The 1,153,433-nt window shown below is 48.9% G+C and overlaps 5 protein-coding genes across 21 annotated transcripts; 1 reads left to right on the top strand and 4 right to left on the bottom strand.

Moving 5' to 3' along the window:
- Positions 1-138,109: 138,109 nt before the first annotated feature.
- TLR4 (toll like receptor 4) lies at positions 138,110-145,857 on the bottom strand. Of its 2 annotated transcripts, none has more exons than XM_044992958.1 (3): positions 145,741-145,857; positions 144,306-144,472; positions 138,110-140,566 (listed from the first exon to the last, which is right to left on the bottom strand). In XM_044992958.1, exons 1-3 carry the CDS (start codon positions 145,843-145,845, stop codon positions 138,316-138,318), a joined length of 2,523 nt encoding a protein of 840 aa, XP_044848893.1. In that variant the 5' UTR covers positions 145,846-145,857; the 3' UTR covers positions 138,110-138,315. The 2 variants fall into 2 exon arrangements, with proteins under 2 accessions (XP_044848893.1, XP_044848894.1); XM_044992959.1 differs by lacking the exon at positions 145,741-145,857 and adding an exon at positions 145,126-145,202.
- Positions 145,858-150,724: 4,867 nt separating this feature from the next.
- Positions 150,725-247,597, bottom strand: LOC123352608 (CMP-N-acetylneuraminate-beta-galactosamide-alpha-2,3-sialyltransferase 4-like). Of its 4 annotated transcripts, none has more exons than XM_044992991.1 (11): positions 247,339-247,597; positions 165,281-165,404; positions 160,443-160,500; positions 159,953-160,009; positions 158,861-158,988; positions 156,930-156,993; positions 155,961-156,056; positions 154,994-155,186; positions 154,174-154,302; positions 152,599-152,745; positions 150,725-151,373 (listed from the first exon to the last, which is right to left on the bottom strand). In XM_044992991.1, the coding sequence occupies exons 2-11, from the start codon at positions 165,378-165,380 to the stop codon at positions 151,266-151,268; spliced, it is 1,080 nt and encodes a 359-aa protein (XP_044848926.1). In that variant the 5' UTR covers positions 165,381-165,404; positions 247,339-247,597; the 3' UTR covers positions 150,725-151,265. The 4 variants fall into 4 exon arrangements, with proteins under 4 accessions (XP_044848926.1, XP_044848925.1, XP_044848924.1 ...); XM_044992990.1 differs by having other exon boundaries at positions 247,371-247,597; XM_044992989.1 differs by lacking the exon at positions 247,339-247,597 and adding an exon at positions 178,550-178,696.
- A 48,417-nt stretch (positions 247,598-296,014) lies between these two features.
- On the top strand, positions 296,015-910,401 carry ASTN2 (astrotactin 2). 9 transcript variants are annotated; one of them, XM_044992620.1, is made up of 23 exons: positions 296,015-296,111; positions 379,139-379,326; positions 444,913-445,297; positions 481,047-481,196; positions 500,620-500,727; positions 525,540-525,686; positions 541,816-541,983; positions 560,821-560,905; positions 561,856-561,930; positions 562,462-562,599; positions 625,304-625,454; positions 646,401-646,567; positions 650,304-650,492; positions 691,611-691,735; positions 692,305-692,409; positions 694,894-695,073; positions 731,679-731,944; positions 753,613-753,746; positions 755,172-755,320; positions 849,251-849,392; positions 895,206-895,306; positions 897,788-897,971; positions 909,536-910,401. In XM_044992620.1, the coding sequence occupies exons 1-23, from the start codon at positions 296,030-296,032 to the stop codon at positions 909,771-909,773; spliced, it is 3,657 nt and encodes a 1,218-aa protein (XP_044848555.1). In that variant the 5' UTR covers positions 296,015-296,029; the 3' UTR covers positions 909,774-910,401. The 9 variants fall into 9 exon arrangements, with proteins under 9 accessions (XP_044848555.1, XP_044848554.1, XP_044848557.1 ...); XM_044992619.1 differs by lacking the exon at positions 296,015-296,111 and adding an exon at positions 373,673-373,785; XM_044992621.1 differs by lacking the exon at positions 296,015-296,111 and adding an exon at positions 375,890-375,906.
- TRIM32 (tripartite motif containing 32) lies at positions 702,825-713,887 on the bottom strand. 5 transcript variants are annotated; one of them, XM_044992632.1, is made up of 3 exons: positions 708,958-709,037; positions 704,850-707,757; positions 702,825-703,148 (listed from the first exon to the last, which is right to left on the bottom strand). In XM_044992632.1, the coding sequence occupies exon 2, from the start codon at positions 707,689-707,691 to the stop codon at positions 705,748-705,750; it is 1,944 nt and encodes a 647-aa protein (XP_044848567.1). In that variant the 5' UTR covers positions 707,692-707,757; positions 708,958-709,037; the 3' UTR covers positions 702,825-703,148; positions 704,850-705,747. The 5 variants fall into 5 exon arrangements, with proteins under 5 accessions (XP_044848567.1, XP_044848568.1, XP_044848564.1 ...); XM_044992633.1 differs by having other exon boundaries at positions 705,518-707,757; XM_044992629.1 differs by lacking the exon at positions 708,958-709,037 and adding an exon at positions 713,836-713,887 and having other exon boundaries at positions 702,826-703,148; positions 705,764-707,757.
- Positions 910,402-931,044: 20,643 nt separating the features above from the next.
- On the bottom strand, positions 931,045-1,152,670 carry PAPPA (pappalysin 1). Its single transcript, XM_044992846.1, has 22 exons — positions 1,152,045-1,152,670; positions 1,119,537-1,120,605; positions 1,087,080-1,087,225; positions 1,082,320-1,082,613; positions 1,076,654-1,076,846; positions 1,068,554-1,068,675; positions 1,059,814-1,060,321; positions 1,041,668-1,041,796; positions 1,039,999-1,040,090; positions 1,027,370-1,027,566; positions 1,008,680-1,008,793; positions 1,008,313-1,008,448; positions 1,004,359-1,004,572; positions 993,747-993,915; positions 982,463-982,646; positions 977,781-977,991; positions 976,219-976,390; positions 970,051-970,198; positions 965,423-965,529; positions 957,295-957,366; positions 949,370-949,468; positions 931,045-935,505 (listed from the first exon to the last, which is right to left on the bottom strand). The coding sequence occupies exons 1-22, from the start codon at positions 1,152,439-1,152,441 to the stop codon at positions 935,398-935,400; spliced, it is 4,881 nt and encodes a 1,626-aa protein (XP_044848781.1). The 5' UTR covers positions 1,152,442-1,152,670; the 3' UTR covers positions 931,045-935,397.
- Between the last annotated feature and the right edge of the window lie 763 nt (positions 1,152,671-1,153,433).

Raw genomic sequence — 1,153,433 nt, 5'->3', positions numbered from 1 at the left:
CACTCTCACAGACCTTGGGAGACAGGCCAGTCTTCGCTTACAGACAGCCCCCAAACCTGAAGCACATACTCACCAGGAACTACACACTACAACTGAAACACTAATCCAGGAACCAATCCCTGCAACAAACCTCATTGCCTATTCTGTCCCCATATCTACTCTAGAAACACCATCAGAGGACCCAACCACATCAGTCACACCATCAAGGGCTCATTCACCTGCATATCTACCAATGTGATATATGCCATCATGTGCCAGCAATGCCCCTCTGCCATGTACATTGGCCAAACTGGACAGTCTCTACGCAAAAGAATAAATGGACACAAATCAGACGTCAAGAATTGTAACATTCAAAAACCAGTAGGAGAGCACTTCAATCTCCCTGGACACTCAATAACAGACTTAAAAGTGGCCATTCTTCAACAAAAAAGCTTCAAAAACAGACTTCAGCGAGAAACTGCAGAACTGGAATTAATTTGCAAACTTGACACCATCAAATTAAGCCTGAATAAAGACTGGGAGTGGCTGGGTCACTACAAAAATAGTTTTCCCTCTGTTGACACTCACCCCTTCTTGTCAACAGTTGGGAATGGGCCATATCCACCATGATTGAATTGGCCTCGTTAGCATTACAAAAAGTAATTTTCCCTCTGCTGATATTCACCCCTTCTGTTGATATTCACCCAACTGTTGGAAATGGGCCACATCCACTCTAATTGAATTGGCCTTGTTAGCACTGACCTTGGTAAGGCAACTCCCATCTTTTCATGTGCTGTATATATTTATACCTGCCTACTGTATTTTCCACTCCATGCATCTGATTAAGTGGGTTTTAGCCCACGAAAGCTTATGCCAAAATAAATGTGTTAGTCTCTAAGGTGCCACAAGGACTCCTCGTTGTTTTTGCTGATTTGGGCACAGTGCTTTTCAAACAGGTTGGGTTACACTCAGAAAGGGTTTGATTGGCATTTATCTCTAAATACAGGTAAAAACGGAGGGAGAAGACTTTAGTTTCCTTCGTTTACCTTTATAACGTTGAGCTTATGAGTGAGCCACTGACCAAAGTTAGGAAATTCATCACGGAATGATCAGAAAACGCTTGACAAACTTTTCAATCACCACTACAGTGCAGCTGCCTTTGAGGAGGAATGGAATAGCTATTCAGCGGCCACAGTGTTGTTGCAGCTGTGTTGATCGCAGGCTATTACAGAGACAAGGCGGGTGAGGTAATATCTTGTATTGGACCAACTTCTGCTGGTTGAAGAGACAAGCTTTTGAGCTACGTAGAGCTCTTCTTCAGATCTGGGAAAGGTAAATGTTGCGGCTAAATACAAGGTGGAACAGATTGTTTAGCATAAGTCGTTAACATATAAGGTGAAGTGGCCCATTCACACCTCTCCAGTCATCAGACGGAAAAAGTGGAGATAGTGGGTTACAGATTGTTGTCAAAAGCCAAAAATCCAGTGTGTTTATGAAGATCATGATTTTTAGTGTCTAGCAAAAGTTATGGATTTAAGTTCCCAGGCTCATCTGTTGAAGCTGTTGTACAGGTTTCTTTTGAGGAGGAGGATGGAGTGGTCAGCTATGGAGAGATTATTTTGTGAAAAGTGTTTGCCCATGGGCGATATGGTGTTTTTGTCTTACATGGAATGAACTCTCGCAGAAAAATTATGAGAGTTCCATATTACACAGCACTATAGGACACTATGGAAGAAGAGTCCTATATCCAGCCAAAATTGCCAGGGGAATTTCGGGCGGTAGAATGTAACTACCCAAATTGGAATCTAATCAGCACAGAGGCTTCCCACTCTTGTATAAAGTGCCAGGGGAATGTTAATGACCACAAGTGGTCAGACACTAGATTTACCTTTTACCTACCACTCCAAGGAGGCATTAGTCCAGCACCAGGTACAACCAGTACAAGCCCATCCACGACCCTAAGTACATGCTCAGGCAGCTAGCCTGTCTCGCCCGCCGTGCCCCACAGCTGCATTGCGATTTGTATCATGCTCGCTTGATCAAGCTAGCACAGGTATGTCTACTCAAGCTGCTCCAATATAGAAGTACCCACAGATGCAGTTAAAAAAACCCACCACCTAGTGAATAATTTCAGTTGCACTTTCTGCAGCAGTTTCCCATAGAGGTTTCTTATTGATTCAACCTTGTTTAGCTTGTGAGATATGATGAAATCATTGCCTGAGGGGCTATGGCAGTGGCTGCAGGCTATTAAAGCTCAGATGCCATTCTTAACTTGTGCTGTTCGCTCTGCTTTATTCCTGACGTGACAGTGAGAGGCTGAGGTGTCAGGCTTAATGTTAACATGTCCTGGCACCTATTCGTTTGTGCTGTTCACAAACTTTGCCTTACTTACTTAGGAGACGATTTGTGTTTTTATAATTAATATGGATTAGATATTATTATCTACACAATATGGCAGGCAAGCAGTTTAGAGAGGATAACAGCTGTTCAGTAATGCAAATGATGCACACATAAATTACAGTTTAGTAATGGGATATTATTACCAAGACATACAAAAGTTCGGAACCCGGGGGTGGCAAAATATAAATAGTCACTGCCTGGAAATTTACAGACACACTTTTGAATTGTAATTAACAGAGACCATGGTCTAGATTCTCTGTTATACTGCAACTATTGTCATCATTTATAGTCGTGACAAGGGGATGTAAAATGTGGAGCTGGTAAAAAAAAATTAAAATTGACAAAACTTTTTTTTTCCTTGAAAACCAAAATGCTTCACAGAAACTTATTTCTTTGGTGACCATTTCGTTGGAAAGGTCTCGGGTCTAGGATGGAATTTCTGGTCATGCAGAAAGAGCGTGAGACCATCCCCAGAATAGCTTGGTGATTAGGTGGTAAGAAACCGAATTTCAAGTCCCTGCTTTGAATCAGGTTGATTTCAGTGACAACCTCTCTGGCCCAGACCCTCAAATGTATTTAGGCATCCAGCTAAGTGACAATGTTGTCAACTCTCATGATTGTGTCATAAGTCTCACGATAATTATTGTTTTCCTTAAAGCTCCAGCTCCTGGAGTCAAGTGAATATATGATGATTTCAGCCATCAGTCTTAAAGAAAAAGTAAGTTTCTAGCCCTTGTGGCTGTGGAGAACGCTGCAGAATGTGACCCCAGTGCACCCTCAAGGCTCAAAAAGCAGAAGGCAAATAAAAAGACCACATCTATTATTTTTACATAATCTCATGATTTTAAAGCCAATTTAATGATTTATGGTAAGCCTGACTCATGATTTTTGAAGATTTTTGGGTTGGCGATACTGCTTGTTCATGGTCACCCCAAGGATTCTACCTGTGTTAGCAACAGTGCCGTGTTCTTCAGAGAAAACCTTAGATCAGGCAAGCCTGAGAGGTGAGAGTATTGTTCCACCTTCATCGCTCTGGGCAAGCAAAGCAGATGCTAAATAGAGGGTGCATCCTCTCTGAGAACTGGACTGAGAGTGCTGGATTGAGGTCACATAATCTGCTTCACATAGTGCAAAGAATGTGAACCCCATAAACAGCCACAAAGCGACCTCTTTATCCCCCTTCCAATCCCTCCTCAAAACCATCCACTGCCATGATGCCTACAAAAAATTGACACCAGTTCACCTGCCAGTGTGCAAAGACCACTGCCGTCATCCCAACCAGTACAGGCTCATTGTGCTCCCCTGCCCATCTGCATCCATCTGTTCTCTCTTGTCTTGTATTTAGAGTGTAAGCTCCTTGGTGTAAGGACCATCTTTTGTGCTGTATTTATACAGCACCTAGCACAATGAAATCCTGGTCCATGACGAGGGCTCCTGGGTGCTATAGTAATACAAATAATAACGTACCACCCTGGGCGAGATTTGAGTCTGATGGCACCAGGCCAATCTCCAATGCTGCACATAATGACTCAAATGCAAGCAGCAGTTTCTGCCCTCACTTACACCAATGCAATTCGACTGACTTCAGTGGAATTGCACAGTGTTATGTTTCTCTATATGCAGACAACACACAGATATTTTTAGCATCAAGGTCCCAATTCAGGAAAGCACCCTTATTCAGAGCAGTACTTAAGCACATGATTAACATTAAGCATGTGCCTAAGTACTCTCCTGAAGATGGACGTAGTTAAATATGTGCTTAAGTGCTTTCCTGGGTCTAAGAGAACAACAAAACTAGAATGGACAAATTCAAAGTCTCCAGGGAAGAGTTTGGTGTGTTTGTGTCCTCTCTAACAATCTGCAATGAAATGAACACAAAATGGCTGCCAGCGTCTGCAGACAGAGCAGTCCTTAGGCCAGGTCTACACTACCACTTACTTTGGTAAGTGGGATAAGCCACCCCCCTGAGCGACATAAGTTACTCTCACCTATGTGCCGGCGTGGGCTGTGCTATGCTGCAGGAGAGCTTCTCCCACCAACATAGCTACCACCTCTCATGGAGGTGGATTTATTATGCCAAGAGGAGATCTCTCTCTCTCGTCAGCATACAGCGTCTTCACCAGAGGCACTACAGCCAATGAAGCACTTCTAGTGTAGACTAGAGAGTGAAGGTGTAGTGCCCAGAAATCAAAGGTACAATAGTTACGTAGTGATGGGGAGAAGGGTAGCTGAGTGGTTTGAGCACTGCTAAACCCAGGATTGTGAGTTCAATCCTTGAGGGGGCCATTTAGGGATTGGGGGCAAAAATCTACCTGGGGATGGGCCCTGCTTTGAGCAGGGGGTTGGACTAGATGACCTCTTGAGGTCCCTTCCAACCCTGATATTCTATGATCTGCACCAAATGCCGTTGGGAGTAAAGGTAGAGTTTGGCACAGCCTCTTTAACAAGAGGTGGGTGAAATTTTTCACCCCAAATCCTTTTCAAGGAAAAATGCAGATTTGGGGGTCAACTCTAATATTTCCAAATTTGTTTCAACTTTGTAAAATTGTTTTGGTTGAAAATAAAATTCTGGAAAAAAAATGTAATGATTTGTTTTGACATTTTTGAAACAAAACATTTTGATTTTTTTTTGGTATAAACTGACAAATTAATTTGAACCAATTTTTGAAACAAAAGTTTTAAAAAAACCCCAACACTAAAACACTGAAAACATTTCAAGTCGATCTAAATGTTTCTTTTGACCCAAATAAACATTTTTGGTCTTGTTCAGTTCAGCCACTGAACCAAAAACTCAAAATCAGTTATTGACACAACTCTAACTGTAATACACCCTGTATCTCTAAGCTCACCTAACAACTTAACGTTCTGAGCTACGCGGTGCCCAGCCTCGTGAACAGCGTGAATCAAAACTGGATTGGCTGCCAAGATACAAGATAAATAGCAAAGGAGGGTAGCAGGGCACTAGACAGGGCTTTTGATTAGTGCACACTGGTGTCTGGTGCACATTTTGCATGTAAGGAAATAACCTAGGATTTCTCAGCAACCATTTCCTGATTTGTAAAAGTAACAATTGGACATAGGAACAGGGTCCCCTGAGTATGTCAAAATTCTCATGAACCTGAGGATCAATTGTCGCCCATTTGCCTCCCTGAATCATGTTGCAAGGTAGTTATTGTGGTGTCAGTGCCTGCAGAGTCCTTTCGATGGGCTTCAGATAAAATCCACTGATTCCTTTTCCGTTTCGTTATAATTCTGCCTGAGATGACACACCGTGCCACGGAGGAAAATGCACAGCTTTTCACACACGCTGTAAATAAGGCTGAGATTACTGACAATGTAGAACGGGACTGACTATTGCAATATTTAATCTGCTGGGTGGGCAATTCATTAAAACAGATATCCAAGGCGTTAGTCACTCTGCCAGCCTGCCATCTGCTTCCTCCACACTACTCTTCGGCTTAGGCCGGGTCTCAATATATGAGGGGACAGCTTGTGAGAGGCACACGGGGCCTGTGTCATAATTCATCTTCTGAGCATGACAGAGCAAGCTGCTTGGTGCTATGAATCCCCACCACATGCGCGTACCGAATAAACCTGCCCTCGCAAGGGAGCGGGACTGGAAGGGATTGGGGGCAGGGGACCGAGGTTCCCTTTGGTCTTGACGGCTCGGGGATAGGACCTCTGACCTCATAGCCATGGGCTTATGAGAGGCATCACTTCTAGACGTCTTATTCACAAACGTGCAGTTAACTCTTTCACCACGGACTATAAGGGATCCTGCCGTTACACTGTCCTTGCCAGACACATCAGAGATATTTGGCTCTCCCCAACCCCCACCTCGCCACCTTGTGCTCTGCCCTCACCCTGGCACTCCAGTTTCCAACCTTGTTCCCTGTCTTACACCAGGAAAAAATAGACATCGCCGCCCCTGCGCCTGGCTGAAAACTGTGACATCAGGATCCTGTTAGTGTACCCTGTGATTGGAGTAGTAGGATTTTATGTTTATATTTTGTATAATTTAAAATAAAGGATAAAGAATAATAATGCAGCATGAATTAAATGTATTGGTGTATGATTTGACCATATCCTGCCAGCCACCCTTTCTAAAAGCGGAAAGGAATGGCCTCATGGGTCATTGATGCATCTGCCAGAATCTGTATCTGAGCTGATTTCAAGGCAGTAACAGACCTTTTAGGGTCACCACTTTGTTGTAGGTTTAGTATTTTAAAATAAGTAAAAGAATGCAATGAGTATTTGCTTTTGCACTGTAATTTGATGTTCCTGTTCAAATGCTGTGTGTAAATCAATTCTGTGTTGTGTGTGAATGAGGAATGTGTGTGTTAAGAGATAAGTGTGAAGGGCATCACCGAACCAGATGTTCTAGGGAGGAACCGAGGACAGATGCAAGGGCGCCAGAGGATTACAACACACCCCTATTGAAATGTCAGAAGGGGGCAGACTGATGACTCTGAAAGATGAGGCAGGCACCTATCAATCGGGACAAGATAGCTGTGATCAAAACCAGCATGGGGTAACTCCCTGAGAGACTTGATGAAAGAATGAAAAGGACAATTTAAGAAAATAAACACTCATCAAACAACAATTGATGACAGCATGACGGTGCGAAACTCATTGGTCCCAATGAAGGAAAATCACTATATAAACAGCCTTGCCATGAAACTTTGGGTTCATCCTGCCAAGACTTCCCTGGAGCATCGTTTCGCGACCGACAGAACCCGGCTCCTACCTACCTGTGATCAACCTAGCTGGCCACTAGATTGATCCGGACTCTGGACTGGTAACTCTGGGCAATGTGTGTGTGAGGGAGAGATTGAATGCATATGCTAATTGTTGTATCCTCAATAAACGCGGAGAAATGCCTTTTCCCCTGAAAAAGATCCCGTGTGCTTCTCATAAGCATAACATGATGCCCTCGTCTTCCTCAGGAAAGCAAGGCCACGCACAGTGAGACCTAGATGGAGCTTAGATCTGGGTCTGGTGCCCAGCACAAGCCCCAATCTCTGAAGACATCCCCCTGCCAGCCGTTGGGCAGGGCCTGGGATCCCCACTCATCTGACCAATTGCATGGGTGGGGAAGAGAGGCACCTGGAGCTTTCTTGGGTGTAACTTCCCTCCAGGGCCAAAAGGGGAGAAATTGTGAGTCTCTGAGCAGTTACTCTCCACAATTCACCCAGGGTTGGATCTAGCCCATCTCGGGGATAGCTCCACCGCTAACTAACCCCTTTATTGCTTGTTTTAGCAGAGCAGCCACGGGCTGTGGAGACTGATTCCTTCCCCCACACCACAAGTTTTCCCTACTGTTCAGTGTCAAGCTCCCTGGCAGAACGGGGTGGGGAGCTTGCATTGGCACTGGTTGGCATGCTATTTCCGTAGCTAGAGGATATGGTTCCCGCGGGCTGTCAGTCTGTGAGGAAGGGGGATTCTGGAGTTAAGGCGGATGTCTACCAAGCAAGATGGTTGGGTTCAACACTGTAGACTCCTGGTGCGACAGTGGGGAAGGGCAGTCTCTCTGCCTCAGTCCCCCACCTGCAATATGGGGATGATACTTGCCTTGTCTAATTATACTGTAAGATCTTCAGGCCAGGTCAGGGGCTGTCTCTTGCTATCAGCTTGCACGGCACCTGGCACAACAGCACCCTGGTCAGAAGGTGGCTTTACTGTATTACAGATAATAAAGTTGCCCCTTTTCTCTGGCATTAAATTCGCTCACCGAACCCTTCCTCCCTGCCAGCGTCCGTGAGCTAATGGATTTAAAATATCTTCAGAACAGTTACAGAAAATGACTGGCCAGATAAATAGCTTCTTAAATGTGCTTCTCTTTTCAAGTTAGTCCCATTTTGTTCAGCATTTGTACAGCACTTTCACACAACGGGGTCCTGATCCTTGACTGGCGCCCCCAACTGCTACCACAATACAAGTAACAAATATTCGCTGTCAGCAGCATAAATGCCCTTCTGGAATATAAGGGGTGCTTAATCATCCTGGCTTGAGCTGGGAGGCAGAGGTCCCAGGGACATTGGCTATTGTGACTAATTCCTCTCTCTCGGCTGGCTGCCATTCCTGCTCCCAACTTGGTGAGTTTATCAAAAGACAACTAAAAAGGCTGTTTTTTCTGACATTCATCCATCTGTCCTGTTAATTTGCTTTAAGTGCTGCTTTACCAGGGCCAAGCTTTTAAGTCCATTAAAAGTCTAACCACTCGTCTCGAGCCGGGAATGCTATAAAAAGGCGACATCAATCCTGCTTCCTCTGCCCTCGCTTTGCGGACAGTCTGACGCTTGCAGTTTAAAGTGCCAAGGAGGCATCTTTTGGCAGGGCAGCCAGGCTGGTGAGAGATGTGGGGAAACTCAGACTCCTCAGGACGTGGCGGGAGCAGGGTCTTAATGTGTCTGTTCGGGTCCTTTGGATTATTTTGCACTCTTAACGCGCTGAGAAGGTCTTGGGGGGGGGTATGGGAAGGAGCCAATTCTCCTCTCACTCAGGCTGGTGTAAATCAGGAATAACGCCACCAATGTCAAACTGGCATAAGTCAGATGTGGGGCGGATTCCCCAATAGCACTGGCTTCACAGAAGTGCAACTCCATTGTCCATGGTGGAGTCGTTCCTGATTTACACCAGCCTGAGTGAGAGGGGAATGAGGCTCCACGTACCATGTCGCACTGCTTTCACCTCAGCCTTTCAGCAGCCATGGATGGTCTCGTACTTTGGTCAGTAGCTGAGTACTTGGGAGACCTGGGTTTGAGTCCTTGCTGTACCACAGACTTCCCGGGCAAGCCATTTAGCTTGTCAAGGGATGTCTACACTGAAGTTAAAAACCCGCAGCTAGCCTGTGCCAGCGGACTCAGGCTCATGGGGATCGGCTGTGGGGCTGCTTCATTGCAGCGTAGACTTCTGGGCTTGGGCTGGAGCCCGGGTTCTGCGAAGTGGCCTTGTGAGATAGGAGGTTCCTTGAGCTTGGGAAGTCTACACAGAGCCCCGTGAGTCAGCTGCCACAGGCCCACTGCTGGTGCCTAATTGCAGTGTAGTCATACACAGAGCGGGAAGTGAGGCACAGAGCATAATTGGGATAATAGTATCACAGTCATTGATGTATTTCTCCTCAGAGCATCTCTGGGAGGTAGGGCAGTGCTGAGATGATGGGGCGGGGGAGCACATAAGGACCTAAAATAGATAAATTATGGCCCTGGCATGAATAAGAAGCTTCCCTCTCCATTATTCTCTCAGCTTCTTCAGGCTGCTCCACCACCATCACCCCTCATTGCCTTCTGGAGTTGAGACAGGCCCAGATTCTGCCACCCTGAGTACTACCTTCATACTTGTGGAGTTCAGGGACTGCTTAGCCTAAGAGAAGGTGGCAGAAACTAGCCCATAACCATGTAATTCAGTTAGAGGGAAGGAGGGGGGAAGAAATGTTCCCTAAATTCAACTATCCCTTTAAACACTTGAGAAGAGATCAGAGAACCATATGCCAGCAGAATGGAAAAGATAAATATCGTATAATGAGACAGAGTCGCTTGGGACCCGGGGAGATTAAGAGAGACATGTAGAGGAAGGAGTGGATGGTGCTGGGACTGAGAGGAAGGGAGAGGTAATGGCATCACCATCATAAGGACTGAATGTTCCCCAGAGAGGAAAAATTAAACGTGTTAATATTCCCAGTGAAAATGCTGTAAGACTTGTATGCTGAGACTCTCTTATTTCACACCCTTTGCCCAGTACCTGGCCGAAAGGAAGAACCACCATCATCTGGGTGGGTAAAACTGATGGAAAGAGAGGATTCTGAGATGGACTTTGTGTCAGTCAGGAATGGACTGTGGATCCAGCCCCAGGGAAGAGAGGAACAAACACTGGACTTATGTAGAACGAAATGAACCGCATGAGACAGACGTTAGTCACCTCGCTTACTGCACGACTGGCAGGCACTCAGATAGCATGGGGACGAGGGTGACATGAAAACCTAAATAGAACCGAATAGAACTCAGGACTTTGCTTTTGCTGAAATGTGGACCAGAAAACATTGACGATTTGAGCCTGACATTGATTTAGTTAGACCACCCCAGCCCCTATTTCTCCAGAAAATCAGCCAGAGACCCAGAGGCATGAACTCCGAGAGCAGTGAGAAGCAGGAGAGCTCGCAGTAACGTGTTCTGCCCACGTTCAGAGGTGTTTTCCTAACTTGTCGGTCAATCGCGGCAAAGAAGCACCACAGACACAAAGATTAAGGGAACATTAGGCTATCCAGGCGGCAGCTTCGTCCCAGTGAGAAGTCCATCTTAAACAACGGGGGTTCAAAACTAATTTGTCCATTTGATTTCCAAGAAGTTGACGCTTTCACTGCAGTAAATGAGTCTTGTAAATGGAGGTCACAGCGGGGCCTGTTGTTTGCTTTTGCTTCTGTCAGGAGCCAAGTCTTCGGGTTTTCACATGCCACTCTGCATTCCAGACCAATAAAGGCAGCCTTGGGGCCTTCAACCAGGCCTTAATTAGTGCTGATGGATTTCGGGTGCTCTGAGGCTGGGCTCAGCAGCCTTCGCAGAGCTGGGAAGCAGTCTCCTTCATTGCTTGAATGACAAAAAGGTTCATTGGGGCCTAGTTTTGAAACAGCTCAATAAAAGTGGTTATGACATGGCTGCAGGCCTTGAATTAACAGCTGATCTGACAAAGGAAAAGAGGTGAAACAGCAACCAATTAAAGTCCCTGCTCTTGCAATCCAGCGATGGACCAACTTCCAAAGGTTTGGAGGTTTGGGTCAGAACTGAATCCAGCACCGTGTTTGCTTTTCTGCCCCTTTTCTGGTTCTTGTGGGTCTTCAAAATTGGAGTATGTAGGGATGGGGAGGGTCTCAGGACCTTCTGTGTTTTAAGTTCTGCGGTGTTTTCTCTGACACTTTCCACACATGGAATATGTTTTTTGATTCCCGGTGAGTTTAATTTCAGATTAAGAAAATGAAAGACAAAAGAAAGAAAAATTATGATAATCTCCACAAGAGAGAGAGAGAGAGAATACAAACAGTGTGTGCCTCACCCAATAGCATTCTGCATGTGAACTGACACACAAAATGGCCCCTGCTTCTGCAACCTAGAAGGGGAACACCTCTACATTGAAAGGTACAGAGGATAGACAATAGAATGGCAAAATCTCCTTTCAATCAAATAGGAGGATACACTACTTTTTCTATGTCTAATTGTGATGACAGCGCCATGAAGCCAGCCTTTTTCGTGGGTATTTCAGAATTTATCCTTCCATCTACAATCAGCAGGCACAGGGGGGGAAAGTTGAACAAAATCCGAAATCAGAGATTATTCTAAGTTACAGCTTTGAGCTTGGGTCAAACATCTGAATCAGGTCTAGTTTCCTCAGACTGATTTGTCCACCTCATGGGACGTGCTATCAGGAGGAGATGGGGTCAGGAGGAGCCTTCACCAAACAAATTGGTACACATGAGAAAATCAGAGGAGGCAACTTTGATAAGCACAGGATAGTGGTATAAAGTCAGCCTGGGGTTATTGCTTGAGGATGTGGCATTGTGGTCTTTTCTAATACACATACTGCCCCTCACATACGAGAGATGACCATCCACAAAGCAACCTCACTGTACTCCTTCAAATCCCACCTTAAACCTCTCCGTTGCTGTGATCCCTACAAAAAATCTTGACAATAATTAGGCAGCTGATGAACCCACTCCCTACCCACTGGCCATCACCTACATTCCTCAGCTTAAACCTCTCCAACGCATCATCAGGGATCTACAACCCATCCTGGACAATGATCCCTCGCTTTCACAGACTTTGGGAGGCAGGCCAGTCCTAGCCCACATACAACCCGCCAACCGTAAGCATATTCTCACCAGCAACCACACACCGCCCCATAGCAACTCTAACTCAGGAACCAATTCATGCAACAAACCTCAATGCCAACTCTGTCCACATATCTACACGGGCAACACCATCACAGGACCTAATCAGATCAGCTACAACATCACCAGTTCATTCACCTGCATGTCCACCAGAGTTATATACGCCATCATGTGCCAGCAATGCCCCTCTGCTATGTACATTGTCCAAACTGGACAGTTCCTATGTAAAAGGATAAATGGACACAAGTCAGATATTCGGAATGGCAATATACAAAAACCTGTAGGAGAACACTTCAACCTCCCTGGACACACAATAGCAGATTTAAAGGTAGCCATCCTGCAGCAAAAAAAACTTCAGGACCAGACTCCAAAGAGAAACTGCTGAGCTTCAGTTCATTTGCAAATTTGACACCATCAGCTCAGGATTAAACACAGACAGTGAATGGCTAGCCAACTACAAAAGCAGTTTCTCCTCCCTTGGTGTTCACACCTCAACTGCTAGAAGAGGGCTTCATCCTCCCTGATTGAACTAACCTCGTTATCTCCAGACTGATTCTGGCCTACATATTTATACCTGCCTCTGGAAATTTCCACCACATGTGTCTGATGAAGTGGGGATTCACCCACGAAAGCTCATGCTCCAAAACGTCTGTTAGTGTATAAGGTGCCACAGGACTCTTTGTTGAGTATCCTCTTGCTGTTTCCTTTTGTCAGTCTGTCTGTCTCCCCTGTTATCTCTTGTCTTATTCTTAGATTCTGAGTTTGTGGTTACAGAGACCATCTCTTTGCTCTGTGTTTGCACAATGCCCAGCACAACGGGGCCCCATTCCAGGGCTGGGAATCCAAGGTGCGACTGAAGTAGAAATTAATAATAAGAGCAGCATACGTTACTATGTATCCATCATCTCTGCTTGGTCAGGATGTTGCAGCTTCTTCTGTTGTGTGCAGACTTCAGCACAGCGACACAAACCTTTCCCCCTTCCAGATTAAATTGTTTCAGTGCTCTTTACAAGGGCTTCCCACCTTAAGGCCACCATCTGGTGTAATAGCTGATATCCCAGTCTCTTCATGCTGTTCAAAGTCTCCTGGCTCAAAGCACTTTCTGGGGGAAATGCTGTGGAATAGAATGATTCATTAGTTAATGTTTGTCCAGTTGAAGATGTAAAGTGCCGGGTAAGTGCCAAGTATCTCTGCAATACCTTTGCTGCTAAAAATCAAAGGAAAATCTTCCCCCCCCCCAAAGTGGATCATTTTTAATATTGATCAGAGTGTCAGGTCCTTCCATAGCTGCGGGCTCAGCAGGAAGAGGAATGGTCTTGGGGTTAAGGCACTGGGCTGGGACTAAGGTGATCAGGCAGCAAGTGTGGGACAGGGGTAGGGGGAAGTAGGCGCCTATATAAGACAAAGCCCCAAATATCGGGACTGTCCCTATAAAATCGGGACATCTGGCCACCCAAGCTGGGAGTGAGGAAATCTGGTTTCACAATCTTGCTCTAGCTCAGTATTTCTCTGTAGTCTGGTTCAAGTCACTTAATCTGTCTGTGCCTCAGTTGCCATCTGTGACTGGGGATAATGCAGCTGCCTTTCTTCAGTTCTTTGTCCGAGCAGATTGTAACTGTGGGTGTTGGTACAACATGTAGAGCAACCGGCCCCTGATCTCAGCTGGAGCCTCTAGGTCAGGGACGGGCAAACTTTTTGGCCTGAGGGCCACATCAGGGTTCCCAAATTGTATTGAGGGCCAGTTAGGAGAGGCTGTGTCTCCCCAAACAGCCAGGCGTGGCCTGGCCCCAGCCCCATATCCACCCCCCCCGCTTCTCGCCCCCTGATGCCCCCCACCCAGGACTCCTGCCCCATCCAACCCTTCTGTCCCCTGACCCCTCCCTGTCCCCTGACCGCACCCGGACCCCCCACTCCTGACTGCCCCCTGCTGCCCCATCCAACCCCTCCTCTCATTCCTGACTGCTCCCCCTGGGACCCCTGCCCCATCCAACCCTCCCTTCTCCCTGGCCGCCCCCGGAACCCTGCCCCCCCCTGCCGCCCCATCCAACCCCCGCCTCCTGACTGCTCCCCAACCCCTGTCCCCATTCAACCCTCCTGTTCCCCACCATCTGACCACCCCGACCCCTATCCACCTCCCCACTCCCTGACCACCACCTCGAACTCCCCTGCTCCCTTACCGTGCCGCCCAGAGCACCAGGACAGGCAGCCGTGCTACCCGGCTGGAGCCAGCCACGCCGCCGCGCAGTGCAGAGCACCGGGTCAGGCCGGGCTCTGCAGCTGTGCTGCCCCACGAGCTCCCAGCCCTGCTACCCAAAGCATTGCACTGGCGGTGCAGTGAGCTGAGGCTGCGGGGGAACAGCAGAGGAGGGGCCAGGGGCGAGCCTCTCGCAGGAGGGGCCCACAGGCCATAGTTTGCCCACCTCTGCTCTAGGTGCTACTGTTATAACACTAGACTCTTTCTGGCACCCAGCCATGAGAACAACTTTCATATACACTTGGACGACCTCATCTAGCAGGGCACTGCTGCCTGGCCAGGTTCAGGCCGGTCAAGGTGACACTCAGGTTTGAAGTTAAGTGAGTTCTGCATTTGTGACTATTGCAAGCAGGAAAACTTTCTTTTTTGTTGTTGTTTTCTTTGCTTAATAGTGCTGTGACAAAGTTAATGCAGGGCAAAGGGCTTTGTCTGCCTGTGAAAGGTATGTGAGAAGGCAGAGAGAGACTTGGGGGAAACCCCACAAAAATAGGGAGGAAAGGACAGTTAAGAAGAGATTTAATTGATCATGGTTTAGATAATGTCAAGTGAAGTTTCTAGTCTCAGCCGAAGTGCAGATGAGGAAGTGAAAGGACTAGATGTAGAAATTAAAGAAATACCCATTCAAAGGCAAACTGAGAAACCTTTTGTCACACAGAGAATCATAAGTGTGTGAGAAGTCTCAGCAGGAAAGGTTCTCAAGGCAAAATAACACTGGGGGCATTCAGGAAATAATTAGCTGGCTTCCTGGGGGGGAGCCAGTCGATGTGTGTAAGGGGGAAAGGAAGGGGAAAGGAAAGAGATAAGATGCTAATAAAGGGAATGGCTATGATGGGCTATGGGCCCTTTAACTCATTCCACCACTTTTTGAAAAGGACGAAGGGTTATGTTCAGTTTAATGAGCTCCTCTGGATGCCAGGCACGACTCTGAATGGAGCTCCCAGCTCAGTGTGAGACACACCTTCCCCTGGAGACAGAGCTTTCTCTGCAGGGCAACAGGCGTCGCAGCTTGTTTCAGAACAAAGGGCATTGTGAGCTGCTTCTGAGTCACCTGTCCTGTGTGCACACCTGGGTGTGCGTTTGCCCCAGTTGGACGCTCAAGACTTGCCACCGCTGGACCATGTCAATAACCACAGCTGGATCTGCCTAGCTCACCACAGCTGGACCCATCTCAGTCACCACAGCTGGTTCTATGTGACCCGCCCCAGCTGGACCATGTCGGTAACCACAGCTGGGTCTGTGTGACTTGCCACAGCTAGCTCTGCCTAGCTGCACAGCTGGACCCACAGCTGGATTTATGTTGTTATTCTCCAGCTGTGTCTGATTGGTTCCCTGTCTAAGAACATAAGAACATGAGAATGGCCATACTGGGTCAGACCAAAGGTCCATCTAGCCCAGTATCCTGTCTACCAACAGTGGCCAATGCCAGGTGCCCCAGAGGGAGTGAACCTAACAGGCAATGATCAAGTGATCTCTCTCCTGCCATCCATCTCCACCCTCTGACAAACAGAGGCTAGGGACACCATTCCTTACCCATCCTGGCTAAGGACCAGCCCTCTGAGGGGGTGGCATGATTGCACGTGGAAGAGCGGAAGGATGCTCTGCAGTGGTTAGGGCACTACCCTGGGGCTTTGAATTGACCCCAGGTCCCTCCCCTGCTCTGCCACAGACTGTCTGTGGGAGCTTGGGCAAGTCACTTAGCCTCTCTGGGCCCAGTTCTAAAAATGGGGATAATAATAGTGGGGTGTTTGTGAGGATAAATGGATTGCAGCTTGTGAAGTGCTCTGAAATCTACTGACGAAAAGCACTAGGTAGTCCGGTGATTTTCTGTAGGGCTGGTGGGCACATACCATTTGTGCTCTGAGATCGTGCTGTAATAATTCCGTGTGCGGCGGTAGCTCATTTTCTCATTATGAAAGTGACAAATTGTGATGCTTTTAAAATTAATCGCCTCTGTTGCAGCCCACGACAGCCCCTTCACCGGAGCTGCTTGGGGCCCACTAAAAATTGAGATGGGGCCTCTCGGGGGGAGGGGGTGGAATATTCTAGATGCTGCACTAAACAAGCTGCATGTAGCTCGGAGTTGCCGGTGCCACAAAAGGCTAGAGATGTATGGATAGTTTCCTGTAATAAATACCGCCCTCAGCCTTCACCCCAGCCCACTGTGAGACTTTTCTCATACCCATGGGCAAACCAGACTGTCCTTCTTAAAGCTCAGGGTAGCATTTGTTGAAAGGTGTCAGGTGACACCACTGGATTCTGAAGTCTTTGCTTCTCCACAGAGCAGATACGGCCCTGGCAAGGGCCAGACAAGCTTCCCCCGAACTGTCTCTCAACCCTTAATTGGAGGGATCACTTTTTAAAGAAGGTCGTTTAGTCTCCAGGTTCATTCAGTTCAGCACTTGGCCTCTCAGCAGTGACTGCTAACAAGGGTGCCAATTAGTGCTAACTGTGCTGGTGGGTTTTTGCTCTGTGGATAGCTGTCCACTAGCAACGGAGCTGGGACCACCATGTTATTTTAGCTAGGCCGCTGAACAGCTGCCAGACTGAAAATCATTATCCAGATAGGGTGGATTTGAACCAGTGACCAGGTGGGCCATGGCCCATTAGCCATGCCTGGTGCTATCCAGGCCCCTGGAGGCATCCCCATGTTCCCCTTCCATTAGCAGTCCCACATTCGACAGCCCCGCCCCTCCCCTTTGTATGCCTCTACTAAGGAAGGGTGGACTATTGAGTGTTGCTGTTACCACCCACCAAGATTGCTCTACAGATCAGCAGAACAGCTTACATGCTGGAGCCCAAGCACTTCCTGCCAGCAGGCCTGGGTGGAAATGTCAGACCAAGCCACTGGGATGGGGATTCATTGTGATTAGGCTGCTTCAGGGCTGTCTCCTTCCATCGGTTACTCTCAGAGTCTTTTAGAGGTAAGGACAGAAATCCAGTTCAAGTTCTTCCTTTTCTGCAGTTTCCACCCAGGGATCACTGGAAGTTGGCGCACGCCTTCAGCTCAGGTTCTTCTCCCAGGAGGAGTTATCCAGTGGGTCTGTTCCACAGAAATCCACAGCTGATTTTGTTAGCTGCCACTTTTCGCCTGGAAAGATCACAGGTAAACTTTGGGTGCTGGTTGTGCCTTTGCAGGCTCTTCTAATCTAGGATTGAAAACACCCTTGTGTGGGTGTAAGAGAGAATAAAACCTTTCCAGAGTTTGGATCTTTGAAATGTTCCAGCTGGGTTACCTGAGTGTTTCCCCCTATACAAGTGAGAAACAGGAGTAACTTCAGGTGCACTGGCAGTAAACCAGTGTGTGTGAGAGGAGGGTCGGGTGCCTCGTTAGCTCCTCTACTAAAGTTTTGTTTTCCCTTTTTTATTACAGGCTGACAATGGAAGAGACAACACACAGCCTGGATCCGGGTGCAGTTAGCGAAAAGGACATTGAAGGCTTAATCAGCATCTTGCCATGTCCCCAAGGTGATGAAACGGGCAGGCACCAAGGCTGACGGGTAAGTTGGACAGGACAGAAAGACCGGATGGCTGTAAAAGACAAAGAAGCCCCACTCTCCCTTTGAGTCCCTTGGCAAGGGGCAAATTAATGAGGCGTTATAAAGCCTGGAGATTAGTGCTTGGGTTTATTAGATCAGAGGAGATTGTGGGAGGTCTGGAAAGGGACAACAGAGAATGTTTAAACCCTTTCATCCGGCAGACGCAGGCTGTCAGGGTCACATGTTCCAACCAGCTCCATGACTCTGCGGATGATGTTAGACTTTGCACTGGTTTAATTGGAGCTTTGCAGTTGACCTGGGTCGGGCCACCACTAATTGTCTTAATTGAAATAGCCTGCGTGTGTGTGCGTGGTTAAGAGGAAAATACAGCCTCGGCATTTTCAGCCATTATCCGACTGTTGGTGCTGAATTACACAGTCACAGCAGCCGCCTGCTGTGCTTTAGAGAAGGTGGTTGGATTTACGGAGCGCTTATAAAGGCCACATTTGGATGCATTTGGCTACCTAAGGGAAGGGGAAAAAATAGAAAGAAAACGGAGAGACTGTATTGTTTTGTAACATTCTTCCTGAAGCAGCAGCTCCATCACTTCACCAGCCCCTCCGCTGTGCCTGAACTCCAGTGGGTGTGGATTGTGGATTGAGCGGGGCAGTGGCAGATGCTTAAACATGATACAATGACCCCATCCTCCTTAACTGGTCGGAAGCCATCAGACATCACAGTGCCAGGAGCCGCAGAAATACTCTCGATGGATAGACTGCAAGCTCTTTGGGGCAGGGACTGTCTATCTGTCTTTGTGTTCTGTGCTCGTACAGCGCCTCGCACAGCAGGGTCCTGACCGTGTCTGGGGCTTCGAGGTGCCATGATAATACAAACAAATAAATGAATGAATTAATAATAGATTTAGCCAGGTCTACAGCTGGTGTAAATTGATGTGGGTGTGTTGAAGCTAATGGAGCTAAGCTGATATACATTGGCTGCAACTCTGACCCTGTGTCTTTAAGTAGCCAAGAGCAAGTACTGTTGTACTTCAAACACTGCCATACGAGGAAAGGAGAATGGGAGGCCAGACAGCTAGAGTTGGGAGGGAGTGGATAGCTGCAGGTCTCCTTCCCATTACCCCAGGGCACAGAGAATTAGCAGTGCACTGGGCCCCGTGTATATTTTGCTGTTGCAAAGCAACATTCTTCTGTGAGGAATCATTTATATCCAAGTAAAAAAATCTCCTTAATTGGAGTCAGTGATGAGTCTTCCCCCAGTTAGCAGGATCCAGGCAAGCTGAGTAACAGCAGTCCAGCTCATACAAGTCCACTCCTCCTCATGACACAGATATTCAACCAGTCATTGGCCTCCCACCAGCTGAGCTCCACAGGGTAGCCACCCTACGGCAAGAACAAGCAGTAATGGTGGAGGAAGAAGGTGACAGATGGTATCATCAGCCAGGGCTTAGTTACAGACTCTCAGAAATGGAGGGATAGAGGGGACTTCAAGAGGTCACCTGGTGCAGCCCCTGTGCTGAGGCAGGTATGTGACAGGTATGTGTCTAACCTGTGCTTAAAAATATCCAGTGGTGGGGATTCCACACCCTCCCTTGGAAACCTATTTCAGAGCTTAACAGTTACATATTTTCCCTAATATCAGCTAAATCTCCCTTGCTGCAGCTTTAGCCCATCACTGCTTGTCCTACCTTCAGTGGACATGGAGAACAATTGATCCCCATCCTCTTTAGAACAGCCCTGCACATATTTGAGGACTGTTATCGACACCCCCCTCAGTCTTCTTTTTTCAGGACTAAACATGCCCAGGTTTTTTTAAATCTTTCCTCAGGGGCCAGGTTTTCTAAACCTTTTATGACCCTTCTGTAGTTCCCAAGTCAAGGCCAAGAGGGGCCACGTTTCATGGACCCCAGCAGCAGTGGCCACAGTAATTATCATTTATAATACATGAGCAGTCCCAACTACGATCAGAGCCCTATCGTGCCAGGGGCTGTACATGTACATCGTGAGAGACAGTCCCTGCCCCAAAGATCTTACAGTCTCAATAGACAAGACAGAGTAAGGTTGGGGAGAGGAAACTGAGCCACAGGGAGGGGAAATGACTTGCCCAAGGTCACATAACAGGTCGGTGGCAGAGCCAGAGTGGAATAACACGCAAGTGTTTTAAGTCGTAGTCCGCTGTCTGAGCCAGTGAACCACACGCTTCTCCAAGGGGAAGGACAGTGCAGGGTGGTGGATGAAACTCCTTTTACTCAACTGGAATGTGCTGCTGGCACTATCATGCTGCATTCAACAGGAGAGTGGCTCTTCCTCCCTCTTTGCTTCTCCGGGGTTGGGAGCAAGGACGGGGCTCGGCCCCTAAGGCTCTCGCCTTCCCGCACGGAGAGGATCCGGAGGCTCTCTGCCGTAAGAAAGGTTTGGCAGCCCACAAAGATGCAGCACTTTGAGTTAATTTATAAGATCCTGGACAGCGAGAGAGTTCATTTAATTGAAAGATGTAATTATCAGGTGTTGGAGGCGAAAGGGCTCATTAATTTCACAGACTCACTGTTGACTGAACTGTCCTTATTTCAATTTTTCACTCCACATCAAGGCTGAATCCATGTGTCAGTGCGGGTAGAAGGAAGCTGGAGAGCTCTAGGTTTCTCCAGCGAGACGGCAGCTCTGGTCTGTAACCCAGCACGGAACCCAGTGCATCGGGTGAGCTCCCCCAGAGAGGGCAGGCACTGGGCGTGCCAAGCAGCCACTGGTGTATGGAACGACAAGAGGAGCTCATATGACTACGGGTTTATGGACCCAGGTGACGCCTAGGCCTTTCCCTTGTGTGACCTGCAAGCCAGGATAGGCATGGGGGCCCCATCTTCTTTCCTCTGCTCCCCCTTGGGTTCTGCATGCAGGAAGCTCTACCTCTGCAGGCCAACAATTGCTCTGCCTCCCTGCAACCATCCCTTTCAGGGTGCCTCTCTGGAGCATGCCCTGCCTCGGTTATGATGATGGGGAGGGGCACTCCGGGAAGGGGGTCGGTAGGGAAGGCAAAATGCAGCCGGGGAAGCAAAGGTGTAAGGTGAGGAGAGTCGCTCCTGAAAGCAGTGCAGGGAGGGGAAGCAGAGGGAAAACTCCTTCCAACTGACCCACATTTCCAAATGGAAACCCAGTGGCCCACGAGCACCAGCCTTGAAATCTGGGCCCTGCGTAGCTTCAGCCACTAAATGGTCGTGGGCAAGAGCTAGTGCTTTGAGACCAAGCATAGAGGCAGCATCTGGTCTAGGGGCTCCGCTTGGCTGTTAGCAGGACTGGGGGGCATTAATCCAGCTCGTGGGAGTAGCTGGTCAATAGGGTCCTCTGCTGGAAGGCAAGGGAAGCAGCTTGCAAACCCATGCATCTTGCTTCTGCTGATGTCAGTGGACATTTTGCTATTGACCTCCAATGGAAGGGCCCTAAGACAAGGGGAGTGCTAGGCTCTGGGGCTTGCTAGATACAGGCAGCTCTCAGTGATTTCAGTGGGGCTTATCTCCGTCCTGCTACAGGAGAGGAGCAGAACCTCAGGAGCGAGTGCTGGATGTGAGTAGTATCCTGGGCCTGCAGAACCGAACCGCTGACCTGCCCATGTGGGCTCCCTCCCTGCTTCCGTTCTCCCTTCCTAATTGACGCTGCCCTGCTATCACCCTCCCCGCATTGGTATTCTCTCCTGCTTGCCAGTCTGCACTTAGATTTATGATTTATTTAGCATTGGATTACATCGGGGCTCAAGGCCAGCCCTCCCTAATCCGTCTCCATCCCCACCACAAACATTTGTTTTAGCTGCATCAGCATCTCTGGCTCCCGAAGAAGGATGCCCATTGTTAATTGCTATAGCAACTGCAGTTCAGGGTTTGAGCTTTTTCTTTCTTTCTTTATTTTTACGCTCCCTTCCAGGCCGAACAGCCCAGGCTTCGTCAAGTGATAGATATTTATAATTTAATAGAACGGTGGCAAGCCCAAGTTACGCCGGTGAAATGCATCACAGCCGGAGCTGTTCTGTTATTTGTTTTTGTGCTGAACAGCAGCAAGTGTTTTAAGTTATCGGCTTCACACACCCATAAAAAGGGAGAAGGAGGGTTATATAATTGTCACTGGTATTTATAGCGATTGGTTGCAAGGTGCCAGCAGGTCTGCTATCTGCAATCTCGCCTGAGCTGACATCAGAGTCTATGCTGGCCGCTAGTGTCTGTTGGGGTGGTAATATTTGGGTAAGGTGCTGTGGGCAAAATGCATCCCTGCTGTAGAGGCTGTTGAGTTACAGTACGGATCATTTGCCGCCCATGGGCTAGCATTGGGAGCAGGGAGAATTAAGGCACAAGAAGGCTCGGTGATCTGGGGTCAGTGTAGATCAGGCGTGACCAGGGGCGGCTCTAGCCATTTCGCCGCCCCAAGCACGGCGGCATGCCGCAGGGGGCGCTCTGCCGGTCACCGGTCCCACGGCTCTGGTGGACTCCCGCAGACGTGCTGGCGGATGCTCCACCGGAGCCGCAGGACCAGCGGACCCTCCGCAGGCACGTCTGCGGGAGGTCCACCGGAGCCGCCTGCCGCCCTCCCAGCGACTGGCAGAGCACCCCCCGCAGCATGCTGCCCCAAGACACGCTTGGCATGCTGGGGCCTGGAGCCGCCCCGGGAGTGACCCCATTGAAATCATTGTGAAGGCAGAATTAGGCCAAAGATGCGTCTCTACCTCACATCACAAGTGACCTGAGTTTATAATGGTAAAGGTTTGCACGACTTGCAGCAACGTCCATCCATGGCTCTCTGATTGGTTCCCCAAAATCAATTCATTTATCCTCATGAACTCCCCGTGAGTCAGATCTCAGGCATCATCCCCATGTCATAGATAGGGAAACTGAGGCACAATGAAATAAAATGACGGCACACGTCTGGGCGAGCCAGCACTAGAGCTTTGATCTCTTCTCATTGCCAAGCCCACACTCTAACTACCTATCTCAGCCTGATCCCCAGTGGATTTTTGTCCACACCAAATATAGACCTATACTTCAGTTCTGTTGTTATCAGCAGTCTCCCATCAGGACAGGCCTGGAAGCAAGTATTGCAGGGAAGCGGCTGGATACCGGGGCAGAGGCACAGAGCACTTCTTCAAGACATGAGCAGGGTGCTGCAGGTCAGGCGCCTTCACCGAGTGGTGTGGGAGAGCACGTGCTGTCTCACGCCATTGAAAGCCACGGTTGCCAGGCTGTAGGCTCTAAGGGGGAGGCAGGCCGGCCTACGGGTGGCCCATGCAACAAAGCCATATGCTGAGTCTTCTGAGAAGCACATGGGACATGTGAGAGCTGAGCCAGAAGGGGAGCTCCGACCCAGCCTGGTGGGCTTATGAGCTGGAGAGAAAAAGCCAAGCAGGGAACTGCGAGGGCTCAGCGGGGTGGAAGGTTTCGGCCAGGAGAGGCAATCGAGTGGCAGCAGACAGCTGAGGCTGGCTTGGGCCAGTGCTGTGGAAAGGAAGGAGGCCTACAAAGTGGCTGGTAACTACTAATCAGGGACAGAAATGGGTTGTTCATGGTCATTGCTGGGCTGCATGGCCAGTGGGTCGCAAGTGCTGAGGGAGGCTCCAGGACCAGCAGCATCTCGTCACTGGTTCAGCTGGAAAGCCACTGGGGCCCTGCTGGGGGAAATGAAGAACAAGCGCTTCGTGAGAGCACAGGGCAGCTTCGCCGAGCAGCCTGAGGCCCAGAGGAGCCCTAGAGGGAAGACCAAGACTCTGGAAACTTGCTGGAGCGAGTCTGGAAGGCAAACATCGAACGAGACCTGAGGGTTGATAGCAGCCCAGCAGGGGCTCAGAGGGAGGCAAGAGGACAGGGCTGCAGGCTGTGGCGAGAGGAGCACAGTGTGGGCGAGCTGGGCGCCAAGCAGCCCGTGAAAGAGAGGTGCCGAGAAGTGGTGCGCTCAGCCTCACTCCCACAACGGCACGGTCAGCTAGTGACACCCACTCCTCCCAAGAGGCATCCCACAATCCTTTGCTCTTGTTCCCGCGGTGCTCTAAAGCTGACGCCTCAGTGATATGGGCATGCTAGTGCATACGGTTCCCACGCTGGCCCCTCAGGGCAGTCACTGCCGATGGCTGAGCAGATCCTCTTCGTCTCAGCCTCAGAGGCAGGGAGTGGGAGCAGGCTGGAGATCCCACCACCACTACCATCGCCAGGGTGGGGCTTGTGCTTTGCAGGCCCCCAGCTGCCAGAAAGGGGGTTATGCAATTTGGGTTGTGATTTACCCTGCTGCCAGAAGGGTAGAGCAGCATCAGCAGCGAGGTGTCTCCCCTCCAGTCCTCCTGCTGGAGGGAAGGAATGGGCCTCCTGTGAGCTCCCCAGCTAGCACAGGACTACGGGAGACCCCCAAAATGTAGGACCTCAAGAGGGCTCTTGTACTGCCTTTCCTAGTGCTGACTGGCAATCTGGCCAAAGCCGTAATGGTCACGAATGATAAATACCCTGGCCTGGGAGAAACCACACATGGGGCAGGAGCTGCCTGCACAGAACAACCAGGACCTGAGAACACCCCAAGGAAATTCTGAGCCTGTCTCAAAGGATAGAGGAAGACCCACCCCCCTCCAGCCCCAGGGGCATCAGTTTGCACACACCTCCCTGAACACATCCTCCTCCCCGCCCAAGCCCCGACCCTGCACCTCTTTTGCACAGCAGCTGCAACCTGGCCAGACTGTTCTCACTCCATTCATCCTCTCAGGCCTGGTTTCCCTCAGCATCACTGCTACTGAACTCCACCCCTGCCCATCCCATTCCCAGGGCCTCTCTCCGTACCCTGAAGGGGAAAAGCCCCAGGTCAGCTGCTCTGCTGTGAGCCATTTGGGGGACAGAAGATTGCAGAAAGTGGCAGGCGGAGGCGGGGAAGGTGGAGCACTTCCTTAAACAGCATCTAAAACCCATCAGTGCTTTGATTTGCTTTCTGAGAACACTTTAGCTTGACAAACAATTGCAAACTACACAGTCGCAAGGTAAAATGAAAAGCCCGCAGGCATTAATTATATATATAGATATTAAAAAAAGAAGCTACTGCTTAATTATTGTTTGCAAATCTCGGTATTTAAATTGACTTATTTGCAAATGTCTGTTTAGAAATTGACTTTGTAATTATAAAGTCGGTGCAGGCATATCACAGGCCCTGGAGGGGTCTCTAACGAGGAATGATAATGTACCAGGCAAAGTGAACCATCCTGAGCTGCATTTTAATAACCGAGAGGTGCTTGGAGCGGGGAGGTGAAAGGTCTGGCTGGAAATCCCAAAGCCAACAAATGAAGGAGCGAGAGACAGAGCGGGGGGTGCACAGGCAGAAGGCGAACCCAGCCTGCAAAGGAAAAGCCAGGTATTGCTCAGGCCTCAGTGATTGGATCGGGCTGGTAATAACCTCCGTTTGAGTTCTGAATGAGAATGAGGTTGTCTGCTGGCATGAAACAGCTGGCTGGTGGTGTGATACTGCAGATTGCCTACCAGAAAAACCGTCGCTCAGCATGTACCCAGACATCCCCTGATGCCTGGCTCGTGCCGCGAAGGGGAGAGGATTCAGCTACATCCATATGGGCAATGTGCAACATGCAATGGGTTGTGTGTAACATGTCAAGGCATGTGCAATGCCTGGCTCTCCCCAGGCTCTCTGAAGAACACAGCGAGCTGGGCAGTTTCTTGATGGGAAGGGCTGCATTTGTAAAAAACATTATGCTCTGATCAAAGCTTTAATGCTAAGAATGGTAGCATGCTCCACGGGGGAAGCTAAGGGTTCCTCATGTGTGTCGGGAGGAAACCCATGAAAGTACATCAAGACCGGAAAGAAAGAGTTTGACCTGCTTTCTCTCTTTGATTATCATTTATTTATAACAATATCACTAATGGGGAGTGAACCTGTGACTGATCGCTGCCTTTAAAAGCAGGGGCTGCACTGTTTGAGCCCAACAACCCTCCGTTAGCCTTATCACGGCTACAGATTTATAAACTGCTTATGAAGTTCAGCCGCTAGGTGGCGACAAAGACACACACGGTCAATGCATTCCAAATGACTGAGAACAATAGTTGGCGGGATGTAAAAATCAAACAATAATATTTTAAACATCGCAAACAAAAGCGCGAGGTTTTGACTTGTCTGCAAGTCATAGTCACTCACTCTCACTCCTGCCCGTCACCCCAGTCGGGGTATGGGCCGCCAACCACAGATCTCCAGAGTCCTCTGTCCTGGGCCATTCGCTCTAGCTGGTTTCAGGTATAGTCCATTTTTTTGCTATCAGCCTGAAGGTCGCGTCGCCAGGTAGTCAAGTTATCCCTTATTCACGAGCATTCAGTGGGTCCTGTCGAGTCACAAAAAAAAGTGGCAGGTGAAGATAAGGTCTGAAAATTAAACAGGAGCCAGGATCCTGCTGGAGAAGGATAATGGTGCTGTCAGGATGGGTAAAATTCTGACCTCACTGAAATCAATGGCGAAGCTCCCATTCATTTAATTGGGGATGTGGTGTGCGCAGATCAGAAAAAAAAATGGCATCTCTGGGCCAGCATAACTATGTTGGTTAAAGACAGTGCATAGCCCAAGCCTCAGTGGAGGCTTTTTCCATTTATCGTCAAGCACCAAACAAGTGTCATTACAATTAATTTTAAACAAAAGAGCAGCTCTGAGTCTACACCCATCCAACTCTTCTCTCCAGTGCTGTTCATCGCACTATATTTGCTTTTCCTTCCCCGGGGCTGTCCGTGACTGTTAAACGCAGACCATTATGAATAATTGTTTCGTGGTTATAAAAAAACCCCCACACATTTTGAAAGATGTGACGAAGAATCGGGACATTTACAGTGTCCTGAAGGAAGGTCCTAGGACAGTGGGGGCATCATCTGAAAAATTGCGACTGTCCAGTAAAACAGGGACAAACAGACACTGTACTCAGCTTGGTAAAACTGGTACTTAGTCCTCAGCTTGGTGAGTTTCGCTTCTTCATTGTTTCACTAGCCCAATGTTATTGCATTTAGGCTTTCAGTTATGCTGGGGAAATGTTTAGATAAAAATGCTGCTTTCATTGAATTAAGCTACTTGTCTCAATAATTTAAAAAAACATCTGCATGAGACCATAGTCAACGAATCATCCAGCAGAAAATGTTTGATTGCCCTCATGTGATGCTAGTGTTTCCTCAGGTGGCTGCAGTCCTACAATGGGATGTGCATAGTCAGTTGGGCTCTGAATAGATGTAAGCGTCTGATTGCAGAATCAGGGCTCAGTGTCGAACAGTTATATTGATACACATGTTCCTTTATGGGTGGATTCTAGAGAGGCATCCGTAGCATCATATTTACTTGTATTTTATGCTTTTCACAGTCCTTTAATTCAAGTGTTCTGCCAGTATAATAACTGTTCAAACAGGAAGTATATTACAACTCATATTCATGAATTAATTAAGGCCATCAAAGAGTCCACAAAGTCTGCCATTGATTCAGGATGAATGGGACCTGCAGATAATTAATGACTCTCAATGACAGGTTTTGAAAAATTGGTTTCTAGGAGCTGTCAGTATATGGTGGATAGGGTTCTGTTTTATAAGCTTTATCTGTTCTGAAAGACACACGCAACAGAGAAAGCAGAACTGTCCCCTCCAATATTTATTAGACCAGTATATATCTGGAAAAGAGTTGGGTTGTGTTTGTTGGTGTTAGATATTTACATGTCAGCTGCTGCGAATTCCACCTTAAGTCACTTAATAGCCCATTAAGAGACTGCCTTGATGAATACTTATTAAGTACAAATCCTGAATCCATTTTCTGTTTTATTAATTAAAAGATTACTATTGGGATCTTGTGGCACACATCCCGGCATCGTTTGGTGTACGTGAAATATGATGATTCTTTTATTTTCCTATTAGAATATTTTAATATCTGCCTAAGGAGAAAAATGGGGCTGTGCCTTGCTCTGTATATATCATTAGGCATGATTACTAATGATAATTAATAATAAATACTAATTATGGGCTGGCGTGTGCTTCTGGGAGGCCCTGTGCCTCAGGGTGAGTCTACACTGCATGCTCCTTATGGCAGTATGGAGAGCATGGATGCTGCCTGCCACCGCACGGGCATAAATACCAGTGTAGACAGTGAGGCACTGCTTAGGTGAATAAAGACATGACTGACCACTGTGGGTATGTACGTAACACAGCTCTCTACACACCTAAGCCCTGCCTCACACGTTCACTGCTATTTTTAGCGGCGTAATGTCCCGCTGCCACCCCACTGCCGTACCTTTTCACTGATGCGTGGCTGCAATGTGGACACAGCTTGCATTTCACTGCGGCGTGTCACTACCTGTGCCCTACACTCTACCTCAAAGAGTGAGCAAGGTAGATGTCCCCTCCGAAACACCCCTGTGAGACACAATTTCCTATCCCTTTGCTTCAGAGCGACAGGATGTCAATGCCTGATTGTTGGCCTATAGCAGCAGTAAATTAAGATGTGCCAGAATAATGAATGGGAGCTAACTGTGCTGGCTGCACTTGGGGGTTGGCATAAGTTGAGTCAAGGTTCCATCCCTCTCCCACTTCCCTCACCCACCAGCTCCAGGGCAAGCCCACTTAAGCTTGGTCCAGGCAGCCCCAGCCTAGCAGGTCTCTACAGAAGGTTCTTTTCCACCTTCCACCTTTACTCTGCTCCTTGGGTACATAGGCCAGTCTAGCCTAATGGGTGCTATGCCATGTGGTTGTGGCATTGTACCCCGATGTGCAGCCTGCAGGGGGAGACAACTCAACCCCAGCAAAATATACAGCCAAACCTGCCTCAGGAGCATTCGCAGATAGTGCTGAGAGTCCACTTTTAAATATCTCCAGGGGTCTTGTTATCATTTTGTTTGACCTCTCATTAAAGAGTCAGCTCGACAAGGCAACCGATCCTGGCTGGTCCCTTGGGTAGCTGGCCAGTGAGGCCTGGTTTCAGCAATCAAAATAAAAAACAAAAAAACCCAGCAGTCTAGATGAATCCACCAGCATCACAGCACCTACAAAACAAAGCTGTCTTCAGTGCTTTGTCATAGGCCAGCAGGGAGTGGCTAAACAGAGCCTCCAGTGGGAGCCTATCCACCCTTAGTTACTGGAGTCATTACTGCAAATAGCTGCTTGGCTCTAGATTTAACAAGGTAGCACTTCTAAGAGATGGACAGAGGAGTGCAGAGTCCATGCACAGAAAGCTGAGAGCAGTTTCAGCAGGTACTTGAATCCCAAGCAGGCTATTTTTATTCATGGATACTGTTATCCTTAGAATATCAAATTTGCAATTTTTGCAAATTTTTTTTTGCAAAAATGTCATCCACTTCTTGGACCAAAATACAAAAGTGGAACCAAAAGTGGCGTTGAAGTTGAATTTTGCAATTTTTCAACTAGCTCTAATAAATGCATTATTGTCAAGAATGTGTGACCACTTTGGACCTCACAACAGTTACCATGCTGCAAACTGTGGCCAAGAAATCCCTCCCAACCATTATTAAACAAACACAAAAAGCTTAAAAGTTTAAAATAATGTGGAACCAACATAGCGTTTGCAAGCCATGGCTGCACTGACTCTGCTTGTGTATTCTTGGCTGTTCCTCCGACCCATTGTCTATTGAGCTTGCAGGTTCTTTAAGGCAAGGATTGTCTCTCAGCCTATGTTTGCACAGTGCCCACCACAATGAGGCCCTGCTTTTGGTTGGGGTCTCTAGGCAGTACAGCAGTAACAAGAAAGAATAATAACTTGCATCCGACGAAGTGGGTATTCACCCACGAAAGCTCATGCTCCGAAATGTCTGTTAGTCTATAAGGTGCCACAGGACTCTTTGCTGCTTTTAATAATAACTTGGAACTTCATGGTAATTGCAGGTCTAGAATCCATGTCTTTCTATCCCCAAAGGGCAGCTCCCTGCATGGAAGAAAGGGAAGCATAAGGCTGAGGCACAGACACACTTTCCAGTTTCCCTAAATTCAAGGGACATCACTCATTTTAGTCCCTCTGTTATCTATGTTCCTCATAGATTTACGGCCCCCTTCACTTTTTCTATTGAAAATACTTTGCATCAGAAATAACGACTCATGAGCATAAGGCTATAGAAGGAATCATTGACACTAAAGGAAGGAATATCCCACAGTATTTAAAATTTACTGCAGGAGAACACACACACACACACACACACACACACGATCCTAGAATACAGTACCTAAGAGCCTCCATGCATGGGCTTATTACTGACTTAAATGAAAGTCTGACATGAAAGGTTTGCAAAAAACAGGCCCAAATGTTTTTTTCCAGAGGTGTCTTCATGATGTCGAGATTAATCTGTTCCTAGTCCCAGCCTTTTCTCAGTGCTGACAAATATGCCCTTCAGGGTGCCATTTTGTTGTCAATTGCAACAGATATGGAGATAGGAGCATTAAAAAAAAACCCGCAGGATGCATAGTGGGTCTTTTTGTTTTGGTTCTGGGAATGAGGAAATTTTCACAGAAGCATGGAAGAATTAGATGTTATAGGCCAATCTCATGGCAAAGAAGTTAATCCTGCAATGAAATTGGATGAAGCACCTCAGGATGAGGTTTGTCATGTGGGTTTGTGAAAGTTGGCTACAGTAAAAGTTACTGCTGCGCATGGGAGACTCTTAGAATGAGGTGGTCAGAGAATGCAAGAGTTTTATTTCTAGATAGACTGTTTTGTTTTCTTACAGATATAACACCCTTACGTGGTAATGGGTCCCCACCAAATGGCTATGACTTGGGCTGTAGAGCTGATGTTTATCTATCGGGGTGATTCAGGAATAACTAAAGCCACCCTGCTGCAATGTGGTGAAATGGACCAGAGTCTCTTCCAACTAGAGATGGATCAAGCCCCATGTGACCCAAGAAGCAGTGGGTGCCAAATGACACAGGGCACAGACGTATATAGAGGTACAATAGAACCTCAGAGTTACAAACACCAGAGTTACAAACTGACGGGTCAACCACACACCTCATTTGGAACTGGAAGTACACAATCAGGCAGCAGAGACCCCCCCCAAAAAAAGCAAAACCAGTACAGTACCGTATTAAACATAAATTCCTAAAAAAAAAAGGGAAAGCAGTATTTTTCTTCTGCATAGTAAAGTTTCAAAGCTGTATGAAGTCAATGTCAACTTTTGAAAGACCAGTCATAATGTTTTGTTCAGAGTTCTGAACATTTCAGAGTTACAAACAACCTCCATTCCTGAGGTGTTTGTAACTCTGAGGTTCTACTGTACAGGGATCCCCTGGGTTCACCAAAAGAATGATACGTAAGACCCCTACTGAAAGCCTGTGTCACACTGGTCGTCATAAAGTTTGTGTGTGTCTGTGTGAGGAATTATGTAGATAAACTAAAAAATGATGTTCTCGTGGTCCGGGGAGAAAAGCAGGTTTCTCAAAGGAAATAGGTCTTGAGACCGCAGGTCTCCAGGCAGAAGGTAAGAGACACTTATCTCCATGGTGGATATGTCATACAATAGGTGTCTATTCGCTTACTAAATCAAACGCTAATGAAGAGCTGGTGAAGACTTGAGAAAGAAATTAACAGGAAGGAGTAAACAGCGGGGGCTGGACGGGACCTTATTTTCATGTGAACAGTAAAGGCCTGTTCTGGTATATTTGGGGGTGCAAAGAGACACCCTGGCATCCTTCATTGAGGAAGTAAACTGACAGTGGGTTTACTTAATGGAAAAGGGATCTCAGCCAGGCTTGGCTGAAAATGCTGGGAAGAAATCTGGGTGAGATAAATTTCTTCAAAGAGGATAACTGGTTAGTTAATTTTAGTCTCTAGAAAGCATGTTAGGATTTTGTTTTAGATGTAACTGTTTGTTTCCAATATTCTCACCCTCTGTTACGTGAATCTCTGTTCTTTGATAACAAATTTATTCTTGTTTTCACTAAGTATATACAGCTAAGTGCTGTGCGTTAGGAAAAGTGGTCATCCTGAGCTGAGTCTTACATGCTGGTGTATACTAATCCTTTGGGAGTAGCACCTTCCAGAAATGCATTAAGTAACACACGCATACAACAGAATATTCAGCTCCGCTGACAATTGCCTTGACTTCTACACACACATTGGCCACGAACACATTGCAAAGACACCTAACTCAATCTGGAGAGCAAGAGGGAACATGAGAACAAGGTAAAGGGAGAGAGATGCTATTGCTCCAGACGCAAAAGGGGGGAAAAAAAAGATATAATTGAACTGCACAAAATCCTCCACATCATGGATAATGGCAGCCTGCTGCCTGGGATACCTTTCTTTATCTGTGGATTAGAGATTAGCGAAAGGGGCGATAAAGGGAAATTAAAGACAAATAAATTAAGGGCCATCATTTGGTAGCGGCTGATTTCCTGTCATTTACAAAGCAGAGCACCAGGAGGAATGAAAAAGTGTGGCAGATGTTTTCTTGGCCCTGGAGGGACAGTCACAGTGTTGTAAGCTTCTGCCACCTTTGCTCACAGTGAGTAGATCCTTACTCTTCGAGTAGCCCTATTGATTCCAATCGGACTACTCAAGGAGTAAGGGACTATTCAGTGTGAATAAGGGTGGTAGATTGATGCTTTCCGTGCCCCAAGCATTCAGTTCGAAATGCTCCCGGCTCGCTGGCCACAGGTCCTGATCCTATCTCAGCTCTTCACCCTTCCCAGGTAGGTAAGCTGAGCACTATGGCCAAGATTGTCAAAGGTGAGCAGTGGTTTGGGTGGGCCTCTGTTTTTGGGAGCCCAATTTGGGACACCTTAAAGAGACCTGATTTTTAGAAAGTGCTGAGCACACACCCCTCTGGAAGTTAGGTCCTTTAAGGTGTCACAAATAGAACAAGGCACCCAAAATCATGAATCACTTGGGGAAATCTTGGCATATGTCATGTGGATCTGCTAAAAGCGGAGCCCCTGTCTGCCCTGCCTAGCACTAAAAGACCTCTGTCTGCTTTTGGAAGAGAAGGGCTATTTCCTCAGGTCCTTGGCCAAAATCTTTCCTGTGTGGCACAGAGGTTCCTCTTGGTTGCCCCTTGGTGGGCTGTGGGGGTGTAATGGGCTTTGGGATCTTTTTGGATGAGCAGAGCTCTCTACAGTAAGTTATGTTTGTTCATCTCTTCGAGTGAAAAATTGTATATTTACAGCATACACAGAGAGAGAACATTTAAAAAAAAATTAGTTTTGCTAGACGGTTGCAGTGTACCACTACTTTATGTCTTAGAATGATAATACACAAGAACCCCAGAACAGAGAGAGAGAAAACAGGCTGCTCTCGAAGCAAGGCACAACTCACCTCACCTTATTTAAGCTGGCTTTTTACAGAGTAAATTTCTTTGCTCACACTGCACACTTTCCCTCCACCTCCTCGGGTGGATGTTAGATGCTATTACATGTGTAGGAACAAGATTAGTCCCTTCTCCAATCCCCTGGTGAGAGGCCAGCAGTGATGCCTACATGGGAGTTGTACAGCCTGTCCGATCTGTGTATTGCCAGGCAGTCGTTATGACAATTGGGCCTTACAAATACCTGAGAATTCCTGGGCCAGGCAGTGTTGTGAGGGGTAGCGTGCAGAGTCTGACTTGTATTTAACAAAGCACTGAGCCCTGCAGCAAACGGTGTCATCCTTATTCCCAAAACCTAGACTGTCACAGGCACTCTCATTCATTTGTCCTTGTATTGCAAAGAGCCCAGAGCCAGGTTGAACCTGTAGGAAGAAATACGAGGGGAGAGGGCAGGACAACCAGAAGGAATTCAGCCCAAGAATGTACCACAGACTCAGGGAGACTAGAGCTAGAAATGACCCATTAAGTCTTCTTATCCATCCACTCCACCCGAAGAGAAGTACAGAACTACCCCACTCAATACAATCCCCCCTTTGCTATTCAGTTCACTTTGAAATAAAGCACTTGGTTCACGCATCTCAGGCTGAGCTGATCCCTCCCAGCCAGTGTGACTCAGATTGCAGCGGGAGGAGCAGCAGGAGGCCGCATATGGAAACCTGGCATTAGCATCGCTTTCAGCTGACAGAGGATCAGAGAGCTGGACCTGGGAGCGAATTAATACAGGGCTAGGATTCACTCAAAGGGTTTGCTGCTGTCACACACTTCTCCGGATTTCAGAGAGAACGAACACAAGGGCTGGGAATGGGATTCACTCACAGCACCCAGATGGCTGCACACAAGGCCCGTGTCAGTTGGACCCAGGAAGCAAGTTAATTCAGGATTAATATGCTCAGCTTCACACCAAGGGTCGGCATTGTGCACCATGAGAGCACATACTGAGTGATCTTGGGGTACAAATATGCCCCAGGACAATCTCAATCGCTATTGATTACAGGGATTGATCCAACGGCTATTGGAGTGGATGGAAAGACTCCCACTGACTTCAGTGAGCTTTCTAGCAGACCCCTGAGTGCTGAGAGCGTGTTTGGCACTAGACAAAAGGAGGACAAGGACCCTCCCCCACGAACCTTTTGATCTCACTGGATGGACAGCACAAATCACACCGTAACGGCACTGAGCGACCCCGGGAAGGTTTTAACTCAGAGCACAGCTTCTGGGGCAATGGGTGTGTGAGGCTGTTTTTACACAGGTGTTGGTGTCGGGGGGGTTCACAAAAGAAGGGAGTTTGCAGATGGTATTTGAATGGGGTTATTGTTGGGGTGGGAGTGTCTGGCACAGTGAGATAGGACGTCCCAGTCCAAAGGGTCAGCCCGGATCACTGATGATCCCTATCACTATTTATGGCTCCTTAGCTGGCATTGGTGTCGCTTAATGTACATTGCGGCTGCGTGATCTCAGACATGCGGGTGATTAACTTGGGAGGTTGGCTGCTGAGTCGCAGCAACTTCCCTCCTGCAATGGGAGCTGCTGATTTCCACAATGAGCAGGGTCTTTGATGCATAAAGTTTGGTTCCGCCGAAGCCGATTCAGGATCCTTGAGACAACGGTCCTCACCCTTTCCATTTCTGTGGCCGACCCATCTCATGGCAACCCTGCTCTGATGCATGGTCACTCTCTTTGCTCAGAGCGTTAGTCCACATGTGTAGGGCATTGCTGCAAGGCATTGTTCACACCTAGAGGGACTGATGGCATTGGCAGGGCATTGGTGCATGGGAGGCCATGCAACTGTTGAATGCACATTCCTGATATAGGGGTTGGCAGGTAGAATAAAAAACTGCTTTACTGCCATCATCTTCCAGTGGGCCATGGAAGGCAGAGGGGATATTAGATTCACGGGGAAGGGAGTATATATGTCAACTAAAAAATGGGCCTGGGGAGGAGACGAAAAGTGAGACAGATAGGTAGATATTGCAGTAAACCTACTGAGTTATAAGAAGAATCTGGCCCCCATGATTGGGAGGTTAATGGTTATTCAGGGAGAGGAGGCTTTGCTTCCCCCCTGCAAGGGGAAGAGAAGCGTGGAGCCTTGAGCACAACGGCAGCCAAGTTTTGTACAAATAGAAGGATAGAGCTCAAGTGAGCTCAAATCTCCACGTCTCCAGCTCCCTGAGAGAGAGAGAGAGAGAGAGAGCCCTTGAAAACAAAATGAAGACAGAGAAGAAGGGAAAATCAGCAAAAGAGGAAACAGGTTCAAATAATTACACTGTGTAAGTGTCACACAGACACAGCAGATGCTGGAGGCTCCCTCGCAAGGGAGGGACATCGGGACAGCCAGAATGAAGGATATCTAGGGAAACTGTCAGAATAAAAATGAAACACTCTGGGCAAAATGCATCCCTCCATCCATGCACTCCCCACTCTGGGGAGTGGTTTCAGGAATGAATATGATCCTGTATTTAAAACACCCCTCATCCCCCACCCCATCGCTTACATTACAGGCAGCTGGAAGGAGAGAACAATTGTAAGATCTTCGGGGCAGGGATTATCGTTCACCATGAGCCAGATTTGCACAACTGAGCCTCACCTCCAGCTCCCACTGAGAGCAAGGGGAGCTGCTGCCGGCGAAGCAGTATTGAAAATCTAGAGACTTAAACATTTAAGTGCTTCACTGAGCGTTGAGCTCCAGGGCAGATCTGGCCTTGTAGGTTTGTACAACACTTAGCACAATGAGGCCCTCAGCTTGGTCTTTAAGTGCTTTAATTATTCCATTTGTTCCATTTATTTGCTTTCCTCCTCACCCGGGAAACTCTGCTGTTCAGTTTCACACCCGTTTCTAGTCAGTTTCACTTCCCAGTTCTCACAGGCAAACTCAATGCTCTAGCCTTTTGTTTCAGGACTGCAGGGGATTTTTTTTTTAAGAGCCAGGAGCTCAAGGGCCCAGAGAGCCCCTCACCCCAGCCCACCCACTACCTCACCGGACTCTCACCAAAACAAACCAAAACCCATCCCCTGGGAAACTTCCACATACGATGGGTATTTCCTCAAGCTGCTTTTATGAAAAAAATAACAGTATTGCAGAGTAACGGCCCCACTCACCACAGGAACACTAGGGTAAGGCTACAGTATAATGCTATGGACTGTTGTATCATAGCAAGGACACACACACACACACACACACACACACACACACTTTATAACCGTATTTTAGGACATTACACTTTGCTGGATCCACATTTGTGCTCAAGATCCCAAACGTCCCATCCCTCCCACTCACACACTCTGTTACAAGTGTGCTCTCTAAAAGAGCTGTCCCTGGATATGTGTACTTAGCTGTTGTGTTTTTTGTCCTTTTTGCTGCAAAAATAATATGAAGAAACGACATAGCATGGTTATTTGGGACCCAAATGTGCCTTACTAGCTGTTTGCAAACACACCAGGCCTAAAAGCATAAATCCTGACGCTCTCAATGGTCTCTGCCAATGCCTGAAAACACAGACCAACCTGAGCACCAGCAGAGGGCTCAGAGCTAGAGATACCACTCTATTCCTATCCATTGCATTGGTTAATAGACAATGCACCATCTGCAGGCACATATGAATGCAACGCATTGCCTGAAAGTTAGTAGGTTAAATAAAGCTGTGGTTCTACACTGCAAATAGTTTCACGAGTGCTGCTGTCAACATGCAGTTCCTAAGGCTCCCCCGTCCTTCCGTCCTCCCCACAAACACCCTGGCCCCCTCCAGCCGAAATGACACAAATATCGTACATACAGAATGCTCCTCCATTATTCTACTTCCTATCGATCCCTCTGCCATTTCATTTCAATATCGATCCCTCAGATGATGGTAATTCATGATAGATGCAAGAGGCAGGAGGTGAATATCAAGCAGATCCTCTGCCCTGTTAGCGGGAAGTCCCTAGCTGTGCAGAACATAGGCCCTTCCGATTGGTTTATTTGCTGTTTAGAGAAAAAAAACCGAGCCAACTTATTTTCTGCATATTATGGTTTAAAAGTGCCAGTTTGAGCAAACAGTCCAAGCAAATCGGGGCATTTAATGTCTCTCTGAGTCTAAAAGTCTTTCCCTGTGCAGCAAGTTGAAAGAGAAAAAGAAGGGGGGGTGAATGAGGGCCTGGTGCGTGCTGGTGAGATATAAAAACCTTCTAAGCAGGCAAATCTAACGATTGTAGGATTTTTTAAAATAAATCTCTCTCCCAGACGACCCGGTATTAAATCAGGCATTAGTCAAAACATAGCAAGAAAAGTGCAGCTCAAAAGGCAAAGGTTTAAAGCAATCTTCCCCAGGTAGGAATGCAACAGGAGAAACCAGGGGACAGAGATCAATGGCCTGAGGAGATGGCAGGAGTAGAAGCAATGGATGTACTGAGCTGTCCCAGGCTAAGAAGCATCACGGAAAGATCGCCTTCATTAAGCTCTTCATCAAACGGGCCTTCTGCTGTCTGGGACTGCAGCCGTCTCTGTGGTGCCAGCACGGAGTTCTCGCCCCGTGCTCCTCTTCTCGCCATTGCTCATCTTTATCCCTGAGCCAGCAAGGGAGACACGTTTTATAACCCTAATGTTATTCCTCTCTTGCTGCTCAATGATGGACTTTTAATATCGCCGTCCCCGAGGAGCCCAAGAGATACGGCTCCCACGGAACGCCAGGCACGGCGCTGAATTGAGAGCTGCCAGTAGCCGCGATGAAACGGAGCGCAGGAATACAAATGCAGGCCAGGTCAGGGAGGTCATTGTTATCTATAGGATTTCATATGTTAGCAGTGCCATGCAATTAAACACACAAACGAGGAAGAACATCTGCAAATCAAAGGGGAAAATAAAATAAAACCCATTCATCTCGTCAGACAAAGCAACTGAGCTGCTCTCTATTTCCTGGCTGTTCAATAGCTGTCTAGTCCCTCCTCAGAGATGGCTGCATTGCCACAAAGTAACACACACATTTCTTCCTTTCCCTCCACATATACCTCTCTCAGTTTGGCCATACTTCTCGTGTGGGCAAAATAACCACAAAAAGAGTGGTTACTTTGCCCACACTAGATTTTGTGGGCCCTGGTTGCAGTTGTCTTGCAATTTTGTGTAGCCATTTACACCTATGTAACATGAGTGATTTGGTAGCATTGTATGCTCATTTTACGCTGGTTAAATGACTCCCTGAGGTCAAGGGCATTGTTGTGTATGGTGGGAGTCACAGATGGCACTATTACATGTAGTTTTCCAAGTGATTTTCCTTAGCCTGTGAGCAGTGCTTACTCTTAGAAGAAATGCTGCATTGTTGTTAGGGTTTTTTTGCAGAATCCTTGGGGAGCTGTTGCAAACTGCAGGAGGGTTTACTCTCTGCCTTAATCTCTCTAACTAGTCAATTCTTGGAACAAAGTTGCTCCCTGGGACTGGGGTATTGGTGTTTTTGCTGAGATTCCTGAAAGAAGGGTTGGGCTGTATGCTGCCCGACCATCTCTGTTCCAGGACTGGTGTATATAGTGTAAATGAAACAAGATACACTAAGAAAATACCCAGCTTCTGCCCCACTGATTTCTCCAATGGGAAACTGACCTGCAAGGCCCTGAAATCTGCCCCCACTTCTCAAAGGGGGTGACAGGCGACTCAAGGCTTACCCTATAGTAACTGGCAAACTGTGTCAGCAAGACAGGGCTGCATAAAAGAAAGTGTAAGCTCCATTGCTTCTGTCTTCTAAATACCCATGTTCCATGAAGCATACAGGCCGTCCTGCATTCGATTTGGATTGCACTGCGCTGTACAGAATGTAAGCTGCCCGAGGCAGGAACCTGCTATCTGTTTGGCACAATTCACCTAACGTTAGCACTTCAGCCACAACATGAATACTGGGTGGACTAGAAACACATGCCCCTAGCTCACCCCTACACATGAAACTGGATCAAGCCGGGATTCCTGTCCCATTTAGCGACCTAGGGAAAGCAGGATGGTGGTGACTCCCCAATAGCTTTTCATGACCCTATTGGAGGCTGAAACCCCTGGATTGAGAACCCCTGCGTCTTCTGATTCAGACCATTATCAAGGTAGGCTAGATCTGTGCCATTCAAACCCGGATCTGAAGTTTGGAGGAGCTCAGATCCCAGGGATCTGATGTGGGCCCATCTCAGCGGTAAAGCTCTGCTTTGTCTAGGGGGATGCACGGCCTGAAACATTAAAGGAATTTGCTTCCTTTCCTTTCATTTCCCCTCTCTCTGTGTGTCAGCTCAGAGCCATCTCCTAGTGGTTGCCGTGAGAAATTGCTCTAAACATCCCATAAATAGCAGCAGGATAATTGCAATGTATATTCTAATAACTGCTGCTATAATAACACCCCTCCCACCCCACTTTCCTCTTCAGGGGTGAGCTGCCAAAATGAGAAACAAAATTACTGTGTCTGTTCAGCAAATTCTTACTGACAAAATCTTTAAGCGTTGACAAGAGTAATATACTGAAAATTAGTTTAGAAGTGTTTCAAGTTTCAAAAATCAATCAAAATCAAATTAAGTTCTGAAGATTCTGTCTGTAGAGTTTAAGGAAAATAAAGATCAGCTCCAGTAACTCGGGAGTGTGGGCTCAACCTTTGAGCTGGTGATTGGTTCCTGCTCAGCAATTGGCTTGTTTTACAGTCACTTAGCCGGCTCCCGGCCTCTGGAAACTGAGGCCTTGGCTGGGCTGGGGGATTTCAGCCATCGGTAGTTGATAGTGCTCTACCAGTGCAAACCTCTAAACTGAAATTTGCCATCAGGCACCTAACACGCTGCTGGAAACTAATCTACACGGGGGGAGGGATGCGGGGAGGAGGAGATTCACATCTCTGCTTTGGGGGATGGGCGACAGATCTCTGCTATTGGGTTGTGTAAAGGGACCATAAACTGCCTGCAAGTGCCTGGGGGAGAACTCCCTAGACACAGTGAAGGAGGCCCTGTGGTCCCTTCCTCGCAGGCTCTGACACAGGGACACGCCGAGGGCCCAGGTCAAGCATGCGAGGGAGTGTGCTAGGGACAGGAGGGGATGTGGGAGCCTGGGAGGCGGTGTAAGAGGGGGTTCCTCTCTCAGATGAGCACTGTAGTCCAAGGCACAATCTAACCTTGAATTAGCTCCAGTTTTATTCTGGGTCACAGTCAATTCTTCTGGTTCCAGATAATGTAAACTATACCTGAGAAAAAATATTCTGAGTGTCAGGTACTTGTCTGGGCTAATGGATTGCACCCCACACTCTGGATGTGCTGTCTTCCTTACCCTTCATCCATATGGTGACCAGACCCCTTCTTGAGCCAGCCAATCCTACAGTTTCTGACCTACAAATTCTCAGCCATCTGCTTTGCAAATCAACCTCTGCCCTGTTATTCCAGCATTGGCTCAGGTGGACTGATTTTTTTTTTAAGTCTATATTTTTAGGCTGATAGTTGTGTCATTGCTGATTATATTCCACCTCAGCTCCTGGCAGGAGAACCTTAACAACTCCCCAGGATTTCTGTTCTCAAAACTGTGAGCCAGTAGCTCGATTCTGTCACCTGTATAAAGGGGCTTCAATCTGTTTCTTGGGCAAAGTTCCTTGATAAGATTATATGCTACATCAATGTCTCTCGCCAAACACATTTCACAGGGAATTTATTGCACAACTTCTCCAGTTTACAGCACCTTATCGTTCCAAGACATCTCAAGGCACTTTCCAAAAGGTGTGCAACAATAACACTGCCTTTTATGTGAATACCTCAGAGTGCTTTATAAAGACGGGCACGATCATCCCTGCTTTACAAACGGGGAGACTGAGGCACAAGAGAAGACATAAATGAATTGCCCGAATGCACAGTACCGTAGCAGAACCTACGACACAGCCCAGCGGCCAGAAAAGTGCACTCTTCAGTGGGAGAGACAAAGTGGCTGATGTCTTTTATTGGACTGACTTCTGTGTGAGCGCAAAAGCTTGTCGTCTCACCAACAGAAGTTGGTCCAATAGAAGATATTACCTCACCCTCCTTGTCTCTCTAATATCCTGGGACCAACACGGCTACCACAGCTCTTGAGTGGGAGTCACTCAGAATTTGACTCCCCATAATTGCGTCTGCAATGCCCGGCTCGTGACCATTAATCGACAGCCACCAGGCTGGCTCCAGTCTACATACTCTCTGGCATGTGTACAGCTCAGGGACTGCTGTGATAATTGGGCCTACAAATTTACCCTAATTGTGAGCCTGACTGGGAAAAGTGAGTGAAAATCCGTAAGATGAGTCACAATAACCTACGACGACAAATGTGGATGGGAAAAGGTGCCAAAACGAGACTGAAAGACTGAATTACTCCAAACAAACAGGCCTCGAGGTATGCTTTCAGATCATGCTTGGTAAACAAGAAAAGCATGGAACCAATCAGGGATCCAAAATTGGTGTGTCTGAATTAGGCTTAATTGGTGGAGAAAATAATGAGGGAGTGGGCTATACCGCCCACCACTCCCTTTGGGGTCCGTAAAGAAAGACTTCTGGGAGAAAAATTGGCAATTGGTGTGAGCTTCACCATCATGGCTGCCACTCCCACCCTCTCTTGGGACCCCAGGCCTTCGTCATCCTGATCTTGAGAGCTGTGTCCTGACTAGACTGGGAGAGAAAGATCCGGATAAAGTCCCCTCCACCAGCTCCAGCTAAATCCCAAACACCATCTGGAATGCGAGACTTTATCTCCCCAGTGTGTCCTTTTCCTTTCCTACCTCATTTCTTCTCTTTCCTATTGTTCCTCTTTTCCCTTCTGTCTAATAAGAGTCTGGCGTAGCCGGCCAAGACTGTATATTTGGAGCACTGCTGTGAGCCTGGGACCAGAAAGAGGCAGCTGAAAGCAATGCCCTAACCAGTCCGATGCTGCTATAAGTTTGCAATGTCTCTGAGTGGCTGATAAGACCATGAGCTGTACCTGTGTTTTTCTGTGAAGCTGCAAGAGAGAGTCAACACCAGAAACAGAAGCTGCATTTTCTACCTTTGCTGCTCTTTTCGCTCCCCTTTTTTTATCTTGTTTTGTCTTCTAGGTGACGAGATGGGACTTTAGCAATAACAACAGGTCCAGTCCATCTCAACTAACTTCTTCTCTTTTCCTCAAAGGCACCTTTGATACCAGCCAAAAGACTGTCAGACAAGGGTTTTCTTCTTTTTAAAAACTCTCCAGCTAAAGGGAAAGGGAACAAGGGATGCTGTTAAAACAAAAGCCTTACTGAATACTTTACCTTTCTAATGCTTTACTTGGTTTTCCTTCTTTTCTGTGTCTTTAATAAATGGTTTAAAGGATTTTTAATGGAGTGTTTGCCAGGGTACTAAGCAGGCTGAGAGCTCTGTACCCAAACCCTGAACCTTGTTTAATGCTGTATAACGTTGGCTGTTTATACGTTAATACTGTATAACAGTGACTGGGTTCTGTTTACACCTTTGGCTCTTTGGGCCTATATATTCCCTCTAAATTAAAATGTATTCCTTTTTTTTTTTTTTTTTTACCATTATCTGATTGCACAGATGATCTTTCAAAGGAAACCCAGGGCTTAACCTTCAGCTTGAAGGGAAAAAAAGCAAGGTCCTTCTCCCAACTGATGTAGAAGGCATGAAGAGCGTTCTCAAAGGTGTGTTGTATGGCTGGCCACCTTTATCACATGGTATTGAGTCTGCTCTCTGACTGTATGACTGAAAATTCTTTATAAAAGAGACTAACAAAAACGAATGAGCGTTGCCCTGTCTGGGGTGAATTTGCAGCCAAATAATCACTGCTGCTAAAATGAGTGAGCAAGAGAGCTGGACAAAAAAAAAAAATTAGACAAATAGTTTATTTGCCAAAAAGTACAGTTTTGGTCTAGCTGAAACTGCTTACTAATTTGACATGAATAGTTTTGCCCATTCATAAAACAGCATTAGGAGGTGGCAGCTGCTGCTGCTTGAAAACCCCCACACCACCCCCGATCCTATAACCTTTCACCCAGCAGTTAAGCATTCACATGGGTTCTGGGAGCTCTCCCAGGTTCAACTCCCCACTCTGAAAGCGATCCAAAACAGACTATTTCAATTCACCAATTTTTTTTTAAATTGTCAGATTAGATTTGACCTGAACGCTAATGGTTTTAATTTTTATTTTTTCTGAATTGCCACCAGACCAAAAGATCAGTTATTCAACCTGCTCTAGAGATCAAGGTCATTGCTGTGCAGTGCTAGGTGCTGCACATTTTCCTGGATACCCAGTGTGACAGATAGGGCAACTTCCTGCAATACCTTTGTGGTCATTTGGTTTAAATGAATAGTTTGTGTGTGACTGTGTTCTAGTCCATTGGAGAGGGCTACTCCAGTTCCTCCAGGAACTAAAAACAGTGGGGAGTGATTACAGCCAATCAGCCAGAGGAATTACCCCCCCGGAGACGCTCATGTATAAATGGACTCAGGGCCTGCTTTCTGATCCAGCAATCACACAGGATCCTCAAGGGGTGGGGTGGGGGAAGAGTTGAAAGGGCTTGACCTACAAGGCCTCCCTTAAGACTGATCTTTGGCAAGCTTTCTAGCATCTGTATAGGACCTTTTATTGTTTTGATATGTTTTCTTTGTAATGCTTTCACCTTAAGAATAAATGTGCTTGCTTAGTAAGAGCCCTAACTTGCAACTGCTGGCAACACACTGTTCAGAGCTCTCAGAGAGACAGCAATGTGCAGACGCCGGCCTGTTTAGGCAATCTGGCTTGCTGAGAATATCACAGTGTAACACAGGAAACTACGCAGCCTTCAAAAGCCCGGTTTGGGGCAGGGAGAGAGACAAGGGTCTCTGCCCAAGAGAGGTGACTACTGGGAGCTGGAAATCCCTAAGTGGATGGATCATGGAGGGGGAAATACAGGTGCAGTTATACTGAAAGGCCAACATCCAGCAGTCCTCGTGACACTCCCACGTATACGCAGTCTTAGAAGTAACAGCAGAGTGGAAATTCATTGAGCTTACTGCTCTGATTCTCACCTGCGTCCTTGCCCCCTGCGTCACTCTCAGCTCAGCGGCCTGGCTTCCTATCGGGCGGGTGTCCTTGGCTCCTGCTTTGCCCATCACCTTTCTCTGCATTTTATCATGTTCAGCATCCGCTTTTCCCTCCGCTCAGCTTGTATCATCAAAAATCCCTTTGGCACTTTCTCTATCAGCAAACGGCCGTTTATCTGCTGTATCGCTGGAGAGATCTCTAAAGCCTGCCTTGGAAATGGACCCGTTTTTATTTGATGCAGGATCATCTGAAAGGAGGATGAAAAGCCGTGAGAATATGTTTTCTTTGCATGGATCAATATGACTTTAACCTTCCTCTTTGTCTACCACGGCAAGGCCTCTCTGCCCACCTAGCTGGGTTGTATACGCCTCCTTCCCTGCCTCTCGCTTGTTTTCCTTCACCCCTCTGCTCCCTCCTACTGTTCAGTCTGCTTTAATGCTCTCACCACTTAGATCGTTCCCATCAAGTCACATGGGAGCAGACTTTTGCCTTGGGGGAGGAGGGAACCAAGCAGATCCAGTGTGTGTGTCCATCTGTGCGCCCCCATGTCAATCAATTTGCTGACTCCATCATCCAGTGGATCAAAGCTCCTTTTCAACTCGTCCCCCCTTAAATCTCTTTGCCATCCCCAGTATTATATTATATTGAATTCAGATGTTTTGAGTCACTGAATGAAGCTCTGTATTTGCCCAGGAACCCACCAAAGAAAGTGAATTTCTAGTACCACTGAGGTAGTGTAAATTTTTTCCTGTCTTTTTCTTCTTCTCCTAGTCGAGTCACAAACAGTAGAGCACTTCTCTAAAACACCCTTCCTTCCCAGAGTGGCAGATTTACTCCTCTCTGGCTCCCTTACAGCTGCTGCAGCTGCCAGGTTGAACAAGAACCTCCACATTCATTTCAGCTTTCACCACATTCCTTTCCAGTGGGACCAGCTACAGAGACAGCAGCCGTTCAGGGCTTTTGTTGCATCTCGGAAGACACCGGGTCAAATTTAAGAGGTGGATGCACCTGGTGAACGTCCAAAAACTGCATTGTTTCTTTATCAGATCCTCTGTGGGGCTAATCAATGTAACACCTGAGCACCTCACAAACAACAATGAATGTAGCCTTGCAACACATGAAGCGGCGGGGAGTGTGTGTGGGGGGGGGGAGCAGCCTTTCGGTTTTGTGCAGCACCTAACACAATGGTGCAGGACTGGGGCTCCTAGGTGCTATGGCAACACACGTTAATTAATTAATTTGCAGAGTTAAGAGGAAAGAAGCTGAAAAGGAACTTTATTATTAATACCTGGGGGAACTGAGGCACAGAGTTGCGAAAGATTTTGCCCAGGAGTAAAGACTTCCCCCACCTACTCTGAACCAAAGTCCATGCACTGGACAGACTCAAAACTTACCCCGCTTCCTGCGGTTTGGCTTTAGTAATGGAGACATTAATAATGCATTAATATAAGGTTCAGGTCAGACTCTTTGGTGATTCAAAGGGCCATAAAATACAGATCCTGTCTGCCTCCTTGTTGGTTAAAGCAATGTCAAAGACTGAATGGGATTGTGGCAGCACTTGGATAACTTGGGGACTGGAGCACAATAGATTATACTTATTGCATAGATTTGAAGGGAGTATATTGTTCTCCCATTTAAAAGGTGAAGAAACGGAGGCACATGCGTTTAAGTGATTTGCCCAAGGTCAGTGGCAAATCTGGAATTAGCAACCAGCTCCCTTGACTCCCAATCCAGTTTCCTGTCCACTGAATCATGCAGATAGCCAGTGCAGCTAGATAGAAGCGTCCCCTACTCCTAACTGATGAGGAAAGCTCAGACATATGTCCAGGATGTGGGGGATGTTTACATGGCTGGGATTTGAGATGTATCTGCTGTGTCAATAATTAGTGGGTGTCATTTTCCAGGTTTCAGTCTGGCACCTTCCCCCAGCAGCACACCTGCTAAAAAAAATGAAAGAATTAAACTTTCAGTACAAAAACCACCTTGATAGTGGGAACCCAGAGAAACATCAACTCTTGCTCCTTGTCAGCTGTAAGGAAGGTGCTAATTTTATGATTATTATGGTAACGCCGCAAGTCCTTAACCAAGATCAGAGCCCAGCTGTGGCAGATGCTGAACATACACGAAATAAGAGAGTCGCTGCTCCAAAGCGCTGTCCATCTGAGAAGACAAAGGATGGGAGGAGAAACCGAGGGTACGTCTACACTGCAATTGGGAAGTGTGATTGTAGCACATGTAGGCACACCTGAGCTAGCTTTGATTTAGCTAGATCAAGGCAAGCTCGGGTATGTCTACACATGCTGCAATCTCAGCTCCTGATTGCAGTGTAGACATACCCAGAGGCACAGAGGTAAAGTGACTTGCCCAAAGGTCACCTAGCAAAAAACAGTGGCAGAGCTAGGAATAGAACCCAAGGGCATGATTTACAAAGTTACTTAGGTGCCTAACTCTCATTGAACTCAATGGGAGTTAGGTGCCTGAATATTAGTCCAGCACCGTACCCACTGGACCATGCTGCCACCTCAATTTAGGCCTCACCTGCTTAGCAAGCAGCCCTGGAGCCCCTCAGTTAGCTGAGGCAGGTTCAGAAGGCTGACACGTATCCATACAAATAAGGAAAGTGTTACCAATGCACAGTCCATTCCAGCCCTTCATCCTTCACGCAGAGCCCTCTCCCTGCGAGCAAAGGAGATGAGAAAACATTACAGAAAAGAAGGAAAATAAAATTTAAAAAAATAGATCCTGGGACCTAGGAGACGGTTTAAAGTCTCACATCAAAACAAAACAAAACAAAAAAGACACAGAGAGAGCGAGCTAGCATGTTCTGTCCATATCTAGCCGAATGCCAGGTGCTGTCAGAGATTAGACTTTTTCGCAGATAAAAGCAGGTAATAGGACCTTGCCAGATAAGGACACGAAGAGGAGAATACAGGGGAGGGGAAAACCCACAGATGAGAAAGAAGTGAAAAGACAGACAACAGCTCTGGCTATCAGAAGATCAACCAACCAAGCTGGCCAAGTTGCTCCCTGGCCCAATGGCAATGGGGACATCACATCTACCCCCGTGCGGCCAGTGGAATGATCTCTCTGTCTCCATATTCACCAGTGTGGTATGCCCACGCATCACCTTGCCCTGGGCTAAGAGCAATGGTTCCTAAAGGCGTGGGGTTAAGGGGGAATGAATGGCTTGTGGTGCAGCTATCTGGCTTTGAGAGAGAGACCCAGAAAGGGAAAACAACTGGGGGCAGATTCATCCCGTGTAACTCAAGTTGAGGGTGTTTGAAAGGGTCCTTGACCCTGGCTGAATGCTTCCTCCGCTCCTCAGTGTTACAAGTCCAGAGCATGATGTTCACTGCATCACCTTGGTCTGGCCAGTGCCAAATTGAAGCCACTCCATTGATACTACCCGGCATCCCACGTCCTGGGCTAGACATCACTGAGTCCTGGTAAAGATAAAGCAGAGGGAAGCTGTGAATATAACTAGTGGTGTCTGAATATCCTGTGGGAATTTGCTGAGGCTGTGGGGATCCGGTAGTGGCTAATGCCTGTGGATTGCTGTGTCTCAGAGAGCCTGAAATACATATGCCAAGAATGTCTGTTCATGGAAAGAAGTTACAGCTTCGTTCAATGCATCTTAGCAGGATAGCTGTCTGTGGGGAATGCCCTAAATCTCCCTCCGTCCTATCCCAGCGTGGGAAGGATTCTTCAGGAATTGGCTGAACTTTGATGGTTCCAAAATCCCCATCAGAATCACAGAGGGGTTCTTAAAAGGGCAGTACCTCTAAATCTGACTTTATTAACACTCCATAACTCAGATTAGCAGCTTGGAGGAGAGGTGCCCAGATATGCTGTGTCTTGGCTAGGCCTTTCAAGAACCAGGAATCCTCTCTACATCATTCAACCAGTCCGCTGAAGGAAATAAATGCTCCAGAAGGGGATTCACTCTTCTGCCTGCAATTCCCATGTAACCCGTGTAACCTTAACAAATCACTCTCCTGTTCATGGGACAGTCCCTCTGCTTTGTTAATTACGCCAGTCAAAAAATGAGAAAGAAAGAAGGAACCGGCCTCACCCCCTGTGAAACCTTCTCTGGACACCACAAGTCTGCCAAGCACCATGGAGTAAATCAGGCCATTTGCTCACGTTTCATTAGCCATGGCCCAGATATATAACAAATGGACTCAGCATCTGCCCTGCAGCTGATGCATCAGCATAGGCAGCTCATTTGACCTCCATTGATTATACAGTGCAAGGCAAAGGCGCATTCAGAGCCCTTTTTGGGTGTGGTGTTTTCTCTTTGATTCAAATGCAAGCGACCAAGGCCGGACGTCGGGATTCAGTTACAGGCTTTCCTGCCCAAAGTCCGGTTAATAAACCTGACGACGTTGTCACAGCGAGACGTCCGCAGTGACAGGGCACACGGTGTTTCCACACAGAACACCAGCGTTTGACTTCTCCGTCTCCCGAACTGTCACGGATGCAATCTTCTTGCTTGGTGGCTATCAATCACACGGTCCCTCAGGGCCCCGCAGCAGGAAAGTTTTCTCAGACTCTTATTAAAGGTTTCAGCCCAAGCAACAACTAAGGGCCTGATCCAGCATGGTGCAGAGACACTTCAGCTCCCAGCTGGATTCTGTGGGAGCTGAGAGCATTCAGCACCTTGCAGAATTAAGCGATCAGCCCCTGAACTGCATTACACCTGTCATTTCCCTTGTATTTAGCCTCTACTGCTTGCAAGTGTGGTCTCCCCCTAATAGTGAAATAGCCACTGCTTCCTGTGATTTATCTATTGTTTGAGTGGCCTGATAATTCCCAAATCTACCATTCCTCCTCATAAATGTGGAGTCCTCCTCGCTTAACGGACTTCTTGTTGACAACTTAATAGCGCGGGCTCTGAAGAGGATATTGAAAACCTGGAAAGATCTTGAAAAACTGGATTCCAGCAGCTGTGCTTCTGACAGTTGTGCTGGAAAAAACCAGCTTTCAGAGGATACGTAAAGCCCAGGCCCCGATCATTTGTGGTCATTAACTATCTCATGCTGCTTTTTTATTAAGATATGGCATTAAATGCAATGTCCTGGCGAAATTTCAACTCAGCCACCCTACCTAGTTCCCTAAATTCTCCATACAGTTGTGAATGGGTGCAGTATCCTTCACCTTCTGTCCTACATTGTTCTGTAAGTAATGCCACGTGCTGTTCAACAGCTGCCCCATTCCACCCCAGACGTGGCTTCATTCCAGGGGTGTAACTTTAGCGTTGTCAATTAATTTAGCCATTTGTGTGTCAGTTTTCCCATTAGTAAAATGGGATGAATAATATTGATGTATTTACCTGTGAGGATGTACTCGTTATCATGCATGCTTGGGTCGTTCGTTGTAGTAGGACTAGGTTAATAAAGGATTAATCGCTGATGATAAATGGTTAATCGCTCATAATGCTTTGTATGCATGTGTTTATAACCATCTTTAACACATGCTGTAGCAGGCCTTTAACACCTATTAAGCCTTTATAATCCATCTATGAGTGGATCCTCAATACAAAGTTTATCGATGGCTTGGCGGTCAAGACCTCTAGAAATGCCCAGTATAGTTTTTCTCTTATTGGTCCTTCAATGACATAATGCTGAATTTAGCATGGCACCCAGTCCGCCAGCAGTGGAAACTGAACCTAGAAAGCCTGGCTCTAAAAGCGTGAGGTACCCACACCAGCTCTGTTAGCTGAGGCAGTAGGAGCTCATCCACATCTATGGGTATGTCTACACTACGGGATTATTCCGATTTTACAAAAACCAGTATTTGGAAACAGATTGTATAAAGTTGAGTGCACGCGGCCACACTAAGCACATTAATTCGGCAGTGTGTGTCCATGTACCGAGGCTAGCGTCGATTTCCGGAGCGTTGCACTGTGGGTAGCTATCCCATAGTTCCCGCAGTCTCCCCCGCCCATTGGAATTCTGGGTTGTGGTTAGAAAGGGCCACAGCGACACACTGTGTGGGTAAGAGCGCCACCTCACCGAAGATGCCAACGCCTCTGGTGCTCATTTCAGCAGCGTTTGTAGCTCTCTGCCTGTCTCTTCCCCCTATTAATAGTATTCTTTATGGTGGCACCCAAGATGGGACCAACCCTTTCCAAACACTGAAGAAAGCTCAGTCTCTGCTCCAGGGAGCTCACAGTCTAAGGTTACTGACACTAGGCATTTTGTATCTGAGTCAGCTCGCTTCACCATGGCACACGGGTCTGTGAAGCAGACTTCAACATGGCCAGGGTAGGGCTGGGGGAATGAGTTCAGGGAGGCTGTCCCATTTGGGGGTGGGCCTGACTGGCACAAGAATTGATCACTGCAGATGGACCATTGAAGAAAGCAGAGTGTGGATCCTGCTGGAAATAATGACACCGCCCTGAGCCGGGCGTTTTCATGGATCATAGCACAAGGTACGGTCTGAAGCTAGGCAGGAGGAAGACGCCTTGGTATGAAGCAGCATGAGAGTACAAAGCAAATGCAGGACCAGATTTACCTCCCTGGGCTTCTCTCGCTTTCTGTCCACACAGTAAAAGGAAATCAGCATTTGCCAAGCTTGTTAGGACTCAGCCGTTCCCTTTGGTCCAAGGAAGAACTGAAGGTAAAGAGGCTCATGCAGTCCTGGGCAGTAAGAAGAGAGCAAGGTGCTACCGGTATCCCCTGTGAAGCATTGTATACTGCCAGGATAAGGAGCACACATCCCATTTTGGCCAGGGCAGTCCCTCTTTTAAGCCTTGTCCCAGCCGTTCCGACTTTTTTTCTTCTTCAAAAGGAAGCATTGGTCCTGTTTGCTCTTGCTGACTTGATCAGCTGGCAAGAGCAAACGGGACAAATGCCCACTTTTGTCAAAAAAGTGGGGTACAGTGCGGAGGAACATACGGGGGGGGTGAGCAGAGATGCCAGCCCCCTGAAGGGGGGGAGACAGAGCTGGGGAGGAAGGCAGCATTCCAGCATCCCCCCCAGGGTTCCAGTGATGGGCAACAGCCTCGTGCAGAGGGGGGGGTCTCCCGTTTTCTCTTTAGGAAATATGGGCACCCTACTCCAGGACTGCAGAGGAAACGTTCGCACTGCTGCACACTTCTGTGGACAGCATGCTCCTCTGTGCAGCGGCCATGGGGGCGTACCTCCTTCCCGTCCCCCTCTGCAGTGTCTCTCCCCCAATCTGTACACAGATTAGGGCCAGATGCCGAGTTCTGCTCTAACTCCAAATCTCAACTCTTGTGCGGGGAAGGCAGAGTATCAAAGCCGGGCTCATCTCCAGCTGGGAAAGGGACCCCCCCACACACACTGATCATTTGCAGCGTGCAGCATTAGACAGAGGAGACCCAGGCAAAAGCACTGTCAAACCACAGCTCGGCTGCACTAACTTTTCTGGGGGAAAACATGGGTGCTTTGCATAAGGCAGACATATGCTGCGGCTTTGGCACAAGGAGATCCGGTTGGCGTTCGCTTGCCAGACTTTTCCCACCCTCCTCCCAGACCATCTGCCTCTGCAAAGTACTGAAACTCCCATCTGTCAATTTTCCTGTAAACACACAATTACCGAGCTGCCGAAAAAGCTCAGCCGACCCCTGGAGGTTAGCAGGCAAGCCGGGGAGCTGGTCAGCCCTGGGTACATGTTATCTCACTCCTTTCCAGCAAGGTGCTCTGGCGCTTATGAGTCTGTGCCCTCCTTTCCTGCTCTGCTTTAATGGGGCTCTCTGAATCCTTCCTCCCAGCTGGGAATCAGAGCTATTAACCTCGTCGACTTCTCCTGACGTACTGAGGGCCTCGGAGAGCGCAGGGATCACGGACGTGAACTTGGAATTAAACACAAAGGAACAGAGCAGCACACTGGCAGTTGCAGAGCCCTGAGCATCACAGCTTAAATCAAAGCCCCCCGTGACAGTCCTCATGGCTCGTTTGCTGGAGAGCCCTACCCCATCCCCACAATTAGCCGGGGATGCGCACTTCCTCCCAGCAGTGCCGGGCCAAGTCAGCTAGAACTCCCAGCCATGCGAGTCTCCTCATGACAATGCCACACTGATGGCATCCAGAATGCCAGCAGAATGAGCTTCACCTCCCGGGCTGTGCCGGACAGAATGCGTTCTGATGTCCGTGCCATCTTATGTCCATGCCGGCAGTGTGAACTTCCTTCCAGCAGTGTCATAGATTCATAGACTTAAGGTCAGAAGGGACCATTATGGTCATCTAGTCTGACCTCCTGCACAACACAGGCCACAGAATCTCACCCGCCCACTCCTGGAAGAAACCTCTAACCTATGTCTGAGCTATCGGAGTCCTCAAATCGTGGTTTAAAGACCTCAAGGTGCAGCGCATCCTCCAGCAAGTGACCTGTGCCCCACGCTGCAGAGGAAGGCGAAAAACCTCCAGGGCCTCTGCCAATCTTCCCTAGAGGAAAATTCCTTCTTGATCCCAAATCTGGCGATCAGCTAAACCCTGAGCATGTGGGCAAGACTCACCAGCCAGACACCCAGGAAAGAATTCTCTGTAGTAACTCAGATCCCACCCCATCTAACATCCCATCACAGACCATTGGGCATATTTACCTGCTAATAATCAAAGATGAATTAATTGCCAAAATTAGGCTATCCCATCATACCATCCCCTCCATAAACGTATCAAGCTTAGTCTTGAAGCCAGATATGTCTTTTGCCCCCACTACCCCCCTTGGGAGGCTGTTCCAGAACTTCACTCCTCTAATGGTTAGAAACCTTCGTCATATCTACCCGAGCCGGGATTGCACCAGAGAAATCTTTCTCCTATCCATGCCAGCTAGAATGCCAACAGAGTATTTCTTTGCAGCAGTGTTTGCGCCTTGCCAGAGTGGATGCCAGCAGTGTATTTCCCCATAGCAAAGCCCAGACCATATTAGCAGTGCAGGCTTCTTCAGAACAGTGCCCTCCCCATGCCATCCAGAGTGCTGCCTGGGACAGCTTTGCTCCAGTCATACCAGGTAGGAAAGCATTGGCTGTGTCTGTAGCACAATCGCAGCATCAGCCAGCCAGCCCCCTTGTCTGTGTTCAGCAACAAACCTCATTGCAGATGCTGATCAGCCACTTTGGTCCCTTCTCCTACTCCGAGCCAGAATGCAGGAGGAGAGGGTGGTGTGGAGACAGTGGGAGGTGGGGTGTTGGGGGCCGAGGAAGATGCAGATAGTTCACGAAATCATGGCCCCTCTGGGGCAGCTCCAGCTCAGGATGTGGCTCCATCACCTGTTTCATTCACCGGGAAAGAGAAGGCAGGGGCGGGGGGAGCAGCTGGCGGATGGCATGTGTTCCAGGAGATAACACTGGGCTAGTTCAGAGGTTACTAATTGGGTTTCTGCTTGCCTTTCATATTCAATGTGAATCAAAATGAGAACACACAGTTTAACACACACCTCGTCCTCTCCTCCTGCCTCCTGTCCCCCGCCCCCAACCTCCCCGCGCGCTTGCACCAAAGTAGCTAGAACCAATGAATGAGATCATTACTGTTCATTCACAAGCCGAAGCAAAATAGCAGCACTGCTGGCAGAGAAGCCAGCCAGTCCCTGCTCACTCAAGGCAGCCCCAAAGACCAGGGTTCAACCTTTCCATGCCAGCCCACCTACTAACTAGCTGCAGCCTCAAACAGCTAATGTGAAGCCATCCACTGATGCATGTGGCATGCAGAAGAGAACTCACTACCCAGGTAGCTCCCCAAGTGACTACAGAGCATGCTGGGGAGTGGTATAACACATGCCAGCCAGTAGAATACATTGGAAGGGACCTCAGGAGGTCATCTAGTCCAACCCCCTGCTCAAAGCAGGACCAATCCCCAGACAGATTTTTGCCCTGGGTCCCTAAATGGCCCCCTCAAGGATTGAACTCACAGTTTAGCAGGCCAATGCTCAAACCACTGAGCTATCCCCCAGTAGGAGATAGTCATGCATGCCCATAAGATCCCATTCGTTACAGCCTCTGAAGGGGTGTGTCTTCAAGCTTCAACAGCCTGCCTTGCTTTCCTTTCACAGCAACGCGCTCCCCCTGCCATCCAATTGTTGGACACGTATTTCCTTTTCAGGGGCTGCCACCTCTAGGCTCTGGGCTATCTTGCCCCAATAACATGGCAGGACCTTCAAAAAGGGGTCTCTAGCCATGGCAGCAGGAGCTGCTCAGGAGACCCTGATGGTGTTTTTGCAGAAAGGGAGCACGGTGCAGTCATTAGATGCCCTTGGTCGGGATGTTTGTGGGATGCAAAGCCTTGGCCTCTAAAAGCACGAGCCTCTACTGCTTGAGCTAAAATTAACTGCTACGGTCTGTGAGTTAAGGGAGACTCTCTATGTGGTCCAGCCACCAGAGGAGGAGAAAAAACTTACAGCTGCCAGCATGAGTTATGCTAAGCCCAGGCCCCGCGTAGTTTATGAGCTCATGGGGACAGCAGACATATAGACAACATTTCTCCCTTGGGTAAATAGCTGTATTTTCACAGCATAGAGTTTGTGGTGGGCACCATATTTTGTGATGGAATATGGTCTCCTAGCCGGTGTCAGGATATGAGACTTAGGGCTCTTGTGTTCTATCCTCGGCTCAGCTGCTGACTTCCTGCACGGCCTTGGATAAATCACACAGGGCCAGATTTTTAAAGGCATTTAGGTGCTCAGGTCCCATTACAATCCAGACCTGCCTCTGTAAAAGAGGGTGCTCTGGAGCTTCACTGATGTTTGTAAAGTGCTGTGAGCTTCTTGAATGAAAGATGCCATAGAAATGAAAAAAAAAAAAAAAAGTCTGAAAACGCAACCAAACAGGCCGTCATGATTTCTGTAGGAAAGGCCTGGTTAGAATCAAATCCAATCAATATTAGGATTTAAAAAATAAGCATCTAGAGTCTCTGACCCTGACTTTCCTCTCACTTACACCGGTATTACACCAATGGGCTAGATTCCCTCAGGAGCTCAGGGATAGCTTGTCAAGGGGACAGCATTAGATGTGGTCAAACATTCTCCATCTAAACATTTTTCCCCATGAAAAATGGGCTTTTTCCCAAAATTTCAAAATTTTCACTCCATCTAAAATGTTATCGTTTTCCGCTCAACAACAAAAACATTTTTCAAAATCCAAAAAGCAAAAAAGGTAACCAAAAAAAATCAGTTTGGGGGTTTGCATTAAAAAAAAAATCAGCTTTTTTTCTGTAAGTTTTTGTCTCTCTTTCAAAACGTTTTGTAAAAATGACATCCCACTTTCTGACTTCCCACAATCAGGGCCAAATTTTCAAAAGGGCTCCACACCCAACCTGCACCCTTCGCGTTGAGCTCTTTTCAAAATCTGGCCATTTATTTAGCTGTCTCAATGGGAAAAATTGGATCCAGTGTAGCTACCTTGTCAGCGCTACAATCACTCCTGTTTACACCAGTTTAAATGACTGTAATGCGATTACATTAACCACTGTTTGGGACCGATCACCAGTAGCTTCTCTCAGCAGGCATTCACCACTGGGGGGATGCCTGACACCCTGGGGCAGTTAGGCACCATGAAAAGGCAGCTTGTCGATGAGTGCATTTGTGATGTCCATTTTGAGAAGCACAGGATTGGGGAGGGAGGAGGAGACAAAGAAAGGTGGATGAAAACTTGTGGAACTCCTTGCCCGAGGAGGTTGTGAAGGCTAGGACTATAACAGAGTTTAAAAGAGAAAGTTAAGTCCATTAATGGCTATTAGCCATGACAGGTAAGGAATGGTGTCCCTAGCTTCTGTTTGTCAGAGGATGGAGATGGATGGATGGCAGGAGAGAGATCACTTGATCATTACCTGTTAGTTTCACTCCCTCTGGGACACCTGGTATTGGTCACTGTCGGTAGACAGGCTACTGGGCTGGATGGACCTTTGGTCTGACCCGGTACGGCCGTTCTTATGTTAAAAAAGAAGGAGCGTGAGAAAGAAAGAGAGAGAGAGGGAAAGAAAGAGAAATGGTAAGAGGGAAGGGGACAAGTTGAGAGAAGAGAAGGAAAAAGCCTTTAAAAGCCACGTCTCCAGGGTGGGAGCAGTATTCTTGGCTTTGCTCTGCTCCAAAGCTAGCGCGGCTTCTGGTGACAGTGAGAGTGGGACTGCTCGGGGGCGGGGGGCGGGTACCGGCGATGGGCCATGGGCACAAAGCTCTGGAAGCAACATGTAACTTCACGGGAAAGCACGAAGAGCGGGGAGGGCTGTGTGAGGAGGGAGTGCTGGGCGGTGTGTCCTGGGGGCTGTGTGATGCGGGAGAGGGAGGCAGGGTGGAGATGGCTCCCTCATGTCATACCAGCCCCCTGGCTCTTTTACAATGCAGTTCGATTCCGTAGTCTTTTCTTCTCTCCCCACCTCCCAGACACATGCCCCGGACATAAATCACTGTCGATCGGGATAAATGGAGGCCTGTAAGTGCTGTAAACACTAATGACAACATTCATCAAAAGCTGAAGTGCTCCATATTGCGCCGGTCGCAGGGACGCCCACGGCCATCTGGACGGAGCTCACTCCAGCAGCCTTCGCTCCCCAACTGCCAGTCCCCTCATCCTCCTGTGCCAGGCAGCGGGCCTTTGCCTCTCCTTCACACACCCGCGTGGAGCAGCATCTTAGAGCTCACACGCGAAGCGACCTCAAGCAATAACATGCCGGCTCCTTAGGAGAATGGATGGCAGATGAGACTGCAAATGGGCCCCTCCCCTCTAAGCTTCATGCAGCCCAGGTGCGGATGACTGCTAGATGTTACCATCTGATGGCCACTGAGCCTCCTATGTAATATGGACTGGCCTCAGTCTAGGTTCCAACTGAACAAGTATCCACCTTATTGGAAAACCCTTCGCCGCAACTGGATGTTTCAGCTCAGAGCCCTCAGAGACCTAGTTACTCTCTCACCTTGAGTGGGGAAGGTTATGGGAAGCTCACATGGCCAATGCCTACTTTATACCAGCCCTGTGGGTGCATAGAAAAATCCAGGTGCCCGTGAGGGACAGCCCAGACCAAACGGCACTAAAACAAATCCTCTCAATAGGAAAAACAAAACAGGGACTTCTACATAAAACAATAAGAACAGCCATATTGGTCAGACCAATGGTCCATCTAGTCCAGTATCCTGTCTCTGACAGTGGCCTGATGCTTTAGAAGGAATGAACAGAACAGGGCAATTATCAAGTGATCCATCCCCTGACATCCAGTCCCAGCATCCGACAGTCAAAGGCTCAGGGACCCCCAGAGCATGAGGGTCTGTCCCTGACCACCTTTCCTAATAGCCATTGATGGATCTATCCTCCATGAACCCACTTATACTTTTGGCCTTCACAGCAGGTCCTGGCAGCCAGTTCTATAGGTTGACTGTGCATTCTGCAAAGTATTTCCCTGTGTATGTTTTTAACTTTCATTGGGTCACCCCTGGTACTTGTGTTATATGAAGGGTGTAAATAACACTTCCTTATTCACTTGCTGCACTCCATTCCTGATCTTATAGATTTCTATCATAGCCCCCCTTAGTTGTCTCTTTTCTAAGCTGAACAATCCCAGTATTTTGCATCGTTCTTGGTATGGAAGCTGTTCCATACCCCTAATCATTTTTGTTGCCCTTTTCCATTTCCAATATATCTTTTTTTAGAGGCGATGACTGGAAGTGCACACAGTATTCAAGGTGTGGGCGTACCATGAATTTATATAGTGGCATTATGATATTTTCTTTCTTATTATCTATCCCTTTCCTAATGGTTTCTAACATTTTGTTAGCCTTTTTGACTGCCCCTGCACATTGAGAAGATGTTTTCAGAGAACTAGCCACAATGACTCCACTATGACTTTTTTGAGTGGTAACAGCTAATTTAGATACCATCATTTTGTATCTATAGTTGGGATTATGTTTTTCAATGTGCATTACTTTGCCTTAAACAACACTGAATTTCATCTGCCCTTTTCTTGCCCAGTCACCCAGTTTTGTGAGATCCTATTGTAACTCCTCATAGTCGGCTTTTGGACTTAACTATCTTGAGTAATTTTGTATCACCTATAAATTTGGCCACCTCACTGTTTAGCCCTTTTTCCAGATCATTTATGAATATGTTGAACAGGACTGGTCCCAGTACACACCACTGGGGGACACCACTATGTACCTATCTCAATTCTGAAAACTGACCATTTATTCCTACCCTTTATTTCCTATTTTATAACCAGTTACTGATCCATGAGTGGACCTTCCCTCTTATTCCATGACTGTTTAGTTGCTTGAGAGCCTTTGGTAAGGGACATTTGCAAAGGCTTTCTGAAAACCCAAGTGCACTATATGCACTGGCTCACCCTTGTCCACATGCTTGTTGACCCCCTCAAAGAATTCTACTAGATTAGTGAGGCGTGATTTCCCTTTACGAAAGCCATGTTGACTCTTCCCCAACATATTGTGATCATCTATGTGTCTGATAATTCTTTACTATAGTTTCAACCAATTTACCTGGTCCTGAAATTAGGCTTACCAACCTGTAATCGTCAGGCTCACCTCTAGCGCCTTTTTAAAAAAAAGTCAGCATTACATTAACTATCCACCAGTCACCTGGTACATGGGTTACATACCAAGTTAGTAGTTCTGATATATAATATTTGAATTCCTTCAGAACTTTTGGGTGAATACCATTTGGTCGTGGTGACTTATTACTCTTTAATGTATCCAGTTGTTCCAAAATCTCCTCTAGTGACCCCTCAATCTGGGACAGCTTCTCAGAGTTGTCACCTAAAAATAATGGCTCAGGTGTGGGACTCTCCCTAACATCCTCTGCAGTGAAGACTGATGCAAAGAATTTATTTGGCTTCTCCGCAATGGCTTTGTCTTCCCTAAAAACTCCTTTGGCACCTCGATTGTCCAGTGGCCCCACTGATTGTTTGGCAGGCTTCCTGCTTCTGATTTACTTTTTTTAAAAATTGCTATTATTTTGTGTGTCTTTTGCTAGTTGCTCTTCTAATTCATTTTTGGCCTGCCTAATTTTACTACAGGGGGATTCGTGCCTGATGGCACACGCCAAGTGCTCCTTAGATTTGGCCTTGCTTGGGACATGTGAGTGACACACATGTGCAATCATTCCCAGAGACCTGAGGTCAAATCCCTCCAGAAGATCAATGAGATACTCGAGAGCTATGGCTAGACCACAGTTTTAGTTGACATAAGTTATATCACTCAGGGATGTGAATTAGTCACTTCCCAAGTTCTCTCCCGTTGGCTTAGAGCAGCTACAACAGAGAGCTGCCATAAGCTCTCTAGCGTAACCATAGCCTACCTCAGACAGAAATTACTTGGTGAGGTCATTGTAGCGGTCATAATAATGGTTCCTTAGGGCCTTAAAAATCTATGAACCAGAAGTGAAAACAAGCGGGAGCAATCTCCTCCAGTTGCTATTTTGGTTATGTCATGGACATAGGGATGGCTTGGTTCAACTCAGCATCCCAAAGCAGAGATTGGTGTCTGCATCTCTTGAGTCTCCATTAAAGGAGAAAAAAGAACAATAATGAGGGAAAGACCTACGATTTTTTTAACTCCACTCAAAAAGGGTTCTGTATGGCTTTCAGTTTGAGAGAGGAAGCTGGAAGGCAGAGAGAAAGGATGATCCAGTGGTTAGGGCACTAACCTAGAATTTAGGAGACTGGTTTCAATAACCTGCTGTACCACAGACTTTCTGTATGACCTTGGGTAAGTCATGTAGATCCACATCCAACTGAAATCCAATGGGAGTTAGGAGCCTAAATACCTTTGAGGAGCTGCCTCATAGTCTCTCTGTGCCTCAATGCCCCATCTGTACAATGGGGTTAACAGCTCTACCTTACCTCCCGAGGCGGTGGTGAGGATATAGATTGCGAAGCGTGTTGAGATCTAGTGATTAAGAGCACTACATAAAAGGTAGGTATCAGAAGTAATTGTGTACCCTAACATCCCTACCAAAAGCAAGTGGTGGCCTCCCAACAGCAGTGGGGAATGAGGTTAGGTCTAGAGAGAGGTGTATCATCAAAGCTCTGCCCTGGGAAAGCTCAGTGCACTGCCTGCCTTTCACACACCAGCCCTCTGAGCCCCGTCTTTTCATGAGCAGAAAAATTCACTTGTAAATGGAAATAAATAAAAGTTTATTGAAATATGAAATCGCAAATGGAAACGGATGGTTTGGGCCCTTTACAGCAATTATGCAAGGGATGTTCATCTCCTTGTTTTTATATGCAAGTAAAAAGATATTTTAAAGTAAATTTGTAATTTATTTACCCTAGGAAAGCTCAACTCAGATGCAGCATCTGTTTTTCCCACAGTGGAGCTGACGTTCCTTAGTTAGTTTTCTAGCTAGCTTGAGACGCAAGAAGGTGAAGTGACTTACCTAAGGTCATAGAGCAAGTCAGAACCTCAGTCAGGTTTAGAAGAACTTTTGACTATGTTTATCCCTGTCTAACCAGTCACCTCAGAGGTCCCACAGAGTAGACAGAACCAGGAACAGTTGTTTTTAGAAATATCATTTATATTATGGTCGCACCCAGACCTAGGGAGGGAGATGACCAGGGTGGGCTGGGAGTCATTTGGCGTGGTGGGAAACTGAGGTCAAATGAGAAGCCAGGACTGGGACCGACTAGACAAGGAGACTGGGACTGGGAACCAGTGGGACAAGGAAACTGGAGACTGTTTCTGACTAGGAAGCGGGGGGTGATGTGGGAAGAACTGGGATCGGCTGGGCAAAGAACAGAGATCAGGGCTGCATTGGCACTGGGTGCTACACCAGCTCATAGAAGAGATAGTCCCTGCTCCAAAAAGCTCACAGTCTAACTAGACAAGAGATGAGAGGGGAACAGAGAAATATGTAGCCCCAGCTCACCCAGCAGGGCAGAGGCAGAGCCTGAAACAGAACCCAGGAGTCCTGGCATATCAGTGGCCTACCCAGACAACACACCGGGGACCTCCAAAGATGGAAAAAAATAGGAGCTGAAGCTCCCTAGGCAGGGCTGTAACAGACTGAGGGCACCAAGGAGGGACCTGTAACACACACAGGGTTACACTGGCTCCTAGTCTCACGCCCTAATCGCTTGACCATGCGGCCTCTCAAAATGATTAGCCTGGTTCGGTTTTGCAAAAAGATCAGGGGTGAGATGGATCTGGGTCCACTTTCACGTAACTGTTGAAGTTCAAGTATGGAAGGGCTCTGGAAGGGAGGTGCTGGGTAAATGATTCTGGGTTCAGGCCCAAAACTATAGTTAGAAAGGCAGCTGCCCAGCCTGTGCCTTCAGCTTATTATTCTGCTCCAAATCACACACAGTCCCTGGGATAGACCATCCCTTAATTCCTTCATTTCATGGGTGAATTTCACGTTTGCGGAAGCAAGGGGGAAATGGCTCAAACCAGGTCTGCAGGGATGTCTCCAAACTGTAATCCTGGCTCTGAACACAGACCTTGTCCAAACCAGGTGCCATGTCCAAAGACTGGCTCTGGGCCAACTTTCTATAATGCAGGCAGGCTCTGTGCATGCCTCCCCATCCCTGGCACTGCACCATACCCATGACCCACCCGTGGAGTGGTGTGTAGGGTTTTTAATGTCGTGTAAGTGACCAGGCAGTGACAGCAGCTCAGCAACAGCATTTTACAGGTGGATGTGAGAGCTGCTGGACTTCGCTTTGTTCTAAGCTGGGGGGTCCTGGCTTGCTGGGAGTGGGACACTGTTCCAGGCATAGTGGAGGTCTGAGACTCACTGCCCTCGCCTGTGAGTCAGCCATCTCCCACTGACCACTTCAACCACCCTGTCTCTGTTCTCCCTTTTGCAGCAGCAAGGGGTGCTCTTCCCGCCAAAGGGGTTAACATTAGCATAAGAGCCATCTCGTTAGAGAGGCAATTGCTCTGAACAGAATTTCTGGTAGCAGCAGAGTCTGCAAACACAGAGCAGTCATTTCAAGCAGGGTTTGCAGTAGTGGGCGGAGGGAGAGGGTATTGCAGTGAATGGGCATGGGGTGGAGGGTAGGAGTTATTGTTCCAAGCAGTATTTGCCGCTGGGTAGGAAGCTGCTTAGGAGGGGACATTGCTCTGATCAAGGTATTGATTGGTCCTAGTTATTGCTTTCTGCATAGGCGCACCGCGCGCATTGTGCTCACCTCTTGCCTGAGTCCTTATTATCTACTCCTCGCAATTATGGTGTGAAATGAAGGCCGGGCTGGAAAAATCCTATGTAACCACATTCAGGATAAATTTCAAACAAGCAGCCTTTCAAACTCGATAATATTTCAGGGGCCATTAATCACGCACGCTGCTCACTGCCATGGCAGGTGACTACAAGTTAATGAAGAGGGGGCTGGAAATAAAACTTAAAAATAAAGTGTGGTGAAAGGCAATGTTCCCTCTCCTCTCCGTGCGGAGAGATCTGAGCTATTGGGCTGGGGCCAGGCTGTGAGACACATCCCCTCATCCCACGTTAGCAGGGGCGCTGTAGAGTCATAAACTCCTAGATTTAAAGGTCAGAAAGGACCCTCATGACTGGACTTCACTCTGCCCCACTGAGTCACTAACCCCTCCACCCCTGAGCTCTCTGCGTCTCACAACAGGATTAGGTCGGGAGGGGGGGAGCTGAGTCCACATGGAATGATAGAAATGTAGGTCCCTTCACTTCTAACCCCACCTCCACATATGTAGCCCCCTCTCCCTCACAGTGGAAAGGGCCTGTCTCTAGGGCTGTAACACCCTCTCCCCCAGAGTCCCCTTTCTCCCACACTAAATGGAGGTGTCTTGCTCTTCATCCCCTTTCTCCAGCTCTAAGACATTCAGACCTACAGCAGCGTGGACGTGGCATTTCTCCTCACCCCGTGGTTACCAACACCTGGCGCCGAGGGAGGTGCCCGCTCTCCAGGGCCGGCTCTGGCTTTTTTGCCACCCCAAGCAAAAAAATAAAATAAAATAAAATAAAAGGATTCGAGGGAATGCCACCCCTTAGAATCTGCTGCCCCAAGCACGAGCTTGCTCGGCTGGTGCCTGGAGCCGGCCCTGCCGCTCTCGACGGCCCCAGTTCTACTGCAGTGTGTTCTCTGCTCACCCCTTCTAAGTCGTAGTGAGTTATTTTGCATCCAGCTGGGGAGGGCAAATTGGATGCAAGCCCTGGCTTCTTGTGGCAGAGGAGGAACACCCCCATAGCTACTCTTTCAGGATTCCTGCCTCACTCTCTCCTCCTCCTCCCCCTCCCACTCCCCCAAAGAAAGAAAGAAAAAGAGACTTTCTGAGTCCTGAGAGCCTCAACTCTCCTCATCCTTGAGAACTGACGAAGAGAAACGAAAATATGAGAGGGGGCAAAACAGATAAGGGAAAAATGAGAGAGAGAGAGAGAGAGAGAGAGAGAGAGAGAGGCAGCATTTTTGAATGGCACAGATTCTAATCTTGTTATCGAGTTCAGTTCAGGAGGTTGATACACCCCTGAGGACAGATTGACATTTTGATGCTCCTAGTTAGGAAAAACATGAACTGGGGAAGACGCATTAACAAGCAAATAAATTTATGGTCGGCTGGCACCGAAATGAATCTCGCTGTTTGTCGGCAGCGTTTAGGCAGTGATATATGAACAGGGTGAGCTGCCGGTAAAGCATCCTCCTCTCCCCCTTGGAAACCAACGCTCGCAACCAGGTTGGGGTGGGAGGGTGGATTTCCAGTGCTACCATCACGCAGGCAGGCAAAGCTAAATGACAAATCACAAGGCAAAGCTGCGCGGGGGCATAAAACACAGTCTGAGGTTTGCAAATGATGCTGACTCAGCACCCCAGCCTAGTAGAATTAGGGAGCCTGGCAGTTCCGGGGACGGGTGCAAAGTCATTCTAGAGGCAAGAAGTGTTTGATTTATAGCAGACGTCAGAGCAGCTGTGATTTGAAGCAGACTCGTGTCATGCACAGAGAAGGGGGTTGTGGGAATCCTTCAGTATCCAAGGCACAGTCTTATGCTTGAAGCACCAGAAAGGGAGTCAGGAGACCTAGGCTCCAGCCCCGCTCTGCCACTTGACCCACTGTGTGACCTTGGGTGAGTCACTTTGCTTCACTGTGCCTAAGTTTCCTTACCTGTGAAGCGGGGTTAGTGCTCACCACGTGAGGGGAAGGGAAGGGTTGGACTGTAAAATGGTTTGAGATGGTACAATGGAAAGCACAATAAAAGAGCAAAGCCCCTTTTATCATAGGGGTTGGGGGTCTCATTATCAGGATGAGGGCTGGATTGGAGCTCACAGCAGCATGACAGGGAGAGATTTTCTGGATTTCTGTTAGACCATCCTTTCGTTCAGGGGATGCACCTAGCACTAGGCCTCGTGGGTGCTACAGTAACACAAATCATCATCATACATTGCTCTTTGAGGACCCGATCCACAGCTCACTGGATTCAGTGGGCTTCTTTCCATTGACTTCAAGGGGCTTTTGCTCAGGCTGTTACAGTGATTTTCATTTGACATCTCACGTATTGAATATGAATGAGTTCAGCCTCCCAACCCACCCCCTGCAAGTGAGATTGGTAAGGGATATACAGTTCTGGGCTCCCCCCCTCTGGAACATTGCCCCCTCCGGGGTGCAGAACAGCAGGTATTTAGCAATGCCCATTGGGGTAGTCAGGAAATAATTCGAGGCCTGATTCTCCTCTCACTTACACCGGAACAAATCAAGAATAACCCCACTGAAACCAACAGAGCTTCGCTGCCTTAAACCCAGCGTGCTCGAGAGGAGAGTCAGTCCCAGTATCCAAGGGAATCTCAAGTGGGAATTTATAGAAATAATACTAAATGAATCATGCTTTGCTCTTCTCTAGCACTTTTCTCCTCAGAAACTCAACGCTCTTTTGAAATGTTAATGAAGCTTCACAAAGCCCCCCTGTGAGGTAGGTCAAGGACATCTGGGGCCCTTTCCACCCACCCTGAAATGCAGAGAATGTTTCAGCAGCACAGACCAGCAATGCACAACAGTCCGGGAGAGGAGGAAAGAAAGCTGCATCAAATGGAAACTACAGAGCGCAGCAGGGGCCAGCAAAATGCAACTAGTGGAGTTGGAATTTGGCCAACACCCCTGGGGTTAACACCCTTATTCTTACAAAAAGTACGCTAGAGTCTTAATGACCACACGTGGCTAGGAGATCATTGGACATTTCAAAGTCCAGCATCTACTAGTCCCACTTTGGGGTATTGGTCCCACACAGACTCCAAAGGAAGATCTGTCTGTGGAGTCAGCACTACCACCCGCAATGCTTTGGAGACCTGCCTTCCAGTTACTGACCAGGCCCTGCAGTGCTTCTAGTAGCAGGATGGCTGCCTAATGAGCCCCCACTCATGGCTAGAGGTCTCTCTGTGGTGCCCTGCTATCAATTTCTCCCACTTCAGAGCCCCTTATTAACTCAGTCCACAGGTAAATTAAAACATTCTCCTCCTGCAGTTCCAGTTCAAAGTCTTTCCGGTTTTACCTGGCTGGAGCTCAGCCTTCTTCAGCCATCTGGCTTCCAGGCCCCCAAAGCCTCCTCCAGCCAGGGTCTCTAGCAGGAGCTGGGCCCAGTACTCCCAGGTTTTCCCTGAATGAAACTCAGCCTCTCTCAGCCCTCTGGTTCTGGCTTCCAGGCCCAAACCCTTCTTTGAGTAAGGAGCTTCCTGATCACAGGAAGTCCTCTCTGTCTCAGTTCCCTTGGTCTCAGGAGCCTTCTCCATTCTCTGTAGCCTCTCAGCTACTTCCTCAGCTTCATCTACTTGACGGCAGCCTCCTGCTGCTCTTTCTAGCACAATGACACCCAATCTTTCCATTCTGTAATCAGCTGTGGCCCATCAGGGGCAAGCCACCCTGTTCGACTTCCCCTGCAGGAGCTGACACGCTCACAGTACAAGGCAGTGACTGTACATGAATGCCTAGTTCAGGCCCATGCGGAGACAGCAGGCATCACAAGATGCATTAGCCAACGTGGCTGGTTGAGAACTTCGGAGAAACACTGGGGCATCATTCTATGTCCCGCAAGCTAAATAAAGCACTAGCTTTGTATTCACTACAGTGGAGAACTCTCTCTTCTCTATCTTACACATTTCTCTCCCTCTCCTGGTTTCTGCGAGCCCAGAGCTGGATTTCCACCTACCCTCTTCCCTCTTCTCACCCACTTCCACCTCAAGAGGAAGACTTGGAGCTTCTATCACATCTGGATTCGTTTTCCACCACTGTGAGAAAAACTCGGGTCTGGAATGGTGTTCCAAATTCCAGGCCTTCTCTTAACCGGAACATGTCAGGTCATGCCAGTCCCAGGCACAGAAAGAAGCACGGACGAGAGAGAACTAGAAAGTAGGAAATGAGCAAAGACGTTTGCAATCCCATGCAGCTGGTATGGCTGTCACTTTGGCCACTGCAATAACTAGTCCCTTTCAGCATCCTGCTGGGATCCGGCATCATCTGACAGCCGTGGCCTCATTATAAATAAATTGCATCACCAGGTAAAAAATCAGAATGTTTATCCAAAAGAGAAAGAACTCCCCCCACAACACATGGACACCTGCAGGAACACCCAAACAGACATCTGCGCGATGACACCAAAGATGTCACAGATAGTATATGTTTGGCTGGTGATGAGTGCCAGTTTGTGTTTAACACATAGGAGCCAGACTTACTCAGGCACACAGATGCAGCCACACACAAGCACAGACATGCAGACTCAACTCACCCACAGATACATACAGAGCAACCCCACACAAACATGTGTGAATTCCTGCTCAACAGAGAAAGACACACATACAAATACATACAGACACCCACACCCCCAAGAAAAGCGACCCATACAAAGGCACACATACAAATCTGTGCATATATACATGTGCCCCACAGACATATTGCTACACGTATACATTCTACCACGTCATACATTTAGATGCGTCAACGCTTTTCATGTTGGCACTTTTCCCAGGAAGGGCACAATGGCAGAGGCACTGTGTGGTTCTGTGGTACAGACACTTGCTGGGGAAGGCAAGGCAGAGGGAAAGATGACCATACAGTTAGAAAGTTGGCCGCAGTGGCGATACAGGAAAGTTAGCCCATCTCTGGCGAGCTGCCTTCTCCCAGTGCATTTGCATTTTGCTGTGAATGATTATTGCTTTCTGCCGGCACAAGCAGCAGCCTCCCTGATAAAGTTAAGCTCGAGGGTATTAGGGAACAGACCTTCACTTGGTTAATTTTCAAGGTCCTTCATATCTCCTGCCAGCAATTCCAGTGCCTCACAACTCCTTCAAAGAGCTGCTCTCCGGGAAGGCTCAGGCGGCCCTTCCTCTGTCTTATCAGCCTCCCTCAGACTGGCTTATTTGCCTAATGGCAGTTCTGTATCTGCCATGAGACACACAGTGCACATGAAGCAAATGACCACCAGGTGACCTCTCAGAGCTGAGCTTCTCCAGCTCCTTGTTTCAGAGTACCAGATCCCTACTGCCCCCCCTGCACCTTTTCACTTCTCACGCACCCATCCCCTGGCTGTAGGTGCAGAGCAGTAACACCCCCGAGCCCCCAATAACTATCTTTTGGGTTGATAAACCAGACCCAGTGGCTTTGGATGCTGGGTGAAATGGGACTATGGAGAGAACCAGCTGCGGGGCTGAGTCCACAAACATCACATCTGCTATGCTATTGTGGACATTGACCTACACAATCAACCTCTACTGGGTTTTGCCCACTTATGACCCTGGGATGCTCCCCTGCCTTGGGTGTCCCACCCTCAAACTCTCAAGCCCCCTTGCCGCTCCAGCCCTCTGGAAATGAACCCTCCACTAAGCCCCCATCCTGTGTACAGAGCCACACCGATACGGCCTTCTCTTTCTGCAACACTTCCCATCCCTCCTTGGCACACTGAGCCTTGGCAAGGTCACAGTGGGCCATCAAATGCCTCTTGAGGATTGAAACACTCATGGTTTCCAAGCCTTTTCAGGTTCTCCTCCATCTGGGAGAGACCCATTTCTTTTCCCATAAGCCACCAAAGAGCTGGTAACAACTTTGGGTCTGTAATGAGCTGGGTTGGTGTGAATCAGCACCCAGGAGCTGAAAGGCTCAACAGCTCTGTGCCAAATCCCCTTCCCGTCAAAGCGCGGCTGTTTTCCTACCAGCATGAGGCCCTGCGGTTCGACAATTCCCACTGTGCTTTTCATTGCATGACATGGAGTCGGTTCTCGTCTCTCTCACAGGCAGGCCCAACCACATCTCAAGAGCTTGTCTCCTAGACCACAGACACCAGGCTCACTGATTCTCATCAGAATCTCCCTCGCTCAATTTAGTTGTGTTGGCGGGGAGGAGGGGGGGGAGATGAAACCAGACTTGTCTCTTCCGCGGTAGTACCACAGCTGCTGATCCAGCCGCTTGCCTAACTGCGCTGGAGAGCTGGTCATAGAGGGGGTCCAGGACCACTGTAGGGATCCAGTAGGCGGAGCTGGGGAAGTTCTGCATGGAGCAGTCACCAGTGATGGGGAAGAGGGTAGAAAAGAGAGGAGAATATGAGGGACAGGAAGAGCAAAGACAGTTGAAGGGGAGAGAATGGGAAGAGAAGAGACAAGAGGGAGGGAGATGTGTGTGAGGAAAGAAGGCACAGCTGGGATTTGCTCCACGGTCTCTCTGCTCACCCAGCACTGGCCGCTCTTTCCTTTCCCCAGTATCGGTGTGAAAGCCTTCTTCTGCTGCTTGGACCAGCCTCCCTCCATCATTTCATTCCCAGCATCCCCTGGGAGGATTCGTTTCACTCTCCCCCGGTGAGATGATCTGGGATAGAGATTTTAGGAAAAGTGCTATGCAGACTGACACAGCATTGCTCTGTGCTACATTTTGCATTGCAGTGCACTCTGCAAGCCACATGCAGTTAGGACTGTGAGAAGAGGCGTTCCTGAGCAGTTAATTGGAGTCTAGCCTACACAATGCCTACGTTGCCAGCTGACAATAGTTAGCACAGAGAACAGCTGCCATGGCTCATCATATGCCTAAGAGATGCGTGTTTATTACCTTGTCCTTTTCCCCTCCCCTTCCTCTCCAACACCAGTCTATTTAACTGACCTTTAATATTCCAATAACCGAGACTGTCAGTTCGTTGGAGTTGGGCACTCTCTTTTTAACAAGGCCGTGGACAGCACCTTGAACATCAGGGTATGGATCCTTGATTGGAGCCCTTAGGCACTACTGGAATAATTTCTTTACAAAAACAAAATCTACAGTCTCCTTGTATATTTAAATTTGGAGTCAAGGCGCGTGGAGCCCTGGACTGGCCCTTTCCCCTGTATCTATTTGTTCTGAATTGAAATAAATAAAGCCCAAAGGCTAAAAAGGTGGACATGATTATCTAAGGGCTACCTACACTTGAAATGCTACAGCAATGCCTCAGTGTAGACGCTACCTATGCTGACGGGAGGGGTTCTCCCATTGGTGTATGTAATCCACCTCCCCAAGAAGAGGCAGCTAGGTCAACAGAAGAATTCTTTCATTTGCCTACCTCTGTCTACACCAGGAGCTAGGTTGGTTTACCTATGTCGCTCAGGGGTGTGGATTTTTAACGCCCATGAGTGACATAGCTGGGTTGACCTAATTTTTTAGTGTAGATCAGGCCTAAGAGATCCAGCTAGTGTCTCCTCTAGCATATAACCCTCCCTCTCTCACTACCTTCCCCCTTCCTTCCCCAGTTCTATACCACCCACCCAACCTTAAATTTGGCCCTCAAAATTTGCACACAGAAATTTGCCAAGTTCAAAACAACAAATGCCAAAAGGTCACCGTCTCCACCCCTTATTCACACTGCATATACCTTCCTCCCAGAGGACTGCCATTGGCTTCAAGGGGTCTATGCATGGAGAAAGGGTAGCAGAATCTGGCTGTATAAGATTATATGGTGTTTCCTATTAAAGGGAGCCATTCCCAACATACTATGGACTCAATCCTGCAAGATATCCTACTGATTTCAATGTGACTACTCACATGCTTGAAGTGAAGCATGTACTTGGGCTTTGCTGGATCAAGGCCAGAGCAGTCATCATCTTGTAGCTCTGAGCCCTCCAACACTAACATTTATTGTTGGGTTACACACAATGTGAAAACTACATATGCCAGCTGGCTCACTAGCTGGTTATCACCAATACAAGCCAGCAAGCAGAACCAGTCAAGATCTTCTGATGGAACCAAAACAACGAGGGGTCCTTGTGGCACCTTAGAGACTAACACATTTATTTGGGCATAAGCTTTCCTGGGCTAAAACTCATTTCATCAGATGCATGGAGTGAAAAATACAGTAAGCAGTATATATATTAATGCACATGAAAAGATGGGAGTTGCCTTACCAAATCGGGGGGGGGGGGGGCTGTGCTAACGAGCCAATTCAATTAAGGTGGACATGGCACTGTGGAACTGATGGAACAGTTTTCCACCAGAAAATGTTGATTTGACTAAATGAAAACACTCTGTGGAAACACAAAATTTCAATGAAATTGGCACTTAGGATAAAAAAAACCCAACACTATTCTTTTCAACTTTTCCATTTTGCTTTTGACTCTTTTAGAATAGAATATAAAATAAAAGTTAAAACAATTAAGGTGAAAACAATATTTTTTATTTCATCAACATGACCATTGGTCGACCTGATGGAAGCGAAACGTTTCGCTGAGCTCAGAACAAAAAACTTTTTGCATTATTCTATTTTGCCAGAATTTCAATTTTTTTCCCTTCTGATTTGGAACAAAACAACATTCCAGAATCTGGGAATCTCTCATGGGTTGGCAATTCCTCGTTTTTACTCAGCTCCCCTACCCAGCTCTCCATGTGCTGACCCAAATCCAACCCACCAGCTGATCAACACGTGTCAGAACACCGGACGGAACAGCCGTCCAGTTCTATTTATAGGAATATTCTTCTGCTCTGACCACACCCTGTACTGGGAGCACTCTGCATTCCCTCTCAAAGCTTTGCTACACATTTCAAAGGCATATACCTCATTGAAATACAGCGCTGTCCCCGTTATCCAAATAGCAATAGGGACAGGGATTTTATTCAGATCATTGAGAGGCAGGAGCCATTCAGCAGTGGGGTAGCCTCCTTTATGGCTGGGGGTTTGCCTTCCTCCTCCTTGCTGTCCTGCCCAGCGGTCTCTGCTCTGCCTGGTGATAGCAGGGCTGCAGGGGACTCTGCACTGCCACATATCCAGTGATACCCCATCCCCGCAGATGCAAGGTGCAAAGCAGAGACCCCCAGCCAGGACTCTGTCCCCCACAGGACCGCAGCCCTCCCTGCACCTTGCACCTGCAGCAGAGCAGGGAGCCCTCGGCAGCAATGCAGTCACAGCCCCATTCACTCCCACGACGACAGGGCTGCAGAGGGATTCCTGCATAGCCACGCGAGCCATTCAGCAGCAAGGTGTCCTCCCCGTGGCCGGGGGCTTAGCCTCCTCCTAGCCCTGGCTGGGGATCTCTGCTCTGTTACCCCAACCTCCACATTATCCCAGTCCCGTCCTTGTCCCCCAGCACAAGGGGGCTGCAGATAATGTGGAGGTTCAGATGACGGGGATTTGGATAAATGGGAGCGGGCTCCCTAACTCCTGCAGGCTCCTGTGATCATCCTTAATAAGCCATCTATAAAACCAGTGGCACTGCAGAATGAAATGATTTCTCCTCATTTCTTTTTCTTGCATTAGTATCACAGGAGCACCAAGGATCCCCCTTCATGGACCAGGACCCCATCGTGGACGGTGCAGATCAGAAGAGGGGGCAGAGTTAAGGTTAGATGGGCAGCGTGAATTGAGGGGGAGATGAGGCTTTGTTGCCATGGAGAACCAGCTGTTTATTTCTCGATAGTCTTTGGAAGCTGTACACCCTCTGTAGTTAAGTGTTTGTTAGGTTTCTATATGGGCGTTGGCCAGCTCTCTGTGAAACGCTCCCAATTATTTTTATTTGGGAATAACACTTGCCGGCTACAAGGGCCTGTAATCAATCCCCATTCCAAGAAGTCGTACGATGCTTTGAGATCCTTGCATGGAAGGCAACATTGAAAGGGCCAGTGTCATTAGGGAGGAGAATTGGACAAGCAAGAAGAACTCCCAGTGCTGGGGGTTGGGGGTGGGATGAACTTCTTGGCCTGCCAGGCTGCTTTCTCAAGGCAGATCTTTTGCTCGCCTCCAGCCTTTCCGCAGCTCCATTCGGTCTGTTCCCGGGTCTCTGCCATGGAGCTCTGACGCCCCCTGCTGTGAGCAGCTCTCTGAAATTGAGTCATTTTCCTGCCTTTTCACACTACACAGCAGTGCAAACGGGGATCTCTGCATCCATGGGAACAACAGAATTGAGACTCATCAGCTTAAAAAAACCAAAACCCTCCCGGAACCCCTTCAGCAGGGACTGCTTATCCTAGCAGGGACGGCTCTCCAGGCCACTGCTAGGAGCTGCCAGGTATGCACACAGCAAGCAGGAGTTTACAGACCATTTACCGCTGAAGCTCTTCAGACCTCCAAACTGTTGGCTGTCTGTCAGCCTGAGATCCACTAGAAGAGGCGGCAGTGAGAGCCCCGGGAGATGGTCACGCCGGTTCTAAGGCAACATGGGCGCCTGTCCCCAAAGCTCGACTTGGACTCCGAAGGCAAATTGAATCTCTTCACTGAGGTGTGAAAAAGTTTGGTCAGCTAATTATTGTCTCTCCTGCAGCTGGGGCTCTGCGCCTCTAGGCTCCAGGAAGGGCCAGATCCTCAGCTGGTGTAAACTCCATTAACTTCAGAGCAGCCGCGCTAAGTTACATCAGAGGAAGATGTGACCTGAAATGTCAAGACAGCATGAGAGAGGCTGCTCTGTGGATCCTCAAGCCTGATCGGACATCCCTAGGGGCTGGCCTCCTCCCCCTGAGATTGCTCCCAAGAGGTTCGCGCTGTCATCCGGACTCCACCTACAAACCTCCGGAGGATCATCCAGCCTTGACCTGCTCCTTTGCCCCCTGCTTCCCTCCTCTGCCTGGGGCAGTGAAGCACAAAGTCCTGAGGGGAAACGGTTGCTTGTAGCAGGGCCCCTTCAGAGCTCCGCTCGTCTCCTTTCACCTCCCCAGCATGGGAGGATGAAAGAACTGGCCTGGCCTGGCTGGTGAGATCCCATGGCCTTGCCACAACGTCAGTAGTTTCACACACGCCCTCGTTCTTGTGCTGTTATTCTTGGCTTGGGTGAAAATCAGCCCTACCCAGCTGAGCCAGTGGGAGGCTATGAGGGACCCCTTTCACAGGGTCCTTCTAGAGAGGCCGATGAATCGGGAGTGCCTGGCTCCCTCCCACAGATAAAGCTTTACACGTCAGGGGCCCTGAAATGTAGCCTGAACAATTCCTCAGGACTCGGAGCCCAGAATCTAAGATGCCATGATCTGGGGGTGGGGTGGGGCAGCGCGGAGTGGTCTCAGAGCCTGGGCTTCAGCCCGAGCCCGAACATCTGCACTTCAATTTTATAGCCCTGCACCCTGAGCCCCGCAAGTCTCAGTCAACTGACCCGGGCTCTGAGCCGTGGAGTTTTTTAATCACAGTGCAGAGATGCCCTGAAAGTCTGCTGTGCTCCTGGTCCCATGTGCAGCCCAGCTGAGTCCAACATGTTTAACCAAGGCATTTAATTCTTGCCATCATGGAGGGGTCTTAAAACATATGTTAACCAAGTTACCGAATCATTCCACCCCTCAGCATAGCCCGGAGCCTTAGCACAACTGGCTAAGCTGTTCCATCCCACCAGGACCAAAACCAGCCTGGGCACTCTCAGATTGAAACCAGTGCATCTGTGCAGAGCAGACGCAACTGACCATCCCATTGTGCACATCGCTAACCGGAGCAACTGCCATTTCTCAGTATCCTCATCCTCGCTTCCCTCTAATTGTCTGCCACGCTCCCTTCCTGTGCCTTGCAAATTGAGACTTAGGGGCCAGATTCTCGGCTGGTCTAAATACACCTAGCCCCATTGGTGTGTGATGTCACCAGGTTGGCATCCAAAGTCAGAGGCCCCCCGAAATCACTAGTCAAGGTGATAACTCTGTGGCCCCAACCCTCCCACTGCAGGGGTACACATATGTCCCACTGATGGCAGAGGGAAAGAACGGCAGGATTTCTCTCTCCCTCTTGCAGAGGGGGGTGGGGGGAGCCTGCTGGATTATCTGAGTTTCCACACGCCAGACGTTCCCTTTTGATAAGGATGCTGACTGTGATGGATCAGAGGAAGTGTTACTGTTTGAAGAGGGCGCAGAAGGAAAAACACATCAGCAAAGTTTCCACATGCAATTATTAACTTCACCTCTGGAAGGAGGCAAGGGCAGCGGAGGCAGGAGTGAGTGCTCAGATTCCCATGGGGGAGCTTTGGATCGGCTTGCTCTTGGGAATATCTGGCCCCAACTGAGGAGGCATGTCTGGTGGGTAGAGGAGGACTCTGTGATTCTGAGCTGCTAGGAGTACAGGCGAGTCTCATCTTACGTGCATTTAACATGCGCAAATTCAGCTTTGCGCTGTCGGCAAAAACAAAACAAAAAAAGGACATAATTTAAATACGGTACCTGTAGTGCGGGCGATTCCACCTGCCATTACACTCAATCTAATTTTGACTATACGCGATTTTCGCTTTACGCGCTGACAGCGGAATGTAACCCCAGCGTAAGATGAGACTCACCTGTAGATAAAAGCAATTGCTGTGTCTTCACTCTTCTTTTAACCCAAGTTAACTAATCCAATTTAAGAACACCTCCCCCCTTTCTTTATGTGCAATGAAGTCATACCTCAACTTGCAGGCATGTTAATGAGTCTTCATTAACTGTGAGGCTCAATTAGTGTCTATACAAGGCTTTGAGCAACTGGGCCAAGAGGCTATACAGAAGCACTAAATTAATTGTCCTAGTGAAAGGTCAGCAACAAGATGGTAGGCACCCCATTCGTGTGGGCATGGCTACCTGGTTTGTCAGCAGGGCTGAAGGATGCCGCACGCGGTCATCTGATGGGGATTAGTGCTCTGATTTGCAAACGCTGATTTGGGTTGGGTAGCCAAACTGCAGCTGCAGACTGAAAGCACCATCGTCTCTTCACAGCTCTAATGTTTGCCTAGCTTGGGAGTCTGCTGAGACCGTTTGAAGTAGGAGGGGTTTTTAATGGCACATTTTGTGGTAGCTAAGAGTCCCCCTGAGCCAAGCAGGCTGCCTGCGGTAGAGGCAGAGCATTGCGTTGAGCTGCTGAGCTGAGCCAGTGCTCAGAGAATGCTTTGTGAAAGGACACTTGCAAATGAATTCTACTCTGGTGTCTCCATGGCAGATTTACCAGGCCCTACAGATCTCTGGTGTAAATGAAATTAACTTGGCCCATAGCAAGGAATTGGTTCAGCAAAACAGGGTTCCAGCCAGATGCAGAATGACTTAATCTATTCAAATCCCTGCAAGGAGCACAGCTCATTCACACACATGTTCCTCTTTGTCAAGGGCTGGTTGGATTGTGGGAAGGAAGCAAGAGATGGGATAGCAGCAGCATCCGCCGAAGCTCTTCCAGGCAGCCAGGAGCAGTGGCGAATGAAACCCTACAGCTGGAAAAACTAGGCTGACCAGATGTCCCGATTTTATAGGGACAGTCCCAATTTTGGGGTCTTTTTCTTATATAGGCACCTATTACCCCCCACCCCGTCCCGATTTTTCACATTTGCTGTCTGGTCACCCTAGGAGAAATGGAGATGGATGCCAAGATGTGGGGATTCAAACCCTCGCCTAGGAGCCAGGTCTCTGTGTGCTGTTCTGCCACAGAGAGCCAACCTGCGTGAGCATTGACTAGTCCCAGCCTCCTTGTGTGCCTCAGTTTCCCCATGTCACATGGGAACAACAAATAGAATAGAATATTAGGGTTGGAAGAGACCTCAGGAGGTCATCTAGTCCAACCCCCTGCTCAAAGCAAGACCAACTCCAACTAAATCAAAAATATTTCCCTACCTATCAGGGGCATGGCAAGGTTGAGATCCCCCCATGGAAGGGGTCCAGTGGTGGAAGGAGAAAGTCAGAAGCATAAGCGGGAGGGATCTAGACCAGGCATCAGCAAACCTTTGAGAAGTGGTGTGCCAAGTCTTGATTTATTTACCGTAATTTAAGGTTTTGCATGCCAGTCATACATTTTACATTTACAGGGGCCAGCAGACGGAACCCCAGACCGGCAGCGGGCTGAGCCGTTGAGCCCGCTGCTGGTCTGGGGTTTCCTTCGCTGGCTCCTGCCAGCCGGGTTCCCAGCCGCCAGCCTCGCTCAGCTTGTTGCTGGCCTGGGGTTCCTTTCATCCAGCAGGCAGCGGGCTGAGCGGAGCCGGCAGCCAGGACCCCATCTGGCAGCAGAGTGCCACTAAAACTCAGCTCACGTGCCGCCTTTGGCACACGTGTTGCAGTATGCTGACCCCTGATCCAGACGAAGGTGGCAGTGCTGAAAGGGATGGCTGAGGACTCACCAAGCAGGCTGGGAGTTTGACACTCAAGCTCCCAGAGCACTGAATCTTACTGAAATAAAGGAGAGGAGAAAACAACAGAAAGCAATGGAAAGCTAAGAGATAGTCACCTGTGAAACACAAGACATCAAATTTACATAAACTCCAGTCTCTGCTCTCCGGCTCCCTGACAGTTGTGTCTGAGGGCTTGAATTCACTGCAGGATTCTCAGTAAACAAATGTAAGAGCTTTATGCAACAGAGTAATTGTTTAGCACTAAATAATTCTCTCAGACTGTATATTTCAAACCCCAGACACCCTCCATTTAATCAGAGACACGGATAAAACCAGCTGCTCTACTAAAAACCCAGCTCAATGGAAGAAACATTGTCATGATCCATCCTCTGGGTGCTTGCAGGCAGCTCCTTAAGTGGCTTCTCTTTCCCCTCCATATCTCTCTCTGTGCTGGGTTTCTCCAGGACTCTGTCCTCAGTCCCCTCCACACATCTTTTTCAACCAGTGTTTCCCAGCTGAGATGGGGGAACCTCAGACTCATCCAGGAAGTGGGAGGCTGAGGATAAGAACAGCAGGAGGACGGAGAAAGTTACATGATCCTGGGTCTATCCTCTCCCAAACAGCCACCTACGCTCCCTCAGAAGTTCGTACTTCACCCTTTCATAGCACCTCTCCCCTGGGCAGCTCAGCCATTTAGAAACATCTGCTAGTCAAGCCCCACAATACCCGTGAGGCAGGTATGATGTATTATCCCCATTTTACAGATGGGGAAACTGAGGCACAGACTGGTTTAAGGCCAAACGTTTCCAAAGTGGCCACTGATTTTGGTTGCCTCAGGTACTGAAGTGCTCAAGTTGGGCACCCAGAAAATGAAGGTACTCAAAAATCGATGCCCACTTTGGAAACATTTGGCCCAAGTGTCTGGTCAATGGCGGCTTACAAAGTCAGCGGCAGGCTAGGAATAGAACCTAGCAGAGTTTGTCCTTGTAGTTGCCAGCTTCAAGCAGTAGACAAGCTGCCACTCTTGAGAATTCAGCAATATCTTGATAGCAGGCAAAGCAACCAGGGAAATATTACATTAAATCTTTATATTTATGTGTGTAACACAAGTAGTATCAGCAAAACCTTCCTGCACCAAAGCAAATCACTCGCCTATTTTTAGCCGTACAATTTAGTCACACACTTGCAGGAAATAAGGTCAGTTTCCTTGCAATTTGTCCCTTTTTCGCGCTCTCTTTCCTTATTAAAATTCTCCACCCTGCAGCAGAGCTCAGAGATTCAGTGAGATCCTTAGCATCTGCAGGGTCAATCTGTCACTGGTCCGGCTAGACATTGTCCAACTGTCAGTGTGTCTGGGCTAACGAAGGGATAAAGCCACACAGTCTGGATCTACAGTTGGATCCAAATGTCTCCATAGGTTAGGAGCATTTGGTGTTTTTATTGGTCATTCTCCAGCCAGGCCTCATATAGAAGAGGGAAAGGCATGGTCCAATGGTCTGAGCACGGAGTTGGGGAAACAGACCCTTAGCTGGTGTAAATCAACATGTCAACGAAGCTGCATTGCTTTGCACCAGTGGAGGATCTGACGTGGGAACTCCCAAGTTCTGATACCTGACACTGACTCTGTGGCCTTGAGTAAATCACAAGTTCCATGCCTCAGTTTCCCTATCCATTAAAAGGGGTGGATAAATATCTCCTGCCCCGAAAGAACGAATGAGTCAATGGGCTTGAAGCACTCGGAATGTGATAATGCCCAGTGCTATTACCGGTGCCCCTGCCACGCACACCATCATGTTAATCTGCCGTCGGTTAGAAAGACTCTGTCAGTCCACACTCAGGGCAGGACCAGATGATAACTGGCTGCAACAAGCTTGGCAGCAGGTGCCCACCGTGTTGCAGAACCCACGGAGGTTCTGTGCACTTCTCAGCTGACCACCTTAGAAAGATGGCAGTCAAAAAAGTCAAAAAAGCAAAGAAGGATGTTAGGAATCATTTAAAAAGGGATAGGGAATAAGACAGAGTATCCTATTGCCCTTATATAAATCCATGGTACACCACATCTTGAATACTGCGTACAGATGTGGTCTCCTTATCTCAAAAAAAGATATCCTGGCATTAGAAAAAGTTCAGAAAGGGCAACTAAAATGATTAGGGTTTGGAACGGGTCATAGAATCATAGAATCTCAGGGTTGGAAGGGACCTCAGGAGGTCATCTAGTCCAACCCCCTGCTCAAAGCAGGACCAAACCCAACTAAATCATCCCAGCCAGGGCTTTGTCAAGCCTGACCTTAAAAACCTCTAAGGAAGGAGATTCCACCACCTCCCTAGGTAACCCATTCCAGTGCTTCACCACCCTACTAGTGAAAAAGTTTTTCCTAATATCCAACCTAGACCTCCCCCTCTGCAACTTGAGACCATTACTCCTTGTTCTGTCATCTTCTACCCCTGAGAACAGTCTAGATCCATCCTCTTTGGAACCCCCTTTCAGGTAGTTGAAAGCAGCTATCAAATCCCCCCTCATTCTTCTCTTCTGCCGGCTAAACAATCTCAGTTCCCTCAGCCTCTCCTCATAAGTCCCATATGAGGAGAGATTTAAGAGGCCAGGACTTTTCAGCTTGGAAAAGAGGAGACTAAGGGAGGAATATGATAGAGGTATATAAAATCATGAGTGATGTGGAGAAAGTGAATAAGGAAAAGTTATTTACTTGTTCCCATAATATAAGAACTAGGGGCCACCAAATGAAATTAATAGGCAGCAGGTTTAAAACAAATAAAAGGAAGTTCTTCTTCACTCAGCGCACAGTCAACCTGTGGAACTCCTTGCCTGAGGACGTTGTGAAGGCTAGGACTATAACAGGGTTTAAAAGAGAACTGGATAAATTCATGGAGGTTAAGTCCATTAATGGCTATTAGCCAGGATGTCCCTAGCCTCTGTTTGTCAGAGGGTGGTGATGGATGGCAGAAGAGAGATCACTTGATCATTACCTGTTAGGTTCACTCCCTCTGGGGCACTTGGCATTGGCCACTGTCAGCAGACAGGATACTGTGCTGGATGGACCTTTGGTCTGACCCAGTATGGCCGCTCTTATGACCTAACAGTGAGAGAAGGGTGAAATTTTCAAAGGAGAATGGGGCTCCCTGCAGAGGACAGCTGCCTCTCAGTCCCCATGCTGCTGTTACTAACCGGTTCTGAAAGCTGCTCCAGGGAAACTGGCATCTCTCTCGGGGGCTGCAGCAAATGCAAGATGCATCTGTGGGAGCAATGACGGCTTGCCGGGGAGCAAGGAGAACAGAGTGCGTTGTTACGAACCCTTGCAACCCAGGGCTGCAGTCAAAACTGTACAGAGCTCCAAAGCAACTTGTTATTTCCAGTTCAAAGGGAGGGATCCAGACACCGAAACAACAGCATTGCCAACTGCAAGTATCTCAAAAATCACGAGTTACAGGCCAAATAATGATGAGACAGGTTGGAAAATAACGAGATTTTAAAAAATAAGGAATGTAAGGTTCATTTGATTTGTCTTCTCGTGTCAGAGACTTTAGGGTTCAAATGTTCACGTTTTGGCTGCTGCCATGAGGGCTAGAAATTTACTTTATGTAAAAGCCAGCTGAGATTCTTGGGCAATAACATGACTCCAGCAGTTGGGAGCGTTAAGAAAAGCCCCAAAATAGTGAGACTCATAAAATCACAAGAGTTGGCAACACTCTCAAATTCCAGCTCAAATCCAGTCACTTGGGGCCTGCTCCATGCTCTCCGTTTGCACTATCTCAAAAGCAGAGGTTTGGGATCTGAAGGCTTCCACTCCACTGCCAGATTTCCAGGCAGCCCCATAGTGACACACACCTCTGGGAAGTAGAGAGTGGGGGAAATGCTAGAGAATGGTGCTACCGCCAGGAGGGAGCAAAGACGGGGTTCTGGACATACCCCCATGCTTTGTGCCACTTTGATCAGCCTCTCTCAAAGGCTAGGACAGAAATGAGGCATCTGTGCCACAGACCAGCCATTCCATTCTTCTCCTTCACTCTCCATTGTTCAGTGGAGTCAGAGGCTGTGCACATGCCTTATTCCTTGAAGCTTCATCCTTCACCCGTTGAGCCGTGTCCCCTGTGACGTGTCCTTGTCTCTCAAGTACAGAGATAGGCACAGGGCATGGGAGCAGCACAGTCCTGTGTTTTACAGAAGGTCACACTAGATATCTGACCAGACCAGACCAGACGACTTTGGAATCTGAGAATTCCATGCAGTGCCCCATTGGTAGTAAGTGCTCCGGGGCCTTTTGTTTTCTTAACGCATGGCCCCTGGGAATGGGTGGGGCAGCACTCCTGGTGGGATACTGAGGTCTCCACCCAGAGGGGAGGAGAATGAGGAGGGAAGAATCTCCCCGCCACCCACTAGTGAGTCTTGTATATGCAGCCAGGCTGAAGTGTCTATAAGTGCAGAACTCCCTTCACTTGCCAGCAATGCAATTGTTACCACTTGCAAAAACCCAGGTGCCTTTCGTAGAGCCCCTGCAGTCACCAATGCCGCTGTGACTCAGAGCAGCAAGGAGCAATGCAAATGAACGCCCCCAAAACATCATCTTCCCCAGGACTCCCAGAATGCTGCTCTCTCCGATAGTTTAGTGCCTTCAGCAATTCACTTAAAACTCTCCTGGCCCAGATCAATATTCCTCCCTGCAGCCCCCCATGCTGCTGCTGCTGCCGCCTCTGGAGAATTCCTTTTTTCTCCATTCCTCAGCAGAAAAAACAAACTCCCTCCATCAGCTGCTCCTGTCCTTTTCGCACCATCATCCCCCCATTATTACCATCTGCAGCAGACACATTTGCAGCGAGGAGCATGGAGCTAATGGAATTTCTGTGAAGTTGTAAACGATTATTCAAAAGGAAGGCCGCACCTATTTATCTGCTAATATAGTCTTTTTTTTTTTTAAAGTCCTTTAATTGCATTTGGAATCTATTTTAACGATCTACCCATGTGAGTATTAAGATGCCAACGCTTTTCCATTAGTAATATATTCCCAAGCAAAATCTTTGTTAAAATAGGTTAAGGTGGTAACTAGCCGGTAAATAGACAATTAATTTCCAACAACATAATTAGAACACTGTAGTTATGTTAAAAAACAAAACAAACACCATATTATTTGAAAGTCAGGATATTGAAAGGCAAGATGTAAAATGTAAATTGGTGAATCAGTGAATTTACAACCAGCTTTTCAAAAAATCCCAAATGCCGAAAAGCGTGGAAAGATTTGATTAAGGGTACAACATTGATCCTAACTGAGCCCCAGTGCTCAGAAACACCCTCCTAACGGCAGTTGTGCCAACAAAAACATCATCCCACAAATATTCACGAGTGGCAAATAATCAGGGCCGGCTCCAGACCCCAGCGCGCCAAGCGCGCGCTTGGGGCGGCACGCCACGGGGGGCGCTCTGCCTGTCACCGGGAGGGCGGCAGGCGGCTCCGGTGGACCTCCCACAGGCATGCCTGCAGATGCTCCACCGGAGCCGCGGGACCAGCGGACCCTCCGCAGGCATGCCTGCAGGAGGTCCACCGGAGCCGCGGGACCGGCGACAGCCAGAGCGCCCCCCGCGGCGTGCCGCCCTGCTTGGGGCGGCGAAATTACTAGAGCCGCCCCTGCAAATAATAAACACTGCAATCACGGCTGGACCAGGCAGCCTTTTGGAATTCAAACCAATATTTGTGAACAAAAGTTATGCAAAACTCAACTTATGCTAAGAACTGAAGGCTAGATGCTGTGCGACTTCCAATCAGAAGCCGCAACACCTCCCACTAGAGAGGATGGAAAACTTATCAGAAGGCACCATTCTGATTTTTCATTTCAAATTACTTTTTGTTTTCAAGTTATAATTCAAAATTGGAGAGGGAAAAAGTTGGAAATTAGAATAAAATGTTTCAATTGACCCAAAATGAATATGTTTCCTGTACAAAATTTCATTTTCTGGGACAGTTTTGGTTTTTTTAAAATTGCTTCATTACCAGTTCAGAACAAAAACAAATGTAGAAATGTTAGAGTTGCTTGAAACTTGGAATTTCCATTCCACTGGAAACGCCATCTTTCACAAGAGTGTGGATGGGATTTACAGAGTATAAAGGGCCTTCCAAGGTCATAAGCGGCACAGAATTTAGATCCTCAAGATGGTAAAGCTCTAAAACCGTGATTCTCAACCCAGGGTACGTGTACCCCTGGGGGTACACAGAGATCTTCCAGGGAGTACATCAGCTGATCTAGAGATTTGCCTAGTTTTACAACAGGTGACATAAAAAGCACTAGCAAAGTCAGTACAAACTAAAATGTCATACAGACACTGACTTGTTTATACGGCTGTATATACTATACACTGAAATGTAAGTACAATATTTATATTCCAATTGATGTATTTTATAATTATATCGTAAAAATGAGAAAGTCAGCAATTTTTCACTAATAGTGCGCTGTGACATTTTTGTATTTTTATGTCTGATTTTGTAAGCAAATAGTTTTTGAGTGAGGTGAAACTTGGGGGGTACGCAAGAGAAATCAGACTCCTGGAAGGGGGACAGTCGTCTGGAAAGGCTGAGCGTCGCTGCTCTAAAGCATGAACATTACTAAAGAGATAAACAATTAAAATGTACAGACTTAGTGGTCACCGTTGCTATGGTAAATTGTGACAAGTTATAAAATTGATAAGAAGTAATGAGATTATCTTCTGCTGTACAGTAAAATCTCAGAGTTATGAACACCAGAGTTATGAACTGACCAGTCAATCACTCTCCTCATTTGAAACAGGACGTACACAATCAGGCAGCAGCAGAGGCAAAAATAATAATAATACAGTGCAGCTCCCCAGACAAGCAGTGCAGCATATTCAGCCTTCTGCAGCTTGTGCGCCTCAGAAGCCATTCTGAACACAAAGTACAATAAGGCTTAACACTACCAGGTGCTGAATGGAATGGAAGGTTGTGTGATGCCTGTGTAAGCATGATCCATGTACATCTCTGCTCGGGCTTATTGCAGAGGATCTCCCCATACACCCACAGACGTGCACACGGACACACCCACACGCTCACATGCACATGCCCGTGTCTACATGGACGTGCAGAGAAACACATGCATGTGCCTCATGGAATGTACCACCCTCCCACCCCCGAAGAGCTGCAGCACCCATGTCTACTTAGTTCGTTCCTTCCTTAAGCTTGTTGGGGCAAGGGCCATCTTTTATTCTGTTCCGTGTTTGTACAGCACCTAGCACAGTGACTAGAGCGCCTAGATCCTACTGCTACTATAATGAGCATATATCTGTGGTCACTTGCTCAGACATACACATTCCTCAGTGGTTTGAACATTGGCCTGCTAAACCCAAGGTTGTGAGTTCAATCCTTGAGGCGGCCATTTAGGAAACTGGGGTAAAATTCTGTCTGGGGATTGGCCCTGCTTTGAGCAGGAGGTTGGACTAGATATCTCCTGAGGTCCCTTCCAACCCTGATATTCTATTCTATGTGTGCACCCACATAAACAGAGGTGCACAGGTGATCCACTTATGAATGTTTGGTGCAGGTCTCCCTCTGTGCCAGTCCACCAAGGATGACAGTCTGGGACCATGCCCAGCAACAGAGTTTTAGCTCAAGCTGCAGTAACCCCCCCATGGTTTCAGTTCTGGAGGTTCCCCAGTTCAAGCCCAGGTGCATCAGCCAAGATGGCTCCTGTCACATATGCACGTAAACATTCACATGCGCACCACATTCCCCCTTGGGTTGAACTGCCTCTGCCTTCACACGGATGGATGCACATGTCCCAAAGAGGCCACACCGTATGCAGGGGAAAGCCATGGTCCTGTATGTTTTGCTGCCAAGCAGCAGGTCTGATGCCGGGGGTTTCTGCCCTTGATCTTTGCCTCCACCCGCAAGTGCAAATTTCCAAAAGATGCCCAATTAAAGTGCAATCAAACCCTTCCAAGGGAGGAGGAGGGTAGGGGGCACGTGCAGGTTCCCTGCGAGAGGCTGGCATTAATGTCCCTGAACTAATCCGTCATTTCATGCCCACTGGACCTTCTGATTGGGCTTTTACAATTAGAACCATCTCATCTTGGCGTGTTTATGGCACGACTCTGGTGTTGGCTCGCTGCAGTTATCATCCCTGATTTTGTAGGAATTTATTTAGCCTATTACTGCCACTCCCCCAGCCTTATTTGCCACTAATGAGGGCTTTGTTCCACGCTGGGGTTTTAAGAGGGTTGCCGATTGCTGCATCCCCACCGCCCCTCCTTCCTCTGTCCCAGATCTGTCTGTCTCGCTCGCTCGCGCTCCCCGGCTCCATTGGATTATGGTGCTGTGCCATGCGACAGCTCTCTTTATATAGTAGATTGATTTTTTTCCCCTCACTCTCCCCCCCACCCCGCTCCATCCCCTTCCCTTCCTCTAAAAGAACAAACGGCATCGGATATGGCAGGGCTCTTCATTCCGGAGTTAAGATTTACTGCGCTTCTCAAAACAAAAGCATGTAACTTGTGGCCGGAAAGCAGAGCGACAGGGAGAAGGCTAAAACTCCTTCCTAGGAGGAAAGGCAGGGGGACAAATGAGGAGAGAAGGCTCCATGCCAGAACCTCAGGATACAGCATGCAGGGCCCAATCCTAGCAGGTGCTGAGCACCCACAACTCTCACAGCAGCCAACGGGAATTAAGGCCAACATTTTCCAAAGAGGCCTCCATCTATGATACCAATATGACCCCCTCTTCCCACAGTATCTGACCACCTCACAATCTGCAATGCATCTAGTCTTAGAAGTAGGGCAGTGGTATTATCCCCATTTTATAGGTGGGAAAACTGAGGGACCGATAAACCCAGTGATTTGCCCAAGGTCACACAGGATGTCTTATGGCAGAGCAGGGAGATCTATATTCAATTCCCAAGTCCTAGACTCGTGCCTTAACCACTGGGCCATCCCTCTGGCGTGAGGTGCCACCACTTTTTGGTGGCCAGCTTGCAACACCCAAGCAGCTGATGCTCAGCAAGTGCCAAGCGCACGCAGCTCCCGTTGATGTCGGCTGCACTTTGCTCAGCCCTTTCTGAGATTCAGGCCCAAGGTACCCGCAAAATAGAAGCACCTGAAATCAGTAAGTGCCTTGAAAGTGTCGACTCGTGAGCACTCTGTGCAGGACGCTGCCTAGGTGCACGTGATTCTGAGCCCCTCTAGTGGCTGACTCCCATCAAGCATAACCGCCTGTCGTTTGCTTGAGGCTCGCCAAGTAGCCCCATGAACTCAGGCCAGGGGCTCGTGTGCTTGGAGCAGAAAGCCCCAGGACTGATCCCTGCTGTCAGCCCCTGGCATCTCCATGTAAGTGGCTGGTTCTGTTACATCAGCACTTCACAGGACCAACCCTGAGTATTATTACTCAGCACTTATGTAGAGCTTTCCACTCTCAGTTCTCAAAGCTCTTTACAAAGAAGTGTGGCCACCGCTAGCTCCATTATACAGAATGGAAAACTAAGGCACAAATGGGGTCAAGTGACTTGCCCCAGGTCGCCCAGGAAATCTGTGACAGAGTCAGGAATAGAACCCAGAAGGGGTGAAAGTCCTGGCCCTTTTGAAGCCAGTGGGAGTGTTCCCATTAGATTCAGTGGAGCCAGGATTTCATCACCAAGCTCCTGCTCTAAAACAGGATGCTCCCCTGGGCTCCAGCCTGCATCCTTGCTCCTCCCTCTGTCTGCAGAATACCAACTACACCAGCCCAAAAGGTAAGCCGTAAAGGCTCTCACACCCCTAATTGGCCACGCTTTGCCTTAAGTAGCGGCTGTTATGATCACCCGCATTTTGAAAGGGTCATTCCGTCCCTGAAGGCAGCAGTAAAAACCTCCACGCTCCTGTTTTGTTCTATTTTTGCAGATTTATTCCCTCCCAGTGATTTTACTGCAACTTAAACATGTACAGGTGGTTTATGAAACTCCCGCCCTCCCTCTGCCATCTGCATGCTTTCCCCTTCTTCAAGATTTAGCTCAAGGGCTCAACCCTGGTGGTAAAATAGCTGGCCCTTAAAATTCCAGCACGGCACCATTGATCGCTGCGAACCGGAGCGGGTTTACCAGTCAAACTGAACAAAACGGAGTCTTTAAAACACAAAATGCCAAGCCCATAAATGCGAGGCCTCCTAAGGCCAGGGGGACGAGGCAAGGGACTGGCTCATAGCCCTTTAAAGTGGTTAACTGGGCCATTTACATGTGCCAGGGATGTAAGGGTGCGAGGTGATACTACAGCCCCCCCCAGGACTCATACAAGGGGTTCACCCCGCACAATAGATGCGGTGAGCGATTTCCCCTAGGTAGGTCATAAATCCTACCGTTATTGCCTTTTATTATGTTGTTTCAACAGACTCTTAAAGCTGAAACAGCCACTGAGTGATGGCTGCTTTAAATCTCTCTCTTTTTTTTTGCCCCTATTACTTTCCCTTCCTGGGTTTGCTTTTCTTTTCTTCTTTCCTCCCCCCACCCCCCTTCATGAGTCAAATTTTATAGGTCTCCCCCTGAGGACTGCAGCAGAATAGACACAGTGTTTGTGGTTGGGAACCAGTAACCAAGAGAGAGAGACAGAGACAGACAGCGTTTATTTTTCACCAAGGTACAAGGAAGGGGAGGCACGTAAATTGAATTAAACTTAAAGGGAGGAGGAGATTGGCAAGCTGCAAGCCCAGGGAGGATTTATTGCCATGGAATCAGAAGGGAAAGAATAAAATGAAAAACTAATAATAATAATACAGTTCTGGCTCGATTACTGCGATTCTGTTAATAGCGGGATACACTCCCCGACATCTCTCTCCAGTCACTGCCTGCTTAACCCCAAGAGGAGATGGAAACACAAAGATTGAAGCTAGGAAGCCGGGGAACCCCAGCCTGCATTTTTTAGGCTCCAATCCTGCATTGAAACCCTTAGCAGAAGTTACTGATGCAGGATCTGGGCCCCCGAGTGTAAGGCTGGGTCTACACTTAAAACACTGCAGCTGCACCACTGTAGCACTTCAGTGTAGACACTACAGCACCGGAACGGGTTCTCCGCTCAGCATTGGTAACCCGCCTCCCCAAGACCGGGTAGCTAGGTTGATGGAAAAATTCTTATATTTGATATGTTCCAGATCATATTTTGTATTGACATGATCAAAAGAATTCTTCCATCGACCTCACAACGTCTACACCAGGGCTTATGTCGGCTTTTAAGTACGTCACTCAGGCATGTGGATTTTTCACATCCCTGAGAGAAGTAACTGTGTCGCTGTAACTTTTCAGCGTGGACCAGCTCTGTGTTCTTCTGGGCAGGGACTACCTATGTATCACTGTAGCGCCTAGCACCATGGGGGCCCTGATCTCAAGTGGAGTTACAATAACATAATGACCGCAGTGATGTGGTTCAACTAGACAGCAAGTGTGGGGGGGGAGGTTTAAAGTGGCAATGGGTAAACCGCAGAACACTTCCACCTACTTTTTGACAGACCGCTGCATGCTGTGGCCTTCTTATTTCTAATGCTGCTCGAAGGTTTATTTTGGACAGAACTGTTTTTTCCCCTCATCAGAAAATGTAGTTTTGTAGAAATTATTGAAATCAACACGTTCCCATGAAGTGGTTTAAAGATTTTAATGAGAAAGCCAAAATGAATCCTGTCAAAATGTTTCATTTCAACTCATTTGTGATTCAGTTTGGTTTGGCTTATATATTATAAAGGAATTACTAATTTGACATTATAGCCAATATATTTTATATTTTGTTTGGACATGATCAAAAATGAACTATTTTTTCTTAGAGAAATTAAGGTCAAAATGTTTAACAAAAGAAAAAAATATTTGAAGATAGCAAAATGAAGCCTTTCAACGGTTCAAAATGATTTTTTTAATCTAGTTATTTGAATTTTCACTCCACGGGAAATTTCAACTTTTCATTCTGATTTGGAATGAAAGCAAATTTTGAAGTGTCAGAAGTTCCTGTGGAATAGCAAGTCCATGTTCTGACCAGCTTTAGTTATTTCTATTAACCTGGCCTTGCTACAAAGGCTTATGAAAAAGCCATCCCTGGGTCTCTGTGACAGAGACAAAACAGAATATAGCTGGACAAAGTGGACCACACCGAGAAACAATTAGGGGAACTTTTTTTTGGTAGGTGGGTGGTCCTGGTTCAGGAGAGTCCAAAAGGTACAGGAAGGTCCCCCAATGAGTAGTTGAGCTGTGAGATCATCCTATGCCTGCAGGCAGCAATTGATGCTGTAGGGGAGCTTTCTGCCTCTAAAAATCCAGGATCACTCAAAATTGCAGCATAATGGCTCTGGTGTTCAGCTCCCACTTAGTCACCTAAATAAACGGCCAGTTTTCAAACGTGCTCAGCCTGCTAGGTTCACAATGGGAGCCGAGCCAGTCAGAAAATCTGGCCCTTTTATTTCAGGCTGCAATAGCAGCTGAACACTTTGGGGAAAAATCTAGCCTTGACTGGGGGCTCTGAGCAGGCCACCCAGAGGATTCAGGGGGTCTGGGGCAGGGCCGGGTCTTCGGTGGCAATTCAGCAGTGGGTCCCTCTTGGAGGGAAGGACCCGCTGCCGTATTGCCGCCGAAGAATGAAGCGGCAGTGGTAGAGCAGCATAAGTGCCGCTGATTACGGCTTTTTTTCCCTGCCGCTTGCACTCACCGGGCGGCGGTCCGAGGCTTCAGCAGCACTTCAGCGGCAGGTCCTTCACTCGCGCCGAGTCTTCCGCTGCACTGAAGGACCAACCGCCGAAGACCTGGAGTGAGTGAAAGGCCCGCTGCCAAAGTGCCGCCGAAAACCCAGAGCAGCTCGCGGGGCCTGGGGCAAATTGCCCCACTTGCCCCCAGGCAGCCCTGGCTCTGAGCACTTAGAAATCCACCCGAGTTCCAAGGAAAACTTGATCTCCCATTCAGCCCTGCTCTCCCCTACAGAGTTAGGTTGACATAAGACAGTCAACCTAACTCTGTAGGCCTCTACCCTACAATGTCCCTCCTACCGAGGAAACTCACCCACTACACCAACTTAGTAACTCCACCTCCATGAGAGGCGTAGTGCTTAGGTCAATGCCGTGTTAGTGTAGACAGCACATTGCTTACATCGACTGTTGCTGCCTTTCAGAAGCTGTCCCACAATGCCCCACACTGACAGTTAAATCGGTACAAGCGCTCGCGGTGAGGATGTGCCCTGCTGACACAAGAAGTGTAGTGTGGACATGCAAAAGCGATTTAATCACTGCAGTGGTGATCAATGTTCCCTCTAATTTTTCCTATCCACGTGCAGTATGAATTTTGTTATGTGCACCAATATGGAGGTGATATGTAGCAGGGGTGGGCCCGAGGGGTTCGGAGTGTGGGAGAGGGATCAGGGCTGGGGCGGAGGATTGGGGTGCAGGGGTGAGGGCTCCAGCTGCGGGTGAGGGCTCTGGGGTGGGGCTGAGAGGTTCAGGGTGCAGAAGGGGCTCAGGATTGCGGTGCAGGGGGTGAGGGCTCTGGCTGAGGGCTCCGGGGTGGGGCTGATGGGTTTGGGGTGCAGGCTGCCCTGGGGAGAGGACTCCCCCCAGCCCTCTCACTGCAGCAGCCCCAGAGCTGAGGTTGGGGGGGGATGAGGCACCTCTCCCTGCTGGCAGCAGCTCCAGAACCCCTATCCCTCATAATTCGCTACCCCTGGAACACTAGGGTACCAAATTCTGCTGGGCAAGCAAAGAAGGCCGTCCTTACACAGTGGCAACTGCTACTGGTGGGAAAATGTGCCAGTTGTACCTCTACACCAGCAGCAGCTCCAGGGCCAGGGCCAAGGCGCCTCACTCCATGGTAGCCCTGCATGCCTTAACTTGCTTCCTCCACCCACCTCTCTCTTCTCCAGGCCCCTGTGGCTGCGTGCCTGGGCGGCCCTTTACAGTCCACTGTGCAGCCACGCAGCTTAGAGGGAACTTAGGTGGCGATATGTAAACATAACTTAGGTCAACAATTTTGTAGTGTAGACTTGTCCTCATCACAACTGGGAGCCAGAGAGAGGGCAGGAGATCAGATTTCCTGCACAGGTTTTGATGGCACCAGTCTCAGCATTGCTAGTCCTGAGCGTTCAAATGTAATAAATCAGGCATCTCAAAGTCATGAGATAGGCTTAAAAATCATGAGCTGTATATACATGATTTGTAAGCGTACTTGCCTTCTGGTTTCGGAGTCCTTGCTTCACTTTTTCAAGCTTTTCTCCTGAACCATGATTGCTCAAGTTTCCCTTTTTCTTTTAAATGGAAGCAGGGATTCTTATCCAGTCTCTTGATGTCAGCAGCTGGGAGTTTAATCACAAGCCCTGTGATATAAACCACAAGCGTTGGCCGCACTGCCTACACAAGTCTCTTGTGGTAATACCTTCGCTGACCACATGCTGTGAACCAAACCACCCAGTGACAGGCTGGGGGTGAGGCATCCTTACTCACCCTTTGCAAGGCCAGCAATGGAGTTAATTAGTCTTTAAGGGCTACATTTTCCAGATACCATGTAGTAACTTTGCCCCTCAAATCCCATTACCAAGTCTCATCTGTGGGTACATAACAGCCAAATCATGCACATGCCCTGAGCTGAAAATGCACCAAGCATTAAAGTACGTCACATGTATTTCTTCCCCTTATGCAAATGAGAATGAACTCCCTTGTCCCATATTTAATTGGGATGAGGGTGGAAACAGACACGTTGATTGACATTCTACAGCTTGACAGGCTCCATCCCTTCTGATTTGTGTGACAGCATGTTCCAGAGGTGGATGTGACAACCGCTCAGTGTCTGATGGTTATGCAAGACAAGATGGTTGCAAATTCTCCTGTGCTCCACCAGCTCACCCCCCGCCCGCTCTCTGACATCCTCCAGCTAACACTCTATTTTGTGTTTAAAAAATAGTCCAGGACAGAAGCCAAGTCTACATGTGAAAATTTTGCCGGCATAGTTATGATAGTTTGGGGGATATTTAAGTTTTTTACAACCTAATTATACTGCTAAAAGCCCTAATGTATATGCAGTTATTGGCCAAAAAAAGTCCTTTTACTGATATTTTGCTCACCAAATCAAACTATACTAGCAAAAGCACTCAGTGTAGATGCAGTTATAGTGGCAAAGTGGTTTTGGCAGATGAAGCTATATTGGCAAATCTTGTAAGTTAAGAATTTGCTGCTTCTACAGAACCAGACTAACACGGCTACGCCTCTGATACTTGACTCTATTCTTCATGTCACTCAATTGTAGCCACTGTGTTTATTAGAGACATCAGCACAAAACCATGCTGAGATTCAGCAGGTCTGAGTTCTGTTCCAGGTTCTGCCACAGACTGTGTGGCCTTGGGCACATCACTTCATTTCCTTGTGTTCAGTTCTCCACGTGTAGACTGAGAATAATACTTCCCTACCCCACACAGGCGTTGAGCGAGGAAATCTATTAATGCTGGGGAAATGCTCAGGCATTATAATGATGGGAGCCTTAGAGGACCCTAGACAGTTGGGTCCTGGGACATTTATTCCTGTCATTATTACTACTATTTATTAATAAAAATAGCTGACCTAGGGCCTAGCTCACTACCCATTTTCACTGCATCACACTATCCTTCCCACCTGCTCATGATCCCTTTCTTCTTCCTAGCACCAAACTCTGCCATAACTGCTTGATTTGTTACTATTTCTGCCTTTACTGCCTGCCCCAGAAACCAAGACTGTCTAGGATAAGCCCATTTCCAGCAGTCTATTAGGTTCCATCCCAGACAGCCGAATGGCTCTGGACCCACAGCAAAGCAGGATAGTCAATGGAGTTGGGAAATAGTGAAGTTTACGAGCCAGTAAAGCAAGAACCCAGGCACTTGATGATCACCCTCAAGGCTTTGTGGATGGTTGGTGGATAGCTTCTCTTTGGACAGGTCTCATCCATTCATTGCATCGCAGCACACCAGCCATGGGCGTTGGTCCCCATTCTGGGGCTGAGCCAGAGTATAACCACATGCCCCTGCTCACAGCTAGTGGCCCTGGCTTGAGAGAAATCACTAGAAATCTTGGGTTCAATTCTCTGTGGTAACAACCCCCTGGATGGGCTACACCATGAATGATTTTAACAGCTGTTTTAATTGGGGGGCAGGGGATTAGCATCTCCTATGCCATGGCTACTACTGAACAGAAGGGAACTTGGAGTCCACCTTCAGATACGTTTCCAATGGGTGAGGCTATGATTTTGGACTACCCCTGCCACATCTTCTACAAAGGAAACATGGTAAATAGAAGAGCACTTGGTACAAAGGTGCTGCACTAGGCTGGAGACCAATGGGTCTTCACCTCTGAAGCAGCGTGTTCAAATCTGGCTTAGCACCTGATAAATTTTGGAGCCCCTAGCCCAAGGCATTCGTGGATATTTCACATGACAAAACCACCCTACCATTTAGTGACCCAGTTTAGCAAGGGTGACCAGATGTCCCGTTTTCACTGGAACAGTCCCTTTTTTAAGCCCTGTCCCAGCTTTTCTGGCAAAATTTGGCATTTGTCCCATTTGCTCTTGCCAAGTGAGCATCAGTTGGCAAGAGCAAACGGGACAAATGCCCAGTTTTGCCAAAGAAGTGGGGTGCGACCCCTAGTGTGGCATGGAGAGGCAAGGGGCAATGCCAGCCCTGCCCAGGAGGGAGGGCTCAGGCAGGTCAGCCCTGCGGGGGTAGGGGCCAGAGGGCCTTGGGTTGGCCCCATGTAAAGGGGATAGAGGGGGCCTTGGGCCAGCCGGGCAGCAAAGGGGTCACCCTCTACCCAAGCTATGAAAAAGCTAGAACTGGAACAGAGGAGAACTGGCAAAGCTGAATGGATGAAGCTTGCTTAGTGTCTACCCTCACTGTGTCACAGTTACTCCAAGTGACACCGATCTATCATTCCTTGCTTTAATGAGCACCAGTCAAACGCCTGTCAATTAAATAGAGCTGGGCAAACATTTTCCATCACAACTTTTCTTCAATGAAAATTGGACTTTTTTTTAAGTTCGTGGAAAATGTCATGGAAAATTTTCCCATTCTGTGATGAAAAACCAGACATTTGTATGAAGAATGAAAAAGGGGTTGGGTTTTCCCTCCCCGCCCTTTAAAAAAAAATCAAAATTTTGGTGGAAAAGATCAGAAAACATTTTAACTTTTTCCTGTCTTGACATTTTTCCTGGACAATATTTATTGTTTCCAAACCTGTTCTGAATATAAAGCCGTGCTTCCTTGCATCCTTCTCCCCTGTTTTGGAATATTCAGAGCAGCAAAGAAACGTTTGTACCAATAGCTGAACAGGGAAGTGGTATCTAGAGATCACTTGCTGTCATGCAACCTGCCTCCCCCCTATGGAGGATGAAGTGCCACAGGGATTCCTCAGAGATAGTACGTGGCAAATCAAACCAGATTGGAAAGACCCTGAGTGACTCAGTAATTAAACAAAGGACTTTTCTCTGAAAGCCCCTGCTGATGGATGTCCTCTCTGAGGCTGGGAACAAGCTTGCATCACTTGGTGTTGTTCCACCAGCCATAAATAATAGCTCTCCTGGGAGCTGAGGAGAGGGCCAGGATGGTGCTTGACAGTGAAATGGCAGCAAGAAGATGACAGCGATGGGGACCTCAAGGAAAGAGCACAAGATCCAAGGCAGAGACAATTCATCTCCACCTTCCCGCTGCGGTGTCCAAAAAAGCCTACAAAATGAGCCAGCCAGAAATTAACAGTTCAGCAGAATCATTTATGAGAGGAGGAGATGGTGGGGAAATGAAGCTCGTTATGGAGATGGGCCCCAAATCTGAATACCCCTGAGCATTAGGGAGGGGAAGAGACCAGAATTTGAACCAGGCTCTGAATTTCACCAAGAGACCCTCTCTTTGTAATAATAAAACGACACTATTAGCGACCACAGAGCTCAGCCCACTCTGCAAACATGGGTTGAGTGATCCCCAGGCTACAGATAGGGAACCTAGAGCACAGAGACTGGCCCATGGTCACACAGAGAATCAATGGCAGAACCCAGGTGTCCTGACTCCCAGTGTGATGCCACTATACCTTAAGGGCCAGATTTTCAAGAGCTCAGCTCCTACATTCAGAGGCTGATTTTCAAGAATGCTCAGCACCTATTTTGGCCCCTAAATGGGGGGTCAATTTTGCACCACCGTTCAGCCCCCAGCAGCTCCTGCAGAAACACTGATGGCCAGGTTGTCAGCAGAGCTCAGCACCCAGCTTGCACCCACTGCACTGAGCTCGTCCCGGGAACTTATTACATTGCCTAATGGAGAGGTGAGGTCTCTAGGAAATGTAGCCGTAGGTGGCAAACCTTGAAGGGAGCAGGATGACAACCTGCTCTGTACATTTTGCTGCTTGCATGATTCATCTATTGACACCGGGGAGTTCCGCGTTCAGCACCAGGCCTGTCTGATTCAGCCCTCATCCTCCAAGGTGAAGGCACTGCAACAACATTATGTGCCTTTTCACTTTCACTTTGCTTACTTAGTCTAAATTGTTTCCTCACTTTGGCAAGTTTAAATGGTACTAGGGAAACCTCTGAACCAGGCGCAATAGAAATCAATTTGTGCCAGATCCAACCTGAAGAGAATTTATAGCTGCATCCAAAACACAATGCACTTCATTTTATTTTCTCCCACAGAGCATCCTGAAAGTAACATTGGCACAGCAACGTCAGAGACAGATTGAGAGTTGAGCTGAAGCTGGAGAGAAAAGGAGGGAATTAAAAATACAGTAAGATTTATGGAAAGAAGTTTCTCAGCAGCTGGAGGTGAGTGGGGGTCAGCAGGGAGGGAATTGGCTGTTCTCACATCTCGGCTCTATCCTCCGGTGAGTGCAGTGGTGTGAAAGGATTGTCGAGTTTTTAAACAGAATAGATAAAAAAGGCAAGACTGGTCTCATCCACAGTAACAAACACAGTTTACAACCGATCCGAAGGGGAAGATGAGCAGTTTCAAGGCTTTGAATGGCACCGCCAGCTCCCTAGAGGGAACCCTTTCCTCAACACAGCCAGTTTCCCCTCCTCTGGATTTTGTTTCCCTGCTACCCATATCCTCTTGAAAGCATCCTTGGAGACCACATAAAATCATAGAAATGGAGGGCTAGAAGGGACCTCCAGAGGTCTTAAAGTCCAGCACCCTCCACTGAGGCAGGATCCAGTAAATCTAAACCATCCCTGACAGAGGTGTGTCTAACCGATTCGTAAAACCACCATTGATGGGGATTCTACAGCCTCCCCTGGAAGCCAATTCCAGAGCCTAACTACCCTTATAGGTGGAAAGTTTTTCCTAATACCCAACCTAAACCTCCCTGGCTGCAGATTAAGCCGTTACTACTTGTCCTACTTTCAGCAGACAGAGCAATTGATCACCGTCCTTTTTACCACAATCTTCAAATACGTGAGGGTCTATTATCAGGTCCTCAGCCTCCATCCTCATCTCTTCTCAGGACGAAACATGCCCAGTTGTTTTAGCCTTTCCACAAAGGTCAGGTTTTCTAGACCTTTTATTTTTTCTTGTTCTCTTCTGGACTCTCCCCCATTTGTCCACATCCTTCCTAAAATGTGGCACCCAGAACTGGGGACAGTGCTCCAGGTGAAGCCTCACAGTGCCAAGTAGAGGGGATAATTACCTCCCATGTCTAAGGGCTTGTCAACACATGAAACGCTACAGCAGTGCAGCTGCAGCTCTTCAGGTAGACACGACCTATACTGACAGGAGTGGTAATCCACCAGCAAGGTCAACCTAGCTCTGTCTACATCAGTGACTTAGGTCAACTTAACGATGCTGCACAGATGTGGATTTTTCACGCTCCTGAACAAGGTAGTTATGCTGACCTAATCTTCTGGTGTAGACAGGCCTTACATACTACTCTCCTGTTAATACACCCCCAGAATATTAGCCTTTTTTACAACTGCAGCACACTGACTCATTCAGTTTGCGATCCACTATAACCCCGAAATCTTTTTCAGCATACTATCCCCTAGTCAATTATTTCCCTTTTTGTAGTTATGCATTTGATTTTTCCTTCCTAAGTGAAGTACTTTGCACTTGTCTGTACAGACGATCCCCAGGTTACACAAACCTGACTTACGCAAATCTGCATTTACGGAAAAAGTTCCGTAAGCTAGAAAGCTTTTTCCCCCCCGTAATGGTCAGGTATACATTCCTGACTTATGCAAAATTCGAGTTACGCAAGGCGTTCTGGAATGGAACGCTTGCACAAGTCGGGGAGCATCCATATTGACTTTCATCTTGCTGATTTCAGAGAAATTCTCTAATTTGTCAAGGTCATTTTGAACACTAATCCTGCCCTCCAAAGAGCTTGTAACCTCTCCCAGTTTGGTGTAATCTGCACATTTGAGAAGCATAGTCTCCATTCCATTGTCCAAGTCATTAGTGAAAATATTGAATAATACAGGACCCTCCCAGTTTGACAGTGAACCATTGAGCTAACATGCTAAAAATAGCACTACAGGTAGTGGTCGCCTGGGTGGCAAACCAGACTAGCTACCCGAGTTCAAACCTGCCCAGACCCCTCAGATATGTAAATGGACTGATAGCCTGAGCTACTGTCTGTGCTACGCCCAATGACACTGCTCTTTTTGGCATGCTAACTCTGTCTGAGCAGGAGAAGCATGGTCCCTGCTGTAGTGTAGACATATCCTTAGTTACCTCACAATAATTTAACTGGCTAGAGCATGAGCACGCTGTCAAGTTCCATGTGCTGCTGTCACACCACACAGCCACACCAGCACTGTGTCATAGCAACATAGAATTATAGGACCATAGGGTCAAAGAAGGGACCGCAAGGGACAGTACAAATAGCTGGGTATGTGTCCCCTAGTTCCCAATGACACGATTCACTGTACTGCCCCTTTGCTCATTTTCACAGGGTGCTGCAGGACAACTTGTCTGTCCATGCTGGGGCAGAAATGGCCGAGGCCCAGGAAATTCATCTCCTAGCAGGACCTAGTGTGGTGGTGAGCTGTCACCTCCCTGGGCTGAAGTTATGGATCCTGCTCATTGTAACATCTGGGACAGACAATGGCTGGTTTTCACGGAGGCAGTCTTTCCTGGTGTGCCTTTGTAGACGTTGCCATCAAGAAATGGTGGCAAGTGTTTGAGGTGGCTTTTTGCCTGGAAAAGAGGGAGGCAGCAGCTCCAGTCGGGGGTCAGAGCACAGGAAGATGGCAAGACAGTGTTCTAGCACAGTGGTCTCCAAACGTTTTGGATCATGCACCCAATCAGTAAAAAATTTGAGCACGCACCCCCTGCTCCCAGCCGAACTGTTGAAGCAAAAAAAAACTGCCGAGGGGGGGAAAAAAGCAGTGCTGCTCCTCCTGACGCGCACCCCAAAGGATCCTCTTGTGCATCCTCTGGGGTGCGTGCACCCCACTTTGGAGACCACTGTTCTAGCGGAGCATCTTCTATTGCTTGTTGGGATTGGCTGTGGTTAGGCATCTTCCTCGCAGTCACTTGAGTTAGCAAAACACAAGATAAGCTAACTCAAGGACTGGCCTCTACCTCAGGACAGGGTCGGGTGGCTGCCTCACCACATAGCAAGACTATGGCATGGCTGAGTGGTGCCAGTTTGTGCACTTGGGATGTGTTTGACGAGGAAACTCACAATTGAACCCAAGTTACGTCTCCAGTGAAGACAAATCCTATTTGACCTTGAGCAAGTCATGGCACTTCCCTGTGCCTCAGTTTCCCCAGGTCTGTAGAGTCGTAGAGCTCCTCCTCCCACAAAATATGCTATTGAAGAGCACACTGTTGCCATTATGACATATCTAGGCCATTCTATCATTGTAATACTGTCCTGATCTCTTGTTACGGCTGGCTGTGGACAAAAGCAAAGCCAGAAGTGGCTTAGATGCCTTGTACACTCCTCCCCATCATTTCACAAGCAGCATCATGTGTCCCACCATGTTCCCCCAGCTTTGGCCAGAGCTCCAGGCTATTTCTATGGCCACATCCCAGCCCTGAAGGATAGCTAGGCACTGAACAATTTGTGGCAGAGGCAAGCGAGCCTCGCACAATGCTTTCAAAGAGGGTTTCCACAAAGCCCCACGCTCCTGTTAATTTCATTAATTTTATTCTCCCAGCCTCCAGCACTTCAGCTTCATGAAGCACCAGCCCTGATTAATTGGAAGATCTCCCACTGATTCCTGATTAGCTGCTTTTGATTAGGGTTTAATGACTTCACTGGGCCCTTAATTCACAGGGACGAGCGGCAAAATGTCTACAAACTGCTCAAAGAGAATTACATTTTCTCACACCCCAGAGCCATCACTTAAACTCTGTGTACAGAAGCCTCCACTTCTCCTGACCCCAGGTAATCATGTTCCTCCCCCACCCTACCCCTCATCCTCCTCCTGCATCCTCATACAGAGCAGCTCTGAACTATGATTCCTGGCTGCTAGAGGAGACATTAGATGAAATCCTATCCCAGGAATTTTCAAAGCCACCTAATTGCAAAGGGGCACCTGGTTCCCATTAATTTGAATGTAAATTGGATGTTCACATCCCCTAGGCATGTTTGGAAAATTCTGAACAGCGAGCTCCATTTAGGCTATGGAGCCGTCATGCAAGGAAAGTAGTGGAAGCCTCATAATTTGGAACATTTAGAACTGGACTGAATAAACCACTCAGGTCAGGTCCACAGCTGGTTACATGAATCTAAATCCATTTATTTCAACCTCGCTACACCCATTTCTACCAGCTGGATAACTAGCCCACATTAGGGAACAATTCTGCACACATGCAGAATGGACAAGGTGACCCAACTGTGGTTTTTCCTATTGATAATTTCTTGGATCCAGGATTTGGACCTGAACCAAAACCCAGGATCCAGAGACCCCCCCACACCTTGGAGTATTTGAGATCAGGGATGTAAACTCTACCCCTCAAGGTCAACTCAAAATCTTCTGCTTGCCTCCAAATTGGGGAAAAATTTAGTGGGAGGTAGCTCCCCTAAGTGGGGTTCCCAATACATTCCTTTCTAAATAAATATCATCTAAAGATAGCCAGTGCTTTCATCTCTGAGATGCAGGGCTCGATTCTTCGCTAGTGTAAGTCAGCATAGCTTGTGTATTCTGTAGAGCCATGCCAGTTTTGGGGCCCCCTTGAATCTCTCCATGACCTGATATTGGGTGGGTCGATTGATTGAATTTCACCCTATTTGACAGATTCTCTTCTCCATCATTGACCCAGCTCCAATCAGAAATTTTATTGGAAACCAAGACCCTACCAAAACCCAACCAGCTTATCCAGAGAAGAGACCCAAACCAGATTCCTAGGGAACATTTCTGGAGGAGCAAAAAAAAGGTCAAATAACTTTTTCCATTGTTTGTGGTGGCCCCAGCATGTTCAGGTTCAAGCTGGAACCAGAAGTAAGGACAGGTGAGATGCTGAAAGGAAAGCTCTCCTATTACAATTTATATGATCGTACCACCTAGATACACCAACTACAGTCAGTCTCTCATTGTGCAAAAGCACTGAACAAAGGCAGGGAGGTTTGTTCAACAAATAGTTTTGTACCAGTTGAGCTATTTCAGTTAAGGTTATGCTGTATTTCCCCTAAATACTTAAATCTGTACAACCTCTAGCATGGTTGCACTTATACAGGTAGAAAGGTGTTTATACCAGTTGCTTATTCCTGGAAATTTAGGAAAATGCACTCTATGAGTACAAACTGCACCTGCACTTTGCCAATTTATTATGCAGGTATAGGTGACGGTGTACAATGTGTGTAGAGACAAGCCCGACAAGGTAACCCCTGCCCTGAAAACTTTACAGTCTAAAGGGGTGATTTGCTGTAGATCAACAGCAGAGCTGCAATAGACTATCAAGTTTGGAAGGAACCTCATCTAGTCCAACCCCCTGCCCAAAGCAGGACCAATCCCCAAACAGATTTTTGCCCTGATCCCTATATGCCCCCTTCAAGGATTGAACTCACAACCCTGGGTTTAGCAGGCCAATGCTCAAACCACTGAGCCATCCCTCTCTGCCTAGAGTCTAGGTTTTATGAATCCTAGTTCAGAGGTTGGTCTGCTGAGGCAGTCTTCTCAGGACAGCCCTATACCCAAATAGTTTTTTTCTAATGTTAGACCAAGAATTACCTCAAGCAGTGGCAAGAGGTCACCCGTGTTAGTCACGAGCCAGGGTGACAGAAGCAATCGAAGCGGAGAGATCTGTGCTGGGTGGGAGGATAGAGACTGCAGCTCAACATGCCACCTTCAGAAAGGAATTGGAGTAGGAAAGGGTTAGCTTGTTCACATGAGAGGCAATGGGGAACCCACCTCAGCAGCACATCCAGGCTCCTGGGGCTCTCTCTAAACTCAGTACATAGTAGCCGGCCTTGGAGAGAAAACCATCACGGATAGGTTTTTCCCCCAGCCCTTTCTCACCACTTCCCTCTCTTCGCCTCTCAGACTCTCCCTGCTCCCTTCAGATCCTCTGTCACTAGCTCCTGTTTTCTCTTTCCCTCTCCTCCATTTCAGAACTCACTCTGGGCCAGCTTCTCGGCTGGGGGTAGCTTTATTGCCTTCAGTGAAGTGATGCAAGCTGAAAATTTGGCCAGCTCTCTCCTTAACACTTTCCCCTCTCTCTGTGCCTGAGAAAACAGCCTAGCCAGATTCCCGGGAGTTTGCCCTGCCAGGGAGCACCATTAAACGCACACGCCATGCAGTTGACGCGCCAAACTGCATTAGTGGACGCTCCTCTAATAACTCCACCAGCCTGGCGTCTCAGCCACCATCTTGGAGGCCGAGCTGACTGAAGGTCATCTCTGGCTCCTGACAAGGCAGGCGCCTAAGGGATGTCGTGAGCGCTGGCTTTCAGAGGCTGCCTCTCCTGAAGATGTGAGAGTGCATTTATCTTCCAGAGACACGTACTAATCTATCAACTCCAGGTGAAGATAAAGGGATAAAAAGATAGGCTGGGGGAGAAGAGCCATTTTCATCACTGAGAAGCCTTTTGTCCACTCTGCATCCCCCACAAGGCACAAGGACCCAGCACTACAGGAGTTATTGATACTCAGCAAACAGCTGCCTTATCACAGCTCTGCCCACCAGGCTTGACCTGACAGCACGAGGTGACAGCTTGTACAGCAGACAAGTCTCCTCGGCATGCCCCGAGCCCCACGTTTCATCCACTTACCTCCGCATCTCAGTGACAAGACAGACAAGCAACTAGACTCCCCAGAAAACATCCCCCGTGCAGTTAAAAAGACAGGGTGGATTTAGAGAGGCTGTAAGGTGCCCACCTGTATTTATGGACAAGCAGGTAAAGGGCCAGGTAGCATTAGCAGCAGCTTCTCCTCAGATGTCCCATCAATGTGGCCTACCCAGACATGGAGAGCCCATGTTTAAGGGCAAGAGAAGAATGCCTCTCAGAGAAACTATGTGGGCTAGTGGACTGCAGCTTGGCAGACCTGGAGTCACTCCCCAGCTCTGCCAAGAGCCTTCTGGGTGCCCTTGATCATGTCACCTTGCCTCAGTCTCCCCTTCTGTAAAATGGGGGTGATGACAGTGACCTCCTTTGTAAGGTACTTTGAGATCGACAGATGAAGAGAGCTAGGTATTAGGATTCTACTCCACAGTACACTCTCCACTGGGGACCAGCTTCAAGCCAAGACTGGCCACTTGGTCAAAGACGGTATATTTCCACCAGAACGGGAGGCAGGCCGGCCATGGGTTTCCAGTGAAACTAATAAACAGCCTTGAAAGAGATGAGGATTCAATTCAGGTCCACATTAAAGGGCAGGGAAATGAATGCACCGATCAAAGCGCCTACACTTTCAAATGTATCAAACAGATAAATAAATACGGTTAAAACTTTCAATTATGTTTGAAAGAGAGCGAGGGAGAAAAATCCCAGCAGCCCTCTGGCAGTGCGTTTAGCTGTGGGTCCCTTTCCATTTGCCTGCCTGGGTAATCAGAAGCAGGACGCTGGTAATGAGAGAATTGTGGGTCCCAGTAAGATCAAATGAGTGTGTTTTTAATGCCTCAATTAAGGCTCATTCCGATCGGTTTTTAAAAGCAATTTAGCCCTGCTAAGCCGCACCAGGTCAGAAGCAGGGATAGACAGCGTCTCTCATTTGAAAGCTGAGCACATACGTTCCCATCATTAACATTCCCTTCCCATTAATGAGAATAATATTGTTGGCTTATAACATTGCCTTCATTTAGCAAGTGGAGAAGAATGAAATGCTTTCCTCTAAGCTTGGCCCAGTGCCAGAGACAGCCTGTAAAATCCAGATAAGGGTTCTTAGCACAGAAGTTCTGATAAGGGAATTAATGGTTAAACTTTACACTGAGACTTGGAGGGAAAGAGACCTGATCTCTTCTCTGGGGCTGGCCTGGCAGGGCTAATCCCCCTAGAACCAGCCCGCCCTGCTCTCTCAACCTGCTGCCCCCAGGGTCTGTGAAAGCAGTCCTTTCTGTACCACGTCAGGACTGAGGTGTCTGACTGAGGACTCGTTTCCTAGAGGACCCTCGCCTTCTGCTCCTTAAGGCCTCTGGCCTGCTGCTGGGGAGGGTCTGACCAAGGGCTGATGTCCTCCAGATCAATCTCCTTTCTGCTCCCTGCACCCGTTCTCTCACTGTTGTTGTCTGCACCTGAGGACTAATTCCCCATTAAATTTAGCCAGTTCCCCTCTCTCCACAGGCTCTTCCTTGATGGTTTTCCTTCCACCAGGCAACCCAGTTAGGGCTGCCTGATCTGGATCCATCCCGCATCCCGCTGCACCTAGAGAATAAATGTACCCACATTTCCTCACCCAGGTATACCTTTCAGATACTATCTGAGAGGACATCCTAGCCACCTGGTGTGGATGAGAGTTCCTGAAGACAATCTGGATCAAATATTCACCATGAGAAGACTCTTCGGCATCAAGTTTGCAGAGTTCTGAGTTTATGAAAAAAATCCATTACAATTTAAGAAATTCCATCCAAAAAAAGTAGCTGTTTGGAAAGAAGATATTTGGAAAGAAAGCGTCAGTCAAAAAGAGGAGTGCAGGTTTCTGATGCCTGCCAGTGCACCTACTGCTTCATCTAGAGGACACCTAGACTAGTATGCTGGCATCTAGGACATTCTACTGCCACCGTTGCCACCAACAGGATTGAATGGACAACTTCATGGATCTTTCTTTGGTTTTCTGACCATGGGCCATGCACATGATCTCTTGTAAAGCCAGGATAGTGTTCTTTGCTTACTGCAGAGGGGAGCTGGGAGCCCTAACTAGTTAGGATCAGAAGAACGAGGATTAAAATACTGAGTCCTCTCCTGGTCACATACCCAATCCTCTCAGTGGCTTCTAGGCAAGTCACTCTGTGCCTCACTTTTCCCATAAGTAAACTGGGATCATATTTATTTCCCTATTACCTTCCTGTCCATGTGTAACCCACACCCCTCCTGTCTGTGGTGCTCTGTCCCATGTAGTCACACCGAGACCACTTAGAGATGAATAAGTCTGCTACAGCTTTAGCCAATAGGCATGTGGCTTTTAGCTCAGGCAGTAGAGGCTCATGCATTGAGCTTCAGAGGTCCCAGGTTCAATATCACCCACCACTGACTAGGCTCTGTTGGTGTTACACAAGGAGAACCTACATCTGCATGTACTGGGATTTTGCCTGTGGTAGAGACATCATTGCCCCCTTTCCCATATGGAAAAGGGCACCAACGTGAATTGACTCGTCTTGGAGGGACCATTCTTCCTTCTTTCCCCAGGGGTGAGCACCTCTGATCTGCTGAGAAACCAACTCCCATCAAGCGACAGCCACTGAACACACAGAACTTCGCCCGAAACGCAGACCAAACCCAACCCCCAAAGCCATTTTGAGGGAGGAAAAAATTTGGTTAATTATTTGTTCACTGCTCACAGAAGTCCAGCAGCAGCATAATGTATTTTAAGAGGGAGCACCAAAAAACCATAGGAAAGGCTGTTCCCAGGAAATTTCTGGCATGACTTGCAGCTGAGAGGAATCTCATGAGAAAGTGTGGTTTGGTGATAACTCCAATGCAAGGGTGCAACCGCAATAGCGCCTAAGCTCTAGGCACTTATTAAAACTAAAACACAAGAACTACAGAAGGCCTCAAAGCCACTGCTCTTGGTAGGGTTGCCAGGTGTCTGGTTTTCAACCCGAACGCCTGGTCGTAAAGGGATCCTGGCGGCTCCAGTCGGCAGTGTTAAAAATCTGGTCAGCAGCAACACGGGGGCCTGGGGCTAAGGCAGGCTCCCTGCCTGCCCTGGCTCTGCGCGGCTCCCAGAAGTAGCTGACAGGTCCTGAGGCCCCTAGGCACCCCTGGGGTGTTGGGGGGGACTGGGTCCCAGCAGTGCTTACCGCAGCTCCCAGGAAGCAGCCACCAGGTCCCTGCAGCCCCTAGGTGCACGGGCAGCCAGGGAGGCTCCACACGCTGCCCTCGCCCTGAGTGCAGTCTGTCCGGGAACCGCGACCAATGGGAACTGCGGGGACGGTGCCTGCGGGCATGAGGGCAGCGTGTGGAGCCTCCCTGGCTGCCCATGCACCTAGGGGCTGCTTCCTGGGAGCTGCGGTAAGCACTGATGGGTCCCAGCCCCCCCCCACACGCACACCAACCCCCTGCCCCAGCCCAGAGCCCTCTCCCACACCCCAAACCCCTCCTTCCCAGCCCCTCCCCAGAGCCTGCACCCCCCAGCCAGAGCCCTCCCCCCCCCACACACCCTGCCCCAGCCTGGTGAAAGTGAGTGAGGGTAGGGGAGAGCGAGCAACAGAGGGAGGGGGATGGAGCACGTATGGGCAGGGCCTCCGAGAAGGGGGCGGGGCAGGAGTGTTTGGTTTTGTGCGATTAGGAAGTTAAAGCCCAAGAGCTAGGGTTTTAACTCCTCAGCTGAGATGTTAACGTCGTCCCTTTCAAAGAAGAGACTAAGCCCAGGCCTGATCCAAAGCCCACAGAAATCATCAGAAAGAGTCTCAGTGACTCCAAAGGGCTTTGGACAAGGTCCATAGTTGTTTAGTTCAGCCTATAGCCAAAACCTTTGCTTATGAGCCTCAAATAGGACTGAAGACACCAAACTACTGTTCCTATCCCAACCCCAACTCCCTCCCAAGACGTGCTCCTTTGAATCTCTTATCACCATGTACTCCCCCACCCCGGACCTCCCTAGCATTTCAGAAGAGCTATGGAAAAGAGAGCTGGTTGGGTGTTTTTGTTTATTTTTTTGGATGGAAAAAGTCAATTGTCAAAACCAAAACTGTTTGAGGGAAATGGGGATTTTGAACATTCTTGTTGTGGTTTAGACCACCCATGTTAACATTTTCTAATTTAAAAAATCCATTTTTGGTTCAAAACAACTCAGTTTCAAAAAGTAAAGAATATAAAAGAAAATATGACAAACCAAAAGAAAGGTTTCAAAATTATTGAATCAAAATGTTTCATTTGACTAAACTGAGGTGGGTTTTTGTTATTGTTTTGTCTGGTCAGTTGGTGAAAGTTTGACATTGAGAAATTCAGGATGGGGAAAAACATTTGGAATCTCAAATATTTTACCTAGATGAAAAAACCGCTTCCCAGCCATCTCCAATGGAAACCTGTTTTTATTTTTCTCTCCTCTTCTGCTTAGAACTCAGAGTTAACTAGAGTGATCCAAACTTGTTAAAAACAAGAGAAACCTTTCATATTTCAAACTTCAATCTCTCTGCTCCCAGCGGTCACAAAAAATGCCATTAGCCCTGGAGGTTCTTTTAGTAAATAAAGAAAGGGAAGAAAAAAAGATGATAGAATAGTCTTTATCCTTTTATTTTCTCTCTTTTTAAATATATATATTTTATAAACCATTCTCTCAAAGGCACTGAAGTCTCTCACTTCAGTCCAGAGAGTCAGGGGAGTCCGGGCTTTCAAAGTCCTGTTTTGAAAGGGACTAGTGGCTTGAAAGCACATCTCAAATGTAATTTGCTAATACAGGGCAGCTACACAATGGGCTGTGTAAATGCTATGCTCCCTACAGAGTTCCCTTCAGCTTTTCTTATTATGATTGTGAGAGATTCTGGGGGAAAACAGCACAACTCCGCACAGCCTGTAAATCTCAGACACTATTTGCACATCAATGCCCGGAAGGGGGAACTAACTCTTGCTTATCAGATCTGCCAGACTTTGAGCTTTTCACTATGCAGCTATTTTTTTATTATTATACTATTTTCGGTTTTGCTCTGGGAGATCCAATAGGTCCTGGGGTCTTCTGCTGCCCCTTCACCAAAAGGAGAGGGAGTTGGGGGACTCAGTGGCTGTTTTTACAGAAGGCTCTTTGGGGACTGTTATATTTTTAACTTTCTCTTAAGAAAGTTTTGCTTTTAAAGCCTCTGTGAAACATGACTGGGAGCTTGTGTGTGTGTACATATGTATGTACGTGTACACACACAATTTCAGGATGGGTCCTGCAAACTCTCACTCATGTATAATTCCACCTGAACAAATGGAGAGACTCACCTCAGTCATGATATGTGTACTGATGATTACCCATGTAAGCAAGGGTTTGCAGGGTCAGTGCTTTAGGATGTTTTGGGATGAAGGAAGGAGTCACTAGTTCATAAAGTAACAGTAACAGAGACGGGTGATAATTTCTATCCCGCATGAAAGGCCAATGTCTCAACACTGATATGGCCTCAACTGGAGTATTGTGCTCAGTTCTGGGTGTCATATTTAAGGAAAGATGTGGACAAATTGGAGAAAGTCCAGAGGAGAGCAACAAAAATGATGAAAGGTCTAGAAAACATGACTTATGAGGCAAGATTGGAAGAATTGGGTTTGTTTAGTCAGGAGAAGAGAAGACTGAGGGGAGACATGATTCCAGTTTTCAAGTACATGAATGGTTGTTACAAGTAGGACAGAAAAATTATCTTTGTTAACCTCTGAGGCTAAGACAAGAAGCAATGGGCTTAAATCACACCAAGGGAGGTTTAGGTTGGACAACAGGGAAAACTTTCTAACTGTCAGAGGAGTTAAGCACTGGAACAAATTGCCTAGGGAAATTGCTGAATCTCCATCACTGTCTAACCTGCTCTTAAAAACCTCCAAACACCTGTCAGGGATGGTCTAGATAGTACTTAGGACTGTCTTGAGGGCAGAGGATGGGACTAACTGATCCATTGAGGTCCAAGTGCCTGAGATCTGGTCTACACCTAAAACTTAGGTCAACCAGGCTACATCACACAGGGGTCTGAAAAAGGCACACCCCTGCAAGAGAGGGATAGCTCAGTGGTTTGAGTATTGGCCTGCTAAACCCAGGGTTATGAGTTCAATCCTTGAGGGGGCCACTTAGGGATCTGGGGCAAAAATTAGTCCTGCTAGTGAAAGCAGGGGGCTGGACTTGATGACCTTTCAAGGTCCCTTCCAGCTCAAGGAGACTGGTATATCTCCTATTATTATTATAGGAGGGAATTAAGCTGTTCTAAGCCCCAGATAGATCCACCCCAGCTGGAGGAATTTGTCTGTCAACCTGGCTGCTGCCTCTTGAGAGGGTGGATTTACTAAAGAGAAAAAACCCTTCTGTTGCTGTATTGTCTATACTATAATACCTCAACCCCAAGCTAGAAGCAGCCTCCTCAGAGTCCCTGGGCAGTGATCCCTTGACCCCTCTAATCAAACACTGTTCTACAAGGAGGCCAGGGGTGCTGGTGACTTTGGTAATAAGGACATCTGGCCACTAGGAACTGGATAAAAACCTCCACATTCATTTCAAGCAGCTGCTGAATGGCCACCAGGTAGCCAGGTCTTTGGACTGGAAGGAGCTGGTCTCTCTGTGCTCCCCGTACTATGGGCTTGTCTACATAAGAAGTTAAATTAGTTTAAGAGAAGGTGAGAATTTAAACTGCTATAGTTATACTGGTATAATTCCCAGTGTGGATGCTGAGGCAATATTATGTAGAACTATTACACTCCCCTTCCCCCTGTACCTCAGCTTTGCTAAAACCCAGGCCAGAGTTCTGACTCTTCAGAAAATAAGTACACAGGTAAATCTCAGCATTACTGTGCGTAAAACCTTGATAAGTACGTGTTATACTTCCCAGTCAATGCCAGAGAGAGAACATCATATAGCTCCTTCAACAAACATTTACAGAAAACAATTGTACATAGTATTCAGAAGACTATGAATATTTTTTACGCAAAAGCTGTTAGAATCTACTGGTGAGGCGTGTGTAGACTTTTCCACTTTGTTGCTGTTACACTGAAGCCTTCTATCCGAATATATGTAACAAATACGTTTCTATACAGTAGCACACACATCTACACACATTCCTCTCTCATCTCTCAGACATGATTTCTCAGGTTTTGTAGCATGGCCATAATACCTAGAGTATGTCACCTGCACTCTTCAGAGGGTGAGAAGAATTGCAGCAGCTCATCTCTTTTCCAAACACTTCAGAACCCTGTTAGTAAACAAACAGTCCGAGGGAATCGCTGACTCTGCGGCTAGCAGCCTTCCAGCTTGGGGTAATAGTTAACTGGGCCTTCCTTGCTGGTGAAGCAGAAATTCATAGTCTGTCTCCAACATGGTACAGGTGTTGGGCACAGCATAGCAAACATCCATTGCTTGCATTTCTATACAATTATTACTCTCCAGGGTATGAACCCAGCTAAGTCAGACAAGCATTTACAACCCTCACCTCATGCAGCACTACCCCCAGTCTCTTTAGCAGAGATGGAAACCTGGTTTTAAGCAGTTCATGGATAGCTACATGTAAGCTGCCCAGACTGTATAACCTCTGGGAGTGACAGCTGTTCCTCACCCCTCTCTCCCTTTAGGTCCATAAAACCACAGTGGATGAAACATTATCCTAAGAAAGAGCTTCTTTAGTAAGTAAAGCTGGAATAGCACCCACCTGTATCCAGAGTGGGACCCAGCCTCCCAACACACACTACTCCAGGTCCTACATCAATCTGCCAGAGGCCCAAGGCTGTCTAAGCCCTCTATTTATAACTCTTACCCCCACCCACTTGCACGCTGATTGGCTCAGCTCTCTGAGGGGCGTGACCTGACAGGTGGATTAATTGTCTATACAGCTTCAGAAACAGCCAATGAGCTTGTTTAGTAACTGCCCTCACCCTATTTCTGGATGATTCTGGGGCCTCCTGGATGAGTTGCCTTACTCCGCACAGACACAGGGTATTCTAACTAAAAGCCATGTCTCCTTCCCACAGCTTCTCTCCCTTTGGGCTGAACAAAGTGAAATGCTGCAGTATCAAGCATGTGGGTTATGCGCACTCTGGTTCTGAGCAGAGTGGGCTTTTTTGGTTGGTTGGTTGGTTGGTTTATTTAGTTTAGTTTATGTCACGCTGGAAGCAGTTCAACGGCTGGAAAAAGGCACTCTGATTCCAGAATTCGAGTGTCTGCCCTGGAAGTTATACCGGTATAACTATAGTGGTTTAACTATACCGGTATATCTTCCCATGTAGACAAGCCCTCAGAAGGCATTGGGAGAGGGATAACTGTGGCTCTACTGAAGTCAATGGCAAAACTCCCAGCCCAATTTTTGAAAGTCATACATCGTTCTCAGCTCCATCTCCTCGATGACGGTACCAGAAATGAACCCTTCTTAGGGCTTGCTCCTGCAAGGTGCTGAGCACCTTGACCCTGATCCAGCAAAGCACTTAAGCACATGCTGGTGCTCAATGAGACTGCTCATGTGCTTAAGCCCTTTGCTGGATTAGTGCGAGAATGCTCAGCATTCTTCCTGAGCAAGCCCTTGACTGGTCACTACCAGCCTGGATTAGGGTCAACCTAGTAGCATGGAAGTGCAAGGATTATGCTGCTAAATTAGCCAGCTCCCTGTATTACATATCAAGTGAGTAGGCCCAGCAGGGCTGGGGGAGCATTAGGGAAATAGAGATGGGTGAATCTGGCAGTTACACCTCCAAAAAAAGCTTCACATAAATGCTTTCACCTGCAGAAGTTCTGTCAGTTCCCATCAGCCTGTTCTATGCTCTTGGAATGTAACTATCTTTCCACAATAAAAACATTCAAAAATTGCACACTGTGAATTAATTTCTGGCTGTTTTGCTCAGAAATTAGCTCTTCTTTCACTGGAAAATGGGCTCACTTAAAAAATGGCAATTTTTTCAGAGAATCCATTTCAGCCTGGAACAAAATAAAAAGTGAAAACCCTCCAATTTTGAGTAGTTTCCCCTTTCATAGCAAATATTTAGATGCCTCACAGCTACGGGCCTCCTTCCCCAGCCCAGATTTCTTCTTGGCCCTTTCCCTCCGGTCACAGTTTATTGATTCAAACAAAAACTTGCAAATGAACACAAAACAAAGCCATTTCCCTAACCAACCCAGGCTGCAGGGGCCCAGAGCCTCTCACTCGATACCCCTCTCTAGGCAGGCCATTCATCTGGTTTTAAGCCACACAGTGCTGCTTCTCTAGGGTTTGTCCCCAATCCGGTACTGACACAGAATCACACATGGTTTGGTCTGTATTGGATGGGGGATACCATTCTGAAGATCACTCTGGCCTGTCCCGGCAGCATGACTCACATGCATGGTGTCCTTAAGGGGGCAGACCACCTTGTTGCACACCTCAGTTAGAAAGGCGCCAAAACCAGTACTCCTATAAGACAAATAGTCTATCCCCAGACATGTCTGACAGCCATAACAGGGCCCATCCTGTTTAAGGCTAAAAGGAACCATTTAAAACACAGCCCTTTTGGCTGGCAGAGACGTGAAGGATGAGCATTTCTTTTGTCTGAAGGCTAGAGTTGCTACTGGTTCTTACTCTGGGAGAATCCTTCATTGGATTTTCTACCACTTCCACATTGCATCCCTCAGCAACCCTTTACAGTATGACTCACAAATGGAAAATGCCCTTCATGCTGTGAGGAAAGATCTCTGTGGAAGAGCATTGCCAGAGAAACACAACAAGATAGTTTGGGTGCTTCCAAAGAAAGTGCCGCAGAGAAAGGCATCTGCTTCTGACATCCCTGCTGCGTTTCTCAAGAACATTGATGCCATTATATTATGGGGGAAGCCCATGCTGCGCTGGGAGTTTTGCAATTGAGGTCAGCAGGGCCAGGATTTCATTCCACATGTCCAAGTGACGACAATGGGGACCCTTGCAATTGTTGCATTGTTGGCAGGGAAAGTGCAGCCGGCTGTCACTGCATTGAGCAGACAATATGTTGGACTAATTTTGCTATCATCTCCCGTAGGCGGTAATATAGATTTACTGTACAAATCCTCTGCTGTCTTTAAATCTAGGATTAATCTTTATCTTTCTGAGGCCCCTCAACATGCTACAAAAACTCCCTGGCCGTGCATATGCATATAAAAGCCAGGCCCGGTATTAGGGGGTAGCAAGCAGGGCAATTGCCTGGAGCCCCAGGCCGCAGCTAAGTTGCTCAGGCTTTGGCTTCAGCCCCATGCACTGGGGCTTTGACTTTCTGCCCTGGGCCCAAGCAACACTGGCCCTGTTTGGAGAACCCCCTGAAATCTGCTCGTGGCCCCCCAGGGGGCCCCGGGCCTCTGGTTGAGAAGCTCTGCACTAGACCACCATAAGTGTTTGTATTTGCTCTTTCGTATGGATTGATGAGCCACAGGGTGCACAACTTACAATATTAAAGCTACTTGGACGCAGATCCCTGGTCCTGCACCCTCAGGGGAGCACAGCACCTCTCCCCAGTAAGAAGGTTGCACAGCGGTCAAGAGCTCTGGAGACGGATTGGCAATCCCCCACCATACCGCTCAGGTGGCATTTGTGGCAATACTTCCAGATGCCTCCACTCCCAGAGTATAATAGGCCCATCTGGAAACAGCGAGGGAGCTGGAAGTGGTAGAGGCAATTCTGAGCAGAAGGAAAAATACACCTGGCTCCTAATAAAAGCCTTTGCAAGGGCGCAGCAAATGCCATGCTCATTGCGCCAGTCAGGGGAGAGAAGGGATGGCTCATAGCCTGGAACCTGACCCCACTTGCACCAATTAATCGTGCTACCCCATTCCGCTTGGGAGGGATCTCATATGGATATGATCCTCCTGTTGTTCTGTGCTCCTCAGCTCCTGGATTGGAGAAGGGGAGACCCAAGTGCCAGAGGCAAGTTGAGCACTAGAGAGGCAGAGATCTGTCATCCTATCCCATCCCAGTGCTCTTACCAAGGACTTTCCTGTCTGCTCATAGGTTCTAGGTGGGACTGGAGGAGGTGCCTTACCTGGCCAGCCTGATTTCCCTGCCCATATCTCCTTGGGTTCTCATGAGAGAGGGCACTCTCAGCATCCAAATCCAGCCCCCCTCTCCTGTAATTGCAACTGGAGATGGGACTGGTTTGGATTTTCCAGGGAAGGTTCTGACTCAAGCTCCATTTTATCCAAGCCACTGAAGTTCAAGGGAGAGGGGTGGATAAAAGGTTCCCAGTTTGGGCTCATCTGTACTTAAAACAATTCCTGTGGCTACAGGCACAGAAGCGTCCATCTGGTAAGGAATAACGGTAGCGAGACAATCACCTTGTGTATTTTTTCCATGCTCCCTTCTAAAATCAGGCTGCTTCCAGCCAGCTTTTTCTCATGCTCAAGGTGTCCCCTGCCTCGCTGATCAAGCATTTCAAGTCCCTCTCAGATTGGAGAGCTTCCTCACCAGCAGCCTCCTAACCTCCAGGGTTAGCTACACATACAAGCAGCCTTCCACGCCACTGATCCAGAATGGAACTGCATGGGCACTTGTAAACACAAAGGGCGAGCGTCTCAGCTGATGTGGCTGAGCGTAGCTCCATTGAAACTAATAGAGTTATGTTGCTTTGCAGCAGCTGGGCTCTGGCCCCAGGTTTCTCTCGCACGCAGACACAAAACACTACCCCAGCCCATGCTGACATACCTATACACACACCTAAATAATCCTACACCTCTATGCACTCTCTCAGTCCCTCTGATACTCACACGTCATAAGCAGAAATGTACGCACAATCACATTGCCGGGATGTATACTCACATAGTACAACCAGTGAACACACCAACACAGATTTGCTTATGCTCAGGCATACACATACGTACACACAGTCAAACAGGAACATGAGCCCACACACAATATGCCATGCAGAGGTCACACACCCGACTGCTCAGTGATCATTAAAGATGGCTCTATTTACCAAGGACTTCTTTTATAGCACTTGGATTAGGATTAAAGATAAAATTGTGAGTTCCCGACATTTGGAAGTGCAGGGTGGTACAGATCTAGCTCGCTGGCCATTTGCAGCCATGTTGGTCCCAGGATAGGATAGAGACAAGGTGGGTGAGTTATTGTCTTTTATTTAAGCAATTTCTTTCCTTAAGCTTTTGAGCTGCCTCTTCTTCAGATCTCTCTCTTTCTCTTTGTCTAGGCATTTACACTACACTCTCCCATAGTACCTAAGTGCCTTTTAGTTTAGTCTATTGTAGAGACATGGCCAGGTGTTAAGCACTATTTCCTTGTCTCATCTATGCAGCGTTCCCATCTAGAGGAGTCTTGTTAGGTTGCTTCCATTCTCTTTTATTTGCAAATAGCAACTGACCGGTTCATGTTGGGTTTGCCCGTGATGATATATCTTTGGCTGCAGTTTCTTTTTGGGTTTCCTACAGGCATATCCTACTACATGGTCACCAAACTGACCTCTGAACTTCCCCACAGTGCAGGAGCGTTTAGATGTAGGGTGTTTTGTCCTGCTTTGAGCAGGAGGTTGGACTAGGTGACCTCCTAAAGTCCCTTCCAACCCTATGATTCTGTGCTGGTTCAGGCCCAGCTCTGGCAATTTATTGTGTAAGGATGGGAAGACGCAAAAGAATTGTCCCAACTTTACATCCCGCTCCCATTTAGTTGTGCTATTTCCACCACAGGATCTCTGGCTGATTTACTGAAAATTCGCAGTGCTGATCCTCTTTGTAGCATTTCCAGGAGTGGTCAGCTGGGGCTGTTTCACACCATTTACTGGAGTTGCTGGAGAAGGGGGGAAAAAAAATCATGGGACCTGAAAAGAAATGGATCAGTGCGTGAATTTCATCATCTCAGCAAGGAACAGAGACTCAAGTCCAAGCTGCTGTACTGAGAACAATCGAAGTTGAGACACAGGTACTCTTGGCAGGATTCCCTTCTCCTGAGAGCTGGAACAATCCCCTTCACACAGAGCCACAGCAATACCTTGAGAAGAAGGAGCGTCCTGCCAGCAGTAAAATCATTAGTTGCATTCATTTGGGTCTTTGTGTTGTGATGGACTGGGCGAAGGTATTCATTGTTTCTAGGAATGCCAACCAGCCAGGTTTGTGCTGAAAAGTTCCTTCTCCCAGCTCTGGCTCTTTATTTTATTTTGCAGTCAAGCCAGTCCACAGAGTGAGGTTTGATTAATAGCGAGGAGGATTTTTTTTTTTTTTGCCTTTGCTGATGGACAAGAAATCAGATAGGAAGAGGCCCATTTTGTGTGCCTAGTAGAGAGAGTTTAGTGTGCTTCCCAGAGTGTGAATTGCAACCATTTACCCAGGACAAAAAGACTCCACTGTAGCACCACCTAAAAGAAGACATCAAAATCCCCTACAACAGCCTACTCACAAAACATAAGAGCAACACGTCCGGCTAGAAACCCCCCAGCTGCTACCTGGCCTGCTCCTTGGGACCACCTGGCAGGAGTGATCAGTGTTTACTGAGAAAATGGCTGGTTTTCTAAATTCCTTCCTCTCCAACCCACCCTCCCAACAGTTCACTCTACAGACCACTTCCTAAAAAGAGAAAGCCCCTTTTATGGACCAGATCCCAAAGGTTTTCATCCTGCAGAGCCATCAACAAAAACAACCTTCTGCTTCAACTTCTACTTCAACCTCCAGCTGAAATGCCCCTAGCATCGTGTCCCCTGCTGGCTCCAGAGCAGAGGGATGGTTCACTTTAGCACTAGCAGGGTATGTTGAATGTTCCCCTCTGCTGTTGCTGTTAAGCTGTTGAGTGAAATACGCAGATGTCCTGCAGTTCTGGTGCCACTGTAGGAAAGTGCTTTATTCAGAACTGAGTGCTGAGACAGCTGCCCTTCATCATGGCTGCCCACAACAGCCAGAATTAAAGTGTCTCCAGCCGGGACCTCAAAAACGGAGATGCCCAAGCCCAGTGGCCACTGTTGAAAATTGTCACCTGACGTTCTTCGTGCCTCAGTTTTCCCATCCATAAAAAGGGGATGCTGATGGTCACCAATTTGTGGATAGCCCTAGCTCAGATCTTGGCTGATGCAGTGTGCGGAACTCAAGGACATATAGCACATTCGCCCACCAGAGAGTCCAGAGTAGTGTCTTTCCACACTGACCTGTTTCCCTGTGTCTACGACACAGGCCCTAAAGGTGTCTGTCGTGCATAAAACACAGGAGAGAGGCATGAAAAGACACTCATCACCAGCAGCCATTCATAGGTCATACAGGACACAAGGGTCAGGGAGGGCATCTATGGGGCATGTCAAGATTAGGGCCCTGGATCGGACCATCCCCAAAGTCTGGCTGGGAATTAGTACCCAGTTTCAGCTCATTACTAAGCTATATTCAGAGCCAGAATTTTAGAAGGGAGGAAGGAAACAGCGCCTGCTTGCCACAGATGAGGAGCACCTCCTACTGGTCAGCCCCTGGAATAGGTTTGCCGTTGGATTCATACAAAGCCACTCCTCCAGCCTGTCCCTGCTCCCTTTAATAGTGCACATGCACTCGCCAGACACATACAGCTCATCCAGTATTCTCACCACCTCTAGACAGCAGATCCTGACCCTGAGACACCTTCCTTTAGAAAAAATTCCAGACCCATTCTCACATGAGACATTAGGGAGCGTTACGGTGCCTGTGCTCGCCTGTATCCTGATGCATCTTCAGCCAGTGAGGGGGCATGACCTTCAGAACACAGGCCAAGGGGAGCCAGGACTCCTGGGTTCTAGTCCCACTATTACCAGTAAACAACTGCATGCTCCTAAGCAATTAATTTCATATCACCGTGCCTCAGTTTTCCCATCTGTAAAAGGGAGGTGGTGATAGTTACCCAACCTGACAAGGGTATTATGAAGATGAATGCAATGATGCTTGAAAAAGGTTTTCAAATCCTTGGAGGGGAGCAGTGGAGAAATGCAGCAATACCAGTGTTATGAGCAATGCAAACACTATAGAAAGCTCCTGCTATTCTGGTCTATGTATGCAAATGCTTTCACGTCGGAGAGCTGGGCAGGGTACAGCCCTGATGCAATTGCATTTGGAATGCTGCGTGCAGCTGTGGAGAGTCCTTAGCATTGCCATAGAGTATACACAAGTGAGACAGCACCGTAGTGAATCCAAAGCTGGCCGGACACAGACTAAGGGCCAGATTCTCTGCTGGTGTAAATCGGCATGGTTCTGCTGCAATCACCACACAGCAATGGGCTCTCTGAGCTTCTCTGGCCCCAGCACTTCCGGACTGAGTAGCAGTGGCATTGTGGTTGGCGTTAGCCAAAGCTCCAGCCAAGTTTGGGCAGTCCTGGAATGAACTGTGGACTACACGCTATTCCTGCATGCTTTAAAAAAAAAACACCTCAGCAAACTGGAGGGGATCCAGCGAAAGGAGATAAAGATGATTAAGGGTTTAGAAGGATTGACCTACGAGGAAAGATTAAAGGAACTAATTATGTACAGCTCAGATAAAGGATGAGTAAAGAGGTGATTTAATAACAGCCTGCAAATAGTTGGAGGGTGTCAACATTAAAGAAGGGGGAGGAATTGTTCAGGGTGGCTCAACCGGGAATAACAAGACGTGATGGGATGGAACTGAGCAAAGGGGAAAGGTAACCAGAGTGTTAGGAACAAGTGACCTGACGATAGGGGGAGGAATTTTCAAAATTGTTCAGGTGATGTAGGAGTCCTATTGACATGCCACAAGATTTATGGTTATAAATCACTTAGGACCTGATTTACAGAGGTATTTTAGGCCCCTAACAGTGCAGACAAGCACCTGAATGGATTGACAAAGGTGCCCGAGCATAGAGGTTTTCAACCTTTTTTCATTTGCAGATCCCTAAAATATTCCGAATGGAGGTGCGGACCCCTTTGGAAATCTTAAACGTAGAGCCACAGACCACAGGCTGAAAGCCACTGCCCTAGCAGATTGGGTGCCAGATTTCGATAGGAATATGGTGCCCAACCTGCTTAGGTGCTTTGGAAAAGCCCGCCCAGTGCCTATCTGCATCTTTGCGCTACATGACTTTGAAAATCTGGCCCTAAGACGCTTTTGTAAAATCCCCCTCAAGGTCTGAAAAGGCTCCAGAACTAGATTGCAAGGGAGGGAGCTGTGACACTGGAGTTATCTAAAAGGCAGAGTGGTTGATGCACTTGGGAATGTTCTGTAGGAAACAGTCCTGCCTTGTCAGGATATTATTAATTATTATGATGTATTCATTTTCACCATCAATTTGAAAGCCAATGAGACTAGACTCTGTGCCTAAATCACTTTTTAAAATGGGGCTTAGGCACCTTGTGTCACACCCAGCTAGCCTGGATTTAAAGCCCCACTAAACTCAGGTGAGAGGTGTCACAGCTGAGGGCAGCAATACCTGTCTTTCCCCATCATGGTCCAAGAAGGGCGCCCATTCTTAGGCTTCTGGCTCCCCTAGCGGTTGCCTCTCTTGGGAGAAGACCCATGTCTCTCTCCTTCCTGACCATGGTATTTCCAGGCTGCCCAGTTCTCTGCCCTACACTGTGAATCCCCCAGCAAGTCCAACTGCCTAAGCCTGCTTTGCTTTGCTCCCCAGAGACAGTACACAGTGTAATTGCCACAGTGAAGTTACCATGCAGCCCTCTCTAAGCAAGCACATTTATTCTTATGGGAAAAGCATTACAGAGAAAACATTAACACAATAAAGGAACTTGCGCACATATTAATAAGCTTACCAGAGATCACGCCAGCTCCAACAATGTCTCGGGAAGGTGAAAAGTCCTTCAAACCTCAACAAGGAATTTTTCTGAGCTTACCTTTTCAGCACTGCTTTGGCTCAGAACATGCACCCCCATGAATCTTTACACAGTTAAGCTGTTATCACATAATAGGTGCTCAGCAGACCAAAGGTCCCTTTCTCATCTGGAAGCTTCAAAGGTTGAGTTCTTGCAATCCTGGAGGAGTTTACATTTGTATATACTTCCCCCTCAAGACTTCCTGGGAAACCCACTGAACTTTGTAGAGCTCACATTGTTTCAAATACTCCTTTGAAGTTCATAACACTTCTCGGAGTCTCCTCCCTAGAGACCTTACATACAATTTCATAATAAGACATAATAATAAATAAATAATAATAATACATTTGCAGTTTTAAAATAGTGAACTACTAAGATACTTAATCATAAGTCAATAAGGTTTGTCCAGGATTTTTAAAGCATGGCTAGACCAGGAGGAGAAGGTTTTGTAAAGGATGGGAGGAGGGGATGGGAGGACAGCCGAGTAAGGGCCTGGGTTAACTTTGCAATGAAGACAGATCCTTAGGAGCTTTGGAAAATGTTGTGCTTGGTTCCTGTAGTGGTCCCTCACTCTCAAGTAGATAGGGAGGCCACTCCGCCTCACTGCGTCAGGCAACAGTAGTCGGGCTTGGGCCTTGGTGGTCAGGGCCAAGCAACAAGCAGTCTATAGCCTGTAACCTCCTGGTTGGGGCAAACAACAGTTAACAGTCTGGGGCTCTGGCCCTATGGGTGGGGTAGAGCAACAAGCAGTCTTTAGCCCTGAGTCGCCTGGCTAAGGCAGACAGTGGTCACCAGTCCAGAGCCCACAGCCTCCTGGCTGGGACAACCAACAGTCTAGGCACAGACCTTCAGGCCTAGAATGAGGGTGCTGCCAATCCCCAGGTGTGGGACAGTGGCAAAGGGGATAGGGAGACCCAGGCTCATCCTACTCCCCCGGGTCCCAGTGGAGCTTGTAGTGGCCTGCGGTCATGCCACTGGGTCGCTGGAGAAAATGAAATACACTGCCTCGCTTTCTGGCAGCACAACCGGATCAATGTCTGGTTCCCCTGGGCTACTTCCTACCCCACTAAGCCCTGGTCTACACACAGCCCCTGGTTCGAACTAGGGTACGCGAATTCAGCTACGTGAATAACGTAGCTGAATTCGAACTACCCTAGTTCGAATGACTTACCGTCCAGACGCTGCGGAAGCGAACTCCGCGGCTCCAAGGTCGACTCCGGCAACTCCTCCTGCCACGGTGGAGTACCGGAGTCGACCGCGGCGCTTCCGGAGTTCGAACTATCGCGTCTAGATCAGACGCGATAGTTCGAACTCCGAGAAGTCGAACTCGCCGCGTCGACCCGGCGGGTAAGTATAGACGTGGCCTTAGTAGGTGTTGCTCCGTCGAGCTGGGGCTTCGTCTTCCCACCTCACAGTCTGGAGGGCAGCCACTTCAAGCCACTCCTCGGGGTCCTCTGTCCCTTTGGTCAGTAATGTGCTGGTCCGCTCGGCTGCTGGGCCAGGGTCCTGCAGAAGGCTCGGCCTCCTAAAAGAGACATCCGTGTCCTTCCCTAGTGCAGCCACAACTGAGCTGCAGGGCCCTCCCTTTATACTTCCTGCTCTGCCTAGGCGAGGGGAGTGGGGTGGGTTTGGCTCCACCTACCTGGGGGAGAGTAGTGGTCTCTCACGTTCAAGCCCGGAGGGAGGCCATTCTGCCCCTTTACAGTCCCTGCCCAAGAAAACTCCCAATCTCGTTTCAGACATGTCACACTCTAGGGCTCGATCTGAACTTCCCTGAAGTTTGGGTGGCGGGTTGACCCAGTGAATGAGTAACAAAAATTAGGGATGGGGTGGGATGGGTATAAGGGTTCCAAGAATCACAAGATCACAAGGTTATTTCACTGGGGCATGAGTAGAGCTGGTCAGGACATTTTTGATAAAACTTCTATTTGTCAGAAAATGGTGAGTCATCAAAAAACAAATCTTTTTGGCGGGAATGTATCAGTTTCAATGAAATGTTTGTCAGGATGGCCTCTCAGGTCTGCAATGGAATTGCTGGCCCAAACCAGAGAGCAAGAGAAAATAGCCAATAGCCCAGTGATTTAGGCACTCACTCAAGAGTGTCCACTGGTTTGGGGTGTCTCCGTTTTTGGGATCCCAGCTGGAGACACCTTACTCTTCCCACTGTGGGCAGCCGTTACGAAGGACAACTGGATCGTTGTCTGGAGCACTCAGGTGGAAGACCCAGGTTTCACATGCATTTCCAAGCATTTCACATGAGTCTCCTAACCACTGGGGTATTGGCTACTCTGGGGTGGGTCTCTCTCTCTCTCTCTCAATCTCTCAGAAAAATTATGCAAGCTCTTGGTTATGTCCCAGGGTAGAATGGGAATTTTTTTTGAAACTGCAAATTTTTGTGCAATGGGAAAACTATTTCCTATCCAGCTCTAATCATAAGTGCATCGCTGTGGGTCTGCAGTAGCACTACACAGTACCGCAATAGAGAATTAGTCCAATGGAAACTATAGGGCATTGTGCTGCGACCCAGCTGTGGCCCAGGTGTGAAGGGAGGCAGCATGAGGGGGCTCTACCTTAATTTACGGACAGATCTTAATGGCTGTAAACAGAAACTGCTCAACCTTGCTCCCTGCAGGGAGCGAATCACCCAGAAAGGGCCAGGGAGGAAGGGACAGTTCACAGGCCAGCAAGAAGCAGCGAGGGGAAGCAGTCTGCCCCATCCTGATGGATGACGCGACATGCCTCATCCCTAGGAGAGGCCATGGAGCACTTTCTCCTAGTGCTCTGCCTGGTCCGTACGCAGACTCTCTGCAAACTGCACAGCTGAGCCCAGAGTGCAGGGCTTTCACCATTATGACCATGCATGTGTAGAAACGCTAAACTAAATGCCAGTGTTACCAAAGCACAATTTCACCTGCTACCTGCCTATTTTATTGCCATAGCCAGCATGGCTGCCAGTTTAGAAGCTATATTAGAATGAAGAGCACAGTAATAATAGAATAGGGGAGTGACTTGCGCTTGTTTTCCCCTGAAGAATCCTTCAGGGCAAATATTCTGCAGACAGTTTTCAATACGCCACAATCCATTGTAGCCTTAAAAAAAATTCAAATCGTGGCTTTAAAATTCCGATTTCTAGAAGCTGGTTTAACCCTTTCATGCCACTCACATCCGGTTGAAACAATACCACAGGGGAAAGTTAAACGCAAAAATAAATGGCCAGGGTTGCCATGGAAACATAAATGGAAGGAAATTGAAAGTCAGTTTAAGGGCTAACTTCATGCTCCATTTTAAAAATAGCATTTTTATACCAAAATGGAACATTTTTCAAACCCCCATTGGCCTCTGTCAAACAAACTAGGTTGGCTGCTGGGTAAATCAGTCGATACTGGATGTTCAGCTTGTGGTAATGAAACCTGTGTGGTCCGCAAGTACGTATTGAGTAAAGACCTGCTCTCAAAGGGTTACGCATTTATTCTGTTCCCAGACATACAGTAAGTCTCTTATTTCTAATGATCACAGAGGTTGGCACAAATGCAAACACACACACACACACTTAAGTCCGTGGTGTGTAATAATACTAGGTCGTTAATGACTCCAGGTCACTTCTGCTCATAGGGACTGTTTTGGACTGAGGAAAATATAATGCACCTACATGGTTCTATTCAGAGACTGAGAGAAACTATGTTTGAATAGAGCGAAAACCTGTTTGTGAACTGCATACCAATTAAAACCTGGGTTTTTACACAGCCTGTTTGTCCCTCCTCTCCCCACACCACACACACACACACACACCTTTGTTATCTGCTCGAAGTGAACATTTGTTCAACAGGAGTTTTGTTTTTATCATCATTAGCAAACAGCTTGTCAGTGGCCTGCAGCCACAATTCTTTTAAGCAAGAAACATGTTTTGCGCAGCAATGAAATTCATTTAGCTCAGGAGTGGAAGTAGAATGTAAAGGTTAGCTCAGCCAATGATAAGACAGAAAGAAGGCCATGTGACTCTAATGCCCAATCCACTACCTCTTGACTCAGATTTTGGCAAACATCTTAATTTGTGTCTATAGAAAGTTGTTAGGGGAGGTGTCTTCCAATGGGGGCTCTTTGCACAGTGCCATATAGATGTGCAGGGTGACTGAATTAAACACAGCAGCATTTCATAGAAGATCAGGGTTGGAAGGGACCTCAGGAGGTCATCTAGTCCAACCACCTGCTCAAAGCAGGACCAATTCCCAGGCAATTTTTTACCCCAGTTCCCTAAATGGCCCCTTCAAGGATTTAATTCACAATACTGGGTTTAGCAGGCCAATGCTCAAACCACTCAGCTATCCCTACCCCCCAATCTTAAGTGTCTTCTACAAAAGCAGAAGTCCATCTGTGTTTGAAAAGAAGCCCTGGCACTGTCCCTGTCATGTCAGACTGATGCTGCCTTGACCACGCCATGTTTCAGTTTCATACCTGTGCCGCTATGTGATCGCACAGTTATGCCCATTCACTCCCTCTTCTTTGCTGCTCTTTTCTCCGACTCTGCCTCTTGCGCATTACACACTGGCTCACTGTGCGTGATCTTGCCACTCACACAGAAGGAGGTTTAATTCTACTAGCAAGCAAGGACCATTCCTTTAGCTCAAGTGGGGGAGGTCCATGATTTCTCAGAGAAGGTTCTTGGGCTCCACTACTCCCAGCATTGCACTTGTGCAGTACCTGGATTGGCTACACATTTCTACATTCCCGTTCGATCCGCTCACCTCTAAACCCCATTCATCTCCTCCTTCCACTCTTATCTTGGCATCTTCTCCACGCCTCTCCTTACACCTGGCACTCCCGTCCGGTCTTCACAAGTATGCAACAGCCTCCTGCTTCTCATTCCAAATGATACGGTTTCTCCCACAAGCTCTTTCAACAACTCCACTGAGTCCAGAATCTGTATTCCAGTCCACCCTCGGCACCACATTCACATTGTTCCCTTGACCTGGTGTCATGTATGCTTGAACTAGGCACGGATGAACTTCATAGCACTCAAGGTTTTGTGAACCTCACAGGCTATTTGGGGGGATTTGGAAATCTAGCTTTTTAGCTTGTGACCCTTTTTCTCCAGTAGCTTCAGCCCACATCTAATTTTCAGTTAAAACAAACTCAGCAACAACCACGTGTACTTTTCTAGTCAAATGGAAGCCCATGTGTTAGGGACTAGGAGAACCTCTTTTGCTCACACATATCCGAACGCTTAACTGGGTAAGTAAGTGCCCCATACATGGTATATAGACTGTGGATAACATTTTCAAAACCACCTAAGCCCCAGAGTCTCAAAGGTATTAGGGTGCCTATCTCCCATTGATTTCAAATGGAAGTTGGGTTACAAATCTGGGCCCAAGTGACCAAGGAGCCTAAGATCCATTTACATAAGTGATGCAGGCGTTTAGAAGCCTAAATCTCATTGACTTTCAGCTACTAAATGACTAAGGGGCAGATATTTTAGGTGCCAAAAGATACAGTGATGTGCCTAATGTGATTTTCAGAAGGGCCTCAGCACCCAACTCCTATTAATGTGAGTTAGGGCCAGTTTTTTCAAAGATGCTAAAGATGCCGATAGTGTGATTTTCAAAAGGGTCTAAGTCACGCTTGAAAAAAAAATGACACAGGCTCCTAAATCACTTATGCACTTTTGAATAATGTTCCCTGTATCTTTTTAATGCAGTCTTTCTCTCTTTCACTCTTCTTTTCCCATAATCTCTTCAACCCAGAGCATGGTCAAGTCCAGCTTTCTAACCCAAAATATTTGAGTGAGTTTGAAATTGGGCAAAATGAATTAACCAGTCTCTTTTTGGAACGCTATTACCTAGGTCTAAACAGCACTTTCCTTTATCCTGCATGTGATGAGCACACTCGAAAGGTTCAGCAGTAATCTGCGATAATGGCAGGATTCCTGGCATCCCTAGCAGAGCCTTCATGCAGCCAGATGTAGGTCTTTTTAAAAAATGGTTGTGTGCTGCTCCCTGGGACTTTTCAGGTGCCCTGTAATATACAGTATCTAAGATTCTAATCACGGCTCCCTCGCTGAGAGAGGAGGTCAGAGTTTTGCTGAGAGGCAGTGGCCCCATTTTCGCAGCAATAGTGATATTCGACAGATGTCAGGGGTGCATGTTTTGCTGTCGTTACCCTCCGCCGCATTGCAAGTCGTTTGGATTTCAGATGCAAAGAGCTGTAATAAAGCGCATGTCCATCTCCCATCTGTCCCACGAAGCCAGGGGAAATGAATCCATTTCACGTATCCCAAGGAGTCTGCTCTCAGCTTGCTCGGGAGATAACTACACGCCCCCGAGCCAGCTCATGCTTGTGACACTAACATTGGTGACAGCAGCTGCAAAGTGGTATTTGCATGACAGGTGACTATGTTCTGTACTGCATACCCCTCTGTCCCACTGAACGGGCCCTACCCAGCCTTCCCCTGCTCCTGTCACCCTGGGGCTTGGGCTCCTGGAAGCGGGCAGCTCGGGAAAATGAAAAGCAAATGAGACGTTTCCACCAGGATTGATGTATCTCTGCCACACGCACTCACGCACACAAAGTCACATGCGGTTCCAAGCACCCCCAGAAACACATGATCACAGCGTCATGCTCGCGGCGTAACAGGCACATCTTCATACGCTCACACATCCATAATCTTGCATTTTGCCTTCTGCCCTGAAAGGACCCTACCTCCGGCCGCCTGTACTGAAGCTCCACTTTGGTAGGAGACCCGGGACAGCTTGGCTTTCTCTGGGAGCTGAGAATGAGAAGTCTCTCCACATCCCCAGGCTGAGGCCCTCTGAGCTGGGCTTCTCCCTTTCCTCCTCCAAGTCTGGCATGCTTCACAGGTGCAGCGGGGCAGGACTACCTGAACCCACAGGTGCTCTTTAACCCCTTCGTGTCTAGTGCAGGGTTTGTAAACCCCATCACACCTGGCCCTGGGGCTTGCAAATATCCTTAGTTCATCCGAGGACTTTTGGGGCTGTGCAATGGTCACTCAAGGAAGGTCCAATGGCATTGCCAACAGGCCTTGTAAGGCAAGAGGCAAAGGCATTATCAAGCAATCACTAGGACAGTTTGCTTCCAGGAAGCTCGGAGAAGCTGTGCCTTCCACACCCCATCACTTCTCCCAGCACACAACAGTTACCCACATGAAAAACCCGCTCGCACACAGTCAGGATGCACCCAGCTGCGTGTTTCCATGCGTGCTGCCCTCGTCACCTATTTGCCTGCTTACATGCATGTTTTCAGAAATCAACCCATGTCCACGTGCTTCTTTACACACGCCTCCGCATGCGTGTCCAGACTTGTGTTTCCACAACTAGACAGCTCTGGCCACACCACTGTCCTTGCACAGCCCTGTTGCCAGCCACACGTACATGTGTCCGTACACACAGCGCTTTCATCTGGCACATGACATGGCACACACATACACAACTGCACACACACCCTGTACGCAGGGTTCTGTCCTCCTCTCCCTGTGCACTTAATCCTGCCAGAAACAAAACAACCGTCCACCTCTTGTTAAATACCACTTAAAACAACCGGTTTTTAAAAAACCAGCCCACCAGCCCTGCTGAAGGTTGAAGCCACCTTGAGCACAATCCTGGAAAAAGCAGATACTTCCCTCTGCTTCTCTGTCAACTCCACTTTGCATCAAACTCTCCTTTGTATGCCACCAAGTTATTAAAGTTGTGGATTGCGGCACAGTGTGTTAGCAGCCGGGGAGCTCTCCATGAAAACTCTGCCCTTGACAAATGCTTCCAGCCAAGACCCAAAGTGTTCCCCCGCTCTCTCTCTCTTTTTTTTTTCTTTTTTTTTTTTTTGGATCCCATCATGGTTTGAAGGGAGCAAATAATCCCTCCTCTTGATGGGCTTTTGTACCTTTTATTCAGCAGCTCCAGAAGGAAGCAAGCGAATCTGGGGGATGCTCCATTCTCACCCTCTGTCTCTTCGCGCTCGCAAGCCTGTGGGGCCTTCGCTCTTTTTAAAATATTCCCTTTCGCCAGCAGAAGCAGCTCCCAGGCAGGGTAATCAGCTTCTCAGCCGCTGCTCAGCCTTCTCCATTTGCAGCACTTCCCCCTCCAGCTTTCAGGAGGCAGCCAAACTCCAGGCCTCAGGTAGGGCCAGCTGGGTGCTAGGTAGCGGCATGGAGGGAAGCAAGGACTAGAGAGGAGGAAACCTCTGCCCACAGCCAGAGCTGCTCCACAGAGTCTATTTCAGTCCAGTGGCTGAAGCTGCCTATGCAGGGCACTTACCTGGGCAGAAAGAGGGATGTTACATCGTTTCATGGTGGAACTGCACTAGTTCCACTGCAGAGGAGCTCTCCACAGCCACGGAGGAAGGGCTGGATCTGCCTCAATGGGTCTCTAACAATGGGACATTCCCTCAGCGTCTGGGAGCAACAGTGAGCTCCAGGCCTCGCTCCGTCCCAGCACCCCGCCCTGGGAGGCGCAGGTTCGGAACCCAGTTGGTGCCGATAATTTCCTTTGAAAGTCTGAACTCTCCAGCTAAGTGGCATTGTCATTCTCAGTTTCCATCTGGGACTGGGGGCCAGAGTCTCTGGCCCAGCCATGCTGGGCTGCTGGCCTCCTCCAGAGTGAGACAGACAGGCAGGCAAGCCCCACCAGCTGACACTAACCGCCAGGTTAGCTGAAGCATGTTGACGGCCTGACAGGCCGGTTCTACTGACGCTAGCCAAAGCAGTAAGGCAAAACCCACTGGCCATATTCCCAAGAAGAGAAGAGGGGGAGGACTTGGTGGAGGGAGGAAGGTTTATCAATGGATTGTTTTGAAATACGTATGACATTAATGAGGCCATTTAGAAACTGGATAATGTGGTGGGGGTTTCTTAGGTGGGCAGCTACTGCCCTCGAAAAGTTCAAGCTTTACCCTCAGATCCTCCTGGGCCACAATCTTAAAAGCACACAGAAGCCTCTCACTCAGAGCCAAATCCCGCTCGCTGTCACAGCAGTGTATATCTAGTCACTCGTCTGCAGTCAGTGGAAGCAGTAGGATTACTCCAGATTTACACCACTTTAAGCGACAGCAGAATTTAGTCTGACATAACCATCCACTAACACATTCAGTTAAGGAGCCAGGACCCCCGAGGGACACCCATGCCCCAAAAGGGGACAGTGGGTTGGCTTAGTGCACAAGAAGGGGTGATTTGAAGGGACAGACGAGCAGTCCCATGGAACTGATCCTGGAACCTCAATCACAGAGGGTCAGACAACAGAGATTCCAAGAGAAGGAAAGGGCTGATTTCAGGGGCTCTGCCCCTCAGCCACAGACACGCCAGCTTTGGGAGAGAGCGAGAAGCATCAGCCCTGAGGGGGAGCTGCTGCAGAGCAGACAGCCCAACAGTGGGAGAGTGGAGTCGAGGAGCAAAAAGTGCTGTGCTTGAGGGATGTACCCTCAGGCTGAGACATCCGAACAGTCAGTCTGGGCTCATGGAGCAGGAGCAGCGGATAGACCTCACAGTCAACAGCTTTTCTCCTCCTAGCACCCCTGGAAGGTCCGACTCCCAGTGGGGAACCGAGGTGTAGGGGGAGATTTTGGCAAACCAGTAAAGTGCCTGAAACCACTATGGCCTATTGCTAAAAGCAGCCAAGTCAGCAGGCCATAAAGTGGCCATGTAGCAAACTCAGCTTGACCAAGGCAGGAGGGGAAGGGGTTTTGGTGCCACAGAAAGGGCAGCTTGACCCCACTCCTTCCTGATAAGAATTGTGTTGAAGTTGCTGATAGATGCATTTTAGAAGAGCAGGAATGTCTGTTGGGGCCTCAAGGCTGCAAACTCTGGGAAAACTCCACACCTGGTTAATCAATATTCAGAAGGAGCCTCTTGCTTGACCATTGAAACTGCTTGCGTAACAAGTTTCTGTAAGGGACATGGCATTCTATTACTAATCTATAAATAAGGGAGGAAAGTTTGAGGTAGTTGGACTCTTCCAGACTGGATTCTCCCTCTGGATGCATCTTGTGTTCCCCAGTGGCAGATGGGCTGTGCTGTGCCACTCGAGAGCCACACTCAGCTTCGGTAATTAACGAGGGTTGCGGGTGTGTTACTAACCTGTTGCAGACGTGTGTAAGCACTTGAGACTGTAAGGTTTAGCTTTAAGTGAAAGCACTCTTGTGTTGTCCTGTTTGTGCCAGCCATCTATCGGTCAGATGGCCATGTCTCCTCTGATTTATTTCCTGACACCACCTACCACAGAGTAAAAGTTACCAAGAGCATTGGGTAGAAAGAACCCCGGGTAACAGAGGCACAGGGGACATTTGCCCAAGGTCACACAGGAAGGCCGTGACAGAGCTGCAAATTGAACCGTGTGGAGTTCCCCAGAGTCCCAGTCAGCGCCCTCTCCACTAGGCCGTCCGTCTCCCTCTACGACAGAGCCATTAGCCCTCGTTCCATCCAGCCCTGAGCAGCCCTGCAGCTTCACAATACAGAGACCTGACTTTCCAGGGGATTCACGCCAGAGAGGCTGCCATTCCAGCCCCGCTCCAGCAGGCATCAAGCCGCCACCAAGCTGCCCTGCTTGTGTCAGTTCCAGGGTAATAAGCGAGGCAATGCGCACCCACTGGCCCCTTGTGGTTACATGAAACTGAATATCCAGATAATAGAAAAATCACCCGCACTTATTACAGTCTAATCAGGCCCGCTCCATTGTCCTCTGGCTAATGTATGCAGCAGCGAGTCTAAGGGATCTTTGAAGGAATGAATTGTCAGCTCGCAGAAGCGAACGATGACAGAGGAATTATTGTTAATCCCACGCTGGGGCCGGACCACTCCAGAAGACTTAACGAATGGTGGGGGGAGTTTTAATAAAAAGGAGAGGATCTTCTTTTCCTAAGCGCCGGTGCAGATTCGTTTCCCTCTCCTGGCTGGCATTGCACCAAACAGTGACCGGGGATCTGAAAAGAAGAACAGGGGGAAAAACAACAAAGAGAAAAGATAACAACGGGAGATTAGACTTCCACTAAGGCTCCATGTTACCCGCTCCGGGAGTGTTGGCGCCAATTAAATCTTCATCTCCCCACAATATGCCATTGTTATTTACCTAGTACTCAAGATATTGAGATAAGCGGCCATGGTATTACCAGCTGGAGGCAGCAAGTACAGAAAAGAGAGAGACAGCTTGTGACTGGCACTTGATCATGTAACAGCTGGATCTTATTTGAAGGCCCAGTGGCTGTGGTTATGGGGCCAGCCCCTCCATTGGTTTAAAGGAGCAGAGTTACACTGAAATGAATACGACTACTCTCATTTGCACCAGCTGACTTGCTGGCCCCTGCTCTGTAATTAATGGCTTCAGAGCAACATTAGCAGAAGGGGAAAAAACAAAAGAAAACAAAATTCTCCTTCTGGGTCCGCAACCAAGATGTTGCTGATGGAAAGACAGGAGCAGTTTCCTGGTTTCCATAGCCCCTTCAACACCCACCTCGGTAGTTTCTGGAGCATCCCAGGACGTGCCTCCTTTGGCACATCAAGCAAAAAGGGATCGGAGCAGAGGCTAGCATGTAGCAGGAATTCATCCCACCTGAAATGTACCCGTGGGCAGAGGCCCTGCACAAGGTCTGTGTGCCACATAATCTCTAATGCGAGGTCATAAGTGGCACCTAGGCCCTTTTCCTGAATTTCACCCCTTTCGCACCATGACAATGTAGGGTAAATGGAGTAGGCCTGATGCCCTCCATGTGTGGGCTCAAGTCAGAAAAGCACTTAAGCATGTGCCTATGTTTAAGCAAATCAGCAGTCCCACTGGAGTCAGTTGGGGAAAATCATGTGCTTAAACTTGGGCACATGCTTAATTACCTTGCTGAATCGTGGCCTACAGGAAATGGGTGCAGTATGGCAGCAGTGGAGCAAATTTTCCACAAGCGCCCGTGCCAATGTGCCTAAGCCCTGACCTGGGGAGACCAGCGCTAAGAGACGAGGGGAGGTTTGGTCTTCTGCCCTCTGTGCCAAGCCCACCAGCTGGTACTGAGCGATAGGCGCTGCGGAAATGTAATGCCACCAGTGCCAGGCAGTGCTAAAGGTTGTTATGTCTAGACTAGGCCTGGTGCTGCCGGCCTCTGGAAAGCTTTCCTATGGTGTCTTTCTTTTCCCCAAATGCTTTGTGAATATGGCTTGATGCTGGAACCTGGATCATACCACTGGGAACACCGGCTTGGGGAGCAGGAGGTCAGCGGAGGGCAAGAAGGAGGCAGGAACATATTCTGTTCTTGGGGCTGTTTATGCTGAGGTGGGGTTTGGCTTGAATGAGCAGCTGCCCATCCCCAGCGGGTTTTAGAACTTTGTATAATTATACAGCTGTACCTAGAGTTTGGGCTGCTGCACCTTACAGAAATGGGAATAAATAACTGTACTTCGACTGAGTTCTGTAAGTACCACTGAGTTCTGTCATTCTAAACGGGCCTGTTGATACCGCTGTGAGAAACCAAAAGCTGGACATGCCTCAGGTGGCAAGGGGTGCACATGCCTGGCAATGCACAAGAGGTACCCGCTGGGGTGGGATGCCTTTGCCCTTCAGTACCCGGACTCTCCAGAGGATGTTGCTTGTCATTTGATTCCAGCCACCAGCCTGGCAAAGCGAGGCCTGACAGAGATCCTGAACGACACCATCTCCAGCATCTTCCACGTCGGCAGAAATGGTCTTGTAACTGGACGGCTCCCACCAAGCCTCAGAGATCGAACGGACACCCAGCTTGGGTTCAGGGCAACATCAACAAGTCCCCGAAGGTGGAATCTGCTGAGAATGGAGGCACAAATGTGAAGCTGTGGATGCTGCTTCTGCTTCTCTAATGAGCGGGCGCGATCCGAACGAGAGACAGATGAAATCATTCTGATTGCCATTTCCGAGGTCAGACGTAGCAGGAGTGGGGGCTGTTCGGAACATGTGTGAGGATTTTTTGCAATGAACACAGCATGGACTGCACACATAAGCGCGCTTCGGGACAAGAGTTTCATTTGCATTTAAATAGATTTAAAGGGTGACTCGGTCTCTCTCTCTTTCCATTCACCACATGGATAAGAGCAGGCTGATTAATGCAGGTAATGAAAAATAGCCCAGGCTAATCTATTCTGCTGTAACTGCTGATACTGATGGAGAGAAACATGCAAACAACCATATTATTTTATACTGTTTAGGACTGGAATTTACAGAGGGCAGGGCCTGCCGAGACAGACATTCCAATGCCAGCCACAACCAGCAGGACTCAGCGTAGGGAATGGGGTAGGAGCTCTTCGCTCCTGGAAACTCAGCCATGTAGATACGGTGGGACGGGCTTCAGCATGGGCTGTACAAGCTGGACGGGGACCTTAGGTACGTACTTGCTTTGCTAGCTCACGCTGCTGCAGCTACACGGCTGTTTTTAGTAATGCGGGTGGAGGTATGTTTATCTATGCAGCAATCACGCCTCGGATTGCAGTGTCAACGTACCCTAAGAGGAGACCTCTGAACAGGGACTTGTGCAGGGACTCTTGCCTGGAGGATGCTCACACAAAAACCCAGGATTCAGATAAAGCAGCAGCCCGGCTAATGTTTTAAACAGCATTTCACCCATTCCGATTAACCGTAACAAAACAGAAATGAAGAACATATGGGCTTAGATGCAGCTTCATCCGTATACTGGGTTCAGTAGCACATCAGCCCTCTGCCAGGTTCTATTCGCTTCCGATGGCTGTGGTGTCAGCATTCATGCAGCCACAGAATCGTCACATTTACACTGGCTCCCACTTAAATCCCGCAATGATTCTGTAAGTCCGTCATTTGATCCTCATGGCCCTTGAGGAGCCGTCCCATCGTATCTGAGGTTCTTTTCCTTGTGCGTTCCCCGTGGATTGCTGTGGTCCGAGGTGGCACGCTATCGAATTTGTCCTACATACAACCTTGGAGCAGTGGGAGCCAGGGGTGGTTAGTAACCACGCCCCCTGCTGTAGAACATACTTTCCTGCCGTTAGTCCTAATTGTCAGCTCGTGTTAGGCTATCAAGCACGTTAAAGAATTGCACGTTTGCTGCTGCATTCCATCGCTTTCAGCCACGGACCGTTTATATCGACTCACTGTGTTTGCTCCAGGACGTTTCGCAAGGGGCGCTTTATAGGGTCCATTTGGGGGTTGTGCCCAATACATGGGTTTGTGCCCTTCATGTGATTTGTCACCCAACCCCATAGCCAGCATTCAGAGGGTTACATTTCAGAAAGTGTCAGTCACTCCCAAGAAACCAGCTCTCCTTTGCAAACCAAGGTTGATGGTAGGATGCTGGCAGACCAGGTGCCAGCTCAGGCCATGGGACCCAGCTCTCCTCTGAATACTGACAAGTTCATACCTGAACTCAGTCTGGCTCTCCTGGTATCGTTAAAATAGGCATTAGAACGACAAGAATGTGCTTAGTGTTTCGACTGTATGGAACACTTTGTAAATTGCTGCATGCACTAATCTCACTTAGAACATCTGAATCCCATATTATAAGGTGATATTTGAGGGTTTGCCTCGTAAGCCTCTGTAGTTGTGTCAATCACCAGACAGGAAAGAGACATTAACTAGTGTGAAATGCTGGTCTCCAACAGAAGGTGGCATGTCCTGCCTGACAAGGAAGGCCCATCGCCAGCAGCTGGACTAGAGTAAAACAGTAAAGAGGACAAAATACTTTGCTGGTTACTTTCCCCCACCCCATGAAGATGAGTCTTGCAAGTGAATTCCTCCCATCTGCTGAGTTTGCAGCTCACAGCAGGAAGGGAGAAGGGTATAAGCCCCTTTCCCCCAACTAACAAAGAGGAACTCTATCTTTATGTGGCTTGGACTCAAGCAGACTAAGATTACTAGGCATAAGCAAAAGATCTCTAGTGTTTAGATTGGGTTAGCCCAAGGACATATACAGCTTGCTCATTATAGAAGCTTCTGTTACTTTTTGAAATTTAAGATCGGAACTCAGTTGTGTGCATATGTTTACCTGCTTGAACCTTGTAAATAACTCTCATTTCCTTTTCCTATTAATAAATCTGTAAATAGTTTATTATAGGATTGGCTACAAGCATTTGGTGTGAGATCTAAGCTGCAACTGACCTTGGGTAAGTGACTGGGTCTTTGGGACTGGGAGTAACCTTTATATTGCTGTGATTCGTGGTGTAAGGGACCATCTCTCACAAAGAGAAGCTTACCCAGGTGGCGAGACAGATCGGATACCCAAGGGACTGTCTCTGATGCCTTGTTCAGGCTGTTATAGTGTCCGAGGAGTTTACACTTGATAATTGGGTGGTGAAATGTAAGTATAGAATTCACACCCAATTTGGGGTTTGTGTCCTGCTTCTTAACAGACTGCCCAGAGGGTCGTCCTCATGCTCTGGAGCCACAGCAGGACAGCCTGACAGGTAGGCTTTGCTAAGGCACTGGGAATTCAAAGGATAAATCTGCATGAAGGACCATTCGCCCTGCGCTGCTCCTCCAGCCAGCCAGAGCCAAGGCTGGTCTCAAGGCAATGGGATTCTTATTGTGTAACTTCTCTCCTACAGCCTGGAGATCACAAATATTTCATGATGGCAAGGGCCTGGCTCAAATCGGAGATCTTACTAGAGAAATCACCTTCCCAGTGATGATTAGAGCATAAGAACGGCCATACTGGGTCAGAACAAAGGCCCATCTAGCCCAGTATCCTGTCTTCCAACAGTGGCCAATGCCAGGTGCCCCAGGGGAATGAACAGAACAGGGAATCATCAAGTGATCCAACCCTGTCACTCATTCCCAGCTTCTGGCAAACAGAGGCTAGGGACACCATCCCTGCCCATCCTGGCTCATAGCCATTGATGAACCTATCCACCATGAATTTATCTTTTTTGAACCCTGTTTTAGTCTTGTCCTTCACAACATCCTCTGGCAAAGAGTTCCACAGGTTGACTGTGCGCTGTTGATTGGCACAGCCTGAGCCGGCCTTAGCATTTTGGGAGTCAGGCCTGCCAAACTATTTTTTGCCACTTCCTTTGGATACATGAGCAATACACCTTTGGGAGACAACCCAAATTTCCATGTATGTGTGTGTGTGTGTGTGTGAGAGAGAGCGAGAACTCTACCATGCAAACAGTGGCTTTGCCGGTCCACAGTAGGTGTGTGCACTGGTCCAGATACAAATCCCCAATGGAGATAAGACCTAAGAACCTAGGTTCAATGGGAAACACTATGGGAACTCAGCGCCTGACCCACTGAAGTAAATGGCAACGCTCCTGTTGCCTTCAAGGGTCCATGGTCAGCTCTGTAACCAGCTCATCACCAGTTACTTGCACCATCTAGCACAGGGATGGGGAGCCTTTCCTGCCCCAGTGCCACAAGCACAAAACACTTTCCGGGTGATGGGACGGGCACTGCAGGGCTAGCGGGACTGTCTTCTTCTCCATTCTCATGAGATGCACCAGGAGTGTAGGCAAAGCTGGAGCTGCTCTGGGGGAAGGAAAGCAAAATTAACTCGTCCTTGTCGTGGCTTCAGCAGGGACCCCAGGCCCTTCTGGCTGCTTGCCTGGAAAAGGGTCCAGGGAGGAAAAAGGGAGACTCCCCAGCATAGCCAATTGCCCAGTGGTTAGGAGACTCACCCAGGATGTAGGAGACCCACGTGTAGACCCTGCTGTACCTGATTCCTGACCAGCTCTACCCTGTATGCTATTCCCTGGCCCACACACTGCAGGTTGGTTAATGCATTTGCAATGGATCAGCTGGAAACCTTTGCTTGCTGTCAGGAGTCTCTCCAGGGAAGCTCATGTCGCAGCCAGACCGACTCCTCGACCTAACAGCACTGGTATTCCCCATAAAAGAGACCCTGTGATCCCCCAGAACTGATATTCACTCCAGCCACTGAGAAGCAGCTACCATACACCTGGGTCTACTGTCTCCTCCGCTCTCTGCTGCACGGGAAATGAATTTGCCACGTTCTCAGAAGCCCAGCCCTACTGAAGCCATGTGATACCACAGACAGCAGTCACGTTTCCCGAGAGGGCACAGACAATTTTCCAACTTGCAAAACCAAAACAAAACCAAAAAAGAAATCAAACAACCCCTCAAACTTGTGTGTGACGCTGTCTCGAATGCTCAGAGAGCTCTGGCGAGCTGCAGCCTGTCTCTAGCCCCTGGCCTTTTCTGTCTGCTTACCCCTTCCAGAAGCTTTCACACACGATCCCAGCCAGCAGGACGATCTAACTGGGGTATCCTAGGGCCACATCCGTAGCTGAGTCTGTGTGGGCGATGCCACGTGACTGGAGGAGAGGGGAGTGGCGGTCAACCGGCCTGCCTTTAAATTGTGGATCTGGGAGGTTCTGACAACCACATCCCCAGCAACTATTCTGCCAAACTTGGCTCGATATCCAGCAAACACTCACCGTCGAAACAGCACGTCGGTCCGACACCCTTATGATCATTCCCTGGACCACTTGCAGGCTTTCAGAAACCCGCCATTACAATTATAATCAAGAATCATAGGACACTGTGATTTGTACCTGCAATACATTTACACTGTGAATTGTTTGTAGAAGAGACACAGAGAGAGGGAGAGAGACCTGCAGCTTCAGTGCCGTTCCATTCAGGTGCAGTAACTCCCACGTCATTTGATTTGCCCCCTTTCATTTTCTAATTTAAATTGTAGCTGCTGAAAACCAGACTCATATTTACTTTGTCCTCTGCGCTCTTCTTGAGCCTCAAACTGAGGAGCCTTGAGAAATGCCCTTGTTCGCTGCACCTTGAAATCTCTCCTCTGTGCAGAACCCCTCCTCTGGCTTCCCGGGCCTGCCCCCATGGCGAGGAGGCAGGTTTGTTTGACAAGGCGCAGTGCTCCCGGACGGTCGGTCATGCCTGAAGAGAGAGACGCAGCACTCTGGAAATGACTGCAACAGTACTTAGCAAATGCAAAACGGAGACAAACTCCCTGCAGGATGCAAATGCAGCGCGAGTCCAGTTTTATTAGCCTCTTTTGCACACACTTCCTCTCCTGAAGCACAAAGACGCTGTCATTTGTGACCAGGGCCGCCCAGAGGATTCAGGGGCCTGGGGCAAAGCAATTTGGGGGCCCCTTCCATTAAAAAAAATTGCAATATTATAGAATAGTATATTCTCATGGGGGCCCCTGTGGGGCCTGGGGTAAATTCCCCCCCCCCCCCCCGGGCGGCCCTGTTTGTTACAGGCCTAGGCTCTGCTACAGCATTATACTAAACGTCAAAGCTGCTCCCGCTGAACGAAAGGCAAAACTTCCCGAACAAGGATCCGCCCCGTATCACTTAACAGTGGAACGTTGGACAGTGATTCCTATAGCGATGTGTCAACAGCCCACTTCATCCCTCCGGCTCCCAAAGCCAAATTCAGAACTGGGCCGAGCAGCGACATGGATGGCAGAGAGCTCACTTCCTGCCCCAGTCACACCTCCGCTGCCCCAGCATACCAGGGAGGAGAGGGTGTATCAAGACCAGGTAGAGCAGAGCTCTGTTATTTCTGATCTTCCACTGGGGTAAGGCCTGTTACGCCAGCGGTGGAAGTAAGAGCAGGCCCCCTGAGGCCCTTCCTTCTGCTGGGGCCAGGTGGCTTGGACCAGAGAGCTACCGGCAATGCTCTGCAGCTGCCACTCCTGGAGGATCAGCGCCAATCCCTCAAAAGAGCATATTTGGCCCCTGCCCATAACACTGCGAGTGGACAGTAGCTCAGGACTGAGTCCCAGGCACGAGCGCCCCCTTAGGAAGGCACTACCACCGCGCTGTTGCCTCTCATCCCAAGGCCAGACCAGCTTGGAACGGCTGCAGCCACAGATGGCCGTCGGGCCAGCCTGTCCACGTGGAAGCATCCCAGCTGCACCTGACACCTTGGTTCGCAAGCTCTCCCTTACAGGAGGCTGCTGAACAAAGGGCCTAGAGCAGGGGAGGGCAAATTATGGCCCAGGGGCCCTTCAGATGTTTTAATCCGGCCCTCGAGCTCCTGCCGGAGAGCGGGGTCAGGGGCTTGCTCCACAAGACTCCCAGAAGCAGCGGCACGTCCCTCCTCTGTCTCCTACGCGTAGGGGCAGCCACGGGGCTCCGCACGCTGCCCCTGCCCCAAGTGCTGCCCCCGCAGCTCCCACTGGACAGCAAACGGGGCGAATGGGAGCAGCAGCAGTGGCGCCTGCAGATGAGGCAGCATGCAGAGCTGCCTGGCCGCGCCTCCGCATAGGAGCCAGAGGGAGGACATGCCGCTGCTTCCAGGAGCTGCTTGAAGTAAGTGCCGCCTGGAGCCTGCACCCCAACCCTCTCCCGTGCCCCAACCCCTTCCCCAACCCTGATCCCCCTCCTGTCCTCTGAACCCCTCGGTTCCACCCTGCTGCACCCCAGAGCTCACCCTCACACCCGCACCCCTACCCTAGCCAGGAGCCCCTTCCTGCACCCTGAACTCCTCATTTCTGGCACCACCCCAGAACCCACATCCCCCAGCTAGAGCCCTCACCCCCAGCCATACCCCAACCTCCAATTTCGTGAGCATTCATGGCCCACCACACAATTTCCATACCCAGATGTGGCCCTCGGGCCAAAACATTTGTCCACCCCGGCCTAGAGTTTCGCTGGTTCCCCACTCTCATACTTCAGGAGAATTAAATTCCTCCAGCTCCAAAGGAAACAACTCCTGGAGACCCAGCTCCTCAACCCCAGTTTTCAGTCAGGGCCAGGCAGGGAGAGCAAGGAACGGGGAAGCACCATCATAGTTTCTTCCCATTAGTTTCCCCTCCTTCCTGGTTCTGTTTTGCCATCTAGCAAGGCTGTTCTCAGCTGCCTCCAGAAGAGGTGCCTGCTTATTTCCCTGTCCTTCCACTCGAGGTAGGTGTTCCTCTTCAGGTAGCGGGACAGCCCCAGCTTACGCCTCAGCAGCGCCTTATCCACCTCCTCCAGGACAATCAGGATGATGCCAGCTCTGCCCTCCACGAACTGCCAGGACTGGGCGATCTCAAACTCAAAGCTGCACCACTTGCTCTCCAGGAAGTGGTTGGAGATGACGGCGATGACTTTCCTGCTGCTCAGGAACCCTTCTTGGATGATGTTGGAGGCGACGGGCACCCCCGGTGTGAAGTCCCGGTAGTGGAGGCAGAGGTGGAAGGGGGGCACTCCCCTCTCCAAGGTCTCGACCAGTTCCTTTCTCACCCACTCAATGTCCTTGCTGGAGTGGATGACAAAGGCGTCGTAGGTGTCGTCCCTGTCCGCGTACTGCCGGCACCCGCTGAGCAGCACCAGCCCGTAGTACAGGTTGAAGTAGTATTTGTAAATGAGGATCAAGAACACAACTCCAGCGAGGGCCGTGCCCACATAGACGGACACCAGAACGGCACTGAGTTGGCAGGAGGAGGGGTCAAAGTTCAGCATACTTGCTTTCTTCAGGTGCTCAGGGCTGTTGCAGACCATCAGCTCGGTGCTCCGGAGCAGCTCCCCATGCTCCTTGGCCCACTTCAGGAAACTCAGGTGGTTGCAGGAGCAGTCCCACAGGTTGTAAGAGAGGTCCAGGTGCACCAAGTTGCTCGGCAGGTTCTCCAGAGCCTTTTCTTTCAAGACAGTCAGCTGGTTGCTGCTAAAGTCCAGGACAGTGAGGGCCTGGAGAGGCTTGTAGGCCGGGTGGTCAAAGGTCAGCAGCTTGTTGTGGCTGATGTTTAGCTTTTGCAATTTACCAAGGGAAGAAAATGTGCTCAGAGACACCTGTATCAATTTACAGCTGGAAACATCCAGGGTGAGCAGCTGGGTCAGGTTCACGAAGCTGTCACCCAGGTTGTTGTCCTTAAAGGAGTTGCCGGCCATCTTGAGCACTTGCAGGGACTTTAAGCCACAGAACGCATACTGGGACTCGACATGAGTGTTGGTGTAGGAAATATCAATGTAGATGAGTTTCCCAAGGGAGAGGAAGACAGGGACGGTGCCAAGACCATCCAGCTTCGAGTGCTGAAAGTCCAGAGATACCAGCTCATTGAAAGGCAAGCCTCCGGACAGGCTGATTACGGAGTTGAAGCTCAAGTTCAAGTGCTTCAAGTTTGGAGTCCCATCCAGGTAAAAGGAGCAGCATTGAATGAAGCTGAGCCGGTTCTCACTCAGATCCAGGACCTCCAGGTTAGGCAGATCCACAAATTTCTGCCGGAAGCCAGTGAGGTATTTGCTCTTGGTGATCCGAAGCATTCTCAGTTCTTTGAAGAAGGACAGCTTCAGGGCAGGCACCTCATTAAACTTGCAGGTCTTGCATTCCAGCTGGTGTATTCTGGAGGCTGTCGGGACCGCTGACACCTGGTTGAGGTAGATATCCACCAGCCGAATAATGGAGGTGTTGACCAGGCAGTCGAAGAGAGTGTCTGTGCAATTATAAAACCTCTGGAAGCAAATGAACACAAACTCCTGCAGCTGAACCTGACACAGTCCATCCAGGAGCCCATTACTAAAGTCCTCCACTCTTGCAATGTTTCTGAACTCTCCAAGCACTAGTCTGTTGACCTGTAAGCCAGCAAGGCCTTGGATGCAAGCCTTCATAACACTGGTGTTCTCAAAACAAGCCCTCAGAGACAGCTCATGAAGATGAATCCCCTCAAAGGAGCCCGGCTGAATATATTTTATATCATTGATAGACAGCACTAATGATAGGTTGAGCCCCTTCTCTCCTTGCAAAACATCCAGGTCTCCTATGGAGATAGATGAGATCTTGTTCGATTTAAGGCTCAGGAACTGGAGAAAAGTCAGGTTGGAGAAATATTTGGGGAGCTTCAAAGAGTCTACATTGTTCTTGGCCACATTCAGCTCCTGCAGAGTATGTAAGTGTCCAATGGGCAGGTCAGCTAGTGAGGATATGTTGTCTTCCACAGCTACCAGCTTCTGCAGGGATGTCAAACTATAGAAGGCTTTTGGTCCCAGGTGCCAGAGGGGATTTGCAGTCAGAATCAAGGTGAGCAAGTTATGAAGATCCTCAAAAGCATAGTCTTCAATTGTCTGGATGTGACACCTGTTATGCAAGAAAAGAGAACAATATACACGAAGCATTATCACTTCCGTCACCCACAGGCACATGCGCATGGGTACTGCATTACTGCACTGGGGGCAGACGCCGTGTCATTATGCCAGGTGCAGGTGGGTATGGAGCATTACCAAGCTAGGCAGCTTTGCAGTAGGGTGACCAGACATCCCGATAAAGTCGGGACCATCCCGATATTTAGGCATTTGTCCCGTGTCCCGACCGATGTTTGGGCGGGACGCAATTTGTCTCAATATTTCACGTTACTCGATTTTTTTCTTTTTTTGTGCTCCACCTCCTGCACTCCCCCACCCCGCTTTATTTTTTTTGCTCCGCCAGCAACCCCCTCATGTGTCCCGATATTTTCTTCCTCTAATCTGGTCACCCTACTTTGCAGACACAACATTATCAAACCCGGGGCAATATTATCATACCAGATCTATGTGTGAACACAGCATTATCGCCAGAGATGCAGACCTGCCCAACCAGGCAAAAAGAAATCAGCTTAGCGGAAAGGAAATGAATGCTGACATACAGAAGACGTCTCTCACATCTCTTCTGCCCTGCCTAAATCTGGAATTAAATTTGAAAGCAAGGGATTTTCAGAGCTGTCTGCAGTGAGGCAGAGTGCAGGCTTCCTTTACCGCCTCTCAGTCCTAATCAAAAGCCCCCATTGACATTCCAGGGTTTCGTCACCACCAAAAGGTCTTAAAACAGAGGCTGAGCTTTTACAGGGCCCCCAGGAGATCTGGGTACCTCATTCCATTTCATTTTCATGGGAACTGGACTCAATTTCCGCAGGCAGCTCTGACAATCTCAGCCTTCGTTTCTGGAATGAAAGGAAACCTTAAACTCAGCAGAGTGCCGCAGAGTTAGCAACAATCCATGGGAAGACCCTAAATCTACATCATGGTGCGTAATGTAGTGTGTGACTGAATCTGCTTGGGGCAGTCTTCAGGATTTGAACCCAGAACCTTCAGTGCTAAAAGCATGAGCCTCTATCGCTTAAACTAACAGACTAAAAACACCACAGCTGGCAACAGTAGCAGACTCATAAACCTCTTACGTGATTCAGGCATGAAATGTGGAAAATAACCCACATACTCCTAGTATGGGTAACATGCTAACCTCCCCTAGGGAAACTCATCCTGAATGTCTACGGTCTAGTGGGGTTCAAACCCCATGTTGGATACCCATTCTATAATAATAATACTATCATGCTCTCCTATAGTGTTTTACATCCATAGATCTATCTCAAAGCACTTTACAAAGAAGGACAGTATCATTATCTCCATTTTACAGATGGGGAAACTGAGGCACGAAGTGGTGACGTGACTTGCCTTTGGTCTCCCAGCAGGCCAGTGGCAAAGCTGGAAATAGAACCCTGGTCTCCTGAGTCCTAGTCTAATGCTCCGTCCACTAGGCAACACTGCCTCCATCACCAAATCTCCTATATGACCCATACACTCTATAACCAATCCCACTTGGTTCAGCAGCCGGGTTTAAGTGTGGGAGCTTCAGCACCATACACATGAACCTCTACCACTTGGCCTAAGGGATTTAGGTCTGGACTGAGCAGTCCATCCCTATTCAGCAAAGGTAAGCACAGGCTTAAGTGCTTTGCTGGATAGGGGTGTACTTAGGCATGTGCTAAACATTTTTTTGCTGAATTGGAGCTTTAGCCCTTCAGTTCCAGCAACAGAGGCTTATAAGGAGTCGGGTGCACGTATTTTAGTCCGAGGTGAAATCTGAGCTCCGATTGCTAGTCTAAAGGAAACTGTCCCTAGAACAACTTAGAACACAGCTTCAGCTCCTAGCATCCGGAGAGGAAGGAGAGGATGACTGCTCCTCCAGGCAATGAGAGTTAGTGAGGGATCAGCGTGTAGGAATACAGGGGTCTACCCCAAACCTCAAAACCTTCATCCTGCGGCTCCGTCTACACTTACAATGCTTCCGCGCTCCATGTAGACACTCACTACACAACGGGAGGGGTTCTCCTGTCGCTGTAGTTCATGCACCTCACCGGGTGGCAGTAGCTATGGACAAGTCTACATTATAAATTAGATTGACCCAGCTACGTCACTCACGGGTGTGAAACATCCACTCCCTGAGCGCCGCAGTTCAGCTGACCTCAGACAGCGGTGGGTCGACGGAAGAATTCTCCCGTTGACATAGCTACCACCTCTTGGGGAAGTGGATTAATTACGCTGACAGGAGAACCCCTTCCACTGACACAGACGGTGTCTACACTTGAACCGCTGCAATGACACTTCTGTGCCGCAGGAGAGCTCAAGAGGAGACAAGCCCTGGGCTGATGGAAGGATTTTTCCGTTGACCTAGCACTGTCCACCCCGGGGGTCAGCTGGGATTTATGTTTCGCAGAGGGGTGGATTTTCCACTCCGCTGAGAGACGTAGCAATGCCCAGGTACGTTATCAGCAGAGATCGGCCCTGAAACAGCTCATTGGGCTGGAGGGAGACGGGCACAGGGGCGCTGGAACAATTTTTTGTAGTGGGGGTGCTGAGAGCCATTGAACCAAATGGCAAACCCTGTATGTAATTGAAACCACTTCAAGCCAGGGGGTGTAGCGGCACTCCCCAGCACCCCTAGTTCCAGCCCCTATGGACCCAGTGACAGATTATTCTTATGCTCAGAGCGGAATTCATCCCAGAGCAGATATCCCTCATGTGAGGGCAAAGGCACCACTTGAAACTACAGCTCAGATCTCCTGTGAGCCTCTACTGGGTGGAGAGTCTGAAATGGGCCATCGCAGCTGGAGAGAATTCCCTCATCAGAGGAGATGTGCCAGTAAGCACATGGTCTTAATTACCGTGCAAGCTCTGTGAGGTGGGGAGCTTTCCTTCTGATGTGTCTGTAGAGTGCTACAGGTACCCACGCCTCTATGTAAATAATAGTCATCATTATTATTAATAGAATTCACCACTCCCATTGAATCTATAAAGCGCAGTTCAGCTCTGTAGGAGTGGTGTCCCTGAGGCTCCACATTTACTGTCTCTAGGTGATCTCCAGGTGAAATGTGCCCTATTTGCCACTAAAAAGATGCCTATTTCTTCACTTGCAGTCCACAAAACGCCACGTGAAACTCACACTCTATCTTGTGCATTGTCACCCAGAATGCAGGCTGTGTAAGACAAATACAGGCTTCACTTACTCCTGTGACACCCCATCGCCTCCAGATTATGTCCTCAGCGACACCCGTGCAACTGCTTTACTGCCCCTGTGCTGTCAAAACAAGGGGTCGCTGATTGGAACTCAGGAGCCAGCTCTGCTGCTGATGCACAAGAAGGAATGGACTCCGGCCCATCGTCTCTTAGCGGAGTTGTCTCTGACAGTCTAACAGAAGTAGTAAAGCAGAATACACCCAGGGAGCAGATCCTTTTAGTAAGAAGCTGCTACCTTCTGCATAGTCAACTCTTCAGAGCTTCTGCCTGGGCATCCCCCAGAAATGAACACAAGTGAAATGAAGTGCAGGAGCTGCACCTTAGAACAGCGTCACTGTGATAGCACTGGGCATGAGCCTAAATTATGGTGCAGGATTAGACCCCTTTTTAGCCAGAACCGCCCTTTGAGCCACACAGACACGAGAGCAAAAATAACAGTGCCTGTCTCTATGTCTGTGCATTGGCGAGTCTGAAACAGGATCAATCACTGTGACGCAAAAGCCCTGTCTGCATCCAGTAGGACAACACCCATGGGAAAGGTTCCATACCTAGTGAGGTCCAGAAACCTCAGTGCAGGGACTGCTGAGAAATAATTTGAGGTCAGTGACTCCAGCGGGTTGAAACTCAGATCCAAGTTCTGGGTGGAAGGTGGGATTTCAGCTGGAACTCCAGAGAGGTTCAACTCCATGCATCTGTAAGTTATGTTGGTGATCTCCTGCAATATTCACAGAGCCAATCCACAGATCAACATCTAGATTCCACAAAGTGCCAGAAAGTTAAGCCATCAGAAAACTATAGCTTGCAGGCTAAATATCTCTGTAACAGACAGATCCTCCGGGCCGCACTGAGCAACAGGAAGCAACATCATGTACAGTCCAAGCATCTGCATCTATTCTTGTGATAGCATTTCTGCTTCCCAAATATATAATTGCAAGTGTAATCGGGTGCAAATCCTCTGGGATTGTGCCTATTTATGTCAGAGGCTAATCTGGACCTAAGCTTTTAAAGACCAGATTCTTTGTGGCACTGGTAATACACCAGGGAACAGATATACTCTCAGACAGTAATAATCCAAAATCAGCATTAAACTTAATTCTTAAAGAACATTTAATGTATTTCTTATAGAGCTCATTTATTTATAAAGGTGACATATGGAAACAACCAACTCAGCAACAAGTTGCTGACCAGTGGCTGCAAAAACAATTCTGCAACATATTACAGTAATAACCTAAAATATCACAGCTTGCAGTAGTAAAACTACAGGGTCTGAGGTCTGGTCTACACTACAGAGTTAGGTTGACCCAAGACAGCTTACATCAACCTAACTATGGAAGTGTTCACCCTTCAATTTCACTCCCGCCAACACACCTGCACTGCTACGCCGACTTTATAACTCCACGTCTGTGAGCAGCATAGAATCAAGGTTGATGTAGTTGGGTCGACACAGCGTCAGTGTAGACACCGTGTTGCTTATGTCGACTGTTACTGGCTTTCAGCAGTCATCCCACAATGCCCCACGCTGACTGTACAATCGATTCAAGTGCTCCTGGAGAGGACTCGCACCGCTGACACAGGGAACAAAGGGCAAACACGCACGAGCAATGTAATTACTGTGGTAGCTGTATGCTGACATAAGTTAGGTTGACTTAATTTTATAGCGTAGGCATGGCCTGAGTCTATTGCTGTAGGAGAATGGGATCCATTGGCTTCTCCTGGGGTTAATAACTGCCCCTTAGCAATACCAAGCACATGGAAACAAAGCTATAATAGGTCAAAGCTACTTTTTCTGGTGCTGGGAGTTGGTTTAGACCAGGATTTCCATGGTGGCGTAAGCTTTCTGCAAAGCTGCAGAATACCGCTGGCAAAAGACAATACACCCCACAGGAAGATGAGAACCCAGCACATCAGAGACACAAATTTGAACAGGCTGGGGAAAGCTGCTCTTGAGAAAAAAAAAGATTTGGTTATTTAGAGATCACGTACCTCCACACAGGGGTTGAGGCTGCTTGCCATTAGCTGCGACAGGAAAAGCGTGGCCAGAGACTGCACAAAACAGGTTGGAATGGAGAGAGCTTCTCTCCCGAACATCTTCAGGAGGTGACCATCCGGTGGAAAGAACCATAAGTGACAATGAAAGACTCTAGCAGGACTCTCACCCCACCATCAGTGCCCAGAACCTGTTCCCAGCAGCAAAGGAAGGAGGGGGAAGTGAAACTGAAAACAAGTCAGCTCCGAGACGTGCTCTGAGAACAACTCTCTTCCGTTCCGTTGCTTTTAAAGAAGAGGAAGTTACAGGAACGCATGACCTCATGGGCAAGAAGCCCAGAGGTGCCTGGGTCCCATCAGAGCAATCATTTGATGCCTCAGCTTAACACAGAGTAAAAGGGAACCCACCCCTTTGGAACTCTAGGTGCATCCAGTGCTGGCACTGGGTTGTCCCTCACAACCTCTGCCTGCCCGTCGCACCATACAGACTGGGGAGGGGGGGCGTTATACCGGCCATACACAATGCTCCCAACTCAAGCAGAGCAGAGGTCTGCCAGAAATGAGTATGATGGTGCCAGACATGTATAGGGAGCAAAACATGCTGGGTAGGGTGGGAAGTGACCCAGTCGTAAGGGGACTGCTGGTGTGGATTTGCACAAAAGAGCTTTCACCTGCCTGGGATGGTCCTTAGGGCACAAAGCATTGGGCTCATCCTTTGTTAAACACTGCTGCTTGTTCAGATGTATCTACAGCTGTTGGCCAAATTGAGGGCTCTTCATCTCATGCTTTCTGCGCCCAGGATGTTAGAGGTCTTTCCTCCTTCTTCTATTCCCCCAGTCCTGGACAGCCCTGCAGATGTGATTTGTACCAGGATAAAGCAGCTCTGGCCATGCCAGCATTAAGACACTGTGCCTTCTCGGATGCTGATTCTTGGGAAGAGTCGAAAGTCAGGCCTGGCAGTGCTGGGTTCAGACCATTTCCTCCTATCCTGATAAACATATACCCTGTCCGAGGACTCCACTGACAGATTTCAAAGCACTTTGTAAATATTAACTAAAGGTTTTTCTACCCGGGGACATCCAGAAACATTAATCCAAATTATCTAAAGGTGTGAATTTGAAGTGAATTAGTTAAACCGCATTGAACTCCATTAAAAAATTGAACTAAACAAAATTAAGGCCACGTTAATTCTGAATGAGGTTGTTCACACAGGGGTTTAATGCGGTTTAACTAATCCACTTCAGATTCACTGTTTACGTTAATTTCTTGGAGGCCCCCATGTAGATGAGCCAAAATGGCCACAAGCCCCCCTGTGAAAGAGAGAAATGTTATTGTTCCCACGTTTGCTGAGGGCTTGTCTACACTCAAATGCTACACAACTGCTGTACTGGCATGGATAGAGTGTCTGAGCCCCCAAGACACAGCTTAGCCCAGCAAAAGGAATTATTTTGCCAGCACAGTTAAACTATTCCCCCAAACGACATAAACTATGCCACAGGAGGTCTCATTCCGTGGTCACCAGGACGTTTGCCGGTATAGCTATCACAGTTGGGTATGTGTGATTTTTCCCCCACACTCTTGGCTGACATAGCTGAGCTGCCAAAACTTTGGCGTTTAGATCAAAAAGGGGAGGGATAGCTCAGTAGTTTGAGCATTGGTCTGCTAAACCCAGGGTTGTGAGTTCAATCCTTGAGGGGGCCACTTAGAGATCTGGGGCAAAAATCTGTCTGGAGATTGGTCCTGATTTGAGCAGGGGGTTGGACTAGATACCTCCTGAGGTCCCTTCCAACCCTGATATTCTATGATCAAGGCTCAGAAGTTACTCAGAACCTCAGTGGCAGAGCTAGGAACAGGCGTCCTCGCTGAGCACTGCATGTGCTAACCACTCGCCCACGCTCTTCCAGATCCTGCATTGTCTCTCAGTGGCTGCACTGGTAAGGCCTTTTCCTCCTTGAGAACACTTATCACCTCACCTGCCCTTTGGGTCTGAGAAGAGAATGAACAATCCTCCCACCTGGAGGCCAAACGACACAGCGCTCCTTGTGACAGGAGCAGTGCAGCAACACATCCCTTTGAGATCGTTTAGTCGTGTGTTTCAGGGTGTTCCTTCAAACAGAACTATCACACTGCTCTTTAATTGTATTATCCCAGAATGCCAGGGGATGGCTCATGCACAGTCCTTATTATTATTAATCATGTTTATGCCTAAGGACCAACCGAGCACAGGACCCCGTCGTGTTAGGCATTGTGCCGCATAGCAGGCCGGGCCAGCCCTACAGAGCTTACAATCTAAATAGCCAGGGCACACACAAGGCGGAGGAAGGGGGCTAACGCACAAGCAGAGGGAACAAGGCCATGGTTTTGGTGCGTGTGTGGTTTGAATTGGAAGGGGATCAGAAGAGCGAAGGGACGTGGCGGGGAAGGGAGAAAGAGGGGCAGGCGTGGAATGAAGCTGAGGGGAACAGACGGTGCGGGAGGGAGAGGATTGGAGCAAAGAGCCAGTCAGCACAGACCAGAGCAAGTCCAGTTCAAACCCGAGAACGTGGCCTGAATGGCCAAAGGTCTCTGCCTTGGCTGCTTCTGCAGCTGCTCCGACCGTCTGGAACGTCTGGCTGACCCCTCGCTGCAATTCTTCCCCATGGCGAGGGCCGAGTGGGAGGGAAGGCACCACCTGGGACACAGTGGCTGGGGGGGAAGAGGGGTCTGGTCTATTATGGCAGCGTTGGGGGGCTGGGTGTCCCGGCAGGGCCCCAGAGCAGCAGACCATGCTGTGTCTGTTTCTGCAGTGCTCAGTTGCAGAGTTGAGTGGCTCCACAAAGGATGCGGAGATGGAGAAAGAAGTCTGCCCAGGCAGAGTGAATTATAAATACCTCTGTACACGGCGCTAAGTGCGACACTCCGTTCTCCGGGGAAATCTCCAGGGAGAAAACCACTCTGGGCATCCCGCAGGCAAAGGTGAGCTCGGCTCCAGTCTTCTTGGTCTTTGGCAGGGCCATAGCTATGCCCTGCTTGGCAGTCTTGGGGAGGGAATAATCAGGCTCAGCTGCACAGTGGGGACTTCCTCCAGAGCTCCTGGGCCAGATTCATCTCTGCACCGGCACTCGGGCTAGCGCAGGGACAGAGGGGAGGCTGCTCGTGCCTTCTCTGTGCCTCTGCTGCTGGCGACCACGCGTCAGGGGTGAATTTCTTCCCTAGGGTCTGGTCCAGAGCCCGTGGAAGTCAGTGGAAATATTCTCATTGACTTCCGTGGGCTTTGAATCTGGCCTCTAGCAAGGAATATTACAAGGGATTTGCCCTGTGACCTTCTGATACGAACACAGTAGCACTAAGTTAGAGGAGAATCGTCCCACGTCGGATGTATTTGCCCTATTCTTGGCCTCCAACAATGACAATCACACGATTTCCTGGATTCTACCCTCTCCCTGACAGTGGGAACTGCCCAGCTATGGCAGGAAATCCTGGCTCATCCCTGGCCATGTTTCATAGGGAGGTTACCTCCCTAGTCGTGCGTATTCAAATAAAGCCCTTCTGCTGTTTACCCAGTCTCCACTGTGCAATAAGCCAGGTACAAGCAGAGAGTTATAAGCCACGGGGAAGTGGCCCGTGGACAGAGCCGCTGCGGACATGCCGCTTCATTGGGTAGAGTGGGAGCACAGGAGCACGGTGGCAGGAGTTGTTGCCCGGGGAACAGGACGCACCGAGATCTCATCTCGAATAAAGGCGAGATGAACTCTTGTTCTGCACCCTGGCCTTTGTTTCTGGGGGTCCCTCACAGCAATGCTTAAACCGATCAAAATAAAACACATCCCGTCGTTTGCTGACGGATCCCCACCTCCTCTGCTCCGGCGCTGGCAGCTTGACTCAGCTCTATAGGAGTCCGAATCCTCCGCTTAGCAATTCTTGGCCTGTTCCATCTGCCTACCAGCAACTTCTTCCCCAAACCCAGCTTAGCAGCCAACCTCTCAGGCTCTTCCCCCTCGCCCCCGCCCCAGGGCACCTTTCCCCCTGTTGGTTTCGTTTTGAATGGTACCGACTCACCGGGGTGACACATTTCAGTTCGATGGACACGGGGTACACGTCTGTACGCGGTGGCTTGGCTTGCAGAGGAGAAGTAGGACCGAAAGGAAGGAAGTTAACGCTGGACAAAGTGAGATGCAGAGACACGCCGGGGGAAAGATGGAGCAGAGTCAAAGCCGAGGACGTTACCAAGGCGAAAGGGAGAGTACATAGCCACACAGAGTGCTGCACACAAGCGCAGGGAGGGGATGGAGGAGGCTAAGGCCTCGTCTACCGGTTATATAGCTTTACCCAACTCAAAGTGTCCACCCTGGCAGATACTGGGATCACTGTATCAGTTTAAACTCACCCCTTAGGACAGGTTACACCACACAGGCAAGGCCTCCTAGTGAGGCCAGGACGGGGGGCCGGGAGGCCTGGAGAAAGGTGAGCAAGCAGGGTGTGGTAGCTGTACTGGGCATGGGGAAGGGTGAGCCCAGCAATGAGTGGGGCTGGGGAAAGGTGAAAATGGCAGTGAGGGAGCACGGGAAAAGGGGAGCGGTGGAGGCCTGGAGGGGAGGATGAAAGGGTAAGTGGGGGGCTGAGAGCCAGTGGGTGGGATTTTGGTGTCCGAGCCAGTTGTGGGCTAACACTGCACAGGAGTTTTACAGGTGAGATATGAAGCCAGGAGGAATCCTGGCAAAAAATGATACCGGGCTCGCAACTTCCCAGCTCCGGCAGGGTGAGCAATGGGACAGGGGGTGGCTACGCAGTCGTGGCAGGGTGGGAGGGGCCAGCAAAGCCCTCAAGAGAGTGCAGAGAAGCGGGGGAGTAACTGTAGATCCAGGAGCAGCGAAGAGTTTGTAGCGACACTGCGTACGTTGATCCACGTTAGTCCCCACCAGACAACCCCTCCCTACAGCCCTGGTGCCAATCAGAGACACTCCCAGGCCCGCTTAGAACCAGTTCTGTCTTTATTTCCAAACAGAAACACTCGTCAGCATGGTCCCGCTGCCAGTAACTTTCCCCAACGTTTCAAAGATGATGTGAGACACCAGATCCTCTGAGGGTTCAGCAGAGTCCTTCTCCAAGCCAGCGGGACCAGCTCCTTCTCACTTGAGGCTCCGGAGGAAGGGGCTGAGAACTGTAAGGAACCTGGTTTAAGATCACCCCTCAATGCCCCACTGGGGGGCCTTAACCTCTCAACTCAAGGGTTAATACAAGTGACTAGCAGGCAAAGCAGGGAGGGCTGTTTCCAAAAGGTGTGGGAAGCACCATATGACACTCTTCCTCCTCCACCAAGGAAGCCATGGATCGGTGATTAGAGGCGAAGGTCGCAGGCCATCAAGGCAAAGGGCCTGCAGTCAAACGCCGAAGGACCATGGCTCATTGCCCACCGGATACAGAACAGGATAACGCCGCCCCGTCCGATACAGTTCAGAACAACAAAGAACAAACGCCAACGGTGGCCCAACACTGGTGCATGGAGCAACGGCTCCTGGAACATCGTGCGGCGTCGCCCCCACTCAGGGGCCCCAGGACCAGGAGGAAGGGCGCAACAAGTCAGAAATCATCCCCTGCTCCATCATTTTCAGCAGCCACGCCTGCTCCGCACTGATGTTGTGCGTCACAAACTGCAGAAGAGAAGTGCTGTTGGTACGGATCATTTCTTACAGCATCCAGAATTGTGTGCTGAACATCGCCCAGCACAGACAGAAAGCAGGCCGGACCCACGGCTGGTGTAAATCAGTCTCAATGGAGCGACTCCAATTGAGACCAGCTGGTGATCTGACCAAAGATCCCTACCCCATGAAATTTACAGGCTAACATCAGTATGGTGCCATGCTTCGAGCACTGAACTGGGAACCAGGTGACACTGGGTTCTATTCCCGGTACTGCCAGTGACTTACTACATAGCCTTGGGAAAGTCACTTCGTCTCTGTTTTTAGTCTCTCCATCCTGTCTGTAAGCTCTTTGGGGCCGGGACTGTCTCTTGCAGTGTGTGTGCACTGCCCACACAAGACGGGCCCCTTCTCAGTTGCAAACTTTAAATCAGTGGTTCTCAAAGCTGGTCCGCTGCTTGTTCAGGGAAAGCCCCAGGCAGGCCGGGCCGGTTTGTTTATCTGCCACGTCCACAGGTTCAGCCGATCACGGTTCCCAGTGGCCGCAGTTCGCTGCTCCAGGCCAATGGGAGCGGCTGGAAACCGCGGCCAGTGGGAGCCGCCATCGGCCGAACCTGCGGACACGGCAGGTAAACAAACCAGCCTGGCCCGCCGGGGGCTTTCCCTGCATAAGCGGCGGACCGGCTTTGAGAACCACTGCTCTAGGTGCCACTGCTATTAATGATATAACTTTAATAAAAGGGGGTAAAAAGGCAGGAGGGAAGGGAGAGGGTCAGGAATGGCAAGGGTTAACAGCACTACGGTTATGCAATTATGCAGCATGGTGGGGTAAGGGTGGTTGGGTTTCTGTATTTTAAACAAATGAATGGCTCATCTGGCTAATTTCTTGCAGGTGGCATGGAAAAAGTGAGACTTATGCAGGGATTTGCATGAGGTCAGGAAGGTGCTTTGCAGGCTCCGGTGCATGAGCATGAAGATGAGTACCAGGGAAGAGCAGACAAACGAGACAGTGAAGGCAACAGGAGGGGAAACCAGCTCTCAGAGTCAGTAGCAAGACTCCCTTTGATTTCAATGGGCACTGAATTGGGCCCATGTTGCCATTCCAAATGCTGTACTGGAGTATACAGAGTCTGCACCTGAAGCCCTCTCAAAGAGCTCCCAGCAGCTGCTCCAGACCCAGCCTCTCCCAGCCGGCGTCGTCACAAGGAACAAGTTAACATAACGAGGATAATCTTACCACGTCCTGGCTCAGATGCTCGGTGTCATAGTAATGTACTGGCGTGGTATTGTCACCCTTGTCAGGGTACCCAAACCCTACGATGTTAACCTCGTGGCAGATATGGAGGGCTAAGTTCAGAGCGATGATTCCAGTGGTGGAATATTTCTGGATAAAAGGATATGACACATTTTCAAATTACGTTATGCATTTTGATCTCAACTTTTACCATAGCAGCCCCAAGCAACCTGGCTGCGTTTGGGACCAACTGCCCCCCTCCACCCCTCACTTAGCAGAAAAATAGCAAGACAGACAGAAGGGCAGAGTTTACAGGCCTTGCCGTTTCTCTGACAAAACCACAAGGTGCATCTTTTTAAAGTGATGCTGTGCAGAACAGGGCAGCCTGTAGCGAGACTGGGGCCTTTGGAAAAGTCAAATGTTAACCACCGTGGAGATCTGTGAGCTTTTGGAAGGAATCCAGCAGGCACTGCAGGTCTGCACATGCTACAGAGCATGCATGTAATCTGTCCCTATCGGACTCCTGGGTATGCCCAGTCTGGGTACGTACTCTCTCTGGTTGGCACGTTAGTGTTGTACTAAATTCGAGCCCGTGCATTAAATTCCAGCCTAAAAGTTACAAAGTCCAGCCAGTCATTTGAAGGCAACGTCGGCCTTCACAAACGAACACCTGCCCTTAAAAAAATAAATGAGACCAAGCAGAACAGCCACGACGCTCAGCTCAGGAGAAAACGTACCCTCCGTTCTCCGGTCTCTGAGTACACACTTAGCACTTCCCGCACGGACAGTCGAACTTGCCGCGAGGATACGTTGTAGCGCACGGGTTTGGGGATCTGGAGACTTGGGTCCAGTCCCAATCCCAACCCTGGCTAGGATTCACTGCCTGACCTTGGGCAAGTCATTTAAACACTCTTCCCCCTCCGAAAATGGCGATTACAATGCTTCCCTTCCCTTCCCAGTGGTGGCTGAATTAATTAATGGCTGCAAAGCGCTTTGAGGATCAGGACGGAAGACAAAGAATGATGATACTTATTAACTGGATAATCCTCAGTGCCCCAATGAGTGGGGAAACTAATGCGAGAGGAGTTGGCATCAGAGCCAGGATTAGACTTGAGCTCTCCTGCACACCTCGCTGCTTTAAGGAATGCAAACCCTAACTTCCTCTCTTCTTGCAGAGGGCCCATCTGATGGGGAAAGAGAACCGAATACATACAGCTTGGCTAAGCACTGACCGAGCTGGGGAGAGACACTGTTCAGCCTGGCATGGCAAGGAATGGTGGGATGGAATTAAAAAGGGAAATGTAGGCTGAATGTCAGTAATATCTGGACACAGACCCAGTGGACGGGGTAGAAACCCCCATCGCCCATTTAGAGCGAGGCCGGCCATGGCAACAGAAATGCTGCTAAAGGCATGCACCCGGCTCTGGCAGGCAGATGGACTGCATGATCAAAGGGGTCTTTCCCCTCCACTCCTCCATCGCCTTCTGCGATTCTGCTTTGGGCAGTACTGTATTGCGGTGAACAGGAAGGCACAGAGTTAAAGGGAGCTTTCTCCCTGCCAGACGGTCAGGGCCATACCCCGCCCGTCTTCTCCAGCTGAAGCAATTTGTATGTTGCTTCGTAGGTGACGTAAGGGTGCAGAATCCGCAGGTGAAAGGCATTCCACTTCCATTCACTGGGAGGCCTGCGCCAAAACCCCTCTACAGTCTGTAGGGGAGAGAGAGAGAGAGATTTGGATCCAGCTGCAATATCCCAGCCTGTTGACTCACTAAGAAGCAGCAGAGCGTAGGAAGGCAGGTGGTTAGTACAAATAATAAATGAACACATAACGACGGCTACAGGAATTAGCACAGAGAGATCACATAGAGACAGCAGACATAAGTAACCTGACAAGACAGCCCAGTACCAACAGTAACGGGGCAAGTGGTTAGTAACTAAGGGAAAGATTTTCAAAGGTGCAAATGAGAGTGAGGCATCCCATTGCCACTGAATTTCAATGCGAATTGGGTGCCCGACTGTCGAAATCCCAGCCTGAATCTACCCTGGTGCTGTCCAGACTCTGCCACCCATGTTCACACTGAGTAACAGTTTGCTACAGGGTTAGAATCACCCGGACTCTCTGCTGAGTAAGGATGGCAAATTCTGGTTCCTTCTCCTGCTCCCAATGCCATCAGCCTTCTAGGATTAGGTCCCATGTAGACAGTCTTCCCATTTAATGACAGATGAGTTGAGAGCCACACGGGCCCAGAAGCTTGGGGTCACCCCACTGCTCGTGGCAGGTTGCTTATGTGCACCCCGTGATATGGAACAGCACAACAGAGCCCTGAAACCTCTTCACTCACCCTTATCTCATGCCACCTGGCCGAGCATCTCCCGATAGCCCTTTGAGATGCCTCACCTTATTCTTTGTCTGCAGCAGCATCTCCTTCACCCAGGTAAAATCCAGGCTCTTGAACGCAATGAGCACCATCAGCGTTTCATTGTTGTTGTTATCCAGAGGGTTGGGCAGCGCAGACTCGGGGAAGAAGAGACGGATGCTGGTTTTCTCACCCACATCTTCCTTATGCTCTTTCACTGGAGCATTGTTTAACCTGAGGGGTGAAAGGCAGAGCACTGAGAGCATGCCAGATATACAGGTCGTCACGGAACAGGTCGTGTGCCAGTGCCGGATGGAATCCAGGGCCAGACTTGTTCACGTGTGGGGGTTTATTTTATTTTACTACTTCGTTATTTTCAACACCTCACAGCCTCAATTGGTATCATGGCTCCAGTGTGCTAGGCACTGCACGCACACGTAGCAAGAAATGTCCATGATCCGAAACGCTACATAAAGACAGACAAAGGGTGGCGGAAGGCAGTATGATTTTAGCCCCATGGATGCACAGAGAAATTAAGTGACTTTCACTCAGGAAGTGGATGGCATTGCCAGAAATTCAACCCAGATCTCCTGAATCCCAAAGCAAGGCCTTGACCACAAGACCATTCTCCCTTCTATTGACTGAGCAAATGGAAGAGGTCAAAGGATTCATCTACATTGCAATAAAAGACCTGCGGCAGGGGCGCGGCTGGCCCAGGTCAGCTGACTCAGGCTTGCGGGACTCGGGCTGTGGGGCTAAGAATTGCAGTACTGACGGGATTTTTACTGTAGTGTAGCTGCACTCACGGACCCCCCACAGAAAAGGCCTGCGATTGTGGAGACTGAACTCTGACAACCCCGGCATCTACTTGTGTGTTTGGCCAAGATCATGAGGCTCCCTGAACCCAGGGGTCAAAGTGGTTATCCTTCCCATACAAAAAGAGCTAAGCACGTGTACATCAATCCATCGGTTCCCCTCTGCGTGTTGGTCCCAGGGAGCATCCGGTACCTGATGACGATGTTGTGCGAGTCAATCACTGCCCCGAGGCCTCGGCCACGAATGGAGTTACTGTTGCCGACCACAACGCACCTTCGGCACCGAAGACTGGACAGAGGAGCCGACAGAATGAATGTGAGGCCCTATTCGGCTCAGTTCCTCCCCCTCTAGAGCAATATCCCCCAGGGCTTGTCTGGCTTACTGGGGTCTCCCCACGCGACTGCAGAGCAAAGGAAACCTGGAACTCAGCCCGGCACCAGGAGAGTTCGGCTGCTCCTGCTGCGCTCAGCTACCAGGAGCGGGGTTGGCCTGGTACGGAGCGAGGCCAGTCCAACCCACCGAGCCCGTCTGTTAGCTGGTTAGGGATGCTGCACTCCGCTCGGCTGGATGGCCATGCCCCAGTGAGAGGGACAGCATGCTAAGAAACCTGCGTGTGGCCTCGGCTAAGCTGGTGGAGGGGGGAGGCAGCAATGGCAAGACAGTCTGTACTGAAAGGGCCACAAGACACTGCTGGGAGAGGGAAGCAATCCGGTGGCTAACAGCTGCCCCGCAGACGGACCATGATTCACAGCCAGTAGTGGATGAGCACCACAGACATATGCACGTACCTCCGTGTGCCCTGAGCCGCCCGCCCTGGGAGGAGGTAGATGGTGATGGGGAGGGGGGAGAGAGCAGGGTGTAACAGAAATTACAGGGCGGCGGCTAGTGACCTTTCTGAGACCCTGGGAGCCAAGGCAGCCCAGAAGGGCAAGTTAGAGGGGCCTGCAGGGAGGGTAGGAGGGGCCTTCTGGGAGGCAAGGAGAGGGAGCAGGGTGTCAGCAGAGGGGATGGATTGGAGGGGAGGTAAGAATGGGAAAACTTTAACGTGCCTCAGATACAAAGGTTCCAAACCAAGCTGCTAACCCCTTTTTTGAGGTTTCCCCACCACTAACACCCACCATTGTCCCCCCCAGCACACAGCCACCAGCCCAGCCCCCCTACCGCTCAATGGACTTTGGCATCCCCTGCTGCGGGAGGAGCTGTAATGTGTGGAACGCATGGAGAACTGGACGGAAAGGAGAAAGAGGTTAAACAATGACACAAGAACTAGGGGTCACCAAATGAAATGAACAGGCAGCAGGTTTAAAACAAACAAAAGGAAGCATTTCTTCACACAACGCACAGTCAACCTGTGGAACTCCTTGCCAGAGGATGTTGTGAAGGCCAAGACTATAACAGGGTTCAAAAAAGAACTAGATACATTCATGGAGGATAGGTAAATTAGCGGTAAACACTACTACTAAAGAACTATTAGCGGTAAACATGCCCACTGGCTTGTGATGGGATGTTAGACGGGGTGGGATCTGAGTTACTACAGAGAATTCTTTCCTGGGTGCTGGCTGGTGAGTCTTGCCCACATGCTCGGGATTTAGCTGATCGCCATATTTGGGGTCAGGAAGGAATTTTCCTCCAGGGCAGATTGTCAGAGGTCCTGGAGGTTTTTCGCCTTCCTCTGCAGCATGGGGCATGGGTCATTTGTTGGAAGATTCTCTGCATCTTGAAGTCTTTAAACCATGGTTTGAGGACTTCAGTGGCTCAGACACAGGTTTGCTACAGGAGTGGGTGGGTGAGATTCTGTGGCCTGCGTTGTGCAGGAGGTCAGACTAGATGATCATAATGGTCCCTTCTGACCTTAAAGTCTATGATTCTATGATTCATCAATGGCTATTAGCCAAGATGGGCAGGGATGGTGTCCCTAGCCTCTCTTTAGCAGAAGCTGGGAATGGGCGACAGGGGATGGATCACTTGATGATTCCCTGTTCTGTTCATTCCCTATGGGGCACCTGGCACTGGTCACTGTCAGAAATCAGGATACTGGGCTAGATGGACCTTTGGTCTGACCCAGTAGGGCCATTCTCATGTTCTTTATCATCTGCCTGGGCCAAGTGATTCCTTCCCGAAGACACGACCCCCGGTTTCATCCACTCCTCCTCCCGTTTGCCAAATATTCTCCGCCTCCTGCGTGTGTCTACACAGAGACTCGGTGCGCGGCACGCTGGGGTGTAACTCTACAGCGCAGTAGCCTGCCGTGCGCTACGTGGCCGCGCGGACCCTGCACTGCGCTCTGATCTGCTGCTGTTCCGAACTGCAGCACCCAAAGCGCACCAGGGAATTCGAATGTGCGGCTGGAGGGGCCACACGGCCACTGAGCACACAGCGGGTGCAGATTTACAGCCCAGCTTGTCGGGCACTGAGTCTCTGTACAGACAAGCCCTGGGGCAGATGAGTGTCAGGCTTCTCTACTCATTATACAGTGGCACAGACATAGACAGCACATTGCACTAGGTGTACCGGCCAAACACGCAGCCCCTTGCCCCAAAGAAACTGTATCGCCCTCTCTTCTCCCTATTCCCCGCTGCTGCCTGTGGCTTTCACTCCCCGTGTCACTGCACCAGGCAGTCGGCAAACTCTCTGGGGCAGGGATCGTACTTTGCCATCAAGTGTCCCAGCACACAAATAATCAGGGCACACGCTGGGACAGTTCAGAAGGGCCCCGATACCACCCCATTGAGGGGGCGATGGGACAGTGACCATGGCCTGCAATAGAAGCTTTAACCGTCCAGCACTCATCAATTCTATTCATGGGCCTGCTGGCCCAGCTGGAGAATGGAAATAGAGAGTTTCCTCTTTCCTTCCTCTCTGCCATTCCCCAGGCTCATCCTCAAAGGGCCGGATCCACTCCTCCAGCCTGACTGCCTACCCAGGAAATCCTGCGCTTCCGCTCTGAGCAGCCCTGGCCTATTTCTATCCTAGTCCCACCCCCGCCTTCCACGTCTCCGCGCGGCTGCGTAATGGAGAGGCTTTTCTGATGCCCAGTGGGCCCCCACAGCCCCGCGAGCAAAGGGCGTGCTTGGCGAGGAGGAGACCGATACCCGAGCTATTCAGTCCGAAGGGAAGCCTGTGCAAGTGGAGAAGGTCGTTTAGTTGTCTCCTGGCAGGGGTGTCGTCCTGCCAGAATAACTCCTTGCTGGTCAGGAAAGGCTTCCAGTCGGGCTCGAACCTAGCAAGAGAGAGCCAGGGTGTTAGCACCGCAGCAGGGTCCAGGGAGGAAAGGCCAGTCGCAGCCTCTGCACATGGGCTGAGCATCCAGGGTCACGTAGGGCAGTGGTTCTCAACCAGGGGCAGGCGGACCCCTGGGGGTACACGGAGGTCTGCCGGGGGGTACATCAGCTCATCTAGGTATGTGCCTAATTTTACAACAGGCGACATAAAAAGCACTAGTGACGTCAGGACAAACTAAAATTTCATACAGACGCTGATTTGTTTATACAGCTCTATATACTGTACACTGAGCTGTAAGTGCAATATTTATACTCCAGTTGGTTTATTTCAGGATTATATGGTAAACGTCAGAAAGTCAGCGACTGTTCAGGAACCGTGACGCTGTGACACTTTTGTAGTGTGACGTCTGATTTTGTCAGCAAGTCGTTTTCAAATGAGGTGAAACTTGGGGGTATGCGAGACAAATCAGACTCCTGGAAGGGGGACAGTCGTCTGGGAAGGCGGAGAGCCACTGACCTAGTGCACTCGGATGCTTCTGTGCTTGCCCAAGCACTTCTAGAAAAGGAACCACGTCCCTCCCTGTTAGCCCTGGCTGGTTCCGCCCCACGTCTCAGCCCAGCCTGCGATGGTGAAATCCCCTCTGAGGCCCCCGCACTCCACTTCCCCAATTTATTCCCCTTGCCGTGACCTGCCAACGTCTTGGAAATGCTGAGTCATCTTTCAATTTCTCGGCCCCGGGGCAGAGGTGAGGTCTGCTTTTCCTCTCCTGGTTCCTCAGCGTGTCTCACCTCTGTTTGTTCACAGCAGTACCAGCACTCGCCATGGACTAAGCCACATCCCCCTTCCTGTCTGCTGGATTCCCCACACACCGGGGACTGCCCTGCCCCTCCACATACACTGAGCAGAGCGTCAAACTCTCCCTCGCCAACATCCCCAGGACAAATCAAAAGCAACTAACAAACCTGCCAAGAATGGGCTTTCTCCATGCAAAGCGCTTCCTGCAAATGTTGATGTCCTTCCTGTGAAAGAGACACGGCTCATTTATTCACAGTCCTTCTGACTGCCTCCACCCCGTCTCTAGCCCATCATGAGTCTGCTCCAGAACTATCCATTAGCACACCCCTCTGGCTCCTTCTCCACGACCTGCCAGGGATCCCACACTATGGGAAGCTTTTAGGTTTAGAATCGAGTCCTTCCATGATTTTTTCCCCCTGCTACTTTTCTCTTCCTTTCCTCTCCTTCCACCCCATTCTCCCTGCCACCCAGTTCAGACCATCTCCTCGCCAGGTGGCACACGGCTCTCCCAAACTCCCGAGGGTTCCCCACGCCCCACAGCAAGCAGTCTCCATTGTCCCAGTACAGAAAGGTCTGAGCTATAGGTGAAGTGTGTTTCTGGCTACTCTAGGAACCTAATGTCACGCAGATCGGGCCGGGGGAAGCAGGGTGACTTACTCAAAGGGAACGTCAGGCATCATCCTCCCGCAGTACTGGACAGCTTGCACACAGAGCACTGTCGAAGGAAACGGACACAAGACAGACACATTGAGACAGGAAAGCAATGGTCTCAGCCTAGCAGCAGCACCACAGGTGGGCCCACCTGCCCCCCGAAACGCACATCGGACTGGTGTGAGTTTCAACCACGTATGGCTGAAGACCTGCAGATCCTGTTCCAGAGCAGGGGAGCCCCCGAGTGGCTAGATCAGAACCAGTCCCTCACCGGCCAGGACTTTCTGTTAATAATCCTTCATATTTCTACAGCAACGTCCACCCCAGGCCCTCCCTGCACTTTGCAAACATTACGACTCGCAGAAGCCCCGTAGGGTGGGTATTATTCCCCCATCTGTAAAATGGCAACATAGCTGCGCAGAGAGGTGAAGTGACTTGTCAAAGCCCTTCACTGAGTTAGCAGCAGAGCTAGAAAGAAGCCACAGACTCCCTTCCGGGGCCAGGAATAGAACCCCCGAGTGCAGAGTCTCAGCCCCCTCCCCACTCTAACCACTGGGCACTATAGAGAGCAGCATTGTTACATCGCAACCCTGAGTGCGCCCTCTGCTGGGCACCGCTGGCAAGGCCTTCATTTACGCTGAGCCCAGCTCTCGCTCATTGTCTCTTCAAGGGCCTTGTATCTGCACAGATTAGGGGATGCAGAGAGCAGGCTCCTTCCAACCTCTCATGTTTCTATTACAGGGATTCACTGGTTCCCCCCAGCACATCCACCAGCCGGACCTGGAAAGAACCCAAACAGCCACAACCCCAATCCTGCCCCCAAAATGCAGGTGCAAAACAGAGGAGCGCAGAACAGAGAAAAAAATATTTTTGTTCTTTGTACAGCACCTAGCACAGTGAGGCTCTGGTCCATCCCTGGGGCCCCTGGTTGCTATGGTAATGCAAATAATAAATAATAATGTTCCACCTGCTTGCAAACCAGTGTCCCTGCCTGGGAAAACCACGGGCCCAGCCCATCCCTACATTCCTTGTGCACCACTGAAATCAGTAGGAGTTTGGCAGGAGAAAGACAGACAGGCTTAGCCCCTGTATATAGATGGGTAGGAAAGACATTAACACCAAAAGAACGTTAGACAGGTTGTCTCCTTTGCGTTGCCTTTCTTCCTGGAGCTCCACTCCACGTGGGCAGTAAAACCCAGGCATTTCGTACGTTTATTGCAGCAGTGCCCAGGAATCAGCCAAGATGGGGGACTCCACTGCGCTAGGTGCTGTATGAACGCAGAATGATAATGCAGCCGTCCCTTCTCTGTGCTTCCGAGATGCACGAAGCTGCAGATAGAGGGGAAAGCAGCCAGTCCGCCCCCTCCAAGGGCAGGATACAGGCTCAGGTGTGAGGAGTATCTGAGACTGCACTGGAGCATGGCCAGAAATAAGGAGACAAGGAGACCCTGAAGAGTTGGGTGTAGAGACAGGGATTGGGGGGGTGGGGAATTCCCCTCATTTCATCCCATCTCCTCCATTCCATTAAAGGTATCAGTGCAAGCACTAGCACTTGTTCACACACCAGGGGAGGGGAATCAAGCCTCCCCGTTATCTCCCATCCATCAGCAGGAAAGGAGAGGGCACATCCTCTAAGTAGGAAGGATGGGGGAGCAGAAGAGGTGAAGGAGGGCAGCCACAGGGGGGATCCAATGAAGGGGGACAGACACTGCTGTCCCGGCCCCCTCAACACAGCCGTTCCCAGCCCCGTCGGAAGGCAAGGGGCAGGCACAACCTCACATCACCCTCTGTCCAGCCCTGGGTGGAGAAGGGGAAATTGTGTGTGATATTTTTACGGACAGTGTGCGTGACTCAGTTTACCTACTGAGTATAAAGGGGGAGCGGGGCATAGCTGGATATCACAAAGGCAAGAGGCCTGTCCGGGTTGGAACCTGCGTGGAAGGTCCTGCAGAGACAGCGGCAGCTTCAGCCACCGAATATTCCCTTTGCACACCTGGCAGCCCGTGAGAGTGCGCACAGCATGGCTGCGGCTGGACACAAAGGAGCGAGGTGTTTTAAGGCTGCTGCTGTAAAGACAGAAACACTGGGCCAGCGAGAGGGCGAGTGAGCCGAGACGGATTCTAGGAGAGCGTGGAACATGGTGTACAGGCAGAAGCAGCTGTCCCACGCCGCCATAGGCTTGGCTTCCCCATGCTTGTTGACCTGAGCGTGCTCTGATGCTGTATTCCAGCTGGCTAATCAATGCCGCCTTGTGAAAAGGCTGCACTGCCACCCTGAGAATACCCTATGGGTGCATGGCTCCCTGAAGGGGTAGCAGTCTCTGCAGGGGTCTGAACTCATTTGGACTCGCTGTAGGAATGAGAAACAAAGGCTGAGTAGCAGTGTCTCCCAGGTGCCTGCCAGCCCCAAATACTCCACCTCTGCCTCCAGAGTAAGCTCCAGAGCAGGTGAGATCTAATGGAGAAAGCTGCACCCAGCCAGGATATCAACCTGCAGTGGAGCTGGCTGCTTCTCGCCTTCTGTTGGAGCCCGTGGTTCTCTTAGCTCAGCACTGCCATAGAGCCTGCAGTTACCAAGAGACGTGTCCTCCCCAGCAGAACGCCCCTGCCCCCATCAAGCCAGGCCTAGGGGAACTGAGCAACACAGGGATAGATGTCAGGGAAAAGGCCTAGCAAACACGGTCACAGGCCTTGCTGTTCGATCGTGGTGGCCAAGAGTCGGTTGCATTTGTGAGAGTGGGTAGCAAAGACACTAAGGCCATCTCCGGAGGATGTCGCCGGGGGCTGTTGTTACAGGAGCAAATGGCCCAGCGCAGGTGTTCCCAGGCTGACGAGGCTAATTTGGAGTGTTTGGTACCGAGCTTTAGACACCCAGGGCCTGGTTTCAGGAAGAGCAGCTGAAGTGCACTGGGGAGACAGCAGGACATCACAGAGACACTCAGCTACCACAGTGATGAGCACAGTAGGGAAACCAGAACAGACCATGGGCTCGGTGCTCCTAAAACTCAGGCTCTGGGGTGGGCGGGTGTGTGTATATAACGATGGGCACCAAAACCCGCAGGCCGTTTGGGGAGAACTTGTCTATAAGGATGCATGTGTGTCACAACCATGACTTCCACTGATTTCAGTGAGGCCACGATTTCACCCATGGCTTTCACAGATCTTGAGTGTAAAAACATCGAGATCTTTGACGACCCAGCCAGCCTTCTGCTGAGCAAAATTCCTCCAGGAATCTTTACAAAGCTGGCTGTAAATCATCTCCAAATGAGTCAAGTGGTATATGGATTTTCAGATTTAAAAAAAAAACTATTTATTAAGCACAATTTTGATTGTAAAACAAAAGATTTTAATTTGACTTTTCTAATAATGCCCCATATCAAACAACACAACAGTCATTAAACTACTGAGCACCAGGAGGACTTCTTTCAAACTGAAGGTCTAATGGATGCATTTTTAGCCTGGAAGCTGCAATGATTTTCCCAAGACAAACAACCAGCCTTTCTAGTGAAAAGAGGACTGCCTTACTTTGCGGAAGGGGTTCACAAGCACTGGTCCTCCTGGTGGATTTCACTGGACCACCCACCGATCCACGAGGGTGACCAGATATCCTGATTTTATATGGACAGTCACTATATTCGGGGCTTTGTCTTACGTAGGCACCTATTATCCCCCACCCCATCCTGATTTTTCACACTTGCTGTCTGGTCACCCTACTTGCACCCACAAACATACACATTCTAACTCTAAACCTGCAGAAAGCTCCTCATGAATACAGGGGTCTACTGAACAGAGATCATGCTACTGCACGGCCTATGCTGCTGTTTTCAGGTACTTACAATTTTGAAAAAGTTACAACTTGGACTGAAATTATCCATAGTCTTTCACAGCACAAAGGTAACATTTTGGGAGGAGAATACAGTGAAATTCCACGATTGTTTTGAGCGAAGTGTGGGAAACAATACAGAAGATTTTCACATTTAAAAAAAAAAATCAGAAGCCCTTCTTCCCCACCACACAGGCAAATACAGCTCCAGTAACTCAATTTTCTAAAAAATAACCTAGATCCGAGAATACACACAGTCCTGCCCAAGAACTGCAGCTTTACCAGGTTCGGTGCTTACAACTGGGAGTAGTTCCACTGAGGAAAGCATCATTGCTCGCAGTAGTAAATGCTAGGAAGTCTTCGCAAGATGGGGTGCTTGGTTTGGAAAAGCACGACCGGCTGAGAAATATGCAGGCGCAAACTTGACTAGCAGCACGTTAGGGCCACACGGCTGAGACCTGACTCACCCCGGGAGCACTCACCCACGCAAGTGTCCCCCTGAAGTCAAAGGATTCATGGGAGTAAATGTTCCCCACTGTGCGTACGGACTGCGGACTCCAGCCCTTGGCTCGGACCATGGCAAAGGGCTGGTGCACATTGCACCATTCTCCATCCCGTCCGACATCTTTGGGCCTGATTCTCCACATACTCATTCCCATCACGCTGCCGTAAACCCAATGTGAGCCAGAGGAGCCTCAAGCCTGTTCTGCTTCACCAGGAGTAGAGGTGGTTCCACAGATCTCACAGACATCAAACTTTCTGAAGCTATTTAGCTCTGCAGGTAGCTGATCTATGTAACCACATTTCCTGTTACCACCACCATGCTCCACCCACCCTCGTCCCTTCTACCCCCTTTGCCACACTCAGCTGTTGGGTCCTGTCTATTTAAAGTGCAAGCTCTTCAGGGCACAGGCTGTCTCTCACTATATAGCGCCCAGCACGGTGGGGCTTTGATCCTGGTGACCACACGCAAATAACAAGTGGGACGGGGAGACGGGATGGCAGGACTCAAGCTCTCTTACCCACACTCAGCAGAAGCATCAGCACTTTCCACAGCTTCTTGAGAATGACGAAGGCGAACCTGCGCTGCGATTTGGAGCACACGAGTCCCTCAAGATTCATATCGTCGGCTCCCACGTTCCCGGCCTGCAAAGAAAACCAACAGAGGTGACCCATCAATTCATCAATCAAAAGGACGGGTGAACCGAGACATTAGACTCTGCACAGAACGATAGGCAGGGGTCCTTCTCAAGCGCCCGTGGGACAGCTGCCTGCGTTTGCCCTGGCTACACTGACCCGGCATTCCGGGTAATGTCTAGCAATCGAGTCTCTGGGACACGCCTCACTCTGCTTCAGCCCCTGCTGAGATTCCCCAAGTAAATGGAAGAAAGGCCGTGTCAAAAGACTCATCCACCTCCCTTTTGCTTTGGGCTGTTCCATGCACGCCGGGCATGGGGCGGGTGGATTGGAAGGGGATGTTGTTTTTAAGTTACTCTAAAACGACACAGTGAAAGGGGACGTCACCAACAGGAGTAACCTAACCGCTGCCAAGAGGTGAATTTTTCTCCCCATGGCCCCGAAGCTTGCTCCGCCGATGATGATAATACTTCCCTCCCAAGAGCAGAGGGCATGGCGCCTTTGCCTGCAACGCAAGGCAGTTCTGTGAGCAATCCCAGCAAGCCGCAGAGTTTGCAGCGTTTAGGCCTCTGAGCTTGACTGACAGCCTTAATTATACAGGGTCAGCGATGCGGCTGGAGCAGACACGCGCGAGCTCAGGCCGGGAGAGCCGCAATGAGGCACTCCCTCTCTTTAAGGGACGGCGCAGGAAGGAAGAGCTCCGCTTCCTCCATCTGACGGCCATCACCTAATTAGCCCCGTTGAGCAGGTGATCCAAACTCAAGCACAGCAGGAGAAAGCGGCAGCCTGTAACTGACGGCGCCTTAAATTCATCCCCCCACTCGGCGGCTGGAACCGGGCCTCGCGAGGCTGATTTTCTGGGGCAAAACCAGCTCTTTGGGGCGTCCGTCTGGTCCAGGTGCAGGGGGGCGTTTGCTTCGGAAGGCGTCAGTGAGAGGTAATCGTTTCAAAGAAGGAAGGTTCAGTGCCTCCTTGCCAGGAGTCTGAGATGCCTCACGTGAAGGGGATGGGCAAACAGCCCCCAGCAAACTGATCTGAATTGCGCTCCTGCAGCTCAGCTCTGGTTAAGGGCCGCTCAGAACTGATTGAGCATCTGTGTTTCTTTATCGGTCAGTCACAGGTCAAAAGTTGCTCATTTAAAAAAAATAAGGGAGGGAGGGGGAGAAATCAACGAACCAAACTGGGATCTTCCCTTCTCCTGGATCACCACCAGGGGCTGGAGACCAGACTGCGCATCACTGCCCTCAAATTAAGCCCCGGATGACACCTGTGCAGTGCCATCACCTGCATGGGGGGTGCAGACGCATAACTGACATGGCCTTAGTACCCAGGTCTGTCGCCACGGCACGGGATGGACTAATCTCCGTCTCACTCGCCTGCAGCTGCGCGCGTTCTGCAGGGCGAAGCGGAGTGAAGAGCCGACGAAAGGTACCTGTCTGTCACTACAGTCAGCAGGCATAACGCTGAGTACAGCGATTCCTCTCGCCCTTCCCTCTCTCACGCCACCTCTCAGGGCAGCCTGGCTGCGCAGATCCTGCCTAGCAGCAGTGCCCTGACTCTCCCCAGCCCAGAACTATCTGGGGGGACTCTGACCCTGCGGAACCTCCCTGCTGGGTGCCAGGTGCCGCTACGGTCCACAGCTTATGTGCCAGGAGCCTGTCCGCTACTAAGGCAAACCGGATGGTGGCTTTGCCCTGTATCAGACCGGGGACACCCTACTGAATAGTGCGCCACTCTGCCGGCGTGATCTTGCACATACCGTGCGTGTGAGGTCACGCTGGTGGGGACAGGGCGGGGAGCTCTTCAAAACGGCATCCTGCACGGCACGCACCGTGTGTGCGAGATCACACCAAGAGGAAGGGGGGGGTCACGCCGGCAGGGGCGGCCTCCCACCGTTCCTGAAGTACCGGAACGGCCAGTATGCTAGGTACTTGGGAGTGGCCACCCTGCCTCCACCAGTGCCAGAGCATCCATACTGCTCCTTTAGCATGCTAGCTCGAGCCCTGTCTCCCTAGGCTTGCTCCCGGCTGCCGTGTAGACACACCCTACATGAGCCCGTCTGAGATCCGCTGAAGCCCGGTCCTCTCCTTCCTCCCTGCAGGGACAGAAAGAGGGGAACCATTCACTGGGGGAAGGCATCTAGTTTCCTGCCTATGCTGGCCTAAAGGGGCCCCCCTCCCCAGTCCCGTGCAGAGGGCTGTGGTTTTGGGGTCACTCTCGGGGGAAGAGAGCTGGTGGGGTTTTCAACTCCTTCCCCTGGGTCAGCTCCTCTCCCCTGCTCTGCCGGATGGGTTCTTCCCACGGCAACCGGCCTGGGAACTGGGGAGAGGGATGGGGGGTGCCCACTGGGTGCTCCTGGCAATGTGGCCGAGGCTGATTGAAGATGGTCTGCCACGTGCGTGCGGGGGAAGGGCAGTGACTTGCCCACCCTTCCTTATTCACTCTACATATTCCCCCTTTAGAAGGAATAATTATAATCATTACGGTACAGCCTAGGAGCCCGAGTCGTGGACCAAGGCCCCATGGCGCTAGGTGCTGTACAAATCCAGAACAAAGACAGCCCCTGCCCCAAGGAACTTACAGTCTAAGCACAGCTAGTGTAGCACCCTAATGATTCCTCTCCCTCCTGTTTGTTCAAACCCATCCAATCTCTGCCGGCCATTACGGTCCCATCACCGCCTTGACCATGCAAGGAGCTGCTTTCAGGATGCTCCCCCCACCCCGCCGCACCCGCGTGGAGCATCACTACCCCGTAAGGGGCTCTGCACATTCACAGGGGGCTGTGCCGCAGGGAACTCCTTGCAGGATTGGGGGCTAGCTGCTTTCATCTTCCCTCAAGCCAATGCCTTCACCCCCTCCCATCCGCCCCAGTCTGACCGGTTGTGTTGCCATTCCGGTCAGGGGATACGTTCCCAGCAATGCCGTGCTCAGAGCAGAATACACCATTCCCCGCTCTCTGTACAAAGGGGCCAGTGACTCAGTGCCTCAAAGCCTTATTGAGTTCTCTAGCAATACAGTACGACAGCACACTCAGACCTCAGTCCCACACTCGGTGATTTCAACACATTAATGGCTCCACAGAACATGGAGGTCAGACAGGTCAAGAAGTCGTCTTTCCTGGCTTCAGAGAGATGCAGCCGAGCTTCATAGCTCTCAAGAAGCGAGGTGTTCAGCACAGGCTGCTTCCTAGTATGTAGTAAAACAGTATTAAAAAGAAAAAAAAATCAAGCAAGCTACCGCCTGTCTGGGGAAAAGTCTGTCTCTTTCTCCAGCGCTCCACCAGCAGGTGCTGGGCCCAGGTTTATTTTCATAAAGGCGTTTTCGTTTGTGTTTTGTTGGGTTTTTTCCTCCCTTTTAATTAACGTATTTGTCACTGCAGCAGGAAATGTAAACTGTACAGCCGCCCAGATATATATTTAAAAAAGAGAGAGAGAAATAATTTAGCAAAAGCAATTATCTTCAAGCATACACAGAAGGCACCTCCCGCCCTCACCCCAGAAACCACCACAAACAAAAACAAAAAGACTGTCCCTTTAAAAAAAACAAAACTTTTTTTTTTTAATTCCATGTATATGGATTGAGGACCAAATTTTGCAGAGCTCAGCTGTTCCCATCTAGGCATCAAAAAAAGTGGCCCTTTTTTCCTCACGAGCCCAGAGGGTGCTGGGTGCCCAGTAAAGCTGGACATTTTTCAGGAGAAACACTTTTTTGGCAAACAATGCAGAGTTGGCGACACCACAACATTTTGCAAATTTGTATCAGTTCCACCAAATTATTCAGGGAAGGGTAAAAATTCCACCCCCTCCAAAAAAAAGTTGAAATGTTTTGAATTTTTTGGTTCCCTTTTTGTTTTGCTATTTCCTTCAATTTTGTTTAAAAAATTCAGAAACATTTCTTTTTAAAAAAAAACTCAAAATCTAAATGAACTTTTTCGTTCAACCGGAATTTTTATCCCCACTTTTTTTTTGGAATTGCTGGTGAAATTAAAAGTTTGTGAGTCACCCAGTTCTAGTACTGGACGCTGTAGAAAACCTGGCCCAGGTTTAAGTGGCTCAATGGGAGCCGAGCTCTCTTAAAAAACTGGTTCTAATTGTGGGTGTCGAGCCCTTGCAAACCTGGCCCTAAGCACAGAGCAGCGAAATCAGCCTGAAAGAACAGTCGTCGGGTGTTCCTTATTTAGAAAGGTCCTTATTCCTTAAACTGGACCGTTGGCCCACTGAAATCGATGGGAGCCTCTGCACTGACAGTGGGGTTTGGATTGGGCCTTCTCTCTAACCATTAGGCTCAAGCTGTCTAGGTTTCTCTTGGAATGCAAATTTTCTTGGAAATAAGGGTCTCTGACACGCCGTTCGCACTGCAGGCACCCAAAGATGCTTTCAACTTTTCTGAATTATTCTTGGTTTGCATCGCAACAGAGCCCAGAGGTCCCACTCAGACTGGAGGCTCGGTTGTGCCCGGTGCTGCACACACACACACACACACAGGAAGGCCCGGTCCCTGCCTCGATGAGCTTGCCGTCCTGAGGGGAGTTGGTACGTCTCCACAGCTGTATCGCAGAGGTCTGCTGTGCTGGACAAGAAGGAGACAAACTGGCCAGAGTCTGGCTCTTAGAATATGTCACTCAGTTTCAGCCAAGGGTCAGGACGTGAGGGGCAAGCAGAAGCATGGGCCCCCAAATAATCGCAGGGGGCACAGAGCTCCTCCGGTCCCAGGGCAGTGGCAAGCGCTGACAGCTCCTCCAGCCCCAAGCCACGGCAGGGAGAGAGGGAGAGCTCCCCTGGCCACAGGGCTGCGGCCGGGGCCCAGAACTTTTCCAGGCCCAGCTCTCTCTCTCTCGCCCCCCGCCGCAGCCCCGGGGCTGGAGGCGCTCTGTGACCGCGCCACAGCCAAGTTCTTGTGGACATATGTATTCAGATGGCTCCACAGCACGTGGATTTTCATTGAAATGGTGAGCGTCCTGCTGTTTATTTCTATGCATGTGATGTACGTGTGGATATGGTTTAATGTGTATAATATGCATGTGTTTAACGTGCCCCTCCAAAAGCAGTCACATTTGAATTCCTGCACACGCCCCTGATCGGCCCCGTATCCTACTGGTACAGGGGAGGATGGAGCCAGAGAGAACGGCCTTCTCTCTAAAGCATGGGCCCCCGCCAGTCCCCCAAGCGTTTACCTTCTCGCCACTGGGTTGCTGCAATGCGGTGGAGCTCTCTCTGCGGCCCCTCGAGCATTTCGGCGAGTGCGGCACATGACGGCCAGGCTAGCTATTGGCACAGTTCATACAGAGCCCGTTACCCCTCTCTCCTTGCAGCACAGTGGCCCCCAGTTCAGGTCCAGGTGCGAGACAAAGTGTCTTCACGGGCCTTCATGGTGTGGGGTCCTGTCCTGCGTCTCCTCATGGGCCAGCCCAGCAGCTCGGATCACATTGACGCCTCTAGACTAGTGTGTCTCCGGACCACAGAGCCCTTTGTGGAAGGCTCCCAGTGCTGGAATGCAGCTGTCGCCCCACACAGGGCTTGAGCGACTCGCCCATCGCAGCCCGTGGCAAGCCTCTGTGCTGTCCCCGGCACACAACTGCCTCATCGCCAGCCCTTTGGAGAGTATTCTCTGTCTTCCCTGGCTGCACTCGGTGGCAACGCGGCCTCCAGGTTAAAGTTGGGCAACTGATTTAAGGAGGTACCTACATAGTCCCTGTTCCCTGCGTATCTGAGCGCGTCGTAAGAGTGCTCAGAACACCACTGCCAGAGAGGGCCGGGCTGTTATCCCCATCTCACCGAGGGGGCACCGAGGCACAACATGACTTGCCCAAGGTCACACACGAAGCCCATGGCAGAGCAGAGAACTGGACCGGGATCTCTGAAGTCCCAGACTCATGCCCTAACCCCTGGACCAGCCTTCCTCTCCTGGAATGGAAATCAGAGCTCCTGGCTTCTACTCCTCCCTCTGCTCTCACCTGATCTAACCCTGGGCGAATCACGGTCCCACTCTGTGCCTCGGTTTCCCCATCCGCAAAATGGCCATAACAATGATATCCTGCCTAGCTCAACTAATGGCTGGAAACTTACTTTGAGATCCCCAGGGGCGAGGTGCTATTCTGATTCACCGCCAGCCTATCAAAAATCCCAGGGCCTGAGGTTGTGTGCTGCTCTCCATTGTCATGCTGGAGAAAGAGCGAAACAAATCTGTATGGTCTTCTAGCAGTAACTGAGTAGGTGAGGTACACAGGGATTTTTTTACACCAGCTATTGCACCCTTGCAAGAATAGGCTAGTAAATGACGACACATCCAGTCTGACTCCACTCCTCTAGCCTCCACCGCCCCCCACCCCAGCCATCTCTCGCTGCACACAGATAGAAAAATCAACTTCTCCAAAGATTGTCCCTCACATTTCAGCACAGCAGGACAAGCAGAAAACAAATTAAAACCATTCCAATAAGCATCAAAACCATCCACCGCTGGGGCGGGGGATGGAGGAGACATACCAGCATCACTTTGGTTTAAAAAAAAAATCTATTTATATTAAAATAAACCAGCACAAAAGAAGAGAGAGAAAAATCAATCAACTGCATTTAACAACAAACACACAGCGCTGCATGCCGCAAGGCGGAACGCAGCTGGGGAGGAGGACACCTGAAAAATGCAACAATTCTCTCCCTCCACCTCTCTACGGGCCCGGTTACGCTGCAAGCAGAGGTGGGGCTGACATACCCGAGCTGGTTTATACCTGAACTGAGACATAATTCAACTTCCTCTTGCAATTCCAAAGCTGTTTTCCTCTCCTGGAGGAGAGAGAATGGACCTGTCTCCACCTACCAACCCCTGTGAGAACCTGCCAGGGATCCCTGGCAATGCTGCATCCGCCCACTCACCCACCTTCCGTGAACATCATCTTCCCACACCCGATGCTAATACACACACCCGCTCAGCCTGTGAAAAGATGTCTGGCACAACTAGGCACATGTGGCATGGACCCATGCACGCACACACACCGCCCGTCAGTGAAACTATTCCTCCACCGCTAGCCTTGATGCACGCACCCGTTCCGCCCGTGAAAAGAAGCCTGGCCCATCCGGGCATAGCCGCACCAATGCACCCACACGCGTCACTGCGAAAATACACCCTGCGCAGCAGGCACTGATGCAGAGCAGGGCGGGCAGCGCAAAAGGACCCGTGGCTCTGTCCTCACTGCAAGGCCGCCTTCACCTCTGTGCCACCCCACCCACCCACCCACCCACCCACGCTTTCCCCTGGGAACTCAGCTGGCCCCTGGGAGTTGCAGCAGCTTTTTGCCTCCTGCCAAGGGTTAAGAAGCTTGATCCTGCCAGACAAATGGGCTGCAGAGACACCGCGGGCCCTTCCGTGGCCCTGCAGTGCCATCGTGTGGCCGTAGCACGCACACCACAGCAAGCTTCAGGCTCAGCGGAGTGAAGGAGCGAAGAAGGAATCAACCACTGTAAGAACCTTCCAGGTTTCTGCTGCCCCAGGTCCCTAGTCTCCTGGAGTTTGACTGTAGCATGGGGCTTCCCTGATCCCACCTGGCAGTCATCCCCCTCCCCCCAAGGCAGCCAAATGCAGCCCAGAGAGTCCTACCATCTGGGCCCCAGAGATGTAAGGTCCCAGCCGACGATGCTCCATTTGGAGCAGAGAAGTCTGGCTGCCTCGTGTGCTGGGGGCTTGTCATCTCTATGGCTGGATGAGGGGGACTGCAAGCTTGGATGCATGTCCCATGCTCTGGGCAATTGGCCAGCATGGCCTTGCTTCTCTCAGCACAGTCTAGGTGACCCTGCCTTAAAAGGAGGCAGCTGCTAACTACGAGATGCTGAGTGTCCCTGAGACGGCCCAGGAGCGCAGCTCTGGGGAACTTCTAGCAGCAATCGGCAAAACCGCAGAGGGTTCAGCTTAGGGATTGCAGGTGCTTCAGCAAAGGTTTAGCGAAGCCTCTTTCTTGTGTGAAGTGGGCCAGACACCTTCCGATTTTGATATCCTCCCCAATTTTGCTGAATCCCAAAGGCTCCGGTTTGAAGAAAGCCTGATCTGGCTCCTGACCTCTCTGCCCTGGTGGGAAATTCCACTCCACTCCACTCAAGTCTGCCAACTGGTCTCGCTTGCTTTTAGTCCAAGGCCCAGTAGCCCTGGGAACCAGCAGACCATTCATGCTATTCCCAAAACAGCTGAAAATCTCACCTGGAGTTTGCACTACAGCCTGGTCTGTGACCCACAAACCCACCCATACAGCCACCAGCTGACAGTTCACTCATGCTGTCGCTCCGTCATTGCCGCACATAATGAATTCATCACCGCAATGCATTCCCGCGCCTCTGCTCTGCCTTGACTCGGGGTTTATCCTTTCACTGTCGGCACTGCAGGTCTTTAAGCTGCTGTGTGGGTGACAATATAAAAAACTGAGCAGAGCTGCACAAGGCAGAGGAGGTGGAAGAGACAGGACACGCTCACCATCAGCAGAGATCGCTTTCACACCCAACTGAAGTGGAGCTCCAGAAATGGCCCTGAAACAAACAAGGGATTTCAATAGCCCAACGGGCTCTTTTCCCTACAATGAGCTGAATCAACTGGGGCCTGACGTGGATGTTGGAGACACCGGATGGCTCATGGCAGATGTGTGATGAGATGTGAAATGGAGCCTCCAGATGAGATGAGCTTAGCACTGTCCTGCTTTGGCCAGGGTGTCGCTCCGTCATTGCCGCACATAATGAATTCATCACCGCAATGCATTCCCGCCTCTGCTCTGCCTTGACTCGGGGTTTATCCTTTCACTGTCAGCACTGCAGGTCTTTAAGCTGCTGTGTGGGTGACAATATAAAAAACTGAGCAGAGCTGCACAAGGCAGAGGAGGTGGAAGAGACAGGACATGCTCACCATCAGCAGAGATCGCTCTCACACCCAACTGAAGTGGAGCTCCAGAAATGGCCCCGAAACAAACAAGGGATTTCAATAGCCCAACGGGCTCTTTTCCCTACAATGAGCTGAATCAACTGGGGCCTGACGTGGATGTTGGAGACACCGGATGGCTCATGGCAGATGTGTGATGAGATGTGAAATGGAGCCTCCAGATGAGATGAGCTTAGCACTGTCCTGCTTTGGCCAGGGTGGCTCGCTTGGTCAAGAGGCTGCCTACGGACCACAAGGACGTGAGTTTCAATAGGTACATTTCGTAGACATGGCAGAGTGAGCTCTTCATAGGCAGCCCAGGTGGGGTCTCTCTTACTGAAGGTGATTGGTCCTTCAGGGACCCTGAGGCTTTGCCTAGAGTGGGATTCCGGGGCTAACCCAGGCTGCACCAGGATTCCCTTATTACATTAAGAGTCCTTCTCTTAGCCACCAGCTCAGAGCAGCCAAACTCCACCCAGGCTCAACATCTGGATCTACGAACAGATGTGTAATGAGCACAGTCCTCCCGCAAAGCCACCCAGACCTTTCCTCCCACCCAGCAAAAAGGCAACTCCAGGAACAGAATCCCCCAGGAAAGAAACTGACGGGCAGAAACCGTGGAGGGGGGCTCAAAAACGTCCTCCAAGTTTTGCCCTCATTTTGGGTTGGAAAGTTTGTTGCGATGGAAACTTCCCAACCAGCCCTGCTCTCATCTTAATAAGCCCTGATGCAGCACTGGCAGCTCCGCCACTCATGTCAGCGAGAGACGAGCCAGGGAGTTAAGTGAGTCTCCTGTGTTAATAACGGGCCCTGGGAGAAAGTGCTCATTAACAAGGCTAACAAGTGCCATTGCCGGGACCTTGACAGCACCCAGGGTGACAGCTGCAAAGTGCCCAGATGAGTGATGGCAGCAGCCACTTGTGCTCCCGGCACGGCCCCAGCTGGGTGAGACAGAGGGGCTGCCCGGGGCAGTGCTGGGAGCCGGGAGGAGAGGAATGAATGTCCTCTCACAGGACGGCTCATGGCAGACAATGCTCCGACGGTGCCATTACCCAGCTCTCTGCATTTCCCTTTCCTCTCCTCTCCAAGCCTGCCCTCTATTAATCCTCCCCCCCGGCCTGCTGAGGCTCTGCAGGGTGTCTGGTGGGGGCAGCAAAGGAGCGAATGTCTCACCGTGCCAGGGCACAGCAGCCTTCTCCCTGGAGCCACCACACCTGGGCACCTCCATTAACCCACCCACTGCGCTAACAGGGGCCTAGCTGTCTCAGGGCGGCGATCACAGGGCACTAACACGACCCCTGCCCAAGCCCGGACCCCTCCCTTCTCGCACTGACTCCAAGGAGCTGCGGTGGTGCCGCTATTCTGCAAAATCGGGAGCAAACCACCTCCCCATCGCACAGCCCCCTGCACAGCATCCCCTGAGACACGGCCCTGACTACCAATCCCCACTGGCCCTCCCGGTCTCACTCACTGCTCCCATGATACCTTCCAGGGCCCCAGGATTCAAGAGTTCCTCCAAGAACAAAACTCTGGGTGTACAGCAACTGCAGGATTGGGCCCCACGTGAACCCGGGAGAACAGGAGCGGGACTGCAGTGGGGAGAACATATGGTCCTGGAGCCTACTAACCCACCCGTGCTGCAGACAGGGAGGGAGCTATTGTTACAGGAACCCAGTGTCCAACAATGGCACTCACCCCACAGGGCAGGAGGACTGTGAAGGATCCCCAGGTGCAAGGGGCCCTGTTGGACATGCAGACCCTCTGCCAGCCCAGCTCCATCTCCGTGCAGCCGTCCCCTCAGCCCGGCATGTAGCACGGCGATACTGACGCATGAGCAGAAGGGAACGTGCACGGGTGAGCTTATCAACTGGCCCTTGCCTCAGTGTCTCTCCCAGCACCCTGCCCTACACAGTCCATTCTCCTGCTGCAGCCCAGAGCTCTCCTGGAGCTGGCCACCAGGCACTGGGTGGCAGCACCCTCCCTGGGAGGGAGACAATGGGGCTGGATCTCTGCATTTCACCTGCAGGCAGCGACAAAACTCACTCTCCTGCCCTGCGAGCCAGCAAGATCCAACCACCCCCAATCAGAGGAGCAAGGGCAGGCTGCCAGCTGAGTTCTCCGCTCAGCTTCTGCCCAGGAACCATCTGGCAGCCTGGCCTCTTGCCCGGCAAAGCGCTACCTGGGGACACAGGAGTGTCTCCTCCTAACACTTAGCACTCCCCCAGTCCCCACAATCACTCGCCCTGCCAGGAGCTCTGCTCTGGGTATTTTACTTAGGCTTGGAAGGCTCAGATTGCTAGAAGTAAACGTTGGTAAACGTCCATTTCACCGTATACACCAAACCCAGGAAAAACATATTTCCGTCAATAGCAGTCACAATGTATAGCTAGGCAAAGTCACAGACATGCTGCTTGGGATCTGATTGGAGCGTGATTTAAGGAGCTTTACTTCGTATATTTCGACATGGGATGTTGACAATTTGGGTTTCGACGGTTACGCTTTAATTTTTTGAATTTCAGGTGTCATTAATTAATTACCATCTGCCCCCCACACACACACACACACGTTGTCTGACCCTCCCCGCTAATTTCTCACAACTGTGAATATTTCAATGGAGAAAAACAGAAAAATATAATGGTTTAACCCCACCGTTTTGTGTAACTGTGAACATTTAAAAATCGATCAAAAATGCTTTAAAATGAGAATTGATATCATCCATTGAAATGGTCACAAAATAAAACTCATGTTCTGCCAAGCCCAGTTTTCCTCCACCAGGCAGGAGGTACCTGCCTGTGTCCCAACCCACCCTCCAGGATTTGAGGGAAGGACGGGGACCAAGCCAACAGACAGGGCCAACATCCATCCAAAGGGAATTTGTTCTGCCGCAGTTTACAAGGTCTGTTTAACCAGGACTTTAGCCTGAGGTAGGAATAGGTGGCGGCTTCTGGGTAGAGAAGAAACTGATCCTTAATGGACATGAGAGTAACCTTGGCTTATGGGCAGGCTCTGTCGCTAAGAAAGGCCACTCCACAACAGGCCTGCTCTGTTGTCTTGGGCTGATTACACGGTTTCATCTCCTAAGGACTCCTCCTCCACTTCCCGTGCCATCAGACCACATCTCCGAGTTAACGGTGCCACGGGCCCGGCCGCGTGACTCTGCCATCCTGCAGCAATGAGAGGAAGCTTGGCCTAGGGGTTAGAGCACAGGGCTGGGAGCCAGGAGGCCCAGGCTGCACTCCCACTTCACTGACCTACCATGCGAGCTTGGGAAGTTATTGTAACTGCTCTGTGCCTCTGTTTCCCCCAGCTACCAGTACAGTCCCTTTGCATCCCCCAGATGGCTAGGGAAGGGTTTCTGGGTGGGTTTCTCTGGCCTGTGCTGTGCAGGAGGTCAGACTAGATAATCATAAGGATTCCCTCCCCGCCCCTGACTCAAAATCTATGACTCGCTGTTGGTACTGCTGCTGATCTCGGCCCCCAAGGCCCATTGTGCCTCCCCCACTCCTGTTCCATCCTCATGGCTCAGCTTCTCAGACGGTGCCAGTCGCAGGACAGGAGCCTCTCGGTGCGGACATTTAAAGCCCTCTGAAGGCATCTCGCTGTTAGAAAGAACCAAGCAATCCCAGAGACGCTCCCCTATAGAGAAGCAAACATGGGCGCTGGGACAAATTTTATAGTGGAGGTGCTGAGAGCCACTAAACCCTGGATATAATGGAAACCACTCCAAGCCAGGGGGGGCTGCGGCACCCCCACCCCCCCAGTAGTTCCAGCACCTTTGCAAGCAAATCACCCCTGCAGTACTCTACAGCCACGACACTGAGCGTACCACAGGCCCCGCTGCCCCTTGGGGGTCGCCCTCACCCTAGCCTGGCACCCCGGATGCTTGTCTGCAGCCATGCACCGTGGCCAGCTTTTGACTCGGGTGCCGTTTACACCCATTGGGCAGCCAGGGAGAAAACGTTATCGCCTGGCAGGGTGGCCTTTTCCTGGCATGACGTCAGTGGCTCCGGGAGAGGAGAAGGGCCTTACTCAGGCAGCGTTTGGGCCTGTGGAGGCAGAACGCACAGCCGCAGAACTAGGCCAGAGGACCCGACGGCAACACACCTGCGGCTGCTGTTGCACGTGGACCCCACCTTGTCGTGCTGGGCGCTCCACACGCAACGCAGTGCCTGGCCCCAGGAACGTAGAGTCGAAACGCCCACCAGGCAATGTCCATCCCAAAAGACAGGGCACGCCTGGCGCCACCCATGCCCTGAAGAGCATACCTGTGCGGTGCAGGGGAGACAAGTGCTCCAAGCCACCTACAAATTATCCCAGCCACCAGCCACTGCCCTGCAATCTGCTTCCTCCTGGGCTGCTTCCTAGTGGAACAAGCGCAGCTGGGCCAAGTATGCGGCTAAACTTGGGATGGACAATGCCATCTACTGGCTAGCAAGCATCATTGCCTCATGAGGACCGACCTTCCAAAACCCATAATCTGACATGGGAAGTGCTAATTTGCTATGGGAAGTGGTAGTAGCAGGGCTAGATAAGGATAGTCTTGTAAGTCAGGTGCTAGACAAGGGTGCAGGGTTCAATTCCTACCTCTACCAAAGATTTCCTGAGCTAGTAACTTTAATTTCCCCAGTTGTGAGGTTTCATTTGATTTGAAGATCTTTAAGTGGGTCATATCTTCCCTTTCCCCTGCCTTAACAGCACTGTTTAAATTGTCCTCCCAGACAATCTGCAATGTTAAAACCCTCCTCATTGGGATTGATAACTCCAAAGTGTTCAAAAATCAAGAGAGTGACTTAAAATCATGACAGCTAAATGCAGGGGAGTGGGGGTTGTTTGCCTTCCGAGTACAATGGGCTCAGGCTTTTCTCTACAACCATAGGGGGCTAGCTTCACTTTTCCTTTCAAATGAAAGCTGAGATTCAACTCCTCTGTTCACATGACTCCAGGAGCTAAAACTTTAAGGATAACACCAAATGGCATTGGCTCATGAAAAAATCACAAGAGTCAGCAGCACTGCCGCATAGAGATGAATGGAGGGATTAAAAGGGCTGTTTGTTTCAGGCTGCATGTCTGCAGTGCACTGCTTTGGATTCAGCTGGCCAGGCACTCTTTGCAACCAGAAATTTAGGGCTGAGTTTTCATTATATTATAACCGCCATGCAGTCATTTACACTAGAATGGGTCAGAAAATGGCTTCCTCCCATGGAAAATGTCGATCAAAAATCATTTTTGCCTACCCTTTTTACAGAGATTTTGACTTTTTGGCAACATATTGAGTACCTATATATTTTAACTGAAAACCATAACATTCCAATTCAGAAATGCTACCATGGTACCTCATGGGAGTTGTAGTTCAGGAGCCTCATGCTCCCCATTCTCCACTATAAATCAGCCACCCTGGGTAGCCTAGATCTCCCAGGATGCATCACAGGTTGTTTTTCAGGTGTTTGGGTTTTCCGATGAAAAAATAAAATGTCCTGCAGAAAGCAGCCACTTCCCTGCCCCACTCCCCCAAAAAATCCTGTTTACTCAAAAACCCAATTTTCTGTCCACAAGCAGTTTTGATGGAAATTTTCCAACCAGTCCTAATTTATAGCAGTGCAAAGTGGGCATAACATGCTAGTAGATCTGAATTATACGGTTTTACGCTCACTGTGCACTGATCTCAGTGACAACACAAAGACCAGGGTAATGCAGTCAGACCCTTCATATTGTTTCTCTTTTTTACCCCTCATATATTTTTTCATAGGGCACTTTGAGCCGGAGGAAGATCCCGGTTTCCCAGACCACCCTTCCAGGCACTGGTGCACCTCAGTCCTGCCTCTTTTCAGCCTTTGGCACCCAATTATTATCATAATTGAGTCTCCCGAGGGCTGTAATCGTTTGGTCTAATTCTGATTGTCAGGCCTGGTGTAGAGGTGGCTGGGTGATGTTGAGAAGCGTGTGGTGCACAGGAGGTCTACCTGAATGATTGGGAGGTCCCTTCTGGTCTTAAACTCTGTGACTCCCACAATCAGTCTGGCCTGGGGTGGAGAGTGAGAAGGGAAGGCATGATCCATTTAACGCTCGTCCTCTCTGCTGAGACAGCAATTTGTGTGCGTGTAGCAAGAGCACAAGGGGGTCTTGGTCTCTGCTGTGGTAGCATTGTTTGCTCAGAAGACACCTATCATAACCCAGACCATGCTCATAACCTTCCTACACACCAGCCAAATAGGATCAGGAACTTATTTTCTCAAGCCTTATTCGGGAAAGCACCTAAGGATGTGCTTAACTTTAAATCCCAATGGAACTTAATCATTTACTTGGATACTCTCCTGAACTGGGGACCTCAATCCATCCTCCCCCCGAGTCCTACTCCACCTCCTTCCCCGTCACACTCTCTATCCACTCACCTGCCTTTGGCTGCATATCATATCATTTCAATAAGAGGCGGGGGAGCAGTCTTCCCGTGGTCCTGAAGCTTAAGATAGCACAATCCAATATCATCCACATATAAACTGCTGGCTTTCTAATTACCTGCTTATGTATCTGGAAAATGTGCTGATCAATCGCACAGAGGGAGCAGACCGCTTTGTGAGCTCGCTCATGGTGGGGCAAAGGTGGCGGGACTACCCGTGCCGCTGAACATCTGGTGGTCTCCGACGGGGACAGTACATTCCACTGGCTCCACTCACAGACAGAGAGAAATGCTGCTTTCATTAGCGGTAAACAGGCTGATTCTCATTCAAACCCTTTGACGAGAGATTAGATCCGGGATCAATGTGGTGTTTTTTTTTTCCTTTAAAAATCTTGTGTATGAAACAGGAATCCAAAGCTAATAGGAAGATGGGCCGTGTGGCTTCGGAACTAAGAAACCAGCCTTGGGTTTCGTCTCATCTTTGTACCAAAACAGAGCAGTGGAACCTGCTTCGGTGGCTTATAGAAATGTTTCTTCTCATTTGGTTTGGAGAGTTTGCTTATAAGCCAGGCTGCGGGAACTCATTTTGCCTAATTGCAAACCCATGATGATGACCGACGTACAACTTAATTCCACCATGCGTATTATTTCAGGCACACTTACATCTACTCCTCTACCATGGTTACCAGTTCTCTGCAATATTGCTCCACCCAGTGTTTGCAGAGAGGAAAGTGTAGCAAAGTTTGTGACCAAATTGCGTGATATGCCACATCTACCATTAATTAAAGACTTATTTAATCCACCACATAGTTGTCTGCCCTCATGGCATCCATTGGGGAGAAGTTTACCGGGTGAAGGATTGACGGTAGAGGACGCGTGGCAAGCTTCATGGTCCACAGAGAAAGTGACAAATAATTATCTTGTCTTGCATCCCACTCAACGTCCACCCAGACTTGATTGACTACAGAGGCAATGGAGCCTTCTCAACCAGTTTCGTACTGGACATGGAATTTGTGCTGCAGCAGAATTTCGGTGGTGTTTTAGAGACAGTCCACTATGTCAACATGGGCACTCACAAAGCATGATGCACATTGTTGAGGACTGCAAAATTATTCAATTTCCCGGAGGTCTTCATGCCTTGAACATTGTTGATAAGAACGCTGTGGCGTGGCTTGACCGGTTCGCATACGCCAAATAATAAACAATAATTGAAACCTCATTCTAGCACCGTGGGTCTGAAAGACTTTTTCAAGTTTAGGCCTCGTGCCCCTATTTCAGCCATGGCAGTAGCTCCCTCAGTGCAGATCTCTTGTGCAGATGGGCAAATCTGCTATTTACACTGATCCCCCATCCTCGAAAGCAGATTAAGCAGCACCAGTGTCAATTGCAACCTATGTCTGTTTAGCCCATCTACACTAGGAGTTTGCACTGGTGGCAGCTACAGAAATGCAGATAAAGCCTTAGACAGAGGGCTTGTTCCCCACCTTCTGCAGCTGCAGACACAGGAAGAGAGTAGCACCAGAATGAAGACACGGGGACCCTCTATATAGTCTGCTAGTCACCCATTTGTGCTGGCCAAGCTTTCAGCCAGGTCCTTCGAGGCCAGCTACACAAAACAGGCTCACCAAGCATTTAAAAATCACAAGTCAGTCCCTGCCCTCTCCCAAAAAGAATGAGATTTAAAAGCTAATAAATGTTGGGTTCGTTTTACTTTGCCTTCTGAGCCTTTCGTGTTTAAGCTTTTCTCCACAACTAGGAAGGCTGAAAACGCAGGGCTGGATTCACAGAGAGACTTAGCTGCTGCAACATGGAGCATCGCCGGCCGGGCCTACCTTTTAGGTGCTGCCCGGACACATAGTGGATTTCACAGCCCTGAGTCAGGCGCCCTGTGCAATGCATGAGGAGAGTGAGGGACCTTAGAGTGGGATTCACAGATGCCCACATGCTGAGCAGGGAGCTGCCTAAGGGAGCCAGTCGGGAATGCCAAAGAGAGGGAAGTGGGCTAAGCCCCATCCCCGAAAAGAGGTTAGGTCCCTCGGTCTACTTGAGAGTCACAGCCATGAACCCTCTCCTGGAGCTGTCAGTAGCAGCAGACCACCTTGTAATCCTTAGCCAAGGGTTAGGCCATTCATGCAGGAGACCCAGGCTCAATTCCCCCTTTTGTCTGAGGTGGATTTGGGTTTCCCACCTCAGGTGTCAAAGTCCCTTGGGAACATAGACTTTTTTTTAATGAAACATCAGCTTCTCCCATAATCACAGGACTCTAGGAGCTGGGGCTTTATGAAAACACCAGGGATTTTGTGAGAAGAATGTTCCAGAACCCACCACGTAGCCCCTTGAGAGAGGTAAATAGCCTCACCAGATAGGGGATGGTGCTGTTAAGCAGCTTGCCCAAGGTCACCCAGGAAATGTGCGGTAGAGCTGGCAATAGAATCCACGTCTCCTGACTGTCACTCCTGTGCTTTAACCCAGAGACTCAGCTTCTTCCTTTGCTACAGCACCCGTTGCTCCCTGTACAGATGTCTGTGCTCTAACTCACATTGAAGTTGGGAGTGCTCCAAACTGCAGTCTCAGACTTCAGCGTTACCCAAGTACCATAGCAGGTTACAAGCACGTGTCCAGGTGTTACGTCCCAAGGGAGGTGGGCAGCAGAGACCTACTAGGACATAACACAGAATCTCATTGCAACCCATTGGTGAGCATGCGTTATGGGTCCTCCTCTGTGCCTGACCTGCAGAGGATGTGAATCAATTATAGCCCCAGCTAGGTAGCTTCAGCTCAAGCTGTAGCAGCTCACGGTCTCAGCTCTGGAGATCCCCCAGTCAATCCCTTATGTGTTGTACAAAATGGCAGCCATCAACTCATCACCGAGGAAAACTACCTAGCTTGGGGCATCAGCACCAATGGCTGGGAAGACCCACGAGACTCAGGATCTGGGATTTTAAGACCACCTCAAGAAGATAAGAACTTTTCCAGTGCGGACAGCAGAGGAGAAAGACTCTTTTCAAGGTGCAACCCAATTAAGATCTATTGTGAGGAACCTGGAATTAAAAGTAGAGGAAGATGGCAGTGGTGAAGCTAAGGCTGCATTAAAACTTCCTGAGGCTTAGGGCAGGTTCTTCTTAAAGGACAATCCTGTCAGGTACCATAGGTGGAAAACCAAATTCCATTTCATTGGCTTCAGACACAGTCTGGCAGAGAGCAGCACTGCAGATTGCAAGTGTCTGTTTCCTTTTCTTTGTTTCCTTGTTGTCTCTTTCAAACAATCTGCCAATTCATCATGAAGAAATTAAATATTTTATAGCTGGTTTGATGATGACGACAGGTGCCAGATTGATCGGTTCTGGCAGAGGAAACGCGCTGCTCTTTCTTTACCCTCGCAGCAATGAGTTGCATGCGCTGGAGAGAGGGTTGAAATCTCCAAGCTGTCCAGGCCTGACCCAAAAAAGGGTTTTAAAAATAGGTGCAATCTGGAGGCATTTTGGTGCCAAAAAAGGTCATGTTTTTTCCATCGACAGGGTGAGTGGGAGCGGAGAATCCGTAGCATCGCTATCAGCGATGTTAAGTTTGTCATGAATTTACACTAATTCCCATTTACACATCTGCGATGGGGTGTACAAACCCCACACTGGGCAAAAGGAGGTTAAGGGATTATTCTGGGCTCAGCCAGCTCCGCCCCGCCACACCTGTAGCAAATGCTCCATCTGCTGGAGGAATTAAAAGGCAGGGAATTAGCTCTTTTGGGTTGCAGAGACAGAGGTGAGCAGACCTGCAGCCCACAGCTACAACAGTGCAGAGCAGTGGGAAGCCTAAAGGCTCTAACACAGCTGCCCAAAGGGGCTCTCCCTGAGGGAGGGGAGGACCCACCCCAGAGACAACCAGAGAGGGAAGTATCCCGTGAACCGTGGACTAAGATGAGGCCCAGGGAGGACAGCCTTAAGCAGCCTTGGTTGCCAGACTACTGGTAACCCAAAGGGCTCTGGGTCAGAGCCTGGTGATGTGGGAGGGCCCGGGCTCCCCGCCCCACAACCCCCTTGGCAGTCAGGAGTTTGCGGCCGTGACTGCTAGGCCACACTCCCCAGACAGACCCCAAGTGAGGACCCTGACAACATCTCACCCATCAAGGACATTCTTCTGACCTGGAGAAACCAGGAACAATGCTCACCTAACCCCTGGAGAAGAGCAATGGTTTGTGGCTAAGGAACTGAACTGGGATGCAGGAGATGTGCATTCAGCTCCCAGCTCTCCCCCAGGCTCCCTGGATGACCTTAGGTGAGTCACTTCATCCCTCTGGGCATCAGTTTCACACTGTCAAACTCTCCGTTGTCAGCCTCGCCCGCTGAGGTGGTAGGCAGGACAGGACTGTCTCATTACGTGTACAGAGCCTAGCACACGGGAATCTGACCTCCAGTGTAGCCTCTGGGCATTACTGCGATATGAATAATGATCCTTTGAGCGCTGCTGCCTCATGCACCCGGGCCAGGCTTTGGGGCACTGACGTGCCAATGGGATGCTATACATGGAAGCTGCTAGGGAGACCGCCCACGAAAGGGTTAGCAGTACGAAGGGGTGGCTCTTGCACCTCTCAGCCATCCCGGCAGAATGAAGGAAGTCCCTTTTTTTTTCAGATCTGTGTTTGCCTTCATCCCACTGGAGAATCCGGGGCCTGTAACCGAGGACATGGAGCATGTCACCCGTGTCAGAGAAGCAACCCCCCTCCTCCCATCTCCATTTAAACCTTCTCTATGACAGGGGCTGGCATATGAATCCCCACCATATGTTATCAGTGGGGAGTGAACTTGGGGCCTTCTAGGCTAAAGCTTCAGCGTGCAGATCCTCCAATGGTGTAAAGCCGCATAACCCCACTGAATAGCCCCTGCTGACCGCCTGGCCCACAGGGCTCCTTGAGACGTGAAGCTAGGACACATTCTTCTAGAACCCCGTCTTGGCAAGGTGCTGCCTCCCTCTTGGCTTCCATGAGAAGTGGAGGGTGCTCAAAGGATCTGGCCCCTGGCATCCAGAAGGGAAGAATCCAAACACTCCAGAAGCCTGGGTGTTCCAAATCCAGATCCACTGTTTGTGCCTTGAGCCCAGTACAAGGCGGTGGGATGAGTAGCACCCATCCACCCCTACCAACCAACCGCTGAGCCACCTGCCACCATCTCTGATCAACTCCTTCTTCTCCGCTGCCCTTCCCGCAAGCCGGGCTCTCCTGGGGACAACCTGGCTTATGCCGAGCCAGACCTGGGAGACAGACGAGCCACCTTCCCAGAGCTGACACACTAACTAGATTTAGTACCGTGGCTAAGGCGTGCAATTGGTGGTGATAGCAGGAGAATTACCCTGATAAATATTGGATATGATTTGGAGAGTAATAATAGATTTTTCTAGTCCACAGCATCCAGCAGCAAGGAGATGGGGAGAAAAGAGCCGCTGAAGGAGAATGTAATTGAGGTGACGGTTCGCCTGCAATGGAGCATGGTTCCAAGGGGGATAGAGGAGTGACGGATGGGCAACAGGGCACCAGGCCTGTCCTTTGCGGGCACGGTCACAGCACAGGAAGGGCGTAGTGTGCAAGTGACGCTGTGTGCGTGAGAGAAAACGTGGTGAAGAGCAAGAGGGGAGACAGGGAGGGAAAGAAAAAGAGGAGAGAAGGAAAAGGATGAACGAGAGGGAGGAAGAAAGGAAAGGGGGCAAAGAGAGGAGAATGGGAGAGACGGAGAAAGGTGAAAGGGGCGCAGAGAGAGGGCAATGGGAAGACAAAAGGACAGGGAAGGTGAGTGAGGAAAGAGAGCCAGGCTAGTGGGTGCTGAGGCAGAAGGAGTTTTTCTCTGGTGCTGGTGTGTATGAGAGGGGAGAACATAACGTAAGAGCGGCCAGACTGGGTCATCTAGCCCAATGTCCTGTCCTCTGACAGTGGCCAATGCCAGGTGCCCCAGAGGGAATGAACACAACATGGAATCATCAAGTGATCCATCCCCTGTTGTCCATTCCCAGCTTCTGGCAAACAGACGCTAGGGACACCATCCCTGCCCATCCTGGCTAATAGCCATTGATGGACCTATCCTCCATGAACTTTTCTAGTTTTTCTTTGAACCTTGTTATAGCCTTGGCCTTCAGAACATCCTTTGAGAGGGAGCATCTCAGTGAGAAATCCAGCCTGATAATTGGGTGTGAGGGGTCCCTTCCCCCTGCTGTATTCCCTACAAGGGGAGCATTCTAAACATCAGCAACGTTTTTAGGTTTTGTGGCTTTCTCCTTCTTCCATCTCCATATCCTGAGGTCAACGGAGCTATGCCAGTTACACCCACTAAGAATCTGGCCCTGGGCCCAAAGGTATCATCTAGGATAGAACAAGAAACAATGGGCTTAAACTGCAGCAAGGGAGGTTTAGGTTGGACATTAGGAAAAAGTTCCTAACTGTCAGAGTGGTTAAACACTGGAATAAATTGCCTAGGGAGGTTGTGGAATCTCCATCTCTGGAGATATTTAAGAGTAGGTTAGATAAATGTCTATCAGGGATGATCTAGACAGTATTTGGTTCTGCCATGAGGGCAGGGAACTGGACTCGATGACCTCTCGAGGTCCCTTCCAGTCCTAGAATCTGTGAATCTATGATTCTCCACTGTCTCACGGCAGTGTTATGAACGTGAGACAATATGGATACAAATGGCATCACGGCAGCATTAAAACCAGTGTAAGGAAGTGTAGTCACCCACTTAAATCCATGTAGCTCTCTGAAGGCAGTGGACAGAGTACTGGAGTGGGATTCCTAGTCTTGGTTCTCCTTTGGCCCGCTGAGTTATCATAGGCACATCATTTCACTCCTCTGTGCTTCCATTTCCTCTCCACGCTTGGTTGGTCTTGTCTACTTAGACTGGATGCTCTTTCGGGGCAGGGCCTGTCTCTTGCTGTGTTTGCATAGTGCCTGTCACAATGGGCCCTGGCTCTCTGCAATATAAATCAGAGGCGCTGTACTCACTGGACGCTCAGCGCCTGACACATCAGGCCATCTTCTTAAAGGTGCGGAATTTGAGGTCTCTGAATGCCAAGTTCATCGCATTCCCTATTCCCATCTTTATTTTGCACTCAGCTCATTAGTCAGACTCTGTTCAATGACTTTGGGGCAAGCGTGGTTTCAAGTTAATACAGAGAAAGCTTCTGAGAACTAAGATCATAGCACGGAAACTAGCACACAGACATGTTCAAATAGCAGCTACTCCTCCAGGTAAAACATAAAGCTGTTGTAATGATCTCTTCATAAACCCTAATAGACTCTCAATGACGCACTCTTAAGAGTTCCTGCTTTGTTTCCTCCCCCTTCATGTCATTCATCTAAACAGGTGTCAGACAGAAAGGCAATAACGCAAAGTAACTCCAATCCATTCTGTTAACATACCGAAGATATTAATAGTGGTAGTGCTGGCTAATTGCACATGTCCTATCACAGAGGATTGATCAGGGTAGCAAAGTATAGATCAAAAACAATTCAGCATGGTCTTAGGGCAAGTCATTCAAATGGCTTCTCTCCTCCTTACACTTATTCAAGCTCTCTGGAAGCCAGTGGGATTAGTGTATGAAGGTGTAAGTGAGGGAAGATCACGGTCTATGGAGTCAGTCCCTCAAAATCCTGACTTGCAGACTTAGTGCTAAAAAAAAATCAACCCTTCTGTAGTGTATGTTAAGGGAAAACAACAACAAGGAAGAACAAGAGTGAAGTCTCTAGAAGAGAGCACAGAGTGTGCGTCTCCTCTGGAACAGGCTGCAGAATTTCTGGGAACAAAATGGCCCTCCTCTCTGAAGGCTGACAGGGTTCAGAGAAAAGGAAAGGCACATTACACAGGAAACAAAGACACCCCACAGTCACAGACAAATCGACTCCACTTTTCTTTACACACAACCGGCAGGGCTTTCAGCTGGTGTCGATCAGGACTTCAGTGGCGCGACGCTGCTTCACATCAGCTGAGGATCTGGCCCGCACTGATTTGCAATGCTGGTCTCACTATAATACAGTCTTGCAGTCCTGAGTGCATTATGATTTGTATTGCAATGGCACAGAGGGTCCCCAGGCCGGGATCCGGGCCCCACTCTGCTGAGCACTGTACACACATACCATGGACAGCCAGTCCCTTTCCCAAAGAGTCTATAACCTAAGCAAACCTCTGAAATCCCTTGTTTGATATTAGCAATCACATAACAAAAATCAGACTTCTGAGAAAGGATGGGGTGTGACCCCGGACTGTGTGACCCCGCCAGTCTCCAATTACAAGCTTTCTTCTAGTTTTCTCCAGGACCCAGCAATCTTCACCGGCTCTTGGCATGAAGAACAATAACAATCACCCTTGTCTCATCGTAAAGGTTAATTTCCCCTTCGAGCAGTTGTCTTCACAAGAATGAAGAGTTTAATTTTAAGTGATAGGTCCCAGATAATACAGCTAGAACGTACTCTGCCGTGCTAGAGACCGAGCTAGACACAAGGTTCTGTCCCCTGTGATGGATTCATTCAAATCTAGAGAGCTGGAGTTGAAAAAAATTCAATAAAGCTCTCTTGATTTTTCCCCCTTTTCTTTCCATTAAGTTGTCGCCGGCTGCCTTAATTAGATATTGTTCTTAACAAGAATGAAGCACACAAATTAAATCTGCTCCACGCTTCATCTCATTTGGCTAGTCAGATAGTTTTACCCAACTGTGTTCTCCTGAAGGGATGGGTTCTTCTTTTAGCCACTTTCTCCGCCTCCGATGCAGCTCAGCATACAAAGTTATTGCTCTGGGTTTTGTATTTGGGCCCCAGTTCGGTTCACTCTGAGCACATGAATGCCCCATTTTGCTCTCAGTGGGATTACACACATGCTTAAAGCTAGGTACATAATGAAGTACCTTGCCATTTTAGGGCTCGGCCCATTAACACCCCAACTCTGCCATCCTCAAGGCATCCATCCACATTCAGCGCCATTGATTTCAATGGCTTTGCATGTGGGTACAGGAGTCCAGCCATATAGAAGCAGCTTTGGACCCAGATTGCAGGATTTGGGGCTACATTTTAACCTTTTGCCCTTGGGCGCCCTGAGCCCCCAGGGAGAAGCATAGCAAGGGGCACCAGGAACTGGGGATGGGCTTTTGGTGTTTCCTGGGACAGTGGAGATGCAGGAGGAGGATGGAGTCTGGGGCTCCCAGGACTGCCTGGCCCCTGGTGGGGATGGCACTCTTCAGCCTGACTGCCTTTCTGGGTAAGAGCTCTGGGCTGGGTGTGGGGTACGAAGATCTTAGGGCTGGGTACAGGGGGCAGAGCTCAGTGTGGGACAAAGTGGGAGGGGCAGGGAGATGATAGGGCAGGGGGCAGAACTTGGAGCTGCATGTGGGGCAGCAGAAAGGGACTAGGTGCAGAGCAAGATTGATAGCGAGAGCTTGGTGCTGATGGCAGGGGAAGGAGAGCTCTGGGTCCTCCTCCAGGAAACTCTGGGTGCGCTCCTGCCTCTTACCAAGAGTCTTCCCATCCCTCCACCTGAGGACCCTGCTAAGTCCTACTTCTTCAGCCCCCCCAGAACTGGCCTCAATTTATTCCCTTTAACTCACAGCACCAGCCTCCCCCTCAGTCAGACCATGTCCTTTTATACATATCCCGCTGCAGGCCCATTGTTTCCATGCGCTGCATGAGCCAGGTCAAACCCGTTCCACTGGCCCAGGGGGGAACAAGGCCAGATGCGTAAGTACCCATTGCCCTTGCATTGTCTTTTATCAGGTCTCAGTCTTTGCTGAGAAGTGGACACCTGGTTTCCTTCCGTCCAAAGCACTACGGAATTAACACCTTATTAGACACGTACGGTTCAGTACTAGACATATGGAGATACAGTATTCATAGATGATCAAAGGCAACGCCAAATCCATCTCACCAACTAAGGGTCAAGTTATCTTCCCAGACCCACCTCCCTAGTGGGTGCAGAATTCATAGGTGCTGGAACTAGGGGGGCTGCCACACCCCCTGACTTGAAGTTGTTTCCATCCTGGGTGTACCATTTGGTTCAATGCCTCTCAGCACCCCCACTATGCAAATTGTTCCAGCGTCCCTGGCAGAATTACCTCCCTATACTACATTTTCCTGTGCTTCTCTAGTCTCAGTGTTAAATGCCTCAGGGGTTGTTTTCCATGACACCAGCCCACCATATTAGGACCCTGTAACAGAGCACGGCAGGTCCCCCTCATCTCCTGCCTCTGCTAGGTCCACAAAGTCACTCTGAAACCCTCAGCTTAGTAACCACTGGTGCAATTTATTCATATGCTTGTTCCCACCACCATTTCACCATGCACAGTTTGCCCTTCACCAGCTACAGGAGGGAGGTGAGAGCTCAGTGGTTTGCGCATTGGCCTGCTAAATCCAGGGTTGTGAGTTCCCTCCTTGAGGGGGCCATTTAGGGAACTGAGGAAAAATCTGTCTGGGGCTTGGTCCTGCTTTGAGTAGGGGGTTGGACTAGATACCTCCTGAGGTCCCTTCCAACCCTGGTATTCTATGATTCTGCTTCCTTCCCCTATGGCTTTTATCCAGCCCCAGGCTAATTAGGCAGCAGTTGACTTTGCTTCCCCAATTAGGGTCAGGTTCTCTCCAGACAGCTCTAATTTAGTCCCCCAGATGGGAGCTGACGTGACAGAGGGCTGAATCAGCACTCTTTAACCCAGCACTCTGTCACAGACGCACTTTGTAAACTGGAGACCGTCTCCTCCCAGCCCAGTCCCAGACCTTCTCTACAGGACAGCTAGAGTGTTTGGCAAAAAACAATGTAAGGTGAGGGAATAAGAAGATAAAACAACCCTCGCTGTAGTTCTGTGAGCGACTCCATCTTCCCCTGCTGTTTCTTTGCTATTTATCCCCTCTCTCTGGCTGTAGGGTTTTAGGCCCCAATCGCTCCGCTTAGACTTTGGTCACCAACTTTCCTAATATCTTCAGGTCTCTTTCTGGTTTGCTTCTGCCTCCCGGTGAGTTTGCTACTGATCAGGGGCGGCTCCAGGCCCCGGCACGCCAAGCGCGTGCTTGGGGCGGCAAGCCACAGGGGGTGCTCTGCCATCGCCGCAAGGGCGGCAGGCAGGCTACCTTCGTCAGCTCGCCTGCGGAGGGTCCACTGGTCCCGCGGCTTCGGCAGACCTCCCGCAGGCACGGCTGCGGGAGGTCCGCCAAAGCCGCGGAACCAGCGGACCCTCTGCAGGCAAGCCGCCAAACGCAGCCTGCCTGCCATGCTTGGAGCAGCGAAATGCCTAGAGCCGCCCCTGCTACTGATCCTGGTGTCATCCACAAATCTGATTGTAGTTGCACTCAGGGCAGAGCTTGTGTTTTTGAGGTTGGTTAGTCAGAAAAAGCCTCTGTAATTGCAGCATGAGCACCCCAAAAACGGGGGTATCCAAAATCTCTTTGAAAATATGGCTGTGAGAATCCCGGGACCAAATAATTCTCTGTTTATGTAACCCAAAGGTCAGTGTGTTATACAACCGCCTCTGTGCCCGATCCACAAAGGATGGCATCTGTTACAGCCTGGCTCTTTCATTCCAGCTGTAGCGACTTACGCATTGAGTTCAACCCCTGTTGTCAGTCGAGATGGAGACTATCACACTGGCATAACAACCTTCACTTCACTGGAGTTAACACCAGCAGAGAATTCGGTTCCTGGATGACATTAGAACTCGGCAGCAGCATCACTTCTTGCAGACTAGCTGGTGAAGCATCTTAATGCTGGAGATGATGCCACAGGCCAGATGCAAGTCCCGTATGGACCACCAGTGCTCTGCAGATCACTGTTTGAGGGGACTGGATGGCACATGAAATGCTAACAGCCTTATTTCCCCTCTGCCTTACTCCTGTGTCATCCTTTGCATCTGTGCCGTGTGGTGGGAAATCTGACTGCATGAGTAGAGAATTCTGGGTTGGTAGCATCTATACCCATGTTGCTCGGAGGTAAATTACTGCACCAGATGCCAGGAGGTGGAAAATCAGGCTCTAAGAGAACAAGGAGATGAGAAAATGGAATCTGCTGTGTGTATTTACAGACGTTTGGGGAGAGGTGAGAGAATAATTTGGCCAAGGAAAACAGAGACAGTAGATGAGGGTGAAGGTGGGCTAGATTTCTGCCTGGCATAAACTGATCTATACCAATTTACAGCAGCTGCGGATCTGGCCGTAACCGCTTGTGTGTTTGCAGAGGGGGAGGCTTGTATATGTTCTGCCGCTAAAAGTGACTCTCCAAAAAGCTGCCTGCTGCCCTCCTGTCCTGGCCTTTCTCAGCACCGCCCTTTCCATCTGTCTGTGCTTTGAAAAGGTCCTGGTGTCACTGCCCAGTCGTGCTAGGGCATTGACCTTTTCTGAAGGGAACAAACGCTGGCATTTCGAGCTTTACCCTCAACCTGTCAAGGCTGTGATCCCAGAGGAAGTGGGGAGGCTTCTGAGTCCTGCACCCCGCACATGTCAGAGAGAGGACTTCTGGCCCTTGCGCGGCTGTCTTCTGCAAGAACGTACTCCCTATCGAAAGCTCATCAACTGCCGCAGCAGGGGGCGGCATACAACCAGGGAAGGGGATGAATGGCTCCCAAGTGTGCATTTAGTCCCAATCCCAGGCATAAATCCTTGCCCGGTACTGAGAAACTCCTGACGGAGGATGAGGAGGGAAGCTGTTGTTTTTAAAGCACAGGGCTCAGGAGGCTTAGTTCTTGTGTAGTGGTTGAGCAAGGGTCTGAGCGTCGAGATTCCTTTGCCTTTTTCTCAGCCCTACAGCAACGCCTCCGTATGACTTGGAGCAAGTCACCACCTCGCTCTGTGCCTCCGTTTCCCTACCTGCAAAATGGGGACCTTAATTCTTATCAACTGTACTGCACAGGGTGTTGTAAGGGTTAATGCTTTATTGTTTGCAAACAGTCCTGAGATTCAAGCATCGGGAGTGCTGTAGACAGGCAAAGTATGATGCCGGTGATGATGAGGATATACTGGTGGGTCCAACGTGGAGATGAGTGCATGCACGTGGAGGAGGAGATGTGCATGTCTGTGAAAATATATGGGGGCTGGAAGAGAGAGAGAGCAGGCAGTCTAAAGGGTCACTCAGTATGAAGCCGGCACATGGCTTCCTTTTAAAGAGATGTCAGGCCACTAGCAATCCCTATTACACAGCCCTCCACCTTCCCAGCTCATTCCATTACAGGCTCTCGGATGCCTGGCAGCAGCTAATATAATACTCACAACAGGAGACAAAAACTCTTTCAGATTTTCCTTAAACACCCTTCTCCCCACAGTGCTGAGCATTTACAAGTAATTACAACTTGAGTGCTGCTGATCCAAACCTGAGAAGGAGCCCGGCATGGTAACTAAAACCATCTCCACTCCCCTTCTCCTCCCGAAAGCATCTCACCTTGAGCAGCCGGGCTGTTCCCCATTCTGATTTCATCCGAGTGACCTCCTGGATCCCAGCATGGTTGGCAGCAATAATAAAAGCTGTGACACCAAGTCCTCCGCATGTCAGGCCCATGCCAGATAAGGTGTGAACAGTCCCTTGACATCGAAGTCCGGCTCCTACCAACCCAACGGATATTTTCCCCGCAGTGCCTCTGAATCTGCAATTCGCTCCCCAACACATGCTCATCCCATTTTCATGAAATGCCTGAAAATGAGGCAAACCTAAAGCACCAGGAAAATGCAAGGACCAGTTCAATAAGTTACTCACACCCAGAAAAGACTGAGGAATAGACTAGGGGGGGGACGTGCTTTCCAAAAATTGAATTAAAAAAAAATTTTTTTTTACAGTTTTTACAAAAATTGCTAATATGATTCCAAACCCCTGGGTAGAAGCAGTGTGAACCCCTAAAGGTATGTCTGCACTGCAGTTGGGAGATGCAATTTCAGCAGGTGTTCGCATACCTAAGCTAACGTTGATTGAACTAGCTGGCTAAAAATAGCAGCCATGTGGGCATAGGCTAACCACTCGAGTACATACTCAGGATCCCTGAGTGATGGCAGCACGGACTAGCCACTGGAGTACATGGCCAAGGTCTTGGATGGGATTGTACTCAAGCGGCTAGTCGGTGCCTCTGTTTGCGTGGCCGTGGCTACACTACTCTTTTCAGCAAGATAGTTTGATCACAGCTAGCTCGTTGTGCCTAAACATGTTGCATGCACATCTCCTAATCGCAGTGTAGACACTTAGTGTTTGCTGGTCATGTTGTAACCAAGATATGGGAGGGAATGTCAGTAGGACATCTGAGAGATGTAAAGTGGCCAGAACAGCAGGAGACAATCCAGGGCACAGGCCCGTTCAAGTGTCCTAAGACAGTGATGCCTGTAGGGATGTATATTCCAGCAGAAGAGGTAAGTAGATGAAGGGTAGTTCTGGGGTGTGGTGGGCAGAGAAGAAGCGGGGTTTGTGGGAAGGTAAACGAGTGTTTTGGTAGGCAGGCAGGCTGTCCTCAGGTCCGGTGTGAAGGGGGATACGGAAAGCGGGATGATTCTACCGCTCGTTAAAGTAGGGAGCGCTCGGGCAGTAACGAGATGCAGCCAGGCTGTTTTGTTTGCGCGTGGCTTTTAAATGTTAGACTTATTAGTGACGGTTGTCAAAGCGCCGCTTGCAAAAGGCCTTGCCATCGCAAGCAACTACCGGAGCCTTAATGTTAATTGGACAGATTGTCTCTGGTTTTGAAGAGAAAACTGTGATTAATGAAACAACTGGTAACGAAGCTGGAGGGAAGCGGCCCCCTCGCCTTCCTTCCTCTGAGGAGAGAGAAACAACAACAGCCCAGAACAACTTGTTCTAACCAGCCAAAAGAAACGGCCACAGAGGGGCCACTGTAAGATGGCCACCAAAAGCTACAGGCCATGCACAGGGCGTGGGGAACTCAGGTAGGCCGGGTATCCCATGTCAGGCTATCCCAGTCCTTGTTTTCTGTTTAATCCCAGGACAAATCTCCATAGGTCCAGTCTAGATTAGGAATGGGCCAGAACCAAAATCCTGGGCACAAAGAGATCTGAAGGTTGAGGGGGTTACGATCCTGATCCAAATTTCATAGCTCAAGCCAATTGCTGGTTCAGATAAACACCCAAAGGCTTCTCAGACCCTTACTGGGACCTCCTGAGTCTACAAACCTGGGCTGGAGATCTGAGGAGAACAACGTTCCTCAAGGGACCTCTGGAGCTAGAGCCAGAGAGGGCTGGATTCTCCGTTGTCTTGCACCTTTTGCAGTTGTTTCTGCGAGTGCAAAGTGGGCACAAAATGCTACCCTATCAGAATGTTGGTGTTTCACACTCACTTTGCCCTAGTGGCCAAGTTCAGGGCAACAAAGCAGCAGGCCCGAAGGCTGGAGTTCAAAGGAGGGAAACAAGCATTTGTGAAGCTCTAGAAAGGCTCCATTCTGCTCTTGGGGAAGAGTCACATTATCTCTTTTCTGTTCCTGAAGTGGTTTTCTCAGACCTAATTTGAAGGCTAACTCAGGAGGCGGAACCAGAGGCCATTGGGGGCTCCACCCCCACATAAACTCACACATACACGGGGGGGCGAGGGTGACAAAAGCAGGACCTGGAGTGGCCACTGTGGTGCCTGGGACCCCCCCTTCCTAACCTAGATCTGGCTCTCCCCCGGCAAGTCTCAGTAACGCCCCTCACTCCCCGTTCTGCCCTGTTACACACGCACCCCCAGCAGCCTTGTACATGTGACAGGGGTCATCTTATCAAACACCAGGGACCTCCAAAGCTAAAAGCACAAGCTGCCCCAGTTTGAGCTAAAGAGCCAGGGCTTTCTAACGAGTGGCTGTAACAGGAAATGGTTTTCCCATCTTGTCAATATTTTTGAGAGTTCAGAATTTTTTCCCATCCCAAATCGGGATGAAAAACTGTTTCGGGTCAGCTGAAATGTTTTCTTTCAATATTTGCAAAGTGTTTCATTTGGATTTGACTTTTCTCTCTCTCTCTCTTTTTTTCCAATCTAAATTAGCTTATGTTTTTTTAAACACAAAGTCATTTCAAACGGAAAAAACAGAATTTTTCATTTCGAAAATGTCAAAAAGAAACGTTGCTCCAATTTCAAAACTTTCTCAGCCTGTTTTCTTGTCAGGAAATTCACTGTCCCTGATCCTGGTTTTGCAAAGTCTTGGTTTTGACCAATTGGCATTTTCCAACAAAAAAGCAATTTATCGAAAACTTCCCAACCAGCTCTACTCACATTCCCCCCGGTGGATTGGAGACAGAGGGGGCATGTAACACTCACCCCCCGCCACAATGGGTTACATATACACCCTGGCACGGGTTGCCAGAGAGACGTACGTGTTTTCTCCTTGAGTATGAACGCTGAAAAGACTCGTCCCATTCTCCTTTTCCTTTTTCCCAATGGCTGGTGAACTCTGGCCGCCAATGACTTGTGACCAGGGGCCACATCCAGTCCCAGAGACCTCCCTCGCTGGAAAGAGGGTTTAAAACAGAAGCAGTCTCCACGCTCCCACAGATGTCTGATGTTTGTGAACTCAGGCCAGTTCTGCACCCATATACACACAGCATAACAATTATTCCCATTAGCTATGGTGTGCGCTAGCGATATCGTGCAGTGGAATAACTGGGGCTCAGGGCTCTTGTTTTCGGCCTAGTAGAAAGAAGAGGAAGGCAGGTTCAGAGTCTCTTTCCCCTCCTAGAACGAATTCCTTGTGCAGAGCCACCCAGCCCTGTTGTCAGTTCTGAGGCAGTGATTCGGCTCCTATTGTCCCCACAGACATCAATCGGAGCAGCATCAGGCCCTGTCTCACTCTGAGGCAGTGAGCTAGGAAGCCCTCCTCCCTCTTGTGTTCACACACCGAGGTCTCCGGTCATTACTCTCCTCGCTGCCTCATTACCAGAATGTGCCATTAAAGTTTCGCTCACTTGAAAATGATCTCTTATTATCTCTCCATGGAAATTGCCCCAGCAACAAGCTCCTTCCTTCAATATCTATCAAGTCGAAGAAAGCCATTAGAGAAATTACAGTGAGCAGCCCGGACGCCCACGGCCCTCCCCTGGCAGGTAGCCTCGTGCATCACAGCACTGGTCCGCACGCTGCTCTGGCTCCATCACGAGGCGGCTGGAGGAGCGGTCTACAATCCCTCTCAGTGATGGACTGGATTTAAAGAGAAAAGAGGCGGCCTTGGAACCAGCATATGGACCCGCCCATGGCCCAGAATATGTACGGATGTTGCAGGGAGCATTATAAATCCGGAAGCCCGAACTCTGCAGCAGTGAGAGTGACATGGGCCTGAGGGCCAAAACTAATTCCCTTAGTGAAGGAGCCTCTGTCCAGTGGCTGGAAAAGAGGAATGGGAATCAGACTCCTCGGTTCCATTCCAGCCTGTAGGAGACAATATGGTTTAATGACTAAAGCACAGAAGGGGGCACTAGGAGTCAGGACTTCCAGGTTCATTTCCCAGTCCTGCCACTGACTCACTGTGCAACTATGGGCATGTCACATGCACCCAGTTTTCCTCTGTGCATGCCCAATTTGAGACACCCCGGGCCCAATCCCCGGAGGTGCTGAGCGCCCGCAGCTCCCACTGACTTCAGCTGAAGTTACGGATGCTCAGCCCTTGTGCAAATCAGGCCGAAGGTGTCTCATGCTGGGTCACCCGAAAGAGAGGAAGTACCCCCAAAATCAGCATCTCTGTGCCACATTACCCCATCTGTAATGGGGAGAATATTCGTATCGCTGTCAGTGAGGGCAGGAGGGAGAGGGGACCCTAGGTTTCATTGGATCCTTTGGGGCAAAATGTGAGTGTTGATATGTTATAAAGTGCTGTGAAATCGTAGGGGAGGTGCAATAGAATGCCCAGTTTTCCTTCATTCCATACACTCACATACCCTTTCGAGCTCACAGCACATGCACACGGCCATAATATTTGCTTGTATTTTTCTCTCTTGGCAGATGAACAGGAATGGCTTGTTGGCTGCCTTCGGCAGCAGTGAAATTAAAACACCCGAGGCATTTCCAGAGCTGCTAGGGACAAACAGCAGATATGGGGCTCTGGCCTATCATAAGAATCATTAAGCTCTGTGATTTGCAACCTCTATATCTATGGGAAGGTTGACTTGCTATTTATGGCACCTTGAATGGTGAAGGAACAGGCCATAAGTTTCTTCTTCTTTCCAGTCCTGTTGCCGGAGCAGGATATCTGTCTCACCAGGTTGTTTATACCAAGCCTAACATCCTGAAATCTCTACGCTTAGGTCTGGCTGGCTTATGTGCAATGCATGTGCATGGAAGAGACCCACTGCCAGGGCTTAAACCTGGCTCTGAGCAAGAAATAGGAAAGGGACGTGTGGCTGTGGGTTATCTGCGGGGCCATATTTGACCATAGCGCTGCACTCGAGTGGTCTTTATGTTAGATCCCTAGAGCCCTCATGCATGTGCAATGACAGTCATACATTGAATGGCTGTTTGATTCTCAGCCCTATTTTCCTTTGCTATTGAAATAATAGTACCTCCCCTTCCCGGACTGTAGGATCATCCTCCATAAGTGTGTATGTTTCCTGATGTCTCTGTATGTGCATCTCTGCCTCTTTCAGATCCATGCATCCCCTAGAGTGACTAGGGAGTTTCCCTGTCCCAAGTGTCTTTGTAAAGTTAGGTCACTGGGATGGCTGAGATCACAGCCTTCCCATGAAGTTAGGGTGACAGGCAACATGTCTTTGGGGAAGCACTACCTCGGGGGAATTCATTTTAAGGCCATCTGCTGTTTCTCTGGCATTTCTCCTGACCCTACAGTCATTTGCAATGGACATTCATAACAGGTACCCCAAACCTCCCTCAGAAGCCAAGCAGCTGACCTAGCCATAGTAAACACTGGGCTTTGAACCAAAGCTGTGATTTTGGAGTTACCTAAAAATAACTAGAATTCCATCACCCCAAGGGTCCATCCATGCGGCAGTCTTCACCAAACAGTCAGAGCAAATGTTCTGCTTCTCAGCTTGGGAGGGAGGAAGGAAAGAAAGAGAGGAAAGCAAAAAAAACCCCAAAAACCCAGAACAAGTAGAGATAAAGTGAAGCCGTTTTCTAAGCTAAAAGACAGGTGGAAATAGGGCTAGAGAAGAATGACCTATAGCACATGCTCGGGCTCATGCATACGCTGTTCTTGTTCAGACCTGCTTGGGGGAAGCAGACCTCTTGACAGAGCTTCTCTCTGTAGCCTGCATGGTCTGTGTGTGTCCAGGGTGCCGTGCCTGTAGTATTTTAGCTGGTTATATGTATCTGTGAGGGGATGTACTGGCTGTTTGCGCTGGTCTCCACAGAGGGCCCTGCAGCCCTGCCTCATCCTATCTCAGTGGTGCCTCTGGCCAGGAACATGGATCAGATGGATTGTTTGGGGTGGTTTGGGGGTGGGGGGAAGAGGGTTGTTAAATCCCAGATGGAAAATGTCCCGATATGTTGCAAATAGGTACAGCTGAGCCTAGTTGGAGGCAGATCCTTTAAAAGGGGCTGGGCTGGGCTCATGGGAAGAAGGGACAGGATTTGCTGAGCACAAGCCAGGACAAAGCTGTCTGGAGATGTGAACTATCCTGTTTATGTGACTTGTCTGGCACTTACAAGCTGTTCAGCTGCAGGAAGGGGATGGATGGGGCCAGAGATTTAGCTGGTTTGTTTGGGCAAAAGAAAGCCAGTTAAAACTGAAACCCTGGAGAGGATTTCATTAGCTTAACCTGGGCCTCGTGTGAGCACTTGGTACTTTCTGTGCCTGTGCAGTCGGTCTGTGGGATTCCTGTTTAAAATCTATGTTCAATAGCTGCAGCAAGACTTTTCAACTCCTGGGTCTAGAGTGTTGCAGAGATGAGTGATATGTTGAGAGGGAGTCGCCAGTCAGCAGCCCTGGTTCATTCACAGATTCATCCGCCACGGTCTAGTTACTAAACGCTAGTAGATGGAGAGTGGGGCTGGGCGGCTTAGGAGTCCCTGGGCTCCAAGCATGGCTCTGTCCCTCCCTTGCTGTGTGACTTCGAACAAGACATTTCCCTTCGTTGCTCCCGTCTTTATCCATCGGTGAATGAAGGACAATTACGCTCACCCACCTTTCTAAAGCACTTTGAAAGCCTCTCACCAACGAAGCTATAAAATCACAGTTTATTAATATTATTATTAGAAATGTGCTAGTTTTCTCCGGTTCACAGATGGTTTCCCATAGCTCTTCCTGCGCTGAACACAGGCATCTGCTAGGTCAGCACACTGCAGCAGACAAAGGTCGTAAACGTCAAGGCATCAGAGGTAGCAGGGCGGCTTGTGATGAGCCATGATTGTGGCGTCCCAGAAAAATCGATGAAGCCTGGTGCATAAGCAGAAACGTCAAACAAGGTTGGTAAATGGAAAGAAGTTGCTGACTGTTCCGCCTGGGGCCACAGTCATTCTGCTTCTGCTGTCCAAGACACACTGGCAGTTCTCCTTTGGCATGCAGCTGTTGAGTTACACCAGGGTGATGAAGATGGCTCATTTTCTGGAAGCCTAGTCTAGCATCATATTGATCCAAATGAAATAACCTTCACTGGTTGCTCCACTTTAGAGCATCCAGGAGTAGGGTGACAAAGAGGCATCCAAAGTCTTCCTCACCAGGCTGATCAACATCCCATGTGCTGTAGAGAACCAACTCTCTAAATGAGCACAATCAGTTATTACACAGTCAGCTGTAAGCTGTTTGGGGCCAGGGGCCATCTTCGTGTTCTGTGTTTTTTACAGAACCTAGCATAATGGTCTAGGGACTTAGAGGTGCTACAATAATACAAATGGCCCATGACTTGGACTCAGAAGTGCTACAATAATACAAATAATAAATAATAATATAGTAATCAGATATACTAACATGATGATGCAGTCTGGACATCCTTGTTACTATGATACCATTTCATTAATGCGAAGAAACCCTGAGCTATGCTGATTTACATCAACTGAGGATCCGGTCCCTAAGGTTTTGTGTTTGATCATAGAAACCTAATTTTTTTATGGCATGTGAAGCCATCTAGGCCTGGTCGTTTAATATTAAGGAAAATGACAAGATGTAATTGGGATTGAAAAGGTCCAGTGAAGGGCAACAGAAATGGTTAGCGTTCTGGACAAGGTTTATATATGACAAGAAGTGGCAAGGGCTGTGGTAGAATTATTTAGCCTGGGAAGAAGAGATGATGGCAGGGGTATTTAGAATTATGAAAGCTCTAGCAAAAAATGATCCATCTCTCTTCGTTCCCTGTCCCATAATAAGAGAACCAGGGTGTTACTCCATTAGATTAATGGTTAGGTAAATTTAATACAGGTTAAAAGAAATGCCACCTAATGCATTGTGTAGTCAGCTTGTGTAATTCACTATGGCAGGAGGTCACAGTGTGCTGTACTGGAGTTTCAGTTAAAAAGGAGCTCTATAATTTTAAATCCATTAAATATATATCTTTATGCCTATGAATATGAGGGGAGGGGATAGCAATGAAATCTTAAGCTTCAGAGTGTAGACTGATCACAGCAGCTGTCAAGAAGAGAATATCCCTCACCACCTACGGAGCACATCACACAGCCAGGGAAGGGCATTAGAACAAGAGGTGGTTGGAAATTTTTGGATGAAAAGGTTTTTTTGTCAAAAAATGCCAAGCTCATCAAAACTGATTTTTTTTGCGGGAAAGTATTGGCTTTGATGAATTTCTCGACACCCAAAATGTATGGGAAAAAAGTTTAGGAAATTATCCAAACATTTTGTTTGGACGTTTTTGACATGATAGTTTTCTGGTTCCAAACAATTTTTTGTGTTACAAATTAGAGTAAAACAACTTTTTGAAAAAAAAAAGATTGAAATTAAACATTTCAGTTAACCTGGACACACACACACACACACATATAGATAGATAGATAGATAGATAGATTTTTTTTTCAGTTCACAAAACTTTTGAGATTGTGAATTTCTGCCTGATTCAGGAAGGGAAAAAAATTCAAAATCTTGAAAATTTTAACAGAACAGGAAAACTATCCCCACCCCAGTCTACTCATAACAGGTTCTTCCCTTCCTCAGAACTATCCAGGAATAGCCATTACCATAAAGTGGAGATCCAGTTTGAGAAAGCCATGGAAGTCACTCAGTGATGCAGTGAGGCAAATCCTATGACCTCATAATGTTTACTACACAACACTGGAACAGGATATCTTTAGAGGTTCTGGAATCTCTGTCCTCAGCGGTTTCTAAGAACAGGTTAGACAAACACATCTCAGGGATGATCTAGGTTTACTTAACCCTGTTTCAGTTCAGGGGGATGGACTAGGTGACCTCTTGAGGTCTCTTCCAGCCCAGTGACTCTATGATTATCGGGCCTATCTGCTGTGGGATTTCAGAGCATGCTTGCTAACCCAGGCTTTACTCTCAGCTGTGTTCCGAAACACCTCATCCCCTCTGTTTCCATGAGCTGGGCTGATTCCTATTGCTCACATCTGGCCTGGAGGATGCAGAAGAGAGGGATTGCTCACTCAGCAGCACTTGTCACCCCACCACTACCACTAACCCGTCTCCTCCTGCGGAAGCCCCACTTTAGTTAGAAAGCAAGAACTGGGGCATGTGGATTGGGAGGAATGGTGATGGCGGCTCATCATGACGTTATCCCCATGGATACCCCCAGGGAGTCTCAACAGTGTGGACTGGGTGTGCCCCATTAGAGCCTAGTTGGGATAGCAGCTTGTGAGAATCACTCGCATGGGGTTTCTGTGGGTGGTAGGAAGAGCTGCAGCTGCAGAGGGCCTCCACCCAGATGGCTCTGGCCTCCAGATATTGGGAGGTCCATCAGCTGAGGGACTTAAACTGCAAACCCACCCCCACCCCGCGCCCCACCAACAATGGGATGGAAACTCAAGGAGCTTCCTTTTTCTTACAAGGTCTTTCCTTGTGTAGGGGATATGGCCTGGCCATTTATGTCCTATATTATGCCATCTAGGGGCTGAATAAATGAATAGAGCCTAGTGTTTAGATGAGGTAATCCGTGAAGGGTGGCATGGGAGTGGCAGCCCTGTTGCATGTGAGTGGGATGAACCAAAGCGATGTTCTGATTTGGGCAATGAGTCTCCATCTCCCTCTGTTCGTGGTTCACCTGCATTGATGTAGTAAATAGGAAAGGGGTAGTAGCCCTTTAAGTAGCTAGGCAGACCTCAAGAAGACGCAACAATCTGCACCACCACTAGCAGCTCACCATAGCTTTCATCCGTATTGTATTATTAGCCTACCTCATCAGGCTCTGCTCCACCCAGCTTCGGCAGCGTGCAGGCAGGTTAGCCTTTCACCACTTAGCCTGGCAGTGCACAGCAAATCTAGGGAGATTTCTATTGTTATTCAACGGGGGATGTGGAACTGGGTGGCTGTGCAGGTTTTTGGATGGACATAGGTCGGTGTGGCACCGGGGGGGTCATGAATGCAAGCCAGGCCAGAGGCTGCTAGTCGTACTCAAAAGCCTTAGCATGCTTGATAAAGGTCTCTTTCCTACTACTCCGCCTGTCTATGCAGCTCTTTTTCCATGGTGAAACAGGAAACATTTTATATGCTATTGGCACAAAAATCAGGGGTCGGAGCCTCACCTGATATAAATTGCCAAAGCTCAGTCCATGTTAATGGACTACATCCATTTACAGCAGATGAGAATCAGGCACGATGACTACACTGTATCCTGGTGTAGCTCTTTAATACAACCCCTGACCAACGTGGCTGCTGCAATAGCATTCTACCTACCTGAAACTGCCCAACCCATCTACAGTTTCAGTGGGAGAACCTTTGGGGACATGCCTATTATAATTCAGTATTTTTTATTTCCTTTCCTACATTGTTGGGAACTGTTAACTGGCTGACCGCTTCCCCTGGCTGCATTTCAGTGGACACACAGTTAAATATGTGCTGGCTCGTGAGAGCATGCTGGAACCCAGCACCCTGGCCAGGCGAGGAGCACAGCCTTAGAGAACCAAGAGGGTGCAATAGGAGAAGCCCCTGGAGGATGGACAGCCAGTCAAGTACTGCAGCGAGAGGTCCAGGAACCACTGCTCTAGCCTTGTTCCTTGCTTCCCTTTTCTTCCTCGTTCTTCTGAAAGCTAGGCAGGAAAATGCACCTGCGTGCCATTTGCATTCCTGCTGCCCAGCGAGCGGATTCTACTATCAGTCTCTCCAGAGTTCCGGGATCCAAGTGGCCCGTCTCCAGCTTGCCTAATCTGTCGCAGCTGAAGCTGTCAGCTGGCAGATAATGTATATGCAGGAGCTCAGATCTTACTCGAGGGCAGGGATGGAGGGAAAGGAATGGACCCAAATCTATCATGCATGAGCCTAGGGAGGAAGGGAAACAAAAGCAGCAAACATGGTGCCTTTATCCACTCTTTTCAGGTGCGTTACCCCTCCAATTACTGAGCCAGCAGCCCAGGGAACTCCGGTGATGGGGCAATGGCCATTACTGGTACCGGGCTCATCCCGAACATCAGCTGTTTGTGACTGATGGGGCTTCAAAGGCTGGAAAGCTGATTGGCCAGCAAGTCCAGCAAAGTTGCCCGCTCCTCTGGACAATCAGCACCGCCTGCTCTTGCCTGGATACTAAATGGGGCGGGGGAGTGTACACAGAGGGAAGCCTGGGGGTGTGCACAGCTGGTCAGGAGTGCTTCTTTCTCACTCCAGGGTTGATTTTGACTGTGCTGCCTCTGAACTGCCCATGCCTGCCACTGTGGATGAGCAAGGCTCTGTGCCGCCCAGCCATGGATCTGCATTTCTCACACGCCCCTCTCGCTCTGACCTAGTGTAACTAATCCCGGAGCTGCGTGCGTACAAACACCACCATCATCGGCCAAAGCACGTCCGTGCAGCACCCAGGGAAGGGCATCCTGGACTGGGTACTGCTGGGAGAGACTCTCTGTCAGTAATGAGCAGCGCTAAGGCTTATCTCGCTCTCTGGGGGCCTTTGCCAACACCTGCATAGGCTTCAAGGACGCTGATGTGTGTAGATGCCAGCCAGCGGCGTACGGTGAGCATTCCCGCTGCAGCTGCTAAATAAAGCCGCTTCCCGTCAATCAGCAGAACCACCGCCGCTCCTCTGCACAACCCAGGCTGATCGTGTCTCTCTCCCCCCGACCACATGGATTGTCCTCCTGGAAAGGGGCCATCATATGTGAGAGCCACGCTTCTGTAACACATAGCCACCTGGTCCTCACATGCGCCTATCGCTTAGTGATCGCTCCCTGCCTTTCAGCAAAGAGCAGAACCTCTCTACTGAAGATCCATATTACTAGAAACAACTAGCTCTTATACAGCCCTTGTCAGCTTCAGCTTTCCAAGCAGGTAAATCTAATGAGACCTCTTTTATAGATGGGGAAACTGAGTCACAGAGCAGTGAAGTGAGTTGTCTAAAATCTGCAAATAAGCCAGGGGCAGAGTTGGGGATAGAATTTAGATCTCCTGAATCCTAATCCAATGCCTCATCCAACCTTCCATACTGAAATTTATAGAAAACTCCCATAGAGGCTAATTAGGAATGAAGGTGTTTCTATAGGACTTAGGTATTGTAAAGCCCTTGTGATGGAGCAATACGGAGGGGTGAGACACAGCCAGTGCACAGAAAGGCAGTGTAGTTTAGAGCAGTGGTTTTCAACCTTTTTTCATTGGCAGACCCTAAAAAAAATTGAATGGAGGTGCAGACCCTTTTGGAAATCTTAGACACAGTCTATGGACCGCCAGTGGGTCTGCGGACCTCAGGTTGAAAACTACTGTTCTATAGTAACAACAATCTTTCACAGACCCCTCAGACATAGTCTGAGGAATCCTAGGGGTCCGTGGACTCCAGGTTGAAAACCACTGTTCTAGGGTAACTACAACCTTTCGCAGACCCCATAGACGTAGTTTGTGGACCCCCAGTCCACAGGTTGAAAACCACTGGTTTAGAGGAGTAGGAACCGGTCCTGAGCTCCAAGCCTAGCACTACCTAACTTAGGGGATTGGAGTGGTTTTCTGTTTGGGGGAGTTGTGTTTAGTTGTAGGGGCTAACGACAGCTGGCTGACATACTGTGCTGATGTTTTCATTAGAAATTCAACTGGACATTGATAACGTAGGAAATAATCAATTGCTAGAAGTGGAACGAATCAATGTTACATGTATATGGCTTTCCGATTGCACAGGATTCCACACTTAATTCAGCAGGTGCTTCTGCTTCATGCTCTTATGGTAACAGCGGCTCTGCAGAACTGCACTGCGTGCTTCCAGCGACGCACAGGTGTAAACAGCAATTTGCCGCCCACTCTGCTTTCAAGTCTCTGCTATGGAAGTTGCCCTTGATTCCTCCTCACTGATGCAGTAAGAACTAACAAAGTCACCAACGCTGGTGTAAAGCTAGACTCAGGGAGAGGAGAATCAGGCCTTCTTTTCTTCTGTGGTGGCCCCAAGAAATGAATGCAAGGAGCCAGCTCCTCAGCAGCTGTAAATGAGCATCTCTCTGTGGAAGTCGGTGGAGTTATGCTGATTGATACCAGCTGAGGATCCAGTAATTATATATAATCAGCGCTAACCTTTCCTCGGTTCTGATCTTCCCGAAGCATCCAGCCTCCCTCTTTACTTCTAGCTCTGTGGAGCAGGGATGCGCCTCATTCTGCATCTTGCACAGCGCTGAGCACAAAGGGCCAGATCCTCAGCTGGTAAAAATAAGGATGGCTTCATGGAAATCAATGGCCTACACTGATTTTCCCCAGCTGGAAACCTGGCCCCCAGTGTGCACTTAACAAATCATGACTAATTGGGGTAAATGGCAACGTGTGCACTCACAGGCCCATCTTGCGAGCCCTTGGGATGTTCCTCCGGCAGAGGAATGCCATAACCCAGGCTATCGTAGGGTCACTAGCACAGCAGGGGCAGTGAGAGAGGAAGATCTGGCAGCACACTTAATTAAAAGGCCTGATGAAGGATAACACCCTGGACGTAAGAAATGTTGCCCTAATGGGACTCTAACAATTGCAAAATCAGAAGCAATGTGAAACTCAACTGATTTGGCAACAGGGCCAAATCCGCAGCTGGGGTAAGTCAGCGTAACTCCATTGACTTCAACAGAGCTATTCTGACCGACACCAACCAAGGGTCTGGGCCCAAGCTTGTGTGTGAGATTGAGGCAGACCTGAGCTGATTAATAACCCTGGGAAATCATGCAATGCTCAGTGGCTTTTGCTGGATTTGGGGGGCTTATTTCAGCGCCTGCTGAAATTAGGGCTGCAAACTGAAAGATGATATTTTCCACAAACCTTTCTGAAAAGCGAAGCCCCATCTCTCGGGCATGTTGCTCGCCAGTGCTGAGCGCTGCTGGAGTCTCTCTCTTACCGGCCTCAGGAATATATGCTGCTCTGATTAGGGATCTCCCCGAGCCAGAACACTGCTGGCCAGCCTGGCTGCTGGGATCCACCAATGCCTCCCATGCTTGGTGGGAGTCCAGATCTGGAAATATCTGCCCTGTCTCTTTAATGAGGGTCTGAAAGCCCAAAAAACTCTAGGAAAGTTTGATCTGAAGGTGGACTTGGGCTCTGGGGCTTGGGCTAGTTCTGGATACATTGTCAACATGCAGCTTGTCCTATAAACGTAGTGGTGCTTCAGTGACATGGGGCTAAACCTAGGCAAAAACTCCGACGGTACCTGCTGAGCAAACATTTGGGCAAAGGGGTTCGTGCCAATCTGTCCAACCTGCCCCCAGCCCTCACAGTTGGTGAAAAGCCCAGACGTCTGCCAGAAAGCAGACTGGAAAGCTGGCAAGAACAGACTTTTCAAAAGCGATCTGGGTATTCCCACTTCTGATCACACCTGGAAATAAGATGAGAAGGGACCCTCTTGGGATCCTTCAGCATTTCCAGAGGTGGCGAGAGGTAGCTGGTGGGTGGGGCACTCGGAAACCGTGTTTCTGTTCCTGGCTCGACCACTCACCAGCTCTGTGACCTTGGGTAGGTCACTTTGACTCAGTTCCTCAATCAATACAAGTTAGAAACCTCAATACTTCTGACTAGCTGGGCCTACCCTTCCCCCCCCCCCATTGTCTTCTGTTTGGATAACAAGCTCTTTGGGGCAGGTACTGCTTCTTCCTATGTGTATGTACATCTCCTAGCACAATGGGGCCATGACCTCAGCTGGGAATTCCAGCTGTCACTGTAGTACGAATAAATAACAACTACGCATGCAAACCAGGCACACACACAGTACTTAGCTTGTAAACTCCTTGGACAGAGAATTCATCCTCGGCGTTCGTGGCCTCATATGACAAGACAACCGTAGCCCTTGGCAAAAGGCAGCCCTGTCCAGGCCTGGGACTCTCAGGTGCTACCACCATTCGTTATATGAATGGAAAGGGGAAGAATGAACGCAGATTCCTTCTGAACCCCCAAAAACTTTGATTCAAGGGATGGGGAAGGGGTCAGGTCAGTTCTTGTTCGGTCTGAACTGGGTCAGGTATCCCCGATAGACAATTAACCCTATCTTGTCCAACTACCTTGGAGACGGGGGGAAGGGCAATGTATCTAATAGACGGGAAAGGGCCACAAGGTAAAACAAAATGCAGTGGGAAATTTGAGGCTACTCTAAGGTGGTCCTAGAGGCATTTGGTTAGCCCAAGGCAGAAGTCCCAGGGCAGCGTGTGGGTTGTACAGCATACACCGTGCCACCCTCCCACCCTGGCACTCCCCGGGCTAGCGGGAGGCAAGGAGGGTGCTGCCAGTGTGAGGTGGTGTCACTCAAGCCAAATGACCACAACTTTAGATCAGAGAGAGTGAGAGATTAGAGACCATGGGGAAAGGGAGAAGGGCCAGGACCGGCGTGTTTCAATCGATGGAACAATCAGCTGGAGGCTAAAGCAATTTCAAGATTAGGGCCCCTTTATGGAAAGAAGTGATCTCTCTTTGATGAAAAAAGCCATCCCTGCCTATTGTTGTAATCTCACCTCCGCTCGCGCCAGTTTCTCTGTATCTCACCGCTGACCTACTTCCTTCATCGCCTCGGCTTGTTTGCTTCAAGTGCAGTTTTAGCTCCAAACCACATAAACACCTTGTTTAAATTGCTTTAATCTCCAAGTGCTCCTTATATTGATTTGAAACAGTTATGCTGTCAATCAGCCCCTTCGCCTCACGCCGGAGATGAGGGCAGGAAGATTAAAACAACAAACAAACAAGACGTGAGCAGGCAGGGAAGTTAGTTTGAATTTCCAAATGGATGGTGGCCCTAAATAGCCCTTCGCTGGGTGGGAGTGAGATGTCTCAGCTGGATGAAGCCTCGGGTTAGACAATTCTTTCCAGAGCTAAGGACAGTGTGTCATGTCCCATTGCTCAGTGCCTTGAGCTAATGCACTGAGACTCACGTTATTAATGCAAAGACCTGGCAGTTTTCTTGGAAATGGCTGGTCTGTCTGGACACGATATGAATTACAAATCCCAAAGTCCTCTCCCAGCATGTATCGGGGAGATGCTTTTGTGGCTGCCTCTGTTATCATTAGAGCTGGTTGGGAATTTTTTAGAAGAAACTTGTTTTGTGCAAAAATGTTTCCTTGTTGAAAGAAAGCTTTTCCCAGGTTTTGTTGAACTTTTCGACTCAAAACATTTTTGGAAAGAAGTTTCAAAGATGTTGAGATGTTTCATTTGGGCATTTTCAAGGCCAAAAAGTCCATTTTTCTGTTTCCAAACAACGTTTTGTTTTGAAATGTGAGCTAATGACAGTAAAAAAAAAAAAACCATGGAAAATAGAAAATGGTTGAAACTAAAACACATTTTCATTGACCTAAATATTTTTCAGATTCTTTGGTTTAACAAAATTTCTGAGGTTTCCACTTTTTGTCCTGATTGGGGATTTTTTTGATATCTTGAACATTTTCAAGGGACAGGAAGCCTATTTTCATCCGGCTCTAGTTATTATTGTTTGTGTGACAGTAGCATACTGGCGCACTCCCCTGTTGCTAGGTGCTGTACAAACACTTGTACGAGATGACCCCAGCCCAACGAGTTTACAATTAAAATGGATGAGAAAGACAAAGAGCGGGAAGGGAAACAGAGGCACAGAAAGAAGGGAAATGATTTCATTAAGGTCAGTGCAGAGCCAGGTACAGACCCTAGATCGCCTGACTCCCCAAACCAATGCCCCATCAAATAGACCTCACCAGTTCTGAGGGGATGGATGGTCAGGGCACTGGTGTAGGCTGTGGAAGACCCAGGTTCAAGTCCCTGCTCCGCTGTGGACTTACTTTGTAACCATGGGCAAGTCACTTAGCCTCTCTAAGTATGTCCATTTGGCCTGTGGCAGTGAGCCTCCCAGCCTGGATCAATGCATCTGGGCTAACAATAGCTGCGTAGACATTTTGGCTCAGTCCCTGAAGCTTCAGGAGAGCCTCACTTACAACTTCAAAGTGCTGTCTGGGCAGCTACATTTAGCACGACCACTTGAGCCCTGCTAGCCCAAGCCAGGCGGGGAGGCTTGCTGTTGTGGACACACCCTGTGCACCTCAGTTCCTCATCAGTAAAATGGGGAGAACGGCTCCGCCCTGCTCACAGGAGTGTGGTCAGGATACATCCATTAAAAGCTTGTGAAACACTTTGAGATCTACTGAAGAAAACCAGCAGATAAGGCCAGGAGTGGGTCCAATAAAAGACAGTGCCTCGGTCACCTTGTCTCTCTAATATAAGGATTCGTTGGCTTGCTTCAGACACCTGGGCAGGAGCGTGGCGGGAACATACCTACGCGGTTCCAGACACAGGCTTTATCTGAGCCGTGTCAATCTGCAGTTCTTCCTTTTTCAAGCCGAACCCTACATGGGGGCCAAAAACAAAAAACCCCAGACCGGAACGGCCCCACTGAGCCGCCTGCTGCTCTGGAAGCCAGTGGACGATGCCCTTGCTCGGATAAAACTCCATGCCAGCTGTGCATAGGAGAGCCCTGCTGGCAAACGCTAAGCTGCAAGCTATTATCGCATCATTAGAGCCAGGATAATGACAGGGCCAGCAAAGCTCCTTGCTGATGGAGAGGGGAGTGCTCAAGGAATCCGGAAAGAGAATGAAGAAGGTGCCCGGCGCAGGAGCGGGGCTGCCCCAGCCGAGCTCTGGTTACACTGTTATCGCATAGCAGAAGCTTGGGGTCCCCAGATAGAGCCCCGGCTCTTTTAAGGGGTGATGGATCCAGCTCCACCCATAGCAGGAATGCAGGGAAGAACAGCCCAGGGGGAGTCACCCAAGCTGCAAACTCATCAATTAATCCCATTGTACCATGCCAATAACAGGGACCGCTGCGCTCGATGCAAAGGGAGTCTGTTTTACTGTGCGGCTGCCCCCGACCCCCCCAGCCCAAAGGGAGCGGGGAGAAAGCTCTCTGACATCTGGTTTCACAAGGGGCTACCAGCTCACCTGGGCTGCACCTTCACCCGGGTCAGCTCATCCGCCCAAGGGCCGCCGGAGGGTTAGGCCAGGCACCCCCATGTGGGAGGGGAGAACGGAGGGCAGGAAGAACGGAGGAGAGCGACCCCCACAGGCAGGATAATGTTTCCTAGCAACTTCTGACAGCCGATTAACCCTTTCATGGCCGTCGCATATCCCCACACTGTCCCCCTTCGATAACGTATCCTTCACGGGATGCGGCCAAACGTGAACAAAGAATGTAGGTCTTCCCTCTAGGATGGGAAAGACTGATCCAGGGAGCATGGTGGATCATCAGCTGAAACACAGGTTTCCAATGCAGCACAGTGGCCAAAGGGGCTAATGCAGTTCTTAGCTGTATAAACAGGGGACTCTTAAGCACCTCTGTATTTGGCACTGGTGCGACCGCTGCTGGAAAACTCTGTTCAGTTCTGGTGTCCACAGTTCAAGAAGGATGTTGATCAATTGGCAAGGGTCCATAGAAAGATAGAAAACATGCTTTATGGCGGGGGGAAGCTCCAGGAGCTCACTCTAGTCAACGTAACAAAGGAGTGAATTGATCACAGTCTATAAGTACCGACATGGGGAACAGAAATTTGATAATGGGCTCTTCAGGCCAGCAGCAAAGACATAATAAGAACCAATTTCTGGGAACTAAAGGTGGATTCAGACTGGAAATAAGGCAGATATTTTTAACTATTAGAGCAATTTACCAAGGGTTGCAGCAGAGTCTCCATCACTGGCAATTTTAAAATCCAGCTTGCATTCCCCTCCCCCCATTAAAAACTCTGCTCTAGGAAGCTATGCAGCAGGTCAGACTAGATCATCGCAACGGTCCCTTCTGAACTTGGGATCTACGATGGTTCAAGGCTCTTCCTACTCCCTGCCACCTCCACAACTTAAAGATGGGAGTTGACTCATGTGGGGCCTGATCCAAAGACGGGAGAAGTCACTGGGATCCTTTCCATGGAACGCAACGGACCAATCAGGCTCTTGGGTCCTTTTGGGTCCCTGTCACATTTGATCATGAAAAGGATCCTAGCAGGAGGGAGGCTAAAACCAACTAACGATATAAGCATGTCCCCTTTAATAAGGTCTTAGGGAAAGAGCAGCCGTAACGATAGTTCATAAAGCCCTGGCCTCAGGACCTTGCTTCAGAGCTCCCAAACTTAAAGTCTTCAAAACAGAGTCTCTGGGTCCAGTCAAGCTAGTCCCATGGAGCCCGCAAAAGCAGCAACCACCCATAACCACGGCACAACCTACTCCTCTCTCTCCTGCTCAGCTTCCTGTTCCTGTTTAAATAGCTCTGCCCCAGGGCGGAGGGGGGGCGGGGGAGTTTTCTTGTTTATTCCCAGGCTCTGTCCCTTAAAGGGGCAGCATGCGCCTTCTCAGATCCTTTGTTCTCTGATTGCCACGTGTGCAGCCTTCTGAGGGGAGGAGGGTAATAGGAACTGGCCCATTCTCTCTCTGCTAAGGGCTAGGTTGGGGTTAACTCTCAGTGCTGTGGAAGGGGCAGCATGTAGCTTTTCAAAACAGCATTAGCACCTGCGGCCTCATCTGCGACTTTTCCTGCCTTTAATTTGCAAGTGATGCAAAAATGAGAGCTTGTGTAAGCATTAATGAAGGCAGAGAAATAACTCAAAGGAACTTAGAGCCTGATCTGAAGCCAGTTAAGTCTATGGAAGGAGTTCCCTTAGCTTCAATAAGCTTTGAATAAGGACCCTGGAGACCTTAGAAATAGGAGCAGAAAATTGCATATATATATATATATATATATATATAGGGAAAATGGAAAGTAATGAATCCGGGGGAAAATGCATGGCACACATATGCTGAGTGGGAGGGTGGGAGCCGGGAAGCAGTGATACAGAGACATAGAGGTTAGAACAGACAGCAAATAGACAGGAGTTTGCAGTGCGAAACTGATGCAAAAATGGTTAATGCAATTTTGGGATGCATGTACCGAGGCTTTCATTAGGGAGCTGGGTGATAGTTTTCCAAAGTCCATTGCAATGACACAGAACATGTTTATTTCTGGCCACCTCATTATGAGGAACATATGGGCAACTTCTACCCTATGAGCTGCGGGTGTGAGTCCCAGCTCGCATAGACATGCTCTTGCTATCTCTGATCAAACACACATGCTCAGAAATAGGGTAGCCACAGTAGCATGGGCAACGGCAAGCAGCAGCACAGGGTAGCCGCCCTGAGCAAGTACCCATTGGGTCCAAGTGGGTCTGTACCCGGGGCAGCTACCTCATGCCGCCACTCGCTGCTGCTGCCAGTGCTGACCCAGCCTCATTGCTATTTTTAGCATGCTACCTCGACAAGAGCTAGCATGGGTATGTCTATGTGAGTTGGGAACACATCTGCAGCTCCCATTGTAGACATGGCCAAGTTTCAAAGAGTGCAGGGCCAATTTTCCAGGTGCTCAGGACCCTAATCGGGGCCAGATTTTCAAAGGGCACCTAAAGAAGTGACCAGATTTTTCCAGCAGCACCAGGGCACCGAGCAGCTCCCATTGTGACACAAAGGACCAGATTTTTAAAAGAGCTCAGCGCATACAGCTGGGCGAAAGATTTTGGCTGGAACTTTTTTCAGCAAAAAAATGCTGATCCAGTGAAACACTTGATGAATGTGTGTCGGTTTTGCCAAATTGTGTCAGTCAAAAAAACAACAACAATTTCAAAACATTTTGATCTGTTGGTCCGAGATGACTTTGTTTCAAAATTTCCTTTCATTTTATTTTTACTTTTTTAAAATCAGACACATTTAAAGATGGTTGAAATCTGAATAAAACTGTTTCCGTTTTGTGAGAGAGTAACATTTTGTTACACCCGAAACAACAGTCTTTTTCTGACTTGCCAGCAGTCCTAGTGCCATCCATGGGGGCTGAGCATATGTGAATAGCCAGTCATCAGAGGGCATTCAAAGAAGGGCAACAACAATTGTTATGGGGCTGGAGGGACTGAGCTCTGAGCAGTACCCCAAGTTCCCTGCCGCACCCTACACTTCCTGAGCGTGGCAATGTCCCCGGAGCGCCGTAGCCCAGAGGTGCCCAGTTCTGCAGCTGACTGGAGTGCAGAAGGCTGCATAAGAAGCCCATGCAAAGGTTTTGAACTGAATTCTATGTGGCACTAATGATCGTGTCATTCATTGGAATGTTTTAATTAACAAGAACCTCACTGAATGTGTTTCTCCTCCCCTCCCCACCATGCAAAGCAGTCTGCTGCCAAGTTTCCATTTGGCCTTGGGACACTGTATTGATATGCTGCAAAAATTCTCATGTGGTGGAGGGGTTGCTAGAGAGGTCAGAGTCAGTAAACCACACCCCCTTCTCTTCGGCTGCTGTGAGTGGAGAGGGTCGTACTTCCTCCTTCTGCTGGCTGCTTGGAAAGGTGTGTGGCCAAGAGGGTGTGGGGGGAGACACTGATCCGAGTAACGAGGGAGAGAGTTCCTCCTGGGCATTGAATGAGGCAGGAGCTCTACAGGGAGCAGCCTCCTCCACCATTCCCTGAACCTCACCCAGCCTGTGCACTGAATGAGACAGGGGCCCTGTGGGAAACGTAGCATGTGGCCATGCAATTACAGACTGTGTCACCATGCACAAGGGGGCAGAGTTAAGGTTCCACCTTAATAACTTATTTTAAACATAGGTGGGGTTGAATGTCATTTTAGGTACGGCGGACGAGATTGTGCAACCGAGCTGCACCATGCTGGGGGAGCTCCAGGATGGCATGATGTCTCGGGGAAGCCCGATGGCTCCTGGAGCATGGCATGAGACAAGAATGGAGTGAGGCAGATGCTACCGGCGCACTGCAGAAGCTTCCTTGTGGTGATAATACATGCAGCAAAGGGTTATCCCTGCTCCAAAGTTTCCAAACTAAGAAAACAAGCAACGCACAAAGCACGGGGAGAAAGGGGGACTGTAAAACAGAGACATTTTTATACACATGGATTTGCTAGATTTTATTTTATTCTGTAATCACCCACCATCTTCTTTCCCCATCTGCCCCTCTGCCTAGCTGTGAACAGATTGCTGGTTGGTGGTAGGTACTGCAGCAGAGATGGGGGAGGGCGGGGTCTCGAGAAGGGATTTGAAGGAGGTGATGGTTGTCACCGGAGACCGGGCCTGCCTCTCTGGTGTCCCTTTGCTGCCCAGTGGTGCACTCCTCATGCTGTTTCAGGGTCTCCAATGGTCGGTAGCTGCCCGCCCCCCGCCCCGGGCCAGGTGCCAGGGTGCTTTACCCCACTGGCTAAGGTACCTGGGAATGTTACCCCTTCTGGGGTATTACTGTCCCAAAATAAAGGAATGTTAATTCCAAAACAGGGTTGCCCAATGAGCCTTTGGCAAGACCCTGTCTTCTCCTCCAGGCTCCTTTTCAAGCAGCCTCCCTGGTCAGGCTCCTTGGGCGTGGTCGTCCCACCCACCAGAAGGCTCATCCAGGCAGCAATCTGTCTCAGACTCTTGCCTGACATAAGGCTTCCCTCCCCGAAGGAGACACAGAGCTCGGCTCTCCTTCCTGGTCAGCCTGCAAACTGAGCTGGGCCTTCCCCTTTTAACTCCCCTCCCCAGACCTGACAGAATGTTGTGGGTGTAGTGGGATGGGGCCAGCTGGGTCCTCAGGCACTTATGAACCACTTCCTGGCCCCTGTAGGGCCTGTATGCCCCCTCCCATAGCCTTTGGGATCAGTTCAGGGCCGGTATTCCATGCACAGAGGGCAGGGAGGAAGATGGTGCTAAGACACATGGGGGAGGATCAGAGAAGTGGGCAGTCACGGCTGGTTCTCATTGGTGGAGTGGCCAGGGTGGGGTCGAGGTGACCAGAGTGGACAAACGGTGAGGGGCAAAGTAAAGGAGAGGGGACGTGGCAATGCCAAAGCAAGAGAACACAATGGTAGGCCTGAAGAATGGCCTGGTAGGATGATCCCATGGGGCCTCCATGCTACAAGCAACTGCTGGTAACATCTACAGCAGCTCTCTCTCCTCGCTCTTCAGCTTCCAAGCCCTTGTCACCACGATGGGCTCTTTCTGTGCCTTCGCTCTCTGCATTTCCAGTTTGCTGGTGTGATGCTCTTTAATCAAATCCTGACTTTAGGCTGTGAAGCAGGCAGTATGCAGAAGCCAGGAGGAGCTGGCAGAGATGTGTTCCACCACTTTAAGGTTACGTTCCCAGCCTAGAATTCACTCCCTCTCACACACAGAGCAAAGCAAGAAAGGGAATCAATAGTCCTGGGCCGAACTCATTTTCAAATGTGAATGTAGCCTGTGATTAGTGAGGGGCTCTGTGGAAAGCCATTATTTCCAGCCTTGTTCTGTATTGTAAATGTCAGGCTTGTGCCGGAGGGGAGGGGGTGAAAAGTCTGCCATTGGGGAGTGGAGAATGCCAGTTCTCTTCCCTGGACATGTGCAGTGTTTGGACTTAAGCAGGTAAGCGGCCAGTAGAATTTAAATGCTTTCTTTATTCAAGCCATCTTGTCTTTCTCCTCTCGTCTCTCTATTCCTCCCAGTGTTCTCAAATGTGAATTGCCCCTAGGCGCTCAGGGATCAATCCTGCAAAGTGCTGAGCAACGCCTGCATGGCACCGAGTGCAAATGGGAGGATAGGCTGCCCTGTACTTCTGTGGGTGGGCCCAGCACCTAGCAGGATTAGGTCCTCGGAGCCTAAGGTGCTGGGCATGGTGTGAGAACTTAGGTGGGTCGACCTGCTCACTGCTGCTGTCTCTCAGGGCTGGGAGAGGAAGAGAGAGGTGGGGAGCCAGGTTCTCCACTGACCTGTGCTTCGCATTGGCATTTACACCTCTGCACAGGGAGCGAGAAACGCTACCAAACCAGCACTCTCAATTCACTCACATCCCCTTTGTCGCTGAGGCCTGGGCCATGGAGGTGCAAGGCACTGGGGAATCAGGCCCCGCGTGTCTTCTGGGAGGAAACACAGGAGTCAGGGTCCTTCTCCTCTCCTGGATATTTCGCTTAGGGCTCTGTAGACCAGTTTGGAAAACAATAAGAGCCAACTTTGCACCAGAACCGAGCGTTTCCGCAGGGGCCAAACCTTACCAATTACTCCAGTATTTAGTCATATTTGCTTCAGCACCGTCTGGTTTCAGCTGAGGCAGGAAGCGGAAGAGCTGAGATCCCACCCAAGAGGCTGTTCCCCAAGGCTTCTCAGCTGGGCTGGGAGCAGGACAGGCAGGGGGAATTCCCACCCCAGACTGCCCTGTTCGCAGGAGATTTCTGCGCTCTCTCTGTGAATTCCTCGTTAACATCAGGGGAGATTCCACACTTGCGATGCTAAGGCAGGATACACCACGGAGCCCCTGCAGTATGGTTTGGTGGCCTTTGGTGGGACAGAGCAAATATAAAAGGCTGCAGATTGTAAACTCTTTGGGGCAGGGATCACCTTTACATTCAGTGTTTGTACAGCACAGGAACACGGGCCCGGAAAGGACCTCCTGGCTGATTGAATCCCGTCCCCTGCAATCACAGGCAACCCCATCACACAATGCCATCCGTAAACTCATCAAGCTCCGTCTTAAAGCTAGATTGTGTGCCCCTCCTCCTCTCCATTGATGGTTTGAAACCTTCTTCTGATCTCCAGCCTCAGATGATTCATGGCCAATTTAGCCCCATTCTTCTGCCAGCACGGTCCTTCAGCTTAAATAGCGCATCTCCTTCCTTGATGTTTACAGCACCCAGCACAATGGGGCCCTGGTGCATGATGGGAGCGTTTAAGGATGCCACACGGCCTATAATAATTATTAATGAATTAACTCACCGGGGTGAAGTTCAGCTCTGTGCAAAGGGCCAGAACAAGAGTTGTCTCTCCTTTGTATCCATCTGTACTGCTTGCATTTCCCCCAGGAGGGGATGGAGCAATATATCCCTAGACTGTCCTGGGTGGCAACTTTTCTCTGCATTTTTTTCCTCCTGGTAGGTCCCCAGGCCTCTAGCAAAGCCCGGCTGATTGAATATTGAGTTCCTGCTTCTTGCTAGTTCTGTAAATGGGGTTTAGTGCCTCATCTGCCGGAAGCTCTGGAAAGGAGGGGGAGTGGGCAGGAGTGAACTCACACGAGTCTATTCTTGTCTCTGAAGTGACCGTGATTTTTTGTTAAACTGTATTTTCATTCAATGCCACCTTGATCCTGCAGCTTCGATCGATGAATAAATCGTGACAGCGAAGGGGAGGGGGAGAAAAGCTGATTGGAAATAAGGAGGAAAATGCGTTCTGGCCAACCAGACTCATTTTCAAAGGTGAAGGTACCCGATGATTAGCGAAGTCCTGCTTAACCGCTATCATTTCCAGCCCGGTTTGTGAGGTAAATGTCAGCTTCCCCGAGCAGGGAACAGGCCAGTAATGACTCCTGCAAAGCAGGGAGGGTGCAGAACTTCCAAACGAGCCTGACATTTTCATAACCTGAAACAAACAGAGAAGTACAAAAGGCCAGGGAATGACTGAGAAGGCTCTAAAAGGAGAGCAGGACCTCGCTTAAACAGCCATCTGTAACGTGCTACCGGGCCGTGACAGAGCCAGCGTCGCGGGGCTGGCCAAGCACAGGATGGGTCTGCCCTGGGCTTTGTGGACATGGGGAAAGGTGGGTCCAAGTGGGATGGGGGACTGGGTTTGTATAGAACCTAGCACAGAGAGGCCCTGCTCTGCGACGGAGGCTCATAGGTGCTGCAGTAATACAAATTAACAATAACAACATCGGCCTGACCTGCTGATTCGGTTCCATTCACAAGGCCTGGGTTAGTGTCTCCATACCGGTCAGTGGGATGAGAGCGTTGCAGAGGTTGGACCCTAGGCTAACAGAGGTCCGCACTACTCTTCAGTAGACCTGTGTTTGAAGTCCAGCCTTGGCTCAAGAGGACACCAGGAGGTTTAAATAGCTGTGATCCTATGTTTCAAGGTATATACTTCTTCACGGGGTAGCATGATACTCTGCTGCATTCGGGCATATGGAGGAATTTGGAGGTCTGTGGGAGAGGCCAGCCCATATTTTCTCATAGGCTGCTTTGGAAGGTTCATTATTGATTTAACGTGCATGCGCCGAGAGCACAGGACAGGAGCAGTTTTGGAAACGGAAGGCAGGAGGATTAAATATATTCAGTCCTTGTCCTCTGAGCAAACATTTGTCTCTCCAGTTCAGTGCAAGGAGCAGTCTTCATTCCAAAGAAGGAATGTAATTTTAATAGGGCCGGCATACATTTGTAGAGCTGCTGCTGCCCAGGACTGGAACAGCAGAGGGTACTGCAGGAGAACACTGAAGTCCACTGGCAGAACAAGTAGGGGCAACCCCGGATTGGAATCACTCACGATCGGCATCACAAGGGGGGGATGCAAGACCACACTGACATGCAGCACTGACATGCCCAGGACCAAGACAGCGGCTGATCAGAACAGTCACTCTGCAGAGCTGTATACATGCCCAGCGCCTGCCCCAGCTACACCCCTGCTGGAGCCAGGGCCCACGTCCACGCTTACCGAAACCACAGGAATAAAGACCAATAAAATGGGACAGAGATGTTTGGGCCTGTATCCTGCTTCGGTTCTCACCTGGTCCCACTGACCCCAACAGGAGCAAGAGCACCTCCGTGGGGCTACTTTTATGCGCAGGATTGGACTCTAAATAAAGTAAGCTTCCTCACTCCATTACAGATGGTCTTTGCTCCATTCAGACCTTTGTATTCAGTGTGCTCCTTTCTGACCGGGGAGCTGCAGGGTCAGCCACGCTGACCTCAGTGTGAGAATGGTAGTTCTCTCCTCGCGGGCGCAGATGAGAGGGGGGGATCCAGGCTCTTTCCATTTTGGTTCCGAGGGGTTGCACTGTCTGCAGTGCCCCCTCGGGTTGCACACTGAAGGGAACAGGGTGAACCTGATGCTATAATATCCACTAATGAACCGGCCTCCTGCGCTCTGGAGGCTGGCTGCTGGGAGGCACCGCTCACCCATTCCCAGCCCGGTGGCCCAGGCAAGCCAAAGGTTACCTCTCTCCCTGCACCCCTGCCGTGGCGCGGCTCACTCCATGCTCCAGCAACAAACTCACTTATCCCCTGCCCTTCGGTGGCCTTCACAGCTTCTTACTTCCAGTCATTACCAAGCCCAGACTAGATTTAATGAGGCTAGAGGTCGCTGGATGAAATAAATGCAGGTCCCAGAAGCCTCTAAACCAAAGCTAATGAAAAATATATGCTCTCTCACTCTCTCTCTCTCTCGTTTCCTCATCCTGCAAATTATCTCTTCTAATGCACGCGGTTCTCTGCTCCTCCGCGACTTCGGATGCTGAACTTTGAGTCTTTGTCACATCAGCCGGCGCCGACTAATTCCACACACAAGTCTGACATTTCCAGTCGAAAAAAATAAATTGATTAAAATTCAACAGGCATGTGGTGTTTCAGCTTTTAAAGGTCGGCAAATCTAGGGAACTATCAACTGTAAAATAATTCAACATTTAGAGAGGCGGGTGCAAAGGGGGGAAGGAAACCTGTTGTGATCATTTACCGCCTCCATTTTACTCTCAGGAACTTAATTTAATTATAGTCTAACGGGCAGGGCATCCGTCTTCCCAGTCATTGCCCCCGGAGTCCTCAGTGCCTCCAAAAGCCCTTGGACAGAGGGAACGGGATGGCTTCTCTGTTTGGAGGACGAGCACCCCACTGTGCTGGGGTCACCTTGCTGCAGGGATCTGGAAGAGAATGGCTGGTGTCGCTTTCTTTGTTTCCCTGGGTTGTTCCTTGGGAGCGAGGCTGCCTCTGGGCTCCAGCCGGTCTGGCGGCGAGCCTCTTCAGTTCCTCCAAGGGACACCCCAGAAAGCCTATCGATTGGAGATGCTAGGTTCACTGGAGATAGCCAGTCAAGAGGCAGCCTATGCTGCACCCTGATGCTGCCTGGCAGGGGACTGCTTCCTTCTGGGGTGTGAGCGGAGCTCTGTCCTTTCAGCGCTGGGGTTCTCCTATTGCTGTTCTATCAATGAGCCCCAGCTTTGTCTTAGAGGGACCCAAATCGACTTCCTGATAGTAAGCCCTAGAGCCAAACTCTGGATCCAGATCCAAAGTTACCAAGCCACAACCTCAGCTGGTGTTGTACATCGGAGTCGTTCCACTGACCGGTCAATGGGAACAGCACAGCAGATGGGCCCAGACCCAGAGCCTAATGTCCCTGGACTTTGGGCATTTGTCCCAGCTCTCCTTGACCTGCAGTGAGAATGGGGCTTACTTGAGAAACAAGAAGCGAGGGTGCTCCGTGCTTCTTGATGGGCAGCAAGAGTGCAGGCGGACCTCGGCTAGAGAGGAATTTCCAGCATGGGCCTTCTCCAGACGTTGCCAGGTTAGCGGTTACATCCCTTCCCCATCCCCTGTACTTCTCTGTACATGTCGGAAAGAGGCTCAGCAATGGGAAGAGGGAGCTCCGTTGTCTAGTTCAGCCTCCCTCTCCTGCCCCACTCTGCTGGGATCGGGGAACATGGCTCGTGAGAGATGCTGCTCTCCTGCCTGGCAGGACAGCCTCAGTGGAGGGAAGATAGAAAGAGAGAGGCACATCGGGTGCTTGCCTTCTCGGTCCATCTGAGTGCATAGGGCGGGCGGGGAGGAGGCTGTAGTCTGTGGGAGGTGGGGACTTAGCCGCCTGCTGGCATACTGGAGTATGGTTAAGCAGGAAGTGGGCTGTGTAATGCTCGGATTTTCTTGCATGAGGATGGGCTCTGTTGCACAATCCAGCTGTGCCCCCTACAGGTCTCTGAAAGGAGAACGCTGGAGGAGACGGTGCTAAGCTCTTCAGAGAGAACACTCCTTTCCTCAGAGCTTATCACGGCCTCACTATCCCTGCATATTAGGGCACACTTGTTATGGCCTGTGATTCATTATTCCTCATAATCGCAACATGCCAAATTCTCCTCCCCATCACACTGGGGCAATCCTGCTGCCGATAGCTTATCTCAATTGATTGGACTCTTCCAGCTGGTATGCGTACTTTCACCTTTTCATGTTCTCTGTATGTATAAATATCTCCTGTCTGAGTGTTCCATTCTATGCATCCGATGAAGTGGGCTGTAGCCCACGAAAGCTTATGCTGAAATAAATTTGTTAGTCTCTAAGGTGCCACAAGTACTCCTGTTCTTATTGACTTATTGACTCAGTGGTGATCACAGCTGAGATTGAAAGGAGAACTTGGACTGAAAACCTCAGGCCAGAGAGAATCAATCACAGAGGAACCAGTGCCATAAGACCACCACAGAATGCCTCAGGGAGCAGGGTTGCGCCTTTCACAGCAAGCTAGCTGACTAGCTGCTTATCCAGCGTAGCTAAAGCAGCAGTGACTGAGGAACAGGCCAAACCAATCATAAAGGGATGTGAGAAGTGCAGAGGCGGTGGCTGGGTGGGGGTTGAGAGGGAATATTCCCACCACTCTCTGTCCATCCTGGCTGTGTTCTCTCTCTTCCATGCCAGTGCTGAGACACAAGTTCCAAACCCAGTCCTAGCCACAAGCTGCCAGGACCTGCCTGTGGAGGTGGGGAAGGGAGGGATGCTCTGAAACTAGCTGGCCTGTTCTCAATGAGGCAAACAGAAGAATGATCTCCAGAGGAAAATCTCCAGTATGTGGTAATGAAACCACTAGGGCTAGGTGATTCCCCAAGGAGCTCTTCCGGCTCCGTGGCCAGAGAGATGTAACCACAGGAAGTATTCACTCCACGTGATTGTGATGTATTGAAATCTGTGTTAAAATTGTAGGTTGTCACTTTAATGTCGGGGGGTTTTCCTGATCCTGCTTGCAGGCTAGGGGACTCTGCAGGGTAGTGCATGAAATGGGCCTAGTTAGCAGCAGTCAGTCTGCAGACATCCAGTCTAGACTAAGATGGGTTGAGCGGTGCCTCTCTGTTTTAGGGAGCAGCCTGCTTTGTTTCTCTCTGACTTTGTTCTTGTGTGTTATTGTTCTGAATACTAAGAAATAAAGTACCATTGCACTGCAACCTTCCAGCAGGAGTATTTATGTTTTTATCTAACATCTCTGTGTGTATGTTGTAAATATAACAATGATGGCAGCCTGCAGTGTAGTCTGTCTGTCTGCCTATAATCCAAGCTCGCATACAGAAGTCCTTGACGCAAGAAAAGCCTGTTCAGGTATTTGGAAGGGGAGTATCCCAGGAGCCCTTACTCTGCAGTATTCTCCAGTAACGTCCCCAAGCACTGCAGCGTTTTGGGTGATTGCTACAGAGAAGAAGGTATGAGGGTGAGAACAACATCTGTGTTGCCTTTAAAATGTGTCCAAATTGCACGGACGGTTTTAAAACTTGTTTTGCAAATTCTGCTCCTTCCCTGGATGTTTCCTGCTCTCTTGTTCCTCCCTTCATCACACCAGCAATCCAATAAAGTGCCTCCCTATTGACCCCTGCCAGGACTTCACTGCTGGGCTTCACTGGGACCTAAAAGACCTCCAGCTCCCACCCGAGCCTGCCTGCAGGCTCCCATTTGTGAGAGGTGGGCCTCAAATGCCGACCTTTTCCAATCCGCCCATGGTGCCCGCACTCACTGGGGGCAATGCTGTCGGGGTCTCTTTCCTCCTCACCCAAGCCCTGCACTTCCTTGACTTCCCTTCCCCTCTTCAAGGAGATAACCGGAGGGCTACAGACTCCAGTGCTCTGGTTACCTCCCCTTTACTTGCCCCACTTTGTTCAGTGAGGTCTAACGCCCCAAACAATGGGTCTAGGCAGTGCTCATGCTAGACGGCTGTTCCCAGGAGCAGGCTTTGAGCTACACAAGGGCCTTGTTACGTGCACAGAGCTCTGCACTCTTGTCAATGGGAAACCCCCTTCTGGCTCGCCGAGCTCTTTGGAAGGTGCACGTCTGGTCAAGGGCTGGCAATACCCATGGCAGTGGTGGCTCGGGGGAAAGTAAGGGCTCGGGTGGGAATGATCTCTCGCCCTGCTTACAGCAATGGAGGGGCAAGATGCTGCACCAGTGTGGGATGACGCCGACACTCGTTGTTTATAAGGTGTAGTATGGAAGCACCTAGGAGCCTCAGGCGTGGACCAGGACTCCATTGTGCTAGGTGCTGTACAAACACAGAACCAAGGGAGGGTCCCTGCCCCAAAGAGCTTCCAGGCCACGTATAAGATGAGACAACAGCTGGAGACAGATGGGGGAGTACAAGGAAACAATGCAACGGTGCTGGTCAGCGTGCTAGGCAGTGCTGTCCGTGATGCTGTGACATCATTCAGTATCATGACATGGAGGCCTGATGTCACCACACCCATGATGCTGCTTCATGGCGTCTCCACAGGGGAATTTGGGGGTACCTCTAACCCTAACATCACTGAGAGGGGACCCAAAATCCTAAGCTGATGCTGTGTAAAGAGGGGACCCTGAAGGTTTAAAGTTATTGTTATTATTTATTTGTATTACTGTAGTGGGGACCACAGTGTGCTAGGCGCGGTACAAACATAACCCAAAGGTCTCTGCTCCAAGGAGCTCAGGGTGGAAGAATCAGACAAGAGACAACAGACGGGTACAGACAGATGGGGGAGTACAAGAAAATAATGAGACCATAATTGTCAGCACAACAGGCAGTGATTTAAACACAACAGCAACCTCAGTGCTGTCATGTTTTTGGTAGGTACGACAGCAAAGGAGAATTTGCTAGACAGGTGGAGCATAAAAGAAGCGGGGAAAGGCAGGTACCACGGTCACCCATTGCTGTCCATCTCTGCCCCTTGACAACGAGCCCATCAGCTCACTTTGTGCATCGCATCAGCTGGGCTGCCTGTCATGTTGTCCCCCTAATCACTCCTGGCACCCGGCAGCTGAAAAACCTGTTGATTATTCAAGAGTGGATCCTTAACAGCGCTAATCAGCTAATAATCCAATAACACACTCAGCTGAGCCACGCTCCCGACTCTCAGGTCCCTGTCAGTGAAAGAACATGGACAGACACATCGGGTTGATAATAACCACCTAGCAGCCAGGAGCTGAGGTCCAAGAACCCTTCCCCACCTTGCTGCCTCTGCCTGCTTTTCTGCTGGGTGTGAACCATGCAGCTCAACCCCCTTCCCGATTGTTCTGGCCTCTGCTTCTCCCCGGAGTGAAAGCAGGCTGCTCCGCGGACCCAGGTGGTGCCCAGCGTTATGTTTGGACTGGGCTGGCTGGAGCACAACCATATGGCTAGAGCACAACCGTATGCATGTCTCCTGGGGGCCGTCCCAGCCAGCAAAACATTTTAAATAAAATCAATAAACCTGGAAGCACGATCCATGCCGGGCAATTTCCCCATCTCTTTGCGGATGGAGGGGGGCATTTTAAATGGAAGACGTTAGAAGCCGCCAAGCACAGCACTTCCCATTTCAATAATTGGGCACATACGGTTCTCCATGCACAGCGAGTGAAGCGTGGTCATTCAGCCAGGGCTGGCTTGGACTGCAGAGTAAGGGAAACACCAAGGAAAGATAGTGCAAACCTGTCTGCGTGTGTCTCTGTGAGAGAGCACCGTGTGTGTGACTCACCCAGGAAGAGCCAGACTGACTCACGGCACTGGCCAGGGCTTTCCACTGAAAGGTGCAGGACCAGAAAAGGGAATTGTAATATCTCCCTAGCACTGACACAGCGGTGCACGCTGCAAGTGAGCAGAGCTGGTATTAGTGATGGCAACAGGCTGCCCTGGTGTTCAAGGCGTAGGAGTTCCAAGTTCCAGCCCCAGTTCTGCCACAGACTCACTGCGTAACCCTGGGCAAGTCACTCCTCATCACTGTGACTCAGTTTTCCCATCTGTAAATAGGGATAAGAATATTTGCCCATCGCTCAGCCCTGTTGTGAGGCTGATCCTCAAATGGAAGGTGCTAGGACTGTGCAATATCTCATGTCACTCGCGCTGAGCCACCCCAAAAGCAGAACAGTTTAATGGGTGCATCTATTATTGCTGTTGTTTGTGTTACAGTAGCATAGAGAGGCCCGTTGGTTCTTGGCTCTGTACAGACACACAGCAAAAGACAGGCCCTGCTCCAAAGAGCTCACCCTCTAACTAGACAAGGCAGACAAAGGGGGTATTCATTTCCCATTTTAAAGGTGGGAAACCGAGGCTCGGAGAAGCGCTGGGACTTGCCCAGGGTCAGCCCAGAGCTGTAAAGTGACCCTAGGCCTCCCAAGCGCCCGGTGAACACGCCTATCCTTCCTCTCTAAGGGATTAGTCCATTCCTGTCTCACACCGTGCTCTCAAGACCACGGCCAGCCCACTACGGCATCAGGCGATTCGGGCATCTAGACACAAAGCTGGGGGAAGAGGCTATTCCTCCCTCTCTCATTACACCTGCTGTGATAGGGGTATAAACGGCATTCACTCTCTGCTCCAGCCAGCTCATTCCTCCCAGGTATTCCACCCCAGGGAACTTGGGTTGATTGGGAGAGGAAGCAACAGCAGGAGTAAAGTCCGTTATTAGGCTCTTTATTTATGCCCCTGCTCCCTCCTTCTGACAGCTCTGCTAACGGGTTCCCCGAGGACCTGTGCGCAGGAGGAGGAGGGCTGGTGATGTCTCTCCTCTCAGCACATACACTGTCCTCTTGCCACACCCTCCCCATTGCCTGGCCTCTGCCACCTGTTCTCACACGCTTTGTTTGCAGAAATACCCCCTGGCTCCCCTCCCGGCCCCCAGCCCTCCGTTCTGCTGCCTGCTCCCCCATGTGATGCATGCAGAAAGAGACCCACCTCCACTCCGCTCATCCCCCTGGTCTGATTTCTCAAGCAGAGAGATTCTCTGGGCTCTCCCTTCCCCCGTCGCCACCCTCAGGCTCTTCTTTCAGCTGCCTGGTTTCCTACGTTGTTTGCGGGGGTCATTCTCATCCCATGAGCTGGGCCAATTCAACTGCACACTCCCCGCAATCTCGGATCAATTCACCCCCAGTCGCTCTGAGATTAGAGTTTGTTTCCCTCCGGATTACATTTGCAGCGCAGGAGTAGTGGAGGGTCGGCGTATTTCCTTCAGTCCCTAATTGCAGATTTCCTGCATTATAGTCACCAAAGAAACCTGCCTGGTGAATGGAAACAAGGGGTGTGCATGGGTGGATGGGGAGGGGGGAAATTGTACTTTATTTACTGAAACAGTTCCGTAGGTGTTTGTTAGATGGGATTAGTCACCCCCCAAAAATCCAAAAATAAATCTAGCTGAGGTACTTGTCTGGCGCTCATTACTGTCGTATCAGAACAGTTCACAATCTTTCTGTATGTGTGCTCACAATGTCCCTGTGAGCTAGGCAGCAGTGCTATTATACCCATTGTACAGATGGGGCACTGAGGCACAGACACTATGGCCCAGATCCTCAAAGGTGTCTAAGCACTTAACTCTCATTGACTTCAGTGGCAGTTAGGCGCCTCATTCCTTTCAGTTTCTGGGTCTAAGTGACTTGCCCCAGGTCACACAGGAAGTCTGTGGCAGAGCTTTCATTTGAAAAAGCTTGAAGTGTCTCTCTAGTTGCACCGATGACTTTACAAACATAAATCGAGTGTAACCGGCACCTGAGTCTCCTGAGAGGCTGAATCAATAGGTCCAAGAGGTGTGAAGTGCTCCTGTTCATCTTAATCAGTGTTAACTCAGGAGCATAATGATGGTTGTTTAAATGTCAGCGCTTATCCATTTCACTGCTGGTCAAGCCACACAGAAGAATAGAGAAGATAATATAACTCAGAGCTGCATGACATACAGAGAGTGGCCTCTCACCTTGGAGTCAGAAGAGGGCTGCAGGCAGAGTTTGAGTTGTAGATGAACTTTGGGAGAGCATCACCAGTCACTTCTTTTCTCCAATCCAAGCCCTGACCAAGCTGGGAAAGGACCTCCCCGCTCAACCAGTAGAAGTAGGTAGGAGCAGTAACCCACACCTCCTCCCTGAAACTCACTCCGAGATCTTAGACACATGGGTGAGATGAACGGAAAGACCCTCCCACTCAGCAACGACAACTCCAAATCCATGGGGAGAGGCCAGGAAGCCCTTCCTTTTGTGTCTTATTTCAAGGGGGAAGGGAATGGCGCCGGCAGGGGCAGCTCCAGGCACCAGCACGCCAAGCGCGTGCCTGGGGCGTCAAGCCACGGGTGGCGCTCTGCCGGTTGCCGTGAGGGCGGCAGGCAGGTTGCCTTTGGCGGCTTGCCTGCGGAGGGTCCGCTGGTCCCACGGCTTCGGGGGACCTCCCACAGGCTGCCGCCGAATCCAAGGGACCGGGGACCGCCCGCAGGCAAGCCGCGGAAAGCAGCCTGCCTGCTGTGCTTGGGGCAGCAAAATACCTAGAGCCTGGGTTACGACACAGGAATCAGGAGCCCTGGGTTCTCATCCCAGCTCAGACACTGACTCGCTGCCAGGCGCTGGGTAAGCCACTTTGCCTTATTTTCCCCATCTCTACACAGGGGGCTGTTACTCCCGCACACACACACAGTGGTGTTGATAGGCTTAACTCCTGCCAGGGTGGAAAGCATTGCTTAATTTGTAGGGAAAGAGGTGATGGGGCTCAAGACTTTTTTTTTTTTTTTTTTACACTTTCATAACGGACGCGGCAAACCCAGAGGTACCGGGGCTGAGCCCTGGCACAAATTAAGCCCTGGGGCAAAGGCTTTTGAGCTCCTCGGAGGCCAGGCACTGTAACAGCCACTGCCCTGGTGTCTCTAAGTGCAGCAGGGTGGGGCGGCTGGGAGCTGCTGCGATCCATGCAGCCTGCTCTAACCACATTCTTCACAGACTGCGCACACCTCTGCCTCTCTCACCGGGGGCTTCCGGCAGGAAGACCCCTCCAGTGCCTGGGCTGTTGACACTGCTGTTCTCGCTCCTGGTGTAAAACTTCCTCCCCACCTCAAATCCCAGGGCAGGGCAGAGCCGGCTGGCATGTTCTGCTTCTGCTTCCACCTCCCCGCCCTCCTAGGAAGCCTCTGGTTACCATGGCAATGCTGCCAGCTAACCATAGATGAACAGGAACAGTCTCTTTCCCCCTCCCTCCCGCCCTCCTCCTCCCATGGAGGAGTCGCTGCTATGCAAGGCCTGTGCAAAAGGCAGGTGCAAGCAGGGCATGGATTGCACAGGGTGCATCACCCTCCTGGGGTCTCGCCAGCCCCTCTACCGGCCCTCTGCCCACTTGGGTCCATCGGTCCTGGCTCTTCTCCAAGCCTGGAGTATATTCCTCCCCCGTCCCCTCTCCCAAGCCCATATTCCAGCTGGGGTCTCTCCCCTGTGCTAGCCTCTTCCCCTAGAGTGTCGTTCCATTTCCTAGGAATGACACTATTGGACTTACACCAGGGATGAATTTGGCCCCTTGGTCTGTGCGGGCTTCAGTGCCCAGGGCAACTGGCTAACTGCAGTCTGTCCCTCTCCTGTCTTGGCCCGTCTCCTTCCCCTGGGTCTCCCAGCTGCAATCTCTCCTCCTTATCAGAGAGGTCTCTTTCCTTGTGGTGGCCACTTCCCCTAAGGGACTCTGAGCAGCTGGCCTTGCCCTAGGGTGACCAGACAGCAAGTGTGAAAAATCAGGATGGGGGTGGGGGGGGTAATAGGCACCTATATAAGACAAAGCCCCAAATATCGGGACTGTCCTTATAAAAATCGGGACATTTGGTCACCCTATCTTGCCCCCTCGCACATCAGCCAGCTGCTCTCTGACACTAGGCCCCTTTGGCATTGCAAGAAATACCCATGTATCAGTTCTCAATGCACCAAATGGCATGGTATTGGCCAGGCTGTTCCGTGGTCCCTCTCCGACGGATCGTTTCGATGCCCGCTGGGCTCAGTCTTTGTCTAGGCAACGCATCCATAGCACACACATCTTGTCGCAGTGTGAAAACACTTCATAAGACCACAGAAGAAGACCAGGCCAAAGGCAAACAACCAACCAAAAAACAACCCTCTGTCTGCATAGTGCATGCAGCAAAGTTAGTTCGTTATTTCTCTTTCGGACGTTTACGTTGTATAGGGCGCAGATTCTAATAGATTGGGGTAGCTCTGATGGGGTTCGGCAGCTGTATTGCGTGTGTAATCTCCTCTCTAAAAAAAACCAGCCCTGCCTGATTATGCTCTTAGGTAAGACACTGGAAAAGCTGCAGCGATATCAATAATATTCTCTTTAGAAGAGCCACGAAAGATTTGACTTGGGGTTGAAAATGAAAGAAAGAAGGAAATGCAATAATAGCCTGAGAAAACCCCAACAGCAGAAGAGCAATAATATTTAAACAACCCTGGGGCCGATATGCCAGCCAGCCAGGGCAAAAGGAGCTGGCACGCTGTCCTAAACTAACCCATTGGTGTCCAACAACAGGGCTGGAAAGAGGGAAAAGGAGGGGAGATACCTATATATTTATATAAACATGCTGCACAATGGGGTCCTGCTCTATGCCTGAGGTTCCTAGCGGTTACCACCATTAAATTAATAACAACAATTTGCTATACTGTCAGGTGAAATCAGGCCAGGTCTCATCTCCATGGCCTGTGGTTTTTTAAGTCCTGACCTTTGGCGCAACACCTGCAAAATGCCTTTTGAATTTGTATTGACTGGACCGGCGCACTGCAGCAGAGAGTATTATCCCATTACATGCACCAGCCGCCGCTGTGCAATACTCACCATCCCCTGTTTTGCTCTGGGCAGAGACCCGTGATGGAGTCCATGGCACTAAGCCAAGCAGCTTCCCCTTCTCCCAGACTCACTGCTTCTACAGCTGCTGGCCCAGCACTGGCTCAGCAGAAGGTTCCACGTCCGGAAAGCTGACTCACCCACCCAGCCCATCTATTTTATTAAGTGCTGTTATTACTTGTTTGTATTGCTGTAGCACCCAGGAACCCCAGTCACGGACCAGAAGTCCATCGTGCAAGGTGCTGTACAAGCACAAAACAAAAGGAAGGTCCTGTCCCAGTGAATAGGGAGACCATATTTTCCCAAAGGGAAAATGGGACACCGCGTGGGGCTGGTCTGGTCCAAGCTGCTCTCCTGAGTCCTCCCTCTCTTTCGCTAAAGGCTACCACTCTCCCACCTCCACCAGAACATTCTTCCGTGCCCCGCCAGGGTCGCACCCCACTTTTTTGGCAAAACTGGGCATTTTTCCAATTTGCTCTTGCCAACTGATGATCAGCTGGGCAAGAGGAAATGGGACAAATCCTCAGTTTTGCCAAAAAATTCAGGACGGCTGGGACGGGGCTTAAAAAAAGGGACTGTCCCGGCCAAAATGGGACCTATGGCCACCCTACCAATGAGCTTCCAGCCTAAAGTGGATTTAGCACTCAGGGATTGCGCCAGATTGAGAGCCAAGAAGGGCAAAGCTGTACAAATGGCCTAGCAATCGGACCCTATACACATAGTCCACGGCTCTGTCCATAGTGAACTGAACCAAAACGCCGGGTGTTCAACAGCTTCAGAGAACCCAGATCGTACAGCTCAGGCCCAGCTGTAATATACTCACTCCCAGGCAGCACCTATGAAGGCTTCGTGCTGACACTAGCTATTGCCGCAGTGCCTTGTCCCTGCCCGGGAGGGGCTGGGTGCCGTCTGGAGGTGATGTAAGTTAGATACACATGCCCCATGCCACGACCCAGCAACGCGCTACACCAGTTGCTTAACTTTAAGTACGTGAACCCCGGAACTGGAGTCAATGGGACTGCTCCTATATGTGCAGCTCTGCACGTGCTTAAGTGCTTTGCTGGATCAGGTTCTTTTCCTTCCCTCACACCTGGACTCAGTGGGACAGGCTGCATACTGGGGAGAGGGTGAGAGTGTAATAGGGTGACCAGATGTCCTGATTTTATAGGGACAGTCCCGATTTTTGGGTCTTTTTCTTATATAGGGTTCTATTACCCTGACCCCCGTCCCGATTTTTCACACTTGCTGTCTGATCACCCTAGAGTGTAACACGGGAGTTGATATAATGTGCACACTGAAGGGACCAGAAGAAGGTGTATATGTCACCAGCTAAACAACGCTGAGGCTTTCTTAGCTCCACGTCCTAGTCAATCCTTGGCCTTAACAACCAGAGGCCTAATTAGTGCCAGTGGTTTTAGAACGTATGAACTGGGGGTCTCAGCCCAGTAGTCTTTCACATATCACTAGATATTGACTAGCCCTCAGATGGTAATAGCTTTCTCTCAGTGGCTGGATTTGAGCCGGTAGCCTTGAAGTAAAAGATTTTGTATCGTATTACCAGCCTCCTGAGCCATCCAGTCCCCCCGACCAACTGCATCCTCCATGCCGGTGCTCTCTCTGCTTTCCAAAGAGGAACGGGCCATGCATATCGATTCTCGCTGGCTGCCAGGCAGTGACACCCATTGGCAGTTCATCGACATACTGCTCGCAAAAGACAGGCGAAGAAAGCCCAGTAAGGAGCCGCTGTGCTGATTTTCCGGAGCATTCGGGAAATTAAGTGCGCATTTGTTTGCTGAGCTCATTATGAAAACAGCTCTTCCGCCACATTAGATTCAAGCCATGATAGTCCTGCCTGCCCTGCGTCTTTTTCAGAAATCTGTTCTTAATCAATTGTGCTTCTGCTATGTGTAGTAAAATGCATGCAGAGATCTTCCCCCAGGCCGCCACTCAGCACCTTCTGCTGCTGCCGTGCACTGCTAACGCCACAGTGGGACACGTATTGGCTACGCGGCCTGCTCTGCTCAGTCTCATGAGCCTCAGCTAGGCTGTGCCAGGTGCTGGAAGAGGCAGAAGTGGTTGCAGGCTGTAGCTGAGGAAGAAGGACACTGCGGAAGGTGGCATGTGTTCGGCAAAAGGAGAAGCAGCAATAACTCAGGGGAATTCCTGGTGGGCTCCCAATGAGGGTGTAATTAACTAGCAGCAAGTATATGCCCGGTGCAGAATAAGTGACAGGCTTTGAGGTTCTTGTTGCGATGGCATGTGGAACCCAATGAGGAGTGTAAGTATAACGCCAACGGACCCTGGTCGTCGGTGGGTGGGATCGAACCTGGAGCCTCAAGCATGAGCCTCTACCGCATGAGCTAAAAGCCAACTGGCTGTTAGCTAAGGCTGTAGAGCAGAGACTTTCCCCCCCCCCTTCTCTCTTTCTTCCCCCCCACCCCCCCGCCACTAGATGGCACACAACACCACACCCTGGAGGTGTGTGGGTTACATAAGCTCTTTGGAACAGGGACTGTCTTGTGTGTATGTACAGCACCTAACACAATGGGGCCTGATCCTTAATTGGATCCTCTAAGTGCTACCGCAATGTTACTACTAATAATAATGTGGCAGCTGCAGAGCAGGTAGAGGTGGTTGGAGAGGAGTCAGCCTGGACTTTGGTTGGGGTAGCTTTGCCGGCAGATAAGGAGAGGCCATCCAGGAGGAGGATCTCTGTACACCGGACGAGAGGATGGTGGTGGCATATGCCAGGCGTGTGATAAGCAAGGTGCCTTAGAAAGGAGTTTTGTGCATTCTAGCTGAGTGCACATGGAAGCCACTGAATACATGCCAGGTGCAGAATGAGCATCAGAAACAGTCATTGCCGGGAGGGCAGGTTCATAGAAGGTGGCACACGGCAGCCGGTGGGTTCATGCCACCTGCAGGTGAATCAGAGGCTACAGTAGCAGTGCAAATATTGTCTAAAGTATCAGACACAGGGCAGGGAAGAGGCCTGACGTATTGCCCCCACCCATGAGTCGCAGCTCATCTCCCAGAATCAGGTCCAGAATCCATGCTTGCTTTTGCTGGTCACACAGGTATGGTGATACCCATGGCACTGCCCCTGCCCTCCCGTTCACATCATGTTGACAAACTGAAGGCAGCATCCAATCCCCTCACAGCTCTGCCCCCTCCCTGCTGTCATTCCATGACATAATGGAATCAAATTAAAGCCCCATTTACCAGTTTTATTGCCTATTATTTATAATACTCCAGCTCCAAAGTGCTGTTTTATAGAGTGCTTAAGCTGCCATTGCTGGAGAGAGTTTGCCATAAATGTCTCCGCATCCACAGAACATAATGTCCTAGCATCGCGCAGGAAAAAGGAAAAGATTCTTCTCAATTATTTCATATAGTCTGTTTTATTGTCTTATTGTAATAAACTGTCATACCCTACAACACTTTAAAATCAATAGTTTGCATTAAAAGTAATGAAAAGTAGTTATTAATCCCGCTTAGTGTTTCCGCTCACCACAAAGCCCTGGAATGGGGAGAGGGTGATAATTATTCATTTTCAATCAATAGGAACATGTTCAAACACTCCTCGGTGCATCACCGTTCTCATAGCTGTTTGCGTTAATGAGAACGGGTGGAGAAGACTCTCAGGACTCTGGCCTGGCATGACATTTTCCCTGGGCATAGCTTTTGAATGTAAAAACAAAACAAAAAGCTTAATTATTAAATAGATAGATAAGTGCTCCTGCTATGTGCTAGTTTTAGCGCTCTAGAGTGGGGTTTTCAGAAGTTCTCACCATTGGGCCATCTCAGCTCCCATCGAAGTCCATTGCTCTTCATACTCAGTGTAGAGTATGTCTACACTGGAGAAATTACAGTCTCCAGTGTAGACATACTCTAAGTCAACTGGCAGTTTTGCCACTGACTTCAATGGTCACAGAGTTTGGCCAATGTTGAGCATTTTTGAATAGCCCACCCTTGGAGGACAGAGATGGGAACATAGGCACTGCCAGACTGGATCAGACCTGAGGGCCATTTAGCCTAGGCTAGTGCCAGCTGCTTCAGAAGAAGGTGCCAGAAACCCGCCAGTAGGCCTCAACAACCCTTCGTGTTGGTGTATCTAACATCTTGATCCAAATTTTCCTACAGGAACTTTATAATGGGCCAAACCAAAACTCGGATAGAACAGGCCTGACCTTTTAGAGTGTTTGAAACCTGGATCCACAGCCAAATTTTGCATCTGATCGAATAATAGAAATGAAGGGCTGGAAGGGACCTCAAGAGGCCAAGTCTAGCCCCCTGCGCTGAGGCAGGACCAAGTAAACCTAGATCATCCCAGGCAGGTGTTTTGTCCAACCTGTTCTTAAAAACCTCAGTGATGGGGATCCCTCAAGCACCCTTGAAAGCCTATTCCAGAGCGGAATTACCCTTACAGTTAGAAAGCTTTTCCTACTATGTAACCTAAATCTCCCTTACTGCAGAGTAAGGCCATTACTTCCGATTTAGCCCCTTGCTACCAGAGAATGAAAACACCTCCTTAGCTACATATCGCACACTGCACTAGAGGCAGCTGCAGTGACAGTTTTCCCCTATCAATAATGCCTAGATACCACAATGATGTGCACCAGTTAAGTATCGGAATACCTTCCAAATATTTAAAGTTGGAAATAACAATTCATAGATTTTAATGCCCAAAGGGACCATTATCATCATCTAGTCTGACCTCCTGTATGAAGTGGGTCGTAGGACTTCCCCTAATTAATTCCTGTTTGAACTAGACTGTATCTTTTAGAAAAACTTCCAACCCTGGTCGAAAAACTTCCATTGATGAAGAATCCATTGCAATCCTTGGTAAATTGTTCCAATGGCTAATTTAATATCTAGCCTGCATTTGTCTACCTTCATCTTCCAGCCATTGGATCTTGTTATACCTTTGTCAGCTAGATTGAAATGGCATCTTATCAAATTTCTGTTCCCTATGTAGGTACTTACAGACTGATCAAGTCACCCCTTGACCTTCTCTTTGTAAAGCTAAACAGATTGAGCTCCTTGCATTTATCATTATAAAGCCTGGTTTCCAATCCTTCAGTCATTCTTTGGACTCTTCTATGAACCCTCTTCAATTTCAACATCCAGAGCTGGACACAGTATTCCAGCAGAGGTCGCGGTAGTGTCAAATTCAGAGATAATATAACCTCCCTATTTCTACTCAAGATTCCCCAATGACAACCCCACACTCTTTTTCCTTCCTTCCCTATCCGTAGGAAAAACAGATTGTTTTATTTTTTTTTGTATGAGAGTATGAGTGAGAGAGAATAATTTATTGATAGGAAGCTAAGGCAGAGATGGGATTTAAATATAGATCTGATGCAATGAGACCAGTGGTCCTCCTTATCTCTTCTAGAAAGGAGTTCCATTATCTAGGTACAGTTGCTAAATAAGTTTCATCTCCCACATTTCCAGCCCTCCCTACTGGTTGACTGCTTCATTGTTTTGGTAGAACGTAGCTGTCATGGGAGGTCATGGTAGCACAGAGAAAGGCAATCTCTCAGGTAGTCAAAACCGGTTTACTCCTGAGAGAATTCTGCACCACTGTGCATGCACAGAATTCGTGTCATAAGAACATAAGGGCATAAGAATGGCCATACTGGGTCAGACCAAAGGTCCATCCAGCCCAGTGTCCTGTCTACCGACAGTGGCCAATGCCAGGTGCCCCAGATGGAGTGAACCTAACAGGTAATGATTAAGTGATCTCTCTCTTGCCATCCATCTCCACCCTTTGACAAACAGGCTAGGGACACCATTCCTTACCCATCCTGGCTAATAGCCATTAATGGCCTTAACCTCCATGAATTTATCTAGTTCTTTTTTAAACCCTGTTATAGTCTTAGCCTTCACAACCTCCTCAGGCAAGAAGTTCAACAAGTTGACTGTGCGCTGCGTGAAGAAGAACTTCCTTTTATTTGTTTTAAACCTGCTGCCCATTAATTTCATTTGGTGACCCCTAGTTCTTATATTATGGGAACAAGTAAATAACTTTTTCTTTATTCACTTTTTCCACAGCACTCATGATTTTATATACCTCTATCATATCCCCTATTAGTTGCCTCTTTTCCACGCTGAAAAGTCCTAGCCTCTTTAATCTCTCCTCATATGGGACCCATTCCAAACCCCTAATATTTTAGTTGCCCTTCTCTGAACCTTTTCTAATGCCAGTATATCTTTTTTGAGAGGAGGAGACCACATCTGTACGCAGTATTCAAGATGTGAGAGTACCATGGATTTATAAGGGCAATAAGATACTCTGTCATATTCTCTATCCCTTTTTTTAAAATGATTCCTAACATCCTGTTTGCTTTTTTGACTGCCGCTGTACACTGCATGGACGTCTTCAGAGAACTATCCACAATGGCTCCAAGATCTCTTTCCTGATTAGTTGTAGCTAAATTAGCCCCCATCATATTGTATGTATAGTTGGGGTTATTTTTTCCCCAATGTGCCTTACTTTACATTTATCCACATTAAATTTCATTTACCATTTTGTTGCCCAGTCACTTAGTTTTGTGAGATTTTTGAAGTTCGTCACAGTCTGCTTTGGTCTTAACTATCTTGAACAGTTTAGTATCAGCTGCAAACTTTGCCACCTCACTGTTGACCCCTTTCTCCGGATCATTTATGAATAAATTGAATAGGATTAGTCCTAGGACTGACCCTTGGGGAACACCACTAGTTACCCCTCTCCATTCTGAGAATTTACCCTTTATTCCTGCTCTTTGTTCCCTGTCTTTTAACCAGTTCTCAGTCCATGAAAGGATCTTCCCTCTTATCCCATGACAACTTAATTTACGTAAGAGCCTTTGGTGAGGGACCTTGTAAAAGGCTTTCTGGAAATCTAGAAATCCCCTATGTCCATGGGATCCCCCTTGTCCGCATGTTTGTTGACCCCTTCAAAGAACTCCAGTAGATTGGTAAGACATGATTTCCCTTTACAGAAACCATGTTGACTTTTGCCCAACAATTTATGTTCTTCTATGTGACTGACAGATTTATTTATTTCCCTGCAAAAAAAAGTGACTTTCTGCCAAGGAAGTAAAGGGAGGCTGCAAGAGCAGTCATCCACCACTCCCTACCAGCACAGGTATATCATTTCAGGCAGCTGGAGGACAGGTAAATCATTGTGGGGCTGGGGATACCTCAACCAGTGGCTCCTACCCTGAGCCAAGATCAGCTGCTAGTCCTGGCTGGGCTAGAGGCAGGGGAGGATGGGACTTCCTCTTCTCCTGCAAGGAGTGGCTGGGGCTGTTTCAGACCCACCCCCAGAAACCTCCCCCAGCTGCAAGAAGCTCAGCATCCTCCTCTGCTTCCTCTCCACATTGCTCCTCAGCTGTGTGGGGTCACTGTACGGGGAGCTGTTCCCCCATCCACCCAACCCCCATATATCCAGACCTCCCATACACACCTCTGCCAAACCTCACCCGGTACATCCAGAACTCCCCTATCCCTCCATAGCTGAGCCCCACTCCACTGAACCACAACCCCTGCATCTGGAGACCCCCTGCACCCAGACCCCTATCCCTGCGCCCAGACCACCCCCACTGAGCTCCCTGCACTCAAACCCCCACCCTCTGCACCACCCTGAGCCCTCACATCCAGACCCCCACACCACGTATCCCCAACTGCACCCAGACACCCAGCCCACCCCACCAAGCCCCACTCCCCCCAGCACCCAGACCCCTCTGCTGAGCCCCAACCAGCTTAACCTGGAAGCCACTGCAGAGTCCCATTGCCCCTGCACATAGAACCCCCCCCAACACACACACACACACACGAGCCTCTGCATCCAATTCCCCCCACACCTAGACACCCCCCACCCCATGGAGCTTCCTGCATCCAGATGGTCCCACACAGAACCCTCTCACCCCACACCTGGATTCCCCCCCCACACTGAGCGCCTCCATATTTGGATCCTGCCTGGTTGACCCTGCCTGGTGCAGATGGGCAGGGCCCCAGGGTGTTTCTGAGGCTGCAGCCTGGGCCTGCCGCCTCACCACTGAGTCCACATCCCGGAGGTGGGGGCTGGAGGGTGATCTCCCACCTTCGTGCAACCAGCGGCCTGTGCTCCCCACTGCCGTGCTAGAGCCTCTGCATTTATTTATTTATTGACAAATAAACTTGAATTTTAAAATACTGTGTGCAGAATTTTTCATTTTTGGGCGCAGAATGCCCTCAGGAGCACCGGTTGGGTGGAGGATTCTGAGTATAGGAACTAGACGCTGTGTTCATTTGGGAGCCAGTGCAGAGCAGCTGAGCAATATGTTCATGTCTTGTGTTGCCAAGATGATGCACTGCTATGTTTTGTGCCATTTAGGGCCTTCTCAGATTGTGTGGCTTCATCCCTAGACATCATGATAAATTGCAATAATCTGGAAGGACAGTCTCAATAATAGCTCACTCTCCATTGTCCATTCAGTCTTCGGTGATTTGGGGATGTGGACACCTGTCCGCTAGGAACTGAGACCCACTAACTCATTTCACAGTAGCACGTTTTCCTCACTATCAGCCTGGGCCGGGTTCATATCAGTGGCCAGCTCTGTCTCCCCATTGCCAGTCCCCTGAGCCATCCAGTCCCACTCTATTGACATTACTAAAGTGCCGTTCTGTTCAGAAAAAGTGATGCTGTTTGAAATGGCATCTGGGTGTTTCCAGATTCACTCTTCGTCCGCGATCTTTCGTAGCAAATGTGCCTGGATTGCAAATCAACGTACAGATTTCCCCCCGCCCCTTTTAGCTGCCAGCAGTCACGAAAGCTCAACCCCATATGTGAAAATCAAGCAGTGTTCTCCTCGAACCACTTCATACATCAACAAGAAAAGGAGGGGGAAACTGGCTGGCAATTCTGATGGTGATTCATGAGGCTGCAGAGTGTAGCCCTCGGTCTTCCAAGCTATAGTATAGTTGCAATTCTTCTTTGTCCACCCAGGGAACTAATGTGGCTCAGAAGGCCCATATATAAAGAATAGTTATGGGACATAACCAAGATGCAATAGATTTTCTTATTTTTCTAGCCATAATTTGGGCACCATTCACTATTGTCATGTTTCTTGGGCCCACTTCTCCTTCCATTCATACCAGTTTAATCCCATGGTCTTCAGTGGAATTACTCCCCATTTACACAGGGCTAGCAGAGGAGAATCCGGCTCAATGACAGCTCCGCAAAGTGAGCTCCAACTGCTGCCATTCCGATGTGATAGAGGTTTGCTCCCTCTTTCCACTTGTTTAATTGACTCCACAAGGTGCAGGTGAGAATCTGGTCCGTGATCTCTAGAGCCCTGAAAGGAACAGGAGGCTGCATCCCCTGTGCTTTGTCGTGACAGTTGAGACCAGCTGGGATCACTTGCTCCCTCAGACAGGGCATCAGAAGCAGAGTTGGAGGTGGGGAGGGGGCAGGGCTATAGGACTCACTTGCATATGGATTTGTTCTGGCAGGTTCTGAGCTGAATCCCTTGTGTTTGCTGCCCATAAGCAAGGCAGCTCCGTGGGCATCGTATTTTGCAATGTGAAAATACATGGAGGTGTGACCACCCCCTCCAGGCAGCTTTGCTATTTTAACCACGTTTTAAATATTGTAAAGACGCCCAGAACACAACAACTAGGGATGATTTCGGTTTTACAATAGGTCATTGGCTGGTTATCATAAAACTCAAAGCAGGGGTCAATCAGACCCGGGGCATATCCCACGCAAACCCCCAAAGCCAAAGGCTAGACAGCATCAGGTAATAACCCTGGACACTTTTCATCCATTGATGTCAAAGCACTTTCCAAAGAAGGGTGAGCATTATTATTCCCATTTTATAGATGGGAAAAAGAGACAGAGAGAAGTGACTTGTCCAGGGGATCAGAGGTGGGGAGAGAAACAAGCTCTCTCAGTCCACGGCACAGTTCACATGGCCACTCATCTTGGGCAGTTTGGTTATGGCAGCCCATCTCCAAAGAGGTCCATGTGATATGACAGGTACTATCGGCTTTGAACAGGGTCTCTCCGGTGGCCATATCACTTGCTGAACACTTTTCCTTTATTATCATCATCGTCTTTAACTGCATTTCTGATTTTTTTCCAAAGGAAAGCCCAGCTGGTTGGTTGGATTTACTCTGCCTTTGCTACAATGCAGCTGCAGTGAAAATAACCCAGCAGCCCATTAATTCCGTGGGATGATAACATCAATTCACCCACACACACGCACCTCACTGGCAGGCCCATTGTAATCAAACAGGAGGAGCATTTCTCTATAGCTGGCATCTCTAGCAGCCACGGAATAAAAACAAAATAATAATGCAACAGAATGAGTTATCTTCACCTGGGATTAGAGATGACAAGAGATTTGTTTATTTTTAATAAAGTCCATTTTTCCCTTGTTTGTCAGAAGCCGCTTGGGCTAAATGTTGTATGAGCAGAGGCAGAAACAGATGCGTCTATGTTCACCCAGGAAAGCTAGAAGTAATGAGAGTACTTTGTACCTTCCATGCAAGGATTTCAAAACACTTTTCCAAGTGTTGTGTCTCCCTTCACTCCTGTGAGGCAAGTACAGTTTGTTGGTCCCATTTCACAGAAGAAGAACTGGAAGCACAGATCAGTTAAGGCCACAGAGTCAGAATTTCAGCTGATGTAAATCAGTGTAGCACAATGAACTTCAATGGAGCTGCTTCAGTTTACACCCAGCTGTGGATCTGGCCCAACATTTTCAATCTCAGGTGCCTAAAGTGAAGCAACCAACATGCATATTGAGGCATCTGACGAAATGTTCTGATTTTTGGAGGGGCTGTGGACCTGCAGCTCCTGGTGATGTCAGGGAAATTCAGCCTGCTTTTTGTTAGGTGCCTAGATGTAGACACAGGGGTTTAATTCGTAGGCCTGTGTGTCTGATGATGCTGGTCTAAGCAACTTTCCTGGTTTCATACAGCAAGTCTCTTGCAGAGCCAGGACTTGAACCCAGATCCATAGTCCTGCATTTTATACATCCCGGGGATGTGCAGGGCAAGACAGAGAGCAAGGAAGGGTGAGATGGAAAGCAGCATGAAAGGAGAGGTCATGATTGTACTGGCCCCCTTGGCCATCAGACACTAGAGAGGAGAAAGAATGATCCACCTGATGGAGCCATATGGTGGCTATGTGCACACCCTGCACCTGACAGCTATGGAGATTTGCCCGAGTGGTCTTTTGGGAGGAGCTCTAGCCTCTAAGACGAGAGGAATGTGCTAAGATCCTCACACCGGGAAAAATCACCCTTTGTGTATCTTCTAGCAACAAAGGCTAAACAGAGGAGACCATCAAGGAAGAAAGACAGAGGAGGCTACAAACAGCAACAGGGGGAAGTACAGAATGAAAAGGAAGAGAGGAAGCAGAGCTATAGAACAGGGAGAAAAAAAATCCCTCCCTGCCACCCCTTTTCACATGCCTAGACACGCACGTGCACAGAGGCACACACAGATTCAGGATTCAAAACCTTTGCACCTCTACTGTTGTTGGCAGTTTTTCCTTCTCTGTCCCTCTCCTCTGCAGATGCAGTGCCAGCACCTGGCATTATGTGTGTTATTGTAGCTCTTCAGAACCCCAGGCAGTAAACGTGGGATGGGAAAGACGTGTGTATGACGAGGGGCTGCTGCTTCAGCTCTGCATACAGCTGTGCTGGAGGAACTTGAGGGCCATGAGGTCATCCTAGCTCAGGGTCCATGAGGAGCGATGCCAGGCTTGGGAGACCCGACCCTGTTTAGATCCGCGTGTGAGGTCAGAGATGCTGCAGACAGCCAAGCATGTCTGTGCAGGAAGAGGTGTGAGGGGTTGCCGACCCGGTAATTCAGTGCAGAATACCATGGGGAGGAGGGCTGGGTTTTTACATAGATGATAGGGCTTTAATCTGGTTTTGACATTATCTGAAATTAAAATCATACCTGACATATGGACAGTGGCAGAAATGGATTACACCTCTCCTGCCGGTAGATAATCCCCATGTTATTCCAATGCGGGAGCAGGGGGAGACACGGTTTAAAGATGAGGAATGGGGAAGTCTTCCTGCTGCAGCTGCTTTCAGGTCTTTTCCTGCCACAGCCCTTCCAGGGACCCTTTCAAAGGGAGCTGTGATCCTATGTGCAAGATCACAAAGCCAACCTTTGCACTTGGGTGTATGCAGAATCCTAATCCACAGCCTCTCTGCTCATTAAAGCATTCCTGAGAGCAAGCCAGGGGCATTGTCGGCCTCCCTAGCAAGCAGAAACCCGAGCTCTAGAGCAGTTTGCTGCCTAATGGGAACATACCGTTTACTGTGCACGTTCCCATATTAACACACCCATCCGCTAGCTCCCTTCACACTCACTCACCCAACACCCTGAGCATGCACATAGACCTGCATCCTGTCTGCAGTATGCAGCTGACCCCTGTCGCTGGAGTACATGAGCGCCTCACACTCTCTAATGTATTTCTCCTCACAACACCCCTGTGGGGCAGGGCAGGGCAGTGCAGCTATTCCCATTTTACTGATAGGCAGCTGAGACCCAGAGAGGCGAAAAGTCAGAATTATAAAGGCATTCAGGCAAAGGTAAAGATGCATTGCGCAGGCATTGATTTTAAATTTGAGTTAGGGGCCTATGTGCTAACTTACCTTTAAAAATGTGGTCCTAAGTGACTTGCCCAAGGTCACATGGGATGTCGGTTGCAGAGCAGGGAACTGAGACCTTCCCAAATCCAAGCTCCTGCTGCCCTAACCGCTAGATCAGTGATTCTCAGACCTCAGTGGTTCAGGAGCCAAATTAGTGACCAAAATTACCCAAAAGTATGACGAGGAGACATTGTGTGCGTATTAATTATTCTCACAGCAAAATGACTGACCAAGTATTATTATTTTATCCACGACAGTTGGTTAATAACATACTAAAAGCATCCTGATTGGTTATTAATTAAATCACACCGTTTTAATATCATGTGCTATAAAGAGCCACAGCCGCAGGTGACACATTAAAGAGCCACTTCGAGCTCATTAGCCTCAGTTCAAGTATCACTGCACTCGGTCATCCTTCTCTCTTTGTGTTTCCCCATTTCCTTGCACTACTCAGAAGCAATTGTGCGTGCTTCTATGCGAACGTCTGCACGCTATGTGCATTCAAACAACTCCTACAACATTGCATACGTGTTCTCACTCACTAGATTCTGCCCACAAAACCAGAATAAACTCATGTCCCAAAATACCTATGATCAGTGTATAAAATGCTCCCTGCCATCCACCCTTGCACATGTTCTTCCCCAGGTACTTTCAGGTAGGCCAATGAAGGCGTGGGGGCTCAATGCTCCAAACACCCAACCGGAAAGAAATCAGGAAGACAGCCCTGAAGAAGGCAAGAGGTCAGTGGCAGCTCTGTCAATCATTAGTCTCTCACCACATCTCCAGAGGGAAAGCAGAAAGGGAGCCGAGGGCCCCCAGTGGATCGGGAATAGACCAACAGAGCTGCTCCTGGGTTCAAATCTAACCCAGCTTAGTACTGAGTGGAAGCGGGGCAAGGGCAGCATTCTCAGTGACCTATTCCTGTGGAGTTGATCTGAGGCCCGTTCCCAGTGGGTTGGGTGTCTGCACACAGATGAAACTCCTCTACCACCATGGATGGTCTCTGGCTCACTTAACCCATCAGCTTTTTGCATGGAGGCCAAACTAATTTCTCCGTTTCCCAGGGTAGCCCTTCCCAGGGAGAGTTGAGTCCTAGGATCACAGAACTGTCAAGAGGAGTTTCCAGTGCCTCACGTGCCACCGTTCTCCTCTACGTCAGTGAAAGGTGTCACTTGAGGGGTGAGGTCTGGCCTCCCAAATGAGTCAGAAAACACCTTCCTCCAACCACTACATGCTACTGAAAAGAAAGGAAAACCCTATAAAAAACACACATCAAACCACCACAGCTCTGCGGGGCAAACACTTGGTTTTCATTTGGTTTCTTTGCCCACCTCATGAACTCTTCTCCAAGAGGAAATAACTGCTGGAGATCCTCCCCCCCGCCACCCCAATTCCCTCCTCCTCCACCCACCCCCCTTCTCTGATTCTAATGCAATCCCTGACCACAAATGAATGTGAGGAAAATGAAATGTGACTGCGAGTCTGCAGCACAATTCAATTTCAGGGCCATTCCAGCCAATAATGGCTCTAAACAAAATATAATGAGTAATTCACATAGTAATACAGCCCTAATTACATTTGTGGAATGGGCTTTTCTCTCATTCCCTCTTCCACCCGTCCGTAGCCAGCAGGATGAAAGTCTGAGAAAGACAGACATCCTTCTCCTGAACATCACCATGGATTGAGGGGGTGGGGGGAGGAGAAATTGCAGCAGGGACTGATGAAAATTGCAGGGAATTTTGATGTTTTTGTAGAACAGTGTTCTCGTCATAACCTCCGCCTGCCGTGTAATTGATTTTCACTGGAACTTTTAGCCACTATGTTTTCCCCAATTTCCCACCCCCTTCCAGAATTTTAAGTTAATTTTGTGCCAGAGACAGACAGACCACTCAGGAGATTGAAGTTGAGCATGTGCTGGAAGGAGTTGTGTTTGACAACAGCTGTGGCACCATAGTCTCTTTATGTAACACAATCTTTAATGAGACCACCAGCCAGGGGTTAACTGGGAGGCTATGGGTTGCACTGTAGACAGCTGGGACTTGTCTAGGAAGAACTGGACTGAGAATGAGCAGCCATCCCAGGATGACAATTTGTAAACCCTAAGTGGCCTGGACTGCATTCGAACTCACACCCCAGTAAGGAAGAGGCCTATCTCCCATTCTTAGTCCCCTGGGCCACCAAGTTCCCTTTTTTGCTGCTGATGCCTGTGATTGCAGAGCCAACAGGAATCTGGGAACAAACACTGGAGAATTCAGCTGAAATTTTTGCCCTAAATCTGTAGGGCTCTGCAGGCTAACTTTAAAACATAGGAGCAAGGAGTCTCATAATTCCCATTCTTGCAAATGAGAGGTAGGGATTACTGAAGATCTACCACTGCCCTACACATACTCATCTAAATTCTCACATAACACAACAACACTACATCATGCAGCCACGTGAGTGACTCAAGATCAAAGATGGCAATAATGTATCCACTTAACATCCAGGGGTAAAGCACAGAACCTGGAACTGCACAGATCCCGTTCCACATCAGGTGATGTGGGCCAAAGTTTGTAGCTGCTGCCAAACCCAAAGGATCTGTGTGTCCATCCCTGAGCTGGAGATGGGGAAGCACATTGCATTGGCTACAGGGAAAAGTGAAGAACTTTTATTTCTATCATGCCAGAGGAGGACATGGGGCTTTACAAAGATGTAGGAGAAGAGGCCTCTATTCCACCAAGCTTGCAATCTAGCATAGGCAGGTTTGAGTTGAGTAACTAGTGTCAGGTGCAAGAGTTGGAGTGAAGGATGCCAGCGAGAAAGTCAGCACTGGGGATGCTAAGTGAAGGGAGGAGGGGTAACGCTGGGCAGATGCCAGGGGGCTTCGGAGCACAGATGGGCAAAGAGCCCTGCTTAGGCTAAGTGGGGTAGAATGACCAATGGAAGGGCAGTTCTTTGCTTCTAGGCAAGCATTCTATGTATTTCCAGGAGAAACTCTACAATGAACCTCAAGCCCACTCACACTGGGTTCCGGATTCAGCCAAGCTCTGCAGATCTGAGGCAAAGGAGCTTGAACCAGATAGCCCCTCCCCCACCATAACCTCCACCTACCCCAACGATCTTCAGGACCCTCGCTTCCTAACCTGGCTGCTTTCAGGAGAGGCTCTGGCACAGGGTGGTCCGTCTCTTCCGGAGTCTGCCGGGGGTGGTTTTGTTGGGAGTTTGCCCCACTTTGAGAGTCGGTGCTTTTTCCTGTCCCAGGTACCCTTCTCTGGTGCACGAGGAGCATGGGAGTGGAGTCCAACAGCTAGCAACTTCTCCTCTGGTTTTTTTTCCTCTGTGTCAACCACTGTTGAATTTTCTCTCTCTCTCTCTCTATCCTGCCCAGAGAACAAATACATACACCTGGGTAAAAGCTATTCCGTGTGGTTGCTGGGCTACTAATGACTAGCAGAGGGAGATTAGCTGAGCTCTGCTGGAAGTACAGGTGCAGCAGATCAGCCACTGGGCACCCAAGGGGCATGTCTACACTCCGCATTGCAGGGATTTCACTAAAGGTGTGATTTTAAAGTGGTTTAGCTGAGCTGATGAAAAAGGCGGTGTGGCAGCTCTCATCAGTGGCTTAAGCTAACTGCGATTTGGAACAGGTTTAAGCTACCCTGAGATAAGCTACTCTTCAACCAAGATAGTGGCCACGTAGGGCTATGCACCAGGGTAACTAAAGCAGGGCCACTAGGAGTGTAAGCAAGACCACTTATGATGGGTTAAGAGCCTTCTGCTATTATGGATAGTAACTTTTGTTGATTCTTGTGTCTTTTCCCCAAAGTGGGAATGGCTAACGACATCTTTTACCCTGTCGGCTCTAAAGCAGAGGTTCCCAATCTTTTTCTTTCATGTCCCCCCCCCCAACATGCTATAAAAACTTCAGGGCCTGGAGGGGGGTGGGGAGGTCTCGGGGCTTCAGCTGCGAGGGACTGGGACTCGGGGCTTCCGCCTGGGGATGCTGGGCTCCTGCCTCGCAGGGTGCTGTGGCTTGAGACTTTAACCCCCTAGGTAGGGGCGGGGCTCGAAGCTTCTGCCCTGCAAGGTTGGGGGACTCAGGCCCCTCAGGGCCTCTCACAGGGTGTGGCTACCACATCACTCCTCCCCCACCCCAGATTACAGGCCGTCACTGCCTCCATTTCCTCCTCCGAGATGGGTCCCCTCGACCCCCCCCCCGCACCCCACGCGGGCTGGTGGGGGGGACGCGCTTTGCTCCTCCAGCCAAGTCGCTAAACACACAACTGCCTCCCGGGTAACAAAAGTGCAACTAAAAATCCGAACAAAGAAGAAGGTTCTTCTGCCCCCCTTGGGCTGCTCTTCAGCCTGGCTTCTGGGCTACCTTCGAGTCTTCCCCTGCTCTGCTATAAAGCTGCTTTCCCTAGAGTCCCTCTCACACTGGAGTTCCCTGCTCTGCGCCTGGGCACTGCAGGGCTCTTCCTTGCCCTGTTCGCTGAGCACTGTCTCCCAGGAAGCCCTTTTCCCTAGCAGCTTCCCATCGCCTTCCCTCCAGGGGACTCCTCCCAGGGACCTTTGCGCAGATCCTCCCTCAGGAGGCCCTGGAATTCCTCTCAGAGCTCTCCCCGCCCTTTCTATGAGGCGCAGGTGTTGGCCATACTAACCCCTGACCCCATTAGTCCCACCTCCTTAGGCTGGGAGGCTGCTAATTATGCCAGAGATGAGGCTGGCCCCATTTTCCTCTTAAAGGGTCCGGTCACCCTGTGACAGGCGGAAGGAGGTGGCACACCCTCACCATGCTTTGGTTTGGCTTTGCCAGCTCCTCAAAGGTATATAGGCTCCTAAACCTTTGAGGAGCTGGACCTTGCTTTCTCTTCACTGGCACCCGGTGTTTGCAGATACAGAGTGAAGCGCTGTTTAAATCTCTTCCCGTTGTCTTCTGTATTTCCAGAGAGTTCCAGCTCTGGTGGAGCTTCTCACTGCTTCATTCTTCCACTCAGGTTACTGTGTTTAAGTTCTGTTTCCTCATGGTCCCATGTGGTGCTTAGGAATTGCTCTGGCCCCAAGGGGCTGGAAACAGATCCTCTTTATTCAGTGACACCGAGCAGGTCGACACTTAAAACGCTGCATCGGCGTAGCAGCACCAAGGTAGCTGCGCTGCTGTAGTAGATTAGTGAAGACGCTCTATGCCGGCGTGCGTAGTTAATCCACCTCTGCGAGAGGTGGTAGCTGTGTTGGCGGGGGAAGCTTTCCTACTGACATAGCGCTGTCTACACCAACACTGAGGTCAGTGTAACTATGTCCAGAGCCGTCCCTAAGAGGGGTGTGGGGCCCGGAACATTAGAAACTCAGTGCATATCTGCTGGGGGGGGGCTCCCCCCAGGTCCCACCCCCACTCCACCCCTTCCCCCAGCGCTCCACCCCCGCCTTGCTGCTTCTCACTCCCACCCCCACCCCGCTTCTTCCCACCCCCATCCTGCCTCTTCCCCACCCAAGTTCCACCCCTTCCCCCAAGCACACTGCGCCCCCGATTCGCCGTACCCAAGGGACACCTCTAACTATGTTGCTCAGGGGTGGATTTTCACACTCCTGAGTGACGTAATTATACTGAAGTAATTCTGTAGTGTAGACCTGCCCACAGTTCATAACAGAACATGGGCTTCTCCTACAGCGTCTCTCCCCCAGATTTCCTAAGTAGCTAAGCTACTTGAAGGTACAGTTACAACAACACACTCAACACAAGAGCTGTACACACATTAATTTATTAATCTTCCCGACCGCCCCCAGTGTAGGGAGACGAGCACTGTCCCCATTGACACACTTAGAAACAAAAGCCCAACAAGTTAAATGATTCGCCCAACTCCACCCGTCAAGTCCACGCCAGACTCAGGTTTAGAATCCCAGGCTCCTCGCCCCACTCACAAGCTATAGGGCTGCTCTGCCACAAGTTTCCCCCCAAACTCCATCCCATGCCCAGCTCCGAGGAGTTCTTCGTACGCAGTCCTGAGTAGGCTTTGAAGGTAAAACTGCCTTGGAGTGGCTGGGTGGGAGGGTTAGTGGCATTCATCATGTCCTTGCTGTTGCTTGCCTGGCTGCAGTTTCCCAAAGCCATCTGACAGCTCGCTGATTTAGATAACAAACGCTAGCGCTGCTCAGCAGAAAGGGCTGGGAGAAGCTGGGATTCTCTGGAAAGCCCCTAAACATCAGAGTCCACCACTTTACCTGGTGCTTTTAGCTGGCAAAGTGGGGTGTCTAGTAATAGGATACAAGAAACCCCTAGAATACCCCATATCTTTTATACCACATGCTAGGCGCTCTGGGGGCATGGAACCGTCCCTCATAGCAATCTCGCATCCCCTATCTTCCTAACTCCACCAGCTAGCTTGTGCTTCCACCACTGTGTTCCCCTTTTCCAATGGATTTCTCCAGCTCTCCCACCTGGTCATCCCCTTCACCTTTCTGCCATCCCCCCTTTCAGCCTTGTTTGGGGCGGCCCATGCTCAGCTTCCACCTGCAGCTCGAGTTTGTTAGGCCATGGAGCAGTTTAATCCATCCCTTTGTTTTCCAACTCCTGCATCTCTTTTGGAGATCATCTCCTCCCCTCCCCTCACCGCCAGCCCTTGTAGTCTGGTGGGTCCCACCCTTTTCCACTGTGGGAACACTGTAGGAAGAGCAAGGTGCTGGCAAAGCCCATGTTGAGGGCTCATGCCTCAGTCTCCCTCTGACTAGGCTATGGAAGTTGTCTGCCTGATCCTTCTTCGCAGCAGCTCTTCCCAAACTCCTGACACCCTTTGCTTGCACCTGCTGCCCCTTTACATCCTTAAGCATGTGCTTTGAGAGCTGTACACGGCACCCCTGGTCCCTGCTCTCCCAAGTGCCCGCCTGGGTTTTTACTGCAGATGTTCCATCCACCATCAGCAGCAGGTCTCTCTCCAGCTCTGCCATTCTACTGCAACCAACAGCACTGGGGTGAAACCACTTTGCACAGATGGCAAATTATCCCTCCCAGCTGCTGTCCTCTGAGGTAGACCTTCAAAAAGCTGTTTTTTTTTTTTTAATCAAAACATTTCATTCTGAAAATGTCAAAACAGGATGTTTCCACATTGTCGGGATTCCCTCCCACCACCCCACAGTTTTCTTCATAAACAACATTCCTGTGAAGTGGACCCGAATTCACAAACCGTTTTGATTTCAAAGGAACCCCATATCCCAACATCTGATTCGGCCGGTTCTAGCGCTGATGCCAATGGAGAGACATCGATTTGTACCAGCCGTGGATTGGGCCCTCACTGGCTGGTGCAGCCTCAGCGCTGGCATGTCTTTGACCAATGGCTAATCCTTTCAATTAGCTCTTCCCACTTCTTGGTTCCACTGGCTCAACATTACCAGGGTGTCTGTGGCCAGAAGAATTAGCCTCCAAAGTCAGGCCTTCTCCTACTCCACTGTCCTAGCCTTGGACACACTCCAGAGTCAAGATCTGAGCTGGCTGCCACATGCGCCTCCCTCTGAGGCTATTGCAGATGAGCAATGTTGACAGCTCCCCGGCGTGTGTTTATACTGAGTGTGCAACATGCTCCCTCTTTCCCTGTGTTTCAAGCCTCATGGATGACAACGCCCTTGAGAGACAGATTCAGATAACCTTGCGATATACAAAGCGTGTGCCATTCCTCCGTTGGCCTCCCATCCTGTGCGCTCCTCAGTGGGCAGAGCTCCACTCGGTGTTTACTCTGATAAATGCAAACCTGGGGAAAGATATGCCACTCATTACAGGAAGGGATATGGGGAGCACGGGGGCGTGGGGTGGATATTACCAGCAAAGTGACGTGAAAGCCCTCTCCTTTCCTGTACATTTCTTCCTGGTTTGGTACAGATTTAAAAGGTCTGTGGGAGCTAATGAACCTCAGATAGCAAAGCTGTCTCCTCTTTGTTTGTCATTTTCAGTGTTTCTGGTTGATTAAGATCCTCGCTGGCAGTAAGGTATGAAATAACAAGCGTCTGTGAGTAGGAAGAGGTCACATTTCCTACCCTGAAAAATGCTGAATTTACCAGGGGAAATGGCTAATCCCAAGCCCTGAAGGGAAAGAACACAGCCATGGAAATGAAGATTTTTCCCCCTCCATTTGAATAGGCTTCCCCCCTCCTCTTTTATTGTTTTCTGCTTTGTTTCACATTTTTCACTAAATCAGGTTTTCCATTAAAAGAAATTGAATTCTCAGTTACAGGCATAAACTGCAAAAGAAACTCACTCGGAACAAGACTCGGGCAGTGGGAAGAGTCTTCTCCAGGCCCTACCACTCTTGCTTCTCTCCTGTTTCCACCTATCCACTGGTTTTCTAGACCACTCAACACGATAGCACTCCCCAAATAAATTATGACTGCCAGATCTGGTCCCCGTCAGACTTTACGGCCGGTGACTTGGCATGCCTCCGTTTTTGTGGTGCCCAACTGGAGACACCTTTGTCCTAATTTCAGTCCTGCCAGGTCTCGTAATTTCATTGAAAGAATCACAATATTAAGTGTTTTTCTTACAGCCCCAGCTTCGGGAGTCAAGTGATCACATGTGAATCTCAGCTTTTATTAAAAAACAAAGTATGTGTCTAGTCCTCCTGGGTGGGCACCCGAAATGCTCAAGTGCCAGAAGGCAAATAAAAAGAACCTAATTGTTATTATTTTTTAAACACTCAGGATTTTAAAACTCATCTCATGAGGTTTTTTTGGAATGCTGGGACTGATGTCATGGATCACGCCCTTGCTGGTGGCCCACCAGATTATTGGGAGGAGACCTGGAGTCTGAACAAAGCCCAGGCATCTATCTTGGCATCCCTAGGCACAGTCTCAAGGTGCACCTTGTGCTGAGTTCTGCCACCACATGGTCCCCCCAGCCAGCTCTGGAACCAAAGCTGAGCCCCCAAATTCCCCATAGAGTGTAATCACACCCTTTCCCTGAACTCCACCAAATCTGTGAGCCTTTTGGTTACCTCTTCAAAGGTTCACAGGGTAGGCATAGCACATCGCACACATGCGCAGACACTTTGCACAAAATTCCAACACTCACTGCTCTTTACTTAGTCATGAGACATACACAGATCTATACAAAACTAATAAACCCTATACCCATTTTCCTGCCTCCGTTTCCTCACTTGTCTAGGGCATTCTTTGGGCAGAGGTCACAGCACTTTGGGTTGCACAGAGTCTTTCTACTCCAGTACAAATGTTCTGAACTGTGGAGACTTCTCCCTGGGTGAGCTTGCTTCCTCTCACCTCAGCCCGCCCAACCCCTTCCTTCCTCCCGCTGGAACTGCCTGTGACTCTCACCCCAGGATGGCTCTGAGCCTGTTCATATCTCCCCTTGGTGTATTTCACACCTTGGCTCCTTTGTTCTGTGTTTGGTAACTTTCCACTCCACCCATCCCAGACCCCTGAAGACAGGTGAGCGAACCCTGTTTGTCTCTGGGCAGGAGCCACCCTTTCTGCCAAGCAGCTTTCAATAGGTGGTGGTTGAATTCTGATAATGCATCATTGTCCCTGGGCTGGCAGAGAGACCTGACACAGCCCTGCAGCTCATGGTGATTACACACCCACAGGCATTCACCATACAAGGTTCATCGTAACAGCTTCATAATACCCAGCAGCATTCATAAATTGTGTATGTTACACAGTGACAATTTCCTGCACTGTCCTGAATGAACTGTACTGAATTAAGTTAAGCCTTACAGAATTAGGTTTAATACCTTTGGGGGTCAGCGAAGGGGCTCAGGGGCACCTGCTTGTGGCTAGGTCTGGGAATAGGCTCTCATCCCATCTGGTGCCACCATGTGTTGATTGCGTGTGCGGTGGCCCCATCTCGCAGGGACTCAGGGGCTTCCCTCTTCATGACTGAGCCCTCTGACCAGCTCACTATATAGTTCCCCCTTCTGGGGTTACCAAGTCCCACCAGACCAGCTGTCTGTATGTCAATTGCCAACTCCAGGTCCTGTGCCGGTGGGTAGGGGAACCCAGGCCTATGCTCTACTCCAGGTTCCAGCCTAGGGACCCTATGACTAGTAACACAGAGCTCAGTCTCAGACTGTTACGATTTCCCTGGGCTCCTTCCTACCCCACTTCTCTATCTTCTTACCTACCTCTGGGTTTGCCACTGCAGCTTCCTCTTCTCCCCATGGCTATTTCATCCCTCTCGGCCTCTTGTCCAGTTCCCTAGTCTAGGACAGTACCCCAGGGATAACTGTGCCCCTACATTTCCCTTTGTTCCTAGCCAGCTCCCTTTTCTTTTAGGGAATGGCTGCAGGCCTCCTCCCACACTGGGCTTCATTTACACTTAGGCCTTCTCAATCCCTCTCTTCCCTCAAGGTGCAGCATATAAGGTTAATTGGTCCACATTAACCAGCTCAGGGCTTGTGTGGTGTAAACACCCATCACAGGGGCCATTGTATTCAACATGCCATTGTGTGTGTGTGTTATTGTGGCACTGCGTGTACCTTCAGTAGGAGGGGAGGCTCTGTTACCAGCCCTTTGAAGCCACCCTCTAGACAGGGCACATATACTACTTCAAACTGGATTCTCCAGGGACCAATAGACAAAGAAAGGATTTTGGGATCAGTTGCCCAGTTTTAAATTGATTCACAGTCTTTTTCTTGATCCAGCAAATGGACAGGACTCCAGTCCACAGAAGCCTCCAATCCTTAGGGGAGAGTTGGAAGGCCTGGGCCTACTGAGGCCTTATAGAAGTGGGGTGCTTGTTCCAATCAGAAGCTGTGATAAATTTATAATCTCTTGGCGTCCCCACGGGTGGGGTGCTGAAGGCCTGCTCCTGCCAAAATCCATGTTAGGGCTGGGGTGATCTCTGGAAAGCGTATTAATGTGCAGAGGTTCTTTTACGGTTTTGATATGTTTTCTCTAAGGTGCTTTTACCTAAAAAATAAAATGGGCTTGTATAGAAAGAACTCTGTGGTAACTTGTAACTATTGGGCAACTGGACCTGTTCACCGTCTCTGAAGAGAAAGCCAGCAGGCGTGCTTGGGCCACCTATCTCTGCTGGGAATAACACAGTGAAGGCACGGAACTGTGCAGCCTGGAAATATCCCGGTCAGGGGAGAGTCAGAGGTGACTTTCCACCCAAAAAAGACCACGGCTGGGGAGCTGGAACCCTGGTCCCCTTCCTGGACCACTGAGGGGAAATACAGGTGCAGCTACCCTGAGTTGTGACAATACAGATTTCCCAAACCATCCCCGTCGGCGGTACTATGATTCTCAGATGCTGGTGAGCATGCACCATTTCTGTCAAAGTCAATGGCAGCTGTGGGTGCTGAAAATCAGGCCCTTCTGTGGGCTGGTGCCCAAGTGGGAACTTCCTGTTTCAACTTGGACCTCGGCATGAGCCTTTCTGATTGTTGTGAGAGCCACCCCAGCATACCACGGGGTTCTCGTTATTCTGTCCCTCTCGGGGCACTGGCCTCACCAGTGGAATGAAACAGAAGCCACAAGTTAGCCTCCCAAGGGCAGGATTTCAAGTGACCAGCGATTTTGGGTGCCCACCGTGAGACATCTTAAAGGGGCCTGAATTTCCAAGGACGGGTGCTCAGCAGGCTCTGAAAATCAGGCCCCTTGATGCTGTTTCAAGCTGGGCACCCCGAATCCAGAGTTACCTTTGAAAATCTTGCCCCTAAATCTGAAGTGCTGAGCTCCCATCATGGCATGTCTACACTGCGAGCCTCCACAGCCTCTTGTTGGAGGGGTTCACACTCACGCTCGAAAACCACAGTGTGGCTCAGGCTCTGAAGTCTAGGAGTGTAGGGGGCGGCGGGAGCTTGAAGTCCACACTGCAATGCCAACACTGCTATTTTCATAGCATTACTGCCAGGCCTGCTAGCACAAGTCTGTGGACCCAGACTGGGAGGCTGGCTGCCAGATGCCATGGAGACATGCCCTCAGTGCCCTGAATGGAATCCGCTGGATGCTCAGCGCCTCTGAAAATCAGCCTCCTCCGTCATCCCCTTTACAATCTATGGCCCCGCTCTTGCAAACGAATGCTCATCTTTGCTACCATGAGTAGAGTACTGTTGAGAGAGATCATTTCACCCCCACTGGAACGCGCCCACGCGCTGGGTGGAAGGTGGCAATTGTTTAACAATGCACAGCAACACTGCACAACAGTTTAGGCCAGGGAGCGAAGAAGGCTATTGTATCCAAATGAAACTGCAGGGGAGATTTAGGTAGACAGAATGCAATTACCCAAATTACCATTTAGCCAAGACATAAATCTTTCTGAAATAATAATAACACTTAGCACTTAGAGAGAGCTTTACATGTTCAAAGCGCAAGTGGTAATGTAGATGTCAAAAATGTTTGAACCTCAAATAATTATTAACAAGCCCAGAAACCATCACAGCTGTGGGTTTCTCCAGCTGTAATTTACAGAGGTAGCTTTTTCTGGGAGAACTTTGCTCAAACTTCCATCTTCTCCCAGCCTTCTGCAAATCTAAATGTTTCTTCTCAATTCCAAGCTGAACGAGAAAAATCAAAAGCCACTCAAAGAAATACAGTTTGAACTTAAGGAAAGCAAAATAACTAAAATAAAAGATAATGGTGCTAAACTTTTAAACACAGGATTCTGTTGCAAAAAACATTTATTTGGAGGCTGACTCTTCAGGTACAGTGAAGCTCCATGCAACACAGATAAGGGGCATGGCACAGGTGGGCTGCATGTCAGTTTGACACACCCTATTTCCCGAAATTCAGGAGCCACTCAGGGACTGGTTCAGCTGCAGCACAATTTAGAGGAGCCTTGGGGCTCCTCTAATTTGCGTTGTCTGGTAAAACCCCCTCAAGGAGCTGTCTGCCATCTGAGGAGTGCTGGAGCACCCAAGCAGTCTGGCCACATCCCCGTTTGCTAGCCCACACTCCCTACACCAACTGGGTGGTCATGGTGGCACGGAGCCACGAATAGCTGACCAGTTAAGCCAGCTGTCAGCTTCTTCACGCTGCTGGAGCAGTCATTTGCTTCTGCTGTTTTCACGCATTAGGCAGGCTGTCAGAAGACAACATGCCCCCCGGGTCCAAGGTTGAGACTCCATTAGGGTGTCCAGAACTTCTTGATAGGTTAACGTACTGAACTCTGGGAACGGTGGTGTTTTCTGGCCTGTGACATACAGAAGGTCAGACCAGATGATCTGGTGGTCCCTTCTGGCTTTAAATTCTGTGACATGCCCAAAGACGGCTTGTACCCAAATCCCACTGTTTACATACGCAAAACTCAGGCCAGGGAAACCTTCTCCATCTGCAAAATTGTGGGTGACACTGGGATTTCCGAGACTGGAGTGATGCCCCTTTGACTCGTCAGCTGTCCTTGTAGCAGCCAGGGTAGCGCTGCTTCGGGTTTCTGGTTTTAAGAGAAGAGTAAACCTCATTTTACAAAACCAACACATTCATTTCTCCCTACCCTGGACAATTTGCGACACATAATTCATTCATAGCACTCTGCTCTCCTAGAGCGGCAGCAGTGGCCAACATTTTGCGCACCAATGGCTCACTGGCTGACTTGCCAGCAGCCCCAGGGCCTGTATCTCATTCGCATATATATTTGCATACATTTACATACTTTGGAGGGGGAAATAAATGGCAGCATGGCTGTAATTCTCTGTGCATCTGCGGCTAGATCAAGCAAGTTGCTGAGCGCTCGGGGCCTGATTTAGCAAAGCACCTAAGCACATGGTTAAAGTTAAGCATGTGCTCAAGTGCTTTGCTGGAGCAGGGGCAGAGGGCTCAGCGCTTTTCAGGATTGAGCCCCGGGGCGTGGCTGGAGCAGTCCGTTCTCCCTCGAAGAGTGCAGGGTTTTCTGTAACAGATGGATCAGCCATTAGATGCCACAGTGGTGGGTGCCTTAGAAATACACACAGAGGGTGGATCTGTTAGTAGAATGCTAGATGGTTCCCCAGGCTGTAAGGGAGAGGGTGAAACCTATTGTCTCCCTGGCATGCTGGGCGCATCTGGAAGAAAAGGCTGAGTCCTCACTTGCTCAAGCACAGAATATACAACCTCCTGCCCACACACCTGCACACTGTGCTCAGCCACTAGGGGGTGACACATACACACACGCTCTGGGTCAGTGCCCAGATTCACCCCTCTTCCTGCCTCAGCTTTACTAGCAAGGGAACTCAGTGAACAGATGTTCCAGCCCAAGGTTTGTCTACAGGCAGGGCTGTTTCCCAGGGTTCGTACCTTTGGACCCCCACTCCTCAGCCCTTAGCCTTTCAGGGGGCTACTTCATAGCCAGGCTGGAGTAAATGACCCACACCAGCTCCAAGAGTCAACTACCAGCTCCCTGCAGGGTTCCAACACCCACAAACAAGTGGATGCGACTATCGACTCCTGCCACGGGTACCGACAGCTGCCTGGTGCACAGAGCATGTGCTGATTTGAACCTATCCCTGGGAGAAATGAACAGCCCTGACTCCTCCTCTCTCACGCACACACCCTTTCCCACCTCCCGTCACAGCCTCCTCTCAGCTGTGGGTCCAGTGCCCGTAAGAGGTAGACGGCCGAAGGGTAATGGATTGCATTGGGGAGAGAGGCGGGGAAATACAGCAAACTCCCCTGAAATCTCTGAGGCTCTTTCAAAAAACCTGAGCAGCTTTGAAGCCGCAACTTTGGTTTAAATACCTTTGCTAGGCACAATTAACTTGAACAGGCGGCTTGAACGTTCCCCGCGGCAGGATCCCAGTGGGGTTAAAGCGTTGTGAACTTGCGCTGCCTAAGTTTCTCTCTCTCTCCTGCTCAGAGCTAGAGGGAGACTGAGTCATTTGGATAAAACTGAAAACACCGCTATCTAAACTTTAATGGCTTTGTTTCCCGTGGCTGCAGGCAGTGCTGCATATGCATTCCAAACAGCACTTTGACTGCAAATGTACCATTTTGGAAGCTATTCCACCTGAAAAACAATATCTTTCATCTCCCTTTCCTGCATTGTCTGAAGGCCAGGAGCACACCCGTCCTGGCTTTTGCAGACACAGGAGAGGTGACTGAGTTGGGGATGGAGGATACGTGACGAATCATGAGCCTGACCCGGCTTGCCACCCTCCTCTGGTGTTGGTGGCGATGCAGCGAGATGCGGCCTGCCAGTGGCTTTGGGGTGGATGGTGCGTGTGGGGATGGGTTGGGCATGTCTTCGGAGATACTGTGGGCCTGCAAGAAAGCTCTCGAGGTATTGGGGTGATGACTCTAAAGAGACTGGGCATCCTGCCCCCACAATCCCAGCCTGCACCCACATCTTTGCAAATGCAAACGCACAGACTTGTGAATACACACACACATTCAGCTTTCACAAATAACCCCGCACACATTCACTCCCACATCCTTTCTCAAAGTATTTTCACACCTACCCAAGCACCCAATCGCTCATACAGCTCTCACAAACAAACCCCAACGCCCGCCTACAGACCCATTCACAGCACGCATCCATGCTATCCAACACTCAGCCTCTCACCCACACACAGCCACACAATCACCCAGATGCTCACACACCCACTCACTAGTGCACAATCGCCTAGTCACCCAGGCACTCACACATCTTCTCGCATTCCACGTCACACACACCTCAGTACCCTCTCGCAACAACACGCACCGAAACACACACATCCTTTCACAATGCACGCACGCAGTCTCACAAATGCACACTTGCACCCACACTCCTCCAACACACACACTCCGCTCACAAACGGACACTTGCCTCCTCCCTACACAAATCCTTCACGTTTCCTGCTCCTCTGCCTAAATTGAGCCTAGATTAGAAAAGGAGAAGAGGGGGTCGAGGTTAGGCCAGGGTATTGCAGGTTAACTCTGGCCTTTCCTCTAGACTCCCCACTGAGCTTGACCATCTAAATGGAAGTTAAAGAGTAATCTGTGTCTCTACTAGGGAAAAGGCCATGTTGAGGTCAGGGTTAAGTAAAACCTGTTAGCTAACCACCATCTCTTATCCAAATCTAGACAAACCCTCAGGGTCTCAACCACCACCAAGGGCATGAAGGCGTGTCTCTCCCAAGCGGTGGAGGTGGCACGTGCCTGCACATCACCGGCTCCAGCAGACATCAAAACCCCCCGGCCCTCTTCCTTCCATGTGATAGGCTCAGGCCCTTCAAGGGGCAGAAAAGATGGCGGAGTGGCGGGGGTAAAGTGGAGCATCCAAATAGCCAGTCCTCTGAGGGGTAAGGCATGTGCTGCATCAGCTGAACAAACTTTGTGGTGTTCCCCTGGCAACTGAAGCTCTAAGACGACGCCATCAAATCTGGGAACGATGTGATGACAAATGAAAGGTGAAGGGAAGCAAAGTTGCGGTGGCAGCTGGGAGGCAGCGCCCGGCGCGCAGCGCCTGTATCCTGGCTGCAAGACATTATTCCGAGCAATTACACGAAATATCATATTCTGTTTGCCAGCTAATTAGAGAATCGCATTCAGAGCCCGCTGTCCACCTGTCCCCAGCTCTGCCGGCTTCGTCGAGGCCCTGGGAATGACACTCTCATTAACCTGGCTGTGTTTGATCAGCTCCTACATCTCCGCTTGGAATGGGCCCATCACTGGTTGTCATTTGCCTCTTCCCCAACTTGCATAGTCTCCTGCCCCCCTTCAACCTCCTCTTCACACTCGGCAGTTCCAGATCTGCCTCTTTGCAGGGGCCTTGTTTCCTCCTTTGTTCCTCCTCCGAGGGGCTGCAGGAGTTGGGGCCGGAGTCACTCGCAGTGCAAAGCCCGTTAATCCCTCCTACGAAGGTATTTTGCTTTGGGTTGTTTCTCCCCCTCCCAAGAAGCCCCAGCTGCCCTTTCACCAGCTGTGTATGGCCCAGCAGCTACGTTTAACTCCGTTCCCATTGTACAGACAATGGCCCTGATTCTCCATTGCTCTGGGCCTTGTGGTGTCACTTGCCCCAGTCCAAAGGGCGGGAGTATAAACTGCTGCTGTTGTGATGTGTTCGCCTTTTACAACCACTCTGCACTGGTGTAAATGCCTGGACTGGTCAAAGGGCTCTGGAGAGTGTGGATATGGAATAGGTTTGGATATGCTAGTTCCCCAATTGCTGTTGCAAAGGGCACCATGACAGTCTGACACTCCTCCAGTTTCTCCTCCAGCCCTTTGGCCTTGTCTTCACTAGGGAGAAAAGCGTGTTTTTAACATGTGTTAACACACCCCTGTTAAAATCCTAGTGTAGACAAGGCATGGTGCAGTTTGAACACGTGGTAGCTAGTTGTGATAAACCCTTGAGATGGTCCGTACTAGCTAACACGTTAAAACTACAACATGGCTTGTCTACACTAGGATTTTAACACATGTTAGTTAAGAGGTGTTAGCTCACACGTGTTAGCAGCTCACCTATTTTTCCCTAGTGTAGCCCCAGCCTCTCTGGGCATGTCTACACTGCAAGCGAAAAGTGTGAACGGAGCAAAGGTAGGCACACCTAGGCTAACTTTAAATTAGCTAGTACAGGTAACAATAGCAGTGAAGATGTGGTGACTTGAGCTTGTGCCTAGACTAGCCACCTGACTACAAGCCCACTGGGGAGCCTGGGTTGGTAGCCAATGCTAGCCTGGGTTTCCACCTCTACACTAGTAGATTAAAGGTGGCACAGATCTGCCTACCTACATTACAATCACACCTTCACTTGCAGTATGGACATCCCTCTCTCTCTGCTCCTACCACCCTGAGATGACTCTCTGCACCTCCTCCCCCCACCACAGACTGTTCTCACCCCCATTACCTTCCCAGACAGACACCAAAAGAACGGATTGGCCTAGGGTCATTCATCAACGACTGGGTCCCAAAGGGGCACTGCTGGGAGACCGGGGCATGTGCGTGACATCAACAGAAAGGCCTAGCTGGCCAATCTGAAGGGTTTGGGGGGTCGGTCATCCAGACACTGAGGATATTGAAATGTGGAGACCTTGGCCAACCCCTCTGCACCTCCCTGTCCCCCACTGGGAAGGGGAAAGAAGGGAGTGGAGAGGGAATCAGTCAGGTAGAACTGTGTCTGCTTAAAACCTAAGCCCCGCCAACACAGCCTGGGGAATCCTCTCCTCCGGGTGAGCTGATTTAGATACACCGGGCTAAATGAGTGCAGCTGAGTGTGGGGAGAGGCAAAGATGGCTCTAAACCCCTTGAGTCCTCAGATTCTGTGGCTGGGGGGAGAGGCCAAAAGGCTGCTCTGATTTCCAACTCAACGGCATGGCTCCTCGGGGGCCATTCCCCAGAAGGGTCTCTGGAACCTGCCGCACTCTGGGCCCACCTGTCATGTCTCCTTCCACCCCAGCCTGCCCCAATACACCCCTTCACCTGGCAGGGGAGAGGTGGTGTGGAGCCAGCTACACCAGTCAACACCCCCAGGCATTCTCCGACCCGCCAGGAAGACCCAGATGCTCCTGTCGGGCAGCACAAAGAGGCTGGAATAGGAGCCAAAGATCAGGCCCATGTTAAGCCTTCACCACAGACCTCCACCAAGCCAAACAGCCTAGACCACATCTGGGTCCAAAGCATTGAGCTAATTTCTTTCCTATCGTTTTCCATATTCACTGGCCTGTGCCTTTCAGATGATGCCTGGCCCCGGAGCTCAGCGTGCCGAAATGACACAAGAGAGGGCGTCGCCTGCTGCAGTGTCCGTAGAACGTCTACGGAGTAGATCGATTTGGTCACCCACTCAGCTTCCAGGGAACCCTGGCAGACGCAGGGCTCGCTCAGGCACAGAACAAGCAGTTATGAGCCCAAAGTAAAAAACGCCTAGCAGGTCAAAGAGTGCCGGGGACCCTCTCTTGCATTCATGAGACTGCTACTGAGGGCCCCCCAGATTACTCCAGCCTGGCAGCAGGATGGTGGTACCCAAGGGGAGCACATTGCAAAGGGCTGAGGTCCATGTTTCAGACACAACCATTCTCCACTCCCACACCTGTCACCTTCTATGTGATTTCTATGGAGAACCTTACCCAGATGCTATAAGCACTGGCTCCATCACCTTGCTTATAATTTCTATGTACTGGTTTAGCCAGGCAGCGGAGCACTGATTCTTCTCACCTCCTGCAGCTTCTGTGTAATTTCCGCTGCACAGAGCTCTCTAATACACATTTTTCTTCCCCCCCCCCACCCCCGCCCCAACTCCCCACCTTGCATCTCAGAATGAGTTGCTTAAAATGGATAGGTCTGAACTGGAATTAACCCCAGCAGGTGTCTATGAAGCGCCGCGGGCCTGCAGAATTCGGACAGATAGAAACACAATAGGACGCAAGAGGAGGAGAGCTGCTGAGAAGGCAGCAAACGGAAATGGGGGATCTGCTGTCGCCAGATGGGGCACGGGGAACTGGTCTTAATATGAATTGCTCGCAGGCTTTGCAGCCAGGCAGAAGAAAATCATAGAAAATCCATCTAATACAAACGAATGAGAGTCATTAGAAAACCAAATAAACGGGCACTGTCTGCATCGGGGAAAGACATTAGGAGGAAGGTTTCAGAGCAGGTGTCATCGCCAGAATATATCAGTGCTGAACAACCCACCACCCCATCTATAGTTGTTCTTCATTTTTTTCCCCCTTTAAATAGAAAATAACCCTCAGAGCGCCTCCTTCACCTTGTGGGCTCGTGGCCAGATTTTCACAGTGCCAAATGCAATATTGTGCCCACTGCAATCGATAGGAGCCATGGAGGCTTAAACCCTCTGAAAATCAGACGGCCCTTTCTCCTTCTTTTGCACCAGGTGTCGTATCTGTAACCAGCTCCCTACAACTTAGGAAAGGGAAACAATCCCTGTTTGCAAACAAGAGTTGACGGCAACCCCCCGCCCTGAGAAACAAGATTCCCAAAGGAGTCCTTTAAAGATGGTCAAATGGTATCTGATGGCAGTTTGTAAAAAGTAAACAAATCAATAACTCACTTCCAGCTGCAGCCCATGTGCGAGTTCTTCTAACCCTGCTGGTTGCTAACAGAGATACAGGCAATATGTGAAAAGGGAAGCATTATCTTTGAGAGTGGGTTGGAAACCCTGCCTTATCAATAACACTTTAGATTAGTCACAAATGAACAGATGTTTCAACATTTTGAAACTATTTCTGTGGTTTGTTGGCTTACCAGTTTCACCCAGCCTATAGAAGGAAACTCAATTAGTCAATTTCTTGTCAGTTTCAGATACAGATTTGTAGCCAGTGCATGCTGGAATAGAGGCTGATTTGAGGCCCTCCACAAAAGATTTCCAGCTAAGCCATATTCATGGCTGACTTCAGAATCAGTGACCATAAACAGGAGGTGGAAATCAGGAGGCACAAAGACCGGTCTAAACCCAAAGAGAAAGGACCATACACCCACTGTGACAGAGGATAGATTGAGACAGAATCACTTTTTACTTCAATGTCCAATATATGATCAGGAATCATAAAAGAAATCTCATCAAAAAGCAGGCAATGAGGAAAACCCATGCTGGGACCTGGGAGAGATAGCAGAGATGGAATGGCACTACATAGCAACGTAAGCCAGATCAGGAATGGGCAGGGATGATACATGGATGCAGGAGATCAGTCCCCAAACAGAGTTTGTGACCTCATCCTGGGTGGGTTGCACCTGCCTCGGAGAGAGATCTGAGAGGTCTGTCTCTTCCTTACGCTTTGGCAATGTGTGTCCAGCTTGTTGTGCCAAAAAAGTCATTACACTGAATTGAAATTGACTTTGGGAAGTGAACCTTGAAGCCAAGAGTCATCCCCATGGGCTTTGATGAGCTGGGTTTTTAACACTGCCTGGGGGAGAAGGACCTGTAGGAGAGGAGGCCATAGAGATTCAGAACCTTTTATTTTCCTTTAACTGTCTTGGAGAATGTATCAGAATATTATACACTACCTAGACCGCTCTACAGGTTTTTGAGTGATTTCTATAGACTTCTGCTAATTTTCTAATAAATCCCTTTGGTTTCATCCCTATTAAATTCTATAGAACTTTTATGTTAGGGTTCCAGTAAATAATGGTCTGGACCCTGCACAAACATAAGCTCAGATATAAGGCCATGTCTACACTGGAGAAATTACACAGATTGTAAGCCAGAAGGGACCATCTGGTCAGATCTCCTGTACAACACAGACCATTTCATTTCACCCCATTACTTCCATACTGAGCCCAATAACTTGTGTATTTGCACCAGTATAATTTATAAGATGAAGTTGCACCAGGGCCAGTCTTGCTTTACATTGGTGCAGCAAGTCTGCTTTCGGACTAGCGTGGGTGAACAATTCTCCAATGTAGACAGGGCCTAAGGGTACGTCTACACTACCCGCCAGATCAGTGGGTAGCGATCGATCTATCGGGGATCGATTTATCGTGTGTAATGTAGATGCGATAAATTGATCCCCGATCACTCTCTTGTCGACACAGTGTGAGGCGGAACCGAAGTCGATGGGGGAGCCGCGGCAATCGACCCCACGCCGTGAGGATGTGAGGTAAGTCGAACTAAGATACGTTGACTTCAGCTACACTATTCTCGTAGCTGAAGTTGCGTATCTTAGGTCAATCCCCCCCAACCACCACCACCAGTGTAGACCAAGCCTTGATACCCAATAGACAAGAAAATTAGCTAAGAGCAAAGGAAGGAGGAATCTGTGCAGAGCCAGAGGGTTTAATTTCCTAAGTATGTTTCCATTACCTCTCAGGGAGCAGCAGGAGTTCTGAAATCATCATCAAACAGATTGGTATTTGGCCTCCCTGATTGTGAGCAAACAACTAACCAGAACAGAATGACCACACACTATAATGAAAGCAATCCCGTACAGTGATAAGAGTGCAGATGTATCCAGCAAGGGAGGCGGGGAAGAAGGATGCAATTTCAAAGGACAGAGCTAGCCTCTCTCTTTATACGCAGAAGAAATTACATCCCCTCTATGGCTTTGCAGATCGGGAGATTTCATCCTCTGCGTATTCGTGAAACAGTTTTAATACATTCCTAATGTATGAATTAATAATACTTTGCACATTGTGCCACTCATCCAAAGATCTCAAAGCGCTTTACAAAGGTGGGTAAGTAAAACTCATGGCATCTTCATTTTACAGACAGAATGACTGAAGCACTGAGGTGAAGGCTGTTACTCGGGTTCTTTCAACCCAACGCTCTGGTTAACTTTTACTCTGTGTCAGGAGGTGTCAGGAGACATGGCGACCGATAGATGGCTGGCACAAACAGGACAACACAAGAGTGCTTTCACTTAAAGCTAAACTAGTCTCAAGCACTTACACACGTCCGCAACAAGATTAGTAAAAACCCCCCAACCCATGATAATTACCAAAGCTGAGTGTGGCTTTCGAGTGACACAGCGGCAGCCCGTCTGCCGCTGGGGAACAGAAAATGCATCCAGAGGGAGAGACCAGTCCAGAAGAGTCCCCAAACGAGTCCCCTTATTTATACATTAGTAACAGAATGACATGTCCCTTAAAGAAACCTTGTTAAGTAAGCATTTCAATGATCAAGCAAGAAGTTCCTTCTGATTATTGATTAACCAGGTGTGGGTTTTTCCAGAGCCTGCAGCCTTGAGAGCCCAAGAGACATTCCTGGGGCACATCCTGCTCTTCTAAAATGTATCAGCAACTTCAAGACAATTCTTATCAGGAAGGAGGCGGGGTCAAGCTGCCCTTTCTGTGGCACTCAAAACCCCTTCCCCTCCTGCCTTGGTCAAGCTGAGATTGCTGAATGGCCAATTTAGAGGTTGCTGACTAGGCCGCCTTTAACAATGAGCCATAGTGGTTTCAAGCACTTTACTGGTTTGCCAAAGTCTCCCCATACAAAGGCCACTGATTTCAATGGGCGTTACATGCCTAAACACCCTTGAGGATTTTGTCCTAAGAGAATTACCCAAGATCACAGAGCAGATCATATCACTACGTACTCCAAGAAGTGCGGATATTAGCTAGTGGGGTTTTAAGATGATGCCCTCATTCTCCATGAAATATTTTTTTAAAGTCATTTGGGATCAGTTAAAATATTTTGTTTCTACAAAATTGAAACGTTTAGTTTTGATTTGCTTTTTTAAAAATTTCTACTGTAATATATAATACAGACTTTTAAAACTTTCAAAGCAAAACGACATTTCAAAACAAAACATTGAAATGTTTCATTTTGGAAATGTTGAAATGGGATATTTCAATATTGTTAGAAGTTTTTCCCCAGTTTTTCTCCAGAACAAAATTTCAGCAAAATCTACATGATTCCTCCAAGTGTTTTGACTTTGACAGAATGCCATTCTCTAATGGAAATTGGTCCATCAACGTTTTTCTGATGAACTCTATCCAGCAATTCCGATTGTGACAATTTTGGTCAGATTTTTGAGTTCAGCGCTCATCATTTTGGTGCCTAAATAGGAGCTGAGCTCTCTTGAAATTCGGACACTTGATGACCTCTGGATGTGGGAATCTCCTCTGATTTTAGTTTGGAGGTGAGCCAGAACTGCAAAGTTCAGCTCTGGCTCAATCTTTCCTAAAGCTTGGGGACTGTCTGGTTTTTTGGGTCTTGGTTCCACCTCGGATTCATTTATTAGAATCCGAACAGTGGTTCACTGGCTTTCCTGAGCTAGGGTATGGCTCTGACACAGGCACACATGTGTGATGAGAACTTTCCAACATGCCCCAAAGCCTGAACTCTACTGACACTTTTAGAAATTCATAGATTCATTGATTCCAAGGCCAGAAGGGACCATTGTGATCATCACATCCAACCGCCTGTCGAACACAGGCCAGAGAACTGGCCCCAAATAATTCTTTGAGCAGATATTGTAGAAAAACATCCAATCTTGATTTAAAAATTCTCACTGATGGAGACTCTACCTCCACCCTTGTTAAATTGTTCCAATGGCTAATTACTCTCATTGTTAAAAGTCTGTGCCTTATTTCTAGCCTGACTCCGTCTAGCTTCAACTTCCAGCTATTGGGTCATGTTATGCCTTGCTCTGCCAGACTGAAGAGCCCATTATTAAATAGTTGTTCGCCATGCAGATAATTATAGATTGTGATCAAGTCAACCCTTTAACCTTCTCTTTGTTAAACCAAATAGATTGAGCTCCTTGAGTCTGCCACTAAAAGTGAATCAGAATCTTTCAAAATAAACACAGAAATGGACTTCAGCCTGGGGCAATGGCCCACATTGCGCCCCCAAGGAGAACAATCTCGGAGACCGTCTCCCAGAGAGAGAGAGCACAGCCCCAGCTCTCTCTGCTTCAGGCATCCTGCAACCTCCGACCCCATTCAGAGCCTTGGCTGTGGTCTCCCAGAGTTGTCTTGCAGCCTCCATTAAGCCCACTGATAATGATCCAGACACACCCCTTGGCACAGGGCAGGATGGTCCCAGCCCTTGAAGGCTGACGAGTCCTCGCTAACATTCCCCCACAATGATAAATGAGAATTAGATTCGCTGGTCAGACTCTTTCCTTTTTTTTTTTTTTTCTTTTTGGCTGCTGCCTTCAAATCTGCCCCCCTTTCCTTGAAACGAGGCTTAAACACATTTTGCCGTTAAACTACTTTTTTCATGTCTTCTGGTTCCCACTGGGCTGAAAAGCAATAAAAAGTCAGGAAGAAGTATGGGCTCCCTTCTCAGCGTTGTCATGTGGATGAATAGCACAGTAAAAAGCACTGAATGCTATCGGTTAAAGCGAACCCGCTGCTCCTCCAATCCATTTTGCAGCGTTCTGATGGGAAGGAGTGGGGGGGATCAGATGGCAAAATCCTTTCCAGGAGATGGATATTTTGTCGGGTTAAAGATTTCTGCATTAAAAAGAGATTCCAGTTATAATCTCCCCACCGACAGTAACAGTTCGGTTCCCCCATTTTTCGTGTCACAGAAATAAATCTCTGGGTAACGCGACTTGCAGCCGGGATATCTATGAGCATCTTGGAGGATCTGTCAATAGAGGCCTCGCAAGTAGAACTGCATGCAAAGAGCCTCCTATTATCTCGCCTTTGCAGTCTTTCCTGGATATTTTTCTCTCTCTTTCTCCTCTCCCGTGTGTTTCCCATTGTTTCCCCGATCAGGCCGAGAGCAGGGGTGGGGGAGAGGGAATGGCATAAATAGACAACGAGACTTTGTAATATTTCACACCCTCACCTTCCTGAAAAGTACTGTGCTCTGAAATGTTAATATCCAATCGCAGATAAAGGCAGCTGGAAAGTTGCTGGAGAATTTCCCATTAAGATACTTAAGATACCCAGAAATCACTTCCACCCAGGATTTTGATCTGCTATTGTCAAGCAAGCTCCAACCAGTTTGCATTAGGGGACGGCAGCCTGAATTGTAATAAAATCCCCCTTCCCGCTGCCTTTCGTGGGCTCTTTCATGCCCCTTTTCCTCTGCAAGGGGCAGACATTGCTTTTGGGTTCAGTCCTAAAGAAGTGACTCTCTCCCATCTGCGGCACCTTCTAAACCCGGGACTGTCTCTAGGACAGTGCAAGATATCTCAGATCAACGTGGACCGGGTCCTTCTCTTGCATGTCGGGGAGAACAGCATGGTTCAAGGGCTTGATAATAGTTAGGTAAGGAGCCTTGGACCTATAGGCATGACCCACAACCATTCATTCATAAAACCAGGTGCTTAGCGGGTCTCAGCAAGGGCTGTCAAAAATGTTCTGTCCAAACTTGTGTTGCGTTTTTTGGACGGAGTTTTTGACGAAATGGACATGTTCACAAATGCCTGCTTTGCTCAAGGAAATTAGCTGTTCCACTGGAAAACCAAAACATGGGGGTGGGGAGGTGGGTGGCTCGACAAAAAGTCGAATTTTCCCGCTTCTTCTTCTTCTCATGTCCTTGTCACAAATGAAATGTTTTTTCCCGAAGCAGACATAGGCGATGGCTCTTTCCATCACTGCAGTGAGATCCTCAGCAAACGAGCAGGCGCTCGAGAGTCTGCACTTCCCTGGCCTCGCATGTCTTCATGTCATTAGAATAGCCCATTTCGTTATGTTAGTCTTTGATCTGCTAGTTTGCATGTGCAGGCAGAGGCTTTGTCTACACTACGGACCTTACAGTGGAACAGCTGTATCGCTGCAGCTGTGCCTCTGTAAGGCCTCCCATGAAGCCGCTCTGTGCTTATGTCTCCTGCCAACATAAGCGCTGTCCACACCAGCACTTTTGTCGGTGGAACTTATGTTGGTCAAGGAAGTGTTTTTTCCACCTCCCTGACTGACAAAAGTTTGCCGACAAAAGTGGCAGTGTCAACAAAGCCTCAGACATCGCCACATTCACCAGTCTGTATCGGCCCCTCCAGGAAGGTCTTCCTGGAGTTCCAGATCTATTTCAGTGCATCCGACAGCACGTAGTCTGTTATTCCATAACCTGGGTCGTGCCTTGCTGGTTGTCATATCCAAAGGCACAACACTGGTTATAAAACTCCTTCGCGATTTAAGGCATTTGGTGACTCCTGTGTGACCATATAATGGATGCCTAGGGTCTTCCTCCTGCCATGATTTTTCCCTTTAGCTTGCTACCTTCCTCCAGGCTATCCTTTGGCGTTGGCTTTAGACATCCTGTCATGACATGACAACTGTTGTTCAGAACAGGGTCTAGTTTCTTAGCATGGGCAGGTCATTCCCCCACTGGACACGCACACTCTGCTACAGAGCAGCACAAGGCAATACCAGTGGTTCGCAAAGTAGCTGGATTGGCTCCCCACTTTGAGATGACCAACTTTCGGAGGCTGTCGTTGCAGGCGCCATCTTCCCCTTTCATCTTCTCTACTTGTGCTTTGAAGGAAAGTGTTTGGTCCAATGTCACCTCCAGGTAGACAGGTTTTGGGTGATTAGCCAGCAGGATTACGTCCTCTTGGCTTCAAAATGGTGTAGGTGAAAGGCCATCACTTATGTCTTGGTTGGATTGGCACGAAGCTGGTTCTTATCATGTTAAGCTGAGAGGTTGCTCAGTGTGCATGTCAGTCTGTTCTCAATGGTGGTGATATGATACATAGATCTTCTGTGATATGATACATAGATCATCAGCATATATAAATCTCCATGTATTGTTCTGTATAGGCTGGTCATTGCTGTGGTTAGATGTTAAGCGGCATATGTGTGTTCTCCCTCTGTTCTGCCCCAGCTCTGTGCAGACAGCAGGCACAGCAGACCTCGAGTGAACTGCCCAATGACCACAAGATCTGTTAAGGTGCGAAGGCGCCCAGCCATACTTATTGTCGATGAAGCATAGTAATAGCACCTGGCAGAGTCTATGAGGATACTAAGACATGTATGCCCATGACAATGGACACAGCTCAGTCAGTGACGGGACTTTCCACTGTCCCCTAGGCTGGCCAAAGATACTCCGTCTGAGATCCGTCTTTATACCGTGATATAAACAAGTTATGTACTATCATCTTGACCTCATTAGGAGGAGTCAGTGTGTTCCTGTTATCCTTGGGGAATATTTTTGTACCATCCTTGACATCGGGATGTTCTGGTACCACTTGATATCAGGATGTGTTTGCCTGAGTACTCTGTACTTAGCACTTCTTAGGACTGTGTCTTTGCAATATCAGCCCTGTTCTTGCCAGATTCTGTGAGCAGGTCCTGCCTCATACCAGGCCTCTGATACAAGGGCTTATGTCTTGGGCTGCCTTCCTACTACAACTGGAATATACATTGAAGAGGGAAGGTGCTAGCACACTGCCCTGAGGGAGGCCATTTCATTGTCGTCTCCAGCAGCTCCGTTTCTCACGCAGTTCTACATAAAAACGTCTGTTCTCCAGAAGAGATCGAATGATCTACACTAGGCAGTAGTCGTGCATCATATTGTAGACTTTGGCAAGCAGGCTTTGGTGGCAGACTGTATTGTATGCCGCTGATATGTCTACAAACACAGCACCTGTTACCATCCCTCCCTCCAATCCATCTTCTATATGCTGGGTGATATTTAGTATTTGGCCCGTGCAGGACTTTCCTGGTCTAAATCCGGCTTGTTCCGGTACTAGATGCTGTTCGATATGAGGTGAGAGGCTATTGAGAATGAGGCATTCATACAGTTTTGGCATAAGCATGATATTGGCCTGAAGTTCTTCGGGTCAGAGTTATCCTTCCCTGGCGTCAATAGAGCTCTTACACACTGAAATGATTTTCTTCCAGATCCGTTTGCCATCTAATTAGTATTTTAGGCTGTTTGTTCAGAGCTTTCCCAGGGAGGAGAAGCTGGTGTGCCACTTGGTTGGCTGTGATGCTCTATTTTCTTCGGGTCATTACTCAGCTTGCGAATAGTCAACCATGCTTTCCTACTAGTGTGGGTCATGTCTATTCCTTCAATCAATTATTTCCATTTCTGTCACCATTCTTCTTGAAACTTGTTAGTTAGGGCTGTCCCTGCCACGTTAGTCTCTTCCAAGAAAGGATCTCTTTGGACCATTTGTTGGTATTTTTTGTATTCGGTTGCTAGCACGAGAGTAAACCCAATATGTGCTCAGTTCTGCATCCTCGAGGATGCATTCACGAAGAGGTCATAATTCTCTGGGGTTGGATTGATATGAATCAATTTTTGCCAGGGTCTTCAGAGAAGCCTTTCCAATCTGTTTTCTGGAAATTGAAGGGTCTACAGACTGATACCAAAGTCGAAGGCACCGATTGCGGTTGGTCTGTGTTGTGTGTACAGGACGGATTCCAGTACATCTTTTTTGCACATAACTTCAGTGTTGCTGTCAACAAAGGCAAGGTCTGGATTATAGCTCCCCGTCCATCGGGAACAGGTAGTTTTGAGTCACGGATCAGGTGTAGGTGGTGTGCCTCGGCTCATGTCTCAACCAAGTCACCATTCTCATTGAAAACGATCACTACGGTGGGCACCCAGTTTCACAGTCTCGGCAAAGAGGCCAAGGGCTGATTGAACCATGAAGACTGAATCTCTCCCCTCCTGGATGTGAGTCCCCACCATGTCAGTGTGGAAACCTCTCACCAGGGGAGAAGTTTGCACTGTTGCTGCCTGGCCTGTGGAGAAGACATCAGTCTCCAGGGCTGTAAACCCAATACCTACTGCCAGCATGGAGTTCAGATAACAAAGCCCTGTGGGGAGGGGGTGAACGGAATTCCTCAGTCAACAAGGTTCCCCTGACAGCCCTTTTCGGGGGAGGTGGTCCTTTTGGGAAGTGCCCCACGAAACAAAGAGAAGGAAGCCTGGCCTCAATCCAAAGCCAAAGGGGAGACACAAGGCACTATGGAAACAAAGTGGTACAACATGTGGATTGGGTCAGGGATGGTTTATCGAGGAGACACTTCCTCCCTGCGCATGGCTCTGCTCCCGGCCACCCCCAAGGATAATGCAGCTATGGTAACTTAGCCCAGCTGTATCAGACTGTGAGAGTGCAGGACCGTCCAGAGGTGGGCCACTTCCACCTACCCCGTGCAAGCCCTGGGATCACATCTCACCACCTGCTTCCAGACAGCAGCTGATCAGCTTCATTCAGGCTAAGCGCCGCTTCTCTCCCCCTCGGAGTCTCAGGCAGACACGTGACCCCGACCCCGTGAAAGATTCATAATCAATGTGGCCTTTAGCGAGTTCTTTTCAGATATTTGTCATCCCCAGGCTGGAGCAAGGTGCAGAGGAAGGCGGCGGCAGCTTCCAGGCTCCCAGCTCGGCTGTTAAGGGGAAGGCCGCTGCCATCTTCCCTAAGGGAGGGCCGGGGCTTTCATCCTTCCCCGCTCCCTGCAGATGTGACACGAGAAACTGGAGCCAAAGGGGGAGGGGAAGGGATGACATCCAAAGAAAGTTATCCGAGGGTTAGCCGGTCTCCATGCTCTCCTTAGGAAGGCAAGATGAGATTATTCTCTCTCCTTATTATGTAGTGCCCTCAGTGGGGATAGGGGGTGGGTAACAGGTCAGCTGGTGGATCCCATTACCCACTGGAACGCAGGGGCCTACTTGTCAACCGTGGGCAGTGAAAACCGCTCCCTACCCCGCAGAGGGTCCCAGCGGAGCAGTTTGCAAACTGAAAATACACCCCAACCTCTCCCCTCTTTGCCTCCATTTCCATCTTCCACTGGTTGGGAGAGCTTCAGCCACCTGTTTGTCCAGCCCCCATTCAAATAGCTGGGACCAATATCTGGACACCACACAGCGCTGCTTTGCTCGTGTTATTGATGGTGTGTATTGTGGTAGAACACAGAGGCCCCAACCAAGAGAGGGCAGAGCCCCCTCGGACTCAGCACTGAATACACCCAGAGAGAGACAGTCCCTGCCCCAAAGGTCTTACAGGTGAAGTAAACAAGAAACAAAGGGTGGGAGGGGAAAGATGGGCTTAGGGAGGTGTGACGTTATTGATATAAACTGGGACCATATAGAACATGGTTTGCAACCAAGGTCCTGTAGTGGCATCAGATCTTATGTAAACAGGGTCATATAAGGTGTCTAAGACCAGGTTATGGGTTGCTGGTTCTGATTATGCTGTCTGTATGTCTGTATCATTTTGTAGTTGAAGTTATAAGTATTGGCTCTGTACTGTCTGTATTTTGTATTTGTGCTCTGCTTCTGGGTGACACCGCAGACAAGTTGGTGTTAGCTCTGCCTAGCCTGCTTGATGGCCCATTAAGGACCATCAGCTACACAATTGACCCATGGAGAGAAGGCAGACACGCCTTGTGACTCAGCAAAGTATGCAGGGACTTGCCCATGTGACTCCAGTCTCCATTTTGCTGTAATTTTCCACAGTAAGGACAAAGAGGTTCTTACACCTGGAAAAGCCTATATAAGGATAATGCCTCATCTCCATCTTGTCTTCAGTCGTGCTTCTTACCTCTGGAGGTACTTTGCTACAAGCTGAAGCTCTATACAAGGGACTGAGGACCCATCCCAGCGGGGGATGTACTCCAGAGACTTGATTTGAATCTGCTGTTTATTCCATCACTGCTACAAACCTGAACTAAGAACTTTGCCATTACTGTACGCAATTGATTCCATTTAACCAATTCTAGCTCTCATCTCTATCTTTTTCCCTTTATGAATAAACCTTTAGATTTTAGATTCTAAAGGATTGGCAACAGCGTGATTTGTGGGTAAGATCTGATGTGTATATTGACCTGGGTCTGGGGCTTGATTCTTTGGGATCGAGAGAACCTTTTTCTTTTGTTGGGGTGTTGGTTTTCATAACCATTCCTCCCCAGGACTGGAGTGTCTAAGGAAATTGCTTGTGTGACTTGTGGTTAGCCAGTGGGGTAAAACCAAAGTCAATTTGGTCTGGCTGGTTTGGTTTGCCTTAGAGGTGGAAAAACCCCAGCCTAGGGCTGTGACTGCCCTGTTTGAGCAATTGGTCCTGAATTGGCATTCTCAGTTGGGTCCCGCCAGAACCGCCTCGTCACAGGAGGTGAAGTGACAAGGTTACCGAGACGGGCGGTAGCAGAGACAGGAAGAAAAGCCAGGTGTGCTGATTGCCATCCTGGCGCCTTAGCGCATAGACTACACTGCCTCTCTCTATAGCACCATCGGTGAGAGTGGTGCTTTCTGACCAAGTAAGAAAACAAGGTCCCTAGCCCAGTGAGCTTATCATCTAGCCATGCACACGGCCCAGTAGGCCCTGATAATAGACTGAGGCTGGTGCAGGGGAGTGGGGAGGAAGGAGCCTTTCTCCTGTAGGAGATCATAGTCTGTGTGTCTTCCTTCATCTTGTCCCCAAATTCATGCATTTTTTGCAACAGACACACATCCAGTTGCTAGGGGAAGATTAAATTAACTCATGGCACTCCCTGCCAACAGATATCACTGAGGCCAAGAGCATATCAGGATTCAAACAAGGATGGAAATCGTATAGGGATGATGAATATCCACTGATAAGAGGAGAAAGTGTTTAGAGAGGATATAATCCCTCCTGCTCCAGGTGATAAACCAGCCACTAACTGACAGGACTTTTGGGAAGGTTATTCCATAATTGGCTGTTATGGGGTTTCTGGAACTTTTCCCTGTGTGGTACTGGTCACTGCTGGAGACTGGATACTATCCGGATCATTGGTCTGACCCAATCTGCAGTTCCTATGGTGCTAATGTAATTTATTGTTATGGCAGGTCTCACCAGGTGGAGCTGTTACACAGAGTCTTCCTTGTTCTTGTCTTGGCATGCAAGCAAGTTTGAACTCTTGGGAAGATATGCTTTGTTTCTAGATTTGGGTTGTGCAAGGCTTGTGTGCAGAGTTCCGGGACAGGGGAGAGTGCTCTCTGCCTTGGGCTCTGGTTAGAGCCAATGTCTGCATTCCCTGGGAGCCAGGCACTGGTTTGGGGCTGAGCCCTGGAAAAAGGGATGCCCGGCCTGCTGCTTAACTATCTAATTGCAGGACTGGTGTATGTGTATAAATAAAATATCTAGCCAGACACCACATCACTGATTTCTCCTACACTGGGGAACTGAACTGCAAGACCCCAGACGTCTGCTCCCAATCAGCAGAGGAGCAAAGCTGGTATCAGAAGAAGGGGCAACATTACGCTTTATTTAGTTTTTTCCTTTTGTTTAATAAGTCCTGCTGTCCGGCTGGATGTGCAAGTAGGAGAAGGCAATGCCAGAGAGAGAGAGAGTGAGCAAAGATGATGATGCAGCAGTGGCCAGTTAGAGGGAGTAAAAACCTAATCTCGCTTTTCTGCACAACTGCATGCTTTTGAAGTGCGTCACGCTCCAGCAAAGCTAATGCGCTTTTGTGATGCCCCATCCATGCAAGACAGCTCCCAAAGTGTTCCACCCATCCAGTGTAATCGAGGGAGCTCTGCTAGCAAATTCCTGCCCTGCACCGCTTCTGCCACACACCAGCGCCCAATCAGGTGACTAGAGCCGATTGAAATGAGAGGCCGCGCTGTGCCTGCACCCGTCGGTTCGGAAGGGGAGCGCTCGCTGTGCTTTTAGCAGCGCCAGCCAAAGCTGGCTGATGAGAAAGCAAATTCTCCACCTGAGGAAGGGAAGAGGTGAGGAAGAATGCACAGGGCTATATGTGGTCCTTTACCCAGTACACAGTGCGTCTGGAGCTGGTCCTACCTGGATGCCCTCTCTGGGGAGTGTGTAAGGGGGAAATCAGGTAGCCTCCTTTCCCTCCCAGCCCCGGGGCTTCGCTGTGAAGAGGGGAGGCTGTATCACCTAGCACTCATGGATGGGCAGACGGCCAGCGGGGCCGCACAGCGGAGCCGTCTCTCCCTTTATTCTCCAGCAGGCTGGCAGGCCCAGCCCCAGAGATCCCTGCGCTGCTTGCCAGAGCCAGGCAGCAGAAAACGACTCTTGTCGAGTGAGCGCAGGATGGCTCGCAGACAGCCAGCCTCCCATTGTCCGTGTCCTAGGATGGCTGCCAAGCCTCGGCGCCTTGGCTAGGGGATGTAGAAGGAGCCCTGTTTGGTTCACATCTGTTCCGCTCGGGTTCTGGGGGAGGGGAAGGGGATGCTTTCTTCTCCCCCGCTCATTGCTGTGCAGTAGAGGACAGGAGGAAGGAGGAGATGCTAGCCCAGTCTGAGGGTGCCTATCGCCTGACACAGGCCACAGGGCTATGCTATGGCCGGAGACACCTGCCCTGCCAGGAGAAACATAGCCTGGTGCGGGGAGCTTCAAAGGGCCCCTCTCTAGACCAGTGAGGGGCACCCTGCCAGGCACAGGGTGTCTGTGCCATCTCCTGGAATGGACGGCCAGCGAGAGGCGTAGTTACCGCGCAGTCTGGCTGGGGCTCAGACTGCACCAGGGGGCGGCTCCACTCCCACTGCACTCCCAGAGACAAAGCGGAGTGCAAAGCTGGCGCCTCGGTGCACCCAAACAAGCCACAAACCCTGCAGGGGGCGGTACAAGCTGCCTCCGCAGAGGTGTACGGCAAGGAAGGGTCTGCAGAGACATGGGTGAGCTGCCAGAGTGGGAAATAGGACTGGATCATTATTCAATACAGGAGCCAAGCCTTCAAGGGGTGCCCTTGGTTCCCGTTGATTTCACACACACCCCGGGCAGGATCGAGCTGCTAATGGCCAGCGTAGTCCCATGGCAAGGGTGTAAGGACTCCACGTGCAGCAGGGACACGCGCCCGGAGCTGGGACAGCACCGCAGGCCTCCAGCTCTCACTGCACCGTGCAGGAAAACGCTCTCGGTTCCCAGCAGTAGTAGGTGCTGCAGTGTCTTTGTGGCTCAGCCATCAGAGGGCAGAATCAGTCACCGACTCCTTCACCCTCGCAAAGGCAGGGCTTTCCAGTGGGAGTTTTAACACGCACTAACACACCAGTCAGATTTACAGGCACAGGCACTGGGAAATGCACCCTCCAGCCTCCGTGGAGCAGCTGCTCTCGCGCTGACCTAGGGGCCCTGTTTCAGAAAGAGCCGTTACCATGCACTTGTCACGTGTACAGGAAAGGGGGTTCCTCCATTGACAGATGCTGCATGCGGCTTCCGTCTGCCCAGGGCCACGGACGGGGACTCAGCCCTCCAAATAAACCGTCTCTTTCATCCAAAGATTCATGGAGCCCGGGGAGGAGAGCGCCGAGGGATTCCTCTGTCGGGGACAGACAGCTCTGCTGCAGCCCTCTGAAGTGCAGCTTTCCTCTGTATAAAAGCCATCGTGGGGCTCCCCACGCGTCATCTCTCAGTGGCTTCCAGATGTAAGCGGGGGGATGGTCCCACTATTGTGGGGAACCCTCCTGGCTTCTGCACGGCCCCTGTGAAATGGGCTAGCGGAAGGATCTGAGTCCTCGCTCCCACTTCCTTTACCCAGAGGCCTCCTGCCCTCAAGGCCTCCCCTTCCACTCTCCTGTCTGCCAGAGTCCTCGTAACCCCAACAAGGCTGGGCCCCAGATCCCTGGGGGGCTCGACCCCCAACCCTGCTGTGGTCACCTAGGACAGGGGCTAGGGTGTCCCCACGCCGGGGTCCGCTCTCTGCACTGGGCATCTTCCTGACCCACTGATCACATCATACAATGTAAAGCAAATACAAATTATTTAATCTCCAATTAGTTTAAAAGGGAATAAGGAAAAATGGGAAAGGTGACAGGGAACATCACAAACAGTGTCTCTGGAATGTCAGGGCAGTTCACAGTCTGTTCCTTGTAGGTCCCAGGCCTCCTTCTCAGGCCCTGGCTGTGCTGCAGGGACGCTGCCGGTTGGACACTTGCTCTGGTGGTGGCCACACACCTCCGGGCTTTAGGTGGTGGGACCCTTCTTCCCAGCATCAGCCCCCGTCGGGTTAAGATCCCCCTTCCAGTCTGGCCTGCAAGGACCCTCGGCTGGGGGTGTCTTTCTGCGCTGGGCCCTTTGCCCAGGGTCCCCCTTTGACTGGCCCCAGTTGCTCACTGCACCCGGCTTCAGACTGCTCCAGCGCCAGCCCCAGCTCCACTGTTCTAGCTCCGGCTCCACTTGGCCTCAGCACTGATGCTGCTGCCCTGCCTCCAGCCCCCTGGGCTGCTTCTCTGGCCCCTCTGGCTCTGTGGCTGCAGCCCTGCTCCCAGCACAGGATCTGCTCTCCCTGGGCCGTGTCTCTGGCTGGCCCAGCCCTGCTCCCAGCACAGGATCTGCTCTCCCTGGGCCGTGTCTCTGGCTGGCCCAGCCCTGCTCCCAGCACAGGATCTGCTCTCCCTGGGCCGTGTCTCTAGCTGGCCCAGCCCTGCTCCCAGCACAGGATCTGCTCTCCCTGGGCCGTGTCTCTGGCTGGCCCAGCCCTGCTCCCAGCACAGGCTCTGCTCTCCCTGGGCCGTGTCTCTGGCTGGCCCAGCCCTGCTCCCAGCACAGGATCTGCTCTCCCTGGGCCGTGTCTCTGGCTGGCCCAGCCCTGCTCCCAGCACAGGCTCTGCTCTCCCTGGGCCGTGTCTCTGGCTGGCCCAGCCCTGCTCCCAGCACAGGATCTGCTCTCCCTGGGCCGTGTCTCTAGCTGGCCCAGCTCTGCTCCCAGCACAGGATCTGCTCTCCCTGGGCCGTGTCTCTAGCTGGCCCAGCTCTGCTCCCAGCACAGGATCTGCTCTCCCTGGGCCGTGTCTCTAGCTGGCCCAGCTCTGCTCCCAGCACAGGATCTGCTCTCCCTGGGCTGTGTCTCTGACTCTGTGGCTGCAGCTCTGCTCCCAGCACAGGTCTGCTCTGTGGGCTGCTTCCGTGACTCTGTTTCCAGCTCTGACCTGCTTCCTGGGCTGCTTTTCTGGCCCCTCTAGCTGGCCCGGCTCTGCTCCCAGCTCTGCTTGGCCCCCTGCTTTCTCCTTAGCTTGGCCCCCCTTTGTCTGACTCAGGCAATTCCAGCTCACATGGAGGACACAGGGTGACCAGATGTCCCGAATTTCTAGGGACAGTCCCAATTTTGGGGTCTTTTTCTTAATATAGGCTCCTATTACCCTCCACCCCCTGTCCCGATTTTTCACATTTGCTGTCTGGTCACCCTAGGAGGACGGGACCCACCCTGACCTCCTGACTCCCGGATTAGCCTGCCTGCCCTGTCAATCAGGCTGACCTGGAGCATTGGCCCCTCCCCATTCTTTTAGTGCTGGGAGCTAGCCAGCCAAAACACCCCCACTGAATGTTAGTCCCCTTACGGTCACCGACGCAGCTTACAAGACAAGAGGAGATTAACCCAGCACTGCAAGATCCACTTGGGTGCTGCCAATCCAGCTGGGCCCGTCCTGCCTCTTCCATCATCCCCCAGCAGTAAAGAGCTCTGCAACAAGAGTTTGGCTGACAACTTTGGCCATGATACACAAGGCAGCGCATGACTCGATTCGACGAGGGGCGGCTTTGCAGCCTGTTGGTCCATGGAGTGGGGACATCCCACTGGGGATGACGCTAGCAGCAGATCCAATCCGGTTAAAGTGACTACGGTGTGTTCACTCTTTTCTCAGGGCCATTTGGGGGATTTTCTCTCCCCTGTGTGAGGGTTTATTCCCCAGGAAAGAGACAAAGAGTCCCAGCACCGAGATCTACTGGATGCAAAGGCCACCTATTCAGTGACTCTTGCTTCTGCATTGCTGCTCCTCAACGGAGGACAATAAACTCTTCTCAGCGCTGCTAACAGAACTCCTTCCTGCTAGCAGCTGCAGCTCAGAATGTGTTAGCTTTCCCCGTTCAGTACCAAGCTATCCCTAAAGTCCCTTCCCTTGGGGGACTGGAGAGGAGAAGGGATAGATACAGAGGTAAACTGAGGCCCAGAGGTCTTGCTCCCCCATGGCCACAAAGCAAATCATTGGCAGAGCTAGGAAAACAATTCAGGCCTCCTGACTTTCAGTCCCCTGCTCCAAATACTAGGCACCATTGCCTCAATATACTGTTTGCATTGTTATATTGGTGGCTTATAAATGAGGTGATCATTTGCCTTCCAAATGCAAGTTTAGATTGTCAGCTAGATAGGGTGCTGTCTTTTTTGTTCTGCGTTTGCACAATGGAGTCCTGGTCCATGACCGTGGTTCCTGGGCATTACCACTCTACAAATAATATATAATAATAATAATTAATAATAGTGTATCGGATTGTTAGAGTTATCAGCTGGCATTGCCAATTGCATTACCAAAAGGTGCCAACAGAGGGCATCAGCATTTAGTTCAGCAGAGCTGCAAGACACACAAACTCTATCTGCTATTGCCTCTGTCAGACCAAAGATCCTTTAGATTTTTCACCCTTCCCTGGCAATGTGTGGTGTTCTCTCCGTCCGACTCCTTTTTGGCTGTTTGTCTGCAGTGTTAAGTGGACAGGCTTTTCCATGGGGGTTTCTGCTGTGGTTGGGGAAAAAATACAACTGCAGCATCTCGGTCAAGGCGGGATTTTGATAAACAGCATCTAAGCAAGATCTCCATACAGCCTGGCAGAGAGAGAGAGCCAGGTTCAAAGCACAGGTGTGGATGTTCCGATCTCAGCTCTACGCTGTTGTAAACAAAATCAAAAGCACCACCGTGATGGTGTGGAGGAAAGGGCAGCTGCTTTCGCTGCGAATGTCCTGGCTTTTGTGGGTTTATATCCTCAGTGTTATTTATAGGTGGCTTTTTGGCATTTAATCTCCTTGTTTCATGTCTCTCATAGATGGCCAAAAAGAAATTGAACTTCTAAAGCCCTGTGCTTCCCTTAGTAAATACACATTGATGTTTGGCCAATACATCAGAATAGCTCTGAGCAGATGGTGTCTAATATTTTGTTAAGACCTATACGCAGGACATCAGGGACCAGAGAGAATCACCTCCATCAAAGACCATCCAGTCTGTCCGATGCATAGGTCTTTAAAGCCCACAGCTTGCCTGAAGGCATTGGATGCCCCAGTCAAAACTAGATTATAGGCAGGGTCCCATGTGGGGGTCAGGGATGAACGAAGTCTTTGCAGGGGATTTTTTTCCACTTTCAGAAGTAAAAGCACTGGGGATTTAATCGTTTCAGAAGAAAAGACGCCAGTCAGAGGCCCAGCACATGCGAGGAGGCAGAGGGGTAGATGTAATTAATATTATGGATGGAGATGCAAGTGTTGGAAGGCAGGGCACGCTTCCTCCCCGTGGTTAAAAGGGAGGCGGGGCCTGTTGTTTTAGCTATAAGTGGATGGTAGTGAGTAGTGGCTTTTTATTGCAGCCAGGGGAGAACACAACTCATTTGCACTTTAGAATGTCTTGGTACCATGCTGCTCCACAGGGCTGGAAATAATAGACCCCCAATCAGTGAAGGTGAATCACCATCTCTGCTCCATAAGAATAGGCTCAGGACCTGGTTTTAACCCCTATGGTGATGGTAAACACATTGGCTGAAACTTTCACAGGTGCCCACTGGTTTAGGGGGGAAGGGGCGGTAGTTTGGTTTACAAACAGGGATGAGATGCACCTGTAAGTGCAACAGAGTCAGTCTGCGGGAGTTGGTGGGTGGTTAACGCCTCCGAAATCCAGCCTCAGGATGTCTCAGGCCGGCCACCTGCGCAATCTGAATCCACTTGGGAATATGCTGGCTATATTCACTACAGTTAATGTGCTGAGCGGGGCCAGAAACACACAGCCGCATTTGATTCATGGAGTTCAGTGGAGATTTAAGAAATTTACAATTTGATTAATCCATCCCATAGCTCTTTATCTTTGTTACCAGTAATTCATCCCATGTATCTTAGTCCCAATGAGCACTAATTTGGCTGGCAGTCTGGAAAATGTCAGTGTTTTTAAGGGTTAAAACATATGTGCCCACCAGATAATAAACTGTTATGATCTGATGCTTACATATATATTCAGCCTTACTGGTGTCTGACTTAAACTAGAACAAATCTATTGGGTATCAAGTGAATATGTATTTAGGACACATGCTCTATGTAGGAGAACATCCTTGGGAAAATTCTTTGGAAAACATACTCACACCTCCGCGTGGTCAAATCTTGTGCAGAAGGAGCAGAAATGTGCAATATTCCTTGGAATCTATGCAGATTCCTCATAGCTTCCTTTGTCAGAATCCAGTGTTTTCATTGTGTACACAAAACAAGGGGGACTGGATGCCTAAGGTCACTGGTAACAGGATATGGAATCTTTTTACCTGTAGGTCTTAAATGCCTAAACCCTCATGCTTCAGGGCTTCAGTCACCTGTCGGGGTCAGGAAGGAAATATTTTCCCCCATTGTATTCTGTTTGTCTTTTCTCCTTCCGCTGACAGCCATGTCTAGAGAGGGGATACTGGACTCTGTGGTGGTGCTGAGAATTCTCTTTCTCAGATGCTTGGCTGCTGGGTCTTGCTCACATGCTTGGGGTCTAACTGATTGCCATAGGCAAGGTTGGGAAGGAATTTATCCTCTGGGATTTTTCACCCTTCTCTGTAGCATTAGTCTTGAGTCATTGGTTAGGATCATCTGGGCATATCTCACCTAATCAATTCCCTGCCACAGGCATTGGCCCCTCCTGTTCTCTGCCTGTAGCACACACCAGTTTAGTCTCCAGAGGACTCTGATACTTTGATCTCATTCTGGTTGTCGGGCTTGTGTGGGTGGCTGAGTGGGGTTTAGCAGCCTGTGATACACAGGAGGTCGGGAGGAGGTAGACTGGTGGTCACTTCTGTCCTGAAACTCTGTCTCTCTCATCGGACAGTTGTTAGGCATATGTGAAAGCTCCATCCAGTTCTAGGAGGAAACGGGATACAAATGTTCCCCCTCCACAAACACAACAAACGAATACAACAAACTGAGTGGCACAATGAGCAAAAATGCCAAAGACTGAATGTTGGTGTTAACTGAGCCCAAAACAGCTACTGCAGCTGGCAAACATGTTTTTTAACACCATCATTATTTTTAAAAGATCACATTCTTTTAAAGTGCGTTTAGTGCTGGCAAAAGGTACCGGATTTCAGTATTGCCAATGCCAATTATTCAAAACTCATGACTCAGGCCCCAGATTAGCTTAAAAAAATCATGAGATTTAAAAATAAATACATACGGGTTATTTTTATTTGCCTTCTGCTTTTTAAGCCTTTTCAGGGTCACATTCTCCCACTTTTCTCCACCCCAGGAGGACTAGAAAAGTGCTTAAAAATAGTAGAGTTCCTCATGTAATCCCATGACTGCAGGAACTGGGGTTTTATGAAATACACCCAATATCTCAAGACTTGCGATAAAATCATGAGAGTTGGCAACAGGGAGATTGCGAGACCTTCTGGAGACCATCCGGAAAGCATGGACATCAGGTGTGATAGCTTCCCCCACCCTGCCCTGCCAGCAGACCTCATCCCTGACCTGCACGTATCACCTCTAGCAGGGAGAGGGAAGTTCAGCCCCTGTCACCCATTTGGTCCTTGGCATCCCTTTGGTCCTGCACGGCCAATGAAGAGGCCAATTAGCAGAAAATCTGAATTTATTGCAATGCAGACTCCTGTCCATCAGGAACTGGATTGAGACATGCATGACTTCACATGCATGGCCACCAATCAGGGGTCAGACAGTAACAATATTCCACCTCTATTAACCAGTGGTCTGTGATGGGATGTTAGATGGGGTGGGATCTGAATTACTACAAAGAATTCTTTCCTGGGTGCTGGCTGGTGAGTCTTGCCCGCATGCTCAGGGTTTAACTGATCGCCATATTTGGGGTCAGGAAGGAATTTTCCTCCAGGGCAGATTGCCAGAGGCCCTGGAGGTTTTTCGCCTTCCTCTGCAGCATGGGGCATGGGTCACTTGCTGAAGGATTCTCTGAACCTTGAGGTCTTTAAACCACGATCTGAGGACTTCAATAACTCAGACATAGGTTAGAGGTTTGTTACAGGAGTGGGTGGGTGAGATTCTGTGGTCTGCATTGTGCAGGAGGTCAGACTAGATCAGGGGTCGGCAACCGGTGGCTCGCGGCTCGCCAGGGTAAGCACCCTGGCGGGCCGGCCCAGTTTGTTTATCTGCCGCGTCGGCAAGTTCGGCCGATCGCGGCTCCCACTGGCCGCGGTTCGCGGTCCCAGGCCAATGCGGGAGGCAGGAAGCCGGGGCCAGAACATCCCTTGGCTCGCGCCGCTTCCTGCCTCCCGCATTGGCCTGGGACCGCGAACCGCGGCCAGTGGGAGCCGCGATCGGCCGAACTTGCCGACGCGGCAGATAAACAAACCGGGCCGGCCCACCAGGGTGCTTACCCTGGCGAGCCGCGAGCCACCGGTTGCCGACCCCTGGACTAGATGATCATAATGGTCCCTTCTGACTTTAAAGTCTATGAGTCTACTTAGAGATGACCCAGTGACAGTGCTGTGCAAAGTCCTGTATCTTCATTAAAATTCCCCCAGAGCCAGCTGGTCCCCCAAAACAGTTTATTTAAATTAGTTTAAAAAACAGAGTGCTCCCGGTGCAGAGACCCAGCGTGTCATATTTAAGCCCAGAGCAGATTTTTTATGTCCAAATTGTAAACCCCTGAAAAGAGAGATTTATAATTGAACAGAGATGCTCTAATTAATTTCTATGGTGGATATAATTAACCCATTTATTGCCCTCCATACAGATTATACGGGCAACACTGTTATCATTCATTCGTTAGGAACTCGTTACTTGCATGTTTGGCCTGAGTTGTCTGGTAGATGTTGTGTCCCTCATGCTGTTTTGCCAGAAAGTGCTATGCAGGAAAGTGCTTTTATACAAGCAGGGCTCCTTCCCACAGGAATTCACTTCATTCCAAGAGGCAGCTTGAATGGTTTGGCTTAGAAGGGGAGGAAGTCTGGGCTAATGGCTAAGGCACTGGGCTGGGAGTCAGGAGATGTAGGTTTTCTTCCAGGTGCTGCCACTGACCTACTGTATGACCTTGGGCCAAGTCACTTCACCTCTCCGTCCCATTGTTTCTCTTTGCACCCTTGGACTTGACTGTTTCACATCCTCAAAGATGTTTAGGCACCTACCTCGCTTTGAGGATGCGAGTCCTTCGCTCCCTGGGTTAGGACAGACCCAGCGCACTGGAGCTCTGCCCTCCGTTGGGGGTCCCAGAACACAAATGTTAACAACCACCCCTGTGCCCACACATGGAGACCCTAGCCAATGAACAGACAGGCTGCTTTGTTTTCCCTTCCTCATGTTCTCTCACACACGAGCTATTTGCAAAGCCTTCCACGTATAGCTGGTTAAATCGCCATAATAAATGAGACAGACAGACTGCGAGCGATCCCAAGGTTGTTGGTTCTCAGCTTTCCAAGGTGCTCCCCCTCCCCGCTTCTGCAAGGTTCCATCTGAGCGAAAGCCAGCTATCCATTAATGGCTATTAGCCAGGATGGGTAAGGAATGGTGTCCCTAACCTCTGTTTGTCAGAGGGTGGAGATGGATGGCAGGAGAGAGATCAACTTGATCATTGCCTGTTAGGTTCACTCCCTCTGGGGCACCTGGCATTGGCCACTATCTGCAGACAGGATACCGGGCTGGATGGATCTTTGGTCTGACCCAGTGTGGCCGTTCTTATGTTCAAGCTTGGCTCTTCCAGAACGGGGCTTTCCCTTTTACATTCTTGGATTAGCCACGGAATAAAACAGTAAATAAACGAGAGATTATTTTTCACGAAAATGTAATCAGGCACTGTCCCCTTGTGTGAGTGAATCTGGATGAGCCTGTGAGATTTGGATGTGGAATAAAAAATTGTCTGTCTAACAGAGGTAAGGAGGAGCGTGGGGGTACGGGTGAGCATGTTCCACTTCGGCATCCATCTATACAGACGATGTTGAAAGATGTACTGTCTGCAGCTTCTCCTGTCAATTGCACAATCTATCTCAGCCGCTGAACAGTGATAAAGACAATACTCCCCCATGTCATGCTTCAAAGAAGTTTAAGCTTCTAATGCAACCACTGATTAATTAAGAAGGGGTAAGTCTTACATATGTTTAGAGTTTATCTCTGAAAGGAGAGGAGCCGTTCGGCAGACACCTGCTGTTCCCTCTAGGGAAAGAGTTTCTGAGGGCAGGCTTTGATGGCTAGCTAGTTTGTGCCTCTCTCTTGTACTGGGGGAGGGGAAAGGACAATAACAGAGTGTTTAAGCAAATTTCCCCTCCCAGCAAAATGTCCTAACAGTGTGTGGTTGTTCACTCCCATCTGGGGCCTATCTTAGGGTACGTCTACACTACGGGATTATTCCGAATTTGCATAAACCGGTTTTGTAAAACAGAATTTATAAAATCGGGTGGAGCGCGGCCATACTAAGCACATTAAATCGGTGGTGTGCGTCCATGGTCCGTGGCTAGCGTCGATTTCTGGAGCGTTGCACTGTGGGTAGCTATTCCCTAGCTATCCCATAGTTCCCGCAGCCTCCCCCGCCCCTTGGAACTTCCGGGTTGAGATCCCAGTGCCTGATGGGGCAAAAATCATTGTCGCGGGTGGTTCTGGGTAAATGTCGTCAGTCACTCCTTCGTCTGGGAAAGCAACGGCAGACAAGCATTTCGCGCCTTTTTCCCCTGGATTGCCCTGGCAGATGCCATAGCATGGCAATCATGGAGCTTTTTTTGCCGTTTGTGACTCTCACCGTATGTGTACTAGATGCCGCTCACAGAGGCGATTCAGCAGCGCTACACAGAAGCATGCTTTTGCTTTTGCATGACAGCAGAGATGGTTACTAGCCATATTGCACCATCCAAACCCTTCCATAAATTGGAACTGAGGATGATCATGGCTACCAGTCCTTTTGTACCATTTGCTGCTAGTGCCCCTGGTCAATCAGCCAGGGGCGCAAAAGCCAAGAGTGGTTACTAGCCATATTGCACCTTCCATCGTTTTGTACCATTGGCTGCTGTCATAAGTGCCCCTGGCCGATCAGCCAGGGGCGCAAAAGCAAAAATTGGGAATGACTCCCTGAGTCAATCCCTCCTTTTTGGTATCTAAAAATAGAATCAATGCTGCCTAATATAGGCAAGTGTGCTAGAGAACCACCTGCTCTGTGTCAGAGCCCGCAGAAATTATTATCTGTATGCTATTCACAGGGGGTGCTCCTGTAACAACCCCACCTGTTGATTCCGTTCTTCCCCCAGCCTTTCTTGGCTACCGTAGCATTGTCCCCCCACTTGTGTGATGAATTAATAAAGAATGCAGGAATAAGACACACTGACTTGTTAGTGAGAAATGAGTGGAAGGCAGCCTCCAGCTGCTATGATAGTCCAGACAGGACATTAAGCAGTGTGTAGGAGAGAAGCCCAGCATCCCACTGCTAGTCCAGGGGCAACTGAATCTTTTCTTTACACATGAAGGGTGGGGGCTGATGGAGCTCAGCCCCCTGTTGCTATGATGAGGATGGTTACCAGCCATATTGCACCATCCATCCACCACAAAAAATTAGGGCCAATAGGCTGATGACGAGGACTGTTACCAGTCCTTTTGTACCATCAGCTGAGGCTGATGATGAGGATGGATTTCCATCATTTTGTATGATCAGCTTATGCTGATGATGAAGATGGATTTCCATCCTTTTGTACCATCAGCCGCCCATGGCGGGGGGGGGAGCAAGGATGTTGGTGTTGAGTGCTGCACTATCGCGTCTATCTGCAGCATTCAGTAAAGATAGGGTGACATGTAAAAGAGTCAGAGGATTGTTTTACCTTTCGCTTCTGGGGGTGGGTGGGGGGTGGGTGAGTAGATTGCCAAGCTATGCCCTGACCCGCGGGCACTGTGTTTGACCCTAGAAGCATTTGGAGCTCAGCCAAGAATGCAAATAATTTTAGGAGGCTGCAGGAACTGTGGGATAGCTTCAGTCCTCCAGTCCATGCGCATCCATTTGATTCTTTGGCTTTCCGTTACGCTTGTCACGCTGCAGTGCGCTGAGTCCCTGCTATGGCGTCTGTCTGGAGATTTTTAAAAAAGGATTCTGAATTTCATCTTCTGTAACGGAGCGCTGATAGAACGGATTTGCCTGCCCTTACAGCGATCACATCCGCATGGTCCATGCGGGAGCTCTTTTTTTTATTTTGATTTCGGACTGCATCGCCACTCGTGCTGATCGGAGCTCCACGCTGGGCAAACAGGAAATATTCATTAGTTCGCGGGGCTTTTCCTGTTTACCTGACCACTGCATCCGAGTTCAGATTGCGGTCCAGAGCGGTCACTGGTGCACTGTGGGATAGCTCCCGGAGGCCAATACCGTCGATCAGCGTCCACACTAACCCTAATCCGATATGTTAATACCGATACTAGCGTTACTCCTCTCGTTAGGGAGGAGTACAGAAACCGGTTTAAAGAGCCATTAAAATCGATATAAGGTGCCTCCTAGTGTGGACGGTTTTGGCGTTAAATCGGTTTTACGCTCCTAAAACCGATTTAAACGCCTAGTGTAGACCAGGCCTTAGGCACAAGCAACACAAATGATCTCCTGATGTTTGTGTCTTTGGCCCCTCCCTGACACTCTGTCTCTGGATTCTAACGCACCCACCCACACAGCCTCTAGATGCCAGGCTTAGGCCAACTCGGAAAAGCCTTGGCCAGCCCAGCCCATTCACCACTCCCCTCTGGCAACAGGGCTGTTAGAAGAGGTGACTCAGAGCAAAACTCCTGCCCAGCTCCAGAAGCTGTGGTCAGGTCCGGCCTCCTGATTCGCAAGGCCCCTTCCAAACTGGTTGCGCTACATAAGAATAGCACAAGGTTCCTAGCTCACTGTTGGTGCTGTGTAAATAACAATACATGGCTGCAGCCACAAAGCACTGCAGGGGCGCAGATGGGTAGGAGGCACAGGACTTCTGTTGCACACAGCAAAACAATGCTGAGGTTGAGAATTGGAAGGTGCTCAAATACCATAGTGATAGGGATGAGAAAAGGACCTCCGCAGAACTTCCCCTCCCCGTGAACAGCAAGGTTGCAGTCTCATTGACCCAAGACTTTGTCATGATAATCTTTTGTTTATAGAGCACGTTCACCAACCCCTTTCCCGGCTACTGAAGTGCACCCACCTCTGGGCTGGAACACAGCAGCTGTCAACAGTGCACAGCAAAGTCACACAGCCATTTAAAACAGGATGGGAAGGCAACTGCTGTATCCAATTCAAATTATAGAGGGGATTTTAGGAGGCTGGATTTACATGCATTACCCAAGACTGGCCAGGAAATTGGGGCTAACCTCCCTGAGCTTGCAAAACAGCCACTTGGGATCTTTCATTTGCTTTTTCTATGAAAGGCAACATCTCTAGCAGACCCACGGTGGATCAGTATTAACCCAGAGGCAAGAACGCCACCTACTGAATCACAAATGTCATTTCCCGCATAGCCTAGCTTTTTCTCAGGCGGTGTTTCTCTGAATTGCTGACCCAGTCTGTCCCCGTTCAGCTTGTGAGAGCTGACAAAGAGCGCAGCTTGAGTGGTGTGGTTGTATACCACAGTTGGAGACCATCTGGCTGCAAACCAGCATTTATACACCACAGTTCAGAAGCAAAATTAATTCTGTGGTATTTCCTTTGGCGTATAAAAATCCTTCTGCTCTCTCCCTTAGCACCGCGTTTGTCGCTGATGTGAGCCTTGCAGTGTGAAATAGAAGCCTCTGATTACATCATAGCTGTGTGTTATGACTTGTCTTCCCCCCACTCACCTACAGCACAATTTGCCATATCCATTATGGACCGTATAAATTGTTCTATATATTGTAAATACATATATAGTGCATTTTAATGATCGCTGCTGTATATCTTCGGTAATAGGGCCAATTGAAAACCACTTCAGAAAGCCTCTATTGATATCTTTTCAATAGCCTCCTAATCTTCTGCACCAGCTGATAAAAGATGCATTAGGCAAGGCTGTCCAGAAAACGCGCTCACACGATTGTAAGTCAAAGATAATGCTTCACCTGTGGCCACTTAGACCAAACTGCCTTCCCCCCACCCCCCTTCCTTTTTAACTTGGGTTGTATTGACATGTTAAGTATTTCCCAGTTAAGACGTCTGTATGCAGTTACCCAGAGAGGCACAAATCACAGGACAGGCTGAATCACATTCAGGATATTGTAATACAGGAGACAATGGCAACACCGCTGATTTACCCCGCCTACGTTTAAAAATAAATCAAAGAAAATATCTCTAGGTTTCCATTTAAAATCCACTCAGGTGAGGGAACAGGATTAACGCAGGCCGATTTCAGCCCAGCCAAGCTTCCCCATGTAGTTCTGTCAATATGCAACCTGCTTGTAAAATGTGTGCTAGTGGCTAGTCCACACAGTAGATAGCCTACTACTGCTACCAACTAACAGAGTTGCTCTGCTCATTACTCCTCCTCCTCAAACAGCAAAGGTCTGTGCTTTTGGTGTGGAATGTCCCAGATTCAGACCTTACTATCAGCCTGTGGTTGGATTAGATACAAATATTCTCTCTGTGGGCCAAAACATCTAATTATTTGTACCACAACAGTGCCTAAAGAGTTCCATTGATATGTCTCCATGCACATACTGAGAGAAAACTCAAACCCAACGAGTTTATTATTTAATAGACAAGTGGAAAGTGAGACAGAGGTGAAGTGACTTGTCCAAAGTCACAGAGTTAGGAATAAAACCCCTGTCTTTTGATTCCCTATCCGCTAGAGATAGACCACAGCAGCACTTACTGTAACTACTACTTTACTTTCAGTATTCTCTACTGTTTCACTCCTGGGCTTTTCTTGAGCAGAGGTGGCCAGTTCTGTTGCAGCTTTATGTGGCAGACCTGATCTTGATGCTATTAAAGTCAATGGCAAAACTGCCACTGATTTAGGGTGACCAGATGTCCCGATTTTATAGGGACAGTCCCGATTTTGGGGTCTTTTTTTTAATATAGGCTCCTATTACCCCCCACTCGCATCCTGATTTTTCACACTTGCTGTCTGGTCACCCTACACTGATTTCAAAGAGAAAAGGAACGGGGTCCTGGAGACTACATGGAACCCTTGAAATTAAGGCTGGGACCTAATTTAGGGTTGAAATACATCTGGGTAATGCACTATACTGGAGTGCCAATTAGTTTCTGAAACCTTCAGCTTTCAGTGCCTAAATACACCTGGCTTAAAGCAAACTCAGTATAAAAAAAACCACATTGTAAGCAAACTTCCATAAATAACTGTCACTAGCACATTATTGATTATTAAGTGAAAGTATTTTTTTAAATCCAATTTTCTTCACACTACCCAGGCTCCATTTCTCTTTTGAGTGGTGCTCCTTTTAGACAACAGGAATCCATGAAGTTACTTACACTTTTGTTTATAACAATAATACCTAGCTTTTATATAGCAGTTTTCATCAGTTGATCTGAAAGCACATTACAATCTATAATGCACTTATCCTCACAAGGATAAGTGAGGCATGGCAGTGGCATCCTCTCTTGTGTACAGATGGGAAACTGAGGCATGGAGAGGGTAAGTGATTTGCCCAAGCTCACACAGGAACTGTGTGGCAGAGCAAAGACTTGAACCATGGAAATGTTTTTTACTGATGTAAATGGTTTCATAGAGATTTGCGTTTACACTATTTGGACTTCGGACTTAAAGAGCCATAGTGTCTCTTTAAAGAAAGCGGTTAGAAGACAGTCGACAACCTGCATGTATATACATAGAAAAGGCACCTTTAATCCAAAGAAATGCTTATCAAAGGTAGTAGCTGCACGTCATATATGGAGAATCTGACGCATACTACAGTCACATGCCATACTCAAGGTCACATATTTAGTGGCAAAGCTGGCAACGGAGGCCAAATTTCCTAATGTCCAGTTTGCTGCTCTAATCCCTAGAACACGCGGCTCTCATGGCTTGATTGTGGGCAAGAGAATAGAGAGAACTTAAGTACAACTACAACTTCATTTTTGATTGGTCAGACCTACAGCTAAACTGCACCCAGTCAATTAAGAGCTAATCAAAAAACCTTCTGTTGGGCGCTCCACAGAGAATCCAGATCACCCTATGGGTCTCTACATGTGGACAAGGGGGATCCAGTGGACATAGTGTACTTAGATTTCCAGAAAACCTTTGACAAGGTCCCTCACCAAAGGCTCTTACGTAAATTAAGCTGTCATGGGATAAAAGGAAAGGTCCTTTCATGGATTGAGAACTGGTTAAAGGACAGGGAACAAAGGGTAGGAATTAATGGTAAATTCTCAGAATGGAGAGGGGTAACTAGTGGTGTTCCCCAAGGGTCAGTCCTAGGACCAATCCTATTCAATTTATTCATAAATGATCTGGAGAAAGGGGTAAACAGTGAGGTGGCAAAGTTTGCAGATGACACTAAACTACTCAAGATAGTTAAGACCAAAGCAGATTGTGAAGAACTTCAAAAAGATCTCACAAAACTAAGTGATTGGGCAACAAAATGGCAAATGAAATTTAATGTGGATAAATGTAAAGTAATGCACATTGGAAAAAATAACCCCAACTATACATACAACATGATGGGGGCTAATTTAGCTACAACGAGTCAGGAAAAAGATCTTGGAGTTATCGTGGATAGTTCTCTGAAGATGTCCACGCAGTGTGCAGAGGCGGTCAAAAAAGCAAACAGGATGTTAGGAATCATTAAAAAGGGGATAGAGAATAAGACTGAGAATATATTATTGCCCTTATATAAATCCATGGTACGCCCACATCTCGAATACTGTGTACAGATGTGGTCTCCTCACCTCAAAAAAGATATTCTAGCACTAGAAAAGGTTCAGAAAAGAGCAACTAAAATGATTAGGGGTTTAGAGAGGGTCCCATATGAGGAAAGATTAAAGAGGCTAGGACTCTTCAGTTTGGAAAAGAGGAGACTAAGGGGGGACATGATAGAGGTATATAAAATCATGAGTGATGTTGAGAAAGTGGATAAGGAAAAGTTATTTACTTATTCCCATAATACAAGAACTAGGGGTCACCAAATGAAATTAATAGGCAGCAGGTTTAAAACAAATAAAAGGAAGTTCTTCTTCACGCAGCGCACAGTCAACTTGTGGAACTCCTTACCTGAGGAGGTTGTGAAGGCTAGGACTATAACAATGTTTAAAAGGGGACTGGATAAATTCATGGTGGCTAAGTCCATAAATGGCTATTAGCCAGGATGGGTAAGAATGGTGTCCCTAGCCTCTGTTCGTCAGAGGATGGAGATGGATGGCAGGAGAGAGATCACTTGATCATTGCCTGTTAGGTTCACTCCCTCAGGGGCACCTGGCATTGGCCACTGTCGGTAGACAGATACTGGGCTAGATGGACCTTTGGTCTGACCCAGTACGGCCTTTCTTATGTTCTTATGTTCTTATGTACTGTACTGATATGAGAGGGCTACCACCTTATGGGCCAGGAGTGCCAACAGCTTAATTCCTAGCACTAGTGGCCAAAATAATTTCTTACCCCATAGATCAGTGGTTCTCAAACTGGGGGTTGGGACCCCTCAGGGGGTCGCAAGGTTATTATACGGGGTGTTGTGAGCTGTCAGCCTCCACCCCAAACCCTGCTTCGCCTCCAGCATTTAGAATGGTGTTAAATATTTAAAATAGTGTTTTTAATTTATAAGGGAGGGGTCACACTCAGAGGCTTGCTATGTGAAAGGGGTCACCAGTACAAAAGTTTGAGAACCGCTGCCATAGCTGAAGCCTGTTCAGAAGCAGGATGGCACCAAGCTTCACCACATGAAGGTTTTTTTCTTTGTTTTTTTTTTTTAGTGAAAAGTTACAGAAAGAGGGATATGATGGAAATATCCTGAAACAATTGTGAGTGACCATGAACTGAAATAAGCCCTAGTTGAAGGATACACCATTCTTTTAAAAAAAAAATTGGACTTGGTCACATTTCACCAGCATGACCTTGCCATTTCAGCCCTCTTTCACCACCAGAATTCAAGGAGTATTGCACAGTTAGCAGCAGTATTTGTTTCCCCATCTCATCCTTTTGCAGGAGAAGCTAAGGCATCAATACCGGAAGTGAGGAAAAATTCAGTCTCCATAGCCAATCCAGTCTTTGTTTTTTTAAGTTATAGACACCGCAATACCCCCCTTTTTAAATAACACCTTCCCCTAGAATGACAGAGTTTCTACTACATTATCTTATAATAAGGCTACCTTCTTATACAAACTTTTTTTCCCAGCATGCCTTTCAGTTGGCCCTTTAAATTAGGCAGCGCCAAGCAGCTGCTGCTTTCAAGGGGCCATTTTGTGGGTAGCTGTTACATCTTTCAACTAGTGAGCAGTTGGGTTTTTTTTCTTTTCTGTATTGATGAAGACAAGGTATGTGATCACATTTCCCTTGTGTAGTGCTAGCTAATTTTTATTATAAAGCTGGTTCATGGTGTTGTGAATACGTCTGCACTGTTGAAAAGTCTCCTCCAAGGCCTTCAGTCTCAAGTTTGCCTGAACTAAGCTCATGACAGGCTCTGAACTGAAAGCGAGGGAGAGAAAAAGCCACTGAATGGAAGGGTAAGAGAACAAAGAGCTGATCAGAAAGATTAACATGTGAGCAGGTGGAGGGAGAACCGGAAGGCTGCTAGCTGCAGTGAGAGAAAGAGAAAGATAGAAACAAAATGGAGTTAGTATGAGACCAGACTGAGTTAAGGACAGAATGACTGAATGCAGGAAAAGCAGATGGTAAGAAAGAGTCTGATTAAACTGGTGGATGGACTGGAGCAACAGACAAGAAGAGCAGGTTCAGGTCAGTGGCACTACATCAGCCATGGAACTGTCTCCCCGAGACTTACCGGAAGAGGTGTTGAGGGATTTTTGCTCAATAAAGTGAAGAAGAGTGGGGCTAAAGTAAATAAACTAAAGAGAAAGAAAGTGGTTTAATGGATTGGGGGAAATGAGGATCGAACCAGACTAATTGAAGGAAGGTTTAAATATAGAGTCAGGAAGCAATTAAAGGGAAGATGGGGTGGATTAAGGTGGACAGTAGGAGGGAAAGAAACTGTGGGGATGACATCATAGAAGATGAAAGAAGTGAGAGAGAAATGGAATAATAATTGTCAGGCAATGGAGGGAAAACTGGAGAAAAGAACTAGGGGGATAGAATTGGAGAAAAGGGGTGGAATACCGGGTTGGGTTAGTGGAAGAAAATAAGAAGGGAGTGTGGGATGAAAGGTTTTGGCTGAAGTGAAAATTAGGGGAAGTGATGAACTGCAGCGGAGGGATGGGCTAGAGACCAGAGGAAAGAGAGATGCAGGAATTAAATGGTTGAGGAAGACAGGAACATCCAGGAGCAAAAGACTTGGGACTTTCCCTCCTTTCTAAAGGAAGTGGACTAAGGAAAGAACCATCAGTGACAGTAGTTCTGGGAAGCTGAAGTAGATCTGAGAACAGAAAAGAAAAGGGGGGTTACGGACGGGGGGAGGGCATATTGGGGAGAAGGTTTGGTTGAAGAAGGGCATGGCGTTATGGGGGTAAATGAAGAAAGGAGGGGAGCTTGGCTGGAGAAGGCCTAAGGAGAGTTCCCTGCAGGAAGAGGGCTAGAAAGGGGATGGGAAGGGCAGGGGAGGTTCCTGGGATTAGGGGCAGTGGGCGGTTTGGGGGGGCTGGGGAGCTGGGAGTGAGTGGCCAGGAGGAGGCTGCGGGACAGCCCTGAGGAGTAGGGCGGGGGGGGGGTCTGTGGGGCCGGCCGGGGCTGGGCGAGGGGAGCCGAGGGCAGGTTCTGGGAGCCCCGGGGCTTGCCGGGGGAGGCAGTGGGGGAAAGCGGCGCCCCAGGCCGGGAGGGGGCAGGCCCGGGCGGCGCGGGGGCGGGCAGGAGGCGGAGCGCGGCGGCCGGGGGCGGGCCGATAGCAGCAGGCTCAGTCGGCTGGCTCGCCCCGCTCGGCTCTCCGTGCGCCTCCCGCTCCGGCTCCGGCTCGGCTCCCCGGCCCGGCATGGCAGCTCCCCCGCGCTGCAGCCGGCTCCGCCGCGCCGCCGCCTCCCGGTCCCCGCTGCAGCCGCCGCCGCCGCCGCCTCCCCCGGCTCCGCTGCTGCCGCTGCTGCTGCTCCTGGCCAGCGGGCCCGGCTCCTCCGCCTCGCGGGAGCCCGACAGCCCGTGCCGGGTGAAGACGGTCACCGTGTCCACCCTGCCCGTGCTCCGCGAGAACGACATCAGCTGGAGCGGCTCCCCGCCGGCCGCCAGCGCCGCCGCCCCCGGCCCCTCGGGCCCCGCCGCCGCCGCCGAGTCCCGGCTCCTGCTCTTCGTCCGCAACGAGCTGCCCGGGCGCATCGCGGTGCAGGACGATCTGGACAACACGGAGCTGCCCTTCTTCACCCTGGGTGAGGCGGCGCGGGGCGCCCCGGAGCCGGGGGTCGCTGGCGGGGGGGGGGTGTCGCTGCCCGGGCGAGGGGCGCCTCGGAGCCGGGGGGGGGGCTGGGAAGGGGGTGTCGCTGCCCGGGCGAGGGGCGCCTCGGAGCCGGGGGTCGCTGGCGGGGGGGGGGGTGTCGCTGCCCGGGCGCCTCGGAGCCGGGGGTCGCTGGCGGGGGGGTGTCGCTGCCCGGGCGAGGGGCGCCCTGGAGCCGGGGGTCGCTGGCGGGGGGGTGTCGCTGCCCGGGCGAGGGGCACCCTGGAGCCGGGGGTCGCTGGCGGGGGGGTGTCGCTGCCCGGGCGAGGGGCGCCCTGGAGCCGGGGAGGTGGGGAGCTGCCCGGGCGAGGGGCGCCTCGGAGCCGGGGGTCCCTGGGGGGGGGGGAGCTGCCCGGGCGAGGGGCGCTGGACTAGGGGACCCGTCCGGGGCATGGGAGGCCGGGAGGGGACTTAGGGGTCCGGGGGACCGGGCGGGGGGTTTCCTTCACCCTGGCACCGGCGGGGTGGGGACCGGGTCAGAAGGGCCAGGCGGGGAGCTGCAGCCTCCCTGGAGGCGGGCGCACGGAGCGGAGTTCATGGACTTCTCCCTGCTCCGTGGGGGTCCGGGAGCGGGGCTGAGCCAGCTGCTCTCGCCCCCCGGGATGGGGTGCAGTGGGGGGCAGGGGATCGGGGTGGGTACCCGGGCACACGGCCGGTCTGCCCCTGTTCCCCGCGGGGACGCAGCAGAGGTTGGATGGGGTCATCTCTGACACCCACACGGGGCTGAGCAGGGCGCCCGGAGCCTGGATCGAAGCGAGGGGCTCCGCTTTGCGGGAAGGGGGCAATTTCTGGGTGTCGGGAGGGGGCAACTGAGGCAGCGTCCTGCCCTTCGGTGGGGGGTGGGGGAGCTTTGTGGTTGGCTGGCGAGGAACTTGCCCTCCTGTTTGGGATCCGCTCGGAGGACGCGGGGAGATGATGGAGGGAAGGAAGCAGAGGAGGGCTGCGCTGCTGGAGTGACTCCGGGGGCCTGATGGGCAGTGCCCCCAACCCCTAGGCAGGCTGGTGTTTGGAGGGGGAACAAAGTACCTGCCACTGCTCCAGGCCGGAGTGGAACTGATGGGCTTGTGGAACACTGAGGCGTTACTAATGCTGGGGCAGAAGCAGTGGTGGTGGGGGGGATATGATACACAACCCCTCATAGCGAATTCCCTGGGGGTCCCTGTCTGTCGTCCCCCCCCCTTACTGCTACTTTCCCTCCCATCTCCCTTAAAGTCCTGTGTCCTGGTGGGATGCCGTTTCGGGGGAAGACTAGCTGGCATTATCTCTCTTCATGGTGGCTGAAATATTTCTATTTCTATTCATTTTTGCTCAGGAGTGGAGAGCATTTGACTTGATACAGCTCTTGCACCTTTTTAGGTGTGTGCCTCTGGGCTTTTCGCATACCTGTAGCTGTACCTGCTTTCCTTAGTTTAAAGACGTCCTCCTAGCTTTCCCTCCCCTTCAGTCCCTGTTGCAACAATGCACAGTGGTTTCCGTCTGCTCCATCACAGAGGGGCTCTTACCCTTGTCCTCTTGGGCAGGACTCCTCTGCCCTTGCAGATGTAAAATATAGGACATTCTTTATGTGGCAAGCTCTCGCCTCATCCCCGAGTTACCAACCAGTTTGATTTCAGAAATGTTCTTTGCAATGATCCTGCAGGAGCCACTTTAGTGCTGTCACGTTGCCGTGGTTTGATTTCCCTCCCTTGTAATTGATAGCTTCATTATCTTTTAGAGCTTTTTAATGTTTGCCTTTTTGTGCACATTTTTTTTCCAGAAGGGGGAAAAGAGCTGTAGCAGGGTCTCAAGGCTGCCTGCTGGCTTGTCAAATAACCGGTTTGGAGCATATTGTCTCAGCCTGCAAAGCAGGGTGGTACTACTCATACTTAACTGTCTTCTGCACTCCTGGGGAATGGCTGGCCCTGGAGACGCTACCACTGAGCGTAGGGCAAAAGAGGAGATTTTATTTGATTGCTTATAAATATTTTGGCTGAATGCTCTCTGATTACCCCTGCTCTGTGTGATGCTGTAGCTGTCAGGGTCTATTACAGCATGCCTGCATGTTTCTCCATACTTTCTAAGATTTCCTGGGAGCGGGGAACAATTAAAATGGGTTATGAGAACATCTTTCCTGCATGAAGCTAGTTGATCTCCTGCTCGAACATGGGATGTTCCTCTGTCTTGTCACTATTATCCTATTTTATATATTAGATCTGACTTGTTCTACTCCATGAAACTGAACTGTTTGGAATTCTGTAGCTAAAGCATGGTGTCTGCTGTGACAGATGACTGAAGGCTTTTGTTGATCTCAATACATCTCCTCTTTATCCACTAGCTTTCTCCTTCTCTGGGATCTAAGCTGTCTGTAATTTGAGTACCTGCTTGGCTTTGTCTGTGATGCTGATGAAGATGCTGCTTCATGCACCTCTGGTTTGACTTTGAGTGGATTGTCTTCTATGCATTTAGTGTCTCAAGCTATTATAGCCTATGTGCATGCTAACCTGGTACATAGCTGGGTGTTTAGCCGCAGACTGTTGTTTACAAGTGACTGTTTATTCAGTGAATGTGATATGCCACAGAAGTGAAATAACTAACTGCATCTGATGGTCTTTTAACCCCCTGGGAGGCTCCTCTAATAGAAAATGCTTGTAATAAATACTTGGATGCCTCCTAAACTGAGCTTGTCCGAGCCTTGCTCTGCAGTCTGCTTGTCTTCCTAGGAGTCTTAAGTCAATCACAAACAACAACAAAACCCCCAGAACTTAATAAAAAAATGTACTTCAGGTAACAAATCTCAGACTCGAAGAACAGCCCCTGATGGGCTGGGCTGGCTTTACCATACAGGAGATTGTGGTGGGGGCGGGGAAGGTAACAGGAATCTTTGATTCACCAAGTTGAGGTTTCAGGGCAAAACGCAGTTGCTGCAGGGATCAGGAGTGGATTCTCCCTAGCCCCACATTACACACCTAGCTAAATGCCTCAGAGGAAGGCAAAAGCACCTGCCTGTAGCCTTAAGTGTTAGTTCCTGCCATACGAAGGTCACTAGACCTGACAGGGCAGCAGTCTCATCCGGTACGGCAAATCCCATTGCAGTGGGTGACTTGGTGGAGGGACCCAGTATGCCTAAGAATTCCTCTACCTTTCAGCAAGCCTGTGCCTTGACTAGGGCTCACAATTAACCCAACTCTCTCTGTGCTGGCTCCTGTTACAGTCTCTTTTCTGTGCTAGATGCCTCAAGGTTTCCCCCAAAGCAGCGGATATTGACCTGGCTGCAGAGTATAAATGGGAACTTCCCCACCTGGGATGGCTTTGCCACAATTCTAAACATAATCAGTACCTTGCTTCTGCAGAAGGCAAACCCCCCCCCCCCCCGCCCGCTTCCTTTCCCAAGGTCTGTCTCATGAGTTGCTGTGGATACTTCCATACTGCAGTTTTTTCTGTCTCCAGGAGTGGCAAGAGGTCCTTTTGTATTTAACTCTTTCCTGGACAGTCACTGTAAACAATTTTGCTGGCTAGCTGGATTGCTTTTTGGGCACAATGAATAGTGGGGTTGTTAGAATAGAAGTCCCGCAGGCCTTTGTGTACTAGCGATAGTTATGGACCCAGCTGCCTCTGGCTTGGCGTGACCCCAGAGGTGTCGGGGGTCTGTGTGTGTTTGTGTGTGGTGGAGGGTGGCGAGACAGGAACGGAGTTACCAATCAAGCTCTGTGGTAAACTCCCTCAGGTGTGGTCCCTCATCCCCAGGTGACTATCCCTGTAGATTTTTTTTTCTCTGCTGCTTCCTGTTCTGAACTGTTCAGCAGTGCCCTGCAGTCTAAATAGCGTCTATATTTTCTGTGCAGCTTGCCAGACTCATCAGGATCCTCTGGGATGAAAGGTTCTGTACAAATGTAGGAAAAGAGGGAGGCCAGTAGTTCTGATCTTCTTGGGTGGTGAGGGAAATTGCCTTAAACGCTTAGTCCCCTCCTCGCTGCAGTAGTGCTTGCTGTTGGACATCAAGGACTTATTGACTGGGTTTACGGTAGCAATCTGTACGTAGACTTGGCTCCGAGGGCAAGTTTTCTTTTGAGTTCCGATTTTACAGGTACCTAGTTCATTCTCTCTGTGAGCAGGAGAATGCTTTTCATCTGCAGATGGCTCCAGATGTGTCCTTACCTCTTTTCTGAGGCGCTTATCCCAAACCGTCTACCTGAGTAGCTTCCCAGAGGAATTTAGCTCGAAGCAGCATAAAACAGAGCTGGTGGCGGGGCTGATACCAAGAACTTTGAAGGAAAGGTAGTTAAGAACAAAACAACCAAGAGCCTAACTTATGGGAATGGTCTCTTCATCTATTAATGGTAACATCTTTCTGGAGATGAATCAGAAACTTGTGGCAGCTTCTGTCAGGCACCACTGTAGAATCTTGATACGTGTCCCTTTTTTCTCATCTCAGTGATTATTTCCTTTCCTGTGAATGTCCACAGCTGAAGTGCCCCTTTTTGAAGCCTAATTGGGTTACACACCCTCCCTGCCTGCTTCTTAATGCCTCGAAACTCTCCGAAGGCCACAACTGACTTATTTGGTGGGGAAGCAATTCTGCATGAGTGGAGAAAAGAGCGTAACTTCCCTAGGGGGCATTGGCTACAATATAGGTGTCTTTTGATTAAAAGTTTCTACTGGTGGGAGCTGGAGTGTAGATAAGGCTCCCACGTCTGTTAGCATTCGTCATGCAGTGCCATCTGGATTTGCTCAAAGCAGGGCTGGGAGATGCATTGCTCAAGTCTGGTGGCTGTGGGAACCTTCTCCGTAGTAGCTGTAACCGTAACAGTGGGAAAACCTGCTAATAAACAAACCAGCCAAACTCAAGCAAAGCTGTGGGCTAAAAAGGCTGGACAATCTGAATCCGTGGGGGTGAGGGGAGGTACTCTACAAAAAGGACATGGGCTGATCTGCATCAGAAAGAAGCTTCTTCCCCTGTGATCATGATCTAAGAGATTTTCGTTGCACCTTCCCCAGTATGTGTAAATGTAAAAAGTTGTGCCAGCACGTCTACAGATGGCATGCCAGAGGAGTGTTTTAGCCCACTAGGGGGTGTTGGTGTCTGGAGATACATACTCTCTAAGCTCCAAGGCTGTGCAGAGTTCTTCTTCTGCAAGGGATTTCTCTATATGTATTTGTTTGAAACCAGCTGTGGGGTTGGCAGTGTTGCCATTGGATCAGAGAACCCAAAACAGGGTTCGCTAACTTGACTCCTCCTCTGATCGCCCCGGGGGATGTCCAGCTAAAACACTGGCCTAGCCTGACTTTCTTACTCCCATGAGAGTTAATCCCTTGCGTGCCCATACACGCCATTGCATTTCCCTGTGATTCAAGCACCAATGCTCAGTATGTTTCATAAGCCTTTTCTCTGTCTTAACTTACAGCCTGCCCCCCTCCCCCAAAAACCCCATGATGTGAACCCCAGGGTTGCAGAGCACAAAGCACTCAAAAGGCAGCCAATGGCAAGTTTAGCTTTTCCCCTTGGCCCTATGCATTATGCATTGATAGATAACACACCATCACGCCTGATTTTCTACGACCTTGGATACACCTGTTACACCTTGCAGTATTTTTTTCATTCTTCCGTTGTTTTCATTGGCCTAATGGTCCAGCATCTTCATTGAATTAGACTCTCTCTGATGAGGCCTCTTCTCTCTGGGGCGTGTATCGTGATTTAGTCACCAGCCATGTACTGTACAGCATCTATTCACCAGGCAGCACAGGCCGCTTTAAGTGCAGCTCAGAGAATGAGGCAGTTAGCTACCAAGCTAAACTAGATGGCCTATATATATATCCTGGCAAATTTTCACCATTGATCTGTTACTTACACTGTAGTATCTTACGTAAGAAAAATTTCCTGTGTACTTCTTGTAAATGACTTTAATGGGTTCTGTTTGACTGGCGTATGCAGCACTACAAGATGCTGTGTATCTTTGGGTGTCAGAAAAAAGTGTGTTTCTGCATATGCATTAGGATAATCGTTAATAACACCCCCACATGCAAGGGGCATGAGCTAAAGTGGTGTGTGCAACTTTGCTTTCACATCCCGATTTTTGTTTTTGATCCTTAGCTATGCAATCCTAACATCCTCTTAATGTCATTTTTAATGCATTTTCCTAGATTCTTTATTCCTGTTTTTGATACACTTTGACTTTCTACTGCAGCCATCTGGGTGCTTGAGCTGTCTTTAAAAGAAAAAAATCCCATACAGAATCTTTTTAATAGGGAGAATGTTTTTCTCCTTTCAGAATATTTGAACTGACGGCTCAGATCTCTTTAAAAAGAAACAAAAAGCGGCTTTTTGTTTCAAGCTGGAATTTTTCCAAGCTTGCTGCTTGCCCAAAAGTGGGATTTTTGGAAAGTGGAGGGAGTGAAAAGAGGGCAACAATGGAAATGCCTATGCATTTGCTGCTGCTGCTTTAACGATATAATACTACCTGCTTATAGCAGCCCCCTTTTAGTCAGTGGGGATTTTTATTGAAAAGCAGAATCTGATCTTTTAGTGAAACCACGGTGTTGAACCGAATCGCACTCCGAGTATTTCCTTGTCACCTGAGTTGCATTTGGCACTCTGGTGCTCTGAACCAAATGTGCGCCACAAATGGCGTGGTTCCCAATACTTGGGTTCCGCTGCGCAGTGAGAAGTAACTTGACTTCAATTAGTTGAAAGCATCTTCCTTTTCTACTGCACTGACCCTTTGTGTTGGGCTGGGAGAAGTCTGCCGTGCCCTGAGCAAGGCATTGGTTGGCATAACACTCTTCCATGGGGTGTATCCTTGTCTCTTGCTGGCTGTATCCAAAATAGCCCAGTCAGGTAAAGGGTAGCCACTTCCAGACTCACTCAACAGAATCGGAACCAGGCCCTGCCATGCAAAAGCACTGATGGGAATGCAGTGAAAGCAAGACTGCTTCGGAGGAGTCCCTGGAGAGAGAAGCAAGGGGATGTCACCTGATTCAGAGAACCAAGGAGCTTTGCCTCTTGAGGGACGCCTGTTTGTGTGGAACAGCCGCTATTAGAATGTATCCATTGGGCCAGGTAGAAATCCCTTATGGGGTGTGCTGTTTACTAGGCATGGCTGTGCAAAGATGAAAGGGAAAATGGAGCAAACTTTGTGTTTGGCTGCTCCCACCTGGCTTTCATTTCCGTGGCATTACACAGAGCAGAGGCTGCAGAACAGATCGGAGGGTGATAGAGGAAAGATATTGAAAGGGGCCGTGGGTTGTCACCTGTTTAAGTTAATGACTCATGGTTAAGACTACGATTTAATCAGGGGTATTTTTAGTAAAAGTCATGGACAGGTCACGGGCAAGAAACAAAAAATCATGGCCCATGACCTGTCCATGACTTTTACTAAAAAGACCCATGTTTGAATCTTGGAGAGGAGAGGGGGGAGCCCGTGGCACCAGCTGGGGGTGTGTGTGTGTGTGAGCCCCGGGGAGCCTGCTGCCGGGGGGAGGGAAGCCCCAGGGCTGTCTGAGCAGCAGGCCTCAGGGCCAGCTGCTTGGGTGACCCTGGGGTCAGCCACACTGGCCGCTGCAGAAGTCATAGAGGTCGCAGGAAGTCACGGAATCTGTGACCTCCGTGACAAACACGGAGCCCTACTCGTGGTCAATCGCCTTGACACCGAAGCAGTTTGCAAGCCGAGGCGACTGATGTGACTATAATGGTTCAGAGAGACGGGGAGGGCTCCTGAGACGTGGCCTCTGTTAAGAACAGTCTCGTGGGTCTAAGTGCAGTAGATACAGCTCTCTTTAAGGAGACTTTGTACAGCCAATACATAAGGCATGTGGGGTCTCTCAACGCCAGGGCTGGGAAGCAGGTGTGACTGGTGCCACTGCTCGTCCGTGCAGCTTACTGAGAGAAACAACCTTCAGGAGGAGGTAGTTCATGGCCTGAACACCTGTCAGGACTGGCAGTGGATCTGAACAGGCCTTGTGGGAAGGGGCAGTGTCTGTTCTGTCTAATTAATTCCTACTGTTCTAAACCAAGCGGCTGGCTAAGATGGGCAGCTTTGCGCAGCTGCATCGTGGGCTAGGCGGCAGGGAAACCTGTGTTTTATTCCTAGCTCTGCTGCTGACTTGCTGTGTGACTTGGGAATGTCACTTAGCTTCTCTGTGCCTCACTCCTGTACTGTGTAAAGAGCCACAGATGCTTTCAGAAAGGTACTGACATCCCAAGCACCAAGTCGGGAAATATGCTTGAATCTCTAGCTTTTTACTCCCCTTCAGAACTCCCTGTACCCAGCTGATACTTGTTTCCTGCTTCTCTTGAAGAGGTAAAAGGATGGGGAATGATTTAAGCTTAATACTTCTGAGCAGTCCTAGAGAGAACTATCAGTCTCCTGAATTGTGTTTAGACCTTGGCCACACAGTGGTCCCGGCCACACATCTCTGCTGCCTGGCTAGTGTGCCCCATCCCCAACTGCCCTGAATTGATGCTTGCTGCTGTCTGATGCTGAGACATCAGGATGCGGAGTGGGGGATCCCTTATGCATCCGTTTCTTAAAGCAGTGTCTCCTGCAGTTCATCCCTCCTCAGGGGGCTTGGTCATCCATAAATGCCTTTTTAAATAAGGGTTGCTGGGGGGGGGGGAAACTTGGTTCAAACTACCTCCGGCATCTGAACACAAGAATCACTGCTTTCCACGAGTACCCATGTTGACCAGCTAGTGGCAACAGAAGATTAACTATAGAGAGAGCAGCCCTTGCTTTCCGGCTGAATTGCCAGACAGCGGGTAGGAATCACTAGAGAAGGCCTGTAGTTGTGGGGAGAGCTGGTTTAACCCTCGTTTCCCCACTTTCTGTTCCTCTGCCTGCTGCCTTTTGGAAAGGGGAGGGGGCAGAAGTTGGGGTCAGTCATCTGGCCTAGATACCTTGGCACCCGGGATCTGCCTTTCCCAGGGCCATGGCACAGTGCAAAATGCACGTCTTTGCAATGTCGGGTTGGGAACTTCAATTCCCCTGTGTGTGTGTGTGATTGATTTTCAGGGTGGGAGGGGAGACATAAGAGGCCCCAAAATACCCATTCCTTAAAGCAGTTACTGACTGTCTTTGACTATTTATTTTATTTGCATTACCATAGTGTGGAGGAATTGTAGTCAGAGCCCAGGACCCCATTGTGTTAGCTGCTGTACATCTGCTTGACCCATGTGGATGAGACCAAATTGGTACGGACCTTGGCTGCTTCTGGGTGTGATGTTAACATGCGTCACTGCCTGACTCCTAAACTCCAAATGGACCCGTCGAGTTTCTTGGTGTGTGAAATGATCCCTGGGTCATTGGGACACTGGCTTGGCACCAGCGTTCTCTGAGGCAGGTGGAGATGGTATTTCCCTGCCGTGGGTGGGTGGGGAGGGATTGTTCTTATATCATGTTCCGTACAGACCTAGCCCCAGCATTTTCAGGTGGTTTGAAAAACCTGCCCATGATCATCAAGTCAGAGGCCTGACCAAGGTGCCTGGTGAAGGGAGCGGTGAGGCTGAGAGCTCAGACCAAACATAGTCCTATCAAGGAGGCAAGGGCCAGGTTTATTGGCTGCCTGGAGATGTGGCCTTCAGAGGAGAACTGCCCCCAGATTCATTTCTGATCCTGGTAAGTATAGCTTTGCATAGATCTCCTGTAAGGTGAGGAGGAAGTGGTGTACCAGGGTGGGAGGATGGCAGAAACCTGCCTGCGGTGCATCATATCTGCCCTTCTGCTGTACTGGAATAAAACACAAATTGTACAGCCAGCTGCACTGATGAGCTGCAGTTCGGAGGAGGAGAGCACCCAATGGTGCTCCATGCAGAGTGGCACTGGGGAAAGTGGGTGAGACACCCTGGACGGGCTGTGAATGCAGGAGCAGGGTGAGTTCTCATTCACAGGCGTGTGAGTATGAAGCGGCCTGGAGATCTCAAGCCATGCTCAGTTGGTACTAAGGACATAAGCAAATGTCCAAGCTGCAGAGTAAATCCATCTCTCTTGCCTGGCTCTGAAGCTCCAGGGACCTCATGGCTTTTGTTTCCATTATTAAGTATTGTGTATTTATCATTTTTACAGTGCCCAAGAAGTCTCTTTCCAGGACTCATAAACAGTCATAATCCCTGCGATAAAGCGCTTACCGTGTAACTGCAATGGTGATGAGGGATGGTAACACAGAAGGGAGGGGATGGAATGAGACAGTAGCCCAGAGGTCAGGGCACTGGACTGGCAAGTCCGGAGGGCTGGGTTCTGTTTCCACTGACTTGCTGGCAATGTACTTCATCCCCTCTGTGGCTGTTTCTCCTCCCATCACTTGTCAGTATTGCAGGGACTCTCTATCCAGTGCCAGCACAATGGGGCCCTGATTGCGGTTGGGGCTACTGAGTAAGGGATGGACAAGGATGAATTACAGAAAAACAATCCGTGTGCTGCCGAGCAGCATCTGAAGAGTTAACTGTGCCTTCCCGAAGGGCTCGGTGTCGCTCGTGAGACCTCTGTTCGGTTCCTGTCTTCTCACCCGTCCCAAGGTCCGCAGCCTGGGCTGGAGCGCTGAAGGGCAGAGGCTGCTGCAGTCATGACTCAGCCTTGGGGAGGAGGCTGGGATTCTGCTCGGCACCCACCATGGAAGGGAAACTGAAGCCTTGTTTTAGCATCTCCTGTGTGCTGACCAGCTCTCCCTTTACTCTTCTTCCCTCCCACCCCAAATGAACAGAGCAGCCCAGGTGCCCAGCAAATTCCTCCCCAGCTTCTGCCGTCTCAGGTGTCTCTTTCCCAGGCTGTCTACCTGTTCCCGGCCGCTTCCTAGTCCCCTGGATTATCGCCTGCCACAAACTATGTGCTCAACATTAAAATATGGGATCGAGTGACAGAAAGTGGTTGCTGGCAGCGGCGTGGGCTTTTTGCCTCTAACCAACTGGTCCGTAAGGTCAGCTACATGATTCAGTGCTCCCGAGTCAATAGCCTGCTGCAATAGCAAACACCCAGCTTGTGTGGGGTGGCAGGAAATGAGCATTGGCCTGCTAAACAGAGGGTTATGAGTTCAATCCTTGAGGGGGCCATTTAGGGATCTGGGACAAAAATCTATTCTGTGAAATCTGGGAGCTGGGGGGTGGGTGGGCTCTGGATAAGGCCTGAGCAAGGTGGATCTGCCCCCAGATACCGTGGTGCTGCTCTCGCTGAGTTTGGGAGCCTGTCGCAATTACTGACCTGGCCCTTGGGGTGAGAGAGGAGCCGGGGGAGAGCTGGGGACATGCCGGTGACCTCATTATCCAGGCAGGATTCACCCCTCGTGCTCGCTCTGCTCTCCTGCCTCGTGACACATCCGTTTACCACTGAACCAGGAATTCCCAGAGGGGCTGAACCCAGTGCAAGATGGCAGTCGATTGCCCCCACTTAGTCCTCAGTAATAAAGCTGCCTCTTCCGCTGTTGGTCAGCCCTGTGGCTGAGGGGGCTATAAATCCTGACCTAGTCTTGCCGGGTCACAGCAGCCGCTTGTGTGGTGCTTTCAATACAGTGGCTGTCAGATTAAAACCAGTGGTGCTGAGGGATGTGGGGAGAACCAGATCTGTCCTTCCTGTTTGTCCTGCCTCCACCTCCTGCCATCGTGCTGCGCTCTTGTCCTAAACACGTCCCGAGAGCAGCTGTGTGAAGGGAGGGGAATCTAACCTAAATTAAAGAGACTTGTTAATTTCTCCATCCGGCCCGGTGACCTGCCCAGGAGAGTCTGCCATGGCGTCAGAGCCCTGCTTCTGGGTGTTGGTTCTGGGCCTCCCCCGTCCCACAGTCCATCCCCCTGCCTGGGGAAACTGGGAGCAGAGGGAACCCAGCAAGAGGGGCCCAGGGTGGGCAATTCTCGGCTGAACTGCGGGTGGGTGTCGTTCTCCTCCAGCTAAGGTAATAGTGTGTGTTCTTTTCTTCAGCTCCCACTCCGCTGTGGACAACAGCAATCTCTCTAGGCTTGGGTACTTCCATGGCTCCTTTCTAAGCATTTAAAAATAGAAACCATGAACAATCTCCTCTTTCTTCCTTCGCAGCCGGCAGGGCAGAGCTTTATTGGTTTGTAGGGTCTGGGCCATGGAGGGTGGAGCCAAAGAGACGAGTCGGGTGTTCGTTTCTGGACACCTGAGGCCCATACTCATTCTGAATCTCTTGTGGCAGGGAGTCCCGCAGGCTGGGTCCAGCTCCTGGGGAGGATCACTGCCTTGCATTCCCAAGCCTCTTCCGTTGGTTGGTTCCCTGCCCCCCACCCCACAGTGGCAGGTTTTGCTCAAGGAGGGAGAGGTGCTCTTTTGGACCTGTCCAAACTGGACTTTGCCCTGGCTCCTTGTTGAGTAGAGTGGAGTGTACCTGGGTGGTGTTCAGCAGACGGGTTCGCTGTGTTTGTACCAGCTGGAGCTTTCTCAGGGCGTGGCTTCATTGGGACCCTGTTCACAGTGTGGCTTCGTTCCTAGATCGTAGGCCTGAAGGTGACCAGGGTCAGTTCTGTGCCTGATGAGACGGGGCGCGGACAGTTGGTTTACGTGGCACTGGAATTCCAAAGGAGCTAGGTCTGCAGACAGATAACTGGAGGGTAGATGCCGTTGATAATGGGGGATGCTCCAGAGGAGGTGTGCTCACTGAAGTGCCTCTCTCTCTCCCTTCCAGCATGGCCTCAGTGTGGCTAAAGGTGAACCTAGACCAGGGCTGGTTTTGGGAGATGGGGCTGCTTACATTGTGGGTAAAGGGGGCATCTGCATAGTGCTGGCACTTAAGCTCTCCCAGCAGCCTTGGGTAGGGATGGAATAATGCAGGGAAGCTGGCTGAGCCTTGAGAGGCTGTGGTGAGGGCTCTGGCACTGGAGGGACAGCTACCCATAAGGACCCTCTGGCGTAGCCTGGGAGGAAAGACATGAACCAGGTCAAGTTTCCATGCATCCTTGTAGCATTTCAGGGGTGGGGCAGGCATATTTGGTGATCAAGCCTATGGAATGCTGCTGAGGCGCCCCACAGGAGGCGTGTGAATGGTACATCCCTTGTCTAAACAGGCAGGTCCTTGCGAGCCCCTAAAAGACACAGGGAGTTGTTGTTGCTCAACCTGACTTGTTCGCATCAGGGTTCTTATCTTTTCAATATCCTGTGGAGCCAAGGAAAGGCCTTGGGGGCGCATTTGTCACCCAAACAGCCCTAGGCTTCAGATGCTCTCAGTGTTCTAGCAATAAAACCGGGCTCGGCACTGTGTACTGTAACAAAGCCCCTGGATGTAATATAGTCTGAGAATATTGCACCTTTCATCTTGAAAGATCCCAAGGTGCTTTCCAAACCGCAGAGTGTTACAGCCTGCCTCACTAGAGAATGCTGTTAGTGAGGGCAGCAGATGGTCTCTGCACCAACCCCCCACCACTCCCTTGTAACTTCTTAAAGAATTCTCCTCTCGGACCGGCAATGCCGTGGGCTCGCTCTGGACCCGAACATGAATTTTTGGAGGAAAATACGTGCATCCATTTGAGTTACGAAAGGATGGGGAGGGCAAACTATTCTTCCAGGACTGTGACAGTGGGTAGGAATTACTTTCATGCACAGCTCCAACAGCTTGGCAGAAATAGCGCTCACGGAGGAGGCGTGCGTCCTCCGCAGCCTGAAGAAATCGACGCTCAAGTTTGCGTGCTTGGAAAAAAAAAATCACTTCTGGGCAATAGAGACATGGTAAGAGTCCAGCTGACTGGCAGGGGTTGGCGGCTGGGACTGCTTTCATGAGGGAGGCTGTAAATGTCTTGCTGAAACCTACACAGGGCCGGTCCTTTGCTGCTCACCTTCCTCTTGAAGTGAACTCTCAGAAACAATTGCGGATCTGACTCTTTTGTGGCGTCTCCTTCAATTTTTGCAACATTCAGAAACAGATACGCTGCTGCCCTTCGTTTTCTGAAAGGCTGGATTTTAGAAAAAGAAATCTCCAACCTGAGGGACTGATGGAAAGGAATGCATTTGCTCCTTGCCTTCTCCGCTAAAAATACTTACCTCTTACCTTGTGCTTTTCATCTGTAAATCTCCAAGCAATTTATAGCGAGTCAATTGTCCCCGTTTTCCAGGCGGGAAAAGTGAGGCACCAAGAAGTATAGGGACTTGCCCAAGGTCTCATCTTTGGAATGTCGGATATAGAGCCTAGCTGGGATCATTTAAGTGCTAAAACCTATTTCAATAAAACAAGGGCACTAAATACAAAAAGCGGCATTACAGGTGCACAGGTAGTTGGGAAATGCAGTTGTGTTTAACTTTTGGGGAGTGTGTGTGTGTGTGTGTGTGTGTGTGTACACTATGGTACGCAAGAGGCAGTTTTTGTTTAACAGTTTGTCTGTGGGATATGTTTCCTCATCCTGTGTAGCTTGTTAACTGTTTGCCATAAATGGTTAAATCACAAACAGTCCTAACTGGTTCCCATGAAATGTGTCCCAGTGCACGAAATCTGTCGGCTGTGCGACAGGGCTAAGTAAAGGTTTCTGCAACACGAGCGCTGCCTTTCCTGAGGGCTGCGTTTCAGCTTGGCACCACTGCGGTAATGAATAAGGTAATGAGCAAGCCGGGGGGTTATTTTGTATTTGCTACAATTTCTAAATTCAGGAATGGATGGGCAGCAGCTGTGCCTGACAGGAAGTGGAATATCCTAACCCTGGACACTATATAGGGTGAGTTTCAGTGAAGCAGAATCTATATATCTATATCTATATATTAAAAATTGGCTAATTGGCCCCAGCACTGGGGCTAATGCTTCTTTCCCGAAGATCCTCATGCAGGGCCATTTAGGGATCTGGGGCAAAGAAAAGTTGGGGATGGGTCCTGCTTTGAGCAGGGGGCTGGACTACATGACCTCCCGAGGTCCCTACCACCCCCAATATTCTATGATTCTAGTGTGTTACGTGTTCTAACATCATGCATTTTACCAGTATAGACCAGCCCCTAGTGTGGACCATGCCTGAGGGAATAGAGTCGTGAGGGCCTGAGAACCCTGAGGTAGGGAAGAATTTTCCTTAAGAAGGGAAGAGGGCAGAGTGATGAACAAAAGCTCTGAAGAGGGGCCTGAGACACTTCAGTCCTTGCTTCCTCTTGGGCATGTCTTCACCACCACTGTTCAGTAGGTCAGAGGCAGAGGAGGCATGGGATGAGGGAATAAACCCAGGAGGTGGCTGGTGGGCCAGGACAGGCTAGCACAGCCCTGGTTGCTTTTGCTCCTCTCCTTTAACCCAAAAACTGTCATCTCCTTCTCCAGCTTCATTACACCTCCTGCTGTTTCCAACCTTGCTGCTGTTTGCTTTCAATTAAGGGAGGAGAGTTTGAAAGCTTGCAAATGAAAACAAATTTTTCACAGCTGTTTAGCAGGCACCTGCATAATGGATTATCCAAGCAGCACAGGCTCAGTTGAAAGGAGAGGCAAGAGCAGACGGCAACCGGCTTCCAGAGGAGTGGCCCTAAGGATGCCACGGCATCTAGCTGCTCCTGCTCCTCAGCTGTTTGCGTCCTTTACAGATGTCCACTGTTCACTCTGGCTTTGCTCTCCACCGTTCCATCCGTGTGGCACAAATGCAATCGGACATGTCGGAGGTGAGGCCCCAGGATCACTCAGAGGAAGGGTGGCCTTGTGGTTGAGGAGCTGGACTGGGGCATGGGTGTTCTGGGTTCAATTCCTGTCTGCTGGAGCCATTGTGTCCTACCTGGGGCAAATCACGCAGTGTCTGCTCCTCATCTCAACGAGAGCTGAATGAAACTTTTTCTATGAAATTGTTATTTTGTTGAAAAATCCATTTTGGGAGATGGGGCGGGGGGGGGGAATGGAGAACCAGAAACTATTTGTCAAACTGATTCAAAATGGTGTTTTGATTTCAAATGTGGCTAGTTCAAATCCCCCTGCAAAGGTGAAAACACCTGAAACATGCAAACTGAAACCAAATAAAATGAAACCAAAATAATGTTGAGTTGATTGGAACATTTTGATCAAATTTGAAACAATTTTTTCAAGTTTTCTGATTTGACAAATTTTTAAAAGAAAATTTGTCTAGGTTTGAATCGAACTAGAATTTTTTTCATCTTTTATTTTGGGTTGGCCCCTCAACTGCAAAACCCATTATTTGCCCATCTCTAATCCCAACACGTCCAGTCTGCTAACCATCTGCTTTCCTCTTTAGACTGGAAGCTCTTTGGGGCAGGGCAGAGGCTCTTTCTGTGTATGTACCTCACTGCACACAACGTTGCTGCTGGAACACAAATCGTGTAGAGTGGATTTCTGATGCTTAGATGCAGCGAGAGGCTGAATGTTTACCACGTCTTTTCCATTTGCTCCCCAAACCCTCTGCAGCATCTGCTCTGCTGTTGTGGGGAATGATGAATTCCTTAGCTGGCTGCAGTCCCTCTTCTCTGAATCCCTTTTATTTCACCAATTTCCAAATGGATTACATAAGAACGGCCATACTAGATCAGACCAAAGGTCCATCTAACCCAGTATCCTGTCTTCCAACAGTGGCCAATGCCAGGTGCCCCAGAGGGAATGAACAGAACAGGTAATCAAGTGATCCATTCCCTGTCACCCATTCCCAGCTTCTGGCAAACAGAGGCTAGGAACACCATCCCTGCCCATCCTGGCTAATAGCCATTGATGGACCTGTGAATTTATCTAGTTCTTTTTTGAACCCTGTTATAGTGTGGGCCTTCACAACATCCTCTGACAAAGGTTGACTGTGCGAAGAAATACTTCCTTTTGTTTGGTTTTTAAACCTGCTGCCTATTAATTTCATTGGGTGACCCCTAGTTCTTGTGTTTATGAGAAGGCATAAATAACACTTTCTCCACACCAGTCATGATTTTATAGACCTCCATCATTGGGCTGTGCTGACTTGTATCTCCCCCCCCCCCCCCCCCCCGCCCACATCCTTTTAAGTTCTGGTTTTCTTTGGACTTTGTTAGGTGCCCAGACAGCTTTGAGTTTGCACCCTATAATTAAAAATAAATCTATTTCTATCTCTGAGGGGGCTGTGGAGATGTGAGTGACAAGGCCATGAGCTCCTGACGGCAGCAGACGAACTGTCAGGCAGTTCCTGCTAGAGAAAAGATGCCTCCCCCAGCCCTACCTTTGTCTCCCTGCAACGTCTAGATTCCAAGTTTAGTTAAGAGTGCTTTCTCTATTTCAGGTGCTGAGCATGCTTTACCACGCCAGACTGACAAGTCCCTGAGGGGATGGGAGCGTGGTGGGAGTGTGATGGAGACACTGAGATGATTGTTTGATTTGTGGGGTTCTCTCTCTCTCTCTCTGCAATTTATGCTGCTCTTTCTCTTGCTGCTGTCTATCTTTTTAAAATAGAGCTATACATTGGCACTGCTGTCACCTCGGAATAGCAGCAGAGTAGACTTCTCCGCTCAGAGTCCTGTCCATGGTCAATGTGAACATCTTCCTGACCTCACCTTCTCCAACAGAGAACACCCCCTGGTGGCCCAGTCCTGAGACCTCATACTGCGCTGCTCAGGTCCTACCCTATAACACTGCCAGATGTTAAGTCTGCCACTGGTGTAATTGGTGTGGTGGAATGAGACACTGTCTCATGCGTTACGTTGTCCTGACTTAGTGGACTTCGTGGCCTAGTGCTTTGCAAAGATGGGTTCTTCTCCCTTCCCCTACTTCTCAGTTCCACAAGCTGGAGCAGCGGGGGAGGCCTTTTTTGTGAAAAGCTGCTTGAGGAAAAGGAATGTCTAACCATCATGTGGAGACCAACACCAGCTTGGAATGAGTGTTTCTGTGCATTTCCTCTTGGTTGTGCATGGCAGCATCCTCAGCTGGTCTTGTTTCTTCAGTGGATCTCTGAATTCTCCACCGTGGTGCCCAGTTTCTTTATGAGCTAGGAAGGACCCAGGGGTGCGGATGACACCCAGCTGGGAGGGGCTGCTAGCGCTTTGAAGGATAGGATTAGAATTCAAAATGACCTTGATATATTGGTCTGAAATCAGCAAGATGAAATTGAGTGAAGACAAGTGCCAAGAACTGTGTTTAGGGAGGAAAAGTCAAATGCACCACTACAAAATGGGGAATAACTGGCTAAGTGGTAGTGCTGCTGAGAAGGATCGGGAGGCTATTATGGATCACAAACTGGATCATGTCAGCATTTTGATGCAGTTGTGCAAAGGGCTCATGTCACTTTGGCATGTATTAACTGGAGTGTCATAGGAAAGACACGGGAGGTAATTGTCCCATTCAGCTTGGTACTGTTGAGGCCTCAGCTGGAGGACTGTGTCCGGTTTTGGGAGGAGTTGGGGAAGGGAGCCGTAAAGCTATGCAGCCACCATCCCCTAGTGGCTCCCCAGCTGCCACACTTTAAAAAGATGTGGACAAACTGAAGAGAGTCCAGAGGACAGCAACAGAAATGATGATAGGTTTAGAGAACCTGACCTATAAGGAAAGGTTAGAAAAACTGGGCGTGTTTAGTCTTGAGAAAAGAAGAGTGAGGGGGTGGGTCCCTGCACTAGTCTGCAGATACGTTGAGTTATAAAGATCTGCTATTCTCCATGTCCACTGAAGGTAGGACAAGAAGTAACCTGCTTAGTTTGAAGGAGGAAGATTTAGGTTAGATATTAAGAATTTTTTTTAAACTATTGGGGTAGTTAGCTCTGGAACAGACTTTCAACTCAGTTTGTGGGAACCCCGTCATCGGAGGTTTTTAAGAACAGGTTAGACACATACCTGTCAGAGATGGTTTAGATGTACTTGGTCCTGCCTCAGCGCAGGGGGGTTGGGCTAGCTGGTGTCTGAAGATCCCTTCCAGTCCTATATTTCAGTGATTTTATGCTGAGCATGTATCCAGTTCTAGAGCCAGCCGCTCTCTCCTTACCTGCCCCACAGGCTAGGGAGTGTTCTGTAGTGGTTAGAGCTGTGATTGAGTCATTCTTGGATTCTGTTCCTGGAGCTGCTGCTTGACCTTGGGCAGCTTACTCGGTCTTTGTGCCTCTGTTACCCCTGGTATAAAACAAGGATACGATCTACTTACCTTCACCAGGGCACGGGGAGGCTTAATGTTTGTGCTGTACCAAGGAGCTGCAGAGAAGTGCTAGCCAAGTGCCTGCCCTGATTGGGGTGATGTTGGGACCCTTCCATGTCTTGTGATAGAAGGGTAGGGTGACCAGACAGCAAGTGTGAAAAATCGGGACAGAGGATGGGGGGTAATAGGCACCCATGTAAGAAAAAGCCCCAAATATCAGGATTGTCCCTATAAAATCGGGACATCTGCTCACTCTATAGAAGGGGCTGTGACCATTAAATGAGCTGGGAGAAGGGAATGGTGCTAGACCCAGGGCAAGGTTCTTACAGGACCGAGCGGGGTTTAAATGGCCTGTATAAACCAGGACTCGCTGCTTCCTAAGGCCTGAGACGGCTGCTGCTCCCCACTCTCCTGCCTAACAACCTCGTCTCCCTTTGTGTGCCGCTCTCCGGGCAAGAGGGGACCGGGTGTCGCTACAGAGTTATAATTGCTCCAACACGCAGCCCCATTAGGTGACGGTTTCTTGCCTTAGTGCCGTACAAATTCTCTGCATTTTTTAACCTTTTTTTCTCCCCCCCCCTTCTCTTCCTGATCTTTGCTAGAGCGATGACTTCTCTAATTAGGCAGCTGAGTAAGTAACCTTAGCAACTCCACATTGGCAGTGGGAACCCATCTCCAACTGTCCTTGGAGTCAGCATGTCTGGCATTAAATGGCCTCTCTCGGAAGGGCCAGGAGAACGCCTGATGCTCATGCTAAGGGCCTCTGTCCCTGACACGGAGGTTAATGCGGCTCGCGGCGTCGCGTCACTGAGCGGCGAGAGCCGGCAGACGGAGAGACAACTGCACCGAGTCTCTGCTTGTTTCCTTCTCGCCTGACGCGCTGGAGTGACAGGCTCTCTGATGCCTGGGCGGCTGCTAGAGCCCTGGGAAAGGCAGGGCCCGAGCGCCGCGAAGGGAGCGGGTGCAGAAGGGAGGAGTGGGGTCACCGAGCCTGCTTTGTATAAATGCTCCTCTGCTCGGTGTTGAGCCACAGAAGCTCTGCTGAGCCATTGCAGGGTGACTCCTGGAGAGTGGCCACTCCCAGAGCCTCTAGGAACTGGAGACACAGAGACCTTTCCTAGCATCACACCCCTCTGTGGAGCCCGGGGTAGGATTCTTCCCTGGCCTACATTCTCCACTGCACTGTCCGGTTGAGTCCGGTTTCAATCGGCGGGGCTCCCGCTTCTTCCCTTGCGTTTTGCAGCATAGCGGCTCTCACTGCAACTTGGATTTCGCCCATTTCTTTCTGTACTCTCCACCCCTCCCCTAGCTTCTGCAACGGGAGCCAGGAACCTTGTGTCTTCCTCTTGCTCTCTACCCTTTGCTATGGGGCATCTTTGTGCTCTGTCTCTTTCCTCCTACCCTGACTCCCCGTCCTCATTCATACCATTGTCTCGGGGGCACAGACCTGTGGCTGGAAGCCGGCATGTTGATGCCTCTCCCAACACACCCCTGGAAGTGCTGGAGGGGGACTGTTAAAATCCTGCCTCAAAAGGGTCTCTCCCTTGGAATGCTGCTAAATCACCCCTGCCCGAGAGAACGTTCCCCCCCCTAGGTCTCCTTAAATACAGCTGGAGGCAACACTTCTCCTCTTTTAGCATGGTCCAGGTTGTATGAAATTGCAGGAATTTAAAATGTGTTCCAGGGAAGGACGTAGATTATGTCCCAGTCCCCCGCCCTTCTGTCTGGGAGTACGTGGGAGAGGAGTTGTGGGATCCCCTTAAAGCAGGGGTGGGCAAACCTTTTGGCCCGAGGGCCATATCTGGGTATGGAAATTGTATGGCGGACCATGAATGCCCATGAAATTGGGGGTTGGGTACAGGAGGGGGTGAGGGCTTTGGGATGGGGCCAGAAATTAGGAGTTCAGGATGTGGGAGAGGGTTGGGGTGCAGGGGGGGTTGAGGGCTTCAACTGGGGGTGTGGGCTGGGGGATGGGGCTGGGGATGAGGCATTAGGGAGTGTGGGGGGGATGCTCCGGGTTGGGACCAAGGGGTTTGGAGGGCAGGAGAGGGATCAGGGTTGGAGCATGGGAGGGGGTCAGGGATGCAGGCTCCAGGTGGTGCTTACCTCAAGCAGCTCCCGGAAGCAGTGGCATGTCCCCCTTCTGGCTCCTACACAGAGGCACGACCAGGTGGCTCTGCATACTGCCCTGTCTGCAGGTGCCATCCCTGCAGCTCCCATTGGCCATGGTTCCTGGCCAATGGGAGCTGCAGGGGCAGTGTGTGGCGCCCCCTGGCTGCCCCTACGCATAGGAGCCAGAGGGGAACATGCCGCTGCTTCCAGGAGCCACACGTGGAGCCATGGCACGCGCATAGTGGGGCAAGTTCCTGACTGCACTCTCCGGCTGGAGCGCTGGGGTGGGACAAGCCCCAGACCCTGCTCCCCAGCGGGAGCTCGAGGACTGGATTAAAATGTCTGAAGGGCCAGATGTAGCCCCTGGACTGTAGTTTGCCCACCCCTGCCTTAAAGTATCGATGGCACATCCCTACCTGCTGTTGAGATGCTGCGTGCCGGAGGGACATGGAGCCCACATGCATCATGGTCATCTCCTCTGCTTAGAGCCAGCCCATGCCATGGGACATTGCTCTAAATGCACCCTATCCCCATGGGTTCACGCCTGTCCTGGGGCTCTGCCACTCCAAAGAGTGCTCTGAAGTGGTTCTTTAACAGCAGCTGGGGTTGAGCCAGAGTTAAAATGAGCTGAGGCCGCTGAAGGGAGATAAGCTGAGACGTAAACTGTGATTTTCTGCCCTGTGAACTCTGTGCATGGATTTCATCTTTTAATGGAAGTGCAGTAAATAAAAGCTATTTTCACAATAAGCTGAGCAACAGGTCATAAGCATCTGAGCTGCTGAAATTGATAGAAGTGAGCTAAGCGTAACAAATCTCCCCAAATTGCACCAGACTCCACTTGTATCTGCTCTCTTCCTGCATCTCTCCAATTACAGCAAACGGCAATTATTTCTGAGCCAGAGCTTTCTCCGAATAAAACCTCAGACAGGCTGGAAATGCTCTATCTTTCCTTCTCTTGAAATAGATTTGTACTGGAGGAAAAACAGAGTGGGGAGACATCCCATTTGAAGGGGCTTCCCTGGCTGCACCTGAGGAGGAGGAGATGCCAGACTTACGCAGAAGCACAGATTTAAGCAGCCGTACCGTGCTTGGTCCTACCTGAAAAGGCGCCACTGAAGGGGAATCCAAAGCATCTTCCCTTTGGTTACGCTAGTGCCTCTCTCCGTGGCAGAGAGTGACTGGCTGGGGAGGTGATAGGATTCTTCCGTATCTTAGCATGGTCCGGTCTGAGCACCGCTCTCCCAGAGTACCGTTGGCATGTTCCTGACAGCAGCATTTTGTGTTGCCATTAAGGCAGGTCCAATGTGCTATGGACTCTTTCCACCCCCACCTTGTGCTGTAGGGTGCTGTGTACTAACGCACCTCTCCTGTTGTAACACACACCAGGCTCTCAACATCTTGGATTTATTTTATATACTTGGGCTTAAAACATAAAATCGTCTATTTCCCCAATCAAAGTAACCCAGCCTCGCCTTGCATTATGACTGTTCCAGTGCAGATGGGCCTGTGACCACCAAGGCAGCTAAAGCCTCAGGGCAGATGTTAGATGTCACTATCCAGCTACCAAATGCCAAAACATGGCTGACGTCAAAGGATGGCACTGCCAGATTGTCAGTGGTCTATGTATGAAACGGTCCCTGGCCCCAAGGACTGAATTCGCCCATGGAGACATACGGAAACTCTCCTCTCAGCCTGGAAGATGATTCCTTTGAAGGAATGAGGTGTATTGATTGGTCCAGGCGTGTGTGTGTGTGTGTTTGTGTAATATGCTGTCCCAGTTCTTTGTTATGTATGTCTAGAGCTCCCTGCACTGTGATGCATGAGGGCTGGAGTATTGCAAAGAGACCGAAGGAAGTTAGATGCCTAGCTCTCAATGCGTTGCAATTAGAGTTAGGCCCTTGGCTTCTGTATTTGACAATCCAACCTTCATGCATTGTGATGAAGAGCACTCTAGAAATACCTAATTCCATTGGGCAGTGAATGCCCTTAGGTTTCTTTTCAAAATCTGAGCCCCCGAAACCTTTGCAGAAATAGAGGGTTTGAGTCTGGAGGGCTGTCAGCCTCGCATCTTCCAACACTAAATTAACAGGAAAATAATCCAAGATCCAAGAGTGTTGATTGTGCTCTCCTTAAGTTGGCAAAAGGAAGTTTTGCTCTGCATAGCATTGCATTTGTGTAAGTGGTGAAAGTATACATGGGATGTTTTGCGGCCTTTTCAGTTGCCCCTGGGCAGCAAGTCTCTGCAGGGCTGCCGTAGAGCAGGTGAGGCAAGAAATCACCAACTTGGAGTGATCAGTGTTGCTCAATGATGCATCCTCTCATGTCATGGGAGAACCAGATTTGATTGATTCACTCTGTGTTTGTTTCACATGATGCGTTTTTTCCCCCTTAGTCTTGGGAATTTTTTTTTTCTTGGAGTATTGTTAATGAAAAGCACTGAACCAACTTCCCTTAAATTGAATTTGCTTGCATGAGCCGTCAGGCCAAGAAAAAAGTGTATGTCAAATATTTGTCCAGAGGCAGCCAGGATTGCATTCTAAATAGGCTGAAAAATGAGGCTGTACACACACAGATCCGATGCTAATGTGCCCCAAATACCTTGTCCTTCCCCTCCAGCAAAGAGAATACACACTTTGAATCAGTATGTTAGTGCTGTTTTCCTTAGTCCCCCTGGGTGTGAAGCATCTATGGGAACCGCTGCTGGAAACAGTGATTCTTCTTTAAAGTCTTAGTACACTGTATGCCTATCATATGGGGGCTGGGACGGAGTGGCAGGTGATCTACAGGTGGCTTCATAGACTTGCTCTTAATGTTCAGACAAGCTCGTGTCAGTCCTGAACACTCAACCTTCCCTTGATGACTCGGAGGAGCATGCATGTCCCTGCAGAGCTCTCCCCATCTGATTCAGTGCAGGGAGTTTGTTGTATGATGTTCCTAATATCCAGAGCCCAGTTGTGTCCCTCTGTCTGAAGCCTGGCCACAGTGTTAAATGCACACCTCCTTGGAGGCAGAGTGTCTGGGGGTGCCGGTGACGCTGGGCGAGAAGGGCAAAGTATAGGCCAGGGGTAGGCAACCTATGGCACGGGTGCCAAAGGCGGCACATGAGCTGATTTTCAGTGGCACTCACACTGCCCGGGCCCTGGCCACCGGTCTGGGGGGCTCTGCATTTTAATTTAATTTTAAATGAAGCTTCTTAAACATTTAAAAAACCTTATTTAGTTTACATACAACAATAGTTTAGTTATATATGATACACTCATAGAAAGAGACCTTCTAAAAACCATAAAATGTATAACTGGCACGCGAAACCTTAAATCAGAGTGAATAAATGAAGACTCGGCACAGCACTTCTGAAAAGTTGCCAACCCCTGGTATAGGCATTGGACGTGCCAGGAGAGGTTGTACAACAAAGTATCTAGAGGTCACCAGGGAATGAAGGGTTAGAGTGAGCTGACCAAAGAGGTCCCTTCCAGTAGCGTGTGCTGCACTGTATCATGCTTGTTATGAAGTGATGCTATTGAAGGTCTGACCACGCTAACAGCAGCACCTGTGGGCCGATGAGGGCATCCGTTCCATCTTCGCCTTATAGGTGCCCTGAGAACAAATGTCTGATTGCTGTGGTTGGCTGTGTGTAGTTTGTGTGAAAGTATGTCTTAAAAGAAACAGTCTAGCTTGTGTTGTCCTCAGACTGTGCTCCTGCTGGGAGCCCAATGAGGTGTGCAGGGGGGTGAGGGCGTCTAGAGCAAATTGTGGCGGGTTGAATCACAGAAACCCCCTTGGGAGCTGCCAGCTGATGTGCTAAGACTACTCCTGCCCCTGCTTTCCTGCCCTGGCAGCTTGGGACTTCAGTGCCCTGCCTGGTTTGAACCAGACCCGCTAGCCTGCTGCAAACCCAGACCCAGGGTCTGAACCACGTCCCCTAACAGCTGTAGGCTTGACTGAAAGCAACTTAAGAAGCGTTCCTGTCTCTTAACACTCCAATGCCCAACTCCCCATGGGGTCCAAACCCCAAATAAATCTGTTTTACCCTGTATAAAGCTTATGCAGGGTAAACTCATACATTGTTCGCCCTCTATAACACTGATAGAGATACACAGCTGTTCTCCCACCCCCTGCCCCGGTATTAATACATACTCTGGGTTAATAAGTACAAAGTGATTTTATTAAATGCAAAAAGTAGAATTTAAGTGGTTCCAAGTAATAGCAGACAGAACGAAGTGAATTACCAAGTAAAATAAAATAAAACACGCAAGTCTAAGCCTAATACAGTAATAAAACTGAATACAGATAAAATCTCACCCTCAGAGATGTTTCAATAAGTTTCTTTCACAGACGACACGTCCTAGTCTGGGCACAATCCTTTCCCAGGTAAAGCTCTTGTTCCAGCTCAGGTGGGAGCTAGGGGATTTGGCATGATCGCAGCCCCCTTTGTTCTGTTCTACCCCCCTATATGGCTTTGGCGCAAAGCAGGAATCTTTTGTCTCTCTGCCCCCCCTCCCCCTTCTAAATGGAAAAGCACCAGGTTTAAGATGGATTTCAGTACCAGGTGACATGGCCACGTGTCCTGTGAGACCCCAAGCCTTCATTCTTTTCAGCCTGACTCACAGGAAGGCTTGCCTGCAAGCAGAGCCATCCACAGTCCATTGTTCTGCTTGATGGGAGCCATCAAGATTCCAAACCATCATTAATGGCCCACACTTTGCATAATTACAATAGGCCCTCAGTTATATTTTATATTTCTAGTTTCAGATACAAGAGAGAGACATTTATACAAATAGGATGATCCTACTCAGTAGATTATAAGCTTTGTAACGATACTTTACAAGAGACCTTTTGCATGAAGTATATTTTAGTTACATTATATTCACACTCATCAGCATACTTTCATAAAATTGTATAGCGTGCAATGTCACATAAATGATGTTGCCATGCCACAGGATACGGTCTACCTGCACCTGATCAGACTTTGTGCAGTATTGTGCCTCTGGCAATGGCCAGTACCTGCTGTCTGAGGGGATCTGCTTCCTGTTCTATAACGCACCTAACTAAAGCTTGCAAAGCCACATAGGAGGAGGGTGAGAAGCCCTTCTTGATACGCCACCTCTGTTTTGCAGGGTTTTGATTACACCTTCAAGCTTGAAATCAAGTAGCTTTCCTTCCTGCTTCCAGAGAGCCTTCCGTCTGGTGATCTCAGTGAACACATGTAACTTGCATGAACTCCAAACCCTGGTCAGCATTCTCTGCACTGTGCAACGGGGGAAACATTTTGGTACAGAAGAGGTGAAGTGACTCGTCTCACCTCCCATGTTAGAGCTAGGAATAGAATTCCTTACCTTAGCGGGCATTATAACTGATGTTTATGGTCAATGATCTAGTGCTGTTTAAAACCCATCCACAATAGCTGGCTCTGAGTTCCTCTGGCAGTGAATTCTCCAGGTTAGATGCCATAAACTCTGTAGTGTCTTTTTCAATTCCTTCTGAGTGCCTCAGGCACTACTCTTCTCCAGTCATCCTTGTGCTCATATCTCAGCTGTAGTCAGAATGTGCTCCTTGATCAGTTTTCACTGTCCTGAACTCTTCCATTGATTCATCTGGCTCTTCTCTGCTGGCTGAATATTCTGAGTTACTAATATCTCTCATTTTAACTAAGTATCTCCATATCCATCCATCCTTTCCCATATCAGCATTGTCAAAGGTGAAATGACTAAATGTTAGGTCTACGGAAGAGCATCATCACTGTTCAGTATCTCCCTTATTGTTGAAAATATACCAAAAATATCCTACCTGCTTCTAAAGTAATGAGACCCACAGAACATTCATCTTCATGGAACGCTGATGGCTCCTAAATGAAGCTTGATAAGGCCATGAGTTCCAGATCCATCGTGAGAAGTTTATTTGCTTTGCCAGGGTGTATTATTAGCCTTACTTATTCAAACTGAATTTCACATCCTGTTTCCCCCATTCTGTTGTAAATCTCAAACTCTTTATAGTCTTTGCTAACCAGGATGACCCGGTCTCCTGCAGCTCACTGTCCATGTCTTCAAGCAAATCACTGATTCAGGCAGCACCTGTTAACCTCGCTCTCTAATTTCGGGAGCATTCGTTGTTTCCTTTTGCTTAGCAAATATTAATCCTTGACTTGACTTTGTCCGTCACCCGTTGAGTATTTATTTTCCTTAATCCCTTATGAGGCACCTTTGTCATAAATTCTCTGAAAATCCACCTAAATTATTCCCACTGGGTCACCTTTATTTTTATTAACTTTTTCAAATAACTCTAACAGGTTAGAGGCATAATTTTTTCCCCTTATTGAAACTGTGCAGGCTTGACTTGATCAGATTATACTTATCGGAGTTCTGTACTAGTCTGACCCTTAATTAGACTCTGCATTGGTTTTCGCTCCACTGCAGCTGGGCTCTTGGGTTGGTAATTCCCAGGATCTCCCTCCGCTACATTTCTATGTATAGATTTTTTTTTCCCCCCTCTGTTTTGGAAAAGCACCGTTTTCTTGACTTTATGGCTTTTGGGAAAAGCAGCTGCTGTTTATGACAAATACGCTGCATATCCCTGCCTGTCTTCCTCCTATTTCAAAACACATATGGAAGGGGATGTGGCCTAGGCCAATAATGGAGGGGGAGATTTTCAGATATGCGTGAGGATTGGGAAGTGGAGTGATCAGAAGAGCTAATGCCCAAGTGATCTAAACTTCCCACTCTGACGTAATGAAGATCCCATTTGTCTCCTGTATGGTAGCTTGATATGATAGGACAGCACCTATCAAACATGAAGCAATACAAAAAATTGCCTCAAAGCTGGATCTGTTGGCCATGGGGGGGTGACTTTGGGTATTTTGAAACATTACAGAGTTGGCTAGACAACTAAGCGCAAAAAGCCTAGGTCTGTAGCAAGTGATGCATTGGCTTTTGTAACTTCTAGACGTTGAGAGAGAGAGAGTTCTCAAAAGCATGTTAATGAGACTTGTGCAGCGAAATCCCCTAAGTAAATAGGACTTATCCTGAATTCTTTAGATGCCTCTGAAAATCTTCCGTTACATATCTTGTCTTTCCCCATATGTGCCTAGATTTGAAGGCCGGAACAGACCACTGTGATCTAGTCTGACCACCTGGAAAATACTGGCCATAGAATTTCCCCAAAAAGAATTCCTGTTTGAACTAGAGCATATCTTAATCTCGATTTAAAAATAGTCCTTGATGGAGAATCCATCACAGCCCTTGGTAATAGTTAATCACTGGAACAACCCTCACTGTTATTTCCAGTCTGAATTTGTCTAGCTTCAGCTTCCAGCAGTGAAATCTTGTTATCCTGCTGTCTGCTAGACAGAAGAGCGGTTGTGGCTTTATACAGTTGGATAGGTCTGGGGCTCAAGAAAATCCTCTTTTTGTCCCATCATTATTGGTGTCTCTGAAGTTATGGGGCTTTTCTAGATCCCTATCACCTGTCTGGAGCAAATGACTTTTGCTATCCTTTTTGGCAGATTGTTGTCTTCTCCTTCCCTGGAATGGTACTCGGCACAGCTGAGTTTTGTTCAGACTAGACCCATGCTTGGAGTCTCTTTTCTTGGCTGCATTTCAAGCACTCCCCGTGGAAGTAAAGTTCCTATGGCCCAGCCCTGTTTGGAAAGCTTGTGGGAAAATAGCTTTTCAATGAGCAGAACCTCCTTTGTTTGGAGCGGAACCCGAATCTGACCAGATGCTTTGAGAACGCTCTAATCTAGCAGATAAAGGGATAAGATCCTACGGCTGGGAGCTGAGGTTAGACAAATTCAGGCTAGAAATAAGGCACACATCAGAGGGTGAAGTTTTGTTGCCTGGGTAATGTGGGAGGTCAGAATAGATGATCAGAACGGTCTCTTCTGCCCTTAAAATCAATCAGAACAAACCTTTTTTCTGGGAGCCCCAGATACATAGGCTTCATCAGAGAACCATAGAAGATCAGGGTTGGAAGAAACCTCAGGAGGTCATCTAGTCCAACCCCCTGCTCAAAGCAGGACCAACACCAGCTAAATCATCCCAGCCAGAGCTTTGTCAAGCCGGGCCTTAAAAACCTCTAAGAATGGAGATTCCACCACTTCCCTAGGTAACCCATTCCAGTGCTTGACCACCCTCCTAATGAAATACTGTTTCCTATTATCCAACCTAGACCTCCTCCATTGCAACTTGAGACCATTGCTCCTTGTTCTGTCATCTGCCACCACTGAGAACAGCCGCGCTCCATCCTCTTTGGAACCCCCCTTCAGGTAATTGAAGGCTGCTATCAAATCTCCCCTCACTCTTCTCTTCTGCAGACTAAATAATCCCAGTTCCCTCAGCCTCTCCTCGTAAATCATGTGCTCCAGCCCCCTAATCATTTTCATTGCCCTCCGCTGGACTCTCTCCAGTTTGTCCACATCCCTTCTGTAGTGAGAGGATCAAAACTGGACACAGTACTCCAGGTGTGGCCTCACCAGTGCCAAATGGAGGTGAATAATCACTTCCCTTGATCTGCTGGCAATGCTCCTACTAATACAGCCCAATATACCATTGGCCTTCTTGGCAATGATGGCACACTGCTGACTCATAACCAGCTTCTCATCCACTGTAATTCCCAGATCCTTTTCTGCAGAAAAGTTTTTTGATTACTTAGTTGCTGGAAAGCTCCATCTGTTGGTACCCTATGAGCGTACCCACTCCCGCTATTACCTCTCCAAGCAGAGTGCAATCATTCTGAAGGCTCCTCTTAGTGTAAGAAACAGGGGAAAAAGTCTCTTCTTCCCTTCCTCCACCCCTTCCTTTCAGTGTGGTGACATGTTCTCTAGTTAGCTGGAAATTGGCATTTGCTCTTTCAAAGGCCTGTGGGGCTGGGAGAAACCAGCCCTCCCTCTCGGGACGGTTCGTTGGTCCAGGATGCAGTGGCACGGACTGCAGGGTTCAGTCTATCCCCGAAGAAGTCAAGGGGTCAGCGTGGCACTAGCCTCCCCATATTCTGGTAATGGAGCAGGCATCTCTGGGAATAATAATTTATTCCCAGTATCTGGCCTGGCAGAGATTTGCAGTAATTTGGGATTTAAGCTGTTGGGTTGAGGGATAAAGAATCCAGCTTCCATTCTCTGAGGGGGGATATAAAGTTAAAAGGTCTGTTTTTTTTATTTAAAAACACACCTGCACCCCCGCTGTTCTATTAGAGACTGCACAGGCCATAGATCAGCAAGACAGCCACAGAGCAGAGCTGGGCAAGCAATGCAAAATCAAATCCCTTCAGTCTCAGGGGACAGGGGTCGCCTTCCATCCATCCCTCAACAGGCTCCAGGCTGGACTGTTGGGAGAGGCTCCAGGCTACTGCTGAAATATTGCTATTTATACTGTGGCAGTGCGTCACAAAGGGAGGGAGGTGTGTCTCTGTCTTATGGAGGAGGGAAACTAAGGCATGGGGAGAGAAAGAGACTTGTCCATGGCCACCGTGTGCATCAGTGGGAGAGCTAGGAAAGGAAGCCAGGCATCATGATTCCCACCCCACTAGATGGCAGCTACCCCTTTTCAATGGGGAAGCTCGAACTCTGGCTGACGCCAATGTCGTCAGGATCCCATTCCCTTAACCTGACCCCTGCACTGGAAGTTAGATTGGGGCGCGAGTGGCACTTTGACTGCGTCCTTCCCAAAAGCATGTTCCTAGCGGCCTCGCCCTGATGGAGGCAGCCCAGCCCAGGGGTTCGGCATGACTCAGACTCTGCACTGATCTGGTGCTTTTAATTAAACCTTCCAATGCCCCTGCAAGGCAGCAGGGAAGTAATATCCCCCTCCTTACTGATGGGAAAAACCAGGACTCTAAATTCAGGCTTGCCCAGTTTTGCCATGAATCCATGGCAGAGCTGAAAACGGAGCCCGGGAATCTCTCTTCCCAGTCCCCCCCTTAACCGCTAGGTAATTCTAGCCAATCCGCAAGGTGTGCACCGCCTGCATAGCGATCCTTGGGGTCAGCAGACAGGTGCAAGCTCAGCACTGCTGTGATGCTTTCTCCGGGCACCCAGAACAGTGCAATTGTTACCCCTCTGCCTCAGCCGGAGAGCTTTGCTGGACCTTAAATTGTGTGTCAGCTCCCTGCCACGCTACTCTGTCCGCCTCCCCAGTAAACTCCCTGGGACTCCGCCAGTCTTAACATTGCCCGGCAGGTAACATACGGTGAACCTCAGTTTCTGGAGGAGCATTCTGCGATATCCAACCCCTATCACTGGACGCTCTCAGCAATTACCGAGTTCGCTGTCTCCAAAGAGACAGAATCCACAGCAGCCTGCTGGCTCAGCTGAGGCTACACACCTCGCTGAGGCATAGCAGCGTGGAGAGGACGTTGGAAGAAAACAAACCCACATTTATTAATAACGGAACAGAGATTTAATTGACGCTGAGCAGAGATAACAGAAAACGGTTCCAAATAAAATAAAACTGGTTCTGTTGTCTCACATTTAACAGATGACAATCTTGGTCTCAGGCAATTTCTCACCTACAGTCTTCAACCCACATGATTATGGGATCCGTGTCTCAAGAGTGCTGGCCTCTTTTGTTCCTTAAGTGCGGGATAACCAAGGAGTCCCCTTTCTTCCCTTGCCTAGCCCAGAAAACCTTGGGACTGTATTCTTTGAAAAGCAAGTCCTGGCCAAGTTCCTCTCTCCTGCTGCTTGTTCTCTGGGGTGCAGGTGCAGAGCCTCTTCTTCAGCCACTGGTCCGTTCACTTTTACGATTGGCTCCATCACTTTGTTTACTTTAGATGCAAATATCCTTTGCTTGCAATCAAGCCGTGCTGTTTTCTCATCCGCCTGCTAGCTTTGACCCATGCCGACAGGTAAATACACTTGCCTTTGGCTAGGGTAGGCTTGTGTATCAGCCGCCTCCAATACCTATATTTGCAGCACACGCCTGTAGCTCTTGATACACAACCCGTATGCACATGACGCAATGATATTCATCACCCGCGTGTTGCTAGTTTTTCAGATGACACCTTACATGACACTGTTTGGCTAAACATTCTGACAATAGTATGGTGGGAGCGCCCTTTGCCATAAAGGGGTTTTTAGGGTCACACTTGCACGCATATAGAGATGGGGTAAGAAAAGTTTATCGGTGCCGTGATGTAAGTGACAAATAGCAGGCCCAAAACCCGTCCGATGGGGTGCTTAGCAGAACGAAAGCCCAGCTTGATGTGAGTAGCTTGCTAAAAGGAGCTAATAGGTGATTGACATTAAGTCACGCAATTGAGCAATGCAGTACAAAGGTGATTGATATCTTAGGATAAATTTAGGGGATAATTACAATGGAAACTTGCATGATTAACCACAGAAATACCATGGTAACTAATTGAGGTAAAGGCTGATAAGAGAGGTGAATAGGTGAGTCAGTAACAGAGTATCCCCAAAGATATGGGGGGGTGGAAGTTTAAATAAGGGAAAAGGGCTGAAATCATCATAAATATACGTAAGATCTGGGCTGGGGGAGGTGGCATCAGCGTGACACATAAGATATTACCCTGGCCTGTGTCCGGTGGATGCCAACTGCTGGTGGTGGTGAGAACAATGACAGTTAAGTTGATTGACATGTCGGGTTTCCCCGTAAGGGTTGATGTGCGTAATGCAAGGACGTTCTGTACGCGCTCCCACTCCTTCGCTCTATTGCAGTATGTGGGTGATCCTGTTTAGCTTATTAAATACCATTGCTACTCGGAGTAAAGAGGTTGGATTGTTTCTTGCTGGTATTGTGCTCTTCAGTTCCTCGTTCTGAGCACAACCTCACTGCTGGAGCAGCGGGCTGAAGCCCCTCATTTGATTAAAGTGATGGTCCTAATGATAGATAAAGCTACAGCTCGTATCTCCTGCCACTGTCCATCCTTCATGGGCATGAAGCCTGAGGTGGCTGAAGCGTTTAAGGGGTTGTCGGTGTCTGTGCAGTGTTCCTTGCTGGATAAGGCTGGACAGCCAGGTGCAGTCTGGTGAGACTAAATAGTTGGGCTTCTCCCAAGCAGAGTACCCCTGTTAGCTGTCAGGGAATTGGACCAGAGGGTGCGTGTCTGTGTAAGCCGATTCTGCTGAATAACTTTGTTACAAAGGCTGGGAGCTGGCCTGTGCCTGTGTGGACTGGCTGTGAAATCGGCAGCCTGCGGTGGGGATTGTGCCGCGTGAGTTCTTGTGCATTTCCGCTGGATTCTGTACGTGAGGCTTCCTTGGAGCAGGGATAGAATTTCCTGCCTCCTCCCGGGCTCCAAATGTCCCCTGCGTGTTTAGCTGACTGCGCTGATGCTGGCTGACGGGGGCAGAGCCGGCCAGCTGCAAGCTCTGTGCTGCCTATGTTGGCCAAGCCGGTTGCTGCTGCCGCTGCTCAGGACTCTAAACAATGTCAGCTGTTATCCTGTTGGGGATCCTGCTGACTTACCCTTGAGTGAATGAACGCTCCTCCTCTGAGCCGTGAACTTTCTGCCTGATTGAGAGCCAGGTCTCCCTGCCTAGCACAGGGGCTGGGGTTTGGATGGGAACCCACTTAGAGCAGGGAACTTAAGTGTGTCTCTGCCTCTCGCTGTCAGAGTAACTTTACCTTGGAAGATCTGTCGCTGCTGCTGACTCACTCCTGCATGTGTGTGTAATAAAACATACATACAATAAAAATGTATAGGGTGCCTTTTCATGTAGGATTCTCTTGAAGTGCTTTGCAAACAAAAGCACCCCAGCAGACCTGAAATGCAGCCACTTCTGGGTGACAACCTCCCTGTCGTGCGACAGTATGCACTTGCTAAGGTTGCGGGGGGCATCATCAAGGACCCTTGTATGGAAAGTGCCAGGGGATCTTTCCTGCCCCCTCAGAGCAGACAGCCTGGAGGTGTTGGTTATTTTAAGGCCTTGTTGTAAGAACCATACTGAGCAATCTGCATGAAACCCTTTCCAGAGAAGGTGGATTGAATCATCCCTGCTGGTTTCTTGGGAGTCTAAAGTGTTTCCTACCCATTGCTTAGACAGCTAAGCTGTTGTCTTCTCCACTCCTTCCATACAGAGTGCTGAAAGCCACGGCTGCTGCAGGAGAGCAGATGCTGGAAAAGTCACTTTCATGCAGCGATTCTCCATAAATTATAAAATAATTTGCACGCTCCGTCTCTCTGCTCTGAACACGCTGGTGGCTCAGTTTTGTGATTAGTGGCTGAATGTAGCTTGTGGCAGAGCAAATCACTCAAAGTTCTGGCACTGTGCTTTTCTCTGTAAAATAAATTAAACTCCTTTACTGACCCAGGAGTCCAAATCTTCTTCCAGGGTTTAGATTCCAGCTGGATAAGTTTGGTGCAAACAGCCAGGTGCACTCCAAGCCGCGCTAATGCTGCTGAAAATCTGGGGGCTCAGGGTTTAGGTTGCTCATGTTTCTGTATGGTTAGTGGAAGGCAGCTCTGCTTAATCTGTTCCATAGCCCTCCCATCTGGGTGTGCTTAATGGTAGGTCTTTGTACTCCCCTGTTAATGCTGGGGTATGCAGTGGAGGTAACACGAGGGGGGTACGTGAACCTGCCCCTTTGGTTCTGTCCTGGCTGTGGCTGTGTTATTAAAATGCCCACAGTTAGATCCGTGGTCTGTGTAATATGGTGCTTGAATAACTGCTGGCTCTTCTTGAAGTCTCAGGTTCAGAGGGGTGGTGAGTCCCAGTATCCTTCAGCTTCAGCTGCAAAGCAGAGACAGAGGGTGAAATCCTGGCCCCACTGAAATCAATGGAAAGCTCCCGGAAGGCCAGAATTTCACCTGGATCGTCTGCACTGAGTGTCTGCCCAGGAAGGCTGGGGAAGGGATCCTGGGACATGGATCTGATCTGCGTGGCTGGCTGGGCTCTCTCACCTTCCAGTGAAGGTGTGGGCCAGTGTGATGCGGCTCAGGCAGCAGAGTGCGGCAGCCTGGCTGCAGTGAAAAGAACAGACCCTGGTTTGGGGGAGCAGGGTGCTGAGTGAGGAGCACTGGGCTGAGGTTCAGTATGCTGCCTACTGCCCAAGTGAACCAGGACATGGGCGGTCAGGCCTAGGGTTGGACCAGGAGTCAGTAACCATGAGCCAGGAACCAAGCCGGAAAGGGGGTGGGATAGGATTGGGCAACACAGAAGCAAGGCTGGGAAGAAGGCAGGTTCAGGGCAGGATCGAGGAGAGATCACAGCTGCAGACGTGTGTTGAGCAGCCAGAAATCAGGGGTTGCTGTTGGGCTGAGGAACAGGCTTGCTGACTTCTTCGGCCAGTCAATCAGGTGGCCCTGCTGGGGCTCGGTTGTGCTCAGAGGCCGCCGGGAGGCTGGGCTGGTGCAGCTGCAAGTTCATTCCTGACATCACGGGGGAAAAACCAGTGACACAATGAACCTCAGAAATCCAGATTCTCACGAATCAGGTGCTTCTCCCCCCACAAACTCAAAGGCATTAACTCCCCTTTCCCAGGCGAGGTCTGTCTTTGCGGTTTCTTGTTCTTGCTACAGCATTTTGGAAACTAACGGCCTTTCTCCTTTCCCTCCCCTCACACAGTGGCTGCTGATCCTAATAGTAAATTACTCTTGAAGAATGAGCTCCACCGCAGTAACTTGCCATCACCTAGGCTATATTTTTCCCTCTCCCTCGCGCTCTGCCTCCGGTGATTGTAGTGGGGAGAATGCCTTGATTGCTGACAGACTCTGAAGTTGTGGCACAGTCGAATCAGTTCCTTTTCAGCCCGTAGAATCCCTTCAAATTGTAATCACAGGCCATTCTTCCCCTTCGAATTGTGTTCTGCGGGCAGCTGCAAATGGCTGCTTCCCCCCTTCCCCGCCTGGGAGTTCCAGAGCCCTCGCTGGCAGGCATCCCCTTGCTGCCTCTTCCTGCTAGGCTGTCCCTGGATGCACCTTACAAATGCAGTTTATGGTGGGCCTGCATACGAGTGTGAGTTTCTGGCATTGATGAACTAGTAGGGATGCATGGCTTGACCCTGAACAGATTGGGTGGGCAGGCTTCTGGCATCAGCTGGTTCAGAAGTCTATTGGTGAAGAATTGGATTAGACCGGCCATACTTTCAGACCCACTACCCCAATCTCCATCCCCTTCCCAAAGAAGCAGATGACACCCCGCTGCTTGACTCATAGACTTTAAGGTCAGAAGGGACCATTATGATCATCTAGTCTGACCTCCTGCACAACGCAGGCCACAGAATCTCACCCACCCACTCCTGTAACAAACCCCTAACCTATGTCTGAGTTATTGAAGTCCTCAAATCATGGACATTGAGACCTACAAAATTACCACGTCCCCAAGCACTGCAGAGAACCCTGCACTAACAAGGAAAGGGCTTAGACCGGCAGACCTCAGTGTGGTCTGTTAGACCCTTTTTTTAAACACTTGCTGTCAAATGCCTTGAGCCAGGAATACCCTCCCACACAATTGGTTTTAAAGAAATGTCATTGCCCTTTCTGTCAAATTGTGCAATATGTGTTTGAATTTAAATAGATTCTGTCTGCTTCCTATGACTTCCTGCCCCTTCCGTCTTTGCTGGTGCTGATGGGAGAGCTCAGGTTCTGGTGCTGCTTTTTTCATTTTAGCTTTTGCAGCTGTTAAAGAAACCCTGGAAAGTAGTGTGGGGTTGTGCCTTCTTTTTGATCAGCCGGCATGAGGACGGAGCCTTTGCAAGGGGAGGGTGTATCCTCTGTCGGGGGGACTCATAGAATCATAGAAGAATCATAGTATCAGAGAGGTAGCCGTGTTAGTCTGGATCTGTAAAAAGCGACAGAGTCCTGTGGCTCCTTATAGACTAACAGAAGCATTGGAATCATAGAAGATTAGGGTTGGAAGAGACCTCAGGAGGTATCTAGTCTAACCTCCTGCTCAAAGCAGTACCAATCCTAATTAAATCATCCCAGCCAGGGCTTTGTCAAGCTGGATCTTAAAAACCTCTAAGGAAGGAGATTCCACCACCTCCCTACCTAACCCATTCCAGTGCTTCACCATCCTCCTAGTGAAATAGTTTTTTTCCTAATATCCAACCTTGACCTCCCCCATTGTTCCTTGTTCTGTCATCTGCCACCACTGAGAACAGCCGCGCTCCATCCCCTTTGGAACCCCCCTTCAGGTAGCTGAAGGCTGCTATCAAATCCCCCCTCACTCATCTCTTCTGCAGACTAAATAAGCCCAGTTCCCTCAGCCTCTTCTCGTAAGTCATGTGCACCAGCCCCCTGATCATTTTTGTTGTCCTCCGCTGGACTCTTTCCAATTTGTCCACATCCTTTCTGGGGGAAGGGAGGGGGGCAAAACTGGATGCAATAGTCCAGATGTGGCCTCACCAGTGCTGAATAGAGGGGAATAATCACTTCCCTCGATTTGCTGGCAATGCTCCTACTAATGCAGCCCAATATGCCGTTGGCCTTCTTGGCAACAAGGGCACATTGTTGGCTCAAATCCAGCTTCTCGTCCACTGTAATCCCTAGGTCCTTTTCTGCAGAACTGCTGCTTAGCCAGTCAGTCCCCAGTCTGTAGCAGTGCATGGGATTCTTCCTTCCTAAGTGCAGGACTCTGCACTTGTCCTTGTTGAACCTCATCAGATTTCTTTTGGCCCAATCCTCCAATTTGTGAAGGTCACTCTGAACTCTATCCCTACCCTCCAGCATGTCTACCTCTCCCCCCAGCTTAGTGTCATCCACCAATTTGCTGAGGATGCAGTCCATCCCATCATCCAGAGCATTAATTTATCATCCCCTCGTAGGCATTAAACAGAAAGTTAGTGCCATCCTGCTGCTATTTGGGTATGCCAAAGGGAGTGGGGTTTTTTGTTTGTTTTTTTTAAATGTGGTACAGAAGCATAAGAGTTGTAGGGACAATTCGACCCTGGCAGTGGTGGTATAGCAGCATCTGGAGTCAGATGAAATCCACCAGAGCTAAGGAAATTACAGAACCAACAAGGAGTCCGGTGGCACCTTAAAGACTAGCAGATTTATTTGGGCATAAGCTTCCGTGGGTAGAAGAAGCTCACTCCATGCATCTGAAGAAGTGAGGTGTTTTTTTTATCCCATGAAAGCTTATGCCCAAATAAATCTGTTAGTGTTTAAGGGGGCACTGGACTCCTTGTTGGTTTTGTGGATACAGACTACCACGGCTGCCCCCTGATACTTGACACCGTGCAAGGAAATTACACACTCAAATGCTGGGTCTGTGCGCTCACACTAACGTTCCCACTTCCTTGTTATAACATTTTGATTTCTCCCCAGCTTTGTGCTCTCAACTGCTCTGGCTCATTTCTTTTGCTAGTCTGGCGCACCTGGCAGTGGCCATTGTCGGCAGACCGGACTCTGGGCTGGATGGGCCATTGGTCTGACCCAGGATGGCCGTTCTTATGTTCTTAGGCCTTTTACCTTATAATTGTTCCTTCTGCTCTGTCTTATCTTGTCATTTCCTTTCCTTCCCTCAAGCTCTAACTGCCTGCTCGCTCTTGCTCCTTCACTCCCATTGGAGTCTCTCCTTCATGAGCTTTCAGTCTCTCCCCACAGACCTTGGTTCCATCATCCTTTGGTGCCATTGTATTGCCCCAACCATCTTCCTTCCTTTCTTCTTCCCGCTTTCCTGCACCTTTGGACACAATCTCTTTCCAGCCTCCCTCTGCTACCCTCTCATGTAGCACGGGGCAGTACACTCGGACTCTGCTCAGAGTAGCCTGTGAACATGGCTCCTGGCACCTAGGGCTAGGAGGAGCTCACGTCCCCATACCTGCCCCTATCCCGCCTGCTCTTCCTTGGAAGGAGAAGGGTAGGCGAGAGATCAGGCTGGATCCTAGCATGACCCTTCCTCTTTGTCGGAGTTGGCAGCTGGTCTTGTACCCCTTAGTGCAGGCAGCCAGTGACAGCGTCCCCAAGCTCGTTTGGCTGAATGGGAAAGATGAGGCTGCTGGAAGCACAGGGGCTGAGTGAGGCCACAGATCAGTCTGGCCCCATTCAGCGTGGGGGGAGCATTCCGCCATACGTTCTCCGGCACGGTACCCATCAGGGAGCTGCCTGACATTTTTCATTCCATTTTTTTCTGACCTCCAACCCCTGTTTTTCATCCATAGGGAAATGATCGGTTTCGATGAAAGCTTCCTGGGGTTTTTATTGGAAGTTTGATCCCTGATTTGGACTATGTGGAAACATGGGGACAAAAAAGCATTTCCTGACTGGCTCTCTGCAGGGGGGCTCGCTTCTGAATGCTGGGCCTGTTTCTGGCCCACAGAGGCATGAGGAGGCGCAGCGCCTCTCAAAGCGCATGTCACTACTTAGCTGGGATTGGCGGAGCCGAGGTAAGGGCCCATGTCCGCTGTGGTAGTGGCAGGGGAGCATACAACAAGCATGAAGCCAGCCTCAGAAGTAACTTCGTAAAGCCCTCAAAAAGGGAGGGTTTAGGGAGGTTGAACCCGCCAATTAACTGCTTGTTTTTTTTAATCTTTCATTTCTTGCAACAGAACAAACCTCACAACTGCAACCAATTCAAAGGCTATCTCTTTGGGTTCCCATCATACGACACCACCACTAACGAAGAGGCTTACTGCCTGAGGATAACAGGGAGATGCCCCCACCCTCCAAACAATGTACAGCCCCCCAAATGGTTTGGAACACCCAAGATTAGCCTCCTGCCTGCCTGAAGCCAGCTAACTTGGCAACCGTGCCAACACGTCAGTGGGAAATTTACTGTGGAGAAAATGAGGGCAGAAAGGCATAATAATAAAACCTATTGCCGCTGAAACCCAGCCAAGAGAAGCTGTGGAAGGAGAACCTGGTGTCAACTCTGGTGGGGGAGGAGTATGATTCAGAACGCCCCTGAGCTCATTGATCTGGAGGCTAGGACAGGCCTGAGATAAGCTGTCGAACGCACGGACAAGGGGGAGTCAGCACTGGGGCGTTTTCATTTGTCTGTCTTGCTAGGCGTCGTACAAACCCAGACACAAGTCAGACCCCGAGGAGCTCACAACCCTGGGACCCATCTCCCGAGTCAGGGCCTGTGTGTTCCGAGCACAAGCTGGTTCTTTGGGATGTGGGGGAGGGGAGCTCCTGCCCCCATCATGCAGGCGTGGGACGGAAGCGAGGTTGTGTCCTTGGTGTGTGTGGGATTCAGCCAGGCTGTCCTTCAGGAGGCTGGGTTGCTGGACAGTTCCCAGCGATGGGAGGCTGGAGGGGACAGACTATTGCTGCTAATTCTCTTTTGTTGCTGCTATATTGGGGGGGGGAGCCCAACTTACTGACCCTCCGAGCCCCATACGATAAATCTTGAGAAGTTCCAGAGCCGGGAGTGCCTGCCGGGGCTCGGGGCTTCTGCCCTGCTGAGGGAGTCTCGGGGATCAGGGCTTCAGCAGGAGTGGGGCAGAAATCCCGAGACCCACCACGCAGCTGCAGGGCAGAAGCCCCAAGCCTCCCCCCAAGACTTGCTTCTCTGCCTGCCCACCTCAGTCCACTTTATGGTTACTCGTGAGTCTTGCGTCACTGAGCTTTGGTCTAGACTCCATCCGAAGTTGTGTTCCGTCCCCGCCCCACTTTGTTCTAGGGCACAAGGCTTGTCTCTTTCCAACTCTGCTCAGATCAGGAATTTGCCCTAGAAAGTTTTGTTTCTCTCATGAACTTGAAGTGCTGCTGCTTTCCCAAGCTCTGGGTGGAAAGTTTTGCCAGAGAGATTCTTTGCCGTTGCCCTGCAGTGAACATTGAGGGGTTGGGGGGAGGCGGTTCTCTCTTGATCTGTGAGCTTTGGTCCCGATTTAGTGACACGCTTAAGTGTCTGAGCTGAGCTGTAGTAGCATGTTTTAAGTCCATCCCTGGTCAGTAACAACTTTAAGCACGTGCTTTGCTGAATCGGAGCCCGTGGGTGTATGACGCGGTGTTGTGATGCCATGTGTTGACCTGATAAAATATCTCAAGGTGGTGAGTAGTAGAAAATGCTGTTTGCTGGCAAAGAAGACAGCAGAGGGCTACACTCTTGCCTGAAATGTTACTTGGACATTCTGACCCCCAGCTGCCTGACCTGTCCCCTCTCCCCTTCTCCTTCAAACTTCCTTGCAGGACTGTGTCAAGGTGCTAGTGAGAATAGTCTTTGTACTCTACTCAAGCTGGTTTGTTCCCAGGCTTCCAAACTTTCTGTTCATCCCCAGGGGTGGAGGCAAGTCATTGGCTGCTGGGTCACTTAAATTCCCTGAGGGCACATTTTCCATGGCACATAAACAGAGTTTTTGTTATGCATTAGGGTCTCTTCACACACAACTCGATTCCCTGACTGTGTAATTTAGTGATTATATGGCGTGTAATGGCATATCTACCCTGGGAGACTATGGCAATCTTGGGAGAGTGGATCAATGGGCTGGCAAGCGCACGTCCACATAACATACTGCAGCTTTGCATCTTTCTTGCTCAGTGTCACGGTACAACTTTTATGATTCCTTAAGGCTTAGATGCCTAATAGAAGCATCCAGGCTTGAAGTGCAGCAGGAGGACCTGCACCCGGTGACAGCATGACCTCCCACTTCATGCATGGTGTGCTGCTGAGATGAGCAACTCACTGCAGCTCTTGCTTCCTAGAGCTTTCACTGGGGGATGGTGCAGAGTCCATGCCTCTTGCTCATTAACAAACTCCCCGAGTCCTTCATGCACATCCTGAATAGAGGACAGCCCCAAACAACCTTCGTCCCACCCCAAACCCCAGCTGACAAACAAATAGCCCTCGCTGCAGCTTAAAACTTGCGTCCGCACGTCGGCTTGGGTAGAAAAGCTCATATATTCTTGTTTCCCTAAATGAAGGATGCACTCAAGCAATTGAAAACAACTTCTGGGACAATCTCGTTCCATTATGTTTAATGGAATTGAGTATATGTGGCGCGCAGTGTGTGCTGATATCTTAGAGAAACAAAGAGGGATTTTCCCATTATTCAGAGAATGGATGAGACGTGAAATGAACTCCTCAGAGGCGTTTTCAGTTTGTCACAATAGAACAAAGTGAGTCACATTTGGAGGATTTGGGAACAAAATGCGTGTGGTGTTATTTTTTCTCCGTTTTTGTGTTTCTTCTCCACTTTTTCTGTTACTAATACATGTGGCAGCGAAAGCCCAAAATAAAGGCTCATTTGCTCACACTTTTAAAGAATTGTCACTGCTGTTTGGAATACAAAAAGCCTCTTTTGAGCATTGCATTGTCTTTCTGCCGATTGCATTGGGGCTGTTTAGAGAGGAGCTGTTTCTGCTGCTGATCAAATGAAGAGTTGCTGTCTTGGGTGCTCCTCTTTCATTCAGAAGTGTTTTGGCAGCTGTGCTGCTGAGCTGTGAATACAACTTCTCCCTTCTCCTCTGCAGGAAGCTGGTGTCACTCACCTGCGCTTGCAAATCCCTTTGATTTCAATGGGACTCTGTGTGCATTTGTGTGAAGATGGTGACTTTACTCCATATGCCTTGCTTCTCATTCCTTTAAAAAATACAGTATACGGTTGAGGTTTTCAGTATTGCCGACACCAAGTGCTCAAAAATCACGAGTTGAAAAGAACCCGGATTATCTTTATGTAATTTGTTTTCTGGTTTCAGAGCTTCTACGCTGTACTCAGCTCATGTTTTCAAGCTTTTCTCTGCACTCGTGACGGCTTAGAACCTTGTTTTAAATGAGAGCTGAGATGCTCTTGAGTCCAGCTGCTGGGGTGTTAGGAACACTAACTACCATGAGACTTGTAGTAAAATCAAAAGAATTGGCCATATTGAATTTTCCACGAAGTTTAATGGACTGATGGATGTATCTTAATTCCCATGAGTGCTTGGTAAATCACAACTAGACGTGGTTGCATTTTTTTTTCTTTTTGCATAGAAATTTTCCCATTGGGAATCACGGTTTCATTGAAATAGGAAATTTTCCATGGGAAAATCTCTCTCACTCAGCTTTTTAGCTTTCCAGTTGGAAGAATTGAGACAAATGTCCTTTTTCATTTCAAAATACCAAATCGTTGAGGCATTTCTGACTCAAAACCTTCTGGAAATGGTCCATTTTGCGGGAGAAAATGTCTCTTTTTGACTTTGTTCCAATTTGGAATGGGAAGCGACCTCAAAATTTCCTGCAGAAGGAGACAGCCATTTGCCAAAGAGTTTTTATCTCAACAGTATATTTTTACAGGAATTACACATTTAGTGTGTTCAGCACCTTACCAGGGGCCTGTGGCTTCAAAAGAGGCTAGCGATTTTTGGGCACCTCTGTTTTTAGATGGCAAACTTTAAAGTATCTCAAGATTTTCTAGAAAGGCTGAAGGTATATGAGTATATACTCATATACCTTCTGGAAGTCAGGCCTCTTTGTCAGATCTCTAAGGCAAAGAATTTTTCTAGGCAAAAGCTAGCGTATAAATGCTGTGGCAGAGAGAGATGAAGGCAGACTATTACAACAGTAAGAACATGCCATTTGCAGGCCTTGTGGAGACTTTTGTTGCTGGTGTGAAATACTGGGGGGCGGGGTGTCTCATCAAACAATGGCATTTAATTCCCCCCCATAAAAATGCCACCCAAAAGTAAATTCCTCACGTGAGAAATGTAACTGGAAAGTGCCTATGTTGAAGCTGTTCCAGGATTCACAGTGCCCATCTCTGCCCCTGACTTGACTCTACCAGTTGGAGTTTCTTCATATTCCCTGCAAGAAGAGGTGAAGGGGAAAACCCCATCTTCGCTGCTTTCTGTTGGGGAGCAGTTCCTGCCTCGCTCACTGAGATCTGCTGCACCTGCGCTGCCCATGAAGAATGGTCTGCAAAGGCAGCATCTCGGCCTTTATTTTTAAGGACTGTTTCCTGACTTAACAGATCAGTGCATTAAAATCCATAAATATTTAATCAGCTGCTGGCCCTCCAGAGAAGCTCCTGCAATTAAGTCTGACTCCGTGTGCATTTTCCTCCCCTACCCTGAAATATTTGGATAATCTATTTACTAATGAACTCCATATTAATGTGTCCATTTTTCTCTCTTAGTGTCAGGTTCCATTAGAAAATGGAGGGTGGCTGACATTTAAAAGGATGAAAAACAGCTCTCCTAGAAGCTGTTGGAGCCGTGGTTTGGTGGAGGGGGATTTTCTGGAGGAAAAGGAATGAGGCAGCCTCTGACCCACTGCTTTTTTGTTTAGTTTTTGATTATCTTTTTTTAATCCTAAGTAAATAAGGAGTCGGGCTCATTTATTTCATGCTGATCTCTGCAAGTTGGTAGGCCCAGTGGCAGGTTCTATTGGGTGGTCATGCTGTCATCCCTGGTCTCATAGGGTATGTCTCCACTGCACGCTGAGCCCAGGCTGTGACTCAGGTTTCGAGCCTGAGTCTCCCTTCCATCCACACACACATCAGTTTGACTCAAATATACTCCAGACGTGGTCCTAGGACCCTGCTCAAGGGGTGGGTCAGAGCCCAAGCCCTGCTGTGTCAGGTCCAAGCCCTGTCCTTGTGCAGGTCAAGCCACAAACCTGAGTCAGAAGTGCAGCCTGGATGCGTTAGCACAGCTGTGAGACCAGGGTCCAGGAATTATAAAACCAGGTTTGCAATGCAGTGTGGACGCTCAAGCGTGCTCTTGGTGACACCAAGTCCACAAGCCCCCGGACCTACAGACGGAGCTTAGTGTACAGTGTAGATGTGTACCTATAATGTGTAAGCGATTGGGCCTTGCTTCTTGTCTCCTTGAAGGTCCTGCAGTGTCACGCTATGGGCATGGCAGTAGATGGGGTTGCATTGTACACAAGGGCTTGTGAATGTCTGTTGTACCTGGGTGCAGGTATCCAGTATGCTCCTGGTAGCATTCTGCGCCAAAAAATTAATTCTACACACAATATTTTAAAATCCTGCAGTTGTTTTGTCAAAATAACACTATGTAATCATGCCAGTTTCAATTACTTTGATAGCTGATTTCAGAATACCTGTCAGCAAGTATGTCTGTAATGATACAGACACATACAAAATGTCCCCCAGAAGTAGAGAGTTAAAGAAACCCCATGACAACCCAGTTTCTGTTTCTTTGCCCCCTTTCCCCCTGTCCCTGAGCCCAGCCAGGGAGCCAGACACTCACAACCTGTCCCCTCCCAGAGCCCAACCAGCCCCACTTCCAGCCCAGATACCCGCACTCCCTCCTCCCCCAGAGCCCAGCTGCAGCGCCCCCCCCGCCCCGACACCCATATCCTTCACCCCCATTCCCCACCCCCCACCTCTCCCTGAGCCCAGGGATCCAGAGGGAGAAACAGCCTGATGCTTGGTCCCAGGCTTGCATGGAGTTTCCTGCTATGCCATCTCCTTCCCTCAGGGCATGTTGGGAGCTGCAGCTGCCAGGAACCCTCTAGCTCCCTCTCCATCCCCCCAGCAGCGCTCTACCAGGTCCGGTGGCGGCTAGCAGCCCTGCAGCCCATTTCCGTGGGGGAAAGGAAACTCTGCGCGCACAACGTTCATTTCTGCAACGTTCCGCATTGCGCAGTGGAGCAGGATTCCCCCTGGAGCAGACCGTCTAACTAGGACACGTGTGGAGTGCGGTGGGTGGGAGCCCTTTTGGATACCAGGTGACTTGCAAGCTGGGGTTGTCTTGCACTGCTGATGAACTCTCTTGTGCCGCTGTCTCCTGGTGCATCGTCTTTGCTGTAGCTGGCCTTTCCGAAACACGGATTTGATCTGCTGCAGCTGGGAGACCATCTGGTGCAGCTGCACAGGCAGAGACGCGAGCTGGGTGAATAATGGATGTCTTGGTTTGCTGGCGATTCCAAACAATTGGGAAAAGTCGCGTAGGGTTGAATGTTTGTTTTGTTTTAATTTCAAGCTTTTTGGTTTTACATTGTTTTGATCTGTCTTCACAGCTTATTAAAAACTAGTCATTTTGAACCAATAAAATAAAACATTTTATTTTTTATTTTTTCAGTTTTGTTTTGTTTTTTTGACCCAAGCAATTTCTGGTGAAACTGCCTCCAAGTCATGAAACATTTTGATGTCACTGAGTCAACGTTTATTTGCCTCCCCACAAAATCACCTAACCGATGTCACCCAGCTCGAGCTGAGCTGGACTGGAGCTGTGCGCTCCTCATATCTTTATGCTCCTAGAAAACTGGGTGTGGGGCAGGCAGGGAGCAGAGTTAAAACCATATCTGAAACTTTGTGGAGAGGAGCAACAGAAATAAGCCCAGCCTCTGATATAGTGCTTTTCATCGGTCAATCTGATTGTGTGTTACAGATGGGGAAACTGAGGCACAAAAGAGCTGAAGTGGCTTGCCCAATGTCACTCAGGAGGCCAGTAGCAGAGCCGGGAACAGATCCTAGATCTCCTCAATCTCCATCTGGTGCTCTATCCACTAGGCCACACTGCCTCTAGGTACTAGTGAAGAGCGCCTCAGGAGCAGCAGCTTTGTAGTCAGAGGTCCAAGCAGCCGTCGTACAGTGCCAAACCCATCGTGAGGGCCTGAGGTAATGGACAGTAGGTAGCAGAAGATGTCTCTCTCCTCTCTGACCCTCCCTGCTGTGTAGGGACAGGCTGTCGGTGCATAGAGGGGTGCTCAGTCTCATGCCTCTGCTGAGACTGCTAGCAAGGTGCTGCTTGAGACAGAGGCTTTTTATGTCAGTGTTGCCTTCCAGAAGCAGGACTCACCCTGCTGGCAGGTCTCCCACCAGCCTCAAAAGGTCAATCGGATAGCAATGGCTTCTGGGTTAATCCCAGGTTAAGCTGGAGTTTAAACCAGCTGCCTAGAGGAAAGAACCCCTGCTTAACAAGCCAGCTCATCTGCCCTCAGGTGAGGAGGCAGAGTGGCTGGTTGATGAGGGACTTGGACTCTGGAGAGGTGGGGTCCAGTATTGACTCTGTCACTGACATTCTGGGGGGCCTTGGGTAAGTCACTTTCTCCTCTTATCCCTCCTGTCCCGTGTCTTGTCTGTTTAGCCTGCAAGCTGATCACAGCGGGGGCCGTTCCTTGCCATGTACTCGTACAGCACCCAGCACAATGGGGCCCTGATCTAGCTTGGAGCCCCTAGATGCTATTGTAGTGCAGATCAATAATAATGCTTGGCTGTTGCCACGAGGCCCTCAAGAAATTGAGCTGTCCAAAGTGGCTCCCTTCTCTGGGCTTCCCGGTATGCCCTGCCCCCCTTGCTGTAGAGTGTCGCCTTTTGGGAAGGGCCTGTCTTTATTTTGCGCCTTCCAGGTTGTTGGGACTTCATAAATAATGAGGCAGCAGTTGCTTGCCCTGAAGCAGCTCTGACTCCCGCAGTTGCACTTGTGCCCGACTCTCCCTCAAATGGAACGATCTTCAAAGAAACAAACCAAAATGCAACCAGCATAAGATCAAACTGCTTCAAGAAGACGTGCAGTTCTTGGCTTGGGCTCCTGGCCCCTCCTCGGAGCTGGACTAGAGTAACAGCATACGGTGTGTGGTACCCAAGTCTCTCTGCTTCAAACCACACCTACGCAGCTCTCTTACTTGTTAAAGTGACAAGACCCCCTGACCAGAACTCACTCAAATCCTCCCCCGAACAGAGACACTTATGAGGTGGTGCAGCATCGTGAACTTCTTTTTTTACAAACTGCTTCAGGGTCTTGCATCGCCTGTCAATAATTCACGGGAATAAGCTGTGGAGATAAGAGCAGGAGTGCGTGGGGTGGAGGTAAACTTTGAACTGCGTGGGGTGCTCATTAAGGAGGTACAGTTGAGATGTTTCACGTACGTGTGTGTGTGTGTGTGTAGCGCTATACAGTTTAAAGTTCTAATTTTAACCAGTCTGCGGAGATGGACCGGAGGACACATGTGAACAGAGTGGCAATTGCATTGATGCCTTGGATTTTGTTCCCCAAGTGATCGCTGGAGAAAGGGATTGCATCATCCTGCATATCACACATGCTTCTCTTAAGGAACCATTGCAGCCCACTGTCACTTTGTAATATGATACTGTTATGACATAATCTAGATTTTCTTTTAGGAATTGTTTGCCTGGTTGAGTGCTTTTAAAAAAATCTGTCAAGTGACAAGTTTCGCATTTTTAAAACATTTTACATTGAGTGGAAAGTCTTTTGCCAAAAGTCAGGGCTAGATGCTTGCAAATCTGCATTCCTGGACAGTGAGCGATTTTCTAATTTAGAGTGAGGTGTGGGTAGAGGAAATCAGGGTAGGTTTCTAATGGACCCTTCTTTCCCTTTCCTTCTCAGCCACATTGTGTTGCAGTTGAAGTTAGAGGCCCCAGCAGAGATCAGGGCTCTGTTGTGCTGGGGATTGTAATGCATGAGACAGTCCCTGCCCTGCAGAGCTGCCAGTCTTAAATAGCCAAGGCAGACCGAAGCAGAAGGATGTAGTGACTTGCTCAAGACCAGTAGCAGAGCCAGGAATAGGATCCATAAGTCCAGTCCAGTGAGTTTTTGAATGTGGCAGCACATAGACAACAAGATTTACTTTTTTTTTGGTGGGGGGAAGAGGAGGGAATTGGGGGGAATGAAGACCCCAGTCAGTGAACATGCGGGCTTTCCCCCTTCCGGCTCTCTGTCCTGCAAGGAAGTGGCCACACCGGCTGTCCGAGCTCGGCTGGCTCTGCAGCACGGTGACTTATTGCTGTGTTGATTGCACGCTTATGGTGTTTGTGTTTTTGTGTTGTTTGTTTTGAAGATTTCTGGGGCTGTTCCCTTGAGTTATGGAAACAGACAGGCCTTGGAACAGCTGTGTTGGTGATAATCACGGGCCCGGTTTAGTTGGCAACAGGCTGTTTCTTTCACTTGCTCACTGAATGGCTGTAATTGCTGGCGAATCTAATTCTCTTGATTTTTCTCCTTAGCACTTACCCATTTTATTACCCTACCCCTGTTTTTTTTACTTTGTTTCTTCACTCTCTAGGTGCTCATGACCTCTTGTCCAGGGACAGGGTTAAAAGGCAAGGCTGGGGGCTCTGGGGTACGTTAGAAGGAGCCAATGGAACATAAGAACGGCTGTACCGGGTCAGACCAAAGGTGGCCAATGCCAGGTGCCCCAGAGGGAGTGAACCTAACAGGCAGTGATCAAATGATCTCTCTCCTGCCATCCATCTCCACTCTCTGACAAGCAGAGGCTAGGGACACCATTCCTTACCCATCCTGGCTAATAGCCATTAATGAACTTAACCTCCATGAATTTATCCAGTTCTCTTTTAAACGCTGTTACAGTCCTCGCCTTCATAACCTCCTCAGGCAAGGAGTTCCACAAGCTGACTGTGCGCTGCGTGAAGAAGAACTTCCTTTTCTTTGTTTTAAACTTGCTGCGCATTAATTTAATTTGGTGACCCCTAGTTCTTGTATTAGACCCCTAGTTCTGAGCTGGGCTTAGATTTTTGCCAACATGAGTGTAAACTGACCCTCCCTCCTCCCCCCAGTGTTTTCAGGCTATGGAGTCTGCAGAATGCACTAAGGTTCTAACAGTGCCATGAGTACATGAAAGCAGGTGTGTGTGTGTGTGTGTGTGTGTGTGTGTGTGTGTGTGAGAGAGATTGTTGGTGCTTTTCCAAATTCTGCCCTCAAAATAAGTTCAGCCCACATGAGCTGTCACTCACACCTTCTTTATAGGATCCACCCTCTTTTCTGACCTGCTTGGAACAGAGTATTATAGTGTTGACATTTAATGTGTTGTCATTGGCGTTGGCCCATACTGAAGCAAATGGGGCAGGTGACACCCCTCCCAGTTCAGATTTCAGGACCTGCAGATGCAGTAGTTACACTGGGCTTGGACTTCAGAGGCCATTTCAGAAACCATAGCAGCTAGAGACTTTTTCTTTTAAATGATAGCTACGTTTCTGGAGAGCAACCAGGCAGTGAGGCAGAGGTGTCGGGGGGCCGTGCTGCCATGTACTGGCCTAACCCCAGCGCTGTGGGTAGGGTGAAACGTGGCTGTACACGAGCGAGAGTCCTCACACGCAGACAGAGCGAGCCAGAGTTAGGCCCTCTTCAGCAGGACATTTAGCTCAGGCAGACGACGCTTTTATTGCTCTGCGGGAAAGTCTTCTCTGATTGGCTCTCCTCTGGGACTTGAAGGCGGGTGAATGGGAAAGGATGGCCAATCAGAGCTGCTACCCGGGGGTGGGGGTCTGATGGGGACAGTCTTATCCCTCAGCTGGTGTAGCTGGCTGAGCCTCAGGGGAGATCCCTGCAGCCCTTTGATCTGAGAGCCCATAAGGGAGCAGCTGCTCCTCGCCCCTCTGCAGCTATCTGTATGCCCTCTGCCTCCTCTCCCTGCTCTGCCCCATGAGCCTTCCTCCCCCCCTTTGTGACCCTCTGAGCCCTGACCATGGACCCCCCAGGTCTGGCAGTGTCCCACAAGGGCTTCCTGCCTTCAGTGGTGCCCAGCTGCTCCTCATCTCCAGCCTCTGCGGGGTGGGGGGGTGCACCAAGGGGAGAGCATTGCCCCCAGGAAACCCACAAAGTTCTCCTGGATTTTCAAGGGAGGGCTACAGCTGCTCTGCACCCCCAGCCCAATGGGCAGACTGACCACGGCCAGCTCCAGCTCTGCCCACCTGCCGTAGCTTCACTGGCACCCCATGGGAGCCATTTTCCTACCCACGTGGTGGGGATTCCCATGCTACAAGCTAACCCCTACCACAGACATCCGGGTGCAAGGTAATAGACCTATGCCCTCGCTTGGTGGTTCCCAGATTTTATCGGTTCACATGTTTTAAAAAATGGTTGTGACGTGAATTGGTGGAACATCAAGCTCATGTGCCATCAGGGGCTGTGGTTTGGGAACTCCTGCACTGGCTCTCATCAAGGACAGATGTGTTCAACTGCAGTTCTTGTTTGGACTTCTTTCTGGAAATGACACCTCCACTGTAGAATTGTTCCATAATTGCTGATACTCTTCGTCTGTCTGATGCCCCTGCTGAAGAGACCAGACATGGGGGAAATAGAGGCCGTGGAGTGGGGGAGGATCTGGGGGAGCGGTTGAAAATTGGGCTTATAATACTAAGTGTCCTCTAATTAAAGTTGTGGGGTGGCTGTAGTAGCTCCATAATTACTGAAGCGACTCAGCGTGTGGGCCGATGTCCAGAAATGTGCGATATCTGGCTCATCACCATTAGCAGACTCTGAGTGAGTTTGGGAGAGGGGATGGGATATGAGTTTGGAGGAGGCAGCTGAGAATGGAGTTCTCAGAACTCGCATTAGCACTGGCAAAGAGGGTCAGTCTGACCTGCCCCGACTCCAGAATGCATAAATAATGGTACACGTGGCTTTGCCTCAGATTGAAAGCTGTGTAAAAACAGTCAGGCTCAGTCTAAAAACTTGCTGTCGCTTTTTTCTTTTCCCCAATCAGTCAATTGTTCAGCGCCCCTCCCACATCAGCAGGCCCATCGCTTGAAGCTCCCTGTGGTTCTCCACTCGCGGAAGTCCATGTGTGAGGCCGCAGCTGCCATTCCATAGCCGGGCAGGTTCTCTGCCTTTCCCTGCAAGCTTTGATGGATACGGGGCACGACGTGCGGCCTGGGAAGGGGTCTGGCCCTGCACGCGTTTCAGTCACAGACCAGCAGGCCCTACTGCGTATTTGAATGGAACCTCTTTGTTGAGTGTTCGCCTCTGCTGGTTAATTTCATGCTCCGTGCTCGGAGATCAATGGCTCATTCTTTCCAAGACTTTATTTAAATGCTCTTGAATGCCTAAAACTAACCACGGTCTGGCCAGTTAACACACACGGAGAAGGAAACGTTTCTGTGCAGCCAAATGCTCCAAGCTGTTTTTGCCCTCCTTCTCCACCCCCATCTCTCCCCATTTCCTATTTTTTAATGGTTTAATGCTGGTCTAGGCAGCATTCCTGGCATTGAGATGATTGTAGCTGCAGAGCCGTAAGGGTTTAGAAATGAGCGGTTATTCCTGTCTGTTTTTGTCAGGGGCTGGAGAACCACTTGCTTTTGACGTTTGCTTTCGTGACCCTGGTTTGGTTTCGTGTATTGGTTCAAACCTGGCTGTTTTTATTTTCCACCTGCTGCAGAATTGATGTCTGTTCTCCTGTTGTTCGCCTCTCCCCGTGGTTAGATTGTGCAGATGGTGCCAAGGCTGGGGAATGGCCAGATGTCACAAAATCTATGATAGCTCCTGAGTGGGTGTATTAAAGCTCTATCCCACCACCGCTCTGCTGCTGTCTGGTGGGAAGTCACCATCCTGGGATCCTCTGCCCATCTCCCCCTTGCCTGGTTTTCAGAGAGGTTTTCATTGCAGGGCTTGCACGGAAATGGCAGAAGTTTGAATCCCATCCAGTTAGCTGTAAAGAGCCTAGAGAGTTGCCAGACTGGAACAGATCAATGATCCATCTAGTCTGGTATCCTGTGTTTCAGTGGCCAGCGCTGAACGCCTCAAAGGCAGGTTAAAAATTGTTAGAGGGCCCATTGCTCTAATGGTGTGTGTCAAATGATCTCTAAACACTTACAGATATAAACCCCACAGCGCCCCACTGGGCGAGGCGAGCATTAAACCCGCTTCTGTATGGACAAACTGAAGCAGAGAGATAAAGGCCCCAAGTCTTCAAAAGTTTCCTCTAACTTTGGATGTCTCCATACTTGTGATGCCCAAACTGAGTTGATTGTTTTTTGTTGGGGGAGGGAGGTTGGTCCAAAGGTGCTGAACACCGATAGCTCCCATTGACTTCAGCTGGGGTTTCTAGGTTTCAGCCTGTCTCTGAAAATCAGTGTGTGTCAAATCAAGACACCTAAAATTAGTGGACACCTTAGAGTTCAAACCAAAACTAATCAACCAACACACACACAAACTGGAGTCTACATAGTCATTTAACAGAGTAGTGAGAGAGCGGAATAGAACCCAGGAGTCCTGATCCAGCACGCCCTGCACTAACTGCACCTAACACTCCCCTCCTCTATTGGGCAAAACACTATACTAGAGTAAGGGGAATTTCTTCCTGTCCCCAACTGGTGTCATCATCTAATGCCCTGAAGCATGAGAATAAACAACCCTTACTTATATAAGAATCAACTCTGCAATTACATTAGCTGGGACAAAACATTTAAGTGTCTAATCCCGTTTTTTATGGTGTGTGGGAGTAATTCACTTCTCTTCTTTTTCCTTTCCCTCCCTCCCCTTTCCCAAGCTGCCAGACTCGTCTCTTGATCTTTCTTGTTTGCATGGAGGATAAAGAACAGTGGGTCTATTTCTGTAACCTTAGCACAGATCAGGCGTGGGGCAGAAGAATTCCACAGCTCTGGCCAGGGGCGACTCTAGACATTTTGCCACCCCAAGCACGGCAGGCAGGCTGCCTTCGGCAGCTTGCCTGTGGAGGGTCCGCCGAAGCCGCGGGACCAGCGGACCCTTCGCAGGCAAGCTGCAGAAGGCAGCCTGCCTGCCCTCGCGGCAACCGGCAGAGCGCCCCCAGTGGCTTGCCACCCCAAGCACGTGCTTGGAGCACTGGTGCCTGGAGCCGCCCCTGGCTCTGGCGACCTGAATACTGTGCTGGGCAGGGGCTTAGTTTGAATCAGAAGCAGCATCTCTTCACCTAGAGAGTTATTTTACAGCTTGTCCTTAAAACCAGGGTTTGAGAAACTTACTGGACACCTAATAGCAAAAGGATGTTTGTAACTCACCAGCAAGGTCCAGGGATGACATTCTGATGAGAAGACTGGTTTTTCTTCTTTTCCTTTTTTCAGCTTCTAGGAAAAAGGAAAGCGCTGGGATTTGTACTGAGGTGGAACCCGCTCAGGGCTCTTTCTTTTGTGCAGTATGGTGGCTGATTAAATCTGAAGCCCTACCATGCCTGTTTCTCCAGACCCTCCTGACTCTGTGTGTTTGTCTGTGTGTGTGCATCACTCCATCCTTCCCTACCCTAGCTATGCTAGTAGTATGATTCCTCCCACCCCTGTGCCATAACTCCGGTGTTGCCTTCCTCTGCTCAGCGCTTGGCTGGCAAAAGCAGGGGCAGAGTGGAATGGGTAAGAGTCATGTCACTTTCACTGCTGGCCACAAGATAATGTAGAATGGTAATGAAAGGGAGTCCTGAGCTGGATCACCGCAACTTGTCTGCAGACTCAGGAAAATGGCACAGCTCCAGTTTGCATTTGGAAGGTTTCCTTTGTGGCCATGAGGCCTAGCGACTTCCCACTGACAGCTCATTTTACTGTAGAACCTGAGTGTTTATTTTTGCTGCACTTCACCGGGAAAGTTTACTGTTTGCCTCTGGTGAGGACATTTTGCAACCCCTGCCTAAAACTATAGGGTTGGAACAAAACACGTGTGTGAGGGAAATGCGGATTAGTGCTATTAAAAACAATTAAGACGCTCTCTGCCTGGAATGGCAGGTGCTTGTTGGGGCTTCTGGGGGTGATTTTCCTATTTGTCCATTCTCGATTGTGAGCTCTCCAGTGTAGGGGCCGTCTCTGGGTGGGCTGGTTGGTTGTACACTGATTTTTAAAAGTTACTACTACAAAAATCATCAGGTATTTGAACAGGCTACCGACGGTAACACTGCCAGAGGGTGGCAGCCGGTGAGTCCAGTTCATCTGACTGTCTTGTGCATGTTAAAACTGTTGCCCTCCTGTATCGCTTGCATCGTAATCCGGCAGATGGCTCCTTCCCCCCTTTCGCCCTTGGAATTAGTGTACACGGATTGTTTTAAGTTTGATCGCTAATCATGGCAGCTAATCTTGTGCTTCAGTGTGACGAGGCCTCCGAGTGCCTGTCGAACGTGTGTGTATGCACGCACCTAATTTATCCTGACCTGCCAGGTAATGAGTTTTGTATGAATGTTAAACAATGAAGTCCTTGAATGCATTGACTCGAAAAATAAACTGCTTAATAGGCAGAACGCTAGGGAGCTTGGCTACCAGACTGGAGTCATTACAGAGCCTCTGCACTTTGGCAGGTCTCGCCATTAACAGCTCGCTTTGCCAGGGTCCCCGATAGAGTCTAATCGATGCCCGTGGACAGAAGGGATGCAGCGGGCATGGTGCAGGCAGTGCCACACCATTAGAATGCAGAGTCACGGTTCATAAGAAACACGGGAGAGGTTATTCCAGTTGTCCTATGGTAGCAAGTCCTGTTAGTGACTCTGCTAAACCAGAGCTCGCCTGTGAGTGCTGGCATTCTTCCTCTGAGGCCTGGTCTACACTAAAAAGGGGGTTCGAATTAGGGTACGCAAATTCAGCTACGTGAATAGCGTAGCTGAATTCGAAGTACCCTAATTCGAACTACTCACCCGTCCAGACGCGGCGGGGTCGAACTCCGCGGCTCCCCCGTCGACTCCACCACCGCCGCTTGCAGTGGTGGAGTACCGGAGTCGACCGCGGCGCTTCCGGAGTTCGAACTATCGCGTCTAGATCAGACGCGATAGTTCGAACTCCGAGAAGTCGAACTCACCGCGTCGACCCGGCCGGTAAGTGTAGACTAGCCCTGAGAGTTCAGTGCTGGTGAAAGGTGTGAGACTAAGGGCACTGGAAACTGCCCATGGAATGAGATATAGCAGGGCCTTACCCTGAACCAGAGAGACTAATTCTAGACATGAGCAGGAAGCCAAACCTGAATGGCCCATGAAGTCGTTAGCCTCTGAGACCAACCCACTGGGAGCTAGACTGAGGCTGAAATTCGTTTCTCGTCATCCACCAAATGACAGTTTGGAGCCGCTACCAACCCTGCTCTGACTGAAAAAGTCAGAGGTGGAATTTTCCCAAGTTTCTCCCACTCATGCCAAAATGAGGACAGGTTCACAGTAGATCATACAATCTCCATTGCCCCTGTTTTCTCATGCACTTTGGTCAGCAGTGAAATGGTTAACAATATTGCTATTTAAATGCTCGTCATTAGGTTAGAGTTAGCATCCTGTGCAGATGAATGGGGCAGTGGACAGCTGTGGGCTACTGTTTCAGGCTGTCTGTAGATGCAGGCAGATATTGCAGATTGGAAAGGTCAGACTATTCATTTGGGTCACTTTTGATGGACCCCTTGGATGGACCTCAGGAAGTTCCCATCGAAGTGGATAAAATTGATAACCTCTTTGTGAAACGTTTTGACTTGGATAAAAAGCACCCTTAGACTACAATATGTTTTTTGTCTAAAATGTTCGAACAAGCTCCACTGATGTCCCTCACTCTGCCCTGCTAGAGAGAGAAATGGATCATGTCAATTTCCCTTTTGTTTCAAGCCCTCGTTAATTACCCCAGGTGTTAATGAGACCCGCTCCTCTTCAGTTTAATATGCAGCAGATAATTTAAAACCTCCATTCCAAACCCTGCAAAATCCTCAAGACTTGGAACTGAAAAGCAACAAACAACCTTGAGACGACATCGCACGTCCATAGAAATTAAAATTAACTGGACTGATTTGACTGGCCTGAGGGCAAGAAGGAATTTAAAAAAAAAAATCTGACAATTGAGTCAGGAAAGTTTTTCTGTCCCAGGTGAACAGAGCATTAGCATATGTATCGCTTATAAATGCTCCAGCTCAGGTGTTCTGGAAACTGTCATGTTGTCAGAAAATAATCTTGGGATGTGTTTTGAGATGCAGTTTAAACGTGAATGTCTAAAGCAAAAGAACAGGTGACACTTGGAGGCAGTGTTTTCGTGATGAGAGCAGGGTGCTGGGGGTCAGTCCTCCTGGGTTCTTCTCTGCCCTGACTCACTTGGTGATCTTCACTAAGTTATTAAATCTCCATGTGCCTCATAATACCCACAGTGTGATTATTTTATTTGTATTCCAGACGTGCCTAGAGGCCCCAGCTGGGATCAGGCTTCGTTATGCTAGCCACTGTACGGAGAGTCTGATATTTTGCCCCAAAGTGCTTACAAACTGAGCAGAGGAGACAGAGTGGGAGGGCGTTATATACGCCTTAGCAGGGGCGGCTCTAGGCTGCAGGACCAGCGGACCCTCCGCAGGCAAGCCGCCGAAGGCAGCCTGCCTGCCTCCCTCCCGGCGACCGGCAGAGCGCCCCCAGTGGCTTGCCGCCCCAAGCACGCGCTTGGCGTGCTGGTGCCTGGAGCCGCCCCTGCGCCTTTGTACAGCTGGGGAGGAGAGGTTGCCCAATGAGTCCCAGAGAGTCTGTGGCAGAGGTTAGATGTCCTGAGTCCCACTCCAATGTCCCAGCCACAATACCACTGCCATACAGGCAGGTGAGTAAGGGTCGGACGGCATGTTAGGTCATACGATGAAAGACTGATTAAGTGCAAAGGATTATCATTCTTGGTAGATCCCAGACTTCCATTTGGCACAACCCAGATTCCCAGAGTCTTCCTATGCTGCCATAATGTCACTATAATGGGGTTGGCACCCAGCTCTCATGAGCGCCCCCCTTTGTCGAGTGTGTGTGTCTGCGGTCTCTCAATTGGTGGTGGTATAATGGGGTGGCAACCACCTCTCGCGAGCGCCCCCCTTGGTCGATGGTTTCCTTGGCGACTCAGCCCTCCGGCCGAGTCTCACACCTGGTCTGTAGGTGGAACAGAATAAACCTTTCTGGGGTATGCAGTCCCTACCGTCTCGCGGCCCTGGTATGGGGTCATACCCCCAGGGCTTCCTCTTTGGAGCCGCTGTCATCTTGCAGTCCTCCCCAGGCTCAGTCCCTGCTCCCACTGAGCTATCCATGGTCCTGCTGCTCTTTCAGAAACAAGGTCCCCTCTCTTCCAGCTCCAGGCAGCAACTGATTGGCTCTGTCGCTGCTGCTCTTTTTTACATGCTCCTGCAGCCCCTCTGATTGGCTGCTCCCCTGAGCCACTCTAGGCTGGTTGGAGGATGTCTGTTCTGCTCCAGGCTGGGACAGGATGTGGCACCCTGTTGGCGGCCTCTTGCCAACAGGGGACAGTCCTGTCATTTCCTATCTAGCCCTTGAGTTTGACAGGGACAATACTTGACCAATGAAGAGAAGACAATTGGTCATCAAATACACCGTTCTGTAGTGCACCAAGGTGCTGGTTGTGCTAACCTGGAGTGGGACACAGTGTCTACCTCCTCCATGATGTTAGGGGTAGGGATATAGTGAGTGACACAGTGCCTTGGATCACGTGATGTTCATTACGGGGGAGGGATAGATCAGTGGTTTGAGCATTGGCCTGCTAAATCCTGGGTTGCGAGTTCAATCCTTGAGGGGGCCACTTAAGGAACTGGGGTAAAAATCTGTCTGGGGATTAGTCCTGCTTTGAGCAGGGGGTTGGACTAGATGACCTGCTGAGGTCCCTTCCAACCCTGAGATTCTGTGTGTGCCTATTGAAGGGATGTTTGTGGTTCGCACAGATGCGAACATAGGTACCTAAGTGCCTGTCTGGTTCCCTGACAGCTTGTCAAGCCATTTGCAGTCTTTCTCTCTTCTGCCTAGTCTGTCACCTTGGCCAAACGGGTTAGCGATTCATCTTCTCTTTCGTGCTGCTCTGATCGCCCTGGCCAGACTGGCCTCATTCACCCCAGGCACAGCACAGGGAGTGTCCGTGCATCTTGTACACAGCTTTCCCCATGTACCTCAGCGCTGACTGCTAGGGATGAAAGGAGTTAGGCTTCTCCTGGGATTGCCCCCAAGGGTGCCAGTTTGGGGTGGGAGGTGGCTTTTGGTTCTGGACTTAGCCACCTGGCAGTCAACTGAGACCTTCAGCCCATTTCACGTAGGCCACCAGATGGCCTTTGGATGATGTCTCTTGCATTGCTGCTGCAAGGTCCTAGCTCTGAGAGCCCAGCCTGGTGATATGACCAGCCTCCCCAGCCCAACGTCCTGCAGCTCCAGTCACCAAGGGTGCTTAACAGTTACTCTGACTCGTTTGTTGTGTTTTTAAGGTTGGGCAGTAGCATTACCTTGACAAGGAAGTGTTGTAGAGCCCACGAATCCCTGCTGGTCCATCTTCATTACTCCCCTTATCTTTCTTCAGGAGGGCAGCTTTACGGTGGTAATTAGGGTGGGATTGGTGAGGCTTTCTTAATAATTAAGTGCCATCACACAAGGAGCAGGAAGGAAGGAGGAGGGGGAGACCATCAGTGTGTAGGGGCCAGTGAGGTCTTCCTGGGAATGGAGAACTCTCTAGAGCCATCCAATCCAGCTTGCAGAACAGAGCTCTGGCTCCCTGAGTCCACCTCATTAAGAAGTTGCACAACTGGAATCTGTAGGAGGATCACAGAGAGGGCAAGTGATGTGTCCCAGCATAACTGAACCAAAATAGTGTAGCCTGGATATTGTATTAAGAGGAGCACTTGACATTCCTTAGCAATACAGCCTCCAGGCTTGAGCGCCGGAAGTGTCAGCCACCTGCAGCTTCCGCAGCCTTCAGCTGGAGTCATGGATACTTGGCTTTTCTGAAAATCGGGCCATTCATCTCCACTAGTCCTTCTGAGATGCAGTAGGAAGGAGGGCAGCGTGAGGAAACCCATAGGAAACTGTCCCCTAGTTGCTGCAATTGCTAGAATACAGCCCATCATGGATTGTAATCCAGCATGTTTTTTTTCTGCTAAGAAATTATTCTAGGTTTCTCCAGCTTTGGAGGCCAGCTGATTCCCGTACAGTGAATGGGTAGGGAAGATGTTTGCTGTGGCAGAGATAAGAACTAGGCTGCTGGTTCAAATTCTGCCCAAGTCATAGTGACCCTAGTGCTTTGCAGCTATGACTGCTGCTTGACGTGTGCTGACTAGGGCTGGGATTAGTTGTCTCCAAACACATCTCTGGCTTGGTGACTAGCGAGAGTGGCAATGACTTAATTTTTTTCCCCATGGGCTTAAATCTAGCCCACCTCAGCAGGATTTAAAAGCATTCCCCCTCTGGCAGGTGTTTGCTGTTTCCAATGGACAGGTCGCCACCACACAAGTCTCACCACAATTGGCACTAAGGGTATGTCGCCACTGAAGTCAGAAGTGTGACTGTGACCCAAGAACCTCTTAATGTCAATGGGCAAGTGGTGGGGAGGCACAACCAGGATCTCTGGGGTCTGACATATATGTTCTGGCTGACCAAAGAATGTCTCATACGGTCTCAGATGAAAGCTGGTGTCACTGACAGTCAATATCATTGTGAAATGTAAGCACAGATCTTGTTGTTGTGTAAGGAGGAGTTGTGTGTGTGTGTGTGTGTATATGCTGAAAATACAGTAGAACCTCAGAATTACGAATGCCTTGGGAACGGAGGTTGTTCGTAACTCTCTGAAATGTTTGTAATTCTGAACAAAATGTTGTAGTTGGTCTTTCAAAAGCTGACAACTGAAGATTGACTTAATGTAGCTTTGAAACTTTACCCTTCCCCCATTTCCCCTGTCCCACCCAGCCCCCCCTGCCCTGCCCCATTACTCACCATTGTAACAGGAAACAGGATGGTGGTCATGTAGCGCTCTCAGCACACCCAAGAGGAAGACGACTGGCACTAGCACCCAGGAGGGGGCATCCAGCTGCAGAGGCAGTGAGCCCCCTCCATCACCTGGCAGGAGAAGCAGCTCCGTCCGAGCCCCTCCATTCCCTGCCCAGGCCTGGCTTGCGGGGTGAGGGGGCTGGAAATGAGCGGAGGGTGATGCGCAGTGTGGGAAGGATGGGCCGAGAAGAGCAAGCCCTGGGCAGCTCGGTGCTTGCAGAAATCGGGGGTGGGGGCAGCATCATGTGACCCTGTGTGGCCCCCCCCATCCCTTGCCTCTATTTGGAGGGGCAATGCCCCTCCAAACTATTCCCATGTGTGCAGTTGACTGGTCAGTTCATAACTCTGGTGCTCGTATCTCCCAGGTTCTACTAGATGTTCAAGTCTGTGGCAAGGTTCTGGTCACCAGCAAAGGTGCCAGACAAGTTCCATCAGACAAGAGGTGTTTATCCAGCTCTCTGTTTACACATAAGTGGAGCATTGTGCCATTCACAGTGGGCTTCCTGTCATCAGTCTGAACTGAAGGCAAAGAAAAGATTGTGAGAACTTCAGAAAGAAATTAACAAACAGGAAGAGAAAAAGGGCAGGGGAGAGAACCTTGTCTGGCGGTACACTTCAAAGGTTTGCTTGACTCTGTGGAGGGAGTGGGGGTAGACAGAAGAGACCTGGGCAGCCTGCACTGAGGAAGTTGAAAGGACAGCGATTTTGCTTCATGAAAACAGGGTCTCAGCCAGGCTTGGCTGAAAACACCGGAATGAACTTGGGGTGAGAAGAAAAGCTTCTTTAGACAAGAGAATAACGTCTTAGTTAAAGTTCAGTCTCTGGAAAGCGTGTGGTGTTTTTGTTTTGTATGTAACCGCTTGTTGCCGATATTCTTACTCACCGTCACTTGTATCTCTGTTCTCTGAGAATAAACGTATTCCTGTTTTCACTGTAAATAGACCTGAGGGCTCGGGTGCTGAGCAAAGTGCTCATCCTGAGCTGAGTCTTACAGGCTGGCCTGGACTCCTCCCTTGGGAATAGCAGGCCTGGAAATTCTGAGAGTGATCAATGGCTGGACACTGCAGGGAATGCGTGGGGAGTTAGCGTGTGCCTGTTGCTACCTGTACAGAGAGAGAGAGGCCTGCAGAGACCGCTTGTGCTGCCAGAGCCTGGTGGTTTCAGGCAGCTGAGCCGCAGCAGTACACACAAGATTGCTTCGCACTGAGGGCAAGTCGTGGTGAGGTGCCCCTAGGGAGTGTCACAGTCGTTGCAGCGTGTGCAGACCTACCTGAGCTAGCTATGATCAAGCCAGCCCGGATAACAATAGCCGGGAAGCTGCGGCAATGGAGGCTAGTTGCTTGAATACATAGCTGGGTTCCTGGGCCGGGTTGTACAGGCCAGCGTGCAGTCTGTGCTGCCCTGACTTCATTGCTGCTGTTACTGACCAAGCTAGCTTAGGCCTGTCTACATATCCTGCAGTCACAGCTCTGGCTGTAGTGTGGACATACCCGAAGTTGCACGGTGATTGAAAGTCTCTGCAAAGAGCCTAAGGACGGATGGGTCCATGGACATGCAAGTGCCCTTTCACCTGGTCAGCGGTGTTCCTGCAAAGCCAGGTTTAATGCAGCGTGGGTGGAGATTGCATTGTGGCCGTAGCCTGTTGGCATTACCCTAGCTGAGGATCTAGCCGTATGCGTCAACTGGGCTAGTTCTCCTACTCCCCCTTGAAATCAGTTGTTCTGCTGGGCATGAACTGACTCCAGCACCGCTCGTGGGAGAGCGTGGGAGGGGCCCTCCGAGAGGTGTCCAGTGAGCTTTGCCGCAGAGGCGCCTGGGTGCTGGGATGCTTTAGCGGCACTCTGGCTTCTGTATTTAACATCCTCAAGTGGGGGGGATCTGTACTGCAGACAGAGCTTTACTCTGCTGCCCCTGCCCCGTGCACCAACGCGCAGCAGTCTCCAGGGCTGTGAAGCAGACCTCTCCCCATGGGCGCTGAAAATCATTCAATCCAAACAGAGAAGGCAGGAGGAACTGGAATCGTTTGGTCTCTTTCTTCAGCACGTTCCAGACTCTCTAATTCAGTGCTAGGAAAAAAACCTCCCTGTTTTTATTGCGAGCCCCAAAGGCTCCTGTTTAATTGTCTGATTTAAAGCCTGCAATAACACCTTCCAAAAGGGAGGTGAGGCGACTGCCAGAACGCTAAGCCCTGACACTGCTCCCTTGCCTCGAGGATCTCTCCAAGCCCCCGCTATGGCAGCTCCGCGCTCTGGTTTCCCTGACCCAAGCCGCTCCCTTCTGCAGGTGCCTTGAGAAATACCCACTCGTGCCAGGCCTGCGGTTCTAGGTTTGCCGTCTGACTCCAGCTACGGGGACCTGGCATCGGTCGTGATATGTAGTTTCTCAGGAGGGGAGCGTGAGGAGCATTAACCACCGGACCCCTTGCCCAAAGAGAAGGCTGCTGGTGACTGTAAGCCGGTGTAAATCGCTCTAGTCCTCCCGTCTGTCAGAGGGACGAGGGAAATGGAGAAGCTTCGAAAGGAGCGTGGGTCAAGCTGAAGAGAACGGAGCGTCCTTGTTATGTCTGTGAACGAGTGGCCCTCTCCCTGTGGCCTGGGGCTTGCGGAGGAGATCTGTAAAGGAACGCAGGGCAGTGAAAGTCAGCGGGCATGGGGCGCCCGGCTTCCGTCTGTGTCTCTGAAACCCTCCCCCTCAGGTGGGTGCTGTGTCGGAGCTGGGAGAGGGATGCCGGTGCTTGGGTTGAATCAGTGCAGCTGCAGCTCTGGCTACAACTTCTCCCCTGCTGCAGCTGTCTTGGGGACAGAAGTGGGGGGTACTGAGGGGTGTGGAAGGGTCAGATATGTAGCGGCTCCACCCTTCCTCCCCGTGACGGCAAATGCACATTCCTCTCCATCCTGAACGCCAGGCAGAATTGCAGTCCCCAAGGTGCCCGGGGTGCCAGGCAGGTGTCACGCACTGATTGACAGGCAGGGACAACTAAATACCTTGGTAACTAGCCTGTCTTGTATTCCACCCCCTGCCTGCCCTCCCTTTCCCCTGATGGGAGCTGGCTGGGGAAGGGCATTCTGGGCGGTGTTATGTATGCACGCCGGCTGCCGTGCTGGGGACCGTAACCTTCTGAGGTCTGCATTTCCATTCAATCATCAGATTGCTAAATGCAAGAGACAGCTCCCGTTCAATAATTCATAACCCCGTGGAGCTTCTATCATATGGGGAGGAGGGGGGGGGGGGCAGAGAGAACCCTTTGGTTTGCCCTTCCTCCAAGCAGGGGAGGAAGAAGAGAAGTAATGGAGATTGTTCTGTCCCTGGAGCACGGCAGTTTGGCTGGGTGGCAAGAAGTGATTTGTACCAGTCCCTCCTCAAAACCAGAGCGAGATGCCCTGAAAGGGAACAGGGACACGGTGCAGATAGACGACTTTGCAGGAGTAAGCGCTCAATGCTGGGCCCTTGGTGGAACGGCATTGCATCTGCGCCATGGGAGCAGAGTGCTGCCCATAATGGACTCTGCTTTGCTTTCCCTGGAGACCACTGACAGTAAAGTCGCATGCATCAGCCTTCTGGGAAGTTTGAGGTTAGGGTAAGCAGGAGTAGATCCTACTGCTTATAACCAGTCAGTCCCTTCTCCCCAGCTCCTTGTGTAGCTGGCCTCATGGTAGAAATGTCTCCAGTGGGAAAGGGAGGCGTGATATTGTATTTTCATCCCTGTAACAAGCTGTTTGGGAAGCAGCGGTGTCTAGTGGCTTAAAGGCAGAGAGCTGAGGTGTCTGGACTGTCACTGACTTGCTGAGGGTTGGGGGTGGGAGGAGACAATCACGGGTATGCTGCACTGGTAAATCGCTTTCCATTAGGTCTCGGAGCGCTTGAATCTGAGAATTGTTATCCCTGTCGTACAGATGCGGCAAATAGGCAGGTCTCTCTGCGCCTTGCTAGCAGAGCCAGGAATAGAAAGAACATGGGGTGCATTTTTTAAATAGGGCCCAAGTGACTTGGTAGCCAAAGTCCCATCTTCAAAAGTAGCATTGACAATCAATGGGCCTTTGGCTACTAAGCCATTTTTAAAAGTGCCTTGAAAATCCTCCCCCAGCTCTCTCTAATTGTAGGCAAGTGCGATCACCACTAGAGAATTCTACCTTCTTTGGATGTAGGGAAGATTCTAAACCTGCTCTGTGCGTCAAGTTTACTCTTTATAAAACAATGCCAATACTCACCTTTGCAGAGACGTTTTGAAATCTGAGTGCCTTCCAAGTGCAAAGTGTTGGCTGGCTGTTTAAAAGTCAGTGGAGTATCTTGTGTTCATAATTTTAACAATAGGATAGTGGGTTTTATTTTCTCCAGAATCATAAATGTGATCTTCATTGTGTTTTATGGAAACAATAAAGCTAAACTCTAATAACCACAGATTTTCCTTGCTTTATGTGTGCGCGTCCCTGGGGAGTGGGGCCTCAAGACTTAACTTGTTCTGCATTAAAACTCTGTTAGAAGCGCTCAACCTGGTAGCTGGTAGGGAGCTAGATTACGAATTTGCTTTAGTTCCGAAGGGAATTTTCTCTGCCTTGAGAGTGCTTGAGGTGAGCAAAAAGACGCCTCTGGAAAAGGAATCCACGTTGGTAGCACAAGGGCTCAGCATTTCAGTACAAAATCAGGCTTCCTTTAAATATACCAGGGGTAGGCAATCTATTGCATGCTTGCCGAAGGCGGCACGCAAGCTGATTTTCAGTGGCACTCTCACTGCCCGGGTCCTGGCCACCGGTCCGGGGAGCTCTGCATTTTAATTTAATTTTAAATGAAGCTTCTTAAACATTTTAAGAACCTTATTTACTTTACATACAACAATAGTTTAGTTATATATTATAGACTTATAGAAAGAGGCCTTCTAAAAACATTCAAATGTATAACTGGCACGCGAAACCTTAGATTAGAGTGAATAAATGAAGACTCGGCACAGCACTTCTGAAAGGTTGCCGACCCCTGAAATCTACTATACATTGCAAACTCCTGTTTATAAACATGTACTAATTAGATTATTCGGTTTTTGGGTTTTTTTTTAATGAGTGACACTTTTTATATAGAAGATTCATAGGTTTCAAAGCACTTTACAAAGGAGGATGCTCTTTTTCAGGTGGGCAAACGGAGGCACTTCATCAAAGGATAGTGGACATGATGTGATGATACACACATTTTGACAGAACAATGAGTTTTTCAGCAGATCATGACCTTTCATATGACACCTTGCAAGGCATGTTTTGTATGAAATATCACAACCATATACCAGTGGGGAATATGAGGGTTAAAGGAAGCTGTTTTGAGGTATTGAGAGTCACTGCATCTACCTGCATGTTTAGGTTCCTAAATACCTTTGAAAACCTGGCCCGAAGTGACTTGCTCAAGGTGACAAAGGAGGTCAGTGGCAGAGCCGGATGTCCTGACTCCCAGTCCTGTGACTGATCCACTAGACCAAATAGCTTTTGATGTACCTTACTAAGTACACGCATTGAGTAGTTTGTGTTAGTGATTTAATATTTTAATACATTAAGGACGTAATCTTGCAAATGCCTGCTCACGTGTCATTTTGCTTGCGAGAGTAATCGCATTGAGGCCAGTGAGACTATCTGAATGAGTAGGGGCTGCTCACGTGAGTCGGAATCACCCTACCTGTGCTAGCTTTAATTTAGCTAAACTAACAGGGGATGTGTGGCAGCATCGTCCTTGGTGTGGGCTAGGGATGGGAGGTTCTGGGCAGGTTTGTGTAGTCTGCGCCAAGCACCTGCTGCTGCATCTTCACTGCTATTTTAGCCGTGCCAGCCAGATGAGAGCTAGCACAGGTATGTCTCCATGAGCCGCCAGCACACCTCCGATTGCAGTGTAGACCTACCAACTGTGTTTGTAAGATCCAGGGTCTTGAGGTCTCCGTGTAGCAGAGGGATCTGCATGCAGGGGGCCATTACACTCCGTCTCGTTGAAGGTCCCAGATCTCCACTTGGGGTGAAAGGTTCGCACTTCTCAGGGTCAGGCCCTTAATTCCTCAATCAATTGGGCCTCCCTTGGGAGGAAAGGCTGTGTATAAATGCAGGCAGCTGCTGCTGTTCCTATAAAGGGAAAGAGCGTAACTTGGTGCTGCACTGACAACTCTCACATAAATGTGGCTGGGATCTGGTATTTGGGTTTATTAGCACAGAGCGTCTTTTCTGGATTTTTAAAAGGTCTCAGGCTGAAATGGCTCAGGGTCCAGTCTCCTTGGAGTGTTGCAGCTCTCAGATGAGGGCATGAAATCTCTAATGCCTGCACAGTCCTGCTAAAAATGCCATGGTCTCACTAGCCGGAATGCCAGAGATCTGGCACCTCGTGCAATACGTACCTGGAACTGGTAGCAAACCCTTTCTCCTTAATTAGTGGGACTGCGCCTCTACCTGCAAGCCTGAGCGGTGTCCACGTACACCAGTCTCCCACCCACAAATAGAGAGCAGAGCAAGGCAAGGACATAAGAAGGGGGAGGATTAAAAAAGTATGCTGGGCGTGCTCGTGAAATTCTAGCTGGCTGTTTTGGTTCCTAAACGGGAGTGGAGCGCTCTTGAGAAAATCTGAATGCTTAGTGCTTGGGCAGAGAGAGTGAAGTTGCAGGAAGAATGGTCCGTGTTTAAAGTCCCCTTACCCTGAAATTGCAATCCTGGCCTCAAAGCGCAATCAGCTGGCGGAGACGTCCCAGGAGTTAATAGAACGTTGGCCGCAACATTGACATGGAGCTCAGGAATGGTCTCTGTTTAAGCCACAGCGGCTCTCCGGCTTCAGAGCGCGCGGGGGATCTTTGGCTGCCTAAAAGGAGCTCCCCACAGAACAGCAGTGATAAATGTGTTTAATCTTTTTGGAGCTTGTAGCCTCGTTTTATCCCAGGATCCTGAGGTTGTAGTAGCCGGATGGTATGTCTGGGAAAGATTCAAAGCGAATAGACAGGGAGTGGAACTGCTGGGGAATTGATGCAGGGTTTTTTCTCCTTCCTACTTCCCCTCCGTCCACCCCCTTTGTGCAAGTCTGTTTGTACCTTAACTCCTACCAGGCAAGCCCATCTTCTAGGGGCCGTGCAGAACTCCCCCCCTCTGGCTGTTGCTCCTGTCCTGGGCTCCAGCCAATGGAAAGCCTCCTCTGAAAGGGGCTGGAGCAGAGGAGCGGGAGCGAGAAGGGTAATGGGAGCCCCTGATGCATGGCACTGCTAAACCAACCGCTTGGATTCTCCTGCTGGTTGAAAGCTCCAGGTGGCAGGAGGGTTCATGTCTGTTCTGGGCATGCTGGCACCTGACCTTTGAGTCTGGGAGAGAGGCAATTTGCAAACATGTGTCAGTGCAGTCCCATCGGAAGCCGGGCTCTAAATCGTTACCTTCCAGCCTGCATGCAGAGTCGTCCAGGGAACCGATTTAATTAGGGGATAAATATGGAAATCAAGGATGATTTGCAGAAGCTGTTCTCCTCCTTACTTTCTTTAATGAGGTGATTGTAGGGATTAATCTCTCTCTGCCCCCCATGACCCTGTGGTGTAGATCGAGGCAGAAATGCCCAGTGTATCTCCTCCGTCTACATATACTTTGCTCATCATGGGCAGCTTCTCTCCATCCCTTGTCCAGACCCTAAATACCTGGACAGCAACCTGTCACGGAGTCCCCAGGCGATGCTCTGGAACTGCTCCCCACAAAGCCAGGCAGGACTTTGGGAAACCTCCTCTCTCATGGAGCAGACTGTTTTCAGGGCAAGAAGCTCACATGGCTTCACCTCCTGGGTCTGACCTTGGAGCATTCAGCATGTGCTCCTCTGTGCGCTTCCCACAGTGAGTCTGCCCAGGCGGGGTCCTGGGGAAGCCATTGGGTCCTGCCCCCCCAACTTCGCAGTCAGACGTGACTCTCAGGCAGCCGGTAACACAGAGGTTTATTAATGCAGGGCCGGCTCCAGGGTTTTGCTGCCCCAAGCGGCGGGGGAAAAAAAAAAAAGCCGTGATCGGCAGCAGCTCCACCGCGCTGCTTTCTTCTTCGGCGGCAGGTCCTTCCTTTCGAGAGGAACCGAGAGACCTGCCGCCTAATTGCTGCCAAAGAGCCCAATGTGCCGCCCCTTCCCCTTGGCCGCCCCAAGCACCTGCTTGCTGAGCTGGTGCCTGGAGCCGGCCCTGGTTAGATGACAGGAACACGGTCTAAAACAGAGCTTGTAGGTACGGAGAACGGGATCCCTCAGCTGGGTCCATTCTGGGGCCCAGCGAGCCAGACAACCCCGTCTGCCCTCACTTCCCGTCCCCAGCCAGCTCCAGAGTGAAACCCCCTCCAGCCCCAACGTTCTGGCCATTGTCTCTTTCCCGGGCCAGGAGGTCACCTGATCTCTTTGTTCACCTTTAGCTATCCCCTTGCAAGGGGGGAAGGGCCCTGGCCATTTGTTGCTAGGAGACAGATTGTCAGCCATTTATGCACACTGGAGACTTTTAATGCATAGGGGAAACTGAGGCACCCACACAATATTCAGAGGAAACATTAAGAACAGTCCCACTTTGTCACACAACCGCAGCTACAGAATTATCTTGTTAATACACAACATACTCTCCCTTTGGATCCGTGGCTCAGGGAACGAGAGGGGGCAGGATGCCTCCACAGTTGGTGCATCCTTTGGCCTTTCACCTGCGAAGATCCTGGGTAGCTGTAAAACGGGTTAGGTTAAGAATAGAGGTTGGGTCTGGTCTTAGTCCTGCAGGGAAACCATCCCCCTTGACTTAGCTTTGCTCAAGAAAGGCCAAGGGCTCGATGAGAAGGGTTGGGAGGTTAGGGATGCTGCAAATCCCGATTGGGATGGCATTGGCAGAGCTTTCCTGGGATCCTTGCTCTGTGCGTGCCTGGCGCTATGCGCAGCGTGCTAGCCCCGGCTACCAATCGCGCGCCCCCCTCCCCCCGTGGTCCAGGACACCAACAGACATTCCAAACCAAGCCAAAAGTTTTATCGCACTCCAGTGGCTGGAAACCTTGTGCTGCCTTGAAAAAAATGCCGTGCTAGCTTCTTTCCCTGTCTCGCTTTAGGGAGCCAGTTTTTCTCGGTAATAAAAGGAAGTCCCCTTTCTCTCCACACACAGAACTAAAGGAAGGCCTCTCAAAACCTTGTGTGCTATCGTCTTCCTCTCCAGGGCGTGGCTGCACTCTTGGCTCCAGGCACTGTGCATGTGGGAGCAGTGTTGTTGGAAGTGGGGTTATAAAGGACTAGCTACTCCCATGGCAGCCCAGCCATATTTCCCGCAGAGCCAGGATTGCACTCTTATTTCACGCTGTGGATTTGTCGGTGGCGAGTCATAACATTTTGCAAAGAGTGGGTATGTTTTCCCCTCCTTATGCATGTTGCTGTTTCCCCAGCAGCTGCCAGGCAGATGCGTTTTTTTATAAAACCTCCTGGTTGAAACTGTTCCCTTGAGCCTCTGGAGCAGCTGGGCTGCTGAACAGAGCCGAGCTTTAATTGCCAGAGATGCAGCAGCCATTGATCTGCTGGTCCAGAGGCTCCATGTACAGAAGGTGGCATGAGACGCTGGCCGTCGGCACAAGGCGGAGCGTTGGGTACAGTGTAACAGCGACAGGGAAAGTACCACCCGTCCCCAGGTCTAGACTTGGCCAGCCCGCAAGAAGAGGGTCCCATCTCCTCTGAGGCCTGGTGAGCAAGGGAGTTGGCCATGTGATTTCTGTGGACATTGGTTTCTTCTACATTGCCTGCTCTGTAGAATGGGAGGTGGTCTAGAGGTCACTGACTTGCTTTGTGATCTTTAGCCAATCACATTGCCTCAATTTACCCACCTGTGAATTGGGGATAATTATCTACCCCTCAAGGGGGTGTTGAGGTTTAATGTTCACAAACGTCTTTGAGATCCTCAGAGAAAAGATCCTGTAGAGTTACCAAAGCCTGTTCTCTGGGGCTGATTGACAATAGCTATGCAGTGTCCATCCACAGAAGGGTTGTTCCACCCCAAGGGATGCTGATGGTGCGTGGCTTCCTTGGAGCTTTGCTTGGCAGTTTGTCAATCAGGAGGTGATGCTGGAGGCTTTTAAATAGGTATTTTTGTACTCTCGATCCTTCCTTGGGATTGTGGCTCAGGTGAAATAAAGATCTCATGCAATCATTACAGTCTTTTCCCAGGTGTCTGTTCAAGGGACCCGTCCCGCATACTGGCAGTTCCCTGATGTTTATATTGATGGGGAAGGGAGGTGTGACTGGTCTCCAGATGGTTTCTGTGAGTGACACAGTGTCTGTAATGGGGGAATCGGGAACCCGGAGGGAAATGGAAGAGTTTGAGTCTTTAGGAAAAGGCACCTCTGCTTACTGACTCTTCCCCCTGACACCATGTAACACTGCACACAGATTTGAACTGCCGCGGGGAGCTGAGCAGAGTGAGGCGCCTGGGCACGTGTGCCGGTGGTCTTGGCTGGCAGCGCTTTCGGAGTAGCGGTACGTAATGGTGAGGATATTGCTGCTGGAGAGGCTCAGGAAGTTACAGAACACGGTGACTATGGGTATTGTACAAAGATATGCAGGGTGACCTATGTGCGAGGACTCTCTGATATGTTGCGCTAGGTTCCTAACATCCTGAAATGTCAGATTTCTCTTGTGCCTGTTGGTCACTCGCACCGTGCATTGGCTTGTGTCAGTCACTGACCTGCAAAGGCTTATCAGAATGGCAGAGGGGCTTGATTTTGAGCACCGTGGCTCTTAAATGCTAACAGAGCAATCCAGGCTGTATGGGGTGAGTCTGGCTGGGGTTGGGAGGAAGGGGGAGCAGGTGCCAAAGAGCATCTCTTGTGGCAGGGGTGTTCTGGGTCTGCGTTCACATTGTCCCCTCCTCCTGGAATCCTACTGACATCCTGCTTGAAATAAGGCCAGGGATGCAGCATGGGATGGAGAAATGGTTTTATCTGATGAGTTGATACCCTGTATAGGTAACACCAGCCAGCCCCTCCAATTCCCAGCTCTGCCCAAGCTTCCACCCATGCTTGTATCCAAGCTAGATGTCTCCTGCTATTGAAGTGCAGCAACAGGTAACCCCAGGAAATCCGTTTCCTTCTCCTGCTTTGAAAAAGAAGGCCCTGTCTGATTCATCTGGGTGTATGGGGCATTGTGGGGGCAGGAGAGAGGCATTTAGTGGTTGTGGAAAATGAATGAGCATCTGCTCTAGTGAATGCTAAACCCAGCTCTGCCACAGCATCCCAGCCTGGGTCTGCAGTGCACCCTCCTAGTCGAATCCAGGGCCCTGAAGCAGTGCAGCTCCCCTAGAAAGCCGCATAAATGAATGTCACATGCAACTGGCAGAGCCACCTGCCCTTCCAGTCTCCAGGTCTCTTCCTTGAGCAGAGACAGAGCGGTTTTCATAAGGGTTGTTCTGAACACTCGGCCGTGCAGTCTCCCCGCTTGTGCCTGAGTTCCGTTGTACACACGTCCTTGGTCAATAGGAGTCTCTGCTGACAAATAAAAATGGAATGGAATGGAATTGAAAGTCAAAAGGGCTCGGTAATAATTTTAGGCTGCCCGAGGCACCGTGCTGAAGCACTAGCATTATAAATAAGGGTAATGTACTAGAGACTGAATTACAATCAAAGCAGCCATAAGAACATGGAATGTGCACCCGCTTATTTAAAGGATATAGAGTCAGATTATGATCTGTAGGCTGTGCGCTGCTGGCAAATCAATAACCACTCACTCAAATAGGGGCCAGGAGGACTTTGATTAGAAAAGGGGAAGGGATGTGGGGACATTGGGTGGGAGCCCAACGTACGGCGAGTAAGATCTGCATTGGAACGCCCCATCCCACCTGTTACCTCTGGCAACTCAGAGGCGGGTGGGGGTTTGCTCAGTGAAGAATCAGTGTCTCTTCCTCCTCTTCGTCGCCTCTCTCATCTCCAGGATCTCAGTCCTGATTTGTAATTTACATCCAAGCTTACATGATGGGCAAAGTCAGCGGTGGCCGCTCATAACATCTCACTTACTTTAATTAAATTTAGTCCTTTTTTTTTTTAAAGTGTGATGCCAAATGTGGGTTTATGAACTCGTCCTGGGGAGTGGGGGAATAGCCAGATCTTTGGCTCTGGTTCTGAGCCCACTCACCCCAGAATAAATCACCCCACAATAAATCAGGAGTCAATCCATGCCAGGCTTATTCTGGTATAAATTCAGTCGAAGGGGGGGTCACGTGGGCTTCCACGGAGAGGCTGGTGCTCAGCTGGAGGGGCTGGGATTTAATTAGGAGTTGGTGCTAGCGCCTGCCGAGTCACTGTCGTGCTAATGGAAATGTCTGCAGAGCAATCACTGGTGGTTAGTTAGAAGCTCTTGGAGGAGCTGGTTCAGCTGCTGTGCTCCCCTAACTAGACCATGTGACATCTTGGCAGTGAGGATGGCTCTTCTTGCATACATCCTTCTACGCTGCCTTGAAGAACTTGCTACAGCCACCATCCCTGCAGAGAGGGGCTGTTCCAGGTCCCGGCCAGAATACATAGTCTGCCTTGGAAAAACCAGCGGCTGAATGAACGTAGCAATAGGAATAAACACTGGGCCAAATGCTGCCTTCAGCCGCACGCAGCCCACTCCCAGTGAACCCAGTGCCCTCATGCCTGAGGGAAGAACCTCTGTGGTCTCTCACAAGGAGGTCTCTAGAGGTGTGGTAGCACAAGGAGGTGCAGGCGCTGGTCCTGCATCAGCTCAGGCTCACGCTTTTTGCAAGCGAAAACAAGCCGGGTGCTTCGTGGTTCCTCATCCAGATGGGCAAAAGCACCAGCTTGTTCAGCCTCCTTGGTGACTTCAGCTCAGAAGAGACCCAATGCAACACGATCCTTGGCATTTTCAAAATGCTGGGGGAGGCGAGGCAAAGAGTCATTGCAAGGGTGGGGGAGCTTGTTCTTGCAGCCGCTGAGTTTCCTCTGATACTTTGGCAGCCCTATGAACTGCCTTGTGGGCTGGGGGTGGGGGTCGGTGGGAGGATTAGCCGTGTGGCCTAGCAGAGATCTTATGAGGGTGGTAGAACAGTGCTGAGTGATCTGAAGGACATAAACATCAAGGAGGAGAAGGAAGTGTTCCAGGTGGTACAAGGGCACGTCGGCACCTGGCAATGGTTAAAGATCGGGATTCGGTGCGGACATTAGATCTATATTGGCTGCCTTTGATCGTGACTTGGTATTGGCTTGTCTGGCTTGGAGGGTATCTGTTCCCTTTGCTGGCAGAGCTCAGCGTTAGGTGAATTGCTCTGCCCCGGGTTGAGGGGAAGAGGGGCTCTCTGGCCACTGCAGTGTTCGGTGCTGTTGGCTCTTGCTTGCCCTTCCGGAGGCTTAACGAGGAGGTGTGGGTGGGAGGGCACCCAGCTTTGTCTCCCATTCAGGAAGCTTGGAGAGCGGCTGAGTGTGTCTCCTTGTCAGAATGCGAGTGATGCTCAACCCAGATAAGATGGAGGTGATGATGGAGAGTTTGGCAGCATCTGCATTGGCTCCACTGATTGAGGGTGTGCAACCTGCATTTGCTGCCCAGTTTTGCTGTTTAGCTACCCCCAGTTCCTCTCTCCGAACCCGCGATACTTTTAAAACTAACAGCTGCAGTGCCAGGGTGTCTTTTTCCATCTCTGGCTGGTTGGGAGGTTTGAGTCCTTTCCCCTGGAGTTGGGACCTCAGCAGTGTCGTCCGCACTTCTAGTCTGGACTTCTGCAATGTGCTGTACTTGGGGCTACAAGTTAAATCAGCTCAGAAGCTGATGCTTAATACAGAAGGCAGCTGCCTACATAAGCAGGGTGCCTAACCGGCACTCCAAGGGGTGTCCCAGCTGCCGATTGGGTTATACCGCACAGAAAGAGTCTGCTGTGGCCTGAGACATTGCCTCATGCAATATTTGGTGGAAAGAGAGAGTTGCCTTGATTTTGGAACCCCCCCCCCTTCCTGTCATTCCCAAATAGTCAGTCAACCTTCAGGGCATGGTGCAAAGCCTATCTCAGTGGGCCCTGGGGGAAGGCCGGGGGGAGAGGCTTCTCTGGGAATCTGAAGAGGGAGCGAAGTATCTTTGTTGTGTGGCCTTCTTTGTGTTTGGGATCTGCCCCCGTGTTCTTCTGTTGCTTTTGTTGTTAGTGGTTTGAGTGGTCAATGGTTATCAGGATGCCTAGAGACTAGGGAGGTGTCTCTAACGATGTTACATGTAGATACATAAATAGGGGAGATAATTAAGAGAAATGGGATAAAATGCCACCTTCACCATCATCCTCCTTTCCTAACCTTCTGAGTCTCTCTTCCCTCTCTCTTGCCTTTCTCAGTTTTGCACCTGTGTGTACATTTCCCTGCAAAGTGTGTTTGTGGGGAGGGGACAGTTTGTAGAAAGACGCGGGAGAAAACAAAGCGGTGTTGAAAGTGTGTGTGGGGGCGAGGAACATGCAAGCTGATAATTGGGATAAAAAAAATCCTCCAAGTTAGGCCTGCCTGTGGAATAGTCTCCCAGGGGATGTGGGGGAAGCCCCGTTGCTTGAGTAATTTTGAAACTCATCTGAACGCAGCACTAAAACTCGATTCCGTAGGGAGCAATCCTGTGCTGCCAAGGGCGGGCGGGTGGAGATTTGTCTGGGAGATGCTGCATAATTTTGGATTATTATCTTAAATGGTAGATAGCACTGAAGCACTTATAGAATAATGTTTAAATGGGGGTTACGTTTGTGGGTACCTCAGTGCAGAAGAAACCCAGGGCGTAGAGTGGGAGGCCTATTGCAGGGCAGAGTAGAGCTGCGTGTGAGAAGATTGCAAAGCAGTTGACAGCGCTAGGTCTGGCTCTAGCCAGCATGAGATCAGTTCATAAGCATGGTCGTTATATACTCACCAGATCCGTACTCAGTTTCTTTTGGTCTCGTTCAATGGCAAAAATATTTCGTCTCCTTGTGGGCTGAGTGAAATCTGTGTTAGGAGGATGCCAGGCCAGGTGTTGGGTAAAGGGGCATAGAGGGCGTGATTTGTGTGCTGGAAATTCCCCGGAGGCTTTTTTCCCCTAGGGATCTGGTCCTTTGTGTAAACATGCCCGGCAGATTCTAGCAACCTGGAAGAAGAAAAGCAAAGCACAAGGAATGCTCGGTTATCATAGGGGAGATGCTCCGGAGATGAGCTGCCATGGGCAGATTGGCTTATTTTAATAATGACCTTCAGGAATTAAATAAAAATACAATAAGCATGGCAGATTAGAAAGAACAAGCCAATTAAATACAAAACATGCTTTGTAAAACTCCCTGACAGATAAGTCAGGGCTGCAACCTCCAGAGTAACTGATGAATGCTAAATCATTGCACAAGGGCTGGGGAGTGTGTGTGTGTGTGTGTGTGTGTGTGTGTGTGTGTGTAAGGGGGTGGGGGATGGGTTTAGCCTATTGAATATTTCAAGACTTGCAGCCTACTTTGGAAACGGGGAAAGGTGAAACGGCGATGGTTGCTTTGCTTTGCTTTCAGTAAAACAAAGGGGGCGGGAGCAGGAGGGGGTTGAGCCGGCCTGGAGCCGGAAGGCATGCAGTAACAATTCTCCAGCTTTAATATCTGCTGTTTCATTTTATATTCATCATGTCAGCATAATCTGCTTTTATGGGAATCGTCTTGGTTCTCGACCAAATGCATTTAGGCCCTTTTGCTTTTAAGTTTGATAGTAATGTGACTTGAAGACTTCAATGAAATGTTTATCTGTAAGGACTGTAGAAGCGGCAAAGAGAAAATGGAATCACAAAGTCGGAAGGGATCCTACTCCTTGGTCTCTTCTCGGATGTTTTTCACGAACAGGTGACCTAGTGGCTGGCTCAAGCCTAGTTCCTGGGCTCTGCTACAGGAGACTTTTGACCTGTTCCCAAGGGAATGGGGTGTGAAGGCTCTTGCTTGGTTGCTTTGGGCTCGCTAACGACACAAACCGGTGCTTTTGGGGGGCGGGGAAAGACTCTGCTACTCTGCAAGTGCATAGAGCTTATGGCCAGATGGGACCTTTAGCTCACCCTAACTGGACCTCCTGCTGGGGCAATGGACTCGTAGATTATCAGGGGGGAAGGGACCTCAGGAGGTATCTAGTCCAACCCCCTGCTCAAAGCAGGACCAAGCCCCAGACAGATTTTTGCCTCAGATCCCTAAATGGCCCCCTCAAGGATTGAACTCACAACCCTGGGTTTAGCAGGCCAATGCTCAAACCACTGAGCTATCCCTCCCCCATCTTTGATGGGGGAGAAGGAGCATCTTATCATGCCTATTGCTATTAATAAAACAAACCCCTTGGACGATTCCGTTAGCGTACCTGTGCTTGATAGGACGGGGTGTGACTCACTTCCTGCCCCAAAGAGCTTGCAGCGTAAGGTAGAGGAGGTGAACTGAAAACCAGTCACAGGGCAAGAGTTTGGGTAAGGGTGGGTATGGGGAGGGCAGGAAGGATCCGTGGGAGAAGGGGATTTTGAAGCGGGTGCTACAAGGAGGCGAGGCGGTGTTGGCTGGGTGAGAACAGCCAGGCTATTCCCGGCACAGGTGGGAGCATTCTGAGATACGGTGCAGAGAATGGGAGGAGGACGCAAAAGGAACAGCGAAGTTAGGCACCGTGGAGATGAGGCAGACACGTTGGCGGGGGAGGATTTGTGTAGGCCCAGGCCTCTAGGTGAAGATGACGAATGGGCTGAGGTGAGATGGGAATGCCGGAAGGAAGTGGAAATGGGGGAAGATGCTAGTGTAGGATCAGGGAAGGTACCTTCAGCAGCAGCCTTCGGGCCACGCTGGAGGATGGAGAGGCTGAGGGGTCAGACAAGGCCTTGGTAATCAAGGTGAGAGATGGTCAAGGAGCGCAGCAGAGGGGATAGTGAGAATGGGGTCGATGGTGGTGACAGACCTTAAGGAGAGTCTGGGGGAGGCGGGAAGAGGGGAGTCAGAAGTGATGAGATGGGGAGAGGGATTGTTGTTGGTGAAAAGGGGCAGGGAGAGGGATTTGCAGCAGACGAGTTCAGTAAAGTCTGTGCAGCTGTGAGCACAGGAATACACACACAGTAAGAGGAGTCACTGCCAAAATGCAGAGGGGGGATCCCCCTGCATTGACAGTGGGGGGGTATGAGGCGCGCTCCCAGCTGCAATGTAGACGCAACCGTAGGCTAGTGTGAATCAGCAGGGCATTCTGAGGTTTATAAATCTGTGGAAAATGGCACCCAAATTTTGTACCCAGCCCTTATCAGAAATTGCCTAGGCACTGGATTTCCAGTAAAACTGTGGAATGAAGCGTAACCTGAAGTTTCCAGGCTCGTCTCCTTTGGGAGGAGACTTTGACGAATATGGCACGTTTTCCTTTCCGAGGAGTCTAGCTTATTTAAGTCTTGTATTTCAACTAACTTCGAAACCTCCCCAAAACATTCTGCTCTGACCAAGAGGCACTGTGTGCAGGAATTCGGGTGGGGAGGAGGACGTTCCTGGAAAGGAGTAGGGATTTGGGGGGGATGTTTACTCTGGAGTATCTTCTATGTTTCTAGCCTGGGAGGCAAGGCCTGAGAACCACAAAGAAGCATCGGCAGATTCTCCGTCTCAGGGCTGGTCTACTCTGGAAACTTACATTGGTATCGCTACGGTCTTTCAGGGGTGTGACAAATCCACACCCTGAGAGACGTAGCTAAGCCAATCTAACCTGTGGTGTAGACAGTGTTGACAGAATAATTCTTCTGTTGCCATAGCTACCGCCTTTCAAGGAGGTGCCTAAACTAGAGCAATGGGAGAGCCCCTCCTGTCGCTGTAGTGAATGTCTACACTCCATACGTTGCAGAGGTCCTGCTGCAGCTGTGCCACTGTAGTGGTTTAAGTGTGGACATAGCCATAGTCCTGGGACTGAACATGATTGGCTGAAACCTCCTTTCTGAAACTTGGCAGGAAAGGCCGGCTGTGCTGCACGAGGTGTAAAAGGGTACTTTTGCTGCAGTGCCTCCGAGTGGCAGCAGATTGCTCGGTGCTGATGGAAGTCCTGTCTTTCAAATGACATTTACACTGGTCCCCGTCTCCTTGTGTTCATTAAAAGGGCTTGTAGCCCTTTCCCCAAACTGGAGTTGGGTTGTGACCGGGACGAGCCCTCCTGCTCTTGTGAGATCACGTTCTGCCTCTCCAAGCTCTCCCTCCTTTGACACGGGGCTGTTCCTTACTTCATACCTTAGTGTCCTATAGATGCACAATGCTAGGTCCCTCCCAGAGGGAGTGATGTTTCGCTAATGGGAGAAGCAAACTCTGTTCAAGGCTCTTGGGAGATGAGGTGCTGTACGAACGTGGGATTTTAATTTTATGAGACTCCTTTTAAGTTTTCTCTAACCCGGCCTAGTGTGTCTTTCATGAGCTCTGGGGTTGAGTTTTGTTTTGCAGGGAGCCAAAGGCAAGGGCCACCTTCACTGGTGTTCTGCTTTTGGAAACGGCTTCATTTATTTGCTGGGATGGGGACGGGGTTATTTGCAAAAAACCTGCTTTGGCGGTGGAGGCGTGACAGTGAATTCATGCATCTCTTAGGTGCAAGCCTACTCTGTTATGTATTCCAGGCTTGGGCAGGCGTTTATTCTCAATAGAGTGGGGAAACTAGCTGTCACTGTGCTTGCAAGGTCAACATAACCAGCTGTCCTCCAATTAGATTCAGGTGGTGGTGCCATTGTCTCAGATATGGCGATAGAATAATTAGTGACTGAGGTGGTGAGCAAGGGAGTGTGTAATATTGGCCTAACCTTGTTGCTGCAGACTGCAGCCAGGGATCCAGCCTGCTGGGGACAATAGAAACCTGATAGACAGGTAAACCCAGCCCCGTGGAAAGGTTTGGATTTCTTGATGAGGCTTTCTCTATGAGCGCATGATTGTTCTCTTGGTCTAAAACAGGGGTCGGCAACCTTTCAGAAGGGCTGTGCCGTGTCTTCATTTATTCACTCTAAATTAAGGTTTTGCATGCCAGTAATATATTTTAATGTTTTTAGACGGTCTCTTTCTATAAGTCTATAATATGTAACTAAACTACTGTTGTATGTAAAGTAAATAAGGTTTTAAAATGTTTAAGAAACTTCATTTAAAATTAAATTAAAATGCAGAGTCCCCAAGACCGGTGGCCAGGACCCAAGCATTGTAAATGCCACTGAAAATCAGCTCATGTGCTGCCTTCGGCACACGTGCCATAGGTTGCCTACCCCTGGTCTGAAACAATGACCATAGGAGTCGTATGTTTTCTGATGCAAAACACATGTTGCTTTCAGGGCTGGAAAAATCCATTTGCCCCTGAAGAGCAGGGGGGATTTCTTTGCCGAGTGAAGGAGCCTGGATGGAACCATTGACTTCTGCAGAAAAGTGTCAAAGGCTAGACGCTTGGTGGCTACTTATGAGAGTCTTATTCCTGTGGTGTTTTCCTGAGTCTGCAGACTGACAGCTGCTAATCAATCCCTTGACTGGATAGCCGGGGTGTGAAACTGACCATGCTTGTCTCTTTCACGGCTGTTGCTCAGAACCTTATTGGCAGCTGTGAGGCTGCCGAGTATCTTGTTTAATTTCATGCTGCTGCTGCACGGAAAAGCTGTGAGCAGCAGCTGAGGCACAGGAACAAGCTGCTGTCCCTGGGTTGTGCCGGAGGCTCCCTCTCTTTGGCATTTGCTTTTGGCTAGAAGGTGTCTTAATTTTCCAAGCTCCTGATTGTTTATGGTGCCCTACGTGTGCTAGGTGCTTTTGAAAAATCTAATATGATGCAATCCCAGCCCCAAGCTATTTACAGTGTAAATTTGAGAATCGGCGCATGAGAGCAGGAGTTAACGTCAGCAGAGGGAGGCTAACGGAGGAGCCATTCCAGGTGTCACGCTCTCGTGCAGCAGCTTGCTTTCCCATTGGCACTGCCTCCTGCTGGTGTCTCCTTGTGCTTTTTCACCATGCTGAGGAAGTGACTGTGACTGTTTTTTCTGTGCTTAACATAACTGCAGTGCCAGTGAGCTAGTCCTGGAGAAAGGTATATTTCAGGGGTGGCCAAACCGCAGCTTGTGAGCCACATGTGGCTGTCTCACAGGTAAAGTGCAGCTTGCAGAGTCCCCCCACCCACCCTCACCTCCTCTGTTCTCTGCCTACCAGGCTGGTGGGGGAGCTTGGGGCTTCTGGCCTGTGGCAGGGTGGTGGGGCAGAAGCCCCTAGCTGCACCACCCTGCCGCAGGGCAGAAGCCCTGAGCCCTGGCAGTTGCGCCCAGCTCTCAAACTTCTGGAAGTGTACTGTCTGAGGCTCGGAGGGTCAGTACGTTTGGCCACCCCTGGTGTATTTCTTATAACTGCTCGTTGCTGTCTGGCTTCTTCCTCCGCTTTGAACAGATGACAAACCCCCTAGTGAGAGAACACCTTGGATCCCTAGGAGCTGCATGTTGTTCCTGAGCTCCTGTACAGTTGAAGGATAGTCAAGGGACCTTGTCTTTCAGGGATGAGTTCCTCTGCCTTTCACTGTATAAGAAACCTGAGGTCCTATTTTGTGTGTGTGCGTGTGTGTGTACACACACCATTCCTCTGTCTCCTAGCTTGCTAAAAAGAAAGACCGGGTTTACATAACAGCCCTATCACAAGGGCTATGCAGTGTTTAAACACACATTCTAATAAATGTCACGTGTTTCTATTGCACATCTCATCCAAAGATCTCAAAGCACTTTATAGCAGTAATTAATTAGGCCTCACAACTACCCCAGCCTCTGAAGTAAGGGCAGTATTATCCTAAGAATGGCCCTACCAAGGGTCTGTCCAGCCCAGTATCCTGTCTTCCGACAGTGGCCAATGCCAGGTGCCCCAGAGGGAGTGAACAGAACAGGTAACCATCAAGTGGTCCATCCCCTGTCGCCCATTCCCAGCTTCTGGCAGACAGAGGCTGGGGACACCTAGCATTATCACACGTTATCGTTCTGTATATGGGGGAAATGAGGAACAGACATGGAGCGACATGCCCAAGGTCACCCAGCAGCTCAGATGCAGTTTTGGGGATAGATCCCAGTTGTCCTGGCTTCTAGTCCCTTGCTCAAAGCACTAGAGAGAAACTCGTTCCTCTCACTCTAAGGTAATCTGCCTGTTGTGCAGTGACGTGGGACGTGCGTTCAAATGCAGCTCTGTCGTGAGTGCAGAAACTGAACCCCGGTTGTTTTTGTTGCTGCAGAGATGTCTGGCACTGTGGCGGATATTTCCATGGTGCACTGGAAGCAGCAGTGGCTGGAGAATGGCACCCTGTATTTCCACGTCTCCATGAGCAGTGCTGAGCAGCTGTCCCGGGCCACCCCGCCCACCCTTCAAGAGCCTTCGGAGATCGTGGAGGAGCAGATGCACATTCTTCACATTTCTGTCATGGTGAGTGAATCCTTCTTCCCTTCCCTGCCCAGTCTGGGGGCCAAGAGGAGCAGCTGGGAGGGGCTGGTGGCCGGACGGAAGTGAGACGGGGGCGCTAAAAGGACGATAGTCCGGTTTGTCTCAGTCCAGCTTCCAGTGTGCAAACATTGATATCCCCCAACCACCATAGCGGCCCCTGGTTACTGGGCTTTGGCAGAGCAAGGCAAATGACTGACTGGGCCTGGAAAATGAGTTCATGCCTGTTTCTAAAGGTAATTCTCTCCAGGGCAGGGTGATCCATGCGGACGCCTCCCTTGCCGCTGTGTGCTGCGTATGGAACGCTCGGGGGCTGTCGGCAGAACGCGTCTCACCAGTGTTAAGTTCTGACACGAGACAAGTTGGCGGGGCGAGTTAGTGTCTTGATGCTTTTTTAAAATTTATTTAAACTGACACCTACCCAGCACGTGGGTGTCAGCTGCGGATGGATCCTGTGGTGTTTTGTCATTAAAAACCAATCGGATACTTGCAGGGTTCTGGGAAAGCAGTTTCTGCCTTACAAGCGTTTGGATCAGTCTGTCTTAGGTACTGAGGCTTCTGTTACCATAAGATGCGTGTCCTTATCCTTACAGCACCCTGTGAGACAGGGGAAGTGCTCTTCTCCCCATTTTACAGACAGGGATCTGAGGCACTGAGAGACTCAGTGACTTACTTGCCCCAAAAAAAGAGAATAGGAGTACTTGTGGCACCTTAGAGACTAACAAATTTATTGTCGCATAAGCTTTTCTTGCCGAAGGAAAGTCTGTGGCAGAGCTGAGAATTGAACCTGGGTTTCCCAAATCCCAGGCTAAAGCCCTAACCACTAAGCAATCCTGCCTCTCTTAGCTGTTGTGGTTATGTTTGTGTTGCTCCTTCATTGCTGAATGGCCTTGCTGGGTTGAAAACATAGACTCCTGAGAGAGTGCCCTCCAACTGCATTGCACGGCGGAGAATGCACGGAAAGGGCAGTTGTAGGAAGGTATCTCCAGTCCATGCCTGTTTAATGTCCATGTTCATAGCTCAGATCTCGTGCATTGGTTCAGAACTCGTGCTTGCTAGATTTTTTCTGGGCTGCTTGGATCCTTGTTTTCCACTTGAGCGGGGACTTGCTCTGCTTTCTTAAAAGATCAAACCTACATAAGCAAGTTAACTAAATGCATTACAGAAATGGGTTGTGGATTTAGATGGGACATCAGGTATAGGTAACTGTAAAAAGATATATTGCATTGAGACTTCCATATGAAGAGAGAGTGAATTGGCTGGGACTGCATAGAGAGGAGAGGAAAGAGGGCATGATAGAAGTATACATAACAAATGGGATGGAAAAGGTAAATTGGATGCTCTTATTCATAAGCAAGGGGACAGTCAATGGAACTGAAAGACGACAAACCTAAAAACATGAAAAGGAAATCCTGTTCTTTCATAATGCGCAATTAACCTGTGAACCTCGTTGCCACAGTACATCATTGAGGCCAAGAGCTTAGCTGGATTCAGAAAAGGATTAGACATTTATGTGGATAATGAGAACATCCACAGTTAATGTTAGATGGGATCAATTTTTTAAAAGCAATATAAACGCTCATGTTTCAGGGCATAAGCCAACTACTAAATGGTCAGGGTTAGGAAGACACTTTTCCCGTGGGTAAATTTATGACATAATTGCACCTTCCTCTGCTAAGCAGAGTTGGAGGGAGGACGTGGTCCAGGAGGGACGGTTGGTTTGATTTGGTGTGGTAGCTCCTAGGCATGTTCCCGTGTGGAATAGCCTGTAGAAATCGAGCAGAACTGAGTGAAACCCCCGTGCTGGGTTTCATTACAAACTTGAAACTTTGCCCAGTTTGGCTGAAAGATTCATTAACTTTTCAAGTGAACCCGGGCCAAGTTTTGAGTGAATGGGAGCAGATATATGGTTTTTGCCTCAAAACTATGTGAAATTTACAGCTTACGCAAAACCAGGTGAAACGCTTTGTTTTCAAAAGAGATTTTTCAACTGAGGGTGTGTTTTGCTCAAATAGCTGTAGGGCTGGTCTACACTCAAAAATGAAATTGAGCCAGCTACATTGCTCATGGGTGTAAAAAATCCACACCCCGGGAAGTTGGCTCAACTGCGTCGAAGTCCCATTTTTACAGCGCTAGGTGGAGGGAAGAATTCTGCTGCTGCCCTAGCTCCTGCCTCTCAGGGAGGTGGATTCACTACAGCAACGTTCTGCACTGACGTGCTGCAGCAGCGCAGCTGTACTGTTTTAAGTGTAGATGCAGCCTTAGCTATGCTCTGCCTTAGCCCTCACCCACCCTAAACCTACATCCCAAGGCAGCCTGATGTACATGTTGTACATCTTCTGCTATTCCAATAGAAGTCACATAACTTCCCTGCTGTGTCATCTGCCACCAACTGTGCCAGACCCCAGCCGTTGTGCTCACTCAATACCTAACCTCTTGCCATCCCCAGAGACGACAGACGTCTCCGTCACCTGTTCCACCGTGCCGTTCTAGTTCAGACCACACCATTTTGTCTTCTTGCCCTCCTTGGTAGGGCCCTACCAAATTCACGGTCCACTTTGGTCAATTCATGGTCATAGGATTTTAAAAATTGTTAGAAGCAGCAAAGAATCCTGTGGCACCTTATAGACTAACAGACGTTTTGCAGCATGAGCTTTCGTGGGTGAATACCCACTTCTTCGGATGCAAGTGGTGGAAATTTCCTGGGGCAGGTATATATAAGCAAGCAAGAAGCAAGCTAGAGATAACGAGGTTAGATCAATCAGGGTGGATGAGGCCCTGTTCTAGCAGTTGAGGTGTGAAAACCAAGGGAGGAGAAACTGGTTAATTGGAAAATTGTTAATTTCATGATTTCAGATCTTTAAACCTGAAATTTCACGGTGGTGTAATTGTAGGGATCTTGATCCAAAAAGGAGTTGTGGGGATGGGGTGGGGGGTTGCATGGTTATTGTAGGGGGGTTGCGGTACTGCTACCCTTATTTGTGTGCTGCTGCTGGTGGCGGCTGCCTTGAGAGCTGGGCAGCTGGAGGGCGGTGGCTGCTGGCCGGAAGCCCAGCTGTGAAGGCAGAGCCGCCGCCAGCAGCAGCGCAGAAGTAAGGGTGGCATGGTGTAGTATTGCCACCCTTCTGCACTGCTGTGTGTAGGGCTGGGCCCTCAGACAGCAGCCGCCGCTCTCCGGCCGCCCAGCTCTGCAGGCAGCGCAGAAGTAAGGGTGGCAGTACCACCTGCCCCCTAAAATAACCTTCCAACCCCCCTGCAACTCCCTTTTGGGTCAGGACCCCCAATTGGAGAAAAGCTGGTCTCCCCCATGAAATCTGTGTAGTAGAGGGTAAAAGCGCACAAAAGACCAGATTTCACGATCCGTGAGGGATTTTTCACGGCCGTGAATTTGGTAGGACCCTACTCATTTGACTTGCTAAACACCCTCCTCTCTCTCATTCCACTTTATGCCACAAAATCCAATCTCCTCTACCCACCCTCTCTGTAGACGAGACACACCCTGACTGCTACGCATGAGTGGTTCTGAGGCCACCCCCATAATCCCTGTAAGAGATGAATAGCTACTGCGACCCCATCCCTTCTACCCACACTATCTCTGGGACCCGGTCGCCAGCAGCCTAGATAGAGCTGTGATCTCACCTGCTTCCCATAGGGACAGGAGGGAATGGGCCTGGCTTGGGCTTATCTTTCAATCTGATTTAAGGAGCTGTGCTGTTTACCTTTACTTGTGTGCACATTCTGTGTCCGATTTGCAGCATGGTAGGGTACCAGGATAGAGTTAAGGTTGCCTGTGGAATATCTGCGTCTCCTGACTTTCAAGCGTTTGGCGGGATTGGGTGACGGCACTTTAGGAAGCGCTGTTTGTTTGACTGAACGCCACCTTAAAGAAACATTTTTCTTTTGGGTGTGTGTTGATCTTAGTGCTGCTTATGCACTGCGTGGTTTTCTGGTAGCCTTGTTCTCTGCTTGTAAAGCTGGAGTGTACGGTGCACGAGGATGGGGCTGGGGATACAGGTCCTGAAGGCTGAGATGCTTGCAGATGTATGTTCTGTGTTTGTTGCACTTGTGGTAGACAGGGTAAAATCGGTGCTCGAAGTCGGGAGGTGAACCTCAGGATGGAACCGAGAAAGCAGGGGGAACTCGTGCAATGCGGCAGTGCTGGTCTGAGCTGTGGACATGAGCTGCACTCTGCGGGTGAGGATAGTATCGTGCAAATGAGCTGCCGGAGTGATCCAATCACACCTTCCATTTAATAGTACTTGGCATCTTTCACAGTTGATTTTCCTTTATCCTTCACATAGTCTTCTGGTGCTCCTGGTTTTGGTTCTTGTGCATTATATTCTCAATGCAGTGAAAGTGCGAGGAACTTCTCTTCTTTAAATTCAGCTAATTGTCTTTACACTGAACTACTTCCCTGGGGAAGGCTAGGGAGGAGGCAGCAAGTGAGGAAAATCAGAGCTCAGCTCCCGCAACTGGCAGTAATGGGGAGTAAGAGATGCTCCCGAGAGGAATGGATAAACATCGGGGGTTGCCTGTAAGGTTAAGAATGGGGATACATTTGCTGGGTCCATGTGGCTGTATTTCTGTTCATTGGGGTATGAATACAAGCCATGAATACAGTGCAGCAATTACCCAAATCCAACTTCTGCTGCTAATGTTCCCCAGCTCAAGGGCATCTTTAATAGCAAAATAATACTTGTTTTTTCCCCCTCACTGTTTTTCCTAATCTCTCCCCAATGAGACATAACATTAATTACCGCAGTTAGAGGGAATTCAGTCTCCATTACTGTCTGCCACCCCTTTCGTCTTGGCTTGAGCATCCAAAATTCATCTCCTGAATGAAAAACGGAGAGGGAAATATGCAAATACAGGCCTTTTTTTTTTTTGCGCAGTGTCAAGTAGAAAGGAATCAATATTTTTGTCATTACGCCTGTTGTGGTTTTTTCCATAATCTTAGCTGTCATTTGGGTTTAATTGTGTTGTTTCCTCTTGTGTGGAAGTAAATCTTATCTGTTTTGGATTAAAATTCAATGAAGGTCACCGTGGCTCGAAAACTTTCCAGGCTGCAGCAATTAATGTTCATTTGGCTTTGATAAATTGGAATGTTCCCTACAATAGGACTGGAGTGGATTTCACAAGCAATAATTCTTCCATTAACTCAATGATTCTGTGCATGATGGAGCATCTTGTCACTGCTCTGTTTGTCATCTGTCATTTCAAGGATCTGGGCATATGCCTGATATGATTTATCATGATTATTGGGGCTGTTTGTGTCAAAACATTTAAAACCACTAATTATTCTTGCCCTGTAAATTGCTGAATTAAACAAAACACGCAATTCCGTCCCCCCCCGATTGTTCCCCTGTTTAATTATCGTTCTGGGCCACTATAAATCCACGCCGAGAGCCGCTTTTAACAGCATCTGGCTCGGAGATGGTTCTTATTTAGGGGACTCTAGGGGGAGCGCTGCAGGAGCTGGTGGAAGAAGCATGCTTAATCTCTACAATGTAGCTTGTTTGGTTTTCAGTGCTTCTGCTGAGCACATTATCTATTGTACTTTGTGTGGCCTCTATCAACGTAGTATCTGAGCACCTCACAAGCTTTAACGTATTGATCCTGATGTGATAGGGCACATTGTACATGTGGGAAACTGAGGCACAGAGAGACTGTGACTTACCGAAGGTCACCCACGAAGTCTGTGGCAGAGCAGGGACTTGAACCAGGTCCCCCAAGCTAGCTGGAGTGGAGCATCATGTTTCACATGCTAACTGCTATGTAAGCAGAGCCCATCACCAAAGCCAGCATTGGTGGTTACAGCCCACAAGACAGGTGGATTCAGGTTCCTGGTGGCTGGATGTTGAAGACACTGGTACCTCCCAGAAGGAGCTGGCTTCATCGTTGCCTGCTGGCAAGCTCCCGAGGAATGTTTGAAGCCAAACCCTGCCAGGCAGGATTCCTTTCCCTCTGCTGCAGTAAGGCCCTTGGTGAAGCCGAGAAATGGATTCAAGAGTAATAATGAGTTCCTCTTTGAGCAAAAGGAGGCAGGGCAAGAATCTTCCCACTGGTGGAGGGGGAGCAAAGAGATAAGTCAGCCCTGCTCAAAGCCACCAGAATTGTGCAGGGTCAGAGCCCGAGCTCAAAGTTCAAAGGGTCCCTGGGGAGGCGAGGCATGCACCCAGGTGTGCAGCCTCCAGGTAGGGATGTGCTTCAGGCAAACACCACCTGCACTAGTCTTGCTTCAACTCACTGTCCAAAGCCTGGAGGCTAAAACCCGCCTACCAATTGGACTGGAGCAATGGCTTGTTCCAAGAAACTGGTAAAGCAGCCATTTCTAAACCCTGCCAGCTTGGTCACGCGCGCTATGGGCTGGATGCTGCCCTCCCTGATGCTGCTGTGAGAGGAGTGACTCCACTGAAGTCAACGGTGCTATGGAGGGGCATGCGCAATCAGGTGTGTGTTTGCATAGACGAATTCACCCACTGACTCTGCTGGGTGTATTGCTGGAATGTACTGGGCTCTTTGGGGAAATGTAACGGGCAAATTCACGGCTTTGTTTCATCTCCTTCCTCGTTCCCTACTACGGAATATGTGAGTGTCTGGAATAAAAAGCAAACCAGCCTCGTCAGATTTCCTACACCCACTTTCTGCCTGGCTGTCAGTGGCGTTAGCCAGCTAGCGGCTGGAATCCAGTTCTCTCGGTGGATTCTGTTCTACTTCAGCTCTTATTTATACGTGACCATTTTTATTACTGTTCTTATGTATCCTGATGTTTCCCTAATGATCAGTCACAGGGGCTGTGTTCTGCCAGCTTCGGAGATGGGCATAAAGTGTGCTCTTAAACATTTCACTCTGATTTAGCAACCTCTTCCTGCCGCCTGTGAAGTGTAGTCTGGGGATAGATGCAGTGAGCCTGATTCTACTTGCTTGAATACCAGTTTCACTACTGTTTAACTCCACTGACTTCATTGGAGCTAATCCTGATTACACTGATTAGTGAGATTAAAATCCAGCAAATGCCAATTGTCTCATATCACTGCCTTGTGTGTCTGGCTTTGGGGTTCCTGCTTCAGCATGTGCATAGGAGTTGGTGGAGTGTGTTTTTTTTAAGTAGATACAACCTCATTTCAGGATCTTCCTTCCTACAGGCTCCCTGCCAGCATCCAGCTCTATCCATGTGCATCAATTTGCATTTTCATCTGTGCACCATATTGCAACAACTTCCATCCCACACAAAGTGCGTTTTCTGGAGGAATGCAGCTCTCAGCGAAGTTTTCCCTTTGAGCTCTGCTGGGGCCAAGTACCTTGTGTGGCTTCGTGCCTGTCCTGCACGATAGTCCTGATCAGTGTTTTTAGTTTTTCCCCAAGCACCTGTGTTTTCAGTTGTCAAATGCTGAGGGAGTCCCTTGCATTGTACACGTTCCTCTAAAGTCTGAACTATATGCAGTTTTTGTCCTGATATAACTGTGTTGGGGGTGTGTGTGTGTGTGTGTGTGTGTGATATTTTACCAATATACCTCTACTGGTACAACCCCTAACGTGGCTGCATTTATACCGGTATAGTTATTCCCCTCCCTGTATGTGGTGATTATACTAGTATAAGCATTGTTATCCCTTTTTGACACAAGTGGATAGTCAAAATGTGGGGTCTTGTAGGTTGATTCTGCTAGAAAGAGAAATTGATGGTAGAGAAATTGATGGTAGAGCCAGGAAAAGTCCTGTTTTCCTGAGCACAGAAGGGATCAAACAGCAGGAGACCATTCCATTGTTCAGTGTTCCAAACCTTTCCACCCATCATGCTGTGCCCAAAAAGTCTCCTTTCTTAGCTTTCTGTCAGGGCCATGTTACCAGAACTCCTGTTACCATCTGCTTAGCTTTCTGGTTACTTAATCTCTGCCCACCCTTTCTCTCTCACGTACACAGATAAACAGCTCCACTGATCCAAGTTGTAGCATTGGGCCACATGGTTCAGCTTCTAGTCAAGCTCTTCCATGTACCTGTATGTTGGGTCCTTCTGCTGTTGCTTCAGCCACCTCTTTACATTTACCCTGACACTGTTACCAACTTATGCCCGACCCATAGCAGCAAGGTTTGACCCAACCCGTAACATGTTTATACTGGTATAACTGTGTCCACGCTAGGGGAGCTGGTTGTTGCTTTAACTACTCTGGCTTTTAGTTGCAGTGGTGGAACTTCTGAGTCTTGACACACGGTAAGTGAATGGATCTAGAACATCCCTGATTTTTCTGGAGTGTGTCCAGTGGGTTAGCTTGCATGGGACAAATGCTCCAGGTCGTTGTCTGCCTGAGGCTTTATTGAAGAAGTTGTATGTTGGCTGGCTGAATCCCCGAGCTTAACGCTCCCATGTTTTGGGCACTTAACAGGTAGCCTGTTGTCTCCAGAGTCCTCTACATTTGTTCTCCTCCTCTGAACACTAGCTGTCCCAAAGGAGACCCCCTGCCCAAATAGCTCAAAGCTTTGGCCTTCTTGATGTGTCCCTGGTGTCCTTGGCTGCTGCGTGGAAGGGTCTAATCGAGGTAGGGACACGGAACCCCCCTCCTCTTGGGGGAGCACGTGCTTTTGTGCTGCCGCCTGGCTTCTCGGTGGCAGCATCAGAGCGTCTGTCAGCCGTCTCCGTTGGAAGAAATGGTGGAATGTGAATAATGAGGTAATGAAGAAGGCACAACATCTGTGTCATCATTTCTTCACCAGGAGGTCAACTAGATTCATAAAACATGCACTTCCAGCTTGTGATATGTGTAGGAAATAATTAGGAGAGGGAGAGAATTGCTGCCTCAGCACATAGCCTTATCTGAAAGTTATAAAAACCAAACTGATCTCAAATAAATGAGCTTCCTCGTTCCAAAAAAATCCCCAACACCCACCCTAGTTCAGTGCCGGCCCCGGGCAAGAGTTACTGGGGATGGGGGAAAGAGCGTATAGCCGCACTTACAGAGAGGTTGAGCATCCTCCACTCCCAGCCACTGGCAGCTGCAGCACTCTGCAGTGTTAAAAACCAGGCCATTGGTATCTGTCCCAGATGGAGATGCCATCAGCTTCCTCATCTGGGCCCCAGCTGGGTGTGCACTCAAGTCCTTCCCTCTACTGCTTTGCAGAACTGAAGCAAAGCAGTAGAGGGAAGCCCAGGTGAGGATGAAAATGGGACCTCCTTCCAGACTAGATGCTAATGGCTCCACTTCCAGTGGTGCGGAGTCTCTGCACTTCTCATTGATGATAGTGGCATTGGCAGGAGCTCATTGCACTGGAAGTTGGGCTGTCCCCATCCCTAGCCAGGGACAAAGCTGCTGTTCACTCAGGGCTCTGGTTGGGAGCTGTACGCAAATGGGCCCTGCATTCAGCTGTGGGGTCTGCAGCTAGACCCTTGTACAGCTGGGCACAGAAATGCCATTCCAGTTCACTACTTCTTACATCAGCTAACAGCCCTGAAGTGTCTACCCCCGCTGCCACCTGATTTGGCTCATGAGGCTTTGAATAGAAAACACGAAGAAATAAATGGCTCCTCCTGCAGATCATCCCACAGATGAGGGGAGGGAAAGTAGCAGTACTGCAGAGGGGAAAGAACAGATGAAATCAGACTTCAGCAGCTTGGTTGAGTGAAGCAAGAAGGAAGCTGTCCAGTCTCCTCCCTCTAGTGCTGTCAGTAGCATCTCCAAATCTGTCTGAAAATTTCCATAATGTTCCATTAACCAACTTTTTGAGGGTTGAGGAAGAGGCATCTATCTGATTCTCCCATCCTTTATGAAGACAGCATTAAACCAGCATTAAGTGTAATTAACGAGGTACTTTTGCATTGAGGGAATTAATTTTTTTTGGGATTTGTCTTTTAAAGCATCATTTTTGTGACAGAGACACCTGTTATGCTAATAACTTTGCACCAGCCTCAGTAGAGGTCTTGATGTTTTCTACCGTAGTTACTCTGAATACATTAAACACTTTGTAGCATTCTAGTCTCGCAGGTTTTTTCCCCTCCGTTAAAATATGTAACTGGAGTGCTCAATTTGCATCCCCAACAGAGCAGGGGTGAATACATTTTAGTCCATCCACCTAGGATGTACCTAGACTGGGCAGCAAACCAACTTTCTCAAGACCTCCCCAGAGCAACCAATACTAGTTGCGGCGGGGGAAGCAGCCGTCGGAAGCGTTCGGGAGATGCTGGTTTAGGCAGATGGGAGCAGATGCGTGGCACGCGCTCCCAGTCGATGCACGTTTAAAAGAAGCAGGCGCTGGCAGAAGAACGTTTATTGCAGGGTAGCTCAGCAGGCAGATGGGCTCCAGAAGGGCCAGGGGAATGAAGCTGGGATGGGGCGGAGCAGATATCCAAGGAGTCGAAGCAGCCCTCGGCGCAGCATTTAGACGGGGTGAAGCAGACATTGAGATGCCCATGGTTGTAGAGAGCGCTGAGAAGCAGGGATTCACACTGGGCACTTTATAGCAGAGACACTGGGCACTTTATAGCCGTACCTTTCTACCTATAGTGCGAACTTCCTTATAACAGGCTTTATTGTTTCATGGTCGGTCATTGGGCTGTGAATTAAATGCTGCATCTCAAACTCTGATCTCAAGTGTGGCACTCAGGTTGGGAAACAATCACGGGGCCACGGTGTTTGAACTGTCACTTGTATTGCGGACTTTCGTCCGCAGCTCCCCGTCTGAGCCTCTCCTCCTCCGTCTGCATTTGAGTGCCCTTCACCTTGCCTTGTTTATTATTTATTTATTTTGTATTGCATCAGTGTCTAGAGGGCCTAGCTGAGATCGAGGCCCCATTGTGCGAGGCGCTGTACACAAGTCCTTGCCCCAAGGAGCTTGCAGTCTAAATAGACGAGACAGAGATGGGGTGGATGAGGAAACAAAGGTGAAGTGACTCGCCCAAGGTCACACAGCACATCAGTGGCAGAGCGGGGAATAGAATTCGGGTTGCAGTACTCTAGCCAATACACCACGCTTACCTCCCTTACCTCCGAATCTCTTCTCATCCTACCTTTGTCACCTACATTTTAGTGCGTTTTGCCCTTGGCTTCCTCCTTTCCTTGGTCACAGTTCCTCCCGCCTAAGGAAGCAGAGGGAAAGGGACAGGAAGGCGTCACTCTTGTCACTTTCATTGGCTGCTGGGCTCATGCCTGACCAGAGCTGTGGGGCCGTGAATGCAGCATACTGGCCTTGCATAGAAGGGTTATTCTCTGCCTTTGATACAGGATCCCAGCCAGTCCCGCTGAGCTGCAGGTGTCTGAGAAAGCAATTCTGTACCGGAGCCCAGTGTATGTGATAGGCACCTTTGGTGTGTTGGAGTAACTGCAGAGATATTCTGTAATCAGTGGCCTGGACTTCATAATTTCAAACTGCCAATCTCAAAACTCCCTGGGACAATGTCTAATAATAATAGAAAATGGAGCCAAACTCTGCTTAGTAACTACAAAGCCAGCCATTCAAAGAAAACCTCCTCTCTTCCTCCTCCCTCACAAAAAAAAATCCAGAAGGGAAAAGTGGTGGAAAAAAGTGGTGACAGTAGAGCAGTAAGCGTTGCACAGCTGCATACATATTCCTGGTGCTGAGCTCTGAATAGTGGGGGAGTGCTAGGCAGAGACAGACACACAGGCAAGAGGTGACTACAGATGACTACAGAATATACCTGTTGTGATATAGTCTTTGCACTGTAAACTTGGTTGGGCATCAGAATGGCTTTTGGGGGCATGCCGGATTTGCAAATCTGTTGGTTCACCGCTGTGGAACCTCGTGTTAAGAGACATTGCTGGGTCGAATGTGCCTCTAAAATGACCCTTTGTAACATTTTCCTGAAATTTTAAATCCAAGCAATTTCCAGTGGAAACCAGTTTCTTTCCAGCGTGGTGTTCTGTGAAAATAGCATCATGAGCTTCTGTTTCTCCTTGCTGACCAGATTGACCAGGCTCAGTTTCGTAGTAAAGAAAATATTCTTCTGAACTGCCACCAGTGTTGGCCTGAGGTCCCCCATCATCGCCAGTAGTTTGGGTCCTGTGGGCTATGTCATTCCCCCGGTTACGCCTGTGCAGCCATGTTGTTGCCAGCAGCAGGCTTGCCCTGATGTAACTGATTGGAATCTAGCAATTGTGCTGATGAAGCACATGGAGGAATAGACTGCAGCTCCGTCTCCTGCCTGTGCTCACTCTGCAGAGCTAATGGAAGTAGAAAGCCGGGAAGAAACAAACCAAACCTTTCATCAATCACTAAACTCAATAGCTGAATTTAGATATGCACACAGAGCAGATCAGTTTAGTAAGAATGTACCTTTTTACATAGGCCGTGTCTGTATTCAGTAACACTGGTATAACGAAAGATGTGATTTAAAAAAAAAAAAAAATTTAGGTGAGGAAATGAAACCCCCCATGTGGATGGTCTTGTTTCAATTTAAACTTGACTAATTCATACCAATTTAGCTCAAGGTAAGATCAGTTGATGCAAGCCAAGCTCGGGTTGAATTACGGGTGACGACACAAGGCTTTCACAAACTTAACTACGTTGGTTTAAAACCGCACTGGCTTAACAAAAGGCTTGTCTACACTTGAAATGCTACAGCGACACAGCTTCAGCGTAGATGCTACCGACACTGACTGGAGTGGTTCTCCACCTCCCCAAGAGATGGTAGCTAGGTCATCAGAAGAAATCGTCTATCAACCTAGCACTGTCTAGCCCGGGCTTAAGTCAACTTAATTACGTCACTCAGGGATGTGGATTTTTCAGACCCCTGAGCAACGTAGTTGTGTCAACCTAACTTTTGAGCTAGACCAGCCCTAAGGGTGTAACTTCGAATATAGACGAGGTCAGTCTCTTTGGTACAGAAGCGCCCTTTAAACAAACATTCCCACTGAGGGTCTCCAACCTGTAGAATGTTGCTGGTACGTGAAAGCTAAGAGGAAATGGACTAGAAACCAAAGTGAAAGTGACCAGTGTACTTTCACTTTCCAAGCTGAGAAAAGTGGGGGGACACCCCCCCAACTCAAAAGTTAAGGTAAATTTTCTTCAAAATTCTTTCTTTTAGTAATCTGAGCGTTTAAGCCCCTAGATAAGGGCTTTAAGTCAGAGACAATGTTTGACTAGACCTTGCTCCCATGGGATGTCAGTGGCAAAATTCCCGCTGACTTAATAGGTACCATCTTCAGGCTAAGGATGGTTATTTTTAACTTGTTCCTGCTCAACTTTCTGTCCCCCTCCCTTTGCCTCTGACTGCAATCAGGAACCCACTCGGTTTTAGCCTTGGAAAGGTCTCTGACTTTGGAGGTGCAGCCTTGCACTCATCGCATGCCACAAAGAGAATAAACAATTACATTTGTTTTAAAATCCAGTTATCTGAACCCCCCAGAAAATAAATATATAGTTTTATAAGCAAAATGGTCCCGATGGATCAGATTTACTCCAGCTTGGACGTACCCCGGACACCACTGTCTCCTTCATAGCAAGCATTCAGCGGTTCCAAGGTCAGACGGGATTCATTAACTTATCTGCTAGGAAAAGAAGAAAGCTTTGAGCGCCAGCTTTCAGTCACTGCTGGGACAGACCTTAGCAGGGTCCACACAACCCCCCAGTTCCTATCAGGCTCTGACACCTGTGTGTTGAATTGTTCTCATAGTTCAAATATGGGAAACAAAGAAGGAATTCTCTTCTATTCCCTCTTGTTCCTGTCAATGGGCAGCACATCCTTCTTCCATCCTTGCGTGCAGGATCTGGCCCCGGACAATGCAGAGTGTTTCCAGCGGGGGCAAGGGGAAATCCTTCCCATGGCAAAGGGCCAGGGCTAAAGCTGGTGTGTTGGGGAGCGGCATACACCCACGGCCTGCTGATGCAGAGAGCCCATGATCTTATGACAGAGCTGGGACCAAGAGGCATTTATACCTATTAGCCAGATGTCCTTACTTTTCTCCCAGCATGTTTCTTTCATTTCGTGTTCTGCATTGGTGGGGAGAAGCCAAGTGGGCAAAGCAGATTCACGTTATTTTGGGTTATACTGTGCATATTTCCCTCGCAGCCTCCTGCTGCCTTGGGTTCGGGTTCTTGCACGGAACTCCCTGCAAACCTCTTGAGCAAACTTCGGTCTGGATGCATGCAAACTAGCTGCTTCCCCGTAGTCTTGTCTCACAAAGCTCCATAAAGCTGGCACGTTTGAAATCAGGTGGAACTCGATGGTGACCACAAGACAGGGCTGCATCACAGGGCATTTTCTGGGGAGCAGCTGGGGTGGGGATGTGGGGTGAGTAAGCCCCAAAGCAAACTTCAGGGTGCAAACTGCTGTGCATTGAAAGGCTCAAGCGTTGCCTGGCTCTGAGAGAGGGAAGCGTGAGCGTTGGGTGGGGATGGCAGGTGGCGATAAGGCAAAACTAAGCAGCTGGGTAACCCTGTTTGAGGTGGATTGTCGAGTGCAGTGGCGGCGTGGTGACCATTCGCAGCATGAAGGTACAATTGGCTGGCAAGCACGTGGCCTGCGTTAATGCCCCAAAGAGAGAGACTGTAGGATCAAGCTGCAGGCTTTGCTTGGCCTCTCCATCGTTATTCATGTCAGTGCTGGGTCTGCCACACACTCTCTGCCACAGAAATTAATGACTTGAACTCCGCGACCTGCTTGCGCGTTGGGATGAGGCTCCGTAAACCCACACAGGGCCGCACGGCGCGACAGAGATTCTGCCGGCGGTGGAGCGGGCAGAGTGCCAGGTGCAGGGGAGAGCTGCTCCTCGGCTGCAGAGCTGGTAAGGCCGGAGGAAAGAGGAGGGGGAGGGAAAGGTAAGGGCAGGCCGAGAGCCTCTGCCACTTGCCGCGTAGGTTCCTGTCTGTGTTATCAGGGCTACGCCGAAATCACCGAGAGCCAAAGCAGATTTTTCAAGGAAGCCGCCCTGCCTTGCAGCCTTTGGTTTGTGGCGGCAAAGCCTCCTCTGATCACCGTCTCCCTTGCTTTGCCTGCCCCCCCTGCTCCCTGGGGCTGTTCTGGGAGGGTTCAGCTGCTGCAGACTGCTGGGCAAGCCGTATGCCTGGGGAGCGCTCTGTGCTGGAATAGCGGGGAGGAGGGTGAAAGTGTGCCTGGGAGAACTTCAATGCACTCCTCTTGGCCCCGCCGCGGGCTTATTGCTCCGGCAGCTGCCAGCCAAGAACGGCTTTTAATTCTCCTCTCTCGCAGTGAATGTACTTGAACCTCTGCCTTCGCTCCCCGATCTCCAGTTGTGTGGGGGCGGGCGGAGGAGGGGTGCAGTTCAAGCTGCCTCCCTCTCTCCTGGGGGCTGGATTCTCACCTTGCAGCAGGCGCATTCTTCTCCTCCTCCCTCCGCTGTTCGCTTTTGTCTTTCCTGGCTCGTGCTGTTGCTCCACCGCCTCTCCCGGGCAGACTTTCTCTCCGACTTCCCTCCGTGACTGTCCCGTTCTGTGGTGCACTTGAGGCTCCCTGGAAGTGGATAGAACCAGGCGCACCTTCCGAGTAGGCACTTAGCAAACGCCTCTGCGTTGGACCCACATGCCACCCGGTCAATGCACCTTGCTAGTGACCTGCCATCTCTTTGATATTCCTGGACTGAGCACACGCACCACGCTGCCTCTGCATCTCAGTCCTGCCCACGGGTAGCTCCCTGTTGTTCCAGCCCTGGCTCTCTCTCCTGCGTGGTGGTTCGCCCTGCAGCTAGCCGTTCCCGAGGGATTTAATTAAGAACCCCGGACTCCCGAGGTCAGAGACTAGCCCGTGTTGCGTGCTCCAGCCTCCGGGGTTGGACAGCAATAGCATTCCCGCATGCAGCGGCTGCCCCGGCAGTGCGATATGCAAAGGAGGGGGGAAACAGCATCAATAATAGATAAGTCATGTGCCACGCCATCCCCCCCATCAGCCATCATTTTAATTTAAAGTGAATACACTTCATCAGCCCGGGTCTCGCCTGTCTTCTGCCTCTCTCTGTTGGTACTTGATAGCTTGTGAGTTTTCCCGTATGCACAGGCCTTTCCATGCAGGGCTCCGGTACAGCAGGGCGCTTTCTGCCACAGAGATAAAACAAGGCTGTTTAACAGCACATGCCACTTGGAGCTGAGGCTATCAGAGCTGCAACCCTGGTGGGAGATTTGTGCTGCTAGGCCGAGTTCGAGTTGTCCCTGGGTTTGATTGCTGAGCCATTGCTCTCCTCCCCCCATTGTAAATGGCAATTAAACGTCGCCGTGTGTCCTTCTGTTCGAGATGTGCACTCCCGCCTGCATGCTGCTCAGAGCACTGAGAACGTTACAAGGAGAATGCTGCCTACTGGGCATTGGCGAACTCCTTTCTCCTGCAGCTCCATCCTCCCCTCGGAAGGAAAGGAGTGCTGCTCCGAATGCCTGTGCTGGCTGTCTTGCCAATTTGAGTTGCCATGTTCTTGGTGCAAAATCCTCCCGCCCAGTACCTGGGCCTGCCTGAGAGGCTGCTCACACAGTAATGCTGCTCTTCCCCGTGCCACCGAGGGAGTGAGGGGCGCTTGGCTCAGACAGATTGGTTTCTCTTGAGAGTGGAGTTCCCACTGCCTGCAAGCTCCTAGCTTCTGGGAGAGCCGTGTGGGCTGGAGGACTGGTCTCGCCCTTGAGATGCTGCCTTAGAAACACTTGAGACAGGCCCATTTTAAATTATCCCAGGATCTAGAAGAGGTGAGTCGGTCTGGGTCCCACTTTTACAAACGGGAGCGGCGTGACCAAAAGGTGAAGCGACTTGTTCAACTGCTCGGCCCCGGGCCGAGTTGGGGAGAACCCGGATCTGTAAATTCCCAGTCCCCATTCTAACTCCTGGGCCGTGCTGCTGGAGGAGGCTTGCATTGCTCAGAGATGATGCTCGCAGAGGGTTACACACTTGATCTCTGTTTATTATTGACGGGTGTTGCTGTAATGCATACAGACACCACCGGGATTGGGATCCTGTTGTGTTAGGTGTTGACCATTCACATAGCGTGGGACAGGCCCTGAAGCTCTGAAAAGCTTACACTGTAGATAGATGAGACACAGACAGGATAGGAAGGGAAACCGAGGCACAGAAGGACTGTGACTTGCCCAAGGTCACACGGCAGATCAGTGGCAGAGCTGTGACTAGAGCCCTGGTCTCTGGAATCCCAGTTCAGTACCCTGACCCCTAGGCCATACTGCGCTTGGTGCCCCTCAGAGACCAGCCCGGGTATGTGAACTTGGGACTCCATGAGGGGCCTGGTTTTCAGATAAGTTCTCCTGTGCCCCTCCTGCCTGAAAGCCGGCCAGACGAGGGTGCGGTCTGTCTACACGTTGCCACAGCTTGGGCCCCGGCTTGGCTGCACAAACCTCAGCTATAAAAAACAATTTAAAAATGGCCGGTTCCATGTTAGCACGCTTGCTCCTTGGCAAGCAGGCCTGGGTGGAGGATTCTGTAGCCATGCTGTTATTTCACAGATCCCTTGGCTTTCACCACTGTTCTTGCCAGTGAAAGGAGGCGGCGTGGCTGCGTAGCCTGGCTATTGCTGTAACTCTAGTTGCCACTAGCCTGGGTTAGGAAGCAAGAGCCCCAAATTAGAGAAACCTGCTAAGAACCTCGTCTCTATGGATGCTCCTGCTCCTGCTCCTTTCCTTCAGCTCTGATCCCTACCGCGAGGGGCTTTGTCTCTGCATATCACTGGAGAAGGGAACCCCGTGTGATGCTTCTGACAGGTGGCTGCTGAACCCCTTGAGTAGGGAGAGGTAGAAGCTGAAGGTTAAAGACAAGCAGCTGGCCACTGCGCTGTGCCCAAAGTAAGGCCACTGGAGGAGGAAGCGGCAGTGTTTGGGGAGCCCCTGTTGCCTGGTGGTACCCCACAGGCATGGCTGGTCTCTTTCCCCCTCCCCCACCCCCTCTACACACTCATTTTGCATGCTTCTCTTGGCACAATGTCTGGGTTCTTGGCTATGAAGCTCTGGAAAGGGGGAGGGTAGGAGCAAAGTTGATTGGTTAGCCTCCTGAAGCATCCCCAGAGACCACGGTAGTGTGCGGCTGTTGCTCCAAGGATGCTGCTGAGAAGGACGAAGGTTACAGCATCTCGGGATGCCTGTCAGCAAGGACAGACGAGGGCACATGGGCCAGGCGGAGTGTTTGGAGAAGGAAGGTAGAACCTGGGCTGTGAGAAGATTCTATTCCTTTAACCCATTGTGTGCGGTCTCCAGTCAAGGGGGGTGACCCTTACTTCTGTACCAGGGTGAAGCCACCTTGGAGGGGAGAAGTTCTGCATTCCATGGGTCTGCATTAGATGAACTGCAGTGTAAATCCGTATCACAAATAGGATGCAAGATGCAAGCCCCCTTTGAGAGAGAATGCTGGGTAATGATTAGAACTAGGGACTGCAAACCTGGAGATCTGGGTTCTGTTCCTTCCTTGGCCATTCACTTTCTGAGTGAGTTTGGGCTAGGTCACTCTGCTGCTGTGCCTCAGTTTCCCCATCTGTAGAGTAGGGATAATTCTCACCTGTCTCATGTCATTCAGTTGTCTTTGTCAGGGAACTGATTTGTGAGATCAAGACACAGTCCTCCAGGGCTGACGCAAATCTTAACAGAAGTGATGCCAGAGGATACCAGACTGCCACTCTCACCACCCTACCCTGCAATGCTGGTGGCCAGAGCTCAAATTGGAGCAGTACATCACATATGGGAGAACTGTCATCTCTACCAAGCTGCCATCTAGTGTTCCATAATCTTGGCTTTCATATTTTTGTAAAGGGGGTTCTCTATCCCCATTTGGCTGCAAAGATAACCTTGAAAATGTGAACCGTGTGTAAGAGGTGCAGCCATGCCTGCCTGAGTCTGCAGAGAGCCTGAAACAATACCTCACAGAGGCATGAAACTGCTCTTTTCCCACTGAAGTGTTAACTCAAATGCCCCATGATGCTGATTTCAGTGTTAACACAAATTGGTTCACTGAAGTTCCCAGCTTGGAAGGAGAGGAGGATCATAATATGGAGATCTCACAGTCTCCTGGTGCCATGGGGTGGGTGGTGGTTGGCAGAGAGCCATCACTTTCTCCTTCCCACAGCTGAGAAGGAGCCAAACCCCAGGAACCCAGTGTAGCCCAGCAGAGCCTGTGTGCCTATATTTAGAACATAAGAACAGCCATACCGGGTCAGACCAATGGTCCATCTAGCTCAGTATCCTGTCTTCCAACGGTGGCCAGTGCTAGAGGCTTCAGGGGGAATCAACAGAACTTGGCAATTATTGAGTGATCCATCTCCCTGTCGTCCAATCCCAGGTTCTGGCAGTCAGAGGTTTAGGGGTACCTGGAGCATGGGGTTGCATCCCTGACCAGCTTGGCTAATAGCCATTGATGGACCTATCCTACATGAATGTATCTGATTCTGTTTTGAATCCAGTTATACTTTTGGCCTTCACTACATCTCCTGGCAATGAGTTCCACAGGTGGACTGTGTGTTGTGTGAAGAAATATTTCCTTATGCTTGTTTTAAACCTTCTGCCTATTAATTTCATTGTCACTTCTGGTTCTTGTGTTATGTAAAGCGGTAAACAACATTTCCCTATTTACTCTGTCCACAACACTCATGATTTTTATAGACTGCTATCATATCCCCCTTGGTTGTCTATTTTCTCAAATGAACAGTCCCAGTCTTTTTAATCTCTCCTCATACGGAAGCAGTTCCATGCCCCTAATCATTTTTTTTGCCCTTCTCTGTACTTTTTCCAATTCCAATATATCTCTTTTTGAGATGGGGTGACCAGAACAGCATGCAGTATTTAAGATGTGGGCGTACCATAGATTTATGTAGTGAGACTATATTTTCTGTCTTATCTATCCTTTTCCTAATGGTTCCTAACATTCTGTTAGCGTTTTTGACTGCCACTGCACATTGAGCAGATGGTTTTCAGAGAACTATCCACGATGACTCCAAGACCTTTCTTGAATGACAACCATTCATTTACACCCTATCGTTTTGTATGTACAGTTAGGATTGTGGTTTTCGGTGTTCATTACTTTGCACTTATCAACATTGAATTTCATCTGTCATTTTGTTGCCAAGTCATCCAGTTTTGTGAGATCCCTTTGTGACTCTTTGCATTCAGCTTTGGACTTAACTATCTTGAGTAATTTTGTATCATCTATAAACTTTGCCCACCTCACTATTTACCCCTTTATCCAGATCATTTATGAAACTGTTGGTCAGCAGAGATCCCAGTACAGATTTTTGGGCAACTCCATTATTTGCCTCTCTCCACTGTGAAAACTAACCATTTATTATTACTCTGTTTCCTGTCTTTTAACCAGTTACTGATCCACGAGAGGACCTTCCTCCTTATTCTATGACGGCTTACTTTGCTTAGGAGCCTTTGGTGAGGAACCTTGGCAAAGGCTTTCTGAAAGTCCAAATACACTATATGCTCTGGATCGCACTTGTCCACTTGCTTGCTTTGACACCCTCAAAGAATTGTAATTGAGTAGTAAGGCGTGATGTCCCTTTACAAAAGTCGTGTTGACTCCTCCCCCAACGTGTTGTGTTCATCTAGGTGTCTGATAATTCATTACTATAGTTTCAACCAATTTTCCTGGTATGAAGTTAGGCTTACTGGCCTGGAATTGCCGGGATTGCTTCTGGAACCTTTTTTTTAAAAAGTCATTACGTTAGCTATCCTCCAGTCGTCTGGTACAGAGGCTGATTTGATAAGCTACATACCACAGTAGTTCTGCAATTTCACATTTGAGTTCCTTCAGAAGTCTTGGGTGGTCCTGGTGATCTAGTGTTGTTTAATGTACCCAGTTGCTCCAAAACATCCTCTATTGACACCTCAATCTGGGACAGTTGCTCAGAATTGTCACCTAGAAAGAATAACTCATATTTGGGAATCTCCCTCTCATCCTCTGCAGTGAAGGCTGATGCAAAGAATTCATTTAGCTTCTTCACAACAGCCTTGTCTTCCCCGCATGCTGCTTTAGCACCTTGATGGTCCAGTGGCCCCACTGACTGTTTGGAAGGCTTCTTGCTTCCGATGTGCTTCAACGTATTTTTGCTGTTAGTTTTGGTGTCTTTTGCTAGTTGTTCTTCAAACTCTTTTTGGCCTGCCTAATTATATTTTTACACTTGACTTTCTAGAATTTATGCTCTGTGCTACTTTTCTCAGTAGGATTTGACTTCCAGCTTTTAAAGGATGTCTTTTTGCCTCTAATTGCCTTTTTTACTTTTTGGGAGGGATAGCTCAGTGGTTTGAGCATTGGCCTGCTAAACCCAGGGTTGTGAGTTCAATCCTTGAGGAGGCCACTTAGGGATCTGGGGCAAAAATTGGTCCTGCTAGTGAAGGCAGGGGGCTGGACTCAATGACCTTTCGAGGTCCCTTCCAGTTCTAGGAGATTGGTATATCTCCAATTATTACCTTACCTTACTCTGTTTAGCTATGATGGCATTTTTTGGTCCTCTTAGAATCATAGAATATCAGGGTTGGAAGGGACCTCAGAGGTATCTAGTCCAACCCCCACTGTTGTCTTTTTTTGTTTTTGTGTGTTTGTTAAATTCAGGGTATACATGTATACATATATATTATGGTGTTTTTAAATAGTCTCCATGCAGCTTGCAGGCATTTCGCTCTTGACTGTTCCTTTTAAATTCTGTTTAACTAGCTTCCTCATTTCTGAGTAGTTCCCCTTTTTGAAGTGAAATGCTGCAAGTGGTGGGTTTCTTTGATATTTCTCCCTACAAAGGTGTTCAATTTAATTACGTTATGGTTGCTATGACTGAGCGATATTCACCGCTTGGACCAGAGCCTGTGCTCCACTTAAGACTAAATCGAGAATTGCCTCCCCCTTTGTGGGTTCCAGGATCAGCTGCTCCAAGACGCTGTCATTAATGGTGTCTATTTTGAGCACAATCTATTCCAAGTAGCATGGCATTTGGGTGCCTTAAGTGGGCAGGGCGTTTTTTATGAGCAGCATTTCCAATTTGTCCCCTTCTTGTAGCAGTCAGAGTAGGGTAATGAGCTAGAGGGGGCACCAGGGGATGCTTGTGCTTGATGGATGTACTCTGTTTTCCTTGCAGTGTTCATTGGAGGTGGGGGAGGCTTCTTCCAAGCTGCTGAGAGGCAATGTACCTCATTGGCATGTTGCTGAAATGATGTTCCAGCTGATCCACTCCAGGCTGTTCAGCTTTGCCTGTAGGTGCTTTCAGGGAGGTGTGTGCGGGAGAGAAGGCAGGTTGTGAAATACCGCCTCAGGCACTGAGATCTGTCTTGTCTGCTGCTCAGTCCTGGTGGAGGATATCTGGGGAAATGTCAGCGGGAAAATTCCACTCCTGGAGTCGTCATGCAACTTTTGAAGAGACCTCTATTGAACTTTTGCTCTTCCATTTGGCTTGCAGCTAGATCCAAAGTGGCAGTGGTCTGCTCTGCTAAAACAACAATTGTCCTTTTTTGCTAATAAGGACAAAGAACAGTGTCTGAGATCCCAGATTAAATCCCCCCCTTACATTTAATCAGCCAAATGCCTGGAAGGAAAGAGGAATAACTGGGGAGGGATAATAAAAAAAAAACCAGTTTGTGAAAAGAAACTTGCTGAAGTTATTAGTGGCAGCTTAAACCCACACTGAAGTGGAGCCATTGCCAGGAGTATAGAGGGGTCGGGGAGTTGTATGTGTACAGTTACGTGTATCCACCACTGGAGACGAGTTTCTTTGCTATAATGGTTTGATTCTCAGTCCACCAACCACTTTGAAAGAGCAAGTGGACCATGTAATCACCCACTTTCCTTCCACTGTCTGTCCTTTGAGCCACAAGCAAAGAACTCTGGGATCCAGTATGGGACCAGCTGCTTTAGTTGGGAACAGCACTTGCTTCTGTAACTCTCCTCAGCTTCTTCTCAAAGCACTTCACGAAAGCCAGAAGTATTCCCCCATTTAACAGATGGGGGCAATGCCTTGCCCAAGGGGATACAGCAGGTCGGTGACAGAGCTGGCAATAGAACCCAGGAGTCCTGACTGCCAGTTCTGTGCTTGATGGTATATAGCTTCTGTAGGAGGCGTGGGATACGTACTGCAGGGGAGAGCAGAATGCAAAGGGAGTAAAAGCAGTCATTTTGGGAAATAGCCCAGGGAGAAGGGAGTTCTGGAACTTGAAACCGGTGTCTCAGGCAAAGCTCCAGTTAAAATCAAAAGGGAGTTCTGCCTGTGAGAGGAGTGCAGGGTCTGACTAAATCGAGGAGAAAAACAGGCAAGGGCAAGATATCCCAGAGATGCTCTTGGAGCCAGGGCGATGGGAGTAGGAAGAGGAGATGAACACCTGGAGAAGCTGAGATGGGATCAGAGAAGCTGTCAGTCCAAAAACACCTGATTCTCCTCCTGCTCACGTTAGCTCCTACCTCAGTTGACTCAATAAAAAAATAGCCCGGGTTTATGTGGCCATGTTCCTTTCTTCCAGGTAGCTCAGATTTCTAACAAGGAAATGTTGTTGTATGTATGCCATTAAGTCCGATGTGGACAGCAGTTGGTGAGCAGAAATTTCAGGGATAAGGCATTCTTCTTGCAAGAAGGTCAGTCTGAGGTCATGCTGGGGTTGGAGGTGGGCAATAGACAGATCTCTGCTTGTCCTCTTTGCTCCTGTCTTCTAGCCCATTGGCCAGAGACATCCCCGGAGCTAATTTCAGTGTAGCAGTCTGCTCAGGTGTCAATCACAATGTTGCTGCTGTTAGAATAGAGGTCCCAGATGAGATTTGTGGTTCTGGGTGCTAAATGTGCACATAGTAATAGACACCCTGTGCCCTGAAGAGTTTGCCATCTAAACACTGAAGACAGACAATGGGTGGGAGCAAGGGAGTATCATCATCCCCATATATGGGTGAGAATCAAGGCACAGTAGATTTAAATGACTTGCCCACACACAGAATCTGGGATTGAGCCAGATCTCCGGCGTCTCAGACCAGCGCCTCCATTCGGCCACTTTAAGGCAGTTGTTCTAAGGCGATTCCCTTTTGGGCTCCCCTCTTGGCATCTTCTCTGAGACATTTGCCCCCTCTTCTTGGCAGATGCCCCTGCGTCCTCCTCTACCTTCACCTTTTCATGATAGTCCCTCTGTTAACCACTCCCAGACCCCTCTCCTCTGTGCTCATTCCCACCAGCAAGCTGCTCCCCTCATTACAGCACCTCAGGGCTTGTCTACATGGGAGATTGAGCGGAATAGCTCCCCGTGTGGACACACTTATTCTGGAACAAGAATGTCTCTCTCTGATTTAGCATCATCCACTTTGGACCAAGTCCTCTGTCTCCACTGAGTAAGCCATAAGGTTCCATGGAGGAGATCCCAGACCTCTTCTACCCTGAATCTCTCTCTGCTGTCTCTCTGCAGGGTTAAATGGATGTGTCTGTGCTGGGAAATGGTTGGAGGACAGACTTGCATGTCTAGACAGAGAATTTCAGCAGCAACTCGTTCCACCGCTAGCCGCCCTGGGAGGATTTGTCCGTCGCTGTGCGGCTGCCGGTTCCCCGCTGCGCGAGAAGGTGTTAATGACTTTTTAACACTGTGCAGTGGCAGGCAGATCAAACCACGGGGCGATGAGATAATGTTTGTTCTGACCATATAAATAGAATCCCATGTTCTGGCACAGGGGGGTGTCTCTCCTGGAGAGCTGCGGCTGCAGCCTCTCTGCTCACAGACTCAGTGATGTCTCTCACCTTTAAAAACTTATCTCCACGGTCTGGAAATGTGGTTCATTTTTCTGGTTGCTCTGTGTGTTTTTGGGACAGGGGAGCTTTCTTTCGAAGAGGGATCACAAATGCTTTATGGACTAAACCCAGCATGAACGAAATGCGGCCAGCTCTGGGGCATTGAACACTGAGTGAGCTGTGCACAAAACTGGGCAAATTGGGGCCAAGGCCAGTAGATGAAGCCCAATGCCAAGAGGTGCCATGGGATCATTGATATTCTGGTAGAGCAGACACAGTTTATGCAGAAGGTCTTTAGCATTGTTCACTACGTGGGACTTGGTTGATCTGCCTTGGAGAGAGGGATGGTTGAATCCCCCTAGCTGGTCCCTCACAGGGTTCACTCACAGAACGGGGGAGATGAGGGTCCTCTTCCCAGGCTGTGGACTGAGTTTCTAGAGCAAGGCACCGTGAACTGCTGGTGCAGTTTGCAAAATCCCGGTGAGATCCTTAGGGGTGAATGCTTTACCTGCTTCATTCACGTGCCAAGGGGAGGAGGGGCCGTGCAGACTGTACACCGTGTTCATTGTCGGATTTGGAGATATTCTTATTGTTTCTAGGGCTCCAAGGCCTTATGTGCCAGTGCCTAGATGAGCAGAGGATTTGGGTTTGGAGGGCAGAGCCTGGCTGGGCTGTGTTACTCCTCATTAGAACCGGTGGGACATTTTCCATGAAAACCCAGTGGTCCAGGCGTTGCGGAGGCAGGGGGAATGTCATGGAAACGATTCTCTCTCTCTCTCTCTCTCCTGACTGGCTCTGTACTCCACAAACATCCTCCAAGCAGTTGCCTGGTGTGTTATTGGCTCAAACCAGCCCTGAACGCATTGCATGCTATCTGACAGCACTGGGTTTGGCCATATCTCACTGGAGCACTGGCCATTCTCGTTTCCTGCTTGACGTTATGGAAGAATGTTGACCAATTCGCTTCTCCGCACTGCTGCGCCCCAAAAACTGTACTTGGTGATTTGGGCAGTGTGGGTAAGGGGAGTCCTCCTTCCGGCATCTAGCTCACTTGCCATGTGTGCTTCCTTCATCTTTGCCTTTGTTAATGGTGGCAACGGTCTTAGAATCATAGAATATCAGGGCTGGAAGGGACCTCAGGAGGTCATCTAGTCCAACCCCCTGCTCAAAGCAGGACCAATCCCCAACTAAATCATCCCAGCCAGGGCTTTGTCAAGCCTGACCTTAAAAACCTCTAAGGAAGGAGATTCCACCACCTCCCTAGGTAACCCATTCCAGTGCTTCACCACCCTGCTAGTGAAAAAGTTTTTCCTAATATCCAACCTAGACCTCCCCCACTGCAACTTGAGACCATTACTCCTTGTTCTGTCATCAGATACCACTGAGAACAGCCGAGCTCCATCTTCTTTGGAACCCCGCTTCAGGTAGTTGAAAGCAGCTATCAAATCCCCCCCTCATTCTTTTCTTCTGCAGACTAAACAATCCCAGTTCCCTCAGCCTCTCCTCATAAGTCATGTGCTCCAGCCCCCTAATCATTTTTGTTGCCCTCCGCTGGACTCTTTCCAATTTTTCCACATCCTTCTCGTAGTGTGGGGGCCAAAACTGGACACAGTACTCCAGATGAGGCCTCGCCAATGTCGAATAGAGGGGAATGATCACATCCCTCGATCTGCTGGCAATGCCCCTACTTATACAAATGCTCCTACTTATACTTCAGCTAGTCCTGCATCTCCAGCGTGTGCCCGTGTGGTCTTTCTTTGGGATCCAGTTGTATGCAAGTGTATTGACTGACTCCTTCTTTCCCCTTTGATACTTTGTTCCATCAGCACTGTAGAAATACATGAAATCTCATATTTCCACCCCACTGCTTTTATGCTGGCCGGCTCCCTGCATGTCTCTGTACCAGGATGCCAGGAAGAGGTGAATGAGCATTATGAGTATAGGCTGAAGTCTGTCCAGAAAGGGTTAATGGATCAATATTTAGTGCAGGGTGGATAAAAATCAGGATTTAAATATATATAATTTGTTCTGTATACACTGCTAATTTACTTCACATTTTAGTCTTCACTTTTTGGTTTTGATCTTTTTCAGCTAACAATGTTATACTTAAAATGCTTGTCTACAATGAAAAGGACAGACCCAGGGCCTCATGAACATCCTTACCGTAAACACAACCTCAAACACAACATGGATAAGCAAATAGCCTGGTCTGTTCTAGCAACCAACACCATCTTCAAATAGATTGAACTTCGTCAGGTCAAGACAGCTGAGGTGCTTTGACCAGGCAGTATTTGCCGTCTGAAAGTAATGGAGCTTGAGCTTCTAAATCACATGGGTGCTGTTGAGAAGGTGTCTCTTATGTGATTAAATATGGCCTTCAGAGCCTAGCACGGGGCTTCTATTTTTTTTTGTCTGTGAATAAAAAAGTTCATTAACTTCATTGTGTTGAAAATCTAAGGGCATGATCCACTCCAACTGCCCTGGTCTGCATACGACACCTGAAGCTGTGGCATTGGCCACGGTTGGAGACAGGCTACTGGTCTAGATGGACCATTGGTCTGACCCATTATGGTCGTTCTTATGAGTCTGAGGCACCTAAATGCTTTTGAAAAACCCACTAGGTGCCTAAATACCTTTAAAAATCTGGCCCTAAATATCATTAATAATTAACACAGGAACAATTTTTTTTCTTTTGAAAAGACAAAGCTGCTTTGCCATCAAGAGAAGTTTTTAACCATGATACAATTTTAGCCCTTGATGTTGCAAACACTTAGGCATGCACCAAACTTCAAACAGAGGAGAGGTGGCACTGATATTGTCTATAGCAGTTTGGTAAAAATCAAATAAGATTCGGTATTAAGAGTGGCACAATATATATGTGTGTGTGTGTGTGTGTGTAATTTAGTTCATTATGAATTTTAACCCCAAATTGCAGTCACACACACTTGCTAATTAGTCTTGCCTAACCTCACCCTAACTTACAGCAATGGTTTGAAAACCAAAAACAACATCTCCCCTGTAAATCACTCTGGGTTAAGAGCTACTTCAAGCACCTCCCTGTCCTCAGATGGCAGGAGCGCTGGCTCTGGATACTCTCAGGGCCAGCATCCTTCTGCGTTTCTCTGTCCCAGCCTGGGGTGGGTGGGTTGTTTCATCTCCTCCCAGGATGCTGGCACTCAAAGCCATGGCAGCATTTCCAGTGGAGACGTGCACCAAGGGGCTGATGCCAAGGTGAAGAGCCAGGCAACCTGGAGCCTCAGGGGAGAACAGGCTGAAGGCAAGTGCGTCATGCTGCAGCCTTCGATGAGCCCAAGCCGGCACAGGTACCGGAAGCAAGGCTGCTTCCAACCGGAACAAAGAGAGAAGCTTCTTGCCTAGGACTGGGCCCGCAGAACAGGGGAGAGAAAGCTCTGTAAGGAGCCATGCACTGGGCTTGCCTTGCCTTATCTAGACCGTTCCAAGCACCTGATTGGCTTTTCAGCTAATTGGTGTTTTTTAAGGAAAGGAGCCCAGTCCCCGCTGGGTTCAGAAGGAAGCAGCATCCTGTGCGGAAGCCCAAGGTGGCTGAGCAGGTGTTGATACAAATAGGAAGCTCCTCTGTCTGTTTTCCTCCACACTTGGTTGGGGTGGAGGGAGAGAAGGTCTTTGCAACAGAGAACCTGCCACTTGTGGAGCCTGATGCTAATCAGAGCACGGAAGCAACCTGCACCTCGAAGCAGAAGTCAGGGGTGGGGGGGGGTGCGTACATCAGTGGCAGAGGAAGCACTTTTAAGCCAAGAGATTTAAGCATTTAATTAAGTTTTTGTCGAGGTGCCTCCTTGATAATGGCAAACAACTGCTCCCCCTCGCACTCGGCTGCTAGTTCCTACAGGCTCCCAACAGAACCCAGAAGTCTCCAGGGAGCTATCGAGGGAGGAGGGGCATGCTCAGCATGTCCCTTCGATGGATACCGTGCTGCACGTAGCCACGGATCTCTTCCTCCTGGCTCAACCGGCTCTGTTTCTGAAGCAGGCTGGTTACGTGGTGCCCGAGGCAGGGAGCGGCATGCCCCATGCTGCAAACACCATTAGTACCCTTGTTTGCTGTGCTGCTTATTTTACCTTACGGCTCCTTTTTTTCATTTGTGCAGCTCACGTCAAGCAGCTGTTCTCAAGAAAATTACTAAACCCGCTGCTCTGGTGGTTGGGTGTGCGGGCAGCCTGGTAATGTAGTGTGAGAACGGCTGGATTCCTGTGTCCATCTGGCTTCTTGTCCGACCCTCACCCGCTGGAGTAGCTGGTGAATGGGTTTGTCCTCTCACCAGCCCTGCGCGGTAGGGAAACGTTATCCCCATGTTGCAGAAGGGGAGCGGAGAGGCAGATTAAATGACTTGGCCAAGGTCAGAGAATCTGTGGCAGAATTGGAAATCTAACCCGGCCTCCTGCATACAAGTACAATGCCTTAATCCCCAGGCCCCACTCTGTGTTAAGATGAAAACCATGTGTTTCAGAAAATATTCCCCTTTCAGATTAAGTAATATCACACAATGGGCTGCTCCTTTTCCCGCCAGTCATCTAGGATGTTTATCTAGTGTGTGGGAAACACACCTGGAAACGGAAGCTTTAGGATTATCTGTGATACAGTAGCACTTTGGACCCCAGTCAAAGATCAGGACCTGGTTGTGTTAGGTGCTGTACAGACAGACACAGCAGAAGGCCCTTGCGCCAGGGTCTGTACAGTCAGGACACAACAGGGCCATAAAGCAGATGATGGGGCGGGGATGGGAAGGAGATGGTAACAGTATAAAGCATTTTCCACTAAGCTCTGAAGTCTCCACTCCCGCCTCGCTGCCACACAGGACATGCCGCCAGCGCGCTGTCGTTCTGCCTTATAACTGGGGTAACCTTCTCAGTCTGAGATGTGTGAGCATCCCAGCTTTATGAGCCAGTCACTTCTGGAAGGTGGAAAATCCTGAGTTTGGGGTGGATTCCTACCCCTTGTGTTATAATGCCACATATCTAGCATGCGTTATTACATCCTGGAGTCCACTCCACCAGCTACTGCAGAGCATCCATTCTTGGGGGGGGGGGAGGGGTTTCACAGCCCCACGGCAGTGCTAGGCAACTGCAGATAGTAAATAAAATGGTTTTATTGGCATCATGGTCTATTGCAAGAATCGTGTGGTGTAAATTGTAGGAGTTAGAATAGAGCTGAGTGACTAGTCTCCTTTTTCAGTTCAGTTAGTGAACCAAAAAAAAAAAAGTTTTGAACTGAAACTGTTTTTGTGGCTTTCCTTGCTGAAATGAAGGAGGAAAAGATTTGGGTTAAAGGGAACATTTTGAATGTTGATTTTTCCAAAGGGAAACGTTCAACTGAAATTTTTTGATATTTCAAAAAACCAAAGTTCTATTTAGCTGAAGCTTTTCCCGAATTTCCTGAATTTGCAAATAGCTTCGCAGCATTTTCCGGTGAATTTACTATTCACCCCCCAAATTTTGCCCAGCTCTAGTAAAGCGTGCCACCAAAGACAGCGTGATGCGTGCAAAGGGGACGTGAAAATGAAAACGGAAAGTACAAAGAAAGCAAAGTTAATGCTAAAGAGCAAATTTCCTAGTGCCCACCTGGCTTCTGCCATACCACATGGCAGGACTGTTCCACCGAGACCATCGCTGGATTGGCAGGAGGAACTGCAGGTTAGAACTAAGGTGTCCTGGCAGAGCTCTCTGTGCCAGCCAGCAGCCTTGCAAGCTGCTTGTCCCGGTCAGGCCCTCAGCCCTTCAGCCTTGCATTTGAATCTGAGACAAGGTCCTTTAAATCAGAGACAGGGTCCTTAGCAGGCAGGTCACGGTCCATGATGGGCATTCCAGGGCCAGTGGGGGAGGCAGTCCTCTGAGTGTGTAATTTTACTCCCGCCGTACTCTCTGGACAGGCTTTTCCTTTCGTCATGCTATCTGGACTATTACATTAAATTGCCTTCAGCAATTGCCTGGCTGTCTCATTGATTTTATCTGGAGAGTCCATTGGTGAGGGAGCCCGAAGGTGATGCCGGGAATGTTAAAACAATAAACTCGTTTTGCACCTGGTCAGAGAGACCGCAGGGAGTTTGTGACTCAAAGGAGCAAAGGGGTGGAGGATGGGGTGTTGTCTGGGGGGAGGGTGCATTATACAGGAGGCCTAAGCTGGCAGAGTCTAAACCCTTCAGGGCATGGGCGCTGGAAAGACTGCAAATGTGTGGGGGGGGCGGGGGGGACAAAAGGGGGGATGTGCTTTGCACCCCTGTTTAACAAGAGTGATCGTGTGGGGGGGGGCGGGGGAGAGCAATGGAGCTTTGCCCTCCCCCCCCGCCCGTCTCCGATGCCGACCCTTCGGGGTCCATCGACACAGCAGCTGGAGGGCGAGTCCCAGCTCGGGTAGCTGCCCAGGTGCTGCTTTGGGGTGTGGCAGCGGTAGCAGGAGCTAGCCCCGTGGGGACGATCCCGCCTGACAACTTGGGTCCTGGTGGCAAGCCTGAGCCACCCCCGGGCCTCTGTTCTGTTTAGGCGCTCGCTCAGGCAGAGCGACCGTGTGCACGTCTGCCGAGCTGGGCATGGCCCCTCCAGCCGCTGTGTAGACATCCCCTCAGCAGGGACGTCTGGTGTCACCGTCCCACTCTCCTCACACTGAAAGGGGGAAGCAAGCGGCCTCCAAGGTATCGGGTGGATGTGGGGCGGTAACACAAGTGGAGATTGTGCCTCTGGTGTGTGTTAGAGGGTGGGACTTGCTACGGGTCACTGGGGTGCATGCTGCTTGCAGACCGCACTAGAGCTTAGACCCGCTCGCAATCTGATCCCCGACATTTAGTCATCGACAGAGCTCCTTTGACCTCTGTAGTGCTGGCTCCGTCCCTAAATTAGACCTAAATCATTAGTAAAATCAACAGAGCATAGTGCAGGCAGGACAGAGAGGGAGTCAGCAGTAGGTGGGGGACTGCTGCTCGAGGCGGGGGTGTAGGGCATGAAACATGGCTCCACCCAGAGAGCTTAGGCGTTTCCTTGTTCTTCCTTGGATTAGATCCCTCCTCTTCGTACACTGGAGCCTGTCCCATGCCTGACCGGAGGCCACCAACAGCATGGGTCGGGTTCTCTCAGATCTAGAACTTCTTGCGGCAAAACCTTTCACTTCGAAGCCTGGAAAATCAGGTGGGCATAACTGTGGTGCTCAGGGGTGTGAGAAATCCACTCCCCTGAGTGGTGTTGCTAAGCCGATCTAAGTCCTCGTATGGCCAGCGCCAGGCTGCTGGAAGAATTCTTCCGCCGACCTACCTATTGCCTCTTGGGGAGGTGGATTCCATACGCTGATGGGAGCATGCTTCCAGTCGGCGTAAGTAGCATCTACCCTGCCCTACTCGGTTGACAGTCTAACTATCCGAGACAAGGCCCCAGAGAGAGGGGAAGCGACTTGTCCAAGGTCGTCCAGCAGATCAGTGGCAGAGGTGGGGGTAGAAGCCAGGTCTCTTGAGTCGCAATCCAATGGCTGATCCAGTTGGGCCTATTCTCACGATGAGGCACACACAGTCCTTGCGATAGCAGACAGGCTCCCAGGGAACATAGCAAACCATTCCAGGGAGCCAGCTGGGGTCTCATCAGACTCCAGCCGCTCTGGGTTTCAGGTGTCTGCCGCCTCCACACCACTCTTGGATCATTGCTGCTTTTTCCCTCCGTCCTCTGCCCTGCGTGAGGGTGGCAGCCTCGTGCTCCTTGCTGATGATAATGAGAAGGGTGGTGCAGTGGTTATGGCCTGCGCCCAGGACTTGGGAGCCCAGGTCCTCATTCCCTGCTTCACCTCTGACCTGACCTGGGACGAGTCACCCAGTGTCTCTGTACTGCAGTGCCCCATGTATACAGCAGGGACGGGGGCACCGCCCTGCCTCACAGGGGTGCTGTGGGGATAAATACGTTAGATTGTGAGGCGTTCAGACAGCAAGGCCTCCCTATAGACCGAAGGTGATCCTCTTATGCAGAATGTTACACCTTCACAGCTCAGTAGTGATCCTCTCAACACCCTCACACACAGGTGTCCGCCCACACCCCCCACCCCCGATGGGAAGAAACTGAGGCACAGAGAGGCTAGTGGAAAACATCAAGCACCAGGCTACCCAGTGAGCCAGCGTTGGAGGCCAAATTTAGACCTCTCTGAGTTCCTGTCTCCCTGTGATTGATCCACTAGTCCACGCTGCCTCTTAAAGCAGAGCATTTTGCACAGCCGAGGCGCTCCTCCTTCCTCCCTCCCACAGCTGCAGCAACAAACTTCGCTGGGACCATATGGATATATATTCATCTCTCACGCTCTCCCCCCTCTGGCAGAGCCCTTCCTCCAGCAGGGAGCCAAGGCTCCTCCGAATGCAGAAGCAGCGTGCGGGCCCAGCTTATTATAATTTAGACGTGTGTATAGGAATTCAGTCTAGTATCTTCCAGCCAGCATGCAAAGAACTCATCCTTCTGTAAAGAACTCATCCTCCTATCCCAGCTGCACATCCTCCTCCCTGTGCATTTGGATACATCTGTATTGTCCATGCAGGCAAATTCAATTTTCTCCTCTCCTTCCCTCTCCACAGTACGAAATTAAGGATTAAGGTGGCTCTGTCCCTGTTGTGACCCATGGCAAGGATTTGTTTGTCTTGGGCATTGTTCATCAGAAGGGCTTTGCTCCCCAGTGCGTAATGTGTAACTAACATTTCTCCTTGCAGCGCATCCTAATTTCCCCCTCTCTGTTTGCCAGAGGGAATTTGTCTCGGGTCTGCCAGCCGTCCAAGCTCCCTGGTGGCACATTGAGAAGGGAGCTCTGAGGCTCTGATTATGCAGCAAAGAAAAACCCTGGCTGGCCCATGCCAGCTGACCCAGGCTGTATGAACTTCTGGGCTAGGACCTGAGCTCTGGGACCCTTCCCCTTTGCAGGGTCCTAGAGCCCGGGCTCCAGCCTGAGCCCAGATGACTACACTGCAATGGAACAGCCCCACGAGCCCGCGTTGGCCGGAACGGGGGAGCAGCGCGTGGCTAGTTGCTGTGTAGACATCCCCTGCGTGCGCAGCTGCGTTTAGGTGGCGAGGGATATCTAGCCTTGATCTCACCGCTAGTGCTGCAGTAGCCCACCTTGCCGGCTGCCAACCGTGCTCTAAGTTGGGAGGTTTCCTAGGAGGACAAGGAAGAGGCTTAATTGACTCTGTCTCCCCACTGAGAACAGGGGAAGGAGCATGGCTTAAAGAGGTGGCCTTGTGACTCAACCTTCAAAGAGAAACCGATGCCTAGGACCAGCGACAGAGGGCGTGGGGGGAAATCACGCACCCCCACTGTTGGAAAGTCAGAGCCCAGAGCCAGAACTCGGATAGGTGCGAGGCTGGACAGAAAGGGATGGCAGCTCGAACACTCCCTGTGGCTCTGAGACGGGAGGATGCAGGAGAGCAGGGAGAAGGTTTTTATCTTTTTTCTTTGTCCTTCATATTTCTGGGTTCAGCTGTTTCTGCTCACCGAGGACATGGGCTTCAGAGCCTTCGCTTAATGCCAGGAGTAACGGAACTAGCGTGGGTTGGTGGGAGATGTTTAAATTTGTCATTTTATTCAGAGGGTTTGAGGAGGCTGCTGAATACTCCAAGGCCTGTCGAATGGTGGTCTCCTCTCCCGCGATGCCTAAATCTATTCACCCCCTTTGCCCTATGGGTCAGTTAGAAAATGTGCTTGGGTTTCTGTCCTGTCGTGGAAGGGGCCCATCTCTCTTCCAGCAACACACTGTGTTGTTCACGAACTGCTCTGGGCCCAAGGTGTTTGAACGAGATCCTCTTTGTGCAGTGACCAGAACATGGGCTTCTGCAGCACCTCTGCCCTGCACTCCCGGTCCCTGAAGCTGAGCCCAATATCACATGCTGCACTGTCAGAGAGGCCAAGGACTGGAATCCCTGGGTCCCATCGTCACTGGGGTGCGGGGAAGGAGAAAACGAGAAGGGCGGTGCCTTGTACAAGGGGTGAATCCCTGAGACAGAGCTTCTAAAGAGGTGAGAGCACTGGGTGCTGCAGGGTTTTTTTGGAAATCTGGTGTCACAGTGGGGACTGCTCGGGGCTGAGATAATCTAGTCCCTTGAGGGAACAGTATAGGACTCAAGTCTCCTTTGTTCCCATCAGGGGACAGCTCGCTGGCCGATGTCCAGGACTGCATGAGAGTGGGGAGTGCATTTCCCTTCCCTCCCCAAGCAGGGACCGGTCCCTCCAGCTCCGAGCTGGGCTGGGCCCAGGGTTGGTTCTGACAGCAGCCAGTCTGGCAGCCATGCTGATGCGACTGCTCTTCCACATCCTTAACCTTTCGGAAATGAGGATTCTGCATTGCATGCCGCAGTCAGGGGAAGTTTAATCTGGTCCCGGAGCTTGGTGTCAGACCCTCTGAAGGAGCCAGGCGCATTCTGGATGCTCATTGTCTGTGACTCCATTTGCGGTAATGAGTGCTGGGCAGGGAGAGACGTGCCGGCAGCTCAAAGACGGGCTTTCTGGGCAGGGCCTGAAGAGCCTTCGACGTACAGATTAACCCAGAGACTGTGTCCTGGGACAGCCCATTACGGCCGCGCGAACACTTTGGACAAGCTTTCTTCTCCTTTGCTGCTTCTGCGCTGCATTGTTAATGCAGAAGCAAGAGCACCGAGGAGGCAAGAGAGGGAGCTGAATCAAACAGCCACAGGGGAAGAGTAGTCACTAATAAACGGGGGACATTAGGGCCTTAAAAAACTGAAGAAGCCTTGTTAGTAAACTTCAGGGAGGAGCCCCAAAATATCCCCAGCAAGCCTGGTCTGAGCACTGCCTAAATAGCCTCTGGTAATGTCTGAGGAAACGGGTATTGTTGGTTTGCATTGATCCCAGTTGAGATCTGGGCCTCGTTTTGTGAGATGCTGCATGTACACACACTGAGGCTTTGTCTGCGCTACCACGGTTGTGGGTAAAACTTGTGTCAGTGTGGGGTGTGAAAAAACACCCCCCGCCCGACGTAAGTTTCACCGACAAAAGTGCTGGTGTGTATGGCAAGGCTCTCTTGCCACCGTAGGTAACTTTGCTTGTTGGGGGTGGCTGAATGATGCTGGCGGGAGAGCTCTCTCCCGCCGGCGAAGAACCGATACACGAGAGACCTTACAGCTGCAGTGGTACAGCAGAGCCGCTGTCAGGTCTGTCGTAGACACAGCCTGAGAGAGATGGTCCCTGCCCTGTTTGCTGTTCAGATGGCCCAAGGGTGGCCAACCTGTGACTCTGGAGCCACACGCGGCTCTTCAGAAGTTAATATGCGGCTCCTTGTACAGGCACCGACTCCGGGGCTGGAGCTACAGGCACCAACTTTCCAATGCGCCGGGGGGTGCTCACTGCTCAGCCTCTGGCTCTGCCACTGGCCCTGCCCCCACTCCACCCTTTCCCGCCCCCTCCCCTCAGCCTGCCGTGCCCTCGTTCCTCCCCAGAGCCTCCTGCATGCCACAAAACAGCTGATCGGGGAGGGAGGGGGAGGCGCTGGGAGTGGGCCGGGGATGGAGGTCTGATGGGGAGCTGCTGATGTATTACTGTAGCTCTTTGGCAACGTACATTGGTAAATTCTGGCTCTGTTCAGGCTCAGGTTGGCCACCCCTGAAATAGCCAAAAGGGTCTATGGCGTGGATCCTTATTATCCGCATTTTACAGATGAGGAGCTCAGGCCCAGAGGTGAAGGGACTTGCCCAAGGTCCCTCAGGAAGCCTGTGGCAGAGCCAGGGATAGAAGCCAAAAAGGAGTTCAGTTCTCACCTCCCCCCAGCATTCTAGATGTGCCCTCTGAAATATTCAACGTTGCTACTGTCGAGTTCTGTAATAACGTGGGTCAGATAACACAGCTTAATAGTTAGACGCATGGAAAATTAAACGCCCAGCCTATGGTTATGATGGGGTTCCTGTTGTTCATTTCCCTCTCTTTTCTGCTCGCTCTCTCACCATTTTCTGCTTATGCTTTCTCCCTCTCTCCTGCCTGCTTATCAGTTTCTTTGATCTCTCCCTCTCTGTTATTACACACTTCCTTTCTCCTCTGCTACCGCTTTCGATTCCATTTGTGTCCCAGCCGAATCGACCTCCTTGTAACAATAGCCCTCCGCTCCACTGATGCTTTAGCGGGGGGAAGAAAGGGGGTGGAATGGGGGGCGAAGGCGAGGTAGGTAACCAGGTGAAAAGATCTGCCTAGCTCAAACGCTGCCTCGCAGTCCAATCACAGCCTGTTTCCGAGCCATGTGGCAGCTTGCACCGAGCGGCTTAATTCACTCCAGGAAGATTATTCACAGATGCTGCAATTACATTGACAATATTGTGTCAAAAAATGCGCAGCGGCATCAAAACGGGTGTGGGGGGCTTATTAGCCTGTTGTTATCCATTTACCCAGATATCCCGGCTAATCAGCTTTCAGGTGGCGAGAGTTAATTGGTTTTGTTCGGCGCGCCGGGCACGTCTAATTGAAATGGATTCTTTCCCATTTCTGAACGGATGGGTCCTCAGCCATCGTTAAGGACAGAGCAGGGGATGGGCGCCACATCTCGTAGATTTCCTATCACAGATTGTCACAGCGGGGTGCAGCTGGGCTGAAGTGAGCCGGTCCCCTTGATTCCTCTTCATCGGGGATGGAGCTCTTCTTTCTCCACGCGTGCTCCGGGGTCCTGCTGGGATCCAGTCCAAGCCCTCTGCTTTTAGAAAGGTAGGGGATGCGAGTCCCAAATGATGTCAGCCCCTCGAAGCGTGCAGATCAGCCTCACTCGTGGGACCTGGTAGAGCATCTGGGGGAGGGAATGTTAACAAAGCAGCAACCATGCCGCCTGCCGCCTCTCCCAGGAAGCCCATTATCCTCCCTAATTTACATAGGGGGAAAACAGAAGGCAGGGAGGTGACATGAATAGCAGAGCTGGGGTGATGAGAGCACAGGCTGCCCTGGCTGGTACTCCCAGGCATTGCCTGGATTAAGGATGCCCCCCCCCACCCCCACGATAAGTGAAGCTGAGTCTTGTACAGACAGGCTAAACCATTAAAAGACCCAATTTGCACCAGTGCTGCTTGCCCCAGTTTCAAGCAGGGGTAAATCTCCCAAGTGCCAACAGTAGCCTGACCTGTCTGCGCTAGGGGATGTACTGGTGCGGCAATGCTGGGGACTGGACCCCGGAGGCTACAAGTGAGGCAAATGGCTAGTGTTAACAGAGACCTACCTTCCGATCATCCCCGTGTGCAGAGGCACTGTCAGTCAGTCCCTGAAGCATTGCATAGAGAACTAGTCCACTGAAAGCTATTGGGTTGCTCTGCCTGAGGCTCTGGGCTATCTCCCATACCCCTCTACAGAGGTGGAGGGCTTGTACGGTTAATTCACTGGCATTTATAAGGTGCCTGAAGCCCATGGATGGCGGGTGCTAGGGGAAGATGCCCTTCTGGCCCATGCACCATCCCTGCCTGAGCAAACTCCGCACTGTGGAGCACGCTCATGCATGCAAGGTGGTCATGCTGGAAGCCACCCCCGACTGCGTCAGGGCGTGCCGATCTCCCCAAGCGGCTACTGAATTTTTGCCCGCTCCACCTGGTGAGATTTCCACTGCTGCTGCCTGGCTCCCAAGTGAAACTTCCGCCGGCACAGCCTCCGATTCCTCCGGGGATGGTGCCTGTTGGGAACATCTGCTCCGTCCCTCGGCCCCTGCGTGGTGAGAGTGATTTCAGCTGGGGATGTTCGCGGCTGTGTGGGTGGCATCGCTTCACCCTAGCTCTGTGCCCATTGCAGGGAGCTGGGGGGAGGCATTGCGCTTCCATTGCCAGGAGAGTGCCAGGGAGCAGCAGTGCAGGGGCGGGTGATAAAAGCACATCTTGGCATGAGGCAGGGTAGCGTTCGGAGGCAGACTCCAAAGTGGGAGGTTGCGGAGAGAGGAGGCTTAAGGACTGAGCAACAAACGTGGGGCTGGGAGAGTCGCCAGGGAATGCCAGTGTGTTCAGGAGAAGCCTGGCAGAGCGCGTTTGCACGGTGGCTTCCCTTTGAAAGCACACCATGTAAAGTTTCACAGCAGGGGAACACGCGTAGAATTTTTAGCGGCTCGTTTAGAAGGATACGGCTTTATTTTTGGTTCTGTAATCGCTTGTTTACTTTTGCTGCCTGGCCAAGATTCTCCCGGGACTTAGTGGCTCGCCAGCTAATGAAAGTGATTGAGTTTGTGTTAGCGATGGGAAGGAAGAGCTTGTGCTTGCAGGAGGTTAGGGCTTCGTGCAGGAGACATAGAATAGAGGGTATAAATTGGGTTGCTTTACTGGACGCAGCTCTCCTCCCGCTCAGGCGAATGGAGCAGGTTCACGGGTTGGGTCAGAGCACAGAGTGTCTGTCTGTGGCAGGATCCTGAAACCGGAGCCCGTGCACACTGAGATCCCTGCTCCCAAGCTGGTGTAACACAGAGGTGCGGGGAAAGTGTCCTCAGTCTGTCTGTGAGTGCTAAGCTCAGAACTGACGCCCATCGAGGAGAAATGCAGCTGTTTCCAAAGCTCTTGCATGTTAACAGGTTTTGGGTTATGGTTTTTTTGTTTGTTTGTTTTTTTTTGTTTAAAGCCTGGCACCAAGCCCTCAGCATGCGCAGCGGGACATGCGTGTCCCCAGCCAGCTCCTCGTAATTAAAGCTGTCTCCTCTTCGTTAGAATGCCTTGTAATTAGAGCTAGGCGTGATGCCTAACTTTAACTTCAGCGGCTCAAAAGTGAAAACTGGAAGCCCTCTCCCCTGGGAGGACGGAATGTTACTCCTGCGGGCGTTCTGCACCAAAAAATTACAAATTCTATGCACAATATTTTAAAATTCTGCTAATTCTCTTTGCCAAATAAATGTGGAGACTCCAGCCTGGCACTGAGGGGCACCGGCCACTGGCTGCCCAGAGGTGGGAGATGACTGTGCAGCTCGCCCCGGGACAGGGACTCAGCGGTGACACTGCACCCAATTCTGACATAACACAAGGTCCGGGCCTGCCCCAGAAACACCCCACGGCCTTGCCCCTCCGTGCGGGCAGGCAGGCTCAGCAAGGCAGGATCCAAGTGTGGAGGGGCTTTGTGTGGGGGGATCCAGGTGTGGGTTGAGAGGGTTCTGTGCGGGGCAGTCTGGGTGCAGGTGGCTCAGTGGGGGATCTGGATGCACAGGGGCTTGTTGAGGGTTCTGGGTGCAATGGTAATGGGACTCTGCAGGGGGGTCCAGGTGAAGATGCTTGGGGCTCGAGGCGGGAGGGATAGAGCTTGGCAGGGGAATCTGGCTGTGGGGGGCTCAATGGGGGGTCCAGATGCTGGGGGAATGGGGCTTGATGGGGTGGGGATCCAGGTGGCTTGTCAGGGTGGTCTAGATGCAGGGGGAATGGGGCTCATATTGGGCGGGGGGGGGAGTTCTGAGTGCAGGGGGGTGAGGCTCGGTGGGAGGGTCTGGGTATGAGGGGGTCTGGATGCATGGGGGTTGGGCGGATGGGGGATCAGCTCCCTGTACAGGGATCCCTCCCCTTGCAGCTGAGGAGTGGTTGGTGCAGGAAGCGGGCTGGGTTGGGGGGGAGTTTGCAGAGCTTCCTGCAGCTGGGGGAGAAAGCTGGGGGTGGGTCTGACCCTGCTTCCCTTTGCTTCCCCGTCACAAAGTCATTTTTCTGCAGGGAAGCAAATAAATCTGCAGGGGACATAAATTCTGCACATGCACAGTGGCGCAGAATTCCCTCAGGAGTAAAATGTGCTTGTTATGATGGTGATCTAAGCAGGTTTGTCACTGCCAGGAGTCCTCTGTCTGATCCTCCCCAGGACTGTGAACCAGGCTGCAGAAACAGAGCTACAGATTGGCTTGAAAGGAAGGGACAGTGGGTTGGGAAGGAAATATTCATAGCTTTTAAGGCTAGGATGGATCAAAATGAGAGTCTGGTTTAATCTGACCTGTATAGCGCAAGCCATAGAATTGCACCCTGTGACTCTACTGAGCCCCTCACGTGTGACGGAGCTTGACAGCCTTTTGTTGTTTGTGGTTTATATTTGGGACGTGATAGAATCTAGGAGCCCCAGTCACAGACCAGGGCCCCATTGTGCTAGGTGCTGTACGAACATAGAACAAAAAGATGCTCCCTGCCATTAGAGGTGACAATCTAAGTAGAAAGACATCTAATGTGACAGCGTTGCCAGCTCCCGTGATTTTATTGTTCGTCTCACAGGACTGGGTGTTTGAAGTCCTAGAGTCCTGTGAGATTCCATGAGAAGCTCAGCTTTCATTTATCTTTTAAAAAGCAGGTTTTAGCCCTTCTGGTTGGGGAGAAAAGTTTGAAAACATGCCCCAGGTGCCCCCCAAAGAGTCAACACCTAGAAGGCAAATTTAAAAAAATACACACCACAAATTCATTGTATTTTAAAACAATCTCTTGGGTTTTGAATGCTTGGGGTTGGCAGTGCTGCATATATAAATATCTCTCACTGTCTCCATTGGACTGTCCTGCTTGGGCAGTGTATGGTTGAGATGGGGCTGGTGACTAGGCCTCCTTGAGATGCCTTCATGGATGTGAGGGAAGCGAGCCCAGTCCAGATCCCCGTGTGGGCACTTTGGGAGATGTTGGCCTGTTTTGATGCAGGATGAATTGTCGCCATTTCTGGTAAGCTTCTGGGTCGATTACTCCCTTTCCCTGCCCCCTCCTGCCAGCTCGACTTCCAGCCTGAGAGAGCCTGAATTTATCCCAGGAGAGAACTTCTCAGTTCCTGTCAGCAGGAGCTCCCTTTGCATCCTTCCCCACCACCCAAAACCAAATGGAGCCACACTGCTGCCTACAAAAATACCCTTAATGCCACCCCAGCAGTCCCTCCTCCTAACACTAGAGGGAAAGCAAATTTCTCCCCCACCCACTCCTACACCCAACATGCTCAGATGGGACTTCAATCTTCTTGCTGGTAACCAGGGTTGAGGGTTTTTTTTCACTGCTTCATTCGCATTAGCGGCATCCCTGCAATGCAGCCCTTCCATCCAGTGTCTGTTTCCCTTACAAGCCACTGCTTGACATTGTGTTTGCCTAAATTTTCACAAGTGCCTTGCGATTTTCAGGGCCTCATTTGATTCAAGGTACCTTAAAGGGGCCTGATTTATTGAATCCTAGAATTGTAGGACTGGAAGGGAACTTGATAAGTCAGCTAGTCCAATCCCCTACAAGATATGGGGAAAAACAAAACCAAACTCCCCCCGGTAAGGAATCTAAAACTGGGCAACCAAAAATCATTATTCAGTCCTCAAAGCATGTAAGCCGACATCCATTGATTCGGTAAATGCAATGGTTCTGAGCAGAAACCTGTTCTGAGATCCCAGCCTGATCGCACAGAGCGGGAAGGGTGAGTTTTCAGGAACTGGGCTGGCTGGAAAAACAACCATTCTGGTTTGTGGAAAATGTGAAGGTTTCAGCGTTTGTTTTTGTTCGGCTGCAGAACGGAAATGAGATCTTTGGGGGATTTTATTTTTATTTTTTGGAACAGCTTCTACTGGGGATCTAGCGAGAGGGACTGACTCTATAGCCTGGTGGTTAGGGCACTTGCCTGGATCTGACCAATCCCAGGTGAAGGCCCTGACCGCCAGGCCATAGGCCGTTGGCTATTCTGGTGTGTTCCTTGAACTCAAGAACCTTCCTAGTGACATTTTCTTCAAAGCTCAGAATGTTTCTGTTTAACAGTCTGGTTTCGCTGGGGGGCAGGGGGGATATTTTGACCAGGTCTACTCACGAACTCCCTATTTCTTCCTCTCCTTTGTTCTTTCTCCCATCCCTCTTCTGGCTAAGTGTATCTGGATGACTTAGATTGTAAAGTCATTGGGGGCAGGAGTCCTCTTTCTGTTGCATGGATACAGAGTCTAGCATTCCTCACTGGGGTCTTTAGATGATACCACCATACAAACAAATAGCAAGGTGGAATCCTGTTGGCCCATCGGTGCAGAAGATTGGTCACTAAAGCAATGAAAGGTGTTTGCTTTCCAAGTGTGCCCCTCACCCCCAGTATCAGGCAGTGGAGTGGAGTGGGTTTCCCTGGCTTCCAGCCTCTGCTAGCTCAGATCTCATTCCTTTGGCAATAAGATCGCTGGGCCAATCCCTTTTCGATCATTTAGAAACAAGCAAACAAAACTACAGCAGGGTCATTCAGACCCTTTATAGTTCCGGTTTTCGATCAATACAGCAAGAGGTCTAGGAGCGTGGGTTACAATTTTTCAGTGAGATGGTTTAGCCTTGAGTATACAGCTAGCGCGCTGACAGATGTGCTGCAGAACAAAGAGTCTTAAGATGGGTAAGCAGTAACCGCAGATCTGGTACATCAGGAGGAAAAAACCTTCCTTGCGGAAACCGTCATCCTCATTGCAACATTGAGCTTCTGTAACATTTTGGAGACCTTTGATGTGGGCTTGGATAATGGGAACTGTTCCATTCACAGGTCTTAAGTCAGCAAAGTCCTTAAACATGCTTAACCTGAAGGTCCATCCTTATTCGCTAAGGCCTGGTCTACACTAGAAAACTAATTGCTCATGGGTATAAAAAAATCCATATCCCTGAGCGGTGTAGTGAAGCTGACCCAAGTCCCTGTGTAGACGGCACTGGATTGATGGAAGAATCCGAGAGGTGGATTATCTACGCCAATGGGGGAATCCCTCTCGTTGGTGTAGGTAGTGTCTACACTGAAGTGCTACAGTACTCAATAAACATATCTTAGGTCCCACTGAAGACAAAGGAAATTAAACGTTAACTGAAGTTCTCTGTAGATCTTGGTATCCCACTGGAAATATATTGGATGTTTTATTTTTTGGGTGGTGGTGAGGGGGAGCGTGAACCTTGGAAACACTTGATTTTTTTTTTCTTTAAAGACAAGTAACCGCTGCCAGCTATTAGCCTGTGCTGTGGCGCAGAGCGGTGTGAAGTGCCTCGCTTCTCTAGCCCTGCAGGTTTGGCCTCTGACAAGGCACAGCTTTGTTTTCAATGCTCGGAATTAGTGCTTCATTTGTTTACTGTGTGCACATCTCTCAGGACCCATCCTCTGCCAGTTTGTGCTCACGAAACAATTTCCCCTTCTTACCCTTTCTCCTGTTGTACAGTGCCCTGGGTGAAAGTTGACTGCTCCCTTCCACCCCAGAAGTGGCTGCAACTTGGCACGCTAAGCACGTACTTTGCAAAGTGCTTTCAGATGCTCTGAGGAATGTGGGAGTATTGGCAATATTTTTGATTCCTATGCATGCCTCAGTTTCCCTCTGAACTTTGCATTGCTATACACTGAGTGCAGAGCGAATGGAGAAGGAGTTTCTCATGTAGCAGCCTGCCTGGAGATCACAGTTGTTAGCAAAACTGAATACAGTCTACGCATGTGAATGGAGTGAGCATCAGCCAGGAGAGAAGGCAGAGCAAAGGCCGTGAGTGGAGAACAAGGGAGAAGGGTGTCCGGTGGCTGTGCTCAAAGACAGCTGAGCTCCCAGAGGGACAGCACACAGAGCCTGGGACTGACGACAAGGGGACAGAGACGGGGCCAAACTGCATTACAGCCGCTTGGCTCGGTGGAGCCCTGAGGTTGGCCAAGCTGAACTGTCTTCACCTTTGCTGCTCTGTGGACTTTCAGATTCCACATGCCAGGTGTCTAATAAATTGGCTGCCTGGCCTCACTGCAGATACTCACTGAGAGCATCGCGCCCAGGAGGGGTAGAATACAAACCTCCAGCAGGAATCTGGCTTGGCTGGATTTGCTGCAGGGAGTCTGAGACAGAAGGGGGCTGCTGGCACCAGCATGCCCCAGTTTCGGAGTCATGGAGGCCTTGGGCCTGGCACACTGAAGGGGTCACTCCCAAGAGACTGTTCCAAGCCGGGGCATAGAGCACACCCTGTGGATCTGTGACAGATGCGAAGGGAAATCTCTCCTCACACAGCTCTGATTCTTAATATTCTGCTCCAAGCGCCCTCCCCCCCTTTGGAAAGCCGTGACGGTAGTAAAAGTTAAACGGCAGCTTCTGCTGTTACTTTACAGAATGCTCATTATCCTGAAATATTTGCACTTAAAAAACCTGCCTAAACATATTTACACAATCGGCTGGATCAGTCCCAAGGCAGCTGCCAGCTATTGGCTCAGTAATAAACCTTTTAAAAACAACAACAACAACAAAAAGAATGTTTTCCCTTCCCTTGATTTCCTAGGAGCACAATTACGCCTTCCCATCAGCTCCTGGCTCCATAAATTGTTTTGAATGTCCAGAAATACATTAAAAAAATCGTATTCAACACTCTCTCTCTCTCATGCCTTTATTTACATGGATATGAGAGAGAGCAAGATGGTAATCTGCATGCTTCTTGTGCCATCAGACATCGCTTAGGGAACAAAACAAGGCTCTGCCATCCCTGTCTGTCCTGGGCTGCTCTTTGCATGTTCTCTGTGTTGTGAAGTCCCATAAGTTTTCCCTTCCAGTTTTGTTTGCTGGTGGTATTGTTTCATTTGACCCCTTTTGCATCTCCCTCCAGCTGCCCAATCAGGGCTGGTGCAAGGATGTTTCGCGCCCTAGGCGAAACTTGCACCTTGTGCCCTCCCTCCCTCCCGCCCTGAGGCGCCCCCCTTGCGGCAGCTCCCCACTCCCCATCCTCCGCCCTGAGGCACACCCCACCTGCCCCAGCTCACCCCTTCTCCGCGAATGAGCTCCCCGAGCACGCCATGGCTGCTTCACTTCTCCCGCCTCCCAGGCTTGCAGCGCCTAAGCTGATTGGTGCCGCAAGCCTGGGAGGCGGGAGAAGTGAAGCAGCTCACCCCTGCCCCGCCTCCTCCCCGAGCACGCCACGGCTGCTTCACTTCTCCCGCCTCCCAGGCTTGCGGCACCAATCAGCTTAGGTGCTGCAAGCCTGGGAGGCGGGAGTAGTGAAGCGGCGACGGCGTGCTCGGGGAGGAGGCGGGGCAGGGGTGAGCTGGGGCGGGGAGTTCCCCTGCGTGCCACTCCCCCCCCACTTACTTGCTGCAGGCGGCCCTCCCTGCACTTCCCTGCCCCAGCACCCTCTGCCTAAATGCCGGTGGCGACCGGGGTGGCCGAAGATCCGGCCGCTGTGGTCACTGCCGAAGAAAATGCCATCCCCCAAATGCCAGTGCCCTAGGCGACCACCTAGGTCGCCTAAATGGTTGCACCAGCCCTGTGCCCAATGGCACCCTTGCCGTGGCAGCTGCTCCTTCTTAACACAGGCTCCAAATATTTCCATCTTCTTTGCTGAATTACTGTAGAGAGAAGGGCTGTTGAACTGTCTGAACCTTGGCATTTGCTACAAATGTATCCCATTTAATAACGAGTATTTTCCAAAGGTATTTGGTCCTCTGTCTGTCCCTTTGCTTTTGAAGGCATTTGGTCCTCTGTCTGTCCCTTTTGTAGACTTCCAGTAATAATACTTACTAGGGCTGTCAATTAATCGCAGTTAATTCACGCAATTAACTCAAAAAAAAATCGTGATTAAAATTTTTTATCATGATTAATCACACTGTTCAACAATAGAATGCCGAATTAAATTTATTAGATATTTTTTGGATCTTTTTTCTACATTTTCAAATATATTGATTTCTATTACAACACAGAATACAAAGTGTACAGTGCTCACTTTATATTATTTTATTGCGAATATTTGCGCTCTAAAAGAGATAAACAAAAGAAACAGTATTTTTCAATTAACCTCATACAAGTACTATAGTGCAAACTCTTTATCCTGAAAGTGTAACTTACAAATGCAGTCAAGTATCAGAGGGATAGCCGTGTTAGTCTGGATCTGTAAAAGCAGCAAAGAATCCTGTGGCACCTTATAGACTAACAGACGTTTTGCAGCATGAGCTTTCGTGGGTGAATACCCACTTCTTCGGATGCAAGTGGTGGAAATTTCCAGGGGCAGGTTTATATATGCAAGCAAGAAGCAAGCTAGAGATAACGAGGTTAGTTCAGTCAGGGAGGATGAGGCCCTGTTCTAGCAGTTGAGTGAAAACCAAGAGAGGAGAAACTGGTTCTGTAGTTGGCAAGCCATTCACAGTCTTTGTTTAATCCTGAGCTGATGGTGTCAAATTTGCAGATGAACTGGAGCTCAGCAGTTTCTCTTTGAAGTCTGGTCCTGAAGTTTTTGTGCTGCAGGACGGCCACCTTAAGATCTGCTATTGTGTGGCCAGGGAGGTTGAAGTGTTCTCCTACAGGTTTTTGTATATTGCCATTCCTAATATCTGATTTGTGTCCATTTATCCTTTTCCTTAGAGACTGTCCAGTTTGGCCGATGTACATAGCAGAGGGGCATTGCTGGCATATGATGGCATATATTACATTGGTGGACGTGCAGGTGAATGAACCGGTGATGGTGTGGCTGATCTGGTTAGGTCCTGTGATGGTGTTGCTGGTGTAGATATGTGGGCAGAGTTGGCATCAAGGTTTGTTGCATGGATTGGTTCCTGAGCTAGAGTTACTATGGTGCTGGGTGCAGTTACTGGTGAGAATATGCTTCGGGTTGGCAGGTTGTCTGTGGGCGAGGACTGGCCTGCCACCCAAGGCCTGTGAAAGTGTGGGATCATTGTCCAGGATGGGTTGTAGATCCCTGATGATGCGCTGGAGGGGTTTTAGCTGGGGACTGTATGTGATGGCCAGTGGAGTCCTGTTGGTTTCTTTCTTGGGTTTGTCTTCCAGTAGGAGGCTTCTGGGTACACGTCTGGCTCTGTTGATCTGTCTCCTTATTTCCTCGTGCGGGTACTGTAGTTTTGAGAATGCTTGGTGGAGATTTTGTAGGTGTTGGTCTCTGTCTGTGGGGTTAGAGCAGATGCGGTTGTACCTCAGTGCTTGGCTGTAGACAATGGATCATGTGGTGTGCCCGGGATGGAAGCTGGAGGCATGAAGGTAGGCATAGCGGTCGGTAGGTTTTCGGTATAGGGTGGTGTTAATGTGACCATCAGTTATTTGCACCGTAGTGTCTAGGAAGTGGACCTCCCATTTAGATTGGTCCAGGCTGAGGTTGATGGTGGGGTGGAAGCTGTTGAAATCGTGGTGGAATTTTTCCAGAGTTTCCTTCCCATGGGTCCTACAAATGCAGGATTTTTTTTGTTACATAACTGCTCTCAAAAACAAAACAATGTAAAACTTTAGCGCCTACAAGTCCACTCAGTCCTCCTCCTTGTTCAGCCAATCGCTCAGACAAACAAGTTTGTTTACATTTACAGGAGATGCTGCTGCCTGCTTCTTATTTACAATGTCACCTGAAAGTGAGAACAGGCATTCGCATGGCACTTTTCTAGCTGGCATTGCAAGGTGTTTACGTGCCAGATATGTTAAACATTTGTATGCCTCGTCATGCTTCAGCCACCATTCCAGAGGACATGCTTCCATGCTGATGAAGCTCGTTAAAAAATAATGTCAATTAAATTTGTGACTGAACTCCTTGGGGGAGAATTGTAGGTCTCCTGTTCTGTTTCACCCGCGTTCTGCCATATATTTCATGCTATAGCAGTCTTGGATGATGACCCAGCACATGTTCGTTTGAAGAACACTTTCACAGCAGATTTGACAAAACACAAAGAAGATACCAATGTGAGATTTCTAAAAATAGCTACAGCACTTGACCCAAGGTTTAAGAATCTGAAGTGCCTTCCAAAATCTGAGAGGGATGAGGCATGGAGCATGCTTTCAGAAGTCTTAAAAGAGCAACACTCAGATGCGAAAACTATAAGACCCAAACCACCAAAAAAGAAAATCAAACTTCTGCTGGTGGCATCTGACTTGGATGATAAAAATAAATGCATCAGTCTGCTCTGCTTTCGATTGTTTTTGAGCAGAACCCATTATCAGCAAGAATGCATGTCCTCTGGAATGGTGGTTGAAGCATGAAGGGACATATAAATCTTAAGCACATCTGGCATAAATATCTTGAGACGCCAGCTAGAACAGTGCCATGTGAACGCCTGTTCTCACTTTCAGGTGACATTGTAAACAAGAAGCGAGCACCATTATCTCTAAATTGTAACCAAATTTGGTTGTCTGAGTGATTAGCTGAAGTAGGACTGAGCAGACCTGTAGGCTTTAAAGTTTTACATTATTTTATTTTTTTCAATGCAGTTATATTTTGTACATAATTCTACATTTGTAAGTTCAACTTTGATGATAGAGATTGTACTACAGTACTTGTATGAGGTGAATTGAAAATATTATTTCTTTTGTTTTTTTACAGTGTAACTATTTGTAATAAAATAAATATAAAGTGAGCACTGTACACTTTGTATTGTGTGTTGTAACTGAAATCAATATATTTGAAAATGTTGAAAACATTCAAAAATATCTAAATAAATGGTATTCCATGATTGTTTAACAACACGATTAATCATGTGATTAATTTTTTTAATCTCTTGACAGCCCTAATAATTAACTTGTGGTTCTCCGCTCTGATTCTTTCTCCCTGTGCTTTGCAAAGTTCATTTCCCTTCTTTATCACTTCTTCTGGGCAGCTGTCTGAAAACCAGCAGCCCTGAGAAGTGCACTGGCTAATTGAGCAGAATGGAGGATGTTCTAACATGTCACCCAAGAGCATGCAAAAGCTGGAGGCACAATCTGAATTGCCCACAAAAGCTTATGCTCAAATAAATTTGTTAATCTTTAAGGTGCCACAAGTCCTCCTGTTCTTTTTACAGATAACAGAGTAACATGGCTGCTACTCTGAAATCTGAATTGCGTTTATTGTTCCTTCATCTGGAGATATGTGGTTTTTATTAGATTTTTGTTTTTTAATATATGTGGAATATACAGTGGGAACAGCATTAATTTGCACTAATGATCAGGCAATCCGCCGAGAATTAACTGGGGTTTTTGTAAATTAACAAGGAAGCGAATAAACACAACATTAAAAAAAAAGAAGAAAAAAAAAGAATGGTTTTGCAACAGCAAATGTACTTTGTTCCCTGATCTGACTTGTGTTTAGTTTTAATTATTTATGATATTTCATAGTTTGCTACTTAATGTTGTGTAGTATATTTTGTACAAAATAATGAAGCCAGAGTAACTTGAGACCTTGCTTCAGCATCTGTTAAAACTTTATCTGGAAGAAGCTGATGGGTTTTGCTGGTATGAATTATGGGGTATGTGAATTAGCAGGGTTCTGCAGTAATTATTATTATGTTTTCTCATTAGCATTAAGGTCGCTCTGATAGGCCTCAGCTGAGATCTTGGACCCGTAGTGCTGAGACAGTCCCCGAAGAACTTAGTCTAATTAGGCAAGACAAACAAAGGATGGGAGAAAGGAAGGACTGATTTCCTCATTTTACAGATGGGGGATTGAAGCACAAAGATTAAGTAGCCCACCCAAGGTGTCACAGGGAGTGTGTGGCAGAGCTGGGAATCAAAGCTCAGGCTCCTGTGTTCCAGTTCAGTGCCTGTAACAAGGTCATCTTTCTCAAAGAAGCTGTGTGTTTTCATTCCTTGGTCAGGCGGTTTACCCTGTGTACTTTTCCCCCTCTGGTACCGCTGCTGCAGCATTCATGGGAGCAGTGATACTAGCTTGGAGCCAGTTGACCCAGGGTGGTGGCTGATTGTTCCCAGGTCTTTTTCTCAAAGAGAGGCTCTGGCTCAACCACAAGTTACCGGCTTAGTGGAGGAACCACTGGGTGACATTCTGTGGCCTGTCTTGTGCAGGAGTTGGGACTAGCTGATCATAATGGTGTCTTCTGGTCATGAAATCTACCACTTCCTGGCAGCGCCCAGTTGGCAATAGTTTGAGCTTCCTCCTAGCAATGGAGAGCTTCCTTCAGTACCTGGACGTGAGCAGTTTGGACTTCCAACAGGACGGTGGTGGCAGCGGTAGCTGGGGTTTCGGAGAGCGTGATTCCCTTCGGGAGAGATTGCGGTTGAAGGCGCTCCTTCTGGGAACTAAGGAGAAGCCTTTTTTCTGCACGACGGACGCTGCCACCACCTTCCTCCCGAACAGGAGGGACTAACTGCAGCATCGAAGGAACATTCAGGGGGCTCTTTGCCGTGAGCTGGGTGAAGGTGTGTGGAGTCATAGTGGGGCACTGGGATGGTAATTACTGTCCAAGACAGCTGCTGGTAGGGAGAGGGCAGTTGGTGAGCATGCCCCTTTCCTCAGAGGGACCATACGTCTGGGGTAGAGGGAACAATCCTCTGTGGAAAGGCTGGTTGGCGAGAATCCTTGCCAAGCTCTTGTTGCCCTGAAAAGCTTCGGTGATGAAGGCATAAAAATCCCAAGCCCTGGAACTGTTCATTTCCCAGCTCTCTTACCCTGCTTGTTTGCAAGTTGCTTGGGGCCGTGCTAAGCCTCTTCAACCCTCTAGTTATCGCTGAGCAGACACCTGGTTGCCTGTCTGTTAGATGAAGGTTCCTGATTTGTACCAGTCCTTGTTTGTCCGGGTTGGTGGGAAAGTACGGGAGGCAGGGCAGGGGCAGGATGCCGTATATGTCTTAGCAGCAGCTCCAACAGCCTTTCAACGTGGTTATTGTCTGAACTAGGTTTCATTTGCTTGGGTCAGCGGGCAGCTAGGGGAAGTGAATGTGGTTACTGTGCTGTGACCCAGCTTAATGCGCCTCTCAGAACCAAGTACGGGAAATCCACCACTGAGAGTTCATGCATGCAATCTGCCGCCTGCTTTACAGAGTAGCAGTAGACTTTGGTAAGTAGTCCCTGGGAAACATTGTTGTTATTATTTTATTTTTAGAGCCAGAGAGGCAGGCAACATTAACGCTCCCTTTTGCAAAGAATAGCTTGGAAGGGACACTGAATTAGCCTCTTTTCTTCAGTCTATAGGACACTGATGTTTTCCTGACTGCTGATCAAAAGCCTTTTAATAAGGGAGCATCACAATTGTGGGTTAGAACAGCAGGGTTCCTGTGCTTGCTTTTTCAAGAGGCATGTTCATTTAAGCCCTTGTTTAAACAGTAATTAAAATATAAGACATGTTATTTATTTGTATAGCCGTAGCACTTAGAGGCATCAGCTAGATCGGGCCCCGTTGTGTCAGGGGCTGTACAAGTGTGTAATAAATGACGCTTTAAGATATGTGTGGTATAGAGGAGCTTTATTGTTGGTATCAAACTCTTTTCTATTACATTTCAATTTTTCAGTTCTTGACTCAAGTGGCCTTTCCCACCCCCCCTTATTTTGCTAAAACTCTGATTGGTTTGAATGATCAGAGTAAGAAAAATCAGTGCGTGTCCCAAGAACGCACTTTTGCGGTGCAAGACTGTGCTTTTCGGGGGGCTTGAATAACGCAAGCTGCTTGAAAAAGCTTTGGTCTGATCCTGGCCCTACACTCTACTGGGCTGTCCATGTTAGGCAGTGTGATCAGTACACTGTGATAGCTAATGCATTTAAACTCCTAGCACGGACAGGGGAAATTGCAGTTTGTGCTCTCTGGTTTTGGTGGATCCTAGAGGGAAGCAGAGGGTTAAACCCAAACTTGCTGACATGTTAAAAGCGCCAGTGACCCCTGTCTAGGCTCAGATTTTAAAACACGTTAGCTGGCAGGTTTTTAATACAATCACCCCTTTTTGCCTAGCCCACCAAGGGCAAGTGATTTGAAGAAATGTGGCTTAGAAATAGTTTGACCTGTTACTCTCCCAAGATGTGTAGCTCCAGTTAGTGGCACGTTCTCTGTTTATTCAGCAGCTGCGTTTCTTCCGATGCCTGCGTACAGACTATACCTGGGAGACCATTCCAACGATCGGTTACTGGAGCATCCCACTGTACGTTTGCATGGCACAGAATGGCTGATTGGCAGGTTCACTCCGCCGTTCGTCCCCAGCAAAACAATATTCAGTGCATTTTTTTTTTAAATAAAACTATAGGGAAATGTGACTTTGTCTGAGATTTTTAATACAAATGGGTCTGGGATTTTAAAGTTTATTGTTCCCACAGCAACTGTAACTGCTCTTATACTTATGCTGTACGTTGTAGGGCTGTGTATGCTATTAATTTTATGCGCCGTGTGCATATGGGCGGGGTAGCATATAGTCTAGATATCCATATGGCACCCACAGGAGGGCTGTCTTAGTGATACTGTGGGAGCCTTAATTCTTAAATTCCTGGGCCAGACTCTGCATGTGGCTGTGCCAGTATAAATCCATCTGCACCAGCAAACTTCAGTGCCAATTTTAGCCCCTTACACTTATCTTCATGTTCCCAGCGGTAGAACACTTGAGTGCGTCGCTGCTAAGGCAGTTTTGCAACCGTTTGTCAGCTCTGGGCAGGAGTAGATGAGACAAGGATAAAAAAAGACAGTGCCCGGTCCTCATCTGAAGAAGTGGGTATTCACCCACGAAAGCTCATGCTGCAAAACGTCTGTTAGTCTATAAGGTGCCACAGGATTCTTTGCTGCTTCTACAGGAAATAATACGGTTCTGTCCAAAGCCCCAGTTCAGCAAACCGTCCCTATTCGGCAAAGCTTTTAAGCATGTGCTTAAGCCCGATTGGCTTTAATGGAACTTAAGTACATGCTTAATGTTAAGCACGTGCTGCAGTTCTTTGCTGACTCTGGGCTCAAAAAGGGGATGTGGACATGTAGGTCATACGTGCCCTATTTGTTGATAAATTGCCTCTTATTGTGTTTCGTTGGGGCGTGTTTTTCGAGAGGGATATTGTCTAGTGATCTGAGCCGCTGTTTGTTTTAAACCAGTTTTCTCTTTCACTGACTCACTCTCTGGCCTTCCGATGCCTCAGTTTTCCTATCTGCACAATGGGGATAACATTACTCGTCCGCCATGCAGTTCTAGTCTCTTTAGCTCATTGAGGATCTGTGCTATGCAAGGATCACTATCACTATTTAACATGAGAGGCTAACACTATCTACAATCCACCAAAGATCACAACAGCTACATGCTATCAGTGAACACACTGCCAGCCACTGTGGGCAAAGTATGTATCTTTGTGACATGGAAGCAGAGCTAACTCTTGAGATGTCCACTCTGAAATCCTTTAGGTTCCCAGCTGTTCACTTCCCTTTACAGGTTTCAGTGGTAGCTGTGTTAGTCTGTATCAGCACAAAAAAAACCTGAGGAGTCCTTGTGGCACCTTAGAGACTAACAAATTTATTTGATCATAAGCTTTTGTGGGCTAAAACCCACTTCATCAGATGTATGAAGTGAAAAATACAGGAGCAAGTATAAATACATGAAAGGATGGGGGTTGCTTTACCAAGTGTGAGGTCAGTCTTACGAGATAAATCAATTAACAGCAGGATACCTGCCTACTCACATCTCCAACATCTCCCATAAAATCTTGCCCCATTGGCTGGCCTCCTCCCCCACAAACAGCGATGATGAAAAGAAAGGCTTTAGTTTGGATTCTTCTCTGCCACTGACTCCTTGTGTAGCCGTGAACAAGTCACTTAACCTAAGAACATAAGCATGGCTGTACCCGGTCAGACCAATGTTCTATCTAGCCCAGTATCTTGTCATCCAACAGTGGCTGGTACCAGATGCTTCAGAGGGAATGAACAGAACGGGGCAACCTCTTGGCCTCAGTTTCTGCACTGACTTCAGTTTTCTCCAATTCTCTACTATGGGGGGATGACAATAACTTACCTTGCAGGGAGTATGAGGTTTAATTGATGTTTGTAAATTCCTGGGAGCGCCTCAGCTGGAAGTTGCTACAGAAGGGCAGAGCTTTATTAACATGAGTGGCACAACACGCTTTTCAATGCTGTTCCATACTGTTCAGTGATAATGTGGGTCGGCTGTAGTGGAGCTCCGGGTGTAATTTAAGAAGGTGACTGTAGGAGAAGGAATGCTAGGATGGGTCTTTCGCCTGACCTGATGGTTCCTCTAGGGTTTGAAGGAGCTTGTGTCATGAAGTATAGGGAAAAGTCCAAGGCCCAGGCAGGTGTAGAAACGACAGGATGCCGAGAAGGTCACGATACGTGGGAGCGTGTGTAAGAGAGAGAGCATTCTGCTGAGAGCAGTGTTATTTATCATCATTAGGGATCTGAAGGAAGGAGCTAACAGCACATTAATTAAGTTTTGCAGAAGAAATAACATTGGGAGGTGCTGCACAGAGGGAAGACAGAGCCATAATACAAAGGGATCTCAGGGAGGGGGGTAATGTGGGCAGGAATAGCAGATTGATGTTTGCTCTGGAGAAATGTGAACTGACGTACATGGCAGTTTTTCTCAAAGCTACCACTGGGTGCAGCCCCATCAGCAGTACCAGTGTTGGGAGCGTTGCTATGGTGGCTCACCCTGCTCCGAGCAGGGTTAGATGATAGGGTGCTTGAGGCTAGCAGTCCTGTCGTTGCTACCCCGGGGGGAGCTGCATTGGCGCTAGTGAGCTGATGGGAAACTTGAAGAAAAGTGCTGGTGTAAGCACAGCCTGAGGGAGGGGGAGATCTGAGAAGCAGCAACACTGAAGCAGGAGGTTTTAGGGACGAGAGCCGACAGTCAGTCTCTCACGGCCTCAGTGTTATTGCTACTAATTACAGTAGCACCCAGGAGCCTCAGTCATGGCCAGGACCCCATTGTGCTAGGTGCTGTACAAACAAACACCGTCCCTGCCTCAAAGTGTTTACAATTGAAGACAAGAGACAGCAGATTGATACAGACACATGGAGGACTAGAAGAAAACAATGGTCCGCGGGATAGGCGGTGATCTCAGTACGCCTTGTCTATTGCAGCCATCACGGCAAAGGAGGGTTTTTGAAGGAGGAGAATGAGTTGGTTTTGCAGTGTGGTGGTGTGTCCAAATAAGCCGATACGATTCTCAGGTTGTGTGTACAGAAGTGCCACACCGCAGACCAGGGAGCTGGTAGACCTTTTCTGTGGGCTTTGTCTACATAAGAGCATAAGAGGAGCCACACTGGGTCAGACCAAAGGTCCATCCAGCCCAGTATCCTGTCTACCGACAGTGGCCAATGCCAGGTGCCCCAGAGGTAACAGGTAATGATCAAGTGATCTCTCTCCTGCCGTCCCTCACCACCCTCTGACAAGCAGAGGCTAGGGACACCATTCCTTACCCATCCTGGCTAATAGCCATTAATGGACTTAACCACCATGAATTTATCCAGTTCTCTTTTAAACCCTGTTATAGTCCTAGCCTACACAACCTCCTCAGGCAAGGAGTTCCACAGGTTGACTGTGCGCTGTGTGAAGAAGAACTTCCTTTTATTTGTTTTAAACCTGCTGCCCATTAATTTCATTTGGTGCCCCCTAGTTCTTATATTATGGGAACAAGTAAATCACTTTTCCTTATTCACTTTTTCGACATCACCCATGATTTTATATCCCTCCATCATATCCCCCCTTAGTCCAAAGCTTTGGTTGTGCTCTACCTCAAGCTAATTGGTTGCTAGTTAATGAACACTGTTGTAGATGCTCCCAAATGTTGGCATCTGGTTGTGGTTTGCTCTAGGATTCAGCCTAGGATGAACTATGACTAGGAACAAAGGTTTCCTGGAGCAAACTTTTATGGCGTGTGAACACTAGAATTTACAGCCGTGCGAGCTCGCTCAGATTAGTCTGGCAATCCATTAGCTCAAGTTACATCGAGTCCAGAAGCTCTAGTGCAGATGTAAAGTCATGTGCACACAATGCAGCGCTTTGTTCTCCTTTCGGGGTGGCTGGGCCACAGATAGACGTTGCTAAGGCTGTGACAGTCCGAGCTAAGAGGGCTGACACTTTTTTAGTTCAGGTAGGAAAGGCCCATGTGTTAAGATCTAGAGTTGTGAGGTTCGAGTCTCCGCTTGGTGTTGTCCAATTCCGGATTTAGGGTATGCCTTCACTAGGTTTGTAGAATGAGTGGGGAAAGTTTGAGTCTACACTAGAAAGTTTTGCCAGCCTAACTATGTTCAGAGTATGAACAAAATCCCCCTCCCGACCCCCTGGTCAACATAGCTATGAGGCCAAAAACCCAGTGTAATCACAACTGTACCGACAGAGGAGCGCTGCTGTCAGCATGCCTAGGGGAGGTGGTGTAGTTATGCCAGCAGAAAATCTCTGTTGGTGTGCTCTGCATCTGTGTTAAGGGGATATGCTGGCACACCAGCATTGGCTCTGTAGTGCAGACAAGCCCTGCCTTTCCACTGCAGCCCTCCATCCAAGCATTGTCCACTTGTGCAAAGAATAGTCACATGCTCCTGCCCCAAAGGTCCACTTCTCTGATAAAATGGCAACCAGAATTCACTGCCATTGAGACAATTTCTGGGGCAACCCTTACTCAGGGCTGAGAACCGAACACCTTCAAGCCCAGGAGAAGGCAAGGCCTGGGTCCTGTATGAGTGGCCTGTGTCTATGACAATACCCAAGTTACAGTCTGGCCTGATGGACAGCTGTGTCCCCTCAGTTCCCCATCCTGGGGTGCCTTTTACACTGCTTCACTCTGAGAGCACCCACTCCTGGTCCGCTCACACCCAGCCTCCAGCATGTATGTCACTCCCAGCTAAACTCTATGAATCGCTCTAGCTCCTGAATTACACTGCGACACCAGCAGTCTCCCAGTCCCAGACTTTCCCCCAGATATGTGCATCATGTACTACCCAGCATCCTCCTGGACAATACAAGTTCTTCCAACATCTGTCATTTGTTACTAGAAAATGATGTGCACCAATCTTATCCCAAATGGAGTTGCCCTAACACTTCAATCCAAATGCACCGGTTTAGCTAAAACAACAAAACAGGTTTATTAACTACAGAAAGATACATTTGAAGTCACCACAAGTAATGAGGCGCGTAAGTTGGAATTGGTTACAAGGAAATAAAAGGTAAAACACAACTAACACCTGACATAACAAGCTAAGTGACAGCAAAGTGAAGGTCTCTCTGGCTGCATGTTCCAGCAGCGTTACAGGCTAAACCTCTTTCAGTCGGGATCTCTCCCCCAGTCCAAAGCTGCTTCTTTTGTTCTTCAGGTGTTGATGATGCCGTGAGTAGAGAGCCAGGGAGAGATGATGGGGTGTCTGCCCTCTCCTCTTACAGCCTGTTTTCTTGCACAAGACTCATATCCAGCTGACATTCAGGAGACAGAAAGTCTGTGTGGCTGAGGGCTTTAAACTGCTTCTTTGTCAAAATGTAATTTTTTTTTTGCCCACACCCTCTCTCCTGGGGGAGAGTGACCACTTACTCAGGTGGTGGTTTATTTGATCTCATTGACTCCTGCCTGAAGAGCTGGCTAGCCTTTTCTCTCTGGGCAATTGGTTGTGACGCCCCTCCAGAAGACGTCCTAGTAATATCATATGGTGGAATTTTATATCTTTCACAGTGTTGCCACACATATTTTACCAAGACAATAATGATCAGAAAATAATGAATTTTCAGATGATACCTTACACCGTATGCTTTATACACAATTTAACATAGTCTTGTAACAGGGGTGAACATAGGGGTACAGACTGTCATGGTGCCACATTTATACTTCTTAGGGTTAATCTACACATGTTAGGGGATATAGCAGTGGTCACCATGGTGTTTCTAACACTGGGTGTTAGCATTGGAGCACCTTGCTATTGGGAATCTGTCAGCTACCCCTGATAGGAATACACCCAAATTCATTGGTACCATTGAGCGTGTGTCTGTTCCTCACCCACGTGTAACAATATTGTGACCGAGGGCTTTGTAGCTCATGTAAACTACACCGACTCTCACTCCGCGTGCCAGGCAGCCATGCGGGCTTGGAGAGAGCCCTCCTCTTCCTTTAACCCTTCGAATCAAGCCTGCTGCCCATTCAGCTTTCTCGGCTCCCGCATCCTCCACCAACTGCTGAGCCCTGGAGGGTGCTCGACAGCTGCATTTTGTGCAGGTGACACATTTTACCTTTTCAAACGCTGGTTCCACTTCTGCCATACCCTCTCCCCGTCTGTGTTCCCTCTCTGCATGGCCCAGCAGCCATCCATGTCGCGGGAGAGGAGAAAATGGACACTTTTGGATGCCATGAAGATGGCTGGGCAGTCCTCCCACAGCTCCTGCTACATCTGAGTGGCTTCACTTTTCCCTCTTTCCTGGTGCCAAGCAGTAGCTGCTGTGGTCTGGGTTTACCCATCCTTCCCCCCAACATCCATGGTGACGCCCAGCGGAGCCAATTCCCAAGCCACCTCTGTTCCAGGTAGACCTGGCTTATGCCCACAATCCCTAGAGCCCTGGAACAGGGGGAAGAGCGCTCACCTGCCCACTCTGTGTGTTGGCAACTTGCAGTTGCACTGTCTTCATCCTGATTCCCTTGTCCCTGGGGCCTGAGTTGTGAGCACCCCGACTGTACACATGTCCATGCTCACCCCAGGCCTCAGCAGCAGGTGTTAGCAGCAGGTGCTGCCTTCATGAGGGCTTCGACCATTCCCTTGTGTTGGATGGGCCGAGGAAGCCTGCTCAGAGCACCCTCTCGTCTCGATGGTCCCATTCCCTATCAGGACTCGGCTGACTCTGGGGGCACGGAGCAGTGCAGGGAGAAGGACATTACGTGGGAGAATATGCATGTTCGCAGCTCGGAGGATTAAAGGCCTGTGTTCTTATCACTGCAGAACAGAGTATTATAAATCCAGTCTTAGAATACCAAATCCCCTCGCGACTCGGCCATTGTTCGGGAATATTAAAAAGCCCTGAGACAGAAATAATCAGTTTCCAAATGACACATTGTCAAATAAAGCATTTCTCATATTATCCATTCCTTCCCCTTTCTCTCTCCCGCTCCCTCAGTTGGATAATTTAACATGAAAAATAGATTAAAATGAGGCTGGCTTCAATGCCTCCTAAGTTGGACTTTTTTTCAGGAAGATCTCCCATCTCTGTGTGTGTGTTGTGTTTAAACCAGGGGCTGTCTGCACTGAGGTCAGGGACAGAAAAGAGAATAAGCTGCAAATGAGGAGCCGTCCTTTTAAAAGAAATGAGTGCCGCTAGGTAGCGGTGGCCCAGTGTGCGCTGGATTGCTTCCGCCAAGCGCTGGCAGAGCAGGGAAGGTCTGGGGAGGTGCACTGAGTCCTCCTGGGACCAGCAGCACAGCTATGAGCAGCCCACAGGGGCTATCAATCTGTGTCGAACTGGGGAGAGCAGGGGGCGTGTGGCTCTGGCCAAGAGAAGTCTCGTGTGCAGCGATAGGGATGCGGTGCTGGCTCTGGCTAGCGGCACCAGCGATGCTGTGGGTTTAGTATTCCTCATGCGTGCTGCCCCAGCAGTCCGAGCACATTGGCCATGTTCCGCTGCACATCTGTGCATCGGTGCCTGCGGCTTATGGCCTGGCTGCACTCGAGGAGGGATTAAAACGCCGCCTCCTTGCTGTTTTGCGCAGGGGGAGGATTTGCACATTTCTGTCCTTTCCCAGCCTGCTTGAGTTGGTTCAGGCTCCGCCGTCCAACTTGCTGGTGCAGGGGCACCCGAGGTCAAGGGAGCCCCATCCCATCAGGAACTGGCTGAAGTGCTGAGGTCTGTCACAACTTTAATAGGAAACCTCTGTACGCCATTCCCCTACTTCCCTGCACGAAGACACATCTGACCTGGCCCCCCACCTGTTCTCCCCCCTTCTCTCCTTGGCAGAGCAGTTGGGTGGGGTGAAGTAGTAGGAAGAGAGAGCTGCCCTTGACCTCAAAGACAAACCATTCAGCCAAGTGGTTCGGCAGGGGATTCACTTGAACCAGCCCTGTAATCTTCAGTGGCGTAGGATCACTCCAGGCCGAAGGAGGAAACATCAGACTAATCATGTCTGTGGCTCTGTGCAGTTTGTGATATCCCTGAAGCAGAAACATCTCAGTGGGCCCAATACAATAGACTGACAAAGTTCTTTGCCGTGGTTCAAGCTACTTCCCCAAACCTCATCTGACTGCAGCAGCCGTGGGTGGATGCTGCGTTAATCTGGTTTGCCAGCTGCAGGCCCCTGGCAGCCAGCGTGGCTCCACTTTCACCGATGGTTCAGATCAATGTCACATTTGATCCCTCCAGACCTTTCCTCCCCTCCTCTGGCTCCAGTTGGCAAGTGCTTGGCAATGGTAGGAATGTCCATGGCTGTCCAGGGCTTTTCCCCCAGTGCTCAGACTTCCTTCCGAATCAGTCGCAGACCTAGGTAGGGAGAGGGCATGTCTGCGGAGGACTGTGCCAGCAGGAGACGGGTTGAATGGGGCACTGAGCATGAGGGCTGTCCGGAAAGCCAGAATTCCATCCTGTGAGACATCCCACCCCTGAACAGGTTAGAGCTTGCTCTTGGGAGAGCCAGGTTCAGATCCACGGGTGCCTGATTCAGTCTCCTGGAAAGTCTCCACTGTCTCTCCCATCCCAGGTGAGGGCCCTGCGCCAGGCTATTGGCTATTCTGGGATGGGTGGGTCTCTGGTTTGGACCAGTAATTGCATCCTGAGCCGGAGAAACCTTCCAGGTGAATAGATACAGGGACGTGTCTGAGAAAAGCTTCATTTTTGAGGAGTTGGCATTTTCTGAGGACGATTTCACTGAAAAGCTCCTGACCCGCTCTAGTGAGTGTATGAGGGGGCATGTCCCCTTCCCCTGCCTGAGCGGTGTGGCATGTTAGGAGCAAGTGGGCGGCCCCTTTCTTGGCTCCGAGTGTCAGGGAGGGAGGCAGCTGTGTGGGGGACACTTCGGCTCAGATCGCTGGGGTGTCCAGCCCTGCTCTTGAGGAAACAGCCCGGGTCTGGTGCTGAATGGTGCAGAGCCCTCACTGGCCTAAGGCAGCCTGAACGTCTCCGTTCCTAGCTTTCCAGCTGCCGCTTTCACTCAGGCAGCTTGGTAGGTGGGTTCCAGTCTGGCTCTGCCTCTCCTCCTCAGCTAACAGCCGTGAGGCTGTGTCCCTGTGCTGGAGGTGGGCAGCAGGGACGATCGGCAGCAGGCCCTGCGTTCAGACACCCGAACGCTGGTACACAGCACTGGGGTAATGGAAAGCTCCTGCTGGCAGGTTGCACCTGCTTCGGTGGAGGATCTCCTGATTGCGATCAGAGGCTAACACCCCAGAAGAGATTCGAGTTTGCCAGACTCTGCCTGCTCCCGCCTGGTTCTGGGGCCAGGGCTGGGTGGGTGAGGGTGTTGTCTTTTAAAAATTCCTTTGCGTCTCCCCCTCCCGCTTCTTATCTGATGGAGCTCAGACTGCTTCCTCATTCCCCGTGAATCCAGCCTACCCACTTCCTACCCCCCACACCATGAAACTGACTGACTGGACAGCGTGCACTCATCTGCCGGCTGCTGCAGGAGGGTTGTGTGATGCCTTAGGCAGCTCCGCAGTAAGGCCATTGGATGTTCATAGGACGTGCTGTATCTCGTCATGCATGATAGCTGCCATCTTGGCTGACCTCAGGGTTGAACCGGGAGACTCCAGAGCTAAAAGCTTGAGTTGCTGCTGCTTGAGCGAACGGTCTGTAGTGGAGGGAGGAGGGGTTGTAAGAACTTGTATCCTCTGCGCCTCAGCACAGAGAGGGACTTTTGAGACACCCATCGATTGGTTACACATGCAGGATTGCTGCTGCTGAATGGGACATCACCCTTCTGTCATGGTGTCGCTGCATTGCCCTCCGTGGAGACCCTCGCTGCAGGGTCTCTGTGGCTGTGTGGTCGAGTGGATGAGGTGGTACCGCTGGGTGTGTAATAAATCAACAGGCAGAAACTCCTCCCCCATGTGAATGACTCTCCCAAGAGGCCGTGACCTGCCTGGATGCGGAGCCCCAAGCAACATTATAATTCATATCACTGTCATGCCTCGGAGTCCCAGTGATGGACCAGGACCCCATTGTGCAAGGCGCTGTGCGCACACAGAGGGGAACCGAAGATGGATTCCCTCTTTTTCAAGCTCTCTTGGGTACCCTTAGTCTCCCGTGATCCTGAGCACCGAGGAAGAATCCTCACGCAGTCTGTTGTCCTCTCCCAGTCACAGCTGCAGGAGTCTTTCCTGGCCACTAATGCGTTCCGTTTCCCGACAGACGCTGTCTGCTACATTGGGAAAGTCGCGCTGAGCAAAGTCATTCCGCCTCCCTGAGCCCTTCTTCCTATTAGTGTCAATTACAGAACCAAATGAGAAAACAGATGAGGCTGGGGAGGGGATCCTAATGAGAGCTGCCATATTGCGTTTCTACGGCAGATTGGGCTGGGCCAGGAAAGCTGTGGGCTCCTCAGAGGCTCCTCTCTTTATGGCAACCTTTCCTCACCTCGTAATTCTGCTCCCTCGTGCTCCAGGCAACCAGCTGCTGGATTCATGACCAAATACACCACTGGAGAAGGAAAGGACCAGGTGGTGCCCCCAGGACCTAACGACCAAGGACGGCTTTGCACTCTTCCCAGCCCTCTGCAACCAAACCAACACTTCCTGAGACTTCCCCCCCATCCCAGAGCAGACCTCTCGTACAGGGACACTGCCTCCCTTACCCTTGCTAACTTAGAGGCAAAGAGGTTTTCCATTGTGTAGGGGTTAGGGGGGAAAAAGCAGGTGTGACTTGTGGAAATAGGCTGTGGATGGGTGCCAGTGCCTGAAGCCCGTCTACTACGTAGGCGCGTGAGGGTGTGAGTGGCTTGTTTACCATGCACAATACTGCAAGCGGACCCATCCACTATTCACAAGCGTGCTGGATTTCTAGGTGTCTACCAGAAGTCACTAGGCGGGTTTGTGAGCGCGAGGCGGTTCTGTTGTGCCATGAGTAGGAGTTCATGAGGGTGGAGTGGTGAAGCTCATCCACCCCACATGGCCGTGTGGGTTTTTGGGGTGCACAGGGACCCATTCACCACACTCGTGAGCGTGTAGGTGCAATTGTGAGATCCACCCACCACGCATGAATGGGCAGGGGGCATAGGGGTGTGCTAGAAGACCGCTGTGCATGACCCTGTGGGCGTACGTGGTATCTCACCATCTGCATCATGTGCGATATTGTGTATTCCTCGGTGACTTTCTTTCAAAGTTGAGCGTGGCTGCATTATGGTGGAACCGGCTCAGAATACAGGCAAAGATTGCACTATTGTGAAAGCAGGGAGTGAGTTTGCCGAATCCATCCAGCTGTCGTTGGCTGAGTGGCTGTCTCCCAAGCTAACTCATCTTGTGAATCACATTTTTTAGACGCTAGTTTTTTATAGATTATCCTGTTTGTGTCTCAGATCTCTGTGCGCTCACAATGTTTTTACTGAATACAGATGAAATATTTATATGTTAGTTACCCAGTTTGTAAAGTTTCCTGGATTTGGGCATTCATTTGCCAACATAAATTCCTCCCCTCCCCCAGCAGTTACATGTCATGCTGTAAAGTCCTGATTGTTCACACCACTCCTGATTTACCTGCCCTGGGATATTTGTCTGCCACAGTGCGAAACTGCCTAGAAACTGCAGGAGGTCTCAGAGCGACTTGCAAACAGCAAGCGCATTTCTCTTGCCTGCCTGCGTTAGCTGCCCACTTGAAAGACAGCCAGAGCAGGGGCAGCGTGGACTGTGGCAGTGAAGACTTCTCCATTGCTGCCCAGCCTGGATGCCTTGACTTGGAGAGACCACCTCTGAGGATGCACCTGCATTAAGAAGCACTTTTACCATTGTTCTCATCAGTGCATCTGCCAGGAGGACACGTGCAATACTGCTTTAGAGGGGTAGCCTTGGGCTGAGGCACTGGGCTGGGATGCAGTTGATCCAGGGTAGGCTCTTGCCTCTGCCACAGACACCCTGTGTGGCTTAATCTATCAGTACCTCAGTTTCCCATCTGCAGAATGGGGATAAAGCTTCCCTACCTGAGCGGAGGGTGGAAGGTAAGGATAAATTCAGTGATGGTGAGGTGGTCAGTGTAAATAATAAATATAAGTATATAACCCCATCACAGTGATATATTCGATAAGATCGTCTTTGGCTTGGATTGGGCCCTGGAATTGTCCGAGAGGTTCCTGAAGAGCAGTGTTGGAAACCAGCAGGAGGAAAAATGGTCCAGTGGTGATGGCGCTAGACTGAGAGCCAGATTCAATCCACTGCTCCGCCACAAAAGTGGCGTGACCTTGGGCAAGTCACTCGGTGTCTCTGTCTCAGCTCCCTATCCGTACAATGGGGACAGCAGCCCCGCCCCTGCCTCCCAGGGGTGTTAAGGATAAAGGCATAAATATTTTGAGGCCCCAGATATGATGAGAAGGGGGCCAGGTAGGTACATCTTCATTGCAGCTGGGGACGTGGTGTGCAGCTCACGCTGACGGCAATCTAGCTAGATCGCTAAAAACAACCGGGAGGGTCTAGGGTGCAGGCTTCTGCAAGTGTGTTCCTAGGGGATAGTCCATGCCGCCGCATCGTCAACTGCTATTTTTATCCTGCTAACTAGGTAACAGCTAGTGCGGGTACGTCCCTCTGAGCTGTAGTGTAGACGTTCCCTATCCCGGACAGACAGGGAGTTACTGAAGTGGGCGCGCTCCATTAAACGCCGCTGTAACGGCACCTGTGCAACCCCTCCAGTGTAGATGTGCTGCCCTGGTGCAGAGTGCTGGTAACCAGGATCATCCCCACAGGTGCGGCGCATCTAGTCTGGGGGTTTGCAGTGGTGGAGCACTTTGCTTTCTCTCCATTCTGTTCATAGATAATCGGCCTATTGGTACCAGGAGGGAGTGGGAGCTATTGCAGTATGTAGCTTGATATCAAATGAGTCACATTAGCTGGTTCAGCCTCTAGCAGAACTGCCCCAGCCCCATGGAAGTGGAGTACCATGCAGCTTGCTGTGCTGGCATCTTTTGGCTGAGACCTTCTGACATCCCCTTTGATCTACTGAGACTTCATAACTTTTCCTCCACCCCCATTTTTTGGACTAAAGTGTTGACCCATTGTCCTCAGCCAGAACCTTTCTTGCCCATGCAACATGCTGTGTGCTAGTTAGGTTTCCTGGCTGCTGCCTCCACCCCAGAGGTGGCTGCATTTCAGGAGCAGGTGAAGTGGTTTCCCTGACAACCGGCAGTTTGCAAAGTGCTTTGGGATCCTCCAGGATGAAAGGGTGCTCCCGAAACAGGGGAGATGGTGATGCTGTCCTGGTCCCCTTGGGGGGGTCTGGAGGGAACGGAGCAGTGCAGGCCCCGAGCTCCTGTTAATGTTTCTCCTTTGCTCTCCTGCAGGGTGGCCTGATCGCTCTGCTCCTGCTCCTGCTGGTGTTCACGGTGGCGCTGTATGCCCAGCGGCGATGGCACAAGCGCCGCCGGATCCCCCAGAAAAGTGCCAGCACTGAAGCCACCCACGAGATCCACTACATCCCCTCAGTGCTGCTGGGTGCGCAGGCCCGAGAGAGCTTCCGCAACTCGCGCCTGCAGGCTCACAACTCCGTCATCGGCATGCCCATCCGCGAGACGCCCATCCTGGACGACTACGACTTCGAGGACGAGGACGAAGTCCCGCAGCGGGCGGAGCCTGGCACCAGGGAGGACGAGTTCGGCAGCCAGGTGACGCGGACGCTGGAGAGCCTGGGCAGGGGCGGGGAGGAGAAGCCTGAATACGAGAAGAAAGGTTTGTCGCTTCCCTTCCTATTTACTCCCTTCCTACCGGCCAAACAGCTGGCTCCCAAATGTACCGGGGGGTCATTAGTGGTGACGGATGAGCAAGGAGGCAGCTGATCTCGGTGGCGCCGGTTGGCCGCCATCGCATTCATGGCCTCTGCTTTCCTCTTGCTCAGTCGTGTGCACGCTCCGAGACACCCAGCTTCAAATGCTTTAAAAAAAAAAGAAAAGGAAAGAATTGGGCAGCAGCCCTCGCGTAGGGAACCCGGCCGCTCGTTGCGCGTGTGCGGCTGGGCTGCAGGCACATGCTTGATCAGTGCTTCAACGGGGGAACTCCAGCCAGGGCCTCTGATTCGGTGATGCTTTTCGTTTGCCAGAGTGCAGCGATGTCTTCGTGCCGTATGTGCCACATCGCAGCTTCTCGGTAGGGAGCCAGTCCCGGGTCTCAGGTGTTGTCTCACTTAGCCCGTGTCCTGCTTTCATGGCAAACCATCCTTGCCGGGGATTTTCACGCTGGGGATTCTTTTAGTATTAGCAGGGTGGGACGCTGAAAAAGACATTCTCATGCTTTAAAGGAACACAGCCTAGCCTTTATGTAGAGCTTTTCATCTTCAAAACACTTCGCAAACACTGATCCTCACCGTCTCTCCTAAAATAGGCACTGTAAACATGTGGGTCCGGGGCTCAACCCTCCATGGGGAGGAGGGGAGCCACACCGGCCTGTCGTCCCCACGAGGGTTCTGCCCGGCTCCTTTAAGGCTGAGCAACACTATCAGAGTCAATTAGGGCTCAGGCCTTCGGCTGCAAGGCTGAGCAATAAGACAAGAGTCAGTTAGGGCTCGGGCCTTCTGCTGCAAGGCTGAGCAATACTACAGTTCAGGGAGCGCAGGCCCTTTGTGGCAGGAGCTGAGTAGCAAACAGTACAAGTATCAGAGAGGTAGCCGTATTAGTCTGGTTCTGTAAAAGCAGCAAAGAATCCTGTGGCACCTTATAGACTAACAGACGTTTTGCAGCATGAGCTTTCGTGGGTGAATGCATCCGACGAAGTCGGCATTCACCCATGCAAGCTCATGCTGCAAAACATCTGTTAGTCTATAAGGTACCACAGCAAACAGTACAAGGTGCCTCAGGCCCTTGGGTTCAGGGGCTGAGCAATAAACAGTACAAAGTGGCTCAGGCCCTTTGTGGCAGGGGCTGAGCAGCAGACAGTTCAGGGGGGGCTCAGGCCCTTTGGCAGGGGCTGGGCAGAAAACAGTCTAGGAAGGCCCAGGCCCTGGATTAGGGCGGGGCAACAACAATTAGGGCTCAGGGCCGTAGGTGCAGGGGCTGAGCACTGGGGTGAGGGGGAAAACTGCCACCCGCAAGTGGGGTGGCAGGGGGGACGCAGGCCCACCCACTCCACTGCGTCCCGGCCCGGGGCCCTAGCAGCGGCTATGACCGCTGACGGTCAGTGGGGACCCTGACCGCAACACACTGACATGGGCATTGTTTGATCATCAGCCTGACTGAGGTCAGCTGCCCCCGGGCCACTTCCAGTTTCCCCCTCGGGGCCTACCTGGTCCGCGGCGTCCGTTCCCGGGAAGTCCCACTGCATGGGCTCCTCGCAGCCCGGGCTGGGGGGTAGATCCGGCAGTTCCTCGGGGAAGTCCGGCCAAATCTGCTCCGGGGGTTCCTCGGGGTAACAACAAGGGAGCGGGAAAGTCTCTGGCGGCTCCTCCTCGTATGTGGCGCGGGGAAGCTCCGGCGGGTTCTCCCAGTAGCGAGCGAGGGGACGCTCCAGCCAGTCCAGGCAACTGCTCTGGGCTCCAGCGGTTTCCCAGCCCCGAGCCCTCTCGGGCAGGTCTGCTCCTGGTGGTGGCTGGGCTCCGACTGAGCTCTGATGGCCGGCTTTTATGCTTCTGGGTCGCCGCCTGACCCTCTGAGGGGCGGGCTCACTGCTCTGTAGCCCCGCCCCTTCTGGTGTCCAGGGCTCAACCCTCCATAAGGAGGAGGGGAGCCACACCGGCCCGTTACAGGCACATATCAATATACCCCATTTCTCAGAAGGAGGAGGAAACTGAGGCACAGTTTGGTAATTTGTCCTAGGCTGCAGAGGGCATTGGTGTCAGTGCCGCAGTTGGAACTCTGCAGCTCCTGGCTCTCCGATGACTGGGCCGTGTGATTGTATACACGTCCCTCAGCCAGCCTGGCAATCTTGCTTTGTTGGTCAGATGATGTAGCATTAAAGTGAAGTACCAGAGAAACCCATGTGCGTAGGAAGCTTGTGGCATTATGGCTTCCCGTGCATTTTACTTTATTTTCTCCCCTGTCGAATCCTCCTTTAAAAATGAACAGTCTGAAACCTTCCATTTCCAACGAGCGTAAGCGTTTTCACCACTGCGTTCTCTGATGCACAAACTTTTAGCTATAATTCTGTGCCCATCCAGCACAACTGGTGCCGGCAGTGGTGGAAGCAGCAGCGTGGACAGGGATCGTAGGTCTTCACTGTCTTCATGGCTTGTACAACATGATGGTAGACAACCTTGAATGCCTGAATCTCACCTACACTACAGCTTCTGCTGTGGTGGCCACTTGGAGTGGGTGCTCTGGGGCAGGGATGACTTTTCTCTTCTGTGTTGGTACAGCACCTAGCACAGTGGGGTGCTGGCCCGTGAGTGGGTCTCAGAGGTGCTACTGCAACAAAAATAATAAATAGTAATAACAACTCTGGAGCTGCGCAGATGGCGGATTATGTCTGCAAGTCTGATGGCTGTAAACAGATCTGTTAAGACTGCAACTTGACAGACAGACAGAAGCGTCCCACCTGAATTGCGTGTTAGCAGAGATGCTTTAATTAGGCCAGGCTGTATTCTGTAATTTCTAATGGGGGTGGGGTAAGAAGTGTGCACACCTCTCTCTGCATTGAGGGAGGGGGCGAATTTCAGAATATAGCTTTAAGGTCAGGCTTGACAAAGCCCTGCCTGGGATGATTTAGTTGGGATTGGTCCTGCTTTGAGCAGGGGGTTGGACTAGATACCTCCTGAGGTCCCTTCCAGCCCTGATATTCTATGGGTCTGCACTCCAAGAGAGGTGGACATCTGAGTGCTGGAGCAAGTCCCCTAAGCTGAGTCTTCCCAGAGCTGATCTGCAGCTGGGTGTGGCCCTGCCTGTGGGTGTGTTAGAGGAGGTTTTAAGAGCCTGGCTCAGCAAGACAGGTTACTGGGGGCCCAGGCTGGCAGAACCAGGTAGACTCAGTGGTATCTCAGCACATCAGGTGGCTTCCCAAGGAGTCCAACCCGTCACACTAAGGTCCACAGCTGTTATAATCTCTTGTGGGGGCAAGTGCCGAGAGAACTACGCACAGGCAAGTATCTCTGTTGAGGCCGATGACTCTAGTGGCACGTAGTTGCCGTGGGAGATCAAAAGAGGGCCAGCGTGAGGAGGTCCCTCGGGGGCTGTAACTCAGAATGATCCCACCGACAGCATTGCAGATGAGAGCCGCCCCTCTTGAATTTAGGATGACCAGATGTCCCGATTTTACAGGGACAGTCCTGATTTTTGGGGCTTTTTCTTATATAGATACCTATTACTCCCCACCTCCTGTCCTGATTTCTCACACTTGCTATCTGGTCATCCTGCTTGAGTTTGACCCAGAATCCAGTGGGGAGCCAGACCAGAGAGTGGGGCGCTGTGTTGTAGCTCTTTTAAGGTGGCTAGTTTTGTCCAGAACGTAGGGACAGAGAGGTACAATAACCAAGCCTGGCGGTCACCCGTGTGTGGATTGCTGTGTCTGAATCACACGGTCTTTTTGCCTTCCATCAATTAAAAAAAAGGGCCTTTTTGGCAGTCGGAGCCAGCTATTGGGGGTATCCGGAAGCAGGGAGGGGTCCAGGTGAGCACAGGATTCAGCACAGCCGTAGTGATCTCTGGGCAGGCTTTGCCGGTGCAGGTTGAGGATACAGATGTGACAAGTTATCTTCTATTAAGTTCTGTGACTACTCCCTGGGGAGAGGATGAGAGAGAGAATGAACTTTGTGTGACAGATGTTAGTGATGTCACTTAATGCACCATGGGAAGGTGCTCAGATGCTACAATCATCAGGGAGGTGCAAAAATCTATATAGACTAGAACAGACTGACTCTTGAGTTCTGCTCTTAACCTAGGATACAATACAGTCTGCCAGACCATGTGTGTTGGGAGGAACTGAACCTGGGGAGACAATCCAGCTTGGCTGCTTTGCTCCTGCGTGCCCCGTTAGGTGTGGGCTTTCGAGGCAGTTATTTGGACGAAGATCTGATAAACTGCACAATTGGTGGATTTGTTTCTCCCGCACAGGAGGGAAAGTGCTTTCCCCAGAGTGCTGTGGCTAATGCACATTTGATTGCCTGCATTTTTAAAGCCTGTCTCTCCGAAACAGTAACACCCACCTCTGCTCATCGAAATATCATTATACAACATTTAATATCGTTAAGCTGCAGCACACAGTAAAATGCATCCAAACAAACAGAAGCAAAGTGCATTTGTTCTACCTGCTCGCAGTATTTAGGGCAGGAGTAGGTTGCAGTGCTGCACAAGTCCCCGTCTCCAGGGGAGTGGGAATAGCTTTTTCCTTTCCTAGAGCCCTCATTCTCGAAGATAGCAGACTCCGATTCAGCATAGAAATGCTTGCAAACTCCAGTCAAGCGGGAGGTCGCTTTTAATACTCTAGGAAGCTCAGTTGGCAAACAAGAGCCTTTAAGGCGTCAATGCCTGGGAGTCAAGACTCCAGACTTGTAGTTCTGTTGCTGATTTACCCTATGACCGTGGGCAAAATCACCAAGGGCCTGATGGTCAGAGATGCTGAGTCATCAAAGTCAAGCAGAGCTGTGGGTGCTCAGCGGCTTTGGAAATCAGGGCCCTGGAGTCCCGGGCGTGGGGGTGGGAGCCGAGTCCTGGGGCCAGCGGCCAGAAGCCGAGTCCCGGGGCCAGCAGCTGGGACCCCAGGCCAGCAGCCAGGCATTGGACCAGCAGCTGGGACCCTGTGCAAAACCTGGGGGTGCTGCAGCACCCCGGCCCTCCTCCTTCCCGTGCCTATGCTGTTGTGCTCCAGTGAGCATGTAAATACCCCGGTGCCCAGTTACAGGACCTCGGTGCTGATCTGAGCAGGCCAGTTCAGCGCCCTCCATTGAATGCACATGCCAGATATTGGGCCTATAATGTTAACAAAAGGCTTCCCCAGTCCTTCCCTTTGTGACAGAATCTCCGGGTGCCATGCCTGCATTTGCTTTTTTATTCTTTAACGTTCTCTTCTTTGTTTTGCTTTTCTATACATTATTTAGGGTTGTATGGGTTGGGTAAGACAGAAATAACTGAATGTTCAATAGTCTTCAGAGCAGAACAGTAAACAAGATCTAGGGCAGAATGTGAAACTCCTCAAGGGTTTCAGGAATTGGTGATAAAATACGTTTTACGTTGGCTGGTAAATTTCCCTTCTGTATGGCTTCCAATAGCCCATCTGCGTTGCCACAGATGCCTGCAGACGTCTATTAGCCTTGGGTTGTGTAATCAAATGTTACCGACTGTTCAGTTTAAATTAATAAAGTTTTTATTACACTTCTCCACACCCTACTCCATGAAGTGGCCCTAGGCTTTAAGAGCGGAGCTGAGGGGTAGGGGGAACCAACCCGGAAATTACGTCGTTTTCCAAGTACTTTAACCAGAGGTGTCTGTGGATTTGGATTGATCCTGTGATCTAGCTATGGTGAAAATGACCTTGCCTAAGACAAGGCAGCTGAGGGAAACACCTGGGCAGATGTGCAGAGCGATGTGTGGATACAGCCTTGTCTTTTCCATTTGGCCTTGGCTCCATCCTCGTCTGTCACTTGGAAATAGAGCGCCCCAGTGCTCTGTTGTCAGGATATCGCTGGAGCAGCCCTGTCCTGTGCTCTCGGCTCTCCTCAAACTCCCACTGATGTCATGGGGCTCTCGACCTCTCGGGTGCTGTAAGATTTGGTCCATGATCCGTGCAACTTAGTTTAGTCCCATGAACTAAAGAGGGAGTGGCAGGCGCTCAGCACCTCTGAAAACCAAGCCAATAGATGCCCTTAGCAGGAGATTTTTCATGTCAAAGTATATGTGCTGCTTTCCTATGACAGCCACCCTAGACTCACGCCAGTGAGAGGTTCAGCTCGCCTGCCCCCACTGGTACATTCATCTGTTCTTTACTAAACAACTGCCTGTATTTGCCAGGCACTCCTGGTCTGAACGAAAACGTCTGGCACCTGGATTGCCAAGGAAAATCTTGGTGCATTAGGCCCAGATCCTCAGAATTATTTAGGCACCAAACTCCCACTGATTTCATGGATCTAGGCCGGGGTGGGCAAACTTTTTGGCCCAAGAGCCACATCTGGGTATGGAAATTGTATGGTGGGCCATGAATGCTCATGAAATTGGGGGTTGGGGTGTGGGAGGGGGTGAGGGCTCTGGGGTGGGGATGAGGGGTTGGGGGTTCAGGAAGGTGCTCCGGTCTGGGACCAAGGAGTTTGGAGAGCGGGAGGGGGATCAGGGCTGGGGCAGAGGGTTGAGGCGTGGGAGGGGGTCGGGGTACAGGGTCCGGGTGGTGCTTACCTCAAGCAGCTTCCAGAAGCGGCGGCATGTCCCTTCTCCAGCTCCTACGTGGAGGCGCAGCCAGGCAGTTCTGCGTGCTGCCCTGTCCACAGGTGCCGCCCCTGCAGCTCCCATTGGCCGCCGTTCCTGACCACTGGGGGCTACAGGGGTTGCGCTTGGGGCGGGGACAGCGTGCGGAACCTCCTGTCTGCCCCTATGCATAGACGCCAGATGGGGGACATGCCGCTACTTCCAGGAGCCGCACGGAGCGGGACAAGCCCACGATCCTGCTCCCCGGCAGGAGCTCGAGGGCCAGATTAAAACATCTGGAGGGCCAGATGTGGCCCTCAGGCTGTAGTTTGCCAACCCCGATCCAGGTCTTAGGGTATAAAACCAGCAGCCTTTTCCCCGTTCTGCCTTTCCTGCATCACCTCTCTACCCATCAGCCTGGTCCCCAGCCCACCATGTAGCAGGCAGTCAGGTCTCGGGAGGCACCACTAGGCTGGAGCGATGCTATCCCAGCTTCCCAATGGGTAGTTTAGCATCCAAGGAAGATGGTACTTGGAGTTCTCGCAATGCAGCATTTTAACAATGTATCTGCTGGGACTTGTCCCCAGGCTCAGACAGTGACATGACTCAGATGACTCTTGTGAGTGTCAGTCCTGAGCAGTAATCGCCATGGAGGGTGACTCAGATGAAGCTCAGACGCTTGCTATTCCTCTTACTTTCTCACCCATGGCCTGGCACTTGACAGGTGTTGGGTGCAGTCAGCGCAAAGTGATTGACTGGGAGATAAGGGGTTTGACGAATGCTGGGTGCCCAGGAGCTCAGACCCCCAGTTGTGCTGCCTTCGACCTGGCAGGGCCTTGTGGCCGCGCAGTGATGGAAGCGCCCCTGTCGTTAGGCATCCAGGCACACCACACCAGGCAGCCACCAGCTGTTAGGGTCAATGGCACTTTCCTGGAGGAGCAGCATTTCCCCCCTGCTTTGTGTTCATCTGATTGGGGAGGGGGGTCGTGTTTGCCCATCTCGAGGAGCATTCTGGCCGCATGCAACATCCAGCCTGATGGAGAAACCTCTGCCAGGCTTGGGGCATTGTTCAGAAGAAATGCCTATTTCGCTGAGCGGAGGGAGCCCCATGGAGTGCTTTGCTGGTGCACTGCAGCTAAGCAAGCAGGAAACCAGCCCCAACTTGTGCTACCTGAACTGCTGAAGTTGGAACCTGGTGCAAACAAACGCATGGAATGACAGTTGGCAGCAAGCACATCTGAGTGATAAAGTTAATGAAATTACAGGTTCTGACCTGATACAGGGCTCTGCTGTGGATAGATAAACAGCAGGGCAAAGATTAGATGTTTATTTTTCCCAGGCAGCAGACCTTAATCTGGACACATCCTACACTTCTATTAACATGATAAGCAGTATGCAACCTCATTTTTTATTAAAAAAAAAAATGTCCCACAACCCCACTGCAAATCTAAAGTAAACTAAATTAGAGCTGCAATAGGAGTAGAACTGACCTGGTGACACGGCAGGGAACCCAGATGAATTTAGACAGAAGAAAATCCTGCATCTACTGCTCATGGGAGAGAAATACGAACAGGGTTTATTTTTTTAAAGAAGGGTATCCCTTGGGAGATTTCATTAGCCACGTAGATCGTTTTTGCATAATGAAGTGGGGTTGGTGGGATGGGATGTGGGACTCAGGGGAAACTGTGTGTTGGTGGGATGGGGTCTTTTCTGCATTCATCAGGATAGTAGGTTGGGACAATTGCCTCTGTGCTTGGCATTGTAAGTTTCGGAGTTTGGCATGACTGCAGTCTTTGGGTTCTGTGCTTTCTTTGGGGGTTTGCTGTGATTAGGCCATGGTGCATTTTGAGCAGTAGGCATTTTTATTCCCCTCCAAATTCGGATCTTATTCAAATTGGGCTTGTGGCATTGAGTTTCTTCCCCCACCCCCAACCTCTTGGTCAGCTGCATATTATCGCCTAGGCCTAGGGTGGCAAATTTGCAGGGGCGGCAAATTTATACAGTAATAGCAGCATTTTTGTAATTGCGGCGTCAGTGACGCCACGATTCTACCAATCGTAGCGCGTATTGAAACCACCAATGACAGTGCGATGCCATTTAGTAAACATACTCGCCAGAATCCTAAACATTAATAGAAAACTAAGACAAGTTCATATGGGGCCGGGAGCGGCAATTATTTCATGGCCGAGGGATGGCAAAATCATTAATCCGCCACTGCTCTTAGTCTTTCAGTTCCTTTCCTTTGCCATCTCTCTGTGACCAGTCTCCATTCTGAACTGTAACCCATCTGTCCAAGCAGAGGAGGTGCCAGTTCTGCTTGTGATATCTGCCCTTTCTGCCCTCTCGTATCTCCTCTTACATGAGGGCCAGAAGTGCACTTCCAATGGGAATTCCTAATTTAGTTGCTGTTAGCTTTTAATACCTTTATCTCTTATCTCTACCAATAGCATCCACTCCTACAACAGCATGAGCATTTTATTTCTTTGTTGCTGTTACATTATCTAGCCAGGTGATAATCAACAAACGTTTCTGCTCTTACTGTGACTGGAAGAGATTTGTAGCAAAGGGTTTTGAGTCCATTCCGTCACTGGGAGCAGGTTCGGACCCTACGATGTGCAGGGCCGGCTCCAGAGCCCAGCGGGGCAAGCATCCGCCTGGGGCGGCCCTTTCCCGGGGGGGCGGCAGGCTGGGCCGGCGGACCTGCCGCAGTCATGCCTGCGGGAGGTCCACCGGAGCCCCGGGAGCAGCGGACCTGCCGCAGGCATGACTGCGGAGGGGACGCTCGGCCGGCGGCTCCAGTGGACCGCCCGCAGGCATGACTGCGGACGGTTCGCTGGTCCCGCGGCTCGGCTGGACCTCCCGCAGGCATGACTGCGGCAGCTCAACCGGAGCCGCCGGACCTGCGAACCGCCCGCAGCTGCGGGAGGTCCAGCCGAGCCGCGCGACCAGCGGACCCTCCGCAGTCATGCCCGCGGGAGGTCCGCTGCTCCCGTGGCTCGGGGGCGCCTCCTGGGCATGACTGCTTGGGGCGGCCGAATTTGTAGAGCCGCCCCTGACGATGTGGCAGAGAAGCTGCATCAGTCACCAAGGTATGGGGGGGGGGGAGTGAGTTTGATTTAACGTTAAATGTGAACTGCAAAGCAAAAGTGAGAATGGAGTGAGCGGCAAGTTTCTGGGCCAAACCCTCTCTGAAAAAGGCTGGGCCTGGAGGGCAGCTGGCACAGAAATAAGATTTTCACTAACTTTGACAACGTCCTCTGTGAAATCTCCTTGGTACTTGCTGGTTCATTGAAGAGATCCCAGAATGCAACGTCACCAGTGCTCGGATATTATGGTGATGGGCTCTGCATAAAACCTAACCAGGATGGAACAGAAGAATGAAAACATGTCAGGATTGTCACTGTAACCTGCCAGCTGTTTCCCGTTCAGCGCTGGCAGAGGTGCTCTTTGCAGTCCTGGATTCTTCCCCTCTCCAGCATGAGAAGCCAGTGGTCCAGAAAGGAGTGAAGTCTTTGCCTGAACAGGTTCTTCTAAGGACTGAGGGAGCCAGAGTTGCTGCATGATCAATATTCAGGTGAAATTAAAGGGTGTTTAGGAATAGCAGCCCTGATAGCAAAAAAAAAACTCCCAGTCATCTGTTTTTTCAGTAGCAGCCAAACATCTTGGCTCGTGTCTCTAGTAATTTTCAGGCCTGCCTTCCTGCCCACTTCACGGGCTCCAGAATGTGTGTATTTCCTGCAAGCCCCAAGCACAGAGATGAGTTATTAGCCAAGATCCAGGTGATTGATGCAGTCAGTGTATCAGGACTGTCATCTTGCGCTGACAGAACTCACCTCTCCTGGGTTCTGGATCTGGGTTTGCTTCTGACTTAGCTCCCTTGTGGAGGAGAGACAACACTCGTCTCCCTGCAGCGGTGCCGTGTGGCTTAACTGTTTGTAAAGCAGGCGGCATTTCGCCTTAGGGAAAGGAAGTAACATGTGGCACAGGGCAGCAGGGTTGGGTCAGTGATTAGCGCTGGCCTGGAACGTGGGGAATTTGGGTTCAATTCTCTGCTCTGCTACAGATTTCCTGTGTGACCTTGGGCAAATCACTGAGTCTCTCTGGGCCTCAGTTCCTTGTCTGTGTAATGGGGATAACAGCACTGCCTGCCTTCCCAGGGTGTTGTGAGGAGGGATACACTAACAGCTGTGATGTGATCAGGTACTAGGGGAAGGGGGCCATATAAAGTAGCTAGATAAGCAAAAGCTTCTTGTATGCACCTGTGAAAAAAAATGGGAGAGGATAATACTCAGACTTAGCTCTTTGCATCAGCAGATCTCAAAGCGCTTTACAAAGGAGGTCAGTATCATTATCCCCATTTTATAGATGAGGAAACTGAGGTACAAAGGGGAAGTGACTTGCCCCAGGTCAGTGGTCAAGCTGAGACTAGATCCCAGGTCTCCAGAATCCCACTCCAGTGCACAATCCACTAGTCCATATGTTGTGGTACCAAAGTGCACTCTCAGGGGTGCAATGGGGCATGATCCCAGCAGTATGCAAAGTTCACTGGCAGGCCAACGACTCTGGAGCTCTGCAGGGAGAGGCTAGGGAGCTGTGGGATAGAAACAGGCATTCTGCTGAGTGCAAGAGTGTAGAAATGAATTGTAATGGAGAGGTGGCGGGCAAAATATTAATCAGAGACATTTTGATCCTAAAAAGAACAAAGCCAAAAAAAATGCTGGTTCCAATATTTGCTTGGCTTCATGAGTACATGCTAAGAGGGAGCAGAGCATCAGTTTGGTATCTGCTGTATCTTGGGACTCCACCCTACTCTAGCAGTTACCAAAAAGGCCCATGACCCAATTTATATTTGATCCAGTCCCTGCAAACTTCCCCTGTATTTTATAAACAGTGTTTAAAGACACAGTCAAAATGCCCCCATGGATGGGGATTAGAATATTCTAAGCAGCCCTTTGATTCCTGGTTAAAACATCCCATTGCAAATTTCAGCCTAGAAGAAAAAATTGGCCTCTTCGAGATAAGAATTAGGCTCCGTTCATCGAACCATTAAAGCTCGTGCTTAGCTCCATCTCTGTTCAGCAAAGCACTTATGTGCTTCACCCAAATCAGTGGGAGTTAAGACTGGGTTGAAGTGCTTTTCTGAATAGGGATGTTGTTCAATCAGAGGCATTAATTGCAGGGATTATAATGGTTGTGGTATCAGGCCCTTTCATTTTGTAGCAACGTTGCTTGAACTTAATGTTGGGGGGTTTTATTTGTTTTTGGGGGGAAGTGTTTTTTTGTTTTAACTTGCTGAAGAGAACTTCTGCTTTCCAAATCCCTCCACTTGGTCCTAATTAATACATCAGTTGCCTCTCTGGCTTGAATGGACAGCCCCTGTGCTGAGCTTTTGGGTTTCTTCTGATCAGCCCTTTAGTGAACTCGATTGCATCGGTCTCCAGTTTGGGTCGCCCTGGGGACTTGGGGTGCAGCTCCCGGAGGGAGGGTTGAGTTCATCAAGCAAAACAAATGGAATTGGGTGGAATGAGGCTTTTTTTTTCCCCCCTTAACAAGCCAAGCAGGAGGGGAGGCATCTCGGGAGGCGTGCAGCAAGGAGGCGGGGGGAAGGCTTGGGGATCCTGCGGGCTATTAGTGCTGCAGGGTGGCGTTGGCTCCTTCTCCCAGCGATCAGTTCATCACGGGGGAATGGACGCAGGCTGCCGGGGGAGTGGTGTGAACGGTGAAATTGGCGTCCTCCCTGGAGCAGGTGACTCCATTTCACAGCCGGGAGAGTGCCGCTAGGGTGGGGGTTGAAAGGTGGGTGTTACCCTGGTGGAGCTGCAACACCCTCCCCACCGACAGCCTGTCTTACCGTGCCGGAGGCTGCCTGGGGCTTAGCTGTTTTGGGGACAGAGGGAGAAGGCAGCAAAGGGTGGGCTGGCTGGCTGGAGAGAGTGAGCATGGGGGTGGGGGGGTGCTAGTGGGGAAAGGGGGGGACGCCCAGTGGCAGGGAGATAAGGGAGGGCTTTGCTCACTTGACTTATTAAAGCAGCGTCTGAGTAACCAGGGAATATTGCCGTGTCCATCTCTTCCTTTCACCCTTCTTGCTGTGAGGAGGGGAATGGGGGACGGGCAGTTGTCGGGACAGTCTCTGTCTTTGCCCCACCCTGCTGCCTTAGACCTGCTCTGAGCAGCGTTACCAGGCGTGGCGGGGAAGGTGTTCGTGCATGGTCTGCTCTAGAGTCCTGCCAGGGTCCCGGGGAGACAGGGCAGCAGCCGGGAGCTTTGCGGGGCTGCTGCTGAGCCGGCGTGTCCCTCGGGCACATCTGTGTTGTGCTGGCGTGTGTCTAATGGCTTCATTACGGCTGGAGCAGCCCAGCGGGGACTTGCTGTGTCCCTCAGCAGGTGCTGTTGTGAGACTGCTCAGAGCTTGGATTTCCTGGAGTGTGTTTCGCTCCCACTCCCCTGCTCTATCGGGTGCCCTTCGGTAATTGTATTTGACATGGAGCGCGAAGAGGGGAGAAGCAGGTGGAAGGCGGGTTGCTGCTGCTGCTCACTTGGAGGTCACAGAAGGGTAAAGGACCATTGTGATGTGTTCCCCTTCCAGGCAGAACAGCTAGCCAGACGTCGCTTCCTGAGCAGCAATTCAGGCATCCGTTGCTTGGTCAGTTTAAAGTGAAAGTTCTGCCCCCTCCACCCCAATACCTTAACAGGACGTACAACAACGTTGGGTACATTCGCTGTGTTTTCTTAGTTTGGTAGGTGAGCTCCTGGGACGGAGGCACTGGCTATTTCCATTAGCAGTGGGCATATCTATTCTCTGTTGGCTTTTACCAGCCAGGAGGGACATGGCTCTGTTTCACTAGTTAGCAATATATATTTTTCAGGGTTTCTTGAGTGTCAGCATAATGGCGTTCTTACAAAGGGTTGCACTGGCATAACTGTATCGATTAAAAATCCCAGACCTTTCCCTGATGTAGTAACAAGCATGTAGACCAGGCCTAAGCCTGGTTCAAACAGATACAAGTGTCCACGCACAAAGATGCACTGGTTGAGCAAAACTGGTATAAAATCCCTCCTTCAGTTCTATTAGGACAGCTTTGGGAGCAGGCTGAAGAGACATCAGACTGGTTTCTAAAGTGCATGCAGCTTCCCATGAGGTGTGAGCAGTAAAGCGAGGTGACAACGTCCTTACAAACCTCCTCAGCCCCTGAGTCTCTCTTGATTTCAGGTCTTGTAACAGATTACAAACTCCAAGAGCCCTGGAAAGGCTGGAAGTGTTTTGTGCCAGGGACTGTTATTGACTATTGCACTGAGACCCGGTTGTGCCTGTAACTGCTACCGCAGAGTAAACGATTCCAAGCAACGGCTTTGCGAGTCAGCCAGGCGGGCCGAGGCTGGTCTGGTTTCACAGTGGCATGGGGCGTATGTCCGCCTTCGAGTGGGCGGAGTGACTCCCAGCGTGAGGAGACATACCCGGGCTAGCTCTGATCGAGCTGGCATGCTAAAAATAGAGTGTAGCCGGGGTGGGACAGGAGCTGGGAGGGGCTAGCCGAGCTGAGTACGTACCCATCCGAGACGCTAGGATTGTACTCGGTGTGGTTTGCGCCTCACCCCGCTGCAGCTAGCACACCAGCTTGCTCAGAGCTAGTGCGGGTGCTTCTCCCCAGCCTGGGATTCCCACCCGTACCTCGAAGTGCAGGCATCCCCTAAACGACAGTCACAAGATCTCATTCATTGAGTCTGAAGAGAAGGTTCTGCGCGTAAAATTGAAGCTGCGGAACCTTCTTGCCAAGGGAATCAGCAGCTCGTTTAACTCGGGGTCTGTGGTGGGGGGGTGGGGGGGTCACGTCAGACCCTGGCTGCTAGTTGGGAGGCCGTGGTGGTTTCGTGTGAGATAACAATGAATTCCCTTGGTGTCTGAAACGCTTTTCATCCAAGCAAAATCAGAACTACATGGATGATAAGCTGTGAAATGTTGGCTATCCAAAGAAAACAAGCCGTCAGGAACTATATAAATATAAATCCCAGGCTGGCATTGTTCATTGCTTTTTACATAACTATGAATGTTTGATAACGGCATTTACATTATTTATGGCCCTGTCGCTGCTGCGAGCTAGGTTGTAGGTGGAGTGTTGACCAGGATTGGCGTAGAGATGTTCTTTCCCTGACGCAAAGAAAGGCAGCTGTTTACTCCCACAGGGTATTTTCTGTCCCCCTTTGGATACGTCTACGTTGCATCTGGGAGCAAGCCCAGAAACTTACCGGTATATTGCAGGGGCTCATGCTAGGATGCTAAAAATAGCGATATAGCTGTTGTGCCTTGGGGTGGAGTTCAGGCACGTCAGCCTGGGGGGTGAGCAAGGATGGGTCCTTTTCGCTCTCTAAGTGCTTCTCTTAGGGGGCCAAGTTGCCAGGAACTCAAACTCCCTCCCTGTGGTCTGCCCCGGCTTCTGAAACAGCCTTGCGAGCAGCTTTGCTTAGTGGGAAGGTTAGGGTGAAGGGAACGGCCATGCCAATTGCAGCAGTGTCTGCTTTGCTCCCTTTCCTTCTCCTCCTCCTGTCAGACACATTTCACTTGGGCGCAGAACCAGTGCTACCCCCGTCTTGTCAGTTAACTCGTAGGGATGATGGATCGAGGACAAGCGCCTGCATTGATGTTAGATCTATCGGCAGCTTTTGATGTCATTTATCCTGAGGCAGTGACCTACGTGAAGGACCCGGGAGGGTGGAGAGCATTGCTAAAACTTGACTCCATGCAGCGCCCCATCCTTATAGGGTGCCACAGGGTTCAAGTCTGATGCCCCTCTTGCTCTGTGTATTGGGTTGTCAGGCATTGCGAGACGCAGTGCGGCTGACGCTGCTTAGATCTGGCTTCTTCTGGTAAACCTGGAGACAGTGGCTTCCTTCCTCTCTCAGTCTGAGAAAGAGACCTGGGTGAAAGCTAGTTGAGCATAGCTGTGTCCACCGTGAGAGATGCAGATATGGCAACCTAACCCCCGGGGTAGACTGCGTTAGCTACTGCCTCTTGGGGAGGTGGATTAACTACAGCAATGGGAGAACGTAGCCTGGGTCTGGTTGCGTGACCCAGCTGTTTGCAGGCACAGGGAAGCTGCTTGAGGAATTCCCAGGGTCTGTAACATCACTGTGAGCGTGTGTAACCACAGCCTGTCGAGGTCATGTCCGATTTTGGCTTCTTCTGGGTTCCCAGGTTGTAGTGGTAGGCAGAAATGCTTTCACTGGCCAGGAGACGGTGCTTTCTGCTGAGATGGGGACCTCGCCAGGGCTGTCTCGAGCATGGAAGTGACAGAGCTGCCATCCTGTAACGTATCTTTACAGTCAGCTCCCCTGGCAAGCCACTCTGATGCTTCAGCTAGTGCAGAATAGATCTCCCTGCTTTTCACACACAACAGACAAGGGATGAGAATGCACTGCGCCTGCTCCACATGTTCTTACAACCACTTGCCCGCTGCATCTGATAAAGTTAGAAATACAAAAGATTTCTTGTTCCATCTTCCTGCCAATACAGAATTGTTCCCTATTGTACATTTACTCATGTTTCCCCAGTGGGGTTTTAAACATACGGAACAATTTGGCTTCTGTTACTTCCTATGGGAGAGTGCTCTTCCACTTTGGGATCTGAATAGATCTCAGCATCAAGGGAAGGTTTCTGCTGACATTCAGCCTCTCTTTTCCATGCTTTAATATTGAAGTTACGTGCCAACTTGCACTCTAGGAGGAATATGATCTTCAGACATACCCAAAGCAAGAATCCCACCCCTGAATATGCAAGTCACCTCTCCTTAGGTCACCAAGCCACCTATTTCCTGTACCTTGACCTTCCTCCCACACGGCACCCCACGTACACTGTTGAGATGGAAGCTCTTTGTCTGATTGTTAATGGCTTTTACTGAGATGTTTTGAAATGTTCTTTATGATGCTTTACTCTGTGTAACTCTCGTAAAGAATTTTGTTGTGTGTTTGTACAGCACCTAACGTAGGGGGTCCAGGATGAAGGCTCCCGGGTTTTACGGCAACGTAAACAATAATACTTTGCATTGTATTTCTTTGAGTTAACGTCATTCCTTTTTGACACACAGGCTTGCTTGAGTTCATCCATTCTCAGCTGCCTCCTCAACATGTGGCACAGGCTTCCACGGGGCAGATGCACAGGGGGAATGGGGCTGGCATTTGTTTGCCATCTGGGCAAGGAAAAATGAAAGTCTGAACAGCAAACTTGTTGGCAAAAAGGACAAACTGCTGGGGAGCCCCTGTGCCTGCTCGTCCTGGCTTGGGTATTGCCCCAGGGGGGAGCCATGCCAGGCTCTCTGGAGCAGAAAGCAGGGTGGTGGCGGTGTTGCAAATGCTTTGTAGCGCTGCTGGGGAGAAAGGTGAAGGAGCCTGAGAGAGGATGAGCATGTGGGAGGTGTCCTGGGGGAGTGGAGAGGGAGGGATGCTAAGGTCAGGCTGCATTACAGCGGGTGGCGGATAGGCGTTCTCTCTTCGTGAACTGTCCGTTAACCACATCAAAACCAATTAGGTGCATGTTCACTCTGTGGATTTAGGCCAAGCAGCAGGAAGCAAATGGCGATGCTCAAGCTGCTGATTCATATTAATACATTGTAAAGGTAGAGGGACCATTATGATCATTTAGTCTGGCCTCCTGCGTAACACTGTTCGGAGACAGTGATGACTGGTCGAGGCCTGGGAGCAGCCCCAAAGGTCTCACAGCAAGACAAGGATCTGTTGTCTCTCCCCCATGCATCCACCTTCTGTAGCAGGGCAGAGACGGGGTGTGTGCCCCTCGGTGGGGGAAGTGCACTCCCTGGGCTTTGGCAGAAAGAACCATCACTTATGGCTATCAAAGCAGACAGGCTGATCCTTCCAGAGTGACAAGCATCTGAGCTCTGGCCCAGGTGTTTGCAGCTGCAGTGCCACCTTCTGTCTGGCATAGGCCTGCTTTCGGTTTGCATTCTTGTCCCCAACCAGGAGGAACAGTCTGTTTGCTCTCCTGGGATGAATGGGCACCATGGGTAGCATCTGCCAGAGGGCTGCAGACAGCTGTCTAGATTGGCGCCATGGTGGGATTCCACAGAGCAGAGACTCATGCTTTCGAGCTCTGCCGTCGTCTGACTCCGGCAACGTGATGCCTTTCCAGAGCCGTCCTGTTGGCTCTCCTTGGACAGTGCTGAGATGGGGATCTCGTAGGTGGACTTCTCCCCTCTGAGTCAGTCCCTCGCGTGGGGCGAAGGACCTCTGGGCTGCTGCTACTACTGCAGGAGATGTTCTCCCTGAGCTCCCCTCCCCTCCTCTCCTTCGGGCCCTTCCTTTCCATTTCGCAACCGCTTCCCCGAGTCATCCTTTCATGACTCCCAAGAGCTGCGTGCAGGGACAACGAGACTCCACTCCACCTTAGGGGCCCCCAGATATGTTAAAAAAGACCCTGAGCTAAAGGTACCGCCAGAGGTCTGGATAAGCTCTAGGAAGGACGGCTGGTTCCCTGGGTTGGAGAGGCTCTGCTCTGGCACAGAGCAGGCTCTGGTATGGCCGGCCCTACCCTTTCCCCAGCCAGCACTGGCCAATGAGAAGAGCACGTTCCCTCACTTCCCGAGGATGCTGAAGGTCTCTAGTGCCAGCCACCTCGTGCCCTAGGGGATCAAGAGCGCGTTTTGCAGGGGCAGAGGTGGGACTTTTCTCCCTGTCTCCGTAACGCCTCGGGGCCCTCCTTCCCCACATGCGTTTTATGAAGATGTTCCGTTCTCCATTTCAAGCGCTGTCATTAATAACCTTTGCTGGCTGCCCAGGAGGGGTGGGGTGGAGGCAGCGCCTCTGTTCTCACTTGGAGATTATTGATCTCTCTCTCCCCGCTCCACGGAACATTAGGCCGGGATTTTGCCGCGTGCCCATTAGCGCCAAATAAGGAAGCTTCCTCCAGAGTGTTTTTATTTAACTTTTCAATTATTTTATAACTTGAGGAGCGCTGGCGGCTGCTGAGGGAAGGAGCCATTAGCCGTCCCGGCTCTCTGCTCCTGCTATCTGCTTGCGCATGCTAAAAGGTGCTCTAAGAAGATGTGTGTGGGCTTCCTCATGGCAGTACCAGCCAAGGGGACTGATGCTGTGAGCTTCCTCATGGGAGTGCCCTCTCAGTGCTAGCGAGGGTGAGCTTCCTCGCCACAGTGCCCCATGGGTGCCAGCGGTGGGAGAGAAGGGCAGAGTGACAGAGTGCCCTGTGGGTACTGCTGGGGGAGGATAAGGGAGCTTCCTCATCACAGTGCCATGTGGGGGGAATTTCCTCACTGCTGGATATGGGAGGGGCTGGACCAACGCGCATCCCAGACCGGGGATACAGCTGCATCTCCCAGGGAGACCTGGCTAGGTCCTGACATCACGGCCAAAGAAGCTGATTGATGGCTTGCTGTCAGTGGTGTTTGCAGTGCATAGATTTGAGGGAGGGGATGCTGGACAACAGCTCTCAAGCGTTTGATCTTTCCCTACGTGTTTATAATTATACAGCATTATCTTAATTACCACGATGAGCGAAAGGGAGGGGGGAGGAACACACTGAAAGTGCGCGGTGGGGGGGAAGATAATGGCAGTTGCCGATCGGTGGGGCTGTGATTGTGGCCGTAATTGCAAATGGTGCTATTAATACAACACTTATTCATTCACTACAATGAAAGAAAGAGAGGGGGAAAAGGGAAGCGCTTTGCAATTACCCCGTTCCAAATGAAATTAACATGCCGTGGCATTTCCCGGTAAATGGTTAGTTTGCACACATGAGTGGAGGCAATTAGCTGAGCGCCGTGACTGGAGAGAGGATGAAGACGGGTCAGGGCGCGTGGCAACCGTCTCTTCAGGCTTTCTTTCTGCACTCCCCGGCTGCTGGGAGGCTCCCTCCTCCCTTCTCCCCGCAATAGTCTGGAAATCGGTCTCTTGTGGTCACCTGTGCCTAGGTCTCCTGGGACATGCTGGGCTGTAAGATTGGCAGCTGGAGTGAGAACGGCTTCTGATCATTTCCACTGCCTGCCCCAGCTCAGGTTGGGGGCCCCATGGGGAGGAGGAGGATGGAGCTTCACATGGGGGGCGGAAATATGGAAGGGATAAAATCGGTAAAGAGAACTGGGGAGCCAGGCTTTGCCATCCAGAACCAAAGCCTCCGGGCGTGGCTCATGAAGCCAGGTTTTGCTGTTCAACTGGATCCTCTGGACCGGGCCTGGGTTAGTTGGGCTACTCCTACCCAGAGCTGCTCCCTGAATCAGACTGTAGCCCTCAGAACTGAGCTGCCCCGGTTTAGAGCTGGAGATATCAGCCGTTGTCCCTTTGCACTCTGCTGAAACTGCTGGGGGAAGAGATGAGAAATAAGGGTTTGCACTGATTGAAGTTAAATGTTGATTTACACTTAGTGTGTGTTGGTTTAGCTGTAATTTAGGTACAAGCTAAACCCCTATCAGGCAAGTTCAAACCCATGTAAAGGTATGTTTGCACTGGAGCTGGAAGGTGTAATTTCCAGCTTGAGTAGACACCTGCACTAGCTTTGATTGCACTAGCGCGCTAAAAATACAGATGGCCACAGCAGCCCAAGTACGTAGCTAGGGTCTCAGATGAGATTGTACGCAGGGGGGCTAGAGGATTGTGCTTATGGTGGCTAGTCCATCTTGCTGCTCATGCTGCTGCAGCTAGGCATCTATTTCTAGCATGCTGTCTTGATTAGAGCTAGCCCAGGTATGTCTGCTCAGGCTGGAAACTACACCTAACAGCTTCAGTGTAGATTGTCCACTGGGTGTGTCCACATGGAGCCTTGCACTGGCTCCATTAAACCAGCCTCAATGGGCAGTTCCAGCCAGTCCACAGCACCTAGGAACTGTGCGTGGCTGCTTGCACAATCCCGCTCAAGGAACTTGCCTGCAGCCAAAGCCCAGCCCTGAAAATCCTCTGGGCCTTGCCTGCTGCAGAGCTCCGGACCGTGAGCGTCGAAGAGCTACATGCTCCTGCTCAAGGTTCTGAACGTATTGGCCATAATGTGAAGAAAAGGAAAAAAAAACAAACCTGCCCCCTACCTGCCTTGCATTCATCTCCTGCAACACTTAGATGCAGAGTGCAAAAGTTGCATCCTTATCTGACTACGGCACTTATCGACTCCCCCTAGTATCTGAGCATCTCACAATCTGCTGTGTACTTCTCCTCCCAACACCGCTGTGGGGCAGGGTGGTGCTATGATCCCTCTTATATAGAAGGGGAGCTGGGGCACAGAGAGCCCCAGTGACTTGGCCAAAGTCGCACGGGAAAGTCTGTAGCAGAGCTGGAAATTGATCCTGCGTCTGAGTTCCAGGTTAGTGCCCTAACCACTGGGCCACCCTCCCCTCTTAAATCAATAAGGCCAACTCTGCCCCTCCTATTTTGGAAGCTTTCCCATCATTTCAAGCCCTGGTGAGGCCTGATGTATTATCCCAGCAGGCTACAGGCGCTCGGTGCCCTGAGTGACTGTAGAGCAGTGCGGGAGAACTGCAGGGGCCGGAGACTTCAGCGTCATCTAGCGCTGAGGTTTGGGAAGTCCCAAGCAGCTGATTGCCCAGGTTTGCCCTGGGCCACCCGTATTACGTGGGTACCCAGTACCGCGTGAGCACTGGCCACATTCTGCTTCGAACCCCCGCCCCCCTCCACCCATTGTCTAAATGCCTGACCCTGCGCACCCAGATCCTCTGTGGAGTGCCCAGAGCCGTGGCATAGCTCGGAGAGGAAAACTGGGTGGGCCATGGGTTTTGGATAGGCAGCCAATGACAGGAGGGTCACCTCCCTGCCACAGAGGGAGATTACGGTTTTGTGGGACCCTGGGAAAGTGGGAGTCCCATCCCACCCCTTCTGCCTGCAGTCTCTCCCCCTCCCCCCGTGCTCCTGCCAGGGAAATGGGGTTGGGGTGCAGGGGCTTGTCCTGCTCTGCTCACCGCTCCTGCTGGGGAGCAGGGTTGAGGTGTGATTTGGACGCTATGTGGGTGGGCAGTGGCCCACCTGTGGCTACGTCCCTGGCCCAGAGGTGGCCATCAAGGAGCTCCCATGCATGACAGCTCAAGGTCACCCAGCGCGTCTGTAGCCGAACCAGGAATAGGCCCCGTGACCCAGTCCCCAACGCCTGTAGTTCTCAACCATTTTTTTGGTCCGTAGTCCACCAAGACGGCAAAGGAAAAAAATCACGATGTGACACATATATCCCACAATCCTTTGTGACTGCAAAGGATTATGGGATTTGGGTTATGGTATCAGTCTTCAGCTATATTGTGGGTTTCAGATCAAAATCTGGGGTGAGGGGAGACTCACTTCCCCCCCCCCCCCGCCACACACCCCTCGCCAGTACAGTGCTCAGCACTGCTCCGAGGGGCTGCGAAACCAGCTTCACACCCCTTTGCAGTGCTACTCCCCCAGCCTCAGAGCTGGGCGCCGGGAACAACAGCGCTTGGGCTGAGTGGCGGACAGAGGAGGGTGGAGTTGGGGCTGCGCAGGGCTAGAACTAAGCTGTTGTCTCCTTTTTATGTCTTGGCTGCTGAGTCCAAGTGACCCAAGCCTTTTACTGCCCTCAGCCAGTGGGTGGAATCTGCTAAAGGCATTTGAAGAGACCCCTGTGTGGGTAGAGAATTGCTGCCCTAGACAATGCTTCCATTGCAAACAAACAAACAGGGCCAGCGTCCTTCCCAGTCCTGGATGGCTCAGACTACCTGATCCGTTGGCTTTCTCCTCCTCCTGCCACAGAGTTCCTGGCTGCGTTATTCCCTTCCCTAATTCGTGGGAAATGTTCCAGCTGAGGCTGCCAGCCCTGGAGCTGACAGGAGGGGTTGGATATCAGTCTCTCTGAGCATCTCCCTTTTCGCACAGCCATCGCCTGCTCCGAGCTTTATTAAAAAGCAACTGAGACTTTTCCAGATTTGTTAAACTACTGAAAAAGCGCGATGGTATCAAGGTTTTCTTTTCTCCTGCCCGGTCCTAGATAAGGCCTGTGCTGGCTCCGAGCCCAGAACAATGAGGGGGGTGGAGAGCGGGCTCGAGAAGCAACCGTCTTATGAATTTATGAAGGAGGAAAATATATTTGTTCAGCTTCCCACACAGGAGACAGCATCTTGAACGAAGGGTCTCTCCCTCCCCCCGCCCAACAAAGACATTGACCGTGAAAATAAGGTAGATAGTTATGTTTTAATGTGATGCATCCATTTTCTATTATAACACCAAACAAAGTGTGTATGTGTTGGGGGGGGGTAAATTTAAAAAGAAGAGTTGCAAATGCAATAGAGGGTTTTTAAAAGGGATATTGGAGCCATGGAACTGTTGTAACAGAACTGGAGGGGAATGAGTATATAATTTGCATTGAAGAATTTCTCCAAGATGGATGGATTCGCTCTGTCTTCTTGTTATTTTATGTGACTCAGGTAGATAGGCTGGGGTGCTGGGTGTAGGAGAAGAGCGAGGAATACAGACCACAATCATGCCTTGTTTATAATCTCAACCGATTGGCCGATCTAAGAAGTGACTGGAGACCATAGCTACTTCCCAAGGCTATCACTCTCACATGTGTTGCTACAATACATGGTCAGTTTTGTTTGGTTTTGTTTTGGGGATTTTCTTTTCTTTCTTTTTTTTTTTTATGATTGCTTTGCGGCATTGTGCATTCAGGAGCATCACTGCGTGCTTTGGAATCTGCCCATCCGTGTGTGCAAGAGAGCAATTGAAAATGGCACTGAAGAATTGTGAGAGACTTTTACCAGAACGTTGCTGAGATTTTGGTACTTTCTTGCTGAAGGCAAGAGCCACATAAAGATGTCCAGGGGTTGGAGAAAGGAGACTGGGGGTTGGGGCTTCTGGATTCTGTTGTTTGTTCTGCCACTAGTTTACTGTGTGACCGTACCCCTCTGTGCCTCATTTTCCCCTTCTGAAAAATGGGGATAAAGTATTTCCTTGAGCGCACCGAGTATTATGCATATTAATTAGTGGATGTTTGTAAGCTCTCTAGTTCTTGCTCTTTGCTTGGCAGGGTGCCTGCCGCATTTAGAAGTGGGACTTGTGCAAATCACTCCACGTTCAGCCTTTCAGGACCAATACCAAATATGGTTGATACTTGAGAAAACAACCTCTAATTAATAACTAACAATTAGTCAGTAATGGAACTTTCTACCCTGTGGGAAATTCCAACATTTCAAATGTTGTTTTTGTCCCAAATCTGAACTGTGACACTGGCAGACCAGGTGCCAGCTCATGCCAAGGCCTCTATGCCTGGCCATGACCAAGTTGAGTTTGAAATTAGAAGAAGGTTTCTAGCCATCGGAGGAGCGAAGTTCTGGAACAGCCTTCCGAGGGGAGCAGTAGGATCAAAAAAACAAAATGGCTTCAAGACTGAGCTTGATAAGTTTATGGAGGGGATGGTAGGATGAGACTGCCTACAGTGGCATGTAGCCAATCTGCGACTGCTAGCAGCAAATATCTACAATAGCCGGCGAGAAGACACTAGATGAGGAGAGCTTTGAGTTACTACAGTGAATTATTTTCCAGCGGTTTGGCTGGTGAGTCTTGCCCACATAGTCAGGGCCTAACTGATCGCCAGATTTCCCCCTGGGTCAGATTGGCAGAGTCCCTGTGGGTTTTTCATCTTCCTCTGCAGCATGGGGCCACTTGCAGGTTTAAACTAGTGTAAATGGTGGATTCTCTGTAACTTGTAGTCTTTAAATCACAATTTGAAGACTTCAGTAACTCAGCCAGAGGTTCTGGGTCTATTACAGGAGGGGGTGGGTGAGGTTCTGTGGCCTGCAATGTGTTAAGTGTGTTAATGTGTTAAGTGTGAAAATAGAAAACAGTAGTGTTTCCTGCCAGAGCCTGCTTGTGGGTATACACACCCCTTCTTAAAAAAAACCAAACAATAAAAAAGGCTATGCAAATTGCTTTAGACGAATAGTCTCACCTGCGGACCCTGGCCTTGTGGGTGCCCAGAAATTCCCCATGCTGAAACAGTGCCTGCTACGAACCCTCAAGGACAAGGCTGGAGGGTCCGGGACTGTCTGTAGCGGAAGGGGCATAAGCATTAATGCTTGCTTGCTTGGTTGCTGAAAAGCATGTATTAAGTAACGCATAAAGTCTGAAAACCAATTACACTTGGTGTGGCTTCATTAAGTGTATCTAAGACACACCCCCCCCCTTTTGGCTCGACAGCAATATGAAACATTTTAATAATGCTATAATATACCTTAAACACAGTATCTATATATAGATATATATTAAATATACACCTCTACCTCGATATAATGCTGTCCTTGGGAGCCAAAAAATCGTACCACGTTATAGGTGCAACCGTGTTATATTGAACTTGCTTTGATCCACCGGAGTGCGCAGCCCCACCCCCCTGGAGCACTGCTTTACCGCATTATATCCAAATTCGAGTTATATCAGGTGGCGTTATATCGAGGTAGCGGTGTACTTGCACATATGTGATTGTAAACATAATGCATGCAAGTGAATTCCATTAATTATTAAATAGCATAAATATGAAATATAAATATGAGTAAAAAAGAAACAAGAAAGTGAAAACAAAATACTCCAGTTTGATTTCAGATGTTTCCAAACTTTTTTTTTATCAAAAATGTAGTCGAATTCAGCACATTCCCAGGAAACATTTTGATTGTCAAAGCACTTTCCGAAAACTGCTTAGATGACATTTTTTGACCAACTTTACTAATTATACTGAGCCATCCGATAGCACCTTCTCTCCCAGGCTTTTGGAGCGTTACAAACAGTACTGCTAACTCCATGCACTCAAAAATCACGAGTTTGGTCTGCAAATCATGAGCTTTGTTTAAAAAAAACCCCAAAACCATATTTTGGGCCTTTTCCTTTTCCTTCTAGTTTCTGAGCCTAGGACCTGCAGGTTGAATCTCGCAGCAGACTCCATGATGACAGTGCAACCACCTGAGAAAATATGCAAAAAGGAGGAGTGAGCCAAGCTCTCATCATCACAAGTTCTCTGTCAAAGGATGGACTGTCATTTCATAGTGCAAGCTGGCCCCATACATTAACACATGATATGGGAAATCCAAGTTTAGGAATGCATTGCATTTCTGAGACCGCTGTCCAGAGGCACAAAAAGGCCAGAGGTGAGACTGAATCTCTGGCACCTAAAGGTGTCAAAGTCCATGGTAATGGACAGCACTTCCATTGCTTATCCAGGGTCACATTCTGCCCTCAGTTACTTCTAGGCAGGTCTAATCATCCCTGTGTATCAGCAGGTTTTTTAATAGCTGTAACTGAAGGCAGAACTTGGGCCCAAATCGTTTGGTTAGGAGAAAGTCACAGTTCGAGAGTCCTGTAAGATGTGTGGGTGGTGGAAGGATTGAGGGCCCCAATCCTTTGAGGTATTGATCTTCTGTTAAAAACCCTGCAAGCCCCCTGAGAGAGCTTTCGGCACCCAGTGTGACGGGCTCAGCACCACACAATATCCGACTTTAAGGGCAAAACGCGGGGAATGTTTATATTTTAAATGGAAAGGAATACAGCTAGAAAACTGGGTCTCTGCTGCCTCCCACCCTGCAGAGCCATTTACCCGAGAGTTTCTCAACATTTTCGGGCTCAGGACACATTTGTCAAGGTTGAAGGCCTGTCGCAAGCCAGTAAATAGGCTGGAGGTGGGGTGTTGGGTCCTGGCCCCAGGGAGTGTGGTGGGAGGCCTGGGGGTCTTTGTTGTAGAGCCCACCCTGCAGTCACCCCACAGCAGCGGCTCCTGCAGTTCCAGTCCTGTAGGTCTGGGTAGGCTCGGCTCCTCACTCTGGGTGTTGCAACCTCTGTGGTTGCAGGTGCTGCTTAGATTTGGCCTTGAACTCCCTTATGTGTGGGGGCAGCTGGGCCAGATCTGTGTGAGCACAGTTGTGACCTGGTGCATGGGCTCACTGTGCCACTCACTCAAGTTTGACTCAGCCCCCACCCCCGCATCTTCCTGACTGAGGGATGGTTGAGCCAAATCTGAGTGGTGCTGTAACCCTGCAGATCACAACACCCAGAGTAAGGAGCTGAGCCCTTAAAAAAAAAAAAACCACCAAATATCACAAAATGCATGAGAAAATCACAAGAGCTGGCAGCTCTTCAGCTATTAAGATTCACAGCTCTGTTTTACACACTGAAAATTGAGGCACAGAGAAATTGTCTTGTCCAGCTGACGTAGCAGGTCAGTGGAAAAGTGAGGCATAGAACCCAGGAGTCCTGACTCCTATTTCCCAGTTCTTAGTTAAAATGACCTTTCAGGCAAACCTGGGGGAAGTCAGTGGATATCTTTAGTGTCTAGCCAGCGGCTTACATTCATTCATTTGTTTAAAGTCAAGCCGCTCCCATTCACGCAGGATCCAGAGTGGTTGGTGCCATGCAGCAGTTGGGCACCGTAAGAACACAGAATAGTGCCAGTCCGTCCACGGCCCAGGGATTGGCCTGGCTCCGACAGGCTGCCAAATAATCCCTCCAGAGTGCCCGCTGGGTCGCTGCTCTGTGTACTGAACAGGCCTTCGTGTTGCGCAGCACAGGGAGAAACAAGGAGCTCTGCCGCTTGAACCCTGCCAACCCTCAGGTAACTGGGACTTCCTCCCCTTTTGTCTAGGGCACATCACGGATCCCCTCACTCCTGTTCAACAGGAATCTTCCATCCAAAATGTCTCTGATCGACCGATCCAGACCCCCACCCCCGACATACTCTCTGAATCTCTGCCCCCTCCTCCCCCACGCAATGTGTATGTGGCTCAACAACTCAGGTGCAGTTTCATATTGGCTGTGGGGCATTGCATCCAGCGGACCCAATGGGATGGCTTTACAGAGTGCCTGAGATGCACTTGACTCTGCCTGGGCGTTTGGGGGCATGTCGTGTGAGAGGGGAGTCGGAGCCCAGTCTATATGTTGATGGGCTTCTTTCAGGAGGACGACCCCATCTCAGCCCACCTGGAAACAATCAACTGCCCACCTGGCTGGTTGGCAGCCAATTGGCTAATGACCACCTGCACCACAACTCAGTTGGGAGAAGGTGCTACCAGAGAGAGGAGGCTCCTAAGAAGACCTGCTCCCAGGGAAAGGCACTTTGGCAGACAGCTGCAGGAGTCCTAGCCTGCAGGGAGCCAGAGGGGACTCTGTATTAGCCACAGACTGGGAGGGAGCGGCAGAAGGAGCCAGAATCTCTAGGCAGAAAGCTCCGGAAGGCGTCTCTCTGTGAAAGGGGGGCCTGCAGGCAGATGAAGGTAGGAAATGGCAGGAACAGACCATGGCTGCTTAATACAGGGTCTGTGGGCTGGAACCCAGAGTAGAGGGAGGGCCTGGGGTTCCCTAATAGCCTCAAGGGAGGGGATGTAAAAAACCCCCACCCTGATGCAAAGGGATGGGGACTATTGGGGTTAAGGTGGGGCTGATGTCTGGGGATGGAGTCATTAGACTCTCCCTTTATTGACTCTGACCCTGGCAAGGGTGGGGCTATAGGTGACCCGAGAGCTGAGTCATGAAAAGGGGACTCTGAGTAGCTGTCAACGGCGTGCCACTTGAAGATGCTGCTGTGCCGTGCTCAGCCATGGGGGGGGGGTCGTACCAGCCAGTGAAAGAGCCCCCCACTGGGCACCATCAGTGGAAGACTAAGGACAGTCCCCCACAGTGCACTGGGTGAGGCATCCCTGTGTCCCCAAAAGACCAGAAGGTGTCACGGCACTGTTGAGGTTCAGGAGCAGAATCCAGGCAAGGAGAGTGCAAAGGTGCCTGGAATATTGCTCCTTCCAAATCCTGCCAAGGCAGCTGCACGTCCAAGGGATTTTGAACCTTGTTCTGGGCCTTCGAACATGTCCCTGGATCTGTGTAGTGGAGAGGCAGGGGTGTGCGTGCATCGTCTCAGTGTGAGCCGGGGGTGTGTTTGAGAGCACCCTTCTCTTTGCTTTACCCTCAGGATCTGCAGAAGGGCTGGATTTAGCGGAAAGAATTCCCATTAGTCTGGAAGGATTATTTATGTTTTCATTAATAAGTGACAGGTGTGTGATGTCCCTGCCATCAAGTTAATGGACTCAGCCGTCCGCGGAGGTGGCTGCAGCATCGCCAGGAATGGTGCAAACCTACTATTATTCTTTGGCTCCAGTAACACGGGGAGGTGGACTCCCCCACCCCTCTCCCCATGGAGTGCAGCTATCCTGCTCTGCTGGCTGCAAGTATGTAAATTAATCCTGTGTATGGGTTGGAATTTGTTAAACACGTTGGGTCAGATGAAATCCTGGTGGAACTCTACTCTGGAGTTTCCACTGGGGTTGAATTTGGCCCCTTTCTTGTCTCAGTCACATGGCATTTTTGCCCAAGGCCCAGCTTGTTTCATTCTGTCCATGGTGTTTTTCTGGCATTTTTCTTTGGTTTTGTTTTTTTGTTTTCCCCCCTCTCCAAATATCTTTTCTTTTCCTTGCTGAGCCTTCTGCCAGCAGAAGGAAATGTAGAATGCATCCTCTGGAGAAAAGGGTACGGCCGTGGACTGTTCCCCATGAGGCAGGTGTGGGAGTGGGGTAACCCGAAGGAGGGTAAATCATTTGCAATATAGCCTCGAGGGAGAATGAAGAGGGGATGTGTATATAGAAGGAACCGCTAACCTCCTTTAGAAAGGTCAGCCCTGAAGACTGGAAGCAGCCAACAAAGGAGATGAGAGGATGGTGCAGAGAAGCTGGACTCAACGGTAGGGCCTCGACTTGACCTGTCTGGGAGTTGGATTTACGGCATAGAGGCTCTTTAGTGAGAGTGGACTAGATTGCCGTAAATGTCTGTCCTTCCCATTGATGCCTGTGGCCGTCTCTAAGTTTCCAGGGGTTACAGACGGATACAAGATTGACATCTTGGCTAGGCCTTTAAACCATCGGGGTAAGGAGCAGGGGGTACATGCTACATAACCTGCTAGGACTGTCCCATTCACCTCAGAAACCAGAAATGGAATGAAGCTGAAGGAACAATTCAGGAGCAGGAGTGGGGATTGAGGTGGCACACTTAATGAGCAGTGGTTTTAATTCTAAAACTACTTTGGCCAACACTGAGAATTGTCAGGAGAGGCCTGTGACTATAGTTAGGGACGCTGTCGTTGAGCTGGTCTTGTCGAGATGGGCAGGACAAGAATAACTGAGGTCACGCAGGTCAGAATTGAGATGCCCAGACAGAACTGCATGGGTCCAAGGACTGAACGCAGAGGTGCTGCAACAGGGCTTTATTCTTAAGTCCAGAGTAGATGATGCTTGCACGGCCCTTGTTTTAACTCCTTTTTATGTTTGCACAGACGTTGCCTGATTGACAGCTGTGCATGGCGTCTGTCTGAATATTTGTCCCCAGGTCAGTATGGTGTGTACCCCTTGTACCTGGTACACGAGAGTTACAGAGCTGGCTGGAGTCTGGCTCTTTCGCTCAAGCTGTAGAGACTCAGGCCTTTCGCTCCGGGGGTCCTCAGTTCAGTCCCAGGTGTGACAGCCAGGATCGTGCCCATCACACAGGGCTGGCGTTACCATGAGGCGAACTGAGGCAGCCACCTCAGGTGCCAGACTGTGGCGGGGAGGAGCGCCACTAGGACCCAGAGTTTCAAAGTTTTGGCCCAAGCGAGGGGGCATAGGGACGTCATTTGAGCTCCCCGCCTCAGACGCCAAAATGTGGGCCAGCCCTGCTATCACACGTACAAGCCTGGGTGAATTTTGTGAGGGGGGGGGGGCAAACTCCTGTGTGGGTGTCATGGACGGTTGTAGGGTGTCCCTGGAAAAGGGTGGGGGCATGTATCCTGGCACTGGTCCACTCTGCCGGGCCTTGGCCTCGCTAGCCTCTTCTGCCTTCCCTTCATCTCTGCTGGCAGGGAGCGAAGGAGCCTGGCTGAGTTATTCAGATTAAGTGCAACAATCCCTCACTTGTCAATTAGAGGGGGGTGGTGGTTGTTTTTTTTTTTGTCTGCCACACTACTTAGATCAAACTCCATCTGTTGAGCCCACACAAGCAATTGCTTTGCTTTGCAGTGCTTGGGGGGGGGCGGGGGGGACTGGCTGCCTGCTACTTGAAATGTGCATGATACCAGAGTGGAGATGACTTTTGAGCACTGGGATTCTTCCCCCTCCACCCTCCCAGACCCGGACAGATGAGTGAATGGGGATGGGGGGGAGGGGGTCACTTTGCAAATAGCCGACAGCTGGGATTTTCCTTCTGTGAGGATAACACCTCCCTGCACTTGGCATCCAATGCAATGACAGACATTCAAACAGATGCCTCTGGATGGATGCGCCTGTACAGTGCTAGATGGGGCACAATCACCGCCTCACTGATCATGCCTGTCAGTGCCAGCTGAACAAAGGACATGGAAGGGCCATGACCTTTACAATACTTAGCTAGCTGAAGATTCCCTCTCATGTCTCATCTAAACCCCCTCTAATCTCTCGCCCGGCCTCCTTCCAGCAAATAAGCCGTCTCCCTGTGGTTCCTAAGATCGCTGTACTACTCGCGCATGTTACATATTACACAGCCCCAAGGTTCGAAGAAATTGCCAGCTGTTCACAGGGAGGCTTTGCTGCAGCAGTCTCAGTCTTCAGGCAGCTGCAAGAGGAGGTGAGAACTCAGGCCAAGGAACGGAGTCACTTGGGAAAGCAGGATAATGTCCCGCCCCTTCACGGTTTGCTGTGGGCTGTGTATTCCCATCTGGTATTACTCACCTGCAGTGCCTCCCCTTGGCCCATGCCCCTGGAAATGGGCACCGTTCCTTCTCCCTTCCCCCATGCTTACACAAACACCGCAGCAGAGCTGTCCGGGGTCCCTTGAAAGGGTTACTCTTAGGGGAGCCCTAAGCCTTCTCCACTCTGACCTATTGCATCATTGCGCCTTCATGCGTCTCATTTTAAATTGTATAGGTTGCACCTATAACGTGGTACGATTTTTTGAGTGATGTGCATCCAGGACTTGAAAGCTTTCCGTGTGTGTGTGTGTGTGTGTGTGTGTGTGTGTGTGTGTGTGTGTGTGTGTGTGTGTAAAACCCTTCACCGCTCAGCTGCTGCTGCTTGCAACTAGGGTGACCACATGTCCCGATTTTATAGGGACAGTCACGATTTTTGGGTCTTTTTCTTATATAGGCTCCTATTACCCCACCCCCGTCCAGATTTTTCACACTTGCTGGTCTGGTCACCCTACTTGCAAGAGAGTCCTGCAGCTTCCAGACAGGAGTGGGAAAAAGCCTCCTACATTCAACCAAACCCTTTTCAGGGCCCTGGAGAGGCACTTGAGGTTGCCCAGTGCATGGCGCCGCTAGCCCACGTGCATGTAGATCTCTGCTCAGACTGACAGCATTGAGCATGCAGCTGAGGCAGCAGCTGGGGGGGGGCACCCCCTGGAACGCATGGGAGATGCGTCGAGGGTTTGCTGATGTCAGGCATCTTCAACTGCGGTACCTCGGGGGCTGGAGCAAATGGGGGTGGGGGTGGTCTTGCAAAGGAGAAAGCCTTTTAGCCCAGCTTAAACAGACCTGTGCTGGAAACCTTGGTGGAAGGCCCACATAGATGGAGCGCTGCCTTTGGGGGAGGGAGGGCATGAAAGCAGGTTTCCCTGGGATAGGATAATATCGGCAGGGAGGGAGGGTCACCGTGTCTGCTTTGTCATATGAGAACAGGCCTGGCTCCGGGCTCCTTATCAGGGTTCTTGGGAGTCAAAGAAAGGGAAGGGCTCGTGTGCTGGTGTGGCTGCTTGCTTGTATTAACAGCCCAGGACTGGCCTGTAACAGACACGGCCTTTCCATCCAGACTGATGTCTCGGCCCCAGCATTAGAGTGCCGCTTGGCATTCCTCCCTCGGAGACAGCAGCTCCTGCCTGCTGGGTCTCAGCCCATCCCGGAGCTGCGGCTGTCTGCCCTGATAAGCCTGCTGCGGAATGGAAGCTCTTTAGAAGTTTGGTATTTGGACGTTTCGGGTGCGTTATCTCTGGCTCCGGTGAAACCCCTTCAAAGGAACAAGGAATCATCAACATGTCCAGCAGCTAATGGTATTAGGAACGGCGCTGTCACCCCGCTGAGTGTGAAATTATACTGCCAGCCACGGAAGGGCAGAGCAGACCCTGATTACATCCGAGCCCAGGGGAGAGGGACCTGTCGCCACACGGGACTGGACTGCAAGTGCCCAGATACTTTATCTCCTTCCCAATCACTTCCAGACCCTCCTGCCCACATCCTCCACTCACAAGCTCTTGCTTCCTGGGGAACTGCCCTCTGCTCCTTGAACAGGTTGTGGTTGCCTGTGCAGAGACACATGGCTCAAGGGACCTGTCATGGACTGGTTTGGGTGCATGTACAGCTTGGGCGAGATTGTCCTGCAAGCAGGGGAAAGGGACCCTGGCGTATATGTCACATGCATCCTCATTCCCCTCCCTCCCATCCCCCGTGCGTGTAATTTTTGGAGCCTTCTCTCTCTCTCTCTCTCTCCACAGGAGTCTCACCGTTTAAGCTGAATCCTTGGCTAGGTTCACAGGCTCCTTGTCCTGCATGAGCGCCCTCCTATTCCCTGTTAAAATGGACTCTGCCCCATGCTGGCAAGAGAATTGGAGTCCATGGCCCATGGCTGTGACAGATCCCAAGCACCCCGGGTGCCAGAGTATTTCCAATTAAAATACATATCTGATGCATCTCAGCGCCGGGGAAGAGCAGCGGGTTAATGCGTTAGCCTTTTAATCCCAGCTGCCCAGTGTGAACTGGAAAGCACTAGCTCGAATGAACTTCGCCAATCCACTTCCCCAGCTGACATTTGTCCGCAGTGCCAAACCACTGCACCCTTCAGCAGAACGCAGCACGGCTGGGACCCTCTGCTTAGGAGAGGAGCGTGGCTACAGAAACACAGGGGATCGGCAGAGCTGAGGGGGGTTGAAGGAGGGACTCAGGGTGCTGTGAGTCAGGATGGATGTTTGATTGGCAGAGCTGGGGCGGTGAAGGAGGGAGTCAGGGTGCTGTGGGTCAGGATGGATGTTTGATTGGCAGAGCTGGGGCGGTGAAGGAGGGAGTCAGGGTGCTGTGGGTCAGGATGGATGTTTGATTGGCAGAGCTGGGGCGGTGAAGGAGGGAGTCAGGGTGCTGTGGGTCAGGATGGATGTTTGATTGGCAGAGCTGGGGCGGTGAAGGAGGGAGTCAGGGTGCTGCGGGTCAGGATATGACGTTTGGTTGGCAGAGCTGTTCTAGGCGATGCACCTCTGCCTGGCATTACCCAGCGAGTGTCCAGATCCAGACCATGGGAAGGGCACGACGATAGAGACGATATTGCACGTCATAGTGAATGGAAGAACGCAAAGCTAGGAATGACCGAAACAAAGCGTAAAGAGTGAGCCAATCAGGGCTTGGGTGAGGTGGGCCAACACTGGGGTGTGCATGGCCCAGTGAGTTCCCCAGCAGATGGCAAGGATGGTGGTGAAGCCTTTAATGAAAGGAGCCCCCCGAGTGTCTAGAAGAGGGCAAGGAAAATGTCCTGCATGGGAGCTGTCTATGGGCTGTTTATTCCTAAGGCTGGTGACCTGTGCCAGCTCCAAAGCAGGCCAGAACCCTGGGGTTCGAATGGCTTGTGGAACCGATAACAAGAAGACAATGTGAAATTCAAAATGGAGCAGGAGCAGAGGCCAGTGTTCTGCTGATAACATATTTAAGGAAATATCAGGGAACAAACAACTTGCCCAAACCTGGGTCGCTCTGTAGCCTTTGAAGAGGCCTGCACAAGGCTGGCTTGGTACTGGAATTCACCATGCTTGTGTGCTAGTGGTTGCATTATTCCCACTTCTCTGCAGGCATGACTTGCTGGTGCATTAGATGGAGCAATTCTAATTTCTTTTCATTGCAGCTTCTTAGGTGTGTGTATGTGAGAAAGGGCAACGGTCCTTTAAATACGGAGAAACGTTCCCTCGGCGTGTGGCATGGCAGGGCCCTGTTTTCCACGCTTAGCCGCTGTCGCTCCCTGATGGAATTTGGGAGGAGGGGATTTTCTGCTGGTGCCTGTTCGGCTTGGGAAGCCATTGTTGCTCCCGGTGAGCCAGTAGAAAATGTACAGAACTTAGCTTTGGGTTTGGGTTTGCTGCACATGTGTGTCTAGGCTGGGATCTGACTCTGCTGGTCCCTCATGAGCGTCAGTTCAAATGAACCTAGAACCTCAATGTAAAACTTGGGCAAAATCCCTCTGTTCCACCTGGCTTGAAGTGGTGAACATCTCATCGCTTTGCAAATCCACTAATCAGCCCCGGCTTTATGTATAGCTAGGCCCTGGTTCTCTCGAAAAGCTGCACATCTTCGGTTCATCTGTAAGTTCCCTTGGCTGAGCCCGGGAAAGTGCAGTCTTACTTAGGGTTTCCTATGACTGTACTATCAATGGCCAGTGCTAGAAAAGTTCATGGTCTAGGAGAATGTAAGGACACTTACAAACCAGGCAGGATTGTGCCCAGTACTAGGTGAGGGCAAGCGGGGAGGGCAGCACAAAGAAACTTCCCTGCCCCTCGCTCCTCTGATCGTGGAATAGCTACAATCTGGTCCTTGCGCTCAGGGGAATGCCAGGAGTCCACAAGGTTGGTGCTGAACATAAGAATGGCCCTACCGGGTCAGACCAAAGGTCCCTCTATCCCAGTATCCTGACTTCCGACGGTGGGCAATTGCAGGTCCTTCAGAGGGAATGAACAACATGTAATCATCAAGTGATCCATGCCCTGCAACGATCCCCTGGCAGCGGTTACAGACACCATCCCTGCCCATCAATAGCCATTGATTGACCTGTCCTCCAGGAACTTAACGGCACTCCCAAAATAGGTGGGTAGAAGGTGGGGCCATGATGACATCCCTCCTGCAGAACTGGGTGGGCCCAGACCAGGGGCATGAGCTGTTCCTTTGCAGCAGGAATCGCTCTCTGCTGGGCAGTGTGGCTGCAGGACTCTCCCAACGCAGGTGTGTGCCTGAGAAGTGCAACGAATGGCCTGAAATGACTGAAAGGTTTTGAGTCTCATGCCCCTTGTCTGCATTGGGAAGCCTTGTCGCCTGTCTGGCATGAGGTGACTTGACAGATCTGAGCCTTTCTTTCCGAATGACCAGTGCTGCCCATTGCCTCGGCTCTGCACGGCTCCGGGTGTGTGGGTGCCCCGGTGCCGTTTAGGAAGCGCCTCAGCGCTCGGTCTCCGCACGTCTTTTAACCTTCACCTCCTTGCCCACATTGTAGCTGCTGAGGCGACGCAGGAGACGGTGGAGTCCTTGATGCAGAAGTTCAAGGAGAGTTTCCGCACCAACACGCCTATTGAGATCGGCCAGCTCCAGCCAGCCCTGCGCAACACGTCGATGGGGAGGCGGAAACGCAGGAGCAGACCCCGAGGTAGGAACTCTCCCTGTGGAGTGATGTCAACTTCCTCCTCCTGTACCATTGAACCGGTCATGAGTACGGAGACTGTTGCTTCCCAGAGGCCAATGCACGAGCCGGTGGCAAGCCGGGAGGGGCTGCACAGGGCTCTGCTGGGGCTCTCTGCTCACTTGACCCCATGGGGAAACATAAACTTAGAGGTGTCACAAAGTCCCTCCATAGCTTGGTGGGGGAGACAGCGCCCTGAGAGGATGTGCCTCAGATTGTAACAGGCAGTTGGGGTGGTGGTGGTTGTGAATGGGTTTGGCCCATGTCTCAAATCTGATTCATTCTGGGCTTGATCCTGATTGGTGCTAATTGTCCCTTCCAACTCGATGAGCACTTTCAACTGTTTTTGAAGTTGGCAGAAGCTGAGGGCACCTAGCACCTCTCAGGATCAGGCCTATAATGTTAGTCCTTAAAGTTATGATCCCCATGGATGAAGCCGTGTGTAGGAACGGGAGTTACAGGTCAATGAAATTCAGATTTTGTGCAAATCTTTTTGCTATTTGGGGGCAAAATGGATTTCTGATCACCCAAAATTCACATCACCGGGTTCCCTCTGTGTTGCACAATTGCCAATCTTTGACCTATAGAAATAAAGCGGGGAAAACAGGGACGTGCCACATAGCTCCACTGGAATCGATTGGCTGGGGAGATGGCTTCAGACAGACTGCGGGAAACTGTGTTTGTTTTAGAATAATGGTGTTAGAATTAGCATCTACAATGTAGCATGTTTATATGGATTTCAAAGCATAAGACAACATGGCCTGACAGTATGGTTTGGTTCATGGCGCTGTTTGTCATGCCCGCCTCGCCCCACTGCAAACGTTCTAGATTTTGACTGGTTGTGATCCTGCTCTTAGAACTTGTCAATAGGGGTAGGGTTATACTCAACAGCAGGGGGCGATGGTGCTCTTCATTGTGAGTATGCACTGATGTAGCACTGATGTAGGTTCCTGGTTATTCTGCATTGTGGGCCTTGTACGGTACCACGCATACAGTTGGTGCCTGGCTGCTGATAACCCAGTGGCAGAACATTAACGCCCAGAGAAGTCACACGGTCCCTCATGCATTAGCATCTGGCTATTTACTGACTCAGGATGAAATGTCGAAATCTTACATTTTTGCAAACCAAAAATCCGAATAAAACTTTGGCTCTGGTCCATTGAAATGTTTTGTTTCAATAAGTTTGAAACACTTTTTGTTTCAGCTTCGACCATTTAAAAGTTTTTGTTTTTAACATAGATATAATTTGCTTCAATTTCCAAACCAAACGTCATTCTGACCCAGAAAACTGTAAGTTTTCGTTTAGAAAATGTAAAAACAAACATTTGGACAGTTTTGAAACTTCTGGGGTTTTTTTCTTTTCAAGAAATCCTTCAAAATTGACCTCGGCCTGCAGAAGAGTTTTGGTTTAGATGGATCAGCATTTTCCTACTGAAAAACCCCCCAACAAGTGGTCCAAAGTTCTCAACCAGCTCCGTTCTTAACCTTTCTTCACCTCACGACTCCAGATCCCAGAACCCTGCTCCAATTCCCATGGTACTTCAAAGGATTCCTGGCTCCTACCGGTGCTGCAGTTACCACGGGTGATTGCAGCTTGTGCACACACACCCGAGCCAGCTGTAATCTAGCTACTTTGGGTATTGGACAGGGCCGGCTTTAAGCTGATTCCCCCGATTCCCTGGAATCGGGCCCCGCAGCTTAGGCGTCTTTTTAATCTTTTAATTATTTTTTTTTTACTTACCCAGCGGGGGGGTCCGCTCCAGGGTTTCAGTGGCATTTCGGCAGCGGGCGGGTCTTTTGGTGCCGCGGAAGCCCCGGAGCAGACCCCCTGCCGCCAAAGCCCTGGACCGCCGCCGGGTATTCGAATCGGGCCCCACTGTTCATAAAGCCGGCCCTGGTATTGGAGCAATATGCTCTTCAGAGCAGGCTGCTCCCCAAGTAATTACCCAGAGTTCCCGGTTGGCTTGTGCAGGCCATGGTGAAACATGTGCAGCCCTGGCTTCCCTGCCCTGGTACCCGCGCTAGCTAGAGTTCGGTTGGCTGTGTCAGCCCATGACTGTAGTAGAGACACCCTTGGAGAAGTGACCCACTCGCTCTGTGTGCCCAGTGGGTGCTGGGAGCAGAGGAGATCAGAGCTCCTGGGTGGGGTCAGTCTGTGGGCAGAGCGATCGCAGTGCTTGCCCTGCAGGGGGCGTCAGTGTGCTAGCAGGGTGTGAGGTACAGCTGCCCCCCTCCCGGGGTCAGACCCTGCTCTGCAGTGAGGACGGGGTCTGGGTGAGTCGGTGCCAATTCCGTCCCTCAGCGTATCAAGGACAGGTTCTGTTACTGCAGCAATAAAAACCCTTGTGCTGCCTTTCTGGTTTTTCCTGGTGAGAACTCCACTGGTGGCTGAGCCCGTTCGCCTCCAGCCATTCTCTGCGCCGGTCCCGGCGGGCCAGACCTGCTGCGACTCTGGAACTGTCCGAGTGGCTGTCAGGGATGTGGTTTGCCGCCTGGCTTCCCCTTCAGGCTCTGCAGGATGCGATGGGCAGCATGGCCTCATTTGCAGCAGGCGTTCTGGCACTATGCAGAGAACACATGGTGTCCTTGCGCTTCGTTAACTCACTTGCCTCGTCATGGAGGCCTTCAGCCTTTTTGAAGAAGGTGACTCCTCAGCGGAGAGATCCTGGGCCTGGCTTTCATAGCGGCCATTAAGACCTCAGTGCTCCGAACTTCCTCCTCTAGCTCTCCCTTCCACACCTTTCTGGTGTCTCTGCCTCCCGCCCAGCCATACATCAGCCATGCACGGTACAGCACTCCTGCCACACCGTGCCCGCCTCTCTGTAATTCCCCTACAGAGGAGAAGAGACAGGCTGGGCTGTAATGAATGTAAAGGGGGTTCTTTACTTAGGCTGCTGGACATGGAAAAATCCCTGTGGCTCTCCCTGGCTCTCTAGCTGCCATACTGCCTAACTCAGCTTGTGCTGCTTAGTGTAACACTCACATGAAGTATCAGAGGGGTCGCCGTGTTAGTCTGGATCTGTAAAAAGCAACAATGAGACCTATGGCACCTTAAAGACTAACAGATGTATTGGAGCATAAGCTTCCGTGGGTGAATACCCACTTGACATGCGTCTGATGAAGTGGGTATTCACCCATGAAAGCTTATGCTCCAATACATCTGTTAGTCTTTAAGATGCCACAGGACTCTTTTGTTACTCACATGAAGTATGAATGTCCCCCTCCAGCGGCTAGTCTGCACAGAGGATGATAGCTCACCCGTGCTGCCAGCTAAAGGAGTTCCTTTTAACTCACATGGTTGAAATTGTGTGGCTTGGTTCTGAAGTTCCAGGGTTCGAACCGTGCTGGAGGATGGCAGGGGCAGGGAGGTCGTTTTATGACTTTATGGCACAGAGAACCTTCCCTTGATTTAATCGACCATGGTATGCTCTTCATGGGGGTGCCTAGGGCAGTGCGGGTCGGCTGCACGGCTTTTTCTGCGGCAGTGTTGGGAAGCCCAGGGAAAAATGCTTTCCTCTCTGTTTACTGTAGGTTTTGTTTTTCATTTATTTATGAGCCTGAAATGTGATCTTTTATTCTGGGTACATTTTTCCTGTGGTAGAGGACTGGAGAGGGCTTTTTTTTTTTTTATTGTAGCTCTGGCCATAAATTATTCACCTAGTGTGAAGAAAATGTTCTGACTCTTTAACTGGTTTAAATTATTTGGTTTCGTCTGTTGTAGTTACTCAAATATGCATCTCTGTATTTCAGAGCAAGGCAAAGGTGGATGACTTTGGGGTCAGACAGGCTGCCCTGTGAGATTTCCCCCCCCCCATTACCTTTCCTCTCCTTTAAAGCCCTTGACGGGGAGACATTTTCTAGTCATCCCAGCAGCTGAGCAATGCTAGCAATACTCTCCACTAGCGCTGCTCTTCTGTTGTCCAGAGGTGTTGCTCAACCAACCTGAAGTGCTGCTCAGAACCCTGGGATAGAGAAACTTTCCCAGCACCCATTAGCCCAGGAGCGTGGGCCCTGAATCCAGATCTCCTGCATAGACTGTCACCCGCTTTCTAATGGCTCTCTATTGCCCTGTGACCATCTAACCACCTGGGACTCGCGAAGAAATGTCAGCAGCCTAACACTGTTTGCCTTTAGGAAAATGTTCCTTGTATTCAGCCTAATGCTCCCTTTTCTTAATCTCCCCATATTACTCCTAGTGAAAACCCCAGCAGCCCTCCCTAACTGGTAACCTGCCATGCGTACGATCTGGCCGTTCTTGCGACTTGATGGCTGTTGGGCCTGCTAGAGCAATGGAGGGGAAATGCCCACCAGGCGTTAGCTTGAGATCTCCCAGACTCTTCCATTCGTGCTCCCCTCAAGGGAAACAAATAATCCTCTGCTGGACTGTTCGGTTCCCTCATCCACCCCTCTTTCCCAGACATGTGCCTTCTGGATGTGAGTGCTGGGCCACGACAGAGACTGGAGAGCGGGACGTGCTTGTGCTCTTGGCCTTGGCAGGGGGGTTCAAACTGAACCCTTCCTCTTTGCTTTTCCAGTTCAGGACCCACTCATGCAACCTCCCATAGCAACATCTTGTCACACTCCCCCCCAGGAAACCTTCACATTCCTCTATGGAGAGAGACCTGAGCCATGCGGAATCAAAGCCCTACTCCTATGAAAATTGCCATGACCACGTGTGGTCAGAACCTTGGTTTTGTGTCTCTAGTAATCAATGGCTCCATCAGTGTCACAACGCTCCCTACCACTGAACTCAATCTTCTATACGGGAGTCTTGTGTAGGGCTTTTCTTCCATTAGTCCTATCCCCTCTGGCTTAAGCTAGCCTGTGAAAAGCAGGCTGGTTTGGAACCAGAGCTCACAGCTGCTTTGTTTATAAATCTTTCCTGATGTGCTTTTCATTGTATTTTGCTTTCCTGAAAGGCTGTCTCCTTCAGGGCGTTTGGGTGCACATCTGAAATATGTCGGGTTTCTTATTTCAGCAGCAGGCTATGCCTGGCTCAGAAGTGCAAAGCAGGTCCTCACAAGCCCATATGTTGGAGGGGAGCTTTCCAGTCTGGTCTCAGGTGGTGCCAGGTAACAGAGGAAAGGTGGGGAGGAAGGGTTTACCTGCCCTCCAGGTGTCTTCCTGAGCTTGAGTTTAACTTCTCCTGGTGACACTGAGATGGTTGAAGCAGGCTAGAGGCATAAACCTGTCTGCTGTTAAAAGGGGGACCTTTGTAGGCCAGAAGTGCCAAGGAATACGCCTGGTACTTGTGCCTCTGTGCGTGTCAGCACAGGTTGTTCAGAAAACCACGTCGGTCTTCAAACTCTCCCCTGCTCTCCACTTCTTGAGAGGCTGGCTCACCTCACCGTGGGTAGGTGGGACGTGGGTATTTGCTCTCCATGTGTGCCCTCCGCATCTGTCTCCCTGTGTCTCATTCGTTAGGGTGGAGGATTCTTGGGGACCAAGCTGAGTCATTCCCTAGGGAGAGCTCTCCTCGGCAAGAAGGATAAAATCCACCCAGAAATGGGATCTGCGGCACAAGGCCATAACAGCAAAAAGAGGAAGGAGGTGAATGGAAAGTGTAGTCAGAAATGAGATTAGGGGCTGGGAGTTGGGGTTACTGAGTTTTATTATGATTGTCACTGATGCTCTGTGACCTTGGGCAACTCACTCGTGCCATCCATAAAGGCAGGATGATGCTTCTTTCAGAAGGGTAGTATGGGGCTTAATTCATGGGTATTAAGGAGGTGCTTTGAGATCTTTGGGTGGGAGGCAGCGTGTTCTTCTGAGACTCTCCTTTCATGGGAAGGGCCTTGGACAGAATGTCTCCTAGTGCCTTCTTGTCTGACTCCAATGGGTAACTCTCCTGGGCGCTTTCTTTTCTCCTCCAGGGAGGAGCAAATGCAGACCTCACCACTTGCACTCTCACCTTCTTGTGTGACTTCATTTCCTCGAGGTCATCTCCATGCTGCACGGTCACCCTAAGCCCTTCCTCCCATCACGGCCCATGCTCTCGGGTTCAATAGGGATGCTATTAGGATCAGTAGCACGCTGCTTTCATTATTCAGAATGTAACACACCCCATGATTTTCAAAAGTGACTAGTGATTTTGAACCCAGCTTGAGACACCTTCAAAAGGCCTGATTTTCAGAACGTGCTTAGCACCCACCCATGGAAAATCGAGCCCCTTTATGGTGTCTCAGATTGAACTCTCCAAAACTTCGTGCACTTAGTTGTTTGTGAAAACCTTGGCCAGGAGATCTGTGATGCTGTTGCAACCAGGCATGTCTTTTTCTATTAATTTCTCAGCTCCTCTCCCATTTTGGAAGTTTTTTGTTTTTATGGCTTGCGTTTAATTGCTCCTCTGGTGCGTTAGCGATTGGAACACTATTGAACATTAAGGTTAAATGATGATATCACAACTCACTATGTTTGCATTTTACATGCATTTGCCAACACAAACCCTTCGCCTCATTAATCCTTTGCAATCCGATTTTTTTTTTCTCCCCCTAAATGAAATTGTCCGTTTGGGATGCATTTATTTCCTTTTAACAGCTGCGTGACAATTCCGCTGATGGAGTTTGCATCCAACTTTGTTACTGGTAGTGTCAACTTGGCCTGACGGATGTGTGTGTGTAATTATTTTCTCGCAGTTTGATTTAATTAATGCTTAACCTCATCAGAGTCCTACAGCTGGAGTGCTCTCTCTGCAGGAACTGCTAGCGGCAGAAGGATTGCCTTCTTCCCCGAGAACCTCTGAGCGCCTGGCTTTAAAAAAACAACAACAACAACAAACCGCCACCATCCCACTCAACAAAAAACAAATGGCAAATAAACTTCCCTTGCTTTGCTTCCCCACGCTAACTGCGTTTAAACGGTTGCCTGTTGTTTGTCATTGTATCTGATTTTTCGCTAAGTGTTTCTAACAGCTACGAGAGAGGTCGTATTTCTCTGGGAACATTTGACTTTAAAAAAAAATCTTTTCCGTTTATAGTATAACTTAGCTTTATTTTGAATAATACAAACTCTCTTCCGAAACACTTTTTATCAAGTGTCACGCATTTAGAGTTAATAAATACGAGAGAGAGGAAAATAGAGGTATAGGCACAGAACGGGGTGGGATGGGGGAAGGACACCTTGACTGAGGTTTGTAGGTGGGGAGCTGGCTAGACAGAGGACACAGGGAGGCCGTTCCAAATGGTGGTAGTTGCAGTGGAGAAGGCTCTTGTGCATCGGGATTGTGGCCTAAGGAACAGGGCAATGTGCTAGAAGATATGCTATGACCAGCTCTGCTACTGTCCTGCTATGTGACCTTGGGCAAATCATTTGACTTTCTGTGCCTCAGTTTCCCCCTCTATAAAACAGAGATAATGCTCTTAACCTTCCTTTGTAAAGTGCTTTGAGCGCTGTGGACTGAAGAGGTTGCATAAGAGCTAAGTATTCGTACTATTGTTTGGGAGAAAGAACAAAAGAGAGAGTCAAGCCTGGGTCTTGAGCGGTCATCTGAGGCAAATCCATGGCAGGTTATAACTAGAGCTGGGCATCGTTTGTGGTGATGGGTTTTTGTGTTTTTTTTCCAGAGAACAATGCAGACTTGGGTCGACCAGAACATTTTGGGAATTTGCCAAATTGTGTTAAGGGGGTGGCAAGTAAAACTCCAAATATGGGGGGAGGGGGAAATCAAAACATTTCATTTCAGCATTTTTGAAATGTTTCTAATTTTTTTTTTATTTAAAAGAGCTTTTCGTTTTGCAATTTCCTTCAATTTTATTTAAAAATGTAAACAAAAAAAAAACCTCACAACAAATGTTTCATTCAACATACAGATTTTTTCCCAAACTTTTTGGTTCATCGATTATTATTATTTTTAATTTGTTTGGGGTAAAACTGAAACAATTTTTGTCCACGATTTTCCCCCCCCGCCCCCGCACCACAACCAAACTGCCAGCAGCAAACTGAAAACATCAGTTATTTGCAGAGCTCTAGTTACAGCAACAGAGACCAGTCTCCCTGCTGAGATGAATAAGGAGCTGACAAAGGTGTCTGAGGCTTGGAATGTGGGGGGAGTTACTCAGGTTACATTCTTAGGTCACGTTTTTCAATGACAGTGGTTGGTAAGTACGATGGACCCCTGTGACTATTGGCTACGGAAAAATAATGTTTACATCTAGGTGTCGAACTCCAGATGTGTTTGATTATTAGTCTATAGTGTTTATTTGAAGGGCATCTGTTCATCGATATGCTAATTGGATCAGCCTCTGTCTGGGTTACCTTGCTCCACTGTTTTCAGGCCGCCTGTGTAGGAGGTCGCTATCAGTGCTCCAGTATAATCATTCTCCTTCTCTTGCTTTTCCAGCCAGCTCCATTTTTACTTTACATTTATATGGCACCTTTCAACACAGTGTATCCCAAAGCCCGTTGCCGACTGTGGATTGTGTTCCCAGGAAGTGCTGGGCACCCATGACGCCCATTTAGATTCACCACCTCCTAAAATGCAACCTGCTCTGGGGTAGAACACAACAGCTGTAGTTAACAGAACACACCCATCTTCTATACAGTGGTTTAAAACAGGAAGTGAAGAAAGCCATATTCAACTGGAAATACAGCGGGCAATTTGAGGAGACAGAATATACTTGGAGCTCAGCTGAAATGTGGAACTCAATGCCCCCTGCAGGGAAGGAGTGTGACATAGTGGTTAGCGCACAGGACTGACTAGGAAAATATGCCTTTTGGGATGGGTAACAATAGTCAAATCGGGGTGTATGGCGCCCTCTACTGGGATAGATGGTTAAAAACAGCACAGCTGGTCAGAAGGTTTTTTAAGGCACGAGAACTGACAATCTAACAAAAAAACAAATCAAAGTGAAAGCTGCTTAAGGCAGCTGAGGGATTCCAGCCTCTGAACATAAAGCTGTTGGTGGATAAAAGCCAACACTGAAATATGGTGGTGATCTAAACTGCCAAAGGTAAATAAAGAGGTTCAATGAGCATCTTTCCTTTTTAAAATAAATAAGTGATTAATAGATCCTGCTGCCCAACGGATAATTTACTGTTGATCAGGGTTGTCTTAATGCATCTAGAGGTCTCTACTGCACCGTAATTTACCAGAAGTTACTGGTACACAGGCTAGGAGGGGGAATTGGAAACCCAGAAGGAAATGAAAGGAGCATTGCAGCTTTCTCAAACCTGCATCCCTCGAGTACCTGCTTCTCCAGGCACCTAACCCCCCTTGGCTTCCCATCCCCCCCAAAGCAGCACTGGACGTACCGCAGAGCACAGCGTGTTGGGGGAGACTCATGGGTCTGTCTGTGTGTAGTCAGGGGTTGGACTTTCTAAACCAGCCTGGTTTTGGAGGGCAGATTCCTGGATCTTGCTTCCAAATGTCCCATATGAGCTCGATGTGGGGGGCACGCCTGGCAGAACCTCAGTCAGACAGGAGCCAGTTCCTGCGCTGAGGACTGACGCCTTTGGAAGGCTCCCTAAATATATGCCAAAGCAGCCTCCTGTTGGCCAAGATTAAAGGACACATTGATTCCTTTTTAATTTTCCTTTAGAACAAGTTAAATTGCAGCGTTCTGCTCAACCACTCCAGCCCTGTAACACAGCACTAGGCTCTTCCTGCCAGGTTGTTTTGTAGAAGGGCTTGGAGGTAGTTGGGCTGGTTGTCACTGCGTGGCTTTGACTAGGAGTCCTTCGGTTCGCTTGGCTTGGTGCTAGAGCTTAGAAACTAGTTCATTCACTGGAGACGGGCAGGGGAGATGGTCTAGCTAAGGTACTTAGATGACACCAGTTATCATATATACCCTAGTATCTGAGAACCTCACAACCTTTGCTGTATTTATCCTCACAACTAGCGGTGAGAAAATACTGACACACTCCCCCTCACACCCCCCAGTTTCTGGTCAAACCAAGAAAAAACAATCACTTTTTTTTTAACAGAAACTGATTTTTGCCCCCTCATGCCCCCCCTCCCACCCACACAAATCCCACAAAATTCTTCATAACCAAGCTTTTCATGTATTGATTCAAATGGACATTTGTGAATAGTTTGCATTTTTCAGCAAATTCATTGGGGGTGGGGGGAGTGCCCACCTCTCCTTTCAACACGCCATGAGGTAGGGCTATTAACCTTATTTTACAGACAGGGAGCTTAATTACACAACAATTAAGTGATGTGCCCAAGGTCACCCAGGAAGTCTGTAGCAGAGCAGGGAATTAAACCCAGGTCTCTCAAGCCCCAGACTAGCACCCTAACCACTGGGCAGTAACGCCCTGTCACTGTGGTGGGGAGAGGCCATGGAAATACCATGAGAAATGCCCCTTGGGTGGGATGGGCAGGAAAGATGGAAATTAAAGCTTAGTGCCTTGCGCTTAAGGATGTGTGTGCAGGGGTGGTGGGGCTGTGAAGAGACGGCTCGAGAAGGTCATTGAGTGTGGCCTGCATGTAGGGCCCTCATCACATGGCATCCCCGGGGTGGCTCTGCTCTCCGTAGGGAGGGCACGTCATTCGCCCAGCCTGGAAGGGAACTTGCAGGGGGGGGGTTCAGTTGTTTACTTTGGTGCTGAGTGACAGACCAGCAAGTTATTGTTTCCTTTTCCCTGAACCAGCCCCACCGGCCGGCTTTCCAGGAGCCCCTTGAGGGCTGTGCCTTTGATTCCATCTCTTTCTCCTCAGAGTCTTGTTCTGCTCTGTGTTGCAGGTGCCTTTTGAAGCCACCTCCTTTGAAAGTGGAGCGATGCAGAGGCAGCCAGCGGATGCCTCTGCTCCACCAGCTATAATGATGGCTGACCAAGCTGGCTCAGGAGGAGAATAGCTTTCATCTCCCTCTCCCCTACCCCTCTCATTCTCCTGTATCAAAGGCTAGCTGGAGAAGCTCTGCCCGGCGCCGTTAGGCACTCTCCAGAAGACGAATGATCCCTGGGAGGCTTACCTTTAAAATCTCAAGTTTTCGTGCTTTTTGTGTTTCGGACAGTGCGGGATAACACTCACCATTTTGTTCTGGCAGCTAGAAATGCGGATGGAGGAGGAGCAGCTAGGGGAGGGTGGATTGCCAGAAACAGATGGACTGAGTGTGGTCTGAAGCCTGGAGGGTGGAGGACAGGACCGTGTAACGACACGATGCTAAAATTATTACCAGGCAGCAAAGGTGCAATGCCTACGATTAAGCCTGCCCAGTGCTTCCTATGGTAAGACCCTGTTTTCAGTTGTGTAGGCCTTTGTCAAGTTTTAACCGGTCGAGCTGAAATGTTCCGTGCTGGGTGTCTTCCTCGGGCTGAATTTTTCTGGAAATTTTCAGCTGAAATGGCTCTGCCACTTCCAAGAGTGAGGCGAGGGGAAAATGTATTTGTTTTGCCCAGGGTTAAAAAAATTCTTACAGCCGTTTGACTGGGAAGTGCTAGTGCCCCCTTGCTTTGCAGCAGGGACTTGATATTCGGCAGGGGAATGGCCTTTGGGCCAGGGATGTGCCTTGTGCTGTTTCCATGGGGGAAACATAAACACTCACATTTGGCCAAGGTCTGAACCTTTGAAAAATCCCAGTTCACACTTGCTCAGCAGAGACTTGTTAGAGTTTGGCAGCCAAATTCTCTGAAGACGCCGTCTGCACTGAGCATGCTCCATCCTCTCACGCAGCTCCTGTGTGCCAGCCAGACTGTGCATGTGCCATGCCCACAGCGTGACTGAGTGTGAGCTATGCTCCTGGGGCTGATCGGCACGGTCCCAGCAGTAGCTGCTGTGGCACTGGGCACGGGAACGAAGAGCAGGGAGACTCTCTCTCCTGTGCTTTCATTGTTCCCTCTGCTGGCACCCAGGAAACATGGAGGAAGTAGGCTGTCTCAAATGCACAGCCTGGAGGGAATAGACTGGGACAAGGAGCCTGGGGTTGAACTGGAACTGGGAGCTGCTGCAGGGGGGCAGGAAGAGATTGGAACTGGCTGGGGTAAAGAGATTAGGAGCCCACGTAGGGGAGGAATGGGTATGTCGGGGTGTGGGGGAGGAGACAGCCTGGACAAGGAGCCTGAGTGGGATAGAGTGAGACTAGCTAGGTGAGGAGCCTGGGATGAGGAGCCAAGAGGGAGACAAAGGCCTGGGACAGGCCGGAGGGGAGGGTCGGTAGGGGTCAGACGTGGCGGCCATTGGATGGAGGGTTCTGTGACAACTGGAGAACACAACGTGGATTGGAACCCACAATTCCTGAGTCTCACATTCGTTAGCTGCCAGCAAATATCTGAAACCCACTGGCAAAGTGTGTCTCATCCCCTTCTAGAGCTGGTCCTCACAGAGGATGACAACCTTCTACTGCTAGCAGTTCATTAGCTCAAATGGTGGATCTAAACGTACCAACCCATCTGATGACCTGTGTGAGTGTCAGTATGTTGCCACATGATGAAAATAGGTTTCCCTCTTCCCTCCAGTTTGCTTTTTTTTAAACCCACCCAATTGCACATGCAAACTATGTTAAAAAGAATGGTAAGATTGCAAAATCAAACACTCAGCAGCTAGGAAATGCCAGAACTGGGGTTGCCAATGAAGCTCTAATTCACTCCGCTTGTGCATCTGCATTATAATAGTCTTTGATTATATGACTACATGTTGTTTTTTCCTCAAGACCCCTCTCTCATTCACCATCTACATTAATATCTCATTCAAAAGCAGCAAGAAACCCTGCCCTGCTTGTCCCTGAGCTGAGATCCGTTTGAGTGAAGTAATGAGCTTGTAAATTTGCAAACAGGATTAGAGATAAAAGCACCTTTATTGAGACTTCTGGCTCCTGATGAGGATTCCAGCAGGGCGGCTTCCAGGTTTCCATGCAACTGGGGGACTTCTGCAACCCTGCTTCTGTCTTGTCCCTCAAATCCACGCTGTCGTATTGGCCTGGTTTAATAAGTAATGTGACCCAAGTTGTAAAATTGAATGTAGCTCCTCTGTAAGTGGGGGGATTCCCCTGGAAGTACCCCAGGGCGATGCATCTGCTTCTGCCAGGGCTGGATTAGGTCCTTACACTTTAAATAAAGATGATCAATGGATTGTTTATTGAACTCAGTGGGCATCTGCAAAGTCTGTTAACACCTGGGTTGCAGGGAGATCTAGTCCAAGGCAGAGTCAGTTTGTTTGTTCTTTTTCTCTCTGTCTTTCCCAGTCCCTGGCCACTGCAGCCGATGTCGTTCACAGTAATTTAATATTGGCCTGGGTAGCACCTGGCCAAGAAAGCCCCTGAAGGGGGAGCACAGCTGGTGATAGAGTATTGCGATGAGCCTGTGTTGTGAAAGAGGCAGTGGTGTGTGCGCGTTGGGGGTGGCTTGCTGCTCTCTGCTCTTCCCCCAGGAGGCAGATTTTAAAAACAAACCACCCAACCAGAACACATCTTTCCGCCCAGACATTTTAAAAATTTAAAGCACAGTCTGGCCTCTTCTTTTCAAACACCACCCAGGCCCTGGGATACATGAGGGCCCCAAGGGGAACTTGCAATGTAGTTACTAGACAGGTGGGACGTGAGGCCACTCCATTAGCTAAGTCCCAACCGGTGCTGTGTGAGGCACAAGGGAACATGTGGTTCCCGCCCTGAGCAATGTTCCCTCTAATTTTTCCCATGCATGTGTGGAATGAATTTTATGAGCACCAATATGGAGGTGATGTGCGGGGGGTGGGGCCAAGGGGTTCAAAGTGTGGGAGGGGGCTCAGAGCTGGGGCAGAGGGTTGGAGTGCGGGGGGTGAGGGCTCTGGCTGGGGGTGCGGACTCTGGACTGGGGCTGAGGGGCTCAGAGCTGGGGCAGAGGGTTGGGATGCGGGGGGGTGAGGGCTCTGGACTGGGGCTGAGGGGCTCAGAGCTGGGGCAGAGGGTTGGGGGGTGGGGGCTCTGGCTCGGGGCACGGGCTCTGGACTGGGGCTGAGGGGCTCAGAGCTGGGGCAGAGGGTTGGGGGGTGGGGGCTCTGGCTCGGGGCACGGGCTCTGGACTGGGGCTGAGGGGCTCAGAGCTGGGGCAGAGGGTTGGGGGGTGGGGGCTCTGGCTCGGGGCACGGGCTCTGGACTGGGGATGAGGGGTTCAGAGGGTGGAAGGCTCAGGGCTGGGGCAGAGGGTTGAGGTGGACAGGGGTGAGGGCTCCGGCCGGGGGTCCGGGCTCTGGGCTGGGCCGGGGATGAGGAGGTTGGTGTGCAGGCTGCCCCGGGCCCCGGCGGGGAGAGTGGACTCCCCAAGCCCCCTCTCACCACAGCCACACCTTGGCTGAGGGGGAAGGGTGCTTCTCCCTGGCCCCAGCAGCTCCGGAGCTTGGGCCGCGGGAGAAGCCGGCACCTTCATGCCTCCCTGCCACATCCCCGAGCACCTGCATTGCCCTTGATAGGTTGCTGTGCAGCGGTGCAGCTTAGAGGGAGCTTAGGCCCTGAGAAGTGCAGAGCCTAAATAGAGAAGCAGCACTGGGGCCCTGCCGGATCCAGGCGGCGGCTCTGCCTCAAGGCAGCTTTAGGCTGGGACTTCCAAAGAAGCTGCAAGGAATTAGCGGTCAACTCCTGTCAAAGTTCAAAGGGGGTTGGGTGCCTAACTCCCTTAGGCTCTTTTGAAAACCTCATCCTGAATTCTTGGGGGTATGTGTGAATTTTTGCGGCTGTGGGGTGACGTGGATTTGTGGAAGTTACGGGCTTCACAGAAAAATCAGGATGGAAGGAAGGGCCTGGTAGAAAAGATGAGGGTGGGGTGGCCTTCTGGGGTGCAGAGAGAGGGAGTTCCAGTTGTAGAGGGTGGCATGGAAGTGGGAGTGTGAGGCTTTGATGGGCTGCAAGATGAGGACAGAGATGGTGGAGCTCTCTGCCGAGACGAACAGGGGAGGCTGAGCTCCGAGGGAATTCTGGGTACCTGATATTCCACAAAACATGGTTGCACTCACATCATGAATGGGGATTTTCTTGTGACACTTTGTGTTTGGAGCCATGAGCCAAGATGACTCCATTCCCAGTAGCTCCCTGTGTCATCACATGTGCTGTCGACTGCCGGCTGAACCTTATCAATGGAGAATTTTGCAGAGTTGCTGCTGCTGTAGCGGGCGCTTTTTTCCAAGTGATTTACTCTGCTTTGTAATGGGTTGCAGTGATTAGAATCTCGTTTCTATTACTCTGCAGTTTTTCCCCCCGTTTAGGAGAAATAAAGGAATCGCTGACGAGGGGCAACTGTATTGTCTTTAATCAGGTGCTCCCTGTTCTCACTTTGTCAGCTGCTTGTGCTCCAGATAAATCCAGCTCATATGCAAGAATCTGTCTCATCTGCCTGGGGCAGCCCCCTTTCCCTGTCAAAAAAGGATGATGATGGGAGGGGGAAGAAGAGAGGCTGGCAAGATTGTGGGTATGCAAGAAAAACAGGGACAATATGGTATGCAATGTTGTTAATGCCATGTTGGTCAACACAGGGAAGAGATCCCAAATCCTGAGCTACTCAGAGCAAGACTCTGAGGCCAATTTAAAAACAAAACCAAACCCAAACCTCTCTCCTGGTGGCTTGGAGTGAAGTCAGGCTTAGCTGGAGTTTCAGCTGTGCTAAGACTTCAACTCACTTCACCCAGACTTACATCTGCGAGTGTGTTGTGATGGGAAACCTAGAACCGCTGAGTTACCGGGAGGGTAAATTTCCATTCCATCCTTGAAGCTTTAGGCAGATCAAAAAGGACTCACAGGGCCATCTCTCTCTCTTGCCTAGCTGTTGCCAGCTGGCTAACATTTGCCCTTTCTGGGTTGGGGGAGGCATTTCCTTTCCAGCCTGGGGACCCTGACGTGGGTCTCCCAAGTCCCATATTTATACATCCTGCACAGTTTTAGGTAATCAGAAAATGCAATATTGCTGTCGCCGGCTCGCCGAAGACACCCAGCCTGAGTAATTTAACATGTCAGCACCATCCATCACAGAAACGCAACCCGCAAACATATGAAAAGCTGCTGATGGGGGCGGAGATGGCGGCTGGCTGTGAAGCTTGCCGGTCAGTCCATTTCCCAGCGAAGAGCGTGGAGAGCATGTTAACCCCTTCCGGGATGTGGTTGCAAAAGGAACATGACTGGACTGGTATTCCTTTCCTGCAAGCCCTAAAACCTTGGATTACTTGGGCTTTGCTATGGCATTGACTCCTGAAAATATCTTCCCAACACAGAGAATGTCCCAAGCAATAGAGGTGGGAGAGCTTGTGTACATTACAGGTTACTTCAGTATAACTTCAGACTAATCCACACCCCTGAGCGATGTAAATTATACCGACCTAAGCTTTGGTGTAGACAGCGCTACGTTGGTGAGAGTTTCTCCCACCAATGTAGCTGCCGCCTCTGGCGGAGGCAAGAGTTATTAAATTGACGAGAGAGCTCTCTCCTGTCGGCATAGAGCATGCTCACCGCAAGCACTGCAGCAGCTCAGCTGCACGGCCGTAAGCACTGTGGTGTAGATGTAGCCGGAAAGACTGTTGGTCAGATAACTAGGGTTCACATGTGCTTCCATTCCCATCTGTATGGGTTCTCGCTGCCCTGAGTTTTGAATCTGACTATGAATCGAAGCTGCAGAATCTCTCGTTTTGAGCTCCACAAGGAGCAGGGAAGCTGGTAGAACCCTCACTCAGACCCATGCACCGGCCAAGACGCTCTCTGTGACCCTGGGCAAACCATCTGATGGGATGGGACCTGAACCCTCATGAGCTCCACACGCATTCAGGTTTCCTTGCAGACTTTTCACACCCGCTCTCTCAAGCAGCTTTCATCTCAAAATGCTCTGCTCTTTCCCCAGGGTAAATGCTGGCTCTTCCCCTGGCTATTGACTAGCCTGGTAGTTTGCGGTGGCAGTCTCTGGTGGCATGCCCTTGTAGTCTGGCATTGATCCTCTGTGTGGAAATCAGATGCTTGGTGCTAACAGTGATTAGGACATGGCAGGAAGGCGATACGGCCTGCCTGCTCTGAGGATCTACTGTCTTGGTAGCAGGGTACTGTTTAAAGCCCTCTGCCTTGTTGCCATGAGTTCAGGTGGTAGGAAGCCTCGAGCAGTTTATATAGCCATTTCTGCATGCTGATAATCCTTTACTGTTGTGTTAACACGTTCCGATCGTTTGCTATCTTTTAGGACCTTAGTGGAAATATTCACGTAGCGCCAGGTAATTAATGGCTGCACTTTAGTGCCCTAAATCACACACTCGGTAGTAAAACACCAAGCAGCAGGTACCGTTCGCCGTGGCGAGAATCATTGCAGAGCCCTTAATCGCTCCTGGTGTCCTCTGGGTTGTCTGGAGCTTTCGAGACCAGTGCCGATACGCAGCGTTCAGGCCACCTGCTTTTGAGAGCTTGCCACCCTCCACTTGCATACCCTCCGCCTTTTCCTGCCTGCAGGCTGCCTTCAGGATTTTGGAGGTGCCCTCAGCAAGCTGAGTCCCTGGAGCGTCCCTAATCCTCAGCCACGTGGTGACACTGGCATTTCATGTCATGCACTTTGAGGATGAGAGGAGCTGGCTGGATGGATGGTTGTGTTTGTCTGGACACCTGTGTTCAAACCCATTCCTGCCACACCAGGGAAGGACTGAATAAGAGGTCATATTCCCTTATTGATACAGCCAACTCTTAGAGGTGCAGGAAGCCCCAAGGTGCCACTTCCGCATTGTCCAGGGGTCCACTTCCAAACGGCCAGCGGCGTTGCCAGTGGAGGGCTGGTTGTGTCATCTTCCCTTTCAGGAGCGGGGCCCGTTCTCGGGTGGACTTGACGCAGCACCCTGTGCTGGAGGGACTAGATGGCTTAATGGATTGATTGGATGGGATTCCTGGTCTTTTGCATCGCATCAGTGGTCTGAATGCAACCTAGGCTAGTGGAGACTAGGACTGGTCCCTGTCTGAAGGCTGTTGGGTTCCAGTGTGAGATGAGTTGATTTAGTTCCTAGCTGGGGAGTGTTCCCATCACAATATTTTGCCCTCCCGCCCTGCCCCCCTTATTGCCAGTCTCAGCAGAGGCTAAGGTCTGGATGGGCCAAGTGACCAAGGACAGAGGCACGTTGGTGGGACTATGGGGGTGAAGCTGGCTCTGCCCCTGCCTGTGCCTACGTGCTGTGCTGATCGACAGACAGACAGTCTGCAGGGCCGTCAGTTCAGTGCATTTCCCCAGCTCTCTCCACCTCCCCCCCATCGTGGTGATTAAGAATTTTACAGGGCAGAAGGTGCACTTTCGTTTGCTGGACCCTTGCCAAGAAGTGTGGAAATTGTACTTCTGCATAGAATAAAGGGGTTTTAAAACAGTAAAATATGATAATGGCAGTTCAGAGGGCCACCGTCAACCCCCAGAGGCCTCTTTTCTTTTAATTTTCCATGAGGGTTGGCAGACTCGTGCCAGGTCTATTCCTAACTTGATTTTTCTAACGTTTGCTGCTCCTAAATGTTTAAAATCACGAGGAGGGAGGAGGGGGGCTCGTCCTGGTCAAGTGAGTCTGATTGCATCTGAGGGCCCCTAGCCGGGGGCATGGATCAGACGAGCGAACGTGTTAACCTTTGGGCATGGGCAGGCTCATCTTTGCACCGTTTGTTTTTGTTCCTCAGGAACATCAAAGCAAAGGGGGCAGGGTCAAGTCACAGCTCCATTTTTCTGCCCTGCTGTTTGTACTGCAGTAGCGCCGAGAGGCTCCAGCTGAGACCACAGCTCCTCGGCCCACAGCAGAGACAGCTTATGGTCGAGACCAGGGGGTCTCAAACTGGGGGTCAGGACCCCTCAGGGGGTCACGAGGTTATTACATGGGGGGTCGCAACCTGTCAGCCTCCACCCCAAACCCCACTTCACCTCCAGCATTTATAATGCTGTTAAATATATATAAAAAAGGTGTGTTTAATTTATAAGGGGGGGGTCGCACTCGGATATTTGCTGTGTGAAAGGGGTCACCAGTACAAAAGTTTGAGACCCAACAAAGGGAGAGGAAGCAACTTGACCAAGGTCACACAGCCAGTCAGTGGCAGAGCAGGGAACGGAACCCAGGTCTCCTGACTCTGTTTTTTGTCCTGTACTCTGGACCACATTACCCCTCATCTCTGCCTGCTGGCCTCTGAAGCAGATATGTGACGCTCCATGTGGTTCACTGTGCATGGGTCCTTAGGCGAGCAGCTTAAACTCAAGGTCCTCACTGCCATGTGGATAGTCAGCTCGTTAAGGAAGGGACCAATTTTTGTTCTGTGTTCGTATAGTGCCTCGCTCACTGGGGTCCTGATCTATGACTGTGCCCGTAAGTGCTACTGCAATACAAATAATAACACCCGGACTTTAACGATCCCATGTCTTTATCTGGAGAAGTGGGGGGTTAAAGAGATGGCAGAAGGGGAAGCTGGATAATGATTTCCTAAGCTTGGTTGAGGGGCTCACAGCTAAGGTTTGCGGCTGAGCACCTGAGACGGCAGTGCTGATTTTTTTCCTCACTTCCTTGCAGGTGGAATTGGGTTTGGACGTGCCAAGGGAAACTCTGGCTCAGAGGCAGATGACGAAACCCAGCTGACCTTCTATACCGAGCAGTATAGAAGCCGGAGACGGAGCAAAGGTAAATAAAAGATCCTTCATTGACACAGCAGCTGTAAGAGGCAAAAGAAACAAACACTCCAGTTTACCTCCTTTCGCTGCACCCTTCGCTTAAGAGGTCTGAAATACTTTGAGTCTCGGTCCATAAGTACAAATCTTCATGCCCGATAGCTAACATCAGCCCTATTCATAATGATTTCCCAGCTTGGGACTATCCCTGCCAGCTAGTAGCATATGGGAGACATTAGCAGTTTCCTAGTGATTATATTAATTGGCTTAGTTGCTTGTTCATGGCTATTCCCTGGTTTCCAATATCAGCCACATTAAAGATTTAGGAAGCACTGATCAATGACCCCAGTATTTCCTTCCCTTCTTTCCCCTTGATGCACCAGACCCCCAGCATGCTGGAAGTAGAGTGGGATGGATGGAGCTGGTCTTGTCCCCGGTTTTGAACAGTATACAGCTAATTGGAAAACCATCCATCACTGAAACACTCAGCTGTAGATCTGAATTAAGGAAGGGGGGAGGGGAGAGAAGCACAGCCCTTCACAACTCTCCAGCTAAGTACCATTTCCAGTGCATTAAATTGTAACTACAATGGGTTTTCATTACAGCCTTGCTAACAGTATCATGGACATCCTGTTTTAAGGCCTTATAGACACTAGACATTTCAGCCATTGGCAGCCAGCCACTCATGTCACTGCACCAATTCAAACCTCTGGCGTCAACACACACAATTGTGATAAGCCACGGCTTGTACTGGGGAAGCTTACTATCAACGACAGTGGTGCTCAAAGTGTCTACACTAGGGATTTGTGTTGGTGCAACCGTGCTATTGGTCCAGCCACCAATGTGGTGGCGTTTCCTGAGGATATGTAAGGGTCAATGTCTGTCACTTAAAGTTTCTCAGCAAATTTCCTATTGGATTTGAATTTTCCATGTTTGTTCTCAGCACAAAAGCAATTAAAAAACAAACACGAAATTGAGGTTGAGGCAGAGACTTAATCTCGTAAGTCATGTTGTGAGTTAAAAGAGAGAAAAAGTCTCTTCTATGGTTTAAAATTACGTCCTACATTTTTCCCCATTCAAATAATTTCAGGGATCACTTTGTTTCTAAACCTCTGATCTAGTGTGTGTTTAGTCCTCAATAGGGGAAATATGTGACTTTTGTTGCTAAGTCTGAAAACCACCATTAAGAAATAACCAAGTTGGAAAGTGATTTTAAGATTGCACCGGTGGCTCCGAGTCCCGAATTTGTTTTCCTTGTTAAGCCAAGCAGAGTCAGCGTGCAGCATTCCAGATAGATGCCAGAGCCCACCAAAATAAATACAGCTCCATTTATTTCCATGATTAGGCATTCAGATAAATGCGTATAACATGTTTATTTCAATGTGAAATTACCTCCACACCTACAGTTGGCCCAGTGATTTCACATTAGAACAAACACACACATTGCATTTATTTATGTGGAATAGGATTGCGTTCAGGTGTGTTCTTGTATCTTCATTCTTTTAGAAGAAAAGGAAAGCCAATGTTACAAAAATTCTCACTGGAATGACACTTGCGCTTTCAAGTGTGGAAAGTCAGTAAAGGCTCCCCGTGGCAACATTGCCTTAGCCACGTTAAAGATAAAGGCCTCAGTTTTGGAAAAGGGGCTAGTGAATTTGGGTGCCTCAGGTTTTGCTGTGAAAGGAGTTCCCCCACTTCAAACGGTCGTGTAGAGTACAATCCTGCAGTGTTTGGAAGACAAGGTAAATTTTTCAAAAGCATCAAGTGACCAAGACCCCATGTCTCATTGGTTTTCAAGGAATCACTTTTAAAAATGGGACTTAGGGGACTAAGTGATTTAGGCACTTCTAAAACCCCCACCCATGGTATTCAGTGTTTGTTTCTCAACCAGTGGGTTGTTACCTCTGGGGGTGAGGGTAGAGAAACATGAAAGGCAATCCAGGGGTCACGAGTCATTGGAGATTTTATTTCAATCTAAAGCAAATAAATTCTTGCTCCTCCTCTCTCTTCCTCTTCAAAGTAAGTGTTCTCTGTCTGGTTATCAGTTATACTCTAGTATAACAATACGAGTAAAAAATGTAAAGGGGGAGGATTACGAAATGTTTTGAACTCAAGTAAGGGGTCGCCAACTTGAAAAGGTTGAGAAACACTGAGCTAGATGATCTAATGGGAATAACCCATCTGTCGCTTCAATGGAACCATAGATCTGGTTTTGCTAGATGCACAAATAACCTTGGCTATTTCTCCGTTAACCAGAGGTTTTTTTGTTTGTTTGTTTTGGTTTTTAAATAAAAATGCTCCCTGAATAAAAAGCTCCATTGCTTTCCCTGTTGCTTGGCTAAACTTTACCTTTAATGGCATCTTGGAAGAAATTTTCCATTATCTTCTTAGCTCCCTTGTGTGGAGAAAGCACTAGCTTAGTGGGAAATTACAGCATAAAAATCATAATTACAGATACAACAAAGATCCATAATTGGACAGGCTCATAATTCTAATAGAGAAGGATGCAGAGTTGATACAGTGTATTGTTACAATGATGTTCTAATATTGATTCCACGGTGGCTGTGTGTCATTGTAGGTGCAATGGGATTAAGTCCAATCAGAGAGATCTTCCCTGCAATTGCTCTCCTTAGACCACTTTTTGCAGGACAGAGTACAATTTACTGAAGCATCTGTGGTGCTTATCAGAGTTGATGTGGTGGGAAGTCTTCAGATGTATGTGATTTGTTAGTTACAGCATGCCCGGTAACTTCCATTTATGTCTAAATGATCCTGTAAACGCAGGATCACACATGGATTTTCTTTGTGCTTTGGTCAAGTAAGCTAGTTAGGTGGCTGTACATTATAATTGTCTCAAGTGGCTGCAGATTGCACACATCAAGGGATGCAGGAGGAATTGTTCGAGAGGGTAGGCCAAAGGGACATACATAAATTGTCCATCGTTGTTATTTTTGTGGGGGTGAGAGGGAGGATATTCCTAACAGTGAGGACTCTGACAGTGGAATAGCCTCTCATGAGAACGGCTAACCTCCCTGCTTGATTGTTTAAAACTGGAATGGACAAAGTATTGAGAATATAACAGAGAGAATCAGTCTGTGTTGGCCTGGAATACAGACTGGTTGATGTAGTGGGAGTCTTCTCTCTCTCATCTCTGAATTCTGTGATCCCGGTCATACCATGTTGGAGATCTTTCCATCGTATAGTGCTGAATCCCTTCACTGGTGAGCACTAATGTTCCTGTGTCTTTGGAATCACCTCGGAGATGATGAGAAGAAACATGGGGAAACAAAGGAGAATTTTCCCTCGGTCAGTGGTGCAATGTTCCCATCCAATGTCTGTCTTTCTGTCTGTGCTAAGTCCAGTCCATGGTGGAAACTGGAGGCTGGATGAAGGCATGAGATTTGAATCCAGAAAGAGCTAAAGCTCAGTGCTAATCAGGAGAGGTCCTTGAGTGGCTGGCTAGCACCATCTCTTTGCCCGTGTTGGAGGGCACGTGCACTCTTGGTTGCACATGCACAAGCCTATTGGTCATCCTGGGCTTGTTGCTGACGGTGAGAATCAAACAGCAGTCACTAGAAGCACTGTCTTCCACCTTCTTCTGGCAACAAGACTATTTTTCCTCTCCAATGAAGACCTGGCCATGGCTGTTGGTGTGTTCATCCTCTGCAGGTCAGACTGCTACACAATGCACTGTCCATCTCCTAACCACACCACTGCACCTCAAAGCCATTCTGCTACTGCTTTCACTAGTGGTGCTCCATGCCTTATCCGGTCCCATTCACTGATCTGCAAAGCCCTTGGTGTTATCTCAGACCTCCTCTTTTACAGGAACCCTTGGCGGCAGCTATGATCGCCCGGTCTGCCATGCTTATTGGAAGCCATAGGCGCTGACTCCATGGGTGCTCCACGGGGAAAACTTAGCAGCCAAGCTCCCCTCTCCCCCTACCCCACCACCTCCTCCTCCTCCTCCTCTCCCCCTGAGCGCGCCGTGTCCCCGCTCCTCCACCTACCTCCCAGCATTTCCCACTCGGCTGCCACCAGACAGCTGTTGGGCAGCGTTCGCAGGCTCCGGGAAGGTGGGGAGGAGCGGGAACATGGTGCGCTCAGGGGAGGAGGCGGGGCCAGAGCGGGGATTTGGGGAAGGAGTTAGAATATTGGCAGGGGAGGGGCCGGGGTTGGGGGAAAGGGTTGGAATGGGGGTGGGGAAGGTGTGGGAAGGGGCGGGGCCTCATGGAAGGGGTGGAGTGGGGGTGGGGCCGGGAGCAGAGGGGCAGGTCGAGCACCCACGGGAAAGAGGGGAAGTCGGCGCCTGTGTTGGAAACCACATACGGGCTCAATGAAGCAGGCAGCAGAGCCTGCTTGTTGTGCTGCCTAAGCCCTGTAACAGCCTTCCCAAGGAGTGAGACCCCCTCGCTTGCCATCCTCCGGCCACGTTGCAAGGCAAAGGTCCTCAGAGAACCGGACAGCGGAAAACCTACTGGCACCCACACACAAACAGCCCGTTGTTAGCCTGGAGCAAGGCGGAGGACTAGCATGGTGCTCAAAATGAGACGTTCTGATTAGACCTGGGCTAGGGCAGGGAACTGGCTGTCTTCCTTCCCCCAGTTGCGTGTGTGTTTTAATACTGCATTAGAATGCTCCAGTGATGGGCGTTTTAATAAACCCTTCCAAATGCATTTGCACCATCAAAACCCGCCACCGCAAGTCCCGGTGCTCCCCTTGGCAGCCTCCGTGGGAGATGCCAAGGAGCAGGCGAGCTAACTTCATTGCTCATTTCCATCAAGTGAGGGCTGGCAGGGCACTGTGGGGGAGCTCCCACTCTCTGTACCTGTTGTGTAGGTGCGTAGAAGGTTCCTGTCTCCAGGGCTGTCAAACTACGCACCTTTCGCCAGCACTAAATTCATATAAAGGGAACTGTCAGTGTTGTCGAGATGCTAATCCAGCTCTGCAGCTGCCCACCGTAGGAGATGCCAGACTCCGTGTAGTTATCACTCTCCTCTTTTCCCTCTCGCAGAGTGGGGCATGTTCAGTCCAGTCCTCTTTTAAAGAACAACTTTCCGCCATGCTGCTGGAATCCTAATCCTCCTCACGCTCAAGAGGGGCTGCCTCAGTCTCCCGCCCAGCTGTGTCTGGAGCTGTTCTCTTCACCGGCTGCTCACAGAGGGTTAATTTTATAAAGTGCTTTGAAGCCTCAGATGAAATCATCTCTGACACTGAATGCCAGTCCAAAGTAGTAGTAGTAGTATTGCAATAATGGCAGCTTGATAACTGGTCTGGTGGCCCCAGAAGCGGGGAAGAAGATTGTCCCTGTGATCTGAATAACTTGCCTCTCTGATAGGATGCAAATGATATTTAAGCAGCCATGTATACTTTGAGGAGACACTCCGAACAGGCCCTGCAGTGAATAAACTGTCTAGGCCGGCTCCTATTCGTCCCCACCCCAAAGGAGCAGAACTCTGGCAGCTTCCCTCAACTCTGAATCTCTTCTCCTCCAGCCTGTTAAGGGGCAGAGAAAAATTGCTCCTTGTTTGATCGTGTTGCTCTAGGCCAGGCAGTGTCATCTCCACAATAATCTGGCTCCTTTGTCAGGATGACACACGCATCCTAGTCGTCATTTGGCCTCCCAGGAGGCATGTTGTTGCCTCATAAGACAGCGCGGTCTTCCCGTTATGGCCTAATTAAGAGCTTGGGGATTTGGGCTCTTGTTGTCCGGTGATAAGTTCCGCATCCTGCCTGCCTGAGATAAAGTCTGAGGATGGATCTGGAACCTCCTTGCATTGAGGGCCTGTGGACGAGGGAGGTGCAGATAGAGAGAGGCAGGGGAGTGGGCTTAGCCTGCAGCCTGTTCTCTTTTTGGGGGCGGGGAAGGGTCCGTGTGTACCAGATACCCAGTTGTTTCCGTAGCGCACAGCGATGTTTCAGATAAATTAGCAGAGTCCAATTATCTGCCTCAGATTTGCAGCAGCCTCTGTGTGTGTGTCTGTGGCTGGCAGAGCCTTCCGAGAGCTGTTAGAGGCGCGAGAAGCCAGGCTTTGATCTGCTTCTGTATTTGGTGTTTAAAACAAGGCCCTTTATAAGGGAAAATTAGGTATTCGGAATCTGTTACATACGAGGAAGCTTCCCTTTGATCCTCTCCTGTCTCCGGAGGCAAACCAGACACTTATTATTTCACGGGGAGTGAAAGGAAATGCAGAATGAAATTTAGGTAACATTTTCCTTCCCTCACAGCTGAAACATAAGGAAACATAAGGGCTAAGTAAACAGGGAGCACTGGAAGGGAATCACGTCGCCATGTCTCAGACGTCTCTCTTTGAGGCAGAGACGCTGCTGGAGAATGCAGTGGTTTTAAATTCTCTCTCTGGGTCTGCACCTGTTTCACCAGCCAGCGCAGTTTGCCTCCCTGACAGCGGCAGACTTCAAACTCCGGGAGATGCCTGTCAAGAATCAAATGGGAGACAAAAGGCGATAAACCAAACATGTCGTTTTTCGTTGCTTACACTAGCAAGAGGGAATAATCAGTCTCGCCAGTGCTCATGCTTTTCAGCTACGCTCAGCAGGGTACATCCCCCACCCTCAACACAGTGAACGATTTCTCCTCCCGCCCTCCCCATCTGTGCCACTGCGCTGAACTCTTACCGTTTGACTGCCACGTCTCCTGAAGTTACTCTCAAGCATTGGCCAACTTTCTGACTACATTCCCTGGGGACAGGTGAGCCTGGAGCTGCCTACTGCAGGGTTCCTGCTTCTGAAGCAGCTGGCACTGGCCACAGTTGGAAACAGGCTACTGGGTTAGATGCTCCTTGGCTCTAATCCAGTGTGGTGATTCCGAAGCTCCTAGTTCAAGGATGCATCACGGACATGCACACCACACTACAGTCTTCACAGCAAACAGGATGTCAGATCTGCATCCCTAATCACTGAAGATGGGTTTCTTCATTGCTTTGATGTAGTTTAATTTTCACAGTAGGAGAGATTGAGGGGGTAGCTATCAGCACATTCCAGGACATCTCCGGTCTTCATCCTGGTTCTTTTCCATGCCACCTCAGGCCTGCAAGTGACCAGCAACTAGAGCTCTGCAGTAGGAAGAGTCCTGAGTGAGCAGACCTTTGTGGGCAGAGCACGGGGGCAGAGGGTTCTAGTCTCTCCGCTGAGCATTGGTTCAGAATTAATCTAACATGTAATGTAAAAGGCAGGACTTTACCATGGGCTGGTCCATCGGTGACTCTCCATAAGCCCTAGAGCAAGGGGAACACATTGCTGCCTCTGATAGGGAGGGAAGGCTACAACATACACGTGTGGGATTTCCCCAGAGTGGCACCCCACATTGTTAATTTCCTTACTGCTGAGTATTTTTCTTCTGATCCTTTTGATGTTAGGTAAGCAATAAATAAAGTTTGAGGCAACTGCTCTGGCATCTCTTGAAGGTTCCCTGCCCTCACCCCATCCCAGCATGAGGCTGTTGTGTAACCCTTTTCATATTGAAGGAACACAAAGTGCTTTCCAAACTGAGACCTGGTCTACATTACAAAGTTAGGTCGACATAAGCTGCTTTGTGTCAATTGTGACAAAGTTCCTCCTCTACCTTGGTGGGTCCTGCACTTATTGGCAGATTTGCTCGCCTCACAGATTCACCCTGTGGGTTGGGAAACAGCCCAGAGACCTTCCCCTCTGGTAGAAGCCACAGTCCAGATCAATTCCTCCTGTGTTTGATCAGGAGTTGGGAGGTTTGGGGGGAACCCGGGCCCACCCTCTACTCTGGGTTCCAGCCCAGGGCCCTGTCGACTGCAGCTGTCTATAGTGCCTCCTGGTACAGTTGTGCGACAGCTACAACTCCCTGGGCTACTTCCCCATGGCCTCCTCCCAACACCTTCTTTGTCCTCACCACCGGACCTTCCTCCTGATGTCTGATAACGCTTGTACTTCTCAGTCCTCCAGCAGTGCTTACTCACTCTCAGCTTCTTGCACGCCTCTTGCTCCCAGTTCCTCGCATGCACTTCCTCTCCTCTGGCTCCCTGGTTCCCTCTGGCCTGACTGGAGTGAATCTTTTTATAGCATCAGAGGGGCCTTAATTAGAGTCAGGTGCTTAACAGCCTCACCTGACTCTTAGCAGGTTAATTGGAGTCAGGTGTTCTCATTAGCCTGGAGCAGCCCCTGCTCTGGTCACCCAGGGAACAGAAAACTGCTTATCCAGTGGCCAGTATATCTCCCTTCTACTACTCTGCTCTTCCCAACTGGCCTGGGTCTATCACACAATCTAGTTATGTATGCGTCTACACTGAAATTTGTCTCCCACCGATGTCAGTGCCCTATTATGCCGATATAGTAAAACCACCTCCCCGGTTGTTGTAAAACAATGGTTGATGCGGTGCAAGTGTAGATGAAGCGTTTCTTATGTCGACCTTCACAGTCGTCTGGTGACGCAAGGGGCCACATATGGGGACTGGTCCTGCTATGAGCAGGGGGTTAGACTAGATGACCTCCTGTGGTCCCTTCCAACCCTGGTAGTCTCTGATTCTGTGCCTGCGCACCAGCGATGTATTATCCACGGTGGCTGTGTGCCGACATAACTTGCGGTGACAAAACTTTGTAGCGCGGACGTGCCCTGAGATCTTCCTCCCCCTTGTCTCCTCTCTCTCCCTACAGTTCCACAAATGAGCACCTTGTGTGTGGCTTGGCCACCCCTAGACTCTTGCCAGTATAACAATGGCAGTGAGGGGTGTGATATTTTTAAATAACATTTCAACAATGGCACACACCCTAGTGTATACGTAGTTAAGTCCTTTGGCTTGTGTCGATTATTTCCTTCACCAAACCAGTATAAGCTAGAGCAGCAACATCCCTTTTTTTGCTGGTGTAAGCGACAGCTGTACTAGAAAGGTTTGCCAGTTTATTAATGATTACCGTAGCCGTATCCTCGTATAGCTGTACACTAGGCAAGCCCGTCCTCGTGCAGCCCCTGGCCTGTCCGTGTTTGTCAATGTGGTTGCAGAATGTCTGAACAAGCAATCATGGAGCCATTGTGGGAAGACCATCATTAACCGAGTGGCAATGAACTTGGAGGGGAGGCACTGCTCGCCCACCCACTGCAATTAATCCCGCCACGCCACACCTGAAGCCCCAGCCTCTTTAACGTCCCCTGGACTGCGACAGAGATAACAGCTTTTACATCTGTTCCTCGAGGCTGTGCTTTGCTTTTTTTTTTTTTTATTGTATCTGATACAGCCTCACTGAGTAATTGAGTGTTTGAGAGTGAAAAATTATCTCCCTGGGTTGGCCCTTATCTTGACAGCAAAGCAGCTCTTTTAATTTAATTTTGTTTGGAGCATGTGGGTAACAAATTTCACTAATCGCTCCGCTGTCGTCCTCCGCATGGCAACAAGCCTCTTGTGTCACAGGCAGTAAAATGTAAACACGTTGTTGGTGCTGGATGCAAAGAGGAGGGCATTAGCTCTGTTGGTCTGTGCATCCATGACATGATGGTGTCAGATCGTTGGTCTCCTTGCTAGAACAAAAGGAAAAGTAGGGTGACTTGTGCCCACCTACACTGTAATAGTAGCTAGTTCTTAGAGCACTTTTCATCTGTACATTTCAAAGCACTTTATCAAGGAGGCCAGTATCACTCTCCCCATTATGTAGAGGCACAGGGAGGAAACACGGCTTGCCCACATTCATCCAGCAAGCCAGTGACATAACTGGGAATAGAACCCAGGTCTTCTGATTCCCAGTCCAGTGCGCTAGCCGCTTGGCCACAGGTACAAAAGAAGCCAGGAGAGGAAGGACAGCTGTGTGATTAAACCACTGCCGTGAGATTCAGGAGACCTGGGTTCAGTTCCTACCTTTGCCCCAAACTCCCTGTGTGACTTCTTGGGCAAGTTACTCTCACTCTACGCCTGTAACGTGGGGATACATCCTCCCTACCTCACAGGGGCGTGTTGAGGATAAACTCCCTGGCTGTGTGATGCTCACATGCTACCGCTGAGAGACTATGTTGGAGGACCTAGTTATAAGAAGGCATAGCCCCGTGGTATGGTGTAGGCTTGGAGTGTAGTTGGGCCCAGAGAGTTTGTGCCATGTTCTAACATGGTCTCCAACTAGGATGACCAGATGCCCTGATTTTATAGGGACAGTCCTGATATTCGGGGTTTTTTCTTACATAGGCACCTATTACCCCCTAGCCCCAGTCCAGATTTTTCACATTTTCTATCTGGTCACTCTACCTCCAACACTTTGTCTGGTTCTATATTTTGTTCCCTGAACCTCCCTCTTTCCAGAAAGATTCTTCTTTGGGCAGTGACTGCACATGGAACATTTCATAGAGAATGATAATGTTTTCCCTCTGGGACAGGGTTTAAATTGGTCCTGCTAGTGAAGGCAGGGGCTGGACTCGATGACCTTTCAAGGTCCCTTCCAGTTCTAGGAGATTGGTATAGCTCCAATTATTATTATTATTATTATTAAATTATGCTTATAGTGGAAACTGTCTTCCACCTTTCAAGTGAAGGCCTCAACTCAGATTTGACCCAGCAGTTGTAATTTGTAAAAAAACAGGATTGGTTTGTTTTTGTTTTCAAACCTTAATCCCAATAGAAGAGTTTCCATTGATTTGTGTGAAAGACAATTCCAGTAAAAAAACAATTGCTGTCTTTAAACATATAACTGCATCTCTAAAGTGATTGCATCTCAACCGATTCAGTGCTGAGGACATGAAAGTGAAACGGACTTCATTGATTTTAATTGTCCGTGGCCAGAGAAATGCAAAAAGTAAACAGCATAAAGAGTGGGAAAGCAAATTGGATTTGTAAAAAAATTATTTCCACTCCAATACGCTAAGGCAATTTTAGTAACACAGGCAAAGGAATTTGTTCCCGATATATGATTGGGTTGACTGTGTCCCTTTAACTATGGTATTAGTCTGCCTGCATGCCATTCACACAGGGAATTTTCCACACTTAATAAAATATCTCCTTGTCCTTTCCAGTCGGTTGATGATATGTCAATTCTGCTAACAAGGGGTTAATGTCGGGTCAGCTTCCCCTCTCCTTGGGAAGCAAAAGGACTCTGAGTGACTGTTGCTGGGAGCGGATGCTTTTGGGAAGCCCAAGTGTCCCAGGACAGGGCTGTATGCCAACCTGGGCACTACAGCTTTGGTTTTGCTTATAGAAAAAAGCCATTGCTGGTTGTGATTGTATCTCGCTCTGCTGAGTAATTCTGGCTGCACAAAGCCCCATCTCAGACTGCTCCCGTCAGGAGTGGCAGAAGTTCCCTCAAAGTGGGGAGGCCAGCAGTGCCCAAACCATGGCCCTTCTCCACAAGGCCCTGCTCTCACACCACCCCTTCCCCTGAGGCCCTGCTCCCGTGCTGCTTCTTCCCCTCAAGACCTCACCCCCTGCTCACTCCTCTCTGTCCCCTCCCCCTGGTTGCTCGTCCTTATGGCCGGTAAAAAGAGGGGGCATGGTAGCCCCCCTGTTCCGGTGCCCCAGGCTCTGGTTCTCAATGTGTTACAAGGTCTTGTCTACACTGTGGAATAGCCCGAACCCAGTCAAAGGTGTAGCTGACTCTGAAATAGCCATCTTTTCAAATAGGCTCGTTACCCAGCAAAGATTCACAGATTCTAAGGCCAGAAGGGACCATTGTGATCTAGTCTGACCTCCTGTATAACCCAGGCTAGCGAACTTCCCTGAAATAAGAGCATATCTTGTAGGGGGAAAAAATCCAATCTTGATTTAAAAGCTGTCAGTTACGAGGACCAAACCATGACCCTTGGCAAATTGTTCCAGTGAGTAATTACTCTGGCTGTTAAAATTGTATGCCTCATTTCAATATTTAATTAGTCTAGCTTCAACTTCCAGCCTTTGGATCGTATTCTACTTTTTCTACTAGATTTAAGGGTTCATTCTTAGATTTGTTCCCCATGTTGGTACTTACAGACTGTAATCGAGTCACCCCTTAACCTTCTCTTTGTTAAGCTAAAGAGATTGAGCTCCTGGAGTCTGTTGTTATAAAACAGTTTTTCTAATCCTTTAATCATTCTCGTGGCTCTTCTCCGAATCCTCTCCAATTTATCAATATCCTTTTTTCATTGTGGATGCTGGAAGTGGATACCAGTGTGCCAGTAATGATCGCACCCGTGCCAACTACAGCGATAAGATAACCTCTCTACTTCTACTCAAGATTCCCCTGTTTATGCATCCCAGGATCGCATTAGCCCTTCTGGCCACAGCATCTCACTGGGAGCTCATGTGAGATGATTATCCACCACAGGGATAGAGTCCCCCATCCTGTTAAGTGTGGCCTACACTCTTTGTTCCGAGAGGTATACATTCACATGTAGCCATATTCAAACACATACTGTTTGCTTGTGTGCAGTTTCCCAAGTGATCCAGATCTTTCTATTAGTGACCTGTTGTCTTCATTATTTACCACTTCCCCAGTTTTTGTGTCATCTGCAAACTTGTCCAGTGATCATTTCATATTTTCTATCAGGCGACTGATAAAAATGTTAAATGGTATGGGTCCCAGGACAGACCCACGAGGGACCCCACTAGCTCTTCAGTTCTGTGTAAGCTTGAAAGATTGTTTCTCTCACCAACAGAAGTTGCTCCAATAAAAAAACATTACCTTATTCTCCTTGTCTTCCTCAAATATCCTGGGACCAACATGGCTACAACAACACTGCATACATTATTCTGTTTGCACGTTATAGTTGTGATCAAATCATGATCACTTGTACCTAAGCTACCATTAATTTTTAGTTCTGTGATCAGTTCCTCTTGATCTGTCAAGATGAGGTCTAATATAGAATTCCCTCTCGTTGGTTGTAACACTTTTTGAGTTAGGAAATTATCATCTATAATACTTAGAAATTCTAAGGCTGTTTTAGTACCGGAAGCAGGAGACTTCCAGCATATGCCAGTCAAATTGAAATCCCCCATCATCACACAGCTTTTTTCCTACACATTATAGGTAGGCTTGGCAGAATTCAATGTTTATTTTCTTTATCATTTTGGCAGAGATCATTGACGGTTATTTTAAGCATTTTTAAAATGTCTATAATTTTCACCATTGCACAGAATTATGGATTTTAAAGCCTTTTTTGTTTTTCAATTTTTATCTACCGGTATTTAAATATTCACAGTTGTGGGGAAATGACGTGGGGTCAGACAATGGGAAGGTGTCAGATAATTGTTTAATGACAGCTGTTGAGATAACAGTGAAAACACGAATTGTCAACATCATATGTCAAAATATACAAAGTAAATAACCTTAAATCAAACTCTAGTAAGTTCTCAAGAAGCATTTTTCTTTCTGTGCCTATCTGTAAAGTTGGATTATTTTTGATGGAAATATTTTTTCATCGGTTTGTGTGTGTACAGTGAAATCAATGTTTGCCAGTAAAAATCTAATCCTTCCAATTCTAATTATAGATAGGTGTGTAAGGAGCAGGTCATGCCGCTTCCCTAGTGTAATATGGTGGTCTATAGCAGGCACCAACTGATACCCCGTCTTGCGTTTTATCTGTTAGGACATTGATCCATAAGCATTTCAAGATCTTTTTCTTCTGAGTTAGCAGTGGCTCGGAAACCGGTAATACCATTTTTGACAGAGAGAGTAATGCACAGCTCTTTAGAAAAATCTGGACTTGGACATGTCCAAGGACAGGCTGGGGGCTTTTGCTGATTGAGCTAATTAAGGTTTACCCATGTTTGTAATCAGGACCGACTGCAAGCAGCGGCAGCCTTGGCTTGCTCTTGTCAGTGTTGGTGCAGCTGCTCCGTTTGATGGGTACTGACAGTTCGGTTGGAGCTAGTCCCAGGTGTAGACAGAGCCTCTGACATGCAGCTATTGAATCGCTGCTCTGCATGCTGATTTGTTTCAGGAGGTGTGGCCCCGCATTTTTGAGCTCATCTCCACAGCCCACACACAGGGCAGATAGTACCTGCATTGGCCAATGGGGAAGTCCAGCTTGTGCTATCCATTCTAGAGGCAATACCTCTGCTGCATCCTGCTAGCAAATCAGCTGCTCCCTCCCTGAGAACGTCTAAGGATGCTCTTGTTAACCTTTGCTGGGTGGTGGCACTGCTGGGGGGCAAGGGGATTGATACTTGGGGATAGACAGAGGCATTGGGACCTCAGAAACTCCTGTGGGTGGGGTTGAGGTCCTGGCAGTCTACCTCTGCAAACTATCTCTTCTCACCAGCAGGATCACCTCCCAAGGAGACCTGGGCCGTGGTTGCAGTTAGGCTGTTCTTAAGGTCCTTCCCCTTAGCATCTGGGTAAGGAGAGGGGAAACTCTGCCAAAGTTAACACCTTGTTAGCAGAGGACTCGCAGCCGGACTGTTCTGCTGATCATTGTCTAGCACTTTGTTGCCTTGCGTCGTCTTTGGGTAGCCTGTGAGCCCAGAGCTGTCCAGTTCCCTGTCACTGAGATTCAGCCACCCTGCAACGGTACTGGGTTCTTCCTTGCTGAACCCTCACTGACTGAGCAGAAAACACTCAGTAGGATGGGAGCTTCTCTGGGGAAACTGAGACTCCTGATGATTTTACCCAAAAGCTTATCTAGTGCTGGTGACCATGGCAAGTAACCTCTTGCCCATCATCCAAGAAAGGAGAGCAAGTGCCAGAGCCTCTGCCTGTTTGTCATCTGTCTTTTATTCCCTTCCCCTTACTTCCCCCTCCCTCCTGCACCTTCTGTTTCTATGTGCCCTGCCTGCTGGCTTCCCCTCTCTTCTCCCCGTCCTCCCTCTTATCAGGACTGACTCTCTCCCACACAATATCTCTCTGCAAAAGGCAGGCCCCATAGTTCAAACAAGAGAATGAGAGTGAGAGAGAGAAATCAATATTTGAAACTTTATAAATACTAAGTACAGACACATTTTTTTTAATGTGCCATGGCGCCCGCAGGGGCATCTAAATGCGCCTACGTCCTGGCCAGCGGTCAAGCATCTGCCGAAATGCCAACAAGCGACGTCATCCAGAGGCGTCACTGCCGAATTTCAGCAGCATTTCGGCAGATGCTCGACCGCCGCCACGGTCCTTCATCTGGCACCCGCCAGACGAAAAGGTTGGGGACCGCTGATTTAATGCATCGGGTATTAAAACTCAAAGTATATAACCAGCCGAGACCCAGGGTATTAAAAACAGATTAACAAAGACTTCACAGGATCTTCACGCCGAAAGGAACGTGCAGGCTGCACAGGGAAGGAGTTGGCTTCCCCATGCTGCTTATGGGCTGCTATGGGCTGGCTGAATCCCCGATCTCTGTGTGAATCCCGGAGCCAGCTCAGGGTACCGAGAAAGGCACCTGAGTCTCCTGCATTCACTGATGGGATCTCCCTTATAAAAACTGCTCACAGTTTCATCTGCACACTCCTTGCCCCAAAATAAGCCCCCCTCTGTGAACAGCAGTTAAAGTAGCTCGAACTCTGATGGAGGAAGTGTTGACAGGCTGATATCATTCATACATGTTAGTGTTATCAGTCTTCTTTGCTCTACCCTTAAGCAAGATCAAGCTCGTAATAAACCTGAATATTTCTAGTCCTCCCCCATCTGCCTTCCTGTGTGTTTCACCACCTCCGCCTCCTCCATCTCTGACCCTTGGTCCATTCCCTCTCCTTTCATCTTTTCTCTTCCTTCCTCAGAGCTATCTGAAGGGACCAGTCTCTGTAAAGAAGCTGCTTTCTTGGGGGAGATGACTCGAGTTTCGGGGTCAATGCCAAACCAGGGCAGATGGAACAAAGTCCAGTCCATGCTGCCAACAAAGGGGCTGTAGGTTGGGACTAGACTGGCCCGGACCAACCCCCCCAGAGTCTGACGCACCAAAATGCACCGGGGGGCGGCAGCTGAAAGCCAGATCAAAACGGTGCAGCTTTGACATACCTTTACTTGGGACTTCCCTGAATTCTGTGAGAGGAAGGGAAATAGAGCCCCCCAGGAGCAAGGAGGATGGAAGCTGGACTCTTGTGTGAGGAGGTATAATGTCCTGCAGATTCAGCCGGGATCACACACCCTTACCTAGCCAAAGGCTGGATGTGGCCCATGGAGTTTATGGCATTATCTCTCCCCCACACCTCCCGACTCCCCAACACTCACACAAACACACAGTGTATTGTACTGCCCCTGTGGGGAAGAGCCTGGCAAGGGGAGCGTGGTTGGAGGAAGGTCTCGGTGGGCTTGAGAAAGCCTGGCCTGGGATATGGACGTGGAAGGCAGTCTGTGTGGTTGGCGGAAACTTGGGAAGAGAAGGTCTGTTGCTCTGGGCTTACTGTGTGGAGAGGAGGGCAGCGGACATGGGTTCAGAGACGGCTGGTTGCCTTGCCGGAAGCCCGGTCTGAGGGCGAAAGGAAGACTGTCCAGGTAGGGGGTGCTGGCTCAGGTTCTGGGCTGATGGGGAGAATGGTTAGGACATTCACTGAATGGGGGAGGGAAGGTTTGCTTGCTAGAGCTTCTTTGGGGGACAGTGCCTTGACTGGATGTCTGTGGGTTCCCCAGCTGGGGCATGGGCTGTGTGGCGGAGCAAAGGGGACCGGCTGGCTTGGGGGTGGGGTAGGAGCCTGCCAGGCAGAAGCTACCGAAAGCAGTGTTTCTTCCCAGCGAGCGGTGCTATCCGGCGAGAGCAGCCTTCCAACATCGCTGTTAATCTTTAATTGGGATTTGATTTGATTTAACATGATCTCCTGCTTGTAAAACACCTTGAGATGTTTCTGCGTGTGAGGGCGTCGGGAGATGCTGTTGTACTGTATTAACGAGCCTCCGCTGGAACATAAAGGGAGATAATTAGAGGCAGCGACCTCTCTTGACATGCGCAGGACAGCTGAATGCTTTGGAAGTAGCCCTCCTTGGAGGTGCAAGGAAAGCTGTATGGGGTGTGCTGTGGGTGGGGACAGGATTCCACATCAGGGTCAGTCTGCCATTTCGGTAGCGTTAAGGTTCTATTCAGGTGGCTGGGGACTCCCTGTCATCCACCCCAGAGGTGGCTGCATTTTTGTGCTGCCAAAATTCAAGCTGAAACACAGCCTCTCCATGTTAAAAATGCTGTTTTCTCATTAGCAGGTGCTTTTGCATGCCTCCCACTGATGTGCGCGCTGTAGGATTTGCAGTTCAGTTGCTAAGCAGTTCAGGAGGTTGATTTCTACATCCCCGTCTTTCCTGGGAGGTAGAAATATGTTTTAATATCCAAGCAGTCTTGAAACATTAGGTATTAAACTATTATATCTTGGGGGGGTGGGGATTGAAGAGTACTTGGCACTTAACACCACATATGGCCAATGCTATGGGCTGTGCACTGAGAAAGATGGAGTAATTAAAGTTTATTTTTTTATAGACTAATCTCCCAAGCATGTATTTGAGCCTGATTTAGAAACATCATATTGCCGAGCATGCAGAATATTAGTGTTGCTTAAAATCTATACGTGTTCTGTATGTTCCTTTTTAATGTCAGCAGTACTGCCAGTGCCAGATCAGAGTTTTCTGCCCTTTATGTGCCAGATATTGGGGCTGGGGAGGAGGCAGTGGAAGGAGTAATTGGCAGCACAAGTAAATGATATTTTAGATGAGCCACAGGGCTGCATGTGGAGTGTTTGTGGCTTTGAATTTATTTTCCTCTTGCAGTAGGTGCAAAATCTTCAGTCCCTTTGCAGGCTGCTTCCAAACTCTCTGCAGAAGGGGACTGGGTGTTCTCAGGCAGACCAGAGCCAGTCTAATTGGCGCTTGGTGTAAAAAAACGACCCAAAAGAGGGTGGTGGCAGGAGCTCTCTGAACGAGGTGGCAGCTGTTTGTATGTACAGGATCAGAGACTTCCAAGGGGAGGTTTTCTTTTGGAATTTTTTTTTGCATTCCAGTCTAATTAAGCAGTGTTTAATTGGATCGGTAGCAGGAAGAAACTCTGATGCAGTTCTGCCCTAGAACGGATTGGTTTGCTTTTAATTTTCACATTCATCTGTCTTCTCCTTGCTCACAAGTTGGGGAGTGTGGTGTGGGAGAGGAGGGCCCCAATTCATTCTCCAATTCAGGAGAAGTCCTTTTCCTCCTTGATATGTCTCTTGCGTTCCCCTCCTTATCTCTTCATTTCCTGGTTTATCCTCCTTCATCCTCAGCTAGGGATCACCAATGACTTTTCATTTTGAAGCCAAGCAGATGGCATGCAAACAGACTGTGTTCAGGCATTCTTGCGGCTGAGACTTCAAAGGCAACAAATCATTGCACCGCTCTAACCCAGCCAGTCGGGCAGATAACACCACTGGAGGACTCCACAGAGCGGGGCCTGTGTCATACAGGAACCCTATGAAGGAGCGTTATCCCACCTTTTACGGACTGGGAAACTAAGTCACAGAGAGTTGAAGTCGCTTGCCCAAGGCTACCTAAGTGCTTGTCTACATGACCAGTTAGCATCCGGCAAGCTGGAGTATAGCGTGCTGCGCACTGTCTGTGTGGATGCTGCTGCTGCACATTAAAAGTTCCCTAGTGAGCGCTGACCTTCTCCTGTTTCAAAGAGCAGTAGCTCAAACCACCCTAGGGAATTTTTAGCGCATAGCGGCAGGGTCCGCGTGGACAGTTAGTGAGTGACGTGCTAGTATGCTGTAGATTTACACCCCAGCTTGCCACATGCTCACTTGCCGCTTGACAAGCCCAAAGTCATTGGTGGAAGGAGGATTAAAGTCCAGAAGTTCATGGCTTCCAGTCTCATTCCTCACGCTCCTTCCGCCACACCCTGCTGCCTTGGTTTGGGGCCCTACCACCCTCCTGTCTGCGACAGACACTCTCTGTCAGCAGCAGGTTCTTCATGGGGGCAGGATAGCTCAGTGGTTTGAGCATTCCCTGCTAAACCCAGGGTTGTGAGCTCAATCCTTGAGGGGGCCATTTAGGGATCTGGGGCAAAAATCTGTCTGGGGACTGGTCCTGCTTTGAGCAGGGGGTTGGACTAGATACCTCCTGAGGTCCCTTCCAACCCTGATATTCTGTGATTCTATGGGGACTCCCAACTTGGCATGAATACTAAAGCAAACCGTTCTGCCCTGCCTTGAGGTGGGGGAAAGGAGGGATTCATTTTTTGGACAGCTTGCTTATTATTTGTAAGGCTGGGTGACTGCGTAAGTGCGGATGGAAGGCTGAGGGTGGAGAGCCCTAGAGAGTACAACATCCCTTCTGCTACTCCAGCATTGCTCTCCTCCACCTTCACGTGCTTCAGTCCTCAGCAATATTGCCCCTCTCCTCCTGCACCTGCTCCTCTGGTGCAAGGAGTCTAGCCCGAGCGCGTCTGCCTTCCCTACTCACGCCTTTACTTAGCCAGAGAAGGAGTAAGACCCCTCCTTGTCCCCCTGCTCAGATTGCGCCTTTGGCTGCGGTGAAGAGAGGGGAGGCTGTTTGCCCAATTCACCCCCACCCCAAACCATACATGCAAGAGGAAGGAAAGGAGATCTGACTCTGCCCCGCACCCACAGCCAGGTGCATGGGAGTGAAGGGGGTGGGTAATGCTGCTCTGTGAAGAAGGTGATATGATATAATCTAGAGTAAGGTGGGAGGAGAACAGGGATAATGGCTCCAAGTCACAGGTCCTTCTCCGCTCTGCCGCTGGGGCACTGCAGCTCCACGCTGCCCCTTGCTTGGGTCAGCCGGCACAGGCCCGATGGAGCTCACAGCTGGCAGGAGCTGTATGCCACTGCCTGGGAAGGAGACAGACCCTCGCCTCTCTCCCCTCACGCCCTTGGGCCTCCTGCTGCCCAACTCTCAGCCTCGTTCCATCCAGAGCTTCCATTCCCTGCTCCCGCCCCGCCTGTAGAGCATAAACCTGGGGCCAGCCTTTAGATGGGATTGGGACTGGCAAACTGCTGTGCGGACATCTTGGTGGTAGTCCCAGGCTTGTGGGAAGGGGCGTGGGGGGAGAAATTGAGAGCAGCAAAGCTTGGGTCTCCAGCCTGTCACCTAAGACAATTCAGTGATTGCCGGCGGTTATTGGAATACCTGGGAGTTTGGACATCCCTGGGGCAAGGGTGGATTTTTTTGTTTTGTGCCTCTCAAACCCAGACGCCTCTGGCCTAACCCCTGGAGGTTTGTTTAGTTAGCGACAGGTTGTAAAGCGTCCATTTCCCTGGGTTTAAGAGAGATCTGGCACTAAGCTGTTTATCTCCAGATGGGTGTTTAAACACAGCACAGAAGTGCTTCTGCTGAAGCGTTAGTGGTCTGAAGAGCAGGCGATGGGATGGAAAACGAGAGAAATGCCCCTCTGTTTAATGAGCGAGGGAAGGAGCTGCGTATTCAGCTAGCGTCCCTTAGAGCCTGGCAGCAGACTGGCCTCGAGCAATAAAGAGCTGAATCGGAAATCCAATTTCAGCTCAAACATAAGCCCCGTTGTTGCGGCTCGGTTGAACGGAGCCCCCTGCTTGCCACCCTTGGGCGATGGCGTTTACTGTTCGGGATGTCAGTAATTAGATACACACGATGAAAATGAGCAGGGAAACGGAGCGGGGGTGGGGACATGGGCAGAGTGGCAGTGAAAGGAGAACTGCGGTACATTGTTCCTTCCCTCCGACATTCAGCTCCATTGGCCAGGAGCTCAGATGCTCAGGCCTTCCGCTCTTTCAAACTTTTTGCTTTTCTGCAGGAAGAGGGGGTCGTCGGGTCTTGTGCAGTGGTTGCTTTTTTGGTTCACGTGCCACTTTCTTTAAAAAACATCAAGTTGTGGAGTGAATGGTGGCGCATCAAGAACCATGGTGCACGTAGGAAGGGTAGGAGATTGGGAGTCACGGTCCCTGCTTTCTACTCCCAGCTCTTCCACTGACTCACAGTGTGACCTTTGTCAAGCCGCCATACCTGTGACTCAGTTGAATTGTAAAAGCAGAGTAATACTTGCCTATCTCCCTGGGATTTGCGGGTTAATGGTTCTAAAGCACTTTGAGATCCTGGGCTGAAAGGGGCTTTATAAGGGCAAAATAATATGAATTTGCTATGAGGTCTCTCATCTATCATGACTCTGAATGTTTCCACTCTCACCGATATATTTCGGTTACAAAAGCACCTAGTGGCCCCAGCCAGGATCGGTCGTATGCCCACATAGACAAGCCTGTGCCTTGGAGAGCTTGCAATCTAAATAAACAAGACAGGGAAAATGGGCCCAGAGAAGTGACTTGCCCAAGATCACACAACAGGTTGGTGGCAGAGCTAAAAGTTTGGGTGGTCGGTATGTTTTGGGAGTGGGGAAGGTGCTTGTACAGCTCTTTGGGGACATGTGGAATGTGAAATGTGTTGTGTAAATATCCATGTTCTGTACTCTCCCCTCCTCTGTCACAGGGAGCTGTCCAGCAGATCAGCACCTCTAATTCAGTGCCGAGTGCCTTCCTGAGACCCAAACCTTTACCCTGTTTGCAAACCCCCAGCGCGCTGCAAAAAAATCTGCATTTTTGGTGCATATATTTCCATTAGCTTCAAATCTGGCTCGTCCAACTTAAATGTGATTCTCTGTTCTGACACCAATATTTCTAAAAGCAGACTCGATCAAATTATGAGGTAAAGAGCACTGGAGTATCTCAGTGGATGTATTTCCTGTTGTTTTCAAACAAATGCATTTTAGGTCTCACGTTGCTGATGTGATTTGTGCGTGTGTGGAGGTGGGGGTCGGAAAGGAGACTGAGTTCCAGAAATAAATAAATCGCTTTCCCCGAATTCCGAACAGACAGTCAGCTGTGCTGGGAATTCAGTGATCTGTGTCAGACAGTCACAGAGGCTGCAGTGATGGCTCAAGTTAATTGGAGATCAGTGCTCTCACTTAAGTGTCTTTATATTCCTGAAAAAGGTTCTGAGATGCTACAGGGCTGCTTCCCAAACGTCCCAGAATTGGTAAATGCAAGGTCGCCTTAAGTCAATTTTAGTGCTTGTGCAATCTATTAAGCGAAGTCCTGTGACCAAGAGCAGATGCAGCACGAACAGCAGCAACTCGAGCTTCTCCACCCTGCCCCACTAATGTATCTTGGGGCTGCTGTCGGTGAGAGGGTGATTTGTCCTCAGTGGACCATGCAAGCTTTGGCCTCTCTGGAGAGTGCCAGCGTGGGTGGCCATTGTGAGGGTGCCTCTTTGGGCAGCAGATGGCAACCACAGACTCCGTTCAGCATGGGCTGCCAAGCAGCTGGCAGATGGTAATGACATTTGGTCACCACCACCCTGGGCCCAATAGGAGCCATTGGTACACAGAGCTTTGCGTCCCATGAGGTAATCTGCTGTCTCACAATGGTTATCGATCTCATTCACCGCTTCAATTCCCTTTCATTGTATAGAGCTAGCAAGTTGGTCTCTCCTGCCAGAAAGCTAATGGGCCATTGGCCTGGCTTGGGCTCCTTAGCAATGTGTTACGCTGTAGGATTTCACAGCCGGTTCTGTCCCCGGGCCGGTCTGTCCAGAGCTGCAGACGGCTGAGTTCTTTTTTCACTTTATCCCCTTCACTAAAAAGACCCAAATCAAACGAACCTTGCTCGCACCGAGCGTTGTGCCATATTCTGAGCTGACACAGAGCATTAATCCTGGCAGCTGCAGATCTGGGCTCTCTCTTCAGCCTCAAAGGCACCACCGCTCCTGAATTATTACTGAGGTGCCTATGGTCTATGATCCGTGGTGTTAGACAGATGGCCTACAGAGATTGAGAGATGGCTCAGTGTGACCCACACATCGCTCTGGTGTCAGAGTAGGGTTGGGATCCTTCAGCATGGCGGTGGCCTGAACTGGAGGCCGTCTTCCTACTGTCAGAAAATATTTTAGCTAGCACTTTCAGGAAGGCCCTTTGTGAGCTGGGTTTCGAAAGAAGCAGTAAACATCTGTGACTGACATAATAAAACTCCTCTTGTAATATTCTGGCTTTGGTTTGCTCTGCACAGGTTGTTTTCCTGCTCATTGAATTGACTGTTAGACGTCTGTGAGTATAGAAATATTAATAATTAGCATCTAAGTATCACTTGTTAATTAGTGCAATATATAATATGGTACCAACATAGGACACGAGGTGTAGTTAATGATAGCACACTGCACACAGCCTTGAGACTTGGCTTGATATTTTTAAGACTTAGCAAGATCTGCAAAACAAGCCAAGTTTGAAGAAAATCGGTTCATTAGTTGAAGTTATGAAAATTTAGGTCTGCATTTTAAAACATGAATTTTTGGGGGCCTCAGTTTGCGCATGCCCAACTTAAAGCACTTTAAAGGAGTCAGATTTTCAAAAAGCCCAGAGCACCTGCTCTCTGAAATTAAGGCCCCTTTAAGGTGGCTGAGGTTGGGTCACCTAAAAATTGGAGCACCAAGAACTGTAGCCGCTTCTGAAAGATTGGGCCTTAACAGGGATTGGTCCAAGGAGTGACTAATCTTAACAAAATGCAACCAGCACAAGAAATAATGGGATGGAAAAGCTTCAGACTGAAGACATTGAGGGTATGTCTACACAACATTGTAAACCCGGCTCTGTGAGACCTGGGCTTGTGGACTCAGGATTTCCAACGGGGGCGATGTGTGCCCGGGGGTAGGGAAGGGGGGAAGAGGCATGTGGGGTTCAGCAGGGCCCCCTCCCTTCAGAGCAGCTGAGCCAGCAAGCTGCACTGGGTAGGGAGAGAGAGAGGCAAGAGTGGAGGGAGAGCTGGAAGCTGCTCAGAGGTCCAGCTGCTTTAATTCTGCAGGAAGAGGCAGAGGAAGCGGTGGGAGCTGCATGGAGAGGCCGCTGCTTTCCCGGAGGGGTGAGGGGGCTGCTTTTCAGAAGGGGGAGGGCTGCTGGGAGGGGCAGTCACTCAAGCTGTTCCAGGGTTGTGCCCCCCCGACGGGTCATCTTGCGCTAAAGCATCCACCCAGCATTGTAAACCTGGGTTTACAATTGCTGGACCCGGGTCTCACAGCCGTGCTGCCAGGGCCCATATTCCGCTACACGGACCTTCTGACTCAGGTCTGCAGGTTAAACGCTGCATCCACTACAACAGGACAGGGCTTGGATCCCAGTCACAGTGGGACTTGGGCTTCGATCCACCTCCCCTGCAGGGTCCTAGGACCCTCGTCCTAAGTGTTGGCCGACCTGCGTCAGACTGATCTGTGTGTGGACAGGGGAGTGCTTAGACTTAAACCTGAGTCCGAGCCTGGGCTTAATGTGCCAGGCAGACATACCCTAAACGTTGGATGGTTTAGACACCACAAACCCTGCATCTCGGCAGGGCGCTAGGCAAGACGACCCTTGTGCCCCGTTCTAACCCTGTGATTCCAGGTTCTTTAAGCTTTAACACGACAGAACTGATTTTTTTTTTTCAAACATGGCTTGCTATTAACCGCAATGCCCTTCAGCACGAGACATAATTAACTGAAGTATTTTTCTAGTCAAACGTAAGTTTCCCCTACCATCGCCTTCTTATGGTTACTGATGAATTTAGTGTCACAACGACACTGGGAGGCAGGCAGGTAGGTAGGTGTTATCCCCAAGTGAGAGATGGGGAAACTGAGGTAGGCGAGTGGTTGAGTGGACAGGGCATTGGAGCGGGACTGGGGTTTAATTCCTGGCTCAGCCACAGACTTCCCATATGAGTCTGAGTAAGTCACTTAATCTGCCCCGCGCCTTGGTTTCCCCATCTGTAAAATGGGGACAGCACTTCCCGACCTCCCGTAGTGAGTGTGAGGTGCTCAGACACTGGTACGGATGAATATCCAGAAACAGAGATGGGGTAGGGCCCCAAAGAGTTAGATCTAATTGCTCTTGTTCTTTCACGCTGCTCGTGATGGTTTAGAAGCAAATTGGACCAACGTCTTTCCCCTTTAGCTCCAAATGCTCTTCCTTCACATTGGCCTCTGGGTATATATGCGTGTCTGTTTGCGTTTCAGGCTCTCTGAAGAGTCCAGTGAACAAGACGGCCCTGACGCTGATTGCAGTCAGCTCCTGCATCCTGGCCATGGTGTGTGGCACACAGCTCTCCTGCCCGTTGACAGTGAAGGTCACTCTTCATGTGCCCGAGCACTTCATTGCGGACGGTAAGACCCTGAGAGCGAGGCCTCCCTCTGGAGCTTCCAAATCCAATCCAGTCAGTAGAGTCCCTCTCTTTGTGACTTTCCCAAGTACCTCCTAGGACTCCCCTTTCTCAAACCACCCTTCAGGGGACTTTCCACTCTTCACTTTATTCCTCAGCGCTGGGGCAGCCTAGAAAAACACCTAGGGACAATCTGTTATAGGACACTAGCTCCCCCCTCCTCCCAGCACCCCACCCACACTAACCCTAACACAATCGTTGACAGTCCCAGCAGGGAGAGAAATATGACTATGCCATGGAGAGTTTTTTCTCCTCTCCGCCCCCAGGGAGCAAACTCTCTGGGATGGGGCTGAGGCTCACTGCTGCATGTATTTTTTAATGTTTTTTGCATAACTAGAAGGCTTCAGTCTCGGGGGTTTAGCAATCTGGCAAGCCCTCAGCAGCACCGCATTCGCTCACACTTGAAAAGGTGCGGGGAGGCTGTGAGGAAGACGCGGCGAATATGGAGTGATTTATGGGTTTGGTTGTGTGGGAGGGGGACGTCCTTTGATGTTGCATTTGTATTTTTGGCATCAGAGCTGCTCAGCTTTCGTTTGAGATTCCTCCCTCTCCCCAACAGCAGAGCTGCTGACTGCATTATATTCGTACCTCCAGGGAAACTGACTCGGCTCTCCATACAGAGCCAATTCAGACAGAGAGATGCCAGCTCCATGGAACTAAAACCCAGTAGCTGTTGGCACAAGGGGGAGGCAGAAATCTTCCCCCCACCTCTGTTTTATAACTCTGTGTCCGACTGAAATCCCTGCTTGCTCTGAAATGAAGCACTGGGTTTCCCGGGCAGACCCCGGGAAGCTGCATGGATGCTCGCCCTCCCGTCAGAGTGAAGCTGTTTGTCTCTGGCCCTCGCCACTCCGGAGAACGTGAAATTGCCGGTGTTGGAGCAAAGAGCGAGAGGCTCTGAAGAATTAGACAAAGGCGGCTGTCACTATTTATTGCTTTCGCCAGCTTGGCTCCTTGTGTTTGTTGTTTCACTGACCTTTTCCATATAATGTGCAGTGAGCGTCAAGTGCAACTTTTCAGTAACACGAGGGCAAATTTCATTTTCTTCCTGAAGACGGGACCCATTATTTAGTCAGTTCCAATTCTTCAGCTCCTGCGGTCTCCTTCCCGCCTGAGACAGGCTGAGGGGGGGCTTTCGTCCAAAAGAAACGTGCCGTGCACAGTCCAGGGCTGTGTAGGCAGCTGCAGTCACTTTTAGCTTGCACCCATACTGCAGTGCTGGGCGTCTGGTTCTGATCCAGTCAGGGGCCTGTTCGCCGGAGGTGCTAGCTTTGGTGGGGAGGACAAATGCTTATGAAGCAGGAAAGTAAGTTACCCTTGACGGGACCAAGTGTGGTGAGATGGAATTTAAGGCACCTCCGTCTCACTGGGTGAAACACTCTGGTCTGTGTTGTGCAGCGTTCAGACTGGATGCTCCTAATGGTCCCCTCTGGCCTCAAAATGAATTCATAGCGATTTAATGGTGCACAGAATCACAAATGGCCCACACATCCCAACCCCCGTGTTTATGATGACATTTTCCAAGGTTGGTGCCTGCAAAATTTGCATAGATATCTAGTGCATCCCAAAACAATACTCGTGAGGATGAGCACTACAAGCACTGGCTGGGTTAATGTGCCTGCAGAACTAGACCTAAACCCACTGGGACCTAATTACACACGTTAGGTTCATTTTGGGTATGAAAATAACCTAACACGCTTGGGCTGGGTTGTCTCTGCTCACCTTCTCCTGCCCATAGGCTTGGCAGAGTGGCAGCTGCGTGCCCCACTCCTGCCGGCTGCCACCGCCTTGCTGCACTGCATAGCGAATGCGCCGATGAGCCGTGGTGCCTCTTGTCTATAGCACGCATGCAGCGGCGAGGTGGCGTTCCCCAGCAGAAGCGGGACACACAGCCATGGTGGCTGCGCTGACCCTGCGGCGAGGCGGTGCCTGGAGACAGATCATGGGCACGGAGAGCAGGAAGCCCCCGCTGGCCATGTCCCAAGCATGAGGCAGTAGCTGGAGTGCTGACCCAGCTTCAGTGGCAAGTGCAAGGCTCGGGTTGGGTCTGAAAATGTCTTGGCACTCTCAGGCGTGGGTCAGGTCAGCTGTGGGCTAGTCGCGTTCGGGTCAGGCATTCAAATTAGGCCCGAGGAGACCTCCGTGTAGTATGGGACGGAGGGTGGGCAGTTACCTGTTTTACAACATAAGATGTAAGTCTTGAGGATGCACATGCTGGGTATCCTATAAAAAGCAAACCTTTGGGCCCTTACCAGCAATGCTGTGTGTGTTTCCATTCTGCAGCTGTAGGTTGAAGTTGGAAAAATTCAGGGTTGAGAAGAGGGAGAGGGCGTGTGTGTGAAATGGATGTCAAAACGAAACAAGTTACTTCTCCGCGGCCTTCGAAACAAGAAATAAATAAAAGGAGCGTCCAGACTTTTGACTAGAGTGAGTGTTAGTGGTGTTTCCACAGTCCGTAGTTCATGAGTAATCAGTGACTAGGAAAGAAAACAAGCAACCCTTGCCCTGATAAGAGAGGCTGCTGCTCCTTCTCTATCCACTTGCATCCAAGGAACTTGGTGTATCACAAATTGTTTGTTCTGGTAGCGCTTGGAACCCCCATTCAGGTTCTGGGCCCTGTGGTGCTAGGCTCTGCGTGAATGCATAGTGGCCGAATGCTAGTCAAGACCCCCAATAGTCATGGAAGCCAATGAGAGCTATTCCTTACTCTGTCTGCTAAATTGAAGCCCAGAGAGCTACGGTGACTTGCTGAAGGTTACAGAGCAGGGCAGTGGTGTGACTATTTCCCAGGAGCCCAGACTCCTAGTCCATAGTTCGAACCATCCGATGACACTGCACCCTCGAGAAGTGTGATGAAATATAAGGTGACTCCATAGCATTCCTGTCTCCAGGAAGAGGGTGGTACTGCAAATTATGCAAATACCCAGAACATTCAAGCAGAGATGACACTGAAATACCAATAAAACAGATTAATCGCTCTGAAACTGGGGGGAAACGGGCTGATCTCCCATCCCGCCTTAATGGCTTTTCTAAAGAGAAAGCGGGGAGAGGAGTGGTGAAAAGGTTTGCAGGAGAAGGGAAATGTAATCTGCAACGAAACTGTAAAAGATCATTATAAACTGTGAAAACTTTTTTTTTCCCTTTTGTAATGAGAAATGGAGTCAAGGGCTCCTAGATGGAACTGGGAGCAACAGTGACAATTTGCAGCAAAGATCTGTTTTCCTGAAATCTCCTCATTAGATGCACCGGCACTCTGAGGCCCTGTCTTGGAAGGGAGAAGTGCTTAGAGCCATGCCTTCCTTTAAATAACAACAAATCCCCAGGTAGGGCCAGGCTGGCAGCAAAATATTATAAAACATTTAAGGAGATCACAGCATTGAGCTGGGGCAGGACATTTTAATGACACCCAGGGATGTGTTCTTGGCTTGGCTTCTCCTCAGCACAGATTGTTGCTAATTTCACTCTTCAGCAAAGGGAATAGCCCAGTTCAAAACCGGAGGCTAATTCTTCTGTTTGGCCCACAGCCCTTCATGTGTGCGGAAACGAGAGGGGGCAGGAGGGAGGAGAGGCAAACTTCCTGTCTGCTGCTCTGCACAGGACGAATTGGGAGGAACGGGAGGGAATCGGCTTGGAAGATGGAGCATGTGGCTCTTTCTCAGAGTTAGACCTTGTCTGTACTGGGTTGTTTGTGCACAAGTGGGTGCAAATCGCCATGCCGATGCCCTGCCCTGGTAAAAGATGCGGCTTATATAAGTGACTCGACCCTGGCTTTTTACTGGGATCAGCTGCACCACAGAGCCCTGCACGGGACTAGTTGTCACCCTGCTCCCGTCCCGCTCCAGCTATTATGGCAGTGGGTCCTGCCGGACCCACAGAATCCCAGTCCCACTGCCGGGCTCTACACTAGTCCTGCACAGGTCTCTACTGCACCAGTTGAAGCGCAGTCTTGCGCTGGTGCAGCATCTTCAACTGGGGATGTGCCACCGTCGCTACCTGGGTGTAATGACACCCGTTCAAACTTCCCGGGGTCAGACAAGCCTTTGGAGCTTTGATCGGGGTTAAAGCAGAGTATCGCGTGAGCCATAACCACGTGCTCAACGTCTTTCAGATGGGGCCGTGCACGCAAATACTCAAGGCTCCAGCAGCAGCACGCTCTGGTGTTTGCAGAGGGACGAGCCAGCCTCTGAGGAAGGGGAGGGCTGGTGCACTTGTTCAACACAGTCCCAGGTGTGCGACTAGACTGGCCTCAAAGATCCTCTTTGAGGCACAGTCTTTTAATAGAAGGCAGTAGCCGCGGCAAATCTAAGAGTGCGCTGCTCCCAGCATCCTCAGCTCTACGAGAAACGCTGTCAGAGAGAGAGGCTGGAAAAACAAACAAACCCAGTCCTTTTGTAGCAGATAAATGGGAGCTTGCTCAGACGTGCCATGTTCCAAAGCCAGCTTGGATCAAAGCCAAGCAGTAAGGGCCACAGGGCCTCAGAGACAAGCCACCCCCAGAGCAAGCTGCAGCATCAGGCAGCTGAGCAAATCGGAGCTGCAGAGGACCAGGGACGGATGAAGGCAGGAATGGAAACAGATGTCAAACGAAAGCAAAAGGGGGGGGGGAGGAGAGTCTATTGCACCAGGTGGCTTCAATAACCAAACCATCTTTATTCCTCTCCTTTCTCTCTCTCTCTGTTCATTTTCTTTCTTTAATTTGTTTGCTTGTTTTCTCCTCCTGTCAGAACAATTAGCCTCAGGTTTGTATCGCTGCTTTGTCTCAATTTTATGGGGCAGCCAAATAAGTAGAAGCCGGTTGCAAGCGAGTGTCCCCCCTCCCAGTGCTTGCTCGTGTCGGAGAGGTTGGAGGGTCCTTGGCGCAGGCGGCTTGCTGCTCTCTGGATTCCCTCTCTGCTTTTTAAAATATTCTTAATAGACCCTTTAAAATGTAAATCCCCATGTTTTGTGGGGTTTCGTCCAACGTGGCCCAGGTTACAGAGGTGGGAATTGTCTCCATTACAACTTGCCAGGATGCAGGGGAATGGTAGAGCACAGATAATTACATTGAAATAGTCATGGTGGGAAGGAGCAAGGGGAGATGGCCTGTGTGTGAGTCTATTTCCTTCGGCGCTGCACGGCTGCCTCTGTGGCACATCCCTCACCGTCCCAGGGTAGCCTGCCATAGTGGGATCTTGGGCTTAGAAGCAGGGCACTCAGATGCAAGGTACCACACACTCCACCCCAACCCCCAGCCTAAGCCAGGCAGACAACTTGCAGGAAACAACCCGAAACAAACAAAACAAAAAACCCACTCACCTCTCATGCGCTAAGCTGCTATGACTGTGGGACTCCCCCCGGTGCTGTGCAGCCCACTTTCAGGGTGGGGTCTAAGGGCAGCTGCCAGTGGGAGATGTTCTGGCAGTACCTCTCCAATGGAGACATGTTACAGTGGGATGGTGTCCCAGATTCATTGCGTAGGACATGTCCTCTTGTGAATCTCCTGGGCTCTGCATTATTTTTTCAGGGGGATCCATGAGCACCCCTCCTTCATTTCACTAGTGGTCAAGCCCCATTCTCTCCTCCCCAAAATATTTGGGTGCCGTTCCATGAGGGGAACTCCCGGGAGTTTCCCTCCTCCCTCTTAATTGCCCTCCCCCCAGCCTGGGACAACTTGCTCCCAAATTTCCAGCCGACATGGTCAGAAACTCCGAGATCCTGCCACCACCTCACCGCATGCTGAGTGGAAGGTGTCATTCTAATTTCAGAGCAGGATCACAGTTATAGACTCCTACAGAGTAGCTTTTGTGAGGATTTGAACCTTTAAGTGTCACTTAAAGCATCATTTATCAGCAGCAAGAAAGAAGGGAACAACAACAAAACAGAAAAGAAAGAGCCCCTTGGTTGAATTGTCAAAATCCCCTAAGAATATGTTCGCCACTCCTCAGTTATGCACTCACAATGGTTCTTTCTTGTAAGGAATCGTTTAAAATGTAGAGATAACAAGTGATGAGAGCTGCCTGTAGAGGAACCGTGGCTGGAGAAAGAGACCCCTGGAGGACTTAGCCTAGAGTGTGTCCTTGCTGCACATCCATTAAACCCTCCTGTTTTCACAACCTGTATACGGCAGGGGCCTGCGTTGACATCTGGCTGTGCTAGTGGGGGAGGCTGGTGAGACTCTCTGGAGCATGAGGAGGGAGCGATGTTCAGTCTGGAGGGGTCTTTGGTTTATAAAAGATGCCCCGTTGTGGAATTCAAAGCACATGTGCAACAGTTCTTCGGACTTGCATCCGACGAAGTGGGTATTCACCCACGAAAGCTCATGCTGCAAAACGTCTGTTAGTCTATAAGGTGCCACAGGATTCTTTGCTGCATGTGCAACAGTGGAAAGGAAACAGACCTGGATTGCAGCGTTTTTTTCAAGCACCCCCCACCCCCTTCCCCTCTCCATCCCGTCCATTCTCCAGCAAACCTCGAGAAAAGATAGTCCTTACTCCAGCCCTTCCAAGTCAGTGGGCTTGGACTTTGTTGGGCCAGCCAGGGCAGTGAGCCAAGCCCCTCCCCCTCTAGTGGAGCTCCCTCCCACCCACCCATTTAGACCCTGCCCCCCCGCCCCTTGGAGATTTACCCCAATTTCAACCCCCGGTGTAGCTGGTACCGGTGCAACCTCTGGAGCAGATGGACTGAACAGCTGTAAGCAGCGATTTCCACTGTGATGGACTTTTACCCTAGTTTCAAGTGGGGCAGATTCCACTGATGGCAGCTTTTCCCATCTGCACTGGGGCAGCTACGCTGGTGCCTGAAATCTGGTTGCTGTTAGCTGGCGTGCTTAGCTGAATCTAGCTGTCCCAATCGTGCGGAGGGGGAAACAGGCTGAAAACCCCATGAGGTGTTCCAGGTCCAAGCCAACCCCTCGATTGCCCCCTTACGAGGGCAGCAGGATCTTAAATAAGATGCAACTCCCCTCCTCCCCCTGACAAATGCCATTCCATGATTGCCATGCAGCTGATCTCTAATTGTTTCATCTGAAAATTATTTATCTTCTTCTCACATGGTCGTCTCCTCTACGCTTGTGGAATGGCAGGCAGCGATTAGCGGCTTTTGCTAACTTCCCCTGAAGACTGCCTGAGCTCCTCGGGCTGCAGCGTTGGGCTTGCAACTACTTCTCATTTTGTTTTTAATTAAATTTGTTGCTTGCAATTGTTTGCTTTCGCTCGCTCTTCTCCCGCCCTCCGTGGTGACCAGGTGCGCAGCCTGCCCCGCACATGCGTTCGCATATGAAATTAACATCAAACGTTAGACTCCCAATCTGGGGAACTGGCTGCATTTCCTCTGGCCTTGTGGCTAAGTTCTGCTTTCGGTGACACTGGGATAAATCTGGAGTTAACCCACTGACTCCCACGGAGGAACTCCAGATTTACACCAGCGAAACAGAGAGCAAGAGTTGACCCTTCATGTAGCTGTCTCACCGCTGCAAACTGCTAGAGGGAATCCTATTCCTGTTTGCTTGTCACCTGGGGACCCTGCTTAGAACCTTATTCAAATCCCATTGAAATCAATAGATGGACTCAGTGGACTTTGAACCAGGCTTTACCTTTGATCATACCGGAATATGCAATCATGCCGATGCATTTAATCATGTAAAGCCCTGTACAAACACTTCACAGGAAGCAGTGTTTCCCCCTTCTAGGGACACTCTTCAGTCTGATTGACCCAGGCAACACATGTTTCTCATCAAGAGACCGGATTCGAGGGCAGCCTGTCTTGAATGCCATTGCATTTCTGTGAACCTGGGGGGTACGTGCGGGCTCCCAATCATCCAGTCGTCGTGGTTTCTGCGATAAAGCACAGCCTCGCTCCTGTACACTCGGCTTGTAAGAAACTGTAAGCAAACAGCTGCCGCGTTTCCTGGATGCTCATTCTAAATATTAACAACAGTTTGTGGGCTGTAGCAGCCCAGATCAAAGGGATTCCAGCACAAACACTTTTTGTAGGAAGAGCTAATAGATTCCGCAGACTGAAGTACATCATGTTTTTATCGTTCCGTTGACAGGCTTCTGATCCCGAGATGTTCTCTCTTAGCTTGCCTGTCTCTCCCCGCCCCGCCTCCTCAAAAGAGCGGCTTGCGAGAGACAGGGCTGCCTGCAGCCAGGAAGACCAGGTTGCTAGCTCAGTTTTGGAGGGCAGGTGAGTGCCTCTCCTCTCTCCTTTGCTCTATACTGTGAGCAAGAAGGAGCTTGAAATCGAGGTGACACCTGTCATCGAATCCCCTTCAAGGCACAGGGGTGTGGGATATACGTGCCGGTGCTGCAGGCTGGGAATCTGGTCACCTGGGACCTTTTTAAGGGCGGCAGCTTCAACGTCCCTTATGTCAGTTTCGATTTCGGGGTGTGTGTGCGGGGGGAACGGGCAGGCAAGGTGCACAGAAGGGCTTTGCCATCTTGGGGCAAAGAGGAACCTATTCGGAACCTGAACTAGAGAGGAAGAAAGGTAGCACCGTGGCATGTCAAATGGGTGATGGGGGCGGGGGGAGGCCCTTGTGGAATGCATGAGTGCAGCCGGCCTGTGGTTAATTTCTGCAGCTGATCAACGGGGGTGGGGGGTTGGGGCAGGGTTACGAAACGTGGAACAAAACTTTCCCAGTTTTTGCAGGGGCGTGTGGAAAACTTGGCCTTTTTAAAAAATTCCTTCAGCAAGAAATATTCCAGATATCTGATTCTCTCCTGATGAGTGCGGAGCATACGTTTTCTTTTCCTCATCCCGTAGCATCTCGAGTTTGCATGTTTCACTCACTCTGTTGCTTCTGGTGCTGTACAGCACGGCGGGTGTTTGCTCTTCGTGCCTGGCTGCAGAATCTCTTCCACTGAATGCGGATGCATCTTGTTTGCGCCTTTATCATCGCTTGGCCTACATAAACATTGTGGAACAATTAGAGTGAGGCTGGATTTCTCTGAACGATTGTCCAGCTTCCAGAGAGTATGGCTGGGCAATGGCCCAAGGCTGTGCCGTGACCGTTGGGAGGCTCTGAGAATTAAAGGGAAGCTTTCCTTTGATAATCTGATTTCATTTTCAGCCTCCGTTGGGTTCAGAGGTGCCAAATTAGGAACCTAAGATGCTGCTGCTGATAATCATAATAATAGCATTGCTTTCTTATGTCATCAGGGGGAATACAGGCCAATTTTAAGATCTGGATTGAGGTGAATGCCGGGAAGGGCGGAGGCCTTACCTGGAAACATGCAGACTTTTGGAGGATTTGCTGTTGTCCTTCAACCCAAGGGGGCTGCTGACGAGTGCACAATGGGCAACAGCCTGGCCCACTCTGGATGGGCCTGAGATCCGGACTAGCCAAACCCTCTGGGTCCTGGGGAGCGGGGACAAAATGGCTGCAGCTGCCTCAGTTTCCTCAGTTACAGAGAGGAACGTGCCTCTGAGACAGTCTCCTCCACACTCAGCAGAATGATGCCACTTTGAGCCCAGCTCTGGAAGCTTTATTCATGCAGGTCTCCCCGGGGCAGCTGATGTGGAGCGTTAGCCTAGGGACGGACTCTCCAACTGGGTGTTCTTGGCTGCCTGCTTCCGTGCAGAGTTTGAATGGAGAAGCTGGCAGCATGAGCAACATGGCGGATGGCGTGTGGTGTTCTTCCCCAAACAGATGGCCCCTCGTTGGGCAAGACGGACACCATACAGTGGAGGACAGCATGGGGGGGCATAGTTATAACCAGGCCAGGGGGGTTCATTTTCGAAACTACCATTGCAAAGCACTCCATAGAAAATGTCAAGAACAGATGAATCTCCAGCAGAATTCAGAGACGCGCTGCTAATGGCACAGATAATTGTCCATAAAGAGAGCTTTAACAATTAAAAATAAAACTCAGTTCCTCCCGCAGGAGAGAGGGTTCTGGTGTCAGCTGTAGAAATACACAGGTTTTTAATCACTAATTTAAAACTTGTAGAGACTCTTCAGTGGCTTCAGCTTTGGCTGGCGTGTAAAATGTGATCATTAGTAATGGCCTCGAGCCACAGAGTCCAGATCTGCACGAGTCCCAGGATCTGAATTTTCACTGAGTTTGGGCACGTTTGGATCTGAGCCTTGGCCCTTTATGGAAATAGGAGCAAACTACAGGCAGTGATTTGGATCTGCGTTCCAAACCCCTCCCTCCCAAATGCGGGTCCAGTTCTCTCCTGCCCCCCACACGCGTGTGTCCCTTGGAATCACAGGGGTGCTTCTCACACCTTTCAGCTGGGGGATTCCATTCGGGCCCATGTGTTCTACACCATCAAACCCCCAGAGCTGGAGTGAATCTGAGGATTGAATTCCTCTTTCTCCCCCAGAGAACAGGTGGACACTCTCAAGGACAAAAGGAGACACCCCCTCCCCAATCCCAGAGAGTGAAGTGTCCCACTCTCCCATAGGGGAGATCAGATTTGCCGTCCCTCAGTTTTCTCTCCCAGGTCAATGTATTTTGGATTACACGGATGGAGTCCCTTGGCTGTTTCTCTGTGATGACTTTGAGAAGCAAAATGTAGTTTATAAATTTTATATGTCCGGGGATGGGAGAGGGCTGGTCAGTCGAGAGTGGATGGTGGTATCCTAGCGGGAGAAGCCCACTCCTGTTTAATAGGAATGAAATACTAGTTTTCTATAGAAATGTACCCATGTGTTTGTACAGCACCTTGCACATTGGGGTCCTGGTCCATGACGGGTTTCTAGGCACTACAATAATAAAACTAATAACTATAGAATTGAACAGAGGATACGATCTCTTCTATAATTTGTGCCTCTGTTTGGTTGTTTTAACCATCCTATAGAATTCCATAACAGGGATATAATTCTATAGGGGCTTCCTCATAAAGGCAAAAGCATTAAGAAAGGGGTTTAGTATGACCAGCCACAGGGGTCAGGCAAGAAATGCTAATTTTAGATCAAAGGGAGTTTGGCTGGCCAAGAAGTAGCAATGGGATAAAAGAGACAAAAAGGGAGAAAATAGAATTTAAAGTGAAAGTCAGAAATGATCTGTCTCTTTAAAAAAAAAAAAAAAAAAGAGAGAGAGAGAGAGAGTTCAAAAAGCCAACCCTTTCTAGCTGCCTTTTAGGTGCTTTGTCTGTTCCCTTGTTAGATATCTGTGTCCTGAGCTGTTTTATCCTATTTTGTTCTGGAAAAATAATTTTTGAAATGTCAAAACTTCAAGCCGCTTTTGTCAAGCTTAAACAGTCTCGTTGAACTTTGAAGGAGACCTCAGGATGAGACACATGAACTTTTGAAGCTGCCTAAGCTGGCTTGGCTTTGATCAGCATTTGAGACGGGGGGTGGAAACCCAAACAAAACAATAGCCCAAAGCCTTTGTGGACCTTGTAGTTCTGGGAAACAGCTATGTTTGAGGCCAAAAGACATACGTAGCTTTGTGCTGAAATGCTCTGTGCCAGCCATGCTCTTTCATGCCTCTGCCTCTCCCTCATTCCATTTCTCACAGCCGCTGGAGACGGGCCGCGTCAGTCACTACTTGATTTATCGGGACTCTGTGTAGACACTCTTTCGTTTTTGTGTTGTCCTTCCTTATGCAATCGGACAACACAGCATCCTGAGCCCTAACATTCTACCTGCCGGGTGAATTTGATTGAATAATGTTGAGTTGTTCCAGAACAAAAGACCCTTCCTTCCTGCATGTTAGTGATGTTTTACGTCTCTAGGACTGCAGCTGGTTAGCAGTGGGAAATAGGAGCATAAACTATCAGGGTTGGAAGGGACCTCAGGAGGTCATCTAGTCCAACTCCCTGCTCAAAGCAGGACCAATCCCCACCTCTACTCCTCAAGGATTGAACTCACAACTCTGGATTTAGCAGGCCAATGCTCAAACTACTGAGCTAAATACCTTGATCATTTTGGGGCCAATGACTGAGATGCTTGAGGTGAAATCCTGGCACAATTGACGTGAACGGAAGTTCTGAAATGGACTTCGGTGGGCCCAAAGTTTCAGCTCTAGAACACGAATCCCTCCGCACATTTCATGTGGCTAACGTGAGACGCAGCACTACTTCAGTTTGGACCATCTGCCCCTTTGTTGATGGAGACATAGGGGCAGACAGGCCAAATTTGATTGGCGTTGCAACCTAGTGCACAGGGTTGCAGCACCATTCAAATCTGGCCCAGCCACCCCACTGTAGATGGAGGGGTGGCCGACCCGAACTTGAGCTGTGCTGTGACCCTGTGTGTCGAGTCACAACGCCTCTCAGTTTGGGGGATCCAGAGTAAACTGCCCCGTCTTTCCCGTTGTGGGTGGCCCTCAGTGCGGGGAATGTTCTGCTTTAACTGGGACAGGTAGATTTGGAGGTCAAAGCAGGACAGTCCCTTGAAAGCTCGGACCATGGGGAGGCCTGACTATGGTATCTCACCGTTCTTTAGAGTTCAGTGTTGTTGGCTTTCCTGATTTTTCATAAGTGACGGGATTTCAGCCAGGGCCGGAGCCTAGACTGCTGATGACACGAGAAACTCCAACTCTCTTGCCCATCCCCTGAGGCAGAGCATCCAGCCAGAGCGCCTCAGGAAGAGCTCTGTCCCCCTGCACCCAACAACCTTAAGCCAGCCTCACAGGAGGAGAAGGGAGCAGAAAGGGCCCAGCAATTCAGAGAGGCTCCTTTTTCTTCTTCCCCTCCCGTCCCCTCCTGTGAGCAATAGGACAAGGTGTCTCCTCTGCTCTTCCTCCCTGCCATACCCAGCCTGGGAATAGGCAGGGGGATAAAGAGCCCCTGGAGCTGCCCCCCACTTCCTGCTAGAAGGGAGAGAGGGGTCCCTGCTACAGCCACCAGCCCCAGGCCTGGGAGACGGGGAGTGAAGAGACCTAGGAGCTGCAGGAGGGAGGCGGGGACTGAACTGTTGGGTTGGGGGCAGAATTAGCTTCTGGACAGGGAACAGACAGATGTGGGGCTGAGAGCTCCTGCAACAAAACCCAAAAGCACCTTGCCCAATACATCTGGGGGAGTGGGCAACTCACACACACTTTTTGCAGGAGGGTGACTAAGTGTGAAGGTGATGAGGATACCTGGGAGCCTGCCTGAAAATCTGAGCTGGGGGAACTGGGACACACATCAGTGGACAGGACTCCTAGTCACCTGCACTATCTTGTGCATGAGCTGGTCTGTGAGTGGACACATAAATAATACACGTATGAGTGTGTGGGTTTGTGAAAAGGTCTTGTGTTTGAGAGACTAGATCCCCCAGTTTACATGGACATTGGCCTGAATTCTGCAAGTCCAAAGGGCGATCGGAGGCCCCCGTTAGTGCCATGTTCGCCTGTTGCTGTGTATAGTGCTTGAATAAACTTCTTTTCTCTTTTTTACTTGCCTCTCAACAGCAAACACATGGTTTCCAGCAGGGTTTTTCAAAGGAGCTTGAAATTCTATGGGTATTGGATACCTAGCTCCACTTTCAACCTATCTCTTCCCCCACCCCCCATACATGTCTCTATGCTGCTATACCTTTGAATAGTCTTGGTGTTTTTTAAACTTAGCTTTATGCCTTTTTATTTCTGTTTTGCTTCTTGGTTATTTTGTTGCTCTTAATTTATTGCCTATTAATTTTGTTTCTATTCATTTGGGGTTGGCTGAGCTTTGGTGAAAGTGTAGTGAGCTGGTCCATGTTGTTGCTCAGTCCTTTTGGGCATGGGGAATTGTCCCCACAGGTGCCCTCATGAAATATACCTGTGTAGTTCTCAAAGCCGCCCTGCCCACCAGTTTAAATACAATGAAAATAAGGACCAAGATTTTTTTCAATATACATATCCCATGTACAAATATATAAAGTGTGTATGTGTAAACACACACACATGCATACGTATCAGTACATTGTATAAATGTCCAATATGCAAATATAGGCACCTAAATAAGTGGCCAGCTTCTCCTACCTGCTAACCTCTTGGCAGCTCCCACTGAAATCAGCTGGAGCTGCTAAGAAGTCAGCACTTATTTCTCATTGGGTTTTCCCAGGCCACTCATTTAAGCACCTACACTGAGACTCCAGCTTTATAAATCGTTCATGGGTGTGGCAGGAGGAAGGAGATTGAGAGGTTTCTTTCTCACTAGGCCTTGATAATCCTCATTTACATGGCAGTTAACTTTTAATTTTCAAACGGATGCATGTGTGCTGGTTCTTATCCTGATGGGGTTCATTAATCGCTTGGCTTCCATTGGTGCTAATGGGAGACAGGAGACGAAAACCTCACGCAATGTTTTTGGAAATTAAAGACTGATTCCTTTATTAAGTCTTGTGAGTCTTGTGTGCTGCGAAGGGAGAAACCCTCTTGCTGTAGAGACTCCCACTCTGAGGAGTCACTTGGAAGGCTCTGAATCCTCAAAAATCTAGTGCATTCTTTGTCCTCTATTTTAGAGGTTATATTGAGATCTGGAATTCTAAAGGAAAGAAACAAATTAGTTCCAGGCCTCTCTTATAGTCCACAAAGTACATCTGTTTCTGCCATTCTTCTCCGAAGGTGTCTTCTCCCAGTGGCCTCCATTCTCTGCTTTTAGGGTCTTCTACACCTGTTACTTCACAAAATGCTACTTTTAATGGCCAGGGTTCCCTGCCTCACCTCTGATCTATGCAGCACTATTACAGACGCAGTCTTATAATCAATGTAATTGAAGATCAGAGTTAATGAGGACCTCTGCGTCTGTGAAATCCCCCTAGTGATGCTGGGCTTCAGATGTTAGATAAGGAAATGATTGGGCTGAACTGAAAATCTATTTGGCTAATTAGATGGTGCGTATTCCCACAAGGCGGGTAGGGGGGGAGAAACATCAGATTTCTTAGGAAAAGGGTTTTGGCAGGAATTTACTTCTCAGTCACTGACCTCTGGAGGAAGGGAGTTTCAGGAGAGGGAAGGCTGCTCATACGGGGAAATGAGAAAAACAAGGAGCATCTTTTATTGGACTAACTTCCGTTGGTGAAAGAGGCGAGTTTTCGAGCTCCACCGAGCTCCTCTTCAGGGGAAGCGGCATATGGGGCAGGTTCTTGCCTCTTGAGCCAAGAGCAATCTGGGGGTGCATTCTGCTGCTGCCGTCTATGAACGTATATGGCCCTCATCTCCCTAGAATCCATGGGCCTCAGAAACACCACCCTATGAGATGGGGAAATTTTCACCCCCTTTTACAGATCAGGAGTTGAGGAACAAATTAAGCCACTTGTCCAGGGGCGGGGAGTCTGGCAGAGCCAGGTGGTGAATCTGGGTTTTCTGAGTCCTGGGCTAGTGTGGTATAAGCTGGCCCCCTCTTCCGGGCGAATTCATACAGATGTGAACTGAACGGCAGGTTCACATTCGGGGGTGGGGGGCTCTCAGTACTCCTCAGTGCTCTGCTGCACTGTCAGGCTGTTCACTGAGCTCCTGCTGCTGCTTCGGGGCAGTGGAACAGCCTGGTTCTGGTGGTGGAAAGCAGCTCTGGTAGTGCACCGAGCTGTGAGAGGACATAGGGTTGGGCTGATGTGAAGCAATGAAGCCCCAACATCCTGTTTGTAGATCTGAGCAGTAATCCTCCACCCTGAGCTCCCCCATCCCCTGGGGAAGATAGTTCCCTCCAGACAGCGGGGTGGAAGGGACCAAAACAGGGATGGAAAGGGCCAAATAACCAATGAAAGAGGAGAGTGACATCTACGGCTCATGCTCCTTCCGTTCCTTAGTCCCCAGGAGACCCTTTGTGTGAATAATCCTGCACTGGGGCTCGGTGTGATTTGGGGAGTTGTTGAGGATCAAGAAGGCGGAGCAAGGGAGCAGTCGTCCGTTCCTGGCAGGAATAGCTCTGGAAAGCCAGGGGACGGTGACTCTGGAGTGTCACAGAGGAGGCTGCTCAGCACAGTTGCATCTGATGCACTACACCTGAGATTGGCAAGAGTTTGCTGTCTGCAAATAGCACAGCCGGGCCAAGTGGGAAGAGCAACTGCATGGTCACATGATGCTGCTCTACCCACGCTGTGTGCAAACCATTAGGGATCTCGTCTGAGGTGTCTGTCCTCTTCTCCTCTTCTCCTCTCCAGCTAGGCTGAAGTGCTTGGAGTCCTGATTGCACCCAACTAACAAACTGCCCCCCTTTCCCTGTTTTTCCCCCTGCAGGAAGCAGTTTTGTTGTGAGCGAGGGAAGCTACCTGGACATCTCTGACTGGTTAAATCCAGCCAAGCTCTCCCTTTACTATCAGATTAACGCCACCTCCCCCTGGGTGAGAGATCTCTGTGGGCAGAGGACTACGGATGCCTGTGAGCAGCTGTGTGATCCAGAGACTGGTAAGTGGAAAGCGGCAGGCAAGCGACTTGGGGAAGCGTTGAAGGTGGCTGTCTACACAATCCGCAGCAGGCTCTGCCTGCCTGAACTTTTGCTGGGCATTAAGAGTGTCTGTGCTGGTGGAAGTGCAGTTCTTCATAACCGACGCACGACTGATCTACCAGCACTTGAGCATTGGACTGCTAGGGACTGTCCCTTCCACAGGGATGTAATTTAGCAATGATCTCTCATGCAGCTCTCCAGCACGCAATTAGAAAGGGGGGCACCGTCTTTTCTAACGTAGAAATGGTCTGTCTTTTGATTATGATTTGTATTGTGGTAGTTCCTTGAGCCTCTGTCATGGGCCAGGATCCTATTGTGCTAGACGTCTGTCAGCTTGCCAGCGTGACACTGGGAGGGAGGGGAGTTACTCTGCTGTTGAATTATCCGTCATCTGAATAGCCTCCCCCTGCAGGGTCTAGACACATCACGGCATCAGGATCACCGTCTTGTTGGAGATGCTGCGGAAACTGCAAGCCCATGCAATTGTGTTCTGTGCCCTAGTGCCTCTCAGCGCAGCTGTGAGAAACTTGTCCCCAGAGCCTGTAATTAGCGACGAATTGAAAAGAAACCAGCTGTACAACCAGCAAATAAAGGAAAGGAATTAAAAAGAAAACTTGTCAGCAAATAAACTCATGGCTCTGGCCAACTGAAAGCTCCTTATCAGGTCACTTTCCACTGACACCTCCTTTTCTGCCCGCGCTGATAATGAGGGAGCAGGACGCTCTGCATGTGAAGATGGCTCTGTGGCTGTGGTTGGTTTTCTGATGAGGGCCCTTGGTGCCCTCTGCAGGGTTCGGGGAGAGTTACCATTTCCCGGTGCCTCTCGCTGGAATGCTTTCCTGGCTGGCTGGAGGGAAGTGGCCTTGGCGCTGATAAAACTGCCTGCCTGCAGCTGAATCTAAAAAGCTTGCAAATAACCTTGCCTCCCAGAACAGAAATGGGATAACCTTTGGCTCATCGAAGGAGAAGCATCAGACCTTCCCCTCCTTCCACCCCCCATCTTGTGCAGACGGTGCCAGGGAGAACCACAAATCCCCAGCAGCAGGGTGGGATTCTGTTTTCAGGTTTCTGCTGGCTGGATTTGAAGAGGGGCAGTTTGTGGCCATCAGGCCCTGGAATGAGCTCTTACCCCACAGCAGCCTGCGAGGAAGAAAGGGGGGCTGCATTTTCAACTCTTTCAGTACTTAAGGCTGTGAAAGCTTTCTCCACGTCATAGAATCATAGAATATCAGGGTTGGAAGAGACTTCAGGAGGTCACCTAGTCCAACCCCCTGCTCAAAGCCGGACCAATTACCAACTAAATCATCCCAGCCAGGGCTTTGTCAAGCCTGACCTTAAAAAACTCTAAAGATTCCACCACCTCCCTAGGTAACCCATTCCAGTGCTTCGCCACCCTCCTAGTGAAAAAGTTTTTCCTAATATCCAACCTAAACCTCCCCCACTGCAACTTGAGACCATTGCTCCTTGTTCTGTCATCTGGTATCATCGAGTTCCAGCTGAGCTACCCCCGCCCTCCACCCCGAGAAACAAGACTCTCTCCCTGCCTGAGCAGGGTTGTTTCTGGCTGACATCAAGGTTGGTTCAATTTCTGTCCTTTCCATCTTTTTGCAATGACCGCAACGGGAGGCAGTGGCACCAGATACACCAGTTGGAGAGTGACTGCTTGAGGATAGTGCTGATCTGTTCGGCAGCTTCATGAGGGCTGAATTTTAGGTGGGGGCACCAGACCTTTTCTTAGCTGCTCACCCATTAATGAAGGTCACTTCTCAGTGCGCTGCTGGGGCTGAGACACTGTTCACTGTGGGGCACTGGAGCAGCCCAACTCTGGATGTGGAAGAGGAGCTCTGTCAACTGACCAAGCTGTGAGCAGGGTCTAGAGTTGGGCTCAAGCTAAAATTACTTTGTTCTGATTTTCTTTGCTCCTGTCTCAGGAAGTTGCCACCCCACACAGGTCAGGGGCCGTTGTGGCTGTGGAGATACAAACACCATCTGGGATCTGGGAGATGCTTTGCCCTGACCCAGATAATGGGAGAAAGGAGTCCCAAAAGCAAGGGGGGAGGGACTGTGGTTGATGTTATAAAACATCAGGCACTTGAGTCATTTAAGGCTGGGCTGTGTTCTCAAGAGCGGGTCAAATATCCGTGTCCATGAGTCGTTTGGAGGAGATGTGTTTTATTCCCTTCTAAGCGTTTCTCTTTCTCAGGTTTGTCTACAGAGGGAAATTAACCAGCAGAGCGATAGCAGGATAGTATGTCCATTATAGCTATGCCGGTCAATTTCCCTGTATAGACAAACCCTCAGTATCATCTAGACTTCCAGGGAAAAGGGAAGAACCAGCCCAGCAAGGAGGGCTGATATGTACATAGAAGCTTTCCCCCCAAATATCTCAAAGCCCTTTGTGGACTATATAGAGAGATTATTTCAGCTGTCAGAGAAACGCAGTCACCTCTGGGGCGGGAGGCAGCCCACTGTAACTACACCACAGTTCAGAGAAGCAACTAAAGAATTCTTCATCCAGCTGAAGCTGTGGGGAGAACGTATGGAGGCAGACTGCAATTACCCAGTCAGAACAAGCCCTGCAGCTCCGTTTGCAAGCCCCATGCTGTCCTTGGCATTGAAAGAGCTGGTTTAATTCTCTCACCGTCTCTGCGGTGAGGGACGGACTGCTGCTGGCCACATCTGTACAACGGCTGCAGCCCATGTTTCGCTTGCCCGTGAGAGCAGCTGGCTCCCCTGCCATGCTTTAGCAGAGGATGACAGAACTCAGTCAGAGGGAATGGAGCAAGGCTTGCTCTGCGCCTTTGACGGGCTGTATTCCGCCATTGCTGGCTGCCTCTGCCCTTTTGCCAAGAACGTTCCTCAGGCGCATCCCTCAAAAGGCGCAGCCTCTCCTTACTGAGTGCAGTAGAAATCAGTGGAGAGATGGGCTGATTGGGTCCCTTTCTGATCCAAATGTCGGCCGTCCTGGACCCTGCTGTGTCGCTGATCTGGCTGAGAAATTAATCAGTTAAAAGTCCCTGACAGGGGCTTACTGGCCGTGAGCAACAGAAAGAGGATGAGCTCAGCCCTCGTCTGTAATGTCCAGTCCAACCACAGGGAGCTCATGAAGGCCTGGGAACAGCAAGACCAGAAGGGCGAGAAAGCAGATCTGGCACACGAGGTGTCTGAGCATGGGGACCCACCATGAAGTGTTCTATTCTTAAGCCTGTCCTGCTGCTCTCGACTCACCCGGCTATGCCTGCTTATTGCAGTACATATGTTCTCGCTCTCCGGGATCTTGGAAAGTGTTGGTCGCAAGCACTGCATCATGTAGGCCCGGGGAGGTGAGGCAATGAGCAGCACTGATCTCAGCCAGGATATTCTTCTTAACCTTAAGCTTAAAATTACGCACCTCTCTCCTGTTTTTTCCCAGCAAGGGGAGATCGAGGGCAGAAATTGCAAAGCGGATCCCATCCTCCCTCCAGACCAGTTGATAAACAGGGATAGAGTGTTGCTGTTGGGAAGACGTTGGCCACGATTTTAGAAGGGGACTAGTGATTTTGGCAGCCTAACTCTGAGACTGTGTAAAGTGACCCGTTTCTCAGGAAGTTCTGAATGCTCACCCTTTGAAAACCTGGAGAGTTGAGTGAGCCCCCCAAAACTGAGACAGTCCGAATCTCTAGGCACTGGTGATAATCGTGGTCAGTAGGTCTGTAATATGGCTGCTCAGCAAGAAAGTTCTGTGCTAGGGAAGTGTTTCGGGAGGGGTGGGTGGGAGAAGAAACTGTTCATGGGTCAATTTTTTTTTTTTTAAAGTGGCATTTTATCATTTTGAGGGAGAAGGTCCTGGGGTCCTGCTGTGTAATAGAAATTGTGTCCGATTTCAACCATTTCAGGGGAGGGGTTTTATAAACTCGTTGGATCCCGAGTGATGGTTTGCTAGAGGCCTCCCAACCCAGGCTGGATAGAGGATTGGGGGGAGGAGAGGTCCTATGGCAAGTGACGGCTAGAATCGGGAGGGAGAATGACCCACATAGCATGAAGGAGCCCCTCTTCTAGTGACAGCCCATTGCCCTTGCGTAGCATTTCTGCTCTGAAGGTCTCAAAGTGCTTCACAGGCATTAGTTAAGCCTCTTTCCTACAAGGCAGCTTGGCATTGTTATCCCTGTTTTACAGGTAGGTAAACTGAGGCAGTGAGGGGAGGTGGGTTTGGCCCAAGGAGCTAGAGTGAATCATTGACAAAGCTGGGACGGGAATCCAGAACTTCTGCTGTAACCATCCAATGAAGCCTGGGTGTGGGATAGAAGGGTAGAGCCCTGTAGTCAATCCATGTCCCCCTGGGGTGTCACAGCCATAGGCAGGGATAGGACTCTGGCCCTTCTGCTCCAGAAGCACAGGCCTCTTCCATATGAGCTAAAGGGGATCTCCTTTAGCTGTAGCAGTACGAGGGGCCTGTGACACACATGTGAACAGGTCCATCTGTGAAGGGCAGCAGTGCATCGACATACTAGCCTTTGCCTTTCAGGTTCCTAGTAGCTCTTTGAGGCAGGGACTGTCTTTTCCGTGTTTGTACAGCATGTGGCACGATGGGGACCTGGGCCACTCCTACAGTACAAATAATCTGAATTAGTCTCCTACTCCCAAGCATCAGGGTGCCCTAGGTTTTATGGGAGATGTGATTGCTACCATCAAGCTAACTTTTGGAGGAGGTGTGAGGGGGTTGCCTTCTCATTGTAGGGCTAATGCCATGTGGTACAGCTGCAGTGGGGACCCAGGCTGTTTCCCTTTTGAAGTGCTGGCTGGCTTTTGATCTGCCTGTAACACACCAATAGGGCTTAGCCAGGCTGATTCAGGCACCCCTTTCCTGCAAGCCAGAGCCCTCCATCCTGCCATGAAATTGACACGAATGAGAGCTGCTGCTCTGTTAGCATGGCAGGCTACAAAGATCACCAACAAGAAGGGGCCATTCACACTGTGCTTGGGACTGGATTGCTGCCCTTTGGAAACTGAGGATAAGGAGGGTTTGTGCTGTGCCGTGAGTTGGAGCTGAGTCTGCCATCTCTGGGTCTCGAAGCTTTGTGTGCGCATGACAAAGCCGCTGCTTGTACCGCACACTATGATGCCGTCTCATAAAATCAGGGAGGGGGCTGCCTTTTCACTAGCCTCCCTTGTCAGCACCGCTTACATTTATGAGGGCAGCTATTTTTTCCCCTTCTCTGTGGCATATGCAAATACTGGTTAGTGCACACGATTACCTGCTTTTTATGCACACAACTAATTCACCCCCACATGTTGGGGGCACATCTTAGGAGGCCTGCTGGAAAACTGATCCCGTTGGGCCCAATGTTGAAATGTTCAGCCTTCGTGCTGGCAGACTTATCAGTGCAATGAGATAAATGAGATGGAAAACAACCTTGATTAATAGGGGCACGTGGGTTTTTTTTTGCCCTCACAAATCAGACGTCTAAATTTGATCATCTGTACAGCTGATTGCCTCAACGCAACTGTGAGCAGATTTGATTGAAGATAAAAAAAAACGAGGTGGTGTTGAGGCCTCTTTTAAAAACTGGCAATGAAATTGGTTTCCGGTGTCGTCCAAATGGTTTCCTTCGCCATTGTAGTCACAGATTCTATTACCATCTCCAGCAAAATGGGGACTTGCCAGCAGGAGGTTCAGAAAAGACATTTTTAAACGTATCCCGTTTAACAAACAAACACACGCCCCTTTCAAGAACTTGGAGGTTGCATGGTTGGGCATGGAAGTCAGGAAAATGCCCCCTTCCTTTGTGGGTATTAAAACCTTCCTTTGATGCAATTTAATATCCTGCAGCTTTTCTGCCGTATCTAGTAAAGTTTGTTTATTCTTGTATACATTTGGGATTTTCATTTTCAAAATGGTCCAGCGTCTTTGTTGACTTAGACTTGCGTATGGTGAGGTCCCTTCTCTCTAAGGTCTGTATTTTAATAACTTGGTTAGTAGCCATGTAATATCTGATTTCTTTTATCCATCCATCAGCACAGCTTGCTTTATGTGCAGCTCAGAGCATGAGGCAATGAACTCCCATGCTAATTTAGCTTCAGGTTTAAGTGATATAATCAAAATTTATATGCACATAAAGGGGCAGAGTTAAGGTTATCTGTGCTGTCTTTGCTTTCTCATTTTCTACCATTTGCAGGTTTGACCATGCAGCCATTAATGTTCTATAATGGAATTTCTGAGTTTGTGTAAAGAAGAAAGGATTCCATAATGTGGAGCTATTTTTGTGCAGGTCCCTCTAAACCAAACTACTTGATAAATATTATGAGGTCTGCAGGAGGTAACCTTTCAGCTGTGAACTTTTCGGAGCAGTGCAGCTTTTACCCTAGATGATAAAGTGTGTGTGACAGGACTCTGGCAGAGCCCTACTTCATTTGGTGTGTGCCTTCACAGCAGAATATAGTCTGAATGCAATAAGGCTTAAGCACCTCCTTAAAGTTAAGCACATGCTTAAGTGCTTTGATGAATCAGGACCATGAAAGGTGGAGCCCAGTGGGATGTAACTGGCAAAGCAATGCCAGATTTCACAACACTCAAAGGTGCTTCTGCTCAGTGAGGGTGCTTTCCCTGCCAAATTTCAACCCCCTACCCCAGCTGTTTAAAGAATTGTAGCCCCCGTTCCCCCCAAAAAGTCTGTTGATGAAGGTGTTTTTCATTCTTAAGTAGCTAAACTGTGTGTGTGTGTTTGTTTATTTATTAAATCACTATTGGGCAGAGACCAGGCCTGGAAAACATCAACCCAGAAAGTTAGAAACGACCAATAACCAGCAGCTGGAATGGAAATGATGAAGCAACCTTTCTGCAGCTGTCACTGCCGCTGCAGTTATTCGTGACTGCAGTTCACAGTCTCTAGCTGGTGCTGGCTTGGCCAGGAGCTCTCTGAAGATGGCACTCTTGGCCAGGAGCAGCTTTCCATTGAAGTCAGCCTTGCATAATTTGTTAGGATCTCTTTCTTCCTCTTTGTATTTAATGTTCTGTGAATCTCCTCACCTGGCAGGGGGAGCTGTGACATCTTGCCATGCTGTCCCATGGCGGCCTAGTTAATTATTTGGCAGGGGGCGTTGATTCTCTGCTCATCAGCACAGCTAATAAGTTCTCTGGCAGCTGGCAAGAAAGCTTGTGGACATGCATGTTCCAGCCGCATCTCCAACAGGCTTTGCCTTCATAGCATTGCACAGCATTCTCCATCAGCGCTGTTCATCTGGAGAGGCTGTTGGTGAATGTGAGGTGCCGGGGTCTGGCAATCTAGCCACTATGTCACCTACACCTGCTCTGAGCACGCTTAGAGGATGCGGTGATTGAAACTCCTCCAGCAGCTTGTCTATGCTGGTGCTTCAGCCATTATAGAGATGGACCTGTGAGGGTTACGGAAAGAAGGCCAATGTGGAGAAAGCCATTAGATGGTCTAATGTCACAGAGCAGGGGTTCCCATCCTCTCCCACACTGGGGTTTCCCACTCATTGAGCAATATGGAAGGGCAGGTTGTTTCATACCTCTGCCCATGATCTCTTCTGAGGCTCATGACCCCGAGGCTGGGAGTCCATACTGTAGAGAGAAGGAGCAGAGGAAGGTGGGAAACTGTCCCCCTTACCACCTCCAGGGTTGGTCACCAAAGGAACTAGTCAGACAGCCTCATGCTGTGATCTTGGTAAGTAAGGTTGCCAGTTTGGGTTGAGAATATTCCTGGAGGTTTCATCACCTGAAATAATCTTTCATTAGAGATTAATCTTTGATTCCTGGAGACTCCAGGACCATATAAAAATATGGAGATATACCTATCTCATAGAGCTGGAAGGGACCTTGAAAGGTTATTGAGTTGAGTCCAGTCTCCTGCCTTCACAGCAGGACCAAATACTGTCCCTGACAGTTTTTTGTTTGTTTTTCTCTTCCCCCAGATCCCTAAATGGCCCCTCAAGGATGGAGCTCACAACCTTGGGTTTAGCAGGTCAATGCTCAAACCACTGAGCCATCCCTCCCCCTGGATGGTTGATGACCCTACTTAGGTGGCTAGCCCATTTCGCTGCGGCTCCACTGCTGCCGTTAGCAAGTTAGCTCAGTGCTCGCTCGGGTATAGCTACATGGGCTGTCCCGATTGCAGCACAGACACACCCTGAGAGTTACACCGCTCTAGCTAGCCTCGTTCAAGTGACAGTGACCATGTTGTGAAACAACCTGGGAGCCACGCAGTGTGATTGGGTTAGCAGCTGATGTATCCCCACGGCATTACTAGCTCCAGCGTCGGCAACGCTGGAGCCTCGAACGCCATCAGCCCCGTCTGGCTAGCTCAAGCTTAAAGCGTCCCGTGACTTGAGCGACAGAGAGTTTGTGTGTGGACAGGAGTCAGGTTAGAGGCAACACTCAGATTCCAGCTCGAGCTCTGCAGTGATGACAAGCCCTTAGTAGGGTCAGTGCGGAGCTTGGATGGGAGACCCTGCAGAGAATGGTGCTGGAGATATTGTAGGTGATTGTCATAAACAGATAGTTAGGAGTTAATGCCTCTTTTACCTGTAAAGGGTTAAGAAGTTCACCTAGCCTAGCTGACACCTGACCAGAGGAACCAATGGGGGAACAAGATGTTTCAAAAGGAAAGAGGGAAGTTTCCTTTGTTTAGACAGTTTCAGTTTCAGCCGGAGTGGAAAAGATCAAGGAACCAGCCTCTTATCAGAGTAGTAAGTTTTAGAAAGGAATAAATAGGTTTATGTTTATTTTCTTTTGTGACTTGTCTTGGTGTCATTAAGGGAATTATCAAATTGGGTATTCTTGTGTGTATTAAGATTTTTGCCCAGGGGAGCTTCCTGTGTTTTCAGTCTATTGTCTGTGAGATTAGCTGATATGCTGTCCCTCAGAGGTTGGTAAAAGAGGCATTAACCCCTAACTATCTGTTTATAACAGTGATGCTTTTCCCAGTGCCCTTAAATTGCGTCGGGGGTGCTGTGCTGGTGGAGGGTGCTGTCTTTCCAATGTGTTATAGACAGCAAATTTCTGACTATATGGCAGGTTACAGATTCCATGGCCCTTTTCTCAGACCAGGGCTGCTAACCCCGGTGCCTAGTCTGGATAATTAAAATCGGTCTAGTTAAATCCCCCTTGTGGTTTCCGTTGGATAGGACATTGTTCTTCCTTCCCCATCCTCAGCTCTTCTGTAGCATTGCTGTGTGCTGTTAAACAGCTGCCTTATTCTACCCCAGGGGTGGCTGCCTTGCAGTGATGGGGGAAGCGTTTACTCCTTGTCTAGTTTCTGTGTTAATTTTAGTGTGTGAAGGCGGCATTTTCACCCAGTCTCGTGGCTTGTAACAGCACTGGGAGCAGCCCTGCTCTCCAAGGCCAGTTTGTGGGTAACTCCTGAGCCCTGAGTGTAGCTCCCTTGGGAGACGGGGAAGAGACAGGCCCATGACCCTGTCTCCCTCAGCACCAGCCAAAAGTGTTTGCAAGCCGCACAGGGAACCCTGTGGTGAATCTTCCAAACGGATGTAGCAGGGGCATGTTCCCCGTGCCTGCCAGGGGGCAATGAGGGCGATTGCACTGTAGGTCCCGAAGTGCCCCCTGGTGTCTGAGTAGGGTATTACAGCTCCAGTACCACCCGTAATGGGGGCCTGTGGCCAAAAGCCACAGCAGAGCTCTTACATAAATTCTCTTTACAGAGCATCTTTCATGGTCCTCAGAACACTGCATGCCACAACAAGCTGGGTATGTGGAAGGAGCTCTTCTGTGTACAGTAATGCAGCCACCTCGGCGGTGGGAGCAGCAGCGCCGCTGGCTGATGGCGCTGTTACAGAAACTGAAGGATGCCGTATCCAACTGAAATCGCACGGGACAGGGGGGCTTGTGCAGGCGGCATCCAGGCTGGATACGAGCCCGTGTGCGACCGGCGATAATGCTCAGCTTGGACTGCAGGTCCCGCGGCTGGAGAGCATGGGGCAGAGGGGAGATTGGTGCCTGCATACCTTGAGCCCCCAAGCCCGTTTCTGTTAGCGAGGCTCCCTGGAGATGATAAAATGGGGGGAAGAACAAAGGGGACCGACAGAGGGGCCCGCAGGGCTGAATCCTGAGCTTCCAACGGCAGGACGGAGCGACGGGCTTTGACCCACCCATTTGACACTGCTCAGGATGTTGAGTTAACAACTTGTTTCTCTGACATTCCACCGGCAGCTAAAGAAAGATTCAGCAGAGGCCTGGCCAGATTCATTGTGGGAGGGAAGCGATAGTTGCTGTTAGAGGGGCAGAGCGAGCCTCATCGATCTCTTCACTGCCGATTCTCGGGGCTTTCTGCCGCACTGCTGTCGTTCGGGGCTGATGGCGAAATTGCCATAGAGTTTGATGGCTATTGAGCACTGGACCGGGACGTGGGTTCTGGTCCTGGCTCTGGCACTGGCCTGCTGGCTGACCTTAGGCAAGTCACTTCCTCGCTCTGTGCCTCAGTTTCCCCATCTGTAAAATGGAGATAAATGCTTCTGAACTCCTTTGTAAAGTGCTTTGAGAGCTACTGGTGAAACGTGCCATGTAAGGGCTGGATTATAATGATGGTCAGGGCACATCCAGACCCATTTGGTGGTGAAGCCGGATCTGTCGTGTGCCTGGGGCGGGGGGCAGTGTGGGCTAGGGCTGCAGGTGTGTGATGGAGGTATTCCTGGTGCTGTTCTCCCTGTCCAGGCCATGCCTCACTGGCAGTCGCTCCTGCTGCTGTCACTGACGCTGCCCCCCAGAATGGCCTTAACTTGGCCTTCCAGCTGCCCTCTTGCAGAGCATGGAGCTGGCTGCTGGAGTCCAGCTGGGGCCTGTCGCCTCTGCAAGCAGCATTTCTAAATGGAGAGGAGGGCAGCCCAGCCTGCTCCCCTGTTCCATTTCCTTTCCCTGGGAGGAGATGGGGATTGCAGTGTGCCACCTCCGCTCTGGCCTCACCCAGGGAATGATCGTGCCAGGGGATGCCTGTCCTGGCAGCTTCCTCTTGCTCTAGCCTTGGAGAAAGGCCCTTTCCGTAGGTGTGGGGTGAGTCAGAGATCTCTGTCCCGGAGAAGGGGCCACAGGCTCCCAGAGCCAAGTCGGCCCTGTTCCTCGGCGTCATCAGCACCATGCACACAGCCAGCAAAGGGGAGAGGTGAGCCAGCCCTGCGTGTGCCCGAGATCCCCTCCGCGTGCCATAACAAAGAGCCTTATCCGAGCGTGATGTGGAACCGCAGTGATCCGTTCACTGCGAGCACAGACAGCGGCTGCCGCTCTCCATCCGGGTCCTATCGCTGTTGTTAAAGGCAGCTCACCCAGAAAAGAAGGGCATTGTGCCCTCCTTTGTGCAGGCAATGGAACGAACACTGGGGGCAGTCAGCCATGCTCTGTCTGGGAAGTGGGGGCACTGAAAGGGTTCTTCTGTGCGCTAAATGATTCTTGACCTTGGGCCACCAATTACAGCTGGGGCTTTCTCTCTCGGGGCACTCCTCCCCCCGTCCGTTCTTCAGGAGAGGCAGGCAGCCAGGGGGAAGCAAGAGACACTGTTAGGTGGCGGCTGTGCTGAAGATTCCCCCCCTGCCATGGAGATGCCTGTGGATGACACGTAGGAATTGGGTCTTGTCTCCTCTTGCCCCTGCAGGTGGCGGGGGAAACGCAGCTGGACCTGCTGTGTCGGAGCTGGCATCAGATGGGAATTGAGAGCTGCGGGGACATGGCCTCTGCTATTTCCAGGAACGCTTTGCCGCTGGCTCATTGGCTGTGGAAAGTGCTTTGCCGGGGCAGATGCCTTCTCCCCTTCTGTCCATCCGTGTGTGTTAAAGCCCTTTCTTTTTGGATGTCCTCCCATGCCCAACCTGGAGCTGACCCACAGAGCCAGGGGCAGGCTGCGGGAGTAAGGGGTGGAAGCTTTGCCTCAAGCTGTCGCAAGGTCATTGGCTGGAATAGAGACCCCTGGAGAGAGAGAGAGTGTGTGTGAATGCAAATATATAATATCAAGCCGTGCCTGGGGAGGGAGGGACTCCGGTTTCTTGGCATAGAGAGGGAAATTGGAACGAGATCTTGGAAAGGAGCCACGGGTCAGCAAGTGAGGTGGCACACCTCAGCTGGAGTGCTGTGTCCAGGTGTGAGCACCACACTTTCCCAAAGATGCGAATAAACCGGAGAAAGCTCAGAGGAAAGCAACAAAAGTGATGAGAGGTTTGGAAAAGCGGACCTGTGAGGAAAGGTTGAAAGAACTGAGCGTGCTTCGTCTGGAGAGGAGAAGGCTGATGGGGGCCTGATAAGTCTTTAGATATGTAAAAGGCTGTTGTAATGAGGTCAGTGATCAATTGCTCTCCATGGCCACTGAAGGTAGGACAGGAAGTACTGGGCTTAAACTGCAGCGAGGGAGATTCAGGTTAGAGATGAGGGGAGACTTTCTCACTGTCAGGGTAGTTAAGCACTGGAGCAGGTTACCTGGGAAGGCCGCAGAATCTCCATCATTGGACATTTTTAACAGGTTAGACAAACACCTGCCAGGGATGGTCTAGGTATGTTTTGTCCTGCCTCAGAGAAGGCAGAATGGATTAGATGGCCTCTTGAGGGCCCTTCCAGCCTTACATTGCTATCATTCGGTGATGCATGTGAATCCGAATCTTCCCCTGCATCCCAACTCACATGGACAAACGTAGGTGCTGTCTTTGCTAGAGAAACTTTCACTAATGTCACCACATCACTGTAGTTCCACCAGTACAGAACCCCTAGTATAGAGACACCGCACCTGCTGAAAAAGGGGCTTACTGCAGGGTAGGTTACCCCAGTGCCGGCCCTACCTGAGATTGGTGCAGCACGTCTACACTGGGGAGAGGTGTTCCAGTGTGACTCTCTCTGTGTGATTACAATGCGGTCAGTTTCTCCTTTAGGGCTTGGCTACACAACAGGCACAGCTGCAGCTATGATGCTGTAGCACCATCGTGCAGGTCAGGGATCTCAAACTCAAATCATCCTGAGGACTAGTACGTTGGCCCGAGGGCCGCATCACTGACACCTTTTAATATAAAGATACAAAAGCCCCACCACTCTGCCCCTGCCCCCACTCCATCCCTTCCATGAGGCCCCTCCCTTGCCACACCTCTTCCCGCCCCCTTACAACCCTTTCCCCAAAGTCCCCACCCCTGCCCCGCCCCCTCCCTGCCCTTATTCCAACCCCTTCCCCAAACCCCTGCCCCGGCCCCCCTCTTCTCCTCCTCCTCCTCCTCCCCTGAGCATGTGGCTCCCCGCTCCTCCCCCCTCCCTCCTGGAAACCGCTAAGCACCGCCAAACAGCTGTTTGGTGGCGGGAAGCGCCTGGAGGTGGGGGCTGAGGAGACGGGTCAGCAGCCGACATGTTCTTCCTTGTCAATTCTAAAATCTCTCCTCCCAGTAAAGAAAAGAGAGACTATTTTGCACTAAACGAGAAGGTCACCATCTCCTGTTACTGCTTCTCTCCACTCCCAGGGACTCGCCTGTTCCTGACAAGGTGTCACTTTTCTCCTTGCCACTGTCCTCTTCCACCTTTCCAGCGCTGCCAGCCTCAGGGAGAGCTGCCATGCCCCCAGCTTCCCTAAATAGCCAATAGAGGTCATTGCTGCAGCTGCACAAAGTGGGCCAGAGCTGCAGGCTCCATCCCTGCAGCACACTCCCGCAGAGGTGTCCAGGGGCTCGAGGCGCTGGATCTCAGTTCCCGTGGGAGAGTGGCTCATTATTACCCTGCTGTGCTGGCTCCTTTTTGCATAGATGCACTTTCACGTGAGCCATCGCAATCCTCCCGAGCCAGCCTTCCATGGGAATTAAAAGCACTCACAGGTGTGTCTCTCCAGTCTTCCCAGGCATGCTGGCGGAGGCAAAGTGGGCATCTCCTCAAGCTGAAGTCAGCAGAGAGACTTCAGCGTGACCTAGAACTGGTCACTGACGCGCAACGCGGGACCGTCTGGGGTAGAGTTTTCTGAAGTTGGGGAATGGGCACAGGCGCTGCAGCCTGAGCACAGAAAAAAGGGTTTCAAGGATTCTGAATGAGCCCTTCGCTGTATCTAGGCCCCATGGACAGCCCAGCCAGTTTGAGAGGCAGTGTGGTCCAGGGGAGAGGACATCAGACCTGAGTTCTACTCCTCTCTTTGCCGTTGACCTGGTAGGTGACCGTAGATAAGTCACATCTCTCTGTGCCACTGTTTCCCCTCCTACCCTTTGTTCCTCTTGGCTGTTTAGATTGTAAGCTCATCAGGCTGGGAAAGTGCTTTGCCGCCTTGGCCCCAGGCAGGTGTTGCTCCAGTCCAGTGGACTGGTGAACCGGTCATGGGCTTGCTCACATCTCTTGGTCTGCTCTCTTTTTCTATATCCCCATTACTCAGGCCAGGGAATCTCTGACATCAGTCAGTCCCCCGTGGCTGAGATTCGGGGCTCTGAGAACTTAACCGATCGGACCTGGGCCTCTTAGCTGCTGATTTTCCTGCGCTGTGGTGTGCATTGCCAACTGGGAACGAGGAGAGAACATGTAGAACACAAGGCTGATCCTTCCCGCCTAATATAAACCCACAAGTGGCCGTTCAGAAATAGCTGGGGCTGAGCATCAGCACAGGGTAACGGGAAGGAGAAAACAAAGGATTGCGACATCATTCCTGATGTTATGATTTGTGTCCATTTATTCTTTTGCATAGAGACTGTCTGGTTCCTGCCCTCGCTTACAGACAACCCGCCCAACCTGAAGCAAATACTCCCCAGCAACCACATACCACAGAACAAAAACACTAACCCAGGAACCAATCCCTGCAACAAAGCCCAATGCCAACTCTGTCCACATATCTATTCAAGGGACACCATCATAGGACCTAATCACATCAGCCATGCTATCAGGGGCTTGTTCACTGCACATCTACTAATGTGATATATGCCATCATGTGCCAGCAATGCCCCTCTGCCATGTACATTGGCCAAACCGGACAGTCTCTACGCAAAGAAGAAATGGATACAAATCTGACATCAGGAATCATAACATTCAAAAACCAGTAGGAGAACATTTCCACCTCTCTGGCCACTCAGTAACAGACTTAAAGGTGGCAATTTTGCAACAGAAAAGCTTCAAAAACAGACTCCAATGAGAAACTGCTGAACTTGAATTAATATGCAAACTAGGTACCATCAATTTAAGTTTGAATAGAGACTGGGAATGGCTGAGCCATTACACACATTGAATCTATTTCCCCATGTTAAGTATCCTCGCACCTCTTGTCAAACTGTCTGTAATGGGCCATCTTGGTTATCGCTACAAAATTTTTTTCTCTTAATTAATTAGCCTCTTAGAGTTGGTAGGACAACTCCCACCTTTTCATGTTCTCTGTATGTGTATATATACACCTCTACCTCGATATAGCGCGACCCGATATAACATGAATTCGGCTATAACGCGGTAAAGCAGCGCTCCGGGGGAGCAGGGCTGCACGCTCCGGTGGATCAAAGCAAGTTCAATATAACGCGGTTTCACCTATAACGCGGCAAGATTTTTTGGCTCCCGAGGACAGCGTTATATCGAGGTAGAGGTGTATCTCCTTACTATATGTTCCATTCTATGCATCCGATGAAGTGGGCTGTAGCCCACAAAAGCTTATGCTCAGATAAATTTGTTAGTCTCTAAGGTGCCACAAGTCCTCCTGTTCTTTTTATTGAGTTGACTCATGATCTTGACTTCTCATTATGCAAAATCTGGCACCTCCAGCTGAGTTTTTCTGAACAGCTTGTTTGTACCTGAAGAGCAAAGAACACAGTTTCTCTCAGAAGGGAAAGTTGAGGTAGAGGTCACTCCCTGCCCCCATGGGGAATGAATCTAAAGCAAATTTTTGCCAGTCTCCTTTGATCAGCTCTGCTCACAGCACACCTGCAAGGGAGGAGTTATCTCAGCTTTACAGATGGAGGAGATGAGTCACACACGGTTCTTCAAAGGTATTTTGGTGTCTAAAGATGCAGCTAGTGAGTCAATGGGAGTTAGGCACTAACTGGCTTGGGCCAGTTTACAGATCCCACTAAGTACCTGTCCACATCTTCAGGCACCTAACTACCTTTGGAACTCCACCCTGGAGAGGTTAGTGATCTGATCGCCAAGAATTCAGTGCTGGCAGCTCCTACTGTTGTGACACTGAGAGTTCTGCACCCAGCGTGCTCGTCTCTTTTGAGAATCTGGACACACATGGCTTCTCAGGCCTGGCAGCAAGCCAGATGGATAGACGGCGGAGGCCTGATTCCCATCCCTGAGTCTCTCTCATCTCTGCGCTCTGAAATGAGTTTAATATCTGGATGGGAAGGGAAGCTGGTGGTGTCGCTTGCTGTTTTACTTTACTGAAATAAACCTTTCGGGAAACCCTCAAGCACAACCTTCAGCTGTTGGAATTGTGGGAATGGAGTCAATAAACTCAGTGTTTCTGCAGGGTGTTGCAAATAGTTATCAAACTGAAAGACAAAACAAACCCTTTAATCCAAGGCACCCCACAGCTGCCTTGGTGCCGACCCTTAGAATACAGGTCTGTTCCAGCCCTATGGATCCATAGAGGACTCCGCAGTGGGTGCACTCAGGCCTGCAGCTCTAGTAATTCCAGGGGTAGGGGCTGAAGATGGCGAATGGGCCGACATCCCTGTGTCCCCACAGCTCTGCTTTGCAAGCACTTCGAGATGCCTCTCATTTGCAGAACACATATTTGTTATGTAATAAGCGTCAGGAATTAATGATCCACACAGCAACTGAGAAAACTTGCATGCTAAGCACTCTTGGAAAAAATAACTGCTTTTCAATCGATGGTATACGAGAAGAAAACCCCATCCACCGCATCCTAGGACAGGCACACTCGGCCTTGGTGTCTGAACTCCTGCAGGAGATGATACAGCCAGCCCTCTGCCCCAAGTCCCTTTCCCTTTGGAGAGGTGGTGCTTCCACCGCTCCTTATGAATCATGAGTTTAGCAGCTTCTGGCAGATCATAAATCAGTACTCTAGAGTCACCAGGACAAATCCCAGGATGTTTAATCTTTAATATTAGACGTGTTTAAAGCGGTGAATATTTCATGAAGGTGCCGTTGCATTTTAGCACATCATTAGCTGTCTGCTTCCTCCCCGCCCTCCTTTGCAGAGTGTTCTCTTCACAATCTGCGAGCTGAACCCCCGTTTCCTTCCCTCTGCAAATAAAGCACTTACTTCAATTCCCTCTGAGAGATTTTGAGGTCTTTCATAGGGCCCAAAGAAAGCCTGGGTATTTTGTCAGTCTGTGTTAACTCTGTCTGGGGTATCCACACCCTACCCTGCCACAACACCTTTCCTTCATTCTGGCCATAGCGGGCTGTGGGCAGAGAGAACTCCAGGGAAGGGTTTGCTTTGAACAATTCCCCTCCACCCTGCTCCCCCCACTCTGCCTGTGTTTAAGACTTAGTCTGATGCTCTGTCAAGTGAAGACAGGAGCTTAAGGGGAAACGAAAGGGACAGGGTCGGGGAAAAAGAAATCAACAAAAGCTTTTAACAGCGACTATATGTGCAAATCCAATTAATCTTTTATTCCGCCATCTCTCGCTCCGGGATATGTATTTCTACCAAACAAAGAATCAATCTGGGCCAAGTGTAGTTAGGTCTCTGGTGTGGAAAAATCATGACGCCTCCACTAATGCTGCCAGGAGGGGAGAATCAGAGAATGAGACCTTCAGTATGAGGTAAGGAGGCAGAGAGAGCTTGGAAGAAGAAGGGAGAGGCAGAATAGGGCAGTGGATCGAAAAAGAGTGTTGCTACCATCATGTACCCTTTGTGGGAGGTGGAAAACGGGGCAAGAACCAGGACCGCTGGCTCCATTGGTGCGTCCACGACGGGCCTGAAGCCTTGCGGTGAGAGAAGGACTTCAAAAGAGTTTACAGTAGAAACATGCCATGGTCCAGGAGATTGAGAGAGATGATTCAGGATTGCTGCTTGCCAGGAGGGGCTGGCGATGAGATAAGAGGCACCTTGTCCTGGTGTAAATCCAGCCCAGATCAGGAGGGGACTAGAGGACATTTCCACCTGTCGGGTGGGAAGCTGGTTTTTTATTGTGAACTGAATTGGTCACCAAACAGCCTCTTGCGCACAGATTCGTGACCCTAATTGGCATCCAGTTGCAACCGGCTGAAAGGGCCAAGAATGTCACAGGGAATGGGACTTCCCTGGGGAAGAGGTGTTGCCTGTTTAAGGGACTGGGACTTGACCCGTCGGGAGGAGTATTTCATTCCGCTCTGCTCCATGGGCTTGAGCCGCACCCTGAGCGCCTGGCTGCTGCCCTGGTGAAAGCCAGCAAGCCCCTGCTGTCCCAAACGTGCTGGTAGCAAGGAGGAGATGCAAGACATGAGCTTGCAAGGTTCTGAGCACCCTCAGTTCCCAGTGACTTCAGTGTCAGCTGAGGATGCTCAGTGCCTTGCAGGATTGGGCCTCGGGTGCTGCTGATTACATGAGCTGTGTCTTCTGCAGAATGATCAGGATCCACCCCCATCACCAGCTGTTCTGTCTTCCCCCTCTCTTTTGTTATATGCTCAGCTGCATTGTGCTGCAGCTCCAGGTGAAGCAGGAACTGACAGGAGGGCACTCTTTGGGGGAGCTAGCCGAGACCGGAGACGTTGCAGGGGGTCTCTCTCTCCCATGCTCGTCACCCTAGCATCTAGGTAGATTCCAAAGGGCTCTTGGATCCAGGGAGAGGCGTGGATGGAAGGGATGGGGCAAGGAACGCTAGAACTGACAGCTGTGGATGAACAGGGAGAGGAACGGTGGTGTGGGAGAGCCCTTCTCATGCATTCTCTGCAGACAGAGGTTGAATCTCTCTCCTTTCCCTTTTAGGTGAGTGCAGCTGTCATGAAGGCTACGCCCCTGACCCAGTGCATCGGCATCTGTGCGTGCGCAGTGACTGGGGGCACAGTGAAGGGTGAGTGGTGCTGGTAAGATGGGCACTCACCCCCAGAGTGTTCCCATGGGTCCAGGCTGGCATGTCACCCCGCACACTGCCCGATGGTCCACGGTGACATCTCTGCCTCAGTTTCCCCAATGGCCTTTTAGTGAGTTCAGTGAGGTTTTCACGTAGTGAATTAGAACAATCTAATTCATTGAACTAAAGGCCGAATGTGGCAGGCAAGCAAGCCTTCTGCCCAGCGTCCTAGCTGGGGGAGCGACAAATGTCTGCCCGAACTGAGTCTATTTGCCTTCTACGTCCGGGCTCCTACCCATGAGGCCCTCTCAAATCAAGGCCCTCTTCTGGGGAAGGGTTCCTTCTCTGGGCTCAGAGGGCCCACAGAACTTCAGCCACTGCAACTCTTCTCTGGATCTGGATTGCCTACTGCTGTCTGGTAAGGTCCTTTCACTGGGACCAGCTCTCCGGAGGGACTTGTCACTGATGGCACCTGCCTTTTGAAACACATTCCCTCCAGGAGTGCCTTTCCTCAGTCCCCTTTCCTGGGGAGTTCCCCTGAGAAGTCCCTCTCCTCCAGAGCTTCTGGAACCTTCTGACTGAACCCTCCTAACTCTTTATTAAGCCCGGGTGTTCCTTAGCTAATTAACTGCTGCCTGGCCACCTATGCAATTAACGACTCACGGGTGGATCTGGCTCGGTTCGTTCTCTTTAGCAGAGCCTGTCACAGCTAGTCTGGCCCTGTCAGCGGGTCAGGCACCCTGTGACGGGTGCTGTGAGCCATTAATGTCAGGATGGGGAGAACAGAGCGTTTACCTTTCTCCCATATCCCCTTGCTTGTCTACCAATTCCTGATGTGTCTAGTTGGCTGTAGACACACCCGTTGGCATCACTAGGTCAGCTTGTCCCTGGGTGTTTACCTCTCCTTGCTGGTTGACATGCTGTGCTCTCTTTCCCTCTCTGTCTCTCAGGCCTTGGCCCTACACAACGCTGGAACGGGGCTACGACTTGGTCACAGGAGAGCAAGCGCCAGAGAAGATACTCAGGTGAGCTGAATGACTAGACAGTCAGTCTGTTGGGAGGCAGAGCACCTGGCTGCCAGGACACATCGGGTCTGTTTGGGGACCGCTCCAGCAGGCTTTGCAGTGACTAGCTCCTGCTGCCATCTTGTTCTTCTGCCTGTGCTGCACTGGCTCCGTTTGTAGTCAATGAGTTTGGAAGACCTGCTCAACTCCTTAAGGAGGGGGAAGGGTTTCACCCTCCAGTCACCATCCCCTTTGGCATGCACCTGGGTCAGGAAGCAACCGAGGAAGTGTGAGCTTCCCAGTGATCCACTCTGTCCTCCAGATTCATAGGGGCCGGTTCGCCCACTTGTGCTCAGGCTGCCCTTCTCCCTGCTCTCACCTGTTCTGGCTCCGTTCCCCAGCGTTGGGTTTCTGGAACAAGATCCCAAACAGGCTCCATAATCCACCCCACTATACCATCAAACCAGCCTCCAGATGTTCAAACACTGAAGAGAGACCTAGCGCTTACCTTGTATTTCATGTGCTTATGCTACATTCTTGCCCCTCCCTCAGGTCCACGTATAGTTTGGGTCAGGGCCTCTGGCTACCGGTCAGTAAGAGCTTTGTGGTGCCACCTGTGGAGCTTTCCATCAATCCTCTTGCCAGCTGCAAGACAGACGTCCTGGTGACGGAAGACCCGGCAGACGTCAGGTAGGGGACCAAACTGTCTTGCTGAGATGACTCTCAAAGCTCCTGGTAAGAAGCCAAGATGCAGTACCCCTCTGGTGAGTTATCTTCCCATCTCCAGACGGGACTGTCTCTTGGGCTGAGTGCGGCTTTGAATACTTCAAAAAGGATTTTTCCCAGCATGGTGCGTGGGTGGGGATTGGTAACGAACCTGTTTTGCTCTTGGGTGTTCACCCGGCAATTGGCAGTCCTGCACATGAGTCCGTTTCTTGAGGGAAAATGTGTTTTCTATGCCCTCTCCAAAAATCTCTGTACGTGCTTGAGTCAGTAGAGAGCCACCTTCATTGTAGGTGAGACGCAGAGTGAGAAGAGGCCTACAAGGACGCTTTACAAGGTTATATAATTCTTCTGAGCTTAGGGCTGGCCTACGCACACAATTGTTCAGATTTGAACTAAAGGTGTGTTTTTAATCCATGCAGCTAGACTGATGCAAATGCTGGATGGATTCTCTTAAACCAATTGAAACCTGGCTGATGCTGGCGTATCTTACATCAAAGCATTCACCAGTTGCAAGCTAAATAAGAATAAGGGGTCAGGGATGTCAGGAGCTCAAGTGGCTAGTGAGAATCACATGCTGTTATATGACTGTGACAAGCACAAGTGGGCAATGGTCTTTGCAAGGTGGGGAGTGGAGGGGAGAGATTGCTTGCTTGACTTGGCAAATGGATTATTCATCTTTCAGAAATGCTCAGAGAAATGCCAGCAGTTCTCCTGGGTATTAAAGCATTAGGCACCGGCTCCAGGCGGAGATGGAGGGTGGGCAGACATGTACTCAAACTCAGGCATGCATGCAGCCTCCAACACTTGACTGTGGAGCCCAGGATGGGTCAAAGCTGGTCCCTAGTGAACAGAGCCCACCTTTCCTGATCTTGTTTTTATGCATTTTTCTCCTATGCGTCTTTGTAAACTTGGTGGATTTTGTTTGGCTTCCTTGGCATGGCTCACTCTGTTCCCCGGACTTTGGTTGGTTGATACTGGTCTAGTTCAGAAGGTGGATGTAAGGGCACCTCTGCTGGGTGAAGGAGAAGTGTACTGAGTGTGGGCTGGGAAGCAGAGGTGTTCTGTGGTTATAAGTGTTATCTTGGGCAAGTCACTTATTCACCGTGTGTCAGAGGGAAAGTCAAGTATAGGACAGGGCCTCAGAGACTGCCCCTGATGGAGCTGTGATGGCTGTCAGCTGAACGAGGTTAACCCGGGTGCAGGGCACTTCTCACCCCACCTCGTACATGAAAGTTTAGCTATGCTGCCCTCCTAGATATGGAAGTGTGAGCTCCCCTTCTTACACCCCTACCCCCAACCACCATGAGTCTCCCAAATCAATCCATGATTGAGAATCAGCTAGTCTGGTTCTACTGAGACCTCAGGCTCTTTTATTCTTGAAAGACTTTCCTCATGAACGAGAGACCTCACTTCTTTACCCCACGTATCCTCCTCGGTCTTGCAACTCTGTCTTCGAACATCCATCCATCCATCCACTCACTCCACAAGGGTGGTGATCAGATGTGCGTCCTCTCTTCCTTCACCCACAAGCTAGGCACAAACCCAGCCTTACTTAGGAGAGCAGTGTTGTCTAGTGGGCTGAGAAACCAACTGGGAGTCAGTACTCCTGGGTTCCATGATTTTATCACAATGCTCCTGCCCTTTCCTTTCTGCCAACTAGCTCATTTCTCCAATAGTCTTCTTCACGCCTTCTTTTCCTTTGCTTCCCAGGTATCTGGCTGGTAGGTCTCACCCACATGCTCGGGGTCTAACTGATCACCATAACCAGGTCAGGTTGGCAGAGACCCTGGGGTTGGGATTTTTTTTTTACCTTCCTCTGCAGCATGGGACACGGGGTCACTTGCTGGTTTAAACTAGTGTAAATGGTGGATTCTCTGTAACTTGACATCTTTAAACCATGAGTTGAGGACTTCAGTAACTCAGCCAGACGTTAAGGATCTATTACAGGAGTGGGTGGGTGAGGTTCTGTGGCCTGCAATATGCAGGAGGTCAGACTAGATGATCGTGATGGTCCCTTCTAGCCTTAAAGTCTCTGAGTCTGCATATAGAACACCCTCCCTTACCTTGACTGTGAAGACACCAGCCTCCCCTTCAGATCCCTCCTGAAGATCTACTTTGACAATGACACCTACAAGGCATCTACCCATGATGTAGCCATTGCTAACTGTGTGTCAGGGAGAGCTGCTGTTCCTTCATGTAAAAATGTAAAGTCAAGTTATGTCCCCCACTTCCCCCTGCCCCTCATATGCTGGCTTTCTCCTTCCTGAGAATATTCTGCCCTGACTTCTTGCGTGGCCTAGGACAGCTATTGTACCTATTCCTCCCCTCCCCACCCCCAATGCAAAACAATACATTTGCTGTTTCCAGGGGCGGCTCTAGATATTTCGCCGCCCCAAGCACGGCAGCATGCCGCGGGGGGCGCTCTGCCGGTCGCTGGTCCTGCGGCTCCGGTGGACCTCCCGCAGGCGTGCCTGCAGAGGGTCCGCTGGTCCCGCAGCTCCTCTGAAGCCGCGGGACCAGTGGACTCTCCGCAGGCACGCCTGCGGGAGGTCCACCGGAGCCGCCTGCCGCCCTCCCGGCGACCGGCAGAGAGCCCCCCGCGGCATGCTGCCCCAAGCACGCGCTTGGCGTGCTGGGGTCTGGAGCCGCCCGTGGCTGTTTCTACCATGTCTTCGATCTGTGGAGCTCAAATTGCTTTTAGGCACAAGTATTAGTCCACCCCAAAGCTTTCTTTGAGGTAGGTAGGCATTCACCCCACTTCACAGACTGGGCAATTCATCCGCCTGGAGGTTCATGTCATGCCCAAGGTCACACAAGAAGTCTGTGGCAGAGCCAGGGTGCCAGCCCAAGAACTCCTAACTCCCCATTTTATGCCTTAGTTGCTGGGCTCACTTTTCTTGCAAAATAACATACCCCTGCCTTGCAGGCCTGTTGTGAGTTGCTCACTTTGTATCAAGCACTTTGTGGTGCTGGGGTGAAAGGTGCTGGGGAAGATTTAACATGCTTGTGCATTTTTTAATATCTCCCAGCCCATCTAGCCAGGAGAATATTGTCTCTTGCCACCTCCAATTTTAGTCCAAACTATTTTAATAAAAACAGTCTATTAAGCTTGGTGTTCTCATGGCTGCAGTAAATCTCTTCAAACACTGATCCCTATGGGAGATTCCTGGGATTACTTGCCACTGCTGAGGGGGTGAAAGAGCAACAGACGGGGGTGGGGGTGGAGGAAAGCTTCAGGTGCTGAGAATGTCACTTGCTCCCTGGTAAATGAAACTTGAATCTAGAATTGTGGATATAAATATTGGAGTGACCCAGGTAAAATAAAGGGAGAATAGTTCACCGAGCTTGACTCTGACATGCAGGAGGTGCTAAATTATTAAAACTTTAATAAACGTAATAATAAATATTTGATGTTGAATTATGGAAGTTTTCACAGATACAGTGGAAACCGAAAAAAAAAAGATCTATTATCTCTGCATTAGAACTTAAACACTGCTCAAACAGGGATCAGGCTGTCAGCTCCGGGTATCCCGTGATGGATGACAGCCAAGGTGATGCACACGGAGCTTGGTGTTACAGGTTCTCTAATGCAGTGACGGATGCAGTCCAATCCCGTTCCAGTGCTGGAGGTTTGCTGCAATGCTGAGAATAGGTGATGTAGTTAAATCTGCTGTTAAGAAGGTTTGATGCTGTCCTATCTCAGCACTGGAGGGTCTCAAGTGCTCTCTTGTAATAAGAAAGCTGCTTTGAAAGCTTAGCCGTTGGGGAAATAATCAAATCTGTTTTCCCAGTTCCTTCACTTTGTCCTTGTGGACTGAGACACACTCGGGGCATGTCTACACTTGGAGCTAGGGGGGCGTGATTCCCAACTCGTGAAGACATACTTGTGCTTGTACTCAGAGCTAGCACACTAAAAATAGTAGGTTTCAGAGTAGCAGCCGTGTTAGTCTGTATCCGCAAAAAGAACAGGAGGACTTGTGGCACCTTGAAGACTAACACATTTATTTGAGCATAAACTTTCTTGGGCTACAGTCCACTTCATTGGATGCATGCAGTGGAAAATACAGTAGGAAGATATATATATACACAGACTGTGACAGACCCAGGCCAGTGGGATACAGGAGTCTGGTAGAGGGCAAATATACTGGTCACTGGGTGAGTAGTTTTCTGTTCCCTGAGTGACCAGAGCAGGGGCTGCACTAGAGTAATCAGGAACCTGCTAGAACCAATTCAGGCAGCCAGGCTGATTAGATCACCTGCAGCCAATCAAGGCAGCTAATCAGGGCACCTGGGTTTAAAAAGGAGCTCACTCCAGTCAGGGAGGGGGGAGCCAGAGGAGAGGAAGTGCATGTGAGGAGCTGGGAGCAAGAGGCACAAGGAGCTGAGAGGGAGAGGGTGTAGCTGCTGGAGGACTGAGGAGTACAAGTGTTATCAGACACCAGGAGGAAGGTCCGGTGGTGAGGATAAAGAAGATGTTTGGAGGAGGCCATGGGGAAGTAGCCCAGGGAGTTGTAGCTGTCATACAGCTGTTCCAGGAGGCACTCTAGCCAGCTGCAATCCACAGGGCCCTGGGCTGGAACCCGGAGTAGAGGGTGGGCCTGGGTTCCCCCCAAACCTCCCAACTCCTGATCAGACACAGGAGAAGTTGACCCAGACTGTGGGGAAGATCACTGAGGTGAGCAAATCTGCCAAATAAGCGCAGGACCCACCAAGGTAGAGGAGGAACTTTGTCACAATACACAGAGAACATGAAACAATGGGTGTTAGAGTGTGTATTGTAACACCCATTGTTTCATGTTCTCTGTGTGTGTGTGTACATATATATATATATATATAATAGCTTCCTACTGTATTTTCCACTGCATGCATCTGATGAAGTGGACTGTAGCCCACGAAAGCTTATGCTCAAATACATTTTTTAGTCTCTAAGGTGCCTCAAGTACTCCTGTTCTTTTTATTAAAAATAGCATTGTAGCACGGGCAGTGGTGAGCGGCGGTACAGGCCAGCCGCCCTGAGGAAAAGCCCATGCAGACCCCATTGGTATGTAGTTGGGGTAGCTAGTCCGTGCTACCATGGTACGCTACAGGCAAGTCTCCTCTTACGCACATTTAACATGCGCGAATTCAGCTTTGCGCGGTCGGGAAAAACAAAACAAAACAAAAAAAGAGAGAGAGAGAAAAAAGAGAGGAAAAATAACAATTTAAATACTGTACCTGTAGTGCGGGCAATTCCACCTGCCATTACACTCAACGTAATTTTGACTCTACGCGATTTTGGCTTTACGCGCTGACAGCAGAACGTAACCCCAGTGTAAGATGAGACTCACCTGTACTCTTCTTAGCATGCTGGCTCAGTGAGAACTAGCGTGCGGACGTCTGCGCAAAGTTGAGAATTAACCCCCTGCCTCTAAGTCTAGATGTAGCCTCAGAGAGATAGTCCGGGAGGGGAGCTACTGAACTTGCCTGTCAGGGCTGTAAATCCCCAATCCTGACCTGGAATATACAACCTGGCATTGGAAACTCCTGGGCATTTTATTGTAATATAGTAATCGTACCGCGGCTGGGTCTTTACACTTGGAGCTTCCCATTGCAGAGCTATAATATGGAGGTAGTAATGCAGGCCTGTCTCTGGATTGCAATAGCTCATTTATTGGGCTGGAATACATGGTCCCATTTCAGCGCCAGGGCTTCTGTTCTGTGCCGAAATGCATTAACTGTAATGCAGCTGTGTCTTGGTGCTTGGAGAGGTTCCCATTTGCTGTACTGTAATATGGTGGCGGTAATGCAGTCATGTATTTCTTTTATGTCCTTGGTAACAAGTGTGCCACATTCCTTCAGACCTTTCATTAGTCTGTCCCCTTTGGCTCGGGGGTCACGCGTCTTTAAGAGTTTAATGGAGGGAAATTGCAGGGGGGCTAGTTATGAAAAAGCACATGAAGTCTTTACAACTCTGAAGGTAAAGGTCTGAGTGTGGCCTTGTGTTTTTATGAAGACGCCGGAGAGTGTGTAAAGAATAGATGGAGATCTGCCTTTCAGTGGCTCTTCAGTGAAGTGCTGACTCCAGCTTCCTGCTGGCGTGCAGAGGGAACGCTGTACTCGCTCGCCGCTCTGCTAAATAGCTCGACAAGAGAGTCAGCTGCACGTCCCAGCTGTTAGCTACAGGTCGGGTGAAAGGCCCTAGAGAGCTCAATGAGTTTCAAGTCGTGACTTAGAGAAGCTGTTATCATAGAAGTTAGAGAGGGAAAGAACTATCAGTTCGTTTAGTCCCCTCTCTTTGGCAATGCAGGATTGCTCCCCATGTTACATTTTCTCCTGGAGATGAGCTGGGATATAACTTTGCATGCATCGCTTACAATGGTGTATTGTTTTAATTTTGTGCACCATAAATTAGGCACATGCCTTCTTTTATGGTTAATGAAACTTGCATGTATAATTAATATACTTGCATATATAATTCATCAGGGACTGCATTAAGTGTCCCCTCCTCAGCCACACAGTGTGATCCATTGTGCGATGTAGATCTCAGTCTCATGTCATTGCATGGCCATATACAGATTGGAATCTTTGTTATTGGGCATTTGGCTTGTGCATTATGGGGCTGCTCACCTAGCTCTGAGGCATCTGGCATTGGCTGTGCTAGAAGCAGAGTATTAGGCTTGATGAACTCTCCCAGCTTCCTCTCCTCCATCCCTCAGTATTTGTCTCCCTTACTTAGGACACCTGTTCATTTCCTGCTCTCCCCCATCTGTGTGCTTTTCCTCAGGTTACTCCCGGTGAATGAACTGACCTCCCAGCCCTGGCTTGCAAACCCACATCTCTCCTCGTGCCGATCCCACATTTCCCACAAGTTGATAATATCCAAACCCTGATTGCCTCCGTCCGTGTCTCCCAGAGTGCTCTGCCGTCTCGATCAGTGCCAGCAAGCTCTATTGGGACAGGACTTTCTAGAGCTTCGTGTATTGCACAGCACCATGAATGTTATCAGTTCATGATGTACCTGGCAAGCCTTGCACACCCAATGTAATTTCTCCCCTGAATCTCCCAGCTGTAGTTTAATCAGGTCTATGGTTGGTAAAAAGGTGCAGTACTGGGGCAGCAGGGTGTATATAGAATTATAGAAACATAGGGCTGAAAGGGACCTTGAGAGGTCATCTAGCCCAGCCCCTGCACTGAGGCAGGACCATTCCTGACAGATGTTTGTCTAAACTGTTCTTACAGATCTCTAATGATGGGGATTTCGCAGCCTCCCTAGGAAGCCTATTCTACTATTTAACTATCGCTATTAGGAAAAAGATTCTCACAATATCTAACCTAAATCTCCTTTCCTAAAGATTAAGCCCATTGCTTCTTTTCCTACCTTCAGTGGACATGGAGAACTACTGATCTCGGTCCTCTTTATAACAGCCCACCGCATATTTGAAGATTGTTAGCAGGTCCCCCCTCAGCCTTTTCTCAAGACTGAACATGCCCAGGTTTTGGGGTCCGGCTGTTTATCACTTTTGTTGTTTTCCTCTGGACTCTCCAATTTTCCTGCATCTTTCCGAAAGTGCGATGGCCAGAACTAGACACAGTACTCCAGCAGTGGCCTCCCCAGTGCCGTCTTCTAATATAACACACCTGTTATATACCCCAGACTGGTATTAGCCTGTTTTGCAACTGCATCCCATTGTTGACTCGTATTCAGTCTGTGACCCACAAATCCCTAGAGCCTTTTCACCAGTGCTCCCGCCTAGTCAATTATTCCCCATCTTGTGGTTGTGTGTTTGCTTTTTCCTTTCTAAGTGTAGTACTTTGCATTTGGCTTTATTGAAATTCACCTTGTTGATTGTAGACCAATTCTCCAATTTGCGGAGGCCGTTTTGAATTCTAATCCCGTCCTCCCAAGTGCTTGGTGTCATCCACATGTTTCCACTCTGTTATCCAAGTTATTAATAAAAAAAATATTGCATAGTACTGGACCCAAGACAGACCCCTGCAGGACCCCACTAAATATGCCCGGCAGTTTGACATATGTAAATGGTGCTGACAGATCAATAGGAGTAGTGGAAAGTGGAGTAATTATGACCTAGAAAGTGGTCAGCTGCAGTGAGCATTGGCATAGGTGAGCAGAGACTGCATGGCTAAGGAGACTGAGAAAGGGAGAATCTTTCACCTCTGTTATCAGTTCAAATCCAGTCCAGCTCTAGTGCCTCAAGGTCGGTACGTCAAATGCTGTTTGGCAGCTTGTGTGGAATGAGCGGATTGTCCTAGTCCAGAATTTACCGAGCAATCATCCACATCACAAACCAACCGTAATTAGCTTTGGATTGAATGGGCCACAGAGCTTGAACACCCCTTTTATCCTTAAATGGTCCCTGTGGGATCTGGGGTTAGACACATGGGTGTGTAAATAGGTAAGGGATTCTTGCAACTTCTGCTGCCCATGTGGTCTGTGTTGAAGCTTTTGATCTCCTTTTCCTTTCACACCTGCCGATTGTCTGTGCTCCATTATTTATCTATATTTGATTTTCTCCCCTCTCCAAAGTGCACTCCAGCTTTGTCGCTGATTCCAAAGAAAAGTTTCTAATTTAGCCTGAGCAGCTATAAATCACAGCAGCAGAGCCTCAGCTGCCAGCTGACATGACTTACATCTCTATCGTTATGGCAACCATAGAAACAAATAAAAGCCCTGCTTTTGCTTGACAAGCCTTTGAGGTGCCCTGATGGAGAGGCAAGTGTTCAGCGGAAGAATGAATTTTCTTGAACTCGCTGTCGATTCATCTTCATTTTGCTCCCAAGTGAGCCCCTTTGCTCTCTGAATTGTTTGGCAAATCAACAGGGTTTTTTTTCCCTCTTCTCTCACTACTGCACATGCTTCTTCCATTTGACGGCATGACAGAGAGGGAGCTCTGTCCACCGTCTCCGAACGTACCCAGCCGAAAAGGTGAGCGCTGCAGGGGCATGTGTTGGCCGACGCCACAAGCTCTATCAGGCTCTGCTGCTGTCTTGTTGGGTGACCTTTGAGCTAGTCCTTTTGGGGAACATTTTCCAAAGCACCCAAGGGTCCGATTTTTAAAAGTTATTTAGGGGACGCTGCACTCAGCGTTGCAGTGCCTGAGACCCATTTTCAAAAGTGATTTGGGCACTTTGGAAACTAGCTCAAATTGAAAGTCAACGGGATTAGGGCTTTTCAGTGGCTTAGGGCACTTTTTTGGGGGGAAAACACACCCTTCGCCTCTTTCTGCCTTAGTTTCTCCATCTATAATAGGAGGATTGTAATACCCACCTCGATAAAATGCTGTGAGATCTGTGCAAAAGAGCGAATGCTATATTGGTGACAATTATTATACGTGACTGGTGTTCCACTGCCAGCAGAGCCTGGAAAAATGCTGCCTGTTGCCATGTTAGATTCCTTGGGTTTGCCTTTTTACTAGGATCATGGTACTGCCAAGAGGTCCTGACAGCGATCCGGGCCCTCTTGTGCACGCATAGTAAGAGACAGTCCCTGCCCCAAGGAGCTTACAGCCTAAATAGACAAGACAGACTGAAGGTGAGAGGGGAAATGAGGCATAGAGAGGGGAAGTGATTTGCCCAAGGTCACCCAGCCGGACAGTGGCAGAGCCAAGGATAGAGCATAGTATCCTGAGTCCCAGTCTAGTGCCTTATCCATTGACCCACACAGAACTGATTCCAGGATCTACTCTTGAGCTGGCTTTTCTTGGCGCCCTCTTGCACAGCATAGAATGGATTTTGAGCTTCTTCCCAGCGCCATCTGAAGAGTCTCTCTCTCTCTCTCTCTCTCTCTCTCTCTCTCTCCAAGTTCACTCATGCTGTTCTGCATTTCCCCGTTCTGACTGAGTGAACCATTCATCTTGGCATCACCTGCTTGTTTGCCAAACCTTCAGGAAACAAGGCTGGCCAGGCAGCTGGGGTTATTGGATGGTGCACGCCAGTGACGGATGGGAAGGATGTGGCTGATTAGAAGGACCTGCAATATCCTGCGATTTTATGATCGCTCTGTGCCACATGGAGTCACAACGGGTGCAGAGGGGAAATCGAGTCCCCTGCACCCGGCTATATAGAAGATCTGTCTGATAGGTCCCCGTGGGAGAGGTTTGGCCTCGGGACATTCCATGCATCAGGGTGGAAGAGGTTGCTGAGGGAGATGCTTTTCCTGTAAGAAACCATTTTCTGCTGCCGCTGCTGGAAGAGAGAATGGCTAGTGCAAAGCAAGTCCTTTATCAGCCCCTTTCATCAATGGCAGCCTTGAGCTGCAGGGAGCTACCTTCAAAGGCTATTGCTCTGTCGATAATGGCAGCAGCTGGCACCAATCAAAGTGGCCCTGAGTCCCTGACAGCCGGTGCTGGTGATGAATGGACGGCTTAGCGTGATGAAGCAAATTGATCATTGCATCACCGACCACAACTTATTCATTTCTGAAAAGAGGGTGATTCATTACCTGGCATGTCACGGTGGCTGTGTCATCGCCGGAGATAACAGCCCTGTTGCACAGGCCGATGACGCTCATCACCCTGGCGGGCTCCTTGTTTCCACAGGGAGTGGGGGAGGGGATCCCCAAGTCTTTAAAGCCGGGATAGGGACCGTTTCTGGGCACCATTTCCCAAAAAAACCACAGAACAGGAGAGGCCTTTGCTGAAAGACAAACAAGAACGCGTTCCAGCCCTGTGCTTGTAATCTCCCTTGACAGGGTCCCGGCTGCTCCTTGGAATTCTTCCTCACCTCCCAATTTGATTTATGAGAGCAGATGAAAAGAGCCAGCTATTTCTAGCTTGGCTAAGGGATGACTAAGTAGGGACCTACCCTTGTGAAAGCACGTTGAAGGGTGTAAACACCAAGGCAGGATAGGAATTATTTAGGGCGGTACACGGTGGTGTCATTCAGGGTGATCGGATGATGTTAGTTAAAAAGAAAACTTATGCTGAAAGCCACCTGTGAATTGCCCAGCTGGGCCAGATCCGAGGTCCATGTAGCCCACTATCCTGGCTCTGAGTAGAGCTGCTCTGAAATGGTTTTGTCTGAAAATGCTGATTTGCTGAAGCAAAATGTTTTGCCAGCTCTATGGCAGATTTGACAAAACATTTGCCGGAACACAGACAAGTTTTCATTGGAAACCTGATGGTGTTCCAGGGTCGAGTGCTCGCCGCAGCAGGGAGCCTGGCAGTCCCTGAGAACCCCAGCTGGAGCCAGGTCTCTGGGGCCTGTTAGGATCCCCCTCTTTGCTGGGGAGCCCTGCCAGCCCCTGGATCCCTGCCTGGGAATGAAGTTGAATCAGAACAAAATCCTGAACCAGGATGAAAGCAAATTGGAAATACAAAACTCCTTGAGAACCATCCCTACACCATCCAAGTTTTGGCCAGCATCAGTTGATTCCAAGGAAGAGACAAGAAACCCTGCAGGAGAAATTTTCTTCCTGACCCCAAGCATTAGAAGTTGGCCAATGCACTGAAGCATGAGGGTTTATATCCCTTCCAAAACTCTTGGGGTTTGTTCTGTTCTTTGTTGTTGTTGTTTTTAATTCTTACTATTGTAACTCTTGAGTCTTTTTGTCATTCATATAAATGTCCTTTTTATTTTATACAAAATTCTCAGCCTCTTGTAATTGAGTTAACTCCACCCAAGAAAAGTGACAGCAGCATTTTGGGCCATTTAAAACCAGTTTGCAACCAGCTTTAGCAAACCCAGTGCCATAGAGACCAACCCTGGAATGTCTCAAGAAACGGTTTGGGGTTTGCCTGAGTTTGACTGCTGTTCGCCTTGGCGCTGATGCCTCAGAGTCAAGGAGGAAAAAAAAAAATACCAACTAACTGAAAAAAGAAAAACCCTCCACACAGATGTTGTTGATATATTTATTGAGCCAATTTAATAAACAAGAAACCACTTCAAAAGTGAACATATTTGTAACGCTCATATTTGTAATGCTCTTTTGTTTTCTCTGGCTCTTTTAATGACAAGCTTTTAAAACATGGTTTGTTAATGGACTCTGCAGCTCCCCCTCGCTCAGTGTTTTACCCCAGATCTTCAAAAGAAATGAGGGATGACTGCTTCTGTCATTGTTATTATTAATAATAATGGACACATATTATGCCAGCGTCCACAGGCCCCAGCCAGAATCAGGCTTCCCACTCTGCTCAGCTGTACAGACACCTAGGAAGTCCTGGTTTCATTCTCCTTCAAGCAGCCTCTTCGTTGCAGGAAGGGGACTGAACAGATACCCCACCGGCATCGTGAGAAATATACGAATACAACGGGGTGCAGGGAGGGGCACTGACGTGATGATGCAAATACGCAGTGCAGCTGCCAGATAGCACAACCCAAAAACTACTTTGTCATGAAAGGGCTTTTCTTCTTCTTCTCCCCCTGTCACCCCTCCCACACTGCCTTTAGTGGTGGTGTTTAGGGATAGGAAATTCAGACAGAAAATATCATAATGTCACTATACCCCTGGGAAGGGTGGGGAACCCGCCCAATCCCCGTCGCCCGGGCGGGGGCGCCGAAGCCCCAGGCAGGGGGCCTGTAACCTGAGCCCCAGCAAGTCTAACGCCAGCCCTGGTGACCCCATTAGAACGCGGTCACAACCCACTTTGGGGTCCCGACCCACAGTCTGAGAACCGCTGCACTACATAATCCATGGCGCACCCACACCTTAAATACGGTGTCCAGTTCTGGTGGCCCCATCTCAAAGAGGATACAGAGGAACTGGAAAATGTTCAGAGAAGGGAAACAAAGATGATCAAGGGCACGCAACGGTTTCCATAGGAAGAGAGACTAAAATGATTAGGGCTGTTCAGCTTAAAAAAGAGACGACCAAGGCGTGTATGATAGATAGCCAGCTATAAAATCTTTAATGGCCTGGAGAAAGTGAATAGAGGATGTTACTTACCCTTTCTCCCAATACGAAAACCAAGAGTCACCCGATGAAATTAATAGGCCACAGGTTTCGTACCAACAAGAAGAAATATTTCTTCACACAACGTGCAATTAATCTGTGAAACTCATTGCCAGAGTGGTGGCAGGCATGCGATAGGGATGTTGTGATGGCCAAAGTATAAGAGAATAACTAGCTAAGTTCATGGAGGATAGGTCTATCAATGGCTATTAGCCAAGATGGTCAGGGATGCAACCTCATGCTTGGAACAACTCTAAACCTCTGCCTGCCTGCAGCTGGTGCAGAGAAGGGCTACGAGGATGATCAGGGGGATGGAGAGCCTGTCTTCTGAGAGGAGGCTTAGGGCTTGTCTACGCTTGAAACACTACGGTGGCACAGCTGCAGAAGCACGTCAGTGTAGACACTACCTAAGCCGACGGGAGGGGTTCTTCCGTCGCTGTAGTTAATCCACCTCCCTGAGGCTGATGGAAGAATTCTTCCATTGGTCTAGTGCTGTCTTCATGGAGGGTTAGGTCAGTTTAACTCCGTTGCGCAGGGGTGCAGGTTTTTCACACGCCATAGCAACGTAGCTGGGTCGACCTAACTCTTTAAATGCGGACAAGGCCCTTAGGGTTGGTCTGCATGACAGCATTAGGTCAATTTAACTACACCTCTGCCCCGATATAACGCTGTCTTCGGGAGCCAAAAAATCTTACTGCGTTATAGGTGAAACCGCATTATATCGAGCTTGCTTTGATCCCTCGGAGTGCGCAGCCCCGCCCCCCCTGGAGCACTGCTTTACTGTGTTATATCCAAATTCACGTTATATCGGGCCACGTTATATCGGGGTAGAAGTGTGCATTGCTCAGGGCTGTGGGAAGAAAAGCCCCGGCACAGACAGTGTTAGGTTGACAGAAGAATTCTTCTGTGGGCCCAGCCGCCTCCTCTCGGAGCCACGGATTTATTCCAGCAGCGGAAAAACTCCTTCCATTGTTGTAGTAAGTGTCCACGTGACAAGGCTATGGTGGCCCAGCTGCACCTGTGCTGCTGCAGCATTTCTAGTATAGATGCACCCTAGAAAAGCTTGGCTTGTGTAGCCTAGAAAGACAAGGCTGCAATGGGCTCTGATTGCTCTGGGCTCTGATTGCTTTCTACAAATGCCTTGTGGGGTAAACACCGGGGATGGAGAAGAGCTATTTAAGCTCAAGGACAATGCTGGCACCAGAGCAAATAGGCATAAACTGGCTATAAATAACTTTAGGCTGGAGATCAGAAGGTTTCTAACCATCAGAGGAGGGAGGCTTGGGAACTGCCTCCCAACAGGAGTAGTGGGGGCAAAGAACCGAACTAGCTGTAAAATGAGGCTTGATAAATTTGTGATTGAGATTATATGACTGGGTTGCCTGTGATGAGCGGGACCTGGACTCAGTGACCCAGAAGGTCCCTTTCAGTGCTATGTTCCCACGACAGCTCTCCCCCAGTTCAATCACATAATGTCCCTTGGGCAACTACAGCTTTCGCTTCTGTGGGGCAGCAATGGTAGAGAACAGATTTAATTTATTTTTCTTAACTTCTTTTCCTGAAACTTAGTAGGAAGAGCCACCACCATGTGACCAGCGAGCTCTGTATGGACCTCAGTTTCCATCTGCAAGCTTGTCTGAATAAGGGCCAGTCCACACCGGGAACTTACATCGGCATAGTTACGTCGCTCAGGGGTATGAAAAACCCATGCCCTTGAGCGATGTAATTAAGGAGACTGAACCCCCAGCGGAGACAGCGCTAGGTCAACAGAATAATTCTTCTGCCCACCTAGCTACCACCTCTCGGGGAGGCGCATTCACTATGGCGACAGCAAAACCCCTCCTGTCCCAGCAGCCAGTGTCTACACTGACATGCTATAGCGGTGCAGTCACAGCACTAGCTGTGTGCCGCTGTAATGTTTCCAGTGTGGACAAGCCCTGAATCTCTCTCTCTCCTTCTCCCTCTCTCTTGCATGCATGTTTTTAATCTCCAAGAATGATCATTGGATTTCTGCAGCCAGAAGGCAAAACTAATACACTCATGAGAGATAAAACTTTCTGGGAGTTTAATAACGATGTGTGATGAGTAACCTGAGCTAGTATGAAGGATGGAAACAATCCACGGGGTGAGAAAGAAAGAGAGGAGAAATGGATGTGGGCGGTGGATTCCAGCTCCTTGTGTGTGTGTCTGTCCATCCTTTGTCTGTGAGATTCTCGGGTCAGGGATCAACCCTTGTATGTCCAGTAGGAACCTAGGGCATGATGGATCTAATCATTGCCACATCACAGGCTATATCTGGTGTCCTGGGGGAAAGGAGTTGGTGGCTCTCAGTCCAGTTTCCAAAGGGTTGGGCTTCACATCACATAAAACTCTCACCATGACTAGCATCCTGATTGGCCAGCCTGAGCAGGAGGGCTTGGGCCAGAGTCTCATCAGGGAGCCAATGGCAGCAACTTGGTCCTGTGCATCCAGCCTAACCCTTTGAGGAATCTCAGCTGCTGAGGAACAATTTTAGCTTTTGCCCACCGGTGTGAGATCCTTCGGTGCCAATGAAAGATCGGACACAGCAGAGTCATCTCCCCTCCCCATCCCAGTCCTGATGTGCCTCTCCCTATCCCCTCCACCAAGGGAGAGCCCCTAATGCAGGGGAAATATTCTGCTGGCCATTTCTGAGATGGAGGTGGGGGAAGGAAGGTGCAGTAGAGCTCTTCCTCTTGCACAGGGCGGCTTAGACTCCAGAGCTGTCTGACACCTCTCACCAGTACTTAACATCTGCTCCTGTAGCTTCACATGCCCTGTGCTGGGACCTTAGCCCCAGCTGTGCCTTGCCGCGGTCGAGAGGTGACATTACAGCCAAAGCTGTTTGTTTCAGCCCTAAATCATGTGCTGTTTGGTCTTCATCAGTTCAGGTTTCGCTTTATTCTCCCTTGTTTTGATTATAGATGTTTTACCAGTCCCCCCAGTATGGCTCCTGTGAAGTTGCAGGGCAATGCATCTGCTTGGTAGACCTCTCCGATGGTACCGTGTGGGGTAGTGGGTAATACATTTCTAGGCATTGCATAGAACTGCTCCAAGCAGAATGGCATTTCGAGGAACTAAATGAAATGAGAGAAACTTGGGACATGGGAAGGAGTCGTTGGGGGGGAAAAATGAAGAAAAATTAAGTAATACCTAGCAAAAATAATCCCATTGTGGGAATTGCCCTGATTTCTCTGCCTGATGAATTACTGAACACTAATCAATTCTACTCCAGACGTTTCCTCTGGTGTTTTTAATAGAACGAATTACTATTGGCTTAAATCAAATGGCTTTTATTGTAATATGGATCGGTGTCGTTAGGGACCCACTGCTGTGCAGCAACACAAAATGTACACAAGACGTCAGCTCTGGCCCCCAGAACCCGTCACAAGCTGCAGGTCAAGTCAGGCAGACGCTTCAACTGCAGTGGAAATAAACAGAATAGCAAAAGGCAAGAGGGATTTGATTGTTTGGGGAGGATTCGGTCGCTTGTAGAATTAGTACTGTCCATGTCATAGCTAAAAATAATGACCTTGAGAAACAAGGTCTCAAGCCAGCTTCGGAAGGCATGTGGCGTGATAGTTAGAGCTACCACCGGAAATAGGAATTTGTAGATTCCTAGATTTTCAGGCTAGAAGGGGGCTATTATGATCATCTAGTCTGACCTGCAGAACAGAGGCGATAGAATTTCACCCAGCAATTCCGGCTGATCTAAAGTTGTGGGTTCTATTCCCTGCTGTGACACTGATTCTCTGTGAAACCCAGGGCGAGTCACCCCTTTTTCCTGTGAGGTGCTGAGCATGTACAATTCCATTTCAAGCCAGTGGAAGCAGCGGGTGCTTGGCACCTCTGAAAATCAGGTCCTTGGATTCCCATTTTCAAATGCAAGTGACTAAAGTTAAGTGCCTAAATAAGCGTTTAGGTGCTTAAAGATGGATTTGGTGCCTAACTTTAGGCGTCCCTAGGATGAAAATTAGGCTCGTAACCTTTCTGTGCTTTAGTTTTCCCAGCTGTAAAATGGGTCCGATGTTACATAGCTCTTGGCATGTGGGAGGTTTCCGAGGCTTAAGAAAGGCTGGAGAGCCTCAGAGACAGGGTGTGGTAGATGGGCAGAGCACTCTTGTTGTTCTGGAATCGGGACTGAGAACTGTCTCCCTGTACAGCGGTTGCTACTATATTTGTGGCACCATTCTCATGTGAAGAAAACATTTGTGTTTAAGACACTGAACTTCCTGTATAACTTTGGGCAAGTGACTTAGGGCCTGATTCTTATTTATGCTAAGGCCTCTTTATGCTGCCCAGGCAGTGTGAAGGGGACTTAGTGCGTGTAAATTACATGTACCCTTTACACTGCCAGAGCTGGACGAGAATCAGGTCCTTAAGCTCTCTCTGCTCCAGTTCAACAACTCTAAAATATTTCCTGTCTTCCACTTTTGGTCTGTCTTGTTTCTTTAGAGTGCAGACTCTACGGGGTAAGGTCTGCCCCTTGGTATGTGTATGTGCAGCGCCTGGCACAAGGGGGCCCCCGATCATCGTTTCGAGTCCATAGATGCTACTGTGATGCAAATCAGAATAGTTCTGCTGCCCCTTGTGGCATTTCTCCCGTGTAAAATGGCACTGCGGCTCTGACGCAGGCTCTTTTCTGTCCATCCAGTTCTTTCTTCTGGTAAGGTTGCACAGCACGGCCCCTTCCCTTCTGGGGAGTTGCATTGGTTCCTCGGCATGCATCTGTGGAAGCACCGCCCTCAGGTGCGAAAGCTACCTTAGGGTATGTCTATACTTAGAACACTGTAGCAGCTTCCCTGTAGCGCTTCAGCGTAAACACTCAGTACAGCGATGGGAGGGGTTCTCCTGTCACTATGGTAAATCCACCTCCCCAGGAGGAAGTAGCTAGGTGGAGGGAAATGTTCTTAGATCTAGCACTGTCTACACCGGGTTTAGGTCGGCATAGCTAGATCTCTCAGGGTGTAGCAAGTCGAGCAATCACTGCCATGGCGCCTCCTGCTGGCTGGTGTCTCTCCTGCCTCAGGCCCCCATGTCCTTCCCAAACCCCGGTGCCCCTTACCCTGGGGTGCTGCCCACTGCAGTACCCCCACACTCTGGGTCTCCCCTCCCAGGGGAATCCCCAACCCTCTATCTCCACCTTGTCTCAGTAGCTACTGCCAGTCATCATCTAGCCCCCTTTCCCTGGGGCAGACTGCAGTCTGTAATGGCCACTCATCACTGGCAAGGGGGTTGGACCAGCTGCCTCTGCCTAACCCCAGGCTGCACCTCTGCTGCCCCCGTACCTCCTTGGGCCTCTAACAAGGCCTCAGCCTGGGGAGTTGCCAGGCGGGAGCTCCCCAGCTCCTCTTGCCCATCCCCAGCACAGCTCTGCTTGAGGTACCCTGTGCTCCCAGGCAACTAGGTCCTTCCCACTCCAGGGCTGGAGTGAGAGTGCCTCTGCCTTCTAGCCCTGCAGCTCTTTTATAGGGCCCAGCCTGGCCCTGATTGGCTGCCTCCCAGCCTTTCCTATTGGCTCTCATCCCCAGCCCTCTCCCAGGGCTGGCTTTTAACCCTTTCAGGGCTGGAGCGGGGTGACCACCCCACTGCACAGGGGTATGGAGTTTTCACACCCCTGAGAGACATAGGTATAGCGTAGACCAGCCTTCAGTCTCTTCTCAGATGTGGGATGGAGTAGATCTCCAAGGCCATGTCTATGACTAGCATTTATGTCAGCAAAACTTTCCTCGCTGATGGATGTGAAAATCACACTGCCCCCTGAGCAACATAAGTTTTGCTGGCATAAGCGCTCGTGTGCACAGCGCTGTCTGCGGCAGACGCTCCCCCGCCGACACAGCTACTGCCACTCGTTGAGCTGGTTTTATGACGTCGACGGGAGCGTTCTCTCCCATCAGCATAACGCGGCTACAGGAGAGATCTGATTGCGGCACGGCTGTATCAGTACAGCTGAAAGCTTCCTAGTGTAGACATGGCTGAAGTTACTGTTCTTTGTGACCTGCTCTGACCCCAGCAACACAGAATTAAGCACAAACTAATACTTCTCCAATAACGTGGAAGGCTTAAAACGGCACGAATGAAGAAGCTGAGTGCTAACAACACTGTGTAAATATGTACTGAGCCTTTGCAATAAAAGATTCTTTATCCACTTCCTTTGTATTCAATATATATTAAGTAGAAATGGGCCCCATCAAAAACTGAGTTGTAAAATCCCACAATTTTCTGGGTCAAACTCCATTCCATCACACTTTATATTGAGTGTTCCTTTGTAAATATTTTATAAAGGGCTCATTACTGGTTGATAGATGTTTTAATAAAGGGTTAATTGATTGTTATAGAGACCAACAGGTCAATAGGCTGCTTATAACCATCTATAACATGCATTACTCGTGTCTGTGATGTGCTTCTAACATCTCTTAATCATTTATTAGCCTTTTATAAACTAGAATGTCCCCTTGATGTAAAGTGGGACCTTTTACCTTGGAGACTTAAGAAGGGCCATACTGGGTCAGGCCAAAGATCCATCTAGCCCAGTATCCTGTCTTCCAACAGTGGCCAATGCCAGGTGCCCCAGAGGGAATGAACAGAACAAGTGATCCATTCCCTGTCGTTCATTCATAGCTTCTGGCAAACAGAGGCTTAGCAACAGAGGACTGCAAAGAGCAGGCTAGACGTGGACCGTGGGGCCTTGTTTATGTGCCGAGCGACGTTTGATAGCGTGAGGATTCAGATTTAGTCAGCAGAACTGGGGCTCAGGTTTCCAAGGTGACATTGCTCACCTCGGTATTTGCACATGCAGAGTGATATTTTTGCTCATGGGCTGTACAAATGCGCTCCTGGCAAGTGACTGGCACATGTAAGCTGGGTCACTACACACACATCTGTATATGCTGTTACCCCACTTGTACCCTGGAAATTCCAGGGCACAGTGGGTTCTCCCTTGAAAATATGGCCTGCCATGGTCACCTAGGCCGAGCAGGGCTCCTGGTGGCTGCACCGGGGGGACACTTCACAGTACTGCACCATCCAAGTGTGCTTTCTCTAGCTGCAACATCACAGTCATTGCTTGCAAGTAAATCATCCCCAGGGTCCTCCTTGAGCTGCATTCCACAGTGTGCACAGCTGGGGTGAGACCCCATATTAGGCGTATCTTGTGACTGTGGCTTTCTGCTTGCTAGCTCCATCATGAGGGTAGGGTCCTTACTCATGAAGCTGAATCATTTGGCTAGTGATGCTAGTTACTGCAAGAACGGTCTAACCTAGAAGTACCTCAGCCCTTCCGATTGGTCACCTCCAAAAGCCAAGACACCGTATTATAAACAGGTTGTTTCTCCAGTTGTTTTATTCTTGGCTCTTAGGTATTTGTTCTGTATTGGTTCTTATATTGCTCTGCCTATGGGAAGGGGGGGGGTGTATTTTGGTGGCAGTGGACAAGCGTCCACTTCACAAATCCCCTTTGCTGGGTGGAGCCCAAAGCTGGGACTAACTGGGCCATGGGGACTGGATTCTGTTCTCCCCGCAAAAGTGATTTCTCCAGGGTAGAGCAGCGGCGGGCGGGCATGGAAATGGATCAGTGCTCACAGGGCTGGCACTGAAATTTAACAGCGACACAAATTTTTAAAATCTGGCTGTTTGAATCTGTTGGTGAGTTATACACTCCCCCCCCCCATGGGAGCTGTTTTGTTTACATGCATTTTAACCATAAACAACATCCTTTTTTTTTTTTTTTTACTATCAAAACAGATAAAGAACAAATGTGGATCTCAGGCTGAGCCAAAGAAAACTTCAGAGCACAGGGGCTAATGCATTTAGAAACCCCAGCAAGGGTGGGCAGCAGAGGGGGTGATCCATGCAGACAGAGCAAGGGCAGGCAGGTGCGGCTTTCCATACCCCGGGCTCAGCAGCCTTGGCCCATGATGGAGAGGGGAGCATTGGGATTGTTACCAGCCCCTCGCCAAGCATGGAGAGGGCAAAACACGTATGGAATTGAATGCCGACCTGGGGGCTGTGCTGCTGGGATTCATCAGCCTGGGCATTGCGGATATTTAAGGGAGAACCAAAAGGTTTGCTGAGAAACATCTGTCTCCTTGGCTTCCAAGCTGGCAACACTGGAGAGCTCTGTCCACACACAAGTTTTAAACCTCATTCCCATGCATGACATGAGGGTGAGGAAGGGACAGGCCGTAATTCTGCCTGCTAAATCTGCAGCATCTCTCTGCCCAGAAGACATTCCCTTCTTGGGGAGACAGGCCGGGTTGCACCTCCTGGGACTGTTGTCTTATGCATGTCTGTGTGTCTCCCCCTTCCCTCCGGGGTGTGTGTCAGAGCCTGGAGTGTTGCCATCCCTGCAGGGCATGGTGGCATGACATGCAGCCAGTGCATTCCTGGGCTCAGTAGCATGTGGGGGTGGCTGACCGTGCCTGTGCACGCTAGGTTGTGACGTGTTCCCAACGCCCCCGATCTTCCCTTCTCTTCCCTCCCCACCACACAGACAGGTCACAATTTAACCCTTTCCTGTGCAGTCTGGATAACAGTGACTCTGCGGGTCCTCTCTCCTCACCCCCTCTTCTCCTTCCATTTATTTATTCAACAGGGATATTGCCAGCATGTAATATCACAACATGAGGATTCCCTGCAGTCTGCTGCTCCATAAGAGTCTGGCCCTGGCCCTGGCAGAGAGAGATACGATGCCTCCCTGCCATGCCAGGATGTGCTGTCCAAGTCAATGGCCCCTTGACCGTTCAGCTCCCCCTCTGTTTACCCTGGATCCTTAACTGGGGCAATTAAACAGCAAGGCATCTCCAGTGCCAGGTTCTAAAGGGACCAGGATGGATCAGAGCCGCCATCAGCCCAGCCTGGATTTGAAAGGAGCAGAGCGACAGCGAGGGATCACACAGCGTGAACCCGTTAAATTCACTCCTGGGACACGGTGCTCCTCGGCAGCTGTGATGATTCGATTGCACCTGGCTGGAGCCAGGATTTGCTGATCTCTAGGGCAAGCTGCAACCGCCAGGCTCACTTCATTTTCTCTGGCTTTTCCTGATGGGGGAGGGGTTTGGGATGGGGAGGATAGAAGCAGGGGGAAGGAATGGTTGATGATTGGAGGAGCAGGGCAGGGTGGTTTCAGGGACGATGGCGAATCGCTGCACGAGGCCATTTAGTGCTCAGTGTCTGGAGCCTTAGACATGCATTTTTCAAAGCAAATCCCTAGAAATAGGACCGAATGTGAAACACAAAGTGTGATCCATTTAGAAAGTCCAAGCCAAACCCTGCTTCTGATTGTGGTTTGAGGACATCACCTCAAACGCTCTCCTCTGAATGCACCGTGCTCTGCCAGCTGCTGTGTTCACACTGTCCCCTAGGGATATGAGTGTGTTACCCTCCTGAGGTGCTCTCACATCCTTTACTTTTCAAAGTGGTATCTGATACCCAGCACCCATTTCATCACTGTGGTCATGCATCCCTGCCCCCCGCCCCCACATGTCCTTTCCCCAGTTCACCTCTAAAACTGCCACTGAACCACTGAGCACTGACGAGCTCCATCATCCTTACTCTGGGCCTGCCTTCACACACCTGTGCATGCATATGTACAGTGTGCCAGCATTTCTGTGCATGTATGTGACATACATGCCTCTCACAAAAGTTGATCTTCCACCAGGTTAGGGAACAGTTTGTTTCAGGAGCAGGTTGCGCTTCCAAATAGCGTCAGACTTTGCAAGCTGGAGGGGCAGTTTAATGCAGGGGAGAGGACATAAGTGATCCATCCCCTGTCGCCCATTCTCAGCTTCTGGCCGACAGAAGCTAGGAGCGCAATCCCTTCCCATGCTGGCTAATCATCATTGATGAACCTGTCCTCCATGAACTTCTCTAGTTCTTTTTTGAACCCAGTTATAGTCTTGGCCTTCACAACATCCTCTGGCAAGGAGTTCCACAGGTTGACTCTGCATTGTGTGGGGAAAAAAATCCTCTCCAAATAAAAGCCTCATTGGATCATAGGGTTAAAATTGTTCAGTTTTCTTCCACAATCCCCCTCCCATCTTCTTAAGTTGTTCCATCGACAGTAGGGTCCCTTTATAGGCATGTCTTGTTTGCACCTGCTTAATGAATGTGTCTCTTCTGCACAAACCTGTTGCTTACGCCTGGTCTGGACTTGAAAATTCTACCGATATCACTATTTTGATTAGGGGTGAGATTTTTTTAAACCTATATACACCACGCACGTGTACCGGTATAATAATAGTGCGTGGCTCTTATGTATTGTTTGCAGTGTTGTTGTAGACGTGTTGGTCCCAGGATATGCGACACACAAGATGGCTAAGGTAATAGCTTTTATTGGACCAGCTTCGGTTGGTGAGAGAGAAGACCAGCTTTTGAGCTACACGGAGCTCTTCTTCAGGTCTGGGAAAAGTACTCAGGTCGCAACCCTGTGGACAGTTCAGAATTCTTTCTCTAGTGCTTCCGAGAAAGGTGCAAGAAACACCACAGGAGGAAGATGCGGGGTAACCTGCCTCCACGCATATCTAATCCTAATCCCTAATCGTTAAAGATTGGTTTAAACCCTGAAATATGAGATTCTAGGTCCTTTCCAATATTTTTTGTTGTTACCCTCAGCCATGTGTTGGGTAGCACTATTGATATTTGTTTGTATTGTGGTAGCGCCTAGGAGCCCTAGTCATGGAGCAGGACTCTGTTGTGCAAGGCTCTGTACATACACAGCCAGACAGTCCTGCCCTCAAAGAGTTTACAAGCTACATTTAAATTAAGAGGATAGAGACAGACAGATGAGGAGCACAAGGCGACAGCATTGTTCAGCATTGTGGCTATGCAGCTCTAGCAAATGGTAGCACACCAGCTGCGTAACCCGTGGTGAAAGACTTGTATGGTTAAGGCAGTTGTCATTTTAATGTGTTACCAAATCAGGGTAAACCCCACTAGTGTGCATGCGCCTGCTGGCAGGACCGATGCAAACACAGGCTGAAGTACATTGGCAGTTGTAAAACACGAGCGTACCCTGTGCTCTGCCAACTTTTCTCCATTGTGGCATCCTGGTTAAAACCCCATTCCAAAGCAAACCCTCAGTCACCTTCGCTTCAGAAGGTGATTTTACTGCATCGCCATAACAGGGCGCTTACGTCGACCTAACTTTATCGTGCAGACCGGGCCTCATGAACACTTTCAGGTTTGTAAGCCCATGGCCATTAAGCAAGGAGGGTACAGATGGCACCTGGAATTGTTGTTTACCTTACCCTCCTGTTAATGAACTCAGCATCAGCTTCGCTGATGGCTGATGGACGAAGGTATTTCCTGTGCCAAGGTGCATACTGCTGCCCTCAACAGAAGATGCTTCCCTGCTGTATATGACCAATGATCACCCTGCTAGCTAGGGCAAGTCCCCTTCTTACCCTTCCTTCAGTACCCCAAGCCACACAAAGAGGCGGAGGATTTCCCAGTTTCTCCCAGCGACAAAATCAATACCAAAGGCCTCCATTAATATTCTGGGAATGGCAGAAAAGATTGACTGCCTCATTAGCAGGCATCGTGTGGAACGCTGACAATAATTAACAACTCAACGGTCTTATTGCTGGCCTATCACAGAAGTATTCAATCAAAAATGTAATTTTCTCGACGCTCCCATTTAGCATGAGGAGAATATTCCTTCGAAGTTTTAAATAGACTAATTAAGAGGGAAGAAATACAGGGGGAAAATAATATTAACAGTACAGTTTTAATGGGAAATTACTGGAGCGTATTAATAATGCAATAACCATTTTTAACAGCTGCCTGTCAGTTTGTGGGCTGGGGTAATTCAGTTAGACACGAAAGGGTTATTCAGATTAGGTGGTGGGGAGCGGCGCTGGGGCAGTAACGTCAGACTTAATGTTCCGGTGCCCGAAGGAGGATGAGGTGCCCCTGAAGCCTGCCTGGTCAAGGCTTAATGAGGGACCCTCCTTCCCTTCTGTCATCACCACACATTATATGAAGCTCACTTGACTTTAAAGGTGACCTGAAAGACTTTAAAACCCCTCCCCAGACTGGAGCTCAGGCTTTGTGCTCTTCCTGCAGATGTTCGGGGCATCTGGAAAGAGGAGGCGGGATGGGCGTATTATTATTTGTGACAGGTTAGCAGGTAGAGCTCCCCAAATAGATCAGCCCCCCACCGCCCTGCTAGATGCTATACAAACACACAATGAGACCGTCCCTGCCCTGGGGAGCTTACAGTCAAACCAGACAAAGTTTAGGAGGGAAGCAAAAGTGCAGAGGTGAAGCGACTTGCCCAAGGTCACATAGGAAGTCAGTGACAGAGCCAGGAATAGAATCCCAGCCTCCTGGTTCCCATTCTATTCTTACTCTATCCACTGGACCATTCTGCCTCTTAGTCAAGCTAAAAACCTAGGCCCGAAAGCCAACCAATGTGAGTTCCGTACTCGGCTCTGCCCACAGATGGGTCACTTCCCTTCTCTGTGCCTTGGTTTCCCCCTCTGAAATCACAGGCGTTAACTGTTTCCCTTCCTCACAGGGGTGTTCTGAGCCTGGATCCTTGGTTTGCAAATCTAGTGTATGCGTCGCCGCTTGAACCATGACCCAAGAATGGAAAGATTCTGGGAGGCACAGAATGTAAGCAAGCAGCGAGAGTTATCACTGGGTGTGCCTAAACCATAATGACCAATGACCTGTTCAAACCCAGTTCTCAGGAAGCCTGGAACTGCATTTAGGTCACCCAGGATCATCAGATTATCACAAGGCTACAAATGTCAAGTCCCTGCTCTAAAGTCGTGATGCTCTAGTGCCCCTATGAGTCCCCAGAATTTTTTACATGGGTGAAACCACATATTTTTTCTCTAGCCTCATTCTTGTAAAGAGTTGAACCATTTTGGCTGAGATTTTCAAAAACAGTATCAGTTTAAGGCAGACACTTAGCATGGGAAATTTCAGCCCAAACTGTTAAGGTCTGACAAAGTTATAATATAAGCAACCAAAATCATGCTCTTAAAATGGGAAAGGTCAGGCAACCTTAATATAGGTGGGGCTGCCAACCTCGCCCATTATATATCAAGAAAAACACAGTGGGCCAAACCCACCCTTGGTGTAACACTGTTGCAATCAAAGCAGGTGCTCCAGGGATTAACTTGGTTCAAGATTGCTCTTCTCTAGGCTGCTCCTCTGCTTGAGAACCATGATAGGAACCTGGGTGGTTAGAGAATTGGTTGGGTGCAGTTACAGAACCACCTGAAACATAGAGGAACTACTACAGATAGTCTTGGAAGGATTTTTATCAGTAAACGTTGGCAAATACTGATTTCACTGCGTATCCCCAAACTGAGGAAATATTTCCCGCGATGATACTCAGTATTTACGAGAGGCAAAGTAAGAAAAATTGAGAACTTATTATAGTTCAATTTAAGGATATTAACTGCGTATATTTTGACGTGATGTTGGCAATTTGAGTTTTTACAGTTATAAAGCTTTAACTTTTGGAATCTCCGCTTCTGTTGTCATTAAATAATTATTGTCTGACACCCTCCTCCCCATTATCCGACACCCCCACAATTTCCCACAACTGTGAAAATTCAAATGGCTACAAATCTAAAAATCTAAACATTGATATTATGTACTAAAAGTATTTTAAAAAACTAGAATTGAATTCTGCCAAGCCTGTCTGTAGACCATTATATTTCCTTTTTACTTTGGAGAGTCACCCCACACCAGCACCCACCCATCCATTTTAGCTCATCTAGCACTGGAAATGGGCCCTTGAAAGCAACCCTGGCATATGAAAGCCCCTCTCCATTCTCCTTGGCTCTGGGAACAGACCTACTTCACCCACTGTAAGAGAGGTGTGGGGAGGGTATAGGTGTGAGGGAGGATGGGGAATGGGGCAGGTGGGGAGAAGGTGGAGTTTTGTTGGTTGTAGGGAGGGAAATGGCCGGCCTGGGTGGACTGATGGGGGAGCGTGGGTAATTGTGAACAGGCTGCTCTGTGTTTGAGTGCTGAGGTGAAGCACACGTGAGTGCTTACAGAGTGGATAGTCCAGTGATTGGGGGTATTAGCCTACACCTTGGAAAGATGTGGGCTCATGTCCCTACTCTGCTCCCAATTTCTGTATAACCTGGAGCCAGTCACTTAGCCTCCCTATGTCTCGAGAATGGCATGCCCCTTCCTGCCAGGGGCGTTGGGAAGATAAATATATTGAAGATTGTAAGGCACTCAGATGCCATGGGAGTTGGAGCCAAGTCCTTACCAGTTGAGCTGTGTGAAATTTATTGGACAAGTAGTTTCTTTGACAAGAAATGCACTTTTGGGGCAACAGAAACTATTTGTGAATTCAGGTCAAATTCGATCAATAGTTCCAGCTGGAAAAAAATGAAGATTTTTTTCCCCCGAAAAGTCGAAACATTTAATTTCAAGGCTTTGGAATGAAATACTTCAACTTTTCATTGTGAAATGTAGCTAGATTTTTTAATTTTTTAAAGGGTTTTTTTAAAAAAATGTGAATATAAAAATAAAACAACAAAAATGTTTCAGGTCAAACAAAATGTTGTATTTGACCTGCAACTTTGTTTTTTTGGTGGTTGTTTTTCATTGAGGGGGAAAAAAAGAGAAAACTGTCCATTTTGGGTTGATCCAAAACTAATATATATAATTTTCAATCCAGCCACTGAACTGAAAAACAGAAATCAGTTGTTTGCCCAGCTCTGCTTGAGGTACACAGATTTGGAGCTGATGTTTCAGATTGATCCAAAAAGTACATCAATACCTGCCCTGCCCTTTCAGTGTCAGCTCCACCGAGATGCCAGCAGACCCTCTGTCCCAGGTATAGCAGGACCATCACACCACCTGCCCCCAGCAAACTGACAACGTTTATTGGGTTTCAGTGTAAATGTTCCCCTAATGCTAATTCTCCCTCCTGCTATCTGATGTGCCAGATGAACCCAGCCCAGGAGAGACAGGATAACGCAGCACAGGGCAGGCGATATCAGTCATAGGGATCCAATCCCAGCACCACTCTCTGTGACGCTGGCTTTGCCTGAGCTCTCAGGCTCTCATCCAAGAGCCAGAAGGCGGCTGTGTTCTGACTTTAGTCCTTTAATTTCTGTTGGCTTCAGCCTCGCTCTCCCCCCGCCCCTTTTTTTTAAATTAATCTCAGTTAATTTTGGATGCTGTGGAATCTGGAACACATCTCTCATGCTTCCATTCTATTAAAAAAGTATTTACAGCTCCATAAAGCAAAGCCAGCTGTCAAGGTAATGTCCTGCTGGCTCCAGTATGTTCGGGGCAGAGGGGAGGGGGAGGAAAGTGGGTGCAGCTTTGGGGAGGAGCTTGCTCATATGATCAGGGCAAAGATTTTGAGCTGAACAGGGAGGTTTCAGACCGACAAGTTCACTGCAGTCCGGGGGATGGTGTTCATGGAAGCAGTGTGGTCTAGTGGGTAGAGCAGGGGATGGGGCGTCAGGACTCTTGGAGTCTATGCCCAGTGCTGCCCCTGATTTGCTGGGCTTCTGTTTCCCCATCTGTAAAACAGGGATGATAATATCTGGCTTGTGGGATGATAGTAAATGTCCCATTATCTGATGAGAGGCTGTTCAGTGCTGTGAACGGAAAGGCTCAGGCAACCTTACACAGGGATTGTTACCACTCCCCTTATAGCAAAATAATCCTTGTTTCTGCTCCAGCTGTCCTTCCCCCCAACCTTCTTCTGTTCTGTCCAGCTCTGTGCTAAACAGCCCACTCCCCACCGAGGTCCCTCTGCTCACCTTTGCAGCTAGTGCCTGTTCCTGAAGATTGCCCCGTAGAGCAAGTTGCTCCTAACATCACAGTCCTCCTCAGCAGTGGATCATAGTGGCCTTCAATCCTCCTCTTCTTCCAGGGAAGTGGAATAACAGAGTTACTATTTGCCATAGGATTCCCTCTCTCCTATTGGCAGACCCTCGTGGATTATTTCCACCATGGGGGAGGCAACGGGCTTCTTGGACAAGGTTCTATGCCAGGATAGTGTCCCAGTGATGATATGATGTCATGTTCACATATTCCCTTTTGTTTTGAATGGGTTTCCAGAGCACTTTACATATCTAGGCATCACTACACCCATCGCAGTAATGCAGCCACCTCTGGGGTGGAAAGTAGCCACTGTTTAATAGTGCACAGCAACAATATGTAAGCTTACAGCAGGAAGCGAAGAAGAATCTTGCATCCAATTAATACAGCAGAGAGGATTTAAGAGGGTAGAACAGAACTGTCCAGATAATTGGGGTTTGGCCAGGACATGGGCTGAACATCCTTATTTTTGCAAGGAGCACCATATGGCATTTAATGATTGCAAACCTGCCACTCCTTTGGTTTTACATCTCATGTGAAATATGGTACCTCCAGTAGCACAGCACCCCCAAACATCATGCTTTGGTGTTTGATCCAACACCCGTGACTCACAGGGGCAAGAGCCATTCACCACCCACCCTTTGGATTTTTGGTGGTGGTCTGCCATGCAAGCACGGACCCGCTGACCCTGCATAGCTTGAAATCTGGCATGATTGCAGTCCCAAAGCTGTGTACAACTGCAAGCATTTCACACTGGTGAGTGAGCCTGACAAGTCCACCTCTGTGCCGACGCACAGAAGATACGAGTTGTTACGGCCCCCAGCTGCTATAGCTGGCCCCTGTTCAATCCCTGTTTGTCAGCCATGGGGGTGTCACACAAGCATTCATTGGGTCTCTCACCATTCCCAGTGCTTCACTGTCCTTAAGATGTGTCCTTTTGCATCTGAAGAAGTGGCAAATGCTATTGGAGTGTGTTCGTCTTCGGGGGAGCTACTGGATAATTTCCTTACAATCCCCACCTGTGCTGGGCATGTTCTTCATAGAATTGAGGGCTTCCCTTGTATCCACGTCAGCAAGGGATTTCTGTAAGAGGCTGAGGGAACTAGAATTGTTTAGTCTGCAGAAGAGAAGAATGAGGGGGGATTTGATAGCTGCTTTCAACTACCTGAAAGGGGGTTCCAAAGAGGATGGATCTAGACTGTTCTCAGTGGTACCAGATGACAGAACAAGGAGTAATAGTCTCAAGTTGCAGTGGGGGAGGTTTAGGTTGGACATTAGGAAAAACTTTTTCACTAGGAGGATGGTGAAGCACTGGAATGGGTTACCTAGAGAGGTGGTGGAATCTCCTTCCTTAGTGGTTTTTAAGGTCAGGCTTGACAAAGCCCTGGCTGGGATGATTTAGTTGGGGATTAGGTCCTGCTTTGAGCAGGGGGTTAGACTAGATGACCTCCTGAGGTCCTTTCCAACCCTGATATGATTCTATTAAAGGTCAAACTTCAAAGGGACATTCCTTCCCTAACATGTGTGTTCACCAGAGCTGGTTGGGAAATTTCAACAAGAAATGGAAAATGGTGGGGATGGGATTTTTAGAAGAGCCAAAGTAGCTCAGGTCCCCCCCTCCCCCCGATATTTACTTTCAGTGGGACTGAACCGCAGGTTCAGACATTTGGTGTATGTGCTTGGCTGAGGAGCCAATGGGGCGAAGCTACCATCTGTGGGATTAAGTCATTTAGGTTCTTCTAAAATACCACCCAACACCCTTTGTACAGAAAATGTTTGCAAATTGTTTCCTCTGGTCTTTGCGGCCAATAACCCTTGGCTTCTTGGCAAATTGGCTTCCTTTCTTCTTAAGAGAGGAAGGATGGGCAAGTGGTGAGGCATCAGATGTGAGCTCACTTCCCTGCTCTACTGCAGACATCCTGTGTAACCGTGGGCCAGATTTTTAAAGGTATTTAAGCATCTGAAGATGGAGATAGACACCAAGCGGGGTTCAGCAACTTTCTTGGTGTGAGCATGTCATTAGAATGGAAGACGAATGAATTCTGAAGCATGTTTACCAAGGAATGCTGCTATGTGGCCTGTGGTCTCGTGGGCACCCAAAGGTTCGGTGAGCACCAAATTGCCAGTGATGGAGACAAAATTAATATCCAGCCCAGTGTTAGAGTCCCAGAAAAAGATGCCAGCATGCACACTCCGACGGACAGGATGCACGGAACGACTCGTGGAGCGGTTTACTTTACAATGATAAGAAGTAACAGAATGCTCCTAAAAAAATGCCAGAATGGCATTCTGGAGCGTTCCAGCATGACTCCAGCACTGATCCAGCCAGACCACCTTCAGGATCTAGCCAGAGATCGAGCCAGGTGGCACTCGATCTGCCAGGAAGCCACCTCCCGTGGGAATTTGCCATGAGGAAGATGATGATAGGTGCCTAACTCCATTTGAAAATCCCACTAGGTGCTGATCAGCATTTTTTGAAGCCTTTAAAAAATCTGGCTCTCAGATTCCCCATGCCTCAGTTCCCCATCTGCAATGGAAGATAATAGCACTGCCCTAGCTCACAAGGATGTTTTGAGGATAAGTGCATTAAAGATTGTGAGTCACATAGATCCTATGGAAGTTGAAGCCAGATAAGTACCTAATATAGCTAGCTAGCCAAAAGGGACAGCCCTGCAGGAGAGCAGATCACATCCTACCTCAGTCCTTTTCTGTCATGTGCAGCGCAAAGGCCTGTTTCGAAAGCGAATCAGCCAACCTCCTCGTTGCCTCGAGAGCTGCAGAAAACTGCACACACTCCACATTGCAGCATGGCAAGCGGCAGGGTCGGGACTAGGGGCTCTGACGAAGGCAGGCTCCGCTCGCCTTCTCCCAAGCAGGAGAATTACGAGCAGTATAGATTATTTTAATGGACGTGTTACTTCCAACGGTGCCACCGCCATCTGTTCTTCCCCAATTATGGATACAAAAACCCAGCATGTTTCTCCATTCTGGCAGTAGAGAATGAAATATAAGGGCCATAAAAGTGTGGATATTCTTTGAACAATGCAGTTGGCACCTGTGATATTTTCCTCCGCCTTCAGGCACATGTCAGGCCGGAAATGCTGGCTGGGCCTGATGCAGCTTTCCCTGCCCCAGCCAAGTTCTGCTGCATCAGAGGCAGCTGTGTTGATAAAAGGAACAGGCCTGCATGCCGCGTGATTGGCCCAAGCTGTGCAGGCTAGTTGAATTATTAATGCTGACTGAGCATCTAAACGCTACAAAACTCAACAAGAATGTCTTACCTGTGAGGCGGCGATAAACAGGAGCGAAGCTTCTTTAGGGGGAGGGAATCGAGATGAGACATCAATGTCCTGGATTCCGTCAAGGGAATCACCCCCCTACAGCTAGAGAGAGAGCCCTTAAATCTTTTATTAGGGATTTTCAGCCACTACCAAAATTAAGATGGAAGGGACGAATGATTTAAAAACAGATCAACTAAACGATAGCCCCTGAAATAAAGCTGCCCAGTACCGATCAGTGCACCTGTGTCCCGCACCACATCCCGGCACTGCAGGTGGGTGTGTGCGCAGGCGGTAGGAAGGGAGAACAGAAACACTGTCTCTGGTTTAAAATCTGCAGTGGGTATCACCTAGAGGCCCTGGCCGAGATCAAAGTCCCCTTGTGTTAGGTGCTGTACGTACAGATGAGAGCCAGTCGTTGCTTTGGAGAGTTCACAATCTAAAGAGATATGGAGTGGGAGCAAAGTTATCCCAGATTTACAGCTAGGGAACCAAGGCATAAGAGAGATTTTTACATGGTCGAAGGGAGCAGGTGGCCCAGCCAGGAATTGAATCTAGGTCTCCTGAGTCCCAGTCTAGTGCCTTAACCTCAGAACCATCCTTCCTCTTGAATGTAGGCTGCTGTCAGTTGTCTGCTAAAGTGTCTTGTCATTGGCCATTTCAGGGCCTTTAACACTACCTCATTGGGGGATTGTGATTATACCATGGGTAGGTCCTGTCTGCATAGCCAAGAATCGTGTCAGAGCAGCAATACAACCTGGTAGCCTGGTGCTTATCACCTGATCTCCCGACATGCTTTCTTTGGTAGGGTGAGCGAACCCCAGAAGTGCTTGGGTAGCCTGATGTTTATACGCATTGCTGGCAAAGAATGGTTTGCGCTGTGCAACAGGCAGTGTTGTTTTGGGGTTAGAGCTTCAGGACTCCTGGGTTCAAGGCCTCGTTTGTATGATTATCATTTATTATTTGCATTGCGGCAGTGCCTAGGAGAGCCCCAGTCGCGGACCAGGACCCTGTTGTACTAGGCGCCCCATACAGACCGTCACTGCTCCAAGGAGTTGACAGGCCAAGCGATCTAAGTGCCTTTTTCTCCAGTGCCTCAGGCAAGTCACTTTGCTGCCTTGTGCCCTGGTTTCTCTGTCAAAGGGGGATGATATTTATCAGCTCTGGAAGCAGGAGATTGTTATTCGTTAAGTGGTACCTTGCAATGTGATGGGAGAGGGCGTGATAGAAACCATTAATCTGAAAGCACCACCTGGGGAGGCCCGGAGATGCCTCAGTGTGTTTTTCAATCTCCAGCCTTGTGCACCTTCTGCCCTGTTCCTATAGGGTTTGCTCCGGGTGCTCAGCAAAGAATCTCCTGGAGAATGTGGAGTTGTTCGGTTTTTGTGTTTTGTTTTGTTTGTCCTTGAGTGTTCTGTTTTCTTTGTGCGTGTTCTTAAAAGTTTCAAGGCTCTTGCATTGTAATGCACTGTCAAAATCCTGTGAATAACAGTACTGATAAAGCCACTCAAAACAATTCACAGTGAGTCTAGGACAACACTGCTGAGGTTCACCCTTAACGGAACAAGTGGAGGCCTCATTCATAACGTACTAGGGCCGGATTCAATATCGAGGGGTTCGTCTTAACTATACAAACAGAACTGGCTCAAGCCCCAACCAGTAATCTGGGAAAAATTACCACCACCCCTGGGTGCCTCTAATACTTCTCCATTCACAAGCACTGAGTCTGTGTATAACAAAAGAAAACTTTTATTAGAAAGTAAAAGGAGCCGGGCATTAATTTGGGAAAACACCACAACCACAGTCACAAGCCTGTATGGGGAGCTGCTCCCCCGTGTCCACCCAACCCCTATGCATCTGGACCTCCCATACTCAACCCCCCTCCCCACCGAACCTCACCCCTGCACCCAGACACACACCCCTGCCAGCACCCTTCTCCCCCACTCCCACAAAAGGTGGAGAACTTCCTGCAGCTTGAAGGTCATGGCCGTTGCTTAGAGTGCACCTATCCCTGGATAGAGGTGTGTGTTGCTCCTGCAGTGACAGTGAATTTGAGATTGAGGGGGACTCCCCTAAGGTGCATGGCTCCAGTACACTACTGCTGCCCCTTTGGCCAGAGCTGTTATTTGGGGTCTTGCAGGGTTGGTCCCATTAGGATGAGAAATCGGCGATATCAGCCAGGTACATTTTTTGGAGTAGTCTTGTTTATTCACAACAAAGTGTACACACAGCCCCTGAACACAGTAGAAATAAAATAGCAGGGAATTCCCCTTGCTCAGAAACCTCCTAGTCTGCCATCCCAGCGAGCTCTGTGTCCAAGTAACTCTGACCTCCTACCTCAGGGTGGCCAACCTGAGCCTGAGAAGGAGCCAGAATTTACCAATGTACATTGCCAAAGAGCCGCAGTAATACGTCATCAGCCCCCCATCAGCTCCCCTCCTCCGCTCCCAGCACCTCCCACCCACCAGCTGCCCCACCAATCAGCGCCTCCCCCTCCCTCCCCGCACCTCCCAATCAGCTGTTCCATGAGGTGCAGGAGGCTCTGGAGAGGGAAGGAGGAGGAACGAGGGCACGGCAGTCTCAGGGGAGGGGGCGGGAAGGGGTGGAGAGGGGGCAGGGCCCGTGGCAGAGCCAGGGGTTGAGCAGTGAGCACCCCCCGGCATATTGGAAAGTTGGTGCCTGTAGCTCCAGGCCCGGAGTCGGTGCCTGTACAAGGAGCCGCATATTAACTTCTGAAGAGCCGCGTGTGGCTCCAGAGCCACAGGCTGACCACCCCGAGCTACCTCTTCTTTTGGTCTAATTTCAGCTGATGGGTTCCGTGTGCTGGTGCTCGTTGGCGTTGCTGGCTTGTGATACACAGGATGTCAGACTAGATGGTCGGTTTGTCCTTTCTGGCCTTATGACTCCCTGGGTCCTGCAAACGACTACTCCTCCAGCCCTTTTCTCCCTCTAACACACACAGGCTGTCAAACCAATATCGTAGCCTCAGGGCTTCCAGTCAAGGAACCCCTCTGTCCCTGCTGTGACCTGCCCTGTGCTTTGGGTGTTCCCTCCATTGCTTGCAGCTGCCTCTTCCACATAAAGGGACTTCATTGCTCTCCCATTGAATCTGAAAGGGCGCTTGCCACCCCCATTGGCTTTAACTAGGTCTCTGACTGGATCAAAAGCTATGCCGTGTTTAATGCCCATTTTGCTGCTGCTTCGTTGCAAAGGTTAATTGTGATCAGATGCTTGACACATTTTCTATTAATAAGAAGAGGGAAGGAACACAACTTGGACTTGGGAAAGAACAGGTTAAAGAATATTTAGATAAATTAGATGTAATCATGTCAGCAGGGCACGATGAAATTCACCATAGGGCACTTAAAGAACAAGCTGAAGCAATCTCAGAACCATTAGCAATGATCTTTGAGAAGGTCCCAGAGGACTGGAGAAGGTCAAACATAGTAGCCATCTTTAAAAAGGGAACCAAGAAGGACCTGGGGAATTATAGACCAGTCAGCCTAAGTTTGATACCCAGGAAAATAATGGAAGAAATTATTAAACAATTTGTAAGTACCTACAGGATATTGTGGTGAGAAGTAATAGCCAGCATGGATTTGTCACGAATGAATATTGCCATCCAATCTAATTTCCTTCTTTGACAGGATTACTGACCTAGTGGGTAAGGGGAAGTAGTATATGTGTATGTTGATATTAGTAAAGCTTTTGACACGATCCCACATGACAGTATCATAAACTAGGGAAATAGGGTGTAGATGAACCTACTGTAAGGTGGGTGTACAACTGGTTGAAAGATGTACTCAGAAATGTAATTTATCAATGGTTTGCTGTCAAACTGTGAGGACATATTTAGTGAGGTGCTGGAGGGGTCACTTCTGGGTCCAGTAATCGTCAATGTTTTTATCAATGACTTGGATGGTGGAGTGGAAAGCACGCTTATAAAATTTGCAGATGACACCAAGCTGGAATGGGTTGCTAGAACTTTGGAGGACAGGATTAGGATGCAAAAATGACCTTTATAAGTTGGAGATTTGGTCACAAATCAACAATATGGAGTTCAGTAAAGACAGTGCAAAATACTGCACTTAGATGAAAAACCAAACGCACAATTACAAATTGGGGAATAAGTGGGTAGGCAGTAGAACTTCAAAAAGGGAATGGACAGGGGGTTATAGAGGATCACAAATTGAACCTGAGCCAACAAGGTGATGCAGTTGTGAAAAAAGGCTAATATCATTCTGGAGTGTATTACCAAGAGTGACATATGTAAGACATAGGCGGTAACTGTTCCGCTCTACTCAGCACTAATGAAGCCTCAGCAGGAGCAGTGTGTCCAGTTTGGGGCACCACACTTTAGGAAAGGTGTGGACAAATTGGAGAGATTCCAGAGGAGAGCAAGAAAAATGATCAAAAAGGTTTGAAAACCCTGAGCTATGAGGAAAGGTTAAAAACCTGGGCATTGCTTAGTCTTGAGAAAAGAAGACTGAAGGAGGGACCAGGGAACAGCCTTCAAATATGTTAAGGACTTTTGTGAAGAGGACAGTGATCAATTGTTCTCCAGCTCCACTGAACATAGGACAAGAATGATCGGCTTAATCTCCCTTAGACATTAGGGAAAAACTTTCTAACTGTAAGAATAGTTTGCTCAGGAATAGGCTTCCAGGGGAGGTTGTGGAATCCCCTTTAGTGCATTTTTTTTTAAGAACAGTTTGGACAAACACCTCTCAGGAATGCTCTAAGTTTACTTGGTGCTGCCTCAGCGCAGGGGGCTGGCCGTGATGACCTCTCAATGTCCCGTCCAGCTGTATCTTCCTATGATTTTAGGATTCCAGGGTAATAGTATAATGAGTGTCTGGGAAAGGCAGGAAGTTTCCCTTTACAATGATTTTACCCTCCAAGCTCTGCTGATCCCCCTTGGCTTGCTAAGGGGTTTCTCAGGCCTTGGCTACACTTGCCAATTTGCAGCGCTGCAGCAGGGTGTGAAAACACACCCTCTCCAGCACTGCAAATTGCGGCGCTGCAAAGCGCCAGTGTAGTCAAAGCCCCAGCGCTGGGAGCGCGGCTCCCAGCACTGTACGTTATTCCCCACAGGGAGGTGGAGTACGGACAGCGCTGGGAGAGCTCTCTCCCAGCGCTGGCGCTTTGACTACACTTAGCGCTTCAAAGCGCTGCTGCGGCAGCGCTGCCGCGGCAGCGCTTTGAAATGCAAGTGTAGCCAAAGCCTCAGAATTTGCAGCCTGTACTCGGTTTCATGAGAGCTACTGGCCATATCGAGGACAACTGTCCTTTTGCACAGGCGATGCAGCTTTCAGTTGTTCCTCTCTATTCATTGCAGAGTGCCTTTAGTTTTATTCCTCAAGAACGCTTCTTTTCTCCTTTGTATTCCCTCCATATCTTAGTAAAATGGTTAAGTGTTTTCCGCTGCTGCAAATGCCCTTTTAGTATTGGGCCGGTTCCTGCTGCTGCCTTCTAAACGCTGACAATGGATTTCATATTTATTTCTCTAGCACCTTTCAAAGGATTCCCATTGTATTCTGCACAGTCCTCTCCCGTCCCCTTGACTCTGACAGACTCAGAGCCTGCATTAGCAGTGAGGCCATAACTCCTTGAATTGGAATAGGTATTTCAAGAGGGGAGGCCGCGGGGAAATGATGGTGGGAGAAAGAAAGAGACCCTGAAATGGCAGGGCAAGATTTTCTTTTCTCCTCTCATCAGGCGCCTGACGCTAAATGTGAAGCTGGAGAGCAGATTCCAAGGCACAGCTCTGTCTGATCTGTTTTGACAGATCTAATCAGGCAGGAATAGTGATGCCCAAGTCCCACACACCAGTGTCTCCCCTTGTGGATTGCAGTTCAAACTGAATATCCTTCACAATTATATTGTCAACGGAAACAAACCTGATGACTGCACAGCTGTGGACACAAGGGGTGGGGAGACATCCCTCCCAATGCACACCTGCCTTCAGCAGGCATCATTAACCCCTGAGTGCTCAGGCCAGCTGAGAAATCTTTTGTAGCTATTTCTGGGGTGCAACTCTTCTGGGTGCAAAAACTGACCCTAGGGAGGGGTCTGCCAGAAGGGGAGGGGTCTGTCTTGGCCCTTACCCGATGCATAAATTATTTTTATACTGATTTTTGTTTTGGTTTTTTTGTTTTCCTAATAATAGAATAATAGAAAGTCAGGACTGTCCCTATAAAATCAGGACATCTGGTCACCCTATTCTTCCCCCGTCCCTCCCGATCCTCCTGTCTTCTCTTCTCCAGACTAAACAAACTCAGTTTTTTCAGTCTTTCTGCATAGGTCATGTTTTCTGGACTTTTAATCATTTTTGTTGCTCTCCTTTGGATTTTTTTCAAATTTGTCCACATCTGTCCTGAAATGTGCTGCCCAGAACTTGACACAATACTCCAGCTGAGGCCTTATCAGTGCTGAGTAGACTGGAAGAATTACTTCTCGTGTCTTGCTTACAAAACTCCTGCTAATACATCCCAGAATGATCTTTGATTTTTTTTGCAACTGTATTACATTGTTGACTCTCATTTAGTTTGTGATCCACTATAACCCCCAGATCCTTTTCTGCAGTACTCCTTCCTAGGCACTTATTTCCCATTTTGTATTTGTGCAATTGATTATTCCTTCCTAAGTGGAGTACTTTGCATTTGTGCTGATTGAATTGCATCCTATAATTAAGACCATTTCTCCAATTTGTCAAGATCATTTTGAACTCTAATCCTGTCCTTCAGAGCACTTGCAACCCCTCCCAGCGTGGTGTCCACAAATTTTATAAGTGCACTCCCTGTGTCATTATCCAAATCATTCATGAAGATATTGAATAGAACCGACCCAGGCCAGATCCTTGATTGTGAATCATTGATAGTTAGTTGCTGATTACTGTTTTCCAACCAGTTGTGCACCCACTTTATAGTAGGGTTGGCTTGGCTATATTTCTCTCATGTAGCAAGAGAGCTGTGCATCACACTTCATAAACTATTAGGAAGACAATTGTGTTTTTCTCTATCAGATAAGGACTGGCTACAGAGCTTGCTTGTATACACCAGATGTGTTCCTCATAAGATCGTGTAATGCTCTGCCAGGTATGGCAGTGGTTGGCTTACACAAGGTATTTTAGACACACCACCACCTAGTGGCTGACCAGTATAATACAATTTACCATTCTGTTACATTTCCTTATTAAGTTCTCCATTCCTACCATTTACACTATCATTCTGCCTTTGAAGTTCAGTATGGAACAGACTGTTTAGTGTCTCTGAATCGTACTGGTTTTCTAATTACACAACCCAAATGCATAATAACTTGGTCATCTGGCTGTCCATTATTTGCAATGACTGGCTGTGGCTGGTTTGAAATCCTTGAGTCATCGTCGTCTTGTTTTGCGTCTGGCGTCTGTAGAGTTTGCTCTGTTGATGGTTGTTTCTCAAGAACAAACTGTAGATGTCGATGGTTTGTGTTGAGCTCCCCACTGTCGGACTCAATCACATATGATCTGGGCGCTGAATTCTTTTTCTTTATCACAGATGGAGTTGTACATCCTTTTTCTCCACCCAGTTTGATGGGAACACGGTCATCAGGTGCTAGACCCAGCAGTTCTCTGACATCTGTTGTAAAAGTGTTCATAATCTGTTTTAGCCATTTTATCTGATTTGGCTACTGTCTTCATGTCTGGTCACTTTGGGAACAGGTTCTTCTCCAAAGTTGGAGCAGTAGTTCCGAGTTGTCTCTATATCCAGTAGCTGCTACTGGTGTTGATCTGTAACTCAGAAGACCAAGGAATGGGTCTTTTGCCGTAGGATTTTCTGTACAGCTCTCTCAGCCTTTCCATTTGCTTTTGGGTAATGTGGGCTGCTAGTAATATGATCAAGATCATATTTTGTTTGGAATGACTTAAATTCTGCTGCAGTGAATTATGGTCTATTGTCAAGTCGCTAGTTGTTTTGGAATACCAAAGAGAACAAAAGTGCACTTCGGTTTCTCAATAACTCTGTGACGTGTTATGTCTTTCAAGTACATTATTTCTATATACCTGGAAAAATAGTCCATAATGAGCAAGTAATGATGTCCTCCGAATCTACATAAATCTGCAGCTAGACTCTTCCAAGGTCTCTCTGGTTGAGGTGTTTGTACACTGCATGACCCAGCATTGTCTCTTAAGTTCATTTGTACTGGATCGCCTTTCGAAACGCTGATATCCTCAAATCCTCCATCCAGTTCTTCCACCTTCCTTACTCGGTCAGTCATGTCTGCCACGCTATGATTGATAAGATTGCTGATCTTTGAGCCTTTGATCACATGCACTCTGAATGCACAGTGTTTGTCTTTATCAGTTGTTTCTGTGATGAACAGGTGCATGCAGTTCAGAATACTTCCAGGGCTAGTCGGGGCTGTGTCAGGTGACTTCAGCTCTGGGAGGACTTGAAGGTAATTGTAAGTCCCTTCTGTGACATCAGCTCCTGAGTCAATAGTCTTGCCATCAATAGCCAGTTTCACTCTCTTGGTAGGCTCTGTCATCACAAATGATAGATCAAAAAACAATGGCTCTTGATTGTCTGTAATATGAGTCCAACTCCCTGACTGCTTTGATGTGACAAACAGTTGCAAAATATCCATAGTTCATGCATGTATTACACCAAGCGCCTCTGGCTGGAAGTGCATCCTCTCTTGTGATATGGCTTTTTCCCATACCTTGTGCATGTAGGCTGGAATTTGTCCCTCTTAGCCTGGGAATTCTCTCTCCTTGCCTCAGGGGTTTTATGATAATGACTTTCTAACACTCAAGTGTCTGTCTATAGCTATAGTTTCAGGTTTTTTCAAGGTGCTCCTGCCTTTTGTTCTGTTGTTAATTCTGACTTCTTTGCTATCTGTATGGCTTAAATCTCTGTTCATTTGTAGCTGCTGTGACAGGTTTTTATCTGTTAACCCAATAACCAGTCTCTCTCTGATAGTTTCATGTTTCGCATTCCCAAAATCACAGTTTTCAGCTAATGTATGCAGAACTCTTATAAAACATTCAGCATTTCCCCCTGGTTCTTGAATTCTCTAGTGAAAACGTGCTCTTTCATAAACCACATTTCTCTGAGGTATAAAGTATGTATCAAACATAGCTAGAACCCTTTCATAGTCATCTTTGTGATTGACTGTAGTAAAGTCAAAGGATTTAAAGATATGCTCGGCTTACTTCCCCATAGCATAAATTAAAGAAGATACCTGTAGATTTCCAGTGGAGTTTGTTTGCAATTTGCTTCCAATCTGTCCATTGTTAAGGTTTGTCAAAGCTGAAGTTCTCTGGGGCATTGAAAAGTGACATGTTGATGAGCTCTTGCAATCTTTGTTGCATTTTTCGTTCTATCTGCAACATTTGCTGCTGTTTTCCTTCTGATTCTGGTGTTAGTTTACTCATGACACCGTGTCATTTAGGTAAGGCTGAGGTTCGTTTCAATAAAGTATTTTACATGCAGTGCCACCTAGTGACTGGACAGTGTAATACCATTTAGCACTCCATTGCAGCAATGGTCCATCCTGGAAAGCTTGGTAATTCCCATGGGAGTTAGGCACCTAGGTAACTTTGGAGGTCTGGGCCTCTGAGTGTCTAATGTTTGTAGTTTACACACTCAGGTGCCTGTGCCCAGTGTAACAAACGTGCAATTGGCACTAGAAGGTGGCAGTTATGCTAACACAAATTCTTGTACATTAATCTCTAATTTCGGTCTCTTAGGCTGTACCAGCTTAATATTAGTGTTTGTCCTGGTTAAAAAACAAAAACACCCCCCCCCCCAAAAAAAACCCAAAACAAATCCACACAAAACAGGCCCCACACAAAGTGTGTGTCTCATCTGGGCTGGAACTCTCCTAGCCCCAAAAACTGAGTGAAAATGGGGAGCTGAACCTTGGGTTATAATACAGCCCAGGCACTTGCCGTCTGCTGCTCTCTGCCTTTAACCATCTTCCTCTCCCCCTCTCCCCACCCCCAGTAAATCATGATTGCTTTACCATGTTCAGTTCTCCACTTAATTTGTCTTTATTTACCCAAGCAGAAAGTCAATGTTTTCTTCATCTGCCATCAGGCTTGGTGGCAACCAGTGTGGTTGTAGGAACAATAACAGATGCAACAGAACTGAGATCCAGATTCTTTTTTTTCCCTTCTGTTTCATGCTGATTACCTTTCTAGAATACTCCTGGCCCCAGGTGTGACTAGGTAGCATTTCCTGCACAGTATGGCTTCAGGCACGGCTAAAAATGCATAGCAGCTGCCTCTGGAATTGAACAGCTGGGAGCAAGCTTGAGAGCCAGCTCATTACAGGGAAGGAATTCCTAGAGCTGATGCTGTCCCTGTGCTGGCTGTGGCTGTGGGTTGTTTGTGGAGCTCTCCACTATGGGGCTTACGCTAGAAGCTACCATTCTTCCAGCAGGGTCTGGAATTGATACTTCAAAGATGTTGTCTAGATCAGTGGCTCTCAACCTTTCCAGGCTGCTGTCCCCCTTTCAAGAGACTGATTTGTCTCGCGAACCCCCACGTTTCACCTCACTTAAAAACTACTTGCTTACAAAATCAGACATAAAAATACAAAAGAGTCACAGACACATTGTTACTGAAAAATTGGTGACTTTCTCATTTTTGCTGTATAATTATAAAATAATTTGAATATAAATATTGTACTTCATTTTAGTGTATCATATAGAGAACAGTATAAAAAATTGTCTGCATGACATTTTAGTTTGTACTGACTTTGTCAGTGCCTGTTTTAAAAGTAGGCAAATATCTAGATGAATTGATGTACCCACTGGAAGACCTCAGTGTACTCCCAGGGGTACATGTACGCCGGGTTGAGAACCACTGGTCTAGATTACACTGACGGCTTTCCACCCACCAGGGAAGGCACAGCACCTGCCCCAAAGATCTTATAATTTCAGGCCCTGTCCTTCTCTGAACGCCCTGTAAGCAGCCCCACAGCAGTCAGTAGGGTCCAGCACGGGCACAGAAGTCTGCCCATGCAGTCCAAGTGGTCAAAGAGATCGCAGCCCACATCTTTATAATTGCTTGCTGTGGGATTTTTGTTTGTTTGTGTCATAGGTCTCACCCCCACTTAGAGCTGTTGGGTTCCAATATGGGGACCTGCATGGACTCCTCTAAACTAAAATTCTAGTTTAGATCTGGTAAAAGCTGCCACCACCCAATAATGTACGTGTATTGGGACACAGTCCTTCCCCAAAATCCTTGGGGATCCCAAGAGCCCCAAATCCATGGAGTTCTTACACCTAGGAGAAATAAACCATTCCCCCCTGCTTCCTCCCCCCTCCCTTTTCCTAGGAGAGATACCGGGATTCAACTACAGAGGGATGCCTTCCTCCTCCCCTTTCCCTGAGAATTCACCCAAGAAAAGATCAACCAAGTCCTTAACAGAAAAGATTTATTAAAGAATAAAAAAAAAGTAAACTATCTCTGTAATACCAAGATGGAGCAATACACAGGGTCTAAACTATAAACCTGGAGAGAACTCCCCCTCCCCCTTTCTTTCTCAGTAAAAGCAAAGTAACAGCAATCAGGAATAAAGAATTTATCCAGCAAACACACAATTGCAAATATAAAAAGCAACTCAAAAGACTAATCCGCCTTTCTAATTAATACTCACTATTGGATAGTAGGAAATACTCCAGGAGAATTTGGAGACATGTCTGGCCTCTCTTAGATCCAAAGAGAGCACGAACAATCCAACAAAGAACACAGACAAAGGCTTCCCTCCACAGAGATTTGAAATTATCCTGTCCCTTGATTGGTCCTCTGGTCAGGTGTTTCTCAGGTTACTGAGCTTGTTAACCCTTTCCAGGTAAAAGAGGCCTTAACCCTGATCTGTTTATTTATGACAGTTTGTTTGTTTTTTTCTTCTTTCTTATATATCTAGGATCTGTAGGTCCCATTTACCATAGTGTCTGAGCACCTCACAGTCTTTTAATGAATGGGGATCTGAGGCACAACAAAACTAAGTGACTTGCTCAAGGTCACACAGGAAGTCTGTGATGAAGCTGGAAACTGAACCCACATTTTCCGAGTCTCAGGCTAACACCTGAACGGTGGCACTATTCTTTCCTGAGGCGTCTTTTGCCCTCTACACTCTCCCCAGCTGCCTCTCCCCTAACTCCCTAAGCCTGCCTTACAAACCCAGATTACTTGAATATTCATTCCACATTTTCGTGCCTCCTCCTAGGTTTGCTACTGACAACCGCCTCTTACCATGACTTCTGCACCTTCCTCCCTCAGCACAGCAAACGCTGCCTCTCACCCTTCCTGCTCTCACCCTGCTGAGAGTATTTCCTCTCCACTGCACGTGTCCTCAACCAGTAGAGAGGCGAGGGCGTGACTGCTGAAGCCCAAGGAAGTTCTGGGTGCTCCTCACCTCTGGAAATCAGACCCTGAGGCATGGAGCTTTCAGAAGGGCTCAGCACCCAATTTCAGTGGAAGTCAAGAGCCTAAATACCTTTGTGGCTCTGGACTTGAGTCCTTTTGAAAATCTGTCCGTAAGGGTGTGTCTTCACTGCAGAGGTAACTTGGACCATTGGCACCTGGATTAGCCTAGCCTGGGTTTGACCGTTCCCCACTGGAAAGCCCAAATTGCATGACTGTATCTTCACTGAGCGTATAACCCAGGGTTCTTTGTGATCTGATGCTGTTAGATTCTTTCCCAGGCAATTGTGTGTCCTCCAAGGGGAGGCATTGGAGGTCTGTCAATGCTCAAGTGATTTAGCTTTTAGCCTGTGTCCTCACTACAAAGTGAGTACGTTGCAGCCCAAGTTAAAATGGAGCCCAGGCTCTCACCCACTATCCCAGCTGGGCTGGCTAGCCCAGAAGTTTTTGTGTGGGGACAGCAGTGGGGTTTGGGGTAAAACCCAAGACATACCTTAAATGTGTAAAGTTGGGCCCACTTTTGAAAATGTAGCCTTCAGTAACATCTCTGCTTCCGTTTCCCCATCGGTGGAATGGGGATATTTATCTACTTTTAAGAAGTGCTTTGAGAGCATCTGATGGAAGTCGTTGTAGAAGAACAAAGGATTTTAACATCTATTTGCATAGAAGCCTCCCTAATAACCAGCCCTGTTGAACAGCATTTTGTAAGACGCGGTGCATGGACTAGGTTTTGAAGTGTGCTCTAGAAAGTAATATTCAGGGCTCCATCCCTGACTCCTCTCCTTTCTGCCTCTTATCGACAAACAATTCCCCAGTCGCCATGTGTCCCCCTCCCCTGCCACCCCTATCCCAATGTGAAGGACATAAATCCACACCGTGTCGAGGTCAAGCATAGGAGTTTATTACACACAGCACTGGCAGAGTGTCACCTTATTAGGCTCAGAGACACTGCCAATCAATTGATTACAAAAGAATATTTAGATTTTCCATGGGTGAGGGAAAGTGACGGGGTAGGCAGTTCCACACCCCGGGATAGGTTTTGCAGCAAGACAAGATAGCACATTAGCCAGTGGTTAACAGGTTACATAATGTCTCCGCCCATGGTCTCAAGTTAGCAAGTTAACATTTAATTAATACTTTGATAAAATGTTATTAGTATAAAATATATATGTTGAATTCTGATTTGTGGTCCATAGGAATGGAGCAACTCCTTTGATTGTCCAACAGGTACATTCCTAGGGGTTAAAGCAAAGAAACAGTGAAAGTATATGACAATACAGATTGTCTCCTTCATGTCTTAAGGCAGACATTGGTCCCTGGGAAGGGAGGTGGAAGGCTCCTTGAGTTTTCATAAACTCAAGGTTGGATCTGTGGGGAGAACGTCTCCCTACAGAAGCGACTAACACAATAGGAACAGGGATTCTTTGTTCAATCTGCAACTCTGAATAAGACACGATTATTTAGTTCTTCGCTCCAACACCTGGCAATGTGCTGACCAGGCCTATCTTAGCAAAACAAGATGGTCTGTTTACCCCCAGCTTTCTCTTAGCTGATCACTATTTGCTAGGCTCCTGGTCTCTTGGCCAAACTCTGGACTTTGGGTCTGGAAAAGAGCTGGCGCAATCCATAGACCAGGTTGTTATATAAAATGCACATGGATTTTAACCCTTCACTAAGAATGAAATTCAACTTTGGATATGCCTAGTCTTGAACTGCTACAGCTTTAATTCATCCGCCTCCTTGAGAGGGGGTGGCTAGATCTACCCCGGTGGTTAGGTTGGCATACGTCTCTCAGAGGTATGGCTTAGCTAGCCGATGTAAGTTTCCAGTGCTTAGGGTATGTCTACACTACAATGGTACAGCAGCAGCGGTAATTCTGTTGTGCAGACATTTACTACAGTGATAGAATTCTTCCATTCATGTAGCACGATCTAGTGTAGTGCTGACGGGTTCATTCCTTTAAGGACAGTTCCACCTGCGGAGAGATGAAATGCCCCACACCTCTTCTGGAACAAGCCTAGTCACAATCTGAACACCCGTTTCCTCCCCTCCCCTGTGAGTAGCAGGCGAGAGGGAGAAGGTGCCCTAAAATCCAGTGGAGCAGTGTTGACTACTCTTTTTTCCCCCCCTCAGTAGACTGAACTTTCGGTGATTGCTAATAGCCAGATTGTTGGTGGTGCCTCGGCAGCCTCTGCTCCCCGCGAATCGATGGGAGCGCCAGGCGCTCAGTAGCTGTCAGCAGCGGCTCCAGGCACCAGCGCTCCAAGCACATGCCTGGGGCAACAAGACATGGGGGGCACCCTGCCCGTCCCTGCGAGGGCGGCAGTCAGGCAGCCTTCGGCGGCTTGCCTGCTGGAGGTCCGCCGGTCCCACGGATTCGGCGGCATTTCGGTGGTGGGGACGCCGAATCCGCGAGACCGGGGACCTCCCGCAGGCACGCCGCCGAAAGCTGCCTGACTGCCGTGTTTGGGGCAGCAAAAACACTAGGGCCGCCCCTAGCAGCTGTGAAAAATCAGGGCATAGATGTCTGCTCCTGCACTACTTGCCACTTCCTATTTATCTCGTCCAATTCTATCGTCATTTCTAAAGTGCTGATCACTGCTGCATCCAAGCACTTCATATGGATTTAAAAAACAACAGCAGCAGCAGCAGCATAATGAGAGCTGGCCGGGCGTGGGGCTGGGAGCCTGGGTGTGTGTGAGAGAGAAAGTAGCTAAGTTCCTGGGAAACGTGGAGGAAACTTTTCCCGTTTGTTTTCTACCAAATATGACATCCCATCGCTTTCCTTAATTGACCTCAAATACCAGTGTATCTGTAGAGCAGCCCATTGGAAAAGAAAAGTTTCCCACAATGCATCTTGAGGAAGGCAAGGATAATCGAGGAGAAAAAGTGGCATGTACGTGGCATGAAGATGAGTGTGTGTCTGTACAGTAATGCCTAGCGCTCATAGGACCTTTCAGCTGCAGATTGTGACAGGCTCTTTACAGTAGTGAATGGAGTGTAATTATTCCCATTTTACAGCCAGGGAAAGCAAGGCAGAGAGGGGGGAAGCACATAAAGCAGAACCCAGATCTCCCAAGGATTTAGACTTGTGTCCTCATTACTGGGGCCAACCTCGTTTTGGGGTTAACATGGTGCATGTGGGTTCTAAAATTGGTCTTTCCCCTGAAGCTCTCTCCACAGTGTTCCACTTGAAGTGATGACCTTTGTCTCTCCTTGTGACTTTCTCGGGCCTTCTCCCCAGGCAGACCTCAGCTGAGCGTGTCCTTGTGGGTGAGGAGGGGAAGACCGTCTATCACTGTAATCAGGCCGAAGCCCAGAGCTCCGCAGTGGGTGCCTCATGTATTTTGGCCAGATCGCTAGCTGATGTGGTTACCATGGCAGCAATGTGGACCATACCTCTGTGTGCGCAAACTACACATTAATCCACAGCAGGGTCATATGCAAAGTGGCAGGAGAATATTTAATTCTTATTCCTCCCAACCTTCACTGAATAGTAAATTGGGGCTGGAGGAAAGGCAGACAGAAAGTCCAGAGAGCCTTCTGCAGGGGGGAATGCAGGTCATTAGCTTGTGACAAATGAATCACCAGCTTTTTTTGGGGGGCGTGATGAATGAACAGTGACCTTACATGTTGGGTTTGCTGGATGCTAATTATTTTGAGAGGCCAGAAAAGAAAAGGGTGATTGGATGATCAACTCCCTTCCATGTCCCACCTGTTTAATTATGGCCTTGTTCAGAATGGATACATGTGAGATGCGTGTTGCCTGAGGATCTTATCCTATACCGGTGAAGCTGATGTGAGCTTTTGCCATTTTGAACTACAATAGAAATAGAATCAGTCCCCTGAATAATTGGTTCTGTTCTCTTCTCTTCCGTTTGATTGTAGGCAGGACTAGAAGCACAATCTACTATTAAGGTTGCCTGATACCTCCCATTATAAAATCCTATTTTTACTTGCTTATAACTCTGCCAAACTTTGACTGTTCTGAAATTTTCCATGCCAGGTGTCTGCCTCAAGCTAAACCTTTTAGGAAAATTTCAGCCAAAGCAGTTCAGCCATTTGCAAGAACAAGGCTAGAGGAAAACGTTGCATTGGCCACGGTGAACAATTCCGGTGGCCTCTCTTTGGAACAGCTTTAGTGCCCCCGTGCTTTGAAACAGGGGCCTTGACACTTGGCACAGGGGTTGCCTTTGTGTCAGGGATTTGTCTTTGCTGTGCCCATGAAAACCAGCCTACATTTGGCTAAGTTATAAGCCTCTGAAAAATTGCAGTTTGCACTTGCTCAATGGAGACTTCTATTCTAGCGACAAAAATCTCCAACGATTCCATCCTCACTGAGCATACTCCATGCCCTCATCGTGCCTAATGCTCACCAGACTGCGTGCGCACCATCCCCACAGAATGATGGAGCCTGCTCCAGTACCGGATGAAGCCGGAGTGTCCCTGTAAAGGCTGCTCCCGACTGCTTTGGGCTGGAGCGGGGCTTGGCATCAGATCCGAGAGCAAGGAAGCCTGTTTCTCCTGTGCTCTCAATGACCCCCCTCCGCGGGCACCCAAGCAGCATGGAGATGGAAGGTGCCGGATTTGAATGCAGAGGGCACAAGAGCCAGACCTGGGGTGGGAGGGAAAGGCAAGGACTCTGGCAAGGAGTTTGGTCAGAAGGGAATTGGAGGGAGGAGAGAAGTTATGACTGGGAGTGGTTGGGCAAGGAGACTGGGAGTCATGTGGAGCAATTTTAGACCCCAGTTCCTTTCAGTCGGAGTTAGGCACTTAGATGCTTTTTTAAAAATCCCATTAGGCTCCTATGTACATCTGTAGGAGCGTTAAATATCTGGTCCAAACAGAGCACCATCCATCGTGTGCACTGAATAAACCTGTGGGAGAACAAGTAGGAGCTCATGTCATTAAAGACTGTATCATAATGCAGACGCACAAGGGGGTGAATTAACGTGCCATGGCTCAGTTCAATTCTGGCATTTCTTAACTTTGGAGCACTAGGGCTTTGCAACCTTAATACTGTTCTTTTAACCATAGTTTTGTGTGTGAGATTCTGTATAGGTTCTTATATCACCCTCATCCCCATAGTGTGAGATGTTACCCGATATATCCCTAGGTTTGTAGAGCTGCAGGTGTGTTCCTTACGTCCTTCCGAGAACCCCAGGGTTGGCCTGGCTGGGAGTCTGAGTTGACTATTAATTGATTTTGGATGTCCGACATTCACCAGCCACCTCGGATTTGGGCTTCTGACTTGCCTGAGTAGGAGCGAGGAGGGGAGCAGGGGTAGAGTTTTCTTTCAGTTCTAAGAGTCTCTGGTAAATTGGGTTCTTGGTGGGTTTCAATGTGGGTAGATAAAGAACCAGATCGACGTGTAGAGACTGGCCGCAGGGGAGATGAACAGCAACCGGGAGGGAGCTGGCACCTCTCTTTCCTCCTCTCCCTGCAGGAAGTTTGCCCCTGCCTAGTCACCTGGCTTTCCTTGTGTGGGGGCTCTGAAGTGACCAGACACCAGGCACAGAGCAGCCTCCATACGTCACTGTTCCTCTCACCAGTCACTATGTGAGAGTCTTGGGCCAGAGTCTGGGCTTCTTAGGAATCATTGCAACACCCTCTGCTTCCCCTCCCCCTCAATAGCCCAACTCGGGGTGGGAGCCCATTTTACCCAGAGTTCAGCCCCTTTCCCCCCGTCAGTCAGGATACAAGAAAGTACATTGTGGTGAGACACCAGCACAGTTCAGCGCGGCAGTTTTGTTTTAACTGATAGGAGTTGGTTTCTTCCTTTGGAGCCTTTTCCAAAGCCCATTGAGGTTTAACAGGGGTTTTTACACCGTCTGTGGGTGTGTCTACACTGCAACTAGATACCAACGCTGGCCCGTGCCAGCTGACTTGGGCTTGTGGGGCTCATGCTAAGGGAGGGACTGTTTAATTGGGTTCAGGCTCTCTGGGACCTTCCCACCTATCAGGGTCCTAGAGCCCAGTTTCTAGCCCAAGTCTGACCATCTACACCACCTAAGCCAAAGCCCAGCAAGTCCGAGTCAGCCGGCACGGGCCAGGGATGGGTGCCTAATTGTAGTGTAGACATAGCTTGAGACATACACTTAATACGCTGCAGCGCTTCAGTGTGGACACTACAGCCACAGGAGGGGTTCTCCTGAGAGGTGGTAGGTAGGTCAACAGACGAATTCTTCCATCAACCTAGCACTGTCTATGCTGCAGGTTAGATTCTCATAGCTACTTTCCTTGGGAGCGTGGATTTTTCACACCCCTGGGAGATGTACACAGCTATGCCAATGTAAGTTTTCAGTGTAGACCAGGCCATAGAATCACAGAAATGGAGGGTTGGACAGGACCTTGAGAAATCATCTGTTGCTGTCCCCCTCACTGAGGCAGGATGAAGTAAACCTCCTAGACCATCCCTGCTAGGTGTTTCGTCTAACTTGGTCTTAAAAACCTCCAGTGATGGGGATTCCACAGCCTCCTTAGGAACAGTGTTTAACTACTTTTGACAGAAAGTTTTCCCTAATATCTAACCTAAATCTCCCTAGCTGTGAATTGAGCTGATTCCTTCTTGTCCTCCCCTCGGCGGACATGGAGAACAATTGATCGCTGTCCTCTCTATAACAAACTTTGATATGTTGGAAGACTGTTGTCGGTGGGTTTTGGATCGAAATCTTGCCACTGTCATGAACCACACCCGTTTACCCTGGATTCAACATGTCCTCCTATGTCACAGAGCAGCACAGACAACTCATTTTGATATATTTTTTTATAACCCACTCATCGGCATGTTATCGGAGTGCCTGGTTCACAGGCTTCAGGGGAGAGAAAATTACACAGTGCATTTTAATTACTGAGTCCAAGCAAAACAATTATGCTACTTACTAAGATTTAGTTTGAACTTAAAATTAACATTTTGAGAGGACGGATGGTGGGAGGAATTGCTTGGCAAATTTGATACTAATAAAAATATTAATAAGCAAAGAGAAATCACTTAGTAATTTTCATTTACATTTTTTTTAAATTATGCATTTCTTCAAATTGCATATAAACCTCTGCCATTATAGAGGGAGAGGGGTTTTTTTTTCTTTTTTTTTTTAAATTGGGTAAATACGTAACTCAGTAAATGAGTTAATTAGTGCTCAATTACCATCAGTAACTAAATATTACTGCTGCCAGTTATTTGTTGAATGGACACATCTTTTTTTTCTCATATTAATGATTTAAATTATTAATATTTTGCAGCTACAGATAACCTTTCCTGCAAGTTTTCCTAAGTGATCATTGTGGTTTAGGTGAATAGGTATCTCACTGCTCCAAGCTGTTCCTTTCACTACTCAGCATATGTAACCTAGCCAGTGCACCACCCCCAGGTGTTCAAAAATCACAAGCCAGGTACCTCCAAAATCATAAGATTTAAAACAATAATAATTTTGGAAGTATTTTTATTTGCTTTCTGGTTTTTGAGCATTTAGAGGGTCACGTTTTCCAGTTTTTCTCTGCAACCATGAGGAGTGGAAACGTACTGGGAGAAAAAAAAATGAAAGCCGAGATTCTCACATAATCACATGACTCCAGAAGCTGCAGCTTGAAGGAAAACAAGTATGCAAGATGTGATAAAATTATGAGCGCTGGGAATACTTGATTTTGAGCTGCTCTGTCTGGGTGGGTAGGGAATAATTCTTATTAACATTAATCAACATTTAGATTGTGATCGTGGAACAGAGGTGGGCAAACTAGGGCCCATGGGCCACACCCAGCCCACGGGACCCTCCTGCCCGGCCCCTGAGCTCCCTGCCGGGGAGGCCACCCCCGGCCCCTCCCCTGCTGTCCCCCCACCCCCACAGCCTCAGCACTCGGCACCACAATGCTTTGGGTGGCTGGGCAGCACAGTTGCAGAGCCGTGGCCTGACCCGGTGCTCTAGGCGGTGCGGCTGTAACGCCGCCAGCCACCAGTGCTCTGTGCTGCATGGGAAGGGGGGCAGGGAGCAGGGGGGTTGGATAGAGGGCAGGGGAGTTTGGGGGTGGTGGTCGGGGGGGTGGTGTGGATAGGGGTCGGGGCAGTCAGAGTGTGGGGAACGGGGTTGGATGGTTGGATGTGGCAGGGGTCCCGGGGGGGGGCAGTCAGGAATGAGATGGGGAGTTGGATGGGGCAGCAGGAGGCAGTCAGGGTTGGGGTGTCTGGGGGTGGTTAGGAGACAGGGAGCAGGGGGTAGTGGATGGGGCAGGAGTCCCGGGGAGGGCATCAGGAGACAGGGAACAGTGGGGTTGGATGGGGCAGGAGTCCCGTGGGAGCCGTCACGGGGCGAGAAGCTGGGAGGTCAGATAGGAGGCGGGGACCGGGCCACACCTGGCTGTCTGGGGAAACACAGCCTCCCCTAACCGGACCTCCATACAATTTTGGAAACCCGATGTGGCCCTCAAGCCAAAAAGTTTGCCAACCCCTGTCATAGAATCATAGACTATCAGGGTTGGAAGGGACCTCAGGAGGTCATCTAGTCCAACCCCCTGCTCAAAGCAGGACCAATCCCCAACTAAATCATCCCAGCCAGGGATTTGTCAAGCCTGACCTTAAAAACCTCTAAGGAAGGAGATTCCACCACCTCCCTAGGTAACCCATTCCAGTGCTTCACCACCCTCCCAGTGATTTTTTTCCCCAAATATCCAATCTAAACCTCCGCCACTGCAACTTGAGACCGTTACTCCTTGTTCTGTCGTCTGCCACCACTGAGAACAGTCTAGATCCATCCTCTTTGGAACCCCCTTTCAGATGGTTGAAAGCAACTATCAAATCCGTCCTTATTCTTCTCTTCTGCACACTAAATAAGCCCAGTTCCCTCAGCCTCTCCTCATAAGTCATGTGCTCCAGCCCCCTAATCGTTTTTGTTGCCCTCCGCTGGACTCTTTCCAATTTTTTCACATCCTTCTTGTAGTGTGGGGCCCAAAACTGGACACAGTACTCCAGATGAGGCCTCACCAATGCCAAATAGAGAGGAATGATCATGTCTCCCAATCTGCTGGCAATTCTCCTACTTATACAGCCCAAAATGCCATTAGCCTTCTTGGCAACAAGGGCACACTGCTGACTCATATCCAGCTTCTCGTCCACTGAACCCCTAGGTCCTTTTCTGCAGAACTGCTTCCTAGCCACTCGGTCCCTAGTCTGTAGCAGTGCATGGGATTCTTCCGTCCTAAGTGCAGAACTCTGCAGTTGTCCTTGTTGAATCTCATCAGATTTTGATAGCACTCAACACATGCTAGGCACTTTCCAAACACAGAAGAAGACGTGTCTCCAACCCTAAAGAGTAGATTTTCTAAGGCTCTGATTCTGCAAGTGCTAAACCAAATAAGTTCCTCAAACACACATGGGTGAGCAGCAAGGATATGCACCTATTTAATTGTGGTAGGATTGAGTTCTCAGCATGTGAGTAACTTATGGCCACTTTACATTTCCAAAGTGGTATAAAGAAGCATTAATTTAAATGAGAATCAAGCCCTAAATATGTGCCTTGTAGTCCCAACCATCCATTGGGATCTGGGTTAAAGTCGACCCATTTTGTACCAAGAAAACCAAGGTTTGCTCCACCCTCACTACCAGTTTGCCAGTGCTCTGGAGCCGTCTGGAGAAAGTGTTAGTGATCTCTGTGGATGAGTGTGTTCTAGGATGTGAGCAGGAATAGAGACCGGTCTCTGAAATCCCATCTCTGTGTTCTAGACCTTCATCCTCTGATGTGGTTAACCCTCGCTTATCGCCCCGACAAAAGCCAGAATTTACTGTGCTCTGAACCAAGTGTTCCATGTTTTATTATCAAGCCACTGGTTTCTGGAAATGCACAAACTTTTTAAAAAAAGGTGCTGCCACCCATGAAATCGAATGTACTGAATCTGAGAATAATTATGCGCCATGATAGCTGCAGTGAACTGGGAACTGAGACATGCAAATCACAAGACTCTTATTGAATGTGGTTTATCATCTATATTAGCGCTCATGTGCCTCTTCTTAAATCTCCTCTAGCAAAGGTTGCCTAGGAGACCAGGCATGTGTCAGTGTATAGCTAGGACATCTTACTTGCACTTCGCTTGTTCAGCGTTGAAGAGGGGATCATGATTCTTTGCTAAGGCAAAGAAAAAAAAATAATGGTTGGCTTGCTTAGCTTTATTTGACATCACTGATTTGGCCCTGCCCCTTGCATATGATGTCACTGAGCTCTCTCCCCTTCTGTGTGTTTGGTACTTTACCATGAAAGAGGCCACTGGCCTGGTGGGAATTCCTTATGCAGAGCATCAAAGGATCAGTCCCAGATAACTAAACAAACATCAGTTTCACCCCTAGATCCTGGGATCCCCAATTTGATGTCTCGTAAAGACTCTGGGCTTTTTTTTCCTATTTTAATTAAGTTTCTGGTTACCAGGATAAGCTTCTAAATGCCGCCAATGCAGCGCTGGATTTATTGAATCTCTAGTATATTACTACAGACTTGTAGGGAACCTGTCACAGTTTGAACCATGGTTATATCTATCTATCTATCTAATTTTGCCATATTGGGGCTTATAAGGCCTACTATCATAAGACATGACAGTACTAAGGAAAATTCATATGAACCAGCTGGGGTAATCCTGCCAACTTGCACTGAAGTTAATTGTCCAAAGTCAATGGGGCTACACTGATTTTCCTCAACTTAGGATCTGACCTGTGTGGCTGACATTTTTAAAACCACCTAAGATATTTGGATGCCTACTAAAATCTATGGGAATTGGGGAGGCAGCCTCCCCTCGGCAGCTTTGACAATATTGGATCTATATGGGAGAGGGGGTGATATATAAACATTAGGAAATTCCACAGTTAAGGTTGCCTGTGCCACTGTAATTAGGCCCACTGGCGTATGCGTAATTAGGCGACTGCGGTGTCAGACAGTCTTTAATTACATGTTCACATTCTATTTTTGAAAGCGGAAAGTGACGGAGTGGCTGAGGTAAGGCACTGACGCCAGGCACTCATGTTGAGATACCTTTGAGAGGTCTGCTTTTCAGAGGGTAGATGCGCAGCGCGTTCTGAAAATCAGGCCCCTTTAAGTCATCTCAAATGGGCACCCAGAAATGGAGGTGATGCTTGGCCGTAATCACTGCAGGATTGTCACCTGCTACACCTAATCTTTGTGCTTTGGAGTCCTGAATGTATACCCAGCTCACAGACTGCTGGCATCTGCCCACAACGGTTGCCACCTCCCTGCCCCAGTTGTAGGAATGGCATCGCCGGCATTCATGGACTGTGCACAGGGCTGAGGCAGGGGGCAGGGCCAGAACTCCATGTCAGCTGGGTGCATTAAGCTGGTGTGAAAGTTATTGCCCCAGGGCGTGGTTCATCCCAGCTGCTCCTTTCCAGCCAACTCAACTGCCGCCCTGGGTCAGCCTGGTTAATTTCCACCTCTACCAGACAGCCTGGCTGCTTCCTGTCATCCCGTGGATCTGCCAGTTCCATGCTGGGGACTCTACCAAGCAGCTCCTTAGAAGGCAAACCACAGCAGCGGATAAAGGTCGTGTCCCATGGGCCTTTCCCTGTTGGGGTGGGAGGACAGCAAAGAGGTGCCTTGTATCCAAAAAGGGAACAGTGGAAGGCAGCTCCTCTCAGTGGGTGTGGGAGCAGCATGGGGCTGGGCAGCAGAGGGCCCCCTCTCTGGGAATGCCCAGGGCTGGTGAAGGGTTGGGGGGATGGACAGTGGAGAGCATCCTCTCTGGGTCTGGTCAGGGTGGGGCGCACCCTTTCTAGGTATGGCTGGGGTGGGGAGCCCCCTCTGTGGGGATAGCCGATCTTGGTGGGCTAAAGAGAAGACAGCTCTGTGTTTGGGGATGAAGATGTCGCCCTCTCTGCTTGGGCCTTTCCTTTGCTGTCTAGCGTATGGGGGTGAGGGGGTGCAGTTCCCTACACAGAAACGGGGGGATGCTGAAGTTCACAGAGCATGCAGCGACCCCATCTCCACTCAGCATTCGCTGCCTCTGGGACGCGTGAGCAGCAAAGCTGTAGCTTGATGCACCTCTCCACTGCTGTGGGTAGACCAGAGGGCAGCTGATGCCGGGGGTTGTATCAGGGTCTCACCAGCGGTTAGCTTAGAGACAGAGCCGGTACAGAGGAGAGGGCAGCTGAGGGGGCTCACCCCCAGCAATCCCCTCCCAGAGTCAGCCCAGGAGAAAGGGCTGTTGTGAAGCTCAGGAGACTGGCGTGATGAGCTGGTTCTGGGATGAGTGCTTTGGGGCCTTTTAGAATTGCTTGGCACTGATATTTCATGAATAAGTAACCCCCAGCAGTATTTGTCACTGATGCTGTTTTATTAATGACGGGGCGAGGGAGGAGGATGCGGCATGGTGGGGAAGGAGAAGAGAAGAGTATTTACAAATGAGTAGTCAAAGCAAGTGCAGGCAGTGGGAGATGGCACGCTGCCAGGGGAACAATGGAAGCTGTGCTCTGACTCAGGAACCATTGTGAAGCCTGGACAAAAACAAGTGTCTCTGGGTATCATGCAAAGAATGTATTGCCATATAAATAGTCAGAGAGCCTTGTATTGCAGGGCTGGCAGCGAGGCAAGTGCATTTCATTTAAATGTAGGACTTTTGTGGTGGGGAGAGGTCTCAGGAAGCAGAAATTTGCTCGCAAACTCTGAAATGTTCTTCACACTGGGATCCAAAATTTGCTCCGTGTATCAGATATTTCTGACCCACACCGCACGCAGAATTCTCGACATAGGTGTAGCATTCTGGGAGCTGGGATATGGTACGGGCATGGCGTTGCAGTGGATGGTTAAGGCCCAGGCAGAAATTGACATACATGAGAGATTGCATAAACTAGGGTTATTTCGTCTGGGCCAGAGAGGAGTCAGAGGGCACTTACTTGACATTTCTGAGATACAGAACAGCAGAGTGCAGACTGAGGAGTCCCTCTTTAGTATCCTTTCCTATTATGAGAGATCACGGGGTCACTCAGTGAAATTAACAGCAAATGTAGAACAAAGAAGAGAAACATTTTTCAAGGTAAACTGTGCAACTCACTGCTGCAGGGAGTCAGACTCAAACATCAAGGATAATCCAGTCCCATGCTGCTGCTGCGGCTTATCTGATCTGAGGTAAAGAGGGATTATTTCCCCTAATGTACAGCTATACACAGCTGGCTAGACTCTCCCCACCCCCCATCTCCCTTCCACTGTCCTCTGAACCATGGGTGTTGTCACTCATCAGAAGCAGGAGATGAGACGTGATGGCCTGGTGTACTGATCTGATGTGGCAACCCCAGATTTTCACCTGGCTGTCAGTGGAATGTAGCCGCCGCAGCAGTCGGGGGAGAGGCCGGCAGTGCAGTGGTTAACAAGGGGACAAACACAGAGCTGTACGGGAACAGATGTGTTTTGTTCCCTTGGGAGCATAGAACCATAAGTGCTGGAAGCAGACAAGCACAAGGATCAGTGCATACGCTTGGGCATCCGGACATCATGTTGGCATGAAGCGCAGCAGTCAGAGATTCAGTTTGCAGTGGCTGCTTGAGCTCTCCTGGATGAAAGGTGACCAGGTAGCCTGGATTTCAGGTGTTGATGCAGAAATAAATGTGCCTCTGGCTCAGGGGGTGCTGCAGTGCCTGTCTTTGGGAAGGAGAAAAGGTTCTTGCTGAAACCTTCCTGATGTAGAAGCTGCATTTCCTCTCCAGATGCTCAGAGAGGGGCTGTTCCCTCCCCTTCTGCCCATGCTGCTAAACATCCCAGATCAGGCACAGCTCTTGCTCTCCATCTTGACTTGAGCATTAGCATCTCTCCCTGAGTGACACAGCCTTTAAAGGGCATGTATTAGCAATGGGACATGTCAGAATCTGTTCTCTGCGCTTATTTCCAGTGTACATCCAAGCATCTGGCTCAGACTGACAGGGTGAAATGAGTTCTGGGCGAGGTGTCAGTTCGCCAGAAACCAGCCATAGGCCAGGAGCGGGAGAAAGAAGCTTTTGATCTAAACCTCAGCCAGACAGGAGACGTCTTGTTGAATTGCCCATAAAGCAACCGGTTGGATTTGTCTTTTGGTTAATACCCTTTGGTGCATTACCACTGACATTTAACGGTCACACTGTTCCTAGACCTAACAGCAGAGCTGGTGGGGGGAGTGAAATTTTGATGAAGAGGTTGAGTGGTACAGCATGTCAGAGCACGAGCAGCTCACCTCCCCGGCATGCTTAGCATTTAGATAGTGGCTTTGTACCTGCTGCTCTCCACGGTGGCTGAGCACCATTAGCCACCACCTTCCCTCTGTGATTGACTGGGGCTCAGAGAGTTTAATTGACTTGCCCAAGGTCACTCAGTGAGTCCAGGTTAGAGCCAGGAATAAGATTAAGGATTCTGAGCCTGGGGCCCCATCTAATGACCCGCAGAAGAAATGGGGCTGGCGGTGTCAGTCAAGGGCTTTTCCATCTCCCAATGTGCACTGTGCAGTATCTGTCCGGGACACGCCTAGTAACAGGCTCCCAGGTCAGTGCAGAGACGCATGGACGTGTGTGATTGTGGGGGGAGGGCTGGGCAGTGGAGCTCAGCCAGATTAGGCATTTGGTGACAAAGGCTGCAGGTGCATTGACAGAACTGTGAAAAACTCTGGCCTTACAACAGCAGGGGGTGCTGTGGGTCAGCAATGGGGTATGTTTGCAGAACCACTGGAGCAACCAAGGACTGGGATGATGGTGGGGCATTAGGGTAGAAAAAAGGTGAATTGGCTAAGGTTGTGCGGAGCCCCGAGCTGGAACAGCAGGAGGCGCTGTAGAGCGAGGCTAAGGAAACATTGGAAGATCTGGGTGGGGAGGGGACTGGAATAGCAGGGGGGCTGCAGGTCGGGATTGAGGGGCGTTGGCAGGGTGGGTGGGGGTCCCAGGACTGAACTAGTAGGAGGCTGCAGGTCGGGACTGAGGGGCATTGGCAGGGCTGGGTGAGGGTCCCAGGACTGAAATAGCAGGGGGCTGCAGGTCGGGATTGAGGGGCGTTGGCAGGGTGGGTGGGGATCCTAGGACTGAAATAGCAGGGGGCTGCAGGTCGGGATTGAGGGGCATTGGCAGAGCTGGGTGAGGGTCCCAGGACTGAAATAGCAGGGAGCTGCAGGTCGGGATTGAGGGGCATTGGCAGGGTGGGTGGGGGTCCTCTGAACTAGCAGGGGGGGACTGAAATAGCAGGGGGCTGCAGCTCAGGACTGATGTGCCAGAGGCAGAGCTCTCTGTGTAGAAAAACACCCACTGCCTGCGACACCGTCTGACCCTGTCTTGTTGTGTGAGCGTTTTAATTAAATATTGCGGCGCTGAAATCCACCCCAACATTACAAAAGGAAAGCTGAGCGTGTCCATGTCTGTGGAGCGCAGAGTTTGCCTCCAGAGAGCTGAGCAGCCCCTCTCAGATGCAGCAAAACCAGAATTTGCTCCCAGCTCCCTCTGAGCTCGCCGCCCGTCCTTTCCTCGGTGCGACGTGTCCTCCTGTCAGGCCTTCGTGTTGTAGCAATGTTCCGCCAACTTAACAAACATTGATGAAGAATCAGTCCGTCCAAAGCCAAACAGCCTGTCTGGAGAAGGTGCTGTTACCCCACTCGTCTCAGAGGTGACATTTAAACGCTTCCCTCCATCTCTCTGCCTCCCGCCCCTGCTTCCGAGGAGGTTAATATTTTAATACATGTAATGGCTCATTCAGGCTCATCAGCCGCTGCCCTTGTTTTGTCAGCGATGATCCATTACACCAGGCGTAATTTCAGAGAGCGAGGTTCCTCTCCCCCCTCCCCTAATCGCTGCCAGCAGAAATCACCGGCCGTACAAGAGTCACAAAAGCCTCTTTCATTTGGTGTTTCTAGATTTAATTAAAAGAGAGAATTGACCCCCCCCCCCAACTCCCAGCTTGCCCTCCGTCCTCATCGCTCTGGTGCAAGCACAACGCGATAGAAGGGCCATCTCGGCTTTGCACACCTGTTCCGCCTCCAGACATTGGGGCTATGGTGATTTACACCAGCTGAGGATCTGATCCTGGAATCCCAGCTGCACTAGAGCTGTGAGACGTCTCATCCTCTTTCTCCCCCTTCACCCAGACACACACGTGTGAGGAATTGTAAATCCTAGTGATGACGGTGCATTAACACTATGTCTACACTGAAAACGCTACAGTGTAGACACTCAGGGCTAGTCTGAACTTAAAATGGTTCAGCTGTAGGGCTTCAGTGAAGATGGTCTCTACACCGATGGGAGGGCTTCTCTCGTTGATATAGACAATCCACCTCCCCGTGAGGTGGTAGCTAGATTCTCCCGTCGACCAAGTGCTGTCCACACCAGGGGTTAGGTTGGTTTAACTGCGTCGCTCAGAGGTGTAGATTTTTCACACCCCTTGGTGATCTGGTTATACTGACCTGATTTCCTAGTGTAGACCTGGCCTCACTGCTGCAGCAGGAGGGGTTCTCCCCAAGAGGCAATAGCTACGTCAGGAGAAAAAATCTTCCATCGACCCAGTGCTCTCTACTCTGGAGGTAAGGTCAGCATAGCCTTGTCTCATAGGGGGGTGACTTTCATAACCCTGAGGGACATAGCTTTGCTGATTCAGGACCCAGTGTCGACCAGCCCTAATACAAAGAGACCCAAGAGATGTATGAAACATGGGCAGGAAATAACAATGGGAGTGACTCTGTGACCTAGGGCAAGGCACTTCACCTCCCTGTGCCTCAGTGTCCCGTCAGAAAAGCAGCGTGATTATCTCTGCTTCCCCTAGGGTGTTACGGGGATGAGTTAATATTTGGAGAACACTTTGAAGAAGAAAAACACCCTGTACGTGCTTAGTGCTCTCAACCCCCTCTGACAGGAATCGAATTGGAAGAACACATTCAGCCCTGAAATCTTTGCTTCCTGCAAAATGGACTGTTGATGTGGCTCTAAGCCAGAGGTGGGCAAACTACAGCCCGTGGGCCACATCTGGCCCGCGACCGCGAGACCGTCCTGCCCGGCCCCTGAGCTCCTGGCCCCGGAGGCTCGCCCTGGCCCTTCCCCGCTGTTCCCCCTCGCCCACAGCCTCAGCTCGCCGTGCCGCCGGCGCAGTGCTCTGGGCGGTGGGGCTGTGAGCGCCAGGGGCAGCGTAGCTGCAGAGCCAGGCCTGGCCCGGTCTCTGTCCTGCATGGTAGTGGCGGCAGCAGCATGTCCCAGCCTCAGCCGGGCGGCGCAGCTGTCGCACCGCCAGCCACTGGTGCTCCAGGCAGTGCGATAAGGGGCCAGGGAGCGGGGGGGGGGTGATAGAGGGCAGGGGAGTTCGGGGTGGTGGTCCGGGGCGGGGGTGTGAATAGGGGTCAGGGAGGTTGGGGGGAAACGGGGTTGAATGAGGGCAGGGGTCCTGGGAGGGCAGTCAGGAAGGATGGGGGTTGGATGGGGTGGTAGGGGGCAGTCAGGGACAGAAGAGGTGGTTGGATGGGGCAGGGGTCCTGGGAGGGGCGTCAGGAATGAGATGAGGTGTTGGATGGGGTGGCGGAGGTCCGGGGGCAGTCAGGGGACAGGGAGCGAGGGTGTGTGGATGGGGCAGGAGTCCCAGGGGGGTCTGTCAGGGAACAGAAGGGGTTGGATGGGGCAGGAGTCCTGTGGGGGGGGGAAGATAGGAGGTGGGGGCTGGGCCACGACCCCCTCCCCTAACTGGCCCTCCATACAACTTACGAAACCAGATGCGGCCCTCAGGCCAAAAAGTTTGCGCACCCCTGCTCTAAGAGGTGAGATTTTCAAAAGTGCCTTAGTGACCATTGAAAGTCAGTGGGACTTGTGTTCCTAAGTCACTTAGGACCAGTTTTTCAAAGGTATTTAAGCACCTAAAGATGCAGACAAGTGCCTAGTGAGGTTTTCAAAAGCATTTTAGGCATCTAGGTACTTCTGAAAATCCAACTAGGTGCTTATCTGAATATTTAGAGGCCTAAATATCTCTGAAAATCTGGCCTTTCAGCACATTTGAAATCCCACCCTCTTGTCTTCCCCCTAAAATGGGTTACTGGACGCCGCAAACAACCCAACCAGTCACTGTAGCATTGGAAGCAGAAGCCCTGTGTGGTGGGTAGGAATTATGTTCACTGGGTGGAATTCACCCCTGCACAGAGGGCCGTAACTAGGCCAATGAAACAGTGTAGCTTCAATGACAGAGCATATTTCACATAAATATTTCATGTAAAACGTTCCATCTCGTTATCCCCCTTTGGCCACCTGTAGGGTCTGCTCGGTCTCCAGTTCTAACAGTGCCTTTTCTCTCCAAGGGAAGAAGCGATGTTGTCCACCTACTTCGAAACCATCAATGACCTGCTCTCTTCCTTTGGGCCGGTCCGAGACTGCTCACGCAACAACGGTGGCTGCACCCGTAACTTCAAGTGTGTGTCGGACCGCAAAGTGGACTCCACAGGCTGTGTGGTATGTATGCCACGGGGTGATGGGTGCTCTAGAGAGATGGTGTGTTGTCGAGGGTGCCCTGGCTGGGAGTTACTTGTTCTTTGTCCATGGATGCGGGTAAGGGAATCTCTGTTGCCTTTTTGGGCAGCGGAACTGTGTGTCTGTCTGTCTCTCTTTCCTTTTCTCTCCTCCTCCTTTCTCTCTCTCCTCCTTGTCCCACCTTTGTCTTCTCTGTCTCTCTCTTGCCTTGCTCTGTGGGAGCAGACTGCTCTGGCCTTAGCTGGACAGATGCCCCAAGGGTCCTGTGGAAAGTCAACACGTCTGGTAGAATGGTCTGAGCTGCGGGGAGGGGTGGGGGCCACTGGGGAAATGCCCCCACCCCCACCCTGCTGGCTGCACCGAATGCCACAGGTGCGAATTCTGCCTCAGGAATGAGCAATCTGTTCTCCAGCCCAACGGCGCCCCCAGAGATACAGCGGAGGACTCGGGAGCTTAAAGGAGCAATGCAGAGTCAATTGTCATGTACTTCCCAAAGTTTCATGGACTGGACAAGGACTTTGCTCTCTCCTCCATCGCCCACATGCTTCCCAGCTTTCTGGGAACTCCTCCCTCATCCACTGTGCCCCTCCCAAAGCCCTGCCACCTCTTTGGCCCCAGTGGGTAGCCTCTCTTCAGGGTGGTTTCCCTTCGGAGGAGAAACTGATGCTAGAGGGAGGTGTTTCTTTGGTGCAATCCTGTTTGTTTACCAAGAACACACACAAAGTCCTGCTTCCCCAAACACAGTAGGAACAAACAACAACAGGCAGTTTCCTTGCTCAGAAATCTGAGTCTGCCTCTCCAGCAAGTTCTGCGCCGAAAAGAAGCCCCATCTCTCAGCTCCTCCCAGGGCCACACTCACCCCTGCATCTCTCGCTTTCTGCTTCTCACGCACGCACAGTCACAGCTTGCCAAACAATCCCCCTAGTCCCTGCATTTGCAACCAATCCCCTGGAAATCCCAGGGCCCAGGCTGCTTAACTCTGCTCAGGTTTTGCCAGGCAGCCCAGTGCCTTGGGCAATAGCTTCTCATTCTTTCCAGCTCTCATTACTTGAACAGGCATAATTGCTCTTTTCATTAAGCCTGAAAGAAGGGTGCTTAGTGCACCTATTGACTTTATCCAGGTCTGTGATTGATGGCAGCCGTTAACACCTTCCAGCATCACAATCCTCTCCAAGGGAATCTTGTTGCTGTAGGTTGATTTTTAACACTACTGCGGGGGATGGGGAGGTTTTCTTGTGCAACAGAGTCACCTGGCAACCTTGGAGAATCAGTCGTCTTCTTTCTGTAAAAAGAGCCTGAAAACAACAAGCTGATTGAAGTGGGATCCTTCTCCTAGCGCTCACAGCAGAGCACTTGCGTCATTACACACTTTACACAAACACACACTCACTGACAGTGACACTCTCTGTCACTGGCACACAGGGCCAATCTGGAACTCATCACACACACACACACACACCAGATTGCCAGTGATAATGACACTCCTCTGTGTGTATACACACTCTCTGTCACCTCAGCACGTGTGTACACACACACATACACACACACAGAGTCATCTCCCTACACACACACACACACACACACGCTGGTTTTCATGCATGCATGTCTTTCTCATAGTCACACTCAGTCTCTCTCTCACACACATGTGCACAACCTTAGATGCTTCTCCGAACCCCTCCATCACCCCCTCTCCAAACCCGCCCTATTCCCTGCAGCAGCCTTCTCCGGCCCCCTCCTCGGCTCTCTGGAAGCAGGAGTGAAGCGTCTCTTTGTTGAAGATGTTTATACACGGGAGCCGGGAAAGGTCAGCTTGGAGTGGCGCCGTCTCTGGGTGGCTCTTAACATGGCTCCCCCACCCCCAAATGCTCGTTCAGCACATTTAGCGTGGCCACCTAATAGCACTGGTGTGTTACAGGCAGCACTTTACAATGTGGGTCATTACACAGCTGGTTTCCCTTCCTCGCTTCGTGGTTTTTTTTGTTTTTTTTTTTGTTGGTCTGTCTCTCTCTCTCTCTCTCTTGCCATTTCACCCTGAAAAGTAATGCACCTCCCAGATATTGTCAGCAACAACCCTGGCTCTGATTGCCGTGCGCCACAGAGAAGCGCCGCCAAGACGCCGCCTTTTAAAAGTCAAGACGTATTAAGATAGAAATTGTCAATAAATTACAGGCCTGGCTCTCCCTGCGTGCGCCCATGAAGCAGTGCCCATTAAAATCCATGTCACTCAGGGAAAATGGGGCTTCTTTCCCTTCCTCGACCCTGCTCCTAATGGCTACGTTTAGGCTATAATTAACGGGAACAAAACACGGGAGGGCCGGGGAAGGGATGGAGAATCAGCGTGAGCAGTCGCCTTGGAGTGCAAACCCTGATAGCTGCCGGGGAGAGACAGAGCAGCCTCCATGTGGGTGTAAAATGCTGCTGGGTGGGAGTGGGGAGCTGGAAGGGCCGGGGTGCTTGCTGTTCTTAGGCTCCCCGCCACCCCTCCGCACACACTCCTGCTTGCTTCCTTTGTTCTTTGCTTCCAGCGTGCGGCCCTGGTGTGGGACGAACAGGGCTAGCCTTGGACTGGTGAGTCACCGGTGGAGTCCATTCTGCTCCCCTCACCAGTCCGATGAGGAAACGCTTGTGTTGCAATGGAAGGTGCTAGAGGCACGAAGCTTTAGTCTCCCCACCCTCTTCCGTTCCTCTCTCTTGTCATCTCTCTGCTTCTCTTCCTCTCTCCCTCCTGCTTGCAGAAATAGAAAACCAATCTATGGTGGGTTGCAAAGGACTCCATGCTGTGCCGGGGCTGGCACCGATCCTCCTCTGTCCAGACAACTTTCCTGCTTAGCAAGGGAGGTGGGACTGGTTCTGGGGCAAGCGCGAACTTTCTAGATCTGGACTGTCTCATGCTGCTCCACTCAGGGGTGCTGGAACAACGTGTGTAGTGGGGGTGCTGAGAGCCATTGAAGCAAACTGTATCCCCTGTATATAATGGAAACCGCTCCAAGCCAGGGGGTGCTGCAGCACCCCCCGAACCGCTAGTTCCACTCATGGAGCCCAGTGGAAGCCCTGCTGAGCTATTTGCACGGGAAATGCAGGGCTGGTCACGGCCCTGATGTGATTTCAGTCAAGTTGTTTGAGTTCCCCCTTTGGGAGACATTCCAGAGCTGATTCTCGCTCCCTCGACCTTTTTGGAAATTGTCTGTCTGTCTTCTCTGTTTAAATCTCAATGAGAGATTGACTTGGGAGTCCGGAGGAGAAGCAAAACTGGCTCAATGAGCAGGCAAATTGGTATCAGCTGATGAATGATCTGGAAAGCTAAGAAATGCTGAGGGACAGAGCGCCCGTGACTATTGGCTGGTGGTTGGCGCTGTGATCAGCGATAGGACATCGCTGGGGCTGAAATGTGCCCCCCCCCAGAGGATTCTGGTAAAAGCAGAGCTGTGAGATTTCTCCCTGGAGAAGGGGCTTGGGCTGCAGTACTCTTGCCAAGGATTTTACTAGGAGAGATTTCAGGACTGGAGTACAGAGTTGGAGATCAGCTGACAAAGCCCATAGAATTTCACCTTCATGGTAAGGGGAGGCTGGTGAGAATCCTGCTGCTGAGCAGACAGAGATGCCTCTAATAATCCCCTCTCTGGTTCTCTTTCACTGAGCTTTCCCCTCTGTGAGAGGTTATAAAAGGGAAGTGATGTATCCGAACCCCCGAAACGATCTCTTCCTGCCATACCAACCCCTCTGCAGCGGAGAGCACAAAGATTTACTGAGGCGGCGAAGGCCAGTCACTCAGACATGTAGGGAGGGGGCCAGATGGGTCCCCATTCACAACTTCCTGTTGATTGGGGAAGAGGAGCGAATGTTCTTGCGGTTCAGGCACTGAGCTGGGACTCAGGAGAGCTGGGTTTAATCCAGTCCTTGAGCTCCCGCTGGGGAGCGGGGTCTGGGTCTTGCCCTGCTCCGGCGCTCCAGCCAGGGAGCAGGATCGGGGGCTGCTCCACACAGCTCCTGGAAGAAGTGGCGTGTCCCCTCTTTGGCTCCTACGGGTAGGGGCAGCCAGGAGGCTCTGCTCCGCACACTGCCCCCGCCCCAAGCACCACCCCTACAGCTCCCATTGACCGGGGACTGTGGCCAATGGGAGCTGCAGGGGCGGCACCTATGGATGGGACAGCATGCAGCAGAGCTGCCTGGCTGCACTGCTGGGTAGGAGCTGGCAGGGGGACATGCCGCTGCTTCTGGGAGCTGCTTGAGGTAAGCGCTGCCAGGAGTTTGCACCCCTGAGCCATCCCCCTTGCGCCCCAACCCCTTGCCCCAGCTCTGATCTCCCTTGCTGCCCTCCAAACCCCTCATCTCCTGGAGCACCCTCCTGCACCCCAAACCCCTCATCCCTAGCCCCACCCCAGAGCCCGCACCCCCAACTGGAGCCCTCACCCCCTCCCGCACCCCACCCCCAATTTCTTGAGCATTCAGGGCCCACCATACAATTTCCATACCCAGATGTTGCCCTCAGGCCAAAAGGTTTGCCCACCCCTGTTTTAGACAGAGGGGGAATTGGTCCTAGCCTCCTGGTCGGCATACAGGCCTTAGCTTGGCCTGTCTTGAGCTACCCCTGCTATTTTCATATCAAAATGATGCAATATTCCTGAGGTGCTGGAAGGCAGTGTTGCAAAATGGTTTAATTTAAGAATGTAGCTGTTGCATTAGAGATATCGGCTGTGCAATACAGGATCAGTGGCCCATCACATCCGGTCTCTTCCTTCCAGCACAAGCTAAAGATGCAGTTCCAGTGGAAGGCGGTGGGGCCCGTAGCTATGAATCGAGCTGGTTGAAACATGGAATTTCCATTCCACTGGGAATTCCTGACATTTCATACTTTCCCAAATCCAAACCGAATGTTGAAATTTCAAATGTTACCATGAAATGGAAATTGTGAAATAATTTTGTTCCCAAAACAGAGAAAAAACCTGGTTGAAACATTTTGTTTTGGCTCCATCCTTTCATGTTTTATGTTGTCATACCATAAAAGTCAAAATGACAAAGTGGAAACAAAACATTCTGATAATTTCCTTTCAACATTTCGATGAAATTGATACATTCCTGAGAAAACTTTCGATTTTGTCAACTCAGTATCTTCCAGTGGAAAAGTGTTCCATCAGCAAATGTTTTACCAGCTCTCCTTGCTCCAGCACAAGCTAACAATGATGTTTCAGAGAAAGTTGGGTTGGGTTTGCAATTATAATGAAAGAAACTTGGATTTTCAGTTCCTTGGAAATTCTGGCATTTCAAAATTGTCCTTCATCTTGAATCAGAACAAAGTATCAACATTTCAAAACTTATCACGAAACAAAAATTCTGAAATATTTTGTTTCAGAAACATCAAAGTAACCTCCTTGAGGTATTTCAGTTTGGGAAGGTCAAAACCTTTCATTCTGACGTTATCCTTTTGGCTTTTATGTGGTATCATTATATTGCAACATACACGTTGAAACAATAAAGTGGAAACAAAATGTTTCAATAATTTCCTGTCAAAATTTTTGATGAAATGGGGCGTTTCCACAAAAATGTTTCCATTTCTTTGAATCAGCATTTTTGGACAGAAAACAGTTCAGTCAGAAAAATTTCTACTAGTTCTAGTTATTATGCACCTAGCCAGTTATACAGAGATGCACATGGGGGCAGTGAAGGATTCCTTCCTGATCCCTATAATGTTCATCTACCATCCTGAAACATGTGATTATTTAATTGTATTGTGGGAACACTGAGGAACCCCAGTCATAGACCAGAACCCCACTGTGCTAGGTGCTGTACAAACAGAACAAAAACATGCTCCCTGCCCCCAAACAACTTACAATCCCCGATTCCTCTTATTTTCCTTATTAGCTACCAGTGTTAGTAATGATGAGAAAAGTGGCCAAGTATGAGCTAAAACAAGCCTAAATTTACAGTAGCTAAAGTAAGCATGTGTCAGAGCTCCCAGATGTCGCTGGAAATATTTCAGAACAGTAACAGAATGGAAAGAAGCAACTGCTAAACTGAGGTGGCTCACAAGGAGCAGTTTGACGGGAGATGGGTGGCCAGCCCGTTTCCCATGGGGGTTGAACCAAGGGATTGTCAACACAGGGGCGAATAGCAGCTGAAGACCGGGCAGAGGTTGGCACATCGTGGTGCCGCAAATGGGCCCGGCTCAGTCCCTGATGCACATAGAAGTGTAACAAAGGGGCAAAGCTGCTTGGCCATTTAAGTGCTGGGAAAAGGGATTGTGTGGCCTGGACCTCACTGCCAGGTCTGGAAAGGGCTTGTTAAATTAAAGAGTAAATAAAAATAAATAACTGGTAAAAGTATGGGAAGTTCCCAGCCTGCTCTGACCAGAGTGCACACATGCCGTATGAATCCAAGCGAGGCCCCTTTCTGGGCTCTGCCTTGATTGATCCTTTTAACAGCAAAGCCGACATTTTCTGCTCAGCTCTCCCAAGGGTTTTCTTTGCCAGGGTCACTTTGTCCCAGAACCACCTCCTTCTGCTCCCGCACACATGCAGGCTGCAGCTCTTTGGATCCACTGGCTAGCACGATTCAGCAGAAATTATGGTGCATCTTTGTGCAAGATTCAAACACCTGCTCTCAGGGTGACTTAGCAGACAAACACTGTGTCCCCGGGCAGATTCTTAGAGCCAGCCAACCTCTCCTATGCTGGTTGTAAGGAAACACAACCCAGTGTATTTCAGCTGCCACTCTAACATCTAGACGGACCATTTTCTGGTACCCAGAAGGAAATCTGAGCAGGAATTCACATTTAGCTAATTTCTTTTGCTGGAGGAACTCAGAGTGATTTACACCCATTAATTAAGCCTCACAACGTGTTTGAAACAGGGAAGTATTTTTATCTCCAGTTCAAAGATGGGGAAACTGAGACACGGAGAGCGGGGCAGGGGGATGGGGGTCCGTGTAGTGATTTGCCCAAGATCACACAGGCCAGGTCTGATCCTTAGACGTGCTGAGCACCCACTGAATTCCATCCTGAGATGTCATGGACTTTCCCAAGCCCCCACTGGTAGCTTCAACATACACATACATTAGCTACCCAATAGTCCTCCAACATTAGGGGCCCAATCCTGCAGCTTTCCCTCATGAGCCGTTCAGTGAAACAAGGGGGGCAGGATCAGTCCAATGGATCTGTGAGTGTTCACGCTCCTAGGACCATGCCCTAAGTCAGTGACAGAGCTATCCACAGTACCTATGAGCCCCGGCTCCTAGTCATCTGCTCTAACGGGTCCATAAACTGCAGCATGAACATTTTAAAATTAGATATATATATATATAAAAATAAATGTGAGCTAGGAAGGAATGTGTCATTCTGTTTAATTTCCAAATCCATTACTGATTTCCCTGTGCTTGTTGTCCCTTGAGAGTATTCTGGGAAAGGCAAGATATTGCAACGTGTGATTAGAAGCTCGAGAGACAGATGGATTTGATAATCTAAAGCTAAAATAATGATTGATCATCCTGAAAAGGAAGAGGGGGAGGAGAAGAGTAAGGAAAATAGTGGCTGTTATTTCAGAAAACAGTTGCAACCTATTTCCCTCTGGCAAGAGTTGTTACCCTCCAGGAGGGTCCTGAGTATTAGTGGAAAAGCTGCAAACGGGACTGCCACAGCCAGTCAAGGTGATAACAAGCTCTGCAGACATCATTACTGTGGAGAGGGAGAGGCAATGATCTTCGCTGAGTGGAAGGGGAAGAGAGGGGGCTGGCAAAGAGGAAATGGGATTGTTTGTGCCCCTTACAGATGTGGCACACTCCGTTTCTAATTTTCTTTGGTGTTGAGTATCTTCCTTTTCTAGCAACAAGAGCGCCGGAGACAGATGAGAGCTGAGTGGCGGGGGGATGAAGGGAATACAGTTCAGTCACAGGAGAGAGGCGCAGCCGTTGGCCCTAGAACGGGGGAGCTTCTGTGGGGAAAGGTCTTGCACGCTCATGTATGTATGGCTGAGAAGAGACGGGATTCAGGGAGAAGGTTTGGGGTGACTTCCTAACTTGTGAATAGTGTCAGGGAAGAGCTGGGACACAAGTGGGTCCTTTCCTAGTGAGGGGATTCTGCCCAAGCTGACAGGCATCTGAAATTCACCTGCATGAACATTAACAGACCCCTCCACCCCGCTGACATAGAAGCGAGGAAGGATGGTGTAGTGTTGCTAGACTAGTACTTGGAAGGCCTGGGTTCGAGTCCCTGCTATGCTATGGATTTTCAGCATCAGTAAGCCTCTCCGTGCCTCGGTTCCTCATCTGTATAATGGGTATAACAGCACTGCCCTGCCTCCCAAGTGGGTTGTGAGGGATAAATATGTTACAGACCGGGGGTAGATGCTATGCTAATGTGGGAGACACACGTAGCTGTGATAGACAGGCAGGTTCGCTCGCCTCTCTGCTTCTGAGTGATGGCAGCAGCACCTCCTGCACAGTGTTCTTGGGGGCGGGCTAGGTACTGAGGTTTGCAAGAAAACTGCTTTTTCCTGCTCACAAGCCTGGAACAGGACTTCAGTAACTCAGCCAGAGGTTATGGGTCTGTTACGGGGGGGAAGTTCTGTGGTCTGTGTTGTGCAGGAGGTCAGACTAGATAATCATGATGGTCCCTTCTGACCTTAATGTCTAGGAGGACATTGGTGGGCTGTGGGAAGAGGGGGGAGGTGATCTTCCCACCAATGGAGGAGGCTGGAAGAGAGCTTCTCATCAGCTCAGGAAGGGCAGGCTCAGAGTGGGCACAGGTGGGTCTCTGGGCTCTCACTGTGGGGGATCATCGTGGTGATGGACATGTTTCTCCCGTGGCACAAGCCCACGTGGGGGTTCTGCCTTTGTGGTGACTGGAGGATTGAACCTGTACTGTTGGCTTGTTGTTTGGTAGTCAGTTGGCTGCGGAGCTGGGAGATGAGGTATTTTCCGGGCAAATGGAAGATACATTTCAGTGTTAGAGGGATATTAAATATAAAATGAGGTCTGATTAATTCTGGTGATTCTTAGCTGGGACACTGTCCCCACGGATACATGAATTATAGGCCTGCAGTTTTAAAGGGGCCTTAACCTGGCCTTTAATTCTGTGGCTGCAATCGATTGCAGCCACAGATGATGGCATATGGCTCTCCCACTGCCTGATCTGCAGGCGCCATCAGCCAGCGAGATGCCTGAGTGCTGTGATTTGCAGCGACTGCGAACTGTGCTCACGTTTCATTGCAGATGCAAATTTAGAGGCTGTTCAAAATTTGGCCCTAGAATATCTTGAAATCATGGTGCAAGTGCTACTGAGAACTCTGTCACCCTGTGAAAATCAATAGCAGAGACGCGTGCTGCTAGGAGCACTCAGGAGACTGGGCTCGGCAAGTACAATGGAAGGACCTTGGAAAGCAAAAATTCAGCCTCTCAGCAGCCATTGCCAGCCAAGTGTCTGAGGCCAGCATTGCTCCTGCAGCAGGACAGCACAGTACACAGAAGTGGCTGATGCTGTCTGGCTGTTGCGGTGCCCCTCCCAAGGTGTGCATTTTAGTCATGTAAGTGATGGTGGGTGAGATTTTCTAAAGAGACTAGTTCTCATGGGTTAGCTCCAGTTCTGGGCTGCCCACTTGAGATTCCTTAAAGGGCCCTGATTTTAAAGCTGGGTGAATTTTTTTCAGCACATTGTTCTCTCTCTCTCTCTCTCTCTCTCTCTCTCTCTCTCACACACACACACACACACACACACACACACACACACACACACACACACATATATATTTTGGGGGGATCTGAATCTTTTTACCACATTCAGATTGAATTCAGCAAATAGTTCTACTTGGGGGGGGAAATATTTTGAAAGAGTCAAAATGTGTGTTTTGATTTTAAAACTGACCAGTTTAAAACATGCTCAAAAAGTTGAAAAATACCTGAAACGGCCAAAATCAACATGAACTACCTGGGGGAGGGGTGGAGGGGAATAATGTGCAGTCAACTGAAACTTTTCCATTAACTGAAAATGAGTTAGAAAAAAAATAGTTTTGGGTCAATTTGGAACATTTTGGTTGATTTATAACATTTTTTTGTGTTTTCCAATTTGATGAACATTTTTTTTAAATTGTGTCCCTTCAAATCTAATTGGATTTTTTTTTTAAATTGGTTTGGCCCTGGAATCAAAACCTCCATTATTTGCTTAGCTCCAGTTCTGAGCACCCATCCTTTGAGGTGTCTCACGTTGGGCACCCAAAATGTGGAGTCACTTATGAAAACCTTGGCCATTGGGTTGCTTGAGTGACTTCACTGCTGCCCAAAGGTGCTTATATTGACAGCCCTGGAGACTGACACTCTGCCCTCCATCCTCCCCCCTGCCCCCGCTCCCCCCTGCCCCCATCAGGGCAGGCTTTCCTGAGCCAATAGGGTCACCATTTTGCACAAAGAAGTTAGTTCCATTTCCATGACTCGTTCAGCCCAGGAACTGTCAGCAGTGGGGCTCAGCAGGGCCACCTGTGGTGATGGATTTATAGCATGTGGATGTCACCTCCCATAAGAGGTCAGAAAGGATTTTTCTTCCCTGATGCACGATTGGCCAGATGTAAGGTGGTGTTTGTTTTGTTGTTGTTGTTGTTGTTCATTTGTTTTTTTCCGCTTCTTCTGAAGTGTCAGGAATTGGCCACCGCTGTATATGGGACACTGGATGGGGTGAACCAGTCTGCTCAGGGGGTCTAGAGAATCCTCTTTCTAGATGCCTGGTTGGTGTGTCTTGCTCACGTGCTCTGGGTCTTACTGATTGCCAGATTTGGGCTCAGAAAGGAATTTTCAGGCTAGATTTCAGGACTCCCTCCCCCCACCCCTTTCTGTGCAACACGGGGTGTGGGTCACCTGCTGAGTCCATCTCGGCTAATCAGTTCCCTGCCTCAGGCGTTGATGCACCTTGGTCTCTCCCATTCTCTCCCTGTGACACACAGTTTATTGTCCTGAGGACTGATATGCTTTAGTCCCAAGCCTGTGGGGTAGTTGGGTGGAAATGAATGGCCAGTAATATACAGGAGGTCTGACTAGATGATCCAATGGTCCCTTCTGGCCTTAATTTCAAGCTCTGAAGACACTGGAAAGTCCTTGGAGGCAACAGCTGGTCACTCTCAACCTGAGCTGCATTGAAACTGGTGATCTAGAAACTGGATCTTCCACGGCCAGTCTCCAGAGCCATTTGTTCCCTTGTTAAGTGCACTCTGGAATGCAAGCCATGTGTGGCTAATAATGCACATCTCCTAGACGTAAGCATCTAAATATACGTAGACACACAGACGTACGCTTGAGGAATTTGCATTGCTTGTCAGAGCAGATCAGATACATGCCAGGGCATGGCTGAGATCTCAGTAAAATGTTGTCGTGTGACAGAATGGCAGGAGCACCGAGAAGGGCTGTTTGTGTTGGGGCTGTGGGTGAGGAATGAATGCCTGCAGGGATTAATTATAGTCTGTGCCGTTTCTCACCACCACTGCAGCTTGTATCCAGTCCAACTCAGGTTGGTAGAGAAAGTTGTTACCATCTGGTAGCTCTTGGGTGGCTTGTGTGAAATGAAATTTGGTGGCTTCGGTCCAGTTCCCAGCCCTCAGCCCCCGTTGGTAATCTTGGCAAAGAGTGTAAAAGTCTGAGCTGACTCTACGGATCGGGGTGGGCAAACTTTTTGGGGGTTGCAAAACTGTATGGAGGGCCGGGTAGAGAAGGCTGTGCCTCTCCAAACAGCCTGGCCCCCACCCCCTCCCACTTCCCACCCCCTGACTGCCCCCCTCAGAACCTCCCACCCATCCAACCCCCCCTGCTCCTTGTCCTCTGACTGCCCCCTCCCGGAACCCCCCATCCCAACCACCCCTTGGGACTCCACCCCCTATCCAACTCCCCTGCTCCCAGTCCCCTGACTGCCCAGACCCCTATCCACACCCCTGCCCCCTGACAGGTCCCCCGGGACTCCACGCCTATCCAACCCTCTGTTCCCTGTCTCCTGACCCCTATCTGCACTCCCGCCCCATGAGACTCCCACACACACATCTTCCCCGTCCCCTGACTGCCCCCCAGAACCTCTCCCCCATCCAACTGCCCCCTGCTCCCTGTCCCCTGACTTCCCCCCGGGACCTCCCACCCCTTATCCAATCCCCTGGCCCCGGCCCCCTTACCATGCTGCTCAGAGCAGCACATCTGGCAGCCGCGCTGCCTGGCAGGAGCATGCAGCCCCGCCGCCCAGAGCGCTGCCTGTGCAGCGGCATGGCGGCAGGGGAGGGGGGACAGTGGGGGAGGGACCAGGGCTAGCCTCCCTGGCTGGGAGCTCGGGGGCCGGTCAGGATGGTCCCGCTGGCTGTAGTTTGCCCACCTCTGCTATAGAGTGTTCTCCTCTAGAGGTCAGGATTGAGTCACATGGGTAAGATTTCCCTGCTGCTGTCTGTGTCGTACCTGTTCTGTGAAGTATTTCAGTCTTTCCGGCTGCGAATCCGGCACGTTTCACCAGCCCCAAATCAGCACACCAAAGATTAGTAAAGGAGGAATGGCGGGGTTGGGTGGGCAAGGTGCATAGAGCAGCTGGTAAAAGAATTGAAACTGCATTGGCTCAAGCTTTCTTGCCTTTGCATTTAACCTCCTCCAGGGCTCCTTCCAGCAAAGCGCTTAAGCACATGCTTAACTTTAGAGCCACTGACATCGGTGCTTAGACTTGTATGTCTAAAGTTCAACGTGTGCTGGATCGGGACAGAGTGCTCAGCACCTGGCAGGGTTGAACCAACCCTTTGGATAGCCTCAGTCCAGCAAAGCACTTAGGCCCCAGTTCAGCAAGCAATGTAAGCACATGGCTACGTCCTTTCCTATTCAGGACAGCACTTAAGCATGGGCTTACCTTTAAACAGATGTTTAAATCTCATTGATGTCAGTTACCCAGAATAGGGGTTACTCACATGCTTACAGTCAGACATGTGCTTTGGTGACTTGGTGGATCAGGGAGCCAGTTCTTTGCTATCCCATGCACCACAAGCTCGGTATATGGCTCATCGGGCGTAAGAGCAATGTCAAATTCCCCCAGAACTGGTTTGGAAAGAGCGGAGTCCCCATGCTGCTGTTTGCTTCCACCACTGCCGGGCCATCCCTGGACACCAGCCCTCCTCTACATGGCAGGGAAGCTTTGCTGGGGGAAACTGGGCCTTCATCTCTTAAACATCTCCAACAAAAAGGCAGCTAATATTTAGAAAATGCAGCAGGATAATAAAAACGGGCAATTTACTCTCTGCAGAACCACTTTATTAAATATTCTTTTTTTTTTAAACTTAATAGTAAAAAAGGGAAGCCGAGCTGCAAAAACCCCGTCAGGCAATTTAGCTGGAGAGTCAGTTTCCTCTCGTCACTGGGATTCGTGTCAGTAATGAGGCATTTCTGATGTCTCCAGTGACCCCGGCACCCGTCTCCTTTCTAACGAGCTTTGCGAGTGTGGAAGAAAAGCATGCCTTTGCTTATTGAAATAAACAGGGACCGGTCCGTTCGCTCATTTCCCTGGGGAAACGGTCCCTATGGGGCTTTCAGTTGTCATTTTCTTTAAGCTCGTCTTCAAAGAGCTCCATCTCTTCTGCTTTGGATTTGATTATGAAGGACCTTGAAGGTGAGTCTAGACAGAGTCTCTTTCGTCCCAGAGTCCTAGCTGGCCAGTGGATTGAGCTGGGATCCAGAGAAAGGATGGGGCAACTTGCACAATGCTGAGTCACCTTAACGTTACTCAGGTGAATGGACCTTGGTTCTGGACTTTGTTCTAACCTTCAATTGATCGATGGTTGGGTGCTAATCTGCAAAAGGTGTTTGTTGTTGTTGGTATCACGCTAGCAACGAGGAATGGCAGTGAGGTTGGTTAGTGTGGTCTAGGGGTTAGAGCAGCAGCTGGGGAGGCAGGACTCTTGAATTCGATCCCCATGGTCTCGCTGTGTGGCCTTGGGCAAAGTCATTTAAAAACAGCAATTCAACGCCGAAATGTACCTGAGTAAAAATAGCACCTTCTTATTCAGCATCTCCGCTCCCCGTGCACACGCAGAGTCCTTTCTGCTGACCGGAGTGACAAAAATAGATGAGCTTCTCCTCCTGCTATACCTGCAGAGCTAACACATCTGAGAGCGAGTGAGCTGGAATCTATTCCACTGTGCATCATCAGCGGGGTTGTTTACCAAGTTGCAATCAGTGCCACCTGTGCAAACCTCTCGATGGCTGGGGGGTTGCCTGGGAGTATCTATTGGGTTTCTGGGACCTGGGCGGGCAGAAACCCGCCCAATGCTAAAGGATCCCCCGCCCCCAGCCTAAGGGGAGGATCTACAGGACCTAAGAACCCCACTGATTTCGGGGGACAACTAATAAAAGAACAGGGACAGGAGTGCGGTCAAAGGGTCATAAGAAGGGAGCCTGACGGAGGCACCGAGCAGAGAACCCCGGACAGCGCCCACTGCTCCTCGAAGGCGTCAAGGGAGCCAGTGGACGCCACCCAGAGGAACTCCGCCCGGATATGTGAACGGACTAAGGATCGGAAACAAGCCCCACAGTCACCGGAGTCTCCATCGGCCAACCTCCTCTCCCTGGTTGTGTGGGAGTAGCTCAGGGGTCTTATTTAGCCAGCAGAATCTTTCTCACTAGTTATGTTGCTCCAGAAGTCAGGAATCTAACTTGACTCTTGGATCCCAAGTGGAGATCGGGGTGGGAGGGAACAAAACACATTTGTTTGTTCTATAACCTGAGCAGTTTGGAGTGACGATAAACATGATCCCCTTTGGTGCGAGGTTTGCAGTCACTCTCTAACCTTTCCCTGCCTCAGTTTCCTGCTCTGTAGAAGGAGTCAGATAGTTGAACGACCTCCTGAGTTGAGATTTAATTATAGAAATGTTGTTAAAATGATCTTAGAGCATTGTTCATCCAAGGATCTAGACGTTTCAAGTATTCCGCTTAGTGTTAATGATTTCAGGGGTTCTGTTCCCATCTCTGCCACCGGCCTGCTGGGAGGCCTTGGACAAGTCACTGCACGCTCTGTGCCTCAGTTTCCCTGTATGTAAAATGGTGATGATGATACTGACCTCCTTTGTAAAGTACTTTAAGATCTTTGGATGAAAAGCATTACAGGAGCTAAGAAGGCATTAGCCCTTATGAGGATGATTTTGTTGGACTGCTAGTGGATTGTAGAAGCTATTAGTCTATATGGAGAAAATAGATTAATTACTGATTTGTTGCAGGTGTTTAATTGCATTAGCTGGCTGGCAGGATACAGAATGCCATCCCCTGCCTACCTCCACCCTTCACGGCATGGTTACAGCAGGTGAATTGGTGAGGGTTGTGTCACCAGTGATCGCCCAGACAGAATTATTGGCTGAGTTGGCTATTGATTTTCTAATCATTTTCAGCTGTTGTTCCCCCCTCATCCTGTGTCACTGCAGAGGCAGATCGCAAATTGAACTGCAGCTGGATTGATGTGGGATTGATTAGAACTCACAGTAATTATCGGGTCTCTACTGCTCAAGCCAGACAGATGAATGTTAGCAATAATGGATATGGTTCTTTATCAAAGTGCAGAAAATGCACACCAAGTACTGTGTGCATAAGGGTGCAGAGACCAGCCCTCCAGAGCAGCTTATCCTGTGCACAGAGGTGTCTAAATAAAACCTGTGGACACATAATATATGGTCCACAGCTGCTCTTCTCATGCTGGGTAAGGACAGTTTTGGGGTAAGGGCAAATTTGATCAGCTGCAGAGTTTTATTGGTGACAGACAAGCAACAAAGTTCCATTCTTCTATCAAGGAAGATACAAGTACAATTATGAGGGCATGATTCTGGGAGGTGCTGAGTGCCCTGTTGACTGCAGAGAAACACCCACCGGCTTTCCCTGGAAATCGGTGATGTAATGATTAAGTGTGTTTGAGGTCATTGAGTTTAAGGCCAGAAGGGACCCCCCGCTCACCCAAGTAGACCTCCTGTATTTCACAGGCCACTAAACACCACCCAGCCACCCCCACACCAAGCCAGACAATTAGCCAGATCAAAGCATGAGCCCTCAGGAGACTAAACTATTGCATACCACAGGCAGAGAACAGGAGGTTAATAGAAAAAGCTAATTTAAAAAAAAAAAGAGAACAACAGAGATCCATGCATATGCAGCCGTCTGGCACGGGGAAGGTTGCTACACTACAAGCCTGCCCTCTCTCTGAATAGAATATACTGACACATTCCCTGTATCGATGGCCAGCTCCACCCTTGTGATCTCGCTGGATGGAGATCAAGAGACCAAGCTCCTTGAGCGCTGCCTGCCCAGAGAACGTGCCGAGCCGAAATTACAGCACTTAGTCCATGAGTAGGGTTCTCCACGAGGCATTCCGGAAACCCAGGTGCATTATCCCGGCCAGCTCCATGGTCCCCTCCCTGCTGGTCCCTGCTTGGTAGACTCAAGGGGCCAGAGCCTCAGTTGCTATAAATTGGTGTGTCTCCCTTGAAGTCAGTGGATTTACACCTGCTGAAGATTTGACTCTCCTGGTCCTTGAGCAATCTTGAGCCCAGAGATTAATGGTGTCCAGCCTCTTGCGTTAACCCACATTAACCCTTTGTGGCTTTTTGACCCTCTGTAAGTGGAGAGATTTATGATTCTTCTAGCACCTCCAAGGTGGAGGAGTTGGTCCGTTAGCTCAAGCAACTGTCTCTCGTGTTTAGATCCAGAGGGATCAGGTCCAGTCCCTGTGGACGAACCATCGTAACACGGGGAAGGGGAGCTCCTTGCAGCAACCTCTCCCTAGGTCGGTGGAAGAATTCTTCCGTCGGCCTAGCTACCACCTCTTCAGGACATGGATTACCGGTGCCTATGGGAGAACCCTTCCCATTGCTGCGGGGAGTGTCTGCACAGCAGCTGTGCTGCTGTAGCATTTCAAATGTAGACAAGCCCAAAGACTGAACGTGCCCAAGGGCTAAAGTGCTGTAGTTTGCTATGTAGGGAAAGGTTTAAATTACCGTACAAAGTACAGCCAAGATTCCCATCCCCCGAGCCCTCAGGCTTGAATTTATTGTTGCCTCCATGTCTGTGTGTCTGTCTGTTAAACAGCCTGTTGCTAATTGCAAAGCGAACCGGCTCCCTTTGGCTGTCGCCCCTCTTACTGTGTACTCCGAGGAGGACGTGTCATGCCTCTGACCCTGCCAGGGAACCTCCCAGTATTTGTGCAGTGTTAAGGAGATCTTCTTCCCCAGGGGAACTTTCTGCTGCAGTGCAACAGCTGGCTTGTGAGCGACTTCCCGGGAGGTGGGGGAGGGGGACTCTCGTTTGCAAATTTCACGCCGGAGCAATTTGCGTTCCGTAATTAATGCACATTGGAATGCATAATTACAAACAGAAACAAATCACGCTTCCTGATGATCAAAAATCAAGCTGGGGAAGTATTCCAAGGGGCGAACCTGAACCGGCACGCGGCTAAGAACCATGGGGAACGCTTCGGGGTGAGTCTCCATCAGTCCAATCCACCCCGAGCTACCATAGCCCCAGGGAGAGCGCCAACCACTTCCTCCAGAGACAGAAAAGGGTGCTCCCATCTCTCATGGCAATGAGTCTTTCTTAAAGCCAACCCCTGATGCCTCCTGAATCAGGCCTAGCTCCAGCACTGTATCTGTATCAGCATAACCCTGTACTCTAGATCCAACCCACAGTGACTGAAGGGGCTTTTCCATCCCTGTAGGAACACCAGCTCCTCAAACCACCATAGTTAGGTCAATGGAAGCATTTTTCTATCAACATAGCCGTGTCTACACTGGGGGTTAGGTTGGCGTAGCTCCGGTGCTCTGGATTTTCACACCCGAAGCGCCAGAGCTATATTGACCTATACTCTAAGTTTAGGCCAGGCCAAAGTCGACAGAATCTATGGGTGCGACCCTAAAGCAGGAGCCTCTCCAGCTTTCCTGGAAGTCAACGGAAGGATCCTCATTCACCTCAGCGGGAGCCCTGTTGAAATGGTCCGACCCCTTGGAACGAGAGGCGTCTCTATTTCAACTACACGAGGCGCTGTCCTTGCTCATCAGCGGCTTTCCTGCCTGGCACAGGGAGAGAATTAGTCCAGAGAAAAGCCGAAGGGCAAGGTCAATGGAGGGACTGAAGCCAGGGCAGCAAGGAGAAACTTTGGCCACTACTGCAGTCAGTGAACCTTTCCCCCTTTTGTTTCTGCCTGTTTGCACAGCTTCTGTTACTCTTCCGTTGGTCCGCACAGACTAGAGATGGGGCTTGTATCTGTACAGCCACAGTTTTTGTGAGCCTTATTTGTCCAGAGCGTGTAGCAATAAAATTTAGCACGTGCGAGAGGCATCTGGCCCCACTTTATATCCATGCTGGGAGTATGAACCGAAAAAGCTTGCTGCAGGTTGCTGCAACCTCCTCTGATGCCTTATGGGTAAGACTTGGAGGTCATGGAGTCCCTGATTTCCAGAGACCTCGGTGACATTCTCTGCTTCAGCCCCAGGGGCTGCAGGACTCTGGAGCTGACAGCCAGTGGGGTCCTGGCAGGGTTCCAGCAACAGGTGATAGCAGCAAGAAGCGACAGGGGCCCCCCTGCAACGTTCCAGCGACAGGTGACAGACTCCTGAGGGGGCCCTCCTCAGGGTGCCAGCGACGGGCAACAGCCTCACGCGGGGAGACGGGGATTCCTCGGGTGAGCGGGTGCGGGGGGTGTCCCGTTATCTCTTTGGAAAATATAGTCACCCTGCAGCTCTCAACCGCCGTAGGGGGAAAGGGGAACCCCACAGCTCCCAGCCACCCACGGTGGTGGGGGAAACCAGGGAGCCGTAGCAGCAAAAGTCACAGACAGGTCACGGCTTTGTTGCCCATGACCTGTCCGTGAGTTTTATAAAAATAACCATGACAAAATCTTAGCCTTACTGATGAGGAGCAGAAGCTTCGGTCTCCAGTCCTGGCCCTTTCCCCACCACTAGACATGCCCTCACTATGCCTGTCCAGTGAAAAGAGGAGGTGTCACACTCTGCTGTTGTCATTTCCTTGCCCACATCTTCTGGATAGAGACGGCTTCTGCCTCTCCCGCTCTTCCTTGTTTCTCTGCACTGCCCCTGCTCCAGTGGCTGAACCAAGGATCCCGGTCTCTCATGGTCCATTCCACCTAGTTCAGCAGCTCAGCAGAGAGGGAAGCAGCTGGAGAGGATGGAGTGGCCTTTGGGAACTCACTGCCTGGTGCATCTGCGTTTGCCCTCCAGGGAGGCTGCACGGCTTGTGAGAATGGCAGCAGTCACTCAAATTAAGTTTTATTTTAAGGAGCTAGCACAGTAGAAGGGAGGGACTGAGGCAGGTGGCAGGAGCTTTTCATTACCCAGCTGAGAAGCGACAGGACTATCCTGGCCATTTGTGGCTTTGCCAGAGTTTAGCTGTCATCGTACAGCTAACGTCCCGATGCCCAGGCATCAATCAGACCTGGCAGCTTGCGTCCGGAGAGGCACCTGGCTGGGTAGCCAGCTCGGGAGCAGGGATCTCCTGGACTTTTATTATATGTACGGCATTTTGCTCGCACAGAATATTGATTTTCTTTTTTAAGCACAAAATATAGCAGTTTTATAACCTTTCTTCTGCTTGACAGAGGCCATTTATAACCTGCCTTCACCGCTACATGTGCAGGCTCTGAGCAAACTCATCTTCAAGAACTCAGTAATGCATTTTTAATTGTGAGCTGTTCTTAAGCGAGATTTATTTTTTCCGGGGACTGGTCCTTTTGTTGTGTTGTGGGTTGTTTTTTTGTGAGGTTTCTTTCTTTTTTTTTTTTGGTTCTGGTTTTTGATAAAAGAAAATAAATAAATAGCAAAGGTGGACTCGGAAAGCACTTTAATCAGGGTGGCGGATGATTGATGGCATTAGCTGCCTGCTGGCTTTAATCTTTTGGGACAGGGAAAGCCAGCCGGAGAATTGAAATTAAAACCCGGAGCGGAACCGGATCCCTAGCTTGTGCAAAGCGGCCTGGCTCTGTTGGCTTCAGTGGGGTTACTCTGATTGAGCACCGACTGAGGATCTGTCCTTCTGCAGTTGTCTGTATTCACTGCCAGCCAGGAAGGCTGCCCCCTGGCGAGAACTGCTTCAGAGCCCCATCTGCCTGCTCCAAAGAGGCACTGGGCTGCTTTTTGAGAATGATTTTAAATGGTGGCGGGGTGGGTTGAGATCCGCAACCATTAATAAAATGCACGTGCAGGCTTAAACAAATAGCAAATACCCAGCCAAAGTCCCCACTGCCTTCAGTGGGGCCAGGATCAATCTCACAGGAGTCCATTTAATTGGGATGCCTTCTGTGGGCAAGGGGAAGGATAGCTCAGTGGTTTGAGCATTGGTCTGCTAAACCCAGCGTTGTGAGTTCAATCCTTGAAGGAGACATTTAGGGATCTGGGGCAAAAATCTGTTTGAGGATTAGTCCTCCTGAGGTCCCTTCCAACCCTGATATTCTATGATTCAGTGTCAAGCATTTCCATTTCCTAGCATGAAGATACCGTCCAGGGAGAGAGGCTGGAGTGGAGTGTGCCATGAAGATACTTGTAATGGCTCTTTTCACCAGAAGGTCCCAAAGCCCTTTGCCAAGTTAGCACCCTTTGCCTGAGGCACAGAGCAGGGAAATGGGGCAGAGCTCTCCTTCATCCCAATCTAGTGCCCATCCCAGTCCACACTGGCTTGCACCTGTGGAGACCCGAGGTCAGGTTTTCGTGTGTCCTCCGTTAATGCTGACGACAGACCTGAGTTAACCACTGGTGTAACACCGTCCACCTCGCTGGAGTGGAGCCTGATCCCATTAGGAATGAACATGGCCCCCCAGGGCAGAGACCTAACTCACAGCAGGGAGCTGGGTCCCTGGCACTGGCTTACCTGTTGGTCCCACCATCACGTCCGGCAGGGGAAATGCCCCCAGAACCAGCAGGGCGAAGTATCCCACTCGCCTTAACATGTCCCCTCTCTCTGCAGTGCCCACCGGAGCTGAGGCCGATGAAGGACGGCACTGGCTGCTACGACTATTCCAAGGGGATTGACTGTTCGGATGGCTTCAATGGTGGCTGTGAGCAGCTGTGCCTCCAGCAGACCCTTCCCCTGCCCTATGACCCCTCCTCCAGCACCATCTTCATGTTCTGCGGGTGAGTCTCCTGGAACCATTGCGTCAAAGGGGTTCTGCAGCTTGACCGGAAGACTTGAGCAGCTGGTTCCTGCTCTACTCTCTTCCCTTCCCCTGCATTCTTCTGAGCCATGTTTGTGTCTGTACTCCCATGTCTCTCTCTGCATGGTCAGACCTGTGTGGCATGGAGGGAGTAGAGGAATATATCCGCTCAGAACAATGGCGGAATTGGCCTGTGTCTGCGCGCGCATGTGGCAGCATAATTCTGTTCTCGCTGCACATCCATGCAAGAGCTTGATGACCCAGTAGGCATCTGTGAAAATATACCAGTAACTGCATGTGCTGTGTGCCCCCATGGGGGGAACAATTATTCACACGGGGGCAACAAGTATCGATCGAATGTGCATGCAATTTTTGATGGTGAACGTACGTTCCTGCTGGCTGGCAGTCTAAGCACGTGGGAATGATCTGTGTGCAGACGGACAGTTCTCACTCCTACAGGAGTGTGTGTGTGTGTGTGTGAGAGAGAGAGAGAGACTGTACAAGTCAGTCCATAGCTTTTTATATAAACCCCAAACTATTTTGTCGGGTTGTTGTTTTTTCTTTTCTTTGTTTGTTTTTTTTGCTGTGCATCTCTTTAAATAGAGTTTCATCCCAGAGCTTGGCCAGGATCCTAGAATCCTATGTGATTTAGCATTTCTCTAAGGAAAATCTCTCCGACTACAGAATGTTCCAAAGGGAGCTCTGTGATTATCTGGCTTTACGCGGTATGGCTGCAAAAATAGCCATCCATCACATAAGCCATCCTATGCACTGCTCTGGTTTAGAGGCTGGGCAGATTGTATCTCTTTGTAAAGAAATCATAACATCACCCAGTAATTGAACAGTAAACTAAGATTATTGGCTACACCTTTGCTAATGCACATCTGCCTTTACACATACTTGTGAGCCCACGCATTCACCTACTTCAGTCCTCCTAGCTACAGGGGAAGAGGTGGGAGTGGGAAGGTAGCAAGAAGCCATTTACTGGAGGAAACATCTGCACCCAGTTGTCCCCTGGAGGGTAGCAAAAAAGTGCAGCGGGAGAAGGATTTACAGCAGCATGCACTGAAATGGAGGCAAGTGGCTCCCAGGCAAGTGGGAAAGTAGCGGGATACCCCATCAGCAGAGGCAGAGGCAGAGAGTAGAGGGAGACGTGCAGCATCTGGCTAAAACTGGTGGGTGGTGGAGAGTCAGAGGGCACTGAAGACCTGGAAAGCCATTCCCCTAACTACACAAACCTGCAGGGAGCATTGATGGGCTCCTGCCCTGTTCGCCTTTGCAGACATTGCTGCCCGTCTTGCCGGGGGAGAAGTGTTGTGCTTGGTAAAGGCAGAGTGACTGCCCCTCTGTGTGTTCATAAGAGCCATTGTTCCAGTTTGGGTTTGCTTGGATGGAGGGAGGGAGCCTGAGGTGGGGGGGGGAGGCGAGGGGGTTCCAATTTCTCCCAGCACGTGTGCTGCTGGGGTCCAGCCAGAATCTACAGAGCTGGAGAATCCCCTCTCCCGCAGTGCTGCTCCTCTGGAGAATGCTGCTTTCAGGCCATGAGCTGCATTATACACAAAGCCTTCATGCATCACTGCTCTGAAGTCAAGTCAGCTGGAGAGGGACTGGCAGGACAGGCCCCAGAGTGTATGTGCCAGCCTGGTCTATCACTACTTTCCTCTGGCCCTGCTCAGACAGCACCGATCTCTTTTCCTCTCGGTGCCCCGGGGAAAGTGTCATCACAATGTCCACCATCCTTCCTGTAAGCACTGGGGAGACTTCTCAGCCAGCAGCAGGAGCCCGGTGGATCACACTCAAACGGGGATATTCCCAATATCCCCTGTGCATTAGGGTCCCAAAGCCAAGTTCTCTGCCAGCTCCGGCAGGCAGAAAAGGGAGCGTGGGTACCCTAGAACAGACTCCCCTAAAACTTTCCGGACACATTCTGCCTCTTGCCCGGTGGCCGCTACTGCTCGGAAAAGCACTTTGACCTTCAGGGAAACGTGAGTCATGGTTTGTGCAGTGAAGAAGCAAATCCCTAAAAGTAACTCCGAGGAACACCTGTCAGCTCCTGACACATCCAGGTGCTCAGACGGCAGAGATCTCGCTGAGCCTCAGCCGTTCACAGCTCCCAGGGGATCCAGCTTTCTCAGCCACTTTCTTTCCTCTCATTTTTCCCCTTGCTTTATTGCTTTGCTGCTTGGAATGACTGTGTTATAAAGAGAAAACACACACCCTCCGCAGCTGCTAGGCAGGGGTTTGGGAAGCGGGGCAGTTTCGGCAGGGAAGTGGATACACAGCAAGGCTCTGCATTCCAACAGAGTGTGTTACATGCGCAGGGAAGGCAAGAAAACTCGTTCAGCTGGGCCAAGCAAATACCGTGTGATGAGTACAGGGTAAAGCATTAGTCGTATTATAACTACACCTCCAGGGCCACGTAGTGCTAGGCACTGTACAAACAGTGACCCGTAGGCCCTAGCCTGAGAGGCTTGTAGCATAAACAAGAAAGGCCAAAAAAAGGATTATCCCCATTTTACAGTTGGGAAACCGAGGCTCAGAGAGATTGAGTGACTTGCTCAAGGTGACGTGGAGTCTATGGCAGAGCTGGGGATTGAACACCGATCTCCTAGCCCCAGTTCAGTGCCTCCTCCACAAAATCATCCTGCATGTCTTGTGGGAGCAAAAGTCTGGAGAGCAGGTTTTTTGTTTTTTTTTTTATTTCTGGCTGCACCACAGGAATCCCTGTGTAACCTGAGGGCAAGTCACCTCACCCTTCCCCTGCCTCGGTTTCCCCATCTATAAAAGAGTAGTGACAAGACTTGCCTCCTTTGCGAAGTGTTGTAGAAGCACTGGGAATTAACAGTGGGAGAGAGGAACAGAAAACCTTGGATTCACATCTCTGGAGACTGAACAACTAATAAAAACAGGGGCGGTGTCGCTGGTTTACTTGTGCTGTTGGCTGGGGGGGACATTGGCATGGGTGTTCGTACAAGTATTGGGAGAGAGTGTGTGAAATAAAGCAGCTAAATAGACAATGTACATTGGTGCCCAATTCTGCCATCAGGCACAGGGCATCATTCCCATTGATTTGTGAGCATCTGCCCTGGTAGGTGGGGACTTGCTGCCTTGGGAAGGGCAGGATGTTTGAGCTGAATTCTCTTCCCCCCGCCACCTGACCGAGGCAGCTAGAACATATTGCCTTGTGACCCTAGTACTGGTGTTCCAGTGCTGCCAGGCCTACCCACAGGGAGGCCCAGAGTACGCACTGCTGGCACCAGTTGCAGCTGGCAGCCAATGCGGGTGTCAGGCTCTGCTGCAGCTGTCCTTGGTGCTGAAGAAAGCTGCTATTGATGCTGCAACAATAACAAGGATTGGTAACTTCCAGGCCTCAGCTGTTAGTCTCCAGGAGCTCGCCCCAGCCTAGGTTTTGAGTGCCAAGCCTGGAGCTAATATTCTGTTGGCTCTCCAGGCCCGGTGCACCTGCCCGGTGCAGGTTTTAAGTTATGTGACTCCCCGGAATAGTTTGCTGCACCCTGGTTCCCCAGATCCTCATGGAGTTCCTTACAGTTAGCTGGCTTGCTGTACTTCGATTGTGCTTATCACCCTGACTCTCCTGTCCTGAGAAGAGTCTTTCTGCAGCAGGGTTCATGTCACTACAAGCCCTGTTCGGGGGTTGGGCATTGCGTGCGTGTGGCTCTGTCTCTCTCTCTGACCTAGTTTGTGTTGTTTCCCAGCTGTGTCGAGGAATACAAACTCGCTCCAGATGGCAAATCCTGTCTCATGTTGTCTGACATCTGCGAGGGCCCCAAGTGCTTGAAGCCGGACACCAAATTCAACGACACCCTCTTTGGTGAGATGCTGCATGGTTACAACAACAGGACCCAGCATGTCAACCAAGGCCAGGTGTTCCAGATGACTTTCAGGTACTGCCCCATCCCCTCGCTGGGTCAGGTAACATGGTGGATTTACAAGACGTACCCTGAGGATATTGAAGGTCGGAAAGGGGGGTGTCAGAGGTGAGGGTGGTGGGAAGCTTAGCTGTCAAGAGCTCTATCTTGCAACATTGGCATACAAGAGCTGGGGGCAACTCAAAGAAAATAGAGGTGGGGAAAGAGCTGGGAGGTTGTTTCTGTCTGAGGTGTGTCACATAGTGGGGCCAGAACTTCAGCTGGTGTAAACCAGCTTAGCCCCATTGACATCAAAGGATCTATGCTGATGTACATCAACCGAGCGGCTGGTCCAGTGGGAGTTACTCCACATCCACCCAGCCACTCCAGGGTCCGATGCAGGGTTCTTCCCCACAAAATGTTCTCCAGTGGTCTCAAAAACGCTGAGGCCTCATGGCTCCCACGGACTTCAGTCAGAGTTGCGTGTGCTCTACATCTCTTACGGTCCAGCCACGTGGCTTTCTCCAGTCGAGTGTAAAATCTCCCCAGTGATGTATCCGTGCTGAATTCTGGCCTTTTGCTATGACAATGGGGACTGTAGAACCAGTACGACCTACAGGGAGCTGCTCTGCTCCTTTCTGCACTCAGAAAGCATTGGCAAACCGAGCACTCGGGGGTTCTCGGCAGTGTGCGCTTTGGCGTCTGCAGAGCAGCAGCCATTGCCGGAAGTGAGAACTGACAGTGCGTGAAGGCAGTTTTCCTAGCACGTTCTCCTTCAGTTCCCCTCCCCTTGTGGCAATCCTTGGTGGGGCCTTTTGAACGGAGACAGGAACGCAGATTGGAAATCTTTGCCGTGCGCTTTGTTTCCTGATGGCCGAGCAGGACTGGGCGTTTCATGAAACCTGCCAGCCTAAAGAGCCCGTTGTGTGACAGCCGCAATCTCCCATAAGCCCTCCCTGCGTCATAACCAGCTCCCGCCTGTGCTGCTGTCCTCTTGCTGGGGCTTTAATTTCCTCTCCCGCTCCTGTAATAGAGTGGCCTTTCCTTGCCCTGCGCTAGGGCTGGGGGATTTGTTTAGGGGCAGCCTTCCCCTTGCCCAGACAGCAGCCTGATGGAGGGGACTGTTTATTGCTGCCTGAAAGGAAATGCAGGGCTCAGGGACTCCGAGGCAGACGGGTTTTTCCTTCGCCGCTACCGCAGCCAGGATGGATTCTGGCTCTGAGGGGAAAGATGCTTTAAAAAAAAGAAACAACAACAAACATGAATCCTTACGGAGTACACTGCCTCCCTCCCGCCCAATCCAGCTTGGCTCCCGTTCTGTTTGAGCCACTCGGTCTATACTGGGCCTAGACAGCCCCGGGGCCTCCTTTATCTGACCCTGCCAGGTGCTGCCACTTGGTGCGGGGATTAAAAAGCAGGCGAGAAACCATCTTCCAGGCTAAATACCAGCCATAAAGCCAGCAGGATTGTATAACTCCGTTTTAGTGGGGAGACACTTCACTTCATTCCTGGGTTCGGTGGCTGGCTGGCTTTGGGCTCAAGCAGTGCAAGACACCATCCAGCCGCGGGGCTTCCTGGTCCAGTGCTGATTCAGTGTCAAGCCCAACCCAATCTGTCCCTCAGGTGGAAGGCTGGACAGGGAGACCCGATTCGGTTCTCTTCTCTCGCAGGCTGGTATTCCCGCCCAAATCAGATCATAAGGCCGTGCCTGCTGAACTGTGAGCTGAGCTCTCAGCCAAAGAGGGTGCCCGATGCTGTTCTGGGTGTGTCAGGCCCTCTGGGGTGGCAAGGGGGAAGCCCCACCCCCGCCACGACAGTTTTGCCTATGTAATATTTTCCATTTATGGCTGGATTTTCCCACCGCGCTCTCGTAAGCACCCCGTTTAGCGCCGACGCCATTGGGGATTTTTCCCTTCGTACCGTTGCATGGTGAGGGACGCCACGGGGGAAATCCTCCCTTCTCCACTCAGTCTTCATCAGCAGATGTCTTCCACCTCAACCCAGAACTGTGCCGCATTCACTGGACTCCAAGGAGTGTGGTTTGTTTGCGTGCACCTGTTGAGACATCCCAGGATTTGTGTGATGCAGCTGAAGTTCTCCCAGTCAACTGAGAAATACCCTTTTCCACCTGTCCCCTCCCCCCAGTGTATCACACCTGCCTCCCAAACAGTCCAGGTGTAAGAGTCCAAAAAGCCACCGACCAGTGGAGAGTCTGAAATACCTCAGCTGGTTCCGGGAGCTCTAGCTACCAGGCCAAGATTCAGCTGGAGGTTCCCAGGCGAAGGAAGGATGCCAGTGGGAGGTGAGACCATAAATACGCTTTCCCCATCTGATGTGAAACCTGCTCAGAACTCGGCATGCTCCCCTAACACTCGCAGCTCTGCATTAAGAATGACTGCGATCAAATCTCATGCGTCAGGCCGTCAGAGAGCTGCTTGCAGGGGTCAGGAAAGGTGTATTCTGAGAGGGAGGGCGTAGCCTTTTGAAGCATCAGGCTTGGCCACAGCTGGAGACAGGATCACGGACAGGGAGGGCCAGTGCTCTGAGGTGGCACAGGAAAGCTTCTTCCTGTCTGCCCTTCCAGCCGGGGGTTGTAATCCCCATCTCAAGGAGACATAACTTGTGCTAGGTCTCATGGAGCTCAGGTGCTAAAACCAGATGGTAGCTGTGGCAATGCGAGCGGCAGGAAGGGCTAGACACCCTGTGTATAGACATAGCGTCTCCGACACGTACGCACTCGGGACAGCCGCCTCTCCCGCTGCCACAGCTCCCTTCTAGTTTTAGCACCCGAGCTCCATGAGACCTCACACAAATTTATGTCTCTTTGAGCTAATTTCCCTTCCGTTGCAGAGGCCCGGGGCCCTGAGGACACCTGGCTCTCTCCTGTTCTCTGCCTGTGGCACACACTGGTTCAGTCTCCTGAGCAGCGAAATGCATCAGTCTGACCCGAGCTATTGGGTTATAGACAGGAAGTCAGACTAGGTGGCCTTAATCTCTGTCTGCATCCTGGGCACGTGAGTTGTGGGTTTCCAGCACCACTGCCATCACCGGGATAGCTCCTACCACAATCTACCTGGGACATAACACGGGGGATTACACTATATCCAAATCCGGACAAAAATTGCCCATGTGCTTTGCAGGCAAGGAGCCAGATCCTCAGCTGGTGGAAATCAGCACGGTTTCATTGAAACCAGCAGAGCTATGACAGTTACCGGCGGAGGATCTGGCCCTGAGCCCAGCTGCTGTATAGGACAGGGACAGAACAGTTCTGGGGTGAAAGCAACACTGGAGGGGTGGAAGAGCCAGCAGCCGTGGTGGCTGAGTAGAAGAGGAGGGATTGCAGTATCCACTGAGAATGGAAGGGAGGTAGTACCCACAAGGGATGAATGCCTGGGGAAAGGCGGGTGGGAGTCCTGCTATACTCTTTCCTGCGCACATCTATACTATTATCTAATATACGTGACTCAGTATAATATGCAGCCTTTTCAGTGCCCAGGATACCAATGTCTTGGGCTTTAGAGATTGTTCCCTGGGGTGAGGAGGCTGGTGCTGGCTTTGCTGCCTATTTAAAATTAGGCTGTTTGTTCTGAGAATATTGGCTAAAAATGAGACACTCCACCCGCCCGCACACAAATGTGTTCAGCCCCCTCCCCTGGAGTCCCTCTGTCTGCTCTCTGTGGAGGGTTATGGTGTAGAAACACCATTACATCATCCTCTAACAAGGGCCGGAAAGGAGGTTAATGGAGAAGAAATTATTAACTAAAAGATGTAATTTGCCTCTGATTTTCATATATATTCAAGAACCTCTCTGAGCATTAAGACGCCAGCTGTTCAAGAAGCCCTTAATTTGGTGCATTTGAAACATAGCAGGAAACTCCCTAATACCAGGGATTAAAAGCCTGTTTCGGCAAAGTAGGAGCAAGAACCTGCTATCAGGACAAAGGGCTGAGTATTTTAAAGGCATTTATCGCGGCTGGGATCCCGTAGTTATGCAGAGGTGACAGTCCTTTAAATGCTGCCCACTTCCCATGTTGTCATAGCTGCAGTGTCCTTAATAAAGAGTATAGTCTCCATCTACTTAGCATGGCAGCCCGGTGCTGGGGGAAGGCATTGTGCAGCTAGAAGCTTTGTCCCTCACATCTTAGCCTGGATGTCCCCGTCTGTCCCAGTTCCAGGGTCTGGTGGTAAGAGCCAGGCAGCTAGATGTGCCACCCTTCAGTGTTGGAGTGTCCCAGTGCCACCCAGTACTCGGCAGCAGGTTGCTGGATATGCCTTTCCGTCCAATGCACAGCATGAGATGAGGGGCTGTGCTGGAGTATGGGCAGGCTCCTCATGTGGACTGGGACGTGCTGTGGCCACCTTTAGAACTAGATCGAGTTAAGGATTTGGTAGGATTACACCCCCGGCTGGAGCAGGTGAATCAGATTATTCCTGAGATCTTAGCCCTGTCCCTTGGTATCACCGTGTTACAAGCTCTCTTGCCTGTGCTTCTGCTTCCCTGTTCACCTAGCCACTGAGGATGCTTCCTGTTCATATACATCAGCTAATGCGTGTGCATAGGCTGAGCAGCTCACGTCATTCAACTCGGAGGAGCAGCAGACATATCTTACCCCGCAGGAATTATTACAGCACCCTAACTGCGTGTGCCATGGTGATGAGCATCTGTCCCTGTCTCAACATCCTTGAATGTCACCTTCTAGTTCATGGACAGTGAAGAAAACAGCACATAGCTCATTCCATTGCATAGCTGGGCTATCATTCATTAATTATTACTGTGTTATTGCATAGCCCTGTGGGTGTGCACAGCACTCAACAGACAAGATGAGGTTCCTGCCCCAAAGAGCTTATGAGCAGAGCTGGTTGAGGTTTGGGGATTGAAAACTTGATGACTGTGTTTTGTCAACAATGACATCTTTTGTGTGGAAAAAATACAATAAAAGCTTTGTTATCTGGCATGTTGGGAAAATGGGAGGTGCCGGTAAGTCAAATTCCGGTTAACTAAGAGGGAGGGAGTTTGGGTGCGGGAGGGGGCTTGGGGTTGGGGCCCGGGAGGAGTTTCAGGATGCTGGATCCGGGAGGTACTCACCTCGGGCAGCTCCCTGCAAGCGGCGAAATGTTCTGCTACTCCTAGGCAGAGGCGCGGCCAGGCGGATCTGCACCCTGCCTCCACCTGCAGGCGCTGCCCCCACAGCTCCTATTGGCCACAGTTCCTGGCCAAAGTGAGCTGTGAAGCCATGCTTGGGGTGGGTGGGGCGGGGGCAGCGTGCAGAGTTGCCTAGCCATGCCTCCGTCTAGGAGCAGCAGGGACATGTTGCCGCTTGTGGGGAGTCACGCAGAGCCAGGTAGGGAGCCTGCCGGCCCCTCGCCAACCAGACTGTAAACTGGACTTCCAGTGAAGATCGGAAATGCCGGTCTCTGGAGCTTTCCTGTTGGTCCAGGACCGAATAACACCTTTTTACTATATTTTGGATGAAAATATTCCAGGTTTTGACAAAACCTGGACATTTTCAAGTGAAAGCCCCAAATCCAAAACCCCAAATACCGTTTTTTTAAATATGGGAGGGAAAAAAATAATTTTCCAAAGAGCTCTAGAGCTCAGGGGTGGGAAGGGCAGGGAGTCCTGTCCACTGGCTGCGCTGTTACAGAATTGCTCCACCTGCCTGTTGCCTCTCACTTCTCTCCTGACACCTGCGGGCTCCTGATTTCCAGCTTTGTGCCCTTCATTTAAAGTAACAAACACGGCGTGCAGGGAGGCATGCCGAGCCTTCCACGCGCCTGGCTGTGAGCGTGTGAAAGAGGCAGGGACGTGCCCTAAAGTCACCCTTGTACAATGCGTTTCCCTTCCTCCTTTCTTTCCCTTTGGCTGAACGCCGGGACGGCAGATGAAGGCTCTTTAATCACGCTCCAACCATCCGCTTTGCTCCCCTTTGAAGTTCCCCCAAGACATTGTGAGCAACACATTCAAAACCACGGTTCCCCCCGCCCCCAAAATGTTAAATTTGTGGAATATTCACAAATAAGCCCAATTCAAGAAAAATATATCAATATTCCCCACACACCTCTCGGTTTGGGTGGGAGGCTCAGCGACAAATCCAGCTCACGGAAGGCGAGATTAACAGTGTTTCCCTCTCTTGTATCACAATGGGGCACAACCAAGAGCTATTGTAGTCTCCAAATTGCAGGGGGATTATCTTCCAAATGGCTTGTTTGCCAGTCCCGCCTGTGTTTTACGCCATCTCCTTGCTCCAAGGGAACCAAGATTTTTGTTTACGGGTTGTTTGGCATTTCAAATTGTTGCTTTTATGCAATAGGTAAACAGAAATCCCAAATTACTGCTCATGGAGGGAGCTTCGCTTGCTATATTGCTGATAGGTGGAGAATGGGATGTCAGCCCAACATGTAACTGTCACACAGGAAAAGCGCTGCCTGGGGAGTGGATTGGAAAGACCCTGCCCAAGTTGATTGACCCTAAATGTGATCTTTCCCTTTCCCTTATCTTCTGCTGTGTCTCTTTTTTCCTCCTCCCTCAGCTCCAGGCTGGGGTGGGCCCCTAGCTCGCTTGAGCTCCTGTCTTTGGTGGCAGTGAACTTAGGCAGTTGCCAATTCTTTGGGTGGTGGGGATGGGAGATGTAGCCAATGCAGTTTAGGGGAGGAAGCGACACATTGTGGGGGTGGGGAGAAGGAAACGTTTCCGTGGCCATTTGATGGATGTGAGTGAAAAAAAAACCAATCTGGTTGAAGCAGTTCAGGTTGTTGCGATGAGTCCTTGGCAAGATGGGGTAGTGATCAGAATACCACCGGGGCAGTGCACTGGGTGATACATGTGAGTTAGCACACGGTTGTGTTTATGACATAATGGCACCAAGGCATATGTGGTGTGGGTAAGTGCCTGTGTGTGTTGTGGCAAATTGCCGGCACTATTATGATGGGTCCCGCGCTTTCTCCTCTTGTGGGGGTTCAGGGTGCCGTTTCTCACCCCTGAATTGGGGTATCAACTGTCCCACTAGTGTCCCAGAAAAGGGGGGTAGAGAGGGAGGGACCCGGGCCCGTCCTCTACTCCGGGTCCCAGCCCAGGGGCCCTAGGGAGAGCAGCGAACCACTTGAACTTGCAATTCCTTCCCCCGGGCTACTTCCCTCTTCGGCCCTTCAGCTTGTGGGGCTTCCTGCCCTCTCTCTGCTTGGGCCAAGTTTCTCCCAACCCCTTGTGTGTGCAGAGTCCCTCTGCTCTGCATAAGCCGGGTTTCCCTTTACCTAGGGTCTCGGCCTTCTGGCCACAGCACTTCTCCAAACTGCTCTCTGCTCCAACACCACATCACTCTGCTTCAGCTCCTCCAACTGCCCCCCTCCAAACTGCTCTCTGCTCCAACACCAAACCACTGCTTCAGCTCCTCCAACTGCCCCCCTCCAAACTGCTCTCTGCTCCAACGCCACATCACTCTGCTTCAGCTCCTCCAACTGCTCCCCTCCAAACTGCTCTCTGCTCCAACACCAAACCACTCTGCTTCAACTCCTCCAACTGCTCCCCTCCAAACTGCTCTCTGCTCCAACGCCACATCACTCTGCTTCAGCTCCTCCAACTGCCCCCCTCCAAACTGCTCTCTGCTCCAACGCCACATCACTCTGCTTCAGCTCCTCCAACTGCCCCCCTCCAAACTGCTCTCTGCTCCAACGCCACATCACTCTGCTTCAACTCCTCCAACTGCCCCCCTCCAAACTGCTCTCTGCTCCAACGCCACATCACTCTGCTTCAACTCCTCCAACTGCCCCCCTCCAAACTGCTCTCTGCTCCAACACCAAACCACTCTGCTTCAACTCCTCCAACTGCCCCCCTCCAAACTGCTCTCTGCTCCAACGCCACATCACTCTGCTTCAACTCCTCCAACTGCCCCCCTCCAAACTGCTCTCAGCTCCAACGCCACATCACTCTGCTTCAGCTCCTCCAACTGCCCCCCTCCAAACTGCTCTCTGCTCCAATGCCCCATCACTCTGCTTCAGCTCCTCCAACTGCTCTCCTCCAAACTGCTCTCTGCTCCAACGCCAAATCACTCTGCTTCAGCTCCTCCAACTGCTCCCCTCCAAACTGCTCTCTGCTCCAACGCCACATCACTCTGCTTCAGCTCCTCCAACTGCCCCCTCCAAACTGCTCTCTGCTCCAACGCCACATCACTCTGCTTCAGCTCCTCCAACTGCCCCCCTCCAAACTGCTCTCTGCTCCAACGCCACATCACTCTGCTTCAACTCCTCCAACTGCCCCCCTCCAAACTGCTCTCTGCTCCAACGCCACATCACTCTGCTTCAGCTCCTCCAACTGCCCCCCTCCAAACTGCTCTCTGCTCCAACGCCACATCACTCTGCTTCAACTCCTCCAACTGCTCCCCTCCAAACTGCTCTCTGCTCCAACGCCACATCACTCTGCTTCAGCTCCTCCAACTGCCCCCCTCCAAACTGCTCTCTGCTCCAACGCCACATCACTCTGCTTCAACTCCTCCAACTGCCCCCCTCCAAACTGCTCTCTGCTCCAACGCCAAACCACTCTGCTTCAACTCCTCCAACTGCTCTCTGCTCCAACGCCACATCACTCTGCTTCAGCTCCTCCAACTGCTCCCCTCCAAACTGCTCTCTGCTCCAACACCAAACCACTCTGCTTCAGCTCCTCCAACTGTCTGATTGAAGTAGGGTTTTTTTAATCAGGTGACTGGCTTCAGGTGCTCTAATTGGCTTAATTGGTTTCAGGTGCTCTAATTAATCTGTAGCAGCCTCCTTTCCCTCTACAGGGAATAAGGCTCTCATCATCCTGGGGCTTACGTATCTCCCATCGATCACTCTCCTGCTGCCCTCTGGCCGTGCTGTATCACAGTGTATATGTGTGTGTGTGTGTCTGGGCACACACATAGGAACGTGGTGCTTGGTCACTGCACTCCTCCCACAGCAGGAGGGGATAGGACTTTTGCTGTATCCCCGGGTGCATGCCAGTCGTGCCCTTCGGAACACCTGGTCCCAGTACCTCTCATTTCTTGTTAAGACACCGTCTCAGCCTCTGCTTCCCAGTCACCTGCCAGTAACACCGGGTTTCCTCGCTGGAGAGCTGTGTGTGTCTCCGGGTTCTTCTTTATAAAGCTCATGCTCGCAGAGGCCATGCTGCCCTTGTGCCTCTGGGAGTCAGTCACACACGCCGCCAGATCAGAATAGCACCCTTTGCCCCTCCCTTTGCACTGGTGTCGGTCACTCCATTAGTGCAAGGCAGTGGGGAACCAGGCCCATCATGCTTAGATGTTCAGTGACAGGGCATGGCTAGATTTGCTCCAACCTCTGCTGGCGGTCCCTGCCTAGAGTACAAAACACAGGCTAGTGGCCAAGGCCTGGTCTACATTAGAAAATTGGGCAGGTTTAACTACGTCAGTCAGGGGTGTGAAAAATCCACACTCCTGAGCAGCATTGTTAAGCCAACCCATGTCCCTTGTGGGCAGCACTAGGTCAATGGAAGAATTCTTTCATCAGCCTGGCTACTGCCGCTTGAGTAGGTGGATTACTCTGCCGATGGGAAACAGTGTCTACACGGAAGCACTGCACGTGTTAAGTGTAGACAGCCCTAAAGAACTGGATGGAGACTTGGAGTCCTGGGTTCTGTTCCCTGCTCTGCAGCGGGCTCCCTGGATGACTGGGACAGTCACTTAATCTCGCCTCGGTTCCCCAGCTGTCAGGTGGGGATTGTAGCTCCCTGCATCATGGGCCATTGAGGATAAAATCCACTAGTGATTGGGAGGTGCTTGGACACCACAGCGAACAGGAAGAGAAACAGGGCTGGGCCACTAAGAGTAGGGGATGGGGGCAAAAATCTTAGAGCGCTTGCTCAGGGAGAAGTGGGAACGGTTCTGCCTCACCTGCCTGTTAGCCTTGGGCACCAGGCAGCAGAGTCCCCCAGGAGCAGGGAAGCGGAGGCTGGCTCCTCCTGTGCTGACGTGGTCTCACCAGGACAGCGTTTCTGCCTGTGGGCGCAGCCTCGCGGGGGGAACCCTGTGCGAGGAATGGTGATCAAAGAGCACAGCGAGAGTGAGGGGCTTCTGTGTTCAGTGAAGAATTGCCGCCGCCAAAGCAGAGGGCCCCGCGAAGGGTTTTGTTTCAACAAAGTTATGTTAATATTGTCAGGCAGTGTGCCGGGTCACTGAACCGATGTGGGGAATTGTCATAATATTGATGGGGAGTTTGGCAAGTTAATTTTAAATCTGTCACTCCTTCCCCTCGCCGCCTCTCGTTCTGTAATAAAACTCCGCCATGATTGCGGGGCTCCGCTGACAGCTCCGCTGGAGCCTGCCTGCCTGCGCTCCCCCATCACCGCTTCCCTCCCGCCTCATCCCCCAGCAGCACACACCGCACAAACCCCAGACAGAGCGCTGAGGCACCAAATGTCAGGGTGCTCAGACAGCAGTTCCCCCCCCCCCAAAACCCTTGTCTTGCTGTGACTGCTGCAGTATGGATGGGGGGCGGGGGGGATTTCAACGAAGGGGAATGCTGGAAGTCGGGAACCTTTATTTCTTGAAGTCTGGGATAGCTGCCAAAGGAGCTCCTGGCAATAATGGAGCTTGGCTCACCGAAGGTCCAGTCCCCATTCCCAGGGTTGCCCAAAGCTCCACAAACTATTTGCTCTCTCTGGGATCTATTCAGACGGGCTGGATGTGGAAACACCTTGAAGATTTCTGTCATGTCCGAGGTCTTATTAATTAACAGGCTGAGACTCCCTGCAAAGGGAATGAGTCAGCAGGTCCTCTGAATAAGTCTGGCTGAGCTAGAGAGCTGCAGAGAACCCACTGAAAGTCTTCTCCCAGTTTGCACTGGATCCGGCGTAGGGCCTGGGGTGGCTTCTTTGTCTCACTGTCAGTCATTGCAAAGTTCTGCTCGGGGACTCCTTGGAAATACCCCCTGCACCTCCCAGCCTCAGCCGACAGCTGCATGCCAACAATCTCTCCTACCCAACTTCCAGGCTCCCCCCTCCGAGCGGGCTGCAAAGCTCCCTCCTGCCCCTGGATAGGTAGATGTGCATTGCTACAGGCCTTTGGGACTCTGCCAGGGGATGTACACTAGCCCACTGGTGAGTGTGTGTTACAGGTCCCCCTCTGTGCCAATCCACGGAGGATAGCAGTTTGTTACAGCCTCCAGCTCGGAAGCTTTAGCAGCTCATGCTCCTAGCTCTGCCTGTCCCCAGCTCTGTCCCGAGTGTGTTGGCTGAGTTGGTGGCCATCGCACACACAGGTGTGATTTTCAAGTGAGCTGGTTGCTGTGGGTGAGAGCATGCTGGGAGCCCTCCTAGCCCACCAAACTGGCATCTCTATTTCCTGGTGCACCGTCAGAACCCATCACTGTTATTACACCTGCTGGCCCAGCCAAGATCACAGCCCCATTGTGCTCAGTGTTCCACATACCCATTGTCAGAGACAGTCTCTGCTCCAAACAGCCCACAGCCTAGCTTGATAGGCAGTGGAAGGGGAAATTGGTGGGAGGTGACTTGCCCAAGGTGACACAGCAGGTCAGTAGCAGAGTCAGCGGTAGAACCCAGATCTCCCGAGCCCAGTTCAGGTGCCTTTCCACTGGATCTTGTTGTGTGAGGATGTCTGATGCGGGTAAATCTGTGGGTCAGGTTGCCTGTAGCTCCTATGCAAGTGAGTACGGGAGGTGGAACAAGGGTAAGGTGCCACGTCGGTGCCGAGCCCCAGGGTCCTACAGGGGGCGCTGTTTATGAATGCAGGGCAGTTGCACACCCAAAGCAACGTGGCTGGCATGGCCATACCACCCCATTCCCGGGTGCCTCGCAGTGACTGAACTGTGATGCTCAGGCCTGGTTCACACGGCAGCTCTTCAGTGAGCACTTCCTCAGCCCCCGTAGCATAATAAATGGAGTCTGTAACTATATTAAATTAATTTCATTGATCCTTTCCCCCATCTTCTCTTTGAAACACCTGAGTGCGGCGGTTATAATTGGGCTGTTTATTATTCCAGTGCCAGAAAGGTCTGCACCTCCCTGTACCTCAGATGGCTTGTTTACCTATTACCCTTCAGGTTTGGATAATGGATAGAGCTCCTTTCCGGTGGCTGGCTTCCATTTCATTCCCTTTATTATTTGTTGCTGTGATTCTATTACTGTTCACGACTCTGAAACCGCAGACGTATTGGTGACAGTTTCCCAGCCCAGCCTGATGCCACAGGCACAGCATTGAAGACCGGGACCGAAGTGTGCTGGGCTGGCTGAGGCGGTAAATGAGTCTTTAGCAATTTAGCGCAATTGTGCTGTCCTCAGAGAAGCCAGCACTGGTGAATCCCATGCTCTGTGCTGCCTTGTGCTGCAAAACCCACAGTCTATTTTTTAAACAGAACCCTCCTGCGATCCCCCATTAGGATCTCCATTTGTACGTGCCCTGTCCTGATGCCTAGAGGAGAGGTGATAATCTGGCCTGCATGCCAATGTCGTCTGCAGCTGAGCTCCCAAGGTCTAAGTCCCCCTGCCACAAATCCAGGCATAATACAGGGGAACAAAATGTCACAGGAACCCCCATCTCTGATCAGCCAGGACATTTGTCAGCGGTCAGATCTTTGGTCCATCTAACCTAGTATCCCAGCAGGGTTTAGTATCTGATTGTACAGTGGTTGGTCAGCACTGCAACTCCTCTATAAAGCATCTAGACAATTAGTATCCTGCTTGGTAACCTAGGGTAAGTCATATCACTGCCTGGTGCCTCAGTTTCCCTATCTGTAAAATGGGAATAATGGTACTACGTGCCTTTGGAAAGTGCTTTGAAAAGTGCTGTGTAAGTGCTGGGTGGTATTATTATTGTTGTTATTATTATTATTAATTATGCAATGTTATACATGTGGGAAAGAGTTAGAGGGGGAGTTCCTTCCCGACCTGCCCCAGGAGAGTCTGGTGTGCAGGCACTTTGTTTACTCTTATTAACCTACCGCTCACAGCTACGGATCCTGCTAATGGTCATGACATTACCCAGCCATTTGTAGATCCAGCTGGGGGAGGTAAGCCCTGGTTCTGCTGTGTTGCACCATCATAAGGAGGAGTAATGCTGCTGAAGCCAATGGAATTTCACCAGGAGGCGGCCCCTTAAATTTACACACCTGCCACCCCGCTGGCTTCAGTGGAGTCTCCGGTTTGTGAGGCCAGACCGGGGCCCTGGGTGCCTTGCAGGGACTGCTACGTTCAATATGGGGAGAGCAAAGCGGATGAGCCCTGGAGGCTGCTGTTCAGTCCTCAGCGCTCAGGTGTTGGGCTAGTTCTGACAGAAGGAAAGAGCCAGGATGCACTTTAGGCCTCACTCCGACAAACTCTGCTTGCCTTTGCTCTGCTGTCTGGGATGCTTCACTTTTAGGCTGGCTTTTAATTAGGGCCACCTTGTTACACCACTATAGCCAAGAAGGCCCTCCGCTCACCCACTCCCCTTCATATTCCAATCTAGGCTAAGCATCGTCCAGAGCTGAACAAGGTCCCTTCCCTCCATGTCCCCCGGCACTGCCAGATTCCCTCCTCTCCTCAGCCTTCAGTGGGAAGGGAAGGGAAATGCGCTCCAGAGCCTCTTCACCTTCATCCTCCATACAAACCCTCATGCACCAGGGGCGTCACTGCAGTTTCAAGGGGACGTGATTCTCCAGGCCTCCCTCAAGCCTTTTGCAGAGTCAGTTGCCGCAGCGGGCTAGAGACGAGGCAATATGGAGCTTGCAGCGAGCTGAACATACACGTCTGCTTTGAGCAGGTGAAGTATTGGAGGCTTTGTGGCATTAAATAGGAAAATGAAAAATGCAGTCAGCACAGCACCCCCTATTGTTCAATTTAATATTACACTCATTTTATCATGTGCTGCCTCTCAGTTTTTCAAAATTAACACCCAGTGGAGAAGAATGGGAACAGATCACACCTCTCAGAGCTATTATTTCAGGCTGTCTCCAGACACAAAGATGTGTCTACACTAGACTTTTTTTTTTTTATTAAATCTAGTCTCCTGTAATCCAGAAGACACCACCAGTGGCTCTAGAAAAAAGAAGTGCTTAAAAAAATCATGTCTGACATTTTAATTAACATGTTTTTAAACACCACTTAGCACCTAGTGTAGTCAGGGTTTAACACCTTAAAAAAAACAGTTAGCTAGTCCTGGTTAAACTTGGCGGGCCTGTCATGTTCCCCCTCCTCCCCCCCCCCCCCATGGTGGTGCTAATTGGGTGTTTTAAAAAGTGTTAATTGAAATCTATTGGCAAACACAGGAAAAATCAAACCGCCTTTATTCTGAGGCGAGGACGGCCCATGCTGGGTTACCCTCTGGTCATGTTTTTAAAGCTTTCTTTGCAACCATGCAGATTGGCAACTAAATTTTTCTAATGGAAGCTTAGATTCTGGAAAATGACTTGACAGCAGGGAGTGAATATTGATGCAGATTCCATGAAATGTGCCAGTTCCCACAAGGAGCAACGAAGAGACCTAGGTAATCTGTCTCAGGTACGTCTACACTGCAGCTGGAAGTGAGCCTCCCAGCCCAGGTAGAGAGACTCGCACTAGCTCTGCTTGAACTAGCACACTAAAAATAGCAGTTTGGACGTTAGGCCACGAACTGAGACCCAGGGGGGTCAGTGACTATTATGGATCCTGCCCAGAATGTCAGTTGGCAGGCCACAGGGCATCCCCAAGGCACCTCTCCTTCCACTTCCTCTTGTGGATGTACCATATGAAATGATAGGAATAGACTTGATGGGACCCCTGGATTAGAGTGTTGACGACTTCTGGCACATCTTTATCATCCTGGATTATGGCATGAGATACTCCAAAGCCGTTCCACTCTGATTGACTAATGCAGCCACCATAGCAACTGAGCTAGGGAAACCATTTTCTTGGATGGGACTTCCTAAAGGAATCCTGAAAGACCAAGGCTCAAATTTCACATCCTGGTTGATGAAGGAACTGTGCAACCTATTGAAAGTAAAGATACTGTGACCATCAGTCTACCATCAGCAAACAGCTGGCCTACTAAACTGTTTTCATAAAACGTTAAATGTTGAGGAAGTTTGTGATCGCAGATCCCAAATATTGGGACCAACTACACCCACCCCTTTTATTGACCATCCAGGATGTCCCTCAGTCATCCATGAGCTTTTCACCCTTTGAGCTCTTGTATGGAAGACAAACCACTTAATCTCTCATTGTATTGAAACAGCAGCAGGACAAAAAGTGAAGGAAAGCCCTCCCCCGGAAAATGTGGGGTTGTAACCCATCAGGTGCTTCAAGCAATGTTAGATGTAGAAGTGGTAGAGTTGTCCTACAATGAATGGAGAAGCTCCCTCACCTGGGTCCCTACGTCAGATAGGCCACTAGGCTGCCATATAGACTTCTGCAAAGTCAATGCAATATCCAAATTTGAGGTCTGCCCCATGCTAAGAGTAGATGGGTCACTAGAATGATTAGGAGCAACCAATTATATATTTACAATTGACCTTACCAAAGAGTACTGATAGGTCCCCCCTCACACCCGAATCCAGGGACAAGTCAGCTTTCTACACCCCCTATGGATTGTACCAGTTCCATACCGCGGCATTTGGACTCTGCAGTGCAGCTGCCACCTTCCAGAGGTTGATGGATGAAATCTTGTAACTCCACGGACAACATGATGCTGCCTATCTGGACACCATTGTCACCTAGAGCCAGAATTGCAGAGACCACCTGAAACAGGTAACGGCAGTACTTCAATCCCTCACGGATGCAGGCTTGGCAACCAATCTGGCAAAATGCAAGATTAGGACCCATAGAGTTACGTACCTAGGGAACCCAATAGGAGATGGCCAGCTGTGACTCTTGGTGGACAAAATCCACACTTCCATGAGCTGCCCTGTCCCTTCACTGAACAAAAACAAGTGTGACGATGCCTGTGATTAGCCGGGTACTATCAACATTTTGTCCTGGGATTCTCCACCATTGCAGCACCCTGAACAAGCCTCATAAAAGAGTGCCACCCCAGGTCAATACGGTGGATGACAAACTGTGACAAGGCCTTTAAGACACTCAAGGAGTGTCTGTGTAGAGAACCCCGTCAGCAGCTTGAGAACCGTGAATACAATACAATACAAGAGCAACGGAGAAATCTGAGGCTATGGTTTCACGTCCAGCTCAGGACCCTGCTGACTTCCCAGCCCCGCTCGTGCTTTGCATCTTGAATTGTCCTCCTCCATGCCAAGCCTAGGTCCCATGGACGAGGAGAATAAGAAACACAGAGCTGCCTTCAGTGACAAATGGTTTTATCCTGACCCCAAGAGAACCACTGGACAAACTTGTCTGATGTGATCCTGTCACATTTATGTCACCGTGCTGGGTCATTGCAATCATGATGTGACGGTGCTGCGTCAAAACGTCACCCTGGTGCAGCGCCCCTCTGTACTGTCAGAGCACCCAGGGACCAGAGGCAAGGATTACGACATTCCATGCTGCTCACAGAACAGCGCGACCTCAGCAAATATCGCCTGTGTTGCAATGGCATTCCAAGATCCATGAACGTTCCAGTCCGTGCGTGTTGGGTCCGTGATGATGAAACCAGGGGCTCAGATACTCAGGTGACAGGGGCCATAATAAGCAGCCGGATAGACAGAAATACCAGGTTAGTTGTGACCCTAGCCCTGGCCCCAGCTGCCACATGCACAGGGAAGAAAGTGAACTTTGAGCTTTTCCTGACTGGTGACTCAGTGACACTCACCACCAGACAGCGAAATCTGGAGCCAGTCCTGGGATTTCCTGTCCTGAGGAGCAGTTGTGCCCTCAGTCATGGGGTACCCTTCTCAGAGCAATAGAGAGGTGCAATGGGACTGCTGCTCAGATGTGCTGATTCCCAGTCCTTTGTGGCCAATGGAAAGACATGCATTGACTTCAGTGGACTTTGGATCAGGCTTGTGCTTAGGAGAATTTCCCTTCCGTAAAGCAGAGAAGCACATGCCTTTCCCCCCTAAGCCACTGAGAAGCGGCTTCCCCTCTGCCACTCCTCCGTCCCCACCCCTGATAGCATGTCTGTGCAGATGTTTGTATTCTCTGCAGCTGATGAAAATATTCATTATCTCGTTAGCTGCTGCGGCGAAGGAAGCTCGGATTTGCATTTCCACAGATAATCACCCAGCACAAACAGAGCCTGTCACCCGGCGGCACTAATTGGGCAGAACACCAATCCGCCAAGGAAGGGGGAACCCCCACAGAAAGGAGGGGAGAGCGGCATCCTTCCTCGCCCCATGCGATGGGTGGCCAGGAGGGGAGGCAGGGAACAGTCCTCACTCAACGCAGGCCGAGCATCAAGAGGGGAGGGGAGGTGGGGCTCAGGATGGAATTACCCGGACTGGGTTCATGGGCTGAGCATCGGGGAGTTGGACTGGATGGACTCCTCCCTCTTTGCTGGGGAAAGGGGGCGGGAGTCGGAGCGGATACATGAGATGGACTTGCTCCATTTGCGGGGACTGAGTGTCGGGGGTGGGTGAGGTTCAGAACAGGAGCAGATTGTCCATTCTGTGGGGGAGGGGAGTGAGTGTGTGTGTGTGTGTGTGTGTGTAAAGACGTGGGGAGGATACAGCAAGGGCCCAGAGTGGAATTACCCGCTCTGTGCAGCCTGAAAACTGATCCGATAGCGGGGTAAGGGGGAGCAGAATTATCCCCTCCGAGTGGCGAGGCACTTGGAAGCCGGGCCCAGAGCAGGTGCGGAGGATGAATGACCTCATCTGCGTGTGGGCTGAGAACAGGGAAGGGGATGGAGTGTGGTCAGAATAGGAGCCTCGACTGGAATTGCCTCCTCTGTGGAAACTGAGCAGCTGGGGTGGAGAGGGCACAGCTGAGGTCATGGTCCATCTGGTGGAGCTGAATTCTCAGTCTTCTCTAGAGTCAGTGCAACGCAAAGGTGGGCGTATGCCTCCACACTCAGCGCATGAGTTCAGGGAGTGCTCGTGAGACAGGAGACACAGGTTGTATGGGATGGGGGGATTCTTACAACGCTGAGCTGGTCAGGGGACGGCCACCCCTTGAATGACATGGGGCTGCTCCCCTGAGTAGCGTTGTGTTACTTTCCCAGCAGAACTGTCTCTCTGCATGCTTGTTCTTGGATTTTTGCACCTGACTTTGTGGGAAAGGCCAGCACGTCTCTGTGAGGCAGTTCCTCTCCCCAGCCAGTCAGCGTTCCTAGAGCGGTGCGGGATGATGCACTGCTTGAAACAAGAGGGCTTCTGTATCCTAACTGGCAGTGTTGAGGACACAATTTATCCCCTGCCCAGAGTCTTGAGTAGCCTAGTAGTGTCCATGTGCTGTCAGGAGATGAGTGGGAATGAAGCAGATAGAGGTGGGCAAGTGAAACCAGAGAAGGGCCTTGGGTCTAGGCACTGGGCTGATGAGTGTATAATCCACCCAGCACCACACCGGTCTCTGTCTCCCTCTAGTCGTCAGCCCACGTCAGAAGATACGAGCTGACTCCAGCTCCCAGCTAATGGAGTTACTCCTTTAGCCGAAGCAATGGAAGTTCATGTTTTACCGCTGTAGAGGCAGGATTCACACCCTGAGGCAGTAGGGAACCACTATAAATGCTGAAGCAGACTCCTAGATGAATAGAGGGTTGCAGGCCAGTGGCTTGTGGATTTTGCTTTTGTTCACCTTGCTGCGTTCTCAAACACTTGGCGATTTCCCTTGTCCCTTCCCCGCAGCACAGCTCTTACTTGTGTGCACAGCGCTGCTGTCTAGTGTGGGCTCCTCTTTTACCACCACCCCCTTTCATTATCCGGGCAGGACAATTCCAGATTCTGGCTGACCTGTTAGGTCTTTCCCATCTCGAATTTTTATGATTCTCTTTATACCTGGGATTATTGCATTGTTCATTTATGTTATGAAGAGATGTGGCAGAAATCGGTGCTATAATAATAATGGCATCGATTTATATAGCACTTTTTGTCCCAAGGGATCCCCACGTACTTTATAGCCTTAAAGTGATACCCAGACTTATCCAGAGGGATTGCTTCGCCCACGTACTGGAATTCAGCTGCCTCTGGGGTTGGGTGCAGCAGATTGTTCAACAGGGCACAGCGATGTTACACAGCACTTTAGGACAAGAAGTGAAGAAGAATCCCATATTCAACTGAAAATACAGGGGGAATGGGGGAGGGGGAGAGGCAAGATTTGATCACCAAAAATGGAACTGGGTCAGGGTACTGGAGTTAACACCCTGTATCCCTGCAAAACATGTTGTGTACCCATCAGTGACCACAAGCCGACAGTTTTGTTTGTCAAACAAAAGAAACCATTTCCTACAGAACGGTGCCCCTGCCAGCACCACGAACATTGGTTCAATAATAATTCTGAGAGAAGACACGCACCCACTAGATCATTAATGCTACTTCTTACGAGCACCAAGCCAGTCCTCAGAGAGCCGCCATCCAAGGGCTTAACCTAGTGTGGCATTGTGTGGCTTCGGAGAATCATTGCTTCAGGCAGTGTGAGTGCAGGTCAATACTGGAGCAGAGGTTTCTGAGCCCTACGACGTTGTCACTGGACCCTTCCAGACTGTGTGGGTCTTGGTTGAATAGATTGAATGGATGAATAGAAAGCCCTTTCCCATCCCAAACTCTCATTTCAGAGGCCAAAGAATAACCCTTGTACAGTGGAGATGGCAAGCCAAGCGCTGTGGCATTCTTCATGAGTTCATTGGGCTGGCCCTCCACCAAGGGCTAACATGTAGCAGTCACAGAGAACATGCTGATTGTCCTCCCTTTCTTATTGTCACAGCCAAGCCCCGGGGGGGGGGGGTGTATGTAGAACTGTAGAAATATAGGGCTGGAAGGGAGAGGTCATCTGGTCCAGCCACTTGCTCTGAGGCAGAACCAATTAAACCTAGACCATCCCTGTCTAACCCGTTCTTAAAAACCTCCAAGGATGGGGATTCCACAACCTCCCTTTGTAGTGCATTCCAGTGCTTATTTCTCTTTATAGTTGGAAGCTTTTTTCCCCTAATATCTACCCTAAATCTCCCTGGCTTCAGATTAAGCTGATTACTTCTTGTCCTACCTTCAGCGGACATGGAGAATGACTGATAACTGTCCTCTTTATAACAGTCCTGAACATATGGAAGACTCTTTTCAGCCCCCACCCCCACCCCCAGTTTTCATTTCTCAAAACTAAACATGCCCAGGTTTTTGTAACCTTTCCTCATAGGTCAGGTTTTCTAAACTGTTTATCACTTGTATTGCTCTCCCCTGGAGTCGCTCCAGTTTACCCACATCCTCCGTAAAGTGTGGTGCTCAGAACTGGACACAGGACCCCAGCTCAGGCCTCACCGGTGCTGAGTAGAGGGGGACAATAACTTCCTGTGTGTTACGCGTGACACTCCTCGTAATACTCCCCAGGATGAGATTAGCCTTTGTCGCAACTGCATCACATTGTTGACATGTACTGAATTTGGGATCCACTGTAACGCCCAGCTCCTTTTCAGCAGTACTGCTGCCTAGCCAGTCATTCCCCATTTTGTAGTTGTACATTTGCTTTTTTTCTTCCTAACTATAGTACTTTGCACTTGTCTTTACTGAATTTCATCTTATTGATTTCAGACCAATTCTCTAACTTAAGACGCTTATGAATTCTAATCCTGCCCTCCAAAGTGCTAGCAACCCCTCCCAGCTTGACGTCATCCGCAGATTGTATAACCTTGATGTGCCTCAGACACCTCCCGTCTCTGCACTAGGAGGTTAATGCCTAATGTGACACAGCCCAGTGCTCAGAAATACAGGTCTGGACTGCTGGCACTGATCCAGGGTTCCCCTCTCTTCTTGTTGATTTCATATCCACATTCTGTTCTGACTGCCATCTTTGCCCAGCAACAATTGTAGACTGTCTGAGGTCTGGAGCAGGTGCCGGAGTCTCCCATCAGCCTGCAGGCTCTTTAACAGCATCCCTGGAGAAGGAAAGCTCAGTGCATATTTGTCACTTTATTTCCCATGCTGACGGCTGGGAGTGCAGCTTGTTTGATGAGGTGCATGGCACAGAGTAGCAGGCCACGGCGTCTCCCTGCCCCCACCTCTGCTTTCAGGGGGATTGCACAGGATACCAGATGCCTGATTACCTGAAGGCAACAAGTGAACACCTGGAGGCATAACTGGCATTGTCGCTTGTCATTAAGAAGCCTGGCCCACTGATGCAAATGGACAGATCCCTTGCAGATGGCAAGCAGTGCAGAGAGGAGCTGCCCTCAGTGAAAGCCAAGGCAGAGGCGATGTGTATCCACCCACATGAAACTAAAACCGGGGTCTTTAGCTCTCGCTTAGCTGGAGAGCAGAGTTGTTAACTTCACCCAGTGCTGCAGGTGCGGCCTCTCCACATCGGCTCAGCGAGTGCAGCTTTTCATGGCTTCGATAATTAACTTCACACGCAGCAATGCAACATCGCAGAAGCAGTCACAAATTTTAGCTAATTAACCATATGGTCTGGCTGCTTGACAGAGCTGGGTAGACATGCTGCCTAACCACTGGTTTTCCAAGCACTAGTTCGCAGGTGCTGCTTTCTGTGCTGACACCAAGATGCAGGAGGCACTCAGAGAGATTCTCCATTCTTGGCTCCTTCTGCCTTCAGATACATGTAGGGGCTTGGCCTTCCAATGGAAACACCCCACAGCAACGGGCATTGGGTCCCAAACTAGAAGTAGAAGTGAGCACTGCAGGGGGCAAGTGGTTTACATTGATTCTGATTATTAGGAGACAGGCCGACAGCTAAACAGACAGGACATGGCACTGCCGTGAGGAAGCTTGCGCTGCTGTATGCCCAGCTGGCATAAGATGCCCTAACAGGCACTGCTGCCATGAAGCTCACACTGCAGCAGCCCTAGCTGACATAAGGAGGACACTGGTCTGAGGAAAAGTCGGCCCATTAGCTGTGTTGAAATGACTTTGTCAGCATGCCAGCATATGAAATGTGTGGTGATATTACAGATCTGCCACTGCCCGTGGCTGTTTTTCCTCTCTTTCTAATGACTAAGAGCGATAAGACAAAACCTTTTCTATTAGTTTCTCCCACACTGCAGTGGGTTTTTCATTTTCCAAACCTCATTAGCGTTTGTAATACCATGGTGGCAGTCAAGAGCAGCCCGAGTTGCCCTGGGCGGGAGGAGAGCAGAGAGTGGAGAAGAGAGCAAGAGAGCTGTGATGTGTAGCCCAACATTAGCACTGATATTGGCTGGCTTCCAGAGCCCCTTCTTAATGCCGTCCAAACTCTTATGCTTCATTTGAGCCTTAAAGGTAAACGACAAAGCTTAGGGGAAAAAATGCTTAAGATCCCGAGTTGCTAAGGGAATCTACGTGCGCACGGAGTGGAGAACTGCCATTTATATTTTAAAGACACATGTTTAAAAATGAGCACCCTCACCTGCCCGGCGTCACAGCCATAGAATCATAGAATATCAGGGTTGGAAGGGACCTCAGGAGGTATCTAGTCCAACTCCCTGCTCAAAGCAGGACCAATTCCCAACTTTGTCAAGCCGGGGCTTAAAAACCTCTAAGGAAGGAGATTCCACCACCTCCCTAGATAACCCATTCCAGTGCTTCACCACCCTCCTAGTGAAAATGTTTTTCCTAATATCCAACCTAAACCTCCGCCACTGCAACTTTAGACCATTACTCCTTGTTCTGTCATCTGCCACCACTGAGAACAGTCTAGATCCATCCTCTTTGGAACCCCCTTTCAGGTAGTTGAAAGCAGCTATCAAATCCCCCCTCATTCTTCTCTTCTGCAGACTAAATAAGCCCAGATCCCTCAGCCTCTCCTCATAAATCATGTGCTCCAACCCCCTAATCATTTTTGTTGCCCTCCGCTGGACTCTTTCCAATTTTTCCACATCCTTCTTGTAGTGGGGGCCCCAAAACTGAACACGGTACTCCAGATGAGGCCTCACCAGTGCTGAATAGAGGCGAATGATCACGTCCCTTGATCTGCTGGCAATGCTCCTACTTATACAGCCCAATATGCCGTTAGCCTTCTTGGCAACAAGAGCACACTGTTGACTCATATCCAGCTTCTCATCCACTGTAACCCCCAGGTCCTTCTCTGCAGAACTGCTTCCTAGCCACTTGGTCACTAGTCTGTAGCAGTGCATGGGATTCTTCCGTCCTAAGTGCAGGACTCTGCATTTGTCCTTGTTGAACCTCATCAGGGCCCAGGGTTCCCTATTTCCCTCAAATAGCTGCTGACCCTCAGTCGATGGGGAGAACCATGCAGAAAGATGTCAGGTGACAGGTGTCCAGCATGATAGCTCTTGCTGTTCCCACACTGACACAGGGTTAAAAATACAGAGGCTGACATTTTGAAAGGTGCTCAAGCCTCATCAGAATTCAGTGCAAGCTGGCCACCAAACTCCCATAGGCTCCTCTGAAAATGGCAGCCAGAATCCCGGTGAAATCCTGGTTCCACTGAAATTGCTGGGAGTTGCTAGGTGCTGTTGCAATACAAATCATAATAATTAGCAACCAATAATAAAGTTGCTGGAGAAAAATTGTTTTGAACAATTGCAAATAGTGCCCACACATCCTGGAGACCAAACCCTTTGACCACCAAAATAAAAGCTTGGAGGAGGAATATAATTGGTTTAATCCACTTGAATCTCACATTAAGCATTGAAATAAACATACCCCGGTCCCTTTCAGAGCAGCGACAGTCTAGCGGGCAAATGGCATGCGTGCTGCTCCGCAGACTTTGCTCCTGTTCATGGCTGTCTCCCATCCAAATATTCACTAGGCTGAAACCTGCTTAGCTTATGAGAGCTGACAAGGTCACTCCCCTTTGCTGTTGTTAACATAATGAGGCAGGAGCTGTTGAATACCAGATTCAAGTACTAAACAACTTCAGACCTTTGAAAACAAGCCCAACTAGCCACATCAGCTGCTTTGAAGCATCCACAGTCTGCCCCTTGGATACGACAGCCAGAGCATGGGGCTGGGAATCAGGACGCTCGAGTTGAATCCCAGTGCTGGCACTAACCTGCTCTGCTAAGGAAAGGCAGTGTACACCGAGACTCGGTCTCCCCTCCTGTAGAACGGAGATGTCGCCTCTTTCCCAGGGACACTATGCAGCATAGATCAATTGTGTTTGGCAAGCATGATAGGTCAGACCGAGAGGTGTCTCATCCCCGGACCCAGCCACAAAGCAATTACTGCCCTGTTTGCTCCTGGTGGCAAAGGGAGTAATTGACTGCAGACCTGAAAGCTTTGTGGCTTATTTCCTTCCCAGTTCCTCTGCCTGGGGAATGGAGGGGTGGGCACCTTGCCCCTAAGTGCAGGGGTGGGAATAGCAGAAGTGCAGAGGCTCCAGACCTGAAACCAAACTCCCGAGCCAAGACTGTGCCGCACCAGAGTTGGACGCAAGATCCAGAGAGGTCTTACTTGGCTGAGCAGGGGAGCGGGTGGGTGAGCCTTGTTCCCTCATACTGCCCTGCGTGGCCAAGTAAAATAAGGGCAGAGCACAGCCCTGAGTGATCGCTCTAACTGGCCCATCGTTGAAGCTCCTCAGGACCCCTTTTTATGGCTGCCATGTAAGCCAAGAGTTGAGCCGGGCTCGCTCCAGGTGACAAAGTCCATGCTCTGCGGATGGCACATCAACGTTGCTGGAGGAGACCCATCTCGTTCTGAAAGATGGGCTGCTCTCGCTCGGAGAGAAGGTTGCTAGAGGCTCGGCATGCCTGGTGGCAGGTGTGGGAGCCTTTCCACAGTAGCACTCATAGATTCTGATTTGGTGCCTATGCTGGGAGGAGTGAGTGGCACTCTCCATTCCTATTATTGGGTCAGATCACAGCACTGTTATGCTGTCTGCACTGCAGGTGAAGAGGTGATGGTAGCATGGTGCCATCCCCAGGCTAGCTTTAATCTAGCTAATGCGGATAATGTAGACGTGGCGGCACAAGCTTCAGCATGGGCTAGCAACCTGAGTACGTACCCAGGGCCCCCAGTGGATTTGTACTTGGGCAGCTTGCCAGGTGTACAGTACTGTTGTTACCCTGTGCTACCTGGATTAAAGCAGTCTGGCTACCCCTGCTACAAGCACATCTTCCTTTGCAGTGCAGATAGACATGTAACGGTGAGCAGAGAGTGACACAAACAGTTCACCAAAACCAATAGGACTCAATCAGCGTAGGTAAGGGAGTCGTCATCTGACTCACTGAGAGAGAGCTACCTTGGTGCACGTTATCGTATCCTCCGCTCTGAGCTCCGACGCAGCTAGAAAAGGTTAACCAGTCTGACCATTAATAATCACCCTTATTTCTGCACCAAGCCTCTCTCTCCCTGTCACACACACTTGCCCTAATGGAGGATTGAGTGTCTGACAGGCGTGAACTTTGAAAAGCAAGTTATGCCTGAGTTACTGGTGAGTAAAATAAAGGTTGCAACTCTTTTTTTTTTGGCTAAACAGAAAGCTGTCCATTTTCCATGTCAGTCCTATTACTCAAAAACATTTTGCCTGATTTCCTTGAAACATTCAATGAGAAATTGCCTTGGAGCCAAAGCAAAGCATGGGGAAATGTTAGCTCCAAAGAGTAGGGTCTATTTCTTTGCAAAAGTTGTACAGAGGGCTGAAAACATAGAGGTTAGCGTGGAATTCCTCCAGCAATCATGACTCCATAATTAAGGTATAAATCTAGCGCCGTATACATTAACATCACATGCTACATATGCACAAGGCGTTGCTGTGGGAACCATAGCTTCTCAAATCTGTTTTTACACCGCACTTTGTTTCAGTGCGTTCCCAGCAGACGCTCCGGAGGAAGAAAGATCCATAACCTACTGCAAGATTTTGCCCGTAGGAGAGAGAGTTTAGCAGAATAAATAAATAGCTGCATAATTGGGGTGGGGGGGAGGGGAAGCAGAATATAATAAAAAGGAAGTGGGGATCTGGCTGCCTTGTTGGAAAGCCAGTCTGCCTGCACTGCTGCGATCAGTCCTCCCTTGCACGCGCTGGGATGACTGGATGGCTCGGGGTGTTCTTGATTTAATGGTTTTGGTGCAGTGCTGGTGAGAGATGGAGGAGTGACGATTCTGGAGACTGAACTTGTGTACTGTAGGAGAGCGCAGAACCACTGGGGCGGACACCAGCAGTGCTTTTAGCGGTATTAGGAATACTGCATATACTCCACTGGCAAAGCATCACCCAGTGTGGACACAGTTGTATTGGCAAAGCTGTGGTTTGTACGAGTGTAGTAAAGCCCCCCTCCCGCCCCCGAGCAAAACAAGTTATCCAGGCAAAAGCAGTGTTGCTGGTATACTGCATTTACACAAGAGGCATCTGTCAGCACATCTCTCAGTCAGGGATCAGTCCTTTTCACACAGAAGCCTGTAGTATAGACATGGCCCATTCAGTCCTTTGGCTTCTCTACAGAGGTTGAGGGTGCCAGCTGGGCTTGTTTGTGTTCTTGTCTAGTGGGGACTCGGGTGAAGCCCCCAGGGGTGCCCTAGCCAGGGGAGAAGGGAGTCTGGCCTCGTCTCAAGAGGATTGCTTATTCACAGTCGTGAACGAAGATGTTGGGGTGGTCTTGTCAGTAACGGACGTGAACCTGACTGCACTTTTCCCCTCGGAGCCTTTCATATGCATGTGGTAGGAGCTGTCAGCTGGGTTTCTTTCAGCACTCGTCGTCTTTTATTCAGCTGCATGTAGGGTGTCCAGGCCTCGCTGCTTTTCATCTGCATGCCCGGCACTTCTGCCAGGGAGCTGTCTCTGCCCAGCTTTGTTTGCTGACCCAGCTCCCGCCGTCACAGAGGATGGTGACAGCAGGTGGAACCCAGGGTAACAAGGTTGTGGCGTTTGGAGAAAGGGATGGGGATTGCAGAGGCTGAACTAACTGGCTCAGTGCGCTAGGATCCTGTGCATGTGCATAGGACAGGGTCTTCAGCACATGGAGGGATGGTGAAGATCGCTGCTAGGAGTCAAGTTCGAATAACGCAACATTTCTAGAGAGTGAGGCTGACCGACGTGGCCGCGCCATCCAGCCCGCTAGGCAGCTCTGACAATCTCTGCCTTCATCTTCAACGCACTGGTTGGCCTAACTGAGCCTCCCAACTCCATTGCTAAGATGGGCAGGGGTATTATTGAGAGATGGGTCCCGGCCTCAGCATTTGGATCCACACTGAGATTTCAAACACCACACAGTCGGGGGCGGCTGGGCCTTGGGGCTTTCGCTCGCATAGGGCGACCAGACAACAAGTGTGAAAAATCGGAACGGGGGTGGGGGGTAAAAGGAGCCAGTATAAGAAAAAGACCCAAAAATCAGGACTGTCCCTATAAAATCAGGACATCTGGTCACCCTAGGTTCGCACCCATGTCTGGCAACCAACCTGGCTTGACGGATGGAGATGCAGAGATGCAGGGAGGAAAAGTGACTTGCCCAAAGCCTTGGAGGAAGTTGGCATCAGAGCTGAGATTAGAAATGTGGCCTTTAAATTCCCTCCATGCTGAAGGGATTGTGGGGGGTCTAGGACTTACAATGGGACCCCAGCCCCCCAACGAGAGTTTGGGATTTCCTCCTCCACACCAAGAGTTTTCTACTGTGAAAGGAGATGGAGTGGGAGTGCTCCTGCCATCGAGGATGGAGAGCACTGCGGAGACGGAGATCTCTGGTGAAGAACTAACGGGGGCTCAATGGTACCTCATACTTAGCAGCTTTCCACACGTGTGTGGGGGAGCGTGTACTCCTTTGACTTGTCACTTTCACTTCCCCAAGTCTCCTGTTGTAATCTGCACCCTGAAATTACCACAAGGTGCCACTCGTAGACAACCTGGTCTGTCACAGAGGCTGCTGTAGGTACAGGTCTCCCTTTCCCTCCCAGCGGCACCGTCCTGGAGCTGGCCGGGCCTCCCCTCGCCCCGGCGCCGTCCTGGAGCTGGCCGGGCCTCCCCTCGCCCCGGCGCCGTCCTGGAGCCGGCCGGGCCTTCCCTCGCCCCTGGAGCTGGCCGGGCCTCCCCTCGCCCCGGCGCCGTCCTGGAGCCGGCCGGGCCTTCCCTCGCCCCTGGAGCTGGCCGGGCCTCCCCTCGCCCCGGCGCCGTCCTGGAGCCTGATGGGCCTCCCCTTGCCCCAGTGCCGTCCTGGAGCCAGCCGGGCCTCCCCTCGCCCCGGCGCCGTCCTGGAGCTGGCCGGGCCTCCCCTCGCCCCGGTGCCGTCCTGGAGCCTGATGGGCCTCCCCTTGCCCCAGTGCCGTCCTGGAGCCAGCCGGGCCTTCCCTCGCCCCCGGTTCCGTCCTGGAGCCGGCCGGGCCTTCCCTCACCCCCGGTTCCGTCCTGGAGCCGGCCGGGCCTTCCCTCGCCCTGGTGCTGTCCTGGAGCCTGCCTGGCCTCCCTTCGCCGCCGTCCTGGAGCCCGCCTGGCCTCCCCTCGCCCCTGTGCCATCCTGGAGCCGGCCAGGCCTCCCCTGGCACTGGTGGAGTTTCGTGGTCCTCAGACTCCACTGAAAGACAGCAGTCTCAGAGTGTTGTCAGCTCAGAACGGCCCCAGCTCTCAGAGCAGAGCCCCCATCTCTAGGTGTCAGCGAAGGCCATGCTGTTTCCAAGCTCAGCCATTGTTGCCATGTGTGCTGCTGTTGCAGTCTGGCATTGAGAAGACTGGGGAAGACAGTCGATGCTGTTTCTTCTTCACAAGCCGACCCCCTCGCTTCCCCAGTCCTGCTCCGTGTAGGCGCTCCTGTCGTTTCTGTCAGGGCTCTGGAGTTGTGTTTTCTCTGCGGACAGCTGCCTGTTTATTTCTCCATTCCCGTGGGCATATGTCATCCCTGCCATGCCTTCGTGTTCCCAGATCAGATGCTATTAAGGAAGAGGAGCCCAGGTGATGCTGTCTGGAGCCTCCCTGGGCTGCAGTGCCGAGCGACATGGGCAGTAGGAAAGTGGCAGCACGATTAGTATTCCAGTGCTTGGATCAAAGAGCTGTCAAGACAGAGCCCAAGGCACTTCGCCAGCTCCGATTGACTGAATCATTTTCAGCACCTCACGGCTACAGTGCCGATAACTTTACAGCAATGCGCTGATAACCCCCGGGGAGAGGAGGAGGCAAGGAGCTTGTGGGACGGGACGACAGCGCCCACCCCGAAGGACCTGGTGTGGTGACAGAAGCAGGAAGGCCCCAGGCAGCTTTCTGCTTCCTTTGATCCACACGGTCAGGATAGTGCCTGTCTCGCTGCAAACAGCGGCGGCTCCAGGCATCAGCGCTCCAAGCGTGTGCCTGGGGCAGCAAGCCGCAGGGGCCGCCCTGCCGGTGCCTGCGAGGGCAGCAGTCAGGCATCCTTCGGCGGCGTTCCTGCGGGAGGTCCGCCGGTCCTGCGGATTCGGCGGCAATTCGGTGGCGGGTATACTGAAGCTGTGGGACCGGCGGACCTCCCACAGGCCAGCCGCCGAATCTGCAGGACTGGGGACCTCCTGCAGCCTGACTGCCGTGCTTGGGGCGGCAAAAAAGCTAGAGCCACCCCTGGCTGCAAAGCACCCCTTGGGCTGGCCCTTCCAAACCGGTGTTTGCAACCTTTGCAACTGCAGAGCCATTGGCCCTTGGCACCTGCCACCCTGCAGCATGCACAAATGCAGATCTATCTGTCCAGCCCGTGCACCCCCTTTCAGGGGCCAGGCTGAGGCCGTCTCGAATACGCAGCCCTGAGCGCCTTCCTGGCACCGGTCCTCCTTTTGTAGCAGGTGATGGACCCACAAGCAGGCAATAAGGATTGTGTGTGTACACAAACCCACGCAGCGCCGCATGAGCTTGGAAGCAGCGCTGGCGGGCGAGGCTACCCTCCCGTTCTGGCACGTTCATGATTTACCTCCCTGAAATACCTCAATTTAAATGCTAATTTCCCCAGAACGGAGGGGGGTAAAGCAGCTATTGAAGACTGTTGGGCTGTTTATTAATGGAGCTAAAACACTGGCACATATTCTTAATGTGGCAGGGAGGGGTAGGGAATGGAGCGCAGGCAGAGTTTTCCTCTGTGCTGACAGCATTAGGGGTGAGTGACTGACTGACTGAATCTCCTGTCACTTCTGCCCCCCTCTCCCCAAGTGTTTAGCGCTGGAGCCCCAGACTAGAACGGGAACAGCTGTTCCTGTTTCCTTCGTTCAATTTCAACCTGCTTCCCAGCCGCTCTGCCCCCGTGCAGGGGAGCCTGGGCCGCAGTCTGTCTGCCTCGTAGCCGTGCTGTTTGGGGGCACGCGTGATGCAGAGTCCCCATGATGATCTCCTTCGGGCTCCTGGAAAGGCCCTTTCCTTGGCTTGGCGCATCGGCTCAGGAATAAAACCTGCCTCTGCCCCGTATGCTGATGGTCCCTGAAATGAGGTGCATTTCCGAGAAGCGGAGTCAGATCTGATCTCTCCCCTGCCCCCTCTCTCTGGATTTCCACTGAACCCTGACAGTTCTGCTCTCGTCAAGAGAAGAAGAGGTTTCTTTCCTTTCCTGTACCAACCAAATGGTACCATCTTGCCACCAGAGGCTGTCATGTTGGCCCCTTGATCTAATGCAATGCAGCATCTGCGTGCTCCGCTACCTCCCACAGGAGCCGGGCGGGAGCTGGCTTGCAGTGAAAAACAGCTCACGCCTTGGAGAAAGGGCTTCTCCAGCCTGCAGCTGAGGGATTAGAAAGCTTGGGGCTCATAGCTCACTGTCCTTCAAGGCAGCCTGCCAGCAGGCTCCTCTCTGCTGCACCCGGACAATGGGCTGCCGCTGTACAGCAACCGGCTGGAGTCCTCACTCTCCCCGGGGAGCAGGCTCTCCGTTCTGCTAACCCACATGGGTCCTCTCTGTCCCACATGGGGCACTGATCTGTCTCCAGACCTCTGCTCCCCAGAGCCTTCTGACCGCTTGCCCTTGTAACTCTCACATCAGTCCACCCATCCCCTTGTCCCACACTGGCTGTGTCACACCACTGGAGTGAGTGGGCTGGTCACGTTCTGCTTGGCTCTCTCCAACTAGCCCCAGCCCCAGTGTGACAGGCCTGGACCTTTCTGCACTAAGGGGCACCGAAACCTTGGGCCAAATCCATCTCCAGTGTAACTCTAGCAGATCACAACTCTCCTTGGAATACGAGGCGTGAAGCTGGCTTCCTTCACCTTTCGCCAGGGTTAATGAGCCTTCCGGGTTACTCCTCTCTGCGGTGCCCTGGGCTCTGCCAGACGACGAGACACTGCAGATACTCAGGCTGTTGGGCACAGTGAAAACTGATTAGTCTCTTCGTTTTACCCTGTCTCATTATACAGGAGCAGGGACTCACACAAAATGAATGGCCAGTCAATTCAGAATAAGTAATGCTACTTCACGCCACACATAATCAGCCTGTGCAATTCACTGGCGCAGGCGGACACCAAATCCAATTCTGGGGTTAGATTTACCCTCTCCAAAGTGACTGTGAAAATAGGACTCCTTGTTTACTGTCTCCCAGTGCCTCTAGATCCAAGTAAAAAGAGATTTCCAGCCCTGCAGCCTCGAGCTGGGATTGAAAGACAAGTGGGCTCTTCTGAGCTTGCACAGTGGTAAAGATCCTGCGACTGAAAGTTAGTTCAAAATGTGAATGATGCCCAGGCCAGGCTAGAATGTGGCTCACTCTCCCTTAGCGAAGAGGAATCAGAGCATCACCCTATTCTTGTCATTACACTCAGCATGTCAGACTGGTACAGCAGCTCTGTGGCGTGAAAAGGTGCCATTTTCACGTCGTTTCCTGGACATGACCACTCTGGCTGATAATTTGATTCCCATTAGTAGCTGTGCCAGCTAAGATAAGGGTAATTAAATCTCATCCTTCAGGGCATCAGCTAATGCACTGTGCACAGATGCAATGGAGCGGGGTGGAGGGGAATGATGGCTGCTGTCGTCTGAAGCATCCCCTGTCTACCACTGCTGGAGGCAGGATACCCACATGCTGGCCTGATGGTCTGGAAATTCTGTGAGAAGCAGGTGGGTTCATAATGGGGATGGCAGGAGAAAGCCCCAGTTCCCAAGAATGAGGGAAGAAGTGACGGTGCCCATCAGACCCCAACAAACGGTTTCTCAGCAGAATATTTTCCCAGCGGAAAACGATATTATCGTGAGGCATTGGCTGTCTTTAAATGTAAATCCACCCTCAGTTATATCCAGCCTGGGCCATCGTACGTTGGGCTTGTTGTTCAAATAGCTGCACAGGATATCTAATGCTTTCACAGAATTGCACCTTGGGACGATGCGTGATGGATGAAGCACTGCCTATGACTACCTCTCACAACCTCGTGTCATCGTATCTGCGCCAAAAGCGCACGCCTGGGGCTTTACTCCATCTCCTTAAGGGCAGCGAGGAGGGCAGGGGGCAGAGAGGAGCAAGTTGAGTGGGGCAGAACCGCTCAACAGCTGAGCGGGGCGCAGGGCCAATGGCTAAACAGCTGATTTGTGGCCAGCCCCAGGGCCGCCAGAGCAGCAGCCCCGGCCAGCCCAGTGTGTGCTGAGCACCCTCTGTTTTAATCCATGGGTGCATGAGCCCCTGAGCACCCAAGGAGATGGCACCTACGCTCCCCATTCACCCCAAAGCCAACCAACAACTCACCCAAGCCCCTCACCCACTGCTCAGTGCTCCACTCCCGTCCTGGGCACGGCTGGCTCTGCCCAATACCTGCTGCCCAGCAGCTCCACTTGCTCCCCTTAGCCTCCCTGGGCCAAATTTGAGTGAGCAGCGTTGCGACCTGGTGCGTGGGGTCACAGCACCCCTCAGCTGGCCTAGGGCCCCATGCAAGCGGCACGTTGGTTAATCCGGGCCTGGTTGTGAGTTCATTCAAAGTACAGACCTTTCAGGAGATAGTGGTGTTATTACTGCTCTGGAAAACAGAAGCATTAGGGATCGAAGAAATGGGGAGGGGGGCTCTAATGTTCTGTTGTAGGGGGGTTCATAGACGGCAGATATTTTGGACACTACATGGATCTGATTGGAGCAAAGTTTGTTCCACGGTTGATAGAAACCATGGAGCTGCTCGCTTACACACACACACTGTCACACACACACACACAGCACACTATCCCATGCTGATACATATACTCTCATGCCTGCATGCAGGTGCCTGTGAAAACACATGCATGTGTATACGCGTGTACACACCCATACCCACCGTTGCACATATGCCAGCAGCACACAGACTCTGTCCCTCACCTAGACATCCCGCCTGCGCCGCTGCATCTTTGAATCCCTCCTGAACCTTTTCCTCCCCTCTCTGACGTTTCTGTTCCTTGCACCGAGTTCAGCCTTGCGGGCTTTGATCAGTGCTTCTTAAGAGCACAAACGCCGGGCGGAAACTCTTTCTTATGCATTTACTTGAGCAGAAGCTGTAAGTTTATCATAACGGACAGATGAAAAGGAGCGACGGCCCTCTGCTGGCTGAGACCTTAAGCTGCAGCTCTGGCCACTCCGAACCAAATCCCAGGGGATGTGAAGGGGAGGAGAAGAGAGAAGAGATGTCCATGGTTATGCTCCTTCGCTCCCCAGCTCTCTCTCCTCTTGCCTGCGAGAGCAGATATCAGCTCGGCCCCGTGCCCACTCACAAGAAAACACCATCTAGTTCTCCATGGAGAAAATATCTTTGAAAAGGGGAACAAAGAAGACCTGGGGAACTATAGGCCAGGCAGGCTAACTTCAATACCAATCAGTTTGTAAGCACCTACATGATTATAGGGTAAGAAGTAATAGCCGGCAGGGATTTGTCAAGAACAAATCTTGCTAAACCAACCTTATTTCTTTCTTTGACAGGTTTACTGACCTAGTGGAAGGGGGGAAGCGGTAGACATTATCTATCTTGATTTTAGTAAGGCTTTTGACACAGTGTCACATGGCATGCTCATACACCTGGGAAATGTGGGCTAGACGAAATTACTAGAAGGTGGGTTCACAAGTGGTGGAAGGACCATTTTCAGGGTCGTTATCAATGGTTCATTGACAAACTGGGAGACTGTATCTAGTGGGATCCTGCAGGGGTCAGTCCTGGGTGCTGGACTATTCAATATTTTCAGTAATGACTTGGATGATGGAGTAGAGAGTTTGCTTATAAAATTTGAAGATGGCACCAGCTGGGAGGGGTTGCAAGCACCTTGGAGGACATTACTGGAATTCAGAACAAGACTGGCAAATGATAGAATTGGTCTGGAAGCAACAACATGAAATTTAATAAAGACGAGTGCAAAGTATTTCACTTAGGAAGGAAAAATCAAAGGCACGACTACAAAATGGGGAATTATTGGCTAGATGGTAGAACGGCTGAAAAGGATCTGGGGCTTATAGTGAATCACAAGTTGACTATGAGTCAACAATGTGCTGCGGTTGTGAAGAAGGCTCACATTGTGAGGTACATCAACAGGTATGTCATATGTAAGACATAAGAGGCAATTGTCCCATTCTACTAGCATTGGTAAGTCCTCAGCTGGAGTCTCGTCTGCAGTTCCAGGTGCCACACTTTAAGAAAGTTGTGGAGAAATTGGAGAGAGTCCAGAGGAGAGCAACAACAGTGATAAAAGGATTAGAAAACCTGACCTATGAGGAAAGGTTAAAAAAGCTGGGTGTGTTTTTAGTCTTGAGAAAAGAAGACTGAGGGGGACCTGATAAATCGTCACTATGTTAAGAGCTGTTATTAAGAGGATGGTGATCAATAGTTCTGCATGTCCACTGAAGGAAGGACGAGAAGTTCTTAATCTGCATGCTTAATCTGTTTGCAAGGGAGACTTAGTTTAGGTATTTGGAAAAACCTTCTAACGATAAGCTCTGCAATAGGCTTCCTAGGTACGTTGTGGGAAACCTTGGAGGTTTTAAAGAATAACTTAGAAAACACCTGTCAGGGATGGTCCAGGTTTACTTGGTCCTGCCTCAGCATGGGGGGCTGGATCTGATGACTTCTTGAGGCTACTGCCAGCCCTACAATTCTGTGATGGAGGCCCGGGCTGCCTCGTGGCTGTTTTGCCTTGCCCTGTTGCTCTTCTTCTAAGTTGCTGTGTCTGGTATGCACTTGAGTTTGAGGACCGGGCACACAATAGTGGCACAGGCAAGGTTGGTGCTGAAGACGGAGCTGGGGGCAGAGAGGAGGGAGGAGTTACAGAAAGAAAAGCGAGCAAAGAATGTATCATCAGAACTGCTCACTCAGACACACTGCAGCCAGATGTAGCCAATGCATTGTGGCCATTCGCACCACCCCGCACAGGCACAACAATACGGATGCGGAGTCCACAGACACACACACCTTCCCTTGCAACCACATGCACCAATGCAGCTGGACCTGCTTTTCTTTAGCTCCTTGCTTACAGAACAAAACCTGCACTACAGCCCACAGCTCTTCAGTGAACATCTTTTTATAGCTCTCCTGCCTCAGCTAGAAACCATTGCGTTCAGATTACCTTCGGGATTTCTCCCAGTTGCCTCTGCTTTCTCCTTCTCTCTCCCCAGCTGCTGCCCTAGCACAGCAGTTTTTACTAAAATCCTGCTCTTACCCCAAACACATTGGGGTTGTGCCTAGATTCCTCTGGCTGCATCTGTGTAACCCTCCACGTGTGCTCCGTATGATGCACATGGTGTGTGTAGTATGTGCACAAATAGGTGTCACTGGAAGTTAGGTGTTGCATCGCAGGCGTACATGAACAAAGCTCAACAGTCAATATGATTGGAAGCAAAGTCATTTATTTCTCTCCAGCATGCTCTTATATACAATTAAGGTCAAGCAATCAAGCAGTTGCTAATTGGTTAATAAGGTACACACAAGCACAGCTGTAACTTCATTGGATAATTGCCATTCTATGCAACCTTCTAATTTATTATCCTGTTTACTGCCTGCTAGCAGATGAGAACTAGCCCGTCCTTGAGTCTGCATATCTAGCTTCCCACACTCTCACCAAAACAATCCCACAGTTAGGGTGACCAGATGTCCTGATATTTAACCCTTTGTCCCGTGTCCCGATCAATGTATGATCGGGACGCCATTTTTCCCGATATTCCGGTAAGGAGGCGAGTGGGAGGGAGGCGCTGACCCTGTGGGTGTTCTGGGGCTGGAGCATCCACGGGGAAAAATTGCATCCAAGCTCCTCCATCCTCGCCTCCTTCTCCCGCTCTTCCCCCAGTGCACCACGTCCCTGCTCCTCCCCGGCTCTAGCGCTTCCTGCCGCCAAACAGCTGTTTCCAGGAGGGAGGGGGGCGGAGAAGAGGCAGGGCAGGAGCGGAGGCTTGGGGGAAGGGGGTGGAATGGGGGCAGAGCGAGGGCGGTGCAGGGGCAGAAAGAGGCGGGGGGTGGGCGAGCACCCACCCGGGAGAGGGGAAGTCGGCGCCGTAGGGGTGAGTGGCCGGCGGGGAGGCAAGCGGTGGGTGGGGGACTGAGGAGGGACACAGAAAGCCAGCAGCAGGCTGGGGGATGAGGAAAGGCACGGGGGGGGCGAGTGGGGAGGGGGGCGGGACCTGGGGCAGAGTGGAGGAGCGGGGACGGACTGTGGGCGGGGCCAATGTGTCCCAATATTTTAGGGTGGTGATCTGGTCACCCTATTGGACGTGCGACATGTACGCAGAGTGATAATAGGGTTTGCCCAGTTCCCATACATGTGTCTGGCTCATGAATAAGGGATTATCCTCCTCCCTTATACAGCTTTGCACAATTAACTAGGTGCATTTTGTAGGGAAGGCTGTGGGGGGAGTCATTTTCCTTTGTGTTTGCTCTGGTGCTGGAGGCAGGACACCAGATTTATGTGGACCAGGGCTCAAATCTGGTAGGGCAAAGCCTGTGCCACTATGGTATTTAATGTACCTAGACGCGGCTAGCACATTACCCAGACATCGGAACACTCTGCAGCATGTGCATGGTTTGCACATAGAGCTACTGCCAGGACAGAGCTGATTTTCTGCACACGTTGAGCAGCTCATGCCACCGACTTTCCTCTGCTAGCCAAGAGGGCAGAGAACGCTGTCTCCCATGCTGAGCTCGCTGTCAGCGAAGGGAGTGGGAGAGGCAGCCGGCATTAAGCCAGAGTCCATGGAGAATGAAACAGGCCGCTCGGCAGCCTTTCGATGAGCAATGACCAAATCCATTTAGATGCTGGTCCACGGCTCAGCTTTTGACAAGTGTTTCTCTTGCCCGGGAGTTTGGTTCTCTTGCTGAGGTGGTCATGAGGGCTGAGCTGCCCCATCGTCACCCATAATCCTCAGCCCCAGTAGCGTGATGGCTCGTCATGGGTACAAACAAGCCAGATCCTAAGATGCTGCAAATGAGCGTCAGTGGAGCTGCCCTAGAATAGGGTCTGGCCTAACGCTGTTATTTCGTGGTGGTGTGTGTTTTCAGCTGTCTTGGAAATTGGCATCCGTGTGGCCTGGTTTCCCTCTATGCTGAGGCTGTACACGCATGCTGGGAAGAAAGCTGAATAAATTGATCATGTCTCTCCCTATGCCCCTAACCTCTCTCCCTCCCCTGTCTCTACCCACCCACCCAGGCTTGAAGCTGATGTGGTAATTGCTAACCCGTTTGCACTGCTAAGATGGGGAAAGGCTTAGAACAGCAAATCACGCCTTAGCCACCCGGGATCAGGAGTGTAGTGTGGTCAATATTAGATCTGCCTGTGAGTGACAGGGAAAGAGAGATTCCCCCTCCCCACCAACCCCCAACCAATCAAACGTTGCTTGAAGCGAAACCTCTGAGATGCAGTGAGGTGCTGGCTCCTTTGTTGACAGGATGCAAGGCGGCAGAGAACACAAGCCGCTGTTAAATCCACAGCCAGACCCCAGTTCCTGTCGTTGGGGTGCAGTTCCTGTCTCTTGCCCTGCACTTCCATCGTGCATGGGGGCAGAGCCAGTGAACAGCCGCTGCTGCAGGCTCAGCCTGGGCCTGTCGAGTGACAGCAGCCTGCAGTGCGGGCAGCAGGTTGGCACGCCGGGCTGCACAGGGCGAAGCTGGCCACGGAGCTTCCTGTGAGGGGTTGTCCAAGGCCACATTTTTTGAGGGGCTCAGCACGCCCCATGGGGTCCATCTCGGCAGCCAAGACAAGTTTTTCGGTTTTCCAGGGCGTGCACGCTGGGAGCTGAGCTCCATTGCAAATCTGGTCCCGGTTATGGCTCCCAAAGAACCAAGCCCCTGGGTTTCCCACAAGGCCCTGTGGTGTTTGTCACAACAGCAGCGTGGTTTGTCTATGCCCAGCAGGCAGCATGTGCTTTCCAGTAACATCCATCAGCCAGGAATAGAAACGTCACTCGTCACAGCCGTGGTTTTCCAGAGGGCCGAGCAAGCCAGCAAAGAGTCAGCGGTAGCCAGGCTCGCTATCGGCACCATCCCTTAGAAATCCCCAACAAGGATCAAGAGTTTCCCAGACCCCTTGCTGCCGGCTTCTCCTGCCCTTCGCCATGAAGACTGGTTCTCTCTGTCTGAAGGAAGCACAGACCTCAGGGTTCGATTTGTGTAGCGGGTGCTCCTGGGCAGCTCCGCTCCGCTGTGAGATACTTGAGGCCCTCGGAGGCGAGTGCGGGATAAAGGAGGTGGAGCATGTGCCCTGGGTGCAGAGAGCGGGCTAGGCTCCCTCCCTCGCCTTGCACTGATAGGCTTGTGCCCGCCTCCCCCCAGCACTCCATGGGTTTGCGGTTGGCTCTCCGTTCCTGCCCTACACACATCATTGCGAGTTTATTTGGTGGAGCGTCTTTCATATCAGCTGTCTCTCCCGAAGCCCTTTGCAGAGTTCAGTAAGGAAGAGCAGCAGAAGGGGAGAAGAGGCCCGGACATGGAGACTGGGGAGGGACCCACAGTTCTGCAGCTGAGATTGGGAACGGCCTGGGGAGCTGCTGGAGCGGGAGGCAGGAGGGCTGATTCCTTCAGCGGAGGAACGAGGTTTTGCCTCGAGTGAAATAGCATGTTGGGCGGGGAGGGAGGGAGGGAGGGAGAGCAGCTTGGTGGGAAGTTAGCAGGGAGGGGAGCAGGTGAAGAAGGCTCATGTTGCAGACTGGACCAAATCCAAGAGAGAATTAAAAGCAAATTGGCTGGTTTTGATGGGCACCCCTGATCGGACCAGGGTCAAGTGGGGCTTTTTGGTGAAGTGAGGGGACCTGGGGATGCTAATAGACTGGGGCCTTGTGGCATGTTGGATCAGCACCCAGCAGGGGGCGCTGTGGTGGCTGGGTTGTTCAGGATCTTGATTACAGCTCTCCGGGTTGTCGGTCTCACTAGCTCTTCCCCTGGAACGTCACCGCCGATGCGGTCGGACGTGGTGCTGGCCACATCACCCCCTCGTGTGCCGCTGGCCAGGAAAACGGGTGTGCCTTTGCCACGGCGGCCCACTGAGCCCCAGCGGGAGTGTGGAGAGCTGTGGACAGGCCGCGGAGACGGGGAGGGGATGGCAGCTCTGGGGAGGTGGGTGACCGTACAGCTGGACGGGGTGCTATGGAAAATAAAGAGAAGAGTGAGGGACAAGAGTCGAAGGTGCTGCTAAGTGATCTGCCCTGAGGCTCCGAGGGCTGCATCCGTTCCACTTCCTTATCCCCTCGATTGCTCCAACAAGGGCTCCGTCTCTCACGCATGAGAATCCCTGGGGAACAACATCAGGGCAATGGTGTTGCACCAGGGATGAATTTGGCTCTTTGTGACCATCCAGGAGAGGTGGATGATGGAAGGTGGCCAACCCTGGGGAGTTGCGCCACTTCCTGTGTCCCCATCTGACACCTTACACCGCGGCGGCACAGCTAAACAGCCAGATCAGAAGCAGCGAATGCTTCCTGGGCCTGACAGGCAGGTTCTTCTAGCATCTCCACTGCCAGGAAGCTAAGAGGGATAACAATGAAGCAGCCCCCAGGGGAACTAATTAGTGACTCACCTTCCTTGGAGGGAAATGTGGGATTGAAACTGAATGGCAGTACATGCGAGAGTCGGATCTCAAAGCTGTCTCCATCCGCCGGGATCCATCTGCGGGTGTTCCAGGACATGGCTGACAGCAACTGTAGCTCCAAGCAGAGGCTCTCTGAACGCTCCTCTGCCGCCTGCAAGCACCAGATCTGCTTCTTACAGCTGAGAGGTGCAAACACAATGCTAACCGTGGTGACCTGGGGCCAGGGGCCTCGAGCGCTGAGATCCCTGCAGAATAGTAATGCCTAGCTGTTCTGGAAGATTTTCATCTGTAGAGCTCAAAGGGCTTTACCAAGGAAGTCAGTATCATGGTCCTCATTTTACAGAGGGGGAAACTGAGGCACAGAGAGGGAAATGACTTGCCTATCGTCACCCAGCAGGCCGGTGTCAGAGGTGGGATTAGGCCCCAACTCTCTTGAGTCCTATACAAGTGCCCCATCCCCTAGGCCACACTACGTCCACTAAGAGGGAGGGATGGAACCTGGTTTGTAGCACTCCCTAGTGACCCCTTCTGGCCAATGCTCTGAGTGGCATAAGTGGGATTTTTTACAGCAACACATCCCGCTCTCTTTCATCAATGCAGGCTTCTGAGCGCCAGCCCCCTGCAGTGTGGGGCTTCGGAGGGTGGAAGTGGGGACGCATTCATGGGAGAGGTGGACACTTGTATCGGCTCCTCAGTAAACCATCCAGAGCTGCTGTGTTCTGCTTGGCACAGAGGGGACGGGGCAGGTACAGGGGCCTAAAACCACCGTATTGTGACCAAAAGCCTCATGCAGACTTTGTGCTGCTGAGAGGTGCTGGCTTGACCCCGCTGCTACGTTAGACTCATGCGCACTCCCACCCAGAAAGCATGGCTAGTTCCTCCTAAGGTGCCTCACGATTTAACCGGGACTCACACGCAAGCCCCCTTAGGTCCCTGTTAATTGTCCCATGGCGACGCGTCGTAGCGGCACTGCCTCTGGGGCAAGAACAGGCATCAGCGGCGCCCTCTGAGGAACGTGCCATGGCCAGCTGACGTGTGGGCTGTCGGCTGAGTGTTGCAGTCCCTGGTCGGGGTGGGGTGGCCGTGGGCCCCAGAGGAGAGTGGCTGCCCAGGGGGACAGGGCGTGGTGAGGAACGAAAACCCCATCACGCTGTAGGTTGGATCTCGGGGATCCAGTCCCGTCCATGGATCCGTGCACGTTGCCCCGTGGGACTTCAGTGGAAGCAACAGCCACAAGGTGCCCACACCCCATCCATCCCTGGGCGTGTGCCTGTCTCCCCCAGAGCCCTGCCACCGGGAGGTCACCTGCATCGTTGCTTTGGAATTTTCTTTTTTCTCTCTGCAGGGAGAATAACTTCATCAAGGACTTCCCCCAGCTGGCCGACGCGCTGATCGTGATTCCGCTGCCCGTGGAGGAGCAGTGCCGCGGCGTCCTCTCTGAGCCCCTGCCTGACCTCCAGCTGCTCACTGGTAAGCAGCCTCTGCCCCGGCAGCCTTCCTGGCGGTGGTATGCTCCCCTCCCCCCAGCAGGGCTGGGCTTTCACAGCCGCCTGTCGGAGACCACCACCCTAGAGAGGTGTCTGTCTCCCTGTCTCTGGCCCCCATGTTTAACCCCCCCCCCCCGCATCTCCCCACATTCCCCAGTGGTCCTGCTCTCCACCTCAGTCTCAAAGACCTTCCCCATGTCCAGCTGGCTACTGTCTGTTGGAAATAATACACTGGCCAGCCCACGGTCACAGTTGTTATGCCAACCTGCGTCCCATCCCCGCGAGCTTCCTCCCAGCAGTGCCCTGTCTGTGTCAAGGCAAGCTTCTCCAGCAGCGTGAGCTCATGACAGCTCAGCCGCCTCATCTCAGCCCTGGCCGTACCGCCAGCGCTCCGACAGTGTGATCTGTCTGGGGTAACGGTCTCTGTTATCATTGTATCTGTAGCCACAAACCATGTAGCAAAAAATACAGTCAGAGTGAAAGTAACACTTCCCAGGGTGCATCCTGCGCCGTCTCCTCTCCACTCTCTAAGCCCCGGTTTCCTCTTTACAGGAGACATCAGGTACGACGAGGCAATGGGCTACCCCATGGTGCAGCACTGGAGGGTCAGAAGCAACCTGTACAAAGTGAAGCTCAGCACCATCACCCACTCTGCAGGTGAGAGCTGCCTTCGTTATGAATACAGTTCTAGCCGAAAGGAGAGCGTGGGTGTGGGCAGCAGGTCTGGCTTGCTGGCACTGGCTCTCCCAGCACTACTCACGCCTCAAGACTGAGCACTTCTCCAGCACTTTGCATCTCCAGGCTCTGTACAGACACCAATGCTCACAATCCCGTCCCCTAGGAAGGTCGGCAGAGAGATTTATCTGCTTTTTACATAAGAATATAACATAAGAGCGGCCACACTGGGTCAGACCAAAGGTCCATCTAGCCCAGTACACTGTCTTCCGACAGTGGCCAGTGCCAGGTGCCCAAAGGGAATGAACAGAACAGGTGATCATCAAGTGATCCATCCCCTGTCGCTCATTCCCAGCTTTTGGCACCATCCCTGCCCGTCCTGGCAAATAGCCATTGATGGACCTTTTCTCCATGAACTTATCTAGTTCTTTTTTGAACCCTGTTATACTTTTGACCTTCACAACATCCTATGGCAAGGAGTTCCACAGGTTGCCTGTGCACTGTGTGAATAAATACTTTTTGCCTGTTTTAAACCTGCTGCTTATTAAAAGACTGACAAGAGAAACTGAGTCAAATAGTTCACATGATTTGGTCAAGGTCACAGATGGAGACAGAGCCAGAATGAGGGTAATAAAATAATAACATCCAGCCCTTACTGTACACAGAGCTCTGCATCCGAGGAATCCACAGCTCTTTATAGTGGGGGATAAAAACCATTGTTCCCATTATACATGGGGGGAAATCAACACAGGGAGACGCTGAGGTCAAAATTGTCCATTTTGGGTGCCTAAAGTTAAGCACCTAAATCCCTACTTAGGCACTTAACTAAGTGACTTGATTTTTCAGAGGTGGTGAGCACCTGCAGTTCCTGTTGGCTTTCGGTGGCTAGATTTAAGCAACCACGTTTAATTGTTTTGTGCTAAATGATTTGACCAGGAAGAGACAGCAGTGGCAGAGGAACAGTAGAGGGCAGGTCTCCTGGCTCCCAGCTCCCTGGGTCATCTTTCCTTTTCAAAAGTTCCTGGCTCCGTACCCCCTACTCATGCCACAAGGCTCTGCCTCTCTAAACTAAACCCCGCCTCCTGTACACATACAGACTCATGCACCTCTCGGAATGGTGGGAGTTTGGGATTAACCAAGGAGGTTAATGACCTAGATTTGCTAGGCTTCCAATTGCACAACTGCTCTTGAGCAATCTGGCTAAACATCACTGTTACACAAATCCTCGAGAGCCCTGTCTCAAGAGCCTTTTTCAACAGCCTTTGTGTAACTGCTCCGATACTCCGGGGCTGGGTGCTTTGTGAGAACCTGGAGAGACTGGCCCCGTTGCAATCTGGTTTATATTCGATCATCTGGTGTAAAAATTTGCCCCAGAGGACAAACTCATTGCATCCAAATGTCTTGTCTGCATCAAAACACTTTGGCCTTGTCATGGTTCACCGAGATCCCGTCACGGGGCAATGTCCCTGCAAACCCGATGCACCAGCTATGAAGAAACAAAATACAGACGACATCTGCAAGGGCTTTTCTTGCCAGGAGAAAGTTTGCAGCCAGAACACTTCCCCAGCCTCAAGTCCAGCCCTGTCCTGTGGCCCCAGTGCACCTCCCCACCTCTGTCTGCCAAGCAGCCAATGAGGACTCCTGAGCACCCCACCCGTGCAAAGGAGTGGGACGACTGAGTTCAGAGGTTAACCCCTTGTACCTCTGTGCACTCTTTGTGACACACTGGCCCAGATTCACGAAGGAGAAGGCGTCTAACGCCTGTTGAAATCAGCGGGGGGTAGGCACCTACATTCCTTGTGAATCTGGGCCGGTGTGCTCAAAGCAGGACAGTGGCCATCCGGAGACACGTCAGGGTACTCCTTGCCTTGTTCCAACGGAAGTGTCCTGTGACAATCCCGAGAGCTGGGACACGTGCCTTAGGGCTACTCACTTTCATCTGGAGCTGCTGGCAGTCCAGCTGTGTCCAGTTACCTTCTTGCCATCCCAGCCATCCAGGGCACTTTCAGCTTTTTAAATAAACAAACATGCCCAGAATATTAACTCTGGGGATGCTCCATGGTATGATCTGGAATAAATTAATCCCTACGCTAGGGCAACATCTCCGGCTGTGATAATTGCAAAACGAAGCTGAGACATACCCCCCCGGGGCATCCCGCAAAAAGGAACCGTGCTTCAGTCCTGGAAGGCATGCATGTGTGTGCACTGCAGCACGGTCCCCAGTGACTTCTTTGTGAAATCCCTGAGGGAGGGGAAGCCACAGAAAGGTGTGAAAGCTGCAGACCCAGGTGACCAGCATGTGTTTAGCAAATGATACTGTAAGCCACAGAGAGGGGTAGAGGAGGAGGAAATGCAGCTGGCACATGAGTGTTCAGGGATCAGAGAGTGCCCACTGCCCACACCTCCCAGACCAATTTCTGGCTGCCCTGCCTGGGCTATTTACCGAGGAGATGCTCACTCTTTCAGGATTTGCAAATGTGCTGAAGATCCTAAGCAAGGAGAGCAGCCGGGAGGAGCTGCTGTCGTTCGTGCAGCAGTTCGGCTCTCACTACATCGAAGAGGCGCTGTATGGGTCAGAGTTCAGCTGCACCATCCACTTCCCCAGCAAGAAGGTCCAACAGCAGCTTTGGCTGCAGTACCAGAAAGGTAAGGGGAACCCAGGGAGGAGCTGCTGCCTCGGGCACACCCACTGCTGCCAAACCACCCGTCCCCAGTCCTCTCACCACCACCCTGCAGGCGCTTCGGGCCATGCCTGTAATTAGGAGCAGACTGAAGGCCTGGGTTGACCCAATGGCTAGCGACACAAGCCTGCCTGTGTCCCAGAGTCAGTCCAAAATTCCAGCTAGGCCCTGGATCGGCGATCTGCCCGTTCCTGCCATTGGCTTTCCCCAGACGCGCACCCTCCCTCATCTGCCCACTGGGCTGTCGCCTGCAGGCCGTTTTGCGAAGAACTTGCCACGATCCTTGTCATCTGCTTCCCTACCCTGTTGTGGTAGCCCCTGGAACGCCCTGGGTGATTTGGGTTGTTTTATATAAATGTGACATAATTGAGCTGTCTCGGAATGGCTTCGTTTTATCGCTTGTGACAATGACAGTCTTTAAGGAAGTGTATTAAATCAATAGCAGACTCATTGTGCTGCACTATAAATAACAAGACACATCATTAAGCAGGGCAATAAACTTCAGGCCTTTGAAGTAATGCAATTAGGTTATGTTTATAAAAAACTCCTTTATTGCTGTAGCCTTCCGGGTACCAGTTCATTTCCCTCCTCCAGAGAACCCGGGATAGTCCTTTGACTTGATCTTTTCCCACTCAAATGGACCACAGCATTTGTATGAACACATGGGACATATTATAGGATTCACAATAGCAGAGATTGCAAAGGCACTTCCATTCTATCCTCTCTACGTAGAGTGTGGCCTGACATGCTATGACTGACAGGAGACTAACACACATTGTGGGGCGGTGTGAACCTTTAGCTATTTTTCTTCTGCATCCCAGCCGTAGTTGTTCTTCTGGGTTATTTATAACACGCCATTCTTGTTTGTTTTATTTTTAAATATTGATAAATGGACGTTTGCCATAGCAATGCCCTGTCGAATGGGGAGGAAAATGTGGCGATATGTTGTTTATATATTTGCGATGCTATTAATCATTCGGACTGTGCAGCTTCCTGGAATCCCTTGGAAAATGGGTTAGTGTGAAATACTCAGAGGGCCAGATTCTGCTCCCAGTTATGCTGACTCAAATCCAGGGAGACTCCACTCCAGAGAGACAGTGGAGTTACTCCAGATTTACAAGGGCATAATTTAGAGTAGACTCTGGATTTGATGACGAAAGTAAATAATAGCAAGAGTGCTGTCATGTAGTGCTTTTAATCCGTAGCTCTCCACACACTTTAGAAAGGTGGGTGAGTAACATTATCCTCATTTTACAGATGAGGGAGGTGAGGTACAAAGGTATCTGTGGAGTTGCTCAAGATCACAGAGCAGGCCAGTGACAGAGTCCGGGTCTCCTGACATCTAGCCCACTGCTTTAGCTCCTGCAGTGCACTGCCTCCCCCAGCAAACAGGTGCATTAAGGGGACCACGTTGGCCCTCACTGGGTGAATGGCTAGGAGATCTGAACCTTTGGCTCTTTCACATGGGGCTGCAGAGGATCCCTAGTTCCATAGAGCCGCTGCCTTCTGGAGGGCAACATCCCACGGAGTTAATTTCCCCTGACTGTGGCCTCACAGGCAGGGTGCTCTGTTTTCTATTCCATGCAGTGCCGTTACCAAGGCTTCTGTGCGTGGGCTCTCCCTCGCCTCCAGCTGTAGCACATAGCACTGGGATTCACTGCCCAGAAGCAGTGGGGAGAGCGTGAACATCTAACTGCATGGTGCTGAGACACTCCCTTGCACTGTTCTGATTCCTTTCCTACACAGCCCCCTTGTCGCCTCCACCCCACTCTTGGTAGCCCTGGCAGTGGCATTCACCTTCCTGGTGGAACGGTAAGTCATCACCTACAAGGCTTCAACTGCTGTTCAGCAGCCTAGGTGCTCAAGTGAGGCCATTATTGTCTCCTCCACCAGGAGGCGGAGAGCCTCCTCTCTCCAGGAGTGGCTTCATTCCAACCAGGCCAAGCTGAGAGACCAGGTTGCTCCTAGCCCTTCGGTGATTATTTTCCCACACTGGAAGACAAGCCACATAGGCTGCTTATATTCTGGAGCACTGCGTCTGGCACATTATTGATCTGAAAAATGGACCTGAAACTGGCCTACGGCGTTGCTTCAAGGAAAGACGCTCTAACTTGTAAATTAGCATTGTTTTTAAACAATGAGGATGACGTGGCTAGAAGGCCCCAACCCAGACAGTTTGACTGGATACCTTCTCAATCAGAACCATCTCTGGCCTATCATTACCTTCCTGCTAGCCAACCCACTTCCTAACTGCCCCGGGAACACACACGCAGCACGTCACTGAACTACACGAAAGGCGCCTTTTACTGTAATTTGGTAGCAGGTGAAATGGACAAAAGCGGGGGAAAAAAATCTCATGCTGACTGGAATGGTCCCAAAAATAATAAAATGGAAGTTTGTAGCACATTTGCAGCTTCCTAACCAAAGTATCTTAATATTTTAATCAACTTCATAAATAAATCCGGAGGCCCCAGGAAGAGGTGCCCGCCTACAAAGTACACAATCTGTGTGTTTGCTCCCTAATTGAAAACATTGTCTCGAACATAAAACTGTACCGCAGGCAGTCCGATTTCTTGTAAATTGCTGGGCCAGACACGGGCTAGTTGCCAACGTTGGAACTGTCTGAAAAACCACGCTAGCAGGCAGCAGAAAGGCAGAGTCACCGGAGCCCTGGAAGTGCGTAGATGTTTGCATATGGATTTCTCCAGCCAAATGCAAGACACACTGATTTGTTTTTTTGGAGAGCCAACAGAAAGCTTGCCCCTCTTGCTCCCAGTGCTCAGACACCCTGGTGACGAGCAGGGGCGGCTCTAGGTATTTTGCTGCCCCAAGCACGGCAGGCAGGCTGTTTTTGGTGGCTTGCCTGTGGGAGGTCCCTGGTCCCGCGGATTCGGCGGCCCACCTGCGGGAGGTCCACCGAAGCCGTGGGACCAGCAGACCCTCCGCAGGCATGCCGCCGAAGGCAACCTGCCTGCCGCCCTCGCGGCGACCGGCAGAGTGCCCCCCCGTGGCTTGCCGCCCCAGGCACGCGCTTGGTGTGCTGGTGCCTGGTGACAAGCATGATACGAAAGCCGAGAAAAAGAGATTCCACTCTGCTGCATCTTCTCTCATTTGTGCTAGTGACAGTGGAGATGAGGTGTGCTCTGAGGTCGATGGACAGCTTGGTTTCTATGTCCATTAACAAAAGGGGGAACTACAGAGTTAATCTTCCCTCATTAATAACAAACTCGGTACATTCAAGATGAACATCATGCTGGTGACAGGTACTGGATGGACAGGCCTGGAGACAAAACAGGGGCCGATGAGGGCCAGTTTTCCCTATTCTGCCCCTATATAGCATGAGCAGCATCACCTTACACCACCTTCACCTTGCTCTGAATGGTCCTCCTCAAAAGGCAAGAGAAGCATACGGCCTCCTTAACCCCCGCCACTGAGACTGCAAGCAAGAGAATCAGTTATGGTAGTTTTGGGGGTATAGACACGTCATCCCTGGAAATTTAACTGACGCCACCCAGGAGCCTTCCTGTGATAAGGATTTTCAGTCACATAAAATATTTTGCCCTAGAGAGAGAAAGAGCGAGGGGAATTTTTGAGTAAAGATTACAAATTAGGAGTTGCTTTTCTTTTAGATCTAAGGCAAATATTGGAAGTTTGCCTTCTTCCAATCTCCCCTCTGGAGAACGAGTTAGACTGTGGGCAAACAAAACAACCCCTCCTCCCATTTTATTTCATTTAAAATGATTAAAGGCCCTATTTCAGGGGCTCTTTGGCTATGGTTCCATGTTACCTAGCAACACTTTCACTCATCAAAGAGGGGATGTGGGCACTGATCCGAGGCTTTGAAATTGACCCAGCTGTTGATCCGTTTCACTGGAGCCTTTTCTCCACCATTAGAGCCAGTATTTAACGCTGACAGCACGTCATTAAGTTCACACCAGTTCTGTGGACATCTTTATTTGGCAGCTTGTGCCCACCTGCAGACTCCATGCCACCTCCTGTTGCTTTTAAGGCACTGTTACAAAACATGTAGGAGGAAATAGAGGAATCCTTCCAAGAAGGGCTCTCCCAGTACAGCAAATGCACCTGCTACTGGCCATTCCATTCTCTGCAAAATAATTGTAATAGATATTTGCTCTACGCCTCCCTTCAGTCTGACTGAGTGGAGGGAGAAGGGCAGCTGTAAGAGGAAAAGGGAACGGTTGTTCAGCGAGCGAACTTGAACATCCCAGGAGGAACTTCAAACAACTAAGCTTTGTATCTTCCTCACTTCCAGTGAGATAAACAGACCACAGACAATAAATGTGGATTTGAAAAGGTCATTGGCCCAGATGGAAACAGAGAGGTTATCAGCAATACTGCAGAGGCTCTAATAGCATTAAGCACTTTAGTAGCACTCTTCCTAACAGCGCTGAGCAGACCACAATTAAACCTTCCAACGTTCCCATAAGGCAGGATTACCTCTGCTCTACAACTGGAGAGACTTGAGGCATCAGGGTTAAGTGACTTGCCCAAGGCCACGCAGTCAGTGTTAGATGAAACCTCAGATGTACCCAGTCCTAATACTCAGATCACTCTTCTCCCTCACAATGGAGATGGGAATTAAAAGATCATTACAGCCAGAGAAGCAGCTGCTGCTGCTGAGGGGTTTAGAGTGGTACGGATGTGAGGGATGCGTCTGGAGAAGCAGAGGTTATGTCCTTATCAGACAACATTGGGTTCATTTTATTTTGCTCTTTTTACACCCCTGCTCCCCAAGTGGCACACACATGGAGTTCCCTGCCTGAGCCAACATGGCCCAGTTATGTGCACAGCAAACCAAACATTGCAAACAGCTTCAGCACCTGGAAACAACACACCCTGAGCTAATAAAGGAGAAGAACGGCCATACCGGCTCAGACCAGTGGTCCATTAGCCCAGTATCCTGAGGGAATGAACAGAACAGGCAATCATCAAGTGATCCATCCCATTATCCACTCCCAGCTTCCGGCAATCAAAGGGTATAGACACTACCAACAACATGGGCATGCACCCCTGACCACCTTGGCTAATAGCCATTGATGGACCCATTCCCCATGAACTCTTTTTTGATCCCCGTTATAATTTTGGCCCTCACAACATCCACTGGCAACAAGTTGCACAGGTTGACTATGCCCTGTGTGAAATGCTTCCTTTTGTTTGTTTGTTTTAAACCTGCTGCCTATTCATTTCATTGGGTGACCCCTGGTTCTTGTGTTATGAGAAGGAGTAAATAACACTTCCTTATTCATCTTCTCCACACCGGGCATGATTTTATAGATCTCTATAATATTCCCTCTTACTCATCTCTTTTCCATGCTGAAAAATCCCAGTCTTTTTCATCTCTCCTCATATGGAAGCCGTTCCTTACCCTTAATAATTTCTGTTGCCTTTCTCCAAACCGTTTCCAATTCTAATATATCTTTTTTTGAGAAGGGGTGATCAGAGCTGCATGCAGTATTCAAGGTGTGGGCGTACCATGGATTCATATAGCAGCATTATGACATTTTCTGTCTTATCTATCCCTTTCCTAATGGTTCCTAACATTGTTTGCTTTTTTGACTGCGGCTGCAGATTGGGCAGATGTTTTTAGAGAACTATCCACAATGACTCCAAGATCTCTTTCTTGAATGGTAATGGCTAATTTAGACCACATCATTTTGTACTTATAGTTGGGATGTTTTCCAATGCGCATTACTTCGCATTTATCAACATTGAATTTCATCTGCCATTTTGTTGCCCAGTCACCCTGACTGTGGTGTGTGTCTTTGGCATTTTTCCCTGTACAAGGATGTTAAATGTAATTATATTATGGTCGCAGTCCAGCTATATTCACCTCTTGGCTCCATTGAGGATTAAATCAAGAATTGCCTCTCCCCTTGTGGGTTCCAGGACAAGCTGCTCCAAGAAGCCATCTTTTATGGTGTCTAGAAACTTTATCCCTGCATTCTTTCCCGAGATGACAGAGAGCTAGTCAATATGCGGATTGTTGAAATCCCCCATTCTTGTGTTTTCTACCTTTATAGCCTCTCTAATCTCCCAGAGCATTTCACAACCGCAGTCACCATCCTGGTCGGGTGGTTGGTAGCATATTCCTACTGCTATATGCTTATTGCTCAAGCATAGAATTTCTATCCATAGAGATTCTATGGTACAATTGGATTCATTTAAGATTTTTACTTTTGACTCTCTGCTTTCTTGTACATACAGTGCCACTTCCTCGCCAGAACAACCTACTCTGTCATTCCTATGTACTGTGCCGCATTGATTATCCTCATTCCACAAAGTTTCTGTGATGCCTAGTATATCAATATCCTAATGTGATGTCATGCCCTCTAGTTCACTCATTTTAGTATTTAGGCAATTGGGATAGAAAACTTTTCCCTATACCTGCTTTTATTGTCTGGTCACAATCTGAGCCTACAGAATTTTATAGCACTTTGAAATCTATTTCTACCAACAAGCACCATATTAAATGTACAACTTTTACAGCATGCAGTTTCTGTCCTGATACATGTTTTAAAGGCACTGATTTAACATATTGTTCAGGCTTAAAAAAATCTAGCCAGTTGCTGTGAAATTTTGTTTAGACTAAACTGCATATGCTGTGAATCAGTCTGCTAAATGACCTTATGCCCTGCTCATTGTAATCCACACTTGCCAGGCAAGTACAGTAATTAGTTGTGCAAGATGAAATAACTTTAAAGCCTCACATTGGCTAATGACCCAGAAAAAATCACTTAAACTATACAATGCAGAGAACCTAAAAGTGCCTGTGTTTATTTTTACTCTTATAACCCTGCCCACTTTGGTTAAAACATAAAACTTTATTTTTAAAAATAACCTCCCAGCCTCAAACATCACATGCCAGTTTTTAATCCAGAACGAATGCTTACAGTGAAATTATAACTGCCGTGAGAAATCACCTCTTTTCATGAAACAGTTGCTCAGTGCTAAGTCTAGCAGGGTCAATACGACTATCATTCTTCAAAGTTCTTTATATTTTATAAAGCAGCAACTGCTTACAGCGCTGTCCCACATCAAAGGAAAAGAGTCTGGGTAACATAAACTGAGCTGGTAACAAGGAAATCAGAGGATGTGTGTCCACTGATGAGATATTGTTCTTTAAACCAAAATGGCAAATTGCTTAGCTCTCTTATGGCCTCCCCAAAATGAGATTTTCTTAAAAAGAATACTCACAGCACCTATCAGATTATCCCAATTCAATCCATAACAACTAGTTGAACCTCACGCCACTCCGGAGTAATATAAGCAATACTATCCCAATTTTGCAGATGGATAAATTGAAGCAGGCAGTGGGTAAGTGAATCAGTAGCAAATCTAGGATTATAATCCAGGATTCCTGGCTCTAACCACTTGACGCACTTTCAACTATTTTTATTTGTTGCACTATGGAGGTGTGGAGGTTGTTTGCCTTTGAAGCATCAGGTACAACACATATCACGAAGATAGGGGTCTTGAGGGCCTATTGATCTGAGCATGTATGAGAAATCCTAGTATTTATGTTTGTAAAGTGGGGAAAGAAGTGAGAGATACTTATTGTAGGCCTGCCAGAGAGTGGATTTATTCTTCACATCCTGACAGCATGAGAAGAGGTATCTTGCAGTTATTATATTAGCAAATATAATTCCAGATGGCCATGGAAACCAGTCTGCCCCCAAAGAGAACACAAGGAAAAATGTTTTTAATAACGAGATGAGCCATTTGTACTGCACTTTTAATTGGATCAATTTCCCCTTTATTACACAATCTTTAAAAATCAAACACACTCATTATCAGACATGTTCCATCTCCAGGTGAAAAGCAGAAGCTAAACTATTTCATCATAATCTTTAATTACTCCAGTTCATCTCCTTTGGAGCTGAACACAACAGTGGCAAAAAGCAAAACACCACTGCGAACGATGCAGCTCTGAGAAACTAGTTTACAGCCAATTCTGCTTTGCCAGCTGAAGCAGGTACTCGAGCTGGGGACAGCCATTCCTCTTCTCTTCCCCCTGTCTGCCTGAAAAAAACCACAAAAACAGTATAGCAGCTACAGGCTAAACACACGCATGAGCACCAATCCCCCCTCTATCTTACTCTACAAGTGCATCACAGAATAGTGTCTCCTTTTCTTGGAATCTGTAATACAGGATGGAAGAGATGATGGAGAACTTAATTTAAACTGTGGCTACCAGGAAAAACCTAGGCAACCAACTGCTCAGTCAGCAGAATGGGCCAGGTTTAAAGTCCACTTAATGTATCCATTTGGCCTCTAGGAAATATTCTCTCCCGAGTTTGATGTAGATGCTCATTAGGAAAGATAATATTGCTTCATTTATTCAGTTCTATGGAAGCTGCCTGCAGAAAATAGCTCTTAGGAACAGGTGAGATTTTGAAACATGAACGATCAGTATAATAGGAACTGCCATCAATGTAATGTTTATAAAACAGCTTGGGTTGCAGCACAGTAATTATCCAAATGAAGTCCAAATACAAGTAGATCTATCCAAACAACATGCACACCAGAGTGCAAGTTACTCTCCAGATTGCTGCTACACACCACAGGCAAACTTTCCCAGAAGACAGCTGTGTGTGTAAACCCATGTTTGGGAGTTTGTATCTACAGCAAAGCGACACACCACAGCTCATATGGTAAGGGCTGAATTTTTAAATTCCCTTCAGAAGCCACAGTGTCTTCCCTTCTACAGGTCCACTGCTTCCCTCTGTACCTGCTCCCTTCTCCCCACAGTTCTCCTAGGTCATCACTTCGTAATACAGTAACACCCAATTGCCCTGATCAGCATTGTACTCCCTGTGCCAGGCACTGCACAAACAACTGCAAAGATGGGTCTGGAGTAGTTGAGGCTAATGGTCTGGCCCTGCTCAGTTCTTTGGCCATATCAGGGAATCCACAAATCAAGATGGTTCTGCTCTCACCATCTGATCTGGAAGCCCTGTTACAGCCACACAGCTGGCTAGAGGGCCACCAACAGCAGCAGCTGCTCTCAGGAAGTCCCCCGCCTCCCCCCGGCCCCTTTTTTTTTTTACTGCTGCTCAGCTAAGAAGGGACAGACAGCTTGTGGGAATTTAAAAACTCACCTGGTTTTACAGCCACATTGTAGCACAGCTTTGATACTACAGCAAATACAGTTTGAAAATGCTGGACACGACAGCAACTATAAAGCCAGTTTTTTTTTACATGGTCTATTGTGCCCCCAAATTTGCAACTACCTTCTTCATGGTAACAAATAGTAATTACACTGCAGTGTACCCATGATCTTTGGCAGATTAACATTCCACAACTGTGTCCTAGTTAAATGTTTCTTTTCTTCAATAAACCATTTTAGAGGAGCAACACCACACTGAGATATGTGTTTATCAGCCAGGATAGGCACGCTGTGGGGGTGTTAACTCACACAGCTGCAGTTTTGTGCTTCATCTGACCCAAAGCTGAGATGAACATGCATCCTAGTGCCCGCTGGAGCCATAAAAAAGGCCAAACAATGTCTCTAGGAATGTAGCTTTTTGCTGTGCATGGAGAAAGACGCAAACCACCAGAGCAAGAGCTTCCAAGTAATAAAATAAGATTCCCCCCCCCCCGCTTTTTTCCCCCTATCTCATGAACAAGTAGCTTTCACATACAAAGTGCAGACTAGTGGAAACCTATCAGTAAATGCAATGGTCTGGAATGCAGAATATTGAAGTGTGCAGATGAACATACCATTTGTCACATTTGATCTTGTTTACTTCAATTTCTCTCTCCGCTGGCAAAGCTTTAAATACCAAACATACCCTTCAAAGACAGGTTCCAAGCCAGATTTAATAGTAAAACAACTGTGAATACTGACAGGCTGAAATTAATTCTGTTAAATAGGCTCTCCTGTGAATTCCCCCTCTCGCTCTACTTTTCTCGTGCTAATCAAACTGTAATGAAATTCTCTTTGCCATCAGAGGGCAGTTCTCTGGCTCCATCAGTCTTCCATGATTGCACTGTACCCACTTCACATTGAGGAGACTGGTGGACCAAGTGGGGTTCACTAGTGGCACCATGAAGATAATCTCCTAATTACTACAATCAGTTTGGGCCACAGCCCTGCCCTTTACTTTGATGCAAGCTGCACCTTGGTGCAGTTTAGGGAGGTTGCGTTGTCATATGCAGCTGCAGCGCTGCAATCAGAAATAGCTTTCCGTGGTTGTCTGTGAAGAACTGCTACTGAGATCCTTGTGAGAACTGTGGTGGGAAGACCACCACCTCACGGGTCCTCTAAAGAAAGGTCATATAGAACAGTCAGTTAATATTTATGGCACAAACCAGCATGCAGTGGTTGACGCTGGGAGTATGAGCTACGGCACAAGGCAGTAAGATGTAGGGAGAGATCGGTCACTTACCCCACAACCAGTAATCCATAAGTATCCTTTGCTCCATGGAGGAGGTGGTGGTGGTTTTTTTTTTTTAAATTATACAAATAAAAAGGCTATTTTGTTTCTAAACACAAAACAGTGACACAGCTCAGATTAGGACATAATCTACCTGAAAGTGCAGCACTAACTTCTGTCAAATTATGGTAAGGCGGGGAGAATCTATAACGAGAAGAGCAGCTTTAGCCAGTGAAACACCCTTAAGGTGTGGAATACCTCCTCAGATGGTAACTGTAGATCTTAATGCAATGATCCCAACAGTCCAGCACTAGCAGCTGCCCTTTAGGTGTAATGGCTATGCCCACAGGGCAGGTGAGGCCTTCCCTGATTAAGATATTGTAGCCACCTCCTTTAGGAAAATGCAGGATTTCTTTACGGCTGCTGTCGGCAACAATCAGGTCTCCCCTAGCATCCACGCACATCCCAGCGATGCACCTGAAATCCTCATTCTCGGAGAAGAAGTGGCTGATCTGGCGGCCTAAGTGCCCATCTGGACCTACGGAGCCAATTGAAAAGCCCCCCTCGAGGTGATGCTCATGCTGGCGGTTCTCCAGGTTGAGCCCCAGCCCCTGAGTGAAGTATACGGTCCCTTCAGAATCACAAGTGACAAACTTTGGGCGCACAGCACTACATAAGCAACTGTACTTAACTACCCCAACACCACGGTCCACTGTGAAACACCAGAGCTTTCCTCCTTCCACATCGGTCACTACAAATTGCCCTGAAGGCAGAGCTGTGATGCCCCAGGGCTTACTAAGCTGGCTCCTGTGACATGCAACACAGTGTCCATCCATGGTATACACCTTTAGTGAGTTATCATAGCTGTCAGTCACTCCTATCAGGCCATGGCAGTTCATGGTGACAGATAGCGGAGTCAAATTGGGTAGATCTGCTCCAAGGAAACTCAGCACAAAGCTATCAATGCCACTAGGGCTCCGCCGGATCTCCTTCAGAAAACCTTTGCGGGTAAATACCTGGATTCGGAAATTGCCACGATCTGCCACAAGTACCTCTCCCTGTACGGTGACATGTACGCTGACAGGAAGATTGAACATCCCTGGCATGCTGCCTTTGGAGCCCATCTTCTTGAGGAAGTGACACTGCTGGATGCTAGTGGCTGTTTCAGGCATCCTTGGTTTGGCAGGTGAGGAATTTGGTGTCAAACTAGTCTCTTCTTGCACCACGTCAGTCTCCCTAAATGTAGCCGATGAGGATGCAGCAGTTTCCATCAGAGATTCCTCCATGTTGACTGTCCGAGGTTTCTTCGCCACCTGCCCAATCTGCAGTGGCCCCACATGGCCCACCTTGAGGAGTTCCACCTCTTGGAGAGTCAGCTCTCTTGGTAGGTTGTTTGTCAGTTCTGGCTCTTCCTCGTCCGCTGCCTCCTCCAAGAGAGCTATATCTCCCTGCTTAATCTTGGCAAGGAAATAGTCACATCGGGATACGATCTGCACCTCTGCTATGTTCAGCAGATAAGCCTGTTCCTCCATTACCTGGTTATTTATCTTCTCCACTTCAGACAAAGAATTTGTGAAGAACTTCCGTGACCTTGCCAGTTCTTCCTGGATCTTGCGCTCTTCCTTGCTATAATCCTGAAGAACTGCTTTGTATCTGGATTGCACGTCTTTGGAGACCCCTTCCAGAGATGCTTTTCTTTTCTGCAGATCCCCCATGAGCTCCCGAAGTCTGCCGAGCTTTACCCCAAATTCCTTCCTCCGTTCATCCGCAGCCTCTTTAATGGCAACAACACCATGTCCTTGCTGCTGATGTTCCATCTCCTTGCATGGGTCACACAAAACCAAATTACAGCTCTTGCAGAAGTGCCTGGGTAACCTTCTCCCACAAGCTTTGCACATGAAAAGGCCCACAGCTTCACTCAGTCCTGTGGTGTCTATGATCTTCAGCACCGTGAGATTGTCGGTCAGTTGAGCCAAGTTTGTGATCCGAGTGATCTTGCTGCAGAAGGGGCAGCGTATCCCATTGATGCTGTTTGCTAGGAGTTTCTCCAAGCACTGCTTGCAGATGGTGTGCCCACAGTGTAAGAGTTTGGGCCTCAGCTGGTCCTCAGTAAAGGACTCCATGCAAATGGGACACTCCAGAACTTCCCGAAGTGCATCTGAGTTCAGGTGAGAGGCAGCGGCCATGGCTTTCCAAGGTAGATTCAATTAGTGTAAAACTTGTACTCGCATTTATTCCAAGGTGCTTTGATCCTGTTCAGAAAGAAAAGAGAAAAGTGATTGATTTCCTTACCACCTCCGGCTATATATACACATGCAATTTATTTTTGATTTATCAACCATCTCTGGTGAATAAGCAATCCACTTGGCTCTTCCACATTCTGAAGGGGCAGATTAATTTCAGCTAATCTCACAGTGGGCAAGTTCTAACACTAACTTGCAGTTTCTGGTACACTGAGTGATTCACTTACATGATTTATAAGTAAAACTGGAAGAAGTCTAATGGCAGCAATAAGGAAACCCAATAGATATTGATGACTAAATCATCTGCTCATGATACCCAACTACCACTGCCATGCTTCTGAGTTTACACAATTTATGGATACACAGGGATAGTAAATCAAGCATTCAAATATTGCAGATCAAAAGGGGGACCAGATGGTGCAGTGCCTTAGGACATTAGCATATTACCTCTGGAGACCGGGATTCAGATGTGACCTCAGACATGAGTGAAATGAATGCGGTCGTTCTGATCTACCTTCCTGGATGTTAATCAACCAAAATGATAAATTTCCGACATCCCATCCGTTTGTCAGACAGATAAATTAGAGTGAAAGAAATCTGTCGGCTTCTGCTGTTTTTTTGTGCATTTTTTAAACATGCAATCATTCACAGCTAAGATTTAATCCAATATATTGTATTAACCTCTTCAGTATTGCATCCCTCCTCTCCCCCCCCCCGGAAACAAAATACACCTTTGATGTACCAAAATTCCAGTGGGCACTGGCACGGAAGAGGTTAACAATTAGACATTTCCATTCATTTGTAAAAACTACTTAAGTTCAATTGCTCATTATTAGTTCTGGAGTTTGGCTTTAAAATGTTTCACTTTATAGATTTAATAATCTTGCAGCATCCATCTTGCTCTTACATTTTGGTTCAATCTAATAATACCATTATTGCCAACCTCCCTTATCCTTCAGCATCCTCACATTATTCCTCCATAGTGAATTAAAGAATCACAGCAGTTCTCTCACTAAAGCAGGCATCCACTCAAAAAGAACACAATAGCGTTCACATCATTAAATCATTATTCAGTGGACTTGGTTTCCATACCTTTACTATTGCAAGGCCTGGCCATTAAAAGAAAGGGGAGCAAAAACTCTGTATTTTTTTTTATCCCTAACATGAAGAGAGAGCAAGCTGAGAGACCTGTACAGAAAAGTAACATACCCGCTGTGCTCTGAATCACGGCTGCCTGCACATAGCACTCTCTTGCTTCCCTGCTGAGCTTGCCTGCTTCATCCCTGGGAGCATTTGAGACAGAAGGATTTTGTATACTTCAGTAGACCATTTGCTCAAAGGAAGGGAGCAGACAACTGCTGTGGAGGAAAGTGCTTTGTGCTCATACGGAGAGAAAGTGTGCATTAGTTTATTAGTAGGTTTCAACCAGTGCCCTGTTTGTTATTCTTTGGAGCCCTCGTTTTCAGGGATTGATTCAGTGGTGTAGAGGAATTACAGTTATTTACCAAGTGAGGACCTGATCCTTTACTCCCAGGATTGGCAGTGTTGCGGATGTAATACTCAGAGCTCTTGGGGAATTACGGCTTCATAGTGTTGAAGGCCAGAAGGGACCACTAGGTCATCTAGTCTGACCTGTGTATTACAAGCCATTACACTTCCTACTTACCCTATAGCCCAATAACTTGGGTTAGACTAAAGTATTTCAGTCCCCAGAGACTAAGCTGTGTTATCCAGCAGCTCCTATTGCTAGCACTGAAATAGAAGATTTGTCTTTATCTTTAGCATATGTAGAAGCTGTGGGCACAGAAAGCATTGCTCAATAGCCAGGACATTGCCAAGTAGTGAAAAGCAATATTTAAGAATGATAAATCCACAGTGTAAGACCTATTATCTATATGTATTCTCTTTAGGAATATACTGGAAGGCTTTGCTTTGGAGGAATAAGGCTAGGGGAAGATGCCAGGTGATTGGAGTGGGGAGGAATCCCAGGTTAGATAAAAGGTTGCTGACCACCTTTTAAAAAACAAAACAGAAGAACCAATTAGGAACCAACTGCTATTAATTTTGAAGTGGGTCAGATAGAATCATAGAATATCAGGGTTGGAAGAGACCTCAGGAAGTCATCTAGTCCAAACCCCTGCTCAAAACAGGACCAACCCCCAGACTGATTTTTGCCCCAGATCCCTAAATGGCCCCCTCAAGGATTGAACTCACAACCCTGGGTTTAGCAGGCCAATGCTCAAACCACTGAGAAATCCCTCCCCCCATGTAAGTCCTCTATATGCAAGACAAGCTAGATAGTAAAATAACGATTTTCAAACACAGGTGCCTAAAAACTGAACTCTTTGGAGCTGCTGGTTGCTCAGTACTTCTGAAAGTCAGGCTGCTTATGAAGTTAAAAACCTAAATTGAGGCACCAATGTTTTAAAATCTCGACCTACATTTTTTATACAAATCCCCAAATTACTGTTTGCCAGAGCAACAAGTCGGTATCTCTTATACCTGGAATGATGGATACCAGCTATTTTATTACTACAACTTATTATTTGTATTTACTGCTGCACCTCGGAGCCCTACTTATGGCTCAGGACCCAGATATTTAGCAAGCTGAACTAAACAATGTCATTTTAATAAAAAAAATATAAATCACCAAAACACCTGTTTATGCAAATGATACTGTGGGTCTCACTGAAGTAAAACAATGCAGCGATCGCTGTAATTTCATCCTTAACTCGCATGAGGGCCACATGTAGCGTGCTCTTGTGCCTCATAGTTCAGGCAGTTCATTAAGCACAAGGGGTTAAAATTAGAGAAAGCCTTAGGTGAAGGTCAAGTTAGAAATATATATGTGTGTGATTTTTTTAAATTACATTTAGATTCTTTCCACTGTATAACTTTGCACTGTTTGTTTTTGTTTTGTTTTTTTGTTTCTCTTAGCATGCACTGAGAGACTAAACTAGTTAGTTTCACTTTTGTCTTATAGTCAACTTTACCATCAGATTCTGGCACTAGGACAGAGCTTCAAAATTTAGGCTACAAACACTGCAGGGAAGCTGTTTAAGAAAATATTTCACTGGAATGAATAATAATAAATAATTAAATAATAATAATGCATCCCTGTAACTCAGCATTGTCCTGCCTTTGCTTTTATTTGCACTAACCCTTATCTGTATGTGTGTTTAGAGTTAATATACACGCTACTAGAAACATTGCAGGATTTTTCAAATCAGCACTGTGGGAATGGAAACATACAATGTGATCATAAGAATGTTTTCCTATAAAAAGAAAATAATAATGTTTATCTCCCAAGAAGCAAAGTCCCACGCATGCCTCTAAATATGTTTTCTTTCCACCGATTAACATTTTTATTAAGCAAATGTTAGTCCTGAGTCAAATGGAGGTGCCCTTGGGATTGTTAAGTATATGCTTTGCGAGCACAAGCATGTCAAGCATGGGCTGATGAACACACAGTGGAAACTAGCTCAAGTGATTCAGTTCAGTGATGCCCTGAGACTCTTGCACAGCCATGTACACATTATTGAAGTTTGATTTGGAACATGGGTACAAGTCTCCTTAGCAAAGACATGTCTGCTGCAGCAGGAGATAAATTCATTAAACAAGGGGCTCTGTTAACATGGGAATAACCACAAATGGAATTAACTGCTGATACAATTAAAACCATATGTAAACACCGTAAAGCTGCCTGCTAACAAGACCATGGCATTAAAAGAAAGACAGCTGTGGCTGGCAGAACTTTTTTTGCGGGTCTGGAGTGGTGGGAAGGGACTTCAAAACAAAGCCATCATCCAACATTAGCTGCCAGAAACCAACAATTTATTAAGAAACAGGTCCTATCTAAAACCCAACCTGTAACTACTCTGCATTCATGCTAACAAAAATTATAGGGATTTCCACATTCTCTTCTAAGGGCTGGTCTACACTGCGGGGGAGGGAGGGGGGAGAATAGCATAGCTGAAGTTGACGTATCTTATTTCGACTTGATCCCACGCCATGAGGACGGGGGTTGACAGCGTCTCTGCTTCCGCCTCTCGCCCTGGTGGAGTTCCAGAGTTGACGGGGAGCGCGGCGGGGATTGATTTATCGCGTCTAGACAAGAAACAATAAATCGATCCCTGACAGATCGATCGCTACCCGCCAATCCGGCAGGTAGTATGGATGTACCCTAAAAGCTTCCAGCCTCTCCCAGTAGAAGGAATGCTGTTCTCTGTGTAATATGGCAGGCAGGAAATGCTGATCCTGGAAATCTTACAGAGATCTAGTTGCCTCAGACTTTATCTACACGAGGGTATATCTACACTACTGAGACTATACAGGAATAGCTACATCACGGTAGCTGTGCCCAGCATAACACATAATGTAGATGCGGTCTACACAGATGGAAAGGTTTATTTTGTTTTGACCCGTTACCATAGGAACCCCACCTCCTTGAACAATGGAAGCTACCTTGATGGAAGCATTCTTCGATCCACACAGTTGTGTCTACACTGGGGGTCAGGTCGGCATAGCTACGTCGGTCAGGGATGTGGATTTTATACCCTGCCCGATGAAGCTATGTTGACCTAACTTTTAAGCATAGACCAGTCCTAGAATAATGAACCCTGATTGGCAAAAGGAGTTAAGCAGACCTACTGTCCTCCCTCAACTTGGATTGAAAATGTTTGTCCCATAGGTGTGGACTGTGGACGTGGTCAATAGAGCTTAATACCCATTGTTAGTCAAGTATGCTAGTATATGTCCACACTACACGTATTAGAGTGACAAAGTTGTAGTGCAGATGCTTGCAACAGTGAAGAAGGGATTTTTCCATAGCTGTAGTAAATCCACCTCCTTGCGAGGCAGTAGGTAGGTCAATGGGCTTAACTTGCTCTGAGCAAGGTAGTCTTTAAGGTGCCACCATTTTCCTTGTTGTTTTTGTGGATACAAACTAACACGGCTACCCCCGATCCTTAACTGACCTAAGTTTCAGGTGTGGACTAGGGCCTAGTTGTCATAATCCAGGGAGCAGTGGTGTGGACATTGCGTTGCTGTCCCCTCATTTTTCCCCTTGGTCTTTCTTGCTCTCTGCTTCTGCTCCCCTACTCATCATCCCAGAGCCCATCCTGCCATTGCTGCCCTCTACCCTGGGGTTGGCACGTTCCAGAGAGAAAACATACTGACCTCGCACAGCAAAAAGCCAGTCTGGTTCAGAGCCTTTGAAAGGGACACTCAGCTTTTATTTATTGTATTAAAATGGGGGGAGTCTTTCAATGGCTTGGAACCTGGCTATTCCGGCTTGAGGGAAAGAGACCAGCGAGACACCCCCAGGTGCCCACCCCAAGCCTGGCTCTGCCCTGGGCGTTCTTCCCTCTCCCTCTACATCTCCATCCCAAACTCAGATTTCTCCCTCTTCTCCCCCAGCCCATACTGTCCCCCTTTCGGTAGGGGGTCCCCTTACCCCTCATCCACCCTGTGCCTGCCCCTGGGGGCCTGAATCCCAACCAACCTACCCCCGTGCCTGCCCCTGGGGGGCCATTACCCCCCCCGCCTCATGCCTGCCCCGTTACACCCCCCCTATGCCTGCCCCTGGGGGGCCATTACCCCCCCCCGCCTCATGCCTGCCCCGTTACACCCCCCCTATGCCTGCCCCTGGGGGCCCATTACACCCCCCGTGCCTGCCCCTGGGGGCCCGTTACCCCCCCCACACACCTCATGCCTGCCCCGTTACACCCCCCCATGCCTGCCCCTGGGGGGCCATTACCCCCCACACGCCTCATGCCTGCCCCGTTACACCCCCCCCTGCCTGCCCCTGGGGGGCCATTACCCCCCCCACACACCTCATGCCTGCCCCGTTACACCCCCCCATGCCTGCCCCTGGGGGGCCATTACCCCCCACACACACCTCATGCCTGCCCCGTTACACCCTCCCGTGCCTGCCCCTAGGGGCCCGATCCTCTCCCCCACAACAAAGGGAGCTGCCTCCTCCGCCTCTCGCGCCGCGCCCCGCCCCCGGCGATCCCTGGCTCCCCGCCGCGAGCCCCGACGAACCGCCCGGCGCGGGGGAGGGGAGGGGGCGCGGCCCATTCCTACCTGCCCGGCCCGGCCCGGCCTGTTCCTCTGGCCGCCGCCGCCCCTCCCAGCCTGCCCCGCGCGCCCGGCGCCTGCCCCGCCCCGTCAGCGCCGGCCCGGAGCATGCTGGGAGCTGTAGTTCTGCCCGGATCCTGCCGCGGCCAGTCCCGCCGCGGGGCTGGAGCCAGCGGTAGAGCGCTCCCGCGGGGCAGCGGGCTCGGGATCCCCCCCCCCCAGGTTCGTGTTTGCGGGGCTCCCGCGAGGGTCCCCACTCCCCCCAGGTTTGCATTTCCAGGGCTGCATTTTGGGGGGCTTGCTCCCAGGACCCCCCAGTTTTGTACTTTGGTAGCTTCCCCCTGCCCCTTTCCAGGTTTTGTTTAGGAGGAAGCCCTGTCCCCCTCCCCCGTTTGCATTTTGGGGGCATTCCCCATTGTTTCCCTCTGGTTGCACTTGGGGAGGATTCTCTGTTGTCCCCTCCCCCCACCGCTGAGTTGGGTCTGTTCCCAAGGATAGACAGAGCCTAAGAAAAAATAACGCAGGTAGACTAGCTAGAAAAACATACGCATGGTGGATGCATCAGACTTGGGGTTCTCAAGCTTTTCCATAGCCTCTATCCTAAGAAGTAGTTCACACTATCTCATGGGCACCTCACTTCTCTTTCCCCTCCTGCAAGTGGCTTCACTTCCTCTTCGCCCTCCTAACATCCCCGTGGTGACTACAGCAACTGCTTGTTTTTGGAAAGGGTTCAATGGGAGTTAAGTTTCTTCTACCACAATTCAGCGGCACATGGGTTCTAAGGGTATGTCTACAATGCAAAAACAGGTGTGTTCTTAACATGGGTTAAAATAGGGAAGACATAACTCTGCTTTTAACTTGAGTTAAAGCCTGGGACTGTACTCAAGTTGCTAACCTGAGTTAAAAGCCAGGTTGCCTTGTCTTCACCGCTATATGTACACCGGAGTTAGCTAACTGGAGTTAAGAATAAACTTTTGTTTGCAATGTAGACATACCCTAATAAGAGAGGAGCCAGAACCACGTAACCAGGCAGCTATCTGTGTCCCATTAGCAAATGCTCCACAGACCACCAGTGCTTCACTGGTCGCTGTTTGAGAACCACTGTATTAGGACAGAGCTACATTAGACAAGTAGGTTGGTTTAACTATGTTGGTCAGGGATGTGAAAAATCCACACCCTTAAGTGGCATAGTTAAGTTCATCTAAGTCCCCGTGTAGACAGCGCTAGGTTGACGAATGAATTCTTCTGTTGACCTACTGCCTCTCGGGGAGGTGGATAACCTGTGTATGTAGTGTCTATAATGAAGTGCTCATCTGTGCCACTGTAGCATTTTAGGTATGGACAAGCCTTTAGACAGGACAAAGCCCTGGGGAACACACTAGGTCACAATCCTGGCCTGGCCTACGCAAGGTGGTCTGAATGATTGAATAGGCGTTTTCCATTTCTGATGTCTATGACAGCCTACAGATAGGTGGAATTGTGCTGTGTGAGCAGGACAGGCGTGTGGCTGCCTTTAGGAGCATTATATAAGGCCCTTTATAAAGTCCAGCTGCATCCCAGCTTCAGGTCTGACACAAGACAGCGCAGTAAAGACAGGGATGAGCAGTGGTGGACAACCTGCGGCCCATCAGGGAAACCACTGGTGGGCCGCGAGACAGTATTTACATTGACCGTCCACAGGCATGGCTGCCCACAGCTCCCAGTGGCCGTGGTTCACCGGTTGTCCACCACTGGGGTAGAGGCTGCTTATTACAAGGTTCTTTAAAAAGACTCTTAAAGGCTTTTAAAAATAGCCCTCCTAACTTTCTATATCTTGCTGTTAATAAGGCATTTGACAGTCCCACATCACATAAGCAAACTAAGGAAATGTGGCCTATAAAAGATGAAATTACTGTAAGATGGGTGCACAACTAATTGAAAGACATACTCAAAGAGTAATTGTCAATGATTCTCTGTCAAACTGGGCAGACAGATCTCAAGGGGTCCCACAGAAATCAGGCCTGTGCCCAGTATTATTCAATATTTTCATTAATGACTTGGGTCATGGAGTGGAGAATGTGCCTGTAAAAGCTGGGAAGGACTGCAAACACTATGGAAGACAAGATTAGAATTCAAAATGACCTTGAGCAATTGGAGAATTGGCCTGAAATCAACAAGATGAAATTCAGGAAAGACAAGTGCAAAATACTTCATGTAGGAAGGAAAAATCAAATGCACAACCATAAAATGGGGAATAACTGTCTAGTTGGCAGTCACCAACTTCTGTTGGTGAGAGAGACAAGTTGGTAGTATTGCTGAAAAGGATCTAGGCAATGTGTAGCTGAAAAAAAGGAAAATATCATTCTGGGGTATTGGTAACAGGAGTCGTATGTAAGAAATGGGAGGTCATTGTTCTGGTCTCCTGGGCACTGTTGAGGCCTCAAGTCGGAATACTGTGTCCAGTTCTGGGCAGCACCCTTTAGGGAAGATGTAGACAAAGCGGAAAGAGTCCAGAGGAGAACAACAAAAATGATAAAGGGTTTGAAAAACTTGACCTATGAGGAAAAGTTAAGAACACTGGGCGTGGTTAATCTTGAGAAAAGAAGAGTGAAGGGGGACCTGATAATCTTCCAATATGTTAAGGGCTGTTATAAAGAAGACAGTGATTAATACTCCTCCATGACTACTGCTCCATATGCAGCAAGGGAGATTTAGGTTAGCTCGTAGGAAAAACTTTCTAACTATAAGGGTAGTTAGTTCTGGAATAGGCGTCCAAGGGAGAGCGTGTAATCCCCTTCATGGGAGGTTTCAAAAAACACGAACTTGGGTTAGGATTAGGAGGTTGGACTTGACAACGTCTTGAGGTTCCTTCCAGCCCTCCATTTCTATGATTTTATAATAAAAACCTTTTTAAACAACAGGCCCCTCCCTTCCTGACCTACACTCTGCTGTCTCACCATTTCCTGTCACGTTTTGCTGCTGGCAGTCCAGGAGTCCCAGTTAGAAACACAAGCTGTGTTTTGTCTGGATATTGGCGGTGCCCTTAGGACCTAAGTTCCCTGTAAGCTGTGCAGCCTTTTTAGCACCACACAGGCACTCAGGGGACCTGCCGCGGCCAGGGGAGGGTCGCTCCTCCCCTGGCCCCAACCTAGCTCGGCCCCCAACCTGCCGGGGCCCCCCAGTTCAGACCCAGCCGTGGCGCCCCTACCCTGGCCCAAACCCAGCTGCGGCCAGTGTTCCGGCCCCTCCCCCAGCCCAAACCCAGTCCTGGCCCGGACCTGCCGGGGGAGGGGTGCCTATCCTATGGCCCCAGCCCCAGAGCTGCTGTGGTGGGGAGAGGTGCCTCTCCCTCCCAGTCCAGGTGCTGCTGCGGGGAGAGAGAACTGGGGGGAGTCCTCTCGCCCCGCCATAGCCCCCAGAGCACCCTCCTACACCCCAAGCCCCTCATCCCGGGCCCCCGGAGCCCACACCCCCAGCTGGAACCCTCACCCTGTGCACCCAACCGTCTGCCCCAGCCCTGATCCTCCTCCAAACCCCTCAGCCCCACCCCCACCACATGATTTTTATGTGCCCCAATATGAAGGTGATGTGTCACGCATACCTCCATATTGCTGCACATCACAAAATTTATTCCGCACATGGGTGGGAAAAATTAGAGGGAACGCTGATTAGGATCCTTTTTGCACTGACAGGGAAGGAAGAATTGCCGCCTTGGAATCTGCTGCTGTCGTGACATTACTCAATACAAGGTGGAACACACTATATTTAATAGTGACACTCCGAGTTAGTTTCCCAGACCTGAAGAAAAGCTCAGTGTACGATTCAAAGCTTGTCTCCTTCACCAACAGAAGTTGATCCAATACAAGATATTACCTTATCCCTCCTTGTCTCTCTAATATCCCAGGACCAACATGGCTACAACACTGCACATAACAGTGATTGATTAATAGGACCTTGAGGCTGTAGGGACCTCACGCTGTTAGGAACAGGGAGACGGAGAGAACTGGCAGCCCAGGTCCAAGGTCACGGAGACTTATGTCTGGGAAGCTGCCTTTTCACACTAGCGGTGATTCAGGCAACCAGGCAGGACTTGGTGAGGTGGCTCAGTAAACCACTGGCATCCTAGGGGAAATTAGCCGTGGGGAGAGAGAGGAGTGGGTGAGACATTAGACTCCCGGTGTGGAAAGGATGGTTCTTGACCTGCACCCCATGAGATAAACTCCAGCAATGTCAAGTGGTTTGCTGAGCTACAGAGCGGCCTCTGAGGACCTGTAACTGTTTGAGGAGGGGAGGGCAATGAGAGAGGCCCAATCTTGCAGGAGTGCATGCAGGGGAGGTCTGCAATCCTTCCCTTAAGCAGCCAGGCGCAATAGCATGCGCAGACTGTAAGGTCACAGTGCGTGCCTCCCAGGTCTCCACAGAGCTAACACCTTGTAAAAGTCAGCTCAGCAATGATGCCTGCACTTTCCCCTTTTATAGGGTTTATTAGTGTGATTTAAAAGCCTCCCCCAGCTTTTTTCCCAGCCTGGATATGCTGTTGGGCTGTTGTTATGGTTTTGTGAGATTTTCTTGCTAAATGTAGTCCTCGTGTCTGAGCCTGATGTTAACTCAGAACAGGCCTGGACAACCCGAGGGCTGTGGAATGACTCTGCCTCCCAGATGTTTTCCTTGTGGTACCTTCAGCAAGGAACATTGAAACAGGGTCCCTGCATAAGCCATTAAACTCTGAAAACCTCGAGGCGTGATTCTGCCCAACCCATCTCAGTATCGGGGTCTCCCTGGCCCCAGTCCCAGCAAATGCTTAGTGCCAAGCCTGTTTACCACACAGCCAGGTCAGTGGTCTGAGGAGCAAGCACAACATTTCCCACGAGCCATTGTGGCAGCCTGCAGCCTGCCCCCTTGAGAAGTGTGGGTTTTCTGTGGGAGCATCTACCACGCAGTCCTACCATGCTCCCAGCGATGGGCGTGCTAGAGGGAGACTCCAGGGAAGCGGGGTTTCTCTGGTAGAGTCCTTTGCTAGGAAGTGTTCAGAGAAGGCTGTGGAGGACTAGAGGGAGTAGAGAGATTCCACCGCTTCCTCTTTCCTCATGCCCGGCTCAGGAAAGGGGAATGTGAAGAATCTGATGCAAATTCAAGATCTGCCTTAAGCCTAGACCATGCCAAGGGACTGTATAACCCCCAGGATAGCCCAGATACTCCTCTCTGGTGGAGGGACCATTTCAGGAGGCATTTCTGCCACAAAGAACCATGGGGAGAGCAGCCTACATCCCAAGTTCCTCCAGGATCTCCCGTAGCTTTTCCAGCTTGGGACCCAGCTCCTGCCCGTCAGCTCCTCAAATCAAGCTGCCCCTGAGCCGTCCCACGCTCCAGGGCTGGAACCCAAGTGAAGGCGAGCAACAGAGGGTCTTTTCCACCTGGCCCGGCAGAGTTAGCTCAACACCCACAGCAGTTACATGCCTGAGCAAGAAGCCACAGCCCCTATCATAGATGGTGGCGAGTGTTCTCTGCAAGGCATTGTCAAGTCCCATTGAGGTCAGTCCGAGTCGAGGGGGCGCAGGACCTTGGAGCATCCGGGCCTGGGTTTGTAGCAGAAAAGGGGGCTAGGCGGGAATTTCCTTGGCAGGGAGTAATTTGAGAGATACCGTCCAAGACTAGCAGGAGCTGAGCTGTCGCAATCAGGCCCCCAGCGCTCCGTGCAACTAAATGCATCTCCCCACATGTACCTTCTGGGGCTCATAACGCTGGGCAGCCTCATGCCTGCCTTGTTATCCCACTTTCCTTCTGGCTCCAGTCAGCTGCAGCCCTCTTCTCCTGAGCAGGAAGGCCACAGGCACCTGCCAGAGCTGGAACAGCCTCTGTGTCTGCACATGGTCCCTTGTCTGCGTAGGAATCTCTGAGACGGGCAGAAAAGGCTCCAACCCATTAGTCTCTTCCTCATGATCAGCAGACAGAGCGTCTAGGTTCATTGCAAAGGGCTGTATGTATTGGGGGGCAGGGAGCCAGTAATACACCTTTGCAACGTTTCTCCCCACCGGTTCGGTCTGGGAAAGCAGCGTCTTCTCAGCTGGCCCATCAGCATTTAGTATGGGGAGTTTTCTCCAGAAAGTCCCACGCTCTGTGATCAGAGGCTCCACCCTAGTTCACTCTTGGGGAAGGGGTTCCGGATTCCCTTGGTTTTTTTTACTGTGAATGCAGTGCAGGAGTGGCACCCTCTAACCCTAGGACAGCTGCAGTACCACTGGAAATTTCCACCCCCACATGATCCTCAAAGGAAACCTGCACAACACCTTCAAAAGACAAACCTAGGAGCTTAAATTCATCACTTTCCTAGACACTAAAAATCATGGACTGAATAGAGACCCTGGATTTATGGGTCATTACAACAATCTGTAACCCTGCTCCCCCCCGCCCGCAATGACTGGACAGATGTTAATGGGCAATTTCATCTTGAGTGGTCCCTTTCAATGTGTCCATTACTTATGCTAAACAATCTGTTCCACCTTGTATTTAGCTGTGATGCTCTGTGTACCTTTGCCAGACCTGAAGAAGAGCTCTGTGTAAGCTTGATAACCTGTCTCTGTTGCCAACAGAAGTTGGTCCAACAAAAGTTAGTACCTCACCTTGTCTCTCTAATATCCTGGGAACAGCATGGTTACAACAACACCGCACACAATCTAGCTGTGGGGGTTTTCCCCCCAAGAGCCATTGCTCTGGAACACCACTAGAGGGTAGCAGTCACTCGCAGAAAACAGATTCTTTAGCCATGTGCCCCACCTGATACACTCGAGATGAGGCTGGTTTTGCACGCACACTGTCCCGCACATGAGCGTACACACCCCATTCTCTCTCACACACACACTCCTGGCCTCATGTGCTTAGGCTGTTGCACACACATTTCCGAAATACATGCTCACACTCTTACACACACGCACACACATACACACACACGCTCGCACACACAGCTGGGACAGATACTGCCGTGGACCAGTTTAGTTGCCGTATAGCCCAACGGCCCCATCCCATGGGGGATTCTGCCGTGCCTGGCTCACACTGGCTGTGTGTATGCATGCTCCGTTCAGTACAGTGCAGCCTGGCAATGCATTCCGGCCGGTATAAATACTGTGAGTTCTTGTTATTATTTACTGAGATCCAACAGTGTGCTTGGCATTGGGCAGTTATTGTACAGGTGGATACGTGTCACTGAAGGTGCCCTGCTGAGGTCTTTGTGGATATTGCAATCAGGCTTTCATGGCAGACCTGAGTAATGTTTGCCCATAACTAATAGCAGGCATAGTTAAAGCTGTCAGACTACTTCATAGCTCTGTTGTTTACTGCTCTAACAATGTCTTGGTACAGGAGAAACTCCCAGGCAAATACTATGATTGATTTTCTTTCTAACTGCCTTTGGAGGAACTGGCAAACAAATGGGATATTATTGCACTAAGTAATAAACTGGCAACCCCAAGAAACTACAGCTGGTGCAGTGAATACACATCATCCATACATCCCCACTCCCCTGTCTCACAGTAACAGAGTGTCTAAACCCTGGACTACATTTAAAATTTAGATCAGCCTAGCTATGTCGCTCAGGGGTATGAAAAATTCCCATTAAGCCGTAGTTAAGATGACTGAAGCCGCAGTGTAGAATTTTTCTGTTGCTCTAGCTATGACTGCTCTGGGAGGTGGATTATCTACACGGCTGATGTAGGAAGCGTCTACACTCCAGCACTCCAGCTGCAGCGTTGTAGCTGTGCCACCACTGTGCCTGTAGTGTAGACATGCCCCTCCGCTGTGCTGCCAGCTGTCCTACAATCAGTGGGAGGTAGACTTGCCTGAACTTTCGGAGGAGATGTAAAACTGAGGTCCTGAATCCTCAAAGATTGAGTGGCTTTTCGCAACGATTAGATGTATTCCCCCAATTACCAGGGGAGATTCCAGCCTGGATAACTTCACGTCTGCCTCCCTAAATGCAGTTTCAGTTGGATACCATATTTTTCTTCCCTTTCTGTTCTAAACTCTGCCATGTTCCACCCCTGAGGTTGCTGCATTTTTGTGGTGAGTGGAGTGATTCCTGGTTTTAGAAGGATTTTGGATGCTTTAAAACAAAAGGCATGATGTGAAATCTCAGGGCCATTATCAAGGTCATTGTCCACTCGGAGATCTCCGGATGAAGAGCACTGTTTAGGAACTAGCTATTATTATTTTAGTAGTAGCAATATTAATCTCCCTCTGGCATTCCAGCACTATGAAGCGCTGTCCATAGAACAGAAATCCTGCAATTTTAACTATCACATTACATGACAGCCAGTGATTCCAGAATGCTGTTCTCATTTGCCTTTCAGTGACGGGCTGCATAAATGGCTTTAAGACCATGTATGCAAAAAGTTCTGTCCCAGAATGGCCAGTGGGTTACCTCTTCAGACTCCTGGGTGCTGTACCTTGCTTCCTTCAGAGAAATACCCTAATAACTCCCACAAGTTGCCATGATGCATCTATCGTGTGGGGCTTCTGAACAGATGTTGCTTGGTTTCACTGAGTCGCTGCAGCACTAGCAAAAGTCCACACTGACGAAAAGGCAGATGAGGAATCACTCATCCATCACATTGGATACACTGTACTCAGCCACCATTGTCATGCCCTGCATGTGCCCCACACAGCCCTTAAAGGACAGTTCTTTAACAAGGCTTTGGATCATCTGAAACGTGACCACCCTCAAAGACATCGTCCCACTGGCCCCAGGATGCTTTGAGAGAGTAACATTGTGTGTGTGTGTGAGTACCTTAGGAGATGATATACTGAATCTGGTTTTGATCCTATCTAAGCCATTGGGAAAACTCATTTATTTCACCAGCTACAGGGTTGGGCCATAAGTGTTTCAATTCAAGAAGCACCCGGTTACCTGGGCCCTTGCACTAATGGCATTTAGGAATATCACGCCGAGACTGGTGACCAAAATCAGACTGAGCCCCCAGCACTAAGTCATTCTTCTCCAAATCAGAGTCAAGTTCACCCTGCAGAGATAGGGCCAGGCTGTGAGCCCTTTACTCACACAGATAAGGAGTGAGTAGCCCCATTGACCCACGAGAGTAACTCCCGGAGGCAAACTTCTCATGTCACCTGTGCTTCATGTACATGGGACAAGTCTGTTTTCTAGCCCTGTTGCAAAAAGACCAATAGAGGTTGGGTGGGTTAAGGAGTCTTGAGATTTCTGCATCAGGATTGAAAATGGTTCATCCCCTCAACACCAACAGATTTCAGCACCAGTGGGAGGAGGAACAAGGTGGGCCTGTTGACAAGTAGTGTCAGCAATGGGTCATTTCCCTCTTATAGAAAGGCTCCAAGGGAAGAAAATATTGGAAGTCAAGACCTGGGTCTTCTTTCTCTCTTTAGCCTCCTCCACCCTCAGGGGCGTAGGGCATGCGCCAGTTTCCACCATTTATTTCAGTCTTGTGCTGGTCTGTTCAGGCTTCTGAATATCATGTGGATGGATTTGGCTTCTCTCTCTGTTCTGCATAATATTTCTCTAGGCCGTCCTCTTTTTTTCCCCTCTTGTCCATAGTATCACTTGCTGTGAAAGTTATGTTGTTGGTATCCTTCGAGGGTGTCCTAAATATGTCCATCGTTGTCTCCCTACCATAGTTGATGTTTTAGATTAGTTTGCTCTACTTAGAATTTCTGATGTTGCAAGCCTCTCTTTCCAATGAACTCTGAAGATCTCCTGCAGACATTTACTTGGAATGAATTCATCATCTTATAAATTTCTGTTGTAGATTTCCATGACTCTGCTCCATAAAGGAGGACAGACATGATGCCAGTATGAACAATTCATATTTCTGTGTCAGAGCCAATTATGCTACTTTTCCAAATCTTTTCAAGTTTATGGAAGTTGTTTGCTACTCTTTATGTTCGTTGCTTAACATCTAACATGGTGTCACCATGATTGGACATCTCACTCCCTAGATCTGTAAAATGACTTATTTCTTCTAGTGTTTCTTTTTCCAGTCTAATGGTTGCTTTTGGAACATTGGTAGCCATATATTTTGTCTTCTCCTTGTTAAGGAACAAATCAACTTGTTTTGCTGTATCTGCCAAAAGCTAGGTCTTTCCTTCCATGAAGTGATGTGTTGAACTAAGTAGGACAATGTCCTCAGCAAAAAACACACAGATCCTTGATTGTTTTAATTATTTTTTTTCTTGTATTCTGTAGCATGCCCTAATGTTCCAAAGTCTGTCTCTGTGTATAGTGTCAAAAGACTTTTGGAAATCTATTAAACTTATCACAGTGGCTTCTTTCCACTCCACACTTTGTTCTGTAATATATCTGAGAACAACAGTATGGTGTGCACATGAGCTTAATGGTCTAAAACCTGCTTGTTCCTCTCTAAGTCGAAGAAACAGCTTGTACCTGGAGGATTTTGCATATGCCTTTTTTCCAGGCAAACAGAGTAACATTTTTCCATTGTAATAGCTCCTAAATTAATATCAAGTTCTAATGGTAGGTCTTCATAACATATTTCTAGTAATTTGCTTGACCCGAGTCACCCAGTTTTAAATACATTCCCACTCTAAATAAGGCAAGAAGGTGACCGGTCCGCTCAGAAACCCTGCAGCCCCTAGGTATTGCACCCTGACCTTCTCAGGCAACGGAAACTCATCAGTGAGAGAGGCCCAAGAAGCTCACTTCCCTCTTCTTAGTTCCTCTTTGGACAAAATTAATGACAAGGTTCAGCTGTGAGGCCCAACGGTTTTAGAGGGACGGTATGGAGTGACCAACTCTAGGGAGGTCTATGTCGTTTAATCTCCATGGCTGGTTCAGTATTCTTGTTTGACTGCTAAGAAAGGGGGAAATTGGTCGGATGATTTTTTTATGATGTGGCTTCTAGGAACTTACCTGAAATCCCACCACTCATTTCACAAAGGCTCCTCAGAACTGCCATCCACAGCTGTTGTCTTTGGGGCACTGCCGCCCTGGGCTAGATGGGAACTGGAAATTTAGCACCAAACCATTCTGTAGCCCTTTCTTAATCTGCCAGGCTGTCTAGTCTTCCAAGCCCTGTTGCTTGCAGTTGTGCCCTATGTCTGTGCAAAGCAGGGGAACACCAACTATTGATTGAATCACATTGCACCATTGACCTAAGAAACAACCACCCCTGAGACCAAAGGAAGCCCAGTCTGAGACACGATCCCACCCTCCAATGTGTTTAGGGATTCAGTTGTAATAAAGAAAGGGCATAAATAGCCCAGTTCCCACCTCGCCCCAGAGAATCCTTTGTTAACAATTCTCGCAGGACTCACCTGAGTCCCTGAAGAATCTCCCATTACTGAGAGCCCAGGGTGAGCTTGCTGCATAATCAAAGCTCTCTGACCAGTGAGGGACCTCCCTGGTCTGCACAGGTATCAGAGTCCCCTTGTCCTTTCAAGGAGCAGTTGACCTAGCACCTTGATTTTGCTTTTTTACATTGATAGGTGAGATCCTAGTACCTCCAGCAGGAACGCCTTGCTCTCTACTCAAAGAGAAGTTGTTCTGACCAAGGCCCATGGTGCCAAATCATTCAGAAAATTTGGGGAAGAAGAGGGTAGTTTCCATTGGTTACAGGTGAGGGGAAATGGACTGCACTTCCGTTTGAACTATTGAAACAGGGAGGGAAAGCTCAGTGGTTTGAGCATTGGCCTGCTAAACCCAGGGTTGTGAGTTCAGGCCTTGAGGGGGCCACTTAGGGATCTGGGGCAAAATCAGTACTTGGTCCTGCTAGCGAAGGCAGGGGGCTGGACTTGATGACCTTTCGGGGTCCCTTCCAGTTCTAGGAGATTGGTGTAACCCATTTTCCAAAAGGAGCCAAGGTCAACCTCTCGAGGTGCAAGTCAAAGTCCTGAGCTCCTTTGTCTATCGTCAAAACTGATGGAACCCCTCTCTATGCTGCCCCAACGATGTGCTTTAATCCTGCACAAGCTGGGACCCCCTTCGAGGGCAAAGGGGGAGTTCATGGCCCATTTGCTCCTTGGCTTCTTCAGGGATTGTCTTGGTCTGCATACAAAACAGGGACAGGGCTTTCTTCTACCTCTTCACATTCTCTCCTCTGAGAGGGGGAGGGATAATCCCAGAAGGGTCCCACGCTGGAAAGTACCTGTCTACATACCTCTCATCCCCAGAGTCTCCTTTGTACCACACCACCTAAGCCTCTCTCCCACCCTCTCCCCCTGCTTCCGAGCTCCCTCTGTCCCCCACTGGCACTTGCCATTGGCTGGGGTGATGAAGATCAGCATGATGGATTCATTGCACGGGTTGTGTTCTTTGGACTGATTTTCTTGCAAAGAGAGATTAATGTTTGTTCAGTCTAGTCATTATTTTCTGTGTTGTAGTAGCACCTAAGAGCCCATCCACCATTGTGCTCGGCCCTGTACAAACACCTATCAAGAGGCAGTCCCTGACCCAAAGAACTTACAATTTAAATAGACAAAAGGTAGGAAAGGAAATAGAGGCACAGAGAGGGGAAATGGCTTACCCAAGTCACTGGCAGAATCAGGAAATGAACACAAGATTTCTGATCCCCAGTCCAGTGCTCTATCCACTGGACCACGTTGCCTCTCAATGCTAGGCTATTTTCAAGCATACTTCCTGAGGGGTGCATTGTAGAATGCAGTTGCTGTGCAGGAGGGGATGAGGGGTCAGGCTCTGGGAGGGAGTTTGGGTGCGGGCTCTGGGCTGGGGCAGGGAGGTTGGGTGCAGGAGATGGCGAGGGGACGGCGCTTACCTCGGGTGGCTCCCAAAAGTGGCTAGCACATCCCTCTGGCCGCGGCTTCTAGGCATGGGAGGGCAGCGGGTCTCAGTGCACCGCTGTCCGCAGGCATCGCCCCCACATCTCCACTGGCCGCAGTTCCCGGTCAATGGGAGCTGCATAATCAGCGCTCGGGGTGGGGGCAGCGTGCGGAGACACCCCGGCCCCCCAGGGGCTGCAGGGTTGGTGCTGGCCTCTTCCGGGAGCAGTGCGGAGCCATGTCAGGTAAGGTAGCCTGCCTTAGCTCCACTGCCGCTCTGGACTGTTAGCACCCAAAATCTCTCGGTTTGGCTGAAGTAGCCACCGGGAGATAGAGCCTGCTTCCAGGAGACTCCCGGTGAAAGCGGAAGGGTTGGCAACCCGCCCTTGGCCTCTGCTGAGACTGGCCACCAGGAGGCCAAGAAGCACTCAGGATGGTGGCAGGAATTTGTGTGTTTGAGAGATTTGGGCATCGGTCTACTACTAGACAGTGCCCTGAGACCACTGTGGCCTGATCTCCCGAATGAGCACCTGCAACATCCATTGACTGCGTCTCTTACCAGGCCTTAACTCAGGCCACCCACAGCCTTTAGACGTTGAGGCTTTTGGCCAATACCCATCAAACCAGAGATGCCAGGAGGGAAGGCTCCATAACCCACTGTAAATCCCCTGTGTCAACTGGTTCCCCTTCTCTTCCACTTCCATGCACCTCCCAGCCTCCTCACATGCCCTGTCTCCCCCGCGCAGTCTGAAAGCTGGAATGGAAGTTTCACAGATGAGAGAGGGGGGCTTTTTGTGTGTGTGTGTTTTTTTTTAATAAATCCACTCAGTACGTAGAGTAAACAAACAAAAAACCCTTTAACCATGTCCAGGAGCAAGAGGAGGCCTGCAGAAGGATGCATCCGCTCACAGCTCCCTCAGCCACTCCACTAAGCTCCATGGCTTTCTCTGACAACGTTGGAAGTAGCCTGGAGCCACCTTTGAAGAGCAGAATCCCTCCGGGAATGGCTTCCCGCTTTCATTCTATATGTCTGTAGATACTGCTGTCTCCCCAGATATAGAGATGCCTCCTTCACAGCCTTGTTTTGTTTATCTCAGTAACGACCCCACTTTATTCCCGCCGAAAGGTTGGTTAGTGGGAATGTGTTTGCTCTTCTTGCGATGTCCTTGATCCCGCGTACAGCAGCATTCTCTGACAGTCAGTCAAAGGACATGAGGCTCCGTCTCTGGCTCGAAGAGCTTAGAGGATAATGAATGAATGCTGCGGTTATTTGTATTTCTAATTGGCAAGTGCCTTGCCAGATCAGCTGCGTGTCACTGTAAACTGAGGACACTTAGGCAACCCTCTTTCTTCCTTAGCCTCGTCCTCAGTGCCATGGGGCTGCTGCCAAGAGCAGTAGCCTCCCCTCATGGTACCTTTCCTGGGGGTTGCTGCGCTCACTATATATTTGCTGTTACACATGCTCTTTATTTGGCTATGGAACAGAGATGTGTTTCAGCTGTATCAGCTTCCCGAAAGCAGACAGACTCTGCAGCTCCAGGCTCTCTCTCCTGGATCATCCCACCTGGGAGCCTCTTGCAGCCCTAAAGCTGTGATCTTAAATTGTGTTTCAGACTTTTTAGTGAGAGACCACTTCTGCTGTCAGAGAAGAGGCCGCTCACTGGGAGAGCAAAAGCCTGAAGCCTGTTCTCAATTTTTCACTCAGATCTTATTCATGCAAAGCTCTCATTGATCTTGGCAAGAGTTTGGCTGGAGCAGGACCTCAGGATTTATCTCCTTGGAATTAGGACAGCCAGGAAGTTGCACAGTGGTTGCAAACACTTGAATCTGTTTCAGAAAAAAAAAAGGCCATGTGCTAATGTTGTAATATTCATTAATAACACGTTGTGCCTCCATGGCTCCTTTCATCATCGTATCTCAAAACACTTTGCAATGAGGATTGAGCCCGGACCCCCCGCTTGGGGTGGAGAATGTTATGATCCTCATGACAGGAGCAGGATTTTCTTCGTAGAGGAAACCTTTTCCTCCAACTTACCTTCAAAAGATTCTTTGCCTTGTGTTGGGTAACCTGCTGTTTCACTTTGGGCTTGGTTTGTTCCCTACCCAGCAAGCTGTTTCATTGATCTATATTTGGGACTGACCCAGCATCGTGACCTCACGTGACAACACGGCAACGCTGTATGGGGAGGTGAGGGGGTATCGAGATGTGTCAGCTTGGTTCTGGAGGAGAGAACTTCAGAGGTGGCAAATGTAAAGCTCCATGCTGCAGCCGGCTCCATGAGCAACAAGAAGGTCATGCCAGGTCCCAGTCACCCTCTCTACAGAGAAGCATATTTCTAACATTCAACGTATTTCCCACCCCCTTTCTATTCAGTTTCAGAGCCCTACTCCTTACTGTATCCTCCGCAACAGATAGCGAGAGAGCAGGAAGGGGGTGGGGACAGGATTTGAACCAGAGTTCCACCAACTTTGACATGGCCACTTTGGAGGTGGAGCATTTTTTGGGACAGGGACTGTCGCATACTATCTATTTGTACAGCACCCAGCACCAGAGAGCCCGAAGGTGATTGGTATCTAGGTACCACCCTAATTTTAATAATAATAATAATAATAATAAATTCTCAATTATAATGATCACAGGGCTTGTCTCACACCAGACAATGGGGCTATCAGCTGGTTTGTGTAACCTAGACTCTTGCCCAGTACTTGATGATTAAGAGTAAATTGTGATGCTTGCCATCCCCAAGTGGTGCATTTGTGTGCATTGGGGAAGAATGGAAGGTTGCAGGGGCATCATTCCTTCCTGAACTCAGCTGCCTGAAGCTTCCTGTCTTTGATCCTCACAGAGCTCACACCTCCCATGGTTTGATGCACCCAGAAACCCACAGCAAAACCCCATTGAAAGTGCTTCACGTGGTTTTGCATATCCGAGACCTGGAATCCCACAACAGCCACTGTCTCCCTGCAAAGTGGGTGCAAAGTTGTTTGAAAGGGTCATGAGCCTTCCAGCAAACCTGGTCTGGAATTAAGATGCTGTGTCTGGGTGAGCTTTCATTAGTATTTACTAGGAAGTTTAGACTTGAAATTAGACCAAGGTTTCTAACCATTAGAGGAGTGAAGTTCTGCAACAGCCTTCCAAGGGGAGTAGTGGGGGCAAAAGACATATCTGGCTTCAAGACTAAGCTTGATAAGTTTATGGAGGGGATGGTATGATGGGATAGCCTAATTTTGGCAATTAATTTGGCAATTGATCTTTGATTATCAGCAGGTAAGTATGCCCAGTGGTCTGTGATGGGATGTTAGATGGGTTGGGATCTGAGTTACTACAGAGAATTCTTTCCTGGGTGTCTGGCTGGTGAGTCTTGCCCACATGCTCAGGGTTTAACTGATCGCCATATTTGGGGTCGGGAAGGAATTTTCCTCCAGGGCAGATTGGCAGAGGCCCTGGAGGTTTTTCGCCTTCCTCTGCAGCATGGGGCACGGGTCACTTTCTGGAGGATTCTCTGCAGCTTGAGGTCTTCAAACTGCAATTTGGGGACTTCGATAACTCAGACATAGGCTAGGGGTTTGTTATAGAAGTGGATGGGTGAGATTCTGTGGCCTGCATTGTGCAGGAGGTCAGACTAGATGATCATAATGGTCCCTTCTGACATTAAAGTCTATGAGTCTATGAGTATTGCTGGTGTATTGGACAGCACCATTCCTAAGCAGAAGAGCCGGCCAGCTTTGATTTTGTTGACGTTTTTTTCTTTCCAATGAAAAAGTGTGTGTTTATTTTGTGTTTTCCTAAATGAAAATAATTTAGATAATGGCCTAGAGAGTACACTTATAAAGTCTGTGCATGATACCAAGCTGGGAGAGGTTGCAAGTGCTTTGGAGGATTAAAATTCAAAATGATCTGGACAAACAGGAGAAATGGTCTGAAGTCAATAGGATGAAATGCAATAAGCATCAATACAAAGTACTCTACTTAGGAAGGAACAATCAGTTGCACACATACAAAATGGGAAATGACTGCCTAGGAAGGAGTACTGTGAAAAGGGAGCTGGGGGTCATAGTGGATTACAAGCTAAATATGAGTCAACAGTGTAACACTGTTGTAAAAAAAAGCAAACATCATTCTGGGATGCATTTCCTGGAGTACTGTGTCCAGTTCTGGGTGCCACATTTCAGGAAAGACGTGGACAAACTGGAGAAAGTTCAGAGAAGAGCTTCAAAAATTACTAAAAGTCTAGAAAACATGACTGGTAAGGGAAGATTGGAAAAAATGGGTTTATTTAGTCTGGAGATGAGAAGACTGAGAGGGGACTTGATAACAGTTTTCAAGTACATAAAAGGTTGTTACAAGGAGGAGGGAGAAAAATTGTTCTTCTTAACCTCTGAGGCTAGGACAAGAAGCAATGGGTTTAAATCGCAGCCAGGGAGGTTTAGGTTGGACATTAGGAAAAACTTCCTAAGTGTCAGGGAGGTTAAGCACTGGAATAAATTGCACAGTGAGGTTGTGGAATCTCCATCAGTTGAGATATTTAAGATCAGGTTAGATAAACGCCTGTCAGGGGTGGTTTAGATAATACTTAGTCCTGCCATGAGAGCAGGGGATTGGACTAGATCACCTCTCGAGGTCCCTTCCACTCCTACGATTCTATGAAAAAATTCTTTTCTGACGGGTATTTTCCCTTTTGTTTCACTGGAAAAAAGGGGCAGGGAGGGGTGAAAATAAGGGAGACAAAGGGGAAAGGGCAACTGGAAACCATTTTTTTTCCCAAAAACCAAAAATTGTTGGTTTTCATTTTATTGAAAAATCAAAAAACAAATCTGCAAGTTAAAACACAAAGATGTCCATTTCTTTAGAAACATTTCACTGAAAATACGTCCCATTTTTCAGCCAGCCACACCAAACAGCAGTGTGAAAATCTCATGTTTCTCTTTATCTACCTTCCCTTCTCTTGTGCCTCCGTCCCAGCCTGGTCCCACAAGACCTGCGCTGTAAACAGCTGCATTTGTCCTGACTGCTTATGGTGTTTGGTTTGGCGACAGAAAATGTTTGACTGGGCTGAAATTTATTTTGCGCTGGTCTTTTTCCCCACCCTCCCTTCTCCCCGTTCCCTAAACAGAAACCACTGAACTCGGTACAAAGAAGGAGCTCAAGTCCATGCCATTCATCACCTACCTCTCGGGCCTGCTGACAGCGCAGATGCTCTCGGACGACCAGCTGATCTCAGGCGTGGAGATCCACTGTGAAGAAAAGGGCCGCTGCCCCTCCACCTGCCACTTGTGTCGGCGCCCAGGCAAGGAGCAACTCAGCCCATCCCCGGTGCTGCTGGAAATTAACCGGGTGGTGCCCCTGTACACGCTGATACCGGACAATGACACGAAGGAGGTGAGTGAGGTGGGGGATGAAACCTGCTCTGGAAACTCCTCTCGCTCCCTCCTTTCCTCACCTCGTCTCTTCTTCCCGTCGATCTCTCTATCCAGTTTGGAAGCTCTTTGGGGAAATTCTTTGTATTTTTGTTCTGTTTTTGTACAGCCCCTAGCACCATGGGGCTCTGGTCCGTGACTGGGGCTTCTAGCCACTACCGCAAAACAAATAATACCTCTCTGTCATAGCCATTGATCCTACACTAGTCGTCACAGTATCTGAGAGCCTAACCAAATTATCCTCACCACCACGGAAAGGCCAAAACATGCCATTGTGTCCATGTGTCTCAAGCAGCCTGGGAGCATCCCTCCCTCCCCTCGCCCCCCATCACTCCTTTTCTCACTGTTTCGCATGAATCCCTCTCTCTCTCTCCTGCTCCCCTTTCAGTATCCAAATCATTCTCCCCTTGGATGCAAAGCAGGACAGTACCGGCAGCGAGTGAGAGAGAGTGTGTGTGTGTGTTCGTTCCTAATGATCATCCACAGCTGAAAACACAGCTCTGGATCTTTCCCACGGACGCCCCTCGGATTCAACAAACCAGGACAATGGCTGCCTTGTATGTAGGATCAGGACCTGGGGTGGCACCCCTTGGATGTGCCTGGGGAGTCTGGCGGAGATTCTCAGTGCCCTAGGACTTTGCAAATCACAGCCCACATCTCAGCCCATCCCGTGCATAGGGAACAGGGCCTGGGAACAGGCCCCTGGGATTCACCCAACCAGCCACTGGAGGTCACTGTTACTCTAACAGGTGCAAGCGATGCTAGGATCAGCCTCCCCTCTGGCACTGGTTTCTCTCCCGTCTCTTGCTCTCTGCAAATCCTACAGGAACGTAAATGTTAATCAGATGTAGATTTATTTGCTGGTTTCCCCGGTCCCTGCTCCCCCCCCCCTTCACCCCCGGCCCCCAATCCAAAAATGACAGACCTGTTTAAAGTCACTTATTAGCACCGAGCCTGCACTTGATTAAGGGGCTCAGAGCGAGCCAGCGCGCGGCAGCTGTGGGTGGGACGAGGGGAGCTGCAGGTCTGGAAACAATCCCAGCCCCGAGCAGAGGTGTGACCACCTAGTGTGGTTCCCCCGCGCTCTCCCACACCCTCAGAGGGCAGAGCACCTCTCTCCCTCTGCCTCCTTCCCTCACCCTGGTCCTGTCCGTCCTTCTCTCTGCCCCTCGCTCTCCTTCCGTCTCCTTCTCCACCCCAATCTGCCTGCCTCTCTCCGTGTAGCCATTTCTCACTCTCCCTTGTTTCTCTTCCATCGTCTTTATCTGCCCCCGCCTCCATCAGTCTGTGCCTCATTACAACTACCGCTGCCTCTCACAATCCCTCCATCTTTCTCCAACCTCCGCTTCTGCACGTCCTTGGCAAAGGCTCCCCGTTCCTCTCTGTGCCCTGGATTGGCCCAGCCGCCCCCTGATCATGGCTTTTACAGCTGCCCGTCCTTCAACGAGGCTCGGGAGCTTCTCCCGCTTGTGGCGGGTGAAGTGCAGGAGGGTTGCAGTGTCAGGAAGCAGGTGTAGCCCCAGCTGCCCCACCTGGACCTGGAGACCTCAGACTGGCAGACTTCATGGCCCTAATGCCGCCATGCTACAAGCCTGGGCTGCGCCGGCAGCAGCTGCTGCTTCCCCTCCCCCCTTTGCAGTGAGGGAGCATAGAAGATGGACATTGCTGGCTCTTGGTGTCTAAGCAGCCTCTGTGCATCCACCACCAGCACCATCCCATCAGCCTGCCCTCTCCTTCCATGTGAGAACTTCTGCTTGGACACCAGCAACCCCTCTTCCCCAAGCCAGACCCAGGAACAAACAGGGCGGGATTTCCTTTGAGAGCTGGGATTGATGCACGGCGGCTGATACACAGACTGGCTTCTTCTCGGGCGGCAAGGCAGGAGGGAGCTATTCGCAGCTTCACGCAGGCAGACAGCTCCCAGAATAACCCAACCAGACAATGGCTGCTCGGTCTCTGGAGCGCCCTCCCTTACGCCTAGCAGCAGAGGGGGCTGCCTGCTCCACAGGCAGGGTGTGGGGCAGGGACAGAGAGTGAAGGCTGCCGAAGGCTGAGGTGGAGCCAAGAGGGATTCGGGAATCAGCAGGCAGTGTGTGTGTGTCGGGGGCGAATAGCCTGGAGCGGGCACTGAGCCACAGTGATGCGGTTCGGTAGGTTGGGATGTTACTGGGATGGAGAGTCGGGGCAGGGTTGTTCCCTCGGGATGCTCTGCAAGACGTCAGTTTGTTTTGGGGAAGGGGAATGGGTTCACCAGCCGGCAAGAGGTTAATGGCAGGGAAAAAAGAGAGAGACACCAAGCCAGTCTAAAGAGCTCCTGCTGCTACTGCTCATCCGCCAGGAAGTAGGACAGCTTCTCCACCCCTCCCTTTCCCATACGCTGGCCTGTGCTAGGAGGCAGTGCGGCCTTCCAGTCTCCTCATCTCACTCTCCTCCTGGAACGCGCCCCGTCACCCCTCCCTCCTTCGCTACCATGATGCGGCCGTCCCCGCCCAACCGCCTCCTCCCTCCGGGTGCCCAGAGTTCAGATCTCACTCTTCCCAGGCTCCGAGCAGGAGCGACGTTCCCATGTGCCCTGCCCTGGAAGGGCCTCCGGTTTGGCTTGGTGAGTTGGACACGGGCTGCGTTTCTCCAGCAGCAGCGTCACTCCCTCCCTCTGTCCCGCGGAAGAGAGACTGTCCCACCGGCCGCAGCTGGAACCGAGCCCCGAATTGTATTTTTTGCTGAGGCCCTGGAAAAACCAACCACCCTTTTACGGAGACTTTGATTAATGCGCGCGTTCTCCTCCCTGCACCTGCTACATTTGCACACAGAGAAGCATGCCCCCCAAGGGAGCCTGTCTCTGCAGGCGGGGGTTCCATGCATGTGCGTGCAAATTCGAGGGAGAAGGAGCCTTCCCTCCCTTCCCCCAACACTTTCTGCATCAGCAGCTGTTCCTGCCAATGGCGGAGCTTGGATCTGAGCTGCACATTCTCTTGCGCCTGTGCATCCCGTGCCAAAGAGAGGGGGGAGGCTGCTCTGAGAACTTCAGGAGAAGGCGTCTCCGAGGCGGAGGGGTGCAGGAGAAGACGGCACGGAAGGTCAGGGAAGAGGTAGATGCGTGCGGTGTTGGCGGATGGTGGTCCGCTGAGTACATGTTATGTGCCAGACGATGGTCATGTGGTACCATTGCACTGCAGCCCAGGCCTAGGCCTCCTTTGTCCGGCTGGCGTCTCTGCTGCTTGCCTTTGTTACAAGCCCCACTTACCCACCCACAGTCCTGCTAGGGGCCCTGGTTTTGTCTGTGGTAGGACACAGGTAATTAACTCCTTTTGTCTTCCATATCCACCCCCACCACAGCTTGCTCGCTGTCTTTTGCCGTCCATCCCTCTCTCTCTCAAATATTTCATATCACTTCCTATTTTCTTCTGTTCCATTCTCTTCCCCTTTCTCTCCCTCCTCCTCGTACATTTATTTTTAAACCTTTTTATCATCTGGTCTGCCTGCCCCTTTCTCCCCATTCCTTCCCTCTGCTCCTCTCTTCCTCTGCTCCTCCCCTCCTTGTGCCTCAGTCGCTTTCAGCAGGTTATTCCTCCCCGTTAGCTCTGCATCCTCTGCTGGTTGAGATAGCTCCCTACGGATTCAGAGCCAATCAGCCGTAATTCACAGCTGCCAGCCATGAGCCCCCAGTAAGAACTCACCGTCGCTACTGTGGGAAACTGAGTCAGGTCTCTCTGTCCCAGTGTGGAGAGAGAGCCAGATGTACACTGCATGGCAGCCTGGGTGTCCCAGGCATGATTTCTACTGGGGAGAGCGCAGCGTCCCCGTTGCTAGAAAGAATTGGGGTTGAAATGATGCAGGCCCTCTGTTGTAAAGAAGTTGGCATCCTACAGGGTTAGGATTGCCGGTAGGAGAATATGCAGTGGAAACTTTCATGATGCCCATGGGCTAAATTCACTGCCTATTGAAATTAATCCTACTGAATTGTCACGGCCAGGGCATGGGTGGTCAGGCCTAGTGGGTAGGGCTGGAGTCAGAAACCAAGAACCAACGCCGAGGTCAGAAGCCAAGAACCAAAGCAAGGTCTGTCATAGACCCAGATGGGGATCCACCTGGCTGCACAGACCACTTTGTGGTGTCCCTCCCACCCCAGGCTTAAGTAGCAAGCCGGGAGCAGTCAGGGCCCCCATGAGCACTGCCAGACAGGCCCTGTGTGGGGAGCACATTCGGTGGTACTTGGCTTCTCCAGGCTCACAGCCTGTCAATCGGTGCTGGGCCAGAACTGTGGAGTGGTGACATGGATCCTGCTCAGTGTCCAGCAGACCTAGGTTCCAGCCCTGCTGCTCCTCACACACAGAATTCCTCCTCCTCTGGGAGCACAGTGTTCTCCCAGTCCTCCCCATGCACCGAAGTGGTGAGCTGGGGTCAGGCGTTTTACTAGGAGATAAAGGACCAGACTGAGCTCTGGCTACCAAGTCCCTATCTCACTAGAGGAGTTCACCGTAGTATCTGAGCAGCTTACAGCTATTAATGGGTTTTACCCTACACCGCGAAGGTGCAGGGCAGATTTAGTGACTTGCCCGAGGTCACACAGAGAGTTAGTGGCAGAGCCAGGAAGTGAACGCAGGTTCTCCTGAGTTCTAGCTACCAGGCCATTCTTCCTGTCCACTGGAGTCACTGGGAGCAGTGCCCTCCCCAGCCAAAGCTGAGTTATGTGTGCATACAGACATGCACCATTCTCCTGCCTGTCCCTCCCCCGCATTGGTGCCCTGTTTTGGTTCTTTGAAAGTGTCTTTCCTGTTGAGAGCACAATTGTGAGCTACTTTATGCATCAAAGCAAGGATGTAAGAGGTCACTAGCTTTCCCCTGCACATGCTACCCCGTGTCATGGGTCAGTGCGTGAAAGGGACAGCAGCTTTTAATTCAGCGTTACTCCCCATCCTGCATAAACGGACAAACAGGGTCTGCAGTGGGAAGAGCCTTGACTCCTCCCTCCCTCACTGCGCACCAGTACTGATGGGGAAGTGATCTGTACCAAGCATAGAGCTGGCACAGATAACTTCCCCCACCCCAGAGTATGGGGAGACCAGGAGGAACCAGGTGATTCTCAAAGTCCCACTGTGGTTCCCGGCCTGCTCCCAGGGCAGGGTAGCTATGTGCTGCCCCTGATGTGGGATAGGCTGTAAAATGACACTCTGGCTCTAGGTGATCATTTGCTGGAAGGAACAACAACTCTGTAAGAGAGCAGAAGGGAAAGGTAATAAAACATTGGCTGGCAAAGCATCCTCCTCCAGCATGAAGCTTGAGGACTGGGGCTGGTCTCAGGCAGTTGCGGAGATGGAGATATTGATTGACCTTTAGCACAAACAACAAATGTTGCGTCTAGGACTACCACTCAAACCCCAAGATGTCCGGCCTGGTGTGAATACTCAGACCAGAAAGAGAGACTTCACTGCAACAGCCATGCAACATGAATCACACACTAACTAGCCTAGTGTTTTCCTCCAAGCACAGGAGCCACAGTTATTCCTCTAAAAACTCCCGTTTGCTGTCTCCTGTGGATAATACTCAATTGATGGAGCTAATGCTCTCCAGTGGTGTATCTGCGAGCAGATAATGAGTTCTTCACATTTATTTAGTAAATAACCTGTGGGTCGATTCTTTGATAGTGAATATTTGAATTTTCCTGTGTGTTGCCAGGCTGCAACTGGTCCAAAAAGTCACATGCGGGACGGTATTTGTGTTTGCAGATTGGATGCACAAGCACCTTCATGTGCCAGGGCTTGGGTCTGAGGATTCAGACTTTGCTTTCTGCAAATACTTGCACACATGGATCTTCAAAATTCTCTTTCTGCAAACGTTTTCCCAGCTACTCAACTGCTCCAGTGTCCGTGGGACTCAGTGACAGGTGGGGTGAGCCCGGCCCAAGGAAATTCATTTCAAAATTCAAACACTTATTCATGACCTTCTCTGGCTATCTGTGCTGCGACACATGGGCTATTAATGAAGGCTTCTGCAGTGAAAAGACTGCCCGTTCTCCACTGAGAACTCCAGCTCTACCAGTCAAATTGATGCGACTCAACTATCTTGAGTGGAGCGGGTGACTTTGTTGCCTCTTCAGTTTATAACTACTACCCAGCTTGGTTTCAAGTGAACTCCAGTCCTCTGCTTCCTGCCTAAGTCGAGCCTGATGCGAATAGGCAGAGGCTATGACTAAGGCATGCATTGGGAGGCATCTTCTCACTAGAGGTCTCTGGGGACTATGTCAGGGTGTAGGCTAGTCTGCTGTCTTTGTACTGCTTCAGTCTGCTCCTGCACCGTAACACCACAGGCACTGTAATAGTGGGTTTGAACAATGGTCCATCCGTGCCAGGATCCTGTCTCTGACAACGGTCAGTCAGCATTTCAGAGGGAGGTGCAACATACTCTTTACTGTCAGTTCACTGAGTAACCTGAGGTTTCTCCCTCTCCTCCATCATTTATTGCTCAGTTCAGCTATTGCACTGAAACACGAAGGATTCTGTCCATCGTTCATCTTTGTTCTGTCTTATGGAAAAGCTCCCTCTCCGCGTGACCCTTGGCACAGAATGCAATCAAGTGAACACAGCAGCCGTTGAACAGCCCCACAGGAAGAGACATGTAACAACAGCATTTTCTCAGACAGGCTCCAATGCCAAGGAAAGGAATCACTCCACCCTGCCTTTGGGAGGGTGCGGTTTAGATGTCTGCCATGGTCATTTGGTCTGCTGAGCTTAGCCCCTGCTATTCCACCAATGTATTCCTACCCTGCATTGGCCTCGCATCCACCTCTTGGGTCGGGCAAGGTGATTCTCATTGCACCTGGAGTTTCCCTGGCACTGCTCTCCAACTTTGAGCTGGGGGAACGTCCATCTGCTGCAACGACCGGGCAGGGGAATTCCTCCAGCTCTGAGCGCAGCAAAGCCTGTAATATTATCATTCTCACCTTTCTGCTTCTTTGACTTCTCAGCTCTCTGCAGCTGTGTGATTGACTAGCAGCCCTGCTCCTGATAATCACCCAGAGGCACAGGCTGAGAAAGAGAGAGACATCAGGTTTGCGTACTCTGTAAACCTCCAAGTCCCCTGGAAGAGGCCGTTGGAAAACGAGCCAGCCCGCTAACCCAGAGAGGCAGCGGAAAGAGAATGGAGCTTATGCTCCCCCCCCACACTCGGAACATCACAGGACTGAGACCTAGAAGATTTGGTGCCTGCATAGAATGCTGGTTACCTGCAGGAATCCACCTTCTGCACCGATAGCCAGCCAAGGGATGCTGGTTTGAGGGGGCAAACCTGACTGGCTGGGATCTTCCTCTTTCAAGATATTATTTTCGTTTGCATTGCACTTTCCCCCATCAACCAACCAAAAAAACCCAAAAAACAAACAAGCCTCTCCCGGAGCAGCTCAGCCAGCTGCAGAAACGCTTAGAGGGTTGCGGGGGAAGGGGAGCAAGGGGAGATTAATCTCGTCTCCTGCGGGAGATGGATTCAAAGCTCTGTTTGTATGTAAAGAGACAAATGAACTTCTAGTTAGAATTTTAGGAGACCTCTGGGACCTTTATTTAATTTTAAACGTGAGTAATTTCAGCGTCAATCTCTAGCCGTGTCGCCCTCGCAGCGAAGAGCTCAGCCCAGAACCTGCAGGCAGGGCTTGCCACGTGACTGGAGTTGCCAGGGTGCATGGTCAAAAACACCCGCGGCAGTCTAGGTACCGTCACCTCCCACATGGCCTTGGTAAGAGGAGAGGCCAGGCTCCCTTCGCACCCTTGTTCTTCCTCAGCTGAAGGAGCTGCCCAAGGTCCACTGAACTCTATGGGGATGTTTCTTTACCTCCCCCGCCCCAAGTGGAGACCTCTCACTCCACAGCTTGTGTGCGTGTGAGAGTCCTGTGGCAGATCCTCCCGCATGCACCGTACCACTGTGAGTGTGTGTGTGCCGGGGGGGAGGTTTCTTTAGATGGTAGCACAATTCTTCATTATTACCTGTGCTCTGATGCCACTGGCTGCACTTTGCATTCTCTTGTTGCCAGTGTGCATCCAGCTCCCCTCCCCGCGTCTCTGCATGGATCTGGCCTCCTCTGAAAAGGCTCAGCTGAGCCAACACTTGGCACTTCCCAGTATGCCAGAGGCCTTAAGTGATGGCCTTGTTTGTGGCCCCCCGGCCCCCGACCAAAGGTGCTCTCCTGATAGTGCTAGAGAGGCCTTTATCTGCACTTATTACCTTTTCTCCCCTTACACAGGCTGGAAAGTATCGGTATGGCCAATATCTATTTTAAGGAGGGGACAACACCCACCTGCTTCTCTGCACAAACAGGGCTGCGCTGGGAACCTGATCAGGAAATGTGCACTGAGGTGTGTCCCCTGAGGGCTGGTCCTTCTTCTTCATCAGTGCTTCACCCACCCATCCTCGGCGGCTGCAGGAGGCTGCCCATCAGTGCCGCCTGCCTGGGAAACGCTCCAGCTCGCGGAGTCCTTGGAATGCTGTGGCTGGAGGTGATGGGTCGCAAAGGGAACTGCAAACAGCCCCACCGATGAAACCAACTCTGCTGGAAGCTTGCTGCCCACCTCCCTTTCCCCCTCTTCTCTCTCTCACTCTCCGTTGCAGCACAGAGCAGATGGGATAAGCAGAAGGAGATTCAGACACGTATTGGCCATCTGTCCTTCTTAAAAGTGGCCAAGTAAACGGCCAAGAACCAAGCAGAAAAATCCAACTGGGAAGGCTCTCATTGGCTCTTCCCGGCATTCCTGTTAGCATGTGCCACTCCGATGGTACCCCAGCCTGAGCATCGCAGCCAGCCAGGCTCGGCCATGGGGCCTCCGAGCCGGAAGAGAAGGAGCTCCAGTCAGCACATGAGAGCAGGCCCATGGTCTCGGCTGAGGGAGGCACTGCTTCAGGACTGAGGAAGCGTGCGGTGTTTGCATTGAGCCCTGACCCACAGAAGCAGCCTGGAGTTATCCCCAACTAAGAAACCCCCCCCCCAGAGACCACAGGGTTGTCTTCGTTCGATTGGCTGCACTGCCTGAAAGGTTGTAGCCCGTTGACGAAAATGAGGCCATGAAAGGAGAGCGGGAGGGAAACCCCTTCTTCACATGCTCCGCTCCCCCATCCTTTCAAACCTCTTTCGGGTGCTGGGCTGGGAGGGGGGCTGTAATTAAAAGTAACGCACCCCCCACAAGACGTCTCAACTCTGTGGCTGCGTTTGCGCTAAGTTTTCTCTTAGAAGTTCCCTGAGCTGCTGCAACATGGGGGCACTAGTGCAGACAAAGAGCCAGTGTTGTTACCGCCATGTCATGTAAACCTGCTCTGAGTAGGTCCAGGCGACACAGCGGCAAAAGCAACGGCAGCCTGTCTAACCTGCCACTCCCAAGCCCTGTCGTTTTGCAGTGTGGGCGCAGCTCCAGTGGCAGACCGGAGTCAGAAAGTCTGCGTGGTGCAGTAGGGATATGTTAGTACATGTGGGTGACCCGAGTCCAGCAATTGTAAACCCAGGTTTACAATGCCATGTGGATGCTCAAGCGCTGGCTTGGAAACACATGAGACCACAAGCCCAGGTCCTACAGACCTGGGTTTGCAATCTAGTATGGACATACCCTAAGTGCTACTGTAGGACAGCTAATAATAATTAATAGGCATTTGAGAATGGGATTCCAACAGGGCTTTGGCTCTGATACCTGCCATTAAGCTGATATCACTGTCACACATCCATGCCCAACTATTCCCAGGGCAGATGCTCAGGGCAGAGTGGGGAATCCATGCTATTTGATTCTGTTTGGGTTTTCACGCTGCGCTCGCCTGCATGCTAGTTGAGCACCTGGGCAAAGAATTTACTTTCCATCCCTGAGGGTTGAACCCCCTGTGACAGGGTGGCCTGCCCCTTTAAGGACCAGGAATCTGGGGGGCAGTCAGCCCAGTTCACTGAGCCTCACCCTGCTGCCACCTGCTCTGGATGTGGGACCTATGAGGAGTAGGGGTAACTGGCTGGGGAGGGAAGAAGAGGAGCTGATTGCAGAGGTTGGCTGGGAGGAGAGCAGATAGATTGCTCCTGCTGGGGGGTGGGGAAGGCGTGAAGCCTGGGTGAGGGCCAGGAGCTGTTTGAGGACTTTGGCTGGCCAGGGCCCATGGTAGGAGGAGGTGGGATTGCTGGGGTGACCAGAGCCCAGGTACCTGTTGGTGGATGTGAAGGCTGCCATTGCAGTAAGGAAGGGGGCTGGATATTGAGCCCAGCTAGGTCGAAGATTCCGGTTTTGGTTTTTTGGGGAGGGGCTGGAGGGGGGGAGTTGGAAGTTTGTCTAAAGGATGCTGTTACCATGTAAAGGTGGATTTGCTGGAAGGTCAGATCAGCTCTATGCCGGGAGTAGGTTTAAGATTATTGTGGGGGAAACTGAGGCGGACGTGCTGCAGCGCTGGGTCTCACTGTGAGGGGGTGCGCCAGGACAGCAAGTCTTGGCGCGCTCCCAACAGCCGCTGTGCCAGAGCTCCTGCCGGGGAAAATGGGAGATTGAAAGGAGCTGTAAGAAACCCCATAACAGTGTGATCCAGAGGCCCAGTTGGATAACATGAGCCAAGGTGCTTTGTCATCACAGGGAGGCAGCGCACGTTTCCGGCAGGGATTTGCTCTGTAACATGCTGTTCGGGCGTAGCAATTTGCAAGGCAAGCATCCCCTAAGAAAGTGCGCTCCGCAGGCTGACTTCAAGTGAAGTGCACATCCCTGTTTGCTGGGAAAAACCCTGGGAACACTGGTAGCGTAGCATCTCCCCAGATCCACAAGCACACATCTTGGGATGCTCTGGGGAAGAGGAGAAGCAGGAAGTGATGGCAGGTGGGAGACGATAGGAGGGTTTGTTGACAGTCAACTATCGAAGCACCTGCAGATCAGCTTGGGAAGGTCTCTGTGAGGCTCAGAAGCCAGGGTAGGTATGGCCAGCTTGGCCAGCCCATCCCTTTCCATCTCTAATTTCCGTGAGTTAATCACTCTCTCTGATGACATTTCCGTTTGACCCAGAAGCAGAGCAAACCTGGACCTGGGGAAGCCAGAGCCATGGACTGAGAAAATGATTCGGGATGCAGTAGCGCTGAGAGCCTCAGCGAATGCAGGGAGGAAAACAATCAAAGTGGAGCTAGAGCATGTCAGATGTGGATTTACTCAGAGCACTTTCTGACCTACAGCTGGCCAGGAGGCACTGCATACAAGGTTGTGATATTTTGTTCTTATCCCTTGAAGTCTGTTCAAGGGAACAGACATTTGTGCCCCTTCCCACTGATGACATTTTTCAGGGCTGTTTCTCTGTGGTATCCCAGAGCTGTTTGTTTTAGGGGAGGGGAGGAAAAATCTGTATATGTGATCAGCAGCAATGCCCAGGAACCCGGCATTCACAGGGCCTTGGTTCCAACACTGTAGCTCTCTCTCACCAGCTTCTCCAAAGGTCCTTGTCCTCCCAGACTGCGCAGAAATGGAAGGCCAGGCAGGCTTCAGAAAGAAAAGAAAACATGCTGTGCACGTAGATAACTCCCCCAAAGCAGAGTCTGAAGACATGGAAGGTCGGGGCCAGTAATTTATTTTTCCATGGACAAAGTTGCAAGGGAGCCAGAGCGATGGGGGACAACGTTGTTATTGAGTGCGGGGGGGAGGTTATATCTGTTAATTGGCATTCATCATTCTTTCATTAATACGCTGTGCAAAGTTTAGCCACTTGGGCCTCTTCCTGATATGGATCTCGTCCACATCCGACATGCATTAGTGAGACGAGAGAATAGCCCCGTTCTGATCTGCCCTATTGTGCTATAATAGGGAGCTTTGTATTCTAGGTGTGAAAGCAAAGCCGACTCGCCTGGACGGGACTGTCGCTACAGTATGAATGTTGTCTGATGCTGCCAGGTTTTCCAGTTTCCTCTGCTGCTCCCTCGGTTCCCATCAATAATAGAAGCCAGCGCATTGCCCATCCTGGATCCTTTCCAGCACCCCGAGCTTTCTGGCAAAATGTTGATGTCCCTCCACAGGATGAACTGCAGGAGATACTGCTCCCCAGGGAGAAGCAGCCGGAGAAGAGGAGGGTGTGAGCACTAGAAGATGTGGTCGCCTGCCAATAACAGTAGGGGAATTTCACCTTCCTTTGCTCTGAACCTGGAACAGACTTGCAGACGCAAACTCCGTAATCCTGGACAGAGTCCCTGGTCTAGGAAGGCCTTTATTTTTATCCCCTATCTTAGATGTAATGTATATGGAATAGCATTGAAGCCCATTGAACCAGGCTGCTGGGTTTGAAATGCCCTGCAACCGAGGTCTGACCTGAGATTACAGTTCTGTCTAGCTCGGTGCAGAACCTTAGCTCGCTGATGAGTGGGGAATTATTTATATTGCTCTAGTGCCTAGGAACCCTTGTCATGGATCAGCACCCCATTGTGTTAGGTGCTGTAAAAACCTGTGGCATTTATCTGCATGGGATTTGCCCTGTGATCATGATAAAGGTATGAACTGGCTGCTGTATCTGAAGGACACTTCTTGCTACACTCCTCACGGCCGTAGCTGCGTTTGACAAGGAGGATCATGTGGTTCATGGACCCCAATGTCAAAGTAATGGTACCAAAAGGCAGGATGTTAGTCTTGGCTGTGTGGCTAACTGCCACCAGAGATCGAGCCGATCCCATGTCTTGGATGGCCTTGGTTCTTCTTTCCAGAGGGATGTGATGTTCCTTTGGAGCTCATGCAGCGTTGCCTAGATATACCTGTTATTGGTGCCTTGGAAACGCATGGAGACAACGTAGCCAAGTCACAGGGTGCACCTCGGAGACCAGAGGGTAACAGATGGGGCCTAGAGACAGTCAGACTACGCAGTACACATGATGCATGCATGATGCACAAGAGGGAAAGCAGCTTTGAATGCCAGCCCATTGAATGGAGGGTCACATTGGAAAGTCTGCTATCCCATATAGGATGATGGAGGCATAAGAAAGATCAGACCTGTATCTACCTGTAGGGAAGAGACACTCACCGGCGTGGCACCTCCTGCTGGTTATCCTGGGAATTAGCTCTTGTCCAGCCCGGAGCTCCCTCTGCAGGCCAGTGTCTTGCCTGCCTTAGAGCCCCCCGTGTCCCTCCCGGACCCTGGTGCCCCTTTTCCTCTGGGTTCTGCCCCCAGCAGTAACCCACAGTCTGGGTCTCCCCTCCCAGGGGAACCCCGAACCCTCTATACCCACCTTGCCTCAGTGGCTACTGCCAGTCACCATCTAGCCCCCGCTCCCTGGGGCAAACTGCAGTCTGTCATTGCCACTTATCACTGGCAAGGGGGTTGGACCAGCTGCCTCTGTCTATTCCCAGGCCGAACCTCTGTAGCCCCAGGACCTTTGTAGGCCTTCACCAAGACCTCAGCCTGGGGGTTTACCAGGCTGGAGCTCGCCAGCTCCCTTGCCCTATTCTCGAGCACAGCTCCAGTTTCAGGTCCCGTATGTTCCCCGGCAGCTAAGCCCTCTCGCTCCAGGGCTGGAGAGAGAGTCCTCCAGCTTCTGTCCCACAGCCCTCTTATCAGGGCCAGCTGGGCCCTAATTGAGCTGGCCACAGCTGTGGCTGCTACTCCAATCAGCCTAGCTTGGCTGTTTTAACCCCTGTTCTCCAGGAGTCGGGCAGCTGCCCCACTACACTACCTCTTTTGGGATGATCCACAATGGCCTAATAGATGGGTGCTCCTTTCTCAATGCCCTTTGCAATGAGCTGCAAGAGGATAATTCTTCTCAGCATCTCGTTCAGTTTCACCATCACGAGAGCATGCACTCCATTTATATTTAGGCAAAATGGATAGATGGACATAAAGAGAGGAACCCCGTGACTTCCTTTTAGTGTCACAGGCACTCCGATGTGATAAAGGAGGATTATTATCCCAATTTTACAGGTGGGAAAACTGAGGCACAGGGAGGTGAAGTAAGTTGGCCATGGTATCCCAAGGCACGAGCCGCAGAATTGAGAATAGAACCCAGGAGTCTAGCGCCCTGCTCTCAGATGCAGAAAAGACTCCATGATTGCATACATCGTTCAGTTAGAAGCGCCTCTTGGTTTTGAGAGACACGCTGATTTCGAGTCCTATACCCATTCCTCCTGGCAAAGGGGCTGTTCCCAGTACCATTTGAAGGAGATGTGGAAGAAAACACAGTATTCACTCTTAGGTTGGTTGCAACATGTCAGAGACAGTTTATTTTCCTTAAACTTGCAAGGGGAGAGTACCCCCTCCCCCCATCCCAGGCAGGTCTCCGTTAGAGAAACAATTAGGGCAAGCATTTATACCTTTTGTGACAGACAATAATGATCAACAACCGCATCTTGTTTATACATATTCCTTCTGATAGCTTACTTTTCTCAGCAATTCCTGCTACAGTCTGTGTTCCATTCTCATCTAACACAAGGTCGAAAACCAGCATCTCTTACAGTTTTTTTCCCCACTCGCTTTCCACTTGCCCAGGCCCTGCCTTGAAATCTTGCGTTATTAGAGCTAGTGTTAGCCTGACTCTTGCTCTATTCCTAGAAACTAAGATATCTGTGTTCAAATTCCCTTTATCCCTTTTCTCTACTATGGAGTAACAAGTTAAAGGCGGGACTCTCATTCGTTATTGCTGAGGTTGGTCTAGCCAAGAAGTCAGTCACTGGGGGAATACAGAGATTAAGGTTTGAGAGGCTTACCTGGGAAACCAATGCAAGACACAAAATGTACCAGAATAGCCAATTTCTATCGTAATGATCCATCCAAACAGTCTATAGCCGGATTCCCTCAAAGACATCCACTTCCACATTCAACCTGCCTGCATTTTTTCCCTTATACATATTTTTCCCGTTGTAATTCTTCCTGAAAATGAGGCATGCACTAACCACAAAAGTTCTTTGATCCAAAGAATAAGTAAGGCCAGATTTCCAAGTCCTCAGCAACTCCAGTTGAGGCCACATTTTCAGACATGCTCAGCACCCAACGTGCACCCAACTCTCTGAGCTCTTTGGAAATCCTAAGCCCCACGGTGAGTGCTGAGTCCTTATGAAAAGGCTGGCCTGAAAGCTCGGGCACTTGAAGTAGATTCTCCCTCCCCATTATACAGCAGCTGTACCTCAGTCAGTCCTGGTGATGGAACTTTCCTTGTGTTCAAGATCCTGGGAGCTGGACTGGGGCCCACAGGTCATTTCCCAGCAGCCACCAAAAAGCTGTCTGACAGGAATGATTTTCCATCACTCCCTTTCTCACCCAGATTTGAACTGTCGGCAGACAGTTAAAATATTTCTGTATTCAATTGCTGAGCTATGAAAACTAAGCAAGCCCTGTGTTCCCCATGGCACAAACAATAAGAGAAGAAAGACCCATCTGCACTCACATCAAGAATAGATGGGGTACGTGGGTCATTCATTTTCCTAATATTTGTTAAGCATAGACTCAATGTATGGCATGATGGGGCTTTATATGGACCTTTATGTCTTGTTCACGTCAAAACAAACAAAGTAGCCGTCCTGTGAGGGGAACCATCAATCCATTATATGGGTATGTGTGGGTGTGGGGTGTCAGTCTTATTATGCCTTAAAGAGCAAATCTGATGCTGTTGCAGTGATTCATAATGCTATATATCTAATGGCATGACTCCTCATCTAGAAAATAAAACTTCTGAGCCAGGTTCTCCTCTCATAAATCTCCCTCTGGCACTGAAGGATATAAACCAAGTGGCCTGACTCACAGGGAAGCAATACAATTTGGATACTTTAAAATGAAGGAGAAATTTGCCTGAGGACTCAGAGCAGGGTCAGGTGCTGGGGAGTGGTTAGCTCCCACAGGACAAGCAGCCTGTTCAGTGCATTATGGGAAGGGAGTTACTCTGCCAACATGGAGGGCCCAACCCTGTGAGGTGCTGAGCACCCTCGATTCCCATTGACTTGCCATTGCTCTGCCCTTTGCCAGGATCGGGCCCTAAATCAGCACATCCAGGGTTAACTTTATGGTGCCATGGGCCTCCCTTGCCAATGTCCTAAGACGATGGTGTCAAGGAGAGCGAAGGGCTAACTTGGAGGGTGGGGGTTACCTCTCAGGCACAGACACCAAAGCAATGAGGTAGCTGTGTCAAGGACCAGAAAGGGCAGACTCCTGGGGGATTAACCCCCAGTCAGATACCCCAATGCCAAGACAGGAAGCAGAGAGTCTTCAGTCACCCAGGGTCGGGGTGTTTTGGGCCTGAGCACAGCTATGTTTGAAGATACACTCAATAATCAAAGACTGATATGTGGCAGATCTCTCCCCCTTCAGATGTGCCCCACCAGTGCCGTCTGCAAGCAGTCTCCTTTGTCCCCCTGAGGGTCACTGTCGCAGTTTCACCTTTGTCTGTGTAAGCGGGCCCTGTGCAGCATCCCTTCCTTCTTTCCTATACTCAGGAGAGCGAGCGAGCCAGCAAGCAGGCAGCCGGGTTACGGTGACAGCCCAGCTTGAAGGGTAGCAGAGAGCGTATGAGCATTACCGCTCTCTGAGACCAAGCCCCTCCAAGAACCAGATAACACCCCCAAAAGACACACTCGTCCCCAATGAGCCAGGCGGGTCCCACTCATCAAGTACTACGTCCATACAGAGCAGCGGAGAATTCCTGAAGGTTACAGGGGGTCCCACCGAAGGGAATATTGGACTCCTACAGGCTACAGCAGAATCAGCCGGGCATCCCACTTTACAGCAGGGGTGCCCCAGGACAGTGCAGAGCCCTGAATGTTGTGGCAATGTCCCTTGAAGGAATCAGGGAACCCCTGAAGGTTACAGTGGGGACTCTAAGGTAGACATGGAGCCCCTGAGGGGCAAGGTTGTGGCCCCAAAGGGAATCTGGAGCCCCTGGATTGTATTGTCATGCCCTGGAAGGGTAATGCAACTTCCTGGAGGCTGCAGGATCCCGCTGGAGCCCTGCTTCAGGAACTGCTTTGACCTTTGTTGCGCCCATCCTGTTTTTCCAAAGCACCTGACCTCTTCCCTGCCTCTGATCCCCCCTCCCTCCTCCGCGCGCACACTCCCCAGCGCGCACACTTATTAGAAACCCTGATTAAAAACAAGCAAAGCACAGCTCCGCTGAAGCCTGCCCACTGGCTGCCAGCTGAGCCCAACGCCTGGCCTCTCCTGGCTCGGTTTGACGTCAGCCGGCTGCTCCTCCATAAACAAATGTCAGCGAAATTGAATAGAGGCTGCTGTCAGGGCCGGGGGCCCATTGTTTCTCGGTGTAACTCTGTTACTGCGCGTAGGTGCGCTCGGCCTAATGAGTGGAATTGAAGGACGCATCGATGGGCTAACTTCGTTTGTGTAAAGGTTGATACAAGGCAGATCAGGGTTCTGTACCTGCAGGATCGAATTAAAGTGTATCGGGTTGGGGGCGGGGGGGGGGGAGAAGCACGTACTTCCCGTAAACAACAAAAGAAATTAACTCTTGGATGGGGCTAAAGGGCACGGCCATGGTGGGTGAGATTTCTTCACTAGGTAGCCAGGGTATCCAGCAGCGATAGCCTAGGTGGGGAAAAGAGAGCTGCGAAAGCACTGACCTCTGACTCAGTGGAAGCCTAGCACATGCGTGCTAGTGAAATAGCACTGACCGTGCTCCCCCTGCTGCACCGTCCTCGGGGGCAGCGCGGGGGCACGGTGACATGCCATGGCAGACGCAGACGGAGGATGCACGGGCCCGTTGTGATGGTGCCAGGGTGTCTGGCATGGCAGGCATGCGCCGCATGGGTAGTGTGTATGGGAAGAGTGCAAGGGGGCGGCAGCAGTTGGGGTTGTGAGGCTTTCGGCTGATAGCGTGACAGCAGCCTGGGCGTGTGTTCGTATAGGTTGGCAGAGACAGAGCAAAGGCTGTAGATGTGAAGAGCAACAGTATGACAACAGGACAGGTAATATGGTGGCAGTTCAGTGGTGGTGGCCGGAGAGCAGGGTGGGGTGCAGGGATGGTAGGGGGCAGTGTGAGGTGTGGGGGTGGCAGGAGGGTAGTGGGGGGGTGATTGGGGGCAGTGTGGGGGGTGGCAGGAGGGCAGTGTGGGCTGCGGGGGTGGCAGAAGGGCAGTGTGAGGTGTGGGGGTGGCAGGAGGGCAGTGGGGGGTGATTGGGGGCGGTGTGGGGGTGGTAGGGGTGGTGTGGGGGGTGGCAGGAGGGCAGTGTGGGCTGTGGGGGTAGCAGGAAGACACAGTGCGTAGGGTTGCCAACTCTCTAATCGCACAAAACCAAACACCCCTGCCCCGCCCCTTCCCTGAGGCCCTGCCCCCACTCACTCTATCCCCCCTCCCTCCGTCACTCGCTCTCCCCCACCCTCACTCACTTTCACTGGGCTGGGACAGGGGGTGTGGGCTCTTGGATGGGGCCAGGGATGAGCAGTTTGGGGTGCAAGTGGGAGCTCAGGGTTGGGGCAGGAGGTTGGGGTGTGGGAGGGGGTGCAGGCTGCGTGCTCGAGGCAGGTGGCTCCCGGTCAGTGGCGCAGTGGGGCTAAGGCAGGCTCCCTGCCTGCCAGCTCTAGCTCTGTGGGGCTCCTGGCGGAGGGGCCAGGGGACTCTGCGTCCTGCCCATGCCTGCAGCCGCCACCGTCGCAGCTCCCATTGCTCGCGGCTTCCAGCCAAAGGGAGCTGCTGAGCTGAGGGGCGGGGGCAGCACACGGAGCTTCTCTGATTGCCCGTCCGCCTAGGGCCGGAGGGACCTGCCGGCCACTTCCAGGAGCTGCGCAGAGCCAGGTACGAAGTCTGCCTTAGCCCTGCTGCGCTGCCGACCGGACTTTTAACAGTGCTGTCCAGAGCCACCAGGACACTTTTCGACTGGCTATTCCGGTCTAAAACCGGACACCTGGCCACCCTAGCGGTGTGGGGCTGGCAGGAGGGCAGTGTAGCCACCCAGTGACAGTATGAGAGGAGATACATTGCTTGGCAGACCTTGCTTTGGGCCCAGGTGACTTTCCTGGGCAGCCTGACGTAGCTGTCTGCAGGCTTCCACCCTGTGGGCACTGGCGGATGTTGAGCTCGGAGAGCGCTGGAAGCTATTTCCTGTTGAGTGGCTCAGGTGTTTTCTCTCTTCGGCTCCACCTGGTGCTCCGCTCCCTGAAGCTCTGCACATGGCCCCGCTGACTCCAGCAAGCTCACTGAGTCTCTCCCGTTGGCTGGAGATGTGACGGGAGCCAGCACCCATGTGGGCCAGAGGGAGCTGTAAACAGCAGGACACATAACATGGAGCAGGAGGAGCAGTTAAAAGGCCAAGGATGACCTACCGTCTTTCCTTCCCCCTTCCTGGCCTGGCTGGAGAACACTCTCAGCTCCATGCCCTTTGAATCCTCTTGGCAATCCAACCTGCTCTCTCTCTCAGGTTCCCTCATGCTTTTCTAAAATCCACGTGTCAGTTTCTCCTCTTCTTTCGAAACCATCAGGAAATCCCATCCGAGCTGTGGCCCCCTTTAGAAAGAATCATCCCGGGCAGCCACCGATGGCATTGTACCTAAGTCAGCAGTACGGCCCCCCACGCCCCCGTTGTGGAGTGGGTCTGATGTATTTTTTGCCTATGTATTTTTCCTTTCCGTGAATTCCTTGTCACATTAGTTATAGCAGACCCTCTGGGTAATGCAGAGGTTGAGAGATTATCGTATGGTTGCAACATGGGACAATTCATTCTCATGCATCTGATCTGTCTGTTTTTTCTAGACATTCTCTAATTGCCTAAAAATACCCTTTCCGCTTTTAGGCTTTCACTTAGGATCTAAAGAATAACGATGTATTTTCTCTCTCTTTTGCTCTTTCTCATCCCCCCCCTTTTTTTTTTTGAATGGGAACATTTAATAAATGTCTGGAAGCAGAAATATTGCAGACTCGGGTGACTCAAGGCGCCTCGTTATAAAGGTGGTTGCGTGTTTGGGGAAATTGACTAAATCCCAAACAATAGAATGTGACGTATGGCTCTATTTATACCCTTTCTTTTTATAAATGGTTCGAGGAAGGCGTTTTTACTACAGTGTTGTGTTAAATACCAAATCTGCTGAAGCCATCCCTGTCCTCCCCAAGGGGTGATTTCAATCTTTAAGGTGTAACCCTTAAAATTAGTCGTATCGTGTGGGCCAGACAGCTGCGGTCTGGCACTCGCGGAGGTTTGAAACGGGTGAAATAGTGCTGCTTTAAGTACTTGGGTTTTGTCAAATAAGAACTGGCTGGGATGGGAAAGCCAGCATGGCTGTTAGGTATATAGAGGACCCTCCTCAGTAGTTTGTGGTCCAAAACTTAGGGCTTCTAACACCTTGGGAAAGGAGTTGCAAAAGCTAATAAAAGTAGATTTTAAAAAATAATTACAGTGAAGTCAGGGTTTCATTATTGTAGTATCTCTTAGAGACCTCAACTGAGGTTGGCGCGCCAGGGTGCTAGGTGCTGTACGTTCGCACAGTGGGAGACAGCCCCTGCCCCAAAGAGCTTACGGTCTAAGTAGACAAGACCGAGAAAGGACGGGAGGGGCAACAGAGGTGGAGCAACGTAAGGTCACACAGCAGGTGGGAGGCACTCCTGGCTTTCCAACCCAGGTTTCCTGAGACCCAGTTACAGGTCTGAACCACTAGACCAGGTTTTGTTTCAAGCATTCCCCTGCGGTATTAGCAACTCAGCTCCAACCGCATGGGGCTAGTGTATGAGAACAGACAGTGAAACTGACCCGCTTTGTCTCTCTGTCCTAAACTGAGTGAACAGCAAAAAGTAAACAATCATCAGGAATAGATTCAAAGGAAATTAGATTTTTAATTAATGATTTCACCTTTACTGATCTACCACCGATCCTGCAGTCTGATCCATGAGGCTCATCATTGCTCCTGGGGCTCATATCATAGTATCACTCCTCTGAGGCAGTAGGAGCTGCAGGGAGGCGTTCTTGTCATGCTAATGACAGTGCAAAGGTGCTAATAGTTTCCATCAGATGCACTCCTGAAAGTGCTTTTACAAACTCTTCTGTTTGTACCGACTAGGGTACCTAGTCCTGCAATTCTTACTCTTGTGAGTAATCCTTACTCAAGCAAGTAGCGCCACTCACTTCAGTTGGGCTGCTCATATGAGTCAGGAGTGTGTGAGTACAGCATGCACGATGGCCCCTGGGTGCTTTTTAGTCAAGAGTTACTCAACTCACCTTTGAAATGCAGTCAGTTCTGGGGTGGAGCATAAGGGAAATTAAAAGTTGGAAGTAAAGAACAGTAGTACATCCTGCTGAAATGTCAGGTAGAGTTAAGGGAGCTCAGATTTGTTGGAATTGGGTTTATCCCTGTCCTTTGCAATAAAGTCCCAGGGGACCACATGGGCCCTCTTACATCTCAAAAGATTCCATTTGTGGCCGGCGCTGTACAGACACATAAAGAGAGACAGACCCTGCTGGAAGAAGCGGACAGTCTAAACAATCAAGACAAAATCATTATCCCCCTTGTACAGATGGGGGAACTGAAGCACAGAGAGATGAAATGACTTTTCCAAGGACACACAGGAAGTCAGTGGCAGAACTGGGAATTAAACCCAGGCCTTCTGAGTCCCGTTGCATCCAGGAGCCCCTCCTTCATCCTTTCCAGATCTAGTGACATTGACATTGGTAATAGGGGCAGGGTAAGGACTAGCTGATTTCCCTGAGCTTTAAGCGTTTACATGTTTGTTTCTTTTTAATAAAACTTTTCAGGCCTTCAGGGGAGCCCTGATGAGCTCATACTGGTGCTCAGGGAAAGGCGACGTTATCGAGGATTGGTGCAGATGTGACCTCAATGCCTTCGACGAGCATGGACTCCCAAACTGCAGTCCTCTCCCGCAGCCTGTGTACGTATCTCTTGGTCAATGGCTTCTGTGTTGTGGGGTGGTCAGCACATACTCAGTCCTCTTCTGGTTCGCTGTGTGGGGTGACAGCTTTGCCCCCAGGTGCCTCCTGGCTCCTGCATTCAAACCCAGGTCCCCAGTCCAGTGCATTTTGCGGTGTGACTGAGGCCTTTCAGATACCCTGAGGCTGGCTGTGGCCCTGGGAGGTTTCTTTGTTGTTTTGCATCACCTTATTAATGCGGCTTGTAGAATGGGATTTAAAACGGCGAAAGAAATGGAATTACAGTGCAATTCATTGTGGCGTGTCAGAGCGAGAACAAATCAGGAGCAAACTGATGGGGAATGAGCTGAGACAGCAGGAAGAGAGACTGGCTCCAGCTTTCCACTAGGAAGAGAACATCGGTTTAGTAAGCCAGTATCCTCAGACGGCATTGATTTCCCATCCTGAGCTCAGCAAACACACTTGTACTCTCAGAGCCCAGCTGTTAATAGCCCTGCCCCTTGTGTTGTCACTGACTGCAGTCCTAAGGGGGTGCAAAGTCCGCGTGATTCTGATCGGGTATTTCACGCTCTCCTTTGCACTGGTGTCAGTGGTGATGATGGTGCAATACGTAGTCCTGCCATGAGTGCAAGGGACTGAACTAGATGACTTCGCAAGGTCCCTTCCCGTCCTACGATTCTGTGATTCTATGATGCAAGGCACACAGCATGAAGAATTAGACCCACCTCACACATTCACTCCCGTTCTCTCTCTCTCACACACACACACACGCTCTCTAACTCACACTTTGTACCTATTCATCCCTCTCGTTCTTTTGCTCTCACACATGCTCAGACTCACTCACAAACACACGCTCTTGGGCGTGCACACTCTTTCAGTCCTTCACTCCCATTCAGGCACAGCCTGGACTAGATTCTCTCTTCACTTATACCCCGTCCATTGACCTCAGCGGGGTTACACAGAGATACACGGAGGGGAAGTTTGACCTTCTCGCGCTCCTCTTTCACTCTCCCATGCTGCTGGACATCGGTTCTCCATAGGGTCACTGAGCTGACCTGAGATGACAGGGATGTAGTTATGAGGGTGTTAACTGAGAAGAGGGAGAGCCCTTCAGGTGACCACCCTCAATCGTGCGTAGCCCAGAGATGCTGATTCAGAAGAAGTCCCAAGGCCAAGACTCTTCAGGGAACAGGTGGAGGAGGAAACAGCATACAGCAAGATCTGACTCCACCTGGCTGAAAGTTTCCTTTTTTTGTCTTTTCCTCCCTCCCCTTCCGACTGTCCCCTTGTTTCTTGTGTGCATGTGCGTGTGTCTGAATGTGCGAGGGAGCCCATAGGCATATGTTCAGAAGCTGCTTTAACAGGCTGGCTTTCCTCAGAGTGCAAGCTGATCTCCAGGAGTTCTGCCTTGTTTGTGCCCTGCCCAGGTTGCGCTTATCCCCCAGCGTAGAGCCCTCCAGCACCGTGGTCTCTCTGGAGTGGCTGGATGTCCAGCCTGCGATCGGGACAAAGGTCTCCGATTACATCCTTCAGCACAAGAAGGTCGATGAGTACACGGACACTGACCTCTACACAGGTAGGTGAGGACAAGGGGCAGCAGCTCCGGCAGTTCCACAGCAATGTTAACTGATTCTGTGCCTGAGATCCCTGACTGCAGGTGGGTCCGAGCTCCGTCCTCGGGATTTTGTTGGCTTTGTACAGAAGGGTACGAAGCGCAGACACCGTCTGGAGTGGAGTGTCAAACCTCCTGCACTGGGAGTGGCTTCTGAAGGTCTCTGTAGATTCTGTTACTTGGAAAAATTAGAGAAAAGTGTTGGATAACTACAAAGAAATTATTTGAATTTTGAAAGTACCCACCATTGTTGCAACTGGGCAATGTAGAAAACGGAGAGACATCAGTTAGAGCTGTGCAAAGCTTCTCTAACAGCACCTGAAACTCACCTGTTTTTGGAGTTTAGCTGTAAACACAGAACTTGGACCCAGTCCCCTGAGGCTCGTGAATGTTTTGGCTGAGACTCAGAGCATGATTCAGGGGCCTGCAGGTCAAGGTGGAAGGATGTGAAACTTGTTGATGGGTCTGGATGAGTAATTAAAAGTGATGTGTTCTAAAACGTATCACCAAAGGTGTTGAAAGCTGCTGCTCTGGCTCTGCTCAGGGAGCAAACCAGGCAAAACGCAGTTCCTTATATTGCAGTTAATGGAGGATTTGGGGTTCATTTAATCGTGAAAGCTAAAAGTCACGGTGCATGTGAGTTTTTCTCTCTCTACGTTGCAGGTTCTTTCTTTGGAACATTGTGTTGCAAATCTCGCGGGCCGGGGAGGTTACATGTGGGTGGGGTTGTTTACAGTTTTTTTTCCTGGTGCTGTCTGCCTACCCATCCCATGCTCGTTGCCGTGCTGTCTGAGCACCTCCTAGAGGCCGCGCATGTCAGCGCTAGCAGGGGCTAGGCCCACCACTGTATGTATTGCTAGACCATGCTCTGCAGAAGTGCGAGGAACGGGCCCGACTGGTGGGCACCACTCTGAAGTGCTACCAGACAGGTTGAGCCTCTCCATGAGGCCTGCACAGATGCTCCCGCAGCATGTGTGCCGGTGAGCGTAGACTGCTAGAGGCCAGCTGGTTCTCAGACAGTTCCCTCACTACTGCCTTCTCTTTGGCACAGGCTCAATGCCCTCCGGATACTCTTGTGACCATGTAACACCTTGCTCCAGTCACAGTCGCTTTGACACACCTTTGTATCCAAATGGGTAGGACAGAGGTGTGTGTGTGCCAAGCCGCAGACTCGTGACTAGCAGAGGCACCTCTTCAGAAAGCCTTTCCTTTTCTGTTGTTGCAGACTCAGCAGGAGCCGGCCAAGCGGCTTTTCAGTGTAGGGCAGGGTGCTGGCACGCACGCCAGTGCCTCTGATGGGCAGTGGGCAGAAGACTCCTGATCACGACTGATGGAGGATGAGTCACGGGCAGGGCCGGCTCCAGGCACCAGCTCAGCAAGCAGGTGCTTGGGGGGCCAAGGGGAAGGGGCGGCACGTTGGGCTCTTCGGCGGCAATTCAGCGGCGGGTCCCTCGGTCCCTCTCGGAGGGAAGGACCTGCTGCCGAACTGCCGCCGAAGAAGAAAGCGGCGCGGTGGAGCTGCCACCGATCGCGATTGCGATCACGGCTTTTTTTATTTCTTTCGCCGCTTGGGGCGGCAAAAACCCTGGCCCCGGCCTTGGTCACGGGACCTGGGATTCTGAATGTGTGATGATTCTGTCAGAGATGCTATCTCACCGTGATCCTTCAGAACCAATTCCTTCTCTCGGCTCAACAGGGGCAAGCCAGATTCACTTCCAGGGAAATGCCGGCGAGAACAGAATTTGGCTACTAGCGGTGGGTGGATTTTTGAGGGTTTATTCATTCTGTAACTTTCTGAGCACCTATGGGCCGAATTCTCTTCTGGTGTAAACTGGTGCAACCAAGGAAGCTGCACCAAATTATACCAGCAGGGAATTTTGGTCCCATCTGTTCTTCCTGTCAGATTTCTCTCTCAGGGTAGGTCCATACTTACCGCGCGGGTCGACGCGGTGAGTTCGACTTCTCGGAGTTCGAACTATCGCGTCTAATCAAGATGCGATAGTTTGAACTCCCCATGCGCTCCGGTCGACTCCGGAACTCCACCACCGCGAACGGCGGTGGCGGAGTCGACCTTGGAGCCACGGAGTTCGACCCCGCCGCGTCTGGACGGGTAAGTCAGTCGAACTAAGGTAGTTCGACTTCAGCTACGCTATTCGCGTAGCTGAAGTCGCGTACCTTAGTTCGACCCCCCCGTAGTGTAGACCAGACCTCAGGTATTTATACGGCCCCCTTTACTAAGCCTCTGTGCTACAGAAGCTAGGGTGTCATTGTCAAAGGAAAGATCAGCGCATCCTTCCGAGGCCACCGATCACTTGAAGGGGCCTCCACTGCGGGCAGTCAGAATTGGTGCCCCTCATTTGTTTACACCTCAGGCCCTGTCTCAAAGTTAAGTTTCCCTCCCTCCCTGTCACTGACTTCCATTTCCAAAGCTACCCAGTGCCACTGCGGTGCCTATGCTATGGTTCCAGTTTCCAAGCATGGCAGGTTTGTTCTTTGCCTTGGAGGGGCACCCGCCAGTAATGGAAAAGGAAAGCAACCTGCTAAAGGAAGCGCTGCCTTTTGGATGGGGATTCCAGATTGCTCACACACTTGTCAGGTGAGGCCAGACGAGGGAAACACGGGGTTTCTTCTTTGATGTGGCTGGAGCTCCGTGTGACAGCTGCAGCAGGAAATACAGATTCTTCTTCTTCTTCTTCTTTTCTTCATGCGACGAAAATCACTCCCAAGAGCCGCATGCCCCTCGCTCTGCTCCTGGGCATTGTGCTAATTCTGAACACACAAAAACCAAAACAGCGAACAGCCATTTAAAACACCAAACCAAACCCCAAAGTTCTCTCTTCTCTCAGTTGTTTGTATCCAAATGTTCCCTCCTTCTTCCTCAACCTCTATCCACGCCTGTGGAGCTACTAATTTTTGATGCCTTGATTTTTGGATGTCCAACTGGAGACGCCAAGGGGCCTGATTTTTCCAAGGTGCTGAGCATCCGCAGCTCCTGTTGTCTTCATTTGGACGTGTGGGTGCTCAGCTACTCGGAGAATGAGCCCCTGGGTGCCTCCAGTTGAGTATCTCTCTCTTTCTCTTGCTTTCTCATACTGCTGCCCATCACCAGTCTCTGAGTGACTTTTGCATAAAATCAATAGCAAAAACCTAAAACCAGGAGCCCCCTGGAAAATCTGTGCCTCTGTTTTTGGACAAGTTGAGGTTTTCCACACTTCTTCTGCTGTCAATAGGGCAGCTGACCATGCCCCCTTCCCCCAGAGAGACAGCAGGGTTGTTTTAGCAGCACAGCCATACCATCTGAAAACAGCTATGCTTTTGATGCTGCTGGAGTTTATTCCCAAGATCTCCAGGCTTTAAGAGTGGGAAGATCATCTGTATTTTTTTAAAGAAAAATTAGAGTTATAACCTCCTAATATCGTGATTCCTGGCAATGCCCTCTGCTAGCACTGTGCCAACCCACCCTCTGGCTGCATGGCAGGATTTGCTCCTGTATGGCATCTGGCCCTCTGCCTGTCCCCCAAAGGCTCCAGCCTTTAATCTCGACAAAACCCTTGGCCTCCTATTCTGCTGGCAAGTGGAAGAAGCCCTTTCCCTGAGCCAAAAATAATTTTATCCTCTTCTTCATCCAGGAGCAGGGTCAGGAGCCAGCCCCGCTCTCTCCTTGTCTTGGTGTGCAGGACAGAGGTGCTGGGGGGCGGGGGTGAGAGAAGTGAAGGCCTCTCGGGGAATACCTGCCTACCCAACTCCCTAGCTACATACATTTTTAAAGGCTTATTACTGGTGCTTAGAAAAACACAGCCCCCCCAGGACTGGTCCCAAGGTGAATTTGTGTGCGAAGCAAACCATACTTTCAACACCGTGCAGCGGGGAGAGAGCGGCTCTCCGCTCAGCAGCCAGAAAAGAAGATGGAGCAATCGCATCCTGAACTGTTCATTAAAGTTTGTGGAAATTACTCACAACTCCATGTGCGTGACAGCTTGGTAGATGAGTGATGCTCTTTGTTCGAACATGAGCGGCTCGAAAGGAGGGAGCGCGCGTGTGAGCGCGCGCACTGGCGGGGCTGCTAGCAGATTATGTCATAGACAAAGCAGGCTCTGCACTTAAGAAAAAAGAGAGAGAAAATGTGTTTTACAGAGTGAGGTACAAACCAAAATGTCTGTGAACATCTGGAACTAATATTAGGTTTGGAAAATGTTTTCTGTGACTTCAAAACTCCTCTGGAGGAAGGAGTGTAAAGTTAAGAACCTCCGAAGGGGGAAGAAGAATGGAGCAGCAAGAACCCCAATGCTACGTACTTTTCATTTCTTTATTCTGGTTCCACTTCAGTCCGAATCCCCATCTGTTTCAGACTAGGACTCCAGATTATTATTGTTCATTGTTGTTACAATAGTTCATAGAGGCCCTAACTGAGATGGGGGCTCATTGTGCCAGGTGCTGTCCATAATGAGGGATAGTCCCTGCCCCAAATGCCTTGCAGTCTAACTAGGCAAGGCAGACAATGGATGGGTGGAAAGGAAGGACTGTTGTCTCCCTTTTAGAGATGGAGAACTGAGGTTCTGAGAGATTACAGCTGGGATTGCCATGCCCAGCTCTCATGGAAAGTCAATGGAACATAGGAATGGAGGACTGGAGCCTCTTGAGTGCTCAAATCTAGTCTCCTGTAATTGCAGGCAATCCTGTCATGTAATCCTGTTCAGAAATGTATCAAGCTCCATTTTAAAGTAGATGGAGTCTTTGCCCCCCTCCTACTCCTGACGGAAGGCTGTTCCAGAGCCTCACTTCTCTGACTGGTTAGATCCTCCCCTTCTGATCTCCAGCCTCAATATATTCAAGGCCAGGTGTACCCCCATCAGTTCCTGTGCCGTTAGATGTGGTCTCCCTGAGCTGCTTTTAAAGATCCCATGCATAGTGACGTACCCCGGGTCCCAGCGCAGCCTGTGGCAGAACCAGGCGCTCCAGAGTTTCAGTCCAGGACAAGACCATCCTTCATCCCAATCCCTGTATACGATGTACATCATGATAGTGCCTCGAGGCCTCGGTCAGGATCAGCACCCTATTTATACTAGATATTGGGCAAGCACATGGGAACAGCATTCCCCCCACCAAGTTTACAATCTGAGAAGGGGTGAATGGTGCAATTTCCCCCGTGCACAAGGGCCAGTGCAGGGCCACCTACGCCCTCAATCTAGGGCAGATGTGGGTGCTTAGGCCTTTTGCAGGTCCTCTCCACAGGGCTGAATTTCAGCATGAAGAACGTTCTCCTCACTCCTCAAACCACAGTTCAGCGATGTAGGGACAGGAGACCAATGGGGTGGCTTGGCTTTGTGAATGGCCCTAGTGCTGGTGAACAGGGTCAGGCTGACAGCCCTGGAGAGTGAGGTGAACCCTCTGATTCTCTGCACAATAGATGCGGCACGGGCAGCGGTGAGGTATCCCTGCCACTTATCCCAAACAGGGCAACTCCTGCGATGGATGAGGAACATTCAGTCTCCAGGCCGAGTCAGTGCTAACCAAGGGCCTCCTTTCCCATCTCATGTAGGCCACAAGCAGCCTGAAGATGGTAACAGTCTTCAGTTCCACATCTCTCGTATCTCTCTCCAGGATACAAGGAGTACCTGACCGTCACTGTGGCCATGAGCCGGATTATTCAATCCAGCAATCTCAGTGAAAGGCTCCAGAGCCCACTGACAATCCTGAGCCATCCAGGGTACGTCCACACATCAAAAAAAAACAAAAAAAACCCCACAGCAGCTAGTCTCGGAGCCCAGGTCACGTGACTTGGGTTCGTGGTGTGGGGCTAAGAATAGAGCAGACATTCAAGGCCCCCCAGCCTGTGAAGGGGGAGGAACTTGCAGCCTGGACCCCAGCACGAGCCCGAACTTCTACGCTGCTATTTTTAGTCTTGCAGCATGAGCCCCATGAACCTGAGTCAGTTGGCCCGGACTCTGAGGGTCGCTGCCATTGCCCGTTTTTGCGGTTGTAGATCTACCTCCCGACTCCTTTTCTCAGGCGCTTGTTTTTAATCTGGGTGAATGGACTCGTCAGATCCTGTGTCCGTCTTCCAGATCAGGCTTGCGCCCTGTGGCAGCCTGCCTGGCTTTGAATGCCCACATGGTATCCCATCCCAATCCGAAGAACCACAAATAAGGCCCCTCTTGTGCGGCAGAACCCTGACGTCTCCCGCACAGTTAGAGCAGTTTCCTACCTTCATATTGTTATTTGTATCACAGTCGCACCTAGGAACTCCGGTTGTGGACCAGGTGCTGTACAAAACACAGAACAAACATATAGTGAGAGTTGGAAACTTTTGGATTCTTTTTAAATTGGTGTCCCACTACAGGACTTTGCACGTGCTTGATAGTTCATGCACCTCCCCTCGAAATCAGCCCCTCCTGCTCCATGAAACTGCTGCCCATGTCAGCCTGTCTGTGACTGTGGGCTTCTGTCCCCGTAGCTGCTGTCCCCAGCATCAAACTGTTAGTCCTGGTGACTTGTCTCCTTTGCAAACAGGCTGTTCAGTGCTGAGGATTTCAGAGCTCTGTGGCAGTCCGCATCAGTGCATTACACACCTCCGTGCCAAGTAACTCCAGCCCCTTGAAGAAGGAGAGTTCAGCATTGTGATCCCCTCAGAGGAGGAGAAAGGAACAAACCTTTGGCTGCATGCTCCCTGCGTGACACATGGATCAGGGAGAAGAAAAGCCTCCTTGTTAACCAGCCCCTGTTCAGGAATAAAGGATGATTACATGTAATGTCACTAATCCCATCTCCCGTTTACCTCATTGCGGGAGGACATTTGGGTGGATCTTTAGGGCTTCACATAAAAATAGCCACATTAGTTAAGGGTTTAAAAATAAAATAACAAAATGTACTTGTGAGGCTGGCAGGCCAGGAGCCAGCTCATGCTGGGATCCCCAGGTCTCCACTCGACATTGACAAAAGCGTAGCTGGAACCAGTCTGGCTCACCTGTGTGTTAGTGTTGTTAAAGCAGGTATTAGAATGATAAGAATGTGTTTAGACTGCATGGAATGCTTGTGATTTCCCGCAGGCGTTCATCTCACTCCTAACCTCTGTATCCCATATTTTAAGGTAATATTTGAGCATTTTTGCATTGTAAGCCTCTGTAACCGCGTACAACACCAGACAGAAGAGAAGCATTATCTAGTGTGATATGCTGGTCTCCGACACAAGGTGTGGTGTCCAGCCTGACAAGAAAGGCCCGTCAACATCAGGCAGTCTAGAGTGGAACATTAAAAGGGACCAAAGATTTTGTTTACCCCTCACGCCCCTTGAAGATGAGACTTGCAAGGGAATTCCCGCCGTCGGCTGAGTTTGTGACTCGAAGCAGAAGGGGAGAAAGGAATAAAAAACCCTAACCAATACAAGACCATCCTTCCTCCTAATCCCTGTATACGGTCTACTATGAATTGGGTCTCAATTGGACTATTGTGTCCAGTTCTGAGTGCCACATTTCAGGAAAATCCAGAGAAGAGCAACAAAATTGATTAAAGGTCTAGAAAACATGACCCATGAGGGAAGATTGAAAAAACTGGGTTTGCTTAGTCTGGAGAATAGATGACGGAGAGGGGACATGATAACAGTTTTCAAGTACATAAAAGGTTGTTACAAGGAGGAATGAGGAAAATTGTTCTCTTTAACCTCTGAGGATAGGACAAGGAGCAATGGACTTAAATTGCAGCAAGGGAGGTTTAGGTTGGACACAAGGAAAAACTTCCTGTCAGGGTGGTTTAGCACTGGAATAAATTGCCTAGAGAGGTTGTGGAATCTCCATCATTGGGGATTTTTGAGAGCAGGGTAAACAAACGCCTGTCAGGGACGGTCTGGATAATACTTAGTCCTGCCACGAGTGCAGGGGACTAGACTAGATGACCTCTTGAGGTCCCTTCCAGTTCTATGATTTGATGTGCATCGTGGTAGTCCCTGGACACCTCAGTCTGAATCAAGGCCCTGTTTATACTAGACAGTGGCCAAGCACATGGGAACAACATTTCCTCTCCCTCCCCCGCCCAAGTTTACAATCTAAGAAGGGGTGAATGGTGCAGTTGCCCTCGTGCACAGGGGTCAGTGCAGGTCCATGTACCAGTTAAATCCCACCTAAGCCCTCAATCTAGGGCAGACGTGGGTGCTTAGACCTTTTGCAGGCCCTCTCCACAGCGGTCAGCTTCACCAGGAAGAAGGTTCTCCTCACTCCCTCAACCACAGTTCAGAGATGTAGGGACAGGACACCAGATGTAGGGACAGGACACCAGTGGGGTGGCTTGGATTTATAAATGACCCTAGTGCTGGTGGATGGGAGGAGAAACTCTATTTTCATGCTACTTGGACACCGGGGGGCAAAGATTACTAGGCATAAGCAAAAGATCCCTGGTGTTTAGCCTGGGTTAGCCCTAAAGGATATCTAGAGCTTGCTTATCATAGAAGCTTCTATTCCTTTATGTATTGGATTGGCCACAAGCGTTGTTTTTAGTATAGAATCTCTGGTGCAATTGATGTGAAGAAGTGACTGGTTCTTTGGGACCGGGAGTAATCTGAATATTGCCGTGATACTTGGTGTAAGGGACCATCTGTCCCAAAGGTAGGCTCACCTGGGTGGCAAGACAGATCGGTGTACACAAGGGGACTGTCTGTAACTCCATATTAGGCAGTTATAGCACTTGAGGAGTTTATACTTGATATTTGGTTGATGAAATCTAAATGCAGAACTCACAGCCAAGTTGGGGTTTGTGCCCTGGTTTTGAGTAGTCTGCCCTGAGGCTGGTACTCACCCCCTTGGGCACTGCAGGGCAGCCTGCCACTGTTTATAACACTCACACTGCAGGCCAGATAATGGGGGTTGCCGTTCTGTGGCTGTTGTGTTGGATTGTGGAGAGTCACTGTCGTGTTGCAGTGCATTGGCGGGCATGGGTGTTGTTGTGTTCCTGTGCTTTGGTGGACGTGGGCATTGTGTTGCTGTACGTAGGTGGGCGTAGGGGTTGTTGTTGCATTACTGTGTGCTGGTGTGTGTGTGTGTGTTGTGTTGCTGTGAGCAGGCATGAGAGTTGTTGTGTTACTGTGCTGGTGGGTGTGGGGGTTGGGTTGCTGTGCATTGGGAGGCTTTGGGATTGTTGTGTTGCTGTGCTGACGGGCATGGATGTTGTGTTGCTGTGCATTGGCGGGCGTGGGTATTGTGTTACTATGTTCTGGCAGGTGTCTGGGTTGTGTTGCTGTGCGTTGGCGGGCGTGGGGGTGGTTGTGTTGCTGTGCTTTGGCGGGTGTGAGGGTTGTGTGCCTGTGCTGGTGGGCGTGGGTGTTATGTTACTATGTTCTGGCAGGTGTGGGGGTTGTGTTGTTGTGCGTTGGCGGGCGTGGAGGTGGTTGTTTTGCTGTGCTTTGGCGGGTGTGAGGGTTGTGTTACTGTCCTGGCAGGCATGGTGTTGTGTTGCTGTGCGTTGGCGGGATGGGGGTTGTGGTTGCGTTACTGGGTGCTGGTAGGCCTTCTTTCACATCCTACCTTCCTGGGCCGTTTGGTTTTGGCCATCACCTCTGAGCACCCTCACACCCCTGGCCTGCCAGTGACCACAAATATACCAACAACATTTGGTGCAGCCTCACAGCAGTGCCCAGCACTTGCCATCTGGGACTGCCACCATGTGAACATCCATCAAATAGTGTCCTGCCAAGGATAATGAACATTCCCCCAGCAGGAGCTTCCTCACAGCAACGTCCCCTATGCTTGCCAGATAGTATCCAGCTGTTTGAGCTTCCTCACAGCAGTGTCGTGCCAATGACAAACAGGAAACCAGCTCTGGGAGCTTTCCTTGCTGGGAGTAGCTCCCAGCTAACAAAGAGCAGAGACCTCCTGCTGGCAACAGCCTCTCCCTTTCAGCATTTGCCAGGCCTCCCTTGGCCTCCTCACAGCAGTTTTCTGCTATGACTACATGTATGTCTACACTGCAATAAAACACCCTTGCCTGGCCCATCTCAGCCAACTTGGGTCCGCGGGACAGGGCTCTAAAACTGCAGTGAGTTCGAGAACAGCGGATATGAGCTAGCTGTGGGTGTTTTAATACAGTGTAGACATATCCTCCATGTCCTGGACCACAAGTCCCGTAGAACATAAGCAGGAAGCTCCTACTTCTGGATCATCACCTCTGGGCAATCTAACGCTAGGGACAGTCCTCTTTCTGGAAGCTGGGCGGAGATCCCAGTCTGAATCCACTGTCTCCTCCAGCTCCAGACTCTGTGATTGGGTTAAGTTTGACCTAGGACACACACACCCTCCCGTGCCTCAGTCCAGCTCAGAAATTTGGGTGTTATGATCTAATCTACTCGTTACAAATCACCCAGGTTCCCGTAAGTCAGATAAAGCTTGTCCTTGAGACACTCGGTAAACAGAGGCTGGAGGCGCTTACACTGTCTTATTTCTCTCTCGCTGTTCCCCCTCCCTTTAAATTATAGATGATCTCATCCCTGGAGGCAGGAGAGAGGGTTTGTCAGTGTCAGTATAAGGAACAGGAGCGGCAGCAGGAGTAGATTGAATTGTGGGCCGTGTGCCAGCGCTGAATGGCACAAACCTCCTGTCAGGCTCATGTGGATCCAGAGGACGCTCTGTCAAGAGAAGGCAGAATAAATGGGGCCTCTCCAGAAAAGAGCTTCCCTTCTGCACAATGATCATCCCCCAGTGAAGCTTAATAGCCCTCCTGCAGTCGTCACGGGTGGAGTCCCCGGACATTAGCGAAGGGGTGATGAGAGGAGTCTGATGCACGTGCACTCATCTAAGATGGGTAATGATGCCTTGCGCTTCTATAGCTTCATAGGAGGAGAGGTTAAAAAGATGGGGACAGTTCAGCTTAGAAAAGGGACAGCCAATGGGGGAGATGAAAGAGGTCTCTAGAATCATGAATTTTGTGGAGAACGTGACTAGAGAAGTGTTATTTATCCCTTTGCATAACACAAGAACTAGGGGTCACCCGGTGAAATTAACAGACAGCAGGTTTAAAACAATTATAAGGATGTACTTCTTCATACAATGCACAGTCAACTCGTAGAACTCATTGCCAGAGGACGTTGTGAAGACCAAAAGCATAACGAGGTTCGGAAAAGAATACAATAAGTTCATGGAAGATAGCTCCATCGATGACTGTTAGCCAAAATGGGCAGGGACGCAATCCCATCCTCTGGTTGTCCCCAAACCTCCAACTCCCAGAAGCTGGGCCTGGTGACAGAGATGAATCACTCAAAATTGCCCTGTTCAGTTCATTCCCTCTGGAATACCTGGCATTGGCCACTGTTAGAGACAGGATACTGGGCTAGATGGACCATTGGTCTGACCCAGTGTGGCTGTTCTTACGCTTTTATGTGCCATAGGAAGATCTCAAAGCACTTTACAGACTTTCATAAATCAATCCTCAGCACCTGGGAGGTAATTATCCCTATTTTACAGATGGGGACTTGTCAATTGATTTCTTCTCCCCTCTCCCCCCGCCCCCACAGTCATGAAGAGAAGACAGGCATGTGGGCTCGTCCCATCAGCCTGAACTCTGGGAGAAGGGAATAAAAATCCCTGACAAGAAGAAACTATCTCTGTGCTGCTTGGGCTTTAGGAGGGCCAGGTTTTCTAAGCATAAGCAAGGGATCCCCAGCTGCTTAGCATGGGTTAGTCCTACAGGACATATAGCACTTGCATAATACAGCAGCCTCTATAACCTTTTGGAACCTGAGGCTGTAATTCATTTGTGTGTGTATATTTATCTGCTTTAATCTTGCTCTCTTAAAGTCCAAGAAATTAACACACACTGTTGTCCTCTGATGTTCCACAATGGTTTGCCTGGTGTCTATGGGCTGCCTTTTGTTTGGCAGAAGATAACACCTCCTGTGGTAAACTAGCATTTCACACTTAGGAATGCTTCTCCCGGACCGTGGGGGTTTACATTTTCAGAGCAATCACTTTTACATTTACAGAGCAAACTTAAATATTACTTTATGGCATGGGATAGGGATTTTATAAGTGAGATTAGTGCAGGCAAGCAACTCATAACCCTAATACCTGTTTTAACAATTCTAATACACAAGTGAGCCGACCGGTTTCCCGATATGCATTTGTCAGCGTTCAGGTGAGGCATAGGGACCTTGGCATGAGCAGGCACCTGGTCTGCCAGCATCACACAGGCTCTCAGCAATAGTCATGTTTGTTTGTTTTTTTATTTGGCATAAAAAGCTGGTGCCCACGTAGAGGGCTCAGTTCACCCCTGATCTGCACCAACTCAAACCCTGGCCGAGGCCCTTAACTGGCCCTATAACTAGCAACGCCCAAGCAGTGATGATGTGAGGAGGAGCTAACAGGTGGGAGGAGCATCTGGGGTCCTTCCCCTGGGGACTTGTGACACATCAGGTGCAATCCCCAGTATTCAGGAGACATTTAAAGTATTTTGAAACAAAGCAGCTGGATTGTGGTTTAAAGCCGCATCCGATGCTGGAGGGTGGTGAGCAGGAGTCCCAAGGGCAGTGCAGGCTGGATCAAACTAAATTCCTCCTGGGGAGGAAGGCTGAGAAGCAGCTCCACCACCGCAAGAGAGAGTGCTGCATGCACTGCTATCGGTGCCTTGCCAGCTCTGCTGGCTCATGCCACCCTCACCCTGCCCCTCCCAGCTTCTCTGGCTCCAGTGGTAGAGCCAGCTGTGCACAGTGTATGTTATCTCCAGCTGCACTGAGCTGGTCCCCAGGTGCAGGTAAATGGAGGAGGCTCCTTGGGCACCAGCTTTTTATACCCCCCCCCCACCAAAAAAAAATAACATGGGCTTTATGTAGCGATTTTGTACTAAAACCAGGCTGGCTGCAGGCTCTCAATGGAGCGATCGATCGGATTTGTTCTAAATGTACCTGCTGCTACTGTCCTCAGGTGACCCTTTGTTCTCCTGTTAGAGGACAGGCTTGTAGCTGCCGTGGGATTCCTTTGCCTTAGTCCGGTTAGGTGAGTGTGAGAGCTCTTGAGTCGTCGAGCTGCAGGCTGGGATTCTCAGTGGATGGGTGCACTCCCCAGGGCACGGTCGTGCTGACACAGGATTGCTGCGAAGGGGATATTCCTTAGCACGTGCAATGAAGACTCCAAGTCTCATAGACTTTAAGGCAGGGCCGCCCAGAGGATTCCGGGGGCCCGGGGTCTTCGGCGGCGGGGGGCCCTTCCGTTCCGGGACCCTACGCCGAAGTGCCCCGAAGACCCGCGGCGGGGGCCCCCCCGCCGCCGAATTACCGCCGAAGCGGGACCCGCCGCCGAAGCGCAGCCCGGTCTTCGGCGGTAATTCGGCGGAGGGGGGGCCCCGCCGCGGGTCTTCGGGGCACTTCGGCGGCGGGTCCCGGAACGGAAGGGCCCCCCGCCGTCGAATTACCGCCGAAGACCGGGCTGAACTTCGGCGGCGGGTCCCGCTCCGTCTTCGGTGGTAATTCGCCAGCGGGGAGTCGTTCCGCTCCGGAGGGGAAGGACCCCCCCGCCGGCGAAGACCGGGAGCGGCAGAAGCTCCTGCGCCCGGCCGCACAAGAGTTTGCCGGGCACCCCGGAGCGAGTGAGGGACCCCGCTCCAGGGGCCCCGAAAAACTCTGGTGGGGGCCCCCGTGGGGCTCGGGGCCTGGGGCAAATTGCCCCTCTTGCCCCCCCCTCTGGGCGGCCCTGCTTTAAGGTCAGAAGGGACCATTATGATCATCTAGTCTGACCTCCTGCACAATGCAGGCCACAGAATCTCACCCACCCACTCCTGTAACAAACCCCTAACCTACGGCTGAGTTATTGAAGTCCTCAAATTGTGGAAGTTGCAGAGGTTGCCTCTGGTGAAAGGTCTGAGCCTCTGAAGAAAAAGCAGAGAATCAGGGAGCACTGCCTGAACTATGGCAGTTTTTGTTCTCTTACGGGTTGGGACACTGCACTCCTTAGGGCTCGGAGCAGCCCTGCAATCAATCCTTCAGAGTATGGAGTGCCTTGGTGTTGCCCTCAATTGGAAGGTCTTCAATTTTTGCCTCTTCCCTTTGCACTGGATCTTTTTGTGCATGTATGTGTGTGTATGACAAGCCTGTCTGGGTAGCTGGGAGGAATTCCAGAGCATCAGGTGAAGTTCACACCTGGTTTTGCCTTACGGTGGCAGTCCTGCTGTGCACATTGCAAAGTGCCCTCTTCTGCTTAGGAGATAGGCTTTCGACATCAGAGCTCCCTGTTATTATTTTTATTAAGGTAACACTTAGAGGTCCCAGTTAAGACTGGGGCTCTGTTGTGCTAGGCATTGCACTCAGCATAGTAGGAGACAGCCTCTGCCCTGAAGAACTTGCAACCCAAATAGACAAAACAGAGTAAAGAGGGGAGAGCAGAGGGACAGGACTTGTTTAAGGTCACGCAGCAAGTTAGTGACAGAGCTCGGAATAGAACCCTCAGGCCAGGAGCAGGGGGGTCCTGATCTTAACAGTTTGCTCAGGGTCAATCCAGCCTTCTTTTGTGCTGACACAGCCCAGCTGACAGCAGCCAGGTTGTGCCCGCAGGAGTAGGAGAAGAATCATAGAATCATAAACTTTAAGGTCAGAAGGGACCATTATGATCATCTAGTCTGACCTCCTGCGCAACGCAGGCCACAGAATCTCACCCACCCACTCCTGTATCTAACCTGTGTCTGAGCCATTGAAGTCCTCAAATCGTGGTTTAAAGACTTCAAGGTGCAGAGAACCTTCCAGCAAGTGACCCATGCCCCACGCTGCAGAGGAAGGCGAAAAAACCCCAGGGCTTCTGCCAATCTGCCCATCTGCCCTGGAGGAAAATTCCTTCCCGACCCCAAATCTGGCGATCAGCTAAACCCTGAGCATGTGGGCAAGACTCATCAGCCAGGCACCCAGGAAAGAATTCTCTGTAGTAACTCAAATCCCACCCCATCTAACATCCCATCACAGACCACTGGGCATATTTACCACTAATAGTCAAAGATAAATTAATTGCCAAAATCAGGCTATCCCATCATACCATCCCCTCCATAAACTTATCAAGCTTAGTTGAAAGCCAGATATGTCTTTTGCTCCCCACTACTCCCCTTGGAAGGCTGTTCCAGAACTTCACTCCTCTAATGGTTAGAAACCTTCATCTAATTTCAAGTCTAAACTTCCTGATGGCCAGTTTATATCCATTTGTTCTTCTGTCCGCATTGGTACTGAGTTTAAATAATTCCTCTCCCTCCCTGGTATTTATTCCGCTGATATATTTATAGAGAGCAATCATATCCCCCCTCAACCTTCTTTTGGTTAGGCTAAACAAGCCAAGCTCTTTGAGTCTCCTTTCATAAGACAGGTTTTCCATTCCTCGGATCATCCTAGTAGCCCTTCTCTGTACCTGTTCCAGTTTGAATTCATTCTTCTTGAACATGGGAGACCAAAACTGCACACAGTATTCCAGATGAGGTCTCACCAGTGCCTTGTATAATGGTACTAACACCTCCTTATCTTTACTGGAAATACCTCGCCTGATGCATCCCAAGACTGCATTAGCTTTTTTCACAGTCATATCACATTGGCGGCTCATAGTCATCCTGTGATCAACCAATACTCCGAGGTCCTTCTCCTCCTCTGTTACTTCCAACTGATGCCTCCCCAGCTTATAACAGTAGCTCTTGTTATTAATCCCTAAATGCATGACCTTGCACTTTTCACTATTAAATTTCATCCTATTACTATTACTCGAGTTTACTGTATGATATCCCGGTCCTTCTCTGTATTGGCAATACCTCCCAGCTTTGTGTCATCCGCAAACTTTATTAGCACATTCCCACTTTTTGTGTGAAGGTCAGTAATAAAAAGATTAAATAAGGTTGGTCCCAAAACCGATCCCTGAGGAACTCCACTAGTAACCTCCCTCCAGCCTGACAATTCACCTTTCAATACGACCCGTTGTAGTCTCCCCTTTAACCAGTTCCTTATCCACCTTTCAATTTTCATACTGATCCCCATCTTTTCCAATTTAGCTAATAATTCCCCATGTGGAACCGTATCAAATGCTTTACTGAAATCGAGGTAAATTAGATCCACTGCATTTCCTTTGTTTAAAAAATCTGTTATCTTCTCAAAGAAGGAGATCAGGTTGGTTTGGCACGATCTACCTTTTGTAAAACCATGTTGTATTTTGTCCCAATTACCATTGACCTCAATGTCCTTGACTACTTTTTCCTTCAATTTTTTTTCCAAGACCTTACATACTACAGATGTCAAACTGACAGGCCTGTAGTTGCCCGGCTCACTTTGTTTCCCTTTCTTAAAGATAGGAACTATGTTAGCAATTCTCCAGTCATACAGTACAACCCCTGAGTTTACCAATTCGTTAAAAATTCTTGCTAATGGGCTTGCAATTTCATGTTCCAATTCCTTTAATATTCTTGGATGAAGATTATCTGGGCCCCCTGATTTCGTCCCATTAAGCAGTTCGAGTTTGGCTTCTACCTAGGATGTGGTAATATCTATCTCCATATCCTCATTCCCATTTGTCATCCTACCATTATCCCTAAGCTCCTCATTAGCCTCATTACAGACTGAGGCAAAGTATTTGTTTAGATATTGGGCCATGCCTAGATTATCCTTAACCTCCACTCCATCCTCAGTATTTAGCAGTCCCACTTCTTCTTTCTTTGTTTTTTCTTATTTATATGGCTACAGAACCTTTTACTATTGGTTTTAATTCCCTTTGTAAGGTCCAACTCTACATGGCTTTTGGCCTTTCTCACTTTATCCCTACATGTTCTGAACTCACTAAAGTAGCTTTCCTTGCTAATCCCTCCCATCTTCCACTCCTTGTAGGCTTTCTGCTTTTTCTTAATCACCTCTCTGAGATGCTTGCTCATCCAGCTTGGTCTACAACTCCTGCCTATGAATTTTTTCCCCTTTCTTGGGATGCAGGCTTCTGATAGTTTCTGCAACTTTGACTTGAAGTAATTCCAGGCCTCCTCCACCTTTAGATCCACAAGTTCTTCAGTCCAATCCACTTCCCTAACTAATTTCCTTAATTCTTTAAAGTTAGCCCTTTTGAAATAAAAAACCCTAGTCCCAGCTCTATTTTTGTTTATCCTTCCATTTAGTTTGAACTGAATTAGCTCATGATCACTTGAACCAAGGTTGTCCCCTACAACCATTTCTTCTATGAGGTCCTCACTACTCACCAAAACCAAATCTAAAATGGCATCCCCTCTTGTTGGTTCAGCAACTACTTGGTGAAGGAATTCATCAGCTATCGCATCCAGAAAAATCTGAGCCTTATTATTACTAGCACTTGTCCTCCAGTCTATATCTGGGAAGTTAAAGTCTCCCATGATCACACAATTCCCATTAGCGTTTATTTCATTAAAAACATTAAAAAGGTCTCTATCTATATCCAGATCAGATCCCGGCAGTCTGTAGCACACCCCAAGCACTATCTCAGGGGAGGCTGTAGTAGCTTTCTTCCCCAATGTGATTTTTGCCCAGACAGACTCTGTCTTATCCAGGGCCGGCTCCAGGGTTTTTGCCACCCCAAGCAGCAAAAAAAAAAAAAAGAGGCACAATCGCGATCTGCAGCACTACCACCACCGCTTCAGTCTTCGGCAGCAATTCGGTGGCTGGTCCTTCGCTCCGAGAGGGAGTGAGGGACCCTCCACCGAATTGCTGCCTCTCTCCATTGGCCGCCCCAAGCACCTGCTTGCTGGGCTGGTGCCTGGAGTCGGCCCTGGTCTTATCCATTCCATCCCTTCTTATTTCTTTACAGTTTACCTCATCGTTGATATACAATGCTACTCCACCACCTTTGCCTTTATTTCTGTCTTTCCTAAACAGCACATACCCTTCAATACCTGTGCTCCAGTCATGACTACTATTCCACTATGTTTCTGTTATCCCTATAATATCCAGTTTCACTTCCTGCACCAGTAACTCTGGTTCCTCCATTTTGTTACCTAGGCTCCTTGCATTGGTGTACAAACATCTTAATTCTTGCTGTTTGGCTTTACTCACATTCTTTACCCGATTAGGCCCAGATGTTCTACCACCAGTATCACCTATTAGAATTGTATCTACAGTACCCTCCCTCCGTATGTCCATTCTCCTACCCACGATTTCTTCCCTCTCAATGTTAAAATCCGGCGTGGAGATTACCTGGATATCTCCCAACCATCTCCCCCCAATTCCTAGTTTAAAGAACTTGGCTTGTAGATTGAAGGCGGCATGTTGGGCAGTAGACCAGGACCAGTCAGAATTATTTGAGGAGCGTGAGGTCCCAGCTGTGTCACCAACTTTTGGCAGAAAGTACAGTATTGAAGCCTTAAAATTCCATCTCTCCTGTAGAATGCCATGTCCTACAAGGGGGTCTCCATTGAAAAACACCGGTTCTGGTAAAGAAGGTGTTTGCCTTCATGCTGGACATGGAAATCTTCCTTTTTGGTCGGGTCCCAAGGTACCTTTTCAGTTGCAATTTTGAGAGGATCTTATTTTAATTGCATTTACCACAGTTTTATTGTGCTCATTGTGAATCATTTTAAAACATCGTCACTGCTTGGCTATGTAAATATAAATATGGTGACCCTCGTTTTCCAGCAAAACATCTTCTGCGTGAATGTTGTGCAACTGGTATTATATGAACATCTGTTTATGGATGTAAAGGAATAAAGATATAGCCAGGGGGGACGCAGTGAAGGTCACAAAGGCGCTAGAGGTTGTCCTTATTGCCCAGATTGCCTGAAGTTAGGTTCCTAGCACCAAACTAGATCAGAGTCCTGATTTCTGAAAGTGCTGAGCAACCAGCGTTCCTCTGTTCCTCAGTTTCCCCATATGTGGCATGAGGGTAATGATGCCAACCTCCTTTGTAAAGCGCTTTGAGATCTATGGCTTTATCTCTCTCTGTCTCTCAAAGAGCTAACGATTATTAATTTAGGTACTGTCTTTTTTACAGTCTTGGCCTGTAATCACAGCTGTGTGAAGCTCGGTTTCCTGGCTGTTTTTGGCCAATAGACTGGGGGGTCTGGTTTTTTCTGGTTAGGAATGGAAGAAAATACTCTTGGGCTTTATTGGTTTTAAGGAGGTTGTTTGTATGGTGCACCAAGGTTCTGCTTGTCTTCCTTATCGTGGAGGGCTTGTCTCAGAGCAGACTACCGTAGGTGATCAAATCTGATGTCTAGGAGGTTTAGACTTAGTCCGGGAGTTATATGTAACTGTTTCATGGAGAGTCTGGGTGTCATGACCTCTCTTAGGAAGTCTTTGAACATCATGAGGGTAGAGGAAGACTGGGTGACTCTGGGGAATTGATGCTGGGTTATTGAGCCTTCTACCTCAGGTCAGTACTGAGCAAATGTTATGTTACCATCTGCTAGCTTCTCGTGGCTTACATGAACTAGGCCTCCGGCCGCTTCAAAGTTGGCAGGTTGCACATGACATAAAACACCATCCCAGTGAGCACTGACTGGCACCCTTGTAGATAGTGTGAGCAGAGAGGCCAAGAACTGAATGGAACCTGGACTACCCATCTCCAATACAAAGCGAGTCCGTCCAGGCTCAGGTTAGTGCATGTAAGTTAGCACAGCTGCTGCCTCTGTTGTATCCATTGCATGGAGAAATAGAAGACTTCAGTTCCCCAGGCCTCTTTCTGGAGCACTAACCCACTTAGCTGTTGGCTTGTGGAAAAAAAAAGCCAACAAAAAAACAAAGAAAGGGAAGTCTTTGAAGAAAAGGTCAATTTTTTGGAAGAAGCTTACTGGGAGGTGTTATGAAATAATACCTAGCAAGTTCTGGGCGTTGCATTCATTCGGAGAGCACTGATTTTCTCCTACGGGGATAGCTGTAGTTGTTTCCACCTACCAATGTCATTTTTGAATCCTGGAAAGCAAGAAGGAAGAAGAGATTCTTGGCCAGGGTTGAACCATGTGCCTCAGTATTTCATTGAATCATGTTTCCGTGGGGCAGTTCCAGTTCATTATCTTGTAGGAAGGCTGTTGGGACAGAACTGGGATTTAGGGCATCGCCTCCAGTCCTCCCAAATGGTTCTGTAGTTTGAGAAGTAGGAAAATCCATCAATAAGCTTCTGAAATAGGGAACGGAAAAGTGTGCTGAATGGGACAGAGACAGGGGTATGTCATCCACTTTAAGGGATAATGTTAATTGAAGGCTTTGTATTGTGTGTTCAGACCACACTGGCTCTTACTGAAGACAAGGATCGTGGGTAAAACGGCAGCTGTGGGATGTTCCCTCCTAGCCAAAACAACTCTGAACTTACTACAGTGGAGGTTAATGAGGCCACACATGGTATTTTGTCCAGGGTTATAAAACCATCCCCTAGAATAAAGGTCTGGAGTAGTCAGGGCCCAGAGTTGTCTAGAGTGAAGGCTGCTCCTGGAAGTTGGACTGAGTGATTGAATGCAGGTCAGTAGTCATCTATATAAAACCCTTTATGGACCAGTCTTTATGACAGTAACATGATATGGTTAGAGACCACCAGGGGGCCCAGATTTTCAAATTAGCTCATCTCCCATTTAGGCACCCAGAGATGTGCCCACGGTTTCAAAAGTGCTAAGTTCATTGAGTGCATGTTGGGATCTTGGCTCCTGTAAAAATCTGACCCCACTGAGCCCGTGGAAATACGCCTTGAGCTCTTCAGAAAATCCAGCCCTTAAAGCACAGTGAGGTGCATATGGCCCCGATGCAGCAAAGAACTCAAGCATATGAATAACTTTAAACACATGAGTAGTCCCTTTGGAGTCAGCCGTGCTACTCATTTGCTTGACGGTATGCACGTGCTAAACTGCTTTGCTGGACTGAGGCCATGGTGAGGCTTGTACGTGTTCCTTGGAAGCATCTGCTCTTAGCCACTGCAGGGGGAATGATGCTGAAGTCGGTGGAGCTTTGGTACTAAGGTCATCCTCGTATCCTTGCTTTAGAGTCTGCTGCAAGGCTGCTGGGCATGCCTGTGTCTTGGATTATTTCCAGTGATGGGGAAAGAATGAATCAAAAAGGAAAGTACCTGGCCCCAGCCACTGCTCTGGCTGCATACAGAGGCTATAAAGGGCCTGCTCCAGCCTGGTGAAGAATTCCCTTGGCACAAAAATTGCATAGAGCTGACTGACCTCTGAGCCTCCAGCGTGGGAGACATGCTGGGGGCAAAGCCAGAGACAGGAAGGAGAGTAGCCATAGTGCTACAGCTCTCCTGGGCTCTGGAGCTGTCTGTTGGCCGCTGTAGCGAGACCGGTGTAGTAAAGCAATGCAGCCCTTGGGGCTGCTCTAATGTACACCAAGGGCTGCTCTGGCCCCTGGACAGACAGGATCTGGTTGGTGCAAAGCTGGTTGAAAGTCCCCTTTGCCTCTGCTCCTCTTGAGCTGTGCCTGTGTGCTGCATCTGCCCAAAAGCAGCACACAAAATCTCTCTCTCCCTTCCATATATCAAGACCGTGTGCTACCCCCTCGGTGAACCATGGCTCCAGGCAGTGCCCTGCACCTGCCCTTTACATCACGTTTTGTTTCGGGGAACGGGGTATCGAGTATGGAGAGTTAGAGGCACTTGCCAATTAAAATAGCTGTTCCTCTGTCACATTTCACATGATACGGGAGTAGGAGAGATCCCGCCGCTCCCCTGTGGCCCCTCCCCAGTTTGTTCAGCTTGCTGTGGAGGAAGATCTGGTTCTTGCAAGGAGGCTACGTCACACTTCATGCTGTTTAGACAGGCTAAACCTTTCCTCCTTGTAATTGGGTGATTGAGTCCGTGTGCTTTCCCAGATATTAATCTGGGGGCCCTCGGGGGTGGTCAGATTAGGTTATGGAGACATAATAGGAAATACTGCTGGGGCGAGTTTGGGTTATGGGGGATGAATGGATATTCTGTAGCATTCCCCTGCTGCCTTTCCCAGTCAGGGGGCCTGCACTGTGGGGTCAGGGAGGGGTCTTTCCGCAAAATCAAATTGGCTTTGACCTTTGCTGGGAGAACCTCTCCCTGGTCCCGTTCAGCTCATGTAACCGTGCCCTTCCAGAGCGTCTAACTATGATCTCTTCCTTGGGACTGACGCACTCCTCTCCCCTTGGTGCAGAGAGAGGAGTTGCCTGGCTTTCTATTTCAAATGGGCACCATATCAGCAGCCCCACTTCGACAGAGAATGCCCAGGGGCCTCCTACACTGGGGCAGCATCGCTCAGAGAGCGAACGCTATGAAAATCGCCCCTTGCGAGCAAGCCCCTGCCTTGCGCGGTTCCCCCCAGCTCAGGCAGGTTTGTGTGCTCCAGAGGGGTGGCAAGCCCAGGGAGAAAAGGAAGGAGTATATTTCTCTTTTTCACGGGGAACAAGCGTCTCTCTGCCCACAAATCCCCGGCTCGCCAGCCCACAGGTGCTTCCAGGCCCTAATTCAGGACAGCATTTAACCTCATACTTAAGTCTCTCCGCGATGCCTGAGAGAGGCAACCTAGGAATCAGGCCAGGGAAACAGCAGCGAGGTATCGGGTAGTGCTTTAAATCCAAATAAAGTCAGTGGACCTTAAGCATGTGCCTAAAGCAAAGGAGGTGCTTCTGTGCTATCTTGCTTAGGGATGCTTTCTGAATGGAGGCCCCAGGGAAGTGGAGATAGACAGCAATACAGCCACGCTGATGCTAAGGAGGACCAGCCCTGGAGTGCCCGGGAGCGTGGAATCATGCCGTTTAACTCTCATTGGCTCGTTCAGGCGGGTGATTTTGTAGAGCTGCCCCAGGTGCCAGCCTGCAGCACTCACGCCAGCCCTTCTTTTGTTTTGTTGATGACAGGCTGTTCGTTGTGGGATGGGCATGCACTTAGGGAGTTTCTGATCAATAATGTTAAGTGGTGGCAAAGGCCCAGTGGCTGGATTGGCAGTTAATGGTGACTGTGCAGCTCTCCGGTGAAATAAGGTGTTATGGGTCTGGGAAGTGCCTTGTTCGGATTCTGTGCCTGCCAGCAGCTCCTTTCCCATCGCCTTGCAAGGAGTGGGGATGCAGGCAGGATATTTTCTAGTCTCCTCAGCCACGATGTTCTTAGCATAACCTGGGAGTGGGTTTGGAGTTCGGGTAAAGTGAAAAAAGGGCTTTTTCCACTCCTCTTTAGTGATCAGCATTTTAACCCTCACTTGTGAGTTACCCGTCAGCCTGATGCAAAGCTCACTGGAATCAGTGGCTGTCTTTCCACTGACTTTACCGGAGTTGGATCTGACTCTGCCACCTGCTCGCATCCCCCTCTCAAGAAAGTACAGTGGACTTGTACAGTGTTTCAAATAAAGCAGAGGTACCAGTGTTCCCGCCCCCCTCCACATCCCCCTTGCCAACTCTCTCCCCCTCCCCCCCAAACTGTGGGGGATGGATGCCAGCAAGGAATGACAAACTAGCTGTGCAGCCCTCATGCTGGAGGAGAGTTTGCATGGCAATCATTAATCGTGCTTTGCATTTACATATGACTGCGAAATACTTTACAAAGTTGGTAACTTTTGTTAACCACATTTTGTAGCTTGGGGAAGTGAGGTGTCGAGAGGTAAAGGCACGCACGCATGTTCATAGATGTCTAGATTTTCATTGTGATCAAGTAGTCAGCCCTCCCGCACAACACAAGCTAGAGATTCACCCTGCAGTTCCTGCATCACGCTCAACAGCTTCAGACGTGGCTTCAAACAGCTTCAAGTCCTGACTCCCAGGCCCCTGCCCTAACATTGGAAAACACCTCCTGTTGTCTTTGTGCTGTAAGATAGCCACAGCATTAGACGGAGAGGGGAGGAGTGTAGCCAAATCCAGAAGAAAGAGACCTTATGGTAGAATTGTTTCAGAGTAGCAGCCGTGTTAGTCTGTATCCGCAAAAAGAACAGGAGTACTTGTGGCACCTTAAAGACTAACAAATTTATTTTAGCATGAGCTTTCGTGAGCTGCAGCTCACTTCTTCGGAAGAGCAGCAGGAGTGCTATTCTTTGATGATCAGAATCCAAACTCCAGCAAGGGACTGGTACGGGAGGGCTCTCACCCTAGCGTGAAAGCTCAGGGCTCAGTGGGAGACATGGAGGTCCCATACTCAGCACATTCCTTTGAGATATTCCCTTTCTGTTAGTTGTAAACCATATTTCTCCTATGTGAGGTCACCTTCCAGGACCTTCCTGACACTTCCTAGAAACCTACACAGGAGCTGGCTGCAATAGCTCCTTATCTTGGAAAGTGGAACTCTGAGACAGATGCAGGAAGAGGAGGGAGATTTTCAAAGGTACAACTGACATTTTCATGCCTAACTCCCCTCAAAAGTCAAAGGGAGTCTGGCACATAACTCTTATTTTGTCATTGAAAATCTGCCCCAGGATGCCATCAATACTGAATTATCCCCTCCCCATCCCAGAATAGTGGGTCCTGAGGTCTTAAACAACATTTCTTGTTGCTGGTTAGGTTTGTCCACAGAAGGCACTTCCTTCCCAGCTCTCTTTGGATTGAAAATTCCATCCCAGTTCTGGATAGTAATATAGGTGTTGGCATACTGGACTAGGTGAATGGTTTATCTAGAATGGTATCCTCTCTCCTGCAATAGCTAATGAAGGATGACTCAGGGAAAGGCATTAAAAACTCTTGAATGGTATCAGACCAACTATGCAATGCTAGAACCAAGGGAAATTCTTTCCTGGCCCCAGCTGGTGTTAAGGTCATGCCCTGAAGCATGAAGCTTGATAGCCCTTGTCATTTTTACTTTAGCTAGTGCAACTGCAAATGATGTTAATTAAAAAAGCAAGTTGCTACTGTAATAACCTGCAGCAGTGAGTTCCGCAGATCCATTAAGGACCGTATGTTCTATCATGTTCCTTTTTAAGTCAGTTGCTGTTGAATTGTTCTAGAGCCCTCCTTACTTGTGCCTAGGGACCAAGGGAAAAAGAACTCCAATGGCACAGCAAACTTAGCAGAGAGGATGACATTAGTAGTTTCTTGGGCTAGCCGGAAGAGGATGACGATAATTACCATTATTGTGGTAGCACCTAGGAACCCCAGTCATGGATCAGGACCCCACTGTGCTAGGTGTGTTGTGCAATCATGGACTAGAAAGACAGTCCCTGCCTCAGAGAGCTTGCAGTCTAAGGTACGTCTACACTGGAACTGGAGATGTCATCTCCAGCTTGGGACCACTACCCACACTAGTTTTGATCAAGCTAGTGTTCTAAAAATAGCAGTACAGCCGCGGCAGCACAAGGAACGGGACAGACTAGCTGCCCCGAGTACGTACACTGGGTTTCAGACAGGATCAGACTGGGGGTGGCTAGCCCCTCCTGTGGCTGGGGCAGATGCAGCCACACTTCTGTTGTTACCCCTGCTAGCGCTGATCGAGCTAATGTGCTTTGTCTGCCCGAGCTGGAAATTATTACTCCAGCTGTAGTGCAGACATGCCCTGAACAACATCTGCTAGCTAAGCCTGACCTAAACTCTGGCATAGACGTAGCGGGAGACCCTGAATTTTGAGGTCTCTTGCCCAGGCCAGAACACTACTTTTCATCCCCTTGTCTGTTGTTTTAATGCATTTTATGATGGGAGATAAACCAGGGATGGAAAATGCATGCGGAACCTTCCCCAACACACACACAAAATCCCGTCCCCCAAGAGATTTGGACGTGAGATTTTGGGTGAGAAGGGAGAATTAAAATAAAATAATAATAATTAATAATAAAGAAAAGGAAAAAGGGGCGATCAGAGGGGCATCGTATAGGGAGCGAGGAAACAGGTTGATTTAGGAAACATCGTATAGGGAGCGAGCAGGTTGATTTAGGTGCTTTTCTGTGGGAGTTGGCTCCCATTAAAAGCTGTTGACTTAAAAGTGCATGAAGCAGAATCTATGTTCCGACCGCCCAGGAGCAGAGCCGATGAGGAGCTGGCACTCGCTGTTAAGTAGTGCAGCATGCTCGCCTCTCCCCCAGCTTGTTCCGATTGCAATCTCAGGCGCCTGGCCGAAGAATGGCCATTCTTGGTATTCCACTGCCATTGCACCCAATAGCCTGCACTTGCCTTCTCCAGATCTCTCCTGAGTGGGGGAGGCAAGGTGATATCAGGACGTTGCTATGGGGTTTTGTGCTGATAAAAGCGCACCATACTCCTGACATGCAGCCCCCTCCTATTCCAGTCCTGAGACCCAGCTCTGCCAATGCACCTCATTCCTGACCCTCATTCCCCCCCTGCTATTCTAGTCCTGGGCTTGCCACACCCAGCTCTGCCCATGCTGCCCGGAGCACCTGCTCCTCTTCACAGCTCAGCTACAGCACTTCATCCCTGAGAAGCAGCAGCCGCTGCAGTACAGGTCCAAAGTTTCACCTGGTGAGCCGGTATTAGGAGGAAAGAGGGTCAAAAGGGAGTCAAAATCTCTCTCTCTCTCCCCTTTCTTCCCCCCATTCCTGCACTCTTTATGTCTCCAGGCATTTGTTAAAGCCTCCCCTTGCATCTCTCGACTCCCCCACATCCCAAGGGCTATTTCTTCTCTTAACAGTTGTCTTTTTTTTTCTTTTTTTTCCGAACTTTTTATTACGGCAAAGTTACAATAAAATGTTAACATGCTACATTGTACGTTACTTATTACTTATTCAGGATCAGGGCAGAATTCAAAGAACTTGGCTAGAGATTCTGGTTGGCTGGCTGAAATTTTAGGAATTAACATCCTGGAAAAGGTCAAAACAAATTGTTGTCAGCGACACACATTTAAATGAGTAAAGGAAACTTTAAAATAGTGCGGGATAAATATTGTGGAGAAACATAATAAAAGACTTGGAGAAATGGAACAAATATGACATTTCTTGGCTAGCTAGGGTAGCCTCGGGAAGGGTGCATGCCCTCCCGAAGTTGTTATTTTTGTGTCAGTGCATCCCCATTGGTATCCTAGACATGACATTAAAACCATGGTAGGATGCACTATTCGGGTACCCACTCATGCGTCACTGCACTAGTGGACATTCTGGTACTTCCGGGAACCGGGCGGGCCTGCCCCCACCGCCGTGAACTCATGCACACAGTGCATGGGAGGTTCTGCCACACGGGGGAGTGCCAATTTGAAGGGTATGCCGCCCCCGTCTGATACGGGATAAATTCAGGCCAGGTTTTCTCTCCGTACTGGGTGGGGGATGAACCACCCAAAAAGGGGACTGTTTGGTTCAGAGCCTAACAAGTGGCATCCCTAGGGTGACCAGATGTCCCATTTTTATAGGGACAGTCCCATTTTTTGGGACTTTTTCTTATACAGGTGCCTATTATCCCCCAGCCCCATCCCGTTTTTTCACAGTTGCTATCTGGTCACCCTAGGCATCCCTGTCTATTAAAATTCATATAGACATGTGAGAAGCAAAGGGTGAGTCCTGAAGTCCTGTATAGGCCTGCGAAGAGGGGTGGGCTGGCTTCCCTTGACTCGACTTATCATTATTATTATTATTATGCATCGCAAGTATCAGATGTGATCAGCTGGCTTAACACGGGGTAAAACGTGAACACGTTCTCTGACCCCGCGGGACACCTTGCTTCCTAGAGGCAAGAGCAGAAAAGAGACAATTGTGTCCTTATGTCATACATTGAACTCTCAGACCAGATCCGAGGGAGTTTAGAGGAATAGCAACAGCTTCTTAGTGTTGGATACAGAGACCTCTAGGAGTTAGAAATATGCCATGAGAAAAGCCCCCTTGCCAGTGGGAGATGGAGGGATATCTGGGAAGGGCAGGCACTGAGGCAGCTTTCTCCCACTGAGGGATGGAGGGAGCTGGGGAGGACTCCTTGGAGCACAGTAGTTCACTCTGCCTCCTCGGTCCCTGCAGTTTGCACAGTGCTCTCATTCTTTATTAGCCGGAGGAGTCTGGCGAACGCAAGTGTCTGCAGGCAGCAGGCATGTCTGGGCTTGTCGGGAACAGCCTGGCCAGGGAGGCTGGCTGATTTAACAGTGTGTGCTGGAGAGGGTGCATGTGGAGGGGGAAAGCAGGAAAACAGCAGGGTTAGTTTGGGCAAGAGTATGAAAACCAGGCTGCCTGAGCACCAGGTAGTGCAAGCGCGCTCAGCTCACACCAGCAGTGCACAGCAATGGTGCTGCTTTTCATCTGCCTCTGTGCTGCACACACTCACTCAGCTGGTGCATTCAGCAGTAAAACACAGCACTCGATGGAGATTGACCAGGCATCAGCATGTGCAGGGTCGGTCGGCTCCATCTGGCTATCAGCCCGTTGGCTGACTTACACAGTGGGGGGAAAGGGAACTATGCCTGCCTGGCTACGGATCCATGTTCCGCTGCAGCAGCCAGTAAGGAATATACTGGATCAGCCTTCTAGGGGCATATTAGGCTTGCGACCCCTCCAGGATAATTAAAGATTGTGTTGTGATGAAATCTCCACAAATACATCCAGCCAAAATTGGTAACCCTATGTCAGATAGATAGATAGATAGATAGATAGATAGATAGATAGATAGATAGATAGATAGCAATGGCCAGTGTTTGGTGGTGCAGAGGAGACTAATGCATTTAAGGCCAACTGTGTAATATTGTACAAGGGGTGGGGAAATTCCTTCTCCCCCTTCCCCTCCCCCCGACAGCCTAGAGCATGTGGTCAGATTCTCCTTATCTAATAATATTAGCCATAAGATGATCCAGCCTTTTCTATAATCCTGTTAGAGCCCTTGACTCTTGTTCTGTGACTCCTGAGGGCTCTAATTACAGATGCCCGTAGATGTGACGAATGACTCGATTCATCTTAAACGGCATCCGTTTTTAGGACAGCCCCCCACTCTCCATAACAATTTATGAAAAGGGGAATTAACCCTTGTTAAAAAACCAACAGCTCAGTTATGCAGCATTGGCGTTTTGCCTTCGTCTGGCCATTCTGCATCCCATCCGTTCCCTCGCTCATCTCCTCTCTGCTTTTCATCCCTTAGTTATCAAGAGAACAACCCTAATTGCTGCTCACTCTAATTTTGCTGCACTGTAACCCATAAATCACTCTGATGTGTGGAGTGTTTTCATGCTCCATAACAAAGGAAGCAAGATTTTCTCCTGTGCTGCATGTTTTGCAAGAGACTAATTCTATCAAGGCACCTTTGAAACAATGACTTCATGAGTCACTCAGACGTTGCCACACCACCAGTTACACAGGCACGATCGGAATCCTACATTTATTAGGATTAATTTATTCTCCAATCATGGTTCTTGTGCTGTACGGACAGGGAAGTTGAGTGATGTTACTGACTTGGATTGGCTCAGCTACGTAAGCATGATTTCCTGCCTCATTACTGAGCTTGAGATATTTTTGTTGCACGCTGAAACTTCTCCGTTAAATGAATAATGTTGTGTGTCAGATGAAAGTGCTTCCGGGACTCTGGAGAAAGTAGAGTTATTCCAGGGTGCATACAAATTGCCTTTAGACCCTCTGCCTTTTCGTTCCTGATTTCCACTCTTGTTTGTCATGGGGCATGCGCCCCTGTGTGGGATGGGGAGTCCCGATGGCTTTGTACAGTGGGTGCCCAGGATGGATATGGGCCAGTATCACCCAGCTAGGGAACAGCCGGGTGCAGGGGTTCTCAACCCGGTAGTTGGGACCCACAGGTGCCACAGAGGGCTGTGACCACCCTGCCCTTGCCACGTTGCGACGTGGGAGAGGCACTGTGGCTAGACACTGGATGCATAAGAAGGATTTTCTTCCAGGGGTCCAGGCTGTACAGTCCCGCTGTAGAGAAGTCTGAGAACCGCTTGCCTAGTGGCTGGAGCTGCGGGTAGCTCACAACTACTCTGGTCCCAGCAGGAGTCTCTGTAGGAGCGCAGTGAACAGTGGCTAGTACTCAAATGTATTTCAGATTTGGGGGTCAAACATTTGGCTAGAAATAGGAATAATTCTGGATATCCGTTGCCAGAACCTGCTTCCCGTCCTCGACTTACCCCCTTTACTCCCCGCAGAAAACCTCTCCTCTTTGGGTAGAGTTGAAATTGCTTCCATCTCGGGGGTAATTCTGCCTCTGGAGCTTCCTGCGTGACATTTGGCCATTCCTGTGGCACGCAATGTATTGCTGGCCCTAGTCACCGCCCGGAGGAGAGCTTGCGACAGTTCACCAAGTGGGGTCCTCAGCCAGCTTGGCGGGTTCTCAGCACCGGGGAAAGCCTGGTTTTGGCATGGAGGAACGTGGCAGAGGGGGAGACCCTGGAGCCTGATTCTGGAGCAAAGCCCGTTCGGAGCACTACAGCCATGGCTCTTTAGTTCGCGTGTGGCAACCCGTGCAGGCTCGGTTCCATGACAAGGGGCCTCCGGGCTGGGGAGGGAAGGGTGAGTGGAAGAGGCTTGACAGGGAGCCGGGGGAGACTGGTAACTCCAGTGCTTCCCCGACAGAGGGGGCTCCTGCACTGTCCAAGGCCGTGCAGGAAGGAAAGCAAAACCGAGAAGGGCTGCCGAGGCTGCCAGCTGACCTTTCTCAAACAGTTCATGGGTTTCCAGAGCAGCCGAGGTGTCGGCAGTGTAGAGCAGTCGCAGCTTCCCAGTCACTGGAGGAGGAAGGCAGGGGGCACTCGAAAGGGGAGGAAAAAAGGCTCAGTCCTGGACGGGTGGAAACCTTGCAACCTATTAACCATTTCTCAGCAGAGACAGGAGAGGGGAAGCAAATAAGGGTGCGCTTTTCTCCTTGCCCCTGGGGGGCTGCTCTCTTTTCTTCCCCCTCTTTTCCTTGCAGTCGTTTCCATCCCTGGCCCTGCCACCAGAGCAACACATTGAAATCCAGGGAGCAGCCTCCAGGGTATAGGCAGCACCTGTTCTTCCCCTCCAAGCCGAGTAAAGCTAAAGAGACCGATGTGCTGGCCAGGCACGCTCCCGAGTATAGATCCCTGCTGGAGCTTGGCTGCGGAGAGCACAAATCACTGCCTACAATACCCCTTATGGGAAGCAATTATACATTGATGCCTGTAGCCAGCTTTGGTGGAATTTGCTTAATTAAGAGTTGCCAAAATCTTCTGCTTCTCCTCAAAATGATGTTTAAAGTGGGGCCTTTCACTGTTGTTGGGTTTATTTATTTTATCTTATTTTATTTTAATTACATTTGTTCTGAGCCCGGGGCAGTTGCTCAGTTACCAGCTAAAACCAACATACAGTCCCTCACAAGCACCAAAATGGAGAGTAAATTAGCCAGTGGGTTTTGTGAAAAGAACCGTTTCCTTAAATGTTTTCATGAAGCTTGTTGGTCTGTAAGTGTTGCTACCCGTGAGTGCGTCTGTTGCACCGGGAATCAGGACTCCTGGGTTCTGCCTGGCTCTGCCAATAAACAGCTTTTAGTGTGACCTTGGGCAGGTCGCTTCACGTCTCCATTCCTTAGTTAGCCTATCTGTAAAATGAGCACAATAATACCGACCGGAACAGTGACGAGGCTTAAGTACTGAGTGTTTATAAACTGTTTTAAGACCCTGGGATGAAAGAATGTCTAGAAAGGCAGGTTAATATTCTTGTATTTAGTACCTTGAAGGGGAGAGCCTACAGAATGAAGCTGCTTGTTTTTATCATTATTTTATTTTTAAATGATGTTTAACCACCAATTTTCAAATCAAAAACAAAACCCATGACCCCCAAATCCTCCCCCCGCATAATAACAGCCCATTTCTTATTGCTCTGGAAACTAGCAAGGAAAAAACCAATCCATTTCCTTCCTCCCCATCTCTCTGAAGAATGATCACTGTTTCAATCAGCTGGTCTATGACGGTGTCCAATAATATTCAGGGATATCTTTTCCCAGCTAGCGCTGGAGTAAGGAAGCTTTGTGATGGCAAATGTATAAAGTTCGAGAGAGCATTTTCCACGAATTTCCCCCCTCAAGTTCCTAGGAGCTGTTAATTATTAGTAGTACTTGTATTACAGTCAAACGTAGCGACCCCGACCGAGATCGGGGCACCATTGTGCGAGGTGCTGTCTATAGACAGCGATAGGCCCTGCCCCGAAGAGTTTACAGTCTAAAGACAGAAGTTGGAAAAAAGGGTGGGATGGGAAAGGAGCACAGAGGGATGATGTCTAAGGTCGGCTAGAAGCGGCGAGCAAATGTTTAGCTCTGGCTGACAGCATCCAGAGGGTGAGCTGCACCATTTGAGCTCATGAGTGCCCCAGGGGAACTTATATGCAAACCTCCCTCCCAGGGTAACCCAGTTTGGCACTTCCAGAAGTAGGAACGACTGTTCCAGGACAAGGCTGTTCTCAAAGACGCCACTGTTTATACTGATGGGCTCAACCTGGATTCCTCCATCTCCAGGACTGGATGGAGCTGGCAGGGCCCTAACAGGGAATTCAATCCCCCTCTTGTTTCCAGGCTGGTTGGCTGTCCTCTGACTCCCACTATGATTCCTTCACTGCCCACACGCTCCAATCTGCCACCTCAGCTACGACCCTCACAAGCCTCCCTTTCCCCTCCTTGCATTCGTACGATCTTTATAGCACCCATCAGTATAGATCTAGGCGTCATCTCCAGTAATGCTGATGGTGGTACTGTATAACCCCAGAGACCAAAGCCTGGACAGCTCCCACTTTGTTTTCTCATCACTGCCTGCCTGTCTGCACAGACTATGTAACTCCTCCCTCACTGCCCACATGCTGCTTCCCCAACCCCCTTGTGACTTCAGCAGCTGTTGTCTTATTCCACCCTCGTTGCCTAAGCATCCTCCATATCACTCGGTCCCTGCCCCGTTTCCCTGCAGCAACCAGCACCTCCATTTTTGTGTGTGCTCTTGGCGTGCCTTCCCTATTAGACTTCCCTCCCTTGTTTGGCTGGGCATATTCCACACCGCAGAAGCCTTTGCCTCTTGTAACAATGTTCACTGTGATTCCATGCCATGCTGCCAAACGTGGATGCTTCCAGAGAGGAGCAGACAGTGAGCACTCCTTGTAGAAGAGGACGATGGAGGGTGATGGGCTGCTGCGTGCTTTGTTGTAGGTTTGCAACAGGTTTGCATTTCATAAACAGGCAGGTTGTCTTCTCTGCTGGTCTCTGTCCCCACTGTGGTGTCTATGTAGCATCCTTGTAATAGGCGTGCTGCATCTCCATTCAGTGGTACATCCGCATAGAGGATAACAGCCTTTTACCATTGCCAACTAAGAGAGTTTCTCCTTTAGCTCGAGCAGTTCTTTGGCTCTGAAGATCCTAGGTTCAAACCCCGCAGATGACCTGTGTTAGGGAATATTATTAGAGCTGGATAGGAAATAATTTTCTCAGCCTGTGAAAAATTCCCCATTCCACATCAGGATAAAACAATACAGACAACCCAACTCCAGAATAGTCCATACCTGGCTGGTCTGGGGACTTGCCTGGGCTGTGAGAGACCCAGGTTCAAGTCCATACTCCTCCTGATTCAAATGGGGGTACTTTCACCTGGTATCCCCCATCCCCAAGAATGCCCTGACCACCAGTTGGCTATTCTGCAGTGGTTCTCTCTACATAGAAAATCCCCCCTGCACCTGAGAAATTTGTTTTTGGTTTTTCTTCTCCCAAAACTGGCCCACTCCTGCGATAAGGGTGGGTTTTCACAGTCTGGTATTTTTTGAGGAGAAATTGTTTCATCACAAATTTCCCAAACAGCTCTAGTCATTAGGTCTGTTTCCACGGCCTGGCTAGGATCTATCCCCGTGGCCAACGGGTAGAACTTTCCATATATTTAGATCTCAGTATATTTATGCTCCAGAGTTTGAGCCCTCATCCTCTACATGCCATTCCTGACAAATATTCTCCCAAGGGAAGGGGTGGAAGCCCCATCATTTGGGACATTTAAAACAAGACTAGACAAAGCATTAGAAAATGAACAATAAGGGACAGCTTTACACTGTCAGGAGGATGGACTAGATAGGATCTAATGGGCCATTTCCTTCACTGGCTTTTACATTCGATCTTGGTGTCTTATCTATCAAGTGTTTTTTATACAGCATCTATCACTGAAGTATCTAAGCACTGATCATCCATAGACTCTAAGCACTTACCTGCAGAAGGCCTGGCTTTCTGTGCATATGGAAATGCAGACCCTGTGTTCATGGACACGCAGACCTGAAATGGAGGGGATGGGGGAAGATGGACTCACTCACCTGGCATTTCTAAAGTGTCTGGTAACCCGTGATCCCTTATCCCATCAAGCCCTAAGTGGTGGCCACTGATGCCAGCTGTGACTAGAAGAATCAGATGGGAAAAAAATGGTACTGTTGTGTTAAAGCAAGAGGTTTATCCCGCTCTCCAGCCCCTCTGTGGTGTCCAGCTCCCTAATGTACACTGTCCTGCTTTCCTGAGCTGGAGGCCTCTTTGAAGAGAAACCCAGGTACTGCATTCCCAGTTGGTGCAAATCACCCCATATGCACAATGCCTATGCGAGGTTTAAGGCTTCAGGGCTGGTGCTGACCCTTTGCAGGGGGTGAATTTCACCCCTTGGTCCCGTTTTATTTTCAACTCTGAAACCCACATGCAGCTCAATCACATGCATAGTTCAGCTAACGTGGGACACTCTGTTTACTGCTTGCACCGTCCAGTTCATTTTCTGGCTGCGCTGCTCTCCCCTCAGCATGTGACTTGCACCAGTTTAAGGCTTCCTTACACTCACTGGGCTTTGCCTTTGAATTGCTGTCGGAGTCTGCGGGGTACCCCTGGTGGCTCTTACTGACATCAATGTCCCTCCCCTCTCCTCCCCTTTGCTTGTTGTTCCTACTCTGTCATAGCTCCTCTTTCTCTCTCAAGGCAAATGGCTGCATGGTTTCCACAGGGTGCACTGCAGCACCCATCATCCAGCCCTCTCCCTACAGGTGACAGAAGCAAGTGGGAGGCAGGTGGCTGCACTGCAGACTAGCTGCCGTGCCGATGGTCCATCCAGTTTGTGACTATTTCTCCCTCAGTGTCGAATCCTGTGCCAAGGCTGCACTTTGGCCACTTCCACCCTGTGATATAAGGTTGCTGCTGCAACTCAGCTCCCAGCTAATGCATGTTACATTGTAATTTTTATAACAGTTTGTTAAGTGGACTAAGCCAGGGGTCCCCAACCCCCGGTCCGCGGCCCGGTACCGGTCCGCGGCCTCTTACAAACCGGGCCGCGAACCGACCCAGTGGACCTCCCGCAGGCATGCCTGCGGGAGGTCTACCCGAGCCGCGGGACGAGCGCTCCCTCCGCAGTCATGCGTGCGGGAGGTCCGCTGCTCCTGGGGCTCCGGTGGACCTCCCGCAGGCATGACTGCAGACGGTTCGCTGGTCGCGCGGCTCAGCTGGACCGCCCGCAGGCACGCCGGTGGGTGGTCCACCGGCTCCAGTTGAGCTGCCGCAGGCATGCCTGCGGGCGGTCCAGCTGAGCCGCGCGAGCAGCGAACCGTCCGCAGTCATGCCTGTGGCAGCTCAACCGGAGCCGGTGGACCTCCCGCAGGCACGCCTGCGGGAGGTCTACCCGAGCCACGGGACGAGCGCTCCCTCCGCAGGCATGACCGGTCCCTGGTCCTGAAAAGGTTGGGGACCCCTGGACTAAGCAATTCTGTGAGAGGGGGAAGTTACATATGGACCACCAGTGCCTCTGCACTCACTGTCACTCTCAAATATACATGTACCCTGTGACGTCCCCATGCATCTACAGTCACACACACACATACTCACACACCCTCTCATCTTGAAAAGGCCACACTCCCTCTGAGTGTCAGCCATGTTCATCACACAAGGAGGGTCATACACTGTCTACTAACAAATTCCTTGTCCCAGGATGCAACTCTGTTAGTTCCCATCCTGTGCCCCCCTTTCCTAAATCACTGCAGCTTTCCAAGGTAAATTCTCCCAAGCCTTTCTTTGTATTAGCACCGCGGGGTGGGGGGGTGGGGGGGCAGGACAGGGCATCTGTGCAAACCCATACTGCAAACCATCCATCAGTTGCAAGGTCCTTCTGCACAGTCATCGTTAATGCTGCGGTTTTGCTTGGGAGATGCTCTGCTTCTGTCTAGCTGGATCAATTTGGGTATATTAGGTCAGCCATGGTGCGTTTTGGAATCGGGGTTATCTGTACCATGCTGCAGTAGAGGGTAAAATGCTTGGCATTTGCTCAGCCTCTTAATTACCTACAGTATATTCAGTGATGAGTATCTGAAAAAGCTGCTTTTACACACTGCCTTCCCCCCCTTCCTCTCGACTACCCCTTGTTTTCGTTTGTGCTGGCCCGGTAGCATGGATAAAGCTGCAGCAGTGGGTTGAGGATCGGGCCCTATCTTATGTGGCACAAGAGAGACCCAAACTGGTGGGGCTTGGAGGCACCTTAGTGAGGGGGTCTTGGCAGTACCATGGGTCACAAGAGCAAACAGAACTGACGTTGGTACATGTAGTCATCACCCTCGGGAGGAGCTCAGTTCCGTGAGTGTCTCAGGGGTTCCCAGAACTGGGCAGGGCAGTGGAAGGAAAGAGACGTACTTGGGAGTAAGCAGCAGCCCCAGGCTATGCTGGGTCAGGGAGATAACAGTGGTTCACCTGGATCAGATGTCTTGGGACAGGGAACAGGTCTCATCTCTAGTGTGTAAAACATGGTGTGGATGTACCCAGCTACCATCTGTAAATGTTTTAGGATTAATAATGGAGAGGGAGATGCTGATGGGGTAGCAATCATGATACTGTCTGAGGAGCTCTGTGCTTTCTGTATTAATTATGCCTACAAGCCTCTGAGCTGTGATTATAATAATATCTAGCTCTTAAATAGCACTTTTCACCTACAGAGGAGGTCAATGCTGTTGTCTGCATCCATGTGTTCATTTACAGTACTGCGTAAACAATAGTAACTGGGCTGCCTTGACTGAAATATATCCTCTGACATGCCTGCAGATTGCCCAGACCCTCCTGGGTACCACAGTAGAATAGCAAGCAGGCACTGTCCTGGACCAGAAGCCACTTGCTGAACATACCATGTGTGCTAGTGTCCTTGTGGTGCCCTGCATTGCTTGTGCACAGCTGGGGTCTCTGCATGCAAGGCAACGGCCGCACGCCCTTTTGGAAATCTAGCCCCCCAGGCTCTTGCTCGCTGTGGGCAATTTCTGGTTGGTTGGAAGAGGCCTCATCTTCCCTGGGTTCTGCAGAATATGTGCCTATTCAGCAACTCTGCAAAAACCAAGAAGCCCAATCTCCAGCCTTGATGGTCTTCTATCTTCCCCCCTTAAACTGACAAACTACAGTAAATCCTGAAGGTGATTGGTGAAGAGATCCTAAGACTGAGAAAGATGCAAGCTCCACCTCAGCTAGCCCTTATTCTGCCATCATTTCCTGCATCACTATCACATGCTGAGATAGCACCTTTCATCCTAAATGCCTTTAAAGCCCTGTAGAATGTATACATGCAGGAGTTGCTTAACCCATCACAGCGGTGCTGCCACTGCCACAGAACAGTTTAGGACAAAAGTGAACGTCCCCTATCAGTATGGTCCAGTCAACTGGGAGTTAGGAGACCTGAAGATCTATTCCTGACCAGCCTGTAACTTTGAGTAAGTCACTTCCCCTCTGTTTTCATCCTTATCTAATTAGTTGGCTTGCTCTTTGGGGCGTTTCGCTATCTGTTTGTACAGTGTCAAGCACCCTGGGGCTCTGACCTCAGCTGTAGCCTCTAGGAACTATCAGAATATGGAATGATAATGTACAGCTGTACCTCAAAATGTCATGCTACGTGAGGCTGATCTTTCCAAACAAGAAGATATTGGTCTGTGTCTGTGTTCGGGAGCCAGACTGTGTCTTGCTGCCAGACCGACTTTGATACAGCCGTTCAGGTTGCATAATTAATGAAGGGGAGGGATGGATAGGTGCATTCTGGGAGCTGTCTCAAGGTGTAATTTCCCCACAGCCATCCCTGTACAGCTGAGTGCTGGAACTTTCTCTGTGTGAGCTCCTTGCTGGAATACAGCTCTTCCCCTTTCTGACCTTAAATGATGTTTCAGGATCACTTTATGTGTGGAACTTTTCCTTGGCACCTCACACGATCTGTCTCTCCAAAAAAGAATTCTGCTCTTTCACTTCCCGATGCCAAATTGGAATGCCTGTTTATTACCAATCTGGATCAGTAAATAGCTCATCTGATTTAATAATGCTTAGCATTTATATAGTGCTCTCCATCTTCAAAGCCCTTTGCCAACTCCAAGTAATCCTCTCAGCACCCCTCCGAGCTATGTGAGTGAGAATATTAATCCCAAGCAAAGAACTTTAATATGGAGCTAAGGCAGAGAGCACATGTCAGTAATTTAAGGGTAAACATTTATAACCAACAGCCCTGTAATGAAGTGGTAGTTATTTAAAACAACCAACCAAGGAAATGGAGACCTAAGGTTTAAACTTAAGTAACTTGAAAACACAAACACTGGTAACGTACATGTCAAGTTGGCAAGAGAGTAAACACTTGCTAAAACATGTTTATAAAAAACCTAGGATGTGCTGCTTTGAGGTATAAAACATACTTCACCAGTACATCTTATCTATAACATAATTTCATTAAAAATTGCCTTCAAGTTTTGTCAATATGTTAAACTTAATTTATACTCTTGTCTTCTTAGTTTTCTTTTTTTAAACAAAATGGCAAGCTTCTTAAACCTTCTTGCAAACTAAAGAGAAGTTCTTAAATTTCTGTTTTTATTTATTTGTAATAATTCCAACATGGCTTTCAGCGCTCAGGTCGCTGCTACTGACTTTTCAAACTTAACTCCAGCTTTCGCAAAGTTCCCCCCCAGATTGCTCCTTAGATTTTTTTTTAATGTATTTAATTATTTGTTAAACTGGTTCTATGGTAGGCTGGAGGAAAGCCATGCTACTCCGGGCTCTAGAAGCGTCTCGGGAGAGGAACAGTGATTTTGCACCTTTGCAAGCGTTTTGAAGTGGAGGAACGCACTCCTTCCTCCTCCTCGATGTGCTGTTCCTTCAACCTTCTGCAAGCTGCTCCGCATCCAGAGAGGAGCCCTGCCTCTGTGAACCTCCTATTGACTACAAGAAGGGAGAGCGTTGTTCTGCACTTGGGCATTTGTTTTGATTGCAGCTCTTTTATATTTTAATTTCGTTTCAAAATTCCCTACCCTGCGCGCACACACACCCCTGACTGTTGGCACAATTCAGTATAAATCTCCAATGCGTAGTTGTTAAGACAACAAAATGCACTTCCACTTAAGGTACTTGTTCAGTCCTGATCAACACTGTCTTAAGAGTTCCTTGGTCCCCAGATGGTCTCCTAATAATTTTGCAAGAAAAGAATAGCAAAGTTCAGAAGAGTCTGAACTGTAGTCATGTCCCCTGTCTCCTCTGAGGGTATGTTGGGAATGCATTTGAGTCTCTGCCCAGCAAATTACTTTCTCCCTGGTTGTTATTGTTAATATTCCTTTAGCACCTTCCGGTTACAGGTGAGCTTGTACCCGGCACAGCTCATCCTGCGCTGCTGCTACCCGTGTTACTACGGCTACACTGCTATTTATGCTTGCTCCAGCTCCAGTTGTCTAAACCTTTTATCATTGTTACTCTCCTCTGGACTCTCTCCAGTATGTCCACACCTTTCCTAAAGTGCGGTGCCCCAAACTGAACACCGAACTCCAGCTGAGGCCTCACCAGTGCCAAGTAGAGTGGGACAATTACCTCCTGGGTCTTACATACAACACTCCTCTTAATACACCCAACAGTATTTGCCCTTTTTGCAACTTCATCACATTGTTGGCTCATGTGATCCACAATAACCCCCAGATCCTTTTCAGAAGTACGACTGCCTAGCCAGTTATTCCCCATTTGGTAGTTGTGTGTTTGATTTGTACTTTGCACTTGTCATTATTGAATTTCATCTTGTTGATTTCAGACCAGTTCTCCAGTTTATCAAGGTCATTTTGAATTCTAATCCTGCCCTCCAAAGTGGTTGCAACCCCTCCCATCTTGGTCTCACAGATTTTGTTCAATATCTTCATTAATGATCTGGAGGATGGCACGGATTGCACCCTCAGCAAGTTTGCAGATGACACTAAACTGGGAGGAGTGGTAGATATGCTGGAGGGTAGGGCTAGGATACAGAGGGACCTAGACAAATTAGAGGATTGGGTCAAAAGAAATCTGATGAGATTCAACAAGGACAAGTGCAGAGTCCTGCACTTAGGATGGAAGAATCCCATGCACTGCTACAGATCAGGGACCGAGCAGCTAGGCAGCAGTTCTGCAGAAAAGGACCTAGGGGTTACAGTGGATGAAGCTGGATATGAGTCAACAGTGTGCCCTTGTTGCCAAGAAGGCTCATGGCATTTTGGACTGTATAAGTAGGAGGATTGCCAGCAGATCAAGGGATATGATTATTCCCCTCTATTCGGCATTGGTGAGGCCTCATCTGGAGTACTGTGTCCAGTTTTGGGCCCCACACTACAAGAAGGATGTGGAAAAATTGGAAAGAGTCCAGCAGAGGGCAACAAAAATGATTAGGGGGCTGGAGCACATGCTATGAGGAGAGGCTTAGGGAACTGGGATTATTTAGTCTGCAGAAGAGAAGAATGAGGGCGGATTTGATAGCTGCTTTCAACTGAAAGGGGATTCCAAAGAGGATGGTTCTAGACTGTTCTCAGTGGTAGCGGATGACAGAACAAGGAGTAATGGTCTCAAGTTGCAGTGGGGGAGGTTTAGGTTGGATATTAGGAAAAACTTTTTCATTAGGAGGGTGGTGAAGCACTGGAATGGGTTACCTAGAGAGGTGGTGGAATCTCCTTCCTTAGAGGTTTTTCAGGTCAGGTTTGACAAACCCTGGGCTGGGATGATTTAGTTGGGGGTTGGTCCTGCTTTGAGCAGGGGGTTGGACTAGATGACCTCCTGAGGTCCCTTCCAACCCTGATATTCTATGATTCTGGGATTTTGTACGCACACTCTCCAGTCCATTATCCAAGTCTTTAATTAAAATATTGACTAGTACCGGACACAGGACAGAGCCCTGTGGGACCCCACTAGATACATCCTCTCAGTTTGACAGCAAACCATTGAAAACGACTCTTTGAGTATAGTTTTTCAACCAGTTTTGCACCCATCTAATTTTAATCTAGACCACATTTCCTTGGTTTACTTATGAGTATGTCATGTGTGTCAAAAGCTTTTTCTAAAATGAAGATATATCATGTCTACCGCTTCCCCCTATTCACTAGGCCTCAGTTACTTTATCAAAGAAGGAAATGAGGTTGGTTTGGCATGGTTTGTTCCTGACAAATCCATGTTGGCTATTACTTATCATCTTGTCCTCTAGGTGCTTACAAACTGATTGTTTAAAAATCTGTTACAATATCTTTTCAGGTATCAAAGGTATCAGGTCCACTATATTTCTCTTTTAAAAGTTAAGTAATGCCTTTGCTCTTCTCCAGTCCTCTAGGACCTCATCTGTCCTCCATAGGTTCTCAAAGATAATCACTAATGGTTCCAAGATTGCTTTAGGTAGTTCCTTAAGTTAGGATGAATTTGTCAGATCCTGCTGACTTGAATGCATCTAACCTATCTAAATATTCTTTAATCTGTTCTTTCCAGATTCTAGCTTGTGTTCCTTCCCCCTTATTGATCATATTAATTGTGTTAAGCATCTGATCACAATTAACCTTTTTAGAGAAGACTGAAACAAAATAGGCATCGAACACCTCTGTCTTCTTGATGTCATTGTTATTAGCTCTCCTTTCCTGCTAAGTAGTGGACCTACACTTCCCTTCATCTCTCTCTTGTTCCTGATGTATTTATAGAACCTCTTCTTACTGTCTTCTATATCCCTTCTTAGGCATAACTCATTTTGTGCCTTAGCCTTTCTGATTGACCTAATGACTGTAAATTGGATTCTTTATTGATGGTGCTGGATACAGACGGACCTTTTGGCTCTTTCTGGCTCCAAGACTGAGTAAGGCCACCTGTGCTGCCTACCGTCAGCACACTGAATCTCCTTTAGTCCTGGCCAGGAAGAGACTGCTTACTACACTGCAGTAGCAACCATCCGGCCAGGAATAACCTCACCTGCAGCTCTATACATCAATCTCCTATCAAGCCTTCCTAGCAGCAGTAAGCTCAGCTGTGCGTTCTGATGCCTACTCAGGCAGTGAAAGCAGGAGGACAGGTGAATAACCAGCTGCTAATGATACTCAAACTCTTTCCTTAGAGCATCAGTCATCAGTTTCTTCCTCTTTGCTGTCAGGCCTGGAGGCTCTCAACAGATACTCCAGTTCCACTTTCTCTTGAAATGCCTCCTTACAAGATCCCTCCTGTCAAGTCACTCCTCTTAAAGGGAGGCAGTGTCATCTAATGGGTAGAGCACTGCACTGAGACTCCAGAGATCTGAATTCTATTCCCAGGTCTGCCGGGTGATCTTGGGCAAGTAACTTCCCCTCCTGGTGCCTCAGTTTCCCCATTTGTAAAACAGAGAGTGATACTGTCACCTCATGCGTAAAGCGCTTTGAGATCTACTTATGTAAAATACAATCGAAGAGCTAGATGTTATTATTTTGTTATTATTATTAAAGTGACAATAACTCAATACCCCCGTAATTAATTTTTGCAAAATATGTCCAAGGGTTACACTCACCACACCATCTGACATTGCAGCAGATCTCAGTAGCTAACTGAGAGCTAAATGAACAGCAAAATTATATGCCATTAATGCAGTTGCTTTTGATACCTCTCTGCTAATAATCTACTCAGGGTTTGCATAATTGAAAATATTTGTGGTATGCCTTAAACTTTCCTTGACATGCATGTGAGTTTCTACAGGTAAATTCATTTAGTTTACGTAGTGGGACAACAAAAAACCCTCTAGAAGACTCTTTGGGCTCTCATGAATGGCTGTATTTAAATTTCTCGTAATGAATGAACCTCTTGTCTAAATTATTTTAAAAATTCAACCCTTGGCTACAGACGGCACATAACAATTTTGAGGCTAATATTTCATTTTTTGGTGGATTTTTGAGAGCGGGGACAAAATTGAGCTCCTATTGGAAACTGAGGGTATGTCTATACTACACGCCGGATCGGTGGGTAGGAATCGATCTATCGGGGATCGATTCATTGCGTCTCGTCTGGACGCGATAAATCGATCTGTGAATCGACGCCCGTACTCCACCTCGGCAGGAGGAGTAAGCAGCGTCGACGGGGGAGCCGCGGCAGTCGACTCGCCACCAGGAGGACGGCCAGGTAAGTCGAACTAAAATACTTTGACTTCAGCTACGCGAATAGCGTAGCTGAGATCAATATCCCCCCGCCCCACCCCCAGTGTAGACCAGCCCTAAGTTCCCAACCTTAGCTATGGGATAGTGGCTACTGCCCTGTATTCCCCCCATTGTATAGCTGGGGAAACTGAAGTGGAGTCTTAACTGGCTCATCTAGGAGTACAGAGAGAGACCTGGGATAAGAATTTGGTAGTCAGTCCACTGGATCATGCCTTTGCTCTCCAACAGCCGGATCCAATGCCCATAGGAGCCAATGGAAGTCTTTCCAATAACTTCACTAGCACTGGATCAAGCCTTAATTGCATAGTAACACATGCTGTAACGCTTGTACATGTGCCAGGATTTGAGTGGACCTGGACTGACAGATTCCCTGCAGGCGGCTCCCTTGCCTGTGGTATCTGGAGGCTAGTGAACAGCAGTTTGCTGTTCAAAGGTGGTCTACCTTTTTGATGATGCAGTGTTCCCTTTATTTGAGTATTGCTCCAAATGGTCATTGCTGTCGATAGTGGATGTTATTACAGCCCTATCGACTTTCAGACTTCAGAAGGGTTCTGTCCCCAGGCTCCATTGCTGCCCCAACATCCTCCACCCTCCAGAACTAGTCATGAGAGATCAAGCGAAATGGTATAGAATTAAGGGCATCGAGGGAGCCGAAGAGGGGAAACTTTAAACTCAAGGAGGAAAAATAAGCCGCTCCCATCTGGAGCCCCAGGTTTACATCCTCTGCTGAGGTGACAAGTGGAATGATTGATACGTCCATATCTTATTCCTAACTGGCTGGATGTTTCTATCCCAAAATCACCAGACATTCAGATGTGACTGGGGTGAGCGCAAAGGTCTGGAAATTCCCAGGTGCCGTAGGTTGGAATTGAGGGTTTTTGGCAAAACTCTTGGGATGGACTGAAATAACAGGGGCTGTTGTGCTACATTGGAAGAGCTCTGGCAAGGCTCCAGAATGGAGGAACAAGCACCGCAGGTCAGAGCTGAGGTCTCCAGTGTTGTGTGTCAGCTCAGGACTGCAGGTCTGGACTAAGGTGGATTGGCAGAGCTGCGTGTGGGCCAGGATGCGATCGGAGGGGAGCTGCAGGTCAGGACTGATGTCCACGGTCAGAGCTGTAATGGGGCCCAGGATTGGACTAGCAGGGTGGGTCCAGGGTGCATTGGCACAGTTGCGAAGGAAGCTCGCACATCTGTCTGCACTCTATTTGCTGGAAGCCAAAAGATATCATACCCACTTAACAATGTACACGAAGTAAAATACCCGCCCAGACCTTCTCCTCCTCCCCTGTTTTGCAAGGAGAGCAACTAAGACATGCTTAAAGAGCGCTGAGCGTGACCATTTATCATAGGGATCTCGCTGGGGTGGGAGAGGCTAAGGGAGAAGGCAGAATTGAGAGCAATCGGAATGACTAAAGCAGGCACACACACAATGCACAGAGCTCTCTGGCTCCTGGGAGCTGTATAGCTGCTTCCCCCTCTCCACGCCTCTTCTCCCCCCAGCAGCCTCCCCCCCCAGCAGCCTGGCCCTTCCATAGCTCACTTCTCAAGTCGTAAGAACAATAAAGGTTTGGCAGGTCTCTTTGCACTGTGCAAAATCGAATTAACAGTGGTATGTGAGGAACACGGCTCGATTTCCATGGGGATGAGGAGATCTTTATCGCCCCCGTGGGATTAGCCTGTGCCGCACAAAGCCCCCTCTGGAGCTGGCACATAGACGTCCTGGGTAAAATCAAGGCAGTGTCCTCTCTGGCCCTGACCTGCCAGTACTGGCTCCAGACTCTACAAAGCCAGGGATTGGTGAAAACTTACAGGAAGCAAATGTTTTCAAAGGTGCCATCTTGGGGTAGGGATGGGGAAGGGTGCTACAAGCACCGTGGCAGGGAAAGGACCATCCCAACACATTTCCAGGAGAGCCTCAGCTATCTCTGTCTCCTTTGATGAGGTGTCCCAAGGACTCAACAGGTGAACCCTGTTAGCTTAGAGACACCCTCATCCAGTGGTGGTACAGAAGGAATGAGGCTAGATACAAGCAGCATCAGAGGAAATTAGCCGCTGTTACCTGGGACTCGGGGGAGAATGCTTCCGAATCCTTGTAATACTCAGGAGAAGCCACTGACTTCCTGAGCCACTGCTAGCTGTCCATATTGACCCAGCACCTTGTGTACTGACTGAGGACTGGCTGCACACTCTCCGCTCCCGTTGAAATGAGCACCTGGCACCTTGCAGGATCAAGTCCTTAAAGAGGCACCTCTGTCCCAGAGGAAGGGTACCTCTTTCTCAACAGGACTGCTTGGAGACACAGCCCTAGATTGACGCTGGGCGTCAGATAGACGGCCGTGCAAATGTCACAGTATTAATGTCACCGGAAGAATGGGAAATAAATGTCAACTGTAACTCAGAGATATTGCTGTGGCTGATGGGGCCAAGGCGCATTGTTATTTGTGTAGGCTGTACTGGCTTGGACAATGCGTCTGCACAGAAGAATGAGAGAGAGAGAGAAGAGACTCGCCCACACCCAACCCTACATGGGCCACCCAGACTTGGAGGCCAGACACGCAGGAGTAAACAGCCTGTCTGGGGCACAGGGGGAACGGGAAATGGATGAAGTCTTGGCCAAACCTCCCCTACTCGCTGGCCAGTACAGCTGAGCTGGTGCAGATTTTGGCATCGTTTGCTGCTGGTAGAGGCAGCAGGGAGAGACCATTTGTTATTTGGTGTGGGAAGGGCCATGTAAGTGAGTCCCTGCATGAGCAGATGCAGCAGAGAACAGGCTAAGGGTGTGTCCACACTGCAGTTAAAATCCTACAGCTGGTCCGTGCCAGCTGACTCAGGCTCAGGGGCTGTTTCATTGCAGTGTAGACGTTCAGGCTCAGGTCGGTGCCCAGGCTCTGGGATACTGTGAAGTGGGAGGGTCCCAGACCTTGGGCTGCAGCCCGAACCCAAATGTCTGCACTGCACTTAAACAGCCCCTTAGCCTGAGCCCTGCGAGCCCGAAACAGCTGGCCCGGGCCGGCCGCGGGTGTCTAATTGCTGTGTAGACAAACCCTTAGAGCAGGATGGTCGACTGTCAGAGCAGGTGGGTGCCAGAAGTGACTGGGTTGGACAGGCCTGATGTGCATTCTGTCCCTCTATGGGGAGGCAGCATGAGAGGTGACACAGACCTGAGAAGTAGGAGTCAGAAGAAAAGGCTGGTCAGAATGGAAGGGGACGTGGGAGGAAGTGAGGGTCCACATCCAGGCAGGAGAGGGGAAGTTTGCAGTGCATGTGGAAGAAGGGGGAAGGCCAGTGCAGAGATCCCCAAAAGAGAGACACGGCAGAGATGGCTGGAGTGTGGGGTGCATGATATGAGAGATGGGAGGCTGGAGCAGCAGACCAACCCTATTTTTCTCTCTTCAGTCAGTTGGCCCAATCTGCCATTCTTTGCATCTTTTCCCATCTCAGCCTAATTGGTCTGGGCTGTGCTTTGGAGAATGATAGCACTCAAAAGGCAGCTGCCTGCCTCTCACGATCCCCTTACTAGATAGGCCTGCAAGGATCTGCCCGTCTGAGGCTGGGAAAACCAGGCCCAAAATACCATGTGTTGAACAGATGTTCCCTTTGGAGTCACGTCCATTCTGAATATCACAGACCAGGCTCTGTCAGGGCAGCTCTGACCCATGTGAAGCAAGACTAGCTCACAGGTCTTTGACAAAGCAGGCCCATTTTATCTAAGGTACAAATATGGCCCTCATTACTGTGGTATCTGAGTCATGACACTCCTCTGAGATAGGCAGTGCTGTTATCTCAATTTTATAGGTGGGGAAGTGAGAGACAGAGAAACTAAGGGTCGGCCTGCACTGCAACCCAAGGTGCCATTGAAACTTAGGTAGACCTATCCATGCTAGCAGTAAAAAAGTGAATGAGGAAGTGTTATTTACTCCTCCTCATAACACAAGAACTAGGGATCACCCAATGAAATTAATAGGCAGCAGGTTTAAAACAAACAAAAGGAAGTATTTTTTTTCACACAATGCAGAGTCAACTTGTGGAACTCCTTACCAGAGGATGTTGTGAAGGCCAGGACTATAACAGGGGTCAAAAAAGAACTGGATAAATTCATGGAGAATGGGTCCATCAATGGCTATTAGCCAGGATGGGCAGAGATAGTGTCCCTAGCTTCTGTTTGCCAGAAGTTTGTAATAGGTGACAGGGGATGGATCACTTGATGATTACCTGTTCTGTTCATTCCCTCTGGGGCACCTGGCATTGGCTACTGTCTGAAGACAGGACACTGGGCTGGATGGACCCTTGGTCTGACTCAGTTTGGCCGTTCTTATGTTCTTATGCTCACTGCAGCTGCCTTGCAGTATAGCCAGTTGGTGACTGTGATCATCAGAGTCTTTGCGAGGCACTGCAGTGTGCTTACTCAGATGTATGCTGAGGACAGCTGAGTGTTATGGTTGCCTGCAAAGAGGGACTCAGAGTCTGTTACATCCTGCAAAGGATTCCAACCACCCTTCCTTACATTGCTTCTGTTGTGTTCATCCCCTCTGAAGCACCTGGTGTGGGCCACTGTCAGAAGACAGGATGCTGGGCTAGATGGACCTTTGGTCTGATCCAGTAGGGCCGTTCTTATGTTATGTTCTAGCATGGTTACAAATGGCAGTGTATATGTGGAGTGAGCCCCCAGAGCCCCTGGGTGCTTGTATAGCTCATGCCCCCACACCTACCCTGCTGCTTTTACCCATGCTAGCACAGGTGTGCCTACCTGATTGCAATCATATTTCAGGCAGCAGTGTAGACATACCCTATGTGACTTGCCCAAGGTCATGCAGTAAGTCTGTGGCAGAGGTCAGGTTGCCTGACTCTCAGGTGAGCAGGCTAACCACTGAACTATCCTTCTTTCCATTTTCAGCAGGTGTGGAGCCCTCCTTCCCTTACCTATGTCACTGCAGACAAAACTCCTCATTCGTCAGAAACAGGGTTCCCAAAGCAGGGACCATTTTTGAGTGACCCTGGCCCAGTTCATGGTTTCAGGTCCTGGGCGGTGCATGGTTTCTATCAGGTAAAAGAAAGTGGGTTTGGCTGGGCTTCTCTTAGAGATGTTCAGTCCCTGCTGATTTTTCTGGCAATGCCCACTGGCTGCTGGATGTTTGAATCCACCCCCTCTGTCTCTCCTCCACACGCATTCGCAATAGCAGCATATTCCTCAAAGCAGGATCCTGCTTGGACAGCCTGCTGCAGATAACCGTGCTCGGACCTTCTTCAGTATCTTCTCTCTCTGGGGATCAGACCAGACTTTACATACTTGAATGACTAGCCTCACAACCTTCCTGAATGGTAGGGAAGTATTGGCAGCCGGGGTTAGAGCCACTGCAAGTGGCCCTGGCCAAGTCACTTACCCACTCTGTGCCTTTGTTTCTCTTCTGTAAAATGAGGACTGTGATACGCACCTCCTGAGATAATCAGATGAAGAGTGCAATAGAAGTGTACATCAGCTCCCCTCAGTTTAGCAGTGGAGAAACTGAGGCACAGAGAGGCGAAGTCACACAATGAGTCGGCAGCAGAGCCAGGAAGAGAACTCACACCTCCCAGTACAGTACCTTGCTTTAACCTCTAGATCATGTGACTGACTGCCATCCCCTCTTAAAAGAACACGCATCCTCCAATACCTGCCTACGGCCTCCCAACCCCACCCACCCTTCCAAACCTGGCAGTTTTTCCTTCCTGTGCAGTAGCCAGCTGGCCTGGCTAGAAGACTGATTTCCATTTCAAAGCTAACAAGGGGTTAATTATAACCCAGAGCAAGCATGAGGATGGATATGTACGCCCGGGAAAAATACAAGTCTCCAGTGGCTAGTGAGGGGCGCTGTCCTGACCTCAGTGTGTCTTGGGTGCTGCGTCTCCCCTGGCTGTTGCTGATATGGCACAGCCAGATCCGAGCGTAGGTGCAGCTCCTGGGGATTTGTCTGCGACATTAAAGCTTGCTGAGGCCCTTTGTATTTGCACGCGCGCGCACACACACACACACACCTCTCTCTCTCTCTCTCTCTCTCTCTCTCTCTCTCTCTGTCACCGGGAAGCGGATCTTGGGGCCTTTTCGATTGCTGGCTTTTTGTTCTGTAGCCAGACTCTCCTTACTGTTCTGCAAAGGTTAAAGTAGTTGGGGGAGGGGAGGAATCGATCTTCCCCCCCCCCGCCTCTTTCCCCTTTCTAACGAGAGTTTGGGGACCTTTTCCCTGATGACGTCAGAGTCGTCTCCAATAGCCCTTGCAGTGAGGCCTGATTTGCAAAGGACACCCTAGGGTAAAGCAAAAGCCTTGGTGAAACCTTAAAAAAATCCCTTTGAAATGACTCTCTGTTTCTGTTATGTCCTGATTTCACCCTTTGGGGGGGAGAGGGGGGGATTTAAAGCAGGGGAGGGTAAAGTTTATAACCCCCTCCCCCTCTCTGCTTGGTTCTCTCTTCCAGCTGCCATGCAGGACTAGGCCAAGCCTGAACAGCTGGGTTGCTCCATCCTTTCTTGGCTGAGAAAGCAAGGGGGCCCTGTCTGGGTCTCTCGAAGCTCAGGCGGTCCCGGCCCTTCCAGTCTGTGTGTGTGCGTTTCCTTTCTTAACGGCTGGCTTGTGACTTGGATTCTGTGCCCACGCTACGGAATCAGAGCCCCACTCCCTACACACACACACACACACAACAAATGAGGCTCCTCACCTCCCTGGAGCAGGTGGGCAGGAAATGGGCAAGGAATGGGTGGAGTCTTAGCTTCACTGGAGTCTTAGCTTCTCGCCGGCTGGTTGATGTTTCTGAGCCAGTGTGAGAGGTGCTGTGAGTTGCGGTGGGCATAGGCGAGATGTACATTACTCCCCCAGCCACCTGGCTACAAGGGGAAAGGAGGGATGGATTTGTGTCATAGACGTGTGTCTCTGAGGCACAGTGTCTCCCAGGGCTACTCCCAGAGCGGTGCAGCTTCTGAGCTGTCCCCTGCTCAGGGCTGCGCCCAAAGGCACAATCTCGCTCTTCACTTGCAGAGCTTTTGTATTTCTAAGGGATTCGCTCAGTTCTCCCCTTTGCAAACGCCGCCCTCTGGCCCTTGGCAGCTACAGTCAGCGTCAAGATTTGGGTGGCGTGGAAGTAAGTTTGTTTGCGGAACGTTGTGATGGAGAAAAGAGGGCTGGAATGTCACCTCTAAACAGTGGTGCCCTCCGTCCACAGCACATATAGCAGGGTAAGCTGTTCGCCTACTCTCGTGCCTCTGCTTCTACCACTATTGGGAACAGAATGAGATCTATCGATGGCATTTCTTAGGTGTGGTGTCTATGACTCCATAGCCCTTTCAGTCCTTGGTCCCTATGCCAACCAAGGGGCAGTTAGTGCCCGTTGTGATGACGGTTAAGAATTGGAGCGAGACCAGCTAATTCCACTGATGACTCCACAGACAGCCATCGGATGGTAACCTGTGATCACTGCTAACCTGGGCTGGCTTGGAACCGGTTCTGTAGAGGTGGAAGGCTCCGTGTTCCAGTGCTCTCAATCACCCAGTGCCTCCTGAGTCACAGTTTTAAAAGCTATATTTAAATGACATTTACATTTTTGGGATCCTCTCCCAAAATTATTAAGGATTCTGCACACAGGACTTTCACCTGCCATGTGGCACTAGAGGCCTTCTTCAGAACCCCCCTGCCCAACTTTGGCTGTGTACAGGAGGGAAGAGTGACAGAGAACCTCTCAAACCCCTGATACAGATAGGATGCTGATTCTGGAGAAATCTGAATGTAAAAGAATGGCAGATTTTGCCTGAAACATGCCATCCTGTTAGCACATGTTGTTCCTGCAGGGAGAGGGTGGCATGGGTTCTGCTTACTCCCTAAGGCCTGGGGGCTTGTCACCTAATCTGGATATAAGGGAGGAAAGAAGCAGTCTCTGAGAAGTGAGGATCTAGAGTGTGGGCTGAGCAGGCCTGAGGGAGGAACCATAGGAGCAGCCATGCTCTGGGAGTAAGCTTGAGCTGAACTTTGTTATCTTATTATCAAAGATTTTGTAAACAATACCCAAATCCCAGGAAAAGGGGAGTGTTTGACTCTTTGGTGTATGGACATTGTTGTAGACAGATTGGGAAAAAGCCCGCTCCGAAGTTCTTGAGTAATTAGGCAATTACTCCTTAATCAAAGGCTACAAATAGCAACTTTTTTCCCTTACCTGGAACTGCCACTTCTGCGGCTTAGTCTCCACTCTGAAGTTTTGATGACGTAGCCATGTCAGCTAGGAGTGTGAAAAAAATCACCCCCCCCTCGCTGTCCTAGCTGTCATGCTCTGTCAGCAAAACCCTCTGTATAGATGCAGCTATGCAGACAGAAGAGTGCTCCTGCTAATGTTCATGGAGGTGCTGTGAACTATGCTGGTAGAAGAACTTAGTCTGTTTGCTTATACTGTCTCCACTATGGGATTCTGCCAGCATAGCTATACTCCGAAAGCTGTACCGTTTAGACAAGCCCTGACATGCTGAAATACAGCAGTTGAGGAGGTCTGCTTATATGCCAAGTGACTTGCATTTGGTGAGGTCTCATCCTAATTCCTAAAAGTCATTGTTTGTCACTGTAAAACTACAGCATGGATGAAATTCTATGGCAAGAGGTCAGCCTAGCGGATCTTAACGGGCCTTAAAATCTATGAAGCTGTGAGCACGGTTTTGTGCAGCTGGCGGTATTCCTATGGGATGCAGTCTTGCTTTCCAGAGTGAGACTGGCAAGAAGGGAGACAAGGAAACACAGATGCTCATGAGTCTGTTGGACATGGTTTTATGCCACTTGTGTATTCTCTTGTGGGTGTGTAGCAAAAGAGCATCCCTGCCCTCCCTTATGTCTGAGTCCTACCAGGCTCAGCAGGTCCACCGCACAGCCATACTGATAGCCGGGGAATGAAATTGGCATACATTCCTGAGTTAACAAGCAAAACAGTTGGGAGTCTGTATCTCTCCCTGCTCTCTCCAAGCATCAGCATTTTGGATTTTAAACTAAGGTGGTGACGCTGTGAATCGGGTCAGATGCCAGTGTCTGCTAGCCAGAGGCTAGTACTGGAACAGCAGGGGATAATGTCAATCTGGATTGAGGTGGACAGGCAAAAGAGGGTGGAATTGAACCTAATAACATTATATGTCCAGCTCTGGCCAAATTCACCCTCCTCAAAGGCTACAAGACATATATTTTATTCAGGGAGTGTGGGTACAACTGCTTTAGATGGGCTTGAACCCAAACCCCGTGACCCATCCTGAGGAGGTTTAGTTCTGGGTCAAAATTTTACAGCAAACCAACCCTGAGTCCAAAAGCATCCAACATTTGGGCAAAGCTGGATTCAGATTGGTTGCTGACTCTGCTCACTGCCTTGTTCTTAAATAACCTGTAGCAAGAACAAACCGGAAGCGGGTGATTGCTCCTGCAAACATGCTGCGCTTTGCTCATCCCCAGGGCGCAGGCAGCTATGTCATGAAAACCAGAATAAGGGAGGAGTTATTTATGTATTCGTCTTTGTAAAGAAACCTCCATACCGTGACACTCAGATGCCATATAAATGGGCTCCCTAGGAATGGATTAGATAGAGCTGCAACTTCAGAAATGCTTGGCACGCGGCAGTGTCAAGATGGGGAAAAAACAGACTTTACAAGACTCAAAGAAGAATCAACGGAGAAACAGGCGCTCAGTGGCCAGGAGGTGCCATATATGTGTATTAGAGCAGGATTTTCTCTCACCTTCCTCTGAAATGGCTGGTTCTGGCCACTGTCAAGACTCAAGAGAGAGGAGATTGGCGAGACAGATAGTTTGGTCTAGCGAGGCAGGTAATAGGATGGCGTCGCGTTTTCATGACACTCTTGTCCCTGCCACATAAGATGGTGCCACCCATCCCCATTCCACTTTGTTCTGCTGCTGGTGGGTGTTAAGCTGAGACCAACCTTTTCTGAACATCTTAGAAAAATAACCATAACCTTTTAAATGTCTCCAGATCTCTGGCTACCTTCTTGCCCATTGTCTGGATGCCTCTTGCTCTCAGAGCTGCTCCTGTCTCTAATTCCCAAGCCTTTCCAGTGCCTCTCTGGGGTTCATGGCTATTAAGGATGTGCATGCCCTGCTCCCATGGCTTGTGCGATGAATACAAATGAAACTGTTTTATGGACAGCTGCCCCAGGCCACAGCATCTGAGCAAAACTGGGCAGCCAGTGGAATGTCCCCAGCTGAAGGTGATGAAGTTTCATAGTGAGGAGAGGTTAATGCCTTTGCTACTTCTCCTAGGAAAGCAGCTCTGAGTTTGGAGATTCCTTGTGATCTCATCACCTGAGTGGGTCAAAAAGGACCAGAAGGGTCTCTAAGCTTAACCTCTGTTTCTCTGCCCATACGGGACAAAGTCATCCCAAACTTCTCCATCTCCAGCCCGTGATGAATGGCTTCGCCTGGCATCGCTATCGCCAGCCACTGGCCAGGTTGTTGGACAACAGACAGCAGAGCTTGCCCCTGAACAACTGGAGTGGAGGCCTCTTCCAAGAAAAACATCCAGCCTGCTGCCTCGATTGAGCAAGAGGCTGGAAGAGGAGAAGGAGCCTGTGTGACGCAGGCGAGGCGGGGAGGGTCCCAGAGAAGCCTGGTGCAGTGCTCGGAGCCTTGCTGCAGCCCCAGCTGTTCCGTCGGTGAGCCTCTTCGCAGACTTCTCTTGAAACGCCGTGTGCAGCCAAGTTTGTTTCAGAACAGCAGTGAGATGCTGTAAATCATAGTCGTTCCTCCCCCCCTCCTCTTTTCTCACTCTCCCCTCCATCCCTCCGTCTTTTTTCTTTTTTCCTTCTGCTGCTGCTTCTCCTCACTTCTGAATTACCTTAAGCAAACACCACCGCATCCCATCCGAGCCAGGCGAGAAAGCAACACTGACCCCTTTGCCAAATGCAGGCTTAGAGGCACGGCACAGACACAGCTCCATTAAGCCAGGCCAAGCCTTACGGGAATCGTTCCTGGCCCTGGCTTGAAAAACAAATATAGCATGTCGGTTTTCTTTGGCCGCTTCGGGGGGGAAGGGGGCTGGGGGGTCATCTGAGGACACAGGTTTGCTGTTCTGATCTGCAGTAAAGTCCAACAGAGCAGCGGCGTTGCCTGGAGAGTGGTGGAAATGGTCTGTCGTTATTGACATGCCAGGGGTACATCCAGCGACGGCTGAGGATGGGCTCGTTTTGGTGGCGTTGTACTGTCACGTGTGGGAGAGGGGAAGAAAAGGAGAGAGACTGGAGCTCTTTCAGTCGTGCGTCAAACCAAAGCTGAGCAAACCCGTAGCAGGTAAAATCTTCCCCTTCCCTCTGCATGGGCAAGGGAGCGTGCATCCATGCAAAAATGCCAGTGCGTGGCCACGGACATCCAGACAAGCCCACCGTCACGCCTTCCAGTTTGTGCACGCCTGTGTGTCCACTCACTTGATTATTTTAGAGCACCCCAACGTGTGCTTGAAGCCCTGCAGAAGCCGTAGACATGCATGGCCCCAGCCCAGTCTCATGTACACACCTTTCCACTTTTCCACCTTCTGATCCAAATTCACAGCTGGTAAACTTGTCTCCAGTGGCATTGCACTCCCTTTACGTTGGGTCTGATTTCAGTAGTGTCTCCTGAGAAGCAGGGACTGTGAGGGCTGGTCTACACTGGGGGGGGGGAATCGATCTAAAATACGCAACTTCAGCTATGTGAATAGCATAGCTGAAGTCGAAGTATCTTAGATCGAGTTACCTACCGTCCTCACGGCGCGAGATTGACGTCCGCGGCTCCCCCTGTCAACTCCGCTACCGCAGTTCGCATTGGTGGAGTTCCAGAGTCGACAGGAGCGTGTTCGGGGATCGATATATCGCGTCTAGATGAGACGCGATATATCGATCCCCGAGAAATCGATTGCTACCCGCCGATACGGCCGGTAGTGAAGACGTACCCCGAGTAAGGGGCAAGTTTGAGTTCAAGATACTTGGCTTCATTCCTCCAGCTCTGCCACATATTTCCTATGTGACCCTGGACAAGTCATTTAATTTCTCTGTGCCATCTGTAAAATAGAGATGATGATCATTTCTTTCTCCCACTCTTCATAGGTCTTATCTGTTTAGATTGTAAGCTTTTTGGGGTCGGAGCTCTGCATCTGAACAGCACCTCCCATGGTGGGGCTCCGTTCTCGGTAGGCATGTTGATGTGCAGCTGTAATACAGATAAATAATAATAATTTACACTGGATCTGAATCTGACCCTCGGACTCTAGGGAAGCCAACCTGAAAAAAGAAAAATTGCTGACAACATCCAATATGTGTACTGACATTCCAGCTTTTTTTTTTACTGGCAAATTTCCAGACAGTAAGAAAGGTCAATAAATTATCATATCTATATATATATATGATATAAGTTACATTATATATATAATGTAACTTATATCATATACATATTTATCATATATGCACACACACAGTCATACAATAGCCTGGAAAATTAGGATTTCCAAACAACTTTGTATTTGTATAACTTCTATTTATGGCCATGTGTGTGTGCTTTTTTTTCTTTTCTTTTTCCTTTTTTTCAGAACCCACCTTTACATCTGCCAAAAGAAAAGGCAAAAGGCCATAAATCTAGATTATATATTAAAACTTCTTGTATACTCAGAAGTTTACACTGGAGTAAGGGGGGGGAAGTGTCTCAAAGTTAATTTACCGTTTTTATAGCTATGTTACCAAAAAAAAAAAATACTGACTTTTACTGAGACTAGGTCTTTGATGTCTTTTTTTTACTGCCAGTCAGGAAATCCACTGCTGGTTGCTAACCTGTCTGGGATGCAGACATGTATGCATGTGGACACACACACACGTCCACACACTTTTCTCTGTGCTGCACTCGCATCCAAACCCAGGATCTTGATTGGCCCTGGGACTGCTCATTTACCACCTTCCCAGTGATCTTTCTGGACAAAAAGTATGGCTCAGGGGATAAGGTACCAGCCTTAAAGCCAGGAGAGTGGGGCTCTGTTTCCTGCTCTGCTACTGATCTTCAGGTTGACCTTGGCCATGTCTCTTCCCCTCTGTTTTCCCTCCTGTCATTTATCTGTCTTCTCTATTTAGATTGTAAGCTGTTCAGGGCAGGGACTGTCTCTTACGAAGTTTCTGTACAATGCCTTGCACAAATGGGTCCTAATTTGAGCAGGGTGAGGACCGAATTTTCCCTTTCATGGGAAATTCTGTGATTTCAATTTTTTTTTCTGTTCCAAAATGGAAAAACAACCAATGGAAATTTCCTGCAAAAGTGGGATTAATTTGGGTTGACTAAAACATTTAATTTTGATAAATCTGAAACATTTAGTTCGCTTGACCTTTTTAAACTATATGTGTAAAAAACAGTGAATTTTGTTGTGAAAAGTCATTTTGAAATGAAAACGTGCAACATTCCATTCTGAAAAGGCTGAAACAGGACATATCAGCATGGTTGAGATGCCTCATTTGCCTTCTCCAAACATGAACTTTTGTTGAAATGTACACGGTTTTGAAAATGTTCTTTTTATTTGAATGAAAACTGCATTTGTCGTCAAAACCCCGTTGTGAAGCAAAGTGCCTCACTAGCTCTCTCCCTAATCGCGGTTGGAGTCCCTCAACAATAATGTCATATCTGTAATGAAGACATACATAAGGGGACTCTGTTGACAGCTCTCGAGAAGTCAGCATTCAGAAGAACCTGTTTCACTTTTTCTGTTACAGGTTTATAGTACTTGTTAGCCCGGGGTGACCCTTCACTCCCAAAGCAAAGCGTTAACTGCCTCCCTCAGCAGCCTGTCCAGTGCCTTCACTCTGGTCCTTACCAACTGGCAAGGTGATACCAGCAGGGTTTATGGGACGACCAAGCAACTAGTCCTTCTCAGCAGGAAATCCTGCAGAGGCTTAGCATTCCGATGCGGATATCACAGCAGGGGCAAGAATCTTCTTGATCCAGTCATGCCTCTTCTCAAAGTATAAGGGAATGATTAGGGCATGGAACAGCTTCCATATGAAGAGAGATTAATAAGACTGGGACTTTTCAGCTTGGAGAAGAGATGACTTCAGGGGGATATGACAGAGGTCTATAAAATCATGACGGGTGTGGAGAAAGTAAATAAGGAAGTGTTACTCCTTCTCATAACACAAGAACTAGGGGTCACCAAATGAAATGAACAGGCAAGAGGTTTAAAACAAACAAAAGGACACAATGCACAGTCAACTTATGGAACTCATTCCCAGAGGATGTTGTGAGGGCCAAGACTTTAACAGGGTTAAAACAAGAACTAGATACATTCATGGAGGACAGGTCCATCAGTGGCTATTAGCCGGGATGGGCAGGGATGGTGCCCTAGCCTCTGTTTGGCAGAAGCTGGTAATAGGTGACATGGGATGGATCACTTGATGATTACCTTTCTGTCAGAAGACAGGACACTGGGCTAAATGGACCTTTGGTCTGACTCAGTTTGGCCGTTCTTATGTTCTTATGCTCTCTGCAGCTGCCTTGCAGTATAGCCAGTTGGTGACCGGGATCCTTAGAGTCTTTGCGAGGCCCTGCAGGGTGCTTACTAAGATGTACGCTGAGCACAGCTGAGTGTTATGGTTGCCTGCAAAGAGGGACTCAGAGTCTGTTACATCCTGCAAAGGGTTCCAACCACCCTTCCTTGCATCGCCTCTGTGCAGAGGGGCTTGCAGAAAGCACCGGACCTTGTAGCTCTCCTCACGCTGCACCTTGGTTTATGTCTAGGTGAGACCTGCCTGGCTTTGTTCAGGCTGTGATGAGAAACCCACTTATGGTTTCAGGACACAGCCACCCATCACAGGAATCTCAGTCCCTTGTGTAATCTCTCCACCTCTCTGCAGCCTTCTAAGGTGTGGTCCTCATCCAGCAGCTGTCCACGCTGCAGGTGGAAACGCAGCTGGTGATAGAAGCCAGGCAGACTAGCGGGCTCAGCTCATTGTGACAAGCTGTCACACTCTATAGCTTTATCCAGTGGCTGGGGCAGGAGGAGGGCATCAGAGCTAGGAGTTTAGGGCCCATCACCAGGACATCAGCAAGTGGACACTTGAGAAATGAGACTGGAGGGAAGCAGCGATTGTCTGTGTTCCCATCAGCAGCAGTACGTGCAGTGAGCGTGCGGGAGGGAGGGTGATGGTAACAGAAGGTTGGTTGGACACAGCCCAGAGGAGGGGAAAGAAAACACACAAGGCCCCTAACGAGGTGACGACGGAGAGCTTTGGATTCCAGAACAAAGCATCGGTGGGGAAGGAGGGAATCCTTTAGCTTCAGCCTTTACGGGCATTATTTCATGTACTTTTTAAAAGGACTTAGCTTCCTTGTGTCAGCCAAGAAAGTGTCTTTCTCCTTCTGTGCCATGGTTTCCCATTGGCTTGGCGCCGGGCAGGGTTTTCCTGTTTGCTCCTGTGGTCTCTCAAGGCAAAGAACTGGAATCTCTCCAAGTCTGAGCTGGTGTTAGTTCCACCCCCTGCCCCCATTATCCTTGCAAGGTGAGTCGCTCCAGGTGACAGGACCGTGGCCCTCAGAGCGCCCTGGACCATCACGGGTAATGACGTCAGGATTCTCCCCCCCTCCCCGTATCTGAAAGATGCTGTCAGCTAGGGAGCCCCCCCTCAGCTGCTCTCTGTCCCGTCGCAGGAGCACGCTTGGAAATAATGCCAGCAGCACCTTTCTTAAATCATGTATATTACATGCAGCCTCAGTGTTCATCGGGAGGCCACTGCGATGGCTGGGAGGGATTTACCAGGTCCAAATCCACTTGACAGAAACTCAAAATTCCAGCATAATTTTAACCAGCTGTGGTAGGAGAGAGAGGGCAAGACAAGGAGAACTCTGCGTGGGGATGGGGAGGGAGGAGAGGAGAGGTGGCTGTTCTGAATGGACTGGATGTGCACAGTCTCTGCATTCAAAGAAACACTCTGTTGCGGCAGACAAGGTTCTCAGGATGCTCTGCAGTAGACACCACTAACCGGGCACTTCCAGACATATTGCCCATAACCCTAACGATGATGTGGACTGCGGAGGTTGCTGCTTCTGTGCATTCACCTTCTGTAATGATCCCTTTCCCCTGGCAGCCATACACAGGTATAGATCAGTGTGCCACTCGGTCCTGGAGACCCTTCTTCAGAAAAAGTAAATATTCAGTGGAACCGCGCCTCCATTCCAAATGTCACCCGCCTGCCAGCTACTCTGCAATATTTCTAGGAACTCAGACCCTGCCCCTCGGTAGCAGGATTGGGAGCAGTCTGCGGCTCTCTCATCCTTTAACACCAAGCTCATGTCCCAGGGCCTGTCGTCGCCATGAGCTGCTCCTCCCTATGAAAGGCGACAGCTGCCGTGAGTTGCATTTAGCACTCCTTTGGGCTGCAGTCTGCCCTTCGGACACCCCTGCCATAAAGGCTCCATCTCGCTGGGGCGAGCCGGGGATCCTATTAAAAGCTGTTCCTCTTATACACTTTCTCCCCCACCTTCCAGCCAGCTGCATTCTCTTTGAAATGCACTGCTTTGTTTCCATCCTGATGTGGCCTGCCATGTTTCTGTTTTCTCCTTCTGTGGCTGCTTTTCTTCTTCCCTATCTACTCCTGAAAGGGTGGAAGAATGTTGGCTGTATTTGGGAGGCCTGAGACAGGCAGCTGTTACATATGTCAAACTGCAGCCTACATAGGGCAGCAGCTGTTTCACTTAATTGTGGCCAGCACCTACTGTTTAGTGGCAGGAGAGAGAGAGATTCCTGGAGCTGATGATTTAAACATGCCTTGGCACAAAGTGGCCATGGCTGGATGATAGCACGCTGGGCCATTGACTGTCCCTGATCCTTCAATCCTGGGCTCCCACACATGGACAGGCCTGGTTCTCCACCAGCAGGCCATAAAGCTGAGCATCTCCTGACGTGACAGGAATCCCGGGTGGCATTGTTCAGCTCTTCATCTGGAGGCTGTTGTACCGGTGGCTGGAAGGAACCATTTGGCAGGGTGCAGGGGCTAAGATCGTGTTGCACCAGCAAAAGTCATGAAAAAAGCCCCCAAACCCTCACTTAGTGGCAGCACTTATACCAGTGCCCATTCTGCCGAATACCGAGCCACCCATCACTGGCATTGACTTGCCGTAGCAGGATGCAGTTGCTACGTCCAAGGAGCAGCAAGGAGCAACGTGCTCTCTGCTCCAGATCATTGCAATCCTTCCTCCTTGCACTTGGGGCCTAGACACCACAGTGCCGGGTGCCCAAGAAATGTCGAGATAAATCACACAGCTACGGACACGTTCTCGTCAGTCTCCTGCATCGATCCCCTTCCCCTCTCCCTGTCCCGTCGAGCTCTGTGTGTGTAAAACACCTACCACTCCCATGCTGTAATGACTTCCACATGGGGCCGGGCCTTGTGGACAAATTCCCTCTAACAGTAGGAAACATTCCTTGGTCTCTCATCGTGTCTGGCTTTGGGAAGGAGGGGGAAGAATGAAGATGACGGGCTGAGGAACTCTTAGTATTCCACCCAGAGAGCTGATTAATTCCATCCTCCCCAGCCGCGTTTGACCATCTCCAGCCCGCCCCTCTCCTTCTGGTTCTTGTTGCTCTCTCCTCTCCACCTGGCTCCGTTTGGCAAGGAAACTGACGGGACTTCACGCTGTGTGGTGCTCCCGATGGAAAACCCAGATGGGAAGAGGCTCTGTCCCCCACGCAGTCCAGGGCCTGGGCTCCTGCTGTCAGAGGGAAGGCTGCATATTCCACGTGGCGGAGACCAAACGGATTGGGGATTCAACATTCCTGTGCAGCCCCAGTCAGGGAAAGGAGGAACCTTCCCTCTCCCCCATCCCACCACTCCAAGGTAGGTTGGTGGGCAACCTTAAATGGTAGAAAAATTCCTATGTGAACCACTGAAAACAACAGAGCACGGTGAACTCCTTCCTCGTACTCAGACCCATACACTCCCACTTGCACTGACACACACCCTGTCGTACTCACACTCATCCATATGTGCGTGCGCACTCTCCTACTCACACCCTTCCCCTTACACTTTCACTCACTCACCCTCTCGCACACTCATACACATCCTTGAAAACCTGTCTGCTCACCCACTCTCTTTCTGTACAGTCCCCGTCTGTCTTCATGTGGAGCCCTGGCCTTTCTGCCTCCAGACGTACACGCCAGCTCTTGCTCAGCTGTGATGCAAGGGAGAGGGGGACGAGCGAAACGGGGGCATTTTGATCACAATTATGGACTTGACTGATGAGAATCATGTTAAAACACAAAGCCATCTGTGTGCCTCTCCTCTGTCCAAGATGTATAAAAGACCAAACCAGCCATCTGACCCCCGGCTCTCCCTCCCCCTCCACTCCCTTCTTCCATACTCATCAGTGACCTGCTTGCTAAGACACTTGCCCATACATAACTCTTCTCCCAAAGAGACCATGCTTTGCATTCTTATGTTAGAAGCCAAAAAAAAATTTAAAAAAATCCTGTGCTGCCTGCGCTTTGCAGCCTGATCCTTTAAGCTGCTTTCCTGGGATGGAAACAAAGGAAAAGAAGGTGGTGCTAGTGAAAGGTGCTTGAATGGTAAAGTTCTCCTTCGCTTCACCTCTAGAACAGGCCACGGATGGGCAAGATGAGCTGCCCTCCAGCGTGACTCAGGCCTGTTTGGAAGAGATCCCCTTTAGGGATGAAAGGAGAGTGTGGTCTCTGTGTCCCATTCCTTCCTTCACCTTTCTTCTGAGGCTACCAGCAAAGGTCCTGATTGTCACGGACTGGGGGGTGCTGGGAGTTTCTCCGTCCAGGATGTTCTCATGGCTAAAGCCCAGGACAGGAAGAGAACTGAGGTGTGAGTCTCCTCCTATGCAAGTCAAGTCAATGGAGTCACATGGGAGGATGTGAGAAGAGAATCAGTCCTCCCCTTGTTTCTATGCTCAGTGCTGCTACAGACTCCCTGGGCCATTAAGGTCAAAGAAGCTATGCAGATTGACACCAGCTGGGGATATGCCCCCTCTTGTGACCTTGGGTAGGTCATTTTACCGCTCTGTGCCTCAGTTTCCCACACCTTAGATGTCTTAGGCATTTGTAAAGGCACATCTACCTTACAAGAAGAACTGCGAGCCAGTACGGCTAACTAACAGCTGGGGGCTTCCACATTATAACACAATCTTTTTATCATTAGTGCAGATGGGAGCGAACAGATGTAGCACTGGGGATTTCCCATCTGAAGAAACAAACAAGTTACAACATGACTTCCCCTATCCGTGACATAGAACCATGTTAGCCCAGAGTTTGCCTTGAGTCAGAAAAGTGGTCGCATTTGAGTCGGGATTAGTTAATGCATGTAGCTAAGCCCAAGCTACACTCAATCTTTTCTTAGTTTAAATGCAGGGGAAAGCATTTAGTTTAATTTTAGTCATGTCGTGGGCTAGGCAGGAGCTTAGCCTGACCCAAACTCAACTACTCTCCCTGCTGGAATCAAACCCACAGTGTTCCTGCAGTACTTGTTAGCGCTCAATGGGCCTTGATATGTAGATGGGCTCTAATGTAGATACCACAAGGTTGCAAGCCATATACGTACCTAGACTTAAAAAAATAAAAAACTATCTATCTATCAAATTGATCTTATATCTGCCTTTCAGAGCTGTTTTGTCAAGAGATTAAAGGTGTTACAGACGTCAGTAGTAGTATATGTTTATAAAGGGCCTTGAGATAATCACATTAATTAATTTGCGATAGGGGTATTGATTATGGGTTGGCTTCTCCTTACCCTTACCTGGATATAAATCAGAAATAAGCGCCATTGTATTTTTGATAGAGATACACTAGTGTAACACTGGTGTTACTGAGAGGGGAATCAAGCTATATATGTGATGTCAACACCAGTCCATGAGGGACCAAAGAAACACTCCGTTGCTGGAGACAAGGTTCTCAGGATGCTCTGTAGTAGACACCGCTTCCAGAGATATTGCCCATAACCCTAATGATGATGTGGACCCCACCAACCAGGTTGAGACCCCACCAACCTAGGCAGGGGCGGCTCCAGGCCCCAGCATGCCAAGCGCGTGCTTGGGGTGGCATGCTGCGGGGTGCGCTCTGCCGGTCCCCGGGAGGGCAGCTGGCGGCTCCGGCGGACCTCCCGCAGGCGTCCCTGCGGAGGGTCCGCTGGTCCCATGGGTTCGGTGGAGCATCCGCAGGCACGTCTGCGGGAGGTCCACCGGAGCAGCGGGACCGGCGACCGGCAGAGCGCCCCCCGCGGCATGCCGCCGTGTTTGGGGTGGCGAAATGGCTAGAGCCGCCCCTGAACCTAGGCCACTGAACAGCTGTTAGGGGAGTGACTTTTCACTGCAACTAACCTGCGTGGAATTCCAACCCCCAGACTTCTACCCCCGGAGTGGGATGGTGACACCGAGTTGCAGTGCCAATCCAGAAGAGCAGCGAGGAAGTTTGACTTGTATTTATTTATTTATTTATTTATTTGTGCAGATTTTTTTTTCTGGATAGTTCTTTTGAACTTTAACCCTAGCAAGATAAACCTTGTTGTCATGGGGCTATAGGAGTAAAATCCCATACAGGACCTGAGAGTACTGGACCTGTATGGAGTATGAAAGCACTTGCAATCTACTAATGAGGGTTAATGGGATAAGCAGGAGATATGTGGGGGATGTGAAGAGACTTCACCTCCATCTAAGGGGCTGTCCTCACTGCAGAGTTAACCAAGGTTCTTACTTGCGTGTTGCCCCAATTTCCTCCCATCCACACGCAAAACCCTCTCAACTGAGTGTGGTGCTGCTTTTAACCCAAGCTAGCTCGCTCCTCTGGGATATAGGCTAAAGCAGGGGTCGGCAACCTTTCAGAAGTGCTGTGCCGAGTCTTCATTTATTCACTCTAATTTAAGATTTCGTGGGCCAGTAATACATTTTAACGTTTTTAGAAGGTCTCTCTCTATAAGTCTATAATATGTAACTAAACTATTGTTGTATGTAAAGTAAATAAGGTTTTTAAAATGTTTAAGCAGCTTCATTTAAAATTAAATTAAAATGCAGGGCCCCCCGGACCGGTGGCCAGGACCCAGGCAGTGCGAGTGCCACTGAAAATCAGTTCATGTGCCGCCTTCGGCACGCGTGCCATAGGTTGCCTACCCCTGGGCTAAAGCCAAAGTGATGCTTTCACTTGGGCTGGCAATCTGCCCATTTTGCAGTGTAGGCAGGTTAAATTCAACAAGTGCTGATAGTCCTCCAGGCCTTCCCATAATTCCCTTTGTGTGCCGAGACACACAGACAAGTTCTCCCACAATTCACTGGGAAATAACCACCGAGCGACTTGTCTTCCTGCAGCACAGAGAACCAAACGATGTGCCCCCAGATGTTCTGGTGACACCCAGAGGGGTAACTCAGTATGGCAGCTCACGCCCCAGCGAGGCAAACCCAGGTGTTGAGCCCCTAAGTTAACTCTGCAGTGAAGACAGATCCCTAGAAGAAACATCCCTGCTCAGGTAGGCACTTGTCAAAGGAGACTGAGAACAGCAAATGGGGTGTATCTTAGGTGCCTAAGATGATAGTGGAAAGAAAGACACTGGATTTTGGCTGAAGAAGGCCTATTCTGACCCGGTGAATTTCCACTGTAAGTAATACCATTCTCCGTCTCTAAAATTTTCCCTTCAGTTTTATCTGAATGCCGGATTTTCCAATAGTCCCCATGCTCAGCTGCTGTGTCATGCTCCAAGCAGCTGCCACGTCCCACCCTCGAGACAGCCACATACAAGTGCCTGGATTCTCCCCTGGGATCATGTCAATCAGGAGTCATTCCATTGAAGTCAGTGGAATTACACTGGCGGAAAAGCGGTATGAGAGAAGAATCAGGTGCAGATCTCTCTGGATGTATGGTGCTGTGTCAATGCCAGATTGTTGCTCTAACTTCCTTCATGCTTCACATTCAGACTCTGGTGGAGAGAAGCCTTTTTTTTTTTTTTTTTTGCATTGGTGGTTTGGATTAAGGGGCCTTAAAGGGGCCAGGCATTTCTTTTGTGCTCTCTCATGCCCTATAAATAAATTGCACCTCCTCAGTGCTCAGAATCCACCCTACACTTGCAGATTCCATTGTCGAGCTGCCACCACTCGACATGGCCTTTCACACTCTTCTATTTTATTTATTATGGAAATATTAGTAAACCTCACAGTCCGCAGCCGGCCAAAAAAAAAGTATCCGAAGGAATGCTCTTCTCTCTCCCCCTTTCTGCAGACAATCCCTTTCCATCCACAGTCATCTGGTTTGCTTTGTTTCCCTTTCCCTGCATCTGCAAGTGCCGCTGGATTGTCATGTAACATAGCTTAACATGACCAAAGGGTTCCCAGAGCCTTGTTGCTGACCGCAAAGCAGAGCCAGCATTCCAAAGCAGCGAAGCCGGGGGCATCTCGTTAATGCCCAGGCATCATTGTCGCCTTTGAAGGGTTTGGTTTTCTTAATAACTGCTGCCATGCCGAGCGCAAGGCCGAGATGTAACCGCCTCGGCGTATCTGGGAAGTATGTGTGGAATCTCTCAGTGGCTGGGTCAGTGTTCTCTAGTTTGCTTTCAACAACGTACCCACTCTGCCAGAGTCCACCTCTCCTCCCCAGCTCTCGAGAGAAGTAACCAGGTGCACCCTTTGTGCAGGAGTTGTCTCCTCACGGACGTTATTAATAGAGTAACGGGTTGGTTTCTTTTAGTCTTATTTATTTTTTCAATTTTTTTTTTAAGTGTGGGTGAAAGATACAAGATGAATAGCCCTGAAGACTGAAGTCATTTATTTAATCTTAGAGCAGGTACAGCCGGCAATCCAGCTTTCCCTGCACTGGCTCCACTAAGTACCTCTCTCCTACTTGTGGCTACACCTTCATCCCCACTAAGCCGACGTAGGATTTTACCAGTGTAGGTGGAGGAAAATGGCGTCGTAGTTGAGGGGTGTGGCTTTGTAGGCAAGCCCTGTTCTCTCTGAAGTACTTCTGTGACCCCCACACCGTGGTGTCTGAGCACTTCACACGTCTTTAATGCAGTTACCCTCACAGCACGGCGGTGCGGTAGAGCAGGGCTGTAATCCTCATTGTACAGATGGGGAACTGAGGCACAGAGACACTGACGGTGTGTCTGTACTGCAGCCAGAAGTGTGAGCGGCAGCTCCTGCAGATGTACAGAAGCGATCTGTACGCTAGCTAGCTAAAAATAGATGTGAGGTGGCCCTGGCTTGGCTCCCCTGGGTGGATACTCGCCTGTGCAGCTGCCACTGGAACCCACCCTGCAACATTCTCGTTGCTATCTGTAGCAAGCTAGCTAGAGAGCAGCTGGTGTGGGTACATCTACACCAGCTGCAAATCCCACCCCTGGCCGCAATGTGGACATACCCTGAGTAACTCGCCCAAGGTCCCCTGGTGGGGCAGGGAATTGGAGCCTGGTTTCCAAAGTCCCAGTGTAACACTCTGACCCCTGCACCACTTTCTCCCCTAACGCCACCTAAATTGGAGTGGGCCCCCCAAACCTGTAGAGGTGCATGTTTGTGGTTAACATAAAATAATGTCTCAATCCAAATTGTGATTAATTACTTGGAGGAAACCCTGAGGTCTTGAAACAAACAAGCCACTTGGTTTTGTTTGTTGGTTTACTCAAATGAGCCATTTTTTTGGCCACGATTGTAGAAAGCAGCGACTCTTTTTTCAAGCGTTTCCCTTTGTTTCCCTGGCTTTCTTCTTAAAATATTTCCCACCCCCCTAAAAGAAGAAGAATCTCTTTATATTTCAGGTTCAGTCCAGCCCCACTGAAGTCAATGGGACTTTGGGCATTGATTTCACGGGGAGGTGGGTTAAGCCCTGTGTGTGCTGTGAATGGCTTAGTTCCTGATCAGGCCTCAGCTGGCAGTGTCTCGGGGGCTCCCTAGGAGAGCTAAAGCAACCAGCTCAACTCCTAGAGGAGCCCAATCTGCGAACCTCAAAACTGGCCCGTTCCTGAGGTGGCAGGAAGGTCAAGAGGAGAGACTGGAACCTCAGGCCTCAGTCATGGCTTCAGATCTGTGCGGAGAAAGGGTCCGCCCTCCCCGCCTCCAACTGCCGGATCAGGGCCTAAGTAACTCATCCCCGCTACGTAGTCGCTAACGTTTGAAAGTTACTCTCCGAAGACAGACTTCTGAACGAGCCCAGGGGCTAGCGGGTCCCGTGTTCCTGGCTGCCATAGGGACATGCGTGCGTTGTGCTGACATCTGGGGTGTATTTTCTGTTCATTTCCATTGGCCAGGCCTCTGAGCTGCCGTTGTTCACAGGCTGTTGCTGTGATCCCCGCTAAAGCAGCAGCTGGCTCACTAGCCCCCATCTCTCGCCGTGGGGGAAGACTCAGCATGTTGCTATTCCCCCCTTCCCCCCTCTCCCCCTGTGCCATCTCCATGGCAGACCGCTGGCTTGATCCCCAGCACAGGTATCTTGGGAGCTGCCAGCCACAGACTCCTCCCCTTTCACATTTTTTGGGTGTTTCTCATCCCTCTCCCCACCCCTGTTAAGCTCCTTTCCTCTTGACATCCACCTCCTCTCCTCCCCTTCCAAGGTTCCCCTTCTCTATATCCTTCCTCTCAACCTACCTTTTTATTCCTCTGCTCGACTCCCCTCCCCTTCTCTTTGCTCCTCCATCCCTCTTTCTTCTCTCCTTCCCGACCTCTGTGTGGTCTCACCCAAGGGATCCCTTCTTTCTGCTAGAGCTCCCCCTTTCCTCCTGTCTGTCCTGTGGTGCACAGAGGGCAGTGAGAACTAGCAGCAGTAGGAGCCTCTTCAGCTTAACTTTAGGTGGCATCACTATAATGTGTATTGTTGCTGGAGTCCCCATCTCAGACAGTGAAGCGCTGGGACAGAGGAGCTTGAAAGGGCTGGCTGCAAAGAGATGTAGGGAATAGTGATGTGCTCTGTGCCAAAAAGCCCTCGTTGACAGATGGAATAAGGAACAGAAATTTCTATACGCCATACCCAGCAGCAACACAATTGTCTTTGATGCTAACTGGCTTTCTTTCTGGGAGCCGTAGCAGAGGGATTACAGACCGAACAGTCATGGAGGCTGGATTACACTTGCTCTGTTGCTGGGGTGCTTAGCACGTTAGCTGGCAATAGTCAGAGGGAAGCTCGTATAACTTGCATTATGAGAATGTGGGACTTGGTCCTCTTCTAGTGGCTACTCAACATAGGAGAACCCGAGTCTACCACAGCTGCTGGCTAGCAAGCCTATTCCTTTAACTTCAGTGGTAGAGACTCGTGATTTTTAGCAGTGAAGGTCCAGGGTTTATACCCCCCTGCTAGTGGTACAAGCATGATCAGTTACGCTTGGAGGTTGATGTAGGGGATGGCTAGAGGCTTTCAGGGGGCCAAGGATGTTATGCTCATTGTACCTCACTGCGGTACTAGCAGATTGAACCTGCAAAGTGATGCTACCACCCCTCCCGACAGATGATGTCCACAGAAACGCACCAACACCGCATCAGCTCAAGCTTTCGTTTTATTTAAGAATAAATCCAATTCTGTCTGTCTGTCTGTCTGTCTATCTAAAAAAAAAAAGAAGAGTGTGGAAGAAAACAGCTCACACTATAAAATCTGTTCCACACACGGTGTGACATCAGCATGGTTTGTTTCCTTTGGGACGGTGCTTTACATTCCAGTTGAAATTTTGAGGGCCGGTTTTCATTAAAAGTGGCTTTTGAAAATGGTAAAGTAATAATTTGCTAAATCAGGCCCTGGACTGCTCAGTTTAGCAAATGATTCCTTTTTCTTTTTTTAAAGACCATGTATAAAGGGAAGCCCAGTTTAATGAAAAGTAGCCAGATTAAATCAGGTTCAGGTTAATAACTGTTTGATCTGGCAAAATAAATAATAATAATTAATACAATAATCATATTTTCCTGTCATACGCTTTTTTTATGTGTTAAGAAAAATATGTGGCAGTAAGTGTAATAAGTCATTGCTTGGCTTTTTGCTTATCTTTGCTTTTTGTTTGAATTCTCTTTCAAGGCACAAAATAGTAAAGGAAAGTAAAACTCATATACATTGTACAGTGTAATTAGTCAAAAAGCCAGCTGTTATGTAATACATTGATTTCCTCATAACTTTTATTTAAGATGGTTCATGTGACTGTAGCTTGAGCAAATCTGTGCCCCCCAAAACTTCATGGCTGCGCTGTGTTGCACACCATGTAACAGCCATGCTAGAACTCAGATGTTCTCACTACCAAAGCACAGACTGCTACTACTTGAGCTAAAGGAGAATTTGCACTCACTGTTTGCAGTCCAGGACATGACATAGCAGTGAGCAATTCTGATTCCATCCAGTAGAGGGCAGTGGTACACATGCACAGTCTACCAAGGCTTGGAAAGATTAGATTTTGGTCGATTTCACCCGTATACACCCATATGAGTGGGGAAAAAAATCCATCGATAATAATCAAAATTTACAGATAGGCAAAGTAAAGCAAAATGCTGCTTGAGAACTCCTTAGAGTTTAATTTCCTTTGTGTATTTTGACACGAGATGTTGACAACTTGTGTTTTAACGGTTATAACGCTGTAACTTTTTTCATCTCATAATCAACTGTCATTAAATGATTATCTAACACTCACATATCCACAGTGTCCCACAACTGTGGACATTTAAATGGATAAACATAGAAAAAATGTGTAAAATACATAATTTTGCACAACTGTGAAAATTTAATTTATAAAAATAGAAAACATTGCTTGAAACAAACACTGATGTTAGCCATCGAAATTACAATAAAAATAAAATTCTTCCAAGCCTAACTATCCTGAGAGAGATGTGGTCTGAGTACAGAAATGGGAGACAGGAAGTCCTGAGGTTCTGATGCCTTTTGAAGCTGTGTGCAAGTCTGTCTTCCTCTGTGCCTCAGTTTCCCTATCTGTAAAACGGGATTCATATAACCCTCATGGGACGCTGGGTGGATTAATTATTCAGGACTTTGTTGTGCCTCTGCAAAGCGTAATGATGCTGCAAAATGTGTCTGCTCCAGTGGGAGCATTCAGCCAGCAGAGTACACAGGAAGGCACTTTAGATCCCCACAGTGCTGGTTGTGCTGAGGGGCCCTGCATCTTTTCGTTTGCCTCATACAGTTCTCCTGGTCTTTTAAACTCAGGGAGTACAAGGGCTGGGATGGTGGCTGCTCCCAGGGCAGAGGATTGGCACAGTGTCATGTGCTTTTGCTTTGTCCTTCCGCACCCGTGAAGGGCAAAGAGTAGTGTGGGCTTTTAGACCAGAATCTCGGCTCCCATTTAGGCACCAAGATACAGGGCAGATTTTCAGCTGAGTTCAGCCTCTTGGGGTGCAGGTTTCATCTGAAAACCTGTCCAGAAGTGCCAGAGTGGAAGCTGAGTGCCGTTGAAAAGCTGCCCCCTCCCTCCAACTTCCTTGCAAAGCGTGTAGAAAATGTAAAACTTTCAAAGTGCTACTGCAATTAGTATATCAGAAAATGAGCTCTAAATTAATTGTGGTTAATATAGTCTAAATAGAGCTTCCACACATCCTCCTTTCTGTCTAAATTATCCTGTGCACTCTCTATTGATCTCCTGTTTGCTGTATGCATTCATCAGGGCCCTTAACCACAGTGTATGGGAAAGCTTTCTTGTTCTTTCTTTCTTTCTTTCTTTCTTTCTTAGGCAAAATGATTACCTGGGTTTTCTCAGTGTCTGGGAAAGTGATTTCAGCTGTTGTGTTTGCATGTGTATTTAAGAAGGTGATGCTGCTGTGATAGCCTCCAAGATCCTGTTTTCCGTGGTTCTTGCAGGGCTGCTGTCATTCCTGTAGCTGACAACAGCTGCACACAAGGCCACTTTGCATTTGGCCTTGCCACTTTGAGTTCCAGCCACAGGGCTGGGCTGGAGGCCACGTAAGAACAACCAGAAAAGGTTTCAGCAGCAGCACTCAAAGAGCCAGAGTAGGTATAGTTGGCAAAGGCCCATCAGATCATCCAGCCCGCTCTCCTGCCAAGCAGGGCTAGAGACTTTCAGTGTAACAAGGCAATACCAACACTAGACAGCAGGCAGAAGTGAGTAATAGAGCTTGCAAAGGGGTCTTGGCTCCACTGCAGCAATGAAATGCACAATTCAGTCCAGAATCCGGCTTTTATCCAGACTGAAATTCTGTCTGTAAATTATTATCTGGATGACAGTAACTCCTGAAGGCCCCAAATGAGATCAGGGTTCCATTGTATTAGGTATTAGCACAGAGGAAGAAACCAGCTCTGTAAGAGCAAACACTCTAAATAGAAAGATGGGAGGGCTAGCAGAGACAGACAGACAGATCAGCGGTATACCTCAAAAGAGAGCCCGACTCTCCTGAATCCCAGCTAAGTACTTTATTCACTGGCCCACACTGCTTCCTGCCGAGCTGTCTTTCTGCATTGGCTTCAAGCAGAACACTCCCAATTCTTGAACCTTTTCACCCCAACATGACGATCGCTCTCTTTCACTGAGTGTTTATGCCTGTGTCGGTCTCTGTTTGTTTCTAAGCTCTGATTCGCTCTCTCTTTTCTTCTGTAACGGCCGGCCCGAGGAGTAGAACAACAGTGGAATCTCCCCCATTGCTCTGGCCCTAGCAAGTTCCCCCTAATACGACGTCTGAATAAATAAGAAATATCGAATAAGAGCTCAGTGACAAATTCTGCAAATATTGGCCTCTGCGCGCACTTTCCAGCCGCCTGGCCCCCAGAGGAAAGTTTTGCCCTCTCTCACACCGGGGCTTGCAGGAAATAAACATTCATTTTCGTTTCTTGGAGGAGAAGGAGAATGAAAATAACATGCCGGGGCCTGAAACCCTCAGATTTTGTGGTGGGTGGCTGCCTAGCTGCTGAGGCAGCCTCAGGCCATTTGCTTTCAGGCTAGCTCTGGTTCTGAATGTCTGTGTGATAGGCCAGGGCAGATGTGCCCAAATGAGGCCCATACGACTGCCATCTTTATATTCATTAGCAGTATAACACCACAGGGGCTCACGATGCTTGATAGAACCAGTACCATCGAGTGCTGTACTCAGAGGAGCTTACAGACGAAGCCCCCCCCCCCCCAATTCTGCACTCACGTAGAGGCACATGAAGGATGTGAGCCTAAATTAAGACAAGACCAACAGAAGGCGAGAAGGGCGAAGTCAAGGACAATAAGGCTGTGCGGTCCCTTGGGGGGCTGCTCATGTATCTGTGCTGCTTACAATGTTTCCTAAGGGGGTGGGGTTAATATTATTAGACCCGTAGGGAGGCATTCTTCACATACCCACCCCAGCCAGCCCCTCTACAATGCCTCAATGAGAAATGTCCTGGGGGTGTTCAGGTGCTGCAGAGGACAGTCATAGGCTGCCCTCTGTGAGCCCGCCTTGGAAGCCTGAGCACGGGCAAGCTGTTGGGGGCAGAGCCCGGGGTTGAGGGGGAATCCCTGTAGCATGGCCAGCTTTGGGGATTCTCAGCAGCTGTGGTCTTGCAGACCATCTCATGGGAAGCCTAGGGGAGTAGGGGACACCATTAAATAGAGCAGCTCCTGGTGCCTCGACTTTATGGTGGGAGTTTTTCTGGCACCAGAGCAGGCCTTCCCAGGCTGCACCTCCTGAAGGAATGGCATGGTGTCCCAGCCATCGGTTATAACCAGCTTTTGAGGATGGCGTAAAAGGAGGAGAGAGGTGCAATGTGCTGACTGGGGCTAGGAAAGGAGTTCCATGCGCCGGGGATGAGTTGAAAGGAGGCATGGAGGTGAGCATGGGACAGGAACATAAAGGCTGGATCCAGGCAGCTGAGCAAAGATGGAGATGGGTAGAGAGGTGGAAAGGAATTAAATCGCCAAGGGCCTTGAATTCAAGCTACTTGTTCTTACCTTCGATGCAGGAGAGAATGGGGGGCATATGGAGGTGAGGGGTGAGTTGAACATGGCCGCAGTATCAGGCAAGGAAGGTGATTTTTGCCGTAGGGTGTTTGATGGATTGGGTCGGGGCAGTGACTTGCCAGATGCCAAAGGCTGGCACCTGGTTTGTGTGTAATGGAGCAGATTGCGCTCATCCTCATTACTAGGGGATGTCTTCCTCAGGGCTGACAGATACTAGTAGGCTCCGGTCTGTGTTGACATGAGTGGCCAGGTATCCTTCTCTGCTTACGGTATCTACTAGCCCGGATGCCCAAAGCAAATTGCATCTTTGCATAGAGCTTCATTCACTGTCTTCTGTGTTATTGATAAAGATGACCCCCAGTCCTTTAATGCCGATATCTGCAAGCCACATTTGCCATCTGTTGCACTCTGACCTTCCCTCTGTAATCATATAAAACCTCTTCTAACAGACACAAGTCTGCGTGTCTCTGAATGTTCACATATTGGACGAGTGCAGCTGCCAAGTCACTGATGTAAATACTTTGATTTGTCTGCTTATTTGGAGTCTACCCATTTATACACTGCTCATCGCTGTAGTTTCTGAGCATCTTCCAGAGTACGTAAGAATGACCTGGTCCCTCAAAGAGCTGTCAGGAAATGGTATGTTTCACAAAAATGTGTTGTGTCTTTTCAAAAATGTTCATTGCCTTTTATTTTAAATTTTCACAAGTTTCAACCGAAACAACAACAAAAAACCAAACAAATAAAAAGGAAAGCCAAGAAAGGGGAGAATAACTAAACAAAAAGGTTTTGGTTTCAAGAACTGAAATGTTTTCAATTTTTCAATTTCATATTTTTTTTAATTAAAAAAAAAAAGCAAACATGGACACATCTCGCCACAAATGTTGCTATTGGGGGAAAAAGGCCATTTTAAAAAATACTGAAACAGTTTCAAACAACAAGTTTCCACCAGCTGCGTTACCATCTAAGACTTCAATCCTGCAACCAGGTCTACTCCCAGTGATTGCAATGGGACCACTGGTGGTAGGAGAGTGAAGCAGGTGTGTTTTCAGGATCAGGGCCTTCACTTGGAAGTAATAGACCAGATCCTCAGCTTCTTGTAAATCAGCATAATTCTACTGAAGTCAAGGGACCTACACTGATGTACAAAATCTGGCCCAATAGCAATAACAAATGAAGGATGGGTCAGACAGAGAGATGACAAAGGAGAAAATATGCCCATGCAATTGTGTTAGATTTCATTGTACGCCACTTGATGGCGTTTGGTGATGGTTGTTGCTGATTTATCCTTTGTATGTGAGCAGAAGGGAAGTGATTGTGGGATCGGAGGGGGGAGGAGAACCAGGACACTGAGATGGTGTCAGGGACTGAGGAGGAGTCAGGAGCCCAGAGCTGTTGGACTGGTTAAATAACATCAGCTGCAGGCTAACTGCCACTGGCCTGTCTCTGTGCTGATAAATCTCAACCCCTCCGGGAGGTGAAAACACATCAGTGAAATCTGGAGGGCTCTGGGGGATGGCTGGCTGGTAGGAAAGTTGACAAGCAGGAGCTCTTCCTCACGAGTATCATTCAAACATCTGCCGCTGGAGGGGTTTCCTGGAGAGCGACACAATTCAGAAGCTGTGCATGTTCCCCGTTTTCTTATAGAGCTCCCTTGGAAAGCTACTCCGGGAACCCAAACCCAGAGCCAGACGCTCAGCTGGCGTGAAAATCACGGGAGTTGCACCGAAGCCAATGGCTCTGTAGTGATTTGCATAAGCTGGGACTCTGGCCCCCAGCATGACATTGTCCCTTCCTCTATCTGCTGCTACCTCTCCCTCCTCTGATCTCAAGTGGGCTGTGTGAAATGAGCTGTTGGCCTCAGAGTGCGAGGTGTCTGTGGTGGAAGTGGGCCTGCTGTGTAATAGTCTTAGTACTGTACATGCTTATGGGGTTGTTTGCTGTATGAATAAATTGGTTTGGTTTAATAGCAGGCTGTTGGACAGACAAGCAGAAAGGGAAACAATAGTTCGAGATAAGCCAGCTCCCAGTAAACCACTTCATGGCCATTAAGAGACAATGTCTGACCCCATTCACTGTGAAGATCTGACCTCCCAGGCTCCAGCCAGCTTACAAAAACTTGTCTGGCCAGTGCTGGGGGCCATCCGCCCAGAAGGACTATAAAGAGCTAAAAAAGACACTCTCTGTCCAGAAGTCAGGGCACTTGTGGCTGAGGAGCTGTGGCACCCATGGGGATATCTGAAAAGCTTAGGCTTCCTTCAGGGGGGAGTCAGTAGAGCTGGTCAGGAATTTTTCTTCAAAACGTTGGTTGGCAAATGCCAGCTCTTCAGAACTGAACCTTTTCACGGAAACGCCTCGGTTCCAGTGACACTCTTGTCAGGGAAGGTTTCTCGGGTCCAGGATGGAATTTGTGGTCAAACAGAGGGAGGCCCCAGGAAAGCCGCTATCCCTTATTCAGCGCACGTGGACCATGCACATGCCACACGAGTGCCTGAGCCACCAGCCTATTGAGTTGACTGAGCAATTGCTGCTTTTGGAGTCGTTCCGCTTTGTATAAATATTCAAATAGTCACTGGGCTGGAGAGCAAGAGAAGGATTTGACAGCCTGGTGGTTGGGCCCTCCCCTGCAGTGCGGGGGACCTGCTCTGAATCCAGCTGACTAGTGGCTATTCTGCGACGATGTTCTCTCCGTACTTTTTTTTCTTCAAAAAATTTGAAAGCTCTCGTTTTTATTCCAACGTAGAACAAAACCAAATGTTGAAACCTCAACATCTTTTGTGAAGGAGAATTCTTGTTTTCTGCCCTAATGGTAAGCCTCCCGATAAGAGAGACATGCATATAGGCTGCTTCTCGTTTTGAAATCCTGGTTCTCTTATGCCTTGTTTTATGTCTACTGTTCAGACGTTTAGAAGGTTGTTGGGGTCACTCTAGTCACCGACTTCGGAAGGAATGAACTGCAGGTATTGGACAGCTGGGCCTGCTGCGTAAACACGGTGGATGCCCAGGGTCCATCTAAGAGTGGGAGAAATCACTGCTTCTACCCCAGAAGAGGTCATGTCTAAGCCAGGCAGTTTATAGCCTAACACCTCCAGGGGTGCACTCAGAGAGACCAGAGAATGGCCAGAGCTGCAGCTAGCCCTGTAACTGTGATAGTGTCCACATGACAAAATCCATTGGCAGAAAGACCAAAGAAGAAATACGCTCTGTGACCCATATAGATGGTGCCTCCAAGCCAGTGCATAGGCTGGGTGTGTGTCAAGAAGCGTACAGTGTCTCTGCCCATGCTGATCCTGTTCTGTGGATATGCAGAGGACTTCAGAACCCATGGCTGTCCGTTTGGATACCTTGCCCTCACACTAACATGCCTGCCCTTTGATTCTCTGTAATGACCAATAACAGCTAAATGCCTGGCAGGCATGTGGCATGTATGCCTGGATTCCTTCCTCTGGTACACAATAGACTCATAGGACTGGAAGGGATCTCGAGAGGTCATCTAGTCCAGTCCCCTGCACTCATGGCAGGACTGAGTATTGTCTAGCCCATCCCTGACAGGTGTCAACTAAGTGTAGCTAAGCCCATCCCCACTTCCATCGCACCTCTATGGGTCTGCCCCCATCTGTGTCCCAAGGACAGACCCTTGATCTGGCCAGCAAGTGGACAAAGCAGCTCCTCCGATGCCATACAGTGGCATTCCTCCTCTCTCCAAAGGGTAGGCAGGGGAAGTTCCAACTCCCTTAATGAGACTGACTATTTCTTACAAAGGCGATCGCAGGAATCTGGAAAGGAAACAATTCCCCAGCCTGGCTAGCTCACACCTCACTGAGCCAGGCTGCCTTTGGTAGCTGAGCACATGTCAGAGCGATCAGAAGTGCTGCTGTGGAGTCATGGCTATTTTCTTTTTCTGTTCTTTTCTGTTCTTTTTTACTATGTAAAGCTATAAACTGTATGGGTTAGGTATGAATTAGAACCTTATAAAACGTGTTTACTCATTCTGTAACTCAAAGCGGGGATTAAGCAGTAGGAAAAACTGAGCGGGAGAATTTTCCAAACTGAAAAGTTTTACAGCTTTCATTGTGGACTGGAGAGAGAGGAATTTATTTATTTATTTATTTCAGATAAAAAGAAGAGGGTGGGGATGGGCGCGGGGGAGATAACAGATGGATGAAGAAAGAGACTCATGGGTAGCGAAATTAGCTCACACAGTCTAAACCCCCAATGGTCCCCTCTCCCCACCGATGGCTTCCAAAAGGGCCTTCTCCCTGCAGTGCACAAAGCTCCTAACAGGGCCTGCTTTTCTAATCTCCTTGAAGGCATCTTTTATGGGGAAAACAGAATCATGTAGATCCGTGGCAGCTCAAGGGGAGAGGTGGGGGAGTGGAATGACAAGAGCGAGGGAAGACGCGGCCATGCTGAGCGTCCCGTGGAAGGGCTGGGGGTGGTGGGGAGCGAAGGACATGGATGTAGTTGTGGTATTGTAGCCTACGTTCGTTTACAGCCAAAGCACTGGGGAATAACTGGCACTGGCACAGGGGATGGACAAGATGGTCAGTTCCCATGCGGTGTTGCGTGACTCCCTGACAAGGAGCAAGGTGCATGTAACCTGGACCCTTCCCAGCTCTCATTTTCTCCTCTGCTTGAACACAACTTTCTTGCCTGCTCTCTGGGGCTCTGCCACCTTTCAACTCCTTCTCCCTTGCCCGTGAATCACTCCCGCTCTGTGGAATGGTGATCCTCGCACTATTACTAAGCCTGACTCACCCTTCCCCTCCACACGTTATTTCCACAGACCTCGGAGGGTTTTTTCTTTCTTGCCTTTTTAATTTTTTCGCTCTGCTTTACGAACTTTTTCCAGGAGATAGGACTGGGGGAGAGAGAGAGTGGGCTCATTTGGGTAGTTTTCCCTCCTGCTAAATGTCAGCATCCTACGCTTGGTGTCTGGGATGGGGGGAGGTTTACAGGACTGCCAGGGGTTTTATTTCAGGCTTTGCTGGGAGCCAAGGGATTTGGGCTGGGGGAGACTCTCCCTATGGTTTTGACAAAGCCCCAGCCATCAAGTAGTGGTTGGATTCCATAGAAGGGAAGGAAGTGATGACATCCTGTGCCAGCTCAGAGGCTTTCACCGCCAGGCACATGCTCCCTCATCATCATGGGTCTCGGAGCAGCTGTGGAATCCATTCCCCAGTTGGCTTAACCCCCCCTCTGCTTGCTCCGGGAATCTCTCTCCCCTCTCCTTCCTTCTCTAAGTGGTGAGATATTACTTGACTGCTGGCTACGACCCATCTCCGTATGACAGTGCAGCCGTCTGAGAGTGTGGCTGGTGTTACTAGATTCTGAGCACTCACGGAGGACTTCAGTGACTCAGCCAGAGGTTAGGGGTCTATTACAGGAGTGCCTGGGAGAGATTCTGTGGCCTGCGATGTGCAGGCGATCAGACAAGATTAGTGGTTTTCAAACGGTGGTCTGCAAACCCCTAGGGTTCCTCAGACTATGTCTAAGGGGTCCTCGAAAGGTTGTCATTACCATAGAACGATGGTTTTCAACCTGTGGGGGTCCACAGACTATGTCTAAACTTTTCAAAGGGGCCTACACCTACATTTGAAATTTTTTAGCAGTCCACAAATGAAAAAAGCTTGAAAAACACTAGACTAGGTGATCCTTATGGTCCCTTCTGGCCTTGAAGTCTATGATTCTATGAGAAATCTAGGAGTCAAACAACTCAGACATATCATCACGTGAATGTCATCAGTACCTTCCTCGCTCAGGTGAAACAGACTCCCAGGAAGTATTACATAGAGGGACCGCCATCCTCAGAGCTGTCCCCTCTGAAAATAGACTCTCCTGCTGCAGTCACTCAGGATGCCATTGATTTGCCTTGGTGGCCAAAGCTGCGTGATCTGAGATTCAGAGCCGGGGACATTCCTGCCTCTGCCAATGTCCTGCCATGTGATAATGTTGCTTGCCTCAATCCCCGCATCTGTAAAATGGGGTTAATGCTACTTCTGAGCAGGGCATGATGGCAGATAACATAGACTGGACTTGGAACCAGGAGATATGGGTTCTAATCCCAGCTGTATAGCTGACCTGCTATGTAGTGTTGGACAAGTCATTTTTCTGTTCCCCTCTCACCTTTTGTCTGTCTTCTCTATTTAGATTAAAGGCTCTAAGAACGGGGGCTGCCTCTGACACTCATAGACGTAGAGTTTAGGGCCAGAAGAGATCACCAGATCATCTAGTCTGACCTCCTGCATATCACAAGCCACCCAACATCACCCAACGCCCACACACGAAACCCAACAACCATGTGTATATAGCACAACGGGACTCAGGTCTTGCCTGGGGCCTCTACACGCTGTCACAATATAAATAATAACAATCTTTGTGAAGTGCTTTGAAATCTTTGGATGACAAATGCCATATCAATGCCAAGTATTACCTCTAAGTGAGTAAGTGCTCAAGATTCAACATGGCAGAGTCTATTCCAGTGGAAATAGTAATGGAACAGAGAACGTCCTGATACAGTCAATGGCAAGGAGAGGACAAGACATGGAAGAACTTCAATCTGAAGAGAGATTGAAAATGTTGAACTTGTTCTCCATAGAGAGGAGCCAAATGAGAGAGGAGATGAAAGAGATGGACAAAATGAATGATCTAGAGAAGATAGATCAGACTCTTCAATTAATCCTTTGTCATGGCACAAGAACTAGGAGACTGTCAATGAAATTGTAAGGCAACAAATTGAGACCTGATATGGGGAAATCCTTTTCCAAACACTGCACAATTAGCCTGTGAAACTCATTGCTTGAGTTAAAGTTGAGCACGTGCTTAAGTGCAGTGGTGGATCAGAGCCAGAGTATGCAGCACCTTGCAGAATCAGTCCCTATTATACAAAAAGTTTTTTCTAGCCACCTTGCTTAGGAGAAACAAAGGGGAAACAATGCCCTGGTTAACACATTGTTTAATGCAAAACTCTGAAAGCCTCAGAGAGCCCAGAGTCTTGGCAAATAGGGCTGGCTGGACATCAAGAATTCCTTTTTGCAAAAAACGCTGTGGTTCTGGCGTTTGGGTTCGTTCCGCATCGCCCCGAAACTGAGACCTTTCCAAAATTTTCCTGAAAAATAGAGAGTGGAGCCCCATCCCATAATAGCCCGTTGGCTATGGCACTCACCTGCAATGTGGAAGACTCAGGTTCACATTCCTTTTGTGTCCAATTCGGAGCAGACAAAAAAAATGTTTTGCTGGGAAAATCTTGACCAGCTCAATTAGTTAATTTGCTTGAGGCTGTTGCCATGAAGACGTTAGACAAACCTTTCTGCTAGTAAAATGGCAGACACAGCTGTCTCTGAAGAGCCAATTTATAATTCTCTATGGTGCCAGTCATCAAAGGTGCTTATTCTTCTGATGTTGTCTTCTGCTCTTTATACAACATATATAGTACGAAGTAACCACATGAGCATGTTGGGGTTCAGATAGCCGTGTTTATGAACTACATACAACATGCAAGGCCTAGCTGCATATGCATACAACATTGCAGTTCTGGCAGCCTTTTGGTGGCTTGTGAAACATAGAAGACTGTGAGGGCCGCTAGAGGGCTCACAAACTATTTAAAAGGATATTACTCAACCCCTGTACATTACAGCTGGGTTTCATGGAAGAGATGCATATGGCATGTGTACTTGGAATGGTCTAAAGGAACCTGCCAGTTTTGGTATGGGATGCAGGACAGACATTGCTGGAATGGAGAACTACACTCATCACACCAGAAATGGAAGTGGGGCAGTTGGCCATTACAGTAGGGATGAAATAAACTCATCCTCATACAGAGTTCCAGCGCCAGCCTTCATTTGACCCAGTAATTCATTAAAATTAATCAAAATTATAAAAGAACGAATCGCTTTGATCACCATTAGAGCTGATCTGAAATCTTGGTTATGAACTGACCCTAATTACAAACATAGCCATCATTCAAGAACTGATCTCCATCCTTGCAGTTGTATTCACAAAGGGCTTGAATGGGTGATTTCCAGCCTGTGAGTTCTTTGTGATCTCTCTCCTTCTGCTATGCAATATGTGTTGTCATGGCATAGGTAGTTGGTCTCCTAAGTCACATGGCATGGCTTCTTCTCCCTGGTTGGATGACTGAAAATTTGTAAACAGGAGAATAACAAATGATATACTTCCTGGTATGAATTTTCTGATGAAAAACATCTGTGATAAAATGTTCAGGATTCAACAATATTTTCTCAAATTCTCCAGTTGTCAGGATACTCACTAACTGTTGCCTTGGTTCTGCAAACACATACTCACCTGAGTAACTGTATGCATGTGAGTACTTCCATTGAGTTTAATAGAATGGCTCACATAAGTAAATTAAACATGTGTAAAGGTTTGCAAGATCAGGATCAATAATTCCCCAGGAATCATAGTGAAGCAACTCCTCACTTTTATTTATGACAATGTTCTTTAAATTCCTTTTGTTTTCCAAATCACTCATCGGTCTGTAATAACCAGTATGGCACCCTTATTCCAAATCACTCACAGCCAGGGTGCAGATCATCAGAGGTTGTAAATTGATATAGCTCCATTGGCTGCAGTAGAGCAAGAACAGTTCATACCAGCTGCAGATCTTCCCCCCAGATTTTCAGGTGTTCAAGACCCCAGTGGGAGGCCAGATGTTCCAAAGAGCTCTGTTCCCATTGAGGTAACTGAATAAGGGCCAGATTTTCAAAAGTGCTGATAATCCAGCCCTAGATGTGCGGGCTGAGATCTCCTGAACATTCTGGTCTATGACATTATCACTAGCACACTGCAGAAATCAGCGTCTGACAATATCACCTGGCTGTATTCAGAATAAAATTGTGCTGGACAAAGAGTTGCTGCTTTCAGTTGGTCACTACTGACAGTAGTGAACCTGGATGCATGATTAGTCCAAGCCACTCTCCGGCACTGAGCCATGAAGTGTAGGAAGGAGCCAGGAGGAGGGGAAGGCAACGACGATGCTATAGAACTAATTTTCTGATCTTGCAGAGCTACAAAAGGTCCATTTACCCAAAAAGTGCAAAGAGAAATGAAGCAGAGAGCAGGGGGATTGCTTTTTGGCATCAGTTTACAGTGATTTGATTTGACAAATTACCCAGGGCAATCGTGTTTTTAGAGATTAATTATACACTCTGCGTTTCATTCTAGGAAATGCTTCCCTCCACCCCCACCCCCGCTTCTATCTTGGGATTTGAGGCCAGGGTGCATGTCTAGAGGGGAGGATTTTTTTAAAAGCTAAGGATTCGATGCTGCATTGACTTGCACCCAATCAGTGAGTTCCCACAGGGTGGTAAGTCAATGAGAATTTGGCGTTTAAGAGCTGGGCGTAAGAGGGTGTGATCAGTAGAGTTGAAAATGAGGGACTGGCAGCGCAACGTTTGGCAGGCTCTCTCTTGCTCCCTCGTTGAATCAAAAGCCCCACTTTCATTCTGCAGTAGGACAGATGGTGTGTTAGACCCAGTGGTGGAATTCAACCAGGGCTGGCTTCCATCCACTAGGCTTCCTCCTAGTTCAAGAAGGATCCCTGGTTCCCCTGGGTGAAAGCTGGTCCGCTCTGCATTTGGACACCCACCAACCAACCGGAACCGCCCAACACCCTGGATAGACAGAGCTAAGTTGTATGGGGCTATGCTTGGGTCCATGAGAGCAAGGGTCTGAACCACACATGGGGACAAATCCACCTGAACAGATTTGTGACCCTTTGTGAGCAATTTTATTATGAACGTCTCACAAGACTTTAAGCTCCTGGAGGTAGGGACTGTCTCTTTGTTATAGGTTTGTACAGAGCCTTACTGCATGGGGCAGTGGTCTCTAGGTGTCACTTCACGAAAAATAATAATGAGGTGGATGCTTCTCTTAGTAGCAGACTGTCAAGGCCTGAACTCTTCAAGTCCGGGAGCAAGAGACCTCTTGTACTACCCACATAGCAACTGGCTTCACGAGGCTCACTAGGGATCGTTTCATTAAAGAAGGAGAAGGAGGGAAGTTTGCAGATGACACTAAAATGGGGGGAGAGATAGTTATGCTGGAGGGTAGGGAGAAGGTCCAGAGAGACCTAGACAAATTGGAGGACTGGGCCAAAAGAAATCTGATGAGGTTCAACAAGGACAAGTGCAGAGTCCTGCACTTAGGACGGAAGAATCCCATGCACTGCTACAGGCTGGGGACTGACTAGCTAAGCGGCAGTTCTGCAGAAAAGGACCTGGGGATTACAGTGGATGAGAAGCTGGATATGAGTCAACAGTGTGCCCTTGTTGCCAAGAAGGCCAACGGCATATTGGGCTGCATTAGTAGGAGCATTGCCAGCAGATCAAGGGAAGTGATTATTCCCCTCTATTTGGCATGGGTGAGGCCACATCTGAAGTATTGTGTCCAGTTTGGGTCCCTCACTACAGACAGGATGTGGACAAATTGGAGAAAGTCCCGCGGAGGGCAACAAAAATGATTAGGAGGCTGGGGCACATGACATATAAGGAGAGGCTAAGGGAACTGGGCTTATTTAGTCTGCAGAAGAGAAGAATGAGGGGGGATTTGATAGCAGTCTTCAACTACCTGAAGGGGGGTTCCAAAGAGGATGGATCTAGACTGTTCTCAGTGGTGGCAGATGACAGAACAAGGAGTAACGGTCTCAAGTTGCAGTGGCGGAGCTTTAGGTTGGATATTAGGGGGAAAAAATCACTGGGAGGGTGGTGAAGCACTGGAATGGGTTACCTAGGAAGGTGGTGGAATCTCCTTCCTTAGAGGTTTTTAAGGTCCGGCTTGACAAAGCCCTGGCTGGGATGATTTAGTTGGGGATTGGTCCTGCTTTGAGCGGGGGATTGGACTAGACACCTCCTGAGGTCTCTTCCAATTCTAATCTTCTATGATTCTGTGAATGAGCCTTAAAGAACAACCTATTTGGAAACCCCAACCAACCCCTAATGAAAGCTAGGGCCCAGATCCTCAAAAGTATTGAGATGCCCAACTCCTGTTGAAATCAATGGGAATTAGGTGCCTAAATACCTTTTTGAGGATCTGAGCCAAGTGATCAGAAGAACCAGCTCTGACAGCCTCTGCATGCTGCGGGTGAGCCTGGAGAGACATTCCCAGGCTGGGGTGACAGGGCTAAATGCATTATCTCCCATCTGACCCCACCCCACCCCATGCTGTAGATGGTGTCTTTTGCAGTTTGCACTGTGTGGCAGGGCAGGGGTAAAACCCCTTGACTGCCCTGCTGAAATGCTGGCTAAGCCCTGCTTTCAGGCAGAGAGGCCAGGGCAGAGGCTCAAAGCAGCCAGCCCGAGCCCAGCTGTGGGCCTTAACGAGGGCTGGCTCACTGCAATAGACTGAGCTAAGCAGCGACAGCTGGGCTGAAGGCTGGGAGGGCTATAAAAGCCCTGAACCAAACTCAGTCAGGAGGCTAGGCTGGGAGGGGACAGCAGGCCACAGCTCTGTCTCCTCACCACAGGAAGGGAGCCTCACGGGCCAAGAGACCCTGGAGCGGGTTGGGAAGAGGATGACAGTTGGGGGATAAAGGGGACTGCATGGTGGCACTGTAAAATAAAGCACAAGGGTGAAACACCAGGAGAAGGCGTGAGGACTCTTATTTTACCAGCCTGGGCACAGGGTGAGAAGGCAGAAACCTGTGTGGACCCTGTGACACACAGGCCAAGCGGGCTGGATGCACATTTTGTCTGGATGCTGGTTTCTTGGAGGACAGGGATAGTTACGCTGGCGGCAGGGTGGGCTGGGTCACAAATGCCAATGTCCAACTTACGGCTGTTTTCCAGAAGGTCTTTGCTACAGGTATCAGAGTGTCCGGAGGGCGTAGATACTATGGTGCTGGGTGCTGTAGGGAATCCTAAGACACACACAAGCCTTTGGAAGTGTGCCATTTAAATCAAAGGGATTCATTAGTCATGCACCCTGTGTTCCTGATGAGGGGCAGTATGTGCTGGGCGTTGCAGCCCCTTCAGCTGAGAGAGCTGCTATTGATTCCAGTCAGCACTCCACCCTGCAATCTGGTGTGGGGTCTGTAGCCACTGTCTCTTAGACTTGGAAGGCTCTGACAGAGCCATCCTAGGGTTTTTTACTACTCTAGACACACTGGGAAATGTTCTTGTCATTTTAGCCATTCACAACTGCCAAGTGCAGTCACTTGAGGGCCTGGAAGACTCCAGGGACTGGAAAAAACATGGAGCCTTTTGTTGTTATTCGTGTATTGGCGTAACCGCGGCACATAGGCTCTGTGTTGTTGTGCGTTTCTGCAGCACCTGTTGCATTGGGGTCTTCCTCTCTTTCTGCAGCTCCTAGATGCTACAGAAATAATAATTAATATAATGATACACATGCAGTAAGAGACAGTCCCCCCCCCCCAAAGAGCTTATGGTCTAACTAGACAAGACAAAGAATGGGAGAAAGGAAGTGCTATTCTCCCCATTTAACCAATGGGGAACCGAGGCATAGAAAGATTAAATGACTTGTCCAAAGGCATGGTCTTAATTAGCTTCCACGTTCCACCCTAGAAGTGGCTGCATCACAGGTGTAGGTTAGGTGATTCCCATGTGTATAGTGTGCAAAGCACTTGGAGATATTCCAGGACATAAGGAGCTTTTCGTAGACTCCAGGCTCTTCGGGGCAGGGGCCCAGTTTTCCTGTGTTTGGAAATGGAGACTAGCCCATTGTGGGCATTGCTGGAATATAAAGAAGAGTTAATCATTTTTTGTCTGTGTGAATCCCTTTGTGCACCATGGCAAGAGAGGTGAGGTGGAAGGAGGGTTCTGACCTCCAGTCTCAATGAGTGAGGACCCCATTTGATTGGCATGATCAATTGGTTGGACCTTGTACATCAGAGTAGCTTCACTGACTGAAGTGTCAGCACATTGATTTACCCCGCTGAGGATCTAGCCGAGTCTCTTCAAGAGAGACCTCCCCTCACATGGGGGGTCTGATCTGAAAGCCCATTGAACTGAGGTCCAGCCTGGCTCCCAAAGGACAGCCCTGGGCCTGACCTCAGCATCTATCGCTCCAAACAGACCAGAGCAAATCCCATGCTCCCAAACTTGCTGTCCTCTCTTTGCCCCAGCGCCTTGAGGACGGACCCTGGCGGGAGGAGAGGATGCAAGGAGAACCCAGAAAAACGTGAGGCATTTAGAGGCCTCGCTGCATCAGGTGTTTCTTGCAATCAGAAAACAAAACCAGGCAGAAGCCATGCAAGTGCGGCCTCCCTTCCCCTCTGCTCCCATTGGCACCGCTCCAGAGGGCACCGTCGGGGACGGAAGTCCCAGCAGGGCCCCACCTGCCATCTCTGGGCACCGTCATTGGTGCCCGTTTGGGCTTCTGACATTCTGTTCTGTTTCCCTTTCCTGGAAAACGGAGAGGGAACTGGGAGCTGCTGCACAGGCATGTGCCTGTTCCCCATTACAGCTCCACCGAGGCTGTAACGTGAGAGCCTCTGTGCCATGCCCACACGGTTATTTATTTATCCATACAGACTTTCCCCTTGTTTTCATTAAGTTAGGCAGAAAAGGTTAATCTTCCTTCTGCTGAAGCTTCAAACCTAACCAAACTAAATACAAGATGATTTTTAAGGACTTTTTTTTTCTTGTTCCCCCCCCCCCCCCAAGCACCAGATTGAGTTGAGGTCTCAGTCAGAGATGGCACAAGAATAAATTAAAAACAGGTTGTAAGAAAGAAAGAAAGAGAAAAAGAAAACCACACTCAGAGGAGAGTGACTGGGAAGGGGTTGGTTTAGTCTAGGCCAGTAATCCAGCTGTCAGGCCTGAGTGACAAATGGACATCGGAGAGTCCTCCTCCTCCTCTTCTTTCTAGGAATTGCAGCAGACGGTTCTTATAGTGGCTCCACTCCCTCTTGTTCATCTCCCTCCTTTGCCGCCACGCCACGTCGGGTCTGTCTGCGCCAGAAAGAAGAACCACGGCGCCCAGGGTTGAACCTTTGTGCACCCGCAAAGGAGCCGGGCTGAGTCATCCTCTCCCCATGTTTTACGTGCTGCAGTTCTCTCGATGACGTGGTTCTGAGCCCAGAAGGGAATCTGGCTAAACGGTCAAGAGTTCCCTGTGGCAAAAAGGCTTCCACATTCTTCTCCCTAAGGAGTCTCATGGCTTGATTCTCTGCTCTCTTCATTTGGCTCTGCCCAGCCAAGGAAGTCCTGTTGACGTCAGTGAATCTCCTTGTGATTTACACAGCTGTCAGGGAGCGGAGAATTAGGCCATCAGTGCTGGTTATAGTTCATTCCAGGACGTGTGACTCGTAGCCTGCTTGCTGCTAGGCCAAGAGACCATGGGTTCGAGTCTCCAAACAGGATGCTGAGTCTGGTACAGGGTGGGGTGATGGCCTGCAGATGAGGCATTAAACAGAGTTCCCCTCTAAGGACTGGCCAGGTGGGCGTTAGAGAGTCTGGGGCACTTTCAGAAAGATAACTCTGGTGGCCTACGCAGCCTTCCCTCTTGCACTAAACAGACCCTGTAATCTCAGGGTGGGTGGGCGAGTAAGTTATTGCTGACCTGGTGCTTTGATGCTGTGTTCACAAGCCATTCTTGGGAGAGGAGGTTCTAATGAGGAGCCCTGTCCTAGGCACTGCTAGGAGCAAAGCCACCGGGGAACCTTTTGTTACCACCACAGATCTTGGACCAGGGAATAAGAGAGGCTTGTGGAGGCTCACAAACCTGAGCTGAATACCCCACGGCCCACTCCCACCCCTACATACGCCATCTATTTTGCTTTGAGTTTTATGAGTTAGTGCAAACTGACCCCTGGCGGTCACGGAGGGTGGTCTATGAACAGAACCTAAATAGGTTTGTCAAATCCTTGAATGGCCAAGTTTCACGTAGCTCTGACTAGCAGTGGGTACAATAAGAAAGGTTCCTGTAAAGGAGCTTTGAAATGTACTACAAGGCAGAGGTGTGCTCGTGCATGAGCCATCGTGCAAAAGTCACCCCAGGGAACTGGATATTTATACAGCTGTGACTTTAAGCTGAAAATGGCTAGATAGGTTGACCTTTGGGTAGCCTATGGGATAGCCAATTTTCCCTTGAGCTGTATTGCCCTGGGGCCATAGGCATTGGCTTCCTGGTTACTACCTACACATAAAGGCTCCTGACCTGAGATTGTAGCTCCTCCACTAGCATCTACCCAGATATTTCAATCACAAGCTTTTTGCTTCTATTACATTGTAGCAATGTTCGGTGCAGAGCAAGGAGGGAGAAAAGTTCACCCGAAGCTCAGGTTTGACCACAAAGCACCTTCTCACTCTAGGGGGTCTATTGCAAGGGTTTGGGCTTAACCTAAATTGACACCACCTTGGCAAAAGTCTCTAGCTGCATTTCCTCCCATGCAGGGGGAACTCACAAATATAGGCTGGGCCTTGTGCACTCCAGGGCAAAATGGGACCAAATTCTGTGGCAACAACCCCTAAATTTCATGGCAACATTCATTGTTATTAGACACCAAAAATATGGTAAAAGAACATTATTAAGCCCGCATAGTCCAAGCACTCAAAAGTTAGGAGATGCCAAAAGTAAGGTTGCCTGGGCCACTTTAATTCACCCTCCTTGAGCTCATGCAGTAGGATGCAGACTTTAAGTGATATGCTAACTTTTTCCACAGCACCCCTGCCTCAGTCAGTGCACAGATTGGGCTCCTTGTCCGGCACCCACCTCCAGTTCAGCCTGGCCCTGCTCTTTGTCCTAGTGTCTTTGCCCAGCCAGTCCCAGTTCTTCCCCCCGCACATTGGCTCCTTATCGGGTCTGTTTCCCTCTCTTCCCTTCCTTTGCCCCAGCCCAAATGGTTAAAATCTGGCAAAGTTAGAAGCAAACTGAAAACAGGATCTTAGAATGGGAACTGTCGAGTGACCTTAGTGATAGGAGGGCCTACCAGCCCTGCCTATTATACTACCAGTAAACAGCTTTCATTCCTACTCCACCCCCGTCCCTATGCAAACACACAGCTATGGGTCAGTGCGATAAACTTTTGTCAATGGTTATTTTCAGAATGGTTATTTCTGAGGGCGGGGTTTTTGCTTTCCTGGTGGCCTTGCTCCATGGGCTGGGTCTTGGTCCCACAATGTTGTCCCTGCAGGTTGGGCCTCTGCGTGTGTCCCATGGAAGCAGGGGAGCTTGCAGCCTGCCTGAGCAGCTCACGTGCCAGCTCTCTTGACCTTGCTTATCATTTCTCTAGACAGATTATGCTTCTGGCTCACCCCCCTCCTTGCCCAACCTTCGTGGAACAGTGCAGGATGAATTCACTGGGATCTAGATAACTAGCCATGGTGGAAAAAGCTGGAGAGAATGGGATGCAGTGGATGAGTCCCAGCAGACAGAAAACAAAATGTCAGATGTCTGGTTCTAGCAAAATGGTGACTTCTACCAGATAGAGGCTAAATTCTGCAGCATCTTGAAAAAAAGCCATAGGCTATTGTAGCATGGCGACGACTCGCTGCCACGGCACCTCCTGCTGGTCGTTCAGGGAATTAGCTTTTTCAGACTTGGAGCGCCCTCTACTGGCCAGTATCCCACGCGCCTCAGGCCCCCGTGTCCCTCCCAGACTCTGGTGCCCCTTTATCTTGGGTGCTGCCCCCTGGCAGTACCTCCACTCTCTGGGTCTCCCCACCCCAGGGAACCCCCAACCCTCTATCCCCACCTCGCCTCTGAGCTACTGCCAGTCACCATCTAGCCCCTACTCACTGGGGCAGACTGCAGTCTATACCAATCATCATCGGCAAGGGGAGTTTGGACCTGCTGCCTTTGCCTACCCTGGGCTGCACCTCTGCAACCCCAGTACCCTTCCCGGCCTGCAGCCCGGGGGTTTTCCAGCCTGGAGCTCCCCAGCTCCTTTGACCTTTCCCTCTAAGTACCCTGCTGAGCTCCCAAGCAGCCAGGCCCGTCTCTCTCCACATCTAGAGAGAGACTACCTGAGCTCCTGGCCCACAGCCTTTTATAGGGCTAGCTGTGGCCTAATAGGGTCCACAGGGCAGGTCACATCAGACCACAGCTCTCAGAGTTATTGTTCTAGGCTTTCTGCAGACATCACGCCATCGATTTATATTTGGTCAAGGTTATTTCTGTAACCTTAAGCACGAGTGTGATAGAGGCTATAGCAACGATTGAGCCAGGGTTCTCCAGCGCTACAGCTGTAAGTTGCTATAGCTTGAGCTAAAACTCTGTAAGTAGTACTGCTAATTATTCCTCTTTGGTGGATTGCCAGAGATGGGGTCTGCACACGCTCGCCAGCAGGTTACATTAGAGAAATGTTTTGTTTTAAATGAAAGCAGAGATTCCGAAACTCAATTCTCCAGCAAAGGGATATTCCATGGCAAATTCTGTGGCTATGGAATACGCAAGACTTTTGTCTAGGGTAGCTTTTCCCAGAGCATCCTGGCTTCTGATCAACACAGTTCTTATGTAACAGTTTATCTGCCAACTTGAGGCAGTTTTTCATGTTCCTGCACTAGATTGGGTCTCAGGAGACCTTGGTTCAATATGTGGGTTTGCTACAAATACATCTCTCCGTGCCTCAGTTCCCCCAGTATATCTGGGGGACATTAATGCTCCCCTGCCCCACAGGGGTGTTGTGGTGGTAAATTCATTAATGTTTTCAAGGAACTCACATATTGCAGTGGTGGGGTCCAGAGGAGTAACTAGACAGATGGGTCAGATTTTCAAAAGTGCTCAGCGCCTGATGTTCTGGGCTCTTTAGAAATACCCAGATGTGTATTTTGATGACTGTGGCGGTGCTGTGCTGGTCTCAAATCCTCCCCACAGTGCCTTTTGGAGCTGTGTTAGACTCCTGGCTCTAACTGCATCAGAACACAGGCCATCCACTGGCTTGCCCGGGCCACCTCTTAGGTCTGGCAGTGGAAGTGCCAGGGCTTCGGAATCCCCTGCAGGGGGCCTGTAATAAAGTGAACGCAGCGGCCTGGAAAGGGGTAAGAGATCCCTGCCTATCACGTGGATGGGTGGGGTATATAAGGAAGAAGCAGCTTGGCTGAAGGAGGAAGGGTGTGTTCTCTTTCTCTCTTGTGGCTTGAAGTAGGGAAGAAGCCGTTGGGGGGGATTGTAACCAGCATTTTCAATTGACATGTTCTGTTTTGTTAGGTTTGTGCCCATTGTTCAAAGGCCCTTAAAAAGGACTCGGGCATGGAGTTTGCTTCCCTTCCCTTGCTGGTGAAAGAGCCCACCAGCCTTTGGAGCACTAAAGCACGTGTACGCTCTGCCCATCACTTGCATTTGTTAACTCTCATTTCGAGTGCAGGTGCTTCCACAAATGGCTGGCTAGACATAGCTGTATTTGCCTAAAACTCTGCGACTGCAACTGCAAAAGAACATCTAGCCAGATAACGAGCGACTATTGTTTTAAGTCAGGAGAGCGTTGGCTGTGCAGCAAGCAGTGATAATCTCTCTTGTGCCCAAACATTTTGTAGTCTGGTATAAAAGGCATTTGCACTAGACTCACTGTAACGTGCTGTGTCACCTCAACCCCAAACACCTTCTGGTTATCCTCAAGTGACCTGCGACCCTGTATTCAGAATGGAAACCTTCAAGACAGCAGCAGCAATTCCAGACAGCAAAGCGGTAACGGTGGAAGGTCAGTTTGTATCCGAACTATAGTGGTAACCGTGCCCGTACGCTTGGGTGCATTGTGTCTGTTCAAAGGTACAAGGCGTCCGGTCTCAAAGAACAAGGTCTAAGTTAAGCAGTCATGGAAACACAATTGAGTGAGGTGGGCAAAAGATCATGAGCAATAACATAGGAATGGCCAGACGGAACCAGACCTGTGGTCCTTCTACTTCTGTATCCTGCCTTTGGCATCACCTCGTGCCAGATGCTTCAGAGGAAGTCAAAAGAACCCCACAGAAGACAGATGTGGGCTAATCTGCCCCCCACGTTAAGTCTCTTCCTGATCTCTAATAGTTAAAGATTGATTTAAGCCCTGAAGGATGTGGTTTAATATCCCTCCCAAAATTGCATAAGAATTAACTATTCTTTCTCTAGATTTTCTTATCCATATAAATGACTCAGCCCTTTTTGAACCTTGGTAAATTCTTGGCCTTAATACCATCCTATTGCAATGAATTCTACAGTCTGGTTATGTATTGTGTGAAAAGGGCCGGAAGTTAAGGTTGGAACCAAGGGCCAATCAAGTCAAAGCTGGGTTTGTTTTTTGTTTTTAAATCTGCCCATAAACCCAGAGAGTTTAAGTGACTTGCCCAAGGTCACACAGGAAGTCCATGGCAGAGCCAGCAATTGAACACAGATCTTCTGAGTCCCAGTCCTGTGCTTTATCCAAAACTTTCTTCTCAATCAAACTTCCTCAAAATTTGGTTCAGGCCCATCTCTAGTAGCGATGTTAAAATATGGAGAGCAGTAATGGCTCTGCCTGAAAAATGGTTTGGAAAGAACAAATCATACCGAGAGCCTGGGCCTGAGTGGTGCATTAAGATGAATAATTAAGAGTTGGATTCCTTTAGGAAAGGAAGGGATTTATTGCTGCTCTTCTCTCCCGTCAAGGGGGACATTTGTTATTGAACTGTGTAATTTGTGACAAGACACAATTTTTTGTGTGTGCTATCTGGGTAATCAGCCTGCGGGAATTATACATTCCGGGCTGATTACACCAATGTGTTGCTTTTCACATTTCATACCAAGAGTTTGAAATTTATGTTCCATTTCTGTGGTCCTCAATCAGATTTACTTTCAGTTAAAAAATGCAAAGACAGAAATATGGTAAGAACAGAATTCTCCACTGATATATGCCATAAAACCTTGGCACCTTCATACAAGGTTCCCTGGCACAAGCGGGAATGAAGGGTCTGATCCTTCGCACCACTGTAACTCAACTAATTTCAATGGAATTACTCCCGGTGTACACCAAGAGCATCAGGCCAGTTGGGTCTGATTTTCCACTGCTTGGCCTGTGAGCTGTCAGTTACACCAGTGCAAAATGTATACAAAATGCAGCAAAATCCAACTAGTAACTCACGTTGCGCTGGTATACGTAGGGGAAAGCAGTGGGGAGTCAGGCCCTAGAAGTGTAATTCAAGGGACCCTGTCAACTTAAATTGGGTCATGTTGTAAAAGCTGAGTGGTGTAGTAGTAAAAATAAGCTTGTATAAAACCTAAGACTTACAAAAATGTCCCTGCATTATTATTATTTGTTATTATTTTAAATGATCATTAAAACGATTGCTTTAAAAGAAACAGTCATCTCCCTGCGGTGTTTGAATTGCAAGAGCTGCAGCATTTGGAACCTGACAGGGAGACGGTCTGTGAATGGGAAGTCATTGCTTTTTGTTGTCCACACAGCCTGAGAGAAAAAGGAAACAAAGAGCATAACCATGACAAGGAAATTGCATTTCTAAAATTTCCTTCAACGCTGGTCAGCTAAGGTGTTAGTAGTAGCCAAGGTGAAGAAACCTGCTGGACTGTGACAGGTGCTTTTTTTTTTAAAAAAGTGATAATGTCACTTTAAAAACCGAATCAGAAATCAGAGATTTTTGAGGTGGAAAAGACCGACCCAAGCACTGAGTCCGTTTTCTTCCAAAGACGAAGGTATTGCCCCATTAGAGGATGTAGATTCAGGGTTCAACATTTGCAGGGTCATCCCTGGCATGAATCTGCGTGTTGCCTATATGCTCTATGCTCATATTGCCCAGTCCAAGCTGTGAGTCAACTCGGTCTGGATTTGCCTCGCTGTTTATGAGCTCTGCAGTGGGCTTGTATGCTGCTGATGGCCCTGCGCTGTGTATGGGCAATATACCCTATAGGAGCCCATGGTGCAGCTCCTTCCTGTCTGATTGCCTGCAGGCCTGTGCTGTATATGGAAAGGGGAAGGCTCAGGGAACAATGAATGCCAGGGTTGGAGATTGAGCATAGGGTTGCTTAGCTTTATTAATCTTGCCCTTCTTCTCTTTGGTCTTCAGGAGAATCCTTGAGCTTTGCTGATGATTTGCTCTCCGGACTCGGAACTTCCTGCGTGGCAGCTGGCAGGAGCCATGGAGAGGTCCCAGAAACCAGCCTTTATTCGGTCATTTTCAAATGCCTGGAACCAGATGGCCTGTACAAGTAAGAAAGTGATGGATGTAGGATGGGGTGGGGAGGAGGGTTGAGAGATAGCATGTAATGCAGTTATTGTTTAACGTTTTTATTGCAGTAGTGCCTAGAGAGCTGTACCGAGACACTGCTCCATTGTGGTTGGTGCTGTGCAAAGGGGTTTGTTTGGTGCATGTGTCTTGGACTGTGCGTTAGGAGCCGAGACAGGCCCAGATCATGAAACTGAGATCCAGTTGTCCAGCAGTGGAGAGACTGGGGCGGTTTGGATGTGGGGGTTTGGTTCAGTTCCATCAATGGGTACTCGCAGCTGTCCGATATCATGTGCATGACGGGATATGATCTGCCTCACTCTGATGAACTGAGCCAGCATCAGGGAGATTGGAATCTGACCCTAATGGGAGTTCCTCAGAGGCAGCAGGTGGGTTTGAGTCCTTGCCAGATTCTCCCCTCTCCATTTCCCCACTTAGCAGGCAGAACAACCAGAGGCGGTATTCTGAACGTTACAGCATAGCATAGAGTCCTCAGTATGTTAGGCACTGTGCAAACATGCCGTGAGGGACACACTCTGCCTTGAAGAGTTTCCGATTCAAGTAGACAAAGGAAGTGTCATTGTCCACATATTTACAGAGGGGGGAATGAGGCTCTGAAGGATGCAGTGACCTGTCCAAGGTCACAAAGGCCCAATTCCCATGCCTGTGCTTTACCTGCAAGACCACCCTTCCTCGCGTCTGTGCTTTCCATGCGCTGCATCCCCCGCGTGGCTCAGTCGGCGGACAGGGGACAGGGAGAGGCAGGAGAGCAAACGTAAAAAAAAGAGAGAGAGAGACAGAAAAAGAGTTGAGAGAGAGAGAAAAACACACCCAGGCCTTAACGTCAGAGCGGCTGTAATAATTAAAACACATTTTGTAGTGAGTAATGAAACTTTTTATGGGACCACAAAGGCAGTTAAATTCAGAGCTGGCAAATGGACTGTCAGCGAGAACTTTTTAAGATCTTGATTAATACTTTCCCTTCACCTCCCCCTCCGCCCTCTCTCCCCCACCCCATTAAGTATGTTGACAACCTCCGAAGAGGGAAGCGCTTTTACTGCACAACTCTGGTGCTGGGCCACATCTGGGAGCAGGCTCCAAATGGTGCTTGCCACTGAATAACTGTGACTGTTTCCTTGTTAAAATATATATAGGTATGTGATGTAATTATTATTATCGCTGGGAATCGGGCTGCTCTGAGCAGATGCCAGGAGGAGTCTGGAACGGAGCTGGCTAATGAGTTGCCTCCAGTAAAATCCCGTCACTTGCGAGCTATTGGCAACTTGGTCCTTGGTTGTCAGAAGGGATGAGCAATGCTATTGGCCTTCCAGTCTCTGGGGAGGCGAGTCTTGAGGTTAAACATTGGGCTGGGAGTCAGGAGAACTGGGTACTGGGGCCAGCTCTGTCACAGACTCCCTGTACGACCTGCCAAGGCACCTCTGTGACTCAGTTTCCCCATTTGCAAAATGATCCTTGCCTGCCTTCCAGAGGGCTGCATGGCTTAATTCACCAGTGTTTGTAAAGGGCTTGGGGATTCTCAGGTCAAAGGTGCAGAGCTTTACCATATGTCCAAAGGCATGTAGGCAAAGTGTTATCCTCTCCTTGGGCCAAAGGCCCCTCTCGGCTGCACAGCACTGTGTCCCATAGCAATGGAGGTGGGGAGAGGTGGTCCTCAATTAGCAAGCAGCCGCCAGCATCCCTGCTAACTACTCTCAAGTAGAACTAGTGGGCATTAGGGAGTGTGTGGCTGGGTGGATTTGGGGAGCTGCTGCTCTATGCAGTCTGCCTCCAGGGGAAGTAGGCCAATCCTACGTGACAGCTTGTTGTATACAGTGATGCAGCAGCCTTCTGTACTAACAGCCTGAGCCACCTCCCGTTGCAGTCACTGGGAGTCTTTCCACTGACAACATGGGCTTTGGATCCAGCCCTCTATCTTCTCTCTTCATGCCTGTCAAAGGCAGGTTGGAAGGCAGCTGAACTGGGAGAGCTAGCAGATGTTCTGGGAGTGGGAGGCACTATAGAGAATGGCCAGCCCCATGCATCTGGCTAAGGATCTGGCTAAGGATGTGGGGCTTGGCATCCATTCCCCAGGGGATCCCAGAGTGCTACGTGTCCACCAGCACATACACACAGATGCTAGCATCTATGCACACACACTGGTCCATACACACGTATATGGCGGCTGATACATGTATACATCTGAACATACACATTCACACACTGGTACATCCATACATCAGTACGCACACACACCTGGCTGTAAACATACATGTTCACACACACACACACACACACACACACTCTGTAATCCTAAAGACTGTTCTTGCAAACATCCTTACAGCTGTGACACAAAACGCAGAAAGTCAGGGCAGTGATCTGTGAGGCAAAGGCTCCATTCTGAACCCAAGCAGACAAAACTAAAACAAAACCGTGGGCACAAGGTTGGGTTTTAAATTGAGTTTCTTCTCCTTGTTTCGCTTGTTTTGGTTTTTGGAGAAAATTCTCTTTCTTGGAAGACTCTAAAATGGGCAAAATCCAGTTTGCAGCAATTCAGTCGGGAGCTGAGATTTATTTCAGCCTGTCCGGTGAATACACACGCACTGTGCTTTTAAAAGGCAAACCCTTTTGCCCTCTGGACAGTTGGAGGGCATCATCTAAAAAGAGATGATCACGCAAGGCTGATCAAATCCGTAAATGTGGATCTGACGTCCTGTGCATTTGGCTTTTCCTTTCAAATCACCTAAAGCAATTAGGCAACACTATTGACCAATCGCTCAGCGCATTTCCGTCCTTAGATCAAAGCCAGGATTCAGTTTTTTTAAGAAAAACAAAAATCTTCAAACAAACAAGCTAATTGATTTTTCTGTTTTTGAGGTTTCTGTAATTTGAACAAATAAACTAACAAAAGCAGAACTAATTTTTACGTCTTGCTTCATTTTCAGTTTGATGAGAACAAGTTGCCTTCCAGCCTGGGCTGTTCTGCCTGTAAAACATTAGGATTGTTACACCAATCCTACAGCCTGAGAGCGTATCAGGGAAGAGTAGATACAGTACACACGTGCCTGCCTGTAAACACATGGACACATGCAAGTGTGCCACAGACAGATACATGCATGTACACACAAATCCCTACTGAAAACACGTGAACGCCCACTTCAGAATACACAGCGGTATTGATTGTGGGTGTTTCTGGAGAATACAGTATTTGGTGTATGCCCCTTAAAAAAAAAAGAGAGAGAGAGAGATGAACTAAATATCCTGCTGGCAAAATGTGCCATGAGCAAGAATTCCTCTCCCCATGGAAGACAGAACTTAGGCAACTCCATGCCTGGTCCGGAGCCACTTCCATGTCTGCTCCTGAGACAACCAGCAAGGGGGGTAATTAGTGCCAGTTGTACTGATGGTTTTGTGAGAGTGGCTGAGACCCGTAGCTCGTTGCACCCTGGCCATTAAGTGGGAAGGACTGTCCATTGCATCTGACCAAAGGCAAAGATCAGCCTAAAGGTGAAAGGGTCCATCACCCATCACCCAACCCCAGAGCTCCACCAGCTTCCTTCATTCCCCTCTCCTCCTAAATGGGACTTGGGTTATCTCCTTTTGCCCACCGCAACCTCCCTACCCCTGCAACCAACCTCCCCCGTCTCATCTCCTTACCTAGCTGCTCTCCGAGCACTTAGGACGCCAGTTTACTGAGCTGTAAAAGCCATCCGCATCCAAGTGCTGTACCTGATCAGCTGCTGGAGAGCGGGGTTGCCAGCCCAGTGTGTTTATTTCAAAGCACTTGGGGAGAAGCCACCAGCTGGGGGCCAAAGAGGGAGATTTTGGAAAAGGAGATGAAACCCCTTCTGGCTCTTCTATAGATCGGCTCTGCGAAAGCAGGAGCAGCACCAGCCGCTTTCCCCTCCACCAGAGATACTATAATTATAGATTAGATTAAATCCCAATGTTTCTCTTTATTTACATTCCTGACCTAGCCTATTCATTTCCGGTGTTTGTGCCAAGAATCAGCACAAAATTTACTGGAAACAATATGGAAGTCATCAGGAACCCCTCCAGAGCCTCTTCCTTGGAGCGGGTCCTTCTGCCGAGAAGGAGCCTCCAGCTTCCCCCCTCGCCACGCCAGCTAGGTTACCTTGGTGCGTTGCTGACCTGACCCAAGGCCTCTCGCCATCCCGAGCATGCGAATGTGTCAGAGGGGTCATGGGGAAAGAGGTCGCCGTGCATCATCACCTCAAGGCGACAGGAACTTGGAAGCCGGAGGAAATGGCTCATTGTGTCCCTAGCTCTTGATGGGGAGCTGCGGGAGAAAGGTCAGTTCCCTTGCATGGAAGTGAATTATAGCCATGTGACTACAATCCGACCTCAGAACAGCAATAAACTCTACTACGTGGGGTGCAGCCCACAGCCAGCAAATCCTGCCTAGCCCGCTTAATCCGCTAGCTGGCACAGCAGCTGTCTCCAGTGCAGCTAGGCTTAGCCTGTGCAAAGTGTATATGGCTTTTTGACTGCATGTCTGGCTATTTATATGCATACAAGAGCCTGCTAATGCAGGCAAATGCCTGCTGCTCTTTAACTGGTAGGGATTGTTATTGTTCGTATATCAGAAAGACACATGAGTGAGCCACATCTGCCCTTAGAGCGAGGGGTTTGCTTCGTACTGTGTAAGAGCTAGTGTGGGTATAAATAGCAGTGTAGCCGGGATAGCGCCGGCAGTGGCAAGCTGTGCCAAGTCCATACTCAGGAGGTTCAGGCAAGTTGGTGCTCAGCATGGCTAAACTGTGCCGCCACTGCCTGTGCTACTATTAATACTCGCCAAGTACGTCTACACGAGCAGAACAGATTGAAACTCAGTCCTGGCTGAGCTCCTGCATCTGGACAGTCACCAGGCTCCTGAACTGGACCCTTCCATTGGCTCCCATGTGCTTTTAAGCCTTTTGGGTCTGAGCAGCATCCAGCTGCTGTCCCTATATCAGGCCTTTCAAACATACTCCTGGGGCACAGGCTCCCTATTTGGCACCCTTCTCGGGATAGTAGGACCCTCTGGTCCACTGCCCTATGCCCCAAGATCAGTGCTGACTTCCCAAGTCTCCCTGGTAGCTTATGCATGTCATCTCCAGAGTGCCACGTTACTCGTAGGCTATATCGGCCGCTGGAGCCGAGCTAGGGGTGTGATTCCCGGCTCGTACACAAGTCACATCAAGGTTGCTCACTGCGAATCGTAGTGTAGCTCTGGTAGCCTGGGCAGCAGTGGGCCAGGCTAGCTGCCCTGAATACAGACCTGCCTGAGCCCTGTGGGTTCATACTCAGGGCTAGCTAGCCCATGCGGATGCTGACCATGGCGACAGTACTCATTTTGGAGGGCTAGCTTGATGAGCACTAGCAGGAGTATGTCTGTTTGAGCTGGGAATCACACACACATCTCCAAGTGCAGACGTAACCGCAGACACAGCACAGGAGAGAGACAGATCCATGGAGAAATAATAAACACCTGCACCACAAAACCCTGCCTCAGGTTCTTCACCCTCACTGAGAGCTGATAGGGCCTTAGTGTCCTCTGTGGAGGTCAGGAATCTTCTGCCCTCCCTCATCTCCCACCCACTCTTGTCTTTTGGCTTTGCTCTGCTCTCCCTTGCTAGAGACATCTCTTAACAGCAGTTTCTAACACCTTTGTCTCTTCCTGCCCTTACCCTCCCCCATTCTCCAATCTCACAGCAGACCAGAGTCATTGTTACAGCAGACCAGAGTCATTCGCAAGGCCATAGTCTTTGGCCAGTTGTCGCCCCTTGGACTTGGATAAGACAGACATGGCTCATTGGTGCTTCCGCAGCTGTAGACACCTGTGTTGTCTATTAAGTACCCCTGATTGAGCTAATCTACAGCCATTGTCTGCCTTCCTGCCGGTAACTCCCCCGCCCAGCCCAGCATGAAGTTAACTCTTTGCACCCATGTAGCAGACATCACAATAGTAATAGAGGTCTTACGGTATTCATAAAGGAATAGTAAACATAACCCACATTTTCTTCATGGTACCAGACATCTGTCATGCCATGCATTGCCGTGTTTGCTTGCTTATCAGGACATCAAGGGCTGGCAGCATGTGCGACACAAAAGGGGGACAGATGTCATGGAGAGCTAAGTATCAGAGGGGTAGCCATGCTAGTCTGGATCTGTAAAAGCAGCAGAGAGTCCGGTGGCACCTTATAGACTAACAGATGTATTGGAGCATGAGCTTTTGTGGGTGAATACCCACTTCGTCGGATGCATGGAGAGCTAAGCAGAGACTGAGTATTCGTGTGGGTGCATGTGATTTTTTTTCCCCATTGAACAATAAAAATGCCCATTAGTTCTACTTTCACTCTACCATAGAAGCAAACACAGGATTCTTGGCAATGTCCTCTCATAGCAGGGCAGTTCCAATAGATTGTACAGCCTGGCTAGCTAATACCTGGGTTTTATTTTTATTTTATTACATTACCATAGGACCTAGGAGCCACAATCGTGGATCAGAATCTCCTTTTGCTGGAGGCTGGACAAACAGCCCCCATCCCCAAATGCTCACAAGTTCCTGTTTTAATACTTGTATTACAGCGGCACCAGCCGCGATCAGGGCCCCATTGTGCTTGGTGCTCTACAAACACATAGTAAGAGACAGACCCTGCCCCAAGGAGATTGCAGTTTAAATGGACAAAGCAAGAAGGAAGTATTATCATCCCCATTTTACAGGATCTGTAAACTGAAACTGAGGCACTGAACGATGAGGGGACTTGCCCAAGTTCATCAGGGAGTCTGTGGCAGAGCCAGGAATTGAGCCCAGGTTTCCTATGTCCCAGACCTGGGCTTGAACCGCAAGACCCTCCTTCTTTCAAGATCTTAGACTTGCAGCAAAATCAGGCTATCCAAACGTAGGCCTGGCTGATGTGAGTTTGTAGGGGCTAAGTCCAGTTCCCAGGTGTCCACGTTGCCTACCAAAACATTACTGCAGCAGGCATTCATGGACCCCTGTGAAAGGCGGTCACTGCAGACGGGCCCAGGACTGACTGGCCCATGGGGCCTGGCCTGCCCTCTCACTAGTACAGGTGATACCCCCAGGCTGGGGAGAAGGTTGGGCTGCTAATTCCTGGACTGTATCATGGTGATACCCAGAGGCAGTTTCCAAGCCTGGCTTCTTCCACCAGCATTAATAAAGGGAGATATACCAATCTCCTAGAGCTGGAAGGAACCTTGAAAGGTCATCGAGTCCAGCCCCCTGCCTTCACTAGCAGGACCAATTTTTGCCCTAGATCTCTAAGTGGCCCCCTCAAGGATTGAACTCACAACCCTGGGTTTAGCAGGCCAATGCTCAAACCACTTTTGAGAAAGGATTCACCAATGGAGACCATGGCAAAGAAAGCAAGGTGCTTCTCTCCCTACCCAAGCAACCAACAGGATGGACCACTTCCATCTCCTCTCCCCACTCATCACCCAGCCTCTTGTGGGCAGAACTGTCCTGTCCAGCAGCAACTGGGTTTTCATAGAATCACAGAACATCAGGGTTGGAAGGGACCTTGGGAGGTCATCTAGTCCAACCTCCTGCTCAAAGCAGGACCAATTCCCAACTAAATCATCCCAGCCAGGGCTTTGTCAAGCCTGACCTTAAAAACCTCTAAGGAAGGAGATTCCACCACCTCCCTAGGTAACCCATTCCAGTGCTTCACCACCCTCCTAGTGAAAAAGTTTTTCCTAATATCCAACCTAAACCTCCCCCACAGCAACTTGAGACCATTACTCCTTGTTCTTGTTTTGTGACAGGGGGCCTTCTTCTGTCCCTCCCTGGGCAGCCTTCTCTTACCCACGAGAGATGGGCCCAAAGCAAAACCTCTTTTCCAAAATTACCTGGACTTGAATGAAATTCAGCTTCCGCGCTTAATTTCACAGCAGCTCTATGGAGTGCCAAGCCCAGCATGCTACAGGAGAGTCATCGTAGTGTAGTGGCTACGGTGTTGGCTCAGGAGACGTGCGTTCTGACCCCAAGTGGGCCGTGTGACCTTAAGACAAGTGCTTCCTATCTCTTTCCCCAGCCTGTGTCTGTCTTTTCTTTTTCGCTTGTAAGCGGCTCAGGGCAGAGGTTGTCCCTGACTGTCCTCGACTTGGACACATGGGCTAGGTTCTCACGTGGTGTAAACGGGAGAAATTCCAGTGCTTCCAATGGAGTCCTGATAACTTACACTAGCTGAAAAGCTGGTCTTTTCTCTCCTCTTTTTTTTGAGAAAGGCAAAATTTCCCTCCCTCACTGCCTCCTCCATTTATGGCTACACCCCACACTGTAAACAGAAATAGAGCAAGCATTATAGATTCCCCCCACGCCCAGCCTCTTCCCAACCTTTCCTCAGGATGTCAGGAATGAAATAACATTCTTTGCATTTTTGCTATAAAGCTCCTGGCATCTGATCTGTAGATCCCCAGCTGTCTCTGAGCGTATTTGCATGGGTCCATTGGGGTCGGCTGGAGGAGGAAGGCGAGATAGGAAAGTTGTAGGGGGAGCAAGGAGGAGGTGGAATTCTTAGATCATTGTGTAAGGTATTGCAGACAGGAATGTAAAAATTGATGATTCTGCCAGGAAATGTTAACAGAGAAGGCGGGGGAAGACCCCATCAGCCTGGTCTGTTGATAGGCTGGTGGGGAATTGGTCCTTACTGGTCCCACCGCTTTCCTATTGCAGATTTACTAACCCTTTTCATCTGTGTGCTGGAAGATTATTTTCACATCTGAGTGTGTAGTAACCTAATACCAGTAAACATTTTCCCCCCTAATCTTATCTCTCTGATTGTAATGGAAGAGACAGTGCAAGAGACCCAGGGAACTACAGAAATAAACACAAACAGAGATGTTATTGGCTTTGGTCTGTTTCTAAGCCAGCAAGAGCTACTTTGTGCTTCTAAGTACTACACTGTTGCTTTTATATTGATTCTCTGAACTCTACAGCTGCTTTCACCTGGAGATTGTAATGCCCAGACAAATATTAATTTAACTCTCAAGGCAGCCGTGAGGTTTGATTTCCCCTGGCCACTGCCGGACACATGTAACTCTCACTGATCTGAGCAGGAGTACACTGCAGGGGAGAACTGGCTCCCTAGAAGGAGGGGAAGTGTTACTTTTATTCGCTGTGTCACAGTTGGGGAAACTGAGGCAGAGAGAAAGGCAGCGACTTTCCGAGGTTACCCAGCAATTTGAGAGCAGGGCTCGGAATAGAAATAGAACCCAGGAGTCCTGCCTTACAGTGCTCTGGTATAGCAACATGACCACACTCCTCCTTTTCTACCAATGATTTTTCCTCACTGCCGCCCGACTCCAGTAAAGCACTTCCATGACGCACTTTGCTAGATCGGGTGTCAGACAGAACCCCCTGCAAGAGAGAGAGGCCGAGAGCTGTATGGGATGCAGAATCCCAGCAACATTTTGCCAACACCTTTCTTTAGTGGATCGTCTCCCCAGCTTCTTTTTTCCCCATTTCCTTAGTAGGGATAACAGCTGGGTATCCAAGGGGCTTATGTGGGGGAGATCCAGGCTGATTACGATGCCCTAAACCCTCCAGCCCGGACCACTCTCCTGCTGTTAGCCTTTTTCCTTTTCTCCTCACAGAGACCGTCCCTTGGTGAAGGGAAAGGTAAGCGGGGCCCCTCTCCAGTTGTGTCAGCAACACCTCTGGTGTCCCACCTATTCCTATAGGGAAAGGAATGTATTGTAAGGCCAGTTCCTTCCCGCTGGAATTATAGATGCTGTAAACTCTTCCTGAGGCCACTTTGGGTGTCTGACCTAAATGGTGCTCGGTAAAGGCTGGCAAGGGATAAATCAGGCATTTCACACAGAGACGTAGCACGGGCTCATGGTTGGAACGGAGAGCCTGGGAGTCGCCATCTGAGGCCCAGATTCTATTTCAAGGCCTGCTGTTGACTCACTGCATCCCCTGACCTCCTCATTTCCCTGTCTGTAAAATGGGTGGTGATCCGGCTGCAGTGTGGAGTCATTCATTGTTGGTAAAATGCTTGGACTGTTTAAGATGGAAGTTTCTAGAAAAAGTTCAGCCTGTTGTTTACTGCTAGCTACTGCTCTCCAGGGAATGCTAGGCTGGTCCTCACCCCTGAACCTTCCAACAGTTCATCAGGATGTGTAAAAAGTGACTCCAGTTTTTAATAGGATTGTTCCACCCATGGGGAACTTCAAACCCAGGGCTCTTAGTCTCTGCAGCAACAGCCTCTGTACATAAACGCGCTGCTGAGGAGGATGGATCTGTATGAATTAAGATTTCCAAATGCTCAGCACTTACAATTAGGGCTTATGTTGAAGAAAGAGCACAGCTCCAGGCGGGGCTTCTAAAATTCCACCCTAACCACCTGAGCCAAAGCCTACTGAAATAACTGAAAAGACTCCCATTGACTGAAACAGGCTTTGGACTGGCCCCTAAAGCCCCCAGAAGTGCTCCCGGTTCAAGCAGCAATTTAAGCCACGAGTTAATCCTCCTGCAGTTGTCCACTGAGTAAGTCCCCTCCGCATGCTGTAGTGCATAGCTCAGACATTACAGTGACAGGTGCCCCGTGAGAACCTTTCTAGAGACGTGCCTGCCTGAGACCTGAAAGCTCATCACACTAGTAGTGTCTGTCAAACTGGCCCGTACATCTGTAAAACATTTTTTTTCTTTCTCCAGCTGACACCTGCAACAACTCCCCCTCATCCCGCTTTCTTGTAACAACCACACAAAAACCCAAAACAAAGGCACACAAAGTCCTCGCCAGCCTTATCTCCAGGAGGGCGCTTCATATTCTTCTTTTAATTTTTTTTTTTTTTTTTAAATATTTCTCTCCTAATCTCTCATTTACGCAAAGCATTACGTCGTAGGCACCCTTTCCAAGCCCTGCCGCTGCCTTTTATCAGGGTTTGATTCCACCAACAACCCATCCCAGCTGTGCAAGCCATTCTTACAACTCAAGGTTTCAAGACAAAAAATGTTTCCAAGTCTGCCAATGTGGTTATCTTGGGGGCTGCAGGGGAGAGATGGATGCAGGAATCCTCCAGAGAGGACTGAGTTGGGAGGGGATTGCTGGACTCAGCTGCTTTCCAATATACCTTAACAAAACTTTCACTCTCATTTTTTTTCCATGTAGTTTGCCTCTTTTTCTTTTTCTAATCCTTGCCTGGAAAGTTTGAGAGGGGAACTGAGAGCCCAATCCTGGACCTTTCTGAGCCATTCCATCACTGGATCCTTTGCTTGACCTTCTTGGTCTGATCCAGAGCCCCCTGGAGTCAATGCAAGTCTTTCCACCGACTTCCATGAGGTTTGGGACAAGGCTTTGGAGGAAGTGCGTTCAGGTGGATTGGGTTTGAAACTCTCCTGCTCTAGACTCAGCCATGCCACAGATTCTCTAGGGCTGCTGAGGCAAGTCATTGAAGGGCAGAATGATCAGAAGGGTTCACTCATTTGCAGTGTCCAACTTTAGGCATCTGTGGAAGGGCTGATTTTCACGGGTTCGGAGCTCCCACAGTTCCCGTTGTAGTTGTAGGTACTCAACAGCCTAATGTGGGGCCTAAATGGGCAAAAATAGCCAATCATTTCTGGGTGCCTAACTTGAGACCTCCCTAGGATTTGATTTTCAGAGGTGCCAACCACTCGCCGCTCCCACTGACCTCCACTGAAGTTGTGCATACTCAAGGCCTCTGAAAAAAATCAAGCCCAAGGTGCCCAAATTTGGCATACCAAAACCGGGTGCACCCCACAGGAGTGAACACTTTGGAAAATATTGCCTTAAACCTCCCAGTGCCTCAGTTTGCCCATCTGTAAAATGGAGATCACATTACCTGCCTCACATTCAAGTGTTGTGAGGGTTAATTAGCGAGTGACTGGAAGGCAACATGACGATGTCAGATTTACAGGTGCATCTATCCTTTCCTTGGACAAGATGGGAACACCGTCTCCGTGTGCATTACCCTCTCAGCTTCCTCAACATTTCTCCATCAGTGATCGCCTCGAACTATGCCCTGAGTACCCTCAGCAATGATCGCTGTTGATAAGTACCCAAAAGTTTGGTTTCTTAGCAAGAAATCTCACAAGAACAGGCTGTTGTCTAAGATTTATGGTGTTTCTTTCTTTAGTATTTCAGTCCTTTCACTGTGGGGAAGCACAAGAACATTTGCACCAAATGAAAAATAAAGGGAGGTAACATTATCTGGACGTTTTCTGAACTTCATTAAAGACTCAGGCACAGCTTTTGTTTAGTCCTGATTGTATCCAAGCCATTCCACCATCCATCCAATGTGCCAGGATCGCCCTTGCAAGGCAGTTGGAACTGAGGATCCTTTGCATGACCGTCCAAGGTCAAAATTTGACCTTGGGGGCCAGTTTTTCAAACAGCTCAACTTCCAGCTCAGCATGTCCAGCGCATGTTGAATGACGAGTTCTCTGCAAAAGCTGCTCCAAAGTGCCGTGGTGGGAGCTGAGCTCTTTGCAAAATCTGGCCACTTTTTTGGCGCTTAAATGGGTGCAGAACGTTTGAAAATCTGGTTTAGAGAGCACAATATATGGTCTTAAAGCTGGAAGTGTGTGGGGGGGGCAGTTGTCATCCATGGTGTCCGAGACAAGACCCTGAATTCCTCACACTGTAGTGGGGTTTACTGGAATCTGATGGTCCTTTAATCCATTTGCTTAGAAAAGGTTTGCCCAGCGCTGAATGTTTTGACTTCTCCTCTCTGCTTAGACACATCCTCGCCACTGCTGGAGCAAGATCAAATCCCCGCCCTGTGGACCGAGTGTATCGCACCCCAGTAGGCATGTGTGATGAGCTTCACCCATGTAGACGTTGATGGACATCCCACCTAGCCCAACAGGTGCTGTCTCCAGTGGATAACCAAGGGGCCAGTTTTCAGTTCTCTCTTGTCATGCAAGCTCCTGACTATGGTCTCTGAGCTTGCCAGATGCCTGAGATCTGATGCCACATTACACAGCCAAGTCAGGGACACTCGCCTCAGTTGTTTCTCTTTGAGGAAGGAGACAAGGTACCTTTGGGTTTTTTCCCCCTCTGCCTCTGATCTCCCCCCGCACACTCCCCTCCAGCCTTCAGGAGCAAGATGAATTCATTACGCAGCAATATGGTTTCTGTTATGAAAAGGAGGAAAGAAAATACCCTGGCATTTGCCGGAAACCCACGGAGCCAAAATGTATGTCATAATTAAAATGCTTCTTAAAAAAGGAGGGGGGCAGTGGTGGTTCTTGCTCAGCGCAGGAATTGAGCACACTTGTAAGGAGCCTGGGGTGAGCCAGTATATTAGCTTCCCTCTCCAGGGCAAGGTGGTGGGGAGAGGGATAGCTCAGTGGTTTGAGCATTGGCCTGCTAAAGCCACAGCTGTGAGCTCAATCCTTGAGGGGGCCACTTAGGGATCTGGGGCAAAAATTGGTCCTGCTAGGGAAGGCAGCAGGCTGGACTCAATGACCTTTCAAGGTCCCTTCCAGTTCTAGGAGATTGGTATATCTCCAATTATTATTATAGCTGTGGATACTTGACCCTCCAAACTGGGATGAGCGAGAGTGGGGGGGGAAGGAAGCCCAAATTCAAGGGGTTCATTGCTGAGTCAACATAACCCTGTTCCCAGCTGCCTCGGGCACTGGAACTGCAAGTGGCCAATCCTCAGATGCTCTCCCCTCTGCACACCTGAGAGCATGGCTGGGTGCCCCCCCCCACACCTGGCCTGACACACCCCCTTTTGCTCAAGAGCAAGAGGTGGCAAATTCAGTCTTACAATCCCAGAGAGCTAGACTTGGGCTCAGGATTCCTCCCCTCCCCATTCCCAAACTCATTCCCGGAACCAGTGCCCATTTCTCTGTGTTCAGCTTTCCTGGCCCTGCCTTTACTGCACAGTGAGTGAAGATCCAAAGCACCTCTCTTGTTATTGGTGGATCCCCATCTGCCCCTCTCTGTCCTGTCCCATGCCATGCATCACGGCATGGGACATGCCCTCCAGAACCCACCGCTGCTCCTTCTAACTCTGCTGGGCTGGAGGAACTCCCCTGCTCCCTCCGGGACCCACAACCCAAGTATGTACCGGGGGTGGGTGAGGAGAGACTAGGAGCAGGGAGTGTAGTCACCGCTGGCCACTGGGCAGCTCCCAGTGGCCCTGACTGGCTGAGCTCAGGACCGTCAGACATTTGGGATTCTCCCCAGCGCAGGAGGCAGCACATCTTGCTCGCTCAGACCAAGTGGAGAACGAGCATGATTAGAACCATGACCCCTTCGGGAGGAGAAGGAGGGGCTCTGCTCTCTCGATCGCAGGACATTCAACCTGCCCGAACCCTCTCTCCTCAGCAGCTGACTGTGGTCTCGCAGCAAGGCTGCACATACACAGTGGGACCACACAAAAAATTCTGCATCTAAATGACCCTGCAGGGGGAGCTCTGGGTTGGGGAATGTCATGCTCTGTCTCAGGTCCCTGTGGCTAAGCCTCTGTTCTTGCTGTCTGGGTTAACGACTAGAGCATTGACCTGAAATTCAAGAGGGCTGGGTTCTACTCCCAGTTCTGCCGCGGAATGACCTGGAGCAAGTCACTTCACCTTTCTGTGCCTCAGTTTCCCCCTTTGTAAAGCACTTTGAGAGCTGTGGATGAGCAGAGATAGGTGGTGTTATTATGGGCTCTTTCATGTACAGAAGCTCTCACTGCCTCAGCTGAAAATCAGCCCCTCCACCAGCACGATCCTGGAGAATCTGTTTAGTACTGACTCACAGGGAGAAATGCAACCTACAGTACGGTACCACCGTGGGTTTCCCTTGGGCAGTGCAGTGTCTCTTGCCAGCACTAGATGTCTGGAGCACTCTGACGATCGCACGGCCAGGGATGACCCAGGTTGCTGCCTCCTCATAGATGAGATCTGACGTTACTCTCGTCTCCCCTCCGACCATGTCACTGTCATGGTTTTGAAATCAGCTCAGCTCTCCGTTTTGCGGCACCGCCACAAAGAGATGTGTACACAGTCGGGCCGGATGCATTCTTGCTGGGATTGCATCTCCTGTGGGTTTCTCTTTTCTGTCTGTCTGGGCGGCAGGTTGCAAAATAAAATCCTCCAAATATTTCCTTTGTATAACTAGGAGGCATATCGAGGAGGGAGGATGGGGTGGGGGCGGGGAGGAATTCCTCAAACAAGAGACATGATCATCAATGGGCTGTTGTTTTTGTTGTGTAACTGAGGGCGTTTGCAGACTCTGGAGGTAGAGCCGGGCTGAGCTCTTCCGCTCTCCCCATAACCCCTACCCCACCCATGCAAAGAGAGGCATCCAGACCAAGGGTCACTGCTGGTGATGGGCCAACCTCAGGAGGGCTGGCGACCCTGCTTGGAAGGGCCCCCACAATTGACATGCTTAGCTGGGGGTGCACTTGCTTCTGTGCTTTGCAGCGCAGTTGCCAGGGTGAAGAATACAGGGTCAAGCCTATTTTGTGAAGTTCCCCTGAGGATCGTTAGACGCAGGGTGGAGAGGGATTGGCAGTCCCTGATGCTGGGCTCCCAGGTCAGAAAACTTGCCAGCACTGCGAAGAAAGGAGCCTCCTGGTTAGTAGCCTTCGCCGAGAGAGGGCAAGGCTAGAATGGGCTCCGGAGCCTGAGGTCTCCTCTACCCCGTCCCACATCCCTGTCGAAGCCTGCTGGCGGGGCGGCTAGGGGTTTGCGTGGCTAAGGTGGGACAGAGGCAATCGACATAGTCTCCTAAGCCACAGATTTTGCCCATAGCCTTTAACTACTCTGCCTTCCTCCCCCTGAGTATCCCTCGCTCCGTGGCCAGAGAGGGAAGAAACACTATCTGGGGACATGGGATCACAGTGGAAAATCCAGTTATTGCTCCCAGGGCAAGGTAGCCACTGCCTATGGCCTGCAGCTGATCTCAGCTGCAGTGATGTAAATCTGGAGTAACCCCACCAGCGTCAAATCAGTGACGATACCTCAGATTTACGGTCGGAATCAGGCGCTTGGTCTTTATTCTATCACCACCCTCTGCCCAGGCCACATTCCCGCACCTGCCCTGAAAGGTTTGCAGCCCGAGGGGGCCACATGGAACCAGGAGAATAAATGCAGGTTGGGGCCAATGCAGAATAAGGCCCTTGCTGTAATGCCAGCCACGCGGACCCTGTAGCACTGGCAGACGAAGGGGCGGGGGGGGGCGGCTAGAGGCAGAGTTTTGGGGTGCTGCGGCCGGGTTTGCCTTTGGGAAGGTAGCATCAGCTGGCAACGTTCCAGGGATGAGAGGAGGGATTTTTCGTTTCAGGGTCCTCTCCAGTGTGCGGTGTGGCTGGTGAATACAGGCACCCTGCAGTCATCAGGGTGAGTTTCCCAATCCTCCCTCTCTCGCCCTCACGCTGAGATTCTGGCTCCTCGTCTCCAGCCTCCTCATTTTCCCCTCCTCACACACTCGCTGGGGATAGCAGCGATTTGGAAGCATAGTCCAGTCCCAGAAGGGGGTCGGCGGGGGGGTGGGAGGGGAGAGGGGAGGGTTGTGTGTTGTTTTTGCACATCTTTGTTCTCTGTAGTCATTCACAAACCAGAGAACACAGAGTCCGGGTAATCTAATAAAGCCCACTCCTGCGCTCTGTAATGTGTTTATCCGAGCCGCAGCCTGGCTCAGAGGCGCATAATCACTATCAATGTGACCCCAGCCATCCTCTCTCGTCCTTACTGCTTTCAGCTGGGGTTTGTTTGGGGGTTTGTTTATTTTTGCACGAGCATGCAGTTCCCCTGGGGCGCTGCTCCTGTGCTGGCATGGACACCTGCAGCCCTGTGAGAGAGGGCAGGTGTCTGTGCCTGTGTTTGAGGGGGTGAATCCAAGTGTTAGAGCAGGTGGGTGGTGGGTGTGTAGATAGGGGTTAGCTCACAGATGTCTGTATTGTGTGGGTGTGAATAGGAATAGGTGACTGGACAATGGAGTTTGTGTATGTAACTGTGAGTGCTGGTGTGCTGTGGGAGTGTGCGTGCTCTGTGTGTGTGTGCAGGTTTGCACATAGGTATGTTAATCTATGGCGATGCATCCATGTGTATGTACACATATACACTGAATATGGGTGTGTGTACATGTTGGGGTGTATAAATAGGGGCTGGGTGTGTGCATTTGTGCATGGTTGTAGGGGTGGATAGAGGAGTACATTTGTGTGTAATCGGTTGGCCCTTTGTGCAGAGGTGAGCGCGTCTGAGAGCCTGTTTGTGGGTGGGTGAGGCAGTATAGGAGCTCTCAGAATTAGGTGTGTGAGCATGGGGACATATCAATGTCAATGGGTATGTCTGCACTACACCATGGATGTGACTAGCCCGGGTCAGCTGACTTGGGCTCTCTGGGCTCAGAGCTATAAAACTGCAGTACAGACGTTTGGGCTTGGGCTGGAACCTGGGATCTGAGACCTCGCAAGGGGAGAGGGTCTCAGCTCCTGGGTTCCAGCTCGCACCCAACCATCTACACTGCTGTTTTTAGCCCTGCAGCCCAAGCCCTGCAAGCCCGAGCCAGCTGGCCCGGGCTCGGAGACTTGGTATTGCTCGGTTTTTATTGCCATGTACCATACCCGAATAGGGCAGCCGTAGCTGGTGCTGGCCCGGGTGTGCAAGGTGTGTGTGTGTGTATGGGAGAGGGGCTGCTGTGTTCGCAGCGCTGACACCACAGCTGTCTTTCATTTGTCGATCTGGTCAGCTTCCCCAGCACATTTGGTTGCTATTATTTTGTTGTGTTTGGTCCTCATACCACAGCCCTGCGCTCTGACTGAGAGGCCTGAGGTTTATTATTATTATTGTTGTTTTTAAAAAGCCCAGGCAGTGCCTAGGAAAAAGCAGAGGAGCTAAGAGGAGAGACGGTTCCTCGGCTAACGTGAGCGCCCCTTTGGGCTGGGATCGAAAGCCAAGATTTAAAACCCAGTGTCCCGGCGGGCGGGGCTGGGGTATCACTGTTCAGCGTTCGCTTTTATGCCGGTTGGTTTAGGATTGTCCTGTGTCTTGTCAGGAACCGTTTACCTTTGTGCCAGGCACCCAGCCTGCTCCCGGCAGCAGCCACGGAAAGCAACGATGTAGGAGCGATGCCTGAGGCGGGAGCTCCCAGCTGCTCTAGGTCGAGTTTCATCCAGCAGGAGTCGCTATGGGGAGTAGTGCGGGAGCATGAGCTGTGATGGGGTTCTCCGAGCTCTTTGCTCTCATCCCTGTTCAAGGGCGCTGCAGGGGACTACGTCGCCGGAATGCTATTGAAAGCCGTTGAAGAGTAGGACCTTTGGTTCCCCTAGCACAGGGGTAGGCAACCTATGGCACGGGTGCCGAAGGCGGCACGCGAACTGATTTTCAGCAGCGCTCACACTGCCCGGGTCCTGGCCACCGGTCCGGGGGGCCCTGCATTTTAATTTAATTTTAAATGAATCTTCTTAAACATTTTAAAAACCTTACTTACTTTACATACAACAATAGTTTAGTTATATATTAAAGACATAAAAAGAGACCTTCTAAAAACGTTAAAATGTATTACCGGCACACAAAACCTTAAACTGGAGCGAATAAATGAAGACTCGGCACGGCACTTCTGAAAGCTTGCTGACCCCTGCCCTAGCTCATACCCCATGGCCACCCCATATTTACTGCACTTCGTGCCATCCCCAGGGGAGTAGCTGGCGGCTGATGTTTTTCTTGCACATGGGCTCAGACCCTGCCCGTGAGCAACTCCTGCAGAACACCCCTTTGCAGCGGACCCTCATGCGTGGCCCCCCCCCCCAGCTTTGTGCAGCACTCCAGACAACCCCAGTCGGCCTCGACCCGCCAATCCCGCCAGGTCCATTGCAGGCGATTCTGACCCTACCCCCTGTTTATGCCTGCTGCGGTGCCGCCAGCGGAGTTGTTTTCAAAGTGGAAACGTGAGTTGGTGTGTTAACTCCACTAGGGCCTTTCTGTGCAATGCGCCGGGATTAAATATTTATGTTGGCAAAAACGCATGCGATAGACAGCTCCAGATGGGAGAGAATGAAACTGAGGTGTGTGCCGGGGTGGGCAGGGCAAGGAGGGGAAGGGGAAAGGGAGTTTGGGTTACAGTGGAGTGTTGTATTACTTATCTCACACCTGTCTATGGGGCTCTGCCCCGGCTCTGGGCCTGGAAACGCAGAGCGTGGTGAGTGGGTGGGCTAAGGAGAGTGTGGAGATGAGGCAAGTGGCACCTGAGTTTCTTTCACCTGAAATCAGGAGTAACTCCAGGGGAGTTATTCTGGTGTAAAACCAGTTTAAGGCAGAACAGCCGTGAGCAATCCAAGGAGAGGACTGTGGGGGTGGAGGGGGATTGGGCCCCCTAGCTGCCATCTGCAGCTCTTGCACAAGCCTAAATCATTGATGGGCTCTGATACAGGATCCCTGACTCTTCTGACCTCCAGTGTCAAGGTTATTTACTGGGGACTCTTATCTGATCAGGCAGCGGTGGGGCTCCCTGTGGCTTAAATGGAGTTTCCCGTAGACTCAGGAGGGTGAGGATTATGATGATAGAGGTAGGTTTGTTCTCTCACTTTAATTCACTGCAAGGCAATCGAAGGAGAGGCCTGGCCAGAGGAAAGAAAATGCCTCCTTAACATTGTTCAGGACAAGGGGGGAAGAGGGGTATGGCAAGGGGAGGGAAGAAGGATGATGAAAGATGCATGGAGAGGTGAAGGGGTGAGGTTTGTGGGAGAGATATGGGGGGGATCAGGAAATATTCCTCTGCAGTAGCAGAAAATACAGCAGTCAAGATGCAGAGTACATTGTTATTCCTGGATTCAGGAGCGTTAGCAGACTCCAGAGACCCCCCCCCCCAACAAATAGTGGAGAACAACAAATAAAGCTCTGACTTCCTCGCTACACTATGGAATTGTGTCCACTGACAGAACCATTAGGAAGGTCATGAATGAAGGGCTGGAAGAGAATGAAATGTCTCTGCTGGCTCCAGGGCTGCTTCTCCGGGGGGGTTCTTCCTGACAGACAGAAATTTCTTCATCCTCGTTCCTTTCTTTCTCTTGTGTGACGTGCCAGACAGCGCCGGGAGTCGGAGCGGGTCCCGAGGAGACGTCAGCGCATTGTATAAAGCTTCCCACTGTGCCCCCAATGAAGAACTGAGCAAGAATTTTTTTTTCAAATCCCCAAACAAATCTGGATGTCTTGGTTACTAACTATTGTGTGTTCGTATCACTTAGCACCTGGAGGTCGTTCAGGATTGGGAGTCCCTTGTGCTAGGCGGCTGCACAGTCCCTGCCCCAGAGCACTTGCAGTCTCAACTGACAACACAAAGACTGGGTGGGAAGCCAGAGGCAAAGTGACTTGCCCACGGTCACACCGCAGGTCACTGGAAGAGCCAGGAATAGACTCCTGAGTCCTGAATGCCATGTCCGTCCACTAGACCACGCTGCCTCTCAGTCTATTTAATTTACAATGGGAGAAGAGAGACATTCCCGTTGCTTGGACCCACCACAGGCCAGATTCTGCCATCCCTAGGTGTGCTGAGGGATACTCCGGTACTTAGGTGTGCTCCACGAATACTCCTATTGAGCTAGATTGTGATTTGGGCTGCTCACCTACACGGAGAAATAAGGGTGGGGTGGGGGGAAGAGCCCCACACACAAACACCCCAGTGCAGGTTCCCTCGCAGCGGGATGTGCAGAAGGAGGTAGCCCCTGCATCCCCCACAGAGCAGGTGGGCACAGAGTGTTTGAGGAGGGGCAGGGAATGGAGCATTAGCAAATCGCTACTCCCCTGCCTGGAGCAAGGAGGAAGCAAGGCTAGGAACGGTGCCTCACAGAGGCATCTTTGAGGGCAGGTGTCTCTTGGAGTGGTGCAGCATATGCATTGCTCCCTGCGCAGGGCTGTGTCTAAAGCCACACCCTAGCCCCCGGATTGCACTGGCGCTGACTAGTGAGACACTATGCTTTGTGAAGAAGGGTGGCAACATCTGGATGGAACCCTTGCAGCCCCGTTCGGTGTGGTAGGGCTCTCAGTGATGCTCCTTGGGTACTTTCAATAAAGAAAGGATTAAAAAAAAAAAAAAAAAGAGCAAGAAGAATAAAAACATCTGTTTTACTTCAAATCCGAGAAGATTCCTTTGCTTGCAAGGAATGTGTAATTCACGGCAGGCTGGGAGCTGTACATAACCCTTCCTGAAAGCTCTGCTGGACTTCAAACGAATTCTAACATGCTTACTGGGATTTTGTTTTTATTATTTGTTTCTCACTCCCCACCCTCTCCTGCCCGCCTGTCAGATTCGTGAGAATTTCTCACCAATTGTTAACCTTGCAGTGCATTCCCTCCTCTGATGAAGGGCTTGGAGGGCAGAGGCTGGAGGGTAAAGGAGACTGCAGGCCTGGCTGGATTTCTCTTGCCTGCCTGGTACATACCGTACTTGCTTCACTCCTTCAGCCACCACCCAAAAGAGCTCCCACTGGCCAACCTTGTTCTCCTTCATCATCTCCATCCAGACATGGGCCTCTTACATCCCATCTCTGTGCCATTCAGATGTGGTCCTCTTCCCCACTGCCTCTGTGTCAGCCACATGTGTATCTCATCCACTCCGTATCTGGTCTGGTGCCATCCAGATGTGGGCCTCTCCCCTGCTGCCTCTGGACTATCCAGATGTGGGCATCTCCCCAACTCTCCCTGTGCCATCCAGATGTGAGCCTCTGCCCTGCCGTCTCTACGCCATCCATGTTGCAGTCTGGGGGCTCTGCAGTAGAAATATCCAGAGTTTGGTTCGAAGGCTAATGTTTGGCTGTACATTGTTTTGCCCTTCCAGCTTATGCAGCTGTTGCATACTAGCTCTGGGGGGCGGGGTGTTGAGCCCCCTTGTCACGGGATGGGCTGGCATGGGCACTGAGACTTTCCCTATCCGGGACTTTGAGAAGTTACTGTGCAGCAAGCCAGGGTGTGTGAATCTATAGCGCACCGGCTTTCCAGGCCGTAACAGCCCATATGGGCACTCCAACAAAGGCCCGGAGTGCAGCTTACACAGTCTCTACACGGGATGTTACTGCGCAGCAAGCTAGGGCTGTAGATTCACACCCTCGCGTGCCCTGCCAGAAGTTGCCGTATGCAAAGCACGTGTTTCCTTATCATCGTCAGGGGTGAATTTAGCACTGGCAAAGGTGCCAGAGTAACAAACCTGGGGACTGAAGACCCCTGATCAGTGCTTGTCAAGAGCGTGAGTGGCAGCGGTGCAAGCCTCCCTCACACCACCTTGCTCATGTCCTCTGGAGCGGTACAAGCAGAGCCCACGCCCTGTGCTTCAGACTGCCAGGCAGGAGTCCATAGTGTGGTGTATATATAGGGCCTGGTTGGCACCGAGACCCCTTAACTCATTGAATAACAATACCTAGCTCTTCTCATCTGCAGCTCTCCGAATGCGTTACAAAGGAGGTCAGTATCGTTATCCCCACTCTACAGGTGGGGGAAATGAGGCACAGAGCGATGTAGTGACTTACCGAAGGTCACCCAGCAGGCCAAGCAGCAGAGCTGGGGATAGAAGCTGGGTCTCCTGAGTTCCAGTCCAGTGCCCTATCCACTGGATCATGCACACAAACCACTCTGTAGCCTTCAGATGGCAATATTTTTTAGTCATTCCAAATCTGGGCTACTGCCAGGATTTAAACCGAGCACCCTGTAGGATGAGAACAAGCCCTACCAAGCAGACAGGAAGGCTGATCTCCTAGGGCAGCAACGTGTTGAGTGTCTGTTTCTTGTTTGGTACCACTGTCGGGTTGGAAGGGGCAGAGGTTTCCCAGTTTAGCGAGGGCAGCAAACCCCCCTAGAGCCCAGTCTCCGCAAAGAGTATACAGGTTAAATGGATAGTGTGGTCATATGGGATCGTTTCTGCTGTGGAGCCAGCTGCAAGGTTTAAAGATCTCTCTGGCCTCGCTTCTTTCCCGAGTGCTCCAGGAGAGAGAGGTTGGGGGGGGGTGTTTCCCTCTTCTTCACTCTGAACACCCCCCTCTGCTCTGTATACACACAACCACTCGTAGCCTTGCTTTGCCCCGCATAGAGGAAGGCACTAAAAGTGACCTCTCTGGAGACGTGCGCAGTGCAGTGTCTTGGACTTTAATGCCGTTCGCGTGTGGCTTGAAGGGATGCCTGCATTAGACTTGTGAAAAGCACATAGGCTATAACCTTTGACTAATGGCTTAACCGTTAGCGTGTAACCTTCAGGGCGCCGCGACTGGAGGCTTGGGGATATCCATCAGGCTGGGGGCTAGTTAGGATTGTTTATTTTTCTGCCAAGTCCGTTGCAAATAGCTTGAAGCCAAGGTGGTGACTGTGTTAGGGGCAGCGTGCAGAGCTGAGCCCGGATTCTAGTGGTGCAGCTGATCCCCGGAGCATCATGGTGGCATTGACGGTAGAGGGCAGTGCTCTGGCAAAGACCCTATTTGACTCCTGCCAAAGTACTTCATTTGGGGTTTCAATCCGAGTTGCAATGGTGCTTCGGTGTTTGAATGTGCTGATTGGTGCCCCATTATTTGTGAGACAGAGAGATCAGGCAGTGGTAACCCAGTGGTGGCCCCGAGTTCTGCCAAAAGCACAACAAATTGCATCTGAGCTGCTGCTAGGACCTCACCGGACCGGACCAGGGCAATGCAGAGAGCAGCTACTCAGCCCAACCCCGTCTGCTCTGCGGGAGGTCAGTATAATGCCAGGTGCGTTTGCTGACCACCCTCACTTCCATTGACCCGGCCAGGGGAAGGAATGAGGAGACAGCAGCCAAGAGGTAAAGAGGGAGACAAAGGACCATCCCGCTGTACCTCCATGGTTACTCTTTAATGCTCCTCCTGTCTTTCCTCTGCGGGGTTTTATGGGTCCTCAGTTCACAGCTGGGGCTGGCAGACCATCTGAGGGACCGCTCCCTCCTGCTGTGCGCCGCCACCTTCTGTATTCAGCACTCTCTCTCTGCCATGGGGTGGCTTAGTCTTGAGTTCTCATCTCAGGAGTAGCCGCTTGGCCCCAGCCCTGACCACGTAGGTGCGGCATGCTGTTACGGTGCAACCGCTGGCATTACGTTCTGTGCTCTGGGGCAGCCTTTCTGAAGGGACGGGGCAAAGGACACTGCAGCTGTGTCCAGTGTGTGCGGGGCAAGAAGAACGGTCCTAGAAGAGCCTGCTGTGCTGAGGCGTATGAGTGTGGCACCTGGCATGGCCTCCCTCCTTCCGGGGTCGGGAGGGGAGGTGGCACCAGACATGTCCACCTCCTTCCAGGGCAGGGAGGGGAACTGGCACGAGGTGCGGCCTCCTCCTTCCGGCATGGGGAGAGGTACATAGCTGCCCGCAGGTCCCTTGCCTCTGCGCGAGCACCCATCCAGTCCTGGCTTTTCGGTGTTGTTCGGAGGCCCCAGCAGCACAAGGAGAGCAGCAAAGTTAACACAGAGCATAGACCACAAAGTGATCACCCTCTCCGTACGACTGTATCCCTCCCTGCCCTCCGAGAGGGAAGTAAACCCTTTCGCAACGGGGGGGCTGCCTTCCCCTTTGGGCATCCCCAAACGCCACTGTGACCCTGCTTTCCCAGCCGTGCCCATTATCTCCAGAGCTCCATTCCCGTCCCGTTGGAACATCCTTGTGACATGCGGGGCTGCTTGCAATTGATAAAGACCAAGACTCCTGCTCCTGGGAGCAAGCTTAACTCCAAAAGCCCTAGACCCTCGGCATAAGCTGCATTAATGTTATCTCATGTCAGGGCTGCTTTTGGACGAGGTCTCCTGTTGCCATGCCAAGGAGCTGTTCTCTGAGCCACGTTTGCTCTCCGTCAGAGGGCTTTGTGTAACACGCCAGCCCCCCTCTGGGGAGGCTCGCTCTGCTCTTTCTTAATCAGTGGTGCAAAGCTTTTCTGAAAGGACATATTCAAAATGTAACGCACACACTCAGGAAATGGAAACCTTATCGAGTGTGAGGGATGAGGGACAAATTATCTGCTTCTTGCCAGTGGCCCTGAGGACCAGGGGTCAGAAAGGAGAAAATCTGCAAGACGGAGAGAAAAAGGAAAGACAGCTTAGCCAAGACTCCCCTAGGGTGAAATCCTGGCCCCAGTGCAATCAGTGGGAGTTTTGCCATTGATTTCAATGAGACCACCTAGAGCACCCTGGGTGTGTTGCCAAGGCAACATGACAAGGCACTGCCAGCAGCAAGATGAGCTAATTGGGGGGGTTCTTTGGGGGAGAACAGCCCCCAGACACAGGTACCCTCCAGCACCCAGGGAGCAGGAAGGTCTGGGTTCCTAGGGGTTCCTGCTGGGACCTGGACATTGCCACACTGGGGAAAGCAGTTCCAGAGGGGATTAGAGAGGTGGTTTCCAGGGAGCTCAGCCCTGGGTCACTGGGACTTTGGAACTGGGGGCAGGACGGCTGATTTCTTTCCTCGGAATCAGGGGCACGAAGAGGGGAATTAGCTCTGTCTCCCAGGGGGCGTCTACACTTGGGGCTGTGGGTGTGATTCCCAGCACGCCTGGACATGCTGGGAGTAGCTCTCCTTGTGCTCATGTGCTAAACGCTGACATGTCTCTGTGGCAGCACAGGCTAGCCACCTTGAGCGCGCACCCGCCTGGACCCCGTGGGGACGTACTCAGGGCAACTGGCCCATGCTGCTGCTCAATGCTGCCTGGGCTGCCAGGGCCACACTCCTGCTCTTAGCGTGTTAGCTCGGTCAGACCCCTAGCACCAAGTACAGACACAGCCTCCCCACCATTACTGGGATGGCAGATTCAGGGAGCAGCAGGAGCCGATTTCTTTCTCTCCCTTCCATCCTTTTTCGATCCTGGCCAACAGGGATATGGAACCTAAAGAGATCAATGAGGTGCTGTGTAGTGGGGCGGTCACCCAGCTCCGGTTTGGAAGGGGTTAAAAATAGTCCTGAGAAAAGGCTGCCCCAGGGAGCCAATCATGAGCGGGCTTGAGGCAGCCAATCAGGGCCCGGGTGGGCTAGTATAAGAAGGGCTCCTAGGGCAAAGGAAGTCAGTCTTGCTCCACTGCTGGAGCAGGAAGGACCTAGCTTCCTGGTAGAGACAGGGTAGTACTGGACAGAGTAGTACTGAGAAGGGGCAGGCTGAGCTGGGGAGCTCTGGCCTGGTGACCTCCCAGGCTGAGGTCTTGCAGCAAAGGCCTGAGGAGGTCCTAGGGCTGCAGGGAGGCAGCCAGGGGAAGTGATGGGTGGCTATTAGAGACTGCAGTTTGCCCCTGAGAGAAGGGGCTAGATGATGACTGGCAGGAGTCACTGAGGCGAGGTGGGTATAGAGGGTTGGGGTTCCCCTGAGGTGGGGAGACCCAAAGTGTGGGGGGCTCTGCTGTGGGGCAGCACCCCAAGGTAAGGGGCACTGTGGTCTGAGAGGGACATGGGGCCAGAGGTGGTGGAGACAACAGGGCAGGTAACCAAGGGTGAGAAACTGGCCAGAGGAAGGTGCTCCTGAGCTGGATGAGCTAATTCCCGGACTGACCAGCAGGAGGTGCCGTGCCGGTGTGTTGGCGGCACTCCCATATGCTGTAACAAGCCCAAGCACAGTGAGTGTGCCCCGGAGCTGAGCTAAAATGTGTTGCATTCAAGGGAGGGGACCAAGAAGGAAGGTTTATAGAACACTTGTATCCTGTTCTCTCCACTTGATAGCTTTGTCCTTGGATTCCCATAGAACCCCAGCCTGGTGGAAAGAACCCAAAGCCTTCCCTTCCCTTCTCTCATGCCAGGAGTCAGAAAATCCCCTCACGTGACCCGTTGGCTAACCGTTGGGGATCGACAGCCATTGTCTGGAAGGAATCCAAGTGCTGGGTGGGAGGGGTTATGAACTACAGGATTCTGAGGTTTCCTTATCTCTGGCGTCTCTTGCATTGTGGGACGCACACTGCAGCCTTTGTGGGAACCCCGCCCTTCACAGAAATGGAGAATGTTTTTTTGTTTTATTTGGATCACCCTGTAGAATCCAACAGAAAACACCATCCCCTGCAATAGGTTTCCATAGGATGGGATCAACGTAGGCCTCCTTTCTTCCTGTCGTACTTCATGTCCAGCTGCCTTCCCTCAGCTTCTTGCTGATCAACAGCCAGGTGGCCCTTCTTGCGGGGAGTGGTTCTGCAGGATCGGTGCCCTTCTCTTCCCAACCGCCTCTTACAAGAGCCCAGCACATCGTCTGCCCTCTGAGGGCGAACCCAGGTGACTCTGTCTCATAACCGTCGCGGACTCAAATGGCTGAATTTCAGGCCAAGATTTTATTAAGAATTGAGTTTGGGGGGAGGGATCAGATTACCCCATGAGAAGCACTCTCTGAGATGTACTAGCCTCATTCTCAGCAAGATACATGAGAGAGATGCACGTTTTTACCATCTGTTTATCATTACGGTATTACAGTGGTGCTTAACGACGCTGACCAAGTTCAGGGCCCCATTATGCTAAGCGCTGCACTTACACATAGTCAGAGACTGTCCCTGACCCAAGGAGTTTACAAGCTAGAGACACAAAATCGAAAGGATTATCTCCACTTTGCAGAGGGGGAACTGCGGCGCAGAGAGCAGAGGTTTGCGTCTTCACTGCAAATGAACTTGTTAACCTGGTTCAAGGCGCAGCGGCCACACTGCAAAATACCACTCAAGCTGCTGCGTCCGCACTGGAGCTGCACTCACTGGTGCCAGGTGCTAAGGGGGAACATCCCACGGTGCTTTGCGCTGCAGTAAGCGGGGCTACTCCAGGTTTCTTCCCCCGTGAATTGTAGAGAACTTGTTTGTCCTTCCTGGGCACGTGGGGGGAATTGTGGGAAGGCACTGGAGGGCTAGCTGCCCTCAGAGTGGAGTTAACCTGTGTCCTCACTGCAGAGTGGGGGTGTTGGCAGCTGGGGAGCAGTGCAAACATGAGGAGCCAGCCAGCTGCATTTACAAGCACCACTACACTCAAGGGCCTTTTTCCGGGGAGGGGACGCAAGCTAGCGGCACAACTCGAATTATAATTTGAGTTAATTTTGCAGCAAAGACAAGCCCCAAGGGACTTGTCCTAGGTCACACAGGAGAGCAGGGGACTGAACCTACCTTTTTGGAGCCTCACACCAGCGCTTTAACCTTCTTCTCATTACACTGCCAAACACAGCAGCTTATTTCTCTGCTGCTCCTTTCCCAGCATTCCCTTTAGCAAGAAAGCCTTTCCTATCCAGGTAGCTGCCGTCTACCGTCCCCGCTCATCGTACTTCCCAGCAATTATTCGAGGTGCATAACTTTATGCCAATCCAACACCCCCCCCCCCCTGCCCCTGACACACAAAAGTTGATTCTCAGCTCAGATTTGTTTTCCCCACCCTTCAATTCGTGGTCTGTTCTTGGAAGAACTTTTTGGGGAATGCTGGTTAGCCTGCTTTAAAATGTTTACCGTCCCTGAGGGAAGACATAATCCTTCAAAACCACTTGCTGGCTGCCTCAGATCTGAGTTTAGAGATAGCGCTCCAGTATTCGGACACAGTACCTCCATGTTAACGATCATTCATTTCTGTATCAGATGGGAATGGCCGATCGAATAAAATCCAAGATGGTTGTCAGAGATGATTTAAAAAAAAAGCCCCAAAGAACGCAGATAAATCTCTGTTCACTTTGATAGTTTTTTGGAGTATTTTATATAGAACTGTCATACATTTCTAGTGGCTTTGCCCTTTATTAAATTCTGTAGAATTTTTCCGTAAGAGCAATATCTATCCACTCATCCATCCATCTGCCTTAATGTATTCACGGTGGAAACACTAAACAACAGACCATGGAAATGCTAAACAAACACCTTCACCGCTGTTCCAGGATGTGTTTTGGGTACATACAGTGCAAGGAACAGACCTGACTGGGCTGGCAATAGCAGCTGGGAGTTGCATGTGTCAGTTGTGTTACCACGTTATGCACCATAGGCCACACTACTCATAGATAAAGATGCACAGATGTTGCCCCTGCACACAGCACATCTCCCCCAGCCCTGCCTTGTTGATGTCCCAACAGTGCCATCTTCTTGCTGCACAGTTTTCGTGGTTCCAGCCATAGGGAAGTCAGCTCCAGTCACGTGGCCGGGTTGGCATGTGCAGTGGATCTCTTTGCAAGGCACTCCGCCTGCTTGGATAATGGCACTGTAAACACGGGCATGGCATGACCAATCAGGCAGAATTCAGGGCCTGACAAAAGCAACCAAAAATTCCTTCCCTTCCAGGGAATGCTCCCTTCCTATTGTCCGCTTGTTATTCACCACAAAGGGCAGGGACGGGGGGATGCCAGTTTCTTAATCGCAGACTCACCATTAAGCAATGAGCTGAAATGCATTCTTGCGGCTTGTGTGGAGGGGCTGATTTTTATTTTTTGATTGTAATGGTTTCTGAATAGGAAGACTCACAGAGACACCCTTCCAGACTCTGCTCCTGCTCCACTGAAGTCAGTGGGAGTTTTCCATTGACGTAAACGGTAGATCAGCACCATCATGAAGCCACACACTTGCTCACCCAAACACACCGGACACATTTCTCCGGAAATCCCTCACCAATATACTAGCATTGGGCACCTCCACCAGCGGTAGCGATGGTGGAAGCACTAGTGTAGACAGGACAGCAGCGTATTTGCCGCCATGGCACCTAACGTTGCTCAGATCAGGTCTAGAGGGACAGTGATAAACGTGCTGGCTGCTCCCAGAGCTCTGTCCATACTAGCAGTCTCAGTTTTGCCCCCACAGAGGATGCCTTGCTAGTGCAATGGTAGGAGGTTTCCTGAAAAGACACAGTGTAGACAGACTTTAGATCCAGTTGCGCACAGCCTCTGTCTCCTTTTTGCACTCATGCATAGCACATTTACACACAATCTTAAGTAATTAGACACAAACACTCTCCAGGCCAATACTGAGACACCCTAATCTTGAGATATACTAATAATACTCAGCATTTATATAACACTTTTCATGTGCAAAGCACTGCAAAGACATTAAATATTAGTCACACACAGATATCCTGAGATACAGGCAAGTACACAACTCTACTCACACAAAAACGCACCCAGGCACACTCGCCCACACAAAATCCTGTAAAATGTTAACACCTTTCCCTATAGGCACATCAGCACTTACTTGGAGTCAACCTTGTGTACATACAAAAACTGTATTGTGAGAAACTGGGTTGTCTGTCTATCTATCTGTCATAGTCATTTATAGAAGTGCCTGTCACCTCGGTAATCTAAGTGCTTAACAGAATCACGAAAAAGCAAAAGAACGGGGAGAGAATGGTGTTTTCTCACTCTGTTTCCCTGAGTACAACGCACAGTCTGCCCGTGCAACTCGTTGTCAGGGAATGTTGTGAAGGCTGAAAGTATAAATGTATTTTAAAAAGAACTAGATACGTTCATGGAGGATAGGTCTATCAGTGGCTATTAGCCAAGATGGTCAGGGCACAACCACATGCTCTGGGTATCCCTAAACCTCTGACTGCCAGCAACTGGGACTGGATGACAAGGGATGGGTCATGCAATAATTACCCGTTCTGTTCATTCCCTCTGAAGCATCTGGCACTGGCCCCTCTCGGAAGACAGGACACCAACTAGATGGACCTTTGGTCTGACCTCATATGGCCCTTCTTATGTTCTTATGGGGTGTGAAGTGATATGTACAATGATTTTATTTACATATGTATTTATTTATGGGCATTGTTCCTGGGGTGTGTCTCACACTTCATTCTGAACACACTCAAGTTTGGGCACAATCTGATCTCTTCTGGCATTATGTTCCATAGCCTATGTCCTGCAGCTGAGAACACTCTGCTCCTAGCTCTTGGGGTCAGTCCAGCTGCCTCATCTGGGGGCAGGGGGGATGGTCTTGGAAGGTCACGAAGGGTGAAGCAGATGGAGATAACCGAATCCCTGTTCATTGAGGGCTTGTAGATTAGGGCCAGGGCTCTGAATTCTGTTCTAAAGTGAATAAGGCACCGGAGGAGCTGGCAGAGCGCAGGTGGGATGTGTTCATGTCAGCAGTCTGCACCGGCCTCAGGCATGTTGTGTTGGTTGTGTTCAGACCCTGAGAGAGTGAGACAAAAACCTTGTTCACTGTGGCTGAGTGTTCTCCTGAGAGCAAAGCACAGTCCTCTAGGCAGCCAAGTAGCTTTCAGTGGAAGAGCATTTCCAGATCCTGAGCGCGGATCTGATGATCTATTGCTCCAAAATCGAAGAGTGTAATTAGGAGACTGTAATGCGTTAGAACTCAATAGGCAGAAGGTTCAAATAAGAGTGTAATACAGGCAGCGATGGACTCCAGGCATACAACAATAGTGTCATATGTGTGACAGGGTAAAGTTGGTAGAAAAGCCAGTCAGTCATTTTTCGACAAAATGTTTTTCATCACAACCTAAATATTTTCCAGAATCAAATTGGTTTGGACAAAAATTTCTTTGGGAAGGTTTCTCAGGTCCAGGATGGAATTTTGAGAGAGACAGGTCTACCCCATGGTAGCCAGGAGCCTGGTAGTTAGGACAATCGCCTGAGATGCAGCAGACTCACGGTCAAGTCTCTGATCCAAGTACAGTAGTTCAGGGGCAGGGCCGGCTCCAGGCACCAGCGAAGGAAGCAGGTGCTTGGGGCGCCCAATGGAAAGGGGCGGCACGTCCGGGTCTTTGGCGGGAATTCGGTGGCGGGTCCCTCATTCCCTCACAGAGGGAAGGACCCGCCGCCGAATTGCCGCCGAAGAATGAAGCGGCGCGGTAGAGCTGCCGCCGAAGTGCCGCCAAGCGCGCCTTTATTTATTGATTTTATTTATTGGCTTCGCCACTTGGGGCGGCAAAAAAGCTGGAGCCGGCCCTGTTCAAGGGCGTGAATGTGGGTCTCCCCATCTCTCGCTGAGTGCTCTAACCTACAGAGTCAGCGTCTTGTTCTCCGGGCAAATGAATATTTAATTATTTATACAAAGTGGAACAGCGCCAACAGGAGAGACTGACTCTATAGCCCAGAGTTTTGGGGCTCGTTCAGAGAAGGGGACCCCCATATCCCCAACCACTGGGCTGTTGGCTATTGTAGGTTGGGACTGTCTCTCAATCTCTCCTATTTTTTCTTGACGCATGTCAAAAGGTCTAGTTTTCATGCTGAGGTGGGACACTTCTTGAAACCTTGACTTTTTTTTTGACGAAATGGAATTCTTCTTTTCCCGCCAGTCGTCGTCAGTGGTCATCCCATCACTGAATACCGATTGTGTCCATATACATACATGGTTACTTAGCATCGATATATGGCAAATGATGGGATTCTTTATTTGGACTCTTTTCCCATGACCCAGGCAGTGAGGTTGTGATATCCCCCAGCATCTAACAGTTGCGGGATCCCAAAATCTGCAGTAAACAGCAGGGGCAGGAGAGAGCCAGAGTCAAGCATGTGGAGTGTCAGAGAGATGCAGTGGTAGGTTGGGCTGCCTCCATGTCATCATGTGACAGAAATAGCTCAGCTCCCACACTAAGTGCGGTTGGGTTGGCTCCGTTTTTGGCTGCAGCACGGCCCACCCCAGCCACTCAAAAATCATGAAATTGACTTAAAAATCTTGGGATTTTAAAACATCATAATATGTTTTGAACTCTGTTTATTTGCCTTCCGTTTTTTGAGCCTTTCGGGTTTTGCATTTTCAAGCTGCAACTACTAGGCCAAGAAACTTACTTTTTGTTTTTTATTGGAAGCTGAGATTCTCCCATAATCATAGCACTCCAGGAGCTGGGGGTTTAAGAAAAGCACCAGACTAGTGATAAAATTGCAAGAGTTGTATATTTTGGGTGGGAAACCTGTCAGGAAGATGTCATAGCATCCCTCAGGTGCTACAGGAAATGACATCATGTTTCAGCAGAAGGTAGTCTTCCATCTAAGTCATGAACTAGTTTCCCAGCGTGATGGTAGGGGGCACTGTGCTGCTGGAGCTGCTGTCTTTTGGGAAAACCAGATATTCTAGCATCACGTTTTTAAAGGCATCCTGGCAGTTTTTAAGAGCTGGGTTTTTAACCCTGATTTTCTGGACAAATCTAAATCAGGAAATTGCATTCTGCTTCCCTACATGTCCCCCGCAGCTCCTGCAGAATATACACGATCATAAGTCCTGAGAGGCATTGCTGTGTTTGCCATTCAACAGCTGCTGCATTTCACCCCAGAGGTGGCTGCATAGCAATGGGTGGATGGAGCCAAATATTTATTGTTCGTATAAAAGCAAGGTTCATATTATTCTACCAAGAGCATCAAAGAGGAAAAGAGCCAGGTGTGCGATGCTGGCTGGGTGGCCTATAACCCACTGGAGACTTGGGAAAACATGAGGAGATCCTGGAAGAGGAAAGCTTAGCATTAAATGCCTCTGTGTTATGGTGCAAGCCCTGCCCCATCTTAATGTAAGGCATTTCTGATTGGCGGGCGTGTAGGGTAATGCCTTGAGCATGGGGCTGGGAGCTGCTGAGTTCTAACCCGGCCTCTACACCTGTTGTCTTGGGCAAGCCACTTAGTCCCACTCTTTTGTCTTGGTTTCCCCAGGAATCATTTAACGGGCCAAATTCAGTCTTGATGTAAGTGGGCGCAATTCTGTAGACTAGGGTTGTCAACCCTCCAGGATTGGCCTGGAGTCTCCCGGAATCGGCACTGATCTCCCGGCAATGCTTGAAAGCAACTTGGTAGATTTGAATAGGATATTTTAAGAAAATGACATTACATCAAGTTGGGGGGGGGGGGGTGGAAATCTCCCAGAATAGCTTCAGTCAGAGTTGGCAACCGTACCATAGACTTCAGTGGAGTTGCACCCATTTCCATCGGGTCTGTGTTTGGCCCCAAAAGTTTGGGATGGCCTAAGTAGTAGTCTAGTGTCTCTCCGCTCAGCCTAGGAACATACAGTGTATATCATGTGTTTGCCTACACCATCCCTCCTGCCCCCTCACACACACAGAACATACGCATGGAAAGAGCCTTTCTGGGTTTTCTCCTGTTTCTAATGTCTCCATTGCTCAGGCTGGTGAGATGCAGATGGACAGTGTAAAAGGGCTGGGCTGGGCATCAGCTCCAGGGAGCCTGTATCTAAGAGATTCCCCCTAGCCCTGCACTCTGATGGGTGAACTGATGGCTAAGGAAGCGCTGTGGCTGATTTACTCAGAGCTGGACTCCAGGGCAGGGTGTGCTTGGCTTGAGTCCTTCCCTTAGGATCATAGAATCTCAGGGTTGGAAGGGACTTCAGGAGGTCATCTAGTCTAACCCCCTGCTCAAAGCAGGACCAATCCCCAAATGGCCCTCTCAGGATTGAACTCACAACCCTGAGTTTAGCAGGCCAATGCTCAACCCACTGAGCTATCCCTCCCCCCTGCTTCCCTTTTATTTTCCTCGTGCCTATGCTCCAAACAGTCCCCTCCACCAGGCTGGATGCAGTCACCTTGCTGCCTGCCCTGCCGATGGCCCTGGTGTCTGCGGGCCTTATCGGCTTCATTTCCTACCAGGGCGATCCTCATTCTCTGGCACCAGCAGGGTCTCCTTACCTCAGCTCTGCCAGCTCAAAAGCTCTGCAACCACTTGGCATGAAGTTGTGCTCTGGCCGTGGGAATGTGGCTGACTGGCAAGACAGCAAGTCTCACTGGGTACAGCAGGTTGGCTGGTGTCCGCAGTGGGACCCGTGTGAAGGTGATTAGACACAGATCCCATCTGAGGAGTCCGATGGAAGGCGTTGACTGGTGTCAAAGGGAGTCCTGGTGCTGGATCCAGGACCAGTGGTGGGTGATCCCTGTGTTTCACCCCAGACCCAGGTGAATCGATCCTTTCCCAGTCATTCAACCCCACCACAGGCTTTGAGGCGGATGCACCATTGCGTTAACCTATGGCAGCCCAGCCTTGTTTCTACTCTCTCCCCTGGGAGCCCAAGTGAAGATGCTCAGTTGCAGTGATTGGCAACTTTCTGAGTCTTTGAGGTGATGTCTGGAGACATCTTCTCCACCCAGGGACTGGTGTAGTTCAAAGCCCAGATTGATACCGCCCCTGGCCAACCATCACCGCTGATTGCCCTGCGCTGGGAGCGCTCCTGACAGCTTTTGTGCCATCTGTCCTCCTCAGTGCCCATAGAAAGCAGCTGCTGTTAGATGCCCATGGTCTGCACCCTAGAGGGCATGGGGGAGGCCGGGGAAGGAAAGAGAAACAGCCAGATACACACACAGTTAAAATCCCATCCAAGAGTTTATGGGAAAGTTTGAAAATTCCCCCCCCCCCCCCCAAAAAAAAGAAAATGTTTCCGTTTCCAAAAATAACTAAAAGCTGTCCCACAATAGTTTGTTGTTCAGGTGTTTTCAGTTTGGGGGTTTTCGTTCGTTAAAAAAAGAAAGAAAAATGTCCATGACAAAAATTGGGGGAATTGTTTTGTAAAATTCTTTTGATGTTTTTCATGGAAATCCTGCGCCTTTCAGCCCTTTGCTTTTCCTCTCATGCAGGGACCTCAGCTTCCCCTCCCCCATGCAAAATATGCCCCTCATTCTATCTGCTTTTCGTTCAAGGCTGAAATCAGAACAAATAATAATACGTAGCTCTTCTAAAGTCTCTTTGCATCTTCAGATTTCAAAGAATTGTACATTATCAATAGCATTATCCTCCTTTCGTATATAGGGAAACTGAGGCACAGAGCAGTGAAGAGACTTGCCCAAGATCACCCACAAGCCCAGAGCAAGGAATTGAACCCTGGTCCCTTGAGTCCCAATCTAGTGCCCTATCTACTAGGCAACACTTCCTTCTGTCACCTTGCCCGTAGGGACAATTGAACAGTGCCAAACTTACTAAAATTCTCCAGAGTGAATTCAGCAGCTCCTGCTGCTCTCTCCCTGTGGGAAATTGATGTTCTCATGGGGATTCCAGGGCTCAGGGACTCTCGCAGCACCTCTGCCCGCATGAGGGGCTGTAAAATGACCTCATGGATGGTCCTTCCCGCAACTTGTCCCACAGGTCTCATTTGTTTTCAGTGTGCATGCAGCATCCCTTCACATCACGATCGGGAATTGCATTGGCATTCATTTTTCAGCGCAAGTTGCTGGTTAGAATAACGCGATTCTGATCCTGATATCTGGTGTCCCACTGATCTTGGACAGTGCTTCCGTCACTGTCTTGTCTGTGCACCTGGAAATCAAATAGCTGCAAGCATTAAAAAAACCAAAACTATCCAGGAAAGGATTCGCCCGCTCCCCAACGCTTTACCCCACAGCGGTAATAGCAGCTCTAGATTCCAGTGCTGACAGGACCCCTCCCACCAGTGTGTGAGCTCGGTGTCAGTGTGGGCTTTTTAGTGGGGCAGGCAGGTACGGTTCACCATTTTGCACCTCTCTGATTCCTGCTTCGCTTTGCTTCAATTGTGCACAGGGTTTAGTGACGGAAAGAACCTGCAAGGTCACATCCAGCCCCTCCTCTGCCCCGGCAGGATGGGTTCCTACACTCTATTCGAGCGCACCATCTCCAATCTAGAAATGGGATCTACACCATTTGGCAGCCTGCACAAGAACATAGGACTGGAGGATCTCCCAGGTTATCAAGTCCAGTCCCCTGCTACCCCATCATATAATCCCACCTGCCAACACAGTCAACCCTCACGGCTAGCAGAATGTTCCTGATACCCAACCCTACGTTCTCCTTCACTCAGCTTCATCCAGGCAGCTTTACCTTAGTCGGTGCTCCTGCTTGCCCCCTAAGCAGTTCTATGCACTCCTTGGTGTTCCCCCATGCACTCCCATGATAGAGCATGAGAGTGGGGTGGGGGGGAGGGACTGGATGAAAGAAACGGGGATTCAATCCATTTCACAGCTCGCCCCACAAGGCAGGTTTTTATCCCCACCGCTTCAGGTTACTTTCCAGCGAGTTCAATCTCCTTTGTTGCTCCCCCAGAAATGCACAAGGCGTCGATTCAGTTGTTGCCGCAGCCAGAGGGCTGTTTTACTGATGTCAGCGGTGTCTTCCCTATGTAAAGACACCCTCATGCCGAGCCAGGTGCAGAGAGGAGCGTGGCGGAGGGTCTCTTGGGTTTGCAGCACTAAATAGCAGAAATAAATTCAGTTCTCTAGTTGCCCAGTCCTCTCAGTAGTGGCATTTACCAGTGGGCCTCTGGTGCTCTGGTGTGCCACCCCGCCTTGGAGAGAATGAAATTGTAGGTCAGGGGGTGTTTTCCTGCTTCCAATCATAGGTGTGTCCATGCTGAAAGTAGAGTAGGCTAGAAAAGGAGAGAGGGTGAATGGGGGTGGTTTCTGTGACACGTGTTAGGGGTCTCGGGCCATTCACTGCGTCACAAAACCCATCAGCACAGTTAGTGCCCAGAGACCCAGCTCAGGAAGGGGCCCTTTTTTCAAGACCGACCACCTAGAAGTGGTCCTAGCAGGTCTGTGACATGGGACAGCCGGCAAAATTTTCCCTGCGGCTGTCCCCTGTTCACTCTCCAGCCCTGTCAGTCCTGTGCCTTTTGAATTTATTTGCCGACTTGTAAAAGAGGGACCAGAAAAAAGAGAGTCACCACAGAGCAGAAAGGGAAAGAGAGAGAGAACCAAAGGGGAAAATAAAGGTCAGGGAAATGGGTTAATGCACCTTAGCACCTTTCATCTCTTCCCTCCCTTTCCTGCCGGGGTCTCCACGGAGAACCAGATGTAGTTATTTTGCTACCATTGCACGCCTGCAGAGCGAGTCTCTCCATCACTGAGGTGTGTGCTGAGCCGGGCAGCCCTTCCGAGCACTGCACGTAGGCGCTACTGAGGATATCGAGGGCCTCAGTATAAACCCCCTTGATGAGTGTGAGTTTAAGAGCCAACTATGAACAAGGGAAGGAAATGGCAACTCCCCAGGCAGAGCAAAGAGAGCTGGAGGTGGAGGCAAAAGGCCGAGTTCCAACACTTCACCTGGGACCTTGCAAATCAGGATCCAACACAGTGACAATTCTGGAAAGCTCAAAAGCATGAGAACAGGAGATTCTGGCAGCTGCTGCTTACTGAGGATCTGGGAAAGCAACTTGCTTCGGCGGCGTGAGGCATGTTCATGCATAGGTCTTTTTACCCTGTAATCACTGGCGGATGTGTGAGCATTACTGGCCATGCCAAAAAAACAAAGGAAAATCTGGGAAACAGAATTGAGATCTATGCTGCATGTATGCACCTATCGTGGCCTGAATGGCTCAGGCGATTTGCACTGGGAGGCAGAGCCTTTCCCCTCCAGGCCACTAGATCTCATCAAGCCCTGTGCTGATCATGATTCAGAGTCGTTCCCACCTGACGGCCGTTCAATGACGGGTATCTAATGTGCTGTTGGAGCTCAGTCCAGTTGGCATTCGTCACACCCTTACTGGCAGTCTCTTAGTCTGGAGACCAAACGAATCTCTCAGCCTTCGAACTGCAAGAAGAGGTGGAGCCTGTCGGTGGGGTCACGTAGAGAAGCTTATGTTCCTGCTGCCCATGTTGTACTTGGACTGTGAATAAACAAAGAGCGTCGTGCTCCCAAGCTGAGCCACTCACCAGCACCAAATTGTTGCATAATTTGGGCCAAATCCAAAGGTGATGTGTTATTTAGAGTTTCCATTAGAATCCCTCCTACTTGCATGTCAGTATCTAAGGGAGAGAATGTTGAGCACGTCTACACGGTTTGGGCACCAATTTAATTAAATCACTTTAAAAACAGATGGAGATAAATTGTCACCACCACCCATGTGTGGACACTCTTAAACCTGTTAACGAATGATTGAATTCGGTTTAGTTTAAATTGATTACACACCACCACACAAAGTTGCACCAATTAGACTTGTTTTTTTCCAGATCACCCTTTTGGCTACACCACTGCCACTGTGTATGTGTGGAGCAAGCCCTAGTGTGACATGCATGCTGGGAGGGGCCAGGACGGAGGTGGAAGTGACACCAACTTAGGGCACGGCTACACTAGAGAGTTCCCAGCGGCGCAGATGCACCGATGTAGCAAGGGGTGAAAGTAACTTAAAGGACTTACTGGTACTCTGGAGTCCTTCCGAGGGGGCGGGGCCTCTACCGGAAGAGGCGGGGCCTTTAAATCCCCAGGTGCTTTAAATCAGGATTTAAAGGGGCCAGGGCTGGGGCTCTGGTAGCAGCAACTGGGAGCCACCAACCCTTTAAATCACCCCCAGAGCTACCAGCTGCAGAGGCAGCTGGGAGCCCCGGGGGTGATTTAAAGGGCCCGGGACTCCAGCTGCTACTACTGCAGAGGAACCCCGGGCACTTTAAATCACCATCGGAGGGGGCCCCGGCCTCTGGCAGAGCTTTAAAGGGCCTGGGGCTCCGCTGCAGTAGCGGCAGCCGGGAGCCCCTGGGCCCTTTAAATCATCCCCAGAGCCCCACTGCCGCTACCTCAGGGCTCCAGCAGCGGGGCTCGGGTGGTGATTTAAAGGGCCCCTGAGGGTAGCAGCAGTGGAAGCCCTGAGCCCTTTAAATCGCCACCTGAGCCGCGCTGCCAGAGCCCCAGGGTAGGAGCGGCAGCCAGGGGCTCGGGCAGTGATTTAAAGGGCCCGGGGCTCCGGCTGCCACTACCACCCTGGGCCCTTTAAATCGTCCCCGGAGCCGTGCTGCCGGAGCCCTATGGTAGCGGCGACAGTGCTCCGGTGGCAAGTTAAAGGGCCCAGGGCTGTAGCAGTGGCCGAGCTCCTGGCCCTTTAAATCGGCTGCAGGGCTCTGGCGGCAATTTAAAGGGCCCAGGGCTCCAGCCGTTGCTGGGAGCCCCGGGCCCTTTAAATTGCTGCCAGGGGAAGCCAATCCGCCCCGGTACGGCACACAGGCTCTTGCGTACCGGCTTACTTTCACCTCTGGATGCAGCTGCGCCGCTGTGAGCTTTCTAATGTAGCTGCTCTAAGCCGACAGGAGAGAGCACTCTCGTCGGTTTAATTACTCCAGTGCCCGTGAGCAGCAAAAACACTATCCACATCGGTGCGTATGTCGGTGTCACGTCTGGTGATTTATTCACACACGCCGAGTGACATAAGCTATGCCGACGTAAGCTGTAGTGTAGACATAACTGTAGGCTCCCACTAGAATTGGGGGGGATAGCTCATTGGCCTGCTAAACCCAGGGTTGTGAGTTCAGTCCTTGAGGGGGCCATTTAGCAATCTGGGGCAAAATCAGTACTTGGTCCTGCTAGTGAAAGCAGCAGGCTGGACTCAATGACCTTTCAGGGTCCCTTCCAGCTCTATGAGATAGGTAAATTGCCACATATTTTTTTATAGAATTACTGAGGTTCAGCTCCAAATTTGGCCCTTTAACTCAAGAACATCTGGCTCCCCTCTACAGAGACTTCCCTTTGAAAATGACTGGAAATACCGTGGATTGCAGTAGCTGGACAGCTACAGGTTGGAAATGTTAACAGCTGAACCTAACAACCTGGATGGCAGAATAGCTGATGTGGGGTGACCTTTGCTCCATGCAGAGGATGTGAAGTCACAGAGTGGGAATGCTGCTTTCCATCCTGTCTATAGTAAATGAATCATTCTCTAGCTTAACAGAGGGTCTCACGACAGAGAACCTACAGGCTAAAGCCGCTGGCTAATTGTGTCCCGGGCACAAGAGCTTTTTGCATTTGGGGACTGCTGGACGCCATGAAGGCCTCTCAACGGCCAACGTTGTTGGAAAATGACATCTTTCAGACATAACAGTGAGGTCCTGGCCACTCATTAAAGATGCCACAGCAGTGTGTTTGCAGCACTTAGAACTTGGCTCAATGTGATATAATGCTGTTCTTCTCTTTCCATGTCCCATAGGAGCAAATCATTTCATCATTGTCCTGTGGCACTGTGTCACCACCTTTGTTATTGTGGCGTATCATGACACATCCTTCTCCCCCCAGGAATGCCCGAATTCATTTTGGCCTCCTTAAACTCACTTACCAACTAAGCTGAGGGGGGACCTTGAAATCAGCACAAGTGGCTGCTGTGATGGGAGTAACAGATTGCAAGAGGTATTGATGGAAATGCTCCATTAGGACACACTGAGTCTATTCTGCCCAGCAACTCCAGGGTATTCTCCAGTGTTCAGGACAACCTAGTTCTAAGTATCTGAAATGTGGTTGCTGCTACTTCACTTGGAAGACTATTCCACAATATGAGCTCTCATTGTCAGGACGTCTTTCCCCCAGCATACAGCCTCAGGGCCTTTTCATAGCTAATTCCTTTGCTCCTAATTTGCACCCTCTTGGACCACACCATGAACAATTCCTCTCCTCTTCCATTGTGTAGATCTTCTTTTCCTTCTGTTGTTTATTTACTATATTATAGCCCTGCTGCCATGCCCAGCAGTGCACTTGTACCCAACCGAGGAAAACACCCCTGCCAAGTTGGAGGCTCCTGTTGAATTTACACTCTAATGCAGGGCTTGGCTACGCTTGAAAGTTAGAGCACATTAAAGCAGCCCCCGGTGCCCTAACTCCCGACCCATCCACACTGGCAAGGCACTTAGAGCGCCTGGACTCTGCAGCTGGAGTGCTCCTGGTAATCTACCTCCATGAGAAGCATAACGCTTGTTGCGCCTTGGCTGAAACGCCCCAGCGTCAGTGTGGATGAGGTGTTGCATTACTGCGCTTTGGTCGGCCTCCGGAAACATCCCATAATCCCCTTACGTCAAGTGGCCACTCTTGTCATTGTTTTGGAATTGGCTGTAGGAATGCAGATATCCCCTTTCAAAGCTCCGTTTCTGACAACCGGCATGCTTACCTGCTCCGGGACAAAGCAACCATTAGTGTGGAATGCTGCTTGCTGTGAGTGTGTGTGAGAGAGGCAGGGGGGAGAGGGGTCTGAACTTACAAGAAAGCATGCTGACACACTCTCAGGACCCCAAAAACCCACTCTCTCTCCCCCCACATACACACAACACACTCCCTGTCACACACACACACACACCCCCCCCCGCATTTGAAAAGCATGTTGCAGCCACTTGCACGCTGGGATAGCTACCACAATGCACTGCTCTTTGTGGCATTGCAAGAGCTGCTAATATGGCCATGCCAGTGCGCTTCCAGCTGACAGTGTAAACACTCGGCAGCGTTTTCCCTGCTGCGCTCTCCAAAGGCAGGTTTAAGTCCCAGTGCTCTACATCTGCAAGTGTAGCCATGCCCTAATGCAGGGGTGGCCAACCTGAGCCTGAAAAGGAGCCAGAATTTACCAATGTCCATTGCAGAAGAGCTACAGTAATACATCAGCAGCCCCCATCAGCTCCCGCACCCCGCTCCCAGCACCTCCCACCCACCAGCAGCTCTGCTGCTCAGCGCCTCCCCCTCCCTCCCCGCACCTCCCAATCAGCTGTTTCGTGGCATGCAGGAGGCCCTGGGAGGGAGAGGGGGGGAGGAGTGACGGCATGACAGGCTCAGGGGAGGGGGCAGGAAAGGGGTGGAGTGGGGGCAGGGCCAGTGGCAGAGCCAGGGATGAGCAGTGAGCACCCCCCAGCACACTGGAAAGTTGGCGCCTGTAGCTCCAGAGTCCCAGAGTTGGTGCCTGTACAAGAAGCCGCATATTAACTTCTGAAGAACCTCATGTGGCTCCAGAGCCACAGGTTGGCCACCCCTGTGTTAATGTTTACAAGGGGTAAGAAACAGGTGGTTGAACACAAAGCCAGGCCAAAAAAGGCCCGACGGATTCCAACCTTTCCCCCTCGGAGGCTGTGAGGGATTTCAAGGGGAGCAAGATTCAAGTCCTTTATGGGTTGGGCTCATGATGACCAGGGTGATTCCTGAGGTGGGATTTCAAAACCTCCTTGAAGGACAGGAGGGTTGTGGCTTAGTGGACGTGAATAGTTTGGGTTCTCCAGAGCCAGGTTAGACTGTGCTGGCCCTAAGGCCCGCTGCCCATTGCAGTACAATATTGAGGGAACTCTGCACTAATAAACCATGGTCCAGGAGGCTGTGTACCTTTTCCTAATTAACCCAGCCCTGCCAGTGTTCCTGGAACCGTTGTGTCAGGGTGAGCTCAGTGACGAGTCAGGCGAGGTGTCGGTCTGGGCCCTTGACATCATCCAACACTGCTGAAATATTTTAAACACTCTTCCAAGCAGAGACGCCACCTTCTGACCCCCGTTGCGGTCGAAGAGATGATGTGGCCACTAATTATGAAGCACTGCAATTACGTGCTGATAAAAACCTCTCAGCTTTAAAGGAAAATGCTGCGGTACGGATTGGAGCTTGGCTGACTGAACAGCTACTGCTGGGGCAGAGGTTAGGGATTAACTTGTGTTCGCACATTACAAAAATAAAAAATACTACGCACAGAAACAGACGACGCCAGGATTGCCCTGAAAATCCGCTGGCGGGAGAAATGTGTTGTTAGCTCTTTTTGCAGCTTGTCACCTTTGTGTTAAGCTGTTTGTGGAGAAGGAGGAGCGTTGTCCAGCAATTAGAGCAGGGGGCTGGGAGTCAGGACTCCTGGGTTCCATTGCTGGTTTCACCACCGTCTCACTGCAAGTCGCTCAACCTGCAAGTGTCACGGTTCACCCCACCATAAAATGGCCCTTATCATTCCTATGTGCTGCAATGGTTTTTCATATGCTACGACGCTCCCAGTCTAAACAACTTGTGTTAGATTAAGGGAGCCCAATAGAAGGGTAAAAGCCGTGTCTCTGTGAGAGAGCACAGTGTGGGCTTCTCCTCTGTAACATGCTGCGTCAGCTGAGCTTCACAAAATGGCAACTGTCCCTGTCGGCAGGCAGACTCCTTGACAATGCATAGACAGGACTGCGCCCATGCAGCCCCCAGAGATAGTTAAGAAAGGACACTGCTTGCACTGATGGAGCTTATCCCTTCCTTGGAAACGGTGTTAGCTGCCTTGGTGCAAATGGCAGTTTTCCTTGTCTACTCTGGAGGTGGGCAGGACAGAGCTACATAGCTTGACGGCCCTCGATGGCTGAATTGGTGCTAATCCCAGACAGGGCCAGTGTGTGGGAAAAGAGCAGAAGCCGGTTAGTATGTTGTGTATGCGTGGGCGCCTGCATGCTGGAGCTGGAGCTTTACATTCCCAGTCCAGGCAGATGTACATGTGCTAACTGGGATCGAGCTTGGACGCTACAAGCAGCAGCATGGCCAGATCAGCGTGGCCAGGGCAGCGTGGCCAGGGCGGCGTGGCTAGTCAGAGCAGCGTGGCCAGGGTGGCGTGGCTAGTTAGAGCAGCGTGGCCAGGGCGGCGTGGCTAGCCAGAGCAGCGTGGCCAGGGTGGCGTGGCTAGCCAGAGCAGCGTGGCCAGGGCGGCGTGGCTAGCCAGAGCAGCGTGGCCAGGGCGGTGTGGCTCGTTAGAGCAGCGTGGCCAGGGTGGCGTGGCTAGTCAGAGCAGTGTGGCCAGGGTGGCATGGCTAGTTAAAGCAGCGTGGCCAGGGCAGCGTGGCTAGCCAGAGCAGCATGGCCAGGGCGGTGTGGTTAGTTAGAGCAGCGTGGCCAGGGCGGCATGGCTACTCAGAGAAGCGTGGCCAGGGCAGGCTGGCTAGTCAGAGCACCGTGGCTACTCAGAGCAGCATGGCCAGAGCAGTGTGGCCAGAGGAGCAGGGCCAGGGCAGCCGGGCTAGCTACAGAAGTGTGGCCAGGGCAGCGTGGCTTGTCAGAGCAGCGTGGCCAGAGCAGCATGCTTAGCCCTGTGATACTCCTGCTACGTACTCAGGTCACCAGCCTGTCCTGCTGCCTCTGGCACTGCAGCTACACTGCTCTTTGCAGCACACTAGCCCAATCACAGCTCGTGCCTGTACATCCGCCCAGGCTGGAAATTGCCCCTTCGGCTGCGATCTAGATGTGCCCGTATGGTAGAGAGCACATCCGTGGGGATGTTACTTCTGACACAGCCAAGGATGCTATGGACTTGGACCACAGCGAGGAGATCATACAGCACAGTCCGGATCCCACTTCAGCTACAACAGCTTTTAAAAGAACAATTTTCACTCTCTCCCGAGAGCCGTTGGGTTTGACGTTAAGATAATAAGCCGGGCTGTGCTATTTAGTGGCCTGATCTGGCTTCAGTCAGCGGGTGCCCCATCACTGGGTGTCTCAGACCTCCAACGCGGCCAGGTGAGCCCCTGCACTTTGTCAAAGGCAGCCCGGGAGACGTGTGTTGCACCGCCTGGCTCTGAGTGGATAAATATGGAAAGATGCCCACTGGGAGCCGCGCAGAGGATTGTGCTGGGATTTACCCGATCCCCAGCTGATAAGAAGCTCTCTGTGTTTTACGCTGTAAACCTCTGATCAGGACACTCGTTGCTCAAAGCCAAAAACAAAAAAAACCGCCCACGGCCTGTTTGAGCAAAGATTCTTCCAAGCACAAGCGCCGTATTTTCCTGTCAGATGCTCTCCATTAGTTTTAAGTGTGAAATCAACACTCTCAGCCGTTCCCAGCCCCTCTCTGGCTAGAGAATGGAGAAAAGACAGTGGAGGTCTATTCGAAGGATGCATGCAAGCTGCTGCCGCCACGTGTTTGGGCATTTAGGAGAGGAATTAAAACCTCTGTTGCTTAAGGACGGAGGTGGAGGCAGTGTGCTCGCAGAAGCTAGTGTCCTGGCGCAGTTGCAGTGCGGCAGGGGAAGCAGCCCCCCTAGATGACAGCGGCTTTATACAGCTGCAGTGCAGCGGGGCAGCTCTCCAGACCCCAGTGCCCGTGTGTAGATGCAGTGAGCAGGGCAAGGCAGGCCCACAGACAATAGTGCCTTTGCCCAGATGCAGTGAGCGGGGCAGTGAGGCCCCAGCAGCTTTCCTTCTTTGTCCTCTTTGTTATAAATTCTACTGTTCTCTTCTCGCCCACTCAAGCTGTCAGAAGTGGACGTAACGCACTTGGACCGAACAGTTCATTGCTCTCTTGGCCGTGGAGCTGGTGCGGCGGCTAACACAGCTGATCTCCTCTCTGCCTTCCAGATTTACCCTCTATGCCGTGGACAGCCGCGGGAGGCATTCAGAGCTGAGCACCGTCACCCTGAGGACAGCCTGCCCGCTGGTGGATGACAGCAAGGCAGAAGGTAAGAGTTCAATCTCCTGATTCCCATGCTCCCAGACCCGGGAGAGCTCTCCTGCTAATCACCTCGGCCCCTCCTTTTTCCCACTTCCCTTGTCCACTGTCCTCAGAGACACGGCTGATTGCCATGCTACCAATGCTGCAGCGGAGGTGAGGAGAGAGAAAAGAAAAGGAACAACAGTAAGGGAAGCGGGGAGAGATACTGGAGGAGACTGAGGGCTTGTCTACACGAGGACACTTGCGAAAGTTAATTGCAATTCAGTATTAAAGTGGCCTGCATTCAATTTTGCTTAATTCATTTGAATGACAACATCGACAAGGGGGGTTAATTTGGTTTAACTAATCCACTTTAAAAAATAATTTGGATTAGCTTTCTTGGGTGTCCCTGTGTAGACAAGCCCCGAGAGAGAAAGAACAAAGGGTGAAGCTGGAATAGCCAGACTGTTCTGAACAGCAGTAAGAGAATGAAGAGCCAAACAGGGACATGCAGAGTGCATGCATGATCAGAAAGCTCACGGTCTGTCTCGTGTGTGATCTGTTACTGCAGGGGTTTGCCACCTTTTTCCATTTGCGGACCCCTACAAAATTTTGACTAGAGGTGCGGCCCCCTTTGGAAATCTTAGACATAGTCTGTGGGCCTGGGGTTGAAAACCGCTGTGTTACTGTACAAAGGGACCTACAGCTGAGGGGGCGGGGGGGGGGGAAGAAGTAATACAAATGTCCAAAATTTGGAAGTTGATTTCAGTTGTCAGGGGTTGAAACAGGTCCCTTTTTGTGGTAGTGACATTTTCAAAACCGTTCACGTTTTTTATCAGAAACACAATGTACGTTGTTAGAATTTTTTTTCTTTTAATGAAAAACCCAGTTTTCAGAAAACAAAATATATTTAACAATTTCTTTCAATAAAATTATGTATCCAGTATAAGTGAGGGGGTGGTTTTCTGCATCTCCCTCCCCCCATTTCCGGGGGCGGGGGGAGGCCATTTTCCCCCAACACCAAACAAAGAAACCCCTTTTATTCAAAAAAGGTTGAGGGGCTCTGCCAGAAACCCCATCTGTAAAAAGGAGACAATGATACCGACCTCCTTTGGAAAGCACTTTGTGATCTACTAATGAACAGTGTGAGATAAGAGCCAGGGATTATGCTCATGTTATTTTTAATGATGACTCTCTGCATTTCTGCCTAACTTGCTTTTCTTATTATTGATAATGTTCACGGGGAAAAAAAACAAACCCAACCTAACCTCTCATATTCCCTTCCCTCCCCCCACCTGCAATCGCCGCCATGGGGCCCGATTTTCCAAAAAGCTCAGCTCTCAACATGCACCCAACAGTCTAAGCCCTTGTGACAAGTCAACCCTTATTTAGGTGCTTCAGGGCGTGTCTTCGGAGTTAACGTGGGTGATCAGCACCTAGTTAGCCCCACCCAAGGTGAGAGCACCACATGGCAAAGCCACCCCTGAGTCACAGCCGCCAACTCTGTGGGTGCTCCAGCCCTGAAAAAAAAATAGTGGGTGTTCAGCAGCCACCAGCCAGCTGCCAATCAGCTGTTCAGCGGCAGGCGGGAGGCACAGGTGGCAGATGGCGGAGCGGGGGTGGAAAGAGGTGGAGCGAGGGCAGGGCACTGGGGGGGTGGAAAGAGGTGGAGCGAGGGCGTGGCCTTGGGGGAAGAGGTGGAGTGGGGGCGGGCGGGCGGAAGGGGGGTGGAGCACACACCCAGAAAAAGGAAAGTCGGCCCCTGTGTTCTTGCTGCAGAGAGTGGGCAGATTACGAGCCCGACAGAAAACAGCACCTGAGCTCTACCCCAGGCAAGCCAGAGAGGCTGCTTTGAAAACTCCAGCCAACTCACACGAGAGGGCTTCGTATGGGGATGTTAGGGGCAACACCCAAGTAAGAGCCTGGGTTAATTCTGCAGTGAAGAAATACGCTCATGAAGTTGAAAATCAGGCCCATAGTGTTTGAGCAAGCAGTTCCCTCGACAGCGGTGCTTCCCAGCTCTGGAGGTACTTTAGGCTTTTGTGCCTGGTATTCTAGCATCTCCTTCTCTCTGTGCATTACTATTCCCCAGCTCCCACTCAGCAGCTGCAGAGTATTGGCCGACTGGGACCAGACGCAGAGGTTTAGCGTGTGCACCACTGAATGGGAGGTGGCAGGCACTGGTTGGCACAGTTGAGGTGTCAAGCCCTGATCCTGCAAATGGTTCTGCAGGGGCAGACTCCCTGCACCCACACAGAGTTGTTGAAGTCACCAGGGCTCCATGGGGACTCTGGGTTCCAGCCATGTGGGGCCACTAGCAGGATTGGGGCCTCAGTCTGGTACAGCTGCCCAGAGAGATGGCTGTGCTCCAAAGCCAACTTCCAAGCTGCTGTGGGTGAGGCGGCCACCCCAGTCCCCCAGCGTCAGCCCCACTGCCTGGTTTTTCCTTCCCGCACTCCCTGTGCCTTCCATTCCCTTGTAAACTCCTCCTCCCCCTGCTCCTTTTCAGAGATAGCTGACAAAATCTACAACCTCTACAATGGCTACACCAGTGGGAAGGAGCAACAGACTGCCTACAACACGCTGATGGAGGTCTCCACGTCCATGCTCTTCCGAGTCCAGCACCACTACAACTCGCACTACGAGAAGTTTGGAGACTTTGTCTGGCGCAGTGAGGATGAGCTGGGGCCCAGGTAGCTGTGCTTTCCCATAATCCTTTGGGGTTAGTCCATCCCACCCCGTTAGAGTGGCCTAGTGTCCTACGCTGCTGAGTGCATCCTGTGTAGGTGGCCAGTCAGATGACCCTGATGCTCCCCTAATACCAGAGAGGTAGCACTTTGTAAACCTCACCAACCAACCCCATCATCTGCCCTGGATTGGGATAAAGGGGGGCTGTAATTTAGGATTTAAGTGATTTGTAACAGTTGTGTGGGAGACCAGTCCTGGGAATAACAGGCCGTGCTGCAAATTAGGATCTGAACTGGTAAAGCTGTGTGGATCCAGTGCAATAAATTAGGACTGAGGTGAACTGTCAAAGCTGTTATAAATTAGCACTGACCCCCAGTCTTTTTAACATTGGAGAGTCTTCGTGGCAGAGACTGTGACTCCTCCAGAATTCAAACATGCTCTGATATTTTCAGCATTATCACAGTATACACTGATTAGATAGACTCATAGACTTTAAGGTCAGAAGGGACCATTATGATCATCTAGTCTGACCTCCTGCACAACGCAGGCCACAGAATCTCATCCACCCACTTCTATAACAAACCCCTAACCTATGTCTGAGTTAAGATGAATGAATGAATGTGGAAGTACAGAGAGTGATGCAAATTAGGACTGAGATGCATTGCATCAGGTGTTTGGAGAGCTAAATACTAGAATAATAAAGGGACAATTTACCCTAAGGATGTATCCTGAGGGATAAAGGACTCTGCCTCAATCAGCACATCCTCTAACAGCTGTAGCGTTGGTAGGTAGAAAAAGTCCAGGTGATGAAGGAGAGCAGCTCGAGCAGCAGAGCACCATACTGGGGCACTGTCAGAGGAAGCCTCTTTGGGATTTTGACAAATCAGCATTTTTTGACTAACAAACACATTGGTTGGAAAATCCCCACCCAGCTCCATGTCGTGTGTTCTTGAGAAGTTTACAGTGGATATTATAGCACTTAGAGCCTGGCCAGTTGTTCTGAGATCTCTGGAGTGAAAGTGGCTGTCCCGCAGCGATCATCTTTGCTTGTGTTCTGGTTTTTAACAGTAGTAAAATTAACTGAGGCTAAAGTAAATGCTGGAGTTGCAGCTTCATCTAAACCATTAACCCAGCTATAGCCCACCAGCCCGCTACAGATGGGAAGGCCTTAAAAAGGCTCCCCCCGACACCTTTATTTTGGAGACACAAGACATCAGGGCCTCATGTAGCTTTTGTTTATTTAAGGGGCAGGGGAGAAGGGTCACGTGCAAAAACTGTCTTGACACCATGAGAGAGTGGAGATAAAACTTCCATTTGTTTACGTGTCACACAACCAGCAGATATTTATTTTTTAATCTGTAGTTCTACCCTGGTGATATCTCCTTAGGGTTTGGTGAATGAACTATCAGCATGTGATAGACTGTGACTTTGCAGCACAATATCTCCTAACCCCCTGGTGAATTAATCCTCTCTCTCTCATCTGATTGATGGAGAGACAGACAGATGAGATGTATAGTCTGTCTGTCTAATCAGCCTAATGTGACATATTGATACGTTGCCCCTCACCATGGTTACTGGGCACTTTACAAGTTATAAATACTCTTAAAGAGCTTAGAGTTCTCTCCCTCCCACCTAAAATGGCATCGCAGTGGCCTGCCCAAATTCTAAATGCAGTGCGCGCTAAAACCATGCTGCAAACTGAAGCATGTCCAGGCTATGGGAGAAAATGTATGTTACAAATCCGTGTTCCCTTATCCTTAATCCCATGCTAAGAATGGGGATTAGCAGCTGGATAACTCTGAGATTATGAAGAACAACGGTTCCAGCAGTAACAGCCCCCCCCAAATATCATTTTGGGGTATGTGCAAATGTATATTACTGGTGAACATGCATGTTCGGAGAGACTGCAACTGTGGAATAGAACATACATGGAGTATGCCACGTCAGAGGCCTGGGAGAGTAAGATGGGTTGTTTCCTGGACAAGGTGTCTTATGATGACCTTTTGGCCACCGGTCATGGACTGCTACCATAACTCCTCACAAAGAACATTCAGCAAGTGTCATGAAGCTCCCTCAGGTTTCTAGATTCGGCCAACATGCTTAGAGATGTTTGACAAACGCCACGTTGTCAGCCGTCTGTTTCAGAAATGACCTTTTCTCTGAGTGCTAGAAAGAAAGAGAGAGAGAGAACTGGGAGGTACCGATGGTGGGGGGAGCAATGAACCACAATAAACACATAATACCAATAGATTTTCCTCTTTTTTTTTTGCCCACCCTGCATATTGGGCACAAGCAGGGATCCATTCCTGACTCCATGCCACAATTTTTTGCAACAATTTACGACCCTCCTAGACATAAATCCAAGTTACCCTGTGACTGGCCCTCCTACAGAGGTGACCTTGGTCGTAATTTTTTTGATAGCTCATTAACCTCTGACGTGAAGCCACTCTCCTCCCCTCTCCTTGATGGCACTGCAAGTTGTTTCTCATTTCAAGTCGTCCCTCTCGGTACAAATCCATGGGGCCGTCGGCTTTCTTTATGTTTCCCCGGTAACTCCCTCTGTTACTTGGGCATCTCTGGAAGCTGAGTGACGATGCGCCTATTTGAGGGCATTATCCAGCAGGAAAATACAAGCCAGGCAAACTTGTCCCTGCATGTCCAGCAAGGAGATTTGGAAAGTGCTCTCCAGTGTCTCCTTGACGCACCGTTATACAGAAAGCGATGTCTAGAGACATCCATGGATTCCACAGTTGTCCTTCCGCCCAGAGGCAGGGATCTCCAGCTGAACTTTCAGCAGCCCCTCATGCATCTGAGTAACCAGCATCTCCTCGCCGTGGGGAAGCTTCTAAAAATACCCCTGCCGCTTGCAAGCAGTTCTAGTCTCATGACAAGAATGAAGGTCTGTCCTCCAGCCTCATTTCTCAGGTTGCTCTGACAGCGAGGGAGCCCCCGACAGCGGGAGAGGCGACTGAGGATTTTCCAAGGGAACATCTCGTAATGAGATTTTAATTGACAGGCTGTGCTTGTTCCCAGGAGGTCATTCATTTTCGTACCTTGAAATGTTTATCAGATGAGCCTCAGATCCACCGTAAATGTTCACTCATAAAACTTAGTGACAAGAGGGGAGTCTATTGCCTCTGTGTAATAAATACATCATGCTGGAGTCCTCGAGAGCCCAGTTTCCATGAAAGCCACAGGTTACTGCAAACAGCTGCTCGCGAGAAGACACACTGACAACCAGATGTCTCAAACAGAAGGTTTACATTAAGGAGACATTAAAAAACTTAGCTCATAGGTGGCCCTAGCCCAGGACTTGCTGTGGTCAGGACTTGGCTCCTGATTTGCTTCATCCTGCTAGTCTCCTCTAACAAACCCCGTATAACCCCAACACATGCAAAAAAAGACGCTTGCTCCAAATTTACAGCAACAATTTGTTCCAACTAAAGAGAAGAATCCATCTAGACCAATAAAGGCCTGATGATACTATGCGTTCGTTCGATCCTTCCTGGCCTCGTGTTGTGCAGTGATGATGCTTTATGTCACAGGCTCTTCTTTTAACAGCTGCCTGGGGTTATTTTTTTTTGGGTGAGGGTCTGTTGTGGCCATCGCGACAGTGTCTGACTCTCAGAGGGAGGTGGAGGAAATAGACATGGTTACATTGTCCCCGCCCCCCACCCCCGTGCTCATCAGGTCAGGATGTGACATCAGCATGGGGCTCGAAGCCCCTCCTTCTCTTAAAGCAAGTAACGGGGCCCTGCTGACAGCAGCAGCAGGAGAAGATCCTTTTAAATGCAGGCGTCTCCACCAGCAGCTGCCTTACGGTAACAGGAGGGAATGTGATGTACAGATGAGAGGTTGTGATAGCCGGGCTTGGAGTGCTGCACTCTCTATCCTCCCATCTGAGAGCCTGACAGACCTGGGTCAATTATCACTTGGGTGGAAAATCTGAATTTATAGCAAAAAAACCCCACAAGAGAACAAGACAACCAGGCATTGACCTCTCCCCCACCTCCCGTCAGAGTCCTGGGGCGAGACCCTGCTCCACTCCAACACAGCTGTTGTTCCCTGTCTGCCTGTAATCCTGTGTTGTACTTTTCTAGTGCCTTTCATCCTAGCATGTCAAAGTGCTTTGCAAGCAGTTAGCTAGGCTCCATGGCAGCCCTGGGATCAAGGTGAGTATTGTATTCCCAATGTAGATGGGCAAACTGAGACGGAGAAGGGTGAAGTGACACATCATACGGTGCACAACTGGTCCGGGACAGAGCTGGAAGTAGCCAATGCAAGACACCCAGCTCTTGCACGCTCCCTGCCAGCACAGAGAATAGAACCCAGGAGTCCAAGTCTGCTACTCTAACCACTGCACCATACTCCCTTATGACGGTGCCTTTATCCATGCACGAGCCCTTCCAACGGCCCTAGCAACCACACCTTCCCAGCTCTCTTCAGGCCCCAGTAACACAAGATGCAAGAGGAGAAAATGGCAGCAGAGGGCCATTATTGTTAATCCCTTCCATCATTTTTACTGCAGTGTCGACCTCCTAAATCCTTCACTTTCATGGCAAACAGGATCGGGGCCAGGCTGGCACCAAGTTTAAAACAGCTGGCCACAAAGTGCAATGTGGCAGGCGAGGAGGAGTGGCGCTGACACCATGTGAGGACGGAGTGGAGAAGAAGCAGCTAAGCTTTGGTGGCTCAGGGGCTTAATGCAGACCAGTGTCTGCCCTGGCTGTAGCCAGCCCGGGAGTCTGACTTCTGCAGCTGTCCCCTCCTGATCCTGCCCTTTCATATGGGAATAAATTATTGTTTCTGGCAGCGACGGGGTAGCTCGGCGTTAGGAAGATTTCATTTCCAGTATTTGAAAAGGTGGTCGCTCCGGCCTGACATCCCCCCGCAGAGAGCACTTGGATGGTGGCCAGAATTTGATTGATGGCGTTAAATTGGCAGCCCAAGAACTGCTTCTGTAATTTATTACCCAGCCTTCACCAGAAGGCTTCTCTCTCTTTCTCTCCTCTCCCCGGTCTCTTTCTCTCCTTCTTCCTTTTTTTTTAATAAAGAAAAGATGTCAGCCAAAAGTCTAACATTTAAGCATGACTTCATTAACCCACTCAAACAAGTGAGCCACGCCAGCTCCCCTCCAGGAGAGCCAAGCAACCTGGCTGTAGCTGAGGGGGTTTGTCATCGACCCAGGGATAGCAAAATCCAGGTATCCATTTCCCTCCTGATCTTCCACTCCATCATGTTCCTCTGCCCCGTCCTTGTTTTCTCCTGCACGGAGCTGCTGCCTCCTCTGATTTGTCGGAGCACTTTGCAGTTGGTGCATCCCCAGGGCCATTCCATCACCTGCTGCTTCCCGTTGTTACACTCCCTAAGGGGAGAACAGAGCAAACCCACCAGTTGTCCCCAGCAGATGATAGACAGAGGGAGTGGCATGTGTTTGCCCTGTCCTGCCACAACAGTGGCCCAGGACAGGCTGGAGGAAGAGTTTTCAGTGATGTCTAAAGGTAAAGAGATGGAGAGGGGGAAAGACAGAAGAGGGGACATGGGAAACTGTAGAGGAGACCAGAAGGAAATGGAGAGGGAGAGATAAGCGGATGGCACAGAAGAGGGAGAGAAAAGACGAAGCAAGTGAACACAGGATATAGGAGATGGAATGGAAGAGAGATGGGACAGGAGGCACATTTAGGCATGTCTTGGAGATCTAGACCTTCATCTGAAGCATCTGGCATAGGCTAGGGGCAGGATATTGGACTCGATGGACCATTGGTCTGAATCCATCCTTGAGAATCTGGGGTTTTGAAGCTCAAGGCATGACCCTATTTGCACCCGTTTTGATGCAGAAAATGCCATTCGTGCATTGTGCACTACCCTAGAGCAAGTGGAGGGGACTCACTAGTGGGTAAATGCAGCTTCCCTTTATTGTAGCATGTAAGGGACAAACTCCCAGCTATTCCTTCCCATCCATGCATCCATCTCCTGTTTGGCTTCTCAGCAACAGAGCCTGCAGTGAGTGTCACCTCCCGCCATTCTCTCCTCTCACAGCCACTCCAGCAGGCAGTCCCAAGGCGAGCAGAATAACACATGGCATCAGGTCATTACCTTTACAATTTCAGCCCAGAGTTGGACCACTGCCTCTTCCCCAATCGCCCAACGGGCAAAGAACACAGCACAATATTACTGCTCCCAAGCTAGCTATGACACCTCCCTCACACACTCCGTCCTAGCTCATGCCAAACACCAGCTGCCTCCAGAGCAAGCCCAGTATAGGTATCTGAGTGTTGATCACCCAGTCAGGCCTGCTTCTTAGGGTCTGTCTACACTGCAGTTAGAGGTGTGCCTGCAGCACTTGTAGACATACCTGAGCTAGCTAGCTTGAATAATGCTAGCAATGAATCCGCAGCACCAGGAGCTGTAGAAACCTCTGGAAGCTGGACAGATTTAGACTGCAAATAAGGCATACATTTTTAAGAGCGTGAGAGCAATTAACCAAGGATCGCAGTGGATTCTCCATCACGACCATTTTAAAATCAAGACTGGATGTTTTTCTACAAGAGCTGCTCTAGGAATTAATTTGGAGAAGTTCTATGGCCTGTGCTGCACAGGAGGTCAAACTAGATGATCAAGTGGCCGTGGATCTGTGTAAACAGTGGCAAGCCCATGCTGCCATGACTTCACTGCTATAGTTGTTTGAGCTGGTTAGATCAAAGCTAGCTTCCGTCATACTTCTGATTGCAGTGTAGACATAGCTTGAATCTTCCAAACAAGAAAGTGTTTCCAGATGTGTGCTCCAAATAGGTTGGTCTTTTCTTTTCTGTAACTACCTTTCTGTTTTCTTTCCTTTCATTCAGATAAACTGGGTAATTTCCACCAATATCTGCCTTTTCATTTCTTTGGCAAGGTTTGGCTTTTGAAGCAAACGCCCGACGCACAGTCCCCTCTCCCAACATACTATAAAGGGTTCATGGATGTTAATAGATTTTGTCTCCCTAAACTGGACAGGGAGAGCTCACAACTCTGGGCCCAGCTCACAACCCAGCTGGCTTGACTATGACAGGAGCTCGATGGGAATGTCTTTAGTGTGAACTGGAAATGGCCATTGCTGTCGAACTGGAGCTGGTGAAAAAACAGAAAGCTAGTTTCACAAATAACGTTGAAATTTCAACGTTGTTTTCATTCCGATAGGTTGAACCAAGGCCATTTTTCTTCATTTCTTTTTTTAAAATTCTATTTTTTTACTGTTATAAAAAAATTCAAAAAGGGGAAAATTAGCCCCCAGAAAGAATGAAAAATGACAAAATTTGGACAGTGTTGAGACGGGTTCATGAAGATTTTTGTTCCTTCCCCCCAAGAAAAAAGGTTGTTTACTTACAAAAACTCGTCATTCTAAAATGTGTAACTCATTTTATATCTACCCGCTCCCATCTATATTTAATAATATCAGATATGTCCCGATGCAGTGCTGCAGACACAGTATTCAGAAGCACTGGACTCTTTCAGACATGAGTCTAAATCCTCTGTTTGCTTACACCCAGTGCAATCCACATTGAAGTTAATGAACTCTACGCAGTAAAAGTCAGTGCAGCATATGACTCCTTGGTGTGCATTAGTTTAGCTTTGGGATCCTCATTGAAAATGCCAATTTCCATAATGGGAAACCTCCAAAGTATTTTAGCTTAACAATCTTGGGGCGGGGGCGGTATGTCACTGGTGAAGTTATGCCTCTTGGATTGCAGGGAGCGGAAGTACCTCTCTGGTAGGGTGGTGGCTACTTAACGGAATTGTGTTAGCGGGAGTTGGAAGCTGTTGGTCAATGCTCCAGCCATCACACTGAACGTATATGTAGGTGCCTTATATAGTAGGCTTGAATTCTCCTAGCTCAGCTTGTCTCTCATCCTTGAAACCTGAAGACATAGCCACTGCACGGAAAGTTACCATTGCAGGACACAGGTGCTCTCGCTTGGTATCCCCACCACAGGAGGAATTATTCTCAGCCTGTCTCAGTGTGGAAGAGGAAGGGTAGCCACTTGACTGAGGTTTGCTGGCCTTTCATATCATCCCTCCCCAGAAACAGGGAGTCATACCTGGTTATGGAGGTTTGACTGGCCTCCAGTCACTGCTGTTTTGGCCTGTCGCTCTGCCACGCACTTCCGCACTCTTTTATGACTCATGGTGAATTCTTACTTAGGATCTCAGTTAGTGAGATGCCTTGGAGAGAGAAGCCGCATCAGAAAACAGCCGTGCTCCCTCCCAAAGAATCCAGGGCTGAAGCACCAGAAAGCGTTCATAATCAAATAATCCCCATGTTTATACCTAGCCGACTGAGAGTGCTGCCCCTGACATGTCATTATTGGGAATTGATGTTCCTTCAGTAACTGTAACAAACCCCGGACCTCCAGCGGGAGAGGGAATAATCTGTGATCTTGAGACTTTCAAACCACTCAAATAAACCTTCTTTCCCCACTTTTGATTTAGCATGTTGCGGGCTCTTACTAGGGGCGGGTTGGCCTCTAACTACTGTATTTTGTTTTGTCTTAGGGGGTTGTTGCACGTTTCCTTCTCTGCTGTTACAAGAGTTGGGTTCTTCCTAGCCCATCCCCCCTCTGAAGACTTGAAATGCAGAGAGGGAGGCTGTGTGCTTGGGTTCCTTCCTTCAGTGAGGCATGAGCCGGGGGGAGGCAGGTATTCTGGAGAACTCCAGATAAGTAACGGAAGGAGAGGGCAAGGTATCCCCATTTGGCTTTTCGCTTCTCCAGTGGCTTCCTGCAGCAGCGAGTTTGAGGGTTGTGCCATGGTGATAGATAGATGGCTAAAGGGATGGATAGGTGGATGATGGTTTGTTCACAATAGTCCATGTTTCATTCTTAAGAATCGTGATCAACTTGTGACTTCAATGAAGTTGCACCAGTGTAACTGAGAGGCAAATTTGGCCCCTGAGTTGAGAGAGGAAGCCCAGTTTCCAACAGGATGTTTGCTTCTCTCTGGCTCTTTCAACCAGTAAACAAGGGAACATGCATTAAACTCCGGAGGCCCCAGGGAGTTATTGAAGGAACAGTTTTGGTTCAGGAATGCATTGCCAAACCAGTCACATATATATATTTTACTCTAATTGCCAAAGATCCCGGTAAGAGTTGCTTTACTTGAGCTGCTCATGCCACTCAACCCCTAACCCCAGTGGGAATTTGCCAGTTTTGAAGCCATAGGGCTGGGCTCTGTAAACGTTCTGTGATGTGTCAGTGTTACTGAAGGGGGCAGCCTAGGTTAGATGACCCAGTGCAGTTGAGAGATGTGATGAGTTGTATTCCCAGCTTTTTTATATAGAGAAGGTCACTAAACCTCCTTGTGCCTCAGTTTTCCCATCTGTACACTGGGAATAATAGTATAGATGCCATAAGCCTTAATTAATTAACATAGAATCATAGGACTGGAAGGGACCTCGAGAGATCATCTAGTCCAGTTCCTGGAACTTATGGCATGACTAAGTATTATCTAGACCAGGGGTGGGCAAACTTTTTGGCCTGAGGGCCACATCTGTGTATGGAAATTGTGCTCACAAAATTAACAATTCATGTTCAAACAAGGACAACACCCGTTTGTTTCAAAATCAACTCTATTAAAATAATTCTGTTGAACAATGCGCTGTTAGGAAATGACATTACTGAGCTGTTTGTTGATTTTGCCACACAGTTTTGCTCCTGTCTGAACACAAATTGTATGCTACCCTGGATTTGTCGGGCGTTAGCTTCCAGTCATTGGAACACATTGAGTTCTCAGAAATCTCCTCCCGCGTAGGGCCCAACAACCCACAATCGAATTGCCTCTGGGTGCTAGGAAAGGAGCAGGCACCTGGGCTTGCGTGTTCCAGGCTCTGATGGCGCATGAGGTGCATTTGGGTTGTGCAGCATGTCGTCACACCCATAACGCAGGAGCGCCGGGCAGCTGGAGTGGGGCAAGCTCCAGACCCCACTTCCCAGCTGGAGCTCCAGGCAGGAGCTCTGGGAGGGGGGCAGTGGAGCTCGAGGGACGGATTAAAAGGTTTGATGGGCCAGACGTGGCGCGACGGCCGTAGTTTGTCCACCCCTGATCTAGACCATCCCTGACAGGTTGTTGTCTAATCTGCTCTCAAAAATCTCCAATGACGGAGATTCCACAACCTCCCTAGGCAATTTATTCCAGTGCTTAACCACCCTGACAGTTAGGAAGTTTTTCCTAATGTCCAACCTAACTCCTCCCTTGCTAATTTAAGCCCATTGCTTCTTGTCCTAGCCTCTGTATCATCTGTAAAACATTTTGAGATGCTTGCATAGCAGGTGCTATAGACATTTCATTACAGTAAAAGGGGTGTTATCCAGCCCTGTACCAACCAGAAAGCTTTATAAACTGGCATTTCTAATCTTCATAGAAAGACCGGTTTATAATCCAGTTGGCATGGGGCCGGCAGGCTCCCTACCTGGCTCCATGTGGCTCCCCAGAGGCGGTGACAGGTCCCTGCGCCTCCTAGGCAGAGGAACAGCCATGAGGGGCTCGGAGTGCAGGAGAGCATGTGGGGCTGGGGATTGGGGCACAGGAGGAGTTTCGGGGTGCCGGATCCAGGGAACGCTGACCCGGGGTGGCTTGCCACAAGCGGCGACCTATCCCTGCTGTTCCTAGGTGGAGGTGCGGCTAGGCATCTCTGTATACTGCTTCCGCCCACAGGCGTTGTCCCCACAGCTCCCATTGGCCGTGGTTCCCAGCCAATGGGAGCTGCGGAGCCAGCACTCAGGACAGGGAGCCCTAGGGCAGCACACCGAGCCACCTAGCCATGCCTCCACCTAGGAACAGCAGGTATAGGTCACCACTTGCAGGGAGCCACCCGAGATGAGCGTCCCCTGGATCCGGCACCCCGAAACCCCTCCCTCGCCCCAACCCCCTCCCCCGTCCCCTCCCACACCCAAACTCCCTCCCTCTTAGTTAACCTGAATTTTTCACTTGCCAGCATCCCCATTTCTCCAACATGCCGGATAAAAAACCTTTTACTGTAATTAGGAATCAGTCAGAAGAGAGAATCTATCGATCTGTCTAGCTACTGGCAACTGTTAACAGAACTGTTTTGTCTATATGACAGCACTGGCTAGAGCTGAGCGAATAATGTAGTTATTTATTTATTTATTTTGGTGGTGGCCGAACCAAAACTCCTTTTTTTTCCTTGCCGAAATGAAAAACTGAAAAAAAAAATCAGTCTGGTCGAACAAACTATTTTGGCTGTTGACTCAAAACGTCACCTTGAAACAAATTGTCTGTTGGAATTGACATTTTCTAAACAGAATGTCAATTTGAAGGGATTGTAACAGCTCATTTTGTAACAGCTCATGTTGAAGATGCCAAAACGAACCATTTCCACATTTAAAAATAATCTTTTTTGTTTGCTTGGTTGGTTGGTTTTGGTTTTTGGCCAAATTCAACCTGAAAAATGAATGTTCGGCAAATTTAGTAGTCGCCAAAACAATTTCACCCACCTCTAGTCCTGGCTCCTAGCTCCCTGGTCTAACTGCTTCCACCTTCTTGCTATGTCTCCGTCTCCTCTTCTTCATTCCAGGAAAGCTCACCTGATCTTAAGGAGGCTGGAGAAAGTTAGCAGCCACTGTTCGACCCTGCTCCGCAGTGCCTATATCCAGAGCCGCACCGACACCATGCCCTACCTGTTCTGCCGCAGCGAAGAGGTCCGGCCGGCCGGCATGGTCTGGTACAACATCCTAAAGGACACCAAAGTGACGTGCGAGGAGAAGATGGTCTCCATGCTGCGCAACACGTACGGGGAGTCCAAGGGGCGGTGAGGGACGATGTTGGCCTGGAGCTGTGGAAAGGGAACTCCGAGGAGTCACAGAGTAGCTGGTGGGCTTAGGGGAAGGGTGACATTCAGATGGAGGGGACAGCGAGGCCAAACCGGACTGTTGGACACAGGCGGTGGAGAAACGAGAAATCAGCCAGTTGGACTTTGATTTCCCTTTTTATTTTATTTTTTAAAATGAAAATACCTAATTCGACTCAGTAGCACCGTCTCTCCTTTTTAATCTTTTCTTACCGAATTTCCTGGACTACACACTCCAAATCTGAGAAGAGGAGAAATCCAAAAGGGCCAGGGCAGGGCACAGGAGAGCTAGCTGCACCCTCCTCTGCTAGCCTTGGAAGCGGATGAGGTGGGGAAGGGGGGCCCGCTGCCTCAGTGCGTCAAGGAGCCAAGGCGAAGCGTCTCAGTTCTGGGAGGCAACACCGGGAGCTGGAGGCACCATCCGGAAACCGAAGATCATGGAGATTAACGCCAGCCAGGCAGGTGCAAAGACATTGCAGGCAAACTGGGAATTTTTTTAACGCTCCGAGTTTGCAGAACTGCTGCTTGCGGAGTCTTCGTTTGCAGGGCTCCTGACAGGTTGTTCTGTGCATTAAAGATTCATATGAAGTCCACCTTCCCCGCCTGCTGGGTATTTTTTGCCAACACACGTCTCTGCCATGGCCTTTTTGCAGAATGACCTGGGGAGGAAACACGTCTCCTCAGAGCTCTGGAAGAAGAAATGCGAGTGTCGGGTACAGGGTTAATAGAAGAATCCCAGTATGTGGAACAATAAGACACTTCTCAGTGCTGGATTGGGGTAGGGGTGAGACGAGCTGAGCATTTAAAGAGGGCGGGGAGTGACTCTGTTTGTCTGCAGACTCCCTCCATAAAACCAGATCACTCTTTGTTCTCCGCTCCTGTTGTAAGAGTTCTGTGCTCATGGGAAAACCCTATAAGGCAGCCAAGGGCTAGATAGACATGGAGACTCTATTGTCTTTTAGCATCTGAGGTGGCTAAGGTTGGCACACGCTGGGGATGGAGCAAGGTGGGAGGCTGAGGATAGAGGAACCCGATCCAGAGCCCACTGAAGTCAGTGGGAGCCTTTCCATTGACTTCACTGGTGCCAGTGAATTCCTCTTTCAGTGCAGAAGGGGAGTTCGGTCTCGGCCAGAGTTGGTATCTGCTGAAGAAGCAACTCAAGCAGGCCCAAGACTGAACGGAGACAGAGGTTGGGATTTCTCATGTGTAAGGTCCCACATGGATCATTGCAGAGCAGATGGGGGCTGAGCAGTCCTCTTGCCGTAAAGAAAAATAGGGTGGGGGAAGGATCAGCGGTGACACAAAGGAAGAACACCCCTTCTTCTCAGCTCTTCTGCGGCTTTGACACACTATGTGTTTGTATAGCACCTAGGACCAAGGTGGCCCCGTCCCTCCAGGGGCCTCCAGGTGCTACCACCATACAAACAATAAATAATAACAATAACCTTCAGAGAGCCATCTGTGGTAAGCTCCCCCAGCAGCCCTCCCAGCCCGCCTGATTCCAGACCCAACTTTGCTTAGATACAGACCTGTAGCATCTTGGAGCTGAGGTCCTGCCTGTTGCTGTGCCCCTGAAGGGTTAATCCCTTGGCACCTAAAACACCCTACACTGCGATCTTCCTTCCGTTGGGCCTTGCTCCTGCTTTGCATGCTGTTAGGCCTCAGGCGGTTGTGAGTTACTGTTCCCCATTAGTCAGCCGTTCCCTTTGCCATTGGTGGGGCCACACGGAGCGAATGCAAGACGAGGTGGAAAAGCCAAAGAGCTTCTCCTCCCCTGTGCCCGTACATAGAGGCCAGCCACAATATGCAGGCCATGTCCAGTCCTAGTGCATCCATGGACAGAAGCTGCCTGTTTTTCAGAACTGCCGAGACCGTGCAAGCTTCCGCTGACCCCGCTAGGCGGCTCAGCACCTCCTGAAATCAGGCTGAAGCTGACGAGGTAAGGGTGCGTCCACACTGTAGCTGGGGGTGTGATTTCCAGCACGTCCCCCCGCTAGCTTTGAGCAAGGTAGCACCCTGAAAAGCACAGCACAGCCACCCCAGTGCAGGCAGCTGCACTGGCTAGTCACCCAGGTACGTACCTAGGGGCTCGGTCTGGATTGTAGTCCATGGTGCTGCAGCTATGCTGCACTTTGTAGTGGGCTAGCTTGATTGGAGCTAATGACGGGTGCATCAATGGATACCTCCCGCTGCAGCATAGACGTACCTGTAGAGGGCTGCGAGGGTGTCCTAGCCAGCCCCCCGCCCCCCAGACCGGGCACAGGACGCTGCAGCAGGCACACTGGTTTGTACTGGCCAGGTGCCCCAGCAGGAATTCTGGTTGAGTCTCAGCATCTCCTCATGCAGGCAAAGCCCTTGGAAGCCTTTCCAGCTCCTGAGCCTGCCAGCCAGGATTTAACTGATCGTACAGCTCCTTTTAAATATACAACCCTTGTTCCAGCCCCATAGCTCAGCATGTGGCTCAGCTGCCCCTGGCATCACGTGTTCATGCTGGACATGGGCGACAAGGTTAAGGAAATATTTGGTGCGATCTGCTATTGTAACACAAGCAAACGAAACAAACTTTGAAGTGCAAATGAGGCCCCGTTTGATGCCCTGGCTGGTGTTTTGGCACCGCACCGCTGCGCTGTGTTCCTATTGCATGTGCTGCCATGAAAAATACCAGCCGTGGCAGTGAGGAAAACCTGTTGGCAGCCCTAGTGCCCAGCTGGCTGGGCCTGAGTCTTCTCATCCTTACACCTGTGTAACCCCAGCCACTTGTCTTGACTGTGCCTGGTTTACAAGGGGGTGAGCGAGAGGTGAATGGGGACCAGGTGATTCATGTGTGATAGCATGTGACAGCTCCTGGGGGGGGTGCCTGGCATGTGCATGGCCAGCAAGTGCATGTGCAGGAGGTGTGTAACCTGAGTTGTGTAGCTGCCATGGTGTGCCTGGGTGTCATCATTTGAGTTGGGTGAACCGGAGGGGTTAGAGGTTTTACAAATTTCATTAATGTTTTTTTTTTAGGTGCTCACGTTTTTGGACCTTTTCCTGTCCCTTTCCCAGATTTGACCCACACAATTTTGTGTGTTTTTTCAAGGATGAGTCATTTTTTCTTTAAAAAAACCCCCACAGGATTAAAACCCACCTGCAAGTGCCAAGGGGGAGAGGAAATTCGTGGTTCAACGGTGGGAAGGAGGCAGCGTTGGCTGTCCCCATGGACAAATCAAATGGTTTATCTGTAATCCTAGAAAAGTTGTTAGATGCTAGCGACAGCATTCTAGGGATACTGCTAGATGGATGGGCTCTCTAGCTATGCCTGTGCTATGAATTAGGATCGAAGACTCACTCCAAAAGCTGGGCTGGCATGAGTGGGTGATTCAGGGCACATTTGGTCATGACAACTTTTTGCACACGTTGTGCCTCTGATTTTGCACATCATGTGTCCATTTGCACTTGCCTTCAGCGTAGGGTTCAAGTCAGGGCAGGAGGTATAGTGCACAGTGCCCATCTAAAGCCGATCTTCAGTTACAACAGCACTGAAGCTGCTCAGACTTACACAGCAAGGAGAAATAACGGAGCACAAAGATGGCTTGAAGTCACCTTAACTCCCAGCCATCCTTAGCGCAAGTGTCAGAACAGAGTAACTGAGAATCAGGCCCCGTGTGTACATAGTCAGATCTGGGTGTATGGGCAGAGCATGTCTGTGAGTACAGTACATTGCAGAGCGTAGATGTGTAGCGTGGGCCAGATTCTCAGCTGGTGCTTCAGCAGCGAAGGACAGGGAACAGAATCTTGGGAATCATTAGGAAAGGGATAGATAATAAGACAGAAAATATCATATTGCCTCTATATAAATTCATGGTACACCCACATCTTGAATACTGCGTGCAGATCTGGTCGCCCCATCTCAGAAAAGATATATTGGAATTGGAAAAGGTTCAGAAAAGGGCAACAAAAATTATTAGGGGTCTGGAATTGGCTTCCGTATGAGGAGAGATTAATGAGACTGGGATTTTTCAGGTTGAAAAAGAGATGAGGGGGAATATGGTAAGGGCGGATATGATAGAGGTCTATGAAATCATGACTGGTGTACAGAAATTAAATAAGGAAGTTTTATGTACTTCTCATAACACAAGAACTAGGGGGTCACCAAATGAAATTAATAGGCAGCAGGTTTAAAATAAACAGAAGGAAGTATTTCTTCATACAACACAGTCAACCTGTGAAACTCTTTGCCTGAGCATGTTGTGAAGGCCAAGATTATATAAAAAAAGAACTAGATAAGTTCAAGGAGGATAGGGCCATCAATGGCTATTAGCCAGAATGAGCAAGGATGGTGTCCCTAGCCTCAGTTTCCCAGAAGCTGGGAATGGGCGACAGACGCTGGGTCACTGTTCATTCCTTCTGAAGGACCTGGCATTGGATACAGTCAGAAGACAAAATACTGGGCCAGATGGACCATTGATCTGATCCACTATGGCCGTTCTTATGAACAACTTTGATTTACCCCAGCAGAGAATCTGGCCCCATAGCTCTGTGTTCACGTGCACAGCAGGGACGTGTGTGCGCATAGCAGGGGATAGAAATAAGGGAAGGGAGGCTGCACACTTTGACAGCATATTCAGCTGTGCTGCAATGTGCATAACCCCCAGGATCAGAGCTAGTTAAAAGCAATGGGCCATGGTGAGTCCTGTGATGGTACCCAAGGTAAGGTGCCCGAGCCAAACAAAACCCAGGGATTATTTGAGGTGGCAAATAAAACATCTCACAACTGAAGGGAAGGTTCTGGATTTCCTCTGTGGAAACTTTGGATGACGTTACTCTCAGGCTTTCAAGCCAATCTGTTACACTTTCCTGTCCCACAAGAGCTGACAGATCGTAGCACATATACACAAGTGTTCCCTGCCTCCCAGGCTGCCTCCCTGCCTGAGCGTTTATAAACGCCTTCTCGCTACAGGTTACAGACTTTCCTTAGAGGAAACCTTATCCTAACCCCTCCCCCTGTGCACAACACCCCTCTCTTCCACCCCTACTGCAGCGCCTTTAGGAAACTCACTGGCCAAGTCTCCTACTTCTCCAAGTCATTGCTTTGTCTTCAGCATGAGCTGCTCATCTGGGGGGTGGGGGGATGTTGGCAAGGAGGTAAGGACACTGGAATCAAGGCTGGGAATTGGAGGTGAAGACAAGGGGGGTTGACTCATGGGAGGAGGACGGGACGAGGGGCATGGATCTTGTTTAACTTAAAGCAGCAGTATAAGCATGTAGCTACCAAGCCACATAGCTCATCTCACGCCGAGCTCCTCGTACATTGCATCCATATCTCCCAACCTCGGTGTGGCTTCGTTTGGGACTGGAAGTTTGCTGGGGCAAGGACTGTCTTCCTCTGTGCTGGGAACATGCCTAATAGAGGGTGGCCACAACTACAACGTAAATAATAAATAACGGGCCGAGTTTTGTCACGCCAACAATGCCCTTTCCCACCTCGGCTGGCTAAGCCTTGCATTGCTTGTGGCTGCGTAACGTGTCGTTTCCTTGGCTGAGGCGGGTGGCGAGGGTGAACAGGAAGGAGTTCTTAGGCGGGAGCTTTTCCGAAGGGCTCAGCAGGATGGGTGCTCGTTGGGTGCTGAGCTCACTAGGAAATCTGCATGCATGTCAAACAAGCCGGGTAAGCGTTTTAGGAGCCAAGTCCCACTGATATGCAATAGGACGTAGGCACCTAAAGCACTTAGGTGCTTTTGAACTTTCTACCCGGTGCCTATTCAGTTTCATCTGGCTGAACGTGATAATGAAGGTTAAAGCCTGCGATAAGGGGCCTGATTCTCATCTCACACATAGGTGTAAATCCGAAGTCATATGACCTGTACCACCCTGCTCTCCTATAGAGCTCAAAGCACGTTACAAAGGAAGGAAGCATCGTTAGCCCCCATTTTACAGAGGGGGAAACTGAGGCACAGAGAGGCAAAGTGACTTGCCCACAGTCACACAGCCAGGCTCAGAACCTCAGTGAATTTCTCACGCAGGGCAGGGAAAGGGCTGGGACGCGAGGAGGGAAAATTCACTGGCGGAGAAAAGAATGATCGCAGCAGGCGGGTTATGTGCATCAAACTAGAATTGGTGGGTGCCAGGGATCCGGAATGACAATGAGCAGCCCACTCTGGCCTTGCCAGCCACTCCTGATGTTGTAAATCCCGTCTCATCTCTCAGTGCGCTCCGAGCAGCGCCCTCCCCAATGTTCAGGGGGCTATTTTGAGGCATTGACTGGGGATTATTTCTTAAGCCACTTGCATTTTCTAAAATAGCTCCACCCACCTTTCCCATCCCAAATCCAGGGCACGTAGTGGGAGGGTTCTTCAGGCTGGGATCGTCCGAGGAGCTGAAGGGAGCTAAACGCCGAACGCTCACTGAGGATTCAATTCAATGGGGCCACGTCGTCACTAAATCGTGTGACTGGCACCTCGATCAGCCTCGCTGGGCGTGCGCAGCCACATTGCAAAGCCCTAGGACCTGCATCAGTGACCCACAGGAGGCCCTGGGACGTCCGGCGTCATAATCCCATCGTTCTTTGCGCTGCCATCAGCAGAGTCGCGCTATAATTCTTTCCCCGTGAATTGTGGGAGAACTTGTCTGTCCTTCCGGGCATGTGCAGGGAATTGTGGGAAGGGACTGGAGTGGTTTTGCTTGTGTCCTCACTGCAAGTGGGTGGGTTCATCGGTTCTGGAACTAGCGGTACCGGGGGTACTGCCGCACCCCCTGGCTTGAAGTGGTTTCTATTATATCCAGGGTTTGCAGTTTGGTTCAATGGCTCTCAGCACCCCGCTAGAAAATTGTTCCAACACCCCAAGTGAAAGAAGAACATAAGAACGGCCACACTGGGTCAAACCAAAGGTCCATCCAGCCCAGGATCCTGTCTACCGACAGTGGCCAATGCCAGGTGCCCCAGAGGGAGTGAACCTAACAGGTAATGATCAAGTGATCTCTCTCCTGCCATCCATCTCCACCCTCTGACAAATAGAGGCCAGGGACACCATTCCTTACCCATCCTGGCTAATAGCCATTAATGGACTTAACCTCCATGAATTTATCCAGTTCTCTTTTAAACCTACTCTTATAGTCCTAGCCTTCAGAAGCTCCTCAGGCAAGGAGTTCCACAGGTTGACCTGGGTTCCTCCTCCCTCCCCCCCCCCCTCAGGCCAGCTAACCTGAGTTTAAAGCCCCATCAACTTCAGGTGAGATGCTTGTGAGACTGGATTGGGGCAGGGTGGAAAGATTAGGGGCAGCAATGTAAGAGCCCACATTTACTCTGCACTGTAGACATACACTGGGAGTTGGGGGCATGCACTGGGACGTTCGAAAAAATCTCAGCCTAAAAACCCAAGTGACCCTGTTCAGAATCTAGAGAGAAGGTGCATCCTCAGCGTGACCAGCGGGAACTCCTGCAAGGCAATGCCTCCTGGGCACTGCTGCCTTGATTTACTGTCTGGCCACCCAACAGAGAATCCGGCCTGCTGCGGTTGTCACAGATTTCTTCACTGATATGTCACTGGCCCTGTGATGACGTCTCCTCTACTGCGACACTTGAGAGGGCCATGGAGTGGCATCCTTAGTTCCTCTTGACCCTGCTGCTTAAGGCTGCTCTCTTTGCTAACGTCGTTACATCAGTTCATTGTCTAGGCACTTACAGCCCCAGGGGATTTTTAGCCTCACAACGCCCCTGTGAAGCAGGGAAATATTGGTCCCCTTTTTCATTTGGGGAGTTGAGGCGCAGGACACTGAAGCAACTTGCCTACTGGTCACGGAGGAAGGCTGGTAGGGAAAGGCCTGTAACCCAGGGCTAGCCCAGATATAATTCATGGGCCATTTTGGTCAATTTCACGGTCATAGGATTTTAAAAATTGTAAATTTCATTACTGCAATCTGAAATTTCACAGTGTTGTAACTGTAGGGGTTCTGACCTAAAAAGGAGTTTTGTGTGTGTGTGTGTGTGGGTGGGTCATGTGGTTATGGGGGGCGGGGGTTTGCAGTACAGCTGCGCTGTGCTGGTGGCAGCTGCCTTGAGAGCTGGGCAGCTGGAGACTGGTGGCTGCTGGCCGGGAGCCCAGCTCTGAAGGCAGAGCCGCCGCCAGCAGCAGTGCAGAAGTAAGGATGGCATGGTCTGGCATTGCCACTTTTACATCTGTGCTGCTGCCTGCAGAGCTGAGCCCTCAGCAGCCGCCGCTCTCCGGCTGCTCAGCTCTCAAGGAAGTGCAGAAGTAAGGGTGGCAGTACCACCTCCCCCCCTAAAATAATCTTCCAACCTTCCTGAAACTCCCTTTTGGGTCAGAACCGCCAGTCTGAGAAATGCTGGTCTCCCCTGTGAAATCTGTACAGGATTTCACGGCGGGAGACCAGATTTCATAGTCCGTGACGTGTTTTTCATGGCCATGAATTTGGACGGGCCCTAGCTTTGGGCATAGTCCATGGCTCTCCTGCCACTCTACGTCTTTGCCCGATCATAACCCTGCCACGGCTAGGCAGGCTCCATACCTTTGCTACTGTCTCGGCACCTTGCCCGCTTTCAGCTTGCTCGCACGCCACATTGGATGCCTGCACAACTGTAGAAGACTTGGAATGGTTCTGCTCTTTTTTATGCCAGGGAGGTCACGTGAAATAAGCGAACCTGCCTTCACACTGCCTAAACAATGTGCTTTTATTTGTCTCCTCCAGTGCGGCCCCCGCCTTCTCTAATTCAACCACCCCCCGGGGAAATATTCAGGGCATTGCAGGAAAACTTCAGCGCTATTAAAAAAAACCCAAACACCTTGCCAATGATTGGCATTATAATTCCAAAAAGTTTTTACAGTTTCTCAGATTTTTTTTTTCCAATGAGCCAGCTGTGACGTAGCTTCCTCCAATCTGACCCTCCGGCTCTGTTCCTTTTTAATGAGACAGCGTAGAAGGTGTGTCCTACGTGAAGGCCACTGGGCGGAGTAAAAGGGAAAGGCGAGGCTGAAAGATAAAATGCCACGGCTTTGCTTCCCAGTAAACAGCAACTGTTGTCAGAAAAAAAGGGGTGGGGGGCGGCAAAGGCACGCTGAGCAGGAATGTTTCAAAGGGCCTTCCACTGTGCGAAACTAGCCCTGGTGCTAAGGCCTGGGCTACGTAGCAACCGGTCAACCCAGCTCAGGTTCCCACTTGCAAAAAAAAACCCCAAGCCCTGGCTCGGCCCAATTGCTCCTAGCACTTTGCATGTCACGTGTAGACAAGCCCTAAGGGCCTATTGCTAGGAGCAACTGGTCTGAGCCAGGGCTTGGGGGTTTTTTGCACATGGGAACCTGGCAACGGATGGAAAACAGGGGCCTGGCTGGGCCAGTGACCTGGCTTCTTGCCTTATCCGTGGCAGCTATAGCAGTGGGAATTTTCTCATTAACCTTGTACTGGCTTTCAAGGGATCTCCTGACCTGAGGCTCTTGCAGCAAGAGCCTGGTGGGCTGGGTAGGGGCTGCGCCCAACGTATTGCTGCAATACAGGCACAAATGTGGGCATATGCTAGGGTGACCAGACAGCATGTGTGAAAAATCGGGATGGGGAGTGGGGGGTAATAGGCACCTATATAAGAAAAAGCCCCCAAAATCGGGAGTGGCCCTATAAAATCGGGACCTCTGGTCACCCTAAGCATACACAGCTACCTAACTCCCTTTGGGCTCCTCGAAAGTCCCAGCCTGTGTTTCTGTCTCAGGCGCTCTCCACAGAGTGACGATAAGAGGCAGAACCAAAGGTAGAGCTGATGACATCTACTCTCGTGGGGATAATAGTTACGTATATAAGAGAAAGCCCCTAATATTGGGACAGCCCCGATAGCGGGACATCTGGTCACCCTAGTGCAGGGCAGGGCCTGTGCACCATTTAAGCCCTAGCTCAAGGCCTTCTGCCTGGGGCGAATGTCACCCGTAGGGAAAAAAGTATCATCTCACCCAAATTCTTTCACCCATGGATTGCAAAGGCGTCTAGTGTCATTATCCCCATTTTAGAGATGGGGAAACTGAGGCCCGGGGAGGTGAAGCCCCATGCCAAAACCTGCAATTAAAGCCAGGAGTGGAACCCAGGTCTCCTGACTCCCAGGCTAGTTAGCATAGCTACTGCACAAAACCGCTCCCTAGTGTTATACTGGGGGGAGGGGGGGGGGCCCATAAGTGGGTCCCATCCTGAAGTCATTTACCCAGGCCAAACGCTGGGATTCCTGCCTAGGTTCAGGACAACTTCCCTCTAGGCTGAATGTCAGCTCACCCTCTGGCTTGCTTTCTAAAGCACAGCACATCAGTGCCGAGCCGTCCCTTGGGTAGGACGACTCGGGGCGACTGCTCCAGGTCCCGTGCTTTGGGAGGCGGGGGGCGGGCTGCGGCCTGCGCCGTCAATCCTGGAAGAGACGCAGCCATCACTTCCTCCCCGGGCCCCACCCTCATCTCCGGGTCCCGTGCTTTGGGGGGGGCCCTGTGGGCCGGTGCAATTGGCCTGCGCAGTCAATCCTGGATGAGTGAAGCCGTCACGTCCTCCCCGGGCCCCGCACCCAGCTAGGGACGGCCCTGGCCATTGCTCAGCCTTATGGAGGAGGCCCAAGCCCTCGGGGTTGGCCAACCTCTGCTAAAAGCCTCCCACTTGACTTCAACGGGCGCAAAGTTAGGCCGAACGCTGAGCACTTTTCGGCGTGCCACGCACCGTGATGTAAGGCCGAATGCGCCCCTTGGTGACGCTAGCCTGACCATGCCCCTGTTCTCAGTTGCGGGGGGGCAGGGAGCAGACCATGGCAAGGCATCGTTGCAAGACACGCCCCGCTGCATGGGCTGCTTGGCACTGTTTTAATTCAGTACGTTTCTCACCCGCCTTAGGGTTTAAAATCACACCGCAGAGGTTGACACGCCCCCCTCCCCTCCAGCCCGCCTGAGGTTTTGCATGACTGGATGGAAAGTTTTAATGTTGCCGTACTAATAAACTGTCCAGTAAAAAGGATTCCCCTTGCCTTTCTTTCCAGCCGCCCCCTCCTCCTCCAGTACCCTTTTCTCCCCTCCTGCAAGATCATTTAACAGCCTCTGTGAGTTGCAGCATTCTTCCACGAAGGAAAGAATGGAGAGTCATCCTTACCACAGTAGGGACGTACCGGTAGGTTACCTTTCATGGCAGTGCCCCAGATGACGGCAGCCCAATTTGGGTGGAAGGGATAGAGAAACTACCTCATTTTTTCTGCACTTTGATCTACAGTCTGGAAATTCGGGGTGGCTAGGAGTTTCTAGGAGAGAAAGGCTGTCTTGTAGTGACCCATCGACAGGCTGGATGGGAGAGGAAGTTGGTCTGTCATGGAGACACTCGGTCAGATTCATCTTGGGTGTAATGCTAGTGAACTCGATCTGATCTGGTCGCTGACTTTAGCCATCATGAGTCTCCCCTACCGACGGAGGATGTGGCAGCAAAGGGACTAGAGACTCGCCAAGAAACAGGCCAGTGTTTTCCGAAAGGAGCTTTTGATTTCACGTCGCAAGCTGGGCACTCAGAAAGCAGAGGTCGGGCTTTGAAAATGTGGGCCCCGGGCTCCCCATTGCTCACTGCTTTCCAGAGCTCCACGCGAGAGCCAGGACTCATGAAGAATGACGTGCTGGACTGGGCCAAACAAGCTGGAAGAGCGAGGGAGCTCTTGCACTCGGTTAAATGTTAGGCACACGTCCATGTTATACTCGTTAAAAAGCTACAGTTATGGGAGACCTGGGAAACTGTGTAGCGATGACTTGTCAGGAAGGTGAACAAAAGGATCGAAATTAACAAAACACAATCAGTTTGCGCCAAGCTGTTGATCTCCTAGGAGCAAATCAATCAAACCATAATTTAGTTTTAAACAATTAGAGACGGCTCCAGTGGCCATAGGAGTAAATGGAACGATAGCCAGGAGCTTAGGTTCCAGTTCAGCAATCATGTGCCTTACTTTAAGCCTGTGTTTACATCCCTTGCTGATTCAAGCCCTTCATCATGCGCCTTACACAGGGCCGCCCAGAGGATTCAGGGGGCCTGGGGCAAAGCAATTTCGGGGGCCCCTTCCATAAAAATAAGTTGCAATACTATAGAATATGATATTCTTGTGGGGGCCCCTGGGGCAAATTGCCCCACTTGCCCCCCCCACCCCCGGGTGGCCCTGGTCTTACATGGCTCTCACCGAGTTAGAGAAGCCCAAACCCTCTGTTCATTGGCCAGCTCACTGCACTTCACAACCCGAGTGCGTCACTTTGAACCTGATGATCTAAGAGAGGTTTGAGGCATTTTACTTTGAGTCGTTAGTGCCAGATCATTCGATGTTTCCTGCAGGGCTGCCCAGAGGATTCAGGGGGCCTGGGGTCTTCGGCGGCAGGTCCCGGGGCAGATGCCCCCCCCCCCCATGGCGGGTCTTCAGGGCACTTTGGCGGTGGGTCCTGGAGCGGAAGGACCCCCCCCACACACAGCCAAATTGCTGCCGAAGACCCAGAGCGGAAGAAGCTCCAGGGACTTGGGCCCTGCGAGAGTTTTCCGGGGCTCCCCGGAGCAAGTAAAGGACCCCGCTCCAGGGGCCCTGAAAAACGTGCGTGGGGGCCCCTGCGGGGCCTGGGGCAAATTGCCCCACTTGCCCCCCCCAACCCGGGCAGCCCTGGTTTCCTGTTTGCATGTGCATGACTGTGTGCCTCTGCCAGCGTGCGCGGCTGTGCATGCATTTGTTCAGCCTGTGGCCTTGTTTTACACAGCAAAGACGTTTTCTTTCTAGTTAGGGCTTTCAGCCTCAGGCGCCACTCATAGTCCTGAAATGCTCCAGCTTGTCGAGCAGAATTATGCTCCTCCCATCATCCCCCACGACCTCTTTGAGGAGGTGTTTGGGCCCTCTCAGGGGACACTATCTGGCTGGAGCTTTTGCTGCGAATTTGACAAACCCGGGCTTACCTGGCTTGGATATGGCCTCATGCCCTTTAGTTCTACACACTTTGACGCTCCTTGGAGAGCAGCGTCAGCAGGCCCTATGGAGATGTTTGGGGTTTTCCAGTTCATCTTAAATTGGTTTGTTTGGGCTATTGCTGTAATTGCGTAGCGGCAATATGAGCGGGGTTGTTATGGCTACAGATAGTTTAATACTGGAGCACTGATACGTCACCAGCCGTGAGCTGCAATGCACCTAGTACAGGAGATTTAATGTATGAACAAGTCATGAACATAAAAGGTTGCAGCTGTTCTGGTGTTAGCAGGATTAAGGCCTCAACGGCATTTAGGCTCCTATTGAAATTCATGGTAGATGGGCTCCTAAATACCTTTGAGGCTCTGGGCCTAAGCAAGTTAGGAAAGTCTTGCTTGACAGGCGCTGGAAGCCTGTCTCAACTCAAATGTCTATGGAACTACAATGATACTGTCCTCACAGTGGTATTGCAGTGCACTGGGGTCTGGCCAGGAACATGAAACGAGCCGCGTCACTAGTGGGTTGGAGACAATTTAATTATCTATCCTTGTGAGCTGGCGTGAGAAACCAAGATAAGCATGAACCAAACCTCCAGAGCCACATACTGAAGGCATTCAGCTCTCTCTATATTTATGGGTCACCCATTCTATTAATGCACATTAGTAACTATGTAGTAAGGGTTAATAGATGATTTAATAATTGACCAATTGTTATAGACTAACCAGTCATAAGGCGCTTATAGCCATCTGCCAGTCCTTCTATTGGTGTGCTTATAACCACCTATAACACATGCTGCTCATGTTTATGACATGCTTCTAATAATCACTTATTAACCCTTTGTAACTGGGTACATAATATATAAATTGTGACCACATTATCTAGATACAGAAGGGAGAGAGACAGCCCCATAGTCTGTGGGGCAACCGGGCTCAAACCTGGACAGCTAGAGCTCCCGGTAGGCCCCTGACTTAGCACACACAGATTTCTGCAGCAGTTTTAGAGACTTAAAAAGCTGAGCTGTTCTTATTGACATACCAAAGGAAATGCAACCAAATGGTACAATATGTGTCATTTCTGGTGACATGCCAGGCTATTTTTTTTCCTGTTGTCCCCAAATGTTTCCATATTCTGTGCACTGCAGAAACGTATAGGCAAAAATCTCTCACCACACTGTAGCAGTCAGGATGAAGAAGTTGGAAGGTTATGGACTGGATGCCACCTTTGGCACCTGGGTGAGCATGGGAGGCAGTAGGAGATGCTTGGTAAATTGATGTGTCTGCTTGTGTGGCCATTAGTGAACAAGGTTGATATTTAATTGGTGCTCATTAGGGTTAAGAATCAACCTCGTTAGGGTCAAGAGTATTAACCCATTGTCTACTTCAACCATTACCGCCTCTCCTGTGATTGGCTGCAGTTTCAGGAAGACAGCACTGCTGCCGTTTACATTTTGAATGTCTTCTTAACCACGGGGGCTTGAAACACATTTTAATTTTTTTTAAAGAGCAAGTGTAGCATGTGGAACGTGTTTGTGGGGCAAGGGTGTACCTGTGTCTAGATTCTGCAGGCAGCGCCGGGTTCCAGAACCGTGGGATGCACAGGCAGTTCTTCGACACGCTGAAGCTAAACAGGAGGGCTGCCTTCAGGAGACCTGAGCCCCTCCAGCGCTCCTGGCCTGCTGCTGCACGGACTGGCATGGAGGTTGGGAGGGGCTCTTCACAGCAGCTGTTGCGTATGAAATGGTGAGACGTTAGGGAGAGGTGCCATTTTGCCTCATGCTAAACAAAGTGGAGCCGGTCGGTGTTTGGCTGCAAGAGCGCCACGGACTGTGCTGCAGAATGGGTGTGGCTCCAGCTGAACGGGTGTCCCAGGGTGGCGGTAGTGAGCAGTATTCTGCTGGCTAAGCTTGGTGGTGGTTTTTTTTTTCTTTAAAGAGGAGTTGTCTAAACTGGAGGTTCTCGTCCTTTCTACTCAGTAATGAGCCCCTGGTAGCCTGGGTGTTTTGCAGCAGTAACCCAATGGCCCAGTTTTATACTAGTTAAATTCACCCTCCACTTTCAACTGCTTGAAACTTTGCTTCCCATAGGGTGACCAGCTAGAAAGTGTGAAAAACCAGGAAAGGGCGGGGAGGTTGGGGGGGTAATAGATGCCAATATAAAAAAAAAGCCCTGAATAGCAGGATGGTCCCTATAAAATCGGGCCATCTGGTCACCCTCGCTTCCTAGCTTGTGGGGCTCCAGCATCCCTGAGCACTGCTACGCAGTGGCCATATGCCGCTGCTGGCGTGATTCCTGAGCACAGCGGGCTAGGTGTCTATCCTTAGCCAGGGCCCTGTGTGTAATTTACGCCCGCCCAGGAGCAGCTTCGGAAGACAAGCCGCTCGGTCCCTAGGAGGGGTATTAAATTGCGGCAGGCCTATCACAGCAGACAGTCACTGCCGCCTCCATCACCCTGCTGGCTACACGGGCCAGTTTCTCTGCCCACTGCCTGCCTCCATCTGCCCCAGACGTGGGGCGCAGGCAGCACTGCCTCACTCCTACAGGCCTGGAGCCATGAGCGGGTAACCCCACAGAGGGGCAACGGGGGCGGGAAGGGGAGGTTTAATGCCTTTGCATGCGGCATAGCTCAGGTCACATGCTAGCCTGCCGTTTTTTATGGTGCTTGTGAATCCCTGAAGCCAAATGGGGGCACCATATGGCTGCCCATCACTTTACACATGTTCCCCAGCAAAACAAATGCTCAGTGTTTGTTTTTATTGTGATTTTAAAGCTGTACCTTTTATGAAAGAACAAGAAACTACAGTTCTGTGGGGTTTTTCATTTTTTCCCCTGTCTTTTTGGACCTGCACAGCCCCTTGGGCATGTAACTGAGATGTGTCCAGTTATGCACAGATGAAAACAATTTGACCGGATTGCAGAATCTCATTCTTTAGGAGGTAAACGCAAGGCATGTTCTCGCCCTGTAAACAACGGAGCAAGATTAAAATGGGAAGCACTAGGCTCAGGCAGCACAGCCACTGGGAGCAGGACTGTAATGTGTGTATAGCCTTTATCTGCCCAGGGAGGTTGCAAAGTGCCTTAAAAGGCATTGGTCAGGAGTGGGCTGCAGGCCTGGCTAGTGCCTGACCCACTGAGAATGACGCTTATCTTTAGCGAAATGTTTTCTTGTATGGCCACAGGCTTGGTGCCTAAAGAGTGTCTGGCGTTTCTAGCTTTATAACTGCATTTAGGCAATGCTCAGCCCCCACCCCAGACACGACACATCAGCAATATCCCTGTATTGAGGGTGGCCCCCTGTGTGGAAATGATTTTGTGGTGGCCACTGTCTGGCTTTGACGTGACAAGGGGGCAAAAAGCCCTTTGTTTGTATTTTTTAAAAGACTCGAAAATTGATCCTACTGGGGGTGGGGGGGGGCAATCGTCTGGGGAAGAAAAAAAAATCCTGCCGGGGGTGAGGGGTGGGGGGGTGGGTCACCAAGATGCAAAAGAAGGCGTGTAACTGCCCCTCAGTGATACTGTGCGGAACCCGTGCCATGAGCCGCCAGGGCGTCTATGCTCCTAACTCAGGCGCATAGACGCCCTGGCGGCGCATGGTAGCACCCAAGGACCAGCCGAGGTGGCCCCTGATAGGCAAGCCATGCTGGCCTTTGCTGAACTGTAAGTATCGCTAAACCAGGGTCGTGCGCAGGAAGAAAAATGTGGCTGCTGTTGGAGGGCCTGCCCGTGGCCACAGGCACTGGCTCTCCTCACCCGCAGCAACCAGAGGCGCTAGTTCTCTGCCTCCTCTCTACCGCTCCCACCCCCATCCTGCCCCAACGGCCAGAAGAGCTGGTGCTCCCCTGCCACAGCCCTGGTGCCAGAAACCTTAGTTCTCCCCACCGTGGCTCCAGGGCGGGTGGAGCTGGGGCTCCCCCTTCTCCCCCCACTGATGGGGGGGCGTGGCCTTGTTTGCTACCCTTGCACACGCCCAGGGCTGGTGCAAGGATGTTTCACGCCCTAGGCAAAACTTCCACCTTGCACCGCCCCCTGCACCCGCCCTGAGGCACACCCCCACCGCGGCAGCTCCCCACCCCCCACCCTCTGCCCTGAGGCGCCCCACCGCGGCAGCTCCCCACCCCCCCACCCTCCGCCCTGAGGCACCCCCCCGCGGCAGTTCCCCACCCCCCACCCTCTGCCCTGAGGCGCCCCCCGCAGCAGCTCCCCACCTCCCCACCCTCCGCCCTGAGGCGCCCCCCCGCGGCAGTTCCCCACCCCCCACCCTCCGCCCTGAGGCGCCCCCCCCGCGGCAGCTCCCCACCCCCCCACCCTCCGCCCTGAGGCGCCCTCCTTGCGGCAGCTCCCCACCCCTGGCACGTGTACGGTCGATACCCATGGGCGGCTCCAGGCACCAGCGCACCAAGTGCGTGCAGGGGGGTGGCAAGCTGTGGGGTGGGGGTGGGGGGGCGGTCTGTCGGTCGCCGTGAGGGTGGCAGTCAGGCTGCCTTCGGCGGCATGCCTGCGTGAGGTCCACCAGTCCCACGGTTTCAGCAGCAATTCGGCGGCGGGTATGCTGAAGGTGCAGGCACGCTGCCTTACCAGTGGACCTCCCGCAGGCGCGCCGCCGAAAGCTGCCTGACTGCCGTGCTTGGCGCGCCAAAATACATAGACCCGCCCCATCAATACCACAGCTGGCTGGAGTCCCACTGCAGAATCTTTATTGGTGAGGCATGAACCACAAAGGACCCAGCTTGACCTTCAGATCCCAGGGTGAACTTGTGGCACTGGCAGTTAGGTGAGCCATTGTTTCACTTATCAGCTGATGTAGTCTGGGAACACAGAGCCAACAGATAACATGAGGCTACAGCTGTCGAAACACTTTGTAGTGACCCACACTTTATTATGTTAAGGGCTATGGTTTAAGTCAGTGGTCCCCAACCTTTTTCATCTGGTGGGCGCCGGATGACGAGCCACCGAGGACCGTGGCCGGCGGACGAGCATAGGCTGAAATGCCGCCGACAAGCAGCGTCACCGCCAAAATGCCGCCAAAAATCAGTGGCATTTTGGCGGCGATGCCTCTGGATGCTGCTGCTTGTCAGCCGCATTTCAGCGGATGCTTGTCCGCCGGCCAGTTTGCGGGTGCACATAGATGCCCTGGCGGGTGCCAAGGCACCCATGGACACCGCGTTGGGGACCACTGTCTTAAGCAGTCACACTTACCATGATGTTCATCATTCTTTTTAAGTTACTACCAGGGATGCTGGATTTCAAGACATCACAGAGCTGACTCCATTGGGGGCAATTTATGTTTTTGCCTGATGAGCAGCAACCGGTGAAACCTCACTTTTCCATGCAGCTACGCCACAACCTAGACTAGATAACTGCTCTGCATTTACTTAAGTGAAGGATCCTGGCCACATATCAGGCAAACATCACTGCAGGAAGAGCATTTAAGCGTGTGCTTAACTATAAGCAATTGATGGGGACTTGAGATAAGCACATACTTAAAGTTAAGCACATACCTAAGTGTTTTCCTGAAGAGAGATGGACTTAAACATGTAAAATGTTTTCCCAAATGGGGACACCTACCCCTAAGATGCATGACACCCTCAAGGGCTTAACTAATTGGTGCAGCAATAACAGTGTGATTTGGTTGGAGGCTACTGTCCCAGTTCCGCAATTGCAAAGACACCAGGTAGCAAGGGCGGAAGACTCCATACTATTTAAAAACCACCATATGGACTGCTTCTGTCAGTCTTTTCATTGCCTGTAGTGCAATCATTTTGCATTCCGTTCAAACTATTTCCCACCCAACAATCTCTCTCTCTCTCTCTCTCTCTCTCTCTCACTCTCACACTCACACACACACACACACACACACACTACAGATGTAACCAAGTGCTTACTAAAGGCCAGTGTTCTTGTCAATGCATATTAGGTAGCAATACGTCCAGTGTCCGCTTACCACAAGAAACCAAACAAGATGTGGCACAAGAAAAAATTCCAGTTCAGAACTCTTTAATACAAGCTTATATTGTTTGTGTTTTTGATTCTCTATTCTCCCGGCATCAGGGGACATAAACCCTCTTAGATGTGTGAGCATGTGTATGAAGATATATACAAAATCACACAGTTAAATATTTAAGCATACAAGGTATTATATATTTATATAATATAGAACTTTAAAGTATAGGAATCAACAATGGCAAAATATTTCTTATGTCTTTGACATAGCTTTTTTTTTTAAATGACACGTGACCTGTATTTGAAAGACCAGAAGAATTTGTTTTTGTTTTTTTAAAAAACCTGTATAAAGAAATTCTGTGAAAATGGTAAAAAAAAAAAAAACCTCATGAACCAAAAAAAAGGACAACTGTTAAAAACTGTATTGAAAAAAGAAATAAATTAGATGAACAATTGTGTAAATATAAATTAAAAAAAGATGACAATCTTAATAAATAAGCTTTACTATTTACATCTTTATATATTGCTTGGAGACTTAAATTAGATCCGTTAAAAACAAACGAATGCAAAATAAAAACCCAAAATAGGAGCAGCAAACGTACAGGCGTGAGGTACAGAATTAAGGGCTGAACTGAATTTTGTTGATCTGTTTCTTTCTTTTTTTTTTTTTCTTTGTTTTTCTTGTATACAGTAGACCAGTAGAATTCTTGTGAAAATAGATCCTCAGCACTTCCTTGGATTATCGGTTAACGTGGCTTCCAGAAAGTGCCAGAAAGATTCCATAATAATAATAATAATAAACATAATAATTATAACAATAATAAAAAGATACAATATGATACATAAATATGGAAGAGCAGTTGGTACGATGAATACATTTTTTCTCTAGATGAGATCACAGTTTTATTTGTAAATATTACACACATATATATAATATTACACATATAATATTATATATATAGCATATATATCTCTAATATGGCTTAATCCTGCTCCCATTGAAGTCAATAACAAAAAAAAAACCCTCTTGTTGGCGTTGATGGGAACAAGATCCAGCCCAACATCTACAGACAGGTAAATGATTACAGAGGCCGTACAATGCAAACTCCACAATGGTTCCAATTCCTCCCTCGTGAATTGCTGGTGAAAAATGTCTCATTACAGCCCTGGTTCTTTGTACTCAGAAGATCACAACCGGTGGCTGAATTGTGATCTCATAGATTGGAAAAAAAAAATCGGAACCAAAAAAGTTTTCAGAACTGAGTTCTTTTGGCTCAAGCATGACCCTCATTAGCTCCGCCTCCCCCCGCAAGGCTAATATTGCACATGTAGCGCCAAGACTATCTGCCGCTAGTCAAGCCAACTCATGCACTTGTGCTTGGCTACAGAGGAAGCAATTAGATTTTAACTGACTCTTAGAGCTATAGAATGGGGCCAAAAGGAGGGGAAATGGTTTGCTACAAAATAGAACATCATCCCCATCCTGCTATACTCCACGGAGGGTTTGAAATCTGGGCTCACTGGGAGCAAGAGCAACCCATTAGCCTTTCCATTAGTCCCTCTTGCCCTAATGAACTGGAGCTAGGAGGACGGACAGCTCGACAGCTCTGGGTCTGCTCTCAGCTCAATGGTTAAACTCCATCAATGAGAACACGGGGCTCAATCCAGCAAGGTGCAGAACACCCTCAAGTCAATGGGAATTAAGGGTGCTCAGCGCCTCTTGGAGGGACTCAGCACTTCACAGGATTGGGCCCCAGGATGGTGTAATGCGGAAGTAACTCAGTTGCGGTCAATGGAGCTACACCACTGAGATCAGAATCAGGCCATGTATCTCGAAGATATCAGCTCTCTGCACATGGCCTTCTCCCAGTGACAGCCCGAACACACATCTAACTCTCACTGGAGTCAGTGGGAGTTTTGCAGGAGAGAAGACTGCAAGATGAGGCCTTAAGGCAAGGATTCTCAAAGCTGTCCAAGGGAGTTAGATGCCAAAGTACTGGTATCTAATGCCCTTAGAAAATCCCAACCTAAGGGTCAGTTTAACCCATTCAGTCACCTCCTTGTTTTCTAGTTTGGACTCTAATGGAAATCAAGGGATGGAATCTAGGAACGGGGAAAAAATTAGTGCCCCTAATCCCAACTAATTGGAATTACCTGTCTGATCATTTAGCAGCTTTTCTTTTTTTTTTTAATTTCTCTCTCTCTCTGTCTTGTTGTTCTGAATTCAGACTGTGCAGTGATTTTTGAGTGCAGTAATTGGAGCACAGTGAAATACTGGATAAATGTATATGTACAGTTGGATAATGTAAAAAAAGCACAAATACACACGTTAAAAAAATCTGGAAAAAATAAATGCAATGAACCCACCCACCCTCACCCTCCGAAAAACAACAATATACCCCTCCCCTGCAAGAAACAAAAAACAATCAAACTAGCCTTATTTCCTGGACTTGTCACAAAGCACAAGGGAAAAAAAACAAAAACCAACCCAAACTCTGACCCCCCCTCCCCCAGACAATGCAATAAACACTTCACTGTATTTCTAGGGATAGCTACACATAAGTGTCTAACTCTCTACTTGTTTGGCCGAATAACACACAAAAAGAGGTTTTTGCTTTTCTCAGGTTTGGATCATGCATCTTTTTTTTTTTCCTTTCTTTTTCCCCCTCCTCTTTCTCTGATCTCTGTAAAGCCTTGTTGTTATTTTCCCCCCACTTGAATCAGTTGCAGCAAGAAACCGTTGTTTGGGGTTGTTTTTTTTTTTTAATTTTTTTTTTTTTTAAAACACAGGTAAAACCTAGAACAAACCGACAGTTACAACCAAGTGAAACCAAAACCGGAAGGGAGGTAGCTGGAACCTGACTCTGAACGATCCTCTGGCGCAACCCTCCTGTCTCAGCCTTGAGGGCGAGGGGCAGCAGAAAGTGCAAGAAAGCCTGGACACCAGCACAGTCCGTTTGGGGGTGGAGGGTAGCAGCTGATAGGGTTTTTCCACCCCGTCACGCATGATTCGCCACTTTCTGATCTAACTCTCCCTCCTCCTAGCCATGGAAGCCAGCAGCAGCAGGAGCCAAGCTTGGGCAAATCCTGCTCCAAGCAAAGATGATCGCCTCACTCAGGGCTACGGTGGGTGGGAGTGTTGGCCCCACGTCTCTGGCAGCTAGGCAGGTGCAACGGGACCTGCACCAAGTGAGCAGCTGCCTTCGGTGGCTTTATATCTTTTGTTTTGTGCATTCGCTTGGTGGCTTGTGTCCCTCCCGCCTGAGCCAACGGCCACTGAAGTCACTGGGAGTCGTTCCGCTGATGCCAATGGGGGCTGGATTGAACCCTGAAAGAGTTAACCCCTTATACACCAAGGATTAGATTGATCTTTTCCTCAGGACCGCTGCACAAGGGAGAGAGAGGGTGGTGAAGGGCCCACACCCCTTTGCGGCCCCTCCACTCACCCACCTATGCACAGAGGCAAGGCACAAGGGGAGGCTTGTGTTCAGGGAGCGCAAGGGGGCAGAGCTGGGGATCAGCATCCCCCTTACGCACATGCCAACCCAGGTTTTCTTCTGATGAAGCCCATGGGAGGGAATGCGGTGCGAAGCAGCGCCACCGTCCGCTGCTGGTGCTGCGGGCTCCGTCGGGGGAGATGCACGGCCTAGTGGGGAAAAGAGCAGCAGGGAGGTTCTGCCCTGAAGAGGGGACTGTTGGCAGACCGGGGACTGCAGAGCTGTAACTAGCCGGGGAGGCTGTATGGGTGAGAGGCCCCGCCTCCTTCCACACTAGCCCCTCCCCCTAAAGCAAGGAGGATGCAAATCTCTGTGAGCAGCAGCTGCCCTATCTTCTCCACATTGATCCCTCTCGATGCAAAAGGGGCTATTTTGGCCCTGAGTTCACAGGTGCTCACGGCGCCTTTGGGGCTCTATGCAGGGCTGCATTCTAACTGGGGAAAGTAGATATATAAACCAAACCCTTCTTAATACATAGAACTGAAACGTTATCGCTGCCCCTGGCCTAGCAGCCCTTTGCTCTCAGAGCTCCTGCCAAGCTGCCTTGGGCGTAGAGGACACAAGCTGGTCGGCATTTAAAGGGCCTCTGGGGCTTGTGAGCTCTTTCGAGGACACATGAAGCAAACTGCCAGCACAGGGGAGGGGCAATGCCACGGTCCCTCATGTATTTTCGTGGGGAAGGCAGCCTCAGGGCTGCAGGGGGTCTCTGTGAGTAAGCCCAGCTCCCATTCTCTTCAGCTAGATTCGAGGATGCTCAAGATAAACCTCCCTGGAAGCGCCATGATGCCTGACCAATCCTTTTCTCCTTGGGAGGGCAGCAGTGAGCGCGTGCGTGCAGGTGGGTGGGATGCCTGCATGACAGCCAGGACCGTACCTGTTCTGTGAATCAATAGAGGTGGGACCCTTCAGCAGATTTACGCCAGATTCACGCCCCAGCCCTCCCAGGCTGGAATCGTTTTGGGGTCATCCCTAGTTTACCTGCCTTTGCTTTAACAGAGTGAGTCCAGGGATGTGTTTGTCCCTTTATCTTTGGATCCTTAATCTTGACCCCAGTTCCTACAAGCCTGTTGATTTCCCATGTCGAGCCATTTTTACAGCCCCCCAGGTGCGCCATGGCTGGGGCAGGGAGCTGCAGCCTCTGTAGAAGGCTGGGGATTGACTACACCCAACAGAAATAAAGTTTCAGTCCAGGGAGGGGTCCTAAGGCCCCTAAATCAGTGAGTACCACTGGGCTGCCCAAGCTGGGCAATGAAGCACTGAGGGCTTTTGGTGTCACTGAGTTGAGGAAGAATTCCTCTTTTGGCTTAAAATGTTCCCGGGCATGTGAATTTTTTTGCCCCTCCCACGACATCCTTTCCCTTCCCCAGAGTCTAAAATATCAGGCAAGCAGGACGGGTCACTCTGGGCTGCACTAGTTCAAGGGACTGCTGCTGGCTCCAGGATGGCTTCAAGGGGAGCCGGGCACTAGAGGTCCCACATCTGGCCCCGTGGCCCTTGTGAACGCACTTAAATGAGCTGCCCACGCTCTAAAATGCCACTGCCATTCCCTTGTCAACGTTAGACCCGCCTCTCGCTTGAGCCCATTTTAAAGCCCCGCAGAAGGGGAGATTAACCCTTTCAGGAAGGAGCCCTGGATGCAAATCCAGCCGTTAGTGTGCAGACTTTAGGGATATGTTTGGAGTGGGTTGTAGCAGCAATGTCCGCACTGGCTCCGTTGGGTATCAGATTGACTCAATGGGATCTGAGCAACCACAGGATGCTGAATCCCAATTAAGAAATGACTGAGCAGCCGGTGGAAAGTGCACCTTTCAGGACCAGAACTGGAGGTGGGGAGGAGGGGGCAGATGGGAGGTGTGAGGGTAGCCTCTCTTAATGCCCTTCCTTTTGGAAGATTCCAAGCAGCTGATCTCCTGCTCTGAAGTCGCTGTGTGGGCTGGATCGCCCACAGGCCTGGGAATTTAATACTGACACACTGGGTTCAAAACTCTAATACTGTCCCCAGCCATTCTGTCCACTCGGCTTGTGCCTTTGCACGCTCTGCCTCTCCTCTCCCGTGCCAACAGGAGCACGAAGAGGTTGTTCAATATAATAGACACACATACCAAAGGGGAGGTGTAAGCAGAACCATTGGCTAGCTGGAGGTAAAGCAGCAAATCTCTTTGGCTGGCTGGTGTCCTGATTTCTTGCCCCAGTGCTGAGGAGAAAACCAGAGGGTCTGAAAGGCAGGTTGTAGGTAAGCTTTAAGGCAGATTGTTTGGTTGCTTGGGGTTGTTGTCACCCTGTCCTGACACAGTAAAGAAACTAGTTGTAGGGGACATAGCAGCAGGAGTAGCAGCAGCAGACATGCTCGAACGACAAGTATGGGGGTTTGATTTACCCTCCCTATTCCCTCAGGAGCAATAATCTCCAATCCTCAGTGCCAGCCTAACACATAAATGCCAATCCTCAGCCCATCCACTCGCTAGCACCCGCCCTTGCTTCACCACGGGACGGTCTGCTCACCAGCAAACATTTTGGAGTTCTCCCATGTGTCGGCTGCAATTTGCAGGCTGGATGTAGGCCAGTGGAGCCGCGCAGAAAAGCCCAGTGCAGTTTGCAAAGCTCCTAGCCTGGGTGTAATATTTCCATGACAAGATAATGCAACCCACATTTCAGCCGTCTGGCCATTTGGAAAGACATTCGCCAAGATGCGCGGTCCCGTGGTGAACCCATCCTAACCTCAGGGCCCTGGGCATGAGATACCTTGGCATTCAGCATCACTATAAGCTTGGCCTGGTTTCATCTGAGAGCTCAGCCTCTTCCATGAATGCTCTGAGTTATGAGCACTGGAGAGGGGAAAGTGTGTTTGCTTTGATCTCAATCTCTCTATTTATCTCTATAAATTTGTATATATATATATGGCTTGTTTCTCGCCTTAGATCTAGATACAAACAGTTCAAATTAGGTGGGCGCACAACTGCATAAACACATGCTGTTTTGATACTTAAAAGTCTTGACTCGACTCTTTGTTTTTGCTTGTTTGTTGTTTTTGCTATTTAAGATATACTTAATACATAACCCCCCACTTTGAGTTCTCCTTGGACAAAAATTAAAGGCAGACTGGGTGAATTCTAAAGGTCCCTGGTGCAGAAATGCCATCCAGTTGAGCAGCTAAATGTTAAAGACAATACCAAAAAGGGATGTGGTGTCTCTCCGAGCCTGCCTTTAGCGGTGTGATCGTCCATTCCGTGTTGCCGGACGTTACCCGCGACTGAAGCTGCGTCCATCCTTCTGACTGTTCTCTTGAGCGTTGGGGTCTAGGCAAGCACATTCTGCTTGTAGGTCACAGGACATAGGGAAAGGAATAACCTATGGGATAGAGGCAAAAACACAGGGAAGTGCATGAGGAAACACACTTTTCAACAGTCATGTGGATAAGGAACAGGTCTTAAAACACAAGATGCCCTCAGAGAACAGCTGAGCAGTTGGCTTCCTTGACTCAGTGCTATTTTTGGCATGTTTCCCCAAGCACTGGGACCCTAAGTCCTCTGTCCATTGACAGGACAGGTACAGCATGAGCAACAGCAGTGCGAGCCTTCCATGCCACTTCCTCAACATGCTACAGCCCTATCTCAAAAGGCCTGTCCATATTGAGGCTGGGGATGTGAATGGCAGCTTGGGTAGACATACCTGTGCTCTCTGCGCTCTAGCTACCTTGCTAACAATAGAAGAGATGATGCCGGTGTGCGGGGTTCGGTGCTGCGGCACAAGCCTACCTCCTCCCTCTCCCCTGAAGCATGAAGTTCTTGGCACTGAAGCCCGGCCTGTGGTGTCCTCATTTCTGTTTGTAGAGAGCTAGCTGGAGTACAGCTATGTCTCCACCAGAGGCCATTCACACCCATGGCTGCCATGTAGACGTACCCAAAGACACAGTCTGTAGTGGTGAGAGGGGAGCTCGGCAGGTTCAGGCCTCGGCCTACAGGCATAGAACGTGGGACCCTTGCCACACGTCACATTACCAACATGGACATGCTTGTCTGAAGAACTAGAGCTTTCTCTGCCAGGCTTGCGGCTGTCTTCTGCATCACTATGCTTGGATTGCCCTTCCTTATCCCAATGTGCCAGGCACCCAGCCTCTCCTGAAGCACTTCTCCCACAAGCACTAACTCATGACAAGGCACAGCATCGGCATCCCAAGAGTCAAAGTTATCACCGTGCAATGGGTCCTGTCCAATCTTGTTCTGTCACACACCACTTTGCACTTAACAATGATGAAAAGGTGCCTGTGTTTCACCAAGAGTGAGCCTTTAAACGCTTGGTGTTTTCAAAGTGCAGAGGCCCAACGACTGAGTGGGTGGAAACCTTGGAAGGAATGGGAGCGGGAGATTTTGCTCTGTGCAAATAAAATCTCCTCATTGTCTGTTTAAAGAAGAGCGTGCAGGAGTTGAAGTAACAGCCTGAAGTGCTTGGCTAACAGACATTGATTTCAGCCTATTGCATCATGGCATTTACATAAAGAGAAGGGGGTGGGGGAGAGTCTTGCTTGCCTGAAGTGAATTCCCAAGAGTCTCTCCCATCTGCGCAGACAGAGTTAATGACCTAATTCCCCTCCCCCAACCCTTTCCAGGACAGTGCTGCAACCTGTTCAAATGTTCTCGGCAAGTACAGCAAGCATGTGCTCACTCTCGTTCACTTGGCTCTGCTGCCACATGTTTGCTCCCTCGTTTTATGTGCACTTTTCTCCAGGCCATAGAGCTCGGATCTGTCTGTTCCCTATCGGTATCCATCCATCACTGGCACCTCGAAGAATGTGGACCATGCACTTACACACATAGTTACCATTTCTGTCCATGGAGCTATCCCTTCCGTACATGTGCCTGCGTGTCTGTGTACAACGTGCCTTTGTCTTTACACACACGGACGGGAAAGACGGGGGGGGGGGGGTGTCTTTATTTCACAACGAGGCAGCCTGAGATGGTAGGGTGACCAGACAGCAAGTGTGAAAAATCGGGATAGGGGGTGGGGGGTAATAGGAGCCTATAGAAGAAAAAGACCCAAAAATCGGGACTGTCTCTATAAAATCAGGACTTCTGGTCACCCTATGCGACGGGGACACAATGAAGCTAAGAAAAGAGCTCCGATAGCCAACACCGGGCATGGATTCGGTGCTCTCCAGAACCACCACCCAGCACGTCTGACTTCACCTTCACAAGCCTCAACCGTTCAGGTGGAGTAGGGCACTGGTTTTGTGTCAAGCTGTGGCACTCCCCAAAGAACTGAATCAAAGACCGGGTGACGGCAAAACGTGAAGGGAAGAGAAATTTCAAGAGTCTAAAAATAAATAAATTCAAATAGAAATCAGAGAATTTGTAGAAACTGGAGAAAACAGGAAGAGCTAAGAGGACACTTTGTCGCCTAAAGCTATAAGTATTTGCTAGGTAAGGCACAAGTGAAGGCAGTAAAGCAATGAGTTTTCAGGCCTGTAAGGGTGTATTAATTATATTAATTACTTAAGAATTCCCAGTGAACACACTGAGGTTTGATAGCAAATACCTTTACCAATAGGTTACACCTTGGTCCATCCCCAAACCAGTCAGGGCAAGACTGCTGCAAACCACAATGTCTCAAATATTCTTAAATGAGATGGTGGAGTCTATTGGGTATGGTGAAGACCTGAAGTTCATTGCTGACTACTGCTGACTCACTGTTTTGTCTTGGCCAAGCTCTTCTGTCTCTGTGTTTCAGTTATTCTCCCTGTAAACTGGGGATAATGCTCCTTCTTTAGAGAGATTGTCACTCTTTGGAACTCCAGAGTCAAGAATGAGAACCCTGTAAGAGGATGTCTTCAAAGAAGCACATTACAGGTATGTAATTTCCAGGGCTGGCTCCAGACCCCAGCGCGCCAAGCGCGCGCTTGGGACGGCATTTTGCCGGCAGGGCGGCAGGCGGCTCCGGCGGACCTTCCGCAGTCATGCCTGCGGGAGGTCCACTGGAGCCGCGGGACCAGCGCGCCCTCCACAGGCACGTCTGCAAGAGGTCTCCCGGAGCCGCGGGACCGGCGACCGGCAGCGCGCCCCCCTGCGGTGTGCTGCCCTGCTTGGGGCGGCCAAATTCCTAGAGCCGCCCCTGGTAATTTCCCTGTGCGCATCTCACAGGGCTGTGACGAAATACTGACTTTTGAACTTCCTGGCTCTCTGGAGTTTGTTACAGTTTGATGTCAGTCTGGTGTTCTTTTGAAATGAAGTCAGTGGGCCTCTCCTTATAGCCTTCTCCCCTCCGTCGGCCCCTCCTTCTTTGCTTTCTAACAAACCATTACAAAGACATGTGAAATCAGAACTGGACAATCTCAGGTCTCAATACAGAGTGAAATGCAACGGCCAGTGATAAACAGGAGGTCAGACTACATGACCTAAAGGTCCCTTCTGGCCTTAAACGCTATCAATCTGCGGAAAGAGAATAATCCCTCTGCACCATGAGAGCCTCTGGAGAGAGAATATCTTCCTCTGTGTTGTCCTAAAAGAACCCTACAGTCTGCCCTATAGGATTCTATACTGAAATAGTCCAACTAGTCCATGAGCCTGCTCCCAAAAGATGCTTCAGAGGAAAGTACAAGTTCTCTGCAGTGGAACAACGTGGCAATAAGGGGATTTTCCTCCTAATCCAGTGAGCGGTTGTGTTAGTCACTTTATACCCCTTAGATATTTTTATCCTATCTACTGTAATGTTCTAATCTTCACCTCAATGATATCTTAACAGCAGCGAGACTCCCGGGTCAATTATGCATTGTATAACAATGTACTGGACATTGATATGGATAAAGAGACCATCCACAGTCCCATCCGACAGGATACAAATCTATAAATGCTTGTGCTACAAGGCATAAGCCAATCACTCATTGACAGGGAAGAAAATGGTAGGATGCAATGAGGACAGGTAAACTCAAACACACATGGCTGATCCCATGACTTCAGCAACAAAAGAGCAGAGGAGAAAGGCTCGCGTTCGCACAGAGAAATAACAATTATAACATATGTTTGTTCCAAGCCCCCCTCCAGGGCCAGATTTTCACAAGTCTTTGGGCACCTAAAGCTGCAGAAAGGCACCAAGTAGGATTTCCAAAAGTGACTAGCTGCCTAATTCCCCTAGACATTTAAAAATCCCGCCCTAAGCTCTTTGGGGGCAGAGACTGTCTTTTCCTTCTGTGTTTGTACATTTCCTGACGCAACAGGGGCCTGGCCCATGACCGGGGCTCCTGCAATATAAACAAACACCAGTGCTAAGAAGCTGTCTTCCATTCCTTTTCACTGGGCCATAGTCCGGTTAGGTGCTTGAGCCCAGAAAAACACGCTCCAAACTGAACTGACTTTGTTTTTCAGATAGTTCTTTAAGATCCCAAGTCATTAACAGCATATATGACTAGCACTGACATGTCCAAATATATGCATTGAATCTAGATATTATATACACATTTAAAAAACAAATCTGTTTTCCTTCATTTAGCTCCCAAGACCTGCGTTCCCTCATGTCTCCCCTTGCAACAGTTGATGCCTAACACCCAGGAATGCTGCTGTAGCAGGAGAAAGACAGAATGTTAAAAACTCAGGTCTTGGCTCAGTGATTGTTGTGAAACAGACAAAGATACTGTATCCACAAACAAACTGATGTAGGCAGAGAACACCACAGCCCAAGAAGGGACTTGGAAAGGGGGTTAGGGGAGAGAAATGAGAGCGCATAGCCACATATACACACACTGGCATATGAGAGAGAGGCCAGAACCAAAAACCACAGGACGGATTAGCACAGAACTCTGGGGAACTTTGGGTCAAAAATCTGTATTTTGGTCCTTGGGTCTATCTTTAATACACACACACACAGTTAACAAAAAGAATCAAAAGCAAAGCCAGACAAAGAGACATGGAGAACACAGGAAAGCAAAGCACCCATTATTCCAGAATTAGAGCATCCACACACACAGCTATTCAAGAATCATTATTGCATTTTAAATTCACATCCCACCTTAATCTGAATTATCTTTCAAATGTAGACAAGTCCTTATGTTTCTAATCCCTTTCTGAATTTCACCAAGCATTCGGTCTCAATAAAATCATGTGGCAGTGAGTTCCACATGTTAAATGACATGATGTGTAAAAACTGCTTCCTTTCACCAGTTTTAAATGTCTTGCCTTCCAGCTTCACTGGAGGGGGAGAGGACAGACAGACATAGAAATAAAGAGAGACCACCTGTATGAGGACATTTCACCCTTTCAAACCTCTAAATTCTCTGTCAGCTCTGTGACCCCAAGGCTGAGAGGATCTATTTGTGATTCACAACTAGAAGTTGCTTTTTGTTTTCCCCCCTTTCTTTGAGCTGAAAACTCCATATAATGTGTAGCCAATTTTACATCCATCACAGACTACAGAAGGGATATAACCCTCTTCTCTGCAATCTCTACTTTAAAAGCTTTATCCAGCGCCCGCTGAAGTTCATGGGAATCTTTCTGTTGACTTCAGTGGGCTTGGGGGATCAGGCCCTTAATTTCTGCGTTCATACGTTACATGACAGGTCCTGTTCTGACTGTGAAGAAGAGAGAGCACAAAGACAGGGGATACATGGCTGGGATCCAGTCAAGGAAATGGACCAGAGGCAGCTAGTCCTCCTCACAGGGCAGCTATGGATTGACACACAGCTAAAGCTATCCAGACTCAGATAACCCACTGAGAATCGCTGAGAAAGGACAATCTGGAGGAAACAGATGGGAATGCGTTTGAGGGTATTACTCGCCTCCTTCCCAGGGTGAAATCCCAGGCAGGTACTGGGACGGCCGGGAGAACAGTAACACAAATAGCCTGATTCTCAGTCCTCCGCACCCTCTCCCCCACCCCTGCTTCACACTGTAGCTTCAATGCACTTGCGGCTGATTCACACTGACATAAGTGAGAGTGGAATCGGCCCCAATGCTGCTGGGGGGGGGGGTAGGGAGGAGCATCACATGTCGGGAAACAGCGTGTTGTTAGATAGGAGTTGAAATGTTTGCAAAATCTCCCTGATGTGACTAACTCTGGAAGTATGAAGAACCCCCACGTACATCCCCCCTCCTACGGAAAAAGTGCTGGGTCAAGTTAAGCATGGCAGGCTGCAGCGGGCCATTCTTGGTGGCCCCTCACCTCCCCCTGTACCCTCAGAGTTCACACACCAAGTGGGTGCTTTGTTCCTTAACAGGCCTCTTACGCACAAACACGTCTTGTACGGTTCTTCTCCCTGGTTTTTGGCATTTAGGTCACCAGGGGTTTTCTGAGATGATGCAAAAATTGACTTTTAACTCTTTGGGCTGGTGTGCAGGGTTCACTCCCAAACCAGGTCAATGCCCCCTCAGGGCCTGGGAAAGGAGAGATTAAAGCTCCTCAGAGGCCCAATACAGGAGGGTATGTAAGGTTTAGAAGGCCTGACTTGCCTCTCCCACGGGTGTACATCCAGAACTATCTCATTGATGTTCATGGGCCTGACTCTCTTCTCACTCATCCTGATGTAAATCAGGAGTTACCCAGCTGAAGGCAACAGGCCCGATTTGCCTCTCATTCACCCTGGGGTGTCAATCAGGAGTAACTCCACTGAAATGAATGTAATTACATTGGCATAGACCCGGCATGAGAGTAGAGTCAGGCCCTAGAGGGTATGTCTACATAGCAAAGAAAAACCCACGGCTGGCCCGGGCCTGCTGACTTGGGCTCACAGGGCTCAGGCTACGGGGCTGTTGTATTGCAGTACAGACTTCCGGTTTTGGGATGGAGCCCGAGATCTGGGAGCCTCCCAGCCCACAGGGTCCTAGAGCCTGGGCTCCCGCCCAAGCCCAGAAGTCTAACAGCAATGAAACAGCCCCGCAGCCCGATCCCCGCGAACCCAACGGGCCAGCCGCAGGTGTCTCGTTGCTGTGTAGACATCCCGCTAGAGTAGGGGAGGATGTAACAAGGAGGGCAGTAACTTATTTTAATTCCCTGCTCTTCATCTGCGTTCCTAATGCTGACAATCGAGGGGCTGAAAGGAGCAAGGGAGCCAGTTTGGCAAACCACATGGAGTGTGAAAGCAAAGCAGCTCTGCCGCTCAGCAATCAGCTGGGCTTCCAGTGCCTGTGCTACTGCTTGTGAAAACATGAATGTCATCGGTCTAAATAAGCACCAAAGATTTCAGAGCAGCCTGACCACCCAGAGGCAAATAGCTGGTGTGTAGTAAGGAAAGCCCTGTTCCTTGGTCTCTGTAACGCTTGCTAATGAAGCAAGGTTGGGTGGCTGAGCAAACACCGTCAGTTAGCACCTCTCCAGGGAATGCTGTATATTGTAGGGTTACAGCCTTTCTCACACCAGCCAAGAATCTGCTCTCCGGATAGACAATACGGGCTGCAACCATCTCTCCTTTTAATTTATTGCTGTCTGGAAAAGAATCCCTTTGTTGTTATGCAAACCAACTCTGAGCCCTGAAACGGCCACTCAGCCAGCCATGACCAACAATGCCCTCACATGTCACACAACCACTTGCTAACCAGGACCAAACATAACAAGTAAGCAAGTTCACCCAAACGCCTGGGTGACACAGCGCACTTGGAGCATGTACTAAACACTGAACCATTTCCAAACTAAGGAAGCAATGCTATTTATTGCATCCTTTGTTCCTTCATGCCCAACCTATATGGAACCTCTAGCTAAGTGCAGTGTACAGGAACAGCCTGCCAGGGGCACTGGAGGTGGCATGTCAGAGAGATCCACTCTTCTGGATAAGCATAGTTTCCTCAGTGGCAGCTAGACCACTGGCTATGTGAGCTTTCTCATATCCACGTTCTAAGCACTGCCAGTTAGGACTGTTGGTTTCAGGCAGAAAAGCAGGAATAGGAAGAAGAAAGTGCCATGATTCAGAGATGATCAGACTTGGGTATTTACATCTCCAGAGTACTCATAGATTGTCACTTTTACTTTTGGCCACAGAAGATGGATAGGGATCCACTGGATCCCACTTTTGGTGGGGATGGACACACTCATGGAAATCATTGCCGATACTACTGCACATTAAGGCAATATGTTTGCTCAAGGCTCTTTGCTTTATGTCCTGGTTTCTTGAGTGAAGAGGGTCAGATAAGTTTCCATGTGTTTTGGATAAACAAAACGTTGGACGAACCATGCCAGGTTCTCCATCCAGCACTAGGCCTCATTTGTTTTTCACTGAGCCACTCTGTTTTTCTCTCCATGGTGTGCACCTGTTTCAATGGAACATCAATCGGCTGAAGATTTGGCATTTTAAATGGAGATTTGTGCCAGGATGATGTATACTTGGCATTAGGCAAAGTAGTTGATGTCTAACCTGAGCTCTGAAACTGTATGAGACAGATTCTCCTTTCAACAGCACTGGGGCTACCCTCTTGCAATGAAGTGGAGTGGCAGGGATTTAAGTCAGAGGAGAATGTGCCACTGTAAATACAGTCCAGTTTTGCGAAATTTAAAGAGCTTGTTCTTCAGGGTTAGATTTGCTTGAACAAGTTGCAGGGACTGGGATGCAGAATCTTTAACACAGAGTGTCCGTAATTATAGTTTAGAATAAAGTATGTGAGCAGGACCCATTGAGAAATGGTTTTGATCTGCACAAGTTCTTTCTCGCCATGCTTGTCAAGTGAAAACTCATAAAATGGGAAGAAATGAGGAAAGTAGTGGAGGAGAAAGACAACTGGACAGGAGAAATCCTGGGGGTAGGAAAAACTCCCCCCACCAACAACAGGGGAGTAGTTACACCATAAGGGGTTGTTAAAGTTCCCCAGGGAGGAACTCTGAAATAAGTCCCCAGAGGACTCAAAAAGGGCAAATCTAGTGCCAATCTATAAAAAGGGGAATAAGGACAACCCAGGAATTTACAGACCAGTCAGCTTAACTTCAGTACCCAGAAAGATAACGGAGCAAATAATTAAGCAATCAATCTACAGACACCTAGAAGATAATAAGGTGACAAGTAACAGTCAGCATGGATTTGTCAAGAACAAATCACGTCAAATCAATGTAATAGCTTTCTTTGACAGGGTAACAAGCCTTGTGGATAGGTGGGAAGCTGTAGAAGTGGTTTATCTTGGCTTTAGTGAGGCTTTTGATACTGTATTGCATGGCATTCTCATAAACAAACTACGGAAATACAACCTAGATGGAGCTACTGTCAGGTAGGTGCATAACTGGTTGGAAAACCATCCCCAGAGAGTAGTTATCAGTGGTTCACAGTAAAACTGGAAGGACATATCAAGTGGGTCCCACAGGGATCAGTTCTGGGTCTGGTTCTGTTCAATATCTTCATCAATGATTTAGATAATGGCATAGAGAGTATACTCATAAAGTCTGTGGATGATACCGAGCTGGGAGAGGTTACAAGTGTTTTGGAGGCCAGGATTAAAAATCAGAATGATCTGGACAAACTGGAGAAATGGGCTGAAGTCAATAGGATGAAATAAGGACAAATACAAAAGACTCCACTTAGGAAAGAACAATCAATTGCACACATATAAAATGGGAAATGACTGCCAAGGAAGGAGTACTGTGGAAAGGGAGCTGGGGGTCATTTCCCATCCGGTTCTGGGCGCCACATTTCAGGAAAGATGTGGGCAAACTGGAGAAAGTCCAGAGAAGAGCGACAAAAATGATGAAAGGTTTAGAAAACATGACCTGTGAGGGAAGATTGGAAATATTGGATTTGTTTAGTCTGGAGACGAGAAGATGGAGAGGGTTCATGATAACAGTTTTCAAGTACATAAAAAGTTGTTACGAGGAGGAGGGAGAAGAATTGTTCTCTTTAACCTGTGAGGATAGGACAAGCAGCAATGGGCTTAAATTGCACCAAGGAAGGTTTAGGTTGGACATTAGGAAAAACTTCCAGTCAGGATGGTTAAACTCTGGAATAAATTGTCTAGGGAGGTTTTCGAATCTCCGTTATTGGAGATTTTTTTAAGAGCAGGTTAGACAAACACCTGTCAGGGATGGTCTAGATAATACCTAGTCCTGTCTTGAATGCAGGGGCCTGGACAAGATGACCTCTTGAGGTCCTTTCCAGTCCTCTGATTCTATACGATTCTATAAAATGAGGGGCTAGGAAAGGAACAGACACTAAATCAAAGGAACCCTAATACTGGGATTTGAGGCAATCTGCTCTTGGGGCTAAATCATGAATTATCGAAGGTGGGGCTGTTGTGCGCATCTGGTCTTACATTTGAAAGGACGCCAACAGCTTTAATGTTCTGTACGGAAAGATGCAAATAACCCCAGCAAGATGGGCGTGTGGGGAACATCTATCAATTACTTGTGTTGCTCCTTTGTTGGCCCCTGGGGCCTAATTTCTTCCTCAGCTCTACCTAACCCTTTCTACTGACTCCAAAGAAGTTGCACACATGGAATTAGGGACAGAATTTGGCCTTAACTTTTGCTGTCTGGGATCCCAGAATGCTATCGGCTTGGAATGTTACACCGACCAGGGAGTCCTTCCAGACAACAGCCAGTCTAGAGATGGCCAGTAAACTCCTGGGTAATTGCTTGCTTACTTTAACAATGTGCTGTATTTTTCTGAAACACGTTTTATAAATACCTTATTTCTGTATGTTGTGGGATGCAAACAAGAAGCAGCCGGGCAAAGGGCAAGCTGGCAATCTGTGCCAGGTCAGGAGGCTGCAGACATTAAAAAGAAATAGGATTTTATTTTGTCCTTAATGGAGGACCTTGTTCCCTTTGGATCCACAACAGAAGCCCTTTCACCCTCGATGACATGCACTGGGGTGACTTCCTTTGGCCAAGGAGAGCTGCGTGGCATTCCCTATGGAGTCCTTCAAAGCCACTCCGGGGTCATCCATAGCAGTAAAACATACTCTTTCCCTCAGGGGCTGACCATGCTGTCTGTATGTCTACTAGACTAGAAACTGAACCTGAGTTTTAGGTGCACAGCCTTTGATTGTTAACTGCCAGGCCTGCCAGCTGGTTCCATAAAGGATGTTGCAGGAAGTGGTGTTGGTGATTCATTAGGCGGTGCTCTTCTCTCAGACTCTTTGCCTGGGCATGGTGTTGTGGGACACTGCAGCTGATCCAGGAATGCACAACAGATGATTTGTCTGACGAATGTATCCTTTTCCTGCTTACTAAATACCCATGACAGATCACAATCGCCTCAAAAAATATTCACTTCAATATTACTGAATATCAAAGTATTCCATGCAGTTCTTTCATGATTTATCTTAAACTCTGTGGACCGATGGTGAGCAGTTCTCGGCAATTATTCGATATTGATTAGTTCAGCTGAGTTGTGATTGGTCTGGTAAGTCATGTGGCATTGTTTCCATTCCTTGACTGGAGGAGCGCACAAGGCCACGTTGTGCTAATATACGTGTGCGCCAATTTAAAACTTGGTTTCTGTGAATCCTTGTGCAAATTTGAAATTACCTTTCTGTGAACTTTCACACCAACGTAACAGGATTTTGTGGAAAGCAAACAGAAAAAGGGTCAATGTTCCAGGGACTTTTTGGTGGAACCTTTTATTTCCGAACGGCCCAGTTCTATGTGGTTGCTTTGCAGCTGGAGATACACCTCTACCCCGTTATAACGCCACCCGATATAACACGAATTCGGATATAACGCGGTAAAGCAGCGCTCCGGGGATCAAATCAAGTTCGACGTAACGTGGTTTCACCTATAATGTGGTAAGATTTTTTGGCTCCCGAGGACAGCGTTATGTTGAGGTAGAGGTGTACCACTTTTTTGGGAAGAGACATAAAACCAAAGTTTTGACCATTTGTGGTCGATAAAGACCTCAGTTTGCCTTTGGCATGACTGTTAACACCTGCAGCTTCAACCAGATATGCTATGATTCTTTGCTTCCTTTTTTAAAACAAACTGAGGTGGTGGTGTGCACTGTTAAACATCCAGAGGTGACTATTGCAGTGGAGACTGCAAAATGTCTTGGGATCTTTGGGGATGAAAGGTGCTGTGCAAATACACAATATTTTACTAGTCCTCTTTTAAGAGCCCTTGTGAGACCGTAGTGTGTGAGCCTGACACACCAGACAGCAGCGGTGGGTGTCTTCCTCAAATGCTTGAACACTTTCTAACAACTGCGTAGAAATACACCATCATCTGGTACTGGAATTAAAAGAGCTCGGTTTGCCCCTCCCTATGTCTCCTTCAGTTTTTGGCCTTTACACCCAAAATGTGTTTTAAGGCTGTGGCTTTTAAGTAGGTGGCAAATCGCGCTGGAAGGATTTGGTATGTGGAATATTTTTATGCATCTCTCTTTTCTCTCACCTTTCATTGTTTTTCCCCTTGGAATATCTCCTTTAACATTCCACTCATAATGCTCTTCAAAGGAGGAGGCTGTATTTGAATAACGATGCCTAAAATCTGTTCTCCAGCCAAGGGCCCTTAGACTGGAAAACAACTAACTTCCCCATATGGCTGAGTGTCTGTGTGGGAATTCAAACAGGTGTCTGTGAGCTGGTGGCCATTCCTTTGAACTGCATGAGAGACACTGCTGGCCTCAAATGACCCTTTTCCTCAAACTTTTACATCACGCTGTGTTCCTGGCTGCTAGATTATTATGCCATAAATTTAATAAACTAGGCACTGGCCATCTCACTTTTGAGTTGAAGATCCTAGGACTTGGTTGGTTTTCTCATTTCTTTTGTGTGTTTTGTTTGGTTTCTGGGTTCTTCTTGTTGTGTTTTAAAAGTCTTTGAAAGCTGAGTGCATGTATCTGGAGAAAACACTTCATTTGAGGGGTTGGCCCTTGTGAATGTTTAGGAAATATTGAGGATGGGATTTTCAAAAGCCCTCCGTGTTGGCCAACTCTGTTTCCATGGAAGAGAATGGTAAAACTCCCACCGAAGCCAATGGGAACAGAGCCAGGCCAATGCATAGCAATTTGCAACCTCTCTTCTCTCTCTCCCACCTTAGCATCCTATATGGAACGAGTCTGGAGGTCTTAGTCCAGTTCCTTGTGGAGAGGTACCCCGTCTTAAACCTACTGCTATACCAGTTGGGCTATACCAGCAGAGAGGCCAAGGACTCACTAGACCCTGGAAACTGACCACCCTCTTACATCCCAAGAGGTGGCCTGTTCAGTTAAGGGTTGAGGGATATCAATCGGGAAGCAATTGCCCAGTATATCCTTGCTCAGACCCATGCCGCCACCCAGGCAATACGTGATTTGTGACTAAAGAGAGAACTTCCCTTCTCAGGGCTGCCCCTTTGACTGCACAGTTCACACAAATCATTTTAAAAACAAAGCTCTATCGAATATCTGAAAAGAGGCAAAATTAGGAAAATGAAAGCACTACCCCCACCCCTTCTCTGCTGCTACCAGGAGATGACATTAACCTATCTCCAGTCATTGCTCACTGCCCCTTTCCAATATTCCCCGATGTACCAGAGACAGGTCACCGCACAGATTTGGTGGACATATCTGAATGAACCAAAGGAAAGATGAAAAAAGACCCTGGTACCGAGGGCCAACTTAGAAAAGATTGTGATCCCTGCAGAGACATCCTCTTTGTCCTCCAGGTGTAGTATACAGACTGCCTTTCCTTAGACAGGTACGACTGACCTTGAAACACACTACGCCTAGCATACTTCTATCTAAGTTACCTCCCTTGTTAGTATCAAGATTTTTGCCTTTCTATCTCAACCACAAATCCCAAAGAAGAGTTAAAGAGCTGTGCAAAATTCAGTACGTAAGCGTGAACACGTGTGGCTAAATTCTGTCAGTCCCTTAGTGAGCAACCTTGGAATCTACACTATATGCAGCAGATCCTCCTTTCAGTGTGTCTATCTGTAATTCCCACAAGAGTCAGAACGGACGTCAGACTGCTTTACTGATGACACGCCAAATCAGTCTTGAGGGGGCGCCAACAGTTGTCTGCAAAGCAGCCAGGAAACCACTGGTTTAGAATAAGACAGAAGGAGGTAAAGCAGTATCCCTGTTTAACAACATGTGCTGTATGGGCCTAAAGCAGGCTATGATGGGAAACACATAGGCACATCAAAGGAGAATGAGAGCTCCTTCAAAAGAACCAACAGAAATTCAGTGCCTTTGGTGGGACAATGTTCATTGCCCCTTGAAATGTTTGTGCAGCTGAAGATCTCCCCACATCCTGGATCTCCAGCTGGACACCAATTACTGTCCAAGCCTGAGCCTGCATTGTTGGGGAGCCCTGGGCGAGAGAGGGGCAGGCAGACCTACCTTTTTGGTCTTGACCGTTGAGGTGCAGCAGTCCCCACCATCATAGTTGCAGAAGGCTCGGTTATTGATGGCATCACAGTAGTTGTCCCCCATGAAAGGCTGAAAAACAAACAGCATGAAGATGCTGAGAATATGGATACAGTCCTCAGCGAGGGATCCAGCACTACTGTTGGTCGTGCCAGACACTTCCTCTTTAAAAGTCATGGCCATGCTCATAAGTATTCTAAAAAGACACCATGAAGCAGCTTATACCCAAACTTTTATTACTGCTGCACATTTAAATATGCCTTTGGGATGCTGGACACCCAAACACAACAACACTGAACTTGTGCAGGAAAATCTGGAAGTAAAATGGACTATTCTAGTTTCACCTTCCGAATGAGCTATGTGCAAAGAGTAAACAAAAAGCATAACCGGTGGGAAGAAAATTAGAATTGTTGGGCAAGATGTCCACTTGATGTAAATTGGCTCAACACCATTGACTCTCATTGAGCTATCGCGATTTACACTAGCACTGGCTTTGAGCCACAAAAAGCTTTTTTTTTTTGGTTTTAATTATTTAATATGCTAACAGTTATACAGGCAAGGGATTTTTTTTTAAAGATATGATTTTATTTTAACAAGGTCACTTAAAAATATGTAATATTTGGCTAATTGCCCAATAAACCTGCCAATTCATTTACTTATGCTACACGCCTTTCAACACTTAGAAAGCTGTCAATAGGGACTTTTTGAGGAGTACGCCTTTTACCTCCATTGGAATACACAAGAATGGAGGGGCTGCTTGGAGGGACAGAATGGGAAAGATAATAAATATTTTGCTTCGGTAAGAACATTCTGGGTTGAATCATCTGGGATGGGGGGTGAGGGATCAAACCTAGACATCGGTATTTAAAACTCTGTGCCTGTACTGCTTGAGCTAAAAGACCAGGTCTACCAGTTCAGCTGCAGTAGTAGACTCATAAAACCGCCATACATGCCACTAAAAGGGGACAAAGAGTCACATGGCATTAGCCTGGGTTACACTTTAAAAAGCAAAAAAGAAAAGTCAAGGAAATTCTCGTCTTGTAGCCTTTACTCAGGTAAAGCTCCCATTGCGATCAGTGCAGGATTTGTGGGGGAGGGATAGCTCAGTGGTTTGAGCACTGGCCTGTTAAACCCAGAGTTGTGAGTTCAATCCTTGAGGGGGCCATTTAGGGAACTGGGGTAAAAATCTGTCTGGGGGTTGGCCCTGCTTTGAGCAGGGAGTTGAACTAGATGACTTTCTGAGGTCCCTTCCAACCCTGATAGTCTATGATTCTATGTTATCACTGGCTTAGTACACTGCCTTCCCCCTGGCCTGGGATGATAGGGAAGGTTGCTCAACCCCCTCCATGCAGGAAGAAGGGGACTCCATACAGCGTGTTTCCTCCCTAACCCTAATGCTGGAGAACACGGCTTGGCCCATTCTTGGATAAAGCCCTACATATTGGAAGGACCGTTCCCTGTGCAGATGACATGTTTCATGCAGTAGTCCACAACCGATAGCATGGTAAAGATTTCGATGGGGATGCTGTGCCACTATGAATGAACGATGATGAAGAAGGTTTCTATTGACACAGAGGGATCCTGGCAATTAGCAATGATGGGAAAGAAAAAGCAGAAAATAGGCACGTCAGTAATAATAGCTTCTGGTAAATCATTACATCATTTCAAAGTCTGCCTGAGTAAGAATGCTTCTTAAATAGCACAGGAGTTGGTACCCAATGGTTCATCAGCACATGACTGGCATTTCTTAATGGTCCCTGGCTGTTGTTTAGCTCTCTCTAGAGAACAGAAGTGCCTAGCCAGGTTCTATGAAAGTAATGCGCAAGACTGTTTATGACAACCAAAGCACTAACAGTGGGATGCTTTTCATTAGGGAACATTTAGACAGAAAACTATTACATTGTCAGGGAGCTATTGCCTTCCGGGGTCGGGCATCTGTCTGCAAAAGAATGGCTACCTACCTGTAACTGAGCTATGATGCAGAGGTGCATTCTATGTGGGTGTGCGCACCCCGCACACTGAAGCCGGAGAACTTTGGATGCCCCAGTCTGCAAAGATGGACTGCAGGATGCTGGGCTTCAGAGACCACTCGTAATTCAGGAAGAAATTCCTGCTGAGGTGATCCACCAAGTTATGGTAGATCCCAGACAAATGACTGGCCATGGGGTAATGTTTTCGATGATGCAAAACTGCCAGAACCGCAGTGCCTCCTGACAAAGCATGTTGGAGTGTCCTCTCTTCTGCCAGTCCACACATCACGGGTGGTGGTGTCGGTGAGTATGAGAACTGCTGAGCCTCTGATGTGATCTCGGAAGGTCTGACAAAGCATTGTAGATGGCACGAAGCTCCAGGACAGTGATATGTAGAGAAGCTTCCTGTTCTGACAACAGGCCTTGAAACTTCAGTGACTCCAGATGCACTCCCCAACCTATTAAGGCGGCATTGATTCTGGTTGGTGGAGACCAAGCAAAGGGAACATTTTGGCACATGTTGTCCTGAATTGTCCACTACCACAAGGAATCTAAGATTGGCAGAAGAAGACGGACCAATCTGTCCAAGGAATGATGGTGCAGATGGTAGACCAACTTCAACCATATTTGAAGAGGACAAAGACCGCAGCCTGGCATATTAGACTACTCGTGTGTATGCAGCCGTATGGCCTAGCACCCTCTGGTATACTTGGACTGTGGCTGACAGATGGGACTGCAGCTGCAGACATAAGTGGCATGGAATTCTTTGTCAGCAGATACGGTCTCAAATTCATAGAGTCTATCAGGGCCCCAACGAATCTGATTCTTTAAGTTGGAACAACTGTTGACTTCCTGCTGGTTAGGATGAGACCCAGACAATTGAGTAGGTGTAGTGTGAACAGAGGGCGTCCGCTCTGGACTCACCCCTTAGTAACCAATTGTCCAGATATGGGAAGAAACAAATTCCCCTCTTCCTGAGGTACGCTGTCACCATGACCATTTATTTGGTAAAGACTTTTGGGGTGGAAGACAGGCTACAGGGCAGCACGGTGTACTGGTAGTGCTGGTCTGCCATGACAAACCGGAGAACGCTCCTGTGTCTCAGGAGAATTGCTACATGAAAAGAAACATCCTGAATGTCCAGGAAAACGAACCAGCCATTGTGATTTAAGGCATGGAGGATAGTTGCCAGGGTGTTCATATGGATTCTCATGTATCTGATGTATTTATTGAGGTCACGGAGGTCAAGGATAGGTCTCATCCCTCCCTTGGACTTGGGAACCAGGAAATAGATGGAGTACAATCCCCGTCCCCAGTGCTGCAGTGGGACCTCCTCTACAACCCCCAAGGCCAGTAGAGACTGAAACTGCTCGAGGAGCAGTGTCTCCTGAGAGGGATGCTTGAAGAGAGACAGGGTAGTGGGTGGGGCAGAGGGAGGGAGAGGAACTGTATGGCATAACCCAATCTGATGGTGTTTAGGCCTCTGTTGTCTATTGTAATCAAGTCCCAAACACTGTACAAATGGGCCAGCTGTCCCCAAACAAGGGTGACAGGGAAGGAGAGGTTACCACTGGATTGCTGCCTTGGCCACATGAGTCAAAACAGGCACTTGCTAGACACCAGGCTGTGCGGGGTGGCTGGCTAACGCCAGAACCAGAGGACCTCCTCCTCTGGATCTGTGGCGCTTTCTGGAGTAGTCCCATTGTCGTACAGGAAGGGAGGACTGTCCAAAAAATGCTGCGAGTGGTATTGTTTATGTTGTGTCTCCTCACAGCAGGGGTATGTACTCTCAAAGCACACAAAGTTGCTTGGGAGTCTTTAAAAGAGTGCAAGCTTTTGTCGGTCTTTTCTGAAATCAAAACCCAGACATCAAACAGTAAGTCCTCAATGGTCTGCTGTATGTTGGGTACAATGCCTGAGCTCTGTAGCTGTGAGGCCCTCCTCATGGTTTCAGCTCATGCCATAATCCTGGCTGAGGCACCTGCCTCATCCAGAGCTGCCTGCAATGGCATTTTGGCCACCAAATGGCCCTGTGAAATGAACACCTTGAACTCTTCCCTGGAGGCTTTTGGCAACTTGTTCGTGAATTTAGACATGGCCACGCAATTAACAAAGTCATATTTGGAGAGCAACACCTACTGGCTCATGGTGCGCATCTGCAAGGTAGAGGATGTATAAATTTTTCTCTCCATCAAGTCCATCCTCTTTGGGCATAGATTTATACCTTCTCTGCCGAGCCCTGTTGTTTGCGGCAGTAACCACAATGGAGTGAGGGTCTGAGTGGGAATAGAAACCCTCTAACCATTGTGTGGCAATCAAGTACGGTTTCTCTGAATGCTTCACCATAGAGGGGAATGAAGCTGGGGTATTACACAGGGCCTTTGCAGGCTCCAGGGGAGCCTCTTTTATTGGCTGGGCTACTCTCCCTGGAGCTGACGGCTGGAAAATATCCAGCAGCTTATCCATATTCTCCAGGAGGAATTCCGCCTGGATACCCAAAGTAGTGGCCATATACCTCAGGAAGTCCTGATATGCCTTAAAGTCCTCAGGTGCCAAGGGAGAGGAAGATTCCAGTATGGTAGAATCATCCAGGGAGGACAAGGAGGAGGTTTGCTGCATCAGAGACAGATCCTGTTCTTGTACCACAACATCCAGACAGAAGAGCCCCATAGGATGGGGGAGAATGACCCTGACCTGGATCTTGAAGAATCCCAGAGTTTCTATGGTGACAATGGGGAAGACAGCCCCGATGGGGGCACACAACTGGTCAGTTTAGTTTGAAGTCCAATAAGGAGGCAGCATCAGTGCCGAAGAGGAGTGGGGCATCGGCACCAGTGGCACCAAATGAGAGACATTCCCACCCTGTACCGGGGAGGTGTTGGCACTGAGGCTGGTACTGAACTTGATGATGGGATTTGCTTTCAAGACAGTGATGGTGCTGAAGGATGTTCCAGCACTGAGGAGGTCTTTGGTGCCAGGCCTGGCCTCGACTTCATAGTCTGCAGCCCAGGTGGTGCAAGCTATGGTGCCGATGTCCCCATCGGCTCTGTGACATGGCCAGAAGGCGCCAAGGGCACAACAGAGGATGAGCCAGTAGACACCATAGCAATGGAGACTTCCTGAATCATGAAGAGTCCGGGATTGAGAGACAAAGTAGGTCTGATGCTCCTTGTATGCTACTGGCGTGGTGCCTATTTTGTTAGTACTGGACTCAGTGGACACCCATGACCACAACCAGAGTTGACAGGATGGGCCTTAGCTGCCCTCGGTGCTGGGCCAGGGAGCGGCTGGACAGACCTGCTCCATCCCACATGCCAGTGCTGGTCAGCACTCCTCTTAGAAGAGGAGGAGGAGGAGTCTCCCTAAGCCCTGGAATGGTCCTGGTTCATTTTATGGGACCTTTTCCTCACTGACCAAAGGAGGATGAAGAACCCTTTTCCTCTTGGGGCAAACACCAGAGCCTGAATGCAGAGCAGCATCACCTGCCAGGTCCGAAGGCGACTGCCGATGAGATGAGGGCCTCATGGCCCGCTCCAGGAGATACTGCTCCAACAGCAAATCTCACGCCATCAGGGTCCTCTTTGTGAATAACTTGCAGATGGAGCCTCTGTCTTTAATGTGTCCCTCCCCGAGACACAGCAAGTACCTCACGTGGGACTCGCTGCTAGGGATGCCCCCCTACACAATGAACAACTGGTGAGGCCATCAAACAACTCAGCCAACTACTCTAGCTAAAATTAAACTAACACTTAATTAAACCTAAACTTAACTAAACTAAACTAACTAACACTTAACTAAACTAACACTTAACTAAACTCCTACTATTATATACAAGCAACAGTTCTCAGAAACTGAGATGAAATTGTGAGGTGTAGACAACACATAGATCTTCGACTCTTGGCCATGGGCGGTGAGAAGGAACTCAGGGGGTTAGGGCAGCACCATCCTTATATGGCTAGGGTAGGGGCTATGGTTGCAGGGTGTGAACGCTTCCACTATGGGTAAAGTTCTCTGGCTCTGGTGCACAGGGTGCGCACACCCACGCAGAATACATGGCTGCGTCTACTCAAAGAAGAACCTGTCTTTTACCATGTGAAAGTTATACCACACAGCATCCACACAGGAGGAGGCCTGTGGTCTAGTATTTAGTGTGGAAGTCAGGAGATCTGAGTTTCGTTCCAAGCTCTGCTACCTTGGGCAAGTCACTTCCCTTCAGTGTACCCACCTATAAAACTGGAGTAATGTTTACTGAAGGCACAGGGGTGCTGAGAGTATTATGAGTGCTTGGGATTCTCAGTTAGGTGCTAGTGGAAGGCTCAGAGGAGCAAAGACATTCTTAAGGATAATGCACTGGCATAGAACTCAGGAAGCTTGGTTCAAATCCTGGCTCTTCTATAGCCTCTTTGTGTGACATTGGGGGAGTCACATGGCCCAGACCCTCAATGGTATTTATAACCCCAACTTCCACTGAAATCATTGGGCCTAAAAACCTTTGAGGATCTGAGCCTTAATCCCTCTGTGTTTTAGTTTCTCCCTCGGTAAATGGGGATAACGTTTCCCTGCCTCACAAAGGGGCTGTGAAGATACGCTTGTGGAGTGCTCAGACAACACAGTGGTGGGAGTCAAGTCAGCACCAACACACACACAGAGGTGCCCAGTGCTGCTTTTACACAAAATATGTCAAGACTTCTACAACTGTTCAAGGAAGCAGCCAATAGACATTTCATACTTCCTGACAATCATTAATTGCTAATGGCACATGCGACTAAAAACCCAGAACCAAGCCTTAAACTGCCTTGATTTGCTCAAAAATGGGCCAAGAGTCAATGAGGAGGTTTGTTAACCTTTCAGTATATCGGGGCAGACGGCTGAGTGTGTGATGAAACCAGGAGAGTTCAATATGTTTTTTAGGTTTCATTGGAACCGCTTTCCATGGCTCTAGACCTGACAGGATGCTTATTCAGATACAATGGGTAGGAGATGCTATTAATGCCTTGATTTGAACTGTTTGCTAGGTGGGGAAGGGCCTTAATGCATAAGTCCTTCATAGGCAGGATGAGTTCAGTGCCCAGAAAACCTGTCTGGCAGGGTTCATCAACACAGTTTCCTTTAGGAGGCAAAACTTTGACTTGGAGGGGCCACTTGGTGGGTTTTGACTATCAGCGGCCATTTTTCCTGTTGTATTCAGTGCCAGGGTGAGGTTGACGTGTGTCCAGTTTTTGAACTCAGAAAATAATTCAGGCTGGGAATTCCAATGAAGCCTAAAGGTGTTAGCCCCCCAATTCCTATTGTACTTCAATGACAGTTGGGTGCCTAACTCCGTAAGCCACTTTGAAACATGCCAATCTCAGTATTTTAAAAGTCCCCATCTCCAGTCCTCCTTCCTCCCGCCATTTCCCAATCACTCCTGCTCCAGTTCCACATCTGGGTTGTTCTTGCTCCCTTTCTCTTTCCTAATGTTTATCTCTTCTCCAAGGTTCAGGGGAGAGGGGGTGCCCTGGACTTTCAGAGAGTTCAATTTCTAGTCAGACAGAGCAACCTTAAACCCCTTCAAAATCAAGGCAAACAATTGGAGGCTTTTGTGACTGTCCAGTGATGACTCGCCAAATCCTGAGAATGCCCAAGTGTAGGGAATCAGGCCTGTTTAGTAGCCAAAAATTGTCCACCTTAGTTAGACACTGTAAGGCTCGTCTAATCATCAGCTGTCATTGAGCACTGCTCTGCACTAGAAAAATGACCTTTTCTTGCCAATAGGTGTCAGAACTGGTGCAGATGAAGACCATTTAACTGCAAATAAAGACAAGGCCAAACTGGATTTGGCCATTCCTCAGAAACAGAGATTTAAAACTGATTCATCTGCACCCATTGTTACCACCCACCCTAGGAAACCAAACTGGATGGGCTTAGTTAATTAACTCTAATGCTCACGTCGCAGGCTTTGATGCAGTGAATCAGCGCTGGGTGTGGATACCACTTGAGTCCTGCTGTGCAGACAACGCTCTGGAGAAGGAGAAAAAAAGAAATGGGCTAAGACAAAGAAATCACTGTGCACAAAGCGAATGTGCTTGCATACATGCCCCCCACCCCACCAAACTCTCCCAAGTAGTTCCGTTCCTAACACCTCTTGTATTTTCAGGATCTGACAGTCCTCCCAGTATTTACAAGACGTGTTGGACTTGACACTTGGAACAATAGAATCTTTGGGATTAAAATAATATTTAAGGTTCTCCTGAAATGTCATGTTCAATATTTCACTCATGGTGGGGGGTTTGTGGCAGGGAAAGGGAAAGGTAGCATCCAGGTTCTAGCTCTGTGAAGTGTGAGGGAGACATTTCGGAATGGCTTTAGGGGGCTTCTTTGCCGCCACCTAGGGTGACCAGACAGCAAATGTGAAAAATCGGGACAGGAGGTGGGGGATAATAGGAGCCTATATAAGAAAAAGACCCCAAAATCAGGACTGTCCCTATAAAATCGGGACATCTGGTCACCCTATTGCCACCAGGCACCACTTTTTATGGCTGCCTATCCTCCCCACGCTGTATGAGGAGATTGCTGGGGCGAGTGCTGGGGGTGGAAAAAAGCGCTTATGGAAAAAAGTCTTTTAGAATTGAATAGAAAATGGAAACCTTTCTATAAGCCTTTTGCACCCTCACAAGACCACTCAAAATAACCCGTAAAAAAGACTACATCCGCTATATCCGCTATTACATTTAGAGGCATTTCAATAGAACCCTATTGATTCCAGCTTCATCAAACATTACATGACTTTTCCATAAGGCAAAGCTGGGAAGGACGAGTCATGATCAAAACACAGATATTTAAAAAAAAAGTCTTCAAACCCGATAGGTCTGCAGAAGGGAGTGGAAGAGCTCATGCGAGCAGGTCTATTTCTGATGACACTCTCACTTCGAGTCCCCAGTTGTCACAGAGGCATTGCCTTTATTAGGAAAAAAGGTACATTCTTACCTCATGTTAACTAACACATGGTAACTAACATGGGGTACAATCCCAGTGAAGACATGAGGCCTTCCCCATAGCCTTTACCTTGATCTGCTAATTTGTGTAAAACTACAATCTGCCTTGTCTTCACTTGGGTTTTACCTCACTTGGATTAGTTACCACGTCTCAGATACCCCATGAGGTAAGAACACGCTTTTTTTCCCTAGTGGAGGCACAGGCGGCATGGTAATGGTACCCACAAACATGGAAGCTAAAGGAAAAAGAAGATTAAGTCAAACTCTTTCAAATATCAAGAAATGGTTGAGGGTTTGGATAGACTTTGGGTGGAGAGGAGAGGAGAGAAAGTCCAGAGGAACCAAAGAGGATTATTATTTTATCTAAACCAGATCTTCCCTACCTAAGAAAGACCCTACCAGAAGCGAGCTTAGTAAGGAGTACTGCGTAGACTGCACGACTACTATCTCTATGCTGCCTTCCTGAACGTCCACCCGTCACAACACTCATTTCAGAAGGTCCGTTTCCTTTACAGAGGAGGGAACAATCACATTAAGATAACAGCGGTGACACAACGGCTGGTTTTGTGAGGCGTGCCAAGGGGCATTTGCCAAAGAGTCGGAATTGTGGTAGAGGCTTAGGAAAGAAAGGAATTAACATTTAGAAGAGACTGTGGAATGAGCCATCCCTTCCCCTATTTATCTGAGGCCTAATTTAATCCGTCTGCAGGGGAACCTCAGCATGTTTGTACAGTTTCTGTCATTTGAGGCTTACCTGATGTGCGCTAGGAAAAAGGACTTTTATACTATCAGCACAGGGCTGTTTATCTTTCCGACACCCTCAGATTTTCCACTATTAGTCAGGCCTGGCCTGCCCCACCTGTCTCACAACAGGGCCCGTCTATGTGAGAGGGGAAGAGGCTGGGGAAGCTGACGGGGGAGGAGGGAGAAACCAATGTTGTTTATCCCATCAGCGAGGGAGACCGCAAGGTGCAGGGGCCCCACAGCATCCAGTTTGCTCCCAATGAGCTCTTGACAGACATCTGGAAATTTCAAGGCTGCCACAAACGGTAAGACATTTTTTTTCCCCTTTTATTTACTGTGCTTCAGGGCAAAAAAGAGAAAACCTTTTTAGGTTTCAAAACATATAAGACGGGGGATTGGGAGAGGCAAGGACTGGCTCCGGGAGCTTTTGAACCCAGGGCTAAACTGAAGGAGAACTGAAGAAAAATACAGGCCTTTCCCTTCTCCATGCCCAGACCCATCCAAATAATGTGAGAAAAATAACTGCGTTTCCAAAGAACTTCCTCTGCTCCCTGGGGCACCAACATTACAACAAAAAAACAAAAAAACATTTGCTGCCAATATACGTGACTGAGTATGTGAATTGGGAGCTGGAGAACGGGACTGGCCTGACAGTCCTGGAAAGGGAAGGACTGTGTTTATCCACAGAAGAGGTCAAGCACTCGCAGCAGCAGGGCAAGCACTCAATCACCATATCTTGTTGATACGCACGAGCCCTGACCAGGAGAGTCCTCTCCACGGCCCCTTCAGTCCTCTGTCTCTCTGTTGAGACTGATGGTTACTACAGCCTGAGAACTGCCCTAACAGCACCAAACCTATCCCACATGACGGCAGTGAGCGGTCACCTAATGGATCCAACCGCCTGGGCTGGATTCACACCAACTGCTTAGAGGTGATCGACTCCATATCTCATTACACACAGTCCGAGCAAGAAGTCAACTGAAAGGAAGAATTAAAACACTGGCAGTGATGGGACAGTCGATGGTTTCCAGAAAACACCTCTGGGAAAATGGAGATGGGCTGAAGTGGATGTCCAGTGTGGACAAACTCCACCTCTAGGCTCCACCACAGCAAAGGCTGTTGTTCATCTACAGTTGCTCAAACTTTGCAAAACTGAGGTTCATATGAACAATTTGCCAGGAGCATCTAATTGCATAAAAACAGAGATACTACTTAAAATCCCAAATCAATGCGCATTGCCTAACACTTGTTTACTGTGCTTTAGTGAGGGAACAACAACTCTAGTAAAGACTTAACATAGGCCACCACTCAAGTGGACAGACAAGACTGGGGTGCTTCAGGGAGGTGGCATTTAAATAAAGGGGGAGGAAACTTGTTCTTAGTAAATTTGGAGAAGCCTCTTCTTCAGAAAGGCTGTTGCCAAGTAAGGCTGGTTCTCTGTAGAGGATCTATTGGTTATTTTCGCTGAGCTCACCAGTAGAGCCAGGAGAAAAATGGATTTGTCAGTTCACTGGCAATTCTGAAAAACTTAAAAAAAATCATTTTGGTTCAATCTGAATTTTTTGGGGGAAAATTTTGATGAAATGACAAGTCAGAAAAAAATCATTTCAGATTGAACAAAACATTTCATTCAACCAGACTGACATGTTTCAACTATTAAAAAACATTTTACATTAAAAAAATAGGATTAAAGGAAATTTATGAACAAAAAGTAATTCTGAATGGAAAAGTCAAAACCTTTCGATTTGGGGGGGATTTTTTCCCGTTGTTTTTTGACCAAAACAATTCAGCGAAAATGACATGAATTTGTGAAATGTGTATGTGTCTCCGAATCTGAAAAAATGAGTGTGAAAAATTTCTCCCAGCTCTACTTACCTGCATGAAACCACATCAGCTGTTCAGCTTTGTCTTCTCCCTGTAGCTATATACACAAGGTGATATCCACCCCCTAGCCAATTGGCTAGCAAAATGCCTATGCCTCATGTAAGCCCCAGCTGTTAAATGGTGGCTAGGTTTTGTGCTGGCCCTTAGCCTAGGGGGCAGTTTCACCCAGAGGGAGGGAATGCAGCTACCGGCCACATTGCCATATTGTAGAGCCCTGTAGGATGCCTTTGGGCTGATTAGCCCCATATTAAATTAATTAGGACCTGACCAGGGGCTTTTGAGCTGTGACTGGAGGGGGACATGGAGGGTCCATATTACAGTGAGAGGCTTGGGGGAAGGGGTGGGGTTTATATCATAGCAGCTGCTCTGCCAAGCTTTCTGCTGGCCGGTTTGGGGAGGTGGGACCCTAAACCCACCCACACCACATTTTTCCCTTCTCCACGTTAGAGAGGGAATGGCCAAGAGAGCAGGGTCTGCGGCGAGGCAAGCAGGGGATTGCACCCAGATCTTGAAGAGGGGGTGTTGTGTGTGTGTGAAGGGTCATTTTCACCTCCCACAACCCTCCTCAGACATGCACAGTCCTAACTCACTCAGAAAGCAGCCGGTGCAGTAGCACATACAAAGTCGCTACTTGCCCAAAGCACAGTCCCCCTGCGATCTGCGTTGGTTCCAGGTCGTTTCCAGATGCTATTTAAGGTGGTGGGTTTAATAACGGGGAGCTTTATGTGGGCTCAGTCCTGGTGACTTCAGAGACCAGCTCTCTCCCAGTGCGATACCTTGGCAGATGAGATCATTGGAGCTGCTCCCACTAACACCCGACGCTGCTAATATGCAGGAGGCGGGGAGCAGAACCCTCTCAGAGAAAGGCCCTCAGCTATGGACTTGGCTTTTCTTGCTGGTTTGCCAAAGCCTGAATTCCCAATGCAAGGCTAGCTTGTTCCCCTCAAGGCTTTTCCTCGCAGGTGAGGCAGGGGCGGGAGGCATGGCTTGATGGGAGAGTTCTGTCTGTTTGGAAATCTGGGTGGTTTTGATTTGCGGCCAATAGTGGTGGCTCTAATGAATACACGGGCACTCGCAGCAGTGCATGGGCCGACTGAAGTAAATAAACACAGATACCGAGCAGAGGAGGAATGGGAGATCCACCTCGGGAGCCTGGCTTGCAGGGGTGGGGACAAGACCAAGGCAAATATACGAGGCTGCCTGGCAAGGCATGAATCTGAGGGCTGCTGAGCTGCAAAAGCAGATAAAAGAGGGGGTCATCAGGGAGGCATATGTCACTGGAATGGCTTGGGGCTCATGTCAGTGCCTGGGAATGAGCTTAGGTTACAGTCATTATCATAATACAAAGGTACATAGGTTATGACTGCGTTGGGCAATTCCATTCTCCCTATGGCCCATGAAGGAAGGGGACGTACCGGGGGATTCATAGATTCAGCTTTCAAGGCCAGATGAGTCACCATGACCATCGAGCCCAACCCCCTGCATGCACAAACCACAGAACTGTCCCAGAAGCTGGAGAAAAGCACATCTTTCAGAAAAATATTAAATCTTGTTTTAGGGTGTGTCTGCACTGCACACAAAGGCTGGCTCTCTGGGATCCGGGCTTGTGGACTAGGGGTTTCCAAGGCCATGCTTGAGCGTCCACGCAGCACTGTAAACCTTGGCTTACAATTGCTAGGACTGGATCTCACAGTTGTCCTGCCATGTCCATGCCGCACTGTGCAGACCTTCAGATTCCGGTCTGCAGCCTGCTCTGCGTCCACACTGAAAAATGACAGAGCTGGACCCAAGTCACAGCAGGGTTTGGGCTCTGACCCACCCCCACAGCAAGGTCCTAGGACCCGGATCTTGAGTGCTTGCTGACCTTAGTTAGACTGATTTGTCGGTAGATGAAAAAGGTGCTTTGGGTCAAACCTAAGTCAGAGCCTGGGCTTAGTTTGAGGGCCTGTCTGCACTGCAAAGACCCCGAGGGATGGTCTGTCCATTACCTCCCTGGGTAAACCATTCCAGTGTTTCACAGCAGTTGGGGTTTGGAGAGGGAAGTGAATGTGTCATTTTCTTTTCTTTTCTTTTTTTTCCTCTTCAAATTTTGGAACTGATCAGAAATGATCAAACTCTGAGCACAGACCGGCCCCAGGGCCGAACACGAACACTGCTCGCTTGCAAAAGTTACCCCTTCCTTAGCTGCAGGCCTTCCAGAATTACGCAGAGACTGACACTGAGTGATGAGATGGAAAGATGTTTTCTAAGACCAATCCCCTGCTCTAGGGAGATGCTCCGTCCTCTCCGTTTCCAAAGAGGTCTGTTTGTTGAAGTGGATTAATTTTCACTTGGTACTCACAATATCCTACCCACCTTTTAACATAGTTTTAGAAACTCAACCCTTTAATCTGCTATTTACAAACCAATCCTTTTTAGTGTGTGTGTGGGTCAAACTCCTAACCAGTCACAATCTAAAGATCTTTGTTGTAGAGGCAAAATTAACCCAGATTTTCCACTGTGCTCCTGGAAACCATCAATCCTCCCCGCCCAAATCTCACTCCCCTATTCTCCCCCTTTACTACCATTTTCCCCCTGCTGCCTAATGAGCCCTCCAGAGACCCTGAAGCATCCACACTGCATTGTAAACCTGGGCTTACAATTGCCCATTACAGCTCCCTCCGAGTCCCGGCATCAATAAATGAGGGCAGTGCAGCAGAGATTGGGAGGGAAGCTGTGGTTTTATTTCACCATGAATTACAAAACCTCTTTGAACTCCAGAGCTCAGGATAGAGCCAGTGAGAAATAGCCTCGAATACAGAGATAAGGTTTTTACAGCTATGTATTTCACACCAGCAACTTGGCAAAGCCTAGGCTGGGGCAGTAATGGAATCAGAAAGTATGGAGTGAATGAGGAGATCAGAGGGAGAGCCTGTGATTGTGATAGCCTCAAGTCACCTCCCAGGAGCGGTTCTATCGTTCTGTCTGCCTGTCTGTGTGCAGCACACAAGCACAGCATGGCCAGGATTTTCAGAAGGGCTCAGCACCCACACTCAGGGCCAAATTTTCAAAGATGTTACAGGTAGGCACCTAAAAAGACGGATTGTCAAATATGCTCAGTATGCTGGTTGTCTGGTGGGTGCTTAGCCCTTGTGAAAATCTGGCCCTGGATATGTAAAATGCAGGGCCGGATTTCCCACAGAGCTCAGGACCAGACTTTCAAGTACTCAGCACCTGCTACTGGGGAGACATTTAAAAAAAATGGTTTCCAATTTTGGCATGAAAAAGGGGCCAGATTTTCAAAAATGCTCTGCACCCACCCTGCACCCCAGGTGCTAAGTGCTTTTGAAAAACTGGCACACAGAGTGAATTTCTGTGTTTATATGCCTGCGCTAACCTGTATAAGCGAGAGTGTGTATGTAAGTGCCTATTTACATGGGTTTCTATGCAGGAGCTTATATTTATGTATGTATGCATAGCATGAGTGTGGTTTTGGATGAATGTGTGTACTTGTTTGTCTAACCTACACACGTGCATGTGTGTGTGTGTTTCCAATGGTGGTGGAATGTGTGTGTAAAGGTGCACTATTTGGGTAGGTGTGTTTATGGGTGACTGTAAATATGTATTTGTGTACATCTGTGTTTCTTTGTGTGTGTGCATCTGCAGGTACATGCTTGTAAGGGTGCCAACCAGTGTCCACCTGTGTGTGTTTTCATGGGTACATATAAGTGCGTGTGCATGATATGAGTGTTTGGCCTGTGCGTGGATCTGAGTGTGTGCCTTTGCAGAGTGCAGAAGGAGAGAGCGGTGACCTCTGAAATGGATGCTGTGCTGAGGAGACAGATATCTGTCACATGGGGACGTAGGAGAATCAGTTGCCTCAGCCAGTTTGGGAAATTATATACGCCCCGTATCAGGTTCTTCTGCTGCCTGAACACAGACAGGTCTCCACCACCCAATGTACACAGAAAACCGAAGAGTAGTAAGAATTTAAAACCTGCCCTGTGCAGTTTTTCTTGTTCCCCTTTGCTTTCTCCTACAGTAGGTACATAAGTGCAATGTCTGCACTCCCCACGGTGCTGGTGCAAGGGTGAAGGTCCCACTAGAGCAGAACTGTTAGGAGCTGCGTGGATCAGAGGGCAAGGACGTGGTCCCTTTAACTCAAGATGGATATGCCTAGAGGATGTTGCACTGGGAAACTGCAGAGTTAAATGGGCCCTGCTACAGCAAAGTAAAGGGGCCACGGGGTAAACAAGAATCAGGTTTGGAGCCCCTACTGATGACAACCTTCTCCAAAGAGGGAAGATGTCTCGCCGCACAGACGGGTATGAAATATTACCACTCCTCGGACAGCGCTATCCCCTACATCCTTATATTCTGCTTTGTGGGTCAAGTTGATTGTTCACCGACTCTGGAGGAACATGAAAGTCGGCGGGCCTGGGGAGGGGTATTGAGTAACATCCACCACCACTGACCTTCACTCGTTGAGGGTTCATCCAGTGCTGGATGTCTTGTATGGTCTCATTCACACGCAGCAGGATGGGCTCGTTGTGATCCGGACACGAGGTGGTGCATTCGGCTCCTTCATGGCACATGCAGAGGGGAATGAAGGAAGAAAGCAAACACCGTGTCACTCTCCTCCCCTCATTTCAATGATCTGAGTACCCTCCATCTCCCTACTCTGCAGAACGATTACTACAGACAACCATAATGGAGCTCTTCACCGCCACGCCCCTCGCAACCTCTTGGGATTTACATTGTGAGAGGATTCTGACCACACCCCACAGCTTGTGACCCTAGGACCAGAGCGGGAGGGAGATATGCATAAGGGCTTGCTTCTTAAGGTGACCAATAGATTACAATACCAAAATATCACTGTGGCTACTAATCCATGGATTGAATGGGGGATTTATTCACTTCCTGAAGCAATCACTGAGAGGCAGAGACATTGAAGGCAGTTCCATTTCAAGAGCTCTTTCTGCAGCCGTGAAACGACTGAGCAAAGGCCAACAAACTCCTCTCACTTCTGACATGGACAACGAGCCAATGGCCTGATTTCCCCAAATTAGAAGAGCCTGAAATAATGGAGAGCACGTCTAATGATGTTGCAGCTGGCTATCACCTAAGCCCCATGCTAAACAAGAAGTAAGAGGAGAGGTAATGATCAATTTGTGCACGTGTAAACTGGTATTTTCTCTGATTAACTGCCATGCCCTGCGGGAATCCTACCCTTGTTAAAACACACTGCGGTGCTCTGCAGTAACGTGGTGACACAACCATAGGCCCTAGCGTGCTGGACTATTACCATTTCCCCCCCAGCAAATGGCTGCTGAGAGGGGCAGCTGCTGCAACCCTGTCATTAGGGATCCTGCACTCCAATCTGCGTGAGGGGGAGTTCATCTGTGGAGTGGTTTGGATGGCTGTGCCTTTGGCTCAAAAGTCACCACAGCCAGGGGGAGCAGATGAGGTGTTTGAGGAGAAAAGGAAAAGTGTTAGGGTCACACTGTCCCTGGCTGGGTACGGTTTTTCCCCCAGCTACCTCTGTCTTTTTTTTTTCTTGTTCTCACGTGGAGGAGCCAGTTGGAACAAAGCAGGAGCCAGTTAGTTTAATTAGGGAGGCTTTGTTTCTGTTTTACGTCTCTCGTCTGAGCAGTAGTGACTCCACAGATTTGACTGGATATCTGCCAGGTTTGGCTAGGCCCCTGAGTGGAAGGAAAAGATCCTCTTTTGGGGGACATCCAGATGACTTCCAAAATACATGACCTGCTCCTGAGAAGTGCTGATGTGAGACACTCACAAAGTGTGTGTCAATTTCTCCAGCTAGTGGCCGCTCCACTAGACCAGGGGGTCTCAGCCTTTTCCTTTTTGAGGCCTGCTCTCCCCAGCAATTGTTTTTCTGCATATAAAAGCCAGGGCTGGCGTGAGAGGGTAGCAAGCAGGGCACTTGCCTGGCGCCCCACACCACAGAGGGCACCACAAAGCTAAGTTGCTCTGGCTTTGGTTTCAGCCCCAGGCTGCAGTCTGGTGCAACAGGACTTTGGGTTTCAGCCCTGGGTCCTTGGGAGTCTAATGCTGGCCATGCTTGGCAGATCCCCTGAAACCTGCTCGCAGCCCCCCAGGGGGCCCAGGGCCACTGGTTGAGAACCGCTGCACTAGAGGATAACAGACTTCAGAGGCTACCCTAAGAGTTACCCCTTTAGCTGAAAAGGTCAAGGTCCAAGGTCCTGGACACAGGCCAGGAGAGGAAAGGGATAGCTCAGTGGTTTGAGCACTGGCCTGCTAAACCCAAGGTTGTGAGCTCAATCCTTAAGGGGGGACACTTAGGGATCTGGGGCAAAATCAGTACTTGGTCCTGCTAGTGAAGGCAGGGGGCTGGACTCAATGACCTTTCAGGGTCCGTTCTAGGAGATACGACATCTCCATTAATTTTTTTTTTAAATCTATGCTGCAGGCCAGTACTCTGAGCTCCCTTGAGTCCTACTGAGGGTGTGGGGCACACCAGGATTGGGCCCCAGGGATCAGTCTTCTGGACACTGCTAATGCAAGCTCAGCTAACAAGCATCCACTGGGAGGGAGGTGAAAAGGGCCAGGAGCACACAAAGAAGGGGTGAAATGCCGCCTTGCCTCCAGCACAGAGCGATGTTCCCTGGGAACGGGGGAATCAGCCTTTCTTCTCTGAAAAAGTGGCAACCCCTGGTAGGTAAGCAAAGGTCACCTCATCTCAAGGGTAAAATGCATTGTCAAATTAAGAGTCGCTGCTGCCTGCTCACAGCTCACTCCACTGTGCTATTTACACTCAAGGAAAGGAGCAGGTCTCAATTGTTTTGATATATGATCCGTAATTGGCACCATTAAAGAGAAGTGATCTCATCCAGGTTGTGTTCCTCTCCCCGGGGACGGGACTGAAGCAGGCTCCTGGTACCTTACAATGGTTACAATATAATGAGAGATCTGCACAACAGGGAACACTTTCTCCAAGTTCAAAGGGACAGCAGTGGGGGGAGGAGGTTTAGGGAAAGGGGCTGGTGAGGGGGAGGAAGGGGCCCGGGGTTTCTCTCCAAGCTGCACCTAATACAGCTCACGTTCGAATGCTCCAGTATGGCGCTCGGATGGTGACCTTGGGAAAGGCACGTGCAAGCCGGTGTGCAGAATGGTAAATATAGCACGTCCCCCAGCAATCTGAATCTGACCTACAACAGAGCTCAGCACAGGCAGCAGTTCAAAGCCTAGCAGCCCACGCTGAGTACTTAGGCAGAAATAAGATAGACCTTTCTGAGGGTTCCCAAAGAAGTATTGGTATGTGGGTTTGTCATTCTTACGGGATGCTCAGGCGGGGGTTATAATCTTCATGGGAGGAGGGCTGAATTTCTCACTGACCTGGCCCACTACTGGAATGCCTCCTCCTCCCTGCTGGCTTCCTATCCTTCTGCATCAATGCTCTGCTCTGCCCAGGCCTGCATCTCTGTCCCTCGTTCCCCACGGCCCCTTTTGTGTGCCCCATGCTACATCCAATCTCTCTCTGGCCCCATCTACACTAACTATTTTCTTCAGATCTCCAACTGTGGCCACATCACTGGTGTGACCCCATGGTGGTAGAAATGGAGGCAGGAGGTGGGGCACCAGTGTAAACAGAGAACGAATGGCTTTGCCACTGGGTCATGTAGACCTGCTCTGAGCAGGGTTCAGTGACACAGCCAGGCTGTGGTAGCCCTGGTACCCCTGTCGCTACGGGCAGAGCTGCATTAGCGCTAGTGCAATGGTGGGAGATTGCCCCAAAGCACTGGAGAAGAGACGGCCTTTGTCTCCTTCTCCCACTCTTGACCTTGTGGTGTTTTCACACGGCCCCTAGGACTGAGGCAGTCTCCTTTAGTATTATTATTTGTATTCTAGTAGCAACTAGGAACCCCAACTGAGATCAAAGCCCCATTGAGTGAAGCACAGACAGAGAGTGGGTGGGGAAACAGAGGCACAGCAAGGGTAAGTGACTTGGCCAAGGTCACACAGCAAGTCAGTGGCAGAGCTGGGGATGGAACCCAGTCCAGTAACCTATGCACTAGATCTCTTCCAGAAAAGTGCACAAATTATTCCTCACTTATTTTGGTGAACCTGTCACCATTACCCACACTCCTATTCTTTCCCCCCTATACCTTCTGGTTAATTCTTTAAATAAAACACATAGAAGAGTATAAATCAATAAAAAAGCTTGGTGCTAACATGGTAGGTTGGTATCGCACACACGCATGTGCACAAACACAGCAATCACATGATTTTTTTTGCTGAAACCCTCCATCTTTCCCATCCCTCCCCACTCCCTGCCATTGTCTGCTGTCAGGGCTCACAACATGGCTATGTTCTGTCTAAGGCAGATGATAAACTCCCTGGAGTAAGGATCTTGTCTTCCTCCATATCTGTAAAGTGATATAGGTTTCTGTGAGTCATAATAACTGATCATATGAGAGTGCGTGCGCTGGTAAGTGTTTTTGTGTGCCTTCAGACGCATGCGCCTGTGGATTTGTGTGTTTGACAAAGAATGTGGTTGGATGGGTGAATTCATATTTGCAGAGGAGTATTTATGCATGGGGGAGTGCACTTGTGTCTTTGTGAATGTGCATGGGTGGGAGAGCATGTTTGTGTGTGTGCGTACGTACGTGTGTGTATTTCTGTGTTGGTGGGGGTGAGAATATCTGTGAGTTTTGTATGTGTGTGTGAACACGGGTAGCTGAGTGGGAATACTTGCCTGTTTGTGTGTGTGTGTGGGGCGGGGGGATTCACCTAAGACCAAGAGGAAATGCGTGTGCATTTCTTCACTTATTTTAAAAAGATCATATTGGATTTGTTGCTCTTGTAGTTTGATCCCGGGAACTGCTCATTAAACTCAGCAGGACAAGGAACGTGGTGGAAGTGGAAATGCTGTGAGGGACTAGGAAGGCAGCATATGTTACCTGGTGTGTGGCATCTGAAAGCTCGATGTTCTCTGCAAATCCTCTAATTCGCTGCTTCCCACTCGGGCAAATTGGTCCCCAAAACACGATGACCCAAGGGCTCTTGTCTCCTTCCTTTCCCCCCTCCCCACCAGCTGCGGCCATGGCTTGAGCTCATATACCTATTCCATAGCCGTGCGCACAATGCAGCTTGAGGTTGCTGTTGAGCTGAGTGGGAAGAGAGCACTGGCCCTGCATCTCCTTGCAGAGGTGAAAGGAGCCGCTCCAGGTGCCATCCTTCCGGCAGTGAATCACATTGTTACCACGGCCCTGGGAATGGGAAAAGCAAAATATAGTCAGAAAAGTGACAGAACAAGAATCAGAATCGAATCAAGGGCTGATGTTCTCTGGGAGCTGGGAAGGCCTAGGGATTGGGCTTTTAGCTTAGCGAGAAAGGGAATCGGCCTTCCTCAAAAGGACAAAGAAAAGACAGACGGTATCCTGCCCTGACAGACAGATGCACATTAACATTGTCTATGTAATGTTATGGCCTGTAACGGATGCTCTCAAAATGGACCCAAGCTAACTAGAATAAGGGAACTATCACCCAATGTTCCCTCTTTCTTGATTATAAGGTGTCTGTGCGGAGGGCAGCGAACATTTTTCTCCTTTCCCTTTTCTAGCTAGTTACATCATCCTCCTATGGAAGAGAACAAAGAGTCCCCTAAGCCCATGTGAAGCAGAAACAAAGGCAGGACACTTCTCTGTGAGGTTTAGCTGGGGTGATCTTTAGAGCTTGCCTGCTGTGACTGACAGCAAAGGAAGAGACTGCGATAGAGAAGCACAGAGAGAGAGGGAGAGAAAGAAATCATCGTGTGTGTGTGTGGAAGCGTGTGAGGGTGGGGGAGGGTGCGGGATATGACATTTGTCTTACAAAAAGAGACCCTGTGGAATATTGGAGAATGAATGAAAGTCCGCGGGGAAATATCAGGCCCTTTTAAAACACCAAAGACGTGCACAAGGCTTCTTTCATCAGATCTATGCTTGTGGCACCCAGGGAGTTCTGCACGAACTGTTCTGCATGATCTGCAAGCCCAGTTGTTACTGGGGAGACACGGGACATTCTGCACCAGGATATCTTGTGGGGCTGAGTTGTCTAGCTCCCAGCGGGTGTTCTGCATTGGATATGTTATGGGAACTGGGCATCTCGCTCCCAATCCCTGGCATGCAAGGGGGGTTTAATGTAATCCATGTATTTGTCACTCAGTGGGGTGTACTGGACATTCTCTGTGAGCTATCTTGGGGAGGGGGGGTCTATGTGCCTGATGTGAAGTATTTTCAGACAGAGCCGTCAGCAGGCGAGGGGGGTATTCTCTGGGACCCGCATGCCTCACTCTGCAGGTGCCTGAGGCGTCCCGTGCAGGTTGCATAACAGGATCTGCACACTAAGTCCCCAGCACAACCCTCGGTGTTTTGCTTGTGCTGCTCGTCACCTTTGTTTTGCTCTTGGTTCCAGGAGGAAATTTGTTTTTCTCTTTGACATTCTTATCCTTCCCCGCTGAGCTTGTTGACGAACACGATGTTCAGGGGGTGATGCAACTGGTCTTCTCTGCAGGCTACTGGGTTGAATCTTTAGCCCGCTTGTTTGTGTGCTGGAGGATGATAATATCATTTGAATTTTGACTGCCTGGCAGAGACCAGTACCTGTGACTCTCACTTGCCCAAGGGTAACCATGCAAACAGCATGAAAGTCCAGACTAGTTGAAGAATGTTAGGGGAGGGACCGGAACCCCAATTCCCTGCTTTGTTTTGCTGCTTACTGGGTCAGACAGCACAGAGCACCTACGTACTGGGAACGTTTTCTCCTGCAGCAAGAAGTTCTTGTCATATGGTGGGAAGAGAAGGTATTTGAGTGGAAGAAACTCTATTTCCCCAGACTCCTTTGTGAATGAACAATCCGAATTAGATGTGGAGAAGATCTACTGGACCATGTTGTCCATCCCCCCTAAGATTTGTACCTATAGCACATTATGGCATTTCCTACAGCTGCAGCCCAGCCTCTAAGCACTATACAAAATGTCCCTTAAAATCCTTGCTTCTTTCTTTCCTGTGACATTGCAACTGCAATCTATAAACGGTCTGGATCTGGTGCTGTGACAGTGAACTAAAGGTTTCATTCAAGGTACAAGGTTCTGTTTGCCTTCTCTGGGCATTGCGGTATTGTCAGAGGTAGCAAGAGAAGCATCTGGTACTGACCACTGTCAAAGACAGGGTAGTAGGTTCAATCTAGTCCAGCAACTCCTACCTCATGTTTGTGGTGGTAACTTTTCTCAGGTTTGCAGAGACAGCTTAGATCTGATTTTCATTTGGTGTGTGCACAGTAGCTAGAGAAGGAAGAGATTTGTTGTATTTGTGTGAGTATTTATGTGTACCTGCTTAAACAGTCACTGCACACCTGTGGTCAGTCCATTACAGACTGAGATATCATGAGTGTAGAAGGCTTTGGGCTAGATTCTCAAGTGAGTTACACCCCTTTGCTCAACTCGGGTAGAAAATTCCAGCAGAGAACTCTCCTGGTGGAGAACTCTGCTGAATGTTACTTCACCTCTGCATCTCCCAACCCATAGCTGGCATAGGGGCCATGTTAGGGCAGAAGAGCTGTGCTGTGCTGTGCTGATCCTCCACTGGCCTATGGTCCATTAAGGACCCTACATCAGTGGTGCAATTTAGCGTTGACCAACAGCAGCTCTAAGGGTACATCTATGCAGGGATCAAAAACCCGCGACTGGCTCGGATCAGCTGACTTGAGCTCGCTGGGCTCAGGCTCCGGCACTGAAAAATTGCTGTGTAGATGTTCAGGCTCGGGATGGACCCTGCGAGGGTGAACGGTCCTGAACGTCTATACGGTGAGATTTAGCCCCGCAGCCCAAGCCCTGTGAGCCTGAGTCAGCTGACCCAGGCCAGCCACAGCAATGCTGCGGGTCTTTTATCCCTGTTCAGACATACCCTAAGTGTCACGAGGGCAGGGGTGTCAGAACGGCGTCACCAGCTCCCTGACAGCCTCCCCCGTACTCCTGCAAGAAGCTGATTTCTGGAGCAGGAGAAAATCTGGCAGAGGATGAAACTCCGGGTACCACATGCTTATCAGTGATAACTGAGCATGGTTTGTTATTGTGACACGTGTGTTGCTCTTCCGTCGTCATTTGCAAAATACACACGTGGTAGCAGTGTTCAATAGCAACTTTTAAAGGTGACCTGGATTTATGCTCCCAGAGCTGGCTATGCTTGGGTTACTGTTGCATTACATTTGTAAAGTACTCCAAGATTCCAGTACTCTGGAATGCTGGGATATAGAGGAAAGCCGATGACCAAAAGATTTTGACTGCAGAAACTAACTGCCTGAGTGGAATACTGACAGTTTAAGGACTACGGAAAATAAAAATGAAGCGATAAGAAAAAAAAGCTTGGGATAGAAGCTCTATTATGGAAGATTCAGTAAAGACAACTGTGATGGTCTGGAAACAAGTCAGGAATGGACCCAGAAAGGATACCATACATAACGATACATACCGGAGTGCTAGGAACTAGAAACAGAGAAAGACTGAGGAGGCATTGGATAGACACAGTGAAGAACGACATAGAACGAAAAAGGTTTCAAGATGAAGAAAGCCGTGAAGCTAGTGCAAGACAGAAAGTGGTGGGCAGACTTCATTCAGCCCCATGGTCGCTTGCAGAGCCGTCTGACGGGAATCAAAGAAGATGACGCCAAGTTCCCAGGACATCTGCTGCTATAGTAATATCCTGTCCATCATTCCCTAGCCTGCATAATCTCTTGTGAAAATCCCTGCTGTTTTTCTTGCTTGGATGAAGCATGCATTATCACCTTGTATATCTGAGAAAATCTTAGTGGGTTTTATTCCTTAGATAATTAACACGTCTCGGGCAGGTCAGATGAGGTCAGGGGTCCTGTCTCTTTCTCTTTCTTTTTGTTTTGTAATCTGTTTTCTGTTATATCTGGAAATATATTTCCCTGGAGGACCTTTTCCCAAGCTGCTTCTTGCGCATTCGTTTGAGATGTTTCCTGAACTGACCACCAGAATCTTACTTTAAAGTGCATAAGCGCATCCCAATGAGTTGCAAAGTGTCCCTCATGTCACCATTGCAGCCTCATTAACTCAGCTAACTCTCACTCCATTGCCCGTTACACCTCACTGGCCTTCTAAAAATGCACAAACCTTGTAGCACCATTTATTCCTCAATATTATGCACAGCCCTTGTTATACTGCATAGATAGGCCACATAAGTCCATACTTGTCCCATGACATCATCACTTTGCCCCTGTTCTGCCCCATAGGTCTCTTAACTCTGCACAAGCCTCCTAACACCACACGGACCTTGTAACCTCCTGCATCCTTCATTACATTGCACCGTTGTAACACACTACCCAACCCTCCTCTCATAGCACAGACCTCAGAGCGCCACACAAGCCTTGTAACGCCAGCCAGGCCTCCGCACCATTCTGGTTAATCTCACACCAAAGCACAGTGTCCCAGGATTCAGTCCCTCTCTACTCCTCACCATGACAGCAAGTCAACTCTGAGAGAGCAGGGGATGACAAGAAACACACGCTTACTTTCTTCCAGAACTGTCACAGTTTTAAGTACAGAAAACCTGACTGCTCCCTCTTCCAAGGCTGTGTCTTTTTATCATTAGGAGCAAACATCAGCAGTGTCCTTTGGGCTATTGGCCTGATGGCAGACGCAGTCCATTTTCAATAGACCCTCAGAAATTTCAATTATATTAAAAAGTATTTTGGCAGGGTATTCTCTGCTCTCCGAACTATGTGCAATCGCAGTAACTTCCAGGTCCTCCACCTTCTCTTACCAAATGTATCAAGCAGCAGCACTTTTAGGAGAATTTAGTCATCTCACAAATTGAAATTATGCTCTGGTTCAGAAAACCAAACAGCTCAAACTAGCTGTTGAACTTAATAAAGACTAGAGCCTCCTCTGCTGCAAACCAGCATAGTTCCAATGAAGCCAATGGAGCTACACTGATTTACATCAGCTGAGGATCTGGCCCTAATTGTTTAATGACATCTTATAGCCAGCAGGGCCAGCTCCAGGCATCAGCTTATCAAGCAGGTGCTTGGGGCGGCAACTCCGGAGCGGGGCAGCACTTTCAGGTATTCGGCGGCAATTCGGCGGAGGGTCCCTCACTCCTGCTCGGCGCGAAGGACCTCCCGCTGAATTGCCGCAGATCGCGATCGCGGCTTCTTCTTTTTTTTTTTTTTGGCTGCTTGGGGCGGCAAAACCCCTGGAGCCGGCCCTGATAGCCAGAGAAACACTATAGCTCAGGGAAGCTTAAGTATTGCTTAAAGTGTTGAGATCCATATAAGAGTAAACTACTATACGATATAAATGCCTGGACTGCCCAAGGAAAAGAAAACCCAAGAACCAAACTTATGACGTTAAAAACAGACAAAGCCACCCAAACAAAAGCCATGTAACAACCAAGACAAGTGCTAAACTTCACTGCTCGGTCGCTTTCTTTTTCTGTGTCCCATCTCCCTCCTGTATTAGTATGTTAGAGAATGTCTCTCTAGATTACAAAACCTCTGAGGCATAGACCCTGCCCTCTTACCTGTCTGTAAAGCCCCCAGCATACACCATTAGCCCTCCATGCATAAATGAGGAATATAATTATCATCCTAATAAAATATTTCCCAACTAATAACACTACGGTTTCTCCTTCACCCCTACTCTCACATTTTCTTCTTGGGCACTTTGCTCTCCATTCGTACAGAGACATTATAGGAGCATAGTTAGTTTTTCCATTGTGACCACAAGAAGCTTTTAATGAGCATGATATTACTAAGGACACTGTGCAGCTCGCCTGTCAGAACCCGGAGGTATTGCTTGAGACAGGGCATTACAGGTAACAGCATATCACGCTCTGCAGCCCAGTGCCTTCTCCAACATCCACGGAAGCCTGCTCCTGAACTGCTCACATGACCACACAGCACTATCACTACCTGCAGCAACCTTCTCACCCATCTTATGGAAACTCAGTGCAAGCAATCACTGAGACCTCAGACCAGAAACACAGTGGCCATTCTCTGCAGGGCTGAAGGGACTTGCCTGATCCAATGAAGATGGATTTATATGGCCACATCCTAAAAGGCCCAAAGCATCCTCAAATCCCACTGATGCCCATGGGAACTAAGCCCGTCCCAGGAGGTGTGCAACCTCTCATAGATTTGGTTCCTGAGGAAGCTGGGCGGCACATACAAGATTTACCAGAAACTAGTTCCTGTTGGCTTAAGTTATTCGGACCCAAAAGGAACTAACTGATTGATTGTCGTCTTCCTCACACTTGATCCTGCATTCGCTGTTGAACTGGAAGCCGTTGGTGCACTGGTACAGCCCATGGAACTTCGAGGGTGGAGGGTCACAGGTGACGGGCACGCACGCCCCAGCTAGCCAGGTGCCATCTTGCATGCACTGGATCTTAAAGGCCCTCCTTCCATGTAGAAACAAACCAGAGTATTTAGTGAGTGGCTGAGTCAGCTACCACTCTGAAGAACCTGAGCTCTGTTTAGCAAGCTGCAGGAAATGGCCGTGTTTGTGCTTTTCACACTAGGGATCAAGTTGTGAATTTGCATCGTGTGGTCTTAGAGCAAAAATAATGAGATGCAAAACCAACATTCACTCTGCTGGTCTAATCCCCTCTTCTGCCTTTCACACATCTCCCAGAATACTGCTTCCCCAGTTTGTGGGCTGTGGGTCGTCTGAAATGGGTTGAACAGGGTCAGAAATATGACAGTAGTAAGCCTTCCCCACAGAGTTTCAAAGGGGACTCCCCAGGCTGTATATTAAAGATATATTTCTAAAGTAGGTCCTTAGCATAAACTTTTGGGGAATGCAGGCTGGAATTGTCAAAGGATCCTGATTGAGTTAAGCTCCCATCTCCCAATGAAGGGTGGGTGCCTAATTCCCTTTGGTTCCTTTGAAAATCCCAGGTGTTCTATCCCCTGTCCTTGGAAGAGCACTAATAGGGAGAACTCCCATTACTCTGTGTCAAGAAAAAGATCTTCTTTCTCATGCCTATGGGATCTCATCTGCAGCCTACCCTATCCTCATTCTGTACTCATAGGATCTCTAGTGGTAGAGCTGGTCCAATTATTCATTGCAGATAAATTATCCACTGAATTTAACTGTCTTTTCTGTTGGTAAACACACTTTGATATCTACTGATTTAGCCATTATTTTAACTGTTGACAAATAGTTTATGTGAATTAATTTCAGCATATGGATTGCGAGTTAATTATTTTCTTGGACTATTCAGTATTTATTATTCATTATCAGTGGTGTGTTACTAGTCACCTAAGTCATACAGAATTGTTTCTGCTATCTCATCGGATGACAGAAGCTTTTTAAACAGGTGAAGAATGAATCATGAACACTGAATAATTAATGCTCTTTCTGGCGCATACATATTTTTGTTCGGATGTGAATATGGGTATTTGTATGAAGAACGACCACTCCCCAAACATTTGGATGAACAAAAGTACGTTCGGGAATAATGAATAAAAATGGCATGAATATGGTTGAACCAAACAGCTGTTTGGAATCTGAGCAAATGGCTCCAAACATTGTTTTTACTGTATACAGCAAACTTTGTTTGGAATTAGGGTTCTCATCCCTAATTCCATACACCTGGGATATCCTCTATAACCCTTCTCCTTTCTGGAATCTTTGATAATGTGTTGCTCACAACTGCTGGCGTATGTGGGTTGCCCCACAATATTCCCCGCTACTCACACAATACACTAGTACCCACAGGTCTTCCTCCCCTGAATTTTTTTAACCCATGTCTCTCTGGAATACATTGGTGTTACTGTTTTACTTACTTCTTTGCTTTCCTGGAGGAGCCAGGAACATGGTAACCCGGTTTGCATTTGTACTTGCAAAAGGAGCCCACTTTGTGCTTATCTTCACGGCAACGGGCAGTCTGAAGATCTGCATTGGGAACTAGAGATGGAGCTCGACACATCAGCTCACAAAGGGCCTCGGGGAAGGACCACAGCCCGTCTTCCATACACGTCAAGTTGCTGTTGTTTCCTGGAGAGGACAGTGGACAGGGTTAATAAAATCAGGCATGGCTATTTTGTTAGGGTATCATAACCCATAGAACAGATCAAAAGATTCCTTGATTTGCATGTCAAAGTGAGCTATGTATATTTTCTGCTTTTGTCTTCTATGTATTCTACCTTTAAATAACTAAGAACTCCGCTGTCCACGGAGACAAGGTAGCCATTCTGTGCTCTTTTCAGGGAAGGCTGTGTCACAAGAGACACACAAGAGACATACTGTCTGCTCTTGCATGGATACTTTACCTTTGTTCTTTCCTGTTCTGTTGTTTCTCTTAATCTAAATAAAACAAAAAGGTCTTTTCTGTTTGAAAATATCCATGCATGGAAAGTCTGCTTGCTTGTTTGCAAAACCATTCGTGAGCTACCCCAACACACACACACACACCCCCACCATGGCACCAACATGGTGTTGCTGCCATCCTTTCACTCTGCTTGGGTGTGATACCCTTTCTCCCTACCTTGTGTCTGTCCTGTCTATTTAGGCTGGAGGTGTTGGAGGCTAGGGACCATCTGTATTGCATTACAATTCCTAACACAATGGGTTGGTCCTTTGGCACTACTACTTGAACATGATTATCTTTATTATTATTATTAATAACAGCTAAAGTGTTGTTTTCCTTTGGAAGCTTGGTTGGCCAATATCTGAAAGGTAAAAGATACAGTAGGACACATTCATCCCTGGCGTAGCTTGGCTGATTTCACTGGAGTTACACCAGGATGAATCAGGCTCAGTATGTTTTGTATTTCTTTGTCATTTCATGTTGCATGTAAGAAGGGAACAAGCATAGTCTAAAAAAAAAAATCCCTCAGCTGTGAGCCAATAACCATTCGAAGACCTAATAGTCAATCAGCCCCCCCCAATCCAGTGCTGCAGAAACAGTGTGGGGAGCTTCACTCATGTTGACAAGTTCCAAACTGAGTCCCATAGGGTCTTTCTCATCTGGAAGGTTGAGAGCTGTGACATGAGATGTCAAAGCTGAGATTCAGAGAGAGGAAAAATGGAGGAATCCCTAGAGCACAGCAAGGCACGCAGAGAAGCCCTCCTCCGTCATTAAACCATCGGTGGCTTTTTTTCTTCCCTTCATAATTGTGGCTGATTGCTGAGGTATTTTTATGAAATCCAAAGCTTTTTCCTATAGCACCAGCCCGCTTCTCTTGTCTGACTCATGCAGCGGTTCTGCAGTCCTGCACTGGTGAGACCATGCTTGCTACTGCACAGTGATGAACTGTGACATTACAAACAGCAGCTTCCATGACATCAGTGATTGAATTAGGTCTGAGTCATTCAGCTTCCATCCTCCAGAAGCTCAGTGGCAAAGCCTATTAGTCACCATCTGTGACTGTGCAACAAATGATTTCTTTATCACAGTGGTCCCCAAACTGTGGGGCGTGCCCCCCCTAAGAGGGCACAGAGGAAGGTTTGGGGGGCATGAGGAGGGGCCCGGACCAGCCCCCACAGGGGACAGGGAGAGACCACCACACAGCCCAGCTCTGGCTGCATCCACAGCTCCACTCCACCCCTTCTTCTGCTCCCAGGCCAGCTCTGCCCTCATTCCCCCTCTGCCCCTGCCTCTAGCCCCAGCTCCTCCCCAATCCCCACATCTGCCTTCAGCCCAAGCTCCTCTGCAGTGGGGGTGGGGTGCGGACAGATTCCATTACTGATGTGGGGGTGACAGGAAAAGTTTGGGCACCACCGTATTGCTTTGATAGCTACACTCCAAAAGTACAATGATACTAGAGACCACAGCTGAGCAAACCAAGGGCCAGTGTCCATCAGCCTAGCTCCACTGTGTTCACCAGTTGAAGATCCGGTCACTTGGGACTTATTTTATTCTGCAGCGTTTAGTGTGACCATTTTCACCTTTTGTGCTGGACAAATGTGCAGCCCTTGAATTTGAATAAAATAGCGACTGTCACATTTAAAACTAAGCCCACTATTCCCCCGCCGCAGTTGTTTCCAATTAGATGCCACCTTCCTCTTGGAGAGGATCCCATGTTAGTGCAAAGTAATAATAAAAAAGACATTTTGATAAAAATAGGATGATTTATAACAACATGGGGAAACTCACGCCTTTGGAGCAGCTTTATCTTTTACTATGGAAGCGTTGGTTGTGGCAATGTAGTTAAGGCTGAGCTGAGTTTTGCACTTAAAGCAGGAATTCAACAATTTTGTCATGAAGAATTTAGTCTAGCCTCCCACAAAATTAAGGGTATTTCATGTACCTCATCTGGAATGCAGAATTAGCACTACCAGATGAGCTGACATCATACATACAAAAGAGCCTTGACTCTCTTGGGTACCTAAATATACAGTAACGTTAGGGATTAATTCAGTGTTGGTGGGTGACAAGTCAACTCGCCTTCAAGTTAGCAATGCTTTCCTGCTGTATTGACAGGATCAGACCAGGCAGTGGTGAGAAGGGTAGAGATTGCAGTGGTGAGGACTCCAGAAGCAGCAGGAAGTTGAGATAGGCACTCATCAGGGAAAGGAAGGCAGTAACAGGAGGAAAGAAAGGAGCAGAATGTGTTACTTTGGAGAGTAACATTTCGTAGACCCAGGCAGGGAAGGCAGAAGAGAAGGGGACAGGGTGGGATGTCCTGAGACCTGGGAAGGAGGATGGTAGCAGGAGAGAAGAGGATCAGGAAAAGATCCCTCAGAGAATTGAGTGTGCACCAATGGATGGTGGGAGGCGGGAGGCTGAAGTCTTCTGCTGCCATTAAAAATAAAGGAAAGGAGCATAAAGGGGAGACTGGAATAGGAAACAGAGGAGATACGGGAAGGAAGAAGACAGAGCAAGGAAACATGCCCCATTTGGGCACTGACAACATTTCAAGGGGCAGATCCTCAGCTGTGCTTCAATCAGTGTGTCCAGTTAACTCTGGGATGTTAAAGCCCGGGGACCATTATGTCCAGTGCATCATCTTAGACTGTGAGATGAGCTGGGCCAAAATCATAAGCTCTGAACTCTCCAAAGTTCAGATGCAGTGTTTTGATTGGGTTTCATCCAATGAAGTTCCTTAAAGTCTGAAGGAGTTGAGAGATAGAATCGCCACTTGGGTCCACCCCTAATTTATGAATGATCAAAGTCACATGCTGTGCTTGATGGGGACAGGAAGGAAAAAGTAAAAGATGGAGCTGAGATCACATCTGGAACATCTGCTCCAGTGATCCATCTAGCAGCACCCCCCTCACAGGGGTGCGGACGCAAAGGCAGATCTAATCTGTGAACAAGAGAGACGAATCCTGAGATTCCCAAATGTTCTATATTGCCACAGGGTCAAATCTTGAAAGCTTCTGAACATCAGCAGTTCCTACCAAAGTTGGAAGGAGTTACAAGTGCTCAGCACCTCTTCAGGATTCAGCCCCTGCGGAACATTCTGGGTAACTTAGAGGGCTTTTAGGGGTGTGTTTGTTCCCTTCACTGTTTACTTCCAACAGTCTTGCCATCTGCTCTGAGGAATCCCCTCTCCTTCCTCATTCCAGACAAAGTCCTCTGTACAGCTTCTGGCTGCCTGGCATGTGTGAGCCTGATGACAACTTTTGAGGATTACTTTTAGAATAATAATCAATGCCCAGAGGTTTCCTTTTGCCAGGCTGGATGTTGATATTTATTCACAGTGAGTACCACTTTGCTAGTTCACTAGGAGTCAACGGGACCACTTGTGGAATAAGGTGCTATTCGACATGAGTAAAGGTGTCAGAAACTGGCCCTTGATCTGTACTCTCCTCACGTAGCTCAGCATGAACAAACAAAGTGCTCCCAGCTACATAAGTCACAGCTCTCCCAAGAGATGGGGATGAGACTCATGCTGGTGCTGGAGCAACATTTTCAAAAGTGCCCAAGTGACTTAGGCGCCAATGTCCCATTTTCAAAAGTGACACAGGAATTTAGGAGCTCGAGTCCCATTGAATTTCACTGAGATTTAGACTCCTAAGTTTCCATGTGATTTTAAAAAATGGGACTTAAGCTCCTAAGTAACTTAGGCATTTTGAAAATTCCACCCTATGTCTATTAACACCTTCCCCTGACTCTCCCCACACAGCCCAGGAAGAGCTGTTAGCTTTACATTTCATTGATGGCATTAAATATCCTCTTCTCCCTCCTAGCGAGGGGAGCCAACCTGGAGGAGTCACTGCTCTGATTCTATTTATTCCTATTACTTTTTAAAATTTTGATTTTATGGAGGCAATTTTAGCTTTCATTATAGTTCCCAGCCCACAGTCATCAAGGGACAAGGTATTAAATAAACCCTCCCAACATACAGAAAGAGGAGGGGAAATTAACTTCCAGCATAAAGAAAACCTGGTGGGTAACTTTCTGCCCTCATTCTTTTTCATGCTTCAACCCCATGGAATAATAGAAATAATATTAATAATAATGACTCGTCTGTGTCTTCTACAGACTGAACCTTAACTTGCGGCAAAATGCCCTCCATACCTTTCAGCAGGGCCGGAGGTCGGCAACTGAAAGAGCATTTCTTTCCAAAGGTGGTACCCTCGCTGCAGTTGAATGTGGCTGGGTAGACATGGTACTGGTCTGGGATGCCGCAATCCACTGGTTCACAGGCCACCTGTTTGTTCCATTTCCCATCTGTGCAAGTCACGGTGATGCTGGACTCCAGCTGAAAGAGACACATGGCCAAAGACATGACAACCAGCAGGGGAAAGATCAAACCTAAGCATAACCAAATAGCTGCCAGTACCCACTAAGAGCCACCCACAGCCTAACCACTGCTCATGTTTGCTATCCTATCAGGTCTCACAAGCCAATCATTGAGCCTGATCATCAGCGCTTGGGTTGGAGGCTTCGGAAAAGCATCGAGATGTTAAGGAAATGGTGTGAGTGAGTCAGTAGGGGATATTTTCCCCTCTGAGTTAGCACCAAACCAGTGCCCCCGAAGTGCTGTGTTGCTGGTGATGGGACTTCGAAGGGAAATCCTTATAACCTGTGGTTGTTACAGAATCTTTGGTGATTTTTCTACTACTAGGATGTTAACCCTTGATCCGGCTGAATGTAAACTGGAGTTATTCCTGTTTGCCAACTTCAACTCACTCTCCAGTTTCCACCGGATGTGAATCTCTTCTTCACTTCCACTTCTTAGGTACGGCTGTATGTGCTGTGAAACAGCTGCTGTGCCTGACCCAGGACAAGGCTGCATATCAAGCTGTAAGGTGCTCTGGCACCCAAGGTCCTGCACGTTGTGTTCCATTTCCTGGAGATGCTCACAGTTACTCTAATAACACTGTCATCCATTAACTCTGGCTATTATCATTTACTTGTACTACGGCAGGACGTAGCGACGCCAAATGGAATCAGGGCCCCACTGTGGCAGGCACTGGACATGCCCATAGTGAGAGACAAGGCCATATTATTATCCCCATTTCTTAGATGGGGGAACAGAGGCACAGAAAGGTCACACGTGGCAAAGTGTGTACAGAGCTTCGGTGGCAAAGCTGGAAATTCAGCTCAGATCTCCTGAATGCCACCTAGTGCCTGGGCCACAAGGCCATCCTGTAGTGGCTTGCAGGAATGTCCCGCAGAGACGCATCCAGAAACCCTAGATTGCAGAGAAGACAGAAAGTGAGGGAGCCATCCTTCCATTGCTAAAATTATGAATTTACTACAAAGTACAGACAGATAGGGGTGAAAACAACAGAACAAATAACACAGCCAATATTTTAATTTTTTTTTAAAAGCAACATGGTTAGAAGCCAGTGAAGGCCATTTCAAGAGCATGACTCCTTCCGGGGGAACAGAGAGTGGGATGGAGAGGAGAAAGAAGAGAGATGTAAGAGACCAAAGAGCAAGAGGTAGCTAGAGCAGGAAAGAAAAGATACCTGCACAAATCTGCCTGAACTGTAGCAGCCCTGTCCCTCTAGGGGATATTTTATTCAGGGCTGGCACGGTCACAGGAGATTTGCAATGCCAAGCATTGATCTGGGTTTATAAAAGCAAGGGAAATTTTTCTAGCACACATCAAAGGGACCTGGAATTCCCTTTTGCCAAAACACCCTAATGGTTTCAACAGAAGTTCGAACCTGTCTCCCTTTGATATATGGTTGTATTCAGAATGGAAAAAGCAGTCCCACAGACTGGAGACTTCCCAAGTGGCCACAAAACCCCTTTTCCAGGTCACCAAGTTTCTTTAAATAGGAAGCACTGTTGACAAAAACAAACCAAACCAAAACAAATTCCTATTGATCTGGAGCGTAACATCCATGGAGAGCCTAAGGCAAAGTGACATTATGGACATCACTTTCAGAGGATGTGTTTCCTAGGGACTTTATCCTCGTTGCTTTCCAAATTGTCTGCACCATTTTTTAATTGCTTATAGACTGCAGACAGAAAGTTACTTGGAGATGTCTGTACTATAGGAAAGTTGTTTTACGGTGTGAGATTCCATAGAAGAAAAGTGAAGAGATGAATGTTCAGGTATGTAACATCCTCACACACCCCTCTTGCCTCTTCTGGTCCAGCCCTTAGAGCGGAAGTAGAAATTGGGCATTTCTCAACCACTGAGATTTCCATTATTTCAATGGACAACACGTGGGTTAGTGAAGGAGTTCAGGGCCTGATTCAGAGGCTGAGTAACTACAGCTCCCATTCCATGTTTCAGTCAGAGTGAGTAAATCAGGCCTTTCATCTCTATAGACCAGGGAGACATCACATGTAGTCTTCCCTGCTACCACAATGCAGCATGTGGTTTTGCACTCCAGGCTGCGTGGCTCCATGGTGAGCGGAAGCCACTGTTTCCCATAAGAAACATTATTATTATCTGCTAATTTCCATAGAACCTATGGCCATGGCTGCTCGGCACGTCAATTTCAGAGATTAAAACACAAAATAAAAGCTGTCAATCAAATGCCTAACCAAATACATGCCTCTTGCACTGTGCCCTGAAGGACACTAGACTCAGGCTCTGACAGAAGGCACAGGGAAGCGAATCCCAAAGGAGTCAGCTCAGGAATCCCAGCTGCTGGGTATGGGGTGTTCTAATTTAGTAACCAACTTCAAGAACTTCCCAGTTGCCCTTTGCTTCTGGGAGCGGCTATAGAGGAAGAGACAGCCTCTCCAATAGAATCATAGACATGGAGGGCTAGAAAGGACCTCGAGAGGTCATCAAGTCCTGGCCCCTGTGCTGTGGCAGGACCAAGAAAGCCTAGACTATCCCTGACAGGTGTTTTTCCAACCTGTTCTTAAAAACCTCCGCTGATGGGGATTCCACAACCTCCCTGGGAAGCCAATGCCACAGCTTAACTCCCCTGATAGTTAGAAAGTTTTTCCTAATATCTAACCTAAATCTCCTTCACTGCGGATTAACTTCTTGTCCTAGTTTCAGTGGACACAGAGAACAACTGATCACTGTCCACTTTATAACAGCCCTTAACATATTGGAAGACTGTTATCAGGTCCCCGCTCGATCTTCTTTCCTTAAGACTAAACATTCCCATTTTTTCCCCTTTCCTCAGAGGTCACATGTTCTAAGCCTTTCATCATTTTTGTTGCTCTCCTCTGGACTCGCTCCAATTCATCCTCATCTTTCCTAAAATGTGGCACCCAGAACTGGACACAGGACTCAAGCTGAGACCTCTCTAGTGTCCAGTAGAGCAGGACAATTATGTAGTGTAGCTTGCACATGACCGGCCTGAAAAGGATTAATGTGGCTCACAGGGGGTTAAGTAACCCAACAGGCCACACCTGAGGGAGACTTAGGCTTGATAAGGATGGAGTCCAGCTGAGCAGGGAGCAGGTGGGGCTAGAATAAAGCCAGGAAGTATGCAACAGACAGGGGGCTGTAGTGAGGAACCCTGCAGTCACTCTCTGGGCTTACAGAGGGAAAGGAGGAGACAGAGGCCCTGGGATCCTGGCCCTGAAGGATGGGTTACCCGAAAGGGTGGTGGAGCAGAAAACTGATGGGGTGGAGTAGGAAAAGATTTGGGATGGTACAGACGTTGGTCGCTGATTCCAGGATTCCTAAGCTGGAACCTGGAGTAGTGGGTGGGCCCGGGTTCTCTTACCAGCCATTGGGGAAGTTTCATTGCCTTGGATTGGAGGACTGCTGGGTAGGACACCGGATCAGTCAGTCCAGTGAGACTGACTCTCTGGAAGGGGGAAAACGCAGTGACCTGGCTGGAGTGCCAAGCCATGAAGAGGGAGTATCCTGCCTCACAAGGAGGAAGCACTGCAACTCCTGGAACATGACAAGAACTGTAGCATGAGCAGGACACAGAAGGGGGCATCAGATTGGGCAGCACTATTCCCCAGACACAGCCGCAAGGAGGTACCCCAGTGATGAGTAGTGTAACCCATGACAATCCCCCAGAATATTAGCCTTTTTTTCCACAACTGCATCACATTGTGGAGTCGTATTCAATTTGTGATACGCTATAACCCCCCAGATCCTTTTCAGCAATCTGACCACCTTGCCATTTATCCCCCATTTTGTAGTTGTGCATTTGATTTTTGTTAGTGTAGTACTTTGCGATTGTCTTTGTTCAATTTCATTTTGTTGATTTTCAGACCAATTCTCCAATTTGTCAAGGTTGTTCTGAATTCCAATCCTGTCCTCCAAGTGCTTGCAACCCCTCCCAGCTTGGTGTCATCCACAAATTTTAGAAGCATGCTCTCCACTCTATTATCCAAGTCATGAATAAAAATACTGAATAGTACCGGACCCAGGACTGACTCCTCCATGACTCCACTCGAAACACCCTCCCAATTTGACAGTGAATCATTTATAACTATTCTTGGAGTACGGTATATCAACTAATTGTGCACCCACCTCAGAGTAATTTCATCCACATCACATTTCCCTAGTTCACTCATGAGAATCTCATGTGAGACTGTGTCAAAAGCCTTACTATAATCAAGGTATATCACGTCTACTGGTTCCCCACATCTACTAGGCCAGTAAACCCATCAAAGAAGAGAAATAGGTTGGTTTGGCTTGATTTGTTCTTCAAATCCAGGGGAGGGATAGATCAGTGGTTTGAGCATTGGCCTGCTAAACCCAGGGTTGTGAGTTCAATCCTTAAGGAGGCCACTTAGGGATCTGGGGCAAAAATGGGTCCTGCTAGTGAAGGCAGGGGGCTGGACTCAATGACCTTTCAAGGTCCCATCCACTTCTAGGAGATTGGTATATCTCCAATTATTACCTAAATTTATGCTGGCTATTCCTTATAACCCTATTACTCTCTAGGTGCTTACAAACTGATTGTTCGGCAATTTCTTCCAGTACCTTTCCAGGTATTGAAGTTAGGCTGAATGGTCTGTAATTCCCCAGGTCCTCTTTGTTCCCCATTTGAAAGATAGATACTATGTATGTTTACCCTTTTCCAGCCCTCTGGGACCTCACTCATCCTCCAGAAGTTCTCAGAGATAATCACGAACAGTTCCGAGATTGCTTCCGCTAGTCCTTTAAATATGATCTAAACATTTGTTAACCCGTTCTTTCTCTACTTTGGCTGGCGTTCCGTCCCCCTTGTTGTTAATATTAATTCTGCTGAGTATTTGGTCACCGTTACCATTTTTAGTGAAGACTGAAGCCAAATGGGCATTAAACACCTCAGCCTTCTTGATGTCATCTGTGATTAGCTCTCTTCCCTGCTAAGCAGAGGATCTACACTTTCCTTTATCTTTCTCTTGGCTCCTACTGTATTTAAAGAATCTTTTCATTAACCAGGACCCAGGCCAGTCAAGGGTGTTAAAAACATTTTCCGAACACCCTGAACTGCTCCCACAAACAGGGAAATAATATAGAAACTTGAGCCCAGGTGTTATACATTTATGCAGGCCCACTCAAGAAGTAGTCAAGTGTACACTGCACTAGCTAGCAATTCCTGAAGGGCTTCAGCAGTAGTTGTGTTGTATATTAGTCGGATAGTATAGGGGCAACCAGCTGCAGCCTGTGGGAAATGGTAAGTGACTGGGTTATTGCCCTGTCGCTTAGAAGACACCACTTGCCAGCAGTGCACTTGTTCTGCACATATCGCTGCCTCTGTCCTGTATCCTGATATGGCATGATCATTCTCTGCTGTGTAACAGGAAAATTCAGTCTCTTGTTGAATTTGGCCCTAGGCTTCCCTCCAGTGGAACTTCCCCAGATCTGGAGGATCATCCTCTTCAGGATAAGAAGAATCACTAGAATACTTCAAACCCTTCAGCCAGTGCACATCATAATCAAAAGGCGGTTCCACTGTAGAAAAAATAACATAACAGAGTGTGCGATCATTGGCTTCTCAAGCCATTTGTTCCCTAAATTGTATGGTGGGGGCTCTTGGTTTTCAAGGTCATTGATACTGTACTCTTTAAAGCATCTACCATCATTACTTGAATGAATACTGAAACGCACATACCTTTGTGGCAGAACATTACAGGCATGGCTTTCAGGAAAGGAAAGTGAAAGCTAACTTATTCCTTTCAATGTGCAGGGAGAATTTAGATTGCCAGAGTTAGAGTAAATGAATCCAGGGAGCCAGCATTCACAGCCCTCTTTCTGCAAAATGTGCTAAGGCTCTGTGAAGGCCACAGGTGGCCAGGACCTCATCCAAAAGATAGCAGATCCAGCAGCAGAGCATTCCTTAATTCCACAGTGAGTCATTAATCAGTGCTGCCTCAGAGGGAGCAGCACCACCCCCTGAATCATCAGCTGCATCATAGCCAGAAGCACCCATGATTTCCCTTGCAGCTCTCCCATTAAAGTACTGACCAGGCACAAGCCTGCTTAGCTGGTGAGACTTGTTAAGTCCACACAGCCCAAGGCAGCACCTGTGCAGCACTTGGCTTTCGCCTGGGGTTTATTAGCTGTCACTTTGGGCACTTTGTGTTGCTCTGACTGGCATCCCCAGCACCTGCTTCCCTCACTCCTCTGCCTTCCAAAACAAGCCTTACATAGGAAGAGACTGAAAAAAAAGAAATACAGTCACCCAGTGTCTGGTGCAGATTAAAGGAACTAAAACTCAGCCAGTGTCATAAAAGTTGTTTCCTGGGACTTCTGACAGCTTGTGAGAATCCCCGTCCCCGTCCCTCTGCCCGAGATCTGTCTGCTCCTTCTTCGAGAGCCATTTCACGTGTGAAGTTTCCTCTCTTTAAAAATGAACAGCTGTGTGCTCTCCTCTAAGTACTCTTCCACTGCTGCCCACTTACTGTGCCGCTAATTGAACCCACATGAACTGTGCTTTCTTTGCCTGGCATGATTGATGATGCCTTTGCACAATACTAAGGAGCTGCTGGGTTTTAAGTAATACCTCGCAACCACAGCAGCAGCGGCATCCAGAAGGAGAGATGACAAGAAATAACCAGGCGACTGGGGCTTTTAGGGAAGGAAGGACAAAAAAGGGGATGGGGGAAGAGGAGAAAGGTAATGAAAGAAGAAGAGAGGAGAGAGGAAAAGAAGAACAAGAGAGATGAAGATGGGACCAAATGAAATATGGCTAGAGGAAGAAACGGATGTAATGGGTAATTTAAAACAGCCCTATGTGGGAAAAGGTGCATTGAGAATTTAGCCCCCATCAGCACCCAGAGCTTCTTTTGTCGTTGATATGGTTAGGTGAGGCTGAGAGACAGTTACAGTAAATAGCCACTGCACTGCTGCACCTCTGTTTACTGAACATGGCTTCGCTGTATTCAGGGTTCTGTCACCTCACGGAGCTTGCCCTTAGATGCCCCCCTCCTCAATAGAGCACTGGTTGAATGGAAACGATTCAGAAAAGGGCAACAGAAATGATTAGGGGTCTGGCATGGCTTCCGTATGAGGAGAGATTAATAAGACTGGGACTTTTCAGCTTGGAAAAGAGACGGCTAAGGGGAGATATGATTAAGGTCTATAAAATCATGACTAGTGTACAGAAAGTAGATAGGGAAGTGTTGTTTACTCCTTCTCATAACACAAGAACTAGGGGTCAACAAATGAAATGAATAGGCAGTAGGTTTAAAACAAACAAAAGGACGTATTTCTTCACACAACGCACAGTTAACCTGTGGAACTCCTTGCCAGAGGATGTTGTGAAGGCCAAGACCATAACAGGGTTCAAAAAAGAACTAGATAAATTCATGGAGGATAGGTCCATCAATGGCTATTAGGATGGGCAGGAATGGTGTCCCTAGCCTCTGTTTGCAAGAAGGATGGATCACTTGATGATTACCTGTTGTGTTCAATCCCTCTGGGGCACCTGGCATTGGCCACTGTCGGAAGACAGGATACTGGGCTATATGGATCTTTGGTTTGACCCAGTAGAGCCATTCTTACGTTCTTATCTTCATGTCCCAGGAATGGGTAAGGACTGGGACTCAACACAGACCCAAAGGCTGAACAGTTTTTAGCCACTGAGATGGAGATATTTTAGAAGTGCCTAAGGGATGATAGAGATTGACTTTCAATGGTACTTGTGCTCCTAAATCTTTTTTTTTTTTTAAATCTGCCCCGGAATTCTCTCTGTTCAGTCCCTAAAAAAGCCTCACCTTAAAACGTCTATGAGAAATTCAGCTCTGGAGCTGAAATCAGGGTGTGATCGTCAATCATTTTCATCAGCATGGCAGTCCACACTGTCCCTCCCACCAAGAAAGCTATAGATCTTCACAACTCTCTTTCAGATGCCTGATTTCCTTCCCTAGCCAACATTATGGAATATCAGCTTGTGCAAAACTGCTTTCCTTCTCCCTTTCTCCAGTTTCCTTCAGCTGAACACGAGGAGCATGTTTCCAGTTCTGCACAAAACCCACTGTGCAAATACAGAGGTTCCATCCAGGGCAAAAAAGGCCATTGGTTATTGATAGTCAACAATCCATACATCCTATTTTACTTCCGAACTACTGTCATCAGAAGAGAAACTGGAAGTTGGGAAGCAACTGAGGGAGGACAAAAATAAATAAAAGGAATTGAAACCATGATAATTACATTCCAGGATTTCTCAGAGATTTTATTTCTTGTGTGAAAATAACCCACATTCCAGCCTGAAGCACCTGACTGCAATGGAATAAAAAACCCCTGTGCAAAGCATGGTGAGATCTCCTAAGCACATGCATAACTTTAAGCATGTGCTTAAGTGCTTTGCTGAAGAGGGGTGAACTTAAGCACATGCTTAACTCTGCTGAACTGGGGCCTCAAAGCCCACATACACACTACAATGAATGCACAGAATATAACAAAGGCAGAGAACCTTTGGCCTAGGGTGGTTTTTTGGGGGGGGCTCTTTGGGAGAAGATTGTTGAGAGCAAAGTGTGGGGTGGATCAGGGTTCGGATAAGAGCATTGTGGCAGACAGTGAATCTCCTTGGCTAGTGGAATTAACATCTCAAGTTGTGTCATATGAATCAGATCAAGTGCTGAATGCTCGGGCGGGGGGTGGGGAGGGGGGAGCACACTTTGAAACCAGGGTTCTCTGATCAAAACCATACAGTAATAATTGGCTTCAATCTTCCCCATTAGGGACTTTTCCCATTTAAGCGATATGGTGTTGGTGAAACAATTTTAGTTGTTTTATTTGCTTTGTGGATTCCTGTGTTCTCCATGTAAAGATCTAGTCCAACTATTTCCCTGGTCAGTCATTGAGGCTTGTTTGAGACTTTGTTTTCTAGTCTGCAAAAATGCTCAGCTGGAGCTAGGGTTCTGGTGCTGATGCCAATTACGATGGAAGAGGCCCAGCTCATGGGGTCCTGTATTTGTTTTGTAATTGAGTTGAAAGGGCTGACTCATTCCCCTCCACTTTGTCTCCCCCTCCTTGATCTTATGAAGAGCACAGTATTTTACAAATACAGACAAGCTCCTGAGTGTGGCTGTTTTCCTTTATATCCCCAGCAACACACGCTTGCGGCCCCTACCACAGAAAACAGTGCCCATGTGGAACACCGGAACTAAAGCACTGTCGGTCTTGCAGGCAGGACCCAAGTGGTTTTATGTAAACAGGTCTGAGAAGAGGGAACCAGTGTGTGTGTGTGTCTGGGGAGGTGGGAAGGAGAAAACGCCAAAGCTTTGCCCCCAAACTTAACATGAATCCAGAGACGTTCTGAATGTGGGAGTCGTGGGACAACTTCCCTGCCCCCACAGTCACGCTCTCCCCACAAACTGCAGGGAAAGCTGGAGGGATTTTCACAGCTCTGATGAAGTTCAGCCCCCTCTCCGGGCACTGAAAACTCATCCCTGCCTGGGGATGACTTATGCCTGGCGCTCACAAAAATCCTTCTGAAGAGCAAATAGTTTGGCTTTGGAATGCACCAGATTGTAGCAAGTGTCAGGTATTTGGGGGTGGGAGTGAGAAACAGGAGTCCAAGGAGGGTTCTCCAGGGTTTCTGCTCAAAGGTATTCGCACACACTCCACACTTCCTGTGACACACACGAACACTCTGCCATGATATCAACACACACCAGGTTTTCCAGGAACTAAGTATAAATATTTCCAGCACAAAATTAATGTAAAATTTCCTAAGTGGCGTTGCCTCCCCTTTTTGGTTTTGTTTAAGCCGGAAAACAAATGAACAGTTTCCCCCATCCCTTGCCCTCTCTGCCAACATGTGCACTTGTGGGACTGGAGGCGTATCACGATCTGAAACCCCTCCCCCCATTTTTTTTTAATCTGAAAAACCTGGATACATTTTCCCCCGTGTAGTTCATGTTTGTGCATCTCTGCACTGTCAGGTTCTGGCTGGAAGCAGACGGAATGAAATGCTGCAAAAGAGGCACGGCCTGTGACATTATCAGGCCAAGACAAAGGAGAAAACACCAGAAATCTCACCAGAAAGCTCGTGCTTGTGAGATTCACAGTTCGGTTTTGCAGACTTAAAAAGATCAGATAAGGTCAGAATAACCATCTAAACGTTTGGGTCTTTATCCACATTTCAGAAACATTTGAGGATCACCCATCATTAGAACATGTTTCTACAGAGTAAAATGGCCCCTTTCTCAAACAAGAAGACAGATAGAAGCTATAGATCTAGCTAATCTTGCTATAGCCGTTTGGCTGTTGGGAAGGAGTATACTCTACTAGCTCAAGCATAGATCTGTGGATGAGGATACCTGGATTCTATTTTCAGCCCTGACAATGACAACCTGTGTGATCTTGTGTGAGCCATTTGGCCTTTCTGTGCCTCAGTTTCTCCAACTGCAAAGGAAGGTAGTAATACTCACCCACTCGCTCTTGCATTTTATGAGGGGCAACTAAATTGTTTGTAAGGTGGTTGGAAATACTCTCATGAAAGGCTTTCTGCAATAAGACCCAACTTTTTATCATCCATGTGATGATGAAGGAACCTCCAAAGCTTTGGCGTTTCCATAGGATGACCAGACAGCAAGTGTGAAAAATCGGGACTGGGGTGGAGGGTAATAGGAGCCTATATAAGAAAAGGACCCAAAAATCGGGACTGTCCCTATAAAATCGGGACATCTGGTCACCCTAAGTTTCTATTCTGATAAGCTCTCTCAATTTAAGAACCTCCTGTGAACCTATTCCAACTTTCTGGGTCTGTAAAAGTGACCTGGAAATCGCTTGAATACAGGATTTCTTGTGACACTCCTGGTGTGTCCTACTCCTGGATCAGACCAGGAGTTGTACCATGAGAATGGGTTTTCTTATGGTCTTCCAGTATTTCTGCTGCTGAGCCTGGAAGGGACTAGGAAGTGCAGCGGTATGTTTGAAAAGGATTTGGAAATTTAGATGAAAGTGTGGGTCAGTTCCTTTTCTATCCAGACTTATTTACCCATCTCTCCTTTCGGAGACCCCCCAACACACCTGGCTCTTGATGAGGTCATCGTCTCGCTGTACTTGCAGAATGTAGCCCATCTTGCAACTCACACTGCACTGGGCACCGTTGTAGAGCTCCTCACTGGTGCAGTTCAGCACAGCATTCTCAATCTGCAGCTCCTGACAGTCCGTGGCTTCGCAGGAGTAGTGGACACAGCTAGTAAGGGAACAAGAAATGGCCCCTTTAGTTTATTTTTGCAGGACAAGGCTAGACTGACAAATGCTTCATTGGTAGGGCAGCACGTACAAGTCACACAGCTTGCATACTAAACCAATTTTGCAAAAATCATCCAGGAATAGTAGGCACCATTGTCGCACTTCCTGCTGAATGAGTGCGTGCTGGCAATGACACCTGCAGCACATTACAGATCTTGTGCATGTGAATGTGCAATGCTGGTGCAAAGGGCCAGGTTGTCAATGCTTGAGAATGACATTTGGTTTTTGTACAGGATACACAGAACACGAATGGTGTGCACTGCAGCATCTCAGGCTTCCCTTCAGTGCTCCACCAAATCTTACCACAGAAGAACCATCTTCAAGGTTTAGGGACGTTGTTCGGTCTCCAGGCACCATCCAATCTTTGGTCACTGCTGAAATTACAAGTGTCAGCTCATGCCAGTGTTTTTGTGATACCGACACCTGTTTTTGGGGAACTGGATTGAGACTAACACACTCAGGTCACAAAGAACACAACTCCAGGTATGTAGCTAGCGATAAGCTCTTATCAGTTAGAACAAGCTCAGTACTATGCTGTCTTTTCAGATCACTCCAGTTTCTGCCTTCCTGTCCACAAAGCGTTTGAACAGATGGAACCTCTCTGTTTCCTCACAGGAAGTGATATTAATATTTAAAACAATTTGCAAAATAATGATTGTTTTTAAATGACACATAGAAGATTGTGTGCAGCAAAGTCTTTCAGTCTATGATAACCCAGACATAACAACTACTGAAAACTTATCCAGCTCAGAAACCTGAGCATTTACCCAGTGGTTCTCTATTTACTATTGTGGGCTGCACATGCAGCTCTTTCTGTGTTTCGTGGGCCGCATCCACACAGTAGATATACTACCTGTATGGCCCTGAGGATGTCACATGGGCTACAGCTGGGGGCTGATTCGGCTGCAAGCGGCTCCCGGTTTGAGAAACAATGATTTACATGATATTGTTACATGGCCAAAATGTTGTATGGACACTAAGTCTGGGGTTCTCAGCCTTTTTCTTTTCGACCCCCCCCCGCCCCCACACAACGTCCTATAAAAACGCCACGGCCCACTTGTGCCGCAATAACTGGTTTTCTGCATCTAAAAGGGGGTAGCAACCAGGGCAACTGCCTGGGGTCCCATGTCCGTGAAGCTACATTGCTCAGGCTTTGGCTTCAGCCCCAGGTTCTGGCTGAAGCTCAGGTCCCTGGGCTTCAGCCCCATGCGATGGGGGTTCAGCTTTCTACCCTGGGCCCCAGTGAGTCTAATGCTGGCCCTGCTTGGCGGCCCCCCCCCGAAACTTGCTCGTGGCCCCCCCAGGGACCCCGACCCCTGGTTGAGAACCCCTGCACTAAGTAACTACCTCATGATATCCTTGTGAGGAAGCTGGGTCAGGGCAATTAATCCCATTTTAGAGTTGGGGAAGGAGATACAGAAAGGGGAAATGACTCGCCCAAAGCCACACCGTGAGTCAGAGGTGGAGCCAGGTTTAGAACTTGGGACATACTGAGTCGCAAATCAGCCTTGGACACAGTCTTCTGTCCCTGTATCAAATCATTTCTCTTCCAACTAGGAAATAACCCGACCTGGGAAGTAACCTACTCTTGGAATTCAACCATTCCTTGCCTCTTGGAAGCCCTTCACTGGAATGAGTTGGGCTGCTTATATCCTCTGCATTCAGACGGACTCCATGGGCCCAATTCCCAGCCCTTTCTACTAGGTTGATGCTGCCCAACCTGAGTAAGGTGGCAGCATCTGAAAGATGCCTCCACAATTCCCACTTAGGACCAAACTCACAACGAATAGTATTTTACTCCATAAGCAGTCCAACTGAAATCTCTGATACTGAGAGTCTCTTTTAGAAGCATTCCCTCAACTAGTCCTAGAGGCAGGCACCGTTACTTAAAATTGAGCTGCATCTTACTTTGCAAGTAGTCTTGTTGACATGAGTGGAACTAATTACTGAAAGGGTTCCACTTAACATTCATAAGGTCTGTCGAATTTGGCCACTAAAGGGGAATGGATATTGAATATGATGTCTTGTCCAATCCTCATTACACATTCCAACTACACCTGTGCATTGAGGCTAATTGTTATTTTGTTTTCCTCCATTTTTGGACAGTGATATTTTGTATGTGAATTTCTTCTGCCGTGGTGCTTCACTGAGAAGTAAGTTGTGTTGTGGAGGAACAAAGTGAACATCATTGATAATTCAACATATTGAATAAAGAGAAATCTGTTCTCAAAAATACATGTTGTGAACTTTGTAAATCTTGCAGGAAGAATTAAATCCTTTTGCACAAAAGTCAGATAAAAATAAATAAACTAATAGACCCATTTCAGTAAATATCTGATGTACCCCAATGTACAGCATATTGATGCTACCCTGAATTTAAGGATATCATAGGAAGGAACAAACCTGAGAAAAATTAGGGCCAAATTCTGTTGTCCTTACACCAGTACAAATCTGGAGTAACTCCACTGAAGTCAACAGAGCTAGCTTTGATTTACATCAGTGGATGTGAGAACAAGAATCTGGCCCCCAGATGACCATTGATAGTCGTACAGAACTGAAATGCCAGAGGCAAAAGCATTAAGTAATATTTCTTGTGATGTTCCTCTTTCTGCTTACAAGTCCCCTTATGGTCTTAGCAAATGGCTGGGGAACATTTTTAGCAATCCCTTGAGGCTCCAGATTATGCTTTGGTTAGCAGGCTCATCCAAGCAGCTTTCTCGGCATGTAACTCTATAAGAATGACTTCATAAAAAAAAAAAACAATACGACCATTCACTTTTTGTAAAACAACAACTACCACTACCAAATGTTTCCAATTTAAATACTTTTGGTTCTCTTGCTGCTAGTTCCTGTTTGGTATCAGCTACTGTCAGCTGTAAATCCCAATGAATTTTGGAGTCATCATTCTGACCCGAGTGCTGCAAGTACAGAATTAATAAGCTAAACAAATGTCAACAAGAAAAACATCCAGACAGAACCCATCGTGCCCATAAGCACAAAATGGTGGGCTGCACCGTTCCTTTCTCAGGTACTACTACCATGTAGGAATGGGAAAACAGGACATGTTCAAGAAACCATATATTCCTAAGGAGCGAAAACAGTGACAAATCTACCTTAATCCACCTTCTTAAATGTGGACAATAGTTTTTCAATTAATGACTTAATGAAACTTTGCACTGTTCATGTGAGGCTCGCTAAGCAGATTTCAAAGAAGGGTATGCTATAGACAGGGAAGCCAAGGTACAGAGAAGGTATGACTCAGTATTTGCAAAAGTGGTCTACATTTGGGAGCCCAACTTGAGACAGCTTCAGTGTGATTTTCAGAGATGCTCCACACCTGCAGCACCAGCTGGAGTCCAAAACCCCCACTAAACTCTCAAACTCACGCCCTGTGCATTTAAAGCTGTGCACCTAAAAATCGGGGCACCCAAATTTAGAGACCACTTGGTTTTGATCTTCATAGAATCATAGAATCTCAGGGTTGGAAGGGACCTCAGGAGGTATCTAGTCCAACCCCCTGCTCAAAGCAGGACCAATCCCCAACTAAATCATCCCAGCCAGGGCTTTGTCAAGCCGGGCGTTAACAACCTCTAAGGAAGGAGATTCCACCACCTCCCTAGATGACCCATTCCAGTGCTTCACCACCCTCCTAGTGAAAAAGTTTTTCCTAATATCCAACCTAAACTGTTCTTCGTTATTAACATTTTGCATAGCTTAATTCCTGCTGACTCATCTCTCTGAAGATACCACTGGTTTGGAACCATAAGGACGGTTGTATTACTATCTGCATCTTTTCAAGTACCTTGTCTCCAAAGCTCTCTAAACTCTGACACTCAAATCTGTGATGTTGGCTTTTAACATTTCTGGACAAATCGGGAAAAGTATGTTGGGAAGGGGAACTATGCGCTCCTCCAAACTCATCCACATCTTTTGCAGACTAGAGAACTTGAGAAATACGAGATTGTGAGTTTTATAAGATTTCTAGTGCCTTTTGGTTTCAGCCATGTTGGAACTAATACTGCACCAACAGCCTGTCTCACAGTGTTGCACCAATTGAAACCAGTTCTTATCTGTGCTAAAGTTCTGAGTTAGTTTTTATTTTATTTATTATCTTATTTATTTTATCTGAACCATTTCGCCCATCTCTAATCTAGATATGCTCAAAACTTTAGCTCCAATTCCCCTCTGCTAATATTGGCCCTGATTCAGCAAGGCACTTAAACATGAGCTTATCTTCAAGCATGTGCTTAAGTCCCACTGGAAGTATATGACACCAATGGGACTTAAGCATGTAGTTAAGTGATCTGCTGAATGGGGGCCCCGGTAACACGATCCTGGAAACATCTGTATGGTGATGTGTTTGTACGAAATTATGACAATTAAGAGGAACTCTTCCTTCCTTACATAAAAACAAAACAACACCTCCTGCTTTGTAAAGCATACAGCAGCCAAATATCTTTTCCTAACCCTGAGGTCAAACACTTTTTTGTCCAAGAACTCATCCTAACACTGTGCACCCTCATTATTTAAGTAATTTCCTTAGTGATTGCTCTGCCAAATACACTTGTATAGGCAAGCACAAAGACACACAAATACACCCTGGCATACAATAGACCTCATTTTACATAGATGTAACTACCTGTGTAGTTGAGGATAGATTTGGGCCTTAGATCTTAAACATTTCTGTCTATACTGATTCTATAACAATGCACATAATATACACACAGACACACACATCCTCTACCCATGTTTCTAATGTTCTCATCATCACCAGGTTCCACTGAGGTGGACACAAGAAAGCAGAGATGGACATTTCTTCTGGTCTGTCTGGAAGGCACTTGTCAACCGAGAAAAAGCAGACTCTGTCTCTTTACTCAAAACAAAGTAGGTTTCGGTGAATGCTTTAGAAAAGCATATGCATGAGGCTGCTTCCAGTTACACTGCTGGTTGCAGTTATACAGTTCAACCAAAGAAAGATTTGAAAAACTTCTTGTCTTTTTAGTTTCTTTTCTCCAGCTTTCTGCTAACATCTTGTCGCTTTCTTTGTTCTGAAGCAGAAGTTCTGAATATGTATAAGGCAAATATCAGAATTCATTGGACAGAGGGGATTGGATGGGTCAGGGGATTTGGAATGGCTCTCTGCTTCAAATCCTATCCATGATAGTGATCAGAAATAGTAACCAGCTGTTGAGTATGCATTCAATGACCTGGGTGAAACTGAACTCAGCCCAGTTCCCAGAGGGACATCGGTGGGAATGGTGTGTATATAGTGATAGGAGTGGAGTGGAGAAACAAAAAAGGTAGAAGTAGAGGGGTAGGTGTGTGTGTGTGTGTGTGTGTGTGTGTGTGTGTGTGTGTGTGTGTGTGTGTGTGTGTGTGTGTGTGTGTGTGAGTGTGAGAGAGAGAGAGATAAATACCTGAACACTTCAGAGCTTTCTAAAAAGTTTGGGTCTAAAACTGAGTGAACTGAAGGGAAGGAAAGGCATAGACTACTGTTGAGGGCCACTGACTGGTTATCCAGACTCCTAGGTTCCATTCCCCACTTTGGAAGTGGAGTAGTTCACAGTGGTTAGAGCAGGGTGGGGCAGGTGTCAGGATTCCATTACCAGGTCTCCATGAAAGTTTTTCCACCTGGTTCTCCTGCTCTGTGAAATATCGTGTCCAGTGGGACTTCTGCTGAAATGAAGACCTCAAAATGCTCAAGCTTTCAAAACACCTCTAAGCCCTCACGGCAGCTAAGCAGTGTTTGGGAGGTGTGTGTAAACAACTGAATGCCTTGCAGTTCCTCCCTGTGAAAATGTGCTGAAGAGAAAAAAAATGCACCACATTCTAGCTTAATAAAAGCCAAATGATGCTGTTTGCCAATTACCAAAACAGGGCGAAGGTTAAAACCCCACTGAATTATAACACAAGTCACGGGCCAAGACTTCTATGATTAACAGCTCTCTGAGAAATTCAGTAATTTCACCAGAAGCAGGTTGACTTCAATTGCGTAGAATGACAGAAAGCAGAGGAGGTGGAAACTATAGCGGAATGAGTTAAGAAAAGGAACCTTAAACAACAAGAAGTCTGAGATCAGGGGAGGAGGGCATTCTTTTTTGTTTTCTCTTTAAGAAAATAACAGGAGGGCCTACAGAAAGGTGCTCGGTTTTTTTTTACGCTTTTGCAGATGATTGTCTCCTTAGTAATTTCTTCTTGGAGAAAAAGAGAGCAGGAGAGACTTAAGCGAACGCTTGAAAGGAGAGAGAGGCCACCTTTCTGAGAGGGTTGTGTTGGCCCACCGAAGAGAGAATTCTCAGATGGAAGGCATTTTTTTTTAAGGCAGGGGTGAGGGGCGGGGATTGCATGTTGTTGAGGAATGGTTTATGCTGGCTCAGGTATGCCAGGTCATGCACTTCTGTGGAAGGAGCTGAGGGTGCATGGTTTCCAAACCATGTTTAAACAAACTGTGGGTCTGTTATTCAGATCCCGATTATTGCACTCGAGGAGCTGAGAAGCAGTTTGGAGATGCTGATTTTCTTTGAGTTTATTTTGCCTACAGCACTGCCCATGACATAAAGAATTGTTAAGTGTGTATATGTGTATACAGGCAGAGATTTATATGTATGTGTGTACCAGTACATAGACATAACTCGAAGGGGTAAAAAACACAGCCCACCCTGCACAGGCTGGTTCTTGGCTGCTCCAGTGAGGTTGATAGTAATAAAACGAGGTTCAATGAAACTGGGAAAAGCAAATGTACTTTCTTCAAACTATAAAACACACACAGTGGTGACATAGTTATATAACGAGAAAACATGCAGTACCTGTACCAGAGAACCACATAAAACAAGATCTCATTGGCCCTCCCACAAAGGGGAAACTTCCTTATAAACAAGGAATCAGTGGAGAACTGTACAGCTGAAATGCTGTTGGGAAACCAGGAATTCTAGCAGTGTCCGCCTAAGCTGTGAAGCTGCAGTTTCCATTAGAGTAACAAATCCATGACAGAGTGAAGGAAATTCCCAGCTCTTCTTGTGAACCAGGCATACAGAGGTTGCTATGAAAATGTCAGCACTGAAGAACAGTGGGCAAGCAAGATATCACATTCATTCCCTGCACCATGAAAAGGAAATAGCCACAGTATCTCAAACCCAGGTCTGGCAACCACTGATTTTTCCTAGTAATCACCGTACGTACATCTTCATGGAACGATAGTGTCTATCGGGTGGACACAGAAACAAATTCTCATATGGGCCTGTTTTCGATCTCTCTTGCACTAGTGTAAATAAGGAGTAATGCCACTGAAATCAGTGGAGCTGCACAAGTGTAAGACTAGTCTGAGAGGAGAATCAGGCCCATGACATCGGCTCTGAGGGTGTCATGTGACAACCGTCTGTGTCCTTTTGACAGCATGTCACCAGCAGTGGTGTGTACCGCTGCTGAAAAGTCCCACTGTCAGCTGCACTGGAAAAAGAAAATCAGTGGAAAAACAAGGAATGCCATTTTATAAACACTCCATAGATGCTTTATAAATTAAGGTTGGATTTTCCAAAGTGCCTATGGACATGAGGAGCAGAAATCCTAATGAATTTCAATGGAACTTGTGCTCCTAATCTCCTTAGGCTCTTAAAATACCACTCTAAATATATACTTTTAAAAGGGAGAGGGAATGCATCTTTTATTCTCAGTCATTAGGGTGACCAACTCGTGACAAATGGGAAAGATGCATTCACCCCCAAAATAAAAGATGTGTGAACCTCTAAATCAGGGGTGGCCAACCTGTGGCTCCGGAGCCACATGCCGCTCTTCAGAAGCTCCTTGTACAGGCACCGACTCCCGGGGCTGGAGCTACAGGCGCCAACTTTCCAATGTGCTGGGGGTGCTCACTGCTCAACCCCTGGCTCTGCCACCAGCCCTGCCCCCACTCCACCCCTTCCTGCCCCCTCCCTGAGCCTGCCATGCCCTCGCTCCTCCCGCTCCCTGCCAGAGTCTCCTGTACGCCACGAAACAGCTAATCGGGAGGGAGGTGGAGGTGCTGATCAGTGGAGCTGCCGGTGGGTAGGAGGCGCTGGGAGCCAGGGGAGCTGATGAGGGGGCTGATGATGTATTACTGTGGCTCTTTGGCAATGTACATTGGTAAATTCTGGCTCCTTCTCAGGCTCAGGTTGGCTATCCCTGCTCTAAAAGGAGGTATATTCCTCTTCTCTCTCACCTCCATATTCAAACTCTCTCACCCAAGCTTATAAGCATGTGTATATCTGCGGGTACAATTCTCCCCAACCGAAATAATTCTCGTTGAGGGGAGGGGAAGAACCTTTCTTGCAGACTGAAGCCAAAATGAGAGGCAAAAATATCCGTGTTTATCTGAGGAAAATGAAGGAGGAAAATCTTATATTGGGGAAGCAAATTTCTAACAAAAGTGACCTCATCAAATGAGACCTGGGCCAATGGGAAAGAGGGGTAGAGAGACAGTTCCTGGAGAGAGAGAGAGTGCATGTTTGTATGAGATCAGCTGGATTCTACCATTGAGGACAGCCCAAATGGGAAATACATCAAGACAGCCTGGCAGGCTCTGCAGAAGGGAACAGGAAACCTACATGCAGGTTCTGATCTGGTTAAGAATTAATTTAAAAGAATCCCTCTTTCTAAGTTCATCTTGGATTGGGTAAATACATGAAGCAAGAAGATAGCAGCTAACTCCCAGAGGTCTGGGCAGTTGCTCATTTCTTGGCTTCTTTGATGTCTGTCTTCACACTCCTTTCCCCATAACATTCAGTCATTCAAACTCTTTTATGGAGGGGGCGGGAGGAAACTTTTCGTGATGCCGTGATTTGCATTCCCACCCGTGAGGGCCTGATTGAAGGGACTGGAAAGGCTCCTGTTGATTTCAATCCTTCTTTCAGAAAGTCTCTAAACTCCTTACTTGAAATTGGAAGCTTTATTCATAATCCAGCACTTAGCCATAACCCGGATGTCTCTGAGTTTTATTATTTTGAATAGGTGAGACTCTTACTTTGAAAGTTTGGGATCCAATGGGCTGCGGCTTAAAGGGGGTCAGCCATGTGTCATTAAAAACATGGAGAGAAGACAGAGTGGGCAATTGTTATTATTGTTAAAGAAATGTTTCGAAAGGTTAGTTTGCTCTGTTGCAGCTGAAGTCTTGCCTAAGGGGAAATGTATTTTTTTTTAATCAAGGAAATATCTTTTCTAAACACACAGCACTTCTAATTTCACAATAAATGGTTCAATTTCTCCTGAAAAATAGCAAGAGAGAGAAATGGGGCACAGTTTCTGAACTCTCTCAAACTCCACGTTGCTCCTAGCTACCTCCTTCCAATGGGTCGGTTTCTCTCTCTCTCCCTCCTGCACTGGGAGTTGGCCAGACTTCCAAACTAGACCTCTCATCTGAAACTTGATCTTGCTGTGTTTGGGCCTCTGAATTTATACAGCTTATTGCACAGAATGATTGAATCTAGGTCAGAACACACTGACTGAATTGATTTAGCTTTAGATATACTTCCCCCCGCCCGCCTTCTCGGAACAAAAAGTGAGGTCTTGAAAAACCAGCCAGGAGTGCTATCAAAAACCTGAGAGTACTGCTAGGATCTTACGAGGCAGAGCAGGGGCTTGTGAGGGAATGCAACTTGCTTGTTTTATTATTACTGCTGCTACAGTTTGACTATTACGTGCAGCTTTGAGTGTAGTGAGGAAAAAACCGTGTCTATTACGTTTCCCTGTGTCCTTTCAGCGCTTTGCTGAAAAGATCCATGAGGCTGCAGAGACAGGAACTGTAAAAGGTCACAATCTCTTCATGATGCTGCAAAGCAGAGACTGGGAGGGATTGGCGGTGACCTATTGATATGTATCAATAACAACAATCAGCTTATTATAGGGCCTTTCATCCTGCAGGGTCCCAAAAAGCTTTCCAGACCATGGGGAAGAGCCACAGAATCAGTAAAAGTGGAAGGTACTAAGCACCTACCACGAGGTGCTTTTCAGAATCAGGCCTAACGAAGGCACAGGAATCCCTTAATTCACCATGGAAGTGCAGCCCTAGGAGCGCTAACGCAGTTTAGTTCAAGGACTATACTTGTGAGTGGCTAAATCGACTCCTTATTGCAGAATGCGTATAGAGCCAGCTGGCCACAATTCCATCTCATAACAGGGGAGGGCGGGGGGGGGGGAAAGGAGGAGGAAATAATTTACTAACAGTGTCCCGTGTGGGTTAAATGTCCCATCCATCCTGGTCAATGAGAACACTGCTGTTTTTACCAACAACACAAAAGGGTCAGCAGAGTTCATGGGCCTTGCCCCTCCTATCTCCTTTTAACCTCTTGATCAGACCCACTGGAGCTGAGTCGGTGGGTGGCGAGGGGAGGAGGCAGCATGCTGACAGGCTCACCTCTGCTCTGCCGGGCTGTAGGTCTGTCCTCTTTGACAGCTGCTGATGGTGATGGGGTCGAAGTTGTGGAAGGAACGGAGGGCCACCCCAGAGATGGCCACATACGGGGAGCTGAAGCTAATGAGGACAGCCTGGGTGTGGTAGAAGGGGTGACTGAGGTCATGGATCACAGGGATAATCAGGGGATTGTTCCTGCAGCTCAGAACATGGACACCTGTCAGAAGACACAAGACCGGGGAAGATGGGGAGTGGGGGGTCAGTACTTTGCACAATTACACCACATGCCAGCAGCACTTCAGAAGCATTCAGCCATTATGCGAAAGCCCTACAGACGTTAATAGTTCCAATACAGGAAGTTTTGGGAACCATCCCCTAAAATTTAACAGAGAAGTCTCTTTCCTATAGAATCAGATAGGATGGTCCAAAGAACCCGTAGAAAGGCTTCCAGTCTCTCCAGTCATTTCTGTAGGTTTTTTGGAATAATTTCTATTGAATCCTACTCCACTTCGACAGAACCCTATTAAAGCAGGAGCAACTGTATTAAAGGCAGTGGAGCTGCACTACTATTACAGCAGCATAAGCAAGCAAACGGTTAGACTCTTTGTGCTATGCACCGAGACATGTAACTGCACAAACAGAATGGGTAGCTTTGTGCAAAATGGGCCGTTTCCCAGTGGTTTCTTTGCAGCTGTGTGCAATTCCCCCCTGGATGCAGGACATACACCAGTTTGTTTATTTGGTCATTTGATTTTTTTTAAACAGAGCAGCGTCTTGCTTTTCCCGAACAGGGCAATACTGTGTTGATGAGCCAGGGGAGAGAGACAGGTGTGTGGAGGGAGAAAACGAGGCGTTAAAGGTGACCCTGAGGTGAAAATAAGCCAAAGATGCATGAAGTCTGTCCGTTTCAGGGCGGTACTATGCACCATTCTCAGAGATGCTGAGCAGCTCTCTCATCCCATTAACTTCAGTAGGAGGGGAGGTCACTCAGTAGCACTCAGGAGCTGATCAGCACCTCCTGGAATCAGGCCATAGTACAGAAAGGCTGAAATTAACGGGCCAAATTAATTCTTGCGGTAAAGCTACTGCTTTCATTTGAGTCACCCCAGGAGTCAATTGGGCTGCAACTCCATTCACTCCAATTTGTTGCACCAGAGATGAATGTTCGGCCCTTGCTCCATTGACTCAGAGCTGCATAAAGGATGAATTTGTCCCCAGCTCCATTCACCTCCCTGGAGTTCCACCAGTGATGGATTTGGCCCAGTGCCTTTGGCTGCACCGATACACTTACAAATTTGAGAATAAATTCTATTTGTGTGTCTAACTGGCTCAGAGATTCCCCCCACCCCATTCAGGTTTCTTGATTCAAGCGGGGGTGGGGAGATTTTTTTTCTTAGAAAGTGATTTCTGGTTAATTAAGACAGGCTTCTTGATCATTCTCTTTAAACTTCTCTCTTTTAAACTGCCCTCTTTTATGTGTTGATCGCCTCATCCTTCTTCCAGCAACAACAATAATAATAATAATAATAATAAATAAAAGGCTTCTCTTCTCGTTTGGTTTCTATCTGACCCTGAAATAACCCCTCTGTCTGCTTGTCTCCCAGAGGTCTTTTGATATGAGCTCCCTGAGGAACGATGCACGTTTTCCACTTAGAAACAGGTGCAGTTAATTCGTAAATTGTGCTCTACTGGAATCCCAGGATTCCAAATCCCTTGGACGTTTCTGCTATCTTTGATGGAAACCCCCAAAGTCCTCACTGTCGTGTTGTTTATTCATTTTGGTTCAATTCCTAGCAGTCAGGTGTCTGCGACAAAACAGATCACCACAACTGGCACTACTAATTGGTACTTTAATTCCCAACAAGGGAGCATGGGTCATGGACACTGAACTCTCTCTTTCTTCCCTAGACAGAGCCCATCCAAGACAGGATTGGGGCATATTGGGCAGACCTACATGGGCGAGATCTATCTGAATGGCTGTCTAATCTATGTGGTTGCATGACTTATATTTTTCACATGCTGTCTTGCTTGGTAAAAATGCAATCCTCATCGCATTCTCTCCTAGGCAAGGCACAATGGATCCCTGACCTCATTTTTTACAAAGCCCAGACGACACAATAAAAATACGTTCTAATAAATGTAGCAAAATCTGTTGTCTCTTTCTGCCTCCTCTACCTCAGGCTCTCTGTCTGTAAAGGCCAGAAGGGGCAACTGTGACCATCTAGTCCGGGGGTAGGAAATGTGCGGCATGCGTGCCGAAGGCGGGCACGCGAGCTGATTTTCAGTGGCACCCACACTGCCCGGGTCCTGGCCACCAGTCTCTGCATTTTAAATGAAGCTTCTTAAACATTTTAAAAACCTTATTTACTTTAAATACAACCATCGTTTAGTTATATATTATAGATTTATAGAAAGAGACCTTTCTATAAACGTTAAAATGTATTACTGGCCCGTGAAACCTTAAATTAGAGTGAATAAATGAAGACTCGGCACACCACTTCTGAAAGGTTACCAACCCCTGATCTAGTCTCACCTCCTGTTTAATATATGACACAGAACTTCCCCCAGACAATTCCTCTTGGTTCCTTTCAATTTAGGTAGTTAGTCTGTCTTTATGCATTTAATAACACGCCGCACAAAGGCACAGAATGGGCCTGATCCTGCAGTCAGTAAAACAGCCGCTGAAGTGAATGGTAGTTTTGGCCGAGTATGAACTGCTAAGCTGAGTCCTATATATTTCTCCCTTCCATTCAGCTACAAAAAACAACCTAGCCTGGGGTAGTCCAAAGGGCCTGTCCATGATGAAGAGAGTCCCTTGACTGTGAAGGTTTGCAGGCATCAGTTTGGAGCATGCCAAACTCATGTTGCAACTTCTTGCAAGATTTCAAAACTTTGCCCTTGATCCCTGCTTCTCCTTTCTCTCTCACCCGCCCTCTCAGTCTGCTTGTCTCTCCGTATAGTTGTATGTTATCTGTTAGTTACCATGGTCAGCTCTCTGTCCTTTATATTTAAGGAGGCAACTAGGGGACGACTACAAGACACTCTGCTGTGACAGGAGAAGGATGCTGCTGACTCACGGTGTGCTGCATACTCTGGGACTGTCGCTTCAGGAAACCCGGTCAGATACAGCCATGCGCTGGGCTTATCTGGGTACATTTCATTCAGTGCTAAATGGGAGTCACTCACCGAAATTCCTGTTTACTCCTCTGCGAGTGAACCCCCTAGAGACTTGCCTTTGATTCATACCCAGTTAATTTTGAGTGGGAAACCTGTCAAATATACTGTCTCCTGCCCTGGTCTCCTTCCTCCTCCTCTCCACAGACAGAAAAGGGCGAGAAAATCCAGGAAAGGGGGAATGATTTAGGAGAGTGTCTGAAAACAATAATAATCCCTCCACACTACAGCCATCAGAATGCCTTCAAAGCCTCCTCCTCCTCCCCGCCACCCACACCCACACCCACACTTCCCTGGTATATGGATAACAGCAGTGGCAAATGGGCTTCTTTGGGTTTTGGGGGCTGCACCCTCAACAGAAGCCCCTGGCAAAGGCTGCAGGGATGACAGCAACAGACTGAAGAACTCAGCACCCGACCTGCTAAGCTCTTTTAATCACCTGCCCATAGGGTCCCCGTGGGAGCTGCTGGATGATGAGCACTTTTGAAAATGTGGCCCTTATTTTGATGCCTACAGGGGAGCTGAGCACTTCCGAAAATCTAGCCCACAGCGATCAGTAGCCTGAGTAGCCTCAGTGGGCATGACAAGAGCTGACTAGCAGCACAGACTTGCAATAAACAGCTTGAAGTGGGTACGTCTTCCTGCTGGCTCTCTACTCCAGCAACACCAATCTGCTGCTGGGAAAACTGAACAGAGGTACCGGCCTTACTCTGAATTGGGATGGAGCAAACAGAGGAAACCTATGGAAGAAGAAAGGCAAAGCTCATTGCAAAACCATCTTACCAAGATCATGGTTTTGCTTCTTGGTGTCAAACAGTTGCACAGTGATCGTTTCCTGCTTCTGATCCAGATAGTGTGTTCCATCGGTGACCAAGTGGACAATGATAGCAGCAGCTACCATGGGCTGAGAAAAATATGCCTGGGAGAGAAGAAGAAAACATAGAGAATCAGGTGCAGAACTGGAATGGTTCATGGTTTTTTATTTTTTTTAAGATACAACAAAAGCATCACTTTTCAGTAGCAATTCCTGTCACAAATCACACAAAGGCCTTCTTTTGTTTACGCTCAAAACTTTTTGTTTTTTAATTTTGCAGAAAAGATAAGTCAAAAAAAAGGAAAGCCGCTGCACTGGTATGTGTGTATCTCTTACCTTTAGCCAGAAAATGGTCTGAGTCATATGGGAATACGGTAAGTTGGCTGTGCAGGGATACCAGGCATATTCAGACACCACATCACTCAGGTCCATCACCTTGGTTCGGCACACCTGACCGACACAGGGAAATGTCACAATGGATTCAGATTCAAGCATGAAATGGATACGACTGTCAAAAGAAGTGCTGGTGTCCGTAAGAACTGAAAATGCTACTTTTAATACCATTAGGTTATTAGACATCATTATTTTTAGGTCATACACACTATTGGATTATTCCACAATGACACCATGAACAGGAACACCCGACTCATTGTGGCGCTGTGTTTGCCAAAAGAAAGTCTCTTTTTATGAGTAATTGGTTAAGGGTGGAGTTTTCAAAAGTGCCCAGTCTCACTTTACTCCCATTGAAGTCAAAGTACTAAAATAATAGCTGGATGGAGAGATATTTGCCAGTGCTGTCTGTAGCCATATTAGTCCCAGGATATGAGAGACAAGGTAGGTGAGGTAATATCTTTTATTAGATCATCTTCTGGTTAGTGGAGGTACCAGCTTTCGAGCTTTTGAAGCACTCCTTCCCTGCACCTGGAAAAGACTGTGTAGTTCGAAAGCTTGTAAAGAAGTTGGGTCAATAAAAGATCTTACTTCACCTACGTTGCCTCTTACATACATACACACATAGGGTATTGTGGATGCAGCCAGCACTATCTACACACTGTGTCTTTCTATTTAAAACCTCCTGTTACTAACTGATACTAGCTGGCTCTCTCTTCAGGATGGCTACAGATGACCATGTGAAATTGAAAATACATGCAATCAGGAATGCATTACCTCCACAACCCAACCCCAAATGGGCCCTGATAAGAAAATAGTGATCTTGTTAGTTTCTTTAATCAAAATCACCTTCTTCTCCCCTCTACATTTCATCCCATAGCACCCACAGTGAGGCAGAGGTGAAAATGTGATGGGATTCTCTGCAAACCTCTCCATTCTGCTCAAGATCAAATGTGGCATATCTGAAATCAGTGGATGGGTGAAAAGGGCTAAGAAGGGTACGGGGATTTAAGAAACCCAGAGCACAGTCAGTATGGAAGACATGAAAAATAATCTTCAGGAAATGACATGGATTTTCTCTTGCAACATCATAGCTAAGTGAGATTGTTTTTTAAGTGTATATATGTGGCTGTGAATTATTAGCCCCCATAGTGCTGCCTCTGGAGAAAACAGATTGGAAGAAGAGCAAAGCTGCAGCACTTTGAAGATTAAAACCACAACTGCATATGTAGGATGCCTTCAATTCAAGGATCTCAACGTCCTTGACCGGTGCCCCTCTGCAAACTCGGTAACTTCATTATCTGGAGAACACGAGGCACAGAGAGGTGGAGTGTTTTCCTCGTGGTCACACAAGTTGGTAGCAAAGACAAGAATCCAAACTTGGAGGCCAATCGCTTGTGTTAACCACGTGATCACACTCCCAGAAACGTACCAAAGAGAGGTTCTAAGGCCCTGACTCTGCAGCTGGGACCACAAGTGCAGAGGCCTGCACTGGGCAGAGCTCTGTTCTGTTGGGTGCAGTAGTGGGTCTGACTGCAAAAGTGGGGCCTCAGCTGAGAACTCCAAAGACAATAGATTGCAAATAGCCCATTCCCTGAAACTACGCCACTGTTGTTGTTGTTTTTAAAATGGGAACTGAGCCTATTACAAGAGCTATTTTGATAGTGAAAAATACAATGTCCATTCAGTAATTGTGCACCGAACTCCGTTCCCGGTCTCGGCAGGCAAATGCTGAGAGTGCTTGGAATGCTTGGGAACGGAGCAATCGGATTGGCCAAAAGTGAGGTAATGGCTTCTATAATTTGAATCCCTAAAGGCCCAGTGCAGAGGAATCTATGCACAAAATATAAATCAGCTTTAATGGGCTGGAAGAAGATTTTTAGTTTTTTGTTTTTTTTTAAACAACTGGGACCAAGCTTCATTGAGGCTAGCCAGTGGATAGTGTTACATTTTACAACAGTGCAAGACTTTACATAAACTATCTTTGGCATTTGAAATCCAGGCCAACAATTCAACATGTATCATTTCGCAATTCTCCTTTCTTGCATTTTCAGCAGCCTCTCTCTTGTTGGGAGCATGGGTTTTATTTTAATACCTATCCAGTTAGGAAATGTATCTTACCCACATCTGCAATTTAAATGGTCATAGAACTCTTTGACATGAACAAAGATCTCACTGCTTTTATATTGTTTTGTTCTTATTCTTGTTTCTCTACTAACTCTATCAGCACAAAAAGCTGGTTGAGAGAAACAGGAGAGCTGGGGTTTGGCTCATTTTAAATGCCACTTAAAAGATGTGTGAGAACCAATATTAAAAACAGGCCCAGACCTTCACCAAAAATTTGAACAAAACCCAAAACAAACCATTGTTGAGAATCAGAAAAACTCTGATAACTTTTAAATAGCTAGGTTTCACTTTTTGTGAACTGTAGCTCTTTCTGGTTCTATCTGGGAACATAAGAAGAATCCTTAACATCTCACAAGAAAGCCTGCACCTAGGAGATTTCTACTTCGATTTTGCAGACTCAGTAGATTTGGCTAGTTTGAAAAAGGTTCAGATAAGCATCCCAACCTTCTGAGGCTGACCCGTCACTACTTATGTAAACAATTCAAAACATTGCAGGGGGCAGGGTGGGTGGGTGAAGATCAAGGGGAAAGGTGTGATTGACAGGGGTCTGGCAAGTCTAATCCATGTGGTGTTAAGAATGCCTGCGGGAGTTGTACCATTGTGAATGCTGGAGTTAGCAATTGATAGCAAATTTCCCTAGTATGGTCAAGTTCCTGAAGGGTTGTGCCATAACAACCTGATTAGATTAAGTAGCCGTGTTAGTCTGTATCAGCAAAAAGAACAAAGAGTACTCACGAACGCTTATGCTCAAATGAATTTGTTAGTCTCTAAGGTGCCACAAGTACTCCTCATTCTTTTTGCTGATTAGATTAAGTGTCCCACTCGCTGACAGATTTCACCATTTCAATATTCCTTCTAATGCATGGTGAATGTGTCATTTTTTCAGTTCTAGCCAATTACTGATGGCCACAAAGCAACTGCAAAGTACCTACATGAATTACTTGCTAGGTGCTTCCACCAGTTTCCCTTTCAAGCATCCGTGCCAGAGTATGTGACAGTCCACAGCACCAAAGTGCTCTAGCTTCAGATCCTTATTACTAGAAGCCCAACACTTTTAACCTACAAATGAGGGAACAATTCCCTGTCTGACTGGGTTTCTGGGAGGATAAAATCCATGAAAGACAGTGAGGCACTCAGATGCTACCATGATGAGGCCTGTGTAAGTACATAGACACATGAAGGATCTACCTCTGCAAGCAAGCATGTATGGGTCATGTACCATTCAACCCAGCCATTCCCCTCCAGACCGCCCCAGACTTTATACACACTGGGGATTCCAGCCACTTGTGTAGCTGCACCAAAGCAACCCCCAAGTGCAGTCAACGAAGCTCCTATTTGCACTGATGGGACTCAGCCCTACTTGAAACGGACATAAGGAAAAATCTGCAATTAATAGCAGCTGTGCTTATCTATACCAGGAGTTTGAGCCAGTGCAGCTACCCAGGTAGGTGGCTTCAGATGGCTGTAAGTGGGCAAATCTCCATTGCGTAGACAATTCCATAGTGTATGATCTGGTCTGTTCTCACTTCCTCCAAATGAAGCCTTGCTGCTGGTCACCAGAGCTGCACCAGTGTCTCATCCGGTGAGTCAGTTTAAAGTGGATGTAATGTTTACGGATGCTATGCTGATATGTGGAGTTGTGGTGTGCTGTTAAGGGCCCACTGCTTCCTGCTGTAGCCCACGGGTGCGGTGGGGAGTGTGTCCTTTTCAGCACTGGCCAAAGCAATTCCTGTTTGTAGGATTACAGCAATAAAATTGCTTTGGGATCCTTTGCGATAAAACATGCCGAAGACAGTACTGTTTGCAAAAGAGCAAGCCCCCAATGGGTTCTCCTGTTACGAGTCACTGTGACAGGTATATTTGTGCTGGGACACAAAGTCCTGCACAGGAACTGTGGAAGGTGTCATGGATCTGCTAAGCAGGAAACTACGGTTCCCATCAACCCCCTCCCTCCTCCAGTGGGCCAGGGAGGAGGAGGGGCAGACACCCCATGAAAAGATCCTGAACCAGCAAGAAGGTCAAGTGACCTGGAAGCAGCAACGACATGGCCAGCCAGGAGCTGCAGGGAAGAGAAACCCAGAGTGCACTGCATACTTTTAACTGCAGTGTGGACTTATCCTTAGTGGCTACTGGGACCCACCAGGGTTAGTGACTAGAAGGCCTAACAGCTGAAGCGCCTTCAACACTTGCCTCCGAGTCGTGGTACACCTGGCATGCTACTGCTAACTTAGGGTATGTCTACACAGCAACTAGACACCCGTGGTTGGCCCGGGCCAGCCGACTCAGGCTTGCAGGGCTTGGGCTGCAGGGTGGTTTCACTGCTGTGTAGACGCCTGGGCTTGGACTGGAGCCTGGGCTTTGCGACCCTTCAAGGTGGGAGGCTCCCAGAGTTTGGTCTCGAGCCTGAGCATGGAAGTCTACACAGCAAGGAAACAGCGCAGCAGCCCAAGCTCTGCAAGCCTGAGTTGGTTGGCATGGGCCAGCCATGGTTTTTTCTTTGCTGTGTAGATATAGCCTCAGAGGTTTGGTTTACCCAGTGCTGAGCAGCTATAATAATTACGAAGGGTAGGAAAACCTTTTTGATCAACATATGACCTGCTGGAGGACAAACTGGATGCATTCACTTCCTTAGGGAGCTAGTGAAAGAATTAACCCAAATAAATAAATAAAATAAAATAATAATAATAATAAAACAGCTCCATTTCTAACGTTTCTAGCTGGCCTCACTGCAGAATGTTCTTTACATTCACCCCAGCAAATTTGTCTGCAGGCCAGCTTTGGAAAAACAATGCCAAAGAATCTCAAATGCAGACTTAAAAAGCATCTTAGCGTATCCCTCCAAAATGAAATCTTTAACCCTTTGGTGTTAGAACGGGGGGGTTGCCCTCCGCAGTCAGCAAGAGGACATAGTCTCAAGTATATATGGCTTTTTACTGACCTAAGATTAATTTCATCCAATACAGCTACACACAGATGCAGCAGACAGTTTTCAGAAAGGCTCCTGCCTTCTTATCACCTAATATGAAAGCCAGGAGGACTGTCACATATACATGACACGATTTCCCTAGCACTGCACAGTGGGTCCAGTTTGTATTAAAGGCTCCAAACTGCTGCTATCTGCTCCTCATTTAAGCTAGGAAATGGGACTTGGGGTTACAGGAAGGTGAAACTGTCTATACTAGTGATGAGTGAACCATTAAAAGGGTCAGAGTTTGGGTTCAAACACACACCCAATAATCTGGAAGTTTATCTGAACTATCCAAACCTCAGGAGTCTGCAAAGCGGGGATGGAAATCTCACAGGAACAGGCTTACTCATGAGGTAACCAGAAATTCAGTTTCAATTCCAGGCCAGAAATACCCAAAGAACAGCCTTTCTCCTGGTATGGAGACCCTTTCATTCTTGTCCTGTTCGGAACTAAGAAGTACCGAGGCACGGTTTATGTGAACCTCTTAGAAATTCAGCAAAGGCTCAGTTCTAGTTTGCTTGTAAACCTCCAGCTGAAGATTGAGGGTTGTTTTCAGACTCTTCAATCCATTACAAATCTGTGCTGCCCTTGCCTTTTTCTCTTGAACGTTCCTCTGCGTTTTCATAGAGCTGGGGCAAAGTGAGAAAAACCCACGGCATGGCCACTGTCCTTCATGCCAAAGAACTGGATGCAGCTCCTCAACAGTCTGCCTAATTCACTGGAGGCTGTTCCACCCTCTGGGTGAACACACTGATTCTATATTACTCTATATTACTCCCAGATTCTCTTGGCTCAGGAGCCAGATGAAATTTCATCTGTCAATTTCACCAATGTAACTAAGAGCTGAATTTGGCTCTGGGACTGGGAATCAAACCTATGTCTCCTGCATAGCAGTACAAAGTCCTAGCACCAGGCTGCTGAGCCAGTTCTCAACACGAATAGTTTTCTTTTGAATCTGGTACAGCCGATGGCATCTGTGGCTTGAAAGTTACTGTGCTATTGGTCTGTCAATACATAGTCTCAATGCTGTCTGGGCTCATTGCACCTTTGATCCATATTCTAGCAGTTTTCCTAGCGATGAATCCCAATTTTCCATGGAGGTGTTTTGGTTTTTGGTTCTTTGAAATGTGATCTTTATACATGTTGAAACACAGTTACTGGTCTCCCTTGCATTGCTTTTAGAGTGGTGTTACTGCATTGGCTTCAGTGGAGTTACTGCGGATTTGTACTCATGTAACTAAGATGTGGATAAGTGCCCTTTATGTTAACAGCAACAAACATGATCGTATTTGTTCTTATGGGAAAATGACATTATGAAGTGTACTGTATATAAACAGAGATTATGGAAAAGAGGTATCTAATTAGCAGATCCTCCACTGGTATAAAGTGGCGTCGCTTCACAGAGGTCCACTGGAGCTATATTGATTTACGTCCGCTGAGGATCTGGCCCGGGCTGTAAGAGTGTCTGAAATTACTACACGACTCAAGGCATTATTAATTACAGCCTTATGCAAAATGTGGTTATTTCACTTCCAAAAGGTTTGTGTGAACATTGTGTTTGTTTTTTTAATCCATTTGGGGCTGCACATCCTGAGCTTTGCTTTGTCTTTCTGGTTCTAATGTACCCCCAACTCAAAGCAAATTCATTTAAAACCAAATGAATTTCAAATCAAAATCACATGAAACCATGACCTTCATCTGGTATCAATACAAAACCATAACTTAGTCCAGATTGGCTCGGAACTGGGCCCAAATTGCTCTGGATCCAGACCCAAGTGTTCACAAGAGGTGAGTGATCTTTGCTGAACCTTTTGGCAAAGCTGGTTTGAGTTCTGAATTTATAATAAAGCCCCAAACCAGGTGATTTTGCATGCGTCAGAGATTCATTGCAAACATTTCATTCAGACCCACTCAGTCACTAACAAAAATTAAAATGGCAATAACCTTGTTTAATAAATGCAGTTATACTACATGCCAGAATGTCTTGGGTAGCTACAGGCACCCAAGTGTGATGCACTAGTGCCCTGCACCTTATACAATCGTTTACACAGGTGCAAAGTGAGTGTAGGTATACGTAAATGATGGCACAAGTGCAAAGCAACAGAGCATATGAAGTCATCTGAAGCATGGGGGTGTCCTGCGTAACGCAATTTTGCCATGTGTTCCTGTTTAGATATATCACAGGGTTACTGTTTATTTAACAGAGTACTTTGGAATAAAGCTGTTGCATTGAAACAGTTGCATCACCTATGCTAGCTCTGTTAGGAACTGTTCTTGTAACCAGAGTGTAAATAATGGCTGTTTTCCACTAAGAAAGGGCATTGGTTCAAATGTCTAAACAGATTACAAATGCCAGCTACATACATAAAAAGGCCATGAAGCATGTAGGGTACAGCTCAAAGTAGGACCTTTGTACCTTTAGCTTAAAAACCCTCAGGTCACTCCCATTAAAACTAAAATAAATTCTCAGCTAACTCTCAGCAGCAGTATCTCTTGCATCCACCTTTCACACCACGGCTCACAAAAGTGTGAAGTCATCACAGATTGCTACGGGCTTTAGCAGATTTTATACCCTGTCCACGAGGAGGCAATGGTAAACAAAAGACACTAGTCAGAACATTACCGTTGGCACAGTCAGGTTCCCAATTTAAATGTCTCACAATTGGACGAGCTAGCACAGCCTATAGCAAAACACTTGCGTAATAGCTCGCGGGGGTTGTGGTATTAGTGTCATTGTAAAGCCAAACAATCTCATTCAACCGGCTTTTATGACCACTGGGCAGAGCAAAGAGTCTTTTAAAGAGGAACCCATTTGGCACCGAGTCCCATTACAAAGTCAAGTTGCCAACAACAGGGAAAAGCGGCATGAATTTAGGCAGACAGAAGGGCAAAAAATGATCTCAATGGTCCTGATTCGATGGAGTGACGCTGGTGAGGCGCTCGTGCACACTGGAGCAGAATCAGGCCTGTTAACACCTACCCAACAGCCTTCCCTCCCTACCCCACACAAAGCGGTAGCAAAGATTGACTTGGATGGATAAAATACGCATCCAGCTGTAGAAAGCCAGGCAGCAACAACAAATGAATCCAAAAGGATCTCCAATCTGATTATTAGTTGCCCATAATAAGAACATACTGATTAAGAAGATACTTGGGCAACAAAGACACTTGAACCCACCCAAAGAATGAGCAAAATTTCAAACAAAACCAAAATGAAGATGCATTTTTACACCTGTGAAGTGAAAGTGCAGGGCCCAATTCTGCAATGCTTAGTCAAACAGAACTCCCATTGGCTTCAAGGGCTGCAGCTCTGGGCCCTAAAGAGCTATTTGGCCATCAATCTCTTTCCCTTAATAGCTCAAGTGCACAGACCCACAGACCCATCAATGGCAGCGTGAGGGTAACAATGAGACGGCAAAGGCACTCCACATGTTCTCTGAAGTTTTCTGGCTAAGCTTAGCCTGTGGGTGCAACCAACAGTGGTGCAGCGGTTAATGTCAGCTCTGACCACACGGTCCCATTCAGGAAAGGTCAAAGGAATGATTTTTCACTTAAAAACATCTGCGTGTTGAAAGAACAAAACCTTTTCATGTGCTGAAAACGATGAGTTTCCAGACCTTTTATTTTCAGAGTTAGAATCATGTTTTTTCAGCGGTGGGTAGGGTTATTTACCAAGACAATGTACTGTATAAACAACATACAACCCCCAACACACAGCGCGTCCACAGGCAGGAATAAGTGAGGGCACCAACCTCCCTCTCCTTCTTTCTGTCTCCTTCTCTCTCTCTAAACTGCACAACTCTCTGCGATACTCAAGCAGGAAAGGAGTTGCCTTCTCTGGGTATGTGAAAACTTAAATATGCCTCAAATTTTAAAGGGTATCAGGAAAGAGGCACAATTTTTCTCTGACCTGTCACCAGACTTCAATTGGCTACAACATCCAGGGAGAAAATACATAGAGAAGAGATACTCTGACCGGCAGCAGTGGGGTGTGTGTGTGTGTTTGTGTGTGAGAGAGAGAGAGAGAGTGAGAGTGTGTGTGTGTGCGTAATACATTTGTACTTCAACAACCAAAATACTTTGGCCTCATCTTCACTATCCAGCCATACGTCAGCAGGCACAAATTGAAATTAAATGGTCTTGTGGCTTGTTTTTCTTAACATCCGAAAGGATGGCTTGTGGGGTGTAAACCAGAACGAGCACACACGCTTCCCAGGGCTTCTTTGGCGGTCGGACTGAAAATGCTGACTAACAAAACTGCCGCCACATAAATGAGTTCCCCTAAACGAGTTGGACCATCCAAAGAGACCCTTCCTAGAGCAGCAGCCAGTTGCTTCCTTTGGCATGCAACCGTTCACATCTGCATCCAAGTGCGATTTTGCTGCAGGTGTTTGGGCAAGCACGTCACTTTTATCGGACTGCAGAACAGCTCTGGTTGCTCTGATGAGCTTCAAACTTTGATTAATGAAACCAGAAGACTGTTTGGAGCACTTCCCCCTACAACTTCCCAGGATAGTGAGGGAATTCACAGCTACTCCAGTCTCTGTCTTTCCCACCATTAGGCGCAGTAGGGAATAAAGCAGGAGCGCCGTCTGTGAGAGAGAGCTCCCAGCTACTCCAGTAGTCTCCCCAAGGTGTAGTCCCTTCAGAAGATCAAGTCGGAGTGCTCACAGCTGTTGCAGGCTCAGCCTTTCTCAGAAATCACTACCGGGGATAGAACAGAAACTCCATATTCCAATACTGGTCTTTTCCAATAGTTTATGGTAGGGATTAGTGCAGGTCTGTATCAGGGAGGAAGCTACTTGACTCTGAAGGCTGGGTTTTCAAGGTATTAAAGTGCCCCAAGATGCAGATAGGTGTCTAGTGGGATTTTCAAAGCTCCAAACCAGGTTAGCCACCTAACTCCTAATTAAACTCAATGGGAGTTACGTGTCTAACATGCGTTTCTTTAAGCACCTAAATACCTTGGGAAATCTGCCACTCATTGACTTCAAGGGCCTGCATTAAAACACACGCACAGTTAAAGCTTCACACAAGTTTCATGTATACTGGAAACAAAGGCCACATCTTTAAACCCTAGAAGTGCAAGTTGAGTTCATAAGAAATGTGCAGGTGCAGTCAGCTCACTGTATGCACAAATATATATGGGTGCATGGAAAGTAGGTGCTCACCAGTTCTGTATGTGTAATTACCTGCTTGCTCACAAGCATACATTCTTTATGGCCACAGTTCAAGCATGCCACTGGGAATCAGGACATGTACATTTAAAATTCCTGACTCACTGCATGACTGTGAACATGTCACCTCTACTCTGGGACTTAATTTTCTTATTAGTGCTCTGCCTCAAAGGAGTGATGTAAGGACTAATTAACAAGTGATAGTGAAGTCACCTCTGCTAGAAGTGCAAAGCGTTATAATAGCTTAGAGCCATGCTGTGAACCCCTTACTCACATTAGTGAGCAGTTATTCACAAGAGCAATCCGCGTGAAATCAGCTGGGAAGGAGACCAAAATGCCCTGCAGAAATGTGTGCTACCATCCCATACTCACACACATAGCCAGTGGGACTGCTTGTCAGTAACACCAGCACTGAGTCACGAGTTCACAACATGGCCCCTAGGCATCCATGATTGAAAGCTGGGTCCTGAGGGCCTAGTTATGGTATCAGATATATTGCACAGCTTCCACTGATACCAACGAGCTTTGCACCCATTTATCTGAGTGGAGAATTGAGCCTGCTTTTTGGAGCTGCTGAACATCCAACATTCCTACTGAAGTGACGTCAAAGGGAACAGGGAAAATCAGGCCTTAAGGTCAATATTTTCAAACACGGTCACTAATTTTGGATTCCTCAATATTAGGTCCCTGAGTTGAGGAACTAGTGGCCAATGGTAATAGGCCAGTTTATACCAGCTGAGGCTCTGGCCCCAAGGTCTCACATTTTCAAATCCAGCGAGTGATCTTGGGTGCCTGACACCTCCTCAAGTGGCTTGACCTTCAGACACTGGAAGAGTGAGCACCCATCCCCTGAAAATCATGCCTCGTTAAGGCGCCTCAGGCTGGACACCCAAACATTGAGCGATACCCAGAGACGGTGGCCCTTTCTGACAAGGTAGGCCTAAAATGCCTACAATGCTCTGAACAAGCAGCCCAGACAAGCCTTCATTTAAAAGAAAAACAAATTCTCCACTGCTGGCATGAGAAAGTTTACTTTCAGGCTTAAAGAAATGAGCGTGTGGTTTTGAGGATGGCATTCCGTTCTGCTGAAGAATAGCACCCTGCATGTCTGTGTATCTGTGGCTTTGTAGCTACATTACAATCTTGGAGAGCTCTGTTTACATATTTTACATGTTTTCTGGTGCAGAACATGAAACCAAATTACATAGTAAAGGCCATGCTGGCTTTGCTCCTGCACCTCTCTTCATCTTCTTCCTCTTATTATTATTTTTAAATTCAATCAAAACTAATCTACAAGCATATTTTTAACCTAGCTTGATTGACTGGCAGTGCTTTAAGCAGGTTTTATTTCCTGCTGCAAAGGGAAATTATGCAAACTACAGTGAAGCTGCACGGTGGGGAGTCAGAGGAGGGCTGAGGAGGGGGTGGGAAGAGAAATGATGTGATCCCTCCATGCATGAACAATGCAAATGTGATGATACATTTATGCACGATCGTTCCGCTCGGAACAGAGAGGGACCTGAAACAAACAATCCAGATGGGGTGTAGGGCAGCTACCCGTTTACTGCGGTACGTGCTGTGAATCACAGGGGTACAGCAGCCGCAGATGGCGAGACCAGCAGGTGGAGTGGCAAGAGCAAAGGAGGGGAGATGTCTCCATTCACAAGAGTTTATGCTAACGAGCACTCTGACTGTACCCGGTACCCACTTTCCAGCTCACTGATGAGATGGGGGTGCCAACCAGGCTTGTTTTCTGTTCTCGGTGTGTATAACAGGCAGGATGATAGAATGACGTACTGTCCTGGTTCCCTGAAAATGCAGATGAGGCTTTTTGTTAGAGAAAAGCTACCTACCTACCTTCCCTCAAGTTCTGGCCTTAATTTAGTACCAAAGTTATGGACTCCTGATCGTGTTTTGCTAGTGGTAAATGCCTCCAGGTCCTAGGCAGACTGGAGCAGTTTCCAGTACCTGAGGACTTTCAGTTTGACCTTCATTTCTGAAAAAGGTCAGATCAAACCTCTCTGCGAGTCCTGATGGTGGCTTTGCTCACTGCATCATCCTTTGTTTCTTTTATCTATTTTCTGAACAGTACACAAAGGGAACACAGTGTACCAGCCCCTGGTCCTCACTGTTCTGTTCCCTTTAGATGACTTGCACATGTGCTCTTGAAAAATTATTCTGAAAACCAAAGGGTGGGGGGAAATCCCTCCAGTGTTTGGTGAAATAGCTTGGAATCTCCTCTGACATCTCACTATGTTTGCTGGCCTGAAGCTACTACATTCACCATGCAGGCTGATCGTTTACTACCTCAAGGATGAAATAAATGCTGAAGGAAGTGGGTGGGAGAGAGACCATTCTTCTATCAGGGCATGCAGTCAAGGGATTAGCATTCTACTCTTTTTACTATCTAATCCCTGGTTGCCCATTAAGCTAACTGTCTTTTCCAACCTTCTCTATACAATACAGCCTTTTCATGCCGGACAGCACACATGGAAATCCTACTTCTCATTCAATTTTACTTTGAACTGTAGATTTCCTCAAAAGACCGAACTGAGTTATGCACAGGAGGGATGGTGTCGCTATTGAGTGACATCCTTCCAGCTTCCCAGGTGGCCCATCTCCAGCATGGCACAGGGGACAGAAGATAACAATACGAGGTGGCCGGCGATGCACTTGTTGGAGTGCAGCAGATCAATGAAAAAAAAAATGATCACCATTAGCAAAAGAGCTGAAAAATCATGTTTTCCCAGAGAGAGGTGATAAGAACAGACCCCCAGAAATTTGAACCAACCTTTCTTTAAGATTTGAAAATACCAGGATTACGTCTTTCATTTACGAGGGCCTCTGAATTTCCTAGTTCTGGGAAGCAGGACAGTCTAATCCTAGCCAGTGTGGCCCAGTGGACAGCGGGATTCTGCTGTCAACCAAGAGGCCAGCAGTTCAAAGCCTGGCTGTGCTATCAATAACCAAGACATTTGCAAAGCAAATCATCTTATTAAAACTGGGGATTGTTTCTCAATCCAAGCCCAACGGAAATGTCACCACTGAAGGGCAGGAACACGTGGCGTCTAACGGGGAAGTTCGGACAGGGCCACTCACAGAGCCAAGAGACAGACACCTTCTCTTGTCTCAAGCAGGTCACCTCAAAGGAAGTGGCAGGTTTCCTCTTTTCCCCATCCCCATCCAGGATTATTATATTTATTGGCATCGTCTGATCTTCGGGGAATTCTCTGCTGAGCTATATTTATTCGTTGAAATAAAACGATGTGGCAGAAACCTGGGGGTGGATTCTTCATCCTTGTCAATGTCATTACTGTATTTGCTCTACTCCCCCGCATCCCCCCACAGCTCCCCATTTTGCTGCGCTGCTATTTCCTTGGTGCAGGGGGCTCTCTCTCTCCTAGTGCACGGAACATCAGCAGGTCAGCGGTTCTGTAAGGCCTTTTGCAGCAGGTAGAGTGATGTGCTTATTGCTTACGCGCATGGGTGTGTGCAAGCGTAAGAACTGAGAGAGAGGGCACAGAAGTAACAACAGAACAACAGTCCCCTTCCATGACTTCTTACTCCAATGGGAGTCCTTGTGTGGTGACCCTAGGCAGCACAGGGTATATTAGTCAGTCTGGGAGCTTAAGAGCCAGAAAGAACCACAGGATGTCTCTGTGTCCAGCAGACTCAATACAAAATCTCCTTTAAATTAGTTGCAACTGAGCCCTGCTTCCTTTCTATCCAGGGGACAACACAGGTACCAGCAGCAAGCGTAAGCTGCATATTTACACGGTGACTTTCTGTAATCAGCTCCCGCACAATTGGGAGGAAATGCAATCAAGGCCTGCTAAGCTATTTAGGGGCTGGCACTGTAGGTCGCCAATGCAAACATCAGCTTCTGGGTCCTGCACGCCATGTTGCTATAAGTGGGATAATAACAAGCAGGGCTCGCTGTAAGTGCAAGAGTGAGCTATCCAAAGATTCTCTTTTTATTTCTTTATTAAAACCACTTAACGGCTCAATGGGAATTAAACCACAAAAGAGTTAGCCATCCACAAGTGGGAGCAATGCCAACCAGAGGTGAGGCGAAATGGCCTCCCAGGCCCCCTGTGGTCACTCCACACACGCGAGCGCTCCATCTGCTTTTCGCTCATAAAACAGTGGATTTCCCTTCAGAAGATCTCCAAGGTAAACAATCCTTCCTGAAACCAGCCTGTTAGTGTTTGTGTGGACTTCCCGTAAAGGATAATAGCAAAGCAAAAGCTGTGCTGAAAGCTTGCTGTAAAAAACAGCAACAAAAACAAAACAACAACCCCAAAACACAAAAGCGCGGTTTGATACAACCTGCTCTAAAAACAAACAAACAAACAAACAAACAAAACCCTCCTCCAGTGCTAATGGTGCTGTTGGAAAATAAGTGAAACACTTGCACAATGAGAACGCTGACCCAATACGTAGCCTTCTAGCCAAACTGGCCTCCTCAAATCCCAACGGAAAGCAATGTGGCCTCCCACTCACACTCTGTCTAGTCCACAGCAGGCTCCCTTCCTTAAAACTCTCCACTGGCGCAGCTTCACTCACGGGCACTTCACTGGGTGAGCCGACATGTTAACCACTGTGTCGTCTAATGCAAGGGTTACTAGTGTGGGGGTCGAGGGACGCATTAATCCTGCCGTCCCATATTTCTAAAAGGGACCTGGCGAGGTGCCAGCTAAATGGGAAGAGGGGGCTCTCAGGGGCTTCCAATATGGAAAACGTTCTAGCCTTCTCAAAGTAGGTCTCTATGGCACAGTGGTTAAAGAACCAGTGGCCACGCCAGCACTCCCACTTGAGCGTCACCTACAGTGACAGCAATAAGGAATTGTAAGAAACAGGGCTAATGCGGACATGGGGTCCTATCTTCAGCTGCTGTACATCGACTTAGCTCCACTGATGTTAGTGGCGTTTCACTGACTTACAGTAGCTGAGGACCTAGCCAAGTCCTGTAAAGCATTACACCAGCCTCAGCAACCTCCAGCACAAGAGAAGTTCCAAGGAAACACCACATGCACAAGGCATGTGCCCTGATACTGATTCTCAAAGCATTTATGGAAAAGAGAAGATCCTTAAAAACCTACTGAAAGATTTGTAGGTTGAAGAGTGGAGCTTGCCGAAAAACTCCTTGTCCATCAGTAACAGATAACTGGTTGTCCCTGCATCACAGGATGAGAAACTTAGAAATCATCAGAGGAAGAGAACTTAGAAATCAAGAAAATACTGCGTAGGTACAAGTAGCTTGGCATTTGTGCAATGTTTCCGACTGGTCCAATTTGGCTTTAAATGTGACACTATTAGTTCTGAGAATATTTCTTAATCAGCTCTGAACAGTGGCTGCCAGGAAAGTAGAAGTGGCTGGTTTATCGTTTTCGCCTCGGTGGAAAGTGTGACTACTTAAAAGGTGAGAGGAGATTTGGCCTCTCCATTTTTCAAATTTATACCTTTGTGCCAAGATTGAGTCATTCTTTACAAGCATTTTGGACATTGGGTATCCAAAAACAGGTTGGATATTGTAGCTTCTCTTTTTTTCGTAGTATTTCAACATTTCTCAATCTAGTACTCATGACTAACCCTACAATAACAAAACAAGTGCAATCCAGTACTCATGGGTAATCTTAGAATAACAAACAAACGTGTGCAATACAGTTCTCGTGAACAACCAACCCTACCATACCAAGCACCTGGGTTTAGTCCATTGCTTGTAAACAAACCCAGAATAGCTAACACATGTGAGCAGGCCAACACTCAGAAGCCACTCTACAATATCAAGTAAAGGCACAGAGCCCAAGACTTATGAATAACATGACAGTAACTAACAAATGTGAGCAACCTACTGCTCGTGAGCAACCTCTGACAGAAATAAAGTTGTGATGAGAAAACAATTTCAAATATCCAAAGATGAGGGGGGAAAACACCCTAAGTGACTTTAAAAAGAAAGTACTTAAAATGTTTTTAAAGCACCTTGGTAGTGCCATTTTAATTACTGAAAGCACGATTAGTTTGCAAACAGTGAGCTTATGTATTCTGTGTATTATCATGTGCCACACTCATTTCAGGGGATTCAGATGGGAAAAGCCAGCACAAATGTCTCTTTATTTTCAAGCCAAAGACTACAACACCATGAAAAACTATAACTGAAAATACACACACACACTCAACTCTGAATAATATTCTGATGGGGAAAGGCATCCCTTCCACCAGTAATCTCAGTAGAAAAAAAAAAGTCACAGGCCTGGAGGGGATAGCGCTTCACTGATTGTCACATGCAGTGATTAGAGGGAGATCTTAGGTTAATTTTCACCCTGTCAGGGCTTCTTGTTAAGATGCTGATGGCGTACTGCCTGGTCTAAGTATCAGAGGGGTAGCCATGTAAATCTGTATTCACGAAAACAATGAGGAGTCTGGTGGCACCTTAAAGACTAACAGATTTATTTGGGCATAAGCTTTCATGGGTATGATGCATCTGAAGAAGTGGGCTTTTTACCCACGAAAGCTTATGCCCAAATAAATCTGTTAGTCTTTAAGGTGCCACCGGACTCCTTATTGCCTGGTCTAAATGTTCCACAGTGATATGTAATGAGCTGTTCTGCAAATTATGAAGCTGCCTTGGTCATGTGGAAAACAATGGCTCCATACCCATATGTCTTTAACGTCAGAAGGTCGATTAACTTAATGCACTAGTGCAATGGGGACATGGCCACATACTCCATGGTTGTTAACAGGGACACACCCTGGGCCCTTGAGCACCAAAAATACAAGGGCCTACCTGTCGAGCTAAAGGAATATCCTTTATCTGGGAGTGTCAGCTCTTATGGGCACGGTGGCCAGCCACAAGGGGGAGACATGTTCACATGCACTGAGCCTGTGTGATGCAACGGTGTCCTGTATGTACCTTTTTGTAATGAGGCTGTGACAACCTCGTCTCAACTGGGTACAACAAACATGCCTGTCTGGGGATTGGTCCTGCTTTGGGCAGGGGGTTGGACTAGATGACCTCCTGAGGTCCCTTCCAACCCTGATATTCTATGATTCTGTGCCTGACTTGTGGCTACACAGCAGGGTTTTTTTTTCCCCAAAGCATGACCGTATGTCACCTACTTCACTGCCTACCCCTATTTGTATTAGTACACTATGAAAACTGATCAAACCAGTGAGCTATCTCTCCCCAGAGTGCCTCAGCCAGGATAGAGCGCCCAGAGCACATGCACACCAAGCAGCGGCAGAAGCATATTAGACCCTGCATTTTGGAATGTTTTAACGCACAGAGAACGGAGAGGGAGGAGGAGCAGTGGCACCCGTGCACAGCAAAAATAAAAGAACATACCAAACAGGTAACCACAAGGCAACCACGTGCAATCCTAGGCTGCTAGTAAGGGTGACACTGCCATGGTACTAACCCAATACTAACGGCACTTTGTGTTTTTGGAGTGGACTTTGTCACTAACTGGTTACGGATTCATGTACAATATAGACTGGACCAAGTGGTCCATATACCGTTGTTCTCCCTTGCAGGCCTCTTGGAAGTGTTTCGAATGTATAATTCCCAGTTAACTCTTTTGCTGTATATGTTGACCATTGAACTTCCCTCTACACTGCCCTCCCATGACCCATTCTAGATAACCATGGCTAGTTCTCCCAGGGAAAAAGGGAGTGGGGACTGTTTACTTTAGAGAAGAGATAACTCCTGGCAAAAGCATACAAAGTAATGAGTGGTACAGAGCAGGCCAATCGATCCCCGCTGTTCACCCTTTCTCAGAACACACGAATGAGGGGGACATTCAATTATACTGAAAAGTGACAAATTCAAAACTGTTAGAGGAAAATATTCCTTCATACAACACACACGTAGCCTTTGGAACTCATTGCCACAAGATAGCATCAAAGCCAAGAGATTCCAGAAAGGATTCAATATCAATACAGATAACAGGAATATCCAGCCTTACAAGCAATAGATATGAATAAACAAACCCTTTGGAAGGGATATAAATCTTCAGGCTTTGTATATAAGGTAACTTTAACTACTGGGCTTTAGGAGGAAACCTTCCTTGGGGGCAGGTTATCTTATAATTGCCTCTTGCAGAGTTCTTCCTCTGAAGCAGCGGGTATTGGGCACTATTAGACAGAATTCAGGAGCAGAGAGACCAGTAGTTTGAGGCAATTCCTACATGGTCATTAGAGGCAGAATCTGGAGCAAATTGCTGCTTGGCAGACTCATACTGAAGAGAGCTAGCAACAGTAGCTTTCCTTATCCAAGCTGCAAGTTAACTGGGTGGATCTATGGATGGAAGTCTTGCATTGTTGGACTTAGCTTTATAGCAGGTGAAGGGCTTGGGTCTTCCTTACCTGAGTTGCTGCTGGCTGACCAATGACCACCCAGCCTGGGCACCCCTGGTCACTATGATGAGAGACTGACACGTTGGAAGCCCACTGGTCCAGGAAGCCTTTGGGGGTATAAACCCCACAGTCTTTGATGCTGGTCATTTGCTCAAACTCCTCACATACACCATCACCGTCATGGAAGTAGCACCTGCTGGGCTCGTCTGCAGTGAGAAATCAAAGAGGAGTAATTACTAAGGACTTCCCACACTCATCTGTGTCCCCAGTTGCTTGGATCACAATAGACCAGGCAAAGGAAGTGGTAATGCATCCCTCATCCAGGTCCATGTACAGTAACGGCAGTGGTCATTTAGCAGCGCAAGCTGAGATGATTTTAAAAAAGCAGACAAATAAAGAATGCGGCTCTTCTGCCATATGAAAGTCCCCAGGATACTTCCTAGCCTGTGTTTTCCCTGCATATTCTTACCTGTATCCATTTTAAAAGAATCTTACTAAAGCATAGTGCTGAGATAGAAAATGCACTTACAGGGCCAAATTCTTAGCTGGCAGAACTTCATTGACTTTGATGGAGTTAAGCCAACAGAGAACTGGGTCCACAATGTTTCCCTTTTTTGTTCTTAAATGACACTTGCAAAACCACAACAACTGAATTCAGTGATGGTCAATGCTGCCAAATGAACAGCCCTAGGGAGAAACTAAAGGCCAAATGTATCTGTTTATTCAGATACAGCGTGGGCAGTGGGAGGGTATACTTGCCACACACACATACCGCCCCAACCGATGTGACTTCGACTTGACCTGGAAGGATCAGAAGCAAGAGGGGATTTAAATCTCTTTATTCATTTATTCTGTGGCTTCTCTAATGAGACCGCCAACAAAGATGACCATTAGTGCCAGATTTCTGAGGTTGCGTCTGTCACGCTCACCCAGTAGGGAGCTGAACTGAGACCAACCCTCTCCTTTTAAACAGACCTCAGACCAGTAATGACTTTCAGTCACTAAAGGCCTCATTGAGAATTAAATCTCTGACCTATCAGTATCCCAGTTTATATCATGTTATCAATGCCAAGCATCTAGTCCCAACATGCTGTTGTATTTTTGTCTGGTAAAGAAGTTACTGCAAAAATGGTTGGAAACTAGCATGAGCTGCTAGTTGGAATGATGGCAGTGAACCCCGATGAGAATTGTGTCGGTAGCATCGGACTTTCTGGAGATAGGTGTCAAAAAATTCAATAGTCAGTCAGTTCTGTGTCACTTCCAAAATACTAAATCCCCTGTTTATTTTTCCTCATCATTTACACAGTGAAATACCATTGCATGATTCAGAATAAATCAGTTTATTATAATTCAATTATGTAATGTAATTTCTCCTCCCCTCCCCCTGCCCGCCCCAACGTAAGATTCTAATCCCTTAATATCAGGCCTGGTCAAAAGAGTGGAAGGTAACAAGAAGTCAATGAACACTTGCATGCTGCGTTCCCTTGCTCCTGACATCTGTGGCCAACTTGGAATGGTGCTTAGAGGAACTCCACCATTTCATCTCTCTTCATCTCTTTTCCTCTTTATCTTTCCTTCACATATGCACTAACGTGTTTAGACATCTCTCTGAAATGCCTGCGTAACTCTGGTATCAAGTGGCCAAACCTGCGTGCAGTCTTCAGAAAACTACATCCCAGATTAAGGGAGGATCTGAACAGATATTTCCAAGAAATATTCAGGTCTGGAAAGATGGTGGTAAATTACCCAAAGTAAAACATCACTTATTCTTTGTGAAAAAAAGGTTTTATGTTCTCTTATAAAGAGACCGATTTCCTTAACAAGTGCAAGCAACTAAAGACGGCCAAATTTTTAAAAAAATGACTTTCCGTTATAGACAGACACATGGCAAGTAGAGACACACCGAGGCAGATTGCTCGCTGACACACACTGACTGAGGCACACGTCTATTGACAAACACGTGTACACGCAAAGGCACTCACATACCCCACCGATACTCATACATACACACAACCCCCATGCAGAGATAGCCCCACTGACTGAGACACACTCTCCATCCACACAATCATCCTACACATACACATTTAGACACAGTCGCCACAAACAGACTGATTTTTCACTATAGGCATTGGAGTAAGCACAGAATTTATATAACCAATGTTCTCCTGTACTGTTTCCAAATGTTCCCTCCTAATGCGATGATAAATGTAATGGGCTTCTGATAACATCATGTGTTTGGGATAAAAGAATACTCAAGACCTGCTCCAATCAGATGACTTAATTCATATTCACATGGAGAGGAAACTGCCTTCGAATAGCTGTGATCCAGGCCAGTGTGTGATTCTTACAGAGGCTAATTTGTTCCTGATTATGTTTAAGACCCCAATAAATCTGTCTGCTCGGAGTCTGCAAAACCCAAGGGAGGAACAGACTGGAGAGACAGAGATGTCTGAATTAAATGGAGACTGCCCAGATGATTAGCAAACAGCAATGTGGTGTGTGTGTGTCCCATCTCCAATTCCAGTCCCAATGAGTCAGTGTGCTCTGCCCTTTATTACCTGTCGGTAACACTGGCTGAATGGCATTACTGATGTAAGCCAATAGAAGATCAGGTGTTCAGTCAATGATGTAAGCTTTGAAAAATGAGGGAGGAAAAGTGGTTTTACAACTGCATTTTGCTTTTTAAGGGAATGTGTTCTTGCCACTAGCAAATCATTCTGAAACATTTAAAGATGTCCTTTTATGGGGGGAATAAATACCGGAAAGTTTCCAACCCCGTTGGCTTTGAATTTCAATAGGCCTCCTAAGCTCATCACATAAATACTCTCGCATAGGAGTGAATCCCCAGGGGCTGATCTTTCCGACCTCTTTCCGAACTTTGTAGATGCAGAAGGGGTGCACGTCAGAATCAAGGTGCTAGCCAGTCCCCAAACTAACCGTGCATGGGTGACTGAAGGGAAACCACAGGGCCTGCTGGCAACTCCAGCAACTCCTGTTGACTTCAGATGGGGCTTTGGGTGCTCAGCACATCTGAGAATCAGCCACAATTTTCATACTGCACTTGGGTGATGTTCTGGGTCAGGTCTTCCTGAGACTTCCTTCACTATTTGTGAAAAACTATGGACTTGACTGTTGTCTCTCTGTGGTGCGCATCAGGCATAACTCCACTCAGTCAATGGAATTATATGGATTCGGAATCAGAAAGAGGAGAAGTGGCCCGTATATTTCACAGTGGTCAGGACAATACGAGGTACTCTAAGCAGTAACAAATACATCCATGCTTTCTTTCCCCCATCCTTATCAGCCCCAAATGTCCCCTTTAGCACGGTTCCTGTCCATTCATACATCCACCCCTTTCGGGCAATTTTCTTGCATTCTAAAATAAAAGACTCTTCAACACTGCTCTTGTCCATCATTCTGAGAAATCTGGCAAGGGCCTTGGTTGGCCAGAATGTAATGGCAAAGCGTGAAAGACTTTACTCGGCTCCAACCACCAAATCTGATTATGTTAGGGACTTCCATTCCCAGTGGAATAGGACAGCAGTTCTTTGTAAGACTCATGGCTGAAGTTTCACCAACTTTGGAAGCAATGTTTCCAAAGCCAGAAGGGTGGCAAAGACTGGATGTGTGCAAAGTAAGGCAGGGAAGGAAGCAGGAAGTGACACTGAATGCAATCACATTTGGCCAAGCAATAATCTCTTCTCCTGAGAGACACCTGTGATGATAACCTGGTGTTGTTTTAATTGATGTTTCTTTCCCAACAGCCTGTTTCACCCTCCAGTCTACTCTGCTAGGCATCAGTCAGGATCAAAGCCAATTGTGCTACACCTATATACACAAATGTGAGGGCATGGTCTCCCGTTGCATGACCTGACCCTACAACGAGCTCCATGTGGACACTGTGAAACTCATCACTGGATCAGGACTAAGCCAAAACACAGTTTATGAAGAATCTAAAAGCATGGGCCTTTAGGATAGTTGATGCTTCCCCCTGAATTATTTGCAGTGGACTCTTCTTTTCATTTTATTTATCAGGCACCAAATTAGGCAGAAGGCACTTGGATAGGAGCTACTGCTCTTACCAGGCCCTGTTGTACACTCCATTGTTGTACAAACCAGACCAGGATTTAAGAAGACCATGTGTGGTGGCAGTAGGCAGCATCCACTGTAGAATATCAGGGTTGGAAGGGACCTCAGGAGGTCATTTAGTCTAACCCCCAGCTCAAAGCAGGACCAATCCCCAGACAGCTTTTTATCCCAGTTCTCTAAATGGCCCCCTCAAGGATTGAGCTCACAACCCTGAGTTTAGCAGGCCAATGCTCAAACCACTGAGCTATCCTGCCCCCCTATGTTTAATCTCTTGAGCTTCAGAGAGAACCTAGGAATCCTGTGGCACCTTATAGACTAACAGACGTTTTGCAGCATGAGCTTTCGTGGGTGAATACCCACTTCTTCGGAGAGAACCTAGACTCCAACTGTGTCTAGTAGCCTCAACAAAAAATCCCCTTTATTTTACTTACATCTGAGTCTGATCTCCTCCCTAACACAAGGGCTACTGCAGGCTCCATCTGCCATTTCCTGACATTCCCTTTCACTAGATCGGACCCAGATTCCTTTGTACAGTAGGGTTCATCTCACCTCCTGGTACCAGTTGCACTTATAACAATAGTTTTGCCTTGGTGCTTCTCTCTACTGCTAGTTGCTTGCTCCTTGTACTGTGTTAACTAATGGAGTTGCTTTTCAGCTTGAAGTTGTGTCTAATTTTAACTGCTCAACCTGGAATGGGTCCTGAAGCGGCGCAGCTGCTGACTGTGAGCAAGAGTAACATGAAATAATTAATACAGATGCCAAAATCAAATACAAATCTGGAACAGCAAAACTGCTGCAGAGGCAGCAGTTGGGAATGGGAGATGGAGTCTCTCCGGAGGTTTTGATACAGATGCCCAAAGACCCTGAGCTGAACCCTGAAGGAAACCAAAGTAATAATCCAGGCAATCCAAGTTCCTTTCCCCCTACAAAACCATCAGTGCGGGCACTGGAATTTTTAAGCCAGACCTTGCCCCTTTTTCTATCTGCTTTGTGCTGTTGGCAGGAGGAAAACTCCAGCTTAGCCAGCTGACAGGTTTGCCCCGGAACAGGACAGTATCTGAATGGCACATGCAAGCTCTCTGCTAAGCTCCGCGGACCCTGGTGTAGGGGATGAGTCTGAAGAAAGAGGTATGGCAAGACCACTGCTGCTTTCCAGTGAGCCCCAGCTTTAACCAGACTTCGCAACTCACAGCAGCCCCGAGTCTCATCTCCATTGTACAGGGGCTAAAGTGTTGGGGTGAGGATGGAAAGCCATCTTTAGCATGGCTCCCCAAGCACAGCTCCCAACAGCAGAAAATTCAGCTGTCAGCATCCAGTGTTCCCATTTCTCACTGGGTTCAGAGGTAAGGGAAAGTACAAAGCAAGGCAGGTAGTAAAGAAACCTTCTCGGAAGCTGCTAACGTTGCAGTTCACGGAAGGATTGTGGTTACCTGTTCAGGGAGATGCTAGAGCCTTAATCTAGTGAAACTGATTAAGTTTGGGACACATCAGGAAGCAGACAGGCAGGATACAGACTTATCTGTGATGGGCAGCCTTCCACATTGTGGGGAAAAAATAAGATCTACCCAATTCACGGCACAGAGTACATCCTCAGACGAGGCCTTTAATGTCCAAGCAGAATGGTCAAAGTGCTGGGGACAGACACCCAGTGCAGCTTCCTGTTTTCAGCTCAGAATACAGTGATTGGCACCAGAATAGTCTTCTTTTGTACATTAACTACTATTTTTTTTAAAAGTCCGGACAAAAAAGAAGTATTTTTAAGCTCAGCTGTTTATTTAGGGACAGTTCCAACTACAACAAGCCTCATGCCTCATAGCTATTCCTCCCAAAAGAAAAAAAAGGGACAAAAATGCACACACATTGTCTCAGAGTAACAGATTCTTGGAACAGAGTGGGCATTAAATCTTAACCCCTAAAGGTCTGTTTGACCCTCTCCCGGAGGTGTAGGGAGATGGCAGTCGGCATACAGGTCTTCCCAATCACCAGAGGAAACATTCAGACCTATTAAGGCCAAGTCACAGTCTCTCCAAAATCAGTGGGGAAAAAACAAACAAAACCCATTGCCCTCCATAAAGCCAGGACTGGACCCACTAGTTAATAATCTGCACTAGATTATTTAATCTGCTACATTTAATCTGCAGATCTGGCTAAAGAACTCGCATTAACAGACGAGCAGGTATTTGTCCAGAGGCTCCTGTATCAAAACAAGAAGTGGTTCCACTGGCTACCCTTTGAAGGTGGGCACTGGAGGCCAGATTCTGCACCGTTCAAATCAATGGGAGTTTTACCATTGACTTCAGTGGAAGCAGGATCAAGCCATCAGGGAGGAGGGGTAGCATGGCCTGAAATCCAGGATGTCCGTCATCCCTCTCATTCATTTTGACCAAACTGGGGATAGTTAAATTTCTTCTTTCAATACAAAGTCTCGGATGAATTTTCCTTTCTGTAGGTTTTAACTGAAGAGAGGAAAACTCATTGAATAGGACGCATGGAAACGGCACTGAATAAAGTCACATCTCAGTAACTTGTGACATTTTTCATCAACAAAATAAACGGGTAGATAGACATTCTTAGAAATGAAGTAAATGTGGATGTCACACTTTATTGGGGAATATTCGGAGGCTTGGAGGAAGGTGACCATCATCTTGGAGTGTCTTCTGAATTGAGAGGGCAAACACAAGGCGTTTGATCATTCAGCTACTTCCCATAAACTCAGCCTGCCATCCCTGGGCTTCTCCTTTGACCAAGGTGACTAGGATCTTCAGTACGATTTAGTGGCCTGAGCTCAACATAGTAACTATGTAATTCATCTTTATGTCACAGACTGCAGATAACATTACAACTCACCTGCAGTGAGTGGGACTAAAATCGTGATACTTCACCTCCAAAAACACAAACGCCTGTCTTTGGAGCTAGAAGAGATTTTCCATCGCTAGCCAGCAGTAGTAAGCTGTTTATCTTTTCTGTAAACCAACTACCCACATACTCCTGAGTTCTAATCCTGCTTCCACCTCTAACTCTCTATATGCTTGGGCAAATCATTGAAACTCTTTGTGCCTCTATCTGCCCATGGAAATGGAGCTGATGATATGCCATTACTTCAGAGAGGACTAGTGCAGATTCATTCACTGGTTTTTGGAGATCACACTGAAAAGCTAGTTGGGTTTCCGGTGGAAGTGGGTGATAGCCACAGGGGAAGGAGATTTTTGAACATAAACAAAGTTATCAGTGTGGACCTTACAGAAGCTTGCCTGTTTGCTTTAGAGGCAGGGAAGAAAACTCTGAGGAAAAGCCAAGTGGCATCATTCACAAAGAAAGTCAAACCACTGGTCTGCATCCTAAAAACTGCCCTGTTGATGATGACAGCCCCTGAAAATGGACACTGGTATTATTGCTAACTTGCCAAATGAGTAATTACACATCTTGGACCGTGCAGCCACATGCTCTCAAGGGCTGGAGGAACTGGTGAGCTCCACATTATTTGCTGGAAGCTGAATACTGGGGTTTGTGTGAATTTTGGCCGAATAGCTCCAGTTAGCAAATTCATTTCCATTTACTATGAGGTTCTACTACAGACCCACATTAGTTTGTTAGCAGCAATATTAATTCCCCAAGGTACCTGGTCCACATTTCGGCTCTTATACAGCCTGATTCAGTGAGGTATTGAGCACATCCTGGAAGGGGCTGAGTGCCTCCACTCCATTGGTGCACTCAGGCCCTGGCTGGATTTGTAAAGACCTTTTTACTGTTCTCCAAAGAAAAAAAAGCACCATTAGCTGCTGTACAGGGATGTGGAGTCAGCTGTCAAAACCACATGTTCCTGTGCAGGAGTGCGTGTGTGGGTGGTGGTGGGGAGGGTGGGAGCTCAGTCTACTCTAAAAGCATGCCCACAATGAATATGGATGGTCATCCATCAATTTATTTTAAGCACATTACTTCTCTGTCAAAAAAAAAAAGACATATAAAATTAGGTTTGTGTCACTCACTTAACATTGCATTTTCCCTAGAGGATCATGCTCCAAATAGCGATAGCAAGATCATGAATATTAATTATTTCCCTGAATGCAATGCAGTCTCCAGACAATGGGACCGTGGAGAATGCTACACCTAATGTATGGAAAATTGGCGAGGTAAAGGACGGATCTTCCACAAAAGGGAAGTTTCCAAGTGGAAGGAGAGGCTTTTCCAAACAGGGAGAGACAGACCAGGGCGACAGAGGTAGAACGATGAAGTTGATGCCAAAGCATAAGCTGAAAAGCAGCGGTATTAAAGCAACATCAACTTAAAAAACACACGTCTCCCTCTGAACGTTTTTCACCTACTGCTGTGCCAAGCAGCCCTGAAAATGACTAACTGAAAGAGATTGGAGCCAAAAATCATCCTCTTTGTTTTCCTGGCGTTTGTTTCCTTTTTGGCATTTGACAGCACAAGGCCCTGATCCAGCAGACGCGTAATGAGGATTTCAATAGGACTGATCATGTGCTTCAAGTTACGGTCACACTTCAAAGCTTTGCTGCCCTTGGTGCGCAATCAGTTTCCCGACTTGTTTACATGGGCCTTTCTCACCATGATGTGAGGGGGAAGTTAAGTAATAAATAAGAATAATAGGAAATGTAATTGTAATAACCCACAAATTGCCAGACAGACTCAGGGGCAGATGCAGGACCTGAAACTCCTTTAAAGACATTTTTAAACTTGTCTTTCAGCCTTTACTATGCTCCTGTCATAATATCTTCTCACAGGTTTCTTTGATATGTTTTGGTGCCTTTTCCAATATGTCCTTCTCCTTCTTCAGAATGGTAGGCGAATGTGTGTCCCACCACTGCAGGCCTTTACTCGTGCAAGTAAGGACCAGTTGGATAAGTAAAGTTTTATTAAAAGATGCACATGGAGACTCTCATCTTCAGGCAATTGGTTTGAACCTGGCTCTGGTCCATAGTGATCCCAAATCACTTCCATGCCACGAGGCCTCACTGTCAATGGGAAACGAATCAGGGATCTCCATCCAACTACAGGACAGGGTGTGTGTGTGTGTGTGAGACAATGGGGCAAAGCTCTGATTTTCTTTTCTCCTGCAGTATGTTGTTAACAGGAGAGGTGAAACTTTCATCCAGAGACCAAATTCCAAACTCCGTGGGGAAAGAACAAGGGCTCCATGAGCAAAAATCCACTGGTGGATGTGGGCATAGAGAATAAACTAGGGGATGGAGAAGGGCTAATGACATTGCAGTATCCCATTTAAAAGGAAGCACTGCCAGATGCTTTAATTAATTAATTTATTTATTCCACTGTCGCTCTTAAGTTTGGTGTGAGAGCATCTTGCAAGAACTAAATGCCATTAATCTTATCTGTTTTCTTTTCTCGGCTTTGTGTTCTGAGAAGGCCAGGGCAGCCTGACAGTAAAGACCACACAGCTTTCTCCCCCGCCTCTCTCCTTGGTTCACCCCACTCCTCCCATGGCAAAGCGGATTGATCACAGCCTTATCTGATTATAAGGGGGAGGATGAGGGAAAACAAAACCAAAAAAAAAAGAAGCAGAAGCCTAACTGAGTTATAGGCACCAATGCAAAGCGTCCTGAGAGCTGCTGTGTGCCATGTACACAAAACAAAGTGAACCTGTCAGAGACAAAAATAAAAAGGCCCTGGTGGCAGGAGATACGCAGGGAAAGCAGCAGATTTAAGCTTGCTAGTGTTTGCTTGCTTAATTGCATTTCTGCTCTAGCAAACAAGGTGAGGAGAGTCGTCTCTCCGGAGGTGTGAATGTGCGCGCTTGTTAAACCTCCTGTCATGGAGACCTCAGAGCACCTTTTAATTCTGAGATCAGCATCCACTGGCTCCACTCAAGATAGCATGTTAAAAATAGCAGTGTGGATGCTGCGGCCTGGGCAGTGGTCTAAGCCCTCTCAACCCCCTGGGTCCAAGCTTGGGTGGCCCGCCTTATCTGGTGCCCATGGCACAATGCCCACACTTCTGTTTTAGCATGCTGTAGTATCTCGAGCAGAGCTAGCCTGAGTCTGTCTTGAGAGGCATGCACCCAGCTGCAGTGTAGACAATAACCGTAGACCCTAATTCAGCAAAGCATTTAAGCATGTGCCTACATTCCTTTAAAGGCTTTGGTAAGCAGGGGTTGTTTGCTTCACCGGTGCTAAAGAGAGCTAAATATTATCACAGTAATGTCCATATAAAAGTAGTCCAATGTGAAAAGATTATTTATTATTCTACAGAGCCACAACATGTGCTAGTCTCGTAACATTACAGATCAAATGCACATGTTTCTCTGCCTCTTTTCCATTCCTCAAGCCATGGGCCCAATCATTCAGTCATTTCTCAAGCAAAACACCCGACTGAAGTCAAAGAAGAGTTTTGCTTGACTACAGCTGGCAGGATTTGGTTTGATGTTATCAGGCTTTCAAGGAGAGGGCTTTGTGCTTCCTTTTTAGTTATGTATTTTGATTATACGTAAGATTTGTTTTAAAAAATAACCCCTTCCCCTGCCCCAATGGTTTAATGGTTTCTAATAAGATAATGTCTTATTTTGTGTTAAAATATGTCTGGCTGGCTGAAAGACCAGTGTTGTCTCTGTCTAGACACTCATCACTGGTAATCCAGAGTCCATGGAAGCCAATTGGTGTCTTTCCGTAGATTTCAGTGAAGTCGACTCAGGCTCTTACTGAATCCACATACTAATGATTTCACCAACAACTGGGTTCGGATTTGATTTTTTTCTAAAACTAGCACCGGTGCAAAACACCAGCTTTAACTCTGCACCTGCCTATGAAAAAGGAACAGCTTTACGCCTGCTCTGAAAGCTAATTCCATTTTCGCAAGCCCCCCTGGTCAAACCCCCCACCCCACCCTAAAACACCAAACACTCATAGAAGCAAGACTGAAACATACGTCAAGCTGCAAAAATGGGACTTGCATTGTATTTAGTTTGATTTTTTGTCCAGAGTGTGAGAGGACAGGATTTTTTCACACTATGATTCCTTGAGATGAGCCATGTGACCAGGATAAAATAAATAAATAGAAAAACCCAAAACTTTGTTGGAACTAAACACAAATCAAACCTTTTCGGAGCTCCTTAACCTGTGCATAACTGTAAACATGTGAAGAGCCCCATTCAACTTTAAGCACAGGAGTATTTTCATTGACTTCAATGGGCTATTCATGTGCTTAAATTTGGCTTGCACCCAAGCATCGCTGAATCAGTGCCTTGGATCCTCAGATGTAGGTTGCTAAATCGAAATCTAAAGTAGGTTAGATAGACTATGGTTCAGTAGATTGCTCTCTCAGTCCGTCCAGATAGGACCAGCTACGGAACTGCAGAACATCACCTGAGCACACCTGTTGTCTTGTGATCTGCAGCCTGATTCTGCAGATTCAGGATGTTTGGATGGGTCGAAATAGTATCCAAGCCAAACGCTCACCGAGGCTCGTCGCTGGCCTAGGCTGTAACATGATTTTTAACAGGGCTTTGGAGCTGTGCTCCGGTTCTGCTTCAGCTCCAGGCAAAAACCTGTAGCTCCACTGCTCCAGAGCTGCTCTGCGCTCCAGCTTTGAGCTCCGCTCCAAAGCCCTGTTTCTTAGCGCAGTGCTGTAAGGGCACGTCTACACATACTGCGCTGGAGTGGTGCAGCTGCGTCACTGCAGCGTATCTGGTGAAGACGCTCTATGCTGATGAGAGAAAGCTCTCCCGGCCGTCGGCATAATCAAACCACCTCTGTAAGTGGTGGCAGCTATGTGGCGGGAGCTCTCAGGCGGATATAAGCATCAGTGTGGACAGTGCTATATGGGGGTAACTTATGTCACTTGGGGCGGGAGGTATTCACCCCCCTGAGTGATATAAGTTATGCTGCCATAAACTGTAGTGCAGACCAAGCCTTACACAGAAGCTGCAGTGTAGATGGGCCCTACGTTGCCCTTCCCTGCCCCCTCTTCTCCTCCTCAAGGATTTAATAAATATGTTAAACTCACAACTGCAACTCTGCAGTCCCCAGAGAGCTGGAACATCTTCTGGCTATTGTGTTTACATTTCCTGCTAATCAGGGCAAACCAGGCTTGCAAACAAAATCTGATTAAGTAGTTTTCACCTCTGAAAAAAGGGGATTAGCTGGACCTTTGATCCTCGGATATTGATTTGCATCTCAAAGCAGGTGTGACCTCAGCTGGGGCTGCTTCTGTTCCAAGTCCCTTCCCCTGATACTCTTTCCTCTGTTTACCAGAAGGGATCAGTTCATATCCTGTCATCCAGCCTGATCCAAAGCCTATGCAGGGGTGGAAAGCCACCCATTGACTTCAATAGGTTTGGGATCGGGCGCTAACACAGCTGGAAAGCCAAGCCAGTTACAAAACCACCAGAATCAATTTCCCATCCAAAGGACTAGAAACAGGGAAAGGACACACGCCTGTCAATCCCACAAATCCCACCTTTTCCCTTGCCTCTAGGGCAACCCATAGACAGGTCACTGAGGTTGCTGTTTCTTTTTCACTTGCACCACGCACAGAGGCGCTGCCCACCCTGGGCGGAAGGGGTTCCGGACCAGACTTACCAAGGCAATTAAAGGATAGCTCCTGCTGACAAAAGAGGGAGCAGCCATCGCCATTGATCTTATTCATGTCATCACATTCTTCCCCCAGATCTCTGCAGGCAGGAGACAAAATGAGGGATCAGATGGAAAACAGCTGCATTTCTCAGACCTCTCTCAGTTTCTGTCTCAGAACCTGGAGATGCTTAATTCAGTGCTGTATGCCCTCAAAACATCTGTTCTCTCTCCTCCATCCCCCAGCTTTTACAATTCTAGGGTACAAGGTTTCCCCTCATGTTCCCTCAGAGGTAGGTGGCACTATTGCTTCTGGGCTAGGACATAAGCACTTTCCTTTATGGTTGCTGCTGATGACTCAGCAGGTGGGGGAAAGACAGCAGCTGTGGGATCAGAGGACAGCCTGGAATGGCAGGAATTCTGAAAGGGCCGGATTGTGGCTCCAGCAATGTGCCCACACGGGGGAATAAGGAGGTGCAAATGCCTTCCATGTGCTCAGATTGCAGGTAGCAGCATGGGATGGAGAGCACTTGGCAGATAGTGGATGGAATCCTGGCTCTGCTCCCACAACCCACCAGCCAGTGCCGTTAAGCCAACACAGAGGGGGAAGCAACCTGAACCACAAAAAGAACTGGCATGGGTGACTCTCTCCCCCGACAAACCCCACAGGAGCAAGTGTGGCAATGAAGAACCAGACCATGACACAGTCTGATTCCTGATCTGCGCTACCCCTTACTCAAGCCGTGTGGCAAAGCCACAACTGTCTAAAAAATTGGCAGCGTAACCGTATGAGAAATGGTACACAAAGTACAACTGATATCTCTTTCTTTCTCTTCCCAGCTGCCCCAGGTGTATCAATGGTTTGGTTTTTTTAATTTGAATGCATTGCCTTTAGGGCCCGATATTGCAAACACTTGCTGCCAGGCCTAGTGCTTGATACCATAAGTAGTCCCATTGTTTTGACAGGAAGCTCTGCTTCCCATGAACAGCGTTTGCAGGACTGGACTTGTGGTTGTTGTTAATACTGCCATTAATTAATTACATTTTATTAAAGCACCTGGAGACTTTTGAGCAGGTCCCACTCACGCTATAAATTCAATACAGTAAAAATAAACTGCAATTGTTAATAATTATTTTTATGATTAGTGGCCTGTCGATCAGCAGGGAAGAAGAGGAAGGAGTTGATTGAGAACCTACAATGACTAACACTCTCCCTTGGAGCCCAAATCTGTCACCTCCAAATGCATCCCAGCTCCTGCGGCCTTCAGAGCAACCTCGCACTGAAGTTGCCCTGGAAACCTGGCCTCCCATGTGCCAGCTGTCCATCAACTGCCAGCCCACCTGGGACTTCTCACTTAATGACAGCACCGAAGATGCTGTGAACATTTCTTTTTTTGTCAGCAATTAACACTAAGAAATATCTATCTATCTATATATAAAGGTGTCAGGACAGCAGGACCTAACTAAATTCCAATTAAATGTTATCATCTTGGTAATAATCAGAGACGTGGGTCTTTGTCTCTCTACCTCTGAGAGTCAGCCTAGGCTATGGAGACATCAGGTATCAAAGACAAAAGCTGTAATTATTATGTAGGAGAGGCAGTAATTTCCTTCTAACCCCAATCTCTGGATCAATAGAGGCAGCACTGCTGTATCTATTTGCTTACTCCACACTTACTTTTGGATAATCCCATCTCCACAGTATCCACTTCCATGAGTATATAGAGTCATGGGGGAGGGTTCACTCTCCTCTGTCCCAGAAATAACGGCAACCTGGTACGTATACACGACGCTCTCACTCAACTCCCTACGGCACAAGAGAGGAAACAGTACGTGAGCACCACAATACAGTCAGTAATACAGGTCAGCAAAGGGGCTGCTGAAAAGGGGCTGGGCTTCTCCGAAAACGTCCTTAATTCAATCAGGCTCCTAGAACATTCCTGAGTCACTTGAATGGGATTACATGGGACTAGTGTTCAGCAAGGCACCCTCCTTTTTGCGGGAGTAATCTGTGCCCACATGCTTCCACGTTCAATTCAAAAGCAAGCACAAATCTGAGTAGCGGCAGCTCTTAACTACAGTGCTTGACTGCAGGTACAAATCTGAGAGTGAAATAGCCTGCTCCCCAGATTTGCCCCTACAGCTGATTTAGTGGGTGCAAAAATGTGGGTGCATTTTGCGGCTGTAAATGATGAAGGCTAATTTTGCCTGTGCTCTGCTAACCACGCAAGGCGCTAAATTCTTCACAAAGATCATTTGTGAGTTAACAGTTCAGGCTGCTGTAATAACGGCGGTCACTCCAGCGAAGCGAATGGGCCACTCTCTGTGAGCTTGGACCTCCCCCACTCCCACTCTCACGCACGTTCTGCTCTTGGGCACACATGCAATTCCTACCGATAGCTGAATGCACATGCCTCTGAGAGCAGAGTGCAGCCTGTGTGTATGTGTCTCTTCTCTGTGTGCACACATCTGCATGAGTAAACAAACTGAAAACCCATCCAGCAAAGGAAAATTTGGCTAGACTAGAATTTCCATAGGAAAAGAATGATTTACAAAGTCCATGTTTGTTAAGCGATGGGATGGGAAATTGGTTCTAGAGTGTCATGGCAGAGGGACTGGCACTACATTAAGCATGGGGTGAGGATTATGTTTATGAGTGAATAGGGGGCAGAGGACTGGGTGTGCCTAGAAGACTGGGAAGGAAATTTCATAGGGAGGAAGGACTGAGTGTGCACAATTACGCGGTCAAGGGCTGAATGCAAGAGTTAATACAGGGAGAGTGTTATGTGTATGTCAGGGAAGAATGACGGCTGGGTTTGTTTGTCCCAGTGTGATTTGGCTTAATCCAGCCACTAGTTATAAAACGAGGTGGGAGTTTTCCCACTGCAATCTGCTACCCACATGTGGAAAATGATCTGACAACAGATGGCTCCCATCAGAGCAAGTGATTCTTACAGTCTAGCTTTAGGGATGGAGGCAGAAAGGACATTTCTCTACTGAAACACCTCCTGGACCTTTTTGCTAACTGTGGAGGACTAGGAACTATAGAACCACTCCTCAGGCACAGAAAGATTAAATAGTTTGCCTAAAGTCACAAAGGAATATGGAGGCTAAGCCAGGAACTGAGCTAGTGCCCAGAACTTAACCACAAAACCAATCTTCTTCCCTATTTCCATCACTCTGGTTTTTTCAGAAGGTGCTTCTGTGCATACTACTGCTAGCAAACTTAAGAAGCCCCCCTACCTTAATAATCCACCACAGAGAAGAAAATTCAGTCTGTCAGATACCTCTGTGGTCAAAGGCAGATTTAGCACTTCCAGCTAAAGCAAGGCTAGATCAGAGTGACCCACAGAGGATGGGAAATGGGAAAGTGGGCAGCTCCAAGTGACTCTTCCAATTGGATACAACAGGCAGACGCTGGTTACAGATGTTCCTGAGGTGGAGCAACACCTGGGCTACAAACTCAAAGACTATGTCTACACTATGGAGCCTGTATAGCCCCTTAGTGTAGATGCAGCGTACACCAAGAGGAGGAGTATTTCTGCCAGCGTAAGAATACCACCTCCCTGAATGACATTAGCTATGTTGACAGAAGCCCTCTTCTGTGGCATAGCTGCGTCTACACTGGGGTTTTTTGTTGGCATAACAATGTTGATGGGGTATGTTTTTTCACTCCCTGACTGACATTGCTATGCCAATATAAGTTTTTAAGTGTAGATCTGGAGTTTTAAACTCACATGACTTAGGACTTGCAGCACGAACATGCCAAATACTTTGCAATTGATGGCAACTCTCCTACTCAGTTTGGCTTACCAAGAGTGGCATTTCAGAACCTCTCACTTCGGACTTAAGTTACATTAACTCATCCATTGCTGTTTGTCACAATCCGTGTGTGGTTATTTAATGCTTTGGCATTCCTTTGGAGTGCCAAACGTGGAGAGAAACATGAGTGTTTTAAAGTGGATATACGTAGTAATATGCAAAGCCGTGGTGATAAGTCCACCTTTTCATATTCTCTGTATGTATAAATATCTTCTGTCTGTGTGTTCCATTCTCTGCATCCGATGAAGTGGGCTGTAGCCCATGAAAGCTCATGCTGAAATAAATTTGTTAGTCTCTAAGGTGCCACAAGTACTCCTGTTCTTTTTGCAGATACAGACTAACACAGCTGCTACTCTGAAACCTGTCACAGAAAAACAGATAGATTAACAAAAGCATTTTCTTCCATGTGTCAGGTACATTAATGAGCACTCAAGTGGATATTCGGGTTTGTGTATCTGGAGTTGTCAACAAGACAAGATTTTGGGGGGCATTGATATAAGCAAGATTTTGACCATTTATTTTTTCCATTTGCCTTCCTACCGATCCGATGGGACAGTAATAACAATAATGCACTCTTTCCACTTCTCTGTCCGTCCGTTCTGATGCATGGCTGTTTCACATGATGGTACTTAAGGAATTGAGGCTGAAGAGCATCTTTAATGTTAAGGATGCGAGCAACTGCTCTTTCAAATTTATACCTATGGTCTTTTAATGACCTTTTCCAGAACTGACTAAAGGGTATTGATCGCTCTGGCTTCCGCTCAGGGGGAGGCACTATTACTGAAAAGCATTGACTCAACTCCTCTGTTTAGAGGAGGAATTAGAATACACCATCTGAAATACCACAAGGGCTGCTTTTCCTCTCTCCAGCAGCAAGGGAGATATTTGGAGATTGAGATATAGAGGTCTTCTATTTCTTTTTCTCTTTCTATTGGGGAGGGTGGGCACTTGAGGGTTTTTTTTTTCACTTTGTCTCTCAGAAGTGACCTTGTTAGCCACGTTCCCTGTGTTCGTGTCAGCCAGAGTGTTCCTATAACATTGAAAGGGCCCCATGATGCCACCGGGATGATGGGGCGGAGCTCCCTGCCCATGTAGTGGCGACATAAGTAGGAGCCTACCAAATTCACAGTCCATTTTGGTCAATTTCACAGTCATAGGATTTTATAAATTGTAAATTTCATGGTTTCAGCCATTTAAACCTGAAATGTCATGGTGGTGTAATTGTAGGGGTCGTGACCCAAAAAGGAATTGTGGGCTGATCGCAAGGTTATTGTAGGGGAGGGTTGTGGCACTGCTACCCTTACTTCTGCGCTGCTGCCCACAGAGCTGGGCAGCTGGAGAGCTGTGGCTGCTGGCCGGGAGCCCGGTTCTGAAGGCAGAGCTGCCGCCAGCAGCAGCGCAGAAGTAAGGATGGCATGGTACGGTATTGCCACCCTTCCTTCTGTACTGGTGCTGGCGGGGTGCTGCCTTCAGAGCTGGGTGCCCGGCCAACAGCCGCCGCTCTCCGACCACCCAGCGCTGAAGGCAGTGCAGAAGTAAGAGTGGCAGCACTGTGACATCCCTAAAATAACCTTGGGACCCCCCTGCAACTCCCTTTTGGGTCAGGATGCCCAGTTTGCGAAATGCTGGCCTCCCCTGTGAAATCTGTATAGTATAGCGTACAAGCACACAAAAGACCAGAATTCACAGGGGAAGACCAGATTTCATGGCCCATGATGTTTTTAATAGCTGTGAATTTGGTAGAGCCCTAGACATGAGGGATTGTGGATTTTTGAGTTGCAGCGCGCACTCCCCTGAATGTTTGCAGATGGGCAGGAGCTAGGGTTGCACCCTAGGCATGCCTGGGTATGTCCCTGTTAGGGTACTCAGCACCTTTGGCCAAACTAGCTGCCTCTCCTACTCTGCAAGGGAAATCAGCCCCATTCTAGATGTCTCCTGTTTGGTTACACTGAGGGAAAGCAGCTCCCTGCACCCTCTCTTCCCACTTCAAGGGCCAATGTGTTTTTAGTAGCATAAGTGATAGATAGATAGATAGATAGATAGATAGATAGATAGATAGATAGATAGATAGATTTTTAATTATAAAGTTCCCTCTTTGCCATGAAATTGAAAATCTTCTTAGAGACCATCCCAGCTTCTGCCCCTAGAGAGCATGGAGTTCCATAAAAGTAATGAATGCTGCAAGGAAGGCTAGCCAGGTGCTCCTATCATGTAAGGAGAAGGCGGAGAGCCACTGCACCCAAATGTCTTGAGTACCTGCAGCCAAATTATGGCTGCCTCCAGCAAGGGTGTGTGGGAGGGGTGAAGGAAAGCTCTGTAACCGCAACACCTTAAGTGTTCCCAAGAAGGCCCAGCCTTTATTTGCTCCTAAATGGGGACTTGATCCACCAAAAGTTTGGGTCCTGCTCCCCCGCAGACTTTGTTCTCTGAACAGACTCTCTCTTTCAGCCCTCCTCTCACCCCCGAACCAGCCCTTCCTTCCACATGTCCCAGCTGGAGCCTTGCTTTCCTCCAGCACCTTTGCCCTTGGTTTTCTTCCTTGGCGATGAAGCCTAGCCCAGCAAAGCAAGAAGCCAGCTGGCAGTGACCAGCTGTGGCCTTGACTTTCTTTGGTTGCTACACCTTGGACCAACTGCTCTAGGGTGGGCCAACCATGGTCACAAAGCCTGAATCCTGAGGAGCTGAAGATTCTCCACAGACATAGAGCTGCCCAGTATTTTGCCATTTTGATTAGCTCTACTATGTGGCTGTCCTGTATAATGAAAACCTGAGTCCAGGCAAGGAACCCCTTTCCCGCCATTTTGAAATTTCTGCCATGTTCATATTTGTTATACCCATCCCCTGCTTTGGTCCATGGTCCTGAAGTCCCCACAGTGCATGTTACACTAGTGAGTTAGCCATGTTCAGGCTGAAACAAGATGGGGGGGGGTCTCATTCCAGCTTCTAGTGGTCCAAGTGCCACAAGAATTATCACAACTGGCCACGGGAAGCCTGATCCTGACTGACTGAAACCAATGGCAGTTTTCCGCATTGGCTTCCATGGGAGTAGGTGTCTGATCACAAATTGGAATGGAGATAGGGTAAGATTTAATGGGAGTTAGGTGCCTAGATACCCCTAAAAATCTGACCCATAGAGACTAAATTCCTCCTTTCCTTGAGGTATATTGGCAGGAGAACTTAGATAAGTCTGCACTGCTCCTCTTGATTAATGTGATTGTTATTCATTACCTACACTACAGTAATGGCTCCAATTGGGATCCAGGTACCACTGTGCAAGGCATAGTGAGGTCCCACAGGGAGAGACAGTCTATCTACCAAAGAGCTTACCATTTAAATAGGCAAGACAGACAAGGTAATGGGAGGGAAAACAGAGGCACAGGTAGAAGTGCTCTGCCCAAGTTCATATGCTATTTCAAACCCATATTTAGGCACCAAAATAAGAGGCCTTATTTAAGTTAATGGGAGCTGAGGGAGCTCTGTAGCTCAGAGATGATGCTCCGCAGGATCGGTCCTGAGCTCAGGTCAAGAAACGAGGTTTAATAAAGTAGTAGAGAATCAACTAATCTCTTTTTTCTGTGGTCAACCATGCTCCTGGATTACCGAGAGCTGCCCCATCCTTTCTGCTTGAAGCTAGGGTCATTAGACTTTACTTCCACTGCAAGAGGAAGAGCATCTCGGAAGTGCCACTGTGGCTTTTCATGCTCCCATAGCCTAGGGTGCTTATAAAAGCTCTTCCTATAACAGATGGCCCCAGGGGAGAGGGTCACTTTAGGACATATTGATCACACCTGTTATTGACTGTACAAACAGAGCTGTTTTCCCCTCTTCTGTAAGCTCTCTCTCTCTCTCTTAAATAAAAGTGGTATGAGAGGCATGGTACAAGACAATGAAGAGAATTCCTGTCTGATTTTGAAGCTGGGAGGGAGGTGATGGAATTTTGTAAACAAAAGAAGGACGTCAAAAATCTCGAGTTCTTGCACTTGTCTATTATTTCAGCTGCCGTCAGATCTTTCGCTGTTTGCATAAGCCAAGCGACATGGCAGATGCAAGGGCCTCAAAACAAGCCTCCCGCCTGTTTCCTTGGCACAAAGTTGATTTAGAAGAAACGAATGCCAAGGAGGCTCCTGCTGAGATTCTTCTCTCTATGGAAGATAGGCTTGGCTCTAACGGGAGGATTGGGCTCATGCGCCGTCCGCTGGCTTTTACTGTTCACCAGGGAGAGCAAAACAAGTTAGTGGCAGGATTAAATAAACCTGACAGGCCTGTGGAGTAAAGATTGGAGATGACTGGACGGATTTTACCCTGTCCCTCTGCCTGAAATTCAAATTAAACCTGAACGGACTAAGAGTTTCACAGAGTGGCAAGGATGAATACTGGCTCTGTTTGGGCTGAGATTCACTCAGGAGTAGCCTTATTATTTATGAATTATTATTAATAAAATTATTATTACAGTAGCACCTAGCGGCCCCAGCACAGATCAGGGCCCATTCGTGCTGGGTGCTGAACAGAGACGTAGTGAAAAGCAGCCCCTGCTTTGAAGAGTTTATAATTGAAATAGACAAGAGACACAAAGGTTAGGTTGGGAAACAGAGGCACCGAGATGTGAGGTGACATGCCCAAGGTCAGTGGCAAAACAAGGCATACAATCCTGTCTCCTGAGTCCCAACTAAGTGCCCTATCCATTAGACCACACTGCCTCTCCTGTCCCCAACCTATAATCCGCAGCATGCACTTGCTATGGTGCAGACGGGTCTCCCTAATAATTACCCTAGGGATTATGGGGTGCTGTGTTCCATAGAAAGCCAGTTTGGAAGTGAGAATAGGGAGCAGGAAGGAGAGGTGATGGGGTACAGACTGCTTCCCCACCCTAAAAACACTAAGTACTGGTGAAAGCCGAAACCATGTAAGGCATCTTTCATCCTCACTCCCAAAATGAACCAGCTTGGGGAGCAGAACAGTCACACATCCCTGCCCGACGTCTTGCGGGAACTCAGGAGGGATACACAGGCCACACAGTGGCCTCAATACAGCAAACGTATGTTGGTTGAAGAGGGTTCCAGAGTCCATGGGGCACCTCTTGGAAGAGCAGTGGGAGGACGACATAGGGGTTGTTTGCAGCCTGATCATCAGCTGATGTTTATAAACCATTCACGAACATGGGCAGATGTTTGCAAATGCAAAAGTATCCAACTGCACCGGAACTGAATCTACGTCCTGCCAAGCTCTACCAGCTACCTCATCTCCTACCAGCTTGCACAACGTGTGATGTTTATGCATCAGAGGCAGTTATTTGTGCAGAACCATATGCCGCTTCTGAAATTTAGGCAGTTGCCATTTCGAAAAAAAAAGTCCTCACTCATTCCATTCCCTGGCCTGATCGAAATTCTTAGCCACCTGGAAGGAACAGTGCAGAGAAACGAAGTCTCCTCTAACAAACTGCCTGAGCAACTTGGACCATTTGGACTTGGAAATGTTATATCCTTGCCAGTCATACCTCCTGTCTCCAAAGAATGTGTTTCAATCTCCCCTCCCAAGGTCACACTTACACAGGCAGAGTTCGATTTGGCTGACACCTCCCCCTAGACCCCACACAAGTGGATGTACAAACAAAAACATGGATTTTTGTCTGATCTGATAGACATTAATTAGTCTAATTGATTTGCCTTTTATTCTATTCCTGGGTGCCTTGCTCTGAACTCCAACAATCAAACTTTGGGTCCAGATCCTCAGCTGGCATAAAGTGTCATAACTCCATTGAAATCAACAGCACTCTGCCCATTTCCACCAGCTACGGATCTGGCCCTTGGATTCTAACATGTTTGCCCTTTTGACATAGACAGTGGTTTTCCATGCAGTATATAAGAGGTGCACATGTCCTGCTCATCAACTCAGCAGTTGGTATTAACCATAGCCGGGGGAAATAACAAGAATGCCTCAAGTTTTCATCTCAACTGAGTACTTTGTGTAGCACCTTTTGTATTACCAAGTGGTTCTAGTAACCGTGAGTCTGACTTTTCCATTGACTTCAACAGAAACTAGACCAGATCCTCAGCCAACTTTCTTTTCTAACTCTGTCTTGGCAAGCTAGTTCTAGTACTTCGTCAATGTCAACATCTTCCCCACTTCCACAATGCTAGGGAGCCTCCACATGTCTCGTCTACAATGTCGCAGATATTAACGATAAAGCAATGATCAAATCAATTAGAAACAGGTATTTGCACATAACATGCTTTTGTATACCACTGGAAACAATGACACCCGTGAATACAAGATTAAAGATAGACAGCTATGGTACAGTTTCTACTGTCAGTTACACTGGCATAAATTAGGAGTAACTCCACTTATTTCAGTAACCTTACTCCAGATTTACACTGGTGTAACAAAAAAAACGAGTTCAATTTCCAACCTAGGTTAAAATGTCCATTCTACACTTGGTGCTCAGATCAGCACGTAGGTTCCTATAATACGTAACTGGTGCTGTTCTGAGTGGTCAAAACGCAGTAATGCGCACGTTAATATAGCAACCTAACTCTGAAAGCTGAGCCCCATGTACATTGCTAGCAGATAACTTGGACATTAAACCACTGAAACTTTTCCTTTAAATAGACCATTTTCTTCCTTCATGCAAACACATGAGGCTTTAAAGTAGCAAACATATATATGCAACTGATTAACTCCAGCAGACTTTGATATAATCGTACAAGTATTTGCCCTGGTACCAATTTAAAACACAGTAGCAAATTTAGTAAAAAACAAAGTTTGCAGCCAAGGTCACCAAGATATTTCTTGTTTGTTTTTTTAAACAAACTTTTTAACACTGATGGACAATTTTTAAATTTATTGGTTAAACAAAATAAAATTTTTTCTTTAGAAGATGACAAGCTCCTTCTGAAGCTTCTTAATGGGATTGAGTTACAAATTCCAGGATAAAGTAACTGTTAGAGGTCCGAAGTCTTAGATGGGAGTTTGTGCCCGAGAGGCAGTTTTATGGAAGTATATAGGTTAAGGGGCTCAGCACTTGGAGGTTATTAAAGAAGCCGGGGGTGGGAGGGAGGAATCTGTTTTGTTTGTTTCCTGAGCACGGTTTCAGGTGATGTTCATTTAAGGTATGAGAGCCTCTCAATTAGAACAGTTCCCTATGAAGTTCTGTCTCGGCAATTTCAGAGAGAGGGGTTTGTTAGGAGTTGACCCAGCACCGGTCTGGAAGCTAAAATGTATCAGGATGGATCTTCAGTTGGTATAAACCAGCTGGGGATCTGGCAAATAATCAGCTACCCAACTACAGTGTGTCAGTTTGAGATGGGAGCAAACCAACCGGGAGGCAGGTTGGAGCTCGGAAGGGCCATCATCAGCAAGTCACTGCTGAACTTTAGCTTTGATCTATAATTTTGAGATATTAAGGCCAAGATGGGTGGCCAGCATTTTATTACTCACCCCTTTAATGATGTTGACATTTCTTTCCCTTGCACAAAGCATTCCACTGACAAGACGGCTATCAGTGTTTTAACTTGATTTTGACAACTTCGCTACCTGGGAAATGCCTGATTCAGACCCTATTAATTTAAATTGAAAAAGGCTCTTGGCAGAAATGATGGGGACCCTGTGATGGTCCGTAGGCTCTTCCAGGCAGGACTCAGCATATAGATGGTTCAGCTGCAGATTGGTTTTGAAGTTCAATTGGTTTTAAGATCAATCCTGCACCTCTGAGCATGTCCCTGGGAGGAAAGTCCCTCCAGGGTTGAGGTCATTAGCAAGGTAGAGTCTTTGAATCCAGACGTGACCTCTAGGATTTCCTTTCAGCAATCCTGAGTCAAGGCCTCATTTTCAGAATTTAATACTCTAATGTTTCTGTGTAATCCTGAAGAGATGCAAAACACTCAGCGTGAGGAAACCGAGCCCTGCGAGCGGATACTCTAGGGGACTGATCCAAAGTGGAGACTGTCCATTGATTTTCTGTGGGTTTGGGATCAAGACCTGGGTGCACACAGAGGTTTTGAGATTCCTCTTTTCTCAGCTAAACCACCTCTCTGCTATCCTGAACTTTTCTTCTTAGGAGAGTGGCACCAAAAAATCACAGAGTCCTGAGCCTCTCTTTGGAGGATACTGCTTCCTAATAGCATATGTGGGTGTTCTCATGCATACAATGTATCTGCGCTTGTTGTCAGTTGTGCAGGGAGATGATGTGTCTATTCCAAAGGAATATTCTGTCAGGATTCCCTCTGTAGGGGCTCTGTGCCTTGCCTTAATCCACTTCAAATTATGACAAGTCCTATTAGGAGATCACTTGTGGTTATTTAATGGTTTAATAACCAGATGGAACCTATTTCCACTGGCCTCTCTCCACCCAGCTAAAGTCCCATCATGAGCTAACTTCTTCTATTGTCATTACATTTGCAACTGGTCATACTTAAAAACAAGCACTGTGAACCAATGATCCAGTTAATTGTATTTCATTTCAGAGGCCAAGATTCTCAGTAATGACTAATGATTTTGGATGCCCAGCTTGAGATACCCTAAAGAGGCCCGATTTTCAAAAGTCCCGAGCATTATCTCCCTGATAACCACGCCCCTATTAGATGTCTCAGGTAGCTCCCCACCCCCTCAAAAACAAAAACAACAAACAAACAAACAAACAAAAACCCCTGACTAGTCACTTTTAAAAACCTTGGCCACAATGAACAGGATCAGGCCTGAGAGGTTAATTTTGCTCAGGGTGTCATAGGCTCCTCTCTTTGTTCAGAATATATGTAAGCCATTATATGCCAAAAAGGGTTTTCTATAGGGCCCGTTGGTGTCCTATCCAAATGTGGTACTAAGGGCAGAGCAGTATTGCAATGCCAATCTAGCTCTGTTTTCAATCCCCATTTGATTTGACTCTGAGTTCCAACTTTAACAGAACATAGGAATGTCCACACTGGGTCACATCAATGGCCCATCTAGCCCAGTATCCTGTCTTCTAACAATGGCCAGTGCCAGAGACTTCAGAGGGAATGAACAGAACAGGGCAATTTATCAAGTGATTCATCCCCTGTTGTTCAGTCCCATATTCTGGCAGTCAAAGATTTAGGACTACCCAGAGCTTGGGTTTGCATCCCTGACCATCTTGGCTAACAGCCATTGATGGACCTATCCTCCATGAACGTATCTAATTTTGGTATTTGAATCCCACACAAAAGATATTAAAGATATAAAACTAAGTGCCCAGCAACTGATCAGGCCAATAGTTACAAAAGTAATAGAGAAAACTGGACTAGCTGATGCTGCTGATAAAAATGCAGGTAACATATTTCTGCCTCTCTTGTGGTATTCAAGGCTCAGTCCAAGTTTTACAAAGGAGTTATTTTTAAGTTGTTGCATAACACATGCCTGTCCAATATTTCTTTCCTCAATCAAGCAAAGAAAATGCATTTGTTATTCCTGGGAGATTCCTGGGGCTTCTTGCCTTATTTAGAAGCCCAAATAATAGGTACATAAAAAGGGAAACATCAGCGAACAGTAATTATCCATGAGTAACGTACAGCCTAATTCACCGCAGCTCTGAGACTGTTTCACCTGCAATAAATTATTTTGCCTAATGGGAAAGGTCCCATTTAACCTTCATATCATCTTGCAGCTAAAAACCCTGTTGCTAGGTTGCTAGTTCAAATGCAGCCATGGCTGGTAGTGACTGAAATCTGTCATCTTCAACTAATGCTTGCTTGGTGGCCAACAATGCTTGAGTTGGTGGTATCAGTTCACGTTCTAATGGATATCTGTCCACAACTCAATAGTGGGCCACATTCTTGGCCCCTCTATATGGCTCTGGCAGGGCATAGGGCCGCAAATCCATCTTAACGTGCCTCCTGCGGATTTTCTTTGCATAATGGCAACTCTCCATTGCCGCTCCCAGCCCCTGGAGAAGCAAGTATCTCTAGGCAGAAAATAATCATAGCCAGAGTGCTTCTGTATTCTACCTATTCTCTGTGGCTGGAATCACCCAGGAAGCACAGACAGCTATGAGCAACTCTGAAGCTCCTCTAAGGTGAGGTTTACACCAGAGCTGGAGGTGTAATTCCCAGATGAGGCTGATGTACTCGTGCTAGCGCTGCTTGAGCTAGCATGTTAAAAATAGCCGATCAGGCTAGCCACCGAGTACATTCCCATACAAGGTCCTAGGTATGTATCCAGGCAGCTAGCTGGAACTGCTGCAGGTGCCATCGTAACTACACTGCTATTTTTGGTGGGCTAGCACATGTATTTCTACCCAGGCTGGGAATTACACTTCCTAGTTGCAGTGTAGACACACCCTAAGTTGAATCTGAGGCCAAAAAAGGTCTCAGCCCCGTGTCAGGACCAGAGTGCTGCTAAGGCATAAACCCACCTTTGCTCTCCCATTCCTGATCTGACATCAAATGCAGATCAGCCAGCACAGAGAATCTGGAGCTGTGTGTTTTGTGAAGTGCCACACGTAGCTATGGTGTTACGTAAGTAACCACAACAGTTAATAATCACAATCCATCACCAGAGCTGGTGCTAATTGGCACCTTTGGGCAGATTTAACAGAAAAAAACTGCCTGCGGAGTGGAGAATGAATGTGCCCTCTTGCTTCTCCAGGTCAGGACTAGAACATTTTGGCAGGGGGCGGTACAAGGGAGACTTGCAATGCCTGTTCTGTAGGGGGCGGGAAGCAGATTTCATTCTCTTGCAAAAATAGCCTGGCGTTTTTAAACCAGTAGTAAACTAGTTAAAGAAAAGAAAAGAATGTGGCTGCCAGCTGCCAGGTCTGATCAGCTAAATGGAGCTGTATAATCCCTACCAACAGCAGCAATATTAGCCTCTAACATTTGATTGTTGCTCTTTGAAGCAAGGACCTGGTTTACTTCTCCTGTAAAGTACCTAGCACACTATTGGAGGTTGTAAATAATAGCAACATACACTTTAGCTGTTAGTACCGTTGCACATGTGAAGGACACGCTCTGAAAGGAATGTTAAGGAGAATAGTAGAAAGGAAAAAAAAAAGTGGATTTTCTCTTTTTGGTTTCTCTCTGCCAGGCACTTGGTGTGCTGCGTGTGGGTGAGCAATGGTAGGTATTCATACCTGGCATGTGGGAACAGAATTAGTCATCCTCCCTGCCCAGTCTAAGATGTATGTCAGAGGTGTGGGGGTGAGGAAAGAATTCCCCCCAGGGCCTGGTGGCAGTGATCTTGAAGGTCTCTACTTCAGCCAGAGTCCTTTGTCTTGGACTAGCCGTCACATTCATGCTGGAGAGGAATCTGGAGCTGCCCTTGTCTCGTACACTTTCAAGCGTCCTATGACACCTCTGGAAGCAAACTTAAACCAGCCTCCAAACCTCAGAAGTTTTACGAACAATTTGTACAGTTCCCCATGCCTCGCCTCAGGCTTCTTAGCAAGAATATACAAGCAACGGATGGGGTTCAGGAGTCCAGGTTTGTCAATTGCAATTTGGACCAACAACCTCTCTCTTGCTCAAGTCATTTGTATGCTGTCTTCTGAGTAGTTGCGTCATGCCCCTTTCTCCCCTCACATTATTTTCAACTGCATCATTGGCTAATGGCCTGATCCAAAGCCCATTGACCATTGACTTCAATGAGCTTTGGATCGGGCCTTCATTGCTGAAGTCCTTACTCAGTAATTGGTTTTACTGAAACTTTTGCTTGGGGACTGAATGACAACTGACGAAGGGAGATTCCAAGACTTGGCCAAAACAGAAAAAGCTTCAAGCACATTTGGTCAGACTCTAGGTGGTTAACAGTCTCCAGCTTGCCACAAAATGTAACACTGTAGCCAGAATACAAATGATTTCTCCATCCAAAACAGCTGGGGATGGGTGTGAGAGGCAGGATACAAAGTTAGGCTGTGATGAAGCCTGGGGGGTCTGTTTCTCTCCTTTGCGTCACTTCAGTTCTACACCAGTAAAGTCCCTCTGAAGGTAATGGAGTTCCACCAGTGTCAAACCGGTATAGTACAGTGAAGAATCAAGAGGGTTTTTGCTACCACATACAAATCACGCTATGTCTCCATGGCCTCTTACCATTTAAAGCGAATAACAGGAGCCAAAGCCCGCATGCACCTTCTCCCCATCCTGGACACTCCCGCATAGCCAGCTACAAGCGTTACATTTGTATCTAAACCCTAACCGACTGATTGATAAAAAAATGAAACATGTTTCACGAACAACCTGCCATGTAGCTAAGGATATAGCTAAACTCTCTGTACTGCAACATGAATGGTTGGCTCAGTACCAGTTTACATCACTGCCACATACAGACATAAAGGCAGGAGCCCAGGTTTCTAGGGACATTGTGAAATCCCTATTGTATCCCCTGTGCACTCATGTTCCTATTTTATTGTGGGATCTTTGGTGAGGGTCTGAGTTTCTTCCCCATGGAGCCAAGTGCCACTGACTTCAATGGGAGTTACTCATGCCCCATGGCGGGAGGACAGAGATCCCAGGATTTTAGTGTGTAATGGAATTCATAGGAACAATACAACCCAGCTGTGGACTCTTCAGCGACAGCTCAGTCTCTCCAGAGTTCCAGCACACACTGTACAGCTATAATACAAATGAGAACTTTGAACAGACCACCTCTGTCAGTGCAGAGGCTCTTTGTAGGCTGCCCGTTGCCACCAATGCACACGGCGAGCGGGCTCTCTGATGGCTTCTCTTCTCCAGCGTTTGTTCCTGATAAAAAGGCCGCACTCATGAAAAGGGGGAGACCAGTGGAGACTGCTGGGGCTATGAAACAGGACAAGTCTTTTGTGAGTGACGGCAACACCCTTGGAGAAAGCTTCCCGTCCCAGGCTCTCTCGACTTAATAAACTCTCCCTAAAAATTCAAGGGTTTTTGCTCCAGAACAAATGCTGAGATCCTGATTCCACGGCAGCTCTAACTGTGTCACAGTACCCGGCCACAGCAGGGTCCAAAAGGTTTTGTGTTAACTGGTTTGACCATCCCTAATTATTTCTAGTGATCAGCCCGAATGAAAACCCCAGAGCTGAACCCCCAGGAGTACTGGGGAACTTTGCAAGCCAGGCCCCTCTCTACTTATTCCTACAGCTGGGAAGAACTCAGCGTTTTCACACGGCAGCTGGTTTGATTATTTTATTGATTTATTCCCCCCCTGTTTTTGGTTTATAGTCGGTTCATAGCGGATGAGTTTCACTTTGTTTAATGGAGTCAGGCAAACCTGGACGTTCAAAGTCATCTGAAGCGATTGAGATTTGCCCGGTTCCTCTATAATCTGCAGGGATGAAGAGGCCATTCAGATCTCAGCCCCATCCTTTTGAAACATTCCCTGATCTCAGCCTGCTTGCGCCGAGAGCTGGGATTCTAATTCAACTTGAGAGCAGGCAGGGTTGGGATGGGTCTGTGTTCCTTAATAAAAGGTTTACATTACTCTAGCTATTTTCTCTCTCCTGTAAGAGCACCTAATGCTGACGAGGCAAGAGCTATCCATTAAGACTGTCTCCCCTTTCAGCTCAGGGAGATGTTCTCTCCACCAGCAGGAAGAGGGTATGAGAAATTAATTTTCCTTTCATCACTGCCACACCTGGGGAAAAGATCTTGTTCAGAGATAACAGAACAAGCAAATATTTTCTTTAGGAAGAAAAGAGAAAACAGAGACCAAGGTCAGAGGAGGCAGGGGAAGAGATGTGCAACTTCCTCCACAATATTTTTATATACGTGTGTGGATGCCACACTAGTCAATATGGAAACATGCAAAAACAACGAGGAGTAACTGGCCTGGGGTTTAGAGAGAGACAGATGGGCTGCGCTGTCAGCTGGTAGCAGGATGCTGAGTTCCACTTATACAGAGTCAAACACGCAGGCAGAAGAGAATCTGGGCTCAGAGATATTTCAAAGCGATATTTTATGTTCGTGTTTACATAGGGACATATTCTAGCTTCTCTTTCACGGGTGCCTCGGTGAGGGACCACCCGCAGCCTTCTCCTTTCTGCTTGGTGAGTAAAAAACACTCAGCACAGGCTGATGATGGAAAGCTTATCCTGCTTCAGTCTAACTCTTAACTGAGACTACAAAGGATTCTGCCATATGTCAGAAGAAAGAACCAATCCAAGGCTGCACCTACACAATCTACCGAGGGATCTATTTGGCCCTCACCACTGTAGTACCTGAGCTATTACCCACAGCCCACCCAGGAGATAGGGCAGTTCTCTTGTCCCCATGGTACAGAGAGGGAGTTGAGGCACAAAGAGCCCACGGTAAAATTGGCAAAAGGATCTAGGTGACATAAAAGCCTAAGTCCCATTTTCAGAAGGGACTCGTGAACTTATGAGCCTAAGACACGTTGACTTTCAGTGGCACTTAGGAGTCTGAGTCACTTTTAAAAAGAGGACTTAGGCTCCTAAGTGTCTCAGGTACTTTTGAAAGTTTTGTCCCTCATGATTTGTCCAAGGTCACAAAAGAACCTGGAGCAGAGCTGGGAGTTGAACTTCGGTGTCCTCAATCCCCGGACAGTGCCCTAATCACAAGGCAATCCGACTTCTCTCAAATCCAGGTAAGAGGACTATCAGATAGAGGTCTGAAAAATATTCAGAACAAAGTTTGATAGAAGAGTGCTTAGACTTCAAAGGTTTTTTTCCCCCCACATTTCATTATGAACTCAGAATTGGGCCCATTTTGTGGAATTTGTGCTAAGGAATGCAGATGTTTCAAGAAAAACCAGTCCTTTTTTCCAATAAGAAAGGGCCAGTTCTCAGGCAAAGAGGCGTTTGCAGCAAAAACCATGGGAAAATTCACAATTTCCCATATTTCCAATAGGTCAATAACCTTATTTACTGTAAGTGTCAGCAACTACAGCAATTTAAAGCACCAGTCCAGGAAAATACTTTAGCGCATGCTTAATTTTAAGCATCTGAGGAGTCCCAATGATGTACATTTTTTGGTTTTTAATAATTAACCTGGATTCTCATGCGCTCAGAGACAATTTGCATTCTCTCAGTTGTACAATTGGGCTGCCAGAGTGGTGGTATCTTATAATTATTGGATTGTTAATTAGTCTCTTTTATTATATTTGGAAACTTTTTAGGAAGCTGTGGTCTTTCTTGCTATTAGATATTAGTAGTAAGATTATCTTTTTTTTTAATTAGCATGTGGTTTCCTTAGCAGCTTTGTTCCTTTTATCTGATGTTACTTTTCAAAAGGGCTTCATTGCGTTGCTAAAGGTGACTGAGTAATTACTAAAGAATACTTTTATTAAACAGTTATGCTTTTTTCTTTCTGTGAACAGAGCATGAATTACTTTGAAGTTATTACACTATTGCTTTTTTTTACTTTTGCTTAAGTTCTGCATAGTTTAAGTTCTGATTGGCCTCATAAAAGTCACATGGCAATGTTTATGTTCCCTGATTGGATAAGCATAACTCTTCTAATCAGGCTTTAGGCTAAAACCCAGTGTGAAATTCACCTATATACAGAGAACTTGCAAAAGGCACGTTTCATGTAAGTCCCATTTAAGTCTGCTAACAAAACTCAACTTCAGAAAGTGATTATAAGAGGGATGCAAATGTAGCTGAAATAAATTCATTAAAAATGTAAACAAATATATGCACCTCCCTCTCTCCCACCCGCCTGCCACCCTCAGCTTTGGGTGTTTCCAGTCAGAGCACTCCAAATGATTCCCTACCACAACACACATATTTCTTAGAAAAGATATTCTTCTGAGTGTCACCATGCTAGTCCCAAAACCCTCTCTTGGGTTCTCTCACAAAGTTCAGAACTTGGATAAGTATTTGGTAGTCTGTGCGGTAAAAAAAGATCTGAACTTCTTGTGTCTGCAAATCTAGGCTGGAAAGCCCATGAGATCAGGTTGTCTCATGTGATTCTGGTACCTCCAGTTCCAGACATATACCCTGAGAGTGCCCTCTCTTGTGGAGAGTCAGCCTTTCTAAGTATTTCAGAACCCTGCCATTCCAGTGTAATTTTATGGGGAGAGACGTTTCCAAACAATTTGTCCATTCTTCGGACAAGTGATACTCACGTGTCCACGAATCTCCTGCTGAGGTTTGATATGACAAATGGAGAACCAGTCTGGAAGGGAGGGTCCCGAAGCACTTTGTACCGGATGGGTCTACAGTCTGCACACAGCAGGCTCCGTGGGATGGAGCTCAGCATAGCCGCATCAATCTCCAGGTGCTCATCCAGGGTGTAGATCTGGATGCCGTACACTTCCTCGCCCACCTGTTTGGCATTCAGCTTGATGGTCAGAGGGATGTCGCAGAAGACATTCTGGGGCCCCAGAGAGATGTTCTTCCCGCTGATGGTTAGAAGCTTGATGTCATTCACTGCTCCGCTGGAGTCCCAATCCGTGGAGACAAATGTCACCCAGACCGTGAGGGACTCTGGGATCAAGGGATAGCGGAACTCCAGCTCCAGATAGCAGCCCTGGGGCTCGGGACAGACTGGCGGTACTGTGTGCTGGTGGACCCCTGAGTTGGGACTCCAAGTCCTGACACTGGGTTTACAAGGTTGCTCTACATCAGGGTGACCTGAAGGAAAGGCAAAGAAGAGAGATAAAGGATGTTAGAGACTATGGCTTAGCACTGATTTCACAGTCTTCTGAAATATAAACCTACAGGCTAAGAGCAGAGCAGGCCACCTCCAGGCAGGGAGATAAGCTATACATTTAGATGGAAGGATGAAAGATATCAGGACTGAGAGACTGTGGAAGGAGGTAGGAGGCTACCAAAAACTGTACATTGCATTTCAGAAAGGTTTTCTGACACAGCAATTAGGGCAAGAAATGAGCTGTTCGGTAATCTGTCCTGTCCAACTGCTAATACAAGATTGTTCCCTACTGTACAATATGAGTTGGATTCACCAGCACATGATGGCCATGCAAAACAACCAAAAACATAGTTTAACTGGCTGGTTGAGCCCAGCTTAGGACTACCTTTTGTCACCAGAGAGGCATACAACAGTTGGAGGTGCCAGTAAACCTGGCCCCGTATTTTCAGTCTCCAATTTCAAGTGAAGGTTGCTACCACTGTGACTATTCCACAGTCTGAAAGAGCTCACAGTGGCAGATGATTCTTTCCAACAATCAGCCTCAAGTCTCGTTATTTTAATTTCACCCCACTGCTGCTAACTATACCCTCTTGTGGCATTTTATTATATATTAGGAACAAAAAGAACCCTTGCAATTCTATTGGTCCATAAGTGGATGGAAATGGAAGAATTATCAACAACACTGAAAATGTGAAAATGTTCAATACATTTATTCCATGTTTGGGGGGAGGGGAATGAACAGATGATGAGGATAATGTTCTGTCCATTCCACTAGTATCTCAGGAGGATGTTAAACAATAGCTACTAAAGTTAGATATTTTTAAATCAGCAGATTCAGATAACTTACATCCAAGAGTTTTAAAAGAGTTGGCTGCGGAGCTTACTGGACTGTTAATGTTGATTTTCAATAAGTTTTGGAACACTAGGAAAATTCTGGAAGCTTGGAAGGAAGATAATGTTGTGCCAATATTTTAAAACAGTAAATGGGATGATCCGAGTAGTTATGGGCCTGTCCGTATGACATCAAGCTGGGACAAGATAATGGAGTGGCTCATATGGGACTTGATTAAAGAATTAAAAGAGCGTAATGTAATTAATGTCGATCAATGTGGGTGTATGGAAAGTAGATCCTGTCAAACTAATTTGATTTTTTATAAGATTACAAGTTTTGTTGATAAAGGTAATAATGTTGCTGTAATAGACATAGATTTTTATAAGGCATTTGACTTGGTGCAGCATGACATTTTGGTTAAAAAACTAGAATGATATAAAATGAACCTGGCACGCAATAAATGTATTTAAAACTGGCTAACTGATAGATCTCTAAAAATAACTGTAAACAGGAAATCATCATCAACAGGGAATGTTTCTAGTGGCGTCCTGCAAGATTCTGTTCTTGGTTCTACATTCTTTAATATTTTTTATTAATACGAAGTAAACAAAAAAAATCAATCACTGATACATTTTGCAGATGACACAAAAATTGGGAGAGTGGTAAATAATAAAAAGGACAGGTCACTGATACAGACCAATTTGGATTTCTGGGTAAACTAGATGCATTCAAACAATATGTATTTTAATATGGCTAAATCTAAATGTATATATCTAGGAACAAAGAAAGTATGTCATACTTAGAGGATGCGGGGCGGGGGGGAGGGTGGAACTCTATCCTGGAATGCAGTGACTCTGAAAAGGATTTGACGGTTTTGGTGGATAACCAGCTGAACATGAGCTCCCAGTCCGACACTGGATAAAAGGGCTAATGGGATCCTTGGATGCATAAACAGGGGAATCTTGAGTAGAAGAGAGGTGATTTCCCTCTCTGTTTGGCACTGGTCTGACCACGGCTGGAACAGTGTGTCTATTTCTGGTGTCTTCAATTCAAAAAGAATGTTGAAAACTAGAGAGGACTCAGAGAAGAGCCAGGAATATGATTAAAAGATTAGAAAACCAGGCTTGTGATGACAGACTCAAGAGGCTCAATCTGTTTAGTTTAACAAAGAGAAGGTTAAGGGGTGACTTGATTACAGCCTATAAGCACCTACATGGGGAATACATATTCAATATAGGGCTCTTCAGTCTAGCAGAAAACGCTATAACATGATCCAGTGGCTGGAAGCTGAAGTTGGACAAATTCAGACTGGAAATAAGGCATAATTTTTTAACAGTGAGAGTGATGGGGAAGTTCTCTGGCCTGTGTTAGACAGAAGGTCAGACTAGATGATCATAATGGTGCCTTCTGGCCTAGGAATCTATGAATCACTTTCAAATAATCCATTTCTCTCCAAAGGACACAAAGGAAAAAATTAAGTGCATTTGATAACTCTGAAGGGCAGCTACATTGTGCGGTTAAGAGGTTGAAATGTTCACAGAGGCTCTTTGGGTGAAATTCACTATTGATGCCGTGTCATGGAAGCCCAGGTTTTTGGACGGAAGTGGTGCATCGACCTTGTGTTGGCTCTGTGCTGGGTGAATTTCACCCATTGTGACGAAATGACGAGAAAATGTACTCTTACATTTCTCACCACTGGCTTTGCTCTACAACACAGGAGGTATTACTAAAAGCTAATGAAAGCCACAATGCTTGCTGGGCTCCCAAATAGTTGGTAACATTACAATCTGGCATGAAATCATGTACTGAAAGATCCAGAGAGGTCGGATGGGTGGAACAGTCGGTAACAGAATCCAGTGCGAGCTATAAATTCCCTCTTCCTTCCCAAATAACCACACGGAGAGGGAGTCAGCTGGACAGAGAGAATACATAGCAGAGGAGAGAAGGAAGGGAAAGTAAAGATAAAGAGAGAGAGTGCACAGCCGAATGTAATAGAGGAAGAAAAGAAGGGAAACAAAGCATTGGTCAAACACAATTAAGAGAGGACATGAGTGTTAATTTAAAAAGAAAATGCCAATGTATGAGTTTTTCTCATTGTCTGACGTGTTAGAAATATGCTTTATTATCCATTTTCTTTCCTTGAAGGTCGGCTGGTAGGACAGACACTCCAGTTCAGTCAAAAGGAGTCCAGATGCAACATGATTTCTCTACAGCAAGTGCAGTCCTGGCAGAGGGCCAAACAGTGACACCCTTTCCCCATTAGCCCCCTCTACACGTAGCCTTTCTACCCCTCACACAGAGCACTGTGCAGTGGGAATGCCACTTACCTCAGGCATGGAAAAAGACCCAAGCTCAAGTAGCAGTGACATATTCTGAAGGAAGCCAGGGCTCTGTTTCAAGCTCTGTGCTATTTATTTAGTTAGCTCTCCCTTTCTTACTATTCCAACTGGGCAACTGCTGAGCCACCCCGCCCCCAACCTCATTCCTGCTAGGCTTACAAGTATTGAGTGTTAGATCAATCTGAGTAGCAAAAAAAAAATCTATCCAGCTCAGATTATCTCAGAACATTTGCTGCGGTGTGTATGCGTGGTCAGGTCCAACGGTTACGTTGTAGCTGGTACACTGAGCCCCTGACAGCAGCCTGAAGAAAACGTTTTACCCACAGATCCCCAAGGGATCATCAACGGGGGAGGGTAAGTGCTATCAAATGGGGACATTGAGGCACAGAGTGGTTTGGGGCCAGGCCCAGGTTTTCAAAGGTGGCCACTGGCTTTGGCTTCCTGTTTTTGGGCGCCCAAACCGATACATGTCGGGCAGGATTTTCGGTGGCATGGTGCACCCACGGCTCACTTTGGCTTCCCTGGGAATTGGAAGCACTCAGTGCCTCTGAAAATCAGGCTTGAGGTGGGGCTCTTTTAAAACGGTCACACAGTGCGTGAGTGGCAGAGCCAGGAGTAGAACCCAGGGTTCTGAAAGCCAGCGTCCCATCCACTGGACCACACTGTCTTTTTTCCATTCACCATCCCCCCTTTCTTATCACAGGTTTTCAAATCCCCTATGTGTCGCAAGGCAGACTCCTCTGGCACAAATGAGAGACATCCTCAGAAAGGGTAGAATCCACCCCTGCCAGCACAATCCCTGTGCAACACTTACACAGCCAATGGGCTAACTCACCCACAAGGGTGAATTTCACTCCAACTGCAGAGAGTTTAATACTGGACATTTATCCATACTAAGCAACAGCAGTTCTGACTAGCTACACTATATACCTGGCCACAGCCCTGCATAGACTGAAAGCCTGAGCAAACTACAGACCTTACCACTTTAAAGAATTTCAGGAAGCTCAATTAATTTAGCTTAACAAAGAGAAGGTTAAGGGGTCATTTGATCACAGTTTATAAGTACTTACACGGGGAACAAATATTTGATAATGGGCTCTTCAGTCTAGCACAGAGGTAGGTAACCTATGGCACGTGTGCCGAAGGCGGCACACGAGTTGATTTTCAGTGGCACTCACGCTGCCCGGGTCCTGGCCACAGGTCCGGGGGCCTCTGCATTTTAATTTAATTTAAAATGAAGCTTCTTAAACATTTAGAAAACCTTATTTACTTTACATACAACCATAGTTTAGTTATATATTATAGACTTATAGAAAGAGACCTTCTAAAAACATTAAACTGTATTACTGGCACGTGAAACCTTAAATGAGAGTGAATAAATGAAGACTCGGCACAGCACTTCTGAAAGGTTGCCGACCCCTGGTTCTAGCAGATAAAGGTATAACACGATCCAATGGCTTGAAGTTGAAATTAGACAAAATCAAGCTGGAATATGGTGTACATTTTTAATAGTGAGAGTAATTCACCACCAGAATAACCTACCAAGATTCATGGTGGATTCTCCATTACTGACAATTTTAAAATCAAGACTGGATGCTTTTTTTTTTTAAAAAAAAGATTATTTTAGGGAAGTTCTAGGGCCTGCGTTATGCTGGATTTTAGACAAGATGATCATGGTGGTCTCTTCTGGCCTTGGAATGTTTGAATTTATGATTAATCAGACACTGTGAGTTGAGCTTGGATAAAAGTTTATATTTAACTGTGGAGAGTCTGAAAAGTCCTAGTCAACACACCTTTGGGTTTCTACAGCAAGGTGACTACGGCAAAAGGAAAAAGTACCAAATGCATGGCAGCACTTTTAAACAAATTCGCTTCATGCTCCTTTTATGTTCGTCTACTGCAAATATGCCAGTAAATGAGTTAATTGGCGGGAATGATCATAGCAATGTCAGATCCTACGCAAGCAGTGCAGAACGGACAGGAAGAGTGCATTTTGGATTTGCAAGCATGAGTGACCACACTAAACCCCGATTCACTCAGTTGCACACATTCATTTAGGGCAAAGACACATACCATGTGACCTATGGGTCCGATTAAGACAGCTCAAATTCGAATATGGAATGAACTGCTCTTGAGCAATGTATTTGGCCATTGTCAGAGGCAGGGTACTGGATTGTTCAGTGGTCTGATCCACCATGGCTATTCCATGTTCCCAGACTTCCCTTAATCAGTATGACACAGGCAGCCACAACCTACCCTTGACTGACAAAGAGAACTTAAGGTTCGAAATTGCACCAATTGGGTTCATTGTAGATTTTGATGCAGGTGAGAACTGTGGTTCTCTGGTAAGCTGGAAGAGCACCACAGAGTATTTCCCAGGAATATTGGCTCAAACTTTAAAATGAGCTTGTTTGGACCACACCTTTTCCACTTTTAGGGCTGCTTTCCACGACCATTCAAGTAGGGGAGTGTTTACACACATGAATCATTGCAGAAAGTGATTTTTAAGCTTGCTGACTACTCGCAGATAAACAATTAACCACGTCAGGTAATGATCTAACTCGGCTATTTGCAACTAAGACCAAGTGCGCAAACCCAAACACACACAGTTACCATATGCCAGTGACTGGGTGGTGATGATGGAAAATTACAGACCAGCAAATGCCATCCACTTAGTATATCTTATATATGGGAGAGGACATGGTTGATTAAGACAGCAGCAGGACACAGTTTCCAAAACCCCTCGCTAAAGCTATGGCCCAACTGCAATTGAATGAGATAGATAAGGATCTGACTGCACTTTTCATAGCTAAGAATATGCAGGCACACACACTGCGACAAGAGGAAATTAAATGTAAACTCTGTGGCCCGCTAATAATATCTTATAGTCACCTATTTTTTTTAGCAATATTGCCTCTGGCTAGGCCTGTGTGATCCAGAAGGAAAAGGTGGTTTCAAATTAGCACTAGTTGGAAAAATTTCACCAGAACCACATATTCCAATGCATTGTGCGGGTTTGTCAAAATCATTATGCTTTGCAGAATGGGGTTGATTTCACCAGAATTTCATTTTGGAAGAAAACTGGGATGGGGGGTGAGTTTTGACAATGTTGAAAGATTTCAATCTTTTGTTTTGAAATGACATTGTTTTAACATTGTTTATCTTTTGTATTATATTTATGATATATTAGAAAAGGTATAGAGAACATCAACATGTAAACAAAATGACTAGAAACAAAATGGGTTGACTGAGACCCAAAACTAATTGAGGGGGGTAGGGAGGGAAGGAGAGAATTTTCCTTCGTGGAGAATTTAGAAGTTTTCTATTTTCGGTCCGATTCTGAATAAAGCCAGAGCTTGAAATCTCAAGATCCTTTGTGAAATGAGACTTCCATCCTCTATACAGCTCTATTTCAAATGATCCAAAATTCTCTAATCCTGCTTCTCTGTTCCCTCACCCTGAAAGATACAAAGTCCCATTGGCTTCTTCATACCTCCTCCTGATTATAGTAGTTATAAGTCAACAAGTCAAGGAACAGAAATAATGGCATGGAATTTCTACAACCAATCACAAAGCATGTTTTAACTTTTGAGTATCATCCATTCACTGTTTGTGATTAAAACACAGACTTTAAAAATATGAACAATCTGTCAGATGAACTTCAGTGGGGGATGCATTTGAGAGCACTGAGATCTGCTTGTGGACATTCAATGGACAGAAAAATAAAAGAGCCTAGATACATCAAATAAGTTATTCAATGTGAATTATTCACACAATCTATTTTCTGTCTCTCACCCTCTTTAAGAAGACCAAAACCTTTGACAGCTGTCTCGCCCATTTCTGATTCCCTGATCATCTTGATGAGGTGAAACCAACAATGGGTCACAGCTTCTTATGGAAAACCAGTTCAGTTTCTACCAAGCTCAGAAAAAACATTTCATACCATGATCTGAGTCTCAGTTGCAGTGCTCGTAAAATATCCAGCTTAATAGCTGAATCTAAAACTGGAATAATCAGTGCTTGGACAAAAATCTACTTCACATGGATGAAACGGGGGAAAGGAACTATATAGCAAGGATTCCTGCTGAAAAAGTTTTTCTTCTAAACTATGGAAAAGGTTCTGCAGTCCCCAGAAACCAGTGAAGGATCCTATATTAAGATACACTAGGAAGGTGGATTATAAAAATCTGGGGCCCAATTCTCCATTGTCTTAAATCAGTTCTACACTGGTATAACTCCATTGAAATGGACAGAGCTACCCCATGTAAATTGGGTGTAACTGAGCAGGGAATCAACTCTCCCAAGCTTTTTCTCACCTTGTTGAGCTAACACTGCATAACCAGCAGGCAAACATTTAAACTTGTGCTGTGTTGTTGGGTTTTTTTTTTAATTTCTTGGCATTAATTGCTATGCAGGACTATTCACAGTAACACCCATAAGTCAGCACTTGCCATTTGTGATACATTGAAATTAATCAAGCAGTTCATTAATTAATCAAGGAAGTGATTTTGCCTCCCTTATTCCTACTGCTGAGTACTTTGCTCTGCAAGTAGTCCCCACTGCTTTCAATGAGGCTACTCCTGGACTAAGGTACTACCCAATGCGAGTAAAGGTGGTAGAATCTGGGCCTCATAAATAAAATGAAACATTGCATTTTTGAGGGTTAGAGTAAACAGGCCTCTCTGCCGGCATCTCTTTCACTTCACATTACAAATCAGATTAGTCACGGTTTCTTGGCACAGTTCTGCTCTCAGAAATTCATGCTCAGCTCCCACTGACTGAACTGGGAGCTGTACAGGTATGTCTGAGCACACAGATTTCAGCTAATGAGCTATGCCATGGCAGAAGCTGGTCCTGTGTGCTTCTCTGCCCTTTATTTTCATTCATGCCACATGAAAAGATAACCAGTGTTAACCTCCTCTCTTCCTCATTTTGCCTCTTTCTACCTCTCTGTTGCTCTCCCTTCTTTCCCATCTCCAGTGTTTCCCCCCATCCCCCACCTTTTCCCTTCCGTGGCAGAGCCATCCCTCCCTCCGACTTACCTTCTGCTTCCCGTGGACTCCAGTGCCCAGATGGATCACATGGCATTGGTGAAGAGGCACCGAAGGCATATTGCACCAGGACTCTTCCTTCTGTACACAGATCGCATGCTGATCCCACTTCTCTAGGAAGCCAGGAAAACAGGAGAACACATCAACTTAGTAACAGCTGAATGAGCTGCTTCTCCTACAATACTAAAAGCCACAAGACTTAGAATTCAATTCCACTTAACCCCCTTTTCTTAGGGCATTGGCAAACAGCACTTTGCAGCATGACCTTCTGTAGGGTTCAGCTAATAGCCTGTGAAGACTGCATCTGTGTTTTTAAAATGAGTACAGAATATGAAATGACAGCAACTTGTAAAACCATGCTGGGTTATTTATTTTTTCTTTGCTACAACTGGATCAAACTCCAATGAAAGAAAACCCTGTCTAGTTGCTAAAGCAGAGAAATAGGCAGCAGGAGAGTTCAGTTCCATTCCTGGCTCTGTCATGGACTTCACGCATGACATTAGGTAAGGCACTTCTGCTGCTGTACTTTCCCCATCTGTAAAATATGGTTAATAACAGCTACCTGAAGAAGGTTCTGTGAGCAAAGCTGGTAGAGTATGGGAAAAAAACAAACAACAAACCGACTTCACTGATTCACAAATATTTTTACTAAAAAGCACACAGGGCCAGAACCTCAACGGGTGTAAATTGGCGTACCTCCACTGACTTCAATAAAGCGATACTGATTTGCACCAGCTGAAGATCTGGCCTGCCCGGCAGTTTGCAATGCCTCTGGCACTTATTCATTTGGAAGTATTTTTGAAAAGTGTTTGCAGATCATGAAGGGATCACAAATTTTGGCACAAATGGACTATCCATTCAAAGATGTGGCATAGAGAGATTATGTTTATAGAGTTTGTGGACGATACCAAGCTCAGAGGGACTGCGAGGTCGGAGGGTAGGATTAAAATTCTAAATGATCTGGACAAATGGCTGAATCCAAACAGGATGAAATTCAATAAGGAAAAATGCAAAGTACTCCAGTTAGGAAGGAACAATACACTGTAAAAATACAAAATTGGAAATGTCTGCCTAAGGAGTACTGTGGAATGGAAAGGGATCTGGGGGTTATAGTGTATCACAAGTTAAATGTAAGTCAATAGCGTAACACTGTTGCAAAAAAAGCAAACATCATTCTGGGACGTATTAGCAGGAGTGTTGAAAGCAAGACACGAGAAGTACTGGTAATTCTTCTGCTCTACTCCATGCTGATAGTATCAGAGGGGTAGCCATGTTAGTCTGGTTCTGTAGAAGCAGCAAAGAATCCTGTGGCACCTTATAGACTAACAGACGTTTTGCAGCATGAGCTTTCGTGGGTGAATACCCACTTCTTCGGATGCAAGCAGCAGTAGTGTGTCCAGTTCTGGGTGCCACATTAAGGAAAGATGTGGACAAATTGGAGAAAGTCCAAATGAGAGCAATAAAAATGATTAGAGGTCTAGAACAGTGTTTCTCAACCTTTTTTGATACCAGGGACCAGCTTGCTGCCTTCCTAATCTGTGTCAGGGAGATCTCAGGGACCGGTGCTGGTCCATGGACTGATTGTTGAGAAACACTGGCCTAGAAAACACGACCTATGAGGGAAGATTGAAAAAAAAATGGGTTTGTTTAGTGTTGAAAAAAGGAGAGTGAGGGGAGACATGATTACAGTTCTCAAGTACATATAAGGTTGTTACAAGGAGGAGGGTGAACAACTGTTGTCATTAATTTCTGAGGATGGGACAAGAAGCAATAGGCTTAAATTGCAGCAAGGGAGGTTTAGGTTGGACATTAGGAAAAACTTCCAGACAGGGTAATTAAGCACTGGAACAAATTGCCTAGGGAGGTTGTGGAATCTCTGTCACTGGAGGTTTTTAAGAATGGGTTAAGCAAACACCTGTCAGGAACCATCTAGTTATTACATAGTCCTGCCTTGAGTGCAGGGTACTGGACTCGATGACCTACTGAGGTCCATTCCAGTCCTACACTTCTATTATTCTATGATGTGTTACCTGCTTTCATCATTTGTGGGTCTTCCATTCAAAAAAAGTTGACCACCCATTCAGGGCGCAGAACAATATCATGTGACTTTAAAGCCTGGTCTGCACTGGGGGGGAGGATCGATCTAAGATATGAAACTTCAGCTACGAGAATAGCACAGCTGAAGTCGATGTATCTTAGATTGAATTACAATTACTTACTTCGCATCCTCATGGCACTGGATCAATGGCCGTGGCTCCCCTGTTGACTTTGCTTCTGCCTCTCGCACTGCTGGAGTTCAGCAGTCGACGGGAACACGATCGGGGATCGATTTATCGCATCTACACACAATAAATCGATCCTCGATAGATTGCTACCCGCCGATCCAGCGGGTAGTGTAGACGTACCCTTATAGAGACCAACACACTGGTTAACTCCACTAAACTATTTCATGGGACGTGTTAACTATTGAGTTAGTCATGGTTTGAGTAAATAATAGGGCTCAACTAATTAACATTTGTAAAATGCTTTAAGATCCTAGGATGAAAGATACTAAGTAAGTGAAACGCAGAATTATCGTCATGCATTTGTTTTAGACCCTAATAGTAATTTGTTTATTAGCCCCTAATAGCTAATAGTTCTCAGTCTCTCTACAAAGAAACTCCTGCACTAGCACTTGCTCCTGGAGGAACACAGGGCATGGAAATCCAAGTTTCCACATTTAGGACTGCTTTTTACTCAAACGAGCAGCTATAGTTTCATCATAGGCTGTCATGGTGGAAAAAGCAGTAGGCTTACAGACAAACATTTCCCTTTCTCAGCAACGACTTGGAGGTAAGAGAAATCACAAGAAGCATCATGTGGGAAAGGCTGTAAGCAGATGTTCTCCTCTTACTTTTCCAAACTGGGAGCAAAACTCTGCCCCGGCATAACTCCACAGGTTCAAAAGGAGTGTTACACTCTGGGTTAAAGCTTTCGGGTTGTCGAATCATGCACATGTGGGCACACAAATCCTGTACGCAGACATGGGCGTCAGAACTGATTAAGGGTTTGCTCTTACAGGTTTGTGACTCTCCCAGCCAGATTCTCCACTACCCTGCAAATGAGGACACAGTGGGTTTAAAATGTTACTACTTCAGAATGGCAGTAAGTTATACATGCAATAATTTATACAGGTAGACTGGGTGTACATGAGTACAGGGTAATGGAAAATTTAGCCCTCCTTGTTTTTGGAGAAACCAAGTATTGGGCACATTTCAGTGTATGAAGTTTATGGCCTAGAAGTGACGTGCTCCCATAATTATACATTTCAGTGCAATGGGTTCGGTAGCTTATACTGAGACAAACCTTATCGCAGCCTATTTAAGATGAATTTGCAACCAAACAGTGAACAGTGGAGAAATGCCATTCTCTCCTGCCATGGCTGGCTCCATCCAGATTAAAGTTTTTGAAGATAAAAACACCTATATATCTCACTTGGAGTTCAGAATCTCTTGCATGTCCTTGGAGACACTGAAACTTTCAAGGGTGATTAAAGCAAACAAACAAACAAACAAAAAAGCCCCCAGTTATCTAGATCTAGAAATTGTGCTGCATGAAATACTGTATTGCAAAGAATGAGATATCATCAGCTCCATGGAAATTAATGCAGTTGCCTTGATGAAGAGTTGGAAGATCAGATGCACTCAGTGTGCTCTTGCCTAAGCAGGCCACACGACACAGCCCTATAACAATAACTGTTTATATTCAAACTGTGCATATCAAGCAGTAGCCCCATGAATGGACGCTTGATAACAACAAGATTAAAATAGGTCTGAGACAGTCAGGAAATGAACAGGGTTTCTCTCTCCCCCTTTGTTTCCTCTTTTTTATTTTTATTATTAGTATTATTTTAAACACATATGTTTGACATCAGACTCTGGTAATGCTTTTATTCCATGAGACAAGCCTTCTCTGCAGAATACATGGATCACAGGTACTCCAGATCAGAGCTGTGTGAATATTTCAGTTTGGGTTGTTACAAAATCAATTTTTTCCCCCCATTTTTTTGGTGAAACAAAAAAAGTAAAAAAAAAAAAAAGTTTCAGGACAATTGAAATGTTTAGCTTGACCTAAAACTTCTTTTAAAAAAAATGGAAGTAAAATTCAAAATTAAAAGTAATTTCAAATAAAAAATCCCAAAATGTTTCCTTTTGAAAATATCAAAACTACAAAATTAGATTTTTTTGGGAGTTTTTTTGCCCTTTATTTTCTGGATAAAAAAATGGGCAAATTCAACACAATTCACAGCATGTTTTGGTTGACCTGAATATGTTTCATCCCCAAAATTTCACATAGCTCTATTCTAGACCCACGTGACTGGGAGGCACTATTTACCCACAGATTTGAGTGTTAAAAGACTTAGGGGCTCAGTAATCTACTGGAATTTAGGGACAGGCATAAAAATGTCACCCTAGTATGGCATACTAGCCACACACTACATACCTACTTATGGAGTCATTTGATTGTCTGAGTGTACCAATAGTGTAGGTATTTGGTACAACTATGTTTGCTGAGGTGCACTGGCCATTTGTTATGAATAAATAACCCTTTCCTCTCCACACATATTACAGAAAAATAAGAACACAGTATCACCAACTCAAAGCTTTCTAAAAATCACAGATCAAGGCTCCCAAAATAATCAGATTAATCCATTTCTGGTTCTTTTTATTTTCCTTCTGTTTTTGAGCCTTTAGGGATCACATTTTCAAGCTTTTCTCTGCAACCATGAGGGACAGAAACATACCTTTTTTAAAAAATGAAAGCTAAGATTCTCATGTAATCACCTGACTCCAGAAGCTGGGCCTTTAAGAAAAACCAATGACTATTGCAAGACTTGTGACAAAATCACAAGAGATGGCAATATGAATTTACACTAAACTTTATCCTGAAAGACACCTTGGTGTCACGCTTTGTGTCTCATCAAGCTTATGAGACCTAGTGGCCTCAATTACAGCAGCATAACATGCCCTCTGTTCTTTGATAATATATGGCTAGGTTTTATGGGCCTGATTCCCATTTAGACTGAGGCTACCTTATACTGCTCTGACAGTGTACGAGGGACTTAAGGTGAGCATAAATTATATTTACGCTCACTTGAAGGCCCCTTTATGCTGCCAGAGCAATGTAAAAGGGGTCTCAGTGGGCCCAAGGCGCTTAGCAGTGGAGAATCAGTCTCCTGAAATTTACATGAGAAGTCCCATTGACGTGAATGTTCTACTCATTTCAGCAAAGGGAGCATGATTTGGCCCATGATTTATGCTGTGAGAAAAAAGCCCTTCATGACAGCCCTTTCCCACACAGATAAGACTATAACCAGCCTCACCTCCTAGTTTTCTTTCATTATGCCTCAGAACCTGCAAATGTTTACACGTGCTCATCTTTGGTACTTAAAGTTAAGCATATTTGTAAGCAGGAGTAGGATTGGGCCCTCTGATGGCACAACTGTGTTGGGTTTACTCAACATATAAGAAGTAGTATTTACTTTTAAGAAAAACAAAACGATTGTAGCAAAATCTATTTTTTAAAAGGGTCACAGAAACACTAATCTTTATATTAGGGTGGGAAATTTTTAAAAGATGAAAAATTGGACCTAGGCTACTTGACAATGTCTCTTTAACTATCTATAGTAATATTGATCACATAAATGTCAAGCCCCAAAGGATATGTTTCTAAGAAATCAGTATTTATTTAATATATGATAACTTTGTTATGACTTTCCAGACTAACAGGCTATCCATTGTGTGTCATTTAAGCACCAACTAGCTATGAGTTATTAAAAACATACTGATGAAGTTTAAGAAATGTGTAATAGAGACATATTTTGTTACATAACAATTAATGCTGTATCAATATGTTTTAACAGTCGGATGGTATTTATTTAACATACAATAACTTCCTTATGAAATCTAAATTAAATGCATATTGGGGAAGCTTAATTTACCCTTTTCATGATGAATATAGACTAAAACTGCCTGAGAATTCTCAATGATTCATATAAGATCCTATACATTTTCAGAAGTACATTGTCAAAGCAGTTTGTCTTGCTGCAAAACTACAACTGAAGTAACGGAGAGTTTACAAAAGTACAAGCAAAATAAATGTGATCTAAAACTCCCTGGATCAGATATTGATCTGATATGACATGACATTTCCTGCATTACCATGCAGAAAGCATGAAATTCACTCTTTTTGCACATAGGGTCAGAACCATCCCTATACACCACTTATAGCCACAAAATAGAGTGTAAGTGAGTCTTAAATGGTGCACAGTTCTTGTACTGGTGCTCTATATAGGGGAGAATTACATCCAGTGAATGCCCCATATTTCAAGGTGCTTTCCTTTAAATAAATATGGGTGTTGAGATAGATATTCATGTACTGATATGCTCGTATCTGGAATGCTGCACATTCAGCCTCATACACTGCAGATTGCATTGGTTCCAATGGGAGCTCAATAAAGTTTTCTCTTTTATAAAAAAAAATACCACGGAAATTCAATGCAAAAAAAGTATGTTATTACAAAAGAATGGCCACATTGGATCAGACCAATGGCCATCTAGCCTAGTATCCTGTCTCTGACAGTGACCAGTGCCAGATGCTTCAGAGGGAATGAACAGAACAGGTGATCAGTCTCCTGTTGTCCAGTCCCAGCATTTGGCATTGTATTATTTTGGCATGGTTACGGTAATGCTAAGACTGAGTCTGTAAATGTGGGAGGAAGTTCAGTTAGGCTTCCCATGGCTACCACCACTCAGCCAATTTGCATAGAAATATATGTTAATGGCATACACCTTGAGGCTACGTCTACACTACACACCACTTCTGTCAGTGGGTATTTGTAGCTACCCACCGCAGTGAAAAGCAAGCAAGCTGCGTCCACACTGCAGCCTGTAGCTACATGGGTCAGTGAAAGGCTCTGGCAGGAAGGAGGCAGCAGGGAAAGGCCTTTCCCCACTGCTGGAGTTTTTGCCTGCGGAGAAGAAGAGTTCCAGCAGCGAGGAGCTGATAGAACCTTCCCCCACTGCTGTAGCAGGAAGGTGCTAGCAATGGGGAGCTGCCGAAGCTTTTCCCTGTTACCTGTGGTGGGGAAAGGATGCTCCATGACCAAAAACAGAAGTGTAGACAGGAAAGATGGCTTGGGCAAGTAGAGAGCTGTGGAGGGCTGAGTTACGCTTGCTGTAACTATGAACTGCCTGACTGTTACGTGTTGAAATGATCATCCGTGACACTGCATCAATCTTGGTTCTGTACTGATGACATGCAGCTCGCTGCATATGCACATGCCCTCTTCTATACAGGTTCTACTTGATAGATAGCAAAATGCACACTCCAGGCTTATAGGGGCAAGTCGTGCATGCCACTAACAAGCCTGAGCAACTGGTCTGTGCACTGTCTAATTGTTCTGTGGGGTGGGGAAAAGAATCCACCCTCCTAGCGGTAGTGTGGCTGCTGAGATGTTCGGCAAAGTAGCCCTACTGGTCATTTCAGAATGTTGCAGAGCAGAGAGGAGCAAGGATCTTCTGGCTCTGTACTCCATTTCCACCTGCTCTGCTACTGTGCACAGCAGAGGGGGCGTGCTCTCCCAAACACCGCTGCCCTCTTGTATAGTGGATCTGAGCTCTGAAGCAAGGAAGCACAGGCAGGATTTGCCTGTTTTGCACGTGGGAGTAGGAAGGGCTTGCCCTCCGAGGTGAAGATAATAGGGCTGTTTGTGAGTATCTATTTGTGAATGAGCAGCAATAACAGAGATCGCAAACCCAGAATCGCTTCTTGAGATAAAATGTGGAGTAGGTTTGCTCTTTAAATGCCCAATCAAAGGACCTAGAGAGAATGCTCCAGCCCAATAAAGGAACAAAGGGACTGATAGAGATGGTGAAAATAGATCAATAAGTTATTGATTCTAGCTCTAATTCAGGAAAGCATCTCTATTCAGGACAGCACTTAAGCACAAGCTTAACTGCTTTCCTGAACTAGGGCGTCTGGTTACTTCCATGCTTGCTTCCCCTGACTCTTTCAGGTTAAGTGCTGCAGCACATCAAAGCTCGTGATCACCTTTCAAAGAAATGACCGTCAACGGGAGGAAACCACTCCAGAGTGATGGAGTTCGAAGTTCGGTCCACGATCTGCGGGGCAATGGCAATTGGAGCGGGCTTCTTGACAGGCTGCCAGCTCTGGTACACCAGATCCAAGTAGCAGTGCATTCTTGCCATCTGATTGGGCGTGAAGGAATTGGTGCAGTCGTCGTCTGAAAACCAACAAAGCGAGAGATAAGGAGGGAGAGGAGAGAATTATGATGTGGTGAACATGAGCTCCCAAGCTCCTTGCAGATGTCAGGATGGGCTCTCCCTGCTCTCCGGAGTTAATGGCCTGTGAACAAATTAGTACAGTCATCACTTCTGGAGACAGGTGAAAAGAAACAGAAGAAAAAAAAAACCCAACAACAACAGCCCTTCTCTCTTGCTATGGCCTGGGGCACACAAGGAGATCCTGAAGGTCACCCTAAGGGGGGCAGTGATGCATAGAGGTATGAAAGGAGCCAGAAAGCCTGAGTGCAGCACCTTCTGGTCAGAGCTGGGGCTACACCTGAATCTCTGAAAGCGGAAAAAGATTTTGTCTTTAAGGAAATATGAGCAGGGAATGGAACGAAAGCGCAATTCAGTGCATGACTCTCCCCCACGCCTTCCTTATCCCGCCTCCGTTTCTTCTTTAGCTCCCTTTCTGATTGGACTGGCTCTCCACACATCCTCCTCCATATCCTCCCTTTCCCACCATGGCTGGCTCTGCACTAAGCCTCACGGAAGGTAATGCCCCATAAGGCCTAGGGGGGTAACAAGGGAGTATGGCATGGAGCTACCTGCCTCTGTGGAAATACAGAACCACTTGCACCAAAAGATGGAGGTTCTCTCTCACCCTCTATCCCCCGTGAAAGTGAAGGAGTTGGTGTCAAGCTGCTTCTTGGCATCTCCAAAGATAACTGGGATAAGTGAGTCTACCTCTCTCCAAAGGTAGAAAATGCAGGATCAGCCACTTGTCACCCCTCAGAGACCCAGAAGGCAGTAGGTGACGCACAAGAGACCGCCACTACCCACAAGCCAGTTGGCAATAGTAAATAGCGGGGTCCCGAGTCTGCAGTAGTGATGGGTTGAGGCTGGGTAGGGGAAAGTTTGAGGTGAGCAGATGGTTGTGAGCATGGAAATGAATTTTCTGGGAACCTAGCACAGTATAAAACCAGGCTCAGTTTTGTCATCTGACCATTTATGAAATCTTTTGATGTCTTCAGATCAAGACTGGATGCCTTTCTGGAAGATAGGTTTTAGTCAGACACAAGTTACTGGGCTCACAACAGGGGAAAGTGGGGAAATGTAACGCCCTGTTATATACAGGAGTTCAGACTAGATGATCTAATGGTCCTTTTTGGCCTTAAACTCTGTAAATCTATGAAGGATGCTCTTGTGGGTTCTGCACTGAGCTGGCACTCAGGAAATCTGTATTCAAAAGAACTAGACAAATTTTTTTAACCAATTTTTTTTCCTCCATCAGTAAATATCAGCATTTTTTCACAGGAAAAGATCAAATTAAATGATTTTTAAAAAAATCCAGTCAAGGGAATACAAACAAAAAATTCTGTTGAGTTTTGAAATGTCTATATAAAATCAAATTTAATTTCAAAATGTCGATTCAGAATGAAACATTTCATTTCAGCACGTTAATAATGTCGAAATTTGGCATTTTGATCCTTGATTTGAAACTTTTCAAAACATTTCATCTCATGAGAATTTTTTGACATTTCAACTTACTGTTCAGAATCAGAATGGAAGGTCATCTTGAAATGCTGACATTTCTGGTGACAGGAACATTCCATTTTTTTTACAGCCTGGCTCTGTCACAGATTTCCAGGGTGACCCTGGGCAAATCACTTCATCTGCTTTTCCCCATGCATAAATGGAGATAATTATCTACCTAGCTATCGTAGGCACTTACATGGCCCCTGTTATGATAGTATCTGAGTCCCCCCCCAAATTATAGGGTATTCCTCTTCATAACACCGCTAAGAGATAGGGATTTATATCTACCCATTTTACAGATACACAGGGAGACTAAATGAGTTGCCCAAGGTCCCAGAGGAAGTCTCTGGTGGAGCAGGGAATTGAAGATCTTACAGCTCCCAGATTAGTACCTTAATCTCTATCCTTGCCGTCTCTGTTTAGATTGAAAGCTCTTGGGAACAAGGACTGTGTCTTACTATTAGGGTGACCAGATGTCCCGATTTTATAGGGACAGTCCTGATTTTTGGGTCTTTTTCTTATATAGGCTCCTATTACCCTCCACCCTCCGTCCTGATTTTTCACACTTGCTGTCTGGTCACCTTACTTACTATAGTCTATGTGTATAGACTGTACATAGCATAACAAGGCTTCACTCTCATACAGTGCCTTTGGGCATGATTGTAATACAAATAATAATAATGATTTTACACAGCTCTTGTGCATTCGGTTTTGTGTGGGTGATGGGTTACTGAGGCCAGTTTGGTTGCTTGCTTGGTTATTTGAATAGGTTTGATATTTTGGGGATTAGTTATATTTATTTGTAGGTGCCAAGATGCCTTCAGTTCTAAGCATCGTGGAGCACAAGAGGAATGAGAGAACATGAAAATGTTCTAAAGAAAAAGTGAACTCGCTGGCTTAGTGGGGTCCTTCCCACCTCATTGTCCAGCAACGGCACAAGGAGGGTGCTTTGGTTGGAACCAATGCTTCGAATTCCAGCTCCAAGCCCTTCCAGGAGATGCATTGCAGGAATTAATGCAGCTAGGATGGTCTCCAATGCATCTCCTTTGCTAATTCCCCAGAGTAACTAACTCCCCCTCATCAAAGAAGCAAACAAACTGAGCAGGTGCAGTTGGTTTGTAAATATCTATCGAATCCCAGTTGCCAGCTCAACGCTGCTGTGTGCATGCAAGGAGCTGCTTTAATCCTTGGATTTCCTCAATAATTATTGACAGTCCGTCCCTGAACATCCTGTAAGAGCCATAAATATTCCTCAGGGAAGCCCCAAAGTGCACAAAAGGCTTTGAATAGCCACCATAAAGGAACAATAAAATATAGCTAGGACTCAACCCTAGAAACAATGGCAGAGGAGGAAGATGACATGCAGTCTATGCTGCAGCTCAAGTGTCTCTGTAAACGCCAGCCTAAGCTGCTCTTTTGGGGGAGGGGAGAGAGAGAATCATTAGCGTTCAGGAAAGGCTCACAAATCCACAGATGATATAATGACCAGAGAAATGAAACAGGCTTCATTAGGACTTCTGCTCTCATTGAAGTCAGAGGCAGAACTCCTACTGACTTCAACGGGAGTGGCCCTAAGGAAGCAATGTTTTGTTTACTTGGAGACAACATGACTCTGTTTGACAGGCAAGACAATGCAAATCGCCCCCCCCCACCCTCCCAGATCCTCTGAATTCTAGAGAGATAGGAGATTGCCTGTATGGGTACATCCTATAGAGACAAAGTAAGAAACAGATAAGATAGACAGACCAATACAGATATGAGAAAGAGAGAAAGTCAGTCGTTCAGCGCTGTATGACCTCAGCCTAGAGGCTTCAAAGGTATTTCCATAGTGATATGATATCCTGATATGACTTTTATTCCACTGGGAACAACAGAAAAGCAAACAGATTCATGCATGAGCTCTAGAGATGCCTATCGTGTTGCTTCACTTAATTTTACAAGAATAAATAGTCGCTTTTGTTCACAACACCAGCACCTCTTTAGTTCTCACTAGCAGATAGGTATCTCGGTGTCCTGCCTGGCTGTGTCAAATCTGTGGAGAGAGCTGGCGAGGCAGGATCCCTCCAGACAGAAGAGCTCTCTGCATGTTGAAACATTCCAGCCCCACCTCAAATCTTCCACCCTTGTCCACACACACAAACACATTGATGGGAGGAGTGTAACAGGTGGCATCTACATGTAGGTGTGAGATTATCATAGGAATTTAGTGGGCAGGAATAGTTTCCGGCTGTAATCTGTATATCTGCATAATGACAATGTTAGTATACAGGCCAAATCCCGAGAAGTGCACAGCATATACTAAAAAGCTAGGTCACTGTGTGTATACTTGTCCTTGAAACCAGGAGTGGGAAAATAAGAGAAGCAGCCGCACCCATTAGATCCGGTAGCATCCAGGGTATATCTACAGCTGTGTTATAAATCAACTCAGCCTCTTCCCCTGGATAATATTAATCACTTGCTTCTCTACAGATATATTAGGACTCATATGGCACTTTGCATGGACAATCTGTGTTTCTGCCTTCTCTGCAAAGGCACCTTAAAGTGGCTGTATATGTAATAGTTAAGGCTAAGATTTTGTCACCATTATTTTTAGTAAATGTCATGGACAGGTCGTGGGCAATATCCAAAAATTCACAGAAGCCCGTGACCTGTCCCTGACTTAATAACTATGAGTCACAGAAGCCTGTGACCTGTCCCTGACTTAATAACTATGAGTCACAGAAGCCTGTGACCTGTCCCTGACTTAATAACTATGAGAAAATGGGGAGGGAAGAGAGTCCAGCACCCACCGATGCTGGGGCGCCAGGGTTCCCCCACCCATGATGGCTGAGAGTGCGGAGTCCCCTCTGTCACCGGCAGCAGCTTGGAGCGGTGGGGTCTGTCCAGGGCAGCTGGGAGTTATGGGGACCCCCCCACTGCCTGCGAGACTGGGAGCTGCAGGGTCCCCCTCGCCGCCCATGCAGCTGCAGCTTGGGGCTGTGGGGTCCCCCTGCCGGCAGTCACTTGGGGCTGCAGGAGTCCCTGCCGCCCATGGTGGTGGCTCAGGGTTGTGGGGTCCCCCTGCGCCCTGCAGCATCTGGGAGTTGTAGGGGGGACCTGCCTGCTGACAGCTCCAGTTCCGCTGCCCCGGAGCTGAAGCGAAAATGTCACGGAGGTCTCTGGAAGTCACGAATTCTGTGACTTCCATGACAAAAATCTTAGCCTTAATAATAGTTTACACTCACTTTAAGACACCTTTATACTTCCAGGGTGATGTAAAAGAGCCTTACTGCAACTGAGAATCAGGCCCTAGTACCCAATCAAAGAGGGAATGCTGTCAATGCATCAGTAGCTATCTCCTATCTTCTTCCCAAAACAACATGGAATTCTTCACTGCCCATTGTACTTCCACGGGAGTCTTATCTGAAGGATAAGCACTCCCTCCTAGTGCTATATTGCAATGTCAGCACAGAGCCCAGTTCATGATATAGGACTTGAAATTCTGGTGTCACCCAGAGATGAGAGCGCTAACACCTGAGCCAAACCAAACTCATACGGTTTGCTCAGACAACCAGCAAATGGTACTAGAGCACACCCCAAGGAGGATGAACAGGGTCTGATTATCTATCCATCTCACACTCCTCCAGCAACATGGGTGGTATGAATATCCCTCTGACATCCATTGTTTCCATAAGGGATGGGGAGACAATCTCCAAGGCTGGGATTTTCAAAGGAGACAAAAGGAACCCAAGCTCCACTGAAATTAAAGAGGAACTGGTTGCCTACCTCACTTTGGAAGTCCCAGACTGAATCTCCATATCTAGATGTGAAAAGTGTCATTCGAACAATGAATGACCTTGGGATAATGTTTCATCTGCAACAGAAGGTTAAAAATCAAACCTCCCTCTCTGCCTCCCTCTTCTATCACAGACACCTCTGGCAAAGCCTGAGTACCTGCATAGCTCATGAAGTTGCTGTACGGTGTGTTTAGGAAACTGTGAAAACCGCACGTGTCATTGCCAGGTCCAGGGTCCCCACACAGTTTGTGCTTTGGAGCAGGGTTGGTGTCACCGCAGAGGTCTCCAGTCTCAAAGGAGGGCTCGGTTTCCATGCACGGGTCACTGCAGGAGAGGATCTCAGAGATTCCCCGGAAGACATGATAGAGCCCCAGGCTGTGCCCGATTTCATGGATCATTGTGTGTGTGTGGCCAGGGATGCCGTAGAAGGAAGGGTTCAGCACGATGCCACCTGAATGGAGAAAATGAGAAGTTATTGCTTTTGTCTCATTTATCTTGGAACATCAGAGGGGACGGGGGGAGTGGAGAATGTACCAAAGGACCTATAACCTCACTGTGCATCTGAGTCTTCTGGGTGCTGAGCAGGGAGCTCAGAGTGGTCTGCACCCCACATGCAGTGCTCTGCCTTTTGCAGGAGCAGACACTGAAGAGTTCTGCCAAGCATGCTGGAGTTGCAAGATCCTAGTCAAAGGGCTTACATGAAAGTGGCAGGCTATAGGACTGAAAGGATGAGAAACCAAGGAACCAGTTCGGAGTTCCTGATCCAAAGAATCCACTGATGTCAATGTGAGTTTTTCCATTGGATTTAGTGGGCATTGGACCAGACACTCAGGCAAAAATCCCACTAAAATCAATAGCTTTGCAGCAGCTTACACCACAGCTGAATTTGGCCCAGTATGTTCACATACAATGGCTCTTCATTCCAGATTGTAAACAATACATATGACGCTGACAAGTAAACAAAATATACCTAGAACATGCACAGTGCATTGTTCACATGGGATAAAGACATAGCTGGTAGAACCCCGCTAACTCGGGTTAAAGTCTAGGAGGCATGTTGCTTATTGCTGATATCTGCAAATTAATAACTGGACAAAAAAGTGTGGATAGTCCACATTACAAAGGGTGAGGCTTTAAAATCAACTGGAATTGGTTGTCCCAATCATCTAGGCAGCTTTGAAAATATCAGATGAAATATACTCTGCTCATTTATTAGCCACTCTAATTTTAATTTTCTGAAAAAAGTACTGCATATTACACTAGTAAAGGCGTGGAATCTAATGTGTAAAAAACCGGAAATCTTAGTAATATGAGAACTTATTAGCTTGGATATTAAATCTGTGTAGAGAAGTGAGTGGTGATCAGGTTTTGCATGTGAATTATGGCACGTGTAGATAAGTAAATGGTAGGTTAGGGAGGTTCAGCAGCATACTGAAGTAATGGTTAGCATTTTATTTTTTAGCCGGGCTTCCGCTACGTTTGGAGTTAGTGAGAAGTTCCATATTTTCTTTCCTTAGTTTGCTAAACTCGGCTTTTCACAAGCCTTTTTATTTTAAAGTGTTTACCTACATTGCTGGTGCCTTACTCAGGTAAAGGAAAACTGTTTTATGAAAGAACATGGGCAAAAGAAAAAGTGGATGTGATGCACTGTTCAGTTAGAGAACATGAGGAGCAAAAGGGTTTGGCAGGAGGAATTTTATCAGAGGCTGTAGCACTGTGAGGATGAGATCACTAAGTTATGACACACCACAGATTCTATTCATGCTCATCCGTTCGTTGACTCTTGTTGCAACAATAAAGGGGTGTGTGTGAATGAGCGAGGAGAGGGAGTGTGTGCGTGCGGGGGGTGGTGCAGAAGGGAAAAAAGAGGCGAGTGAGCATGTGAGAGAGAAGGCAAAAGAAACACATTTTTATATGCTTGCACTGCTTCAGTCATGCATGGGGCTGCACCAGGAGTCAGCCCCTAGCAGTCCTATAGGGGTGGCTGCGCATCTCCTGCATGCCACAGAACTAGTCTCTGCACAAGCTTTGTATAAGTCACACTGAGGGGCTGTGGATCGGTGTTTAGGTGGATCCTGCTATCCCAGCACCCTGGCTCTTTGTCTGAGGGAAGCGTGTGGACTTTGCCTTCCCATCCTCCCTGCACTACATCTACACAGATCCCTGAGTGGGCGCTATGTGGGGCGAGTGAATTTCACCCAGAGAGAATCTCTGTTACATCATTTGTGACAGCCCCCTAAGGAAGCCCACATTTTGGATTTACCATCACTGGTAATCTTGGCAATGCCCCAAAGTCGGAGATGCAATCACAATAAAGGCTGGCTAAAGAGCACTGGAGCTGGACTGCAGAGAAACAGCTGGGCAGAGTTGTTTTATTTTTGCCTTTGTTTAAGATGTCTATTTTTCATAGCTGTCAAGAGTCTAAATCAATTGTAGTTTTACAGAAAAGATAGTTACCTCACCCAGGCAAGCTATGTTCCAGCACTTAGATCTGGACTACAGAGCATATTTCATATTTTTTTTATTAAATACATATTGGATTTATGGAAGAGAGAAAGAGAGAGTGAGAAAGGAAAGATTAAAATAAAATTCTCACAAACCAAGCATGGGGCAGGAAGGGCTGTTAAGACAGGAAATTATTATTATTACTTTTACTGTGAGTCAACCTCAAACTGTCAGTTAAAGGCTTTCTAGCTCTCCAGTGAGATCTCCCTCTGGTCAATGAATTCGGTCAATAAGCCGTAGAAGCTGAATTTAAGCTGTTTTGTTAAGACACATTGTTGACAATCAGCCTTACAGAAGTGAAAGGACAACTAATCAAAATTACAAATGAGCTCCACTGTCTCTCTGGGTCCAGCAGGAGGTGCTACAAGGACTTTTTACCAAGCAGAGGCCTCTCTCCATAGTTATAGAGGTAGGAGCTTTAGGAGCTATTCCAGTCCCATCAAGAGTCATTCTAGGAGTAGTGGCCCAGGCTCTTAAGGACAATCCAGGCTACTTCAGTCTTAGGCTGTCAGAGTCATGGCAGAGAATGTTGTGGGAGTGTTGGTGGAGGGGAACTCACAGCTACACTAGACCCAGCCCGTCCTGGAAGAAGTTACAGAAGGAGCACTGGCTCTTAGGAAGTCTCTGAGCTGTGTCAGTCCTAGCTTCATCTAAGAGGACATGCTGACTATGGGGCATTCACATCTACTCCAATCCCACTCTCTCAGCAGGAATCACTGTAAGAAATGGTGTAGGAGTGATGACTCTTGGGGGAACTCTATACTGGTACTTAACTAGCCGCCTTCTGTAGTATGAGCGACCCTGATGAGTGCTGCGTGAAATGCTGGTTGCCTGTGGTGGAGCAGCCAGCTTCAACCAAATTGCTTGACTAGGGAGGGTGGTGACCTTCTGTTTTCTGTGGATTGTCCTTTTGAATGTAGAGGAGACTCCCAGACCACTGCACAGCCATCAGTGAGGCTGCCGTTCTGTCAGGGGCGGCTCTAGACATTTCGCCGCCCCAAGCAGGGCGGCATGCCGCGGGGGGAGCTCTGCCGGTCACTGGTCCCGCGGCTCCGGTGGACCTCCCGCAGGCGTGCCTGCGGAGGGTCCACTGGTACCGCAGCTCCGGTGGAGCATCCACAGGCATGCCTGCGGGAGGTCCAGGAGCCGCGGGACCAGCGGAACCTCTGCAGGGACGCCTGCGGAAGGTCCACCAGAGCCGCCTGCCACGCTCCCGGCGACCGGCAGAGCGCCCCCCACGGCATGCTGCCCCAAGCACGCGCTTGGCGTGCTGGGGCCTGGAGCCGCCCCTGCGTTCTGTAGTTCAGTTCACAAGCAGAATGTTACAAAGGAAGGAACACACACACTGTGCTCTGCCTATATCTCTCACAGAGACTTTACATTTGCCATTTCTTTGTTGTTTTCCTTAATCTGAAGATGATCTGGCTCGGATAATATCAGAATTGATCCAAATGGCCACCCCCAAACCTCCATCTAATCTGAACTGGACTTTATTCTCAGTCCAGAAAAGTCTGGATGACAGTACTTACTTCCTCCACTGTTGTTCATTTTGCCTTAATCTGCATTTGCTGCTTCCAGGTGACACTGGATGCAGGAAGCTCTGGAAAACGTGATCAACTTTGTTCTCATGAGATCTCCAGTCCAGTTTTGCTGCCACCAGGAGGTTTGTGTAGTTCAGATAAGCATATCGAGACTCTTGGGTGCTTAAGTAACCTGTCCCTCTGTCTCTTTTGAGGCTCAGCCATCATTTCAGAAGGATACAACCCCTCTGGCACTGTAAGCATCCACGTAGTGACTCATCTGCTAGGTTGTGTGGCTGCCTCTGGATACCTGGGGCTATAGCAGCTATATTCAGCAACCTTAGCTAAGAAATGCACAGGCCAAGCTGCAGGGTAGCAAATTCTCTCCAGTTCCACTCAATTGAACATTAGAAACATGGGGATTTTGCAGCTTGCTTTTTTTGCAAACTGATATAGAACAACAACAAACCTGCATTGCATTTTAAGAGGAAAACTAACTGCGCACATTCTAGGTAATGGGCTAAGGTTAATACTGTAATGGGCAAAGGTTAATAATTCAGTGCTGTCCAGCATTCTCCTCTTGCCCTCCCCACAACCTCCTTTGCAAAGTGCTCCCATGGGGCTGATGCCCTGTAAAGTAGCTTCACTTAAAAGGTGAAATATTTTCAGCCTGACATCATCTAGAAATACCATAATATGCTTTGGCTTTATAATCTAATATTTTCCTGGTTGTGAGCCAGTAGCTGGGAATTATGGAATTTTTTTTCCCTTGACTATATAAGACTATTAGTGGAATGATAAGAAATCAGAACTGGGCTTAATGCATAATTGTCTTCCTTTCTTCCGCCCCCTGAGAAAACTTTGCAAAGGGGCAGCGTCTTTTAAGACTGACCTAGATGCATCAAGGCTTCCTTGTCCCACGGCCAGGTCGCCACTCCAGCCAGCTCTTCCTCAGAGGAATTAGCGAAGAAGATATTGAGGTGTGTGGATCCATCGAGTTTGAGTATGTTCTTCAGTTCGTTGACATCCAAGTATGCTCTGAAACAGATAAATGAACTATTACTAACAGCATTACCAGCACTGGCGGAGTACTGGGACGCTGAAAGCCAGGTAGAGATCCTTATGAACCAATGAACGGCAAGCAGTTGAGAACATTTTAACATCCTAATCCTAAATATGGCATAATAATTTGCATTTATATGGAGCCTTTCATCTGGGGATTTCAACTCACTTAAGTATTGATCAATGAAGGCTCACAACACTCAAGGTAAATACCCAGAATTGTCTACCTTCCTGACACTGCCGCAGAATCCTTTTTATTATTACTATTATGGCTGGTCAATCCAGTTATGTAAACAGTTGCCTTGTATACATGCTCTAAATTTGTTGCTGCTGCCTATACTCCTGCTTCCATAACACAGCAGCAAGGAGTCTCATATCCTCACTCTAGCAGCAGATGGTAACAGACTATTACTGCTACCAGCTCCTGGTGTTATTCCTTTAGCCCAAGCGGTAGAGGTTCGTGCTGAGGTCCAGAAAGTCTAAGCCTGACTGAGGGCCCTGGTTACAGTATGTTGCTATATCCAAAAGGATACGCGTGCCAAGGAGAAGGAAGTAAACACAACAAGGTTAGATTTGATTTATTAAAACACTGCAAAGAAGCAAAGCAAAGCAATGTTTGACAAACGGAGGATGATAAGATCGGCAGGGAAACACAATTCAGCAGCAAGCTCCTGAGAGGTTATTATAGGCAGAATTTAGAAAACAGGAAAAGTGGGAAGAAAAATTGACCTCGCTTATGGTGCTGTCAGAGGAGACAGCTATGTGATACCTGTTTCTTGCCTGTCTATATTACATGGCAGAATGGAAAATCCACACTTAGCCTGAGTGTGGGCATTCTAAGACGGAATTAGTATTCGTGTGTGTTTGGGTGGAGAGGGGAGCTGAGCTGTTACAGGCGCATTCTCCTCTCCCTCTGTCCCCACATAAGCCCTGAGTGGTCAGGCCTACGTGGGTTTAGCAGATAGCAAAGTGAGAACTGTTCTACGTGGCATCATCCCCACTGAACCAGCATCTACTCCCACCGGTTGTTGGTCCCTTCCATCTACCTTCTTGGAGAAGGAGTAGGCCTAGTAACCATTGGCAACAGGGCCTTCTGAGGGAGATGTGCGCTATGAGAGAATTAGGACTAGGTCATTGAGTAAATTCCCCAAGCCTGTTTCAGATCCCCCAAGAACTGTGGGATTTCCTCACAAATTCTGGGATATCTGCAGGGTTATAGGAGCACACGACTTTGAGGAGGCAAACCCAGCCCCCAAACTCAATGCCTTTTCTGAGAATCTTTAGCTCTCCTTTGGAGTATTCCAGGAAAGGTGTGAAATGGCCTTGTCTGGGCACAGGCACAGCTGTTGCCAAAGAATATGCCATGCTACCCATTAAGTTCCCGTCGTACCATAACACTCTAACCCAATGGAGTGCAGTGTAAGGAGGTGAAGGGAGGGTGAGGAAATCAGGCAGTGTTCTAACAGAACTGAAACAAACAAAAAACCGAGGGAAAAGTTGATGTGGAAAGTGGTGGTGTTGGCACAAAGACACAAACCTGCTTTCCGCTCTTGATGCCTCATTAGCAAAGCAGCCAGTACCTCATGGGAAAATACTGAGGGTATCAGATATTGTACATTCAGACTCAACAAATGCACTGCACCAAAATAAATCTATAAGAAATGAGCTAGTTTCACTGCACTCAAAGGATGTAGGGAGTCAAAAATACAAGCGATAATCAGGATATAAAACTTCCAGGTTTACATGTACTACTTCCCATCCTACTTCTTAATGCACCCTCACCTATCCCCTTCCCAGCTCTCCTGAGAAACAAGCCAACACGCAGGAGTTTAGCCAGTCAGCCCTGCTGACAACTCAATGGAAATAGGTATCAGAGTGGTAGCCGTGTTAGTCTGTATCAGCAAAAAGAACGAGGAGTCCCTGTGGCATCTTAGAGACTAACAAATGTATTTGGGCATAAGCTTTGGTGGGCTAAAATCCACTTCTAGGGTGACCAGATGTTCCGATTTTATAGGGATAGTCCCGACTTTTGGGTCTTTTTCTTATATAGGCTCCTATTACCCCCCATCCCCTGGCCTGATTTTTCACACTTGCTGTCTGGTCACCCTACCCACTTCATCAGATGCCTCAGATGAAGTGGGTTTTAGCCCACCAAAGCTTATGCCCAAATAAATGTGTTAGTCTCTAAGGTGCCACAAGTCCTCCTCGTTCTTTTTTTCAATGGAAATAGCTTGGTGCGCTGGTGCCTGGAGCTTCCCCTGCAACCAAGACAATGGTGTCACATTGGTGTAAAACTCATCTGAGATCAGAATCAGCCCATTGATGGGGGCTGCAAGGATACAGCCCTGGCACAACTCTTGTCATGCAGAAAGTCTTACAAAGTTTAAAAGTTTTTAGAGGTTTGGCTCAGTTTGGAGAAGTAATTCAAATTTGCAGATTCATAGATAAGGCCAAAAGGGACCACTGTGATCATCTAGTCTGACCTGTTGCATAACACAGGCCATAGGACTTCCCTGAATCAATTTCCTCTTTGAACAAGAGCAGATCTTTCAGAAAAAAAATCCATTTGATTTAAAAAATTCCACCAAAAAACCCCTTGATAAGTTGTTCCAGTGGTTAATTACCCTCACTATTAAAAAATTTGCCCCTTATTTCTAATCTGAATTTGTCTAGCTTCAACTTCCAATCATTGGATCTTTTTATACTGCTTTGACTGCTAGACTGAAGAGCCCATTATCCAATTTTTTCATCTCCATGAAGGTACTTATAACATGTGATGAAGTCACCCCTTAACCTTCTCTTTGATAAACTAAATAGATTGAGCTCCTTGAGTCTGTCACTAGAAGGTATGTTTTCCAATCCTTTAATCATTCAACATGCTTCTTGAATTATGGATACCTGACTTGGACACAGTTTTCCAGCAGTGGTCGCATCAATGCCAAATACAGAGGTAATATAACCTCTCCACTCTTACTTGATATTACTCTGTTTATATAGCCAAGGATTGTATTAGCCCTTTTGGCCACAGCATCACACTGGGAGCTCATGTTCAGCTGATTATCCATCATAGCAAATGATGTGATTTCCTTAAAGACCTGCCAAGAGTAATATTACTCCCTTTCCCTTGTTTTTGGTTCTCTTAGCCCCACTCCACATGACCTCCTGTTATTAACCACTGTGCCAGGAAATATGAAATGTGGAGGAGCATCATTGTTCCCATTTGTCAGATGGGATAAATGAGGCACAGAGATCCCCAAGGTGTGTCACCAAGTTAAAGTTTAGAACTCAAGTTGGTAACTCCTTGTTCTATGCTCAATCTACTGGACCACAATCACCCTTGGTTTTAAGACCAACATGGTCAGGGAACACTTTGAGAATAAAGCATAATTTATTAGGAAGTAGGGCTGGCCAGAAAACAAGATTTCCATTTCATGAATAATTTTGAAGTTTTCACATTTGGTTTTGTTGTCATGCAGAACAAAACCGAGGCCTTTCAAAATAAAATAAAATAAAATTGTGAAAAGCAAATAGTTCAGTGGGTAGGACATTTATCTGGGCTGTCGGAGAACTACGTTCTAGTTCTTGCTCCATATCAGGCAGAGAACCCCTCTCTAGTTCTGCTACACTTTTGTAGGGAAGGTTTCTCAGGTCCAAGATGGAATAAGTGGTCAAAACCAGACAGCCCCCAAACCTAGAACAGCTAATAGTCTGGTGGTTAAGCCACTCCTCTGGAATGTGAGGGACCCAGGTTAACTTCCCTGATCTTTCTCTCACACCAAAAATTTCATACTGAACCTGAGAAAGCTTCCCAAGCCAAGCTGTGTCAAAACCGACACCTTGCTGCAAAAAAAGTTTGGTTTTTGATGAATTGGCATTTTCTGGTGAAAAAAAAATGTTTTGTTGAAAAGTTCCGGACCCACTCTATAGGGAACTGAATACTTCAGCAGGACGACTGCTCCCTGTAGTCCTCCTTTCCTTAGGAGTGTGCGTGCGGCTCTCACGAACTCGATGCACTCACATTCAGTGAGCAGGGTTCCTTGCATACTTGACAAGGCTTCCATTCCCAGAAGGGCAAAAAAGAAAAAAAAACTTAGGGGAGCTGGCTCTGCACCAAGATCTTTCTGTCCTTCCCTGGAGGACACCCCAATGGAAAACAGACTTACATTTCCGTTATAGTTTACTTGCCAGTCACTGAAGTCACCATCTCCAAAATAGCTCAAGGCCGGGTGTCCCCAAGCCCCCGCTGACTCACTGAGGAAGACACGCTCTTTGGGGACATCAGTAAGAGGGGCTTTGTTTCCATTCCACAGAGTATTTATCTTCAAATCAATGGCCTGTGATGTGGCTGAAGTTCTGAAGGACAGGTCAACACTGTGACCCTTTGCACATTTCTCATCTCTCCACTGTTCTCAGTTCATCTCTCATAAACACACAGCCCGCTCCCTCCGCCCCCTTGAGCCCGTTCAGCAAATATTTGCACAATGGTCTGATTCTATAGGTTAATCTAGTGCCAGAGGGCTCTTCATTTCTTTGAAATGTCTTTGCTGTGCACTGTTCAGCGTGGTATGCCCATGTGGGAGAGTGTGCAATTGTGCAGGTGCACGCCTGCAGGTCTAAGTAGGAGCGTGGGTCACATCGTGTGAGGGAACGTGTATGTAGAGGAGCACGTGTGAGATGGTAGGTCAGTGAATGAGAAGAGAGCCAGAGAGCAGCCTTGTGGGAGTGTGAGAAAGTGTAAATAGGCGAGGGTGTGTGTGAGACACTGGAGAGAGAACACTGATGTGTTTGAGAGAGAGAGAGAGAGAGGCCACTGCTGCTCATGCTAGAAGCAGACAGACTGTAGGGCCTACGCGAAGCCCCCACAACTGTACATTAGAGCAGCAGCTCTCAAACTTCATTGGATCTTGATCCCCTTCTAATAACAAAAATGACTACATGATCCCCAAGCTGAAGTCCAAAGGCTTCTGCCCTGGGTGGGTGGCATGTAACCTTAGCCCTGGGTGGTGGGGCTTGGGCTTGGGCTTGGGCTTCAGATAGGGTGACCAGATGTCCCAATTTTATAGAGACAGTCCTGATTTTTGGGTCTTTTTCTTATATAGGCTCCTATAACCCCCCATCCCTGTCCCGATTTTTCATATGAGCTGTCTGGTCACCCTAGCTTCAGACTTGCTGGGACCCAAGGCCAACACTAGCTTTGGCAACCCATTAAAATGGAGTCGCGACCAGGTCCCAACCCAGAGTTTGTGAACCCCTGCATTGGAGCATTCCAGCAGTTGTATCCTCATTCTCCTGCGGTTCCAAAGAAGCTAAGCTGTCACCTCCTAATTCTTAGCTACCTTTTTGCCTAATATGTTCACAAGCCATTCACCAGCTACACCCTGCTCCCATACCCTCTAGCACAACCTCTCTCTGTCTTGCACCCACAATACACTCTTTCAGCTTCAGGGATGGTTTGTAAATGGAATATTACCATAGCTAACCCAGAGCTGAGTGCATCAGCCTCTGACTAGGCAGGGCCGTTGGTACCTCACTGTGGGCCCTGTTCACAACTGGTTTAACTCCACTGGCTCACCCTTCTTTGGAATTGGAGCCATAATGTGGTACAGACTGACCCAGGGGTTTGCAGAGCATCTGCCATTTGATACAGGGAGTTGCTCAAAGTCAGTGAATGAGGTGATTAGGATATGTAGGTGTGAGGACAGGATGCGAAGAGTGTTTTTGCAAGGGGGCTGAATGTCAGCCAACCGGGACAAGGGCTGTCTAGCCTAGTGGTCAGAGGGGGTGCCAGGAATCAAGGACTAGGGCCAGAGCTGGAGTCAGTAGTCAGAAGACAGTCAGGGGTCAAATCAGAGGGCAGAAACTTGAGCGAGCAGGGTTTCAGGCAAGGAGGAGTTCAAGGCAGGGGCAGACAGAGGCAAGGCTGGGTGCAAGGAGCAGACGCAGTGGTGGGCATGAACATTGAGTAAGCACTGAGTAGGCCCTGGACATAATAGGTGGGTGTAACTGGGGTGTGTTTGGAGATTGTGTGTGTGTGACTCCCCTGGCACATTGTGACCTTTTGCATATATACATGAACACACTAAGATCATGTTCAGGCCAGCCCCTTGGGTATATGTATGTAAACATGCACACACACAAAAGGATAAGTGTAAGCTTGGGAGTGTGTATATATGCAAGATGATCAGAGCATATTTATGGGGCTCCATGCAAAGCTTTAAAGTGTGGGGGAAAGAACAGGAGAAAATATGGTTTAGAAATCTATTCCTTCCTTCCTCCCCATGTTTCTAATAATCTCCCATCCATGTCCCTCATCACCACATTAGTACACACACAGAGCCACAGATTAACCACCTCTGCAGTTCTTATCCAGCCACTGATGGCAGACCCTACAGTTACTAGGTCAGAACAGTTTTCAGTTATTGTGTTGGACTGATTTGACTCTCCTCTGGCTGCTGCTGCTTCTTTGCTATCAGTCCAGAATATCTGATTCAGTGCAATCTATGAGCCTCACTTACTCTTCTCAAGGTTATGTGGGTCCCATGATAGAGGACGTAACGCCCGTCACATGGACCCATGCCAAAGAGAACCAAGGAACCCAGCCTCTGCACTAGTGCCAAACTCGCATTTCAAAGACATGAGTGCACTTTTGGAAAGGGATCAAAGCCCTTCCAACCGTCATTAGAAATACTCCTTTATGCAGCTCTCCGTGAGTGCCAGCAATATATTTCATAAATTCATTGGCTCGAGATGGTACCTCCAATATAAACCTGAATGGGGGAACTGTCAGGGCAAGTCTGTGTGGAAAACAAAACAAAACAAAACACAACAAGGCATATGTAACCCCTGTAATGGAAAAAAACCTGTGACGCCTTGAGTGTGCCCAGCTCAAAAAAACACGATGAGCTCATTAGTACATTAGTAAAAGGTCTCCCCTGCTAGAATCTGTTTTAGACATAGAACGGCTACAGGCTGCTTTTGACCATTGGGGACACTGAATCATATTGGATTTCATGCACATTCCCATCCAAATGTTCACCCAGGCATATTTGTCTAATGCACAGTTTTATCCTATAGAGTGGGGAGCACTCCAGAGTTGCATTGTACAACAGCTTCATCTGTCTCCAACAGACTCCATAGCCCAACTGACAGCACATTTCCTATACAATAGCTCCATCCCCCATCCAGCAGGCTTGTTAGCTCATCCAGCAGTACATCTCTTATGCAACAGCTCCATCCCGTATCCAGCATGCATACCATCTCCCATATATGGAGATCAATCCATTTCCCTCTCCCATATGTCAGGCCCATCTCTTATCTATTTGGGCCCTGGGTCCTAGAGAGCAGGCCCATTTCCTGCCAGTGAGGCCCGTCTTCTGGACAACAGACCCATCACCTACCCATTGATCCCTATCCCTGATACAGTGGGCCCTGTCTCCTGTACAGTAGGTACCACTTTGCTGAACTCCACTTTGTCAGATATCGGTGCCAAATCATATTAGGGAAACATATTGTATTTAGTATCAGAGGGGTAGCCGTGTTAGTCTGGATCTGTAAAAGCAGCAGAGTGTCCTGTGGCACCTTATAGACTACAGTCAAGTTTACCAATAGCTTTTATACTTGATTGTGGCTCAGTCATCGGGGCTAGACCCAGACAGAGCTAACCTGCATGGAGAGCCTAAAACAACATGTTTTCACGCAAGCAGAGATCTGAAATAGAGCACAGTGTTTTAACCTGATGATTCCATGGCTTGAGCCTATTCACATGAGCTGGGTTGCAGTTCAGTCCAGCCTAGCAACAGTTGTTAAATGTGGTTGTTTCTGTGATGTAAGAGGAGCCTTCTAGCCCTCACTGTCAGGAAATGTTTCCCGACACTCAACCTTAAGATTTTCTTCACTTGACTTTGTTTTGCTTTTAATGTTCAAAGACAAGTGTCACTTTGCAGCAGGAAAACAAAGAGGCTGAATAACAAAATATCCACAGGACATCACACGAAACAGAGAGCAGGGCCTTCATACTCCTCTGTCTCCCAACTGCCCGCTCTCATTGCCAGGTTTAAAAGGAATGCTGCTCACTCTCATCCCTCCATCTCCAGAAGGAGGCATTCATTGGTCTATCTCCCCATGCAGTAGGGAGGGCAGGCAATCCCTAACCGCCAAAAGAGCAGCTCTTCTCTCCTTGTACATAAATTCAGACTTCCACAGAGCAGAAGGCATTGTCTCCTCTTTTGGGTGCTGCCAGGACTACAATTTCAGGTTTGAATCAGTTGCATAAGATGGCCTTGATTTGCCGCTGGTCCACTTTGTTTTAAACTTCGTGTGAATTTGATGCTCCTCAAAGGAATTGGTAGTACTGGCTTGAACCAGCTATAGATTCAGGCAGGCTGAGAGCAAGCTTCCCCCAATACCATTATCAGGGCAACTCAGTTCTGACCTGCAAATGTTACAGGCCAGATTCCCAATGAGGCGATGTTGATGCACCTCATTTACCTATGCATTATAGGATATAACACCCTCTGATGTTCTAGTCTTGGGGCCTATCTTGAATAGTGACTGCCAGTAATGTCAAAGCATGCTGTGGTCTAATATGTGAACCAGTGTCTGCTATGTACTAAAGAACAGCCACCAAAGTGGTTTTCACATATTACCCAAAGCATAATTTGAATTCCCCTCTTCAGGGGTAACCGACCATTGGGATAACCACCTATAAACATTACAATGCCAGACATGATCAGCAATGATCACTCCAGGCCAACTCTTGGTCCCATTGCATGGCAAGATTCCCTGATGTCAATGAAACCAGCATCTGGCCGTTATATAGGGCCATTTGGCAGACAGACATACAGCATAGGGACCTGGAATTATATTTTAACTTCTCTTTCCCTGTGGTTTCTCAATCTTAAGCGGCCAGGAATGAAGCTGTCTTTCTCACAGAACCTACATACCCAACTGTCGCAGAGAGACACCTTTCACTTGACTACACTTCAAATGTGTGTGTAAGCAAGTGTGACAGTTTGGTTTTATTTTTTGTCCTCCGGTCTGTTCCCAAGCGCTTTCATTCCTCCTCCACTATCCATGCTTTAAACCCTACATGAGTCTCTGACGTACCGATGGCTCTCTTCACTATTCATGTTCGGCAAGGAGCATTTTCATTCATTAGGTCCTTGCTGGGTGTACTGAAATTCCCTAGCTTTTGTCTTTAGAACATATTGCTTTTGGAGATGCAGTGGAAGGATGCTACAGTAAAACAAGGCCTTTCTGATCTTCTGTCACCATTAACAGTTATACAATCTAATCTATTCCTGATCCACCACCTTCCAAAATACAGGCATTTTCTGGGCTTTTACTTTCTTTTATTTTAAAGTGTGATGTTATGTGCATGTTAAAAATCTGCACAAAATGGTTACATCCTATGAAGATGTATAGTCTCCCAGGGTTTCCAGTACAATTTTGTCTGACCTTACAATAAAGACTTGTTCCTGGTAGTAAACTCAGTTTTCCTAGTCATTTAAGACAGAATCAATAAATCCTCTGGAGCAGGAAACATGTCTCATCTATGTTTAGAGCAGTATAAATCTGTGACACTGGCCATGTGTTTAATAATAAATCATGAGGATGATGATAATTAATAGAGACTAAGGCTTTCAGAGCTACTTTGGATGGTTTGGATGAGGCAGAAGCTTGAGGTATGGTGTAACCAAAATGTTGCAAGAACAGCAAAGTATTTGATTCCAATTTGAATCCGGCCCACTGCCTATATGCAAGTAGAACTCCAAACCTGAAATTGTAGTCCTGGCAGCAACCAAAAGAGGAGACGACTGGCTTCAATCTACAAACGTACATTCCAAGTACTGTCCCACTTACAACTTTGAATCTGTTTAGGAATTTCGGTTTGTTTACTGCAGCAAAATGTCCTCAAGACTTCCTAGATCTGCTCTTCTGCCTGAAGAATAGAGAGAAATGTTTGGAGAGGATAAAATAAATTAAAGGACTCCAAGGAGATGATGTAAAGTGATGTAAACAACTGGATTAAAAACCTGAATGTTTATGAGAGGTGTCTGGGTTTTTTTTCCTGCTGATACAACGGTGTTCTACATAATAAACTTTCTACAAACTGAGTTTATTCTAAGCTCGTCTTGGCTTTTCTTATGGTTCTGGTGATTCAAGCTTGTCATGTTTTAGATTTAGATCATCATCAAAAGCCTCAACAGTAATTGCAGCAGTGTTGTAAAATTTGGGTCTAGATACGAATTACTTATTATTTGGCCCCAACGGGTTGCCAAACACATGGTAAAAGACAGTCCCTGGCCCAAGGAGCTTACCATCTAAACAGCTGAACTATCTAACATTTTGAATACATTTGGATTCTGAATTTTGCTTTGGTTTACTATAGGGACCAGAGCCAGAGTCAGACTGGGGAATTTCTGCAAACTTTGGACGGATTTAGTGTAAACTCATCCTTACAGAAAAATACTAGAGCATTTTATAGAAAATTATAGCTTTTCTACAGGACTTTTGAACCATTCTGCAGAACGGAATAAATTAAGCATATTCCTGCTATACGAAGTTATTCTTTATTAAATTCCAATAGTCTGGCGTAATTTCTATAGAATCCTACTGGCTTCATCCCTATACTACTCTACTGGACTTTCCCCTAAGGAATCTCTAATACAAAATACAGCTGTATTTTACACAAATGCCCATAAGCAACTTCTGAATGTTCCAAATGGCCAATATCTATTTAATGGTCTGAACGACAACCATTAATCTGAATAATCCTGGATTTTGGTTGGTTCAAAAGAGGAGAATTCAAGGGGAATTGATCCAAGTTTTGAGGGCTACACTCACTTTTCTTTTTCTTCTGGTTAGTATTGGTCTGTACTCTGGGCTGATTTCTGTCTCATTTACATCGGTGTAAATCCAGAGTAATCCCACTGGCAGTAATGTAGTTATGCCAGTGTAAATCTAGTGTAAGTGGGAACAGAATCAGATTTTACTTTCGAATTCCAATTTGAAGTCTCAAAGCAAATGTCCCCTGAAATTACCAATTTTTGCCTAATTTCTGGCCAATAAAACTCACTTTTGTAAAGAGAGAGGAGGGCTTACTCAAATCTCAGCACAGATTTCTCTCAAATGTTTCATAAATCCTCACCAAATCCTTTCGCAAACTTGGGCTGAGATTCAGAAATACAGTGAGAACAGATATTTTTTACACTTCTGCTGCTGGTCCTGGCTGGGATGGGGAAAAGTAGAGGCTCAGGAAGAAATGGTGCAAAAGGTTATCCAATATGTTTCAGATATCAGCGTTTCAGTCTGAGCTTTAGGCAAAGATTCACAGTGACTCTTAATACATCCAAAATAATTCACCCACCTCAACAGTTACACTGTCCAGTTTCACAGGGGACTACACCTATGGGTTTGCATAGCATTGTGCTGCTGAGGAACACAAATGTGTTATCTCGGTAGCTTCCTCCTCTGTATAGTTTATTATTAGCAGTGGTACAAAGCTTTGAGCTCATTCTTGCAGTGAGAGTAGAGGCTGCTCAGCAGCTTGAAAAACTGGAGCCATAGTCAACCTGTGGAACATTTTGCTAGAGGATGCTGTGAAGGCAGGAATGGTGTTCCATTTGCCAGAAGCTGGGAATGGGTGACAGGGGATGGATCACTTGATGATCACCTGTTCTCTTCAGTCCCTCTGAAGCACCTGGAATTGGCCACTGTCAGAAGGCAGGATACTGGGCTAGATGGAACTTTGGTCAGACCCAATATGGGCATTCTTATCTTCATAATCAATAATTAAGCTGACCAACTGCAAATTAAGCCAACTAACTATAAAGAACTATGAGAATTTTTCCTGGACGGCCAGCTTTTGGGAGGGAAAAGGAGGATGTGGGGTGAACGCAAGATGGTGTAGTTCTGGCAAACTGAATTGTGCTCTTTCTACACAACAACCTTTTTAGACTGAAAGTAGAATTCATTTACAGTGAATTGCGAGGAGGACACATTTTCAAAGAACAAGTACATTGTGGGGAATAAATTGCACCATACTTGATCATCAGCAACACTGTCTGTTTTATCTGTTTCAGTTGTCTTTTATTTTCTTTTATTCCTATTTTTTTTCTTTTCAAGACTGAGGCCAAGTGACCCATGAGAAATATACAGTAATTTGCCTGTTATCCATCCGTCATCTCCATCTGATATTCACTCTGCCCTCGTTACCCTGATGTTTTTCCAGACTCTACATGCTGAACCATTGTAACATGGAGATAAGTCAAATAATAAAGAAAGAAGTGGTGTAAGGATATTTTCCACAAACTAGTTCTGTTAAAACAGACTTCCCTTGCTGCTTCTCCAAAGCCCTTTTGGCTGGAATAAGACTCATTCTTATATCCAAGAATTTAAAACAATATATCAATGAATGTATGTTTTAAGCAAATTAGCTAAAGCTCCAGTTATACTATTTAGCAATTCTGTAGCACGTTGCATCTGAGTCTGAAAATGCTTCACAAACATTGAGTGAAATCCACTTGGCACAAGGCCTCTGCATTTGATTTAAGTTATATTTGGAGGGCTTAAGTGGGATGTAAGTGGTGCAGAGGCCTTGAGCTGGATGACCTCTGCAATAGAGTGAATTTCACCATAACTGCTTAAGCCTCAAGCCCCCCTCCACTCTGTCTGAAGAGAGTAATTAGAATCATTATCCCCATAATACATCTGGGGAAACTGAGGTGCAGAGATAAAATGACTTGGTCAAAGTCACTCAATAAGCCAGTGTGAGAGCTAGGAGTAGAAACTAGATCGCTTGAGTCTAAGAACTGTGAACTAACTACAAAACCATACTACATCCTTTCTTCTATTAAATACCTTTTGTTATTCATGCTTACATTTTCTTATGCATGCAATATTTGAGGAGCAGGTGGCATCATTCTTATCTCAGCATCTGAGAGTATTACCTGGGTGAACCACCGAAGCTCTCCTAAGCTACAGAGAGAAAGTGAGCGGTCATGGAATAAGTCAGCCTTCCTTTGAATCCAGTAGCTCAACCATTTCAGAAGGAGCTGAAGGCAATCTTCTGTCATGACCAGACTCTCTTATGGAATCAGAACTCTGCTTCCAATGAATGACCGGCTGCTGTTCTAATAATACTTGACAGTTATATATCACCTTTTATATCACAGAGCGTCCAAGGACAGCCAGGCTGACAATAACTGTAGAGCACATTGCACAACAGGTAGGCGTGGGAGAAGCTTTTATGGCCTAGGATACAAGAACAGATCCTTACTCTTAAGGGAAGCACTGATGGATACCTAGTGTCCCTATAGTCCTTTCCATGATCCAGGCCAAGACATAGGGAGCCCCCCTGTGGTGACACTAGACAGCAAAGGCTGTGTTAATCAGACTCACAGCCAGAGAGCACCACAGGTTCTATTTGTTGTCTCTACAAAATCCACTATTATAGAAAGAGCTGGTAGTGATCCCTATATTTAGGTTGCCTAAGTACTTTCCATTATAAATATTAATTACAGCCAAGTCCTATCTCTGGTTCCTAGTTGAAACTACAAGCCATATCGTAGACTTGACATCCTTCAGGTGCACTGGGGTGTGTGGAACCACTGGGCTGACACCGGGCACCCGAAAAGGAACTGTGATCAAAAGACTCAGCTTTCCTCCCCTCCTGGTGGCCCTGAGCATCACACGCTGACAAAGAAGCTATCACACCAGCTCCTGGTTTCATGCCCAAACAGCTCCGCAGGCCCAGGAAGGAGGAGACAGCGACTCTGGCCTGCCCTGTTGCCATTCTTCAACACCCTGTCAGGCAGATATCAGGGCAGGGCTTGGGCCTCCAAACTACATGGTGGCTGGTCCCTGCACAATAACATCGGGCGTATGTCGACTCAGTCTGCGGTCACCAGCCTCCCCGCTCAGGTTGACAGACTCGGGCTAGAGGGGCTCCCACTAGCAGTCTAAAAATAGCTGCAGAGACAGTGCTCTGAAGTTGCAGCTTGGACTGGACCTCAGGCTCTGAAGCCCACCTGCCTCTCCAGACGTCCAGGCCTGAGCTCCAAGCCCAACTCTGGGAGGCTCGCTGGGAGGCTCGCTGCCGTGGACTTACCCAGAGAGGGAGAAAGAGGCTTCTTGCACCTTGTCATCCATCCCTTGTGGACTCTCACCCGCACTCTGTGCATCTGGCCATCTCTGCCTAGCAGACAGGACCTAACGTTTTAAGATCTTCCATGACAGACCCATCCAGTCAATGGCCTGGTTTAGTTGACCCCACTGGGGTTTGCAGCTGGGGGGTCCAAGGAGCCTGGGTGTTCCATACCTGACACGTAACCTTTTAACCCTCCCTCTGGTCTCTATCCTAATTAGTGTTCAGCAGTAAAAACTGAAAAGAAAAGAGAACAAGCTCAAGGTCTCTGCTCCTCTCATCTCATTTTTTGACATTAATTCTTGCTGAATATTTACAGAGACCTCCTGCACATAAACTCTATGCAACAAAATGAAACACACATTTGCTGCTGGAAAAAGAAAGGCTTGGAACCAGGCCCACAACAGCAATAAAACCCCACATATACGTTCACAAAGGAGCTAAGTTTGTTACGGATACTTCAATACTTGATGGGCCAAAATGACCAACTCAGCTCTGTCTCTTGCAAAATAACACCCTTGCTTTATAGATGCAGTTTCTCTTCTGCTTTTGTTGTAACACCACAATGAACTCGCAAATCTTCTTTCTTTACATTCTGGAAGAATTCTGCATTATTTTGATACCTATTTAACAGGCAGATCATCAGTGGGATAATTATTATTATCATTAGGATAATCTCACCTTTCCTCAGTTCTGAGGAAGAGCTGAAAACCTGATTCAATTGATATTAAGGCTGAATTCTCCTCTCAGTCCATATTTGGAACCAACTGGTAGAAGAGGTTGGAAGGAGACCAAGATGATAATATGAACATAATTTGAAGACTGAAGCCTCAATTCAAGAGGACCAAGAAGGGTTGCCAACCCTAAATGTTCAAATATCACAAGATTTTTATTTGCTTTCTGAGCCTGTGACAAAGTTTATCCTCTACCTTGGTGGGTCCTGCGCTTATTGGTGGATTTGCTCGCCTCACAGATTCACCCTGTGGGTCGGGAAACAGCCCAGAGACCATCCCCTCTGGTAGAAGCCACAGTCCAGGTCAATTCCTCCTGTGTTTGATCAGGAGTTGAGAGGTTTGGGGGGAACCCGGGCCCGTCCTCTACTCCAGGTTCCAGCCCAGGGCCCTGTCGACTGCAGCTGTCTAGAGTGCCTCCTGGAAGAGCTGCACGACAGTTACAACTCCCTGGGCTACTTCCCCATGGCCTCCTCCCAACACCTTCTTTGTCCTCACCACAGTACCTTCCTCCTAATGTCTGATAATGCTTGTACTTCTCAGTCCTCCAGCAGGATGCCTACTCACTCTCAGCTTCTTGCACGCCTCTTGCTCCCGGTTCCTCGCACATACTTCCTCTCCTCTGGCTCCCCCTGGCCTGACTGGAGTGAGCCCTTTTATAGCATCAGAGGGGCCTTAATTAGAGTCAGGTGCTTAACAGCCTCACCTGACTCTTAGCAAGTTAATTGGAGTCAGGTGTTCTCATCCGCCTGGAGCAGCCCCTGCTCTGGTCACCCAGGGAACAGAAAACTGCTTATCCAGTGGCCAGTATATCTCCCTTCTACTACTCTGCTGTTCCCAACTGGCCTGGGTCTATCACAGCCTTTAAGAAGTCACATTATTAATCTTTTCTCCTCAACCATGAGGTCTAGGAATTTACTTTAAAAAAATGAAACCTGAATTTCTCAGATAATCACAGGACTCCAGGAGCTGGGGTTTTAAGAAAACATTAAAGATCATTAAAGAGACTCAGAGTTGGCAACACGGAATGAGTAGAGCTGGTTGGACATTTTTCAAGGGAATGACTTTCCACCAGCAAAACTCACTTGGGAACATTTCAGTTCCCAGGCAGCTTGCCAGGTGAGCTATCATGGACCTGGGGCTCCTCAGGCTCCCAGGGCTTCCCAGGACCCTGCCAGAAGGGCTGCCACAGAGCTGAAGGCCCAGTGCTTCTGCAGCAAGTTCCTGAAATAGAGGGGGATGGCAGGGTGGCACACAGAATGAAGGGATGCAAGAAGGCTGGGGTTGCCAACTTTCTGAAAACTGGACCCTCTGCTCTGCCTCTTTCCCAAGACCCCACCCCAGCTGTGCCTCTTCCCCAGGTCCCACCCCCTACTCCGTATCTTCCCTTGAGGCCTCACCCCCGGTTCCTCCTCCTCCTGTTGCTCTCACCCTCCTTTTTCCTCACTGGATCCTCTCCTGCTCCCTCTCCCCCAAACTGGGCTCCCTCTGCTCCAGAGCTGGGATGGGAGATGCAGCCTGACGCAGAGCCTGCTGCCTGCCTGCAGGTAAGAGGTGGCCCCGGCTGAGCAGGGGCTAGTGCGGGTTGATGACCCAGTGCCCCCCTTCCCCCCACAGTAACCAGATTTCTGGTGTCCGGTCAGTACATCTGACAACACTGCCAGGTCCCCTTTTTGACTTGACTTTCTGGTTGAAAACCAGACACCTGGCAACCCTGAAGAGCCGCCGGTGTGTGCAATGAGCTTGGCCCACAGAAGCAATGAAACGTGCAACCTCCTAAAAGTGCAAAACGTATTTCTAAACACAGGTACAAATAAGGCCAAACAATGCAACAAATGGCATGAATTCACTTCAGCAGGTATTCCTGGACCCTTTCCCTCATCTCCGTCAACCATTGGCACAAATCACATTCACATTTGCTTGTGTATTTGCATGTTTAATTGTATTGTAAACACTCACTTGGACAGCCCTTGATGGAAACAGAAACAACAAGAGCATTTAACCAAACAAGCAGCATCAACAGGGAATTAAGAACAGTGAATACTCAAAGAAAAGGACTTAAATGAAGAGTTTGCAAGCACAATCTGTAGGCAGGAATAGGTTCATATAAAGAACCAGTTGGACGATTTCACATAATGAACTTGTTTTTGGCTCATTCATTAACAGACAAAGGTCTAAAATGGTCAAATAAATTGTCTGCTGCAATTTGCTGGCCCTCTCTTAGTTCCTAGGCACTACCAGAATACACAGAATAAATAAATTCACCCAATTCTAGTCTCTACCTTCAGTGACCCTAAATCCCACTGACCGAAAGAATTTCTTTTCCATTGTTGGGAGAGGGAGTATATGGCAGGAAAAGTGTTGGTGGGCGTAATCTTTGTATGATTGGGAAACACAGCTAAAATAGTTCATTCTCTAAAGTCAAAATCCTCCCTCCAGATCCGCAGGTCAAGCCTGAGATAAGCAGCAGAACGAAAGACTTCTCTGCATTACCGAGTGGAAGTGTGTCATCTTAGACACTGCCAGTTTTTACACCCGAAACGTGCATTGGACCTAATGAATCTTCCAAAAAGATGTATGGCAAGGCAAAAAATAGTTTGCTTGCATGTTGACAGATTAGTTGAACTGAAGGATATGTCATATGGAAAAGATACTCTACTCCTTAAATAAAGGACGGAGAGCAGCCACATCAGATGCTGAGACACTAGACAGATGGAAGGACATATGTATACCCTGTCATACGGATCTGTTAATGTAAAGATCAGAAAGCAAGCATTAGCAGTCCAGATCAAGCTGATTGTGGATATTCCCTGGGGGATGCATTTCCCAAAACCCCACAGAATTGGACTGGCAGCTTATGAAAGATGGGATAATGCGCCTACATGTCATGGATAACTGTAGGAAACTGTACGCACATACTTCATGTCAGCCCTCAGACATGACAGTTGAAAATTACCCCTTTCCGCACCAAGGAACTTATATGCAAATGACCTGCCTTAATCTTTTACAAATGCAGACTTCTATTAAAGAGAGAGTACAACAATCAAATAGTTTCTCCGTTGGTGAATAGCATTATGAGAGAGGAGAACCACATCACTCTAATTTTCATCTACAGGGTAACAGTTCCATGCCACACTAATGGGAAATATGGGAATGTGTATGAATGGAAAAGCGTATGGTAGACCGACTCATGGCTATCCCCCGCAGTCTAGCTGTTATCCTTGTCATGACATGTGCCAGTTGTATTATAGTACAACTTGGTTGCCATATACCAACCACGTATCAAGTGTGTCATGGTGATTCCCTTTACAGGCTAAGCTTTAAAATGCCACTAAATGACAACCTCCTGTCTTCCACAGAACCTAAGCTTTTGGTGACCGTAAATCTGACTTTTGATGGTCCAAGCAAAAAGTTTTATAAGGTCATTCCTTGGCCTATCATAGAATCATAGAAGATTAGGATTGGAAGAGACCTCAGGAGGTCATCTAGTCCAACCCCCTGCTCAAAGCAGGACCAACACCAACTAAATAATCCCAGCCAAGGCTTTGTCAAGCCAGGCCTTAAAAACCTCAAAGGCTGGAGATTCCACCACCTCCACAGGTAACCCATTCCAGTGCTTCACCACCCTCCGAGTGAAATAGTGAAATATACTACATTAGATCCCCAATTTTATAAAACCGGAACTTACAACACTCACTTTAATCTGAAATGCCTTCATGTCCCCCTCAGAGACAGAATGGATTCTCTCAATTTTACAATCTCAGTTTAATAAAATCTTGAAAACTTTGTAAAACTGGTATCCCACTGTATAACATTTTGGGGGAGAAAATTATCTGAGACATTCCATTTGGAGGTGTTTGGTTTTTTAAATTAACTGTTGCAACAGGGTATACTAGCTTAAAAATTAACCTGCTTCAGATAATATGAATCTCAGGGAGGTAGGCTGATACTCTGTGCACATTCAAGTCAAAGAGATCTAAAGGGTTAAGTCTATGTTTGCTAGAAAACATGGGACTTGGAAGCAAAAATCCACATGTAAATCTAGCCCCAGCAACAGATTTATCAGATGAAACCTGAACATATGAAAGGGGTATCGGAAACCTGGAACTCTCAGCCTCTAGACAGATCCAACTGGCATACAGGGAATGATTCAAAATGTCCAGAGAGCCTCCGGCAAACTGGGAGATACAGCCACTGCATCTGCCTGACAGGAGCATTTTGCGTTATGTTTGGTGCAGTCTGCTGCTTTGTACTGGCTGCCCTCCTGGCTACTGTCTTCCCCACCCCAGAAATCACTTCTAATGGGAGTCTTTTTATTGATGTCAGTGGGCTTTGGATCAGGACCTTGGTGAAAGCCCATGCTTTGGAATCCCCGCCTGGATGGAAAGGAAACCATTCACGTGCAGCGTTCTGTATTTTTTCAGTGAAAACGGTGAAATGAACATTTAGGAATGTGAAGTAAAGGGGAAGTCTGCTCTAGACAAAGGGGCTAATCCTGCATGGTGCTGAGTGCCTACTAACAGCTGATGAGCATCTTCAACTGTCACCAAAGTCAGTGGGAGTTGAGAGTGCCCTGCACCTCACAGAATGAGGCCCTAACGGTAAACAAGTTCTACGTGCAGATGAAATAAAAACCTTTCACCCAAAATCCTGAGCCAAAACCTAACTTGAGCTTCCTTGACATTACAAAAAGGCCATGTAACTTTCTCCTTTACTTTTTCTCAGGTTTTCCTACACCTCTCCACTGCAGGTTCCTGGTGGGATTGAAAGCAGAAACCTGGCATATTGCAAGGAAAGATGTTCTAGCAGTATTGCAAGCCTCAAGGGAAACAGGAAGCCCTGGAGTTTTCAGGAGTTTTCCTTTAAGTTTTCCAGACCAGTTTGGAGACCGAGACAGTTCGGATAAGTTTCCCAACTTTGTGGTGCTTTGCTGAAACAAACTAAGCTCTGGCTCTGTTGAGGGCCACCCTCATGTGTTATACAATATATTACATTTCTTTCTTTATTCTGAATTGTTGACAAATAATCTGTCTCTGTCTCATTTCTATTTCACACAAAAAATCCAATATAAGGGAAGCTTTTCAAAGGGACAATGGAGAGTGAGACACTAATTTCCCTTTGAAAGTCAGAGGGAGTTGGGCACATTTCTTGTGTGTCTTTGGAAAGCAAAATGTATGAGGAGTTGGAATAACAGGTCTATTTCCTGATGGACATTGCATCTTTATCAGTAGCCAACCACTCTCTAAAATAGGTATTAAATTGGCACCTTTGTCTCCTTCTGCTCCTTGCTTAATAACCAATCCTTCCTGTTACACCTGTAAACGTGACTGTGTGGCCTTAAAGCTCACACAATCTTATCAGGAAAATCATAGCGGGGAAAAAAAATTCTAGTCTTCTAGTTCATACAATATTAACGCACAATTTTCCACATATGTCTTCCAGTCTAAATTTAAATGTCTCAAGGGGTGGAGAGTCCAATGCTTCCCTTGGGCAATTATTCCACAGTCTAATAAGTCCCCCAAAAGTTGACATTTTCTACCCATGTTTTTGTTAACTTTTTTCTCACTACAATTTTGTTCAAAAGGAGACAATTGAGAAATAAATCCATAAGGTCAGACCAGGTTATTAGCAAAGGAAAAGAAATGCTATTGCAGTGCAAGGAACAGATTCAACCCTTTTCTCAGCGTTGTTCATTTGACTTTATCTTTTGGTATAATTTCAACACTGATTTTTTCCTGGCATGAATCCCATAGGTTCCCTGCTTCACTCCCCACCTCACCCCCCTGAACCTCCCCACGCTTTTCAGTGCTGGGTAGTTCTATGTTTTGGTAAATTCCTTCTATTAATAGTCGCCCTCTGTGGCTATAAAAAATCCCTCAGTAGTCAAACGCCAACCCTTGCTCACTAACAGCTGTGGATGTCTGAATGCACACAAGACCCGACATCACCCAGAGGAGCCCCTTCTTGGCTCCACGTCAGAGCAAACTGATTAAATAAGGTCGTTGCCAACTTGAGAAAACGGAAAAGGAGGCCCCCCATAACAGAGGAGGGAGGGAGAGAGACTGACTCCTTCGCTAGACTGAGGAAATAGGAGGGTATTTCCATTTGCTCACCGGCTTTTTCACTTAGCAACCCCCTTCTTCCCCCCCCCCAACTTCAATAAACTCTTGAGTCCCAGAAATAGAGACAGAACAAAGAGCTGTTCAGAGATAGAGTCGAAGGTGGTAGGTAGAGTTGCAGCTGCAGGTTTTAAAGTCTAATCTAAGTTTTTGTTTGGTTGGTTTAACTGAATTAAACATTTCTGCTACTCCAGTCCTATTACTGGTCCTGGGATAACCCTATGGAGAGTTAAACCTGTCAGCTGTGGTCAGCGTTAATAGCCAATGGTGAAAACACAAATGATGATGCTGATTAGGCAGAACAAGACTCGGGGAATTAAAAAACAAAAACCATCCATCTGCATCCTGTAAAGGTGATGAAAGAGCTTTTATCCATCAGAAAGGAAAGAGTTTGGCTTCTCAGAAGGTAAAGGGAATTTCCCATATTCTCGGCATTTCTAAGGTATTTCCCTAAATGTAGGTTCTGCTAGAAGTGACGAGATGCCTTAGCTATGTGTTTGACTAACAAAGTTCCTATGCTATGTTCACTGTCCTTTACCCAGACTCTCACTCTGATGTTTGCATGAACCCCAAATCTCAAAGGAAAACATCAGGAATTGCTGAGATTCGACTAGTTCCATGTCAAATCCATGTGAAATCACAAGTGTCTCAAGATGTTGAGGTGAAACAATAGGTCTAACATGTTCATTTGAAACTAGCCCCAGATTCTCATATCTTATAACAAACCTGACCCGAATTTCAGGTCAGTTACAAAACCAGTAGCCAGGCAACTAAGGAAAATTTTCAGATTTCTCTATGAATACTTCACTCTGGTGAATTCTAGCTACACAGCTGATGGGAGTGGATTTTTAAAAATGTATTCAGTACTGGGGAGAAGTGCTGAAGTTACAGCTCCAGGAGACCGAAGTCCTCTGTTTACTCACACAACAGGGACACACACAGGAAGCACTGGTGCAAGGTTCCCCTATCAGTGTAACTCAATCCTGACCTGCAGGACCCATCTCTAGGGGTCAGAAGGGAGCTCACTCTCCAAAGCCTTTCTAGTCCAAGGTCTCTTTGCTGACACGTAACCAAGTGGGCCAATTTGTGCCAGCCGCGAAGGTGGTTTTCACACCTGACTATTGGCAACTAGACTGAGATATTCCAACTCATTTCGCTCAGCTGTCAGTCAGTAATGATCACCAATCAGCTCCAGGATTTAAATCAGTCATTTAAAGGTTCCGTGTCCCATTACATACCTCCTGAGCCATCAAAGTCCCCTGTAAAATAACTGCTCTGAACTTTCTTTCTCTTAGGTGTCTACTGGGACTGGAGGAGCTACTGGAGCCCATTAGCCCAATGAGAAAAGAATTTTGCTTAGTCCAGTTTCTCCAAATAGTTTCACTGAGATCAGATTGGGCCCAAAGAAACTGATCTAATCTCAGTGGAGTCCCCCTAGCTGTCATTAATTAGAAGGAAAAGGAAATTAAAAATGAAAAACTACAAAAGGAAATTAAAAATGAAAAACTACAATAGGGAAAAATTAAGCACTCGCTTCCAACTTGCACATACCAGGGAATTCAGAGTTGAAGGTTAAACTCCACCCTCAGAGCACCTCTGCTGTTCCCTCTCTTGCAGACTTCTCAAGAAACGAACTGAACACACGTGTTAGAATACATAGGCACCATGCATTAAATATGGAGTTTCAGCTTTCACTCTGAATTTCCTGACTTTTAAGACATTTATTAGATGGTTATGTCCCTAAAATGGCACGTGTTACATGGAGTTTCTCCAACACCGCTGCCATTAACCCTTTTGGAAGCTCTGAATTGTCTGTTTATCCATCCATTATTAATGAACCCGGAACTACTTTCATGCAAACCTTTCTTAATTTAAGGTGTTATGTGTTAAAATAGGATCCAAATGAAATCATCGCAATTGAGTTTCACTAAGAATTTGGGGGTTCATACAAACCAAAAACCCAGAAGGTGTAAACTTGCTTAGATCAAAACTGAAGGAAAAGATTCTTATAAACCCCTGTCAAACAAGAATTCTGAATTTTGTGCAGACCTATATGAGCCTATGAATCTACGAAGTGCATACTCTCATGCATCTCTTGGTGCATTGAGCAAACTGAAATGCTAATGACAAGGTTAGTCTCTATTTCAGGTCTGACCATCCCACAGCAGTGGGACTGGATCCTAAACATCACACTTCTCATTAGATCCGGCACTACAGTGACTGTTACAAGCATCATAAATTATTTTTATAATACATCTGTAATAAGCACATGTTATAAACACTGCAACAGCCCTGCGCTGCACAGGGATAATGCCATCTCATAACAGCCCTTAAAGACTTGTTACAAGGCTTTGTGTCACCGGCCTTCATGATAGCATTACAGGAGCCATTACTGTCAAATGCATCAAAAAGCACTTCCAGATTTTTTTATAGGCATTTCAGTGGGTGCTATCATGACATATGGCCTATTGGGGAGACATCACATGCACTTTAAAGATGATCTCAACTAATAAATATGTGCTTTCTCCACAGAATGTAATACCTGTGGAAGGACCATGTATGTCTCAATATCTGATGCCATGTATTTCTGTTTGTGCATGTTAGACTGCAGCAGATGCCCAGCCATTGTTTCTGAGCAGGAAAAAAGGCCCCTACCTTTTGTCTTCTGATCTGTTTTATATTTTTATTACTAGAGTAAAAAGCTCTTAAAGGGCATTTTCCCAAAAGCAGTGTTTCTGTTGTACACGCAGGGGGCCAGGTTCTTTAGCTAGGGATGGAGAGCACGCAGCAAAGGTTGTACCTGAAGGGGTGGGGCCAATGGTGAATGATAGTTGTGGTAATGGGGTGGCTGCTTCCAGAGAGGCCCCTTGTGGCATGGGGTAGCCCTGCAGCATCCCTGCCTCTGTTTCTGTCTCCTCAGAAATGTCACAGAGGTTCTTCTTGTAGCCAGTAACACCCTGGCTTGGGCTGGTTTAGTATCATAAACAGTTCCAAAATAAAGTCCTCAAAGCCCCAGGGAAAAGTTCTCATTTTACGGTTTATATAGTCATCTTTCACCACTCTTCATCAAGCCCCTCCCGGACCTTCCTGCCCAGAGCCTTCCCTGCCTTGGCAAGTCACTCCCAGTCTTACTTCAGCTGGAATCTTTTCTCCCAGGGCGTCTTGGGGTCTCCTGCAGGAGCCTTCTTGCTTTCTGCAGCCCTCTTGTCCCCACTCCTGGGGCTTTCTGCCTGGAATCTCTCCTTAGGCCTCTTCCTGAAATTAATCACTGAGACCCGACCGTCTTCATTTTCCCAGCCTGGGGAAGAAAGTTCCTTGAAAAGACCCAGCCAGCCTGTGACAGCTGGGCCCTCCCCTGGTTCTGGTGCCACTGTGAGCCGGGGGAAAGAAATGCAGCACACACGTGGCGTGAACAGCGTGACGGTTTGCTAACATTTTAATGCCATAGACTTCCAAAGGGGCCTGGCTGTAAGGAATGCGGTTTTGTAACCCACTTGCGGTTTCCAAAGGACTTGATTGGGGACTCCATGAGCTTCGCAAATACTAAATATGAATCCCACATGGTAGCAGACTCCTCTGCTGAGGGAAAGGTGTTGGAAAAGTCTTTAAAGAACCAGTTAACACTTAAACTAATTCAAATAATACAAACAACCCCCCCCCTCCGAAAAAGCCTTCTAACACACAAAACCAAACCCTACAGAAATCATGGCGCTAATGTGTTGTAATAGGTTGTATAGAATCAGTTAACCGTAGCGTGGGAGACTCATGTACAGGCTGGCACTTTGCTGAAATTGCAACTAAATAACCTTCAGGGATGCCACAGATAAGTCAGTTTCCTTTAAGTGTAGCAAATAACACAGATTTGCAGAAATGGGGGGAGGAGGCTCTAAACCAAGTCACCTATTACCTACCCTCAAGGTGAAATGTTTCCGCTTTTGTCTATAATATTTTATGACTTCAGGTTTCCTTGACTTACTCTTACAGAGCAAGAGAGGTCAGGCCTGGGATAAGAGATCCAGGGATAAGGGCAGGTGATACAGTGGAGGTTGAAAGAATTGTAATAGGTTGGCATATCAATGTTGTTTGGGCCACCCTGGTGCAACCAGAAGAGCTTTCACCCTGTTTGGGTCTTGTGTATTATTCCGAGTACAGTAGTAATGGTATGCGTGAGAAAGTCCCTGCTCCAATCTGTTAGAAATTCTTTGTCTCTACTAGATCTGGAGCAGAAGTGATGACTCTTGATGCTCTCCTTGGTGGCAAACACATCTACTGAGGGAGTTCACCATCTGAAGAAAGGTGCCGAGTCCCTGAGTCCTTCAATAATCATTTATGTTGGTCTTGATTCAGTCTGCTTGAGAATTCTCCACTCTTGGTAGCTGCAGAGCTATTCGGTGTATTCAATGGGGAATGCACTGCACCCAAAACTTTACCGCTTCCTGACACAACATGGGGGAACGAGCTCCACCTGGTTTGTTTACATCATGCCTTGCGGCGGCGTTGTCAGTTAGTATCTGTACTGTGTTCACCAAGAGGGAGGGCAGGAAGGACTGCAATGCCCGATGTGTCACTCAGCGTTCCAGAATACTGAGGGATAGTCTGGATCCCTGGTCACTGTACAGACCCGGAGTTGAATGCGGACTCCGCAGCCATGGCTGGAGAGTTCCACAGTGACTGCAGCTGTTGGAACTGAAGGACTGAATGAAATTCCTGCTTTTCACTGTCTCCTCTCATCACAAAAGATTCTTTAACAGCTCTGGTGGGATAGCCCATTGGTCTTGAAGCTGTCCACATTTGGAGTGTGTGCATTCAAAGTAGCCAGTGTTGCAGAGGTCTCCTATGAAGTTTCCCATGAAGGATGACATATGGAAGAAGCTATGAGGTGCTTCCTACAGTCTAGTTCAATAGCACACCTATAAATATCAGCCACCAGATACAGAAACACATTACATTTTATAAACACCCTAAGTGCAGATGATAAGCCAATGGGGAAGAATTCTGCATTTTAGATGCTGATTCTGTAGGCGGAATCTCAGATATTTTTTGGGTGACTGCCTGATGCCTATGTTAACGTGAGGATCTTTGAGGTCAAGAGTTGCATACCAGTCTCCTTGGGATATGGGGGGAATTATGCTCCACCAGGAAAGTGTCCCAAACTTAAAGGTTCTGAGTCGCCTTAGTTTAGGGCTGGGCAGAGACTGTCTCCTTTTTCGGGAGTCAGGAAGTAACTTGAATAGAAGCCCCTTCCCTTCAGTTCTCGAGGGACTTCCTCTCTGGAGCCCTTTGCCAAGAATTAGTTGATTTCTCCCTGTAGAGTTGCAGTGTGAGAAGCATCCCCGAGGAGGGGTAAGACAGAGAATAGGGAGGTAAGCCACAGTCTACTCCATTATACAGCAATATGATGTGATTCGCATCCAGTTTGATAGACTGCACAATACGGTCTCCAGAGGGAGAGATGGAGGAGGCAGTAGACGAAGGATAGGGTATGCAGAACACTGGAACCTGACTCTTGACTTTGATATTAAACCTGCAGCCTCCAGGCTGATGGAGCAGGCTGGTTTACAGAGCTCGGATAGGTCATTCTTGTCTTTGCTGTTTGGCAGAATGGGAGGTCTGCTGGCACTTTCAGTACTGTGCATAAGCATGAATGGATGCTGACAAGCCAGGCCTATGGTATCTGTTGCACATCATGGCTTTCCACCTAAAATGGCAGCGAAGTGTATGAGTCCAAGAGAGCTTGCAGTCACTCTGGTGGCTTTGAGTTTCACCTGTCTTTTCACTGAAAAGACTTTTGCCATCAAGGAGAAGATTTTCATCCGTCCATGAGATTCTGCGATGAGGCCTGATGGGCAAAGCTATCAGTACCTGCATACAGTGATTCTGGGGCCACTGTACTAGGACAAGACTCTGATACACCATATGCCACATGTAGGGCGTGATGTGCAGGGATTCTAGAAATCTATTTGCCATGCGAAAATGGGGGGGGGCACAGAATTTGCATTTGTACAGAGAATCTTTCATTTTTACATCTTGTGAAAAAAATATATATAGTAAAACCCCGTTTATCTGAGCCTCCATTATCTTGCTCTCAGTATTAACTGAACCACCAGCTGTCTGGCACAGACAGCAGCGGAGCTCTGTCAGCTCCAAGCAGCTGGTGGTTCGGGTTAATACAGAAAGCCAGATAATGGAGGCTCAGATAAATGAGGTTCTATATATCAATAAAACATTGCGTTAAACTGATGCCTATATATATTGTGGCTAGGGAAACTAAAGTTCAGTGTTTCATTTTAACCGTGGAGAAACATGGATTTTTATTTTTTTTAATCAGAGAATTTTGGTTTTTTTTATCACGGAGAATTAGGATCCCATCCCTGGTGATGTTCTATGATTTTTACTCAGCAGCCAGATCCTTTGCTGAAGGATAGGAGTTATGGTTTCCCAGAAGTCGTACTGGTAGCGTGCCATCACTGCATGGTAACTAATGATGTGCACATCCAAAGAGCCGAGAAATATGTCTTCCTGTCAAGTGCACCTTTCCTGTCTCTAAGGGCTGAATGGGTGGATTCAGCATCTCTTGACTCTTCCAGGGCCGCAGCAACAACCAATGAGTTAAACCAGTGATTGGATGCTGAACAAAACATATGAAGTATTGTGATGGGACTGGGAACATCCTCTCCCCTTGTTGTGAAACTGTTGGAGAAGAAGACTGTGACAGGCAGATTTTCGTGGCTGGGTCAATCAAATCCCTGTGTAGGGGTAGTGATATCCTATCATTGGTTTCCGTTGCAGAACATCAAAGAGAAGGATGGATGCTTCAGTTGGTATGGCACCAGAGTCCACTTGTAGCGTATAAGCTATTCTGGTCAGCAGCTCCTGGAACTGATGAAACTTGCTCAGAGGGGACACCTCTAAGGGAGTAGTATTGTCATCTGGTGATACGCCGTCCCTTGGGACACCCCCCATTTGTACGTTGTCATCATCATAAAGGAGTCCTCTGTCATTGTCTCCACTGCTATCTGCAGGTGCTGTGGAGTGTTGGCTCTTTGGTGGAGAAGTCTGTAGTTAGGCACCAACTCTGTGGGTGCTCCGGGGCTGGAGCACCTGCAGAAAAAATATAGTGGGTGCTCAGCACTCACCGGCAGCCCCATGGATCAGCTCCTCCCCATCCCAGCCAGCGCCTCCAACCCGCCGCAGATCAGCTGTTTAGCGGCATGCAGGATGTGTTGGGGGAGGAGGAGTGAGGGAAAGAGCGAGGGTGGTGTGTGCTCAGGGGAGGGGGCGGAACGGGGCAGAGTTGGGGTGGGAAGAGGTGGGGTGGGGGTATGGGCTTGGGGGAAGAGGTGGAGTGGGGGCAGGGCCTGGGGCATAGCGGGGGGTCGATACCCCCGGTAACTCATAAAGACGGCACCTAGGAGTCTGTATGAGTGCTGGAAGGGAAGGATGGGGAGCCAGTGACAACACTAGTGCTGGAATTGGCACCAGTGACACAATAGATGCAGCAGGGCCCGTGACTGAAAGGGCAGTGCTGAAGGATTCGAGGACCCTGCCAAAGGTGCCAGAAGGAGAACCCAAGGAACCTGTAGCAGAGTTGGAGGCCAGGGCCATGGCAGCCTTGTTGGTTCAGGCTGAGCGATGTCTATTACTATTATTATTTGTATTACCACCCTCAGCACTTCTTGTAACATGGGACATAACAATTCTACGGGGCGATGGAAGGAATGCATCAAGCCTGAGAGGACCAGTCACGGAATATCCCTTAGGATGAAAGGAGCTGGCTCAGTCTCCTCCCAGTGGGGACTGAAAGGAGCTGTTCAGTGGCATGCAGGAGGTGCTGGGAGAGAGGGGGAGGAGCGGGGGCAGGAAGAGGCGGGGAGGGGTGGAATGAGGTGGGGCGGGAAGAGGCGGGGTGGAGGCAGAATGGGGGCAGGAAGAGGCAGGGCAGGGGTGGAGTCTTGGAGGAAAAGGTGGAGTGGGGGTGGGGTCTGGGGTTGAGCAGTGGTCAAGCACCCCCTGGGATCTAGGGAAGTTAGTGTCTCTGCTGGGGGTGCTAGGATCCTATATGGCAGTGGATTGTCCAGTATAGGCGACATTGAGGTTGGGTGGGGAATATAAATCAGCAAAATGTGGAGACCCTATGGTGCTGAGGAAGACTAAGAAGCCGAGACCTCCTCTCGACACACTGCCGAGGAATCATCATGTGACTGGCACCTTTTCCTTTTCTCCTGGGAGCCCTCCGAGGAGTCAGAGTTCTGTTTCCCTTTCCTCAGCGTCTTAGCTGATGTTGAGCTTTGACAGGAGTCAAAGCAGAGGATGTAGCGGACAAAGAGATGTCCTCAGCAACAGGTGATGAGACCTCCAGCAGCGGGACTGAGGACTCAGAAACGCCATTCGTGGTGCCCAAAGTGGTAGGCGTGGGTGCAGAATGGGTACGGTCAGTCCTGACTGAATCTCTGACTTTGGAGCCATGGTGATGGAACCTTTCTCAAATTGGGTACCAAGGGGGTTGAGGCGTCACCCATTCCATTGACGAGGGCTTCAGTGCCAGGGTGACTTATTGCCAATTGTATTGTTAGCCTGAACCCCTGATGCCAAGGCCTGTACCACAAGACTCTCAATGATCAAGTATGCCTGTAGCCCCAAATGGTTGGTTTTGATGCGGTCGGAGCGAGAATGCCCAACAGGTGGAGCGCTGTGATGAGGTGTGAGCCTTTCCTGGGCACATCCAACTCTCCCATTGGATTCTGGATAGACATTTACACAGGTGAGGTTTCTCAAAGACTTTCTTAGCCGCGCTGCTGGCCATCAATGAGACTGTTGCAACCCCAAGGCAGTACCGAGGCCACATTATGTTTTCTCTCTTTTTGATGATCTAAGCTAAAGGATTGTGTTTCTCAGTTGTGGGAGGGGCTATGTGCATCTGCAAAGAAGATCCAACACAAGGAGGTTCCTTGTGCTTATCGCTGTGGAGGAGAAGTACCTTGGGCAGTTGGGGGCTGCACGCTCCTAAATACACTGGGACCCCAAAGTCACTAGGGGGCGTTCATACAGCTGCAAAGGCCACAGCTTTGGTAGATGTTCCGTGAGCACCATGCCAGAGGGCACCAAATCCACAAATGACAATGCACAGAGGTACCCAAAGAAGAATAAACAGTTGCACGTGAAAAACCAGTGTGTAGAAATGCCTGTTTTGTCCATGTAACTGCATATTTTGCAAATGACATTTGACTTACTTGAACTTCCACACGCACATTTTTTGCACACAACTTCGGGCAGGCAGTTTGGAAAATTTGGCCCTGAAAGTTTCTGAATGTTAAGGAACAGTCTTAAATATGTCATGTGATTTTAAATTAAATAATGCATAATAATAATAATACTCAGCTTTTATATAGTACTTTCATAGAATCATAGAATCTCAGGGTTGGAAGGGACCTCAGGAGGTCATCTAGTCCAACCCCCTGCTGCATTAGTTGATCTCAAAGTAATTTACAAAAGAGTTAAGTATCTTTATCCCTATTTTACAGATGAAGAAACTGAGTCAGGCTTTTCTTGTTTGATTGTATTTAAAAGGTTTGTGCATGTTTGTTATGTTGGATACAGTAAAATTGTTAAAATGGCTCTGTCAGGTTAAAAACCACATTTAAAAAATTATCTTAGCTATGTTATTACTAAAGCCATGGGTTATGAAAACTGAAGATTTAAAAAAAATCCAATTTCCATTTCTCTACTGATGGTGTTTGTTTAGCTGCATTTTTCTCTGACTAGACAATGAAAGTAGATTGGTCAGTTTCCTTCTTTTATAATTGGTATTTAATCCATTTCACGGTCTGACTCTCCTGCACTATCACAAGGATGCAGTGTTTGAGCCGAGCTGCAAAGGAATATTTATTTGGTTATTTTTGAAAAGATCCATTGGATTATATAAACAAAATTGAAGAAGCATTTCTCAGATGTTTTGTAAATTTGGGCTGACAGTGTCCTTTTAAAACTTCTCTCTGCTAAAAATATTAAGGAGATGGCTTGAGCCAACACAATGTAGGGAATTCTCTCTCAGCTGACATTTTCCTTCTTAATCTGCTCTGCTGTGGCTGGGAACACAGGGTGTTCTAAGCACTGTGTCATTTTTTTCCCCCATAACCCTATAAGCTTCAACTCTAAGCCATAACAATGTGTGCGAAGGACAGAATTTCACCCTTACCTTCTATTTGATGTAGGTTTAAAACAGACCATAATAACTTTAAACCATAGGGTGAGGGTTGTTTTGTTTTTTTAAATATACAAGGGTCTGATTCTACTCTCACATATGCTGGTGTAAATCAGGAGCAACTCCACTGAAGTCACTGGAGTTAAACTGATGTCAAAGCAGCAAAAGTGATTTGAGATTGAGACCCCGGTACAAAATAAACAATTATATTTATGTACACATGTAGACCCTTTCATCCAAGCATCTCAGACTGCTTTATGAATTTTATGTAATTAGCCCACACAGCTCCCCTGTCAGGAAGAGAAGGGGTACTTTCCCCATTTTTCAGTTGTGTAAACTGAGGCACTTAAATTACTTGCTCAAAGACACAAAGCTCATAACAGAAGCTAGAAGTCCTGATACTCATAAGAACGGCCATCCTGGGTCAGACCAAAGGTCCAGCTACCCCAGTATCCTGTCTTGTGACAGTGGTCAATGCCAGATGCTTCAGAGTGAATGAAAAGAACAGGTAATCATCAAGTGATCCAACCCCTGCCCCCATACTCAGGCCCCTCCTCTCTATAATCGCTTAATGACATTCCCTCCTTATGCGTGCACAAAGAAAGCTGCATTGACATAACATTAAAGGGCCCTGAATAAACTGTCTACTCTTTAAAGAAGTCCCAGTAAACTGAGATCTGCCTAAAGGTATTTAAATCGCTTTCACCCCAGAGCCTCTTCCCTCACCAAATGCGACCTTCCTATGGTTTTGACTCCCACACTCTGAGGGCTTGTGGCTAAAATCAGCTATTCAGCACTCTAACATACAACTTGTGGATTTCCCCAAGTTGGCCGTTTGAATCTTTGACAATCTGTAGTGAGAGGGTAAATTTGGAATCAGTGGCAAGGCAGGTCTGAGGACTTGTGCTGAGGCAGGTGTGCGCCAATTACACACACACACACATACACACACACACACACACACACACACAAAAGAAAAAATACAAGAGAAGCAATAAATATGAAGGAATGGACAGCTGGCAGGACTGCCATTAGTCTGATGTTCACAGGTATTATTATAAATACCTCATTTGTTTAAGAAGTTGCCTACCTGTAAGGAGAATCTGGTTCAAAACATGTCTTGGTTACATCAGTTATCTCCGGGTTACAGCATTCCCCACCATCAAAGTTGTACCTCTCATAGTTACAATCCATGTCGCACACGCCATTCTGCTTCTTCTTATGGAACAGGGCGTGACGCACGTGCCGGCAGTCCCCTCCATCATACCCAGTCAGCGTGTGGTTGCACTCGGGGTCACAGTTCTCGTCTCCGATCTTGCTGATGTCGCAGTTAGCCAGGATGAGGCGGCGGCGGAGGGACGAGTTCCTCACGTCCAGGACTTCCAGCTCCCAGGTGATGTTGTAGCGGCTGAAGGCCTCATTCAGCTGCTGGTGCTGGAACTCGATCTGCTGTCGGCTGACGGTGGGGTTCTGGTACACGTCGTCATAGAGGTTCACCACTCGGTAGCGCACCACCTTGTTGTGGCGGAAGCGGGGGAGCTTGTTGTAGCTGGCGATCACCTCCACGTTGTCGCAGACTGTCTGCCCGCAAAGAGGAGGGTCCAGACTGGTATCCAACAAGTAGCCATGGTGATAGTTGAATTCGATCTGAGGACTGCTGCCATCCTTCATGGGAGACCAGGTGTTTTTCACATTCAGTAAACTCTCCTGAAGAACTAGCTGAGGTAGAGGGGTGTCTAGTTCATGAATCACCTGGCCCATGTCAAACAAGATCTCCTTCTGGGACCGGGCCGTCCTCCAGAGATTGAAGTGTTCTATGTAACCCCGATAGTTCTGATTCAGGGCATTTCCTCCAATCATGAGCACTTTACACTTCAAGGTCAGAAGGCTGAAGATGGTGCCCACCTGCTCCCCACTCGTGGCCACCTGGGCTCCGTTCACATAGAGTTTCATCAGGTGCCCATCGTATGTGGCAGCCAGATGCACCCACTGGTTGGGAAGATAGCTGCGATGAGTGGCAATGGTGGTGACTTTGCGAGCACGGTCCGTCTTCAGCGAGAAGAAATAGCGGGGGTCTCTATTCCCCTGGTCACTGACGGTGTTAATCCCCAGGACCCATCCTCGGTCACGGGAGGTGTAAGAACATTTGTCATATAATCCTATGGGCCCCCAAAAAAGAAATAGGAATAAATAAGGGTGACAACAGATTATTTCATGTATTTACTTTTCTTGACATTAAAAATATAGAGGTATTAAGAGGGTTGGGGTAGACCAATGGTGTTAAACCATCTGGTGGCCAGGTGGCCATACAAGAGAACTTAGCGTCAAAGGTCAAGGACTGTCAGAGGCATGCAGTGTGAATTGGACCAAAGACCAGAACTGTTTTGTAATTTCACCGCAGTGGAGAGCTGGTCTGTGTAGTCTCATTAACTTCATTTGAGCCATAAATTTGACCTCATTGGTTTAAAGCAAGTAGAGTCTCATGAAACGTCCTTGATTGCTAATTCTCTCTCCCTCTCTGCCTCCCCTGCCCCCGGTCCGTTCTCTCCCTGAAACCAGGAGGAACATCCCCTGAATGCAAAGCTTAGCAGGAGAAATGAATATGAGAGTCAATCCTAATACAGCAGGAGAAATGCTAAATGGATGGGATTTCCATAGGAACCTAAGGGCTAAATGACCAAATCCTACTGAGATTGATTTGGGTGCCTAACTTCCACAGGCTCCTTTTAAAATCCCAGCCAATGAAAACTGGTGAGAGAAACATATACACACTTACATTGAATCTGATGAACAAGTTGTATTCCAGATCCCTCACACATCCAAAGATGTGTATCCATTTACTGCACCACAACAGAACCGATACTAATGATCTCTCTCATACACTCCATAGCCAGGCTTCTACTCACCTACATGCAAAGTGCTCTCTGGTTCACTGTGTGTCCAAACAGCCCACTTTAAATGTATAAATGGAAGGGAGGAAGGAATGAAAAGCGAAAGCATGTTCTAGAACAGAGGTGGGCAAACTACGGCCCGCAGGCCACATCCGGCCCGTGGGACCCTCCTGCCCAACCCGTGAGCTCCCGACCAGGGAGGCTAGCCCCCGGCCCCTCCCCTGCTGTACCCCGCAGACTGAGCTCGCCATGCCACCAGCGCTCAGGGCAGTGGGGCTGCGAGCTCCTGCCAGGCAGTGCGGCTGCGAGAGCCGCCAGCCTGTCCTGGTGCTCTAGACTGCGCAGCAGTGTGGCTGGCTCCGGCCGGGTGGCATGGCTGCCAGTCCTGGTGCTCTGAGCACCGTGGTAAGGGGGCGGGAAGCGGAGGGGTTGGATAAGGGGCAGGGAGTTCCGGGGGGCAGTCAGGACACAGAGAGCAGGGGGCGGTTGGATGTGGCAGAGGTTTTGGGGGGTGGTCAGGGGATGGGAAACAGGGAGGATTGGATAGGCGGTGGGGTCCTGGGGGGGCGGCTAGGGGCGGGGGGTCCCAGGAGGGGGCAGTCAGGGGACAAGGAGCAGGGGGGGTTGGATGGGTTGAAGGTTCTGAGGGGGGCGGGAAGTAGGAGGGGGTGGATAGGCGGCGGGGGCCAGGCTGTTTGGGGAGGCACAGCCTTTCCTACCCAGCCCTCCATACAGTTTTGGAACCCTGATGTTGCCCTCAGGCCAAAAAGTTTGCCCACCACAGCTCTAAAAGTCAGAGGACTGAAGCAGTCCCCCACCCAGGGTTACAGGGAGCGGTGGGGGGAATAGAGGTATGGAGAAAATCACTTTCCAGGGTGGGAGAGAGAGCACTCTGGGGGTTAGAGATCTTAGTCACAATCATAGAGTCACAGAGTTTAAGGACAGACGGGACCACCAGATCGTCTAGTTTGACCTCCTGCATGTCACATGCCACCAACACCACCCAGCCACTCACACTAAACCCAACAAGGGAAATGAGACCAAAGTATTACAACCCACAGGAGATGCGACTATGATGTGCCACGGGCAGAGAATAGGAGAATAGGAGAATAGGTGCCGAGGTGCACCAGTGCCCCAAGGCCCCCACAATGGCAGGGAAATAACTCAGATAATCCTGGCAAGTGGCAGGCACCCACACATTGAAGAGGAAGGTGTAAAAAAACAACCAAGCTCACTGCCAATCTGACCTGGGAGAAAATTCCATTCCAACCCCACACATGGCGATCAGTTAGACCTTGAGCATGTGAACAAGGACCAGGCAGCCAAGTACCTGCGAGAGCGTATGCTCAGTGCCACCTCAGAACCCTGGCCCACCCCATCTTAGGGAAAACCCTTCCCCAGTTTCAGATACAGGGACAGAGGCAGATAAAGGAATACAGGTTTCCTCTTCTCAGCTCTTAATAGTAGACAGCTTGACTGAAAAGAGGTAAGGACTTCAGTACCAAATGGCATTCTAGCCCTAATGCATAAAACCAATCTCTTTCCCACCCTCTGCCACCAAAAGGCCTGACTGGAAATCATAAATCTTTGACAGCTCTATCTCCATGAAAAGACTAAATATCCCTCTACCTCACCTCTGCACCCTAACCCTCCCAGCACCACCACCACCAAACGTCGTCTTTTGCTTCTGACTCTGAACAAGTTGCTCAACAGCCATCTGTTAACAATCACTCATTAACAGTGTGGTCTTGTCTAATATCAACAGAGCAAAGGTTACGGGAGCATTCACTGTATTTTTCCCTCCCCCCACTTCTATCACCCACCTTTTCGCTGCCCCCTCCCAATCCTCTGATGGGAAGGTTGAAAATTTTTCAACAGGCCTTTTTTTCTGCACAGTTATTTTGCCAGGGGCTCTAAGCTCCCCCTTTTCCTGTTTCCTTTGGAAGAGAGATCCCAGGGTTAGGAAGGTAATGTGTTTATTCATCTGTAGGGCGCACTCGGTTCAAAACCTTTACAAGACCAGCTTCAAGCTTATACTGCCACTTCTGATCATGAGAGGGAGAGAGGGAGGGAGAAAGAAGGGAGAAGGAAAACAAGTAGGTTTAAAAATGACATTTTCCAGTCAGGCTAAGGTGAATGTTTACCCAGGAAATGAATACTATCACATTCAAAGCTGCCAATAATGTTTTGATGTCAGGGGTCCCAGCTTGCTTTATTTCTTTACTATATATATATGTGTGTGTGTGTGTATGTGTACACACGCGTGTGTATATATATACACACATACACATTCATTTTCAGATGTGCCCTCTCTTCTGCACTTTCTTTTAATGTACTAAGTGAAATGTTACTTCCAATGGAAGTACCATGTAATGGTGTTGGGTAAGTAATACTGTAGTGAATGATGGGAACATTGGAAAGACAAGTTTCATCCACATAAGGAGAAGTTCTTGGGACTAGAAAGCTACAATGTATCCCCCATCCCCACTCCAGTATGGGATAGAGGGGGCCCTGAGGTGCGTATTGGTATGGAAAGTTCCCCTCCCAGACCGGGGGACACCTGGGGGTTAGAGAGGTGCAAGACACACCTTTCTGATAGTAAGATACAAACTTATATGGGTGCTTGCTAGAGGAACAGTTAAGAAGTTGCACATAACAATACAGTCTCCGTATCTGCCAAGGCTGAAAACTGGGGCACAAAAAACCATTAACACAGAAACCTTAAAATGCTGTGGGATTTAGTGTAAATGTCTGTTTCTGTAGCCTTGGTTTTTATTTCTGAGAGAGAAAATTTTCACTAACTAAAGTGCAAGGATATCAAATCTTAGCAACTTTGGATCTCAGATGAGTGATGTCCCTCGAAATGAGGGAGATTTGAGAGGAAAGTTAGAATGGTCTCTTCTTGACCATAATAAGCCATCCTCCTCTTGCTCTTGGGCACTGCATGGGGCTAGCAACCGACCTCAGTGGAACAGATGGAGCTGCTGCAGGAATATTACAGAAACGTAGCAAACCTTCTCCTTCCTTTGTGCGATTAACTCTGATGTGATACAATGTGGCTTGAGTTTGGCTCAAACAGCTGCTATCGATTCAAGATTTATAGCCAACAGAGGACACATAAGTAGTGACAATGGGGACACCAATGAACCAGCCTGTGAGATGGAACAGTTTAATAATCTGATTCCTTATGTTCTCTGGTTTAGGGCCAAGGCCAATCAGTCAACCCAAATGACCATATCTCTCATGCAATATTCCTTTTGCAAGCATTTACCATCGCAGGTATCCAACCACAGCTACAAGGGTAGAGTTCCTGTTCCATTCCAAGACAGACTAGCTTTATGGAAGTACCAAATATCTGTGTGTTGTTTATTTTTAAGGGAGAGAGAAAACAGGGGAAAGGAGAGGAAAACCCTACAATAGCTGTAATTAACCAAACTGTGCCATTCCTTCACATCCATCTGTTTGTATGTTACATCCGCATCCCCTACCTCCATCTGCTTGTATCTTCAGCTTATACATCTTTTCAGGTAGGGGACTGTCTGTCTCTTTTCCTGTGTTTGTCCAATGCCCAACACAATGTGGCCCTAATCCCAGTTGGGGTCTATGAGCTCTATCAAAATATAAATATGTATCACTCCCACTAATAACAACAAAGGAAAGGGCTCTGGAATAGGGGGATGTGAAATAATTGACAGACATGCGGAAAACTTCAAAATCTGAGGTTTTCACAGTTTCTTTTGATTTTGTAAACTGAGTCCATCGGCGTGAGTTATTGCTTAGAAATAATGTAAAGCATTTTGAGCAAAAAGCGCCCCTTTGTATCGCCAAAATCAAGCCTGTTTTTCAGCAAACTGACTGAAATTTAAATTTGATAAATGTGGTTCGGATGATCAACTTTCACATAATTTATACTCGTATTGTTACTATTATTCATTATTTGTATTGTGGTTGAGCCTAGGAGATCTAGACATGGGCCACAACCCCACCGTGCCAGGCACTGTAGAAATACAGGCAAAGGGCCACTAAGGCCCCTTCCCATTGCTCTAGTACAGTAGATTTTCACCCACTTTTAAGCCCTTTCAAGAGCGTAAAGGGGCCTCAGAGTACAGGAAAATCAGGCCAATGATGCTGCAGATGATGCAGTGCAATACCAGAATTTGACAAACACGTCTTGAAAAGCAAAGTTTCTCAGCCATGAAATGGTGGGAGATAAAACCAACACCCCTCCTCCCCCCATGCAAAACAGGTGCACAATTTTCACATTACAGTTCTAACTCATTTTGGCCTGCCTTGAGTTGCTAGAAAGGGATGGATGGCACTTTAGTTGAGATGAGCACTGCCAGCGTTGTCAACTCACAAGTCTCATGATATCTGTTGCTTTCTCAAAGCCCCAGCTCCTGGGGTCAGGGGATTAGGTCAGAATCTCAGCTTTCATTTATGAAGAAAAAAGTAAGTTTTAGCCCTTGTGTTTGCAGAGAAAAGCTTGAAAATGTAAACCCTAATGACTCAGAACCCAGCAAGCACATAAAAATAACCAGAAGTCTATTTTTTTTGTTAAATCTCATGATTTTTAAGCCAAACTCATGATGTTTGGAGTCTTACCCATGTTTGCTACAGTATACTTCTGCTCAACATAACTGATCCCTGCCAGGAGGCCATGCACGAGGCCTACATATCACTTAAGTCCCACTTTGTTTTAAGGGACAGAAATGGTTCATTATCTTTGTGTGGGCCCTTTGCATAGGGGAGAATTTTGCACTGTGCATATAATATATGACATCGGTTCCTGAACTTTTGTAAGAAAGGTCACTGGGGGAACATTCTGCCTTGGATGGTTAAGACACAACAAATCCTGCATCTCGGCAGGGGGTTAGACTAGATGACCCTTGTGGTCCCTTCTAACCCTGTGATTCTAAGAGTCATTGCTGTTACCAAGCACAAGATGCTGAGGCTGTAGCAGATGGTCATCAGGAACGGCTACCGAGAGGCCGGGACACACAGCTAGAAGCTCTCTGTGCCAAAGTTATAGGTAGCCTTCTCAGTGGGCAGCGTTCAGCAGAAAGGGAGCGAAAGTAACCTGTGCAAACTGCTGCAATCCATTTTCAAATGATCAATAACAAACTTCAGGCCTCCTTCCATCCCTTCAGCACTATTTCTTGTATCTTGCTACCTACAGTTTCCTGGTAACCAACCCAGCCGGTGAACTAGCTAAGGTTTGAAATCTTTACTTCAAAGCAGGTTTCTCACTGTACTGAGCAAGGGGGGATGGGAGCTTGGGGTGGCATTTTTGGGGCAGGGGGGTTGACTTTGAACCCACCAGGTGTGCTGTCGAGTCCACAGCAGCCTTGAAAAGAAGTGGGCGGGGAGGAAATAATACCTTGCACTTCTGGAAGTTGGCCATGCCTGCTTTGCTGGGAGAATACAACCAGAGGTGACAGGACTCCGTTATGAAAGGGGAATTTAGGTCAACAATCAAAGCTGCAGTCAGAGGCCCAAGAAGAGGGAGCTGAAGGTTGGGGCTGGCTTTTTCCCCTAGCATGCTTTAATCGTTTAGTATCAAAGCCACAGAGGAATGCTTGACAGAGCAAATATTCTACAGGAACCTATAGAAAGCTTTTATCTGTCCAGAGGAAAATAATTAAAACAGACAGATTTGGGTTAAGTATCCCCATGCTCCATACTATTGGCTAAGTCAGGGAAGATCCACTGGAGCAGCTTCTCGAGTTCTGCATTGGATATTTCATGGTACAATGTTGAACCCAATATTCTTTTATGAAGGGGAGAAATAATCTCTCCCTTCCGTCCCAGCCTCCACACACTTTCCTCCAGAACAGTTAAATAATTCAAACTCCAAGGTACTTAAGAAAACAACTCCATCTATACCATTTCCGATACTGCCAAGCAGCCTCTGGGGCACTCCCAGGGGCAAGCATTGGCTCAAGCAAAGCACCTAAGAATTGTGCAGGTGGCAGCTTCCTGCTCAGGCCAGGAACAAGTACTTATTTTTCTGCTGCTCACTGCCTCGCTGAATTCACATCGGAGATTTGTCATTCACCTCACAAACAATGCTCTAGGATTTGATTTAGGTCCAGGATAGGCAGACAGCTCTATCTTTATAGACGTTCATGTTTTACACAAGCGGCCAGGTCTGCTGCTGGCATACGTGGTGACCTCAACGCAGCTATGTCAGTTTAGACCAGCTGAGGATTTGGTCCTTGGTTCTCTGCGATATTGAGGTCTTTACAGTATCTGCCAGCAGGCATGAGCTCTAGGTGAATTTCCCTTGTGCTGCTTTATGTTTAGATTGTCCCATATGCTTGACATGATGCCTTGTAGTATCAGAGTGGGGGGGCACGAACGGCACGTCTAAATATGAGAAATAGACATTTGCAGTGGCTGATCAGTTATGAACTTTATAAAAGTCCCGGCTTTGCGATAACTAAATCATTTGTGTTGTAACACAGCAGCTACTGGCCTGAACCTTGGAGCCCCAAGAATGTGAGTGATACATCACTGAGCCCCCTTGTGACAATAAACCTCCTACCGAATGATGTGGTGGGGTAGGGACAGAGATAAGGTACTGTCTTATGAAGAGTAAGAACTCAAAGCACACAGCAAGATCTGACAGCACAGAGGAGCAGGGGCGGCTCTAGACATTTCGCCGCCCCAAGCACGGCGGCATGCCGCGGGGGGCGCTCTGCCGGTTGCCGGTCCCGCGGCTCTGGTGGACCTCCCGCAGGCGTGCCTGAGGAGGGTCCGCTGGTCCCGCGGCTTCGGTGGAGCCGTGGGACCAGCGGACCCTCCACAGGCATGCCAGACTGGCAGAGCACCCCCCGCGGCATGCCGCTTCAAGCACGCGCTTGGCGTGCTGGGGCCTGGAGCCGCCCCTGCAGAGGAGTGTGCTTCAGTCAGCACTTTAACAGCATCATTTCTCTAATGGGTACCTCTTTTTTAAAGGGCTTCATTGTTTAGAGTATCAATATAAAGGAGTGCTGCTTGGGGGGTGTGGCTCCTTACCTAAATCTCCCTAAGCATTTCACAATTGCGGCAGGATCTGTGGAGAGCGGTGCTCAGTTAACAAATTGTAGCTGTTCACGATCCAGATTCCTCAAAGAGACAATGGCGCAATAAACACCAAACAGCTGCTGTGGTAGTGACTTGATTTTTTTCTATGCTTACACAAAACCTAAATGATATAGGCCACATTTGGGCGGATTCTCGGACGACAGCAAAAGCCACATCCACGACACAGTTTTTATCTCCACCTCCCAGCCCCCAACCGGATTTCAGATCTCTGCTCCAAAGCACAGGGGAGCTGGAACATTTTTTTAAAAGTCTCAAGGATTTGTAACATGGGCAAATCAACTTATTTTACCCTAGTCTCATTGGAAATGGCTAAAAATGATAAAGGGTTAGAAAACCTGACTTATGAGGAAAGACAAAACCTGAGCATGTTTTTTCTTGAGAAAACAAGACTGCGGGGAGGAGGCGGGGGGGCTGATAGTCTTCAAATATGTTAAGGGCTGTTATAAAGAGGATGGTGATCAACTGTTCTCCATCTCCAGGAAAGACTGGAGCACAAATAATCAGCTTCATCTGCAGTAAGGGAGATTTAGGTTAGATATTAGGAAAACCTTTCTAACTATAAGGGTAGGTAAGCGCTGGAATAGGTTATCTAGGGAGGTTGTGGAATCCCCATCACTGGAGGTTTTCAAGAATAAACATCCATCAGGGACGGTCTAGGTTTACTTGGTCCTGCCTCAAGCAGGTGGCTAGACTAAATGACCTCTTGAGGTCCCTACCAGCCCTACATTTCTATGATTCTATTATTCTAAATAATTTTGGCTAAAATTCTCAAAATGAATTCAGCCTCAGCAGAAAACATCCACCATGGAAAATTTCTGCCTAGAGGGTTAACATTTGGCAAAGTTATAAGGAACTGAAAAGAGTCTTATAAAGGGAAGTGCTGAGCAAACTTAAAAAAGCTACCTAACTATGAGGGTCGAGCCTCCTGTGGAGATGAAACAGTATGTGATCATGTAATTAAAGACTCTCATAATGCATATGCACATGGGGGCAGAGTTAAGATCGCATAGGCAACCTTAATTCTGGAATTTCCTAAATTTTGCATGCTTGCCTTTGCAACCTTAATAATGTTTTAACACCTTTTTTTCCCCATGTAATAAATATATATGGCTAAATCCTGAGTTTCTTCCTCAAGTTTTCCTCAGGCAGGACTCCAATAGGAGCTTACCAGAGGAAGGCCGTCAGGATCTAGTCCACCAATAACAGACCTGTGTTTGATATTTATGAAAGGCTGCTGTTCTATAAATATAGAAAATGAGCTGAGGGACTCTCAAGACGTCCGAGTTTGGCTCAATTCGAGTACAGCACCCACAGGTTTGGATGCTCATCCAAGCTAGCTGAACTTCTAACTGGGTCAGCAAAACCTGGCTAGGAATCAAGAGTGAAGAAGGTTTTCTATTGGGCTTCCAGAACTTTCTGTTTCCAACAAACCAGTTTTGCTGGAAGAACAGATTTTCTCCTGGGGTTTCATCATTTCTGCTTGCAGCCATTGTTATAATCAGGGAGCAGAGAGTCCCACTGCAGAAATGAAACATTCTATTCTATATCCAGCTCTTTCTAACCTCAAAATATTTCTTTTGAATTTCAAATTTGAGTGAATTATGGGCAAAGGACCTCAACAGTTCCTATTTTACCTCACATAGTCTCTAACAGAAATTCAGTAGTAACATTCCATTGACTTTAAGGGGATACATATCCAGGGTCACATACACAAAGATATACACACATACACAAGCAAGCAAGGAGCACACACAATAAGGAGAGGGATATGCACAGGGATGTATCACACGCACACACTAACCGATTTACATATACACCCATGGAGGGACATATACACCCAGGCACACGCAAGGATTTAAAAAAATATTTGCATACGCACACATAAGAATCCACACACATGAACATCTCTGCTCCCACAGCTCTGATCTCCCTCCGTCTTAGACCGAAACATTGATTAACCTTCAAAGGTCTATAGGAAAATAATGTAACTTTGTTCATGCTAACCCAGGGGCACCTCCTTCTCCATTCTGAGGGCTAACGCTAGGCAGCAAGCTCTGTACAGAAGCTGTATCGCAATTCTAGTGTAATCTAAATAATAAAGGCCTCGATAGTTCTGGGCTTATATTAGACAACATGGAAAGTTGGCCCATACATTGGGTCAAGAGAGGTCGGGGAACCTCAAAGTAGATCAGACTGCCAGAGAGTCCCCAAAGGAAACGTCCTGCTGGAGGGATTATGGAGTATATCTGTCACTGGACAAGTGCACGCAACGCCCATCAGCTGACCGGCAGTTCAAAAATGCGATTTCATTTCATAAACCCGAATCAGCTCCTGTGCCTGATGTGCTACGGAAGCAAATCAGCAGCAGCACTGGCCAAGCTAGTAGCTGAACAGGAAAAGTGCCAGACGTTCTGCCCTGAAAGAGCGTTCTTGCTGGCCAAGACTGCAGGGCCACAAGGTGGGGGATGTATACAAGTGAGTCTGGCTGCGATGCAGTCAAAATACATGGTGGAGAGTGGTGGGGGGGAACAGAACTTGTTTTGCTCTTCAGAACTCCCTTTCAACTGACCTTTACAAGGGCTCCGCGGGCAGCCCTGGAACCAGCGGTGCGGCGGCTGCTCCCAGCTGCAGAGGGGATGGCTTTTACACCCCTGCACAAAAGGAAGCCTGGGGGTGGGGGTGAAGAACAAAGAAGGAAACACTAGCAGCTCCTAAACTAAATGCGAGGATCAGGATGGGGGCAAGTGGGGACAGGGGGAGGGGACAACCTTGCAACCACTCCTTCTGGGACCTGACAAATGGCTAAAAAGGTCTCCATTTAAAAAAAATAAATCTTCCATCAGTGCTAACCAGGACATCCAGCTGGGAGACTGTAAAACAATCCCATCAGTGTTAACCTGGAATCTCATTGGTAATTTAGGGGCATTTCCATGTGAAATGGGCATGAGGATACATAGGTCAGATTATGAACTGATGTAAATCTGTGTAGCTTCACTGAAGTCAATGGATTTACACCACCTGAAGTTCTGGCCCTCTGTGGGAAGCTACAATCCTAATCTAGAGCTAAATATTATTTTTCATCGTTTTTTGCCTAGCTATAGATGCTAGAGAGGCAATATACAAACTTTAAACTAAACTTTTTAGGTCTGATTCACACAGAAGGACACAATAACCACTCTGCAGACAGAACGGGATTGATTGTGCCCGTTTCCTGCTGCCACTCTTGAAAAGCCATCCTGCCCTTTTCTAATCAGGATTATTTCATGACTCAAATTCTCCCCTCTTCACACATGAGCGCCAAACCCATGCGCCAAACCACAGAGACACTCCTGCTTTCTAGGAAACATCCTTCTGAGAAAAAAATGCCTCTTTCAAGTGATCTAACTGCTATAGTATATGTTCTTCATAGGATGTAGTTTCCATATATTAACTGGAAGAATGTAGTTTATAAACCAGATTTTCAGTTTGGTATTAATCCAGTCTGATATTTTTGGGTGTCATTTTCCTCCTGCAAATAACTGACCCGGTAATTTTGCACACGTTATGAACTTTGAGCACAATTAAGTAATTTGCCGACTTGATTTGCAAACTTAAATGTTTAACTTCCAACAGTTATGCCTGCAATTTATTACAAATGCAAAATGTGTGCACAGATATTTGCAGAGGGCAAAAATACACTTGCAAAGGTGATGGCTACTGCTGAAAATCTGACCTTTAATTCTTAGCGGGCAAGATGGGGAAGTGATGGCCAAACCTCCAGAAGGTCAGAATGCTAGTTTGGTTGTGCACAAGCCTCTGCAAAGTAGCTGGCCCTCATGACTTTCCAAGATTGGGACAAAAATGTTTTGAGTACAAGCTTCCTTGGAAGATTTCTGGCAGTTCTTGTGTTTGATTGGGCAGCGGGAAATATAATTTGTCCAAACCTTCTTACGCTATTTTAACCCTTCAATTTCTGGGTGCATCTTTGGGCAACGATTCTTATTTGGCCCAAACCATCCTCAGCTGGGGACCTATCTCAGGACTCTAATTAGCATCATTAACTCTTTGCTCCATTCTTTGTGCCTGCAGCTCAGCTGAAGTCACTGCAACAGGTCATTTCAGCCTTCGGAGTACAGATCACAGTGACTGTTGTTGTGCCCTGAGACTGAGGCGGACCACCCAGAAAGAAGCTGACCACCAAAAGGGTTACCACCCGGGTTTTTTTTTTAAAACCCTTTTGCATTTCCTTCTGTATTCTCAGAGGATGTCTGACGAGCTAGCCTAATAGCCCCCAAAGTGCTAATGCTGCAGCCTTTGAGATGAGACCTCTGATTCACTCCTTGAAGGATACACTCCTGGGGTGAAATCCTGGGCTCCCTGAGGTCACAGGACCAGCATTTTACTGCTGTTCTTTCACCTGTCTGGGGGCAAGGGTCCTGGGGTCTATGCTCCTACGGCAAAAGCATTAAGCACAGTCTGATGCTGATCAGCCCATGAAGCTTCACAGATTAAAGCGCCAGAGCCATAATGGGACACTGATCCTGCTCTGCTATTTGGGAGGATTTGCTAAGCACCGGGGTGGGCAGAACTAATTACTATTGCCGTCTAAAGCAGAACTCAGACAGTGAAGCTTTGGTAGAAGTTGGTAAGGGAGGAAAATTCAAAGGTCCTAAGCTTGTAAAAGAGTTTTCTTAAAGACCCTATTATTACCTGAACCTTAGATCTGGTTCCCAGCTGTGCCTGACTGGCTTGAGTGAGGCTCCATCTGACACTCTGTCACGCAGCTGTGTGGGGTCAGGAAAGTCCTGGTCAGAGGAGTCCCTAACATCACCCGCCCTCCCCCACGCACAGAGGGCCCTATTTTTTTCCCATTCTTAACCTTTTACCCACCAGAGAGCTAAATTCTGTGTCTTACTTGGGGAACAAGTGAAAATGAATTTGACAGCCCCAGTATAGGCTAGTCCTTAGTAGTTATTGGTAGGGCCTACCAAATTCTCGGCCATGAAAAACAAGTCACGGACTGTGAACTCTGGTCTCCCCCCATGAAATCTGGTCTTTTGTGTGCTTTTACCCTATGCTATAGAGACTTCACGGGGGAGACCAGCGTTTCTCAAATTGAGGGTCCTGACCCAAAAGAGGGTTGTGGGAGGAGGTTGCAAGGTTATTGTAGCGGGGTCGTCGTACTGCCACCCTTACTTCTGCGCTGCCTTCAGAGCTGGGTGGCTGGAGAGCAACGGCTTCTGGCTAGGTGCCCAGCTCTGAAGTCAGCGCCCTGCCAGCAACAGCAGACCAGGAGCTGTGCCACCAGCAAGTGTGGCTGGATGGTCTCCTAAACTCAATGCTGTGAATGCTGCACTGCTGCCTTCAGAGTGGGATCAGGACCCCTACAGTTACAACCCCGTGACATTTCAGATTTAAATATCCAAAATCATGAAATTTATGATTTTTAAAATCCTACGACCCGTGAAATTGACGAAAATGGACTGCGAATTTGGTATGGCCCTAGTAATTGTCACCACCCCTAAAGCAGCCCACATAGGCTGGACATTGCAGGCAGTGCCTGCGCAAGAGTAGGGAGTGTTACAAGTCACCAGCGTGGTGCACTGGCAAGGCTGTGTGAGGACCCCGTGAATGGAACATTAAGAACAGAGGATGGAAAGAGAACCAGTTTGGATTGAGGTTTTTTAGCAGAGTTGTCTGTTGCAGATCATGAATGAGGCAAACTGCAGGACATGCTACAGGTCAATATTCAGATATATATCATCAGCAGAGAGTCTGAATGGGTGAAAATGGTATGGTGTGCATTTACATTCAGTTACACCTTTCCATCTTTCTCTCTTTGAAATCCGGACTTTTGCTCTGATCCTGAATTTACCCCTGCCTCATTCTTCACAATTATGGGATTCTGAAGCCTAACCTGGGAGGCAGAGACCATGAAATGGTCAAGTTCAGGATCCTGACACAAGGAAGAAAGGAGGGCAGCAGAATATGGACACTGGACTTCAGAAAAGCAGACTTTGACTCCCTTGGGGAACTGATCGGCAGGATCCCCTGGGAGAATAACATGACAGGGAAAGGAGTCCAGGAGAGCTGGCTGTATTTTAAAGAATCCTTCTTGAGGTTGCAGGAACAAACCAGCCCGATGTGTAGGAAGAATAGTAAATATGGCAGGTGACCAGCTTGGCTTAACAGTGAAATCCTTGCTGATCTTAAACACAAAAAAGAAGCTTACAAGAAGTGGAAGATTGGACAAATGACCAAGGAGGAATATAAAAATATTGCTCAGGCATGTAGGAGTGAAATCAGGAAGGCCAAATCACACTTGGAGTTGCAGCTAGCAAGGGATGTTAACAGTAACAAGAAGGGTTTCTACAGGTATGTTAGCAACAAGAAGAGGGTCAGGGAAAGTGTGGGCAACCTAGTGACAGAGGATGTGGAAAAAGCTAATGTACTCAATGCTTTGTTTGCCTCTGTCTTCACGAACAAGGTCAGCTCCCAGACTACTGCACTGGGCAGCACAGCATGGGGAGGAGATGACCAGCCCTCTGTGGAGAAAGAAGTAGTTCAGGACTATTTAGAAAAGCCGGACGAGCACAAGTCCATGGGGCCGGATACACTGCATACGAAGGTGCTAAAGGAGTTGGCGGATGTGATTGCAGAGCCGTTGGCCATTATCTTTGAAAACTCATGGCGATCAGGGGAAGTCCTGGATGACTGGAAAAAGGCTAATGTAGTGCCCATCTTTAAAAAAGGGAAAAAGGAGGATCTGGGAAACTACAGGCCAGTCAGCCTCACCTCAGTCCCTGGAAAAATAATGGAGCAGGTCCTCAAGGAATCAATTTTGAAGCACTTAGAGGAGAGGAAAGTGATCAGGTACAGTCAGCATGGATTCACCGAGAGCAAGTCATGCCTGACTTACCTAATTGCCATCTATGATGAGATAACTGGCTCTGTGGATGAGGAGAAAGCAGTGGACGTGTTATTCCTTGACTCTATCTAAGCTTCTGATACGGTCTCCCACAGTATTCTTGCCAGCAAGTTAAAGAAATATGGGCTGGATGAATGGACTATAAGGTAGATAGAAAGCTGGCTAGATCATCAGGCTCAATGGGTAGTGATCAATGGCTCCATGTCTAGTTGGCAGTTGGTATCAAGCAGAGTGCCCCAAGGATCAGTCCTGGGGCTGGTTTTGTTCAATATCTTCATTAATGATCTGGAGGATGGTGTGGATTGCACCCTCAGCAAGTTTGCAGATGACACTAAACTAGAAGGAGTGGTAGATACTCTGGAGGATAGGGATAGGATACAGAGGGACCTAGACAAATGAGAGGATTGGGCCAAAAGAAATCTGATGAGGTTCAACAAGGACAAGTGCAGAGTCCTGCACTTAGGATGGAAGAATCCCATGCACTGCTACAGACTAGAGACCAAGTGGCTAGGCAGCAGTTCTGCAGAAAAGGACCTAGGGACTACAGTGGACAAGAAGCTGGATATGAGTCAACAGTGTTCCCGTGTTGCCAAGAAGGCTAATGGCATTTTGGGCTGTATAAGTAGGAACATTGGCAGCAGATCAAGGGACGTAATCATTCCCCTCTATTCGGCATTGGTGAGGCCTCATCTGGAGTACTGTGTCCAGTTTTGGGCCCCACACTACAAGAAGGATGTGGAAAAATTGGAAAGAGTCCAGCAGAGGGCAACAAAAATGATTGGGGTTGGAGCACATGACTTATGAGGAGAGGCTGAGGGAACTGGGATTATTTAGTCTGCAGAAGAGAAGAGTGAGGGGGGATTTGATAGCTGCTTTCAACTACCTGAAAGGGGGTTCCAAAGAGGATGGATCTAGACTGTTCTCAGTGGTACCCGATGACAGAACAAGGAGTGATGGTCTCAAGTTGCAGTGGGGGAGGTTTAGGGTGGATATTAGGAAAACACTTTTTTACTAGGAGGGTAGTGAAGCACTGGAATGGGTTACCTGGAGGGGAGGGGGTGGAATCTCCTTAGAGGTTTTTAAGGTCAGGCTTGACAAAGCCCTGGCTGAGATGATTTAGTTGGGGATTGGATCTGCTTTGAGCAGGGGTGTTGACTAGATAACCTCCTGAGATCCCTTCCAACCTTGATATTCTATGATCTCTTCCTCTAAGTACAATCAGCTCTGTCCACACCCCCATCTTAAACCCAGTGACTCCTAATCTCTAGCCACTCACTGATGTATCATCCCTTTCCTCTACTCACTATCTCCTTTCATTCTGCCACTACATCTTCCTGACCCAAGCCAAAGCCAGTTTTGACACCCCAGGAGGCCAGCTTCCCTTTACTGGTAATCTGCCACATTCATGGAGGGGGTCTCACTTGATCTGGCAGTTTCAGCTGGACCTGCTGCTGTATCCAAACTTTGTACAGTCCCAAGGGGCTTTCCTGTGTCACTGGTGGTGACTTGTGTATCTCTGAGACTAGAGGGCAACTCTTGAGCTTGGATTTGCTGAGCTATGTTAGCAAAATTACAAAGGGGTCCTGCTGAGGGTTGAACGTTCCTTGGATTGAATCGGGGATAATACTTGCCCAAATTGATCATATTGGTTGAATCTGGGGCTTGGTTTGAGGCCAGTTCTCATTTTCTTTCTCACTGATACTTTGTCCATCCCTCGCAGAGCTGTTTGTGTCAGGAAAACTTAGATGCAGGGTCTCCAAATGCGACCCGATTTCATCTCACCAAAGATGCTCTCATGGTGTCTTCTCATTTCAAATATTCACTGGCAGAATATTTAGCAAGGCAGTATGGTCCAATGCTTAACGCCTGGGACTGGGATTTAGGACACCTGGATTCCTGGCTCTGCTGCTAACCTGCTTTTTGGCATGGGGCGCGTCTATTCACCTCTCTGTGCCTGTATTTCCCTCCCACCATTTGTCTGCCTTGTGTATGTAGATTGGAAGCTCCTTGGAGGGCAAGGACTATTTTTTTACTTGCAAGTTGAATCCTTTGGGCCCTACTTAATACAAATAAAAAGTTTGCAAATAATCAATTTTCCCTGAAAGTGCATCACCCCTCCCCTCCAAACACTGTAAAATAAATATAGCAAAAGATTGGTCTTCCCTAAATACAATGCTTGAAAGCTTAGCACATATGGAAACACAGGCAAATGCACATGTATATCACAGGCCATCACAGGCACCTCTTATTAAAAAAAAAAGTACCAAACTCTACAGGGGTACCCCAAGACATTACAGAAATCAGTAGTATGAAATGTAATGTTTTAGAGCATTACTGAGGAATACCTGCATGCACATGAGTGGAAACATTCACAGACACATGTCCTACACATGCAGACCAGGAGCTGTGCCACCAGCAAGTGTGGCTGGATGGTCTCCTAAACTCAATGCTGTGAATGGTCTGTAAATATTGGGATGTGCTACTAAAGGCAGCATTATTAAATAAAAAAAAATAAAGAAAAGGAGGTTGGAAACCGTTCCTTCCTGCTGTGTCCCTTTGTATAGCTAGAAATGGAAAAAATCTGCTGTTATGGAGAGGGGTTGACTATAAAAAGCATCTATTACCTAAAGTTACAAGGTTGGGAATACTGAAGTCAAACAAGTCAACTAACTGGTCTGATGCTGTTCCACCGTGCAGGACACATATTACCTTGCAAGGTCAGGTCCCATGAGTACCTGCAACTTCCATCCTGTATAAGGTAAGCTAAGGGTGCTCAGTATGTCACGGAACTGGGCTTACAGTAAGGATATTTATTTTATATTCTAGTCTATTAGTAAATACCACTTTGCATTTCCATAGTGTTTTTCATGAGAGGATCCCAAAGCCTTTACAAAGAGAGATTAATATTATCTTCATTTTGCAGGTGAAGAGACCGAGCACAGGACCAAGTTACGTGGAGATTTATATTGTATGCAACCACACCCTGGCCAAGGGGATTCTGCAGGCTATAAATGCGAGCAGAGATTAAGTGGCAAGGCCAAGGCCACAGAGCAAATCAGTGGCAAGTTCAGAAATAGAATCCAAAAGTCCTAACTCCCAGTCCTTGGCTCTAGCCACTAAACCACAGCTTTGATTATTAAAGAAAGATGCTATTTCAACTAGACAATTTGTGGCACCAATATATTTTTGCAGTGATAGTTGTAAGACAATAGAGTTCTTTTACCTCAGAAACACTCAGATACTGTAATAATGGTGAGGAATACATAGACAGATGGGTAGATTAGATAGAGGTTTTGGCATAAAAGATGCTGAGAGATTTCATAACTCTTAGCGCTGCAATATTCCGCCAACCAAGAGAGAGATTACGAGATGCAAATTTCATACCAAGAAGTCTGCATAATGCTGAATGCAAAGGAGGATTGCTTGAGTCACTCCTTTCAGACAACTGCCTGCTACTGAACAAGGGAAACAAATGCCTGAGAGACAAGGCTGATTCTTACACAAGAAGCAAGAGTCTTTCAAAAAAAGATGGGAGAAATAGATAAGGATGTGACGTGCACGATATACCACTGTCTTTCTGGCTCACGTACATTCTGTAAGCTGAACGCTACTGCCACAGCAGAGAAAATAGCGCTGCGAGGAATACCTTGCACCTACAGCGACCCTGGCAGAAAGAGCTCTTCTTCCAACCATTTTGGGCACAATAAAATGAATCGACACTTTACATGTCCAAAGTATTGTGTATATATTAACTAATGAATCCACACAGCATTGCTGTGAGGATAGGGATGTATTATTAGGCCCATTTTACAGATAAGGAAACAGAGACATGAAGTGTATGGCCCAATGTCAGAGGTATAGCTAGGATTAAAACTCAGGACATCCCTCTACCTATCACTGGACTCATTCCTCCAGATCACCTCGTCAGGGGAGGAAAAGTTACTTTTCTCCTATAGAGCAGTTTTGACATTTTCATTCACAAATATCCTTTTCTCTAACCCAAGCCCCTCTAAATTATTAGTAGAGAAAAACCTCTGTTCTTTTCCCAATTTCATCAGCAAGGAGTCTCCATCTCCTTGTGCTCCAACCAGGTTCTTTATCTCTCTTCCTTAAAACACACTTCGCAATCCTGCCCTTCCACGATGACATCTCCATGAAATTTTGTACTGCTTGGAGCTTACCTTGTCGCCTAGTGTCTGATAAATGCCTGGACCGTGGTGTTTCTGTATGAACTAAAGTGTAAGTTCTTTAGGGCAGAGACAGCATGTTCTAAGCACACTGATGGCACTCAAATAACATTGCAGCTGAATGGCAAATTGTGTTGACTGGCTTTTGAAGAATGTGGTGCACACAATTTACCTGTGATCACTCTGTTATGATATAAGAAGAGCCGTTAACATATGGGAGTGGGAAGAGAAATACGCCGCTGCCAGAGGGTAGTGAACTATTGCTAAACATTACAGAAGAGCAAAAACATCTCTAAAGGTTGGGGATCTGGGATTTCATTGCAGCTCGTTACAGAAACAAGGATGTATTTGTATCTTCCTTATGTGGGGTTTTGCTTTGGGCCCATCTCTTGTGCTCTTTTCAGTCAAATTTCTTGTTCACTGACCGATGTTCACTCACAAATCAGCATATTTTGCCATCATCTTTCAAAAGTCTCACCCCACAGAGACTGCACTGAAAATGCTGCTTGCCAAACAAATGAGTGACCATCCCCCTCTAGACCATTCATTTCTTTGCTTTTAATTCTGGGCCAAAAAGGCACAGCCCAGCAGGTGGTTTTGAGTCACCTTGGTGCTGCCTGGATTCTGCCTGCACTGGGAGCTGGTGTGGTCCCTAGGGCAAGTGAAAGCAATCCCAGGGGCTTTTTTATCTTCTGACAGCCTCCCCATGCACTGCTCAACACTCTCCAGTGATCGTAGTGCTGAGCACAACCTCCCCTGCCCACCCCTTCTCTCCCTGCTGCTTCCTCCACACCCCATTAGGTTGGACATTAGGAAAAACTTTTTCACTAGGAGGGTGGTGAAGCACTGGAATGGGTTACCTAGGGAGGTGGTGGAATCTCCTTCCTTAGAGGTTTTTAAGGTCAGGCTTGACAAAGCCCTGGCTGGGATGATTTAGTTGGGTTTGGTTCTGCTTTGAGCCGGGGGTTGGACTAGATGACCTCCTGAGGTCCCTTCCAACCCTGAGATTCTATGATTCTATGAGGGTGAATGAGGGGGAAGTATAGGGCCACGTATGCCAGCCCTATACTACCGGAATTCTCCCCAGAATTGTTGTGATCCCTTTGCAGTCCCTGTACACCAACAGAGTAGTTTAGAGCAGCTGCGACAGAGGCCAGAATCTAGCCGTCCATGTTTCAAAAGGAGTCACTCCAAAATGGAGCTCCAATAGATTTACGAGCTAGGAGTCCTGCAGCCTCCACTCATTCTGATTTCAATGGGACTATGCATGTGACCAAGAATTACTCCTGTGACTGAGGGTTGCAGGATCAGGCCTTAACTCGACAGCTGACAGCACGACTATATTTACCCAAAAGGTTTTAGTAGAAGATGATCCCACATCAGAACTCCTAATCAATCCCCTTCAAACTCTGGGGATGTTTAGATATGAACCCAGACATAACCAAAAATGGCCTAGGCCTGTCTTGAGAAGGGAATCAAGCCAGAAGCACAAACACCCCTAAATCAGAGAAAGTTTACATCTAGCCCCAAAAGCTGAAGCGCAGACTGACATCTTGGTTCTGGAGATCTCTGAAACCTCCAGGTAAATGGGACTGCAGATAAGCTCAGACCATGTGGTGGTGAGTGCAGTATAAATATATTGATCGATAAGGTAGACAGAAATGCATAATGTACATTGATGTTGGGGGACAGAATCAACCTTTGGTTAAGCATGAATTTCAGTTACCCATAGTCGGTTGAACAGAGTCCTACATAGGCTACTACAATCTCAACAAATATCCTTTTTTTTTCCCTTTTGGGACCTTGAATTTTATTGGGTTGACACATCTTTAAAAATGAATTGATGCTAGAAGCAGCTTGCTTCTCTTCTCCTTCCACATCCCGCACAGATACACTGGTAGACATACTGTCAAAGAGACATCCATAAGCAGATGCACAGTAGGAAACATCCAGGAACCCTGCTGGTTCCAACCCCCAGCCTGGGGACGAGTCTATGGCTGCCTTTCATTAACTACCTTCTGGACTTCCTCCTGGGGTTTGTGTTTGTAAACAGAAAAGGCAATATTATTGCTGGATTCTGAACATTAGGGAGGAAAAAAAGTTTGGGGCCAGAAGACTTCAGAGCCGAGTTTACATGTGTTTGTTGTCAGGGACACAAAGGGCTTATTGTGTGAACTGTATATGGTGTGATTTTACAAGGCTAGTGGGAATACCATAGGTACATGCAGAAAATGCTTCAGAAAGAAAAACAACCCCACGCTGGACAAACGCTTCCCACTGCATCACCAGAACAAACACCCCCCCCGATTAAATCATCCTCAGCAAACAGAAAGTCTCAGGGAGACCTAGGGGGGGACACTCTTCGGTACTTTGTTTCCCCATTGAGTATTACACCTCTAGGCTCAAAACGCTGCTACACAGGTGTAAATCTAGAGCACCTCGTTTCTTCCAGTTTTACTTTGATGTACTCGACAGCAGAATCTGGCTCACCCTGGTTATCCTTCCCTCTGCCAAACACACGTTTCAAAATCCTGTGCATAACATACTCAGTGAACATTCAGCTTGGATTCCCAGTTTTCCATCTCTTCCTTAATGTTGCCGTTCAAGAGCTAAGTTGTGTGCAGGTTCCAATTTTTGTTTTGTTTACACTGAAAATTATAATTGAACTATTTCCGGTGAAGGGTGCTGTTTTGACAACCCCAGAGACAGAGTCCTTCTGTTTATCCACAGAACAGATGAATTCTACAACAAACAACAATAATGCAACTTTCCCCTGCATCTACCTGGGCACCTCAGTTCTAACTGGTCTGTTCTCATGGCTCATTCAATCCTTAGCTTCCCTGTTGATACTGCCTCCAGAACTGCAGTTGTTCATGGGGATGTGGACATGTTGGACTGCGACCCACTCATTTGATGCAGCAGTGGGTCACCGAACCACCATCAGAAGAAAACACCTTTCTGTATCTATTAACCAGACCCATATTCAAATCAAAGACAAGCAGTGAAATGCTCTAACCCACTGACTATCCCCTGATCCATCTCTGGCTGGATTTCCAAACTTCTCAGCACCCCACACTCCCCACTATGAATAATGGGAGCGGCTGGGTGCTGAGCTCTTGAAAATCTGGCCCAGAATCTGAGCCTATTTGTTTAGAATAAGGCTCCTGAAATGGGGAGACGGCAAACCCTTATAGCCGGCTTTTTCTAAAAAGCTTATCAGCAAACAGACATATTCACTGATGCACAGAATAAACCAATGGTTTCCCCACAGTATTTAACTATCCTATTTTAACTAGAGATGAGTCTGATCTGAGAAGCTTGGATTGGATCTGCACTTTTCCCAAGTTCAGGGGCTGGTCCATGTTAGAAATAACAGCAATTAATTTGGATCTAAACATCCCCCGACGTTCATGGTCTTTGGATCTGAGATTTTAATTTAAAACAAACAATCTCTGTTTTTCTGTTACCCATTCCCCAAACAGTGAGTATAATCTACACTTCTCCCACTCCCTTTTCTCATTTGTTGTCACCATGCTAAACTAAGTGATGTCAGAAAGGATGATTTTGCACCAGTCTCCACTTGAACTGCACTGCTTACCAACATGGATAATAAGACCTAGTAAGATCTGAGCAGGTGCAGGGAAAAGTCCTACAGGAATTTAGAGACACCGCCTTGACTTTAAATGAACAGAACCCAGATTAAGGAGTAACGTGTTACCACTAGAAAGAGCTAAAACAGCAGACCAGGAGCCAAGACTGCTGGGTTCTATTCCTGGACCTGTCATTGACACCCTGTGACATCTTCCCCCAGTCACAGCACCTCTCTACCTCAGTTTCCCTGCTTGTAAAATGAGGACAATACCAACTTCACAGTTGTGGGGTATATCATTGTCTGAAGAGTGCTTTGAGATCTCTGAATGACCGGGAGGATGTATAGAAGCGCAGTTATTGTTATTACAAAAGAAGAAGTCTAGAATAATCAGGTGAGGTGAAAAATCCCCTGCATTCAAAAATAAACAAAACTGACAGTTATCAAACATATTGGCACCTCTCCCTGAGTAATAATTTCCCTCAACCCTTTGCTCCCTTAAATATTAAACAAAATCTTTGAGTTATTTGAGTCCTTTCCTGACTCTGACTGCTTGAGCACCAAGAGAGGAGGGAAAGCAAGGGAGAAACAGAGCTGGCAGCTGATGCACTTGTGTCTGGAACAGGCCTGCTCTTCTCCCAGTTGCACAGAAAACCCCTGGGAATAAGATGGAGCGGGAGGGGATGAGCAAGTGGGAGGGAAATGCGTATGAGGAGGTGACCTAATGCATATAAAGAGAGAGAGAATAAGTCACTGCGTTAAACGGAAGGGAAAGAGATAAGAGACCTAAATCTAACTCAAGAGAAGCAGGTGAGGAAAGCCGACCAGCCCTCTGGAGTTAATTGGCCTGGGACAGATTGGGTTTCTACTCTAACCCAGTCATCTTTTTGCTTCTGTGAGCTGGTACCATATCATTGTGAGCTGGTACCTAATATCACCTCTGACTCTCCCTCATGCCAATGTCCCATGCGTCTCAGTTTCACTTCATCCCCATTGTTGAAAGGGTGCAAGCAATTCAAGTGACCGCTTGCTCCGTAGTCATATAGCAGTAGGGTGGATCAATAATGCCAGGAACACACACACACACGCACGCACTTGCCCCCACCCACCATGAACTTTTCAAACAAGGAGCGGTAAAAACTCTTAAGCACCAATCAGAGAGATGTCCCTCCAGGCCTATGGGGCACAACCATCATGGGGTGAAAGATGAACAGGACTTTGGAGAGCTCAAGGCTATTCAAGAGATGTTTTTTACTTATAGAGACCAGGTAGGTGAGGGAATATCTTTTATTGGACTACACCTTCTGTTGGTGACAGAGACAAGCTTTCCAGCATACACAGAGCTCCAATAAAAGATTTTACCTCCCCCAACTTGTCTCTGTAATATCCAGGGACCATCACGGCTACAACACCACTGCATACATGGTATCTGCTTGTCAGGCAAAAGGCAAAGAGACTGAAACTCTGCCTATCAGGAAGGAAGGAAATAAGGGGGAATCAAGGACCCCAGATAATCAGGGAAGAACCCAGAATATGATGGTGATAAGACAGGGCAGAGGGATTGATCAAGAAAGTTACACACTTACATCATCCAGCGGACCTGAAAATTGGACAGTGTATTTTGAATAAATATTTATTTTAACAGTGAAAAAAATAGCTTGGAAGAGACAAAGGCCATAATGGGATTTGGAGTACAACAAAAACCACCTCTTCCCCTCGCCAATTATTCTGACGTTGAGGGTTTTGTGATTTTCCCCTTCTAGTCCGGCTCCAAGGCAAGATAGGGCAGGAAATCAATGGATGTTAACTCTCCTGCAGGGATGCAGAAGGGGGACAAGACACAAAAGGGTCTCTTTACAATCCTCGTGACTGATCTAAAGCCCACTGACATCAATCTTACTGTCTCGCCTTTGACTTCAGGTCCCTCATGACGGATCCTCAGCTGGTGTAAACAGAAGTCAACAGAGCTATGCTAATTTGCACCATTTACGCATCTGGCCCATCGTATTTATACTCTTTGACAATCTTGACTATAGACTTTGTGTCTATAGGGTCAGGGTCAGTCAGATGGAGCCGTAGTTTACTCGGCGAGAAGTTCTATTACGATCACCCTGAATAAAGGTGGCAGAATCGGAGATTCTGGGAAAGGTCTCAAGCTTCTCTCTTGTTTTCTTTATATCCTGTGGGCTAACCCTCCTTTTTTCCCCACGGCTTTTACACTCTTCACAGATTTTCCTCCCAATGGGCCATTGTAATAATGCCTTCTTTTATGTATGGCTTTGTGGAGCTTGAAATGTATATCAAACACATGCATTAAATGAAACCCACGGAGTTTACAGGATCCTTCACTTGTGTCAAACAATTTAGAAGAATAAACAAGCTTTCTTTCCTTTATGACTGGAGTTTAAATGCTCTATTGATCCGAGAAAAATCAAAGGGGCTTTGGGAATTGTGTGTGTGTGTGTGTGTGTGTGTGTAAGAGAAAGAGAAGAATAGAAGGAGGTTAGAGGTGAGCAGGAATTAATAGAAGAAGAGCCAGGGATTTTTTTTCCCCCTACATAAAGCTGGGATAAAAATAGAGAAAAAATTCACATTTCGTTTACACCAATGTAAGGGAATTACTACAGATTTACACCGGCGTCAGTTCAGAATCAGGCTGAGACATTTATTTTTAGATGTCACACTTCTAAAAACCAAATACTGGAGCAGTCTTCATTCATTGTCCCAAACAAAGCAGTATCAAATCCGTAGCATGCAGGGCCATGGCTGTAAAATACTGCAGTATTTTTTAAATATGTAGACTAGTAGGGTTGGTATTTCCAGGCTAGTATTTAGAAGAAAAGATGGAAATGAAAGACATACAATCCTGCATGGAGCATTGCCTCAGGACTATTTGGGATATAACGAGCGATTTAAGGAAGAAAAGACATTATTCATATTATTGATTTGTATTACAGTGGTGCCTAGAGGCCGTACCAAAGAACAGAACCTATTGTGCCGGGCTTTGTACAAATACATAACAGAGGCTGCCACAAAGAACTTAAAATCTCAATAGACAAGACAGACAAAGGGGCAGGAGAAAGAAAATAATATCCCCATTTCACAGATAGAGACTAAGTGATTCCCTTATACATAAAGCTCTCCCAGGGCCCTTGTCCCTGCAGATCTCCCTCTCTCAGGCCTACACGGCAAAAGCTGTGCACAAGCGAGCTTGAATCCAGCTAGAGTGGAGGATAACAGCAATGAAGACAGCACAGCTTGGGCTTCAGAGCAGGAGTAACAGCCTAGCACAGACCCTGGGTGTGTATTTGACTCACAAGCCTGCTCAAAATCCTGCGTTGTGCTCTCTTCACTGCTCTTGTTACCCCTGCTAGCTGGATTCAAGCTAGCTCAGGTATGCTAGCCCCAGCACAACTTTTGCTATGTAGATGTTCTCTAACTGAGCCGGAGACTTGCCTTATGGAGTGTAGTCCTGTCACAAGCTCTGGGTACAAATCCTGTATGGGACTTGAGGGAACCAGCTCACCCTGTGACAAACCTCAGCATTTAGGAGCCTTAATTTACCACCCTTCACATACGCAAAACCCTCCCTCCATTCCACACACACACCCCCACCGTGACCACTGTTCCACCTTTATTTTCAATTACTGTATTTTTTAGCGAAGCCACAACATAGACTCTTTTGTAAACTGCTCTCCTGAATATGGGGGTCTGACCACTTGAGTAGCCAGCAGAACCCATACGTCAGGACCTTTAAATACTCTCTGGGTTCTGGAACGGAAGCCTTCTCAAAATTTGCCAACTTCCCTCCCTTCACCAGTTCTACCTTGCCTCCACTGGGGGAGGAGAGAGACAGAGGGGAAAATATTTTAAAAAAACCCATGGCTTCCCTCCCAAACAAGTATGAGGTTTTGCAACTCCACCCCCCCTCCCCCAATGTTGCGGTATTCTCCCCTCCCCCTCCCTATTTCTGCTATCAAAATGAACTAAATCACCAACGCACTGAAGTGTTTCTAAAATGACAAGCCACTAGTAGCTAATACGGAATGAGGAAGTTATCCTAAACTCAGTGCCAGGTACCCACTGCACAAAACAGCCACCAAAATTGGCACCCGTTATTTGAACCCTTGAGCAGAGTGGCCAAAAATACAGTGAACTATGGAGTCAGACCAATTTATCCTCTCACCCCACAGGTGGCTGATTCAGGTCACGGTTTAGCAGCACTGGCAGAGCATCTTGGTGGAAGATTATTCCCCCACTGCTTGCCAGGCTGCACCTACTATGCAGATAAACATAAAAAAAATCACTGTAGTTTGTTGCCTTACCCAGCCCTTTCTGTTCTATTCCTTATACCATGCCCATCACCTTGGTATCAGTGCACCTTCCAGCAATGCAGTAAGCGATGGGACTAGAACGTGTCACATATGGTTCTGTCTTTCTATGGTAATCAAATCAAATAGATATTTAATTAAAAAAAAAACCGCAGTGACAAATCCATGCAAGCGAAAAACCGCAGACTGTTGAAGAACAAAAGATGCGGCATTATCTGCCCGTTTTGGTACTACATTACCTGCCTATCTGCTTTGTATGGGGGGATATCAAACGTAGCATCTGTGCAGAAGTAGTCACTCAGCTGAAAGTGCACCTGCTAAAAAACCAGCTGGCTGGAAAAGCACCAACATCACACCCCACCCATTGAGTCCAATGAAAGTGTATTCATCTGCTAGCAGATTAAAAAGTATAGGAGGAAATCACGCGAGTATGAAACTGTGTGTCAATGTGCTCTGATGCTGCTGTTTGAACACTGGAGCGCTACTTCGTATCTAGGGTGACCAGATGTCCCAATTTTATAGGGACAGTCCCGATTTTGGGGGCTTTTTCTCATATAGGCTCCCATTATCCGCCCCCCCCATCCCGATTTTTCACACTTGCTGTCTGGTCGCCCTATTCGTATCCCTTGTGTACCTTCAGATTAACCCACTTGTTGAAACCCTGCTGGAGGCATTTCTCAAATGGCTTACTGCACACTGAGCGTGTGACTTTAAAAGAGCTCCACTGTGTGCTGATTTTGGCATTTCCTTCCCCTTGGATTCTGCTGCAGTTGTGTGTTCACCAAAGAGGGAAGCTGGGAAAACACAGGCACTCCCTTACATATGAAGGTCTATTAACTTGGGATCATGCTCTCTGTTGGCAGCCAGAGGGATAGAGATGGAGAGAGAGAGAGCGTGTGAGTGAAAGGGGGAAAAAAAAAAAGAAAACAAAACACAAATAACTTTTACTCTTCGGAGCAGGCACGCCTTTTTACTCCAGCTCCCACGTCTGATCATTCACACAATCCTCTCGGCTCCTACCTATTAAAGAGTCAACGTCACACTGCTAACAAAACACAGGCCATCCAACTCTTGAGCTTTCTACCAACAACACACACAGGCAGGAACAAGCCAGGAAGAGCCCATTTCTTAGCAATTCTCAGGGTGGAAACGTAGACTGGACTATCTTGGGAGTCCAACAAACACAGGGTCAACTGTGCATTGCAGTCTATGTATTACATGGGTTTTAGGTAATCCAACTGGATCAAGGGTCACCCTGGTTTAACCTGGTTAAATTAACTCCTTGGTTTATGCACTAGAGATGCATCCCGATGTAGAAAGGGCTGCATTAGAGATTATTGCTGTCTTTGAAAGCAATCATAAAGCGCTGTTTGCACGTGTGTGTGCGAATGTGTTTGTGATGCAGGACGTGGGGGTGTGTCTCTGCAACCGCTGTGCGACCTGACTGTATGGTGTTTTGTGAGGTCGCCTGTGCTGCATGTGTGTCTGCTGTACGGGCTGGCATAGCGAAGGGATATTCCATGCTCCGAGTCTGCCTCTGGGCAATCAAGGCCGGAGTTTTGCACAGCACATATTAGTGGGTCAAACTGCAATTTTCTCCCACGGCTTTGCTTCACAAAATGAATGAATCCAAGCAGGGCAGAAATAACCCCACTGCCAACCAGTGTGAAAATCGGCAGACTCTGGTACTGAGGGTTGCCTACCATCAGAGACGGGGGGCGGGGTGGCCCGAAGTGATGACTAACCAGTAGAGTAGCTCTATAAAATTAGGCATTTATAAAAATAAACTGAATACAGCAGCAAAGGGCAACACAAGGAAATTTGGCTTCTGAGCAGCACAGGAGCTCCCTTTAGCCTGAAATAGAGCAGCTCCTTCTCTCTCAGGGCTCACTTGGAGAAGCCGATGGCAACCTGGATTCTACCTGAGATCTAGAGTGAATGAATTCAGTGCACATCCATTCTGCCCTATGGGCCGGCAAATGGAGCAATGATTATTCTAAAATCCGGGGCTGAACCGGCAGGGTGTGGGGGGAGGGAGGGACAGAAGCATTGGTGAGGGAGGGCAGAGGAAGTGACAGGAAGGATACTAAAGAAAATGAGAAGTTTCGTTTCACAGAGGTAATATTCTGTCGTTATTTATCTCCTGTGCAACCTCACTGACTCCCTCTCCTCCCCAGAACGTATCACTGGTAAAGACAACGCTAGACTCTAGGGGCCAAGACTGCCGCTTACACCAGCAGTGAATTTGGCCCCATCTCCGCTCCCATTTTAGTGTCTAGACAGACTACTGACTTCCGTGGGGTCACACCAATGGGACTCGCAGGGCCAAATCAGATTCCTAAATCTGTCACATCCAAAACAAGTGAAAACGAGAAAGCCAAGTTTCTGGGCACCCTTGAGTCTAATCTCTCCCTAACCTTGCAGCAGGTCTGGGAGACCGTTAGTGTGTGGAGGATACTCCAAGTGAGTTCCTCCTTGGATCTATTCCAGGTGTTTACACACACAGCCAACCCTGGCTCCTCTTCAACTGGGGGAGGTGGAGTTTACCAAAAAAAAAAAAAAAATCAAATCAGCGTTCTCTGGAGTAAAGCTACAAGCTTTATGGTTCTAAACTGGGGCATTTCTTTTCTAGCGGCATGTTACTTCCGTGCATAAAATGGGTCAGGTGTTTTATACAAGCAATAACTTAAACTCCCCTATTCAATTAAAATCTTTTATTTTACTACTAACCACCTTTGGGCATGTGTGTATCTAGATTCCTCATCATGTGGATTAGACATTCTTGTAAAACAGTGCTTCCGGTGTTTGATATATATTTGCTTCGTATTTTCATTGACAATATCTGTGTAAACCTACACTCTGTCTTTCCCCACTTGAAAGGGAAGCAATTTCAGACCTACTGTTGTAAATCAAGATTAGGAATAAGGGAGGAGGGGGGAATAATAAATAATGGGGAGTGGTGATAATCTAATCGCTTCCTTGCCTGAGATCACTCATCTCTCCTTCCTAGTTGGACTTCAGCTTTTTTCCTTACCATAGGCAGAAGGAAATACAATCTACTCTCAATACACTGACAAACGCACCGCATTCGCCTCCTTAAAAGTGCACACAGCAGCTGGGCACAGGGGAAAATTAAAGCAATTTGCTGCCGAGTCTGCTTTGTTTTTGTTTTTTTTTCCTGAGAAGGAAGAGACTTTCTTGAATGACAACAATCCCATAGGTCAAGTATAGTGCAGTCAAGAGAAAGGAAATAAAAGCATGGAATGTGGCAGGGAGGCAGGAGGAAAGCAGCCCTAAAGGCTGATCAGTGACTATATCAAGAAGAAGAAAAGCATCCGCTGGTCTCTTGTAGGAAATGACTCTAGTTAAAGGGGAAGGGAAAACCCTCCCTGTCTCTTTAAGGCATCCTACGACATGGAAAAATTGTACTTTCAGGGAATCTCCTTGCCAAAAGAACTGTAAAATATGTCCTCCTCTCTGCCCCTCCACCATCCCGCGTCTCCTCCCCTGTTTGGTTTGGTTTGGTTTAAAGGGCATTTCCATTTTCTATAGCTTTTTTCAGAGCAAAGATGAATGTTTGAGCGATTATGAGGGTTTGTAAACCTTTTACTTTGTCAAAAGTATCCAGTTTTATGGCAGCTTCACCACACATTAGCACTAAAGCAGAGGGAGGGAGCGGGAAAGAAAAAGAACACACATTGCTGATGGGCTCATAACTTTTAAATAAGAAAAGTGCAATACTCCTCATTATTGTCCTGATCCGACAGCTTAGCTCAGTAACTGGTCTCAGTACTAAACAATTTCACAGGGCAAGTTGACCTTACAATCATGTGTGTTACACTTGTGATTTCAAAGGGGAGAAAAAAAATACTAAAAACATCCTCTAGATGCTGTACCAATCAAGTATTAGCTGAGTGTCGAGGGGTTGGGAACTTTATGAACTAAATGTGACTACTGAGGCTTCACAATAGCCAAAAGTTCCTTTACAGCTCTTTGGAACCACATGCTAACCTACTGTCTAAAAAGGTAACAGCTGAAATAAACTGAAAAGCTAATAAAACCCGAAGAAATCAAATAGGATCCTCACACGCGCATTCCCACACAAACAAATTACATATGCATGAATTTTTTACACACACACACACACACACACACACACACACACACACACACACACACTTCCTACAGTTCTATTTTTCCTTATCAAATTAAATTAGAAACGTATAGAATGTGCTCGCCTTCCCATTTGTACATTAATTTAAAAATAAATAGACTATTTGGAATAATGCCATCACCTCCGGCAAAAGTTTACTTAACTTTCATATACACACACACACATATATATATATACACACACACACACTTTCAGATAGTTTGCTCAGTTTCTAGTTCATCAAATGTAGAGATATCTCTAATAAACACACAAACATGTATACATACATCAATAAATGTATATGTATACGGAGACACACACACACACACATATATATATATACATATTTAAATATACATTCACACATTGTACACACATGCGCGCGCCGACACTTGGCTGTTCTGCAGATGTGTGAAACATAAAAGGGATGCTACAGGCACAGGGTGCTACGTACCTGCAATGACAGCTGGTGATCTCTGTCCTCCTTCAGCTCTCAGCCACACTTGCAAAGTGAAGGCATCTCTGGGCAGCTCAATATCTGCTTTCAGCCGCAGCTGATCACCTTGTCCACTGAAATAGAGCGCCCTGCTTGGGGTAAGGGAATCCTCTTCGCCCTTTACCTCCCGCTGTTGCCTCCTGCGGGGGACAGGCAGAGGCTCCAGACTAGCAGTGGAACGCCTGCCTCGGGCTAACCTGGTGGCACAGGTGCCCGGGGCGGTGTAGTGGATCTGGCGGGTGTGCCTGGTGTCCCTTCTTGCCCTGCGGGAGCGCTCGTCCATCCCACATTCGGGTCCACTGGCTACGGCTGTACAAAGAAGCGCAAGAGGCAGCAGCAAACTCCAGAGCTGCATTTCCAATCTTCCCCCCCCTTCTCCCCTGCAAATCCTCCCGATCTGCCAGCTTTGGGCTCCTCCTTGCCTTGACTTTCTTCTCCTGTTCACCCTTCTTGGGTATTTGCTCTTTTTATAACCCTTCTCAGTTGCTTTTTCTTTTCTTTTTTTCTTCCTTTCTTTCTTTCCTGCTTATAGATTTTTTTCCCTTTTAAAATAAAATAAAACAAAAACTCCTCTTGGGTTAAAATGTTTTTCTCTGTTCTTCCTACTCTATCTGTCTTCTTCTTCTTCTTCTTCTTCTCTATTCCTCCACAGCTGGAATTCCTCTCTCTCTTCTTTTCTCTGCTGGATTTTCTTCCCTTTATTTTTTTCTTCTTAAAAAAAAAAAAGAGCTTTCTCCAAGACACAGACCCACTGATTTCCCTCCCCCCCCCAAAGATGCTCTAATCTATTTATTTTTTTGGCTCCTTTATAACGTAAGCCACAACCCCCTCCTTCCCCCCCCCAACCTCTTCCCCCCTCCCTTCTTCTCCACAAAATGAAAGAAAAGAGAAAAAAAGCCCCTCAGAAGATGAGTAAACAAGAATATGCTAATCTACTCTGGGGTGCTCCACCTTCCCAATTGAATGATTCCCATTAAAACTGCAGGGATCATGACTAATCAATCAGCTTGAAGGGGCAGATAGCTCCAGAGTCTGAAACACTTTTGCTGATTTCTTCACTCCCCCCTTTCCTTCCCTTCTGTTCTTTTCCTTCCCCTCTTTCCTCTTTTATTTATTTTTTTAAAGAGGGCAATTAATGTGAAGGTACCAATGTGATAAAAATCCTGCCCCCCTTTCTGCAATCTCCCCAGCTTTCCTCCTCAGTCCAGTCCAAAACACACATTCCTATTTTTTCTCTTGGCAAAAGAGTGAGCTATTTCTCCTCTAAGACTCCCCTTTGCACTTTGCTGGTAAACCTCATGCTCCTCTGCAGCACATAAAGAGTCTTGAAACTTGATTCTCAGATTT

Source organism: Mauremys mutica, chromosome 18 (genome assembly GCF_020497125.1).
Source record: "Mauremys mutica isolate MM-2020 ecotype Southern chromosome 18, ASM2049712v1, whole genome shotgun sequence".
Taxonomy (NCBI): domain Eukaryota; kingdom Metazoa; phylum Chordata; order Testudines; family Geoemydidae; genus Mauremys; species Mauremys mutica.
The sequence above is the reverse complement of the archived record's forward strand: the minus strand, read 5'-3'. Positions and strand labels throughout refer to the sequence as shown.

Bases quoted from the DNA above. Each gene is read 5' to 3' on its own strand.
- TRIM32 (XM_044992629.1), bottom strand. From the start codon at position 707,691: ATGGCCGCTGCCTCTCACCTGAACTCAGATGCACTTCGGGAAGTTCTG. The intron at 703,149-705,763 runs GTATTCCACACC...GGTTTTTTTCAG, and splicing joins TACAGTTACCATCTGAGGAG to GCAGACAGGGGGAAGAGAAG.
- LOC123352608 (XM_044992991.1), bottom strand. From the start codon at position 165,380: ATGAATCTTGAGGGACTCGTGTGCTCCAAATCGCAGCGCAGGTTCGCC. The intron at 158,989-159,952 runs GTTTGTTAGTTG...CTCTCTTGCTAG, and splicing joins AGAAAGCCCATTCTTGGCAG to GTTCGAGCCCGACTGGAAGC. The intron at 156,994-158,860 runs GTATCGGTCTCC...CTTTCCGTCCAG, and splicing joins CTTCGGACTGAATAGCTCGG to TTCTCCATGCGTTCCACACA.
- TLR4 (XM_044992958.1), bottom strand. From the start codon at position 145,845: ATGTTCGGGAGAGAAGCTCTCTCCATTCCAACCTGTTTTGTGCAGTCT. The intron at 144,473-145,740 runs GTACGTGATCTC...TGAATATTGCAG, and splicing joins GCCTCAACCCCTGTGTGGAG to GAGATCACCAACATAACTTA. The intron at 140,567-144,305 runs GTATGGAACCTT...CTTGCATAACAG, and splicing joins AGGTTTCTGGACCTCACTAG to GTGTCACATCCAGACAATTG.
- PAPPA (XM_044992846.1), bottom strand. From the start codon at position 1,152,441: ATGCAGCTCTGGAGTTTGCTGCTGCCTCTTGCGCTTCTTTGTACAGCC. The intron at 1,076,847-1,082,319 runs GTACTCAGGCTT...GTTGGTTTTCAG, and splicing joins CAACTTCATGAGCTATGCAG to ACGACGACTGCACCAATTCC. The intron at 949,469-957,294 runs GTGAGCATTAGA...TTTGTTTTTCAG, and splicing joins ACTGCATCAAAGCCTGCGAC to CCTTTCATGGGGGACAACTA.
- ASTN2 (XM_044992619.1), top strand. From the start codon at position 373,677: ATGAAATGTTTATCTGTAAGGACTGTAGAAGCGGCAAAGAGAAAATGG. The intron at 445,298-481,046 runs GTTTGTCGCTTC...CCCACATTGTAG, and splicing joins GCCTGAATACGAGAAGAAAG to CTGCTGAGGCGACGCAGGAG. The intron at 562,600-625,303 runs GTAGGGGACCAA...TTTCTCTCCAAG, and splicing joins GAAGACCCGGCAGACGTCAG to GGAAGAAGCGATGTTGTCCA.